Genomic DNA, 1,012,500 nt, shown 5'->3' on the forward strand with positions numbered 1-1,012,500 from the left:
GTACTAATGCTTTTATAATTTTGTTTAATATTGTGTAATAACACTTTTCAATAACACTTTTATAAACTACAAAAATCCCTATATTGTATAATAAAGCATGCAAATTGTATAAGGAAGCTTATACATTGTTTAAAAGTGTGTTTTTAAAATGCATAAAACTGCCTTTAATGTTTTTAACTGCAATAATGTGTTTACTTACATCATTTAGTAGTGTAAAACTGCTTTTTATTTGTATAATAAAGCATGTAAATTGTATATTGAAGCTTATAAATGGTGTAATAACACTTATATAAAATGTATAAATGTATAAAATGTTTTCATGTTATGTAAAAAGGCTTCTATTTGTGTAAAAATGACGTTATATTATGAAATAATGTTTTTTTTTTAGTTGTTCAATAGTGCTCTTAAAATGTTTAAAAATGCTTCTGCTTCTTTTTTTGTTTTTTTTTATATCGGTAATTTGTTTAGTTACATCGGTAATGTGTAATAATGATTCGTATTAGTATAATAAAGCATGCAAATTGTATTTTGAAGCTTATATGTCATGTAATAATCCCTTTAAATTGTGAAAGAACTATTTTACAATGTACAAAGATGATTTAAATCATTTAAATAAATTGTGTGATATCCCTTGTATAATGTAAATGCATAAAGATAATGAAAATGTATAAGGATTATTTTCAATTATTTAGTAATGCTTGTAGATTGTGTAATTACACTGTTATAATGTATGAAAATGTGTTTAATTTGTATAAATAAAGGATATATATATATATATATGTTAGTGTTTAATAGTGTTTTTACGTTATGTAATAACACTTTAAAATGTATAAAATGCTTTTAAATTGTGTAATAACACTTTTAAACATTATTTGAAATAATGTACTTATGCTTTTACTTGAAATTGAAATGATATTGCTAATTTGTGTAATATTGATTTTATTTGTATGAAAAAGCAGGTAAATTGTGTAGTAATTATTTAAAAATGTGAATTAATGTATTTAAAATGAATGATATCCTCTAAAAACAATAATCCACACTGTCTTGTTGATGGTGATGGGGAGCTCTGGTCTGGTCGTGGGAGGTGAGATGTTTCTGCTCGGTCTGTTTGGACCTTCATTAGCATACTGGATGGAAACGGCCAATCAGATACTCAGATATTCAGTTTCACACAATCGCTGTCCTCCTTGACCCTGATATTAAATTATTTCAATATAAACGTTCTATAAAATCTATTTCTGCATTGTTTTTATACATTAATTCGTTATATATATATTTATGGTTTTCTGGTTTTCAGGTTTCAGGTTTTCTGTTCTATATAATAAAGTTCTGCAGTTTGATAATGAATTTATATATTGAATTATTTCACGTTTTCTACAGTAAAATGTTCCCATTCTGCGTTTTAATACAGCTCATTAAAAAAGTGTGAAAATTCAAGAAACAAAAAAAAAACAGGCATCAGACGAAACACCAGGCCTGAGCTGCACATGGCAGAGCTGTCAATCACAGATCCCTGGATGCTCCAATGGTCCAGATGTTTTGGCAGATTTGTGTTTTTTAATGTTGGGGACAGTGACGAAAAGATTTAAAGCATATATATATATATATATATATATATATATATATATATATATATATATATATATATATATATATATATATATATGGACAAAAATATAAAAAAAACACTTAAAAATGATGAGTTTCTTTGATTTTACCTAATTGAAATCCTCTGGAATATAATCAAGAGGAAGATGGATGATCACAAACCACCAAACCACCAAACTGAACTGCTTGAATTTTTGCACCAGGAGTAAAGCAGCATAAAGTTATCCAAAAGCAGTGTGCAAGACTGGTGGAGGAAAACGTCAACAAGTGTTGATTTCTAATCCATTTCTCATTAAAGCTCTAAATGATAATATGTTTATTTGGAAGTGTCCAGTATACAGATATATGATTTATTTGATTGCTGTTGTATAACAGTATCCAGACAGTACACCAACCTACCCTGGCCTGTTCCTGTTATACCGATCCTGATTAGTGCCAGTTCTATCATAACCCTTTCATCACACAGGCTCAACAGAATTTCTTTCAAATATCAGATTGATTCAACTGAACATGTTTCACAGTACATAGTCAGAACTGCTCGTTTTTTTTTTTTTAATGATGGGCACTATTATCCCACAATGCATTGCAAAATAAAAAGGGGAGGAGCTAATCATATCCGTCTAAAAGTGTATAATAAATGTCAACAATTAATTTAATTTAAGAGAGAGAGAGAGGTTTCTTACAGGAACCCATGTGCCTTAAAGGGTTAATATTCAATGTACAGTTGTAAAATAGTATATTTCATATGTCTATATATGTAATTGTTTATAGAATAAAACTGTGTACACTTTAAAACAGTGTGATGATATATATAGTCTAACACTGTCATGTACATAATACCCATTGGATGCCCAATTAAACAGCCTCATCAAAGTCTTTTTGATTTATATGAAATTCATTTAATTGAGAGTAAAAAATGTAAAAAAAAAAGAGAGCACTCTGATTTTGCTATTTATAGGTTTATGTTTGAGTAAAATGAACATTGTTGTTTTATTCTATAAACTACAGACAACATTTCTCCCAAATTCCAAATAAAAATATTCTCATTTAGAGCATTTATTTACAGAAAATGAGAAATGACTGAAATAACAAAAAAAAAAAGATGCAGAGCTTTCAGACCTCAAATAATGCAAAGAAAACAAGTTCATATTCATAAAGTTTTAAGAGTTCAGAAATCAATATTTGGTGGAATAACCCTGGTTGGTTTTTAATCACAGTTTTTTTTTCATGCATCTTGGCATCATGTTCTCCTCCACCAGTCTTACACACTGCTTTTGGATAACTTTATGCTGCTTTACTCCTGGTGTAAAAATTCAAGCAGTTCAGTTTGGTGGTTTGATGGTTTGTGATCATCCATCTTCCTCTTGATTATATTCCAGAGGTTTTTTTAATTTGGTAAAATCACAGAAACTCATCATTTTTAAGTGCTCTCTTATTTTTTTACAGAGCTGTAGATAAAAATATATATATACATATATATCTGAAAGTCACATGACTCACACACCTCGCCTCATGATTTGCATATTTGCTGTATTTATGCATACATGGCCTTCTTCCTCTTCGGAGAATTCGTTACTGAACACACACACACACTTACACACACACACACACACACTTATACACACACACACACATGTACGTTACCCGGAATATCACACAGGACATTTACAGGTGTGAAGAGATACATATTAAACATACAGCGAGAAATTCCTCCATTAAGAGCTGCATTTCTTCCAGCAGGCCTGATCTGTTCATCAGGGGAAAAACGAGAGCGGGGAGAGGGGGAGAGAGAGAGAGAGAGATATACGAGCTAAAATAAAAGAGAGAGAGAGAGAGAGAGAGAGAGAGATCTTGGTGCGAGTCTCCTGATTTTTTGGCTGTTTATTAAGGCGAGTCTAGTCTTAAGAGAAAGTGCTAAAATATACAGCGAGAAAAGCTGAGAGAGGAGAGGAGAGGAGAGGGGGATGGAGGGGGTGGGGGATGGAGAGAGAGAGAGAGAAAGAGAGGGAGAGAGAGGGAGGGGGGGATGATGGAGGAGAGGAGAGAGGATGAGCTGTACTGTCGGATGCAGAGGATGGGCTACGTGATGAAAAGAGGAACGCAATTAACGTCCAAAAAAAAAATTTAAAAAATTCCCACGATGTGCAGGACTGATACACCTGTCAGGTGTGGTGCGCTGTACCACCTGTGTGTGTGTGTGTGTGTGTGTGTGTGAGTGTGAGTGTGTGTGTGTGTGTGAGAGAGAGGGAGAGTGTGAATGTGAAAGTGTGTGTGAGAGACAGAGAGAGAACAGTGCATTCAACACACTAACATTATGCAAGAACACACACACACACACACACTCACACACACACACACACACACACTCACACACACACACACACACACACACACACACACTCACATACACACACACATATACACACACACAATCATACATTAGTAATTATTAAATCTCAGTATAATAAAATGAGTAAAGTGAAATGTTGTTACTATTAATGTAAAGCTGAATGTAACAATCTGTACATTTTACTCTTTATTATTTTATTCTTGTCTTGTCTTGTTTGTCCTGCACTGTCCTGTCTTGTAATCTATTATCTTGTCTTGTTGTGGAGTGTCTTATCTAGCAGTGTTGTGTCATCTATTGTCTTCTCTTGTTTAGAAGTGTTGTCTCGTCTATTGTCTTGTTTTCTATTTTCTTTTCTTGTTATGTCTTTTCTAGCAGTGTTGTGTCTTGTATTGTCTTGTCTTGTCTAGCAATGTCGTTTTGCCTATTGTTTTGTCTTGTGTTGTCTAGCAGTGTTGTGTAGTCTATTGTCTTGTTGTGTCGTGTCATGCGTTTTCTTGTCTTGACTGCTCCAGCAGTGTTGTGTAGTCAATTGTCTTGTCTTTTTTTATTGTCATGTCTTGTCTTGTCTAGCAGTATCGTGTTGTCTGTCATTTGGCTTATCTTGTCTCACCTCCTCTTGTTATGTATTGTGTTGTGTCTTGTTGTGTCGTGTCATGTCTTTTCTTGTCTTGTCTTCTCCAGCAGTGTTGTGTAATCAATTGTCTTGTGTTGTCTTGTCTTTTCTTGTCATGTCTTGTCTTGTCTAGCAGTATTGTGTCGTCTGTCATCTAGTCTTATCTTGTCTCACCTCCTCTTGTTATGAGTTGTCTTGTGTCTTGTCTTGTCTTGTCTAGCAATGTCATGTAGCCTACTGTCTTGTCTTTTCTTGTCAAGTCTCATTTTGTCTCGTCTTGTCTTGTTGTGTCTTGTCACGTTTTGTCTTGCCTTGACTAGTCTTTTCTTCTAATGCCTTGTCTTGTCATGTCTTGTTGTGTCTTGTCTTGCAGTGACAGTGATTAGCATGTTGGTGGTGTATGAGGTGTTAGTGTGTGTTGTTCTGGTACGAGTGGATCAGTCAGTGCAGTAATACTGCTGGAGTTTTTAAACCCTTTAACAGGGCAGTATATTGGTGCATTTCTTTTATTTATTTATATTACACACCTATATCTTTAGTATTTCTATTCAGTCATTACATATATAAAGATTTCATGTTTGATTAGAAATGTTACTGAAATCCTAATTGTTACTAGAATAGAACATATTTCTAAATCTAGAAGCAAATGCCAAAATATAATGAATAAAAATAATAAAACTGATTTTAAAAAAATAAAATAATAAAATTAACATTTTTCTAAATGCAAATAAAAAATTTGATGTCCTTTACAAACATTTTGTTTTTATCAATCTGCATCCTAAAAAAATATATGCTTATGTATTCTGTCACTGTAAAAAGCATGTAATTAGCTATTATATTAAATGTGGTTTCAACTATTACTAAAATAAAACTCCCAATAAAAATGGGTAAAAGTTTGATCAAAACATCAATTCCATCAAGATTTACAAATTCTGGAAGTATTTTTTTATCTCAAATGATGACATTTTTGAGCAGCTCAATGTCTTCTGTAACAAATAAAAATAATAGCATGTGGCTATAGCATGTCTCCTAACATAACTGTGTTATAACAATTATTATAACAAGTGTAAGTGACAAAAACTGATCAAAAACACACCAAAATAGACTTGGGTTCAAAGGGTTAAATAAGTGTTAATAAATGTAAAATAATTGATATTTATATATATTTTATTTTCTCCTGTTGCTTAATTTAAGGGTTGTTATTAAAAAATCTAAATTAAATAATAACTCACAATTACAGGGCAGTGTGTAAACTGGTGATTAAACCATTAAACCATCTCCCCCCCATCGCTCCCTCCCTCCCTCCCTCTCTCCCTTTATCGCTCCCTCTCTCCTTTCAAGTGCCCCATTTCATCCCTCCATTGATTTCTCGTTATTCATGACTCCCTGCCCCATCAAAAATCTATCATTCCCTCGTTTCCCCCTAAGTGGAGGAGTGACTCTCCTCCGCCTCCTAAATCTGTCCATCATTAATTTTCCACCTCGAGCCTCCATCCCTCCGTCTGCTTCAGAGAGGAAATGAGGCGGAAAGACAAACAGAAAGAACAACAACTGTTCAATAGAGCTGCTGAATACACCAGCAGCTCCACCAGCTCTCCATTCATCCATCCATTCTCTCTCTCTCTCTCGCTCTCTCGCTCTCTGACTCTTACACCAGCTCTTACAATAACTCAGCCAGAGACAGAACACACACACACACTCCTATTTAAACACACACACTTTAAACTAACACACACTTATATTAATAGATAATAATTGAATGTAACACACACTGCAGTTTTGTGTTGCAGTGTATAATTTCGCAGTGTTCTGATGGAGATTTATACAGGAAATTATCATTAATAAAAAATACATTAATAACTAGCATAGTTACGCTACAAACAAGCTTAATTATTCTAATAACCAGCTTAGTTACAGTAATAACCAGCCTAGTTACGCTACAAACCAGCAGATCAACAGTTTAATTACGCTTATAACCATCTTAGTTATGTTAATAAGATAATAAGCAGCTTAGTTACACTATTATGCAGCTTAGTTACGCTAATAAGTATCTTAGTTATGCTAATATGTAGCTTGGCTATCTTGTTCAACTAGTTTAGTCATGCTAATAATTAGCTTAGTTACATTAATAACTAGCTTACTTATGGTAGTTATTAATGTAACTAAGCTAATTATTAGCATGACTAAGCTAGTTGAACAAGATAGCCAAGCTACATATTAGCATACCTAAGATACTTAGCACATTACTTATGCTAATATGTAGCTTGGTAATGTTGTTCAGACAGCTTAGTTATGCTAATAGCCAGCTTAGCTACGTTAATAACCAACTTAGTTACAAAAATAACCATTATAGTTACTCTAATAAGTAGCTCAGTTACGATAATACTCAGCTTAGTTCTGATAATAACCAGGTTAGTTATGCTACAAACCAGATAAGTTACTCAGTTCAACAGCTTAGCTATGCTAATAACCACCTTAGCTAAGTTAATAATGAACATAGTTAAGCTAATAAGCAGTGCATTTAAGCTTAGTTACACTAATATCCATCATAGTTATGCTAATAATTAGCTTAGTTATGCTAATACTTAGCTTCGTTACGGTAACAATTAGCTTAGTTATGCTAATAATCAGCTTAGTTTTGCTGATAATTAGCTTAGTTATGCTGATAATTAGCTTAGTTATGCTGATAAAAAGCTTAGTTATGCTGATAATAAGCTTAGTTATGCTAACAATCAGCTTAGTTATGCTAATAATTAGGTTAGTTACGCTAACAATCAGCTTAGTTATGGTAATATGTAGTGTGGTTATGTTGTTCAATTAGCTTAGCTATGCTAATAATTAGCTTAGTTATGCTGATAATAAGCTTAGTTATGCTAACAATCAGCTAATTCATGCTAATAATTAGCTTAGTTATGCTGATAATCAGCTTAGTTATGCTACTAATTTGCTTAGTTACACTAATAATTAGCTAAGTTAAGGTAAAAATTAGCTTAGTTATGGTAATATGTAGTGCGGTTATGTTGTTCAATTAGCTTAGCTATGCTAATAATTAGCTTGGTGATGCTGATAATACTTGTAGACCAGCTAACCCATCAAAACCTAAATACAAAAAACATAGATTGACATTTTATAATAACATATAAAACATGTATAATCTATAAAACATTTTAATAATAAGTAATTCACATGAAGTAAATTAATTATGTACTTTATGTATATTAACAATGATTTATGAGACATATATGATCATTAGTTGAATAATGTATTTAAAAAAAATACTTGTTTAAATGTTATATTATAGACAGATAACAAAAAAGTTATTTTAAAGTTTTAAATTGTTAAAAACACACTAAGAACACTGATCATTCAGTTTAATCAGCTGCTTCTTTAGAATTAAATAAAATAAAAAACACTTAAACCCTTAAAACCTACAAGCATTAAACACACACTCGCACATTAAACACACTCTTTATATCAAACCAGACCAGTGCAATTCACACAGTGTTCATCCCTCTCTCTCTCTCTCTCTCTCTCTAATTAATAGCCCTCTCAGCCGCTCTCTCTGCTCAGTAATGAAGGGATTAAGCTGCTGCATTAAGAACATATTTAACCTCCAGCTTTCGCTCTGTTTCAATCAGCATTACAGCTCCTTTACCCACAGCAGAGCTCTCAATTAAACCGCACAAAGAACAGAGAGAGGGGGGGGGAGCATCTGCCCACAGAGAGAGAGAGAGAAAAGAGAGAGAGAGAGAGAGAGTCTCCTCTCTGATGATGTCTGGTAGCCTGAGGCGATGATATCAGAGTTCAGAGTGAGGGGTCAGCTGCACTGATCTGCACTGATGGTATCAGAACACCACCAATCATCTGCTTTATCTTCTAAAATCAGGGATATTAAAAAAAAACAGTTTATTCCACTTTATAATTATAATTATTAAAGTGTCTCTAATCTCCATGAGTTGAGAACAAGGTAAGGTTGGATGTTTAGTCTGAATGCAATCAAATCCTCACAGCAATGCTTCCTACTAGATTTATTTATTAGAACCAATAGAAATGTCTAAAAATTAAACTTGCTAGCACTATATGATAACTTTTTTTATAACCAGCTTATTTATGTTGAAAAGTAACTTAGTTAAGCTTATAATCAGCTTGGTTACGGTAACAAGTAGCTTAGTTACGCTTATAAACTTCAGCTTGGTTATAGCTTATAGCGTATATAGGTTATAGCTTGTATAGGTTATGATAGGTTATATCTTATATAGATTATAGCTTGTATAGGATATGATAGGTTATAGCTTATATAGGTTATAGCTTGTATAGGTTATGATAGGTTATAGCTTATATATGTTATAGCTTGTATAGGTTATGATAGGTTATAGCTTATATATGTTATAGCTTGTATAGGTTATGATAGGTTATAGCTTATATATGTTATAGCTTGTATAGGTTATGATAGGTTATAGCTTATATAGGTTATAGCTTGTTTGTAGCTTATACCCTAATAAAGTTCAGCTTAGTTACGCTTATAAGCAGCTTTGTTACTCTAATAAGTAGCCTAATTATGCTTATTACCAGCTTAGTAATGTGATTAAGTAGCTTAGTTACAGTAACAACATAGTTACACTAATAAGTAGCTTACTTACGCTTCTAACCAGCTTAGTTACACTCATAAGTAGCTTAGTTACACCTATTACCAGCTTAGTTGTGCTTATTACCAGCTTAGTTTCACTCATGTACATATATTCCTACTAGATTTTTTTTATTAGAATTTCATAATAAATGAACCAATAGAAATGTCTTTATAACATTTATTTAAATGGTTTTATAACCAGCTTATTTACATTAAAAAGTAGTTTAGTTAAACTAACAAGTAGCTTAGTTAGACTTATAACCAGCTTAGTTACTCTAATAAGTAGCTAAGCTACACCAATATGTTACACAATAACTAGCTTAGTTACGCTCAAAAGTAGCTTATTTAGTGTAATAAGTAGCTAAGTTATGCTTATAACCATCTTAGGTACGCTCCTAAGTAGATTAGTTACACTAATATGTAGTTTACTTATGCTTATTACCAGCTTAGTAACACTTATTACCAGCTTAGTTATGCTTTTTATCAGCTTAGTTAGGCTTATTACCATCTTAGTTATGCTCATAAGTACCTTAGTTACGCTTATTACCAGCTTAGTTACGCTCATAAGCAGCTTAGTTATGTTGACTATCAGCTTAGTTACACTTGTTACCAGCTAAGTTACGCTAATAAGTAGCTTAGTTACATTTATAACCAGCTTAGTTACGCTTATTACCAGCTTAGTTACGCTTATATAATGTGAATGTTTATATTGTATTAGCACTTCATAATAATGAACCAATAGAAATGTCTTAGCATATATTTAAATTATATAACCTGTAAACTGTAATAAATATGTAACAATGTGTGCTTCACCAGTAGTTACACTGTTATTACAAGGGTTATTAATGTGTAATTACACAGTTATTAGAGACACTTAGCGAAAAAGTCTTCCTAATGGAATCTAAAGTGTTTTACCTGTGGCATTATTAATAAGCCCTTTTTAGTCAGTATGCTTTATGTTTACTTCTTACTACTTACTAATCTATTTACTCAACATAACGCTTGCCCCAAACAAACACCAATTTTCACATCTTAGCTTTAAACCAATCGGATCAGGTTCTGTCATAATACTTTTTTTTTTTTTTTTTGGTAATTATTGGATATTAATTGATCAGTAATATTTTTTCTTTGAAAAATGTTTAAAACAGTCAGAAACAGAAACATTTTCCCATGAATTTCTTCTTCTTCTTCTTCTTCTTCTTAATATGATTATTATGAAGCATTGTTAGTATTATTATAAGTCTTAAAAATAGTCTGCGAGTGTGAATAACCTTTACATTGCTGTTTTAAAGCATATAAATATGAAAACTGTTCTTAATAAATTAAAAAGTTAATTTTCATATAGCATCACTTAATGGACTTTTTGTATCCACTGTATTTTAAGAAGGGACTTTAAAAAGGAATGTTGCTTTTTTCTCATATATTTTAGCTAAAGTTTGACTTTATTTTTTTTTTTTTTTTTTATCAGAAAAAGTTTAGTCAGATTTTAGGACAGAAATGTTTCCGCACATTTTTGTAATTATCTTTATTCTTAACTCTATTACAAAAATGCTGTGTTTTATCTGCAGCATCATTAATAAGCCCTTTATAGCATCGTAATTTTCTGAGCTTAGCTTTAAGTTCTGTTAAATATTTGTTCTATTCACAGTTTACTTTTTGTAAATATTGTATATAATTGATCAGTAATATATTTTAAATCATTTCTGAGGTTAAATCAGTCAGAAAGTGTGATTTGTGTGTAAAATTCCTGCAGGTTGAGTGCTGGATTTACTGAACGCTACATACCTGAACCTGAACCTGCATCTCACTCACTTTACACCTGCAGAGAGAAGCAGCCGGAGTGTGTGAGAGTGTTTATTGACCACTTACTGCTCTTTTCCCACCCCTCGACCTTCACCTGACCTCTCAGACTGAAGGTCACACAGAGGTCAGCGTCCCCCAGCAGAAACGACACCTTCGTCCTGATTTTAATTTCCTCTAATTTATACAGATTAGGCTTTAATCGCCTGTCAGCTGGCGTTAGGGTGAAGTGTGTACTGTAGAGTGTGTGTGTGTGTGTGTGTGTGTGTGTGTGTGTACTGTAGATTGTTACTCTTAAATGTTTCAGAACATTAAACAAATTTAATTATTAGTTAAAGACAAAAAGCAGTTTTTAAATTAAGGTTTTTAAATATTATCCCATTATATTAATTAACCACTATTAAAATTATTATGTGTAGAAAAAGTGCTAAAACATAACTTAACTGTGGTTTATCACACCTGCTGAGACAAAAGTTTAACTTTCTGGCATAAAAGTAAAACCACGTTTCAGAAAAAGAACGTAATACCTACTGTAAAACATGGTGGTGGTAGTGTGAGGGTCTGGGGCTGTTTTGCTACTTCAGGACCTGGAAGTCTTGCTGTGTTAAATGGAACATTACATTTCTTTGTCTGGAGAATGTCTGGCCATCTGTTCCTGACCTCGAGCTGAAAACGAAATTTGGGCTCTGCAGCAGGACAATGACCCAAAATCACACCAGAGTGACCTAGTCAAAGTCTAGTCCCCTGAATCCTATTGATATGATGTGGCATGAGCTTAAAAAGCCTCCAATGAGGCGGGATTGCCCAATCCCATCCCCATCCTATTACACTTCATTTTCCGCCAGCAGAGCTTAAATTCTCTACCCAAACCTGACCTGAGATTTCCCACCACTTTCCTCGGGTCAGGTTGGGCTTCAGAAAATAGTCTGAGATGTAGGCATCTGTTTTTTTTTATTGCTATTTTTAATTTATATTAAGCTCTGGCGTGATAATCACAGTATAGCAAAGTAACCAAAGTTATTATGGTTAAAGAAAATTTAAGGAAATAATGAAAACTGAAAGTGAAAAAACATTTTTGTTAACTGAAACTAATAGAATTAGGTATTTAGGTAATTAGGAAAAAACAGTAACTAACTGGAAATGTATTGTGAGTTTATGAAACTAACTAAAACGAATTAAAATTACTGATAGAATTACACACACACACACACACACACACTGAATAGTTAAGCGATCTATCAGATTATGAAGGAACAAATAATGCATCATGTAGTGACTTAAAAACAGTGTCAAATAAACCAAAATACTCTGTGAAGAAGCTTTTAGGAGCTTTTATCTGGGGAGCTGTTAACTTGTCAATTCAAACAATTTAAGTGCAGTCGCAAAAAAAGACCATCAAAAATTTTGCGATGGTGGAACTGGCACTCATCAGGATTCCGCCCCAGGAAAGGAAGAGCGAGAGTTTCCTCTGTTGTGCAGGATCACAAGTATGTCAGAGTTACCAGCCTCATAAACTGAAACTGAGGTGCAATAGTTAGATGTAGATGTAGGCATCTGTTTTTTTATTGATATTTTTATTTTATATAAAGCTCTGGCGTTTTAATCACAATATAGCCAAGCAACCAAGGTTATTATCGTTAAAGAAAACGAAGGAAATAGTAAAAACTGAACTTTTTGTTAACTGAAACTAATAGAAACGGTAATTAAAAGAAAAAAACAGTAACTAACTAAAACAAATTAAAATTACTGATAGAATACCTTTCGTTTTTGTGTTTGTTAATTTATATATAAGCACTGTTTCCACTCGAGCAGTTTTACAGCGAGCGGTGTTGTGCTGAAATCCTGCAGGGAGTCGGATTTGCGGTACGTGACGCTACTTCTTGTTTTAGTGCTCGCATTACCCACGAAATAACGACAGAAAACACTGAGGAAGCTGCACATTTTCTGTATGGGGTTAGAATATGATCATAAGGGAGATAAAAGCATGTGTTTTGTAGTGAAACAGGAGATACAGTATGTGGAATAAACACCTCACAGGTGTAATTCTTAAATAATAGGTCTGCGCTTCTTCAGTGTTGCACTGTTAATGAACATCATTCTGAATCAGATTTTTTGGGCCCGATCTAAGCTCTACCTGCCAGGTAATGGCTTGGATTGGAAGTTAATTGCCGACTCCTGCTGTAGATGATGATAAAATTGTAAGAGATCATGAGAAATGTAAGAACAATAGTAGAAAAATTATAAATTTCAAATACGCCAATAAGAAAACCGTATTTATCGTTAATTAAATCAGATATAATGAACTGGGTTACGGCGAGAGCTGCAGTGAGTGCAGAAACAATGAGCCGAGGAGGGACGCGAGAGCGCGGAGCGAGAGGGGGATCTATTTTGTAAGTTGTTGATGTGTGGAGGCAGAGTCGGAGGTGTAAATCCAGGACCCCCGCCGAACACTGTTGCTATTGTTCACTTCAGCAAAGCAAGCTGTCGCTCCTTCCTTCTTTTCTTTGGGCTCGGCCTATTCTCTCCGTCCTTTTCTCTCCGTTCTTTTCTCTCCGTTCTTTTCTCTCCGTTCTTTTCTCTCCGTTTTTCCGCCCACTGCTCCCTCCGTCGCCGGGCAGGGTGGTGTGGGTGGGGCTCAGCGGGTCGCCGTTAGAGAGGCGCGTGGCAGCACCCTAAAATTAGAGTGAGACACAAAACACACACTCCGGCATTATATACACACACACACACACTCCAACATTATATACACACACACTCCAGAAGTATACACACACACACACATTGAATAGTGAAGTGATCTATCAGTCTATGAAGGAACACATAATGAATCATGTAGTAACTTAAAAACAGCGTTAAACAAACCAGAATACTCAGTGATTGAGTATTTAGATCCTCTTTTTATCTGGGAAGCTGCTTTTAACTTGTAAACCCCAAAAAAATGAAGTGCAGTTGCAAAAAAGACCTTAAAAAAGGTCAAGATGATGGAACTGGCACTCATCAGGATTCCGCCCCAGGAAAGGAAGAGCGAGAGTTTCCTCCGTTGTGCAGGATCGCAAGTATATCAGAGTTACCAGCCTCATAAACTGCAACTGAGTTACAGTTGTTAGAAGAGTTGTAGCAACAAGTTACTACATGATTCCTTTTGTGTTTCCTCAACAGTCTGATAGATCACTTCACTATTCATTTACTCTGTAGGAAAAGGCTGATTTGGCAGCTGATCTGTGGTGTGGTTTCTGGGTATGTGAAATACTACAGTATATATAGTTGCAAGTAAAAGTTCTGAAGAGTCCTGACCTCCTGAACCCAACTGACTGCAGTGCTTTAGAAATTGGGTTTCATTTCTTCCCTTTCCAAGCTTTTACCTTCACCTTTACGGGAGTTTCTCAGTAATGCTCAATGTTTTGGGCCCGATCTAAGCTCGACCCGCCAGGTAATGGCTTGGACAAACTTAATTGCAGAACCCTGGTGTAGATGAAGATAAAATTGTAAGAAAATCATAAGATATGTAAGAACAATTTCAAATACTGCATAATACCAATTAAAAACCAAAAACCAAAGTAATCCCAAAGGGTTCACAAACTTTTTCTTGCCGCTGTATGAGCCACTGCTAACCCGCTAACTGTGCTAACTGTGTTAACTGTGCTAACAGTTATAACTGCAGTGCTTTAGAAATTAGGTTTCCATTTTTTTCTTTCTTTTCCAAGCTTTTACCTTCACCTTTACGGGAGTTTTTCAGTGATCAGTGATGCTTCGTGGACATGCTGCACTTTTTACACCTTTACACCAGGCTTATTGGCATAAACTCCACACAGCTATAATTCTTAAATAACAGATCTACGCTTCTTCAGTGTTGCACTGTTCATTAACATCATTCTGAACAGATTTCGCTCATTGAAACAGCTCAAAAACAGCCAGTTTATAGGGCGGGTCCAGACGGTCTCGGGCTCGGGTCGGGTCCAATTTTTTGGGCCTGATCTAAGTTCTACCCGTCCAGGTAATGGCTTAGATAATATCTGGCCTTCGGACAAACTTAATTGCCGAAACCTGGCGTAGATGAAGATAAAATTGTAAGAAAATCATAAGACATGTAAGAACGATAGTAGAAAAATTATACATTTTAACATACTGCATAATACCAATTTATACAGAAACCCAAGTAATCACAAAGTAATTCACATACTTTTTCTTGCAACTGTATGAGCCACTGCTAACCTGCTAACTGTGCTAACTGTGCTAACTGTGTTAACTGTGCTAACCGTGTTAACTGTGTTAACTGTGCTAACCGTGTTAACTGTGCTAACCGTGTTAACTGTGCTAACTGCAGTGCTTTAGAAATTGGGTTTCCATTTTTTTTTCCTCCTTTTCCAAGCTTTTACCTTCACCTTTACGGGAGTTTCTCAGTGATCAGTGATGCTTCGCAGACATGCTGCACTTTACACCTTTACACCAGGCTAATTGGCGACTGTAAGCGTACATTTCCTTTTTATTTTTAGCGTTTTAGCCACATTAGCCTCCTTATCTCCAGTTTAGAAGATTAAAAGCTTGAGACGGCGAGGTCTGATCCACCGTGTTTCCAGCGCGGGGGGTAAAAAACGTGTAAATGAGATATATTTATGTATTTTTCTTTAAGTGGCCAGCGCGCCCCGCCATGCGTAGCGTCCGGCGCTGAGCTCCCGGCCTCGTCTGACAGACTTTTATTAAAGCGCTGATTATTATTTCTATCTCTCTTCACTGTTCGTTTAACAATAGGCCTGTTTCACACCTACAGGAACAGCACCGACGTGATAATGAGGCATAGCACCCAACGCTAAAAAAACTAGCCTCTCCCTCTTTTCCTCTCTCTCTCTCTCTCTCTCTCTCTCTCTATCGCTTTTCGTCTTTATTAATCTGAATAGAGGCTCGGCTGCTCCGTGCCGAGGGGCTGATGGGGGTCGGGCTGCAGGTTAAAGCTGCGTTTATTTTACTTTATTTATTTGATTTATTTTTTTCACCGACGGCTCAGTGTGAAATAAACAGAGAAGACGATAAAACACACACACACACACACACACATAACTCACACTCACACACTCACACACATTCACAAAAAGAGAGAGAGAGAGGCATCCCTCATCACACTCAGACACACACAGAAAATAAGACATCCAAATCTGAGCTGTGGGTCAATTTTTAATGTAACTTCTAGTTTAATATAATTTGTTTTGCAGTAAATCTGTTTAAATTACATGCAATCATACATTTAACATCATACATTTAACATCATACATTTAACATCATACATTTAACATCATACATTTAACATTATACATTTAACATCATACATTTAACATTATACATTTAACATCATACATTTAACATCATACATTTAACATCATACATTTAACATCATACATTTAACATTATACATTTAACATCATACATTTAACATTATACATTTAACATCATACATTTAACATTATACATTTAACATCATACATTTAACATTATACATTTAACATTATACATTTAACATCATACATTTAACATTATACATTTAACATCATACATTTAACATTATACATTTAACATCATACATTTAACATTATGCATTTAACATCATACATTTAACATCATACATTTAACATCAAACATTTAACATCATACATTTAACATCATACATTTAACATCAAACATTTAACATTATACATTTAACATCATACATTTAACATTATACATTTAACATCATACATTTAACATCATACATTTAACATTATACATTTAACATTATACATTTAACATCATACATTTAACATTATACATTTAACATCATACATTTAACATTATACATTTAACATCATACATTTAACATTATGCATTTAACATCATACATTTAACATCATACATTTAACATCAAACATTTAACATCATACATTTAACATCATACATTTAACATCAAACATTTAACATTATACATTTAACATCATACATTTAACATTATACATTTAACATCATACATTTAACATCATACATTTAACATTATACATTTAACATCAAACATTTAACATCATACATAACATCATACATTTAAAATCATACATTTAACATCATACATTTAACATCATACATTTAACATCAAACATTTAACATCATACATTTAACATCAAACATTTAACATCATACATTTAACATCAAACATTTAACATCAAACATTTAACATCAAACATTTAACATTATACATTTAACATCAAACATTTAACATTATACATTTAACATCATACATTTAACATTATACATTTAACATCTTACATTTAACATTATACATTTAACATCATACATTTAACATTATACATTTAACATCAAACATTTAACATCATACATTTAACATTATACATTTAACATTATACATTTAACATCATACATTTAACATCATACATTTAACATCAAACATTTAACATTATACATTTAACATCATACATAACATCATACATTTAACATCATACATTTAACATCATACATTTAACATCATACATTTAACATCAAACATTTAACATCATACATTTAACATCAAACATTTAACATCATACATTTAACATCAAACATTTAACATTATACATTTAACATCATACATTTAACATCAAACATTTAACATTATACATTTAACATCAAACATTTAACATCATACATTTAACATCAAACATTTAACATCATACATTTAACATCATACATTTAACATTATACATTTAACATCATACATTTAACATCATACATTTAACATCATACATTTAACATCAAACATTTAACATTATACATTTAACATCATACATTTAACATTATACATTTAACATCATACATTTAACATCATACATTTAACATTATACATTTAACATCAAACATTTAACATCATACATAACATCATACATTTAACATCATACATTTAACATACATTTAACATTATACATTTAACATTATGCATTTAACATCATACATTTAACATTATACATTTAACATCATACATAACATCATACATTTAACATTATACATTTAACATTATACATTTAACATCAAACATTTAACATTATACATTTAACATTATGCATTTAACATCATACATTTAACATTATACATTTAACATCATACATTTAACATTATACATTTAACATCATACATTTAACATTATACATTTAACATCATACATTTAACATCATACATTTAACATCATACATTTAACATTATACATTTAACATCAAACATTTAACATTATACATTTAACATCAAACATTTAACATCATACATAACATCATACATTTAACATCATACATTTAACATCATACATTTAACATTATACATTTAACATTATGCATTTAACATCATACATTTAACATTATACATTTAACATCATACATTTAACATTATACATTTAACATCATACATTTAACATTATACATTTAACATCATACATTTAACATTATACATTTAACATCATACATTTAACATTATACATTTAACATCAAACATTTAACATTATACATTTAACATTATACATTTAACATCAAACATTTAACATTATACATTTAACATCAAACATTTAACATCATACATAACATCATACATTTAACATCATACATTTAACATCATACATTTAACATTATACATTTAACATTATGCATTTAACATCATACATTTAACATTATACATTTAACATCATACATTTAACATTATACATTTAACATCATACATTTAACATTATACATTTAACATCATACATTTAACATTATACATTTAACATCTTACATTTAACATTATACATTTAACATCAAACATTTAACATTATACATTTAACATCAAACATTTAACATCATACATAACATCATACATTTAACATCATACATTTAACATCATACATTTAACATTATACATTTAACATCAAACATTTAACATTATACATTTAACATTATGCATTTAACATCATACATTTAACATTATACATTTAACATCATACATTTAACATTATACATTTAACATCATACATTTAACATTATACATTTAACATCTTACATTTAACATTATACATTTAACATCATACATTTAACATTATACATTTAACATCAAACATTTAACATCATACATTTAACATTATACATTTAACATCAAACATTTAACATTATACATTTAACATTATACATTTAACATCATACATAACATCATACATTTAACATCATACATTTAACATCATACATTTAACATCATACATTTAACATCAAACATTTAACATCATACATTTAACATCAAACATTTAACATCATACATTTAACATCAAACATTTAACATCAAACATTTAACATCAAACATTTAACATCAAACATTTAACATTATACATTTAACATCAAACATTTAACATTATACATTTAACATCATACATTTAACATTATACATTTAACATTATACATTTAACATCAAACATTTAACATCATACATTTAACATCAAACATTTAACATCATACATTTAACATCATACATTTAACATCATACATTTAACATTATACATTTAACATCATACATTTAACATCATACATTTAACATTATACATTTAACATTATACATTTAACATCATACATTTAACATTATACATTTAACATCAAACATTTAACATCATACATTTAACATTATACATTTAACATCAAACATTTAACATCATACATTTAACATTATACATTTAACATCATACATTTAACATTATACATTTAACATTATACATTTAACATCATACATAACATCATACATTTAACATCAAACATTTAACATCATACATAACATCATACATTTAACATCATACATTTAACATACATTTAACATTATACATTTAACATTATGCATTTAACATCATACATTTAACATTATACATTTAACATCATACATAACATCATACATTTAACATTATACATTTAACATTATACATTTAACATCAAACATTTAACATTATACATTTAACATTATGCATTTAACATCATACATTTAACATTATACATTTAACATCATACATTTAACATTATACATTTAACATCATACATTTAACATTATACATTTAACATCATACATAACATCATACACTTAACATCATACATTTAACATTATACATTTAACATCAAACATTTAACATTATACATTTAACATCAAACATTTAACATCATACATAACATCATACATTTAACATCATACATTTAACATCATACATTTAACATTATACATTTAACATTATGCATTTAACATCATACATTTAACATTATACATTTAACATCATACATTTAACATTATACATTTAACATCATACATTTAACATTATACATTTAACATCATACATTTAACATTATACATTTAACATCATACATTTAACATTATACATTTAACATCATACATTTAACATTATACATTTAACATCATACATTTAACATTATACATTTAACATCAAACATTTAACATTATACATTTAACATTATACATTTAACATCAAACATTTAACATTATACATTTAACATCAAACATTTAACATCATACATAACATCATACATTTAACATCATACATTTAACATCATACATTTAACATTATACATTTAACATTATGCATTTAACATCATACATTTAACATTATACATTTAACATCATACATTTAACATTATACATTTAACATCATACATTTAACATTATACATTTAACATCATACATTTAACATTATACATTTAACATCTTACATTTAACATTATACATTTAACATCAAACGTTTAACATTATACATTTAACATCAAACATTTAACATCATACATAACATCATACATTTAACATCATACATTTAACATCATACATTTAACATTATACATTTAACATCAAACATTTAACATTATACATTTAACATTATGCATTTAACATCATACATTTAACATTATACATTTAACATCATACATTTAACATTATACATTTAACATCATACATTTAACATTATACATTTAACATCTTACATTTAACATTATACATTTAACATTATACATTTAACATCATACATTTAACATTATACATTTAACATCAAACATTTAACATCAAACATTTAACATTATACATTTAACATCTTACATTTAACATTATACATTTAACATCATACATTTAACATTATACATTTAACATCAAACATTTAACATCATACATTTAACATTATACATTTAACATTATACATTTAACATCATACATTTAACATCATACATTTAACATCAAACATTTAACATTATACATTTAACATCATACATAACATCATACATTTAACATCATACATTTAACATCATACATTTAACATCATACATTTAACATCAAACATTTAACATCATACATTTAACATCAAACATTTAACATCATACATTTAACATCAAACATTTAACATTATACATTTAACATCATACATTTAACATCAAACATTTAACATTATACATTTAACATCAAACATTTAACATCATACATTTAACATCAAACATTTAACATCATACATTTAACATCATACATTTAACATTATACATTTAACATCATACATTTAACATCATACATTTAACATCATACATTTAACATCAAACATTTAACATTATACATTTAACATCATACATTTAACATTATACATTTAACATCATACATTTAACATCATACATTTAACATTATACATTTAACATCAAACATTTAACATCATACATAACATCATACATTTAACATCATACATTTAACATACATTTAACATTATACATTTAACATTATGCATTTAACATCATACATTTAACATTATACATTTAACATCATACATAACATCATACATTTAACATTATACATTTAACATTATACATTTAACATCAAACATTTAACATTATACATTTAACATTATGCATTTAACATCATACATTTAACATTATACATTTAACATCATACATTTAACATTATACATTTAACATCATACATTTAACATTATACATTTAACATCATACATTTAACATCATACATTTAACATCATACATTTAACATTATACATTTAACATCAAACATTTAACATTATACATTTAACATCAAACATTTAACATCATACATAACATCATACATTTAACATCATACATTTAACATCATACATTTAACATTATACATTTAACATTATGCATTTAACATCATACATTTAACATTATACATTTAACATCATACATTTAACATTATACATTTAACATCATACATTTAACATTATACATTTAACATCATACATTTAACATTATACATTTGACATCATACATTTAACATTATACATTTAACATCAAACATTTAACATTATACATTTAACATTATACATTTAACATCAAACATTTAACATTATACATTTAACATCAAACATTTAACATCATACATAACATCATACATTTAACATCATACATTTAACATCATACATTTAACATTATACATTTAACATTATGCATTTAACATCATACATTTAACATTATACATTTAACATCATACATTTAACATTATACATTTAACATCATACATTTAACATTATACATTTAACATCATACATTTAACATTATACATTTAACATCTTACATTTAACATTATACATTTAACATCAAACATTTAACATTATACATTTAACATTATACATTTAACATCATACATTTAACATTATACATTTAACATCAAACATTTAACATCATACATTTAACATTATACATTTAACATCAAACATTTAACATTATACATTTAACATTATACATTTAACATCATACATAACATCATACATTTAACATCATACATTTAACATCATACATTTAACATCATACATTTAACATCAAACATTTAACATCATACATTTAACATCAAACATTTAACATCATACATTTAACATCAAACATTTAACATCAAACATTTAACATCAAACATTTAACATCAAACATTTAACATTATACATTTAACATCAAACATTTAACATTATACATTTAACATCATACATTTAACATTATACATTTAACATTATACATTTAACATCAAACATTTAACATCATACATTTAACATTATACATTTAACATTATACATTTAACATCAAACATTTAACATCATACATTTAACATCAAACATTTAACATCATACATTTAACATCATACATTTAACATTATACATTTAACATTATACATTTAACATCATACATTTAACATTATACATTTAACATCAAACATTTAACATCATACATTTAACATTATACATTTAACATCAAACATTTAACATCATACATTTAACATTATACATTTAACATCATACATTTAACATTATACATTTAACATTATACATTTAACATCATACATAACATCATACATTTAACATCAAACATTTAACATCATACATAACATCATACATTTAACATCATACATTTAACATACATTTAACATTATACATTTAACATTATGCATTTAACATCATACATTTAACATTATACATTTAACATCATACATAACATCATACATTTAACATTATACATTTAACATTATACATTTAACATCAAACATTTAACATTATACATTTAACATTATGCATTTAACATCATACATTTAACATTATACATTTAACATCATACATTTAACATTATACATTTAACATCATACATTTAACATTATACATTTAACATCATACATTTAACATCATACATTTAACATCATACATTTAACATTATACATTTAACATCATACATTTAACATTATACATTTAACATCAAACATTTAACATTATACATTTAACATTATACATTTAACATCAAACATTTAACATTATACATTTAACATCAAACATTTAACATCATACATAACATCATACATTTAACATCATACATTTAACATCATACATTTAACATTATACATTTAACATTATGCATTTAACATCATACATTTAACATTATACATTTAACATCATACATTTAACATTATACATTTAACATCATACATTTAACATTATACATTTAACATCATACATTTAACATTATACATTTAACATCTTACATTTAACATTATACATTTAACATCAAACGTTTAACATTATACATTTAACATCAAACATTTAACATCATACATAACATCATACATTTAACATCATACATTTAACATCATACATTTAACATTATACATTTAACATCAAACATTTAACATTATACATTTAACATTATGCATTTAACATCATACATTTAACATTATACATTTAACATCATACATTTAACATTATACATTTAACATCATACATTTAACATTATACATTTAACATCTTACATTTAACATTATACATTTAACATTATACATTTAACATCATACATTTAACATTATACATTTAACATCAAACATTTAACATCATACATTTAACATTATACATTTAACATCAAACATTTAACATTATACATTTAACATTATACATTTAACATCATACATAACATCATACATTTAACATCATACATTTAACATCATACATTTAACATCATACATTTAACATCAAACATTTAACATCATACATTTAACATCAAACATTTAACATCATACATTTAACATCAAACATTTAACATCAAACATTTAACATCAAACATTTAACATTATACATTTAACATCAAACATTTAACATTATACATTTAACATCATACATTTAACATTATACATTTAACATTATACATTTAACATCAAACATTTAACATCATACATTTAACATCAAACATTTAACATCATACATTTAACATCATACATTTAACATCATACATTTAACATCATACATTTAACATCAAACATTTAACATCATACATTTAACATCATACATTTAACATCAAACATTTAACATTATACATTTAACATCATACATTTAACATCATACATTTAACATCATACATTTAACATCATACATTTAACATCAAACATTTAACATTATACATTTAACATCATACATTTAACATCAAACATTTAACATCATACATTTAACATCAAACATTTAACATTATACATTTAACATCAAACATTTAACATTATACATTTAACATCATACATTTAACATCAAACATTTAACATTATACATTTAACATCATACATTTAACATCATACATTTAACATTATACATTTAACATCATACATTTAACATCATACATTTAACATTATACATTTAACATCATACATTTAACATTATACATTTAACATCATACATTTAACATCATACACTATATATTTAACAATAATATTTTTTATTAGAGAGAAATGTTCAAATAAAAAGTGTTTACCCTTTTTTGCTTTTTTATCATTTATTTTACTTTAATCCTGTATATATGGAGATATCTGTAGTGCATTATTAGTATTAGTATCATTACTGAATTCTGGATCATTGACGTCTGTTACAAATCTGATAAAATTCTTGTATCTTTTTAATATCTCAGTTTTAGGGGTGAGACATATCATATTGTATGCAATTAAAAAATTTAATTTTCATTTTGTTGCAGTAGAGTATTCTTGAAATTTATATATATATATATATATATATATATATATATATATATATATATATATATATATATATATATATATATTTAATTCAGTGTTTTGTCATATAACCAAGAGTTTTAGTATCACGAAAATACCATAAAATATTGTGATATTATTTTAGGGCCATATTGCACTACCATAATGATAAATAATCAAAAGATTAAAAATTAAATCTTTGATTTTTAAGTTAAAAAAGCCCAGAAAAGCACAGTATATTTTTTTACAATGATTCCTAAATAACTTTTCAAATATTTGAGCAAAATCAATAAACTTTCTAAACAAGCAGTCTAAACATTTCTGCTCCAAATTAAACCATAAATAAAAAATAAATAAACATATATGTATATATTTCCAGCAGAACGTTTAGTAAACAGGAGGGTAAATCCATATAAAGGATCCATATAAAAGTTCAATACAATTATATACTGTTTAAATCAGTTTAAACACAACTAAACACAACTAGATATTTATATCCAAAAACATGTAATTTACTGATTTGTGCTTCTAGAAAAAAATGTCTCTTTTTGGCATCAAAAAAGAAATATAAAAATATATATATATATAAATATGACATAAATACAAACTCTTATAGTAAACCCTTATGTATAACACACTCAGTCAGTGTGTGTGTGTGTGTGTGTGTGTGTGTGTGTGTGTGTGCAGTACATCAGTAGCTGTAGTTCTGCAGTGTGTGAGTGTTTGACTGCAGATGATTTCTGACACGATTTACCATCAAATTCATTCTTCCTTCATAAACCATCAATCCAAACACCCAGACCAGCTTTTAGAGCTCATCTCCAGTCAGTTAATTAACCCAAACACACACACACACACCCAAGCCCCCTCTGTCACAATCACACAGCCAAGAATCAAGAGAAATTTGACTAATATTAGAATAAATGCATAATAATAAATATAAATAAAAATCATATAAATAAATAATAGTGTTGATTTTTTTTTACTGTATATCACTGAGTTCATTAAAACAATGACAGCAAAAAGAAGTATCTCAATTTTTGTAGATTTTTAGTTTACTACATAATTTAAACACACTAATTGTCACTCGTAATATGCCCAAATTTATTGATGAATGGACCAATAGAAACTCTTCAAAATGACCTGTAATAAACTCTTTTTACATTGACTTCTATTGAAAGTTTAGAGCGTTCTTTCTCTCTCCTGTAAACTTGCTGATTTGGAGATACTTGTTTTTCATTGGACACAGATATTATTTATTTAGAAACAACAATACTAACGTTTTAAGGAATCTTTTAAGGAGTCTTAGGAATCAATATTTGGTGGAATAACCCTGATTTTTGGCAGATCTTGGCATGCTCTACTCCACCAGTCTTACATACTGCTTTTGGGTGACATTATGTCGCTCCTGGTGAAAGAACCTAAGCAGTTCAGCTTGGTTTCTCTTCCCTCTTTCTTTTATATACATTCCAGAGGTTTTTAAATAGGGTTAAGGTTTGGAGATTGACCAATAACTTGAATTTGAATGTCAGGTGGCACCCGCAGGATGTCATAAAGTGACCTACAAAAAGAATGGCAAATGGCAGCTAGAGTGAAGTGAACAGAGAGAAAGCTCAAGTCATGTGAAGCTAGGAAAAACCTCTTTATCAATGAGAAACAAAAAAAAAAACAGGCTAAAGTTTGGAAAATACCATATGGATTGGACCATAGAGGACTGGATAGCCTAAAGTTATATTAATGATGTCCTACCTTTTCTGAACACTTATTTCATTTAAATATACTATAACATGTTCAGCTGCATCTCCAGATCTATCCCTGATTATAGAAAATGTGTGAGATGCTATTGGACGCTCTATAATTAACACTCTACAGCTCTATTAAAAAAATAAGAGCACCTAAAAATGATGAGTTTCTTTGATTTTACCAAATTAAAAACCTCTGGAATATAATCAAGAGGAAGATGGATGATCACAAGCCATCAAACCACCAAACTGAACTGCTTGAATTTTTGCACCAGGAGTAAAGCAGCATAAAGTTATCCAAAAGCAGTGTGTAAGACTGGTGGAGGAGAACATGATGCCAAGATGCATGAAAAAAAAACTGTGATTAAAAACCACCAAGAGTTATTCCACCAAATATTGATTTCTGAACTCTAAAAACTTTATGAATATGAACTTGTTTTCTTTGCATTGTTTGAGGTCTGAAACCTCTGCTTCTTTTACATTATTTCTGTAAATAAATGCTCTAAATAAAAATGTTTTTATTTGTAATTTGGGAGAAATGTTGTCTGTAGTTTATAAAATAAAGCAACAATGTTCATTTTACTCAAACATAAACCTATAAATAGCAAAATCAGAGAAACTGATTCAGAAACTGAAGTGATCTCAATATTTTTTATTATAATTTTTGATTATTACAGAAGGAAAATTAAGAACCTCTACAACTACATGTGCTTCAGTGTTGCACACATACTTCTGTATGTGTTACTCAATAAATATTACCCATGTTTTAAATACCCTTATCCTAAATATGTTTGATTATGAGTGTGAAGTATAGGGATTATTAATAAATATACATAAATTCTATATATTTGCATATATAATGTATAAAAAAGAGATTTTTCTCAAAACACTCAGCAGAAATGAACACCTCGAGTCCCGGGTTCGAGCTATCAGACCACATTAGGCTGCATTTTAGCGTTAGCCTGCAGGCCGGGGAGGGGGCGGGGCCTGGGCAGATGATTGGCGGCTGACAGTAGGGGAAGTGAGGTGGAGCTGAGGCTCATGGTTCAGGAGAGATGAGCAGCAGATACGAGGTGACACACACACACACACACACACACACACTCACACTCACATTCATGCTCACACACCAACACGCATATTCACACTCACGCAGCACACACACACACACACACACACACACACACACTCTCTCTCTCAGGGTGATCTGTGCTTTTATCTCTTTATTATACACTCCACTGAGACTGTCACTCACACTCCGCATCACACACTCTCTGACTGCTTACAGCACTGGAGTGTGTGTGTGTGTGTGTGTGTGTGTGTCCAGGGTTAGATTACAGATTACAGTTTTCTCAGATTCTGGATTATTATTGTAATATTAATTGTTATATAATATTTAGTGTCTAATAAAATAATACAAGGAAAAAGAGCAAAAAAAAAAACATATAAATATATATTTTATTGTATTATTATTAATCTCTAACAAAATTGCTAGCTATTGAAAACTAGCTATTATATATATATATGTATTTATATATGCCCCCTTTGCTTCTCACAGCTATCCGAGGCACACTGCTCTGCACAATATATAACCCTAGCTAGCACTGCTGGAGCAGCATTAGCATTATGCACTAAGCACGCTAAGCACTAGCTCTTTCACTTAGCGTTCAGAGGTGAGTATTATCGGCTTGTAGTCTGCTGCTAACCCCGGCTAGCACTGCTGGAGCAGCATTAGCATTAGCCACGAACCACGCTAAGCACTAGCTCTTTAACTTAGCATTTAGAGGTGAACATATCGGCCTGTAGTCTGCTGCTAGCCCCGGCTAGCACTGCTGGAGCAGCATTAGCATTACCTTCTTACTGTGCTTAGCGCTAGCTCTTTCACTTAGCGTTCAGAGGTGAGTATATCAGACTGTAGTCTGCTTGTTTGCCGTGTTAAAACAAGCTACATGGCATGAACCGCTAGCTAATATCACCCTGGCTTACCAGAACACTTACCAGGGTTCCTCAGTGTAGCGCTATTGGGTGGAATTAGCCGCTAACCGCTAGCTCCCCACCCCACCCTATTAGAAGAAAAACATGGCGACACCCCTGTTCTTTACTAGTGTTGCATAATGCACCATATAATCCATATAAGCCTTATAGTGCGAAAAAATATGGTATATGAAAATCATTTTTTTTTCACCGTAATTCATAGTAGAATTATTGTGTAAAACAATTGCAATAACAAAAAACAGTCAATTAATTTAATTAACTTAAGTAAATTCAATGCATCCAGGGATTACAGTGCAGCTGCTACACAAAATACTATATATATATTATATTTTATACTATATTTTGACTTATTAATATCAGTATTTGGTCTCTTTCTCCTGTTTTAAAGCCCCGTTATTTAATAGGCTGGATCCATTCCTCATTAAGCCGGAGTTAAACAGAGGCAGGAGTGTGTGAGTGTGTGAGTGTGTGTGTGTTATTGTAAGAGCTGCATATATTAAGTCATTTCTGTATGAGTGTGGGGGTGATGAATATTCAGTATCTGAGCTTTAAGGTGTTGAATATTCAGACGGTAATTTGGGCCGCTGTGTCTTTTCTCCCGATGCTTCGTCAGCCGATCCGCCGCGACGCCGTCGCCCAAATATTCAGCGTCAACTCCTTCCTCACAGCCGAATTCCCTCCCAAATCATCCAAACATCACAAAAATATCTGCTTTTTACAGCTTTTCTCAGACCAGCCGCCATCAGACTGCTGCTGTTACACTGATATATAAACCCAGACTCTGAGATTTACTGTAGGAACGAGTGATAAACTGAGAGCAGGATCAAAATAAACTGATTTAAACCAGAATTTAATACAGAAAATACTCTATATACCGCATTTAATTAATATACAGTTAATATATAACTAAATATTAACTGAATTTAATGTTTCCTTACCTATAAACCTCTATAAACCCAATACTGGCATTTAAACACCTAATTTTTAGCTTAGTTTCTAGTTTCACTCAAAACATTAGGACTTTTAATTTGATAATGTTTCATTATCTATAAACCTCTATAAACTCTAATACTAAACCCACTTATAGCACTAAAACCCATTCATTATTAGTTTCTAGTTTCACTTAGAATATCAGAACTTTAAGTTTGATGTTGGACTTTGGATTTAAGTCATATTAAATATTATATAAATAAATATCTATTATATTTATAATTATAATGTTTTTTTAACCTATAATCCTCTATAAAATTGAATCTTAAACCTTAAAAAAAATCAATAAAATCGAATCCTAATCCTAATCCTAATCCTAACACTTAAAACCTGCAATTATTAGCTTAGTTTCTAGTTTCACTCAAAATATCTGGACTTTTAATTTGATATTCGACTTGGATTTAAGTCAAATTAATTATCACATGAATAAATGTCAACTGAATTTAACGTTTTCTTACCCGTAAACCTCTATAAATTCTAATTCTAAACCTAATCTTACCATTTAAACCCCTAATTATTAGCTTTGTTTCTATTTTCACTCAAAATATTAGTACTTTTAATTTGATATTGGACTTGAATTCAAGTCATACTAAATATTATATGAATAAATATGAACTAAATTTAATGTTTCCTAACGTATAAACGAAAACTCTAATCCTAAAACCATGTATAGCATCAAAACACCTTAATTATTAGCTTCACTAGTTACACTGAAAATATTAGTACTTTTAATTTGATATTGGGCTTGGATTTTAGTCAAATTAAATATCATATGAATACATTTTAACATAACGAAGCAATTTAATGTTTCATTAACTGTAAACCTTTATAAACTCTAATCCTAAACCCACTTATAGCACTAAAAAACCCTCTAATGTATATATATATATATATATATATATATATATATATATATATATATATATATATATATATATATATATATATATGATATTGGAATTGAATTTATATGTCTAATCAATTAATGAATACATTTATACTCTATTAAATGAAAATATTTTAAGTTAAAAAATTATCATTAAAAATATGATGAAATGTTTGAAGTTATTTATTCAATTATTAAATTATTCTATTTTTGACAATCTACAGTACATGTAATTTACATGAGATTTGTGAATTATCACCTTTTATTTGACAATTAAATACATTAAAATATGTTTTTTACGTTTCATGTTTTTTTTTTAAATAAACATAACTCTAATGATGTCTGTAAAAAACACACTTTCTAATTTAGTGTTCTTCTATTTTTTCTTTTGTTTAAGTGTTAAAAAGGCACTAAACCATAAACCACGGTATCCACATTGAATCCTTTGAAGTAATGAAACAAACCAGTCCTGCTTAAATTTTATACACATTTCTTAACTTTTAAAAAACACTTTTATTGTGGTTATTTCCGCCTTGCGCTCACAATAAGCAGATCAGTCATTTAATAATCCCGCCCTCCTGCATGACGGCCAACCATCTGAGTCTCACCGCTGTCAGAGGAACACTGTATAGGCCAGTCAGCTTTCCCTAAACCCATACATCATCCATACAGTGCCCCTCTCTTTTTTTGGGGGGCATTTTTTACATTTGAGTTGAGGGTGGAGTCAGCAAAAATCAAAGGGGTTTAGTTATTCTTTAACAGAAATCTCAGACTGTGTGTGTGTGTGTGTGTGTGTGTGTGTGTGTGTGTGTATGTTTGTGACAGTGTGTGTGTGTGTGTGTGTGTTAAGAAAGCAGTAGTAAGTGTGGAAGAGAGCACGACATCCTCGTGCGGAGTGTGAGGAGCGAAGCTGCCTCTTGGCAGACGGCCAGCTCTCAGTAAACAGTGTTTTCTGAACCTCTCCAGCCTCTGCTGAGAGAAACTGCAGCAACACTGATACTGTAATCTACCCAGCTGACACCACACACACACACACACACACACACACACACACACACACACACACACCAGTCCTGCTGCTGCAAGCTGATTCAGCTCCCTCCGTACATTAGAGCTCCCGAACCCGAGCCTGTGACGTAAAACTCTGAATATATCTACACTGATGGGCGTGGTGTTCTGGAAATGAGGTGTGTTCAGGAGCTCCACTGACTGATTAAAACCTAGACAACAGTAAACAGTTCATTGCTATCTTGGCACTTAGTGGCTAAGATATTGTTAAGCTGTTTTACCGACGTTATTTTATTTTCTACATTTGGGATTAGATCTCTTATAAATAGGCTTACAAAATCTTCAAATGTTTCTCTGAATTTTGCACACTCTCTGTCTCGACTCCACTGCTGAAGATCTCTGGAGGAGATCACACTCAGGATCTGTCTAAATCTCTCAGTGGAGACGAAGATCCATCAGAGCGATGAGGATCCTCTCGGACTGCAGTGACATCCAGACAGTGTGAGCTGCATTCAGATCACTACTGACTTAAACCATAACACTAAATTACAATTCACTACTAGCACTGAAAAAAAGCATAGAGTGGTCTGGAAGTGAGGTGTGTTCAGGTAAATTTCTTGCTGGCGGGAAACACAAGTGCGCCACTGACTGATTAAAACCCTGACAACAGTCAACAGTCAGCCACCCAATCCTATCTTAGCCATGCAGGAGTGCCTTGTGCGTTGTGCGCCCTCAGTACAGAATAAAGAATAAAATAACATTGCAGTTCCCTTAAATGAGCTGCTGGAGCTCAGTTTCCTCTGCTAAAACGTGCAAAAGTGTTAAAATACACTGTTAAAATACAAACGCGCCAAAGTCAGAGCTCACTCGGCTCGTAAAGGAAATGATAACTGACACACTGATTGGTTTGCTTCACGTTACGCCCAAAATTAACCACATCCATGATTAATAAAGAGAATTAGTACATGATTTCTATGCATTTCAAGCCGCACAAGGTGTATTTTTTGAGCCCTCACAGTACCAAAGACACAGGACATGCCTCTAAATCCAGCTGCAAGATCCGCAATTGACCGTGCGCTATAGATCCTTAAAATAGGGCCCTCTCTGACTTTAATTCACATTTATTACTGAAACAGATGTGCAAATGCACACACACAGCTGGACTAGTCCCTGTAGAGATGTACAGCCAATAGAATAGGACTTATTGAAGCAATTAAACAAACATGAACCTAATAGTACTATGCTATGAAGAGTTTTTTTTATGGAATTATGAAGCTTCATGCAATACTTTCCAATTTCCTGATGTTATGAACACTTTTCTCTTCTCTTAGCTGAATGCAATCAAATTTTCACAGCAATGTGAGTCCAAAATGTATTAGAAAGTGGTCTCTTAAGGTCCTACGTCTTCTCTTTACTTAAAACCCCTGACTTTTAGACTAAGCAGTGAATTTCTAGGTTTCGGTTGAGTCAGGTAACGATATCAGGGCGGTGGATGGGTTGGGGGTCTGCGGTGGGATCCTGAGATGGATACATGGAGTTCTCAGGCTTTTTGAAGAGAGGTGATGGGGGAATGTGAGTGTGTGTGTGTGTGGTGAAAGATCAGACAGCCCAGGAGGTGTTAATGAATGTGTGTGACAGAGAGTGAGTGCTGTCACTCCTCCCCGCCGCTCGCCCTGCCCGCCTGTCCATTACGGCCTCCATCCGGCCAAAAAGCGAAAGATCAAGCGGCTGCCGGGAGCAGAAGGACACCCAGAATGCGCTGATGTCACATCCTGTGGCCTGCCGTACTGTTACATGAATCAACACCCCCCACCGAGCGCCCGAAAGATCCCACTCCTGATACCCACACACACAGTCCACATGGGACACACACTCGCCGTCATCGTACAAACACTCACATGCAGATACCGACACTCGTACAGTGACCATCAGCGGGGCGTGAACATTTACGCAAAGCCTCATGACGGCCACCCGCCCATCAAAACGCTCCTCATACATTAGCGGCCCTGCTAATTACCCCCTGCGCCATTATTAATGCAGACCCAATGTAGACTCAACGTAAACCCGGCGTACGGCGAACGATCAATTTGATCTCAATGTAGACCCAAAGGCCCAGTGTTGAACCAATGAATGCATGTGGTAAGTTTGCCCAATGTAATCCCAACATAAATCCAATGTGCTGTAAACCCAATGTAGTCCCAGTGTGTAGACCCAATGGAAATAATGTGTAGGCTCATAAACCCCCTTTTTACCCAATGGACATCCATTGAAGATCCTACGTAAATCCGAAGTAAACTCAAATTAAGCCCAGTGTAGACCCAATGCAAAGATCATGTAGGCTCATGAAAATGTTTACCTATTGGAGATCCAGCAAAGACCCTACATAAATCCAATGTAAACTCAAAGAAAACCCAGTTTAGACACAATGCAAACATCACATAGGCTCAATGTACATCCAGTAGACACTTTACACTTGATGTAAATCTAATGAAGGCTCCTTGGGTTGGGTCAATGTACTCTAATGCAGGCCCAGTTAAGACCCAATGCAAATATCATGTAGGCTCATAAACATCATGTTTACCCAATGGACATCCAGCGAATACCCTATGTTAATCCAATGTAAACCCAATTTAGGCCCAATGCAAACATCATGTAGGCTCACTAGTAGAGACTCAAGTTAAATCTAATGTAAACCCAATGTAGATCCAGTGTAGACCACATTAGAAAAATCACATAGGCCAAATGAACAGCCAGTAGACATTTATACCTGATGTAAATCTAATGTTGGCCGTATGTAAATTCAATGTAAACCCGAAGACAGCTTAGTGTAAACCCAATGCAAACATCTTGCAAGCTCATAAACATGTTTACCCAATGGACTTCCATTGAAGACCCTATGTAAATCCAATGTAAACTTCAAATTCGCCCAGTGTAAACCCAATGTAAACATCTTGTTGGGTCACTTTTCCCCCAGTAAAGCTAAAGTAGGCCCAGTGTAGACCCAATGCAGACATCATGTAGGCTCCATCTTATACAACCAATAAAGACTCAGTGTAAATCCAATGTAAACCCAATGTAGATCCAGTGTAGACCCCATTACAAACATCATGTATACTCATAAACATTATGGTTACCCAACAGAGATCCAGTGAAGACCCAACTCACAGTTAACTAAGAGTAGTTCCACAGTCAGGATTAATAACTGTAGAGGTTGTGCTGAGTTTACATCAGATCTGCAGGTACTGAAATTACAGCTCAAATCAGCTTCTGAAACCCTGCCTCACGTTTAACATGTTTCCTTACAGCCCACACACACACACACACACTTACACTTACACACACAGCGTAGTTAGGACTGGACAGAAAGTGAAATTAAAGTTGTTCTACTCAGAATTAATCTTTTAAATTAAGTGGATTTTATAGGGCCTTCATTGAATCTACATTGGGATTACATTGAATTTACATTGAGCAAAACCCTGAACTAGATTAGATTTTGGATTAGACTATTAATTGGATCTACACTGAGCCTACATGATATTTACACTGGGGCTAGTTTGGGTTTGTCTTTAGGGTTTAATTAATTTTCATGTTTAGGTTTTAGGTTGAGATTAAGGTTAAGATTTAGATACAATTTAAAGTTAGAACGACTATTAGAGTTAAGTTTAGTTTAAGTTTGAGAACCTAATGTAGGCCCAGTGTAGACCCAATGCAAACATCACAGTGTACACCGAATGTAGACTCTATGTAAATCCAATTTAAGCCTTATGTAAATCCATTGTAAACCCAATGTAGATTTAGTGTAGACCCCAAATACAAACATAACATATGCTCAGTGTACCCCAAGCAGGGTACTCAAGGTAAATCTAATGTAGATTCAGTGTAGACCCAATGCAAACATCATGTAGACTTATAAACATGTTTACACAATGGAGATCCAGTGAAGACCCTACATAAATCCAATTAAAACCCAAAATATGTCCAGTTTAGACCCAATGCAAACTTCTTGTAGGCTCAGTATAGTCCCAATTAATACACACTATAAATCTAATCTAGCTCCAGGTTTTGCTCAATGTAAAGCCAATGTAGATTCAGTGAAGACCGAATGTAAATCGAGTGTAAATCCAAAATAAGTCCAGTGTAGACCAGTCCAGTATATACCTCAATGTACATCCAGTAGACACTTGATGTAATTCTTATGTAGGCCCAGTGTAGATGCAATTGGAACACCATATGAGCTCATAAACATAATGTAAATCCAATGTAAACCCAACAAAATCCCAATGTAGACCCAATGCAAACATCATGTAGAACCAAAAAATACTCTAATTTAAAAAATCTAATGTAAACCCAAAGTAGATCCAGTGTAGACCCCAAACCAAACATCATGTAGGCTCATAAACATCAGGTTTACTCAATGGAGATCCAGTAAAGACCCTACTCAAATTTAAATAGTGTAACTGCAGTTTCAAGCGTAACCTAAATGTAGCCCTATTGTATACCCTATGTTGACCATATGCACACTCATTGTTGATTCTGTATAAACTCAATACAGACCAAATGTTAGCAATTCAGAAGCATAAAAACTAGATCTAATATTGGTTGATTGCAGTTTAGCAATGTACAATATTTTCTCATACTTCACCTCCTCACTCTCACAACTAAAACATAATGTTAACAATTTAAGAGTATAAACTGAATAATTTATACTTTATTCTATATATACACTATACACTATATAGAGGTTGTGCTGAGTTTAACAGCAGATCTGCAGGTACTGAAATTACAGCTTAAATCCTAAAACACTCAGCTTCTGAAACCCTGCCTCACGTTTAACATGTTTCCTTACAGCCCACACACACACACACACACACACACACACTTACACACACACACACACACAGAGCGTGGTTAAGATTGGACAGAAAGTGAAATTAAAGCTCATCTACTCAGAATTCAACTGAAAGAACACACAACTAGACTCAATTATAACCAGTCTGATCAGAGTTCAATTTAAAATCCACTAAAACTAATATTAAAGAAATTCTGGAAATAAATACATATATAAATACATACTGCACATACATACTGAAATATATAATAATATAAAGCACACTTTAAATAAGCAATGCCAAATAACTAATAATTCAATTTAGTTTAGGTTTAGGTTTTATTTGGGAATAGAGTGTAAGGTTAGGTTTAGGGTTTGTGTGAGTGTTAGAGTTTAGGGTTAGGATAAAATTAAGGCTAATGTTAAAGTTTAAGTTTTAGTTTGAGTCTAAAATTAGTGTGAGTGTTAAGTTAAGGTTTAGGTTAAGTTTTAACTGAAGGTTAGAGTGAGTGTTAAGTTTTAGGTTTAGGATCAAATTAAGGCTAATGTTAAAGTTAAGTTTTAGTTTGAGCTCAAGATTAGAGTGTGTATTAAGTTTTAGATTTAGTATACATTTAAACTAAAGGCTAGAGTGAGTTTTAAGTTTTAGGTTTAGGATCAGTTTTAACTGAAGGTTAGAGTGAGTTTTAAGTTTTAGGTTTAGGTTAAGTTTGAGTTTAAGGCTAGAGTGAGTGTTAAGTTTTAGGTTTAATTTTTAGTTTAAAGTTAGTGTGAGTGTTAAGTTTAGGTTTAGGTTAAGTTTGAGTTTAAAGTTAGTGTGAGTGTTAAATTTCAGGTTTAGGATAAAATGAAGGCTAATGTTAAAGTTAAGTTTTAGTTTGAGCTTAAGATTAGAGTGTGTATTAAGTTTTAGGTTTAGGATCAGTTTTAACTGAAGGTTAGAGTAAGTTTTAAGTTTTAGGTTTAGGATCAGTTTTAACTGAAGTTTAGAGTGAGTTTTAAGTTTTAGGTTTAGGATCAGTTTTAACTGAAGGTTAGAGTGAGTTTTAAGTTTTAGGTTTAGGATCAGTTTTAACTTAAGGTTAGAGTGAGTTTTAAGTTTTAGGTTTAGGATAAATTGTAACTGAAGTCTAGAGTGAGTGTTAAGTTTAGGTTTAGGATAAAATTAAGGCTAATGTTAAAGTTAAGTTTTAGTTTGAGCTCAAGATTAGAGTGTGTATTAAGTTTTAAGTTTAGGATCAGTTTTAACTGAAGGTTAGAGTGAGTTTTAAGTCTTAGGTTTAGGTAAAGTTTGAGTCTAAAGTTAGAGTGAGTGTTAAGTTTTATGTTTAGGTTTAATTTTTAGTTTAAAGTTAGTGTGAGTGTTAAGTTTTAGGTTTAGGTTAAGTTTCAGTTTAAGGCTAGAGTAAGTGTTAAGTTTAGGATAAAATTAAGGCTAATGTTAAAGTTAAGTTTTAGTTTGAGCTCAAGATTAGATTGTGTATTAAGTTTTAGGTTTAGGATCAATTTTGACTGAAGGCTAGAGTCAGTATTAAATTTTAGGTTTAGGATCAGTTTTAACTGAAGGTTAGAGTGAGTTTTAAGTTTTAGGTTTAGGATCAGTTTGGGTTTAAGGTTAGAGTGAGTTTTAAGTTTAGGTTTAGATTAGAGTTAAAGTTAAAAATAGAGCTGATATTCCTTTTATATATTACTGTTCTTTTTTCTCTAATCATAACCCTTATCTTAAAATCTAAACTTAACCTTTATTCTGATCTTAAACCTAGTAGTTTATTTACAGCTTTAGGTTTATGTGTTATTAAGGGTTATTACATTGAGTGTATTGACTATTTTGCTATTTTCAGGCTCTTTATATATATCTTTATATTTATATATTGTATAACTGTATATAATAGAGATATAATAGAATATAATAGAGATTTGATCAGAGGATTTGGTTAATGTTATGTTTATCTCTCATCATGCTCAGGTCTGCAGGGAAAATATCAGAGAGGAAATGCTTTGATTTATTATCTGTTTAATGTGTTTCTGGTTAATCTGATATAATCTGTGGTTTTATATGATCTCTATCTGTACTCTCAGTTTTACTCTGTGATCTTCATTTATTTCACATTTCCTAACTAGCATCCCTCTGTCTATCTTTCTATCTATCCATCCATCCATCCATCCATCCTAATCCTATAAAGATATGCATCAGTATCATTTTATTTGTTCTGATTTATATAAGGTATGTAATTTATCAAAGTGAAATTGTATTTATTTAAAAAAATGCTTTGTTACTGTTGCTCACTCCTCTCTCACTCCTCACACATTATTAGATAGATAGATTTATTGATCTCCGAGGGGAAATTTTGGACATCCAGCGGCGGGTATACACAGTACACAAAAGTAACTAGGAAGGATAAGATAAAAGAAAACGTATAAAAATACAAATACAAAAAATAAAAATACAATAAAATGAAATATATAAAGTATAAACGTACAGTCAGTAGTGTGTAATGGAGATGAACAGTGCAGTTGAACACAGTAGACAATGAACACCAGTTGATGTGCATATAGTGAGGGTAACTGATTCCAGCCATATAGCAAATAATATATAAATGATTTAATATTAAGGGTTTACGTAATGTAATATTGTTGTAAATTGTGAATATGTTTGTTTAAATTGAAATAATAGTAATAATATAAAATGTAAAATAAGATTGTTGTGTAGGTATCATTTTTTCAATACTGTTACATTGAGAGCTGTTAGACAGTTGAGATGAGTGTTACATGTTAAACACTGATTGATGCTTATTGATGTTTTTTATGTTTATTGTTGATTGGTGCTTATAGAGGTTTATTGATGCTTAATGGTTGTTGATGTACGCTGACAGTAAAACTTCTAATCTATTCTATTGATATCAATTAATATCATTTAGAAATGGATTTAGAGTTGTAATAATTATTATTAATTTCTTAATTTCTTGATTTATCATTTCTCATGTCTAATTGCCTGGACTGCAGCATGCATGTGTTCTATTCTATTGAATCAATTAATATCGTTTACAAATGGATTTAGAGTTGTATTAATTACTGTTTTTAATTAAATTTGTCTTTTCTTAATTTCCTGATTTCTCATTCCTCATTTCTAATCACCAGACTTTTTTTGGTTTTCCTTTTTTATTATTTCTGCCTTTTATTGATGCTTATTAATGTTTGCATTAATAAGATTGCATCCTGTTGTTTATTGTTGATGTACACAGACAATGAATATATATATATTATTTAGTTAATTAATTTTGTCTTTTTTTTAATGTCCTTAATTTATAGTTTCTCATTTCTAACCGCTGGACTGCTGGACTGTGGTGTGCATGTGTTTTTTTTTTTGTTTTTTTTTTTTTGCTTGTTTGTTTTTTTTTATTTCTACATAATATTGATGCATATTGATGCTTGATTCTGTTGAAATGTATTAAGATCATTTACAGATGGGTTTAGATTTTCATGATCTTGAGTCATGATGATTATTAGTTTAAATAAAATTTGTATTTCTCTAATATTAAATCAGATCTTTTTATTTTATTAATTTATGATGTATGGTGTGTCTGATGGCCGGACTGCTGGACTGCGGTGTGTGTGTGTTGGTGTGTGTGTGTTTTTTGGTAATTTAATTACCCGTGCAGGATGTTTTCTGCAGGGCGTCGGGCTCTGAAAAGGTCACCTAATTTCCAGCCTTTGCTAATAGCTTGTGACTGAGGTCCCGATCCTCCTGCTGCCTCTCAGGTAGGAAACGCGAAGCCTCTGATTTTCCTCGCCGTTTTTTTTTTTTTTTTTCTAATTTATTTATTATTTTTTTTCTCTTCCCTCCAGAAGCTGCGGCGCATTACGAGTAACTCTGCGCTCATTATGATCTCTCTGCAAGTTGTCTGGAGATGTATCTATTCATTAGCTTCAAAAGGGTGTCATGCACATGAATTATGCTAACAGGATCTAATTAGCAGATGCAAATGAGGTTAGTCAAAATTTGTAGCGAAAAAAGACAGAAGAAAAGCTCCATGGGTTGGTTGGAGCGCGACGGCTCACGAACCGCCCCCACGCTGGGCACCAAATGTGATGGTTCGCCCCTGCTGCTCCGCCTTACAGGAGACAGGACCGAACCATAAACACAGACACGGGGGGAGCAGGGGGGGCAACCACCGGCCAAGGTGTCTCTAATACCAGGCTTAGCGCGCTTACAGCGAGCGCTAGCTGCTAAAAATACCCCGAGCCGACACGTCTCCGCTCGCCGAAGAGGTTAATTACGACTCGCTTCCCGACGCTAACTCCGACTCTGTGTTCCGGCAGCTGAAGGAACTCCGGAATCCGGATGCTTGAAGAGGAAAAAAGAGAAAAAGGCATTACGGCATGGCGGGCGCCGCTCCAGACTCGCCGGAGCTGGCAGGGCGAGTGTTTGGCCTTCTGGCCCGCTCAGGGTGGGGGCAGGCTGGGTCAGACCCCGCCCGGCCTAAAGAGACGACCTGCGCTCAGCCAGGAAATGGATCCAGGAAAAAGGGAGGGGGGGGGGGGGGGCGGACCCCCGTTTTAAAGTGATAGCTTTGGCAAAGAACCAAATTTATGCAGCTCAGCATCAGCCAAGACATGTTCAGAGACTGACGTTTGGATAACAACGTTTTAAGGCGGAAGCTACCAATGCTAAAGCTAATGCTAACGCAGCTAACAATAGTGTAGCTCAAATGCAGAGATGAAGATTCTAGAGTCTGTTGAGACTCAAGGCCAAACACTGCAAAATGTAAACTTTTTTAGTTTAAAAGTTCACGTTAGTATTATATTTAATGTATGATTTGTTTTTAATAACACTAATAAAGCTATTAATTAGTAATAAAGCTACTAATAAAATGTGAACTTGTTTTGTTTAAAAGTTTACGTTAGTATTATATTTAATGTATGTTGTGTTTAATATATTAATATATATAACACTAAGTGAGACCAACACACTCCACTACTAGACTCTGCAACAGCTTCATCCACCAGGCAGTCAGACTTCTCAACGCACAGAGACAGAACTGAACCCCCACCCCACCCACCACTCACCCAACACACTCACACAAAACTAAACTGTACACCCCCCCTTTACACTCACAAAGAACTGAACTTCACCCACACACACACCCAGTCAGCACACAGAGGCTGACATGACTTTATTTGCTGCACTCTTAAAAACTATAAACTCTACCTCAGTAACTGCTGTGATTATATATGTTCTATATGTTACAGTATGTCACACATCTCTGCACCTTATCCTCACTATACACTTTATTATACCGTATCGGTACTGCACTGTCCTGTCTTTAAATTGTCTCGTCTTTTGTATTTATTGTATTTATTGTTATTTAGTGTTATAATTTTATAATTTTATGTTGCACTGTCGTCACTCCTGCACTTTATGTTGTCTATTGCTTGTGGTTCTATGTTGCACCATGGTTCCGGAGGAACGTAATTTCATCACACTGTGTACCTGTACTCAGATGTAATGACAATAAAAGCCTCTTGACTTGACTTGACATGTTGCCAAGAAGGCAAAGTAAAAGCTTATTTGTAGTTATTTCATCTAATTTTGAAAACTTTATTTTGTCATGTTATTTTTATGGATTAAGTTTGGTTTATGAAACGAAAGGTCGATATAAGATATTAAATAAAAATGGTAAAGACAGGCTTCCAACATACAATATTGTCGCTGTCCAATTAAAAACAAGTATCTCCATTTTGGCCGGTTTTTAGTTTACTACATAATTTGAACACACAAACTGCTTGAGGTTCGGATAATGTCGTCTTAAGGCAGAAGCTACGATGCTAATGCTAATGCTAACGTAGCTAAAAATAGTGGAGCTCAAATGCAAAGATGACAATTCTAGAGTCTGTTTAGTCTCAAACCAACAAACTGTAAAATCTCCATTTGTGTGAATTTTTAGTTTAATTGTCTCTTACACTGTGCCAAAATTTCTTGATAAACGGACCAATAGAAACTCCTCAAAATGACCTGAAATAAATTATTTTTACATTGACTTCCATTAAAAGTTTAGACGTTTTTTCTCTCTCCTGTAAAGTTACTGTTTTGGAGATGCTTGTTTTTTATTGGACAACCAAGTCATTTTCAGAGTTTAAAGTTTGGAAAATGTCGTTTTAAGGCAGAAGCTACTAATGCTAAGGCTAATGTAGCTAACATTAATGAAGCTCATAAGCAGAGATGATGATTCTACAGTAGAGTCTGTTGAGGCTCAAGGCAAAAAAAAACTGCAAAATATAAACGTTTTTTTTTAGGTTAAAAGTTCACATTAGTATTATATTTAATGTGTGTTGTGTTTCATACATTAACACTTTTAAAGTTGATAATGAGATATTTATGCATTTAGTAGTGTGATATGATAACCCTTTGATTTTCAGGTTTTATAAAGGCCTCTAAACTCTGGTCTATATACAACCAAATAAGCATTTGTTCTAAATTTGCCATCCCATAACCCATAACTAATTACATGATTAATATTATGGAAAGCGTTTTTCAAGACTTTAGTGTTTTAATTTGATAGCACATTGATTTTCTTCTTTAATTAGACTATAAATTGTGATATTTAAAAAAATATTGGATTTAACCTGAAAACAGATTTTAACATTTTCATTTAACATGTTACACTGTTCTACAGACAGGTAGTTTCTGGTGTATATATATATATATATATTGATATCAATAGATGATATTTCAACATGATATTTCAATAGATTATAGAGGTTTTAACCTGAAAACAGATGTATTTAATTTTTAGGAAGAGAAAGGTCTGTTTTTCCAGAATGTTACACTATTCTACAGACAGGTAGTTTAGGAGTTTCTTGTGTATATGTGTTGATTAGAGCTGGTTAAACTATGTTTATTAAACTGTAATTTGTGCCTTTTTCAGTGAGCGCAGCTTTCTCCCCCAGCTCTGCTGAGCAAGCGGCTACTGTAATACAAGGTTTATACACATACTCCAAATTTTACACGGATGAAAGCTTCTTTTCTACAGCAAATATTGTCGCTGTCCTATGAAAAACACTTATCTCCATTTTTGTCGATTTTTAGTTTACTACATAATTTGAACATACACAATTTCCCTTACACTGTGCCGAAATTTCTTGATGAACGGACCAATAGAAACTCTTCAAAATGACCTGAAATAAGCTCTTTTTACATTGACTTCCATTGAAAGTTGACAAGGTTTTCTCTCTCTCCTGTAAAGTTGCTGTTTTGGAGATAAGTGTTTTTCATTGGACAGCGACGATATGTTTTTTTTTTATATTGATTATCTGTATTAACATGCTTTTATATTTATTATGATTACTATTATTTTATTGATTTTTCACCAGCCTGATTTTTTGATGCCCCTTATGCACAGGGCATGATCCGTGAGAAGTAGTAGACCAGATCTTTTTCTTAAATCAGATTTTTTTCTCTAATCTCCCTCTTTAAGAGTGTAAGAAGTGTGTGTGGGGGTTCAGCAGGCGTAAGGATGCAGTGTGTCGCTGTGGCTACCCTTCCTGTGACCGTCAGAGTCGGAGGAGCCTGGCGGGAAGTGTGTGTTCTGGCCGTCACCGTTCAGTGAGCTCGGTGTGTGTTCAGCTCCAGGTTACTGCTGAAGGTGAAACAAATAACGTAGCTCATACTGAGACACACACACACACACACACACACACAGCTCTAACTAATTCACTAATTTACAAGTGCTGAGCTCACGTTTCACCGGGCCGGTTTAGCATTCTTCAGTAACGAAGCGTTCACATTACAGATTACACCCAGTTTCAGAGATTTACCCAAAACATCACATTATAACACTTTAATATCAACTGAACTGCTTGAATTTCTGCACCAGGAGTAAAGTGATCCAAAAGCAGTGTGTAAGACTGGTGGAGGAGAACATGATGCTAAGATGCATAAAAAAAACTGTGATTAAAAACCAACCAGAGTTATTCCACCAAATATTGATTTCTGAACTCTTAAAACTTTATGAATATGAACTTGTTTTCTTTGCATTATTTGAGGTCTGAAAGCTCTGTAAAAAATTAAAAGACCACTTTAGTTTCGTTTCTGAATCAGTTTCTCTGATTTTGCTATTTATAGGTTTATGTTATCAGATGGAGCATTTATACACACTGCTTTTGGATAACTTTATGCTGCTTTACTCCTGGTGTAAAAATTCAAGCAGTTCAGTTTGGTGGTTTGATGGTTTGTGATCGTCCATCTTCTTCTTGATTATATTCCAGAGGTTTTCAATTTGGTAAAATCAAAGAAACTCATCATTTTTAAGCTGTATGTTGTTTTTATATCTTATATATATATATATATATATATATATTTTTTTTTTTTATTTGACCTCATGCTCACCCCCCCAGCGCTGGTAGCTGGGTAGACCAGGGGGAGTCCTGGTGAGTGGGCTTCATGTGCCGTTGTTCCTCCGTGTGCAATCAAATCACCTCCTCTGTAGGATCTGAAACGGTTATGAGTGTTCTCCTGCCTGCGGCCGTAACCCGGCTTCAGGTGGGCACACTTTACTGCAGCTGCGGTCGGGTGACCTTTGTGGTTTGCGTGGTGTTTGTGTAGAAGCTGGTAAAGATGTGGGGGTCCTGTGTGTACCCAGGGCAGGGGGAGGAGCTCCCACACACACACACACACACACACCACTGGAGCAGGTGAGTCAGCGCGGCTCACCACTCACCACACACACACACACACACACACACACACACACATAAACAGCTGGAAAACCTTAAACCTACATTCACACACTGCCAAAAACTGACAGTCAGCACAGCATAGGTTATGCTGCATAGTGTTATTTTTTTATTATTTAAAAAAGTTATATATTGTAGATTGATATTAAAACCATCCAAACTATGAAGAAAAACATATAAAATATATAGAATTAATTAGTAAATTAAAAAAAGTATTAATCCTCCTATAATGTTACAGGTCAAATTCACCCATATTAAAATTTAAGGATCTAGGAAATATTGTGATAAAGTAATACAGTATAAATCTTCTTCTTAAATCTTGTCCTAATTAGTGTAATTAACATGCAGTGGCTTGCAAAAGTATTCGTACCCCTTGAACTTTGGTGTACAATGCTTTTTTTCACCTTACAACCACAAAGTTACGTGTTTTTTATTTTTTATTTTAAGTGATAGACCAACACAAACTACAGCTGTGATTGCAGCGAACGGTGGCTCTACTAATTACTGATATAGGGGGCTAAATACTTTTGCACGTCACACTTTTCATATTTTTATTTGATAAAAATTCTGAAATCCAAGTGTAATTTTTGTTCCACTTCACAATTACGCGACACTTTGTGTTGGTCCGTCACTTCAAATCTCAATAAAATACATTTAAGTTTGTTGTTGTAAAATGACAGAATGTGGAAAAGTTCAAGGGGTATGAATACTTTTGCAAGGCACTGTATAATATGAACATGACTCATTTCCCACATTTGCAACCACCCTCTGCAAAAACTAAAACTACAGCAAAACTGCAGTGTTATGTTTCATTGTTATGTAAAACTATTGTGCTTTATATGTTGGATCTTTTTAAAAAGTAATAAAATAATAAAATAAACATTAAAAATGTATGAAAAACGAATGAATTATCCTAATTCAAGCATTACCTGTTAGAGGTAAGATCACCACTGCACTAAATATTGATAGAATCATTAGTAATGGAGTTAGTAATTAAATATTCACACTGATAGTTAGGATTTTTTGTTTCAAAAATGTATTGAACAATCCAGAATATGTTCAATATTTTAGATATAAATGTTTAGATGATCAGTTTTGAACATCTCTGCTGGATTTTCTCAGTCAGCTTTATGAGGTAGAGTCTCCTGGAATTCAGGCTTTCAGTTAACAGCTGTGCTGAACTCATCAAGAGTTAATTACTTGAATTTCTTGTCTCTTAATAAAGTGTTTGAGAGCATCAGTTAAAGTAAAGTAGTGAAGAGGTAGAGTTACAGGTATACAGTGAATAGTGAATATTTGAGTAATGTTCGAATCCAGATTATGAGAAGCAACAACTACTCAACTAAGTAAAGAAAAAAATACTTTAAGAAGAAATGAACAAAAGTAGTGCAGTCGCAAAAAAAGACCAGCAAAAACATTATAACGATGGAACTGGCACTCATCAGGATCGGAGAGTCAGTAGAGTTTCCTCTGTTGTATAGGATGAGTTCATCAGAGTTACCAGCCTCAGAAACTGCAAGTTAACAAACAGCTCCCCAGATAAGAGAATTAAGAGTATGTTTTGGTTTGTTTAACACTGTTTTTAAGTTACTACATGATTCCTTATGTGTTCCTTCATAATCTGATAGATCACTTCACCATTCACATACTATGTAGATAAAATACAAAAATAAAAATGTATTTAAAGTTCATTAGCATAAAAATCATGAATCTGTCAGATGCCAGTAAGGGATGTAATTCTATTAGCAAGGGTTGTGGAAAATCCCATTGGTCAAGAGCACAGTCACATGCTTTCTGGTGCCCCTCCAGACAATAATTCAGTCAAATTCTGTTTTTTGCAAAACCAAATAGCCATTTTTCCTAGATTTAGCCCCCTATTTCTCCAAAATGATGTAGTACAATTACTTTATATTCATATCATTAATAGTCTAGAACGATTTCTTTTACGATTTCTTTTACGATTTACTCGGTTTACTATGTAATTATACATCTGCGCTGCACGTCCAAAACACTGTTTTTAAAAGTGCAGCATTTCAGCATTCAGTGCTAAAGCACAGATATACGAGCTAGAACACAGAATCTTCTTGCTATATTTTCTTTTTCCGTATATGTATATTTACTCCCATGCCAGAGGCTCTGACCAATTGGTGCGCATTGGTGTGGTTTTTATACCTGTGTGAAAACAAACCAAACAGAGGGAGAAACGCTCCAAATAAACAAACTCATCAACTGATCTGCATCATAGAAACTTACAGGGAGTTTATAGCAAAATAACAGAATTTGCTGTTTGTATGAACAACATGCTCACAGAGCTCATAGAATCAAGACAATGCAGCTCAAACCAGAAACCTGGCAACCCAAAACACTAAAGTTAAAGCCAAAACCCTCGTTCTCACAAGTGTCCAAGCAAGCTGAACCAATCAGAGGCCTGTTTTTATGGAGGAGCTCCAGCTGAAATGTGCAGTTCTCCAGAGTACGAGGACTGAAAGTGAAAGCGACGTTTTGTTTTAGAAGTTTGCTCTCTCTCTCTCTCTGGTTCTCTCGCTCTCTCGCTCTCTCGTTCTCTCTCACTCTGCCCAAATCTTAAATTCTGACACCTCCCACTCTCAGGTTGCGACGGGCCGTATCCCACGTTGGTGACGTCGCCGGGGACTCCCCTGGTGTGGGCGTGTTGATGAAGGTGTTGTTGTGTTTGTACGCTGGTTGGGTTCTGCGTTTGCAGTGGAACCATCGCATGAAAACTGATTTAATAATGCAACTGAGAGGGTCCGTCCCAATAATCACACCTTACACTACCCCCTGCGCTTACTGCACACTCACCCAGACCCTCTAAACTAGCTTCGAACCAGCTTGATTTATCAGTAAACAGAGTCAGCTCTGAGTTCTGATCACAATCAAGGTTCACAGATTTAAATACGGTGTGAAATAAGAACACTGGGAAATGTACAGCAACTTTCTGGCAATAGTTAACTAGTCATTTACTGTAGTAAATGTTTACATTATACATTCTAGAGGTGTGAATTACAGGGAAACCTCATGATACGAGATGATACATATACCAAATCACCAACCACCAGCAAGTACTCTCCACATTTCCCACGATAGTGATGACATCACTGATATCACAATCCTCCTAAACGAGCAAACATCACAAATTATGGGTTTATTATATGTTTTGCTATCTCACACCTCACCAACAGTCTATTAATATATCTACACTGATGGGCGTGGTGTTCTGGAAATGAGGTGTCTTCAGGTACATTTCTGCAGTTTTACTTGTTTATCTTGGTAACAGAAAACACAGGAGCTCCACTGACTGAATACAACCTAGACAGACGCCAACAGTCAGACGTTCATCGCTATCTTGGAAACATAAACCCAACTTTTACATCAACAATAAACAGAATAGTGAATAAAATAACATTGCTGTTCCCGTAAATGAGCTGCTGGAGCTCCTTCACAGCGTCAACCAGCAGCTCAGTTTCCTCTGCTGAGAAGAGTTTGTTGGACACGTCCAGGTAGCTGCACCGTTACAATAGCAATCCACCAAAGACAGAGCTCACCTGATCTACTCTTAAAGAGAATGATGAACAAGAGACACTCTGATTGGTTTATTTCACGTTACCCATGATTAATCAAAAGAATTAGTGGATGCCTTTTTTGTTTTACGCTTTGAGCTGAGCAAGGTGTACTTTTCCCGTCGTTACGATAGCAAAGAAGCACTCACACGCCCTCAATCAAGTTGCATGGTGTAGTATCAGATTTCTTTTTGAGTTCAGATCTGCAGACTCTTGGTGAGATTTTATTCTCAGTGTCTTCATGAGGGAGAGTCACCTGGAATAGAGTTTTCTCAGCGTCTTGAAGGAAGGAGTTTCTGGAGGTGCTGATCAATAGGTGCTTTTCCAGCTTATCCCAATTAAATCACCTCAAATCACCATCTTAGTTCATCAGGTTTAGATCAGGGGTTTAATGTGGAGGAATAACACTTTTATACTGTTTACTACGTACAATAATTGTTTTCATTTCTTTAATATTAACCTACAATGTAGAAAATACATTAAATAAAGAAATTAAGAGAAAAACACTGAATGAGAGGGGGTGTCCAAACTTTTGACTGGTACTGTAACTCTATATAGATTATATAGTAGTAGTTGGCAATTATACAATAATAATGCAGTAAAAACTACAGTTTTACTGAGGTGTTTAATTGATTGATTGATTGATTGATTGATTGATTGATTAAAAAAAATTATAAAACTTGTTCTCACATCCAGTACTATTCTGGTTACTGAAGATTTGCATATAATTCCTTAAATTATAAAACAAATTTAACAAAAAAGAACATTGGATTTTAAATTCAATCTAACACTAATATACAGACATCTAATCTAAAATATATTACATTTAAAACTGTTTTTTATCGTGCCTATTGTAATTGTAATTGTAATTGTTCGTAAATCACCTGATTTAAAATAAGACTGTAATTGGGTTAAATTCACATGAAAAAGCAGCAGAACTGAAAGTGAAATCTAAAAGATGCCGTATTTGAGAGAGAAATTCAACTTCTATGTTTATTCATGAGTTTCACTTAAAACAGAAAAATCAGGCTGGAGGATTTTCACTCTAAACCCACAGTGACTCAAACAGCATCTCTAGAAAAAACCCAGCATGAGTAAGAGAAAAGACCCTCAGCTATCAGATCAGTTTCTTTCCAGTTACACCCTACCTGTAATTCAGTATGTACACATATATAAAGCTCTGGGGGAAAAAAAAAGAGATCACTTAAAAACGATGAGTTTCTTTGATTTTACCAAATTAAAATACTCTGGAATATAATCAAGAGGAAGATGGATGATCAGAAGTCAAGTCAAGAGGAGAAGAAGACGCCATCAAATCAAATTGAAATGCTTAAATTTTTTCACCAGGAGTAAAGCAGCATAAAGTTATCCAAAAGCAGTGTGTAAGACTGGTGGAGGAGAACATGATGCCAAGATGCATGAAAAAAACTGTGATTAAAAACCAGGGTTATTCCACCAAATATTGATTTCTGAACTCTTAAAACTTTATGAATGTGAACTACTGGTCTGAAAACCATTTCTCATTTTCTGTAAATAAATGCTCTAAATGACAATATTTTTATTTGGAATTTGGAAGAAATGTTGTCTGTAGTTTATAGAATAAAACAACAATGTTCATTTTACTCTAAATATAAACCTATAAATAGCAAAATCCTATATCTATGACTATATCTTGATTTCATTATTAAAATAGTTCTTAAAGAATCCTGAAAAGGCACAAGAGACATTCTTAAAACCATTCTGATTTTTTTAAGAATCCTGAAATATTTTTTAAAAATAATGTTTAAATAAATCCAGAAATAAGTCTGTAACAGTCCTAAAATAACTCTACAATTATTTTACAAATAATTCTAAAATACTTAAAATAGTTCTTAAATAATCATAAAACAGTTCTGAAAAAATACTGACATAATTCTATAATAATCCTAAAATAGTCCTGAGTTAATGAATATTTTTAATGAATCCAGAAATAAGTTTGTAACAGTCCTAAAATTATTCTGCAAATACTCATAAAATAATCCTAAAATAATTAAAATAATTTAAAAATAATCATAAAATCATTTCTAAATTCAGAATAATTGTGAAATAATCATAAAACAATTCTGAAATAACTGAATTAATTCTGTAATAATCCTATATTAATCCTGAGACAATTGTGAAATAATTCTGAAATTATTCCAGAAATACTAATAAAATAATTCTGTAGTAACCCTAAAATAATCCTGAGATAATTATGAAAATATACAGAAATAGTACAAAGTTAAATTAGTAATAATTCTGAAATAAACGCAAATATTACAAAAGTTATTATATAGAAATATAGAAATAGTTTCACTCTTTAAAATGTATTTATTTTAGACTTTACCTGATCCTGGCCTGTGATTGAGAGTGAAAGTGAGTGAGACCACCAGTCAGGAAAACAGAGATCAGTCACCACAGAACTGGTAAAATACACTCAGATTGTAGTTTAATTGTAATGGAAATCGGTTTCCTGGTTGTTTATATTTAGTTTCCTCTTAATAAATTAATGATAATTTGTTAAATTGTTCAGATAAAGACCTCTGTACATTTTTACAGTCAGAGCTGTAATGAAGTAATGGAGTACAAATACTTCATTATGTTACTTAAGTACAAATGTAGACTCTCTATATTTTACTGCAGTAATTATTTTACATTTTCACACAATTATCTGAACTTTCCTCTCTTTACATTTTAATAAAAACAGCCTCGTTACTCCTGTTTCATTTCAGCTGGTTTTCATTACGGCTTCTCATCGGTTAATAAAACCCCTATCCAGATAAATCTCTCCATCCAGATAGAGTGAATCTGATTCTGATTGGATGAAGAGAAGAATAAACATATACCATTCCCACTCCCTATTGGTTTATACTGTATCCATGCAGAGACTCAAGAGAACTCCAGATAAACTCCAGTCCAACTAAACTTCTTCAATATATTTACATTCTACTAAATAAAATACATTCATTTATAATCAGCATATATGCAACTGAAACTCTAGAGAACAGCCAAGAGCAAAATCCCACATTATATAATCAACATTAACATTTTAATATTTTAAAATTATAATCATTATAGCTTTTAGATAAATGTGTTGGTTTTTTTTTTGGGGGGGGGGGGGTAGTGCACTATAGGACTCTGTGGGCGTGGCCTAAGCTTTTGTTCTTAATGGCTTTATTTTTTCCCCTTACATTACTTTTACTTTTATACTTTTAGTAGTTTTTAAACCAGTACGTTTTTAAACACTGTTACTTAAAGAGTAAAAAGCTTGAGCTGATACTTCAACTTCTACAGAAGTATTTTAAATCCTGTAATGAATGGTTATATCTCTGATATTGAGAGTTATATGTTGATTCATCAGCATCAATCTTTTTATTTGTTCATTTGATTAAAAACTTTATTTATTTATTTATTTATTGATTGATTGATTGATTGATTGATTGATTTTAAAAAATGGAACATTTGAACATCCCCCAACCCCAATATATACTGCAGAACAACAAAGTATCGAAAGGTGATTTTTTTTTTTTTTTTTTTAATATTGTGCAGCCTGAATCTTAAGTAAATCTTTTCTTTCTTTGTTTTAATGCTTTTTTAATGCCATTTTCTTGTACTTCCTTATTTTAGTTTAACATGATTAAAAACTTTATTTTGATTGATTGAAATTTGAACTTAATGGCTTAATTTTACCCTTTATATTGCTTTTACTTTTATACTTTAAGTAGATTTAAAACCGGTACTTTTACTCTTTTACTTAAAGAGTAAAAAGCTTGAGTTGATGCTTCAATTTCTACTGAAGTCTTTTAAATCCTGTAATGATTGGGAATACTTCTGATATTGAGAGATATATGTGTAAGTATATGTTGAATCATTGACATCTTTTAAAATTAAAAACTACTTTTAATATCAAAATATATAGTGCAGAAAAAATTGTTTTTAAAGCCTTTTTAATGCCCTTTTCTTGCTTTTTTACCTCCTTCCTCATTTTAATTTAACCTGATTGTTTGATTGATTTTGAAAAATTGAAAATTTGACGTTGCCTAAGCTTTTGTTCTTAATGGCTTTATTTTTAATATAGAAATATGTACCACAGAACAACAAAATACCGAAATGTGATATTTTTCCATTTTGTGCAGCCCAAATCTTAAGTTCATATTTTTATTTGCTTGTTTGTTTTTAATGCTTTGTAATGCCATTTTCTAGATGTTTTAATGGCGTTTCTCATTTAGTTTAACCTGATTATTTGATTTTGAAAAATGGAAAAGTTGAATTTACCCAACGGCCTAAGCTTTTGTACTTAATGGCTTTATTTTTTCCCCTTACATTACTTTTAACTAGCTTTGAAACCAGTTTTTTTTTTTTTTTTTAAAAAAGCTTTACTTAAAGAGTAAAAAGCTGGAGTTGATTCGTATTTTATTAAACTCTAGTATCTTCTTTATACTTCTACCTACAGAGTAATGAATGGAGACAGGGTTCACGCTTTTGTTTACAGTAGAGTACAGTAACTCAGAGCTGCAGGTGAGCGTATGAGTGATTATTAATTGTGAGGAGAAGCTGGAGATCAGTTCAGTAATGGTATGTTTTTATGGGGCGTGAAAAAAACTGTGAGTTTCTTATGAGTAAAAGTGAAAAACGCTGTTCAATAAAAACAAAAAGTTCCGTTTTCTGCTGAAATTTAACTAGTGCACACTTCCACACACTTCCGCACACGGGGACGAGTGCACACACACACACACACACACACACACACCAGTCTCCGCGTACGTGAGTGTGTGTGTGTGTGTGTTTGGTGGGTAAAGGAGAATCTGGGGTTTCTGCACTCCAGATTTGTGCGGGAGAGAGAGAGAAGGAACATTAGCACCCGGGAAGCGTCCAAACCGGCTGTTTCCCGGACGACAAGTCCAAATCCATCCCAGCCAAAGCTCCGCCTCCTGTGTGTGTTACTGGACCTCCAGAACGTCTAACCTGCTAGCACAGAAGGACATGAAAACACTCGACAGACGATCCAACCGAATTTGGGGCCCCTGCCATGTGTGGCCCTCGGAGCCGCTCTCAGATCAGTTCATTACCGAGCTGTTTACCAGCCCTGCGCTCGGCCAGCGATCCGGGGTCAGGCCTGACAGAAGGGAACACACCGTATCCAGTACAAAAACTCAACTAACATTACTAACGATTTCATTCTATCGTATTTTTATTTTGTATTTTATTTTTATTTTATTTCAAAATGTCTGTTTTTTGTCTCTAGTAGAATTAATGAATGTCATGTGAGCTCGTTTTTGTGAGAAATAAAAAAAGTGCTCCGGTGATCCGGTATAACACTGCTTTAGTCCGGTGGAGGAGTGCATGGGGAGAAACGATAGAATTTCAGCTCTTGCTCATGAATATTCATACATGCAAATATATCGACTCTGATTGGCTAGTAGCTCTGTGACAACAGGAGGCAGCAAGACAGACAACAGTTAGAAACGTTTTTAAATAAAGAAATAAAGACTAATTTACACTAATAACAGTTTTTACGATGTCATATGTTACTTTACTACATGTGTAATAACGACCTGCTAAGTGCAGTTTAGCCTATACTGATCTAGTCTTAGAGTCTCTGTAAAACACCAAATCCACCAGAGATCCTATTTAAACCTATAGTTACTCACACACAGAGGTGGGTAGTCTAGATCCAGAAAGTAAAAATCCACTCCGGGGTTTTGTCTGGGGTGGATTTTTACTTTTAACTAGTGTAAACAGAACTGATCTAAACATCTAAACACCTACCTATCTCAATTGTACTTTGCTGGTGGTGTTTTTCCTCCATAGACTAATTTGTTTCTTAGCTCTGAATTACTGGGTAAAGCATCAGGTTCTCTTACCTGTACAGCACTGCATCCCTCTACATTACTCCTCTACTGGAAAGGGGACCTTTTTTAGGATCCTGTACAGTAGTAGGGTGGCATAAAAGGTACTTCATAACGGCACCCTTTGCTACTGGATGCGCACAGGGGCACCTATAGATGACACTCATTAAGATACATTATCAAAACTTCCTGATCTAGAGGCGGATCATCTTGATCATCATCATGATGTATTGAAATTAGCAGGCACTGCACTGTCCACTAAGGGTATTCAATATTAGTTTTAATCTTAAAACCCAAAAGCTTAACTTCACAGATTAAAATAAATAAATAAATAACAAAAGACATAACTTTTAATTAATTAATTTTTTTAACTTTTGTGTAAGATTGCACTGATTTACTGAACTCAGCACCAGTCAAAAGTTTGGACACCCTTTCTCATTCAATGTTTTTATCTTTAATTGTTTTTCTTACATAGTAAATGAATAGTAAAGTGATCTATCAGATTATGAAGGAACACATAAGGAACCATGTAGTAACTTAAAAACAGTGTTAAACAAACTGAAATCTTATCTGGGGAGCTGTTTTTTTAACTTGTGGTTTATGAGGCTGGTAACTCTGATTAACTTATCCTGTACAACAGAAAAGGAAACTCTTGCTCTTCCTACTTTCCTTGGGCAGTCCTGATGAGTGCCAGTTTCATCATTATAATGTTTTTGATAGCCTTGTTTGCTGTGACTTGAGTAGATCTTGCTTCTCATAATATGGATTAAAAGATTACTCAAATAGAGTGAAACACAATTTCAGAACGTATTATACTTTCTGCAATCGTAACAATAAATGTGTATTTGAGCGTTTACAGTTATATACTGTACAGTGTGTGTGTGTGTGTGTGTATCAGTGAATGGGTGCTCGGCCTCAGACAGGCTGTGTGTGTGTGTGTGTGTGTAATGGAGGGGCCTGCTGTCGGCAGGTCTGTTGGGCGTCTGTGCTGTGTGTGTGTGTGTGTGTGTGTGTCTCTGGCTCTCCGAGGCCCATCTGATGGGGGTCTGCGAGGGTCCAGGCTCAGGCTGCTCAGGCCGGCGCAGACGACACACACAGACTGTTTAACACCATTTATTCCCATTTACATATAAATACAGATACATGCGCCGCGCCTCAGCCTCAATATTGAGGCCATTCTCTGCTCCACGGACCAGCCTGCAGGTCTGTCTGCCTGTGTGTGTGTGTGTGTGTGTGTGTGTGTGTGTGTGTGTGTCCAAATAGAGATGCTCCACAGGTCTGTTAATCCACATTATGGCCGTTTCATTTTAATAATTAGATTTGTATACATATTTAGTCATAATATTACAGAATAATGGAATCGTTCTCCTCAGCATCTCAGGATCATCATGAGCTTCAACATAATGTTGTCTTAGAAGACGTTCCCTAAAGAAAACATCAACAAAAATCACTCTAAATCTGAGATTTGACCATCAGTAACTTCCTCAAGTAAGCCAAAAGAATAGAATTAGTATAACTCTAAACACTGTATGAATTGCTAGAGTTTGTTGGGGGGAACACTGTAGGAATTGCTTGAGTTTGTTGGGGGGGCATTGTAGGAATTGCTTGAGTTTGTTGGGGGGAACACTGTAGGAATTGCTAGAGTTTGTTGGGGGGACAGTAGGAATTGCTTGAGTTTGTTGGGGGGACACTGTAGGAATTGCTTAAGTTTGTTGGGGGGACACTGTAGAAATTGCTTGACTTTGTTTGGAGGAACACTGTAGGAATTGCTTGATTTTGTTGGGGGGACACTGTAGGAATTGCTTAAGTTTGTTTGGAAGAACACTGTAGGAATTGCTTGAGTTTGTTCGGTGGAACACAGCAGGAATTGCTTGAGTTTGTTGGGGGGGACACTGTAGGAATTGCTAGAGTTTGTTGGGGGGGACACTATAGGAATTGCTTGAGTTTGTTTGGTGGAACACTGTATGAATTGTTTGAGTTTGTTTGGTGGTACACTGTATGAATTGTTTGAGTTTGTTTGGTGGTACACTGTAGGAATTGTTTGAGTTTGTTTGGTGGAACACTGCAGGAATTGTTTGAGTTTGTTTGGTGGAACACTGTATGAATTGGTTGAGTTTGTTTGGTGGTACACTGTAGGAATTGCTTAAGTTTGTTTGGAGGAACACTGTAGGAATTGCTTAAGTTTGTTTGGAGGAACACTGCAGGAACTGTTTGAGTTTGTTGGGGGGGCACTGTGGTAATTGCTTGAGTTTGTTGAGATTTGACCATCAGTAACTTCCTCAAGTAAACCAATACAATAGAAGTAGTACATGGTGAACAATAGCACTAATCGCAGATTATTATACTGCAAATTAAAGAGTATAAAGTGTGAACACTATAATCCCATCACTTAAACCACAATCACACAACCTCATCATTATTACTGTAGTGTGAACACGAAAGCGTCTCGATACGTTACCAACATCAAAACCCTGCCTAAATTAACCTCATCACTGCTCCTGTCAGAACATACATAATAACCCCATTACCACACCGTCCACCGTCCAAGCAGGTTAGCTGAGCATGCCCGTGGCTCATGGCTGGAACATACTGTAAGTGAAACTAGCTACCAAATTTGGATTTGAACTAAGGACTCCAAAGTCCAAGGAAAACTGGAAGATTCCTACTGTAACCAGACCGCCTCCAAATTATGTGAGAAATCCCATCATAAGAGTTCACAATTGCAATTGATGAGGTTTCATTTGAGGCCTCATCATTTGAGGTTCTGGGGGAGCAAACCATCCAACCTTCCATTTAGTCTTCTCTTCAAAGACACACCACCAAACAAATCCACCCCCTTTCAAACAGAACAATCAGGGTTTGGAGGGAAAACCGAATAAAAGGGCTCAGCTTTTAGTGGGAAGCCTGAGGGAAGGGGCTGAGTTTGGAAAGAACAGTAAAGGAAAAGTTTGTGTTTGTTTAAAATGGGGTTGGAGAGATGGATTAAGAAGAGACTCGTTTCAAGAGAACATTCAGTGTTCGAATGAAAAGACTAAAAGAAGGAATATGTTTGTTTGAAGGGAAAGTTGAAGGTTTGGAGGAAACACTGAGGGGAGAGACTGTTTGGAAGAAGGGTTTGGAAGGAACTGAAACTGAAAAGGGGGCTGTGTTTGTTTGGATAAAAACACTTTAGGAAAAGTCTGTGGTTTGTAAAGGTACCTAAACCTTGGAGTGAACACTGAAGGTTTGGAGGGAACACTGGAAGAAGAGCTTGTGTTTGTTTGGAGGGAACACAGTAGGAATCGTTTTTGTTTGTTTGTGGGAACATTGTAGGAATTGCTTTTGTTTGTTTAGAGGGAACACAGCAGGAATTCCTTGAGTTTTTTATAGGAAACTCTGTAGGAATTCCTTGAGATTCTTTTGAGGGAACATTAAGGTTTGAAGGGAAAACTGTAGGAATTGCTCGAGTTAGTTTGGAGGGAACACTGAAGTGCTGGTGTTTGGGGGGAACACTGTAGGAAGTGCTGGTGTTTGGGGGGAACACTGTAGGAAGTGCTGGTGTTTGGGGGAAAACTGTAGGAAGTGCTGGTGTTTGGAGGGAACACTGTAGGAAGTGCTGGTGTTTGGGGGGAACACTGTAGGAAGTGCTGGTGTTTGGGGGAAAACTGTAGGAAGTGCTGGGGTTTGGAGGGAACACTGTAGGAAGTGCTGGTGTTTTGGGTGATTTTGTTTGTTTGGGGGGAACGCTGAAGGATTAGACTGAGGGGATAGACTGTGTTCTCAGAAGGGAGAAACTCTGGAAGAAAAACTCAAAGTTTGTAGGCACATTAAAGGTAAGGGCTGTGTTTGCTTGGAGTGAACACTCAAGGTTTGTGGAAATTGGTTGTGTTTATTTGAAAGGAACCTTGGAGAAAACACTGAAGGTTTGGAGGGAACACTGTAGGAAGGGCTTGAGTTTGATTGGAGGGAACACTGAAGGTTTGGAGGGAACACTGTAGGAAGGGCTTGAGTTTGTTTGGAGGGAACACTGAAGGTTTGGAGGGGACACTGTAGGAAGGGCTTGTGTTTGTTTGAAGGGAACACTGTAGGAAGAGCTTATTCTTGTATGGGGGGGCACAGTAGGTTTGGAAAGAAAAATGTGAGAAGGGCTTGAGTTTGTTTAGAGGGAACACTGGAAGGATGGCATGTGTTTGTTTGTTTGGAGGGAACACTGAAGCTTTGGAGGGAACACTGAAGGAAGATAAACCTGTAGTTTATGGAAGCTCTCACACCTTTGAGATTGAAGGTTTGAAGTGACCACTGATTGTGTTTGTTGGTAAGAAGACTGAAGCAAGTGGTTGCCTTTGATTGTTGGATTGTTTTGCTTCAGCTAAAAGTCAGTAGTGTACCTCACACAAAATAAGGCACCTGATTTGTAAAATACATTATAAATTGGATTAATTTAGTTCTGAGTTCTTTACGAAATTAGGGTAAACTGTTGGCAATATAGAATAGGATTTCAGTGAAGAAAAAAAAACAATAAAAAGAGGGAATAGTATCTTTTAAAATTGTTGAAGAGAGGGAATACTATCCTCCCTTCACTCTCTCGCTCTGTCTCTGTGGGGTCAGTGTTAAACCATTAAACATGTCTTGGTAAGCATATGGCTGGGTAGTGTGTGTGTATGAGTGTGTGTGTGTGTGTGTGTGTATGAGTGTGTGTGTCCTGGTGAGGGAGAGAAGTGTTAAAACTCTACATTCTCACTGAGTGACTCAGGCCGCGGCTGCGGGGCTCAAATGCAGTTTCTGAGTCGGACTGGAGAAGTGATAAAAGCACAACATGTAGTGCAGTAATGGCCACTAGATACACACACACACACACACACAACTCAGAAAATACCTAACAAACACACTCCTCAGTGCACAGAGGGGACGTGAGGGGTGTTTCCTCTACACACTCAGTTCAGAAGTTACCTCACACACACTCTCAACTCATAAGGTTCCTCAAACACTAAAGGCGATTTTCCACTGCATGCTACAGACAATACTCTACTCTACTCACTTTTTGGTTACTTCGTTTTACACTACCATGGACCCCCCCTTAAATGTAGCAGGTGATGTCATCAAAAAACGACAACGAAGTGTATAAAATGCTGTTGTAATGTGTGCAGCATGTGTTTTTGCATTTTCTTGTTAAAAAAATAAAAAGTAATTAATTTTAGGGAGGTACCCCAAGACCTGGACGAGAACAGGCCAATCAGAACCCTCTCTGACTTCCGTGAGACTTGGGAAGTCTGACATGCAAACACCTAAAAAACGGTGATGTAGTCTTTAAGTTATCACATGGATCACATGGATCACATGGTGGCTTAGTGGTTAGAGCATTCGCCTCCCAGCACTCAGGTATTCAGTTCAAGTCCCTACTTGGGTGGAGTTTCAAAGGTCAAGCCTTCAGTTCAAGTCCCTATTTGGGTGGAGTTTCCTTGTTCAGCACTGGGGTCCTCATGGTGAAAGGTTGTTTCCGGTTGAGAGTATGCTGTATAAGTATAACTTCATTCATTCATACATTCATACTTTGCATTCATTCATACAATGTTAACCCATGCGTTGAATGATTTAAGTCTGTTTTACATAAAATTGGATATTTCTAAACAATACTCAACTATTTTGAGTTAGTTGAACATTTGTGGGCACATATACTGTACTATTCAAACTGAGATCTTTGAGTTCAACCCACTTATAACAACTGAGTTTAGTCTGTTGCCATTAGCAGCTTCTTTTCCATTGGCTTTTATCACAATCTATTTGCATACTGGGTGTGTCCAACAGTTTCTGACTAACACTCACCATCAGTGTGTAGTAATTCCCTCTAGGCTACCTTACAAATAAATCAACTTCCCCTTTAGTTGTAATAAGTTGATGTTTTAATTTATGCTAACTCAAGTTTTCATTCCCCATTACACTGTAAAAAATGAGGCGTTGAAAGAACTTAAAAAAATTAAGGCAATAGTTTGCATGGATCTTTTTGAGTTGAAATAACTTTCTGTTCTTTTAAGTAAATGGAACTTGTCTAAGCCACTTAAAATATACTTAAATAAATTATCATAGTATAACTAAAAAACACCAAGTTATATTAACTTATTTTTTTTACCTACCATTAACTTAAAATATTTAAGTTATTTCTACTATTTTTTTTAATAAACACAACTACATTAAATCAAAATTAAAATCTATGAATTTGAGTTGTTTTAACTAATTTGTTAAAGTTCTACCGACATAGAAAGATCCATGCAAACTATTGCCTTAATTTTTTTGCTTTTGTATTACTTAAAATATAACTACACTTACTTACCACTCAAATAAATCAATTCTCAGACTTTTAACCACTTTTGCATTTATTGGCAGGTTTTAGTAAAAAAAAAATTATCATGTTTTATTACACCAAGTCAACTTTACACCAGCGTTCTCCTTCAAGCCTATTCGAGATAGCAAGGCTTAATTAACAGCTGTTGTTTTAAGAGACAGCACCTTGGGAGAAAGTTTCAGTCCATCCTGTTCCATAAAAAGCTTCTGAAACACTTCCAATGTGTATGTCAGTGGTTTAGGGTACTGCAAATTCAAGGCATATATGAACCCCAGAAGTGCAGCACATGCCTGTGGGACATTTCCAAGACCAGCCAGTACCTCTTGACCCTCAAAGACGGTACCTTCATCCTCTGTTGCACCCTCTTCCTTCACTGTGAAGATCTTCATGATGTGCTGTGAAATATTGACCTCACCCTCATCCTGTTAAAAAATGAAAAAATACAAATGTAGATGGTTATCTACAAAAAAAATAATTGAAGACATACTTTGTCCTTAAATTAACTAGGGTTGCTGAACCGGCCCATGCGAGATTGTTGTTAAATTAGAAGAGAAAAGTAAATCTAAGTTGCGCTATCAGCACCGAAAACCTTCGAACGCATCTAAACGGTGTATTATCTTAGTGTATTACGTAGGTTTGCGCTTCTCCTGCAGAGAATGAAAATGGAACAAAAATTAGTTTTACAGCTAAATAAACATAATTTAACCAGATCTGTAAAAGTGTAATATTTTAAAAAATGACCTAAAAAGAATGCTGTGCTATGAAATAAGCAAATCAAAGGGTTATCAAACAGCACCTCAAAAGTCTTACATTAATTGTATTCATTATGTATGTTTCCAGTAATAATTCTGAAAAATAAAACAGCTTGGAGTCCTAGAAAACAGGTTTTCAGCCTGACATTAATGCACTTCTCTAAGCCCAAAAAGTCCAGATTTCTCTCACTGAGCTAAAAAAAGAACTGAGGTAGAACAAACATACAAATGCATTTATTGCTTTATTATTATAAATGCTGTACAGCCCTACAGTATACATGTATTGTGCAGAACCAAGCTATGTATAATAGTCTGGCCCTCTAAAACCGTTGCAATTCCTCATTTGGCACCTTGGAAAAATGTATTGCCCTCCCCTGGGTTAAATATAAGGATAAAAGGGAATATTTTGTAGTTTGAAGTTACTGTTAGGTTTAGTGATTGTTTTATAGTAACAGGAAAATATAGTGGAGAATTAAACAAATACAATAATTTACTGAAGTTATAGAACACCCTTAAGAAATATATGGTTTCAGATGTGTCCATCAGACAATTAATGCTATGAGTCTGAAAAAATGTGTCTTTAATGAGAAATTAAAATAAATACACAAATATTTTGTTCCACACTTGAACACAATAGAACAAGGGAACACTTGGATTGTGAAAAGCAAAAACAGCAACAAACGCCCAAATCTGGACTTTGCAGCTGTGAACTAGAAAATACACCTAAAATACAAAAAAAAGTTATGTTTTATTGATCTTTTGGGCAATGTTCTGTTCTGAATAACTCGCACAGTGCACAAAGGGTGGTCTATGTATTGCACTGTACTGTATATAGATAAATGTTATTTAAAATAAAGTTACAACGCTAATAAACACAATAAACATTGCCACCCCTGAGAAATATCAACAAACCAGGCAGTAAAAATCATTTTGCATAACTGATCTTTACTTTAAAATATCTGTGCGCCACAACTGTGAGCTGGCACAACTAGCACCCTTAAAAAAGAATTCTAAAGAACTGCTGGGTAATTGTGTGAGAATTTTACTTTCAGCTCATGCATATGCTCCTGTAGTCAATAATGTTAAAACCTCTAGTACAGTACTACCCCAAATGGTGCTTAGTTCACTGTAATGTCAATCACTGCAGATTTTACTTACAAAGTGTTCTGCGAGCAGGCCATGTTCCCCCCACATACTCCACCAGGCTCAGTGGTGACTGCTCCCTAGACAAACAAAACATTTTTTAATCAATTTTATAAAAGCACAAGTAATGCTGCTGTTTTTGTTCTTAATAAAGTGCCACAAACAGGCTCATTGTTGTTTATTCCAACAAGATCCAACAAAGATGGAGCTTCTCCTGAGAATGAGATTACTCATGTCGGGTGCTAAAAAAATCTGTTGCTAATTCAAATATCTCTTTTACAGTGTTCTCAAAAAACGTGAATTAAAATTGTAAGAAAAACAAAAACATTCCTACAGTACTGCACATTTATTGGCACCTTTATTTAAAAATAAAAATAAACTTACCTTGACCAAACAGCTCATTATGCCTTGCATTCTTCTTCCTGACGCTCCGGCCTTGGCACTGAAGATAGAGAAGTTTTTGTGTAACGTATACTGGTCAAGCTTTAACATGAATTTTGACTCCAGATGCAAAGTAACGTTTGTTATGCGCTGGAACTCCTCTTTGATATTTAAATGAACAAGTGCACAACTCAAAACAGTGTGAAATAACTAAATCGCTAAGTGGATCTAAAAATATGGTCAACAGGCAAGTTAAATTTTGAACAAATAAGTTACAAAACAAAACTAGCAAGGTTAGCTAACTCTATTATCCCCAGTCCTTATCCACACACTGAGCCCCCACGTTAGCAATTTACCCGCTAAATATGCTCTCCAGACTAGCTAGCTAGCTAAGTTAACTCTTATCCCCAGTCCTTATCCACACACCAAGCCCCCACGTTAGCATTTTGCCCGCTGAATATGCTCTCCAGACTAGCTAGCTAGCTAAGTCAACTCTTATCCCCAGTCCTTATCCACACACCAAGCCCCCACGTTAGCATTTTACCCGCTAAAAACGCTCTCCAGACTAGCTAGCTAGCTAACTCTTATCCCCAGTCCTTATCCACACACCGAGCCCCACGTTAGCATTTTACCCGCTAAAAACGCTCTCCAGACTAGCTAGCTAGCTAAGTCAACTCTTATCCCCAGTCCTTATCCACACACCAAGCCCCCACGTTAGCATTTTGCCCGCTAAATATGCTCTCCAGACTAGCTAGCTAGCTAAGTTAACTCTTATCCCCAGTCCTTATCCACACACCAAGCCCCCACGTTAGCATTTTACCCGCTAAAAACGCTCTCCAGACTAGCTAGCTAGCTAAGCTAACTCTTATCCCCAGTCCTTATCCACACACCGAGCCCCACGTTAGCATTTTACCCGCTAAAAACGCTCTCCAGACTAGCTAGCTAGCTAAGCTAACTCTTATTCCCAGTCCTTATCCACACACCGAGCCCCACGTTAGCATTTTGCCCGCTAAATATGCTCTCCAGACTAGCTAGCTAGCTAAGTTAACTCTTATCCCCAGTCCTTATCCACACACCAAGCCCCCACGTTAGCATTTTGCCCGCTAAAAACGCTCTCCAGACTAGCTAGCTAGCTAAGCTAACTCTTATCCCCAGTCCTTATCCACACACCGAGCCCCACGTTAGCATTTTACCCGCTAAAAACGCTCTCCAGACTAGCTAGCTAGCTAAGCTAACTCTTATTCCCAGTCCTTATCCACACACCGAGCCCCACGTTAGCATTTTACCCGCTAAAAACGCTCTCCAGACTAGCTAGCTAGCTAACTCTTATCCCCAGTCCTTATCCACACACCAAGCCCCCACGTTAGCATTTTGCCCGCTAAAAACGCTCTCCAGACTAGCTAGCTAGCTAAGCTAACTCTTATCCCCAGTCCTTATCCACACACCGAGCCCCACGTTAGCATTTTACCCGCTAAAAACGCTCTCCAGACTAGCTAGCTAGCTAACTCTTATCCCCAGTCCTTATCCACACACTGAGCCCTCACGTTAGCATTTTACCCGCTAAAAACGCTCTCCAGACTAGCTAGCTAGCTAAGCTAACTCTTATCCCCAGTCTTTATCCACACACCAAGCCCCCACGTTAGCATTTTACCCGCTAAAAACGCTCTCCAGACTAGCTAGCTAGCTAAGCTAACTCTTATCCCCAGTCCTTATCCACACACCGAGCCCTCACGTTAGCATTTTGCTGTGTAGCCAAACAATCTTCTAGCTCACCAGAAACGTCAGCCAAAAGTGAGGGCTGACTAGTTATCTAACCACGATGTATGTATTTCTACAATTAGACTCTTATAATGTTATTTGGCAAGTAAACTTTTAGGTTGGACATGAATATTTTAGGAGAAATGTATTTAACATTGCTTACCTGCCAGTCGAACGGCTGTAAATGGTGCACGTCTTGCTCTGTATTTGAACCAAAGCTTCTTTTAATTTGAACTGATTCAAATAAAGTTGTGTCAACTCAGTTCAACATTGTTGCTTGAAACTTAAAAAAAATTAAGTAGATTTTGACAAGCTTGTTTAGTTCAGTTTATAATGCAAATTATAAGTTCAGAAAACGTAAAAAAAATAATAAACAACATTAAAGTAATTTAATTGTTTGCGTTTCATATACTTTTTTAAGTAATATTTACTTCGAGCTAGAATCACTTTTTACAGTGTACTTTAAAACATGAGCAAACCGGCTGCCTTAAAAAAGTTAAGTAAACTCAACTCTTCCAGTCTTACAGTATAACAAAAATAAAAAAAGTTAAATCAACTTCCCCTATAGTTGTAATAACTTGATGTTTTAATTTATGCTAACTCAAGTTTTTATTACTCATTACTTAACTTTTTTAAGGCAACCGGTTTCCTCAATTTTTTTTAAGTAAATTCAACTTATCCGGCTTTACAGTGTATAAGATCAGGACCCCAGAGCAGGTATTATTATTATTTGGGTGGTGGGTCATTATTATTCTCAGCACTGCCGTGATTAGCAGTGATTAGCAGTGATTAGCATGGTGGTGGTGTATGAGGTGTTAGTGTGTGTTGTGCTGGTGGTACAGTGAGTGGATCAGAAACAGCAGCAGTGCTGCTGGAGTTTTTAAACACTGTGTTTAATAATCTCTTATTGTTCTCCACTCTATCTATAGCTGCACAGTTTACAGTCTTCATCATCCTCTTCGTCAGTACCTACAGGACACTGAGTTTTAAAAAAAGGAGGGTAAAAATAAAGTGTACAGAGAAACGGATACAAGAATTTGGTTATAATCTTATGTTTGATCTGTTATTACCATAGTTATAATATTGTGATATTTAGCCCTTGCATACACAAGTATTGATACACACACTCCCCAACCACACACACACATACACAGACACACACACACACACACACACACACACACACTTGCCCTGGGCCTCCCCTTTCTGAGGAACATGTATATCTGGCCTGTGCTGTCAGACTCTTAGCACCTGCAGGCCGCTGGTCGATGGTGGTGGCATTTAGAGAGAGAGGGAGAGAGAGAGAGGTGGAGAGAGAGAGAGAGAGAGAGAGAGAGATAGAGAGAGAAAGAGAGAGAGAGGGGTGGATGGAGATAGAGAGAGAAAGAGAGAGAGAGGGGTGGATAGAGAGAGCAGGGCGTGAAGTGGGTCAGCAGCAGACCCCGTGTTCTGGAGCCGGACCAGGGTGAGACTGAGGTTACTCACAAACACCCCCACCCAACCTGAAAACACACACACACACACACACAAACACACACTCTTATTCACACAAACACACACACACACCAAAAATTTTGGGTATTGGGAGGCCGCTGGTGTGTTAGTGTGATATACGCTGATAATCTGGATAAAGGATCATCCTCAGCATCTTCAGAGAAAGGTGACATACCTGTGGAGACCTCCGAGTGTGTGTGTGTGTGTGTGTATAAGAGTGTGTGTGTGTGTGAATCTCATTCACGGACTGCAAATGTGATTTATCCTAACGCTGCAGCTTCCTGAGGGATTAGCGCCGCCCTTCACAGACACATTCTAACATTAAAGCACTGGAGCACCACATGCACACCAACACACTAACAGTGAGATACTGACCACTGAATACATTTCCTACTGAACATTAATATATATATATATATATATATATATATATATATATATATATATATATATACAAAAAATATATATGTAAGTATCTCCCTTACAAATTTCTTTAGTTTTTGCATTTTTGTCATACTGATTTTTTGTACTTTAATATCAGACAACGATAACCTGAGTAAATATAAAAAGCTCTTTTTTAAAATGATAATTTTATTTATTAAAGTCTTTCTCATCTCTGTGGAGGAATTTAGTTCCACTTTTCTTTACAGAATTACAATTTTAATTCAGACACATTGGAGGATTTTCCAGCGTAAACGTCTAAAACTGTTTAAGATCATCCACAGCATCTCAATCAGACTTTAAGTAGACCCTCCTAAACCTTTTAAGCCATTCAGAGGTAAACTTTGTGTTTGTGAGCTTTGGTTCATTGTCCTGCTGCAGAACCCAAGTACTCCTGAGCTTGAAGTCACTAAGGAACAGATGACCAGAACTTCCATCAATTACAGCAAGTTATCCAGCAGCCCCAGACCATCACACACACACACTACCACCACCATGTTTTACTGCATTCAGTATGATACTTTATAGTTGTATTCCAGATGTAACGGATGGACACACACCTTCCAAAAAAACTCCACTTTTATCACATCTGAATATTTTCTTTCTTATTATTGAATCATTAACACTGATCTTAACTGAGGCGAGTGAGATCCTGCAGTTTTTTTCATTATTTAGTTTGGCCGGTCACTCCTGGGAAGGTTCACCAGTTTCCCATGTTTTTTTCTCCATTAGTGAATAATAGTGAATCACTGTGGTTATCTGGAGTCCCAAAGCTTCAGAAATAATTTTATAACCTTTCCCAGACAGATAGATGATCAATCTGTTGTTGAGTTTCTTGGGGGTATAATAATAATAATGTGCTGCTTTTTTAGATTTTTTTCTGCTTCATGTTGTCAGACGGATTCTATTGATTTCTAGTGATTTCTTGATTCTGCAGGTCTGGCAGTAATCAGACCTGATTGTGGTTAGTAGAGAAATTTAACATAAATTAACTCAATAAAGGTGTTTACTGGTAGAAATTTGTAATTAGTCAATGGAAACCAGAATCACCAATTCATAAAATTCATAGAGAAAATCAAAGTAGTATAACATTGAAATCATAGGCTCAGATTTCTTAAGTATTTAATATTCTTCAAAGTATCTCCTCTTGTTTAGATGATCAGTTTTGAACATCTCTGCTGGATTTTCTCAGTCAGTTTTATGAGGTAGAGTCTCCTGGAATTCAAGCTTTCAGTTAACAGCTGTGCTGAACTCATCAAGAGTTAATTACTTGAATTTCTTGCCTCTTAATAAAGTGTTTGAGAGCATCAGTTAAAGTAAAGTAGTGAAGAGGTAGAGTTACAGGTATACAGTGAATAGTGAATATTTGAGTAATGTTCTAATCCAGATTATGAGAAGAACTACTCAAGGTCATTCAATCAGAAAAGAAGAATTTCAAGAACTTTGAACAAAAAATATTCTAATGATGAAACTGGCCCTCATCAGAAACCACACAAGAAGTTAACAGCTCTCCAGATAAGAGCATCTAAAAGCTTCTTCACAGAGTATTTTGGTTTGTTTAACACTGTTTTTAAGTTACTACATGATTCCTAATGTGTTCCTCCATAATCTGATAGATCACTTTACTATTCATTTACTATGAAGGAAATTATTATTATTTATTTTTATATACAAATTTAATAAGAAGGTGTGTCCAAACTTTTGACTGGTACTGTGAGTCAGTATTGAGTTCGGCCTCTGTGTGCCTGTATGCACTACCAGATATATCTGGGTAAAATCCGTGTTCTTTACATGATGAAATCCAATGTGAGCATTCATATGAAGTGCACATGCATGGCGATTGTGATCGAGAGTGTTAAGACCCGCTTTATATGTTATTGATTTATCCCCCAGCTCACACACACACACACACACACAGATCAGACAGACACCGCTCCATCATTTGTCACACTGACTGCCCAAAACCCTGAAACACCCCCAGCATCTCCATATACAGCGTATCTGCATCCAGCAGCAAGAGATACGCCCGGGTTCAAATCCCCCTCATCCCCCTGCACACTCGCCTATCTGCACACCAGCCGGGTTTTACATACCTAATGCAACACACACACACACTCTGCTACAGTGGCCGGTTTTGCCTGTCTAATAATATAACACACACTGTCGCAATCAGTTAGTCAATCTATAAATTACCGTTTTTTTTTTTTCAATTGCTAAAACACAATTTTGTAAACTAGGCTGATTGTTATTTAAATACTAGTGAAACTCATATACAGTTGCATACTCATATATACTTGTTTAATGTTCTCCTTAATGTAGATTTGTCAACAAAAATGTTAGCATGTGCCAGAGATTTCTGTAAGTCTAGGATTCTTCCTCACCTCATTGATCATTCTGCGCTGTGCTCTTACAGTCATCTTTACAGGACTTTACCACACCTAGAGAGAGTAGCAGCAACAGTGCTGAACATTCTCCATTTGTAGAGCGTCTGTCTTACCATGGACACGTGAACATCAAGACTTTTAGAGATACTTTTATAACCCTTTCCAGCTTCATGCAATTCAACAATTCTTGAACGTAGGTCTTCTGTGATCTCTTTTGTGTGAGGCATGATTCTCTTCAAGCAATACTTAACAACAGCAAACTCAAAACTGCTGTGTTTTTATAGGGAAGGCAGCTTTAACGAACTCATCCAATCTCATCACATCCTGCCTCCAATTAGCTCTTAGAAAAGTCATTAGTCTAGAGGTTCACATACTTATCCCCCCCCCCTCACTGTGAATGTTAACATGTTGTGTTCAATAAAACATGCATATATTTTTGTGTGGTATTAGTTTAAGCAGACTGTGTTTGTCTATTGTTGTGACTCAGATGAAGATCGGAATATATTTAATGACCAATTTATGCAGAAATCCCAGTATAATCCCAAAGGGTTCACATACTTTTTCTTGCAACTGTATATAATATATGAGTAACACATTTTGAACTGAATTACTGAAATAAAGTAGCTTTTCTATGATATTAATTTTTTTTGAGATGCACTAGTATTTCAATAAATTTAGTGAAATTATATTTACATGGATATATATTATGCAGTATGTTTAAATGTGCTTCTCTGACTTTGTTATAAAGATAAAACTTATAAGGCAATGACCACACTTTCCTCCAAAGAGATCTCTGTAAAAGGAGAATTTCAGTACGATATCCGTAAACTGGCCTCAGCTCAGTTTGAGACGTCAGTGAAAGCGAATCCTGAGCCACATGTGGCAGAAGAACCCAGCGGATATGACATTAATATTTAGAGTTCCTTCATTAAAAGTTTAATTCTTTTTAATGGCGTGGGCAGTTAAACGGCGAGTGTGTCGGGGCCCCTGCCGCTTTATTGCAGCGCCGGGCGCTCGGGCTGCGCAGCACATGGGCCGGGGCACCAGTGTTCCCAGTGTTTAACCAGAGGAACGCGGTGCTGAGTACAGGTTCAGAGTTAATGAAGAGTCACTACTAGGTGTATCGATTAGCTCCGCCCCCTTATTATACATATACCTGTCTGTAATAACACTGCGCTAATCTCTCTAATCTCATCTCTTTACAGCCCAGAGTCCCTGTTTACACACTCGTACAGAAGCACACACTCCACGCATCTCTCATTTTTAAGAGCGAGGTCAGCGTCATAAACGCAGGAATGCTGGCCTTTCATGTAGCCGAGCTCCCGTCCCTCCGCACTTCCTCCTCATCGCTGCCTTTTTATGGGTGATCACGGTGTGCACCGGGTCAAGGGTCAACGCCGAGTAAATCAGCTTTACTGTCTGTGTACGTTTCTCTAAATGAGTGTGTGTGTGTGTGTGTGTGTGTGTGGTTTTAATTTTTAGTCTTGTGCTACATGCAGTGCCATAGGCCCAGGAGAGTAGTAGTGGCACCAGTAGTATTAGTATTAGTAGTAGTGGTAGTATTATTATTGGTAGTAGTAGTAGTAGCACTAGTAGTACTATTATCAGTAGTAAGAGTAGTAGTAGCAGTATTATTATTATTATTATTATTAGTAGTAGTAGTAGTAGTATTAGTAGTAGTAGTAGTAATAGTAGCAGTAGTAGTAGTATTAGTACTGCAGTACTGTAATGTTGTAGTACTGTAAAGCTGCAGTACTGTAATTCCGCAGTACTGTAATTCTGAAGTACTGTAATTCTGTTGTACTGTAATTCTATAGTATTGTAATGATGTAGTACTGTAATGATGTAATACTGTAATGCTGCAGTACTCTAATGCTGTAGTACTGTAATGCTGCAGTACTGTAATACTGCAGTACTGTAATGCTGTAGTACTGAAATGCTGCAGTATTAAAATGCTGCAGTACTGCAATTCAGCAGTACTGTAATGCTAAAGTACTACAGAACTGTAATACTGCAGTACTGTAATGCTATATTAATGTATTGATGTAGTATTGTAACGCTGTAGTACTTTAATGCTGTAATTCTGTAATACTGTAATGTTGCAGTACTGTAATGCTGAAGTACTGTAATGCTGTAGTACTGTAATACTGTAATGCTGCAGTACTGTAATGCTGTAGTACTGTAATACTGCAGTACTGTTATCTGTAATACTGTAATGCTGCAGTAACGTAATGCTGTAGTACTGTAATACTGTAATGCTGCAGTACTGTAATGCTGTAGTACTGTAATACTGTAATGCTGCAGTAACGTAATGCTGTAGTACTGTAATGCTGTAGTACTGTAATACTGTAATGCTGCAGTACTGTAATGCTGTAGTACTGTAATACTGTAATGCTGCAGTACTGTAATGCTGTAGTACTGTAATACTGTAATGCTGCAGTACTGTAATGCTGTAGTACTGTAATACTGTAATGCTGCTGTACTGCAAAGCTGTAGTACTGTAATGCTGCAGTACTGTAATGCTGTAGTACTGTAATACTGTAATGCTGCAGTAAGGTAATGCTGTAGTACTGTAATACTGTACTACTGTAATACTGTAATGCTGTAGTACTGTAATACTGTAATGCTGCAGTAACGTAATGCTGTAGTACTGTAATACTGTAGTACTGTAATACTGTAATGCTGCTGTACTGCAATGCTGCAGTACTGTAATGTTGTAGTACTGTAATGCTGTAGTACTGTAATACTGTAATGCTGCAGTAACGTAATGCTGCAGTACTGTAATGCTGTAGTACTGTAATACTGTAATGCTGCAGTAAGGTAATGCTGTAGTACTGTAATACTGTACTACTGTAATACTGTAATGCTGCAGTAACGTAATGCTGTAGTACTGTAATACTGTAATGCTGCAGTAACGTAATGCTGTAGTACTGTAATACTGTAATGCTGCAGTAACGTAATGCTGCAGTACTGTAATGTTGTAGTACTGTAATGCTGTAGTACTGTAATACTGTAATGCTGCAGTAACGTAATGCTGTAGTACTGTAATGCTGTAGTACTGTAATACTGTAATGCTGCAGTAACGTAATGCTGTAGTACTGTAATACTGTAGTACTGTAATACTGTAATGCTGCAGTACTGTAATGCTGTAGTACTGTAATGCTGTAGTACTGTAATACTGTAATGCTGCAGTACTGTAATACTGTAGTACTGTAATGCTGCAGTACTGTAATGCTGTAGTACTGTAATGCTGTAGTACTGTAATACTGTAATGCTGCAGTACTGTAATGCTGTAGTACTGTAATGCTGTAGTACTGTAATACTGTAATGCTGCAGTACTGTAATACTGTAGTACTGTAATGCTGCAGTACTGTAATGCTGTAGTACTGTAATGCTGTAGTACTGTAATACTGTAATGCTGCAGTACTGTAATGCTGTAGTACTGTAATGCTGCAGTACTGTTATCTGTAATACTGTAATGCTGCAGTAACGTAATGCTGTAGTACTGTAATACTGTAATGCTGCAGTAACGTAATGCTGCAGTACTGTAATGTTGTAGTACTGTAATGCTGTAGTACTGTAATACTACAGTACTGTAATGCTGTAGTTTTGTAACTCTGTAATTCTGTAGTATATTGATTACTGTACAGAAGTCATGCATGTCTGGCTCACTAACGAGGAGGTGACAACTCGCCTCGAGCCAAAACCTCGCATCACACAAGCTTACACTGACGAACACCCCCCTCTACCCCCCTACCCCCCTCTACCCCCCACTGCCCCCCGCTCAGCCCCCTGCCCTGCCTCCGCCCCGGGGTTGCCCCCTCGCTGCTATGATAGTGTGGCTAACTAACATTTAGACGAGGGGTGATTCTGTGTCACATCTGCTCTCCTGATCTGGCTGTGATGTGACAGATCAAAGCGACGGACCGGACAGATCGAGGAGAAGATCTCAGGATGTTCCTCTGTTTAACCCTGGAACCTGTGGAACTAAACAATACAACAATGGTCACATTATAAAGAACAACAAAGAATAAAATGTAATTTTTACAATAAAATATGATAAAAAAAACATCACAGTGCATGTAAAACAGTCAGTAACATTTTATAATAATGGTACGTTAATTAACAGTACTGAGGACGAAATGTCTCAACTATTTATTAATTGCAGCTAGTTAAGTCATTATTAATCATTATAGCATTATAGCATTATAGCAAGTAATATACCTATTCATTTTTATTCACAACATTCTTAATCATTAAAAATCACAATTTGTGTGTTCACTGTAATTTAGAATTAAAAATAAATTTACAATATACAATATATTGATATTACTACAGCAAATTTCTGTTACAATATTTTTAAAAAGGTATCGAACATCATTACTCTGAAAACAAAGAGTGGGGTAAATGAGAGATTAGTCATTTATGTGTGTCTTTCACATAACATTATGTCAGTATCGTTTATTTTGTAAGAATAATTCAGAAAATAATTATTAATAAATAATAATATTTTATTTTTTTTAATATTTAGTTCTCATTATGTATTTACATTTAAAATACTCACTGAGAAAATCCATAAATTAGGGTCATTTTATCACCTGAAAAAAAAATTAAAATCCTGGGTATATATATATATCTAAGGTGTATCCCAAGTAATAGAGAACATTATAAGAATGTTTAGCAACATTTTAAGAAGGTTTCAGAAAGATTAGCCTGTAATGTAACCAAAATAATGTTCCAGGAATGTTCAGAAAACGTGTAACTAATGGTTTGCATTACAAACTGTATCAGAATGTTCCTCACATAACGTTCCCAGCTAGATGAATAGTAACATTATGTAAACTTAAAATCAATACTAAACATTACCAGACCGTTTAAATACATGAAATAAAAACATTCTAAGAACATCCAAAAAACAATGACAAATTGAATATTGTAAGACTGTTACTTGTATGGTTCTAATATTTGTAACGTGAAAATGTTTTACTAACAGGTAGAACTATGTTGCATTAGCTGTATTAGTTGTCCTTTACAGCACAAATCTGGTTGTGAGATCTTAAGAAGCCTTGAAGTGTGAAATATCAGATGCACCTCATCTTCATTAAGACTCTTCATTAATACAACAACATGGCAGTAAATTTTATTTTTGTCTTAATAAACATAGTGAGCAAGTATAAAATTATTTGGTTATTTAAGGAATAATGATCTCAATCAGTCTTACTTCAGTGTTAATCATTTTTACCCTATTTAAGTCATATCAACTCAAAATAAGTGACTTAAAAAAAAGTCAAGTTTCCTTGATTCTTATGTTTAAATTTCCAAATTTGAGCCAAAAATCATGATTTTGTTTGATTTAGGTCTTAATTCACTCATTTTTAGACTTTTTGATTGCTTATTTGAAGACATTTTTAAAGACAAATTAGCTGCTTAACATAATCTGATATGTCTCAATTGTTTAGTCTTACTCTACAGCACGTTTCAAGAAAATTAAAACGAATCTATTACCGATTTATTGTTCAAGAAATGTCAAAAACATTGCAAAACAACTAAAGAATCATCCATATTTTTTATTTTTAAAGAAGAACCTGCTAAAGATCTGAAAGAACCCCAGAAATCTGAGTTCCTCTGAGGCCCCAGGCTGGGCTCTGATTGGACGCAGTGAGAGCGAGAGTGATTTGGGCTGTTTTCGCTGTTTTTATGGGGGGAAAGGGGGGTAGATGGGGTGGCGAGGGGGTTGGTGTTTCTCCTCTGGAGGCTCAGAGGAGAAGTTGTATTAGCGTCCTCCTCCTCGCTCGTCCCCCGAAGGCCCCGGAAAAGCCTCAGAGATTCAACAGAAACAGCGACCACAACAACAGTTAAGGCTCTCACTGTCCCTGATGATCTCGTCCGTCTAAAAGCACACTATTGATTTTAAACAACCTCGATTCACCCAGAACCCCACCATCCACCATCCACCGAGACCACCAGAGTGTCAGCCATCCCTGCAGAGAGAGAGAGAGGGAAGAAGAGAGGGAGGAAAAAGACAGGAAGATAAAGAAAAAGAGGATTCTAATATATTAGAGTGAAAGGATTATAATCAATTAATTTATTAGAGAAAACTGTTCTGTAACTGAAAGGAGGTTCTCGTTCTCTGTTGGTTCCTCTATCCTGGATATAAGATGAGATTGAGAGGTTTGGTCACAGAAGTTCTACAGGTTCCACAGATGTTGCTACAGCTGGACCTGTAGATCCTGTAGCTCTACACTCGTAGGTTGAAGCTGAAGCTGCAGAGTCCCAGCTGCTCCATAAATGATGGATTGGTGCTAAATCTGGAGACGGGCAGGACGAGGAGGTGCTACAATCTGGTGGAGACGTTACTGTATTCCTGTTAAACCCTTGCTGTGTGTGGGTGAACATTTTCCTGCTGGAAAATGCTGCTATCAGTTGGAGTTCAGCATGAGAGGCAGCAACACATGTATCTGCAGGATGTTCTGCACACATCACTGAGATCACTGTTAGTGTTCCTCCTATCACTACTAGGGGTGACTGACTGTCACTGTATGAGATGATCCTCAGATCATTAATCACTCCTGCAGTTTACACTGTGAACTCTTCAGTCCACCTCAAAAGCAGGATTGAAGAGAATCACCAAGAGAACTCCATACTCAAACCTAAACATCATCAGATCCCAAACAGAACCTGGATTCATCGCTAAAGACGAATTAAATTCCTTAATAAACTTGTAGCAGTCCTGTTTTTTGTTTATAAAACCAGTGCAAATTGACTAATGGCCTAGATGGTGGGCAATTCGTTGAAGTGACCGTCCTGCTTCTCTCAGTCAAATGACAGATGCTCCCCCTTTTAAAATCTGTATACTGGGTGAAATGTCTGCATGTCTGGCAGTCAATGATCTTTCATCAGGAGGTACACTACCCAACAATAGTAGCCACTGAGAGCTATTCCTAGTGGCAAGACCCAGTGTCTAATAACAGCAAACAAATCTGTAATCATTTACAAATCTAATGATATCTATTGTAGATTTGCAGCAATCAGGTTTCAATCTGTAGCAGTCCAAGTTTCTCATGATTATATTACAAATCAATAGATGGGTAGGCAATCGGTGGGCATGTTCAGGTCTTCAGTTCAAGTCCCTATTTTGGTTAGAGTTTCAATGTTCAGCATGTTCAGGTCTTCGGTTCAAGTCGCTATTTGTGTAGAGTTTTGATGTTCAGCCCTGGGATCTTTAGTTCAAGTCCCTATTTGGGCAAAGTTTCCATGTTCAGCCCTGGTAGCTTCAATTAAAAATCCCTATTTTTGTGGAGTTTCCTTGTTTAGCGTTTTCAGATCTTCGTTTCAAATCTCTATTTGTGTAGAGTTTTGATGTTTAGCAAGTCAGAGTTATTAAATACACATTTACCAACAGATGTTGATACAGCTGGACCTGTAGATTCTGCTCTTCACTCGTAGGTTGAAGCTGAATCTGAGTCCCAGCTGCTCCATAAATGTTGGATATATATATGCATTGTAGAGGGAAATTAAGCAGTCAACGGTCTCTCACCAGGATGAACACTACCCAAAAGTAGTCTACGAGAGCCTTTTACAACACGTTTCGCAACAATTCAGGGTGTTATTTATATTGTATTATTATATTATATATTTTGTTAGTCAGTTTCTAGATAGATAGATAGATAGATAGATAGATAGAAACGGAGAGAGAGATCTGAGGCAGGGAGGCATTTTAAGTCAATCACAACATGAAGTGGGCAATTACAGGGTTAGCAGGTTAGTGCTGTGTGTCAGGGGCCTTTGAGGGCCTTCAGAGCCACCCCTGCCCCCGCCCCCTCTACACACACACACACACACATATACACACACACACATACACACACATCTTGCAGCCGCCCGGCGGGGTCCCAGGTCGGAGGGAAGAACAGATTTTTAGTTCCTATTCAGGCTGCCAGCCAATCAGCCTCCAGCAGAGCCTGGGACCACCCTTCCCTCTCTCTTCACAGATTTTTAGCCCCTTTTCCCCAAATTCTTCACACATCCCCCACTAACACACACACACACACGTATGCACGTGCACTGCCCTTACCACACACACATAAAACACACACACACACACACACACACACAAAAAACACATACAGAAGCACAGGCTATACTGTAAAATGAACAATTCTCACAAACACACATTTTTTGCGGTGAAATGTGTGGTGAAAGCTGTTGCACATGCCCCAAAGGTTTATTAATAATGATAAAAAATAAATCTGCACTACATGTCCAAATATTCATGCACAGCCCTTTTATTAAATGCATTCAGCTACTTTTTTGCTGTAACAATTGCTGTCACAGATGTGCAAATGCACAAACACACACAGCACATGCATATAAATGAAAACAAATCCTTACTGAAAGACTGCATCCAAAATCTAGTAGGACAAGATAAACTCTTTTTAATACCTTTGATTTAAGAAGAAACAATGAAGGAGTAAGTGTCCCATTACTTTTGTCTATAATTTGCATGTGCGGAGGAGCTCTTTAAACCTGCCTTTGCTGTGGAGCTACACACTGCCCCAACAAACTGCAGGTGTTTTTGATAATCTGAGGATCATCTCATACAACAGCCAGTCACTCAGCACTGACACACTGATACATGTGATAATCACATCTGTTGAGATGACTATGAGCATGTGATCAGACTGGATTTGCATGCTTGTGTCATTTATTCGGGTTGCTGTGGCATCTGCATGAGTTGCTGTTATAACTGCATGCGTTGCTTTGCCAGCTGCATGGGTTGCTGTGATATCTGCATGGGTTGCTGTGGTATCTGTGTGGGTTGTGTGGTATCTGCATGAATTGTGTGGTATCTGTGTGGGTTGTGTGGTATCTGCATGGGTTGTGTGGTATCTGCATGAATTGTGTGGTATCTGTGTGGGTTGTGTGGTATCTGCATGGGTTGTGTGGTATCTATTTGGGTTGTTGTGGTATCTGTGTGGGTTGCTGTAGTACCTGCATGGATTGCTGTGGTATCTGTGTGGGTTGCTGTGGCAGCTGCATAGGTTGCTGTGGTATCAGCATGGGTTGGGTTGCTGTGGTAGCTGTTTTGGTTTGCGTTTCAGTGGGTTTCTGTGGTAACAGTATGGGTTTTGATGCTCTTCTTTGACTTTGATGCTTTTCTGCATTACCCTTACTCTGGATTTGATTAGATTGTTGTCGTCAGGTTGTGATTAAAGCAAAAGACGTAGAAATAAATCGGACTAAGACACATTTGTACAAATCTGATTATAATTACATTTTAAACCACCTCCAATTATGTTTAAATTTGCATATTGAATTGTATGTGTTTTCTGGCAGTCCACACTATTAAAATTAATTCTGGATTCAATCTAGATTTGCCGAAAGTCATGTTTGAGTTGGCAGTCTGATCATAGCCTTAGTGTTTGGGTTTGGTATCTTCAAGTTGGTCACAGTCAGAGTGGATCTTCATCAGTCAGAGTCTGATTATACAGCCTCCATTTCTCTATTTCTCTCTCGCTCTCTCTCTTTTTCTCTCTCTCCATTTCTCTCTCTCTCTATTGCTGAAGCTCATCATGGAGAATCTCACACTCTAAAAAACTACACGGCACTCGGGACCACGAGCTGTCAGGTGAGAACGCGTAATCATCCCTCAGCGCACACACACACACACACACACACACACACTCAGAGTGTGTGTTTCAGTCAGGCGTGTGTGCAGTAATGAGAGAGGAAATAAAACAGTTTTACATTACAGTGAATTTATTCATTTAATGCAGAATTTAATGACACTGATCTACTGTCGCAGAATGTTACAGTTAACGTTCTTAGAGCGTTCAATCTGTCCATTTTTGTGTTCTATGTTCTTATAATGTATTTTTTTTTAAATGTTTAAAATGTTTTAAAAAAATGCTGTGGTAACATTCAACGTCACTTGTGTCAGTATTTTGATTTTTACTATTAGGAATATCTTTTTAATAATGTTGTGATGCAAACTATGATTATTTAAGAACTTGCCTCGAGATTTTAGATTATATTAGATTAGATTATATGATCTGATCATATAATCATTCTACATTTTGGTTCTTCTCTGCATGATCCAGCTTTAACCTGCATTAGTGAATTACAGTGTGTTAAACTGTTTTCACAGACAGTAATGATTTCTGGAAGTGTTCCTTTAGTCAGTTCTGTTTCAACCTTTTTGTTGCCCTGTCACAATTTTTCTTAAAAAAAACGTGTTGCTGCATCAAGATCTAAATGAGTTAATGATTTTAATGAGCATCTCGGTTATATCTTCCATTAAAAAAAAAGATTGAGCCTATGAGATCTTCAAACCATAAACTTTGCATTCATTTATTATGTACATTATTTAAAATTTTACACAGCACCCCAACTATTTTGGATTTGCAGTTGAAGACCAGAAATGTATACTATAAAGCAGGATTTATTAGTTATTGCATTGTCCAATCCTTGACTTTGGGCATATTATATCTGGCAAACTGTGAAACACTTAAGCAGATGCTTGGGACTGTTCAAAAATAACCTTTTCCTATTGGACAGAGCTGAAGCCTGGGCTTCCTGTGATCAGATCACTATTACAATGTACAGTTTTGGACAATTTGGACAATTATCACCTTCAGGCTTAAGTTATCTAACAAACTGTAAAACATTGCTTTGTGGTAAAAAGTCAGTTAACCAGATAAGTTATGCTAAATGTGACTGCCCGAAGATATCTGATTAAACTAAAATCCTGGCTGGATATTTCACAGACAACGATTAAAAAAATCTCAGGATCTGATGGTAGAAGATCTGAGGAGCATTCCCACTGGACATCCCCCCCATCTGGTCTTAAGTTATCTGGTTAACTGAGAAATCCTGCTTTGTGAAACACCCTCTCATCTGTGAAACACTCCCCAGGTGTGTTGACTGTATGTGTGAGTGACTGTAATACCATTAGCTGCCAGTAATAGGAGCTCTAACTGGAACACGTCAGCACCTCACTTCAGATTAATATGAAATAAATCTGTAATTAAAACACTCAAAATAATATTTTATACATTTATATGAAAATACATTTATTTTAGTAGATTATTATTAAATGGTTGTTTCCTATTTTACTATTAATTACTTCATTTCTACTAAAATATATTGATAATACTAAATAATGTTTTTTTAAACTGGTAGATAATAATAGAATTGATTCATATTTTACTTAATTTTTTTGCGGTATTTTCTGTATTTGAGGTATAATTATAATCAGTGGTCGATTTAACCTATTAGTGTGTGTTGTTTGAGAAAATCAGGCTCAGCTGTGTTTAAGGCGATCTACACACGTTATGACTGCCAACGTTGAAATCTCGTATCTCCAAAAAGCAAAAGCAAAATAAATTAATTAACAGAAATTATTTAAATGAAAGTAACACAAAGTAAAATAATTATATTATTCTTATTAAGTTTAAACAATTCTATTGGTGTATTAATCAATTACTTATCAAACAATACAAAGAACAACAGACAGATTTACACTATGATTTAAAAAATAAAAACAATGAAGAAAATGAAGATGAATTTGCGGTATAATTATAGATTTACAACATAAAATCAAAATGTATAAAATGTACTAAACGTATTAATCAGTTAGATTTGACTAAAACTAAACCGTTTGAGACGAATCTGTGAATCTGATCATTTTAATTACATCATCAATACCCTGTTTGGTTGGTGTGTTACGATCTACGCTCTTTATTTATTCATGCATTTATGTAATTTACAGCATTTTACTTATAAATAACAAGCGTGTTACCCCCACCCCGCTTCACAAAACACCCCCCACCCTCACCCCCCTCTGATTCTCATGTGGGATTGGACATGAAATCCACACCCGTTAGACTGATCAGTGCGCCTGTTTATTAAAACCGCAATTAAATATATATATATATATATATATATATATATATATATATATATATATATATATATATATATACATATATACGTATATGTATATATATATATATATATATATATATATATATATATATATACATATATAGGTATATATATATATATATATATATATATATATATATATATATATATATATATATATATATATAAACACTTGCAATTGATTTGATTTAGCGGCAGTTTTTATCGGTTTATTATCTAACGCACTTTTTGTCTGAAACACAGAACTCATCAGGTGTCTCTCTAATTCTCATTCTCTATCTCTCGCCCCCTTTCTGCCTGTCTATCTTAATCACTTTGAGCTTTTTATTTACGCTTTTTACTTTTTTTAATCGACAATTTTATTTCGTTGATTTTTTAAAAGAAATATCTCGCCCTCCGCATCTTTCTTATTATCAAATTATGAAAAATATATATATTTTAATCAGGTGTCTCTAAGCCCTCTCCCTCTCTCTCCTTTCTTTCTTCTCTGTCTCTGTTGACTTTTTTCTCTCTTTCAATCACAGCTTGTATTGTGAGTTGTAGTTTTCTATTTTTTTTATCAAATATATGGATTAGTTGTTTTGTTTTTGTTTATGAGATCTTAAGATATGAGATCTACCTGCCCCGGTAGGTCTAGCAAAGGGAGGGCGGGGCAACTGGCGCGTGAACCGGAACCTTGACGCTTGGCACGTGCTGCCAATGATTACTGATCAGGCTCAGTGCAAGGAACCACCAGTGTGTTTTACACCAAAATCCACAGACGCTGCGGGAGGTGAGTACCCGTATTTGTCTTTTTGTTTGTTTAGTTTCCCTTTGAAAACAACTTTAATTGTTTCTTAGGCACTTCCAATTACAATTAACGCGCGTGCACGCGCCTGAGTGTGTATGTTTGGATGATTTGCGGCCTTTCAGATATTGCATTTGTTTGTTTGTTGAGTGTGTGTCGATTGTGTGTGCGCGCGCTCCTGATGTTTAGTGCAACACACAAAAATCTGAACTAAATTACTAAATCCACTAAAAATGCGAAAAAGCTCAAACTTCGCTTTTTAGCATTGTTTTTCATGTGTTCACCTTTTTCTCCTTTCTCTCCTCCAATAGCGGCACAAAGAGGAGGTGCAAGGCGGCATCCCTGGGAGGCCCCGCCCACTCGTGCTTAGAGGCGCGTGCGTGTATATATATAAACGCCCCTGAAACACCACCGTCTCCAACATACAGGGACTTGCAAAGCGCGCATGAGCGCAGACTCGCTTTTAAAATTCGCCTTCTAGTCGATTTTTTACCGCTCATAAAATAGTTTTTAAACTCGTTTTCGTTTCACTTTTTTCCGGCTCAAGTCGAGGACCGAGAGAGGGGGGCAACATCCCGCGCTCTATCACCCCCCTCTCCAACTCCTCTTCTCCTCCTCTCTTCAGGCGCGCGTACGTGCGTGCGTTGCGCTCCAGGTTGGTGCAACCAGCCTGAATCCGTTTTTTAAGCGCTTTTAATTTTGTAAACTAAGAAAAGAAGCGATGCAGTTGGAGAGTCTGGTGGCTGGAGGGGCGGCTGGGGGTCCCGTATCCCTGCCCCTGCCCTTGCCCAAGCCCTTCTACCCGCCACTTTCATCCTCGGACAGCGCCGCGTCCGCCTCCGCTAGTCCGGACGAACCGGACAGCGGTAAGAAGTACAGCAGCGCGAGCGGCGGAGGAGCAACAGATGCAGAACAAGGCGCGAGGAGCCCACCTCCATCATCCAACAGCACCACCACGACCACCAGCAGCAGCGGCGGTTCCAGCGCAGCGCGCGAGCATGGGCACGAGCAGGACGCGGGGCAGGACGTCCTGCCCATCCGGCGTTACGGCGCGGAGGAGCTGTTGTACTTCGGCGGGCAGGACCCGGTCAGCTGCGCGCTCTTCCCCTACGGTGGCGGGGCCTCTGCGCAAGGGGTCACCGGGGGCGCCGCGTGTTACGGAGGCTCGGTCGCGACCTCCCGCTACTCCACGTCCTCCTCATCTTCATCCTCCTCATCCTCCTCCACCTCCTCGCTCCACTACGGGCCCGTACCGCTGCCCCCTCACGCGGTCTCCGGCTTCCCGTCCGCCGTTTGCACGAGCCGCGGACAGTTCCCGCCGCCTCCTCCGCCGCACCCCGCAGCCGCTGCGGGTTACCAGTTCGCGCACGCGCAGGGTCCGGCGTGCCTCTACCCGTCCTACCCCGGTGCGCAAAGGGCGCAGGTGTATCTCTGCAACAGGCCGCTGTGGCTCAAGTTCCACCGGCACCAGACTGAGATGATCATCACCAAGCAGGGCAGGTGAGGCGCAAGCACGTTAATAAATTAATGTACGAGCGAGGGAATACTTTAATAATTGCATGGGGAAAGGTAAGCGATCTGAATTGAGTAAAATTAGTGCACGTAAAATAACATTTTTTTGTAAATAATTGATCTTTAATTTATTACATACGAACTCAGTGGCTTGTACTCCCGAATGCAATCACAGTGCTACACTCATACATATAAAGGTGCGACAATGTTTTTGAAGAAAACCATAGAAAAACTATTTTATAGAAAGTTCTCTAAATGTAAAAAATTCTCCAAATTGAAACAAAAGCGTTTCCTCTCTGTAAATGTATAATAAACAAGTTATATTTTTTTAGAACAGTATTGCATTATTTACACACTGATAAAAACAGTGGGCAATTTTGTTTGAGTATACAGTGGTGCAATGTGTGTTTTCGTGCGTGTGTGCAATTTTACAAACGAAAATTTAGTTAAACGAAATTAGAAAGATTTACAGTATTTTTAACTTAGTTTGCTTGTAAACATAATTGCAGGAGTGCGCTGAATTTAACTGCATCACAAAAAGTAGCGGAATGTGAAATAATTTAAGATTAAAATGTTTGCAAAAAATGCAAAAAAAAAAAAACGAATTAACTTTCAACGACAATTCTGTTGGTTCATTGTTAATTGGATTTGGCCATAATTAGGTAAAGAACAGCGGACTGATTCGAATGACACGACAAATTCCGCATTGTTTTTTTTATTACTATAAGTGATGATAAAAATTGCATGAAAATAATATAAGCGCCTTTTTTAATCGTTATTTTGTTTGTTTTTATTAAGTGTTTATACTTCGTAGTTGGTAATTCGATCTATCTGAACTGTTTAATTGATTGATTGATTGAACGATTTTGTGAAATAATTAAACACTTCCAAATATATATCTCTTATATCTTATTGTTTGTATTTTTGTATTTATATATATTTTTTCTTGTATTTCAGGCGCATGTTTCCCTTCCTAAGCTTCAACATCACCGGCCTCAGCCTGACGTCGCACTATAACGTCTTTGTGGAGGTCGTGCTTGCGGACCCCAACCACTGGCGCTTCCAGGGGGGCAAGTGGGTGACATGCGGCAAAGCAGATAACAACATGCAGGGTAAGCGCGCTACACACACTACACTTATACACACTCATACACACATTCATCCCGAGATGGGTTTTTGCTCTCAGTATGAAAACAAGCGTTTTAAAACGTGCAACAGAAGAGGGCTCGTGCACGGATGCAGTCGAGAGCTAAACCTCGTCCAATAGCAGTTTTAGGGTGTGATCTTCAATGCTTTAAACTCAATCGAGAGTGTGAAAAATGGACTGCGAGTGATGCGAAGAGCGGTTCGCGTTTCTGCGGCATCTTAAAGACAAAAGCGGGCTCGTGTGTGTGTGTGTGTGTGTGGCTGTGCAAAGTGGGCTTCAAAGAAGAAAGATAAAGATGCATGCAACCGACACACACACTCACTCATTGTTCATATTTTTATTTTTTTGTTCTTTGAGCTAAAACTAAATTGCACAGTTTTGCACGTTTGAAAAAAATACGTTCACCTTCATTTGCATTCATTTGTAAACCCTAATCAAGTATAAACAAAATCGAAATGAAAACTGGTAAAACCATCAGTGTTCAGACTTTAATGCCATTTTTAATCCTGTACCTTTTATATTTTCGTTGTGTTTTCGTTTTTTTTTTAAAGCAATTTTAAGATCATTTCAAATTGTATATAATTTCCCATAATGTAAGCGTTTCTAGAAAACGCCTGAAAAGTAATTTAACGAAAGCTCCTGAGTTTCGGGAGCTTCTGATTCAAAGTGAGAAGAAACAAGGTGTTATGCACGTTCATTTCTGCCCTGTCGTTTTTAATATCGTTGCTGCCACTCAAAAAAAAAAATACAACTCTACAGAAGAAAACAATTTAAGCTTCAAAGGAAGTCGGTGTAAGATTTTATTTAGTCACTTAGGATTGTTTCTGTTTATTGTTTCAATCATCAGTATTTTTCTACATACCATTTAAAGAACGCCTACCAGATTCGCATTGGCGCACAACTAAAAACTAAAAATGGCAGTAATTAAACAATTAATATACAAGGCTTTAATGTGAAAATGATTCTATATTTGTTTCTATTTTTATTGTGCAATTTTATATTGCATTTGTATTGAAACTCAAAATTTAGAAGCAAGTTTAAAGGTGTTAAAGGTGTTTATTCGTTCGATATGATTATTCTTTATTACAAGTATAAAAGTTTCAGCTTGTTTTTGTTGTGTGTTGTTTGGTAAAGCGCAATCAATGCATTTATGTAGGTAAATAAATGCCTTGGATGAAACGAGCAGGAATTTTTCGAATATCAAGACGAAATATGATCTAGCTAAGAGGAATTTCTCTAGTAAATTTTAATAATCTTGGCGAATTTACGGTTTTACATTAAAATCGATTAACGTAAGTTTAATGGCCTGTTTGACGTAAAATACGATATTTTTTCATTTCACTTTGTTTTTAGGGCGTTTCGTTAAATGATTCATTATTACTGGCGATCTTTTCTGCATGATGCAAAATGCTTTTTTTTTTTTTTTTTTTTTTGCAAACCGGAGATGCCAGAGTGTCTCAACCTGCGTGGGCTGAAAGTGTGATTCTCTCATTTATTTATCATTCAGAGCTGAGCAGAGGCGCTGTCACGATTTATTTAAAAATGAGAAGGTCTCTAATTGAACCATCCAATCGTTTTGTTTTCTCTAAAATTTCGTTGAACTATAACGTTATTCGTTTAAAATTGACTTTGATGTATTTTTGAACACTTCTTTTAATCAGTTTTCTCTTTCTTGATGTGTTTTTTTTTTCTCACAGGAAATAAGATGTATGTCCACCCTGAGTCTCCAAACACAGGAGCTCACTGGATGAGGCAGGAGATCTCCTTCAGCAAGCTAAAACTGACCAACAACAAGGGTGCAAACAACAATAACACCCAGGTAAACACCTTTTTAATGTACGAATCAACCACAATCAATAGTGTGAAGAAACTGTCATGTAGTACTATGTAGTTTGGGAAGTTAGAGGTAAGAACTTTAGATAATTATCTCGCAGCTTAACCAGTCTACCTAAGGTGGGGGACTTTTCTAAAAGCAAGGTTCCTGGGAAAGTCAACAGTTACTTTTATCATAAGCTTAAAAGTAAGGCAAGGCAAGTTTATTTATATAGCACCTTTCATACACAAGGGTTATTCAAAGTGCTTTACTAATTAGAACATGTAACAATACAACTTGTAAAAATACAAATGGAAATAAAATAATAAAATAAAAATTAAAGCATGGATAAAACATGATTTAAACATGATTAAAACAAAGAGAAATCAAATTTAAAACAGGTAAAAGAATAATTGTAATTTAGTAGTATATAGAAAATAGTTAAATGAAAATGAAAAAAGAAAAGAAAATGAGACATTATAACTAAAATAAGACTCAAGTAATGAAAAATTAAAAACAAAGCAATACTAGAAATGTGCAAAGCAGAGCAAGTTACACAGTGTGGATAAATCCTTGATAGCTTGATTTGTTTGTTATCTAAAGAATAAGAGAAATTATCTACAGGGCTTTTAACAGTGGTTTCAGCTTTTGAATGAGGAACGTGGTTGAAACAAACATTTTTAAAACCTGTCCATAAGCTAAGGAGCTTTAAAAAATCACATTACATTACATTCAAAAGCATGGTCCAGATCTTCACAATTGTAGTAACGTTTAGACCTTGTGCTTCAAACAATCATCAAAATGTTAGACTTTCAAAGAGGCACATCTTAACACCTCATCGTAAGGCTTTAGCATTGTCTTTTAGAAGAATAAAAGAATAAAGGCTTCTGCTGGTGGGTGAAGGAGGGGGTGGTAGGGGTGTTAGGGGGGTATATGATGGTTGAGTTGAACTGATGGTGCAATGGCTCTGAGTGAAGCATAGTCTGCATTCGTGGCGCTCTTTTCTGGCCTTCCGTGGTGGTTTGACACCTCCGAGTGTGTTAGTGTGCCTGCGATCGTCTTGCTACAGCAGACGAGCCGTCCTGCAGCCTTTGCACAATTACCAGCAGTGTGCGGTTGTGCACGACTTACAGTGCATATTATTGTCCTTTACTGTAAAGATCCCGGTTCCTTACAGTGCTGGTTAGCTCTCAAGCTCTGCAGAACACTTGAGCTTCACTGCAATTAATTCTACAATCATCGATAATGAATTTGTAACTAATCTTTCTATGTCCTTCTTCTGCTTCTGCGCAGATGATCGTCCTGCAGTCTCTCCACAAGTATCAGCCCAGGCTGCACATCGTGGAGGTCAGTGAGGACGGCGTGGAGGACATGAGCGCCGAAGCCAAGACTCAGACCTTCACTTTCCCAGAAAACCAGTTTATTGCGGTCACAGCTTACCAGAACACCGATGTAAGTAAAAAAGTGAAAAACGACGCTGACCGCCTCAACTTCCTTCAGTCGAGCGCAACTTCTGCTTTTATGCGTCTCTTCTCTTATAGACATTTTTCTTTCTTTTGTTTTTGTCCAGATCACACAGTTGAAGATTGACCACAACCCCTTTGCCAAAGGCTTCAGAGACAACTATGATTCGTAAGTATCTCTAAGCATCTAAAACGACCTAAAAAGAAAACACAGAAATTGTAGCAAAAATCAAAAGTGCATGTGGTTGTCACTGGTGGACCAAAGCTTCATCACAGGCCAAAGAAAGTGAAAGTTGACACCTTAAGCTCTTGTTTTGGCCCATTGTCATCAGGTGTCATCACCTCAAATAGTGTGAAGGCCGAGTCAATGTCTTGGAAAGATTTTGTTTCTTCAGTCTTCTATAGGTTTAGGCTTTTTCTTATTTTTAATTTCTTGTTCCACAAATGTACCTGGTTTACGTTCATCCAGGCCAGTGTATAGTATAGCCAAAGCTGCACAGAAACTTTCTTCTTCTTCATTTATTAACTTTTCTCTTACCAATCTTACCTGACTCCAGTCTGACAATTTTGTGAGACTCCTCAAACTATTATACTATTAAACACCTCTTAGTAGTAGACAGCCCTGCACTTTTAACTAACCACCAGAAATAACTTTTTATAGGGTTACAAATATGAAAGAACTGAAAAGATTTACACCAGCTTAAAATACTTAATTTTCTGAAAGTCCTTCATATGAAGACACTGATTTAGGTCTGTGATGCCATAAAATAGGCAACGTGTTGCTGATATGGCACAAAAAACAAAACATAAACAAACATTCTTGCCTATCTTCAACAGGATGTACACAGCCCCCGAGAGCGACCGGTTGACCCCGTCCCCCACCGACTCCCCACGTTCCCACCAGATCGTTCCTGGAGCTCGCTATGCCATGCAGCCCTTCTTCCAGGACCAGTTCGTCAACAACCTCCCGCAGAACCACCGTCTGTACGGGAGCGAGCGAGCCGTACCTCAGACCAACGGCCTACTGTCGCCGCAGGCCGAGGACTCTGCCGCCACCGCCGCAAGCCGCTGGTTCGTCCAGCAGGGCGGCGCCTCGGGTAAACTGGACTTGACCTATGACACAGATTACTCTGCCTCCAGCCTCCTGTCCTATGGGATCAAACCCCTGCCCCTACAAAGCCCTCACGCCCTGGGTTACTACCCAGACTCCTTCGCCTCCATGGCCGCAGCCGGCTGGGGCACCAGCCGGAGCTCCAGCTACCAGAGGAAGATGACCACAGGCCTGCCCTGGTCCCCCAGGCCCAGTCCGCCGGCCTTTTCCGACGACCCCCTGGTCACTAAAGATAAGCTGCAGGAGGAGGGATCCACGGGTACAGCGGTGACCGTAGGCAGCAGTGCGGTGTGGGGGCTGGAGACGACCCCGGGCCTGAAGCCCATGGACTCCGGCGACTACACCATGGTGTGTAAAAGACGCCGCCTCTCGCCTGGAGGCTCCAGCACGGACGCATCTCCAACCATAAAGTGCGAGGACCTGACGGCCGAGGAATACAGCAAGGAGCAGCATCCTAAAGGCCTGGGCTACTACGCCTTCTACACCAGCCCTTAAACTTATCGCCCTGTCCGCACCTCCACCCTCTCTGATGCATTAATATTCTCTCTCTCTCTTTTTATCTCTCTTTCATCTCTCTCTCTTTTATCTATCTATCTCTCTCTCTTATTTTAAAAAGTGCTTTGCTCACATTTTGTTCCTTTTGTAAACTTTACTTTTTACTTTTTAACTGCAGGTGCCAAAGCTACGTGCTCCTATAATATATATAGTGCTGATGATGATGAAGATGATTCATTTCTGCTGGTTTGTTTGTGAAAGATGGGAGAGTCTCTCTTTATTTTATATTATTTTATTTTATTTTTTGTTTGTTTTTGTTTTTTTATTTTTTTATTTTTTTGGGGGGGGGGGGGTAATTCTTTTATCTTTTTTTATTTTAAGCAATCTGCTGGTTTTGAATTTTTTTAATATATATATTATATAAAAAGAAAATCAATGTGATTTTTTTTTCTCCTCTCCTTTTATTTAAGACCCCTTGGTTGTACAGTATTTGTGCACTTTAGATTGTGATGTATCTTGTATAAATCTTGTCTACATGGCACTGGTATGAGATGTGGAATAAAATGTGCTTTTCATAAATTCAGTGTTTGCTTGTTTGGTTTTGTATTTTTAAGGATTTAAAAATCCTCTTAAAAAAGGACTTATTAAGAGTATGGGCAACTTGTTTTACACATCTAAACCAATATATATTATTTAATATATTTAAAAAAAAAGTGTACCCGGTGCTTTTCTTTTCCTAAGGTTAACTTTTTTTTAAGTGTTACATAATCGCACATTTTTAATGTTGCTTATTTTTAAGAAATGAAAGAAAAACTCATATCTTCTCCAAAACAGCAACTTTTTTCAGCTAATGTAGAAATGATTTTATGTTCTAAGGAACATTTTCTACTGGTTCATTCCTCACTAAACTCTGATACTCATTTAAATAATTCATACTATGTAAAAAAGAAAAATCGGCATAAATGCACATACTGTTTTTTTGCATGTTGGCGACTATATAAATCTAGCTCTAAGGCTTCCTTAGTTTAATCAGTCGGTTTAGATGTTTTTCGATTATTTGGCCAAATATATAATGTATTTTTATTTAGATTCGGCTTGTTTTAATTTAATTTTTTTTTTTTTATCTTTTGTCCTGTTCTGTGGCTCACGCGTTATTTTTTATTTTTAATTATAAAATAAGCTGAAGGTCAGGTTTTATTTATTTATTTAATGTATTCACGCTCTCTGATTAAAACAGTAAAGGACGATCTCTGACTGAAGCGCGTCGCTTTAACGCCTCCAGGTTTTAGTGATAATTGAGCCAAATTTAGTGGAAGAACGCGGAGATCTCGGGATGTTCTGGGAAAAAAATGTTATTTTTGAGCTGCTCTGTTGGAGATCGTGTCACATCAAAAAATAAAAACAGAACAAACACTGTATCAGCAGACTCTCAACTCCAACCGAGAAGCTTAATGTCTCCAGGAATAACTATCCAACTTCTCAAACCTTCTCCAGATGTTTCACAGTTCGGAAGGAGATCATCATCTCACGTTTGACTGAAAGAGCAGTTTTAGTTTTTGAGTTTTTGTTTTCTGGCTTATTTTAAAACCCAAACGCTTTTATCTTTTTTTCCGTTTCAGAGATTGTTTCTGCGCCATTGTTTAAATATTATATATACAGATCTTTACTTGACGCGTTACTGTTACTTATCCTCCTATAATAAAATATAAATAAGCAAGATAAACTCTTTTAAATATCTTTAATTTCAGGAGAATTATTGTAATAGAACATAGAATAGAATATTATTATAAACTACGAGTTCCAATACTATAGTGCCTATAGTGTAAATATATTTATAAATAAATAGAACTTATATAAATATTAAACCTGAAAGAAATTCTATAGAATATATTGACAACAGAAGCAATACAGTAAAGTATTACACACAAATCTACCAATATAGATATAGGTCGAATATATATGTATAAATTACATTAGCATATACTGCATATATTTTAAGGCATATTAAAACCAAGCAGCTTCATTTTTAAATAATTCTAAATAACTATCCAACTTCTCAAATCTTCTCCAGATATTCCACTTTTTATATATATATTATTTCAGGAGAAATTATTATTCTAAAGTATGAGTTCCATTACTTTTGTCCCTATATTATATATATATATATATATATATATATATATATATATATATATATATATATATATATATATATATATATAGAGAGAGAGAGAGAGAGAGAGAGAGAGAGAAATAGAACTTAACTTAAAAATATAAACCTGAAAGAAATTCTATAGAATATACTGATAACAGAAGCAAGTATTACACACAAACCTACAAATATAGATATATGTAGAATATACAGTATATATACAGTAATTGCATTAGCAAATACTGCATATATTTTAAGGCATATTAAGTCAGATTGTGTATTTTACTAAAAAAAAGGTGTTGCACTAAATGGTAAGAAGTACTTTAAAACACAATAATTAATGTTGAACCAATAATTAAAACAGCAACAAAATTACAGTTTTGAAATCAATTATACATTAATAAAAAATTATACAAATAATAATTAAATATTAGCAAAAAATACAGAAAATGACACTAAATCCTGTAATTTTTTTTAACACTCCAGACCAGTTTTGTGGATGTTGGTCATTGATCTATTGGTCAATTCATTATAAAATTCTCATACAATGTAAATAACACTAAATAAAACCTTAACACATATCAAACACTCAGATTTGGTTGAATTTAGGACTCAATTTAATATTATTAATAAATACTAATGTTTTAATGTCTAAAACCTGTAAAACTGTCTGAAAACAGTGACACTGTGCTACAATGTAATAATAAAATAATATGTCGAGAATATTAGACTATAGAAATGGAAATTAAAGCAGAACTAGAGGTTTTATCAGCTCAGCTCGAGACTCGGGCTCTGACTGAAGGCCTGTGGGTTTCTGCTCTGTTGGTGTGAAGATCTACAGACTTCTACACAATCAAGACAAGATCATTTCACTTCTATTTCTGTGTTTTATATTTCCATTCGGTCACAGTGTTGTAGTGTTACACTGCAGGAGGGCATTTTTTCATATATATTTTTTTATGTGTGCATTTTATATAGTATGGTTGCACTAAACGTTATGCAGTTTAATATGATGGTAGATTGATTTGTTACATTCCATTATTTTATGTGTATACACATTACAGTTATTCTGTTACATTATTATTATTGTAAATAAAGTCAGAGTCTTACTCTTTTAAACAAGTTACTGTTGTTTAAAAAATAGGCAAATGTTTAACATATGTACAAATACACTTCTGCAATAAAATTAGTTAATTATATTTCTATCCATACCCTAACTGGACAAAAGTATTGAATAATAAACAATAATCCATCCATCCATCCATCCATATACAAACTCTAACTGGACAAAAGTTTTGGGACACGTTCTCATTCAGTTATTGTTTCTGAGTAATATTGAAAAATAAACAACAGCCATAAAGATGGATCTATCTATCTATCTATCTATCTATCTATCTATCTATCTATCTATCTATCTATCTATCTATCTAAAAAATATAACTGGACATAAGTATTAAGACATCTTTTCATTCTTTGATTCTAAATAATACGGACCCTATAAGACTTTCTAAAATAAATAATTCTAAATATTTTCTGATGATAACGAACCAAGTAATCATCCATCCATCCATCCATCCATCCATCCATCCATCTACAAACTCTAACTGGACAAAAGTATTGGGACACATTCTCATTCAGTTATTGTTTCTGAGCAATATTGAGTAATAAACAACAGTCAGAGATCTATCTATCTATCTATCTATCTATCTATCTATCTATCTATCTATCTATCTATCTATCTATCTATCTATCTATCTATCTACTAAAAATGATAACTGGACAAAAGTATTAGGACATCTGTTCATTCTTTGATGCTGAATAATATGGACCCTCTTTCTAAAGTAAATCATTCTTAATATTTTCTGCATGATGATTTTTAACTGAGTAATTAACTTGTCTGTCTGTCTGTCTATAAATACTAACTGGACAAAAGTAATCAATCACCATCTCTGAATAATACTGAATTATAAATAACAGTCATAGAAGTTATCATTATGTTTTTTTGAGAATCTATCCCTCCATCCATCCATCCATCTACAAACTCTAACTGAACAAATGTATTGGGACACGTTCCTAAACAGATATTGTTTCTGAGTAATATTGAATAATAAACAACAGCCATAAAGATGGCTATCTATCTATCTATCTATCTGTCTGTCTGTCTGTCTGTCTGTCTGTCTGTCTGTCTGTCTGTCTGTCTGTCTGTCTGTCTGTCTGTCTGTCCGTCCGTCTGTCTGTCTATCTATCTAAAAATGATAACTGGACAGAAGTATTAGGACATCTTTTCATTCTTTGATGCTGAATAATATGGACCCTCTTTCTAAAGTAAATAATTATTAATATTTTCTGCATGATTATTATTAACTGAGTAATTAACTTGTCTGTCTGTCTATAAATACTAACTGGACAAAAGTAATCAATCACCATCTCTGAATAATAATAAAGTTAGCATTATGTTTTTTTGAGAATCCATCCATCCATCCATCCATCTACAAACTCTAACTGGACAAAAGTATTGGGCGAGTTCTCATTTATTGTTTCTAAGTACTACAGATGATGTGGGACTTCCAAAATGAAATAATTATTATTATTAACTGTATAATAAACCTGCAGTTCAGTGGGAAATAACATTAAAAAATAAAAGCGCATGTGATGAACTCTGAAACCAGAGCTGGCATGTTAAGAATAGCGGGTTTAAAGCCTGGCTGATGCCCGGCCTGATGCCCGGTGTGATGCCCGGCCTGATGCCCGGCCTGATGCCCGGCCTGATGCCTTGATGCTCTGTCTCTGAGCTGCTGAAAGTTTTGGAGAAGTCTTTCCTCATCAGTAAATCCCTTTTGAGCTGAATTGATGGTCTGGTATTTTTAAGTCTAATGAATTCTGTTGTCAGACTCTTGACAGAAAGCGAAGACTCTGACTAACTCCAATTAACACCTTCTAATGATGCCGAGCTCCTGATGGCACTGGCCTCCCTGGCTGCCTGTCAGCAAGAGACGGGGGGAGGAGGGCGGCGGCGGGGGGAAGGGGGGTGGGGGCATTAGTGGGTGTGTTTCGGGGGGGGAGGAGGCGGGGCATCAGGGTTGAGGCGGGTGTGTATCGGGGGAGAGGGTTAAAGCAGATGTGTATCAGGGGCAAAAGGGGATCACAACAATCCCGTTCTGTAGTTTTTAATACAGAAACAATACAAACTGACACTAAAAATAAAGAGAAAACTGATTTTAGTGTAGAAGGTTAGCAGAAATGGGTAGTAAAAATTAATACATACATCAGAAATCAAACTCATTACTAATCTGTTTTTGGATTACAAAGTTATGAAATTGTTGTTTTGGCACTTATGTTAAATCAATTTTTTTCACAAAAATAGTAAAATTAATGGCATCAATGTGCTTCTGCTTCTCTACCAAATAAATCTACTAATGTTCCTTTGACTTTCTACTGTTGTTGCTCAGGCAAACATTGACCTGCTGATGATGCTGATACAAGAGCTACTGCAAACATGGTAATTTACACATCATTAATAAAAAAAAACATAAAGTTAGAACTGAATAGAGCCAAAAGATTTAAATAATAAATTAATAAAGATTCATCCACTCTAAGGAGAGACCACTCTTCTGCATACTTAGTGCAATTACACATCCTCACCAGAGATCCCCCAAAACTTACAGACTGCCACTCTAATTCTTCACTCACACAGTGCAAATAATGCACTTCTTTATTTAATTGCAAACATGATAAATAGATGCCTTTGTCTGTCTGCTGTCTGTCTGTTGGTCTATCTATCTATCTATCTGTACAAAATCAATCATTGTTTCTGGATAATATGAACTCTGTTGTATGGAAGCCCATTCCAGCCACCTAAAAATAATAATCCAGCACATTATTTTAATTATTATTAAGTAAACTACTATCTCATTATTTTAGGAAAAATAAATCATTATTTTGAGAAACTTTCTTAATATTTTGAGATCGTCAGTCATTATTTTGAGATATGGTCATAATTTTGAGATAGTAAATCCTTATTTTGAGATACTATGTCATTACTTTGAGGTAGTAAGTCAATATTTTTGAGATACTAAGTTATTATTTTGAGATATTAAGTCATTATTGTGAGATACTAAGTCATTATTTTGAGATAGTAAATCCTTATTTTGAGATAGTAAGTTATTATTTTGAAATACTGTCATAATTTTGAGATAGTAAGTCATTATTGTGAGATAGTAAGTCATTATTTTGAGATAGTAAGTCATTATATTGAGATATTAAGTTATTGTTTTCAGATAGCAAGTCATTATAATAATATAATAATAGTAATTAAAAAATAATAATTATTAAAATAAATCATATAAAAAACAATTCTTAAAAGGTTCTATCTATCTATATCTCTAACTCTCTATCTATCTATCTATCTATCTATCTATCTATCTATCTATCTATCTATCTATCTATCTATATCTCTATCTATCTATCTATCTATCTATCTATCTATCTATCTATCTATCTATCTATCTATCTATCTATCTATCTATCTATCTATTTGTCTGCCTCACTCTCTCTGTGACCAAAGTTTTTATTTCTTCTAAAATTGAGGGTATTAATAAGAGTTTATCCTCCTTTTGTTGGAGTAACTGCCTCTCCTGCCTCTACTCTACTAGAAAGACGTTGTGCTGTATTGTAGAGCAATGCTGTGAGGATTTGATTGTATTCATCAGTGTTATAGTGAGAGTGTTATTGACACCTGAGCCGTTAATCTAAATCCTAAACCCATGTGTTAAATAAAAGCCCGAGTGGAAACTGTAGTGTTTTCACAGCTGTGTCTCAGAGCCGGCCTGCAGCCCCGACGCTAAACCACCGTGTGAAGCCTCCGCCGGACGCCATCTTCCCCGCCAGCCTCTGAGCAGAGGCCTAATGATTTCCTGCTTGTTCAGAGAGCAGATCGTGTGCTGGAGCGCAGGAACACGAGTGCAGGACAGCGGGGAGCGGGACGCTCCTCAGACCCGACAACAAAGTCGATACGCTCCCGACGTTTTACACTCATTCATGCAGGAACTACTACAGTAATCAATACGCCTTTATACTGCGCTCTACACGCCTAACGAGAGAGAGAGAGACAGAGAGACAGAGAGAGATACAGACAGAGAGAGAGTAGCTAGGTACAGTGCCAGTCAAAAGTTATTTTTTATTATTTACGTTAAAGATTACAGTTTTTCTCAGTCGATTTGATGCATTTCTCAGATCAGATTTTGAAATTCATTCAATCTCCACTTCTCCGCGTCAATTGTGCACATCATAATTACATATCTCATTGTGTTTCACATTTTGCAAATGCGTTTGTCATTCATGCAAATGGTCTTGTGCAATTTTCAGCAGTTTTTTGCATTATTCCTTGCTTTATGTTGTGCTCATCAAAATGTGATGTACTGATTATCTGTTGAATTGTCTTACCCGCCAAAACAATCAGGCTTTAGGTCATTGGCTCGGTCATTACATGCAAAAGTGCATCATTTATACATTTCTATGGGATGAGTTTGAGGTGAGTTAGGGGCAAGTTGAGGGTTAGTTTAGGGTGAGTTTGGGGCAAGTTTGAAAAGAGTTATGGATAGGCTTGGGGTTCGTTTGGCACTAGTCTGGGGGGAGTTTGAGATGAATAAGGGATGAGTTTGGGGTAAGTTGGGGTTAGTTTAGCGTGAGTTTAGGGTGAATTTTGGATAAGTTTGGGATACGTTTGATCTGAATGTTGAATGAGCTTGGGATGAGCTTAGCATAGCTTGAGATGAGTTTAGGATATGTTTGGAAAGAGTTTGATCTGGATGTTTGATGTGCTTCGGATGAGTTTGATCTGGATTTTGGATGAGCTTGGGATGAGTTTGGGATGAGTTTGATTTGGATGTTGGATGAGCTTGCGATGAGTTTGGGATTAGTTTGATCTGGATGTTGGATGACTTTGGGATGAGTTTGATCTGGATGTTGGATGAGCTTGTGATGAGTTTGTGATGAGTTTGTTCTGGATGTTGGATGAGCTTGGGATGAGTTTGAAATTAATTTGTTCTCGATGCTGGATGAGCTTGGAATGAGCTTTGGAATGAGTTTCAGGTGAATCTGGGATGAGTTTGGGATAAATGTTGGATGAGCTAAGAAGGAGTTTGAAATATGTTTGGAATGAGTTTTATCTGGATGTTGGATGAGCTTGAGATGAGTTTCGGATGAGTTTGATCTGAATGTTGGATGAGCTTGCGATGAGCTTGGGATGAGTTTGAGATAAGCTTGGGATGAGTTGGATCTGGATGTTGGATGAGCTTGGGATGAGTTTGGGACGAGACTGATCTAGATGTTGGATGAGTTTGGAATGAGTTTGAGATGAGTTTAGGGTGAGTCTCGGATGAGGCGGATTGGGATCGATGTTGGATAAGTTTAGGATGATCTTGGGATGAGTTGGATCTGGATGTTGGATGAGCTTGGGATGAGTTTGGGACGAGACTGATCTAGATGTTGGATGAGTTTGGAATGAGTTTGAGATGAGTTTAGGGTGAGTCTCGGATGAGGCGGATTGGGACCGATGTTGGATGAGTTTAGGATGATCTTGGGATGAGTTTGATTTGGATGCTGGATGAGTTTGGGATGACGACTTCAAGAGTGGGAAAATCTGACATCAAAGCTAAAACTGCTACTGTAAAGAACATAAAGCACAAACCATATTCTGCTTTGTTTATTTGTTTGTTCATTGGTATTGTTGAGATTTATATATTTAATATATACTATAAGCTCATTTTCATTTTCATGAAATTCTCCCACACATATTACTTTAACATTTTGCTGAACTCTGCACAATAACTACTGGGGAAAAAAAACACAGTTTTCACGCCTCACACTAAATAACAATTCAATCCCAACAGGTCAACGACTGTTACACCAATACGATTCCCTGTCTGGCTCGACGGCGACCCTGAGCTCAGCTCAGAATAATACATCAGTGTTTTTCTTCTCTTCTTTTCTTTTTTTTTACTCTGGATCTCTGACAAAGTATCTTGGACTGGTTTCATTGACAGTTGAGCAGTTATATCTTTTTTTTTTAGCAGTTTCCCTGAAGTGAGAAGATTGTAACAGTTATAAGTATTTTTTTTTCGTGGATGACTTCGTGTCTGTTTTTTAAACTGTCGCTGTGCATGTAAAACCAGGACACACACATACAGAGAGAGAGAGAGAGAGAGAGAGAGAGAGAGAGAGAGTTATTATTGATATGACACGTCCACGTAACGAGACAAGTGTGACAGATCCGGTGTCACTTTAAAACAGGAAGCGTAGCATAGGGTCTTATACTGTAATCTATACCGACTCTCTCTCTTTCCATCGCTCTACATGCTGAGATATTTACTCCTGAAAGACTCAACGTAACGTAATGTAAACTACAGCAAACAGCCCTGACAGATCAACACTCAGTAAAGGGAAATAATCCTCAATGATCAGTGAATTTATTACAAATCCGTTAAGGGTACTTCATTCTCAATCTAATTCTCAAATTATTGACCTCTGTTTCATGGTGTACCCAATAAGAGTAAAGAATTATGGAAAAAGAATCAGGGCTCCTAGTGGTCCAGCAATCTAAAGCACTGCCACTATGTTAGGGAGATTTGAATCCCAGTCATGCAGCTTGCTCGCCATCAGCTGCTGGAGCCCAGAGAGAGCACAGTTAGTCTTGCTCTCTCTAGGTGGGTACAGTAGATGGCGCTCTCTCTCTCCCCTCATCATTCTTAGGGTGATGTGGATCAGCACAAGGCTGCGTCTGTGAGCTGATGTATCAGAACCGAGTCACTGCGCCTTCCTCCGAGCGTTAGCGCTGTGATGCTACTCGGTAATACTGCATCAGCAGCAGCTCAAAAAGAGGCGGAGTCGGAATTCACATGTATCAGAGGGGGCGTGTGCTGGTCTTCACCCTCCTGGTGTTGGGGAGCATCACTAGTGATAGGGGGAGGAGTCTTAATGAGTGATGAGAAAATAGGATAAAAATTAGAAATAAATTTACATAAAGTGGCATCACAAATAGAATTGCATCAGGGTAGAAATTATTCAATTACCAAGAAATGAATTGAGATGTTTACTCCTGTAAGACTCAACTTAATATAAACTACAGCAAACAGTCCACTCAGTAAAAGGATACAATGCAGCATTGCCGAGTAGCATCACAGCGCTAACGCTCGGAGGAAAGTGCAGCGACTCGGTTCTGATACATCAGCTCACAGACGCAGCCTTGTGCTGATCTACATCACCCTAGGAGTGATGAGGGTAGAGAGAGAGCGCCATCTACTGTAACCACCCAGAGAGAGCAAGGACAATTGTTTACTTTGCTACATTGGAAAATTCCCAATTACTGAGTAAAAAATTAAATGCTGGGGAAAAAAAAATAGTCTGAATAAAAAAATAATTGGCACGGATGCTCGCGCGTGGAATAACGAGGCAATAACGTCCTCAAAAACTTCCACATCAAACCTGAGAAAGCATGTGGTGTAAGTAATTTATCATTAAAAAATCTGCTTAAATGTTAAAAATAACACGTAAATAGCAGTTAAATCATAGCAATGGCAACTTAAAAAAAATTAATTACCTGTAAAACTATAAAAGTACAGTTTATAGTCACCTATATGACCATAACTTTTTCATAGTAAAGAAAAAAAATGGATCATAGAAACCTATACCACTTGTTTTATGGGGTGGTCTGAACAAATACTGCCTGAAAGGTCCAAATCATTATGTGGAATAATAATTCATTAAAAACGATTTTATTTATGTTTTTACTTTTTTACATCAAATAATTAAAAGTAACTATGTAACCTTTACTCAAAGTACATTTTAAATTGAGTACTTTTTACTTTTACTCGAGTAGATTTTTAGATGGGTACTTTTACTTTTACTTGAGTAGAATTTTAGCAAAGTAAAGGTACTTTTTCCACCTCTGATAAATGGCATTAGTATTTCCCCATACATTTCCTGTATTATATTAAAATAAAAAAAATGTCACTAACCTTGTCACTTAGTGCCAACAGTGGGAACAACCCTGGAACAACAAATCAAAGAGAGATGGATTGATGCAAGAAAAGAGAGAGAGGACATTCCTGCCAAAAAAGTGTAGACCTCATGTACATTTCTAGAAAAATGGAATCGAATTTACCTTTTTAGTAAGCAGCAGGATGGGAGAGAGTTATGCATTCTGTTTATTAATTATTAGTGTCTCTGGTATTTCAGATTTCTTGTTTTTTTTTAAAAAGCAAGAGATACTGAATCTCAGTTGGGCAGAATTGTTTTCAAATTTTTAAATCTAAAACTTGACAGGTATGACCCCAATAGAATAGAGAATTCCAGAGTTTAGCAGTAAAGACAGAAATCGGACTTTTTTTTTTTAAGGCAATATCATCATCATCATTATCCTTTTTATCATGTCAAAAAAAAAAAAAAAAAGAACAAAAATGTCAGTACAATTATTTATAGAGGATACCAGCATGTGATTTTACATTATTTATAAAACTGGATTAATTTATTTTAATAGATATTTTTTACTTAATAAATATATGTATAAATTTGCAAATAAATGTAATAATTTAATAGTAAAACATGCAGGACCTCGGGTGAATGTGTGTAAAATGATAAAACGATAACGTGACCTCACATTCCTACACAACACACACACACACACACACACACACACTGACCAGTGCCCTGTATTAACCTGTGTGTCCATGCTTGAGCCGAATTGAGTGCGCTGGGCCATGTGTATATATATATATATATATATATATGTGTGTGTGTGTGTGTGTGTGTGTGTGTGTGTGTAAGCTGTGGGTCAGTAGAGTGTGAGTAATAGGTCGGGGTCCCCCGGTCCCCAGCTCAGCCCTGCACTTAACACACTGAATTGATTTCAGACACCCCTCATGATCCTCAGAGGGGGCGCGGCTGTGCCACCAGTGACCCCCCCTAAACACACACACACACACACACACACACACACACACACACTTTGGCCTGCAGTATACGAATATCCCTACATGCACCTACAATAGACACACACACACACAGGCCCACACACTCTTTCTGCTGCGGCTCTGAGTTTGTGTGAAGCAGCGCCCCCATGTGGTCAGTACCTACATAGTAAATGAATAGTAAAGTGATCTATCAGATTATGGAGGAACACATAAGGAATCATGTAGTAACTTAAAAACAGTGTTAAACAAACCTAAATACTCTGTGAAGAAGCTTTTAGATACTCTTATCTGATGCTGGTAACTCTGATGAACTCATCCTGTACAACAGAGGAAACTCTCGCTCTTCTATCCTTTCCTGGGGCAGTACTGATGAGTGCCAGTTCCACCATTATAATGTTTTGGTGGTCTTTGCGACAGCAACGTTTTCATAATCTGGATTAGAACATTACTCTATAAATATTCACTATTCACTGTATACCTGTAACTCTACCTCTTCACTACTTTACTTTAACTGATGCTCTCAAACACTTTATTAAGAGACAAGAAATTCAAGTAATTAACTCTTGATGAGTTCAGCACAGCTGTTAACTGAAAGCCTGAATTCCAGGTGACTCTACTTCATAAAGCAAAGCAGGGATCGGCATTAGGTGGCATTAAACATCTGGCCCGTGAGGTTGTGTGAACTATAATGAACGATAACGAAAATAAATAAATAATAATAAAATGCTTCTCTGGTGAGCTTTTGTTTACATGCCTCCCCTGTCTCTCTCTCTCTCTGTCTATCGTTCGGCGTGACTTTAGTTTCCGCCCGTTCTAATTTTTTTTCCGCATGTTCTTGGCCTCCATATCTTCTTGAAAGTGTGTTTTGTTTCCCGGCTGTGTCACAATTCACTACCCAGGGCAGCGGTAGTCTATTGGAGCATGACCCTGACGACACGAATTTGGTCCCGCGTAAGGAGTGCTGTGTTTATTTATTTAATTTTGAATCCTTTCTTCTCCTTTACCTGCTTTGAGATTAACTGTTCTGCAATTGGGTTCAACAACCCTCTGAGCTGGAGAGATACTAGTCTGTAGCACTGCATCTTTTTATACTTCATTTTACGAAATTGAATTTAGTTCTTTTTGTGACTAGTACTGTACATCTATAATGTCTATATATATACAGTGGTTGGACAATGAAATGGAAACACCTGGTTTTAGAGCACAATAATTGATTGTGGTGACGGACAGTTCTGGTGGAAACAGGAGAGTTGAGGTGCACATTGAATTCTGCGTGATTTGATCAGCCGTGGTTTTATGTTTTTTGGATACAATCCGGGTTAGCACCCGAACATCCCTTTCAGACAGCTTCCTCTTACAGCATCCACAGTTAATCCTGTTGGATGTGGTTGGTCCTTCTTGGTGGTTTGCTGACGTTACCCTGGATACCGTGGCTCTTGATACATCACAAAGACTTGCTGTCTTGATCACAGATGCTCCAGCAAGACGTGCACCAACAATTTGTCCTCTTTTGAACTCTGGTATGTCTCCCATAATGATGTGTGCATTGTAATATTTAGAGCAGAACTGTGCTCTTACCCTGCTAATTGAACCTTCACACTCTGCTCTTACTGGTGCAATAATGTGCAATTAATGAAGATTGAACACCAGGCTGCTCCAATTTAGCCATGAAACCTACCACACTAAAATTGCATTGGGAAGGTTTGACCTTTGGGCTGAAGTTATCTGGCTAACGTAGAAATCTTGCTCTAAGAAATACCCCCCAGTGTGTGTGTGTTCGTGAGATGTGGAATCGTCAGACCGGAAAGCCTCTGTGGTTTAAATCAATGCATTGGCACTTTGCGGACTGCCTCCCACAGATTTGGGAGAGCCCCAGTAGAACCCATCCCTCCATCCCTCCATCCCTCTATGGGCCAAACCACTGGAAGAGAGAAAAACACACTCCCTCCATCCCTCGGGGAACGAGGGATTCTCTCCCTCCATCACCCGGGGCCTGGAAACGACACGCTCGATACCCATCACCCTGTTAAACACACCGCTACTGATGCACACACACATTTAACCCCTACAGTAAACCAGAACACACAGAGCTACACACTGAAATACTGCACTGTTCACCTCGGCATGGCTGATATATTGTTAATATGATGCAAAAACCTTGTATCTCCATTTTTTTCCATTTTTCTTTTTTTATTGCTTTTGAATCGGGCAGTTGTTTTTTGCACTGTATGAGAATTTCATGATTAACAGACCAATAAAAATGCTCTAAAATTACTTAAAATGAAAGTAGTGCATCTCAGTCGTGTAAGCAACTAGTAACACCGAACTGAACTAATTTGTGTAGTGTTTAGTATAAGTAGAAATATATATATTTAAAATACAGTATATTCAAATACACCTACATAAAAAAAGAAAAATAAGAAAATAAAAGACGACTTAATTTTTATTCCCTTTACAGCATGCATTTTACCTGCTAAAGAGGAGATTTCAGGGAGTAACCCTGCTGACCAGCTGAAAGAGGCTGCAATAAAAGGCCTAGAAAAGCATTATAAAAAAATGCAAAGTTTAGTGATCATTTCCGCTAATTTCATAAGAGCAAATTTCTGAAAAGTGTATCAAATCCAGATGTTAATGTACTAAATAAATATACTGTAAACTTGGAGCCAGACCCAGTTCTTATCACATTTGGTATACAGAGGTAATAAGAGAGCACTTAAAAATGATGAGTTTCTTTGATTTTAGCAAATTAAAAATCTCTGGAATATAATCAAGAGGAAGATGGATGATCACAAACCATCAAACCACCAAACTGAACTGCTTGAATTTTTGCACCAGGAGTAAAGCAGCATAAAGTTATCCAAAAGCAGTGTGTAAGACTGGTGGAGGAGAACATGATGCCAAGATGCATGAAAAAAACTGTGATTAAAAACCAGGGTTATTCCACCAAATATTGATTTCTGAACTCTTAAAACTTTATGAATATGAACTTGTTTTCTTTGCATTATTTGAGGTCTGAAAGCTCTGCATCTTTTTTGTTATTTCAGTCATTTCTCATTTTCTGCAAATAAATGCTCTAAATGAGAATATTTTTATTTGGAATTTGGGAGAAATATTGTCTGTAGTTTATAGAATAAAACAACAATGTTCATTTTACTCAAATATAAACCTATAAATAGCAGAATCAGAGAAACTGATTCAGAAACTGAAGTGCTCTCTTCATTTTTTCTAGAGCTGTATATTGTACAGTCTGAAATATACAACCAAAGTAGCATACTGTCACTCCCATGCAAAAATAAACAAGACAAAAACTTGTATCTCCATTTATTATATAATGTGAATCTGACAGTTATTCTTTATATCAGAATTTAATGATACAGCTCTCGAAAAACACTTAAAAACACTTAAAATGATCCGTTTCTTTTATTGTACTACTTACAAGGTATACATTTGAGTAAAATGAACATTGTTGTTACATTACATTAAACTGAAAGTGTACTTCATAGTAGTCTATTCTTTTTTAAAATGCATTATATTGTACTTTTTTAAAAGTATGATCAAAGTTTACTTTTTTAAACATTTGATGAAAGCATAATATTAATGTATATTTTAAATATATTTTAAGTATATTTTACATAAATCTGTTAGTATATTTACAGCATACTTAGACATTATATTATGTCACCGGGGTAACTATTTTATTTACTAAACCATTGGTGCAGAAATATATAAAAAATATATTAATTAAGCGATTGTCACTTTCTCAACTGTCTGAAGTTTCTTCCTGGCACTGAAAGCCCTACTCAACTCAAGTAGAAAAAAGTGTATTAAATTATACTAAGCATTATTATGCTATAGTGCACTAAAGCGTTCTTGTAGCCACATTATTAATCAGTATATTTAAAGAGTGATAAAATAGAACTTTTGTTTTTTTACTTTTTATACTTTAAATATAGTATAAAAATAGTACAAAAGTCTTATTTAAATTGTGCTAAGTGTACTTAACTGTACTAAAATGGAACTATTTTAAATATACTTAAGTAACATAAGTGACATTTAAACTTCTTTAAATAAGTAACATTAAAGTATATTTGTAAATAAGTTTTTTGGAAGTATACTGAATTACATTAGACTGAAAGTGTACTTCATAGTAGTCTATTCTTTACTTAATCTTACTTAGTCTTAAGTTTACTTTTTTAAACATTAGATGAAGGCATAACAGTAATGTAGTTTAAATATATTTTAAGTAAAATATGCTTAAAATATATTTTAAATAAATCTGTTAGTATATTTACAGCATACTTAGACATTATATTATGTCACCGGGGTAACTATTCTATTTATTAAACCATTGGTGAAGAAATATATAAAAAATATATTAATTAAGCGATTGTCACTTTCTCAACTGTCTGAAGTTTCTTCCTGGCACTGAAAGCCCTACTCAACTAGAAAAAAGTAGATTAAATTATACTAATTATTATTATGCTATAGTGCACTAAAACATTCTTGTAGCCACATTATTAATCAGTATATTTAAAGAGTGCTAAGATAGAACAGCTTTTGTTTTTTTACTTTTTATACTTTAAATATAGTTTAAAAATAGTACAAAGTCTTACCTAACTGTCCTAAAATGGATCTATTTTAAATATACTTAAGTAACATTTAAACATTTAAACTACTTCATGTATGTAACCCCATATTTTAAATATGCTTACAGTAAAATTTTAACATAATTAATTAGTATTACAGCTGTATCACTGCTATACACCTGGTATATTAGAAATGTGTATAAGAATTGACGTTAAATATATGTGATCTATATTTCCATTAGAGAAAAAATATATGCTTCTTGTTCCTGTCCTTTGTAAGTAGCACACTTCTAGTATTGTTCTATACTTCGTTGGGTATAAAAATATATTTTTAGATACTGTACTATAATTGTTAGCGTGTTACAAATTTAAATATTTTTTTTAATTAGTCTTAATCATTTTATTTACTTTCTAAAAAGTTACCTGATATATTGCACTTTAAGTGAACTACTGTAACAATATTTTTGTTCTAACACAGTTTGCTAAAAAATGTACAAAAGTATATTTGTAAATATGTATTTTGGACGTATATTGAATTACATTAAACTGAAAGTGTACTTCATAATAGTCTAAGCATTTAATATGCATTATTATATTGTACTGTAAAAAGTTTACTTTCAAACATTTGATTAAAGCATAATATTAATGTACTTTAAATATATTTTAAGTATGTTTCACATAAATCTGTTATTATATTTACAGCATACTTAGACATTATATTATGTCACCGGGGTAACTATTCTATTTACTAAACCATTGGTGCAGAAATATATAAAAAATATATTAATTAAGCGATTGTCACTTTCTCAACTGTCTGAAGTTTCTTCCTGGCACTGAAAGCCCTACTCAATCCAAGTAGAAAAAGTGTATTAAATTATACTAAGCATTATTATGCTATAGTGCACTTAAGTGTTTTCTTGTAGCCACATTATTAATCAGTATATTTAAAGAGTGATAAAATTAAAAAACTTTTTTTTTTTACTTTTTATACTTTAAATATAGTATAAAAATAGTACAAAAGTCTTATTTAAATTGTGCTAAGTGTACCTAACTGTACTAAAATGGAACTATGTTAAATATACTTAGGTAACTTAAGTAACATTTAAACTACTTTAAATAAGTAACATTAAAGTATATTTGTTAATAAGTATTTTGGAAGCATACTGAATTACATTAGACTGAAAGTGTACTTCATAGTAGTCTATTCTTTTTTAAACACATTATATTGTTCCTTTTTAAAAGTATGATCAAAGTTTACTTTTTTAAACATTTGATTAAAGCATAACATTAATGGACTTTAAATATATTTTAAGTAAAATATACTTAAAATATATTTTAAGTATATTTTACATAAATCTGTTAGTATATTTACAGCATACTTAGACATTAAATTATGTCACCAGGGTAACTATTCAAGTTACTAAACCATTGGTGCAGAAATATATAAAAAATATATTAATTAAGCGATTGTCACTTTCTCAACTGTCTGAAGTTTCTTCCTGGCACTGAAAGCTCTGCTATAAAACCCCGCCTGCTGGTGGTCTGAATATCGGCAGAACACCATGCTTTTTAAAATGCCCTGTTAGCTCGATGCTTTTCCCAAACTGCGGCCCAGTTTACAGCGTCTCCATCGCCAAGAGTCGCGCTGCCATTACTCACTGCATTCCAATACAAAAGCGTGCACTGTTGGCTCGGAGCTTCAGTGTGAGAAATCTGTACCATTCTTCTCTTTCTCTCTCGTACATTGTCTTCACACCGTCTCTGGACTGGATTTAACTACATATGGATCAAAAAAGCAGAACACTTTTAATAATTACGGATGGAGTTCCTTTTATTTTAAAATATTTTAATATTTATTAGTAATAATTGGAAAATTAATGTGCATTTAAATATTGTGCGTTAATATTCAGCGGATTTCATTACCACATATTTTATTACATATAAAAAAAAGTAAAACGATATTCTTAATCTGATGTTTATTCATAACAGCATTATCATTTACAATAGAGATGACTCTCTTCTTCTTTTTTCTTTTCTTTTTTTTTTTTTTGTAGAAGTTTGAAATACATTCTCTCAACCCAAATTTTCTCCCTGGCAGCCTGTAAAAAAGGAGAAGGTGTTAATTTCCTGCTCACTGAGCTCGAGCTCGGAAAGCTGAGATGTTCCCAAATCTGCAGAAATTTGTAAAAGCAGTGTTAGATGGGGTTCAAACTGTGATTGTTGAAAATGGAGAATAAAAAAAAAAGAAAATACTTTTAGACTGAATTTTAATATAGACTGATGTAATTGAGTTGGCGAAATATACAGTAATTTGGCAGAAAACTAAAGAAAAAGAGAAACATGCAAAAAAAACAAACAAAAAAAGCGATACGCTACTATTCTGAAGTTTTGATTCGGTGGTTTTGTGATGATTTTTAATGTTTTATACAAAAAACGAGTTCCACGCCTTGTATTAGAATATTATACAAGTGTTCATAATTATTCTAGTTAATTAAATGATTATAATTAAATTAAAATAATATAAAATAAATCATTAGTATAGGATACTTTTAACTAGATGATAAAATAAGTAAAACAATTAACAACTGCATGAAAATAAGTTAAGTAAATGCAAAATAAGTGCAGATTTGTGTACACACTACTGGTAAAAAATTGGTAACTGGTAAGTTCACTTTTCGCAGTATTTAATTTTTAACTATATTTATATTTTCTATCAACGCAATGTTTAAATTTAAAGCTTATTCAGGGTTCAAAAGGTCATGGAAAAACTGGAAAAGTCATGGAATGTAAAAAAAGCAATTTCCAGGCCTGGATAAGTTTAGGAAAAATAAAAATATCCATGAAGTTTTGGAAAAAGCACGGAAATTTGCTCTACAAATGTTTTCAATTATTAGGAGAGGAGCTATTTTAAGGTAACAAATGCATCATATCAGTTAGTTAACCCTTGTGTGATGTTCATATTTTTGTTACTCGTTTACTTTGTTACTTGTATTTAATTCAGCAAAATTGAGCAATTTTACATTAAAATGCTTTACACATGCTTGCTTCACCTAAACTGCAAGCAATATAAACAGCTTACATGGTTAATATTTGCCCTTTACCTTTCTTATGTTACATTTCTTTCAAAAAGTGCTACTCTTTTTTATTAGTTTTTTAATAAAATGTAAAAGAAAATGAATTAAACTCAAGATATGAGTAGAAAATTTGTTTAGTTTCAAATTTACAAATGAAGCAATGTTTATTAGCCCTTGGCCAAACATACTGTATGTAACATATATGTGTGTGTGTGTGTGGGGGGGGGGGGGTGTACAGTGTGTGTTTATCGAAAATGTGTTTTGATATATGTTTCTCACAAAAAATGAGCCAATGCCAATGAGTTTGAGTTAGAAAAAATATTTTTTTAGTATCATTTGATGAAAAATGCAAAAAAAACCACACAAGGGTTAAGTAAGGATTTGACACACATTTTACTATTGAATATTCTGTGTCAAATAATACTTAAATATATATATATATTTAAACAAATTAATTTTAGGGCTGTTAACAATTTTGATTATAGTTTATAATATTGTTTGTCCATGTCTGCATGGGTGTTTTTTAAAGATTAAAGTCGTGGAAATGTTGTTTAAAATACAAAAATCTACTGTAACACTTTCTATGAATGTAATCTCTATAAGACTCTATAAGCATATTCATAACACATTATAATGCATTCATAAATTTATAAGGCATTATAAACATGGCTATACATATTTATAAAAATGTATAATTCATCATAGCCATGTTTATTATGCATCATGAACTGTGATTATAATGCATTAATAGCTGTGTTTATAACATGTTATACATCAACACCAAGAAACTCAGTGCCAGCTTGTAGACCATCTGTATAATGACTAAAACAGCTTCTAACTTATAAACACACCCTCGGTAATCCTATAAATATATTCTTAACCACTCATACATTGTGCTTGTCATAAATATAATACGAGTTTAGTCAATTATAATGTATTATAACAGGTCTTTGTGCGCTCTAAGTAAAGTGCCACAACTTTGTGGGACTCATTGTGGGACTATATTATTAACAATATATATACTATTTTATCATATATATTATAAGCACAGCTTATAATGTATCATGATCACAGCTCATAATGCTTAATAAACATGGCTATAATGGGTTATGCATTTTTATAAATGTTGACAGCCATGTTTATAATGCCTTATGAATGCATTATAACATGTTATGAATGTAGTTATAGAGTCTATTAGAGATGACATTCATAGGAAGTGTTACCAAATTTACTTTTACTATTCTTTACTGTTTTCTTTTGATTTCCTTTTCACAAGGAAAGACATGTTTAACCCCTTTAAAATGCCTTGACTTCTATATAGACTACAGGTGTAGGTGATAAAAAAAAAAACTTTTTTTTCTGCAGTAAAATTATATAACTTATTTACACTCTGATTTATATTCTAATCCACTTAATAATTCCAGATCAGAAACAGAAATCAAACACAATTCTGCAGGTTTGAAAATAAAGACGTAAAAAAACTAGACAAACATAATGAAACTAAAGGTTCGGAGACAAGAACTGTTCGATTTGTATTCAGGAAAATATTGATTTTAAAATGAAGTTCAGGAAAGAGACAATTTTATTATTTTATTCATTTTATTTTGACATTAGCAAATTTACTTAAATATTTTTTGCTGTATTTTCTATTACAATTACAACTCTGCTTTTCAGTAGTAGCTTTTTATGCAATGCTTGAATAGAACTCCTCAATATTTAGGAGTGTAATATCAGGCAGACAAATAATAAAAATCCTGTTAATGGCCTGTTAATTAGATAAAATGACTTAAAACAAGCTGGATTAGCCCAAAAATACATTAATACTAAAGCCACAAGCTGCGATTTCCGGGGTCCAAGCGCAAATTAGCCCACTGAGGCCAATATGTCAGAAAGTGAGACCGAAGAGACAGAAGCTGGTGTGGAGATGAGATAGTTAGTGGAGAAAGAGGAGGAAGAGGAGGAAGAGGAGGAGGAGGATGATAGGGTATCTGCTCACCAGGGGATCTTCTAAAGCAGGAACGTGAAGATGAGGATTGACGGAGCTTTAAAATATGAATTAAATGTGAATTATATGCCCAAATATTTGTGAAAACCCCTTTTAACCCCTGAAGAGAGGGAAGAACTGCCAATATACTATATATATTTAATAAAATACTATATATCATGCAATCAAATCCTTACAGCAATGCTGCATCCTAAATTATAAGAGGCTGAACTACTGTACATAAAAACATATTACAAGGAAGTACAGGGGTTGGACAATGAAACTGCAACACCTGTCATCATTTTAGTGTGGGATTTTAGGTTTCATGGCTAAATTGGAGCAGCCTGGTGTTCAATCTTCATTAATTGCACATTATTGCACCAGTAAGAGCAGAGTGTGAAGGTTCAATTAGCAGGGTAAGAGCACAGTTCTGCTCTAAATATTGCAATGCACACAACATTATGGGAGACACACCAGAGTTCAAAAGAGGACAAATTGTTGGTGCACGTCTTGCTGGAGCATCTGTGACCAAGACAGCAAGTCTTGGCATCAAGAGCCACGGTATCCAGGGTAATTTCAGCATACCACCAAGAAGGACCGACCACATCCAACAGGATTAACTGTGGACGCTGTAAGAGGAAGCTGTCTGAAAGGGATGTTCGGGTGCTAAACCGGATTGTATCCAAAAAACATAAAACCACGGCTGATCAAATCACCCAGAATTCAATGTGCACCTCAACTCTCCTGTTTCCACCAGAACTGTCCGTCACCACAATCAATTATTGTGCTCTAAAACCAGGTGTTTCAGTTTCATTCTCCAAACCCTGGATATATATATAGAACAGACCAATAGAAACTCTTCAAAATGACCTGAAATAAACTCTTTTTACATTGACTTCCATTGAAAGTTTACAAGGTTTTTTCTCCCTCTTGTAAAGTTGCTGTTTTGGAGATAAGTGTTTTTATTGGACAGCGACGAAATGCAGTATGTTCCAAAATCTAGAGTTGTGTTTCCATAAATGTTACCTATAAGACAATATACTGTATAACACCATAAATAAATGTATTATTCCTGAAGTCGTTTGAAAATCATTAGGTGTAAGGCCGGCTTTAGTGTATTTCTGAGACTGAGGGAATGATGTATGGGTTTATATACAGGGTTTATGGGGTTACAGATTTCAGGACAGATCTTCAGGACCTCCGACTGCTTGATTAGGACTGAATCGAATTAATTGGTTCAGATTCATTGGTTCGGATTAATTGGTTTACATTAATTGATTGGTTGGGATTGCTAGCATGCTAACGCGTTATCCTGATTGCACGGTGATGTACTGAGAATACCTCCACTGCACCTGAAGCATTTGAGTCATCTGTGCCCCAACCCCCCCCCCCCCTCCACCTCTCCACCGAGCGTTCCTCCGCTCAGCATGAGTGTGTGTGTGTGTGTGTGTGATAATAGGCTGGAGTGTAATTGGAGTCGGGGCTCTTTAATTAAGAGGTGCTATCAGCTCCCTGATCTGATCCGTGCTATTTCCTTACACTGGTGTGATTTTGCCTTTTGGGGGAAAGCACTATTTAAAGGCAGGAACCCTTGATGCTGAGAACACTGAGAACATTGAGAACGCTGAGGGAGGGAGGGAGGGAGGGAGGGAGGGAGGGAGGGAGGGATAGATTTAGACTGTCTGACAAAAGTTTTAGGGACAGATTTGCTCACTCAAACACAAATAAAAGTGGTAACTCTTCACTGTAGGCCAGCATTAATAACGCTACATTACATCTACATAAACGTACAGTGGGCCCTATCTTACACCCTGTGCAAGTCACATCATGATGCTCATTGCTATCTTACACCTTGCCAATGGTTCATTTTCACTCCTTCCTCCTCCCTGGTTTAAACAGCAGCAGAGCTTCTGAATATATCTACACTGATGGACGTGGTGTTCTGAAAATGAGGTGTGTTCAGGTAAGGAGGGTGCTACACTGACTGATTAAAACCCTGACAACAGTCAGACGATCATCGCTATCTTGGCAGCACAAATCCAACTTTTACATCAACAATAAACAGAATAGTAAATAAAATAACATTGCTGTTCCTGTAAATGAGCTGCTGGAGCTCCTTCACAGCGTCAACCAGCAGCTCAGTTTCCTCTGCTGAGAAGAGTTTGTTGAACACGTCCAGGTAGCTGCACCATTACAATAGCAATCCACCAAAGTCAGAGCTCACCTGATCTACTCTTAAAGAGAATGATGAGCAAGAGACACTCTGATTGGTTTATTTCACGTTACGACCAAAATGAACCACACCCGTGATTAATTAAGAGAATTATTAAATGACTTTTCAGCATTTAAAGCTGTGCAAGGTGTACTTTTCCCATCTTTCCGATAGCAAAGACACACTGACCTACTGCCCTAAATCAAGCTGCACACTGCACCGTTTTTGATGGCTTGCTTATAAATTGCAAAAATAGAGACCACTACACTTTATAAATGCTTAATTAAAAGGAGTCAACTGTCATAACCCTTGTAAAGAAAAGTGCTATATAAACTGTATAACACTAAAATATGCACTTAAATGCACACTAAATGTACTACTTTGAAACAACTTATGGCAACTTGTGTTTTGAGTGATTTTTCGTATAACTTTTCCAAACCTTTATTTATTTTTTTTAATACCCTTAAAGTATATTGTATACTGAAGTATACAGCTCTAGAAAAACATAAGAGAGCACTTAAAAATGATGAGTTTCTTTGATTTTACCAAATTAAAAACCTCTGGAATATAATCAAGAGGAAGATGGACGATCACAAACCATCAAACCACCAAACTGAACTGCTTGAATTTTTGCACCAGGAGTAAAGCAGCATAAAGTTATCCAAAAGCAGTGTGTAAGACTGGTGGAGGAGGAGAACATGATGCCAAGATGCATAAAAACTGTGATTAAAAACCAGGGTTACTCCACCAAATATTGATTTCTGAACTCTAAAAACTTTATGAATATGAACTTGTTTTCTTTGCATTATTTGAGGTCTATTTGAGGCCATTTCTCATTTTCTGCAAATAAATGCTCTAAATGAGAATATTTTTATTTGGAATTTGGGAGAAATGTTGTCTGTAGTTTATAGAATAAAACAACATTGTTCATTTTACTCAAACATAAATCTATAAATAGCAAAATCAGAGAAACTGATTCAGAAACTGAAGTGGTCTCATTATATGACTTACTGTTTTAAGTCCTGGTTTTTTTTTCTTTCCTTCCTATTTTATCTCATTTTTGCATGTATCGCCTCACTGACTACCAAACTATTAGTGTTTATATCATTTAATTGCTGCTATTTAGTAGTAATCATTACTTCTGTTGTAAAAAAGCTAATGGGCTTGTCTTTGGGCAATGCTGTTATTGTTCTAGTAGTAAAATATTCACAAAAAAAAAAAAAAGAAATCGAGGAGAAACCTGACAACTACATGTATAAAAGTTCCTACAATAAAATTAAATATCAAAACTGCATAAATAGAATAAATAATGACCACAAAATTCAATATTTCACTAATCTGCATATCTCTGCATTCAGAGAACATTAGTAAAAACTCTCTCTGTCTCTTTTTTCCCCCAAATATAAAAGAAGAGAATAAAATCAGATGAGAATTAATTATTATTATTATTTTTTATTAATAATTTATTTTTTTACCAGCTGTTCACGACCCACTTTTCGGGTCCCGACCCACCAGTTGGTTGATAATTGATGGTCTAAGCTAATCTATGGTGTTTAAGATGATTGAAAACCTCACAAAAAACAAACACTATACTGGTAAATAAGCTGGATAACCAAATAATGAAAATTTTACTATAAGTTTTATTTAATTTTGTTTGATCTTTGTTTTTATCTTGGTGATGCTGGTCTTGGTCGTCATCCTGGACTTGGTATCACAGGTCAGCCAGCTTTAAATATGGCTGGATTTGCATGTTAATACAATTTTCTTACACTTTTTACACCAATCTTTCCATTAAGACTTTAGTTAAACTGAGACATGAACACCAGCACTCACTATTCTGGGATAGTTGTCTCTTAAACGGTCCTATTTTCCAAATCCTGGACTCTGCTGCCACCAAGTGGATGTTTCTTGCTAAATTCTTGAAACGCAAAGCAGATTAAAGCACTTTTCTCAGATAAACAGATGAGAAAGACTTTCATTTTACACTCTTAAAAATACAGATTTCAATAAGAAGTTTTCTAAAAAGTCTGAATGCATAGACATAAACCAGTTTGTAAATCGATGTGTGTGTGAAGAACCTTTTTTAAGCTGAAAGAACTTCAAAATAATGTACTTTTAAAAGTACTTGTAGGTACAGCCCTTAAATTGGTACAAAAAAGAAGATTTTGGGTACTTTTTTACCTGCTGTGTGAAAGCTGTCCAAGATAATTAATCCACAATCAATAAATTCATACATTACCCAACAAACATTTATTTAAATTTAGGCTACATTGAGAGTAATCCTCATTTACAATGTCGTCCAGGTGACATATAAAATATAGATTGACAAAAGAAAGAATTTACTGTATGTATTATAAAACAATATAAAACACAATATAAAACATAAGATAAATTATATTCTATATATAATATAAATTATATATATAAATCCAAGTAAAATTGAATCTGGCATCATGTTCTTCCAAGCAAAAAGCAAATTCTGTGTAATTTAATAAACCTTGATTTTTTTTTTGTGAAATATTTCAATATATTGTCACGTTTAAACAAAATCTAGCCATTTTACAGGTGAAGGAAAAGCCTTCTTAACCTTAAATGAAAGTCAATGTAAAAAGAAACAAAAGAGGCAAAAATTGAGATACAAACACATTGTCTCAGCACGATTGGTCAGAGCTGTCTGGGGCGGGGTTTAAAAAGTAAATACAAAAAGAAGGTCCTGTGTTCCAGACTAGCACATACTTTAGTGCAATTTAGCATGGGGCAGCAGAAGAAAATGCATTTGTTCATAGCTGTAGCTATCAGCTGATCGATTATGATAATAAACTACACTTGAACAATGTGTTTTAGCTCAAATATAAGAATACCGGTAGATATAAGAAGAGTGGTTTGGGATTGACTTCAGAAAAGTTTTCAGTAGCAGAGGGAAGCTGTAAGATATGAAGTGCTGTAAGATTTTGACTTTAGACTTGATAATAAAACACAGTGGATCTACACCAGCAGATGACAGACATGACTCTCCAAACCATCACTGATCATCAGTAAATTTTACAATTTATTTAAAGTAAATGAAGGTATCAGAGTCTGGAGGAAGAGTGAAGAGACACACAGTCCAAACTGCTCGAGGTCTAGTGTGAAGTTTCCACCAATCAGTGATGGTTTGGAGAGTCATGTCTGTCATCTGCTGGTGTTGATCCACTGTGTTTTATTATCAAGTCTAAAGTCAAAATCTTACAGCACTTCATGCTGAACCTCTGCTACTGACAACTTTTATGGAGGTGCGGATTTCATTTTCCAGCAGGACTTGGCACACTGCCCACACTGCTAAAAGTACAATTGGTCTTACATAATATTAAAATTTTCTGAGACACTGATTTTTGGGTTTTCATTGGCTGTAAGCTTCATAATCATCAACAATAAAATAAATAAACTTTTAAAATAAACCACTCTGTGTTTAATACATCTATATAATATATGAGTTTCACATTTTGAACTGAATTGCTTAAAAATAAAGTAACTTTCCAATGAAATAATTGTTTTTACATGCACTAGTATATAGTGTATGGAGTCTCAGAAGCATAGTATCACTTTGTGTTTTATATATCTATATAATATATATGAGTCAAACAATTTAAAATGAATTACTAAAATAAAGTAACGTTTTAATGATATTCTAATTTTTTGAGATGCATTTACTTTAGACAGCTCTGACCAATCAGAGGAGACAACATGCTTACGTGATTTGTTGGGGATTTGATTGCCTTAACGTTTTTGCCTGTGTGAAAACAAACCAAACCGAGGAAGAAAACGCTTAAGTAAACAAACTCATCAGAACATCAGACTGATTCAGACCAGAGAAACCAACTACAGCTGTAAAAAAAGTTCTTAAAGTTAGTAGCCACCCTCGAGTCCAGTTGTTAGCATTAGCATTCCTGCTCGCTAGCTATTAATGACTTTCACCTATTCAATAAAGTCAAGCTTTGTTCTGGCGGTCAGCTGATTTGTTGGTCCAGTAGATCCGGACTGTTATCAGTACTTTCTATTCCTTCGCCCTGACTCTTCTGGCAGCTGTGTTTACTTACAGTACTGGAGTATCGGAAGCTCTTGCCGCAATCGGAGCAGACGTACGGCGTCTCTCCGGTGTGAACGCGCTGGTGTCTCAGGAAATGACTGCGCTGGATGAAGGTCTTCCCGCACTCTGAGCAATTGTGCGGCTTGTCTCCGGAGTGAACTCGCTGGTGCAGTCTGAGGTTGCTCTGGCGGTTGAAGGTCTTGCCGCACTCGGCGCAGTGGTACGGCTTCTCTCCGGTGTGAGTTCGCAGATGCTCCTGGAGATGACTCTGCAAGGTGAAGTTCCTGCCGCACTCCGAGCAGTGATACGGCCTCTCGCCCGTGTGGACGCGATTGTGCGCTTGGAGATGACTCTGAAGTGAAAAGCTCCTTCCACATTCGGAGCACTGGAACGGTTTCTCTCCGGCGTGAAATCGCTCGTGGCGTAGAAGGTGACACTTCTGATTAAACCTCTTTCCGCACTGCGAACACGAGTACGGCTTCTCTCCCGTGTGGGTGCGATGGTGGATCTCGAGGTGGAGCTGGTGGTTGAAGCTCTTGCCGCAGGTGGAGCACTGATACGGCATGTCTCCGGTGTGGATGCGCTGGTGTCGCTGGAGATGGCTGCGCCGGTTGAAGGTTTTCCCACATTCCGTGCAGTGATGCGGTTTGTCGCCTGTGTGGACGTGCAGGTGAATTCTGAGATCGGTGCGTCGTTTGAAGCTCTTCCCGCATTCTGGACAGCCGTGGGGCTTGTCTGGTTTGTAGTCCTGAGGTTTTATGGTGCTCTTTTCATGAATATTGAGACCAGCTCCTAGACCAGCTCCTAGACCAGCTTGTAGACCACGTCCTAGACCAGGTCCTCGACCAGCTTCAGGACCGGCTCCTCGACCAGTTCTTAGACTACCATCTAGACCATCTCCTGGACCAGCTCCTAGACTACCATCTTGACCAGCTCCTAGACCAGCTCCTAAACCAGCTCCTCGACCAGCTGCTTGGCCAGGTCCTAGACCAGCTCTTTGACCGGCTCCTCGATCAGCTCCTGGACCAGCTCCTTGACAAGCTCGTAGGCCGGCTCCTTGACTATCGTCTGTACCAGCTCCTCGACAAGCTCGTAGATCAGGTCCTCGACCAGCTTGTAGACCGGCTACAAGACCAGCTCCTAGACTATTCTCTGAACTATCTTCTTGACCAGCTCCTAGACCAGGTCCTAGACTATGGTCTGGACTATCTTCTTGACCATCTCCTCGACCAGCTCTTGGACCAAGTCCTAGAGCAGCTCTTTGCTCAGCTCCTCGACCGGCTCCTAGACTATCATCTTGACCAGCTCCTAGACTATCGTCTGGACCATCGTCTGGACCATCTTCCTTGTGGACACGCTGGTGTAAGTAAAGATGACTCAGCAGGCTAAAACTATTTCCACAATATGAACAAAAATGCGGTTTATCTCCAGCGTGAATGCGCAGGTGACGCTGGAAGCTGTCCTCTTCACTAAAACACATCCCACACTGGAGGCACTGGTGACTTCTCTCCATCCCATCTCCATCGTTTCTGTGGAATGTGTCTGAGCAGAGAACTCTGGGAGATGTTTCCTCGGTGTTTGAGCAAATTGGCAAAATCACATCCTCACATTTAACCTCTATAATGTTCAGAGTGGCAGAATCATCTGTAAGCTCTTTCGATTTCAGCATTCTGAGGTACACTCTAACTTAGTGGGATCTCCTCAAGTGTTTGATAAATTTGAAAGGGGCGCAAAGCAAAAGCAAACGATTGGCAGAAAGACTTCCATTTGCTTCTAAAAGAGAGAAAAAAGAGAATAAATATCAATGGAAAACACAACGCAAACATGGCATTAAAAACAATTAACATTATTTACACAATTGCTCACTACGAGATAAATATTTGCACAGCAAGTATAAGTATTATCTGGGAGCCTACTCCTGGAGACCTTTACTACCGGTCAAAAGTTTTAGAACACTCCCGTTTTTACTTAATTTTCCAGTCCAGTCAGTAACCAGAAATGGTACAAAATCCAATGTATGGAAATTAGCAGAAAACTGCCTTGGCCTTTATGAAAAACAAATGATCTAAAAACGGAAAAAAGTTATTTAAGTAATGTAAAAAATTTATTTAATTTCATTTGTGTATTGTAATAAAATCTCAAAAAGGTTTTTAGGGGCCATTCCATGGGTGCCATTTGCTTGTTGTAACTTTTCCTTTCTTTTTTTTAATCTAAAAATACATATATTTAACTATTCAAAACATTGACCGATCAATCTCAATCTCAGGCAGCATTACTTAATTTTTTACAAGGTTTATAATCTGAAGACACAAAACTCATGTGACATTTAAAAAGCAAGTCCACTAATTCCTGGGATTTTCAGATACAGACAGGTGTTCTAAAGAGGTTTCTGTTATTTTTTTTTTTTACTTTTGCAATTAGGTCAATGTACATGACAATATGCTTAGTAATAAAATGTATTTTAAAGTTTTAAAATTTATACATGTAATTTAGTAGGAAGAGAAATGGCACCCATTTGGCAGAATCACCCTCAATTCAGTGTAAATAGTAACATAAATAAACAGCTTTGGAAATGGCATATATGCAGCTAAATTCAGAGTCTAGTGCATCTCAAATGTATCATTATTTATAGTGCACTACAGGACTATGTGGCTTTATTTTTTCCCTTACATTACTTTTATACTGTAAGTAACTTTAAAACCAGTACTTTTACACTTGTACTTGAAGAGTTAAAAGCTTGAGTTAATACTTTAACTTCTACAGAAGTATTTTATTTCTATTACCTTTAATCTCATTTTATCCCCAATTTACAATGACAAGGGTGAAGATTAGTACTTTTTTCCCCCCATTGTATTAGAAGCGTGTGTGTAATATTTTCTACTTAATGTTGACATTTTTATGTCATAAAATACCCCTAAACAGTAATAAACAGGATTAAAAAGTGTTATAAATCACTAAATTAAGTTAACTTTGCCTCAATGGCTCTAGTACTACTGTTTTTCCAGAGCAAAGCTACTGTTTTATTGGTTATAAACTTGTTTACTGGCTGGTTCATGGTACATTCTGATGAATAACAGCTCTCAAATAGTGTTATATATTACAAAACATTTAATAATAAAGAAAATACATGATATTCATTGTAATAAATGCAGGGTCTGAAAGGGTTAACAGTCCTACAGAACTGAAAACACGTTAGCACCAAAACAACACATTCTAAACCTACAGATCAGCTCAATAAAACTACATAACTAAACCTTAAAAACTACAGAAAAACATCTAAACTCCCAAAACTATCTTTATCTCCCCCATAAACCCCCGACCTGACCTCCTGCACGAGCTCCAGCTCCTCTCTCAGATCACCGGGGAAACTCTGCAACTGCGCATGTGCGGAACGGCTTCACTCCAGCCTCTTTCTCATTGGAGGAGCGTGCAGTGACGTTTCAGTGACGCGGAAGCGGTTTTCGTCACGTTTTGTTATTTATAAATAATATGTATAAATAATAAATATTTTATTATTTATAAAGCATATCTTGACTTGTGTTTGATGTAATTATGAAATAAACATATAAATAAATATTTAATTTAAATCAGTTATATTTTACATACAAGTGTTAAAGAGACACTAAACCCTGAATCATATTTTTTAATTAATAGCTAAAATGTGTTCCTAAATAACAAATAAATCGTACCAGTCCTGATTAAAATTTGTATTAATTTTCCTGACCTTAAAAAAAACGCTTTTATTCCGGTATTTTCTGCCTTTTTCTGCGAGGATGAGTGTCCGATTACTTGTGTACGCAGACAAAATAACAGACAATATGCAAATCAGTCAATCAATAATATAAGTACATTTATGTGGTCAATAAATAAGGATAATGTTATGTAAAGATATTTTTACACTTTGTCCACACAAGTTTTGTCACTTTTTGACTGGCAGTTGTTATTTATATTGTAGAGTAATGTAGCCAATAGAAATGTTCCAAAAAGCTATGAAATAAAATATTTTACATTGACACATTGATACAATACATTGACTTACTTTGAAAGGTTAGCATATGTATATATATATGTATATCCTCTAGAGACCCAGCGTCCACATATGGGGACATTATATTTCTGCTTTTCTGCACCCTGACACATTAATTTATTTAAACATTGACCCAACCTTTTAGTGGTTACATGACAAAATTACTCTTAATTTGTTAGAGTCTCTACAGCCATTCCAGACAGAAACATGAACCTGGATTTTAATGTTAGAAACTAGTTTATTTATTTACTGTAGAAAGCTAAAGATATTTTTCTTTAATTATTTGGGGCCTTCATGAGAACATTGTTTTATTTAAAATGCACACTGTCCAAAAAGTCTGGGTCTCGGGAGGATATAGCATATTTATAGTAACATATAATATATATATATATATATAACATATATCAGTAACATGAATTTGTAGTCATATAATATATATATAAACAATTTAAGAATATTTTTAAATTAAAGAAAGTCTTCCGTATATATACACACAAAAGACTTTCTAAAATATTCTTAGATTGTTTATATGTATACTATACAACTAAAATTTATATATTACTGGGCATATAACTTTTGAGAGATTTGCAGTTAAGTTACATGTTTCAGCCACTAGGTGGCAGTGAATGAATAATAAATAGTGAAGGGTGTGCACCAAAGAGAATTTAGCAGAGCAAAGATCAGTCCGAGCAAACAATTTAAAACACACTGCTTTATTATATTACGTTTTATTTATATTTCTCTTTTGAAGCCAGCTTCTTCAACCACGATTTAAAAAAGAAAAACAAACAGAAATGTATTTTTACCCAAGTATATAAACACTTTCTTAAAACTCTTGTATAGACTTTTATTCAGATCAAAACTATAAATCAGTATCTGTATATCCTGAAATATACACAATAACACTGTTTATTATCCAGTGCTTTAACCCATCGAGCCCTGGGAACCCTTTATTATTATTGTTTAGTTATTAGTTATCCTAATGCAGAAAATATACTATAGAAAAATGTATTTGTCTTGTGGAGTCCCACAGGGTTCTATTCCAGGGCTTATGAAATTGTTGCATAAAAGCATAAAATGGGTGTGGATCTCTCTGTCTAGGTTGTATAATTCAATTTAAAATATATCTAAACATGTATTTACACAGTTTCTATTTCAACATATCACTCTGTACAACCTAAGCATCACAAATTCCATCCAAAAATCATAATTACATAATTTATTAAATCAGAAACAGAGCAGTTTGAGTCCACAGAGCTGCAGGAACCTCTGATCACGTGTGAAGGCCTCACAAGTTTTGTGCTGCAGAAACGCTGTGGTTTCTGATGGTGCTGTTCTTCACTTCACTTCACTTCCTGTGTTTTTATTCTTCATGGTCTGAACTGCCATACACACTCACATACACTGTGTTCCAAATTATTATGCAAATTGTCATAATTAATTGTCAAAAATGATTGCAAAGTGTCATAAAGCTTAGTTTGCCAGGTGAGCCCAATTAAAGGAAAACTACATAAGAAGGATGTTCCACATCATTAAGCAGGTCACAGGTTTCAAGCAATATGGGAAAGAAAAAGGATGTCTCTGATGCCGAAAAGCGACAATTTGTTGTATAACTAGATTTTATATCATAGTCTATATGAGGCAAAGTACCACAGGGTTCTTGCACCATTTTAAAAGTCAAATTTAATGCTTTTTAAGACCTTTTTCAGACCGCAAAAATATGATTTAAGACCCAAAAATTTAGTCATATTTTCTTTGGTAGAAAATAATTTGTCAATGTAGCTAACTCGTCGCTAACGTTACTGTGTTATATAGCTCTCTGCTAACCTTAGTTCTCTCACCGGTAACAGCTAACTAGCTAAATAGCTAACTCGCCGCTAATGTTAGCTGTTAGCATGTTAGCATTGCACTATGAATACATTAGATATTTCATGAAAACTTAAGAGTTTCTAAAATAAGGTTCCTATGTTAATATGTAACTTGGCCTGTTAGGATGTTTTTGATTAAAATAGCTTTTGATTTTAGTGAATGTAAAACCTTCTTAATGCTGCAATTCCAATAAGTGACCATTTTTAGTTCTTTAAAACATATAAAAAATGTTTTAAAAACTCTTTGTTCAATAAAATTTGATGTATACTCTTGCAATAACCATTTAGGAAAAATATTATCTGGAAAAATATAATTTGCATAATAATTTGGAACGCATTGTAAATGTAAACTCCAGAGTAGTACCAGTGCTTTTACTGTGTATTGATGGATTGATCATTAAACAGCAGCAGCTTTTAAAAAATATATATATTGATTACACTATTGATTTAAATGTGTGCTGCAAAAAATAATGTCTTGGCAGGAGAAACTTCTCAAATCTAGTCATAAATCAACTATTTTTCTGCCTTTCAACTGTGTCATTTCAATAGCAACAGAGCGTGTGAATACATCTGCACTGATAAATCCCCAGAAAACGAAAAAAAATCTAAATAAAATCTCATTCAAGTATCATTAACTGCACAACTAATGTTAGAAAAGTTCTTCTGATTTAAATTATTTTCAAGCAAACAGCAGTTCCTTCAAATAACTCTAAAACATTCTTCTTCATCTTCAGGTACAGCCGTGTTTATCACTGAACACTTCAGCCGGAGAACAGCTCGGCAAGAGCAGCGCTTAACGTCGACACGACTCGTCTGGAAAAAAAGAACAGATAAGAAAAGTCAGTTTAAAAAAATTCCTATCAATTTATTTCTCATTTTCTCTATTTTTTCTGTCCAATACTCAGAAAAAGACTCCACCTCTTTTTGAGCTGCTGCTGATACAGCATAACCAAGTAGCATCACAGCGCTAACGCTTGGAGGAAAGTGCAGGGACTTGGTTCTGATACATCAGCTCACAGACGCAGCCTTATTCTGATCCACATCACCCTAGGAGTGATGAGGGGAAAGAGAAGAGTGCCATCTACTGTACCAACCCAGAGAGAGAGCAAGGACAATTGTGCTCTCTCAGGTCTCTGGCAGCTGATGGCAAGCTGCATGACCAGGATTCAAAGCATTTATCTCCCGATAATAGTGGCAGAGCTTTAGACTACTGGACCACTAGACACCCAAGTAAGGAAATTTCCTTCTAAATAACTATGAATTTATGACAGAGGTTATTTTCGAGCAGCCTCTTCTAAAGTCTGTACACAAAAAAGCCTGCAAACAGTTTGCTGAAGACAAGTCAACAAAGGACATGGGTTACTGGAACCATGTCTAATTGGACTGATGAGACCAAGACTAATTTGTTTGGTTCAGATGTCAATCTGGTGAGAAGTACAAGGATAAGTACATGAACTACAATATGTACTTTCACTAAGGGGTGAACTCACTTTTGTTGATGGTGGTTTAAACATTAATGGCTGTATATTGAGTTATTTTGAGGGAAGAATAAATGTACACTGTTATATAATAAGCTGCACACAGACTACTGTTCATTGTGTTAAAATGTCATTTTGTCAGTGTTTCCCATAAAAAACATATATTTATGAATTTTATTGAAATTTATTTATATTGTTTATGAATAATCTGTATTTTATGGGTTATGGGAATATATAGGAGCGTACTGACCGACTCTGAGAACTCGAGTTGCTCCTGTACTCGTCCCCACGCTCTTGGCACCACTGGAGACGAATGCTCCACCTTCCTCGTCCTCCTCTTCCTCCTGTCCCTCATCGTTTCTATCTGCTGTCCTCCCGTCCTCACCCCCCGGCTCGTCTCCGCCGGCCGGCATCGAGGCCAGCACCGAGTCCTCCGACGGGTACTCACAAACTCGCTCCAGCTGAGACTCGAAACGCACCGACGCCTGAGAAACAGAGATTCAATACAGTTACAGAGGAGAGACTGAGATTAGAAGCACTGAGGCTTTTCACCTGAGTATTGACAGATTTGTTTTTTTTCCCAAAAGTGAACCATGTCTGAATGCAAACAGTTTTAAGAAGACCTCAGAAGATACATTTACAAAATGAAGCAGGAAAAAAGCAACAAAAAAAATGTTGATAGACCTGATAGTACATCAATCCCTATTTAGATAAAACTTGCAGAGGTAGGAAAGATTGTATACATGATATTAATGTAACCTGTTTTAGAAAAACACTGAACAAGAATAGTTGAAGTGTGTAATTAAGTAACCAACACAAGCAAGAGTGTAACAGAGAGCATACTGATTTGTCTAGAGCTGGGCGATATATTGATTTTATCGATCAATTCAAAGATACATTTAAGGACGATGTGTTTTTATAAAAAATCGTTTTCTCTCTCAGTTTAAACATCCAGTACCTACCCACTAGAGTGTGATATCAATGCTTAGGTTTCTAAACACTGTTTTGAATCATTGATCATCGATTTATGAATAGACTTATTGTCTGATTCGGCTCTTATCTTAACCCAAAGCATCTGAACACCACACAGATCACATGATAATTCATAAAATATCTTTTTAATTTTTTAGTGGTGTTTCATATAGAGTTTTTAAATGCCTTATTTGCTTATTTTATTTTATTTTATTTTATTTTGTATTTGATATTTTTTGTTAATGCCAGTTTGAAACTAATCTATGTTCAATAAAGAATCCTAAAAAATTATAGTATGTTTTCACTATTTACAATATAGTCTATGGTATAGTCTGCCATCTCATCTACAAGCTTGTTTCTGGTTGCACTTTAAGCCCAAAGGAGATAATTAAGTGAAACCAAAAAAAAAGTAAACCAAAAAGTTTATCATCTCTTTGTCATCTGTAGTTAAATTTTTAGTAGGGGGGAATTTAAAATCGAAAATCGAATTTTTTGTAGATCCAGCTCTAGATTGGTCTGTCTCTGTGCTAAGTAGACCTATCTCAGCTTAAATTCAGCTTAAATTGACCAGGAAGTAGTAGCATTAGGCCGGGTGGCAGGGTGGGTAACACTGTCGCCTTACAGCAAAACCTAAATCTAATCCCAGCTGTGAAGCATGGTGGTGGGAGCATCATGGTTTGGTTTTGCTTTGCTTCTCGAGGGCCTGGATTATTTTGCATTATTAAGGGAACAAATTCAAGCGTACTATTTCAAAACATTTACTATTTACTATCTATTTACATAGATAATATAAGGGCAGCAGTCTGTGATTTAAAGCTGAAGAGAGTCTGGGTAATGCAACATGACAATGACCTGACCATGACCTACAGAGGGCTGTGAGGTTAAGGGTATTAAAAAGAGTTTATCCTGCTTTTGTTGTAGTAACTGTCTCTACTGACCAGAGAAGACTTTCTACTAGATTTTAGAGCATTGCTGTGAGGATTTGATTGCATTTAGCAATAGAACACCACCATCATTCCAGAGAACACTCCAGAGTTCCTCCACTGCTCTACAGCTCAGTACTGGGGGCAGTTCTATTGGCAGTATTTCTCTACAGCGAGTAGACAAGCAGAATGTGCCTATACACATCTATGAAATGATTTCCTTAGTCTTCTTTACCTAGAAAAACTATCTTTATTTAGGCCCAGCAGCCATTTTTAGGCTAATTTGTGCTAACACTGCGACCGGATAGGCTGTGCATGAATCAGCTTTAACTGTAAATTTGTTAAAGGAAGCACACGAGGCAGTAAGTGTTGCTGTTCTGGGTTTATATCAGCTGCTGAGGCAGAAACTGTGAAAATAGACACAGACAGATATATCACTTCTACAGCTCACACTGCAAGTTCAGACAATAGAACTGCAATAGAACTGCACTGTACTGAACTACAATGAAAGTAAATGCACTTAAAATTCAGTCAAATTAATGGTCCAACCTCACATTGGATTGTACTGAATAAGTGTTCTTAAATCGTTTTTAAATTTATTTTTAAATGTCTAGTTGTGTCTCTAGTATGAATGGATCCATGTGAACCGCTTTTAGAGAAAAAAACTTTACATCACTGAATTACTGGTATCTGAAGAAAAGAGAGGTTTCGGGCTCTTGCTCATGAATATTCATACGTGCAAATACATCACTTCTGATTGGCTAATAGCACTGCAGCAGACAGCACCTAACCTTAATGCTGGGAAAAAATTAATTGTCTGAACCGGGGAAACCGGTGTTCTGTCAAGTAATGTACCCATCAATATATGCTTCTTTACGGCACTGCGCATGCGTAAAACATTTTTTTGTATGATTTCATGTTTTTAATGATATTTCCTTAAGTTTTTATTGGAAACATTAAACAGATTTGCTTGGATGTTAAAAAAAAACATGTAAAGAGCAGTTAAAGCAGAGCAATGGCAAGATAAAAAATATGGTTTATAGTCGCCTGTATGACCATAACCTTTTAACAGTAAAGAAAAAATGGAACATAGAAACCTATACCACTTGAAAATGTTTTATGGGGTGATCTGAACAAATACTGCCTGAAAGATCCAAATTATTATGTGGAATAATAGTTTATTAAAACAATTTAATATATATTTTGTTGTACTTTTTCCACATCAAATAATTAAAAGTAACTATGTAACTTTTACTCAAAGTACATTTTAAATTGAGTACTTTTTTACTTTTACTTGAGTCGATTTTTAGATGGGTACTTTTACTTTTACTTGAGTAGATTTTTAGCAAAGTAAAGGTACTTTTACTCAATTACAATTTTTCAGTCCTTTTTCCACCTCTGGCCGTTCTTCCAGCACTAACCCAACCCCTCCCTGCAGCCGAGCGGATAACCACCACCACACCCCTCCCCCGCATGGCTGAGCGTCGCCATTTCCAACCCCCCAACCCACCCCCAGCACTGATAACGTTTCTTTCAGCTAAACTAAAGTTACTAAACTCGTACCTCAGACATGGTTTCCCACGTCGAAGCCCCAGAGTTCGCTTTATATCATAGAATCCAACGCAAACACGATGCCTACACAAGATAGCTAATGCTTACTAGCTCTGTAAACCGAAGCCGAAGAAGCAGACACAGAGCTGTTAGCTCCTCCTTAGCTAACAAGAACATCTCTCTGATCAACCTGTTTTTCTGAGGATTTTCTTTTAGTAGATACTGCAGACAATGGAGGTTGAACAACTTAGAGACCTTTAATAAACTACCTAAAGGTACTGTATGTATAAACTGTATTTTTAATCAATCCATACTTCTTTTTAAATGTCAGGGCCCTCAGAATTCTACCTATAAAGTGTGGAAATACTTTGAGCTCGTTAATACCAGACGTCCCAAGTCTCCTGGAAGTTGCGGTAGTTTACAGCATATCAATTACGGTTTCCTGATCCCTGCAAGTCAGATAAAACCTCCTATAATCTAAAACGAGTGAGTGGCCCAAGAGTGAACACAAATGTGCGCACATGCTACACAAACTTTTTACCCAAACAGAGAGAGAGGAAGGAGCTCCCCTCGGGTGCATATTAATGAAGCGCATGCAAAACAGAGAGGGTTCTGATTGGCCTGTTCTATGCAAAATGTCTGTGAGTCAAACCAATCAGTTTTTAGTGTGTGCTGGCAGTGTTTTTTCCCCTCCTGAATGGGATGCATTCAGGAGCATCATGGCTCCCATCAAATCTTATTTCACCTCAGACTACTCTAAAGTATATCCATGTCTGGTAAAAGTAAAAAACAATTAAAGTATTGCTCGCTGTACAGTTTGTAATGGTTATATCTGCATTGTTCACGGAGTATTAAATGATTGAAAAAGGCATGTTGAGGTTAGTTAATGTGACATTTATGTATATATGTCCAAATCTAGGTCCAGTGGTAGCTTCCTGAAATAAATTTTTGCAACTTGGGATGTCTGTAATGGTGCAAAAATAGCCATTTATTAGCACGGGTAACTCTATGGCCCTATCACTTGCATTGTAAGCCTGTTATTTGGTAGCATTGACTAAAAGCACTGTATTTAGGAATACTGAGGGTAAATGGAGGTGGGCTATTAAACAAAAGATCATATTCATTATCATGTTTCATTAAAACTCATTTCCATTTCACACCAGAATTCTCCTCTAACATTATTATAAACCATTTGTTGTTTATCATGTTAAAGATTAACACCGCTGTATGCTGATCATTCTGAGTTTATCTGGTTTGTTGTGGTCGTCTTGCTCTTTCCCCTGCAGAACAGGAAGTGAGCAGGCCTTAAAGAGGAAGTAGCTACAGCACTGTCAGTGAGTGAGTCACATGGAGGCTAAAAAAGGCTAACGGAACTAAAAGACACTGAGACTTAAGAGTACATAAACTTTAGTTTCCTTTACTGAATGTACCTGTCTCCCTCTCTCTCTGTCTGTCTCGCTCTCCTGTATCCTGTAGTTTGCGTAATTTAAGAACAAGTGCATTTCAGTGATTCAGTTTCTGAATCAGTTTCTCTGATTTTGCTATTTATAGGTTTATGTTTGAGTAAAATGAACATTGTTGTTTTATTCAATAAACTACAGACAACATTTCTCCCAAATTTCAATTAAAAATATTGTCATTTAGAGCATTTATTTACAGAAAATGAGAAATGGCTGAAATAACAAAAAAGATGCAGAGCTTTCAGACCTCAAATAATGCAAAGAAAACAAACAAGTTCATATTCATAAAGTTTTAAGAGTTCAGAAATCAATATTTAATGGAATAACCCTGTTTTTTAATCACAGTTTTTTCATGCATCTTGGCATCATGTTCTCCTCCTCCAGTCTTACACACTGCTTTTGGATAACTTTATGCTGCTTTACTCCTGGTGAAAAAATTAAGCAGTTCAGTTTGGTGGTTTAATGGTTTGTGATCATCCATCTTCCTCTTGATTATATTCCAGAGGTTTTCAATTTGGTAAAATCAAAGAAACTCTTAAATTAAAAAAATCTAAAATTAGTTAACATTTAGTTTCATTTAATGTGTTTAATTAATGAATGACTGTTGAAGCACATTAAGAAAAACCTAATACACAATTCATAATACATATTTTATTGATATATAGGCGAGCCATTAATCACATACATTGCAGCTTGATTTAGGGCAGTAGGTCAGTGTGTCTTTGCTATCATAACGATGGGAAAAGTACACCTTGCACAGCTCAAAGCGCACAAAAGGCATGTACTAATTATCCAAATTAATCATGGGTGTGGTTTATTCTGGGCGTAACATGAAATAAACCAATCAGAGTGTCTCTTGCTCATCATTCTCTTTAAGAGTAGATCAGGTGAGCTCCGACTTTGGTGGATTGCTATTGTAACGGTGCAGCTACCTGGACGTGTTCAACAAACTCTTCTCAGCAGAGGAAGCTGAGCTGCTGGTTGACGCTGTGAAGGAGCTCCAGCAGCTCATTTACGGGAACAGCAATGTTATTTTATTTACTATTCTGTTTATTGTTGATGTGAAAGTTGGGTTTATGTTTCCAAGATAGCGATGAACGTCTGACTGTTGGCGTCTGTCTAGGTTTTATTCAGTCAGTGGAGCTCCTGTGTTTTCTGTTACCAAGATAAACAAGTAAAACTGCAGAAATGTACCTGAACACACCTCATTTCCAGAACACCACGCCCATCAGTGTAGATATATTCAGAAGCTCTGCTGCTGTTTAAACCAGACAGGAGGAAGGAGTGATAATAGACTGATGGTGGGGTAATAATAAATAATAGTAAACTTGCACTATTCTGTATCACATTGTTAAATGTGATTAAATGGGTTCTGGTAATGAAACTGTTAAAGGAACTGTGGGTTTAAACAGAGGAAGTGGCTCAGATCCCATGAATGCTACAGTCATGATACAGTACTGTTTAGTAGTGTAGAGAAAGCAGAACTGATAATGTGTGTTTTTATCTTACATTTGAAAGAACTGGAGTGTTAGTGTTTCTTTATTTCTTTATCTTTTAATTTATATTATGTCACAGAAATAGTTGTGATAATAAGATCATTAAATGATATAGATACAATTATAATATAAAATGCATTACTTTTAATGAGAAATTAGCTTTTAATTATTACAGATATTTAAAAAAAATCTACATATCCTAAATAAATACAACATAGAAAAAATAAACCAACTGTTTTAAACTAAGTTTACATTCCAGCTCATTCATATTAATGAGCTCTTCTTACTTTTGTAAACACAATAGAATTCATCCTGTCATGATACTGTGCTCTTAAGTAGTGTAGAGAAAGCAGAACTGATCAAGTTTGGTTTTATCTTACATTTAAAAGAATTGTAGTGTTATTTTTTTATGGCCTGCTTGAGTGACATTTTCTCTCACAAAAAAACAATCTTTTAAATGATATTATGTCACAGAAATAATTGTGATAAATTATATTGTTGATATTTTAAGACCATTAAATGATACAATAAAAATATATATATAATAGTGTAAAAAATAATTTACACATTACTTTTAAAGAGCAATTAACTATTAATTTTTACAAATATTCAGTGATTGGAATTAAATTATTTCAAAAAACAAATCTACATATTCTAAATAAATACAGCATAGATAAAATAAATACACTGTTTTAAACTAAGTTTAAACTGACCTCTGATTGATTAGAGGAGCTCATTCATATTAAAGGGCTCTTCTTACTAAGTAAAGACAATGGGCAATATAGAAACAAATGCTGTAATTCAGTGCTATACTTCTCTCAGACTGAAGTCATCATCTGTTTTTAGCTTAAAAACAGCAGTGTTAAAACATTGGTCACACTGGATGGGTTGACTCCTCAGAAAATATGCAGTCGAGCCACTTTCTGCCAAAGTGCTCTGAGTCAGCTTATAGTAAACAATGTGGAAGCGTGAGAATATGAAGGTCTATCTGGTTCTACTGGCCGTTCAAACCCTTTAAACTGGATAAGGTCATTTCTGGCCATGATTTTAATGTAATCCCTTATCTTACCATATATTTTCCACACTATAAGGCGCAGGGATTGATGAGATGCATTATGCGACACTAGTAAGGAACAGGGGTGACGCCACGTGTCCCCACGGGGGGAGTACCTTAGTTAACAAAACTGTAAATCTTTAAAAAAAACTTTTCTTTTAAAGTCAAATGAGCAGTGGGTGTTAATCTACATATATTTTTCTCCTGAAAACTTGAAAAGTTTATTTGGGTGAGTAAAGCGCTTCCTGTTGTTTACAGTGACCTTAGATTTCCAGATTTACACTAAGGCTGGGTGCAGCAGCATTATCATTAGCAGCTAACTGCTAGCGCTAACTGAGGAACCCTGAGTGTTCTGGTAAGCCAGGGTAATATTAGCTAGCGGTTTGTCCCATGTAGCTTGTTTTAACACAGTGAACGGGAAGGCAACAGTCCGATATACTCACCTCTGAATGGCGAGAGAGCTAGATCTTAGCACGGTTAATGGCTAATGCTAATGCTGCTCCAGCAGTGCTAGCCAGGGTTAACAGCACCCTACAGGCTACAGATAATACTCAGCTCTGAACGGTGAAAGAGCTAGCTAGTACTTAGCGGCGTTTGGGGGGTAACTTTACTTTTATCAATTTGAGTGTTGAATGAGTGTGTTCAGTAAAGAGCTGCAGAATCATATATTTGTTGGTGTTATTATTTTAGGCACATTATATTTGTTTAATGTCTTTTATTAGGATGAATATAACACTACAAATGTCGATACTGTGATACTGATATACACTGACACAGAGTTACAGTCACACATTAGTAGATACAAGGCAGCACATTTGATGAGACTATTTGATCATATATTATTATATTAAATTCTATTATATTATATCGATTTATAGGCAATCCATTTACCAATGGGAAAAGTATGCCGTGCACAGCTCAAAATGTGTAAAATTCTCTTAATTAATCATGGGTGTGTTTAATAATTCATCATTTTGGGCGTAACGTGACATAAACCAATCAGAGTGTCTCTTGCTCATCATTCTCTTTAAGAATCAGGTGAGCTTTGACTTTGGTGGATTGCTATTTTAACGGTGCAGCTACCTGGACATGTCCAACAAACGCTTCTCAGCAGAGGAACAGCAATGTTATTTTATTTACTATTCTGTTTATTATTGATGTAAAAGTTGGTTTTGTGGACCTGTGTTGCAGAGATAGCGATAAATGTCTGACTGTTGACTGTTGTCAGGGTTTTAATCAGTCAGTGGAGCTCCTGTGTTTTCTGTTATCAAGATAAACAAGCAAAACTCCAGAAATGTACCTGAACACACCTCATTTCCAGAACACCACGCCCATCAGTGTAGATATATTCAGAAGCTCTGCTGCTATTTAAACCAGGCAGGAGGACGGAGTGGAAATAACCCGTTAGCAGGGTGTGAGATAGCGCTCTATATGTATGATGTAGGTGATGCTGATCAGAGGACAGTTTTAAAGGTCTTTTTGATGCTGATTATTTGAACAGGAAGTGAAGTCTGGAGGAACAGTGTATAGCGTTTGGCCGTCGGCCTGAACTGGTCTATTAACTGACTGAAAAGCAGGACAAACTCGTTCATGTTGTTCCTTGATTCTCTCAGAGGCTTCTTTGTGCTCCAGTGTCCTAATTAGTATGAAAGGATGCGTCCACTGGAAATAAGCGCTGAAATGATGTCAGAAAACCTGACTAAGCAAGAAATCTGACCTCATCCAGCGCCTGCAGCGAAATAAAGCAGAAAACACGTCCAGAGACACAGAGAAAACAAGCAGATACAGATCTCTACACGATGCAAACGTGGAAAATTCTATAAATACTTGAGTTTCTGCACTTGAGAGTATTAACCCTCCTGTTATGTTCATTTATCAGTGCATCAGTGCATGTTTAATTATCCCAAAAAATGTCTAAAACCAAAAAAATCCTAACAAGCAGTGTAAATATTTCATTATTCAATTCAATTCAATTCAATTTATTGTCATTATAATGATACAGGGTTGTACAGTAAAACAAAACACTATAAGGCAAGATCTCCAGTGCAGACAAGGAAAGTGTAGGACAGAGTAAATAGTGCTCAGACGATAGATACAGAGAAGTGCAAAACAAAACACACAGTGTAGGGGCAAAAGGTACAGGGGACATAAAACACACTTATAGGGCAAAAGTACAGGGGACACAAACAATAGTTACAATAAGATTATTGGTATGTTTATGTTTGTGTGATGAGGTACTGTTTAAAGTTAAAGTGTTTAAAGTGCAGTAGTGACAGCGGTACATTGTATATAGTCCATATGTGTATAATAGTAGAGGTAGGCCAGGTTGATTAAAGTGCAAAGTGCATACAGTCTCTGTGCTGAAGCAATCAGTGGCCATGTAGGAAACTGGGAGTGGTCAGTGGTCAGTCTGTGTACTGTTCAGGTTGAAGTTAGTGTTGCTGGAGACAGCAATTTCACAGCACGTGGGAAAAAGCTGTTCTTCAGTCTGGTGGTTCTGGTTCTAATGTTCCTGTACCTTTTCCTGGAAGGCAGGGGTTGGAACAGGAAGTGGCTGGGGTGGGTAGGATCGGAGGAGATGCTGATAGCCTTCCTCAGGCATCTCTTGTTGTAGAGGTGATGTATGGATGGAAGGGTAGTTGCGGTGATGTGTTGGGCAGACTTCACCACTCTCTGCAGGGCCTTGTGTTCAGCAGCAGTGGCACTGCCGTACCATACTGTGATGCAGCTTGTGAGGATGCTCTCTACAGTGGCTCTGTAGAAGTTGCAGAGGAGCTGTTGCGGTAGATCGACACTCCTCAGCCGCCGGAGAAAGTGGAGGCGTTGCTGGGCTTTTCTGATGATGTGAGATGTGTTCAGTGACCAGGTGAGGTCCTCGGAGATGTGGACACCAAGGAACCTGAAGCTGCTGACTTTCTCCACTGTTGCTCCCCCGATGCTCATGGGTGGGTGCACTCTGTTCCCCCGCCTGAAATCAACAATCAGCTCCTTGGTTTTGTTGACGTTGAGGGAGAGATTGTTGACGGTGCACCACTTTGCCAGGAGCTCCACTTCCTCCCTATATGCTCCTTCATCATTGTTGGTAATTTTGTCAATGACTGTAGTGTCGTCAGCAAACTTGATGATGGTGTTGGAGCTGTGCTTAGCAGAGCAGTCGTGGGTGTAGAGAGTGAAGAGCAGAGGTGAGAGCACACAGCCTTGGGGGCATCCAGTGTTGAGTATAAGTGGAGGGGGGGTGTGATCCCCCATTCTGACGGACTGAGGTCTACCAGTAAGAAAGTCCAAGATCCAGTTACAGAGTGAGTTGCTGATTCCAAGGGTGCTAAGCTTGGAGACCAGTCTGGATGGGATGATGGTGTTAAATGCGGAGCTGAAATCAACAAACAACAATCTGACATATGTGTTTGTTCCCTCCAAGTGGTTGAGTGCAGTGTGCATTGCCAGGGCAACAGCATCATCCGTGGACCTGTTTGCTCGGTAGGCAAACTGATGCGGGTCCAGAGTGTTGGGTAGGCTGTTCTTTATGTGAGCTGAGATCAGCCTCTCAAAGCACTTCATCACAATGGGTGTGAGAGCAATGGGACGGTAATCGTTCAGACAGGAGATGGAGGATTTCTTCAGAACAGGGATGATTGTTGTGGCTTTTAAGCAGTCAGGAACTGTGGACTGTGCCAGGGAGACATTGAAGAGGTCCGTGAAGGGGGCCGCGAGTTGGCTGGAGCAAGCTTTTAGAACTCTACCCGGGATACCATCTGGACCAGCTGCTTTCCGAGTAGAGACCCGCTTCAGTGCTTTCCTCACCTCTTCTGTAGCCAGTATGAGTGGCTCATCTGTGGCAGAGGGCAGGGCAGTGATAGGTAGACATGCTTGAACAGTGTTCTCAAACCGGGCATAAAAGTTATTCAGTTCTGCAGGAAGGGAGGCGTCCGAGCAAGTAGGGCTGTTGGCTTGGCTCTTGTAATCAGTGACTGCTTGGATTCCTTGCCACATGCGTCTGGGGTCTGAGTTGGCATTGAAGTATGCTGCGATCTGAGAGCTGTGTGTGCGTTTGGCAGCTCTGATGCCAACCTTTAGGTTGTGTCTGGCAGCTTTGAGGTCTTCACTGTTGCCAGATTTGAAGGCAGCATCACGGGCTTTCAGCAGACTGCGGACTTCACTGTTCATCCATGGCTTTTGGTTTGGAAATGTGCGGATTTGTTTCTTTTCAGTCACGTCATCCACACACTTCTTGATGAACGTGGTGACAGAAGATGCATATTCATTAACATCCACAAGTGAGTCCCTGGTGGCTGCAGTTTTGAACATATCCCAGTCCGCACACTCAAAGCAGTCTTGTAGCATTGACTCTGCCCCCTCTGGCCATACACGCACTGTCTTTGCTGTTGCTTTCACCCGCTTCAGCAGCTGCTTGTATGTGGGTTTCAGGAGAAGTGAAATGTGATCACTCTTACCAAATGGAGGCAGAGGAGTGGAGTTGTAAGCATCCGTAATGTTTGTGTAGACGTGATCAAGCGTATTTTCCCCTCGTGTAGGACAGGAGATGTGTTGGTAGAGTCTGTGGCAGACTGACCTGAGATCAGTCTGGTTGAAATCTCCAGCGATAATGAGCGCAGCCTCTGGGTAACGGGACTGCAGCTTATTGATAGCATTAGCCAGTGTGGATAGTGCTAGCTTAGCATCGCTTTGAGGGGGGATGTAAACAGCCCAAATTAAAGTTACGTTAAATTCCCGGGGGAGGTAGAAGGGCCGGCATCTCACCGCCATGTACTCCAGGTCCGGGGAGCAGCAGTGCTCAATAACAGCGGAGTTGGTGCACCAGCGGTTGTTTACAAACACACAGAGTCCGCCTCCTTTTGTTTTTAGAGATGCGGACATCTGATCACCGCGGTGAGCTGTTAGCCCGTCTAGCTTGATGGCAGAGTCCGGGATGCCGTTGTGGAGCCAGGTTTCTGTGAAAATGAGAGCACAGCTGTTTCTGGTTTGGCGATCAGTAGTGAGCCGGAGTCTCAGTTCGTCCAGTTTGTTCTCTAGTGATCGGACATTTGCGAGCAACAGTGTGGGAAGTGGTATGCTAGCTAGCTTAGCTAGCCGCACTCGGACACCAGCTCGCTTCCCCCGCCTCTGGCAACGCTCGCGTGCCCGCCGCCTGCTTCTTCCGGTCGGATGCGGGGCCGAGCACGGCACCGGTCTGCTGGGGCGGACAATGTCCAGCGTGGTATCAGCAAACGGTAGGCTAAAAGTTATGTCCTTACAGCGCTTACCGATGTCTAGCAGCGTTTCTTTGTCGTAGGCGATGATAGGTTTGCACATTCTGGAAGTATGTGCAAGTAGGTGCACAAGAAAACAGAAATATAAACAAAAAAGTCTACACGTTCGCCGGAGAGCTAGCCAGCTGCTGCCGTCGCCTGGCGCTGCCGGCAATCAACTCTATTACTAATTATTCTATCAATATTTAGTGCAATGGTGTTCCTTACCTCTAACAGGTAATGTTTCAATTAGGATTAGTATTCACTTATTTTCCATATAAAAATACATGTTCAATTTTTGTTCATGTTTCACTACTTTAATGCTTTTGAAAAAAAACAACATAAAAAAACACAATAGTTTTACATTACATTAAAACATAACATTGCAATTTTGTTTTAGTTTTTGTAGTTTTTGCAGGAGGTGATTGTTGAAAATATGTGAGTTGAAACATTTTTATATATTATATGTTAATTACACTAATTAAGGCGAGCAGAAGAAGTTTCATACTGGATTAAAAATGTTTTTTTTTACTATTTTTCCTAAATCTTTAAACTTTAAAACGGGTCAATTTGACCCATAACAAAACAGGAGGGTTAAACACTTATATCAAGCAAAATATATAGAGTGGAAAATCCTGGGTGAGAACAGAATTAAAAATAATAAATAAATACAGTAAAACTATTTTTTTAAATTTAATATAGTAATTTATCTGAATATAAGTAAAAGTAATTTCAATAAACACACAGTAAATATTAAGTACTGTACATATATTTCTTGAAAATGTTATTATATTTACATACTTGCTTTCAGGGTGTTTCTGTGTGTGTTTACAGTGATTTTGTGAAAATATTCCTCATGCATAACTTAACTTGACCTGTGGAACTCCACACAGAATAAAATATAAGGGAATTAGTAGAGTTTTCACATTATTGACATAAAAAAATACAAATGTACATTAGCACAAATGCATCGAAATGTATTTGAGGATACTACATAAATACATGTTGACACATTTTAAGGCGAGTGTGGTTAGCACCTAGAGATGTGGTTAGCACCATGCTAATTGTTGGGATACAGGATTAGGCAATATTTAGCTACGTTACATTTGCATTAAACTGGAGGTATTCAATTATGGGCACTTATTAATATAGCAGCATAACATAGGCTACGTTCACATTATCAGGCTGAAGTGTCTCAACTATGATTGTTTTGCTCAATGTGGCTCAGATCTGATTTATTTTCATTGATGTGTGAACGTGCCAAATCTGACTTTTTTAAAAACATATTTGAGCCACTTCCATATGTGCTGTTAAATTAGATATGTATCCAATCCATGGATGTGCCACATGAATGTGAACGGTCAAATCTGAATTCATGCGTCTTTTTGCTTTTACACATTAGCATTAGCATTAGCTATACGTGCTTCTCTCTCGTACCCACATTGCATCTCTCGGTGCAGCTGTTCAGCTATAGCTGTAAAAAAACAGCAAAAGCAAACCGCCTGTCCTTTTTTTTCACCTCCTGGAGCTGAGCATGAACTTCAGTGCAGCTGTTTACTCTCCACTCCAGCAAAAGATGCTCCACCTATGAGCTGCTAACTCATCAGCCTCAGTTTGTGGTTTCTTGCTTCAGCTGCATCACTAAAGCAGTGCATTAGATCTGTACTCCTGTCTGCCATGAGCCAGTGCTGTAAAATGAACTACAATCTGCTGCTTTGAAATTTAAACCAATCAAATGAATCAGAAGGAGAGAGATGAAGGCAGTGATTACACTCAAATAACCACAACAACACGGATTTACCTACAGTCCTTCAGACTGGAAATGCATTGCTAAAGTGCCCTCTATAGTGGCAAAAAGAGACAATTTGCCTTATTAGCTGTACTTTTCATTAGCAAAAAAGCAAAAAAAAAAAAGTGATAACGCATGCTGGGGTTTCTTGTTCCTGCAATAAATTAAAATACGCCTCTAGAAATCTAGAAATTTTGATAATGTGTCTTAATGAGTGCCCATCTCTCGATAGACTGCTCTTTAAATAAAAAAAAGGTCCCATTAAGAATTGATTTCCATGCCAGCCTGAACAAAGAGTGTTTCCAAAAGGATGCCTGTTACAGTAGAGGCAATGTAAAAGGATGCAGTGCTGTATTTTGTCATCATACAAGTGAGAAAATATGAAAAAGTGCCAAATTGCATGCTCCTCTAATAGAGAAGTGAGACATTTGTGAGAATGAGGGGAAGTTTTCTAATAGAAGCTCCTTCAGTGGATTACGTGTGATTTGGCGCCCTATATGAGCTCTCACAACAAGATAAAGTGTATTTAATGTAGAGCTTAGATTCTCTGCCCGAACCCGACCTGACCCGAGGACCGACCCGAAATTGGGTCGGGTCGGGCCGAGATTTTCCACCACATTCCTCGGACCGGACCGGGTCGGGTCGGGCTCCAGAAAAGAGTCCGAGATGTAGGCATCTGTTTTTTTTATTATATTTGTATTTTATATAAATGTCTGGTGTGATAATCACAATGTTGCTAAGCAAAGTAACCAATCATTATTGTTTACGAAAACAAAGAAATAACGAAAACTGAAAGTGAAAAAAACATTTTTGTTAACTGAATCTAATAAAAACGATAATTAAAAGGAAAAAAACATAACTAAATAACTAACTGGAACTGTATTGTGTGTTTATAAAACTAACTAAAACGAACTGAAATTACTGAGCTTGATCAAGATGTGTGAAAACTAATAAAAACTAGCAAGCCCACTCTAAAAACAAATTATAACTTACTGAACTGTAGGAGAAAAAATAACAACAAAATTAAATTAAACTATAATGAAAAATGAAAAATGTTATGTCCGCGTTTGACTTGCAGCACTGTGTGTAGCTGTTCTAAAAAATCATTTTAGTTAAATAATAGTTCTATGCTTCTATGTTACAGTGTTAATTAACATAACTCTGATCATATTTCGCTCATTCAATCAGCCTGAAAACAGCCAGTTTATGGGTCGGGCTCGGCTCATAACGACAGTTTATTGGGCGGGTTGGGTCGGGCACAGGCAGAAAGTGCACACGATCTAACCTCTAATTTAATGGTACAAGACAAAGGTAATTTTAGCCATTTACCCTCTAGAATGTACAATGGGTAGCCAGCAAACTCTGATAAGAGCACCAGATCCCCAGCTCTTATATTTTAGCTAACAAATGCCTGTGCCAGAGAGCATGATGTGGGAAAAAGTGCTACCAACCCACTCAAAAAGAGCACGGTCAATTTTGCTCTCTCGGACTCCGGCTGCTGAGTGTGACGCAGAATGACTCGGGATTTGAACTAGAGATCCTTGTATCAAAGTGGGAGTGAATAACGAATCTGTTCCTGAAACGTCTCACATGCTGCACATTGATACCTGTATAAACGTCTCCTTCTTCACCAACAACAAAAACCCTCCTATTAGAGAGGTGAGAGACTCTAAAAGGTGAGAGGCTTTATAAAGGGAAATGGATGAGTTAGCAGCTCATATGTGGAGCATCTTTTGCTGGAGTGGAGAGTAAACAGCTGCTCTGAAGTTCATGCTCAGGTCCAGGAGGTGAAAAAAGGACAGGTGGTTTGCTTTTGCTGTTTTTTTTACAGCTATAGCTGAACAGCTGCACCAAGAGATGCAGTGTGGGTATGAGAGAGAAGCACGTAGCGCTAATGCTAATGCTAATGTGTAAAAGCAAAAAAACGCATGAATTCAGATTTGACCGTTCACATTCATGTGGCACATCCATGGATTGGATACATATCTAATTTAGCAGCACGTATGGAAGTGGCTCAAATCTGTTTTTGAAAAAAGTCAGATTTGGCACGTTCACACAGCAATGAAAATAAATCAGATCTGAGCAACACTGAGCAAAAAAATCTAATTTGAGTAACTTCAGTCTGGTAATGTGAACGTAGCCTATGTTATGTTGCTATATTGATAAGTGACCATAATTGAATACCTCCAGTTTAATGCAAATGTAACGTAGCTAAATATTGCCTAATCCTGTATCCCAACAATTAGCATGGTGCTAACCACATCTCTAGGTGCTAACCACACTCGCCTTAAAATGTGTCAACATGTATTTATGTAGTATCCTCAAATACAGTACGATGCATTTGTGCTAATGTACATTTGTACATATTTAAATGTAATTAATGTGAAAAATCTACATATTGCCTCATATTATATTCTGTGTGGAGTTCCAAGGGTCAAGTTAAGTTATGCTAATGCTAATGCTAGTGTGTAAAAGCAAAAAGATGCATGAATTCTGATTTGATTGTTCACATTTATGTTGCACATCTATGAATCGCATATGTATCCGATATAAATCCACATATAAAAGTGGATTTGGCGCATTCACACAGCAATGAAAAAAATCAGATCTGGGTCACTTTAGCTTGTTAATGTGAATGTAACCTTATTTTTCTGTATAGAATCATTCATTCTATATTAATTAATACATTAAAACGAGTACAACACTTTTATCTTACTGTAGTCTTTAACAACAGCAGCTATCATGTTGCAAATGCAACAGCACAAAACAGTGAAACCAAGCCAGGAAATGACCCCAAACTCGCATTAATGGTCTATTATGAGTCAGAGGATGTCTTCATGACATGTAAATCTTAAAGTTATGTTTAAATACTGGCTTTTCTCTGCTTTCTAGATACACTCCACCCAGTGTCTGAGGCGAGCTGAGGGTGTGGTGTGTCTGTGTGAGGTGGTAGGGTGTTTCCGATTGGTTCAGGATTACGGTTTGACCGATTACTGAGTGATTACTGACAGTGTGACAGCAGAGAGTGTGTGTGTGAGTGTTAGATTGAGAAGAGGGAAAGCAAACATGTTCCATAAACCCTAATATAACCTCAGTGTAAACCAGGGTGATTTCCTATATTTTTAAAATATTGTATTCTGATTTCATAAATAAACATAAATCTTTAAATATTAACTGGGTATTGTATACAAGTAAAAATAATGTATATTTAAAATTATTAGAGATAAAATAAAAGGTAATAAAATTGAATATCGAAATTTAAATATTGATAAAAAGTGATATACAGGGTTTGGAGAATGAAACTGAAACACCTGGTTTTAGAGCACAATAATTGATTGTGGTGACGGACAGTTCTGGTGGAAACGGGAGAGTTGAGGTGCACATTGAATTCTGTGTGATTTGATCAGTTTTTTGGATACAATCCGGGTTAGCACCCGAACATCCCTTTCAGACAGCTTCCTCCTACAGCGTCCACAGTTAATCCTGTTGGATGTGGTCGGTCCTTCTTGGTGGTATGCTGACATTACCCTGGATACCGTGGCTCTTGATGCATCACAAAGACTTGCTGTCTTGGTCACAGATGCTCCAGCAAGACGTGCACCAACAATTTGTCCTCTTTTGAACTCTGGTATGTATCCCATAATGTTGTGTGCATTGTAATATTTAGAGCAGAACTGTGCTCTTACCCTGCTAATTGAACCTTCACACTCTGCTCTTACTGGTGCAATAATGTGCAATTAATGAAGATTGATCACCAGGCTGCTCCAATTTAGCCATGAATGCTAAAATCCCACACTAACATGATGACAGGTGTTTCAGTTTCATTGTCCAACCCCTGTATATATATATATGTTTAAGTATTTCCTGCAACACACACCTGGTCGAGCTCAGAAAGTAATTTTCAAGTTCTTTATGAGATTAATTAAGTGTTTTAAGGCTGTAAATGCTTGAAAACCAGATACCATCATATATATCATCCTATATATTTTGTCTTCTGGAAAATCCCTTTGTTTTACGCTGTGTGTATGTACAGTATGTGTGTGTGTGTGTGTGTGTGTGTGTGTTGGGGGGGTGTCTGCTGTTTCACCTGTCAGCTGGGATGGCGTGAGAGTTTGAGCTTAAGCTGGCTTACAGCTGAGCCTGTGTCCTGGATGGTGTCACACAGGGAGATGTTCTAACAGCACTAATGAAAGATCACTCTCTTGTGATCTCCTGACACTGTTACTGCAACCACTACAGTGCACTGAAACACTCCTGTGCACCAGAATATGCAGTACTGCAGGGGTGTCCAAACTAGGTATTTTAGAAATAGAATGAAAGTTGGCTCGCTCTTAAGCAGGTTTTTATAATATGAGATTCAAAGTTTGAACGATAGGTGTCAGAAACAGGCCAAAGAGTCTAAAAGCGGAGAGAGTGCGCATTTCTAGTGCAGAAAAACGGGCCAAAGAGTCTAAAAGCGGAGAGGGTGTGCATTTCTAGCACAGAAAAACGGGCCAAAGAGTCTAAAAGCGGAGAGAGTGCGCATTTCTAGTGCAGAAAAACGGGCCAAAGAGTCTAAAAGCGGAGAGGGTGCGCATTTCTAGCACAGAAAAACGGGCCAAAGAGTCTAAAAGCGGAGAGACTGCGCATTTCTAGCGCAGAAATCGGGGCAAAAGAGTCTAAAAGCGGAGAGAGTGCTCAGTTGTAGCGCAGAAAAACAGGCAAAAGAGTCTAAAAGTGGAGAGAGTGCGCATTTCTAGTGCATAAAAACGGGCCAAAGAGTCTAAAAGCGGAGAGAGTGCGCATTTCTAGTGCAGAAAAACAGGCCAAAGAGTCTAAAAGCGGAGAGAGTGTTCAGTTGTAGCACAGAAAAAGTGCAGAAGAGTCTAAAAGTTGCCGTAATTAAGGAGTTTAATATTAAGAAACATCATGAAAAAATCTTAGTTTACTCAACACTGTCAAAGATAAAGATAGTAAGTCAAGTAAAATGGTGTGTAAATAAAATAATCAGGAAAATGTATTATTTAAAGTGTTATATTTCATTATTTGTTTTATTACAGAGTCTGTGGCCCGTAACTTCAAATATATTTCTCCTATTGGTCCCCAACAAAAAAAGTTTGGACACCCCTGCATTACTGCATTGCATTGTTAAAAAAGATACATATTCAATGATAAATTCTGCACTACAATGCTTCCTAAATAAAGATACCGAAGATACTAAAGCTAGGGCTTGTTATGTTTGAAGCTTTTCCATCCAAAATCTCTCCTTGTGTTCTCATCTTAATTACTCAGGAATCCCTTCACACATAAACATAATCCATATATGGTTAAAAAAATGGCGGAGCTTACTCTTTCTAATAATAGTGATGAATCACATCCCAGTGCGGTAAAGCTAAATCTACAAGAAACCCACTGAGAGAAAAACACCTAAAAAAGTGAAAAATCTCCTTCCCCAACCAATATTATTTACCTTTAGTGCTTCAAACATATTTATATGATGTTTCAAACCAAATAATATCAGTAAATAAAGACTCAAAAGTGTCCACAGAAATAGTGTGAAACTACCTGCTTTACTCAAACTAAAGCTAGGTATGGTGTGCGCACTACTTTATATAGTTTTTAATTTACCTGCACATTTTTACTTAGTAGTTATTTTGCATTGAACTAAATTTTTATTTATTTATACTAATAAATAGTTTATATTTTTGTATATATTGTAGTTTTCTTTGTGTGTCCTGATCCTGAAAATACTGAAAGGTATAGGCTGCTCTGAGTGTCAGGTTTTTAATAAGTTAATCTACATGTATCCTAGAGGTGTGATTATTGATTATCAAGAAAAATAACTCCGCCTGATGCTGTTTCTCCATGTATTTTATCAAAGTAATAATTAATAAGCCATGTAATGAACTCAAATCATCAATATTCTTATGCTTTTATCTCATAAACACTCTAGTCTAACCATTTTTGTAAAGATATCTTAGCTGTGAATATATTTAAAGTCTATACATTGAAAAATAAGTAAAACAATTATGCTTCCTTTTACATTTTAAATGATTATATTTTTGAGCAGCTGTATGTCTTCTGGAGTAAAAGAGATCAGGACATGTGTCTGTCTGATATAATTACTGTGTTATAAGACCTGAAAGAGGAACTGAAAACACCAAAACAGCCTAGAATTTAAAGGGTTAAACCAGATATAGGCTTATCTTTGGCTGCAAGAAGGCAGATGATATAGTGTTATCTTTGAACTTCAGGCCAGAGTTAAAGTTATGGCAACCATACACTGGAAGACTTTAGGAAAAGAAAACATACTTTCAAAAGGCTAAATTCCAACACTAAATTTCAAGACAATTTGCAGGGTCACTACAAGCAAAACTGCAACTACACTCCTTTTTGGATTATTTCCAAAATCACAATCTTGATGGATATTTATGAGAAAATGTAAAACATTGAAGCACAAACAGAAACAACTATTGGTCACACATTTGCACTCATGCAAGCAGAAGTTTGTTCCTAAAAAAAAAAAACTTAAAAATAAAAATGATACAGCAGAATAGGGCCCTGTTTAAATGAATGGGGACAACAACTTCCTGTTTAGAGCTTGGGAGAGCTCTCCTATTGGCTGTTCACACTCCCCATGAGCCAAGACTAAAAACCTGTCATCCTGACCACCTTAAACCAAACAATCAAGATGAAAGAGAGCATGCTGCAACCCTAGAGATTCACAAATTGCTTAACCCTTTCAGACCCTGCGTTCATTACAAAGGAAATCATGTATTTTCTTGTTTTTTCAAATGGTTTGTTGCAAATAACACTAATTGAGACAGGTAACTAATCACACTAGACAATAAATGAGCCAAATAAGCCAATAAAACAGTAGTTTAGCCCCACCCACTGCACAGCTCTTTTTCATGAATTGTATGTGATTTAGAACACCTTTTTAAAAGTGTTTTTAGGCAGGTTTGTGAACAAAAACTTCAATATATCAAATCTAAAAATAAAACTTATAAGCCCAGGCTTCCAATTGGCATCCAATTGACATAAAAAAACAGTTACTTGTTTTAGTTAATTGGATTTAATGTTGTTTATTATAGATTTTATAGTATAATATTAGAGTCTTCCTTTGTGTGCACTGCAGACAGAGAACATTATACATACATTATTATTATTATTTATTTATTTTTTTATCACTGGCACATAATTCAGGTCTAAAAGGGTTAAAAATTGTTTGCTATAAATCTGGCATTAAGTAGAGCTAAAACTGAACCAAGCATATTGAACTGCGATATATTCTGCATGTTGAAGAATAGGCGAAAAAAAATCACTTTTTGATTGAATCAATTAAACTACCTTTAGAAGCTATTTGTGTTATTTAAACAGTGTGAAGATAAGCCTAGTTTAAAAAAATGTATTGATTTTCTATCCTTACCCCCTTTGGTGATCCTCTGTTCTTGACCATGCATGAGTTCTCCAAGTTCTGGTATCCACCAATCACCTCGATTTCCTCTACAGTGGGGTATCTCTTCTTACGCCCCTCGTCCGTGTTGTTGGTCTCTGGGATTGGAACTGGGATCTCGGGTATCGTTGGGGTCGCTGATGGAGATAAAGCTGATGGAGATGAAGCTGATGGAGATGAAGCTGCTGGAGTTGGTGGAGTTGGTGAGTTCCCAGCTGCTGGCCTCCTGGGAGTGATGGTTATGGTGGTCCCCCTCTTCCCTGGACCACCAGAGGCACTCCGAATGGAAAAGAGAGGAGAGGAACGAGTTGGAGAGGGTGCCAAAGAGGGAGAGAGGGAAATAGATGATGGAGATGATGGTGAAGATGGTGGTGGCTTCTGGACGTTTTCTGGGGACTGAGCATTCCGGCCGTTAATGGTGAAGGACTTGGGCTGGGGAAGTTTAGTTGGGATCCGTGATCCTGTCTGCTGAGATGGAGAAGCTCTGGAGCTGGTTGGAGATTCAGAATTCTGTGTCTCTGTTTGTGTCTCTGGCCTTTTCTGGCCTTCAGCTGTCTTTCTACCAGTCTCTTTCTGAGGACCATATTGCATGTCTCCATTGCCAGGGGAACTTTGTTTGACTTCCTGTTCTCTGAGCTGCAGTTGCCCTAGTTGTCGCTGCACTGACTGAACTGCGGATGTTTCTGTGGTTGGCACTGACTGTCCGTCTCTCGCAGTCCTGTCCGTCCCTAACGACACTGAGGTTTGGGTCACTGAGTGAGACTTTGGGGTGAACCTCCCCTCAGGAAAGACCTTTTTGCTGTGTGTGGTAACATCTGAGTTCCTCTCGCTGATGCAAACCGCAGTTCTGGAGCCCACAGTCTTCAGGTTGTAGATTCGACTCATGGCTGCCAAAGAGTTGGGCAGAGGTGGCGAAGGAGTGGGCGAAAGAGACTGGGTTGGAGATGGAGATTGGGAAGGGCAGAGGTACTTATCCTCCAGCAGATCGTCCTCTGTTTCTCCTTCTTCTCCTGGTGCTCTCGTCAAGCTGTCAGTGTCCTGATGTTGCCTGAATTCCTCATCTTGCTCCAAATAGCGCTTGCCGTTGTTGGAGAGTTGTGGAGCTTCTCGTCCAGCTGAGAGCGATTGCGACAGTAAGAGAGGAACAGAAGCAGGAAGTTGGGGGCTGGCTTTTGACACACTTACTTCCTTTGTGACGTCAAAAAGGCTGAGAGTCTGCGGTACGGCTGCTTCCTGTCTGTTCACCATCACTGAACATCTCTGAGCTCCTTCTGCTTCTCTCCTCTTTTCTCCTCCCCCTTTCTCCATCCCCTCGCCTTCACTTCTGTCTGTCTCTCTGCCTCCCTCGCCCTCTACTTCACCTCTTTTCTTTCTCTCCATCTCTCTCTGGCGAATTCTTTCCCTTAAGGACTCGACTCTGGTCAGGGGTCTTCCAGCCTTCCAGCTTTCCCTCCTTTCTACACCTCTTTCTTTATCTCCTCCAACAATCTGTCCTTCTCCTTCCAGAGAGAGACTTGGCTTATGTTCCTCTGCCATCTCTTCAACTCCAAAGAAGACAGATCTTGGGATGCGAATCTCTTGCTGGGCAACTCCAGACATCCAGGGAGCGTGTTTAGGAGACTTTGGAGCTGGAGGTTCCAAAGCCTCATCTGACTTTAAAGAGGGATGATAACTGTTTGAGATAGATGTGCTTCTTAGAAGTTCTTCTTGTTCATGCCAAATCATACTTTTCTCTGTTTTATCTTTGTTCCCAGGAGCGTCACTCTCTTGACTTGGCCCTATATTCTTATGATCCCTTATTTCTTGCACGATACCCGTCTTACTCAGGCGCTCATCTCTGTTTTGAGGCGGCACAACATGTTCTGGCTGGTTCTGTGGTTTGCAGTAATCTGTGGTTGCATCATCCTTCCTCAGTCTGACTCCTGAGACTGCTGGATGCTGCTGACTTTCAGTCTTATGATCTGAGACAGTGTGAGAGTTGGACCAGTGATGAGAATCAAGTATGCATGAACAGGAGGACTTCACGGACTCCATCACAACCGTTACTTCCTCTCCATCTCTCCTAAGCTTTATGGATTCAGCTTTTTCCTCGATGTGAACCTCTACTTGCCTTCCTTTATCAGAATCTCTCTGCAGCTTCTCTGTTTTCTTGTCCCTTTCTTTTTGTGGTCTACTCACATTGTCTCGGTCCACTACTCGGTTTTCCTGTAATCTCTTTAACTCTTTCCTGTCCTGTCTAATTGGGATCCGCCTTGCAAACGCAATGCCTTCCGGCTTTCTGACTGAAGCCATGCTGAAGACCTCCCCACCACTGGCTTCCGAGTTACCTTGACCTTTCGCATCTCGCTCCTTCCCTTCGTCACCCTGTCTGTCTATCCTGCTCTCTTGTACTTTTGGCTCCACTTTCTCCACCTCGCCTTCAATTTCCCTCTTTCTTTGCATCACCAACTGATGGTCATCTCTCACTCTTACAGGTTTCCTGGTGCTGGGATCAACACTCTCAGATTGCACAATCATCACTGGAGGTGGATGTCTGCGGTCAGAGTAAGCCCTTTCTACTACTTTTCTTTCCTCAGAGACGACCTGTTCAGAGAAACTGAATGAACGTTTAGGTACTCCCTTGAATCCTCCAGAATCCATTTCCTCTTTCCTCTCTTCCTCCTGCCCATAAATTAGTCTAATTCTGGAGTTTTCTTTGCCTGGTCTGATGAAGTCGATGCTTTTGGACCTGCAGGGAGATTTCAGTTGCTGGCCGAATTTGCTGAGGATCTGACTGACCCTCCCACTTCCGAGGCTGTCCTTATCTTGCTTAAACAAGTCTTCGTGCAGAGTTATTGTGTTTCCAGACCACACTTCGGCTACCTTCATCCCTCTATCCTGATCTCTTCCTTCCTTCCCTTTATCAATCACCACTGCATTCTCCTTGCTACTTTTTCTCTCACTCCCCTGCTCCACTTCTCTATTTTTCTCTTCTGAAATGGATGGTTTGATGATCAGTACCTCGGAAGCCTTGATTTCGGTCACATTTCCCCCACTGGCCAAAATCTCTCTCAGATCCATCCTCATGCCTTTCTTTTCTTCCTGCTCAGCCAGTCTCTCTCCTTCCCTTTCTTCCCTTTCTCTTTCGCCAGTCTTTCCATCTTTCTCGATTATGATAATGTTTTCTGCTTTAATAGTTCGGAGGCCGGAGGAAAGAGAGAGGCACACTCCATCTCTTTCTCCTTCTTTTCTTCCTCTTCCAACATCCTTCTCTCTGTCCTTAATGCCTTCAACCCCAACTTTCTCTCTTCCTTCACTTCTGTCCCTGGTTCTTTCCAATCTTATCTCTCTATCCCTGCCTCTCCAGAACTCTCGTTCCTGGTTTTGGGTGTCCTCTCCTCGTGTATCTTTTTCCTTCTCCCCCACGTAATCTTCTCCACTCGTCTCTTTCTCTTTTCCATGATTCTCTCTTTCCGCCTCCCTCCTGCGGTTCTCTCTCTTGTAGCTGTTCTGGGACCGGATGAAAGGGTTCTGTCGAATGGGGCCGATGGTTTCTACAGACACCTGACTGAATGTTTCTTTAGAAGTTGTATCAATTTCACTATCTGTCTGTCTGAGCATCAGCTGTTCATCACAGTACGCATCAAAGCTCCTGCTGGTAAACCCGTACTGTATCCCGTCTCCCTCCCTGTCTCGCTCCCTGTCACCTCCGCCTTCTTGTTTTGCCCTCCTGCGCTGGATGATCCCTCGTTTCCAGGCAGGCATGCTGGCCAGCCTTTCCTCTTCCTCTCTTTCTCTCCTCTCTCTCTCCTCCTCCTCCCTTCTTTTTCTCTCCAGAAGGAGCTGCTTCCATTCTGGCAGCACAGAGACAGACATTGCTGATGGACGGACTGATGGGTGAAGGAATGTCCCTGTGCGTAACCCTGTCAGATATAAATACATTGAAAAGAGTGAGAAAGAATTAAAAGCTTGGAAAGATGATAAATCCTGCATAAAACATCTCAGGTTACACCCAGGACCCATTACCATCCCCAATATTCTACTCTCTCCCTCAATATTAACAAAAATTTGGATGCTGTAGACGGTTATGATCCCTTTTTTATACCAAAAATGAAGATCCGACACTTACCAGCTAGATTGTATTGGACAGACCTAGGAAAAATTTTATTTTTTCAGTATGAAACTTCTTCTGCTTGCCTTAATTAGAGTAATCAACATATAATATGAAAATGGTTCATCTCACATATTTGCAACCACCCTCTGCAAAAAATAAACTGAAACAAAATTGCAATGTAATGTTTTAATGTTGTGTAAAACTATTGTTTTATATGTTGGTCTTTTAAAAGTAATGTTTCATAAAGTAGTGAAACATACAAAAAAAAATGAAGATTAATTTTTTCATTAAAAACTTTTTCATTAAAAAATTGAACCATTACCTGTTATAGGCAAGAAACACCACTGCACTAAATATTAACTATATTGATAATACTTAGTAATGGAGTTAGTAATAACCACTGCTGTTCCTGACAAATGAACATAAAAGCAGGGTTAAGTCCGCAACACCTCCAGAACTCACTCTCCCTTTATATTATAGTGCAGTTATTACAGTGTAAGTAATGATGTAATTGCAAAAATCAGACTTTCATAATTCCAGTCCTTGCGCCTCAATGCTCAAGCCTTTATACACATAGTGGTACATAAATACACTATAAATTGAGGCATTTTATGCCTCTAATGTGCCATAAACATCATTCTGCTAATGATATGCCACTGATAAAACGGATTTCTTAAACAAATATTTATCAAGAACCTATAAATACAGATAAACTCTCATTATTCTAATGTCAGCAAGCAAAGAGACTTTAGAGAGACTCTGATCAATAGGATTTGCAAGAAGTTGTGAATTCCAAACCAAGTAGCTACTCTTTTATTAAGCCATTAATACAATATTTAATTAATTTAAAATATTGTAATTTTCAAATATTAACTCAATAGTTGTAATACCTTAAAATAAGAGTAATATATGTGGTGTTGGGAATATCCTTTTCCTTTTTTTTCTTGAAAAACATAGTTTCTATGTTGCAATGGACTACCGGCTGTTTGAAGTTCAGAAGACAATCAAACTAATAAATGCATTTGTCAAAATATATCACTTTTGACATTTGTTCGTCCTATTTTTAGCATCTTGCAAGTCTGTATTGGTCTTATATTGATCTTATACGACATTATAAGTCTAGAGCAGGTCTTAAGACACAATATTTTTGAGAATTAAAATAAGCTTTGTGAAGAATTTGCTTCCTATTCTCTTTCAAATCTGCATATTTATCTAAAATCTAACAAATTAAATATTTTGGGGATATTGTCTGGACTTTCAGACTGTAGTGTTTTTTTTGGGACGTTGCAAAATGTAGCCTGAAAGTAATGTAATTTAATTTTGTAAATAATCAATGTGGTCTTGGAAGTGTTTTTCCCTTTATTTATGAATTCTGATGAATATTACCAATCTGAAGACCATAAAAGATCATTTTTGATTCATCATCAATTGCAAAAACATTAAAAAAGCCTACCTTTGTGTTTTTTAAGGTTTTTTTCTACAAAAAAGCTTCAGAGCAGCACATGATGACTCCCATGCATCGCCTTCTCATCCCTGATCGCTTTCTAAGAAGTTCCCTAAAGCTCCAGTTTCCTCCAGAGATGATGATCCAGCAGAGCAGAGGGCCAAAGCTTTGCAAACCTTCATGAGCCAAAGCTCCGCCACTAAAATGTGCAGGCTGATGATGATAAGAGTTATAAATGCTGTGGGTGAGTATGATCTGGGGTAGAATCAGAGTGCGGAGTCCGGAGAGTAAATATTCCCAGCCTCGGTGGCGCACGGCTGTAATCCAGTAATCCCATTAAACTGCTTCAGGGGAGTTACTGGCACATAACAGGCTGCTCACCCTAAGAAAAGGCCTTAAAATAAGCTGGATCTGTCTGCCAGGCCCTGCTCTCGCTCCTCCTCTCGCGCCGGGGGGTCGGGGATGGGCTGTAAGCAGCAGCAGGAGCAGATCTTCAGACCTTCAGACCTCCGAACGCCTAAATAAAGCACCTCCAAATCCTTCTTAAAACACCACGGCCCTCGCTGCCGTTCAGCTCCTACCAGAACTGAGTTTCAGTTCATTAAAGCAGAGGCTCCTCTCTTATTCATCACGCTTCACTTCCACACACCAATCATCACACAAGATTATCACAGGATAACGAACGTTTAGCTCTGTTCAGCAAAAACGCTCGTGTTTTAGTTATGTTTTATTGTGTTAATCATCAGTTTAAAGCGTGTAATGTAAAATAAAACAACATTAAACATCTACTCAATAAATCTGTGGTTAAAAACATGCACTCAGTTAGGGTAGAATTACTTGAAAAAGCTAACATTTGTAGCTCCAGGCAAATAAATGCTCTATTCATCAGTTTAAAGTATGCACTGTTAAAAAAAAAACAATATAAACAGTCTACTTACTCAATTTTTCAAGTTTTGTAGCTCTAGGCAAATACATGCTCTAAATATATAAATATTTTATTTGGAATTTATGAGAAACATATTATTTGTCAGTTTAAAGTATGCACTGTTAAATAAAACAACATAAAAATTCTACTCAATAAATCTGAGGTAAAAATTTGGACTCAGTTGGGGTAGAATTACTCAACAAAAAAAAAAGTTTTGTAGCTTCAGGCAAATAAATGCTCTAAATCTATAAATATTTTTATTTGGTATTTACTAGAAATGTATTACTTTTGTCAGTTTAAAGTATGCACTGTTAAATAAACCAATATAAAGGATCTACTTAATTCATTTTAGGTAAAAACTTTGCACTTATTTAGTGTAGATTTACTTAAAAAAAAAACACTAAGTTTTGTAGCTGCAGGCAAATAAATGCTATAAATATATAAATATTTTTATTTAGAATTTGGAAGAGATGTGTTTTTATCAGTTTAAAGTATGCACTGTTAATTAAAACAACATAAAAATTCTACTCAATAAATCTGAGGTAAAAATTTGGACTCAGTTGGGGTAGAATTACTCAAAAAAAAAAAAAGTTTTGTAGCTTCAGGCAAATAAATGCTCTAAATATATAATTCTTTTATTTGGAATTTATAAGAACTTTGTTATTATGTCAGTTTAAAGTATGCACTGTTAAATAAAACAACCTAAAGAATCTACTCTGAGGAAAAGAAATGCACTGTTAGGGTAAAATTACTTGAAAAAAAAAAAAAAACGAAGTTTTGTAGCTCCAGGCAAATTTGTTATTTGTTTCAAGTATGCACTGTAAAATAAAACATAAACACTTAATCAATTTTAGGTAAAAAAAAAAAAAAAAGTAGAGTAGGTGCACTCAGGTAGAATAGCAGCTAGCATAGCACAGAAGCTATGCCAGAGTTAAAACCGTCTTTAAATACAATCTGTGTTTTCCTTATTCTGTTAATATAACATATTACAGTGTGAACAAATTCGTGTACAAGTTTGTTCAAGTTTGTTACTGGCTTTGAAAAATAAGAGAGCACTTAAAAATGATGAGTTTCTTTGATTTTACCAAATTAAAAATCTCTGGAATATAATCAAGAGGAAGATGAATGATCACAAACCATCAAACCACCAAACTGAACTGCTTGAATTTTTGCAGCAGGAGTAAAGCAGCATAAAGTTATCCAAAAGCAGTGTGTAAGACTGGTGGAGGAGAACATGATGCCAAGATACATGAAATTAAAACTGTGATTTAAAACCAGGATTATTCCACCAAATATTGATTTCTGAACTCTTAAAACTTTATGAATATGAACTTGTTTTCTTTGTATTATTTGAGGACTGAAAGCTCTGCATCTTTTTTTTGTTATTTCAGCCATTTCTCATTTTCTGTAAATAAATGCTCTAAATGAGAATATTTTTATTTGGAATTTGGGAGAAATGTTGTCTGTAGTTTATAGAATAAAACAACAATGTTCATTTTACTCAAACATAAACCTATAAATAGCAAACAACCTTTTTTCCAGAGCTGTATTTTGTATATATTTGTATATATTACATAATTTACAACATTAAATATTTTAAATTAATTAAATTAAAAGGAATTAAATAAAAAGGACCACACAACCCCACAGATCATTAGTTCAGATCCAATCATTTCTTCATACAAATAAACAAAAGGAGACAAGAAGCAAACATCAATGATAAAAATGGAGAGTAACTAACTGGTATCTAGTGATTCTGGAGCTCTAATTCATCTAGAATCTTGCACTGAACATCTTCTAATACAGTGCATCTTTAATTCAGTGTGTGGGAAGGATAACATGTATTTTCCCCCTTAATGTATCATTATGAGCTACATCGCTATAAGAGAGAGAAATGCTACCAAGTTGGATTTGTGTAAAAATTGTTTTTATTTTTAAAAAGTGTCCCAAACTGCAGAGTACAAGATACATACAATACAAAACAGGCAAATTCCACACTGGAGGGAAAAAAAAAGCAATGCATTAATTTCACATGAAAGAAATGAGAAATTCAACAAAATTACTGTCAAAATAAGATCAATTCAATAATATGTATAATTAATGCAACAGTTATGTTCAGTGCATGTAAAATATACCATTATTGGAAGCACCAACAATCCAAAACCCCCTAAACGCCTAAATATCAAAACTTGCTGGTGTTTTTCATAATATTAAATAATGAACACTTAGGGATTCACCAAACATTCGAAGAAAAAAAAAGAAAAAAAATGGCACTTTTTTGGTTCAAATTTATATGTTAAAATACAGAATAATTAACTGAAAAAGAATGTTTTCTGTGTGTATATGTATATGTTATATATGTATATGTTATATGTATGTTATAGTAAGAAAATGTGGCAAAATTTATGAAAACCTGCAAAAATCAAGTTTAATATTTAGTTGTTTCATTTTGTTCGATTTTAATAAAAAATGTTGCTTAATAAGCACAATTTCTTAAGAAGGGAAACGTCTTCCTGTTGCTTAAAGTTGGCACTTTTATTTCGTTAATGTTTAGTTTACACTCTGACCTGACTTAGAATTAACTCATACTAATGCTATCTAACACACACACAAACACACACACACACACACACACACACATTCACAATGATCACAATTATTACTAATATGCAGCTATAGTCCTAAAATCAAGCTAATCAACCACACTATAGAATATACTCCTAAAACAATCCTAAAATCTAAATTATCACACAATAAAAGAACGCACTTTTTGTTGCTGTTGTGCAAAAACCATGTATATCCATTAGAAGTGAGACAAAATAACGATATTGAGATATATTGTATATTTTTTGCTTATATTGCAATACTTTATCAACATGTGGCGTCAAATATGGATGTTTTTATTGCAACATAGGTGCTCTAAACTCACTAAGACACACCCCCAGATTAATTTTACCCAAGTTACTGCCTTATTACTCCATTAGGTGGCGCTATAATCAAATAAATAGAGTTAATAAACCTGCGGTGAAGAGTATTGGTTGTTAAATTGTGTGAAACTGACACCAATAAATCCCTAATTCCTGTTTTTTACTTCATTAGGAGCATTTTATCTTCTTTAGTAACACAGATTGTGTAAAGTGTCGTGGAGGATTGCGATATATGTCTTACAATATATCGAGTATCGCCAGTATTGTGATATAATCTTTATCGTAAGATTCCCAGTGATTATCATAAATATATATCCATTTCAACTTTATACAGGAGTAAAATCATGTTTTTTTTACCCTAAATGTAAGATAATTCTGGAGAATGTCTATTGGTCCACTCGTCAGTAAAATATTAAAACTACAATACAATACAATTCAAAATAAAACTACAGGATTTATGTAGATTATGCCTCAAAAAAGTTAAAATGGCAGTATAGTAAGGTTTTCAGCAACATTTTTCTTATTATGACTTATGACACTGAATGGCTGTTTTTTAATACATAATACCAGAAAATAAAGTGATAAAATACAATCAGTTGCAGATATTATAGCTAATACAGCAGAAGTAACACTTATCGGGATATGATCTTATTTTTTGTAAAAATAAAGCATATTTTAGTGGTTGTAAACACCAAAAGTTTAGGTTATTTACAGTTGTAGTCTATCTAACATGAAAAAAAAGCTGCAGTAATTCAGTGTTTTATAAGGCAGTGCAGTGGTGGAGGTTCCTGTAACAAATTCACAAAGGCAACAATGCGTCCTATAGCATTTAGCTGTGTTAGAATTAGCATATTAACACAGAGTAATAATTCATATTAGTTTAAAAAGTATTTAAAATAATATACAGTACCAGTCAATAGTATGGACACATTACATTCAGTGTTTTTTCATTATTTTAAAATGTGGCACCAAGTGGTCCAGCAGTCTAAAGCACTGCCACTATGATCAGGAGTTCGCTAGTTCGAATCCCGGTCATGCAGCTTGCCATCAGCAGCCGGAGCCCCGAGAGAGCACAATTGGTCTTGCTCTCTCTGGGTGATTACAGTAGATGGTGTTCTTCTCTTTCCCCTCATCACTCCAAAAAAGGTGATGTGGATCAGCACAAGGCTGCGTCTGTGAGCTGCTGTATCAGAACCGAGTAGCTGCGCTTTCCTCCGAGCGTTAGCGCTGTGATGCTAATCGGCGATGCTACAGCATCAGCAGCAGTTCAAAAAGAGGCGGATACACAGCTGAGTAGCAGCTGAACGGGTGGGACAATCGGACAGATAAATTGGAAGAAAAATACAAAAAAAAATTGAAATACAAATATTTTTAAAAATGTTCTGCACTGTAAATCAATACTAAAGTCCTCTCAACTATTAAGAAAAACATATGGAATTATTTAATAAACAAAAAACAAAGTGTTAAACGAACCAGAATATGTTTTATATTTTACATTCTTTAAAGTAGTAGTCATCTGGAATATTTCAGGCTTTCAGTTAACAGCTGTGCTGAACTCATCAAGAGTTAATTACTTGAATTTCTTGTCTCTTAATAAAGTGTTTGAGAGCATCAGTTAAAGTAAAGTAGTGAAGAGGTAGAGTTACAGGTATACAGTGAATAGTGAATATTTGAGTAATGTTCTAATCCAGATTATGAGCAGCAACAACTACTCAATTAAATAAAGATTAAAAAATACTTTAAGAGGAAATGAAGATCAGTTCATTTGAAAAGAAGAAGAATTTCAAGAACTTTGAAAGTATCCTCAAGTGCAGTTGCAAAAAAGACCATCAAAAATGTTATAATGATGGAACTGGCACTTATCAGGACTGCACCGGGAAAGGAAGAGCGAGAGTTTCCTCTGTTGTACAGGATGAGTTCATCAGAGTTAACAGCTCCCCAGATAAGAGTATCTAAAAGCTTCTTCACAGAGTATGGTTTGGTTTGTTTAACACTGTTTTTAAGTTACTACATGATTCCTTATGTGTTCCTTCATAATCTAAACTGAATGAGTAAGCGTGTCCAAACTTTTGACTGGTACTTTAAGAGATGAGCGGGTGTTGGGCAGTAGGTAGGCAGCGTATGTTGAGGCTGTGATTTACTGATCATTCGTTCTTAGTGAGTTAATGAGGAGATAAGCACAGTGTTTTAATCTCATGATCTTTCACCTGTGCTCCTGACCTTATTACCTCTATTCCACATTCAAGAACCAGAACATCTCACGCTGGTTTTATAACAACAAATCTACAAATACTAAGAAAAAAAAAATATTAACACACAGGAGTTGGACAATGAAACTGAAACACCTGTCATCATTTTAGTGTGGGCGGTTTCATGGCTAAATTGGAGCAGCATGGTGGCCAATCTTCATTAATTGCACATTATTGCACCAGTAAGAGCAGAGTGTGAAGGTTCTATTAGCAGGGTAAGAGCACAGTTCTGCTCTAAATATTACAATGCACACAACATTATGGGAGACATACCAGAGTTCAAAAGAGGACAAATTGTTGGTGCACGTCTTGCTGGAGCATCTGTGACCAAGACAGCAAGTCTTTGTGATGCATCAAGAGCCACGGTATCCAGAGTAATGTCAGCATACCACCGAGAAGGACCAACCACATCCAACAGGATTAACTGTGGACGCTGTAAGAGGAAGCTGTCTGAAAGGGATGTTCGGGTGTTAACCCGGATTGTATCCAAAAAAACATAAAACCACGGCTGATCAAATCACGGCAGAATTCAATGTGCACCTCAACTCTCCTGTTTCCACCAGAACTGTCCGTCACCACAATCAATTATTGTGCTCTAAAACCAGGTGTTTCAGTTTCATTCTCCAACATATTGTGACTTAATACTTACAAAATAATAATAATAATAATAATAATAATAATAATAATAATAATAATAAGTAACAGCATAAAAATACTAGAGTGTGGAGTTGGGAGTTTGTCCCACAAAACAGGCTAAAGTTAAGCTTTTGTTTAATCTGTATCGTAATAGTTGATCAACTTTAACTTTAACACTTTAAAAATGATATCGATCAAAGAAAATCCTCTTAAAAGCAGTTCTAAAATCGAATCATTTTTATTTTATGATTATATCTTTAATTAATGACAAAATTACATTTAATTAACACATTTTTAAACTTTTTCTAAAGTTTTCAATCTATTAAAAGTGTCTTCCTCTTATTCCACTGGCACATCATTTTCTGTACTGTATTTTTATTTTTTGCACTATAAGGCACACCTAAAATCATTTAATCCTTTATATTTTTTTACTTTCCCAAAAATTATGTATGAATTTAACCAGTCAGGTATTAAGGAGCAGTAAAGTTTCAGTGAAGTTTCTCCAGAATCAAGGCTGGAGCAGTATTAGCATTAGCATTAGCTGCTGACAATGCTAAGCGCTAGCTCTTTCTCCGTTCAGAGGTGAGTATAATGAACTGTATCCTGCATGTTTAGCGTGTTAATACAAGCTACATGGGACGAACTGCTAGCTGATAGCTGAATTAAAAGAAAACAAGGAGACGTCTTGTTCTTATAAAGCGACACTAGTAATCCGGTGCGCCTTATGTATGTATGAAAATCATTAATAGTGCACCTGATAATACAGTGCACCATATATTCAAAATCTGGTAATTGTACAAATAACAGAATGTAGCTTTGTAGCTTAGTATTCTGTTATTTTTATAATTTCTTCTAACTTAAAATTATCCTGTAGTAGTGGTAAAAGTGACCTCATCTAACCTCATTTCCTTCTTTCCATCCTTTCTTCTTCTATCACACCATTTCCACTATTAAAACGTTTCTTTACCTTGAACTTCTATTGCTTATATATGTTCCTTATTATTGTGAGTCGCTTTGGTGAAAAGCATCTGCCAAATGTAATGTAATTTAATGTAAAAATGTGGAATGCATAAATGTAGACTACATTGAAATAGATTTTACTTGTTAAGATATATATTTTTGCACTATACCAGTATAACTACCAAAGCAAGTTTAAGATTAAGACTATTAAGACTTCTAGATGGTTCTGACTTTCCGATAATTACAAACTTTAGGCAGTTTAGTCAGGCTATTGGCACATATTCAACAATAGAAGAAGAAAAAGAAGAGGCTTTGCGCTGAAATCCATCTCCCCCTGGTTGTCAGGCGCATCACGCAGCAATATAAGTATAACAGATTACAGTGCTGGTGATTCTGTATCTACTGTGACTGTAGATTAACCCAGATTCTTTCATAAAAAAAAACGCATTTTCTTTCAAACAAGACAAACGAGCCTTAAAAATGTTCTTCTACACACATTTCTCTTATGAAACCAGTTTATTTGGGTGTGTAAAGCCCTTCTGTTTATTTGCTTTGATCTTAGATTTCCAACGCTTTGATTAAAGTGGCCGATGATAAGGGCCATGGTTCACATTATTCAGTATATATTCAGAAAGCTAGATAGTAGGGCTGCAACGATTAGTCGATATAATCGTCAATGTCAATTACATGTTTTTTGATGTATTTTGATGTATTTAAATTTGTCGACTACAAATTTCATTGTCGAGTAAATGTTAATTTGTAACAGTACCACATTACACAAAGTGCTGGGGACAAAATAAGCGCAATGGGAGACTTATTTTGTGTCTCTAAAACACATAAGATTACATATTAAATCACTAAATATCAGTCATTTCCATGTTTAAACAAAGTTCAGATCTTTAAACGCCATTTAAACCTCATGTTCTGCTGTTTCTATCGTTTTTAGAGATAGAGGCAGAAATAATCGTTGACTAATCGGAAAAAATCAAAATAATCATTAGTTGCAGCCCTACTAGATAGAAATATCTCCTGAATTGGCATTAAAGGACTTCTGTATTTCTTTTCTTGAAGATAAAAAAAACATCTACTAAAAACTTAATTAATTAACTCAAAAATAAGGGAATTATCCAACAGTAAAAGAAACCCAAACCCATTCAAGACTGTTCTGATTTGTCTATATTTAAGTAACTTTTCAAAACTCCTCGGATCTGCTTTTAACCTATAATGTAAATTTAATGTAGAAAACTTACAGAAACTATACTTTTGGGTTTTGTTTTGTTTTTTTAAACAAATTGTCATTGGTAAAACTGCCTATATATTTTTTTTATGTTAAGTTTAATAACTGTATCCCTTATTATTGTTGTTTTTATAACTTTACCTTTTACTGTGCCTTATCTTTGTATGTAAAGGGTCTTTGAGAATTAAAAAAAAGTATTATTATTATTATTATTATTATTATTCTGAACAGTAAAAGGGCTGAGGGACATTCTGATTGGACGCTCCTTTGGTCTTAATTGATCTGACTAACTAAAATAATCCCAGTTTCTGAAACACCCCCTCCCCCGGATTAAGCCGTGATCTGATTGGTTCAGTCGCGCTTGGGTTCAGCGCTGTTGCTGTTAATCTCAGGGCTGCCCCCCTGTGGTGCGGAGAAGAGCTGCAGCTTGCTGTGGAGCTGGGAGCTCAGGTAGGCGCAGTCCTTGGCGTCCAGCGAGTGAGCGAGAGCCAGGTAGAGGGACAGGTATAGAGCCAGGACGCACCTGTCCAGCGTCAGCGTGGGCAGCAGCCAGAGCACCAGCAGCAGCTCCACGCACACCGGGTGACGCAGGTGGGCGTAAAGACGCTGGGCACGGGCCGACTTCAGGGCCAGCGGATCACCCAGCCCTAAACATTCATAATACACCTGTAACAGAGACACAAGCACTGAGTACAGGACCACATATATACAATACACCTTCTCATTCACTGCATTTTCTTTATTTTAATGACTATTTACATTGTAGATCTTTTATGTCATAGTTTCATTATTAATAATTTTAGGATCACGATTCGATTCGATTCACGATTTTCTTTTTTTCTTTACAGCAGAGAGGCCTATGCCAGTTTTAGATTAGTCTATGGTCAGTCATTGGTTTGATTCATCAAATTTACAATATCTTATTTCAAAAGGTGGGCTTGATATAAGTGATGCAGAGTGACACAAGTGATCTGTAATACACCACATTAGGCACTAATGGTCACATTTAAATAATTTTATTAAGATATATATGTAATGCCATCTAGTGGATTTTTTTGGTAGCAGCAGTGTGCGCTATTAAAACAGCAATGTGCAACATAACATAAATAATAATAAAAAAAATACAGGAACAGTGATGTACAAAATAATAGAACAATTAGAGCCTTAACAAACTGAACTCTATCCTACTATAACAGATAAACATGAAATATAAGACTCGTCCCTGAGAATGAGAAGTTTTTTTCTTTAATAAAGATATATTATTAACTTTATCTGAGAGAAAGATGATCCTTAAGGTACCAAAACTATTAACATATTTGAGGCTAGACAAAACAACTGTTTTTTTTTATTTTTTTTGAAGTTTTTCTTTAAGAAGATGAGAATGTTCACATTCTCTGGAGAAAGAGCTGCTCTTTCAGCAGTCAGAATGTCCGCGGCGTCGGCTACAGTGTGCTGCACCATTTGTGTAGCTTAGTGGGAGGGATCGTCAATCCTCTTTTTGACTTTGAGGCTCGAGACCATGACATAATTTCAATCGATTTCGATAAAATATCGAAATCATGACACCCCTAATATATATATATTTATATATATGTTTGACACCAAAGAGACACTGTTTGCCCGGCGTCAGAGCGGGGGAACAAGGCGATCCCAGGGGACATTTTCAGTACAAAATTATTTAATTATTGAATTAAGTTATTTGCCTAGTAATCTTTTGTGTCATAGTTTTATTATTGACCCAATCAAGTTGGATCCTCTACAGATAGGTGATACATTTAGAATCATAAAACTTATTTTGCTTTCATTTAATTTCCTTCTGCTATTACCAAACACAAGTCTGGCTGTGTTCAAATAAACATAATAAGCAAATCAATAAAATAATAATAGTATATGTATGTATAAATGCTCCCAACTCATCCCCAAATCTGACATACTACAGTAACTCAATCAGCTCAATCAAATGAATAGAGTAAACATGCGGTGAAGAGCATTGGTATTTATATTGTGTGAATCTGACACCAATAAATCCATAATTCCTGTTATTTACTTACTTAGAAGTATTTTTTTCTCAGTAGCATAGTAACTGTGAAGTGTGGAGAATAGTTTTACGATATATTGATTATCGATGAATCGCAGTTTTGAGATATCACTGTTATCATTAATTTACCACAGCTGAAATGTGCTGGAAAAACCTAAAAATGGGTCTTGAAAGTGCTTGAATTTTACCTTGTAAAAGGTGTATGAAGTAGGGGTGGGCAATATGGCTCTAAAATAATATCACGATATTTCAGGGTATTTTTGCGATAACGATATACTTGGCGATATAGGAAAACTAAAATAATTAATTAATTTCAGGAATATAGTATAATAGTATAATCAAAATGTGGAAAAATAAATAATATAGCATAAAATAATATAATGCAGCAAAAAATATTGCAGAATATGCAAACAAAAACTATAAACTAAAACAATTATACAATAAATACACTTAAAGCTTCACAGTGAATAATAGACTACTTTTAAGACAGAACAGCCCTATTATCACGCTATGGATTTTTAATATCATGATATTTCTGTGTCACGATATATTGTATACAATATAATATTGCCCACCCCTAGTATGAACCCTGTATATTGTATTTTGCTAAACAAAAGAATCCATTTGATCAGGGCTCCCGGAAAAAAAATATTAGTTAAGGCCCCAGAACCTTCAAATCCGCCCCTGTATATATATATATATATATATATATATATATATATATATATATATATATATATATATATATATATATATATATATGAAGAGTTTGGTTCCAAAACGCTATAAATCCATTTTTATCAATTTGAGTAAAAAAGGGTTTTCTTTAGCGAGAAAGTGGTAGGCTGAAAACCACCGTTTTCTGTTTCAAACTATCAAATACCATACTAAGGTTAAAATAACACAAAAAAATCAAATCAAGATTTTAATATTTAAAGATTTATTTTTAAAAATAATTCGTTTTTTCGCAAAACGCAATAAATAAATAAGTTTTTTTTTCAAAATGTCTTATATATCCTTTGGCATCAATATAACTTTTTTTCACTAATAATGTGCAAAATACAATAATTAATAACAGTAAATTGTACATCTGAATATAATAGTTTGACCATTGGGCCTAAAAACACAAATTTCAAAACATTTCTTTTCGAAAATGTGCAAAATTTCATTAACGAACAACATTAAGACTATAAAATCCCCAAAATCACGGTACATTCGTGTGCTGTAGTGTAGTGTAGTGTAATGTAGTGTGTATAGTGTGTGTGTGTGTGTATAGTGTGTGTGTGTGTGTGTGAACTGCAGATGACAGCCGGTATTCCCCCCCTCCTGAATGCCTCATTTTCTTTACCTTTTTACGTCCATACGCTCCTCTATACCATCAAAACCGCTCATTTTCGCGGACTTTGAGAGTGAAAAACGAAAGTGAAATTAGGCTACACGAAATGCCGGCCGGCTCAACAGGGCGCGTGCTATGATGTTTACATTCTATAGCTCGTGGAATGCTGCCCTGTGATTGGATGAGGGGAGATGTGGCGTTCTGCGGGAAAACAAGACTGGCGTTTATCGCGTTTTGGAAAGAAAGAGAGAAAGCAGGGCAGTATTACACGGCGGATGGGGCGTTTTGATGAAAATTGAATATTGGCTTTTCAAGAGTGTTCACATAACATTCTGATTCTGGCTCTAACTCATTTTTTTTTTAATGGCGTTTATCGCGTTTTGGAATCAAACTCTTCATATTATGTTTGTGTGTGCTGTTTACCTGTTTGACTCCTAGAAGCTCTGGATAATCGAATATCAGCAGGATGCTGCAGATGACGGCCCAGCACAGGAAGTGCACTGTGAAGCAGATCAGAGGGAACCAGATATCCCAAGGTGCACTGCGCACCGACCACAAGCAGGGGGCGCTGGTCACGGGCTGCCAGTAACGCATCAACACCTACAGCAGGACACACAAAGTAGAGCGTTATTTGTGAAAAGCTGTGTTCTGATTGGTTTAGAAGAAACCGAGACCATGGACCGGCACTTTAGGTTTTTAGGTTTTTACACCTGTAGTTTTAAGGTTTCTATGATCCGGATCAGTTGATGAGTTTGTTTATTTATTGGAGAGTTTCTCCCTCTGTTTGGTTTGTTTTCACACAGGCATAAAAACCTGAACGCACCTAACTGCGCACCCATAAACCATGCAAACACGTTCTCTCCTCTGATTGGTTAGAGCTGTCTGGTGAAGGAGCAAGAAAGCAAACACAGCAAGAAGGTTCTATGACCAGATTCAATATTTAAAGAGTTTAGTGTCATGTATAAAGTAAGAAACAGGTTTCCTCGTATCATGATATTCTGTCTTTGCCCCTCGCCAAGTAAACCACATAAAGAGAAAAAGTGGAAAATATACAATAAAGCAAGAAATATACTAACGAAATATAAATATTAAATTGGTGTTGAATTTACATACAGGATGGAGATATGTGCATTATAACAGTAACGTGTTATGGATATTATTTTACAAGTACATGATTATCTACAGCAGTGAAATATAAAAAAAAAAAGTGCAAAAGGTCACTAGTGCAATTATATATATTATTTTTGCATCAGTGTAGTGTACAGGGGTTGGACAATGAAACTGAAACACCTGTCATTTTAGTGTGGGAGGTTTCATGGCTAAATTGGTGGCAGCCTGTGGACCAACCACATCCAACAGGATTAACTGTGGACGCTGTAAGAGGAAGCCGTCTGAAAGGGATGTTCGGGTGCTAACCCGGATTGTATCCAAAAAACTCCATAAAACCACGACTGATCAAATCATGGGGATAGCACAGAACATAGCTCCAAGTGTGTGAACAGGTGTGAACAGGGTTTTAGTCAGTAGTTACCTGTAGTGCGAGGGCTGTAGTAGTGCAGTACATGGCTCGGTTCAGGACCCCCAGCGCAGACTGGCAGGCTCTCTTTACGGGATCCCAGGCCAGCAGACTGTGCTGAAGACTGAACAGGACTAACAGAACCAGATCCAAACCCAGAGCCCTCAATACTGAACTGTCCCTCAGAGCTACAGACCAGGACACGCCATCTGAAACACAATCACAGTCAAAATCAATCAATCAATCAACCTTTACTTTCACTCGGTTATACATTGAGGGTAACCCTCCTTTTCAAAAGGATTGAAAATTAAGTTTAAATTATAAAAACAAGCAAATAATGAAGATTTAATTAAGGAAAAATAAAATAATTCAAAATAAAAGGATATGCAAACCGGCTAAAATGTAGAGCAATAAAACAAAGAGATAAATACGTACAATAATAACATTTAGGCACAAAAAAAATAATAATAGTAATAAAACATAAAACAATAAAGGACTAAAATGACCACAATTATAAAAATGTAAATGATAAAACTAAAATAAATAATAATAATAAGTAAAAAATATATTAAGAAAACATAAAAGGAAGAAAATAAAATAAAATAAAAGCGGTAAGGTCAAAAGTAAAAGCAGTAACAAAACAAATAAAAAGATGAAATAAATAAAATAATAAAATAAAAGGGCTAAAAGGTAAAACATAAAATTAGATAAAAAAAATTAAATAAATAAAACAAGATAAAAGAAAACTCAACTAAAACAGTTACAGGCTGTAGTCTGAAGGTGGTTAGAAACTAGGAGTTTTAAATGATTGAGTGACACCAGCGAGCTTTAGAGTTTCCTGTAGTGAAAGCCTTTACAACATCAACGGGATTTAAAATATTTAATAATAATTTAGAAATAATAAGAAATAAAATAGTAAAAAAATAAAATTAATTAATTTAAAATCAATCTGTACTTATTTTAAATCAACATTTAATAAAAATATACATGTAAAACAGAAAATTCTAAAATTATTAAAAAAAAAATGACACATAAAAAGCAAAAAACTTAAAAATGTATAAAATATAAAATAAGTAAATATATATATAAAAAATATTTTTTACTTAAGTTTTTATTCAAATTCAAGTTTATGAACAACACTGTTAGATATATCCAGTATATCAATCCTTTAATGCTGCATTACTTCAATTGCTTTTATTTTTATTAGACTTTTTTGTACTGCTGCATAATTTATTTATTCAGTTCCTTGTTTTAGTTTAAAGTCTTTTTTTAAGATTTTGTAAGATTTTAGGTCCTCTCTGCATATTCCCGAGAAAATCAGTTTCTCTGATTTTACTATTTATAGGTTTATGTTTGAGTAAAATGAACATTGTTGTTTTATTCTATAAACTACAGACAACATTTCTCCCAAATTACAAATAAAAATATTCTCATAGATTGTATTTGACTATATATTTAATAGACTGTCCACTATATATCCTTTCATCTTTTCATGTTTTTTAAATCTTAACTGATTTTTTTTATTGTTGATTTTATGTTCCCCTGATGTTTTTCTAACGTTCCTCTCATATTCCTCTGATATTTATATTACGTTTAATATATTGGTTTAATTTAGTATCATCTTCTTATTGTTTTAAATGACCCATATTACTTATCTGTGTTTATATTCGTTTATTTGAATGTTTTAATAGATTTTACACTGTATTTATTTTAGATTTTTCTTAATTGATGATTTTCAAGGATTCAAGGATTCAAGGAGATTTTATTGTCATTCGCATCACATGTGGTACATGAGGTGGAACGAAATTGTGATCTCACGATCCAGTTTTACACCCAAAGAGCTGTTATTAATAGACATATAGATAAAAAAAAGAATATAATAAAAGAAACAGAATATACAAAATAGATAGATAAATATCCCAAAGAATAAAAAAATAAATAAATAGAGAGTAGAAGGTTCAGCAACATGAAGTCCAGAGTGCAAGTGTGCTATAGCAGCATGATAATGTGAATTAGAGCAGTGGAGATAAAGTGTCTCAGTGCAAGTAAAGTGACCATGTTGGTAAACAGTAAACAGTAATTTGTCCTTGGTGTCAGTGCAGTGTGTTTGTTAAGTGGAGTTTAAGAGTCTTACAGCTTCCGGAATGAAGCTGTTTCTAAGTCTTGTTGTTTTGCACTTAATGTTATGTTATGTTCCCCTGATGTTTCTTTGACTTTTCATTTTTAATTATTGATTTATTATCATCGTATTATTATTTTAATCCCCTATATTACTCATCTGTGTTTATAATATTTGTATTTGACTGTTTTAATCTATTTTAGACTGTATTTAAATTTATTTTAGATTTAATAGATTGTCCACTATACATCCTTTCATGCTTAAATTAGTTCAGTTGCTTTCAGTTTTATTAGATTTTTTTTATCTTAATTGTTTTTTTTTCTTAGTTGCTGATTTTATGTTTCCCCTGAAGTTTTCTGATGTTTCTATGCTGTTTCATTTTTTACTTATTGATTTAATTGTATTATTATCTTCTTATTATTTTAATTACCTATATTACTTATCTGTGTTTGTAATCATTTATTTGAATGTTTTAATAGATTTTAGACTATATTTATTTTAGATTGTATTTAATTGATTTTAGATTTAAAAGATTGCTCAATCTATATCCTTTCGTGCTTTTATATTATTTCAACTTCTTTTAGTTTTATTCGATTTTTTTTATTTAATTGTTTTTTTTTTATTTTAGTTACTTTTATTACTTATCTTTTTATGTTTTCATGTGACTGTTTTAATAGATTTTACACTTTATTTATAGTAGATTGTATTTAATTGACTATAGATTTAATAGATTGTCCACTATACATGCTTTCATGTTTTTTAAATCTTAATAGTTTTTTTTATTGTTTATTTATGAAAATTATGTTTCCCCTGAAGTTTTTCTAATGTTCTTCTAATGTTCTTCTGATGTTTCTATGATGTTTCATTATTAATTATTGATTTATCATCATCTTATTATTATTTTAATTACTTATAATACACTTATCTGTGTTTAGAATCCTTTAATTTAACCGTTTTAATAGATTTTAGTTTGTCCACTTCACAACTGCTTTTAGTTTTATTGGATTTTCTCTCTTTTATCTTAATTAACTCGTTTATTTGTTATTTTTATTGTACTTATTTTTTTATTTAACTTACATCCCTCTCATATTTACTGTGTAAAAATAAAGATATACTATTTAATTAATTTAAAAAATGGAAAATTATATCTCGCCCAACGTGGGGCTCGAACCCACGACCCTGAGATTAAGAGTCTCATGCTCTACCGACTGAGCTAGCCGGGCGCTGAGCGCCATACCACCAGTACAGCTTATAAACCTCCCAGTCTCCGAACTATTCTCTATTTCTCCGGTTAATATAGATATTATTAATGAGAATAGAGCGGATTAGCGCTGCTCCGCGGTGTAAACAGTGTGTAAGAGTGTTTTAACGCGCTGTAAACGGATATTTGTGGGGTTTTACTGTATAAACAGGTCAGTAGGAGGTGAGGTTGGGTAGTTAGGTAGTTATTTAGGTGGGTAAAGGCTGAACTCACCTCCGCACAGCGGCGCTCCGCCCGTGATATTGTGATAAACGGCGCGGAAAGAGAGGAATCTAACGAGGTCCGCTCCGGTACCGAACACCAATATAAAGTTCATTAAAGCCGCAGCGCACAGCAGCGCGGGCCGCGCGCCCGGCCCAGCCATACTCATATTTATATTCAAACACTGCCGCTTCCGGTTACAGCAGAACCTGCAGTTACACACAGCGGCCACACGGTGCCGCCAAAGACCGGCTTATACAGAGCCTGAGCCCAGTTCCTATTATATCCCCCTGCTATATCAGATAATACCAGACTGCACACCGCTACAGCAGCTGCAGTTACACACAGCGGCCACACGGTGCCGCCAAAGACCGGTTTATACAGAGCCTGAACCCAGTTCCTATTATAGCCTCCTGCTATATCGGATAATACCAGACTGCGCGCCGCTATAGGAACTGCAGTTACACACAGCGGCCACACGGTGCCGCCAAAGGCCGGTTTATACAGAACCTGAGCCCAGTTACTATTATGTCCCCCTGCTTTATCAGATAATACCAGACTGCACACCGCTACAGCAGCTGCAGTTACATACAGCGGCCACACGGTGCCGCCAAAGGCCGGTTTATACAGAGCCTGAACACAGTTCCTTTTATATCTATCTATTAAATGGTGTTTACTCAAAATTTAAAAAATATGCAAAGTATAAAAAATATGCAATGATTCATTTTGTCTTAAACTTTATTGCCCAAAAAACATTACAATACTGTACAGTAAGTTAGCATGATATATTTTTAATTACAGTTTAGAATAATAAACATTGTATCTCAGAAGGTGAACCTTTTTTGTTTGTCACACAGATTGGTCAGAACAAAAAAAATACTTATAACATCTAGATAATGAATGCAGTAATATGGCTATAATACACAATTTATACAGCTGGATAATGAACACAGCAATGGAGCTTTAACAAATACTTATAACAGCTAGATAATAGATATAGTAATAATGCAACACCCCACATAGCATATTATAATAAAGGCAAATACCATCTATGAAACAAAGCTAGACTCTTTTTATAGTATCTGTATGAGATCTGTTGCACAGAGAGTAAGAAAGCACAACCCAGTGTAAGTGTACATAAGAAGGAGAGAGAGGTTTGTAAAATGCCACTCTGCCTCTCTCTAGCTTTAAGCAGGAATTAAAAATCTACTGGAACCAAAATATCCTGGGCAAAATGTAAGACAATTCAGTTTATGACAGACAAGGCTCCCACTTTCCTACTCAAAAGTACAGATATTAGGGTTTAAATACTCCTGTATAAGTTGCTTTTAACTACTCAAAGTATAAATGTAATGTAAGGGGAAAAATAAAGCCATAAGAACAAAAGCTTAGGCCACGCCTACAGTGTCCTAAAGTACACCCCCCCTCCAAAAACACATGACTATAATGTCAAAATATTAAAATGTTAATGTTGACCAATTTGGGATGCACTAGGCTCCCTGTTTCAGCTGCATATATGCCAATTGTAAATTAATGTATTTTAGTATAATGTAAATATTTTAAAGAAGCTTAGTTTGGAGTTTTGTCTGGAATTCTTTTGAGTCTCTGCAGGGATCTTCATATTAGGCTGCATACGTCTGCTATGTTGTTGCTGGAGTGTGGGCGTGATGTGTAAAGGTGTGATGGATCACAGAATAAACCAACAGGGTGTCAGAATGGTATATGTTTATACTTCTTATAAAAACACAAACAGATTCCCTCTATCTGGATGGAGAGATTTATCTGGGTAGGGGTTTTATTGATGGATAAGTCGAAATGAAAACAAGTTGAGGAGTACCTAAGCTGTTATAAAATGTAAGTTAGAGATAATTGTGGGAAAATGGAGTAGAAATAAAAAGTCCTCTGAGAAATAATGACTGCAGTAAAGTATAGATATCCATGATCACTGGTAAACAGGAAGTGATGAAGAGAGCAGGTCAGGTCTTTAGATGCTGCAGAAGAGAAAACAGGACAGACTGGTCAGATATGAACACACCTTTCACATAGCTTCACATGACTTCATTAAATAAACTACAGCTTAATCTTATAAAACTACACACTCACATACCAAACACTTCACACTCTACACTGTAGAGATGGAGACTTTGGGTTATTTTTGGTCAAAACTACTAAATTAACAATGTTTTATATGTTTAATTATAAATTATACATGTCTGATAAAACTAAATTAAAATAATATGGTTTGTTATTTAAGCTAAATGGTTAATATTGTGCTGCTTCTCTACACAGAGTCACAATAAAGAGTCTTAGAGAGTAATATATTCTCACTGCACTGAGAAAAGGCTGTGAAGTTCATCCTGTGTTTAAAAGTTAAACAGGTTTTATTGAAGTTGATACAATATTTCCAGTGACTGTGAACCACAGTAACACACTCTGTTTCACACAGGTCTGTTTTCACCCTAAACGTCACTAAAATAACGGTCTGATCTGGTTTGTTCTGCAAGTCAATCAAACACCTCCTTCATTTAAAAACAGGAAGTTCTTGGTCATGCTGTGATGTAACCCACCTGACTCTCAGCTCCAAACAATGGTATCTTAGCAACACTGCCCAACCATTAACTCAGTTATAACCCAAACATACTGTTTTTATATCAAATCAAAATCACCATTAATTGGTGCATTTTGGGTAGAATTCTACCAGTCCACTGTATACAATATTACCATAACAAGTTAACTTAAACCCAACTCTAAAACACTGTAGGTGAACAATTGTGTGTGTGTGTGTGTGTGTGTTTCAGAGACAGTAATTCAGGTACTCACTATAGTGTCTCCAGTTTAAAGTGAGGATCCTTCTGTAGATCAGAGAGCAGCTTCTTTCCTGACTCTCCTGGATTATTGCATCTCAGATCCAGCTCTCTCAGGTGTGAGGGGTTTGATTTCAGAGCTGAAGCTAAAGCAGCACAGCCTTCTTCTGTAATACTGCAGCTCATCAGCCTGCAGAGAGAAGGAGTGAAAAGAACAGATGAGTGTACAGTTATGTTCACACACTAGGAGTGTAAAGACCCCCCCATACACCCAACCCCAACTAACTCCTATCAGTATTGTAGGAGCAAGTATAAATAAGCTTAACTATACCTGTGAAAGAATCAAACCTGTAAATGTATATTAACATGTCTTACAGTCATTAACATCATATAGACAAACACAGGGTAAGACAGGCATTAGTATTGGACTGCTATTGACCTGTAGAACTACATTAAACACTGCCAAAGAGAGCAGTGTAAATTCCACCCACAGAGAACACTGATAGTTCTACTGAGCTCAAGAAGAGACCTGAATGTTCATTACTCTCTCGATCTGTTGCACAAAAATGTGCATGAGCAGCTCGATATACTAATTTGCAGGATACTGTACATGATTTGTGGCTGTCAGGGAGACACTATTAATATGCAGGAGAATCCTGAGACTCACAGGATATGTAATTCATTATTAGTCAGGTTCAGTTCTCTCAGAGTTGAGGAGTCAAATTGGGGTGTTTAAGGCTGACGAGAAAATCAAACAAAAACAAAAATGTCCACACGTTGCAAAAATAATCTGATAGTGCAAACAAATAAGAGAACACATTTTTTTTTCACTTGTAATATTTTTTTAGGATAAATCTTTTGAAACACCACTTTTTCTTTGCGTTTTGCTCTTTGTGTTCCATTTTTCTTTTTGCAATACATTCCCTCCTTTGCGTTCCTACGTTTTGTTTGCAAGTCTATTTTGACCCCTTTTTGATGTGGGGGCATGGGGAGAGGAGAGGGGCGTGGCCAAAATGGAAAAGGGGATTATGAAGGATTTACATCATCAGCTGGAGCCTCTGCCGCTGTACGTAATGCTGGAGGCCGGCCAGTTCATCCAGCCGTCCTGACCGAGCTAACCAGGCTGAACTACAACTATCTATACTTTGTGTTAATGCTAATCATTTATTTTACACACACAAATTTATTAAATTATATAATATAGTTGTTTTCAATTTTTAAATTGAGCATGGGCCTGAATTTGGCTTCTTTTTCACCAGCATGCTTGCTGCAGTTACATGCGGCCACCTGTAGATGGTGGATTTAAACAGTAAAAAGCCCCATTAAAACAACGCTGTGCAAAAGCTCTAAATAAAAAGGAAAAACCCGGAAAGGCCTCCAAGGTTATTTTAGACCTTAATATATTATAGATAAATTAATATAATAAGACAAAAAATTAAAAATTAAAAAATTATTTATTACTCTCCCTGGGGGAATTAGACTGTTCTAGGAACTTATATACAGATACACACAAGTACACACGTCAGAAAAATAGAAAAATACCAAAAAAACAAAGGAAGATATTTTCTCATACCAGAACGTGATTTTATATATTTTGTATTGTGATAGTTTTATTTTCTCGTCAGCATTAAAGACCCCAATTTGACTCCATAGAGTTTGAGCTGAGAGCTGAGGCCAGATCTTCACATTTAAAACTTACTCTTACACTCACTAACAATAACACAAACACACACACACACTAACAATAACACACACACACACAAACATTTACCACATTAAGAAATGTTTCAAGAACGGTGATATCATTTTTGTGTCATATCGATATGTATTATTTACAGAATCTGTCACAGACAGGCGTTTCACTGCAGCGCTGAACACAATCAGCCTCCATAGCAGGGCTACGTCAGTGCATGATGACGTAATCACACAGGCACGTAGCTAGGCTAGGCTAGGATCCGCACCACTCTGCATCTAAAATGTCCCGCGATGAAGCCAAACCGACCCTAACTGAGCGGTTCCACTACATACAATATTTTCCTTATTCTGACTGAAGCGATTTTGTAGTTTATGTTGTAACTGAGTTATTTATAGTTGATAAAGCCTATAGGTTTGATTATTTTATGGGGATATCATGTTCCTTTTATGTGTATAAAGGCTTTTTGCATTATTTATCCTGGTTGAAACACTTTTATTTTGATCTGTTAAATTTATTTTACAAAAGAATAAGAAGCCTCTGTTATAATTTCAAGTTATTTATATTTGTCATGCAGCCCGACTCTCCTTCCACACCGCCGGACTCCATTTCCCAGAATCCTTTGACTTATGACGTTACCGTCAGTCGCTCTCCTTCGCCCAATCACATTACGCTCCGACGCTCAGACTCACCTGTGTTCTGAGGAAGTTCCGGGTTATGCTGATCATGTTTATGTATTTAAGGCAGCACTATGTAAACATTCTTCGCGAGGTATTGTCGACTTTTGTTGCATACTAAGCGGTTCTTCTATGTTTTTCTTGTGTGATCTCTCGTTACGACCCTGGTTTTTGGTTTATCGGTTTATGTCTCTGGATTTGCCCCTTTTGGATTTAATGCTTGGTTGGACTGTCTTTTGGTTTCGAACACGGACTGTTTATATGACTACGTCTTTTGTATCTGGTGAGATTATTGTTTGTTTGGCTCTATTGCTTATAACATCTGGTTATCAGCCTGTAAATAAACCAGTCTGTTCATTTTACTCGGCTCGCGTCTCTCCCCTCTATCTGGCGTTACATAATACCTCGCCCCGAGGGACTATGGCTGAGTTTAATGATTTACAGCAGGCTGTAGGGAATCAGGGGAAGGTTCTCGAACAACATAGTCAGCTGTTTGAGAGCCTAGCTAACACCGTTACAGCTCTTACCACTCAGCAGTCTGAGCAGCATTCCCAGCTAGCTCAGATTACCACGAGCCTACAGAGTATCGCTTCTCAGCTTGCCCAGCTAAGAGTGGCTAACCCCGTTAGCTTAGCCTCTGCTAGCTCGCCTCCAGTTAGCTCTTCCACCCCGTCGGCAGCTACTTTTCCTGTGAGCAAGCCTGATAAATATGATGGTTCTCCTGATTTGTGTAGAGGTTTTTTGTTGCAGATATCTCTTTTTTTTGCTAACTCCACTGTCGGTCCTGATTCTGCGCGTATTTCATTTTTTATTTCGCGTCTCACCGGTAAAGCCCTCGATTGGGCTACTGCTATGTGGCCTAGCATGGAGAGAGCTATGTATGAAGATTTCCTTAGTGAGTTTAAGTTAGTTTTTGATCACCCTCATCATGGTCAGTCTCAGGGCGAGTTATTGGTTAGGCTACGTCAGGGAAACCGTTATGTCTGATTATGCTCTTGAATTTCGTACATTGGCCGCTGGTAGTGGGTGGAATGAACCGGCTTTGCGAGTTATGTTTCGCAATGGGCTCAGGGCTGACGTGCTAGCGGAATTAGCCTGTAAAGACGATGGACTACCCTTAAATGGACTTATTTCTCTGGCCATAAGACTGGATCAACTTAAACAAGGTGCTGTATCAAATCGTAAGGATACTATGCCACGCATGTCTGGATTTGTATCTCGTGTCTCTGCCTCCGCTCGACCTACGGTCTCCCCTCGCAGCGACGAGGAACCCATGCAAGTGGACGCTACCCGGTTGTCAAGAGAGGAACGTTTACGACGATATCAAGCTGGATTATGTTTTTACTGTGGCGGAGCTGGTCATGTGTTGCGCAACTGTCCGATATGCCCCTCTCGAGCTAGACACCAAGAGGAAACTTCAGGTTCGTCCCACGGTGGGCAATCCCATGGTCTCCATGGCAACCCGGACCGTCCATATGAACCACCTGCTACTAGCTCGGGAAAGGGGTAAGCAGACTCAATTCTGACATGTTTTCTAAATCTTTCATTATCTCAGTTATACTGTTCTGCCAGTCTGTTGCTTCTGTGTGTTCAGCTCTGATAGATTCCGGCGCCGAGGGTAACTTCATTAATGAACAACTGGCCAGACAACTCCTGATTCCTTTTGAGAGCTTGGAGGATCCCATAAGACTGTCTGCTGTGGATGGATCTCCTGTCGGGAGAGGAACCATAACCAACATCACCACCCCTGTTCAGATGAGCGTCAGCGCACTTCACTCTGAGGAGATCAGGTTTTTTATCATGAAAGACACTAATTATCAGATTATTTTGGGACTCCCATGGTTAAGAAAACATGATCCTATGATTACTTGGTCAAACAAGGAAATTGCATCCTGGTCTTCCTACTGTGTAAAACATTGTTTAATGGTTCCTAAAACTAAGATCCAATCCACTTCTGTTGAAAGTCCAGGGTCTGAGTCCCTTGCACATATTCCTACTACTTACCAAGACTTGAACGAAGTTTTCAGTAAAACTCGTGCCACCCAACTTCCTCCACATCGTTCCTATGATTGTGCCATTGATTTGATTGATAACCAAATACCCCCTAAGTCACGTATTTATCCTCTTACTCAGACCGAGGAACTAGCTATGGAGGAGTATGTGCAGGAGGCTCTAGCACAGGGTTTTATCCGCCATTCTACTTCTCCTGTTGCTGCTCCTTTTTTCTTTGTTAAAAAGAAGGATGGCGGTCTCCGGCCCTGTATTGATTATCGACAGCTTAATGCTGTAACCAAAACCAACCCTTATCCTTTACCTTTAGTGCCTGTAGCTCTCGAACAACTGCGTGGAGCCTCTATTTTCACTAAACTAGATCTTCGCAGTGCTTACAACTTGGTAAGGATTAGAGAGGGAGATGAATGGAAGACTGCCTTTTTTACCACTAGAGGGCACTATGAGTACTTGGTTATGCCATTTGGCCTAAAAAACGCACCCTCTGTTTTTCAGTCTCTAATCAATGATGTGTTGCGTGATATGCTTGGCAAGTTTGTCATTGCATTTATGGATGATATTTTGATTTACTCCTCTGATCTATCCATTCATGTATCTCATGTACGAGCAGTTCTAACCCGACTTCTTCAGAACCAGCTCTTTGTGAAAGCAGAAAAATGTGAGTTTCACGTGTCAAAAGTAGCCTTTTTGGGGTATGTCATTAATGCTCAGGGTGTTTCCATGGATGATAAGAAGGTTCAAGCAGTTGTTAATTGGCCCCAACCTAAGTCAGTAAAAGAATTACAGAGATTTCTAGGTTTTGCAAATTTTTATCGACGCTTCATCCGCAACTACAGTTCTATTGCGGCTCCACTCACTAATCTGTTAAAGCGCAACACCAGAAGTTTGATTTGGTCTGAATCCGCTGTCGAGGCTTTTAATTCTCTCAAAAGAATGTTCACTACTGCCCCCCTACTAAAACATCCAGATCCTAGAGAACCTTTCACTGTAGAAGTTGATGCATCCAGTGTAGGGGTAGGGGCTGTTCTCTCGCAAAATTTTGGTTCTCCCAGTAAATTGCATCCAGTAGCATATTTCTCTCACAAACTCTCCTCAGCTGAACGAAATTATGGTATTGGGGATCGTGAGCTTTTGGCCATTAAATTAGCATTAGAGGAATGGCGACACTGGTTAGAAGGAGCATTGCACCCATTCGTGGTTTTAACTGACCACAAGAATCTTGAATATCTTAGGTCAATGAAAAGTTTGAATTCACGACAAGCACGTTGGTCTCTATTTTTTGCACGTTTTGATTTTGTTATTACTGTTCGACCTGGATCCAGAAATACTAAAGCTGACGCACTTTCTCGCATGTTTGAAGACAATCTAGAAGGTCCAGAAAACGCACCTATTTTAAAGCCAGAAATTGTTTTAGCTCCCGTGAGATGGGAAATTTCAGAAGAAATTGATCAGTTTAATTCTGTAACTTCCCCCCCAGCTCAGTGCCCGCCAGACAGAACCTACGTACCAGACCAGTGCAGAGCCAGATTAATCACATGGGCTCATACTTCTCCTTCGTCAGGACATCCAGGTGAGACACGGACCTTCCAATTGTTAGAAAATCGTTTTTGGTGGGAGAATATGCGTTCAGATATTCATGATTTTGTTTCCTCTTGCTCAGTCTGTGCTCTACCGGCCGGTAAATTAGTTCCCTTACCAGTGCCAGCTCGACCTTGGTCTCACCTAGCAGTTGATTTTGTTACCGATCTCCCTGTATCCATGGGTAAAACTGTTATTATGACTATTGTGGATCGTTTCTCTCGTGGTGTAAGGTTCATCCCCTTTAGCAAACTACCCAATGCGCTAGAAGCTACAGAATCTCTGTTTAATCATGTGTTTCGTATTTTTGGTGTTCCAGAAGATATTGTTTTGGATCGAGGACCTCAGTTTATCTCTCAAGTCTGGTCAGCATTTATGAATGCGTTAGGGATTTCTATTAGTCTATCATCAGGTTATCATCCTCAGAGTAATGGACAATGTGAGAGGATGAATCAAGAATTGGGTAAATTCTTAAGAATTTATTGTTCAAATAATTTCCATGACTGGGCCAAATATCTCCCCTGGGCTGAAATAGCTCAGAACTCACTCACTAGTTCTACGACTAAGTTGACTCCCTTTCAATGCTTTTTAGGTTACCAACCCCCGCTCATGCCCTGGTCAGCCGAACCCTCTAACATCCCCGCTGTTGATGATTGGATGCGTCGGAGCGAGGAGGTGTGGGAGGAGACTCACAGACGTATTGAGGCCGTCTTAGAGCAGCATAAACAACAAGCTGATCGTTTACGTCGTGAAACCCCCATTTATTCTCCAGGAGACCGAGTTTGGTTATCTACCAGGGATTTCCGGCTGTCTGACGGCAATAAGAAACTTTCAGTTAAGTATATAGGCCCCTTCAAGATCATAAAGAAAATCAATGAGGTAACCTATCGTCTCGATTTACCTTCTCACTACCGAGTATGTCCCTCTTTTCATGTTTCTTTGTTAAAGCCGGTTATCCCTGGTCCTCTGGATGAGACGTCGCTTGGGTCACTTCCTCCCCCGCCTGTGGATATGGAAGGTGGTCCTGTGTATGCTGTGGAACGTTTGCTGGACTCCAGGAGGAGAAGGGGAGCCCTGGAGTACCTGGTGGACTGGAGGGGTTACGGACCTGAGGAGCGAAGTTGGGTCCCAGCGGCTGATGTCCTCGATCCCTTATTGGTGGAGGACTTCCATCGGTCTCATCCGTCCCGTCCGGCTCCACGCCCCAGAGGTCATCCTAGGAGAGGGTCTCCAGGTCCAAGAAGGGGTAGACGTGGTAGCGCGGGCTCTGTCCGGTCCCTCAGTTCCGTCCACGGCTCCAGGAGAGGTTGTCCCAGGTCCAGGGCTCCTGTCCACTCAGTTCCTGCTACCAGGCCATCTGCCCAGATCTCCACTGGGTGTGAGGGGGCGGTTCCCTTGAGTCGTCCTCATCTGTCTACCGTTTCGGACTCTTTGGGGGGGAGTACTGTCATGCAGCCCGACTCTCCTTCCACACCGCCGGACTCCATTTCCCAGAATCCTTTGACTTATGACGTTACCATCAGTCGCTCTCCTTCGCCCAATCACCTTACGCTCCGACGCTCAGACTCACCTGTGTTCTGAGGAAGTTCCGGGTTATGCTGAGCGATTAAAAACGAGTGAAAACAGAATGCCCTGAAATCAGCTCACACACGACACCTCTCTCTTCCTCTGTCACGTGACCCCGCGCGGTCGCGCAGGCATAGGCCAATCACGAAGCAGGTTCAGGAAGAAAGTCCCGCCTCTTAATAGAAACAGCCAATCAGCTCGCTGGTTTTGCAGAGCGCGGAGGAGAGTGCCCCCCCCCCCCCCTTCGCTGTGGAGGATTTGTAAAGTTTTCTTTTTTAGATTCAGCAGCGGGGTGCAGCGAGCCGACGTTAAAACAGATCTGGATATACAGCGATTTTTCTAAAAGGTAACGGAGCTTACCATGTACACTGTGTAGAGATTATTTCTGATAGCTGGTTAAAAATAAACGACTCAAAACTGTCGATCAAACCCTCTGAGAGCTTGTGATAGTCATTGTGACTTGTAGACTAGGATTACTGTAAATTATAATGAAGGAAAATTATTTTAGCTAGCTTAACTAGTTAGCTAGAAGCTGGATGTAGTGGAGAGACAGAATTTAGTACAGTACTTCATGTAGGTATTTTAAAGCAGTTTCTTAACCCATCCATATGATCAGCTAATAAACTCTCATTTATTGAGTTTACCTGTTAAAATCCATTAGCCCCTTAGATTTACTAATGGAATATATCTGGTCCTTTAGTAAAAGCTCATTTAACTAACAGACTAGGAGGGTTTGGGTCATCTAAAGTTTATATTAACATCTGCCAAAAATCTCTATGAAACATAAGGTTACTTTCTTTTACGTAAAAGACCACCATCATAAGTAGTTTTAGTCGAAAAAGGTGGTGTAAATGTAAATATACAAATATACAACAGAATTGACATGCCAATACATAATAATAATAATAATAATAATAATAATAATAATAATAATAATAATAATAATAATAATAATAATAATAATAATAAAAATAATAGTAATAATAATAATATCTGTTGTATTCTTCTAAACATTAGGTGATACCTCATCAGTTTTTTTTTATATATTTATATATAGTTCAGACATTGCACACATTTTTTTTTATCAACAGTAAATGTAAAGTGGAGTAACATGTTTAGGTTGTAAAGTGACCTTTACTTGGATGTAACTAATGATAAACAGAAGTACAAAAAGAAAGGTTTATTTGTGATTAAATGTAATTCCACAAATGTTGTTTTAAGAGACTATAAAATGGGCTTATTCAAATAAGCAGATTACATTATATTATATTATATTACATTATAGATGTGTCCCCCCCCCCAATATCAAACCTGCTCCTACGTCCTAGCAAGGCACACTAGATGCACTGCAGCAGCAGTTCAGCACAGCACACACGGAAACATATAGGCTTCCTCCCTGGGAGTGTTAGTATGTGTGTGTGTGTGTGTGTGTGTATGTCTGTGTGTGTGTGTGTGTGTGTGTGTGTGTGTGCTTGTGTGTGTGTGTGTGTGTGTGTGTGAAGGTGAGATTCTCTGTTTGTTGTATTTTGATGATCTTACTACAGTTTCTCCAGTTTACAGTGTGGATTCTTCAGTCCAGCAGAGAGCAGCTTCACTCCTGAATCCTGCAGTTTATTATAACTCAGGTTCAGTTCTCTCAGAGTTGAGGAGTTTGAGCTGAGAACTGAGGCCAGATCTGCACAGCTTTTCTCTGATAGATTACACCCAGCCAGCCTGAGAGAGAAATGATTATCCGTTAGAAACACTGACAAATAAACACACACACCCCTATTAGTATATATTTGAGATAATTATGCTTTATTCCATAATAGTTATACAATCCTTTTTTAATAAAAATACTTCTAGTATATATATATATATATATATATATATATATATATATATATATATATATATATATATATATATATATATTGTGTAAAACAGTTCATGTAAAAATAGTATACTATTATTTACTGAATTAAAATGAGTAAAGCTGAAGGTGTTTTACATATTTAAGAAATGTTTAACATGTTTCCCTTCCTTTACTATAAACAATAATATGCACATGAATACATATACATATCCTCCACACACACAAACTAATTCTAATTTCTTTATCAATAAATTGGTTACAGATTATTTTCAGTTATTATTTCATCAATTATTAAAGCAAGACATGATCATTCATTTAGCTGAATCTCACACACTGCAGATTAATCTAACACTGAACTTAAATTCAGATAAACAGACATGCATGTACTTCTGATAAAGAGCTCAGAATAGAACACTTTCCCACAGAGAACATGCTGCTCAGTGTATTTCTCTTTATGAGGGTGAAATTAGAATAAGATTATTTAGTATTGTTAAGTGAGAGATCTATATTTATGTGCACATGGTCAGAGGTAGTTTTATTAGTTTAGGGTTTAAATGATTCTGTTGAACCACACTTCAAAAGCAATGTCTGATTTTCTTTTTTTTTGGCCCACCACCACCCCCCCTCTTCAGAGGACTATTAATACTTTAATGTTTATTCATTTATTTGTTTAATTTATATATACATATATACATTTAATATAGTTGGGGGGTTCAGGGTTTGAGGGAGTGAGATGCAGAAGGGGGTACAGGGGGAGAAAACAAACATACAAACAAACAAACGGACAACAACAAAGAAAGAAAAGAAAAAGAAAAGATACAAAAATAGGAAAGAAAGCGACATACATATATACATATATATCAAAATATAGCTGAACAGAAAACAGAATCTAAACTTATGTGCGATTTTAACTAATGATTTTGCTACGTTTTATCTTTTGTGGGATTATTGTGATTTACTGTAATGTTTGAATTAGATGTGTCTAAATTGGGTCTGAATCAGTGTTTTTGGTGGGTTCTGAGTGTCTAGAGAGAGATAGTCTGTTAGTAGATTTTTTCCAGTGATTGATGTTAATGTTATTTTTTGTTTTCCAGTTTATGAGGATGATTTTCTTGGTGATGACTCGCGACATTAAGATTATTCTATTGTTTTGTGGTGTTGTGTTAGTGGTTGGTGTGTCTCCTAGTAGGCAGAGTGATGGTGTTGGGTGGATTTGGGTGGTGAGGGCATGAGATAGGAGGGTGATAACTTCTTTCCAGAACTGGTTAACGGGTGTGCAGTGCCACATAGCGTGGATATAATTATCAACTGTGTTTTGATTGCACTGTGTACAAATTGGTGAGATAGTGAATCCCATTTTATACATTTTGTGTGTGGTGTAGTGAACTCTGTGAATAGCTTTATACTGGATGAGTTGTAAATTAGTGTTTTTGATCATGTTGTGATTATTATTACACACCTAGAGCCAGAAATCAGCATTAGAAGTTAATGATAAATCTTCTTCCCATTGTTTGCACGGTAAGCTAATAGTAAGATTCAATTGAGATATTATTTTATATATTTTGGATAATATTTTATTTGTTGTAGTAATGCTAAGAAATTCTGAAATTGGTGTAGGCAGGTCTAATGTGATTGGGGTGATTTTTGAACAGATGATTGATTTTAACTGGTGGTATTGTAAAAAATTGAGTTCTCCCAATGCCGTATTTCTGGGTTAATTGTGGTAGTGACATTAAGGTGGTATTGTGATACATGTGTTTGAGGTGTGTGATCCCCTTTTCGATCCAAGGTGGGTAGTTTAGTGTTTTTATTGATGATAAAGTCCGGGTTGTTCCAGATGGGTGAATGACTGGTTGGTGTGAGTACAGAGTTTGTTATCTTGTGAAAATAATGGTGGAGGTTTGGTGCCTCTAGGCCGCCATGCGATTTTGAGTTCTGTAATGTGGTGAGTTTGATTCTGGGTGGTTTACTATTCCAGTAATATTCAATTATTCAGAGTTTGAAACCAGGTGGATGTGGGCTGATTGGGAACCATTGAAAATAAATAAATGATTTTTGATAATACTGCCATTTTAATTGTAGCAATTCTACCAGCAAGTGAAAGGGGAAGTGTTGTCCAACGGCGGAGATCATCACTTTTGTTTTAGTTAATGAGTTTAAATTGAGTTTAAACAACTCTGACAGCTGGGGGAGACCCTCACACCCAGATATGTAAATTAGTGCACATGGGGATGGGTAGTGTTTTCAGTTTAACATCAGGTTTATTTATGTCTATTGGGAGAATTGCAGATATTGACCAATAGATTGAATACTCTTATATTTTGGAATAATTTCCGATTGTTTGGATTGTTTATTTTATTGAAATAACTGTTTTTTGTAGAAATAGTAAGATATCACCTGCATATAGACTGATTTTATGTTGCATGTTGGGTGTTTGGATTCCTTTAATGTTTGTGTTTTGATGTATCGCTGCTGCTAGCGGTTCTATGAAGATAGAGAATAGATAAGGAGAGAGTGAGCATCTGTCACCATAAACAGGTAAAGAGACTGAATGCAGATGCAGACTGGGTTTATTCAAATAAACAATCCAAAAGACAGGCACGGGTCGAATCACAGGCAAACAGGGTATTCAGAGGAAAAGGCTGAGACGAAGTGAATAAACAAGGCTAGAGGTCAGACTACCAGAAAAACAATACGAATATAATGCTCAGAGCTTAGAGTTCAAATGAAATGCTAAGACTTCGCAGAGAGTCTCTTAACTGGAGCTCCTTTATAGAGCTGGTAATAGAGTTCAGGTGCTCAGGGTGGGGCCGGTGATTAAAACTACGGTGAAGCCAAGCGCTGTTGGGCAGGAGAGGGTGGAGTCGGCGGGCTGACAGCATCCTTGTCTAGTCCCCCGGTGTAGTGTGAAAGGTTGTGATATTACTCCATTGATGTTGACTGTGGTCTTAGGTGCAGTGTATAAAATCTGTATCCAATTAATAAATGATTCTCCAAACCCGAGTTTGTGCAGTGTGGTGAATAAGAGTTTCCAGTTCACTCTATCAAACGCTTTCTCTGCATCCAGGGTAACAACTGCTGTTGGTATGTTCTGGTGAGAGGTGTAATCTATTATTTTCACTAATCTGCTCATATTGGTGGATGAATGTCGACCCTTGAGGAATCCAGTTTGATCAGGATGTATTAAATTATGGATTATTGTTTCTATTCTGTTATCTAGAGCCTTGCTGATTATTCTTGTGTCTGTATTTATTAATGATAATGGTCTGTAGCTGGATGGTAGGGTAGGGTCTTTGTTTGGTTTAAGGTGAAGGGAGATGATTGCAGTATTCATGTTTGTTGGTAGTTTTGCATTTTGTTTAATTTCTGATATCATTCTGTAAAACAGTTGAGATAGTGATGACCAATAGTGTTTATAAAACTCAGCAGGGAATCCGTCAGGTCCTGGTGCTTTATTGTTAGGAATGTGTTTTAGGGCTTTGTAGAATTCTTCTGGAGATAATGATATTTCAAGTGTATGTTTTTGCTTTTTGGTTAATTTAGGCAGTTTGATGTGGTCCAGGAAGTTACTGATTTCATCTAAGTTGGTTTCATTGTCTGATGAATTTACTTTAAAATAAAAAATCTTTAAAGGGTGTCGTTAATTTCATCAGGTCTCTGAACTATTTTCCCTGCTGACTTTTTTATGTTTGGAATAATTGTTTTATCTTTTATTACACTTAATGAGATTTGCTAAATATTTTCCAGATTTATTTGAGTATTCAGTGTTTTCATGTCTCAATCTTTGTAATAAGAATTTAGTTTTCTTGTTTTTTAATTAATTTAGATCATATCTTAGTTGCCGAAGTTCTTTTTGCTTTTCTTCAGATATACTTATTCTACTTATATTCTTTAATTTTTTATTCTAACTTTACCTCATGTTCTGTTTCTTTCTTCTGTTTAAATGTGGCATATGATATTATTTTTCCTTTTAGAACCGCTTTGCCAGTCTCCCATAAAAGTGTTGGTGATATGTCTGGAGAATCATTTATTTCTAGGAACGATACCCACTCTCTTTTTATATAGCTGTCGAATTCTTGATCATTAAGTAGTGATGTGTTAAAGTGCCATCTAAAGGTCTGTTTATGTTGTTGGTTTGAATTCCATATCATTGAGACAGGTGCATGGTCACTTATTGTGATAGGGTGAATTTATATATGTACAATGTTTGAGAAAATTGAATTAATAATTAGAAAATAATTAATGCGTGAATATGATTTATGTACTGCTGAGTAAAATGTGAATTCTTTGGTTGTTGGATGATTTTGTTGCCACCCATCACCAAGACCAAAATCCTGCATGTACTGCTTTATTATTTCAGTGGAATTCCAGTTGCGTGTGTTCTGAGTATGAGCTGATTGGTCTAAAGATGAATCTATAACTGTATTAAAATCGCTTCCAATCATGATTGAATAGTTCAATAGTGAGGAAATTTGTGTAAAAAAAGTCATGAAAAAATGAGGGCTTGTCAATATTTGGTCTGTAGATGTTAGCAATGGTAAAAGTGTGGTTGTTAATGGTGATATTTATGATGATAAATCGTTCATCTGGGTCTGTGATTGTAGTATTGTCTGTGAATGTGATTTTGTTATGTATTAAAATGGCTACACCTCTTTGTCTAGAGTTATAATTGGCTGTAAATATATGATTGTGTTCTACTGATTTCAGTTTATGTTGATCTGATTCTGTTAGGTGAGTTTCTTGTAGAAGGTATATATCTGCTTTTAAACGGCTGAGATGGAGGAGTATTTTAGTTTTTTTCTCTTAGGAGCCGATTCCATGTATGTTCCATGTAATAAATTTTAATTGTTTCATGTTGGAGTGTTGGTGGGTGTCAGATAGTTTGTAGATGATAGTGTGGTGATGTTCATGTTTCTGTTCAGGCAGATGTAATTCTATCTCAGGTAAGAGATAGAGAGAAAGATTAGTGTAGGCATGAACAGGGTAGTGCGGTGTTGTTTTCCTGTTTTATGCATAAAGAAAAGTGCAGTGTAGACGAGTGCGATGTAGTGATGGATAGTTATAAATACATATTCAGGCAATATTCTTATGTAAATTATATTACATAAGAATATTAAAAAAAAATATTATATATTTCTTAGTAAAGTATTTCATTGTCTAGATAGATAGATAGATAGATAACTTTTTTTCTTCTTTTCCTCCTTCTCTTTTCTTTCCCCTCTTTATTCCTTTAAGGTTACCGGCAATTAATTTTCGTTAGTTGGAGAAAAGAGAGCTGGTAATCAGCGTGGTGCGCAGTCAGGTAAACAGCTGTGGTGCGTCTCCATTAATGAGCACCCAACCGGCAACAGTACAGCCAGGGCGTGATTTCCTTATCTCTGTACAGCTGACCATCTACATAGAGTTTATCGATGGAGAGAACTGCCCTTTTTCTGTTTTGTATGAGCTGTTTTCTTACGGTGAGAAGTTTTTTCCGTCTGTCAAGTATTTCTCGGTGGTGCTGTTTAATGTCGTAGTTTGTTCCTTTCAGTTCTTTCCTTTGCTGAATATTGTTTGTATTTATAGTGTTCCACTTTTGCTACAATGGGTCTGGGGTGTTTGTATTGTGAGTTTAATCCTCCCATGTGCTGCACGCGGTGAAAGGTTATGGTGTTGGTGTTTCAGGTGGGTGGGTTTTTTAGTTTGGAGATTATGAACTCCGTGACCAGTTTTTCTGGGGTTTCAGGGATCCCGAAAAAAACACAACATTGTTCCTCATACTGTGAGCTTGTAAGTCGAGTATTGTCCGTTTCATTTCCTTGAGAACAGATGAGAGTTGGTTTGTGACGGTGTTTATATTGTCCTGTAGCGGTTTTTTCTCCTTTGCCAGAGACGTGACCTGCTCCTGGCTGAACTCCAGGCTTTCACGCAGCGCCTGGAACTCTTTATGCAGGATCTCCACTAGTGAGATCCTCGTATCCAGAGTAGTGAGCTTGGAGTCGATGGAGATTAGGATTTCACGAACCTCTGTGTGGGACGGGGGCTCCTGTCCCTCCGAGTCTCCAGGTGAGCTGGGAGGACGTGGTCTTTTAGAGGTAGGAGTTGACCTCATTTTTTCTTTTTTGTCCGAGCTCATGCTGCAGAACAGGTGGTAGTACTCCTCAATGAGTTCTTCTAGCACGTACAGGTTTTGGTTTTGTGTTTGTTTGTTTTTTATTTGAAGAGAAAAAAGTATACGTATTCGGAAGCTTCCAATGTTTGTTTTGGTTAGTCACTGTGGGCTGCCATCTTGCTGATCACACTCTGTCTTGCGAGAGGGTAGCGTTACAGCGTCATCAGACTGTCTCTAAATAATCTAATGTCTGATTTTCATTAGGTTTAGTATTTTTACGTTTATTACTTTTTTCAGTTTAAAGATATACAGTTGTAAGAAAAAGTTTGTGAACCTTTTGGGATTATACTTGGATTTCTGCATAAATTGGTCATTAAATGTGTTCTGATCTTCATCTAAGTCACAACAATAGACAAACACACTCTGCTTAAACTAATACCACACAAAAAATATGTTTGCATGGTTTAATTGAACACAACATGTTAACATTCACAGTGAGGGTAGAAAAACTATGTGAACCTTTGGATTTAATAACTGGTTGATCCTCCTTTGGCAGCAAAAACCTCAACCAATCGTTTACTGTAGCTGCTGATCAGACCTTCAGAACAGTCAGGAGGAATTCTGGATCATTCCTCTTCACTAAACTGTTTCAGTTCAGCTGTAATATTCTTGGGATATCTGGTGTGAATCACCCTCTTGAGGTCATGATGCCACAGCATCTCTATTGGGTTGAGGTCAGGACTCTCCAGAAGGCGTATTTTCTTCTGTAGAAGCCGTTCGATTGTTGATTTGTTTCTATGTTTTGGGTCGCTGTCCTGTTGCATCATCCATCCTCTGTTGAGATTCAGTTGGTGGACAGATGGTCTTAAGTTTTCCTGCAAAATGTCTTGGTAAACTGGGGAAATGCTGTGCCTTTTTTCTCCATACATAACATTGTGTGTTCCTTCCAAACAACTCAAATTTGGTTTAATCTGTCCACAGTATATTAAGCCAGTACTGCTGTGGAGCATCCAGGTGCTCTTTTGCAAAGTTCAAATGTGCAGCAATGTTTTTTCGTAGCTTACTCCGTGGTTTCCTCCCATGAACTCCATTCTTGTTTAATGTTTTCCTCATTCTTGAGGAATTCTTGAACGTAGGTCTTCTGAGATCTCTTTTGTGTGAGGCATGATTTACATCAAGTAATGCTTCTTAACAACAGCAAACTCAAAACTGGTGTGTTTTTATAGGGCAGGGCAGCTTTAACCAACACACCCAATCTCATCACATCCTGCCTCCAATTAGCTCTTAGAAAAGTCATTAGCCTAGGGGTTCACATACTTTTCCCCTCTCACTGTGAATGTTAACATGTTGTGCTCAATAAAACCATGCAAACATATCATTTTTGTGTGATATTAGTTTAAGCAGACTGTGTTTGTTTATTGTTGTGACTTAGATGAAGATCAGAACACATTCAATGACCAATTTATGCAGAAATCTAAGTAATCCCAAAGGGTTCATATACTGTTTGTTGCAACTGTATCAACATTGTGGCTGTATGAATTGCAACTACTGTGTTTTTATCTTATTTTAACTGAAGTGTACCAACGATTTTGTTCCAGTGTGCACATATTTAAGTTTACCTTTACTGTAACTAAGAAAACTTCTCTTTGAATAAAAAATCTCACAGTTTCACTGTTAATAGAGTGGTTATCTCATGGCTACATCTTCAAAACCTTTTAGTTTTGCAACTTTAAATTTTTTTTTTTCTCAATATTTTATTGGATGGGGATGATCAATAAATATTATAAACATTACAGCTAAAAAACTTAGGAGGAAAAGAAGCAGGATCGTAAAGTAACCTCTCTCATTAGAAATAAATAAAACAGAAATGGGAGAAGAAAAGTGTAGAAAAAAAAATAAAAGTGTACAGGCAACCATAACATTTTCTGCTAATTCTTTATCTTTTTGTCCCAGAATTGAGTCAAAATGTGTCAAAAACTTAAAAAGAATTCCATTGAATTCCTTGGCCCAGAATTGTATGGAAAAGTGTGCTCATTTGACTGTATAGGTTTTTACTGAAGGAGCTATGCCAATTTCTTTATATTTTTTTAGGTTCGGATTTGGGATAGGTGTAGTAAAGGGTTAAAAATAAGCTGCACAGGAGATTTTTTGTCCTGTTACCTGTCATTATCTTAAAATAGACACTTCAAAAATTAAGAAAAATATCAAGATGTTTTTATCCAGTGCACAGGATTTTAGTATAATGTGAAAACGAACATGCGACCTTAACATTTTCTGTTATTTTTTTAAATCTCTTTGTCCCAGAATTGAGTCAAAATGTGTAAAAAACTTAAAAATAACCATTCTATTGAATTCCTTGGCCCAGAATTGTATGGAAAAGTGTGCTCATTTGTCTGTCTAACTTAAGGAGATATGCCAATTTATTAATTATTTTTCAGGTTTGGCATTAGGGTAGATGTAGTAAAAAGTTAAAAATAAGCCCCACGGGACATTTTTTGTCCTGTTACCTGTCAGTAGACGCTTTAAGGATTAAGAAAAATCTCAGGATGTTTTTATTTAGTGTTCAAGAATTTAGTATAACGTGAAAACGTACAGGCAAATTAACATTTTCTGCTAATTTTTTTTATTTTTTCCCAGAATTAAGTCAAAATGTGTAAAAAATGTAAAGAAATAACCACGCCGTTAAATTCCTTGGTCCAGATTTGTATGGAAAAGTGTGCTCATTTGTCTGTATAGGTTGTTAACTCAAGGAGCTATGCCATTTTCTTCATTATTTTTTTCTGGTTTGGAATTAGCATAGATGCATTAAAGGGTTAAAAATAAATGTCATGGGACATTATTTCATCCTGTTACCTGTCAGAATCTTAAAATAGACACTTTAAAGATTAAGAAAAAAACAGGTGGCGAAAAAAAATCCACTATGTGCTCGTGGACCCCTGTTTCCATCTAGACTAATAGTCAGAGCACACCTGCTTAATATAATTTGCATAAGAGATCATGTTTGTGTGTGTGTGTGTGTGTGTGTGTGTGTGTATGTGTGTGTGTGTGAAGGTGAGATGCTCTGTTTGTTGTATTTTGATGATCTTACCACAGTGTCTCCAGTTTACAGTGTGGATTCTTCAGTCCAGCAGAGAGCAGCTTCACTCCTGAATCCTGCAGTTTATTAAGACTCAGGTACAGATATCTCAGAGTTGAGGAGTTTGAGCTGAGAACTGAGGCCAGATCTGCACAGCTTTTATCTGATAGATTACAGCTCCACAGCCTGAGAGAGAAATGATAATCCATTAGAAACACTGACATATAAACACACACCCCTTAGGAAGAGGTGTAAATATATCTATTATTTATTTATTACCTATCTAATATATCTATGAAATATATATATATATATATTATGTAGAACAGTTTATGTAGAAATTTTATATGATTATTGAGTGAATTAAAGTAAGTAAAGCTGAAGATTATTTACTTATTTAAGAAAGGTTTAAAATGCCTCTCACATGCATACATATACATATCCTCCACACACAAACTAACTCCAATTTTTTATCAATAAATTGGTTAACATATTTTTCAGAGATTATTTCAGCAATTATTAAAGCACGACATGATTTAGCTGAATCTCACACACTGCAGATTAAACTAACACTGAACTTAAAATTCAGATAAACAGACATGCATGTACTTCTGATAAAGAGCTCAGAATAGAACACTTTTCCACAGAGAACATGCTCTACTGACATGGTTCTTATAGCCTATAGGAATATAAAGGATAGGTTCCATCACCTTTCTAGTAGAGATCAGTTCATGTTCAGTGTAGAACAGCAGAGAAAATGCAGTAATGCAGGAATATTTACAAACTAAATCATTTTATTACACTTCACAACTACACCTCTACTGAACTAGGATACATTCTCTATCTAAGCCCTGAGAAAAAATTATATTAAATGTATTTAAAAAGTTTTTATCTCTTTTACTGTAACTAATGAAACAATGGTTCCCATTAAGTCAAAAATGTACCTTGTGGTGTAACACTGACAAAAAAATCGTAATATTTTATTGGATCAGGATCTTTTGATCAAAAAGTACAAATAATTAGATGCAGCTTTACTAAAGGAGTATCTGTCCTCTGTGAAATGACCACATTTATACTGGAATATCAAAAGTATTCAGGTGATGCTGGTTTTAATTATTTAATTGTGTGTGTGTGTGTGTGTGTGTGTGTGTGTGTGTGTGTGTGTGTGTGTGTGTGTGTGTGTGTGAGTGTGAAGGTGAGATGCTCTGTTTGTTGTATTATGATGATCTTACTCCAGTTTCTCCAGTTTACAGTGTGAACTATGTAAAATATATTTTACATATTTAAGAAATATTTAACATGTTTCCCTTCCTTTACTATAAACAATAATGTGCACATGAATACATATACATATCCTCCACACACACAAACTAACTCTAATTTCTTTATCAATAAATTAGTTACAGATTATCTGTACATCCTGCATGTACTGTTTTATTATATCAGTGGAATTCCAGTTGCGTGTGTTCTGAGTATGAGCTGATTGGTCTAAAGATGAATCTATAACTGCATTAAAATCGCTTCCAATCATGATTGAATAGTTCGATAGTGAGGAAATTTGTGTAAAAAAGTCATGAAAAAATGAGGGATTGTCAATATTTGGTCTGTAGATGTTAGCAATGGTAAAAGTGTGGTTGTTAATGGTGATATTTATGATGATAAATCGTTCATCTGGGTCTGTGATTGTAGTATTGTGTGTGAATGTGATTTTGTTATGTATTAAAATGGCTACACCTCTTTGTCTAGAGTTATAATTGGCTGTAAATATATGATTGTGTTCTACTGATTTCAGTTTATGTTGATCTGATTCTGTTAGGTGAGTTTCTTGTAGAAGGTATATATCTGCTTTTAAACGGCTGAGATGGAGGAGTATTTTAGTTTTTTTCTCTTGGGAGCCGATTCCATGTATGTTCCATGTAATACATTTTAATCATTGCAGGTTGGAGTGTTGTTGGGTGAATAAAGCATGACTGATTCAAACATGATTAAAACAAATAGAAGTAACATTTAAAAACATGTAAAAGAACAACAAGGAATTGGAAATAAAAAATAAAATAAGAATAAAGCATGAATAAAACATGATACAAAAGTGCCGTTACAGAATAAAAGTGGGCGGAGCTGCAGTGTTTTAAGCTAAGCTGAAGGCCTGATCAAACATGTAGGTTTTCAGTCTGGATTTAGAGTTGGTGCTCTTCTAATGCTCTCTGTTAACTGGTTCCATTTAAGAGCAGCGTAGTAGCTAAACGCTGCCTCTCCATGTTTAGTTTTTACTTTAGGAAGCTCTAACTGACCAGTTCCTGATGATCTGAGAGTTCTGCTCGGCTCATACTGCTGGAGCACATCAGATAAATATGCTGGTCCTGCACCATTAAGACATTTATAGACCAGTAACAGAACCTTAAAGTCATTTATGTAACATACTGGTATCCAGAGTAGGGATTTAAGGATGGGGGTGATGTGCTCCCTTCTTTTACTCCTAGTCAGAACTCTGGCTGCTGAATTCTGAATCAGCTGAAGCTGTTTGATGGTCTTTTTTTGGGAGTCCATTACAGTAATCAATCCTACTAGAAATTAAGGCGTGGATGAGTTTCTCCAGGTCTGCTGTAGACAGAAAATCTCTGATCTTATTTATGTTCTTGAGGTGATGAAATGCTGATTTGGTGACGGCTTTGACATGACTGTTAAAAGTGAGATCAGAGTCCATTTGTACACCAAGATTACGCACTAGTTATTTAGATTTTAGGCTTTTTGAATCCAGATAGGCAGCTAGTCTGTGCCTCTCATTACTATTCCCAAATAAAATAATCTCTGTTTTATCTTTATTCAACTGCAGAAAGTTCTGTCCCATCCATTTATTTATCTGCTCAAGGCATTTACACAGTGAGTCAATGGGAGCATAGTTGTTTGGGCAGAGGGCCATGTAGATCTGAGTGTCATCTGCATAGCTGTGGTAAGATATCCCATAGTCACGCATGATTTCACCCAGAGGAATCATATATAAATTAAATAAGAGTGGCCCAAGAATTGAACCCTGGGGTACACCACAGGTCACTTGCACAGTCTCACAGAAAAATTATTTTCCAATTCCACAAAGTATTTCCATGAAGGTATGAACTGAACCATTTTAGGACAGTTCCAGAAAGTCCAACCCAGTTCTCTAGTCTATCTATGAGAATGTTGTGGTCAATGGTGTCAAAAGCAGCACTGAGATCAAGCAGTAGTAGAATAGACATTTTTCCTGAGTCTGTATTTAAGCAAAGGTCATTGATAACCTTAATTAGCGCAGTCTCAGTACTATGATTGGGCCGGAAACCTGACTGAAATTAGTCTAGACAGTTATTTATGGACAGAAAGTGCATAACTTGCTTGAATACATTTTTTTTTAGAGATTGGTCTGTAATTGTTTAATAAGTTTGTATCTAAATTTTTCTTTTTTAAGAGAGGCTTCACAATGGCTGTTTCTAATGCATTTGGAAAAACACTCGACATGAGTGAAGTACTTACTATTTGAAGAATGTCTGCTGAAATTGAGTAAAAAACATTCTTAAAAAACTTGGTTCAAGACTGCAAGTGGATGATTTGAGGTTACTCACTGTATCAATTAAAACTTCTTCATTAATAGTGCTAAATTGGGACATTTTGACTATGATGCTTTTGCATGGTTTTGGAGAGCACATGGGCTCATCGGTGGATATAGGTGTACTGATGGCTTGTCTGATATTGTGTATTTTAGTATTAAATTTTTTTGCAAACTCATTACATCTCTCAGTTGAAACTAGCTCAGAGGTCATATATGTAGGTGAGTTAGTTAGTCTGTCAACCACAGTGAAAAGAACTTTGTTATTGTTAATATTATTGTTGATAATGCTGGAGAAGTAGGATTGTCTAGATGTGCACATATTATTTTATTGTAATCACGCAGTCTATCTTTAAAAATTTCTTTGTGAATGTGAAGCTTGGTTTTACGCCATCTGCGCTCAGCCTTTCTGCATTCTCTCTTTTGGAGCTGAACTGCAGCATCATTTCTCCATGGAGCTTTCTGCTTGCATGGCATGGTTTTAACTCTAACTGGTGCAATCTCATCAAAAACTCTAGCAGTTTTTGAGTTAAAACTATCCAGCAGAGTATCTACAGAGTCTGATGGTTTGCATGGTGCAGAGCACACTCTGCTCACAAAAAGTTCAGCTGTCATGTCATTTATCTGCCTTTTCTTGTGCCTAATCTTTCTGGCTTCACTGAATTCAGCGCGAGGCTACAAACAATATAAAACTCAGTTCATTTAATAAAAACAAGTAAGGACCTGTAAGTTCATCAAATATTGTCAAATATAAAGGAGAGGTTGAGGTTTTGATGAGCTGTTTTCATGATTTGAAACTGAAACTAACTGGAACTTTTATTATTCTGCGCAGAAAGCCTGTGATTGTGTTTAATGAGTTTATATTTTATATTATTTATTTTTTATTCATTTTAATTATTTTAATTATTTTATTAATCAAATTATATATATATATATATATATATATATATATATATATATATATATATATATATTCCCCATGATTCCCATGTTCTTAGTTTATTGAAATAAATTTGATAATCTCTTATCATTCTTATAATTTTACTTTACTTTCACTGCTATTATTATTTTCTTCATAAGATATATAAATTCTTTACTTTTTATGTCAATTTTTACGATGTTTTTAAAATATCCTATTTTTCCTTGTATATATTTTATTCATCTATAGTAAATGTCAGTTTTTATTTCTATTTTTAAAAATATTTTTAATCCCTTTTAAACTGTAAATGAGGGTCCCCCTCCGGTGTAAATAATCGATTGCTTGATTAATATTCAGTGTTGCAAACCCAGTTTTTATATAAACAATAAACAGAATAAAGAATAAAATAACTTTACTCTTCCCTAAGCTGCTGGTTTATCTGCACAGCGTGACGGCTCAATTTCCTATGCGCTGTTAAAATAGGAACGAACAGAAGTCAGCGTGCAGCTGTGTCTTAAAGGGGATGGATACTGACACACTGATTGGTTTCATGTTACGCCCAAAACACACCCATGAATAATTAAGGGAATTAAAACACACCCTTTTGCGCCGTTGGAGCTGCGCAACAATACCAAAGACACAGGACACGCCCCTAAATCTAGCTGAGCAAAGCGCAATTACCAAGTGTGCTATAGATCGTTAAAATAGGGCCTATAGAGTTCTCTGGCATAATTATCCTTGGGATTATCAATGTGAATGTTAAAATCACCAGCAATAATAAAATGATCAAATTCAGTAGAAATAAAAGACAGCATATCTGTAAAATCATCAATAAAATCAGCATTGTACCTTGGAGGCCTGTAGACAATTACTAGTAATATTCTTGGTGCCCCTTTTAAAACTGCACCTAAATATTCAAAAGATGTGGAGTCTCCAAGTGATAACTGCTTGCATTGGAATGTATCATTAAACAGCATAGCTACACCTCCACCTTTCTTGCCGATACGTGAGACATTTAAAAAGTTAAAGTTTGGTGGAGCCGACTCAATTAATACACTTTCAGCACTACAAGAATTTAACCATGTCTCTGTTAAAAACAGAAAATCAAGCCCATAATTTGTAATACAATCATTAATTAGATAAGACTTTTTAGTAAGAGATCTGATATTTAGCAGAGCTAATTTAATACCCTGTGCGTTTTGTTCCAAAGACTGTGGGTTACAATTTACATACTGCAGGTTGGATATATTCACATTGTCTGACCTATACTCCCTGTTCTTTCTGCTTCTGATAAGAACTGGAATGGGGGAGATAACTGGCACACAGGGTCCGTACTTGTTTTGAAAACATGTACTGCTGACATCACCATTGTAGCAGCACGGACCCAAAAGATATCAGTTTGCTGGATTACTTGTGGCGGCCTCTTCCCTTATGGTGGAGGGAGGTGGGAGGGGCTCCTGCTGGTGAAGAAGTCGAGAGCGGAGCTGTCTGTCCGGTGGTTTAGGAGCTTGTCTCTTCTTTTTGGGTTGTGGGGGGGGGGGTGGTTCGTTTAATTCCTTCTCATGTTCATGTTCACTGGGCTTCATTTTGGTCCCCTTTTCTAACTCCTTGATTGGGGAGTGTAGTGGTGGTGGGGATGGGGGTTGCTGGGTCCGTGAGGCAGTAGGTGACTGTGGAGGAGAAGTTGAGCTGATTTTCCGCTGTACCTGAGGACTCGCTGACAGAGAAAGCGTCAGCCTTGTCCCTGCAGATAGCAGCTTCTCCATGGTTGCTGGGAAGTTCAGGTGGGGTGATGATGAGGTGGAGATGGAGGATGATGATGAGGTGGAGATGGAGGATGGTGTGGAGTGTTCATGCAGTTGCGGTGTTTCCGGCAGCTGATACAGCAGAACATGGCTCCCATCCATTAACTCTGCAGTCTCTGTGGGGGAAGGATTTTGTGTCTCTGTAGTGCAGACAGTGTCCTTGGGTGTTAAAGCTGACGTGTCTTCACCAGTGGGAACAGAGAAGTTGCACAGAGAAAAAATGATGTTCTGTGACAGGAATTTGACTCCCCTCTTGTTGGTCTGCAGTCCATCTCGCCTGAAAATCTCTCTTCCCAAAAAACAGATTGAAATTGTCAATGAAGTTCAGTCCGTTTGACCTGCTGGTTTTCTGAAGCCAAATGTTTTAAAGCCAACAACCTAGAGAACATATTGCAGCCCCTTGCAGGTAGAGGACCACTGATGAATGTCTGGATGTTGAACTTGCGCAGTGTGGTAAAAAGATCATTAAAGTCTCTTTTAACACCTCAGACTCCTCTTTCTTTGTATCGTTCTTTCCAACCTGTGCAATAATCCATTTCACTGTTCTGTATTCAGCCAGTAGTGCTGGAAGCTTCTCATTCAGTTCAGAAACTGTGATGAGTTTCTGATTATTTTTCATGCCATGAACAGAGTCATCCCCCAAAACAAGGGTGTCTGCTGAGCCCTGTGGCTCTCCTGGGGTGTTTTGAATGGCTGAATCTTCTGGTTCTTTCTGAATCATACTGGCTGGTATTTAAAAAGTCATTAAGGTCTTGCAGTGGCTCAAATCTGTTTTGCAAACTAAGTGACTGGAACTGGCTCTGTGCTCTGTGATCTCCGAGCAATAGCTTTAGCATTAGCATTAGCCAGATGTGCTATGTTAGCAGGAGTGGAGGATACTACAGAGCTGTATGTGGCATGCCGTTTGGGTTTAGCTCCAATGCGAACCCATTGATGGTTTTGCCCATATCTTTCAGCTGTTCTCACATTACGGATGTCCACATGATCTGCTGGTCCAGTTCTGTTCATCTCCACTGCTCGCTGCTCCGTTAAAAACCTGTTGTCCGCTGGCAGCACTCCCACTCTCCGATGGTCCTCGAACAGCGCAGAAATGCCAGTCCTTAAACTCTGATAACAAGGACCAATTTTTTTTTTCCAAAACAGTCATTCTTTGTAGAAGATTGTAGCAGTTCTGGCAGCACTGGTGCTCTGAACCCACACAAGAAGGCATCTTGTAGATTTCTTCTTTAGCACTCTACAGAAACTTTTCTGATTCCTGTGCCTACGGCGCTACTATAAAATGTCCAAAAGAAACTAGAAAAAAATAAAATAAGAAACAAAATATGGTAGTGCTAGTGCTGATCTAAATAATGAGCTCAGACACTGTAGCTCGAAAATGTCTAAAAATAAAGAAAAGTATGAAAGATAGCAGAGATAGCAGAGCTAAGCAGAGAAGCGTCTGAACGTCACAGAAGCAGGAAGCAAAAGAACTCATAGTCAGAGCTCGCCTTTTTAGGAGTATTTAAACACCCGCTAATTAAGTGTCAACACCCATAAAAGTGGGAATAAAAAGTAATTTTTTGTTGTTTTTCTAAAAGAATGTTGTATTTGCTAAGCTGAAAAAATTAGAAAGTATATGGTGAAACAATGTTTTCACAACAAAAACACAGCAGTATCCCATTCCCTCCAAAATTATATTTTTCAAGAGATCATGTGTGTGTGTGTGTGTGTGTATGTGTGTGTGTGTGTGTGTGTGTGTGTGTGTGTGTGTGTGTGTGTGTGAAGGTGAGATGCTCTGTTTGTTGTATTTTGATGATCTTACAACAGTTTCTCCAGTTTACAGTGTGGATTCTTCAGTCCAGCAGAGAGCAGCTTCACTCCTGAATCCTGCAGTTCATTATAACTCAGGTTCAGTTCTCTCAGAGTTGAGGAGTTTGAGCTGAGAGCTGAGGCCAGATCTGCACAACTTTTCTCTGATAGATTACACCAACGCAGCCTGAGAGAGAAATGATAATCCATTAGAAACACTGACATATAAACACAAACACACACCCCTTAGGAAGGAGGTGTATTAGTATATTTTTGAGATAATTATTATATTCTTTATTATGTATTACTATTATTCTTTTTCTTATTATTACTAATCAGTGAATTAAAATAAGTGCAACTGTAGGTGTTGAAGTGACCTCTTTTGTTGCTTGAATACAAATAAAAATATAAATATATTTTTATTTTTATATATATATATATATATATATATATATATATATATATATATATATATATATATATATATATATATATAAATCCTCCCTAACACATACACACACACAAATTTGCACATACTAATTTCTTTATATAGATAGATAGATAGATAGATAGATAGATAGATAGATAGATAGATAGATAGATTGATAGATAGGTGCTGTCTTACTTTCATGCAGCATAGCACATAGTCTCTTAGTCACTTACTGTTAAACTTCCTGATTTTCAACTCTAGTACACTGTCCAGCAGACTCATTGGAACTAGAAAAACTAATCAGTTGTTTAGAAAATGATTATTTTAGATTGTGTAGCTCCCCTTAAACACAAAAAAGAGAGACAGAAAAAGCTCGCAATGTGGTACAATGATCAAACTCGTACCTTAAAGCAAAATTTATAATAATATCAATCAACTAAACTGGAAGTGTTTCATTCTGAGTGGAAAGACAGTCTTGTCAAATATAGAAAAGACTAGGAAGGTAATAAACCTCAGATTCCAGTCATTCACACCAACAAAAACACAGCAGTTCCCCTTTCCCTCCCAAACTATATTTTTCACTTTGTCTCCACTTCTCCACCTGGTATCTGGACTAGGGATGTCCCAATCCAGCTTTTTGAACTTCCGATCCGATACCGATAGCGGCCTATCCGAGCATGTATTAAAGTTTAAAGTTATTTAGCCAACTTACTTTGTTGTCAAACTCATGTTGAAAAGCGTTTTACTCTTGATAACAAGTAGCCAGCTGAATTAGGTTTGTTTGAATAATACACAATGGTTGGTAAGGAGAAACTGACCTGTTTATTTAGCAATTAATAAACTCAAAATAGACAAAATAATAAATAACAAACAGAAATGGCGACAGTAAACCAAGGCTTAAAAAGCCATAAGTGCAAATAATATTGTAAATTGTATTAAAAAAGCAAAACACACAAACTGAGTAGAAAATAGTCTATTAACAGCATCAGTACTCTTGACTGCTGTACTCATCAGTGCTCTTGAACAAGTGTAAACCAAAGCTTAAAAAAATCAGTGCAAATAATGAAAACTATTTAAAAGCAAAATGCCTTCTACTCCCCAATCTCCTCCACACTTTGCTGCTCCATCCCATCTACACACTCCCTTCAATTCCAACTGTTTGCCCTGCCTGCAGTCCGAGCATGATGGGGAGATTCTTTTTTTACAAAGACGAGCATTTCAGTATGCTCAGGTGTCAGCCTGCTCCTGTGTTAGTAATGTAACCATAATATAATAAATATTTTGTATAAGCAATTAAAGCTAAATTATCAAAATAAGCTACGTTTCACACAGTTTTACCTTTTAGTTAACATGTTTCATAAACTTTATTTGCAAATAATTGTGAAATTTACCCATACCCACTAGTTGAGATGTGATACTACAATAAGCATAATGACACTAAAAACACAACAAGCAAACATCATAATGTTAAGAGAGAAAACTTTATTAAATTCAAAGAAAAAACTCTTCATAAAGGGAGCTAACGCTGCCTCCAGCCGGACTGACCGGAGTTCATCTTTCCCGGCCCGGGGAGATGCTATGCTCGTTTGCTGAAGGTGTGCTGAAAAATGCGGACCGGATTTTACTCTCACTGGTGAAAACACAGCAAAAACTGGAATGGATTATCTAAATGAGTGCGCTGGAAAACCCGGATCGGACTGTGAAAAAAAACTGGATCGGCATTTTCTTGTGCCTTCCGATTCGATACCGATACGCATTTTTTGCAAATATCGGCGGCCTAATCTGGACCGAGCACACCTGCTTAATTTAATTTGCATAAGAGATCATGTTTGTGTGTGTGTGTGTGTGTGAAGGTGAGATTCTCTGTTTGTTGTATTTAGATGATCTTACCACAGTTTCTCCAGTTTACAGTGTGGATTCTTCAGTACAGCAGAGAGCAGCTTCACTCCTGAATCCTGCAGTTTATTATTACTCAGGTTCAGTTCTCTCAGAGTTGAGGAGTTTGAGCTGAGAGCTGAGGCCAGAACTGCACAGCTTTTATCTGATAGATTACACCAATCCAGCCTGAGAGAGAAATGATAATCCATTAGAAACACTGACATATAAACACACACCCCTTAGGAAGGAGGTGTATTAGTATATTTTATATACTATTATTTCTTTTCTTATTCTTATTACTCAGTGAATTAAAATAAGCACAACTGAATTGAACATTTTTCTTGCTTGATTACAAATTAAAAATCTGCCTATGTATAAAAAAAACAAATACAGATAAAGTCCCCCCTAACAAACACACACACACACACACACACAGCTGCCTCTATCATTATTGTTTAGTAAATTTGCAAATTCTGATTTCTCTTAGTCAATTACTGTTAAACTTTCTGATTTTCAACTCTAGTACACTGTCCAGCAGACTCATCGGAACTAGACAAACTAATCAGTTGTTTAGAAAATGATTATTTTAGATGGTGTAGCTCCCCTTAAACACAAAAAAAGAGAGACAGAAAAAGCTCGCAATGTGGTACAATGATCAAACTCGTACCTTAAAGCAGTTAGTACAAAATTTATAATAAAATCGATCAACTAAACTGAAAGTGTTCTATTCTGCATGGAAAGGCAGTCTTGTCAAATATAGAAAGAACTTAATAAAGCCCGCTCAGTGTTTCTGGCCTCTTTAGTGTTATTTCCAAATTAACTAAAAACCAGGCAGGTACTGAATCTCAGATTCCAGCCATTCACACCAGCAACGCTTTTATGGACTTCTTTGATAGAAAACTGAAAACATTCAGGATAAAATTCAACAGATAAATATGTCATCTGGTGTGGCTGATATAGGACAAAACTCAGTTACTGAAGTTATGATGAGTTTTTAACCCACTTCAACAGCTAGAACTAGAGAAAATTATCTCCTCATCAAACAGCACAACCAGCACACTTGATGCAGTTCCCTCAAAATGACTAAAACAGGTACAGCCATATATAATTAAACTTCTGTTAATGATAGTAAACTCATCGTTTACCCTGGGGCATGTACCCAAAGTCATTAAAACAGTGGTAATTAAACCTCTGATCAAGAAATGTGAGTGAGAATATAGAAAATCGAGAAATGTGTAAAAGATGTGAAAACATTGATGTCTCACAATTTTCTCCTATTAAATAATGATAAAACAGAAATTCAAAGCTGCTAGAAATAAATGATCAGACTTAATGTTAAATCTGTCCGACTTCTCCGTCACACCTGGTTCAGTAGCTAAAAACCTTAGTGTTATCATAGGTTCAGATCTAGCATTCGATAAACACATATCTAATGTTACTAGAACAGCTTTTTTTTCACCGAAAAATGAGTAAATGCCTTCATTACCTCAAGGCTAGATTATTGTAATGCGCTACTGTCAGTATGTTACTGCAGTAATTAAATAAACTTCAGCTAGTTCAAAATGCTGCAGCCAGGGTCCTTAATAAAACTAGAACATTTGAGCACATTAGTCCAGTCCTATCAGCACTGCACTGCTTCCAGTCAAATTCCGCATAGACTATAACATTCTCTTGTTAACATATAAAGCCCTACACGGACTCGCTCCTGAGTATTTACGAGATCTCATCTCCTATTATGAACCACCGCGATTACTTAGATCTCAGGGTGCTGGTTTCTTAGTAGTTCCTAAAATTCAGAGGAGCTCTGCAGGAGGAAGAGCTTTCTCTTATTGAGATGCAGTCTCAATCTTTAAGTCTAGACTGAAAAGTTACTTGTTTAGTTTAGCTTTTGGTAATTAATGTTTTTCCCTTTAGATAAGGCTGCAGATTCAGGGGTTCATGGACAGAGGGAATTGTGGGTAAACTGAGATGCTGGTGCTGTTGTTCTCCCACTGCACACGGTCACTCAGGTTTGTGGAGGGTGAAGTGGGTGGATGCCGATGTTTCAGGGTGCCTCCGTGTCTATGTTACCTTCTGGCTCTCTGCCTTTAGTTAGGCTGTTTTATTCAGTTCTGCCGGAGTCATTAGCCACACTCTGATAATGTTTTATATTCTCTGTTTTACATAAATCCAGTTAAAACTATTTCCATCTCTCTGCTCCTCAGAGTTACTGACTGCCCACCTGTCTGACCCGATACCGATGGATGTTGGACCCCCAGGCTCTCATGTCCCCTGTCCATCCAGACTGATGGAAGTTTCTGAAGTCAGCTCTTCTCCATCACCCACCACAGATCAGCTGCTCATCATCCATCTTGCTCTCCACTACAGATTACATCCAAGTTTACATGAACTCTAACTGCTTCCATTAGTGGTGCTGCTTTACTCCTGAATATATAAAACCTATGTGAATGTATAAAATACTTTTTAAAATTAATTTAAAAGTTCTTTGACCAGTGGTAGGATGTTCCCCCCTTAAATGTGAGTCTCGGTCCTCCCAAGGTTTCTTCCTCTTACAGCTCTGAGGGAGTTTTCCCTCCACACTCTCTGGGTTTTTTTTTTGTATTCTGCATATTTTTTGTTTAGTGTTTTGCCTGATTCTTTGTCCTGTGATCATGTTTCTGTAAAGCTGCTTTGTGACATCAGTTGTAAAAGTGCTATACAAATAAATTTGATTTGATTTGATAATTAATCATCATTTAATCCCCCCATGAATTAACTGTGACACTGATCATCTATCAGTCTGGAAAAGGTTACAAAGTCATTTCTAAAGCTTTGGGACTCCAGAGAACCACAGTGAGAGCTATTATTCACTAATGGAGAAAACACGGAACACTGGTGAACCTTCCCAGGAGTGATCGGCCCACAAAATTACTCCAAAAGAACACAAAACCACATCTAAAGTATTACAGGTCTCACTTGGCTCAGTTAAGGTGAGTGTTAAAGAAGAGCAAAATTCCTCCACAGAGATGTGAAAGACTCATTAACAGTTATCACAAACTCTTGATTTCAGTTGTTGCCGCCGGTGACACAATTGAGTTATTAGGTTTAGGGGAAAATTATTTTTTCAGATAGGGCCAGGTTAGTTTGAATAGATGTTTTCTCTGATTAAATGAAATTACAGTAGCTTCTGTTTGTGTTTTTTTGCTAATTTTTAATTATTGTTTATCTTTGCAATATATTTTTGACAAGGCAACTTAATAAATCTGTGCTCTCTCAAATCATGCTAGTCGAGAGCTTTGGTTTGTTTTTTCACCATAGAAGTGCTTCTTTTACTCTTCTGCTCCACCGCTGTACTGCTGGTATGTGTTGCTGGTCTCACTACTGGACTATCAGTCCTGCCTGAGAGTTCAGGATGTCATCATCTACCTGCTCAACAGAGTTTATGCTCACCTAGACAGATCAGTCAGCACTGTGAGGGTCATGGTTTTTGATTTCTTCACTGCATTTAACAGCATTCGACCTGATCTTCTGGGTGACAAGCTGACAACAGTGCAAGCAGACGCCGTCCTTGTCTCCTGGATTGTAGACTACCTGACCGACGGGCCACAGTACAGTGGTGTGAAAAATATTTGGCCCCTACAGGTTTCTTGGGTTTTTGCTTTTTTGTCATATTTACATTTTTCTGATTATCAAACAAAGATAACCTGAATAAATATAAAAATATAAAAAGCATAAATTTTATTTATTAAAAGGAAAAAACTATCCAATCTAGCCCTGTGTAAAAAGTGTTTGCCCCTAAACCTAATAACTTGGTTGTGCCACTCTTGGCGGCAACAACTGCACTCAAGCTTTACTGATAACTGGAAACTAGTCTTTTACATTTCTGTGGAGGAATTTTGTTCCACTTTTCTTTACAGAATGATTTTAATTCAGACACATTGGAGGATTTTCCAGCATAAACGTCCTGTTTAAGATTATCCACAGCATCTCAATCAGACTTTAACTAGACCCTCCAAAAACCTTCATTTAGTTTTTTTTAAGCCATTCAGATGTGAACCTTTTGTTTGTGTGCTTTGGTTCATTGTCCTGCTGCAGAACCCAAGTAAGCATGAGCTTTAAGTCACAAACAGATGGCCAGATATTCTCCTTTAGGATTGTCTGGTAAACAGCAGAATTCCTGGTTCCGTCTATTACAGCAAGTTATTCAGCAGCCCCAGACCATCACACTACCATACTGAACATGTTTTACGTTCAGTATGATGTTCTTTTTCTGAAATTATTATGTAATGGGACACACACCTTTCAAAAAGTCATGTCATGTCCAAAGAATAGTTAAGATGTTTGTTGGCAAATGTGAAATAAGTTGTTTTTTTAGGTCAGTTTTTGCCTAGAAACTCTCCCATGGAGGCCATTTTCACCCAGTCTCTTTCTTATTATTGAATCATTAACACTGACCTTAACTGAGACCAGTCAGACCTGTAGTTCTTAAATGTTGTTCTGGGTTCTTTTGTGACCTCCTTGATGAGTTGTCCATGCACTTTTGGTATAATGTTGGTCAGCTGGACTCCTGGGAAGGTTCACCAGTGTTCTATGTTTTCTCCATTAGTGAATAATAGTGAATCACTGTGGTTCTCTGGAGTCCCAAAGCTTTAAAAATGACTTTATAACCTTTTCCAGACTGATAGATGATCAATTACTAAGTTTTTTCACCTTTCTTTGAATTTCTTAACATTAAGGTATAATAATGTGTTGTTTTTTAAAATTTTTTATCTGCTTCATGTTGTCAGACAGGTTCTATTTTAGTGATTTCTTGATTTTACAGGTCTGGCAGTAATCAGGCCTGGCTGTGGCTAGTGAAATTGGACTCCATAAAGTTTCCCAAAAGTGTGATTAATCAAAGTTAATTTATTAAACACATTTTTTTCACACAGGGCTAGATTTGTTTTTGATATTTTTCTTTCCTTTAATAAATAAAATCATAATTTAAAAGGTGCTTTTTATATTTACTCAGGTTATCTTTGTCTGATGTTAAAATCAGTTTGATCATTTGAAAATATGACAAAAAAAAGAAAACTGGCCATTAAGTGCAGACAAAAGCTTGGATTCCTTTATCGGAATAAATCCTGTTTACCCGTGCACACTAGAAAAAGAATAGTGGAGGCAACCATACTAGCAGTGCTGGACTATGGTGATGTAATTTATAAAAAAGCGTCCGCCAGTGCTCTCAAACCATTAGACTCTACGATTCTGCTCTGAGATTTATTACTGGCGACCCTTACACTACTCACCACTGCTCACTATATGATAGAGCTGGTTGGTCCTCACTAGCTGCATGAAGAGAATCTCATTGGCTAATTTTTATCTATAAATCACTCTCTGGGCATCTGCCATCTTATATCTCTTCACTGATCTTAATTAATAATAATGCATATCAGACTCGTTCCAGTAGCTGGATCACCTGTTCAGGTACCAAGAGTTTTTAGTGAACTGGGAAAATCTGCTTTTAGCTACAGAACACCAGCGAGCTGGAATTCACTACAGGAATCACTGAAACTCAGCTCGCTGGGATCACTGAATCATTTTAAACTTTTAGATTCTAATCACCATCAGAAAGCCTGTGACTGTTTTAAATGTCTTTTTTATTAGTTTATCTTTTTTTCTTATTTTATTTTAATACATTTTATTTATTTATTTTTTAATGTTTTATATTTTCATTCTTGTTCTTAGTTCTATTATTCATTTAATCACTTATCATTTTTAAAATTTTACTTTACTTTTATTATTATCCATTTTCTTATTTTATGTTTTATACATTTTTCACTTTTTACATGTCAAGGTTTTATGGTATTTTAGAATTTTCTGTTCTACATATATATTTTGGTAACACTTTACTTGGATGGTCCACTTTATGGCCCTGTTGATGCTCAACTGACATTCAACTAACACTGAATTGAATGTCCATTAAATGTAAGTTAATCCTATGTTGAATGTAAATTATTCAAAATAAGAACCTAAACCTATACCTAACCCTAACCTTAACCCTTAATCAACCCTAAAATCTAACCCTACACCTAACCCTAACCTTAACCCTTAATCAACCCTAAAATCTAACCCTACACCTAACCCTAACCTTAACCCTTAATCAACTCTAAAATCTAACCCTACACCTAACCCTAACCTTAACCCTTAATCAACTCTAAAATCTAACCCTACACCTAACCCTAACCTTAACCCTTAATCAACTCTAAAATCTAACCCTACACCTAACCCTAACCTTAACCTAATCTTAAAACCAAACCCTACACCTCACCCTAACCCTAACCTAATCTTAAAATCTAACCCTACACCTCACCCTAACCCTAACCTTAACCTAATCTTAAAATCTAACTCTAAACCCAATCCTTAAATATTAAGATAAGCGTTTGGATTAGAGTTGAATGTAGGGTTATACTCACTAGAGAATCATTTACTTTCACCTTTCAGTTCAGTTACATTTAATAGACATGTAGTTGAATATTAGTTGAGTGCCAACAAGGCCATCAAGTGGACCATCCAAGTAAAGTGTTACCTATATTTTAATTAAGTTTTGATTTAAAATTAGTACTTCTTTTATTTTTTTATTATTTTTTTACTATTCTGTTTTTTATTATTTCTAAATTATTATTAAATGTGTTCAATCCCTTTGATGTTATAAAGGCTCGGCAACATTGTAAATGAGGGTCACCCTCAATGTTTTTCCCGAGTGAAAATAAAGATTGATTGATTGATTGATTGATTGATTGATTGATTGATTGATTGATTGATTGAGATCACTTAATAGAATGAGCCCAACCATAACACACCAACAAGATGTTAATTTCATCTTTAGTGAAGTGTTGTTATCTCTTACTTCCTGTGTTGGCCATTCTTCCTCATCTAAGCAAGGAAGTTATATTTCTATCCCAAACTATGTATTTATAGGCTGGAGGTTGGAGTGATTGAATGAGCGATTTGGATGATGGACCAAATTATTTTTTGTGTGCACGTTTTAGAAGTATTTTTTTAATAATAGGTTTTATCATTAATATGGATGTTTTGTTTATCTATATAGTCATGTGTGTGTTTACAAATATTAGATAATGCCTAAATATGTTATTTTATTATTTAAATTTCAGAATTTGTATAATGATATTGATTCCAACACTTTTCTGATTTTTTAAAGCATTATAGTGAATTATTTATATATATATTTGGCAGGACTGAAACAATGTTTGTGTTTTGATTGAGGTGTTTCAGAGGTGGAATCAACAAAGACGTTCTTTGAACTTGTTTAAGTTTTGGTTTGTAAAGCTCTTTGGGAAATACTTGTAGAACTGACTTGTTCTTCTCTCAGGTTCTGCACTAGTTAATTTGTTATTTGCTAATAGTGATCACTTTGGGGAAACACACCCCTGATTGATTTGTTTCGTTTTTTAACAAATAATCAATAAAAACACAGACTAATCAATATTACAAAATATAAAACAGCACAGATTAAACACTGAATAATGAAAATACTCACTTAACCTTCCTGGATACTTTCACCACTGGCAGCAGCCTCAGAAAACATTCTTCTGATGTGTCAAATTTCCTCAGGTCAAACTCATCCAGCTCCTCTTCTGAATTCAGCATCACAAATGCCACAGCTGACCACTGATCAGGAGAGAGAGTAACTCCTCTGAAACCACTGGAACCTCCTCTGTTCAGGTATTTCTGGACTTCCTGCACTAGAGAATGATCATTCAGTTCATTCAGACAGTGGAACAGACTGATAGTTTTCTCTGGAGAGGGATTCTCCCTGATCTTCTGCTTGATGTACTCCACTACTTCCTCTTTACTGTGAGATCTGTTTCCTGTCTGTATCAGAAGACCTCGTAAGAGAGTCTGATTGGACTCCAGTGAGAGACCCAGAAGGAATCGGAGGAAAAGGTCCAGGTGTCCGTTCTCACTCTGTAAGGCCTCGTCCACGGCTCTCTTCAGGAAGTCAGACATTGTTCCTTTTTTGTAGAAACCAAATAATCCACTGTGTTTCTGTTGCAGCACATTTCTGTTGTTGATGAAGGACAAAAACGCATATAAAGCAGCCAGAAACTCCTGAACACTCAGATGCACAAAGCTGAAAACCTTCCCCAGGTGAAGTTCAGACTCCTGTCTAAAGATCTGGGTGCACACTCCTGAGTACACGGACACTTCTCTGACATCAATGCTGCACTCTCTCAGATCTTCCTCATAGAAGATCAGGTTTCCTTTCTCCAGCTGTTGGAAAGCCAGTTTTCCCAGAGTCAGAATAATCTCTCTAGTCTGGTCAAGATCAACATCACTTTTTCTTTGGTACTTCTGGCTGCGGTGTTTGATCTGAAAGATAAGGAAGTGTGTGAACATTTGAGTCAGAGTCTTGGGGATCTCTCCTCCCTCTGCTTCACCCAACATCCTCTCTAGAACAGTGGCTGAGATCCAGCAGAAGACTGGGATGTGGCACATGATGTAGAGGCTTCTGGAGGACTTCATGTGTGTAATGATTCTTTCAGCAAGGCTCTGATCTCTGATCCTTTTCCTGAAGTATTCCTCTTTCTGAGGATCACTGAACCCTCGTACCTCTGTTACCTGATCAATACAGTCAGGAGGGATCTGATTGGCTGCTGCTGGTCGAGTAGTTATCCATAGGAGAGTAGAGGGAAGCAGGTTCCCCTGGATGAGGTTTGTCAGCAGCACATCCACTGAGGCTGACTGTGTTACATCAGATACTCTCTTATTGTTCTGGAAATCTAGAGGAAGTCGACATTCATCCAGACCATCAAAGATGAACATGACTTTGTAACGATGATAATCTCTCTTTTTTAAGTCCTCTGTGTCTTTGAAAAACTGATGAAGAAGATCTTCCAGACTGATTTTTTCAGTCTTCATCAGATTCAGCTCTCTAAAAGGAAGTGGAAATATGAAGAGAACATCCTGATTGGCTTTTCCTTCAGTCCAGTCCAGAATGAACTTCTGCACAGAGACTGTTTTTCCAATTCCAGCAACTCCTTTAGTCAGCACAGTTCTGATGGACTGGTCTTTAAAGAGGTCGTTACATTTGATGGGTGTCTCCTGTGTTGCTGGTCTCCTGGATGCTGCTTCAATCTGTCTGACCTCATGTTCATTATTGACCTCTCCACTCCCTCCCTCTGTGATGTACAGCTCTGTGTAGATCTCATTCAGAAGGGTTGAGGTTCCAGGATTTGAGATTCCTTCATTAATTCTCTGAAATGTTCCCTTCAGTGTTGATTTGAGCTTTCTGTGGCAGGATGGAGCCAGTTCTAATAAACAGAAAAAAAGAACACTTTAATTTGAGTTTTCTATTTCCCAGGAGCAAATCAGCTCTGAAGGCAGACGCTGAAGATCTGAGGGCTAATTAAACAAAACTTTCTCAGCTGCTGATCATGGAGAGTGAACGTGAAACAGAGAAAAGGAAATTTAAAGTTTGGCTTCAGCGTTGAGTTTGATAAACAAGGTACGAAGACAGTCAGCAGATAAAGCACAGTGTGTGATCATTTCTTTGCATATTACTGCACTTTATTTAATTTGGCCTGTTTTTGACTAATGGTTGGAATAAGTGTTCCTTTTTTATAATAAAGTGATTTGAATTAATCTGTGCTTTTTTCTATTTATTAATTGGCTCTGCAAGTGTGAGTAGGAGCACCTTGTTGATTTGAAATAGAAAGGGCTAAAAACGTGCTGCATGTTGGAGGTAGATAATATTAATATTTCGAAACCGAAACGAAACTGTGGCCCAAGAACCTACTTTTGCATCCCTACTATTAATACTATTAATATGTACCATATTAAACTATTGTTGATTCAGCCCATGTAATAATATGGTGTTAGTAAGTTTGAAGTGGTCTAATAGTCTTGCAGATTACAGAAAATACCTAAGTAAAAACTCTCTTATTAAGAAATAAACAGTCTGAGATTCCTTTTCAGTACTGTTGCTAAAATTACTGACAACCAAAAACAAACTAGCTCCGTTATTCTGCTGACATTAATGGTAATGATTAAAATAAGTTCTTTGATGATAATATTGTGAATATTTGACTATAAATGTCTTAACACATAGCTATAAACATTGATGAATGCTGCACAGCTCTAAGGCATATCTAAAGTATTTCAGCCCAGATATAGAAAAAGACTTTAGTGTAATTACTTATCAAAATATTCGTCCTGTATATTAGATCTGGTACCAACATTATATTTAATATTTAAACAATGAATGCTTATATCACACTAAATAAAGTAAAATATATTTTTTGGAACCTATACCATCACCTACTCACACTCATAACTCAGAACCTGTTTCTACATTATCTATAGCTCTACATTATCTCTTTAACATTAACACTGAACATATACCATCACCTACTCACACTCATAACTCAGAACCTGTTTCTACATTATCTATAGCTCTCCATTATCTCTTTAACATTAACACTGAACATATACCATCACCTACTCACACTCATAACTCAGAACCTGTTTCTACATTATCTATAGCTCTCCATTATCTCTTAAACATTAACACTGAACATATCCCATCACCTACTCACACTCATAACTCAGAACCTGTTTCTACATTATCTATAGCTCTACATTATCTATTTAATATTAACACTGAACATATACCATCACCTACTCACACTCATAACTCAGAACCTGTTTCTACATTATCTATAGCTCTACATTATCTCTTAAATTCTCTTCTATTTAAATTCTAAATTAATTTACATAATGAGAAATCACATGACTCTCACTGGTCTGCAGTTTGTTAGCGAGGTCTGTCTGGTTCATGTTTCTCAGGACGTGCAGTGTGATCTTCAGCGCTCCCTCTCTGACACCCCTCTGATCCTCCTCATCCTCCTCCTCTCTCCCAGAGCATGCTGGGTAATCCAGATTCTTCAGCATCTTCACAAACCTCTCCAGCTGATTCTTTACCAGAGAGATGACTTTGTGCTCCAGTTCCTGATTAAACACATGGTAAGAAATGGTAGTAAAACATGAACAGATAATAGTTTTATAAAATCATTTGAAAAACTCAAAATTTCTTTAATATTATTTCTAGCCCTTCTAGCAGTTAGAGCTTTCTCAGAAAGTAACAGAACATCATATTTAATAGAACAACATGAAAACATAATGTGATATATGTGACTAGAGCTTTAACTGCATTTATATTGAAGTAAGATCTTTGGAATAATCTGGATTTCTGAACTGACCACTAATAAACGGTCTTTATCATAAATTAATGTGTGACTTAATCATTATGTAAATCACAATTACAAACACAATCTCACTAAATCTATAAAACACATTTACTGTTGTACTTTTTCTGTATTTTATTGAGTATGTTAAATAAACCTCTGCAATTCAACTTAGAAAGAGTAAGTAATGATTATTAAACATCTATTTTATAGCACATAACTTCATATTTAAAGTTTAAATCACATTTTACAGTGTTCACATGTGCTCTGGCATTAGTCACACCTACACACCTTTAATATGGAGTCCATATTTCTCCTGCTGATTTCTGGAGTCTCCTTCTGGACTCTGTCAGAAAACATAACATTAACATATGTTACTAAATGGTGATTGTGAATATATCTACAGAAAGAAAGTTCCAGAAGATCAACCACCACTGCAACACTCCACCAACCTTCACGCTCACCAAAAAGTTAATTCTAGATTTTATCAGATCAGAGAATCATGTTTCTCACAGTCTGGTGTTTTTTTGTAAAATCCAGATGTGTTTTTTTACAGAGGTGAGGATTTTGTTTCCTCCATAAAGATCAGATAGCTGGAGAGCTGCAGTGATGGTTTATCTGCTGAAAGTTTCTCCCATCTGCACACAGGATCTCTAGAGCTCAGTCAGAGTGATGATTATACACTACACTGCCCAAAGTATTCATTCACCCAATCAAATCATTAAACTCAGGTTCCAATCACTTCCATTACCACAGGTGTACAAAACCAAACACCTCCACACACAGACTGCTTCTATTTGTTAGAATTTGTATTAGTAGAATTGTTTTCTCTAAAGTGTGTTTTAGTATAGAAGTTACAGTTGTAGAATTCAGAGAAAACATAGAAGTGTCTTTTTATCTTATTCTCCAGAGTCACGTCATCCTTACCTGAGATCAGCAGAACTGTTGTCCTCTCTGAAGCCTATAGGATGACCCATTGACCGGTCACTCTTCATGGAGACACAGCTGGGTTCAGGTGGTTCTGATCTCTTATCCTGATCCAGTCTAAAACACAACCAGTATCAGACACCATCTACAACCTTTCCAGCATGTTGGTGTGATTCTACATTCATGTGATTTTAATGGTAAATGAGTTTATAATTGGGAAGTTGAACTTAAACAACCTCTCAAGCTTTAATTTCTAAATCATGTTTCTCACATTTTGACAGTCTTTCAGGAACATCTCAAAGATGATTTAGAAAAACGAAGTTGAGACGTTGTTTAAAACATAAATTAAAAACAGAATACGTCAATTTGCAAATACTTTTCAATTTATATTCAGTTGAAATTATTACAAAGACAAAATATTTAATGTTCAAACAAGATAAACTTTACTGTTTTTAGCAGATATTCACTCATTTTGAATCTGATCGTCTACAACACATTCTAAAGAAGTTGGGATGGTTTTTACCACTGTGTTAAATCACCTTCCCTTTAAAAACTCAATAAGCACTCGGGAACTGAGGACCGTATGTGTGGAAGTTTTAGTTCAGGAAGTTCAACTAATGGTTTTCTGAAGTGTTCCTGATCCCGTGTGGTGATTAATATCCCTTACAGAATGATGTCAGTTATTAATGCAGTGCCGCCTGAGGGGTCAAAGGTCACGGGTGTTTAATGTTGGTTTTCTGCAGCTTACTTGCAGAGATTTCTTCAAAATTCTCAGAATATTTTTTTAGTTTAGTTCAATTTATTTTGGTTCATCAAAGTTAAAACACTTTTATGCAAAGTGACAATAATAACAGTGATTAAAAATATTAAGTGCACACATACTTTCACACATGAAAAATAAGTAAAGAAAAGAGAAAAATAAAAAAAGTATATAATAATAATAATAATAATAATAATAATAATAATAATAATAATTATAATTAGTTATCAAAAATTCTCCGTTTCAAACCTGATAATGACTGAAAAGGTGTAGTCTGAAGCTGATGCTTATTTTTACTGCCCTTTTTAAATTTTATTGTCATCTTATATAGTCAAATCATACACATAAATAATACAGGAGTATGTTAATGTTAATCAACATATCAGAGCCTCCCATCATTAATAGTAGTTAATTCCTCATATTTATAAGAGCTTATCATCTTATCTTTAAACATTCTTTTAAATTTACAAATTTACACATTCTTAAATCTTTTACACATTTATTCCATAACCGAACCCCTTTAACAGATATACATCTATTTTTTTAATCAGTTCTTAATTTTTTTTTTTTAAACACACACCTACTCCTCTAAATTCATATTTACTCTCTTTAATTTCAAACAGCTTCTGGATACAGATAGGAAGTAAATGGTTTTGTGCTTTGTACATTAACAGTGCAGTTTAAAGGTTGACTATATCACTGAATTTTAAAATATGTAGATTAATAAATAATTTGTTGGTTGGTTCATAGTACGTTTTTTGACTTATAATTCTTATAGCTTTCTTTTGTAATATGAAGATTTAAAGGTTTAGTGTTGGTTTTATATGTGTTTCCCCACTGCTCCACACAACAGCTCATGTATGGAACAATGAAGGAACAAAACAGTCTATAAAGTTAATTTTGATTCAATATATCTTTAGTTTTATATAGTATTGCCAGAATTTGAATTGTTGCCAGCATAATTTATGATTAACATTTATGATTAACATCATCAATCTTAATTTTAACTGTATTTTTAATTTGTCTCTTACCAAATATTATGAATTTTGTTTTACTTAAATTCAGGGATAGCTTGTTTATATCAAACCATTTCTTTAAGACTGTCAGTTCCCTTTCCATCGTATTCAGTAGCTGTTCCAAACATTTCTCAGAGCAGTATAGATTAGTATCATTAGAAAATAACGCACATTTTAGCAATTTTGATACTTTACAGATATCATTTATATACAGTGTGAACAATATCGGTCCTAATACTGAACCTTGTGGAACTCCACAAGTGACCTTCAATAAATTAGATTTAAAAGTATTTATTTGTACATATTGATACCTGTTATCAAGGTAACTCTCAAGTAATGAGTATGCTGCTCCTCTAAAGCCATATCGTTCTAATTTGGTCATTAATAATTCATGATCTATAGTGTAAAATGCTTTTTTTAAATCTATAAACACCCCAACAGCATATTCCTCGTGATCCACTGCAGCTGATATATCTTCTACAAGATGCATCACCGCCATTGAGGTGGTCCTATTTACTCTAAAACCAAACTGTTGGTTATTCAGTAAATTGTGTTTGTCTATGAAATTATTTATCCTGTCTACAAATATTTTTTCTAACATTTTTGAGAACTGGGAGAGCAGAGAGATTGATCTGTAATTTGAGAGCTGGTGAAAGTCTCCACTTTTATAAATTGGAAAAATTTTAGCTATTTTCAGTTTATTAGGAAATGAGCCTGTTTTAAGAGACTGATTACAGATATATGTAAAATGTTTCACTATACATTCTATTATAGACTTAACTGTAGTCATTTCTATTCCATTCCAGTCTGTGGATGTTTTATTATTATTATTTATTTTACGATTTCCAGTATTTCATTTTTTCATCAGTTCTCCTGTTAAACATAGAGAAAGGGTTTATATCAACAGTATCTTTGTCTACATCATCCTTATTTGTTGGTTTCACAATCTCTTTTACTAAGTTGTATCTAATTTGTACATAGTAATCATTAAACTCATGAATCATTTCTTTAGTTATAATTGTATCGTCTTCTTTTACAAGATATTCTGGAGTGTCTACTCTTGCAGGTCCTTCCTGATGATGGTATTTAGTACACTCCATGTTTTATGCATGTTGTATCTATGCTGCTCCAATAAGTTTTTGATGATATTATGGGCTGTAGATGATGAAATTCCTAAATTCTGTGCAGCTGCATGTTGAGAAACGCTGTTCTTAAACTGTTGGACTATTTGCTCACGCAGTTCTTCACAAAGTGATGATCCTCTCTCCATCCTTGCTTATGAACGACTGAACTTTTCAGGAATGCTCCCTTCATACCCAATCATGACCCTCACCTGTTTCCTATTAACCTGATCACCTGTGGAATGTTCTGAACAGGTGTTTTTCCAGCATTCCTCACCTTTCCCAGTCTTTTGTTGCCCCTGTCCCAACTTATTTTGTACGTGTTGCAGCATCAAATTCAAAATAAGTGAATATTTGCAAAAATTAATAAACCATTTGAACATTAAATATCTAAACAATTTGAAAGCTTCTCATCATTGTTACCTGAGATTAGTAGAATTGTTACCATCTCTAAAGTGTGTTATAGTATAGAAGTTATAGTTGTAGAATTCAGAGAACACAAAAAAGTCATGTCATCCTTACCTGAGATCAGCAGAACTGTTGTCCTCTCTGAAGGTTATAGGATGACCCATTGAATGGTCACTCTTCATGGAGACACAGCTGGGTTCAGGTGAGTCTGATCTCTTATCCTGATCCAGTCTAAAACACAACCAGTATCAGACACCATCTACAACCTTTCCAGCATGTTGGTGTGATTCTACATTCATGTGATTTTGGAATGATGGTAAATACGAGTTTCTGATTGGGAAGTGGAACATGAACACCCTTTCGATTCGTAACTACTGGTGGGGAAACTCAGACGTAAAATTGTGTTTCTAAGATTCCAAGTTGGGGTGACCTTATAAGTTGGCAGAAAATAAGATCTATGATCATTAACCTTTATATAAAAAAATGCTATTATTTTGTTCTGTAAATAGCACCGTTCTCCAAAGAAGAGGATGAAACATTTTAATCTGCTATTTTTCATGTAATTCTGCACTTGAATGTGCCATGCTCATAACTGATGAGGCAGAAGCTTCTAATTCAGATTTTCCACTCCACCTTAAAAAATCACAATGTCAATGTTTACCAGTAGATTATTCAAATAATTCATAAAATCTAGACGAGCAGAAATAAGGGTGGGGCGTCTTATTGAGCTAGAAAGACCAGAGCTCACACCATATAATTATTATTATTATTATTATTATTATTATTATTATTATTATTATTATTATCAAAATAATAATAATAATAATAATAATAATAATAATAATAATAATTATTTATTATCAAAATAATGAATATATAACCGATTGTAACCCAGTGAATGCAAAATATGTCTTGAGAGCTGAACTCTACATTTATGCACAGCAAAATGGTGACTGTAAATAGTGACCTTTACTTTAGTACTTATTATCTTAATTCTAAAGAATGTATTGTTAGATATTATGTTGTGAAAAAAACAGATGTTAATGTTAAATCTATTGGATAGTCACAAAAACAGGATGCTCACACAGCCTAAAGGTCAGGGGGTCAAACTTTTCTAGGTTTAATGTATGGTTTATTGAACACATCCTGTTAATGAGTACCATCAGTGTTGGAGCTGGTAGAGTCAGACCAGAGTAAAACCCTGAGGTCAGAGCTCTGGAACGGGGTTCCCAGTCCACAGGACATACTTATGAATACAAGCTGTATCTTCCTGCACTGAAGTTCTGATAGACTCTTCTTTCTTCTGTCATTTTCAACAACAGACGTTACGCTTTAAGTGAACTCACACATTTACTGTGAATGAGTGTCATATCCAAAAACGGTTTTAGGTAAACTAACAAAATCATTCTTTTTTTGCGTGAGGGTCACATCGGCTCGTAAAACAATCTTTGTTCCACTTCCATCGGCAAGCAAAATATTATGTTTCTTGCATCAGCCTGTGATTTTCCCAGGCATCAACCTGCAGCTGAGTTTTCCAGGTTCAAAGTTCATTCTCATAAGATCATATTAAATGAAATGTGAGTCAGTTTGGACTGTGCTTTCCCAGATCAAATATTGTTTATATTGTTATATTGTTATATTATTGTTATATAACGGTTTAATGTTTGTGTGTCACTGACGGAAATAGACAGCGTTCCTATTGGAGAGAATCTTGGCCATACAACTTATAAGAATTATCTATAAACACAAGATAATTAATTATTGAGTGTTTTTTAATCTTGAAACTGTGTTTTCCAGGGCAAAAATGAGCCGTACATGATTATTTTCCTGTCTTTTTCCACCAGAAAATCTGCATCTAGTACTAAAGCTATTTCTTCTATATATGCTGACAGAGATGCATTTCAGGGAGATTTAAACCAGATTGTGGATAAACTTTGTTCAAAGATAAAAGCAAAGTGTGTCAGAAACACAATCAAGAACATTGTTTGTTAGTTTTTAGTCAATTTAATTTTATCTTTGCTGATGGCAGAACACTGTAAACACGTCACACAATTAGAAGAAGAATGTTCTGATTATGAAACAGGTTTTAAAACTGCTCAGGAAGTGTGCTGAGAATCTCTAAACCAACAAATTTGTCATTTCCTTTAACCTGTGCATGTGAAAAAATCCAGCCCAACCAGAGCGTGTTGCACGTTCTGCCAGAGTCCGTCCCAGTCTTTATGAGTCCGATTTTAAACCCATATTTCTTTAGTACACAGAGAGATAAAACCTTTTTAACTACAATTCTGAGTGGTAGGTGCCTGTATTTCCTGATTTCACCACAAAAGTTTCCTGTATCTGGGCTGCTAGCCGCATCCGCCCCCCGTGATGTGTGCTGCACTTTTATCTGTTCTTTTGGCTCGAGATATTTAACATGTAAAATGCATACTGCTTCAATCAGACTGTCAATAATAACACAACTAGCATGTTACTATATATTACCTATATCTGCCTGTGACTTTACTACACATAACCTCAATCTAAGCATTTTTATTTTGCAAATAAATTAACTTAATATCTTTTTGATTAAGCTTACTTCTTAAATTACATTTACTGAACTATTTATATGTTAGCCGGGTGCAGGTTGGGGGGGGGGGGGGTCTCTATCTGCAGACATGGACGTATGTTACACTATATTATATATAGTGTAAACAATTCTCATCGATCGGATCTGCTATTTCTTGCTAATGTGTGATTGTCTGTTCCCGCTGTCATTCAGTCTGGTTGTAAACAGTGCCTGAATTTGCACAGCTGTTATTTTGTTAAACGTTTTTCTGCCTGGGTCACATCAGCTAGATGTATTTAATATCAGAGGTTTATCTACATTAAAATCTGTGTCTGTGTGTTTGGTAATTAGGTGCAGTCAGGTGTCAGGATCTTTAAAAAATTAAAGACATAATGTACTTCTTTAGTACTCAGATGGCTCTATTTTAGAGATCTTTAGCACATTGGTTAATTGCACATTGCACAGCTGGATTTAGGGCATGTCGGTGTGTCTTTGGTATCGTAAGGGCGCAAAAAAATACACCTTGCATGGTGTGCCAGGTGCAGGTGCTTTTGTACGTCTCAGCAGTGGAAACTGAGCTGCTCGTTCACACTGTGAAGATACACCAGCAGCAATGTTATTTTATTCTTTATTCTGTTTATTGTTGATGTAAAAGCTGGATTTGCATTCTGCAACGCATCTGTGTGTGTTTAACAAGCATCTAACATGTGCGTGTCCATGTGGATGACTATTGACGGTTGTCAGGGTTTTAATCAGTCAGTGGCACACCTGTTTTTTCTGCCGCCAAAAAAGCAACAGACCAGAAATTTATAGGGCTAGACCAGAATATTCGGGTATTCGGATATTCGCTCGTTGAGTAGGTATCCGGTTTTTAATTTTGATATTCGAATATTCGTTTTTCAGAGCTACACCACACTCTAACATCACACTTCCGTTCAGGTGAATGGTGATATAAGAGGGGCAAAATGCTGAGAAGCTCAGCTGTTTGAAAGCATTTCAAATTGAGTGTAGACAAGACAAAGGCATTGTGCCAAATATGTGATATTCAACTAGCATATCATAGTGGAACATCAAGCTTGAGGAACCAAGTATTATTTCTTGACAGTGTAAAAAAATGTTATTCCTGCTAGCAAACTTATTTTAAATAGTGTCTGCCATGTATTGCCATGATAAAGCTGCTTCTGTCTGACATTAAAAGTAAAGTTATTCATGATAAAAACTTGCAGGCACTTCGAAACTGATTAATTTAATAAAATGTAAGGGGTAATGTGGCAACAGTAGGGGCTAAATCAGTTACAAAAAGCCTAGCCTACAAGAATGATGTGTGAATGAATTTCCTCTAATCTAATATAATTCAACATAGTTTAAGAATATAAAATAATTTCTGAACAAACAAAGAAACTATTTTTATTGAGCTTATAGCCCAAGTTCAAAAACACGAAATCAGTAATACTCAGTAATATGCACTGCACAATCATTAAACCGGAATAGACCAAGAACAGTAACATAATTTACAACGACTTTCCTCTACTCTAATATAATTAACAATGTTTAAGAATATAAAATACTTTCTGAACAAATGTTTTTTGTTGTTTTTTTTGTTTTTTTGTTTTTAAGCAAATAGCCTAAGTGTGAAAACACAAAACAGCGAGAAGCTGTGGTGTGGGGCAGCAGAAATTCCGGGGTGAAAACTAAAAAAATTGGGGTAAAAACGTCTCATTGATCAGATCACGCAGTGCAGTTATTCCTAAACTCGGACGCATGGGCATAAGGCATAATAATAGATTGTTGACGGGGTGTGAGATAGTAAAGAGCATTGTGACGCACCTTGTGCAGGGTGTACGATAAGGCCCAAATTTATGTTTAAACACTGTATTTGTAGTCTGTTTTGTGCACTTTCTAAGGTATAAAGAGTCATTTGGTAACTGATATAATCAAGCGCAGCTGCCTGGAGTTAGCCTAGAACATTTCCCAACTCACTGCTCTGCTCCTGCTTCCCAAACACCTGATCCAGCTAATCTGCTCCTAAAGAACCCTGTTCATTTTTAAGCTAAATGACGAAGAAAAAACTCCTCCCCCTGATACTTAACAGCTGTAATCTGGGTTTAAATATTATATAAGGTCTGCAGAGAATTATTTGAAGAAAACATCAGATTATTTTAACAATATAAAGATCACCAGTCACCTGTGCTGATAGTGCTGTTTGCTGGTGATGGACTGGGAGAATGAGTCTGTTTCTCCACAAGACTCATTCACACGTTCAGTTTGAGTCAGAAAGGATTGCTCTTTTCAATCCGTTCAGTCTGAGTACTGTGGTGTGACCTAAGGGTCTGTGTTTTAGAATCTGTGGTTAAGACTAATCTATATGTGGCAGGACTAATTATTTCTAATAATAATAATAATAATAATAATAATAATAATAATAATAATAATAATAATAATAATAATAATTACTTAGGGGTACCTTTTTTTTTGTTAATGTTTGGTAGTATTACTTTAAATATTTAGAATTATGATTACCGGGTGGTTGATTTGAGTTAATTATTTGGTGCTCCTATAAAAGGGCTTCTTTTTGCATGCTGCAGCGTCTGCCTTGGGTTCCCCCCTCCCCCTTCCGCTTCACCGCGTGGCTCAGAGGTATGTTTGGCTTTGTGTGTGAGAGAAACGCACGTGTAAGTTGGCGTTTAGTTAATTTATTTGTTTTATTTAGAGCGTTTTGTTGCTGTCTCATCCTCTGAAACTGCACTCGAGTCTGGCTTATCCCAGTTCTCAGGTAAATGCTCCGTATATGCAGCGTAATTTGGTAGTATAGCGCTGTACCCGTGAGTTACTGTTTGTTTTGGTTTCAGTTTAACTCCTCAGTGGGAATTGTTGGCGTCTGACCAATTGTAACGCTGCCTGACGGCATTTTCATCAGCTCTGTAAGTATACGAACCGCTTATCTAATCAGGGGGTAGTAAAATGGGTTTAAACTTTATATTTATGCCTTCTGTGTTTTTAATTTAGCGGGTCCAGCCGATCTGGTGTGATTACTGGCTGTTGCATGAAGATAGCATCCTGTAACGGTGAAATAAGCTGCCGTTTTGCCTCCAGAGAAGTTTAATGAAGCTCTAAGACACTTTTATTCTCTTAAGTGTGTTGATAACTGTTGTGGGAACCTATATTATTCTGTGCTGAATTATCGGACTGCAGCTTGTGCTCATGCACACTGTTTTATAGCTGAAAAGCTCTACTCTTACTTACTTACTATTTGTTTATAAAACTCCGTCTACTATCAGTGCAACTATATTACACCTGTGGTGTATGTATTGTTATTTTTGTGCACTGATGCTTCATCTGTAAATTGTTTGCTGTGTGCAATAGTTAATCCAATCTAAACTGTATTTTGAGCCATTGTATTGTGGTCCTTTTTATATTTCTGATTTTATTTGGTAGTTGTGGAGTAGGTGCATGAGGGATCCAGGAGGGGAGATTTAAGTATTATTTTCACTTTGCTTAACTGGTTGGGATTTGATTTATTTTCTTGCATGGGTGACTTTTGTTGTGATTTTGATATTTTTTTAGTTAAATTTTGGCCCCCACCTGGTGAGCTTCAGCCCTACAACAATTAAAATAATTAGCTTCTTTGTAATTTCTTGACTCAAATGACCTGTTGTTGCTTTTAATGTGTTTTTGAGTATTGAGTGGTTCTGGTGATATTAATATTAAAATTTTCTCTGTTTTGCAGCTGTGTGTATCTATCTTTCTGTCTATTTATCTGTCTGTCTATCTATCTATCTATCTATCTATCTATCTATCTATCTATCTATCTATTATCTTATTTTTTTTATAAGCCTATTTTGATTAATAAAATCCTTTTGGTTAGTTGAAATCCTTGTCCTTGTACTTTCTGGTACCCACGAACCTGAAGTGTTAAATTTCTTTGGGTGCAATTCCCAAAGTGGCGTAGTTGGCTGCACTGGTGTAAGGGTAACTAAGGTATTTACATAGTTTAGGTAAATTAATTATTTTTATTAAGTCCTACCGCTCGCTCCCCGCCACATTCTGGCGTAGTCGGCAGGATCTGGGTACCATATTTAGACTTGGACTTGGATTTCTTCTTTTTTTTCTTTCTTTGAAGTTGTTGTGATTTTTTTTTTAATAGTGATTTGTGTTAAGTATCCAATAGGTGAGGCAAAACGGCAGCAGAGGACCAGGGCCTGCAAGTAGGTGATCTCCCTTGATTAGTGGCACCATTCTTTTTTTTTTTTTTTTTTCTGGTAAGTTGCCGTAGTGTACAGTAATTATGGAGGAAGAAATGCAGCAACTTCGAGAGTTGGTGTTACAGTTAAAAGCAGATAATGAGCGACTGCATCAAGAGCAGGTTGCAGCAAGCGCTGCAACAACCTCCAGGGTAACTCCACCGTTAGAAACTCCAGTCAATAATGGTGCTAGTAATGTTTCTGTAACTGAAAGATCGGTGTATATACCTAGAGATAGAAAATGTCCTATGTTTAGAGGAAAGTCTGGTATTTGTATAGATGAATGGGTGGAGGAAGTGCAGGCCTGTATGCGTTCTCGTCACTTGTCTCATGCTGATCAAGCTTTCTTTCTCTTTGACCATCTAGAAGGTGAGGCAAGAGAGGAGATTAAGTACCGTTCTAGTGCAGAAAGGGGAGATCCAGCCAAGGTAATTGAAATATTGCAGGAATTATACGGGTGTTCCCAGTCCTATGTAGCCTTACAGGAAGCATTCTTTTCTAGAAAGCAACAGGATGGTGAGACTCTACATGAGTTCTCTTTAGCGTTATTAAGTCTTATGGAAAGGGTTAAACAAAGTGCACCGACAGGTATGCCAAATGCTGAAGCATTGTTGCGTGATCAATTTGTTGAACATGTTGCTGAATGTGCCCTGCGCAGGGAGCTGAAACAATTGGTCCGACGTCAGCCCACTATCTCTTTGTTGGGGGTTCGTTCAGAAGCCATCCGGTGGGAACAGGAAGGTATGTTGGGGGGCATCCGAGCAAGAAGTCAGTCAGTTCCCGCTTATGGTATTCAGTATGGGGTTCAAGGGGGTACCCAGGCAGAGGCTGGTGTAGTAATGGGATCTGAGTTGGGGGAATTGAAGGACATCTTGAAACGCCAACAGGATCAGTTAAACACACTGGTGCAAACGGTAGCTTCTTTACAAGAGTCACATAGGTCTAGGCCCCCCCAGATGGGTAGAGTGGTCTGTAGACGGTGCCAAAGACCAGGGCACTTTGCTAGAGAGTGTAGGGAGACAGGGACATCAAGGTATCCTTCTTTTTCTGGTAGAGAACCACCCTCAAATTTGCGTGGGTCATCTTATTCCAACCAGGTATCGGAAAACTAGCACCCACCGTATTGCGGAGCCACAGTCCGGGTGGGGAGCTTACTGGCTCTAAAACTGGAAATGCCTCAGGTATTGGTCCAAAGTTAATTGCATCATGTCCTCATATTGATGTTCTTATTGGGGGGGTAAGGGTGCCATGTTTAGTGGACACTGGGTCAATGGTGTCCACTATCACTGAAAGCTTTTTCTTGCAGCACTATAAGCCCTGGGGTCCAGATCACCTTAATTCCTGTCACTGGTTGCAGCTTCGGGCAGCAAATGGGCTCTCTATCCCTTACCTTGGATACCTGGAGTTGGATGTGGAGCTGTGTGATAAGGTAGTACCAAAGTGTGGGGTGTTGGTGGTTAAAGACCCTTTAGGCGGCTCCCCTAGTGATGTTCCTGGTGTGCTGGGAATGAACGTGATCGGCAAGTGTTATCAAGAGTTGTTTGGACAACATGGCTCATGTTTGTTTGACTCTCCTTCTTTGTTGCAGGCTCCAAGCTTGGTTCTTCAGGCGCTGCAGCATTGTCATAGAGCCTCTGCTCAACCTGTTTACCGGGGATGTGGTAAGGCAAAGGTGTGTGGCAGAAGGGTTCAGCGTGTTCCTGGGGGCACCACAAAGTTTGTGCCGGTAACCGGTTGGAGTCCACAGTGTAGTGGCCCAATTTTGTTTGAGCCTGCTGATGTGGGGTTACCAGAAGGCCTTTTGGCCTCATCCGCTTTGGTAAGCTGGCATAACGGGACGGTGTATGTCCCTATTGTTAACGTGGGTACCAAAGATGTGCTTCTTCATCCTCATACTCAGTTGGGGACTTTGAGTAATGTTCAGGTTGTTAGTTTACCAGCAGGAGTTGCAGAGGTGCGAGCCATGAACACTGGTGAGGCCTCAACTGCAGCTATGGCGCTCCAGGAGAGTTTGGAGACCATTGAGTTGTCATCATTGTCTGGTCAGGAACAGGTAAGGTCTCTGTTGTCCAAATATTGGTCAGTCTTTTCTGCTCATGATGGAGATCTGGGGTGTACAAACCTTCTTTCCCATGAGATCCCACTGTTGGATGAGGTTCCAGTGAGACAACGTTATAGAAGAATACCCCCATCTGAATATGAGGTCGTAAAGGCCCATATTGATCAGCTTTTGGAGACTCAAGTTATTCGGGAAAGTTGCAGCCCATATGCATCACCTATAGTTTTGGTGAAGAAAAAAGATGGTACACTTCGCATGTGTGTAGACTACCGCCAGTTAAACAGTAGGACCAGAAAGGATGCCTTTCCCTTACCTCGCATTGAAGAATCACTTGATGCACTTTCCGGGGCCCGCTGGTTTTCTACTTTAGATTTAACCAGTGGATATAATCAAGTGCCAGTTGCAGAGGGAGATAAAGCAAAGACTGCATTCTGAACACCGTTTGGCTTATTCGAATGGAATAGGATGCCTTTTGGCCTTTGCAACGCACCTAGTACCTTCCAGAGATTGATGCAGCGACTGTTTGGTGACCAGCAGTGCCAATCTCTGTTATTATACCTAGATGATGTTGTGGTCTTTTCCTCTTCTGTTTCACAGCACTTGGCTAGGCTGGAGCTTGTGCTGGGGCGCTTGCAACAGGAGGGACTCAAGGTGAAGCTGGAGAAATGTGCCTTTTTCAAACCTGAAGTTAAGTATTTGGGTCATGTTATTTCCAGTGCTGGCGTCTCCACTGATCCGGGTAAGATTGAGGCAGTGTCAAATTGGCAGCGACCTTCTAATGTTTCTGAGTTGCGTTCATTTCTAGGCTTTGCCAGCTATTATCGACGCTTCGTAGAAGGCTTTGCTAAATTGGCAGCTCCACTGCATAGGCTGGTAGCTCAGTTGGGTGGGTCAAAGTCCCGAAAGGGGTCAGGACAGAGCTTTTCCGAGGCCTGGACTGATCATTGTGAGGAGAGTTTTGCCGAATTGAAAACTAGGCTTATTGGGTCTCCAGTGCTGGCCTATGCTGATTTCACGCTTCCCTTTATTTTGGAGGTAGATGCAAGTCATAGTGGGTTGGGAGCTGTCCTTTCTCAGAAGCAGGAAGGTAAGGTTAGACCTATTGCCTTCGCTAGTCGGGGTCTTAGGCCCACGGAGCGCAATATGTCAAATTATAGCTCCATGAAGCTGGAGTTTTTGGCACTCAAGTGGGCTATGACCGAGAAGTTCCGCAAATACTTGTTGGGGCATAAGTGTGTGGTCTATACTGACAACAACCCTCTCAGTCATTTGTCCTCAGCGAAACTGGGTGCTTTGGAGCAACGATGGGCTGCCCAGCTGGCTTCTTTCGACTTCGAGATCAAGTATCGTTCAGGAAGGAGCAATGGTAACGCTGATGCTTTGTCCCGACAGTATAAGCCTGGTGTGTTGGACAGTTTGGTCCCTGGCATTTCTGTTCCCCCTTCTCTTGAGCATGTCACAGAACCAAGTTTCAAAGTGACCCAAAATGTTGTTTCTATTTTCCCTTCTCACACTTCTGCTGAAATGCAGGCTTTACAGGAAGCTGATCCAGTCCTACAGGAAGCGTTGGTCTTTCTGCGAAGAAATAGACCCCCAAATCCAGAAGAACGGAAGAGTCTTTCTCCGCCTGCATTGGTATTGCTGCGTCAATGGGACAGGTTGGTGGAGAAAAACGGTTTGACTTATCGGAAGATTTGGTGGCCTGATGGCCATGAAGAGGTTTATCAGCTAGTTCTACCAGCACATCTGAAAGAGGATGTGTTGAGGCAACTCCATCAAGAACATGGTCATCAAGGCACTGAGCGCACCATGGAGCTGGTTCGTCGGCGGTGTTACTGGCCGGGTATGTCTGCAGATGTGAAACGCTGGTGTAGGGAGTGTGAGCACTGTCAAGTGTCCAAGGATGCCCAACCAGTGGCCCACAGTTTCATGGGCCACCTTTTGGCCTCACGTCCTAATGAGATCCTGGCCATGGATTTTACTGTGCTGGAGCCTTCTGGAAATGGAATGGAGAACGTTTTGGTCCTGACTGATGTGTTCAGTAAATATACATTAGCCATTCCTACTCGAGATCAGCGAGCTCAAACGGTGGCCCAGGTTTTGGTGAGTGAATGGTTCTGTAAGTTTGGGGTGCCAAGTCGATTGCATTCTGATCAAGGTCGTAGTTTTGAGAGTGCCCTTATCCAACAGTTATGTCACTTGTATGGTGTTCACAAATCTCGTACTACCCCGTGCCATCCCGCAGGAAACGGACAATGTGAACGTTTTAACCGAACGTTGCATAACCTGTTGCGAACTCTGCCTCCTTCTAGGAAGAGGAGTTGGGTGTCTTGTCTTCCTCATTTGACCTTCTATTACAATACCACTCCACATCAGGCAACTGGTGAGTCTCCGCATTTCCTGATGTTTGGTCAAGAACCACAGTTACCTGTTGATTTTCTGTTGGGTAGAGTGCCTGAACCGGTGGCTGGTACGGTCAACGACTGGATCTTGGAACATCAAACTCAGCTCCAGATAGCTTTTGAGGGGGCCAGGGATCGTATGGCTGTGGCTGCTAGCCATCGTAAGGAGCGTCATGATCAGCAGGTAAAGGATGTTACATTAAAGGAAGGACAGTTAGTTTACCTCCGTAACTATGGGGTAAGAGGTCGTCATAAGATGCAAGACTTTTGGAGCTCTGTAGTGTATAAGGTACTGAAGGCCCCTAGGGGTTCTGGCTCAGTGTATACTATTGCACCTGTAGATAACCTGAGTACAGTTAAGCATGTACATCGTTCCCTGTTAAAAGCTCAGATTCAGGGGCGTACACCTGATAGCGTGGAAGAATGTGTCACTGAGGTAGTACAACAAGAACAGGAGGGTGGAGAATCTTCCGCTGAGGGGGATCTGTATGTTTTGGTGTCTGATCGGGCCCCAGGGTTTGGAGGGTTGCAAGCTGTAGCTCCTGTTTCTACGCAAATTGCTCCTGCAGTGCCCGTTCCTGGGCAGTCTCTTTCTGAGGCATCTCGTTCCATGACTGGGGTAGGACCAGTTGCGGGGCCACTAAGTGATCCACCGGTGGCAAGTAATTTGGTGGTGCGCAAGACCACTCGTACGACCGCTGGTCACCACTCTAATCCTAACCACCTTCCTAGGGCAGTGGGAAATTTGGCTAGTGTATCTGTTCCGGAGTCAGTGTCTCACTACTTTAGGCCCTGGCATTGAGTTATTGGGGGAGAAGATTAAAGCCATTACCGGGACGGTAATGAAAACAAAAGGGGGGTGGATTGTGGCAGGACTAATTATTTCTAATAATAATAATAATAATAATAATAATAATAATAATAATAATAATAATAATAATAATAATAATAATAATTACTTAGGGGTACCTTTTTTTTGTTAATGTTTGGTAGTATTACTTTAAATATTTAGAATTATGATTACCGGGTGGTTGATTTGAGTTAATTATTTGGTGCTCCTATAAAAGGGCTTCTTTTTGCATGCTGCAGCGTCTGCCTTGGGTTCCCCCCTCCCCCTTCCGCTTCACCGCGTGGCTCAGAGGTATGTTTGGCTTTGTGTGTGAGAGAAACGCACGTGTAAGTTGGCGTTTAGTTAATTTATTTGTTTTATTTAGAGCGTTTTGTTGCTGTCTCATCCTCTGAAACTGCACTCGAGTCTGGCTTATCCCAGTTCTCAGGTAAATGCTCCGTATATGCAGCGTAATTTGGTAGTATAGCGCTGTACCCGTGAGTTACTGTTTGTTTTGGTTTCAGTTTAACTCCTCAGTGGGAATTGTTGGCGTCTGACCAATTGTAACGCTGCCTGACGGCATTTTCATCAGCTCTGTAAGTATACGAACCGCTTATCTAATCAGGGGGTAGTAAAATGGGTTTAAACTTTATATTTATGCCTTCTGTGTTTTTAATTTAGCGGGTCCAGCCGATCTGGTGTGATTACTGGCTGTTGCATGAAGATAGCATCCTGTAACGGTGAAATAAGCTGCCGTTTTGCCTCCAGAGAAGTTTAATGAAGCTCTAAGACACTTTTATTCTCTTAAGTGTGTTGATAACTGTTGTGGGAACCTATATTATTCTGTGCTGAATTATCGGACTGCAGCTTGTGCTCATGCACACTGTTTTATAGCTGAAAAGCTCTACTCTTACTTACTTACTATTTGTTTATAAAACTCCGTCTACTATCAGTGCAACTATATTACACCTGTGGTGTATGTATTGTTATTTTTGTGCACTGATGCTTCATCTGTAAATTGTTTGCTGTGTGCAATAGTTAATCCAATCTAAACTGTATTTTGAGCCATTGTATTGTGGTCCTTTTTATATTTCTGATTTTATTTGGTAGTTGTGGAGTAGGTGCATGAGGGATCCAGGAGGGGAGATTTAAGTATTATTTTCACTTTGCTTAACTGGTTGGGATTTGATTTATTTTCTTGCATGGGTGACTTTTGTTGTGATTTTGATATTTTTTTAGTTAAATTTTGGCCCCCACCTGGTGAGCTTCAGCCCTACAACAATTAAAATAATTAGCTTCTTTGTAATTTCTTGACTCAAATGACCTGTTGTTGCTTTTAATGTGTTTTTGAGTATTGAGTGGTTCTGGTGATATTAATATTAAAATTTTCTCTGTTTTGCAGCTGTGTGTATCTATCTTTCTGTCTATTTATCTGTCTGTCTATCTATCTATCTATCTATCTATCTATCTATCTATCTATCTATCTATCTATCTATCTATCTATTATCTTATTTTTTTTATAAGCCTATTTTGATTAATAAAATCCTTTTGGTTAGTTGAAATCCTTGTCCTTGTACTTTCTGGTACCCACGAACCTGAAGTGTTAAATTTCTTTGGGTGCAATTCCCAAAGTGGCGTAGTTGGCTGCACTGGTGTAAGGGTAACTAAGGTATTTACATAGTTTAGGTAAATTAATTATTTTTATTAAGTCCTACCGCTCGCTCCCCGCCACATATAGTTTATGCTGATCTGTTTTTGCAAAGCTAAGCTATTAGTGACCTCTGGTGGAGTTCAGTTCATAAGTCATGTTTTGTGTTTATTGGCTTATAATGGGTAAACATTAATTATTTTTCTGATAATCTGTGATTTTTAGTCTGTATTTTGTATTTTAGTTGCAGTTAAATGGTGAGATCTGGTCATTCAAGCCCAGCAAGACTCTCATCATACCCATAACCCCCTCTGATTTCTGCTCATCTGGATTTTATGAATTGGTTGAATAATTTACTGGTATTGAGATTTTTTAAGGTGGACCGGAAATACTGAATAAGTTCCTGTGATGTACGATCTTTCAACTAGCACATGAACACAGCATGAGAACAAACTTATTTTACATTAAATCACATTAATCTCTCACCTCTCAGCTTCCTGTGTGTGCTGTTCCCCAGAGACACTCATTTTGGAGCTCATCTTAGACCTTTTTTACATCTAATCCTGTAAACACACACACACACACACACACACACACACACACACACACACACACAGTTAGGACCATGTGTTTCCTTCATCTTAAAGTTGTTATCTGAAATATTTCTATGTATTTCTGTTCTCTTTGTGTCTAAAACTCTTTAATATCAGATCAGACAGTAAATTCTAGTATTAAAGCTTCAGTTTTTACCTCTGTGCTTTTTATCCAAACGCTCTTCACCTTCTTCTCTCATCTAAACAGAAGCTGCTGAAGATTTCACTTTCACTTTAAACCGTTTTAAACTGGATCAGTTCCTCACTATAGGAGGAAGTGCTGAAAGGCTTTTTATAGGTTGAAGAGAGAGGAGTGATGTGTTTCTTGACCAATCAGAACACAGTGTTTAACTGTGGATGAAGGGAGGAATTAACTTTTTAAAATATATACAGTACTGTGCAAAAGTTTTAGGCACCAAAGCAAATTACACTAATCTATTTATCTCAGCAATATGAGTGTTTTTACCTTAAAAAAGCATCACATATGATATATGAACAGATGCAAATAAACATAAATACAGTAAAAAGTAACAGGGAATTCTCATTTTTAACTATAAGTATGTTTTATATACTGTGAGCCGAGCTGAAGAACAAAGTGTAGAGATTCCAGATTTCTCCTGGATGCTCCTCAGCCAGCATGTGTTTATTATGTTCAGTTCCGTCAGCAGCTCACCTGATTTACCACATTTACCAATTCACCAAACCAGGTGTTGATTAATATGATGAGAACTAGAAATAAAACTCTATTAAACTCAGATGAGGAGGAGAGATTAGGAGATGTTTTAAAGAAAACAGGGCTGTAAAAGCTGCTCTGCTCTTTGTAAAATTGCTGTTTGTATTTATTGTAATGCTGTAATGTGTTTTACTGAGATAATAAACACTTACTGCACAGATAAGAAGCTTTTTCTTTACTGAAATTCCCACAGGTGCCTAAAACATTTGTACAGTACTGTATGTTAATTTTTTAAACCTACAGTGATTCTATTATTTTCAGCACATCTTAAATTATATAAAGACAGGAGTTAAAAGAAAATAGAAACAATCCATTACTGCATTAAAACATTAATTAATAAACATCAACAAAAAACATATATACATGAATACATTCATACACATAGCTGGCATAGTATTGTAATACAAATCATTTAACTTTAATTATAAGTGTTACTAAAAATATCAGATACGTTTGTCTCATTAAAAACGGGAAGAACAGCTTTGTTGAGTCTCTCTGATGGTTGATATTTAATATAAACATATTCCTGCATATATGGATCATATCTGTAAACTCTTTATTCTGCTCTGAGTTCCTCACATCTCCCACTCTAAGTGCTGAAATGTGTGTTCTTCAGTTTCCTCTGCTCTAACACTGCTGACCTGGAGCTGATGAATCTTCCATGGGTTATAAAATACAGTAACACACATCCTTATAAAGAAACTGTAAAATGAGCTCGTGTGAGAGAGAGGACAGTACCTTAAATAAAATCCTCAAAAATCTTTACTTTCTTTTTTCTCTTTCCTAGAAGCTCCTCAGTTTCACTGTCTGACTGGCCAGTAGTTTAGTCATAATCATGACATTCCTGCTCTACATCTACTATTAAAATAATAAAATAATAACTGACTGCACATAACATTACAATACATATACTATTATGATTATATTATTAATATTTACCTGATTCATCCGTCTCTTTCAGGCTCTAACTTTTTATTTTTGATTAAATGCAGAAAACTGCCCCCTTCTAGACCATCTTACTTCCTTCTTTTCATGGTCAATCCATCGACTGGAGAGAAAACCCTCCATTTTCACACCATTTTCACCCCATACTGCTCTTATAAAAGCCATTATCTAAAAATATAAAACAGAACAAGTCTGAGTCACTCGTGACTTTACCAAACACATGCACTCAAAACATGTTTATAGATGTTTCATTAAAACATTAATACACAATTAGATTCCAACTGAACAGAAAGATTCCTATTATATCAAGATTAACACAAACTTTAACATAAATTTATCTGTTATAATTAAAGCAGTTCCTCAGCGTTGGCTAGCTGCACTCAAACATCACAATCCTACACTTGATCACAATTGTGGAGTTTTCAGCTGTTCTTACTGTCCAAACTAACTTTTTAAAACTCTTTTTTAATCTATAAAATGTAAAACCCGTAAAAGGAGCCGTAAAAATATGCTACTGACAGTTTCTAAATCAAGCCTCAGACTATTAATACACAGGACTATAAGTTAAATATAGCTAACAGATGTACCTCAATATAGCTTACGGCTAATTTTCTCAACGCGCAAAAATCCAAGGTATGAAGAAACTCAACCGGCAGGAGCTGCGTATTATACACTCTAACCTAGACATTACATAAAGAGCTAAATACACAACATACTGCTAATATTCACTACAGTGTTTTATTCCAGAATATTTATCTGGAGTTTGTAAGAAGTTATTAGTAACGTTAAATATTCTAAACGTGGGGAAAACATAAAAACAGCTCACTTCAGAAACCGTTTGGATAGTTAGCTAACCTACCTAGCTTAGCGTTTATTGGTACATACAGCTGAATTAAGAAACACATTATTACATTTTTACTGGGTTTTATTCAGCCGAGACAGAACTATTTTAATCTAATTATCGTTAAAGTTAATGACGAGCCCACCGACCCTCATCTTTACCGTGGAACAGGACTGGTCTAGCACTGGCGTTAGCACGTTAGCTTCTGCTGTAGCATAACACATAGCTAGCTAGCAGGCTAATTATCTTTATTACAGAACAAAAAACATGATAATATTTATATTAAAAGACCCACTGTACATGTACTGTATTAAACACTGCAAATATCTACTTAAAAATAGTGAAATATTGTGGCGTCTGTGTGTGTGTGTGTGTGGCTGCTGTATGCCTGTGTGTGCCTGTCTCTGTGTGCCCGCCTCTGTGTGTCTGTGTGTGGGTATGTGTGCTGTGTGCCCTAGCCTACGTAGTTGGCCCCTCCCCCGTTTCCTAGGTTATGGGGAGGGGCCATGCAGATGGGTGCCGGTTAGGGCACTCACCATAAAGTAGGTGAGTAGGGGGTTTAGTGACCTGGCTTTGTTAGTGGCTTGTGTGTTAGTTGGGTTTCGCTCTCCTAGCCTTGTTAAAGGCTGTAAGTGAGTGGCAAGCCGTTTAATAAAGAGCTGTTGAGTACTTGCAATGAGTCTCACGAGTCCTCCTTCCTCTTCCACGCCACATTTGGTGTCAGAAGCGGCCCTGCTGGATGATATGGAGATGCTGGCAGGGGAAATCGAACGGCTGAAGAGGTTATCGGCGGACCAGCGGACGAGGGGCAAGACTCTCCAGCGGAGTGGGCCCAGACCTGACGGCACCAGCAGGCTGTCCGAAGGTCGAGCCCGTGGAACGGATGGCGCGGGGACGGCGGCGCCAGCTCCCAGAGTGGACGGCACGAGGACGGCGGCGCCAGCTCCCAGAGTGGACGGCGCGATGACGTCGGCGCTGGCTCGCGGAGCGGATGGCGTGGAATCGGTGGCGCCGGCTCCCAGAGTAGACGGCGCGCTGACGGCGAGCTTGACGGCTCATCCCCGCCTGTCATTCTATGACGGCAGCGCTGACTGGACGGCTTTCGAAGCCCAGCTGGAGATAGTGGCGGGCCGTGCGGGCTGGACGGATGCTGAGACGGCGGCCAACCTCTGTCTGGCGCTGCAGGGAGATGCACTGAGAGTGCTGATCGAGCTCCCCGCGGAGTGCCGCTGCGAGCTGTCTGACTTGACGCGGGAGCTGAGAACCCGTTTCAGCCGTCAACCTTCCGAGGCGGCCGCCAAAATGCTAGTGGCGGACCGGCGCCGGCAGCGGGAAGAGACTTTGGGTGTGCTGGCATCTGAGATGGCTCTGCTAACCCGCCAAGCGTATCCGGCATTTCCGCGAGCGGCTCAGAGAAGTCTCGCGCTGGATAATTTCCTGCGCGCCCTGGAGCCAGGCGAGCTGCGCAAACATGTGAGACTGGCCGGCCCACAGACCCTGGAGGCCGCGGTGGAGGTGGCTGAGCGGTCCGAACTCATCCTGTCCAGCCATCCGGAACCATGGGGGGCGTCGCCCGGAGCCCATGATCCACCGAGATGGTGGCGGAGCCGGCCTGAGGCACAACTGGAGTGCTGGCATTGCGGGGGGCGTGGCCACAAGCGAGCGCAGTGCGGCCGGTCGGGGAAACGGAGCCGGGACCACCAAGTGAGGGTTACGGTGGCCCCAGGGATTCTAGGCTTACCCTCGGAAGCTGATCACGGAGCTGTCGGACCCGGCGGCTATTTTCTGACGTGCACGCTGAATGGAGTGATGGTGGACGCGCTGGTGGACACGGGCTCGTCAGTCTCGCTGATAAAGCCTGAGCTCGCAAGGGATGTGGCAGGCGAGTTTGGGGTGGACTGCAGCCGGCGCATCGCTCTCTCTTCGGCCACCGGAGATCCTATCGCTCTCCTGGGATTAACGGAGCTGACTGTTGATGTTGGCAAGGGCCCCTTTCAGCAGGAGTTCTGGGTTGGGCACATCAACGATCCGTGCATTCTGGGCAAGGACCTGCTCGCACGCATTGGAGCCGTCATTGATTGTGCACGGGGCTCGGTTCTGGTGACTGGACTCCCCGTAGAGGAACATGACGAGTGCGGGGTAAGTGAGCCGTTGGGGGGGATGCGGGGGGGGATGCGTGTGATTCGGTGCACGTTATGTTCGAGGGTCCGTTAGATGCGGGGTTAATTAGCGATCCGATTGAAGAGATGCTGGAGCGCAGTTGTGTGGGCTTATCAGAGCCCCAACAGCTGCGTTTACGCGACCTGATTGAGCGTTTTCGTGCTAGCTTCGCTGTGTCTGAGCGCGAGTGTACTAGGACTAGCCTCGCGTTTCATTCTATAAACACAGGTGACGCCCAGCCCATCAGGCTGAGACCGCACCGTCTGGCATTAGCGAAACGCGTAGCGGCTGAGCAGTTAGTCCGTGATATGGCGAGTGCAGGCGTTATTGAGCCTTCGAGCAGTCCGTGGTCGGCCCCGGTGGTCCTTGCAAAAAAGAAGGACGGGAACTGGCGTTTTTGCGTTGATTATCACCGACTTAACGCCGTCACGAAGCTCGACTCTTATCCGCTTCCCAGGATCGACGATACGCTAGATCAGCTATCGGGCTCAGCCTGGTTCAGCTCGCTAGATTTGAGGAGCGGGTATTGGCAGGTGCCCCTAGCTGAAGGGGATAGGGAGAAAACCGCTTTCTCGCTTGGCTCGGCTCTATGGCATTTCACGGTGCTCCCGTTTGGGTTGTGTAACTCGCCGGCTACTTTCGAGCGTCTTATGGAGCGCGTGTTAAGCGGGATCCCGCGTTCGTGCTGCGTTGTTTACCTGGATGACGTCATGGCGCACGGGACCGACTTCGACTCCGCGCTCTCTCACCTCGAGGTGGTGCTCGGCGCGATTCAGGCGGCTAACCTGAAGCTCAACCCGGCGAAGTGTAACTTGCTGAGGCAGCGCGTGAATTTTCTGGGCCATGTAGTGAGCGGTGCTGGTGTGGAAACCGACCCTAAAAAGACGGAGGCTGTCCGTGACTGGCCTGTCCCACGTAACGCGAAAATGGTTCGTAGTTTTGTGGGGCTCGCGTCGTATTACAGGCGGTTTATCAGGGGGTTCGCGGACGTGGCGGCGCCGCTTCACAATTTGACTAGACCGGGTGTGACATTCCGTTGGTCTGACGAGGCGGAGCGAGCGTTCGAGGAGCTAAAAAGCCGTCTATGCAATGCCCCCGTTCTAGCATATCCGAATATGTCGGAGAGCTTCATTGTGGATATGGATGCGAGCGACCGTGGCCTCGGAGTGGTTCTATCACAGGTTCAGGATGGCTCAGAGCGCGTGATAGCATACTATAGTCGCCGCCTAGACAAGGCGGAGCGTAACTATTGCGTGACGCGCCGGGAGCTACTCGCGGTGGTCGAGGGCCTTAAGCATTTCCGACCGTATGTGTATGGGGTCCCGGTTCTGCTGCGCACCGACCACGCCTCCCTTCAGTGGCTCATGCGTTTCCGCGAGCCCGAGGGCCAGCTCGCGCGCTGGATATCTAGACTCCAGGAGTTTAGCTTCGAGGTTGTGCACCGACCGGGCCGTAGCCATGGTAACGCGGACGCTTTGTCGCGCCGGCCGTGTGTGGCCATGGACTGTAAGCATTGCGCTCGTGCGGAGGAGAAATCCGCTGAGACTGCTCATTGCGCTGCAGTCTCAGCGGATGTGACCGGCGGTGTAGTGGTGGCCCAGGTGTCCGTGGAACAGATACGAGATGCGCAACGGGCGGATCGCGACTTAATGTGGGCCGTACACGCGCTCGAGGCGAATGTCACGCCGTCGTGGGAGGAGGTGGTGCCGTTGGGTCCCGTCGCTAAAGCGCTACGCTCCAACTGGGCTAGCTTTAGCTTGTCTGATGGCGTGCTGTGTCATACCTGGGAGGATCCGGCGAACGGGCAGCGCGTGTTTCGGGTGGTGATACCGCGGGCGCTTAGGGATTCGGTCCTACGGGGAGTCCATGGGTCGCCTGGGGCTGGGCACTTTGGCGTTACCAAAACCCTGAAGCGCCTGAGACAGCGTTTCTATTGGCCTGGGTGCAGGGCTGATGTGGAGCTCTTTGTGCACTGCTGTGACGTGTGCGCCGCCAAGAAAGGCCCCGCGAGGGCGCCCCGCGCCCCACTTCACCCCTATCAGTGCGGCGGCCCGATGGAGCGGGTGGCCGTGGATGTGTTGGGCCCCTTCCCGGTGACGGACTCTGGGAACCACTATGTCTTAGTGGCGATGGATTACTTTACAAAGTGGCCGGAGGCCTACGCGGTGCCGGACCAAGGGGCGGTCACTACTGCAGATGTCCTGGTGCGGGAGTTCTTCTGCCGATTCGGGGTTCCGGAGGAGCTGCATAGCGACCAGGGGAGGAACTTCGAGTCGGAGGTCATGGCGGAGGTCTGCCGCATCTTGGGCATTCATAAAACCAGGACGACGCCCCTTCATCCGCAGAGTGACGGGCTGGTGGAGCGGTTTAACCGCACGCTGGCGGCGCAGTTGGCAATGGTATCGAGCAAAGGCCAGCGTGACTGGGACAAACATCTGCCGGTCGTGCTGCTGGCCTGCCGCTCGGCCGTGCAGGAGACGACAAGATTCACGCCGGCCATGCTTATGTTTGGTCGCGAGCTGAGGACGCCGGTGGCTCTGGCTTTCGGGGCGCCTCCTGATGGGGGCGAGCACGCTACGGACGCGCCCACCTTCGTTTCGCGTCTTATGTCCTCACTGGATTTAGCGCACGGGCTCGCGCGCTCGAACCAGTCTGCTGCCGGACAGAAGCAGAAAGGGAGCCTTTATCTGTGGGGGCGAGGGTTTGGCTGTACAACCCTCAGCGTAAGAAAGGACTGTTCCCGAAGCTTCAGTCGGCATGGGTGGGTCCGTGCTTGGTGCTGTCCAGGCTTGGGGAGGTGGTGTACAGGATCCAGTGGGGCAGGCGCAGGATGATTGTGCACCGGGACAGGCTGGCCCCTTATAGGCCGAAACTGCGGGACACTGGGGACGGCGGTGCAGAACCTGCCGGCCCTGCACCTGAGCCTGTCCAGAACTCTGACTCTGTGGAACCGCTGGCGGGTGGCGCTTTGCCCGGCCCCTCCAGGCTGCCGCGGGTGAGGAGGCCGCCCGCCCACCTTCGGGACTTTGTATGTGATTGATTGTTAAAAAAAAAAAAAAAAAAAAAAAAAAAAAAAATGTTTTGTTGTTCATGGGGTTTAGTGTTGGGTTTGTGGGGTCGCCGGGACGGCTGACCCTTTAGGGGGGGGCTATGTGGCGTCTGTGTGTGTGTGTGTGTGGCTGCTGTATGCCTGTGTGTGCCTGTCTCTGTGTGCCCGCCTCTGTGTGTCTGTGTGTGGGTATGTGTGCTGTGTGCCCTAGCCTACGTAGTTGGCCCCTCCCCCGTTTCCTAGGTTATGGGGAGGGGCCATGCAGATGGGTGCCGGTTAGGGCACTCACCATAAAGTAGGTGAGTAGGGGGTTTAGTGACCTGGCTTTGTTAGTGGCTTGTGTGTTAGTTGGGTTTCGCTCTCCTAGCCTTGTTAAAGGCTGTAAGTGAGTGGCAAGCCGTTTAATAAAGAGCTGTTGAGTACTTGCAATGAGTCTCACGAGTCCTCCTTCCTCTTCCACGCCACAATATTATTCCTCACCTGGACCAGCCTCTGAATGTGGAGCTCTGGGGTAAGTTACCAATTCCAGAACCTTCTAAAGGGGCGGAACCCATTAGCCCCGCCCCCGCAGCGTTTGATTGACAGGATCGCTAATTTCCCATAACTTGAGGCCACCAGTTTTTATTTCTGCCCCGCTGGAAAGAAAGGGATATTTATTATGCTGCTGATTTGTTGGACGAATCTGAACATTTACTCTCTTATGAAAATTTTATTAACAAATATTTATATTTATTTTCTTATAAAATATAAAGAGTTTATAGTTGTAGCTAAAGCTATTCCTAAAGGTTTATTAATGCTGATGGAATCTCATATGTAATTTTACACCGTCTTCAAGTTTAAACCTTTGCTTTATTTGCTTTAATGGTCGAAACTTAGCTATTACTTAACTAGATAATATCTACCCATGTAATTATAATCTTGCTCAATTTGTAGATATAGATCAGAATTTTTTATTTGATTAATTTTGCTCTAAACATCCAGAAAAACTAGAACATTTATTATTTGAATGTTTTTATTCAGAATATTTTTAGAAAGCTCTAGCTAAATATTTTTTCTAATAAAGCAAATTACAGGGTAGTTATAAAATGTAAAGTTTTTTTTTTGTTTTAACTGTAAGGTCTCTAATATAATTTATTTTATTTGTATCTAATGATCCTCTTTGAGGAACACTATCTGCACAAATAAAAGATTGGTAAAAGAAAACAATTGTTTAAACGTAATTCTTGATGAATTTAATTTGTTTACAGAGTCTCCTAACTGCCTTAGCAACAACAAAAAAAAGCACAATAAAGTACATGAAGGTGTTAAATTCGCTGGTTGATGAATGAGATGTGTTGTCAGTATAAACTGTTTGTTTAGCTTGTAATAACTTTTTGGTTGTATGTTTAAATGATCTTGGATGTCCTTGTTTGTATTGTGTTGTTTTGTAATATTTAATAAAAAGAACGGAAGAAAGAAATATTGTAGAATTTAAATTAGAAAAAAAGATAAATAAAAATCCCATGAGGACATAAAAACAAAGAAACAAACGAATAAATAAATAAATAAATAAATAATTTGAGCCCCAACATGAGGTGCAAGCTGTCCACTGTTTTTACTTTTACCAGGCTGATAATAAAACAGCACAATTTCTCTGTACTCTGTACTGAATACACATTTAAATTTAAACTGTGTGTTTAGTATAGAAATTTAAGTACAATATATTTAAAAATGGTAAACATCAAGTGACATTTTAATCATGCAGACGCATAACAAATCATTTTCTAACTCAGTGGAGTCCTGATGATCTTCTCAGCAGTCTCTACAGAATCAAACCACCATCAGTTCCAGTACTCACTGGACCACCAAACCATTATCCAGGGGGGAAACCTGCTTCTGATTCCTGGGATGAATCACGGCTGAATCAGTAAAATATCACAAGGCCTGTTTCTTTACGCAAACGGAAGTGAACACTTGTAGATCATGACCAGACATGCCGCCAATAATTTACTTTAATTTTTATTAATCATTATTTCATATAACACCCTGCTAATACAAGTGAATATATAAAAATAAATAAATACATAAATTAATCACTGCAGACCGATTCCCAATAATTCACTTCCCACCGACAGGAACACCTAAACCCACCAGATGGAGCCAATGGACTATTTTTCATCCAGTCCCTTACCAGCCCTACTACACCTTACAGACAGTTCATACTGTGGAGGAGAAACAGATACCAGTCTCCACACCTCAATAAAACCTTTCATAAGTTTCAAATTAAAGACAAAAGAATAAACTCTGACTCAGAAAATGAAGACAAACATTGTTGGGTTTGATTAACCCCAATGTATTTATTTCCATATTTTACAGGGACAATGCAGGTAAACACTGTTACACAAAATACACACAGTTATGTTACGTAATGTATATAGGAATTCTAGCTGAAGCTAATTTCCAGCTCCTGTTTCTGGCTAGAAGTGCTAAAAAGCAAATAAAACACATTTTAAGGCTCTGGAAAAGTTACAAGAATAAGTTTGGATAGAGTTTATACAGCTTCTGAAGGTTTCAACACATTTCTAATTGATTTAAACAACATGATAAAAGTATAAGACAGTGCTGAACTGATCACTGTTGACTGGTTAACCCTCACTGCTCTGCCTGCTATACAGAATATAAAAGTGTACTATACTGTATGTGTAGATTCAGATCTCTCTAAACCAGATTCCACACCACATTTTAGCACAGCCAATGATTTAGAGCTCGGGGTATTTACCCAAGAGTCTGAAAATGCTGCTCTACCTCTCACTGACTTTCAGTAGGAATTAAGAATCTTCTGGAACCAAAATATCATCTGTGAAAATTTCAGTTTTTAACAGACAAGACTCCCACTTTCCTACTAAACTCCACAATATAGAAATCAACAAGGTTCTATTTCCACTCTGATAAGAAGATTAGAGCTGTTCTGATAATGATCTGTTATTGTGTAGTTCAGCTATTCCAGCTGCTGAACAGCCGGATCTCACTTCAGCTCATATGAACATTTTGGAAGCTTCTAAACTCCACAGAAGTGCTGAATGAAGAGCTGATGAAGAGCCCAGACTGTCCAATAAGAGCAGGTCAGGTTTTTAGAAGCTGGAAAGCAGAAAACAGAACAGAATGATCAGACATGAACACACACTTACAGTCAGCACTCACCTTATTAGATTGTGAAAACATCCACAAGCAGCAGAAATTGTATAAAATCCTCTAAATCTAAAACTCTCATTCTCTGTCTGACTGAAACTCACTGAGCACAGTTCCACACACAAGGTGATTCAGAACAGCTTCATCAAACAAACTACAGCTTAATCCAATAAAACCACACACTCACATACCAAACACTTCACACTCTACACTGTAGAGATGGAGACTTTGGGTTATTTTTGGTAAAAACTACTAAATTAATAATATGTTATATGTTTAATTATAAATTATATAATGAAGATATTAACCCTTAAGTGTCTGATAAAACTATATTAAAATGATATGGTTTGTTAATTAAGCTAAATGCTTAATATTGTGCTGCTTCTCTACACAGAGTCACAATAATGAGTCTTAGATAGTAATATATTCTCACTGCACTGAGAAAAGGCTGTGAAGTTCATCCTGTGTTTAAAAGTTAAACAGGTTTGATTGAAGTTGATACAATATTTCCAGTGACTGTGAACCACAGTAACACACTCTGTTTCACACAGGTCTGTTTTCACCCTAAACGTCACTAAAATAACGGTCTGATCTGGTTTGTTCTGCAGGTCAATCAAACACCTCCTTCCTTTAAAAAACAGGAAGTTCTTGGTCATGTGATGTAACCTGACTCTCAGCTACAAACAATGGTAGCTTAGCAACACTGCCCGACCATGAACTCAGTTATAACCCAAACATACTGTTTTTATTTCATCAAATCAAAATCACCATTAATTGGTGCATTTTGGGTAGAATTCTACCAGTACACTGTATACAATATTATCTTAACATGTTAACTCAAACCCAACTCTAAAACACTGTAGGTGAACAACAATTATGTGTGAGTGTGTGTGTGTGTGTTTCAGAGACAGTAACTCAGTAACTCACTGTAGTGTCTCCAGTTTAAAATGAGGATCCTTCTGTAGATCAGAGAGCAGCTTCTTTCCTGACTCTCCTGGTTTATTGGAGTTCAGATTCAGCTCTCTCAGGTGTGAGGGGTTTGATTTCAGAGCTGAAGCTAAAGCAGCACAGCCTTCTCCTGTAATACTGCAGCTAATCAGCCTGCAGAGAGAAGAAGAGAAAAGTACAACTGATGAGTGTACAGTTATATTCACACACTAGGAGTGTACATACACCCAACCCCCACTAGCTCCTAACAATGTTGTAGGAGCAAGTATAAATAAGCTTAACTATACCTGTGAAAGAATCAGACCTGTAAACGTATATAAACATGTCTTACAGTCATTAACATCATATAGACAAACACAGGGTAAGACAGGCATTAGTATTGGATTTTATATACCCTGCATTCCAACCCTCTGCCATTGACCTGTAGAAATACATTAAACACTGCCAAAGAGAGCAGTGTAAATTCCACCCACAGAGAACACTGATAGTTCTACTGAGCTCAAGAAGAGACCTGAATGTTCATCACTCTCTCGCTCTGTTGCCCAAAAATGATCATGAGCAGCTCGATATACTGATTTGCGGGATACTGTACATGATTTGTTGCTGTCAGGGAGACACAATCAATATGCAGGAGAATCCTGCGACTCACAGGATCTGTAAAATCTCTGAGTTAAAGATGAATAAATAAATCACTCTGTTACTTAGTGTGGAAGAAAATTCTCTCCTACAGTTTTACAGAAACTACTACAGCTTCACTCCTTAATCCTGCAGTTCATTATTACTCAGGTTCTCTCAGAGCTGAGGTCAAATTGGGGTCTTAATTAAACGATCACGAAAAAAAATGTCCACAATTTGCTTAATAATCTGATATTGCAAACAAATTACTGTTACTGTTTGTCACTTGTAATATTTTTTTAGGAAAAATCTTTTGCAACACCACCTTTTCTTTGCGTTTTGCACTTTGCATTCCATTTTTCTTTTTGCAATACATTCCCTGCTTTGGGTTTCTACATTTTGTTTGCAAGTCTATTTTGACCCCTTTTTGATATGGAGACATGGAGAGATAAGGAAAAACAGAAAGGTGGGTTATGGAGGATTATTATCATCAGCTGGAGCCTCTGCCACTATATGTAATGCTGGAGGTCGGCCAGTTCATCCGGCCGTCCTGACCGAGCTAACCAGGCTGAACAACAGCTATTTACAGTTCATATGTTAATGCTAAAAAATTATTTTACATATACATAATTATTAAATTATATAATATTGTTGTTTTCAGTTTTTTCATGAGGCTGAATTTGGCTTCTTTTTCACCAGCATGCTTGCTGCAGTTACATGCGGTCGCCTGTAGATGGAGGATTTGAACAGTAAAAAGCCCCATTAAAACAACGCTTTGCCAACGCTTTAAATAAAAAGGAAAAACACAGAAAGACCTTCAAGTTAATTTTAGACTTCAATATAATATCTGGTTAAAAAGACATGTCTCTGAATCAAAACACACAGATCAAACCCACTGTGTGATTAATAAACTGCAGCTGTGTTAGTCAGTTAGCTTAACTTTGGAATTAGATAGATAGGGAGTTAAGGTTTAAGGAAAAATAAACTATATATGTAATGTTCAACTTGCCCTGATGTACCTGATCAGCTAATCACTATTTCATTTTCAAACTGTGTTTATTAATTTAAGATCGCAGGACTTACTGTAAGCTATAATGAACAACAATTCATTTAAATAACTAGATATCTAGAAGCTGGATGTAGAGGCTAGCCAGAATTTAGTACAGTACTTTATGTTGGTAGTTTAAAGCAGTTTCTTAACCCTGATCTCTGCCCTAAAATTGTGTGTTTTCCACCAGATCCAACTGATCAGCTAATAAATACTCCTTTATTGAGTTTACCTGTTAAAATCCCTTAGCCCCTAATGAAGCCTAAATCAATCATTATGTATATCCAGCAGTGTATCAAACACATCATACCACCACTTACTTTATTAAAGCACCTTTAAAGCAGAGAAAGCTCTAGAATATGGAGAACAGTGGGAATATGCAGTAGAATATGCAGGAACAGGGTTAAGAAACATTGATCTAATCTGACTTCTGTTCATTTGTAGTTTACAGTAACACCACAGTAAGACCACATGTCCTGACTTTTCACACATATTTATTTCTAACAACAGTAATGTAATGTGTTTAGGTTGTAAAGTCACCTTTACTTGGATGTAACTAATAATAAACAGAATACAAAAAAGGATTATTTGTGATTAAAAAGATGTTGTTCTAGGACACTATAGGCAGGGCTTTGGTTCATATTAGCAAATGTGTCCCCCCCCCAATATCAAACCCGCTCCTACGCTCTTGCTTTACATCATTTATAAACAGAATACAAAATAAAATAGCATTTCTGTTTCAGTAAATTAGTGGATAACTCACCTTCACAGCGTGAATGAGTATTTAAAAATGTACTAAAACAATAAAACAGGTTTCTATTAGGGGTGAAACGATTACTCGAGTAAATCGAGTAACTCGATTCACAAAATTGATCGATTAATTTTCTGTGCCTCGAGTAATCGTTTATTTAATTAATAAACTCAGCGCGCGGTATTTTCGCGACTTTTTTTTTGACAACGCGCTCAGCGTTACGTCACCCTGCCCGGGAACAAGGAGACGGAGGTTTGAGCAGCGGCAAAAATGGAAATGGCGAGAGAAAACAGCGATTTTAAAGGAATAAAAGCATTTTATGTTCGAACTGTGACCTGTACTCGGTGTAGTGCCAAAACAGCGCGTTTTAATGCTGCACCATCTGAGCCGAGGACACCCGAGACGCGAGGACGCCGAGAGAGCAGGTAAATATAACTTATAATAAATCAATGAGATTAACATTAATGTGAATTAATAACAAAACGACAGCGCTTTGGAGTGTGAATTAATAGAAGCACTGTCTATAATGTGTGGTTAGTTTATTAGAACAGAGACAAGTTCATACGTGCTTTATGTAAACAGTAAACACAGCGCTGTGGAGTTCAGAATATAAACAATAAAATGTTAAAAGTTTGCTAAACTGAAGTTACTTTGGCTGGAAACTAAATGCTTGATTTCTTCATCTAAGAGTACATTTGGCCAGTGAGACAAAAAAGTATTAACACTGTTGTTCATATAAGGAAGTGTGTCTCTTATTTATTGGGTAAAATATTGATTACCATTAGTGTCTAATGTGCCCCAATGCGATAGGTGTCAATCTTAATAAATGCACGGCCATGAACTTATTATTAGAGTTATTAGTCTTAGTGATGTAATTAGACCCAAATAGTCCAACATATAAATAAAGAAAAAAGCAACATTTGTAATACTTGTGTGTCACAATTATTGCACAGGTCCTGATATATTTTGGAGAAGCGGCTTGGTGGTAAAAGAATGCAGCGCACTGATCCAACACTGGCAGAACTGACAACGTCTCAGAAGCTAAGATGCACAACACAAAGACGATGTTTATGCCTTTTTTATTGATTTATACCCTATATTTGTTATTTACAAGAAATCCAAATGTGAAAGTAATGTAATTAAATTTATTTTTTTTTATTGTGGTATTTATTTATTTATTTATTGTGTTTTATTTATTTGTATTTGCAATTTGGAAATGTTGTGAATTTAAAAATATAACTTATCTAAAAAAGGAAACCAATTGATCATTCATTATTGAGTAAAATTCCTTTTTAATTGCTCTTTAACAAAAAAAATGTTTTATCCGATTACTCGATTAATCGAATCGATTTTTCAGTAGAGTACCCGATTACAAAAAGAATCGATAGCTGCAGCCCTAGTTTCTATCTAACCACAGCACAAAGACGGTACTGGTGCATGTTCACAATGACGGCCTGTACTGTTACACACCTTAAGACAAGATGAATAGGACAAAATAATAGAAACACTTCATCACTTCGTGTAAAAATATCTTAAACATCAAAGGAGATGTGATAACGACACCACAACACACACACACACACACACTCACACACTCTTTCTGAACATTAGCAGGCAGTATGAGTGTGTTAGTTTAGAGAAATCACCACACAGTCAGTCTGATGAAAATGTAAAGTTCAGAGTGACTTTTCTCTATGAGCAGTTTCTGCATTTCTAATACTGTGTGTGAGTGTGATTGTGGAGGTTTTCAGCATATTCTATAGAGAGTTGATGAAGCAATGGTTCAGCGATGGCTCGGGGGAACACTGTGCAGAGGACTGATGATCATTCTACACACCACCTCCACACACTGGTACAGACTGTGGGTAGTGGTTCTGATCACTACCCAGAATGGTGTGAGTATACGCAGCTTATTTTACTGAGAGGTGTGTAACTATAAGGAAATAAGAAACATTGAGCTGCTTTTTAATGGATGATTTTTACTCAGATTGCTGCGTAATAGTTAAAAGCAGGGGTGGATCTACTGGGGTGGTACAGGGCAGCTGCCACCCTAAAAGAAAGCCTTGCCACTCCTGCTGCCACCCCAGTTGGCAGCAACAAATTAACCCCTTTCCACACGCCCCCTAGTGGACATTCCACCGGGGGAAATTAACTTGGCGGACATTTTGAATAACTGTAAACAAATAAATATATATAGTTTTTGCAGTGAAATCACTCTGATATGATGGAGGACACTCATGGCTGTGTGTGTGTGTAGTGGAGTGTGTGTGCAGGGGTGTGTTTTAGTGTGTGTGTGTTACTGTGTGTGTGTGTGTGTGTGTGCAGGGGTGTGTGTTAGTGTGTGTGTGTGTGTGTTTGTGTAGTAGTGTGTGTTAGAGTGAGTGGGAGTGTTTGTGTGTGTGTGTGTGAGTGAGTGCAGTGGTGTATATGTGTGTGTGTATGTGTGTGCAGTGCTGTGTGTGTAGTGGTGTGTGTGTGTGTAGTGGTGTGTGTGTGTGTGTGCACTGGTTTGTGAGTGCAGTGGTGTGTGTGTGTGAAGTAGTGTGTGTTAGAGTGAGTGTGAGTGTTTGTGTGTATGTAGTGGTGTGTGTGTGTATGTAGTGGTGTGTGTGTGTGTGTGTAGTGGTGTGTGTGTGCAATAGTGTGTGTGTGTGAAGTGGTTTGTGTGTGTGAGTGCAGTGGTGTGTGTTAGAGTGAGTGTGTGTGTGCAGTGGTGTGTTTGTGTGAAGTAGTTTGTGTGTGTGGTGGTGTGTGTGTGTGTGTGTGTGTATGTGAAGTAGGTTGTGTGTGTGAGTGCAGTGGTATGTGTGTGTGTGTGTAGTGGTGTGTGTGTGTGTGTGTGTAGTGGTGTGTGTGTAGTGGTGTGTGTGTGAAGTGGTTTGTTTGTGTAGTGGTGTGTGTTTGTGTGAAGTAGTTTGTGTGTGTGTGTGCAGTGTGTGTGTGTGGGGGTGTAGTGGTGTGTGTTTGTGTGTGTGTGTAGTGGTGTGTGTGTGCAGTGGTGTGTGTGAGTGTTTGTGTGTGTGTGTGTGTGTGTATAATGGTGTGTGTGTGTGTATATAATGGTGTGTGTGTATATAATGGTGAGTGTGTGTGAGTGTTTGTGTGTGTGTGCATGTGTGTATATAATGGTGTGTGTGTGTGAGTGTTTGTGTGTGTGTGAGTGTTTGTGTGTGTGTGTGTGTGTATATAATGGTGTGTGTGTGTGTGTGTGTGAGTGTTTGTGTGTGTGTATATAATGGTGTGTGTGTGAGTGTGTATGTGTTTGTGTGTGTGTAGTGGTGTGTGTGTGTAGTGGTTTGTGTGTGTGTGTGTGTGTGTGTGTGTCTGCGTGTGTGTGCGTGTGTGTGTGTGTGCGCGTGTGTGTATGTGTGTGTGTGTGTGTGTGTGAAGGTGAGATGCTCTGTTTGTTGTATTTTGATGATCTTACCACAGTGTCTCCAGTTTACAGTGTGGATTCTTCAGTCCAGCAGAGAGCAGCTTCACTCCTGAATCCTGCAGTTTATTACCACTCAGGTACAGTTCTCTCAGAGTTGAGGAGTTTGAGCTGAGAGCTGAGGCCAGATCTGCACAGCTTTTATCTGATAGATTACACCAATCCAGTCTGAGAGAGAAATGATAATCCATTAGAAATACTGACATATATTACATTACATTACATTACATTACATTTGGCAGACGCTTTTGTCCAAAGCGACTTACAATAGTCAAGTACAATGTAAAATAAGTTTAAAGGTAAAACATCTTTGGATAGGGATAAAAGGAGGACAAAGGGGAATAATAGGATAGAGGAGTGAAGGAGAGGAAGAAGGAATGAGGTTAGAAGTAGTTAGTGTGTTAGAGGTGTTAAGAGAGTAAGTGCTCTTTGAAGAGCTCTGTCTTCAGGAGTTTCTTAAAGATAGCGAGAGATTCTCCTGATCTGGTAGTGGAAGGTAGTTTGTTCCACCATTGGGGAACTCTGTATGAGAACAGTCTGGATTGCTTTGTGTGAATGTTTGTTTGGTAAAGCGAGGCGACGTTCATTGGAGGAGCGCAGCGGCCGGGAGGTAGCTTAAGCCTTCAGGAGCGAGTGCAGGTAGGAAGGAGCCTGTACTGTCATCACCTTGTAGGCGATTGTAAGAGCTTTGAATTTGATGCGAGCATCAACTGGTAGCCAATGGAGCTCAATGAGCAGCGGAGTGACATGTGCCTGTTTTGGCTGGTTGAAGACCAGACGTGCTGCTGCGTTCTGGATCATCTGGAGTGGTTTTACTGCACAGGCCGGGAGGCCAGTTAGCAGGGCATTGCAGTAGACGAGGCGTGAGATGACGACCGCTTGCACCAGGAGTTGGGTGGCCTGTTGCGTCAAGAACGGTCTAATTTTTCGGATGTTATGGAGCGCAAAGCGGCAGGACCGAGCAACTGAGGCCACATGGTGCGTGAAGTAGAGTTGGTCATCAACCAGAACACCCAGGTTCCTAGCAACCTTTGTCAGTGAGAGAGAGAGAGTCGATATTTATAGAGAAGTTGTGTTAAAAAGATGGTTTTGCTGGTATAACCAGAAGTTCAGTCTTTGAGAGATTTAATTGAAGGTGATGCTCCTTCATCCATGAGGATATGTCAGAGAGACACTGCGATATCCGTGCAGAGATTGAGTTATCTTCAGGTGAGAATGACAGGTATAGCTGGGTGTCATCAGAAAAGCAATGGTAGGAAAATCTGTGTGAGCGGACAACCTGACCAAGAGAGGTGGTGTATATGGAGAAGAGAAGGGGTCCCAGTACCGAACCTTGGGGAACCCCAGTGGATAAGGAGCGGGCTGAGGACAGCTGTCCTTGCCACGACACCTTGAACGAGCGCCCAGTGAGGTACGATCTGAACCATGACAGCACATTGTCTGCGATCCCCATGTTTGAGAGTATAGTTAGGAGGAAGTCATGGTTGACTGTGTCAAATGCGGCCGAGAGGTCCAGCAGAATGAGCACTGAGGACTGACCTGCAGCTCTGGCAGTTTTCAACGCTTCTGTCACAGACAACAGAGCTGTCTCGGTAGAGTGTCCTTTTTTGAACCCAGATTGGTTCTGGTCCAGAAGGTCATTCTGGGAGAGGAAGCCAGAGACCTGATTTAGAACTGCTCTTTCTAGTGTTTTAGAGAGAAAGGGGAGCAGTGAGACCGGTCTGTAGTTGTCAACCTGGGCGGGGTTGAGAGAAGGCTTTTTGAGCAGTGGTGTCACATGTGCTTGTTTGAAAGCAGTCGGGAATACACCAGAAGTTAAAGAGGCATTGATCGTGTGAGTGATAGCCGGAATGATTGCAGGTGCGATAGTTTGCAGTAGGTTTGAAGGAATTGGGTCAAGCGGACACGTAGTAGGACGGCTACGTTTTAGGAGAGCCAGTGTCTCATTCTCAGTGAGAGGAGTGAACGAGGAGAAAGCAACGCCTTCGGTGGAGGGACACCGGGCAGTAGAGGATGTAGTAGGACTGCTACATTGTGCATCAGTAAAATGGTTGCTGATGGCCGCCACTTTGCCAGTAAAGAATAAACATTACAGCTAAAAAACTTAGGAGGAAAAGAAGCAGGATCATAAAGTAACCTCTCTCATTAGAAATAAATAAAACAGAAATGGGAGAAGAAAAGTGTAGAAAAAAAAAATAAAAGTGTACAGGCAACCATAACATTTTCTGCTAATTCTTTATCTTTTTGTCCCAGAATTGAGTCAAAATGTGTCAAAAACTTAAAAAGAATTCTATTGAATTCCTTGGCCCAGAATTGTATGGAAAAGTGTGCTCATTTGACTGTATAGGTTTTTACTGAAGGAGCTATGCCAATTTCTTTATATTTTTTTAGGTTCGGATTTGGGATAGGTGTAGTAAAGGGTTAAAAATAAGCTGCACAGGACATTTTTTGTCCTGTTACCTGTCATTATCTTAAAATAGACACTTCAAAAATTAAGAAAAATATCAAGATGTTTTTATCCAGTGCACAGGATTTTAGTATAATGTGAAAACAAACATGCGACCTTAACATTTTCTGTTATTTTTTTAAACCTCTTTGTCCCAGAATTGAGTCAAAATGTGTCAAAAACTTAAAAATAACCATTCTATTGAATTCCAGAATTGTATGGAAAAGTGTGCTCATTTGTCTGTCTAACTGAAGGAGATATGCCAATTTATTAATTATTTTTCAGGTTTGGCATTAGGATAGTAGTAAACTATTAGTAGATGTAGTAAAAAGTTAAAAATAAGCCCCACAGGACATTTTTTGTCCTGTTACCTGTCAGTAGACACTTTAAGGACTAAGAAAAATCTCAGGATGTTTTTATTTAGTGTTCAGGAATTTAGTATAATGTGAAAACGTACAGGCAAATTAACATTTTCTGCTAATTTTTTTTATTTTTTCCCAGAATTAAGTCAAAATGTGTAAAAAAAAAACGTAAAAAATAACCACTCCGTTAAATTCCTTGGTCCAGAATTGTATGGAAAAGTGTGCTCATTTGTCTGTATAGGTTGTTAACTCAAGGAGCTATGCCATTTTCTTCATTAATTTTTTCTGGTTCGGAATTAGCATAGATGCATTAAAGGGTTAAAAATAAATGTCATGGGACATTATTTCATCCTGTTACCTGTCAGAATCTTAAAATAGACACTTTAAAGATTAAGAAAAAAACAGGTGGCGAAAAAAAATCCACTATGTGCTCGTGGACCCCTGTTTCCATCTAGACTAATAGTCAGAGCACACCTGCTTAATATAATTTGCATAAGAGATCATGTTTGTGTGTGTATGTGTATGTGTGTGTATGTGTGTATGTGTGTAGTGTGTGTGTGTGTGTGTGTGTGAAGGTGAGATTCTCTGTTGTATTTTGATGATCTTACCCCAGTGTCTCCAGTTTACAGTGTGGATTCTTCAGTCCAGCAGAGAGCAGCTTCACTCCTGAATCCTGCAGTTTATTATTATTCAGGCTCAGTTCTCTCAGAGTTGAGGAGTTTGAGCTGAGAGCTGAGGCCAGATCTGCACAGCTTTTATCTGATAGATTACACCCAACCAGCCTGAGAGAGAAATGATAATCCATTAGAAACACTGACATATAAACACACACACCCCTTAGGAAGAGGTGTAAATATATCTATTATCTATCTATTACCTATCTAATATATCTATTAAATATATATATTATGTAAAATAGTTTATGTAGAAATTTTATATGATTATTGAGTGAATTAAAGTAAGTAAAGCTGAAGATTATTTACTTATTTAAGAAAGGATTAAAATGCCTCTCACATGCATACATATACATATCCTCCACACACAAACTAACTCTTTTTTTATCAATAAATTGGTTAACATATTTTTCAGAGATTATTTCAGCAATTATTAAAGCACAACATGATTTAGCTGAATCTCACACACTGCAGATTAAACTAACACTGAACTTAAATTCAGATAAACAGACATGCATGTACTTCTGATAAAGAGCTCAGAAGAGAACACTTTCCCACAGAGAACATGCTCTACTGACATGGTTCTTATAGCCTATAGGAATATAAAGGATAGGTTCCATCACCTTTCTAGTAGAGATCAGTTCATGTTCAGTGTAGAACAGCAGAGAAAATGCAGTAATGCAGGAATATTTACAAACTAAATCATTTTATTACACTTCACAACTACACCTCTACTGAACTAGGATACATTCTCTATCCAAGCCCTGAGAAAAAATTATATTAAATGTATGTAAAAAGTTTTTTATCTCTTTTACTGTAACTAATGAAACAATGGTTCCCATTAAGTCAAAAATGTACCTTGTACCAATAGATTGAATACTCTTATATTTTTGAATAATTTCCGATTGTTTGGATTGTTTCTTTTATTGAAATAACTGTTTTTTGTAGAAATAGTAAGATATCATCTGCATATAGACTGATTTTATGTTGCATGTTGGGTGTTTGGATTCCTTTAATGTTTGTGTTTTGAGGTATCGCTGCTGCTAGCGGTTCTATGAAGATAGAGAATAGATAAGGAGAGAGTGAGCATCTGTCACCATAAACAGGTAAAGAGACTGAATGCAGATGCAGACTGGGTTTATTCAAATAAACAATCCAAAAGACAGGCACGGGTCGAATCACAGGCAAACAGGGTATTCAGAGGAAAAGGCTGAGACGAAGTAAATAAACAAGGCTAGAGGTCAGACTACCAGAAAAACAATACGAATATAATGCTCAGAGCTTAGAGTTCAAATGAAATGCTAAGACTTCACAGAGAGTCTCTTAACTGGAGCTCCTTTATAGAGCTGGTAATAGAGTTCAGGTGCTCAGGGTGGGGCCGGTGATTAAAACTACGGTGAAGCCAAGCGCTGTTGGGCAGGAGAGGGTGGAGTCGGCGGGCTGACAGCATCCTTGTCTAGTCCCCCGGTGTAGTGTGAAAGGTTGAGATATTACCCCATTGGTGTTGACTGTGGTCTTAGGTGCAGTGTATAAAATCTGTATCCAATTAACAAATGATTCTCCAAACCCGAGTTTGTGCAGTGTGGTGAATAAGAGTTTCCAGTTCACTCTATCAAAGGCTTTCTCTGCATCCAGGGTAACAACTGCTGTTGGTATGTTCTGGTGAGAGGTGTAATCTATTATGTTCACTAATCTGCACATATTGGTGGATGAATGTCGACCCTTGAGGAATCCAGTTTGATCAGGATGTATTAAATTATGGATTATTGTTTCTATTCTGTTATCTAGAGCCTTGCTGTTTATTCTTGTGTCTGTATTTATTAATGATAATGGTCTGTAGCTGGATGGTAGGGTAGAGTCTTTGTTTGGTTTAAGGTGAAGGGAGATGATTGCATTATTCATGTTTGTTGGTAGTTTTGCATTTTGTTTAATTTCTGATATCATTCTGTAAAACAGTTGAGATAGGGATGACTAAAAGTGTTTATAAAACTCAGCAGGGAATCCGTCAGGTCCTGGTGCTTTATTGTTAGGAATGTGTTTTAGGGCTTGTAGAATTCTTCTGGAGATAATGATATTTCAAGTGTATGTTTTTGCTTTTTGGTTAATTTAGGCAGTTTGATGTGGTCCAGGAAGTTAGTTGGTTTCATTGTCTGATGAATACACTTTAAAAAAAAATCTTTAAAGGTGTCGTTAATTTCATCAGGTCTCTGTACTATTTTCCCTGCTGACTTTTTTATGGTTGGAATAATTGTTTTATCTTTTATTACACTCAATGAGATTAGCTAAATATTTTCCAGATTTATTTGAGTATTCAGTGTTTTCATGTCTCAATCTTTGTAATAAGAATTTAGTTTTCTTGTTTTTTAATTAATTTAGATCATATCTTAGTTGCCGAAGTTCTTTTTGCTCTTCTTCAGATATACTTATTCTACTTATATTCTTAATTTTTTTATTCTAACTTTACCTCATGTTCTGTTTCTTTCTTCTGTTTAAAGGTGGCATATGATATTATTTTTCCTCTTAGAACCGCTTTGCCAGTCTCCCATAAAAGTGTTGGTGATGTGTCTGGAGAATCATTTATTTCTAGGAACGATACCCACTCTCTTTTTATATAGCTGTTGAATTCTTGATCATTAAGTAGTGATGTGTTAAAGTGCCATCTAAAGGTCTGTTTATGTTGTTGGTTTGAATTCCATATCATTGAGACAGGTGCATGGTCACTTATTGTGATAGGGTGAATTTATATATGTACAATGTTTGAGAAAATTGAATTAATAATTAGAAAATAATCAACGCGTGAATATGATTTATGTACTGCTGAGTAAAATGTCAATTCTTTGGTTGTTGGATGATTTTGTCGCCACCCATCACCAAGACCAAAATCCTGCATGTACTGTTTTATTATTTCAGTGGAATTCCAGTTGCGTGTGTTCTGAGTATGAGCTGATCGGTCTAAAGATGAGTCTATAACTGCATTAAAATCGCTTCCAATCATGATTGAATAGTTCGATAGTGAGGAAATTTGTGTAAAAAAGTCATGAAAAAATGAGGGATTGTCAATATTTGGTCTGTAGATGTTAGCAATGGTAAAAGTGTGGTTGTTAATGGTGATATTTATGATGATAAATCGTTCATCTGGGTCTGTGATTGTAGTATTGTGTGTGAATGTGATTTTGTTATGTATTAAAATGGCTACACCTCTTTGTCTAGAGTTATAATTGGCTGTAAATATATGATTGTGTTCTACTGATTTCAGTTTATGTTGATCTGATTCTGTTAGGTGAGTTTCTTGTAGAAGGTATATATCTGCTTTTAAACGGCTGAGATGGAGGAGTATTTTAGTTTTTTTCTCTTGAGAGCCGATTCCACATATGTTCCATGTAATACATTTTAATCATTGCAGGTTGGAGTGTTGTTGGGTGAATAAAGCATGACTGATTCAAACATGATTAAAACAAATAGAAGTAACATTTAAAAACATGTAAAAGAACAACAAGGAATTGGAAATAAAAAATAAAATAAGAATAAAGCATGAATAAAACATGATACAAAAGTGCCGTTACAGAATAAAAGTGGGCGGAGCTGCAGTGTTTTAAGCTAAGCTGAAGGCCTGATCAAACATGTAGGTTTTCAGTCTGGATTTAAAAGTGTTTAGAGTTGGTGCTCTTCTAATGCTCTCTGTTAACTGGTTCCATTTAAGAGCAGTGTAGTAGCTAAACGCTGCCTCTCCATGTTTAGTTTTTACTTTAGGCAGCTCTAACTGACCAGTTCCTGATGATCTGAGAGTTCTGCTCGGCTCATACTGCTGGAGAACATCAGATAAATATGCTGGTCCTGCACCATTAAGACATTTATAGACCAGTAACAGAACCTTAAAGTCATTTATGTAACATACTGGTATCCAGTGTAGGGATTTAAGGATTGGGTGATGTGCTCCCTTCTTTTACTCCTAGTCAGAACTCTGGCTGCTGAATTCTGAATCAGCTGAAGCTGTTTGATGGTCTTTTTTGGGAGTCCAGTTAGGAGTCCATTACAGTAATCAATCCTACTAGAAATAAAGGCGTGGATGAGTTTCTCCAGGTCTGCTTTAGACAGAAAATCTCAGATCTTATTTATGTTCTTGAGGTGATAAAATGTTGATTTGGTGACGGCTTTGACATGACTGTTAAAAGTGAGATCAGAGTCCATTTGTACACCAAGATTACGCACTAGTTCTTTAGATTTTAGGCTTTTTGAATCCAGATAGGCAGCTAGTCTGTGCGTCTCATTACTATTCCCAAATAAAATAATCTCTGTTTTATCTTTATTCAACTGCAGAAAGTTCTGTCCCATCCATTTATTTATCTGCTCAAGGCTCAAGATCTGAGTGTCATCTGCATAGCTGTGGTAAGATATCCCATAGTCACGCATGATTTCACCCAGAGGAATCATATATAAATTAAATAAGAGTGGCCCAAGAATTGAACCCTGGGGTACACCACAGGTCACTTGCACAGTCTCACAGAAACATTATTTTCCATTTCCACAAAGTATTTCCATGAAGGTATGAACTAAACCATTTTAGGACAGTTCCAGAAAGTCCAACCCAGTTCTCAAGTCTATCTATGAGAATGTTGTGGTCAATTGTGTCAAAAGCAGCACTGAGATCAAGTAGTAGTAGAATAGATATTTTTCCTGAGTCTGTATTTAAGCGAAGGTCATTGATAACCTTAATTAGCGCAGTCTCAGTACTATGATTGGGCCGGAAACCTGACTGAAATTGGTCTAGACAGTTATTTATGGACAGAAAGTGCATAACTTGCTTGAAGACATTTTTTTCCATAATTTTTCTAATGAATGGTAGATTAGAGATTGGCCTGTAATTGTTTAATAAGTTTGTATCTAAATTTTTCTTTTTTAAGAGAGGCTTCACAACGGCTGTTTTTAATGCATTTGGAAAAACACTCGACATGAGTGAGGTACTTACTATTTGAAGAATGTCTGCTGATATTGAGTAAAAGACATTCTTAAAAAACTTGGTTGGTAATGTATCAAGACTGCAAGTGAATGATTTGAGGTGACTCACTGTATCAATTAAAACTTCTTCATTAATAGTGCTAAATTGGGACATTTTGACTATGATGCTTTTGCATGGTTTTGGAGAGCACATGGGCTCATCGGTGGATATAGGTGTACTGATGGCTTGTCTGATATTGTGTATTTTAGTATTAAATTTTTTTTGCAAACTCATTACATCTCTCAGTTGAAACTAGCTCAGAGGTCATATATGTAGGTGAGTTAGTTAGTCTGTCAACCACAGTGAAAAGAACTTTGCTATTGTTAATATTATTGTTGATAATGCTGGAGAAGTAGGATTGTCTAGATGTGCACATTATTTTATTGTAATCACGCAGTCTATCTTTAAAAATTTCTTTGTGAATGTGAAGCTTGGTTTTACGCCATCTGCGCTCAGCCTTTCTGCATTCTCTCTTTTGGAGCTGAACTGCAGTATCATTTCTCCATGGAGCTTTCTGCTTGCATGGCATGGTTTTAACTCTAACTGGTGCAATCTCATCTAAAACTCTAGCAGTTTTTGAGTTAAAACTATCCAGCAGAGTATCTACAGAGTCTGATGGTTTGCATGGTGCAGAGCAAACTCTGCTCACAAAAAGTTCAGCTGTCATGTCATTTATCTGCCTTTTCTTATACCTAATCTTTCTGGCTTCACTGAATTCAGCGCGAGGCTACAAACAATATAAAACTCAGTTCAGTTAAATAAAAACAAGTAAGGACCTGTAAGTTCATCAAATATCGTCAAATATAAAGGAGAGGTTGAGTTTTTGATGAGCTGTTTTCATGATTTGAAACTGAAACTAACTGGAACTTTTATTATTCTGCGCAGAAAGCCTGTGATTGTGTTTAATGAGTTTATATTTTATATTATTTATTTTTTATTCATTTTAATTATTTTAATTATTTTATTAATCAAATTATATATATATATATATATATATATATATATATATATATATATATATATATATTCCCCATGATTCCCATGTTCTTAGTTTATTGAAATAAATTTGATAATCTCTTATCATTTTTATAATTTTACTTTACTTTCACTGCTATTATTATTTTCTTCATAAGATATAAATTCTTTACTTTTTATGTCAATTTTTATGATGTTTTTAAAATGTCCTATTTTTCCTTTTTTACGTATATATTTTATTTGTCTATGGTAAATGTCAGTTTTTATTTCTATTTTTAAAAATATTTTTAATCCCTTTTAAACTGTAAATGAGGGTCCCCCTCCGGTGTAAATAATCGATTGCTTGATTAATATTCAGTGTTGCAAACCCAGTTTTTATATAAACAATAAACAGAATAAAGAATAAAATAACTTTACTCTTCCCTAAGCTGCTGGTTTATCTGCACAGAGTGACGGCGCAATTTCCTATGCGCTGTTAAAATAGGAACGAACAGAAGTCAGCATGCAGCTGTGTCTTAAAGGGGATGGATACTGACACACTGATTGGTTTATTTCACGTCACGCCCAAAACACACCCATGAATAATTAAGGGAATTAAAATACACCCTTTTGCGCCGTTGGAGCTCCGCGACGATACCAAAGACACAGGACACGCCCCTAAATCTAGCTGCGCAAAGCGCAATTACCAAGTGTGCTATAGATCGTTAAAATAGGGCCCATAGAGTTCTCTGGCATAATTATCCTTGGGATTATCAATGTGAATGTTAAAATCACCAGCAATAATAAAATGATCAAATTCAGTAGAAATAAAAGACAGCATATCTGTAAAATCATCAATAAAATCAGCATTGTACCTTGGAGGCCTGTAGACAATTACTAGTAATATTCTTGGTGTCCCTTTTAAAACTGCACCTAAACATTCAAAAGATGTGGAGTCTCCAAGTAATAACTGCTTGCATTGGAATGTATCATTAAACAGCATAGCTACACCTCCACCTTTCTTGCCGGTACGTGAGACATTTAAAAAGTTAAAGTTTGGTGGAGCCGACTCAATTAATACACTTTCAGCACTACAAGAATTTAACCATGTCTCTGTTAAAAACAGAAAATCAAGCCCATAATTTGTAATAAAATCATTAATTAGATAAGACTTTTTAGTAAGAGATCTGATATTTAGCAGAGCTAATTTAATACCCTGTGCGTTTTGTTCCAAAGACTGTGGGTTACACTTTACATACTGCAGGTTGGATATATTCACATTATCTGACCTATACTCTCTGTTCTTTCTGCTTCTGATAAGAACTGGAATGGGGGAGATAACTGGCACACAGGGTCCGTACTTGTTTTGAAAACATGTACTGCTGACATCACCATTGTAGCAGCACGGACCCAAAAGATATCAGTTTGCTGGATTACTTGTGGCGGCCTCTTCCCTTATGGTGGAGGGAGGTGGGAGGGGCTCCTGCTGGTGAAGAAGTCGAGAGCGGAGCTGTCTGTCCGGTGGTTAAGGAGCTTGTCTTTTCTTTTTGGGTTGAGGGAGGTTTTTGTTTAATACTTCATGTTCATGTTCACTGGGCTTCATTTTGGTCCCCTTTTCTAACTCCTTGATTGGGGAGTGTAGTGGTGGTGAGGATGGGGGTTGCTGGGTCCGTGAGGCAGTAGGTGACTGTGGAGGAGAAGTTGAGCTGATTTTTCGCTGTACCTAAGGACTCGCTGACAGAGAAAGCGTCAGCCTTGTCCCTGCAGATACCAGCTTCTCCATGGTTGCTGGGAAGTTCAGGTGGGGTGATGATGGGGTGGAGATGGAGGATGATGATGATGAGGTGGAGATGGAGGATGGTGTGGAGTGTTCATGCAGTTTCTGTTTTTCCGGCAGCTGATACAGAAGAACATGGCTCCCATCCATTAACTCTGCAGTCTCTGTGGGGGAAGGATGTTGTGTCTCTGTAGTGCAGACAGTGTCCTTGGGTGTTAAAGCTGACGTATCTTCACCAGTGGGAACAGAGAAGTTGCACAGAGAAAAAATGATGTTCTGTGACAGGAATTTGACTCCCCTCTTGTTGGTGTGCAGTCCATCTCTCCTGAAAAACTCTCTTCCCAAAAAACAGATTGAAATTGTCAATGAAGTTCAGTCCGTTTGACCTGCTGGTTTTCTGAAGCCAAATGTTTTAAAGCCAACAGCCAAGAGAACATATTGCAGCCCCTTGCAGGTAGAGGACCACTGATGAATGTCTGGATGTTGAACTTGCGCAGTGTGGTAAAAAGATCATTAAAGTCTCTTTTAACACCTCAGACTCCTCTTTCTTTGTATCGTTCTTTCCAACATGAACAATGATTCGTTTCACTGTTCTGTATTCAGCCAGTAGTGCTGGAAGCTTCTCATTCAGTTCAGAAACTGTGATGTTTCTGATTATTTTTCATGCCATGAACAGAGTCATCCCCCAAAACAAAAGTGTCTGCTGTGGCCACAGCCTGGAGCCCTGTGGCTCTCCTGGGGTGTTTTGAATGGCTGAATCTTCTGGTTCTTTCTGAATCATACTGGCTGGTATTTAAAAAGTCATTAAGGTCTTGCAGTGACTCAAATCTGTTTTGCAAACTAAGTGACTGGAACTGATTTCCTCAGGCTCTGTGCTCTGATCTCCGAGCAATAGCTTTAGCATTAGCATTAGCCAGATGTGCTATGTTAGCAGGAGTGGAGGATACTACAGAGCTGTATGTGACATGCCATTTGGGTTTAGCTCCAATGCGAACCCATTGCTGGTTTTGCCCATATCTTTCATATCTCACAGTCATTCTTTGTAGAAGATTGTAGCAGTTCTGGCAGCACAGGTGCTCTGAACCCACACAAGAAGGCATCTTGTAGATTTCTTCTTTAGCACTCTACAGAAACTTTTCTGATTCCTGTGCCTATGGCTCTACTATAAAATGTCCAAAAGAAACTAGAAAAAAATAAAATAAGAAACACAATATGGTAGTGCTAGTGCTAATCTAAATAATGAGCTCAGACACTGTAGCTCGAAAATGTCTGAAAATAAAGAAAAGTATGAAAGATAGCAGAGATAGCAGAGCTAAGCAGGGAAGCGTCTGAACGGCACAGAAGCAGGAACCAAAAGAACTCATAGTCAGAGCTCGCCTTTTTAGGAGTATTTAAACCCCCGCTAATTAAGTGTCAACACCCATAAAAGTGTGAATAAATAGTATTTTTTTGTTGTTTTTCTAAAAGAAGGTTGTATTTGCTAAGCTGAAAAAATTAGAAAGTATATGGTAAAACAATGTTTTCACAACAAAAACACAGCAGTATCCCATTCCCTCCAAATTTATATTTTTCAAGAGATCATGTGTGTGTGTGTGTGTGTGTGTGTGTGTGTGTGTGTGTGTGAAGATGAGATGCTCTGTTTGTTGTATTTTAATGATCTTACCACAGTTTCTCCAGTTTACAGTGTGGATTCTTCAGTCCAGCAGAGAGCAGCTTCACTCCTGAATCCTGCAGTTTATTACCACCCAGGTTCAGTTCTCTCAGAGTTGAGGAGTTTGAGCTGAGAGCTGAGACCAGATCTGCACAGCTTTTATCTGATAGATTACACACACCCAGCCTGAGAGAGAAATGATAATCCATTAGAAACACTGACATATAAACACAAACACACACCCCTTAGGAAGGAGGTGTATAAGTATATTTTTGAGATAATTATTATATTCTTTATTATGTATTATTAGTATTCTTTTTCTTATTATTACTAATCAGTGAATTAAAATAAGTGCAACTGTAGGTGTTGAAGTGACCTCTTTTCTTGCTTGATTACAAATAAAAAAATTGCCTATGTATAATAAAAAAAAACAAATACGGATAAATCCTCCCTAACACACACACACACAAATTTGCAAATAATGATTTCTTTATATAGATAGATAGATAGGTGCTGTCTTACTTTCATGCAGCATAGCACATAGTCTCTTAGTCACTTACTGTTAAACTTCCTGATTTTCAACTCTAGTACACTGTCCAGCAGACTCACTGGAACTAGAAAAACTAATCAGTTGTTTAAAAAATTATTATTTTAGATTGTGTAGCTCCCCTTAAACACAAAAAAGAGAGACAGAAAAAGCTCGCAATGTGGTACAATGATCAAACTCGTACCTTAAAGCAGTAGTACAAAATTTATAATAATATCGATCAACTAAACTGGAAGTGTTTCATTTTGCGTGGAAAGACAGTCTTGTCAAATATAGAAAAGACCAGGCAGGTAATAAACCTCAGATTCCAGTCATTCACACCAACAAAAACACAGCAGTTCCCCTTTCACTCCCAAACTATATTTTTCACTTTGTCTCCACTTCTCCACCTGGTATCTGGACTAGGGATGTCCCGATCCAGCTTTTTGAACTTCCGATCCGATACCGATTTTTTTTTGCACTTCCGATCCGATACCGATATCGGCCGATACAGATACCGGCCTATCTGAGCATGTATTAAAGTTTAAAGTTATTCAGCCAACTTACTTTGTTGTCAAACTCATGTTGAAAAGCGTTTTTCTCTTGATAACAAATAGCCAGCTGAATTAGGTTTGTTTGAATAATACACAATGGTTGGTAAGGAGAAACTGACCTGTTTATTTAGCAATTAATAAACTCAAAATAGACAAAATAATAAATAACAAACAGAAATGGCGACAGTAAACCAAGGCTTAAAAAGCCATAAGTGCAAATAATATTGTAAATTGTATTAAAAAAGCAAAACACACAAACTGAGTAGAAAATAGTCTATTAACAGCATCAGTACTCTTGACTGCTGTACTCATCAGTGCTCTTGAACAAGTGTAAAAAAAGCTTAAAAAAATCAGTGCAAATATTGTAAACTATTTAAAAGCAAAATGCCTTCTACTCCCCAATCTCCTCCACACTTTGCTGCTCCAACCCATCTACACACTCCCTTCAATTCCAACTGTTTGCCCTGCCTGCAGTCCGAGCATGATGGGGAGATTCTTTTTTTACAAAGACGAGCATTTCAGTATGCTCAGGTGTCAGCCTGCTCCTGTGTTAGTAATGTAACCATAATATAATAAATATTTTTTATAAGCAATTAAAGCTAAATTATCAAAATAAGCTACGTTTCACACAGTTTTACCTTTTAGTTGCATAAATAAGAAACATAACATGTTTCATAAACTTTATTTGCAAATAATTGTGAAATTTACCCATACCCACTAGTTGAGATGTGATACTACAATAAGCATAATGACACTAAAAACACAACAAGCAAACATCATAATGTTAAGAGAGAAAACTTTATTAAATTCAAAGAAAAAACTCTTCATAAAGGGAGCTAACGCTGCCTCCAGCCGGTCTGACCGGAGTTCATCTTTCCCGGCCTGGGGAGATGCTATGCTCGTTTGCTGAAGGTGTGCTGAAAAATGCGGACCGGATTTTACTCTCACTGGCGAAAACACAGCAAAAACTGGAATGGATTATCTAAATGAGTGCGCTGGAAAACCCGGATCGGACTGTGAAAAAAACTGGATCGGGAGTCTGGATCGGCATTTTCTTGTGCCTTCCGATCCGATACCGATATGCATTTTTTGCAAATATCGGCGGCCTAATCTGGACCGAGCACACCTGCTTAATTTAATTTGCATTAATTTGCATGTTTGTGTGTGTGTGTGTGTGTGTGAGTGAAGGTGAGATGCTGTTTGTTGTATTTTGATGATCTTACCACAGTGTCTCCAGTTTACAGTGTGGATTCTTCAGTCCAGCAGAGAGCAGCTTCACTCCTGAATCCTGCAGTTTATTATTACTCAGGTCCAGTTCTCTCAGAGTTGAGGAGTTTGAGCTGAGAACTGAGGCCAGATCTGCACAGCTTTTATCTGATAGATTACACCTCCACAGCCTGAGAGAGAAATGATAATCCATTAGAAACACTGACATATAAACACACACCCCTTAGGAAGGAGGTGTATTAGTATATTTTATATACTATTATTTTTTTTCTTATTCTCATTACTCAGTGAACAATTTTTTCTTGCTTGATTACAAATTAAAAATCTGCCTATGTATAAAAAACAAATACAGATAAAGTCCTCCCTAACAAACACACACACAGCTGCCTCTATCATTATTGTTTAGTAAATTTGCAAATTCTGATTTCTCTTAGTCACTTACTGTTAACCTTTCTGATTTTCAACTCTAGTACACTGTCCAGCAGACTCATTGGAACTAGACAAACTAATCAGTTGTTTAGAAAATGATTATTTTAGATGGTGTAGCTCCCCTTAAACACAAAAAAGAGAGACAAAAAAGCTACAATGATCAAAGTCGTACCTTAGAGCAGTTAGTACAAAATTTATAATAATATCGATCAACTAAACTGAAAGTGTTCTATTCTGCATGGAAAGGCAGTCTTGTCAAATATAGAAAGAACTTAATAAAGCCCACTCAGCCTATCTGGCCTCTTTAGTGTTATTTCCAAATTAACTAAAAACCAGGCAGGTACTGAATCTCAGATTCCAGCCGTTCACACCAGCAATGCTTTTATGGACTTCTTTGATAGAAAACTGAAAACATTTAGGATAAAATTCAACAGATAAATATGTCATCTGGTGTGGCTGATATAGGACAAAACTCAGTTACTGAAGTTATGATGAGTTTTTAACCCACTTCAACAGCTAGAACTAGAGAAAATTATGTCCTCATCAAACAGCACAAACAGCACACTTGATGCAGTTCCCTGAAAATGACTAAAACAGGTACAGCCATATATAATTAAACTTCTGTTAATGATAGTAAACTCATCTTTTACCCAGGGGCATGTACCCAAAGTAATTAAAACAGCGGTAATTAAACCTCTGATCAAGAAATGTGAGAGAGAATAAAGAAAATCGAGAAATGTGTAAAAGATGTGAAAACATTGATGTCTCACAATTTTCTCCTATTAAATAATGATAAAACAGAAATTCAAAGCTGCTAGAAATAAATGATCAGACTTAATGTTAAATCTGGCCGACTTCTCCGTCACACCTGGTTCAGTAGCTAAAAACCTTGGAGTTATCATAGGTTCAGATCTAGCATTCGATAAACACATATCTAATGTTACTAGAACAGCTTTTTTTTTCACCGAAAATGAGTAAATGCCTTCATTACATCAAGGCTAGATTATTGTAATGCACTACTGTCAGTATGTTACTGCAGTAATTAAATAAACTTTAGCTAGTTCAAAATGCTGCAGCCAGGGTCCTTAATAAAACTAGAACATTTGAGCACATTAGTCCAGTCCTATCAGCACTGCACTGCTCCCAGTCAAATTCCGCATAGACTATAAAATTCTCCTGTTAACGTATAAAGCCCTACACGGGCTCGCTCCTGAGTATTTATGAGATCTCATCTCCTATTATGAACCACCGTGATTACTTAGATCTCAGGGTGCTGGTTTCTTAGTAGTTCCTAAAATTCAGAGGAGCTCTGCAGGAGGAAGAGCTTTCTCTTATTGAGACGCAGTCTCAATCTTTAAGTCTAGACTGAAAACTTACTTGTTTAGTTTAACTTTTGGAAATTAATGTTTTTCCCTTTAGATAAGGCTGCAGATCCAGGGGTTCATGGACAGAGGGAATTGTGGGTAAACTGAGATGCTGGTGCTGTTGTTCTCCCACTGCACACGGTCACTCAGGTTTGTGGACGGTGGAGTGGGTGGATGCCGATGTTTCAGGGAGCCTTCGTGTCTATATTACCTTATGGCTCTCTGCCTTTAGTTAGGCGGTTTTATTTAGATCTTCTGGAGTCATTAGCCACACTCTGATAATGTTTTATATTCTCTGTTTTACATAAATCCAGTTAAAACTAATTCCATCTCTCTGCCTTCCTCCGAGTTACTGACTGCCCACCTGTCTGACCCGATACCGATGGATGATGGACCCTCAGGCTCTCATGTCCCCTGTCCGTCCAAACTGATGGAAGTTTCTGAAGTCAGCTCTTCTCCATCACCCACCACAGATCAGCTGCTCATCATCCATCTTACTCTCCACTACTGATCATATATGCTTACATGAACTCTAACTGCTTCCATTAGTGGCACTGCTATAATCCCGAATACATAAAACCTATATGGACGTATTAAGACTTTTTTTTTTCTATAAAAGCCGTTTGACCAGTGGTAGGATGATCCCCCCTTAAATGTGAGTCTTGGTCCTCCCAAGGTTTCTTCCTCCTCCTGCAGCTCTGAGGGAGTTTTTCCTTGCCTCCGTGCACGCTGGGGCTTCTGTATTCTGTATTTCCTATTTAATGTTTTGCCTGATTCTTTGTCCTGTGATCATGTTTCTGTAAAGCTGCTTTGTGACAACAACAGTTGTAAAAAGCGCTATACAAATAAATTTGATTTGAAGGTTTTGCTGTGGCTGATCTTAAACAGGCTGTTCATGCTTCAAAAACCCTCTAACATGGCTGAATTATAACAAGTCTGTAAAGAAGAGCAAATCTCCTCCACAAAGATGTAAAAGACTCATTGACAGTTAGGACTAACTCTTAATTTCAGCTGTTGCTTCTAAGGATGGCACAACCGAGTTATTAGGTTTAGAGGGCAATTTTTTTTTCACATAGGGCCAGGATTATTTGAATAGATGTTTTTTCCTGAATAATGAAATTATAGTAGCAACTGTTCGTGTTTTTTGCTTCTTTTTAATTATTGTTTATCATTCCAATATCATTTTGACAAGGCAACTTAGTGAAACTGTGCCCTCTCAAATCATGGTAGTAGAGAGAGTTGACTGCTTTGTTTACACCTGGGATCAGCTGATCACACTGAAGCTGGCCGTCATGATGACCAGGACAACTAACTTCCCCGAAGATTTTTGGAGGATGAAACACAGGAAATACAGAACAGAAAAATTAGCAGCACACAGGGAGAGCGAGGGAGAGACCCTGGACTCATTTCCATCAAGAAATGTGTTTGTTGTCTGAACATTGAGCTGCTGGCTGTTTGATTCTTACTATTGAAGCCATATTATTTACAGAGGGAGTTTTCCCAATGTGGCTGTTTATGTTCCTTCCTCTGCCAACCCAACATCGGCGGGTGATGTCATTTATTCAACAGTGACACATCTTCAATCTCACCACCCGAGTGCTGTTAATGCCATATCAGGTGACTTTAACCACGTCACAATAGCTAAGGCACTACCACATTCTCTCAGTATGTGGACTGTCCTACCAGAGAGGAAGGAACATTGGACTTGCTGTATGCTAATGGATCAGCTCCGGCCCATGGTCCACCCATTTCTGAACCCCCTTCAGTTTACATTTTAGCCCTTCCTGGCAGTTGAGGATGCCATCATCTACCTGCCCAACAGAGTTTATGCTCACCTAGACAGAACAGTCAGGACTGTGAGGGTCATGTTCTTCAACTTCTCCACTGCTTTTAACAGCATTCGACCTGTTGTTTGATGTTAAATGAAATGGACGTAGGCACCTTCCTTGTGTCCTAGATTGTAGACTATCTGTACAGACCCCAGTATGTACGCCTGCAGCACTGTGTATCTGATAGAGTGGTTAGCAACATCGGAGCACCACAGGAAACTGTCCTCTCTCCCTTCATCTTCATCATTTACACCACAGATCTGCCACCTTCAGAAGTTTTCTGATGACTCTGCAATAGTTGGGTGTATCAGTAGGGGTGAGGAGGATGAGTACAGGGTGACAGTCTAAAGCTCAATGTAAAAAAGACTAAGGAACCGGTGGTGAATCTGAGGAGGAACAAGGCACTGCTGACCCCTGGTCATCAGGGGGGGTCAGTCTGGACACTGTGGAGGATTACAGATATCTGGGACTGTACAATGACAATAAACTTGCCTGGGCTAAGAACACTGATGACCTTTATTGGAAGGGCCAAAGTCTGCAAGACATTATGGACAGTTTCTCCCACCCACTATAGGACACAGTTGTGAGTCGCATGAGCACTTTTAGTGCAAGACTCATTCTGCCAAAATCCACAGAGCGCCACAGGAGGTCTTTCCTACCTGTGGTGATAAAACTCTAAAACTCCTCCCTCAACATGTGACACTATGGTGCTTCTTCCTCTACTTACTTTTCTTATTATTATTCTTTGCATTTGAGTAATAGTAATTATAAAAAAGAGGTGCAATGATTAGAATTTTTATACAGGAAATTCTTTATTATTACAACTATGGTCATTTTATTTTATTATATTTGTATTTGTATAATATTTTATTGTGTAGATTAAATGAGTAGAGAATTTTGTAGTGTTTACATGAATGGTTGCAACTGTAACAACCGAAATTTCCCTCTGGGATCAATCAAGTATTTCAGATTCTGATGGGGAAAAGTAATTTAATGCTCAGACACTGCTAACAATGACCCTTCATAAATGTTGTATCTTTAGTGCTTCCTTACTGAACCCCACCACTTCAGTCCAACCCAGAAAAAATCCTGCTGTGTTTTTGGTAAAAGTCTCCACTGTGGCTAAGTTTTGTGTTTCATATTTCTTAATAATTACATGTTTACTGGAATTACAATCTGTGTATTATACTGATATTACACAGTGACTGTAGGTGTGTGTGTGCACAGGTGTGTAGTTCAGTACTCACTCTAGTTTCTCCAGGTTACAGTGAGGATCCTCCAGTAGATCAGAGAGCAGCTTCACTCCTGACTCTCCTATTCTTTTATAGTTTAAATTTAGTTCACGTAATTGTGAAGAGTCATGGATCCTTGGAGAGAAAATTGTAATTTTAACTGGTTTAATCTAATTTTATTGTTCATGATGTTTCTATAAAAATTATAGGAAATCAGTAACTCACTGTAGTTTCTCCAGTTTATAGTGAGGATCCTTCAGTATATCATTGAGCAGCTTCACTCCTGACTCTCCTGGATTATTGTAGTTCAGATTCAGCTCTCTCAGGTGGGAGGGGTTTGATTTCAGAGCTGAAGCCAGAGCAGCACAGTCTTCTCCTGTAATACTGCAGAATTCCAGCCTGTAGAGAGAAGGACAAATTTCACTGACAGCTAAACACACATTTAACTTATACTGTGTTACACAGAGCACGTTTAGATACTGAGGTTAGTCAGATAATTGAACAGTATTTAAAATTGTAGCAGTATAAAAGGTTTATTCCACTCTTATCTGATAAATATATTTGTGGAGCTGTTAGCTTTCTTATTAGGTGGTAGGATTAGCATAATTAGCAAGACAGATTTTATACACACTACAAAGCTGAGACTGCTCTATTCAGAGTCTTCAATGAGCTTCTGCATTCTGCTAATACTTTACACCTAAACATCCTTCTTATTGAGTTAAAGTGCAGTTTTAGATACATGTTAACAATAAATTATTGACATATTTCCTCTACTACTATAAAATACTTTGCTTATTCATGTCATATCTTTCCAAAAGAATACTTAAAGTGTACATTGTGGGGTCTGGTGAGAATGTGTAACTACACAGAATAAAGAGTAGAATTATTAGTGAGGACTCCGTTGAGCTCTTTTTGTAGCTTGGTCAACTTGGTCTTTAGTTGTAATTCTGTGTTTCTTTAGTTTAACAATGTGTGACTGAGTGTGCTGTTCTGAAATCTCCATCGGAAGCTGGTCATGACTAGAAAACATAACCAGGAAAACCTACCAGACCAACATGAGCACTCAGGGATAGTTACAGAAGCACATTGATGTCATTTATTACAATATACTTCTAAGGATAAAGTTCTATTATTTATTATTCAGTTCTAGTAATGGTTTTGAAATAATCATTTTATAGGTGTTGTGCTTAAGCAACTGTTTCACCAAGGAAACTGGAAAACGGGTGGGAAAAATATCCCACAAGAGGTGTGGGAAAAGACGGCAAACAGAACAAAGGAAATGCCACAAAATGGCATTTACCAACAAAAGACAGCAACCAAACTCAAAACTGGCTGAGCACCGCTCAGTCCTCTCTTTTTGCTCTCTTTTGAGACATATTTTTAATTTTCTTTTTTGTGTGGCTTTTTTTTAAAATCTCTCCTCCTTTTGAGATCACCTTTTCTTTTCTTTTCTTAAACCCTCTGTTACCGGTCACTGTAAAGGTGCAACAATGAGGTCTGTTTTGACTGAGGTTTATAGAGGGTAGTGCACAGGTGCAGCTGGTTGACGCTGATCATTGCCAGGGATTCTGGGAGTTGGAGTTTTGGGATCCCACTCTACCAGTTCCTCCCCTATGTCTACCAGTCCCCCTGCTGGCATTCCATGGAGCAGCACTACCCATCACACTTACCACATGGATTAAGGAATAAACAGACAGGTTCAGTTGAGATTCCACACATTTCTGGCTAGGATTATCTATTTTGATCTGCAGAGACCGAAGGTGTTTTCTGTGCCGAGAGAAAAAGTTTGAGGTATTTCCTCCTTTAGCTGCCACATTGTTCCACACAATGGCATTCCCATCCTCACATCTGTTTTGAGGGTATCCACAGTGGTCCCACTCAGAGCGGAATTGCGCATGCATAGGAGAGATTCTGAACTCGCTTACCTTTTACTGGTAAAAAGCAAATGCCCAAATGATAATCATGCATTTTAATACCGTGGTATATCATACAACTGGTTACCGCTGTTACTGCTGCAACCCTAGTGTACAGTAAGGCTTAGTGCTGTGTAGTGCTGGACGATATGGCCAAAATTTATATCACGATATATTCCATAATTTCGGTCGATACGATATCATTTCGATATCGACATAAATATTTTGAAGGCCTCAGAAAAACTGCTAAGAATCCCTGCAATGAAAATCTATGCACTACTGTCTGAAATTTTAATTTAAGTCTTTAAAGCCTCCTTTCACAAAAACTATATAATACTTTAAAAATAAGAAATGGTCAAAATAAACCAATGATCACTTTTAATTGCTCATAGCAAAATAAAAACATGACATCTCTGTCAAACACAAGCCTATAACCTATATACAGTACAGGCCAAAGGTTTGGACACACCTTCTTATTCAATGCGTCATGAAATGAAAGAGTCATGAAAATAAAGAAAACGCATTGAATAAGAAGGTATGTCCAAACTTTTGGCCTGTACTGTACATATTACCAATATAAAAAACTTTACATTTACAACAGAGGCAAAGCTTCTTATTCTTCTGTAAACACATTTAATAGATCAAAACAAAAGTGCTTCAACCAGGATAAGGAAAAAAAAGCCCTCATATACATAAAGGGAACATGATATTCCTGTCAAATAAGCAAACCTATAGGCTTTTATAACTATAAATATATATAATAAATATAATAAATAACTATAAACTTAGATACAACATAAACTACAAAAGTGTTTCAGCCAGAATAAGGAAATTTAGGAGATTTTAAAAGGAGATTTTAGATGCTGACCAGAGTGCGGCCGAGCTTCAGCTCGAGAGATTTTAGGGGCCGACCGGAGCGCGGCCGAGTTTAAGTGCGAGAGATTTTAGGGGCCGACCAAAGCGCGGCCGAGTTTCAGCGTGAGAGATTTTAGATGCTGACCGGAGCGCGGACGAGCTTCAGCGTGAGAGATTTTAGATGCTGACCGGAGTGCGGTCGAGTTTCAGCGCGAGAGATTTTAGGGGCCGACCGGAGTGCGGTCGAGCTTCAGTGCGAGAGATTTTAGATGCTGACCGGAGTGCGGCCGAGTTTCAGCGCGAGAGATTTTAGATGCTGACCGGAGCGCGGCCGAGTTTCAGCGCGAGAGATTTTAGATGCTGACCGGAGCGCGGCCGAGCTTCAGTGCGAGAGATTTTAGATGCTGACCGGAGCGCGGCCGAGTTTCAGCGCGAGAGATTTTAGATGCTGACCGGAGCGCGGGCGAGTTTCAGCGCGAGAGATTTTAGGGGCCGACCGGAGCGCGGGCGAGTTTCAGCGCGAGAGATTTTAGATGCTGACCGGAGTGCGGCCGAGTTTCAGCGCGAGAGATTTTAGATGCTGACCGGAGTGCGGCCGAGCTTCAGTGCGAGAGATTTTAGATGCTGACCGGAGCGCGGCCGAGCTTCAGTGCGAGAGATTTTAGATGCTGACCGGAGCGTGGCCGAGTTTCAGCGCAAGAGATTTTAGTTTCTGACCGGAGCGCGGGCGAGTTTCAGCGCGAGAGATTTTAGGGGCCGACCGGAGCGCGGCCGAGCTGTGTTTCTGTAAATAATACATATCAATATGACACAAAAATGATATCATCGTTATTGAAACATTTCTTATCGCGATAAATACCGTTATCGAATTATTGTCCAGTGCTGTGTCCACAGCCTAGTGCTGTGTCGTCCCTGTTCCCTGCTACTGAAGATCTGAAAATTTATAAATTATTTTATATTATTAAAAAAAAAATATATATATATATATATATATATATATATATATATATATATATATATATATATATATATGTTTATATGTAATTATATGATAATTACTGATACAATAGTCTGATGTATGAAAATCTACACCTACAAATACTTGAACTGTGATTTCCTCCATTCATACCAGACACTTTCGCCCCTTTTCACGTATATTGTTACACAAGGACTGCGCTTGTACTCTTCCTCTTGTGTAACACTTTATTAAAACTACCCCATCTTAATTGAGGCTGTAGCCTGGCCAATTCATGCTCTGAATTGGTTGGAAATTCATAGAGGTGTCAAATTCTGAAAAACAACCTATGACTATATTAAAACATTATAAAATCTAATCAATTGATTTTAAAGTCTGTTTGAAGTCTGTTTATGACTGTGGTCACTGCTACCAATGTACAGGTGTACTGCTATGTGTCCCAGTACAGTGACCATAATATATCTGTTCAGTAGATAAACGTGTATAATGCATGTTTATAGGAATGAGATCTGATAATCAAGAGCAGATTTTAATGAATATTACTTCATGTTAGGTTGCACGGTAGTACTTACTGTAGTTTCTCCAGTTTACAGCGTGGATCTTCCAGTAAACCAGAGATAAACTTCACTCCTGGTTTATTGTAGCTCAAATTCAGCTCTCGTAGCTCTGATTGGTTTAATTTCAGAGCTGAAACCAGATCAGCACAGTGTTTCTCTGTAATATTGCAGAATTCCAGCCTGTAGAGAGAAGAAAACTCCTCATATTATAACTAAACACAAGCAATGGTGAAATGCAAAGAATTTAGAAAATCAAAAGTAACAACACTCACTGTAGTTTATCCAGTTTACAGAATGGATCCATCAGTATTTCAGAGAGCAGCTTCACTCCTGAATCTCCTGGATTACTGTAGGTTAGATTCAGCTCTTTCATGTGGCATGGGTTTGATTCCAGAGCTGAAAACAAAGCAGCACAGCCTTTCTCTGTAATACTGCAGTCATACAGCCTGCAGAAAGAAAGAAAAACATCCTCAGAGAACAGAATTAGTACACGAGTACACCCCTCACATTTCTGCAGATATTTAAGTATAATACTTCATAGGACAAAACTGAAAAAATTACACTTTGACTTTGAAAGTAGTAAAAATTAAGTCTGTGTGCAGCTTATATAACAGTGTACATTTATTCTTCCTTTAAAATCCAAACCACCATCAACAAAAGTGAGCACATCCCTTAGTGTAAGTTCCTGAAGTGTCAATATTTTGTTTGGCCACCGTTATGTTCCAGAACTGCTTTAACTCACTTGGGCATGGAGTTTATCAGAGCTTCACAGGTTGCCACTGGAATGCTTTTCCACTCCTCCCTGACGACATCACAGAGCTGGCAGATATTCCAGACTTTGTGCTCCTCCGCCTTCCGCTTGAGGATGCCCCAAAATTGTTCTACTGGGTTTAGGTCTGGAGACATGCTTGATCAGTCCATCACCTTTACCCTCAGCCTCTTCAATAAAGCAGTGGTCATCTTAGAGGTGTGTTTGGGGTCATTATCATGCTGGAACACTGCCCTGTGACCCAGTTTCCAGAGGGAGGAGATCATGCTCTGCTTCAGTATTTCACACTACATATTGGAGTTCATGTGTCTCTCAATAAAATGTAACTCCCCAACACCTGCTGCACTTATGCAGCCCCAGACCATGGCATTCCCACCACCATGCTTGACTGTAGACACTTTTCTTTGTACTCCTCACCTGACATATGCTTGAGCAAACTGTTTGTGGGCTTTCTTGTGTATAGACCTCTGAAGATGCCTCCTTCTGGGGTGATGGGGCCATGCAGACCAATTTGATGTAGTGTGCGTCATACGGTCTGAGCACTGACAGGCTGACCCCCCCACCTCTTCAATCTCTGCAGCAACGCTGACAGCACTCCTGCGTCTTTCTTTCAAAGAGAGCATTTGGACGTGACGCTGAGCACGTGCACTCAGCTTATTCAGAAGACCGACACAAGGTCTGCTCTTTTAAAATGCTGGATGATCTTGGGTGTTGGCAATGTTCTTGTCGCTTTGGCCTTCTTCATGTAATGCAACAATTTGTCTTTTAAGATCCTCAGAGAGTTCTTTGCCATGAGGTGCCATGTTGGAATGTTCAGTGACCAGATTAAGTGTGAGAGCTGTCCTACAAAACTGAACACACCTACTCCCTATGCACACCTGAGACCTAGAAACACTAACGAGTCAATTAACAAGCAACGCTCAATTTGGGCATTTAGGCGTGTAGTCTGTTAGGGGTGTACTGACTTTTGTTGCTGGTGGTTTAGACATTAATGGTTGTATATTGAGTTATTTTGAAGGAAGAATAAATTTACACTGTTACATAAGATGCACACAGACTACTTTTCATTGTGTCATTTTGTCAGTTTTTTTCTATAAAACATAAACTTAAATATCTGCAGAAATCTGAGGGGTGTACTTACTTTTGTGATGCACTGTATTTACATGTTCAAATATACTTAATTTACATACTATACACATTCCTGTCAAAACACCCATCTGTTTTTCTTTTTGTTATTTACTGTGAACATGTTCATGCTTTGATACCACTATCAAAATATGTATGAAAAATTGGATGTAAAATGTAAGTACTGAATTTCACATTCTTTCAATCCCAGAGATTATGTGTATTTATTGGAAAAATTAAGAGCTTATTCTTGTGAACAATTAGACTCAACTATGCTAATCTTTATTCTGCAATGTTGTGGCAACATAATGCTCACACACCCTAAATTTGAACAATTGGTTTTGTACTATTCATACTTTAAATGCACCAAAAGAGTATAATTTGGGAAATACTTGTAGAACTGGCTTGTTCTTTTCTCAGGTCCTTGTCATGCCTAACGCTGTCAATCTGCCTATTCCTGAAGCCCCTCAGCCAAAAGACTCATTTTCCCAGCAGCCTCAGTCTCAGAACTACAGTGACTCTGAGAGTCACATGTCTCTCAAGTGCTCTGCATCACCAAGCTACTGGCTGACTGCTAATCTGTTCCAGCTGGTCTGCCTAGTATAAATACTCCCTTAGTTCAGCTTAGTGCTGGACGATATGGCCAAAATTTATATCACGATATATTCCTTAATTTCGGTCGATACGTTATAATTTCGATATCGATATAAATACTTAGAAGGCCTCAGAAAACTGCTAGGAATCCCTGCAATTTTATTTAAGTCTTTGAAACCTCCTTTCACAAAAACTTTATAATACTTATAGTCAAGATAAATCAATGCTCAATTTTATTTGCATATAGCAAAATAAAAACATGACATCCTTGTCAAACATAAGCCAATATAACTATTACCAATAAAAATAACTTTAAATTACGACAGAGGCAGAGCTTCTTATTCTTTTGTAAACAAATTTAACAGGTCAAAACATAAGTGTTTCAACTAGGATAAAGAATACAAGAAGCCTTAATATACATAAAAGCAACAAGATTTTCCCCTCAAATAAACAAACCTATAGGCTTTATCAACTATAAATAACTTAGTTACAACATAAGCTATAAAAGTGCTTCAGCCAGTATAAGAAAAATATTGTATGTAGTGGAACTGCTTGAGGTGGTGGAACAGATTAGATGTATTAACGTTACCGCTGCTGGTCGGCTCCACTCTCCGGCACAATTTGCAGCAAACTGAAGTTTATCAGACCTTCGAGAGTCGAACCAAATCCTCACCACTGAATTAGACCTCCCTCCTTCAATTAATCACTTGTGGAAGCGGCAGGGGCATTCATTTTGCATCAAAATTGTCAAGAGGACCCGCGGATGACCGAGAGGACCCGCGACTGACCGCTGACCGAGCGGACCAGAGGCTGACTGAGCGGACCAGATACCGATAAATACCGATATCGAATTATTGTTCAGGCCTAGTTCAGCTCTTTAGTTGCTGCGTATTATCTAGTTTTCTAGCTCTGTACAAAGCGTTCTTTCTACTCTCTGATTCTCTGTTTCTTGACCCTTGTTCTGCTTACCGTTTACTCTTTTGCCTAGTCCTCTAGATTTGATTGATTTCTGGTTATTGACTTCTACTTCTCTCTCAACTACTCTCTTGCCTACTCCCTGTGGTTTGATTCTCTGTGTACCTCTATTTGTCTAACCCTGTAAATAAACCTGTATTTTCTAATCAGCGTTTGTCTCCCAGCTCCTGGTATTCGTTAAAGTCCTGCACTTGTTAATTTGTTATTTGCTAAGCTTGATCGCTTTCGGTTTTTCAACAAATAATCAATAAACAAGGATACTTACCCATGCTACTTACCCATGCTACAAAATGTAAAACAGCACAGATTAAACACTGAATAATGAAAATACTCACACAATCTTTCTGGATGCTTTCACCACTGGCAGCAGCCTCAGAAGACATTCTTCTGATGTGTCAAATTTCCTCAGGTCAAACTCATCCAGCTCCTCTTCTGAATTCAGCATCACAAACGCCACAGCTGACCACTGATCAGGAGAGAGAGTAACTCCTCTGAGATCACTGGACCCTCCTCTGTTCAGGTATTTCTGGACTTCCTGCACTAGAGAATGATCATTCAGTTCATTCAGACAGTGGAACAGACTGATAGTTTTCTCTGGAGAGGGATTCTCCCTGATCTTCTGCTTGATGTACTCCACTACTTCCTCTTTACTGTGAGAGATGTTCTCTGTCTGTATCAGAAGACCTCGTAAGAGAGTCTGATTGGACTTCAGTGAGAGACCCAGAAGGAATCGGAGGAAAAGGTCCAGGTGTCCGTTCTCACTCTGTAAGGCCTTGTTCACGGCTCTCTTCAGGAAGTCAGACATTGTTCCTTTTTTGGAGAAACCAAATAATCCACTGTGTTTCTGTTGCAGCACATTTCTGTTGTTGGAGATGAAGGACAAAAATGCATATAAAGCAGCCAGAAACTCCTGAACACTCAGATGCACAAAGCTGAAAACCTTCCCCAGGTGAAGTTCAGACTCCTGTCTGAAGATCTGGGTGCACACTCCTGAGTACACGGACACTTCTCTGACATCAATGCTGCACTCTCTCAGATCTTCCTCATAGAAGATCAGGTTTCCTTTCTCCAGCTGTTGGAAAGCCAGTTTTCCCAGAGCCAGAATAATCTCTCTGGTCTGGTCAAGATCAACATCACTTTTTCTTTGGTACTTCTGGCTGCGGTGTTTGATCTGAAAGATAAGGAAGTGTGTGAACATTTGAGTCAGAGTCTTGGGGATCTCTCCTCCCTCTGCTTCACCCAACATCCTCTCTAGAACAGTGGCTGAGATCCAGCAGAAGACTGGGATGTGGCACATGATGTAGAGGCTTCTGGAGGACTTCATGTGTGTAATGATTCTTTCAGCAAGGCTCTGATCTCTGATCCTTTTCCTGAAGTATTCCTCTTTCTGAGGGTCACTGAACCCTCGTACCTCTGTTACCTGATCAATACAGTCAGGAGGGATCTGATTGGCTGCTGCTGGTCTGGTAGTTATCCATAGGAGAGCAGAGGGAAGCAGGTTCCCCTGGATGAGGTTTGTCAGCAGCACATCCACTGAGGCTGACTGTGTTACATCAGATACTCTCTCATTGTTCTGGAAATCTAGAGGAAGTCGACATTCATCCAGACCATCAAAGATGAACATGAATTTGTAACGATGATAATCTCCTGGTTTTAAGTATTTTGTATCTTTAAAAAACTGATAAAGAAGATCCACCAGACAGATTTTTTCAGGCTTCATCAGATTCAGCTCTCTAAAAGGAAGTGGAAATATGAAGGGAACATCCTGATTGGCTTTTCCTTCAGTCCAGTCCAGAATGAACTTCTGCACAGAGACTGTTTTTCCAATTCCAGCAACTCCTTTAGTCAGCACAGTTCTGATGGACTGGTCTTTAAAGAGGTCGTTACATTTGATGGGTGTCTCCTGTGTTGCTGGTCTCCTGGATGCTGCTTCAATCTGTCTGACCTCATGTTCATTATTGACCTCTCCACTCCCTCCCTCTGTGATGTATAGATCTGTGTAGATCTCATTCAGAAGGGTTGAGGTTCCAGCATTTGAGATTCCTTCATTAATTTTCTGAAATTTCTCCTTTAGAGTAGATTTCAGCTTTGGATGACAGGACGGAGCCAGTTCTAACAGAAATAGAAAAAGCAATATCATTAAATATGGTGAAGTATTAAATATATAATAAAAATGTGCTGTCACTAAAGGCTGTTTACAAAAAAATGAAACTAGTGTAATTCATGCACATATAAAGTGTTATGTAAATGATCTAATCACTTACTGGTCTGCAGTTTGTTAGCGAGGTCTGTCTGGTTCATGTTTCTCAGGGCGTGCAGTGTGATCTTCAGCGCTCCCTCTCTGACACCACTCTGATCCTCCTCATCCTCCTCCTCTCTCCCAGAGCATGCTGGGTAATCCAGATTCTTCAGCATCTTCAGAAACCTCTCCAGCTGAGTCTTTACCAGAGAGATGACTTTGTGCTCCAGTTCCTGATTAAACACATGGTAAGAAATGGTAGTAAAACATGAACAGATAATAGTTTTATAAAATAATTTGTGGTTTATGTCAATATAATGTTTTGGATATGGGATGTGTTGTGTTGGATTGAGATAAAGGGCAAAATTCAATATTTCTTTTATATTATTTCTAGCCCTTCTAGCAGTTAGAGCTTTCTCAGAATGTAACAGAACATCATATTTAACAGTTTAATATGAAAACATAATGTGATATCTGTGGCTCTAGAGCTTTGACTGCATTTACATTGAAGTAAACTCTTTGTAATAATCTGGATTTCTGAACTGATCATTAATAAATGGTCATCATACATTAGTGTGTGACTTATTCATTATGTAAATCACAATTACAAACACAATCTCACTAAATCTATAAACACATTTACTGTTGTACTTTTTCTGTAATTTATTGAGTATGTTAAATAAACCTCTGCAATTCAACTTAGAAAGAGTAAGTAATGATTATTAAACATCTATTTTATAGCACATCACTTCATATTTAAAGTTTAAATCACATTTTACAGTGTTCACATGTGATCTGGCATTAGTCACACCTACACACCTTTAATATGGAGTCCATATTTCTCCTGCTGATTTCTGGAGTCTCCTTCTGGACTCTGTCAGAAAACATAACATTAACATATGTTACTAAATGGTGATTGTGAATATATCTACAGAAAGAAAGTTCCAGTAGATCAACCACCACTGCAACACTCCACCAACCTTCACGCTCACCAAAAAGTTAATTCTAGATTTTATCAGATCAGAGAAATTAAGTTGAGACGTTGTTTAAAATATTAATTAAAAAAGAATATGGTGATTTGCAAATCCTTTTCAATTTATATTCAGTTGAAATTATTACAAAGACAAAATATTTAATGTTCAAACAAGATAAACTTTACTGTTTTTAGCAGATATTCACTCACTTTGAATCTGATCGTCTACAACACATTCTAAAGAAGTTGGGATGGTTTTTACCACTGTGTTAAATCACCTTCCCTTTAAAAACTCAATAAGCACTCGGGAACTGAGGACCCTCTGTGTGGAAGTTTTAGTTCAGGAAGTTCAACTAATGGTTTTCTGAAGTGATCCTGAGCCCGTGTGGTGATTAATATCCCTTACAGAATGATGTCAGTTTATAATGTAGTGCCGCCTGAGGGGTCGAAGGTCACGAGTGTTTAATGTCGGTTTTCTGCAGCTTACTTGCAGAGATTTCTCCAAATTCTCAGAATATTTTTTTAGTTTAGTTTATTTTGGTTCATCAAAATTACACTCTTTTTGTACAAAGTGACAATAGTAACAGTGATTAAAAATATTAAGTGCGAGATTAAACGCGACTATATTTCTCGTCAAGCTTTAACCTGTCTCGCGGGTAAAAAAAGTAGTTTAGTGTGGACTTTTTAAGCGGTATCTGGCAACACAGCAGGAGTGCCACTACTTATTGTTTGTGGTGTATGCAAACGTTCTGTCATTACTGGCCCACCGTGCTCCGCAAAACCAGCAAGCTGATTGGCTGTTTCTCCTGAGAGAAAATTTATTTAGGGCTTTCATGTGGCGCCCCCTTTAGTGCAGCGCCCCCATGCGTCGCATAGGCTGCATACCCCCTTTTTAAGTTGTATGTCTGGCTGCATTTTGGCTCCAGTGAAAACAATAAACGGTAACAGAGTGACCAACAAGACACAAACCATACATAAATACTGTAAGTAAATCCTACATGTGACTGTTTCATAGGCAGCTGTACTAATCCCTTAGCTCTGTACTGTATTTAAAAACATGTTCTGTCTCTGTTTGCACTTCAAGCATAGTCTTAATATGACTGGTTATGGTTATGAATAGTTAAATTACAAGAGATTTAGGAGAAAAAAACACAAACCATAGTCTTAATATGACTGGTTATGGTTATGAATAGTTAAATTACAAGAGATTTAGGAGAAAAAAACACAAACCATAGTCTTAATATGACTGGTTGTGGTTTGTACTTATTGTTTGCACTATATAAGACCTAGAAAAGTTTTATTTATTTATTTTATTTTATTCTTATTCTTATTTCTATTCCTTATAAAATCAATGTGTGAGAGAAACCAGTCTGTTAAGTTTGCGTTATATGATTTTGTTTATAAATGTTTTCAAGCCATTTTCATTTTTGACGTTTTCTTTAAAATTTTATTTTTAAATCTCGTCTCGTCTCGTGATATTAGTGTCTCGTCACACCCCTAAATAAAAGTAATAATATTAATGAGAATAAGTAATTAAAAATTCTCAGTTTCAAACCTGATAATGACTGAAAAGGTGTAGTCTGAAGCTGATGCTTATTTTTACTGCCCTTTTTAATTTTTATCATCTTATATAGTCAAATCATACACATAAATAATACAGGAGTATGTTAATGTTAATCAACATATCAGAGCCTCCCATCATTAATAGTAGTTAATTCCTCATATTTATAAGAGCTTATCATCTTATCTTTAAACATTCTTTTAAATTTGCAAAGTGTTCTACACATTCTTAAATCTTTTACACATTTATTCCATAACCGAACCCCTTTAACAGATATACATCTATTTTTTAAATCAGTTCTTACTTTAGTTTTTTTAAACACACACCTACTCCTCTAAGTTCATATTTACTCTCTTTAATTTCAAACAGCTTCTGGATACAGATAGGAAGTAAATGGTTTTGTGCTTTGTACATTAACAGTGCAGTTTAAAGGTTGATTATATCACTGAATTTTAAAATATGTAGATTAATAAATAATTTGTTGGTTGGTTCATAGTACGTTTTTTTTTACTTATAATTCTTATAGCTTTCTTTTGTAATATGAAGATTTAAAGGTTTAGTGTTGGTTTTATATGTGTTTCCCCACTGCTCCACACAATAGCTCATGTATGGAACAATGAAGGAACAAAACAGGATATAAAGTTATTTTTGATTCAATATATCTTTAATTTTATATAGTATTGCAAAAAGTTTAATTGTTGCCAGCATCATTTATGATTAACATTTATGATTAACATCATCAATCTTAATTTTAACTGTATTTTTAATTTGTCTTTTACCAAATATTATGAATTTTGTTTTACTTAAATTCAGGGATAGCTTGTTTATATCAAACCATTTCTTTAAGACTGTCAGTTCCCTTTCCATCGCATTCAGTAGCTGTTCCAAACATTTCTCAGAGCAGTACAGATTAGTATCATCAGCAAATAATGCAAATTTTAGCAGTTTTGACACTTTACAGATATCATTTATATACAGTGTGAACAATATTGGTCCTAATACTGAACCTTGTGGAACTCCACAAGTGACCTTCAATAATTTAGATTTAAAATTATTTATTTGTACATATTGATACCTGTTATCAAGGTAACTCTCAAGTCATGAGTATGCTGCTCCTCTAAAGCCATATCGTTCTAATTTGGTCATTAATAATTCATGATCTATAGTGTAAAATGCTTTTTTTAAATCTATAAACACCCCAACAGCATATTCCTCGTGATCCACTGCAGCTGATATATCTTCTACAAGATGCATCACCGCCATTGAGGTGGACCTATTTACTCTAAAACCAAACTGTTGATCATTCAGTAAATTGTGTTTGTCTATGAAATTATTTATCCTGTCTACAAATATTTTTTCTAACATTTTTGAGAACTGGGAGAACAGAGAGATTGATCTGTAATTTGAGAGCTGGTGAAAGTCTCCACTTTTATAAATTGGAATAATTTTAGCTATTTTCATTTTATTAGGAAATGAGCCTGTTTTAAGAGACTGATTACAGATATATGTAAAAGGTTTCACTATACATTCTATTATAGACTTAACTGTAGTAATTTCTATTCCATTCCAGTCTGTGGATGTTTTATTTTATTTATATATATATATATATATATATATATATATATATATATATATATATATATATATATATATATATATATATTTTTTTTTTTTTTTTTTTTACAATTTACAGTATTTCATTTTCATCAGTTCTCCTGTTAAACATAGAGAAAGGGTTTATATCAACAGTATCTTTGTCTACACCATCCTTATTTGTTGGTTTCACAATCTCTTTTACTAAGTTGTATTTAATTTGTACATAGTAATCATTAAACTCATGAATCATTTCTTTAGTTATAATTGTATCGTCTTCTTTTATAAGATATTCTGGAGTGTCTACTCTTGCAGGTCCTTCCTGATGATGGTATTTAGTACACTCCATGTTTTATGCATGTTGTATCTATGCTGCTCCAATAAGTTTTTGATGATATTATTGGCTGTAGGTGATGAAATTACTAAATTCTGTGCAGCTGCATGTTGAAACGCTGTTCTTAAACTGTTGGACTATTTGCTCACGCAGTTCTTCACAAAGTGGTGATCCTCTCTCCATCCTTGCTTATGAACGACTGAACTTTTCAGGAATGCTCCCTTCATACCCAATCATGACCCTCACCTGTTTCCTATTAACCTGATCACCTGTGGAATGTTCTGAACAGGTGTTTTTCCAGCATTCCTCACCTTTCCCAGTCTTTTATTGCCCCTGTCCCAACTTATAATTGTTACCATCACTAAAGTGTGTTTAGTATAGAAGTTAAGTTAAGTTAAGTTGGACTCTGGAACGGACATGACAACGAGAAGTGGGTTAAGCATAGAGGCAGGTGGGATGGTAAGTGGAAAGGAGTTGCTGACCTGTGTGTGTGGGTGGAGCAAGGTCACATCAGTGAGAGGGCTGAGGATACACCAAGGAAAGATGAGGTGCTTGAGTGAAGGAGTGCAGGGGCCCCGCATTGAACAATACTTTGAACAGAATTGTTTGAGTCAGTCGGCTGAAGTCCAGCGGCAGGTTACGTGCCACAGTCCGCAGGATATCAATACCTTTGATACTAGGGAGGCTAACTTAAGCACAGAAGGAGTGGAGGATGAAGGAGGTGTTGATAGGTCAAAGGCTAAGGGAAAGCAGATGGGTAGGGAGAAAGGAATCGGTCAAAGATCCAAAGTTAAATGGCCAGGCACAGGAGACAAGATGGCATGGAGGAGTATTAATGATGATTTGAAAGGTATGCTTGAGGGTTTGAAGGGAACAGCAGAGAGTAAATTGAACAGGCTAGGTAAAGTCATTTATGATTATGGAATGGCAAGATTTGGTGTTGTGCAGAGGAACGTAAAGTGTCAAGATGTAGTTAAATCAAGGCGGCAGGTAGAAATAGAAAAACTGGTTAAGGAATCAAGGTTACTCAGAAAGAAGTGGAAGAAGGGGAATGAGGCAGAAAGAGAGGGCATTGAGTTATTGCAGGAGGAGTTGAGGAGTAAGTTGGTAAAATTGCGGAGAGCAGAGGCTATGAGGAAAAGGAGGAAGAAGAAGGAGCGTGCTAGGATAGAGTTCTTTAGAGATCCATTTAGGTTTGTTAAGAGTCTGTTTAGTAAGGAGAAATCAGGAAATCTAAAGGTCGGAAAGAGGGAGTTGGAGGAGCACTTTAAGAGTGTTTACACAGAGAAGGAAAGGTCTAGTGACCTGGACCTCATTTGTAGCTCCGCCCCTTCCCCAGGTGTTTCCAATTCTAGTGTGTTTTATGTTACTATAAATAGCCCTCCTCTGCCACCTTGTCCTCGGTCGGTCTTTGCACCTTCCTCTGTCGTTTGTCTTGCCACATTTCTAGTAATTATCGCCACGTTCCACAGTTCTTTGTTTAGTAGTTATTCTCTGTTTATTTCTCTGGTCGGTCTTTCTGTAACGCGGGACCAGACGGGAGGCGGACGTAAAAGCGGGTAAGACAGACTTTAATGAATAATAAGTAAACAAACAAACAGGGGAATAACGAATAAATATATATACATAAACAAACAGGGAAAACCAACACAGAGCTAAGCTAAACAGATAAGAACAAAACAAGGTTAGGGAATATATACAAAGGATAAATACGTAAATATATACAAAATAAACAAAGAAACAAACAGGCAAGAAACGTGACTAGAAATATACAAGAAATAAAGGGAACTAGAAATAAACAAGAAATAAATAGAGCGTAACGAAACAGTGAACAAACAATAGCAAACGTGGCGAGACAAACGACAGAGGAAGGTGCAAAGACCGACGGAGGACAAGGTGGCCGAGGAGGGCTATTTATAGTAACATAAAACACACTAGAATTGGAAACACCTGGGGAAGGGGCGGAGCTACAAATGAGACACACATGGAAAAGTACTGAGACAGAACACAGGGGCACAGGTCACGTGGGACACACACAGAGACATGAGACAGGGCTAAGATGTGACATTTTCTTTTGATTCATTTATTTATTTATTTACATAAGTATTTATTTATGCATTTATTTATTTCCCTACGTATTTATTTCTGCATTTATTTATTTTCCGATGTATATTTTTCTGCACTCATTTCCAAATATATTTATTTCTGCCTTCATTTATTTTTTGGTCAGTTTTGGTCCTCCACACATTGCTAGATCCAGGGGAAATACAAAAGTGATCTCCTTTGCATTGATATAATATTTTGCCTCTTTTGCTCATTTTCCACAGAGTTATCTAACGTAATGTAAACTAATGAAGGTTTACTGAGGCATGATGTCACAATTAGCACTAGGACAACATGGTGCTACACTTCTTTTAAAGGGCCCTTTAAAATAATTAATAATTATATTTTATTCAGCTTCCCTGACACTGTTAAACCTATAAGGAGTTTTTTTTTTTTTTTTTGAATAGGACTCTATTGAATTGTGAATTGTTCTAACTACATGTAGTGTTTCATGTCCAGTTAAAGGGCTAGGGCAGGGGTATTTAATTAGAATTCAGTTTGGTCCAGTTAGAGAAAATGTCATCAGGCTAAGGTCCGGACCGTCACCAATGTTAATTTATGTTTTAATTCAGTGTTTTATTCTGTTTACTGAAGAAGCCTATAGTAGTTCTGTCAGTGTTTTATCAACAACTGAAAGACAAAACAAATTACACATACTAGTATATTTCAACAATATTTATTGTTTTAAATAGGCCTGTCACAATAATTACATTATCAACCTATCATAAAATAAATGGAAACACCCTCAATAATTTAACATATCGAGTCTAATAATGTGAATCTGTATGTTCACTTTGTTTCAAAATGCTATATTTATTCTATTTGATTTTATTTATATTAGATTTAGGCCAGACTGTCATAATAATAATTACATGAATGATAAATCGTACAATATATGGAGAAATGTTTGCTGAACTTGACCAAAATATCAGCCTTTTTTTAAAAAAAAACAGTAGTTTTATTTTATTTAATATTATTACTGTAACAGACTTTATTATGTTGTGGGTAAAACTGATGGGGGGAGTTGACAGGGTGGTTTTGGGAGTAAAGAGAGAGCGCGCCTGCGAGCGAGGGAGTTTTTTCTTAAAAAAGCAAATATCTACTTAAAAATAGTGAAATATTATTCCTCTCCTGGACCAGTGTCTGAATGTGGAGCTCTGGGGTCAGTTACCAATTCCAGAACCTTTTAAAGGGGCGGAGCCCATTAGCACCGCCCCCCCGCAGCGTTTGATTGACAGGAGTGCGTCACTGACAGGATCACAAATAGCTAGATATTTTTCTAATAAAGCGAATTACAGGGTATATATATATATATATATATATATGTTTTTTTATTATCTATGTCCTTGTTTGTATTGTGTTGTTTTGTAAAATGTAATAAAAAAAGAAAGAAAGAAAAAGAGAGAAAAAAGGCCTGAATAAATATTGTAGAATTAAAATAATGAAAAAAAAAAAAACGAATAAAAATCCCATGGGGACATAAAAACAAAGAAACAAACAAATAAATAAATAAATAATTTGAGCGCCACCATGAGGTGCAAGCTGAACTAAACTAAAAATTGTAGTATCTTCATCAGGTGTGTCTCTAAAGACTACAAGTGATTTTAGTTTGTATTTTTCATATTTGCTTGTTACAGTAGCAATTTACTGCATTAAAATGCGCTGCGAATGTTTTCGTTTTAAATGAGGATCAGTACTTTACAGACGGTCCCTTAGGAAGTTCAGCGCCGCTGCAGTGATTCCAGCGGTTTTCAGTAAACATCCTCGGAGAAACGGAAAAGTTGGGTGTTTAGAGAAAATCTAACGTTTGTAGTTTGTTCTCTGGTCCTCTGTCGTTTGGAGGATGTTATTTGGGAGAGTTTAGGAGGTTGTATTTGAGCAAGAGAACGGCCGAAACGCGAACATCCGCTGAATGTCGAATATCAAACTAACTTTACCAAACTAAAAAACAGGGGCGGATTCATGTGAAATAGCGAGATTACGGCCGAAACTATATTTTTAACTACCCAACAAATCAAAGCCCACATTAATCAGTAATTCGCTTTACATATACATAAACTACACTGTGAGTGTGATCAATAAATATCACTCTATATCTGCGCATTTCTCTTCAGTTTACAGCATTACTGAACTGTTAAAACAGACTGTTCTTTATCCAGGTCCAGGTCTGATCCAGGCCCGGTTCAGATCTCCATGCTGATCCTGGTTCTTCCAGTGGAATCAGACACTGAGCTGAGTTTAAAGAACCGGTTCTGGATCTGAGGAACCCTGAGAACCGGTTCTGACTAAGTTCTGTTCTTTAGTTCTGAACTTACCGAGTGAATCCAGACTTCTGTCCTGTTTCTAATGGAGGAGACTGAACTTATTTTCCCTTTCTCCTTCACTGCGTCACATCTCTCTCTCAATTCTCCCTCTATCCATCCAAAACGCACAGGGTGGGCGGAGCTACAGAGCAGGATAACGGTTCTGAGATGTTTGTTAGCAGTATTGCTTTTTATCATAAAGTTATTAATAATACTGTAACAACAGTGTTTCATTAGTTATTTTAACCGTTTTATATCCCAATCAAGAACATTTAATTTTAACATAATTATCAATAAAAAAGAAATTACTTTTCTGTTCTTTTTTGAACTCTCTTCTCTCCTCTTTAACATATTTTTAATTGCCTTGTGATTTCTTTCTCTCTCTTCCGCTCTAATTTCCACACTGTACAGCACTGCTGTAAGTAGTACGAGTGGTTGTTGGGCTAAAGAGGGGTTATTGGTCCAGGAAAGGGGCAGAGATAGAAATAACTATTTTTATATATTTTATTAAAAAACGTGTATTTTATAAACGCCGGTATAAAGAAAATGTTACTCAATCACTAGTAGACAATATGTTGCCAATAATTCAGACATTTTACACTTAAGTAGTAAATATTATAAAAATAACAAACATAATGTCTGCTGGGAGAGAACGACAGTAATGCTGTTTCTGTGATATAATTATATTTATTATTATTTAAAAGTGGCTGCACTGTAATTGATTGTACATGGCTCTGGAGCAGTAAAAATGTGTTATTGTTTTGAAAAAAATAGTTGTTTATCCATCCATTCATCCATCACCTTCCTTCCTTCATCCATTTATCCATCCAAACCATACTCCATCATCATCCATCCTTTCCTCATCCATGCATCAGTCATTATCCATCCATGCATCTGATTCTGATTCTGTTCTGCATCACAGTAAAAAATACTGAAAAACTGTATCAGTCTTTTTATCCTCCTGTGTTTTAATGGACACACCGCCAAATAAAACACAACAAAACTTTACACATGTACTGGAATGTGGGGCCTTGTGTGTTCTCAACTTTTAATAAAATGCCTTACATATTCTTTCCCTTGTCCGTGACTAGGACTAAACTGGTTGTGAAATGTTGCCCTAATTCTTAAATGCAATAAAGATACAAACTAATCAAACATCATCATCAAATTATCATCAATTTACTGATGACTTTATGTTTGAGTCACAAACAAGATTAAGCTTAATTTATTAAATAAGTTAATTATATACAACAGGTTACAATCAATAGCACAAATACATTTTAACCACATAGTGAATATAAATATAATTTACACTATATGTTCAGAAGTATTGGGACCCCGGGGTATGATTGGGGTAAGAAGAGCATTGGTGAGGTCAGGGTGTTGAATCAATACCACCCACTTCACCCCGGCTCCTTGTATTTCTCTCTGATAAAACTAATTTTAAAGTTATTAAAAGACCAAATCTGGAGAGTAGGTTTAGCTATCACATAAACTGGAGATTCTTATGTAGCATATGCCACAAAAAAAAAAAACATCTGTGATAGGCCTTTTTCAAAACATATCTCAAAAATATAGGTTTTAAATGTTCAGCAGAGTAAATAAAAAAAGATTTATTATCTGCCATGTGTCTATTCTCCTACTAGGATGAAACTTAGTGGCTAAAAATCAGAATGGGTAATTTACCTCAAACTGACTAACATAAATTGTGAAGTTAAAGAAGAACTGCCAGTCTTAATTACTGAATGTTAAGAAGATCAGATTTCACCCAGGAAATTAAACCTTTGAAAATTATATGTAAATCTAAAGGATAAAACACTAACTGTAGGTTAATATACGTTTATATTTTATCATTTGGGTGTGTCACAGTAGCAATTTATTTCAAGATATATATGCCAAACTGATAGTTGTGATATGACTATCAGGTGTATCTTTGTATACAAGGGATTTTATATCAATATATTGTAGGGGCTTCTTGAGTTAGCAGTTAGCAGTTTTTTATCTTGAAAAAAATCATAAAGATGCAGCAAAAGAATATGAAGCAAAAGGTTGTAGTTTGTTCATCAGGAGTGTCTCTAACGATTACATGTGATATATATATATATATATATATATATATATATATATATATATATATATATTTCATATGGATGTGTTACAGTAGGAATTTAAGTAAAGAAAGTAAAGAATTCCTAAAAAAAAAAATAGTAAAATATCTATACTTCATATGAGCGTGTTACAGTAACAATTTCTTACAGTAAAAAAAATCATTAAAAAATCAACTGGGACAATTTTTTTTTATCTAAAACTTGTAGTAAGTTCATCAGGTGTGTCTCTAAAGACTGATTTTATATGTATTTTTCATATAAGCTTGTTACAGAAAAAAACTTTTTTAGTATGTTCATCAGGTTTGTCTCTAAAGCAGAGGTCGGCAATAGGCGGCCCGCGGGCTAGATGTGGCCCGCAAGAGTGAAACATCTGGCCCGTGAGGTTGTTTGAACTAAAATGACAAAAAAAAAAAACGCTTCTCTGGCGAACTTTAGTTTTTTACTCCTTCCCGTCTCTCTCTCGCGCTGGGCGTTTCCACCCGTTCTCAGGCTCCTATCTCCTTATAAGGCGTTTTTTCCCTGCAGTAGCCGGAGCAGCGATACTATAAATGCACCGCGTGAGGAGCAGTGTGTTTGTTTATTTATTTTTTCCTTTCCTGGGTTCATTTTTTTGTGGCCCGCCAAGTAATGGCTTGGAAAACACCTGGCCCGCGGCCAAAACTAACTGCCGACCCCTGCTCTAAAGACTACAAGTGATTTTCTATCTATATTTTATGAGTGGGCTAAAGATTTTCTACTTAAAAATATTTTTTCAATATTAACAAAAAACAGTCATATTTTTCTAAACTAAACCGGGCATTTTCCTGGTGGGCCGACAGGTGCCGATGCTGTTTAGATTTTTTTTTTTCTAAGAGACCGGCCCATTGGCACATCTTCAATATAGACAGTGGACTGAACAAATAAGGACATAGGACAAGAGCAGCCCCACTCTCTTTCCGCGTGGTCCACGGAACTCCCACTACGTTCAGTTTTGAGCGCGTATGTGAGAGGAGAGGAAGTAAGGAGAAACAGAAGCGGCAGAATGCGGGACCGGAAAACTGCTACAAAATGTGTAAAAATCACAGACATGTTCGCTGCTGTAGCTCCGTGTCCTCTGCAGCAGCAGACAGGGAGAGCAGGCTTGTGACAGAAACCGAGGAACAGACAGAGCGGGAAAGTGTAGCACAACAGGTGACCTTAGTAAAGTTAGGATTACACAGGGACTTTGAGGTGATGAGGTAACGTTAGCTCTATTACATGAGAAATATGAGGAATGGCGATTGATTAGTCCCAATATTAATCAGTATTTGCATACTTCCCAAAATCTTGTAGTCATGCCCTCTTATTCTGATATAAAGTAGCAAACGGTCAAGACTGAGAAGTGTTGGATGAGCAGCAAGCGTCCATTTTAGGCTACATCATAGCATTTTAGATATTTAGGTTAAAGCTGTGTTGAAAGGCTGCATAGTAGTTTGAATTTGTAGCCTCTATGCTGTGGTTTAACATGTTTTAAAAAGCACTTAAACAAGTGAAATAACAGATTTTAAAACTGATAAATTATAAGTAAGATTCGCAATTTAAGCATGACTAAAGTAAGTGTAAAAAAGTATAAAAGTAACATTAACAAAATAAATGCCCACCCTGAATAAAAATAAGACAGTGTCAAATGTTTTTAAGACAGAGTTGCATCGCATGAATTCATAAAGCAGCCCTGTTTGTAACCTGATACAAATACATGTTATAGCTGTTTAAAAGAGGAAGCACCTTTAACCTGAAGAATTAGAATTGAGCTGGTATATCAGAGAAATTTCAGAGATTATTTCAATAAAAAGGATAAAACATCAATTGAACTGCACAGAGCAGACAAAAATGGTGGAGTTAATAATAGACACTAAAGTAGTGCTGAGCGGTATGACCAAACATACATATCACGTATTTTTCAAGATTCTGGGGGGTTTACAGTATATCACGATATTTTTTGTATTATTGTTTATTTATATATTTTTGCATGACTGGGCTTTTATATAGGCTGTGACTTACTCTACTGTTTGGAGTATATATATAATATAAAACACTAAGGCTTTAAATTAAGGCTCTGATAAGTATTATGTTTACTTTGCCCCACAAAAGAAAAACAGCTAAAGAATGTAGAATGAGGAATGTAAACAGACCTTAAAAAAGATACACCAGCAACTTTAACAAGGTTTCCTTTACAAAACTAAATATATTAATGAATAAGTTAAGCCAGTAGAACCATTACAGTTTTAAAATCATAACACAGCTGGGAACAGCGAGTTAGACTGACAGTATTTGAACACCCAGCATGTTTCTATGGTTCAAAATTGCACAAAGGTATACCACCCAGCACTACACTAAACTTCTTATATTTAATATGTTGATGATACATTATGCTTCTCTGTAACCCCACATACATGAATTGCAAGTCGGTTGTGCACCGCTAATTATGAGGGGCCGTTCTAAACCAAAAATGCCAGGCCCGATTTTTTGTCCCAGTTCAGCCCTGCTAAAAGGTGCAGTATGTTAATCGAGTGGGTCTCTAAAGACTACAAGTGATTTTATATCTGTTTCATATGGATGAGTTACAGTAGCCATTTTCACAAAAGTTGTAGTATTTTCATTGTGTGTTTCTAAAGACTACAAATGCTATATATATATATATATATATATATATATATATATATATATATATATATATATATATATATATATATATATATATATGTTGAAATATGGTCATTAAGCGTGTCTCTAAAGACTACAAGTGATTTCAGTTTTTATTTTTTATATTTCCGTGTTACAGTAGCAATTTACTGCAAAATTTACTTAAAATGCGCTGTGAATGTTTTCGTTTTAAATGAGGGTCAGTACTTTACAGACGGTCCCTTAGGAACTTCAGCGCCGCTGCAGTGATTCCTGCTGTTTTCAGTAAACATCCTCGGAGAAACGGAAAAGTTGGGTGTTTAGAGAAAATCTAACGCTTGTAGTCGTTTAAAGAATGTTATTCTTTCTGTCGTTTAAAGAATGTTATTTGTCGTTTAAAGAATGTTATTTGGGAGAGTTTAGGAGGTTGTATTTGAGCACGAGAACGGCCGAAACGCGAACATCCGCTGAATGTCGAGTATCAAACTAACTTTACCAAACAAAAAAAACAGGGGCGGATTCATATGAAATAGCGAGATTACGGCCGAAACTTTACCAAGCTCCGTTTTTTTTTACTACACAACAAATCAAAGCCCACATTAATCAGTAATGCGTTTTAAATATACATAAACCACACTGTGAGTGTGATCAATAAATATCACTCTATATCTGCGCATTTCTCTTCAGTTTACAGCATTACTGAACTGTTAGAAAACAGACATTAGTTCTGAACTTACCGAGTGAATCCAGACTTCTGTCCTGTTTCTAATGGAGGAGACTGAACTTTCTTTCCCTTTCTCCTTCACTGCGTCACATCTCTCTCTCCATTCTCCCTCTATCCAGCCAAAATCTCACAGGGTGGGCGGAGCTACAGAGCAGGATAACAGTTCTGAGATGTTTATTATCAGTATTGCTTTTCATCATAAATCATTAATAATATTGTAACAACAGTGTTTCATTAGTTATTTTATAACAGTTTTATATCCCAATCAAGAACATTTAATCTTAACATTATTGTATAAAAAAGAAATGACTTTTACTTACTCTTTTTTGTTCTTGCCCCTCCTGAACTCTCTTCTAACATATTTTTCATTGCCTTGTGATTGCTTTCTCTCTCTCTTCCGCTCAAATTTTCACACTGTTCTCCTTTATGTCTTTGTGTTCTGCTGGTTCTTTTTGTTCTAATCAAGGAATTAATTTTAGTCTGAATTTCTACACATTTGCCTGTCGTGTTGACGTAACATCCAAGGCAACACACACAGTGTTGGGAAGTAACGGATTACATGTAACGGCGTTACGTAATCAGATTACAAATTAGAAGTAACTGTAATCCGTTACAGTTACTGCTTCAATAAATGGTAATCAGATTACAGTTACTCTGCTAAAATTAAAGGATTACATTGCGGTACTTTCCTATTTTTGCTCTTCCAACACTGACAAAACGCAAATAACATTTTGCGGTGAAATCACTCTGATATGAAAGGGAACTGTCTGCCCCTCGTCCCATCTCGCTGCACACACACACACACACACACATACAGGGAGGAGGGGCAGACAGCGGCTCCGCACACACAACGAGAGGAAATTAACTGACATTTTGGTCAACGAATAAAAACAAGACGAAAATGTTTGGCAGGGACGAAATCCAATCAGAACTGATTTAGTTCTGTGAAAGGTAGGGACCAGTTAGGAAGAGATCCAATCACTGCTACTTTAGCGAAGGTGGAGAGGCGGGATAAGCGGGGTACTCATCCAATCAGTACCCGCCTCTCCTGCAGTAGCGCCGCGCGCTCAGTTACAAACCCGGGAATTAACCTGTCGTTACTTACGGAGCTCGACTGGAAGTTAACTCGACAGTGTTCAGCAGGGAGAGAGAGAGGGGAGAGGCGATATATTTCTCCTTTGACGTCGCGAAAAACAAGAACCGCGTGGAGCGACTCCATCTCCGGTAAAAACACCACTAATCTTTCAGCTTCTGCAGACCAGAGTCACACACACTGTAAAAAAAAAAAAATGTAAAAAAACGGTAGAATGTCTGGCAGCAAAAGTTGCCAAACAATTACCATAAAATTACAGGAAATTACTGTACCTAATTTAACAACGACTTCTTGTAAAATTACAGCTTTTTCTTGTATATGTTCTCTGTAATTTTACGGTCAAAGAATAGTAAATTACATGTTTTTTTCTGTTGTTAAACATTCCTAAAATGTTAAAATAACCTATAAAATTCTGCATTAATACATTAAAAGTCTGTTATCTGAAGGTTGACATCAATTAAATAATGGTATAATTATGTTACTTGAGAGAATTATTCAAGCAATTTACAGCATAGAAATGTCAAATTACATGGTTTTTAAAGTAAAAAAAAATATTTTTACTTTCATTTAAATCTTGTACTTTGTCAATATGTGGCTTTATTCTTTACATTTACAGATGATAAACGTCAAAATACAGCTTTTTTAAGTAAAAGAAATAAATTTTACTGTATTTTAAATCTTGTACTTTGTCAATAAGTGGCTTTATTCTTTACATTTACAGATGATAAACGTCAAAACACAGCTTTTTTAAGTAAAAGAAATAAATTTTACTGTATTTTAAATCTTGTAACCAGTCAATAAGTGGCTTTATTCTTTACATTTACAGATGATAAACGTCAAAATACAGCTTTTTTAAGTAAAAGAAATAAATTTTACTGTATTTTAAATCTTGTAACCAGTCAATAAGTGGCTTTATTCTTTATATTTACAGATGATAAACGTCAAATCACAGCTTTTTTAAGTAAAAGAAATAAATTTTACTGTATTTTAAATCTTGTAACCCGTCAATAAGTGGCTTTATTCTATACATTTACAGATGATAAATGTCAAATTACAGCTTTTTAAAGGAAAAAAAATAATTTTACTGTATTTTAAATCTTGTAAATTTGTCAATAAGTGCCTTTATTCTATACATTTACAGATGGTAACCTTTAAATGACATGTCTACTATTACAATGTACTGTTTTCCACAAGCTTTCACTGTTACAGTACTGTATCCTACTGGTTAAATACATTTAAAAAAAAAATAACATAAGTAATTAACCAAATACATGCTCAACAATGTATATTTTCAATCTTTATTTTTCACATATTTTACAGTTGAAACAAATCATGACAACTGACAAAAGAAAAGGGTTACTATGGCGGTGATATGATACAGATTACAATATGGGGGTTGTTTTACAATAGACTCCAAATTAATTATAATAATGCCATCATTGTATAAACATTCGGTCAAATTTTAACAAATCAGAACAGTGGGATCCAAAGACAAATGTACAGCTATCTAGAAACCTGATCACAATGCAATATTATATAGATAAAATAGATAATATAATTTTTAAATTAAATGATACTTTTTTACAAAATTGACACAGTAAAATCACAATTGCAAACCACATTAAAGATCAATATTTATTTACACCCCTACACCCCATTTGTAAACTTTTATAATAAATGTGCATCCAAAATAACAGGAACAGGACAAACAGGACCAATTTCTACCTCATTCATCTGTAGAATGCATATATGCACTGCACATATTTCAAATCTCAATTCACTCAACCATAGCCATTACTAAATACAGTTAATCATGAATGTCAGCCATCTTCAAAGGTATCATGTGATGGACACAGTAGTTCCACTCAAGGATCTTGTTAGCAATCATTAAATCAGTGGTCACTGCATCATCTGTAAAAATAGGGGGAAAAATATGTTAATTAATAGGGGGAAATAATATGTTAATGTGTACAGAAATTCTAACATCCTTTGCACATTTGTAATCAATTTAGCATGCAAAACATCAATGTTAAATAAAATAAATTCATTATTTAAAAAAATCGAATGCACAGTTTTAGACTGATTATGGCTTGCTTCCAGGCGAGTGCTGGTTGGCAGGTTAGGATGTGGCCAGAACTGCAACCTGTGTTGGTTCTGACTTCCCTGGGAATCTAAGCAAGATTTTGATAAGGGACCCTCCTACTTGAACTCTGAGTGACAAAATATGACAAATAAGAGCTTTATTTCATGTTGCAGAGTCACATTATGCCGTAATGGATTAAAATCCTGCAGTTATCGCAAGCTCCCTCTGCTCAAAAAGCACATGTGCAGGCCCGTCTCAAGTATGCCAATGAACACCTGGATGATTCCGAGAGTGATTGGGAGAAGGTGCTGTGGTCAGAAGAGACAAAAATTGATACTCTTTGGTACTAACTCTACTTGCCATGTTTGGAGGAAGAGAAATGCTGACTAGAACACCATCCCTACTGTCAAGCATGGAGGTGGAAACAACATGTTTTGGGGGGTGTTTCTCTGCTAAGGGCACAGGACTACTTCACCGCATCAATGGGAGAATTGATGGAGCCGTGTACTGTAAAATCCTGAGTGACAACCTCCTTCCCTATGCCAGGACTTTAAAAATGGGTCATTCAGCATGACAATGACCAAAAACATACAGTCAAGGCAACAAAGGAGTGGCTTAAAAAGAAGCACATTAAGTTCATGGAGTGGCCTAGCCAGTCTCCAGACCTTAATCCCATAGAAAACTTATGAGGGAGCTGAAGTTCAGAACTAAGCGACAGCCTCAAAATCTTAATGATTTAGAGATGATCTGCAAAGAGAAGTGGACCAAATTCCTCCTGACATGTGCACAAACCTCATCATCAACTACAAAAAAGGTCTTAACTGCTGTGCTCGCCAACAAGTATTAGGTCTTGTTTGCCAGAGGGATCAAATACTTATTTCCCTCTGCAAAAAGCAAATAAATTTATACAATTTATACAATGTGATGTTCTGGATTTTATTTATGATATTTCTTTGTAAGTGGGCAAACTTACAAAATTAGCAGGGGATCAAATACTTATTTCCTCCACTGTACATTCCTACATACCATTAAATAAAATTAACCAGCTGTACATTATACACCAGTATATACAACCATAAACTATACCTTAAAAACATATAACTTCCTTTACATTATATACCACCCTTAACCCTTACCATTATTAACCAGACATACATAAATACCATTCTTAGCTTTAGATACAGCTATACATTTACATAAGCAAACATGCATCACGTTTTCCCAGTTAGACATTACTATACACAGTGTGTATCAGAGACTCAATGACCACATTAGAATTGCCTGAATCAAATTACACTGTGTTTACAAACCTTACAATCAGTGATTCTTCTTTTTCTCAGAGAGGGTCTCTTGCACTTAGCACACAGAGCTAGACATGATTAGCCATGTATTGGCGCTGATTTATTCAAAACCACGCTTTTGCATGGTGAGCTGTAGCAGCCATGTGTAAAATGGGACGAGCAGACAGCAAGTGGTTAACACCATATGGTTAATATTGGGCTAGCATCTTAATTCTAACTTATCTGTGTTGCAGGATTTAAACACTTTTTTTTCACGATTTTACATAACTTTTCCATGCCTTCAAGGCAAATTTTCATGGCCATACGATTTTTAAAACATCAGTGTAGACAGACAATAAAACCAAAAATCAACTAAAACTAATCAAAATTGATTACAGTAGGCCTAAAATTAATCTGGAAAATTGACCATTTTTAATAATAAAATGTGAAAGATCCTGAGAGCTCCATTGTAGAGGGATACAGAACTGAATTAACTGAGCTGGTGCATTTGTTAGCTTAATATTTAGGAGTCATTTTCAATTAAATTCTGAATTTTGCACAACACTTGTACTTAATTAACATTGGCGTCCAGAGCACTTTCCATTATCCCCAGATACATATGTAAACACAATAACGTGAAGTCAACTGAACAGTGAATTTAATTGTAATTCTATAGTGTAATTAACCTTTAAGAGGTGTCTGTCCTTCCAGTAAGGTTCCAGCATGTCTAAAAATAAATCACAGATGTGAAACAAGTCAAAGTATGTTAAATTTAAAAGTTTCAGAACTGTTTTAATACAGTATATTCTGCATCAATCTCATCAGAAAGCCTTTTTTGGCTGCACCCATTTGATAAATAGCTTTATATTACCTCATGCACAGCAGCGACCGACCACCTGTAGGCCATACAGACTATGAAATATCTATGGGAAAAGTAGTTCCTTTCAATTTTACCTCTAAAGAGAGAGGGACATTAGTGCTCACACCTTACATTTTTCAATTAATTTTGTACTAAATACTAAGGGTGAAACGATTTCTCGAGTAATTTGGAGTTACTCAATATTAAAAAAAAAAAAAAAAAGAAAAGAACAGTACAGCACGGAAAAAGCCAGGTCACAGTTTCACCGCAGCGAGGGACGAGGACGTAAAGGCTGTTTATATTTCTGCCCCAATAACCCTTTCAATAACCTCCAATAGCCTTTAATAGTCTTCAGTATCCCTTTAACAGTTTAACCACTAAACCTAGTAGATATAATTCTGAGGTTAGCAGCGCTAACTGACCTGTTTATAATGTAATCCGAGCAGTGACTCCGTGACGGCTGCTTTAAACTGCTGCTGTTAGCTGGTTGGGCTGAAAGATGAACTTTAGTGAACTGTATTATCCGGTTAGTAGGGTTAAAACCTTTATTTCCTACATATGAACTGCAGAAACAGTAAAAACGCTGCAGACTACAGACGCTCTTTGCCTGTAGCCCGTGGCTGGGCTGCAACTCTGTGACTGGTGTAAAGACAGCGGGGCTTGTGCTGCTGCTGCAGCTCTGGCTAGTGGTTGGATGAGGAACTGCAGCTTAAAAGCATATTAAATTGTACTTGTTTTCTATTTTGTACGTTTTTTAAAAAAAAGGCACCATTTTATTTCTTTCTATTTGTTTTTTGAGGGTGGGTTTATTTATTTATTTTTTAAGTTTGAGGGTGCATAGTGTCAGTACCTAAATTATGTTGGAGAAAGCTTTCGAAAAGTTACTAGATGTTCTCACAGCTTACAATTGTTATTTTTTTGCTTGTTTCTGGTTGCACTTTAACCACATGGGGGACATTTAAGTGAAAACTAAATAAATAAAAAATAGTTTTTCAACATTTCTTTATCATCTTTAATTTGATTTTTAGTAGGGGAAAAATAATCGATTTAAATCGAAAATCTGATTTATTTTTTAAAAATCGAAGATTTATTTTTTGGGCCATATCACCCAGCTCTAGTTTGTTCCTATACATGAAAATACATTGTTAGAAAAGGACAGCTTATGGACTGTACTGTTACGGGCTATTGCTGCAACACAACCTTTTTATCCTTTCCACTATAAACAAGACGTACATATTACTGATAAAACAAATAATAATCTGGACACAATTTTCCATTACATTCAGTAACATCTTACCTTATTTAGAATGCAGCTGAGATGGTGTCTACAAGGAAACCATGACACAAAACATGTTAATAACATGGCAGTATTATAAAACGACAAAATTAGATTTTGTTCTTTTGTAAATAAATTGGTAAAGTCTTCAGTCTTAATCTACATTGACCTATCAGATGTCTTTAATATACTGGAGATCAAGTTGATTTGGTCTCGAATTACTTATTTATTATTTGTTTTCATGGCCTGCCACTACTAAGGCAGCACCACAGCAATGTACAGGGCCAAGTACATGAGAAAACTGATGTAGATAGCTCTTTGATATGCAGCATTAGGTTATCCTCTTAAGCTCCAAGCCTATTTTTACCATTTTCCGCCTGAAATTACATACTCACATTTGAAGGCTTATCACTCCAATATTAAATTATTTAGAGTCAATTCTATGAATTAATATTACTTAGAAGCCTTTACACAATTCATTTAAGGCATTTTAATTATTCAATTGAACATGTAATGGCCAATATATGGTAAAAACCAGAAAATTTTTTAGGCGTTTTTCAGATTTTCTATTATTTTTTTTTATTTTCAGACACATAAAATGAACTATTTATATGGATGAAGGGTTTTGACAACTCTATATTTTACTATAATGTGTTTACAATCATCATATAAAATTTTAAACTGCTACCTATTACTGGTTAGAAGTTATAGTGATTTGAACCAGTAACTGTCTTTTCTTTCTCCAAAGGACTGGAAACTTTATAAGAATAAAAAATACCACTTTTATAACTCATTTTGCAGTAAACTCTGGGTTTTTGTGTGGTCTACTCATATACAAACAGAAATCCGCACTGTCTCTTTAAGAGCGGTTGTTCTGCTGAGTGGAAAGTCTATTAGAGAAAGTTTCTATGGCCAAGCATCTCTCTTCCTTAGCCTTTCAGCTGGCCGAACTCGCCACCTGATTGGCTGAGAGACCTCATTCTCATACCGTCATGTCCAGTAGGCTCCGCCCTGTCTGGCTGTGGGCCAGAATCGGAGCAGCGTCGAATAAAATGCTTTTAATTCGTAATTAAAGTTTAGATTCCGTCTCACATTATTCCTCGCGCGGGGTGGATATAACTGTGGATTATAGGAGACTGGACTGATGGATTTTCTTGAGTCTGGGCTCTTTTTGAAGGTAAGAGAGTGGGGGACGCGGTGGGTGTTGGGGGGGGGGGTGGTGGGGGGGAGTGACTGTAGGTAACTACAGGACCAAACCTGTGCATTTTTCAACTCTGAACACGCGCTGCAACGCGCTCTTTCAGCTCTAATTCAGGGACCGTACATCCTACACTAAAACGGAGCACAGTTTCGGAATCCGGAGGGGCAGACGGTTCGAATGGTGTATAACATGTCCGCATTCGATCAAATATGGACGTCCGATAAACGGAAATATGAAAATTATGATTTAATATTTTCATAACCAAGGCATATTTCGCCCTAAATGTTTATTTTCTGAAAGGAGATACAGCTAAATAGGCTATATAACTGAAAAGCAGAGATTCTAAGCTTTAAAATGGTATATTGGGTGTCTATATTGAACCTATAACTATTCATAAACACAGCCAGATATTAAATATCATATTTTTCTGGCCCGCCGGCGGGCCAGGGCGTGTTAATATAAAACAAACACACACAATATATATACGTCTATATATATATATATATATATATATATATATATATATATATATATATATATATATATATATATATATATATATATATATATAAAATGTGTGTGTGTGTGTGTGTGTGTGTGTCCTGCTTCTGCTTTAAATTCCCAAATGGAAAGGGCCTCTATAAATATTTACGTTAATGTTTTACTTATTCATCATGGTTATTTTAAAAGTAACTTCATTATAGGAGATATAGCTGCGAACGCTGCAGCCAGTTAATATTTAACTACTAATAGTTAAACTAATAGTTAGCTGTCTCGCTAACTTAAGTTTTTCCTAGCCATATTTTGTTATCAATTGCTCATAAAATAATAAAAGTACAGATTGTTACTCACCAGAAATGACTAAATACGTCCAGAGTGACGACGGTAAAACCCAAACACTTCAGATACAACCAGAACGTCTCCCTCTGCACAACCTGCAGTTGTCTCTTCTAGTGGATTGAAGCCAATCTCCTAAATGGGCGTGTCAGCGGCGGACTGAACGTGACGTCTATAGGCGAAGTTGGCGCTCAAATTCAAACGAGAGATTCTCAGGATTTCATTGGCTCAACCGTTTTGACAATCACGACTTTGCCCAATCATAGAACTATTTACTGTTTCGTGAAAACTAATTTAATTCTGATTAATAATTAAAATAAGATAAGAATGCTGACCCATTTGACATGATAATTATATGTTGTGTTTAGACCTAAATATTATAATTAAAATGTTATTTATTTTTGCATTCCAAGTTTGTTGTTAGATTAACATGAAGACCATTCTTTCTCTAGAGTGACAAAAATCATGCAGCTTTCGAACACAAATTTGATTATCATGATACTCAAACAATAATCCATATGTAAGCAAAAAAGGAGAGCAACTCTTCAGGTGACGTCATGCACCAATGGTAACATTTAGAACAGGACATTGAGTGAATTTGCTAGATTAGCTATAATTATTGTTATTTTAATATATTATTAATATTATAATACTATTATAGATATTTTATTATTGTAATATATTATTGTAGTATTTTGTATTTTTATTATACATATATATAATATATTATATTATTAGTATTTCTTTTATTATTATTTTTAAAATTATGTATATATGCTAATTTCCTCTCCACAATGGGAAAGGCTGGATTTTTTGTTATTACTTAGTATAGTTTTAATTATTTAGTCAGATAGCCAAGAAGGGTTTTATAGAGAATTCATGTCACATTTTTTTAATGGTCATTCCATGAAATAAATAAATTAATTAAATTCAAATATATAGGCTAAAATAGCCAAGTAATATACAAGGAAGTTTATTGGAGTGAAACTTCCTTGTACTGGAGTGAATTGTGTCATCAGCCTATTTTTGTGGTGCTATAATAACAGTAATAATAATAATAATATTAATAATAATAAAAACAATAGGGAATGAAATTGTAGAGAGCAAAGGTAGTGCACAAAACAACCTCTATTGGCTCCCCTAAACTTTAAAATGTATGTCTAGTTGTATAAGCCTGTGTGAGTGTATGTATGCGCACATGCTTCAATGCAATCATGTTCAGTTCTGTTGCACTGTTATCCAATGCATGAGTTTAACAAGCTATTTCTGCACTTATGTTTTAAAAACAGTGCAGACAGGAGAGGATACAGTTCTTTTACTAATGTTTCTAAATGTCTGAATTCATAGATGCTTGGTTTTATACACCTGACCATGGAAATTACTGGAACAGGCATTCAATAATTTGTATAAGTTAACAAATACTTTTAAACATAGTGCATATAAATCATTAACATTTCACTATAATTCCACATTTAATAAGGTTAATTGCTGTTAAAATAAGATTTGCAGTTATTTTTGTATTACAATATATTGAAAGTAATTTTATGGGACAGTTCTGTTAAATTAATATTCATATGGCTTTGTAATGTTACTTCTTATTTACAGCAAAATGTAAGAAATGTAGAAATACTGGTGTGTATCTTCACACCAAAGACTGTGTTTATACGTCAGCAAGTGTATTTTTACACCAAAGACTGTGTTTATACGTCAGTGAATGTATTTTTACACCAAATACTGTGTTTATACGTCAGTGAGTGTATTTTTACACCAAATACTGTGTTTATACGTCAGTGACTGTATTTTTACACCAAATACTGTGTTTATACGTCAGTGAGTGTATTTTAACACCAAATACTGTGTTTATACGTCAGTGACTGTATTTTTACACCAAATACTGTGTTTATACGTCAGTGAGTGTATTTTTACACCTAAGACTGTGTTTATACGTCAATGAGTGTATTTTTACACCGAGACCCCCATAAATTAACATTCAAACCCTTAAAAAAATTGTACAGTTGAGTTAAAAAATGGAGGATTCTGGTCATTTAAATTTACAGACTTTGACTGTGCTTTCACAGCTGATTTATTAAAATATATGTTTTTACTATTATTTTCAGGTATATTCTCTTTTTACATAAAATACAAAAAAAAACTGTTTTTTTCAACGGTTATTTTCTGTAAAAAAAAAAATTTTTTTTACAGTGCAGATCTCCATGCAGAGACCCGCGTTTTAATGCTGATGTTATTTCATGAGCTGATGTGTTTAACTCAGCAGTGCACTAAAACACAGAACTGATACAGAACCCTAACTCATTAAGATCAGATCATCTGCTTAGTCTCACACTGGGAAAGATATAGCTAGTGTTAAAGCAGGAACAGGTCAGAAAGAAACTCAATAATATATCCAAAATAAAACAATAAAATAAGTCAATCTATGAACCTAAAAGTCTGTGTAAAGTTCCTTACAGCACTTTCTCATAAGTTTCTCACTTTAACTCATGAAGTCTCTCAGTACATCCTGAGAGCATCTCTACAGGACAGTGTGTGAATGTGTGTTTTTGATCTCATTTATAGACTGTAGCTCCAGTAGGTATGCTGGGTTACTGCTGGAGATAAAACTAGATCATTTAAAAGCTGTTTTTGCATCTACAGCTCTGTTTAAACTATAATTTAACTATTCAGTTGTTTTATGACCTGATTTCTAGAGCAAAATTTTAAATGTAAAATATATATAGTCACACACCTATAATAATAATAATAATAATAATATACATTAAATCATATATAAATATATTTCACATTCAAACATTAACAATATTACTCAAGTGGTTATTAAACGTTTCATTTCATATAAGTGTATAGTTAATAATTCAAGGGAACTGATGAAAAAGCATTTACATTTACACCCTTTACATTTTAGTCGACTAAATTTACTGTAATTTTAGTAGACTATATTCTTATGACATTAAGTCGACTAAAACTAAGTTGACTAAATTACTAAATTGTGACTAAAACTAAATGCTATTTTCATCACAAGACTCTAACTAAGACTAAATCAAAATTTGTTGTCAAAATTAAAACTGGTGGCAAACCTGCAAATAGATAGCTTACAGTTGTTGTTACATTGTTTGGTTTTAAATTGTTTTATTATCAATTTATAGAAGTGTTTCATAAAATTGTTTGATGAAATGGTTTCATAAGTATTTTTATAGAGTGATTGAAAAGGCTTTTTTATTTGTTTATCTATTTGTTAACTGGAAAGAAAAATAAAAGAATAATATGCAATATGTGGTTGCTACATTCAGTCAGGCTTAAAAAAACGACAATATTGTAAGTAATCCAAAGTAATCAGATTACGTTACTCACTTGAAGTAATGTAACTGATTACGTTACAAATTACATTTTGAGTGATGTAATCAGTAATCTGTAAGGGATTACATTTTAAAAGTAACCTTCCCAACACTGAACACACACATCTTTTTTTTTTTCCTGCGGCCGCTGTAATGTTTTAAAAGTAGTCCAAAAATTGCCCCTCACTCACTCACTCACTCACTCACCCAAGCACACACACACACATTTCAGATTGAACAATGTCTTTGGCAGGTACACATCTCTTTCCTGTGCTTTTTCCTGTCCCAAACCTCCCACGTGAACCAACTTCCTGATATTTTCCCCCAGCCTAGACACGTGTCTGTTATGTAAACCCATCTATTTTCCACACTTTTGTGCCTATCCCCCCATAAACCACACCTAATCAATGTATAATTTTCACACAGACCTCATATATATATATATATATATATATATATATATATATATATATATTGATGTTTGCCTTGCACTCCTTTTACTCTGAGCACAACCAGTAGGCGACTGACCAAGCGGTTATCTGTGGAAGAGGTTCTGGTCCAGGTTTTTGGACATGATGAAGAGGGCCCTGAAATTTAATCAGAAATAGAAGAGGTCTGGATCTGGACTTTGAGAAGACTGACCAGTCAACAGATGGAGAAGGAGAACAGGCATCTGAGGAGACATTTTGGTCAAAGAGTGGACACTTGCTCTTGTCTTCATCCCCCCATAAAAGAGGAAGTAGAGCAAGAGTGGAAAACATCATGAAGATGACTCCAGGGCCAACACTGTATGCAACATCTTATGTGGATGACATCAAGTCCAGCTTCCAACTCTTTTCACCAGAGTTCATTGAGGGAATTATACTGGAGATGGCAAACCTGGAGGGGAAGCGAGTGTTTGGGGACACCTGGAGAGAAATCGACCTGGTGGACCTCCAAGCCTACATAGGTCTGTTGATTTTAGCTGGAGTATATCTCTCAATCAATGAGGCTACAAAAAAGGAAAAACAGGGAAATATGGAATAAAGATCTGGGATCTTTCTGATGCCAGGAGCAGCTATGCCTGGGATATGCAGGTAAACATGGGAAAACCCATGTGAGCTCTGTGCCCATAGAGACAACAAAAACAAGCCTGAGTTCCTGCAAATGTGATGCCTATGTTTGCAAGGCACATTTTGACCTGCGTGTCACATGCCACTCATGTACAGGTTTTCAACTTATTATTTATAACATGTTGTTTTGTAATATATTTTCAGTGCCTATTTGTACTTTCACTGCAGTTATGTATAATTCTATAAATTCAGGTTAAACACTGCTTTGAGACATTGTTCACAGCTAAAAAATGTTGTATTAAAATTCTGTGGTGAAAAATGGTTTCTGGGCTAATTTAAGAGCAGTTAAAACTAACCAGTCAAATTTGACCGGTAACACTAAAGTAAGGGGCAGGAGGTGAACATGTATCTAAGCGTGTTTTATGGTTTTATATAGAGCGTACATCGATACCTGAAGGTGCTGTGAAGTGAGGATGAGTTCTGTTCTTCACTGTTCTCTATTAATTGTTCTGTATCATCTGAATGGGTTTTAGGTTCTATTTGCTACATAAACAAGTTGGAGTGAATAATTATTATATCTATATTCTAGGAGTGACCGGTACAGCCAGTGATAATAGCCACTGGTTTTATTCCCTACCCTTATTAATTAAGTCTCTCTGTATTTAAAGTCCTTTTTAAAGCTTAAACTAAATAAAAAGTGAATTTAGTGTTCTGTATGGGCTTTTAAATCAAGTGTATTATTTCTTATTAAGTATCTTATTTCTTGTAATAGTGATTGATTTTCTTTATTTGGTCCTTTACAAATGTATTTTATTTATTTTTATTTATAAATTTTTGATTTTGTGTTTATTTGTTAAATGAGTTGAAACCTGGCCTAAAAGGTCAAATTCATTACACTCTTAATTATCACTAATTATGAAAGTACTTAAACTATTGGTATCAGCATTGTTACATGTACATATTTTAATATATATGTGAAGTTTTATTACGGGTGATTTTATGTGATTTATTTTATGGGTATTAGCTACAGAATGAGTGTCCTGGAAAAAAGTGCTAACCATGTGTTAATGCTCTGCTGCTCTAGATCTCTTATAGTCGTTATTATTTCCATATTGAATGTTATTTTTCCTGTTTTAGCATCTTTGACACTTTGACTCTTTAAAATCAAACAATAAATGTGTTGTTAAGCATCAGCCTCATTTAGTTTCTGTGTTGTTTATTAAAGTTAAATTGAGTGTGCTGCTAAAGTGATGAAATAAGGTAACCAGGGGTCACACATACTGTATCATATAGATCCTACATGATCACAGCAGTTACTGAGGTAGAGAGTATATAGTACTGAGTGGGATATAGAATTAGCAGCAGATTTTGCTGATGGGGATAAAGATAAATACTCTGTGCTGCTCTTAAGATCTAAACCCCAACATTACTGATACCAACATGGAGTTCTTCACCACTGAGCCGCTGTCAGTCAGTAAAAGTCCTCTGCTGTCTCTCTACAACTGGAAAGGACGAGGACACGCCTACACCTAGAGACAAAATAACACATCTTTGTTGGTAAGAATTTAATCTGAGTGATCACCTGTCTTGTGAAGATCATACATTTTAAACATCATGGGAATAAACTGAACACAGCGTTTTAATTTTGGATATTAGTCTTTATTTTATTTTAGTGGAGGAGATGAAGAGGAGTGTGAAAGTCTTTATACGGAAATAAAGAAAATGAGGAAAAATAGCATTTAATCTAGGGGTGGGTGAAATAGCCCTGAAATAATATGATTTTTTTACAATAACTATATTTTTGGTGATACGACAAAACATTACATTTATAAAAAATATTGATTACAAGAATATACAACTGCAACAATAAAAATAAATATTAAAGTATTTTTTCAGTATAAATGAGTTTCTTTTAATTAGTAGAAACAAATAAACCCTAATTTCATATAAAAATTATAATTATGTAACAAAAATAATGTAACAAATCTACCACAGAACTAAAGTGCTGCATGTTTAGTGCATTCATATAAACTGCACTGAAAATTAAATAAAATAAAATATAAAACTACAATATAGACAGATTTTTAGAATACCATATGCAGTCTTTTTTATTGTGTAAAATATTTTGGTAATATAATTGCATATATGATATGATCTGGAACAGCCCTCATTTAAACCTCTATAAAAAGATCCTAAAGGTTCAGAATGAAACTAAATCTTTCTGGTTGCAGCTCAGTAAGAAATCACACAGTTTGACCACACCCCTCCCTTCTTTAACATATATTGTGTTTGAGGCTATTCTATACACTGTATTTAGATTTCCTACGGTTTACAGTTTAATATAATTATCCTGCACACACTGTCTATTATAAACAGCTACAATAATGATAAGAATATAAATCATTATAGTTGTGTGTTTTTTTCCTTCCAAAGGATTTTCCTTCATTGAATGAAAGCCGAGGTCTGTGTATCATCTTATACCACAGTGATGCAAATACACTAATAACACTCAAACCAACAACATGGGGTACCACGACAATCACAGCAACCACCTACTTACACCCTGTTAACCACAGACTGACCATCACCAAGGCAACTAAAGCGACCACCTTTCAACTATATAGCACCCAATTATAAGCAGCTTTGCAACAATATAACAATAACATCAGTTATTAAAAACATTTATCAGCTTTATTACTGCAAAAACATTTAACATGATATTAGCCCAGCATTATTTAATCACTGCTGAGAACATAATTAATTTAATTAATTTCAGAAAAAAAAACTGAAGAAATGTCAGTAAAATGTTTTACCAGTTGCTATGTTGGAGATTTCAGCTGAGAGGCATCTCTCTTTAAAACAAATCATACAAAAGTACATAGATAAACTAATCTAAACGTAACACCACAAAGGTGTAGAGTAATATATGCAGCTTCTTTTAAAATCTGTCTCAGTGGAGCTGGAGTGGAGTGGAGCTGGAACTGTCAGAAAGGGTTAAATTTGAAGATTTCAGGTTTGGTGTGTGAGTTCTACCTGTACTATGGGTTTATCTTTATCCTACATTTAATCTAACTGCAGTTCTGTTCTCCCTTCTTCCAACACGTTGAACTATCTCCCCAAACGCTGCATCAAACTCGTATCAGCCCCCAATGCTACTGAGCTCAGCCAGCAGAATGAAGCAGCGCTCGAGCGGCGCTTCCAACGGCTGGAGCTCAGCTAAAGCTCCTCAACCACAAGCCTAACAAGATACTACCTCAGCACCCTGAAGCTCCAGAGCTAGAGGAGCTCAAGAGGAAGCAGCTTTATCTAAGATTAGTTCATTATATATGAGTTTTACAGCTTTTAAAAGCAGGATTTAAGCTGGGAAGTTCCTCATAAATCCACTTTATCCTGTCAGAGAAATCTTCTGTGTTTTGGGGCTGAAAAATGTCCCCTAGTGATTATTCACACTGTACATGATGAGTTATGGGATATTAAACACTAGAACATTAATTATTCCAGGATTATTGATCTGAACGGGTTGTATCGCTCATGTTTGACCAGAGAGGGATTAGGATGTAAAAACAACCAGGGGGTGGAGTCAAAGTCCGCCCCAGCTCATGCCTGCTTCTCATTGGTTGAAAACTCCTGCCAGTCAAAATTTAAATAAAGTAAATTAATAATGTTATATATTTGGTGGATTTCACACTAAGAGTAGGAGACTGGCCGACCATCAAATAAACTCTATAAAAGACTACGCCACCCAAATTAGATTAGTAGGGTAAGAGATCCCTAGGAGGTTTTCTCTAATAAATGAGTAATAAGGCTGATTAACAAAAATATATTTTATTTTATCCAACAAGCAGCAAAACATACAGCTCACAGTATTTCAAGGTACTTTCAGTTTTCAGGAAACAGCAGCAATTATTATGGTTACACAGATGAAGGCTCCAAAAAGGGCAGAAATACTGACACTGATCCAAACAAACAGAAAACAACAAAAATAATGAGTGTAAAACTCATCAGAACACTACAGTTCACCCCAAATAAAATAAATAAAACACTATCAAGACTATTAAGCACACTAACAGCCAAAAATAAATAAATCACTCTTCCTAAAAGTAAGCACACTGGGTCAATATAAAGTGGCACTATTACAGTAGTTCTACACATAAGGCCCAAAAGGTACTATTAAAACATTACTATTAGCAATAGAGGCCTTGTCTATCTAAGCAGATCTACTAAAGGCTGTAATATAAATCCCACAATAAAACTGCTAAATACAAAACTTTTAATCTTCAGTCAGTTTAGAATACTTAAAACATCCCCATTAACCCCCTGTTCTAAACAGCACAGTCCTTTGTAGGAGTTAATGTAATAAAAATAAAATAATATAAAAACACACAATTATAGCTAGTACTCTTTCCAGTGCAAATTCAAATATACCTGTTAATCTATAAACAAAATCACTATTATTTATTCCTACACATACCTACATATCCACATTCAAACTATAACCACCCTAGACTCAAAGAACTTTCAGAGTCAGGAGGAATCAACTAAGAAAACCTTCCTAATTACTGTGAGATACACTCCAACACATAAAGACGCTGATGACTGGAAAGTGCAATCAGTCTATACTAAAATTAAAGCACATAACTCACCATTAATACTATTATATAATTAATAATCACTCATTAAGATCAATATACACTTTCACAAACCAGCAGATATATTACACTAAACAACTCCAATGAAACAATCAGATTTACTATTCTCATCTGCACAGTAAGAAAACAAGTTTCTTCGTGCAATTATATTCTTTCTTCGCTTCTCACCAAGTAAACAACAAAGAAAAAAGTAGAAAAATATAATAAAGCAAGAAATAATAAACTAACTAAATACAGTATATAAGTCTTAAATTGGTGTTAAATTTACTTCAATAATTGCAATATGTACATGATTACAGTAATATATAATATGGATATTATATATTATATACTACTAAGAACATGATTATCTACAGCAGTAAGATGTGAGAAAAGTGTAAAATGTTCAGTATTGCAATTATAAACCTTGTTGCAGTAATGTGAACATGCGTCTCAGAGAAATGTCAGTGATGTGTAAACATGTAGAGAGTAAGGTGCAGGTCATTTCTGAGGTAGGTTGAGGAGTCTGATGGCAGTGGGGAAGAACCTGTTCTTTAACCTGCTGGTTTTGCATTTCACTCTTTTATACCTTTGGCCTGAAGGCAGAAGAGTGAACAGTCCATGCTGGGGGAGGGTAGAGTCTGTAAGGATGGAGGCATCTCTCCTGTGGACTCTCTGGTGGTAGATGTTCTGCAGAGAGGGCAGTGGAGTCCTGATGATCTTCTCAGCAGTCTCTACTGAATCAAACCACCATCAGTTCCAGTACTCACTGGATCACCAAACCATTATCCAGTGGGGAAACATGCTTCTAATTCCTGGGATGTATCACGACGGAATCAGTAAAATATAAAAGATTTGATTATGATTATGATTATTAATCATTATTTTTAATAACCACTCACCCCGTTAACACTCTGCTAATACAAGTGAATATATAAAAATAAATAAATACATAAATTAATAACTGCAGACCGATTTCCAATAATTTACTTCCCACCAGCAGTAACACCTAAACCCACCAGATGGAGCCAATGGACCATTTTTCAAACAGTCCCTTACCAGCCCTACTACACTTTACAGACAGTTCATACTGTGGAGGAGAAACAGATACCAGCCTTCACACCTCAATAAAAACATTCATAAGATTCATAATTAAACACAACAGAATAAACTCTGATTCATAAAATGAAGACAGACATTGTTTGGTTTGATTAACGTCTATGGAGTCATTAAATTTCATTTATATATGTATTTATTTACTTATTTTACAGGGAAAATGCCGATAAACACTGTTACACAAAATACAAGTTATGTAATGTATACAAGAATTCTAACTGAAGTTAATTTCCAGCTCCTGTTTCTGGTTAGATGTGTTTAAAAGGAAATAAAACACATTTTAAGGCTCTGGAAAAGTTAGAAAGAATAAGTTTGGATAGAGTTTATAAGGTTTCAACACATTTCTTATTGATTTAAACAACATGATAAAAGTATAAGACAGTGCTGAACTGATCACTGTCGACTGGTTAACCCTCACTGCTCTGCCTGCTATACAGAATATAAAAGTGTACTATACTGTATGTGTAGATTCAGATCTCTCTAAACCAGATTCCACACCACATTTTAGCTCAGCCAATGATTTAGAGCTCGGGGTATTTACCCAAGAGTCTGAAAATGCTGCTCTACCTCTCACTGACTTTCAGTAGGAATTAAGAATCTTCTGGAACCAAAATATCATCTGTGAAAATTTCAGTTTCTGACAGACAAGACTCCCACTTTCCTACTAAACTCCACAATATAGAAATCAACAAGGTTCTATTTCCACTCTGATAAGAAGATTAGAGCTGTTCTGATAATGATCTGTTACTGTTTAGTTCAGCTATTCCAGCTGCTGAACAGCCGGATCTCACTTCAGCTCATATGAACATTTTGGAAGCTTCTAAACTCCACAGAAGAGCTGAATGAAGAGCTGATGAAGAGCCCAGATTGTCCTATAAGAACAGGTCATCGTCTGAGAAGCTGGAAAGCAGAAAACAGAACAGAATGATCAGACATGAACACACACTTACAGTCAGCACTCACCTTGAAAACATCCACAAGCAACAGAAATTATATAAAATCCTCTAAATCTAAAACTCTCATTCTCTGTCTGACTGAAACTCACTGAGCACAGTTCCACACACAAGGTGATTCAGAACAGCTTCATCAAACAAACTACAGCTTAATCCTATAAAACCACACACTCACATACCAAACACTTCACACTCTACACTTTAGAGATGGAGACTTTGGGTTATTTAAAACTCAAAAATACTAAATTAACAATGTATTACATGATTAATTATAAATCATATACTGAAGACAATAACCCTCTTTCCTATATGATAGATTAAGTCACTGATAACACTATATTAAAATTATATTGTTTGTTAATTTAGTTAAATGGTTAATATTGTGCTGCTTCTCTACAAAGAGTCACAATAATGAGTCTTAGAGAGTAATATATTCTCACTGCACTGAGAAAAGGCTGTGAAGTTCATCCTGTGTTTAAAAGTTAAACAGGTTTGATTGAAGTTGATACAATATTTCCAGTGACTGTGAACCACAATAACACACTCTGTTTCACACAGGTCTGTTTTCACCCTAAACGTCACTAAAATAACGGTCTGATCTGGTTTGTTTGCAGGTCAAACAAACTCCTCCTTCCTTTAAAAAACAGGAAGTTCTTGGCCATGCTGTGATGTAACCCACCTGACTCTCAAACAATGGTAGCTTAGCAACACTGCCCAACCTTGAACTCAGTTATAACCCAAACATACTGTTTTTATATTATCAAATTAAAATCACCATTAATTGGTGGATTTTGGGTAGAGTTCTACCAGTCCACTGTATACAATATTACCTTAACAAGTTAACCGAACTCTAAAACACTGTAGGTGATCAATTGTGTGTGTGTGTTTCAGAGAAAATAATTCAGTAACTCACTATAGTTTCTCCAGTTTAAAGTGAGGATCCTTCTGTAGATCAGAGAGCAGCTTATTTCCTGACTCTCCAGTTTTATTGAGGTTCAGATTCAGCACTCTCAGGTGTGAGGGGTTTGATTTCAGAGCTGAAGCTAAAGCAGCACAGCCTTCTTCTGTAATACTGCACAATTCCAGCCTGCAGAGAGAAGGAGTGAAAAATACAACAGATGAGTGTACAGTTATATTCACACACTAGGAGTGTAAAGACCCCCCCCCATACACCCAACCCCCACTAGCTAATAACAGTGTTGTATGAGCAAGTATAAATAAGCTTAACTATACCTGTGAAAGAATCAAACCTGTAAACGTATATTAACATGTCTTACAGTCATTGACATCATATAGACAAACACAGGGTAAGACAGGCATTAGTATTGGATTTTATATACCCTGCATTCCAACCCTCTGCTATTGACCTGTAGAACTACATTAAACACTGCCAAAGAGAGCAGTGTAAATTCCACCCACAGAGAACACTGATAGTTCTACTGAGCTGTTGCTCTGTTGCCCAAAAATGATCATGAGCAGCTCGATATACTGATTTGCAGGTTACTGTACATGATTTGTGGCTGTCAGGGAGACACTATTAATATGCAGAAGAATCGTGAGACTCACAGGATCTGTAAAATCTCTGAGTTGAAGACGAATAAATAAATCACTCTGTTACTTTGTGTAGAAGTAAATTCTCTCCTATAGTGCTACAGAAACTACTACAGCTTCACTCCTGAATCCTGCAGTTCATTATTACTCAGGTTCAGTTCTCTCAGAGTTGAGGTCAACTTGGGGTCTTAATATAACAATCACAAAAAAAAATCCACAAGTTGCTTAATAATCTGATATTGCAAACAAATAAGAGAACACAAGTTACTGTTTTTCATTTGTAATAATTTTTTAGCACTTTTTTTGTGTTTTGCGATTCTTTTTTCTTTTTGCAATACATTCCCTGCTTTGGGTTCCTACGTTTTGTTTGTGAGTCTATTTTGACCCCTTTTTGATGTGAGGTCATGGGAAGAGGAGAGGGGCGTGGCCAAACTGGAAACCTTATGGAGGATTCATATCATCAGCTGGAGCCTCTTTAGCTATATATAATGCTGGAGCCCAGCCAGTTCATCCGGCCGTCCTGACCGAGCTAACCAGGCTGAACAACAGCTGTTTACAGTTCATAAGTTAATACTAATATTTTATTTTACATATACATAATTATTAAATTATATAATATTGTTGTTGTCAGTTTTTAAATTGAGCATGAGGCTGAATTTTGCTTCTTTTTCACCAGTATTCTTGCTGCAGTTACATGCGTCCGCCTGTAGACACCAGATTTTAATAGTAAAAAGCCCCATTAAAAAACAACGCTGTGCAAACGCTCTGAATAAAAAGGAAAAACACAGAATGACCTGCAAGTTTATTTTAGACTTCAATATAACAGAGATAAATTAATATAATAATGTAACTGCAGAACATAACATAAAAAAAGTTTTTTTACTCTCCCTGGGGGAAATAAACTGTTCCAGGAACTTAAATGCAGATACACACAAGTACATACTATAGAATGATAACAAAAAAACAAAGGAAGACATTTTCTAGGCTAGGTTCGGGTCCGCACCACTCTGCATCTAAAATGTCCCGCGATGAAGCCAAACCGACCCTAACCGAGCGGTTCCGCTACACACAAAATTTTCCTTATTCTCGCTGAAGCAATTTTGTAGTTTATGTTGTAACTGAGTTATTTATAGATGATAATGCCTATAGGTTTCATTATTTTATGGGGATATCATGTTCCTTTTATGTGTATGAAGGCTTTTTGCATTCTTTATCCTGGTTGAAGCATTTTTATTTTGATCTGTTAAATTTGTTTACAAAAGAATAAGAAGCCTCTGTTATAATTTATTAATATTGGTAATATGTATATAGGTTATAGGTTTATGTTTGTATGTCATGTTTTTATTTTTCTATAAGCAAATAAAAGTGAGCATTGATTTATTTTTATTTTTTTTATTATATTAAGTGTTATATAGTATTCTATATTTTTTTGTGAGAGGAGGCTTCAAAAACTAAATTAAATTTTCAGACAGTAGTAGGTACAGATTTCCATTGTATTCCATTTATTCCTAGCCGTTTTTCTGAGGCCTTCAAAGTATTTATATCGATATGGAAATTATATCATATCGACCGAAATTAAGGAATATATCGAGATATACATTTTTGCCATATCGTCCAGCACTAGGGCAAATATATATATCTGAGATTTTTTTTTGTTCCAGGTGGGATTATTATACCATAGTGTGAGGAATACACAGTGCTGTAACCTCCAGAATATAAATAATATCTGTTCCTGTTTACTCCACACACGTGAACACACAGCAGCACAAACCCCCCTTTACATCATTGGCGTAGGAACCGGGGGGATGGGTGGGACATGTCTCACCCAATATTAGAAACAGGTGGATTTGTCCCCCCCAAAAATGATATCGTTTCACTCAGCTCAGCTGTGCTATTAATGAGGAGTCAGTGACCGCTGTGTGAATGGGAAATCTCTTAACGCCAATCACGGAGCCAGGTAAGGAATTAAGTTCTGCCTCTCAGTAGAAACAACCAATCAGCTTGCTGGTTTTGTGGCACGCGGAGGAGAGTCAGTGTGCTGGAGGGAGGGAAGCCCCTCCCCCTCGCTGTGAGATTTAGAAGCGGGGTACAGAATCAGCTGATGTTAAATTAGATCTGGATATACAGAGATTTTTCTAAAAGAAAGGTAAAGGAGCTAACCATGTAAACTGTGGTGACACTGTTTCTGATAGCTGGTTAAAAAGACACGTCTCTGAATCAAAACACACAGATCAAACCCACTGTGTGATTAATAAACTGCAGCTGTGTTAGTCAATTAGCTTAACTTTGGAATTAGATAGATAGGGAGTTAATGTTTAAGAAAAAATAAACTATATATGTAATGTTCAACTTGCCCTGATGTACCTGATCAGCTAATCACTTTCATTTTCAAACTGTGTTTATTAATTTAAGATCTCAGGACTTACTGTAAGCTATAATGAACAACAATTCATTTAAATAACTAGATATCTAGAAGCTGGATGTAGAGGACAGCCAGAATTTAGTACAGTACTTTATGTTGGTAGTTTAAAGCAGTTTCTTAACCCTGATCTCTGCCCAAAAATTGTGTGTTTTCCACCAGATCCAACTAATCAGCTAATAAACAATCCTTTATTGAGTTTACCTGTTAAAATCCCTTAGCCCCCAATGAAGCCTAAATCAATCATTATGTATATCCAGCAGTGTATTAGACACATCATACCACCACTTACTTTATTAAAGTACCTTTAAAGCAGAGGAAGCTCTAGAATATGGAGAACAGTGGGAATATGCAGTAGAATATGCAGGAACAGGGTTAAGAAACATTGATCTAATCTGACTTCTGTTCATTTGTAGTTTACAGTAACACCACAGTAAGACCACATGTCCTGACTTTTCACACATAATTTTTTCTAACAACAGTAATGTAATGTGTTTAGGTTGCAAAGTCACCTTTACTTGGATGTAACTAATAATAAACAGAATACAAAAAAAGGGATTATTTGTGATTAAAAGATGTTGTTCTAGGACACTATAGGCTGGGCTTTGGTTCATATTAGCAAATGTGTCCCCCCCCCCCCCAGTATCAAACCCGCTCCTACGCTCTTGCTTTACATCATTTATAAACAGAATACAAAATAAAATAGCATTTCTATTTCAGTAAATTAGTGGATAACTCACCTTCACAGCGTGAACGAGTATTTAAAAATGTACTAAAACAATAAAACAGGTTTCTATCTAACCACAGCACAAAGACGGTACTGGTGCATGTTCACAATGACGGCCTGTACTGTTACACACCTTAAGACAAGAAGAATAGGACAAAATAACAGAAACACTTCATCACTTGGTGTAAAAATATCTTAAACATCAATCATTATGTATATCCAGCAGTGTATTAGACACATCATACCACCACTTACTTTATTAAAGTACCTTTAAAGCAGAGAAAGCTCTAGAATATGGAGAACAGTGGGAATATGCAGTAGAATATGCAGGAACAGGGTTAAGAAACATTGATCTAATCTGACTTCTGTTCATTTGTAGTTTACAGTAACACCACAGTAAGACCACATGTCCTGACTTTTCACACATAATTTTTTCTAACAACAGTAATGTAATGTGTTTAGGTTGTAAAGTCACCTTTACTTGGATGTAACTAATAATAAACAGAATACAAAAAAGGGATTATTTGTGATTAAAAGATGTTGCTCTAGGACACTATAGGCTGGGCTTTGGTTCATATTAGCAAATGTGTCCCCCCCCCCCCCCCCCCCCCCAGTATCAAACCCGCTCCTACGCTCTTGCTTTACATCATTTATAAACAGAATAAGTCCTTAAGTTCTTGTCCTTAAGACAAGAAGAATAGGACAAAATAACAGAAACACTTCATCACTTGGTGTCAAAATATCCTAAACATCAAAGGAGATGTGATAACAAACCCACACACACACACACACACTCACACACACACTCACACTCTCTTTCTGAACATTAGCAGGCAGTATGAGTGTGTTTGTTAAGAGAAATCACCACACAGTCAGTCTGATGAAAATGTAAAGTTCAGAGTGACTTTTCTCTATGAGCAGTTTCTGCATTTCTAATACTGTGTGTGAGTGTGATTGTGGAGGTTTTCAGCATATTCTATAGAGAGTTGATGAAGCAATGGTTCAGCGATGGCTCGGGGGAACACTGTGCAGAGGACTGATGATCATTCTACACACCACCTCCACACACTGGTACAGACTGTGGGTAGTGGTTCTGATCACTACCCAGAATGGTGTGAGTATACGCAGCTTATTTTACTGAGAGGTGTGTAACTATAAGGAAATAAGAAACATTGAGCTGCTTTTTAATGGATGATTTTTACTCAGATTGCTGCGTAATAGTTAAAAGCAGGGGTGGATCTACTGGGGTGGTAAAGGGCAGCTGCCACCCTAAAAGAAAGCCTTGCCACCCCTGCTGCCACCCCAGTTGGCAGCAACGAATTAACCCCTTTCCACACGCCCCCTAGTGGCCATTCCGCCGGGGGAAATTGACTCGGCGGACATTTTGAATAACTGTAAACAAATAAATATATATAGTTTTTGCAGTGAAATCACTCTGATATGATGGAGGACACTCGTGGCTGTGTGTGTGTGTAGTGAAGTGTGTGCAGTAGTGTGTGTGTATGTGTGTTAGTGTGTGTGTGTGTGTGTGTGTGTGTGTGTGTGTAGTGATGTAGTGGTGTGTGTGTGTGTGTGTGTGTGTGTAGTGGTGTGTGTGTGTGTGTGTGTGTGTAGTGGTGTGTGTGTTAGCATAGGCGTGCACACATAGACATCACCCCTCCCCCCTTTTGCTGTAGAGGATTTGTAAAGTTTTCTTTTTTAGATTCAGCAGCGGGGTGCAGCGAGCTGAACGTTAAAACAGATCTGGATATACAGCGATTTTTCTAAAAGGTAACGGAGCTTACCATGTACACTGTGTAGAGATTATTTCTGATAGCTGGTTAAAAATAAACGACTCAAAACTGTAGATCAAACCCTCTGAGAGCTTGTGATAGTCATTGTGACTTGTAGACTAGGATTACTGTAAATTATAATGAAGGAAAATTATTTTAGCTAGCTTAACTAGTTAGCTAGAAGCTGGATGTAGTGGAGAGACAGAATTTAGTACAGTACTTCATGTAGGTATTTTAAAGCAGTTTCTTAACCCATCCATATGATCAGCTAATAAACTCTCATTTATTGAGTTTACCTGTTAAAATCCTTTAGCCCCTTTAGATTTACTAATGGAATATATCTGGTCCTTTAGTAAAAGCTCATTTAACTAACAGACTAGGAGGGTTTGGGTCATCTAAAGTTTATATTAACCTCTGCCAAAAATCTCTATGAAACATAAGGTTACATTCTTTTACGTAAAAGACCACCATCATGAGTACTTTTAGTTGAAAAAAGGTGGCGTAAATGTAAATATACAAATATACAACAGAATTGACATGCCAATACATAATAATAATAATAATAATAATAATAATAATAATAATATCTGTTGTATTCTTCTAAACATTAGGTGATACCTCATCAGTTTTTTTATATATTTATATATAGTTCAGACATTGCACACTTTTTTATCAACAGTAAATGTAAAGTGGAGTAACATGTTTAGGTTGTAAAGTGACCTTTACTTGGATGTAACTAATAATAAACAGAAGTACAAAAAGAATGGTTTATTTGTGATTAAAGGTTATTCCACAAATGTTGTTTTCAGAGACTAAAATGGGCTTATTCAAATAAGCAGATTACATTATATTATATTATATTACATTATAGATGTGTCCCCCCCCCCAATATCAAACCTGCTCCTACGTCCTAGCAAGGCACACTAGATGTGCTGCAGCAGCAGTTCAGCACAGCACGCACCGAAACATATAGGCTTCCTCCCACCCCCCCCCCCCATCCACCCCCACTCCCCACCCATGTACCACCAGCCAGGTAACATACACATCAAGTAAAATCCTACCGTTTGCCCTCTAAACCCAACCTGAAATCAGTTTGTTGTGCAGTAATATGTCTCATAGAGCACCAAACTACTATGTATTTTATCAGTTGGTGGTGTGACATTTTTCCATTGACAACTCACGTTTAGAGAATGTTACAAATAAAAGACATTTAACATGTGCGTGTAATTTTTTTTATAATGAAGTGTTCCACGTGTGCTAAAAAGTGCCCTTTTTCCTCCCTGAGCACTTGCCCCCCAAAATGTGCACGCCTTTGTGTGTTAGTGTGTGTGTAGTGGTGTGTGTTAGAATGAGTGGGAGTGTTAGTTTGTGTGTGTGTATGTGTGTGTGTGTGTGTGTGCGCTTGTGTGTGTGTGTGTGTGTGTGTGTGTGTGTGTGTGAAGGTGAGATTCTCTGTTTGTTGTATTTTGATGATCTTACCACAGTTTCTCCAGTTTACAGTGTGGATTCTTCAGTCCAGCAGAGAGCAGCTTCACTCCTGAATCCTGCAGTTTATTAAAATTCAGGTACAGTTCTCTCAGAGTTGAGGAGTTTGAGCTGAGAGCTGAGGCCAGATCTGCACAGCTTTTATCTGATAGATTACACCTCCACAGCCTGAGAGAGAAATGATAATCCATTAGAAACACTGACATATAAACACACACATCCCTATTAGTATATATTTGAGAAAAATATGCTTTATTCCATAATAGTTATACAAACATTTTTTATTAAAATACATCTAGTAAATATATATTGTGTAGAACAGTTCATGTAAAAATATTATACTATTATTTACTGAATTAAAATGAGTGAAGCTGAAGATGTTTTACATATTTAAGAAATGTTTAACATGTTTCCCTTCCTTTACTATAAACAATAATATGCACATGAATACATATACATATCCTCCACACACACAAACTAATTCTAATTTCTTTATCAATAAATTGGTTACAGATTATTTTCAGTGATTATTCCATCAATTATTAAAGCAAGACATGATCATTCATTTAGCTGAATCTCACACTGCAGATTAAACTAACACTGAACTTAAATTCAGATAAATAGACATGCATGTACTTCTGATAAAGAGCTCAGAATAGAACACTTTCCCACAGAGAACATGCTGCTCAGTGTATTTCTCTTTATGAGGGTGAAATTAGAATAAGATTATTTAGTATTGTTTTAAATGATTCTGTTGAACCACACTTCAAAATCAATGTCTGGTATTCATTTGTTTCATTTGTATATAACTATATTCATTTAATATAGTTGGGGGTTTAGGGTTGGAGGAAGTGAGATGCAGAAGGGGTTACAGGGGGAGAAAAAACAAACAAACAAAAACAAAACAAGAAAAGAAAAAGAAAAGAGAAAAAAAGGAAAGAAAGATACATACATATATATACCAAAATATAGCTAAACAGAAAACAGAATAATGAGGTTATGTGGGATTTTAACGAATGATTTTGCTACAGTTTATCTTTTGTGGGATTATTGTGATTTACTGTAATGTTTGAATTAGATGTGTCTAAATTGGGTCTGAATCTGTGTTTTTGGTGGGTTCTGAGTGATCATGTTGTGATTATTATTACACACCTAGAGCCAGAAATCAGCATTAGGAGTTAATGATAAATCTTCTTCCCATTGTTTGCATGGTAAGCTAATAGTAAGATTCAATTTATATATTATTTTATATATTTTGGATAATATTTTATTTGTTGTAGTAATGCTAAGAAATTCTGAAATTGCTGTAGGCAGGTCTAATGTGATTGGGGTGATTTTTGAACAGATGATTGATCTTAACTGGTGGTATTGTAAAAATTGAGTTCTCCCAATGCCGTATTTCTGGGTAAATTGTGGTAGTGACATTAAGGTGGTATTGTGATACATGTGTTTGAGGTGTGTGATCCCCTTTTCGATATAAGGTGAGTAGTTTAGTGTTTTTTATCAATGATAAAGTCCAGGTTGTTCCAGATGGGTGAATGTCTGGTTGGTGTGAGTACAGAGTTTGTTATCTTGTGAAAATAATGGTGGAAGTTTGGTGCCTCTAGGCCGCCATGTGATTTTGAGTTTGATTCTGGGTGGTTTATTTTTCCAGTAATATTCACTTATTGTGGTATTTAGAGTTTGAAACCAGGTGGGTGGGGCTGAATGGGAATCATTGAAAATAAATAATTGATTTTTGGTAATACTGTCATTTTAATTGTAGCAATTCTGCCAGCAAGTAAAAGGGGAAGTGTTGTCCAACGGCAGAGATCATCACTTATTGATTTAGTTTAATGAGTTTAAATTGAGTTTAAACAACTCTGACAGCAGGGGGGAGACCCTCACACCCAGATATGTAAATTAGTGCACATGGGGGTGGGTAGTGTTTTCAGTTTAACATCAGGTTTATTTATGTTTATTGGGAGAACTGCAGATTTTGACCAATAGATTGAATACTCTGATATTTTGGAATAATTTTCGATTGTTTGGATTGTTTCTTTTATTGAAATAACTGTTTTTTGTAGAAATAGTAATATATCACCTGCATATAGACTGATTTTATGTTGCATGTTGGGTGTTTGGATTCCTTTAATGTTTGTATTTTGATGTATCGCTGCTGCTAGCGGTTCTATGAAGATAGAGAATAGATAAGGAGAGAGTGAACATCTGTCACCATAAACAGGTAAAAAGACTGAATGCAGATGCAGACTGGGTTTATTCAAATAAACAATCCAAAAGACAGGCACGGGTCGAATCACAGGCAAACAGGGTATTCAGAGGAAAAGGCTGAGACGAAGTAAATAAACAAGGCTAGAGGTCAGACTACCAGAAAAACAATACGAATATAATGCTCAGAGCTTAGAGTTCAAATGAAATGCTAAGACTTTGCAGAGAGTCTCTTAACTGGAGCTCCTTTATTGAGCTGGTAATAGAGTTCAGGTGCTCAGGGTGGGGCCGGTGATTAAAACTACGGTGAAGCCAAGCGCTGTTGGGCAGGAGAGGGTGGAGTCGGCGGGCTGACAGCATCCTTGTCTAGTCCCCCGGTGTAGTGTGAAAGGTTGAGATATTACCCCATTGGTGTTGACTGTGGTCTTAGGTGCAGTGTATAAAATCTGTATCCAATTAACAAATGATTCTCCAAACCCGAGTTTGTGCAGTGTGGTGAATAAGAGTTTCCAGTTCACTCTATCAAAGGCTTTCTCTGCATCCAAGGTAACAACTGCTGTTGGTATGTTCTGGTGAGAGGTGTAATCTATTATGTTCACTAATCTGCACATATTGGTGGATGAATGTCGACCCTTGAGAAATCCAGTTTGATCAGGATGTATTAAATTATGGATTATTGTTTCTATTCTGTTATCTAGAGCCTTGCTGATTATTCTTGTGTCTGTATTTATTAATGATAATGGTCTGTAGCTGGATGGTAGGGTAGAGTCTTTGTTTGGTTTAAGGTGAAGGGAGATGATTGCAGTATTCATGTTTGTTGGTAGTTTTGCATTTTGTTTAATTTCTGATATCATTCTGTAAAACAGTTGAGATAGTGATGACCAAAAGTGTTTATAAAACTCAGCAGGGAATCCGTCAGGTCCTGGTGCTTTATTGTTAGGAATGTGTTTTAGGGCTTTGTAGAATTCTTCTGGAGATAATGATATTTCAAGTGTATGTTTTTGCTTTTTGGTTAATTTAGGCAGTTTGATGTGGTTCAGGAAGTTACTGATTTCATCTAAGTTGGTTTCATTGTCTGATGAATATACTTAAAAAAAAAAATCTTTAAAGGGTGTCGTTAATTTCATCAGGTCTCTGTACTTTTTTCCCTGCTGACTTTTTTATGGTTGGAATAATTGTTTTATCTTTTATTACACTTAATGAGATTTGCTAAATATTTTCCAGATTTATTTGAGTATTCAGTGTTTTCATGTCTCAATCTTTGTAATAAGAATTTAGTTTTCTTGTTTCTCTGTTAACTGGTTCCATTTAAGAGCAGTGTAGTAGCTAAACGCTGCCTCTCCATGTTTAGTTTTTACTTTAGGAAGCTCTAACTGACCAGTTCCTGATGATCTGAGAGTTCTGCTCGGCTCATACTGCTGGAGCACATCAGATAAATATGCTGGTCCTGCACCATTAAGACATTTATAGACCAGTAACAGAACCTTAAAGTCATTTATGTAACATACTGGTATCCAGAGTAGGGATTTAAGGATGGGGGTGATGTGCTCCCTTCTTTTACTCCTAGTCAGAACTCTGGCTGCTGAATTCTGAATCAGCTGAAGCTGTTTGATGGTCTTTTTTGGGAGTCCAGTTAGGAGTCCATTACAGTAATCAATCCTACTAGAAATAAAGGCGTGGATGAGTTTCTCCAGGTCTGCTTTAGACAGAAAATCTCTGATCTTATTTATGTTCTTGAGGTGATGAAATGCTGATTTGGTGACGGCTTTGACATGACTGTTAAAAGTGAGATCAGAGTCCATTTGTACACCAAGATTACACACTAGTTCTTTAGATTTTAGCCTTTTTGAATCCAGATAGGCAGCTAGTCTGTGCCTTTCATTACTATTCCCAAATAAAATAGTCTCTGTTTTATCTTTATTCAACTGCACAAAGTTCTGTCCCATCCATTTATTTATCTGCTCAAGGCATTTACACAGTGAGTCAATGGGACCATAGTTGTTTGGGCAGAGGGCCATGTAGATCTGAGTGTCATCTGCATAGCTGTGGTAAGATATCCCATAGTCACGCATGATTTCACCCAGAGGAATCATATATAAATTAAATAAGAGTGGCCCAAGAATTGAACCCTGGGGTACACCACAGGTCACTGGCACAATCTCAGAAATATTATTTTCCATTTCCACAAAGTATTTCCATGAAGGTATGAACTAAACCATTTTAGGACAGTTCCAGAAATTCCAACCCGGTTCTCAAGTCTATCTATGAGAATGTTGTGGTCAATGGTGTCAAAAGCAGCACTGAGATCAAGCAGTAGTAGAATAGACATTTTTCCTGAGTCTGTATTTGAGCAAAGGTCATTGATAACCTTAATTAGCGCAGTCTCAGTACTATGATTGGGCCGGAAACCTGACTGAAATTGGTCTAGACAGTTATTTATGGACAGAAAGTGCATAACTTGCTTGAATACATTTTTTTTAGAGATTGGTCTGTAATTGTTTAATAAGTTTGTATCTAAATTTTTCTTTTTTAAGAGAGGCTTCACAACGGCTGTTTCTAATGCATTTGGAAAAACACCCAACATGAGTGAGGTACTTACTATTTGAAGAATGTCTGCTGAAATTGAGTAAAAAACATTCTTTAAAAACTTTTTTGGTAATGTATCAAGACTGCAAGTGGATGATTTGAGGTTACTCACTGTATCAATTAAAACTTCTTCATTAATAGTGCTAAATTGGGACATTTTGACTATGATGCTTTTGCATGGTTTTGGAGAGCACATGGGCTCATCGGTGGATATAGGTGTACTGATGGCTTGTCTGATATTGTGGATTTTAGTATTAAAAAATTTAGCAAACTCATTACATCTCTCAGTTGAAACTAGCTCAGAGGTCATATATGTAGGTGAGTTAGTTAGTCTGTCAACCACAGTGAAAAGAACTTTGCTATTGTTAATATTATTGTTGATAATGCTGGAGAAGTAGGATTGTCTAGATGTGCACATTATTTTATTGTAATCACGCAGTCTATCTTTAAAAATTTCTTTGTGAATGTGAAGCTTGGTTTTACGCCATCTGCGCTCAGCCTTTCTGCATTCTCTCTTTTGGAGCTGAACTGCAGCATCATTTCTCCATGGAGCTTTCTGCTTGCATGGCATGGTTTTAACTCTAACTGGTGCAATCTCATCTAAAACTCTAGCAGTTTTTGAGTTAAAACTATCCAGCAGAGTATCTACAGAGTCTGATGGTTTGCATGGTGCAGAGCACACTCTGCTCACAAAAAGTTCAGCTGTCATGTCATTTATCTGCCTTTTCTTGTGCCTAATCTTTCTGGCTTCACTGAATTCAGCGCGAGGCTACAAACAATATAAAACTCAGTTCAGTTAAATAAAAACAAGTAAGGACCTGTAAGTTCATCAAATATTGTCAAATATAAAGGAGAGGTTGAGGTTTTGATGAGCTGTTTTCATGATTTGAAACTGAAACTAACTGGAACTTTTATTATTCTGCACAGAAAGCCTGTGATTGTGTTTAATGAGTTTATATTTTATATTATTTATTTTTTATTCATTTTAATTATTTTATTAATCAATTATATAATTATATATATATATTCCCCATGATTCCCATGTTCTTAGTTTATTGAAATAAATTTGATAATCTCTTATCATTCTTATCATTTTACTTTACTTTCACTGCTATTATTATTTTCTTCATAAGATATAAATTCTTTACTTTTTATGTCAATTTTTATGATGTTTTTAAAATGTCCTATTTTTCCTTGTATATATTTTATTCATCTATAGTAAATGTCAGTTTTTATTTCTATTTTTAAAAATATTTTTAATCCCTTTTAAACTGTAAATGAGGGTCCCCCTCCGGTGTAAATAATCGATTGCTTGATTAATATTCAGTGTTGCAAACCCAGTTTTTATATAAACAATAAACAGAATAAAGAATAAAATAACTTTACTCTTGCCTAAGCTGCTGGTTTATGTGCTGTTAAAATAGGAACGAACAGAAGTCAGCGTGCAGCTGTGTCTTAAAGGGGATGGATACTGACACACTGATTGGTTTATTTTACGTTACGCCCAAAATGAATAATTAAGGGAATTAAAACACACCCTTTTGGAGCTGCGCAACAACACCAAAGACACAGGACACGCCCCTAAATCTAGCTGTGCAAAGCGCAATTACCAAGTGTGCTATAGATCGTTAAAATAGGGCCCATAGAGTTCTCTGGCATAATTATCCTTGGGATTATCAATGTGAATGTTAAAATCACCAGCAATAATAAAATGATCAAATTCACTAGAAATAAAAGACAGCATATCTGTAAAATCATCAATAAAATCAGCATTGTACCTTGGAGGCCTGTAGACAATTACTAGTAATATTCTTGGTGCCCCTTTTAAAACTGCACCTAAATATTCAAAAGATGTGGAATCTCCAAGGGCCAGTTGTTTAAAGGAAATCTGATCGGATTTTGGTTATCGGATTGGATCAAATCTGAAAAACGGGTTGTTCAAAAGGAAAAGAAGCATTCTGAAATCGGATCAGATCACGTAATCCAATCCTAGTTTGTAAATGGATCAAACCTTCAGTTTCTGTTGTTCAAAACTTTTCAGTAGGATTTGGATAACTTTGATCCAAAAAAACAGGATTACCCTGATCCCAACAAGGGGTAGGATTTCAAAGTGGATTTCATGAAGAAAATGTGATAAAACTTTAAAATCAAAGTTTTAAAGTAAAAAAAAAATACATTTGTACAATTTAGTGTATATACTTTTATTTCTGTTTTGCACTTGACCTGTTTTACAGTGATAAAGTAGACATTGGCTACCAATTAAGCCTTTTTCTATAGTAACGTAAAAATAAAAACAATCTTGACCCCATTAAATAAACCCCTCAAAAGATTTCAATAACAAACAAAAATAATAAATTTATTTTTTTCATCTACGTCACTGTCATTCATCACTGTATATTAATGTCAAAGAAACATTCATCAGATATGAAGCTGTCAAAAATAATTTCGAACAATTGCATAGAACACCAGAGTTTGTTCTGGTTCTTCAACAGGCTCAGGTGCATCATGAACATCACAGAGAGGGACATTGCGTCTGGTAGCAACATTGGGCAGGACAATACATGCAAGTGTTATGTTGCATGCTCCCTGTGGTTCGACTCGCAAATAGTTAAGGCATGCAAAGCGTCTCTGCAGAACTCCATTTAAACGCTCAATTGCTCGTATTGTTTTGCAATAAGCAGTATCTTGTTACTGCAAGAAAAGGAGTCATCAACCCCTGTTTGTTGGTTCTTCTATCTGTTTTTTACATAGCTGGTAATCCGGATTAGCTAATCCTGAAAACTGTGTTTCTGGATGAGGTTGATCCAATCCAATATTGCTTTGAAAAACTGGCTTAAAAGTAAGACAGATCACCTGATCCTGGATAGCAAAAAATGTGATTACCAAATCTGGATAATTTTGATCCGGATTACATTTTTTGAACAACTGGCCCCAAGTGATAACTGCTTGCATTGGAATGTATCATTAAACAGCATAGCTACACCTCCACCTTTCTTGCAGGTACGTGAGACATTTAAAAAGTTAAAGTTTGGTGGAGCCGACTCAATTAATACACTTTCAGCACTACAAGAATTTAACCATGTCTCTGTTAAAAACAGAAAATCAAGCCCATAATTTGTAATAAAATCATTAATTAGATAAGACTTTTTAGTAAGAGATCTGATATTTAGCAGAGCTAATTTAATACCCTGTGCGTTTTGTTCCAAAGACTGTGGGTTACACTTTACATACTGCAGGTTGGATATATTCACATTATCTGACCTATACTCCCTGTTCTTTCTGCTTCTGATAAGAACTGGAATGGGGGAGATAACTGGCACACAGGGTCCGTACTTGTTTTGAAAACATGTACTGCTGACATCACCATTGTAGCAGCACGGACCCAAAAGATATCAGTTTGCTGGATTACTTGTGGCGGCCTCTTCCCTTATGGTGGAGGGAGGTGGGAGGGGCTCCTGCTGGTGAAGAAGTCGAGAGCGGAGCTGTCTGTCCGGTGGTTTAGGAGCTTGTCTTATCTTTTTGGGTTGTGGGGGGTTTGTTTAATACTTCATGTTTATGTTCACTTCATTTTGGTCCCCTTTTCTAACTCCTTGATTGGGGAGTGTAGTGGTGGTGGGGATGGGGGTTGCTCGGTCTGTGAGGCAGTAGGTGACTGTGGAGGAGAAGTTGTGCTGATTTTCCGCTGTACCTGAGGACTCGCTGACAGAGAAAGCGTCAGCCTTGTCCCTGCAGATACCAGCTTCTCCATGGTTGCTGGGAAGTTCAGGTGGGGTGATGATGGGGTGGAGGTGGAGGATGATGATGAGGTGGAGATGGAGGATGGTGTGGAGTGTTCATGCAGTTGCGGTGTTTCCGGCAGCTGATACAGAAGATCATGGCTCCCATCCGATAACTCTGCAGTCTCTGTGGGGGGAGGATGTTGTGTCTCTGTAGTGCAGACAGTGTCCTTGGGTGTTAAAGCTGACGTGTCTTCACCAGTGTGAAAAGAGAAGTTGCACAGAGAAAATATGATGTTCTGTGACAGGAATTTGACTCCCCTCTTGTTGGTGTGCAGTCCATCTCGCCTGAAAAACTCTCTTCCCAAAAAACAGATTGAAATTGTCAATGAAGTTCAGTCCGTTTGACCTGCAGGTTTTCTGAAGCCAAATGTTTTAAAGCCAACAGCCTAGAGAACATATTGCAGCCCCTTGCAGGTAGAGGACCACTGATGAATGTCTGGATGTTGAACTTGCGCAGTGTGGTAAAAAGATCATTAAAGTCTCTTTTAACACCTCAGACTCCTCTTTCTTTGTATCGTTCTTTCCAACATGAAAATGATTCGTTTCACTGTTCTGTATTCAGCCAGTAGTGCTGGAAGCTTCTCATTCAGTTCAGAAACTGTGATGTTTGGCTCACATCGAACGATGAGTTTCTGATTATTTTTCATGCCATGAACAGAGTCATCCCCAAAAACAAGGGTGTCTGCTGAGCCCTGTGGCTCTCCTGGGGTGTTTTGAATGGCTGAATCTTCTAGTTCTTTCTGAATCATACTGGCTGGTATTTAAAAAGTCATTAAGGTCTTGCAGTGACTCAAATCTGTTTTGCAAACTAAGTGACTGGAACTGATTTCCTCTGGCTCTGTGATCTCCGAGCAATAGCTTTAGCATTAGCATTAGCCAGATGTGCTTTGTTAGCAGGAGTGGAGGATACTACAGAGCTGTATGTGGCATGCTGTTTGGGTTTAGCTCCAATGCTAACCCATTGCTGGTTTTTCCCATATCTTTCAGCTGTACTCACACTACGGATGTCCACATGATCTGCTGGTCCAGTTCTGTTTGTCTCCACTGCTCGCTGCTCCGTTAAAAACCTGTTGTCCGCTGGCAGCACTCCCACTCTCCGATGGTCCTCGAACAGCGCAGAAATGCCAGTCCTTAAACTCTGATAACAAGGACCGATTTTTTTTTTACCAAAAAAGTCATTCTTTGTAGAAGATTGTAGCAGTTCTGGCAGCACTGGTGCTCTGAACCCACACAAGGAGGCATCTTGTATATTTCTTCTTTAGCACTCTACAGAAACTTTTCTGATTCCTGTGCCTATGGCTCTACTATAAAATGTCCAAAAGAAACTAGAAAAAAATAAAATAAGAAACAAAGTATGGTGGTGCTAGTGCTAATCTAAATAATGAGCTCAGACACTGTAGCTCGAAAATGTCTGAAAATAAAGAAAAGTATGAAAGATAGCAGAGCTAAGCAGAGAAGCGTCTGAACGGCACAGAAGCAGGAAGCAAAAGAACTCATAGTCAGAGCTCGCCTTTTTAGGAGTATTTAAACACCTGCTAATTAAGTGTCAACACCCATAAAAGTGGGAATAAAAAGTAATTTTTTGTTGTTTTTCTAAAAGAATGTTGTATTTGCTAAGCTGAAAAAATTAGAAAGTATACGGTAAAACAATGTTTTCACAACAAAAACACAGCAGTATCCCATTCCCTCCAAATTTATATTTTTCAAGAGATCATGTATGTGTGTGTGTGTGTGTGTGTGTGAAGGTGAGATTCTCTGTTTGTTGTATTTTGATGATCTTACCCCAGTTTCTCCAGTTTACAGTGTGGATTCTTCAGTCCAGCAGAGAGCAGCTTCAGTCCTGAATCCTGCAGATTATTATAACTCAGGTACAGTTCTCTCAGAGTTGAGGAGTTTGAGCTGAGAGCTGAGGCCAGATCTGCACAGCTTTTATCTGATAGATTACACCCATCCAGCCTGAGAGAGAAATGATAATCCATTAGAAACACTGACATATAAACACAAACACACACCCTTTAGGAAGGAGGTGTATTAGTATATTTTTGAGATAATTATTATATTCTATATTATGTATTATTATTATTCTTTTTCTTATTATTACTAGTCAGTGAATTAAAATAAGTGCAACTGTAGGTGTTGAAGTGACCTCTTTTCTTGCTTGATTACAAATAAAAAATTAGCCTATGTATAATAAAAAAAAACAAATACGGATAAATCCTCCCTAACACATACACACACACAAATTTGCAAATACTGATTTCTTTATATAGATAGATAGATAGGTGCTGTCTTACTTTCATGCAGCATAGCACATAGTCTCTTAGTCACTTACTGTTAAACTTCCTGATTTTCAACTCTAGTACACTGTCCAGCAGACTCATTGGAACTAGAAAAACTAATCAGCTGTTTAAAAAATTATTATTTTAGATGGTGTAGCTCCCCTTAAACACAAAAAAGAGACAGAAAAAGCTCGCAATGTGGTACAATGATCAAACTCGTACCTTAAAGCAGTTAGTACAAAATTTATAATAATCTCGATCAACTAAACTGGAAGTGTTTCATTCTGAGTGCAAAGACAGTCTTGTCAAATATAGAAAAGACCAGGCAGGTAATAAACCTCAGATTCCAGTCATTCACACCAACAAAAACACAGCAGTTCCCCATTCCCTCCCAAACTATATTTTTCACTTTGTCTCCACTTCTCCACCTGGTATCTGGACTAGGGATGTCCCGATCCAGCTTTTTGAACTTCCGATCCGATACCGATTTTTTTTTGCACTTCCGATTCGATACCGATATCGGCCGATACCGATACCGGCCTATCCGAGCATGTATTAAAGTTTAAAGTTATTTAGCCAACTTACTTTGTTGTCAAACTCATGTTGAAAAGCGTTTTACTCTTGATAACAAGTAGCCAGCTGAATTAGGTGTGTTTGAATAATACACAATGGTTGGTAAGGAGAAACTGACCTGTTTATTTAGCAATTAATAAACTCAAAATAGACAAAATAATAAATAACAAACAGAAATGGCGACAGTAAACCAAGGCTTAAACAGCCATAAGTGCAAATAATATTGTAAATTGTATTAAAAAAGCAAAACACACAAACTGAGTAGAAAATAGTCTACTAACAGCATCAGTACTCTTGACTGCTGTACTCATCAGTGCTCTTGAACAAGTGTAAACCAAAGCTTAAAAAAATCAGTACAAATAATGAAAACTATTTAAAAGCAAAATGCCTTCTACTCCCCAATCTCCTCCACACTTTGCTGCTCCATCCCATCTACACACTCCCTTCAATTCCAACTGTTTGCCCTGCCTGCAGTCCGAGCATGATGGGGAGATTCTTTTTTTACAAAGACGAGCATTTCAGTATGCTCAGGTGTCAGCCTGCTCCAGTGTTAGTAATGTAACCATAATATAATAAATATTTTTTAAAAGCAACTAAATTAACTAAATTATCAAAATAAGCTACGTTTCACACAGTTTTACCTTTTAGTTGCATAAATAAGAAACATAACATGTTTCATAAACTTTATTTGCAAATAATTGTGAAATTTACCCATACCCACTAGTTGAGATGTGATCCTACAATAAGCATAATGACACTAAAAACACAACAAGCAAACATCATAATGTTAAGAGAGAAAACTTTATTAAATTCAAAGAAAAAACTCTTCATAAAGGGAGCTAACGGTGCCTCCAGCCGGTCTGACCGGAGTTCATCTTTCCCGGCCCGGGGAGATGCTATGCTCGTTTGCTGAAGGTGTGCTGAAAAATGCGGACCGGATTTTACTCTCACTGGCGAAAACACAGCAAAAACTGGAATGGATTATCTAAATGAGTGCGCTGGAAAACCCGGATCGGGAGTCTGGATCGGCATTTTCTTGTGCCTTCCGATCCGATACCGATACGCATTTTTTGCAAATATCTGCGGCCTAATCTGGACCGAGCACACCTGCTTAATTTAATTTGCATAAGAGATCATGTGTGTGTGTGTGTGTGTGTGTGTGAAGGTGAGATGCTCTGTTTGTTGTATTTTGATGATCTTACCCCAGTTTCTCCAGTTTACAGTGTGGATTCTTCAGTCCAGCAGAGAGCAGCTTCACTCCTGAATCCTGCAGTTCATTATAATTCAGGTTCAGTTCTCTCAGAGTTGAGGAGTTTGAGCTGAGAACTGAGGCCAGATCTGCACAGCTTTTATCTGATAGATTACACTCCTGCAGCCTGAGAGAGAAATGATAATCCATTAGAAACACTGACATATAAACACAAACACACACCCCTTAGGAAGGAGGTGTATTAGTATATGTTACATATTATTATTATTCTTTTTCTTATTCTCATTACTCAGTGAACATTTTTTCTTGCTTGATTACAAATTAAAAATCTGCCTATGTATAAAAAAACAAATACAGATAAAGTCCTCCCTAACAAACACACACACACAGCTGCCTCTATCATTATTGTTTAGTAAATTTGCAAATTCTGATTTCTCTTAGTCACTTACTGTTAACCTTTCTGATTTTCAACTCTAGTACACTGTCCAGCAGACTCATCGGAACTAGACAAACTAATCAGTTGTTTAGAAAATGATTATTTTAGATGGTGTAGCTCCCCTTAAACACAAAAAAGAGAGACAAAAAAGCTTGCACCATGGTACAATGATCAAAGTCGTACCTGAAAGCAGTTAGTACAAAATGTATAATAATATCAATCAACTAAACTGAAAGTGTTCTATTCTGCATGGAAAGACAGTCTTGTCAAATATAGAAAGAACTTAATAAAGCCCGCTCAGCGTATCTGGCCTCTTTAGTGTTATTTACAAATTAACTAAAAACCAGGCAGGTACTGAATCTCAGATTCCAGCCATTCACACCAGCAACGCTTTTATGGACTTCTTTGATAGAAAACTGAAAACATTCAGGATAAAATTCAACAGATAAATATGTCATCTGGTGTGGCTGATATAGGACAAAACTCAGTTACTGAAGTATGATGAGTTTTTAACCCACTTCAACAGCTAGAACTAGAGAAAATTATCTCCTCATCAAACAGCACAACCAGCACACTTGATGCAGTTCCCTCAAAATGACTAAAACAGGTACAGCCATATATAATTAAACTTCTGTTAATGATAGTAAACTCATCGTTTACCCTGGGGCATGTACCCAAAGTTATTAAAACAGCGGTAATTAAACCTCTGATCAAGAAATGTGAGTGAGAATAAAGAAAATCGAGAAATGTGTAAAAGATGTGAAAACATTGATGTCTCACAATTTACTCCTATTAAATAATGATAAAACAGAAATTCAAAGCTGCTAGAAATAAATGATCAGACTTAATGTTAAATCTGGCCGACTTCTCCGTCACACCTGGTTCAGTAGCTAAAAACCTTGGAGTTATCATAGGTTGAGATCTAGCATTCGATAAACACATATCTAATATTACTAGAACAGCTTTTTTTTTCACCGAAAAATGAGTAAATGCCTTCATTACCTCAAGGCTAGATTATTGTAACGCACTACTGTCAGGATGTTCCTGCAGTAATTAAATAAACTTTAGCTAGTTCAAAATGCTGCAGCCAGGGTCCTTAATAAAACTAGAACATTTGAGCATATTAGTCCAGTCCTATCAGCACTGCTTCCAGTCAAATTCCGCATAGACTATAAAATTCTCCTGTTAACGTATAAAGCCCTACACGGGCTCGCTCCTGAGTATTTACGAGATCTCATCTCCTATTATGAACCACTGCGATTACTTAGATCTCAGGGTGCTGGTTTCTTAGTAGTTCCTAAAATTCAGAGGAGCTCTGCAGGAGGAAGAGCTTTCTCTTATTGAGACGCAGTCTCAATCTTTAAGTCTAGACTGAAAACTTACTTGTTTAGTTTAACTTTTGGTAATTAATGTTTTTTCCTTTAGATAAGGCTGCAGATCCAGGGGTTCATGGACAGAGGGAATTGTGGGTAAACTGAGATGCTGGTGCTGTTGTTCTCCCACTGCACACGGTCACTCAGGTTTGTGGACGGTGGAGTGGGTGGATGCTGGTGTTTCAGGGAGCCTCCGTGTCTATGTTACCTTCTGGCTCTCTGCCTTTAGTTAGGCTGTTTTATTTAGATCTGCTGGAGTCATTAGCCACACTCTGATAATGTTTTATATTCTCTGTTTTACATAAATCCAGTTAAAACTAATTCCATCTCTCTGCTCCTCCGAGTTACTGACTGCCCACCTGTCTGACCCGATACCGATGGATGTTGGACCCCCAGGCTCTCATGTCCCCTGTCCATCCAGACTGATGGAAGTTTCTGAAGTCAGCTCTTCTCCATCACCCACCACAGATCAGCTGCTCATCATCCATCTTACTCTCCACTACAGATTACATCCAAGCTTACATGAACTCTAACTGCTTCCATTAGTGGTGCTGCTTTACTCCTGAATATATAAAACCTATGTGAATGTATAAAATACTTTTTAAAATTAATTTAAAAGCTGTTTGACCAGTGGTAGGATGTTCCCCCCTTAAATGTGAGTCTTGGTCCTCCCAAGGTTTCTTCCTCCTGCAGCTCTGAGGGAGTTTTCCCTCCACACTCTCTGGGTTTTTTTTTTGTATTCTGCATATTTTTTGTTTAGTGTTTTGCCTGATTCTTTGTCCTGTTATCATGTTTCTGTAAAGCTGCTTTGTGACATCAGTTGTAAAAAGTGCTATACAAATAAATTTGATTTCATTTCATAATTAATCATCATTTAACCCCCCCCATAAATCAACTGTGACACTGATCATCTATCAGTCTGGAAAAGGTTATAAAGTCATTTCTAAAGCTTTGGGACTCCAGAGAACCACAGTGAGAGCTATTATTCACTAATGGAGAAAACATGAAACACTGGTGAACCTTCCCAGGAGTGACCGGCCCACAAAATTACTCCAAAACAACACAAAACCACATCTAAAGAATTGCAGGTCTCACTTGGCTCAGTTAAGGTGAGTGTTGAAGAAGAGCAAAATTCCTCCACAGAGATGTGAAAGACTCATTAACAGTTATCACAAACTCTTGATTTCAGTTGTTGCCGCCGGTGACACAATCGAGTTATTAGGTTTAGGGGAAAATTATTTTTCAGATAGGGCCAGGTTAGTTTGAATAGATGTTTTCTCTGAATAAATGAAATTACAGTAGCTTCCGTTTGTGTTTTTTGCTACTTTTTAATTATTGTTTATCTTTCCAATATATTTTTGACAAGGTAACTTAATAAATCTGTGCTCTCTCAAATCATGGTAGTAGATAGTTTTGGTTTGTTTTTTCACCATAAAAGTGCTTCTTTCACTCTTCTGCTCCACCGCTGGTATGTGTTGCTGGTCTCACTACTGGACTATCAGTCCTGCCTGAGAGTTCAGGATGTCATCATCTACCTGCTCAACAGAGTTTATGCTCACCTAGACAGATCAGTCAGCACTGTGAGGGTCATGGTTTTTGATTTCTTCACTGCATTTAACAGCATTCGGCCTGATCTTCTCGGTGACAAGCTGACAACAGTGCAAGCAGACGCCGTCCTTGTCTCCTGGATTGTAGACTACCTGACCGACGGGCCACAGTACAGTGGTGTGAAAAATATTTGGCCCCTACAGATTTCTTGGGTTTTTGCTTTTTTGTCATAATTACATTTTTCTGATTATCAAACAAAGATAACCTGAGTAAATATAAAAAGCACTGTTTAACTAAAATTTTATTTATTAAAAGGAAAATACTATCCAATCTAGCCCTGTGTAAAAAGTGTTTGCCCCCTAAACCTAATAACTTGGTTGTGCCACTCTTGGCGGCAACAACTGCACTCAAGCTTTACTGATAACTGGAAACTAGTCTTTTACATTTCTGTGGAGGAATTATGTTCCACTTTTCTTTACAGAATTATTTTAATTCAGACACATTGGAGGATTTTCCAGCATAAACGTCCTGTTTAAGATCATCCACAGCATCTCAATCAGACTTTAACTAGACCCTCCAAAAACCTTAATTTAGTTTTTTTTAAACCATTCAGATGTGAACTTTTTGTTTGTGTGCTTTGGTTCGTTGTCCTGCTGCAGAACCCAAGTAAGCATGAGCTTTAAGTCACAAACAGATGGCCAGATATTCTCCTTTAGGATTGTCTGGTAAACAGCAGAATTCCTGGTTCCGTCTATTACAGCAAGTTATTCAGCAGCTCCAGACCATCACACTACCATACTGAACATGTTTTACGTTCAGTATGATGTTCTTTTTCTGAAATTATTATGTAACGGGACACACACCTTTCAAAAAGTCATGTCATGTCCAAATAATAGTTAAGATGTTTGTTGGCAAATGTGAAATAAGTTGTTTTTTTAGGTCAGTTTTTGCCTAGAAACTCTCCCATGGAGACCATTTTCACCCAGTCTCTTTCTTATTATTGAATCATTAACACTGACCTTAACTGAGACCAGTCAGACCTGTAGTTCTTAAATGTTGTTCTGGGTTCTTTTGTGACCTCCTTGATGAGTTGTCCATGCACTTTTGGTATAATTTTGGTCAGCTGGGGAAGGTTCACCAGTGTTCTATGTTTTCTACATTAGTGAATAATAGCTCTCACTTTGGTTCATTGGAGTCCTAAAGCTTTAAAAATGACTTTATAACCTTTTCCAGACTGATAGATGATCAATTACTTAGTTTTTTTGTCTTTCTTTGAATTTCTTAACATTAAGGTATAATAATGTGTTGTTTTTTAAAATCTTTTATCTGCTTCATGTTGTCAGACAGGTTCTATTTTAGTGATTTCTTGATTTTACAGGTCTGGCAGTAATCAGGCCTGGCTGTGGCTAGTGAAATTGGACTCCATAAAGTTTCCCAAAAGTGTGATTAATCAAAGTTAATTTATTAAACACATTTTTTTTCACACAGGGCTAGATTTGTTTTTGATATTTTTCTTTCCTTTAATAAATAAAATCATAATTTAAAAGGTGCTTTTTATATTTACTCAGGTTATCTTTGTCTGATGTTAAAATCAGTTTGATCATTTGAAAATATGACAAAAAAAAGAAAACTGGCCATTAAGTGCAGACAAAAGCTTGGATTCCTTTATCGGAATAAATCCTGTTTACCCGTGCACGCTAGAAAAAGAATAGTGGAGGCAACCATACTAGCAGTGCTGGACTATGGTGATGTAATTTATAAAAAAGCATCCGCCAGTGCTCTCAAACCATTAGACTCTACCATTCTGCTCTGAGATTTATTACTGGTGACCCTTACACTACTCACCACTGCTCACTATATGATAGAGCTGGTTGGTCCTCACTAGCTGCACCAAGAGAATCTCATTGGCTAATTTTTATCTATAAATCACTCTCTGGGCATGTAAGGGCTGGCTCAAGGGCTAGGCGCCCTCCGACCACCAGAGGGGGGCAACGGGCAGCCTCAGGTAGCAATCAGGCCTAATCAGGAACACCTGTGGGTTGGTTTTAAAAGAGTGAGGAACACAGACCAGCAGTTGCTGTGTCTTTGTGTGTGTGAGAGTGTGTGTGAGTGGCCAAGTGGCTACTATTCCTTATACTTTCGAGTCCCTGAGACATAATTTCTTTCTTTCCCTCCTTTTCCCTTCCTCTCAACAAAGAGAGAGTAAAAGAAAAAGTAATAAATAAATAAATAAATAAATAAATACATAATTTATCTGTGCCTTCCTTTTCTCCTTTATTTTCCCCTATCTCAGTTTTTCAGTTTTCCTTTTGTTGGAGGAGCCATTTTGTTTTGTTTAACTATTTTTCCCTGCCCCTGGGAAAGCCAGCCTCCTCCTGGCATCCTTTGTTCTCTTTTTCCCGCCAAAACCCCCACATTGGGTGCAGGTTGTTCTTTGATTTTCCACCTCCTTTTTGGACCCACCACCTCTAAAACTATCCCTACCATTTCTCACCACAGCTGTTTTGGCTAAAAGAGTGGTAGAGCACTCCTCTACCAAATAAACTTTGGTTTATTTTTTTTTATTTTCAACTTAATCTGCTCTCAGTCTTGTCTACACTGCCCTTGGGTCCTATTAACTGCCTTAACTAGGTAGCTCACCCAGTAAGGTGGTTTTGATCTAATAACCTAAGCTTGATTCCCTTTCTGGGTGAGCCCTTACAGAAAGACACAGCCACCATTATGGACCCAGCAGAGCAGCTTGACTTGGAGCAGATTAAAGTTGCCCTAACTAGCCAAGGGGCTGCCATTGGCAGACATGAGCAGGCCCTGCAGCAAATTCTAGCTCAGCTGCAGGGTCTGACTGAGGCCCTTTGCCAAGCCACCTCTGCCCCTCAGGAGGTGCCTGCCCCCCCCTCAGCCTGTGCCTGCTTCCCCCTTGGTTGCAGCTCAGGATGTGGCACCTGTGGTGCAAAGTCCAGCAGCACCCACAGCTCCCGGAAGGTGCCTGCTGTTCCAGCACAACCCTCTACATCAGGGGATTTTATGGACGCAGGTGTCCAACCCATGCAGCTGGGTCACACTCGCCTCTCAAGGCAGGAACGTGAGGCCCGCATGCGAGAGGGACGGTGCCTCTATTGTGGCCAGTCAGGGCATCTGCGTCCAATGTGCCCTGAGCTGCAGGGAAACGGGCATGTCCGTCAGTAACGAGGGGGTCACTGACTGACGTACCTGTTCCCCCCCCCGTGAGTCTGGGGTGTTCCTCCACACAACCCTGTTGTGGGGGTCCTCAGAGGAACACCTCAGAGCTTTCATAGATTCGGGGGCTGCAGGGAACTTTATTGATGCTGTCTTAGCCAGGACCCTAAGACTACCCCTGGTTTTGCTGGATAGCCCTTTGCCCATCTCGGCTATTGATGGCCGGTCCCTTGAACCCGGGGTAGTCACACACCAAACCTGACCACTCTCACTGCAGATCGGAAAGCACATTGAGCAGATCACTTTGTATTTGATCAATGCTCCCGATCTGCAGCTGGTGTTAGGATTCCCCTGGCTACAGCGTCATAACCCATGCCTGGATTGGTCAACCAGGTCTGTGTTATCCTGGGGGCCCATGTGCCAAGCCTCTTGCCTTCGAACCCTTCATCCTCGAGAAAGGGGGGAGAAACCCCTAGGGAATGAAGGGCCTGATCTTTCCCAGGTCCCACAGGAGTATTGGGACCTGTGGGAAGTCTTCAGCAAGAGGAAGGCCCAGATCCTGCCCCCACACCAGCCCTATGACATTGCCATTAAACTTCAACCTGGCACATGTCCTCCCCGGGGTCGGTTGTTCTCCCTTTCTGGTCCCGAGCGCAAGGCAATGGAGGATTACATCAAAGAGGCCTTGGCACTTGGGTTTATCAGACCATCCACATCTCCAGCAGGGGCTGGCTTCTTCTTTGTTGGGAAGAAGGATGGGGGCCTACGCCCCTGTATTGACTATCGTGAATTAAATAAAATCACAGTCAAAGATCGCTACCCCCTGCCCCTCATGACCTCAGCCTTCGAAGCACTACAGCAGGCCAGTATTTTCACAAAGCTGGACTTGCGTAGTGCTTACAACCTGGTGCGTGTCAAAGAAGGTGATGAGTGGAAGACGGCTTTCATCACCCCATCAGGCCATTACGAGAACCTGGTTATGCCTTTCGGGCTCATGAATGCCCCAGCCGTCTTCCAGCGCTTCATCAATGAGGTCTTGAGGGAGGCACTTGACCACTACGTGTTCGTCTACTTGGATGATATTCTTATTTACAGTAAGAATGTAGATGAACACGTAGGCCATGTCAGACGGGTCCTCCAGCTCCTCCTGGAGAATCATCTCTTTGTGAAGCTGGAGAAATCTGTGTTCCATGCTCAGTCTATGTCCTTTTTGGGCTTTGTGGTCTCCCACAACCAGCTGAGCATGGACCCAGCAAAGACTCGGGCTGTGGCAGATTGGCCCCGCCCTACATCTCTGCGCTTGGTCCAACGCTTCCTGGGATTTGCCAATTTCTTCCGGAGGTTTGTGCGGAACTTCAGCTCTGTGGCAGCTCCTCTGACTGCCCTTACCCGGAAGACAGCAGGCCGCTTTCAGTGGACTGAAAGTGCCCAGGAAGCCTTTGATGCGATCAAGCGTCGCCTCACCACAGCCCCAATTCTCCAGCTTCCGAATGCAGAGCTCCCCTGTGTGGCTGAGGTTGTTGCCCTTGAGGTAGGCGTAGGGGCAGTTCTGTCCCAGCGTTCTGGACCTGCCCATAAGTTGCAACCCTGCGCCTACTTCTCCCGTCGCCTCACCCCAGCTGAACGCAACTACAATGTGGGAGATCGTGAGTTGCTGGCTGTTAAGCTCGCTTTGGAGGAGTGGAGACACTGGCTGGAGAGGGCCAAACATTCTTTCCTGGTCTGGACGGATCATAAGAACTTGGCCTATATCCAACAGGCCAAGCGTCTTAACCCCCGTCAGGCCAGGTGGGCTCTCTTCTTCACCCGTTTTGATTTCATCCTGTCATATCGACCGGGCTCTAAGAATACTAAGCCGGATGCCCTCTCCCGCCAGTGGGAGCCTGCCTCTCAGGAACAACAGCTGACTACCATCCTCCCAGAGGCATGTATCATAGCCCCTATCCAGTGGGGGGTAGAGAATGCTGTACAACGAGCGTTACAGCATGAACCAGACCCAGGTGGTGGGCCCCCTGGAAAGCTGTATGTGCCCCGCTCCACAAGAAGGCAAGTCAAGCAGTGGGGGCATGCCTCGCCTTTTGTCGCACATCCTGGGGTAACCCGCACCCTAGAGTTCCTCCAGAGACGTTTCTGGTGGCCTCGTATGAACCAGGATGTGCGGGCCTATATAGCTGCCTGTGCCACATGTGCACAATGTAAAGAGCCCAGAACTAGGCCAGCTGGACTCCTGCATCCCTTGGCTATACCCTCACGTCCATGGTCCCACATTTCCATGGACTTCGTCACAGGGTTGCCCGCCTCCCGGGGCAACTCTGTGATACTTGTTATAGTAGACCGCTTCTCCAAAGCTGCTAGGTTTATAGCACTGCCAAAGCTTCCATCGGCCAGGGAGACAGCAGAACTACTTCTTGAGCATGTGGTTCGCATTCATGGGCTGCCCAGAGATGTGGTTTCAGACCGAGGACCCCAATTTACTAGCCGGTTCTGGGGAGCCTTTTGTCGGCTCATTGGGGCAGGTGCCAGTCTCTCCTCTGGCTTTCACCCACAGTCAGACTGAGCGGGTGAACCAGGATCTGGAGCGTACTCTTCGGTGTCTGGCCTCTTCCAGACCCTCTTCCTGGTCTGACCATCTTATATGGGCAGAGTTCGCCCATAACACACTACGGCACTCATCTTTGGGTATGTCTCCATTTGAGTGCCAATTTGGCTATGCTCCACCCATGTTTCCCATCTTAAGCCCTTTCTGTGTGTGGCCAGTGCACCAGTGCCACCAGCTCCACGGACAATAGGTGGTGGACCCGCCTATACCGTCAGTCGTCTCCTTGATGTCCGGCGGGTTCGGGGTAGCACCCAGTATCTGGTGGACTGGGAGGGCTATGGCCCGGAGGAGCGTTCCTGGGTCCCTGCGCGACATATTCTGGACCCTGCGCTCATACGGGCCTTTAGACATGATCGTGCTGCGGGGTTGGGAACGTCTGGTGCCGTTCCTCGGGGGGGGGGGTCCTGTAAGGGCTGGCTCAAGGGCTAGGCGCCCTCCGACCACCAGAGGGGGGCAACGGGCAGCCTCAGGTAGCAATCAGGCCTAATCAGGAACACCTGTGGGTTGGTTTTAAAAGAGTGAGGAACACAGACCAGCAGTTGCTGTGTCTTTGTGTGTGTGAGAGTGTGTGTGAGTGGCCAAGTGGCTACTATTCCTTATACTTTCGAGTCCCTGAGACATAATTTCTTTCTTTCCCTCCTTTTCCCTTCCTCTCAACAAAGAGAGAGTAAAAGAAAAAGTAATAAATAAATAAATAAATAAATAAATAAATATATAATTTATCTGTAAAAGGAAGACTGTGCCTTCCTTTTCTCCTTTATTTTCCCCTATCTCAGTTTTTCAGTTTTCCTTTTGTTGGAGGAGCCATTTTGTTTTGTTTAACTATTTTTCCCTGCCCCTGGGAAAGCCAGCCTCCTCCTGGCATCCTTTGTTCTCTTTTTCCTGCCAAAACCCCCACATTGGGTGCAGGTTGTTCTTTGATTTTCCACCTCCTTTTTGGACCCACCACCTCTAAAACTATCCCTACCATTTCTCACCACAGCTGTTTTGGCTAAAAGAGTGGTAGAGCACTCCTCTACCAAATAAACTTTGGTTTATTTTTTATTTCCAACTTAATCTGCTCTCAGTCTTGTCTACACTGCCCTTGGGTCCTATTAACTGCCTTTACTAGGTAGCTCAACCAGTAAGGTGGTTTTGATCTAATAACCTAAGTTTGATTCCCTTTCTGGGTGAGCCCTTACAGGGCATCTGCCATCTTATATCTCTTCACTGATCTTAATTAATAATAATGCATATCAGACTCGTTCCAGTAGCTGGATCACCTGTTCAGGTAGCAAGAGTTTTTAGTGAACTGGGAAAATCTGCTTTTAGCTACAGAACACCAGCGAGCTGGAATTCACTACAGGAATCACTGAAACTCAGCTCGCTGGGATCACTGAATCATTTTAAACTTTTAGATTCTAATCACCATCAGAAAGCCTGTGACTGTTTTAAATGACTTTTTTTTATTAGTTTATCCTTTTTTCTTATTTTATTATATTATATATATATTTGTTTATTTTAATTTATTTAATTGTGTTTATGTATTATTAATCTTATTTGTTTATGTTTTATATTTTCATTCTTGTTCTTAGTTCTCTTATTCATTTAATCTCTTATAATTTTTAACATTTTACTTTACTTTTACTATTATCCATTTACTTATTTTATATTATACTTTTTTTACTTTTTTCATGTCAAAGTCTTTCTTTTTATGGTATTTTAGAATTTTCTGTTTTACATATATATTAATTAAATGTTGATTTTAGAATTAGTACTTCTTTTATTTTTTATTATTTTTACTATTTTATTTCTTATTATTTCTTTTTTTTCCCCAGGTTTATTTTTTGTTCTTTTTCATGTAATAATACAGAGCTAAATCCAATCCAGTCAAATAGAACTATTTCGGGGGAAAATACAACAAGAAAAGGATAGCTAAACATATAGTATCCTAAAAAAGAAAAAAAGAGAAATATATATAACAATATACATAATAGAAAGAGAAAAAAAACACAATTATATAGTAAATAAATAATGAACAGATTACTCAGGAATAACAAAGGATTGTAAGCTTCTCACATATACAAAGAAAGGTTCCCACATTTTCTTATATTTGCTCAAAGAACCTCTAATGGTGTACCTGATTTTCTCCATTTTGACACATCTCTAAATTATTATTAAATGTGTTCAATCCCATTGATGTTATAAAGGCTCGGCAACATGAGAATCATCCTCAATGTTTTTCCCAAATTAAAGTAAAGGTTGATTGATTGATTGATTGAGATCACTTAATAGAATGAGCCCAACCATAACACACCAACAAGATGTTAATTTCATCTTTAGTGAAGTGTTGTTATCTCTTACTTCCTGTGTTGGCCCTTCTTCCTCATATAAGCAAGGAAGTGATATTTCTATCCCAAACTATGTATTTATAGGCTGGAGGTTGGAGTGATTGAGTAAGCGATTTGGTTGATGGACTAAATTATTTTCTTGTGTTTTATAATAATAGGTTTTATCATTAATATGGATTTTTGTTGATCTATATAGTCATGTGTGTGTTTAGAAATATTATATAAGGCCTAAATATGTTATTTTATTATTTAAATTTCAGAATATGTATAATATTAATTCCAACACTTTTCTGATTTTTTAAAGCATAATAGTGAATTATTTATATATGCTTGGCAGAACTGAATCAATGTTTGTGTTTTGATTGAGGCGTTTCAGAGGTGGAATCAACAAAGACGTTCTTTGAACTTGTTTAAGTTTTGGTTTGTAAAGCTCTTTGGGAAATACTTGTAGAACTGGCTTGTTCTTCTCTCAGGTTCTGCACTAGTTAATTTGTTATTTACTAATAGTGATCACTTTTGGGAAACACACCCCTGATTGATAGTTTTTTAACAAACAATCAATAAAAGTACAGACTAATCAATATTACAAAATATAAAACAGCACAGATTAAACACTGAATAATGAAAATACTCACACAACCTTCCTGGATACTTTCACCACTGGCAGCAGCCTCAGAAAACATTCTTCTGAACTCTGAAATTTCCACAGGTTAAATTCATCCAGCTCCTCTTCTGAATTCAGCATCACAAACGCCACAGCTGACCACTGATCAGGAGAGAGAGTAACTCCTCTGAAACCACTGGAATCTCCTCTGTTCAGGTATTTCTGGACTTCCTGCACTAGAGAATGATCATTCAGTTCATTCAGACAGTGGAACAGACTGATAGTTTTCTCTGGAGAGGGATTCTCCCTGATCTTCTGCTTGATGTACTCCACTACTTCCTCTTTACTGTGAGAGATGTTCTCTGTCTGTATCAGAAGACCTCGTAAGAGAGTCTGATTGGACTCCAGCGAGAGACCCAGAAGGAATCGGAGGAAAAGGTCCAGTTGTCCGTTCTCACTCTGTAAGGCCTCGTCCACGGCTCTCTTCAGGAAGTCAGACATTGTTCCTTTTTTGGAGAAACCAAATCCACTGTGTTTCTGTTGCAGCACATTTCTGTTGTTGGAGATGAAGGACAGAAACTCATATAAAGCAGCCAGAAACTCCTGAACACTCAGATGCACAAAGCTGAAAACCTTCCCCAGGTGAAGTTCAGACTCCTGTCTGAAGATCTGGGTGCACACTCCTGAGTACACGGACACTTCTCTGACATCAATGCTGCACTCTCTCAGATCTTCCTCATAGAAGATCAGGTTTCCTTTCTCCAGCTGTTGGAAAGCCAGTTTTCCCAGAGCCAGAATAATCTCTCTAGTCTGGTCAAGATCAACATCACTTTTTCTTTGGTACTTCTGGCTGCGGTGTTTGATCTGAAAGATAAGGAAGTGTGTGAACATTTGAGTCAGAGTCTTGGGGATCTCTCCTCCCTCTGCTTCACCCAACATCCTCTCTAGAACAGTGGCTGAGATCCAGCAGAAGACTGGGATGTGGCACATGATGTAGAGGCTTCTGGAGGACTTCATGTGTGTAATGATTCTTTCAGCAAGGCTCTGATCTCTGATCCTTTTCCTGAAGTATTCCTCTTTCTGAGGGTCACTGAACCCTCGTACCTCTGTTACCTGATCAATACAGTCAGGAGGGATCTGATTGGCTGCTGCTGGTCGAGTAGTTATCCATAGGAGAGCAGAGGGAAGCAGGTTCCCCTGGATGAGGTTTGTCAGCAGCACATCCACTGAGACTGACTGTGTTACATCAGATACTCTCTTATTGTTCTGGAAATCTAGAGGAAGTCGACATTCATCCAGACCATCAAAGATGAACATGACTTTGTAACGATGAAAATCTTTCTTTTTTAAGTATTTTGTGTCTTTGAAAAACTGATGAAGAAGATCCTCCAGACAGATTTTTTCAGTCTTCATCAGATTCAGTTCTCTAAAAGGAAGTGGAAATATGAAGAGAACATCCTGATTGGCTTTTCCTTCAGTCCAGTCCAGAATGAACTTCTGTACAGAGACTGTTTTTCCAATTCCAGCAACTCCTTTAGTCAGCACAGTTCTGATGGACTGGTCTTTAAAGAGGTCGTTACATTTGATGGGTGTCTCCTGTGTTGCTGGTCTCCTGGATGCTGCTTCAATCTGTCTGACCTCATGTTCATTATTGACCTCTCCACTCCCTCCCTCTGTGATGTACAGATCTGTGTAGATCTCATTCAGAAGGGTTGAGGTTCCAAGATTTGAGATTCCTTCATTAATTTTCTGAAATTTTGCCTTTAGTGTTGATTTGAGCTTTCGGTGGCAGGGTGGAGCCAGTTCTAATAAACAGAGACAAAAAAGACAAAAATACAGCACATATTAACATTTCACATTACTAGAGATAAGACGATTGGTCGCAATGTATTAGTACTGGTCGATTTTCAGCCAAAATATCAGCGATAGTATCAGCGATCAATATTCCACTGATTTAGCCGATTTGATTCAGGAGTTTAGGGTTAAGCATTTAGGCAGTGCTGTGTGTGTGGATGGCCGGTGAAAATGCTCAATTACAGGAAGCTGCAGTTCCTCATCCAACCACTAGCCATAGCTGCAGCAGCAGCAGCAAGAACCCCGCTGCCTTCTTCATTCTAGTCACAGAGCTACAGCCCAGCCACAAGCTACAGACAGTTTTCATCTGTGTAGGACCAATCTACCACGTAGTGAAAAGAAAATAAAGGTTTTAACCCCACTAACTGGATAATACTGCTCTCTTGAGTTCATGTTTCAGCCCAGTGAGTCACGGAGCTAGTTATCTCACAAGCTAACAGCAGCAGCTAACATTAGCATCAGACACGGAGTTAGTTAGCTCACAAGCTAACAACAGCAGCTAACATTAGCATCAGACACGGAGTTAGTTAGCTCACAAGCTAACAACAGCAGAGGACTATAGTTTAGACTGTTTTTAGAGCTGGATATGCAAAAGTTTTCATTGGTTTCCACCCTGAGCTCCACACAGCAGTTCTGTGTGGGCACGTTCGAGCTCCTCCACTCCATATTGGTTTATACTGGACGCGCGGTGAAAGAATAAAAACTACGTCGTTTAGTGGACATATAAAAATGTTGGTGTCTTATAACTATTTACACAACTTTTATCTCTTCTGAAAAGCGTTTATTTTCTATCAGCATAAATTACCAGTGTTTGCTTAGGTGTGGATGTAATTAGGGGAATATGTACCAGGTTTGCCTGGCACCTGTGTGGCATTAATGGGGCATTTGGCCCCGCCCAAGTATTGGCGATCGGCGATGGAAATCGGCCCCAAAAATTCTAGAAACAGTAGTGTCTAAGCAGCTCTGCTCCTATCTCCACAACAACAGCATTCATGAGGTTTTCAGTCTGGATTTAGACAAAACCATAGCACTGAAAATACCTAACTAAAATAAATAATGATCTACTTTTTCACTTGATAGGGGCAACACTGCCATACTTCTACTGCTAGATCTAATGCTGCCTTCAACAGCACAGATTACACTATTCTGTTTGATAGATTAGAAAATCTTATAGGAATTAAGGACCTGTCCTCACCTGGTTCAGATCATTTTTCAGTGATCACTACCAGTGTGTTAATTTTAATAATGATTTATCTTATCACACTAAATAACGTAAAATATGGTGTCCCACAAGGGTAAATACTGGGCCTGTTAATAATCCGTAAGCATGGTATTAACTTTCACTGTTATGCAGATGATACTCAAGTTTAGACATCTGCTAAACACCACAAGTTAAACCCCAGAATGACCTCTGTCTCAACAACATAACGGATGTTGGATGACACACAGTTTTCTCTTAATTCTGATAAAACTGAGGTCCTTTTCACTAAGTCTAGAAAATGTGTTGCCGATAGTCCATTTATTTAATGCCTACCCTTCCCTGTTTCTAGATTATCTATAGCTCTACATTATCTCTTTAACATTAACACTGAACATATACCATCACCTACTCACACTCATAACTCAGAACCTGTTTCTACATTATCTATAGCTCTACATTATCTCTTTAACATTAACACTGAATATATACCATCACCTACTCACACTCATAACTCAGAACCTGTTTCTACATTATCTATAGCTCTCCATTATCTCTTAAATTCTCTTCTCTTTAAATTCTAAATTAATTTACATAATGAGAAATCACATGACTCACTGGTCTGCAGTTTGTTAGCGAGGTCTGTCTGGTTCATGTTTCTGAGGACGTGCAGTGTGATCTTCAGCGCTCCCTCTCTGACACCACTCTGATCCTCCTCATCCTCCTCCTCTCTCCCAGAGCATGCTGGGTAATCCAGATTCTTCAGCATCTTCAGAAACCTCTCCAGCTGATTCTTTACCAGAGAGATGACTTTGTGCTCCAGTTCCTGATTAAACACATGGTCAGAAATGGTAGTAAGACCAGAACAGATAATAGTTTAATAAAATAATTTGTGGTTTATGTCAATATAATGTTTTGGATATGGGATGTTTTGTGTTGGATTGAGAGTAAGGGCAAAAATATTTATTTATAATTATTTCTAGCTCTCAGCAGTCAGAGCTTTCTCAGAATGTAACAGAACATGTTATTTGCTAAGTGCGGACCACGCCTGATAGAAGTAGAAAAGGAGGAAGAAAAAGGGGAGGGAACTCGGGGAAATTTGGGCTGGAGTTCTGAACTGTGTGCTGTAGAAGCGTGCAGTTATATCCCCCCCCCTTTTTATTTAATGAGAAGTGGAAGAGTAGAAGAAAGAGGGTTGTTGGGGAGGAGGTGGGTTGCGAACTTTCGTCACGAGAGGTAGTTAGTTAGGGGAGGTATTTATAGGGCGGTTGATTGATACAGGGTGGAGTTAGAACGTAGAGTTTGGGCGTGGTCCTTCTCCCAAACTTTTGTTATTACATAACATCATTTTGCTAAGTGCGGACCACGCCTGATAGAAGTAGAAAAGGAGGAAGAAAAAGGGGAGGGAACTCGGGGAAATTTGGGCTGGAGTTCTGAACTGCGTGCTGAAGAAGCGTGCAGTTATATCCCCAAAATATGGAGCTTATAATGAAGCTAGTTTGAGATGAGACCGCATCGAGAGCAAACGTGCAGCCTTCAACAGGAGGAAGCAAAACAACCCAAATGGTTGAAATTGTTGCAGACCATCTGCCCGTCGAGAAAAACGATAGGCCGGCCAAAACTGTCGCGGGCGCCCGAGGAGGACAGGCGCACGGGAGCGGTGCACGCCGAGAAATGTTGGACGGGGGCCGGAGGGGCGGTGGAGGCTGCCTGGGAACAAACAGAAGCAGGGTGAGAGGGGCCGCCACACGCGGAGCAGGAGAGGGAGCTACGTCCCGCGAAAACGTGGCAATAAAGTTCCAGGTCCGGGGTGCCCCAGAATGTAGCAAGGTTCCACTGTTGAAGACGAGCCGCGGCGCGGGCTGAGAAGAGGCGGTGATATTCGTAGAAACCAGAGCCTCCGAGACGGATAGCCATATCCAAAATCAAGGACAGATAATCGTCCAATTCCTGGCGACGTGATGGGAAAGCCAAACAGATGACATCCCTGAAGATGGAGAAGGCAAAGGCGAATTCGGCTGCAGAGAGGATTTTGGAGACGCGAGGGCCTGGTTGATGCAAGGTAAGCGAGATGTCGCCGGTGTCGATGACACGGGGAGCAGAAGAAGTGGAGGGGAGAAGTAGGGAGGAAAGATCGACATCCGCACCTTGAAGAATGCGGTTCCGCAGAGAGGAGGAGACCAGGGGAGGGTTGAACATCCGTGCGTTGGCCGGGGGGGCAACAGGCGGTGCCGTAGACAGGGAGAATGAAGAGCACAGAGCTCCGGTGATGGGCGCGGCGAGTGCTGCAGACTGGGGGGGAACAGGGATAGAAGTGGAGGGGAGAGGCTGGACTGGCATAGAGTGAGAGAATGGGAAAGGCTGGCTGGAACACACCGGTTGGGGAACGGCAGAAGCAAAGCAAAGGGGAGGGAAGAAGGATGATTGAGGGAAGGGGTTGGATGACTGAGGGAGGGGGTTGGACGGCTGAGGGAGGGGGGCTTGGACGATCGAGGGAGGGGGTTGGACGATTAAGGGAGGGGGTTGGACGATTGAGGGAGGGGGTTGGACGATTGAGGGAGGGGGTTGGACGAATGGAGGAAGCGGGGGGGAAGGAGAGAGACGAGAGAAAACAGCCGGGATCGGCAATGAAGGAGAGAAGGAGGCAGAGGAGAAGGGGAGGGGTTCGGCGCCCAGAGGAGGAGGCGCTGATGCCGAAGCAGGTGGAGGGTGTGCCGCGCCTGCGGCACGAGAGGAGCCGTGGCGATGAGTTGAGCGGGTGACATAATCGGACCGCGACGCCGGTGCGGCTCCTGCGCGCTGTTTTCCACCCAATGAGGAGAGAGAGAGCGAAAAAAGTTCCGCTTTGGGAGCAGAACGGGGGAAATGGACGCCGCGGTCCTTCAAAACCCGCTTTAACTTAACAACAGTCCAATCGGACATGCGAGGAGGCTGGGATTCACCAGAAGAGAGGGGCTCGGCCGGGGAAGGGGGTGCGGGGCCGGCCAAGGAAGCCGGGCGCCCAGAGCGGCGAGCCCGACCAGGAGGAGTAGGGGAAGGAGGAGAAGAGCGGCGGGAGCGCCGAGATCCGGGGGTGCGTTGGTGAGGAAGAATGGGTAGAACCAGGAGTAGCCGGAATGGAGACGACAGACCTCAAGCGATGAGCCCGGCGAGAGGGAGCAGGAGCAGAGACAGGCTGGCTGGGAGGGAAGAGGTCCTCATCGGAGGCGGTGAGTTGGAGGTCCATGGGGAGCAAGCAAATGCTGGCAGGTGAGTGCGTCAAATTCGATTGTTGCGAACTTTCATCACGAGAGGTAGTTAGTTAGGGGAGGTATTTATAGGACGGTTGATTGATACGGGGTGGAGTTAGAACGTAGAGTTCGGGCGTGGTCCTTCTCCCAAACTTTTGTTATTACATAACATCATTTATAGTGTGGAACTGTTTAACAGTTGAAAAAAAAACATAATGTAATATATTTGGCTCTAGAGCTTTAACTGCATTTGTTTTGAAGTAAAATCTTTGGGATAATCTGGATTTCTGCACTGATTACTAATACAGGGTTCATACACGTTTTAACCAATACATTTCCATGATTTTTCATGACTTTTTCATGCCTTCAAGGAAAATTTCATGATCATATGATTTTTAAAACATCAGTGCAGACATGGACAATAAAACCAAAAATCAACTGAAACTATAATTAAAATTGATTATAGGTCTAAAATAAATCAGATAAAATGTTGACACACAATTTTTAATAATAAAATGTGATAAATCAGATCCTGAGAGCTCTATTGTGTAGAGCTGAATTACTGAATTAACTCTGAGCTGATGTATTTGTTACCTCAAAATAGGTTTTCTCCATCAATAAACTGAAACACAAAGATTTTTTCATGACTTTTTCAAAACCTTCTGGGTATTTTTATTTTTTTCCAAAACTTATCCGGGGCTGGAAATTGCTATTTTCAAATTCCATGACTTTTCCAGGTTTTTCATGACCGTATGAAACCTGCTAATAAATGGTCTCTATCATAAATGAATGTATGACATTACTGATGTCGACTTAATCATTATGTAAATCACAATTTTAGACAAACACAATCTAACTAAATCTATAAAACATTTACTGTTGTATTATTTCTGTATTTTATTGAGTATGTTGAATAAACATCTTTAATTCAGCTTAGAAAAAGTAAATAAACCCAAAAACTGGAAAAAAGTAGTTATTGAAACTACTATTACATTTTTTAAAATGATGTTACAATAATAAATGCAGCTCTAATTAAAAATTAAGCAGAGTTAAAAATGCATCTTTCTTTTTATTGATAGGTTAATTGATAGCTTAATAAACATTACATTTAGTTTACTGAACAGTAATATGTTGGATATATTCTGAAATTATATTTATAAAATTAAAAACTATATTTTATAGCATATCATTTCATATTTAAAGTTTAAAACACCAAGTCACATTTTTCAGTGTTCACATGTGCTCTGGCATTAGTCACACCTACACACCTTTAATATGGAGTCCATATTTCTCCTGCTGATTTCTGGAGTCTCCTTCTGGACTCTGTCAGAAAACATAACATTAACATATGTTACTAAATGGTGATTGTGAATATATCTACAGAAAGAAAGTTCCAGAAGATCAACCACCACTGCAACACTCCACCTGTCATGTCTGGTGCTGAAAGCACTCCAGTGCCTTCCACACTCAACCCAGTCAGCGCTTCTCCAGTCTCCAACTACAATACCCAGAATGCACCACACCATGACATCACGCACACACCTGTTCACCTGACGCACCACCTGACTCCTCCAGGAGGTCCGGAGTACTAATTAGTACTCCGGCACTATTTAAGGACCACGCTCGCGCTCACTCCTCGCCGAGTAATTGTTTGGTTTACCTTCATTACAAAGCATTTCCCTGCCGTTGTTTGATTTTTCTGTGTATGATCCTTTTTCCGTGTTTTTCCGACCTTGCTTTTTCCTTCAACCTCTTATTGAATTTATCTCGTGTATGACCTGGACTGTGCTTATCACTCTGCCTTTTGCCTTTGCCCTGTGTGTTGGATTTACTCTCGTGTATTACCTGGACTGTATTTACGACTGATTTTTGCCTGCTCCCTTTCACCGCCTGCCTGTGTATGAACTCCGGTCTGTTTCCCGTTGATGGTGGTTGTGTACCTGCTTGTGCTTATCACCCCTGTTACTATTAAGCATCTTAATAAAAGCTGTAAACTGTGTCTGCACCTGTCTGATTCCTGTCTGGCTCTGACACCACCAACCTTCACATTCACCAAAAAGTTAATTCTTTATTTATCAGATCACAACATAGAAGCGTCATCCTTACCTGAGATCAGCAGAACTGTTGTGCTCTCTGAAGGTTAAAGGTAGACCCATTGACTCTTCACTCTTCATGGAGACACAGCTGGGTTCAGGTGAGTCTGATCTCTTATTCTGATCCAGTCTAAAACACAACCAGTATCAGACACCATCTACAACCTTTCCAGCATGTTGGTTTGATTCTACATTCATGTGATTTTGATGGTAAATGAGTTTATAATTGGGAAGTTGAACTTGAACAACCTCTCAAGCTTTAATTTCTTAATCATGTTTCTCACATTCTGAGAGTCTTTCAGGAAAATCTCAAAGACAATTTAAAAAAACAAAGTTGAGACGTTGATTAAAACACGAATTTAAAAAAAGTTTTTCCTGTTCAATTTATATTAAATTGAGTTCATTACAAAGACAAAATATTTAATGTTCAAACAAGATAAACGTTACTGTTTTTAGCAGATATTCACTCATTTTGAATCTGATCGTCTACAACACATTCTAAAGAAGTTGGGATGGTTTTTACCACTGTGTTAAATCACCTTCCCTTTAAAAACTCAATAAGCGCTCGGGAACTGAGGACCCTATGTGTGGAAGTTTTAGTTCAGGAAGTTCAACTAATGGTTTTCTGAAGTGTTTCTGAGCCCGTGTGGTGATTAATATCCCTTCCAGAATGATGTCAGTTTTTAATGCAGTGCCGCCTGAGGGGTCAAAGGTCACGGGTGTTTAATGTTGGTTTTCTGCAGCTTACTTGCAGAGATTTCTCCAAATTCTCAAAATATTTTTTTTAGTTTAGTTTAGTTTATTTTCGGTTCATCAAAGTTAAAACACTTTTAAACAAAGTGACAATAATAACAGTGATTAAAAATATTAAGTGCACACATGTTTTCACACATGAAAAAGAAATAAAGAAAAGAGAAAAAAATGATAATAATAATAATAATTACCAATCAAAAATTCTCAGTTTCAAACCTGATAATGACTGAAAAGGTGTAGTCTGTAATTTAAAACAGCTTCTGGATGCAGATAGGAAGTAAATGGTTTTGTGCTTTGTACATTAACAGTGCAGTTTAAAGGTTGACTATATCACTGAATTTTAAAATATGTAGATTAATTAATAATTTGTTGGTTGGTTCATAGTACGTTTTTTTAACTTATAATTCTTATAGCTTTCTTTTGTAATATGAAGATTTAAAGGTTTAGTGTTGGTTTTATATGTGTTTCCCCACTGCTCCACACAATAGCTCATGTATGGAACAATGAAGGAACAATACAGGATATAAAGTTAATTTTGATTCAATATATCTTTAATTTTATATAGTATTGCCAGAATTTGAATTGTTGCAAGCATCATTTATGATTAACATTTATGATTAACATCATCAATCTTAATTTTAACTGTATTTTTAATTTGTCTCTTACCAAATATAATGAATTTTGTTTTACTTAAATTCAGGGATAGCTTGTTTATATCAAACCATTTCTTTAAGACTGTCAGTTCCCTTTCCATCGTATTCAGTAGCTGTTCCAAACATTTCTCAGAGCAGTAGAGATAAGTATCATCAGTAAATAACGCAAATTTTAGCAATTTTGACACTTTACAGATATCATTTATATACAGTGTGAACAATATCGGTCCTTATACTGAACCTTGTGGAACTCCACAAGTGACCTTCAGTAATTCAGATTTAAAATTATTTATTTGTACATATTGATACCTGTTATCAAGGTAACTCTCAAGTCATGAGTATGCTGTTCCTCTAAAGCCATATCGTTCTAATTTGGCCATTAATAATTCATGATCTATAGTGTTAAATGCTTTTTTTTATCTATAAACACCCCAACAGCATATTCCTCGTGATCCACTGCAGCTGATACATCTTCTACAAGATGCATCACCGCCATTGAGGTGGACCTATTTACTCTAAAACCAAACTGTTGATCATTCAGTAAATTGTGTTTGTCTATGAAATTATTTATCCTGTCTACAAATATTTTTTCTACATTTTTTGAGAACTGGGAGAGCAGAGAGATTGATCTGTAATTTGAGAGCTGGTGAAAGTCTCCACTTTTATAAATTGGAATAATTTTATCTATTTTCATTTTATTAGGAAATGAGCCTGTTTTAAGAGACTGATTACAGATATATGTAAAAGGTTTTACTATATATTCTATTATAGACGTAACTGTAGTCATTTCTATTCTATTCCAGTCTGTGGATGTTTTATTATTATTTTTTTACAATTTCCTGTATTTTCATTTTTTTCATCAGTTCTCCTGTTAAATATAGAGAAAGGGTTTATATCAACAGTATCTTTGTCTACACCATCCTTATTTGTTGGTTTCACAATCTCTTTTACTAAGTTGTATCTAATTTGTACATAGTAGTCATTAAACTCATGAATCATTTCTTTAGTTATAATTGTATCGTCTTCTTTTATAAGATATTCTGGAGTGTCTACTCTTGCAGGTCCTTCCTGATGATGGTATTTAGTACACTCCATGTTTTATGCATGTTGTATCTATGCTGCTCCAATAAGTTTTTGATGATATTATGGGCTGTAGATGATGAAATCCCTAAATTCTGTGCAGCTGCATGTTGAGAAACGCTGTTCTGAAACTGTTGGACTTTTTGCTCACGCAGTTCTTCACAAAGTGATGATCCTCTCTCCATCCTTGCTTATGAACGACTGAACTTTTCAGGAATGCTCCCTTCATACCCAATCATGACCCTCACCTGTTTCCTATTAACCTGATCACCTGTGGAATGTTCTGAACAGGTGTTTTTCCAGCATTCCTCACCTTTCCCAGTCTTTTGTTGCTCCTGTCCCAACTTATTTTGTACGTGTTGCAGCATCAAATTCAAAGTAAGTAAATATTTGCAAAAAAGTAATTAAGTTTAAACATTGGAACATTAAATATCTTGTCTTTGTAGTGAATAAAATTTAATATAAGGATTTGCACATTATTGTATTCTGTTTTGATTTATGTTTTACACAGAATCCCAAACTTTATTGGAATTAGAGTTGTAAAAAACAACAAAAATAAAATATAAAACCTCTAAAGCCAGAATAATTAATCCCTTCATTTGAGTCCAGAGAACATAATTGTTACCATCACTAAAGTGTGTTTAGTATAGAAGTTATAGTTGTAGAATTCAGAGAACACATAGAAGTCACGTCATCCTTACCTGAGATCAGCAGAACTGTTGTCCTCTCTGAAGTATATTCCAACATCCATTGACCGGTCACTCTTCATGGAGACACAGCTGGGTTCAGGTGAGTCTGATCTCTTATCCTGATCCAGTCTAAAACACAACCAGTATCAGACACCATCTACAACCTTTCCAGCATGTTGGTGTGATTCTACATTCATGTGATTTTGGAATGATGGTAAATACGAGTTTCTGATTGGGAAGTGGAACATGAACACCCTTTCTATTAGTAACTACTGGTGGGGAAACTCGGGCTTAAAATTGTTTTTCTAAGATCCCAAGTTGAGGTGACCATTAATCTTATAACATGGCAAAAAAGAAGATCTATTAACCTTGATACAGAACAATGCTATTATTTGTTCTGGCAATAGCACCGTTTCCCAAAGAAGAAGATGAAAACAATACAAAAGTACAGAATATATTTTTGCGTGAGGGTCACATCGGCTCGTAAAACGTTCTTTGTTCCTTTTGCATCGGTAAGAACAGTATTATGTTTCTTGCATCAGCCTGTGATTTTTCCAGGCACTAACCTGCAGCTGAGTTTTCCAGGTTCAAAGTTCATTCTCATAAGATCATATTAAATGAAATGTGAGTGAGTCTTTGGACTGTGATTTCCCAGATCAAAAACTGTTTGTTCTAAGGGTTTAGGGTTTGTGCGTCAGACAGAAATAGGCAGTGTTCCTATTTCAGAGAATCTTGGCCATACAACTTATAAGAATTATCTGTAAAACACAAGATAATAATTATTGAAATAATTAATATGAGTGGTTTTATAATCTTAAATGATGTAAAAAAGCAAAAATGCCATAGAGAAATATTTTCTTTTTTTTTGTCCACCAGAAAATCTATATCTAGTGCTAAAAACATATTCTGTCTATATTTGCTGACAAAGATGCATTTCAGGGAGATTTAAACCAGAAGATGGATACATTTTCTTCAAAAACAAAGTTGTGCAAAATGTTTAACACTGCAAATAAATCATTATGATCTGATAGTTTTTAGTCAATATAATTTTTTCTTTGCTGATGACAGAACACTGTGAACACAATATGAACACAATTAGAAGAAGAATGTTCTGATTATGAAACAGGTTTTAGAACTGATCAGGAAGTGTGCTGAGAAATTCTAATTTCTCCAGAATTCTCTAAATGTTCTAAAATCATAATTAGGTTTTTATACTGACAGGAGAACACAGGTTTCTGCTCCTTCTGTATTTTGTATTTTGGTTTTAGTAAAATGGTGAGATCTGGTCATTCAAACCCAGACTGCTCATCGTACCAATAACTCACTCTGATTTCTGCTCATCTAGATTTTATGAATTGGATGAATAATCTACTCTTATTGCGACTTTTTAAGGTGGACCAGAAATACAGAATAAAGTGCTGTGAAGTAAGATCTTTCAACTAGCTCATGAACACAGCATGAGAACAAAGAACTTATTTTACATCAGACCACATTATTATCTTACCTCTCAGCTTCCAATGTGTCCAGTTCCCCCGAGACACTCTTACTAGACCTTTCAGAAAAACAAAGAACAAGAAAAAGTGGATTTTAGTGGAAGGAGACGTTAAAATAAAATTTTATTTTATATTTTGTTTCTGATTGATGTAAAAGCTGGATTTGCGCTGAGCAGTGCATCTGTGGGCCCTATCATGCACCCTGTGTAAGACGCATAGCCAGGCGAGTTGCTATCTTCCACCCCATCAACTGTCTATTTTCACGCATCATTAAAATAGCATTAGACTTCAGGAATATATTAACTCTGATGGGCGTGGTGTTCTGAAAGTGACGTGTGTTCAGGTAAATTTCTAGCGTGTTTCTATCTTGGCGGCGGAAAATAGAGCTACACGACTGATCCAGATAAACCCAGACTAAAATCAACAGTCAGCTGCGCAACCAGAACTGTATCACCGATCACCACGAGCACTGCTCTCCCCATTCACTATACCACACACCATCACTTCTTTACCACCTTTACCTTTAGCAAAAAAACACCTCGCCCAGATCCTACAGCAATCAACTATAATATAAATATACTTTAAAATCTGCACAGTGACTATAAGTTATTATTAATTATAATTATTTCTGACATTTATAAGGATTTATATTAATGTTCAGTACACAGATTTAATAACTGTAGCTTAATATAGCAGATATACGCATTCTGCTGTTTGAGAATTTCAACAGATGCTCATTCTCAATCATTTTCTCATAAAAAATGAAAAGAGAGAAGCACTGTGACTGAACATAATTTAATATTATTTTACCTTGCTATTATTTAACTGAAATTCACTTTTATATTTTTTAATATATTTAAAAAAAAACATAACACATTGTCACCGCGCTCTTGTTTGGCGCTGAACTTAAATTTTTCAAAACTTTAAAAAGCTTTATAAAGCTATATGTTAGCGTTCGTTTTATATCACCAGGGCACATTTATTAAAATATAAAATATATTAATTTAATAATTAAAATCTCGTCCAGCATTCTATAAAATGCCACAGAAGCACGGCATGGCGGAGTGTGTTAAACCGGCGGGGGTGTACCCACGCTGAGCGTGTGCCTCAGCACACGTATAAGATTATATGCGTGTCCATGCGGATGACTATTGACTGTTGTGTGGCGCACCTGGGTTTTTCACCGCCAACATAGTAACACGCCAGAAATTAACCTGAACACACCTCACTTTAAGACCGCCACGCCCATCAGTGTAGATTTATTCCTAAACTCCAACTCTATTTTAATTTCATTGGTCAGGGTGTACAATAGTGCCCAAGATGTTTAAGTTCAAGCACTATTAAATTCTAAATAAAACTGTATTTGTAGTCTGTTTTATGCACTTTCTAGGGTATAAAGAGTCATTTGGTAACTGATATAATCAAGCGCAGCTGCCTGGAGTTAGCCTAGAACATTTCCCAACTCACTGCCAGGGGTGTAGCAGCAAATGCTGGGCCCTGTACACTCTCAATGTCAGTGGGCCCCTATCCATGCCAGTATACAAGGAAGGTGAGCGAAAAAAAAAAATCTGGATTTTCATGGGCCCTTCTCCCTACTCGGGCCCTGGGTAGTCAGGTCCACTTTTCCCCCCACTACCACACCCATGCTCACTGCTCTGCTCCTGCTTCCCAAACACCTGATCCAGCTGATCTGCTCATCAACATCTTATTGAGTTAATATTAGAGTTTAACACCATGATGCAGGAAAAGGAACCAGCTTTCTCTCAGGGTTAATTCTAAAGAACCCTGTTGATTTTTAAGGTAAGTGAAGAAGAAAAAACTCCTCCCCCTGATACTTAACAGCTGTAATCTGGGTTTAAATATTATATAAGGTCTGCAGAGAATTATTTGAAGAAAACATCAGATTATTTTTACAGTATAAAGATCACCAGTCACCTGTGCTGATAGTGCTGTTTGCTGGTGATGGACTGGGAGAATGAGTCTGTTTCTCCACAAGACTCATTCACACGTTCAGTTTGAGTCAGAAAGGGTAAATAACTGACTGACTGACTATTTATTTATAATCTAGTCCAGACTCGACTCGTGTAAAGATCCTGAAGGTGCTTAAAGGACCTCAGTGAAGCTGGTCCCTCATATCATTAGAAATGACATAGAAAAGTTACCATTGGTTAGTGCTACATTTCTGCTGGTTTTTACAGCAAATCTGCGTTTGTGCTGTTATCATTATTGAGATATTAAACATATTCATTTATTGAAATATTAAACATCTAATTTCTGACCTGTTATGTAACACAGCCCCTCATCTGTGGACAAACTGCACTCAGATGGTCTCGTTGGTTAGTGCTACATTTGTGCTGTTATTGTTATTGATTTATTAGATGAAAAATATTTAATGGGTGTGAAACTGGCCCCTCATATAATCAGAAACGGTATAAAAATATTTCGATTGGTTAGTGCTACATTTGTGCTGATTAGTGCAGCAAAAAATGAGCGTTTATGATGTTATCATTATTGAGATATTAAACATCATATTCACTGTTATCGTTATTGAGAAATTAAACAATTTAATTTTAATTTAAAGCCCTTCATCTGTGGCTGAATCGCACCAAAGTGGTCTTGTTTTTTAGTGCTGTGATTGTGCTGTTATTGTTATTGAGATATTAAACATTATATTTACTGTTCTCCTTAATTAAATATTTAACGTTTAATTTCTGACCTGTTATGTTACACAGCCCCTCATCTAAGGCCAAATTTCACCAAAGCGGTCTCATTGGTTAGTGCTATGTTTGTGAAAAAAAGCAAAAAAGATTGCGTTTGTGCTGTTACTGTTATTGAGTTATTAGGTAAAAATTATTTAATGGGTGTGAATTTTCCTAATAATATTTTCCTAATAAATAAATAACGATAACAGCACAAACGCTCATTTATGCTGCACAAACGTAGCACTAACCAACGAGACCACTTTAGTGCAATTTGGCCACAAATAAGGGGCTGTGTTACATAACAGGTCAGAAATTAAATGTTTAATATTTCAATAATGATAAGAGCACAAACACATATTTTTGCTGCACAAACCAGCACAAATATAGCACTAACCAATGGAAAAAATATATATATATATTTTTTTTTATTTCTAATGATATGATGGGTCAGCTTCACTTGTTGAAAGTCTCTCACAGGAAGGAAAAGCCGGTTTTGACTTGCATTGAAACAGAAGATACAGATGTCCGTGTAGCTCTTGATTAAACAGTGTGAAAATCACCAACAGCAGTAACTCTGTTCTGTGTATCACCTTAAAATGAGATAATTTCACTTGTTAAGATTTAGTTTTTGGCAGTTTATAAATGATTGTTCTTTTTAATCCGTTCAGTCTAAGTACTGTAGTGTGACCTAAGGGTCTGTGTTTTAGAATCTGTGGTTAAGACTAATCTATAGTTTATGCTGATCTGTTTTTGATCAGTTATTTCTATTCTTATTAAGCAAAGCTATCAGTGACCTCTGGTGGAGTTCAGTTCATAAATCATGTTTTGTGTTTATTGGGTTATAATAGGTAAACATTAATTATTATTCTGATAATCTGTGATTTTTAGTCTGTATTTTGTATTTTAGTTGCAGTAAAATGGTGAGATCTGGTCATTCAAGCCCAGTAAGACTCTCATCATACCCACAACCCCCTCTGATTTCTGCTCCTCTGCATTTTATGAATTGGTTGAATAATTTACTGGTATTGAGATTTTTTAAGGTGGACCGGAAATACTGAATAAGTTCCTGTGATGTACGATCTTTCAACTAGCACATGAACACAGCATGAGAACAAACTTATTTTACACCAAAAAATCACATTATTCTCTCACCTCTCAGCTTCCTGTGTGTCCTGTTCCCCAGAGACACTCATTTTGGAGCTCATCTTAGACCTTTTTTACATCTAATCCTGTAAACACACACACACACATACACACACACACACACACAGTTGAGACCATGTGTTTCCTTCACCTTAAAGTTCTTATCTGAAATATTTCTATGTATTTCTGTTCTCTTTGTGTCTAAAACTCTTTAATATCAGATCAGACAGTAAATTCTAGTATTAAAGCTTCAGTTTTTACCTCTGTGCTTTTTATCCAAACGCTCTTCACCTTCTTCTCTCATCTAAACAGAAGCTGCTGAAGAATTCACTTTCACTTTAAACCGGTTTAAACTGGATCAGTTCCTCACTATAGGAGGAAGCGCTGAAAGGCTTTTTACAGGTTGAAGAGAGAGGAGTGATGTGTTTCTTGACCAATCAGAACACAGTGTTTAACTGTGGATGAATGGAGGAATTACACTATAACTTTTTAAAATATATACAGTACTGTGCAAAAGTTTTAGGCACCAAAGCAAATTACACTAATCTATTTATCTCAGCAATATGAGTGTTTTAACCTGAAAAAAGCCCCACATATGATATATGAACAGATACAAATAAACATAAATACAGTAAAAAGTAACGAGGAATTCTCATTTTTAACTATAAGTATGTTTTATATCCTGTGAGCCGAGCTGAAGAACAAAGTGTAGAGATTCCAGATTTCTCCTGGATGCTCCTCAGCCAGCATGTGTTTATTATGTTCAGTTCCGTCAGCAGCTCACCTGATTAACCACATTTACCAATTCACCAAACCAGGTGTTGATTAATATGATGAGAACTAGAAATAAAACTCTATTAAACTCAGATGAGGAGGAGAGATTAGGAGATGTTTTAAGTAAAACAGGGCTGTAAAAGCTGCTCTGCTCTTTGTAAAATTGCTGTTTGTATTTATTGTAATGCTGTAATGTGTTTTACTGAGCTATTAAACACTTACTGCACAGATAAGAAGCTTTTTATTTACTGAAATTCCCACAGGTGCCTAAAACATTTGCACAGTACTGTATGTTAATTTTTTAACGTATAGTGATTGTATTATTTTCAGCACATCTTAAATTAAATAAAGACAGGAGTTAAAAGAAAATAGAAACAATCCATTACGTGCATTAAAACATTAATTAATAAACAACAACAAAAAACATATATACATGAATACATTCATACACATAGCTGACATATAATATTGTAATACAAATCATTTAACTTTAATTATAATCTTTAAAAAGCTAAAAAGTGTAACTAAAAATATCAGAGAAGTTTGTCTCTTTAAAAACTGGAAGAACAGCTTTGTTGAGTCGCTCTGATGGTTGATGTTTAATATAAACATATTCCTGCATATATGGATCATATCTGTAAACTCTTTATTCTGTTCTGAGTTCCTCACATCTCCCACTCTAAGAGCTGAAATGTGTGTTCTTCAGTTTCCTCTGCTCTAACACTGCTGACCTGGAGCTAATGAATCTTCCATGGGTTATAAAATACAGTAACACACATCCTTATAAAGAAACTGTAAAATGAGCTCGTGTGAGAGAGAGGGCAGTACCTTAAATAAAATCCTCAAAAATCTTTACTTTCTTTTTTCTCTTTCCTAGAAGCTCCTCAGTTTCACTGTCTGACTGGCCAGTAGTTTAGTCATAATCATGACATTCCTGCTCTACATCTACTATTAAAAATAATAAAATAATAACTGACTGCTCATAACATTACAATACATATTCTATTATGATTATATTATTAATATTTACCTGATTCATCTTCTGTTTTACAAGTTGAAAGGTGAACCCGTCTCTTTCAGGCTCTGACTTTTTATTTTTGATTAAATGCAGAAAACTGCCCCCTTCTAGACCATCTTACTCCCTTCTTTTCATGGTCAATCCATCGACTGGGGAGAAAACCCTCCATTTGAACACCATTTTCACCCCATACTGCTCTTATAAAAGCCATTATCTAAAAATATAAAACAGAATAAGTCTGAGTCACTCGTGACTTTACCAAACACATGCACTCAAAACATGTTTATAGATGTTTCATTAAAACATTAATACACAATTAGATTCCAACTGAACAGAAAGATTCCTATTATATCAAGATTAACACAAACTTTACCATAAATTTATCTGTTATAATTAAAGCAGTTCCTCAGCGTTGGCTAGCTGCACTCAAACATCACAATCCTACACTTGATCACAATTGTGGAGTTTTCAGCTGTTCTTACTGTCCAAACTAACTTTTTAAAACTCTTTTTTAATCTATAAAATGTAAAACCCATAAAAGGAGCTCTGTTCTGATAGAAGTGAGTTTAGGACAGTGCTGGTTAGTCTGGTTATGTGTTTTTTCTCCACATTGCTCGTCACTCCTCTCTCTGCTCTGATGGTGGCGCTGTTGGGCTCTTTCCTCGCGGCGCACGGACTCTTCTGTTATAGTACTCTGGGTCGGACAGTCAGTTCACCCAAACGCATAAGAAGAAGAACCGAACATGGAGGGGCGTCCTCCAACTTCAGCTTATTACTCCACCCAACTACCAGCACCCTGTCCTCCACAAAGTCCTCATTTACAAAGTGCAAATCACAGCATCACGCAGCAACGCTCAACAACCACTGTCTGATTAACAGACAAGATATAAAGTAGACCTTCTTTTTTTACTGTGTTTTATTACTGTATAAAATTCATTGCTATGGAGGACCAAAACTGCCAAAATAAAAAATAAATTAATAAATAAAAACGTAAATAAATCACTCAATAAAAGTAATAAAACTATAAATAAAAAACGATAAAGAATGATTATAATTAATATAAAAATAAATACATATACATAAAAATAAATGTAATAATAATTTGTTATTTATGGGTTTCTTTATTAACATTGTTTAATTTTTCTTTTGATTCATTTATTTATTTATTTACATAAGTATTTATTTTTGCATTTATTTATTTCCCTACGTATTTATTTCTGCATTTATTTATTTTCTAATATATTTATTTCTGCATTCATTTATTTTCCTGATGTATTTATTTCTGCATTCATTTATTTTTTGGTCAGTTTTGGTCCTCCACACATTGCTAGATCCAGGGGAAATACAAAAGTGATCTCCTTTGCATTGATATAATATTTGGCTTCTTTTGCTCATTTTCCACAGAGTTATCTAACGTAATGTAAACTAATGAAGGTTTACTGAGGCATAATGTCACATTTAGCACTAGGACAACATGGTGCTAGACTTTTTTTTAAAGAGCCCTTTAAAATAATTAATAATTATATTTTATTCAGCTTCCCTGACAGTGTTAAACCTATAAGGAGTTTTTTTTTTTAATAGGACTCTATTGAATTGTGAATTGTTGTAACTACATGTAGTGTTTCATGTCCAGTTAAAGGGCTAGGGCAGGGGTAATTAATTAGAATTCAGTTTGGTCCAGTTAGAGAAAATGTCATCAGGCTATGGTCCGGACCATCACCAATGTTAATTTATGTTTTAATTCAGTGTTTTATTCTGTTTACTGAAGAAGCCTATAGTAGTTCTGTCAGTGTTTTATTAACAACTGAAAGACAAAATAAATTACACATACTAGTATATTTCAACAATATTTATTGTTTTAAATAGGCCTCTCACAATAATTACATTATCAACCATCATAAAATAAATGGAAACTCCCTCAATAATTTAACATATCGAGTCTAATAATGTGAATCTGTATGTTCACTTTGTTTCAAAATGCTATATTTATTCTATTTGATTTTATTTATATTAGATTTAGGCCAGCCTGTCATAATAATAATTACATGAATGATAAATCGTAAAATATATGGAGAAATGTTTGCTAAACTTGACCAAAATATCAGCCTTTTTTAAAAAACAGTAGTTTTATTTTATTTAATATTATTACTGTAACAGACTTTATTATGTTGTGGGTAAAACTGATGGGGGGAGTTGACAGGGTTGTTTTGGGAGTAAAGAGAGAGCGCGCCTGCGAGCGAGGGAGTTTTTTTCTTGCTGAGGAGTTTCTGATCAGGTGGAGTAAAGTGGAATATTTTGCACTCTTGTCTCGGTAACGCTTACTGCGCTGTAAAGCACGTAAACCATAAAGACAATAAACGTTCCGTCGCTTTAAATGAACACGGTCAGAATTAAATCCTTCTCAGTAGTTTATCGGTCTGGGTCCGGACCCGGACCGCGGTCCACCTATTAGTGGCCCCTGGGCTAGGGGAAGTCATTTTAAACAGCATGGCTTCAGAGGACTGATCTTGGATAGTATATGGAGTATTTATGGCTGTAATTTGTTTTATAAAACTAGAGTACATGTGGGGTAAGAAGAAAATTGTGTAAATTAGATTTTTTTACAGAACCATATTCTTTAAAATAGTTTAAGTTCTCAGTCACTAAATACTATAAATATGGGAACTAACAACCAGAAAACTGAAGATAAATTATTAAGAAATATTCTGTTTTCAATTTGTCTGTATTATTTCACCACTGCCTGTATGATGATGTGGTGCACAGGCAAACTTCTGTAACACATTTATTATAAAAGAAGACGACCAAAGCAAATTAACCAAGTATTAGCATGTCTGACTGACATTCTGTCCTTTCCTACCAACATCTTCTAAACACAGTTTAAGAGTTTGTGTAAAAAAAGAGCTAAAAATCGAGTTAAATTAACTATCTGTGTAAATTAACTACTTTCAACAACCGTAAAACAATCGTTAGTTATAGTATTTAAATTTAAAGTAAAATATGCTACTGAAAGTTCTAAATCAAGCCTCAGACTATTAATACACAGGACTATAAGTTAAATATAGCTAACAAATGTACCTCAATATAGCTAACGGCTAATTTTCTCAACGCGCAAAAATCCAAGGTATGAAGAAACTGGAGCGGCAGGAGCTGCGTATTATACACTCTAACCTAGACATTACATAAAGAGCTAAATACACAACATACTGCTAATATTCACTGCAGTGTTTTATTCCAGAATATTTATCTGGAGTTTGTAAGAAGTTATTAGTAACGTTAAATATTCTAAACGTGGGGAAAACATAAAAACAGCTCACCTCAGAAACCGTTGGATAGTTAGCTAACCTACCTTTTTGTTCCTCTTTGAGGAACACTGTCTGCACAAATAAAAAAATGGTAAAGGAAAACCCTTTTTAATGTAATTCTTGATTATTCTTAATTCTTGTTGAATTTTATTTGTTTTTGGAGTCTCTTAACTGTCTTAGCAACAAAAAAGCTGTGTCCACTATAAAGTACATGAAGGAGTTAAATTTGCTGGTTGATGAATGAGATGTGTTTTCAGTATAAACTGTTTGTTTAGCTTGTAATAACTTTTTGGTTGTATGTTTAAAAGATCTTGGATGTCCTTGTTTGTATTTTGTTGTTTTGTAAAATGTAATAAAAAAAAGAAAAAGAGAGAAAAAAGGCCTGAATAAATATTGTAGAATTAAAATAAGGAAAAAAGACACATAAAAACAAAAAAACAAACAAACAAATAAATAAACAATTTGAGCGCCACCATGAGGTGCAAGCTGTCCACTGTTTTTACTTTTACCAGACTGAGAATAAAACGGCACAATTTCTCTGTACTCTGTACTGAATACACATTTAAATTTAAACTGTGTGTTTAGTATAGAAATTTAAGTACAATATATTTAAAAATGGTAAACGCCAAGTGATATATACATGTATTTATTTACATATTTAACAGGGACAATTCAGATAAACACTGTTAAACAAAATACAAATTATGTAATGTATAAAGGAATTCTAACCGAAGCTAATTTCCAGCTCCTGTTTCTGGTTAGAAGTGCTTAAAAATAAATAAAACATATTTTAAGGCTCTGTAAAAGTTAAAAGAATGAGTTTGGATAGAGTTAATACAGCTTCTGAAGGTTTCAACACATTTCTAATTGATTTAAACAACATGATAAAAGTATAAGACAGTGCTGAACTGATCACTGTCGACTGGTTAACCCTCACTGCTCTGCCTGCTATACAGAATATAAAAGTGTACTATACTGTATGTGTAGATTCAGATCTCTCTAAACCAGATTCCACACCACATTTTAGCACAGCCAATGATTTAGAGCTTGGGGTATTTACCAAAGTGTCTGAAAATGCTGCTCTACCTCTCACTGACTTTCAGTAGGAATTAAGAATCTTCTGGAACCAAAATATCATCTGTGAAAATTTCAGTTTCTGACAGACAAGGCTCCCACTTTCCTACTAAACTCCACAATATAGAAATCAACAAGGTTCTATTTCCACTCTGATAAGAAGATTAGAGCTGTTCTGATAATGATCTGTAACTGTTTAGTTCAGCTATTCCAGCTGCTGAGCAGCCGGATCTCACTTCAGCTCATATGAACATTTTGGAAGCTTCTAAACTCCACAGAAGTGCTGAATGAAGAGCTGATGAAGAGCCCAGATTGTCCTATAAGAGCAGGTCAGGATTTCAGAAGCTGGAAAGCAGAAAACAGAACAGAATGATCAGACATGAACACACACTTACAGTCAGCACTCACCTTATTAGATTGTGAGAACATCCACAAGCAACAGAAATTGTATAAAATCCTCTAAATCTAAAACTCTCATTCTCTGTCTGACTGAAACTCACTGAGCACAGTTCCACACACAAGGTGATTCAGAACAGCTTCATCAAACAAACTACAGCTTAATCCTATAAAACCACACACTCACATACCAAACACTTCACACTGTGCACTGTAGAGATGGAGACTTTGTGTTATTTCTAGTAAAACTACTAAATTAACAGTGTATTATATGATTAATTATAAATTATATACTGAAGCTATTAACTCTCTTTCCTATATGGTAAATAAAGTGTCTGATAAAACTATATTAAAATTATATGGTTTGTTAATTAAACTAAATGCTTAATATTGTGCTGCTTCTCTACACAAAGTCACAATAATGAGTCTTAGAGAGTACTTCCTGTCGGCGGCGCGAGCAGTCGCAGCAGCTACTCTGGAAGCAAAACACGGTGCTTTTGTTTGTTTTTCTGTGTAAATAATCCGATCTGAACTCGCAATCATGCAAAAGTTCGCTATGGGAACAACTTACGACCGACAGACCCTGCTAGACCTGCAAAATCAACAAAAATCTGTACTTACAGACGGTCTACGAGCGGAGCTACGCGCGCTAGGCCTGCTAAGATCCGCGGCGTTTCCTGAGCCTGCTATCCGGAAGTGGTCTCTCCGCAAGCGTTACGCGAGGAGCCGAAAGCGCGGTAAGAGAGCCGGTGTCCGCGCTAAGCTAATGGCTAACTCCAGCCGGCCAGCGGTTCCATCTCTCCTTCTCTCCAACGTTTGCTCCCTGCCGAACAAGATTGACTATCTCCGGCTCCAGCGAACATCCCAGCGCGAGTTCAGAGACTGCTTGACTGCTGTGTTCGTTTTCACGGAGACGTGGTTAACGAACTCCATCCCGGACTCCGCGATTGAGGTGAGCGGCATGCTATGCTACCGCGCGGACCGCGACGCCCCACGTGGAGGTGGGGTGTGTGTTTACATCAACACAGCATGGTGTAACAACGCTGCGCTGATCTCCAGCTACTGCTCGCCGCTGGTGGAGTTTGCTGTAGTCAGAGCCAGGCCATTCTACCTGCCCAGAGAGCTTAGCAGCGTCTACATAATAGCAGTGTATGTAGCACCCAGTGCTAATGCTAATGCTAACGGTGCTAATGCTAACGCTCTGCAAGAACTGTACACTGTTATCTCCAAACTCCAGAACTCACACCCCGACGGACTGTTTATTGTTGCTGGTGATTTCAATCACAGTAATCTGAAGGCTCTGCTGCCCAGCTTTCACCAACATGTGGATTTTCCAACCCGTGGAGCTAACCTGCTCGATTGTGTGTATACTAACATTCCCGGTGCGTACAGAGCAGAGCCCCGCCCCCACTACGGCTACTCGGACCATATCTCTGTCATGCTCATCCCAGCATACAGACAGCTCATCAGAAGTGCCAAATCAGAGAAGAAGCAAGTTACAACCTGGCCTCCAGGAGCCATCTCTGCTCTTCAGGACTGTTTTGAGCACACTGACTGGGACATGTTCAGAGAAACTGCTACTTCTGATGACTCCATCAACCTGGAGGAGTACACAGACTCAGTGACTGGCTACATCAGCAAGTGCATTGAGGATGTTACTGTCTCCAAAACCATCACATCCCGCCCCAACCAGAAGCCGTGGAGGACTGCAGAGGTGCGTGCGCTGCTGAGATCCCGAGACAAGGCCTTTAAGTCAGGGGACAGGGCTGGGCTCCAAACAGCTAGAGCCAAGCTCTCCCGGGGGATCAGAGAGGCAAAGCGCACCTACACAAAGAAAATCCACGCCTACTTCCAGGACACTACTGACACTCGGCGCATGTGGCAGGGCATCCAGACCATCACCAACTACAAGTCACCCTCCCCTGCTTGTAACAGTGATGCCTCCCTTCCAGATGCACTGAACTCCTTCTACGCAAGGTTCGAAGCACAGAACTACACGACAGCAAGGAAGACTACACCTCCTCCAAACGACCAGGTACTGTGCCTGTCCTCAGCTGATGTGCGGAAAACTCTACTCAGAGTCAACCCACGGAAAGCCCCAGGACCAGACAGCATACCTGGCAGAGTGCTCAGAGGATGTGCAGAACAACTCACGGATGTTCTCACGGACATTTTCAACATCTCTCTGAGTACTGCAATCGTGCTGACGTGCTTCAAGACGACCACCATCGTCCCTGTGCCGAAGAAGTCTCAACTGTCCTGCCTTAATGACTACTGTCCCATTGCACTTACTCCCATCATCATGAAGTGCTTTGAGAAGCTGATCATGAGGCACATCAAAAACCAGCTCCCGTCCTCACTGGACCCTCTGCAGTTTGCGTATCGTCCAAACAGATCAACAGACGATGCCATCTCTACTGCGCTCCACCTGGCTCTCACCCACCTGGACAATAAAGACTGCTATGTTCGAATGCTGTTCATCGACTTCAGTTCAGCATTCAACACCATCATCCCTCAGCATCTGATAGGAAAACTGAGTTTGCTGGGCCTGAACTCCTCCCTCTGCAACTGGGTTTTAGACTTCCTGACTGAGAGACCACAATCAGTCAGGATTGGAAACAACACCTCCAGCACCACCATACTGAGCACCGGTGCCCCCCAGGGCTGTGTGCTCAGCCCACTGCTGTTCACTCTGCTGACCCATGACTGTACTGCAAAGTACAGCTCAAACCACATCATCAAGTTTGCTGATGACACAACTGTAGTTGGCCTCATCAGCAAGAACGACGAGTCAGCATACAGAGAGAAGGTGCAGTGGCTGACGGACTGGTGCAGAACCAACAACCTATCTCTTAACGTGGATAAAACCAAGGAGATGGTTGTTGACTTCAGGAGAGCTCCAGGTGTCCACCACCCGCTGAACATCAACGGCTCTGCTGTGGAAATTGTGGATAACACCAAGTTCCTCGGTGTTCACATTGCAGAGAACCTCACCTGGCCCCTCAACACCAGCTCCATAACCAAGAAAGCCCAGCAGCGCCTCTACTTCCTGCGGAGACTGAGGAAAGCACATCTCCCACCCCTCATCCTCACCATGTTCTACAGAGGGACTGTAGAAAGCATCCTGAGCACCTGCATTACCGTCTGGTTTGGGAATTGCAACACCTCAGACCGCAAGACCCTACAGCGGATAGTGCGGACAGCTGAGAAAATCATCGGAGTCTCTCTTCCCTCCATCACTGAGATCTACACCACACGCTGCATCCGCAAAGCCACCAGCATTGTGGACGACCCCACCAATCCCTCACACGGACTCTTCACTCTGATGCCGTCCGGCAGAAGATACAGGAGCATCCGAGCCTCCACTACTAGACTCTGCAACAGCTTCATCCACCAGGCAGTCAGACTTCTCAACGCACAGAGACAGAACTGAACCCCCACCCCACCCACCACTCACCCAACACACTCACACAAAACTAAACTGTACACCCCCCCCCTTTACACAAAACTAAACTGTACACCCCCCCCCCTTTACACTCACACAGAACTGAACTTCACCCACACACACACCCAGTCAGCACACAGAGGCTGACATGACTTTATTTGCTGCACTCTTAAAAACTATAAACTATCTACCTCAGTAACTGCTGTGATTATATATGTTCTATATGTTACAGTATGTCACACATCTCTGCACCTTATCCCCACTATACACTTTATTATACCGTATCGGTACTGCACTGTCCTGTCTTTAAATTGTCTCCTCTTTTGTATTTATTGTATTTATTGTTATTTAGTGTTATAATTTTATAAGTTTATGTTGCACTGTCGTCACTCCTGCACTTTATGTTGTCTATTGCTTGTGGTTCTATGTTGCACCATGGTTCCGGAGGAACGTAATTTCATCACACTGTGTACCTGTACTCAGATGTAATGACAATAAAAGCCTCTTGACTTGACTTGACTTGACCAAACACTTCACACTCTACACTGTAGAGATGAAGACTTTGGGTTATTTTTGGTCAAAACTACTAAATTAACAATGTATTATATGTTTAATTCTAAATTATATACTGAAGATATTAACTCTCTTTTCTATATGCTAAATTAAATGTCTGGTAAAATTATGTTATAAAATTATATGGTCTGTTAATTAAGCTAAATGGTTAATATTGTGCTGTTTCTCTACACAGAGTCACAATAATGAGTCTTAGAGAGTAATATATTCTCACTGCACTGAGGAAAGGCTGTGAAGTTCATCCTGTGTTTAAAAGTTAAACAGGTTTGATTGAAGTTGATACAATATTTCCAGTGACTGTGAACCACAGTAACACACTCTGTTTCACACAGGTCTGTTTTCACCCTAAACGTCACTAAAATAACGGTCTGATCTGGTTTGTTCTGCACGTCAATCAAACACCTCCTTCCTTTAAAAACAGGAAGTTCTTGGCCATGCTGTGATGTAACCCACCTGACTCTCAGCTACAAACAATGGTAGCTTAGCAACACTGCCCAACCATGAACTCAGTTATAACCCAAACATACTGTTTTTATTTCATCAAAATCACCTTCAAATGGTGAATTTTGGGTAGCATTCTACCAGTCCACTGTATACAATATTACCTTAACAAGTTAACTTAAACTCAACTCTAAAACACTGTAGGTGAACAACAATTGTGTGTGTGTGTGTGTGTTTCAGAGACAGTAATTCAGTAACTCACTGTAGTGTCTCCAGTGTAAAATGAGGATCCATCTGTAGATCAGAGAGCAGCTTCTTTCCTGACTCTCCTGGATTATTGAGGTTCAGATACAGCACTCTCAGGTGTGAGGGGTTTGATTTCAGAGCTGAAGCTAAAGCAGCACAGGCTTCTTCTGTAATACTGCAGCTCCACAACCTGCAGAGAGAAGAAGAGAAAAGTACAACAGATGAGTGTACAGTTATATTCACACACTAGGAGTGTAAAGACCCCCCCCCCCCATACACCCAACCCCCACTAGCTCCTAACAATGTTGTAGGAGCAAGTATAAATAAGCTTAACTATACCTGTGAAAGAATCAGACCTGTAAACGTATATAAACATGTCTTGCAGTCATTAACATCATATAGACAAACACAGGGTAAAACAGGCATTAGTACTGGATTTTATATACCCTGCATTCCAACCCTCTGCCATTGACCTGTAGAACTACATTAAACACTGCCAAAGAGAGCAGTGTAAATTCCACCCACAGAGAACACTGATAGTTCTACTGAGCTCAAGAAGAGACCTGAATGTTCATCACTCTCTCACTCTGTTGCTCAAAAATGTGCATGAGCAGCTCGATTTGCGGGATACTGTACATGATTTGTTGCTGTCAGGGAGACACTATCAATATGCAGGAGAATCCTGCAACTCACAGGATATTTAAAATCTCTGAGTTAAACATGAATAAATAAATCACTCTGTTACTTTGTGTAGAAGAAAATTCTCTCCTATAGTGTTAAAGAAAAGTGTTACTTTATTACTTAGGTTCAGTTATCTCAGAGTTTAGTTTTATGGAGTCAAATTGTGGTCTTTAATACTGACAAAAAATTAAACAATCACGAAAAAATGTCCACAAGTTGCAAAGATAATCTGATAATGCAAACAAAGAAGAAAACACAAGTTACCTTTTTTCACTTGTAATATTGTTTTTTGGATAAATCTTTTGCAACACCACTTTTTCTTTGCATTTTGACTTTTTTGCAATACATTCCCTCCTTTGCATTCCTCTGTTGTGTTTATGAGTCTATTTTGACCCCTTTTTGATGTAGGGGCATGGGGAGATAAGATGGGCATGGCCAAAATGGAAAGCTGGGTTATGGAGGATTAACGTCATCAGCTGGAGCCTCTGCCGCTTTATGTAATGCTGGAGGTTCTGACCGAGCTAACCAGGCTGAACAACAGCTATTTACAGTTCATATGTCAATGCTAATCATTTATTTTACATATACATAATAATTAAATTATGTAATATTGTGGTTGTCAGTTTTTAAATTGAGCACAAGGCTGAATTTGGCTTCTTTTTCACCAGCATGCTTGCTGCAGTTACATGTGGTCGCCTGTAGATGGTGGATTTGAACAGTGAAAAGCCCCATTAAAACAACGCTGTGCAAAAGCTCTGAATAAAAAGAAATAACACAGAAAGACCTTCAAGTTTATTTTAGACTTCAATGTAATATAGATAGATTAAGATAATATCTGCAGAACATAACATAATATATATATATATATATATATATATATATATATATATATATATATATATATACAGTGTTGGGAAGGTTACTTTTAAAATGTAATCCCTTACAGATTACTGATTACATCACTCAAAATGTAATTTGTAACGTAATCAGTTACATTACTTCAAGTGAGTAACGTAATCTGATTACTTTGGATTACTTACAATATTGTCGTTTTTTTAAGCCTGAATGAATGTAGCAACCACATATTGCATATTATTCTTTTATTTTTCTTTCCAGTTAACAAATAGATAAACAAATAAAAAAGCCTTTTCAATCACTCTCTAAAAATACTTATGAAACCATTTCATCAAACTATTTTATGAAACACTTCTATAAATTGATAATAAAACAATTTAAAACCAAACAATGTAACAACATCTGTAAGTTATCTATTTGCAGGTTTGCCACCAGTGTTAATTTTGACAACAAATTTTGATTTAGTCTTAGTTATAGTCTTGTGACGAAAATAGCATTTAGTTTTAGTCACAATTTAGTAATTTAGTCAACTTAGTTTTAGTCGACTTAATGTCATAAGAATATAGTCGACTAAAATTACAGTAAATTTAGTCGACTAAAATGTAAAGGGTGTAAATGTAAATGCTTTTTCATCAGTTCCCTTGAATTATTAACTATACACTTATACGAAATGAAACGTTTAATAACCACTTGAGTAATATTGTTAATGTTTGAAAGTGAAATATATTTATATATGATTTAATGTATATTATTATTATTATAGGTGTGTGACTATATATATTTTACATTTAAAATTTTGCTCTAGAAATCAGGTCATAAAACAACTGAATAGTTAAATTATAGTTTAAACAGAGCTGTAGATGCAAAAACAGCTTTTAAATGATCTAGTTTTATCTCCAGCAGTAATCCAGCACACCTACTGGAGCTACAGTCTATAAATGAGATGAAAACACACCTTCACACACTGTCCTGTAGAGATGCTCTCAGGATGTACTGAGAGACTTCATGAGTTAAAGTAAGAAACTTATGAGAAAGTGCTGTAAGGAACTGTACTCAGACTTTTGGGTTCATAGATTGACTTATTTTATTGTTTTATTTTGGATATATTATTGAGTTCCTTTCTGACCTGCTGCTGCTTTAACACTAGCTATATCTTTCCCAGTGTGAGACTAAACAGATGATCTGATCTTAATGAGTGAGTTCTGTATCAGTTCTGTGTTTTAGTGCACTGCTGAGTTAAACACATCAGCTCATGAAATAACATCAGCATTAAAACGCGGATCTCTGCATGGAGATCTGTGTGACTCTGGTCTGCAGAAGCTGAAAGATTAGTGGTGTTTTTACCGGAGATTGAGTCGCTCCACGCGGTTTACACGTTATCTTGTTTTTCGCGACGTCAAAGGAGAAATATATCGCCTCTCCCCTCTCTCTCTCCCTGCTGAACACTGTCGAGTTAACTTCCAGTCGAGCTCCGTAACGACAGGTTAATTCCCGGGTTTGTAACTGAGCGCGCGGCGCTACTGCGACGCTACCTTCGCTAAAGTAGCTGTGATTGGATCTCTTCGTAACTGGTCCCTACCTTTCACAGAACTAAATCAGTTCTGATTGGATTTCGTCCCTGCCAAACATTTTCGTCTTGTTTTTATTCGTTGACCAAAATGTCAGTTAATTTCGTCTCGTTGTGTGTGCGGAGCCGCTGTCTGCCCCTCCTCCCTGTGTGTGTGTGTGTGTGTGTGTGTGCAGCGAGATGGGACGAGGGGCAGACAGTTCCCTTTCATATCAGAGCGATTTCACCGCAAAATGTTATTTGCGTTTTGTCAGTGTTGGAAGAGCAAAAATAGGAAAGTACCGCAATGTAATCCTTTAATTTTAGCAGAGTAACTGTAATCTGATTACCATTTATTGAAGCAGTAACTGTAACGGATTACAGTTACTTATAATTTGTAATCTGATTACGTAACGCCGTTACATGTAATCCGTTACTTCCCAACACTGTATATATATATATATATATATATATTACTGTCCCTGGGGGAATTAGACTGTTCCAGGAACTTATATTCAGATACACACAAGTACACACACCAGGAAAATAGAATAATAACAAAGGAAGACATTTTCTCATACCAGAATGTGATTTTAGTTGTTGTTTTTTTGTGTGTTTTTGTTCTCGTCAGCAGACCCCAATACATACTTTTGCACTGGTCAAATTTTGGTTTTAGTGCATATTGCACATTTTCTGTTAGTACAGAATATAATATTACTGTGTCCATCAGTTATTATATATATTAAACTGAAATGGCTGTTGCTAACACCCAAATATTTACAACTAAAAATGATTAAGATTAATAGGGGTGCCCAAACCTTTTCATATGACTGTATATATCTGAGATTTTTTTTTTGTTCCAGGTGGGATTATTATACCATAGTGTGAGGAATAAACAGTGCTGTAACCTCCAGAATATAAATAATATCTAATATCAGAACATCAATAATATCTAGAAACAGATGGATTTGTACCCCTCAAAAAATGATATTGTTTCACTCAGCTCAGCTGTGCTATTAATGAGGAGTCAGTGACCGCTGTGGGAATGGGAAATCTCTTAACGTCAATCACGGAGCCGGTTAAGGAATTAACTTTTGCCCCTCAGTAGAAACAGCCAATCAGCTTGCTGGTTTTGCGGCGCGGAGGAGAGTCAGTGTGCTGGTGGGAGGGAAGCCCCGCCCCCTCGCTGTGAGATTTAGAAGCAGGGTACAGAATCAGCTGATGTTAAAACAGATCTGGATATACAGAGATTTTTCTAAAAGAAAGGTAAAGGAGCTAACCATGTAAACTGTGGTGACACTGTTTCTGATAGCTGGTTAAAAAGACACGTCTCTGAATCAAAACACACAGATCAAACCCACTGTGTGATTAATAAACTGCAGCTGTGTTAGTCAGTTAGCTTAACTTTGGAATTAGATAGATAGGGAGTTAAGGTTTAAGAAAAAATAAACTATATATGTAATGTTCAACTTGCCCTGATGTACCTGATCAGCTAATCACTATTTCATTTTCAAACTGTGTTTATTAATTTAAGATCTCAGGACTTACTGTAAGCTATAATGAACAACAATTCATTTAAATAACTAGATATCTAGAAGCTGGATGTAGAGGATAGCCAGAATTTAGTACAGTACTTTATGTTGGTAGTTTAAAGCAGTTTCTTAACCCTGATCTCTGCCCTAAAATTGTGTATTTTCCACCAGATCCAACTGATCAGCTAATAAACAATCCTTTACTGAGTTTACCTGTTAAAATCCCTTAGCCCCTAATGAAGCCTAAATCAATCATTATGTATATCCAGCAGTGTATTAGACACATCATACCACCACTTACTTTATTAAAGTACCTTTAAAGTAGAGAAAGCTGTAGAATATGGAGAACAGTGGGAATATGCAGTAGAATATGCAGGAACAGGGTTAAGAAACATTGATCTAACCTGACTTCTGTTCATTTGTAGTTTACAGTAACACCACAGTAAGACCACATGTCCTGACTTTTCACACATAATTTTTTCTAACAACAGTAATGTAATGTGTTTAGGTTGTAAAGTCACCTTTACTTGGATGTAACTAATAATAAACAGAATACAAAAAAGGGATTATTTGTGATTAAAAGATGTTGTTCTAGGACACTATAGGCTGGGCTTTGGTTCATATTAGCAAATGTGCCCCCCCCCCCCCCCCAATATCAAACCCGCTCCTACGCTCTTACTTTGCATCATTTATAAACAGAATACAAAATAAAATAGCATTTCTGTTTCAGTAAATTAGTGGATAACTCACCTTCACAGCGTGAACGAGTATTTAAAAATGTACTAAAACAATAAAACAGGTTTCTATCTAACCACAGCACAAAGACGGTACTGGTGTATGTTCACAATGACGACCTGTACTGTTACACACCTTAAGACAAGAAGAATAGGACAAAATAACAGAAACACTTCATCACTTGGTGTAAAAATATCCTAAACATCAAAGGAGATGTGATAACGACACCACAACACACACACACACACACACACACACACACTCTTTCTGAACATTAGCAGGCAGTATGAGTGTGTTAGTTTAGAGAAATCACCACACAGTCAGTCTGATGAAAATGTAAAGTTCAGAGTGACTTTTCTCTATGAGCAGTTTCTGCATTTCTAATACTGTGTGTGAGTGTGATTGTGGAGGTTTTCAGCATATTCTATAGAGAGTTGATGAAGCAATGGTTCAGCGATGGCTCGGGGGAACACTGTGCAGAGGACTGATGATCATTCTACACACCACCTCCACACACTGGTACAGACTGTGGGTAGTGGTTCTGATCACTACCCAGAATGGTGTGAGTATACGCAGCTTATTTTACTGAGAGGTGTGTAACTATAAGGAAATAAGAAACATTGAGCTGCTTTTTAATGGATGATTTTTACTCAGATTGCTGCGTAATAGTTAAAAGCAGGGGTGGATCTACTGGGGTGGTAAAGGGCAGCTGCCACCCTAAAAGAAAGCCTTGCCACTCCTGCTGCCACCCCAGTTGGCAGCATCGAAATAAACCCCTTTCTACACGCCCCCTAGTGGCCATTCCACCGGGGGAAATTAACTTGGCGGACATTTTGAATAACTGTAAACAAATAAATATATATAGTTTTTGCTGTGAAATCACTCTGATATGATGGAGGGCACTCGTGGCTGTGTGTGTGTGTAGTGAAGTGTGTGTGCAGGGGTGTGTGTGTTAGTGTGTGTGTGTGTGTGTGTAGTGGTGTGTGTTAGTGTGTGTGTGTGTGTGTGTGTGTGTGTGTGTGTGTGAAGGTGAGATGCTCTGATTGTTGTATTTTGATGATCTTACCCCAGTTGAGTAAAATGTGAATTCTTTGGTTGTTGGATGATTTTGTCGCCACCCATCACCAAGACCAAAATCCTGCATGTACTGTTTTATTATATCAGTGGAATTCCAGTTGCGTGTGTTCTGAATATGAGCTGATCGGTCAAAAGATGAATCTATAACTGCATTACAATCGCTTCCAATCATGATTGAATAGTTCGATAGTGAGGAAATTTGTGTAAAAAAGTCATGAAAAAATGAGGGGTTGTCAATATTTGGTCTGTAGATGTTAGCAATGGTAAAAGTGTGGTTGTTAATGGTGATATTTATGATGATAAATCGTTCATCTGGGTCTGTGATTGTAGTATTGTGTGTGAATGTGATTTTGTTATGTATTAAAATGGCTACACCTCTTTGTCTAGAGTTATAATTGGCTGTAAATATATGATTGTGTTCTACTGATTTCAGTTTATGTTGATCTGATTCTGTTAGGTGAGTTTCTTGTAGAAGGTATATATCTGCTTTTAAACGGCTGAGATGGAGGAGTATTTTAGTTTTTTTCTCTTGGGAGCCGATTTCATGTATATTCCATGTGATACATTTTAATTGTTTCAGGTTGGAGTGTTGGTGGGTGTCAGATAGTTTGTAGATGATAGTGTGGTGATGTTCATGTTTCTGTTCAGGCAGATGTAATTTTATCTCAGGTAAGAGATAGAGAGAAAGATTAGTGTAGGCATGAACAGGGTGGTGCGGTGTTGTTTTCCTGTTTTATGCATAAAGAAAAGTGCAGTGTAGACGAGTGCGATGTAGTGATGGATAGTTATAAATACATATTCAGACAGTATTCTTATGTACATTATTTGTGTATATATTTGCATGTATATTTCTTATTAAAATATATGTAAGATAGATAGATATATCTAGATAGATATACCCAACCGGCAACAGTACAGCCAGGGTGTGATTTCCTTATCTCTGTACAGCTGAACATTCACATAGAGTTTATCGATGGAGAGAACTGCCCTTTTTCTGTTTTGTATGAGCTGTTTTCTTATGGTGAGAAGTTTTTTCCGTCTGTCAAGTATTTCTCGGTGGTGCTGGTTAATGTCGTAGTTTGTTCCTTTCAGTTCTTTCCTTTGCTGAATATTGTTTGTGTTTATAGTGTTCCACTTTTGCTACAATGGGTCTGGGGCGTTTGTATTGTGAGTTTATTCCTCCCATGCAGTGCACGCGGTGAAAGGTTATGGTGTTGGGTGTTTCAGGTGGGTGGGTTTTTTAGTTTGGAGATTATGAACTCTGTGACCAGTTTTTCTGGGGTTTTGGGGATCCCGAAAAAAACACAACATTGTTCCTCATACTTTGAGTTTGTAAGTTGAGTATTGTCCGTTTCATTTCCTTGTTTTCCTTGAGAACAGATGAGAGTTGGTTTGTGACGGTGTTTATATTGTGCTGTAGTGTTTTGTTCTCCTTTGCCAGAGACGTGACCTGCTCCTGACTGAACTCCAGGCTTTCACGCAGCGCCTGGAACTCTTTATGCAGGATCTCCACTAGTGAGATCCTCGTATCCAGAGTAGCGAGCTTGGAGTCAATGGAGATTAGGATTTCACGAACCTCTGTGTGGGACGGGGACTCCTGTCCCTCCGAGTCTCCAGGTGAGCTGGGAGGACGTGGTCTTTTAGAGGTAGGAGTTGACCTCATTTTTTCTTTTTTGTCCGAGCTCATGCTGCAGAACAGGTGGTAGTACTCCTCAATGAGTTCTTGTAGCACTTCTAGTTTTGGTTTTGTGTTTGTTTGTTTTTTATTTGAAGAGAAAAAAGTATACGTATTCGGAAGCTTCCAATGTTTGTTTTGGTTAGTCACTGTGGGCTGCCATCTTGCTGATCACACTCTGTCTTGCGAGAGGGTAGCGTTACAGCGTCATCAGCCTGTCTCTGAATAATCTCATGTCTGATTTTCATTAGGTTTAGTATTTTTACGTTTATTACTTTTTTCAGTTTAAAGATATACAGTTGTAAGAAAAAGTTTGTGAACCTTTTGGGATTATACTTGGATTTCTGCATAAATTGGTCATTAAATGTGTTCTGATCTTCATCTAAGTCACAACAATAGACAAACACACTCTGCTTAAACTAATACCACACAAAAAATATGTTTGCATGGTTTTATTGAACACAACATGTTAACATTCACAGTGAGGGTAGAAAAACTATGTGAACCTTTGGATTTAATAACTGGTTGATCCTCCTTTGGCAGCAAAAACCTCAACCAATCGTTTCCTGTAGCTGCTGATCAGACCTGCAGAACGGTCAGGAGGAATTCTGGATCATTCCTCTTCACTAAACTGTTTCAGTTCAGCTGTAATATTCTTGGGATATCTGGTGTGAATCGCCCTCTTGAGGTCATGATGCCACAGCATCTCTATTGGGTTGAGGTCAGGACTCTCCAGAAGGCGTATTTTCTTCTGTAGAAGCCGTTCGATTGTTGATTTGTTTCTATGTTTTGGGTCGCTGTCCTGTTGCATCATCCATCCTCTGTTGAGGTTCAGTTGGCGGACAGATGGTCTTAAGTTTTCCTGCAAAATGTCTTGGTAAACTGGGGAAATGCTGTGCCTTTTTTCTCCATACATAACATTGTGTGTTCCTTCCAAACAACTCAAATTTGGTTTAATCTGTCCACAGTATATTTAGCCAGTACTGCTGTGGAGCATCCAGGTGCTCTTTTGCAAAGTTCAAATGTGCAGCAATGTTTTTTCGTAGCTTCCTCCGTGGTTTCCTCCCATGAACTCCATTCTTGTTTAATGTTTTCCTCATTCTTGAGGAATTCTTGAACGTAGGTCTTCTGAGAGCTCTTTTGTGTGAGGCATGATTTACATCAAGTAATGCTTCTTAACAACAGCAAACTCAAAACTGGTGTGTTTTTATAGGGCAGGGCAGCTTTAACCAACACATCCAATCTCATCACATCCTGCCTCCAATTAGCTCTTAGAAAAGTCATTAGCCTAGGGGTTCACATACTTTTCCCCTCTCACTGTGAATGTTAACATGTTGTGCTCAATAAAACCATGCAAACATATCATTTTTGTGTGGTATTAGTTTAAGCAGACTGTGTTTGTTTATTGTTGTGACTTAGATGAAGATCAGAACACATTCAATGACCAATTTATGCAGAAATCTAAGTAATCCCAAAGGGTTCATATACTGTTTGTTGCAACTGTATCAACATTGTGGCTATATGAATTGCAACTACTGTGTTTTTATCTTATTTTAACTGAAGTGTACCAACGATTTTGTTCCAGTGTGCACATATTTAAGTTTACCTTTACTGTAACTAAGAAAACTTCTCTTTGAATAAAAATTCTCACAGTTTCAATGTTAATAGAGTGGTTATCTCATGGCTACATCTTCAAAACCTTTTAGTTTTGCAACTTTTAAAAATATTTTTTCTCAATATTTTATTGGATGGGGATGATCAATAAATATTATAAACATTACAGCTAAAAAACTTAGGAGGAAAAGAAGCAGGATCGTAAAGTAACCTCTCTCATTAGAAATAAATAAAACAGAAATGGGAGAAGAAAAGTGTACAGGCAACCATAACATTTTCTGCTAATTCTTTATCTTTTTGTCCCAGAATTGAGTCAAAATGTGTCAAAAACTTAAAAAGAATTCTATTGAATTCCTTGGCCCAGAATTGTATGGAAAAGTGTGCTCATTTGACTGTATAGGCTTTTACTGAAGGAGCTATGCCAATTTCTTTATATTTTTTTAGGTTCGGATTTGGGATAGGTGTAGTAAAGGGTTAAAAATAAGCTGCACAGGACATTTTTTGTCCTGTTACCTGTCATTATCTTAAAATAGACACTTCAAAAATTAAGAAAAATATCAAGATGTTTTTATCCAGTGCACAGGATTTTAGTATAATGTGAAAACAAACATGCAACCTTAACATTTTCTGTTATTTTTTTAAATCTCTTTGTCCCAGAATTGAGTCAAAATGTGTCAAAAACTTAAAAATAACCATTCTATTGAATTCCTTGGCCCAGAATTGTATGGAAAAGTGTGCTCATTTGTCTGTCTAACTTAAGGAGATATGCCAATTTATTAATTATTTTCCAGGTTTGCATTAGGATAGATGTAGTAAAAAGTTAAAAATAAGCCCCACAGGACATTTTTTGTCCTGTTACCTGTCAGTAGATACTTTAAGGACTAAGAAAAATCTCAGGATGTTTTTATTTAATGTGCAGGAATTTAGTATAACGTGAAAACGTACAGGCAAATTAACATTTTCTGCTATTTTTTTTTTTTTCCCCAGAATTAAGTCAAAATGTGTAAAAAACATAAAAAATAACCACTCTGTTAAATTCCTTGGTCCAGAATTGTATGGAAAAGTGTGCTCATTTGTCTGTATAGGTTGTTAACTCAATGAGCTATGCCATTTTCTTCATTATTTTTTTCTGGTTTGGAATTAGCATAGATGCATTAAAGGGTTGAAAATAAATGTCATGGGACATTATTTCATCCTGTTACCTGTCAGAAACTTAAAATAGACACTTTAAAGATTAAGAAAAAAACAGGTGGCGAAAAAAAATCCACTATGTGCTCGTGGACCCCTGTTTCCATCTAGACTAATAGTCAGAGCACACCTGCTTAATATAATTTGCATAAGAGATCATGTTTGTGTGTGTGTGTGTGTGTGTGTGTGTGTGTGTGAAGGTGAGATGCTCTGTTTGTTGTATTTTGATGATCTTACTTCAGTGTCTCCAGTTTACAGTGTGGATTCTTCAGTCCAGCAGAGAGCAGCTTCACTCCTGAATACTGCAGTTTATTATTACTCAGGTCCAGTTCTCTCAGAGTTGAGGAGTTTGAGCTGAGAGCTGAGGCCAGATCTGCACAGCTTTTATCTGATAGATTACACCAATCCAGCCTGAGAGAGAAATGATAATCCATTAGAAACACTGACATATAAACACACACACCCCTTAGGAAGAGGTGTAAATATATCTATTATTTATCTATTACCTATCTAATATATCTATGAAATATATCTATTGTTTAGAATAGTTTATGTAGAAATTTTATACGATTATTGAGTGAATTAAAGTAAGTAAAGCTGGAGATTATTTACTTATTTAAGAAAGGTTTAAAATGCCTCTCACATGCATACATATACATATCCTCCACACACAAACTAACTCCAATTTTTTTATCAATAAATTGGTTAACATATTTTTCAGAGATTATTTCAGCAATTATTAAAGCACGACATGATTTAGCTGAATCTCACACACTGCAGATTAAACTAACACTGAACTTAAAATTCAGATAAACAGACATGCATGTACTTCTGATAAAGAGCTCAGAAGAGAACACTTTTCCACAGAGAACATGCTCTACTGACATGGTTCTTATAGCCTATAGGAATATAAAGGATAGGTTCCATCACCTTTCTAGTAGAGATCAGTTCATGTTCAGTGTAGAACAGCAGAGAAAATGCAGTAATGCAGGAATATTTACAAACTAAATCATTTTATTACACTTCACAACTACACCTCTACTGAACTAGGATACATTCTCTATCTAAGCCCTGAGAAAAAATTATATTAAATGTATGTAAAAAGTTTTTATCTCTTTTACTGTAACTAATGAAACAATGGTTCCCATTAAGTCAAAAATGTACCTTGTGGTGTAACACTGACAAAAAAAATCGTAATATTTTATTGGATCAGGATCTTTTGATCAAAAAGTACAAATAATTAGATGCAGCTTTACTAATGGAGTCTCTGTCCTCTGTGAAATGACCACATTTATACTGGAATATCAAAAGTATTCAGGTGATGCTGGTTTTAATTATTTAATTGTGTGTGTGTGTGTTTGTGTGAAGGTGAGATGCTCTGTTTGTTGTATTTTGATGATCTTACTCCAGTTTCTCCAGTTTACAGTGTGAACTGTAAATATATATATTGTGTAGAACAGTTCCTGTAAAAATATTATACTATTATTTACTGAATTAAAATGAGTGAAGCTGAAGATGTTTTACATATTTAAGAAATGTTTAACATGTTTCCCTTCCTTTACTATAAACAATAATATGCACATGAATACATATACATATCCTCCACACACACAAACTAACTCTAATTTCTTTATCAATAAATTGGTTACAGATTATTTTCAGTTATTATTTCATCAATTATTAAAGCAAGACATGATCATTCATTTAGCTGAATCTCACACACTGCAGATTAAACTAACACTGAACTTAAATTCAGATAAACAGACATGCATGTACTTCTGATAAAGAGCTCAGAATAGAACACTTTTCCACAGAGAACATGCTGCTCAGTGTATTTCTCTTTATGAGGGTGAAATTAGAATAAGATTATTTAGTATTGTTAAGTGAGAGATCTATATTTATGTGCACATGGTCAGGGGTAGTTTTGTAAGTTTAGGGTTTAAATGATTTTGTTGAACCACACTTCAAAAGCAATGTCTGATTTTCTTTTTTTTTTTGGTTCTGAGTGTCTAGAGAGAGATAGTCTGTTAGTAGATTTTTCCAGTGATTGATGTTAATGTTATTTTTTGTTTTCCAGTTTATGAGGATGATTTTCTTAGCGATGACTCGCGACATTAAGATTATTCTATTGTTTTGTGGTGTTGTGTTAGATAGATAGATAGATAGATAGATAGATACTTTATTTATCCCGGAGGAAATTTAGGCATCCAGCAGCAATATTTTTGAGATAATTATTATATTTTTATTATGTATTATTATTCTTCTTTTTCTTTTTATTACTAATCAGTGAATTAAAATAAGTGCAACTGTAGGTGTTGAAGTGACCTCTTTTCTTGCTTGATTACAAATAAAAAAATTGCCTATGTATAATAAAAAAAAACAAATACGGAAAAATCCTCCCTAACACACATACACACACACAAATTTGCAAATACTGATTTCTTTATATAGATAGATAGATAGATAGATAGATAGATAGATAGATAGATAGATAGATAGATAGATAGATAGATAGATAGATAGATAGATAGGTGCTGTCTTACTTTCATGCAGCATAGCACATAGTCTCTTAGTCACTTACTGTTAAACTTCCTGATTTTCAACTCTAGTACACTGTCCAGCAGACTCATTGGAACTAGAAAAACTAATCAGTTGTTTAGAAAATTATTATTTTAGATGGTGTAGCTCCCCTTAAACACAAAAAAGAGAGACAGAAAAAGCTCGCAATGTGGTACAATGTATTAAAATGGCTACACCTCTTTGTCTAGAGTTATAATTGGCTGTAAATATATGATTGTGTTCTACTGATTTCAGTTTATGTTGATCTGATTCTGTTAGGTGAGTTTCTTGTAGAAGGTATATATCTGCTTTTAAACGGCTGAGATGGAGGAGTATTTTAGTTTTTTTCTCTTGGGAGCCGATTCCATGTATGCTCCATGTAATACATTTTAATCATTGCAGGTTGGAGTGTTGTTGGGTGAATAAAGCATGATTGATTCAAACATGATTAAAACAAATAGAAGTAACATTTAAAAACATGTAAAAGAACAACAAGGAATTGGAAATAAAAAATAAAATAAGAATAAAGCATGAATAAAACATGATACAAAAGTGCCGTTACAGAATAAAAGTGGGCGGAGCTGCAGTGTTTTAAGCTAAGCTGAAGGCCTGATCAAACATGTAGGTTTTCAGTCTGGATTTAAAAGTGTTTAGAGTTGGTGCTCTTCTAATGCTCTCTGTTAACTGGTTCCATTTAAGAGCAGCGTAGTAGCTAAACGCTGCCTCTCCATGTTTAGTTTTTACTTTAGGCAGCTCTAACTGACCAGTTCCTGATGATCTGAGAGTTCTGCTCGGCTCATACTGCTGGAGAACATCAGATAAATATGCTGGTCCTGCACCATTAAGACATTTATAGACCAGTAAACAGAACCTTAAAGTCATTTATGTAACATACTGGTATCCAGAGTAGGGATTTAAGGATGGGGGTGATGTGCTCCCTTCTTTTACTCCTAGTCAGAACTCTGGCTGCTGAATTCTGAATCAGCTGAAGCTGTTTGATGGTCTTTTTTGGGAGTCCAGTTAGGAGTCCATTACAGTAATCAATCCTACTAGAAATAAAGGCGTGGATGAGTTTCTCCAGGTCTGCTGTAGACAGAAAATCTCTGATCTTATTTATGTTCTTGAGGTGATAAAATGCTGATTTGGTCACGGCTTTGACATGACTGTTAAAAGTGAGATCAGAGTCCATTTGTACACCACGATTACGCACTAGTTCTTTAGATTTTAGGCTTTTTGAATCCAGATAGGCAGCTAGTCTGTGCCTCTCATTACTATTCACAAATAAAATAATCTCTGTTTTATCTTTATTCAACTGCAGAAAGTTCTGTCCCATCCATTTATTTATCTTCTCAAGGCATTTACACAGTGAGTCAATGGGACCATAGTTGTTTGGGCAGAGGACCATGTAGATCTGAGTGTCATCTGCATAGCTGTGGTAAGATATCCCATAGTCACGCATGATTTCACCCAGAGGAATCATATATAAATTAAATAAGAGTGGCCCAAGAATTGAACCCTGGGGTACACCACAGGTCACTGGCACAGTCTCACAGAAACATTATTTTCCATTTCCACAAAGTATTTCCATGAAGGTATGAACTGAACCATTTTAGGACAGTTCCAGAAAGTCCAACCCGGTTCTCAAGTCTATCTATGAGAATGTTGTGGTCAATGGTGTCAAAAGCAGCACTGAGATCAAGCAGTAGTAGAATAGACATTTTTCCTGAGTCTGTATTTAAGCGAAGGTCATTGATAACCTTAATTAGCGCAGTCTCAGTACTATGATTGGGCCGGAAACCTGACTGAAATTGGTCTAGACAGTTATTTATGGACAGAAAGTGCATAACTTGCTTGAATAAATTTTTTTTAGAGATTGGTCTGTAATTGTTTAATAAGTTTGTATCTAAATTTTTCTTTTTTAAGAGAGGCTTCACAACGGCTGTTTCTAATGCATTTGGAAAAACACCCAACATGAGTGAGGTACTTACTATTTGAAGAATGTCTGCTGAAATTGAGTAAAAAACATTCTTTAAAAACTTGGTTGGTAATGTATCAAGACTGCAAGTGGATGATTTGAGGTTACTCACTGTATCAATTAAAACTTCTTCATTAATAGTGCTAAATTGGGACATTTTGACTATGATGCTTTTGCATGGTTTTGGAGAGCACATGGGCTCATCGGTGGATATAGGTGTACTGAAGGCTTGTCTGATATTGTGTATTTTAGTATTAAAAAAACTTGAAAACTCATTACATCTCTCAGTTGAAACTAGCTCAGAGGTCATATATGTAGGTGAGTTAGTTAGTCTGTCAACCACAGTGAAAAGAACTTTGCTATTGTTAATATTATTGTTAATAATGCTGGAGAAGTAGGATTGTCTAGATGTGCACATTATTTTATTGTAATCACGCAGTCTATCTTTAAAAATTTCTTTGTGGATGTGAAGCTTGGTTTTTCGCCATCTGCGCTCAGCCTTTCTGCATTCTCTCTTTTGGAGCTGAACTGCAGCATCATTTCTCCATGGAGCTTTCTGCTTGCATGGCATGGTTTTAACTCTAACTGGTGCAATCTCATCTAAAACTCTAGCAGTTTTTGAGTTAAAACTATCCAGCAGAGTATCTACAGAGTCTGATGGTTTGCATGGTGCAGAGCACACTCTGCTCACAAAAAGTTCAGCTGTCATGTCATTTATCTGCCTTTTCTTGTACCTAATCTTTCTGGCTTCACTGAATTCAGCGCGAGGCTACAAACAATATAAAACTCAGTTCAGTTAAATAAAAACAAGTAAGGACCTGTAAGTTCATCAAATATTGTCAAATATAAAGGAGAGGTTGAGGTTTTGATGAGCTGTTTTCATGATTTGAAACTGAAACTAACTGGAACTTTTATTATTCTGCGCAGAAAGCCTGTGATTGTGTTTAATAAGTTTATATTTTATATTATTTATTTTTTATTCATTTTAATTATTTTAATTATTTTATTAATCAAATTATATATATATATATATATTCCCCATGATTCCCATGTTCTTAGTTTATTGAAATAAATTTGATAATCTCTTATCATTCTTATCATTTTACTTTACTTTCACTGCTATTATTATTTTCTTCATAAGATATAAATTCTTTACTTTTTATGTCAATTTTTATGATGTTTTTAAAATGTCCTATTTTTCCTTGTATATATTTTATTCATCTATAGTAAATGTCAGTTTTTATTTCTATTTTTTAAAATATTTTTAATCCCTTTTAAACTGTAAATGAGGGTCCCCCTCCGGTGTAAATAATCGATTGCTTGATTAATATTCAGTGTTGCAAACCCAGTTTTTATATAAACAATAAACAGAATAAAGAATAAAATAACTTTACTCTTCCCTAAGCTGCTGGTTTATCTGCACAGCGTGACGGCGCAATTTCCTATGCGCTGTTAAAGTAGGAACGAACAGAAGTCAGCGTGCAGCTGTGTCTTAAAGGGGATGGATACTGACACACTGATTGGTTTATTTCACGTTACGCCCAAAACACACCCATGAATAATTAAGGGAATTAAAACACACCCTTTTGCGCCGTTGGAGCTGCGCAACGATACCAAAGACACAGGACACGCCCCTAAATCTAGCTGCGCAGAGCGCAATTACCAAGTGTGCTATAGATCGTTAAAATAGGGCCCATAGAGTTCTCTGGCATAATTATCCTTGGGAATATCAATGTGAATGTTAAAATCACCAGCAATAATAAAATGATCAAATTCAGTAGAAATAAAAGACAGGATATCTGTAAAATCATCAATAAAATCAGCATTGTACCTTGGAGGCCTGTAGACAATTACTAGTAATATTCTTGGTGTCCCTTTTAAAACTGCACCTAAATGTTCAAAAGATGTGGAGTCTCCAAGTGATAACTGCTTGCATTGGAATGTATCATTAAACAGCATAGCTACACCTCCACCTTTCTTGCCGGTACGTGAGACATTTAAAAAGTTAAAGTTTGGTGGAGCCGACTCAATTAATACACTTTCAGCACTACAAGAATTTAACCATGTCTCTGTTAAAAACAGAAAATCAAGCTCATAATTTGTAATAAAATCATTAATTAGATAAGACTTTTTAGTAAGAGATCTGATATTTAGCAGAGCTAATTTAATACCCTGTGCGTTTTGTTCCAAAGACTGTGGGTTACAATTTACATACTGCAGGTTGGATATATTCACATTATCTGACCTATACTCTCTGTTCTTTCTGCTTCTGATAAGAACTGGAATGGGGGAGATAACTGGCACACAGGGTCCGTACTTGTTTTGAAAACATGTACTGCTGACATCACCATTGTAGCAGCACGGACCCAAAAGATATCAGTTTGCTGGATTACTTGTGGCGGCCTCTTCCCTTATGGTGGAGGGAGGTGGGAGGGGCTCCTGCTGGTGAAGAAGTCGAGAGCGGAGCTGTCTGTCCGGTGGTTTAGGAGCTTGTCTCTTCTTTTTGGGTTGTGGGGGGGGGGGGGGGTTGTTTAATACTTCATGTTCATGTTCACTGGGCTTCATTTTGGTCCCCTTTTCTAACTCCTTGATTGGGGAGTGTAGTGGTGGTGAGGATGGGGTTGCTGGGTCCGTGAGGCAGTAGGTGACTGTGGAGGAGAAGTTGTGCTGATTTTTCGCTGTACCTGAGGACTCGCTGACAGAGAAAGTGTCAGCCTTGTCCCTGCAGATACCAGCTTCTCCATTGTTGCTGGGAAGTTCAGGTGGGGTGATGATGGGGTGGAGATGGAGGATGATGATGATGAGGTGGAGATGGAGGATGGTGTGGAGTGTTCATACAGTTTCTGTGTTTCCGGCAGCTGATACAGCAGAACATGGCTCCCATCCATTAACTCTGCAGTCTCTGTGGGGGGAGGATGTTGTGTCTCTGTAGTGCAGACAGTGTCCTTGGGTGTTAAAGCTGACGTGTCTTCACCAGTGGGAACAGAGAAGTTGCACAGAGAAAAAATGATGTTCTGTGACAGGAATTTGACTCCCCTCTTGTTGGTGTGCAGTCCATCTCGCCTGAAAAACTCTCTTCCCAAAAAACTTATTGAAATTGTCAATGAAGTTCAGTCCGTTTGACCTGCAGGTTTTCTGAAGCCAAATGTTTTAAAGCCAACAGCCAAGAGAACATATTTCAGCCCCTTGCAGGTAGAGGACCACTGATGAATGTCTGGATGTTGAACTTGCGCAGTGTGGTAAAAAGATCATTAAAGTCTCTTTTAACACCTCAGACTCCTCTTTCTTTGTATCGTTCTTTCCAACATGAACAATGATTCGTTTCACTGTTCTGTATTCAGCCAGTAGTGCTGGAAGCTTCTCATTCAGTTCAGAAACTGTGATGAGTTTCTGATTATTTTTCATGCCATGAACAGAGTCATCCCCCAAAACAAGGGTGTCTGCTGAGCCCTGTGGCTCTCCTGGGGTGTTTTGAATGGCTGAATCTTCTGGTTCTTTCTGAATCATACTGGCTGCTATTTAAAAAGTCATTAAGGTCTTGCAGTGGCTCAAATCTGTTTTGCAAACTAAGTGACTGGAACTGATTTCCTCTGGCTCTGTGCTCTGATCTCCGAGCAATAGCTTTAGCATTAGCATTAGCCAGATGTGCTATGTTAGCAAGAGTGGAGGATACTACAGAGCTGTATGTGGCATGCCGTTTGGGTTTAGCTCCAATGCGAACCCATTGCTGGTTTTGCCCATATCTTTCAGCTGTACTCACATTACGGATGTCCACATGATCTGCTGGTCCAGTTCTGTTCGTCTCCACTGCTCGCTGCTCCGTTAAAAACCTGTTGTCCGCTGGCAGCACTCCCACTCTCCGATGGTCCTCGAACAGTGCAGAAATGCCAGTCCTTAAACTCTGATAACAAGGACCGATTTTTTTTTCCAAAACAGTCATTCTTTGTAGAAGATTGTAGCAGTTCTGGCAGCACTGGTGCTCTGAACCCACACAAGAAGGCATCTTGTAGATTTCTTCTTTAGCACTCTACAGAAACTTTTCTGATTCCTGTGCCTATGGCTCTACTATAAAATGTCCAAAAGAAACTAGAAAAAAATAAAATAAGAAACAAAATGTGGTAGTGCTAGTGCTAATCTAAATAATGAGCTCAGACACTGTAGCTCGAAAATGTCTAAAAATAAAGAAAAGTATGAAAGATAGCAGAGATAGCAGAGCTAAGCAGAGAAGCGTCTGAACGGCACAGAAGCAGGAAGCAAAAGAACTCATAGTCAGAGCTCGCCTTTTTAGGAGTATTTAAACACCCGCTAATTAAGTGTCAACACCCATAAAAGTGGGAATAAAAAGTAATTTTTTGTTGTTTTTCTAAAAGAATGTTGTATTTGCTAAGCTGAAAAAAATAGAAAGTATATGGTAAAACAATGTTTTCACAACAAAAACACAGCAGTATCCCATTCCCTCCAAATTTATATTTTTCAAGAGATCATGTGTGTGTGTGTGTGTGTGTGTGTGTGTGAAGGTGAGATGCTCTGTTTGTTGTTTTTTGATGATCTTACCACAGTTTCTCCAGTTTACAGTGTGGATTCTTCAGTCCAGCAGAGAGCAGCTTCACTCCTGAATCCTGCAGTTCATTATCACTCAGGTACAGTTCTCTCAGAGTTGAGGAGTTTGAGCTGAGAGCTGAGGCCAGATCTGCACAGCTTTTCTCTGATAGATTACACCCAGCCAGCCTGAGAGAGAAATGATAATCCATTAGAAACACTGAAATATAAACACACACCCCTTAGGAAGGAGGAGTATTAGTATATTTTTGAGATAATTATTATATTCTTTATTATGTATTATTATTATTCTTTTTCTTATTATTACTAATCAGTGAATTAAAATAAGTGCAACTGTAGGTGTTGAAGTGACCTCTTTTCTTGCTTGATTACAAATAAAAAATTTGCCTATGTATAATAAAAAAAAAAACAAATACGGATAAATCCTCCCTAACACATACACACACAAATTTGCAAATACTGATTTCTTTATATAGATAGATAGATAGATAGATAGATAGGTGCTGTCTTACTTTCATGCAGCATAGCACATAGTCTCTTAGTCACTTACTGTTAAACTTCCTGATTTTCAACTCTAGTACACTGTCCAGCAGACTTATTGGAACTAGAAAAACTAATCAGTTGTTTAAAAAATGATTATTTTAGATGGTGTAGCTCCCCTTAAACACAAAAAAGAGAGACAGAAAAAGCTCGCAATGTGGTACAATGATCAAACTCGTACCTTAAAGCAGTTAGTACAAAATTTATAATAATATCGATCAACTAAACTGGAAGTGTTTCATTCTGAGTGGAAAGACAGTCTTGTCAAATATAGAAAAGACCAGGCAGGTAATAAACCTCAGATTCCAGTCATTCACACCAACAAAAACACAGCAGTTCCCCTTTCCCTCCCAAACTATATTTTTCACTTTGTCTCCACTTCTCCACCTGGTATCTGGACTAGGGATGTCCCGATCCAGCTTTTTGAACTTCCGATCCGATACCGATTTTTTTTTGCACTTCCGATCCGATACCGATATCGGCCGATACCGGCCTATCCGAGCATGTATTAAAGTTTAAAGTTATTTAGCCAACTTACTTTGTTGTCAAACTCATGTTGAAAAGCGTTTTACTCTTGATAACAAGTAGCCAGCTGAATTAGGTGTGTTTGAATAATACACAATGGTTGGTAAGGAGAAACTGACCTGTTTATTTAGCAATTAATAAACTCAAAATAGACAAAATAATAAATAACAAACAGAAATGGCGACAGTAAACCAAGGCTTAAAAAGCCATAAGTGCAAATAATATTGTAAATTGTATTAAAAAAGCAAAACACACAAACTGAGTAGAAAATAGTCTATTAACAGCATCAGTACTCTTGACTGCTGTACTCATCAGTGCTCTTGAACAAGTGTAAAAAAAAGCTTAAAAAAATCAGTGCAAATATTGTAAACTAATTAAAAGCAAAATGCCTTCTACTCCCCAATCTCCTCCACACTTTGCTGCTCCATCCCATCTACACACTCCCTTCAATTCCAACTGTTTGCCCTGCCTGCAGTCCGAGCATGATGGGGAGATTCTTTTTTTACAAAGACGAGCATTTCAGTATGCTCAGGTGTCAGCCTGCTCCTGTGTTAGTAATGTAACCATAATATAATAAATATTTTTTATAAGCAATTAAAGCTAAATTATCAAAATAAGCTACGTTTCACACAGTTTTACCTTTTAGTTGCATAAATAAGAAACATAACATGTTTCATAAACTTTATTTGCAAATAATTGTGAAATTTACCCATACCCACTAGTTGAGATGTGATACTACAATAAGCATAATGACACTAAAAACACAACAAGCAAACATCATAATGTTAAGAGAGAAAACTTTATTAAATTCAAAGGAAAAAAAACTCTTCATAAAGGGAACTAACGCTGCCTCCAGCCGGTCTGACCGGAGTTCATCTTTCCCGGCCCGGGGAGATGCTATGCTCATTTGCTGAAGGTGTGCTGAAAAATGCGGACCGGATTTTACTCTCACTGGCGAAAACACAGCAAAAACTGGAATGGATTATCTAAATGAGTGCGCTGGAAAACCCGGATCGGACTTTGAAAAAAACTGGATCGGCATTTTCTTGTGCCTTCCGATCCGATACCGATACGCATTTTTTGCAAATATCGGCGGCCTAATCTGGACCGAGCACACCTGCTTAATTTAATTTGCATAAGAGATCATGTTTGTGTGTGTGTGTGTGTGTGTGTGTGTGTGTGTGTGTGTGAAGGTGAGATGCTGTTTGTTGTATTTTGATGATCTTACCACAGTTTCTCCAGTTTACAGTGTGGATTCTTCAGTCCAGCAGAGAGCAGCTTCACTCCTGAATCCTGCAGTTTATTATAACTCAGGTTCAGTTCTCTCAGAGTTGAGGAGTTTGAGCTGAGAACTGAGGCCAGATCTGCACAGCTTTTATCTGATAGATTACACTCCCGCAGCCTGAGAGAGAAATGATAATCCATTAGAAACACTGACATATAAACACAAACACACACGCCTTAGGAAGGAGGTGTATTAGTATATTTTATATACTATTATTTTTTTTCTTATTCTTATTACTCAGTGAACAATTTTTTCTTGCTTGATTACAAATTAAAAATCTGCCTATGTATAAAAAAACAAATACAGATAAAGTCCTCCCTAACAAACACACACACACACACAGCTGCTTCTATCATTATTGTTTAGTAAATTTGCAAATTCTGATTTCTCTTACTTACTTACTGTTAACCTTTCTGATTTTCAACTCTAGTACACTGTCCAGCAGACTCATCGGAACTAGACAAACTAATCAGTTGTTTAGAAAATGATTATTTTAGATGGTGTAGCTCCCCTTAAACACAAAAATAAGAGACAAAAAAGCTTGCACCATGGTACAATGATCAAAGTCGTACCTTAAAGCAGTTAGTACAAAATTTATAACAATATCGATCAACTAAACTGAAAGTGTTCTATTCTGCATGGAAAGGCAGTCTTGTCAAATATAAAAAGAACTTAATAAAGCCCACTCAGCATATCTGGCCTCTTTAGTGTTATTTCCAAATTAACTAAAAACCAGGCAGGTACTGAATCTCAGATTCCAGCCATTCACACCAGCAACACTTTTATGGACTTCTTTGATAGCAAACTGAAAACATTCAGGATAAAATTCAACAGATAAATATGTCATCTGGTGTGGCTGATATAGGACAAAACTCAGTTACTGAAGTTATGATGTGTTTTTAACCCACTTCAACAGCTATAACTAGAGAAAATTATCTCCTCATCAAACAGCACAACCAGCACACTTGATGCAGTTCCCTCAAAATGACTAAAACAGGTACAGCCATATATAATTAAACTTCTGTTAATGATAGTAAACTCATCGTTTACCCTGGGGCATGTACCCAAAGTCATTAAAACAGCGGTAATTAAACCTCTGATCAAGAAATGTGAGTGAGAATAAAGAAAATCGAGAAATGTGTAAAAGATGTGAAAACATTGATGTCTCACAATTTTCTCCTATTAAATAATGATAAAACAGAAATTCAAAGCTGCTAGAAATAAATGATCAGACTTAATATTAAATCTGGCCGACTTCTCCGTCACACCTGGTTCAGTAGCTAAAAACCTTGGTGTTATCATACGTTCAGATCTAGCATTTGATAAACACATATCTAATGTTACTAGAACAGTTTTTTTTTCACCGAAAAATGAGTAAATGCCTTCATTACCTCAAGGCTAGATTATTGTAATGCACTACTGTCAGTATGTTACTGCAGTAATTAAATAAACTTTAGCTAGTTCAAAGTGCTGCAGCCAGGGTCCTTAATAAAACTAGAACATTTGAGCATATTAGTCCAGTCCTATCAGCACTGCACTGCTTCCAGTCAAATTCCGCATAGACTATAAAATTCTCCTGTTAACGTATAAAGCCCTACACGGGCTCGCTCCTGAGTATTTACGAGATCTCATCTCCTATTATGAACCACCGTGATTACTTAGATCTCAGGGTGCTGGTTTCTTAGTAGTTCCTAAAATTCAGAGGAGCTCTGCAGGAGGAAGAGCTTTCTCTTATTGAGACACAGTCTCAATCTTTAAGTCTAGACTGAAAACTTACTTGTTTAGTTTAACTTTTGGTAATTAATGTTTTTCACTTTAGATAAGTCTGCAGATCCAGGGGTTCATGGACAGAGGGAATTGTGGTAAACTGAGATGCTGGTGCTGTTGTTCTCCCACTGCACACGGTCACTCAGGTTTGTGGAGGGTGAAGTGGGTGGATGCTGGTGTTTCAGGGAGCCTCCGTGTCTATGTTACCTTCTGGCTCTCTGCCTTTAGTTAGGCTGTTTTATTTAGATCTGATGGAGTCATTTGCCACACTCTGATAATGTTTTATATTCTCTGTTTTACACAAATCCAGTTAAAACTAATTCCATCTCTCTGCTCCTCCGAGTTACTGACTGCCCACCTGTCTGACCCGATACCGATGGATGTTGGACCCCCAGGCTCTCATGTCCCCTGTCCATCCAGACTGATGGAAGTTTCTGAAGTCAGCTCTTCTCCATCACCCACCACAGATCAGCTGCTCATCATCCATCTTGCTCTCCACTACAGATTACATCCAAGCTTACATGAACTCTAACTGCTTCCATTAGTGGTGCTGCTTTAATCCTGAATATATAAAACCTATGTGAATGTATAAAATACTTTTTAAAATTAATTTAAAAGCTTTTTGACCAGTGGTAGGATGTTCCCCCCTTAAATGTGAGTCTTGGTCCTCCCAAGGTTTCTTCCTCTTACAGCTCTGAGGGAGTTTTCCCTCCACACTTTTTTTGTATTCTGCATATTTTTTGTTTAGTGTTTTGCCTGATTCTTTGTCCTGTGATCATGTTTCTGTAAAGCTGCTTTGTGACATCAGTTGTAAGAATTTTGTTCCACTTTTCTTTACAGAATTATTTTAATTCAGACACATTGGAGGATTTTCCAGCATAAACGTCCTGTTTAAGATCATCCACAGCATCTCAATCAGACTTTAACTAGACCCTCCAAAAACCTTCATTTAGTTTTTTTTAAGCCATTCAGATGTGAACTTTTTGTTTGTGTGCTTTGGTTCATTGTCCTGCTGCAGAAGCATGAGCTTTAAGTCACAAACAGATGGCCAGATATTCTCCTTTAGGATTGTCTGGTAAACAGCAGAATTCCTGGTTCCGACCATCACACTACCATACTGAACATGTTTTACGTTCAGTATGATGTTCTTTTTCTGAAATTATTATGTAACGGGACACACACCTTTCAAAAAGTCATGTCATGTCCAAAGAATAGTTAAGATGTTTGTTGGCAAATGTGAAATAAGTTGTTGTTTTTTTTAGCTCAGTTTTTTTGCCTAGAAACTCTCCCATGGAGACCATTTTCACCCTGTCTCTTTCTTATTATTGAATCATTAACACTGACCTTAACTGAGACCAGTCAGACCTGTAGTTCTTAAATGTTGTTCTGGGTTCTTTTGTGACCTCCTTGATGAGTTGTCCATGCACTTTTGGTATAATGTTGGTCAGCTGGACTCCTGGGAAGGTTCACCAGTGTTCTATGTTTTCTCCATTAGTGAATAATAGTGAATCACTGTGGTTCTCTGGAGTCCCAAAGCTTTAGAAAATGACTTTATAACCTTTTCCAGACTGATAGATGATCAATTACTAAGTTTTTTCACCTTTCTTTGAATTTCTTAACATTAAGGTATAATAATGTGTTGTTTTTTAAAATCTTTTATCTGCTTCATGTTGTCAGACAGGTTCTATTTTAGTGATTTCTTGATTTTACAGGTCTGGCAGTAATCAGGCCTGGCTGTGGCTAGTGAAATTGGACTCCATAAAGTTTCCCAAAAGTGTGATTAATCAAAGTTAATTTATTAAACACATTTTTTTCACACAGGGCTAGATTTGTTTTTGATATTTTTCTTTCCTTTAATAAATAAAATCATAATTTAAAAGGTGCTTTTTATATTTACTCAGGTTATCTTTGTCTGATGTTAAAATCAGTTTGATCATTTGAAAATATGACAAAAAAAAAGAAAACTGGCCATTAAGTGCAGACAAAAGCTTGGATTCCTTTATCGGAATAAATCCTGTTTACCTGTGCACGCTAGAAAAAGAATAGTAGAGGCAACCATACTAGCAGTGCTGGACTATGGTGATGTAATTTATAAAAAACGTCCGCCAGTGCTCTCAAACCATTAGACTCTACCATTCTGCTCTGAGATTTATTACTGGTGACACTACTCACCACTGCTCACTATATGATAGAGCTGGTTGGTCCTCACTAGCTGCACCAAGAGAATCTCATTGGCTAATTTTTATCTATAAATCACTCTCTGGGCATCTGCCATCTTATATCTCTTCACTGATCTTAATTAATAATAATGCATATCAGACTCGTTCCAGTATCTGGATCACCTGTTCAGGTACCAAGAGTTTTTAGTGAACTGGGAAAATCTGCTTTTAGCTACAGAACACCAGCGAGCTGGAATTCACTACAGGAATCACTGAAACTCAGCTCGCTGGATCACTGAATCATTTTAAACTTTTAGATTCTAATCACCATCAGAAAGCCTGTGACGGTTTTAAATGACTTTTAATTAGTTTATCTTTTTTTCTTATTTTATTTTAATACATTTTATTTATTTATTTTTTAATGTTTTATATTTTCATTCTTGTTCTTAGTTGTATTATTCATTTAATCACTTATCATTTTTAAAATTTTACTTTACTTTTACTATTATCCATTTACTTATTTTATGTTTTATACATTTTTCACTTTTTACACGTCAAGGTTTTTATGTTATTTTAGAATTTTCTGTTCTACATATATATTTTATTTAAGTTTTGATTTAAAATTAGTACTTATTTTATTTTTTATTATTTTTTTACTATTCTGTTTTTTATTATTTCTAAATTATTATTAAATGTGTTCAATCCCTTTGATGTTATAAAGGCTCGGCAACATTGTAAATGAGGGTCACCCTCAATGTTTTTCCCGAGTGAAAATAAAGGTTGATTGTTTGATTGATTCATTGATTGATTGATTGATTGATTGATTGAGATCACTTAATAGAATGAACCCAACCATAACACACCAACAAGATGTTAATTTCATCTTTAGTGAAGTGTTGTTATCTCTTACTTCCTGTGTTGATCATTCTTCCTCATCTAAGCAAGGAAGTGATATTTCTATCCCAAACTATGTATTTATAGGCTGGAGGTTGGAGTGATTGAATGAGCGATTTGGTTGATGGACCAAATTATTTTTTGTGTGCACGTTTTAGAAGTATTTTTTTAATAATAGGTTTTATCATTAATATGCATTTTTTGTTTATCTATATAGTCATGTGTGTGTTTACAAATATTAGATCATGCCTAAATATGTTATTTTATTATTTAAATTTCAGAATTTGTATAATGATATTGATTCCAACACTTTTCTGATTTTTTAAAGCATAATAGTGAATTATTTATATATATATTTGGCAGGACTGAAACAATGTTTGTGTTTTGATTGAGGTGTTTCAGAGGTGGAATCAACAAAGACATTCTTTGAACTTGTTTGTTAAGTTTTGTTTTGTAAAGCTCTTTGGGAAATACTTGTAGAACTGCCTTGTTCTTCTCTCAGGTTCTGCACTAGTTAATTTGTTATTTACTAATAGTGATCACTTTCAGGAAACGCACCCCTGATTGTTATGTTTAAATAATCAATAAAAACACAGACTAATCTATACTACAAAATATAAAACAGCACAGATTAAACACTGAATAATGAAAATACTCACTCAACCTTTCTGGATGCTTTCACCACTGGCAGCAGCCTCAGAAAACATTCTTCTGATGTGTCAAATTTCCTCAGGTCAAACTCATCCAGCTCCTCTTCTGAATTCAGCATCACAAACGCCACAGCTGACCACTGATCAGGAGAGAGAGTAACTCCTCTGAGGTCACTGGAACCTCCTCTGTTCAGGTATTTCTGGACTTCCTGCACTAGAGAATGATCATTCAGTTCATTCAGACAGTGGAACAGACTGATAGTTTTCTCTGGAGAGGGATTCTCCATGATCTTCTGCTTGATGTACTCCACTACTTCCTCTTTACTGTGAGATCTGTTTCCTGTCTGTATCAGAAGACCTCGTAAGAGAGTCTGATTGGACTCCAGTGAGAGACCCAGAAGGAATCGGAGGAAAAGGTCCAGGTGTCCGTTCTCACTCTGTAAGGCCTTGTCCACGGCTCTCTTCAGGAAATCAGACATTGTTTCCTTTTTAAAAAAATACGAAAAGCCAGGTAGAACATTTCTGTTGTTGGAGATGAAAGACAGAAACTCATATAAAGCACCCAGAAACTCCTGAACACTCAGATGCACAAAGCTGAAAACCTTCCCCAGGTGAAGTCCAAACTCCTGTCTGAAGATCTGGGTGCACACTCCTGAGTACACGGACACTTCTCTGACATCAATGCTGCACTCTCTCAGATCTTCCTCATAGAAGATCAGGTTTCCTTTCTCCAGCTGTTGGAAAGCCAGTTTTCCCAGAGCCAGAATAATCTCTCTAGTCTGGTCAAGATCAACATCACTTTTTCTTTGGTACTTCTGTCTGCGGTGTTTGATCTGAAAGATAAGGAAGTGTATGAACATTTGAGTCAGAGTCTTGGGGATCTCTCCTCCCTCTGCTTCACCCAACATCCTCTCTAGAACAGTGGCTGAGATCCAGCAGAAGACTGGGATGTGGCACATGATGTAGAGGCTTCTGGAGGACTTCTCTCTTCTTCTGGAGGATCTCTGATCCTTTTCCTGAAGTATTCCTCTTTCTGAGGGTCACTGAACCCTCGTACCTCTGTTACCTGATCAATACAGTCAGGAGGGATCTGATTGGCTGCTGCTGGTCGAGTAGTTATCCATAGGAGAGCAGAGGGAAGCAGGTTCCCCTGGATGAGGTTTGTCAGCAGCACATCCAGTGAGGCTGACTGTGTTACATCAGATACTCTCTTATTGTTCTGGAAATCTAGAGGAAGTCGACATTCATCCAGACCATCAAAGGTGAACATGACTTTGTAGTGATGATAATCTCCTGGTTTTAGGTATTTTGTGTCCCTAAAAAACTGATAAAGAAGATCCTCCAGACTGAGATTTTCAGTTTTCATCAGATTCAGCTCTCTAAAAGGAAGTGGAAATATGAAGAGAACATCCTGATTGGCTTTTCCTTCAGTCCAGTCCAGAATGAACTTCTGCACAGAGACTGTTTTTCCAATTCCAGCAACTCCTTTAGTCAGCACAGTTCTGATGGACTGGTCTTTAAAGAGGTTGTTACATTTGATGGGTGTCTCCTGTGTTGCTGGTCTCCTGGATGCTGCTTCAATCTGTCTGACCTCATGTTCATTATTGACCTCTCCACTCCCTCCCTCTGTGATGTACAGCTCTGTGTAGATCTCATTCAGAATGGTTGAGGTTTCAGCATTTGAGATTCCTTCATTAATTTTCTGAAATTTCTCCTTTAGTGTAGATTTCAGCTTTCGATGACAGGACGGAGCCAGTTCTAATAGAAATAGAAAAAGCAATATCATTAAATATGGTGAAGTATTAAATATATAATAAAAATGTGCTGTCACTAAAGGCTGTTTACAAAAAAAATGAAACTAGTGTAATTCATGCACATATTAAGTATTATGTAAATGATCTAATCACTTACTGGTCTGCAGTTTGTTAGCGAGGTCTGTCTGGTTCATGTTTCTCAGGACGTGCAGTGTGATCTTCAGCGCTCCCTCTCTGACACCACTCTGATCCTCTTCATCCTCTTCCTCTCTCCCAGAGCATGCTGGGTAATCCAGATTCTTCAGGACCTTCACAAACCTCTTCAGCTGATTCTTTACCAGAGAGATGACTTTGTGCTCCAGTTCCTGATTAAACACATGGTAAGAAATGGTAGTAAGACAAGAACAGATAATAGTTTTATAAAATAATTTGTGGTTTATGTCAATATAATGTTTTAGATATGGGATGTGTTGTGTTGGATTGAGATCAAGGGCAAAACTCAAGATTTCTTTTATATTATTTCTAGCCCTTCTAGCAGTTAGAGCTTTCTCAGAATGTAACAGAACATCATATTTAACAGTTTAATATGAAAACATAATGTGATATCTGTGGCTCTAGAGCTTTGACTGCATTTATATTGAAGTAAAATCTTTGTAATAATCTGGATTTCTGAACTGATCACTAATAAATGGTCATCATAAATTAGTGTGTGATTTATTCATTATGTAAATCACAATTACAAACTCAATCTAACTAAATCTATAACACATTTACTGTTGTACTTGTTCTGTAATTTATTGAGTATGTTAAATAAACCTCTGCAATTCAACTTAGAAAGAGTAAGTAATGATTATTAAACATCTAGTTTATCACTTCATATTTATAGTTTAAAACACCAAATCACATTTTACAGTGTTCACATGTGCTCTGGCATTAGTCACACCTACACACCTTTAATATGGAGTCCATATTTCTCCTGCTGATTTCTGGAGTCTCCTTCTGGACTCTGTCAGAAAACATAACATTAACATATGTTACTAAATGGTGATTGTGAATATATCTACAGAAAGAAAGTTCCAGAAGATCAACCACCACTGCAACACTCCACCAACCTTCACACTCACCAAAAAGTTAATTCTAGATTTTATCAGATCAGAGAATCATGTTTCTCACAGTCTGGTGTTTTTTTGTAAAATCCAGATGTGTTTTTTACAGAGGTGAAATTTTTGTTTCCTCCATAAAGATCAGATAGCTGGAGAGCTGCAGTGATGGTTTATCTGCTGAAAGTTTCTCCCATCTGCACACAGGATCTCTAGAGCTCAGTCAGAGTGATGATTATACACTACACTGCCCAAAGTATTCATTCACCCAATCAAATCATTAAACTCAGGTTCCAATCACTTCCATTACCACAGGTGTACAAAACCAAACACCTCCACACACAGACTGATTCTATTTGTTAGAATTTGTATTAGTAGAATTGTTTTCTCTAAAGTGTGTTTTACTATAGAAGTTATAGTTGTAGAATTCAGAGAAAACATAGAAGTGTCTTTTAATCTTATTCTCCAGAGTCACGTCATCCTTACCTGAGATCAGCAGAACTGTTGTCCTCTCTGAAGTTCATATATTTACCCATTGACTGGTCACTCTTCATGGAGACACAGCTGGGTTCAGGAGAGTCTGATCTCTTATCCTGATCCAGTCTAAAACACAACCAGTATCAGACACCATCTACAACCTTTCCAGCATGTTGGTGTGATTCTACATTCATGTGATTTTGATGGTAAATGAGTTTATAATTGGGAAGTTGAACTTGAACAATCTCTCAAGCTTTAATTTCTAAATCATGTTTCTCACATTCTGAGAGACTTTCAGGAACATCTCAAAGATGATTTAGAAAAATGAAGTTGAGACATTGTTTAAAACATAAATTAAAAACAGAATACGTCAATTTGCAAATACTTTTCAATTTATATTCAGTTGAATTCATTACAAAGACAAAATATTTAATGTTCAAACAAGATAAACTTTACTGTTTTTGATCGTCTACAACACATTCTAAAGAAGTTGGGATGGTTTTTACCACTGTGTTAAATCACCTTCCCTTTAAAAACTCAATAAGCGCTCAGGAACTGAGGACCCTATGTGTGGAAGTTTTAGTTCAGGAAGTTCAACTAATGGTTTTCTGAAGTGTTCCTGATCCCGTGTGGTGATTAATATCCTGTACAGAATGATGTCAGTTTATAATGCAGTGCTGCCTGAGGGGTCGAAGGTCACGGGTGTTTAATTTTGGTTTTCTGCAGCTTACTTGCAGAGATTTCTCCAAATTCTCAGAATATTTTTTAGTTTAGTTCAGTTTATTTTGGTTCATCAAAGTACAACACTTTTATACAAAGTGACAATAATAACAGTGATTAAAAATATTAAGTGCACACATGCTTTCACACATGAAAAAGAAATAAAGAAAAGAGAAAAAAAAAATGATAATAATAATAATAATTACCAATCAAAAATTCTCAGTTTCAAACCTGATAATGACTGAAAAGGTGTATTCTGAAGCTAATGCTTATTTTCTCTGCCCTTTTTAAATCTTATTGTCATCTTATATAGTCAAATCATACACATTAATAATACAGGAGTATATTAATGTTAATCCACATATCAGAGCCTCCCATCATTAATAGTAGTTAATTCCTCATATTTATAAGAGCTTATCATCTTATCTTTAAACATTCTTTTAAATTTACAAAGTGTTCTACACATTCTTAAATCTTTTACACATTTATTCCATAACCGAACCCCTTTAACAGATATACATCTATTTTTTAAATCAGTTCTTACTTTAGTTTTTTTTTAAACACACACCTACTCCTCTAAGTTCATATTTGCTCTCTTTAATTTCAAACAGCTTCTGGATGCAGATAGGAAGTAAATGATTTTGTGCTTTGTACATTAACAGTGCAGTTTAAAGGTTGACTATATCACTGAATTTTAAAATATGTAGATTAATAAATAATTTGTTGATTGGTTCATAGTGCGTTTTTTTACTTATACTTCTTATAGCTTTCTTTTGTAATATGAAGATTTAAAGGTTTAGTGTTGGTTTTATATGTGTTTCCCCACTGCTCCACACAATAGCTCATGTATAGCTTTCCATCGTATTCAGTAGCTGTTCCAAACATTTCTCAGAGCAGTATAGATTAGTATCATCAGCAAATAATGCAAATTTTAGCAATTTTGACACTTTACAGACATCATTTATATACAGTGTGAACAATATCGGTCCTAATACTGAACCTTGTGGAACTCCACAAGTGACCTTCAATAATTTAGATTTAAAATGATTTATTTGTACATATTGATACCTGTTATCAAGATAACTCTCAAGTCATGAGTATGCTGTTCCTCTAAAGCCATATCGTTCTAATTTGGTCATTAATAATTCATTATCTATAGTGTTAAATGCTTTTTTAAATCTATAAACACCCCAACAGCATATTCCTCGTGATCCACTGCAGCTGATATATCTTCTACAAGATGCATCACCGCCATTGAGGTGGACCTATTTACTCTAAAACCAAACTGTTGATCATTCAGTAAATTGTGTTTGTCTATGAAATTATTTATCCTCTCTACAAATATTTTTTCTAAATTTGTTTGAGAACTGGGAGAGCAGAGAGATTGATCTGTAATTTGAGAGCTGGTGAAAGTCTCCACTTTTATAAATTGGAATAATTTTAGCTATTTTCATTTTATTAGGAAATGAGCCTTTTTTAAGAGACTGATTACAGATATATGTAAAAGGTTTCACTATACATTCTATTATAGACTTAACTGTAGTCATTTCTATTCCATTCCAGTCTGTGGATGTTTTATTTGCATTTTATTTTTACACTTTCCAGTATTTTCATTTTTTTATCAGTTCTTCTGTTAAACATAGAGAAAGGGTTTATATCAACAGTATCTTTGTCTACATCATCCTTATTTGTTGGTTTCACAATCTCTTTTACTAAGTTGTATCTAATTTGTACATAGTAGTCATTAAACTAATGAATCATTTCTTTAGTTATAATTGTATCGTCTTCTTTTATAAGATATTCTGGAGTGTCTACTCTTGCAGGTCCTTCCTGATGATGGTATTTAGTACACTCCATGTTTTATGCATGTTGTATCTATGCTGCTCCAATAAGTTTTTGATGATATTATGGGCTGTAGATGATGAAATTCCTAAATTCTGTGCAGCTGCATGTTGAGAAACGCTGTTCTTAAACTGTTGGACTATTTGCTCACGCAGTTCTTCACAAAGTGATGATCCTCTCTCCATCCTTGATTATGAACGACTGAACTTTTCAGGAATGCTCCCTTCATACCCAATCATGACCCTCACCTGTTTCCTATTAACCTGATCACCTGTGGAATGTTCTGAACAGGTGTTTTTCCAGCATTCCTCACCTTTCCCAGTCTTTTGTTGCCCCTGTCCCAACTTACTTTGTACGTGTTGCAGCATCAAATTCAAAATAAGTGAGTATTTGCAAAAAACGAATTAAGTTTAAACATTGGAACATTAAATATCTTGTCTTTGTAGTGAATAAAATTTAATATAAGGATTTGCAAATTATTATATTCTGTTTTGATTTATGTTTTACACAGAATCCCAAACTTTATTGGAATTAGAGTTGTAAAAAACAACAAAATTATATATAAAAACCTCTAACGCCAGAATCATTAATCACTTCATTTGAGTCCAGAGAACATACTTGTTACCATCACTAAAGTGTGTTTTAGTATAGAAGTTATAGTTGTAGAATTCAGAGAACACATAGAAGTGTTTTCATCTTATTCTCCAGAGTCACGTCATTCTTACCTGAGATCAGCAGAACTGTTGTCCTCTCTGAAGTTTAAAGGTTGATCCATTGACCGGTCACTCTTCATGGAGACACAGCTGGGTTCAGGTGAGTCTGATCTCTTATTCTGATCCAGTCTAAAACACAACCAGTATCAGACACCATCTACAACCTTTCCAGCATGTTGGTGTGATTCTACATTCATGTGATTTTGATGGTAAATAAGTTTATAATTGGGAAGTTGAACTTGAAAAACCTCTCAGGATTTAACTTCTAAATCATGTTTCTCACATTCTGAGAGTCTTTCAGGAAAATCTCAAAGACAATTTAGAAAAACAAAGGTGAGACGTTGATTAAAACACGAATTTAAAAAAGTTTTTCCTTTTCAATTAATATTTAATTGAATTCATTTAAAAGAAAAAAATATTTCATGTTTAAACAAGATAAACTTTACTGTTTTAGCAAATATTAACTCATTTTGAATCTGATCGTCTACAACACATTCTAAAGAAGTTGGGATGGTTTTTACCACTGTGTTAAATCACCTTCCCTTTAAAAACTCAATAAGCGCTCGGGAACTGAGGACCCTATGTGTGGAAGTTTTAGTTCAGGAAGTTCAACTAATGGTTTTCTGAAGTGTTTCTGAGCCCGTGTGGTGATAAATATCCCTTACAGAATGATGTCAGTTTATAATGCAGTGTCGCCTGAGGGGTCGAAGGTCACGGGTGTTTAATGTCGGTTTTCTGCAGCTTACTTACAGAGATTTCTCCAAATTCTCAAATTTTTTTTTTTAGTTTAGTTTATTTTGGTTCATCAAAGTTAAACACTTTTATACAAAGTGACAATAATAACAGTGATTAAAAATATTAAGTGCATACATGCTTTCACACACGTAAAAGAAGTAAAGAAAAAAAAAATATATATATATATATATATATAATAATGATAATTATAATAATAATATTCAGAATTAGTAATCAAAAATTCTCAGTTTCAAACCTGATAATGACTGAAAAGGTGTAGTCTGAAGCTAATGCTTATTTTTACTGCCCTTTTTAAATCTTATTGTCATCTTATATAGTCAAATCAAACACATAAATAATACAGGAGTATGTTAATGTTAATCCACATATCAAAGCCTCCCATCATTAATAGTAGTTAATTCCTCATATTTATAAGAGCTTATCATCTTATCTTTAAACATTCTTTTAAATTTACAAATTTACACATTCTTAAATCTTTTACACATTTATTCCATAACCGAACCCCTTTAACAGATATACATCTATTTTTTAAAATCAGTTTTTACTTTAGTTTTTTTAAACACACACCTACTCCTCTAAGTTCATATTTACTCTCTTTAATTTCAAACAGCTTCTGGATACAGATAGGAAGTAAATGGTTTTGTGCTTTGTACATTAACAGTGCAGTTTAAAGGTTGACTATATCACTGAATTTTAAAATATGTAGATTAATAAATAATTTGTTGGTTGGTTCTCATAGTACGTTTTTTTAACTTATAATTCTTATAGCTTTCTTTTGTAATATGAAGATTTAAAGGTTTAGTGTTGGTTTTATATGTGTTTCCCCACTGCTCCACACAATAGCTCATGTATGGAACAATGAAGGAACAAAACAGTATATAAAGTTAATTTTGATTCAATATATCTTTAGTTGTATATAGTATCACTAGAATTGAATTTTTGCCAGCATAATTTATGATTAACATTTATGATTAACATCATCAATCTTAATTTTAACTGTATTTTTTTTATTTGTCTTTTACCAAATATTATGAATTTTGTTTTACTTAAATTCAGGGATAGCTTGTTTATATTAAACCATTTCTTTTAGACTGTCAGTTCCCTTTCCATCGTATTCAGTAGCTGTTCCAAACATTTCTCAGAGCAGTATAGATTAGTATCATCAGCAAATAATGCAAATTTTAGCAATTTTGACACTTTACAGATGTCATTTATATACAGTGTGAACAATATCGGTCCTAATACTGAACCTTGTGGAACTCCACAAGTGACCTTCAATAATTTAGGTATAAAATTATTTATTTGTACATATTGATACCTGTTATCAAGGTAACTCTCAAGCCATGAGTATGCTGCTCCTCTAAAGCCATATCGTTCTAATTTGGTCATTAATAATTCATGATCTATAGTGTTAAATAGAGGTGTGAAGAAATCTCCTGGCACAAGATCTCACGAGATTAAACGTGACGATATTTCTCGTCAAGCCTAAACCTGTCTCGCGGGAAGAAAAGAAATAGTTTAGTGTGGACTTTTTAAGAGGGATCTGGCAACCCAGTAGCGATACAGCGGGTGGCTGAGGAGTGAGAGCAGCTCTCAGCAGAAGAGGAAAATTCGGGGATTTAATTGTATACCCGCTTTGCGGCGCAGTAAATCACAGACCAATCACGTGTGGGGTAAGATCACCAACTGCTCTCTTCAGTCAATCAGATCTGTGCAGACGCAGTAAGGAAAAAATAAATAAATAAACACACTGCTCCTCACGCGGGATCGAACCCGTGTTGTCAGGGTCGCGGTCGTGAAAAAACGCCTTTATAAGGAGAAAGGGAGCCCGAAAAAGGGCGGAAAAACAAGAACTGGACCATAGTGAATTCTAATTAAATACTCCTGGCATAGAGGATGCTTCTGCTACTTTTAAGTTGTATGTCTGGCTGCATTTTGGCTCCAGTGGAAACAATAAACGGTGACAGAGTGACCAACAAGACACAAACCATATATAAATACTACACGTGACGGTTTCATAGGCAGCTGTACTAATCCCTTAGCTCTGTACTGTATTTAAAAACATGTTCTGTCTCTGTTTCACTTCAAGCAAAGTCTTAATATGAATGGTTGTAGTTTGCACTTATTGTTTGCTCTATATAAGACCTAGAAAAGTTTTATTTTTATTTTTTTATCTTATTTTTATTTCTATTTCCTATAAAATCAATGTGTGAGAGAAACCAGTCTGTTAATTGTGTTGTATGATTCTGTCAAATAAAACTCTAGTTTTCAAGCCATTTTTCATTTTTAACATTTTCTTTAAATTTTTATTTTTAAATGTCGTCTCGTCTGGTTCTCGCGAACCCAATATCGTGTCTCGTCTTGTCTCGTGAGATTAGTGTCTCGTCACACCCCTAGTGTCAAATGCTTTTTTAAATCTATAAACACCCCAACAGCATACTCCTTGTAATTCACTGCAGCTGATATATCTTCTACAAGATGCATCACCGCCATTGAGGTGGACCTATTTACTCTAAAACCAATCTGTTGGTCATTCAGTAAATTGTGTTTGTCTATGAAATGATTTATCCTGTCTACAAATATTTTTTCTAAAATGTTTGAGAACTGGGAGAGCAGAGAGATTGATCTGTAATTTGAGAGCTGGTGAAAGTCTCCACTTTTATAAATTGGAATAATTTTAGCTTTTTTCATTTTATTAGGAAATGAGCCTTTGCGTTTTAAGAGACTGATTACAGATATATGTAAAATGTTTCACCATACATTCTATTATAGACTTAACTGTAGTCATTTCTATTCCATTCCAGTTTGTGGATGTTTTATTATTAGGGTTCAAGCACTGAAGGTGCGTAGAACCCTATTGTTTTTGCTAAGATTTTTCTTCTTATTATTATTATTATTCTTTTTCCTCTGAAAAAGCAGTTGTGCAGCCTAAACCGTAACTCGTAGAGATATGAAACTTGGTAGGTAGATGTAGGATAAGTGCATCTCGGTGGACAACAAAAATGGCACCGATTGGTCAAAGGGTGGCGCTATAAACAAGGAAAGTTCATTTTTCACTTTTTTCTCAATAACTCCAGAACCATAAGACCTACATTCAAAATTCTTTTTTGCTGGATTCCTTCAATTTGGACCATGTACTTCCGTCTATTTAGATTTTTTGCTAATTTGCATAATATGCAAAACATACTTTTGCGAACTAGTCCTAGGAATTTTGACCAATACTGACATGTTTGGTATCAAAATACTCGATAGAGCATGGGCTTCAATATTCATCAAAATTTTTTTTGAAATTTGTAAACAATATGGCCGCTATATGCTAATTAGTCCTTCTGGATATATGCCCCATTCACTCCAACAGTTAAATTTGGAACATTGTTTCTCAGCAACCGTGCAACCTAGCAAGCTGAAAATTTGCACACAGAATCTATCATACAAACGCTAAAGGATGTTTAAAGGGCAACTTCATCAATCAAAATGGCTGAACGACATCAGCCAATCAGCATTCAGCAGGCTTTTTCACAGGCTGTACGTTGCCCAATCAGGATGAAACTTGGCTGTTATGTTCAGATGGAGACATTGTAGTGACCTGCAAAGTGGTGAAACAATTCGGCCACTGGGGGCGCTGTTCCAAAAAAAACTAGTATATCTCAATCATAATGTAATATTTTGACATCTAATTGGTTTTGCCATATTAAGTGCAGTGCCTCTGACATATTTGTAAGTACAGTTATGTTTAAAAATGCTTTGTTTATTCATAATTGCTACTTGTTTTAAAATAGCTATATTTAAACTAGTCTCTGGATATTTGGTCTATCACCTCCAGTTTGGTCTTGTTGCACACTGTAGAGTCTGCAGGTAAATAGTCATTAAAAACAATTGTCAAACTGTCACTTACAATAGTGTCCAGGCATCAAGTAATCAGCGCGTCCTTGAAATTTCCAACCTAAATTGCTGTAACTGTGCAATATTTGCTGTAACCTCTCACAATGTTAAACACTGCTGTACCCTATCACTGTGGTGAAGCACCATTTAATTCAGAACTAGATTTAGAACAACTTTGTAATTACATGTCATGTCAGAACATTCACTCCTTGGTGTTAATATAAACTTGTTTGGTCAAAACCTTCAGCTTATTTTGAAAAGGTCAAAAGCTCAATCTGAACACCACTTTGTGAACATTCTGGTTCAGGTCTCCTAATAAAAAACTATAACATGTAGACACCTTTTGACTAATTGTAACTCAAGTGATGAATATTCTACAAATTTTAATATATTTGCATGTGAATTTAAGCACTGATCATGTTCAATGTCCTCTGCCCATCATTAATAACAGGTGAAAGACTTTTGATAATCTATAAATGTGACAGAGTGTCTCCAATTATAATAGACCTTCTTACACATCACTATCCTATGCTCTAGTAGGCACCATTGTGCCAGTTGGTGCTTGAACCCACTGATTGCCGCTTGCGGCTATATTTATTTTTGTTTTTTTACGATTTCCAGCATTCCTCACCTTTCCCAGTCTTTTGTTGCCCCTGTCCCAACTTATTTTGTACGTGTTGCAGCATCAAATTCAAAATAAGTGAGTATTTGCAAAAACTAATAAAGTTTATCCATCTGAAAATTAAATATCTAACCAATATTAAAAGTTCTCATCATTGTTACCTGATATTAATAGAATTGTTACCATCTCTAAAGTGTGTTATAGTATAGAAGTTATAGTTGTAGAATTCAGAGAACACAAAAAGTCATGTCATCCTTACCTGAGATCAGCAGAACTGTTGTCCTCTCTGAATTCTATTAATCTGCCCATTGACCGGTCACTCTTCATGGAGACACAGCTGGGTTCAGGAGGGTCTGTTCTCTCTCTCGGAATCGGAACAATGTTTTAAGTACAACTAATAATATTTGTTGAGTATAAAATGTATAAATATCAGGATTTACTCTTGTATTAAGGTAAAGTTTGGTAATAAAATTCACATTTTAGATGATTATACAGTCCTTAAATAATACCAAAAAATATAAGTAATTATAAAACTCATGATGAACAATGGGGTAAATATGGATAGTTATATTTATTTCATTCAGAATTTTAAGTGTATAAATACTAGGATTTACTCATTTATTCATGTAAGGTTTGGTATGTAAGTAGTAAGTGTGTCACGCCTGGTGCTGTAAGCGCTCCTGTCTCTTCCACACTCAGCTCTACCTGCTATCTGCAGCCTCTGGACTCCGTTGCCCAGGATGCACCTCACACTGAAACTACACTCACGATCACATGACCCATCACATGCCTCTATTAGGAAGTCGATCACATGAATCCTTATTCAACACTTTTTTTTGCCTGTTTTTGTATCTCTCATTGTGGACCTTGCTTTGTTCACTGACCACTTTTAATTGTAAACACAGTTTAATACAGTAAACTAGTTTACAGTTATTCTACATGTTAATTATGAAACTGGTTAAATAAATAACTTTGGGGTCTATTTGTATCTTTATTGATTATTTTAAATCTGTCAGATACTTCAGTCCCTTCAATCATTTACTCTTCCAGATCCACAAAAAACATATTTAATCTTATTCATCATATACATCATCCTTACCTGAGATCAGTAGATCTGTTATCCTCTCTGAAGTCTATTGGTTTATCCATTGACTGGTCACTCTTCATGGAGACACAGCTGGGTTCAGGCGAGTCTGATCTCTTATCCTGATCCAGTCTAAAACACAACCAGTATCAGACACCATCTACAACCTTTCCAGCAAACCTTTCACTTTATACCCAATCACATTATTCTCTCACCTCTCAGCTTCCTGTGTGTCCTGTTCCCCAGAGACACTCATTTTTGAGCTCATTTTCCTCCTTCAGATCCTTCAGAGACACCTAATCCTGTAAACACACACACACACACACACAAACCACACACACAAACACACACACAAATCCACAAACTGCCTTCCTGTTTAAAGTAAGGTAATGTTCTTCTCTCTGAGTCTAAAACACTTTTAGTCAGAGAGTAAATTCTAGTATTAAAGCTTCAGTTTTTCCTCTGTTCCTGTGTTTTCTTCTCTCATTTAAACAGAAGCTACTGAAGATTTCACTTTCCCTTCAAACCGGTTTAAACTGGATTAGTTCCTCAATTCAGTATTAAGTTCAGGAATGGAAGAGTGACATGTTTTTTGATATTCTCAGTGAAAGCTGGACACGGTCTGACTATCTAAAATGTTTATATGGAAGCACAAACAGCAGGATATGTTCTGTCTGATACATTTCCTCCTCTGTCCCGTCCTTTAGGCCCTGTCAAAAATGTTTTCTGCCTTGAACTTATATATCCTAACCATCACTCATTTACTTTCTGGAGTCTGAAGCCTCTCAGACAATACTGAGGTAGTCTTACATAGTTTGACCTTTTGTAATATTTAAACTACATAATAATCATTGCTGTCCAATGAAAAACATGTATCTCCAAAACAGCAACTTTACAGGAGAGAGATACAACCTCTGACCTGTCTGGTGAGTTCTTTGGTCTTCATGATGCTGTTTGTTCACTATTGTTCTCTAACAAACCACTGAGGCCTTCACAGAACAGCTGTATTTATACTGAGACTAAATTACACACAGCTGGATTAACTCTATTAACTCATTAAGTGACTTCTGAAGGTAAGTGATTGCACTGGATTTTATTTAGGGGTTTCAGAGTAAAGTAAACTTTTCAGATATTTATTTTATTACAATTTTAAAAATCATGTACCATTTTCGTTACACTTCACAATGTGCTAGTTTGTGTTGGTCTATGAGTTAAAATCTCAATAAAATACATTCAAGTTTGTGGTTGTAAGGTGATAAAACGTGAAGAAGTTCAAGGGGTATGAATACTTTTGCAAGCCACAGTAATTATTATAATAATTTCATTAGGGGAATAACAACTGCACCGTATGATACAATAATAAACACACAGCAGTGTCATATTTCAATATGTTAATAATATATTCACCATAAATCATCCTAGTAGTTAAAGAGATAATCATTAATAACTGTGTAATAACTGTATAATAACTGTATAATAACTATATAATAACTATATAATAACTGTATAATAACTACTATACTATACTATAGCTGAACAGCCAGTGTAATAATTAGCATTATGTGTCTCAGTATTTTTAATGGTAGAATCACAGATACCACATAACTATGTCTATAACTATAAACTACAATAGTAAAACTATGGCAGCATCATTAATTAAACATAGTGATCATAAGGAAGCACAGTAGTTCAGAGTAATGTTATGGTTATATATGCAATAATTATAGTCACTATATAAAATCATAGTAAAACCATAGTAATTCTTTTGTAAGAGTAACTAAGAGCTAGATTAATTTAATAGATTAATGATGAGCTTCCAGCAGCTGATCAGCCAATAGACTGCACTAGAAAATCAACACATATAAACAACAGTAAAATAAACTAGACACTGCACTTTATTAATATATGAAATAAACAGGCAGCATTAATGCTAAAAGTCTCTCTTTACACTGCAAACATGATCATTACAGACAGTAGCTGTGAGGCAGAGCTGGCATCCCCCCACAGGAGGGAGGCAGAGAGCCACCACTGAGCCTGAATCCAGACCTGCTGCTAGACTGGTTTCCACCACCAGAGGGAGGCAGAGAGCTTCCTCTTATCTCATCATTCATCATCTGCTCCACATGAGCTCTGGTCTATTTACAGTTTTTTACAATCACTAACATGCTTTTATCTGATCTGTATTCACAAAGTAATAGTTACTCCAGGAAAAGGTGGAGTTAAACCAGGACAAGGGAGAGAGGAAGAGTTGGGTCAGGATAAGGAAGAGGAACAAAGGTGCCAAAAGTATTTACATTCATTACTCTGTAGGTAGAAGTATAGATACTAGAGTTTAAAATATAAATACTTCTGTAGAAGTTGAAGCATCAACTCAAGTATCAACTTTTACTCAAGTAAAAGAGTAAAAGTTCTGGTTTCAAAAATACAGTAAAAAGTATAAAAGTTAAAGTAATGGAGGGGAAAGTTTAGGTCACGCCACAGGGTCCTATAGTGCACTTTTTATTCTACTCTATAGTTCTATAAAATAAATATCACTTAACAACTTTTAGACAATATGTTGCACACATTTGATACTCAAGTAATTTTAAAAAATAAAAAGTTATTAAAGCAAATAACCGACATGCGTTCTTGTGTTTTGAAAGTATTAGTTGATGTTAAATCAGGTTTTTGTGTTTTTGTGACGACAAAATGTGCTTTTGTGCAGGAAATGAACTATTTGGTTAATTGTATGAGGGAGGTGTGGTGCTGTATTTAGAGTTTAGATAAAGTAAAATCTAAAGTACTGGTAAATGCTTCTCAGCAGTTGTAAAATAGAAACTGGAAGGAGATCTCTCTGTGTTTCTGAAGTGTTTTTAGTAAAAGTAGAAATGATTCAGTAAATTTCCCCCAACCTGCCTCTAATTACTGACTTTATTTCAGCAGTAAAAGATCTGTTCTTGACTGGAGTCTCTCGGTGCAGCACTTTCACTGTGGTTCTCATTCTCATGCTGAACAATCATTGATGGATTCTCTTCTTTGTGTTTATGAACATTACAATCTCCAACCGCTGTGTTTTACCCCAAGTGCACAAAATCATCATCATCACATAAGTCTGGATGCAGCTTTGTTCTACAGATGTGAGAAAAGGGAATTAAATCTGTTAATATCAGAGTCAGAGGACTTTCTCTGCTGGAGGAAAATTTAAAGTTTAAATCTTCTGTAGTTTTAGTAGTTTTAACTGGTTTTCTATTGAGGGTTTTTGTTGAAGTCTAGAGTCAAATGTTTGGAGCTAAATTTGATTTGGAAGCTGCACATTTTCCCATCAAACATGTTTTAATAAGGTTTTAAAGTTTGCATTAGTCATTAATCTGAGAAACTCTGATTAATTCTACACTTTTAAAAGTCTGGGTTTAGGCTTTATGAAGTTTGGTATATGCTGGTCTGTTGTGGAAGGTGTGATCTGGGTGTGATCTGGGTTTAGATAGTTTAATACTTTAATATGATTCTTGTTGGATCATTAATAAAAGAGTGGGATCTAGAGTTTGTAGATGACGCCATTATTAAAATAGAAAAGTGCATTTCCTGAAGGAAACACAGGATGGTTGCGCAGCTAAAATGGCTCCTACCGTTTGCTATGGCCGTTGCAATTATGTTGCAAGGCGCTTGCTATGGTGTCTGTGGTGGTTGCTAGGTGGTTGCTACAGCATTGCTATGGTATTCGTGGTGGTTGCTATGATGTTGCTAAGCAGTTGCTAGGTGGTTGCTAAAGCATTGCTACGGTATCCATGGTGGTTGCTATGATGTTAAGTAGTTGCTAGGTGGTTGCTAAAGCATTGCTACAGTATCCATGGTGGTTGCTATGATGTTGTTAAGCAGTTGCTATGTGTTGCTAGGTGGTTGCTAAGGCATTGCTAAGGTATATGTGGGTCTTGCTATGATGTTGCTAAGCAGTTGCTAGGTGGTTGCTAAGGTCTTGCTAGATGGTTGCGAAGGCATTGCTATGATATCTGTGGTGGTTGCTATGGTGTTGCTAAGCAGTTGCTAGGTGCTTGCTATGGAGTCAGTGGTGGTTCCTAAGGCATTACTATGGTATTCGTGGTGGTTGCTATGATGTTGCTAAGTAGTTGCTAGGTCCATGCTAAGGCATTGCTATGGTATCCATGGTGGTTGCTACAATTTTGCTAAGCAGTTGCTATGTGGTTGCTAAGGTCTTGCTAGATGTTTGCTAATGCATTGCTAGGGTATCCATGATGGTTGCTATGGTGTTGCTAAGCAGTTGCTAGTTGGTTGCTAAGGTGTTGCTTAGGCAGTGCTACGGTATTCATGGTGGTTGCTATCATGTTGCTAAGCAGTTGCTAGTTGGTTGCTAAGGTGTTGCTAAGGCAGTGCTATGGTATCCACGGTGGTTGCTAGATGGTTGATATATATATATATATATATATATATATATATATATATTATAGAATCCAGTATTATGGTATTGTAGGTGTGTTTAGAGCAGGAGGTTTTTGTACAGCCAGTAAACCAGTCTGTTCCACTTTACCTTACTTCTTTAGTGTATCAGAGCTGTTCTATTGAGGTAATATCTAGTGAGAATATGGGATAAATACCCAAACAACATGAGTACAAACTATTAGCTCAGAGTTATTGAGTGGATAATTACTGTGGTTGTTTATTACAGTAAAATGTTGTTAATCTTGAATATTTAGTGAAGTACACTGACTATACTTACGTTTATCCCTCACCACACCAACAGAAACCTGTCCACCAGCAACAGATGAGCAGTAGGAGCACAAAGAGCTCTAACAGAGTGTATCTGAAGTGCTGTATGAATGATCGCTCTGTGGTTGTTCATAGATATGTGTGTGTTGAGTTGTGTGTTGGTGTGTGTTTCCTTTCCTCCATAGAGTGTGTGATGGTGCTGTTTCACATCCTCCCCCTCAGCACCTGCAGGGGGGTTTTGTACGACTGAATATCACTGTGTGAGAGATTGAAGCTTATAAGTGTTGTAATGATCCATCAGACAGTAATAATCTCCTGTATCTTCAGTTTGGACTCCACTGATGGTCAGAGTGAAGTCAGTCTTGGATCCACTGCCACTGAAACGAGCTGGAATACCTGAGTGTAACTGGTTTGCGAGTTTAATCAGGAGTTTAGGAACTTCTCCAGGTTTCTGCAGATACCAGGATACACAGTCATATCTGCTGCTACAGTCGTTGTGGACAGCAACATTAGCATTACAGCTGATGGAGACTGTTTCTCCTGGAAGAGCAGATTTAACTGCAGGAGTCTGAGCGATGGTGGCCTGACCTCTGGACTCTGTGACGACATAAGAAAACAGAAGAAGAAACAGAGACTGAGTTCAAGACCATCATTAAGGTTTTTATACTTTACTGAATTGAACATCATTTCTATTGTAGTTCAGTCTGCTGGCTGAGGTCTTACCTTGAGTCCAGAAGATCAGAGTCCAGATGAAGATGGTGATCAGGGTCATGGATGCTGTGGGTGAAGTTTGTGGAGCAGCAGCTCTCAGTCATGAAGTGTTAAACTCACAGGACTATAAATACACAGAGAGCACTGAAGCATCATGGGCTGATAATGCAAAGTGGAACCTCTCTATGGAATCACTGGCACTGCCCTGAGAATATAAACCATATTACACAATAATAATACAATTATTTATAACATTTCTTCAACAATGAAAGAAAAAACTGAATTCCAACCACTAAAGTACGTCTCTCAGTAGAAACCATGTCAGGAGGAAACGTCTAAGAACTAGAGCTGTACCTGAATCAGATTCGGCTGTTCAGTATAAATATTTTACTATTTCTTCATGTTTTTTTCCCCTTATATAATTATCTAACCATCAGAAAATTCTGGTGTCCGAGTTCCAGTGCTGAGTTTCACCACATTAAGAAAAAAACTGTAACAGGAACGTATTTTTATTATATAAAAAACACTAAAATTGGTGCAGCACATAATTAATGATCAGAGTTGCAGCCTAGTTTTAATTAGCAACATATATTTCCAGCCCATCATAAACCAGTTCAGAAGGACAGATGAAGCACATCTTCACAAGAGAGTGAGAAAGCACGAAAAATGAACATATGAAGACTTCAATATTTTTATAATGTAGCTGGATTAAAAATAAAATGTGTGTGTGTGTGTGTGTGTGTGTGTGTACTGTAGTGTGACAGAGGTTTTTGTATGATGCCTTCATTGTTCTGTTTCACTGTGGTACACTTTCGGTGGAGGAACCAAAGTCATCGTGAAAAGTAAGAGAGTTTACTTTTTCTATAAAATACAGTAAACATTAATTAAATGTATATGTAATTCATGTGAAATTTGTATTTACACAGTTATCAGCTGTTTGTTAACTAAAATAAACTGTTAAAGTGTAAAGTATGGACAGAGCCCTTCTAAAAAAAAAGCATTAGGAGAAATGAATGAGAATTTAGGAAAAATCACTATTTCCTTTATTTTAACATTGGAAACTTATTTCTATTATATATCTATTATGTATCTATTTCTTTTAGTTTTAATAAAATAACTTACAATAATGAAGAAAATATCAGATGTCTAAAGAAAAGCAAGGAAATTGGTGAATACATGGTTATTTGTCGGAAAGTCTTAACTGTGACTTTATGTGGTAACTAACCATTAACGGTGAACGGTTAATGATATTTTTTTATTTATAAGAGTAACATCCTGTTAGAAATATATACAAACAATTATTATATATACATTTGTAATTTATAGCTCTGTATATTTAGAATGGGTGTTGGGTTAATTATGTTATATGGGTGAATTATTGGGTTATTATAATTTATAGCTCTGTATATTTAGAATGGGTGTTGGGTTAATTATGTTATATGGGTGAATTGTTGAGTTATTATAATTTATAGCTCTGTATATTTAGAATGGGTGTTGGGTTAATTATGCTATATGGGTGAATTATTGAGTTATTATAATTTATAGCTCTGTATATTTAGAATGGGTATCGGGTTAATTATGCTATATGGGTGAATTATTGAGTTATTATAATTTATAGCTCTGTATATTTAGAATGGGTGTTGGGTTAATTATGCTATATGGGTGAATTATTGAGTTATTATAATTTATAGCTCTGTATATTTAGAATGGGTGTTGGGTTAATTATGCTATATGGGTGAATTATTGAGTTATTATAATTTATAGCTGTATATTTAGAATGGGTGTTGGGTTAATTATGCTATATGGGTGAATTGTTGAGTTATTATAATTTATAGCTCTGTATATTTAGAATGGGTATTGGGTTAATTATGCTATATGGGTGAATTGTTGAGTTATTATAATTTATAGCTCTGTATATTTAGAATGAGTGTTGGGTTATTGATGTTATATGGGTGAATTATTGGGTTATTATAATTTATAGCTCTGTATATTTAGAATGGGTGTCGGGTTAATTATGTTATATGGGTGAATTATTGAGTTATTATAATTTATAGCTCTGTATATTTAGAATGGGTGTCGGGTTAATTATGCTATATGGGTGAATTATTGAGTTATTATAATTTATAGCTCTGTATATTTAGAATGGGTGTCGGGTTAATTATGCTATATGGGTGAATTATTGAGTTATTATAATTTATAGCTCTGTATATTTAGAATGGGTGTTGGGTTAATTATGCTATATGGGTGAATTATTGGGTTATTATAATGTATAGCTCTATATTTAGAATGAATGTCGGGTTATTTATGCTATATGGGTGAATTATTGTTTTATTATAATGTATAGCTCTGTATATTTAGAATGAGTGTTGGGTTAATTATGTTATATGGGTGAATTGTTGAGTTATTATAATTTATAGCGCTGTATATTTAGAATGGGTGTCGGGTTAGTTATGTTATATGGGTGAATTGTTGAGTTATTATAATTTATAGCTCTGTATATTTAGAATGAGTGTCCGGTTAATTATGTTATATGGGTGAATTATTGGGTCATTATAATTTATAGCTCTGTATGTTTAGAATGGGTATTTTTAACGACTATGTTCTTGATTATACAGATGTTGTAGAAGGTTCTAGAAGGTAGACAATGCTTTTTGAGTGTTTTTAAACAATGTGATAACATGATGAATCTCTAAACTGATAAATGTGTGCAGGTTAGATTCAGTCAGGATGTTTAATAAGGAATAGAAAGTAAATATTTAGTAAATTTGTGTTTAATTAAGTGTGTGATCTTTCTCTCTCCAGCTGGTCCCACGGTGAAGCCCTCCGTATCTCTGCTCCCTCCATCCTCTCTGCAGCTGTCTGAGGGCTCTGCCTCCCTGCTCTGCCTGCTGTCTGGCTACTCTCCACAGGGGGCGCTGGTCAGCTGGACAGTGGATGGGTCAGAGGTGAAGGACGGGGTTCTGATCAGTGCAGAAGAAGAGAAGAACGGCCGCTACAGCCGCAGCAGCACGCTGACCCTCAGCAAAGCACTCTGGGAAAAGGGGGAGGAGTTTAGCTGTTCAGTCTCCCATGAAAATGTCAGTCATCCAATCGCGTTCAGAAAGAGCCACTGTGAAATCTAATAGGTCTGCTTCACATCCATCTAAAGTAGAGTTTAAATTCTACACAGTGCTGATGTCCGTGTCTTTACTCTGGTCACTGTCCTGTTGCAGTACCCGTGCTTCTGCTTTGCTGAAATAAAGATTCATCTTGAACACTGTCTGTTTCTTTAATCTATATAATGATGAATGTTGTTAGAGAGCATTTTAGATCTTAGGTAGAGGTTCAGTGTGTTTGTGTTGAGCTTGAGTGAGTTTGGTTGAAAAAAGCTGAACATCTGGTGAAACTACTGCTCTATTCTGGGAGAAAGAGGAAGAATCATTAATGCAAATGTGTTTTACCCCACTGATCTCTCTTTCATATCATTCACTCCTTACTGTAGAGCAGGACTTGAGTTTAATACTCTGATCTAACAGTCAGTGAGTAAAACCTGCTGCATGTTTCTTTGATTACTGTATATTGGCACACTGGGAAAGTGTGTGATGTACTTGACTGGGTTATAAACATGTGAAAAAAGCTTAATAATGTTGGATCTGGATTCACATTGATAGAATATTCAATTAATAAAGTTCATAAAGTGTCCCAGATTTATTTGCTGGTAAATGAAACATTAAAGCTCTTCTTAAAATGAGACGTATTTTGAGATCAGTAACTACAGATGAATCTGAGGGAGAGTTTAAACTGTACAGTAGTTTATAATTAGAGGATCAAACAGTTTAATGCAGCACTGAACTCAGATCAGCTCTGTACAAAATAAGAGAAGTGAGACTCTGAACCCACACCTGTTCCTGCCTCTGTGTGTGTGTGTGTGTGTGTGGTTGGTGGGTGTGTCTCCTAGGTGTGACTCCGCCCCCTCGTGGCCCCGCCCCCTCCAGTGTGGAGCTGCAGCAGGTGAAGGCCACACTCCTGTGTTTCTCCAACAAGAGCTTCCCTCAGACTGGAGGCGGAGCTGGATGGTGGGTGGGAGCAGCTGGAGCTCGGGGGTCAGACAGTTTTCTACAGTGAGTTACAGACACACACCTCAATAAAACCTTTCATAAGTTTCATAATTAAAGAAAACAGAATAAACTCTGACTCAGAAAATGAAGACAGACATTGTTGGCTTTGATTAACCTCTATGTAATTATTTACATATTTTACAGGGACAATGCAGATAAACACTGTTACACAAAATACACAAAAAAGTTTTGTAATGTATATAAGAGTTCTTGCCGGAGCTAATTTTCAGCTCCTGTCTCTGGTTAGAAGAGTTTAAAAGGAAATAAAACACATTTTAAGGCTCTGGAAAAGTTAAAAGAATGAGTTTGGACAGAGTTTATACAGCTTCTGAAGAATTCAACACATTTCTAATTAATTTAAACAACATGATAAAAGTATAAGACAGTGTTGAACTGATCACTGTCGACTGGTTAACCCTCACTGCTCTGCCTGCTATACAGAATATAAAAGTGTACTATACTGTATGTGTAGATTCAGATCTCTCTAAACCAGATTCCACACCAAATTTTAGCACAGCCAATGATTTAGAGCTCGGGGTATTTACCCAAGAGTCTGAAAATGCTGCTCTACCTCTCACTGACTTTCAGTAGGAATTAAGAATCTTCTGGAACCAAAATGTCATCTGTGAAAATTTAAGTTTTTGACAGACAAGGCTCCCACTTTCCTACTAAACTCCACAATATAGAAATCAACAAGGTTCTATTTCCACTCTGATAAGAAGATTAGAGCTGTTCTGATAATAATCCCACATCTGCTCATGTGTACATATGAAGTGTTAAAGAAGTGCTGAAATGGAGTGCACTGACAATTTAACTGTATGAATATGATAAAAAAAATTATATCAATGACTGTAAAAGAAAGGAAGCAGCAGAGCTTCAGCTCAATCAGTCTTTCTTCAAAAGGCTTCCTGTACTTCTAAACCAATCAATAACGATAGCTGTGTGCAGTCAAGGGAAGAGACTGTAAAAGAGAAAACAGGACAGTATGATCAGATATGAACACCTTTATTACAGTCAGCATTAAGACCCCCACTGAAATAAACAGTATCAAATTGTGGAAATGAGCACAAGCAGCATAAATCTATAGAATAAAATTTCAGAACAGCTTCATCAAACAAACTACAGCTTAATCTTATAAAACCACACACTCACATACCAAAACTACTAAATTAACAATGTATTATATGATTAATTATAAATTATATACTGACGATATTAACCCTATTTTCTATATGGTAAATGAAATCTGATGTCTGATAAAACTATATATAAATATGGTTTGTTGATTAAGCTAAATGGTTAATATTGTGCAGCTTCTCTACACAGGGTCACAATAATGAGTCTTAGAGAGTTATATATTCTCACTGCACTGAGAAAAGGCTGTGAAGTTCATCCTGTGTTTAAAAGTTAAACAGGTTTGATTGAAGTTGATACAATATTTTCAGTGACTGTGAACCACAGTAACACACTCTGTTTCACACAGGTCTGTTTTCACCCTAAACGTCACTAAAATAATGGTCTGATCTGGTTTGTTCTGCAGGTCAATCAAACACCTCCTCCCTTTAAAAACAGGAAGTTCTTGGCCATGCTGTGATGTAACCCACCTGACTCTCAGCTACAAACAATGGGAGCTTAGCAACACTGCCCAACCATGAACTCAGTTATAACCCAAACATACTGTTTTTATTTCATCAAAATCAAAATTACCATTAATTGGTGCATTCTGGTTAGAATTCTACCAGTCCACTGTTTACAATAATACCTTAACATGTTAATTTAAACTCAACTCTAAAACACTGTAGGTGGACATCAATTGTGTGTGTGTGTGTTTCAGAGACAGTAATTCAGTAACTCACTATAGTGTCTCCAGTTTAAAGTGAGGATCCTTCTGTAGATCAGAGAGCAGCTTCTTTCCTGACTCTCCTGGATTATTGGAGTTCAGATTCAGCTCTCTCAGGTGTGAGGGGTTTGATTTCAGAGCTGAAGCTAAAGCAGCACAGCCGTCTTCTGTAATACTGCAGCTCCACAACCTGCAGAGAGAAGGAGAGAAAAGTACAGCAGATGAGTGTACAGTTATATTCACACACTAGGAGTGTAAAGACCCCCCCCATACACCCAACCCCCACTAGTTGTAGTAACAAGTATAAATAAGCTTAACTATACCTGTGAAAGAATCAGACCTGTAAACGTATATTAACATGTCTTACAGTCATTAACATCATATAGACAAACACAGGGTAAGACAGGCATTAGTATTGGATTTTATATACCCTGCATTCCAACCCTCTGCTATTGACCTGTAGAACTACATTAAACACTGCCAAAGAGAGCAGTGTAAATTCCACCCACAGAGAACACTGATAGTTCTACTGAGCTCAAGAAGAGACCTGAATGTTCATCACTCTCTCAATCTGTTGCACAAAAATGTGCATGAGCAGCTCGATATACTGATTTGCAGGATACTGTACATGATTTGTGGCTGTCAGGGAGACACAATCAATATGCAGGAGAATCCTGAGACTCACAGGATCTGTAAAATCTCTGAGTTAAAGACGAATAAATAAATTACTCTGTTACTTTGTGTAGAAGAAACTTCTCTCCTATAGTGTTACAGAAACTACTACAGCTTCACTCCTGAATCCTGCAGTTCATTATTACTCAAGTTTAGTTCTCTCAGAGTTGAGGAGTTTTATGGAGTCAAATTGGCTGAACTACAGCTATTTACAGTTAATGAACAACAATTCATTTAAATAACTAGATAACTAGAAGCTGGATGTAGAGGATAGCCAAACTGTAGACAAATAAATATATATAGTTTTTGCAGTGAAATCACTCTGATATGATGGAGGACACTCGTGGCTGTGTGTGTGTGTGTGCAGGGGTGTGTGTGTTAGTGTGTGTGTTACTGTGTGTGTGTGTGTGCAGGGGTGTGTGTTAGTGTGTGTGTGTGTGTGTGTAGTAGTGTGTGTTAGAGTGAGTGGGAGTGTTTGTGTGTGTGCAGAGGTGTGCGTGTGTGTGTGTGTAGTATTGTGTGAGTGCAGTGGTGTGTGTGTGTGTAGTAGTGTGTGTGAATTGGTGTGTGTGTGTGTGTGTGCAGTCATGTGTGTGTGTGAATTGGTGTGTGTGTAGTGGTGTGTGTGTAAAATGGTTTGTGTGTGTGTGTGTAGTGGTGTGTGTGTGTGTGTAGTGGTGTGTGTGTGTGTGTGTAGTGGTGTGTGTGTGTAGTGGTGTGTGTGTGTGTGTGTAGTGGTGTGTGTGTGTGTGTGTGTAGTGGTGTGTGTGTGTGTGTGTGTGAATTGGTGTGTGTGTGTTGTGGTGTGTGTGTGTAGTGGTGTGTGTGTGTAGTGGTGTGTGTGTGTGTGTGTGTAGTGGTGTGTGTGTGTGTGTGTAGTGGTGTGTGTGTGTGTGTGTGTGTGTGTGTGTAGTGGTGTGTGTGTGTAGTGGTGTGTGTGTGTGTGTGTGTAGTGGTGTGTGTGTGTAGTGGTGTGTGTGTGTGTAGTGGTGTGTGTGTGTAGTGGTGTGTGTGTGTAGTGGTGTGTGTGTGTGTGTGTGTGTAGTGGTGTGTGTGTGTGTGTAGTGGTGTGTGTGTGTGTGTGTGTGTGTGTAGTGGTGTGTGTGTGTGTGTGTGTGTAGTGGTGTGTGTGTTAGCATAGGCGTGCACACATAGACATCAGGTGGTGAAGCACCACCAACTCTGCCCTTTATTAACCAAAGTGCCCTTTTGAAACTTCGTTTTTTGTTTGTTTAAATATTCTTATTATTATTCTTGTTATTAGGGGTTCGAGCACGTAGTGCTAGAAACCCTATTGTAATTGTTCTGATTATTATTATTATTATTATTATTATTAGGGGTTCGAGCACGTAGTGCTAGAAACCCTATTGTAATTGTTCTGATTATTAGGGGTTTGAGCACGTAGTGCTAGAAACCCTATTGTAATTGTTCTGATTATTATTAGGGGTTCGAGCACGTAGTGCTAGAAACCCTATTGTAATTGTTCTGATTATTAGGGGTTCGAGCACGTAGTGCTAGAAACCCTATTGTAATTGTTCTGATTATTATTAGGGGTTCGAGCACGTAGTGCTAGAAACCCTATTGTAATTGTTCTGATTATTATTATTATTATTATTATTATTATTATTATTATTATTATTCTTATTCTTTTTCTGCCATAGAAGTGATCGGGCAGAAGAAACCGTAAGGCCTACAGGGCTGAGACTTGGTCATATGGTAGTACTTCTCACCGCTACTCAGATTCAAAAGATGAGCCCGATCGGCCTCAAGGGGGCGCTATGGCGAAGGTCAACGCGTTTGGCCTCGTAACTCCTACGCCCTGATAGCTAGAGCAAAAATTCTTGCATTATATGATTCCTTGGTTAATGGCAAATCAAAAAGGAACCACTAAGCTCCGCCCACTTCGATTTTTTGCTATTTAGCATAATATGCAAAACCTACTTTTGAGAACTTGTCCTAAACTCATTGACCAATCCTGACATGTTTGGTGTCAAACAACTCAGCAGAGTCCCAACCTCAATAATTATTTAAAAAATCTTGAAATTTGCAAAAAGTATGGCCGCCATATGCAAATTAATCTTACCGTGGCACACCCAAATTTACTTTAACAGCTGTAACTTTTGAATGCTTAAACCTACACTAATGCCACTTTACAACTTTGATGCCAACATGATTCTGAGGTAGCCCGTCAATCTGTGTAGACATACGCCCCCAGGGGGCGGAGCCAAAGCTAAAAATCTGTTTCTCAGGAACCGTACAAGCTATGAAGCTCTCCTTTGGCATGTATCATCTATGGCCTATGTCCTAATGTTTTACAGAAGGAAAATTTGATACGCAAATATTTGCGATCGTTATTAGCCAATCAGATTCCAGCAAGCTTTTGACAGGCTAAACAATGACCAATCAGGACGATACTTATACCCTACATGTATCCTTCTATCATCCATTAAAATATGGCGTTGATTGGCCTCAAGGGGGCGCTATAGCAGAAAATCAGTTATATCTAAAGGTACAAGTGGCCTAGGCTTGTTATTCTTTTTTAATTGTATACTTTGCTGTAGCTGTTACAACTTTGTAATTACATGTGTTTACCAAAAATGCAAAGATTTTCATCAGTGGCCAAAAGAGTAAATATTGCTCTTTTCGAACTTGTCTTTAAGTCCTTAATCAATCAAAACAAATTTGGTCTTGATGCAATCGTGAGACCCTGTAGGTAAATAATTATCAAAAAAATCTTGACATTTTAACTATTTGAGGCCCATAAACCTTGATCAAACATGTACGTGAAAGGCTTTTCAGAGTTATTTGGCCAAAACTCTGTCAAAGTTTAAAACATGCCAAAACTGTTGAAGCTACTAATTAACAATGACATTTGAAGTACATGTGCCAAGTATGAGCCAAATAAGTCTTCAGTAGGCTCTACAGTGAAAAAATAACTATTTTCAATTTATTCTATTTATCGCTATTTTCCAACCTAAATGGACAGAAGACAGGAACCTTTCACCCTATCAACACACAAATTTATACACATATATAGACTGATATTGTGATCTTGATTGCAAATTTTCAGCCAAATCGGACATGTTTTGCCTCTACAACGGCTGGAAAACTACAACGATTTTGTAGGCCTCAAGCCTGTATTATCGCTTTTTTCAAATCTAAATTGACAGAAGTCAGGAACCTTTGACCCTATCGACACAGAAATTGACATACATATATAGACTGATATTGTGATCTTGATTGCAAATTTTGAGCCAAATCAGATATTTTTTGCCTCTAATATGGCCAAAGAGCAACAGCCATTTTGTAGGCCATAAGCCTGTATTATCACTTTTTTCAAACCTAAATGGTCAGAAGTCAGGAACCTTTGACCCTATCAACACACAAATTTACATACATGTATATACAGACCACTTGATCATGAGTACCAATTTGGAGCCCAATCGGACTTTTCTTCTCTTTTTAATAAATAGAAACACACTGATAGGGAATGTTCTGTCTTTCTGATAGAGTGATAGATTTCCAGCAGGTTATATGTGGTCTCTTGCTGCGCACTGGTGGTCATTTGGTGAAACAGCTACAGGTGAATTATTCTAAATTAAAGCTCTGCTGAACTTATTCAATCTTGCTTGTCTTGCTTAATTGAACATATTTATCCTTCTTGTTCATGCTGGTCAGCCGCCTGGGTCATTCTTGTTTATGCTCCACCGACTTAATTTTTTTTTTAATTTGCATAATATGCAAAACCTACTTTTGAGATCTTGTCCTTGGATCCTTGACCAATCATGACATGTTTGGTGTCAAACAGTTCAGCAGAGCTTACTCCTCAATAATTATTAAAAAAATCTTTACATTTATAAACAATATGGCCGCCATATGCAAATGAGTTCTACCATGGTGCAGTAAAATGTCTTTAACACATAACTTTTGAATGGTTAACCTGACACTAATACCACTTCAGTCCTTTGATCATTACATGATTCTCAGATACCCTGTCAGTTTAAGTAGACATACACCCCCCCAGGGGGTGGGGCCAATGCTCGATAGCTGTTTCTCTAGAACCATACAAGCTATCAAGGTCATCCTAGCCAATTATCATCTATGGCCCATGCACTAATGGTACACCAAATGAAAATTTGATATGGACACTTTTGTGGTCACTATTAGCCAATCACATTCCAGCAAGCTTTTAACAGGCGGAATGTTAATCAGGTCAAAACTTATATACTATATACGGGTTATTTATATGCCCTTTTTATGCCTTGTGTTTTTTCAATTTAAGAACTGAATTTGTTTCACCAAATGCGCACTAGAGTGCAGTAAGACACCACATAAAACCTGATGAACACTACAGCTCAATTTATCAATGCTTTTCAACTAGTTTACTCACACCACTCATCTAGCATTGCCATTATGGTCTTTATGGTCACGCTGGTCACCCAGCTTGGTTATGCTGGCCATCCAGCTTGGTCATGCTGGCCATTCACATTGGTCATTATGGTCCTGCTGGTCATTCAGCTTTGTCCTCATAGTAATGGTGGTCTTCCAGCTTGGTCATACTGGCCAACCACCTTTGCCATGCTGGTCATCCAGTTTGGTCATTATGGTCTTCCAGCTTGGTCAATATGGTCAATAAGTTTGTCATCCAGATTAGTCATGCTGGTAATCTTCGCGGTCATGCTGGTCATCCTCATCCAGTTTGGCGATGCCGGTCAACCGGCAACATGTTTTAAGCCTAACTGGCCTCCAGGGTACTCTTTGCCTGTAACGCTCGAACCCCGTAAATCGCCGCTTGCGGCTATATTTATTATAGTTAGGGGTTCGAGCACGTAGTGCTAGAAACCCTATTGTAATTGTTCTGATTATTATTATTATTATTATTATTATTATTATTATTATTATTATTATTATAGTTCTTATTCTTTTTCTGCCATAGAAGTGATTGGGCAGAAGAAACCGTAAGGCCTACAGGGCTGAGACTTGGTCATATGGTAGTACTTCTCACCGCTACTCAGATTCAAAAGATGAGCCCGATCGGCCTCAAGGGGGCGCTATGACGAAGGTCAACGCGTTTGGCCTCGTAACTCCTACGCCCTGATAGCTAGAGCAAAAATTCTTGCATTATATGATTCCTTGGTTAATGGCAAATCAAAAAGGTCAATAGAACCACTAAGCTCCGCCCACTTAGATTTTTTGCTATTTAGCATAATATGCAAAACCTACTTTTGAGAACTTGTCCTAAACTCATTGACCAATCCTGACATGTTTGGTGTCAAACAACTCAGCAGAGTCCCAACCTCAATAATTATTAAAAAAATCTTGAAATTTGCAAAAAATATGGCCACCATATGCAAATTAATCTTCCCGTGGCACACCCAAATTTACTTTAACAGCTGTAACTTTTGAATGCTTAAACCGACACTAATGCCACTTTAGACCTACGATGCCAACATGATTCTGAGGTAGCATGTCAATCTGTGTAGACATACGCCCCCAGGGGGCGGAGCCAAAGCTAAAAATCTGTTTCTCAGGAACCGTACAAGCTATGAAGCTCTCCTTTGGCAAGTATCATCTATGGCCTATGTCCTAATGTTTTACAGAAGGAAAATTTGATATGCAAATTTTTGCGATCGTTATTAGCCAATCAGATTCCAGCAAGCTTTTGACAGGCTAAACAATGACCAATCAGGACGATACTTATACCCTACATGTATCTCAGGGCCTTCTATCATCCATTAAAATATGGCGTTGATTGGCCTCAAGGGGGCGCTATAGCAGAAAATCAGTTATATCTAAAGGTACAAGTGGCCTAGGCTTGTTATTCTTTTTTATTTGTATACTTTGCTGTAGCCTTTACAACTTTGTAATTACATGTGTTTACCAAAAATGCAAAGATTTTCATCAGTTGGCAAAAGAGTAAAAATTGCTCTTTTCGAACTTGTCTTTAAGTCCTTAATCAATCAAAACAAATTTGATCTTGATGCAATCTTGAGACCCTGTAGGTAAATAATTATCAAAAAAATCTTGACATTTTAACTATTTGAGGCCCATAAACCTTGATCAAACATGTACGTGAAAGCCTTTTCAGAGTTATTTGGCCAAAACTCTGTCAAAGTTTAAAACATGCCAAAACTGTTGAAGCTACTAATTAACAATGACATTTGAAGTACATGTGCCAAGTATGAGCCAAATAAGTCTTCAGTAGGCTCTACAGTGAAAAAATAAATATTTTCAATTTATTCTATTTATCGCTATTTTCCAACCTAAATGGACAGAAGACAGGAACCTTTCACCCTATCAACACACAAATTTATACACATATATAGACTGATAATCTGATCTTGATTGCAAATTTTCAGCCAAATCGGACATGTTTTGCCTCTACAACGGCTGGAAAACTACAGCGATTTTGTAGGCCTCAAGCCTGTATTATCGCTTTTTTCAAATCTAAATGGACAGAAGTCAGGAACCTTTGACCCTATTGACACAGAAATTGACATACATATATAGACTGATATTGTGATCTTGATTGCAAATTTTGAGCCAAATCAGATATTTTTTACCTCTAATATGGCCAAAGAGCAACAGCCATTTTGTAGGCCATAAGCCTGTATTATCACTTTTTTCAAACCTAAATGGTCAGAAGTCAGGAACCTTTGACCCTATCAACACACAAATTTACATACATGTATATACAGACCACTTGATCATGAATACCAATTTGGAGCCCAATCGGACTTTTCTTCTCTTTTTAATAAATAGAAACACACTGATAGGGAATGTTTTGTCTTTCTGATAGAGTGATAGATTTCCAGCAGGTTATATGTGGTCTCTTGCTGCGCTCTGGTGGTCATTTGGTTAAACAGCTACAGGTGAATTATTCTAAATTAAAGCTCTGCTGAACTTATTCAATCTTGCTTGTCTTGCTTAATTGAACATATTTATCCTTCTTGTTCATGCTGGTCAGCCGCCTGGGTCATTCTTGTTTATGCTCCACCCCCTTATTTTTTTTTTTTAAATTTGCATAATATGCAAAACCTACTTTTGAGATCTTGTCCTTGGATCCTTGACCAATCATGACATGTTTGGTATCAAACAGTTCAGCAGAGCTTACTCCTCAATGATTATTAAAAAAATCTTTACATTTATAAACAATATGGCCGCCATATGCAAATGAGTTCTACCATGGTGCAGTGAAATGTCTTTAACACTTATAACTTTTGAATGCTTAACCTGACACTAATACCACTTCAGTCCTTTGATCATTACATGATTCTCAGATACCCTGTCAGTTTAAGTAGACATACACCCCCAGGGGGCGAGGCCAATGCTCGATAGCCATTTCTCTAGAACCATACAAGCTATCAAGGTCATCCTAGCCAATTATCATCTATGGCACTAATGCACTAATGGTACACAAAATGAAAATTTGATATGGACACTTTTGTGGTCACTATTAGCCAATCACATTCCAGCAAGCTTTTAACAGGCGGAATGTTAATCAGGTCAAAACTTATATACTATATACGGGTTATTTATTTGCCCTTTTTATGCCTTGTGTTTTTTCAATTTAAGAACTGAATTTGTTTCACCAAATGCGCACTAGAGTGCAGTAAGACACCACATAAAACCTGATGAACACTACAGCTCAATTTATCAATGCTTTTCAACTAGTTTACTCACACCACTCATCTAGCATTGCCATTATGGTCTTTATGGTCACGCTGGTCACCCAGCTTGGTTATGCTGGCCATCCAGCTTGGTCATGCTGGCCATTCACATTGGTCATTATGGTTCTGCTGGTCATTCAGCTTTGTCCTCATAGTAATGGTGGTCTTCCAGCTTGGTCATACTGGCCAACCACCTTTGCCATGCTGGTCATCCAGTTTGGTCATTATGGTCTTCCAGCTTGGTCAATATGGTCAACAAGTTTGTCATCCAGATTAGTCATGCTGGTAATCTAGCTTGGTCTTCACGGTCATGCTGGTCATCCTCATCCAGTTTGGCGATGCCGGTCAACCGGCAACATGTTTTAAGCCTAACTGGCCTCCAGGGGTCTCTTTGCCTGTGACGCTCGAACCCCGTAAATCGCCGCTTGCGGCTATATTTCTTATTCTTTTTCTGCCATAGAAGTGATTGGGCAGAAGAAACCGTAAGGCCTACAGGGCTGAGACTTGGTCATATGGTAGTACTTCTCACCGCTACTCAGATTCAAAAGATGAGCCCGATCGGCCTCAAGGGGGCGCTATGGCGAAGGTCAACGTGTTTGGCCTCGTAACTCCCACGCCCTGATGGCTAGAGCAAAAATTCTTGCATTATATGATTCCTTGGTTAATGGCAAATCAAAAAGGTCAATAGAACCACTAAGCTCCGCCCACTTAGATTTTTTGCTATTTAGCATAATATGCAAAACCTACTTTTGAGAACTTGTCCTAAACTCATTGACCAATCCTGACATGTTTGGTGTCAAACAACTCAGCAGAGTCCCAACCTCAATAATTATTTAAAAAATCTTGAAATTTGCAAAAAATATGGCCGCCATATGCAAATTAATCTTACCGTGGCACACCCAAATTTACTTTAACAGCTGTAACTTTTGAATGCTTAAACCGACACTAATGCCACTTTAGACCTATGATGCCAACATGATTCTGAGGTAGCATGTCAATCTGTGTAGACATACGCCCCCAGGGGGCGGAGCCAAAGCTAAAAATCTGTTTCTCAGGAAGCGTACAAGCTATGAAGCTCTCCTTTGGCATGTATCATCTATGGCCTATGTCCTAATGTTTTACAGAAGGAAAATTTGATATGCAAATTTTTGCGATCGTTATTAGCCAATCAGGTTCCAGCAAGCTTTTGACAGGCTAAACAATGACCAATCAGGACGATACTTATACCCTACATGTATCTCAGGGCCTTCTTTCATCCATTAAAATATGGCGTTGATTGGCCTCAAGGGGGCGCTATAGCAGAAAATCAGTTATATCTAAAGGTACAAGTGGCCTAGGCTTGTTATTCTTTTTTAGTTGTATACTTTGCTGAAGCCTTGACAACTTTGTAATTACATATGTTTACCAAAAATGCAAAGATTTTCATCAGTGGCCAAAAGAGTAAAAATTGCTCTTTTCGAACTTGTCTTTAAGTCCTTAATCAATCAAAACAAATTTGGTCTTGATGCAATCTTGAGACCCTGTAGGTAAATAATTATCAAAAAAATCTTGACATTTTAACTATTTGAGGCCCATAAACCTTGATCAAACATGTACGTGAAAGCCTTTTCAGAGTTATTTGGCCAAAACTCTGTCAAAGTTTCAAACATGCCAAAACTGTTGAAGCTACTAATTAACAATGACATTTGAAGTACATGTGCCAAGTATGAGCCAAATAAGTCTTCAGTAGGCTCTACAGTGAAAAAATAACTATTTTCAATTTATTCTATTTATCGCTATTTTCCAACCTAAATGGACAGAAGACAGGAACCTTTCACCCTATCAACACACAAATTTATACACATATATAGACTGATAATCTGATCTTGATTGCAAATTTTCAGCCAAATCGGACATGTTTTGCCTCTACAACGGCTGGAAAACTACAGCGATTTTGTAGGCCTCAAGCCTGTATTATCGCTTTTTTCAAATCTAAATGGACAGAAGTCAGGAGCCTTTGACCCTATTGACATTGAAATTGACATACATATATAGACTGATATTGTGATCCTGATTGCAAATTTTGAGCCAAATCAGATATTTTTTGCCTCTAATATGGCCAAAGAGCAACAGCCATTTTGTAGGCCATAAGCCTGTATTATCACTTTTTTCAAACCTAAATGGTCAGAAGTCAGGAACCTTTGACCCTATCAACACACAAATTTACATACATGTATATACAGACCACTTGATCATGAGAACCAATTTTGAGCACAATCGGACTTTTCTTCTCTTTTTAATAAATAGAAACACACTGATAGGGAATGTTCTGTCTTACTTATAGAGTGATAGATTTCCAGCAGGTTATATGTGGTCTCTTGCTGCGCTCTGGTGGTCATTTGGTGAAACAGCTACAGGTGAATTATTCTAAATTAAAGCTCTGCTGAACTTATTCAATCTTGCTTGTCTTGCTTAATTGAACATATTTATCCTTCTTGTTCATGCTGGTCAGCCGCCTGGGTCATTCTTGTTTATGCTCCACCCACTTAATTTTTTTTAAAATTTGCATAATATGCAAAACCTACTTTTGAGATCTTGTCCTTGGATCCTTGACCAATCATGACATGTTTGGTGTCAAACTGTTCAGCAGAGCTTACTCCTCAATAATTATTAAAAAAATCTTTACATTTATAAACAATATGGCCGCCATATGCAAATGAGTTCTACCATGGTGCAGTAAAATGTCTTTAACACTTATAACTTTTGAATGCTTAACCTGACACTAATACCACTTCAGTCCTTTGATCATTACATGATTCTCAGATACCCTGTCAGTTTAAGTAGACATACACCCCCCCAGGGGGCGGGGCCAATGCTCGATAGCTGTTTCTCTAGAACCATACAAGCTATCAAGGTCATCCTAGCCAATTATCATCTATGGCCCATGCACTAATGGTACACCAAATGAAAATTTGATATGGACACTTTTGTGGTCACTATTAGCCAATCACATTCCAGCAAGCTTTTAACAGGCGGAATGTTAATCAGGTCAAAACTTATATACTATATACGGGTTATTTATATGCCCTTTTTATGCCTTGTGTTTTTTCAATTTAAGAACTGAATTTGTTTCACCAAATGCGCACTAGAGTGCAGTAAGACACCACATAAAACCTGATGAATACTACAGCTCAATTTATCAATGCTTTTCAACTAGTTTACTCACACCACTCATCTAGCATTGCCATTATGGTCTTCATGGTCACGCTGGTCACCCAGCTTGGTTATGCTGGCCATCCAGCTTGGTCATGCTGGCCATTCACATTGGTCATTATGGTCCTGCTGGTCATTCAGCTTTGTCCTCATAGTAATGGTGGTCTTCCAGCTTGGTCATACTGGCCAACCACCTTTGCCATGCTGGTCATCCAGTTTGGTCATTATGGTCTTCCAGCTTGGTCAATATGGTCAACAAGTTTGTCATCCAGATTAGTCATGCTGGTAATCTAGCTTGGTCTTCACGGTCATGCTGGTCATCCTCATCCAGTTTGGCGATGCCGGTCAACCGGCAACATGTTTTAAGCCTAACTGGCCTCCAGGGGTCTCTTTGCCTGTAACGCTCGAACCCCGTAAATCGCCGCTTGCGGCTATATTTATTATTATTATTCTTATTCTTTTTCTGCCATAGAAGTGATTGGGCAGAAGAAACCGTAAGGCCTACAGGGCTGAGACTTGGTCATATGGTAGTACTTCTCACCGCTACTCAGATTCAAAAGATGAGCCAAATCGGCCTCAAGGGGGCGCTATGGCGAAGGTCAACGCGTTTGGCCCCGTAACTCCTACGCCCTGATAGCTAGAGCAAAAATTCTTGCATTATATGATTCCTTGGTTAATGGCAAATCAAAAATGTCAATAGAACCACTAAGCTCCGCCCACTTAGATTTTTTGCTATTTAGCATAATATGCAAAACCTACTTTTGAGAACTTGTCCTAAACTCATTGACCAATCCTGACATGTTTGGTGTCAAACAACTCAGGAGAGTCCCAACCTCAATAGTAATTAAAAAAATCTTGAAATTTGCAAAAAATATGGCCGCCATATGCAAATTAATCTTACCGTGGCACACCCAAATTTACTCTAACAGCTGTAACTTTTGAATGCTTAAACCGACACTAATGCCACTTTATGTTTTTGATGCCAACATGATTCTGAGGTAGCCCGTCAATCTGTGTAGACATACGCCCCCAGGGGGCGGAGCCAAAGCTAAAAATCTGTTTCTCAGGAAGCGTACAAGCTATGAAGCTCTCCTTTGGCATGTATCATCTATGGCCTATGTCCTAATGTTTTACAGAAGGAAAATTTGATATGCAAATTTTTGCGATCGTTATTAGCCAATCAGATTCCAGCAAGCTTTTGACAGGCTAAACAATGACCAATCAGGACGATACTTATACCCTACATGTATCTCAGGGCCTTCTATCATCCATTAAAATATGGCGTTGACTGGCCTCAAGGGGGCGCTATAGCAGAAAATCAGTTATATCTAAAGGTACAAGTGGCCTAGGCTTGTTATTCTTTTTTAGTTGTATACTTTGCTGTAGCCTTTACAACTTTGTAATTACATATTTTTACCAAAAATGCAAAGATTTTCATCAGTGGCCAAAAGAGTAAAAATTGCTCTTTTCGAACTTATCTTTAAGTCCTTAATCAATCAAAACAAATTTGGTCTTGATGCAATCTTGAGACCCTGTAGGTAAATAATTATCAAAAAAATCTTGACATTTTAACTATTTGAGGCCCATAAACCTTGATCAAACATGTACGTGAAAGCCTTTTCAGAGTTATTTGGCCAAAACTCTGTCAAAGTTTAAAACATGCCAAAACTGTTGAAGCTACTAATTAACAATGACATTTGAAGCACATGTGCCAAGTATGAGCCAAATAAGTCTTCAGTAGGCTCTACAGTGAAAAAATAACTATTTTCAATTTATTCTATTTATCGCTATTTTCCAACCTAAATGGACAGAAGACAGGAACCTTTCACCCTATCAACACACAAATTTATACACGTATATAGACTGATAATCTGATCTTGATTGCAAATTTTGAGCCAAATCGGACATGTTTTGCCTCTACAACGGCTGGAAAACTACAGCGATTTTGTAGGCCTCAAGCCTGTACTATCGCTTTTTTCAAATCTAAATGGACAGAAGTCAGGAACCTTTGACCCTATCGACACAGAAATTGACATACATATATAGACTGATATTGTGATCTTGATTGCAAATTTTGAGCCAAATCAGATATTTTTTGCCTCTAATATGGCCAAAGAGCAACAGTCATTTTGTAGGCCATAAGCCTGTATAATCACTTTTTTCAAACCTAAATGGTCAGAAGTCAGGAACCTTTGACCCTATCAACACACAAATTTACATACATGTATATACAGACGACTTGATCATGAATACCAATTTGGAGCCCAATCGGACTTTTCTTCTCTTTTTAATAAATAGAAACACACTGATAGGGAATGTTCTGTCTTTCTGATAGAGTGATAGATTTCCAGCAGGTTATATGTGGTCTCTTGCTGCGCTCTGGTGGTCATTTGGTGAAACAGCTACAGGTGAATTATTCTAAATTAAAGCTCTGCTGAACTTATTCAATCTTGCTTGTCTTGCTTAATTGAAGATCTTTATCCTTCTTGGTCATGCTAGTCAGCCACCTGGGTCATTCTTGTTTATGCTCCACCCACTTAATTTTTTTTTTTATTTGCATAATATGCAAAACTTACTTTTGAGATCTTGTCCTTGGCTCCTTGACCAATCATGACATGTTTGGAGTCAAACAGTTCAGCAGAGCTTACTCCTCAATAATTATTTAAAAAATCTTTACATTTATAAGCAATATGGCCGCCATATGCAAATGAGTTCTACCATGGTGCAGTAAAATGTCTTTAGCACTTATAACTTTTGAATGCTTAACCTGACACTAATACCACTTCAGTCCTTTGATCATTACATGATTCTCAGATACCCTGTCAGTTTAAGTAGACATACACCCCCAGGGGGCGGGGCCAATGCTCGATAGCTGTTTCTCTAGAACCATACAAGCTATCAAGGTCATCCTAGCCAATTATCATCTATGGCAAATGCACTAATGGTACACCAAATGAAAATTTGATATGGACACTTTTGTGGTCACTATTAGCCAATCACATTCCAGGAAGCTTTTAACAGGCGGAATGTTAATCCGGTCAAAACTTATATACTATATACGGGTTATTTATATGCCCTTTTTATGCCTTGTGTTTTTTCAATTTAAGAACTGAATTTGTTTCACCAAATGCCCACTAGAGTGCAGTAAGACACCACATAAAACCTGATGAACACTACAGCTCAATTTATCAATGCTTTTCAACTACTTTACTCACACCACTCATCTAGCATTGCCATTATGGTCTTTATGGTCACGCTGGTCACCCAGCTTGGTTATGCTGGCCATCCAGCTTGGTCATGCTGGCCATTCACATTGGTCATTATGGTCCTGCTGGTCATTCAGCTTTGTCCTCATAGTAATGGTGGTCTTCCAGCTTGGTCATACTAGCCAACCACCTTTGCCATGCTGGTCATCCAGTTTGGTCATTATGGTCTTCCAGCTTGGTCAATATGGTCAACAAGTTTGTCATCCAGATTAGTCATGCTGGTAATCTAGCTTGGTCTTCACGGTCATGCTGGTCATCCTCATCCAGTTTGGCGATGCCGGTCAACCGGCAACATGTTTTAAGCCTAACTGGCCTCCAGGGGTCTCTTTGCCTGTAACGCTCGAACCCCGTAAATCGCCGCTTGCGGCTATATTTAGGGGTTCGAGCACGTAGTGCTAGAAACCCTATTGTAATTGTTCTGATTATTATTATTATTAGGGGTTCGAGCACGTAGTGCTAGAAACCCTATTGTAATTGTTCTGATTATTATTATTATTATTATTATTATTAGGGGTTCGAGCACGTAGTGCTAGAAACCCTATTGTAATTGTTCTGATTATTATTATTAGGGGTTCGAGCACGTAGTGCTAGAAACCCTATTGTAATTGTTCTGATTATTATTATTATTAGGGGTTCGAGCACGTAGTGCTAGAAACCCTATTGTAATTGTTCTGATTATTAGGGGTTCGAGCACGTAGTGCTAGAAACCCTATTGTAATTGTTCTGATTATTATTATTATTATTATTATTATTATTATTATTATTATTATTATTATTATTATTATTATAGTTCTTATTCTTTTTCTGCCATAGAAGTGATTGGGCAGAAGAAACCGTAAGGCCTACAGGGCTGAGACTTGGTCATATGGTAGTACTTCTCACCGCTACTCAGATTCAAAAGATGAGCCCGATCGGCCTCAAGGGGGCGCTATGACGAAGGTCAACGCGTTTGGCCTCGTAACTCCTACGCCCTGATAGCTAGAGCAAAAATTCTTGCATTATATGATTCCTTGCTTAATGGCAAATCAAAAAGGTCAATAGAACCACTAAGCTCCGCCCACTTAGATTTTTTGCTATTTAGCATAATATGCAAAACCTACTTTTGAGAACTTGTCCTAAACTCATTGACCAATCCTGACATGTTTGGTGTCAAACAACTCAGCAGAGTCCCAACCTCAATAATTATTAAAAAAATCTTGAAATTTGCAAAAAATATGGCCGCCATATGCAAATTAATCTTACCGTGGCACACCCAAATTTACTTTAACAGCTGTAACTTTTGAATGCTTAAACCGACACTAATGCCACTTTAGACCTACGATGCCAACATGATTCTGAGGTAGCCCGTCAATCTGTGTAGACATACGCCCCCAGGGGGCGGAGCCAAAGCTAAAAATCTGTTTCTCAGGAACCGTACAAGCTATGAAGCTCTCCTTTGGCAAGTATCATCTATGGCCTATGTCCTAATGTTTTACAGAAGGAAAATTTGATATGCAAATTTTTGCGATCGTTATTAGCCAATCAGATTCCAGCAAGCTTTTGACAGGCTAAACAATGACCAATCAGGACGATACTTATACCCTACATGTATCTCAGGGCCTTCTATCATCCATTAAAATATGGCGTTGATTGGCCTCAAGGGGGCGCTATAGCAGAAAATCAGTTATATCTAAAGGTACAAGTGGCCTAGGCTTGTTATTCTTTTTTATTTGTATACTTTGCTGTAGCCTTTACAACTTTGTAATTACATGTGTTTACCAAAAATGCAAAGATTTTCATCAGTTGGCAAAAGAGTAAAAATTGCTCTTTTCGAACTTGTCTTTAAGTCCTTAATCAATCAAAACAAATTTGATCTTGATGCAATCTTGAGACCCTGTAGGTAAATAATTATCAAAAAAATCTTGACATTTTAACTATTTGAGGCCCATAAACCTTGATCAAACATGTACGTGAAAGCCTTTTCAGAGTTATTTGGCCAAAACTCTGTCAAAGTTTAAAACATGCCAAAACTGTTGAAGCTACTAATTAACAATGACATTTGAAGTACATGTGCCAAGTATGAGCCAAATAAGTCTTCAGTAGGCTCTACAGTGAAAAAATAAATATTTTCAATTTATTCTATTTATCGCTATTTTCCAACCTAAATGGACAGAAGACAGGAAACTTTCACCCTATCAACACACAAATTTATACACATATATAGACTGATAATCTGATCTTGATTGCAAATTTTCAGCCAAATCGGACATGTTTTGCCTCTACAACGGCTGGAAAACTACAGCGATTTTGTAGGCCTCAAGCCTGTATTATCGCTTTTTTCAAATCTAAATGGACAGAAGTCAGGAACCTTTGACCCTATTGACACAGAAATTGACATACATATATAGACTGATATTGTGATCTTGATTGCAAATTTTGAGCCAAATCAGATATTTTTTGCCTCTAATATGGCCAAAGAGCAACAGCCATTTTGTAGGCCATAAGCCTGTATTATCACTTTTTTCAAACCTAAATGGTCAGAAGTCAGGAACCTTTGACCCTATCAACACACAAATTTACATACATGTATATACAGACCACTTGATCATGAATACCAATTTGGAGCCCAATCGGACTTTTCTTCTCTTTTTAATAAATAGAAACACACTGATAGGGAATGTTTTGTCTTTCTGATAGAGTGATAGATTTCCAGCAGGTTATATGTGGTCTCTTGCTGCGCTCTGGTGGTCATTTGGTGAAACAGCTACAGGTGAATTATTCTAAATTAAAGCTCTGCTGAACTTATTCAATCTTGCTTGTCTTGCTTAATTGAACATATTTATCCTTCTTGTTCATGCTGGTCAGCCGCCTGGGTCATTCTTGTTTATGCTCCACCCCCTTATTTTTTTTTTTTAATTTGCATAATATGCAAAACCTACTTTTGAGATCTTGTCCTTGGATCCTTGACCAATCATGACATGTTTGGTATCAAACAGTTCAGCAGAGCTTACTCCTCAATGATTATTAAAAAAATCTTTACATTTATAAACAATATGGCCGCCATATGCAAATGAGTTCTACCATGGTGCAGTGAAATGTCTTTAACACTTATAACTTTTGAATGCTTAACCTGACACTAATACCACTTCAGTCCTTTGATCATTACATGATTCTCAGATACCCTGTCAGTTTAAGTAGACATACACCCCCAGGGGGCGAGGCCAATGCTCGATAGCTGTTTCTCTAGAACCATACAAGCTATCAAGGTCATCCTAGCCAAAAATCATCTATGGCACTAATGCACTAATGGTACACAAAATGAAAATTTGATATGGACACTTTTGTGGTCACTATTAGCCAATCACATTCCAGCAAGCTTTTAACAGGCGGAATGTTAATCAGGTCAAAACTTATATACTATATACGGGTTATTTATTTGCCCTTTTTATGCCTTGTGTTTTTTCAATTTAAGAACTGAATTTGTTTCAACAAATGCGCACTAGAGTGCAGTAAGACACCACATAAAACCTGATGAACACTACAGCTCAATTTATCAATGCTTTTCAACTAGTTTACTCACACCACTCATCTAGCATTGCCATTATGGTCTTTATGGTCACGCTGGTTACCCAGCTTGGTTATCCAGTTTGGTGATGACGGTCAACCAGCAACAGGTTTTAAGCCTAACTGGCCTCCAGGGGCCTCTTTGCCTGTGACGCTCGAACCCCGTAAATCGCCGCTTGCGGCTATATTTAGGGGTTCGAGCACGTAGTGCTAGAAACCCTATTGTAATTGTTCTGATTATTATTATTATTATTATAGTTCTTATTCTTTTTCTGCCATAGAAGTGATTGGGCAGAAGAAACCGTAAGGCCTACAGGGCTGAGACTTGGTCATATGGTAGTACTTCTCACCGCTACTCAGATTCAAAAGATGAGCCCGATCGGCCTCAAGGGGGCGCTATGGCGAAAGTCAACGCGTTTGGCCTCGTAACTCCTACGCCCTGATAGCTAGAGCAAAATTTCTTGCATTATATGATTCCTTGGTTAATGGCAAATCAAAAAGGTCAATAGAACCACTAAGCTCCGCCCACTTAGATTTTTTGCTATTTAGCATAATATGCAAAACCTACTTTTGAGAACTTGTCCTAGGGTCATTGACCAATCCTGTCATATTTGGTGTCAAACAACTCAGCAGAGTCCCAACCTCAATAATTATCGAAAAAATTGTGAAATTTGTAAACAATATGGCCGCCATATGCAAATTAATCTTACCATGGCACACCCAAATTTACTCTAACAGCTGTAACTTTTGAATGCTTAAACCTACACTAATGCCACTTTACAACTTCGATGCCAACATGATTCTGAGGTAGCCCGTAAATCTGTGTAGACATACGCCCCCAGGGGGCGGAGCCAAAGCTAAAAATCTGTTTCTCAGGAACCGTACAAGCTATGAAGCTCTCCTTTGGCATGTATCATCTATGGCCTATGTCCTAATGTTTTACAGAAGGAAAATTTGATATGCAAATTTTTGCGATCGTTATTAGCCAATCAGATTCCAGCAAGCTTTTGACAGGCTAAACAATGACCAATCAGGACGATACTTATACCCTACATGTATCTCAGGGCCTTCTATCATCCATTAAAATATGGCGTTGATTGGCCTCAAGGGGGCGCTATAGCAGAAAATCAGTTATATCTAAAGGTACAAGTGGCCTAGGCTTGTTATTCTTTTTTAGTTGTATACTACGCTGTATCCTTTACAACTTTGTAATTACATGTGTTTACCAAAAATGCAAAGATTTTCATCAGTGGCCAAAAGAGTAAAAATTGCTCTTTTCGAACTTGTCTCTAAGTCCTTAATCAATCAAAACAAATTTGGTCTTGATGCAATCTTGAGACCCTGTAGGTAAATAATTATCAAAAAAATCTTGACATTTGAACTATTTGAGGCCCATAAACCTTGATCAAACATGTACGTGAAAGCCTTTTCAGAGTTATTTGGCCAAAACTCTGTCAAAGTTTAAAACATGCCAAAACTGTTGAAGCTACTAATTAACAATGACATTTGAAGCACATGTGCCAAGTATGAGCCAAATAAGTCTTCAGTAGGCTCTACAGTGAAAAAATAACTATTTTCAATTTATTCTATTTATCGCTATTTTCCAACCTAAATGGACAGAAGACAGGAACCTTTCACCCTATCAACACACAAATTTATACACATATATAGACTGATAATCTGATCTTGATTGCAAATTTTCAGCCAAATCGGACATGTTTTGCCTCTACAACGGCTGGAAAACTACAGCGATTTTGTAGGCCTCAAGCCTGTATTATCGCTTTTTTCAAGCCTAAATGGACAGAAGTCAGGAACCTTTGACCCTATCGACACAGAAATTGACATACATATATAGACTGATATTGTGATCTTGATTGCAAATTTTGAGCCAAATCAGATATTTTTTGCCTCTAATATGGCCAAAGAGCAACAGTCATTTTGTAGGCCATAAGCCTGTATTATCACTTTTTTCAAACCTAAATGGTCAGAAGTCAGGAACCTTTGACCCTATCAACACACAAATTTACATACATGTATATACAGACCACTTGATCATGAGTACCAATTTGGAGCCCAATCAGACTTTTCTTCTCTTTTTAATAAATAGAAACACACTGATAGGGAATGTTCTGTCTTACTTATAGAGTGATAGATTTCCAGCAGGTTATTTGTGGTCTCTTGCTGCGCTCTGGTGGTCATTTGGTGAAACAGCTACAGGTGAATTATTCTAAATTAAAGCTCTGCTGAACTTATTTAATCTTGCTTGTCTTGCTTAATTGAAGATCTTTATCCTTCTTGGTCATGCTACTCAGCCACCTGGGTCATTCTTGTTTATGTTCCACCCACTTAATTTTTTTTTTATTTGCATAATATGCAAAACCTACTTTTGAGATCTTGTCCTTGGATCCTTGACCAATCATGACATGTTTGGAGTCAAACAGTTCAGCAGAGCTTACTCCTCAATAATTATTAAAAAAATCTTTACATTTATAAACAATATGGCCGCCATATGCAAATGAGTTCTACCATGGTGCAGTAAAATGTCTTTAACACTTATAACTTTTGAATGCTTAACCTGACACTAATACCACTTCAGTCCTTTGATCATTACATGATTCTCAGACACCCTGTCAGTTTAAGTAGACATACACCCCCCCCAGGGGGCGGAGCCAATGCTCGATAGCTGTTGCTCTAGAACCATACAAGCTATCAAGGTCGTCCTTGCCAATTATCATCTATGGCCTATGCACTAATGGTACACCAAATGAAAATTTGATATGGACACTTTTGTGGTCACGATTAGCCAATCACATTCCAGCATGCTTTTAACAGGCGGAATGTTAATCAGGTCAAAACTTATATACTATATACGGGTTATTTATATGCCCTTTTTATGCCTTGTGTTTTTTCAATTTAAGAACTGAATTTGTTTCACCAAATGCCCACTAGAGTGCAGTAAGACACCACATAAAACCTGATGAACACTACAGCTCAATTTATCAATGCTTTTCAACTAGTTTACTCACACCACTCATCTAGCATTGCCATTATGGTCTTTATGGTCACGCTGGTCACCCAGCTTGGTTATGCTGGCCATCCAGCTTGGTCATGCTGGCCATTCACATTGGTCATTATGGTCCTGCTGGTCATTCAGCTTTGTCCTCATAGTAATGGTGGTCTTCCAGCTTGGTCATACTGGCCAACCACCTTTGCCATGCTGGTCATCCAGTTTGGTCATTATGGTCTTCCAGCTTGGTCAATATGGTCAACAAGTTTGTCATCCAGATTAGTCATGCTGGTAATCTAGCTTGGTCTTCACGGTCATGCTGGTCATCCTCATCCAGTTTGGCGATGCCGGTCAACCGGCAACATGTTTTAAGCCTAACTGGCCTCCAGGGGTCTCTTTGCCTGTAACGCTCGAACCCCGTAAATCGCCGCTTGCGGCTATATTTATTATTATTATTATTCTTATTCTTTTTCTGCCATAGAAGTGATTGGGCAGAAGAAACCGTAAGGCCTACAGGGCTGAGACTTGGTCATATGGTAGTACTTCTCACCGCTACTCAGATTCAAAAGATGAGCCCGATCGGCCTCAAGGGGGCGCTATGGCGAAGGTCAACGCGTTTGGCCCCGTAACTCCTACGCCCTGATAGCTAGAGCAAAAATTCTTACACTATATGATTCCTTGGTTAATGGCAAATCAAAAAGGTCAATAGAACCACTAAGCTCCGCCCACTTAGATTTTTTGCTATTTAGCATAATATGCAAAACCTACTTTTGAGAACTTGTCCTAGGATCATTGACCAATCCTGTCATATTTGGTGTCAAACAACTCAGCAGCGTCCCATGCTCAATAATTATCGAAAAAATTATTAAATTTGTAAACAATATGGCCGCCATATGCAAATTAATCTTACCGTGGCACACCCAAATTTACTCTAACAGCTGTAACTTTTGAATGCTTAAAAACCTACACTAATGCCACTTTACAAGTTTGATGCCAACATGATTCTGAGGTAGCATGTCAATCTGTGTAGACATACGCCCCCAGGGGGCGGAGCCAAAGCTAAAAATCTGTTTCTCAGGAACCGTACAAGCTATGAAGCTCTCCTTTGGCATGTATCATCTATGGCCTATGTCCTAATGTTTTACAGAAGGAAAATTTGATATGCAAATTTTTGCGATCGTTATTAGCCAATCAGATTCCAGCAAGCTTTTGACAGGCTAAACAATGACCAATCAGGACGATACTTATACCCTACATGTATCTCAGGGCCTTCTATCATCCATTAAAATATGGCGTTGATTGGCCTCAAGGGGGCGCTATAGCAGAAAATCAGTTATATCTAAAGGTACAAGTGGCCTAGGCTTGTTATTCTTTTTTAGTTGTATACTTTGCTGTAGCCTTTACAACTTTGTAATTACATGTGTTTACCAAAAATGCAAAGATTTTCATCAGTGGCCAAAAGAGTAAAAATTGCTCTTTTCGAACTTGTCTTTAAGTCCTTAATCAATCAAAACAAATTTGGTCTTTTTGCAATCTTGAGACCCTGTAGGTAAATAATTATCAAAAAAATCTTGACATTTTAACTATTTGAGGCCCATAAACCTTGATCAAACATGTACGTGAAAGCCTTTTCAGAGTTATTTGGCCAAAACTCTGTCAAAGTTTAAAACATGCCAAAACTGTTGAAGCTACTAATTAACAATGACATTTGAAGTACATGTGCCAAGTATGAGCCAAATAAGTCTTCAGTAGGCTCTACAGTGAAAAAATAACTATTTTCAATTTATTCTATTTATCGCTATTTTCCAACCTAAATGGACAGAAGACAGGAACCTTTCACCCTATCAACACACAAATTTATACACATATATAGACTGATAATCTGATCTTGATTGCAAATTTTCAGCCAAATCGGACATGTTTTGCCTCTACAACGGCTGGAAAACTACAGCGATTTTGTAGGCCTCAAGCCTGTATTATCGCTTTTTTCAAATCTAAATGGACAGAAGTCAGGAACCTTTGACCCTATTGACACAGAAATTGACATACATATATAGACTGATATTGTGATCTTGATTGCAAATTTTGAGCCAAATCAGATATTTTTTGCCTCTAATATGGCCAAAGAGCAACAGCCATTTTGTAGGCCATAAGCCTGTATTATCGCTTTTTTCAAGCCTAAATGGACAGAAGTCAGGAACCTTTTACCCTATCAACACACAAATTTACACACATATATATACAGACCACTTGATCATGAGTACTAATTTGGAGCCCAATCGGACTTTTCTTCTCTTTTTAATAAATAGAAACACACTGATTGGGAATGTTCTGTCTTACTTATAGAGTGATAGATTTCCAGCAGGTTATATGTGGTCTCTTGCTGCGCTCTGGTGGTCATTTGGTGAAACAGCTACAGGTGAATTATTCTAAATTAAAGCTCTGCTGAACTTATTCAATCTTGCTTGTCTTGCTTAATTGAACATATTTATCCTTCTTGTTCATGATGGTCAGCCGCCTGGGTCATTCTTGTTTATGCTCCACCCACTTAATTTTTTTTAAAATTTGCATAATATGCAAAACCTACTTTTGAGATCTTGTCCTTGGATCCTTGACCAATCATGACATGTTTGGTGTCAAACAGTTCAGCAGAGCTTACTCCTCAATAATTATTTAAAAAATCTTTACATTTATAAACAATATGGCCGCCATATGCAAATGAGTTCTACGATGGTGCAGTAAAATGTCTTTAACACTTATAACTTTTGAATGCTTAACCTGACACTAATACCACTTCAGTCCTTTGATCATTACATGATTCTCAGATACCCTGTCAGTTTCAGTAGACATACACCCCCAGGGGGCGGGGCCAATGCTCAATAGCTGTTTCTCTAGAACCATACAAGCTATCAAGGTCATCCTAGCCAATTATCATCTATGGCCCATGCACTAATGGTACACCAAATGAAAATTTGATATGGACACTTTTGTGGTCACTATTAGCCAATCACATTCCAGCAAGCTTTTAACAGGCGGAATGTTAATCAGGTCAAAACTTATATACTATATACGGGTTATTTATATGCCCTTTTTATGCCTTGTGTTTTTTCAATTTAAGAACTGAATTTGTTTCACCAAATGCGCACTAGAGTGCAGTAAGACACCACATAAAACCTGATGAACACTACAGCTCAATTTATCAATGCTTTTCAACTAGTTTACTCACACCACTCATCTAGCATTGCCATTATGGTCTTTATGGTCACGCTGGTCACCCAGCTTGGTTATGCTGGCCATCCAGCTTGGTCATGCTGGCCATTCACATTGGTCACTATGGTCCTTCTGGTCATTCAGCTTTGTCCTCATAGTAATGGTGGTCTTCCAGCTGGGTCATACTGGCCAACCACCTTTGCCATGCTGGTCATCCAGTTTGGTCATTATGGTCTTCCAGCTTGGTCAATATGGTCAACAAGTTTGTCATCCAGATTAGTCATGCTGGTAATCTAGCTTGGTCTTCACGGTCATGCTGGTCATCCTCATCCAGTTTGGCGATGCCGGTCAACCGGCAACATGTTTTAAGCCTAACTGGCCTCCAGGGGTCTCTTTGCCTGTAACGCTCGAACCCCGTAAATCGCCGCTTGCGGCTATATTTATTATTATTATTATTATTATTATTATAGTTCTTATTCTTTTTCTGCCATAGAAGTGATTGGGCAGAAGAAACCGTAAGGCCTACAGGGCTGAGACTTGGTCATATGGTAGTACTTCTCACCGCTACTCAGATTCAAAAGATGAGCCCGATCGGCCTCAAGGGGGCGCTATGGCAAAGGTCAACGCGTTTGGCCTCGTAACTCCTACGCCCTGATAGCTAGAGCAAAAATTCTTGCATTATATGATTCCTTGGTTAATGGCAAATCAAAAAGGTCAATAGAACCACTAAGCTCCGCCCACTTAGATTTTTTGCTATTTAGCATAATATGCAAAACCTACTTTTGAGAACTTGTCCTAGGGTCATTGACCAATCCTGTCATATTTGGTGTCAAACAACTCAGCAGAGTCCCAACCTCAATAATTATCGAAAAAATTGTGAAATTTGTAAACAATATGGCCGCCATATACAAATTAATCTTACCGTGGCACACCCAAATTTACTCTAACAGCTGTAACTTTTGAATGCTTAAACCTACACTAATGCCACTTTACAACTTTGATGCCAACATGATTCTGAGGTAGCCCGTCAATCTGTGTAGACATACGCCCCCAGGGGGCGGAGCCAAAGCTAAAAATCTGTTTCTCAGGAACCGTACAAGCTATGAAGCTCTCCTTTGGCATGTATCATCTATGGCCTATGTCCTAATGTTTTACAGAAGGAAAATTTGATATGCAAATTTTTGCGATCGTTATTAGCCAATCAGATTCCAGCAAGCTTTTGACAGGCTAAACAATGACCAATCAGGACGATACTTATACCCTACATGTATCTCAGGGCCTTCTATCATCCATTAAAATATGGCGTTGATTGGCCTCAAGGGGGCGCTATAGCAGAAAATCAGTTATATCTAAAGGTACAAGTGGCCTAGGCTTGTTATTCTTTTTTAGTTTTATACATTGCTGTAGCCTTTACAACTTTGTAATTACATGTATTTACCAAAAATGCAAAGATTTTCATCAGTGGCCAAAAGAGTAAAAATTGCTCTTTTCGAACTTGTCTTTAAGTCCTTAATCAATCAAAACAAATTTGGTCTTGATGCAATCCTGAGACCCTGTAGGTAAATAATTATCAAAAAAATCTTGACATTTTAACTATTTGAGGCCCATAAACCTTGATCAAACATGTACATGAAAGCCTTTTCAGAGTTATTTGGCCAAAACTTTGTCAAAGTTTAAATCATGCCAAAACTGTTGAAGCTACTAATTAAGAATGATATTGGAAGCACATGTGCCAAGTATGAGCCAAATAAGTCTTCAGTAGGCTCTACAGTGAAAAAATAACTATTTTCAATTTATTCTATTTATCGCTATTTTCCAACCTAAATGGACAGAAGACAGGAACCTTTCACCCTATCAACACACAAATTTATACACATATATAGACTGATAATCCGATCTTGATTGCAAATTTTCAGCCAAATCGGACATGTTTTGCCTCTACAACGGCTGGAAAACTACAGCGATTTTGTAGGCCTCAAGCCTGTATTATCGCTTTTTTCAAATCTAAATGGACAGAAGCCAGGAACCTTTAACCCTATCGACACAGAAATTGACATACATATATAGACTGATGTTGTGATCTTGATTGCAAATTTTGAGCCAAATCAGATATTTTTTGCCTCTAATATGGCCAAAGAGCATCAGCCATTTTGTAGGCCATAAGCCTGTATTATCACTTTTTTCAAACCTAAATGGTCAGAAGTCAGGAACCTTTGACCCTATCAACACACAAATTTACATACATGTATATACAGACCACTTGATCATGAGTACCAATTTGGAGCCCAATCGGACTTTTCTTCTCTTTTTAATAAATAGAAACACACTGATAGGGAATGTTCTGACTTGCTTATAGAGTGATAGATTTCCAGCAGGTTATATGTGGTCTCTTGCTGCGCTCTGGTGGTCATTTGGTGAAACAGCTACAGGTGAATTATTCTAAATTAAAGCTCTGCTGAACTTAATTAATCTTGCTTGTCTTGCTTAATTGAACATCTTTATCCTTCTTGGTCATGCTGCTCAGCCACCTGGGTCATTCTTGTTTATGCTCCACCCACTTAATTTTTTTTTAAATTAGCATAATATGCAAAACCTACTTTTGACATCTTTCCCTTGCCTCCTTGACCAATCATGACATGTTTGGTGTCAAACAATTTAGCAGAGCTTGCTCCTCAATAATTATTTAATAAATCTTTACATTTGTAAACAATATGGCCGCCATATGCAAATTAGTTCTACCACAGTGCAGTAAAATGTCTTTAACACTTATAACTTTTGAATGCTTAACCTGACACTAATACCACTTCAGTCCTTTGATCATTACATGATTCTCAGATACCCTGTCAGTTTAAGTAGACATACACCCCCCCAGGGGGCGGAGCCAATGCTCGATAGCTGTTTCTCTAGAACCATACAAGCTATTAAGGTCGTCCTTGCCAATTATCATCTATGGCCCATGCACTAATGGTACACCAAATGAAAATTTGATATGGACACTTTTGTAGTCACTATTAGCCAATCACATTCCAGCAAGCTTTTAACAGGCTGAATGTTAATCAGGTCAAAACTTATGTACTATTATTGATATTATTGGTTATTAATATGTGCCCTTGTCATGCCTCACTGCTAGGCTCTCCGAATGCCCACTAGAGTGCAGCAAGAGACCCCATAAAACCTGCTGAACACTACAGCTCAATTTATCAATGCATTTCAACTAGTTTTCTCACACCACTCATCTAGCATTGTCATTATGGTCTTTATGGTCACGCTGGTCACCTAGCTTGGTTATGCTGCCCATCCAGCTAGGTCAATCTGGTCATTCACATTGGTCATTATGGTCCTGCTGGTCATTCAGCTTTGTCATCATAGCAATGCTGGTCATCCAGCTTGGTCATACTGGCCAAACACCTTTGCCATGCTGGTCATCCAGTTTGGTGATGCCAGTCAACCAGCAACATGTTTTAAGCCTAACTGGCCTCCAGGGGCCTCTTTGTCTGTAACGCTCGAACCCCGTAAATCGCCGCTTGCGGCTATATTTAGGGGTTCGAGCACGTAGTGCTAGAAACCCTATTGTAATTGTTCTGATTATTATTATTAGGGGTTCGAGCACGTAGTGCTAGAAACCCTATTGTAATTGTTCTGATTATTATTATTATTATTATTATAGTTCTTATTCTTTTTCTGCCATAGAAGTGATTGGGCAGAAGAAACCGTAAGGCCTACAGGGCTGAGACTTGGTCATATGGTAGTACTTCTCACCGCTACTCAGATTCAAAAGATGAGCCCGATCGGCCTCAAGGGGGCGCTATGGCGAAGGTCAACGCGTTTGGCCGTGTCACTCCTACGCCCTGATGGCTAGAGCAAAAATTCTTGAATTATATGATTCCTTGGTTAATGGCAAATCAAAAAGGTCAATAGAACCACTAAGCTCCGCCCACTTAGATTTTTTGCTATTTAGCATAATATGCAAAACCTACTTTTGAGAACTTGTCCTAGGGTCATTGACCAATCCTGTCATATTTGGTGTCAAACAACTCAGCAGAGTCCCAACCTCAATAATTATCGAAAAAATTTTGAAATTTGTAAACAATATGGCCGCCATATGCAAATTAATCTTACCGTGGCACACCCAAATTTACTCTAACAGCTGTAACTTTTGAATGCTTAAACCTACACTAATGCCACTTTACAACTTTGATGCCAATATGATTCAGAGGTAGCCCGTCAATCTGTGTAGACATACGCCCCCAGGGGGCGGAGCCAAAGCTAAAAATCTGTTTCTCAGGAACCATACAAACGATGAAGCTCTCCTTTGGCATGTATCATCTATGGCCTATGTCCTAATGTTTTACAGAAGGAAAATTTGATATGCAAATTTTTGCAATCGTTATTAGCCAATCAGATTCCAGCAAGCTTTTGACAGGCTAAACAATGACCAATCAGGACGATACTTATACCCTACATGTATCTCAGGGCTTTCTATCATCCATTCAAATATGGCGTTGATTGGCCTCAAGGGGGCGCTATAGCAGAAAATCAGTTATATCTAAAGGTACAAGTGGCCTACGCTTGTTATTCTTTTTTACTTGTATACTTTGCTGTAGCCTTTACAACTTTGTAATTACATATGTTTACCTAAAATGCAAAGAGTTTCATCAGTGGCCAAAAGAGTAAAAATTGCTCTTTTCTAACTTGTCTTTAAGTCCTTAATCAATCAAAACAAATTTGGTCTTGATGCAATCTTGAGACCCTGTAGGTAAATAATTATCAAAAAAATCTTGACATTTTAACTATTTGAGGCCCATGAACCTTGATCAAACATGTACGTGAAAGCCTTTTCAGAGTTATTTGGCCAAAACTCTGTCAAAGTTTAAAACATGCCAAAACTGTTGAAGCTACTAATTAACAATGACATTTGAAGCACATGTGCCAAGTATGAGCCAAATAAGTCTTCAGTAGGCTCTACAGTGAAAAAATAACTATTTTCAATTTATTCTATTTATCGCTATTTTCCAACCTAAATGGACAGAAGACAGGAACCTTTCACCCTATCAACACACAAATTTATACACATATATGCACTGATAATCTGATCTTGATTGCAAATTTTCAGCCAAATCGGACATGTTTTGCCTCTACAACGGCAGGAAAACTACAGCGATTTTGTAGGCCTCAAGCCTGTATTATCGCTTTTTTCAAATCTAAATGGACAGAAGTCAGGAACCTTTGACCCTATTGACACAGAAATTGACATACATATATAGACTGATATTGTAATCCTGATTGCAAATTTTGAGCCAAATCAGATATTTTTTGCCTCTAATATGGCCAAAGAGCAACAGCCATTTTGTAGCCCATAAGCCTGTATTATCGCTTTTTTCAAGCCTAAATGGACAGAAGTCAGGAACCTTTGACCCTATCAACACACAAATTTACATACATATATATACAGACCACTTGATCATGAGTACCAATTTGGAGCCCAATCGGACTTTTCTTTTCTTTTTAATAAATAGAAACTCACTGATAGGGAATGTTCTGTCTTTCTGATAGAGTGATAGATTTCCAGCAGGTTATATGTGGTCTCTTGCTGCGCTCTGGTGGTCATTTGGTGAAACAGCTACAGGTGAATTATTCTAAATTAAAGCTCTGCTGAACTTATTCAATCTTGCTTGTCTTGCTTAATTGAACATATTTATCCTTCTTGTTCATGCTGGTCAGCCACCTGGGTCATTATTGTTTATGATCCACCCACTTAATTTTTTTTTTTATTTGCATAATATGCAAAACTTACTTTTGAGATCTTGTCCTTGGCTCCTTGACCAATCATGACATGTTTGGTATCAAACAGTTCAGCAGAGCTTACTCCTCAATAATTATTAAAAAAATCTTTACATTTATAAACAATATGGCCGCCATATGCAAATGAGTTCTACCATGGTGCAGTAAAATCTCTTTAACACTTATAACTTTTGAATGCTTAACCTGACATTAATACCACTTCAGTCCTTTGATCATTACATGATTCTCAGATACCCTGTCAGTTTAAGTAGACATACACCCCCAGGGGGCAGAGCCAATGCTCGATAGCTGTTTCTCTACAACCATACAAGCTATCAAGGTCATCCTTGCCAATTATCATCTATGGCCCATGCACTAATGGTACACCAAATGAAAATTTTATATGGACACTTTTGTGGTCACTATTAGCCAATCACATTCCAGCAAGCTTTTGACAGGCAGAATGCTTATCAGGTCAAAACTTATACACTATATATGGGTTATTTATATGCCCTTTTTATGCCTTGTGTTTTTTCAATTTAAGAACTGAAGTTGTTTCACCAAATGCCCACTAGAGTGCAGCAAGACACAACATAAAACCTGATGAACACTACAGCTCAATTTATCAATGCTTTTCAACTAGTTTACTCACACCACTCATCTAGCATTGTCATTATGGTCTTTATGGTCACGCTGGTTACCCAGCTTGGTTATCCAGTTTGGTGATGACGGTCAACCAGCAACAGGTTTTAAGCCTAACTGGCCTCCAGGGGCCTCTTTGCCTGTGACGCTCGAACCCCGTAAATCGCCGCTTGCGGCTATATTTATTATTATTATTATAGTTCTTATTCTTTTTCTGCCATAGAAGTGATTGGGCAGAAGAAACCGTAAGGCCTACAGGGCTGAGACTTGGTCATATGGTAGTACTTCTCACCGCTACTCAGATTCAAAAGATGAGCCCGATCGGCCTCAAGGGGGCGCTATGGCGAAGGTCAACGCGTTTGGCCTCGTAACTCCTACGCCCTGATAGCTAGACTAAAAATTCTTGCATTATATGATTCCTTGTTTAATGGAAAATCAAAAAGGTCAATAGAACCACTAAGCTCCGCCCACTTAGATTTTTTGCTATTAAGCATAATAAGCAAAACCTACTTTTGAGAACTTGTCCTAGGGTCATTGACCAATCCTGTCATTTTTGGTGTCAAACAACTCAGCAGAGTCCCAACCTCAATAATTATCGAAAAAATTGTGAAATTTGTAAACAATATGGCCGCCATATGCAAATTAATCTTACCGTGGCACACCCAAATTTACTCTAACAGCTGTAACTTTTGAATGCTTAAACCTACACTAATGCCACTTTACAACTTTGATGCCAACATGATTCTGAGGTAGCCCGTCAATCTGTGTAGACATACGCCCCCAAGGGGCGGAGCCAAAGCTAAAAATCCGTTTCTCAGGAACCGTACAAGCTATGAAGCTCTCCTTTGACATGTATCATCTATGGCCTATGTCCTAATGTTTTACAGAAGGAAAATTTGATATGCAAATTTTTGCGATCGTTATTAGCCAATTAGTTTCCAGCAAGCTTTTGACATGCTAAACAATGACCAATCAGGACGATACTTATACCCTACATGTATCTCAGGGCCTTCTATCATCCATTAAAGTATGGCGTTGATTGGCCTCAAGGGGGCGCTATAGCAGAAAATCAGTTATATCTAAAGGGACAAGTGGCCTAGGCTTGTTATTCTTTTTTAGTTGTATACTTTGCTGTAGCCTTTACAACTTTGTAATTACATGTGTTTACCAAAAATGCAAAGATTTTCATCAGTGGCCAAAAGAGTAAAAATGGCTCTTTTCGAACTTGTCTTTAAGTCCTTAATCAATCAAAACAAATTTGGTCTTGATGCAATCTTGAGACTCTGTAGGTAAATAATTATCAAAAAAATCTTGACATTTTAACTATTTCAGGCCCGTAAACCTTGATCAAACATGTACGTGAAAGCCTTTTCAGAGTTATTTGGCCAAAACTCTGTCAAAGTTTAAAACATGCCAAAACTGTTGAAGCTACTAATTAACAATGACATTTCAAGCACATGTGCCAAGTATGAGCCAAATAAGTCTTCAGTAGGCTCTACAGTGAAAAAATAACTATTTTCAATTTATTCTATTTATCGCTATTTTCCAACCTAAATGGACAGAAGACAGGAACCTTTCACCCTATCAACACACAAATTTATACACATATATAGACTGATAATCTGATCTTGACTGCAAATTTTCAGCCAAATCGGACATGTTTTGCCTCTACAACGGCTGGAAAACTACAGCGATTTTGTAGGCCTCAAGCCTGTATTATCGCTTTTTTCAAATCTAAATGGACAGAAGTCAGGAACCTTTGACCCTATTGACACAGAAATTGAAATACATATATAGACTGATATTGTGATCCTGATTGCAAATTTTGAGCCAAATCAGATATTTTTTGCCTCTAATATGGCCAAAGAGCAACAGCCATTTTGTAGGCCATAAGCCTGTATTATCACTTTTTTCAAACCTAAATGGTCAGAAGTCAGGAACCTTTGACCCTATCAACACACAAATTTACATACATGTATATACAGACCACTTGATCATGAGTACCAATTTGGAGCCCAATCGGACTTTTCTTCTCTTTTTAATAAATAGAAACACACTGATAGGGAATGTTCTGTCTTTCTGATAGAGTGATAGATTTCCAGCAGGTTATATGTGGTCTCTTGCTGCGCTCTGGTGGTCATTTGGTGAAACAGTTACAGTTGAATTATTCTAAATTAAAGCTCTGCTGAACTTATTCAATCTTGCTTGTCTTGCTTAATTGAAGATCTTTATCCTTCTTGGTCATGCTAGTCAGCCGCCTGGGTCATTCTTGTTTATGCTCCACCCACTTATTTTTTTTTTTAAATTTGCATATGCAAAACCTACTTTTGAGATCTTGTCCTTGGATCCTTGGCCAATCATGACATGTTTGGTGTCAAACAGTTCAGCAGAGCTTACTCCTCAATAATTATTTAAAAAATCTTTACATTTATAAACAATATGGCCGCCATATGCAAATGAGTTCTACCATGGTGCAGTAAAATGTCTTTAACACTTATAACTTTTGAATGCTTAACCTGACACTAATACCACTTCAGTCCTTTGATCATTACATGATTCTCAGATACCCTGTCAGTTTAAGTAGACATACACCCCCCCAGGGGGCGGGGCCAATGCTCGATAGCTGTTTCTCTAGAATCATACAAGCTATCAAGGTCATCCTAGCCAATTATCATCTATGGCCCATGCACTAATGGTACACCAAATGAAAATTTGATATGGACACTTTTGTGGTCACTATTAGCCAATCACATTCCAGCAAGCTTTTAACAGGCGGAATGTTAATCAGGTCAAAACTTATATACTATATACGGGTTATTTATATGCCCTTTTTATGCCTTGTGTTTTTTTAATTTAAGAACTGAATTTGTTTCACCAAATGCCCACTAGAGTGCAGTAAGACACCACATAAAGCCTGATGAACATTACAGCTCAATTTATCAATGCTTTTCAACTAGTTTACTCACACCACTCATCTAGCATTGCCATTATGGTCTTTATGGTCACGCTGGTCACCCAGCTTGGTTATGCTGGCCATCCAGCTTGGTCATGCTGGCCATTCACATTGGTCATTATGGTCCTGCTGGTCATTCAGCTTTGTCCTCATAGTAATGGTGGTCTTCCAGCTTGGTCATACTGGCCAACCACCTTTGCCATGCTGGTCATCCAGTTTGGTCATTATGGTCTTCCAGCTTGGTCAATATGGTCAACAAGTTTGTCATCCAGATTAGTCATGCTGGTAATCTAGCTTGGTCTTCACGGTCATGCTGGTCATCCTCATCCAGTTTGGCGATGCCGGTCAACCGGCAACATGTTTTAAGCCTAACTGGCCTCCAGGGGTCTCTTTGCCTGTAACGCTCGAACCCCGTAAATCGCCGCTTGCGGCTATATTTAGGGGTTCGAGCACGTAGTGCTAGAAACCCTATTGTAATTGTTCTGATTATTAGGGGTTCGAGCACGTAGTGCTAGAAACCCTATTGTAATTGTTCTGATTATTATTATTATTAGGGGTTCGAGCACGTAGTGCTAGAAACCCTATTGTAATTGTTCTGATTATTATTATTATTATTATTATTATTATTATTATTATTATTATTATTATTATTATAGTTCTTATTCTTTTTCTGCCATAGAAGTGATTGGGCAGAAGAAACCGTAAGGCCTACAGGGCTGAGACTTGGTCATATGGTAGTACTTCTCACCGCTACTCAGATTCAAAAGATGAGCCCGATCGGCCTCAAGGGGGCGCTATGACGAAGGTCAACGCGTTTGGCCTCGTAACTCCTACGCCCTGATAGCTAGAGCAAAAATTCTTGCATTATATGATTCCTTGGTTAATGGCAAATCAAAAAGGTCAATAGAACCACTAAGCTCCGCCCACTTAGATTTTTTGCTATTTAGCATAATATGCAAAACCTACTTTTGAGAACTTGTCCTAAACTCATTGACCAATCCTGACATGTTTGGTGTCAAACAACTCAGCAGAGTCCCATCCTCAATAATTATTAAAAAAATCTTGAAATTTGCAAAAAATATGGCCGCCATATGCAAATTAATCTTACCGTGGCACACCCAAATTTACTTTAACAGCTGTAACTTTTGAATGCTTAAACCGACACTAATGCCACTTTAGACCTACGATGCCAACATGATTCTGAGGTAGCATGTCAATCTGTGTAGACATACGCCCCCAGGGGGCGGAGCCAAAGCTAAAAATCTGTTTCTCAGGAACCGTACAAGCTATGAAGCTCTCCTTTGGCAAGTATCATCTATGGCCTATGTCCTAATGTTTTACAGAAGGAAAATTTGATATGCAAATTTTTGCGATCGTTATTAGCCAATCAGATTCCAGCAAGCTTTTGACAGGCTAAACAATGACCAATCAGGACGATACTTATACCCTACATGTATCTCAGGGCCTTCTATCATCCATTAAAATATGGCGTTGATTGGCCTCAAGGGGGCGCTATAGCAGAAAATCAGTTATATCTAAAGGTACAAGTGGCCTAGGCTTGTTATTCTTTTTTATTTGTATACTTTGCTGTAGCCTTTACAACTTTGTAATTACATGTGTTTACCAAAAATGCAAAGATTTTCATCAGTTGGCAAAAGAGTAAAAATTGCTCTTTTCGAACTTGTCTTTAAGTCCTTAATCAATCAAAACAAATTTGATCTTGATGCAATCTTGAGACCCTGTAGGTAAATAATTATCAAAAAAATCTTGACATTTTAACTATTTGAGGCCCATAAACCTTGATCAAACATGTACGTGAAAGCCTTTTCAGAGTTATTTGGCCAAAACTCTGTCAAAGTTTAAAACATGCCAAAACTGTTGAAGCTACTAATTAACAATGACATTTGAAGTACATGTGCCAAGTATGAGCCAAATAAGTCTTCAGTAGGCTCTACAGTGAAAAAATAAATATTTTCAATTTATTCTATTTATCGCTATTTTCCAACATAAATGGACAGAAGACAGGAACCTTTCACCCTATCAACACACAAATTTATACACATATATAGACTGATAATCTGATCTTGATTGCAAATTTTCAGCCATATCGGACATGTTTTGCCTCTACAACGGCTGGAAAACTACAGCGATTTTGTAGGCCTCAAGCCTGTATTATCGCTTTTTTCAAATCTAAATGGACAGAAGTCAGGAACCTTTGACCCTATTGACACAGAAATTGACATACATATATAGACTGATATTGTGATCTTGATTGCAAATTTTGAGCCAAATCAGATATTTTTTGCCTCTAATATGGCCAAAGAGCAACAGCCATTTTGTAGGCCATAAGCCTGTATTATCACTTTTTTCAAACCTAAATGGTCAGAAGTCAGGAACCTTTGACCCTATCATCACACAAATTTACATACATGTATATACAGACCATTTGATCATGAATACCAATTTGGAGCCCAATCAGACTTTTCTTCTCTTTTTAATAAATAGAAACACACTGATAGGGAATGTTTTGTCTTTCTGATAGAGTGATAGATTTCCAGCAGGTTATATGTGGTCTCTTGCTGCGCTCTTGTGGTCATTTGGTGAAACAGCTACAGGTGAATTATTCTAAATTAAAGCTCTGCTGAACTTATTCAATCTTGCTTGTCTTGCTTAATTGAACATATTTATCCTTCTTGTTCATGCTGGTCAGCCGCCTGGGTCATTCTTGTTTATGCTCCACCCCCTTATTTTTTTTTTTTAAATTTGCATAATATGCAAAACCTACTTTTGAGATCTTGTCCTTGGATCCTTGACCAATCATGACATGTTTGGTATCAAACAGTTCAGCAGAGCTTACTCCTCAATGATTATTAAAAAAATCTTTACATTTATAAACAATATGGCCGCCATATGCAAATGAGTTCTACCATGGTGCAGTGAAATGTCTTTAACACTTATAACTTTTGAATGCTTAACCTGACACTAATACCACTTCAGTCCTTTGATCATTACATGATTCTCAGATACCCTGTCAGTTTAAGTAGACATACACCCCCAGGGGGCGAGGCCAATGCTCGATAGCTGTTTCTCTAGAAACATACAAGCTATCAAGGTCATCCTAGCCAATTATCATCTATGGCACTAATGCACTAATGGTACACAAAATGAAAATTTGATATGGACACTTTTGTGGTCACTATTAGCCAATCACATTCCAGCAAGCTTTTAACAGGCGGAATGTTAATCAGGTCAAAACTTATATACTATATACGGGTTATTTATTTGCCCTTTTTATGCCTTGTGTTTTTTCAATTTAAGAACTGAATTTGTTTCACCAAATGCGCACTAGAGTGCAGTAAGACACCACATAAAACCTGATGAACACTACAGCTCAGTTTATCAATGCTTTTCAACTAGTTTACTAACACCACTCATCTAGCATTGCCATTATGGTCTTTATGGTCACGCTGGTCACCCAGCTTGGTTATGCTGGCCATCCAGCTTGGTCATGCTGGCCATTCACATTGGTCATTATGGTTCTGCTGGTCATTCAGCTTTGTCCTCATAGTAATGGTGGTCTTCCAGCTTGGTCATACTGGCCAACCACCTTTGCTATGCTGGTCATCCAGTTTGGTCATCATGGTCTTCCAGCTTGGTCAATATGGTCAACAAGTTTGTCATCCAGATTAGTCATGCTGGTAATCTAGCTTGGTCTTTACGGTCATGCTGGTCATCCTCATCCAGTTTGGCGATGCCGGTCAACCGGCAACATGTTTTAAGCCTAACTGGCCTCCAGGGGTCTCTTTGCCTGTAACGCTCGAACCCCGTAAATCGCCGCTTGCGGCTATATTTATTATAGTTCTTATTCTTTTTCTGCCATAGAAGTGATTGGGCAGAAGAAACCGTAAGGCCTACAGGGCTGAGACTTGGTCATATGGTAGTACTTCTCACCGCTACTCAGATTCAAAAGATGAGCCCGATCGGCCTCAAGGGGGCGCTATGGCGAAGGTCAACGCGTTTGGCCTCGTAACTCCTACGCCCTGATAGCTAGAGCAAAAATTCTTGCATTATATGATTCCTTGGTTAATGGCAAATCAAAAAGGTCAATAGAACCACTAAGCTCCGCCCACTTAGATTTTTTGCTATTTAGCATAATATGCAAAACCTACTTTTGAGAACTTGTCCTAGGGTCATTGACCAATCCTGTCATATTTGGTGTCATACAACTCAGCAGAATCCCAACCTCAATAATTATCGAAAAAATTGTGAAATTTGTAAACAATATGGCCGCCATATGCAAATTAATCTTACCGTGGCACACCCAAATTTACTCTAACAGCTGTAACTTTTGAATGCTTAAACCTACACTAATGCCACTTTACAACTTTGATGCCAACATGATTCTGAGGTAGCCCGTCAATCTGTGTAGACATACGCCCACAGGGGGCGGAGCCAAAGCTAAAAATCTATTTCTCAGGAACCGTACAAGCTACGAAGCTCTCCTTTGGCATGTATCATCTATGGCCTATGTTCTAATGTTTCACAGAAGGAAAATTTGATATGCAAATTTTTGCGATTGCTATTAGCCAATCAGGTTCAAGCAAGCTTTTGACAGGCTAAACAATGACCAATCAGGACGATACGTATACTCTACATGTATATTAGGGCCTTCTATCATCCATTAAAATATGGCATTGATTGGCCTCAAGGGGGCGCAATAGCAGAAAATCAGTTATATCTAAAGGTACAAGTGGCCTAGGCTTGTTATTCTTTTTTAATTGTATACTTTGCTATAGCCTTTACAACTTTGTCATTGCATATGTTTACCAAAAATGCAAAGATTTTCATCAATGGCCAAAAGCGTAAAAATGGCTCTTTTCGAACTTGTCTTTAAGTCTTCAATCAATCAAAACAAATTTGGTCTTGATGCAATCTTGAGACCCTGTAGGTAAATAATTATCAAAAAAATCTTGACATTTTAACTATTTGAGGCCCATAAACCTTGATCAAACATGTACGTGAAAGCCTTTTCAGAGTTATTTGGCCAAAACTCTGACAAAGTTTAAAACATGCCAAAACTGTTGAAGCTACTAATTAACAATGACATTTCAAGCACATGTGCCAAGTATGAGCCAAATAAGTCTTCAGTAGGCTCTACAGTGAAAAAAAAACTATTTTCAATTTATTCTATTTATCGCTATTTTCCAACCTAAATGGACAGAAGACAGGAACCTTTCACCCTATCAACACACAAATTTATACACATATATAGACTGATATTTTGATCTTGATTGCAAATTTTCAGCCAAATCGGACATGTTTTGCCTCTACAACGGCTGGAAAACTACAGCGATTTTGTAGGCCTCAAGCCTGTATTATCGCTTTTTTCGAATCTAAATGGACAGAAGTCAGGAACCTTTGACCCTATTGACACAGAAATTGACATACATATATAGACTGAAATTGTGATCTTGATTGCAAATTTTGAGCCAAATCAAATATTTTTTGCCTCTAATATGGCCAAAGAGCAACAGCCATTTTGTAGGCCATAAGCCTGTATTATCACTTTTTTCAAACCTAAATGGTCAGAAGTCAGGAACCTTTGACCCTATCAACACACAAATTTACATACATGTATATACAGACCACTTGATCATGATTGCAAATTTTGAGCCAAATCAGATATTTTTTGCCTCTAATATGGCCAAAGAGCAACAGCCATTTTGTAGGCCATAAGCCTGTATTATCACTTTTTTCAAACCTAAATGGTCAGAAGTCAGGAACCTTTGACCCTATCAACACACAAATTTACATACATGTATATACATACCACTTGATCATGATTGCCAATTTGGAGCCCAATCGGACTTTTCGTCTCTTTTTAATAAATAGAAACACACTAATAGGGAACATTCTGTCTTACTTATAGAGTGATAGATTTCCAGCAGGTTATATGTGGTCTCTTGCTGCGCTCTGGTGGTCATTTGGTGAAACAGCTACAGGTGAATTATTCTAAATTAAAGCTCTGCTGAACTTATTCAATCTTGCTTGTCTTGCTTAATTGAACATATTTATCCTTCTTGTTCATGCTGGTCAGCCGCCTGGGTCATTCTTGTTTATGCTCCACCCACTTAATTTTTTTTTAAATTTGCATAATATGCAAAACCTACTTTTGAGATCTTGTCCTTGGATCCTTGACCAATCATGACATGTTTGGTGTCAAACAGTTCAGCAGAGCTTACTCCTCAATAATTATTAAAAAAAATCTTTACATTTATAAACAATATGGCCGCCATATGCAAATGAGTTCTACCATGGTGCAGTAAAATGTCTTTAACACTTATAACTTTTGAATGCTTAACCTGACACTAATACCACTTCAGTCCTTTGATCATTACATGATTCTCAGATACCCTGTCAGTTTAAGTAGACATACACCCCCCCAGGGGGCGGGGCCAATGCTCGATAGCTGTTTCTCTAGAACCATACAAGCTATCAAGGTCATCCTAGCCAATTATCATCTATGGCCCATGCACTAATGGTACACCAAATGAAAATTTCATATGGACACTTTTGTGGTCACTATTAGCCAATCACATTCCAGCAAGCTTTTAACAGGCGGAATGTTAATCAGGTCAAAACTTATATACTATATACGGGTTATTTATATGCCCTTTTTATGCCTTGTGTTTTTTCAATTTAAGAACTGAATTTGTTTCACCAAATGCGCACTAGAGTGCAGTAAGACACCACATAAAACCTGATGAACACTACAGCTCAATTTATCAATGCTTTTCAACTAGTTTACTCACACCACTCATCTGGCATTGTCATTACTGTCTTTATGGTCACGCTGGTCACCCAGCTTGGTTATGCTGGCCATCCAGCTTGGTCATGCTGGCCATTCACATTGGTCATTATGGTCCTGCTGGTCATTCAGCTTTGTCCTCATAGTAATGGTGGTCGGTCTTCCAGCTTGGTCATACTGGCCAACCACCTTTGCCATGCTGGTCATCCAGTTTGGTCATTATGGTCTTCCAGCTTGGTCAATATGGTCAACAAGTTTGTCATCCAGATTAGTCATGCTGGTAATCTAGCTTGGTCTTCACGGTCATGCTAGTCATCCTCATCCAGTTTGGCGATGCCGGTCAACCGGCAACATGTTTTAAGCCTAACTGGCCTCCAGGGGTCTCTTTGCCTGTAACGCTCGAACCCCGTAAATCGCCGCTTGCGGCTATATTTATTCTTATTCTTTTTCTGCCATAGAAGTGATTGGGCAGAAGAAACCGTAAGGCCTACAGGGCTGAGACTTGGTCATATGGTAGTACTTCTCACCGCTACTCAGATTCAAAAGATGAGCCCGATCGGCCTCAAGGGGGCGCTATGGCGAAGGTCAACGCGTTTGGCCCCGTAACTCCTACGCCCGGATAGCTAGAGCAAAAATTCTTGCATTATATGATTCCTTGGTTAATGGCAAATCAAAAAGGTCAATAGAACCACTAAGCTCCGCCCACTTAGATTTTTTGCTATTTAGCATAATATGCAAAACCTACTTTTGAGAACTTGTCCTAGGGTCATTGACCAATCCTCTCATATTTGGTGTCAAACAACTCAGCAGAGTCCCAACCTCAATAATTATCGAAAAAATTGAGAAATCTTTAAACAATATGGCCGCCATATGCAAATTAATCTTACCGTGGCACACCCAAATTTACTCTAACAGCTGTAACTTTTGAATGCTTAAACCTACACTAATGCCACTTTACAACTTTGATGCCAACATGATTCTGAGGTAGCCCGTCAATCTGTGTAGACATACGCCCCCAGGGGGCGGAGCCAAAGCTAAAAATCTGTTTCTCAGGAACCGTACAAGCTATGAAGCTCTCCTTTGGCATGTATCATCTATAGCCTATGTCCTAATGTTTTACAGAAGGAAAATTTGATATGCAAATTTTTGCGATCGTTATTAGCCAATCAGATTCCAGCAAGCTTTTGACAGGCTAAACAATGACCAATCAGGACGATACTTATACCCTACATGTATCTCAGGGCCTTCTATCATCCATTAAAATATGGCGTTGATTGGCCTCAAGGGGGCGCTATAGCAGAAAATCAGTTATATCTAAAGGTACAAGTGGCCTAGGCTTGTTATTCTTTTTTAGTTGTATACTTTACTGTAGCCTTTACAACTTTGTATTTAAATGTGTTTACCAAAAATGCAAAGATTTTCATCAGTGGCCAAAAGAGTAAAAATTGCTCTTTTCGAACTTGTCTTTAAGTCCTTAATCAATCAAAACAAATTTGGTCTTGATGCAATCTTGAGACCCTGTAGGTAAATAATTATCAAAAAAATCTTGACATTTTAACTATTTGAGGCCCATAAACCTTGATCAAACATGTACGTGAAAGCCTTTTCAGAGTTATTTGGCCAAAACTCTGTCAAAGTTTAAAACATGCCAAAACTGTTGAAGCTACTAATTAACAATGACATTTGAAGTACATGTGCCAAGTATGAGCCAAATAAGTCTTCAGTAGGCTCTACAGTGAAAAAATAACTATTTTCAATTTATTCTATTTATCGCTATTTTCCAACCTAAATGGACAGAAGACAGGAACCTTTCACCCTATCAACACACAAATTTATACACATATATAGACTGACATGGTGATCTTGATTGCAAATTTTCAGCCAAATCGGACATGTTTTGCCTCTACAACGGCTGGAAAACTACAGCGATTTTGTAGGCCTCAAGCCTGTATTATCGCTTTTTTCAAATATAAATGGACAGAAGTCAGGAACCTTTGACCTTATTGACACAGAAATTGACATACATATATAGACTGAAATTGTGATCTTGATTGCAAATTTTGAGCCAAATCAGATATTTTTTGCCTCTAATATGGCCAAAGAGCAACAGCCGTTTTGTAGGCCATAAGCCTGTATTATCACTTTTTTCAAACCTAAATGGTCAGAAGTCAGGAACCTTTGACCCTATCAACACAAATTTACACACATATATATACAGACCACTTGATCATGAGTACCAATTTGGAGCCCAATCGGACTTTTCTTCTCTTTTTAATAAATAGAAACACACTGATAGGGAATGTTCTGTCTTACTTATAGAGTGATAGATTTCCAGCAGGTTATATGTGGTCTCTTGCTGCGCTCTGGTGGTCATTTGGTGAAACAGCTACAGGTGAATTATTCTAAAATAAAGCTCTGCTGAACTTATTCAATCTTGCTTGTCTTGCTTAATTGAACATCTTTATCCTTCTTGTTCATGATGGTCAGCCACCTGGGTCATTCTTGTTTATGCTCCACCCACTTAATTTTTTTTAAAATTTGCATAATATGCAAAACCTACTTTTGAGATCTTGTCCTTGGATCCTTGACAAATCATGACATGTTTGGTGTCAAACAGTTCAGCAGAGCTTACTCCTCAATAATTATTAAAAAATCTTTACATTTATAAACAATACTATATACGGGTTATTTATATGCCCTTTTTATGCCTTGTGTTTTTTCAATTTAAGAACTGAATTTGTTTCACCAAATGCCCACTAGAGTGCAGTAAGACACCACATAAAACCTGATGAACACTACAGCTCAATTTATCAATGCTTTTCAACTAGTTTACTCACACCACTCATCTAGCATTGCCATTATGGTCTTTATGGTCACGCTGGTCACCCAGCTTGGTTATGCTGGCCATCCAGCTTGGTCATGCTGGCCATTCACATTGGTCATTATGGTCCTGCTGGTCATTCAGCTTTGTCCTCATAGTAATGGTGGTCTTCCAGCTTGTTCATACTGGCCAACCACCTTTGCCATGCTGGTCATCCAGTTTGGTCATTATGGTCTTCCAGCTTGGTCAATATGGTCAACAAGTTTGTCATCCAGATTAGTCATGCTGGTAATCTAGCTTGGTCTTCACGGTCATGCTGGTCATCCTCATCCAGTTTGGCGATGCCAGTCAACCGGCAACATGTTTTAAGCCTAACTGGCCTCCAGGGGTCTCTTTGCCTGTAACGCTCGAACCCCGTAAATCGCCGCTTGCGGCTATATTTATTATTCTTATTCTTTTTCTGCCATAGAAGTGATCGGGCAGAAGAAACCGTAAGGCCCACAGGGCTGAGACTTGGTCATATGGTAGTACTTCTCACCGCTACTCAGATTCAAAAGATGAGCCCTATCGGCCTCAAGGGGGCGCTATGGCAAAGCAAAACGCCTTTTGCCCTGTAACTCCCACGCCCTGATAGCTAGAGCAAAAATTCTTGCATTATATGATTCCTTGGTTAATGGCAAATCAAAAAGGTCAATAGAACCACTAAGCTCCGCCCACTTAGATTTTTTGCTATTTAGCATAATATGCAAAACCTACTTTTGAGAACTTGTCCTAGGGTCATTGACCAATCCTGTCATATTTGGTGTCAAACAACTCAGCAGAGTCCCAACCTCAATAATTATCGAAAAAATTGTGAAATTTGTAAACAATATGGCCGCCATATGCAAATTAATCTTACCGTGGCACACCCAAATTTACTCTAACAGCTGTAACTTTTGAATGCTTGAACCTACACTAATGTCACTTTACAACTTTGATCCCAACATGATTCTGAGGTAGCCCGTCAATCTGTTTAGACATACGCCCCCAGGGGGCGGAGCCAAAGCTAAAAATCTGTTTCTCAGGAACCGTACAAGCTATGAAGCTCTCCTTTGACATGTATCATCTAAGGCCTATGTCCTAATGTTTTACAGAAGGAAAATTTGATATGCAAATTTTTGCGATCGTTATTAGCCAATCAGCTTCCAGCAAGCTTTTGACATGCTAAACAATGACCAATCAGGACGATACTTATACCCTACATGTATCTCAGGGCCTTCTATCATCCATTAAAATATGGCGTTGATTGGCCTCAAGGGGGCACTATAGCAGAAAATCAGTTATATCTAAAGGTACAAGTGGCCTAGGCTTGTTATCCTTTTTTAGTTGTATACTTTGCTGTAGCCTTTACAACTTTGTAATTACATGTGTTTACCAAAAATGCAAAGATTTTCATCAGTGGCCAAAAGAGTAAAAATTGCTCTTTTCGAACTTGTCTTTAAGTCCTTAATCAATCAAAACAAATTTGGTCTTGATGCAATCTTGAGACCCTGTAGGTAAATAATTATCAAAAAAATCTTGACATTTTAACTATTTGAGGCCCATAAACCTTGATCAAACATGTACGTGAAAGCCTTTTCAGAGTTATTTGGCCAAAACTCTGTCAAAGTTTAAAACATGCCAAAACTGTTGAAGCTACTAATTAACAATGTCATTTGAAGTACATGTGCCAAGTATGAGCCAAATAAGTCTTCAGTAGGCTCTACAGTGAAAAAATAACTATTTTCAATTTATTCTATTTATCGCTATTTTCCAACCTAAATGGACAGAAGACAGGAACCTTTCACCCTATCAACACACAAATTTATACACATATATAGACTGATAATCTGATCTTGATTGCAAATTTTCAGCCAAATCGGACATGTTTTGCCTCTACAACGGCTGGAAAACTACAGCGATTTTGTAGGCCTCAAGCCTGTATTATCGCTTTTTTCAAATCTAAATGGACAGAAGTCAGGAACCTTTGACCCTATGGACACAGAAATTGACATACATATATAGACTGATATTGTGATCCTGATTGCAAATTTTGAGCCAAATCAGATATTTTTTGCCTCTAATATGGCCAAAGAGCAACAGCCATTTTGTAGGCCATAAGCCTGTATTATCGCTTTTTTCAAGCCTAAATGGTCAGAAGTCAGGAACCTTTGACCCTATCAACACACAAATTTACATACATGTATATACAGACCACTTGATCATGAGTACCAATTTGGAGCCCAATCGGACTTTTCTTCTCTTTTTAATAAATAGAAACACACTGATAGGGAATGTTCTGTCTTTCTGATAGAGTGATAGATTTCCAGCAGGTTATATGTGGTCTCTTGCTGCGCTCTGGTGGTCATTTGGTGAAACAGTTACAGTTGAATTATTCTAAATTAAAGCTCTGCTGAACTTATTCAATCTTGCTTGTGTTGCTTAATTGAAGATCTTTATCCTTCTTGGTCATGCTAGTCAGCCGCCTGGGTCATTCTTGTTTATGCTCCACCCACTTAATTTTTTTTTAAATTTGCATAATATGCAAAACCTACTTTTGAGATCTTGTCCTTGGATCCTTGACCAATCATGACATGTTTGGTGTCAAACAGTTCAGCAGAGCTTACTCCTCAATAATTATTAAAAAAATCTTTACATTTATAAACAATATGGCCGCCATATGCAAATGAGTTCTACCATGGTGCAGTAACATGTCTTTAACACTTATAACTTTTGAATGCTTAACCTGACACTAATACCACTTCAGTCCTTTGATCATTACATGATTCTCAGATACCCTGTCAGTTTAAGTAGACATACACCCCCAGGGGGCGGGGCCAATGCTCGATAGCTGTTTCTCTAGAACCATACAAGCTATCAAGGTCATCCTAGCCAATTATCATCTACGGCCCATGCACTAATGGTACACCAAATGAAAATTTGATATGGACACTTTTGTGGTCACTATTAGCCAATCACATTCCAGCAAGCTTTTAACAGGCGGAATGTTAATCAGGTCAAAACTTATATACTATATACGGGTTATTTATATGCCCTTTTTATGCCTTGTGTTTTTTCAATTTAAGAACTGAATTTGTTTCACCAAATGCCCACTAGAGTGCAGTAAGACACCACATAAAACCTGATGAACACTACAGCTCAATTTATCAATGCTTTTCAACTAGTTTACTCACACCACTCATCTAGCATTGCCATTATGGTCTTTATGGTCACGCTGGTCACCCAGCTTGGTTATGCTGGCCATCCAGCTTGGTCATGCTGGCCATTCACATTGGTCATTATGGTCCTGCTGGTCATTCAGCTTTGTCCTCATAGTAATGGTGGTCTTCCAGCTTGGTCATACTGGCCAACCACCTTTGCCATGCTGGTCATCCAGTTTGGTAATTATGGTCTTCCAGCTTGGTCAATATGGTCAACAAGTTTGTCATCCAGATTAGTCATGCTGGTAATCTAGCTTGGTCTTCACGGTCATGCTGGTCATCCTCATCCAGTTTGGCGATGCCGGTCAACCGGCAACATGTTTTAAGCCTAACTGGCCTCCAGGGGTCTCTTTGCCTGTAACGCTCGAACCCCGTAAATCGCCGCTTGCGGCTATATTGGTATTTATAATCGCTTACCCTGCTTTTTCTGACCTAGAAGTGATTGCACAGAACAAACCGTAAGGCCTAGAGAGCTGAGACTTGGTCATATGGTAGTACTTTAGACCCCCACTCAGCCGCATGACATGAGTCCCGATCGGCCTCAAGGGGGCGCTATGGCGAAGGTCAATGCGTTAGGCCTTGTAACTCCCACGCCCTGATAGATAGAGCAAAAATTCTTGCACTATATGATTCCTTCGTTAATGGCAAATCAAAAAGGTCAATAGAACCACTAAGCTCCGCCCACTTAGATTTTTTGCTATTTAGCATAATATGCAAAACCTACTTTTGAGAACTTGTCCTAGGGTCATTGACCAATCCTATCATATTTGGTGTCAAACAACTCAGCAGAGTCCCAACCTCAATAATTATCAAAAAAATTGTGAAATTTTTAAACAATATGGCCGCCATATGCAAATTAATCTTACCGTAGCACACCCAAATTTACTCTAACAGCTGTAACTTTTGAATGCTTAAACGTACACTAATGCCACTTTAGACCTATGATGCCAACATGATTCTGAGGTAGTCTGTCAATCTGTGTAGACATACGCCCCCAGGGGGCGGAGCCAAAGCTAAAAATCTGTTTCTCAGGAACCGTACAAGCTATGAAGCTCTCCTTTGGCATGTGTCATCTATGGCCTATGTCCTAATGTATCACAGAAGGAAAATTTGATATGCAAATTGTTGCAATCGCTATTAGCCAATCAGATTCCAGCAAGCTTTTGACAGGCTAAACAATGACCAATCAGGACGATACTTATACCCTACATGTACCTCAGGGCCTTCTATCATCCATTAAAATATGGCGTTGATTGGCCTCAAGGGGGCGCTATAGCAGAAAATCAGTTATATCTAAAGGAACAAGTGGCCTAGGCTTGTTATTCTTTTTTAGTTGTATACTTTGCTGTAGCCTTTACAACTCTGTAATTACATGTGTTTACCAAAAATGCAAAGATTTTCATCAATGGCCAAAAGCGTAAAAATGGCTCTTTTCGAACTTGTCTTTAAGTCCTCAATCAATCAAAACAAATTTGGTCTTGATGCGATCTTGAGACCCTGTAGGTAAATAATTATCGAAAAAATCTTGACATTTTAACTTTTTGAGGCCCATTAACCTTGATCAAACATGTACGTGAAAGCCTTTTCAGAGTTATTTGGCCAAAACTCTGTCAAAGTTTTAAACAGGTGAAAACTGTTGAAGCTACTAATTAACAATGACATTTCAAGCACATGTGCCAAGTATGAGCCAAATAAGTCTTCATTAGGCTCTACTGTGACAAATTAACTTTTTTCAATTTATTCTATTTATCGCTATTTTCCAACCTAAACGGACAGAAGACAGGAACCTTTGACCCTATCAACACACAAATTTATACACATATATAGACTGATAATCTGATCTTGATTGCAAATTTTCAGCCACATCAGACATGTTTTCCCTCTACAACGGCTGGAAAACTACAGCGATTTTGTAGGCCTCAAGCCTGTATTATCGCTTTTTTCAAACCTAAATGGACAGAAGTCAGGAACCTTTGACCCTATCAACACACAAATTTACACACATATATATACAGACCACTTGATCATGAGTACCAATTTGGAGCCCAATTGGACTTTTCCTCTCTTTGTAATAAATAGAAACACACTGATAGGGAATGTTCTGTCTTACTTATAGAGTGATAGATTTCCAGCAGGTTATATGTGGTCTCTTGCTGCGCTCTGGTGGTCATTTGGTGAAACAGCTACAGGTGAATTATTCAAAATTAAAGCTCTGCTGAACTTATTTAATCTTGCTTGTCTTGCTTAATTGAACATATTTATCCTTCTTGGTCATGCTAGTCAGCCACCTGGGTCATTCTTGTTTATGTTCCACCCACTTAATTTTTTTTTTATTTGCATAATATGCAAAACTTACTTTTGAGATCTTGTCCTTGGCTCCTTGACCAATCATGACATGTTTGGTATCAAACAGTTCAGCAGAGCTTACTCCTCAATAATTATTTAAAAAATCTTTACATTTATAAACAATATGGCCGCCATATGCAAATGAGTTCTACCATGGTGCAGTAAAATGTCTTTAACACTTATAACTTTTGAATGCTTAACCTGACACTAATACCACTTCAGTCCTTTGATCATTACATGATTTTCAGATACCCTGTCAGTTTAAGTAGACATACACCCCCAGGGGGCGGGGCCAATGCTCGATAGCTGTTTCTCTAGAACCATACAAGCTATCAAGGTCATCCTATCCAATTATAATCTATGGCCCATGCACTAATGGTACACCAAATGAAAATTTGATATGGACACTTTTGTGGTCACTATTAGCCAATCACATTCCAGCAAGCTTTTAACAGGCGGAATGTTAATCAGGTCAAAACTTATATACTATATACGGGTTATTTATATGCCCATTTTATGCCTTGTGTTTTTTTCAATTTAAGAACTGAATTTGTTTCACCAAATGCCCACTAGAGTGCAGTAAGACACCACATAAAACCTGATGAACACTACAGCTCAATTTATCAATGCTTTTCAACTAGTTTACTCACACCACTCATCTAGCATTGCCATTATGGTCTTTATGGTCACGCTGGTCACCCAGCTTGGTTATGCTGGCCATCCAGCTTGGTCATGCTGGCCATTCACATTGGTCATTATGGTCCTGCTGGTCATTCAGCTTTGTCCTCATAGTAATGGTGGTCTTCCAGCTTGGTCATACTGGCCAACCACCTTTGCCATGCTGGTCATCCAGTTTGGTAATTATGGTCTTCCAGCTTGGTCAATATGGTCAACAAGTTTGTCATCCAGATTAGTCATGCTGGTAATCTAGCTTGGTCTTCACGGTCATGCTGGTCATCCTCATCCAGTTTGGCGATGCCGGTCAACCGGCAACATGTTTTAAGCCTAACTGGCCTCCAGGGGTCTCTTTGCCTGTAACGCTCGAACCCCGTAAATCGCCGCTTGCGGCTATATTGGTATTTATAATCGCTTACCCTGCTTTTTCTGACCTAGAAGTGATTGCACAGAACAAACCGTAAGGCCTAGAGAGCTGAGACTTGGTCATATGGTAGTACTTTAGACCCCCACTCAGCCGCATGACATGAGTCCCGATCGGCCTCAAGGGGGCGCTATGGCGAAGGTCAATGCGTTAGGCCTTGTAACTCCCACGCCCTGATAGATAGAGCAAAAATTCTTGCACTATATGATTCCTTCGTTAATGGCAAATCAAAAAGGTCAATAGAACCACTAAGCTCCGCCCACTTAGATTTTTTGCTATTTAGCATAATATGCAAAACCTACTTTTGAGAACTTGTCCTAGGGTCATTGACCAATCCTATCATATTTGGTGTCAAACAACTCAGCAGAGTCCCAACCTCAATAATTATCAAAAAAATTGTGAAATTTTTAAACAATATGGCCGCCATATGCAAATTAATCTTACCGTAGCACACCCAAATTTACTCTAACAGCTGTAACTTTTGAATGCTTAAACGTACACTAATGCCACTTTAGACCTATGATGCCAACATGATTCTGAGGTAGTCTGTCAATCTGTGTAGACATACGCCCCCAGGGGGCGGAGCCAAAGCTAAAAATCTGTTTCTCAGGAACCGTACAAGCTATGAAGCTCTCCTTTGGCATGTGTCATCTATGGCCTATGTCCTAATGTATCACAGAAGGAAAATTTGATATGCAAATTGTTGCAATCGCTATTAGCCAATCAGATTCCAGCAAGCTTTTGACAGGCTAAACAATGACCAATCAGGACGATACTTATACCCTACATGTACCTCAGGGCCTTCTATCATCCATTAAAATATGGCGTTGATTGGCCTCAAGGGGGCGCTATAGCAGAAAATCAGTTATATCTAAAGGAACAAGTGGCCTAGGCTTGTTATTCTTTTTTAGTTGTATACTTTGCTGTAGCCTTTACAACTCTGTAATTACATGTGTTTACCAAAAATGCAAAGATTTTCATCAATGGCCAAAAGCGTAAAAATGGCTCTTTTCGAACTTGTCTTTAAGTCCTCAATCAATCAAAACAAATTTGGTCTTGATGCGATCTTGAGACCCTGTAGGTAAATAATTATCGAAAAAATCTTGACATTTTAACTTTTTGAGGCCCATTAACCTTGATCAAACATGTACGTGAAAGCCTTTTCAGAGTTATTTGGCCAAAACTCTGTCAAAGTTTTAAACAGGTGAAAACTGTTGAAGCTACTAATTAACAATGACATTTCAAGCACATGTGCCAAGTATGAGCCAAATAAGTCTTCATTAGGCTCTACTGTGACAAATTAACTTTTTTCAATTTATTCTATTTATCGCTATTTTCCAACCTAAACGGACAGAAGACAGGAACCTTTGACCCTATCAACACACAAATTTATACACATATATAGACTGATAATCTGATCTTGATTGCAAATTTTCAGCCACATCAGACATGTTTTCCCTCTACAACGGCTGGAAAACTACAGCGATTTTGTAGGCCTCAAGCCTGTATTATCGCTTTTTTCAAACCTAAATGGACAGAAGTCAGGAACCTTTGACCCTATCAACACACAAATTTACACACATATATATACAGACCACTTGATCATGAGTACCAATTTGGAGCCCAATTGGACTTTTCCTCTCTTTGTAATAAATAGAAACACACTGATAGGGAATGTTCTGTCTTACTTATAGAGTGATAGATTTCCAGCAGGTTATATGTGGTCTCTTGCTGCGCTCTGGTGGTCATTTGGTGAAACAGCTACAGGTGAATTATTCAAAATTAAAGCTCTGCTGAACTTATTTAATCTTGCTTGTCTTGCTTAATTGAACATATTTATCCTTCTTGGTCATGCTAGTCAGCCACCTGGGTCATTCTTGTTTATGTTCCACCCACTTAATTTTTTTTTTATTTGCATAATATGCAAAACTTACTTTTGAGATCTTGTCCTTGGCTCCTTGACCAATCATGACATGTTTGGTATCAAACAGTTCAGCAGAGCTTACTCCTCAATAATTATTTAAAAAATCTTTACATTTATAAACAATATGGCCGCCATATGCAAATGAGTTCTACCATGGTGCAGTAAAATGTCTTTAACACTTATAACTTTTGAATGCTTAACCTGACACTAATACCACTTCAGTCCTTTGATCATTACATGATTTTCAGATACCCTGTCAGTTTAAGTAGACATACACCCCCAGGGGGCGGGGCCAATGCTCGATAGCTGTTTCTCTAGAACCATACAAGCTATCAAGGTCATCCTATCCAATTATAATCTATGGCCCATGCACTAATGGTACACCAAATGAAAATTTGATATGGACACTTTTGTGGTCACTATTAGCCAATCACATTCCAGCAAGCTTTTAACAGGCGGAATGTTAATCAGGTCAAAACTTATATACTATATACGGGTTATTTATATGCCCATTTTATGCCTTGTGTTTTTTTCAATTTAAGAACTGAATTTGTTTCACCAAATGCCCACTAGAGTGCAGTAAGACACCACATAAAACCTGATGAACACTACAGCTCAATTTATCAATGCTTTTCAACTAGTTTACTCACACCACTCATCTAGCATTGCCATTATGGTCTTTATGGTCACGCTGGTCACCCAGCTTGGTTATGCTGGCCATCCAGCTTGGTCATGCTGGCCATTCACATTGGTCATTATGGTCCTGCTGGTCATTCAGCTTTGTCCTCATAGTAATGGTGGTCTTCCAGCTTGGTCATACTGGCCAACCACCTTTGCCATGCTGGTCATCCAGTTTGGTCATTATGGTCTTCCAGCTTGGTCAATATGGTCAACAAGTTTGTCATCCAGATTAGTCATGCTGGTAATCTAGCTTGGTCTTCACGGTCATGCTGGTCATCCTCATCCAGTTTGGCGATGCCGGTCAACCGGCAACATGATTTAAGCCTAACTGGCCTCCAGGGGTCTCTTTGCCTGTAACGCTCGAACCCCGTAAATCGCCGCTTGCGGCTATATTTATTATTATTCTTATTCTTTTTCTGCCATAGAAGTGATCGGGCAGAAGAAACCGTAAGGCCTACAGGGCTGAGACTTGGTCATATGGTAGTACTTCTCACCGCTACTCAGATTCAAAAGATGAGCCAAATCGGCCTCAAGGGGGCGCTATGGCGAAGGTCAACGCGTTAGGCCTCGTAACTGCCACGCCCTGATAGCTAGAGCAAAAATTCTTGCATTATATGATTCCTTGGTTAATGGCAAATCAAAAAGGTCAATAGAACCACTAAGCTCCGCCCACTTAGATTTTTTGCTATTTAGCATATTATGCAAAACCTACTTTTGAGAACTTGTCCTAGGGTCATTGACCAATCCTGTCATATTTGGTGTCAAACAACTCAGCAGAGTCCCAACCTCAATAATTATCAAAAAAATTGTGAAATTTGTAAACAATATGGCCGCCATATGCAAATTAATCTTACCGTGGCACACCCAAATTTACTCTAACAGCTGTAACTTTTGAATGCTTAAACCGACACTAATGCCACTTTAGACCTTTGATGCCAACATGATTCTGAGGTAGCCCGTCAATCTGTGTAGACAAACGCCTCCAGGGGGCGGAGCCAAAGCTAAAAATCTGTTTCTCAGGAACCATACAAGCTATGAAGCTCTCCTTTGGCATGTATCATCTATGGCCTATGTCCTAATGTTTCACAGAAGGAAAATTTGATATGCAAATTTTTGCGATCGTTATTAGCCAATCAGATTCCAGCAAGCTTTTGACATGCTAAACAATGACCAATCAGGACGATACTTATACCCTACATGTATCTCAGGGCCTTCTATCATCCATTAAAATATGGCGTTGATTGGCCTCAAGGGGGCGCTATAGCAGAAAATCAGTTATATCTAAAGGTACAAGTGGCCTAGGCTTGTTATTCTTTTTTAGTTGTATACTTTGCTGTAGCCTTTACAACTTTGTAATTACATATGTTTACCAAAAATGCAAAGATTTTCATCAGTGGCCAAAAGAGTAAAAATTGCTCTTTTCGAACTTGTCTTTAAGTCCTTAATCAATCAAAACAAATTTGGTCTTTATGCAATCTTGAGACCCTGTAGGTAAATAATTATCAAAAAAATCTTGACATTTTAACTACTTGAGGCCCATAAACCTTGAAGAAACATGTACGTGAAAGCCTTTTCAGAGTTATTTGGCCAAAACTCTGTCAAAGTTTAAAACATGCCAAAACTGTTGAAGCTACTAATTAACAATGACATTTGAAGCACATGTGCCAAGTATGAGCCAAATAAGTCGTCAGAAGGCTCTACAGTGAAAAAATAACTATTTTCAGTTTATTCTATTTATCGCTATTTTCCAACCTAAATGGACAGAAGACAGGAACCTTTCACCCTATCAACACACAAATTTATACACATATATAGACTGATAATCTGATCTTGATTGCAAATTGTCAGCCAAATCGGACATGTTTTGCCTCTACAACGGCTGGAAAACTACAGCGTTTTTGTAGGCCTCAAGCCTGTATTATCGCTTTTTTCAAATCTAAATGGACAGAAGTCAGGAACCTTTGAACCTATTGACACAGAAATTGACATACATATATAGACTGATATTGTGATCCTGATTGCAAATTTTGAGCCAAATTAGATATTTTTTGACTCTAATATGGCCAAAGAGCAACAGCCATTTTGTAGGCCATAAGCCTGTATTATCACTTTTTTCAAACCTAAATGGTCAGAAGTCAGGAACCTTTGACCCTATCAACACACAAATTTACATACATGTATATACAGACCACTTGATCATGAGTACCAATTTGGAGCCCAATCGGACTTTTCTTCTCTTTTTAATAAATAGAAACACACTGATAGGGAATGTTCTGTCTTACTTATAGAGTGATAGATTTCCAGCAGGTTATATGTGGTCTCTTGCTGCACTCTGGTGGTCATTTGGTGAAACAGCTACAGGTGAATTATTCTAAATTAAAGCTCTGCTGAACTTATTCAATCTTGCTTGTCTTGCTTAATTGAACATATTTATCCTTCTTGTTCATGCTGGTCAGCCGCCTGGGTCATTCTTGTTTATGCTCCACCCACTTAATGTTTTTTTTTAATTTGCATAATATGCAAAACCTACTTTTGAGATCTTATCCTTGGATCCTTGACCAATCATGACATGTTTGGTGTCAAACAGTTCAGCAGAGCTTACTCCTCAATAATTATTAAAAAAATCTTTACATTTATAAAAAATATGGCCGCCATATGCAAATGAGTTCTACCATGGTGCAGTAAAATGTCTTTAACACTTATAACTTTTGAATGCTTAACCTGACACTAATACCACTTCAGTCCTTTGATCATTACATGATTCTCAGATACCCTGTCAGTTTAAGTAGACATACACCCCCCCAGGGGGCGGGGCCAATGCTCGATAGCTGTTTCTCTAGAACCATACAAGCTATAAAGGTCATCCTAGCCAATTATCATCTCTGGCCCATGCACTAATGGTACACCAAATGAAAATTTGATATGGACACTTTTGTGGTCACTATTAGCCAATCACATTCCAGCAAGCTTTTAACAGGCGGAATGTTAATCAGGTCAAAACTTATATACTATATACGGGTTATTTATATGCCCTTTTTATGCCTTGTGTTTTTTCAATTTAAGAACTGAATTTGTTTCACCAAATGCGCACTAGAGTGCAGTAAGACACCACATAAAACCTGATGAACACTACAGCTCAATTTATCAATGCTTTTCAACTAGTTTACTCACACCACTCATCTAGCATTGCCATTATGGTCTTTATGGTCACGCTGGTCACCCAGCTTGGTTATGCTGGCCATCCAGCTTGGTCATGCTGGCCATTCACATTGGTCATTATGGTCCTGCTGGTCATTCAGCTTTGTCCTCATAGTAATGGTGGTCTTCCAGCTTGGTCATACTGGCCAACCACCTTTGCCATGCTGGTCATCCAGTTTGGTCATTATGGTCTTCCAGCTTGGTCAATATGGTCAACAAGTTTGTCATCCAGATTAGTCATGCTGGTAATCTAGCTTGGTCTTCACGGTCATGCTGGTCATCCTCATCCAGTTTGGCGATGCCGGTCAACCGGCAACATGTTTTAAGCCTAACTGGCCTCCAGGGGTCTCTTTGCCTGTAACGCTCGAACCCCGTAAATCGCCGCTTGCGGCTATATTTATTAGGGGTTCGAGCACGTAGTGCTAGAAACCCTATTGTAATTGTTCTGATTATTATTATTAGGGGTTCGAGCACGTAGTGCTAGAAACCCTATTGTAATTGTTCTGATTATTATTATTATTATTATTAGGGGTTCGAGCACGTAGTGCTAGAAACCCTATTGTAATTGTTCTGATTATTATTATTATTCTTATTCTTTTTCTGCCATAGAAGTGATTGGGCAGAAGAAACCGTAAGGCCTACAGGGCTGAGACTTGGTCATATGGTAGTACTTCTCACCGCTACTCAGATTCAAAAGATGAGCCCGATCGGCCTCAAGGGGGCGCTATGGCGAAGGTCAACGCGTTTGGCCCCGTAACTCCTACGCCCTGATAGCTAGAGCAAAAATTCTTGCATTATATGATTCCTTGGTTAATGGCAAATCAAAAAGGTCAATAGAACCACTAAGCTCCGCCCACTTAGATTTTTTGCTATTTAGCATAATATGCAAAACCTACTTTTGAGAACTTGTCCTAAACTCATTGACCAATCCTGACATGTTTGGTGTCAAACAACTCAGCAGAGTCCCAACCTCAATAAATATTAAAAAAATCTTGAAATTTGCAAAAAATATGGCCGCCATATGCAAATTAATCTTACCGTGGCACACCCAAATTTACTCTAACAGCTGTAACTTTTGAATGCTTAAACCTACACTAATGCCACTTTACAACTTTGATGTCAACATGATTCTGAGGTAGCATGTCAATCTGTGTAGACATACGCCCCCAGGGGGCGGAGCCAAAGCTAAAAATCTGTTTCTCAGGAACCGTACAAGCTATGAAGCTCTCCTTTGGCATGTATCATCTATGGCCTATGTCCTAATGTTTTACAGAAGGAAAATTTGATATGCAATTTTTTGCGATCGTTATTAGCCAATCAGATTCCAGCAAGCTTTTGACATGCTAAACAATGACCAATCAGGACGATACTTATACCCTACATGTATCTCAGGGCCTTCTATCATGCATTAAAATATGGCATTGATTGGTCTCAAGGGGGCGCTATAGCAGAAAATCAGTTATATCTAAAGGTACAAGTGGCCTAGGCTTGTTATTCTTTTTTAATTGTATACTTTGCTGTAGCCTTTACAACTTTCTAATTACATGTGTTTACCAAAAATGCAAAGATTTTCATCAGTGGCCAAAAGAGTAAAAATTGCTCTTTTCGAACTTGTCTTTAAGTCCTTAATCAATCAAAACAAATTTGGTCTTGATGCAATCTTGAGACCCTGTAGGTAAATAATTATCAAAAAAATCTTGACATTTTAACTCTTTGAGGCCCATAAACCTTGATCAAACATGTACGTGAAAGCCTTTTCAGAGTTATTTGGCCAAAACTCTGTCAAAGTTTAAAACATGCCAAAACTGTTGAAGCTACTAATTAACAATGACATTTGAAGCACATGTGCCAAGTATGAGCCAAATAAGTCTTCAGTAGGCTCTACAGTGAAAAAATAACTATTTTCAATTTATTCTATTTATCGCTATTTTCCAACCTAAATGGACAGAAGACAGGAACCTTTCACCCTATCAACACACAAATTTATACACATATATAGACTGATATTGTGATCTTGATTGCAAATTTTCAGCCAAATCGGACATGTTTTGCCTCTACAACGGCTGGAAAACTACAGCGATTTTGTAGGCCTCAAGCCTGTATTATCGCTTTTTTCAAATCTAAATTGACAGAAGTCAGGAACCTTTGACCCTATTGACACAGAAATTGACATACATATATAGACTGATATTGTGATCTTGATTGCAAATTTTGAGCCAAATCAGATATTTTTTGCCTCTAATATGGCCAAAGAGCAACAGCCATTTTGTAGGCCATAAGCCTGTATTATCACTTTTTTCAAACCTAAATGGTCAGAAGTCAGGAACCTTTGACCCTATCAACACACAAATTTACATACATGTATATACAGACCACTTGATCATGAGTACCAATTTGGAGCCCAATCGGACTTTTCCTCTCTTTGTAATAAATAGAAACACACTGATAGGGAATGTTCTGTCTTACTTATAGAGTGATAGATTTCCAGCAGGTTATATGTGGTCTCTTGCTGCGCTCTGGTGGTCATTTGGTGAAACAGTTACAGGTGAATTATTCTAAATTAAAGCTCTGCTGAACTTATTTAATCTTGCTTGTCTTGCTTAATTGAAGATCTTTATCCTTCTTGTTCATGATGGTCAGCCACCTGGGTCATTCTTGTTTATGCTTCACTCACTTAATTTTTTTTAATTTGCATAATATGCAAAACCTACTTTTGAGATCTTGTCTTTGCCTCCTTGACCAATCATGACATGTTTGGTGTCAAACAATTTAGCAGAGCTTGCTCCTCAATAATTATTTAATAAATCTTTACCTTTGTAAACAATATGGCTGCCATATGCAAATTAGTTCTACCACAGTGCAGTAAAATGTCTTTAACACTTATAACTTTTGAATGCTTAACCTGACACTAATACCACTTCAGTCCTTTAATCAATACATGATTCTCAGATCCCCTGTCAGTTTAAGTAGACATACACCCCCAGGGGGTGGGGCCAATGCTCGATAGCTGTTTCTCTAGAACCATACAAGCTATCAAGGTCATCCTTGGCAATTATCATCTACGGCCCATGCACTAATGGTACACCAAATGAAAATTTGATATGGACACTTTTGTGGTCACTATAAGCCAATCGCATTCCAGTAAGCTTTTGACAGGGTGAATGTTAATCAGGTCAAAACTTATACAATATTATTGATATGATTGGTTATTGATATGTGCCCTTTTCATGCCTCACTGCTTGGCTCTCAGCAGGATAAATGTGGCTTGTGTTTTTCAATATAAGAACTGATGTTGTTTCACCAAATGTCCACTAGAGTGCAGCAAGAGACCACATTAAACCTGATTAACACTACAGCTCAATTTATCAATGCTTTTCAACTAGTTTACTCACACCACTCATCTGGCATTGTCATTACTGTCTTTGTGGTCAGGCTGGTCACCTAGCTTGGTTATGCTGCTCATCCAGCTAGGTCATTCTGTTCATTCACATTGGTCATTATGGTCCTGCTGGTCATTCAGCTTTGTATTCATAGCAATGTTGGTCATCCAGCTTGGTCATACTGGCCAACCACCTTTGCCATGCTGGTCATCCAGTTTGGTCATTATGGTCTTCCAGCTTGGTAAATATGGTCAACAAGTTTGTCATCCAGATTAGTCATGCTGGTAATCTAGCTTGGTCTTTATGGTCATGCTAGTCATCCTCATCCAGTTTGGTGATGCCGGTCAACCGGCAACATGTTTTAAGCCTAACTGGCCTCCAGGGGCCTCTTTGCCTGTAACGCTCGAACCCCGTAAATCGCCGCTTGCGGCTATATTTAGGGGTTCGAGCACGTAGTGCTAGAAACCCTATTGTAATTGTTCTGATTATTATTATTATTATTATTATAGTTCTTATTCTTTTTCTGCCATAGAAGTGATTGGGCAGAAGAAACCGTAAGGCCTACAGGGCTGAGACTTGGTCATATGGTAGTACTTCTCACCGCTACTCAGATTCAAAAGATGAGCCCGATCGGCCTCAAGGGGGCGCTATGGGGAAGGTCAACGTGTTTGGCCTCGTAACTCCTACGCCCTGATAGCTAGAGCAAAAATTCTTGCATTATATGATTCCTTGGTTAATGGCAAATCAAAAAGGTCAATAGAACCACTAAGCTCCGCCCACTTAGATTTTTTGCTATTTAGCAGAATATGCAAAACCTACTTTTGAGAACTTGTCCTAGGGTCATTGACCAATCCTGTCATATTTGGTGTCAAACAACTCAGCAGAGTCCCATCCTCAATAATTATCGAAAAAATTGTGAAATTTGTAAACAATATGGCCGCCATATGCAAATTAATCTTACCGTGGCACACCCAAATTTACTCTAACAGCTGTAACTTTTGAATGCTTAAACCTACACTAATGCCACTTTACAACTTTGATGCCAACATGATTCTGAGGTAGCCCGTCAATCTGTGTAGACATACGCCCCCAGGGGGCGGAGCCAAAGCTAAAAATCTGTTTCTCAGGAACCGTACAAGCTATCAAGCTCTCGTTTGGCATGTATCCTCTGTGGCCTATGTCCTAATGGACTACTGAAGGATATTTTGATGTGTGAATTTTTGTGGTCGCTATTAGCCAATCAGATTACAGCAAGCTTTTGACAGGCTAAACAATCACCAATCAGGACGATACTTATAATGTACATGTATATGAGGGCCTTCTATCATCCATTAAAATATGGCGTTGATTGGCCTCTAGGGGGCGCTATAGCAGAAAATCAGTTATATCTAAAGGTACAAGTGGCCTAGGCTTGTTATTCTTTTTGAGTTTTATGCTTTGCTGTAACCTTTACAACTTTGTAATTACATGTCTTTACCAAAAATGTATTGTTTTGCATCAGTGGCCAGTAGAGTAAAAATTGCACTTTTTGAACTAGTCCCTGGATATTCAACCAATTAAATCAACTTTGGTCTTTTCACAATCTTGAGACCGTGTAGGTAAATAATTATCAAAAAAATGTTAGAATTTTAACTTTTTATGGCCCCAACACCTTGATCAAACATGTACGTGAAAGCCTTTTCAGAGTTATTTGGCCAAAACTCTGTCAAAGTTTAAAACATGCCAAAACTGTTGAAGCTACTAATTAACAATGACATTTGAAGTACATTTGCCAAGTATGAGCCAAATAAGTCTTCAGTAGGCTCTACAGTGAAAAAATAACTATTTTCAATTTATTCTATTTATCGCTATTTTCCAACCTAAATGGACAGAAGACAGGAACCTTTCACCCTATCAACACACAAATTTGTACACATATATAGACTGATATTGTGATCTTGATTGCAAATTTTCAGCCAAATCAGACATGTTTTGCCTCTAATATGGCCAAAGAGCAACAGCCATTTTGTAGGCCATAAGCCTGTATTATCGCTTTTTTCAAATCTAAACTGACAGAAGTCAGGAACCTTTGACCCTATTGACAGAGAAATTGACATACATATATAGACTGATATTGTGATCTTGATTGCAAATTTTGAGCCAAATCAGATATTTTTTGCCTCTAATATGGCCAAAGAGCAACAGCCATTTTGTAGGCCATAAGCCTGTATTATCGCTTTTTTCAAGCCTAAATGGACAGAAGTCAGGAACCTTTGACCCTATCAACTTACAAATTTACACACATATATATACAGACCACTTGATCATGAGTACCACTTTTGAGCCCAATCGGACTTTTCTTCTCTTTTTAATAAATAGAAACACACTGATAGGGAATGTTCTGTCTTACTTATAGAGTGATAGATTTCCAGCAGGTTATATGTGGTCTCTTGCTGCGCTCTGGTGGTCATTTGGTGAAACAGCTACAGGTGAATTATTCTAAATTAAAGCTCTGCTGAACTTATTCAATCTTGCTTGTCTTGCTTAATTGAACATATTTATCCTTCTTGGTCATGCTGCTCAGCCACCTGGGTCATTCTTATTTATGCTCCACCCACTTAATTTTTTTTTAATTTGCATAATATGCAAAACCTACTTTTGAGATCTTGTCTTTGCCTCCTTGACCAATCATGACATGTTTGGTGTCAAACAGTTCAGCAGAGCTTACTCCTCAATAATTATTAAAAAAAATCTTTACATTTATAAACAATATGGCCGCCATATGCAAAGTAGTTTTACCATGGTGCAGTAAAATGTCTTCAACACTTATAACTTTTGAATGCTTAACCTGACATTAATACCACTTCAGTCCTTTGATCATTACATGATTCTCAGATACCCTGTGAGTTTAAGTAGACATACACCCCCAGGGGGCAGAGCCAATGCTCGATAGCTGTTTCTCTACAACCATACAAGCTATCAAGGTCATCCTAGCCAATTATCATCTATGGCCCATGCACTAATGGTACACCAAATGAAAATTTGATATGGACACTTTTGTGGTCACTATTAGCCAATCACATTCCAGCAAGCTTTTGACAGGCTGAATGTCAATCAGGTCAAAACTTATGTACTATTATTGATATTATTGGTTATTAATATGTGCCCTTGTCATGCCTCACTGCTAGGCTCTCCGAATGCCCACTAGAGTGCAGCAAGAGACCACATAAAACCTGATGAACACTACAGCTCAATTTATCAATGCTTTTCAACTAGTTTACTCACACCACTCATCTAGCATTGCCATTATGGTCTTTATGGTCACACTGGTCACCCAGCTTGGTCATGCTGGCCATTCACATTGGTCATTATGGTCCTGCTGGTCATTCAGCTTTGTCCTCATAGTAATGGTGGTCTTCCAGCTTGGTCATACTGGCCAACCACCTTTGCCATGCTGGTCATCCAGTTTGGTCATTATGGTCTTCCAGCTTGGTCAATATGGTCAACAAGTTTGTCATCCAGATTAGTCATGCTGGTAATCTAGCTTGGTCTTCACGGTCATGCTGGTCATCCTCATCCAGTTTGGCGATGCCGGTCAACCGGCAACATGTTTTAAGCCTAACTGGCCTCCAGGGGTCTCTTTGCCTGTAACGCTCGAACCCCGTAAATCGCCGCTTGCGGCTATATTTATTATTAGGGGTTCGAGCACGTAGTGCTAGAAACCCTATTGTAATTGTTCTGATTATTATTAGGGGTTCGAGCACGTAGTGCTAGAAACCCTATTGTAATTGTTCTGATTATTATTATTATTATTATTATTATTATTATTATTATTATTATTATTATTATTATAGTTCTTATTCTTTTTCTGCCATAGAAGTGATTGGGCAGAAGAAACCGTAAGGCCTACAGGGCTGAGACTTGGTCATATGGTAGTACTTCTCACCGCTACTCAGATTCAAAAGATGAGCCCGATCGGCCTCAAGGGGGCGCTATGACGAAGGTCAACGCGTTTGGCCTCGTAACTCCTACGCCCTGATAGCTAGAGCAAAAATTCTTGCATTATATGATTCCTTGGTTAATGGCAAATCAAAAAGGTCAATAGAACCACTAAGCTCCGCCCACTTAGATTTTTTGCTATTTAGCATAATATGCAAAACCTACTTTTGAGAACTTGTCCTAAACTCATTGACCAATCCTGACATGTTTGGTGTCAAACAACTCAGCAGAGTCCCAACCTCAATAATTATTAAAAAAATCTTGAAATTTGCAAAAAATATGGCCGCCATATGCAAATTAATCTTACCGTGGCACACCCAAATTTACTTTAACAGCTGTAACTTTTGAATGCTTAAACCGACACTAATGCCACTTTAGACCTACGATGCCAACATGATTCTGAGGTAGCATGTCAATCTGTGTAGACATACGCCCCCAGGGGGCGGAGCCAAAGCTAAAAATCTGTTTCTCAGGAACCGTACAAGCTATGAAGCTCTCCTTTGGCAAGTATCATCTATGGCCTATGTCCTAATGTTTTACAGAAGGAAAATTTGATATGCAAATTTTTGCGATCGTTATTAGCCAATCAGATTCCAGCAAGCTTTTGACAGGCTAAACAATGACCAATCAGGACGATACTTATACCCTACATGTATCTCAGGGCCTTCTATCATCCATTAAAATATGGCGTTGATTGGCCTCAAGGGGGCGCTATAGCAGAAAATCAGTTATATCTAAAGGTACAAGTGGCCTAGGCTTGTTATTCTTTTTTACTTGTATACTTTGCTGTAGCCTTTACAACTTTGTAATTACATGTGTTTACCAAAAATGCAAAGATTTTCATCAGTTGGCAAAAGAGTAAAAATTGCTCTTTTCGAACTTGTCTTTAAGTCCTTAATCAATCAAAACAAATTTGATCTTGATGCAATCTTGAGACCCTGTAGGTAAATAATTATCAAAAAAATCTTGACATTTTAACTATTTGAGGCCCATAAACCTTGATCAAACATGTACGTGAAAGCCTTTTCAGAGTTATTTGGCCAAAACTCTGTCAAAGTTTAAAACATGCCAAAACTGTTGAAGCTACTAATTAACAATGACATTTGAAGCACATTTGCCAAGTATGAGCCAAATAAGTCTTCAGTAGGCTCTACAGTGAAAAAATAACTATTTTCAATTTATTCTATTTATCGCTATTTTCCAACCTAAATGGACAGAAGACAGGAACCTTTCACCCTATCAACACACAAATTTATACACATATATAGACTGATAATCTGATCTTGATTGCAAATTTTCAGCCAAATCGGACATGTTTTCCCTCTACAACGGCTGGAAAACTACAGCGATTTTGTAGGCCTCAAGCCTGTATTATCGCTTTTTTCAAACCTAAATGGACATAAGTCAGGAACCTTTGACCCTATCGACACAGAAATTGACATACATATATAGACTGATATTGTGATCTTGATTGCAAATTTTGAGCCAAAACAGATATTTTTTGCCTCTAATATGGCCAAAGAGCAACAGCCATTTTGTAGGCCATAAGCCTGTATTATCGCTTTTTTCAAACCTAAATGGACAGAAGTCAGGAACCTTTGACCCTATCAACACACAAATTTACACACATATATATGCAGACCACTTAATCATGAGTACCAATTTGGAGCCCAATCGGACTTTTCTTCTCTTTTTAATAAATAGAAACACACTGATAGGGAATGTTCTGTTTTACTTATAGAGTGATAGATTTCCAGCAGGTTATATGTGGTCTCTTGCTGCGCTCTGGTGGTCATTTGGTGAAACAGCTACATTTGAATTATTCTAAATTAAAGCTCTGCTGAACTTATTTAATCATTTTTGTCTTGCTTAATTGAACATATTTATCCTTCTTGGTCATGCTAGTCAGCCACCTGGGTCATTCTTATTTATGCTCCACCCACTTAATTTTTTTTTAATTTGCATAATATGCAAAACCTACTTTTGAGATCTTGTCTTTGCCTCCTTGACCAATCATGACATGTTTGGTGTCAAACAGTTCAGCAGAGCTTACTCCTCAATAATTATAAAAAAAAAATCTTTACATTTATAAACAATATGGCCGCCATATGCAAATTAGTTTTACCATGGTGCAGTAAAATGTCTTTAACACTTATAACTTTTGAATGCTTAACCTGACACTAATACCACTTCAGACCTTTGATCATTACATGATTCTCAGATACCCTGTGAGTTTAAGTAGACATACACCCCCCCAGGGGGCGGGGCCAATGCTCGATAGCTGTTTCTCTACAACCATACAAGCTATCAAGGTCATCCTTGCCAATTATCATCTATGGCCCATGCACTAATGGTACACCAAATGAAAATTTGATATGGACACTTTTGTGGTCACTATTAGCCAATCACATTCCAGCAAGCTTTTGACAGGCAGAATGTTTATCAGGTCAAAACTTATACACTATATATGGGTTATTTATATGCCCTTTTTATGCCTTGTGTTTTTTGAATTTAAGAACTGAAGTTGTTTCACCAAATGCCCACTAGAGTGCAGCAAGACACCACATAAAACCTGATGAACACTACAGCTCAATTTATCAATGCTTTTCAACTAGTTTACTCACACCACTCATCTAGCATTGTCATTTTGGTCTTTATGGTCACGCTGGTTACCCAGCTTGGTTATCCAGTTTGGTGATGACGGTCAACCAGCAACAGGTTTTAAGCCTAACTGGCCTCCAGGGGCCTCTTTGCCTGTGACGCTCGAACCCCGTAAATCGCCGCTTGCGGCTATATTTATTATTATTATTATAGTTCTTATTCTTTTTCTGCCATAGAAGTGATTGGGCAGAAGAAACCGTAAGGCCTACAGGGCTGAGACTTGGTCATATGGTAGTACTTCTCACCGCTACTCAGATTCAAAACATGAGCCCGATCGGCCTCAAGGGGGCGCTATGGCGAACGTCAACGCGTTTGGCCTCGTAACTCCTACACCCTGATAGCTAGAGCAAAAATTCTTGCATTGTATGATTCCTTGGTTAATGGCAAATCAAAAAGGTCAATAGAACCACTAAGCTCCGCCCACTTAGATTTTTTGCTATTTAGCATAATATGCAAAACCTACTTTTGAGAACTTGTCCTAGGGTCATTGACCAATCCTGTCATTTTTGGTGTCAAACAACTCAGCAGAGTCCCAACCTTAATAATTATCGAAAAAATTGTGAAATTTGTAAACAATATGGCCGCCATATGCACATTAATCTTACCGTGGCACACCCAAATTTACTCTAACAGCTGTAACTTTTGAATGCTTAAACCTACACTAATGTCACTTTACAACTTTGATGCCAACATGATTCTGAGGTAGCCCGTCAATCTGTGTAGACATACGCCCCCAGGGGGCGGAGCCAAAGCTAAAAATCTGTTTCTCAGGAACCGTACAAGCTATGAAGCTCTCCTTTGACATGTATCATCTATGGCCTATGTCCTAATGTTTTACAGAAGGAAAAGTTGATATGCAAATTTTTGCGATCGTTATTAGCCAATCAGTTTCCAGCAAGCTTTTGACATGCTAAACAATGACCAATCAGGACGATACTTATACACTACATGTATCTCAGGGCCTTCTATCATCCATTAAAATATGGCGTTGATTGGCCTCAAGGGGGCGCTATAGCAGAAAATCAGTTATATCTAAAGGTACAAGTGGCCTAGGCTTGTTATTCTTTTTTAGTTGTATACTTTGCTGTAGCCTTTACAACTTTGTAATTACATGTGTTTACCAAAAATGCAAAGATTTTCATCAGTGGCCAAAAGAGTAAAAATTGCTCTTTTCGAACTTGTCTTTAAGTCCTTAATCAATCAAAACAAATTTGGTCTTGATGCAATCTTGAGACCCTGTAGGTAAATAATTATCAAAAAAATCTTGACATTTTAACTACTTGAGGCCCATAAACCTTGATCAAACATGTACGTGAAAGCCTTTTCAGAGTTATTTGGCCAAAACTCTGTCAAAGTTTAAAACGTGCCAAAACTGTTGAAGCTACTAATTAACAATGACATTTGAAGTACATGTGCCAAGTATGAGCCAAATAAGTCTTCAGTAGGCTCTACAGTGAAAAAATAACTATTTTCAATTTATTCTATTTATCGCTATTTTCCAACCTAAATGGACAGAAGACAGGAACCTTTCACCCTATCAATACACAAATTTATACACATATATAGACTGATAATCTGATCTTGATTGCAAATTTTCAGCCAAATCGGACATGTTTTGCCTCTACAACGGCTGGAAAACTACAGCGATTTTGTAGGCCTCAAGCCTGTATTATCGCTTTTTTCAAATCTAAATGGACAGAAGTCAGGAACCTTTGACCCTATTGACACAGAAATTGACATACATATATAGACTGATATTGTGATCTTGATTGCAAATTTTGAGCCAAATCAGATATTTTTTGCCTCTAATATGGCCAAAGAGCAACAGCCATTTTGTAGGCCATAAGCCTGTATTATCACTTTTTTCAAACCTAAATGGTCAGAAGTCAGGAAGCTTTGACCCTATCAACACACAAATTTACATACATGTATATACAGACCACTTGATCATGAGTACCAATTTGGAGCCCAATCGGACTTTTCTTCTCTTTTTAATAAATAGAAACACACTGATAGGGAATGTTCTGTCTTACTTATAGAGTGGTAGATTTCCAGCAGGTTATATGTGGTCTCTTGCTGCGCTCTGGTGGTCATTTGGTGAAACAGTTACATTTGAATTATTCTAAATTAAAGCTCTGCTGAACTTATTCAATCTTGCTTGTCTTGCTTAATTGAACATATTTATCCTTCTTGTTCATGCTGGTCAGCCGCCTGGGTCATTCTTGTTTATGCTCCACCCACTTAATTTTTTTTTAATTTGCATAATATGCAAAACCTACTTTTGAGATCTTGTCCTTGGATCCTTGACCAATCATGACATGTTTGGTGTCAAACAGTTCAGCAGAGCTTACTCCTCAATAATTATTTAAAAAATCTTTACATTTATAAACAATATGGCCGCCATATGCAAATGAGTTCTACCATGGTGCAGTAAAATGTCTTTAACACTTATAACTTTTGAATGCTTAACCTGACACTAATACCACTTCAGTCCTTTGATCATTACATGATTCTCAGATACCCTGTCAGTATAAGTAGACATACACCCCCCCAGGGGGCGGGGCCAATGCTCGATAGCTGTTTCTCTAGAACCATACAAGCTATCAAGGTCATCCTAGCCAATTATCATCTATGGCCCATGCACTAATGGTACACCAAATGAAAATTTGATATGGACACTTTTGTGGTCACTATTAGCCAATCACATTCCAGCAAGCTTTTAACAGGCGGAATGTTAATCAGGTCAAAACTTATATACTATATACGGGTTATTTATATGCCCTTTTTATGCCTTGTGTTTTTTCAATTTAAGAACTGAATTTGTTTCACCAAATGCCCACTAGGGTGCAGTAAGACACCACATAAAACCTGATGAACACTACAGCTCAATTTATCAATGCTTTTCAACTAGTTTACTCACACCACTCATCTAGCATTGCCATTATGGTCTTTATGGTCACGCTGGTCACCCAGCTTGGTTATGCTGGCCATCCAGCTTGGTCATGCTGGCCATTCACATTGGTCATTATGGTCCTGCTGGTCATTCAGCTTTGTCCTCATAGTAATGGTGGTCTTCCAGCTTGGTCATACTGGCCAACCACCTTTGCCATGCTGGTCATCCAGTTTGGTCATTATGGTCTTCCAGCTTGGTCAATATGGTCAACAAGTTTGTCATCCAGATTAGTCATGCTGGTAATCTAGCTTGGTCTTCACGGTCATGCTGGTCATCCTCATCCAGTTTGGCGATGCCGGTCAACCGGCAACATGTTTTAAGCCTAACTGGCCTCCAGGGGTCTCTTTGCCTGTAACGCTCGAACCCCGTAAATCGCCGCTTGCGGCTATATTTAGGGGTTCGAGCACGTAGTGCTAGAAACCCTATTGTAATTGTTCTGATTATTATTATTATTATTATTATTATTATTATTATTATTATTATTATTATTATTATAGTTCTTATTCTTTTTCTGCCATAGAAGTGATTGGGCAGAAGAAACCGTAAGGCCTACAGGGCTGAGACTTGGTCATATGGTAGTACTTCTCACCGCTACTCAGATTCAAAAGATGAGCCCGATCGGCCTCAAGGGGGCGCTATGGCGAAGGTCAACGCGTTTGGCCTCGTAACTCCTACGCCCTGATAGCTAGAGCAAAAATTCTTGCATTATATGATTCCTTGGTTAATGGCAAATCAAAAAGGTCAATAGAACCACTAAGCTCCGCCCACTTAGATTTTTTGCTATTTAGCATAATATGCAAAACCTACTTTTGAGAACTTGTCCTAAACTCATTGACCAATCCTGACATGTTTGGTGTCAAACAACTCAGCAGAGTCCCAACCTCAATAATTATTAAAAAAATCTTGAAATTTGTAAAAAATATGGCCGCCATATGCAAATTAATCTTACCGTGGCACACCCAAATTTACTTTAACAGCTGTAACTTTTGAATGCTTAAACCGACACTAATGCCACTTTAGACCTATGATGCCAACATGATTCTGAGGTAGCATGTCAATCTGTGTAGACATACGCCCCCAGGGGGCGGAGCCAAAGCTAAAAATCTGTTTCTCAGGAACCGTACAAGCTATGAAGCTCTCCTTTGGCATGTATCATCTATGGCCTATGTCCTAATGTTTTACAGAAGGAAAATTTGATATGCAAATTTTTGCGATCGTTATTAGCCAATCAGATTCCAGCAAGCTTTTGACAGGCTAAACAATGACCAATCAGGACGATACTTATACCCTACATGTATCTCAGGGCCATCTATCATCCTTTAAAATATGGCGTTGATTGGCCTCAAGGGGGCGCTATAGCAGAAAATCTTTTATATCTAAAGGTACAAGTGGCCTAGGCTTGTTATTCTTTTTTAGTTGTATACGTTGCTGTAGCCTTTACAACTTTGTAATTACATATGTTTACCAAAAATGCAAAGATTTTCATCAGTGGCCAAAAGAGTAAAAATTGCTCTTTTCGAACTTGTCTTTAAGTCCTTAATCAATCAAAACAAATTTGGTCTTGATGCAATCTTGAGACCCTGTAGGTAAATAATTATCAAAAACATCTTGACATTTTAACTATTTGAGGCCCATAAACCTTGATCAAACATGTACGTGAAAGCCTTTTCAGAGTTATTTGGCCAAAACTCTGTCAAAGTTTAAAACATGCCAAAACTGTTGAAGCTACTAATTAACAATGACATTTGAAGTACATGTGCCAAGTATGAGCCAAATAAGTCTTCAGTAGGCTCTACAGTGAAAAAATAACTATTTTCAATTTATTCTATTTATCGCTATTTTCCAACCTAAATGGACAGAAGACAGGAACCTTTCACCCTATCAACACACAAATTTATACACATATATAGACTGATAATCTGATCTTGATTGCAAATTTTCAGCCAAATCGGACATGTTTTGCCTCTACAACGGCTGGAAAACTACAGCGATTTTGTAGGCCTCAAGCCTGTATTATCGCTTTTTTCAAATCTAAAAGGACAGAAGTCAGGAACCTTTGACCCTATTGACACAGAAATTGACATACATATATAGACTGATATTGTGATCCTGATTGCAAATTTTGAGCCAAATCAGATATTTTTTGCCTCTAATATGGCCAAAGAGCAACAGCCATTTTGTAGGCCATAAGCCTGTATTATCACTTTTTTCAAACCTAAATGGTCAGAAGTCAGGAACCTTTGACCCTATCAACACACAAATTTACATACATGTATATACAGACGACTTGATCATGAGTACCAATTTGGAGCCCAATCGGACTTTTCTTCTCTTTTTAATAAATAGAAACACACTGATAGGGAATGTTCTGTCTTACTTATAGAGTGATAGATTTCCAGCAGGTTATATGTGGTCTCTTGCTGCGCTCTGGTGGTCATTTGATGAAACAGCTAGAGGTGAATTATTCTAAATTAAAGCTCTGCTGAACTTATTCAATCTTGCTTGTCTTGCTTAATTGAACATATTTATCCTTCTTGTTCATGCTGGTCAGCCGCCTGGGTCATTCTTGTTTATGCTCCACCCACTTAATTTTTTTTTAAATTTGCATAATATGCAAAACCTACTTTTGAGATCTTGTCCTTGGATCCTTGACCAATCATGACATGTTTGGTGTCAAACAGTTCAGCAGAGCTTACTCCTCAATAATTATTAAAAAAATCTTTACATTTATAAACAATATGGCCGCCATATGCAAATGAGTTCTACCATGGTGCAGTAAAATGTCTTTAACACTTATAACTTTTGAATGCTTAACCTGACACTAATACCACTTCAGTCCTTTGATCATTACATGATTCTCAGATACCCTGTCAGTTTAAGTAGACATACACCCCCCCAGGGGGCGGGGCCAATGCTCGATAGCTGTTTCTCTAGAACCATACAAGCTATCAAGGTCATCCTAGCCAATTATCATCTATGGCCCATGCACTAATGGTACACCAAATGAAAATTTGATATGGACACTTTTGTGGTCACTTTTAGCCAATCACATTCCAGCAAGCTTTTAACAGGCGGAATGTTAATCAGGTCAAAACTTATATACTATATACGGGTTATTTATATGCCCTTTTTATGCCTTGTGTTTTTTCAATTTAAGAACTGAATTTGTTTCACCAAATGCCCACTAGAGTGCAGTAAGACACCACATAAAACCTGATGAACACTACAGCTCAATTTATCAATGCTTTTCAACTAGTTTACTCACACCACTCATCTACCATTGCCATTATGGTCTTTATGGTCACGCTGGTCACCCAGCTTGGTTATGCTGGCCATCCAGCTTGGTCATGCTGGCCATTCACATTGGTCATTATGGTCCTGCTGGTCATTCAGCTTTGTCCTCATAGTAATGGTGGTCTTCCAGCTTGGTCATACTGGCCGACCACCTTTGCCATGCTGGTCATCCAGTTTGGTCATTATGGTCTTCCAGCTTGGTCAATGTGGTCAACAAGTTTGTCATCCAGATTAGTCATGCTGGTAATCTAGCTTGGTCTTCACGGTCATGCTGGTCATCCTCATCCAGTTTGGCGATGCCGGTCAACCGGCAACATGTTTTAAGCCTAACTGGCCTCCAGGGGTCTCTTTGCCTGTAACGCTCGAACCCCGTAAATCGCCGCTTGCGGCTATATTTATTATTATTATTCTTATTCTTTTTCTGCCATAGAAGTGATCGGGCAGAAGAAACCGTAAGGCCTACAGGGCTGAGACTTGGTCATATGGTAGTACTTCTCACCGCTACTCAGATTCAAAAGATGAGCCCGATCGGCCTCAAGGGGGCGCTATGGCGAAGGTCAACGCGTTAGGCCTCGTAACTGCCACGCCCTGATAGCTAGAGCAAAAATTCTTGCACTATACGATTCCTTGGTTAATGGCAAATCAAAAAGGTCAATAGAACCACTAAGCTCCGCCCACTTAGATTTTTTGCTATTTAGCATAATATGCAAAACCTACTTTTGAGAACTTGTCCTAGGGTCATTGACCAATCCTGTCATATTTGGTGTCAAACAACTCAGCAGAGTCCCAACCTCAATAATTATCAAAAAACTTGTGAAATTTGTAAACAATATGGCCGCCATATGCAAATTAATCTTACCGTGGCACACCCAAACTTACTCTAACAGCTGTAACTTTTGAATGCTTAAACCTACACTAATGCCACTTTAGACCGTTGATGCCAACATGATTCTGAGGTAGCCCGTCAATCTGTGTAGACATACGCCCCCAGGAGGCGGAGCCAAAGCTAAAAATCTGTTTCTCAGGAACCGTACAAGCTATGAAGCTCTCCTTTGGCATGTATCATCTATGGCCTATGTCCTAATGTTTTACAGAAGGAAAATTTAAAATGCACATTTTTGCGATCGTTATTAGCCAATCAGTTTCCAGCAAGCTTTTGACATGCTAAACAATGACCAATCAGGACGATACTTATACCCTACATGTATCTCAGGGCCTTCTATCATCCATTAAAATATGGCGTTGATTGGCCTCAAGGGGGCGCTATAGCAGAAAATCAGTTATATCTAAAGGTACAAGTGGCCTAGGCTTGTTATTCTTTTTTAGTTGTATACTTTGCTGTAGCCTTTACAACTTTGTAATTACATGTATTTACCAAAAATGGAAAGATTGTCATCAGTGGCCAAAAGAGTAAAAATTGCTCTTTTCGAACTTGTCTTTAAGTCCTTAATCAATCAAAACAAATTTGGTCTTGATGCAATCTTGAGACCCTGTAGGTAAATAATTATCAAAAAAATCTTGACAATTTAACTATTTGAGGCCCATAAACCTTGATCAAACATGTACGTGAAAGCCTTTTCAGAGTTATTTGGCCAAAACTCTGTCAAAGTTTAAAACATGCCAAAACTGTTGAAGCTACTAATTAACAATGACATTTGAAGTACATGTGCCAAGTATGAGCCAAATAAGTCTTCAGTAGGCTCTACAGTGAAAAAATAACTATTTTCAATTTATTCTATTTATCGCTATTTTCCAACCTAAGTGGACAGAAGACTGGAACCTTTCACCCTATCAACACACAAATTTATACACATATATAGACTGATAATCTGATCTTGATTGCAAATTTTCAGCCAAATCGGACATGTTTTGCCTCTACAACGGCTGGAAAACTACAGCGATTTTGTAGGCCTCAAGCCTGTATTATCGCTTTTTTCAAATCTAAATGGACAGAAGTCAGGAACCTTTGACCCTATTGACACAGAAATTGACATACATATATAGACTGATATTGTGATCCTGATTGCAAATTTTGAGCCAAATCAGATATTTTTTGCCTCTAATATGGCCAAAGAGCAACAGCCATTTTGTAGGCCATAAGCCTGTATTATCACTTTTTTCAAACCTAAATGGTCAGAAGTCAGGAACCTTTGACCCTATCAACACACAAATTTACATACATGTATATACAGACCACTTGATCATGAGTACCAATTTGGAGCCCAATCGGACTTTTCTTCTCCTTTTAATAAATAGAAACACACTGATAGGGAATGTTCTGTCTTTCTGATAGAGTGATAGATTTCCAGCAGGTTATATGTGGTCTCTTGCTGCGCTCTGGTGGTCATTTGGTGAAACAGCTACAGGTGAATTATTCTAAATTAAAGCTCTGCTGAACTTATTTAATCTTGCTTGTCTTGCTTAATTGAACATATTTATCCTTCTTCTTCTTGCTGGTCAGCCGCCTGGGTCATTCTTGTTTATGCTCCACCCACTTATTTTTTTTTTATAAATTTGCATAATATGCAAAAAATACTTTTGAGATCTTGTCCTTGGATCCTTGACCAATCATGACATGTTAGGTGTCAAACAGTTCAGCAGAGCGTACTCCTCAATAATTATTAAAAAAATCTTTACATTTATAAACAATATGGCCGCCATATGCAAATTAGTTCTACCATGGTGCAGTAAAATGTCTTTAACACTTATAACTTTTGAATGCTTAATATAACACTAATACCACTTCAGTCCTTTGATCATTACATGATTCTCAGATACCCTGTCAGTTTAAGTAGACATACACCCCCCCAGGGGGCGGGGCCAATGCTCGATAGCTGTTTCTCTAGAACCATACAAGCTATCAAGGTCATCCTAGCCAATTATCATCTATGGCCCATGCACTAATGGTACACCAAATGAAAATTTGATATGGACACTTTTGTGGTCACTATTAGCCAATCACATTCCAGCAAGCTTTTAACAGGCGGAATGTTAATCAGGTCAAAACTTATATACTATATACGGGTTATTTATATGCCCTTTTTATGCCTTGTGTTTTTTCAATTTAAGAACTGAATTTGTTTCACCAAATGCGCACTAGAGTGCAGTAAGACACCACATAAAACCTGATGAACACTACAGCTCAATTTATCAATGCTTTTCAACTAGTTTACTCACACCACTCATCTAGCATTGCCATTATGGTCTTTATGGTCACGCTGGTCACCCAGCTTGGTTATGCTGGCCATCCAGCTTGGTCATGCTGGCCATTCACATTGGTCATTATGGTCCTGCTGGTCATTCAGCTTTGTCCTCATAGTAATGGTGGTCTTCCAGCTTGTTCATACTGGCCAACCACCTTTGCCATGCTGGTCATCCAGTTTGGTCATTATGGTCTTCCAGCTTGGTCAATATGGTCAACAAGTTTGTCATCCAGATTAGTCATGCTGGTAATCTAGCTTGGTCTTCACGGTCATGCTGGTCATCCTCATCCAGTTTGGCGATGCCGGTCAACCGGCAACATGTTTTAAGCTTAACTGGCCTCCAGGGGTCTCTTTGCCTGTAACGCTCGAACCCCGTAAATCGCCGCTTGCGGCTATATTTATTAGGGGTTCGAGCACGTAGTGCTAGAAACCCTATTGTAATTGTTCTGATTATTATTATTAGGGGTTCGAGCACGTAGTGCTAGAAACCCTATTGTAATTGTTCTGATTATTATTATTATTATTATTATTATTAGGGGTTCGAGCACGTAGTGCTAGAAACCCTATTGTAATTGTTCTGATTATTAGGGTTCAAGCACCGAAGGTGCGTAGAACCCTATTGTTTTTGCTAAGATTTTTCTTATTATTATTATTATTCTTTTTCTCCTGTAAAAACAGTTGTGCAGCCTAAACCGTAAGTCATAGAGAAATGAAACTTGGTAGGTAGATGTAGGATCAGTGCATCTCGGTGGACAACAAAAATGGCACCGATTGGTCAAGTGGTGGCGCTATAAACAAGGAAATTCATTTTTCACAATTTTCTCAATAACTCAAAAACCATAAGACCTACATTCAAAATTCTTTGTTTGATGGATTCCTTGGGTCAATACCTACAACTTTCCAATTTGGACCATGCACTTCCGTCTATATAGATTTTTTGCTAATTTGCATAATATGCAAAACATACTTTTGCGAACTAGTCCTAGGAATTTTGATCAATCCTGGCATGTTTGGTATCAAAACACTCGTGAGAGCATGGCCTTCAATATTCATTAAGAAAAAGTTGAAATTTGTAAACAATATGGCCACCATATGCAAATTAGTCCTTCCGGATATATGCCCCATTCACTTCAATTGTTAAATTTGGAACACTGTTTCTCAGCAACCGTGCAACCTAGCAAGCTGAAACTTTGCATGCAGAATCTGTCATACAGCCTCTAAAGGATGTTCAAAGGGCAACTTAATCAATCAACATGGCTGAACACCATCAGCCAATCAGCATTCAGCAGACATTTTGGCAGGCTGAATGTTGCCCAATCTGGATGACACTTGGCAGTTATGTTCAGGTGGAGACGCTGTAGTGACCTGCAAATTGCTGAAACAATCCGACCACTGGGGGGCGCTGTTCCAACAAATCGAATACATGTCAATCATACTATACTATTTTGACATCTAAATGTTTGTGCCATATTTAGTACAGTGGCTCTGACAAATTTGTCAATACAACTATGTTTAAAAAGTGCTTTGTTTATTCAGAACTGCTAATTGTTTGAAAATAGCAATATTGATACTAGTCTCTGGATATTTGGCCTATCACCGCCATTTCAGACTTGTTGCACACTGTAGAGTCTCTAGGTTAAGATTCAATAAAAACATTTGTGAAAATTTCACATACAATAGTGTCCAGGCATCAAGCAGTCTGAGCGTCCTTGAAATTTTCAACCTAAATTGCTGTAACTCTGCAGTATTTGCTGTAATCTCACAATGTCAAAGACCTCTGTACAATATCACTCTGATGAAGTGCCATTTAATACAGAACTAGATTTAGAATATATTTGTAATTACATGTCATATCAGAACATGCACTCCTTTGTGCCTCTTCTCAACATTAATAACAGGTGAAAGACTTTTGATAATTTCTCAATGTGACAGAGTGTCTCCAATTGTGTTACACCTTCTTACACATCACCATCCTATGCTCTAGTAGGCACCATTGTGCCAGTTGCTGTTTGATGAAGCGCCATTTAATTCAGAACTAGATTTAGAATAACTTTGTAATTACATGTCATGTCAGACAATGAACTCATTTGTGTTAATGTAAACTTGTTTGGTAAAACATTTCAGCTTGTTTTGCAAAGGTCAAAAGGTCAATCTGAACACCACTTTGTAAACATTCTGGTTGAAACCACCTGATCAATACCAATAACATGTAGACACATTTTGACTAGATCTAACTCACTTGATGAATATCCTACAAAGTTCACTAGATTGACATTACAATTACAATTTACAATTTAAGCACTGATCACGTTGAAAGGCTTCTGCTCAACATTAATAACAGGTGAAAATTTTTTAATAATCTCTAAATGTGACAGGGCATCTCCAATCATATTAGCCCTTTTTACACATCACCATTCAGTTCTCTAGTATGCACCATTGTGCCAGTTGGTGCTTGAACCCGATGATTGCCGCTTGCGGCTATATTTAGGGGTTCGAGCACGTAGTGCTAGAAACCCTATTGTAATTGTTCTGATTATTATTATTATTATTATTATTATTATTATTATTATTATTATTATTATTATTATTATAGTTCTTATTCTTTTTCTGCCATAGAAGTGATTGGGCAGAAGAAACCGTAAGGCCTACAGGGCTGAGACTTGGTCATATGGTAGTACTTCTCACCGCTACTCAGATTCAAAAGATGAGCCCGATCGGCCTCAAGGGGGCGCTATGGCGAAGGTCAACGCGTTAGGCCTCGTAACTCCTACGCCCTGATAGCTAGATCAAAAATTCTTCGATTATATGATTCCTTGGTTAATGGCAAATCAAAAAGGTCAATAGAACCACTAAGCTCCGCCCACTTAGATTTTTTGCTATTTAGCATAATATGCAAAACCTACTTTTGAGAACTTGTCCTAAACTCATTGACCAATCCTGACATGTTTGGTGTCAAACAACTCAGCAGAGTCCCAACCTCAATAATTATTAAAAAAATCTTGAAATTTGCAAAAAATATGGCCGCCATATTCAAATTAATCTTACCGTGGCACACCCAAATTTACTTTAACAGCTGTAACTTTTGAATGCTTAAACCGACACTAATGCCACTTTAGACCTATGATGCCAACATGATTCTGAGGTAGCATGTCAATCTGTGTAGACATACGCCCCCAGGGGGCGGAGCCAAAGCTAAAAATCTGTTTCTCAGGAACCGTACAAGCTATGAAGCTCTCCTTTGGCATGTATCATCTATGGCCTATGTCCTAATGTTTTACAGAAGGAAAATTTGATATGCAAATTTTTGCGATCGTTATTAGCCAATCAGATTCCAGCAAGCTTTTGACAGGCTAAACAATGACCAATCAGGACGATACTTATAAACTACATGTATCTCAGGGCCTTCTATCATCCATTAAAATATGGGATTGATTGGCCTCAAGGGGGCGCTATAGCAGAAAATCAGTTATATCTAAAGGTACAAGTGGCCTAGGCTTGTTATTCTTTTTTAGTTGTATACTTTGCTGTAGCCTTTACAACTTTGTAATTACATGTGTTTACCAAAAATGCAAAGATTTTCATCAGTGGCCAAAAGAGTAAAAATTGCTCTTTTCGAACTTGTCTTTAACTCCTTAATCAATCAAAACAAATTTGGTCTTGATGCAATCTTGAGACCCTGTAGGTAAATAATTATCAAAAAAATCTTGACATTTTAACTATTTGAGGCCCATAAACCTTGATCAAACATGTACGTGAAAGCCTTTTCAGAGTTATTTGGCCAAAACTCTGTCAAAGTTTAAAACATGCCAAAACTGTTGAAGATACTAATTAACAATGACATTTGAAGTACATGTGCCAAGTATGAGCCAAATAAGTCTTCAGTAGGCTCTACAGTGAAAAAATAACTATTTTCAAATTATTCTATTTATCGCTATTTTCCAACCTAAATGGATAGAAGACAGGAACCTTTCACCCTATCAACACACAAATTTATACACATATATAGACTGATAATCTGATCTTGATTGCAAATTTTCAGCCAAATCGGACATGTTTTGCCTCTACAACGGCTGGAAAACTACAGCGATTTTGTAGGCCTCAAGCCTGTATTATCGCTTTATTCAAATCTAAATGGACAGAAGTCAGGAACCTTTGACCCTATTGACACAGAAATTGACATACATATATAGACTGATATTGTGATCCTGATTGCAAATTTTGAGCCAAATCAGATATTTTTTGCCTCTAATATGGCCAAAGAGCAACAGCCATTTTGTAGGCCATAAGCCTGTATTATCGCTTTTTTCAAGCCTAAATGGACAGAAGTCAGGAACCTTTGACCCTATCAACACACAAATTTACATACATGTATATACAGACCACTTGATCATGAGTACCAATTTGGAGCCCAATCGGACTTTTCTTCTCTTTTTAATAAATAGAAACACACTGATAAGGAATATTCTGTCTTTCTGATAGAGTGATAGATTTCCAGCAGGTTATATGTGGTCTCTTGCTGCGCTCTGGTGGTCATTTGGTGAAACAGTTACAGTTGAATTATTCTAAATAAAAGCTCTGCTGAACTTATTTAATCTTGCTTGTCTTGCTTAATTGAACATCTGTATCCTTCTTGGTCATGCTGGTCAGCCACCTGGGTCATTCTTGTTTATGCTCCACCCAATTTTTTTTTTTTAATATGCAAAACCTACTTTTGAGAACTTGTCTTTGCCTCCTTGTCCAATCATGACATGTTTGGTGTCAAACAGTTCAGCAGAGCTTACTCCTCAATAATTATTAAACAAAATCTTTACATTTATAAACAATATGGCCGCCATATGCAAATTAGTTTTTCCATGGTGCAGTAAAATGTCTTTAACACTTATAACTTTTGAATGCTTAACCTGACACTAATACCACTTCAGTCCTTTGATCATTACATGACTCTCAGATACCCTGTCAGTGTAAGTAGACATACACCCCCAGGGGGCGGAGCCAATGCTCGATAGCTGTTTCTCTAGAACCATACAAGCTATCAAGGTCATCCTTGCCAATTATAATCTATGGCCCATGCACTAATGGTACACCAAAGGAAATGTTGATACATTTTTGTGGTCACTATTAGCCAATCACTTTCCAGCAAGCTTTTGACAGGCTGAATGTTAATCAGGTAAAAACGTATACACCATATGTGAGTTATTTATATGTGGCCTTTTTATGCCTCACCACTAGGCTCCCATCAGGATTAATGTGGTTTGTATTTTTCAATTTAAGAACTGATGTTGTTTCACCAAATGCCCACTAGAGTGCAGAAAGACACCACATAAAACCTGCTGAACACTACAGCTCAATTTATCAATGCTTTTTACAACTAGTTTACTCACATCACTCATCTAGCATGGTTATTATGGTCATGCTAGTCAACCAGCTTGGTCCTTATTTTCATTCTGGTCAACTAGCTGGGTATTTTGGTCATGCTGGTCAACCAGCTGGGTCTTTATGTTCATGCTGGTCAATCAGCTGGGTCTTTATGGTCATACTGGTCTACCAGCTGGGTCTTTATGGTCATGCTGGTCTAACACCTGGGTCTTTATGGTCATAATGGTCACCCACCTTGGTTATCCAGTTTGGTTATGACGGTCAACCAGCAACAGGTTTTAAGCCTAACTGGCCTCCAGGGGCCTCTTTGCCTGTAACGCTCGAACCCCGTAAATCGCCGCTTGCGGCTATATTTATTATTATTATTATAGTTCTTATTCTTTTTCTGCCATAGAAGTGATTGGGCAGAAGAAACCGTAAGGCCTACAGGGCTGAGACTTGGTCATATGGTAGTACTTCTCACCGCTACTCAGATTCAAAAGATGAGCCCAATCGGCCTCAAGGGGGCGCTATGGCGAAGGTCAACGCGTTTGGCCTCGTAACTCCTACGCCCTGATAGCTAGAGCTAAAATTCTTGCATTATATGATTCCTTGGTTAATGGCAAATCAAAAAGGTCAATAGAACCACTAAGCTCCGCCCACTTAGATTTTTTGCTATTTAGCATAATATGCAAAACCTACTTTTGAGAACTTGTCCTAGGGTCATTGACCAATCCTGTCATATTTGGTGTCAAACAACTCAGCAGAGTCCCAACCTCAATAATTATCGAAAAAATTGTGAAATTTGTAAACAGTATGGCCGCCATATGCAAATTAATCTTACCGTGGCACACCCAAATTTGCTCTAACAGCTGTAACTTTTGAATGCTTAAACCTACACTAATGCCACTTTACAACTTTGATGCCAACATGATTCTGAGGTAGCCCGTCAATCTGTGTAGACATACGCCCCCAAGGGGCGGAGCCAAAGCTAAAAATCTGTTTCTCAGGAACCGTACAAGCTATGAAGCTCTCCTTTGACATGTATCATCTATGGCCTATGTCCTAATGTTTTACAGAAGGAAAATTTGATATGCAAATTTTTGCAATCGTTATTAGCCAATCAGATTCCAGCAAGCTTTTGACAGGCTAAACAATGACCAATGGGGACGATACTCATACCCTACATGTAGCTCAGGGCCTTCTATCATCCATTAAAATATGGCGTTGATTGGCCTCAAGGGGGCGCTATATCAGAAAATGAGTTATATCTAAAGGTACAAGTGGCCTAGGCTTGTTATTCTTTTTTCGTTGTATACTTTGCTGTAGCCTTTACAACTTTGTAATTACATGTGTTTACCAAAAATGCAAAGATTTTCATCAGTGGCCAAAAGAGTAAAAATTGCTCTTTTAGAACTTGTCTTTAAGTCCTTAATCAATCAAAACAAATTTGGTCTTGATGCAATCTTGAGACCCTGTAGGTAAATAATTATCAAAAAAATCTTGACATTTCAACTATTTGAGGCCCATAAACCTTGATCAAACATGTACGTGAAAGCCTTTTCAGAGTTATTTGGCCAAAACTCTGTCAAAGTTTAAAACATGCCAAAACTGTTGAAGCTACTAATTAACAATGACATTTGAAGTACATGTGCCAAGTATGAGCCAAATAAGTCTTCAGTAGGCTCTACAGTGAAAAAATAACTATTTTCAATTTATTCTATTTATCGCTATTTTCCAACCTAAATGGACAGAAGACAGGAACTTTTCACCCTATCAACACACAAATTTATACACATATATAGACTGATAATCTGATCTTGATTGCAAATTTTCAGCCAAATCGGACATGTTTTGCCTCTACAACGGCTGGAAAACTACAGCGATTTTGTAGGCCGCAAGCCTGTATTATCGCTTTTTTCAAATCTAAATGGACAGAAGTCAGGAACCTTTGACCCTATTGACACAGAAATTGACATACATATATAGACTGATATTGTGATCCTGATTGCAAATTTTGAGCCAAATCAGATATTTTTTGCCTCTAATATGGCCAAAGAGCAACAGCCATTTTGTAGGCCATAAGCCTGTATTATCACTTTTTTCAAACCTAAATGGTCAGAAGTCAGGAACCTTTGACCCTATCAACACACAAATTTACATACATGTATATACAGACCACTTGATCATGAGTACCAATTTGGAGCCCAATCGGACTTTTCTTCTCTTTTTAATAAATAGAAACACACTGATAGGAAATGTTCTGTCTTTCTGATAGAGTGATAGATTTCCAGCAGGTTATATGTGGTCTCTTGCTGCGCTCTGGTGGTCATTTGGTGAAACAGTTACAGTTGAATTATTCTAAATTAAAGCTCTGCTGAACTTATTCAATCTTGCTTGTCTTGCTTAATTGAAGATCTTTATCCTTCTTGGTCATGCTAGTCAGCCCCTGGGTCATTCTTGTTTATGCTCCACCCACTTAATTTTTTTTAATATTTGCATAATATGCAAAACCTACTTTTGAGATCTTGTCCTTGGATCCTTGACCAATCATGACATGTTTGGTGTCAAACAGTTCAGCAGAGCTTACTCCTCAATAATTATTAAAAAAATCTTTACATTTATAAACAATATGGCCGCCATATGCAAATGAGTTCTACCATGGTGCAGTAAAATGTCTTTAACACTTATAACTTTTGAATGCTTAACCTGACACTAATACCACTTCAGTCCTTTGATCATTACATGATTCTCAGATACCCTGTCAGTTTAAGTAGACATACACCCCACCAGGGGGCGGGGCCAATGCTCGATAGCTGTTTCTCTAGAACCATACAAGCTATCAAGGTCATCCTAGCCAATTATCATCTATGGCCCATGCACTAATGGTACACCAAATGAAAATTTGATATGGACACTTTTGTGGTCACTATTAGCCAATCACATTCCAGCAAGCTTTTAACAGGCGGAATGTTAATCAGGTCAAAACTTATATACTATATACGGGTTATTTATATGCCCTTTTTATGCCTTGTGTTTTTTCAATTTAAGAACTGAATTTGTTTCACCAAATGCGCACTAGAGTGCAGTAAGACACCACATAAAACCTGATGAACACTACAGCTCAATTTATCAATGCTTTTCAACTAGTTTACTCACACCACTCATCTAGCATTGCCATTATGGTCTTTATGGTCACGCTGGTCACCCAGCTTGGTTATGCTGGCCATCCAGCTTGGTCATGCTGGCCATTCACATTGGTCATTATGGTCCTGCTGGTCATTCAGCTTTGTCCTCATAGTAATGGTGGTCTTCCAGCTTGGTCATACTGGCCAACCACCTTTGCCATGCTGGTCATACAGTTTGGTCATTATGGTCTTCCAGCTTGGTCAATATGGTCAACAAGTTTGTCATCCAGATTAGTCATGCTGGTAATCTAGCTTGGTCTTCACGGTCATGCTGGTCATCCTCATCCAGTTTGGCGATGCCGGTCAACCGGCAACATGTTTTAAGCCTAACTGGCCTCCAGGGGTCTCTTTGCCTGTAACGCTCGAACCCCGTAAATCGCCGCTTGCGGCTATATTTATTATTCTTATTCTTTTTCTGCCATAGAAGTGATTGGGCAGAAGAAACCGTAAGGCCTACAGGGCTGAGACTTGGTCATATGGTAGTACTTCTCACCGCTACTCAGATTCAAAAGATGAGCCCGATCGGCCTCAAGGGGGCGCTATGGCGAAGGTCAACGCGTTTGGCCTCGTAACTCCTACGCCCTGATAGCTAGATCAAAAATTCTTGCATTATATGATTCCTTGGTTAATGGCAAATCAAAAAGGTCAATAGAACCACTAAGCTCCGCCTACTTAGATTTTTTGCTATTTAGCATAATATGCAAAACCTACTTTTGAGAACTTGTCCTAGGGTCATTGACCAATCCTGTCATATTTGGTGTCAAACAACTCAGCAGAGTCCCAACCTCAATAATTATCGAAAAAATTGTGAAATTTGTAAACAATATGGCCGCCATATGCAAATTAATCTTACCGTGTCACACCCAAATTTACTCTAACAGCTGTAACTTTTGAATGCTTAAACCTACACTAATGCCACTTTACAAATTTGATGCCAACATGGTTCTGAGGTAGCCCGTCAATCTGTGTAGACATACGCCCCCAGGGGGCGGAGCCAAAGCTAAAAATCTGTTTCTCAGGAACCGTACAAGCTATGAAGCTCTCCTTTGGCATGTATCTTCTATGGCCTATGTCCTAATGTTTTACAGAAGGAAAATTTGATATGCAAATTTTTGCGATCGTTATTAGCCAATCAGTTTCCAGCAAGCTTTTGACAGGCTAAACAATGACCAATCAGGACGATACTTATACCCTACATGTATCTCAGGGCCTTCTATCATCCATTAAAATATGGCGTTGATTGGCCTCAAGGGGGCGCTATAGCAGAAAATCAGTTATATCTAAAGGTACAAGTGGCCTAGGCTTGTTATTCTTTTTTAGTTGTATACTTTGCTGTAGCCTTTACAACTTTGTAATTACATGTGTTTACCAAAAATGCAAAGATTTTCATCAGTGGCCAAAAGAGTAAAAATTGCTCTTTTCGAACTTGTCTTTAAGTCCTTAATCAATCAAAACAAATTTGGTCTTGATGCAATCTTGAGACCCTGTAGGTAAATAATTATCAAAAAAATCTTGACATTTTAACAATTTGAGGCCCATAAACCTTGATCAAACATGTACGTGAAAGCCTTTTCAGAGTTATTTGGCCAAAACTCTGTCAAAGTTTAAAACATGCCAAAACTGTTGAAGCTACTAATTAACAATGACATTTGAAGTACATGTGCCAAGTATGAGCCAAATAAGTCTTCAGTAGGCTCTACAGTGAAAAAATAACTATTTTCAATTTATTCTATTTATCGCTATTTTCCAACCTAAATGGACAGAAGACAGGAACCTTTCACCCTATCAACACACAAATTCATACACATATATAGACTGATAATCTGATCTTGATTGCAAATTTTCAGCCAAATCGGACATGTTTTGCCTCTACAACGGCTGGAAAACTACAGCGATTTTGTAGGCCTCAAGCCTGTATTATCGCTTTTTTCAAATCTAAATGGACAGAAGTCAGGAACCTTTGACCCTATTGACACAGAAATTGACATACATATATAGACTGATATTGTGATCCTGATTGCAAATTTTGAGCCAAATCAGATATTTTTTGCCTCTAATATGGCCAAAGAGCAACAGCCATTTTGTAGGCCATAAGCCTGTATTATCGCTTTTTTCAAGCCTAAATGGACAGAAGTCAGGAACCTTTGACCCTATCAACACACAAATTTACAAACATATATATACAGACCACTTGATCATGAGTACCAATTTGGAGCCCAATCGGACTTTTCTTCTCTTTTTAATAAATAGAAACACACTGATAGGGAATGTTCTGTCTTACTTATAGAGTGATAGATTTCCAGCAGGTTATATGTGGTCTCTTGCTGCGCTCTGGTGGTCATTTGGTGAAACAGTTACAGTTGAATTATTCTAAATAAAAGCTCTGCTGAACTTATTTAATCTTGCTTGTCTTGCTTAATTGAACATCTGTATCCTTCTTGGTCATGCTAGTCAGCCACCTGGGTCATTCTTGTTTATGCTCCACCCAATTTTTTTTTTAATTTGCATAATATGCAAAACCTACTTTTGAGAACTTGTCTTTGCCTCCTTGTCCAATCATGACATGTTTGGTGTCAAACAGTTCAGCAGAGCTTACTCCTCAATAATTATTAAACAAAATCTTTACATTTATAAACAATATGGCCGCCATATGCAAATGAGTTCTACCATGGTGCAGTAAAATGTCTTTAACACTTATAACTTTTGAATGCTTAACCTGACACTAATACCACTTCAGTCCTTTGATCATTACATGACTCTCAGATACCCTGTCAGTGTAAGTAGACATACACCCCCAGGGGGCGGAGCCAATGCTCGATAGCTGTTTCTCTAGAACCATACAAGCTATCAAGGTCATCCTTGCCAATTATCATCTATGGCCCATGCACTAATGGTACACCAAAGGAAATGTTGATACATTTTTGTGGTCACTATTAGCCAATCACTTTCCAGCAAGCTTTTGACAGGCTGAATGTTAATCAGGTAAAAACGTATACACCATATGTGAGTTATTTATATGTGGCCTTTTTATGCCTCACCACTAGGCTCCCATCAGGATTAATGTGGTTTGTATTTTTCAATTTAAGAACTGATGTTGTTTCACCAAATGCCCACTAGAGTGCAGAAAGACACCACATAAAACCTGCTGAACACTACAGTTCAATTTATCAATGCTTTTTACAACTAGTTTACTCACATCACTCATCTAGCATGGTTATTATGGTCATGCTAGTCAACCAGCTTGGTCCTTATTTTCATTCTGGTCAACTAGCTGGGTATTTTGGTCATGCTGGTCAACCACCTGGGTCTTTATGTTCATGCTGGTCAATCAGCTGGGTCTTTATGGTCATGCTGGTCTACCAGCTGGGTCTTTATGGTCATGCTGGTCTAACACCTGGGTCTTTATGGTCATAATGGTCACCCACCTTGGTTATCCAGTTTGGTGATGACGGTCAACCAGCAACATGTTTTAAGCCTAACTGGCCTCCAGGGGTCTCTTTGCCTGTAACGCTCGAACCCCGTAAATCGCCGCTTGCGGCTATATTTAGGGGTTCGAGCACGTAGTGCTAGAAACCCTATTGTAATTGTTCCGATTATTATTCTTATTCTTTTTCTGCCATAGAAGTGATCGGGCAGAAGAAACCGTAAGGCCTACAGGGCTGAGACTTGGTCATATGGTAGTACTTCTCACCGCTACTCAGATTCAAAAGCTGAGCCCGATCGGCCTCAAGGGGGCGCTATGGCGAAGGTCAACGCGTTATGCCTCGTAACTCCTACGCCCTGATAGCTAGAGCAAAAATTCTTGCATTATATGATTCCTTGGTTAATGGCAAATCAAAAAGGTCAATAGAACCACTAAGCTCCGCCCACTTAGATTTTTTTCTATTTAGCATAATATGCAAAACCTACTTTTGAGAACTTGTCCTAGGGTCATTGACCAATCCTGTCATATTTGGTGTCAAACAACTCAGCAGAGTCCCAAACTCAATAATTATCAAAAAAATTGTGAAATTTTTAAACAATATGGCCGCTATATGCAAATTAATCTTACCGTGGCACACCCAAATTTACTCTAACAGCTGTAACTTTTGAATGCTTAAACCTACACTAATGCCACTTTAGACTTTTGATGCCAACCTGATTCTGAGGTAGCCCATCAATCTGTGTAGACATACGCCCCCAGGGGGCGGAGCCAAAGCTAAAAATCTGTTTCTCAGGAACCGTACAAGCTATCAAGCTCTCCTTTGGCATGTATCATCTATGGCCTATGTCCTAATGTTTCACTGAAGGAAAATTTGATATGCAAATTTTTGCGATTGCTATTAGCCAATCAGATTCCAGCAAGCTTTTGACAGGCTAAACAATGACCAATCAGGACGAGACTTATACCCTACATGTATCTCAGGGCCTTCAATCATCCATTAAAATATGGCGTTGATTGGCCTCAAGGGGGCGCTATAGCAGAAAATCAGTTATATCTAAAAGTACAAGTGTCCTAGGCTTGTTTTTCTTTTTCAGTTGTATACTTTGCTTAGCCTTTACAACTTTGTAATTACATGTGTTTACCAAAAATGCAAAGATTTTCATCAGTGGCCAAAAGAGTAAAAATGGCTCTTTTCGAACTTGTCTTTAAGTCTTCAATCAATCAAAACAAATTTGGTCTTGATGCAATCTTGAGACCCTGTAGATAAATAATTATCAAAAAAATCTTGACATTTTAACTATTTGAGGCCCATAAACCTTGATCAAACATGTACGTGAAAGCCTTTTCAGAGTTATTTGGCCAAAACTCTGTCAAAGTTTTAAACATGCCAAAACTGTTGAAGCTACTAATTAACAATGACATTTCAAGCACATATTCCAAGTATGAGCCAAATAAGTCTTCAGTAGGCTCTACAGTGACAAATTAACTATTTTCAATTTATTCTATTTATCGCTATTTTCAAATCTAAATGGACAGAAGACAGGAACCTTTCAACCCTATCAACACACAAATTTATACACATATATAGACTGATAATCTGATCTTGATTGCAAATTTTCAGCCAAATCGGACATGTTTTGCCTCTACAACGGCTGGAAAACTACAGCGATTTTGCAGGCCTCAAGCCTGTATTATCGCTTTTTTCAAATCTAAATGGACAGAAGTCAGGAACCTTTGACCCGATCAACACACAAATTTACACACATATATATACAGACCACTTGATCATGACTCCCAATTTGGAGCCCAATCGGACTTTTCTTCTCTTTTTAATAAATGGAAACACACTGATAGGGAATGTTCTGTCTTTCTGATAGAGTGATAGATTTCCAGCAGGTTATATGTGGTCTCTTGCTGCGCTCTGGTGGTCATTTGGTGAAACAGCTACAGGTGAATTATTCAAAATTAAAGCTCTGCTGAACTTATTCAATCTTGCTTCTCTTGCTTAATTGAACATATTTATCCTTCTTGTTCATGTTGGTCAGCCGCCTGGGTCATTCTTGTTTATGCTCCACCCACTTAATTTTTTTTCTAAATTTGCATAATATGCAAAACCTACTTTTGAGATCTTGTCCTTGGATCCTTGACCAATCATGACATGTTTGGTGTCAAACAGTTCAGCAGAGCTTACTCCTCAATAATTATTTAAAAAATCTTTACATTTATAAACAATATGGCCGCCATATGCAAATGAGTTCTACCATGGTGCAGTAAAATGTCTTTAACACATAACTTTTGAATGCTTAACCTGACACTAATACCACTTCAGTCCTTTGATCATTACATGATTCTCAGATACCCTGTCAGTTTAAGTAGACATACACCCCCAGGGGGCGGGGCCAATGCTCGATAGCTGTTTCTCTAGAACCATACAAGCTACAGTATCAAGGTCATCCTAGCCAATTATCATCTATGGCCCATGCACTAATGGTACACCTCTTTATGGTCACGCTGGTCACCCAGCTTGGTTAAGCTGGCCATCCAGCTTGGTCATGCTGGCCATTCACATTGGTCATTATGGTCCTGCTGGCCATTCAGCTTTGTCCTCATAGTAATGGTGGTCTTCCAGCTTGGTCATACTGGCCAAACACCTTTGCCATGCTGGTCATCCAGTTTGGTGATGCCAGTCAACCAGCAACATGTTTTAAGCCTAACTGGCCTCCAGGGGCCTCTTTGTCTGTAACGCTCGAACCCCGTAAATCGCCGCTTGCGGCTATATTTATTATTATTATTCTTATTCTTTTTCTGCCATAGAAGTGATCGGGCAGAAGAAACCGTAAGGCCTACAGGGCTGAGACTTGGTCATATGGTAGTACTTCTCACCGCTACTCAGATTCAAAAGATGAGCCCGATCGGCCTCAAGGGGGCGCTATGGCGAAGGTCAACGCGTTAGGCCTCGTAACTGCCACGCCCTGATAGCTAGAGCAAAAATTCTTGCATTATATGATTCCTTGGTTAATGGCAAATCAAAAAGGTCAATAGAACCACTAAGCTCCGCCCACTTAGATTTTTTGCTATTTAGCATAATATGCAAAACCTACTTTTGAGAACTTGTCCTAGGGTCATTGACCAATCCTGTCATATTTGGTGTCAAACAACTCAGCAGAGTCCCATCCTCAATAATTATCAAAAAAATTGTGAAATTTGTAAACAATATGGCCGCCATATGCAAATTAATCTTACCGTGGCACACCCAAATTTACTCTAACAGCTGTAACTTTTGAATGCTTAAACCTACACTAATGCCACTTTACAACTTTGATGCCAACATGATTCTGAGGTAGCCCGTCAATCTGTGTAGACATACGCCCCCAGGGGGCGGAGTCAAAGCTAAAAATCTGTTTCTCAGGAACCGTACAAGCTATGAAGCTCTCCTTTGGCATGTATCATCTATGGCCTATGTCCTAATGTTTTACAGAAGGAAAATTTGATATGCAAATTTTTGCGATCGTTATTAGCCAATCAGTTTCCAGCAAGCTTTTGACATGCTAAACAATGACCAATCAGGACGATACTTATACCCTACATGTATCTCAGGGCCTTCTATCATGCATTAAAATATGGCGTTGATTGGCCTCAAGGGGGCGCTATAGCAGAAAATCAGTTATATCTAAAGGTACAAGTGGCCTAGGCTTGTTATTCTTTCTTAGTTGTATACTTTGCTGTAGCCTTTACAACTTTGTAATTACATGTGTTTACCAAAAATGCAAAGATTTTCATCAATGGCCAAAAGCGTAAAAATGTCTCTTTTCGAACTTGTCTTTAAATCCTCAATCAATCAAAACAAATTTGGTCTTGATGCAATCTTGAGACCCTGTAGGTAAATAATTATCGAAAAAATCTTGACATTTTAACTATTTGAGGCCCATAAACCTTGATCAAACATGTACGTGAAAGCCTTTTCAGAGTTATTTGGCCAAAACTCTGTCAAAGTTTAAAACATGCCAAAACTGTTGAAGCTACTAATTAACAATGACATTTGAAGTACATGTGCCAAGTATGAGCCAAATAAGTCTTCAGTAGGCTCTACAGTGAAAAAATAACTATTTTCAATTTATGCTATTATCGCTATTTTCCAACCTAAATGGACAGAAGACAGGAACCTTTCACCCTATCAACACACAAATTTATACACATATATAGACTGATAATCTGATCTTGATTGCAAATTTTCAGCCAAATCGGACATGTTTTGCCTCTACAACTGCTGGAAAACTACAGCGATTTTGTAGGCCTCAAGCCTGTATTATCGCTTTTTTCAAATCTAAATGGACAGAAGTCAGGAACCTTTGACCCTATTGACACAGAAATTGACATACATATATAGACTGATATTGTGATCTTGATTGCAAATTTTGAGCCAAATCAGATATTTTTTGCCTCTAATATGGCCAAAGAGCAACAGCCATTTTGTAGGCCATAAGCCTGTATTATCACTTTTTTCAAACCTAAATGGTCAGAAGTCAGGAACCTTTGACCCTATCAACACACAAATTTACATACATGTATATACAGACCACTTGATCATGAATACCAATTTGGAGCCCAATCGGACTTTTCTTCTCTTTTTAATAAATAGAAACACACTGATAGGGAATGTTCTGCCTTACTTATAGAGTGATAGATTTCCAGCCAGTTATATGTGGTGTCTTGCTGCGCTCTGGTGGTCATTTGGTGAAACAGCTACAGGTGAATTATTCTAAATTAAAGCTCTGCTGAACTTATTCAATCTTGCTTGTCTTTGCTTAATTGAACATATTTATCCTTCTTGTTCATGCTGGTCAGCCGCCTCGGTCATTCTTGTTTATGTTCCACCCACTTAGTTTTTTTTTTTTTTGCATAATATGCAAAACTTACTTTTGAGATCTTGTCCTTGGATCCTTGACCAATCATGACATGTTTGGTGTCAAACAGTTCAGCAGAGCTTACTCCTCAATAATTATTAAAAAAATCTTTACATTTATAAACAATATGGCCGCCATATGCAAATGAGTTCTACCATGGTGCAGTAAAATGTCTTTAACACTTATAACTTTTGAATGCTTAACCTGACACTAATACCACTTCAGTCCTTTGATCATTACATGATTCTCAGATACCCTGTCAGTTTAAGTAGACATACACCCCCCCAGGGGGCGGGGCCAATGCTCGATAAATGTTTCTCTAGAACCATACAAGCTATCAAGGTCATCCTAACCAATTATCATCTATGGCCCATGCACTAATGGTACACCAAATGAAAATTTGATATGGACACTTTTGTGGTCACTATTAGCCAATCACATTACAGCAAGCTTTTAACAGGCGGAATATTAATCAGGTCAAAACTTATATACTATATACGGGTTATTTATATGCCCTTTTTATGCCTTGTGTTTTTTCAATTTAAGAACTGAATTTGTTTCACCAAATGCCCACTAGAGTGCAGTAAGACACCACATAAAACCTGATGAACACTACAGCTCAATTTATCAATGCTTTTCAACTAGTTTACTCACACCACTCATCTAGTATTGTCATTATGGTCTTTATGGTCACACTGGTCACCCAGCTTGGTTATGCTGGCCATCCAGCTTGGTCATGCTGGCCATTCACATTGGTCATTATGGTCATGCTGGTCATTCAGCTTTGTCCTCATAGTAATGGTGGTCTTCCAGCTTGGTCATACTGGCCAACCACCTTTGCCATGCTGGTCATCCAGTTTGGTCATTATGGTCTTCCAGCTTGGTCAATATGGTCAACAAGTTTGTCATCCAGATTAGTCATGCTGGTAATCTAGCTTGGTCTTCACGGTCATGCTGGTCATCCTCATCCAGTTTGGCGATGCCGGTCAACCGGCAACATGTTTTAAGCCTAACTGGCCTCCAGAGGTCTCTTTGCCTGTAACGCTCGAACCCCGTAAATCGCCGCTTGCGGCTATATTTATTATTAGGGGTTCGAGCACGTAGTGCTAGAAACCCTATTGTAATTGTTCTGATTATTATTATTATTATTATTAGGGGTTCGAGCACGTAGTGCTAGAAACCCTATTGTAATTGTTCTGATTATTATTATTATTATTATTATTATTCTTATTCTTTTTCTGCCATAGAAGTGATCGGGCAGAAGAAACCATAAGGCCTACAGGGCTGAGACTTGGTCATATGGTAGTACTTCTCACCGCTACTCAGATTCAAAAGATGAGCCCGATCGGCCTCAAGGGGGCGCTATGGCGAAGGTCAACGCGTTAGGCCTCGTAACTGCCACGCCCTGATAGCTAGAGCAAAAATTCTTGCACTATATGATTCCTTGGTTAATGGCAAATCAAAAAGGTCAATAGAACCACTAAGCTCCGCCCACTTAGATTTTTTGCTATTTAGCATAATATGCAAAACCTACTTTTGAGAACTTGTCCTAGGGTCATTGACCAATCCTGTCATATTTGGTGTCAAACAACTCAGCAGAGTCCCAACCTCAATAATTATCAAAAAAATTGTGAAATTTGTAAACAATATGGCCGCCATATGCAAATTAATCTTACCGTGGCACACCCAAATTTACTCTAACAGCTGTAACTTTTGAATGCTTAAACCTACACTAATGCCACTTTAGACCGTTGATGCCAACATGATTCTGAGGTAGCCCGTCAATCTGTGTAGACATACGCCCCCAGGGGGCGGAGCCAAAGCTAACAATCTGTTTCTCAGGAACCGTACAAGCTATGAAGCTCTCCTTTGGCCTGTATCATCTATGGCCTATGTCCTAATGTTTTACAGAAGGAAAATTTGATATGCAAATTTTTGCGATCGTTATTAGCCAATCAGTTTCCAGCAAGCTTTTGACATGCTAAACAATGACCAATCAGGACGATACTTATACCCTACATGTATCTCAGGGCCTTCTATCATCCATTAAAATATGGCGTTGATTGGCCTCAAGGGGGCGCTATAGCAGAAAATCTGTTATATCTAAAGGTACAAGTGGCCTAGGCTTGTTATTCTTTTTTAGTTGTATACTTTGCTGTAACCTTTACAACTTTGTAATTACATGTATTTACCAAAAATGGAAAGATTTTCATCAGTGGCCAAAAGAGTAAAAATTGCTCTTTTCGAACTTGTCTTTAAGTCCTTAATCAATCAAAATAACTTTGGTCTTGATGCAATCTTGAGACCCTGTAGGTAAATAATTATCAAAAAAATCTTGACATTTTAACTATTTGAGGCCCATAAACCTTGATCAAACATGTACGTGAAAGCCTTTTCAGAGTTATTTGGCCAAAACTCTGTCAAAGTTTAAAACATGCCAAAACTGTTGAAGCTACTAATTAACAATGACATTTGAAGCACATTTGCCAAGTATGAGCCAAATAAGTCTTCAGTAGGCTCTACAGTGAAAAAATAACTATTTTCAATTTATTCTATTTATCGCTATTTTCCAACCTAAATGGACAGAAGACAGGAACCATTCACCCTATCAACACACAAATTTATACACATATATAGACTGATAATCTGATCTTGATTGCAAATTTTCAGCCAAATCGGACATGTTTTCCCTCTACAACGGCTGGAAAACTACAGCGATTTTGTAGGCCTCAAGCCTGTATTATCGCTTTTTTCAAACCTAAATGGACATAAGTCAGGAACCTTTGACCCTATCGACACAGAAATTGACATACATATATAGACTGATATTGTGATCTTGATTGCAAATTTTGAGCCAAAACAGATATTTTTTGCCTCTAATATGGCCAAAGAGCAACAGCCATTTTGTAGGCCATAAGCCTGTATTATCGCTTTTTTCAAACCTAAATGGACAGAAGTCAGGAACCTTTGACCCTATCAACACACAAATTTACACACATATATATGCAGACCACTTAATCATGAGTACCAATTTGGAGCCCAATCGGACTTTTCTTCTCTTTTTAATAAATAGAAACACACTGATAGGGAATGTTCTGTCTTACTTATAGAGTGATAGATTTCCAGCAGGTTATATGTGGTCTCTTGCTGCGCTCTGGTGGTCATTTGATGAAACAGCTACATTTGAATTATTCTAAATTAAAGCTCTGCTGAACTTATTTAATCATTTTTGTCTTGCTTAATTGAACATATTTATCCTTCTTGGTCATGCTAGTCAGCCACCTGGGTCATTCTTATTTATGCTCCACCCACTTAATTTTTTTTTAATTTGCATAATATGCAAAACCTACTTTTGAGATCTTGTCTTTGCCTCCTTGACCAATCATGACATGTTTGGTGTCAAACAGTTCAGCAGAGCTTACTCCTCAATAATTATAAAAAAAAATCTTTACATTTATAAACAATATGGCCGCCATATGCAAATTAGTTTTACCATGGTGCAGTAAAATGTCTTTAACACTTATAACTTTTGAATGCTTAATCTGACACTAATACCACTTCAGTCCTTTGATCATTACATGATTCTCAGATACCCTGTGAGTTTAAGTAGACATACACCCCCCCAGGGGGCGGGGCCAATGCTCGATAGCTGTTTCTCTACAACCATAAAAGCTATCAAGGTCATCCTTGCCAATTATCATCTATGGCCCATGCACTAATGGTACACCAAATGAAAATTTGATATGGACACTTTTGTGGTCACTATTAGCCAATCACATTCCAGCAAGCTTTTGACAGGCAGAATGTTTATCAGGTCAAAACTTATACACTATATATGGGTTATTTATATGCCCTTTTTATGCCTTGTGTTTTTTGAATTTAAGAACTGAAGTTGTTTCACCAAATGCCCACTAGAGTGCAGCAAGACACCACATAAAACCTGATGAACACTACAGCTCAATTTATCAATGCTTTTCAACTAGTTTACTCACACCACTCATTTAGCATTGTCATTTTGGTCTTTATGGTCACGCTGGTTACCCAGCTTGGTTATCCAGTTTGGTGATGACGGTCAACCAGCAACAGGTTTTAAGCCTAACTGGCCTCCAGGGGCCTCTTTGCCTGTGACGCTCGAACCCCGTAAATCGCCGCTTGCGGCTATATTTATTATTATTATTATTATTATTATTATTATAGTTCTTATTCTTTTTCTGCCATAGAAGTGATTGGGCAGAAGAAACCGTAAGGCCTACAGGGCTGAGACTTGGTCATATGGTAGTACTTCTCACCGCTACTCAGATTCAAAAGATGAGCCCGATCGGCCTCAAGGGGGCGCTATGGCGAAGGTCAACGCGTTTGGCCTCGTAACTCCTACGCCCTGATAGCTAGAGCTAAAATTCTTGCATTATATGATTCCTTGGTTAATGGCAAATCAAAAAGGTCAATAGAACCACTAAGCTCCGCCCACTTAGATTTTTTGCTATTTAGCATAATATGCAAAACCTACTTTTGAGAACTTGTCCTAGGGTCATTGACCAATCCTGTCATATTTGGTGTCAAACAACTCAGCAGAGTCCCAACCTCAATAATTATCAAAAAAATTGAGAAATTTTTAAACAATATGGCCGCCATATGCAAATTAATCTTACCGTGGCACACCCAAATTTACTCTAACAGCTGTAACTTTTGAATGCTTAAACCTACACTAATGCCACTTTACAACTTTGATGCCAACATGATTCTGAGGTAGCCCGTCAATCTGTGTAGACATACGCCCCCAGGGGGCGGGGCCAAAGCTAAAAATCTGTTTCTCAGGAACCGTACAAGCTATGAAGCTCTCCTTTGGCATGTATCATCTATGGCCTATGTCCTAATGTTTTACAGAAGGAAAATTTGATATGCAAATTTTTGCAATCGTTATTAGCCAATCAGATTCCAGCAAGCTTTTGACAGGCTAAACAATGACCAATCAGGACGATACTTATACCCTACATGTATCTCAGGGCCTTCTATCATCCATTAAAATATGACGTTGATTGGCCTCAAGGGGGCGCTATAGCAGAAAATCAGTTATATCTAAAGGTACAAGTGGCATAGGCTTGTTATTCTTTTTTAGTTGTATACTTTGCTGTAGCCTTTACAACTTTGTAATTACATATGTTTACCAAAAATGCAAAGATTTTCATCAGTGGCCAAAAGAGTAAAAATTGCTCTTTTCGAACTTGTCTTTAAGTCCTTAATCAATCAAAACAAATTTGGTCTTGATGCAATCTTGAGACCCTGTAGGTAAATAATTATCAAAAAAATCTTGATATTTTAACTATTTGAGGCCCATAAACCTTGATCAAACATGTACGTGAAAGCCTTTTCAGAGTTATTTGGCCAAAACTCTGTCAAAGTTTAAAACATGCCAAAACTGTTGAAGCTACTAATTAACCATGACATTTGAAGTACATGTGCCAAGTATGAGCCAAATAAGTCTTCAGTAGGCTCTACAGTGAAAAAATAACTATTTTCAATTTATTTTATTTATCGCTATTTTCCAACCTAAATGGACAGAAGACAGGAACCTTTCACCCTATCAACACACAAATTTATTCACATATATAGACTGATAATCTGATCTTGATTGCAAATTTTCAGCCAAATCGGACATGTTTTGCCTCTACAACAGCTGGAAAACTACAGCGATTTTGTAGGCCTCAAGCCTGTATTATCGCTTTTTTCAAATCTAAATGGACAGAAGTCAGGAAGCTTTGACCCTATTGACACAGAAATTGACATACATATATAGACTGATATTGTGATCCTGATTTCAAATTTTGAGCCAAATCAGATATTTTTTGCCTCTAATATGGCCAAAGAGCAACAGCCATTTTGTAGGCCATAAGCCTGTATTATCACTTTTTTCAAACCTAAATGGTCAGAAGTCAGGAACCTTTGACCCTATCAACACACAAATTTACATACATGTATATACAGACCACTTGATCATGAGTACCAATTTGGAGCCCAATCGGACTTTTCTTCTCTTTTTAATAAATAGAAACACACTGATAGGGAATGTTCTGTCTTACTTATAGAGTGATAGAGTTCCAGCAGGTTATATGTGGTCTCTTGCTGCGCTCTGGTGGTCATTTGGTGAAACAGCTACAGGTGAATTATTCTTAATTAAAGCTCTGCTGAACTTATTCAATCTTGCTTGTCTTGCTAAATTGAACATATTTATCCTCCTTGTTCATGCTGGTCAGCCGCCTGGGTCATTCTTGTTTATGCTCCACCCACTTAATTTTTTTTTAAATTTGCATAATATGCAAAACCTACTTTTGAGATCTTGTCCTTGGATCCTTGACCAATCATGACATGTTTGGTGTCAAACAGTTCAGCAGAGCTTACTCCTCAATAATTATTAAACAAAATCTTTACATTTATAAACAATATGGCCGCCATATGCAAATTAGTTTTTCCATGGTGCAGTAAAATGTCTTTAACACATAACTTTTGAATGCTTAACCTGACACTAATACCACTTCAGTCCTTTGATCATTACATGATTCTCAGATACCTTGTCAGTTTAAGTAGACATACACCCCCCCAGGGGGCGGGGCAAATGCTCGATAGCTGTTTCTCTAGAACCATACAAGCTATCAAGGTCATCCTAGCCAATTATCATCTATGGCCCATGCACTAATGGTACACCAAATGAAAATTTGATATGGACACTTTTGTGGTCACTATTAGCCAATCACATTCCAGCAAGCTTTTAACAGGCGGAATGTTAATCAGGTCAAAACTTATATACTATATACGGGTTATTTATATGCCCTTTTTATGCCTTGTGTTTTTTCAATTTAAGAACTGAATTTGTTTCACCAAATGCCCACTAGAGTGCAGTAAGACACCACATAAAACCTGATGAACACTACAGCTCAATTTATCAATGCTTTTCAACTAGTTTACTCACACCACTCATCTAGCATTGCCATTATGGTCTTTATGGTCACGCTGGTCACCCAGCTTGGTTATGCTGGCCATCCAGCTTGGTCATGCTGGACATTCACATTGGTCATTATGGTCCTGCTGGTCATTCAGCTTTGTCCTCATAGTAATGGTGGTCTTCCAGCTTGGTCATACTGGCCAACCACCTTTGCCATGCTGGTCATCCAGTTTGGTCATTATGGTCTTCCAGCTTGGTAAATATGGTCAACAAGTTTGTCATCCAGATTAGTCATGCTGGTAATCTAGCTTGGTCTTCACGGTCATGCTGGTCATCCTCATCCAGTTTGGCGATGCCGGTCAACCGGCAACATGTTTTAAGCCTAACTGGCCTCCAGGGGTCTCTTTGCCTGTAACGCTCGAACCCCGTAAATCGCCGCTTGCGGCTATATTTATTATTATTATTAGGGGTTCGAGCACGTAGTGCTAGAAACCCTATTGTAATTGTTCTGATTAGGGGTTCGAGCACGTAGTGCTAGAAACCCTATTGTAATTGTTCTGATTATTATTATTATAGTTCTTATTCTTTTTCTGCCATAGAAGTGATCGGGCAGAAGAAACCGTAAGGCCTACAGGGCTGAGACTTGGTCATATGGTAGTACTTCTCACCGCTACTCAGATTCAAAAGATGAGCCCGATCGGCCTCAAGGGGGCGCTATGGCGAAGGTCAACGCGTTTGGCCTCGTAACTCCTACGCCCTGATAGCTAGAGCAAAAATTCTTGCATTATATGATTCCTTGGTTAATGGCAAATCAAAAAGGTCAATAGAACCACTAAGCTCCGCCCACTTAGATTTTTTGCTATTTAGCATAATATGCAAAACCTACTTTTGAGAACTTGTCCTAGGGTCATTGACCAATCCTGTCATATTTGGTGTCAAACAACTCAGCAGAGTCCCACGCTCAATAATTATCGAAAAAATCTTGAAATTTGTAAACAATATGGCCGCCATATGCAAATTAATCTTACCGTGGCACACCCAAATTTACTCTAACAGCTGTAACTTTTGAATGCTTAAACCTACACTAATGCCACTTTAGACCTTTGATGCCAACATGATTCTGAGGTAGCCCGTCAATCTGTGTAGACATACGCCCCCAGGGGGCGGAGCCAAAGCTAAAAATCTGTTTCTCAGGAACCGTACAAGCTATGAAGCTCTCCTTTGGCATGTATCATCTATGGCCTATGTCCTAATGTTTTACAGAAGGAAAATTTGATATGCAAATTTTTGCGATCGTTATTAGCCAATCAGATTCCAGCAAGCTTTTGACATGCTAAACAATGACCAATCAGGACGATACTTATACCCTACATGTATCTCAGGGCCTTCTATCATCCATTAAAATATGGCGTTGATTGGCCTCAAGGGGGCGCTATAGCAGAAAATCAGTTATATCTAAAGGTACAAGTGGCCTAGGCTTGTTATTCTTTTTTAGTTGTATACTTTGCTGTAGCCTTTACAACTTTGTAATTACATGTATTTACCAAAAATGCAAAGATTTTCATCAGTGGCCAAAAGAGTAAAAATGGCTCTTTTCGAACTTGTCTTTAAGTCCTTAATCAATCAAAACAAATTTGGTCTTGATGCAATTTTGAGACCCTGTAGGTAAATAATTATCAAAAAAATCTTGACATTTTAACTATTTGAGGCCCATAAACCTTGATCAAACATGTACGTGAAAGCCTTTTCAGAGTTATTTGGCCAAAACTCTGTCAAAGTTTAAAACATGCCAAAACTGTTGAAGCTACTAATTAACAATGACATTTGAAGCACATTTGCCAAGTATGAGCCAAATAAGTCTTCAGTAGGCTCTACAGTGAAAAAATAACTATTTTCAATTTATTCTATTTATCGCTATTTTCCAACCTAAATGGACAGAAGACAGGAACCTTTCACCCTATCGACACACAAATTTATACACATATATAGACTGATAATCTGATCTTGATTGCAAATTTTCAGCCAAATCGGACATGTTTTGCCTCTACAACGGCTGGAAAACTACAGCGATTTTGTAGGCCTCAAGCCTGTATTATCGCTTTTTTCAAATCTAAATGGACAGAAGTCAGGAACCTTTGACCCTATCGACACATAAATTGACATACATATATAGACTGATATTGTGATCTTGATTGCAAATTTTGAGCCAAATCAGATATTTTTTGCCTCTAATATGGCCAAAGAGCAACAGCCATTTTGTAGGCCATAAGCCTGTATTATCGCTTTTTTCAAGCCTAAATGGACAGAAGTCAGGAACCTTTGACCCTATCAACACACAAATTTACACACGTGTATATATATACAGACCACTTGATCATGAGTACTAATTTGGAGCCCAATCGGACTTTTCTTCTCTTTTTAATAAATAGAAACACACTGATAGGGAATGTTCTGTCTTACTTATAGAGTGATAGATTTCCAGCAGGTTATATGTGGTCTCTTGCTGCGCTCTGGTGGTCATTTGGTGAAACAGCTACAGGTGAATTATTCTAAATTAAAGCTCTGCTGAACTTATTCAATCTTGCTTGTCTTGCTTAATTGAACATCTTTATCCTTCTTGTTCATGATGGTCAGCCGCCTGGGTCATTCTTGTTTATGCTCCACCCACTTAATTTTTTTTTAAATTAGCATAATATGCAAAACCTACTTTTGAGATCTTGTCCTTGGATCCTTGACCAATCATGACATGTTTGGTGTCAAACAGTTCAGCAGAGCTTACTCCTCAATAATTATTAAAAAAATCTTTACATTTGTAAACAATATGGCCGCCATATGCAAATTAGTTCTACCACAGTGCAGTAAAATGTCTTTAACACTTATAACTTTTGAATGCTTAACCTGACACTAATACCACTTCAGTCCTTTGATTATTACATGATTCTCAGATACCCTGTCAGTTTAAGTAGACATACACCCCCCCAGGGGGCGGAGCCAATGCTCGATAGCTGTTTCTCTAGAACCATGCAAGCTATCAAGGTCATCCTAGCCAATTATCATCTATGGCCCATGCACTAATGGTACACCAAATGAAAATTTGATATGGACACTTTTGTGGTCACTATTAGCCAATCACATTCCAGCAAGCTTTTAACAGGCTGAATGTTAATCAGGTCAAAACTTATATACTATATACGGGTTATTTATATGCCCTTTTTATGCCTTGTGTTTTTTCAATTTAAGAACTGAATTTGTTTCACCAAATGCCCACTAGAGTGCAGTAAGACACCACATAAAACCTGATGAACACTACAGCTCAATTTATCAATGCTTTTCAACTAGTTTACTCACACCACTCATCTAGCATTGCCATTATGGTCTTTATGGTCACGCTGGTTACCCAGCTTGGTTATCCAGTTTGGTGATGACGGTCAACAAACAACAGGTTTTAAGCCTAACTGGCCTCCAGGGGCCTCTTTGCCTGTGACGCTCGAACCCCGTAAATCGCCGCTTGCGGCTATATTTAGGGGTTCGAGCACGTAGTGCTAGAAACCCTATTGTAATTGTTCTGATTATTATTATTATTATTATTATTATTATTATTATTATAGTTCTTATTCTTTTTCTGCCATAGAAGTGATTGGGCAGAAGAAACCGTAAGGCCTACAGGGCTGAGACTTGGTCATATGGTAGTACTTCTCACCGCTACTCAGATTCAAAAGATGAGCCCGATCGGCCTCAAGGGGGCGCTATGGCGAAGGTCAACGCGTTTGGCCTCGTAACTCCTATGCCCTGATAGCTAGAGCAAAAATTCTTGCATTATATGATTCCTTGGTTAATGGCAAATCAAAAAGTTCAATGGAACCACTAAGCTCCGCCCACTTAGATTTTTTGCTATTTAGCATAATATGCAAAACCTACTTTTGAGAACTTGTCCTAGGGTCATTGACCAATCCTGTCATATTTGGTGTCAAACAACTCAGCAGAGTCCCAACCTCAATAATTATCGAAAAAATTGTGAAATTTGTAAACAATATGGCCGCCATATGCAAATTAATCTTACCGTGGCACACCCAAATTTACTCTAACAGCTGTAACTTTTGAATGCTTAAACCTACACTAATGCCACTTTACAACTTTGATGGCAACATGATTCTGAGGTAGCCCGTCAATCTGTGTAGACATACGCCCCCAGGGGGCGGAGCCAAAGCTAAAAATCTGTTTCTCAGGAACCGTACAAGCTATCAAGCTCTCGTTTGGCATGTATCCTCTGTGGCCTATGTCCTAATGGACTACCGAAGGATATTTTGATGTGTGAATTTTTGTGGTCGCTATTAGCCAATCAGATTACAGCAAGCTTTTGACAGGCTAAACAATCACCAATCAGGACGATACTTATATTGTACATGTATATGAGGGCCTTCTATCATCCATTAAAATATGGCGTTGATTGGCCTCTAGGGGGCGCTATAGCAGAAAATCAGTTATATCTAAAGGTACAAGTGGCCTAGGCTTGTTATTCTTTTTGAGTTTTATGCTTTGCTGTAACCTTTACAACTTTGTAATTACATGTCTTTACCAAAAATGTATTGTTTTGCATCAGTGGCCAGTAGAGTAAAAATTGCACTTTTTGAACTAGTCCCTGGATATTCAACCAATTAAATCAACTTTGGTCTTTTCACAATCTTGAGACCGTGTAGGTAAATAATTATCAAAAAAATGTTAGAATTTTAACTTTTTATGGCCCCAACACCTTGATCAAACATGTACGTGAAAGCCTTTTCAGTGTTATTTGGCCAAAACTCTGTCAAAGTTTAAAACATGCCAAAACTGTTGAAGCTACTAATTAACAATGACATTTGAAGCACATGTGCCATGTATGAGCCAAATAAGTCTTCAGTAGGCTCTACAGTGAAAAAATAACTATTTTCAATTTATTCCATTTATCGCTATTTTCCAACCTAAATGGACAGAAGACATGAACCTTTCACCCTATCAACACACAAATTTATACACATATATAGACTGATAATCTGATCTTGATTGCAAATTTTCAGCCAAATCGGACATGTTTTGCCTCTACAACGGCTGGAAAACTACAGCGATTTTGTAGGCCTCAAGCCTGTATTATCGCTTTTTTCAAATCTAAATTGACAGAAGTCAGGAACCTTTGACCCTATTGACACAGAAATTGACATACATATATAGACTGATATTGTGATCATGATTGCAAATTTTGAGCCAAATCAGATATTTTTTGCCTCTAATATGGCCAAAGAGCAACAGCCATTTTGTAGGCCATAAGCCTGTATTATCACTTTTTTCAAACCTAAATGGTCAGAAGTAAGGAACATTTTGACCCTATCAACACACAAATTTACATACATGTATATACAGACCAGTTGATCATGAGTACCAATTTGGAGCCCAATCGGACTTTTCTTCTCTTTTTAATAAATAGAAACACACTGATAGGGAATGTTCTGTCTTACTTATAGAGTGATAGATTTCCAGCAGGTTATATGTGGTCTCTTGCTGCGCTCTGGTGGTCATTTGGTGAAACAGTTACATTTGAATTATTCTAAATTAAAGCTCTGCTGAACTTATTCAATCTTGCTTGTCTTGCTTAATTGAACATATTTATCCTTCTTGTTCATGATGGTCAGCCACCTGGGTCATATTTGTTTATGCTCCACAACCTTAATTTTTTTTAAAATTTGCATAATATGCAAAACCTACTTTTGAGATCTTGTCCTTGGATCCTTGACCAATCATGACATGTTTGGTGTCAAACAGTTCAGCAGAGCTTACTCCTCAATAATTATTAAAAAAACCTTTACATTTATAAACAATATGGCCGCCATATGCAAATGAGTTCTACCATGGTGCAGTAAAATGTCTTTAACACTTATAACTTTTGAATGCTTAACCTGACACTAATACCACTTCAGTCCTTTGATCATTACATGATTCTCAGATACCCTGTCAGTTTAAGTAGACATACACTCCCAGGGGGCGGGGCCAATGCTCGATAGCTGTTTCTCTAGAACCATACAAGCTATCAAGGTCATCCTAGCCAATTATCATCTATGGCCCATGCACTAATGGTACACCAAATGAAAATTTGATATGGACACTTTTGTGGTCACTATTAGCCAATCACATTCCAGCAAGCTTTTAACAGGCGGAATGTTAATCAGGTCAAAACTTATATACTATATACGGTTTATTTATATGCCCTTTTTATGCCTTGTGTTTTTTAAATTTAAGAACTGAATTTGTTTCACCAAATGCCCACTAGAGTGCAGTAAGACACCACATAAAACCTGATGAACACTACGGCTCAATTTATCAATGCTTTTCAACTAGTTTACTCACACCACTCATCTAGCATTGCCATTATGGTCTTTATGGTCACGCTGGTCACCCAGCTTGGTTATGCTGGCCATCCAGCTTGGTCATGCTGGCATTCACATTGGTCATTATGGTCCTGCTGGTCATTCAGCTTTGTCCTCATAGTAATGGTGGTTTTCCAGCTTGGTCATACTGGCCAACCACCTTTGCCATGCTGGTCATCCAGTTTGGTCATTATGGTCTTCCAGCTTGGTCAATATGGTCAACAAGTTTGTCATCCAGATTAGTCATGCTGGTAATCTAGCTTGGTCTTCACGGTCATGCTGGTCATCCTCATCCAGTTTGGCGATGCCGGTCAACCGGCAACATGTTTTAAGCCTAACTGGCCTCCAGGGGTCTCTTTGCCTGTAACGCTCGAACCCCGTAAATCGCCGCTTGCGGCTATATTTATTATTATTATTATTCTTATTCTTTTTCTGCCATAGAAGTGATTGGGCAGAAGAAACCGTAAGGCCTACAGGGCTGAGACTTGGTCATATGGTAGTACTTCTCACCGCTACTCAGATTCAAAACATGAGCCCGATCGGCCTCAAGGGGGCGCTATGGCGAAGGTCAACGCGTTTGGCCTCGTAACTCCTATGCCCTGGTAGCTAGAGCAAAAATTCTTGCATTATATGATTCCTTGGTTAATGGCAAATCAAAAAGGTCAATAGAACCACTAAGCTCCGCCCACTTAGATTTTTTGCTATTTAGCATAATATGCAAAACCTACTTTTGAGAACTTGTCCTAGGGTCATTGACCAATCCTGTCATATTTGGTGTCAAACAACTCAGCAGAGACCCAACCTCAATAATTATCGAAAAAATTGTGAAATTTTTAAACAATATGGCCGCCATATGCAAATTAATCTTACCGTGGCACACCCAAATTTACTCTAACAGCTGTAACTTTTGAATGCTTAAACCTACACTAATGCCACTTTACAACTTTGATGCCAACATGATTCTGAGGTACCCCGTCAATCTGTGTAGACATACGCCTCCAGGGGGCGGAGCCAAAGCTAAAAATCTGTTTCTCAGGAACCGTACAAGCTATGAAGCTCTCCTTTGACATGTATCATCTATGGCCTATGTCCTAATGTTTAACAGAAGGAAAATTTGATATGCAAATTTTTGCGATCGTTATTAGCCAATCAGATTCCAGCAAGCTTTTGACATGCTAAACAATGACCAATCAGGACGATACTTATACCCTACATGTATCTCAGGGCCTTCTATCATCCATTAAAATATGGCGTTGATTGGCCTCAAGGGGGCGCTATAGCAGAAAATCAGTTATATCTAAAGGTACCAGTGGCCTAGGCTTGTTAGTCTTTTTTAATTGTATACTTTGCTGTATCCTTTACAACTTTGTAATTACATGTGTTTACCAAAAATGCAAAGATTTTCATCAGTGGCCAAAAGAGTAAAAATTGCTCTTTTCGAACTTGTCTTTAAGTCCTCAATCAATCAAAACAAATTTGGTCTTGATGCAATCTTGAGACCCTGTAGGTAAATAATTATCAAAAAAATCTTGACATTTTAACTATTTGAGGCCCATAAACCTTGATCAAACATGTACGTGAAAGCCTTTTCAGAGTTATTTGGCCAAAACTCTGTCAAAGTTTAAAACATGCCAAAACTGTTGAAGCTACTAATTAACAATGACATTTGAAGTACATGTGCCAAGTATGAGCCAAATAAGTCTTCAGTAGGCTCTACAGTGAAAAAATAACTATTTTCAATTTATTCTATTTATCGCTATTTTCCAACCTAAATGGACAGAAGACAGGAACCTTTCACCCTATCAACAGACAAATTTATACACATATATAGACTGATAATCTGAGCTTGATTGCAAATTTTCAGCCAAATCGGACATGTTTTGCCTCTACAACGGCTGGAAAACTACAGCGATTTTGTAGGCCTCAAGCCTGTATTATCGCTTTTTTCAAATCTAAATGGACAGAAGTCAGGAACCTTTGACCCTATTGACACAGAAATTGACATACATATATAGACTGATATTGTGATCCTGACTGCAAATTTTGAGCCAAATCAGATATTTTTTGCCTCTAATATGGCCAAAGAGCAACAGCCATTTTGTAGGCCATAAGCCTGTATTATCACTTTTTTCAAACCTAAATGGTCAGAAGTCAGGAACCTTTGACCCTATCAACACACAAATTTACATACATGTATATACAGACCACTTGATCATGAGTACCAATTTGGAGCCCAATCGGACTTTTCTTCTCTTTTTAATAAATAGAAACACACTGATAGGGAATGTTCTGTCTTTCTGATAGAGTGATAGATTTCCAGCAGGTTATATGTGGTCTCTTGCTGCGCTCTGGTGGTCATTTGGTGAAACAGCTACAGGTGAATTATTCTAAATTAAAGCTCTGCTGAACTTATTCAATCTTGCTTGTCTTGCTTAATTGAACATATTTATCCTTCTTGTTCATGCTGGTCAGCCGCCAGGGTCATTCTTGTTTATGCTCCACCCACTTATTTTTTTTTTAAATTTGCATAATATGCAAAACCTACTTTTGAGATCTTGTCCTTGGATCCTTGACCAATCATGACATGTTTGGTGTCAAACAGTTCAGCAGAGCTTACTCCTCAATAATTATTAAAAAAAGCTTTACATTTATAAACAATATGGCCGCCATATGCAAATGAGTTCTACCATGGTGCAGTAAAATGTCTTTAACACTTATAACTTTTGAATGCTTAACCTGACACTAATACCACTTCAGTCCTTTGATCATTACATGATTCTCAGATACCCTGTCAGTTTAAGTAGACATACACCCCCCCAGGGGGCAGGGCTAATGCTCGATAGCTGTTTCTCTAGAACCATACAAGCTATCAAGGTCATCCTAGCCAATTATCATCTATGGCCCATGCACTAATGGTACACCAAATGAAAATTTGATATGGACACTTTTGTGGTCACTATTAGCCAATCACATTCCAGCAAGCTTTTGACAGGCAGAATGTTTATCAGGTCAAAACTTATATACTATATACGGGTTATTTATATGCCCTTTTTATGCCTTGTGTTTTTTCAATTTAAGAACTGAATTTGTTTCACCAAATGCGCACTAGAGTGCAGTAAGACACCACATAAAACCTGATGAACACTACAGCTCAATTTATCAATGCTTTTCAACTAGTTTACTCACACCACTCATCTAGCATTGCCATTATGGTCTTTATGGTCACGCTGGTCACCCAGCTTGGTTATGCTGGCCATCCAGCTTTGTCATGCTGGCCATTCACATTGGTCATTATGGTCCTGCTGGTCATTCAGCTTTGTCCTCATAGTAATGGTGGTCTTCCAGCTTGGTCATACTGGCCAACCACCTTTGCCATGCTGGTCATCCAGTTTGGTCATTATGGTCTTCCAGCTTGGTCAATATGGTCAACAAGTTTGTCATCCAGATTAGTCATGCTGGTAATCTAGCTTGGTCTTCACGGTCATGCTGGTCATCCTCATCCAGTTTGGCGATGCCGGTCAACCGGCAACATGTTTTAAGCCTAACTGGCCTCCAGGGGTCTCTTTGCCTGTAACGCTCGAACCCCGTAAATCGCCGCTTGCGGCTATATTTATTATTATTATTATAGTTCTTATTCTTTTTCTGCCATAGAAGTGATTGGGCAGAAGAAACCGTAAGGCCTACAGGGCTGAGACTTGGTCATATGGTAGTACTTCTCACCGCTACTCAGATTCAAAAGATGAGCCCGATCGGCCTCAAGGGGGCGCTATGCCGAAGGTCAACGCGTTTGGCCTCGTAACTCCTACGCCCTGATAGCTAGAGCAAAAATTCTTGCATTATATGATTCCTTGGTTAATGGCAAATCAAAAAGGTCAATAGAACCACTAAGCTCCGCCCACTTAGATTTTTTGCTATTTAGCATAATATGCAAAACCTACTTTTGAGAACTTGTCCTAGGGTCATTGACCAATCCTGTCATATTTGGTGTCAAACAACTCAGCAGAGTCCCAACCTCAATAATTATCGAAAAAATTGAGAAATTTTTAAACAATATGGCCGCCATATGCAAATTTATCTTACCGTGGCACACCCAAATTTACTCTAACAGCTGTAACTTTTGAATGCTTAAACCTACACTAATGCCACTTTACAACTTTGATGCCAACATGATTCTGAGGTAGCCCGTCAATCTGTGTAGACATACGCCCCCAGGGGGCGGAGCCAAAGCTAAAAATCTGTTTCTCAGGAACCGTACAAGCTATGAAGCTCTCCTTTGGCATGTATCATGTATGGCCTATGTCCTAATGTTTTACAGAAGGAAAATTTGATATGCAAATTTTTGCGATCGTTATTAGCCAATCAGATTCAAGCAAGCTTTTGACAGGCTAAACAATGACCAATCAGGACGATACTTATACCCTACATGTATCTCAGGGCCTTCTATCATCCATTAAAATATGGCAATGATTGGCCTCAAGGGGGCGCTATAGCAGAAAATCAGTTATATCTAAAGGTACAAGTGGCCTAGGCTTGTTATTCTTTTTTATTTGTATACTTTGCTGTAGCCTTTACAACTTTGTAATTACATATGTTTACCAAAAATGCAAAGATTTTCATCGGTGGCCAAAAGAGTAAAAATTGCTCTTTTCGAACTTGTCTTTAAGTCCTTAATCAATCAAAACAAATTTGGTCTTGATGCAATCTTGAGACCCTGTAGGTAAATAATTATCAAAAAAATCTTGACATTTTAACTATTTGAGGCCCATAAACCTTGATCAAACATGTACGTGAAAGCCTTTTCAGAGTTATTTGGCCAAAACTCTGTCAAAGTTTAAAACATGCCAAAACTGTTGAAGCTACTAATTAACAATGACATTTGAAGCACATGTGCCAAGTATGAGCCAAATAAGTCTTCAGTAGGCTCTACAGTGAAAAAATAACTATTTTCAATTTATTCTATTTATCGCTATTTTCCAACCTAAATGGACAGAAGACAGGAACCTTTCACCCTATCAACACACAAATTTATACACATATATAGACTGATAATCTGATCTTGATTGCAAATTTTCAGCCAAATCGGACATGTTTTGCCTCTACAACGGCTGGAAAACTACAGCGATTTTGTAGGCCTCAAGCCTGTATTATCGCTTTTTTCAAATCTAAATGGACAGAAGTCAGGAACCTTTGACCCTATTGACACAGAAATTGACATACATATATAGACCGATATTGTGATCCTGACTGCAAATTTTGAGCCAAATCAGATATTTTTTGCCTCTAATATGGCCAAAGAGCAACAGCCATTTTGTAGGCCATAAGCCTGTATTATCGCTTTTTTCAAACCTAAATGGTCAGAAGTCAGGAACCTTTGACCCTATCAACACACAAATTTACATACATGTATATACAGACCACTTGATCATGAGTACCAATTTGGAGCCCAATCGGACTTTTCTTCTCTTTTTAATAAATAGAAACACACTGATAGGGAATGTTCTGTCTTTCTGATGGAGTGATAGATTTCCAGCAGGTTATATGTGGTCTCTTGCTGCGCTCTGGTGGTCATTTGGTGAAACAGTTACGGTTGAATTATTCTAAATTAAAGCTCTGCTGAACTTATTCAATCTTGCTTGTCTTGCTTAATTGAACATCTTTATCCTTCTTGGTCATGCTGGTCAGCCGCCTGGGTCATTCTTGTTTATGCTCCACCCACTTAATTTTTTTTTAAATTTGCATAATATGCAAAACCTACTTTTGAGATCTTGTCCTTGGATCCTTGACCAATCATGACATATTTGGTATCAAACAGTTCAGCAGAGCTTACTCCTCAACAATTATTTAAAAAATCTTTACATTTATAAACAATATGGCCGCCATATGCAAATGAGTTCTACCATGGTGCAGTAAAATCTCTTTAACACTTATAACTTTTGAATGCTTAACCTGACACTAATACCACTTCAGTCCTTTGATCATTACATGAATCTCAGATACCCTGTCAGTTTAAGTAGACATACACCCCCCCAGGGGGCGGAGCCAATGCTCGATAGCTGTTTCTCTAGAACCATACAAGCTATCAAGGTCGTCCTTGCCAATTATCATCTATGGCCCATGCACTAATGGTACACCAAATGAAAATTTGATATGGACACTTTTGTGGTCACTATTAGCCAATCACATTCCAGCAAGCTTTTGACAGGCTGAATGTCAATCAGGTCAAAACTTATGTACTATTATTGATATTATTGGTTATTAATATATGCCCTTGTCATGCCTCACTGCTAGGCTCTCCGAATGCCCACTAGAGTGCAGCAAGAGACCACATAAAACCTGCTGAACACTACAGCTCAATTTATCAATGCATTTCAACTAGTTTACTCACACCACTCATCTAGCATTGTCATTATGGTCTTTATGGTCACGCTGGTCACCTAGCTTGGTTATGCTGCCCATCCAGCTAGGTCATTCTGGTCATTCACATTGGTCATTATGGTCCTGCTGGTCATTCAGCTTTGTCATCATAGCAATGCTGGTCATCCAGCTTGGTCATACTGGCCAAACACCTTTGCCATGCTGGTCATCCAGTTTGGTGATGCCAGTCAACCAGCAACATGTTTTAAGCCTAACTGGCCTCCAGGGGCCTCTTTGTCTGTAACGCTCGAACCCCGTAAATCGCCGCTTGCGGCTATATTTATTATTATTATTCTTATTCTTTTTCTGCCATAGAAGTGATTGGGCAGAAGAAACCGTAAGGCCTACAGGGCTGAGACTTGGTCATATGGTAGTACTTCTCACCGCTACTCAGATTCAAAAGATGAGCCCAATCGGCCTCAAGGGGGCGCTATGGCGAAGGTCAACGCGTTTGGCCCCGTAACTCCTACGCCCTGATAGCTAGAGCAAAAATTCTTGCATTATATGATTCCTTGGTTAATGGCAAATCAAAAAGGTCAATAGAACTACTAAGCTCCGCCCACTTAGATTTTTTGCTATTTAGCATAATATGCAAAACCTACTTTTGAGAACTTGTCCTAAACTCATTGACCAATCCTGACATGTTTGGTGTCAAACAACTCAGCAGAGTCCCAAACTCAATAATTATTAAAAAAATCTTGAAATTTGCAAAAAATATGGCCGCCATATGCAAATTAATCTTACCAATTTACTTTAACAGCTGTAACTTTTGAATGCTTAAACCGACACTAATGCCACTTTAGACCTATGATGCCAACATGATTCTGAGGAAGCATGTCAATCTGTGTAGACATACGCCCCCAGGGGGCGGAGCCAAAGCTAAAAATCTGTTTCTCAGGAACCGTACAAGCTATGAAGCTCTCCTTTGGCATGTATCATCTATGGCCTATGTCCTAATGTTTTACAGAAGGAAAATTTGATATGCAAATTTTTGCGATCGTTATTAGCCAATCAGTTTCAATCAAGCTTTTGACATGCTAAACAATGACCAATGAGGACGATACTTATACCCTACATGTATCTCAGGGCCTTCTATCATCCATTAAAATATGGCGTTGATTGGCCTCAAGGGGGCGCTATAGCAGAAAATCAGTTATATCTAAAGGTACAAGTGGCCTAGGCTTGTTATTCTTTTTTAGTTGTATACTTTGCTGTAGCCTTTACAACTTTGTAATTACATGTGTTTACCAAAAATGCAAAGATTTTCATCAGTGGCCAAAAGAGTAAAAATTGCTCTTTTCGAACTTGTCTTTAAGTCCTTAATCAATCAAAACAAATTTGGTCTTGATGCAATCTTGAGACCCTGTAGGTAAATAATTATCGAAAAAATCTTGACATTTTAACTATTTGAGGCCCATAAACCTTGATCAAACATGTACGTGAAAGCCTTTTCAGAGTTATTTGGCCAAAACTCTGTCAAAGTTTAAAACATGCCAAAACTGTTGAAGCTACTAATTAACAATGACATTTGAAGCACATTTGCCAAGTATGAGCCAAATAAGTCTTCAGTAGGCTCTACAGTGAAAAAATAACTATTTTCAATTTATTCTATTTATCGCTATTTTCCAACCTAAATGGACAGAAGACAGGAACCATTCACCCTATCAACACACAAATTTATACACATATATAGACTGATAATCTGATCTTGATTGCAAATTTTCAGCCAAATCGGACATGTTTTCCCTCTACAACGGCTGGAAAACTACAGCGATTTTGTAGGCCTCAAGCCTGTATTATCGCTTTTTTCAAACCTAAATGGACATAAGTCAGGAACCTTTGACCCTATCGACACAGAAATTGACATACATATATAGACTGATATTGTGATCTTGATTGCAAATTTTGAGCCAAAACAGATATTTTTTGCCTCTAATATGGCCAAAGAGCAACAGCCATTTTGTAGGCCATAAGCCTGTATTATCGCTTTTTTCAAACCTAAATGGACAGAAGTCAGGAACCTTTGACCCTATCAACACACAAATTTACACACATATATATGCAGACCACTTAATCATGAGTACCAATTTGGAGCCCAATCGGACTTTTCTTCTCTTTTTAATAAATAGAAACACACTGATAGGGAATGTTCTGTCTTACTTATAGAGTGATAGATTTCCAGCAGGTTATATGTGGTCTCTTGCTGCGCTCTGGTGGTCATTTGATGAAACAGCTACATTTGAATTATTCTAAATTAAAGCTCTGCTGAACTTATTTAATCATTTTTGTCTTGCTTAATTGAACATATTTATCCTTCTTGGTCATGCTAGTCAGCCACCTGGGTCATTCTTATTTATGCTCCACCCACTTAATTTTTTTTTAATTTGCATAATATGCAAAACCTACTTTTGAGATCTTGTCTTTGCCTCCTTGACCAATCATGACATGTTTGGTGTCAAACAGTTCAGCAGAGCTTACTCCTCAATAATTATAAAAAAAAATCTTTACATTTATAAACAATATGGCCGCCATATGCAAATTAGTTTTACCATGGTGCAGTAAAATGTCTTTAACACTTATAACTTTTGAATGCTTAATCTGACACTAATACCACTTCAGTCCTTTGATCATTACATGATTCTCAGATACCCTGTGAGTTTAAGTAGACATACACCCCCCCAGGGGGCGGGGCCAATGCTCGATAGCTGTTTCTCTACAACCATAAAAGCTATCAAGGTCATCCTTGCCAATTATCATCTATGGCCCATGCACTAATGGTACACCAAATGAAAATTTGATATGGACACTTTTGTGGTCACTATTAGCCAATCACATTCCAGCAAGCTTTTGACAGGCAGAATGTTTATCAGGTCAAAACTTATACACTATATATGGGTTATTTATATGCCCTTTTTATGCCTTGTGTTTTTTGAATTTAAGAACTGAAGTTGTTTCACCAAATGCCCACTAGAGTGCAGCAAGACACCACATAAAACCTGATGAACACTACAGCTCAATTTATCAATGCTTTTCAACTAGTTTACTCACACCACTCATTTAGCATTGTCATTTTGGTCTTTATGGTCACGCTGGTTACCCAGCTTGGTTATCCAGTTTGGTGATGACGGTCAACCAGCAACAGGTTTTAAGCCTAACTGGCCTCCAGGGGCCTCTTTGCCTGTGACGCTCGAACCCCGTAAATCGCCGCTTGCGGCTATATTTATTATTATTAGGGGTTCGAGCACGTAGTGCTAGAAACCCTATTGTAATTGTTCTGATTATTATTATTATTATTATTATTATTATTATTATTATTAGGGGTTCGAGCACGTAGTGCTAGAAACCCTATTGTAATTGTTCTGATTATTATTATTATTATTATTATTATTATTATTATTATTATTATTATTATTATTATAGTTCTTATTCTTTTTCTGCCATAGAAGTGATTGGGCAGAAGAAACCGTAAGGCCTACAGGGCTGAGACTTGGTCATATGGTAGTACTTCTCACCGCTACTCAGATTCAAAAGATGAGCCTGATCGGCCTCAAGGGGGCGCTATGACGAAGGTCAACGCGTTTGGCCTCGTAACTCCTACGCCCTGATAGCTAGAGCAAAAATTCTTGCATTATATGATTCCTTGGTTAATGGCAAATCAAAAAGGTCAATAGAACCACTAAGCTCCGCCCACTTAGATTTTTTGCTATTTAGCATAATATGCAAAACCTACTTTTGAGAACTTGTCCTAAACTCATTGACCAATCCTGACATGTTTGGTGTCAAACAACTCAGCAGAGTCCCAACCTCAATAATTATTAAAAAAATCTTGAAATTTGCAAAAAATATGGCCGCCATATGCAAATTAATCTTACCGTGGCACACCCAAATTTACTTTAACAGCTGTAACTTTTGAATGCTTAAACCGACACTAATGCCACTTTAGACCTACGATGCCAACATGATTCTGAGGTAGCCTGTCAATCTGTGTAGACATACGCCCCCAGGGGGCGGAGCCAAAGCTAAAAATCTGTTTCTCAGGAACCGTACAAGCTATGAAGCTCTCCTTTGGCAAGTATCATCTATGGCCTATGTCCTAATGTTTTACAGAAGGAAAATTTGATATGCAAATTTTTGCGATCGTTATTAGCCAATCAGATTCCAGCAAGCTTTTGACAGGCTAAACAATGACCAATCAGGACGATACTTATACCCTACATGTATCTCAGGGCCTTCTATCATCCATTAAAATATGGCGTTGATTGGCCTCAAGGGGGCGCTATAGCAGAAAATCAGTTATATCTAAAGGTACAAGTGGCCTAGGCTTGTTATTCTTTTTTATTTGTATACTTTGCTGTAGCCTTTACAACTTTGTAATTACATGTGTTTACCAAAAATGCAAAGATTTTCATCAGTTGGCAAAAGAGTAAAAATTGCTCTTTTCGAACTTGTCTTTAAGTCCTTAATCAATCAAAACAAATTTGATCTTGATGCAATCTTGAGACCCTGTAGGTAAATAATTATCAAAAAAATCTTGACATTTTAACTATTTGAGGCCCATAAACCTTGATCAAACATGTACGTGAAAGCCTTTTCAGAGTTATTTGGCCAAAACTCTGTCAAAGTTTAAAACATGCCAAAACTGTTGAAGCTACTAATTAACAATGACATTTGAAGTACATGTGCCAAGTATGAGCCAAATAAGTCTTCAGTAGGCTCTACAGTGAAAAAATAAATATTTTCAATTTATTCTATTTATCGCTATTTTCCAACCTAAATGGACAGAAGACAGGAACCTTTCACCCTATCAACACACAAATTTATACACATATATAGACTGATAATCTGATCTTGATTGCAAATTTTCAGCCAAATCGGACATGTTTTGCCTCTACAACGGCTGGAAAACTACAGCGATTTTGTAGGCCTCAAGCCTGTATTATCGCTTTTTTCAAATCTAAATGGACAGAAGTCAGGAACCTTTGACCCTATTGACACAGAAATTGACATACATATATAGACTGATATTGTGATCTTGATTGCAAATTTTGAGCCAAATCAGATATTTTTTGCCTCTAATATGGCCAAAGAGCAACAGCCATTTTGTAGGCCATAAGCCTGTATTATCACTTTTTTCAAACCTAAATGGTCAGAAGTCAGGAACCTTTGACCCTATCAACACACAAATTTACATACATGTATATACAGACCACTTGATCATGAATACCAATTTGGAGCCCAATCGGACTTTTCTTCTCTTTTTAATAAATAGAAACACACTGATAGGGAATGTTCTGTCTTACTTATAGAGTGGTAGATTTCCAGCAGGTTATATGTGGTCTCTTGCTGCGCTCTGGTGGTCATTTGGTGAAACAGCTACAGGTGAATTATTCTAAATTAAAGCTCTGCTGAACTTATTCAATCTTGCTTGTCTTGCTTAATTGAACATATTTATCCTTCTTGTTCATGCTGGTCAGCCGCCTGGGTCATTCTTGTTTATGCTCCACCCCCTTATTTTTTTTTTTTAATTTGCATAATATGCAAAACCTACTTTTGAGATCTTGTCCTTGGATCCTTGACCAATCATGACATGTTTGGTATCAAACAGTTCAGCAGAGCTTACTCCTCAATGATTATTAAAAAAATCTTTACATTTATAAACAATATGGCCGCCATATGCAAATGAGTTCTACCATGGTGCAGTGAAATGTCTTTAACACTTATAACTTTTGAATGCTTAACCTGACACTAATACCACTTCAGTCCTTTGATCATTACATGATTCTCAGATACCCTGTCAGTTTAAGTAGACATACACCCCCAGGGGGCGAGGCCAATGCTCGATAGCTGTTTCTCTAGAACCATACAAGCTATCAAGGTCATCCTAGCCAATTATCATCTATGGCACTAATGCACTAATGGTACACAAAATGAAAATTTGATATGGACACTTTTGTGGTCACTATTAGCCAATCACATTCCAGCAAGCTTTTAACAGGCGGAATGTTAATCAGGTCAAAACTTATATACTATATACGGGTTATTTATTTGCCCTTTTTATGCCTTGTGTTTTTTCAATTTAAGAACTGAATTTGTTTCACCAAATGCGCACTAGAGTGCAGTAAGACACCACATAAAACCTGATGAACACTACAGCTCAATTTATCAATGCTTTTCAACTAGTTTACTCACACCACTCATCTAGCATTGCCATTATGGTCTTTATGGTCACGCTGGTCACCCAGCTTGGTTATGCTGGCCATCCAGCTTGGTCATGCTGGCCATTCACATTGGTCATTATGGTTCTGCTGGTCATTCAGCTTTGTCCTCATAGTAATGGTGGTCTTCCAGCTTGGTCATACTGGCCAACCACCTTTGCCATGCTGGTCATCCAGTTTGGTCATTATGGTCTTCCAGCTTGGTCAATATGGTCAACAAGTTTGTCATCCAGATTAGTCATGCTGGTAATCTAGCTTGGTCTTCACGGTCATGCTGGTCATCCTCATCCAGTTTGGCGATGCCGGTCAACCGGCAACATGTTTTAAGCCTAACTGGCCTCCAGGGGTCTCTTTGCCTGTAACGCTCGAACCCCGTAAATCGCCGCTTGCGGCTATATTTATTATTATTATTATTATAGTTCTTATTCTTTTTCTGCCATAGAAGTGATTGGGCAGAAGAAACCGTAAGGCCTACAGGGCTGAGACTTGGTCATATGGTAGTACTTCTCACCGCTACTCAGATTCAAAAGATGAGCCCGATCGGCCTCAAGGGGGCGCTATGACGAAGGTCAACGCGTTTGGCCTCGTAACTCCTACGCCCTGATAGCTAGAGCAAAAATTCTTGCATTATATGATTCCTTGGTTAATGGCAAATCAAAAAGGTCAATAGAACCACTAAGCTCCGCCCACTTAGATTTTTTGCTATTTAGCATAATATGCAAAACCTACTTTTGAGAACTTGTCCTAAACTCATTGACCAATCCTGACATGTTTGGTGTCAAACAACTCAGCAGAGTCCCAACCTCAATAATTATTAAAAAAATCTTGAAATTTGCAAAAAATATGGCCGCCATATGCAAATTAATCTTACCGTGGCACACCCAAATTTACTTTAACAGCTGTAACTTTTGAATGCTTAAACCGACACTAATGCCACTTTAGACCTACGATGCCAACATGATTCTGAGGTAGCATGTCAATCTGTGTAGACATACGCCCCCAGGGGGCGGAGCCAAAGCTAAAAATCTGTTTCTCAGGAACCGTACAAGCTATGAAGCTCTCCTTTGGCAAGTATCATCTATGGCCTATGTCCTAATGTTTTACAGAAGGAAAATTTGATATGCAAATTTTTGCGATCGTTATTAGCCAATCAGATTCCAGCAAGCTTTTGACAGGCTAAACAATGACCAATCAGGACGATACTTATACCCTACATGTATCTCAGGGCCTTCTATCATCCATTAAAATATGGCGTTGATTGGCCTCAAGGGGGCGCTATAGCAGAAAATCAGTTATATCTAAAGGTACAAGTGGCCTAGGCTTGTTATTCTTTTTTACTTGTATACTTTGCTGTAGCCTTTACAACTTTGTAATTACATGTGTTTACCAAAAATGCAAAGATTTTCATCAGTTGGCAAAAGAGTAAAAATTGCTCTTTTCGAACTTGTCTTTAAGTCCTTAATCAATCAAAACAAATTTGATCTTGATGCAATCTTGAGACCCTGTAGGTAAATAATTATCAAAAAAATCTTGACATTTTAACTATTTGAGGCCCATAAACCTTGATCAAACATGTACGTGAAAGCCTTTTCAGAGTTATTTGGCCAAAACTCTGTCAAAGTTTAAAACATGCCAAAACTGTTGAAGCTACTAATTAACAATGACATTTGAAGCACATTTGCCAAGTATGAGCCAAATAAGTCTTCAGTAGGCTCTACAGTGAAAAAATAACTATTTTCAATTTATTCTATTTATCGCTATTTTCCAACCTAAATGGACAGAAGACAGGAACCTTTCACCCTATCAACACACAAATTTATACACATATATAGACTGATAATCTGATCTTGATTGCAAATTTTCAGCCAAATCGGACATGTTTTCCCTCTACAACGGCTGGAAAACTACAGCGATTTTGTAGGCCTCAAGCCTGTATTATCGCTTTTTTCAAACCTAAATGGACATAAGTCAGGAACCTTTGACCCTATCGACACAGAAATTGACATACATATATAGACTGATATTGTGATCTTGATTGCAAATTTTGAGCCAAAACAGATATTTTTTGCCTCTAATATGGCCAAAGAGCAACAGCCATTTTGTAGGCCATAAGCCTGTATTATCGCTTTTTTCAAACCTAAATGGACAGAAGTCAGGAACCTTTGACCCTATCAACACACAAATTTACACACATATATATGCAGACCACTTAATCATGAGTACCAATTTGGAGCCCAATCGGACTTTTCTTCTCTTTTTAATAAATAGAAACACACTGATAGGGAATGTTCTGTTTTACTTATAGAGTGATAGATTTCCAGCAGGTTATATGTGGTCTCTTGCTGCGCTCTGGTGGTCATTTGGTGAAACAGCTACATTTGAATTATTCTAAATTAAAGCTCTGCTGAACTTATTTAATCATTTTTGTCTTGCTTAATTGAACATATTTATCCTTCTTGGTCATGCTAGTCAGCCACCTGGGTCATTCTTATTTATGCTCCACCCACTTAATTTTTTTTTAATTTGCATAATATGCAAAACCTACTTTTGAGATCTTGTCTTTGCCTCCTTGACCAATCATGACATGTTTGGTGTCAAACAGTTCAGCAGAGCTTACTCCTCAATAATTATAAAAAAAAAATCTTTACATTTATAAACAATATGGCCGCCATATGCAAATTAGTTTTACCATGGTGCAGTAAAATGTCTTTAACACTTATAACTTTTGAATGCTTAACCTGACACTAATACCACTTCAGACCTTTGATCATTACATGATTCTCAGATACCCTGTGAGTTTAAGTAGACATACACCCCCCCAGGGGGCGGGGCCAATGCTCGATAGCTGTTTCTCTACAACCATACAAGCTATCAAGGTCATCCTTGCCAATTATCATCTATGGCCCATGCACTAATGGTACACCAAATGAAAATTTGATATGGACACTTTTGTGGTCACTATTAGCCAATCACATTCCAGCAAGCTTTTGACAGGCAGAATGTTTATCAGGTCAAAACTTATACACTATATATGGGTTATTTATATGCCCTTTTTATGCCTTGTGTTTTTTGAATTTAAGAACTGAAGTTGTTTCACCAAATGCCCACTAGAGTGCAGCAAGACACCACATAAAACCTGATGAACACTACAGCTCAATTTATCAATGCTTTTCAACTAGTTTACTCACACCACTCATCTAGCATTGTCATTTTGGTCTTTATGGTCACGCTGGTTACCCAGCTTGGTTATCCAGTTTGGTGATGACGGTCAACCAGCAACAGGTTTTAAGCCTAACTGGCCTCCAGGGGCCTCTTTGCCTGTGACGCTCGAACCCCGTAAATCGCCGCTTGCGGCTATATTTATTATTATTATTATTATTATAGTTCTTATTCTTTTTCTGCCATAGAAGTGATTGGGCAGAAGAAACCGTAAGGCCTACAGGGCTGAGACTTGGTCATATGGTAGTACTTCTCACCGCTACTCAGATTCAAAAGATGAGCCCGATCGGCCTCAAGGGGGCGCTATGGCGAAGGTCAACGCGTTTGGCCTCGTAACTCCTACGCCCTGATAGCTAGAGCTAAAATTCTTGCATTATATGATTCCTTGGTTAATGGCAAATCAAAAAGGTCAATAGAACCACTAAGCTCCGCCCACTTAGATTTTTTGCTATTTAGCATAATATGCAAAACCTACTTTTGAGAACTTGTCCTAGGGTCATTGACCAATCCTGTCATATTTGGTGTCAAACAACTCAGCAGAGTCCCAACCTCAATAATTATCAAAAAAATTGAGAAATTTTTAAACAATATGGCCGCCATATGCAAATTAATCTTACCGTGGCACACCCAAATTTACTCTAACAGCTGTAACTTTTGAATGCTTAAACCTACACTAATGCCACTTTACAACTTTGATGCCAACATGATTCTGAGGTAGCCCGTCAATCTGTGTAGACATACGCCCCCAGGGGGCGGGGCCAAAGCTAAAAATCTGTTTCTCAGGAACCGTACAAGCTATGAAGCTCTCCTTTGGCATGTATCATCTATGGCCTATGTCCTAATGTTTTACAGAAGGAAAATTTGATATGCAAATTTTTGCAATCGTTATTAGCCAATCAGATTCCAGCAAGCTTTTGACAGGCTAAACAATGACCAATCAGGACGATACTTATACCCTACATGTATCTCAGGGCCTTCTATCATCCATTAAAATATGACGTTGATTGGCCTCAAGGGGGCGCTATAGCAGAAAATCAGTTATATCTAAAGGTACAAGTGGCATAGGCTTGTTATTCTTTTTTAGTTGTATACTTTGCTGTAGCCTTTACAACTTTGTAATTACATATGTTTACCAAAAATGCAAAGATTTTCATCAGTGGCCAAAAGAGTAAAAATTGCTCTTTTCGAACTTGTCTTTAAGTCCTTAATCAATCAAAACAAATTTGGTCTTGATGCAATCTTGAGACCCTGTAGGTAAATAATTATCAAAAAAATCTTGATATTTTAACTATTTGAGGCCCATAAACCTTGATCAAACATGTACGTGAAAGCCTTTTCAGAGTTATTTGGCCAAAACTCTGTCAAAGTTTAAAACATGCCAAAACTGTTGAAGCTACTAATTAACCATGACATTTGAAGTACATGTGCCAAGTATGAGCCAAATAAGTCTTCAGTAGGCTCTACAGTGAAAAAATAACTATTTTCAATTTATTTTATTTATCGCTATTTTCCAACCTAAATGGACAGAAGACAGGAACCTTTCACCCTATCAACACACAAATTTATTCACATATATAGACTGATAATCTGATCTTGATTGCAAATTTTCAGCCAAATCGGACATGTTTTGCCTCTACAACAGCTGGAAAACTACAGCGATTTTGTAGGCCTCAAGCCTGTATTATCGCTTTTTTCAAATCTAAATGGACAGAAGTCAGGAAGCTTTGACCCTATTGACACAGAAATTGACATACATATATAGACTGATATTGTGATCCTGATTTCAAATTTTGAGCCAAATCAGATATTTTTTGCCTCTAATATGGCCAAAGAGCAACAGCCATTTTGTAGGCCATAAGCCTGTATTATCACTTTTTTCAAACCTAAATGGTCAGAAGTCAGGAACCTTTGACCCTATCAACACACAAATTTACATACATGTATATACAGACCACTTGATCATGAGTACCAATTTGGAGCCCAATCGGACTTTTCTTCTCTTTTTAATAAATAGAAACACACTGATAGGGAATGTTCTGTCTTACTTATAGAGTGATAGAGTTCCAGCAGGTTATATGTGGTCTCTTGCTGCGCTCTGGTGGTCATTTGGTGAAACAGCTACAGGTGAATTATTCTTAATTAAAGCTCTGCTGAACTTATTCAATCTTGCTTGTCTTGCTAAATTGAACATATTTATCCTCCTTGTTCATGCTGGTCAGCCGCCTGGGTCATTCTTGTTTATGCTCCACCCACTTAATTTTTTTTTAAATTTGCATAATATGCAAAACCTACTTTTGAGATCTTGTCCTTGGATCCTTGACCAATCATGACATGTTTGGTGTCAAACAGTTCAGCAGAGCTTACTCCTCAATAATTATTAAACAAAATCTTTACATTTATAAACAATATGGCCGCCATATGCAAATTAGTTTTTCCATGGTGCAGTAAAATGTCTTTAACACATAACTTTTGAATGCTTAACCTGACACTAATACCACTTCAGTCCTTTGATCATTACATGATTCTCAGATACCTTGTCAGTTTAAGTAGACATACACCCCCCCAGGGGGCGGGGCAAATGCTCGATAGCTGTTTCTCTAGAACCATACAAGCTATCAAGGTCATCCTAGCCAATTATCATCTATGGCCCATGCACTAATGGTACACCAAATGAAAATTTGATATGGACACTTTTGTGGTCACTATTAGCCAATCACATTCCAGCAAGCTTTTAACAGGCGGAATGTTAATCAGGTCAAAACTTATATACTATATACGGGTTATTTATATGCCCTTTTTATGCCTTGTGTTTTTTCAATTTAAGAACTGAATTTGTTTCACCAAATGCCCACTAGAGTGCAGTAAGACACCACATAAAACCTGATGAACACTACAGCTCAATTTATCAATGCTTTTCAACTAGTTTACTCACACCACTCATCTAGCATTGCCATTATGGTCTTTATGGTCACGCTGGTCACCCAGCTTGGTTATGCTGGCCATCCAGCTTGGTCATGCTGGACATTCACATTGGTCATTATGGTCCTGCTGGTCATTCAGCTTTGTCCTCATAGTAATGGTGGTCTTCCAGCTTGGTCATACTGGCCAACCACCTTTGCCATGCTGGTCATCCAGTTTGGTCATTATGGTCTTCCAGCTTGGTAAATATGGTCAACAAGTTTGTCATCCAGATTAGTCATGCTGGTAATCTAGCTTGGTCTTCACGGTCATGCTGGTCATCCTCATCCAGTTTGGCGATGCCGGTCAACCGGCAACATGTTTTAAGCCTAACTGGCCTCCAGGGGTCTCTTTGCCTGTAACGCTCGAACCCCGTAAATCGCCGCTTGCGGCTATATTTATTATTATTATTAGGGGTTCGAGCACGTAGTGCTAGAAACCCTATTGTAATTGTTCTGATTATTATTATTAGGGGTTCGAGCACGTAGTGCTAGAAACCCTATTGTAATTGTTCTGATTATTATTATTATTATTATTATTATTATTATTATTATTATTATTATTATAGTTCTTATTCTTTTTCTGCCATAGAAGTGATTGGGCAGAAGAAACCGTAAGGCCTACAGGGCTGAGACTTGGTCATATGGTAGTACTTCTCACCGCTACTCAGATTCAAAAGATGAGCCCGATCGGCCTCAAGGGGGCGCTATGACAAAGGTCAACGCGTTTGGCCTCGTAACTCCTACGCCCTGATAGCTAGAGCAAAAATTCTTGCATTATATGATTCCTTGGTTAATGGCAAATCAAAAAGGTCAATAGAACCACTAAGCTCCGCCCACTTAGATTTTTTGCTATTTAGCATAATATGCAAAACCTACTTTTGAGAACTTGTCCTAAACTCATTGACCAATCCTGACATGTTTGGTGTCAAACAACTCAGCAGAGTCCCAACCTCAATAATTATTAAAAAAATCTTGAAATTTGCAAAAAATATGGCCGCCATATGCAAATTAATCTTACCGTGGCACACCCAAATTTACTTTAACAGCTGTAACTTTTGAATGCTTAAACCGACACTAATGCCACTTTAGACCTACGATGCCAACATGATTCTGAGGTAGCATGTCAATCTGTGTAGACATACGCCCCCAGGGGGCGGAGCCAAAGCTAAAAATCTGTTTCTCAGGAACCGTACAAGCTATGAAGCTCTCCTTTGGCAAGTATCATCTATGGCCTATGTCCTAATGTTTTACAGAAGGAAAATTTGATATGCACATTTTTGCGATCGTTATTAGCCAATCAGATTCCAGCAAGCTTTTGACAGGCTAAACAATGACCAATCAGGACGATACTTATACCCTACATGTATCTCAGGGCCTTCTATCACCCATTAAAATATGGCGTTGATTGGCCTCAAGGGGGCGCTACAGCAGAAAATCAGTTATATCTAAAGGTACAAGTGGCCTAGGCTTGTTATTCTTTTTTATTTGTATACTTTGCTGTAGCCTTTACAACTTTGTAATTACATGTGTTTACCAAAAATGCAAAGATTTTCATCAGTTGGCAAAAGAGTAAAAATTGCTCTTTTCGAACTTGTCTTTAAGTCCTTAATCAATCAAAACAAATTTGATCTTGATGCAATCTTGAGACCCTGTAGGTAAATAATTATCAAAAAAATCTTGACATTTTAACTATTTGAGGCCCATAAACCTTGATCAAACATGTACGTGAAAGCCTTTTCAGAGTTATTTGGCCAAAACTCTGTCAAAGTTTAAAACATGCCAAAACTGTTGAAGCTACTAATTAACAATGACATTTGAAGTACATGTGCCAAGTATGAGCCAAATAAGTCTTCAGTAGGCTCTACAGTGAAAAAATAAATATTTTCAATTTATTCTATTTATCGCTATTTTCCAACCTAAATGGACAGAAGACAGGAACCTTTCACCCTATCAACACACAAATTTATACACATATATAGACTGATAATCTGATCTTGATTGCAAATTTTCAGCCAAATCGGACATGTTTTGCCTCTACAACGGCTGGAAAACTACAGCGATTTTGTAGGCCTCAAGCCTGTATTATCGCTTTTTTCAAATCTAAATGGACAGAAGTCAGGAACCTTTGACCCTATTGACACAGAACTTGACATACATATATAGACTGATATTGTGATCTTGATTGCAAATTTTGAGCCAAATCAGATATTTTTTGCCTCTAATATGGCCAAAGAGCAACAGCCATTTTGTAGGCCATAAGCCTGTATTATCACTTTTTTCAAACCTAAATGGTCAGAAGTCAGGAACCTTTGACCCTATCAACACACAAATTTACATACATGTATATACAGACCACTTGATCATGAATACCAATTTGGAGCCCAATCGGACTTTTCTTCTCTTTTTAATAAATAGAAACACACTGATAGGGAATGTTTTGTCTTTCTGATAGAGTGATAGATTTCCAGCAGGTTATATGTGGTCTCTTGCTGCGCTCTGGTGGTCATTTGGTGAAACAGCTACAGGTGAATTATTCTAAATTAAAGCTCTGCTGAACTTATTCAATCTTGCTTGTCTTGCTTAATTGAACATATTTATCCTTCTTGTTCATGCTGGTCAGCCGCCTGGGTCATTCTTGTTTATGCTCCACCCCCTTATTTTTTTTTTTTTAATTTGCATAATATGCAAAACCTACTTTTGAGATCTTGTCCTTGGATCCTTGACCAATCATGACATGTTTGGTATCAAACAGTTCAGCAGAGCTTACTCCTCAATGATTATTAAAAAAATCTTTACATTTATAAACAATATGGCCGCCATATGCAAATGAGTTCTACCATGGTGCAGTGAAATGTCTTTAACACTTATAACTTTTGAATGCTTAACCTGAAACTAATACCACTTCAGTCCTTTGATCATTACATGATTCTCAGATACCCTGTCAGTTTAAGTAGACATACACCCCCAGGGGGCGAGGCCAATGCTCGATAGCTGTTTCTCTAGAACCATACAAGCTATCAAGGTCATCCTAGCCAATTATCATCTATGGCACTAATGCACTAATGGTACACAAAATGAAAATTTGATATGGACACTTTTGTGGTCACTATTAGCCAATCACATTCCAGCAAGCTTTTAACAGGCGGAATGTTAATCAGGTCAAAACTTATATACTATATACGGGTTATTTATTTGCCCTTTTTATGCCTTGTGTTTTTTCAATTTAAGAACTGAATTTGTTTCACCAAATGCGCACTAGAGTGCAGTAAGACACCACATAAAACCTGATGAACACTACAGCTCAATTTATCAATGCTTTTCAACTAGTTTACTCACACCACTCATCTAGCATTGCCATTATGGTCTTTATGGTCACGCTGGTCACCCAGCTTGGTTATGCTGGCCATCCAGCTTGGTCATGCTGGCCATTCACATTGGTCATTATGGTTCTGCTGGTCATTCAGCTTTGTCCTCATAGTAATGGTGGTCTTCCAGCTTGGTCATACTGGCCAACCACCTTTGCCATGCTGGTCATCCAGTTTGGTCATTATGGTCTTCCAGCTTGGTCAATATGGTCAACAAGTTTGTCATCCAGATTAGTCATGCTGGTAATCTAGCTTGGTCTTCACGGTCATGCTGGTCATCCTCATCCAGTTTGGCGATGCCGGTCAACCGGCAACATGTTTTAAGCCTAACTGGCCTCCAGGGGTCTCTTTGCCTGTAACGCTCGAACCCCGTAAATCGCCGCTTGCGGCTATATTTATTATTCTTATTCTTTTTCTGCCATAGAAGTGATTGGGCAGAAGAAACCGTAAGGCCTACAGGGCTGAGACTTGGTCATATGGTAGTACTTCTCACCGCTACTCAGATTCAAAACATGAGCCCGATCGGCCTCAAGGGGGCGCTATGGCGAAGGTCAACGCGTTTGGCCTCGTAACTCCTATGCCCTGGTAGCTAGAGCAAAAATTCTTGCATTATATGATTCCTTGGTTAATGGCAAATCAAAAAGGTCAATAGAACCACTAAGCTCCGCCCACTTAGATTTTTTGCTATTTAGCATAATATGCAAAACCTACTTTTGAGAACTTGTCCTAGGGTCATTGACCAATCCTGTCATATTTGGTGTCAAACAACTCAGCAGAGACCCAACCTCAATAATTATCGAAAAAATTGTGAAATTTTTAAACAATATGGCCGCCATATGCAAATTAATCTTACCGTGGCACACCCAAATTTACTCTAACAGCTGTAACTTTTGAATGCTTAAACCTACACTAATGCCACTTTACAACTTTGATGCCAACATGATTCTGAGGTACCCCGTCAATCTGTGTAGACATACGCCTCCAGGGGGCGGAGCCAAAGCTAAAAATCTGTTTCTCAGGAACCGTACAAGCTATGAAGCTCTCCTTTGACATGTATCATCTATGGCCTATGTCCTAATGTTTAACAGAAGGAAAATTTGATATGCAAATTTTTGCGATCGTTATTAGCCAATCAGATTCCAGCAAGCTTTTGACATGCTAAACAATGACCAATCAGGACGATACTTATACCCTACATGTATCTCAGGGCCTTCTATCATCCATTAAAATATGGCGTTGATTGGCCTCAAGGGGGCGCTATAGCAGAAAATCAGTTATATCTAAAGGTACCAGTGGCCTAGGCTTGTTAGTCTTTTTTAATTGTATACTTTGCTGTATCCTTTACAACTTTGTAATTACATGTGTTTACCAAAAATGCAAAGATTTTCATCAGTGGCCAAAAGAGTAAAAATTGCTCTTTTCGAACTTGTCTTTAAGTCCTCAATCAATCAAAACAAATTTGGTCTTGATGCAATCTTGAGACCCTGTAGGTAAATAATTATCAAAAAAATCTTGACATTTTAACTATTTGAGGCCCATAAACCTTGATCAAACATGTACGTGAAAGCCTTTTCAGAGTTATTTGGCCAAAACTCTGTCAAAGTTTAAAACATGCCAAAACTGTTGAAGCTACTAATTAACAATGACATTTGAAGTACATGTGCCAAGTATGAGCCAAATAAGTCTTCAGTAGGCTCTACAGTGAAAAAATAACTATTTTCAATTTATTCTATTTATCGCTATTTTCCAACCTAAATGGACAGAAGACAGGAACCTTTCACCCTATCAACAGACAAATTTATACACATATATAGACTGATAATCTGAGCTTGATTGCAAATTTTCAGCCAAATCGGACATGTTTTGCCTCTACAACGGCTGGAAAACTACAGCGATTTTGTAGGCCTCAAGCCTGTATTATCGCTTTTTTCAAATCTAAATGGACAGAAGTCAGGAACCTTTGACCCTATTGACACAGAAATTGACATACATATATAGACTGATATTGTGATCCTGACTGCAAATTTTGAGCCAAATCAGATATTTTTTGCCTCTAATATGGCCAAAGAGCAACAGCCATTTTGTAGGCCATAAGCCTGTATTATCACTTTTTTCAAACCTAAATGGTCAGAAGTCAGGAACCTTTGACCCTATCAACACACAAATTTACATACATGTATATACAGACCACTTGATCATGAGTACCAATTTGGAGCCCAATCGGACTTTTCTTCTCTTTTTAATAAATAGAAACACACTGATAGGGAATGTTCTGTCTTTCTGATAGAGTGATAGATTTCCAGCAGGTTATATGTAGTCTCTTGCTGCGCTCTGGTGGTCATTTGGTGAAACAGCTACAGGTGAATTATTCTAAATTAAAGCTCTGCTGAACTTATTCAATCTTGCTTGTCTTGCTTAATTGAACATATTTATCCTTCTTGTTCATGCTGGTCAGCCGCCAGGGTCATTCTTGTTTATGCTCCACCCACTTATTTTTTTTTTAAATTTGCATAATATGCAAAACCTACTTTTGAGATCTTGTCCTTGGATCCTTGACCAATCATGACATGTTTGGTGTCAAACAGTTCAGCAGAGCTTACTCCTCAATAATTATTAAAAAAAGCTTTACATTTATAAACAATATGGCCGCCATATGCAAATGAGTTCTACCATGGTGCAGTAAAATGTCTTTAACACTTATAACTTTTGAATGCTTAACCTGACACTAATACCACTTCAGTCCTTTGATCATTACATGATTCTCAGATACCCTGTCAGTTTAAGTAGACATACACCCCCCCAGGGGGCAGGGCTAATGCTCGATAGCTGTTTCTCTAGAACCATACAAGCTATCAAGGTCATCCTAGCCAATTATCATCTATGGCCCATGCACTAATGGTACACCAAATGAAAATTTGATATGGACACTTTTGTGGTCACTATTAGCCAATCACATTCCAGCAAGCTTTTAACAGGCGGAATGTTAATCAGGTCAAAACTTATATACTATATACGGGTTATTTATATGCCCTTTTTATGCCTTGTGTTTTTTCAATTTAAGAACTGAATTTGTTTCACCAAATGCCCACTAGAGTGCAGTAAGACACCACATAAAACCTGATGAACACTACAGCTCAATTTATCAATGCTTTTCAACTAGTTTACTCACACCACTCATCTAGCATTGCCATTATGGTCTTTATGGTCACGCTGGTCACCCAGCTTGGTTATGCTGGCCATCCAGCTTGGTCATGCTGGCCATTCACATTGGTCATTATGGTCCTTCTGGTCATTCAGCTTTGTCCTCATAGTAATGGTGGTCTTCCAGCTTGGTCATACTGGCCAAACACCTTTGCCATGCTGGTCATCCAGTTTGGTGATGCCGGTCAACCAGCAACATGTTTTAAGCCTAACTGGCCTCCAGGGGCCTCTTTGCCTGTAACGCTCGAACCCCGTAAATCGCCGCTTGCGGCTATATTTAGGGGTTCGAGCACGTAGTGCTAGAAACCCTATTGTAATTGTTCTGATTATTATTATTATTATTATTATTATTATAGTTCTTATTCTTTTTCTGCCATAGAAGTGATTGGGCAGAAGAAACCGTAAGGCCTACAGGGCTGAGACTTGGTCATATGGTAGTACTTCTCACCGCTACTCAGATTCAAAAGATGAGCCCGATCGGCCTCAAGGGGGCGCTATGGCAAAGGTCAACACGTTTGGCCTCATAACTCCTACGCCCTGATAGCTAGAGCAAAAATTCTTGCATTGTATGATTCCTTGTTTAATGGCAAATCAAAAAGGTCAATAGAACCACTAAGCTCCGCCCACTTAGATTTTTTGCTATTTAGCATAATATGCAAAACCTACTTTTGAGAACTTGTCCTAGGGTCATTGACCAATCCTGTCATATTTGGTGTCAAACAACTCAGCAGAGTCCCATCCTCAATAATTATCGAAAAAATTGAGAAATTTTTAAACAATATGGCCGCCATATGCAAATTAATCTTACCGTGGCACACCCAAATTTACTCTAACAGCTGTAACTTTTGAATGCTTAAACCTACACTAATGCCACTTTACCACTTTGATGCCAACATGATTCTGAGGTAGCCCGTCAATCCGTGTAGACATTCGCCCCCAGGGGGCGGAGCCAAAGCTAAAAATCTGTTTCTCAGGAAGCGTACAAGCTATGAAGCTCTCCTTTGGCATGTATCATCTATGGCCTATGTCCTAATGTTTTACAGAAGGAAAATTTGATATGCAAATTTTTGCGATCGTTATTAGCCAATCAGATTCCAGCAAGCTTTTGACAGGCTAAACAATGACCAATCAGGACGATACTTATACCCTACATGTATCTCAGGACCTTCTATCATCCATTAAAATATGGCGTTGATTGGCCTCAAGGGGGCGCTATAGCAGAAAATCAGTTATATCTAAAGGTACAAGTGGCCTAGGCTTGTTATTCTTTTTTAGTTGTATACTTTGCTGTAGCCTTTACAACATTGTAATTACATGTGTTTAACAAAAATGCAAAGATTTTCATCAGTGGCCAAAAGAGTAAAAATTGCTCTTTTCGAACTTGTCTTTAAGTCCTTAATCAATCAAAACTAATTTGGTCTTGATGCAATCTTGAGACCCTGTAGGTAAATAATTATCAAAAAAATCTTGACATTTTAACTATTTGAGGCCCATAAACCTTGATCAAACATGTACGTGAAAGCCTTTTCAGAGTTATTTGGCCAAAACTCTGTCAAAGTTTAAAACATGCCAAAACTGTTGAAGCTACTAATTAACAATGACATTTGAAGCACATTTGCCAAGTATGAGCCAAATAAGTCTTCAGTAGGCTCTACAGTGAAAAAATAACTATTTTTAATTTATTCTATTTATCGCTATTTTCCAACCTAAATGGACAGAAGACTGGAACCTTTCAACCTATCAACACACAAATTTATATACATATATAGACTGATAATCTGATCTTGATTGCAAATTTTCAGCCAAATCGGACATGTTTTGCCTCTACAACGGCTGGAAAACTACAGTGATTTTGTAGGCCTCAAGCCTGTATTATCGCTTTTTTCAAATCTAAATTGACAGAAGTCAGGAACCTTTGACCCTATTGACACAGAAATTGACATACATATATAGACTGATATTGTGATCTTGATTGCAAATTTTGAGCCAAATCAGATATTTTTTGCCTCTAATATGGCCAAAGAGCAACAGCCATTTTGTAGGCCATAAGCCTGTATTATCACTTTTTTCAAACCTAAATGGACAGAAGTCAGGAACCTTTGACCCTATCAACACACAAATTTACACACATATATATGCAGACCACTTGATCATGAGTACCAATTTGGAGCCCAATCGGACTTTTCTTCTCTTTTTAATAAATAGAAACACACTGATAGGGAATGTTCTGTCTTTCTGATAGAGTGATAGATTTCCAGCAGGTTATATGTGGTCTCTTGCTGCGCTCTGGTGGTCATTTGGTGAAACAGCTACAGGTGAATTATTCTAAATTAAAGCTCTGCTGAACTTATTTAATCATTTTTGTCTTGCTTAATTGAACATATTTATCCTTCTTGGTCATGCTAGTCAGCCGCCTGGGTCATTCTTGTTTATGCTCCACCCACTTAATTTTTTTTTAAATTTGCATAATATGCAAAACCTACTTTTGAGATCTTGTCCTTGGATCCTTGACCAATCATGACATGTTTGGTGTCAAACAGTTCAGCAGAGCTTACCCCTCAATAATTATTAAAAAAATCTTTACATTCATAAACAATATGGCCGCCATATGCAAATGAGTTCTACCATGGTGCAGTAAAATGTCTTTAACACTTATAACTTTTGAATGCTTTACCTGACACTAATACCACTTCAGTCCTTTGATCATTACATGATTCTCAGATACCCTGTCAGTTTAAGTAGACATACACCCCCAGGGGGCGGGGCCAATGCTCGATAGCTGTTTCTCTAGAACCATACAAGCTATCAAGGTCATCCTAGCCAATTATCATCTATGGCCCATGCACTAATGGTACACCAAATGAAAATTTGATATGGACACTTTTGTGGTCACTATTAGCCAATCACATTCCAGCAAGCTTTTAACAGGCGGAATGTTAATCAGGTCAAAACTTATATACTATATACGGATTATTTATATGCCCTTTTTATGCCTTGTGTTTTTTCAATTTAAGAACTGAATTTGTTTCACCAAATGCCCACTAGAGTGCAGTAAGACACCACATAAAACCTGATGAACACTACAGCTCAATTTATCAATGCTTTTCAACTAGTTTACTCACACCACTCATCTAGCATTGCCATTATGGTCTTTATGGTCACGCTGGTCACCCAGCTTGGTTATGCTGGCCATCCATCTTGGTCATGCTGGCCATTCACATTGGTCATTATGGTCCTGCTGGTCATTCAGCTTTGTCCTCATAGTAATGGTGGTCTTCCAGCTTGGTCATACTGGCCAACCACCTTTGCCATGCTGGTCATCCAGTTTGGTCATTATGGTCTTCCAGCTTGGTCAATATGGTCAAGAAGTTTGTCATCCAGATTAGTCATGCTGGTAATCTAGCTTGGACTTCACGGTCATGCTGGTCATCCTCATCCAGTTTGGTGATGCCGGTCAACCGGCAACATGTTTTAAGCCTAACTGGCCTCCAGGGGCCTCTTTGCCTGTAACGCTCGAACCCCGTAAATCGCCGCTTGCGGCTATATTTATTATTATTCTTATTCTTTTTCTGCCATAGAAGTGATCGGGCAGAAGAAACCGTAAGGCCTACAGGGCTGAGACTTGGTCATATGGTAGTACTTCTCACCGCTACTCAGATTCAAAAGATGAGCCAAATCGGCCTCAAGGGGGCGCTATGGCGAAGGTCAACGCGTTAGGCCTCGTAACTGCCACGCCCTGATAGCTAGAGCAAAAATTCTTGCATTATATGATTCCTTGGTTAATGGCAAATCAAAAAGGTCAATAGAACCACTAAGCTCCGCCCACTTAGATTTTTTGCTATTTAGCATAATATGCAAAACCTACTTTTGAGAACTTGTCCTAGGGTCATTGACCAATCCTGTCATATTTGGTGTCAAACAACTCAGCAGAGTCCCAATCTCAATAATTATCAAAAAAATTGTGAAATTTGTAAACAATATGGCCGCCATATGCAAATTAATCTTACCGTGGCACACCCAAATTTACTCTAACAGCTGTAACTTTTGAATGCTTAAACCTACACTAATGCCACTTTAGACCTTTGATGCCAACATGATTCTGAGGTAGCCCGTCAATCTGTGTAGACATACGCCTCCAGGGGGCGGAGCCAAAGCTAAAAATCTGTTTCTCAGGATCCGTACAAGCTATGAAGCTCTCCTTTGGCATATATCATCTATGGCCTATGTCCTAATGTTTTACAGAAGGAAAATTTGATATGCAAATTTTTGCGATCGTTATTAGCCAATCAGTTTCCAGCAAGCTTTTGACAGGCTAAACAATGACCAATCAGGACGATACTTATACCCTACATGTATATGAGGGCCTTCTATCATCCATTAAAATATGGCATTGATTGGCCTCAAGGGGGCGCTATAGCAGAAAATCAGTTATATCTAAAGGTACAAGTGGCCTAGGCTTGTTATTCTTTTTTAGTTGTATACTTTGCTGTAGCCTTTACAACTTTGTAATTACATGTGTTTACCAAAAATGCAAAGATTTTCATCAGTGGCCAAAAGCGTAAAAATGGCTCTTTTCGAACTTGTCTTTAAGTCCTCAATCAATCAAAACAAATTTGGTCTTGATGCGATCTTGAGACCCTGTAGGTAAATAATTATCGAACAAATCTTGACATTTTAACTATTTGAGGCCCATTAACCTTGAAGAAACATGTACGTGAAAGCCTTTTCAGAGTTATTTGGCCAAAACTCTGTCAAAGTTTTAAACAGGTCAAAACTGTTGAAGCTACTAATTAACAATGACATTTGAAGCACATGTGCCAAGTATGAGCCAAATAAGTCGTCAGTAGGCTCTACAGTGAAAAAATATCTATTTTCAATTTATTCTATTTATTGCTATTTTCCAACCTAAATGGACAGAAGACAGGAACCTTTCACCCTATCAACACACAAATTTATACACGTATATAGACTGATAATCTGATCTTGATTGCAAATTTTCAGCCAAATCGGACATGTTTTGCCTCTACAACGGCTGGAAAACTACAGCGATTTTGTAGGCCTCAAGCCTGTTTTATCGCTTTTTTCAAATCTAAATTGACAGAAGTCAGGAACCTTTGACCCTATCGACACAGAAATTGACATACATATATAGCCTGATATTGTGATCTTGATTGCAAATTTTGAGCCAAATCAGATATTTTTTGCCTCTAATATGGCCAAAGAGCAACAGCCATTTTGTAGGCCATAAGCCTGTATTATCACTTTTTTCAAATCTAAATGGTCAGGAACCTTTGACCCTATCAACACACAAATTTACATACATGTATATACAGACCACTTGATCATGAGTACCAATTTGGAGCCCAATCGGACTTTTCTTCTCTTTTTAATAAATAGAAACACACTGATAGGGAATGTTCTGTCTTACTTATAGAGTGATAGATTTCCAGCAGGTTATATGTGGTCTCTTGCTGCGCTCTGGTGGTCATTTGGTGAAACAGCTACAGGTGAATTATTCTAAATTAAAGCTCTGCTGAACTTATTCAATCTTGCTTGTCTTGCTTAATTGAACATATTTATCCTTCTTGTTCATGTTGGTCAGCCGCCTGGGTCATTCTTGTTTATGCTCCACCCACTTATTTTTTTTTTAAATTTGCATAATACGCAAAACCTACTTTTGAGAACTTGTCTTTGCCTCCTTGTCCAATCATGACATGTTTGGTGTCAAACAGTTCAGCAGAGCTTACTCCTCAATAATTATTAAACAAAATCTTTACATTTATAAACAATATGGCCGCCATATGCAAATTAGTTTTTCCATGGTGCAGTAAAATGTCTTTAACACTTATAACTTTTGAATGCTTAACCTGACACTAATACCACTTCAGTCCTTTGATCATTACATGACTCTCAGATACCCTGTCAGTTTAAGTAGACATACACTCCCAGGGGGCGGGGCCAATGCTCGATAGCTGTTTCTCTAGAACCATACAAGCTATCAAGGTCATCCTTGCCAATTATCATCTATGGCCCATGCACTAATTGTACACCAAATGAAAATTTGATATGGACACTTTTGTGGTCACTATTAGCCAATCACATTCCAGAAAGCTTTTAACAGGCGGAATGTTAATCAGGTCAAAACTTATATACTATATACGGGTTATTTATATGCCCTTTTTATGCCTTGTGTTTTTTCAATTTAAGAACTGAATTTGTTTCACCAAATGCCCACTAGAGTGCAGTAAGACACCACATAAAACCTGATGAACACTACAGCTCAATTTATCAATGCTTTTCAACTAGTTTACTCACACCACTCATCTAGCATTGCCATTATGGTCACGCTGGTCACCCAGCTTGGTTATGCTGGCCATCCAGCTTGGTCATGCTGGCCATTCACATTGGTCATTATGGTCCTGCTGGTCATTCAGCTTTGTCCTCATAGTAATGGTGGTCTTCCAGCTTGGTCATACTGGCCAACCACCTTTGCCATGCTGGTCATCCAGTTTGGTCATTATGGTCTTCCAGCTTGGTCAATATGGTCAACAAGTTTGTCATCCAGATTAGTCATGCTGGTAATCTAGCTTGGTCTTCACGGTCATGCTGGTCATCCTCATCCAGTTTGGCGATGCCGGTCAACCGGCAACATGTTTTAAGCCTAACTGGCCTCCAGGGGTCTCTTTGCCTGTAACGCTCGAACCCCGTAAATCGCCGCTTGCGGCTATATTTATTATTATTATTAGGGGTTCGAGCACGTAGTGCTAGAAACCCTATTGTAATTGTTCTGATTATTATTATTATTATTATTAGGGGTTCGAGCACGTAGTGCTAGAAACCCTATTGTAATTGTTCTGATTATTAGGGGTTCGAGCACGTAGTGCTAGAAACCCTATTGTAATTGTTCTGATTATTATTATTATTATAGTTCTTATTCTTTTTCTGCCATAGAAGTGATTGGGCAGAAGAAACCGTAAGGCCTACAGGGCTGAGACTTGGTCATATGGTAGTACTTCTCACCGCTACTCAGATTCAAAAGATGAGCCCGATCGGCCTCAAGGGGGCGCTATGGCGAAGGTCAACGCGTTTGGCCTCGTAACTCCCACGCCCTGATAGCTAGAGCAAAAATTCTTGCATTATATGATTCCTTGGTTAATGGCAAATCAAAAAGGTCAATAGAACCACTAAGCTCCGCCCACTTAGATTTTTTGCTATTTAGCATAAAATGCAAAACCTACTTTTGCGAACTAGTCTGTGGATTTTTGACCAATCCTGACAAGTTTGGTGTCAAACAACTCAGCAGAGTCCCAACCTCAATAATTATCGAAAAAATCTTGAAACTTGTAAACAATATGGCCGCCATATGCAAATTAATCTTACCGTGGCACACCAAAATTCACTCTAACAGCTGTAACTTTTGAATGCTTAAACTGACACTAATGCCGCTTTAGACCTTTGGTAATAACATGATTCTGAGGTAGCCTGTCAATCTGTGTAGACGTACGCCCCCAGGGGGCGGAGCCAAAGCTAAAAATCTGTTTCTCAGGAACCGTACAAGCTATCAAGCTCTCGTTTGGCATGTATCCTCTGTGGCCTATGTCCTAATGGTCTACTGAAGGATATTTTGATGTGTGAATTTTTGTGGTCGCTATTAGCCAATCAGATTACAGCAAGCTTTTGACAGGCTAAACAATCACCAATCAGGACGATACTTATATTGTACATGTATATGAGGGCCTTTTATCATCCATTAAAATATGGCGTTGATTGGCCTCTAGGGGGCGCTATAGCAGAAAATCAGTTATATCTAAAGGTACAAGTGACCTAGGCTTGTTATTCTTTTTGAGTTGTATGCTTTGCTGTAACCTTTACAACTTTGTAATTACATGTCTTTACCAAAAATGTATTGTTTTGCATCAGTGGCCAGTAGAGTAAAAATTGCACTTTTCGAACTAGTCCCTGGATATTCAACCAATTAAATCAACTTTGGTCTTTTCACAATCTTGAGACCGTGTAGGTAAATAATTATCAAAAAAATGTTGGAATTTTAACTTTTTATGGCCCCAACACCTTGATCAAACATGTACGTGAAAGCCTTTTCAGAGTTATTTGGCCAAAACTCTGTCAAAGTTTAAAACATGCCAAAACTGTTGAAGCTACTAATTAACAATGACATTTGAAGTACATGTGCCAATTATGAGCCAAATAAGTCTTCAGTAGGCTCTACAGTGAAAAAATAACTATTTTCAATTTATTCTATTTATCGCTTTTTTCCAACCTAAATGGACAGAAGACAGGAACCTTTCACCCTATCAACACACAAATTTATACACATATATAGACTGATAATCTGATCTTGATTGCAAATTTTAAGCCAAATCGGACATGTTTTGCCTCTACAACGGCTGGAAAACTACAGCGATTTTGTAGGCCTCAAGCCTGTATTATCGCTTTTTTCAAATCTAAATGGACAGAAGACAGGAACCTTTGACCCTATTGACACAGAAATTGACATACATATATAGATTGATATTGTGATCTTGATTGCAAATTTTGAGCCAAATCAGATATTTTTTTGCCTCTAATATGGCCAAAGAGCAACAGCCATTTTGTAGGCCATAAGCCTGTATTATCACTTTTTTCAAACCTAAATGGTCAGAAGTCAGGAACCTTTGACCCTATCAACACACAAATTTACATTCATGTATATACAGACCACTTGATCATGAGTACCAATTTGGAGCCCAATCGGACGTTTCTTCTCTTTTTGATAAATAGAAACACACTGATAGGGAATGTTCTGTCTTTCTGATAGAGTGATAGATTTCCAGCAGGTTATATGTGGTCTCTTGCTGCGCTCTGGTGGTCATTTGGTGAAACAGCTACAGGTGAATTATTCTAAATTAAAGCTCTGCTGAACTTATTCAATCTTGCTTGTCTTGCTTAATTGAACATATTTATCCTTCTTGTTCATGCTGGTCAGCCGCCTGGGTCATTCTTGTTTATGCTCCACCCACTTAATTTTTTTTAAAATTTGCATAATATGCAAAACCTACTTTTGAGATCTTGTCCTTGGATCCTTGACCAATCATGACATGTTTGGTGTCAAACAGTTCAGCAGAGCTTACTCCTCAATAATTATTAAAAAAATCTTTACATTTATAAACAATATGGCCGCCATATGCAAATGAGTTCTACCATGGTGCAGTAAAATGTCTTTAACACTTATAACTTTTGAATGCTTAACCTGACACTAATACCACTTCAGTCCTTTGATCATTACATGATTCTCAGATACCCTGTCAGTTTAAGTAGACATACACCCCCCCAGGGGGCGGGGCCAATGCTCGATAGCTGTTTCTCTAGAACCATACAAGCTATCAAGGTCATCCTAGCCAATTATCATCTATGGCCCATGCACTAATGGTACACCAAATGAAAATTTGATATGGACACTTTTGTGGTCACTATTAGCCAATCACATTCCAGCAAACTTTTAACAGGCGGAATGTTAATCAGGTCAAAACTTATATACTATATACGGGTTATTTATATGCCCTTTTTATGCCTTGTGTTTTTTCAATTTAAGAACTGAATTTGTTTCACCAAATGCCCACTAGAGTGCAGTAAGACACCACATAAAACCTGATGAACACTACAGCTCAATTTATCAATGCTTTTCAACTAGTTTACTCACACCACTCATCTAGCATTGCCATTATGGTCTTTATGGTCACGCTGGTCACGCAGCTTGGTTATGCTGGCCATCCAGCTTGGTCATGCTGGCCATTCACATTGGTCATTATGGTCCTGCTGGTCATTCAGCTTTGTCCTCATAGTAATGGTGGTCTTCCAGCTTGGTCATACTGGCCAACCACCTTTGCCATGCTGGTCATCCAGTTTGGTCATTATGGTCCTCCAGCTTGGTCAATATGGTCAACAAGTTTGTCATCCAGATTAGTCATGCTGGTAATCTAGCTTGGTCTTCACGGTCATGCTGGTCATCCTCATCCAGTTTGGCGATGCCGGTCAACCGGCAACATGTTTTAAGCCTAACTGGCCTCCAGGGGTCTCTTTGCCTGTAATGCTCGAACCCCGTAAATCGCCGCTTGCGGCTATATTTATTAGGGGTTCGAGCACGTAGTGCTAGAAACCCTATTGTAATTGTTCTGATTATTATTATTATTATTATTATTATTATTATTATTATTATTATTATTATTATTATAGTTCTTATTCTTTTTCTGCCATAGAAGTGATTGGGCAGAAGAAACCGTAAGGCCTACAGGGCTGAGACTTGGTCATATGGTAGTACTTCTCACCGCTACTCAGATTCAAAAGATGAGCCCGATCGGCCTCAAGGGGGCGCTATGGCGAAGGTCAACGCGTTTGGCCTCGTAACTCCTACGCCCTGATAGCTAGAGCAAAAATTCTTGCATTATATGATTCCTTGGTTAATGGCAAATCAAAAAGGTCAATAGAACCACTAAGCTCCGCCCACTTAGATTTTTTGCTATTTAGCATAATATGCAAAACCTACTTTTGAGAACTTGTCCTAAACTCATTGACCAATCCTGACATGTTTGGTGTCAAACAACTCAGCAGAGTCCCAACCTCAATAATTATTAAAAAAATCTTGAAATTTGTAAAAAATATGGCCGCCATATGCAAATTAATCTTACCGTGGCACACCCAAATTTACTTTAACAGCTGTAACTTTTGAATGCTTAAACCGACACTAATGCCACTTTAGACCTATGATGCCAACATGATTCTGAGGTAGCATGTCAATCTGTGTAGACATACGCCCCCAGGGGGCGGAGCCAAAGCTAAAAATCTGTTTCTCAGGAACCGTACAAGCTATGAAGCTCTCCTTTGGCATGTATCATCTATGGCCTATGTCCTAATGTTTTACAGAAGGAAAATTTGATATGCAAATTTTTGCGATCGTTATTAGCCAATCAGATTCCAGCAAGCTTTTGACAGGCTAAACAATGACCAATCAGGACGATACTTATACCCTACATGTATCTCAGGGCCATCTATCATCCTTTAAAATATGGCGTTGATTGGCCTCAAGGGGGCGCTATAGCAGAAAATCTTTTATATCTAAAGGTACAAGTGGCCTAGGCTTGTTATTCTTTTTTAGTTGTATACGTTGCTGTAGCCTTTACAACTTTGTAATTACATATGTTTACCAAAAATGCAAAGATTTTCATCAGTGGCCAAAAGAGTAAAAATTGCTCTTTTCGAACTTGTCTTTAAGTCCTTAATCAATCAAAACAAATTTGGTCTTGATGCAATCTTGAGACCCTGTAGGTAAATAATTATCAAAAACATCTTGACATTTTAACTATTTGAGGCCCATAAACCTTGATCAAACATGTACGTGAAAGCCTTTTCAGAGTTATTTGGCCAAAACTCTGTCAAAGTTTAAAACATGCCAAAACTGTTGAAGCTACTAATTAACAATGACATTTGAAGTACATGTGCCAAGTATGAGCCAAATAAGTCTTCAGTAGGCTCTACAGTGAAAAAATAACTATTTTCAATTTATTCTATTTATCGCTATTTTCCAACCTAAATGGACAGAAGACAGGAACCTTTCACCCTATCAACACACAAATTTATACACATATATAGACTGATAATCTGATCTTGATTGCAAATTTTCAGCCAAATCGGACATGTTTTGCCTCTACAACGGCTGGAAAACTACAGCGATTTTGTAGGCCTCAAGCCTGTATTATCGCTTTTTTCAAATCTAAAAGGACAGAAGTCAGGAACCTTTGACCCTATTGACACAGAAATTGACATACATATATAGACTGATATTGTGATCCTGATTGCAAATTTTGAGCCAAATCAGATATTTTTTGCCTCTAATATGGCCAAAGAGCAACAGCCATTTTGTAGGCCATAAGCCTGTATTATCACTTTTTTCAAACCTAAATGGTCAGAAGTCAGGAACCTTTGACCCTATCAACACACAAATTTACATACATGTATATACAGACGACTTGATCATGAGTACCAATTTGGAGCCCAATCGGACTTTTCTTCTCTTTTTAATAAATAGAAACACACTGATAGGGAATGTTCTGTCTTACTTATAGAGTGATAGATTTCCAGCAGGTTATATGTGGTCTCTTGCTGCGCTCTGGTGGTCATTTGATGAAACAGCTAGAGGTGAATTATTCTAAATTAAAGCTCTGCTGAACTTATTCAATCTTGCTTGTCTTGCTTAATTGAACATATTTATCCTTCTTGTTCATGCTGGTCAGCCGCCTGGGTCATTCTTGTTTATGCTCCACCCACTTAATTTTTTTTTAAATTTGCATAATATGCAAAACCTACTTTTGAGATCTTGTCCTTGGATCCTTGACCAATCATGACATGTTTGGTGTCAAACAGTTCAGCAGAGCTTACTCCTCAATAATTATTAAAAAAATCTTTACATTTATAAACAATATGGCCGCCATATGCAAATGAGTTCTACCATGGTGCAGTAAAATGTCTTTAACACTTATAACTTTTGAATGCTTAACCTGACACTAATACCACTTCAGTCCTTTGATCATTACATGATTCTCAGATACCCTGTCAGTTTAAGTAGACATACACCCCCCCAGGGGGCGGGGCCAATGCTCGATAGCTGTTTCTCTAGAACCATACAAGCTATCAAGGTCATCCTAGCCAATTATCATCTATGGCCCATGCACTAATGGTACACCAAATGAAAATTTGATATGGACACTTTTGTGGTCACTTTTAGCCAATCACATTCCAGCAAGCTTTTAACAGGCGGAATGTTAATCAGGTCAAAACTTATATACTATATACGGGTTATTTATATGCCCTTTTTATGCCTTGTGTTTTTTCAATTTAAGAACTGAATTTGTTTCACCAAATGCCCACTAGAGTGCAGTAAGACACCACATAAAACCTGATGAACACTACAGCTCAATTTATCAATGCTTTTCAACTAGTTTACTCACACCACTCATCTACCATTGCCATTATGGTCTTTATGGTCACGCTGGTCACCCAGCTTGGTTATGCTGGCCATCCAGCTTGGTCATGCTGGCCATTCACATTGGTCATTATGGTCCTGCTGGTCATTCAGCTTTGTCCTCATAGTAATGGTGGTCTTCCAGCTTGGTCATACTGGCCGACCACCTTTGCCATGCTGGTCATCCAGTTTGGTCATTATGGTCTTCCAGCTTGGTCAATGTGGTCAACAAGTTTGTCATCCAGATTAGTCATGCTGGTAATCTAGCTTGGTCTTCACGGTCATGCTGGTCATCCTCATCCAGTTTGGCGATGCCGGTCAACCGGCAACATGTTTTAAGCCTAACTGGCCTCCAGGGGTCTCTTTGCCTGTAACGCTCGAACCCCGTAAATCGCCGCTTGCGGCTATATTTATTATTATTATTATTATTATTATTATTATTATTATTATTATTATAGTTCTTATTCTTTTTCTGCCATAGAAGTGATTGGGCAGAAGAAACCGTAAGGCCTACAGGGCTGAGACTTGGTCATATGGTAGTACTTCTCACCGCTACTCAGATTCAAAAGATGAGCCCGATCGGCCTCAAGGGGGCGCTATGGCGAAGGTCAACGCGTTTGGCCTCGTAACTCCTACGCCCTGATAGCTAGAGCAAAAATTCTTGCCTTATATGATTCCTTGGTTAATGGCAAATCAAAAAGGTCAATAGAACCACTAAGCTCCGCCCACTTAGATTTTTTGCTATTTAGCATAATATGCAAAACCCACTTTTGAGAACTTGTCCTAGGGTCATTGACCAATCCTGTCATATTTGGTGTCAAACAACTCAGCAGAGTCCCAACCTCAATAATTATCGAAAAAATTGAGAAATTTTTAAACAATATGGCCGCCATATGCAAATTAATCTTACCGTGGCACACCCAAATTTACTCTAACAGCTGTAACTTTTGAATGCTTAAACCTACACTAATGCCACTTTACAACTTTGATGCCAACATGATTCTTAGGTAGCCCGTCAATCTGTGTAGACATACGCCCCCAGGGGGCGGAGCCAAAGCTAAAAATCTGTTTCTCAGGAAGCGTACAAGCTATGAAGCTCTCCTTTGGCATGTATCATCTATGGCCTATGTCCTAATGTTTTACAGAAGGAAAATTTGATATGCAAATTTTTGCGATCGTTATTAGCCAATCAGATTCCAGCAAGCTTTTGACAGGCTAAACAATGACCAATCAGGACGATACTTATACCCTACATGTATCTCAGGGCCTTCTATCATCCATTAAAATATGGCGTTGATTGGCCTCAAGGGGGCGCTACAGCAGAAAATCAGTTATATCTGAAGGTACAAGTGGCCTAGGCTTGTTATTCTTTTTTAGTTGTATACTTTGCTGTAGCCTTTACAACTTTGTAATTACATGTGTTTACCAAAAATGCAAAGATTTTCATCAGTGGCCAAAAGAGTAAAAATTGCTCTTTTCGAACTTGTCTTTAAGTCCTTAATCAATCAAAACAAATTTGGTCTTGATGCAATCTTGAGACCCTGTAGGTAAATAATTATCAAAAAAATCTTGACATTTTAACTATTTGAGGCCCATAAACCTTGATCAAACATGTACGTGAAAGCCTTTTCAGAGTTATTTGGCCAAAACTCTGTCAAAGTTTAAAACATGCCAAAACTGTTGAAGCTACTAATTAACAATGACATTTGAAGTACATGTGTCAAGTATGAGCCAAATAAGTCTTCAGTAGGCTCTACAGTGAAAAAATAACTATTTTCAATGTATTCTATTTATCGCTATTTTCCAACCTAAATGGACAGAAGACAGGAACCTTTCACCCTATCAACACACAAATTTATACACATATATAGACTGACAATCTGATCTTGATTGCAAATTTTCAGCCAAATCGGACATGTTTTGCCTCTACAACGGCTGGAAAACTACAGCGATTTTGTAGGCCTCAAGCCTGTATTATCGCTTTTTTCAAACCTAAATGGACTGAAGACAGGAACCTTTGACCCTATCAACACAGAAATTTACATACATATATAGACTGGTATTGTGATCTTGATTGCAAATTTTGAGCCAAATCGGATATAATTTGCCTCTAATATGGCCGAAAAGCAACAGCGATTTTGTAGGCCTCAAGCCTGTATTATCGCTTTTTTCAAATCTAAATGGACAGAAGTCAGGAACCTTTGACCCTATTGACACAGAAATTGACATACATATATAGACTGATATTGTGATCCAGATTGCAAATTTTGAGCCAAATCAGATATTTTTTGCCTCTAATATGGCCAAAGAGCAACAGCCATTATGTAGGCCATAAGCCTGTATTATCACTTTTTTCAAACCTAAATGGTCAGAAGTCAGGAACCTTTGACCCTATCAACACACAAATTTACATACATGTATATACAGACCACTTGATCATAAGTACCAATTTGGAGCCCAATCGGACTTTTCTTATCTTTTTAATAAATAGAAACACACTGATAGGGAATGTTCTGTCTTTCTGATAGAGTGATAGATTTCCAGCAGGTTATATGTGGTCTCTTGCTGTGCTCTGGTGGTCATTTGGTGAAACAGCTACAGGTGAATTATTCTAAATTAAAGCTCTGCTGAACTTATTCAATCTTGCTTGTCTTGCTTAATTGAACATATTTATCCTTCTTGTTCATGCTGGTCAGCCGCCTGGGTCATTCTTGTTTATGCTCCACCCACTTAATTTTTTTTAAAATTTGCATAATATGCAAAACCTACTTTTGAGATCTTGTCTTTGGATCCTTGACCAATCATGACATGTTTGGTGTCAAACAGTTCAGCAGAGCTTACTCCTCAATAATTATTTAAAAAATCTTTACATTTATAAACAATATGGCCACCATATGCAAATGAGTTCTACCATGGTGCAGTAAAATGTCTTTAACACTTATAACTTTTGAATGCTTAACCTGACACTAATACCACTTCAGTCCTTTGATCATTACATGATTCTCAGATACCCTGTCAGTTTAAGTAGACATACACCACCCCAGGGGGCGGGGCCAATGCTCGATAGCTGTTTCTCTAGAACCATACAAGCTATCAAGGTCATCCTAGCCAATTATCATCTATGGCCCATGCACTAATGGTACACCAAATTAAAATTTGATATGGACACTTTTGTGGTCACTATTAGCCAATCACATTCCAGCAAGCTTTTAACAGGCGGAATGTTAATCAGGTCAAAACTTATATACTACATACGGGTTATTTATATGCCCTTTTTATGCCTTGTGTTTTTTCAATTTAAGAACTGAATTTGTTTCACCAAATGCGCACTAGAGTGCAGTAAGACACCACATAAAACCTGATGAACACTACAGCTCAATTTATCAATGCTTTTCAACTAGTTTACTCACACCGCTCATCTAGCATTGCCATTATGGTCTTTATGGTCACGCTGGTCACCCAGCTTGGTTATGCTGGCCATCCAGCTTGGTCATGCTGGCCATTCACATTGGTCATTATGGTCCTGCTGGTCATTCAGCTTTGTCCTCATAGTAATGGTGGTCTTCCAGCTTGGTCATACTGGCCAACCACCTTTGCCATGCTGGTCATCCAGTTTGGTCATTATGGTCTTCCAGCTTGGTCAATATGGTCAACAAGTTTGTCATCCAGATTAGTCATGCTGGTAATCTAGCTTGGTCTTCACGGTCATGCTGGTCATCCTCATCCAGTTTGGCGATGCCAGTCAACCGGCAACATGTTTTAAGCCTAACTGGCCTCCAGGGGTCTCTTTCCCTGTAACGCTCGAACCCCGTAAATCGCCGCTTGCGGCTATATTTATTATTATTATTATTATTATTATTATTAGGGGTTCGAGCACGTAGTGCTAGAAACCCTATTGTAATTGTTCTGATTATTATTATTATTAGGGGTTCGAGCACGTAGTGCTAGAAGCCCTATTGTAATTGTTCTGATTATTAGGGGTTCGAGCACGTAGTGCTAGAAACCCTATTGTAATTGTTCTGATTATTAGGGGTTCGAGCACGTAGTGCTAGAAACCCTATTGTAATTGTTCTGATTATTATTATTATAGTTCTTATTCTTTTTCTGCCATAGAAGTGATTGGGAAGAAGAAACCGTAAGGCCTACAGGGCTGAGACTTGGTCATATGGTAGTACTTCTCACCGCTACTCAGATTCAAAAGATGAGCCCGATCGGCCTCAAGGGGGCGCTATGGCGAAGGTCAACGCGTTTGGCCTCGTAACTCCCACGCCCTGATAGCTAAAGCAAAAATTCTTGCATTATATGATTCCTTGCTTAATGGCAAATCAAAAAGGTCAATAGAACCACTAAGCTCCGCCCACTTAGATTTTTTGCTATTTAGCATAATATGCAAAACCTACTTTTGAGAACTTGTCCTAGGGTCATTGACCAATCCTGTCATATTTGGTGTCAAACAACTCAGCAGAGTCCCAAACTCAATAATTATCGAAAAAATTGTGAAATTTGTAAACAATATGGCCGCCATATGCAAATTAATCTTACCGTGGCACACCCAAATTTACTCTAACAGCTGTAACTTTTGAATGCTTAAACCTACACTAATGCCACTTTAAAACTTTGATGCCAACATGATTCTGAGGTACCACCTCAATATGTGTAGACATACGCCCCCAGGGGGCGGAGCCAAAGCTAAAAATCTGTTTCTCAGGAAGCGTACAAGCTATGAAGCTCTCCTTTGGCATGTATCATCTATGGCCTATGTCCTAATGTTTTACGGAAGGAAAATTTGATATGCAAATTTTTGCGATCGTTATTAGCCAATCAGATTCCAGCAAGCTTTCGACATGCTAAACAATGACCAATCAGGACGATACTTATACCCTACATGTATCTCAGGGCCTTCTATCATCCATTAAAATATGGCGTTGATTGGCCTCAAGGGGGCGCTATAGCAGAAAATCAGTTATATCTAAAGGTACAAGTGGCCTAGGCTTGTTATTCTTTTTTAGTTGTATACTTTGCTGTAGCCTTTACAACTTTGTAATTACATGTATTTACCAAAAATGCAAAGATTTTCATCAGTGGCCAAAAGAGTAAAAATTGCTCTTTTCGAACTTGTCTTTAAGTCCTTAATCAATCAAAACAAATTTGGTCTTGATGCAATCTTGAGACCCTGTCGGTAAATAATTATCAAAAAAATCTTGACATTTTAACTACTTGAGGCCCATAAACCTTGATCAAACATGTACGTGAAAGCCTTTTCAGAGTTATTTGGCCAAAACTCTGTCAAAGTTTAAAACATGCCAAAACTGTTGAAGCTACTAATTAACAATGACATTTGAAGCACATGTGCCAAGTATGAGCCAAATAAGTCGTCAGTAGGCTCTACAGTGAAAATATAACTATTTTCAATTTATTCTATTTATCGCTATTTTCCAACCTAAATGGACAGAAGACAGGAACCTTTCACCCTATCAACACACAAATTTATAAACGTATATAGACTGATAATCTGATCTTGATTGCAAATTTTCAGCCAAATCGGACATGTTTTGCCTCTACAACGGCTGGAAAACTACAGCGATTTTGTAGGCCTCAAGCCTGCATTATCGCTTTTTTCAAATCTAAATGGACAGAAGTCAGGAACCTTTGACCCTATCGACACAGAAATTGACATACATATATAGACTGATATTGTGATCTTGATTGCAAATTTTGAGCCAAATCAGATATTTTTTGCCTCTAATATGGCCAAAGAGCAACAGCCATTTTGTAGGCCATAAGCCTGTATTATCACTTTTTTCAAACCTAAATGGTCAGAAGTCAGGAACCTTTGACCCTATCAACACACAAATTTACATACATGTATATACACACCACTTGATCATGAGTACCAATTTGGAGCCCAATCGGACTTTTCTTCTCTTTTTAATAAATAGAAACACACTGATAGGGAATGTTCTGTCTTACTTATAGAGTGATAGATTTCCAGCAGGTTATATGTGGTCTCTTGCTGCGCTCTGGTGGTCATTTGGTGAAACAGCTACAGGTGAATTATTCTAAATAAAAGCTCTGCTGAACTTATTTAATCTTGCTTGTCTTGCTTAATTGAACATCTCTATCCTTCTTGGTCATGCTGGTCAGCCACCTGGGTCATTCTTGTTTATGCTCCACCCAATTTTTTTTTTTTAAATTTGCATAATATGCAAAACCTACTTTTGAGATCTTGTCTTTGCCTCCTTGTCCAATCATGACATGTTTGGTGTCAAACAGTTCAGCAGAGCTTACTCCTCAATAATTATTAAACAAAATCTTTACATTTATAAACAATATGGCCGCCATATGCAAATTAGTTTTTCCATGGTGCAGTAAAATGTCTTTAACACTTATAACTTTTGAATGCTTAACCTGACACTAATACCACTTCAGTCCTTTGATCATTACATGATTCTCAGATACCCTGTCAGTTTAAGTAGACATACACCCCGCGAGGGGGCGGGGCCAATGCTCGACAGCTGTTTCTCTAGAACCATACAAGCTATCAAGGTCATCCTAGCCAATTATCATCTATGGCCCATGCACTAATGGTACACCAAATGAAAATTTGATATGGACACTTTTGTGGTCACTATTAGCCAATCACATTCCAGCAAGCTTTTAACAGGCGGAATGTTAATCAGGTCAAAACTTATATACTATATACGGGTTATTTATATGCCCTTTTTATGCCTTGTGTTTTTTCAATTTAAGAACTGAATTTGTTTCACCAAATGCCCACTAGAGTGCAGTAAGACACCACATAAAACCTGATGAACACTACAGCTCAATTTATCAATGCTTTTCAACTAGTTTACTCACACCACTCATCTAGCATTGCCATTATGGTCTTTATGGTCACACTGGTCACCCAGCTAGGTTATGCTGGCCATCCAGCTTGGTCATGCTGGCCATTCACATTGGTCATTATGGTCCTGCTGGTCATTCAGCTTTGTCCTCATAGTAATGGTGGTCTTCCAGCTTGTTCATACTGGCCAACCACCTTTGCCATGCTGGTCATCCAGTTTGGTCATTATGGTCTTCCAGCTTGGTCAATATGGTCAACAAGTTTGTCATCCAGATTAGTCATGCTGGTAATCTAGCTTGGTCTTCACGGTCATGCTGGTCATCCTCATCCAGTTTGGCGATGCCAGTCAACCGGCAACATGTTTTAAGCCTAACTGGCCTCCAGGGGTCTCTTTGCCTGTAACGCTCGAACCCCGTAAATCGCCGCTTGCGGCTATATTTATTAGGGGTTCGAGCACGTAGTGCTAGAAACCCTATTGTAATTGTTCTGATTATTATTATTATTATTATTATTATTATTATTATTATTATTATTATTATTATAGTTCTTATTCTTTTTCTGCCATAGAAGTGATTGGGCAGAAGAAACCGTAAGGCCTACAGGGCTGAGACTTGGTCATATGGTAGTACTTCTCACCGCTACTCAGATTCAAAAGATGAGCCCGATCGGCCTCAAGGGGGCGCTATGACGAAGGTCAACGCGTTTGGCCTCGTAACTCCTACGCCCTGATAGCTAGAGCAAAAATTCTTGCATTATATGATTCCTTGGTTAATGGCAAATCAAAAAGGTCAATAGAACCACTAAGCTCCGCCCACTTAGATTTTTTGCTATTTAGCATAATATGCAAAACCTACTTTTGAGAACTTGTCCTAAACTCATTGACCAATCCTGACATGTTTGGTGTCAAACAACTCAGCAGAGTCCCATCCTCAATAATTATTAAAAAAATCTTGAAATTTGCAAAAAATATGGCCGCCATATGCAAATTAATCTTACCGTGGCACACCCAAATTTACTTTAACAGCTGTAACTTTTGAATGCTTAAACCGACACTAATGCCACTTTAGACCTACGATGCCAACATGATTCTGAGGTAGCATGTCAATCTGTGTAGACATACGCCCCCAGGGGGCGGAGCCAAAGCTAAAAATCTGTTTCTCAGGAACCGTACAAGCTATGAAGCTCTCCTTTGGCAAGTATCATCTATGGCCTATGTCCTAATGTTTTACAGAAGGAAAATTTGATATGCAAATTTTTGCGATCGTTATTAGCCAATCAGATTCCAGCAAGCTTTTGACAGGCTAAACAATGACCAATCAGGACGATACTTATACCCTACATGTATCTCAGGGCCTTCTATCATCCATTAAAATATGGCGTTGATTGGCCTCAAGGGGGCGCTATAGCAGAAAATCAGTTATATCTAAAGGTACAAGTGGCCTAGGCTTGTTATTCTTTTTTATTTGTATACTTTGCTGTAGCCTTTACAACTTTGTAATTACATGTGTTTACCAAAAATGCAAAGATTTTCATCAGTTGGCAAAAGAGTAAAAATTGCTCTTTTCGAACTTGTCTTTAAGTCCTTAATCAATCAAAACAAATTTGATCTTGATGCAATCTTGAGACCCTGTAGGTAAATAATTATCAAAAAAATCTTGACATTTTAACTATTTGAGGCCCATAAACCTTGATCAAACATGTACGTGAAAGCCTTTTCAGAGTTATTTGGCCAAAACTCTGTCAAAGTTTAAAACATGCCAAAACTGTTGAAGCTACTAATTAACAATGACATTTGAAGTACATGTGCCAAGTATGAGCCAAATAAGTCTTCAGTAGGCTCTACAGTGAAAAAATAAATATTTTCAATTTATTCTATTTATCGCTATTTTCCAACATAAATGGACAGAAGACAGGAACCTTTCACCCTATCAACACACAAATTTATACACATATATAGACTGATAATCTGATCTTGATTGCAAATTTTCAGCCATATCGGACATGTTTTGCCTCTACAACGGCTGGAAAACTACAGCGATTTTGTAGGCCTCAAGCCTGTATTATCGCTTTTTTCAAATCTAAATGGACAGAAGTCAGGAACCTTTGACCCTATTGACACAGAAATTGACATACATATATAGACTGATATTGTGATCTTGATTGCAAATTTTGAGCCAAATCAGATATTTTTTGCCTCTAATATGGCCAAAGAGCAACAGCCATTTTGTAGGCCATAAGCCTGTATTATCACTTTTTTCAAACCTAAATGGTCAGAAGTCAGGAACCTTTGACCCTATCATCACACAAATTTACATACATGTATATACAGACCATTTGATCATGAATACCAATTTGGAGCCCAATCAGACTTTTCTTCTCTTTTTAATAAATAGAAACACACTGATAGGGAATGTTTTGTCTTTCTGATAGAGTGATAGATTTCCAGCAGGTTATATGTGGTCTCTTGCTGCGCTCTTGTGGTCATTTGGTGAAACAGCTACAGGTGAATTATTCTAAATTAAAGCTCTGCTGAACTTATTCAATCTTGCTTGTCTTGCTTAATTGAACATATTTATCCTTCTTGTTCATGCTGGTCAGCCGCCTGGGTCATTCTTGTTTATGCTCCACCCCCTTATTTTTTTTTTTTAAATTTGCATAATATGCAAAACCTACTTTTGAGATCTTGTCCTTGGATCCTTGACCAATCATGACATGTTTGGTATCAAACAGTTCAGCAGAGCTTACTCCTCAATGATTATTAAAAAAATCTTTACATTTATAAACAATATGGCCGCCATATGCAAATGAGTTCTACCATGGTGCAGTGAAATGTCTTTAACACTTATAACTTTTGAATGCTTAACCTGACACTAATACCACTTCAGTCCTTTGATCATTACATGATTCTCAGATACCCTGTCAGTTTAAGTAGACATACACCCCCAGGGGGCGAGGCCAATGCTCGATAGCTGTTTCTCTAGAAACATACAAGCTATCAAGGTCATCCTAGCCAATTATCATCTATGGCACTAATGCACTAATGGTACACAAAATGAAAATTTGATATGGACACTTTTGTGGTCACTATTAGCCAATCACATTCCAGCAAGCTTTTAACAGGCGGAATGTTAATCAGGTCAAAACTTATATACTATATACGGGTTATTTATTTGCCCTTTTTATGCCTTGTGTTTTTTCAATTTAAGAACTGAATTTGTTTCACCAAATGCGCACTAGAGTGCAGTAAGACACCACATAAAACCTGATGAACACTACAGCTCAGTTTATCAATGCTTTTCAACTAGTTTACTAACACCACTCATCTAGCATTGCCATTATGGTCTTTATGGTCACGCTGGTCACCCAGCTTGGTTATGCTGGCCATCCAGCTTGGTCATGCTGGCCATTCACATTGGTCATTATGGTTCTGCTGGTCATTCAGCTTTGTCCTCATAGTAATGGTGGTCTTCCAGCTTGGTCATACTGGCCAACCACCTTTGCTATGCTGGTCATCCAGTTTGGTCATCATGGTCTTCCAGCTTGGTCAATATGGTCAACAAGTTTGTCATCCAGATTAGTCATGCTGGTAATCTAGCTTGGTCTTTACGGTCATGCTGGTCATCCTCATCCAGTTTGGCGATGCCGGTCAACCGGCAACATGTTTTAAGCCTAACTGGCCTCCAGGGGTCTCTTTGCCTGTAACGCTCGAACCCCGTAAATCGCCGCTTGCGGCTATATTTATTATTATTATAGTTCTTATTCTTTTTCTGCCATAGAAGTGATTGGGCAGAAGAAACCGTAAGGCCTACAGGGCTGAGACTTGGTCATATGGTAGTACTTCTCACCGCTACTCAGATTCAAAAGATGAGCCCGATCGGCCTCAAGGGGGCGCTATGGCGAAGGTCAACGCGTTTGGCCCCGTAACTCCTACGCCCTGATAGCTAGAGCAAAAATTCTTGCATTATATGATTCCTTGGTTAATGGCAAATCAAAAAGGTCAATAGAACCACTAAGCTCCGCCCACTTAGATTTTTTGCTATTTAGCATAATATGCAAAACCTACTTTTGAGAACTTGTCCTAGGGTCATTGACCAATCCTGTCATATTTGGTGTCAAACAACTCAGCAGAGTCCCATCCTCAATAATTATCGAAAAAAATGTGAAATTTGTAAACAATATGGCCGCCATATGCAAATTAATCTTACCGTGGCACACCCAAATTTATTTTAACAGCTGTAACTTTTGAATGCTTAAACCGACACTAAAGCCACTTTAGTCCTATGATGCCAACATGATTCTGAGGTAGCATGTCAATCTGTGTAGACATACGCCCCCAGGGGGCGGAGCCAAAGCTAAAAATCTGTTTCTCAGGAACCCTACAAGCTATGAAGCTCTTCTTTGGCATGTATCATCTATGGCCTATGTCCTAATGTTTTACAGAAGGAAAATTTGATATGCAAATTTTTGTGATCGTTATTAGCCAATCAGTTTCCAGCAAGCTTTTGACAGGCTAAACAATGACCAATCAGGACGATACTTATACCCTACATGTATCTCAGGGCCTTCTATCATCCATTAAAATATGGCGTTGATTGGCCTCAAGGGGGCGCTATAGCAGAAAATCAGTTATATCTAAAGGTACAAGTGGCCTAAGCTTGTTATTCTTCTTTAGTTGTATACATTGCTGTAGCCTTTACAACTTTGTAATTACATATGTTTACCAAAAATGCAAAGATTTTCATCAGTGGCCAAAAGAGTAAAAATTGCTCTTTTCGAACTTGTCTTTAAGTCCTTAATCAATCAAAACAAATTTGGTCTTGATGCAATCTTGAGACCCTGTAGGTAAATAATTATCAAAAAAATCTTGACATTTTAACTATTTGAGGCCCATAAACCTTGATCAAACATGTACGTGAAAGCCTTTTCAGAGTTATTTGGCCAAAACTCTGTCAAAGTTTAAAACATGCCAAAACTGTTGAAGCTACTAATTAACAATGACATTTGAAGTACATGTGCCAAGTATGAGCCAAATAAGTCTTCAGTAGGCTCTACAGTGAAAAAATAACTATTTTCAATTTATTCTATTTATCGCTATTTTCCAACCTAAATGGACAGAAGACAGGAACCTTTCACCCTATTAACACACAAATTTGCACACATATATAGACTGATATTGTGATCTTGATTGCAAATTTTCAGCCAAATCGGACATGTTTTGCCTCTACAACGGCTGGAAAACTACAGCGATTTTGTAGGCCTCAAGCCTGTATTATCGCTTTTTTCAAATCTAAATTGACAGATGTCAGGAACCTTTGACCCTATTGACACAGAAATTGACATACATATATAGACTGATATTGTGATCTTGATTGCAAATTTTGAGCCAAATCAGATATTTTTTGCCTCTAATATGGCCAAAGAGCAATAGCCATTTTGTAGTTCATAAGCCTGTATTATCGCTTTTTTCAAGCCTAAATGGACAGAAGTCAGGAACCTTTGACCCTATCAACACACAAATTTACATACATGTATATACAGACCACTTGATCATGAGTACCAATTTGGAGCCCAATCTGACTTTTCTTCTCTTTTTAATAAATAGAAACACACTGATAGGGAATGTTCTGTCTTTCTGATAGAGTGATAGATTTCCAGCAGGTTATATGTGGTCTCTTGCTGCGCTCTGGTGGTCATTTGGTGAAACAGCTACAGGTGAATTATTCTAAATAAAGCTCTGCTGAACTTATTTAATCTTGCTTGTCTTGCTTAATTCAAGATCTTTATCCTTCTTAGTCATGCTAGTCAGCCACCTGGGTCATTCTTGTTTATGTTCCACCCACTTAATTTTTTTTTTATTTGCATAATATGCAAAACTTACTTTTGAGATCTTGTCCTTGGCTCCTTGACCAAGCATGACATATTTGGTATCAAACAGTTCAGCAGAGCTTACTCCTCAATAATTATTTAAAAAATCTTTACATTTATAAACAATATGGCCGCCATATGCAAATGAGTTCTACCATGGTGCAGTAAAATCTCTTTAACACTTATAACTTTTGAATGCTTAACCTGACACTAATACCACTTCAGTCCTTTGATCATTACATGATTCTCAGATACCCTGTCAGTTTAAGTAGACATACACCCCCCCAGGGGGCGGAGCCAATGCTTGATAGCTGTTTCTCTAGAACCATACAAGCTATCAAGGTCGTCCTTGCCAATTATCATCTATGGCCCATGCACTAATGGTACACCAAATGAAAATTTGATATGGACACTTTTGTGGTCACTATTAGCCAATCACATTCCAGCAAGCTTTTGACAGGCCGAATGTTTATCAGGTCAAAACTTATACACTATATATGGGTTATTTATATGCCCTTTTTATGCCTTGTGTTTTTTTAATTTAAGAACTGAAGTTGTTTCACCAAATGCGCACTAGAGTGCAGCAAGACACCACATAAAACCTGATGAACACTACAGCTCAATTTATCAATGCTTTTCAACTAGTTTACTCACACCACTCATCTAGCATTGTCATTATGGTCTTTATGGTCATGCTGGTTACCCAGCTTGGTTATCCAGTTTGGTGATGACGGTCAACCAGCAACAGGTTTTAAGCCTAACTGGCCTCCAGGGGCCTCTTTGCCTGTGACGCTCGAACCCCGTAAATCGCCGCTTGCGGCTATATTTAGGGGTTCGAGCACGTAGTGCTAGAAACCCTATTGTAATTGTTCTGATTATTATTATTATTATTATTATTATTATTATTATAGTTCTTATTCTTTTTCTGCCATAGAAGTGATTGGGCAGAAGAAACCGTAAGGCCTACAGGGCTGAGACTTGGTCATATGGTAGTACTTCTCACCGCTACTCAGATTCAAAAGATGAGCCCGATCGGCCTCAAGGGGGCGCTATGGTGAAGGTCAACGCGTTTGGCCCCGTAACTCCTACGCCCTGATAGCTAGAGCAAAAATTCTTGCATTATATGATTCCTTGGTTAATGGCAAATCAAAAAGGTCAATAGAACCACTAAGCTCCGCCCACTTAGATTTTTTGCTATTTAGCATAATATGCAAAACCTACTTTTGAGAACTTGTCCTAGGGTCATTGACCAATCCTGTCATTTTTGGTGTCAAACAACTCAGCAGAGTCCCAACCTCAATAATTATCAAAAAAATTGTGAAATTTGTAAACAATATGGCCGCCATATGCAAATTAATCTTACCGTGGCACACCCAAATTTACTCTAACAGCTGTAACTTTTGAATGCTTAAACCTACACTAATGCCACTTTAGACCGTTGATGCCAACATGATTCTGAGGTAGATTGTCAATCTGTGTAGACATACGCCCCCAGGGGGCGGAGCCAAAGCTAAAAATCTGTTTCTCAGGAACCGTACAAGCTATGAAGCTCTCCTTTGGCATGTATCATCTATGGCCTATGTCCTAATGTTTTACAGAAGGAAAATTTGATATGCAAATTTTTGCGATCGTTATTAGCCAATTAGTTTCCAGCAAGCTTTTGACATGCTAAACAATGACCAATCAGGACGATACTTATACCCTACATGTATCTCAGGGCCTTCTATCATCCATTAAAATATGGCGTTGATTGGCCTCAAGGGGGCGCTATAGCAGAAAATCAGTTATATCTAAAGGTACAAGTGGCCTAGGCTTGTTATTCTTTTTTAGTTGTATACTTTGCTGTAGCCTTTACAACTTTGTAATTACATGTATTTACCAAAAATGCAAAGATTTTCATCAGTGGCCAAAAGAGTAAAAATTGCTCTTTTCGAACTTGTCTTTAAGTCCTTAATCAATCAAAATAACTTTGGTCTTGATGCAATCTTGAGACCATGTAGGTAAATAATTATCAAAAAAATCTTGACAATTTAACTATTTGAGGCCCATAAACCTTGATCAAACATGTACGTGAAAGCCTTTTCAGAGTTATTTGGCCAAAACTCTGTCAAAGTTTTAAACATGCCAAAACTGTAGAAGCTAATAATTAACAATGACATTTGAAGCACATTTGCCAAGTATGAGCCAAATAAGTCTTCAGTAGGCTCTACAGTGAAAAAATAACTATTTTCAATTTATTCTATTTATCGCTATTTTCCAACCTAAATGGACAGAAGACAGGAACCTTTCACCCTATCAACACACAAATTTATACACATATATAGACTGATAATCTGATCTTGATTGCAAATTTTCAGCCAAATCGGACATGTTTTGCCTCTACAACGGCTGGAAAACTACAGCGATTTTGTAGGCCTCAAGCCTGTATTATCGCTTTTTTCAAACCTAAATGGACAGAAGTCAGGAACCTTTGACCCTATCGAAACAGAAATTGACATACATATATAGACTGATATTGTGATCCTGATTGCAAATTTTGAGCCAAATCAGATATTTTTTGCCTCTAATATGGCCAAAAAGCAACAGCCATTTTGTAGGCCATAAGCCTGTATTATCGCTTTTTTCAAACCTAAATGGTCAGAAGTCAGGAACCTTTGACCCTATCAACACACAAATTTACATACATGTATATACAGACCACTTGATCATGAATACCAATTTGGAGCCCAATCGGACTTTTCTTCTCTTTTTAATAAATAGAAACACACTGATAGGGAATGTTCTGTCTTACTTATAGAGTGATAGATTTCCAGCAGGTTATATGTGGTCTCTTGCTGCGCTCTGGTGGTCATTTGGTGAAACAGCTACATTTGAATTATTCTAAATTAAAGCTCTGCTGAACTTATTTAATCTTTTTTGTCTTGCTTAATTGAACATATTTATCCTTCTTGGTCATGCTAGTCAGCCACCTGGGTCATTCTTATTTATGCTCCACCCACTTAATTTTTTTTTTATTTGCATAATATGCAAAACCTACTTTTGAGATCTTGTCTTTGCCTCCTTGACCAATCATGACATGTTTGGTGTCAAACAGTTCAGCAGAGCTTACTCCTCAATAATTATTAAAAAAAATCTTTACATTTATAAACAATATGGCCGCCATATGCAAATTAGTTTTACCATGGTGCAGTAAAATGTCTTCTAACACTTATAACTTTTGAATGCTTAACCTGACATTAATACCACTTCAGTCCTTTGATCATTACATGATTCTCAGATACCCTGTCAGTTCAAGTAGACATACACCCCCAGGGGGCAGAGCCAATGCTCAATAGCTGTTTCTCTACAACCATACAAGCTATCAAGGTCATCCTTGCCAATTATCATCTATGGCCCATGCACTAATGGTACACCAAATGAAAATTTGATATGGACACTTTTGTGGTCACTATTAGCCAATCACATTCCAGCAAGCTTTTGACAGGCAGAATGTTTATCAGGTCAAAACTTATACACTATATATGGGTTATTTATATGCCCTTTTTATGCCTTGTGTTTTTTGAATTTAAGAACTGAAGTTGTTTCACCAAATGCCCACTAGAGTGCAGCAAGACACCACATAAAACCTGATGAACACTACAGCTCAATTTATCAATGCTTTTCAACTAGTTTACTCACACCACTCATCTAGCATTGTCATTTTGGTCTTTATGGTCACGCTGGTTACCCAGCTTGATTATCCAGTTTGGTGATGACGGTCAACCAGCAACAGGTTTTAAGCCTAACTGGCCTCCAGGGGCCTCTTTGCCTGTGACGCTCGAACCCCGTAAATCGCCGCTTGCGGCTATATTTATTATTCTTATTCTTTTTCTGCCATAGAAGTGATTGGGCAGAAGAAACCGTAAGGCCTACAGAGCTGAGACTTGGTCATATGGTAGTACTTCTCACCGCTACTCAGATTCAAAAGATGAGCCCGAACGGCCTCAAGGGGGCGCTATGGCGAAGCAAAACGCGTTTTGCCTCGTTACTCCCATGCCCTGATAGCTAGACGAAAAATTCTTTCGTTTTATGATTCCTTGGTTTATTGCAAATCAAAAAGGTCAATAGAACCACTAAGCTCCGCCCACTTAGATTTTTTGCTATTTAGCATAATATGCAAAACCTACTTTTGAGAACTTGTTCTAGGGGCATTGACCCATCCTATCATATTTGGTGTCAAACAACTTAGCAGAGTCCCAACCTCAATAATTATCAAAAAAATTGTGAAATTTGTAAACAATATGGCCGCCATATGCAAATTAATCTTACCGTAGCACACCCAAATTTACTCTAACAGCTGTGACTTTTGAATGCTTAAACCTACACTAATGCCACTTTAGACCTTTGATGGAAACATGATTCTGAGGTAGCTTGTCGATCTGTGTAGACATACGCCCCCAGGGGGCGGAGCCAAAGCTAAAAATCTGTTTCTCAGGAACCGTACAAGCTATGAAGCTCTCCTTTGGCATGTATCATCTATGGCCTATGTCCTAATGTTCTACAGAAGGAAAATTTGATATGCAAATTTTTGCGATCGTTATTAGCCAATCAGATTCCAGCAAGCTTTTGACATGCTAAACAATGACCAATCAGGACGATACTTATACCCTACATGTATCTCAGGGCCTTCTATCATCCATTAAAATATGGCGTTGATTGGCCTCAAGGGGGCGCTATAGCAGAAAATCAGTTATATCTAAAGGTACAAGTGGCCTAGCCTTGTTATTCTTTTTTAGTTGTATACTTTGCTGTAGCCTTTACAACTTTGTAATTATATGTGTTTACCAAAAATGCAAAGATTTTCATCAGTGGCCAAAAGAGTAAAAATTGCTCTTTTCGAACTTGTCTTTAAGTCCTTAATCAATCGAAACAAATTTGGTCTTGATGCAATCTTGAGACCCTGTAGGTAAATAATTATCAAAAAAATCTTGACATTTTAACTATTTGAGGCCCATAAACCTTGATCAAACATGTACGTGAAAGCCTTTTCAGAGTTATTTGGCCAAAACTCTGTCAAAGTTTAAAACATGCCAAAACTGTTGAAGCTACTAATTAACAATGACATTTGAAGCACATGTGCCAAGTATGAGCCAAATAAGTCTTCAGTAGGCTCTACAGTGAAAAAATAACTATTTTCAATTTATTCTATTTATCGCTATTTTCCAACCTAAATGGACAGAAGACAGGAACCTTTCACCCTATCAACACACAAATTTATACACATATATAGACTGATAATCTGATCTTGATTGCAAATATTCAGCCAAATCGGACATGTTTTGCCTCTACAACGGCTGGAAAACTACAGCGATTTTGTAGGCCTCAAGCCTGTATTATCGCTTTTTTCAAATCTAAATGGACAGAAGTCAGGAACCTTTGACCCTATCGACACATAAATTGACATACATATATAGACTGATATTGTGATCTTGATTGCAAATTTTGAGCCAAATCAGATATTTGTTGCCTCTAATATGGCCAAAGAGCAACAGCCATTTTGTAGGCCATAAGCCTGTATTATCGCTTTTTTCAAGCCTAAATGGACAGAAGTCAGGAACCTTTGACCCTATCAACACACAAATTTACACACATATATATACAGACCACTTGACCATGAGTACTAATTTGGAGCCCAATCAGACTTTTCTTCTCTTTTTAATAAATAGAAACACACTGATAGGGAATGTTCTGTCTTACTTATAGAGTGATAGATTTCCAGCAGGTTATATGTGGTCTCTTGCTGCGCTCTGGTGATCATTTGGTGAAACAGCTACAGGTGAATTATTCTAAATTAAAGCTCTGCTGAACTTATTCAATCTTGCTTGTCTTGCTTAATTGAACATCTTTATCCTTCTTGTTCATGATGGTCAGCCACCTGGGTCATTCTTGTTTATGCTTCACTCACTTAATTTTTTTTTATTTGCATAATATGCAAAACCTACTTTTGAGATCTTGTCTTGGACTTTTCTTCTCTTTTTAATAAATAGAAACACACTGATAGGGAATGTTCTGTCTTACTTATAGAGTGATAGATTTCCAGCAGGTTATATGTGGTCTCTTGCTGCGCTCTGGTGATCATTTGGTGAAACAGCTACAGGTGAATTATTCTAAATTAAAGCTCTGCTGAACTTATTCAATCTTGCTTGTCTTGCTTAATTGAACATCTTTATCCTTCTTGGTCATGCTGCTCCGCCACCTGGGTCATTCTTGTTTATGCTTCACTCACTTAATTTTTTTTAATTTGCATAATATGCAAAACTTACTTTTGAGATCTTGTACTTGGCTCCTTGACCAATCATGACATGTTTGGTGTCAAACAGTTCAGCAGAGCTTACTCCTCAATAATTATAAAAAATCTTTACATTTATAAACAATATGGCCGCCATATGCAAATGAGTTCTACCATGGTGCAGTGAAATCTCTTTAACACTTATAACTTTTGAATGCTTAACCTGACACTAATACCACTTCAGTCCTTTGATCATTACATGATTCTCAGATACCCTGTCAGTTTAAGTAGACATAGACCCCCCCAGGGGGCGGAGCCAATGCTCGATAGCTGTTTCTCTAGAACCATACAAGCTATCAAGGTCGTCCTTGCCAATTATCATCTATGGCCCATGCACTAATGGTACACCAAATGAAAATTTGATATGGAGACTTTTGTGGTCACTATTAGCCAATCACATTCCAGCAAGCTTTTGACAGGCTGAATGTCAATCAGGTCAAAACTTATGTACTATTATTGATATTATTGGTTATTAATATGTGCCCTTGTCATGCCTCACTGCTAGGCTCTCCGAATGCCCACAAGAGTGCAGCAAGAGACCACATAAAACCTGCTGAACACTACAGCTCAATTTATCAATGCATTTCAACTAGTTTACTCACACCACTCATCTAGCATTGTCATTATGGTCTTTATGGTCACGCTGGTCACGTAGCTTGGTTATGCTGCCCATCCAGCTAGGTCATTCTGGTCATTCACATTGGTCATTATGGTCCTGCTGGTCATTCAGCTTTGTCATCATAGCAATGCTGGTCATCCAGCTTGGTCATACTGGCCAAACACCTTTGCCATGCTGGTCATCCAGTTTGGTGATGCCAGTCAACCAGCAACATGTTTTAAGCCTAACTGGCCTCCAGGGGCCTCTTTGTCTGTAACGCTCGAACCCCGTAAATCGCCGCTTGCGGCTATATTTAGGGGTTCGAGCACGTAGTGCTAGAAACCCTATTGTAATTGTTCTGATTATTAGGGGTTCGAGCACGTAGTGCTAGAAACCCTATTGTAATTGTTCCGATTATTATTCTTATTCTTTTTCTGCCATAGAAGTGATCGGGCAGAAGAAACCGTAAGGCCTACAGGGCTGAGACTTGGTCATATGGTAGTACTTCTCACCGCTACTCAGATTCAAAAAATGAGCCCGATCGGCCTCAAGGGGGCGCTATGGCGAAGGTCAACGCGTTTGGCCTCGTAACTCCCACGCCCTGATAGCTAGATCAAAAACTCTTGCATTATATGATTCCTTGGTTAATGGCAAATCAAAAAGGTCAATAGAACCACTAAGCTCCGCCCACTTAGATTTTTTGCTATTTAGCATAATATGCAAAACCTACTTTTGAGAACTTGTCCTAGGGTCATTGACCAATCCTGTCATATTTGGTGTCAAACAACTCAGCAGAGTCCCAACCTCAATAATTATCAAAAAAATTTTGAAATTTTTAAACAATATGGCCGCCATATGCAAATTAACCTTACCGTGGCACACCCAAATTTACTCTAACAGCTGTAACTTTTGAATGCTTAAACCTACACTAATGCCACTTTACAACTTTGATGCCAACATGATTCTGAGGTAGCCCGTCAATCTGTTTAGACATACGCCCCCAGGGGGCGGAGCCAAAGCTAAAAATCTGTTTCTCAGGAACCGTACAAGCTATGAAGCTCTCCTTTGGCATGTATCATCTATGGCCTATGTCCTAATGTTTTACAGAAGGAAAATTTGATATGCAAATTTTTGCGATCGTTATTAGCCAATCAGATTCCAGCAAGCTTTTGACAGGCTAAACAATGACCAATCAGGACGATACTTATACCCTACATGTAGCTCAGGGCCTTCTATCATCCATTAAAATATGGCGTTGATTGGCCTCAAGGGGGCGCTATAGCAGAAAATCAGTTATATCTAAAGGTACAAGTGGCCTAGGCTTGTTATTCTTTTTTAGTTGTATACATTGCTGTAGCCTTTACAACTTTGTAATTACATGTGTTTACCAAAAATGCAAAGATTTTCATCAGTGGCCAAAAGAGTAAAAATTGCTCTTTTCGAACTTGTCTTTAAGTCCTTAATCAATCAAAACAAATTTGGTCTTGATGCAATCTTAACACCCTTTAGGTAAATAATTATCAAAAAAATCTTGACATTTTAACTATTTGAGGCCCATAAACCTTGATCAAACATGTACGTGAAAGCCTTTTCAGAGTTATTTGGCCAAAACTCTGTCAAAGTTTAAAACATGCCAAAACTGTTGAAGCTACTAATTAACAATGACATTTGAAGTACATGTGCCAAGTATGAGCCAAATAAGTCTTCAGTAGGCTCTACAGTGAAAAAATAACTATTTTCAATTTATTCTATTTATCGCTATTTTCCAACCTAAATGGACAGAAGACAGGAACCTTTCACCCTATCAACACACAAATTTATACATTTATATATATATATATATAGACTGATATTGTGATCTTGATTGCAAATTTTCAGCCAAATCGGACATGTTTTGCCTCTACAACGGCTGGAAAACTACAGCGATTTTGTAGGCCTCAAGCCTGTATTATCACTTTTTTCAAACCTAAATGGACAGAAGTCAGGAACCTTTGACCCTATCAACACACAAATTTACACACATATATATGCAGACCACTTGATCATGAGTACCAATTTGGAGCCCAATCGGACTTTTCTTCTCTTTTTAATAAATAGAAACACACTAATAGGGAATGTTCTGTCTTACTTATAGAGTGATAAATTCTCAGCAGGTTATATGTGGTCTCTTGCTGCGCTCTGGTGGTCATTTGGTGAAACAACTACAGGTGAATTATTCTAAATAAAGCTCTGCTGAACTTATTTAATCTTGCTTGTCTTGCTTAATTGAACATCTTTATCCTTCTTGGTCATGCTGCTCAGCCACCTGGGTCATTCTTGTTTATGCTCCACCCAATTAATTTTTTTTAATTTGCATAATATGCTAAATCTACTTTTGAGATCTTGTCTTTGCCTTCTTGACCAATCATGACATGTTTGGTGTCAAACAGTTCAGCGGAGCTTACTCCTCAATAATTATTTTAAAAATCTTTACATTTGTAAACAATATGGCCACCATATGCAAATAAGTTTTACCATGGTGCAGTTAAATGTCTTTAACACTTATAACTTTTGAATTCTTAACCTGACACTAATACCACTTCAGTCCTTTGATCATTACATGACTCTCAGATACCCTGTCAGTTTAAGTAGACATACACCCCCAGGGGGTGGAGCCTATGCTCGATAGCTGTTTCTCTAGAACCATACAAGCTATCAAGGTCATCCTTGGCAATTATCATCTACGGCCCATGCACTAATGGTACACCAAATGAAAATTTGATACGGACACTTTTGTGGTCACTATAAGCCAATCGCATTCCAGTAAGCTTTTGACAGGATGAATGTTAATCAGGTCAAAACTTATACAATATAATTGATATGATTGGTTATTGATATGTGCCCTTTTATGCCTCACTGCTTGGCTCTCAGCAGGATCAATGTGGTTTGTGTTTTTCAATATAAGAACTGAAGTTGTTTCACCAAATGTCCACTAGAGTGCAGCAAGAGACCACATTAAACCTGATGAACACTACAGCTCAATTTATCAATGCTTTTCAACTAGTTTACTCACACCACTCATCTGGCATTGTCATTACTGTCTTTGTGGTCAGGCTGGTCACCTAGCTTGGTTATGCTGCTCATCCAGCTAGGTCATTCTGTTCATTCACAGTGGTCATTATGGTCCTGCTGGTCTTTCAGCTTTGTATTCATAGCAATGTTGGTCATCCAGCTTGGTCATACTGGCCAACCACCTTTGCCATGCTGGTCATCCAGTTTGGTCATTATGGTCTTCCAGCTTGGTCAATATGGTCAACAAATTTGTCATCCAGATTAGTCATGCTGGTAATCTAGCTTGGTCTTTATGGTCATGCTGGTCATCCTCATCCACTTTGGTGATGCCGGTCAATAAGCAACATGTTTTAAGCCTAACTGGCCTCCAGGGGCCTCTTTGCCTGTAACGCTCGAACCCCGTAAATCGCCGCTTGCGGCTATATTTAGGGGTTCGAGCACGTAGTGCTAGAAACCCTATTGTAATTGTTCTGATTATTAGGGGTTCGAGCACGTAGTGCTAGAAACCCTATTGTAATTGTTCTGATTATTATTATTAGGGGTTCGAGCACGTAGTGCTAGAAACCCTATTGTAATTGTTCTGATTATTATTATTATTATTATTATTATTATTATTATTATTATTATTATTATTATTATTATAGTTCTTATTCTTTTTCTGCCATAGAAGTGATTGGGCAGAAGAAACCGTAAGGCCTACAGGGCTGAGACTTGGTCATATGGTAGTACTTCTCACCGCTACTCAGATTCAAAAGATGAGCCCGATCGGCCTCAAGGGGGCGCTATGGCGAAGGTCAACGCGTTTGGCCTCGTAACTCCTACGCCCTGATAGCTAGAGCAAAAATTCTTGCATTATATGATTCCTTGGTTAATGGCAAATCAAAAAGGTCAATAGAACCACTAAGCTCCGCCCACTTAGATTTTTTGCTATTTAGCATAATATGCAAAACCTACTTTTGAGAACTTGTCCTAGGGTCATTGACCAATCCTGTCATATTTGGTGTCAAACAACTCAGCAGATTCCCAACCTCAATAATTATCAAAAAAACTGTGAAATTTCCAAACAGTATGGCCGCCATATGCAAATTAATCTTACCGTGGCACAACCAAATTTACTCTAACAGCTGTAACTTTTGAATGCTTAAACCGACACTAATGCCACTTTAAACCTATGATGCCAACATGATTCTGAGGTAGCCCGTCAATCTGTGTAGACATACGCCCCCAGGGGGCGGAGCCAAAGCTAAAAATCTGTTTCTCAGGAACCGTACAAGCTACGAAGCTCTCCTTTGGCATGTATCATCTATGGCCTATGTCCTAATGTTTTACCGAAGGAAAATTTGATATGCAAATTTTTGCGATCGCTATTAGCCAATCAGTTTCCAGCCAGCTTTTGACAGGCTAAACAATGACCAATCAGGACGATACTTATACCCTACATGTATATGAGGGCCTTCTATCATCCATTAAAATATGGCGTTGATTGGCCTCAAGGGGGCGCTATAGCAGAAAATCAGTTATATCTAAAGGTACATGTGGCCTAGGCTTGTAATTCTTTTTTAGTTGTATACTTTGCTGTAGCCTTTACAACTTTGTAATTACATGTATTTACCAAAAATGCAAAGATTTTCATTAGTGGCCAAAAGAGTAAAAATTGCTCTTTTCGAACTTGTCTTTAAGTCCTTAATCAATCAAAACAAATTTGGTCTTGATGCAATCTTGAGACCCTGTAGGTAAATAATTATCAAAAAAATCTTGACATTTTAACTATTTGAGGCCCATAAACCTTGATCAAACATGTACGTGAAAGCCTTTTCAGAGTTATTTGGCCAAAACTCTGTCAAAGTTTAAAACATGCCAAAACTGTTGAAGCTACTAATTAACAATGACATTTGAAGCACATGTGCCAAGTATAAGCCAAATAAGTCTTCAGTAGGCTCTACAGTGAAAAAATAACTATTTTCAATTTATTCTATTTATCGCTATTTTCCAACCTAAATGGACAGAAGACAGGAACCTTTCACCCTATCAACACACAAATTTATACACATATATAGACTGATAATCTGATCTTGATTGCAAATTTTCAGCCAAATCGGACATGTTTTCCCTCTACAACGGCTGGAAAACTACAGCGATTTTGTAGGCCTCAAGCCTGTATTATCGCTTTTTTCAAACCTAAATGGACAGAAGTCAGGAACCTTTGACCCTATCGACACAGAAATTTACATACATATATAGACTGATATTGTGATCCTGATTGTAAATTTTGAGCCAAATCAGATATTTTTTGCCTCTAATATGGCCAAAGAGCAACAGCCATTTTGTAGGCCATAAGCCTGTATTATCGCTTTTTTCAAACCTAAATGGACAGAAGTCAGGAACCTTTGACCCTATCAACACACAAATTTACACACATATATATGCAGACCACTTGATCATGAGTACCAATTTGGAGCCCAATCGGACTTTTCTTCTCTTTTTAATAAATAGAAACACACTGATAGGGAATGTTCTGTCTTACTTATAGAGTGATAGATTTCCAGAAGGTTATATGTGGTCTCTTGCTGCGCTCTGGTGGTCATTTGGTGAAACAGCTACAGGTGAATTATTCTAAATTAAAGCTCTGCTGAACTTATTCAATCTTGCTTGTCTTGCTTAATTGAACATATTTATCCTTCTTGTTCATGTTGGTCAGCCGCCTGGGTCATTATTGTTTATGCTCCACCCACTTAATTTTTTTTTAAATTTGCATAATATGCAAAACCTACTTTTGAGATATTGTCCTTGGCTCCTTGACCAATCATGACATGTTTGGTATCAAACAGTTCAGCAGAGCTTACTCCTCAATAATTATTAAAAAAATCTTTACATTTATAAACAATATGGCCGCCATATGCAAATGAGTTCTACCATGGTGCAGTAAAATCTCTTTAACACTTATAACTTTTGAATGCTTAACCTGACACTAATACCACTTCAGTCCTTTGATCATTACATGATTCTCAGATACCCTGTCAGTTTAAGTAGACATACACCCCTACGGGGCGGGGCCAATGCTCGATAGCTGTTTCTCTAGAACCATACAAGCTATCAAGGTCATCCTAGCCAATTATCATCTATGGCCCATGCACTAATGGTACACCAAATGAAAATTTGATATGGACACTTTTGTGGTCACTATTAGCCAATCACATTCCAGCAAGCTTTTAACAGGCGGAATGTTAATCAGGTCAAAACTTATATACTATATACAGGTTATTTATATGCCCTTTTTATGCCTTGTGTTTTTTCAATTTAAGAACTGAATTTGTTTCACTAAATGCCCACTAGAGTGCAGTAAGACACCACATAAAACCTGATGAACACTACAGCTCAATTTATCAATGCTTTTCAACTAGTTTACTCACACCACTCATCTAGCATTGCCATTATGGTCTTTATGGTCACGCTGGTCACCCAGCTTGGTTATGCTGGCCATCCAGCTTGGTCATGCTGGCCATTCACATTGGTCATTATGGTCCTGCTGGTCATTCAGCTTTGTCCTCATAGTAATGGTGGTCTTCCAGCTTGTTCATACTGGCCAACCACCTTTGCCATGCTGGTCATCCAGTTTGGTCATTATGGTCTTCCAGCTTGGTCAATATGGTCAACAAGTTTGTCATCCAGATTAGTCATGCTGGTAATCTAGCTTGGTCTTCACGGTCATGCTGGTCATCCTCATCCAGTTTGGCGATGCCAGTCAACCGGCAACATGTTTTAAGCCTAACTGGCCTCCAGGGGTCTCTTTGCCTGTAACGCTCGAACCCCGTAAATCGCCGCTTGCGGCTATATTTATTATTATTATTATTATTATTATTATTATTATTATTATTATTATAGTTCTTATTCTTTTTCTGCCATAGAAGTGATTGGGCAGAAGAAACCGTAAGGCCTACAGGGCTGAGACTTGGTCATATGGTAGTACTTCTCACCGCTACTCAGATTCAAAAGATGAGCCCGATCGGCCTCAAGGGGGCGCTATGACGAAGGTCAACGCGTTTGGCCTCGTAACTCCTACGCCCTGATAGCTAGAGCAAAAATTCTTGCATTATATGATTCCTTGGTTAATGGCAAATCAAAAAGGTCAATAGAACCACTAAGCTCCGCCCACTTAGATTTTTTGCTATTTAGCATAATATGCAAAACCTACTTTTGAGAACTTGTCCTAAACTCATTGACCAATCCTGACATGTTTGGTGTCAAACAACTCAGCAGAGTCCCAACCTCAATAATTATTAAAAAAATCTTGAAATTTGCAAAAAATATGGCCGCCATATGCAAATTAATCTTACCGTGGCACACCCAAATTTACTTTAACAGCTGTAACTTTTGAATGCTTAAACCGACACTAATGCCACTTTAGACCTACGATGCCAACATGATTCTGAGGTAGCCCGTCAATCTGTGTAGACATACGCCCCCAGGGGGCGGAGCCAAAGCTAAAAATCTGTTTCTCAGGAACCGTACAAGCTATGAAGCTCTCCTTTGGCAAGTATCATCTATGGCCTATGTCCTAATGTTTTACAGAAGGAAAATTTGATATGCAAATTTTTGCGATCGTTATTAGCCAATCAGATTCCAGCAAGCTTTTGACAGGCTAAACAATGACCAATCAGGACGATACTTATACCCTACATGTATCTCAGGGCCTTCTATCATCCATTAAAATATGGCGTTGATTGGCCTCAAGGGGGCGCTATAGCAGAAAATCAGTTATATCTAAAGGTACAAGTGGCCTAGGCTTGTTATTCTTTTTTATTTGTATACATTGCTGTAGCCTTTACAACTTTGTAATTACATATGTTTACCAAAAATGCAAAGATTTTCATCAGTGGCCAAAAGAGTAAAAATTGCTCTTTTCGAACTTGTCTTTAAGTCCTTAATCAATCAAAACAAATTTGGTCTTGATGCAATCTTGAGACCCTGTAGGTAAATAATTATCAAAAAAATCTTGACATTTTAACTATTTGAGGCCCATAAACCTTGATCAAACATGTACGTGAAAGCCTTTTCACAGTTATTTGGCCAAAACTCTGTCAAAGTTTAAAACATGCCAAAACTGTTGAAGCTACTAATTAACAATGACATTTGAAGTACATGTGCCAAGTATGAGCCAAATAAGTCTTCAGTAGGCTCTACAGTGAAAAAATAAATATTTTCAATTTATTCTATTTATCGCTATTTTCCAACCTAAATGGACAGAAGACAGGAACCTTTCACCCTATCAACACACAAATTTATACACATACATAGACTGATAATCTGATCTTGATTGCAAGTTTTCAGCCAAATCGGACATGTTTTGCCTCTACAACGGCTGGAAAACTACAGCGATTTTGTAGGCCTCAAGCCTGTATTATCGCTTTTTTCAAATCTAAATGGACAGAAGTCAGGAACCTTTGACCCTATTGACACAGAAATTGACATACATATATAGACTGATATTGTGATCTTGATTGCAAATTTTGAGCCAAATCAGATATTTTTTGCCTCTAATATGGCCAAAGAGCAACAGCCATTTTGTAGGCCATAAGCCTGTATTATCACTTTTTTCAAACCTAAATGGTCAGAAGTCAGGAACCTTTGACCCTATCAACACACAAATTTACATACATGTATATACAGACCACTTGATCATGAATACCAATTTGGAGCCCAATCGGACTTTTCTTCTCTTTTTAATAAATAGAAACACACTGATAGGGAATGTTTTGTCTTTCTGATAGAGTGATAGATTTCCAGCAGGTTATATGTGGTCTCTTGCTGCGCTCTGGTGGTCATTTGGTGAAACAGCTACAGGTGAATTATTCTAAATTAAAGCTCTGCTGAACTTATTCAATCTTGCTTGTCTTGCTTAATTGAACATATTTATCCTTCTTGTTCATGCTGGTCAGCCGCCTGGGTCATTCTTGTTTATGCTCCACCGACTTATTTTTTTTTTTTAAATTTGCATAATATGCAAAACCTACTTTTGAGATCTTGTCCTTGGATCCTTGACCAATCATGACATGTTTGGTATCAAACAGTTCAGCAGAGCTTACTTCTCAATGATTATTAAAAAAATCTTTACATTTATAAACAATATGGCCGCCATATGCAAATGAGTTCTACCATGGTGCAGTGAAATGTCTTTAACACTTATAACTTTTGAATGCTTAACCTGACACTAATACCACTTCAGTCCTTTGATCATTACATGATTCTCAGATACCCTGTCAGTTTAAGTAGACATACACCCCCAGGGGGCGGAGCCAATGCTCGATAGCTGTTTCTCTAGAACCATACAAGCTATCAAGGTCATCCTTGGCAATTATCATCTACGGCCCATACACTAATGGTACACCAAAGGAAATGTTGATACATTTTTGTGGTCACTATTAGCCAATCACTTTCCAGCAAGCTTTTGACAGGCTGAATGTTAATCAGGTAAAAACGTATACACCATATGTGAGTTATTTATATGTGGCCTTTTTATGCCTCACCACTAGGCTCCCATCAGGATTAATGTGGTTTGTATTTTTCAATTTAAGAACTGATGTTGTTTCACCAAATGCCCACTAGAGTGCAGAAAGACACCACATAAAACCTGCTGAACACTACAGCTCAATTTATCAATGCTTTTCAAATAGTTTACTCACATCACTCATCTAGCATGGTTATTATGGTCATGCTAGTCAACCAGCTTGGTCCTTATTTTCATTCTGGTCAACTAGCTGGGTATTTTGGTCATGCTGGTCAACCAGCTGGGTATTTTGGTCATGCTGGTCAACCAGCTGGGTCTTTATGGTCATGCTGGTCTAACACCTGGGTCTTTATGGTCATACTTGTCACCCACCTTGGTTATCCAGTTTGGTGATGACGGTCAACCAGCAACAGGTTTTAAGCCTAACTGGCCTCCAGGGGCCTCTTTGCCTGTAACGCTCGAACCCCGTAAATCGCCGCTTGCGGCTATATTTATTATTATTATTATTCTTATTCTTTTTCTGCCATAGAAGTGATTGGGCAGAAGAAACCGTAAGGCCTAGACGGCTGAGACTTGGTCATATGGTAGTACTTCTCACCGCTACTCAGATTCAAAAGATGAGCCCGATCGGCCTCAAGGGGGCGCTATGGCGAAGGTCAACGCGTTTGGCCTCGTAACTCCTACGCCCTGATAGCTAGAGCAAAATTTCTTGCATTATATGATTCCTTGGTTAATGGCAAATCAAAAAGGTCAATAGAACCACTAAGCTCCGCCCACTTAGATTTTTTGCTATTTAGCATAATATGCAAAACATACTTTTGAGAACTTGTCCTAGGGTCATTGACCAATCCTGTCATATTTGGTGTCAAACAACTCAGCAGAGTCCCAACCTCAATAATTATCAAAAAAATTGTGAAATTTGTAAACAATATGGCCGCCATATGCAAATTAATCTTACCGTGGCACACCCAAATTTACTCTAACAACTGTAACTTTTGAATGCTTAAACCTACACTAATGCCACTTTAGACCTTTGATGCCAACATGATTCTGAGGTAGCCCGTCAATCTGTGTAGACATACGCCCCCAGGGGGCGGAGCCAAAGCTAAAAATCTGTTTCTCAGGAACCGTACAAGCTATGAAGCTCTCCTTTGGCATGTATCATCTATGGCCTATGTCCTAATGTTTTACAGAAGGAAAATTTGATATGCAAATTTTTGCGATCGTTATTAGCCAATCAGATTCCAGCAAGCTTTTGACATGCTAAACAATGACCAATCAGGACGATACTTATACCCTACATGTATCTCAGGGCCTTCTATCATCCATTAAAATATGGCGTTGATTGGCCTCAAGGGGGCGCTATAGCAGAAAATCAGTTATATCTAAAGGTACAAGTGGCCTAGGCTTGTTATTCTTTTTTAGTTGTATACTTTGCTGTAGCCTTTACAACTTTGTAATTACATGTATTTACCAAAAATGCAAAGATTTTCATCAGTGGCCAAAAGAGTAAAAATTGCTCTTTTCTAACTTGTCTTTAAGTCCTTAATCAATCAAAACAAATTTGGTCTTTATGCAATCTTGACACCCTGTAGGTAAATAATTATCAAAAAAATCTTGACAATTTAACTATTTGAGGCCCATAAACCTTGATCAAACATGTACGTGAAAGCCTTTTCAGAGTTATTTGGCCAAAACTCTGTCAAAGTTTAAAACATGCCAAAACTGTTGAAGCTACTAATTAACAATGACATTTGAAGCACATGTGCCAAGTATGAGCCAAATAAGTCTTCAGTAGGCTCTACAGTGAAAAAATAACTATTTTCAATTTATTCTATTTATCACTATTTTCCAACCTAAATGGACAGAAAACAAGAACCTTTCACCCTATCAACACACAAATTTATACACATATATAGACTGATAATCTGATCTTGATTACAAATTTTCAGCCAAATCGGACATGTTTTGCCTCTACAACGGCTGGAAAACTACAGCGATTTTGTAGGCCTCAAGCCTGTATTATCGCTTTTTTCAAATCTAAATGGACAGAAGTCAGGAACTTTTGACCCTATTGACACAGAAATTGACATACATATATAGACTGATATTGTGATCCTGATTGCAAATTTTGAGCCAAATCAGATATTTTTTGCCTCTAATATGGCCAAAGAGCAACAGCCATTTTGTAGGCCATAAGCCTGTATTATCACTTTTTTCAAACCTAAATGGTCAGAAGTCAGGAACCTTTGACCCTATCAACACACAAATTTACATACATGTATATACAGACCACTTGATCATGAGTACCAATTTGGAGCCCAATCGGACTTTTCTTCTCTTTTTAATAAATAGAAACACACTGATAGGGAATGTTCTGTCTTTCTGATAGAGTGATAGATTTCCAGCAGGTTATATGTGGTCTCTTGCTGCGCTCTGGTGGTCATTTGGTGAAACAGCTACAGGTGAATTATTCTAAATTAAAGCTCTGCTGAACTTATTCAATCTTGCTTGTCTTGCTTAATTGAACATATTTATCCTTCTTGTTCATGCTGGTCAGCCGCCTGGGTCATTCTTGTTTATGCTCCACCCACTTAATTTTTTTTAAAATTTGCATAATATGCAAAACCTACTTTTGAGATATTGTCCTTGGATCCTTCACCAATCATGACATGTTTGGTGTCAAACAGTTCAGCAGAGCTTACTCCTCAATAATTATTAAAAAAATCTTTACATTTATAAACAATATGGCCGCCATATGCAAATGAGTTCTACCATGGTGCAGTAAAATGTCTTTAACACTTATAACTTTTGAATGCTTAACCTGACAATAATACCACTTCAGTCCTTTGATCATTACATGATTCTCAGATACCCTGTCAGTTTAAGTAGACATACACCCCCCCAGGGGGCGGGGCCAATGCTTGATAGCTGTTTCTCTAGAACCATACAAGCTATCAAGGTCATCCTAGCCAATTATCATCTATGGCCCATGCACTAATGGTACACCAAATGAAAATTTGATATGGACACTTTTGTGGTCACTATTAGCCAATCACATTCCAGCAAGCTTTTAACAGGCAGAATGTTAATCAGGTCAAAACGTATATACTATATACGGGTTATTTATATGCCCTTTTTATGCCTTGTGTTTTTTCAATCTAAGAACTGAATTTGTTTCACCAAATGCGCACTAGAGTGCAGTAAGACACCACATAAAACCTGATGAACACTACAGCTCAATTTATCAATGCTTTTCAACTAGTTTACTCACACCACTCATCTAGCATTGCCATTATGGTCTTTATGGTCACGCTGGTCACCCAGCTTGGTTATGCTGGCCATCCAGCTTGGTCATGCTGGCCATTCACATTGGTCATTATGGTCCTGCTGGTCATTCAGCTTTGTCCTCATAGTAATGGTGGTCTTCCAGCTTGGTCATACTGGCCAACCACCTTTGCCATGCTGGTCATCCAGTTTGGTCATTATGGTCTTCCAGCTTGGTCAATATGGTCAACAAGTTTGTCATCCAGATTAGTCATGCTGGTAATCTTCACGGTCATGCTGGTCATCCTCATCCAGTTTGGCGATGCCGGTCAACCGGCAACATGTTTTAAGCCTAACTGGCCTCCAGGGGTCTCTTTGCCTGTAACGCTCGAACCCCGTAAATCGCCGCTTGCGGCTATATTTATTATTATTATTATAGTTCTTATTCTTTTTCTGCCATAGAAGTGATTGGGCAGAAGAAACCGTAAGGCCTACAGGGCTGAGACTTGGTCATATGGTAGTACTTCTCACCGCTACTCAGATTCAAAAGATGAGCCCAATCGGCCTCAAGGGGGCGCTATGGCGAAGGTCAACGCGTTTGGCCTCGTAACTCCTACGCCCTGATAGCTAGAGCTAAAATTCTTGCATTATATGATTCCTTGGTTAATGGCAAATCAAAAAGGTCAATAGAACCACTAAGCTCCGCCCACTTAGATTTTTTGCTATTTAGCATAATATGCAAAACCTACTTTTGAGAACTTGTCCTAGGGTCATTGACCAATCCTGTCATATTTGGTGTCAAACAACTCAGCAGAGTCCCAACCTCAATAATTATCGAAAAAATTGTGAAATTTGTAAACAGTATGGCCGCCATATGCAAATTAATCTTACCGTGGCACACCCAAATTTGCTCTAACAGCTGTAACTTTTGAATGCTTAAACCTACACTAATGCCACTTTACAACTTTGATGCCAACATGATTCTGAGGTAGCCCGTCAATCTGTGTAGACATACGCCCCCAAGGGGCGGAGCCAAAGCTAAAAATCTGTTTCTCAGGAACCGTACAAGCTATGAAGCTCTCCTTTGACATGTATCATCTATGGCCTATGTCCTAATGTTTTACAGAAGGAAAATTTGATATGCAAATTTTTGCAATCGTTATTAGCCAATCAGATTCCAGCAAGCTTTTGACAGGCTAAACAATGACCAATGGGGACGATACTCATACCCTACATGTAGCTCAGGGCCTTCTATCATCCATTAAAATATGGCGTTGATTGGCCTCAAGGGGGCGCTATATCAGAAAATGAGTTATATCTAAAGGTACAAGTGGCCTAGGCTTGTTATTCTTTTTTCGTTGTATACTTTGCTGTAGCCTTTACAACTTTGTAATTACATGTGTTTACCAAAAATGCAAAGATTTTCATCAGTGGCCAAAAGAGTAAAAATTGCTCTTTTAGAACTTGTCTTTAAGTCCTTAATCAATCAAAACAAATTTGGTCTTGATGCAATCTTGAGACCCTGTAGGTAAATAATTATCAAAAAAATCTTGACATTTCAACTATTTGAGGCCCATAAACCTTGATCAAACATGTACGTGAAAGCCTTTTCAGAGTTATTTGGCCAAAACTCTGTCAAAGTTTAAAACATGCCAAAACTGTTGAAGCTACTAATTAACAATGACATTTGAAGTACATGTGCCAAGTATGAGCCAAATAAGTCTTCAGTAGGCTCTACAGTGAAAAAATAACTATTTTCAATTTATTCTATTTATCGCTATTTTCCAACCTAAATGGACAGAAGACAGGAACTTTTCACCCTATCAACACACAAATTTATACACATATATAGACTGATAATCTGATCTTGATTGCAAATTTTCAGCCAAATCGGACATGTTTTGCCTCTACAACGGCTGGAAAACTACAGCGATTTTGTAGGCCGCAAGCCTGTATTATCGCTTTTTTCAAATCTAAATGGACAGAAGTCAGGAACCTTTGACCCTATTGACACAGAAATTGACATACATATATAGACTGATATTGTGATCCTGATTGCAAATTTTGAGCCAAATCAGATATTTTTTGCCTCTAATATGGCCAAAGAGCAACAGCCATTTTGTAGGCCATAAGCCTGTATTATCACTTTTTTCAAACCTAAATGGTCAGAAGTCAGGAACCTTTGACCCTATCAACACACAAATTTACATACATGTATATACAGACCACTTGATCATGAGTACCAATTTGGAGCCCAATCGGACTTTTCTTCTCTTTTTAATAAATAGAAACACACTGATAGGAAATGTTCTGTCTTTCTGATAGAGTGATAGATTTCCAGCAGGTTATATGTGGTCTCTTGCTGCGCTCTGGTGGTCATTTGGTGAAACAGTTACAGTTGAATTATTCTAAATTAAAGCTCTGCTGAACTTATTCAATCTTGCTTGTCTTGCTTAATTGAAGATCTTTATCCTTCTTGGTCATGCTAGTCAGCCCCTGGGTCATTCTTGTTTATGCTCCACCCACTTAATTTTTTTTAATATTTGCATAATATGCAAAACCTACTTTTGAGATCTTGTCCTTGGATCCTTGACCGATCATGACATGTTTGGTGTCAAACAGTTCAGCAGAGCTTACTCCTCAATAATTATTAAAAAAATCTTTACATTTATAAACAATATGGCCGCCATATGCAAATGAGTTCTACCATGGTGCAGTAAAATGTCTTTAACACTTATAACTTTTGAATGCTTAACCTGACACTAATACCACTTCAGTCCTTTGATCATTACATGATTCTCAGATACCCTGTCAGTTTAAGTAGACATACACCCCACCAGGGGGCGGGGCCAATGCTCGATAGCTGTTTCTCTAGAACCATACAAGCTATCAAGGTCATCCTAGCCAATTATCATCTATGGCCCATGCACTAATGGTACACCAAATGAAAATTTGATATGGACACTTTTGTGGTCACTATTAGCCAATCACATTCCAGCAAGCTTTTAACAGGCGGAATGTTAATCAGGTCAAAACTTATATACTATATACGGGTTATTTATATGCCCTTTTTATGCCTTGTGTTTTTTCAATTTAAGAACTGAATTTGTTTCACCAAATGCGCACTAGAGTGCAGTAAGACACCACATAAAACCTGATGAACACTACAGCTCAATTTATCAATGCTTTTCAACTAGTTTACTCACACCACTCATCTAGCATTGCCATTATGGTCTTTATGGTCACGCTGGTCACCCAGCTTGGTTATGCTGGCCATCCAGCTTGGTCATGCTGGCCATTCACATTGGTCATTATGGTCCTGCTGGTCATTCAGCTTTGTCCTCATAGTAATGGTGGTCTTCCAGCTTGGTCATACTGGCCAACCACCTTTGCCATGCTGGTCATACAGTTTGGTCATTATGGTCTTCCAGCTTGGTCAATATGGTCAACAAGTTTGTCATCCAGATTAGTCATGCTGGTAATCTAGCTTGGTCTTCACGGTCATGCTGGTCATCCTCATCCAGTTTGGCGATGCCGGTCAACCGGCAACATGTTTTAAGCCTAACTGGCCTCCAGGGGTCTCTTTGCCTGTAACGCTCGAACCCCGTAAATCGCCGCTTGCGGCTATATTTATTATTATTATTCTAATTCTTTTTCTGCCATAGAAGTGATTGGGCAGAAGAAACCGTAAGGCCTACAGGGCTGAGACTTGGTCATATGGTAGTACTTCTCACCGCTACTCAGATTCAAAAGATGAGCCCGATCGGCCTCAAGGGGGCGCTATGGCGAAGGTCAACGCGTTTGGCCTCGTAACTCCTACGCCCTGATAGCTAGATCAAAAATTCTTGCATTATATGATTCCTTGGTTAATGGCAAATCAAAAAGGTCAATAGAACCACTAAGCTCCGCCCACTTAGATTTTTTGCTATTTAGCATAATATGCAAAACCTACTTTTGAGAACTTGTCCTAGGGTCATTGACCAATCCTGTCATATTTGGTGTCACACAACTCAGCAGAGTCCCAACCTCAATAATTATCAAAAAAATTGTGAAATTTGTAAACAATATGGCCGCCATATGCAAATTAATCTTACCGTGGCACACCCAAATTTACTCTAACAGCTGTAACTTTTGAATGCTTAAACCTACACTAATGCCACTTTAGACCTTTGATGCCAACATGATTCTGAGGTAGCCCGTCAATCTGTGTAGACATACGCCTCCAGGGGGCGGAGCCAAAGCTAAAAATCTGTTTCTCAGGAACCGTACAAGCTATGAAGCTCTCCTTTGGCATGTATCATCTATGGCCTATGTCCTAATGTTTTACAGAAGGAAAATTTGATATGCAAATTTTTGCGATCGTTATTAGCCAATCAGTTTCCAGCAAGCTTTTGACATGCTAAACAATGACCAATCAGGACGATACTTATACCCTACATTTATCTCAGGGCCTTCTATCATCCATTAAAATATGGCGTTGATTGGCCTCAAGGGGGCGCTATAGCAGAAAATCAGTTATATCTAAAGGTACAAGTGGCCTAGGCTTGTTATTCTTTTTTAGTTGTATACTTTGCTGTAGCCTTTACAACTTTGTATTTACATGTATTTACCAAAAATGCAAAGATTTTCATCAGTGGCCAAAAGAGTAAAAATGGCTCTTTTCGAACTTGTCTTTAAGTCCTTAATCAATCAAAACAAATTTGGTCTTTATGCAATCTTGAGACCCTGTAGGTAAATAATTATCAAAAAAATCTTGACAATTTAACTACTTGAGGCCCATAAACCTTGATCAAACATGTACGTGAAAGCCTTTTCAGAGTTATTTGGCCAAAACTCTGTCAAAGTTTAAAACATTCCAAAACTGTTGAAGCTACTAATTAACAATGACATTTGAAGTACATGTGCCAAGTATGAGCCAAATAAGTCTTCAGTAGGCTCTACGGTGAAGAAATAACTATTTTCAATTTATTCTATTTATCGCTATTTTCCAACCTAAATGGACAGAAGACAGGAACCTTTCACCCTATCAACACACAAATTTATACACATATATAGACTGATAAATTGACCTTGATTGCAAATTTTCAGCCAAATCGGACATGTTTTGCCTCTACAACGGCTGGAAAACTACAGCGATTTTGTAGGCCTCAAGCCTGTATTATCGCTTTTTTCAAATCTAAATGGACAGAAGTCAGGAACCTTAGACCCTTTTGACACAGAAATTGACATACATGTAAGGACTGATATTGTGATCCTGATTGCAAATTTTGAGCCAAATCTGATATTTTTTGCCTCTAATATGGCCAAAGAGCAACAGCCATTTTGTAGGCCATAAGCCTGTATTATCACTTTTTTCAAACCTAAATGGTCAGAAGTCAGGAACCTTTGACCCTATCGACACACAAATTTACATACATGTATATACAGACCACTTGATCATGAGTACCAATTTGGAGCCCAATCGGACTTTTCTTCTCTTTTTAATAAATAGAAACACACTGATAGGGAATGTTCTGTCTTTCTGTTAGAGTGATAGATTTCCAGCAGGTTATATGTGGTCTCTTGCTGCGCTCTGGTGGTCATTTGGTGAAACAGCTACAGGTGAATTATTCTAAATTAAAGCTCTGCTGAACTTATTCAATCTTGCTTGTCTTTCTTAATTGAACATCTCTATCCTTCTTGTTCATGATGTTCAGCCGCCTGGGTCATTCTTGTTTATGCTCCACCCACTTAATTTTTTTTTAAATTTGCATAATATGCAAAACCTACTTTTGAGATCTTGTCCTTGGATCCTTGACCAATCATGACATGTTTGGTGTCAAACAGTTCAGCAGAGCTTACTCCTCAATAATTATTAAAAAAATCTTTACATTTATAAACAATATGGCCGCCATAAGCAAATGAGTTCTACCATGGTGCAGTAAAATGTCTGTAACACTTATAACTTTTGAATGCTTAACCTGACACTAATACCACTTCAGTCCTTTGATCATTACATGATTCTTAGATACCCTGTCAGTTTAAGTAGACATACACCCCTACGGGGCGGGGCCAATGCTCGATAGCTGTTTCTCTAGAACCATACAAGCTATCAAGGTCATCCTAGCCAATTATCATCTATGGCCCATGCACTAATGGTACACCAAATGAAAATTTGATATGGACACTTTTGTGGTCACTATTATCCAATCACATTCCAGCAAGCTTTTAACAGGCGGAATGTTAATCAGGTCCAAACTTATATACTATATACGGGTTATTTATATGCCCTTTTTATGCCTTGTGTTTTTTCAATTTAAGAACTGAATTTGTTTCACCAAATGCCCACTAGAGTGCAGTAAGACACCACATAAAACCTGATGAACACTACAGCTCAATTTATCAATGCTTTTCAACTAGTTTACTCACACCACTCATCTAGCATTGCCATTATGGTCTTTATGGTCACGCTGGTCACCCAGCTTGGTTATGCTGGCCATCCAGCTTGGTCATGCTGGCCATTCACATTGGTCATTATGGTCCTGCTGGTCATTCAGCTTTGTCCTCATAGTAATGGTGGTCTTCCAGCTTGGTCATACTGGCCAACCACCTTTGCCATGCTGGTCATCCAGTTTGGTCATTATGGTCTTCCAGCTTGGTCAATATGGTCAACAAGTTTGTCATCCAGATTAGTCATGCTGGTAATCTAGCTTGGTCTTCACGGTCATGCTGGTCATCCTCATCCAGTTTGGCGATGCCGGTCAACCGGCAACATGTTTTAAGCCTAACTGGCCTCCAGGGGTCTCTTTGCCTGTAACGCTCGAACCCCGTAAATCGCCGCTTGCGGCTATATTTATTAGGGGTTCGAGCACGTAGTGCTAGAAACCCTATTGTAATTGTTCTGATTATTATTATTATTATAGTTCTTATTCTTTTTCTGCCATAGAAGTGATTGGGCAGAAGAAACCGTAAGGCCTACAGGGCTGAGACTTGGTCATATGGTAGTACTTCTCACCGCTACTCAGATTCAAAAGATGAGCCCGATCGGCCTCAAGGGGGCGCTATGGCGAAGGTCAACGCGTTTGGCCTCGTAACTCCCACGCCCTGATAGCTAGAGCAAAAATTCTTGCATTATATGATTCCTTGGTTAATGGCAAATCAAAAAGGTCAATAGAACCACTAAGCTCCGCCCACTTAGATTTTTTGCTATTTAGCATAAAATGCAAAACCTACTTTTGCGAACTAGTCTGTGGATTTTTGACCAATCCTGACAAGTTTGGTGTCAAACAACTCAGCAGAGTCCCAACCTCAATAATTATCGAAAAAATCTTGAAACTTGTAAACAATATGGCCGCCATATGCAAATTAATCTTACCGTGGCACACCAAAATTCACTCTAACAGCTGTAACTTTTGAATGCTTAAACTGACACTAATGCCGCTTTAGACCTTTGGTAATAACATGATTCTGAGGTAGCCTGTCAATCTGTGTAGACGTACGCCCCCAGGGGGCGGAGCCAAAGCTAAAAATCTGTTTCTCAGGAACCGTACAAGCTATCAAGCTCTCGTTTGGCATGTATCCTCTGTGGCCTATGTCCTAATGGTCTACTGAAGGATATTTTGATGTGTGAATTTTTGTGGTCGCTATTAGCCAATCAGATTACAGCAAGCTTTTGACAGGCTAAACAATCACCAATCAGGACGATACTTATATTGTACATGTATATGAGGGCCTTTTATCATCCATTAAAATATGGCGTTGATTGGCCTCTAGGGGGCGCTATAGCAGAAAATCAGTTATATCTAAAGGTACAAGTGACCTAGGCTTGTTATTCTTTTTGAGTTGTATGCTTTGCTGTAACCTTTACAACTTTGTAATTACATGTCTTTACCAAAAATGTATTGTTTTGCATCAGTGGCCAGTAGAGTAAAAATTGCACTTTTCGAACTAGTCCCTGGATATTCAACCAATTAAATCAACTTTGGTCTTTTCACAATCTTGAGACCGTGTAGGTAAATAATTATCAAAAAAATGTTGGAATTTTAACTTTTTATGGCCCCAACACCTTGATCAAACATGTACGTGAAAGCCTTTTCAGAGTTATTTGGCCAAAACTCTGTCAAAGTTTAAAACATGCCAAAACTGTTGAAGCTACTAATTAACAATGACATTTGAAGTACATGTGCCAATTATGAGCCAAATAAGTCTTCAGTAGGCTCTACAGTGAAAAAATAACTATTTTCAATTTATTCTATTTATCGCTTTTTTCCAACCTAAATGGACAGAAGACAGGAACCTTTCACCCTATCAACACACAAATTTATACACATATATAGACTGATAATCTGATCTTGATTGCAAATTTTAAGCCAAATCGGACATGTTTTGCCTCTACAACGGCTGGAAAACTACAGCGATTTTGTAGGCCTCAAGCCTGTATTATCGCTTTTTTCAAATCTAAATGGACAGAAGACAGGAACCTTTGACCCTATTGACACAGAAATTGACATACATATATAGATTGATATTGTGATCTTGATTGCAAATTTTGAGCCAAATCAGATATTTTTTTGCCTCTAATATGGCCAAAGAGCAACAGCCATTTTGTAGGCCATAAGCCTGTATTATCACTTTTTTCAAACCTAAATGGTCAGAAGTCAGGAACCTTTGACCCTATCAACACACAAATTTACATTCATGTATATACAGACCACTTGATCATGAGTACCAATTTGGAGCCCAATCGGACGTTTCTTCTCTTTTTGATAAATAGAAACACACTGATAGGGAATGTTCTGTCTTTCTGATAGAGTGATAGATTTCCAGCAGGTTATATGTGGTCTCTTGCTGCGCTCTGGTGGTCATTTGGTGAAACAGCTACAGGTGAATTATTCTAAATTAAAGCTCTGCTGAACTTATTCAATCTTGCTTGTCTTGCTTAATTGAACATATTTATCCTTCTTGTTCATGCTGGTCAGCCGCCTGGGTCATTCTTGTTTATGCTCCACCCACTTAATTTTTTTTAAAATTTGCATAATATGCAAAACCTACTTTTGAGATCTTGTCCTTGGATCCTTGACCAATCATGACATGTTTGGTGTCAAACAGTTCAGCAGAGCTTACTCCTCAATAATTATTAAAAAAATCTTTACATTTATAAACAATATGGCCGCCATATGCAAATGAGTTCTACCATGGTGCAGTAAAATGTCTTTAACACTTATAACTTTTGAATGCTTAACCTGACACTAATACCACTTCAGTCCTTTGATCATTACATGATTCTCAGATACCCTGTCAGTTTAAGTAGACATACACCCCCCCAGGGGGCGGGGCCAATGCTCGATAGCTGTTTCTCTAGAACCATACAAGCTATCAAGGTCATCCTAGCCAATTATCATCTATGGCCCATGCACTAATGGTACACCAAATGAAAATTTGATATGGACACTTTTGTGGTCACTATTAGCCAATCACATTCCAGCAAACTTTTAACAGGCGGAATGTTAATCAGGTCAAAACTTATATACTATATACGGGTTATTTATATGCCCTTTTTATGCCTTGTGTTTTTTCAATTTAAGAACTGAATTTGTTTCACCAAATGCCCACTAGAGTGCAGTAAGACACCACATAAAACCTGATGAACACTACAGCTCAATTTATCAATGCTTTTCAACTAGTTTACTCACACCACTCATCTAGCATTGCCATTATGGTCTTTATGGTCACGCTGGTCACGCAGCTTGGTTATGCTGGCCATCCAGCTTGGTCATGCTGGCCATTCACATTGGTCATTATGGTCCTGCTGGTCATTCAGCTTTGTCCTCATAGTAATGGTGGTCTTCCAGCTTGGTCATACTGGCCAACCACCTTTGCCATGCTGGTCATCCAGTTTGGTCATTATGGTCCTCCAGCTTGGTCAATATGGTCAACAAGTTTGTCATCCAGATTAGTCATGCTGGTAATCTAGCTTGGTCTTCACGGTCATGCTGGTCATCCTCATCCAGTTTGGCGATGCCGGTCAACCGGCAACATGTTTTAAGCCTAACTGGCCTCCAGGGGTCTCTTTGCCTGTAATGCTCGAACCCCGTAAATCGCCGCTTGCGGCTATATTTATTATTATTATAGTTCTTATTCTTTTTCTGCCATAGAAGTGATTGGGCAGAAGAAACCGTAAGGCCTACAGGGCTGAGACTTGGTCATATGGTAGTACTTCTCACCGCTACTCAGAATCAAAAGATGAGCCCGATCGGCCTCAAGGGGGCGCTATGGCGAAGGTCAACGCGTTTGGCCTCGTAACTCCTACGCCCTGATAGCTAGAGCAAAAATACTTGCATAATATGATTCCTTGGTTAATGGCAAATCAAAAAGGTCAATAGAACCACTAAGCTCCGCCCACTTAGATTTTTTGCTATTTAGCATAATATGCAAAACCTACTTTTGAGAACTTGTCCTAGGGTCATTGACCAATCCTGTCATATTTGGTGTCAAACAACTCAGCAGAGTCCCAAGCTCAATAATTATCGAAAAAATTGAGAATTTTTTAAACAATATGGCCGCCATATGCAAATTAATCTTACCGTGGCACACCCAAATTTACTCTAACAGCTGTAACTTTTGAATGCTTAAACCTACACTAATGCCACTTTACAACTTTGATGCCAACATGATTCTGAGGTAGCCCGTCAATCTGTGTAGACATACGCCCCCAGGGGGCGGAGCCAAAGCTAAAAATCTGTTTCTCAGGAACCGTACAAGCTATGAAGCTCTCCTTTGGCATGTATCATCTATGGCCTTTGTCCTAATGTTTTACAGAAGGAAAATTTGATATGCAAATTTTTGCAATCGTTATTAGCCAATCAGATTCCAGCAAGCTTTTGACAGGCTAAACAATGACCAATCAGGACGATACTTATACCCTACATGTATCTCAGGGCCTTCTATCATCCATTAAAATATGGCGTTGATTGGCCTCAAGGGGGCGCTATAGCAGAAAATCAGTTATATCTAAAGGTACAAGTGGCCTAGGCTTGTTATTCTTTTTTAGTTGTATGCTTTGCTTTAGCCTTTACAACTTTGTAATTACATATGTTTACCAAAAATGCAAAGATTTTCATCAGTGGCCAAAAGAGTAAAAATTGCTCTTTTCGAACTTGTCTTTAAGTCCTTAATCAATCAAAACAAATTTGGTCTTGATGCAATCTTGAGACCCTGTAGGTAAATAATTATCAAAAAAATCTTGACATTTTAACTATTTGAGGCCCATAAACCTTGATCAAACATGTACGTGAAAGCCTTTTCAGAGTTATTTGGCCAAAACTCTGTCAAAGTTTAAAACATGCCAAAACTGTTGAAGTTACTAATTAACAATGAAATTTGAAGTACATGTGCCAAGTATGAGCCAAATAAGTCTTCAGTAGGCTCTACAGTGAAAAAATAACTATTTTCAATTTATTCTATTTATCGCTATTTTCCAACCTAAATGGACAGAAGACAGGAACCTTTCACCCTATCAACACACAAATTTATACACATATACAGACTGATAATCTGATCTTGATTGCAAATTTTCAGCCAAATCGGACATGTTTTGCCTCTACAACGGCTGGAAAACTACAGCGATTTTGTAGGCCTCAAGCCTGTATTATCGCTTTTTTCAAATCTAAATGGACAGAAGTCAGGAACCTTTGACCCTATTGACACAGAAATTGACATACATATATAGACTGATATTGTGATCCTGATTGCAAATTTTGAGCCAAATCAGATATTTTTTGCCTCTAATATGGCCAAAGAGCAACAGCCATTTTGTAGGCCATAAGCCTGTATCATCACTTTTTTTCAAACCTAAATGGTCAGAAGTCAGGAACCTTTGACCCTATCAACACACAAATTTACATACATGTATATACAGACCACTTGATCATGAGTACCAATTTGGAGCCCAATCGGACTTTTCTTCTCTTTTTAATAAATAGAAACAGACTGATAGGGAATGTTCTGTCTTTCTGATAGAGTGATAGATTTCCAGCAGGTTATATGTGGTCTCTTGCTGCGCTCTGGTGGTCATTTGGTGAAACAGCTACAGGTGAATTATTCTAAATTAAAGCTCTGCTGAACTTATTCAATCTTGCTTGTCTTGCTTAATTGAACATATTTATCCTTCTTGTTCATGCTGGTCAGCCGCCTGGGTCATTCTTGTTTATGCTCCACCCACTTAATTTTTTTTTTAAATTTGCATAATATGCAAAACCTACTTTTGAGATCTTGTCCTTGGATCCTTGACCAATCATGACATGTTTGGTGTCAAACAGTTCAGCAGAGCTTACTCCTCAATAATTATAAAAAAAATCTTTACATTTATAAACAATATGGCCGCCATATGCAAATGAGTTCTACCATGGTGCAGTAAAATGTCTTTAACACTTGTAACTTTTGAATGCTTAACCTGACACTAATACCACTTCAGTCCTTTGATCATTACATGATTCTCAGATACCCTGTCAGTTTAAGTAGACATACACCCCCCCAGGGGGCGGGGCCAATGCTCGATAGCTGTTTCTCTAGAACCATACAAGCTATCAAGGTCATCCTAGCCAATAATCATCTATGGCCCATGCACTAATGGTACACCAAATGAAAATTTGATATGGACACTTTTGTGGTCACTATTAGCCAATCACATTCCAGCAAGCTTTTAACAGGCGGAATGTTAATCAGGTCAAAACTTATATACTATATACGGGTTATTTATATGCCCTTTTTATGCCTTGTGTTTTTTCAATTTAAGAACTGAATTTGTTTCACCAAATGCGCACTAGAGTGCAGTAAGACACCACATAAAACCTGATGAACACTACAGCTCAATTTATCAATGCTTTTCAACTAGTTTACTTACACCACTCATCTAGCATTGCCATTATGGTCTTTATGGTCACGCTGGTCACCCAGCTTGGTTATGCTGGCCATCCAGCTTGGTCATGCTGGCCATTCACATTGGTCATTATGGTCCTGCTGGTCATTCAGCTTTGTCCTCATAGTAATGGTGGTCTTCCAGCTTGGTCATACTGGCCAACCACCTTTGCCATGCTGGTCATCCAGTTTGGTCATTATGGTCTTCCAGCTTGGTCAATATGGTCAACAAATTTGTCATCCAGATTAGTCATGCTGGTAATCTAGCTTGGTCTTCACGGTCATGCTGGTCATCCTCATCCAGTTTGGCGATGCCGGTCAACCGGCAACATGTTTTAAGCCTAACTGGCCTCCAGGGGTCTCTTTGCCTGTAACGCTCGAACCCCGTAAATCGCCGCTTGCGGCTATATTTAGGGGTTCGAGCACGTAGTGCTAGAAGCCCTATTGTAATTGTTCTGATTATTATTATTATTCTTATTCTTTTTCTGCCATAGAAGTGATTGGGCAGAAGAAACCGTAAGGTCTACAGAGCTGAGACTTGGTCATATGGTAGTACTTCTCACCGCTACTCAGATTCAAAAGATGAGCCCGAACGGCCTCAAGGGGGCGCTATGGCGAAGCAAAACGCGTTTTGCCTCGTTACTCTCACGCCCTGATAGCTAGACGAAAAATTCTTTCGTTTTATGATTCCTTGGTTTATGGCAAATCAAAAAGGTTCATAGAACCACTAAGCTCCGCCCACTTAGATTTTTTGCTATTTAGCATAATATGCAAAACCTACTTTTGAGAACTTGTTCTAAAAGCATTGACCCATCCTATCATATTTGGTGTCAAACAACTTAGCAGAGTCCCAACCTCAATAATTATCAAAAAAATCTTGAAATTTGTGAACAATATGGCCGCCATATTTAAATTAGTCTTACCGTGGCACACCCAAATTTACTCTAACAGCTGTAACTTTTGAATGCTTAAACCGACACTAATACCACTTTAGACCTTTGATCCTTACATTATTCTGAGGTAGCCTGTCAATCTGTGTAGACATACGCCCCCAGGGGGTGGAGCCAAAGCTAAAAATCTGTTTCTCAGGAACCGTACAAGCTATGAAGCTCTCCTTTGGCATGTATCATCTATGGCCTATGTCCTAATGTTTTACAGAAGGAAAATTTGATATGCAAATTTTTGCGATCGTTATTAGCCAATCAGATTCAATCAAGCTTTTGACATGCTAAACAATGACCAATCAGGACGATACTTATACCCTACATGTATCTCAGGGCCTTCTATCATCCATTAAAATATGGCGTTGATTGGCCTCAAGGGGGCGCTTTAGCAGAAAATCAGTTATATCTAAAGGTACAAGTGGCCTAGGCTTGTTATTCTTTTTTAGTTGTATACTTTGCTGTAGCCTTTACAACTTTGTAATTACATGTGTTTACCAAAAATGCAAAGATTTTCATCAGTGGCCAAAAGAGTAAAAATTGCTCTTTTCGAACTTGTCTTTAAGTCCTTAATCAATCAAAACAAATTTGGTCTTGATGCAATCTTGAGACCCTGTAGGTAAATAATTATCAAAAAAATCTGGACATTTTAACTATTTGAGGCCCATAAACCTTGATCAAACATTTACATGAAAGCCTTTTCAGAGTTATTTGGCCAAAACTCTGTCAAAGTTTAAAACATGCCAAAACTGTTAAAGCTACTAATTAACAATGACATTTGAAGTACATGTGCCAAGTATGAGCCAAATAAGTCTTCAGTAGGCTCTACAGTGAAAAAATAACTATTTTCAATTTATTCTATTTATCGCTATTTTCCAACCTAAATGGACAGAAGACAGGAACCTTTCACCATATCAACACACAAATTTATGCACATATATAGACTGATAATCTGATCTTGATTGCAAATTTTCAGCCAAATCGGACATGTTTTGCCTCTACAACGGCTGGAAAACTACAGCGATTTTGTAGGCCTCAAGCCTGTATTATCGCTTTTTTCCAAATCTAAATGGACAGAAGTCAGGAACCTTTGACCCTACTGACACAGAAATTGACATACATATATAGACTGATATTGTGATCCTGATTGCAAATTTTGAGCCAAATCAGATATTTTTTGCCTCTAATATGGCCAAAGAGCAACAGCCATGTTGTAGGCCATAAGCCTGTATTATCGCTTTTTTCAAGCCTAAATGGACAGAAGTCAGGAACCTTTGACCCTATCAACACACAAATTTACACACATATATATACAGACCACTTGATCATGAGAACCAATTTGGAGCCCAATCGGACTTTTCCTCTCTTTGTAATAAATAGAAACACACTGATAGGGAATGTTCTGTCCTACTTATAGAGTGATAGATTTCCAGCAGGTTATATGTGGTCTCTTGCTGCGCTCTGGTGGTCATTTGGTGAAACAGCTACAGGTGAATTATTCTAAATTAAAGCTCTGCTGAACTTATTTAATCTTGCTTGTCTTGCTTAATTGAACATATTTATCCTTCTTGGTCATGCTACTCAGCCACCTGGGTCATTCTTGTTTATGCTCCACCCACTTAATTTTTTTTTATTTGCATAATATGCAAAAGTTACTTTTGAGATCTTGTCCTTGGATCCTTGACCAATCATGACATGTTTGGTGTCAAACAGTTCAGCAGAGCTTACTCCTCAATAATTATTAAAAAAATCTTTACATTTATAAACAATATGGCCGCCATATGCAAATGAGTTCTACCATGGTGCAGTAAAATGTCTTTAACACTTATAACTTTTGAATGCTTAACCTAACACTAATACCACTTCAGTCCTTTGATCATTACATGATTCTCAGATACCCTGTCAGTTTAAGTAGACATACACCACCCCAGGGGGCGGGGCCAATGCTCGATAGCTGTTTCTCTAGAACCATACAAGCTATCAAGGTCATCCTAGCCAATTATCATCTATGGCCCATGCACTAATGGTACACCAAATGAAAATTTGATATGGACACTTTTGTGGTCACTATTAGCCAATCACATTCCAGCAAGCTTTTAACAGGTGGAATGTTAATCAGGTCAAAACTTATATACTATATAAGGGTTATTTATATGCCCTTTTTATGCCTTGTGTTTTTTCAATTTAAGAACTGAATTTGTTTCACCAAATGCGCACTAGAGTGCAGTAAGACACCACATAAAACCTGATGAACACTACAGCTCAATTTATCAATGCTTTTCAACTAGTTTCCTCACACCACTCATCTAGCATTGCCATTATGGTCTTTATGGTCACGCTGGTCACCCAGCTTGGTTATGCTGGCCATCCAGCTTGGTCATGCTGGCCATTCACATTGGTCATTATGGTCCTGCTGGTCATTCAGCTTTGTCCTCATAGTAATGGTGGTCTTCCAGCTTGGTCATACTGGCCAACCACCTTTGCCATGCTGGTCATCCAGTTTGGTCATTATGGTCTTCCAGCTTGGTCAATATGGTCAACAAGTTTGTCATCCAGATTAGTCATGCTGGTAATCTAGCTTGGTCTTCACGGTCATGCTGGTCATCCTCATCCAGTTTGGCGATGCCGGTCAACCGGCAACATGTTTTAAGCCTAACTGGCCTCCAGGGGTCTCTTTGCCTGTAACGCTCGAACCCCGTAAATCGCCGCTTGCGGCTATATTTATTAGGGGTTCGAGCACGTAGTGCTAGAAACCCTATTGTAATTGTTCTGATTATTAGGGGTTCGAGCACGTAGTGCTAGAAACCCTATTGTAATTGTTCTGATTATTAGGGGTTCGAGCACGTAGTGCTAGAAACCCTATTGTAATTGTTCTGATTATTATTATTATTATTATTATTATTATTATTATTATTATTATTATTCTTATTCTTTTTCTGCCATAGAAGTGATTGGGCAGAAGAAACCGTAAGGCCTACAGGGCTGAGACTTGGTCATATGGTAGTACTTCTCACCGCTACTCAGATTCAAAAGATGAGCCCGATCGGCCTCAAGGGGGCGCTATGGCGAAGGTCAACGCGTTTGGCCCCGTAACTCCTACGCCCTGATAGCTAGAGCAAAAATTCTTGCATTTTATGATTCCCTGGTTAATGGCAAATCAAAAAGGTCAATAGAACCACTAAGCTCCGCCCACTTAGATTTTTTGCTATTTAGCATAATATGCAAAACCTACTTTTGAGAACTTGTCCTAGGGTCATTGACCAATCCTGTCATATTTGGTGTCAAACAACTCAGCAGAGTCCCATCCTCAATAATTATCGAAAAAATTGAGAATTTTTTAAACAATATGGCCGCCATATGCAAATTAATCTTACCGTGGCACACCCAAATTTACTCTAACAGCTGTAACTTTTGAATGCTTAAACCTACACTAATGCCACTTTACAACTTTGATGCCAACATGATTCTGAGGTAGCCCGTCAATCTGTGTAGACATACGCCCCCAGGGGGCGGAGCCAAAGCTAAAAATCTGTTTCTCAGGAACCGTACAAGCTATGAAGCTCTCCTTTGACATGTATCATCTATGGCCTATGTCCTAATGTTTTACAGAAGGAAAATTTGATATGCAAATTTTTGCGATCGTTATTAGCCAATCAGATTCCAGCAAGCTTTTGACAGGCTAAACAATGACCAATCAGGACGATACTTATACCCTACATGTATCTCAGGGCCTTCTATCATCCATTAAAATATGGCGTTGATTTGCCTCAAGGGGGCGCTATAGCAGAAAATCAGTTATATCTAAAGGTACCAGTGGCCTAGGCTTGTTATTCTTTTTAGTTGTATACTTTGCTGTAGCCTTTACAACTTTGTAATTACATAAGTTTACCAAAAATGCAAAGATTTTCATCAGTGGCCAAAAGAGTAAAAATTGCTCTTTTCGAACTTGTCTTTAAGTCCTTAATCAATCAAAACAAATTTGGTCTTGATGCAATCTTGAGACCCTGTAGGTAAATAATTATCAAAAAAATCTTGACATTTTAACTATTTGAGGCCCATAAACCTTGATCAAACATGTACGTGAAAGCCTTTTCAGAGTTATTTGGCCAAAACTCTGTCAAAGTTTAAAACATGCCAAAACTGTCGAAGCTACTAATTAACAATGACATTTGAAGTACATGTGCCAAGTATGAGCCAAATAAGTCTTCAGTAGGCTCTACAGTGCAAAAATAACTATTTTCAATTTATTCTATTTATCGCTATTTTCCAACCTAAATGGACAGAAGACAGGAACCTTTCACCCTATCAACACACAAATTTATACACATATATAGACTGATAATCTGATCTTGATTGCAAATTTTCAGCCAAATCGGACATTTTTTGCCCCTACAACGGCTGGAAAACTACAGCGATTTTGTAGGCCTCAAGCCTGTATTATCGCTTTTTTCAAATCTAAATGGACAGAAGTCAGGAACCTTTGACCCTATTGACACAGAAATTGACATACATATATAGACTGATATTGTGATCTTGATTGCAAATTTTGAGCCAAATCAGATATTTTCTGCCTCTAATATGGCCAAAGAGCAACAGCCATTTTGTAGGCCATAAGCCTGTATTATCACTTTTTTCAAACCTAAATGGTCAGAAGTCAGGAACCTTTGACCCTATCAACACACAAATTTACATACATGTATATACAGACCACTTGATCATGATTGCAAATTTTGAGCCAAATCAGATATTTTTTGCCTCTAATATGGCCAAAGACCAACAGCCATTTTGTAGGCCATAAGCCTGTATTATCACTTTTTTCAAACCTAAATGGTCAGAAGTCAGGAACCTTTAACCCTATCAACACACAAATTTACATACATGTATATACAGACCACTTGATCATGAGTACCAATTTGGAGCCAAATCGGACTTTTCTTCTCTTTTTAATAAATAGAAACACACTGATAGGGAATGTTCTGTCTTACTTTTAGAGTGATAGATTTCCAGCAGGTTATATGTGGTCTCTTGCTGCGCTCTGGTGGTCATTTGGTGAAACAGCTACAGGTGAATTATTCTAAATTAAAGCTCTGCTGAACTTATTCAATCTTGCTTGTCTTGCTTAATTGAACATATTTATCCTTCTTGTTCATGCTGGTCAGCCACCTGGGTCATTCTTGTTTATGCTCCACCCACTTAATTTTTTTTTTTAATTTGCATACAATGCAAAACCTACTTTTGAGATCTTGTCCTTGGATCCTTGACCAATCTTGACATGTTTGGTGTCAAACAGTTCAGCAGAGCTTACTCTTCAATAATTATTAAAAAAATCTTTACATTTATAAACAATATGGCCGCCATATGCAAATGAGTTCTACCATGGTGCAGTAAAATGTCTTTAACACTTATAACTTTTGAATGCTTAACCTGACACTAATGCCACTTCAGTCCTTTGATCATTACATGATTCTCAGATACCCTGTCAGTTTAAGTAGACATACACCCCCAGGGGGCGGGGCCAATGCTCGATAGCTGTTTCTCTAGAACCATACAAGCTATGAAGGTCATCCTAGCCAATTATCATCTATGGCCCATGCACTAATGGTACACCAAATGAAAATTTGATATGGACACTTTTGTGGTCACTATTAGCCAATCACATTCCAGCAAGCTTTTAACAGGCGGAATGTTAATCAGGTCAAAACTTATATACTATATACGGGTTATTTATATTCCCTTTTTATGCCTTGTGTTTTTTCAATTTAAGAACTGAATTTGTTTCACCAAATGCCCACTAGAGTGCAGTAAGACACCACATAAAACCTGATGAACACTACAGCTCAATTTATCAATGCTTTTCAACTAGTTTACTCACACCACTCATCTAGCATTGCCATTATGGTCTTTATGGTCACGCTGGTCACCCAGCTTGGTTATGCTGGCCATTCACATTGGTCATTATGGTCCTGCTGGTCATTCAGCTTTGTCCTCATAGTAATGGTGGTCTTCCAGCTTGGTCATACTGGCCAACCACCTTTGCCATGCTGGTCATCCAGTTTGGTCATTATGGTCTTCCAGCTTGGTCAATATGGTCAACAAGTTTGTCATCCAGATTAGTCATGCTGGTAATCTAGCTTGGTCTTCACGGTCATGCTGGTCATCCTCACCCAGTTTGCCGATGCCGGTCAACCGGCAACATGTTTTAAGCCTAACTGGCCTCCAGGGGTCTCTTTGCCTGTAACGCTCGAACCCCGTAAATCGCCGCTTGCGGCTATATTGGTATTTATAATCGCTTCCCCTGCTTTTTCTGACCTAGAAGTGATTGCACAGAACAAACCGTAAGGCCTAGAGAGCTGAGACTTGGTCATATGGTAGTACTTTAGACCCCTACTGTGCCGCATGACATGAGTCCCGATCGGCCTCAAGGGGGCGCTATGGCGAAGTTCAACGCGTTAGGCCTCGTAACTCCCACGCCCTGATAGCTAGACCAAAAATTCTTACATTATATGATTCCTTGGTTAATGGCAAATCAAAAAGGTCAATAGAACCACTAAGCTCCGCCCACTTAGATTTTTTGCTATTTAGCATAATATGCAAAACCTACTTTTGAGAACTTGTCCTAGGGTCATTGACCAATACTATCATATTTGGTGTCAAACAACTCAGCAGAGTCCCACCCTCAATAATTATCGAAAAAATTGAGAAATTTGTAAACAATATGGCCGCCATATGCAAATTAATCTTACCGTGGCACACCCAAATTTACTCTAACAGCTGTAACTTTTGAATGCTTAAACCTACACTAATGCCACTTTACAACTTTGATGCCAACATGATTCTGAGGTAGCCCGTCAATCTGTGTAGACATACGCCCCCAGGGGGCGGAGCCAAAGCTAAAAATCTGTTTCTCAGGAACCGTACAAGCTATGAAGCTCTCCTTTAGCATGTATCATCTATGGCCTATGTCCTAATGTTTTACAGAAGGAAAATTTGATATGCAAATTTTTGCAATCGTTATTAGCCAATCAGATTCCAGCAAGCTTTTGACAGGCAAAACAATCACCAATCAGGATGATACTTATACCCTACATGTATATGAGGACCTTCTATCATCCATTAAAATATGGCATTGATTGGCCTCAAGGGGGCGCTATAGCAGAAAAACAGTTATATCTAAAGGTACAAGTGGCCTAGGCTTGTTATTCTTTTTTATTTGTATACTTTGCTGTAGCCTTTACAACTTTGTAATTACATGTGTTTACCAAAAATGCAAAGATTTTCATCAGTGGCCAAAAGAGTAAAAATGGCTCTTTTCGAACTTGTCTTTAAGTCCTTAATCAATCAAAACAAATTTGGTCTTGATGCAATCGTGAGACCCTGTAGGTAAATAATTATCAAAAAAATCTTGACATTTTAACTATTGGAGGCCCATAAACCTTGATCAAACATGTACGTGAAAGCCTTTTCAGAGTTATTTGGCCAAAACTCTGTCAAAGTTTTAAACATGCCAAAACTGTTGAAGCTACTAATTAACAATGACATTTCAAGCACATGTGCCAAGTATGAGCCAAATAAGTCTTCAGTAGGCTCTACAGTGACAAATTAACTATTTTTAATTTATTCTATTTATCGCTATTTTCAAACCTAAATGGACAGAAGACAGGAACCTTTCACCCTATCAACACACAAATGTATACTCATATATAGACTGATAATCTGATCTTGATTGCAAATTTTCAGCCAAATCGGAAATGTTTTGCGTCTACAACGGCTGGAAAACTACAGCGATTTTGTAGGCCTCAAGCCTGTATTATCGCTTGTTTTCAAATCTAAATGGACAGAAGACAGGAACCTTTGACCCTATCGACACAGAAATTTACATACATGTATAGACTGATATTGTGATCTTGATTCTTCTCTTTTTAATAAATAGAAACACACTAATAGGGAACGTTCTGTCTTACTGATAGAGTGATAGATTCTCAGCAGGTTATATGTGGTCTCTTGCTGCGCTCTGGTGGTCATTTGGTGAAACAACTACAGGTGAATTATTCTAAATAAAGCTCTGCTGAACTTATTTAATCTTCCTTGTCTTGCTTAATTAAACATCTTTATCCTTCTTGGTCATGCTGCTCAGCCACCTGGGTAATTCTTGTTTATTATTTATATTTATTTAAGGGTTCGAGCACGTAGTGCTAGATATGGACACTTTGTGGTCACTATTAGCCAATCACATTCCAGCAAGCTGTTGACAGGCAGAATGTTTATCAGGTAAAAACTTATACACTATATATGGGTTATTTATATGCCCTTTTTATGCCTTGTGTTTTTTGAATTTAAGAACGGAAGTTGTTTCACCAAATGCCCACTAGAGTGCAGCAAGACACCACATAAAACCTGATGAACACTATAGCTCAATTTATCAATGCTTTTCAACTAGTTTACTCACACCACTCATCTAGCATTGTCATTATGGTCTTTATGGTCACGCTGGTTACCCAGCTTGGTTATCCAGTTTGGTGATGACGGTCAACCAGCAACAGGTTTTAAGCCTAACCGGCCTCCAGGGGCCTCTTTGCCTGTGACGCTCGAACCCCGTAAATCGCCGCTTGCGGCTATATTTATTATTATTATAGTTCTTATTCTTTTTCTGCCATAGAAGTGATTGGGCAGAAGAAACCGTAAGGCCTACAGGGCTGAGACTTGGTCATATGGTAGTACTTCTCACCGCTACTCAGATTCAAAACATGAGCCCGATCGGCCTCAAGGGGGCGCTATGGCGAAGGTCAACGCGTTTGGCCTCGTAACTCCTACACCCTGATAGCTAGGGCAAAAATTCTTGCATTGTATGATTCCTTGGTTAATGGAAAATCAAAAAGGTCAATAGAACCACTAAGCTCCGCCCACTTAGATATTTTGCTATTTAGCATAATATGCAAAACCTACTTTTGAGAACTTGTCCTAGGGTCATTGACCAATCCTGTCATATTTGGTGTCAAACAACTCAGCAGAGTCCCAACCTCAATAATTATCGAAAAAATTGTGAAATTTGTAAACAATATGGCCGCCATATGCACATTAATCTTACCGTGGCACACCCAAATTTACTCTAACAGCTGTAACTTTTGAATGCTTAAACCTACACTAATGCCACTTTACAACTTTGATGCCAACATGATTCTGAGGTAGCGCGTCAATCTGTGTAGACATACGCCCCCAGGGGGCGGAGCCAAAGCTAAAAATCTGTTTCTCAGGAACCGTACAAGCTATGAAGCTCTCCTTTGAAATTTATCATCTATGGCCTATGTCCTAATGTTTTACAGAAGGAAAATTTGATATGCAAATTTTTGCGATCGTTATTAGCCAATCAGTTTCCAGCAAGCTTTTGACATGCTAAACAATGACCAATCAGGACGATACTTATACCCTACATGTATCTCAGGGCCTTCTATCATCCATTAAAATATGGCGTTGATTGGCCTCAAGGGGGCGCTATAGCAGAAAATCAGTTATATCTAAAGGTACAAGTGGCCTAGGCTTGTTATTATTTTTTAGTTGTATACTTTGCTGTAGCTTTTACAACTTTGTAATTACATATGTTTACCAAAAATGCAAAGATTTTCATCAGTGGCCAAAAGAGTAAAAATTGCTCTTTTCGAACTTGTCTTTAAGTCCTTAATCAATCAAAACAAATTTGGTCTTGATGCAATCTTGAGACCCTGTAGGTAAATAATTATCAAAAAAATCTTGACATTTTAACTATTTGAGGCCCATAAACCTTGATCAAACATGTACGTGAAAGCCTTTTCAGAGTTATTTGGCCAAAACTCTGTCAAAGTTTAAATCATGCCAAAACTGTTGAAGCTACTAATTAACAATGACATTTGAAGTACATGTGCCAAGTATGAGCCAAATAAGTCTTCAGTAGGCTCTACAGTGAAAAAATAACTATTTTCAATTTATTCTATTTATCGCTATTTTCCAACCTAAATGGACAGAAGACAGGAACCTTTCACCCTATCAACACACAAATTTATAGACATATATAGACTGATAATTTGATCTTGATTGCAAATTTTCAGTCAAATCGGACATGTTTTCCCTCTACAACGGCTGGAAAACTACAGCGATTTTGTAGGCCTCAAGCCTGTATTATCGCTTTTTTCAAACCTAAATGGACAGAAGTCAGGAACCTTTGACCCTATCGACACAGAAATTTACATACATATATAGACTGATATTGTGATCTTGAATGCAAAATTTGAGCCAAATCAGATATTTTTTGCCTCTAATATGGCCAAAGAGCAACAGCCATTTTGTAGGCCATAAGCCTGTATTATCGCTTTTTTCAAACCTAAATGGACAGAAGTCAGGAACCTTTGACCCTATCAACACACAAATTTACACACATATATATGCAGACCACTTGATCATGAGTACCAATTTGGAGCCCAATCGGACTTTTCTTCTCTTTTTAATAAATAGAAACACACTGATAGGGAATGTTCTGTCTTACTTATAGAGTGATAGATTTCCAGCAGGTTATATGTGGTCTCTTGCTGCGCTCTGGTGGTCATTTGGTGAAACAGCTACAGGTGAATTATTCTAAATTAAAGCTCTGCTGAACTTATTTAATCTTTTTTGTCTTGCTTAATTGAACATATTTATCCTTCTTGGTCATGCTGCTCAGCCACCTGGGTCATTCTTATTTATGCTCCACCCACTTAATTCTTTTTTTAATTTGCATAATATGCAAAACCTACTTTTGAGATCTTGTCTTTGCCTCCTTGACCAATCATGACATGTTTGGTGTCAAACAGTTCAGCAGAGCTTACTCCTCAATAATTATTAAAAAAATCTTTACATTTATAAACAATATGGCCGCCATATGCAAATTAGTTTTACCATGGTGCAGTAAAATGTCTTCTAACACTTATAACTTTTGAATGCTTAACCTGACACTAATACCACTTCAGTCCTTTGATCATTACATGATTCTCAGATACCCTGTGAGTTTAAGTAGACATACACCCCCAGGAGGCAGAGCCAATGCTCGATAGCTGTTTCTCTACAACCATACAAGCTATCAAGGTCATCCTTGCCAATTATCATCTATGGCCCATGCACTAATGGTACACCAAATGAAAATTTGATATGGACACTTTTGTGGTCACTATTAGCCAATCACATTCCAGCAAGCTTTTGACAGGCAGAATGTTTATCAGGTCAAAACTTATACACTATATATGGGTTATTTATATGCCCTTTTTATGCCTTGTGTTTTTTGAATTTAAGAACTGAAGTTGTTTCACCAAATGCCCACTAGAGTGCAGCAAGACACCACATAAAACCTGATGAACACTACAGCTCAATTTATCAATGCTTTTCAACTAGTTTACTTACACCACTCATCTAGCATTGTCATTATGGTCTTTATGGTCACGCTGGTCACCTAGCTTGGTTATGCTGCCCATCCAGCTAGGTCATTCTGGTCATTCACATTGGTCATTATGGTCCTGCTGGTCATTCAGCTTTGTCATCATAGCAATGCTGGTCATCCAGCTTGGTCATACTGGCCAAACACCTTTGCCATGCTGGTCATCCAGTTTGGTGATGCCAGTCAACCAGCAACATGTTTTAAGCCTAACTGGCCTCCAGGGGCCTCTTTGTCTGTAACGCTCGAACCCCGTAAATCGCCGCTTGCGGCTATATTTATTATAGTTCTTATTCTTTTTCTGCAATAGAAGTGATTGGGCAGAAGAAACCGTAAGGCCTACAGGGCTGAGACTTGGTCATATGGTAGTACTTCTCACCGCTACTCAGATTCAAAAGATGAGGCCGATCGGCCTCAAGGGGGCGCTATGGCGAAGGTCAACGCGTTTGGCCCCGTAACTCCTACGCCCTGATAGCTAGAGCAAAATATCTTGCATTATATGATTCCTTGGTTAATGGCAAATCAAAAAGGTCAATAGAACCACTAAGCTCCGCCCACTTAGATTTTTTGCTATTTAGCATAATATGCAAAACCTACTTTTGAGAACTTGTCCTAAACTCATTGACCAATCCTGACATGTTTGGTGTCAAACAACTCAGCAGAGTCCCAACCTCAATAATTATTAAAAAAATCTTGAAATTTGCAAAAAATATGGCCGCCATATGCAAATTAATCTTACCGTGGAACACCCAAATTTACTCTAACAGCTGTAACTTTTGAATGCTTAAACCTACACTAATGCCACTTTCCAAATTTGATGCCAACATGATTCTGAGGTAGCCTGTCAATCTGTGTAGACATACGCCCCCAGGGGGCGGAGCCAAAGCTAAAAATCTGTTTCTCAGGAACCGTACAAGCTATGAAGCTCTCCTTTGGCATGTATCATCTATGGCCTATGTCCTAATGTTTTACAGAAGGAAAATTTGATATGCAAATTTTTGCGACCGTTATTAGCCAATCAGATTCCAGAAAGCTTTTGACAGGCTAAACAATGACCAATCAGGACGATACTTATACCCTACATGTATCTCAGGGCCTTCTATCATCCATTAAAATATGGCGTTGATTGTCCTCAAGGGGGCGCTATAGCAGAAAATCAGTTATATCTAAAGGTACAAGTGGCCTAGGCTTGTTATTTTTTTTAGTTGTATACTTTGCTGTAGCCTTTACAACTTAGTAATTACATATGTTTACCAAAAATGCAAAGATTTTCATCAGTGGCCAAAAGAGTAAAAATTGCTCTTTTCGAACTTGTCTTTAAGTCCTTAATCAATCAAAACAAATTTGGTCTTGATGCAATCTTGAGACCCTGTAGGTAAATAATTATCAAAAAAATCTTGACATTTTAACTATTTGAGGCCCATAAACCTTGATCAAACATGTACGTGAAAGCCTTTTCAGAGTTATTTGGCCAAAACTCTGTCAAAGTTTAAAACATGCCAAAACTGTTGAAGCTACTAATTAACAATGACATTTGAAGTACATGTGCCAAGTATGAGCCAAATAAGTCTTCAGTAGGCTCTACAGTGAAAAAATAACTATTTTCAATTTATTCTATTTATCGCTATTTTCCAACCTAAATGGACAGAAGACAGGAACCTTTCACCCTATCAACACACAAATTTATACACATATATAGACTGATAATCTGATCTTGATTGCAAATTTTCAGCCAAATCGGACATGTTTTGCCTCTACAACGGCTGGAAAACTAAAGCGATTTTGTAGGCCTCAAGCCTGTATTATCGCTTTTTTCAAATCTAAATGGACAGAAGTCAGGAACCTTTGAACCTATTGACACAGAAATTGACATACATATATAGACTGATATTGTGATCTTGATTGCAAATTTTGAGCCAAATCAGATATTTTTTGCCTCTAATATAGCCAAAGAGCAACAACCATTTTGTAGGCCATAAGCCTGTATTATCACTTTTTTCAAACCTAAATGGTCAGAAGTCAGGAACCTTTGACCCTATCAACACACAAATTTACATACATGTATATACAGACCACTTGATCATGAGTACCAATTTGGAGCCCAATCGGACTTTTCTTCTCTTTTTAATAAATAGAAACACACTGATAGGGAATGTTCTGTCTTTCTGATAGAGTGATAGATTTCCAGCAGGTTATATGTGGTCTCTTGCTGCGCTCTGGTGGTCATTTGGTGAAACAGCTACAGGTGAATTATTCTAAATTAAAGCTCTGCTGAACTTATTTAATCTTGCTTGTCTTGCTTAATTGAAGATCTTTATCCTTCTTGGTCATGCTAGTCAGCCACCTGGGTCATTCTTGTTTATGCTCCACCCACTTAATTTTTTTTTAAATTTGCATAATATGCAAAACATACTTTTGAGATCTTGTCCTTGGATCCTTGACCAATCATGACATGTTTGGTGTCAAACAGTTCAGCAGAGCTTACTCCTCAATAATTATTAAAAAAATCTTTACATTTATAAACAATATGGCCGCCATATGCAAATGAGTTCTACCATGGTGCAGTAAAATGTCTTTAACACTTATAACTTTTGAATGCTTAACCTGACACTAATACCACTTCAGTCCTTTGATCATTACATGATTCTCAGATACCCTGTCAGTTTAAGTAGACATACACCCCCCCAAGGGGGCGGAGCCAATGCTCGATAGCTGTTTCTCTAGAACCATACAAGCTATCAAGGTCATCCTAGCCAATTATCATCTATGGCCCATGCACTAATGGTACACCAAATGAAAATTTGATATGGACACTTTTGTGGTCACTATTAGCCAATCACATTCCAGCAAGCTTTTAACAGGCGGAATGTTAATCAGGTCAAAACTTATATACTATATACGGGTTATTTATTTGCCCTTTTTATGCCTTGTGTTTTTTCAATTTAAGAACTGAATTTGTTTCACCAAATGCGCACTAGAGTGCAGTAAGACACCACATAAAACCTGATGAACACTACAGCTCAATTTATCAATGCTTTTCAACTAGTTTACTCACACCACTCATCTAGCATTGCCATTATGGTCTTTATGGTCACGCTGGTCACCCAGCTTGGTTATGCTGGCCATCCAGCTTGGTCATGCTGGCCATTCACATTGGTCATTATGGTTTTGCTGGTCATTCAGCTTTGTCCTCATAGTAATGGTGGTCTTCCAGCTTGGTCATACTGGCCAACCACCTTTGCCATGCTGGTCATCCAGTTTGGTCATTATGGTCTTCCAGCTTGGTCAATATGGTCAACAAGTTTGTCATCCAGATTAGTCATGCTGGTAATCTAGCTTGGTCTTCACGGTCATGCTGGTCATCCTCATCCAGTTTGGCGATGCCGGTCAACCGGCAACATGTTTTAAGCCTAACTGGCCTCCAGGGGTCTCTTTGCCTGTAACGCTCGAACCCCGTAAATCGCCGCTTGCGGCTATATTTAGGGGTTCGAGCACGTAGTGCTAGAAACCCTATTGTAATTGTTCTGATTATTATTATTATTATTATTATTATTATTATTATTATAGTTCTTATTCTTTTTCTGCCATAGAAGTGATTGGGCAGAAGAAACCGTAAGGCCTACAGGGCTGAGACTTGGTCATATGGTAGTACTTCTCACCGCTACTCAGATTCAAAAGATGAGCCCGATCGGCCTCAAGGGGGCGCTATGGCGAAGGTCAACGCGTTTGGCCTCGTAACTCCTACACCCTGATAGCTAGAGCAAAAATTCTTGCATTATATGATTCCTTGGTTAATGGCAAATCAAAAAGGTCAATAGAACCACTAAGCTCCGCCCACTTAGATTTTTTGCTATTTAGCATAATATGCAAAACATACTTTTGAGAACTTGTCCTAGGGTCATTGACCAATCCTGTCATATTTGGTGTCAAACAACTCAGCAGAGTCCCAACCTCAATAATTATCAAAAAAACTGTGAAATTTGCAAACAGTATGGCCGCCATATGCAAATTAATCTTACCGTGGCACACCCAAATTTACTCTAACAGCTGTAACTTTTGAATGCTTAAACCTACACTAATGCCACTTTAAACCTATGATGCCAACATGATTCTGAGGTAGCCCGTCAATCTGTGTAGACATACGCCCCCAGGGGGCGGAGCCAAAGCTAAAAATCTGTTTCTCAGGAACCGTACAAGCTACGAAGCTCTCCTTTGGCATGTATCATCTATGGCCTATGTCCTAATGTTTTACAGAAGGAAAATTTGATATGCAAATTTTTGCGATCGCTATTAGCCAATCAGTTTCCAGCCAGCTTTTGACAGGCTAAACAATGACCAATCAGGACGATACTTATATCCTACATGTATCTCAGGGCCTTCTATCATCCATTAAAATATGGCGTTCATTGGCCTCAAGGGGGCGCTATAGCAGAAAATCAGTTATATCTAAAGGTACAAGTGGCCTAGGCATGTTATTCTTTTTTAGTTGTATACTTTGCTGTAGCCTTTACAACTTTGTAATTACATGTGTTTACCAAAATGCAAAGATTTTCATCAGTGGCCAAAAGAGTAAAAATTGCTCTTTTCGAACTTGTCTTTAAGTCCTTAATCAATCAAAACAATTTTGGTCTTGATGCAATCTTGAGACCCTGTAGGTAAATAATTATCAAAAAAATCTTGACATTTTAACTATTTGAGGCCCATAAACCTTGATCAAACATGTACGTGAAAGCCTTTTCAGAGTTATTTGGCCAAAACTCTGTCAAAGTTTAAAACATGCCAAAACTGTTGAAGCTACTAATTAACAATGACATTTGAAGTACATGTGCCAAGTATGAGCCAAATAAGTCTTCAGTAGGCTCTACAGTGAAAAAATAACTATTTTCAATTTATTCTATTTATCGCTATTTTCCAACCTAAATGGACAGAAGACAGGAACCTTTCACCCTATCAACACACAAATTTATACACATATATAGACTGATAATCTGATCTTGATTGCAAATTTTCAGCCAAATCGGACATGTTTTGCCTCTACAACGGCTGGAAAACTACAGCGATTTTGTAGGCCTCAAGCCTGTATTATCGCTTTTTTCAAACCTAAATGGACAGAAGTCAGGAACCTTTGACCCTATTGACACAGAAATTGACATACATATATAGACTGATATTGTGATCTTGATTGCAAATTTTGAGCCAAATCAGATATTTTTTGCCTCTAATATGGCCAAAGAGCAACAGCCATGTTGTAGGCCATAAGCCTGTATTATCGCTTTTTTCAAGCCTAAATGGACAGAAGTCAGGAACCTTTGACCCTATCAACACACAAATTTACACACATATATATACAGACCACTTGATCATGAGAACCAATTTGGAGCCCAATCGGACTTTTCTTCTCTTTTTAATAAATAGAAACACACTGATAGGGAATGTTCTGTCTTTCTGATAGAGTGATAGATTTCCAGCAGGTTATATGTGGTCTCTTGCTGCGCTCTGGTGGTCATTTGGTGAAACAGCTACAGGTGAATTATTCTAAATTAAAGCTCTGCTGAACTTATTCAATCTTGCTTGTCTTGCTTAATTCAACATATTTATCCTTCTTGTTCATGCTACTCAGCCGCCTGGGTCATTCTTGTTTATGCTCCACCCACTTAATTTTTTTTTAAATTTGCATAATATGCAAAACCTACTTTTGAGATCTTGTCCTTGGATCCTTGACCAATCATGACATGTTTGGTGTCAAACAGTTCAGCAGAGCTTACTCCTCAATAATTATTTAAAAAATCTTTACATTTATAAACAATATGGCCGCCATATGCAAATGAGTTCTACCATGGTGCAGTAAAATGTCTTTAACACTTATAACTTTTGAATGCTTAACCTGACACTAATACCACTTCAGTCCTTTGATCATTACATGATTCTCAGATACCCTGTCAGTATAAGTAGACATACACCCCCCCAGGGGGCGGGGCCAATGCTCGATAGCTGTTTCTCTAGAACCATACAAGCTATCAAGGTCATCCTAGCCAATTATCATCTATGGCCCATGCACTAATGGTACACCAAATGAAAATTTGATATGGACACTTTTGTGGTCACTATTAGCCAATCACATTCCAGCAAGCTTTTAACAGGCGGAATGTTAATCAGGTCAAAACTTATATACTATATACGGGTTATTTATATGCCCTTTTTATGCCTTGTGTTTTTTCAATTTAAGAACTGAATTTGTTTCACCAAATGCCCACTAGAGTGCAGTAAGACACCACATAAAACCTGATGAACACTACAGCTCAATTTATCAATGCTTTTCAACTAGTTTACTCACACCACTCATCTAGCATTGCCATTATGGTCTTTATGGTCACGCTGGTCACCCAGCTTGGTTATGCTGGCCATCCAGCTTGGTCATGCTGGCCATTCACATTGGTCATTATGGTCCTGCTGGTCATTCAGCTTTGTCCTCATAGTAATGGTGGTCATCCAGTTTGGTCATTATGGTCTTCCAGCTTGGTCAATATGGTCAACAAGTTTGTCATCCAGATTAGTCATGCTGGTAATCTAGCTTGGTCTTCACGGTCATGCTGGTCATCCTCATCCAGTTTGGCGATGCCGGTCAACCGGCAACATGTTTTAAGCCTAACTGGCCTCCAGGGGTCTCTTTGCCTGTAACGCTCGAACCCCGTAAATCGCCGCTTGCGGCTATATTTATTATTATTATTATAGTTCTTATTCTTTTTCTGCCATAGAAGTGATTGGGCAGAAGAAACCGTAAGGCCTACAGGGCTGAGACTTGGTCATATGGTAGTACTTCTCACCGCTACTCAGAATCAAAAGATGAGCCCGATCGGCCTCAAGGGGGCGCTATGGCGAAGGTCAACGCGTTTGGCCTCGTAACTCCTACGCCCTGATAGCTAGAGCAAAAATACTTGCATAATATGATTCCTTGGTTAATGGCAAATCAAAAAGGTCAATAGAACCACTAAGCTCCGCCCACTTAGATTTTTTGCTATTTAGCATAATATGCAAAACCTACTTTTGAGAACTTGTCCTAGGGTCATTGACCAATCCTGTCATATTTGGTGTCAAACAACTCAGCAGAGTCCCAAGCTCAATAATTATCGAAAAAATTGAGAATTTTTTAAACAATATGGCCGCCATATGCAAATTAATCTTACCGTGGCACACCCAAATTTACTCTAACAGCTGTAACTTTTGAATGCTTAAACCTACACTAATGCCACTTTACAACTTTGATGCCAACATGATTCTGAGGTAGCCCGTCAATCTGTGTAGACATACGCCCCCAGGGGGCGGAGCCAAAGCTAAAAATCTGTTTCTCAGGAACCGTACAAGCTATGAAGCTCTCCTTTGGCATGTATCATCTATGGCCTTTGTCCTAATGTTTTACAGAAGGAAAATTTGATATGCAAATTTTTGCAATCGTTATTAGCCAATCAGATTCCAGCAAGCTTTTGACAGGCTAAACAATGACCAATCAGGACGATACTTATACCCTACATGTATCTCAGGGCCTTCTATCATCCATTAAAATATGGCGTTGATTGGCCTCAAGGGGGCGCTATAGCAGAAAATCAGTTATATCTAAAGGTACAAGTGGCCTAGGCTTGTTATTCTTTTTTAGTTGTATGCTTTGCTTTAGCCTTTACAACTTTGTAATTACATATGTTTACCAAAAATGCAAAGATTTTCATCAGTGGCCAAAAGAGTAAAAATTGCTCTTTTCGAACTTGTCTTTAAGTCCTTAATCAATCAAAACAAATTTGGTCTTGATGCAATCTTGAGACCCTGTAGGTAAATAATTATCAAAAAAATCTTGACATTTTAACTATTTGAGGCCCATAAACCTTGATCAAACATGTACGTGAAAGCCTTTTCAGAGTTATTTGGCCAAAACTCTGTCAAAGTTTAAAACATGCCAAAACTGTTGAAGTTACTAATTAACAATGAAATTTGAAGTACATGTGCCAAGTATGAGCCAAATAAGTCTTCAGTAGGCTCTACAGTGAAAAAATAACTATTTTCAATTTATTCTATTTATCGCTATTTTCCAACCTAAATGGACAGAAGACAGGAACCTTTCACCCTATCAACACACAAATTTATACACATATACAGACTGATAATCTGATCTTGATTGCAAATTTTCAGCCAAATCGGACATGTTTTGCCTCTACAACGGCTGGAAAACTACAGCGATTTTGTAGGCCTCAAGCCTGTATTATCGCTTTTTTCAAACCTAAATGGACAGAAGTCAGGAACCTTTGACCCTATTGACACAGAAATTGACATACATATATAGACTGATATTGTGATCTTGATTGCAAATTTTGAGCCAAATCAGATATTTTTTGCCTCTAATATGGCCAAAGAGCAACAGCCATTTTGTAGGCCATAAGCCTGTATTATCGCTTTTTTCAAGCCTAAATGGACAGAAGTCAGGAACCTTTGACCCTATCAACACACAAATTTACACACATATATATACAGACCACTTGATCATGAGAACCAATTTTGAGCCCAATCGGCCTTTTCCTCTCTTTGTAATAAATAGAAACACACTGATAGGGAATGTTCTGTCTTACTTATAGAGTGATAGATTTCCAGCAGGTTATATGTGGTCTCTTGCTGCGCTCTGGTGGTCATTTGGTGAAACAGCTACAGGTGAATTATTCTGAATTAAAGCTCTGCTGAACTTATTTAATCTTGCTTGTCTTGCTTAATTGAACATATTTATCCTTCTTGGTCATGCTACTCAGCCACCTGGGTCATTCTTGTTTATGTTCCACCCACTTAATTTTTTTTTTATTTGCATAATATGCAAAACTTACTTTTGAGATCTTGTCCTTGGATCCTTGACCAATCATGACATGTTTGGTGTCAAACAGTTCAGCAGAGCTTACTCCTCAATAATTATTTAAAAAATCTTTACATTTATAAACAATATGGCCGCCATATGCAAATGAGTTCTACCATGGTGCAGTAAAATGTCTTTAACACTTATAACTTTTGAATGCTTAACCTAACACTAATACCACTTCAGTCCTTTGATCATTACATGATTCTCAGATACCCTGTCAGTTTAAGTAGACATACACCCCCCCAGGGGGCGGGGCCAATGCTCGATAGCTGTTTCTCTAGAACCATACAAGCTATCAAGGTCATCCTAGCCAATTATCATCTATGGCCCATGCACTAATGGTACACCAAATGAAAATTTGATATGGACACTTTTGTGGTCACTATTAGCCAATCACATTCCAGCAAGCTTTTAACAGGCGGAATGTTAATGAGGTCAAAACTTATATACTATATACGGGTTATTTATATGCCCTTTTTATGCCTTGTGTTTTTTCAATTTAAGAACTGAATTTGTTTCACCAAATGCGCACTAGAGTGCAGTAAGACACCACATAAAACCAGATGAACACTACAGCTCAATTTATCAATGCTTTTCAACTAGTTTACTCACACCACTCATCTAGCATTGCCGTTATGGTCTTTATGGTCACGCTGGTCACCCAGCTTGGTTATGCTGGCCATCCAGCTTGGTCATGCTGGCCATTCACATTGGTCATTATGGTCCTGCTGGTCATTCAGCTTTGTCCTCATAGTAATGGTGGTCTTCCAGCTTGGTCATACTGGCCAACCACCTTTGCCATGCTGGTCATCCAGTTTGGTCATTATGGTCTTCCAGCTTGGTCAATATGGTAAACAAGTTTGTCATCCAGATTAGTCATGCTGGTAATCTAGCTTGGTCTTCACGGTCATGCTGGTCATCCTCATCCAGTTTGGCGATGCCGGTCAACCGGCAACATGTTTTAAGCCTAACTGGCCTCCAGGGGTCTCTTTGCCTGTAACGCTCGAACCCCGTAAATCGCCGCTTGCGGCTATATTTATTATAGTTCTTATTCTTTTTCTGCCATAGAAGTGATTGGGCAGAAGAAACCGTAAGGCCTACAGGGCTGAGACTTGGTCATATGGTAGTACTTCTCACCGCTACTCAGATTCAAAAGATGAGCCCGATCGGCCTCAAGGGGGCGCTATGGCGAAGGTCAACGCGTTTGGCCCCGTAACTCCTACGCCCTGATAGCTAGAGCAAAAATTCTTGCATTATATGATTCCTTGGTCAATGGCAAATCAAAAAGGTTAATAGAACCACTAAGCTCCGCCCACTTAGATTTTTTGCTATTTAGCAGAATATGCAAAACCTACTTTTGAGAACTTGTCCTAGGGTCATTGACCAATCCTGTCATATTTGGTGTCAAACAACTCAGCAGAGTCCCAACCTCAATAATTATCAAAAAAATTGAGAAATTTTTAAACAATATGGCCACCATATGCAAATTAATCTTACCGTGGCACACCCAAATTTACTCTAACAGCTGTAACTTTTGAATGCTTAAACCTACACTAATGCCACTTTAGAACTTTGATGCCAACATGATTCTGAGGTAGTCCGTCAATCTGTGTAGACATACGCCCCCAGGGGGCGGAGCCAAAGCTAAAAATCTGTTTCTCAGGAACCGTAGAAGCTATGAAGCTCTCCTTTGGCCTGTATCATCTATGGCCTATGTCCTAATGTTTTACAGAAGGAAAATTTGATATGCAAATTTTTGCAATCGTTATTAGCCAATCAGATTCCAGCAAGCTTTTGACAGGCTAAACAATGACCAATCAGGACGATACTTATACCCTACATGTATCTCAGGGCCTTCTATCATCCATTAAAATATGGCGTTGATTGGCCTCAAGGGGGCGCTATAGCAGAAAATCAGTTATATCTAAAGGTACAAGTGGCCTAGGCTTGTTATTCTTTTTTACTTGTATACTTTGCTGTAGCCTTTACAACTTTGTAATTACATATGTTTACCAAAAATGCAAAGATTTTCATCAGTGGCCAAAAGAGTAAAAATTGCTCTTTTCAAACTTGTCTTTAAGTCCTTAATCAATCAAAACAAATTTGGTCTTGATGCAATCTTGAGACCCTGTAGGTAAATAATTATCAAAAAAATCTTGACATTTTAACTATTTGAGGCCCATAAACCTTGATCAAACATGTACGTGAAAGCCTTTTCAGAGTTATTTGGCCAAAACTCTGTCAAAGTTTAAAACATGCCAAAACTGTTGAAGCTACTAATTAACAATGACATTTGAAGTACATGTGCCAAGTATGAGCCAAATAAGTCTTCAGTAGGCTCTACAGTGAAAAAATAACTATTTTCAATTTATTCTATTTATCGCTATTTTCCAACCTAAATGGACAGAAGACAGGAACCTTTCACCCTATCAACACACAAATTTATACACATATATAGACTGATAATCTGATCTTGATTGCAAATTTTCAGCCAAATCGGACATGTTTTGCCTCTACAACGGCTGGAAAACTACAGCGATTTTGTAGGCCTCAAGCCTGTATTATCGCTTTTTTCAAATCTAAATGTACAGAAGTCAGGAACCTTTGAGCCTATTGACACAGAAATTGACATACATATATAGACTGATATTGTGATCCTGATTGCAAATTTTGAGCCAAATCAGATATTTTTTGCCTCTAATATGGCCAAAGAGCAACAGCCATTTTGTAGGCCATAAGCCTGTATTATCACTTTTTTCAAACCTAAATGGTCAGAAGTCACGAACCTTTGACCCTATCAACACACAAATTTACATACATGTATATACAGACCACTTGATCATGAGTACCAATTTGGAGCCCAATCGGACTTTTCTTCTCTTTTTAATAAATAGAAACACACTGATAGGGAATGTTCTGTCTTTCTGATAGAGTGATAGATTTCCAGCAGGTTATATGTGGTCTCTTGCTGCGCTCTGGTGGTCATTTGGTGAAACAGCTACAGGTGAATTATTCTAAATTAAAGCTCTGCTGAACTTATTCAATCTTGCTTGTCTTGCTTAATTGAACATATTTATCCTTCTTGTTCATGCTGGTCAGCCACCTGGGTCATTCTTGTTTATGCTCCACCCACTTAATTTTTTTTTAAATTTGCATAATATGCAAAACCTACTTTTGAGATCTTGTCCTTGGATCCTTGACCAATCATGACATGTTTGGTGTGAAACAGTTCAGCAGAGCTTACTCCTCAATAATTATTTAAAAAATCTTTACATTTATAAACAATATGGCCGCCATATGCAAATGAGTTCTACCATGGTGCAGTAAAATGTCTTTAACACTTATAACTTTTGAATGCTTAACCTGACACTAATACCACTTCAGTCCTTTGATCATTACATGATTCTCAGATACCCTGTCAGTTTAAGTAGACATACACCCCCCCAGGGGGCGGAGCCAATGCTCGATAGCTGTTTCTCTAGAACCATACAAGCTATCAAGGTCATCCTAGCCAATTATCATCTATGGCCCATGCACTAATGGTACACCAAATGAAAATTTGATATGGACACTTTTGTGGTCACTATTAGCCAATCACATTCCAGCAAGCTTTTAACAGGCGGAATGTTAATCAGGTCAAAACTTATATACTATATACGGGTTATTTATATGCCCTTTTTATGCCTTGTGTTTTTTCAATTTAAGAACTGAATTTGTTTCACCAAATGCCCACTAGAGTGCAGTAAGACACCACATAAAACCTGATGAACACTACAGCTCAATTTATCAATGCTTTTCAACTAGTTTACTCACACCACTCATCTAGCATTGCCATTATGGTCTTTATGGTCACGCTGGTCACCCAGCTTGGTTATGCTGGCCATCCAGCTTGGTCATGCTGGCCATTCACATTTGTCATTATGGTCCTGCTGGTCATTCAGCTTTGTCCTCATAATAATGGTGGTCTTCCAGCTTGGTCATACTGGCCAACCACCTTTGCCATGCTGGTCATCCAGTTTGGTCATTATGGTCTTCCAGCTTGGTCAATATGGTCAACAAGTTTGTCATCCAGATTAGTCATGCTGGTAATCTAGCTTGGTCTTCACGGTCATGCTGGTCATCCTCATCCAGTTTGGCGATGCCGGTCAACCGGCAACATGTTTTAAGCCTAACTGGCCTCCAGGGGTCTCTTTGCCTGTAACGCTCGAACCCCGTAAATCGCCGCTTTCGGCTTTATTATTATTATTATTATTATTATTATTAAGATTTTACTGAAGCCGTGTTGAAATGATCTTTTGAAAACCTGAGCGATTAAAAACGAGTGAAAACAGAATGCCCTGAAATCAGCTCACACACGACACCGCTCTCTTCCTCTGTCACGTGACCCTGCGCGGTCGCGCAAGCATAGGCCAATCACGAAGCCGGTTCAGGAAGAAAGTCCCGCCTCTTAATAGAAACAGCCAATCAGCTCACTGGTTTTGCGGAGCGCGGAGGAGAGTGGGGAAGCCCCCCTTCGCTGTGGAGGATTTGTAAAGTTTTCTTTTTTAGATTCAGCAGCGGGGTGCAGCGAGCTGACGTTAAAACAGATCTGGATATACAGCGATTTTTCTAAAAGGTAACGGAGCTTACCATGTACACTGTGTAGAGATTATTTCTGATAGCTGGTTAAAAATAAACGACTCAAAACTGTAGATCAAACCCTCTGAGAGATTGTGATAGTCATTGTGACTTGTAGACTAGGATTACTGTAAATTATAATGAAGGAAAATTATTTTAGCTAGCTTAACTAGTTAGCTAGAAGCTGGATGTAGTGGAGAGACAGAATTTAGTACAATACTTCATGTAGGTATTTTAAAGCAGTTTCTTAACCCATCCATATGATCAGCTAATAAACTCTCTTTTATTGAGTTTACCTGTTAAAATCCATTAGCCCCTTTAGATTTACTAATGGAATATATCTGGTCCTTTAGTAAAAGCTCATTTAACTAACAGACTAGGAGGGTTTGGGTCATCTAAAGTTTATATTAACCTCTGCCAAAAATCTCTATGAAACATAAGGTTACATTCTTTTACGTAAAAGACCACCATCATAAGTACCTTTAGTCGAAAAAAGGTGGTGTAAATGTAAATATACAAATATACAACAGAATTGACATGCCAATACATAATAATAATAATAATAATAATAATATCTGTTGTATTCTTTTAAACATTAGGTGATACCTCATCAGTTTTTTTTATATATTTATATATAGTTCAGACATTGCACACATTTTTTTATCAACAGTAACCGTAAAGTGGAGTAACATGTTTAGGTTGTAAAGTGACCTTTACTTGGATGTAACTAATAATAAACAGAAGTACAAAAAGAATGGTTTATTTGTGATTAAAGGTAATTCCACAAATGTTGTTTTAAGAGACTATAAAATGGGCTTATTCAAATAAGCAGATTAAATTATATTATATTATATTACATTATAGATGTGTCCCCCCCCCCAATATCAAACCTGCTCCTACGTCCTAGCAAGGCACACTAGCACGCACGGAAACATATAGGCTTTTTTTATAATGAAGTGTTCCACGTGTGCTAAAAAGTGCCCTTTTTCCCCCCTGAGCACTTGCCCCCCAAAATGTCTGTGCACGCCTGTGTGTGTTAGTGTGTGTGTGTGTGTGTGTGTGTGTGTGTGTGTGTACTGGTGTGTGTTAGAGTGAGTGGGAGTGTTAGTGTGTGTGTGTGTGTGTGTAGTGGTGTGTGTTAGAGTGAGTGGGAGTGTTAGTGTGTGTGTGTGTGTGTGTGTGTGTTAGTGTCTGTGTGTGTGTGTGTGTGTGTGTGTGTGTGTGAAGGTGAGATGCTCTGTTTGTTGTATTTTGATGATCTTACTCCAGTTTCTCCAGTTTACAGTGTGGATTCTTCAGTCCAGCAGAGAGCAGCTTCACTCCTGAATCCTGCAGTTTATTATTATTCAGGTTCAGTTCTCTCAGAGTTGAGGAGTTTGAGCTGAGAGCTGAGGCCAGATCTGCACAGCTTTTATCTGATAGATTACAGTCCCACAGCCTGAGAGAGAAATGATAATCCATTAGAAACACTGGCATATAAACACACCCCCCTATTAGTATATATTTGAGATAATTATGCTTTATTCCATAATAGTTATACAATCCTTGTTTAATTAAAATACATCTAGTAAATATATATATTGTGTAGAACAGTTCATGTAAAAATATTACACTATTATTTACTGAATTAAAATGAGTGAAGCTGAAGATGTTTTACATATTTAAGAAATGTTTAACATGTTTCCCTTCCTTTACTATAAACAAAAATATGCACATGAATACATATACATATCCTCCACACACACAAACTAACTCTAATTTCTTTATCAATAAATTGTTTACAGATCATTTCCAGTGATTATTTAATCAATTATTAAAGCAAGACATGATCATTCATTTAGCTGAATCTCACACACTGCAGATTAAAATAACACTGAACTTAAATTCAGATAAACAGACATGCATGTACTTCTGATAAAGAGCTCAGAATAAAACACTTTCCCACAGAGAACATGCTGCTCAGTGTATTTCTCTTTATGTGGGTGAAATTAGAATAAGATTATTTAGTATTGTTTTAAATGATTCTGTTGAACCACACTTCAAAAGCAATGTCTGGTTTTCATTATTTTTTGATTCACAACCACCCCCTCTTTAGAGGACTATTAATTCTTTACTGTTTATTTATTAATTTGTATATAACTATATTCATTTAATATAGTTGGGGAGTTTAGGGTTGGAGGGAGTGAGATGCAGAAGGGGTTACAGCGGGAGAAAAAACAAACAAACAAACAAAAAAACAAAAACAAAAAAAACAAAGAAAAATTAAAATTAAGAAAGAAATAGACATACATATATATACCAAAATATAGCTAAACAGAAAACAGAATCATGAACTTATGTGCAATTTTAACTGATGATTTTGCTACGGTTTATCTTTTGTTGGATTACTGTAATGTTTGAAATAGATGTGTCTAAATTGGGTCTGAATCTGTGTTTTTGGTGGGTTCTGAGTGTCTAGAGAGAGATAGTCTGGTAGTAGATTTTTCCAGTGATTGATGTTAATGTTATTTTTGTTTTCCAGTTTATGAGGATGATTTTCTTGGCGATGACTCGCGACATTAAGATTATTCTATTGTTTTGTGGTATTGTGTTAGTGGTTGGTGTGTCTCCTAGTAGGCAGAGTGATGGTGTTGGGTGGATTTGGGTGGTGAGGGCATGAGATAGGAGGGTGATAACTTCTTTCCAGAACTGGTTAACGGGTGTGCAGTGCCACATAGCGTGGATATAATTATCAACTGTGTTTTGATTGCAGTGTGTACAAATTGGTGAGATAGTGAATCCCATTTTATACATGTTGTGTGTGGTGTAATGAACTCGGTGAATAACTTTATACTGGATGAGTTGTAAATTAATGTTTTTGATCATGTTGTGATTATTATTTCACACCTGGACCCAGAAATCAGCATTAGGAGTTAATGATAAATCTTCTTCCCATTGTTTGCACGGTAAGCTAATAGTAAGATTCAATTGAGATATTAAGAAATTCTGAAATTGCTGTAGGCAGGTCTAATGTGATTGGGATGATTTTTGAACAGATGATTGATCTTAACTGGTGGTATTGTAAAAATTGAGTTCTCCCAGTGCCGTATTTCTGTGTTAATTGTGGTAGTGACATTAAGGTGGTATTGTGATACATGTGTTTGAGGTGTTTGATCCCCTTTTTGATCCAAGGTGGGTAGTTTAGTGTTTTTTATCGATGATAAAGTCCGGGTTGTTCCAGATGGGTGAATGACTGGTTGGTTTGAGTACAGAGTTTGTTATCTTGTGAAAATAATGGTGAAATTTGGTGCCTCTAGGCTGCCATGTGATTTTGAGTTCTGTAATGTTGTGAGTTTGATTCTGGGTGGTTTATTTTTCCAGTAATATTCAGTTATTGTGGTATTTAGAGTTTGAAACCAGGTGGGTGGGGCTGAATGGGAATCATTGAAAATAAATAATTGATTTTTGGTAATACTGTCATTTTAATTGTAGCAATTCTGCCAGCAAGTAAAAGGGGAAGTGTTGTCCAACGGCGGAGATCATCACTTATTGATTTAGTTTAATGAGTTTAAATTGAGTTTAAACAACTCTGACAGCTGGGGGGAGACCCTCACACTCAGATATGTGAATTAGTGCACATGGGGGTGGGTAGTGTTTTCAGTTTAACATCAGGTTTATTCATGTTTATTGGGAGAACTGCAGATTTTGACCAATAGATTGAATACTCTTATATTTTTGAATAATTCCCGATTGTTTGGATTGTTTCTTTTATTGAAATAACTGTTTTTTGTAGAAATAGTAAGATATCACCTGCATATAGACTGATTTTATGTTGCATGTTGGGTGTTTGGATTCCTTTAATGTTTGTGTTTTGATGTATCGCTGCTGCTAGCGGTTCTATGAAGATAGAGATTAGATAAGGAGAGAGTGAGCATCTGTCACCATAAACAGGTAAAGAGACTGAATGCAGATGCAGACTGGGTTTATTCAAATAAACAATCCAAAAGACAGGCACGGGTCGAATCACAGGCAAACAGTGTATTCAGAGGAAAAGGCTGAGACGAAGTAAATAAACAAGGCTAGAGGTCAGACTACCAGAAAAACAATACGAATACGAGTTGTCCCCCTGTCACAGGGGGACGTAGGGCCCTCGCACACCAGCGCAAATCGTACCGGGCCAAACCGAGAAACCGGTGAAAGTAATTTTGAGGTCTCATTGAGTGTGCCAATTTTCAAGAGTTTTCTATTCTGCCAAAAATGTCAAATATTCATTTAAAATATAGGTGGCGCTATAGAGCTGTGAAAACACATGTATTTGAATTTTTAATTCTAGATCAAAGAACCGCCTCAGATAAGCAGGCCGGTCAAATTTTGTGAGTTTTCCTCAGTTATAACCTCCTCAAAACACCTTGCATTACCTAGGTGTCAACTTCCTGTTTTGAGGTGGCATCTCAAAAATTCAACCGTCCGTCATTTCGTCCTCGTTTAAGATATCGACTATTCCTTCAAAATTTGTCATCAGATATGTTCAGTGTTTATTTTTACCAAATACCAAGAGAATTCAACAAAATTTCTAGGAGTAGTTTGACAACATACGCAAAAAATGTATGTAAAATGCAGATATTTCAAAATGGCAGACTTCCTGTTGGGCGGAGTCAGTCCTACCAATACTGAAAATGTGTGTAATGATGTCTCTTGTGTTTTTGCCAAGTTTCATGAATTTTCAATCATCTGTGTTCTGACCGTGTCATGGTTTCACTTTGGTTTAGTGTTGCGTCTCTAGTCAATCAATTGCCCGCCATTACGTCACTGTTTTAGCGATCAACTAATCCTTTGGCAGTTTTCATCAAATATGTCTGTTGTTCATTTACAGTGAAATAAGAGGTAATCTGACAAAGACTTTAGGAGCAGTTTAAATGAGTTTGTGAAAAAAGTGTAAAAATCTTACAAATTCCAATATGGCCGACTTCTTGTTGGGCGGAGCTAATACAAGCCAATTGCAAATATGTGCAGGGTCACAGTATCTACATTCCTACCAAAATTGGAGAACATTAGACCAATTTTGACACATCCAGAGCTAATTTATTAACTGAACAAATTAGGGGGCGCTGTAGAGTCAGCTAGCTACACATGAAAAAACTATCACAATATTTGTAATGTGTTTTTAGGTCCTATGCAATCTGACAATTTTCAAGAGTTTTTGATTATTCCCGTAATGTCAAATATTCATTGAAACCTAGGTGGCGCTATAGAGCCAATGAAATGCGTATATATGAAATTTCAATTTCAGACCAATGGACCACGTAAAACAAGCAGGCCTGTAAAGTTTTGTGAGTTTTCATCCATTTTAACCTCCTCAAACACCTACCAACACAAGAATGTATTCACTTCCTGTTTTAATGGGGTATCTCAAGCAATTCAACTGTCTGCCATTTCGTCCCCGTTTAAGATATCGACTATTCCTTCGCAATTTATCATCAGGTGTGTTAGTAGTTTATTGTTGACAAATATCAAGAGTATTCAACAAATTCCCTAGGAGGAGTTCGACAAAGTATGCAAAAAATGTGTGTAAAATGCACATATTTCAAAATGGCCGACTTCCTGTTGGGTGGAGTCAGTCCTACCAATACGGCAAACGTGTCTAATGATGTCTCTTGTGTTTTCGCCAAATTTCAGGAATTTCCAATCATCTGTGTTCTGACCGTGTCATGGTTTCACTTTGGTTTAGTGTTGCGTCTCTAGTTAATCAAGTGCCCGCCATTACGACACCGTTTCAGCTATTGACTATTCCTTCGCAATTTATCTCCACTTATGTCTGGAGCCTATCCACGCCCAATTTTGAGGTAATCTGACAAAGACTCTAGGAGGAGTTCGAATGAGTATGTGAAAAATGTGTAAAAATGTCACAAATTCCAATATGGCCGACTTCCTGTTGGGCGGAGCAAATGCATGCCTATTGGTAATATGTGCGGGATCATGTTGTCTATGTTTCTACCAAATATCATGAATATTGGAGAATTTTTGAGAAGGCCACAGTTAATTAATTAGCTAAAATAAATAGGGGGCGCTGTAGAGTCATTTAGCTACACACAAAAAAAATGACAAAACGTTTCTAAATAATTTTGAGGCCTTATTGAATCTGCCAATTATCAAGAGGCTGAGTGCTTTCCATAAATGTGATGTAAAATAGGTGGCGCTAGAGAGCTGGTTAAAGATGAATTTACAAAATTCGAATTAATTCTCAAAGTACGGCCTAAGCCAGATAGGCCTGTCAAGTTTTATGAGTTTTCGAACATCATAACCCCTCCAAACCAGCACGGGAAACTTTTTATTTTGCAAATTCCTGTCAAAATGGCAGACTTCCTGTTGAGCAGAGTCTGATAAAACCGAGTAATTATTGTTCTGCATGAGGAGGTCAATGAGTGTACCAAAGTTGGTGCATATTGGACAAACTTCATCCCGGCCACTGGCAACGTTTGGGGGCGCTATAGAGCCCCTGAACCACGCCCAAACCCATGAACCATGGAATTTCAAATTTTTCACGGGTTTTGATGTCTGTGCCAAAATGCATGAGTTTTCGAGTATCGGAAAGGCCTCAAAAATGGGCGCGAAGTTTGTAAATAAAAATAATAATAACGAGTTGTCCCCCTGTCACAGGGGGACGTAGGGCCCTCGCACACCAGCGCAAATCGTACAGGGCCAAACCGAGAAACCGGTGAAAGTAATTTTGAGGTCTCATTGAGTGTGCCAATTTTCAAGAGTTTTCTATTCTGCCAAAAATGTCAAATATTCATTTAAAATATAGGTGGCGCTATAGAGCTGTGAAAACACATGTATTTGAATTTTTAATTCTAGATCAAAGAACCGCCTCAGATAAGCAGGCCGGTCAAATTTTGTGAGTTTTCCTCAGTTATAACCTCCTCAAAACACCTTGCATTACCTAGGTGTCAACTTCCTGTTTTGAGGTGGCATCTCAAAAATTCAACCGTCCGTCATTTCGTCCTCGTTTAAGATATCGACTATTCCTTCACAATTTGTCATCAGATATGTTCAGTGTTTATTTTTACCAAATACCAAGAGAATTCAACAAAATTTCTAGGAGTAGTTTGACAACATACGCAAAAAATGTATGTAAAATGCAGATATTTCAAAATGGCCGACTTCCTGTTGGGCGGAGTCAGTCCTACCAATACTGAAAACGTGTGTAATGATGTCTCTTGTGTTTTTGCCAAGTTTCATGAATTTTCAATCATCTGTGTTCTGACCGTGTCATGGTTTCACTTTGGTTTAGTGTTGCGTCTCTAGTCAATCAATTGCCCGCCATTACGTCACTGTTTTAGCGATCAACTAATCCTTTGGCAGTTTTCATCAAATATGTCAGATGTTCATTTACAGTGAAATAAGAGGTAATCTGACAAAGACTTTAGGAGCAGTTTAAATGAGTTTGTGAAAAAAGTGTAAAAATCTTACAAATTCCAATATGGCCGACTTCCTGTTGGGCGGAGCTAATACAAGCCAATTGCAAATATGTGCAAGGTCACAGTATCTACATTCCTACCAAAATTGGAGAACATTAGACCAATTTTGACACATCCAGAGCTAATTTATTAACTGAACAAATTAGGGGGCGCTGTAGAGTCAGCTAGCTACACATGAAAAAACTATCACAATATTTGTAATGTGTTTTTAGGTCCTATGCAATCTGACAATTTTCAAGAGTTTTTGATTATTCCCGTAATGTCAAATATTCATTGAAACCTAGGTGGCGCTATAGAGCCAATGAAATGCGTATATATGAAATTTCAATTTCAGACCAAAGGACCACGTAAAACAAGCAGGCCTGTAAAGTTTTGTGAGTTTTCATTCATTTTAACCTTCTCAAACACCTACCAACACAAGAATGTATTCACTTCCTGTTTTAATGGGGTATCTCAAGCAATTCAACTGTCTGCCATTTCGTCCCCGTTTAAGATATCGACTATTCCTTCCCAATTTATCATCAGGTGTGTTAGTAGTTTATTGTTGACAAATATCAAGAGTATTCAACAAATTCCCTAGGAGGAGTTCGACAAAGTATGCAAAAAATGTGGGTAAAATGCACATATTTCAAAATGGCCGACTTCCTGTTGGGTGGAGTCAGTCCTACCAATACGGCAAACGTGTCTAATGATGTCTCTTGTGTTTTCGCCAAATTTCAGGAATTTCCAATCATCTGTGTTCTGACCGTGTCATGGTTTCACTTTGGTTTAGTGTTGCGTCTCTAGTTAATCAATTGCCCGCCATTATGACACCGTTTCAGCTATTGACTATTCCTTCGCAATTTATCTCCACTTATGTCTGGAGCCTATCCACGCCCAATTTTGAGGTAATCTGACAAAGACTCTAGGAGGAGTTCGAATGAGTATGTGAAAAATATGTAAAAATGTCACAAATTCCAATATGGCCGACTTCCTGTTGGGCGGAGCAAATGCATGCCTATTGGTAATATGTGCGGGATCATGTTGTCTATGTTTCTACCAAATATCATGAATATTGGAGAATTTTTGAGAAGGCCACAGTTAATTAATTAGCTAAAATAAATAGGGGGCGCTGTAGAGTCATTTAGCTACACACAAAAAAAATGACAAAACGTTTCTAAATAATTTTGAGGCCTTATTGAATCTGCCAATTATCAAGAGGCTGAGTGCTTTCCATAAATGTGATGTAAAAAAGGTGGCGCTAGAGAGCTGGTTAAAGATGAATTTACAAAATTCGAATTAATTCTCAAAGTGCGGCCTAAGCCAGATAGGCCTGTCAAGTTTTATGAGTTTTCGAACATCATAACCCCCCCAAACCAGCACGGGAAACTTTTTATTTTGCGACTTCCTGTCAAAATGGCAGACTTCCTGTTGAGCGGAGTCTGATAAAACCGAGTGATTATTGTTCTGCATGAGGAGGTCAATGAGTGTACCAAAGTTGGTGCATATTGGACAAACTTCATCCCGGCCACTGGCAACGTTTGGGGGCGCTATAGAGCTCCTGAACCACGCCCAAACCCATGAACCATGGAATTTCAAATTTTTCACGGGTTTTGATGTCTGTGCCAAAATGCATGAGTTTTCGAGTATCGGAAAGGCCTCAAAAATGGGCGCGAAGTTTGTAAATAAAAATAATAATAATAATAATAATAATAATAATAATAATAATAATAATAATAATAATAAACATTCCAAAAACAATAGGGCTTTGCACCTCCGGTGCAGGCTTCGCCTGCGCCTTCGGTGCTCGGGCCCTAACGAGTTGTCCCCCTGTCACAGGGGGACGTAGGGCCCTCGCATAACAGCGCAATTCGTACCGGGCCAAACCGAGAAAATGGTGAAAGTTGGATCCATGTGTAATTTCTCACGTAACGTGTAATAATATTGTAGCGGCCAATTTTTGAAGAGTTTGAGCATTCCTGCAATGTCAAATATGCATTGAAACCTCGGTGGCGTGATGGAGCCGATGAAATATGTATATATTAAATTTCAATTTCAGATCAAAGGACAGCATAAGTTAAGCAGCTCTGTAAAGTTTTGTGAGTTTTCATCCATTGTAACCTCCTCCAACACCTACCAACACCAAGATGTATTCAGTTCCGGTTTTAATGGGGCATCTGAAGCAATTCAACTGTCCGCCATTTCATCCACGTTTAAGATATCAACTCTTCCATTGCAATTTATCATCAGGTATGTTAGTAGTTTATTGCTGACAAATATCAAGAGTATTCAACAAATTCCCCAGGAGGAGTTCGACAAAGTATGCAAAATATTGTGTGTAAAATGCAGATATTTCAAAATAGCGGACATCCTGTTGGGCAGAGTCAATCTTATCAACAATGAAAACATGCGTAATGATGTCTATTATGTTTTTGCCAAGTTTCATGAATTTTCAATCATCTGTGTTCTGACCGTGTCATTGTTTCACTTTCGTTTAGTGCTAGCGTCTCTAGTAAATCAATTGCCCGCCATTACGTCACCATTTTAGCGATCGACTATTCCTTTGGCAATTTTCATCAAATGTGTCTGATGTTCATTCACAGCTAATTTAGAGGTAATCTGACACAGACTTTAGAAGCAGTTTAAATGAGTTTGTGAAAAAAGTGTAAAAATATTAGAAATTCCAATATGGCCGACTTCTTGTTGGGCGGAGCTAATACAAGCCAATTGCAAATATGTGCAGAGTCAAAGTATCTACGCTCCTACCAACATTTGAGAAGATTAGACAAATTTTGACACATCCACAGCTAATTTATTAACCGTACAAATTAGGGGGCGCTGTAGAGTCAGCATGAAAAAATTATCACAATATTTGTAAAGTGTTTTTAGGTGTTATGGAATCTGACAATTTTCAAGAGTTTTTGAGCATTCCCGTAATGTAAAATATTCATTGCAACCTAGGTGGCGCTATAGAGCCAATAAAATACGTATATATGAAATTTCAATTTTCGATCAAAGGACCGCTTAAATCAAGCAGGCTTGTAAAGTTTTGTGAGTTTTCATGCTTTGTAACCTCCTCAAACACCTACCAACACCAGAATGTATTCACTTCCTATTTTAACGGGGTATCTCAAACAATTCAACTGTCCGCCATTTCGTCCTCATTTAAGATATCAACTATTCCTTCGCAATTTATCATCAGGTATGTTAGTAGTTTATTGCTGACAAATATCAAGAGTATTCAATAAATTCCCTAGGAGGAGTTTGACAAAGTATGCAAAAAATGTGTGTAAAATGCACATATTTCAAAATGGCCGACTTCCTGTTGGGCGGAGTCAATCACACCAATGGTGACAATGTGTGTAATGATGTCTATTATGTTTCTGTAAAGTTTCATGATTTTTCAAACACCTGTGTTCTGACCATGCTAATGTTTCTATTTGGGCTAGTGTTGCGTCTCCATTAAATTAATTACCCGCTGTTACGTCGTCGTTTCAGCTATCGACTATTCCTTCGCAATTTATCACCAAGTATGTCTGAAGCCTATCCACAGACAATTTAAAGATAATCTGACGAAAACTCTAGGAGGAGTTCGAATGAGTTTGTGAAAAATGTGTAAAAATTCCACAAATTCCAAAATGGCCGACTTCCTGTTGGGCGGAGCCAATGCATGCCGATTGCTAATATGTGCGGAATCATATTGTCTATGTTTCTGTCAAAAATCGAGAATATCTGAGAATTTTTGAGAAGGTCACGGCTAATTTATTAGCCCAACCAAATAGGGGGCGCTGTAGAGTCATCTAGCTACACACAACAAAAATGACAATACATATCTAAATCATTTCGAGGCCTTAATGAATCTGCCAATTATCAAGAGGCTGAGCGCTTTCCATAAATGTCATGTAAAATTGGTGGCGCTAGAGAGCTGATGAAGTGCGAAATTCGAGTTCACTATCAAAGTACATCCTGAGCCAAATAAGCTTTTCAAGTTTTATGAGTTTTCGAACATCATAACCCCTCCGAAACCCAGCGGGAAACTTTATATTTTGCGACTTCCTGCCAAAATGGCCGACTTCCTGTTGGGTGGAGTCAGATAAATCCAAGTGATTCTTGTTCTTTATGAGGAGGTCAATGAGCGTACCAAAGTTGGTGCACATTGGACAAACTTCATCCCGGCCACTGCCTACGTTTGGGGGCGCTATAGAGCTCCTGAACCACGACCACGCCCATGCCATGTATGTAACTTTTTCATTTTCGCTGAGTTTTAGGCCTATGCCAATTTGTATGAGTTTTCGAGTATCGGAAAGGCCTCAAAAATGGGCGAACCTGAATATAACGAGTTGTCCCCCTGTCACAGGGGGACGTAGGGCCCTCGCATAACAGCGCAAATCGTACCGGGCCAAACCGAGAAACCGGTGAAAGTAATTTTGAGGTCTTAATTGAGTGTGCCAATTTTCAAGAGTTTTCTATCCAAAGAAACATGTGAAATATCCAATTAAAATACAGGTGGCGCTATACCGCTGTTAAAACACATGTATTTAAATTTCTAATTCTAGATCAAACAACAGCCTCAGATAAGCAGGCCGGTCAAATTTTGTGAGCTTTTATCTCTTATAACTTCCTCAAAACACCTAGCATTACCTAGGTGTCAACCTACGGTTTTGATGTGGCATCTCAATAATTCAACAGTCTGCCATTTCCTCCTCGTTTGAGATATCGACTATTTCTTCATAATTTATCATCAAATATGTTCAATGTTTATTTTTACCAAATACCAAGAGAATTCAACAAAATTTCTAGGAGTAGTTTGACAACATACACAAAAAATGTATGTAAAATGCAGATGTTTCAAAATGGCCGACTTCCTGTTGGGCGGAGTCAGTCCTACCAATACTGAAAACGTGTCTAATGATGTCTCTTGTGTTTTTGCCAAGTTTCAGGAATTTTCAATCATCTATGTTCTGACCGTGTCATGGTTTCACTTTGGTTTAGTGTTGCGTCTTTAGTCAATCAATTGACTGCCATTACGTCACCGTTTTAGCGATCAACTATTCCTTTGGCGATTTTCATCAACTGTGTCTGATGTTCATTCACAGCTAATTTAGAGGTAATCTGACAGACTTTAGAAGCAGTTTAAATGAGTTTGTGAAAAAAGTGTAAAAATATTACAAATTCCAATATGACTGACTTCTTGTTGGGCGGAGCTAATACAAGCCAATTGCAAATATGTGCAGAGTCAAAGTATCTACGCTCCTACCAAAATTTGAGAAGATTAGACAAATTTTGACACATCCACAGCTAATTTATTAACCGTACAAATTAGGGGGCGCTCTAGAGTCAGCTAGCTACACATGAAAAAATTATCACAATATTTGTAAAGTGTTTTAAGGTCTTATAGAATCTGACAATTTTCAAGAGTTTTTGAGCATTCCCGTAATGTCAAATATGCATTGAAACCTAGGTGGCGCTATAGAGCCAATGAAATACGTATATATGAAATTTGAATTTTTGATCCAAGTACCACTTAAATCAAGCAGGCCTGTAAAGTTTCGAGAGTTTTCAACCTTTTTAACCTCCTCAAACACCTACCAACACCAGAATGTATTCACTTCCTGTTTTAATGAGGCATCTCCAGCAACTCAACTGTCCGCCATTTCGTCGCCGTTTAAGATATCGACTATTCCTTCGCAATTTATCATCAGGTGTGTTAGTAGTTTATTACTGAAAAATATCAATATAAAATATAAAATGTGTGTAAAATGCACTTATTTCAAAATGGCCGACTTCCTGTTGGGCGGATTCAGTCTTACCAATACTAAAAACGTGTCTTATGATGTCTCTTGTGTTTTTGCCAAGTTTCATGAATTTTCAATCATCTGTGTTATGACCGTGTCATGGTTTCACTTTTGTTTAGTGTTGCGTCTCCATTAAATTAATTGCCTGCCATTACATCATCGTTTCAGCTATCGACTATTCCTTCGCAATTTATCACCATGTATGTCTGGAGCCTACCCACGCCCAATTTAGAGATAAACTGACAAAGACTCTAGGAGGAGTTTGAATGAGTTCGTGAAAAATGTGTAAAAATTCCACAAATTTCAAAATGGCCGACTTCCTGTTGGGCGGAGCTAATACCAGCCAATGGGTAATATGTGTGGGATGATACTTTCTATGTTGTTGCCAAAAATCGAGAATATTGGAGAAATTTTGAGACAGCTACAGCTAATTTAATGGCCTAAATAAAATAGGGGGCGCTGTAGAGTCATCTAGCTACACATGAGAAAAACGACAAAATATTTCTAAATCATTTCAAAGACTTATTGAATCTGCCAATTATCAAGAGGCTGAGAGCTTTTTATAAATGTGATATAAAATAGGTGGCGCTAGAGAGCTGATGAAACACAAATTTACGAAATTCCAACTTAAGGTCAAAGTTTGGCCTAAGCCAAATAGCTCTGTAAAATTTTAGGAGATTTCAAACATCTTAACCCCTCCGAAACCCAGCGGGAAACTTTTTATTTCGCAACTTCCTGTCAGAATGGCCGACTTCCTGTTGGGCAGAGTCAAATAAAACCAAGTGATTCTTGTTGTTTATGAGGAGGTCAATGAGCGTACCAAAGTTGGTGCACGTTGGACAAACTTCATCTCGGCCAATGCCGACGTTTGGGGGCGCTATGGAGCTCCTGAACCACGCCCATGCCAATGCTCTATGGAACTTTAACATTTTCGCCAAGTTTGATGCCTGTGCCAAAATGAGTGAGTTTTCCAGTATCAGAAATGCCTCAAAAATTAGCGAAAGGGTCAAGAAGCGTAATAATAATAATAACGAGTTGTCCCCCTGTCACAGGGGGACGTAGGGCCCTCGCACAACAGCGCAAATCGTACCGGGCCAAACCGAGAAACCGGTAAAAGTAATTTTGAGGTCTTATTGAGTGTGCCAATTTTCAAGAGTTTTCTATCCTGTTAAACACGTGAAATATCCATTTAAAATACAGGTGGCGCTATGGCGCTGTTAAAATACATGTATTTGAAATTCTAATTCTACATCAAACAACAGCCTTAGATAAGCAGGCCGGTCAAATTTTGTGAGTTTTTCTCCGTTATAACCTCCTCAAAACACCTGGCATTACCTAGGTTTTCACCTCCTGTTTTGATGTGGGATCTCAAAAATTCAACCATCTGCCATTTCGTCCTCGTTTGAGATATCGACTATTCCTTCACAATTTATCATCAGATATGTTCAATGTTTATTTTTACCAAATACCAAGAGAATTCATCAAATTTGCTAGGAGTAGTTTGACAATGTACACAAAAAATGTGTGTAAAATGCAGATATTTCAAAATGGCCGACTTCCTGTTGGGCGGAGTCAGTCCTACCAATGCTGAAAATGTGTGTAATGATGTCTTTTGTGTTTTTGCCAAGTTTCATGAATTTTCAATAATCTGTTTTCTGACCATGTCATGGTTTCACTTTGGTTTAGTGTTGCGTCTCTAGTGACTCAATTGCTCGCCATTGGGTCACCGTTTTACCGATCAACTAATCCTTTGGCAATTATCATCAAATATGTCTGTTGTTCATTTACAGCGAAATAAGAGGTAATCTGACAAAGACTTTAGGAGCAGTTTAAATTAGTTTGTGAAAAATTTGTAAAAATATTACAAATTCCAATATGGCCGACTTCCTGTTGGGCGGAGCTAATACAAGCCAATTGCAAATATGTGCGGGGTCATACTATCTACGATCCTACCAAAATTTGAGAAGATTAGATAAATTTTGACACATCCACAGCTAATTTATTAAACAAACGAATTAGGGGGCGCTGTAGAGTCTGTTAGCTATACATGAAAAAATTGTCAAAATATTTGTAAAGTGTTTTTAGGTCTTATGCAATCTGTCAATTTTCAAGAGGTTTTGAGCATTCCCGTAATGTCAAATATGCATTGAAACCTAGGTGGCGCTATAGAGCCAATGAAATACGTATACAAGAAATTTTAATTTCAGATGAAAGTACTGCTTAATTCAAGCAGGCCTGTAATTTTTTGAGAGTTTTCAACCTTTTTAACCTCCTCAAACACCTACTAACACCAGAATGTATTCACTTCCTGTTTTAATGGGGCATCTCAAGCAGTTCAACTGTCCGCCATTTTGTCCTCATTTAAGATATCAACTATTCCTTCGCAATTTATCATCACGGATGGTAGTAGTTTTTTGCTGACAAATATCAAGAGTATTCAACAAATTCCCTAGGAGGAGTTCGACAAAGTATGCAAAAAATGTGTGTAAAATGCACATATTTCAAAATGGCCGACTTCCTGTTGGGCGGAGTCAATCATTCCAATACTAAAAACGTGTCTTATGATGTCTCTTGTGTTTTTACCAAGTTTCATGATTTTTCAATCATCTGTTTTATGACCGTGTCATGGTTTCACTTTGGTCTAGTGTTGCGTCTCCATTAAATTAATTGTCCGCCATTACGTCATCGTTTCAGCTATCGACTATTCCTTCACAATTTATCACCATGTATGTCTGGAGCCTATCCACGCCAAATTTAGAGGTAATATGACAAAGACTCTAGGAGGAGTTTGAATGAGTTCGTGAAAAATGTGTAAAAATTCCACAAATTTCAAAATGGCCGACTTCCTGTTGTGCAGAGCTAGTACAAGCCAATAGGTAATATGTGCGGGATGATAGTTTCTATGTTGTTGCCAAAAATCGAGAATATTGGAGAAATTTTGAGACAGCTACAGCTAATTTAATGGCCTAAACAAAATAGGGGGCGCTGTAGAGTCCTCTAGCTACACATGAGAAAAACGACAAAATATTCCTAAATCATTTCAAAGACTTATTGAATCTGCCAATTATCAAGAGGCTGAGAGCTTTTCATAAATATGATATAAAATAGGTGGCGCTAGAGAGCTGATGAAAGACGAATTTACGAAATTCCAACTTACGGTCAAAGTATGGCCTAAGCCAAATAGCTCTGTAAAATTTTAGGAGTTTTCAAACATCCTAACCCCTCCGAAACCCAGCGGGAAACTTTTTATTTTGCAACTTCCTGTCAAAATGGCCGACTTCCTGTTGGGCGGAGTCAAATAAAACCTAGTGATTCTTGTTGTTTATGAGGAGGTCAATGAGTGTACCAAAGTTGGTGCACGTTGGACAAACTTCATCCCGGCCACTGCCGACGTTTGGGGGCGCTATAGAGCTCCTGAACAACGCCAAAGTCCAGCCTCTATGGAACTTTAAAATTTTCGCCGAACTTGAGGTCTGTGCCAAAATGCGTGAGTTTTCAAGTATCGGAAATGCCTCAAAAATGGACGCAAAGAGGCAGAATAATAATAATAATAATAATAATAAACGGACCAAAAACAATAGGGCTTTGCACCTCCGGTGCAGGCTTCGCCTGCGCCTTCGGTGCTCGGGCCCTAATAAACGGACCAAAAACAATAGGGCTTTGCACCTCCGGTGCAGGCTTCGCCTGCGCCTTCGGTGCTCGGGCCCTAATAATAACGAGTTGTCCCCCTGTCACAGGGGGACGTAGGGCCCTCGCACAACAGCGCAAATCGTACCGGGCCAAACCGAGAAACCGGTGAAAGTAATTTTGAGGTCTTATTAAGTGTGGTAATTTTCAAGAGTTTTCTATCTTGCCAAAAATGTGAAATACCCATTTAAAATACAGGTGGCGCTATAGAGCTGTTAAAACACATATATTTGAAATTCTAATTCTAGATCAAACAACAGCCTCAGATAAGCAGGCCGGTCAAAGTTTGTGAGCTTTTCTCTCTTATAACGTCCTCAAAACTCCTAGCATTACCTATGTGTCAACCTCCAGTTTTGATGTGGCATCTCAAACATTCAACCGTCCGCCATTCCCTCCTCGTTTAAGATATCGACTATTTCTTCACAATTTATCATCAGATATGTTCAATGTTTATTTTTACCAAATACCAAGAGAATTCAACAAAAATTCTAGGAGTAGTTTGACAACATACGCAAAAAATGTATGTAAAATTCAGATATTTCAAAATGGCCGACTTCCTGTTGGGCGGAGTCAGTCCTACCAATACTGAAAACGTGTCTAATGATGTCTCTTGTGTTTTTGCCAAGTTTCATGAATTTTTAATCATCTGTGTTCTGACTGTGTAATGGTTTCACTTTGGTTTAGTGTTGCGTCTCTAGTCAATCAATTGCTCGCCATTACGTCACCGTTTTAGCGATCAACTATTCCTTTGGCGATTTTCATCAACTGTGTCTGATGTTCATTCTCAGCTAATTTAGAGGTAATCTGACAAAGACTTTAGGAGCAGTTTAAATGAGTTTGTAAAAAAAAGTGTAAAAAAATTACAAAATCCAATATGGCCGACTTCCTGTTGGGCAGAGCTAATACAAACCAATTGCAAATATGTGCAGAGTCATAGTATCTACGCTCCTACCAAAATTTGAAAAGATTAGACAAATTGTGACACATCCACAGCTAATTTATTAAACGAATGAATTAGGGGGAGCTATAGAGTCCGCTAGCTACACATGAAAAAATTATCAGAATATTTGTAAAGTGTTTTTAGATCTTATGGAATCTGACAGTTTTCAAGAGTTTTTGAGCATTTCCGTAATGTCAAATATGCATTGAAACCTAGGTGGCGCTATAGAGCCAATGAAATACGTATATATGAAATTTGAATTTTTGATCCAAGTACCACTTAAATCAAGCAGGCCTGTAAAGTTTCGAGAGTTTTCAACCTTTTTAACCTCCTCAAACACCTACCAACACCAGAATGTATTCACTTCCTGTTTTAATGAGGTATCTCCAGCAACTCAACTGTCCGCCATTTCGTCGCAGTTTAAGATATCGACTATTCCTTCGCAATTTATCATCAGGTGTGTTAGTAGTTTATTACTGAAAAATATCAAGAGTATTCAATAAATTCCCTAGGAGGAGTTCGACAAAGTATGCAAAAAATGTGTGTAAAATGCACTTATTTCAAAATGGCCGACTTCCTGTTGGGCGGATTCAGTCTTACCAATACTAAAAACGTGTCTTATGATGTCTCTTGTGTTTTTGCCAAGTTTCATGAATTTTCAATCATCTGTGTTATGACCGTGTCATGGTTTCACTTTTGTTTAGTGTTGCGTCTCCATTAAATTAATTGCCTGCCATTACATCATCGTTTCAGCTATCGACTATTCCTTCGCAATTTATCACCATGTATGTCTGGAGCCTACCCACGCCCAATTTAGAGATAATCTGACAAAGACTCTAGGAGGAGTTTGAATGAGTTCGTGAAAAATGTGTAAAAATTCCACAAATTTCAAAATGGCCGACTTCCTGTTGGGCGGAGCTAATACCAGCCAATGGGTAATATGTGCGGGATGATACTTTCTATGTTGTTGCCAAAAATCGAGAATATTGGAGAAATTTTGAGACAGCTACAGCTAATTTAATGGCCTAAATAAAATAGGGGGCGCTGTAGAGTCATCTAGCTACATATGAGAAAAACGACAAAATATTTCTAAATCATTTCAAAGACTTATTGAATCTGCCAATTATCAAGAGGCTGAGAGTTTTTTATAAATGTGATATAAAATAGGTGGCGCTAGAGAGCTGATGAAACACGAATTTACGAAATTACAACTTACGGTCAAAGTCTGGCCTAAGCCAAATAGCTCTGTAAAATTTTAGGAGATTTTAAACATCTTAACCCCTCCGAAACTCAGCGGGAAACTTTTTATTTTGCAACTTCCTGTCAAAATGGCCGACTTCCTGTTGGGCGGAGTCAAATAAAACCTAGTGATTCTTGTTGTTTATGAGGAGGTCAATGAGTGTACCAAAGTTGGTGCACGTTGGACAAACTTCATCCCGGCCACTGCCGACGTTTGGGGGCGCTATAGAGCTCCTGAACAACGCCAAAGTCCAGCCTCTATGGAACTTTAAAATTTTCGCCGAGCTTGAGGCCTGTGCCAAAATGCGTGAGTTTTCGAGTATCGGAAATGCCTCAAAAATGGACGCAAAGAGGCAGAATAATAATAACGAGTTGTCCCCCTGTCACAGGGGGACGTAGGGCCCTCGCACAACAGCGCAAATCGTACCGGGCCAAACCGAGAAACCGGTAAAAGTAATTTTGAGGTCTTATTGAGTGTGCCAATTTTCAAGAGTTTTCTATCCTGTTAAACATGTGAAATATCCATTTAAAATACAGGTGGCGCTATGGCGCTGTTAAAATACATGTATTTGAAATTCTAATTCTACATCAAACAACAGCCTTAGATAAGCAGGCCAGTCAAATTTTGTGAGTTTTTCTTCGTTATAACCTCCTCAAAACACCTAGCATTACCTAGGTTTTCACCTCCTGTTTTGATGTGGGATCTCAAAAATTCAACCATCTGCCATTTCGTCCTCGTTTGAGATATCGACTATTCCTTCACAATTTATCATCAGATATGTTCAATGTTTATTTTTACCAAATATCAAGAGAATTCAACAAAATTTGCTAGGAGTAGTTTGACAACATACGCAAAAAAATGTATGTAAAATGCAGATATTTCAAAATGGCCGACTTCCTGTTGGGCGGAGTCAGTCCTACCAATGCTGAAAATGTGTGTAATGATGTCTTTTGTGTTTTTGCCAAGTTTCATGAATTTTCAATAATCTGTTTTCTGACCGTGTCATGGTTTCACATTGGTTTAGTGTTGTGTCTCTAATGAATCAATTGCTCGCCATTGGGTCACCGTTTTACCGATCAACTAATCCTTTGGCAGTTATCATCAAATATGTCTGTTGTTCATTTACAGCGAAATAAGAGGTAATCTGACAAAGACTTTAGGAGCAGTTTAAATGAGTTTGTGAAAAATGTGTAAAAATATTACAAATTCCAATATGGCCGACTTCCTGTGGGGCGGAGCTAATACAAACCAATTGCAAATATGTGCAGAGTCATAGTATCTACGCTCCTACCAAAATTTGAGAAGATTAGACAAATTGTGACACATCCACAGCTAATTTATTAAACGAATGAATTAGGGGGCGCTATAGAGTCCGCTAGCTACACATGAAAAAATTATCACAATATTTGTAAAGTGGTTTTAGATCTTATGGAATCTGACAATTTTCAAGAGTTTTTGAGCATTTCCGTAATGTCAAATATGCATTGAAACCTAGGTGGCGCTATGGAGCCAATGAAATATGTATATATGAAATTTCAATTTTTAATCAAAGGACCGCTTAAATCAAGCAGGCCTGTAAAGTTTTGAGAGTTTTCAACCTGTTTAACCTCCTCAAACACCTACTAACACCAGAATGTATTTACTTCCTATTTTAATGGGGTATCTCCAGCAATTCAACTGTCCGCCATTTCGTCCTCGTTTAAGATATCAACTATTCCTTCGCAATTTATAATTACGGATGGTAGTAGTTTATTGCTGACAAATATCAAAAGTATTCAACAAATTCCCTAGGAGGAGTTCGACAAAGTATGCAAAAAATGTGTGTAAAATGCACGTTTTTCAAAATGGCCGACTTCCTGTTGGGCGGAGTCAATCATATCAACACTGAAAATGTGTGTAATGATGTCTTTTATGTTTTTGCCAAGTTTCATGAATTTCCAAGCAGCTGTATTCTGAACATGCTAATGTTTCTATTTGGTTTAGTGTTGTGTCTCCATTAGATCAATTGCCCGCCATTACATCATCGTTACAGCTATCGACTATTCCTTCGCAATTTAGCACCATGTATGTCTGGAGACTATCCACAGACCATTTAGTTGTAATCTGACAAAGACTCTAGGAGGAGTTCGAATGAGTATGTGAAAAATGTTTAAAAATTTTACATTTTTCAAAATGGCCGACTTCCTGTTGGGCGGAGCTACTACATGCCAATGGGTATTTTGTGTGCCATCGTAATATCTATGATTCTACCAAAAATCTTGAACATTGGAGAAAATTTGAGACAGCTACCGCTAATTTATTAGCCTAAACCAAATAGGGGGCGCTGTAGAGTCATTTAGCTCCACATTAGAAAAACGATTACATTTCTCGAAATCATTTAAAGGCATTATTGGGTCTGCTAATTTGAAAGAGGCTAAGAGCTTTCTATAAATGTCATATAAAATAGGTGGCGCTAGAGAGCTGATAAATTATGAATATGAAAAATTCCAATTTTACATCAAAGTACAGCCTATACCCAATAGGCCTGTGAAATTTTATGAGTTTTCGAACATCGTAACCCACCCAAAATGTCACGGGAAACTTTTTTTTTGCCACTTCCTGCCAAAATGGCCGACTTCCTGTTAGGCCGAGTCAAATAAATCCAAGTGATTCTTGATCGGTATAATGAGGTCAATGAGCGTACCAAAGTTGGTGCACATTGGACAAACTTTATCCCGGCCACTGGCAACGTTTGGGGGCGCTATAGAGCTCCTGATCAACGCCCAAGCGCAGGAACCATGAAATTTTAAATTTTTCACCGGCTTTGATGTCTGTGCCAAAATTCAAGAGTTTTCGCGTATCAGAAAGGCCTCAAAAATGGGCGCGAAGTTTAAAAATAAAAATAATAATAATAATAATAATAATAATAATAACGAGTTGTCCCCCTGTCACAGGGGGACGTAGGGCCCTCGCATAACAGCGCAAATCGTACCGGGCCAAACCGAGAAACCGGTGAAAGTAATTTTGAGGTCTTAATTGAGTGTGCCAATTTTCAAGAGTTTTCTATCCAAATAAACATGTGAAATATCCAATTAAAATACAGGTGGCGCTATACCGCTGTTAAAACACATGTATTTAAAATTCTAATTCTAGATCAAACAACAGCCTCAGATAAGCAGGCCAGTCAAATTTTGTGAGCTTTTATCTCTTATAACTTCCTCAAAACACCTAGCATTACCTAGGTGTCAACCTACGGTTTTGATGTGGCATCTCAATAATTCAACAGTCTGCCATTTCCTCCTCGTTTGAGATATCGACTATTTCTTCATAATTTATCATCAAATATGTTCAATGTTTATTTTAACCAAATACCAAGAGAATTCAACAAAATTTCTAGGAGTAGTTTGACAACATACACAAAAAATGAATGTAAAATGCAGATGTTTCAAAATGGCCGACTTCCTGTTGGGCGGAGTCAGTCCTACCAATACTGAAAACGTGTCTAATGATGTCTCTTGTGTTTTTGCCAAGTTTCAGGAATTTTCAATCATCTATGTTCTGACCGTGTCATGGTTTCACTTTGGTTTAGTGTTGCGTCTTTAGTCAATCAATTGCTCGCCATTACGTCACCGTTTTAGCGATCAACTATTCCTTTGGCGATTTTCATCAACTGTGTCTGATGTTCATTCACAGCTAATTTAGAGGTAATCTGACAAAGACTTTAGAAGCAGTTTAAATGAGTTTGTGAAAAAAGTGTAAAAATATTACAAATTCCAATATGGCCGACTTCTTGTTGGGCGGAGCTAATACAAGCCAATGGCAAATATGTGCAGAGTCAAAGTATCTACGCTCCTACCAAAATTTGAGAAGATTAGACAAATTTTGACACATCCACAGCTAATTTATTAACCGTACAAATTAGGGGGCGCTCTAGAGTCAGCTAGCTACACATGAAAAAATTATCACAATATTTGTAAAGTGTTTTAAGGTCTTATAGAATCTGACAATTTTCAAGAGTTTTTGAGCATTCCCGTAATGTCAAATATGCATTGAAACCTAGGTGGCGCTATAGAGCCAATGAAATACGTATATATGAAATTTGAATTTTTGATCCAAGTACCACTTAAATCAAGCAGGCCTGTAAAGTTTCGAGAGTTTTCAACCTTTTTAACCTCCTCAAACACCTACCAACACCAGAATGTATTCACTTCCTGTTTTAATGAGGTATCTCCAGCAACTCAACTGTCAGCCATTTCGTCGCCGTTTAAGATATCGACTATTCCTTCGCAATTTATCATCAGGTGTGTTAGTAGTTTATTACTGAAAAATATCAAGAGTATTCAATAAATTCCCTAGGAGGAGTTCGACAAAGTATGCAAAAAATGTGTGTAAAATGCACATATTTCAAACTGGCCGACTTCCTGTTGGGTGGAGTCAGTCCTACCAATACGGCAAACGTGTCTAATGATGTCTCTTGTGTTTTCGCCAAATTTCAGGAATTTCCAATCATCTGTGTTCTGACCGTGTCATGGTTTCACTTTGGTTTAGTGTTGCGTCTCTAGTTAATCAATTGCCCACCATTACGACACCGTTTCAGCTATTGACTATTCCTTCGCAATTTATCTCCACTTATGTCTGGAGCCTATCCACGCCCAATTTTGAGGTAATCTGACAAAGACTCTAGGAGGAGTTCGAATGAGTATGTGAAAAATGTGTAAAAATGTCACAAATTCCAATATGGCCGACTTCCTGTTGGGCGGAGCAAATGCATGCCTATTGGTAATATGTGCGGGATCATATTGTCTATGTTTCTACCAAATATCGTGAATATTGGAGAATTTTTGAGAAGGCCACAGTTAATTAATTAGCTAAAATAAATAGGGGGCGCTGTAGAGTCATTTAGCAACACACAAAAAAAAATACAATACGTTTCTAAATAATTTTGAGTCCTTATTGAATCTGCCAATTATCAAGAGGCTGAGTGCTTTCCATAAATGTGATGTAAAAAAGGTGGCGCTAGAGAGCTGGTTAAAGATGAATTTACAAAATTCGAATTAATTCTCAAAGTACGGCCTAAGCCAGATAGGCCTGTCAAGTTTTATGAGTTTTCCAACATTATAACCCCCCCAAACCAGCACCGGAAACTTTTTATTTTGCGACTTCCTGTCAAAATGGCAGACTTCCTGTTGAGCGGAGTCTGATAAAACCGAGTGATTATTGTTCTGCATGAGGAGGTCAATGAGCATACCAAAGTTGGTGCATATTGGACAAACTTCATCCCGGCCACTGGCAACGTTTGGGGGCGCTACAGAGCTCCTGAACCACGCCCAAACACATGAACCATGGAATTTCAAATTTTTCACGGGTTTTGATGTCTGTGCCAAAATGCATGAGTTTTCGAGTATCGGAAAGGCCTCAAAAATGGGCGCGAAGTTTGTAAATAAAAATAATAATAATAATAATAATAATAATAAACATTCCAAAAACAATAGGGCTTTGCACCTCCGGTGCAGGCTTCACCTGCGCCTTCGGTGCTCGGGCCCTAATAAACGGACCAAAAACAATAGGGCTTTGCACCTCCGGTGCAGGCTTCGCCTGCGCCTTCGGTGCTCGGGCCCTAATAACGAGTTGTCCCCCTGTCACAGGGGGACGTAGGGCCCTCGCACACCAGCGCAAATCGTACCGGGCCAAACCGAGAAACCGGTGAAAGTAATTTTGAGGTCTCATTGAGTGTGCCAATTTTCAAGAGTTTTCTATTCTGCCAAAAATGTCAAATATTCATTTAAAATATAGGTGGCGCTATAGAGCTGTGAAAACACATGTATTTGAATTTTTAATTCTAGATCAAAGAACCGCCTCAGATAAGCAGGCCGGTCAAATTTTGTGAGTTTTCCTCAGTTATAACCTCCTCAAAACACCTTGCATTACCTAGGTGTCAACTTCCTGTTTTGAGGTGGCATCTCAAAAATTCAACCGTCCGTCATTTCGTCCTCGTTTAAGATATCGACTATTCCTTCACAATTTGTCATCAGATATGTTCAGTGTTTATTTTTACCAAATACCAAGAGAATTCAACAAAATTTCTAGGAGTAGTTTGACAACATATGCAAAAAATGTATGTAAAATGCAGATATTTCAAAATGGCAGACTTCCTGTTGGGCGGAGTCAGTCCTACCAATACTGAAAACGTGTGTAATGATGTCTCTTGTGTTTTTGCCAAGTTTCATGAATTTTCAATCATCTGTGTTCTGACCGTGTCATGGTTTCACTTTGGTTTAGTGTTGCGTCTCTAATGAATCAATTGCTTGCCATTGGGTCACCGTTTTACCGATCAACTAATCCTTTGGCAGTTTTCATCATATATGTCTGTTTTTCATTTACAGTGAAATAAGAGGTAATCTGACAAAGACTTTAGGAGCAGTTTAAATGAGTTTGTGAAAAAAGTGTAAAAATCTTACAAATTCCAATATGGCCGACTTCCTGTTGGGCGGAGCTAATACAAGCCAATTGCAAATATGTGCAGGGTCACAGTATCTACATTCCTACCAAAATTGGAGAACATTAGACCAATTTTGACACATCCAGAGCTAATTTATTAACTGAACAAATTAGGGGGCGCTGTAGAGTCAGCTAGCTACACATGAAAAAATTATCACAATATTTGTAGTGTGTTTTTAGGTCCTATGCAATCTGACAATTTTCAAGCGTTTTTGATTATTCCCGTAATGTCAAATATTCATTGAAACCTAGGTGGCGCTATAGAGCCAATGAAATGCGTATATATGAAATTTCAATTTCAGACCAAAGGACCACGTAAAACAAGCAGGCCTGTAAAGTTTTGTGAGTTTTCATCCATTTTAACCTCCTCAAACACCTACCAACACAAGAATGTATTCACTTCCTGTTTTAATGGGGTATCTCAAGCAATTCAACTGTCTGCCATTTCGTCCCCGTTTAAGATATCGACTATTCCTTCGCAATTTATCATCAGGTGTGTTAGTAGTTTATTGTTGACAAATATCAAGAGTATTCAACAAATTCCCTAGGAGGAGTTCGACAAAGTATGCAAAAAATGTGTGTAAAATGCACATATTTCAAAATGGCCGACTTCCTGTTGGGTGGAGTCAGTCCTACCAATACGGCAAACGTGTCTAATGATGTCTCTTGTGTTTTTGCCAAATTTCAGGAATTTCCAATCATCTGTGTTCTGACCGTGTCATGGTTTCACTTTGGTTTAGTGTTGCGTCTCTAGTTAATCAATTGCCCGCCATTACGACACCGTTTCAGCTATTGACTATTCCTCCGCAATTTATCTCCACTTATGTCTGGAGCCTATCCATGCCCAATTTTGAGGTAATCTGACAAAGACTCTAGGAGGAGTTCGAATGAGTATGTGAAAAATGTGTAAAAATGTCACAAATTCCAATATGGCCGACTTCCTGTTGGGCGGAGCAAATGCATGCCTATTGGTAATATGTGCGGGATCATGTTGTCTATGTTTCTACCAAATATCATGAATATTGGAGTATTTTTGAGAAGGCCACAGTTAATTAATTAGCTAAAATAAGTAGGGGGCGCTGTAGAGTCATTTAGCTACACACAAAAAAAATGACAAAACGTTTCTAAATAATTTTGAGGCCTTATTGAATCTGCCAATTATCAAGAGGCTGAGTGCTTTCCATAAATGTGATGTAAAAAAGGTGGTGCTAGAGAGCTGGTTAAAGATGAATTTACAAAATTCGAATTAATTCTCAAAGTACGGCCTAAGCCAGATAGGCCTGTCAAGTTTTATGAGTTTTCGAACATCATAACCCCTCCAAACCAGCACGGGAAACTTTTTATTTTGCGACTTCCTGTCAAAATGGCAGACTTCCTGTTGAGCGGAGTCTGATAAAACCGAGTGATTATTGTTCTGCATGAGGAGGTCAATGAGTGTACCAAAGTTGGTGCATATTGGACAAACTTCATCCCGGCCACTGGCAACGTTTGGGGGCGCTATAGAGCTCCTGAACCACGCCCAAACCCATGAACGATGGAATTTCAAATTTTTCACGGGTTTTGATGTCTGTGCCAAAATGCATGAGTTTTCGAGTATCGGAAAGGCCTCAAAAATGGGCGCGAAGTTTGTAAATAAAAATAATAATAATAATAATAACGAGTTGTCCCCCTGTCACAGGGGGACGTAGGGCCCTCGCACAACAGCGCAAATCGTACCGGGCCAAACCGAGAAACCGGTGAAAGTAATTTTGAGGTCTTATTAAGTGTGGTAATTTTCAAGAGTTTTCTATCCTGCCAAAAATGTGAAATACCCATTTAAAATACAGGTGGCGCTATAGAGCTGTTAAAACACATATATTTGAAATTCTAATTCTAGATCAAACAACAGCCTCAGATAAGCAGGCCGGTCAAAGTTTGTGAGCTTTTCTCTCTTATAACGTCCTCAAAACTCCTAGCATTACCTATGTGTCAACCTCCAGTTTTGATGTGGCATCTCAAACATTCAACCGTCCGCCATTCCCTCCTCGTTTAAGATATCGACTATTTCTTCACAATTTATCATCAGATATGTTCAATGTTTATTTTTACCAAATACCAAGAGAATTCAACAAAATTTCTAGGAGTAGTTTGACAACATACGCAAAAAATGTATGTAAAATTCAGATATTTCAAAATGGCCGACTTCCTGTTGGGCGGAGTCAGTCCTACCAATACTGAAAACGTGTCTAATGATGTCTCTTGTGTTTTTGCCAAGTTTCATGAATTTTTAATCATCTGTGTTCTGACTGTGTCATGGTTTCACTTTGGTTTAGTGTTGCGTCTCTAGTCAATCAATTGCTCGCCATTACGTCACCGTTTTAGCGATCAACTAATCCTTTGGCAATTTTCATCAACTGTGTCTGATGTTCATTTTCAGCTAATTTAGAGGTAATCTGACAAAGACTTTAGGAGCAGTTTAAATGAGTTTGTGAAAAAAGTGTAAAAAAATTACAAAATCCAATATGGCCGACTTCCTGTTGGGCGGAGCTAATACAAACCAATTGCAAATATGTGCAGAGTCATAGTATCTACGCTCCTACCAAAATTTGAGAAGATTAGACAAATTGTGACACATCCACAGCTAATTTATTAAACGAATGAATTAGGGGGCGCTATAGAGTCCGCTAGCTACACATGAAAAAATTATCACAATATTTGTAAAGTGTTTTTAGATCTTATGGAATCTGACAGTTTTCAAGAGTTTTTGAGCATTTCCGTAATGTCAAATATGCATTGAAACCTAGGTGGCGCTATAGAGCCAATGAACTATGTATATATGAAATTTTAATTTTTAATCAAAGGACCGCTTAAATCAAGCAGGCCTGTAAAGTTTCGTGAGTGTTCAACCTGTTTAACCTCCTCAAACACCTACCAACACCAGAATGTATTTACTTCCTATTTTAATGGGGTATCTCCAGCAATTCAACTGTCCGCCATTTCGTCCTCGTTTAATATATCGACTATTCCTTCGCAATTTATCATCACGGATGGTAGTAGTTTATTGCTGACAAATATCAAGAGTATTCAACAAATTCCCTAGGAGGAGTTCGACAAATTATGCAAAAAATGTGTGTAAAATGCACGTTTTTCAAAATGGTCGACTTCCTGTTGGGCGGAGTCAATCATATCAACACTGAAAATGTGTGTAATGATGTCTTTTATGTTTTTGCCAAGTTTCATGAATTTCCAAGCAGCTGTATTCTGACCATGCTAATGTTTCTATTTGGTTTAGTGTTGTGTCTCCATTAAATCAATTGCCCGCCATTACGTCATCGTTTCAGCTATCGACTATTCCTTCGCAATTTAGCACCACGTATGTCTGGAGACTATCCACAGACCATTTAGTTTTAATCTGACAAAGACTCTAGGAGGAGTTCGAATGAGTATGTGAAAAATGTTTAAAAATTTAACATTTTTCAAAATGGCCGACTTCCTGTTGGGCGGAGCTAATACATGCCAATGGGTATTATGTGTGGCATCGTAATATCTATGTTTGTACCAAAAAATTTGAACACTGGGGAAAATTTGAGACAGCTACCGCTAATTTATTAGCCTAAACCAAATAGGGGGCGCTGTAGAGTCATTTAGCACCAAATTAGAAAAATGATTACATTTCTCGAAATCATTTAAAGGCATTATTGGGTCTGCTAATTTAGAAGAGGCTAAGAGCTTTCTATAAATGTCATATAAAATAGGTGGCGCTAGAGAGCTGATAAATTATGAATATGAAAAATTCCAATTTAACATCAAAGTACAGCCTATGCCCAATAGGCCTGTGAAATTTTATGAGTTTTCGAACATCGTAACCCACCCAAAACGCCACGGGAAACTTTTTATTTTGCGACTTCCTGCCAAAATGGCCGACTTCCTGTTAGGCGGAGTCAAATAAATCCAAGTGATTCTTGATCGGTATAATGAGGTCAATGAGCGTACCAAAGTTGGTGCACATTGGACAAACTTTATCCCGGCCACTGGCAACGTTTGGGGGCGCTATAGAGCTCCTGATCAACGCCCAAGCCCAGGAACCATGAAATTTTAAATTTTTCACCGGCCTTAATGTCTGTGCCAAAATTCAAGAGTTTTCGACTATCAGAAAGGCCTCAAAAATGGGCGCAAAGTTTAAAAATAAAAATAATAATAATAATAATAATAAACGGACCAAAAACAATAGGGCTTTGCACCTCCGGTGCAGGCTTCGCCTGCGCCTTCGGTGCTCGGGCCCTAATAATAATATTAAACATTCCAAAAACAATAGGGCTTTGCACCTCCGGTGCAGGCTTCGCCTGCGCCTTCGGTGCTCAGGCCCTAATAATAATAATAATAAACGGACCAAAAACAATAGGGCTTTGCACCTCCGGTGCAGGCTTCGCCTGCGCCTTCGGTGCTCGGGCCCTAATAAACGGACCAAAAACAATAGGGCTTTGCACCTCCGGTGCAGGCTTCGCCTGCGCCTTCGGTGCTCGGGCCCTAATAATAATAATAATAAACGGACCAAAAACAATAGGGCTTTGCACCTCCGGTGCAGGCTTCGCCTGCGCCTTCGGTGCTCGGGCCCTAATAATAATAACGAGTTGTCCCCCTGTCACAGGGGGACGTAGGGCCCTCGCACACCAGCGCAAATCGTACCGGGCCAAACCGAGAAACCGGTGAAAGTAATTTTGAGGTCTCATTGAGTGTGCCAATTTTCAAGAGTTTTCTATTCTGCCAAAAATGTCAAATATTCATTTAAAATATAGGTGGCGCTATAGAGCTGTGAAAACACATGTATTTGAATTTTTAATTCTAGATCAAAGAACCGCCTCAGATAAGCAGGCCGGTCAAATTTTGTGAGTTTTCCTCAGTTATAACCTCCTCAAAACACCTTGCATTACCTAGGTGTCAACTTCCTGTTTTGAGGTGGCATCTCAAAAATTCAACCGTCCGTCATTTCGTCCTCGTTTAAGATATCGACTATTCCTTCACAATTTGTCATCAGATATTTTTAGTGTTTATTTTTACCAAATACCAAGAGAATTCAACAAAATTTCTAGGAGTAGTTTGACAACATACGCAAAAAATGTATGTAAAATGCAGATATTTCAAAATGGCAGACTTCCTGTTGGGCGGAGTCAGTCCTACCAATACTGAAAACGTGTGTAATGATGTCTCTTGTGTTTTTGCCAAGTTTCATGAATTTTCAATCATCTGTGTTCTGACCGTGTCATGGTTTCACTTTGGTTTAGTGTTGCGTCTCTAGTCAATCAATTGCCCGCCATTACGTCACTGTTTTAGCGATCAACTAATCCTTTGGCAGTTTTCATCAAATATGTCTGTTGTTCATTTACAGTGAAATAAGAGGTAATCTGACAAAGACTTTAGGAGCAGTTTAAATGAGTTTGTGAAAAAAGTGTAAAAATCTTACAAATTCCAATATGGCCGACTTCCTGTTGGGCGGAGCTAATACAAGCCAATTGCAAATATGTGCAGGGTCAAAGTATCTACATTCCTACCAAAATTGTAGAACATTAGACCAATTTTGACACATCCAAAGCTAATTTATTAACTGAACAAATTAGGGGGCGCTGTAGAGTCAGCTAGCTACACATGAAAAAATTATCACAATATTTGTAATGTGTTTTTAGGTCCTATGCAATCTGACAATTTTCAAGCGTTTTTGATTATTCCCGTAATGTCAAATATTCATTGAAACCTAGGTGGCGCTATAGAGCCAATGAAATGCGTATATATGAAATTTCAATTTCAGACCAAAGGACCACGTAAAACAAGCAGGCCTGTAAAGTTTTGTGAGTTTTCATCCATTTTAACCTCCTCAAACACCTACCAACACAAGAATGTATTCACTTCCTGTTTTAATGGGGTATCTCAAGCAATTCAACTGTCTGCCATTTCGTCCCCGTTTAAGATATCGACTATTCCTTCGCAATTTATCATCAGGTGTCTTAGTAGTTTATTGTTGATAAATATCAAGAGTATTCAACAAATTCCCTAGGAGGAGTTCGACAAAGTATGCAAAAAATGTGTGTAAAATGCACATATTTCAAAATGGCCGACTTCCTGTTGGGTGGAGTCAGTCCTACCAATACGGCAAACGTGTCTAATGATGTCTCTTGTGTTTTCGCCAAATTTCAGGAATTTCCAATCATCTGTGTTCTGACCGTGTCATGGTTTCACTTTGGTTTAGTGTTGCGTCTCTAGTTAATCAATTGCCCGCCATTACGACACCGTTTCAGCTATTGACTATTCCTTCGCAATTTATCTCCACTTATGTCTGGAGCCTATCCACGCCCAATTTTGAGGTAATCTGACAAAGACTCTAGGAGGAGTTCGAATGAGTATGTGAAAAATGTGTAAAAATGTCACAAATTCCAATATGGCCGACTTCCTGTTGGGCGGAGCAAATGCATGCCTATTGGTAATATGTGCGGGATCATGTTGTCTATGTTTCTACCAAATATCATGAATATTGGAGAATTTTTGAGAAGGCCACAGTTAATTAATTAGCTAAAATAAATAGGGGGCGCTGTAGAGTCATTTAGCTACACACAAAAAAAAATGACAAAACGTTTCTAAATAATTTTGAGGCCTTATTGAATCTGTCAATTATCAAGAGGCTGAGTGCTTTCCATAAATGTGATGTAAAAAAGGTGGCGCTAGAGAGCTGGTTAAAGATGAATTTACAAAATTCGAATTAATTCTCAAAGTACGGCCTAAGCCAGATAGACCTGTCAAGTTTTATGAGTTTTCAAACATCATAACCCCTCCAAACCAGCACGGGAAACTTTTTATTTTGCGACTTCCTGTCAAAATGGCAGACTTCCTGTTGAGCGGAGTCTGATAAAACCGAGTGATTATTGTTCTGCATTCCTTCACAGGCCTTATTGAATCTTCCAATTATCAAGAGGCTGAGTGCTTTCCATAAATGTGATGTAAAAAAGGTGGCGCTAGAGAGCTGGTTAAAGATGAATTTACAAAATTCGAATTAATTCTCAAAGTACGGCCTAAGCCAGATAGACCTGTCAAGTTTTATGAGTTTTCAAACATCATAACCCCTCCAAACCAGCACGGGAAACTTTTTATTTTGCGACTTCCTGTCAAAATGGCAGACTTCCTGTTGAGCGGAGTCTGATAAAACCGAGTGATTATTGTTCTGCATGAGGAGGTCAATGAGTGTACCAAAGTTGGTGCATATTGGACAAACTTCATCCCGGCCACTGGCAACGTTTGGGGGCGCTATAGAGCTCCTGAACCACGCCCAAACCCATGAACCATGGAATTTCAAAATTTTCACGGGTTTTGATGTCTGAGTTTTCGAGTATCGGAAAGGCCTCAAAAATGGGCGCGAAGTTTGTAAATAAAAATAATAATAATAATAATAATAAACATTCCAAAAACAATAGGGCTTTGCACCTCCGGTGCAGGCTTCGCCTGCGCCTTCGGTGCTCGGGCCCTAATAATAATAAACATTCCAAAAACAATAGGGCTTTGCACCTCCGGTGCAGGCTTCGCCTGCGCCTTCGGTGCTCGGGCAGTCTTAGCAAGTCTTAGCATTTCATTTGAACTCTAAGCTCTGAGCATTATTAGGGCTTTGCACCTCCGGTGCAGGCTTCGCCTGCGCCTTCGGTGCTCGGGCCCTAATAATGCTCAGAGCTTAGAGTTCAAATGAAATGCTAAGACTTCGCAGAGAGTCTCTTAACTGGAGCTCCTTTATAGAGCTGGTAATAGAGTTCAGGTGCTCAGGGTGGGGCCGGTGATTAAAACTACGGTGAAGCCAAGAGCTGTTGGGCAGGAGAGGGTGGAGTCGGCGGGCTGACAGCATCCTTGTCTAGTCAGACTTCCTGTTGAGCAGAGTCTGATAAAACCGAGTGATTATTGTTCTGCATGAGGAGGTCAATGAGTGTACCAAAGTTGGTGCATATTGGACAAACTTCATCCCGGCCACTGGCAACGTTTGGGGGCGCTATAGAGCTCCTGAACCACGCCCAAACCCATGAACCATGGAATTTCAAAATTTTCACGGGTTTTGATGTCTGTGCCAAAATGCATGAGTTTTCGAGTATCGGAAAGGCCTCAAAAATGGGCGCGAAGTTTGTAAATAAAATTAATAATAACGAGTTGTCCCCCTGTCACAGGGGGACGTAGGGCCCTCGCACAACAGCGCAAATCGTACCGGGCCAAACCGAGAAACCGGTAAAAGTAATTTTAAGGTCTTATTGAGTGTGCCAATTTTCAAGAGTTTTCTATCCTGTTAAACACGTGAAATATCCATTTAAAATACAGGTGGCGCTTTAGCGCTGTTAAAATACATGTATTTGAAATTCTAATTCTACATCAAAGAACAGCCTTAGATAAGCAGGCCGGTCAAATTTTGTGAGTTTTTCTCCGTTATAACCTCCTCAAAACACCTGGCATTACCTAGGTTTTGACCTCCTGTTTTGATGTGGCATCTCACAAATTCAACCATCTGCCATTTCGTCCTCGTTTGAGATATCGACTATTCCTTCACAATTTATCATCAGATATGTTCAATGTTTATTTTTACCAAATACCAAAAGAATTCAACAAATTTGCTAGGAGTAGTTTGACAATGTACACAAAAAATGTGTGTAAAATGCAGATATTTCAAAATGGCCGACTTCCTGTTGGGCGGAGTCAGTCCTACCAATGCTGAAAATGTGTGTAATGATGTCTTTTGTGTTTTTGCCAAGTTTCATGAATTTTCAATAATCTGTTTTCTGACCGTGTCATGGTTTCACATTGGTTTAGTGTTGCGTCTCTAGTGAATCAATTGCTCGCCATTGGGTCACCGTTTTACCGATCAACTAATCCTTTGGCAGTTATCATCAAATATGTCTGTTGTTCATTTACAGCGAAATAAGAGGTAATCTGACAAAGACTTTAGGAGCAGTTTAAACGAGTTTGTGAAAAATGTGTAAAAATATTACAAATTCCAATATGGCCGACTTCCTGTGGGACGGAGCTAATACAAGCCAATTGCAAATATGTGCAGGGTCATACTATCTACGATCCTACCAAAATTTGAGAAGATTAGACAAATTTTGACACATCCACAGCTAATTTATTAAACGAACCAATTAGGGGGCGCTGTAGAGTCCGCTAGCTATACATGAAAAAATTGTCAAAATATTTGTAAAGTGTTTTTAGGTCTTATGCAATCTGTCAATTTTCAAGAGGTTTTGAGCATTCCCGTAATGTCAAATATGCATTGAAACCTAGGTGGCGCTATAGAGCCAATGAAATACGTATATATGAAATTTTTATTTCAGATCAAAGTACTGCTTAAATCAAGCAGGCCTGTAAATTTTTGAGAGTTTTTAACCTTTTTAACCTCCTCAAACACCTACTAACACCAGAATGTATTCACTTCCTGTTTTAACGGGGCATCTCAAGCAATTCAACTGTCCGCCATTTCGTCCTCATTTAAGATATCGACTATTCCTTCGCAATTTATCATCAGGTGTCTTAGTAGTTTATTACTGACAAATATCAAGAGTATTCAACAAATTCCCTAGGAGGAGTTCGACAAAGTATGCAAAAAATGTGTGTAAAATGCACATATTTCAAAATGGCCGACTTCCTGTTGGGCGGAGTCAATCATTCCAATACTAAAAACGTGTCTTATGATGTCTCTTGTGTTTTTACCAAGTTTCATGATTTTTCAATAATCTGTTTTATGACTGTGTCATGGTTTCACTTTGGTCTAGTGTTGCGTCTTCATTAAATTAATTGTCCGCCATTACGTCATCGTTTCAGCTATCGACTATTCCTTCGCAATTTATCACCAGGTATGTCTGGAGCCTATGCATACCAAATTTAGAGGTAATATGACAAAGACTCTAGGAGGAGTTTGAATGAGTTCGTGAAAAATGTGTAAAAATTCCACAAATTTCAAAATGGCCGACTTCCTGTTGGGCGGAGCTAGTACAAGCCAAAGGGTAATATGTGCGGGATGATAGTTTCTATGTTGTTGCCAAAAATCGAGAATATTGGAGAAATTTTGAGACAGCTACAGCTAATTTAATGGCCTAAACAAAATAGGGGGCGCTGTAGAGTCCTCTAGCTACACATGAGAAAAACGACAAAATATTCCTAAATCATTTCAAAGACTTATTGAATCTGCCAATCATCAAGAGGCTGAGAGCTTTTCATAAATATGATATAAAATAGGTGGCGCTAGAGAGCTGATGAAAGACGAATTTACGAAATTCCAACTTACGGTCAAAGTATGGCCTAAGCCAAATAGCTCTGTAAAATTTTGGGAGTTTTCAAACATCCTAACCACTCCGAAACCCAGCGGGAAACTTTTTATTTTGCAACTTCCTGTCAAAATGGCCGACTTCCTGTTGGGCGGAGTCAAATAAAACCTAGTGATTCTTGTTGATTATGAGGATGTCAATGAGCGTACCAAAGTTGGTGCACGTTGGACAAACTTCATCCCGGCCACTGCCGACGTTTGGGGGCGCTATAGAGCTCCTGAACAACGCCAAAGTCCAGCCTCTATGGAACTTTAAAATTTTCGCCGAGCTTGAGGCCTGTGCCAAAATGCGTGAGTTTTCGAGTATCGGAAATGCCTCAAAAATGGACGCAAAGAGGCAGAATAATAATAATAACGAGTTGTCCCCCTGTCACAGGGGGACGTAGGGCCCTCGCACAACAGCGCAAATCGTACCGGGCCAAACCGAGAAACCGGTAAAAGTAATTTTGAGGTCTTATTGAGTGTGCCAATTTTCAAGAGTTTTCTATCCTGTTAAACATGTGAAATATCCATTTAAAATACAGGTGGCGCTATGGCGCTGTTAAAATACATGTATTTGAAATTCTAATTCTACATCAAACAACAGCCTTAGATAAGCAGGCTGCTCAAATTTTGTGAGTTTTTCTCCGTTATAACCTCCTCAAAACACCTGGCATTACCTAGGTTTTCACCTCCTGTTTTGATGTGGGATCTCAAAAATTCAACCATCTGCCATTTCGTCCTCGTTTGAGATATCGACTATTCCTTCACAATTTATCATCAGATATGTTCAATGTTTATTTTTACCAAATACCAAGAGAATTCATCAAATTTGCTAGGAGTAGTTTGACAATGTACACAAAAAATGTGTGTAAAATGCAGATATTTCAAAATGGCCGACTTCCGGTTGGGCGGAGTCAGTCCTACCAATGCTGAAAATGTGTGTAATGATGTCTTTTGTGTTTTTGCCAAGTTTCATGAATTTTCAAAAATCTGTTTTCTGACCGTTTCATGGTTTCACTTTGGTTTAGTGTTGCGTCTCTAGTGAATCAATTGCTCGCCATTGGGTCACCGTTTTACCGATCAACTAATCCTTTGGCAGTTATCATCAAATATGTCTGTTGTTCATTTACAGCGAAATAAGAGGTAATCTGACAAAGACTTTAGGAGCAGTTTAAATGAGTTTGTGAAAAATTTGTAAAAATATTACAAATTCCAATATGGCCGACTTCCTGTTGGGCGGAGCTAATACAAGCCAATTGCAAATATGTGCAGGGTCATACTATCTACACTCCTACCAAAATTTGAGAAGATTAGACAAATTTTGACACATCCACAGCTAATTTATTAAATGAACAAATTAGGGGGCGCTGTAGAGTCCGCTAGCTATACATGAAAAAAATGTCAAAATATTTGTAAAGTGTTTTTAGGTCTTATGCAATCTGTCAATTTTCAAGAGGTTTTGAGCATTCCCGTAATGTCAAATATGCATTGAAACCTAGGTGGCGCTATAGAGCCAATGAAATACGTATATATGAAATTTTAATTTCAGATCAAACTACTGCTTAAATCAAGCAGGCCTGTAAATTTTCAAGAGTTTTCAACCTTTTTAACCTCCTCAAACACCTACTAACACCAGAATGTATTCACTTCCTGTTTTAACGGGGCATCTCAAGCAATTCAACTGTCCGCCATTTCGTCCTCGTTTAAGATATCGACTATTCCTTCGCAATTTACAATCAAGTATGTTAGCAGTTTATTACAGACAAATATCAAGAGTACTCAAAAAATTCCCTAGGAGGAGTTCGACAAAGTATGCAAAAAATGTGTGTAAAACACACTTTTTTCAAAATGGCCAACTTCCTGTTGGGCGGAGTCAGTCTTACCAATACTAAAAACGTGTCTTATGATGTCTCTTGTGTTTTTGCCAAGTTTCATGAATTTTCAATCATCTGTGTTATGACCGTGTCATGGTTTCACTTTTGTTTAGTGTTGCTTCTCCATTAAATTAATTGCCTGCCATTACGTCATCGTTTCAGCTATCGACTATTCCTTCGCAATTTATCACCACGTATTTCTGGAGCCTACCCACGCCCAATTTAGAGATAATCTGACAAAGACTCTAGGAGGAGTTTGAATGAGTTCGTGAAAAATGTGTAAAAATTCCACAAATTTCAAAATGTCCGACTTCCTGTTGGGCAGAGCTAATACCAGCCAATGGGTAATATGTGCGGGATGATACTCTCTATGTTGTTGCCAAAAATCGAGAATATTGGAGAAATTTTGAGACAGCTACAGCTAATTTAATGGCCTAAATAAAACAGGGGGCGCTGTAGAGTCATCTAGCTACACATGAGAAAAACGACAAAATATTTCTAAATAATTTCAAAGACTTATTGAATCTGCCAATTATCAAGAGGCTGAGAGCTTTTTATAAATGTGATATAAAATAGGTGGCGCTAGAGAGCTGATGAAACACGAATTTACGAAATTCCAACTGAAGGTCAAAGTTTGGCCTAAGCTAAATAGCTCTGTAAAATTTTAGGAGTTTTCAAGCATCTTAACCCCTCCGAAACCCAGCGGGAAACTTTTTATTTTGCAACTTCCTGTCAAAATGGCCGACTTCCTGTTGGGCTGAGTCAAATAAATCAAATTGATCCTTGTTCTTTATGAGGAGGTCAATGAGCATACCAAAGTTGGTGTACATTGGACAAACTTCATCCCAGCCACTGCCTACGTTTGGGGGCGCTATAGAGCTCCTGAACCACGCCTAAGTCCAGCCTCTATGGAACTTTAAAATTTTCGCCGAGCTTGAGGCCTGGGCCAAAATGCGTGAGTTTTCGAGTATCGGAAATGCCTCAAAAATGGACGCAAAGAGGCAGAATAATAATAATAATAATAATAATAATAATAACGAGTTGTCCCCCTGTCACAGGGGGACGTAGGGCCCTCGCACAACAGCGCAAATCGTACCGGGCCAAACCGAGAAACCGGTAAAAGTAATTTTAAGGTCTTATTGAGTGTGCCAATTTTCAAGAGTTTTCTATCCTGTTAAACACGTGAAATATCCATTTAAAATACAGGTGGCGCTTTAGCGCTGTTAAAATACATGTATTTGAAATTCTAATTCTACATCAAAGAACAGCCTTAGATAAGCAGGCCGGTCAAATTTTGTGAGTTTTTCTCCGTTATAACCTCCTCAAAACACCTGGCATTACCTAGGTTTTGACCTCCTGTTTTGATGTGGAATCTCACAAATTCAACCATCTGCCATTTCGTCCTCGTTTGAGATATCGACTATTCCTTCACAATTTATCATCAGATATGTTCAATGTTTATTTTTACCAAATACCAAGAGAATTCAACAAATTTGCTAGGAGTAGTTTGACAATGTACACAAAAAATGTGTGTAAAATGCAGATATTTCAAAATGGCCGACTTCCTGTTGGGCGGAGTCAGTCCTACCAATGCTGAAAATGTGTGTAATGATGTCTTTAGTGTTTTTGCCAAGTTTCATGAATTTTCAATAATCTGTTTTCTGACCGTGTCATGGTTTCACATTGGTTTAGTGTTGCGTCTCTAGTGAATCAATTGCTCGCTATTGGGTCACCGTTTTACCGATCAACTAATCCTTTGGCAGTTATCATCAAATATGTCTGTTGTTCATTTACAGCGAAATAAGAGGTAATCTGACAAAGACTTTATGAGCAGTTTAAATGAGTTTGTGAAAAATGTGTAAAAATATTACAAATTCCAATATGGCCGACTTCCTGTGGGGCGGAGCTAATACAAGCCAATTGCAAATATGTGCAGGGTCATACTATCTACGATCCTACCAAAATTTGAGAAGATTAGACAAATTTTGAAACATCCACAGCTAATTTATTAAACGAACCAATTAGGGGGCGCTGTAGAGTCCGCTAGCTATACATGAAAAAATTGTCAAAATATTTGTAAAGTGTTTTTAGGTCTTATGCAATCAGTCAATTTTCAAGAGGTTTTGAGCATTCCCGTAATGTCAAATATGCATTGAAACCTAGGTGGCGCTATAGAGCCAATGAAATACGTATATATGAAATTTTAATTTCAGATCAAAGTACTGCTTAAATCAAGCAGGCCTGTAAATTTTTGAGAGTTTTTAACCTTTTTAACCTCCTCAAACACCTACTAACACCAGAATGTATTCACTTCCTGTTTTAACGGGGCATCTCAAGCAATTCAACTGTCCGACATTTCGTCCTCGTTTAAGATATCGACTATTCCTTCGCAATTTATCATCAGGTGTGTTAGTAGTTTATTACTGACAAATATCAAGAGTATTCAACAAATTCCCTAGGAGGAGTTCGACAAAGTATGCAAAAAATGTGTGTAAAATGCACATATTTCAAAATGGCCGACTTCCTGTTGGGCGGAGTCAATCATTCCAATACTAAAAACGTGTCTTATGATGTCTCTTGTGTTTTTACCAAGTTTCATGATTTTTCAATAATCTGTTTTATGACTGTGTCATGGTTTCACTTTGGTCTAGTGTTGCGTCTCCATTAAATAAATTGTCCGCCATTACGTCATCGTTTCAGCTATCGACTATTCCTTTGCAATTTATCACCATGTATGTCTGGAGCCTATCCATACCAAATTTAGAGCTAATATGACAAAGACTCTAGGAGGAGTTTGAATGAGTTCGTGAAAAATGTGTAAAAATTCCACAAATTTCAAAATGGCCGACTTCCTGTTGGGCGGAGCTAGTACAAGCCAAAGGGTAATATGTGCGGGATGATAGTTTCTATGTTGTTGCCAAAAATCGAGAATATTGGAGAAATTTTGAGACAGCTACAGCTAATTTAATGGCCTAAACAAAATAGGGGGCGCTGTAGAGTCCTCTAGCTACACATGAGAAAAACGACAAAATATTCCTAAATCATTTCAAAGACTTATTGAATCTACCAATCATCAAGAGGCTGAGAGCTTTTCATAAATATGATATAAAATAGGTGGCGCTAGAGAGCTGATGAAAGACGAATTTACGAAATTCCAACTTACGGTCAAAGTATGGCCAAGGCCAAATAGCTCTGTAAAATTTTAGGAGTTTTCAAACATCCTAACCACTCCGAAACCCAGCGGGAAACTTTTTATTTTGCAAATTCCTGTCAAAATGGCCGACTTCCTGTTGGGCGGAGTCAAATAAAATCTAGTGATTCTTGTTGTTTATGAGGAGGTCAATGAGCATACCAAAGTTGGTGCACGTTGGACAAACTTCATCCCGGCCACTGCCGACGTTTGGGGGCGCTATAGAGCTCCTGAACAACGCCAAAGTCCAGCCTCTATGGAACTTTAAAATTTTCGCCGAGCTTGAGGCCTGTGCCAAAATGCCTGAGTTTTCGAGTATCGGAAATGCCTCAAAAATGGACGCAAAGAGGCAGAATAATAATAATAATAACGAGTTGTCCCCCTGTCACAGGGGGACGTAGGGCCCTCGCACAACAGCGCAAATCGTACCGGGCCAAACCGAGAATCCGGTAAAAGTAATTTTGAGGTCTTATTGAGTGTGCCAATTTTCAAGAGTTTTCTATCCTGTTAAACATGTGAAATATCCATTTAAAATACAGGTGGCGCTATGGCGCTGTTAAAATACATGTATTTGAAATTCTAATTCTACATCAAACAACAGCCTTAGATAAGCAGGCTGGTCAAATTTTGTGAGTTTTTCTCCGTTATAACCTCCTCAAAACACCTGGCATTACCTAGGTTTTCACCTCCTGTTTTGATGTGGGATCTCAAAAATTCAACCATCTGCCATTTCGTCCTCGTTTGAGATATCGACTATTCCTTCACAATTTATCATCAGATATGTTCAATGTTTATTTTTACCAAATACCAAGAGAATTCATCAAATTTGCTAGGAGTAGTTTGACAATGTACACAAAAAATGTGTGTAAAATGCAGATATTTCAAAATGGCCGACTTCCTGTTGGGCGGAGTCAGTCCTACCAATGCTGAAAATGTGTGTAATGATGTCTTTTGTGTTTTTGCCAAGTTTCATGAATTTTCAATAATCTGTTTTCTGACCATGTCATGGTTTCACTTTGGTTTAGTGTTGCGTCTCTAGTGACTCAATTGCTCGCCATTGGGTCACCGTTTTACCGATCAACTAATCCTTTGGCAATTATCATCAAATATGTCTGTTGTTCATTTACAGCGAAATAAGAGGTAATCTGACAAAGACTTTAGGAGCAGTTTAAATTAGTTTGTGAAAAATTTGTAAAAATATTACAAATTCCAATATGGCCGACTTCCTGTTGGGCGGAGCTAATACAAGCCAATTGCAAATATGTGCAGGGTCATACTATCTACGATCCTACCAAAATTTGAGAAGATTAGACAAATTTTGACACATCCACAGCTAATTTATTAAACAAACGAATTAGGGGGCGCTGTAGAGTCTGCTAGCTATACATGAAAAAATTGTCAAAATATTTGTAAAGTGTTTTTAGGTCTTATGCAATCTGTCAATTTTCAAGAGGTTTTGAGCATTCCCGTAATGTCAAATATGCATTGAAACCTAGGTGGCGCTATAGAGCCAATGAAATACGTATACAAGAAATTTTAATTTCAGATGAAAGTACTGCTTAGTTCAAGCAGGCCTGTAAATTTTCGAGAGTTTTCAACCTTTTTAACCTCCTCAAACACCTACTAACACCAGAATGTATTCACTTCCTGTTTTAATGGGGCATCTCAAGCAGTTCAACTGTCCGCCATTTCGTCCTCGTTTAAGATATCGACTATTCCTTCGCAATTTATCATCACGGATGGTAGTAGTTTTTTGCTGACAAATATCAAGAGTATTCAATAAATTCCCTAGGAGGAGTTTGACAAAGTATGCAAAAAATGTGTGTAAAATGCACATATTTCAAAATGGCTGACTTCCTGTTGGGCGGAGTCAATCACACCAATGGTGACAATGTGTGTAATGATGTCTATTATGTTTCTGTAAAGTTTCATGATTTTTCAAACACCTGTGTTCTGACCATGCTAATGTTTCTATTTGGGCTAGTGTTGCGTCTCCATTAAATTAATTACCCGCTGTTACGTCGTCGTTTCAGCTATCGACTATTCCTTCGCAATTTATCACCAAGTATGTCTGAAGCCTATCCTCTGACAATTTAGAGATAATCTGACGAAAACTCTAGGAGGAGTTCGAATGAGTTTGTGAAAAATGTGTAAAAATTCCACAAATTCCAAAATGGCCGACTTCCGGTTGGGCGGAGCCAATGCATGCCGATTGCTAATATGTGCGGAATCATATTGTCTATGTTTCTGCCAAAAATCGAGAATATCTGAGAATTTTTGAGAAGGTCACGGCTAATTTATTAGCCCAACCAAATAGGGGGCGCTGTAGAGTCATCTAGCTACACACAACAAAAATGACAATACATATCTAAATCATTTCGAGGCCTAAATGAATCTGCCAATTATCAAGAGGCTGAGCGCTTTCCATAAATGTCATGTAAACTTGGTGGCGCTAGAGAGCTGATGAAAATCAAAAGTGCGAAATTCGAGTTCATTATCAAAGTACATCCTGAGCCAAATAAGCTTTTCAAGTTTTATGAGTTTTCGAACATCATAACCCCTCCGAAACCCAGCGGGAAACTTTATATTTTGCGACTTCCTGCCAAAATGGCCGACTTCCTGTTGGGTGGAGTCAGATAAATCCAAGTGATTCTTGTTCTTTATGAGGAGGTCAATGAGCGTACCAAAGTTGGTGCACATTGGACAAACTTCATCCCGGCCACTGCCTACGTTTGGGGGCGCTATAGAGCTCCTGAACCACGACCACGCCCATGCCTTATGTAACTTTTTCATTTTCGCTGAGTTTTAGGCCTATGCCAATTTGTATGAGTTTTCGAGTATCGGAAAGGCCTCAAAAATGGGCGAACCTGAATATAATAATAATAATAATAATAATAATAAACGGACCAAAAACAATAGGGCTTTGCACCTCCGGTGCAGGCTTCGCCTGCGCCTTCGGTGCTCGGGCCCTAATAAACGGACCAAAAACAATAGGGCTTTGCACCTCCGGTGCAGGCTTCGCCTGCGCCTTCGGTGCTCGGGCCCTAATTAATAAATGATTCTCCAAACCCGAGTTTGTGCAGTGTGGTGAATAAGAGTTTCCAGTTCACTCTATCAAAGGCTTTCTCTGCATCCAGGGTAACAACTGCTGTTGGTATGTTCTGGTGAGAGGTGTAATCTATTATGTTCACTAATCTGCACATATTGGTGGATGAATGTCGATCCTTGAGAAACCCAGTTTGATCAGGATGTATTAAATTATGGATTATTGTTTCTATTCTGTTATCTAGAGCCTTGCTGATTATTCTTGTGTCTGTATTTATTAATGATAATGGTCTGTAGCTGGATGGTAGGGTAGGGTCTTTGTTTGGTTTAAGGTGAAGGGAGATGATTGCAGTATTCATGTTTGTTGGTAGATTTGCATTTTGTTTAATTTCTGATATCATTCTGTAAAACAGTTGAGATAGGGATGACCAAAAGTGTTTATAAAACTCAGCAGGGAATCCGTCAGGTCCTGGTGCTTTATTGGAGATAATGATATTTCAAGTGTATGTTTTTGGTTTTTGGTTAATTTAGGCAGTTTGATGTGGTCCAGGAAGTTACTGATTTCATCTAAGTTGGTTTCATTGCCTAATGAATAAACATTTTTAAAAATCTTTAAAGGTGTCTTTAATTTCATCAGGTATCAGGTATCTTTTTATGGTTGGAAAAATATGTTTTTCTTTCTTAAGCTTAATGAGATTTGCTAAATATTTTCAGTATGTATTCAGTGTTTGAATTCCATATCATTGAGAGAGGTGCATGGTCACTTATTGTGATAGGGTGAATTTGTATATGTTCAATGTTTGAGAAAATTGAATTAATAATTAGTAAATAATCAACGCGTGAATATGATTTATGTACTGCTGAGTAAAATGTGATTTCTTTGTTTGTTGGATGATTTTGTCGCCACCCATCACCAAGACCAAAATCCTGCATGTACTGTTTTATTATTTCAGTGGAATTCCAGTTGCGTGTGTTCTGAGTATGAGCTGATTGGTCTAAAGATGAATCTATAACTGCATTAAAATCGCATCTGATTATAATTGAAGAGTTAGATAGTGAGGAAATTTGTGTAAAAAAGTCATGAAAAAATGAGGGATTGTCAATATTTGGTCTGTAGATGTTAGCAATGGTAAAAGTGTGGTTGTTAATGGTGATATTTATGATGATAAATCGTTCATCTGGGTCTGTGATTGTAGTATTGTGTGTGAATGTGATTTTGTTATGTATTAAAATGGCTACACCTCTTTGTCTAGAGTTATAATTGGCTGTAAATATATGATTGTGTTCTACTGATTTGGTTAATGTCATAGTTTGTTCCTTTCAGTTCTTTCCTTTGCTGAATATTGTTTGTGTTTATAGTGTTCCACTTTTGCTACAATGGGTCTGGGGCGTTTGTATTGTGAGTTTATTCCTCCCATGCGGTGCACGCGGTGAAAGGTTATGGTGTTGGCTGTTTCAGGTGGGTTTTTTTTTTAGTTTGGAGATTATGAACTCCGTGACCAGTTTTTCTGGGGTTTTGGGGATCCCGAAAAAAACACAACATTGTTCCTCATACTGTGAGTTTGTAAGTTGAGTATTGTCCGTTTCATTTCCTTGTTTTCCTTGAGAACAGATGAGAGTTGGTTTGTGATGGTGTTTGTATTGTGCTGTAGTGTTTTGTTCTCCTTTGCCAGAGACGTGACCTGCTCCTGGCTGAACTCCAGGCTTTCACGCAGCGCCTGGAACTCTTTATGCAGGAGCTCCACTAGTGAGATCCTCGTATCCAGAGTAGCGAGCTTGGAGTCGATGGAGATGAGGATTTCACGAACCTCTGTGTGGGACGGGGACTCCTGTCCCTCCGAGTCTCCAGGTGAGCTGGGAGGACGTGGTCTTTTAGAGGTAGGAGTTGACCTCATTTTTTCTTTTTTGTCTGAGCTCATGCTGCAGAACAGGTGGTAGTACTCCTCAATGAGTTCTTCTAGCACAGGTTTTGGTTTTGTGTTTGTTTGTTGTTTATTTGAAGAGAAAAAAAGTATACATATTCGGAAGCTTCCAATGTTTGTTTTGGTTAGTCACTGTGGGCTGCCATCTTGCTGATCACACTCTGTCTTGTGAGAGGGTAGCGTTACAGCGTCATCAGCCTGTCTCTAAATAATCTAATGTCTGATTTTCATTAGGTTTAGTATTTTTACATTTATTACTTTTTTCAGTTTAAAGATATACAGTTGTAAGAAAAAGTTTGTGAACCTTTTGGGATTACTTGGATTTCTGCATAAATTGGTCATTAAATGTGTTCTGATCTTCATCTAAGTCACAACAATAGACAAACACACTCTGCTTAAACTAATACCACACAAAAAATATGTTTGCATGGTTTTATTGAATGCAACATGTTAACATTCACAGTGAGGGTAGAAAAACTATGTGAACCTTTGGATTTAATAACTGGTTGATCCTCCTTTGGCAGCAAAAACCTCAACCAATCGTTTCCTGTAGCTGCTGATCAGACCTGCAGAACGGTCAGGAGGAATTCTGGATCATTCCTCTTCACTAAACTGTTTCAGTTCAGCTGTAATATTCTCAGGATATCTGGTGTGAATCACCCTCTTGAGGTCATGATGCCACAGCATCTCTATTGGGTTCAGGAGGTCAGGACTCTCCAGAAGGCGTATTTTCTTCTGTAGAAGCCGTTCGATTGTTGATTTGTTTCTATGTTTTGGGTCGTTGTCCTGTTGCATCATCCATCCTCTGTTGAGGTTCAGTTGGTGGACAGATGGTCTTAAGTTTTCCTGCAAAATGTCTTGGTAAACTGGGGAAATGCTGTGCCTTTTTTCTCCATACATAACATTGTGTGTTCCTTCCAAACAACTCAAATTTGGTTTAATCTGTCCACAGTATATTTAGCCAGTACTGCTGTGGAGCATCCAGGTGCTCTTTTGCAAAGTTCAAATGTGCAGCAATGTTTTTTCGTAGCTTCCTCCGTGGTTTCCTCCCATGAACTCCATTCTTGTTTAATGTTTTCCTCATTCTTGAGGAATTCTTGAACGTAGGTCTTCTGAGAGCTCTTTTGTGTGAGGCATGATTTACATCAAGTAATGCTTCTTAACAACAGCAAACTCAAAACTGGTGTGTTTTTATAGGGCAGGGCAGCTTTAACCAACACATCCAATCTCATCACATCCTGCCTCCAATTAGCTCTTAGAAATGTCATTAGCCTAGGGGTTCACATACTTTTCCCCTCTCACTGTGAATGTTAACATGTTGTGCTCAATAAAACCATGCAAACATGTCATTTTTGTGTGATATTAGTTTAAGCAGACTGTGTTTGTTTATTGTTGTGACTTAGATGAAGATCAGAACACATTCAATGACCAATTTATGCAGAAATCTAAGTAATCCCAAAGGGTTCATATACTGTTTGTTGCAACTGTATCAACATTGTGGCTATATGAATTGCAACTACTGTGTTTTTATCTTATTTTAACTGAAGTGTACCAACGATTTTGTTCCAGTGTGCACATATTTAAGTTTACCTTTACTGTAACTAAGAAAACTTCTCTTTGAATAAAAAGTCTCACAGTTTCACTGTTATTAGAGTGGTTATCTCATGGCTACATCTTCAAAACCTTTTAGTTTTGCAACTTTTTTAAATATTTTTTCTCAATATTTTATTGGATGGGGATGATCAATAAATATTATAAACATTACAGCTAAAAAACTTAGGAGGAAAAGAAGCAGGATCGTAAAGTAACCTCTCTCATTAGAAATAAATAAAACAGAAATTGGAGAAGAAGAGTTCTATTGAATTCCTTGGCCAAGATTTGTATGAAAAGTGTGCTCATTTGACTGTATAGGTTTTTAACTGAAGGAGCTATGCCAATTTCTTTATATTTTTTTAGGTTCGGATTTGGGATAGGTGTAGTAAAGGGTTAAAAATAAGCTGCACAGGACATTTTTTGTCCTGTTACCTGTCATTATCTTAAAATAGACACTTCAAAAATTAAGAAAAATATCAAGATATTTTTATCCAGTGCACAGGATTTTAGTATAATGTGAAAACAAACATGCGACCTTAACATTTTCTGTAATTTTTTTAAATCTCTTTGTCCCAGAATTGAGTCAAAATGTGTCAAAAACTTAAAAATAACCATTCTATTGAATTCCTTGGCCCAGAATTGTATGGAAAAGTGTGCTCATTTGTCTGTCTAACTTAAGGAGATATGCCAATTTATTAATTATTTTTCAGGTTTGGCATTAGGATAGATGTAGTAAAAAGTTAAAAATAAGCCCCACGGGACATTTTTTGTCCTGTTACCTGTCAGTAGACATTTTAAGGACTAAGAAAAATCTCAGGATGTTTTTATTTAGTGTGCAGGAATTTAGTATAACGTGAAAACGTACAGGCAAATTAACATTTTCTGCTAATTTTTTTTATTTTTTCCCAGAATTAAGTCAAAATGTGTAAAAAACGTAAAAAGTAACCACTCCGTTAAATTCCTTGGTCCAGAATTGTATGGAAAAGTGTGCTCATTTGTCTGTATAGCTCATTTGTCTGTATGTATGTTAACTCAAGGAGCTATGCCATTTTCTTCATTATTTTTTTCTGGTTCGGAATTAGCATAGATGCATTAAAGGGTTAAAAATAAATGTCATGGGACATTATTTCATCCTGTTACCTGTCAGAATCTTAAAATAGACAAAGATTAAGAAAAAAACAGGTGGCGAAAAAAATCCACTATGTGCTCGTGGACCCCTGTTTCCATCTAGACTAATAGTCAGAGCACACCTGCTTAATATAATTTGCATAAGAGATCATGTTTGTTTGTGTGTGTGTGTGTGTGTGTGTGTGTGTGCAGTGGTGTGTGTATGTGTGTGTGTGTGTGTGAGTGTGAAGGTGAGATGCTGTTTATTGTATTTTGATGATCTTACCCCAGTTTCTCCAGTTTACAGTGTGGATTCTTCAGTCCAGCAGAGAGCAGCTTCACTCCTGAATCCTGCAGTTCATTATTACTCAGGTTCAGATCTCTCAGAGTTGAGGAGTTTGAGCTGAGAGCTGAGGCCAGATCTGCACAGCTTTTATCTGATAGATTACACCCAGCCAACCTGAGAGAGAAATGATAATCCATTAGAAACACTGACATATAAACACAAACACACCCCCATTAGGAAGGAGGTGTATTAGTATATTTTTGAGATAATTATTATATTCTTTATTATGTATTATTATTATTATCATTCTTTGTCTTATTATTACTAGTCAGTGAATTAAAATAAGTGCAACTGTAGGTGTTGAAGTGACCTCTTTTCTTGCTTGATTACAAATAAAAAAATTGCCTATGTATAATAAAAAAAAACAAATACGGATAAATCCTCCCTAACACATACACACACAAACAAATTTGCAAATACTGATTTCTTTATATAGATAGATAGATAGGTGCTGTTTTACTTTCATGCAGCATAGCACATAGTCTCTTAGTCACATCCTGATTTTCAACTCTAGTACACTGTCCAGCAGACTCACTGGAACTAGAAAAACTAATCAGTTGTTTAAAAAATGATTATTTTAGATTGTGTAGCTCCCCTTAAACACAAAAAGAGAGACAGAAAAAGCTCGCAATGTGGTACAATGATCAAACTCGTACCTTAAAGCAGTTAGTACAAAATTTATAATAATATCGATCAACTAAACTGAAAGTGTTCTATTCTGCATGGAAAGGCAGTCTTGTCAAATATAGAAAGAACTTTATAAAGCCCACTCAGTGTATCTGGCCTCTTTAGTGTTATTTCCAAATTAACTAAAAACCAGGCAGGTACTGAATCTCAGATTCCAGCCACTCACACCAGCAACGCTTTTATGGACTTCTTTGATAGAAAACTGAAAACATTCAGGATAAAATTCAACAGATAAATATGTCATCTGGTGTGGCTGATATAGGACAAAACTCAGTTACTGAAGTTATGATGAGTTTTTAACCCACTTCAACAGCTAGAACTAGAGAAAATTATCTCCTCATCAAACAGCACAACCAGCACACTTGATGCAGTTCCCTCAAAATGACTAAAACAGGTACAGCCATATATAATTAAACTTCTGTTAATGATAGTAAACTCATCGTTTACCCTGGGGCATGTACCCAAAGTCATTAAAACAGCGGTAATTAAACCTCTGATCAAGAAATGTGAGTGAGAATAAAGAAAATCGAGAAATGTGTAAAAGATGAGAAAACATTGATGTCTCACAATTTTCTCCTATTAAATAATGATAAAACAGACATTCAAAGCTGCTAGAAATAAATGATCAGACTTAATGTTAAATCTGGCCGACTTCTCCGTCACACCTGGTTCAGTAGCTAAAAACCTTGGTGTTATCATAGGTTCAGATCTAGCATTCGATAAACACATATCTAATGTTACTAGAACAGCTTTTTTTTCACCGAAAAATGAGTAAATGCCTTCATTACCTCAAGGCTAGGTTATTGTAATGCACTACTGTCAGTATGTTCCTGCAGTAATTAAATAAACTTTAGCTAGTTCAAAATGCTGCAGCCAGGGTCCTTAATAAAACTAGAACATTTGAGCATATTAGTCCAGTCCTATAAGCACTGCACTGCTTCCAGTCAAATTCCGCATAGACTATAAAATTCTCCTGTTAACGTATAAAGCCCTACACGGGCTCGCTCCTGAGTATTTATGAGATCTCATCTCCTATTATGAACCACCGTGATCACTTAGATCTCAGGGTGCTGGTTTCTTAGTAGTTCCTAAAATTCAGAGGAGCTCTGCAGGAGGAAGAGCTTTCTCTTATTGAGATGCAGTCTCAATCTTTAAGTCTAGACTGAAAACTTACTTGTTTAGTTTAGCTTTTGGTAATTAATGTTTTTCACTTTAGATAAGTCTGCAGATCCAGGGGTTCATGGACAGAGGGAATTGTGGTAAACTGAGATGCTGGTGCTGTTGTTCTCCCACTGCACACGGTCACTCAGGTTTGTGGACGGTGGAGTGGGTGGATGCCGGTGTTTCAGGGAGCCTTCCTGTCTATGTTACCTTCTGGCTCTCTGCCTTTAGTTAGGCTGTTTTATTCAGATCTGCTGGAGTCATTAGCCACACTCTGATACTGTTTTATATTCTCTGTTTTACATAAATCCAGTTAAAACTAATTCCATCTCTCTGCTCCTCAGAGTTACTGACTGCCCACCTGTCTGACCCGATACCGATGGATGTTGGACCCCCAGGCTCTCATGTCCCCTGTCCGTCCAGACTGATGGAAGTTTCTGAAGTCAGCTCTTCTCCATCACCCACCACAGATCAGCTGCTCATCATCCATCTTGCGCTCCACTACAGATTACATCCAAGCTTACATGAACTCTAACTGCTTCCATTAGTGGTGCTGCTTTACTCCTGAATATATAAAACCTATGTGAATGTATAAAATACTTTTTAAAATTAATTTAAAAGCTGTTTGACCAGTGGTAGGATGTTCCCCCCTTAAATGTGAGTCTTGGTCCTCCCAAGGTTTCTTCCTCTTACAGCTCTGAGGGAGTTTTCCCTCCACACTCTCTGGGGTTTTTTTTGTATTCTGCATATTTTTTGTTTAGTGTTTTGCCTGATTCTTTGTCCTGTGATCATGTTTCTGTAAAGCTGCTTTGTGACATCAGTTGTAAAAAGTGCTATACAAATAAATTTGATTTGATTTTATAATTAATCATCATTTAATCCCCCCATGAATTAACTGTGACACTGATCATCTATCAGTCTGGAAAAGGTTACAAAGTCATTTCTAAAGCTTTGGGACTCCAGAGAACCACAGTGAGAGCTATTATTCACTAATGGAGAAAACATGGAACACTGGTGAACCTTCCCAGGAGTGACCGGCCCACAAAATTACTCCAAAACAACACAAAACCACATCTAAAGAATTGCAGGTCTCACTTGGCTCAGTTAAGGTGAGTGTTGAAGAAGAGCAAAATTCCTCCACAGAGATGTGAAAGACTCATTAACAGTTATCACAAACTCTTGATTTCAGTTGTTGCCGCCGGTGACACAATCGAGTTATTAGGTTTAGGGGAAAATTATTTTTCAGATAGGGCCAGGTTAGTTTGAATAGATGTTTTCTCTGAATAAATGAAATTACAGTAGCTTCTGTTTGTGTTTTTTGCTACTTTTTAATTATTGTTTATCTTTGCAATATATTTTTGACAAGGCAACTTAATAAATCTGTGCTCTCTCAAATCATGCTAGTAGAGAGTTTTGGTTTGTTTTTTCACCATAAAGGTGCTTCTTTTACTCTTCCGCTGCACCGCTGGTATGTATTGCTGGTCTCACTACTGGACTATCAGTCCTGCCTGAGAGTTCAGGATGTCATCATCTACCTGCTCAACAGAGTTTATGCTCACCTAGACAGATCAGTCAGCACTGTGAGGGTCATGGTTTTTGATTTCTTCACTGCATTTAACAGCATTCGACCTGATCTTCTGGATGATAAGCTGACAACAGTGCAAGCAGACGCCGCCCTTGTCTCCTGGATTGTAGACTACCTGACCGACGGGCCAGTGCAGTGGTGTGAAAAATATTTGTTCCCTACATATTTCTAGGATTTTTGCTTTTTTGTCATACTTACATTTTTCTTATTATCAAACAAAGATAACCTGAGTAAATATAAAAAGCACTGTTATTATTAAATTGTAGTTTTATTTATTAAAAGGAAAAAAACTATCCAAACCAATCTAGCCCTGTGTAAAAAGTGTTTGCCCTCTAAACCTAATAACTTGGTTGTGCTACTCTTGGCAGCAACAACTGCAATCAAGCTTTACTGATAACTGGAAATTAGTCTTTTACATCTCTGTGGAGGAATTCTGTTCCACTTTTCTTTACAGAATTATTTTAATTCAGACACATTGGATGATTTTCCAGCATAAACGTCCTGTTTAAGATCATCCACAGCATCTCAATCAGACTTTAACTAGACCCTCCAAAAACCTTCATTTAGTCTTTTTTAAGCCATTCAGATGTGAACTTTTTGTTTGTGTGCTTTGGTTCATTGTCCTGCTGCAGAACCCAAATACGCCTGAGCTTGAGGTCACGAACAGATGGCCAGATATTCTCCTTCAGGATTCAGCAGCCCCAGACCATCACACTACCACCACCAAGTTTTATGTTCAGTATGATGTTCTTATAATGATGAAATTATGATGTAATGGGACACACACCTTTTAAAAAGTTCCACTTTTGCCATGTCCAAAGAATAGTTAAGATGTTTGTTGGCAAATGTGAAATAAGTTGTTGTTTTTTTAGGTTTTTCCTAGAAACTCTCCCATGGAGACAATTTTTACCCAGTCTCTTTCTTATTATTGAATCATTAAAACTGATCTTAACTGAGGCGAGTGAGACCTGCAGTTCTTTAAATGTTGTTCTGGGTTACTTTTGGGACCTCCTGGATGAGTTGTCCATGCCCTTTTGGTATAATTTTGGTCAGCTGGTCTCCTGAGAGGGTTCACCAGTGTTCCATGTTTTCTACAATAGTGAATAATAGCTCTCACTGTGGTTCACTGGAGTCCCAAAGCTTTAGAAATGACTTTATAACCTTTTCCAGACTGATAGATGATCAATTGCTTTGTTTTTAATCTGTCTTTGAATTTCTTAACATTTGGGGTATAATAATGTGCTGCTTTTTGAGATCTTTTATCTGCTTCATGTTGTCAGACAGGTTCTATTTTAGTGATTTCTTGATTTTACAAGTCTGGCAGTAATCAGGCCTGGTTGTGGCTAGTGAAATTGGTATTGAAGTGTGATTAATCAAAGTTAATTTATTTCACACTTTTTTCACACAGGGCTAGATTTGTTTGGATATTTTTCTTTCCTTTAATAAATAAAATCATCATTAAAAGGTGATTTTTATATTTACTCAGGTTATCTTTGTCTGATATTAAAGTCAGTTTGATTAAAAACAGATATAATCACTGCCGCTGGAGTTTTTGAATGTGGCTTTAGTGATCATTGTCCGATCGGGTGCATTAGAACCAGTTCAAAGATACAAACGGGCTCTCGGATGATGGTTAGAAGACATTTTTAAATTTTTTATGAACAAGCTTTTCTTTCTGACTTAGCAGTGAGCAAAATTCACTTGAAAGCACAGATGTGGATGTTGCACTTGAACATTTCACGAAATCATTCATTTCAGTGACAAATAAACATGCTCCATACAAAAAACTGTGAATAATAGACAGATCTAGCCCCTGGTTTTCAGGAGAAATTTCCTCACTGCTACAGTCAAGAAATAAAGCCTGGTCAATTGCCAGACGCACAGGGGAATGTGAGAAATGGCTTACATTTAGACAATTGAGAAACAGATGCACCTCTGCAATTAGAAAAGCCAAATCAGATTATTTCCTCAGCCAAATTACTAGCTCCTCTAATCCACAAGATTTCTGGAAAGCAGTAAACTTCCTTAAAAACAACTCCCAACAAATCCAAACTAAAATTCTAGTCAATAGTAATTTAATCTCTGACCAGCAAGAACTGTGCCAAGCTTTTAATGTACACTTTGCTGCAGCTGGTCAGATATTTAAAAACACTGACTCAAACCTGCCCGTGGATCAGCCCATCATCACTACTACTGCTTCCCAGAAATTCAATATCTTCACCCTCCAGACATGCTCTCCATACATAGAGGCTAACGCCCTTTCCTCTATTAATCCTCGGAAAACAATAGGTGAGGACGGTCTGGACCCCTACCTTCTGCGTCTCGCAACCCCAGTTATTTTAGAACATATTACATACATTTTTAATCTTTCTATTTTATTCTGCAGAATTCCCAGTATCTGGAAAACAGCTCATGTTATTCCTCTGCATAAAGGAGGAGATGCAGCAGATCTAAATAATTACAGACCAATCTCAAAACCCCCTCAAAATCCCTAGTGAATAACCAGCCTTTTCTTTATGAAAACTCCATCCTGTATAACTATCAATCTGGATTTAGAGAAATACATAGCACCATCTCTGCAACCACACTGATTTTAAATGATCTATACATGGCCCCAGACAAGAAGAAGTACTGTGCTGCCATTTTTATTGATCTTACAACAGCTTTTGATACTGTTGATCATGATCTACTATTAGGTTCTTTACATTATATGGTTTTAGCAATAATGCAACCCTGTGGTGCCAGGATTACCTTTCTGGCAGGAAGCAATGTGTGTCTATTGGTGACCATAAATCAGACCTACAGCCCATAACAAAAGGAGTCCCACAGGGCTTAATCCTGGGTCCAGTTTTATTTAATATTTTTATCAATGATCTTGCCGCCTCTACCTTAGACTGCAAATTACACCTTAATGCAGATGATTCAATCTTATACTGCTCAGCAGATTCTGCACATGCTGCAATAGAAAAACTTCAACATTCTTTTAACACCCTACAGACTGCTCTATATAAAATCAAGTTGGTTTTAAATGCAAATAAAACCAAATTCATGCTGTTTTCCAGATTTTCTAATGGAGTTTTAAATTCCAGAACTATTACTACTCTGACAGGATCCACCATTGAAAAAGTTAGCGAATATAAATATCTCGGCATCTGGCTTGATGAAATCTTTCTTTTAAATCCCATATTAAAAAACTGGCCATTAAGTGCAGACAAAAGCTTGGATTCCTTTATCGGAATAAATCCTGTTTACCCGTGCACACTAGAAAAAGAATAGTGGAGGCAACCATACTAGCAGTGCTGGACTATGGTGATGTAATTTATAAAAAAGCATCCGCCAGTGCTCTCAAACCATTAGACTCTACCATTCTGCTCTGAGATTTATTACTGGTGACCCTTACACTACTCACCACTGCTCACTATATGATAGAGCTGGTTGGTCCTCACTAGCTGCACAAAGAGAATCTCATTGGCTAATTTTTATCTATAAATCACTCTCTGGGCATCTGCCATCTTATATCTCTTCACTGATCTTAATTAATAATAATGCATATCAGACTCGTTCCAGTAGCTGGATCACCTGTTCAGGTACCAAGAGATTTTAGTGAACTGGGAAAATCTGCTTTTAGCTGCAGAACACCAGCGAGCTGGAATTCACTACAGGAATCACTGAAACTCAGCTCGCTGGGATCACTGAATCATTTTAAACTTTTAGTTTCTAATCACCATCAGAAAGACTGTGACTGTTTTAAATGACTTTTTTTATTAGTTTATCTTTTTTTTCTTATTTTATTTTATTATATATATTTGTTTATTTTAATTTATTTAATTTTGTTTATGTATTATTAATCTTATTTTTTTATGTTTTATATTTTCATTCTTGTTCTTAGTTCAATTATTCATTTAATCACTTATCATTTTTAACATTTAACTTTACTTTTACTATTATCTATTTACTTATTTTATATTTTATAAATTTTTTTACTTTTTACGTGCCAAAGTTTTTTTTATGGTATTTTAGAATTTTCTGTTTTACATATATAATTTAATTAAATGTTGATTTAAAATTAGTACTTATTTTATTTTTTATTATTTTTTTACTATTTTATTTCTTATTATTGGCTGAGATTTCTAAACCTGCTTCCCAAAGAAAGAAAGAAAGAGATGGCCATTACAGCCTAAAATATGCGTTAAAAAAACACAAATTAGTAACTTGAAAGAGATTTAAGTCACACAGGTAACCTGTCAGACAACAGCAGGAGAACTGTATACAGTACAATAATCAATATTAGAAGCAACCAGCTCATTAATTTTTTTTTTTTTGCTTTTAATATTGGCTCAAAAACAAAATATTAAAGCAGATTTTTTTTTTCTGGTCATAGAGATTTTTTATTACTGAACTATTTAACATGTAATATGTTTAATATGTGAATCACTTATCAATTAGTGTAATGATGCAAAATAAATTAAATGTGTGTAAAAAAGATAGAAAACCTGCTTTTAGAGCCACTCTAAAATATTAGTAAACAAAACTACACTGTTGCGTTGAGCTCTCAGGCTATGTTGTTTTCCTTCTAATTTTAATATTTATTTTTAATGTACACGATGGAAAATGTGGAGAGATATATAAAGCGACCTACACTGAATAAGCATAACCCCTTCCTTCAAACACACGCAAACACACCTCCCATCTCTCTCACTCTCAGTGCTACAGACAGCGGCGGGCGTGCAGGATCTCTTCTGTGTGTTTTGGAGAAGTTAAGTCTGTTTCACAGTTTAAAGGAACAGCTACTTTTCGGCACGTTTCTCTCACTGAGTGAATTAGTGTTACAGTGCAGCAGCTGAAGCTCTGGTCGGATTTGCTGTTTTCAAATTCCATGACGTTTCCAGGTTTTCATGACCGAACCCTGCAGGTACCTTGTGTTTATGCCCGCACCCCCTGCCCCTCGTGCCCGCACCCCGCCTCCCCCTCCCGCGACAGTGCTGCTCACTCAGAACGCTGTGTATCTACTTCTTGTGTCAAAAATCAAAACACTGCAAAGGCGTGTTTGTTTTTATTTCATTACGTGACATCGCAGGGTCCGCAATGTGACTATCGCACATGTGCACATCGCGATGTTAATGCTTAAACGATATATCGTGCAGCCCTAATACTAAGAGTCACAATATTTGTACAGTATAATATATTACTTACTACTAGCTGTTTCCTGCTCTGAATTGGTTCAGGTTTCAAAACAGTACTATAATCACCAAAAGAGTTATGACATTTTTAGAGGTGTCAAATTCTGAAATACAACATATGAATATACTAAAACATTATAAAATCTAATTAAATTGATTTAAAGTCTATTTGAGGTCTGTGTGCATCTGATGGTAATCAAGAGCAGATTTTAATGAATATTACTTCATGTTAGGTTGCAGGGTAGTACTCACTGTAGTTTCTCCAGTTTACAGCGTGGATCTTCCAGTAAACCAGAGATAAACTTCACTCCTGGTTTGTTGTAGCTCAAATTCAGCTCTCGTAGCTCTGAGGGGTTTAATTTCAGAGCTGAAACCAGATCAGCACAGTGTTTCTCTGTAATACTGCAGACTTCCAGCCTGTAGAGAGAAGAAAACTCATCATATTAAAACTCAACACAAACAACTGTGAAATGCAAAGAATTAAGAAAATCAAAAGTAACAACACTCACTGTAGTTTATTCAGTTTACAGAGTGGATCCATCAGTAGATCAGAGAGCAGCTTCACTCCTGAATCTCCTGGTTTACTGTAGGTCAGATTCAGTTCTTTCATGTGGGAGGGGTTTGATTTCAGAGCTGAAAACAGAGCAGCACAGCCTTTCTCTGTAATACTGCAGTCACACAGCCTGCAGAGAGAAAGAGAAAAATCCTCAGAGATAAAACATTTGATGTAAAAATGTAAGTTCTAAATTTCACATACTTTCAGTCCCGGGGATTATGTTTATTTATTGGAAAAGTGAAAAGCTTATTCGTGTGAAACAGTAGACTTAACTGTTTCATAGTTGCTAATCTTTTTTCTGCAATGTTGTGGCAACTTTAATGCTCACTAACCCTAAATTTGAACACCTCGTTTTGTATACATTACACCTTAAGTGCACAAAAAGAGTTTTAGTGCATTAAACTGGTTCACTACTTAAGTGTACATTTTGGTTTGCAACGCTCTTTAAGAAATACTCATAGAACTGGCTTGTTAATTTCTCAGGTCGTGCACTAGTAATTTGTTAATTGTTAAGAGTGATCACTTTCAGGAAACGCACCCCTGATTGATATGTTTAATTTTTCAAAAAATCATCAAAGGACAGACTATTCTATACTAAAAAATATAAAACAGCACATATTAAACACTGAATAATGAAAATACTCACACAACCTTCCTGGATACTTTCACCACTGGTAGCATCCTCAAAAGACATTCTTCTGATTTATCAAATTTCTTCAACTCAAACTCATCCAGCTCCTCTTCTGAATTCACCATCACAAACGCCACAGCTGACCACTGATCAGGAGAGAGCTTAGCTCCACTGAGGTCACTGGAACCTTCTCTGTTCAGGTATTTCTGGACTTCCTGCACTAGAGAATGATCATTCAGTTCATTCAGACAGTGGAACATACTGATAGTTTTCTCTGGAGAGGGATTCTCCCTGATCTTCTGCTTGATGTACTCCACTACTTCCTCTTTACTGTGAGAGATGTTCTCTGTGTGTATCAGAAGACCTCGTAAGAGAGTCTGATTGGACTCCAGTGAGAGACCCAGAAGGAATCGGAGGAAAAGGTCCAGGTGTCCGTTCTCACTCTGTAAGGCCTTGTCCACGCCTCTCTTCAGGAAATCAGACATTGTTACCTTTTTAAAAAAATCTAAAAATCCAGGTAGAACATTTCTGTTGTTGGAGATGAAGGACAGAAACGCATATAAAGCAGCCAGAAACTCCTGAACACTCAGATGTACAAAGCTGAAAACCTTCCCCAGGTGAAGTTCAGACTCCTGTCTGAAGATCTGGGTGCACACTCCTGAGTACACGGACACTTGTCTGACATCAATGCTGCACTCTCTCAGATCTTCCTCATAGAAGATCAGGTTTCCTTTCTCCAGCTGTTGGAAAGCCAGTTTTCCCAGAGCCAGAATAATCTCTCTAGTCTGGTCAAGATCAACATCACTTTTTCTTTGGTACTTCTGGCTGCGGTGTTTGATCTGAAAGATAAGGAAGTGTGTGAACATTTGAGTCAGAGTCTTGGGGATCTCTCCTCCCTCTGCTTCACCCAACATCCTCTCTAGAACAGTGGCTGAGATCCAGCAGAAGACTGGGATGTGGCACATGATGTAGAGGCTTCTGGAGGACTTCATGTGTGTAATGATTCTTTCAGCAAGGCTCTGATCTCTGATCCTTTTCCTGAAGTATTCCTCTTTCTGAGGGTCACTGAACCCTCGTACCTCTGTTACCTGATCAATACAGTCAGGAGGGATCTGATTGGCTGCTGCTGGTCGAGTAGTTATCCATAGGAGAGCAGAGGGAAGCAGGTTCCCCTGGATGAGGTTTGTCAGCAGCACATCCACTGAGGCTGACTGTGTTACATCAGATACTCTCTTATTGTTCTGGAAATCTAGAGGAAGTCGACATTCATCCAGACCATCAAAGATGAACATGACTTTGTAGTGATGATATTCTATTGGTTTTAAGTATTTTGTGTCTTTAAAAAACTGATAAAGAAGATCATCCAGACTGAGTTTTTCAGTTTTCATCAGATTCAGCTCTCTAAAAGGAAGTGGAAATATGAAGAGAACATCCTGATTGGCTTTTCCTTCAGTCCAGTCCAGAATGAACTTCTGCACAGAGACTGTTTTTCCAATTCCAGCAACTCCTTTAGTCAGCACAGTTCTGATGGACTGGTCTTTAAAGAGGTCGTTACATTTGATGGGTGTCTCCTGTGTTGCTGGTCTCCTGGATGCTGCTTCAATCTGTCTGACCTCATGTTCATTATTGACCTCTCCACTCCCTCCCTCTGTGATGTACAGATCTGTGTAGATCTCATTCAGAAGGGTTGAGGTTCCAGCATTTGAGATTCCTTCATTAATTTTCTGAAATTTCTCCTTTAGAGTAGATTTCAGCTTTCGATGACAGGACGGAGCCAGTTCTAATAGAAATAGAAAAAGCAATATCATTAAATATGGTGAAGTATTAAATATATAATAAAAATGTGCTGTCACCAAAGGCTGTTTACAAAAAAATGAAACTAGTGTAATTCATGCACATATAAAGTATTATGTAAATGATCTAATCACTTACTGGTCTGCAGTTTGTTAGCGAGGTCTGTCTGGTTCATGTTTCTCAGGACGTGCAGTGTGATCTTCAGCGCTCCCTCTCTGACACCACTCTGATCCTCCTCATCCTCCTCCTCTCTCCCAGAGCATGCTGGGTAATCCAGATTCTTCAGCATCTTCAGAAACCTCTCCAGCTGATTCTTTACCAGAGAGATGACTTTGTGCTCCAGTTCCTGATTAAACACATGGTAAGAAATGGTAGTAAAACATGAACAGATAATAGTTTTATAAAATCATTTGAAAAACTCAAAATTTCTTTAATATTATTTCTAGCCCTTCTAGCAGTTAGAGCTTTCTCAGAAAGTAACAGAACATAATATTTAATAGTACAACATGAAAACATAATGTGATATATGTGACTAGAGCTTTAACTGCATTTATATTGAAGTAAGATCTTTGGAATAATCTGGATTTCTGAACTGACCACTAGATAGATAGATAGATAGATAGATAGATAGATACTTTATTGATCCCCGGGGGGAAATTCTTGGCATCCAGCAGCAGGTTACACAATACACAAAGTTAAAAAAGATAAAATATAAAATATAAAGATACATATAAATACAATCAAATAAGAAATAGAATATACAGTGTAAATGTAAATGTACAGTCTTCGTGTGTGTGTGTGTAATGGAGATGGAGAATGGAGGTAGTGCAGTTGAACACAATAGACAGTGAACACCAGTTGATGTGCATAAAGTGAGGATAACTGATGTCAGCCAAACAGAAAGTGCAAATACACAGTTATATAATAACTTAAATTAAGCAGTGCAAAAGATACGTAAACAGTGCAAAAGATACGTAAACAGTAGATGAATTAACTAGTGAATGAACTACTAGTGCAAAATATGGTAGAACTATAAAAAGTGTTCTAGGCATCAGCAAGTCTGAGAGTGTGTCCATAGCTGGGGGTGTGTCCATGGTGTGGCCAGAGTGGCCGGAATGAAAAAGTTTCACAGAGTCTTTAGTTTGCTGTGCTGAGAGGAGTTGAACAGTCTTATGGCCTGAGGAACAAAAGACTTTCGGAGTCTGTCTGTGGAGCAGGACTGGGACAGCAGTCTGCCGCTGAATGAGCTCCTGTGCCTGGTGATGGTGCTGTGCAGAGGGTGGTGAACATTGTCCATGATGTTCAGCAGCTTGCTGAGGGCTCTCCTCTCTGCCAGTGGTGTTAAGGACTCCAGCTCTAATCCCAGCACAGAACCAGCTTTCCTCACCAGCCTGTCCAGTCGTCCAGCATCCCTCTTGCTGATGCTGCCTCCCCAACACACAACAGTGTAAAAGAGGACGCTGGCTACCACAGACTGGTAGAACATCAGGAGGAGTTTCTGGCAGATGTTGAAAGCCCTGAGCCTTCTGAGGAAGTACAGTCTGCTCTGAGCCTTCCTGTAGAGGGAGTCAGTGTTCACTGACCAGTCCAGCCTGTCGTCCAGGTGCACACCAAGGTATTTGTAGGATTTGACCACCTCCACGTCGACCCCCTCGATGGAGATTGGCTGCTGAGCAGAGGGCCTGGACCTCCTGAAGTCTATGCACATCTCCTTGGTTTTGGAGATGTTCAGCTGCAGATGGTTCATCTTGCACCACATCACAAATTCCTCAACCAGGCTTCTGTACTCCCTCTCATCACCATTACGCACACACCCCACGATTGCAGTGTCGTCAGAGAACTTCTGCATGTGGCATGACTCCGAGTGGTATTTGAAGTCTGATGTGTACAGTGTGAACAGGACTGGAGAGAGAACAGTCCCCTGTGGTGCTCCTGTGCTGCTGATCACTGTATCAGAGGAGCAGTCCCTGATCCTGACATGTTGTGGTCTCCCAGTAAGGTAGTCAGTGATCCAGGTGACCAGGTGCATATCCATCTCCATCTCCATCAGCTTGTCTCTCAGTAGTAGGGGCTGGATGGTGTTGAAGGCACTGGAGAAGTCGAAGAACATGACCCTCACAGCACCTCCCCCCTTGTCCAGATGAGAGTGAGCTCTGTGCAGGAGATAGAGGATGGCATCTTCCACTCCCACCTTTTCCCGGTACGCAAACTGCAGTGGGTCCTCAGCATGGTGGACCTGAGGTCTGAGTTGGTCCAGCAGCAGTCGCTCCATGGTCTTCATCACGTGAGATGTCAAAGCAACAGGCCTGTAGTCATTCAGCTCCTTCGGGTGTGCCTTCTTGGGAACAGGAATGAGACAGGTTGTCTTCCACGTGGCAGGAACTCTCCCTATACGCAGACTCAGGTTAAAAACATGTTGGAGGGGCTCACCCAGTTGAACAGCACATGCCTTGAGCATTCTGGGGCACACTCTGTCCGGGCCAGCTGCCTTCCTGGGGTGAAGTCTCCTCAGCTGTCTCCTGACCTGGTCAGCAGTAAAGGTTGGTGGACTGGAGGAGATGATTTGTCTGCCAGTTGATAGTGTTGATGGTGGTGATGATGAAGATGGTGGAGGTGAGGGTGATGATGGTGCTGATGAAGATGGTGGAGGTGAGGGTGATTGTGCTGATGGTGATGAAGATGATGATGGAGGTGAGGGTGGTGGTGATGATGATGACGGTGATGATGTTGATGAAGATGGAGGTGAGGGTAATGGTGGTGGTGATGAAGATGGTGGAGTTGGAGTTGAAGGTGATGGAGATGGTGGTGATGATGGTAGAGATGGAGAAGATGTTGGTGATGCTGCAGGAGGGTAGGAGGAGGGGGCAGCAGGAGCAGGACAGTCAAACCTGTTGTAAAAGTTGTTGAACTGGTTTGCTCTGTCCACACCGCCATCTACTGGGTTGCCGTTGTTGTTCTTGCACCCAGTGATGGTTTTCATTGCACCCCAGACTTCCTTCATGTTGTTGTCTTGCAGCTTTCTTTCCACCTTCTTCCTGTAAGACTCCTTGGCCTCTTTAAGACGTACCTTGAGTTCCCCCTGTACGCGCTTCAGCTCTACCAAGTTTCCGTCTTTGAACGCCCTCTTCTTTTGGTTGAGGAGGTCCTTGACGGAGCTGGTAATCCAGGGTTTGTTGTTTGGAAAGCAGCGTACAGTCTTTGTGGGAACAGCAACATCCATACAGAAATTCAAGTAGTCCGTAACACAGTGAGTCACCCCCTCAATGTCCTCACCATGTGGGTGCAGCAGCACGCTCCAGTCAGTGGTGTCATAGCAGTCCCTTAGGGCTTCTTCTGCTTCAGGAGACCAGACTCTGAATGAGCGTGTGGTAGTGGGCTGCCTCAGTACCAGTGGTTTGTACTGAGGCTGCAGGAACACCAGATTGTGATCTGATTTCCCCAGCGGTGGTAGTGGAATAGCCCTGTATGCATCCTTCACATTAGCATACAGCAAGTCTATGGTCCTGTTTTTCCTGGTGGGACAGTCCACAAACTGGAAAAAGGCAGGCAGGGTAGAGTCCAGCGTTACGTGATTAAAGTCACCAGTGATCACATAGAAGGCGTCAGGGTGCTGTGTCTGCAGCGCTGCGACGGTGGAGTGGATGACGTCACACGCCGCCTGCACGTCCACTCTCGGCTGGATGTAAACACACACGAGGATCGCGTGAGAGAGCTCCCGCGGCATGTAATAAGGTCGGAGACTCACCGCTAACAGTTCAATATCCCGACTGCAGATCACCTCCTTCACGTACACATGTCCAGGGTTGCACCATCTGTTGTTAATAAACAGCGCGATTCCTCCACCTTTCCGCTTCCCGCAAAGCACCGGGTCCCGATCTGCCCTCACTGAAGAAAAGCCGGGTAGCTGCACGTTAGCATCCGGCGTGTCGGGGGTGAGCCAGGTCTCGGTGAAACACAGCACGCTACACTCCCTGTAGAGCTTCTGATTCTTCACCAGACAGGCTAGCTCGTCGGTTTTGTTGGTCAGTGAGTTAACATTCCCCATAACCACCGACGGAACTGAGGGTTTGTACCTCCAGCGCTGCTCCGACTTCTTAGCCTTTAGCTTAGCCTTTAGCATAGCGCCGGCCCTGCAACCTCGGTACCTCCTTCTCAGATCATCCGGTATTGTGTGGACAATGCCCCCACGTCCCGCGGGTCGGAGGGCTAGCAGTTCTTCCCGGGAATAAACACGGTATTCCTCGCTGCCCCGCATATTTGCACAAAAAATATCCTTAGGATATAAATAAGATGCACACTAGACGTGTGTAGTAGCACAGAGACGATAAATAAACGTAAAAAAAACTCAGAAAAACACACAAAGAGACGGAGCTACTGGAACAGGCAGCCACTCGCGTCGGCGCCGGAAGTTGATAAACGGTCTTTATCATAAATTAATGTGTGACTTAATCATTATGTAAATCACAATTACAAACACAATCTCACTAAATCTATAAACACATTTACTGTTGTACTTTTTCTGTAATTTATTGAGTATGTTAAATAAACCTCTGCAATTCAACTTAGAAAGAGTAAGTAATGATTATTAAACATCTATAGCACATAACTTCATATTTAAAGTTTAAATCACATTTTACAGTGTTCACATGTGCTCTGGCATTAGTCACACCTACACACCTTTAATATGGAGTCCATATTTCTCCTGCTGATTTCTGGACTCTCCTTCTGGACTCTGTCAGAAAACATAACATTAACATATGTTACTAAATGGTGATTGTGAATATATCTACAGAAAGAAAGTTCCAGAAGATCACCCACCACTGCAACACTCCACCAACCTTCACACTCACCAAAAAGTTAATTCTAGATTTTATCAGATCAGAGAATCATGTTTCTCACAGTCTGGTGTTTTTTTGTAAAAGAGGTGAGGTTTTTGTTTCCTCCATAAAGATCAGATAGCTGGAGAGCTGCAGTGATGGTTTATCTGCTGAAAGTTTCTCCCATCTGCACACAGGATCTCTAGAGCTCAGTCAGAGTGATGATTATACACTACACTGCCCAAAGTATTCATTCACCCAATCAAATCATTAAACTCAGGTTCCAATCACTTCCATTACCACAGATGTACAAAACCAAACACCTCCACACACAGACTGATTCTATTTGTTAGAATTTGTATTAGTAGAATTGTTTTCTCTAAAGTGTGTTTTAGTATAGAAGTTATAGTTGTAGAATTCAGAGAAAACATAGAAGTGTCTTTTCATCTTATTCTCCAGAGTCACGTCATCCTTACCTGAGATCAGCAGAACTGTTGTCCTCTCTGAAGTTTATATCTTTATGCATTGACTGGTCACTCTTCATGGAGACACAGCTGGGTTCAGGTGAGTCTGATCTCTTATCCTGATCCAGTCTAAAACACAACCAGTATCAGACACCATCTACAACCTTTCCAGCATGTTGGTGAGATTCTACATTCATGTGATTTTGATGGTAAATGAGTTTATAATTGGGAAGTTGAACTTAAACAACCTCTCAAGCTTTAATTTCTAAATCATGTTTCTCACATTCTGAGAGTCTTTCAGGAACATCTCAGAGATGATTTAGAAAAATGAAGTTGAGACGTTGTTTAAAATATTAATTAAAAAGAATATGGTGATTTGCAAATCCTTTTCAATTTATATTCAATTGAATTCATTACAAAGACAAAATATTTAATGTTCAAACAAGATAAACTTTACTGTTTTTAGCAGATATTCACTAATTTTGAATCTGATCGTCTACAACACGTTCTAAAGAAGTTGGGATGGTTTTTACCACTGTGTTAAATCACCCTCCCTTTAAAAACTCAATAAGCGCTCGGGAACTGAGGACCCTATGTGTGGAAGTTTTAGTTCAGGAAGTTTAACTAATGGTTTTCTGAAGTGTTTCTGAGCCCGTGTGGTGATTAATATCCCTTACAGAATGATGTCTGTTTATAATGTAGTGCCGTCTGAGGGGTCGAAGGTCATGGGTGTTTAATGTCGGTTTTCTGCAGCTTACTTTCAGAGATTTTTCCAAATTCTCAGAATATTTTTTTAGTTTAGTTTAGTTTATTTTGGTTCATCAAAATTACACTCTTTTTGTACAAAGTGACAATAGTAACAGTGATTAAAAATATTAAGTGCGAGATTAAACGCGACTATATTTCTCGTCAAGCTTTAACCTGTCTCGCGGGTAAAAAAAATAGTTTAGTGTGGACTTTTTAAGCGGTATCTGGCAACACAGCAGGAGTGCCATTACTTATTGTTTGTGGTGTATGCAAACATTCTGTCATTACTGGCCCACCGTGCTCTGCAAAACCAGCAAGCTGATTGGCTGTTTCTCCTGAGAGAAAATGTATTTAGGACTTTCATGTGGCGCCCCCTTTAGTGCAGCGCCCCCATGCATCGCATAGGCTGCATACCCCCTTTTTAAGTTGTATGTCTGGCTGCATTTTGGCTCCAGTGGAAACAATAAACGGTAACAGAGTGACCAACAAGACACAAACCATATATAAATACTGTAAGTAAATCCTACACGTGACTGTTTCATAGGCAGCTGTACTAATCCCTTAGCTCTGTACTGTATTTACAAACATGTTCTGTCTCTGTTTGCACTTCTGAAACTAATGCTTATTTTTACTGCCCTTTTTAAATCTTATTGTCATCTTATATAGTCAAATCATACACATAAATAATACAGGAGTATGTTAATGTTAATCAACATATCAGAGCCTCCCATCATTAATAGTAGTTAATTCCTCATATTTATAAGAGCTTATCATCTTATCTTTAAACATTCTTTTAAATTTACAAATTTACACATTCTTTAATCTTTTTCACATTAGATATACATCTATTTTTTAATTCAGTTCTTACTTTTGTTTTTTTAAACACACACCTACTCCTCTAAGTTCATATTTACTCTCTTTAATTTCAAACAGCTTCTGGATACAGATAGGAAGTAAATGGTTTTGTGCTTTGTACATTAACAGTGCAGTTTAAAGGTTGACTATATCACTGAATTTTAAAATATGTAGATTAATAAATAATTTGTTGGTTGGTTCATAGTATGTTTTTTTTTACTTATAATTCTTATAGCTTTCTTTTGTAATATGAAGATTTAAAGGTTTAGTGTTGGTTTTATATGTGTTTCCCCACTGCTCCACACAATAGCTCATGTATGGAACAATGAAGGAACAAAACAGTACATAAAGTTAATTTAGATTCAATATATCTTTAGTTTTATATAGTATTGCCAGAATTTGAATTGTTGCCAGCATCATTTATGATTAACATTTATGATTAACATCATCAATCTTAATTTTAACTGTATTTTTAATTTGTCTTTTACCAAATATTATGAATTTTGTTTTACTTAAATTCAGGGATAGCTTGTTTATATCAAACCATTTCTTTAAGACTGTCAGTTCCCTTTCCATCGTATTCAGTAGCTGTTCCAAACATTTCTCAGAGCAGTATAGATTAGTATCATCAGCAAATAACGCAAATTTTAGCAATTTTGACACTTTACAGATATCATTTACAGTGCCCTCCATAATTATTGGCACCCCTGGTTAAGATGTGTTCTTTAGCTTCTCATAAATTGAGTTTTGTTCAAAATAATATAGGACCACGATGGGAAAAAAAGTAAAGTCCAACCTTTAACTCAAGTAAATTTTAAGGGGGAAATAAAATCCCTGACTAAGAAATAATTATTCTTCATAAAATCACCTGTTCCACAATTATTGGCACCCCTAACAATTCTTAGGAAATAAATTTAATAAAAGTATTTCTGTCACTTCTACAGTAGTTTACAAAGTTGATCAGAGTATGTAGGAACATTTAATTAGTAATTCACAACTTCCTGTTTCCCTGGGGTATAAATATGACGTGACACAGAGGCCATTTATCTTCAACATGGGAAAGACAAAGGAACATACCATTCAAGTGAGGCAGATGTGTGTTGACCTTCACAAGTCAGGCAATGGCTACAAGAAAATCGCTACTCGCCTACACCTGTCCATATCTACTGTCAGAGGAATTATTAAGAAGTTTAAAACAACTGGAACAGTGGTAAACAAGCCTGGACGAGGACGCAAGTTTATTTTGCCACCACGCACAGTGAGGAGAATGATAAGAGAAATAAAAAGTTCTCCAAAGCTCACTGTTACAGAATTGCAACAAATGGTAGCTTCTTGGGGTCACAAAGTCTCCAAAACAACCATCAGGCGCTATCTACATGCCAACAAGCTGTTTGGGAGGCATGCACGGAAGAAACCATTTCTCACTCACAATCATAAACGCAAACGTTTGGAGTTTGCTAAGCGGTACTATGACTTCAACTGGGACCGTGTGCTTTGGTCAGATGAAACAAAGATAGAGCTTTTTGGCAACAAATGCTCTAAGTGGGTCTGGCGTAACACAAGAGCTGAGTATGCAGAAAAGCACCTCATGCCCACTGTGAAATACGGCGGGGGATCAGTGTTGCTGTGGGCCTGTTTCTCTTCTAAAGGCCCTGGGAACCTTGTTAGGGTGCATGGCATCATGAATGCTCTAAAATACCAGGACATTTTAAAACAAAATCTGGTGGCTTCTGCCCGAAAGCTGAAGATGGGTCGTCACTTGGTCTTTCAGCAAGATAATGACCCTAAACATGTGGCCAAATCTACACAGAAATGGTTCACCGCACACAGAATCAAGCTCCTCCCATGGCCATCTCAGTCCCCAGACCTCAACCCCATTGAAAACCTGTGGGGTGAGCTGAAGAGGAGAGTGCAGAGGAGAGGACCCAGGTCGTTGGATGATTTAGAGAGAATGTGCAAAGAGGAATGGTCAAAGATCCCTCTTTCTGTATTCTCCCATCTTGTGAAACATTACAGGAGAAGATTAGGTGCTGTTTTGTTGGCAAAAGGGGGTTGTACAAAGTATTAACATCAGGGGTGCTAATAATTGTGGCACACATGATTTGATGTTAAATAATTATTTCTTAATGTGGGATTTTTTTCCTACTGAATAAATTCACTTGAGTTAAAGGTTGTATTTTACTCTTTTTTCCATCGTGGTCCTATATTATTTTGAACAAAACTCAATTTATGAGAAGCTAAAGAACACATCTTAACCAGGGGTGCCAATAATTATGGAGGGCACTGTATATACAGTGTGAACAATATTGGTCCTAATACTGAACCTTGTGGAACTCCACAAGTGACCTTCAATAATTTAGATTTAAAATGATTTATTTGTACATATTGATACCTGTTATCAAGGTAACTCTCAAGCCATGAGTATGCTGCTCCTCTAAAGCCATATCGTTCTAATTTGGTCATTAATAATTCATGATCTATAGTGTCAAATGCTTTTTTTTTTATCTATAAACACCCCAACAGCATATTCCTTGTGATCGACTGCAGCTGATATATCTTCTACAAGATGCATCACCGCCATTGAGGTGGACCTATTTACTCTAAAACCAAACTGTTGATCATTCAGTAAATTGTGTTTGTCTATGAAATTATTTATCCTCTCTACAAATATTTTTTTCTAAATTTGTTTGAGAACTGGGAGAGCAGAGAGATTGATCTGTAATTTGAGAGCTGGTGAAAGTCTCCACTTTTATAAATTGGAATAATTTTGCTATTTTCATTTTATTAGGAAATGTGCCTGTTTTAAGAGACTGATTACAGATATATGTAAAAGCGTCCACTATACATTCTATTATAGACTTAACTGTACTCATTTCTATTCCATTCCAGTCTGTGGATGTTTTATTTGCAAATTTTTTTCCCAGTATTTCATTTTTATTAGTTCTCCTGTTAAACATAGAGAAAGGGTATAAACCAACAATATATTTGTCTACACCATCCTTATTTGTTGGTTTCACAATCTCTTTTGCTAAGCTGTACTTAATTTGTACATAGTAGTCATTAAACTAATGAACCATTTCTTTAGTTATAATTGTATCGTCTTCTTTGCTAGTATTAACCCACGCCCTGATGGAATGATAGAGAAAAGGGGGGGGAGAAAACTCAGTGGATATTTTGGGCCAGTGTTCGGGCCAGCTTCGCTAGGACGCGAGAAGCTGAATCCCCAAAATTAAACAGTGAGGGAAGCCAGGCGCTCGTGAGCAGCTGAAAGTTCGCTTGCGTGGGTTCTGATGTATCCGTGGTAAGCTTGGGAGGTCCAGCGGCCGAGGAATTTAACTGTATGATCAGGTAAACCGCGGTGAGATGCTGTGGATGCAGCGCCAATTCTAAAAGAGTGGGCTGAAAAAGGAAGGGTTAAAACCACTGATTGAGAGAATCTGCTTGAGATGAAAATGAAACCAATGGCGAGTGGCAGGTGATCCGGATTTAGTGACGAAAAGAGGGTCGTCAGGAGAAGCGTGGTGAGTGTGACGGTGGCTGAGGTACGCAGTGATAGGCTCATAGGGGCTGAGAGGAGAAGTGAGTTTGAAAAGATAGATGGGGCAGAAATGCCGAGCTGGTCAGTTTTACTGCGTTTGATTTGGAAAGTCAGTGTTCTTTCGTCTAAAATAGATAAATCAGAAAGACGGGGTGAGGAGCAGGATTATGAGAGGTAGTGGAAGTTGTGAATTCCGAGCAGCGGAGAAAGATGAAGAAAGCGAGGAGAAACATGGATTCAAGCATAGCGCAGATGGAGGGAGCGGCGTAGCCGTGGCGGAGCGTGAAAAGACAGTAATGCAGTATGTGAGAAGTGATGGGGAGGCGCTGATTGGGCGAATGAGGCTCTCGTCTTCTGATTCCTCTGATAAGTAGGGATATTTGGTGGTGTTTGGAAAAGGGATGAGGAGATCCTAATAGCAGAATAAGAAAGAAGTTGATGGCAGATAGATAGACTTTTAGAGTGGAGGAGCGGATCGAAAAATGAATGCTTGAGAAGGTGAGAAAGGAGGATAGAGTGTCTAAGGTCTAAAGAGGGAAAAGGAAAGTTTTGGATGTGGTGGAAACGTTTAAAACACTACCAGCCGGTCCAGTAGGTGGACAGGGTGTTAGGGGATACAGAGTCAATGATAAGATCTTGGGAGGTGGTGGTGAGCTGGTTCATGCTGGATGTGGCTAAAGCGGGAAGATGGTATCGGAATAGGGTGGAGTCGGTGTGGGCTGAGGGTCCATATGTGGTGCCATGGTCCTGAATTTCTGCAGGTTGGAGCGAGAGAGAGCGTCAGCAGTGGGATTAGAAAGGCCAGGTATGTGTAGAGCTTTGAGAGAAAATTGATGTGTGATGGATAGCCAAGTCAGACGACGGAGATAAAGCATGATGGATAGATTATTGGATCTGGACTTATTGATTATGTATACAACGGTGGAATTGTCTGAATGGATGGAGACTGTGCCACAGATGACCCCAAAGCACAGTGGCCGCAAAGACGGGGTATAACTCCCGCAGGGCAGTGGAGTCGCTGTCTGCAGCCGACTGTTCGAGGGTTCGAGAGAGAGGGCATCCTTGATACGGACCAGCTTGTCACGGGGGAGGGAAGCCTGGAGAGAAACGGAATCCAGGATTATGCCGAGGAATTCCAGAGACGTAGCAGGGCCGACAGTCTTCTCGGGAGAGAGAGGAATACCCAGACGTTCGAAAGCTGCAGACAGCTGGGTGATGCATCGGGCTGGAGGAGAGGTGGGGGCATTGAGGACGAGAAAATAGTCCAACCCAAGTGGAGCAGTCAGCTTCCGCCGTGCTTGGGTGGGCGCTGGGGACAGCCGGAGCGGGAGTGAGCCAGCCCGCAGTGGGAGCAGGCGTGCAGAAGCTCTAGAGCTCAAGATCTAGTGGCTGCGCACGGGGCAGATGAGGGGTCCACGAGGGAACAGGCAGAGGCGGGGTGAGAGGGATGTCCGCATAGTCCACAGGAGACGGAAGCACGGCCCGCGAAAATCCTGCATTACATTTCCATGTCAAGAATGCCCCAATGCGTGGGGACATTCTGTTGAGAAAGGTGGGTTGCAGCCCGAGCGGAAAACAGGCGGTGATAATCCACAAAACCCGAGCCACCAAAGTGCACGGCCAGGTCCATGATAACAGACAGATAATCGTCAAGCTCCCGTCTCCGAGCTGGGAAGGAGGAGCAGATGATGTCTTTGTACAAGGCGAAAGCCAAGGCGAACTCGGGGACCGTGAGAATCCCCGAGGCGCGAGGTGCCGCTGTGCGAAGAGTGAGGGAAATATCTCCGACATCAACGGTGCATGGAGCAACGAGCTGGGAGGAGGGATGCAGTAACAGCGAGAGATCCACATCCTCACCTTGTAGAATGCACTGGCGAAGCGCAGGCTGGACCAAGGGGGGGTTGAACACCAGAGCGCCCGGAGGGGGCGGTGCAGCGGTGTAGAGAGAGTAGGAGGGGCCAGGAGCTGGAAGGCGGGGCCCGGGCAACACGAGGGAGGAGGCACCGGCCAGGGAAGCGGCAGGCAGAAAGTCAGAGGCTAGTGGGCGGGCCATCGAAGAGGGGATGGCGTAGGAAGACAGGGGGATGGTGTGGGAAGATGAGGGGATGGCGTGGGAAGATGAGGGAAAGGCGTAGGAAGATGAGGGAATGGCGTGGGAAGATGAGGGGATGGCGTGGGAAGATGAGGGGACGGCGTGGGAAGATGAGGGGACGGCGTGGGAAGATGAGGGGACGGCGTGGGAAGATGAGGGGACAGCGTGGGAAGATGAGGGGACGACGTGGGAAGATGAGGGGACGGCGTGGGAAGATGAGGGGACGACGTGGGAAGATGAGGGGATGACGTGGGAAGATGAGGGGATGACGTGGGAAGATATGGGCGCGGCGAGGGAATATATGGGCACGGCGAGGGAAGACGGGGGGAGATCACCCAGAAGCGAGGAAGAGGGAACCCCAGCGGGGAAGGAGATCGGTCCCGGGCCAGGTGCGGGGACCGCCACGCTGGCAGGGGGCGCTGGAACGGGGATAGAGGGCCGGGAGCGGCTGCGAGGAGGGAGCAGCGCCGGGGAGGATTCCCCGTGGGCCGCAGCAGGCTGGGTAGAGGAGCGTCTGGAGCCAGGGCTGGAAGCGGTACAGTTAAAAATCTCCGTGCGACAGTAGGTGAACTCCGCAGTACAGTTAAAAAGCTCCGCGCGACAGTAGGTGAACTCCACGGTACAGTTAAAAAGCTCCGCACATCAGTAAGTGAACTCCGCGGTACAGTTAAAAAGCTCCGCACGACAGTAAGTGAACTCCGCGGTACAGTTAAAAAGCTCCGCGCGACAGTAGATGAGAAGTTTGTTTAAATTTTCCTTTCATCTTTTTATCTTATTATTGTGGCACTGTCACTAAACTGCACTTTCACGATGTGAGAGAGAATGAGCGAGAATAAGCATCAGGTGTATCTGTCTAATTCTCAAATGGCAAAACATCTATGTTAATCTAGGAGTAAGTCCGTGTAGTAAGCATAAATATAAATCCTTATAAATGTGAGAAAAAAATATAGCTAGTAACTAATAGTTACTGTGCACATTTTAAGTATATTTTATGTTATAGTTACGGCTGGTAAACAGAGGCGTCTCTGCTTTCCGACGCCGGTCAGCAGGCAGTAGGCTTTCTATTCACGATGTCTTCAGGATTTGCAAAAATAAAAATAAATGATTTCAGCGCATCATTCAAGCTTCCACAGCAGAGTTAGATTATCAGCCCGAGCCGGACCCGAACTCACACATGCGCTCCTCCACTACGCATTACGCACTTGTCTTGCAGAGCTGTGTGTAGCTAAATAGCCAACAAAATGAAGCCCTCTGAAGTGAGAAGAAACATTACATAAGGTGAGCTAAATTTGGTCCAATGCGAAGGACAGTCAGAGGTATGGAGCTAACTCAAGTTAATTGTTGATAGAAACAACACGTGTCAGCTTCGTAGAGTGTGTTAAGCGCAGAGTGCTATACGCTTAAAATAAAGGCTATAAAATTTGGCTATATGCTTAACATAAAAAAAAGTAGAAGAAAGTCATTGTAAATTATTGTTATTGGCCTATTTTGGTTTAATGAGTGTGCAGGGCATTGCCGTTTTTTGTGTTTTTGGACAGGCTATGTGATAAATATTAAAATGATTGTTGTTAAGAAAGTATTTTATATTCTTAAACCATGTTAAATTATATTAGATTAAGAAGGTCATTCAGACATAATTTTTGTGGATCATATTTTGCATTGTTGATGCTTTAATCTTTTGGAAATCTGTTCTTAATACAATTTATTTTTAAAATAATAGGTCTTCTTCAACATCATTCTTAACAGGTTTTGCTCATTTAAACACACTGAAAATATTTTTTCAAAAACTCAGTTTTAACGCTGTACTTAATAAAAAAAAAAGTTGGGTTTTAATTGGGTCGTCGGCTCGGGCTCGGGGCAGAACGTGCATATTCATTCTTCATGTTTAAAAAAAAAAACACTGCATTTTAAAATTATTTTTTATGGTGTTCCTGTTCTTGTATTCTTCTTCTTAGTGCTTCCTTCTCATTTGCATTTCTAACTGAGTATGCTGTAATTTGTTTTTACAGCTAGAATCGAACGTGGCCAGTTTCTTTCAGTCAATCTTAAGTGCTACCAAGATGAAAATTATCTGTGTTTTCGTGAATAACACTATAGACCTAAGGCAAAAATTAAAACACTATCTAAAATGTGTCACTTGGCAATAAGGTCATACACAGATTATTAAATGTTTGAATAATGTGTCAACATTTATGCCTACGTTACGTCACATATGCAGTATGTTGTGCCCCCCCCCACCCCTCCTCACCCCATTGGAACAGGAAAAAAAGTTCAGGCTCAGGATTTTTTTCACTATCACCCCTGACTAAGGCAAACAACATGTAAATGAGTGTACAGACAGTAAAACCTTGAATAAACCTGCAAAATCATACTATTTTTGTGGTTATTTTAGGCACATCATATTTGTCAATACATGTTACTTAGATGTAGATCAGATCCCACTTTATGACGCATTTATGCTGAAAATCGTGAAATTCTATATGCCGCTGTGCATATATACATATATATACATGAGTGTTTTTGTTTTTTCTAAGGAAATTATTGACAAGAGATCAACAATATAAAAAAACAGTAAAATAACACCTGTACTGCTATAAACTTGAACCTCTTAATTTGGTTCAGAGAACCATTTAAAAGCATCTTATCATCCTTACCTGAGATCGGCAGAACTGTTGTCCTTTCTGAAGTTTATAAGTTTATCCATTGACCAGTCACTCTTCATGGAGACACAGCTTGGTTCAGGTGAGTCTGATCTCTTATCCTGATCCAGTCTAAAACACAACCAGTATCAGACACCATCTACAACCTTTCCAGCATGTTGATGTTATGCTGTGTTCATGTGATGCTGTGTTCATGTGATGTTGGAATCATGGGAAATTTGAGTTCCCGAGTCCTTTTACAAACATTTTAAACATGTTTAAGGAAAATGGGAGACCCCAGAGCTAAATTTGAGGTGTCACAGTAAAGGGTCTGATTGCAAAATTGTAGATTTCCATTTTAATAACTTTCTCCCCAAAATGTAGTTTTCTCTGTGGGGTACTTAGTGTGGAATACTGGAAATAGGGAGACCTTAACATAGCAAAATGTGAAAAACATTACAGGTTCTGGCAGTTTATACAGTGGCAAGAAAAGGTGTGTGAACCTTTTTAGTGGTCTGGGGTGGGTTTCCCGAAAACGATCAATCTTAGCGAATAAAGAACGAACTAACGAATGACGTGAGAAAAGAACAAGCCAGTTCTGCGAGTGTTTCCCAAAGAGCTTCGCAACGCTAAAATTAACGAACAAGTTTAAAGAACGTCTTTGTTGACCCCGAAACAGCACGCTCAATCAAACCACACACATCGATTCAACACTGACAATATGCAGTATTTATTTACTATTACACCAATTACCAATCAATATCATTATACATATTTGGATGTATAATTTAGGCATTGAAAAAATACTCATAAAGATGCATTTGACTATATATATATATATATATATATATATATATATATATTTCCAGGAACACAGTTCATCCCAGCTCATCACCCTCTTAGTTGGGCTTAGGTCTGTAGAAAATAAACTTAATAAAAAATAAAGAAAAGCATTGAATAAATATACATATTTGTAAATTGACACGCCCCATAGTTTGCCTGGATGAACGGCCACAATGTTTGTTAGAATTCCCTGTTTATTAAATATTACCTGCGCATTCACCACAGAGTACCCTTTACAATACGTGTAGGTGGGATTAAAAACACTGCAAGCGTTTTGTGCACTGGATCTACAGTAGCAGGGATTTTCCCAGTACTGGGGGGAATTTTGTACAGGTGTGTGTATGGCACAGTAACAGCCTGATTACAGAATGCACAGCCTTGGAAACAGCAGATTGCTTAGACCGTGAGCATCATCTGCAGGTGTTCATTTACTGCATTCATTGCAGCATTAATGTCAAGAGCTCTACCTGGATTTAATGATTTATTCGTGGGTTTGATTGGTAAATTCAAATACCCAGTTAGACTACAAGCTACAGACACAGCTGGCATCATCATATAATATAATATAATATAATTTTATAACAATATAATATAATATAATATAATATAATTGTATAATAATATAATTTAATATAATATAATATAATATAGATTCAACCACAGAAATAATATTTTTTCTCCCTTACATTTGGCGGTCCCTGGTGTTTAAGGTGCTGAACTGCAAGCAGAATCCTCATTAAGTGGTACGTTCAGAATAACGACTGGGTCGGGATAGTCGTTAACCTGCGAGCGAGTTTACGTAGTACTTTAGTTACGCACAGGTTTGGGAAACACTCTTTAATTAACGATCAATCTTAAGTACGAGTTAACGAAGTTCTTAGCGTTACGAAGCTTTTGGGAAACCCACTCCTGATCTTCATCCAAGTCAAGGGTATTGACAAATATAATGTGCCTAAAATAATAACACAAAACAAATTTTAATCATTCATGTCTTCATTGAGAAGAACCATTAACACCTCATAGTGCGAGAGGATACAGTATGTGAAATCATGGCTAATGATCTAAAAAAGTAACTATTGTCAAGTGTTAGCATACCTAGAGTCCTGGTTGTTTGAATGTGTGGACTAGAGCTAATCTGATTTATAAAAAACACTTTTTGGATTTTTTTCTGCCGAAAATCATGAAATTCTAAAACATTCACATACATTTCTTGCCACTGTGCATATATACATATGTGTGTGTTTTCAAAGGAAAAATCTGATATTTTATATCTGATATAAAAAACAGTAAAATAACACCTGTACTGCTATAAACTTGAATCCCTTAACTTGGTTCAGAGAACCATTTAAATGTATCTCATTATTCTTACCTGAAATCAGTAGAACTGTTGTCCTCTCTGAAGTTTAGTGGAGGGTCCACTGACTGGTCACTCTTCAGGGAGACACAGCTGGGTTCAGGTGAGTCTGATCTCTTATTCTGATCCAGTCTAAAACACAACCAGTATCAGACACCATCTACAACCTTTCCAGCATGTTGGTGTGATGTTCATTTGATGTTGGAATCATGGGAAATACGAGTTCCAGACCTCAAGATGGGATCTGATGTGTCTTTATACTGAGGAGAGGCTTCTCTTTGGCCACTTTTGCATAAATCGAGCATAGATTAGTGAAGCGCTGCAGTGAACAGGTTGACATTCTGATTCAGATACATACAGACAAGAGTACAATAAAAGAGCTAATGGACAGCCAATATAATAAACTATAAGAAATATAACTTTCCTGTATCTTGACCCTCTGAATGTGATATTTACAAACTAATCAATGAGAAGTAATTGTCAGTAATTGTCCATTTCCAATTGCCCTAAATCCCTAACCCTTTTAAAATAGTAGGATATAGTAGGATGTTAATAGCTTTTATAACTTTGAATGATCAAACAGTACACATAATGTGTGTAGAAACAAGGAGGTGGTCATAATGTTATGCTTGAACAGTGTATATACATAATAAAAGATGCAATTAGAAATATTAGAATAAAAATGTTATAATCATCACCCCCCCCCCCCCCCCCCATCTGTTATCCTAATCATTTTAGCTATGAAAAAAGTTACAGTTATCTGTTTTTGGGGCATGATATATTTGTTGCATTTTGTAGCATGAATTACTCAGTGAATGAAAGACAGTACGAACAAAAAGGAAAAAAAATATTTCTTGCAGTTCATGCTATTGATGGTCTATTAGATTTATTTTTATTGATGAAGATTTTTTAAAACACTTTTAAAATACTGCTTTGAGTTAGGGCTGCTACTATGCAGAATAGGCAATTATGTCTAGTTGAATTAGAATAAAAAGATAAACAGTATATAATATGTATATATGTTTTGTAATTACTAAATATTTAAATGTCATATCTAATCAGAGGTCTGAATAAAAAAACGTAAAGTTAACATTTCATGTAGCTCATGCTACTGACAGTCTTTTTGCTCTGTTTTCATATAATGGCGTCACATTCAACAGAAGTGATGGTCTGAAGTCAGGGTAACTGGAAACATGCAGAATATACAATAATTATCATTAATGCCATGTTCAGAGGATTATCATAAATTGCGGTTCATGCTACTGACTGTACATTAGCTCTGTTTACTTGAGCTGTTTGATAATCTGGAGGTAACTGGAAATATGCAGATTACATTATTTCTCATTAAATCTTTTCACAGGTCAGGTTTACAAAGTCTAAATATTTCAAAACAACATTTATAAAAATGTTTGTAAATATAGAGTTTGGTATTCAGGACATTATCATTGTTATTTTTCTTATGATCTATGCCTTTCGGCCTGTTATTTTGATAATAATAATAATAATAATAATAATAATAATAATAATAATAATAATAATAATGTTGTTGTTGTAAATAAAAGGAGTGAGATTGGATCATTCAAGTCCCACTAGGCCGCTCAGTGTTGCGAGTTTTTAAGGTGGACCGGAAATACAGAATAAGGTGCTGCGTAGTACGATCTGTCGACGAACACATGAACACACCATGAGAAAAATCCTATTTTACACCAAAATCACATTATTCTCTCACCTCTCAGCTTCCTGTGAGTCCTGTTCCCCAGGGACACTCATTTTGGAGCTCATTTTAGACCTTTTTCACCTAATCCTGTAAACACAAACAGACGCTGCTGGATCCTCACCTGAGGAGGAAGTACAGGAATTTATTTTACAGGTTGAAGAAGAATGACTGATGTTTCTCCTGACCAATCAGAACACTCCCTCCACCCACCTGCCTGAACAGGTGAGACTCTGTCTGAACACGCACAGGTAAGCAGCTCATTCTCAGTGAAAGCTGGACACGGTCTGCTGAGGTGAAAAGACTACTTGTCAGTACTGAGCTGTAGTGATTATTCACTCTGTACATGATGAGTTATGGGATATTAAACACTACAACATTAATTATTCCAGGATTATTGATCTGAGCTTGTTGTAACGCTCAGGTTTGACTGTAGAAACGTCCAGGTTGGAGTCAGAGTTTGATCCAGCTCATGCCTGCTTCTCATTGGTTGAACTCCTGCCATTCAAAATTAAAATAGGCTAGTTTAGCCATCTTCATGTAGGATATATCTGTATAATGTACTGAAATACATCTGTGGATTATCTGTGATTTAATGTTTTAAATTGTTAAACGAGTTAAATGACATTAGAACTGAAGTGTGTATACAAATTAATATATTTAGTTAGTAGCTGTGCTTGCAAAAGTATTCAAACCTTTCAGTCTAGCAAACATTTTGCCACCTTACAACCACAAACTTAAATGTATTTAATTGAGATTTTAAGTGATAGACCAACACAGATTAGCACATAATTGTGAAGTGAAACAAAAAGGATACATGGATTTAAACATTTTTATTGAATAAAAATCTAAAAAGTGTGACGTACAAAAGAATTTAGTGCCCTATATCAGTACTTAGTAATGTCACCTTTCACTGAAATCACAGCCATGTCTTCGAAGGTTTGTAGAAACTGTCATAGAATAGTTTTTTGCTCATTTTTGGATGATGGATTGATGGAACAGTGCTCCTTGGAATGTTTAAAGCTTGGGATGTGTTTTTATAACCTAACCCTGCTTTAATCTTCTTCTCCACAACTTTATCTCTGACCTGTCTGGTGAGCTCCTTGATCTTCATGATGCTGTTTGTTCACTAGTGTTCTCTAACAAACCACTGAGTCCTTCACAGAACAGCTGTATTTATACTGAGACTAAATTACACACAGCTGGATTAACACTATTAACTCATTGTGACTTGTGAGGGTAAATGATTGCACTTGATTTTATTTAGGGGTTTCAGAGTAAAGGGGTCTGAATATTTTTGCACGTCACACCATGCATCATTTACGTTACACTTCACAATTATGTGCTACTTTGTGTTGGTCTATCACTTAAAATCTCAATAAAATACATTTAAGATTGTGGTTGTAAGGTAATAAAATGTGAAAAGGTGTGAATACTTTTGCAAGCCACTGTAATTATTTTAATTATTTCATTAGGAGAATAACATCTGTACCGTATGATACCATATTAAAATCACAGCAGTGTCACATTTCAATATGTCAACAATATATTCACCATAAATCCTCCTAGTAGTTATAGAGATAATCATTAATAAGTGTGTAATAAGTGTGTAATGGCTGTGTAATAACTGTGTAACAACTGTATAATAACTACTATACTACAGAACAGCTGACAGTGTAATAATTAGCATTATGTGTCTCAGTATTTTTAATGGTAGAATCACAGATACCACATAACTATATCTATAACTATAAACTACAATAGTAAAACTATGGCAGCATCATTAATTAAACATAGTGATCATAAGGAAGCACAGTAGTTCAGAGTAATGTTATGGTTATATATGCAATAACTATAGTTACTATATAAAATCATAGTAAAACCATAGTAATTCTTTTGTAAGAGTAACTAAGAGCTAGATTAATTTAATAGATTAATGATGAGCTTCCAGCAGCTGATCAGCCAATAGACTGCACTAGAAAATCAACACATAGAAACAACAGTAAAATAAACTAAACACTGCACTTTATTAATATATGAAATAAACAGGCAGCATTAATGCTAAAAGTCTCTCTTTACACTGCAAACATGATCATTACAGACAGTAGCTGTGAGGGAGAGCTGGCATCCCCCCACAGGAGGGAGGCAGAGAGCCACCACTCAGCCTGAATCCAGACCTGCTGCTAGACTGGTTTCCACCACCAGAGGGAGGCAGAGAGCTTCCTCTTATCTCATCATTCATCATCTGCTCCACATGAGCTCTGGTCTATTTACAGTTTTTTACAATCACTAACATGCTTTTATCTGATCTGTATTCACATTTTCAAAACTCTAAATACGCTTAACTCAACATCTGTCTGTTGTGGACTAAACTGTTCATACAGTTCATGTAGCGATCACACAATATGTATTCAATTAGCATGTTTTATACATGCTTACATTTTATTAACAAACTAAATTATCCACTAACACAGTTCTGGATTTTTCTTATCTTATGTACAATTGCTTTAATACAGCATGCTAAAATTAAATATCTCATGTTACAAACCTTAAATACAGTATATAACTGCTGTTTTTACAACAATAGCATGTGTAAATCTATTATAACTAATACATAATTTTGAATTCACACATTATTAATAATAAATGAATAAAAGACTATGATAAGCCAATCAGAGCTGGAACTGGATTTTATCATTAGACATAATGCTGTCAGTGACATGAACACATAAAAAAGGGTATTTTTGTTTTGGACTGAGTGTGGCTAGTGTAGCTATTGGAGCTCATAGAGAGAGAGAGAGAGAGAGAGAGAGAGAGAGAGAGAGAGAGAGAGAGAAAATATCTCTGGATGGAGGGAAAGTAATAGTTACTCCAGGAAAAGGTGTAGTTAAACCAGGACAAGGGAGAGAGGAAGAGTTGGGTCAGGATAAGGAAGAGGATCAAAGCTGCCGAAAGTATTTACATTCATTACTCTGTAGGTAGAAGTATAGATACTAGAGTTTAAAATATAAATACTTCTGTAGAAGTTGAAGCTCAACTCAAGTATCAACTTTTACTCAAGTAAAAGTGTAAAAGATCTGGTTTCAAAAATACAGTAAAAATTATAAAAGTAAAAGTAATGGAAGGGAAAGTTTAGACCACACCACAGAGTCCTATAGTGCACTTTTTATTCTACTCTATAGTTCTATAAAATATATACCACTTAACAACTTTTAGACAATATGTTGCTCACATTTGATACTCAAGTAATTTCTTTATAAAAAAGTTATTAAAAACAACAATCATGATGCTGTTTCAGTAATGTCAGTAGCTTTTACTATTTTAACAGTGGTTGCACTGTGACTGACTATACGTAGCTCTGGAACAGAGAACATGCGTTCTTGTGTTTTGAAAGAATTAGTTGATGTTAATCAGGTGTTTGTGTTTTTGTGATGACAAAATGTGCTTTTGTGCAGAAAATGAACTGGGGTGGGTTTCCCGAAAGCTTCGTAATGCGTTAACTTCGTTAACTCGTACTTAAGATTGATTGTTAATTAAAGAGTGTTTCCCAAACCGGTGCGTAACTAAAGTACTACGTAAACTCGCTCGCAGATTAACGAGTGCTCTCACCCAATCGTTATTTTTAGAGAGCTTCTTTAGGGGATCTCGACTTGCAGTTCAGCACCTTAAACACCAGGGACCGCCAATTTTGAGGGAGAAAAATGTTAATTTCCGTGGTTGAAGCAATTATATTATATTACTATTAATTATAATCAATTATATTATATTATATTATATTATATTACTATTAATTATAATCAATTATATTATATTATATTATATTATTTTATATTATATTATTCCCCGTGTCTGCGGGTGCTCCGGTTTCCTCCCACAGTCCAAAGACCTAATTGGATGTCGGATAAAAATTAAAAACTGCCCCTTAGGTGTGAGTGTGTGAGTGGATGTGTCTGTGTGTCTGTCTGTGTCTGTCTGCCCTGCGATGGATTGGCGGCCTGTCCAGGGAGTATAGCCTACTGCCTTCCGCCCGATGCCGGCTGGTAGACTCCAGCCCCCCCGCGACCCTTAAAGGATAAAGCGGTTGACAATGAGTAAGTGAGTGAATGAGTTATATTATATTATATTATATTATATTATAATGCCAACTTTGTCTGTGGCTTGTAGTCTAACTGGGCAAACCCACGAATACATTATTAAAATCCAGATTCCTGTATGATGCTCACGGTCTAAGCAAAGCTGCAAAGTCAGCAAGTCCGTGGATTCTGTAATCAGGCTGTTACTGTGGAATACACGCAACTATACACAATTCCCACCAGACCGGGAATTACAGCACAACACTATATATTTCCATGCTATTGGGAAAATCCCTGGTACTGTAGGTCCGGTTCAGGGGACGTCTGCGGTGTCTTTAATCACACCTACACGTATTGTAAAGGTTATCGGTGAATGTGCAGGTAATATTTAATATTATTCCTTAATCAGGTGATTCTAACCAACACTGTGGCCGTTCATCTGGGCAAACTCTGGGGTGTGTCAGCTCACAAATATATAAATACCAGTCAAAAGTTGGACACGTCTCATTCAATGTTTTTATTTTATTTTTTTTTTACATTGTGGATTAATATTAAAACCATGAAAACTATTAATTGACGCATATGGAATTATCTAGTAAACAAAAAGGTGGGCTTAACAATCCCCTGACCTAAACCCAACTGAGATGGTGATTGGATGAGCATACTCATGTTGGTTTAATATATATAACAAAGACGTTCTTTAACCTCGTTCGTTAATTTTCACGTTGCGAAGCTCTTTGGGAAACACTCGCAGAACTGTCTCGTTCTTTACTCACGTCATTCGTTAGTTAGTTCGTTATTCACTAAGATTGATCGTTTTCGGGAAACCCACCCCTGTTTGGTTAATTGTATGAGGGAGGTGTGGTGCTGTATTTAGAGTTTAGATAAAGTAAAATCTAAAGTACTGGTAAATGCTTCTTAGCAGTTGTAAAATAGAAACTGTAAGGAGATCTCTCTGTGTTTCTGAAGTGTTGTTAGTAAAAGTAGAAATGATTCAGTAAATTTCCCCCAACCTGCCTCTAATTACTGACTTTATTTCAGCAGTAAAAGATCTGTTCTTGACTGGAGTCTCTCGGTGCAGCACTTTCACTGTGGTTCTCATTCTCATGCTGAACAATCATTGATGGATTCTCTTCTTTGTGTTTATGAACATTACAATCTCCAACCGCTGTGTTTTACCCCAAGTGCACAAAATCATCATCATCACATAAGTCTGAATGCAGCTTTGTTCTACAGATGTGAGAAAAGGGAATTAAATCTGTTAATATCAGAGTCAGAGGACTTTCTCTGCTGGAGGGAAATTTAAAGTTTAAATCTACTGTAGTTTTAGTAGTTTTAACTGGTTTTCTATTGAGGGTTTTTGTTGAAGTCTAGAGTCAAATGTTTGGAGCTAAATTTGATTTGGAAGCTGCACATTTTCCCATCAAACATGTTTTATGGTTTTAAAGTTTCATTAGTCATTAATCTGAGAAACTCTGATTAATTCTACACTTTTAAAAGTCTGGGTTTAGGCTTTATGAAGTTTGGTATATGCTGGTCTGTTGTGGAAGGTGTGATCTGGGTGTGATCTGGGTTTAGATAGTTTAATACTTTAATATGATTCTTGTTGGATCATTAATAAAAGAGTGGGATCTAGAGTTTGTAGATGACGCCATTATTAAACTAGAAAAGTGCATTTCCTGAAGGAAACACAGGATCGTTCTGCAGCTAACGCATAATGTAAGAAAAGAACTAGCCAGTACTGAAGTGTTTCCCAAAGAGCTTCACAAAGTGAAAATTAACAAACAAGATAAAAGAACGTTTTTGTCGACTCCTCTCCCGAAACAGCGCACTCAATCAAATCACAAAAAAAACATTCAACACTGCAAATATGCAGTAGTTATTCACTATTACACCCAAAAACGTAGAAATGTTTTGTAATCAATATCATTATACATATTCTGAAATTCTCAGTGATTTGATGAGGTACTGACACCTGAAATAGTTTTCTCAACATCTTGATGGTTGATTGGTTGATGGGGTTTTATTGCCACTTCAGCATATATTTGGCTATTTGTAGCATACACTTGGTTTTATATATCCAGACAGAGCAAAGTTGTTTAAAGTTTCTAGCACGATAAGGGAAATATATTTAGCTACAAATGTATTAAAGTAGGTGTTTCAGGTTAAGATGCGATAAAAACTTTAAGATCTTCCCTGGTGGGTTTTTTTCCCCTAAAAGGTCTTTAATGTTTTTTTCTTAATAGGAGGATTGTCTTATATGGTTATAGGCAGGACAGACGATGAGGATGTGTTCAATAGGAGGATGTTGCACGGTTGACAAGAGTGAATTATTGGGTTATTATAATTTATAGATCTGTATATTTAGAATGGGAGTTGGGCCCAGTTCCTATTATATCCCCCTGCTATATCAGATAATACCAGACTGCACACCGCTACAGCAGCTGCAGTTACACACAGCCTACTGTCAGCAGGACACTGAGGAGAGAGCAGGACACTGAGCAGTGAGGACCACCAGCCTCTGCTTTACTCAGCTCACTTTCTTCTTCTTCATTCAGGATTTAAAACACAGATTTGAACATCACTGCTGTTAAAACACTGATCTTCTGTCCCATAGAAATAAAAGGCTTTTGGATTCAGTGTTTGTCTCTTTATATAAACTGTATAAAACACATTTTTCCACACTATAGTCTCTTCTAATGGTCTTGTTTTAATGAATTTTAAAATTTAAATGAATTAAAATTAAAATAATGAATTTAAATTCCATAGAAGCTGAAAGTGTTTTCTACAGTGAGTTAACAGACAGTTAACACTGTGGAGGGGAAACAGATACCAGTCTTCACACCTTAATAAAACCTTTAATAAGTTTCATAATTAAACACAACAGAATAAACTCTGACTCAGAAAATGAAGACAGACATTATTGGATTTGATTATCCTCTATGTATTTATTTACATATATTACAGGGAAAATGCAGATAAACACTGTTACACAAAATACAAGTTATGTAATGTATAAAGGAATTCTAGCAGAAGCTAATTTCCAGCTCCTGTTTCTGGTTAGAAGTGCTTAAAAATTAATAAAACATATTTTAAGGTTCTGTAAAAGTTAAAAGAATGAGTGTGGATACAGTTTATACAGTTTATGAAGGTTTCCACACATTTCTAATTGATTTAAACAACATGATAAAAGTATAAGACAGTGCTGAACTGATCACTGTCGACTGGTTAACCCTCACTGCTCTGCCTGCAATACAGAATATAAAAGTGTACTATACTGTATGTGTAGATTCAGATCTCTCTAAATCAGATTCCACACCACATTTTAGCACAGCCAATGATTTAGAGCTCGGGGTATTTACCCAAGAGTCTGAAAATGCTGCTCTACCTCTCACTGACTTTCAATAGGAATTAAAAATCTTCTAGAACCAAAATATCATGTGTGAAAATTTCAGTTTTTAACAGACAAGTCTCCCACTTTCCTACTAAACTCCACAATATAGAAATCAACACTCTGATAAGAAGATTAGAGCTGTTCTGATAATGATCTGTTACTGTTTAGTTCAGCTATTCCAGCTGCTGAACAGCCGGATCTCACTTCAGCTCATATGAACATTTTGGAAGCTTCTAAACTCCACAGAAGTGCTGAATGAAGAGCTGATGAAGAGCCCAGATTGTCCAATAAGAGCAGGTCAGGTTTTCAGAAGCTGGAAAGCAGAAAACAGGACAGAATGATCAGACATGAACACACACTTACAGTCAGCACTCACCTTATTAGATTGTGAAAACATCCACAAGCAACAGAAATTGTATAAAATCCTCTAAATCTAAAACTCCCATTCTCTGTCTGACTGAAACTCACTGAGCACAGTTCCACACACAAGGTGATTCAGAACAGCTTCATCAAACAAACTACAGCTTAATCCTATAAAACCACACACTCACATACCAAACACTTCACACTCTACACTGTAGAGATGGAGACTTTGGGTTATTTTTTATCAAAATTACTAAATTAACAATGTATTATATGTTTAATTATAAATTATATACTGAATACATTACCCCCTTTTCTATATGGTTAATAAAGTGTCTGATAAAACTATATTACATTTATATGGTTTGTTAATTAAGATAAAAGTTTAATAATGTGCTGCTTCTCTACACAGAGTCGCAATAATGAGTCTTAGAGAGTAATATATTCTCACTGCACTGAGAAAAGGCTGTGAAGTTCATCCTGTGTTTAAAAGTTAAACAGGTTTGATTGAAGTTGATACACTATTTCCAGTGACTGTGAACCACAGTAACACACTCTGTTTCACACAGGTCTGATTTCACCCTAAACGTCACTAAAATTACGCTCTGATCTGGTTTGTTCTGCAGGTCAATCAAACACCTCCTTCCTTTAAAAACAGGAAGTTCTTGGTCATGCTGTGATGTAACCCACCTGACTCTCAGCTACAAACAATGGTAGCTTAGCAACACTGCCCAACCATGAACTCAGTTATAACCCAAACATGCTGTTTTTATTTCATCAAATCAAATTAATTGGTGCATTTTGGGTAGAATTCTACCAGTCCACTGTATACAATATTACCTTAACAAGTTAACCTTAACCCAACTCTAAAACACTGTAGGTGAACATCAACTGAGTGTGTGTGTGTGTGTGTGTGTGTTTCAGGGACAGTAATTCAGTAACTCACTATAGTTTCTCCAGTTTAAAGTGAGGATCCTTCTGTAGATCAGAGAGCAGCTTCTTTCCTGACTCTCCTGGATTATTGACACTCAGATTCAGCTCTCTCAGGTGTGAGGGGTTTGATTTCAGAGCTGAAGCTAAAGCAGCACAGCCTTCTTCTGTAATACTGCAGTTTATCAGCCTGCAGAGAGAAGGAGTGAAAAGTACAACAGATGAGTGTACAGTTATATTCACAGACTAGGAGTGTAAAGACCCCCCCATACACCCAACCCCCACTAGCTCCTAACAATGTTGTAGGAGCAAGTATAAATAAGCTTAACTATACCTGTGAAAGAATCAGACCTGTAAACATATATTAACATGTCTTGCAGTCATTAACATCATATAGACAAACACAGGGTAAGACAGGCATTAGTATTGGATTTTATATACCCTGCATTCCAACCCTCTGCTATTGACCTGTAGAACTACATTAAACACTGCCAAAGAGAGCAGTGTAAATTCCACCCACAGAGAACACTGATAGTTCTACTGAACACAAGAAGAGACCTGAATGTTCATCACTCTCTCGCTCTGTTGCTCAAAAATGAGCATGAGCAGATCGATATACTGATTTGTGGGATACTGTACATGATTTGTGGCTGTCAGGGAGGCACTATTAATATGCAGGAGAATCCTGAGACTCACAGGATCTGTAAAATCTCTGAGTTAAACATGAAATAAATCACTCTGTTTTGTGTGGAAGAAAATTCTTCAGCTTCACTCCTGAATTCTGCAGTTCATTATTACTCAGGTTCATTTCTCTCAGAGTTGAGAAGTTAAATTTGGGTGTTTAATGCTGACGAGAAAATAAAACAAAAACAAAAAAAAATGTCCACAAGTTGCAAAAATAATCTGATAGTGCAAACAAAGAAGAGAACATAAATTACCCTTTTCCACTATTAATATTTTTTAGGATAAATTTTTGCAACAACACTTGGCATTCCATTTTTCTTTTTGCAATACTTTCCCTCCTTTGCGTTCCTCCGTTTTGTTTGCGAGTCTATTTTGACCCCTTTTTGATGTGAGGTCATGGGAAGAGGAGAGGGGAGTAGCCAAACTGGAAAAGGGGGTTATGGAGGATTAACGTCATCAGCTGGAGCCTCTGCCACTATACGTAATGCTGGAGGTCGGCCAGTTCATCCGGCCGTCCTGACCGAGCTAACCAGGCTGAACTACAACTTACCACAGCTTACAGTTCATAAGTTAATGCTAATAATTAATTTTACACACACATTGTTGTTTTCAGTTGTTAAATTGAGCACAAGACTGAATTTGGCTTCTTTTTCACAGCATGCTTGCTGCAGTTACATGCGGCCGCCTGTAGATGGTGGATTTGAACAGTGAAAAGCCCCATTAAAACACAACACTGTGCAAACGCTCTGAATAAAAAGGAAAAACACAGAAAAACCTTCAAGTTTATTTTAGACTTCAATATGATGTAGATAAATTAAGATAATAATGTAACTGCAGAACATAACAAAAAAAAAATAATTTATTACTCTCCCTGAGGGAATTAGACTCTTCCAGGAACTTATATACAGATACACACAAGTACACACATCAGAAAAATAGAATAATAACAAAAATAATAAAATAATAAAAAAGACATTTTTCATACCAGAATGTGATATTATATATTTTCTTTTTGTGATAGTTTTATTTTCTCGTCAGCATTAAAGACCCCAATTTGACTCCATACAGTTTGAGCTGAGAGCTGAGGCCAGATCTTTACATTTAAAACTTACTCTTACACTCACTAACAATAACACACACACACGCACACGCGCACACACACACACACACAGTCTTTTTGAGAGTGGGCAAATGGCTTGGACAATAATTTGATATTCGGTATTTATCGCAATAAGAAATGTTTCAATAAAGGTGATATCATTTTTGTGTCATGTCAATATGTATTATTTACAGAATCTGTCACGGACAGGCGTTTCACTGCAGAGCTGAACACAATCAGCCTCAGTAGCCGAGCTACCTCAGTGCGTGATGACTAATCACACAGGCACGTAGCCAGATAGGCTAGGCTAGGCTAGGCTCGGATCCGCTCCACTCTACTCTGCATCTAAAATGTCCCGCGATGAAGCCAAACCGACCCTAACCGAGCGGTTCCACTACATACAATATTTTCCTTATTCTGGCTGAAGCGATTTTGTAGTTTATGTTGTAACTGAGTTATTTATAGATGATAAAGCCTATAGGTTTGATTATTTTAGGGGGATATCATGTTCCTTTTATGTGTATGAAGGCTTTTTGCATTCTTTATCCTGGTTGAAGCACTTTTGTTTTGATCTGTTAAATTTGTTTACAAAAGAATAAGAAGCCTCTGTTATAATTTAAAGTTATTTATATTGGTAATATGTATATAGGTTATAGGTTTATGTTTGACAGGGATGCCATGTTTTTATTTTGCTATATGCAAATAAAAGTGAGCATTGATTTATTTTGACATTTTTTATTATATTAAGTGTTATATAGTATTCTATAGTTTTTGTGAGAGGAGGCTTCAAAAACTTAAATTAAATTTTCAGACAGTAGCAGGTACAAATTTCAATTGCATTCCATTTATTCCTAGCAGTTTTTCTGAGGCCTTCAAAGTATTTATATCAATATCGAAATTATATCGTATCGACCAAAATTAAGGAATATACTGTGATATAAGTTTTGCCCATATTGTCCAGCACTAGGGCAAATATATATCTGAGATTTTTTTTTTGTTCCAGGTGGGATTATTAAACAATAGTGTGAGGAATACACAGTGCTGTAACCAGAGGTGGAAAGTAACAAATTACATTGACTCAGTTACTGTAATTGAGTAGATTTTATGAGTAATTTGTAATTTTATAAGTAGTTTTTAAAATAGTTCATTTTACCTTTACTCAAGTACATTTTGACACAAGTAATTTACTTCGCTACATTAGAAAATTCCCCGTTACTGAATAAAAACAAAATGCTGGGAAAAAAACAACCGTTTGAATAAAACAAATTGAGACGGATACGCGTGCGCACGGATGCTCGCGCGTGGAATAACGAGGCAAGCACTTCCTCATAATAAATGATCTACATTTATAACCTAAAGCTTATTAATACTTTATTGTTATAGTTAAATTTTACAGTGTTTAGATTTTGTGAAGCATCTCTACCCGCAGCATCGCCTATACTGCGCTTCGGCTTCGGGACCCCCGCTGCGCGATGCTGCGTCGTGAGAGCGCGCCGTGGTCCGCGGAGGTCTTCAGTTTCTTTACTTTTGTTATTGCGATCAAAAGAAACGTTTATACAATCAGTTCCAGTCATGAATAAAGGGAATAAACCTTTTACTGATGCAGGAGGACTGTCTCTGTGTTATCAAATATACTGTATAACATTATATGCGTGTCAACCTAAATGAGGAAAGAAAAATAATATAACAAATATATATAACGGAAGTTGGGACAGTTTTATAAATGGCTTACATGAGACATTCTTTAAATCTGTATGTCAAGGCTAGACAGTACTCAGACACGTGCAGATGCAGAACACTGTGATTTATTTTACAGCACAGAAACAACGGGTAGTCAGTATACAGAATAGATTCAACAGGGGCGAACAGCAGCCAGAGAGATAACACGTACCGAATAACGAGGGACAGTCCTGAGGTCATACACGGCAAGGCAATAGAGAAGAGCAGGCAAAAATCAGCAATGGTATAAACAGTCCAGGTAATACACAGAAGATCCAATGTCAGAGCGTAGGCAAAAATCAGAGTCGAGAATAAACAATCCAGGGGTCATACACAAAAGGAAAACATGCAAGAAATAGAAACGCGTTGTACAGTGGAAGACCAAACAATACTCAGCACAGGTATGCGTGTGAAAGGGCTATTTATACTGTGAGAAATTAGTATTCCGGACTTCCGGGAGGTGTACCGAGATCAGGTGAATGTGTGATGTCAGCGTGTGGTGCGTTCTGGGTAGTGTAGTTCGGAGACTGGAGATCGCAGGGAGCACTGAGTGTGGGAGAGACAGAAGCGCTATCAGCATCAGACCTGACACTGTAACACTATATTAAATTATAATTGCTGGCCTAAAATAAAAAAATAATACAATGTTTTAAGATGTTTATTTGAGTCGGGAATTTATATTGCAATTTTGATAAATCTTTTGATAAAATATTTATTCCAATATTTTAAATGTGTTTTAGATGTGACCAAATGTAATTGTAAGATGACAAATTATATCACCATATTAAATTAAAAAACTATTATCCTTTTTATAGAATTAATTTGTAAGCCTAATATAAATTAATAGGAGAGTAAAACGGGTGTTGTTGAAAGTAATTTCTTTAAAACCAGTTATAAAGAAAATATTACTGCTGAGCACCATGAGCTCTTCCGGCTGGACGAGTCTCGCTGCGCTGGCACCGAAGGCTAGGCTGTGCGTAGCTACGCCTCCACGGCAAAATCTGGACACTGTATAATAACTGTAACACTAGAGCAAGATATAAATGTAAATAACTGATAATAATCCCAGCAGCCCTGTAACAGATTATCTTAACAGGGCTTCTTAAACTGGCCACCCAGTTAGCCTTCTTTTCCTATTTAAAATTATCATTTTATTCTCGAAGTCCGCTATTTTTTTTACAGTGCTCTGGCGTACCTTCAGTGTCACTTTCGTCTCCAGGCAAATTTTTATTTGAGATTGTGCTGTGCTCTCCATCCTGAAAGGTGCTCGGTTATCGTCACAGATTTTACGATTAAGCTGTGTTTAACATATTCTCCTAATAATGATCATTATGGCTAAACACGTTAAGTCTTACGAGTTATTTAGTTCTACAATACCGGTCTTTCTTTCGTTATATGCAACTAAACTAGCACTGTCTAACAAGAGTCTTTGTTTGGCTTTATATATTGCTGTGTTCTGAGTGAAATATATATATATATATATATATAAAGCGTTATTTACACACAAAAAATAACGGACAGCTTGAGAGTAACCTCACACGTGCACTCGGATTCGGGAGTCGGATTCTGCCGGGGAGTCAAAATTCGGCACACCTGTTATTTATATTATGATTAAAATACATTTAATTAAATGATATCTCACGCTTTTTCCAAGCCATCCACTCAGCTCAGAGCACCACTTTAAATGCGCGATTCATGTTGATATGCAGCTGCTCCAAATACTTTGTTGCCCTGAGGAGCCCTGGATTAAGCTTTACATTTATTTGGGTGAGTAAAGCACGTGTGAAGCTCGTTAGCCCGTAAACAAAAAATATGTATGGGTGTATTAGAAACAGGTGGATTTGTCCCCCCCAAAATATCATATTGTTTCACTCAGCTCAGCTGTACTATTAATAAGGAGTCAGTAACCGCTGTGTGAATGGGAAATCTCTTAGTGCCAATCACGGAGCCGAGTAAGGAATTAGGTTCTGCCCCTCAGTAGAAACAGCCAATCAGCTTGCTAGTTTTGCGGCTCGGAGGAGAGTCAGTGTGCTGGTGGGAGGGAAGCCCCGCCCCCTCGCTGTGAGATTTAGAAGCGGGGTACAGAATCAGCTGATGTTAAAACAGATCTGGATATACAGAGATTTTTCTAAAAGAAAGGTAAAGGAGCTAACCATGTAAACTGTGGTGACACTGTTTCTGATAGCTGGTTAAAATGACACGTCTCTGAATCAAAACACACAGATCAAACCCACTGTGTGATTAATAAACTGCAGCTGTGTTAGTCAGTTAGCTTAACTTTGGAATTAGATAGATAGGGAGTTAAAGTTTAAGAAAAAATAAACTATATATGTAATGTTCAACTTGCCCTGATGTACCTGATCAGCTAATCACTATTTCATTTTCAAACTGTGTTTATTAATTTAAGATCTCAGGACTTACTGTGAGCTATAATGAATGACAATTCATTTAAATAACTAGATATCTAGAAGCTGGATGTAGAGGATAGCCAGAATTTAATACAGTACTTTATGTTGGTAGTTTAAAGCAGTTTCTTAACCCTGATCTCTAACCTAAAATTGTGTATTTTCCACCAGATTCAACTGATCAGCTAATAAACAATCCTTTATTGAGTTTACCTGTTAAAATCCCTTAGCCTCTAATGAAGCCTAAATCCATCATTATGTATATCCAGCAGTGTATTAAACACATCATACCACCACTTACTTTATTAAAGTACCTTTAAAGTAGAGAAAGCTCTAGAATATGGAGAACAGTGGGAATATGCAGTAGAATATGCAGGAACAGGGTTAAGAAACATTGATCTAACCTGACTTCTGTTCATTTGTAGTTTACAGTAACACCACAGTAAGACCACATGTCCTGAATTTCCCACATATTTTTTTCTAACAACAGTAATGTAATGTGTTTAGGTTGTAAAGTCACCTTTACTTGGATGTAACTAATAATAAACAGAATACAAAAAAGGGATTATTTGTGATTAAAAGATGTTGTTCTAGGACACTATAGGCTGGGCTTTGGTTCATATTAGCAAATGTGCCCCCCCCAATATCAAACCCGCTCCTACGCTCTTACTTTACATCATTTATGAACAGAATACAAAATAAAATAGCATTTCTGTTTCAGTAAATTAGTGGCTATCTCACCTTCACAGCGTGAACGAGTATTTAAAAATGTACTAAAACAATAAAACAGGTTTCTATCTAACCACAGCACAAAGACGGTACTGGTGCATGTTCACAATGACGACCTGTACTGTTACACACCTTAAGACAAGAAGAATAGGACAAAATAACAGAAACACTTCATCACTTGGTGTCAAAATATCCTAAACATCAGAGGAGATGTGATAACAAACCCCCACACACACACACACTCACTCACTCTTTCTGAACATTATCAGGCAGTATGAGTGTGTTAGTTTAGAGAAATCACCACACAGTCAGTCTGATGAAAATGTAAAGTTCAGAGTGACTTTTCTCTATGAGCAGTTTCTGCATTTCTAATACTGTGTGTGAGTGTGATTGTGGAGGTTTTCAGCATATTCTATAGATAGTTGATGAAGCAATGGTTCAGCGATGGCTCGGGGGAACACTGTGCAGAGGACTGATGATCATTCTACACACCACCTCCACACACTGGTACAGACTGTGGGTAGTGGTTCTGATCACTACCCAGAATGGTGTGAGTATACGCAGCTTATTTTACTGAGAGGTGTGTAACTATAAGGAAATAAGAAACATTGAGCTGCTTTTTAATGGATGATTTTTACTCAGATTGCTGCGTAATAGTTTAAAGCAGGGGTGGATCTACTGGATGTGTAGTGGTGTGTGTTAGAGTGAGTGTGTGTGTGTGTGTAGTGGTGTGTGTGTGTGTGTGTAGTGGTGTGTGTTAGAGTGAGTGTGTGTGTGTGTGTGTGTGTGTGTAGTGATGTGTTTGTGTGTGTGTGTGTGTGTAGTGGTGTGTGTTAGAGTGAGTGTGTGTGTGTGTGTAGTGGTGTGTGTGTGTGTGTGTAGTGGTGTGTGTTAGAGTGAGTGGGAGTGTGTGTGTGTGTGTGTGTAGTGATGTGTTTGTGTGTGTGTGTGTGTGTAGTGGTGTGTGTTAGAGTGAGTGTGAGTGTTTGTGTGTGTGCAGTGGTGTGTGTGTGTAGTGGTGTTGTTAGTGTGAGTGTGTGTGTGTGTGTGTGCAGTGGTGTTGTTAGTGTGAATGTGTGTGTGTGTGTGTAGTGGTGTGTGTTAGTGTGAGTGTGTGTGTGTGTAGTGGTGTGTGTTAGTGTGTGTGTGTGTGTGTGTGTAGTGGTGTGTGTTAGTGTGAGTGTGTGTGTGTGTGTGTAGTGGTGTGTGTTAGTGTGAGTGTGTGTGTGTGTGTGTGTAGTGGTGTGTGTTAGTGTGAGTGTTTGTGTGTGTGTGTGTGTATAGTGGTGTGTGTTAGTGTGAGTGTGTGTGTGTAGTGGTGTGTGTTAGTGTGTGTGTGTGTGTGTAGTGGTGTGTGTTAGTGTGAGTGTGTGTGTGTAGTGGTGTGTGTTAGTGTGAGTGTGTGTGTGTGTAGTGGTGTTGTTAGTGTGTGTGTGTGTGTGTGTGTGTGTAATGGTGTGTGTTAGTGTGAGTGTGTGTGTGTAGTGGTGTGTGTTAGTGTGTGTGTGTAGTGGTGTGTGTTAGTGTGAGTGTGTGTGTGCAGTGGTGTGTGTTAGTGTGAGTGTGTGTGTGTAGTGGTGTGTGTTAGAGTGAGTGTGAGTGTTTGTGTGTGTGTAGTGGTGTGTGTTAGTGTGAGTGTGTGTGTGTAGTGGTGTGTGTTAGTGTGAGTGTGTGTGTGTAGTGGTGTGTGTTAGAGTGAGTGTGAGTGTTTGTGTGTGTGTAGTGGTGTGTGTTAGTGTGAGTGTGTGTGTGTAGTGGTGTGTGTTAGTGTGAGTGTGTGTGTGTAGTGGTGTGTGTTAGTGTGAGTGTGTGTGTGTAGTGGTGTGTGTTAGAGTGAGTGTGAGTGTTTGTGTGTGTGTAGTGGTGTGTGTTAGTGTGAGTGTGTGTGTGCAGTGGTGTGTGTTAGTGTGTGTGTGTGTGTGTAGTGGTGTGTGTTAGTGTGTGTGTGTGTGTGTAGTGGTGTGTGTTAGTGTGTGTGTGTGTGTGTAGTGGTGTGTGTTAGTGTGTGTGTGTGTGTGTGTGTAGTGGTGTGTGTTAGTGTGAGTGTGTGTGTGTGTGCAGTGGTGTGTGTTAGTGTGAGTGTGTGTGTGCAGTGGTGTGTGTTAGTGTGAGTGTGTGTGTGCAGTGGTGTGTGTTAGTGTGAGTGTGTGTGTGCAGTGGTGTGTGTTCGCCTCTCCGCCCCTTCTGGAGAACCTCTCTGTTTTACATTTTATTATTATTTTCTTTTTACTTGTGGGTCATTTAGAGAGGTTCGGGGCTGTATGGAGAAATTTTCGTGATTGTGAAACTTTGTGCCATTTGGATATAGTTTGTCACACTTGAAGATGTTTTTGGCACTCTTTGGTTAATCTTTAATAAAACTCAAACCCTTATAAGTAGCTCAGTACAATTGTGGCTGCTTATGGACGAGTGCATCTGTGTAAACAGAATTAGATTGATATCATCATGTACTTTACACAAAAAAAATATGAAGATTTGTGTGGGGAAAACAATAGGCAATTTTCTTTTTTTTTAATTATCAAAATATATAATCAATTGTATTTTGATGACCTTACTTCAGTGTCTCAAGTTTACAGTGTAGTAGTATATATTTGAGACAATTATGCTTTATTGCATAACAGATATACAATCATATTTATTTAACATAGATCTAGTAAATATAACTATTGTGTAGAACAGTTAATGTAGAAATTAAAAAAGAAACATTATTTAGTGAATTAAAGTATAGTACTGTGATTATATTTACGTAAAAGTCTAGATTTTAATCTCTTTTACTGTAACGAAACTGTAACTAAACTAACGAAAAAATGTCCTACTGACTCAGTGCTGTGGTACCCCTTAAGTCAAAACAGTTCCTTGTTGTGCAACACTGACAAAAAAATCTTAATATTTTATTGAATCAGGATGTTTTGATTAATAAGTACAAATAATTAGGAGTATCTGTCCTCAATTTTGATATCCCTTTATTCTGGAATATCAGAAGTATTCATCTGCTGCTAGTTTAAATAGTTTACTATTGTGTGTGTGTGTGTGTGTGTAAAGATGAGATGCTCTGTTTGTTGTATTTTGATGATCTTACCACAGTTTCTCCAGTTTACAGTGTGGATTCTTCAGTCCAGCAGAGAGCAGCTTCACTCCTGAATCCTGCAGTTTATTATCACTCAGGTTCAGTTCTCTCAGAGTTGAGGAGTTTGAGCTGAGAACTGAGGCCAGATCTGCACAGCTTTTCTCTGATAGATTACACCTCCACAGCCTGAGAGAGAAATGATAATCCATTAGAAACACTGACATATAAACACACACACCCCTATTAGTATATATTTGGGATAATTATGCTTTATCCCATAATAGTTATACAATCATTTTTTAATTAAAATACATTTAGTAAATATATATATATTGTGTAGAACAGTTCCTGTAAAAATATTATACTATTATTTACTGAATTAAAATGAGTGAAGCTGAAGATGTTTTACATATTTAAGAAATGTTTAACATGTTTCCCTTCCTTTACTATAAACAATAATATGCACATGAATACATATACATATCCTCCACACACAGAAACTAACTCTAATTTCTTTATCAATAAATTGGTTGGTCAGAAAATTTTCAGTTATTATTTCATCAATTATTAAAGCAAGACATGATCATTCATTTAGCTGAATCTCACACACTGCAGATTAAACTAACACTGAACTTGTGTAGTGGTGTGTGTGTGTGTGTGTGTGTGTAGTGGTGTGTGTGTTAGCATAGGCGTGCACACATAGACATCAGGTTGTGCTAAAGCACCACCAACTCTGCCCTTTATTAACCAAAGTGCCCTTTTGAAACTTCGTTTTTTTTTTTGTTTAAATATTATTATTATTATTATTATTATTATTATTAAGATTTTACTGAAGCCGTGTTGAAATGATCTTTTGAAAACCTGTGCGATTAAAAACGAGTGAAAACAGAATGCCCTGAAATCAGCTCACACACACGACACCGCTCTCTTCCTCTGTCACGTGACCCCGCGCGGTGGCGCAGGCATAGGCCAATCACGAAGCCTGTTCAGGAAGAAATTCCCGCCTCTTAATAGAAACAGCCAATCAGCACGCTGGTTTTGCAGAGCGCGGAGGATTTGTAAAGTTTTCTTTTTTAGATTCAGCAGCGGGGTGCAGCGAGCCGACGTTAAAACAGATCTGGATATACAGCGATTTTTCTAAAAGGTAACGGAGCTTACCATGTACACTGTGTAGAGATTATTTCTGATAGCTGGTTAAAAATAAACGACTCAAAACTGTAGATCAAACCCTCTGAGAGCTTGTGATAGTCATTGTGACTTGTAGACTAGGATTACTGTAAATTATAATGAAGGAAAATTATTTTAGCTAGCTTAACTAGTTAGCTAGAAGCTGGATGTAGTGGAGAGACAGAATTTAGTACAGTACTTCATGTAGGTATTTTAAAGCAGTTTCTTAACCCATCCATATGATCAGCTAATAAACTCTCATTTATTGAGTTTACCTGTTAAAATCCATTAGCCCCTTTAGATTTACTAATGGAATATATCTGGTCCTTTAGTAAAAGCTCATTTAACTAACAGACTAGGAGGGTTTGGGTCATCTAAAGTTTATATTAACATCTGCCAAAAATCTCTATGAAACATAAGGTTACATTCTTTTACGTAAAAGACCACCATCATAATTACTTTTAGTCGAAAAAAGGTGCCGTAAATGTAAATATACAAATATACAACAGAATTGACATGCCAATACATAATAATAATAATAATAATAATAATAATAATAATAATAATAATAATAATAACTGTTGTATTCTTCTAAACATTAGGTGATACCTCATCAGTTTTTTTTTATATATTTATATATAGTTCAGACATTGCACACATTTTTTTTATCAACAGTAAATGTAAAGTGGAGTAACATGTTTAGGTTGTAAAGTGACCTTTACTTGGATGTAACTAATAATAAACAGAAGTACAAAAAGAATGGTTTATTTGTGATTAAAGGTAATTCCACAAATGTTGTTTTAAGAGACTATAAAATGAGCTTATTCAAATAAGCAGATTACATTATATTATATTATATTACATTATAGATGTGTCCCCCCCCCAATATCAAACCTGCTCCTACGTCCTAGCAAGGCTCACTAGATGAGCTGCAGCAGCAGTTCAGCACAGCACGCACAGAAACATATAGGCTTCCTCCCCCCCACCCCCCCCACCCCCATCCACACCCACTTTTCCCCCCCCTGAGCACTTGCCCCCCAAAATGTCTGTGCGTGCCACTGTGTGTTACTGTGTGTGTGTGTGTGTGTGTGTAGTGGTGTGTGTTAGAGTGAGTGGGAGTGTTAGTGTGTGTGTGTGTGTGTGTGTAGTGGTGTGTGTTAGAGTGAGTGGGAGTGTTAATGTGTGTGTGTGTGTGTGTATGTTAGAGTGAGTGGGAGTGTTAGTGTGTGTGTATGTGTGTGTGTGTGTGTATGTGTGTTAGAGTGAGTGGGAGTGTTAATGTGTGTGTGTGTGTGTGTGTGTGTGTGTGTAGTGGTGTATGTTAGAGTGAGTGGGAGTGTTAGTGTGTGTGTATGTGTGTGTGTATGTGTGTGTGTGTGTGTGCACGCGTGTGTGTGTGCATGTGTGTGTGTGTGCGTGTGTGTGTAGTGGTGTGTGTTAGTGTGTGTGCACGCGTGTGTGTGTGTGTGTGTGTGTGTAGTGGTGTGTGTAGTGTGTGTGTGTGTGTGTGTGTGTGAAGGTGAGATGCTGTTTGTTGTATTTTGATGATCTTACTTCAGTGTCTCCAGTTTACAGTGTGGATTCTTCAGTCCAGCAGAGAGCAGCTTCACTCCTGAATCCTGCAGTTTATTATTATTCAGGTTCAGTTCTCTCAGAGTTGAGGAGTTTGAGCTGAGAGCTGAGGCCAGATCTGCACAGCTTTTATCTGATAGATTACACTCCCACAGCCTGAGAGAGAAATGATAATCCATTAGAAACACTGACATATAAACACACACACCTATTAGTATATATTTGAGATAATTATGCTTTATTCCATAATAGTTATACAATCCTTGTTTAATTAAAATACATCTAGTAAATATATATATTGTGTAGAACAGTTCCTGTAAAAATATTACACTATTATTTACTGAATTAAAATGAGTGAAGCTGAAGATGTTTTACATATTTAAGAAATGTTTAACATGTTTCCCTTCCTTTACTATAAACAATAATATGCACATGAATACATATACATATCCTCCACACACACAAACTAACTCTAATTTCTTTATCAATAAATTGGTTACAGATTATTTTCATTTATTATTTCATCAATTATTAAAGCAAGACATGATCATTAATTTAGCTGAATCTCACACACTGCAGATTAAACTAACACTGAACTTAAATTCAGATAAACAGACATGCATGTACTTCTGATAAAGAGCTCAGAATAGAACACTTTCCCACAGAGAACATGCTGCTCAGTGTATTTCTCTTTATGAGGGTGAAATTAGAATAAGATTATTTAGTATTGTTAAGTGAGAGATCTATATTTATGTGCACATGGTCAGAGGTAGTTTTATTAGTTTAGGGTTTAAATGATTCTGTTGAACCACACTTCAAAAGCAATGTCTGATTTTCTTTTTTTTGACCCACCACCACCCCCCTCTTCAGAGGACTATTAATACTTTAATTTTTATTCATTTATTTGTTTAATTTATATATACATATATACATTTAATATAGTTGGGGGTTCAGGGTTGGAGGGAGTGAGATGCAGAAGGGGGTACAGGGGGAGAAAAAAACAAACAAACAAAAACAAAAAAAAGAAAAGAAAAAGAAAAGAGAAAAAAAGGAAAGAAAGATACATACATATATATACCAAAATATAGCTAAACAGAAAACAGAATAATGAAGTTATGTGGGATTTTAACGAATGATTTTGCTACAGTTTATCTTTTGTGGGATTATTGTGATTTACTGTAATGTTTGAATTAGATGTGTCTAAATTGGGTCTGAATCTGTGTTTTTGGTGGGTTCTAGAGAGAGATAGTCTGTTAGTAGATTTTTCCAGTGATTGATGTTAATGTTATTTTTTGTTTTCCAGTTTATGAGGATGATATTCTTGGCGATGACTCGCGACATTAAGATTATTCTATTGTTTTGTGGTGTTGTGTTAGTGGTTGGTGTGTCTCCTAGTAGGCAGAGTGATGGTGTTGGGTGGATTTGGGTGGTGAGGGCATGAGATAGGAGGGTGATAACTTCTTATTTCTGGGTTAATTGTGGTAGTGACATTAAGATGGTATTGTGATACATGTGTTTGAGGTGTGTGATCCCCTTTTCGATTCAAGGTGGGTAGTTTAGTGTTTTTTATCGATGATAAAGTCCGGGTTGTTCCAGATGGGTGAATGACTGGTTGATGTGAGTACAGAGTTTGTTATCTTGTGAAAATAATGGTGGAAGTTTGGTGCCTCTAGGCCGCCATGCGATTTTGAGTTCTGTAATGTTGTGAGTTTGATTCTGGGTGGTTTATTTTTCCAGTAATATTCAGTTATTGTGGTATTTAGAGTTTGAAACCAGGAGGGTGGGGCTGAATGGTAACCATTGAAAATAAATAATTGATTTTTGGTAATACTGTCATTTTAATTGTAGCAATTCTGCCAGCAAGTGAAAGAGGAAGTGTTGTCCAACAGCGGAGATCATCACTTATTGATTTAGTTAATGAGTTGAAATTGAGATTGATCAACTCTGACAGCTGGGGGAGACCCTCACACTCAGATATGTGAATTAGTGCACATGGGGATGGGTAGTGTTTTCAGTTTAACATCAGGTTTATTTATGTTTATTGGGAGAACTGCAGATATTGATCAATTGATTGAATATTCTGATATTTTGGAATAATTTCCGATTGTTTGGATTGTTTGTTTTATTGAAATAACTGTTTTTTGTAGAAATAGTAAGATATCACTTGCATATAGACTGATTTTATGTTGCATGTTGGGTGTTTGGATTCCTTTAATGTTTGTGTTTTGATGTATCGCTGGTGCTAGCGGTTCTATGAAGATAGAGAATAGATAAGGAGAGAGTGAGCATCTGTCACCATAAACAGGTAAAGAGACTGAATGCAGATGCAGACTGGGTTTATTCAAATAAACAATCCAAAAGACAGGCACGGGTCAAATCACAGGCAAACAGGGTATTCCGAGGAAAAGGCTGAGACGAAGTAAATAAACAAGGCTAGAGGTCAGACTACCAGAAAAACAATACGAATATAATGCTCAGAGCTTAAAGTTCAAATGAAATGCTAAGACTTCGCAGAGAGTCTCTTAACTGGAGCTCCTTTATAGAGCTGGTAATAGAGTTCAGGTGCTCAGGGTGGGGCCGGTGATTAAAACTACGGTGAAGCCAAGCGCTGTTGGGCAGGAGAGGGTGGAGTCGGCGGGCTGACAGCATCCTTGTCTAGTCCCCCGGTGTAGTGTGAAAGGTTGAGATATTACCCCATTGGTGTTGACTGTGGTCTTAGGTGCAGTGTATAAAATCTGTATCCAATTAATAAATGATTCTCCAAACCCGAGTTTGTGCAGTGTGGTGAATAAGAGTTTCCAGTTCACTCTATCAAAGGCTTTCTCTGCATCCAGGGTAACAACTGCTGTTGGTATGTTCTGGTGAGAGGTGTAATCTATTATGTTCACTAATCTGCACATATTGGTGGATGAATGTCGACCCTTGAGAAATCCAGTTTGATCAGGATGTATTAAATTATGGATTATTGTTTCTATTCTGTTATCTAGAGCCTTGCTGATTATTCTTGTGTCTGTATTTATTAATGATAATGGTCTGTAGCTGGATGGTAGGGTAGAGTCTTTGTTTGGTTTAAGGTGAAGGGAGATGAATGCAGTATTCATGTTTGTTGGTAGTTTTGCATTTTGTTTAATTTCTGATATCATTTTGTAAAACAGTTGAGATAGGGATGACCAAAAGTGTTTATAAAACTCAGCAGGGAATCCGTCAGGTCCTGGTGCTTTATTGTTAGGAATGTGTTTTAGGGCTTTGTAGAATTCTTCTGGCAATTACAAAATTACAGGCAACCATAACATTTTCTGCTAATTCTTTATCTTTTTGTCCCAGAATTGAGTCAAAATGTGTCAAAAACTTAAAAAGAATTCTATTGAATTCCTTGGCCCAGAATTGTATGGAAAAAGTGTGCTCATTTGACTGTATAGGTTTTTACTGAAGGAGCTATGCAAATTTCTTTATATTTTTTTAGGTTCGGATTTGGGATAGGTGTAGTAAAGGGTTAAAATAAGCTGCAAAGGACATTTTTTGTCCTGTTACCTGTCATTATCTTAAAATAGACACTTCAAAAATTAAGAAAAATATCAAGATGTTTTTATCCAGTGAACAGGTTCTTAGTATAATGTGAAAACAAACATGCGACCTTAACATTTTCTGTTATTTTTTTAAATCTCTTTGTCCCAGAATTGAGTCAAAATGTGTCAAAAACTTAAAAATAACCATTCTATTGAATTCCTTGGCCCAGAATTGTATGGAAAAGTGTGCTCATCTGTCTGTCTAACTTAAGGAGATATGCCAATTTATTAATTATTTTTCAGGTTTGGCATTAGGATAGATGTAGTAAAAAGTTAAAAATAAGCCCCACGGGACATTTTTTGTCCTGTTACCTGTCAGTAGACACTTTAAGGACTAAGAAAAATCTCAGGATGTTTTTATTTAGTGTTCAGGAATTTAGTATAACGTGAAAACGTACAGGCAAATTAACATTTTCTGCTATTTTTTATTGTTTCCCAGAATTAAGTCAAAATGTGTTAAAAACGTAAAAAATAACCACTCCGTTAAATTCCTTGGTCCAGAATTGTATGGAAAAGTGTGCTCATTTATCTGTATAGGTTGTTAATTCAAGGAGCTATGCCATTTTCTTCATTATTTTTTTCTGGTTCGGAATTAGCATAGATGCATTAGAGGGTTAAAAATAAATGTCATGGGACATTATTTCATCCTGTTACCTGTCAGAATCTTAAAATAGACACTTTAAAGATTAAGAAAAAAACAGGTGGTGAAAAAAATCCACTATGTGCTCGTGGACCCCTGTTTCCATCTAGACTAATAGTCAGAGCACACCTGCTTAATATAATTTGCATAAGAGATCATGTTTGTGTGTGTGTGTAGTGGTGTATGTGTGTGTGTGTGTGTGTGTGTGTGTGAAGGTGAGATGCTCTGTTTGTTGTATTTTGATGATCTTACTTCAGTGTCTCCAGTTTACAGTGTGGATTCTTCAGTCCAGCAGAGAGCCGCTTCACTCCTGAATCCTGCAGATTATTATTATTCAGGTTCAGTTCTCTCAGAGTTGAGGAGTTTGAGCTGAGAACTGAGGCCAGATCTGCACAGCTTTTATCTGATAGATTACAGTCCCACAGCCTGAGAGAGAAATTATAATCCATTAGAAACACTGACATATAAACACACACACCCCTTAGGAAGGAGGTGTATTAGTATATTTTATATACTTTTATTTTTTTTCTTATTCTTATTACTCAGTGAACAATTTTTTCTTGCTTGATTAAAAATCTGCCTATGTATAAAAAACAAATACAGATAAATTCCTCCCTAACAAACACACACACACACACAGCTGCCTCTATCATTATTGTTTAGTAAATTTGCAAATTCTGATTTCTCTTAGTCACTTACTGTTAACCTTTCTGATTTTCAACTCTAGTACACTGTCCAGCAGACTCATTGGAACTAGACAAACTAATCAGTTGTTTAGAAAATGATTATTTTAGATGGTGTAGCACCCCTTAAACACAAAAATAAGAGACAAAAAAGCTTGCACCATGGTACAGTGATCAAACTCGTACCTTAAAGCAGTTAGTACAAAATTTATAATAATATCGATCAACTAAACTGAAAGTGTTCTATTCTGCATGGAAAGGCAGTCTTGTCAAATATAGAAAGAACTTAATAAAGCCCACTCAGTGTATCTGGCCTCTTTAGTGTTATTTCCAAATTAATTAAAAACCAGGCAGGTACTGAATCTCAGATTCCAGCCATTCACACCAGCAACGCTTTTATGGACTTCTTTGATAGAAAACTGAAAACATTCAGGATAAAATTCAACAGATAAATATGTCATCTGGTGTGGCTGATATAGGACAAAACTCAGTTACTGAAGTTATGATGAGTTTTTAACCCACTTCAACAGCTAGAACTAGAGAAAATTATCTCCTCATCAAACAGCACAACCAGCACACTTGATGCAGTTCCCTCAAAATGACTAAAACAGGTACAGCCATATATAATTAAACTTCTGTTAATGATAGTAAACTCATCGTTTACCCTGGGGCATGTACCCAAAGTCATTAAAACAGCGGTAATTAAACCTCTGATCAAGAAATGTGAGTGAGAATAAAGAAAATCGAGAAATGTGTAAAAGATGTGAAAACATTGATGTCTCACAATTTTCTCCTATTAAATAATGATAAAACAGAAATTCAAAGCTGCTAGAAATAAATGATCAGACTTAATGTTAAATCTGGCCGACTTCTCCGTCACACCTGGTTCAGTAGCTAAAAACCTTGGTGTTATCATAGGTTCAGATGTAGCATTCGATAAACACATATCTAATGTTACTAGAACAGCTTTTTTTTCACCGAAAAATGAGTAAATGCCTTCATTACCTCAAGGCTAGATTATTGTAATGCACTACTGTCAGTATGTTACTGCAGTAATTAAATAAACTTTAGCTAGTTCAAAATGCTGCAGCCAGGGTCCTTAATAAAACTAGAACATTTGAGCACATTAGTCCAGTCCTATCAGCACTGCACTGCTTCCAGTCAAATTCCGCATAGACTATAAAATTCTCCTGTTAACATATAAAGCCCTACACGGGCTCATCTCCTGAGTATTTACGAGATCTCATCTCCTATTATCAGCCACCGCGATTACTTAGATCTCAGGGTGCTGGTTTCTTAGTAGTTCCTAAAATTCAGAGGAGCTCTGCAGGAGGAAGAGCTTTCTCTTATTGAAACGCAGTCTCAATCTTTAAGTCTAGACTGAAAACTTACTTGTTTAGTTTAACTTTTGGTAATTAATGTTTTTCACTTTAGATAAGGCTGCAGATCCAGGGGTTCATGGACAGAGGGAATTGTGGGTAAACTGAGATGCTGGTGCTGTTGTTCTCCCACTGCACACGGTCACTCAGGTTTGTGGACGGTGGAGTGGGTGGATGCTGGTGTTTCAGGGAGCCTCCATGTCTATGTTACCTTCTGGCTCTCTACCTTTAGTTAGGCTGTTTTATTTAGATCTGCCGGAGTCATTAGCCACACTCTGATAATGTTTTATATTCTCTGTTTTACATAAATCCAGTTAAAACTAATTCCATCTCTCTGCTCCTCCGAGTTACTGACTGCCCACCTGTCTGACCCGATACCGATGGATGTTGGACCCCCAGGCTCTCATGTCCCCTGTCCATCCAGACTGATGGAAGTTTCTGAAGTCAGCTCTTCTCCATCACCCACCACAGATCAGCTGCTCATCATCCATCTTACTCTCCACTACAGATTACATCCAAGCTTACATGAACTCTAACTGCTTCCATTAGTGGTGCTGCTTTACTCCTGAATATATAAAACCTATGTGAATGTATAAAATACTTTTTAAAATTAATTTAAAAGCTGTTTGACCAGTGGTAGGATGATCCCACCTTAAATTTGAGTCTTGGTCCTCCCAAGGTTTCTTCCTCTTGCAGCTCTGAGGGAGTTTTCCCTCCACACTCTCTGGGTTTTTTTTTTTTTGTATTCTGCATATTTTTTGTTTAGTGTTTTGCCTGATTCTTTGTCCTGTGATCATGTTTCTGTAAAGCTGCTTTGTGACATCAGTTGTAAAAAGTGCTATACAAATAAAGTTGATTTGATTTTATAATTAATCATCATTTAATCCCCCCATGAATTAACTGTGACACTGATCATCTATCAGTCTGGAAAAGGTTACAAAGTCATTTCTAAAGCTTTGGGACTCCAGAGAACCACAGTGAGAGCTATTATTCACTAATGGAGAAAACATGGAACACTGGTGAACCTTCCCAGGAGTGACCGGCCCACAAAATTACTCCAAAACAACACAAAACCACATCTAAAGAATTGCAGGTCTCACTTGGCTCAGTTAAGGTGAGTGTTGAAGAAGAGCAAAATTCCTCCACAGAGATGTGAAAGACTCATTAACAGTTATCACAAACACTTGATTTCAGTTGTTGCCGCCGGTGACACAATTGAGTTATTAGATTTAGGGGCAAATTCTTTTTCACATAGGGCCAGGTTAGTTTGAATAGATGTTTTCCTTGAATAATGAAATTACAGTAGATTCTGTTTGTGTTTTTTGCTTCTTTTTAATTATTGTTTATCTTTCAAATATATTTTTGACAAGGTAACTTAATAAATCTGTGCTCTCTCAAATCATGCTAGTAGAGAGTTTTGGTTTGTTTTTTCACCATAAAAGTGCTTCTTTCACTCTTCTGCTCCACCGCTGCACCGCTGGTATGTGTTGCTGGTCTCACTTCTGGACTATCAGTCCTGCCTGAGAGTTCAGGATGTCATCATCTACCTGCTCAACAGAGTTTACGCTCACCTAGACAGATCAGTCAGCACTGTGAGGGTCATGGTTTTTGATTTCTTCACTGCATTTAACAGTATTTGACCTGATCTTCTGGGTGACAAGCTGACAACAGTGCAAGCAGACGCCTACCTTGTCTCCTGGATTGTAGACTACCTGACCGACGGGCCACAGTACAGTGGTGTGAAAAATATTTGCCCCTACATATTTCTAGGATTTTTGCTTTTTTGTCATACTTACATTTTTCTTATTATCAAACAAATATAACCTGAGTAAATATAAAAAGCACTGTTATTATTAAATTGTAGTTTTATTTATTAAAAGGAAAAAAACTATCCAAACCAATCTAGCCCTGTGTTAAAAGTGTTTGCCCTCTAAACCTAATAACTTGGTTGTGCTACTCTTGGCAGCAACAACTGCACTCAAGCTTTACTGATAACTGGAAACGCGTCGTTTACATCTCTGTGGAGGAATTTGGTTCCACTTTTCTTTACAGAATTATTTTAATTCAGACACATTGGATGATTTTCCAGCATAAACGTCCTGTTTAAGCTCATCCACAGCATTTCAGACTTTAAATAGGTCATTCTAAAACCTTCATTTAGTATTTTTAATCCATTCAGATGTGAACTTTTTGTTTGTGTACTTTGGTTCATTGTCCTGCTGCAGAACCCAAATACGCCTGAGCTTGAGGTCACGAACAGATGGCCAGATATTCTCCTTCAGGATTCAGCAGCCCCAGACCATCACACTACCACCACCATGTTTTATGTTCAGTATGATGTTCTTATAATGATGAAATTATGATGTAATGGGACACACACCTTTTAAAAAGTTCCACTTTTGTCATGTCCAAAGAATAGTTAAGATGTTTGTTGGCAAATGTGAAATAAGTTGTTGTTTTTTTAGGTTTTTCCTAGAAACTCTCCCATGGAGACAATTTTTACCCAGTCTCTTTATTCTTATTATTGAATCATTAACACTGATCTTAACTGAGGCGAGTGAGACCTGCAGTTCTTTAAATGTTGTTCTGGGTTACTTTTGGGACCTCCTGGATGAGTAGTCCATGCCCTTTTGGTATAAGTTTGGTCAGCTGGACTCCTGGGAAGGTTCACCAGTGTTCTATGTTTTCTCCATTAGTGAATAATAGCTCTTACTGTGGTTCACTGGAGTCCCAAAGCTTTAGAAATGACTTTATAACCTTTTCCAGACTGATAGATGATCAATTACTAAGTTTTTTAATCTGTCTTTGAATTTCTTAACATTTGGGGTATAATAATGTGTTGTTTTTGAGATCATTTATCTGCTTCATGTTGTCAGACAAGTTCTATTTTAGTGATTTCTTGATTTTACAGGTCTGGCAGTAATCAGGCCTGGTTGTGATTTGGGAAATTGGTAGTGAAGTGTGATTAATTAAAGTTAATTTATTAAACACTTTTTTCACACAGGGCTAGATTTGTTTGGATATTTTTCTTTCCTTTAATAAATAAAATCATCATTAAAAGGTGATTTTTATATTTACTCAGGTTATCTGAGTCAGTTTGATTAAAAACAGATATAATCACTGCCGCTGGAGTTTTTGAATGTGGCTTTAGTGATCATTGTCCGATCGGGTGCATTAGAACCAGTTCAAAAATACAAACGGGCTCTCGGCTGGTGGTTAGAAGAAATTTAAAAAAAATTATTGAAGAAACTTTTCTTTCTGACTTAGCAGTGAGCAAAATTCACTTAACTTTTGAAAGTACAGATGTGGATGTTGCACTAGAACATTTCACGAAATCATTCATTTCAGTGACAAATAAACTTGCTCCATAGAAAAAACTGTGAATAAGAGACAGATCTAGCCCCTGGTGCTCAGGAGATATTTCCTCACTGCTACAGTCAAGAAATAAAGCCTGGTCAATAATTTTTTACTTTTTACGTGTCAAAGTTTTTTTTTTTTTTGATATTTTAGAATTTTCTGTTTTACATATATATTTTAATTAAATGTTGATTTAAAATTACTACTTATTTTTTTTTTTTTTTTTTTACTATTTTATTTCTTATTATTTCTAAATTATTATTAAATGTGTTCAATCCCTTTGATGTTATACATTCTCGGCAACATTGTAAATGAGAGTCACCCTCAATGTTTTTCCTGAGTGAAAATAAAGGTTGATTGAGATCACTTAATAGAATGAGCCCAACAATAACACACCAACAAGATGTTAATTTCATCTTTAGTGAAGTGTTGTTATCTCTTACTTCCTGTTTTGGCCCTTCTTCCTCATCTAAGCAAGGAAGTTATATTTCTATCCCAAACTATGTATTTATAGGCTGGAGGTTGGAGTGATTGAGTGAGCGATTTGGTTGATGGACCAAATTATTTTTTGTGTACACGTTTTAGAAGTATTTTTTTAATAATAGGTTTTATCATTAATATGGATTTTTTGTTTATCTATATAGTCATGTGTGTGTTTACAAATATTATATAATGCCTAAATATGTTATTTTATTATTTAAATTTCATAATATGTATAATAATATTGATTCCAACACTTTATTTATATATACTTGGCAGAACTGAATCAATGTTTGTGTTTTGATTGAGGTGTTTCAGAGGTGGAATCAACAAAGATGTTATTTGAACTTGTTTAAGTTTTGGTTTGTAAAGCTCTTTGGGAAATACTTGTAGAACTGGCTTGTTCTTCTCTCAGGTTCTGCACTAGTTAATTTGTTATTTACTAATAGTGATCACTTTCGGGAAATGCACCCCTGATTGTTATGTTTAGTTTTTCAACAAATAATCAATAAAATTAAAGACTAATCAATATTAGAAAATATAAAACATCACAGATTAAACACTGAATAATGAAAATACTCACATAACCTTCCTGGATACTTTCACCACTGGCAGCAGCCTCAGAAAACATTCTTCTGATCTCTGAAATTTACTCAGGTCAAACTCATCCAGCTTCTCTTCTGAATTCAGCATCACAAACGCCACAGCTGACCACTGATCAGGAGAGAGAGTAACTCCACTGAGATCACTGGAACCTCCTCTGTTCAGGTATTTCTGGACTTCCTGCACTAGAGAATGATCATTCAGTTCATTCAGACAGTGGAACAGACTGATAGTTTTCTCTGGAGAGGGATTCTCCCTGATCTTCTGCTTGATGTACTTCACTACTTCCTCTTTACTGTGAGAGATGTTCTCTGTCTGTATCAGAAGACCTCGTAAGAGAGTCTGATTGGACTCCAGTGAGAGACCCAGAAGGAATCCGAGGAAAAGGTCCAGGTGTCCGTTCTCACTCTGTAAGGCCTTGTCCACGGCTCTCTTCAGGAAATCAGACATTGTTACCTTTTTTAAAAAATCAAAAAATCCAGGTAGAACATTTCTGTTGTTGGAGATGAAGGACAGAAACTCATATAAAGCAGCCAGAAACTCCTGAACACTCAGATGCACAAAGCTGAAAACCTTCCCCAGGTGAAGTTCAGACTCCTGTCTGAAGATCTGGGTGCACACTCCTGAGTACACGGACACTTCTCTGACATCAATGCTGCACTCTCTCAGATCTTCCTCATAGAAGATCAGGTTTCCTTTCTCCAGCTGTTGGAAAGCCAGTTTTCCCAGAGCCAGAATAATCTCTCTAGTCTGGTCAAGATCAACATCACTTTTTCTTTGGTACTTCTGGCTGCGGTGTTTGATCTGAAAGATAAGGAAGTGTGTGAACATTTGAGTCAGAGTCTTGGGGATCTCTCCTCCCTCTGCTTCACCCAACATCCTCTCTAGAACAGTGGCTGAGATCCAGCAGAAGACTGGGATGTGGCACATGATGTAGAGGCTTCTGGAAGACTTCATGTGTTTAATGATTCTTTCAGCAAGGCTCTGATCTCTGATCCTTTTCCTGAAGTATTCCTCTTTCTGAGGGTCACTGAACCCTCGTACCTCTGTTACCTGATCAATACAGTGAGGAGGGATCTGATTGGCTGCTGCTGGTCGAGTGGTTATCCATAGGAGAGCAGAGGGAAGCAGGTTCCCCTGGATGAGGTTTGTCAGCAGCACATCCACTGAGGCTGACTGTGTTACATCAGATACTCTCTTATTGTTCTGGAAATCTAGAGGAAGTCGACATTCATCCAGACCATCAAAGATGAACATGACTTTGTAACGATGATATTCTATTGGTTTTAAGTATTTTGTATCTTTAAAAAACTGATAAAGAAGATCCACCAGACTGAGTTTTTCAGTTTTCATCAGATTTAGCTCTCTAAAAGGAAGTGGAAATATGAAGGGAACATCCTGATTGGCTTTTCCTTCAGTCCAGTCCAGAATGAACTTCTGCACAGAGACTGTTTTTCCAATTCCAGCAACTCCTTTAGTCAGCACAGTTCTGATGGACTGGTCTTTAAAGAGGTCGTTACATTTGATGGGTGTCTCCTGTGTTGCTGGTCTCCTGGATGCTGCTTCAATCTGTCTGACCTCATGTTCATTATTGACCTCTCCACTCCCTCCCTCTGTGATGTACAGATCTGTGTAGATCTCATTCAGAAGGGTTGAGGTTCCAGGATCTGAGATTCCTTCATTAATTTTCAGAAATTTCTCCTTTAGAGTAGATTTCAGCTTTCGATGACAGGACGGAGCCAGTTCTAATAGAAATAGAAAAAGCAATATCATTAAATATGGTGAAGTATTAAATATATAATAAAAATGTGCTGTCACTAAAGGCTGTTTACAAAAAAAATGAAACTAGTGTAATTCATGCACATATAAAGTATTATGTAAATGATCTAATCACTTACTGGTCTGCAGTTTGTTAGCGAGGTCTGTCTGGTTCATGTTTCTCAGGACGTGCAGTGTGATCTTCAGCGCTCCCTCTCTGACACCACTCTGATCCTCCTCATCTTCCTCCTCTCTCCCAGAGCATGCTGGGTAATCCAGATTCTTCAGGATCTTCTCAAACCTCTTCAGCTGGTTCTTTACCAGAGAGATGACTTTGTGCTCCAGTTCCTGATTAAACACATGGTAAGAAATGGTAGTAAGACCAGAACAGATAATAGTTTTATAAAATAATTTGTGGTTTATGTCAATATAATGTTTTGGATATGGGATGTGTTGTGTTGGATTGAGATCAAGGGCAAAACTCAAGATTTATTTTATATTATTTCTAGCCCTTCTAGCAGTTAGAGCTTTCTCAGAATGTAACAGAACATCATATTTAACAGTTTAATATGAAAACATAATGTGATATCTGTGGCTCTAGAGCTTTGACTGCATTTATATTGAAGTAAAATCTTTGTAATAATCTGGATTTCTGAACTGATCATTAATAAATGGTCATCATAAATTAGTGTGTGACTTATTCATTATGTAAATCACAATTACAAACACAATCTAACTAAATCTATAAACACATTTACTGTTGTACTTGTTCTGTATTTTATTGAGTATGTTAAATAAACCTCTGCAATTCAACTTAGAAAGAGTAAGTAATGATTATTAAACATCCGTTTTATAGCACATAACTTCATATTTAAAGTTTAAAACACCAAATCACATTTTACAGTGTTCACATGTGCTCTGGCATTAGTCACACCTACACACCTTTAATATGGAGTCCATATTTCTCCTGCTGGTTTCTGGAGTCTCCTTCTGGACTCTGTCAGAAAATATAACATTAACATATGTTATTAAATGGTGATTGTGAATATATCTACAGAAAGAAAGTTCCAGAAGATCAACCACCAATGCCTGATAATATGATGCCACCCGCTTTTAGATCCTGCTTGCACATATCTTTGTAGCGGAGTTTGGGCCTTCCTCTGGGTCTAGAGCCAGTGGCAAGCTCGCCAAACACCATATCTTTGGGTATTCTGCCATCTTGCATGCGGGTCACATGGCCGAGCCAACGCAAGCGTCGCTTTGTGAGCAGGGCAAACATGCTGGTGGTTCCTGCCCGTGCTAGGACCTCTTGGAAATGTGGTCCTGCCAGAAGATGCCTTAGATTCTTCTAAGGCAGCAGAGGTGAAATGTATTGAGTCTGCGCTCTTGGTGGGAGTACAGAGTCCAGCACTCGCTAGCATACAGCAGGGTGGCCAGCACACAGGCTTGGTATACACTAATCTTTGTCTTGATGGTAAGCATGGAGTTGTTCCACACTCTCTTTGACAGGCGGGCCATTGCTGATGAGGCCTTGCCGATTCTGGAGTTTAGCTCAGTGTCCAGGTTGAGACTGCTGGAAATGGTGGAGCCAAGGTAGATGAAGTCCTCCACCACGTCGAGAGTGCAGCCACCCATGGAGATGCTGGGTGCCGAGCTGACGTCTTGACCTAGAACTTTGGTCTTTCTGGTGCTGATCGCAAGACCGAACTCTTTGCAAGCATCGGAGAAACGGTGGATGAGCTCTTGAAGGTCAGCCTCGGCGTGCGCCGTTAAGGCGGCATCGTTGGCAAACAACATCTCACGAATGAGAACTTTCCGCACTTTTGTTTTCACACGGAGGCAGATTAAACAGGCTGCTGTTGCTTCTGGTGTGGATGTAGATGCCCTCCTCAGAGTGACTGAGGTGCTTAGGGAGCTTAGGGGGACATCCAATTCTCTGCAGGAGAGTGAACAGGCCTGACCTGCTGACCAGGTTGAAGGCTTTGGTCACGTCTATGAAAGCAATGTACAAGGGGCGTCTCTGCTCAGGGCATTTTTCTTGCAGCTGCCTTAGCTATTTATAAACGCGTATCATCTTATCTTTAAACATTCTTTTAAATTTACACATTCTTAAATAGTTTTCACATTTATTCCATAACCGAACCCCTTTAACAGATATACATCTATTTTTTAAATCAGTTATTGCTTCTGTTTTTTGTTTTGCCAGAATTTGTAGAAATGTGTTTTCATATTCCCTTACTATTTCAACTTCATCAATCTTAATTTTAACTGTATTTTTAAATTTGGCTTTTACCAAACATTATGAATCACAAACTTATATGTGTATGTATATATATATATATATATATATATATATATATATATATATATATATATATATATATATATATATATGTGTGTGTGTGTATATATGTAGAAATCAAAGAAAACTTAGAAGGGTTTTTATCTCATTCTCCAGAGTCACGTCATCCTTACCTGAGATCAGTAGAACTGTTATACTTTCTGAAGTTTATAGGATGACCCATTGACTCTTCACTCTTCATGGAGACACAGCTGGGTTCAGGTGAGTCTGATCTCTTGTCCTGATTCAGTCTAAAACACAACCAGTATCAGACACCATCTACAACCTTTCCAGCATGTTGGTGTGATGCTGTGTTCATGTGATGTTGGAATCTTGGGAAATAAGAGTTCCAGACCTCAAGATGGGATCTGATGTGTCTTTATACTGAGGAGAAGCTTCTCTTTGGCCACTTTTGCATAAATCTAGCATAGATTAGTGAAGTTCTGCAGTGATCAGGTTGACATTCTGATTCAGATACATACAGACAAGAGTACAATAAAAGAGCTAATGGACAGCCAATATAATAAACTATAAGAAATATAACTTTCCTGTATCTTGACCCTCTGAATGTGATATTTACAAACTAATCAATGACAAGTAATTGTCAGTAATTGTCCATTTCCAATCGCCCTAACTCCCTAACCCTTTAAAAATAGATATAGTAGGATAATAGCTTAATAGTTAATAGCTTTTAAAAAATAAACATTACTGTACTGTAGTCTTGGTGACTTGGTAACTCTTGGTAACTTGGTATTTAAGGAGAATAACTTTAAATGATCAAACAGTACACAATATCATAATGGGTGTAGAAACAAGGAGGTGGTCATAATGTTATGCTTGATCAGTGTATACACATAATAAAAGATGCAATTACAAATATATGAGAATAAAAATGTTTTAATCATCACCCCCCATCTGTTATCATAATAATTTTAGCTATGAAAAAAGTTACAATTATCTGTATTTGGGGCATCATATATTTCTTGCATTTTGTAGCATGAATTATTCAGTGAATGAAAGACAGTATGAACAAAAAGGAAAAAAAATATTTCTTGCAGTTCATGCTATTGATGGTCTATTAGATTTATTTTCATTGATGAAGATTCACTTTTAAAAGACTGCTTTAATAGTCTTGAGCTACTATGCAGAATGGGCAATTGTTTCTAGTTAAATTAGAATAAAAATAAAAACAGTATATTAATAGGTTTGGTAATTACTAAATATGTAATTTAAATAAATATTTCATATTTAATCAGAGGTCTGAATAAAAAAACTAAAAGTTAACATTTCGTGTAGCTCATGCTACTGACAGTCTTTTTGCTCCGTTTTCATATAATGGCGTCACATTCAACAGAAGTGATGGTAACAGAAGTCAGGGTAACTGGAAACATGCAGAATATACAATTATTATAATTAATGCCATGTTCAGAGGATTATCATAAATTATGGTTCATGCTACTGACTGTACATTAGCTCTGTTTACTTGAGCTGTTTGATAATCTGGAGGTAACTGGAAATATGCAGATTACATTATTTCTCATTAAATATTTTCACAGGTCAGGTTTACAAAGTCTAAATATTTCAAAACAACGTTTATAAAAATGTTTGTAAATATAGAGTTTGGTATTCAGGACATTATCACTGTTATTTTTCTTATAATCCATGCCTTTCTGCCTGTTATTTTGATAATAATAATAATAATAATAATAATAATAATAATAATAATAATAATAATAATAATAATAATAATAATAATAATAATAATCCTGTTGTAAATAAAAGGTGTGAGATTGGATCATTCAAGTCCCACTAGGCCGCTCAGTGTTGCGAGTTTATGAGAAAAATCCTATTTTACACCAAAATCACATTTTTCTCTCACCTCTCAGCTTCCTGTGTGTCCTGTTCCCCAGAGACACTCATTTTGGAGCTCATCTTCCTCCTTCAGATTACACCTAATCCTGTAAACACACACACACACACACACACACTTATAAAGTTCACACATTGACTTCCTCTTTAAAGTAAGGTAAAGTTCTTCTCTCTGAGTCTAAAACACTTTTAGACAGACAGTAAATTCTAGTATTAAAGCTTCAGTTTTTACCTCTGTGCTTTTTATCCATTACATTACATTACATTTGGCAGACGCTTTTGTCCAAAGCGACTTACAATAGTCAAGTACAGAAGTAATAGAAGTTAAAGGTAAAACATCTTTGGATAGGGATAAAAGGAGGTCAAAGGGAAATAAAGGGATAGAGAAGTGAAGGAGGGGAAGAAGGAAATGAGGTTAGTAGTAGTTAGTTGTTGTTAGAGGTGTTAGGAGAGTAAGTGCTCTTTGAAGAGCTCTGTCTTCAGGAGTTTATTAAAGATAGTGAGAGATTCTCCTGATCTGGTAGTAGAAGGTAGTTAGTTAGAGGTGTTAGGAGAGTACGTGCTCTTTGAAGAGCTCTGTCTTCAGGAGTTTATTAAAGATAGCGAGAGATTCTCCTGATCTGGTAGTAGAAGGTAGTTAGTTAGAGGTGTTAGGAGAGTACGTGCTCTTTGAAGAGCTCTGTCTTCAGGAGTTTATTAAAGATAGCGAGAGATTCTCCTGATCTGGTAGTAGAAGGTAGTTAGTTAGAGGTGTTAGGAGAGTAAGAAGCACAAACAGCAGGATATGTTCTGACTCTGGTATTCAGTAAATAATAATACATCACAGTTCTGATTAAATAACATCTTACTGAACTTTATCATCATTTTATCTGTTTTAGGAGATTCTCTCATTTACTTTCTGGAGTCTGGAGCCTCTCAGACAATACTGAGCTTGAGATTTTGTAATATTTAAATGTGATACATATACTTATTTTCAGGACAAACTTAACTTCAGTAATGTAATAGGAGTAAGTATTTCCTTTATTTTTCTATATTTTTTTTACATTGAGTCAAAATTGAATTGAATTGAATGTCCAACAAAACTATATTGAAAAACTATTTCACCTTAACTTCAATTAGGAAAGTCTGAAGTTCTAATTTCTTCCACTTTCAGATTAGGTGTGTAAGTTCTGCTCTATGATACGACCTGCATTAAACTGTACTATGGTTTAGTTTTATCCTACATTTAATCTAACTGCAGTTCTGTTCTTCCTTCCAACATGTTGAACTATCTCCCCAAATGATTTAAGGAATTTTATCCTGTTAGAGAATCTTTTGTGTTTTTGGGCTGAAAAAAGTCCTCAGACCCACAACTCCCCCCTCAGTACTGAGCTGTAGTGATTATTCACTCTGTACATGATGAGTTATGGGATATTAAACACTACAACATTGTAACGCTCATGTTGGACTGTAGAAACATCCAGGTTGGAGTCAGAGTCTGGTCCAGCTCATGCCTGCTTCTCATTGGTTGAACTGCTGCCAGTCAAAATTAAAATAGGCCAGTTTATCCATCTTTATATAGGATATACCTGTATAATGTACTGAAACACATCTGTGGATTATCTGTGATTTAATGTGTCAAATTCAGAAGTGAAGTGTGTATAAAAATATTATATTTAGATAGTAGCTGTGCTTGCAAAAGTATTCAAACTTGATCTTTTTTCACATTTTGCCACCTTACAACAACAAACGTAAATGTGTTTCATTGAGATTTTAAGTGATGGACCAACACAAAGTAGCACATAATTGTGAAGTAAAACGAAAATGATACATGGATTTCAAAATTTTAATAAAATAAAAATCTAAAAAGTGTGACGTGCAAAAGTATTCAGCCCCCTTTATCAGTACTTAGTAAATCTACCTTTCAATCGAATCACAGCCATGTCTTGGTAGGTTTGTAGAAATTTTCACTCATTATTGGATGATGCATTGATGGAACAGTGCTCCTTTAAACCCTGCTTTAAACTTCCTCTCCACAACTTTATCTCTGACCTGTCTGGTGAGTTCTTTAGTCTTCATGATGCTGTTTGTTCACTAGTGTTCTCTAACAAACCACTGAGGCCTTCACAGAACAGCTGTATTTATACTGAGACTAAATTACACACAGCTGGATTCACTCTATTAATTAATTAAGTGACTTCTGAAGGCTGTGAATTGATTGCACTGGATTTTATTTAGGGATATCAGAGTAAAGGGGTCTGAATACTTTTGCACATCACAGCATGCATAATTTTCGTTACACTTCACAATTATGTGATACTTTGTGTTGGTCTATCACTTAAAATCTCAATAAATTACATTTAAAATTCTGGTTGTAAGGTGATAAAATGTGAAAAAGTTCAAGGGGTGTGAATACTTTTGCAAGCCACTGTAATTATTAAAATTATTTTATTTGGGGAATAACAACTGTATGGTATGATACCATATTAAAATCACAGCACTGTCTCATTTCAATATGTTAATAATATATTCACCATAAATCCTCCTAGTAGTTAAAGAGATGATCATTAATAACTGTGTAATAACTGTATAATAACTATAATATACTATAGAACAGCTGAACAGCCAGTGTCATAATTAGCATTATGTGTCTCAGTATTTTTAATGGTAGAATCACAGATACCACATAACTATGTCTATAACTATAAACTACAATAGTAAAACTATGGCAGCATCATTAATTAAACATAGTGATCATAAGGAAGCACAGTAGTTCAGAGTAATGTTATGGTTATATATGCAATAACTATAGTTACTATATAAAATCCTAGTAAAACCATAGTAATTCTTTTGTAAGAGTAACTAAGAGCTAGATTAATTTAATAGATTAATGATGAGCTTCCAGCAGCTGATCAGCCAATAGACTGCACTAGAAAATCAACACATAGAAACAACAGTAAAATAAACTAAACACTGCACTTTATTAATATATGAAATAAACAGGCAGCATTAATGCTAAAAGTCTCTCTTTACACTGCAAACATGATCATTACAGACAGTAGCTGTGAGGGAGAGCTGGCATCCCCCCACAGGAGGGAGGCAGAGAGCCACCACTCAGCCTGAATCCAGACCTGCTGCTAGACTGGTTTCCACCACCAGAGGGAGGCAGAGAGCTTCCTCTTATCTCATCATTCATCATCTGCTCCACATGAGCTCTGGTCTATTTACAGTTTGTTACAATCACTAACATGCTTTTATCTGATCTGTATTCACATTTTCAAAACTCTAAATACGCTTAACTCAACATCTGTCTGTTGTGGACTAAACTGTTCATACAGTTCATGTAGCGATCACACAATATGTATTCAATTAGCATGTTTTATACATGCTTACATTTTATTAACAAACTAAATTATCCACTAACACAGTTCTGGATTTTTCTTATCTTATTTACAATTGCTTTAATACAGCATGCTAAAATTAAATATCTCATGTTACAAACCTTAAATACAGAATATAACTGCTGTTTTTACAATATCATGTGTAAATCTATTATAACTAATACATAATTTTGAATTTACACATTATTAATAATAAATAAAAGACTATGATAAGCCAATCAGAGCTGGAACTGGATTTTATCATTAGACATAATGCTGTCAGTGACATGAACACATAAAAAAGGGGATTTTTGTTTTGGACTGGCTGTGGCCAATGTAGCTATTGGAGCTCATAGAGAGAGAGAGAGAGAGAGACAGAGAGAGAGAGAGAGAGAGAGAGAGAGAGAGAGAGAGAGAGAGAGAGAGAGAAAGAAAATATCTCTGGATGGAGGGAAAGTAATAGTTAGTCCATGAAAAGGTGGAGTTAAACCAGGACAAGGGAGAGAGGAAGAGTTGGGTCAGGATAAGGAAGAGGAACAAAGGTGCCAAAAGTATTTACATTCATTACTCTGTAGGTAGAAGTATAGATACTAGAGTTTAAAATATAAATACTTCTGTAGAAGTTGAAGCATCAACTCAAGTATCAACTTTTACTCAAGTAAAAGTGTAAAAGTTCTGGTTTCAAAAATACAGTAAAAATTATAAAAGTTAAAGTAATGGAAGGGAAAGTTTAGGCCACACCACAGAGTCCTATAGTGCAGTTTTTATTCTACTCTATAGTTCTATAAAATAAATATCACTTAACAACTTTTAGACAATATGTTGAACACATTTGATACTCAAGTAATTTAAAAAAATAAAAAGTTATTAAAGCAAATAACCGACATGCGTTCTTGTGTTTTGAAAGAATTAGTTGATGTTAAATCAGGTTTTTGTGTTTTTGTGCAGGAAATGAACTGTTTGGTTAATTGTATGAGGGAGGTGTGGTGCTGTATTTAGAGTTTAGATAAAGTAAAATCTAAAGTACTGGTAAATGCTTCTTAGCAGTTGTAAAATAGAAACTGTAAGGAGATCTCTCTGTGTTTCTGAAGTGTTTTTAGTAAAAGTAGAAATGATTCAGTAAATTTCCCCCAACCTGCCTCTAATTACTGACTTTATTTCAGCAGTAAAAGATCTGTTCTTGACTGGAGTCTCTCGGTGCAGCACTTTCACTGTGGTTCTCATTCTCATGCTGAACAATCATTGATGGGTTCTCTTCTTTGTGTTTATGAACATTACAATCTCCAACCGCTGTGTTTTACCCCAAGTGCACAAAATCATCATCATCACATAAGTCTGGATGCAGCTTTGTTCTACAGATGTGAGAAAAGGGAATTAAATCTGTTAATATCAGAGTCAGAGGACTTTCTCTGCTGGAGGAAAATTTAAAGTTTAAATCTACTGTAGTTTTAGTAGTTTTAACTGGTTTTCTATAGAGGGTTTTTGTTGAAGTCTAGAGTCAAATGTTTGGAGCTAAATTTGATTTGGAAGCTGCACATTTTCCCATCAAACATGTTTTAAGGTTTTAAAGTTTTCATTAGTCATTAATCTGAGAAACTCTGATTAATTCTACACTTTTAAAAGTCTGGGTTTAGGCTTTATGAAGTTTGGTATGTGCTGGTCTGTTGTGGAAGGTGTGATCTGGGTGTGATCTGGGTTTAGATAGTTTAATACTTTAATATGATTCTTGTTGGATCATTAATAAAAGAGTGGGATCTAGAGTTTGTAGATGACGCCATTATTAAAATAGAAAAGTGCATTTCCTGAAGGAAACACAGGATGGTTGTGCAGCTAACGCATAATGTAAGAAAAGAACTAGCCAGTACTGAAGTGTTTCCCAAAGAGCTTCACAAAGTGAAAATTAACAAACAAGATAAACGAACGTTTTTGTCGACTCATCCCCCGAAACAGCGCACTCAATCAAAGCACAAAAAACCATTCAAACTGCAAATATGCAGTAGTTATTCACTATTACACCCAAAAACGTAGAAATGTTTTGTAATCAATATCATTATACATATTCTGAAATTCAAATAACAAACAGATGTACTTAGGAATTGATAAAATAATCCTAAAAATACATATAACTAAATAAATAAACAAAAATAACTATATTAATACTAATCTATATATATATATATATATATATATATATATAGAATACACACAGAATTGTAAAAAATTTAAACCAACCAGAATATGTTTTATACATTTAGTTTTGAGGACAGATCTGCACACTCTGTATTTTATTCTCAGTGATCTGATGAGGTACTGACACCTGAAATAGTTTTCTCAACATCTTGAAGGTTGATTGGTTGATGGGGTTTTATTGCCACTTCAGCATATATTTGGCTATTTGTAGCATACACTTGGTTTTATATATCCAGACAGAGCAAAGTTGTTTAAAGTTTCTAGCACGATAAGGTGCTACAAATGTATTAAAGTAGGTGTTTCAGGTTAAGATGCGATAAAAACTTTAAGATCTTCCCTGGTGGGTTTTTTTTCCCCTAAAAGGTCTTTAATGTTCTTTTCTTAATAGGAGGATTGTCTTATATGGTTATAGGCAGGACAGTCGATGAGGATGTGTTCAATAGGAGGATGTTGCACGGTTGACAAGAGTGAATTATTGGGTTATTATAATTTATAGATCTGTATATTTAGAATGGGAGTTGGGCCCAGTTCCTATTATATCCCCCTGCTATATCAGATAATACCAGACTGCACACCGCTACAGCAGCTGCAGTTACACACAGCCTACTGTCAGCAGGACACTGAGGAGAGAGCAGGACACTGAGCAGTGAGGACCACCAGCCTCTGCTTTACTCAGCTCACTTTCTTCTGCTTCATTCAGGATTTAAAACTCAGATTTGAACATCACTGCTGTTAAAACACTGATCTTCTGTTCCATAGAAATAAAAGGCTTTTGGATTCAGTGTTTGTCTCTTTATATAAACTGTATAAAACACATTTTTCCACACTATAGTCTCTTCTAATGGTCTTGTTTTAATGAATTTTAAAATTTAAATGAATTAAAATTAAAATAATGAATTTAAATTCCATAGAAGCTGAAAGTGTTTTCTACAGTGAGTTAACAGACAGTTAATACTGTGGAGGGGAAACAGATACCAGTCTTCACACCTTAATAAAACCTTTAATAAGTTTCATAATTAAACACAACAGAATAAACTCTGACTCAGAAAATGAAGACAGACATTATTGGATTTGATTATCCTCTATGTATTTATTTACATATATTACAGGGGAAAAGCAGATAAACACTGTTACACAAAATACAAGTTATGCAATGTATAAAGGAATTCTAGCAGAAGCTAATTTCCAGCTCCTGTTTCTGGTTAGAAGTGCTTAAAAATAAATAAAACATATTTTAAGGCTCTGTAAAAGTTAAAAGGATGAGTGTGGATACAGTTTATACAGTTTATGAAGGTTTCCACACATTTCTAATTGATTTAAACAACATGATAAAAGTATAAGACAGTGCTGAACTGATCACTGTCGACTGGTTAACCCTCACTGCTCTGTCTGCTATACAGAATATAAAAGTGTACTATACTGTATGTGTAGATTCAGATCTCTCTAAACCAGATTCCACACCACATTTTAGCACAGCCAATGATTTAGAGCTCGGGGTATTTACCCAAGAGTCTGAAAATGCTGCTCTACCTCTCACTGACTTTCAGTAGGAATTAAGAATCTTCTGCAACCAAAATATCATCTGTGAAAATTTCAGTTTTTGACAGACAAGACTCCCACTTTCCTACTAAACTCCACAATATAGAAATCAACAAGGTTCTATTTCCACTCTGATAAGAAGATTAGAGCTGTTCTGATAATGATCTGTTACTGTTTAGTTCAGCTATTCCAGCTGCTGAACAGCCGGATCTCACTTCAGCTCATATGAACATTTTGGAAGCTTCTAAACTCCACAGAAGTGCTGAATGAAGAGCTGATGAAGAGCCCAGATTGTCCTATAAGAGCAGGTCAGGTTTTCAGAAGCTGGAAAGCAGAAAACAGAACAGAATGATCAGACATGAACACACACTTACAGTCAGCACTCACCTTATTAGATTGTGAAAACATCCACAAGCAACAGAAATTGTATAAAATCCTCTAAATCTAAAACTCTCATTCTCTGTCTGACTGAAACTCACTGAGCACAGTTCCACACACAAGGTGATTCAGAACAGCTTCATCAAACAAACTACAGCTTCATCCTATAAAACCACACACTCACATACCAAACACTTCACACTCTACACTGTAGAGATGAAGACTTTGGGTTATTTTTGGTAAAAACTACTAAATTAATAATATGTTATATGTTTAATTATAAATTATATAATGAAGATATTAACCCTTAAGTGTCTGATAAAACTGTATTAAAATATGGTTTGTTAATTAAGCTAAATGCTTAATATTGTGCTGCTTCTCTACACAGAGTCACAATAATGAGTCTTAGAGAGTAATATATTCTCACTGCACTGAGAAAAGGCTGTGAAGTTCATCCTGTGTTTAAAAGTTAAACAGGTTTGATTGAAGTTGATAAAATATTTCCAGTGACTGTGAATCACAGTAACACACTCTGTTTCACACAGGTCTGTTTTCACCCTAAATGTCACTAAAATAACGGTCTTATCTTGTTTGTTCTGCAGGTCAATCAAACACCTCCTCCCTTTAAAAAACAGGAAGGTCTTGGCCATGCTGTGATGTAACCCACCTGACTCTCAGCTACTAACAATGGTAGCTTAGCAACACTGTCCAACCATGAACTCAGTTATAAACCAAACATACAGTTTTTATTTCATTTAATTAAATTTAATATTAATTAGTGAATTTTGGTTAGAGTTCCGCCAGTCCACTGTTTACAATATTACATTAACAAGTTAACTTAAACCCAACTCTAAGGGTGAATCCCATTTCTCCCCTTGGCCCTACCCCTTACCCCTACCCCTTCTTTTCGAGTGTAATCCTTCCCCTTGGAACGGAGTTACAAGTGGAAGGGGTAAAATCCTACCCCTAGGAATTGGGACAACCCTTCAAGCACCCGGTACGTCATCAGTATATCACAATGACGTTTGTCAATGAACAATAAATACATAAATAAATAGCACTGATTTATGACCAGGCTACTAGTGGTGGTGTGTAGGTCCAGGTAGGTACACAATAAACTAAGGTAATACAGTGCTAATCGTAATTTTTAACACGGAAAATACTTATATTTGTGGGTTTCTTTGGTCGCTTGTTCCGCCATCTTGCCAGTCATTCTCATACCCCTCGGTACGAAGTGTGGGTCTGGAAAATCTCCGTTTGAAGGGCTAACTAGCCCTACCCCTTACTCCTACCACTTCATACTAACAGGAATCGGGACACCCCTACCCCTTGACGTGCACGCGCAAAACAGAGGGGTAGGGGTAAGGGGTAGGGCCAAGGGGAGAAATGGGATTCACCCTAAAACTCTGTAGGTGATCGTCAGGTGTGTGTGCAGGGATGTGCACAGGAATCTTGAAGGGCAGTTGCTCTAACCGCCCCGCCACACCCCCCTCCAAAAAAAACCCAAAAAAACTCATTTTAGTTAAATAAATGAAGATGAGTAGGGATCTGTAAAGTTACTCAAATATTGTCAAATATAAAGGAAAGGTTGAGGTTTTGATGAGCTGTTTCAATGATTTGAAACTGAAACTAACTGAAACTGATATCTGCGCACTATTAGAAAGCCTTTGATTGTGTTTTAAATTAGTTTTTATTTTATATTATTATTTTTTTCTTCATTTTAACTCTTTTTATTATTTTTTTGATCAAATTATTTTTTTCTTCATAAGATATAAATTCTTTATTTTTTATGTATCAATTTTTATGATCTTTTTAAAGTGTCCTATTTTTCCTTTTTACGTGTATATTTTATAAGGAGACATGCCCAACCCTACTGTGAAGGCTACATTTCAAGCTCACCTTCAGGGCATTCGCTCTACTCCCACAGCATCTTCAAACTCATCTTGGGTTTCTGCTAATCGTCTGAAGCGCCGCCCGGTCCTGTGCTGCGCTTTTTTTTTTCTAGTGAAGCATGCTGCGTGTTCCCCCCTACGCCCGCGCCCCTCCCTTTTGATCTCTCCAGGTGTCTGAATCTGAATGATTGACTCTGAAAACTTTGTTTCACGAAACTTCAATCAAAATTACGAATTATAAAGAAAATCTTGTTGAAATATGAAATCATATTTGCCTATATTATTTTTTCCCCTCCCTCGGAAGGGCAATATCAGCCAAGGACGATAAAAGCACCTTGGGCCAAAGCGTCTGCATGTCACTGTGTGTGTGTGTGTGTGTGTTTGTCAGAGATAGTAATTCAGTAACTCACTATAGTGTCTCCAGTTTAAAGTGTAGATCCTTCTGTAGATCAGAGAGCAACTTCTTTCCTGACTCTCCTGGATTATTGAGTCTCAGATCCAGCTCTCTCAGGTGTGAGGGGTTTGATTTCAGAGCTGAAGCTAAAGCAGCACAGCCTTCTCCTGTAATACTGCATTCATACAGCCTGCAGAGAGAAAGAGTGAAAAGTACAACAGATCAATGTACAGTTATATTCACACACTTGAACTGTAAAGACGACCCCCCCATACAGTGTAAAGACTGAATGTTCACCACTTGCTCCCTGTGTTGCCCAAGAATGAGCATGAGCAGCTCAATATACTGATTTGTGGGATGTACATGTCAGGGAGACACTATCAATATGCAGGACAATCCTGCCACTCACAGGTTATGTTAAAGAGTTAAAGACGAATAAATAAATCACTCTGTTACTGTTTCTGTGTATAATATATATATATGTTTCAGAAACTATGATAGTTATGATGAAAGGTGATTTGTGATGAAGTCATGAGCTACATTCAGAGTAGCTTAAACCACCGGAAGATGCCCAGTGAAGGTGAGATGCTCTCTTTGTTGTATTTTGATGATCTTACTCCAGTTTCTCCAGTTTACAGTGTGAATTCTTCAGTCCAGCAGAGAGCAGCTTCACTCCTGAATCCTGCAGTTTATTATTACCCAGGTCCAGTTCTCTCAGAGTTGAGGAGATTGAGTTGAGAGCTGAGGCTAGATCTGCACAGCTTTTCTCTGATAGATTACACTTCCGCAGCCTGAGAGAGAAATAAAAATAAACACAAAAACTGGTTTAAAGTGAAGTACTGGACATTTATTGTAGCCTGCTTGGTCATGAAAATAAAATAAAACTAGTACCTGTGCTAAAACAACAAAAATAAGCGAGAGAGAAAGAACTTAACGAGCAGCACCTAGGCAGCTACCCACCCACACTACAATTCCCAGAATACAATACATATCTCAGCATGACACTTTTTATGGGGTGGGTGCTGCTCCTGGCACGCATTTGGGAGGGGGTGCAGGTGACGTTTCTTTATCAATGTATTTATTTATCAGTTATATTTCTCTTACGAGTCAGCATAGCTTATAACACTATCTTGGGTATTTCCATTTTTGGCGCCTATATATAAATAAAGTTAAAGCCAAGAAGACAGTGCATGCGTATTCCCGAGAGGGGGTGCTTTTCCTGGTGGGGTGGGGAATTGTTTCAGAAATATTTTGAATGAGTTATTGTTCACAGTTATTGTGAATGAGTTGAATAAAGGTCTCTGAATTTTGATTAACTTAATGTACTTTATGTGATATATGGCGCTCTGTTTTGTATCATATTGTAGTTATTTCTCTAGAACCGTCACACTGCCGCTGCTCCTTCTCTTCTATCGTGGTCATGCTGGAATGTCTTTGTGAAGCTGCATATTCTTGCTGTTAAGCTGCTGCTTTGAGATTTATACCACTTTAGTGGCTGTTAAATAGTTGGTTTTGTTAATTTCTTTATTTATTTTGTTATTTCTTTAATTGGTTTCATCGCCCAGACAGTTTATTTACTTTTGAGATATTTGCATTTGTTTTGTTGTTTTTGGTAATATTAGTTTATTTTATTTCATATTATAGTGTAGAATTTTTCATTTTTATATTGTTGAATTTTGTTAAATTATATTTTTGTAAGTAGTTTAGTTGGTTATTTTCAATTTCAAATTTATATTTCTGTCATTGTTAAATGTTATTATTTTTTCATACTTTTAAAGAACAGGACATATTTGTCTTGGCTTTTATTCATATTTGCTTTACTTGTGGTGTTTATTCATTTGAGTTTGGTTTGTTTAAGTATGTATACTGGACCTTATCAGTTTTTGTTTGTTTATTGGTTTGTTTATTTAATTATGTTGAGTTTGTTTTGGTCGGTTTGTTTCAGCAGGACAAAATGTTGAGAAATGATGAAAGAAACGTGTGCCCTGTTGTGAGCTGAAATTCCACATAAAAAGATGTACACAGTAAATTCTCCAGTGTTAAATCAACACTGTAAAGCTTGTTGCTATTATACACCCAGTCAACAGCCTATTTTCACGCTAAGCTCCTGCGCTGTTAAAATAGCGTCAGAGTTTAGGAATAAATCTACACTGATGGGCGTGGTGGTGTAGAAGTGAGGTGTGTTCAGGTAAATATCTGGCGTGTTTCTATCTTGGCGGATGAAAACACAGGAGCTCCACTGACTGACGATTGACTGTTGCCTAGGTTCATTTCAGAGTCCATTCCTATAGGTGCGTCCGGCACGTGTACATCCCGGCTCGTAAAATACACAAACGGATGAGAGTTATTTGTGTTTTTGGCCTTTTTTCGTTAGTATTTTGAGTTTAGTTTAGTAGTTATTTTCCATTTCATATTTAATTAAATTGTGTTTATTTTATGTTTTATGTCATTTTATGTAATTTTTCAATCTTTTAAAAAGCAGGCCTTACTTTTCTCGCAAAGTAAGACTTATCTGACTTTTATTTCACTTAATGTATTATAATATGGTGCACCTTATGTATGAAAATAGACTGAAAATAGACCGTTCACTGATAGTGCGCCTTATAGTGTGAATAATACGCTATACGATTATTAGGTAAGTTAAAGTGAGTAGATGAAATAGATGTTTTATATATTTATGAAACACTTAACATATTTCCATTCCTTTACCATAAGAAAAAATATGCACATGCATAAATATACATATCCACCACACAAAACTAATTCTAATTTCTTTCTCAATAAATTGTTTAACAGATAATTTTTATTGATTATTTCTGTAATTATTAAAGCAATACATGATCATTCATTTAGCTGAATCTCACACACTGCAGGTTAAACTAACACTGAAATTCAGATTAACAGACATGCATGTACTTCTGATAAAGAGCTCAGAAGAGAACACTTTTCCACAGAGAACATGGTCTACTGACATGGTTCTTATAGCCTATAGGAATATAAAGGATAGGTTCCATCACCTTTCTAGTAGAGATCAGTTCATGTGCAGTGTAGAACAGCAAATAAAATGCAGTGATGCAGAAATATTTACAAACTAAATAATTCTATCACAATGCAAAACTTCACCACTACTGAACTAGGAAACACTCTCTATCTGTGCCCTGAAAAAATGATATTAATATATAAATAAAATTAAATCTAGTCACTGTGTCTATTTCTCTATACGAGGGTGAAATGAGAATAAGATTATTCATTATTTTAAAGGGGTAGTTTTTAAATGATTCTGTTAAACCCACTTCAAAAGTTATGTCAGATTTTAATTTTTTTTGCATTTTTTCCATGTTTATTACTTTTTTCAGTATAAAGATATTTTAGTATTGTGACAATATGAATTGTAACTGTTGTGTTTTATCTTAATTTAACTGAAAGGTACATTAAATATTTAAGGTTTACACAGGTTTACATATTTAAGTTAATATCTCCTTCACTGTAAGTAAGAAAACTTTTCTTCAAAAAAGTCTTAATGGAATGGTTCTCTAATGGCTACATCTTCAAAACCTTTTACTTTTGCAACATTTAAAAATATATTTATCAATATTTCATTGGATCGGGGTGATCAATAAATATTATGCACATTATAGCTAAAATGTACAGCTACTTAAAAAGGAAAAGGAGCAGGGTATTTAAATAATCTGTCTCTTTAAAAATAAATAAAACATATATGGGAGAGGAAAAGTGTAGAACCCATAGTCAGAGCAAGGCCTTTTTAGGTGTGTTCAAGCATCTGTTAATTAAGTGCCAAAACATGTAAAAGTGAAACTAAAAACATTGTCTTTGCTAAGCTGAAAAAATGTCCAAACTTTAGAAAGTATATGGTAAAACAATGTCTTCACAACCAAAACACAGCAGTACCCCATTCCCTCCCAAATTATATTTTTCACTTTGTCTCCACTTCTCCACCTGGTACCTGGCCCGAGCTCACTTGGTTAATTTAATTTACTTAAGAGATCGTGTGTGTGTGTGTGTGTTTGTTTGTTGTATTTTGATGATCTTACTTCAGTTTCTCCAGTTTACAGTGTGAACTCTTCAGTCCAGCAGAGAGCAGCTTCACTCCTGAATCCTGCAGTTTATTATTATTCAGGTTCAGTTCTCTCAGAGTTGAGGGGTTTGAGCTGAGAGCTGAGGCCAGATCTGCACAGCTTTTCTCTGATAGATTACACCCCCACAGCCTGAGAGAGAAATGACAATGCATTAGAAACTCTGACATATAAACACACATTTCTCAGGAAGGGATAGATCTATTATGTAGAACTCTTAATGTTGAAATGTTAGTATTCAGAATCAAAGTGAGTAAACCTGAAGAGTATTTAAGAATTTAAGAATTCTTTAAAATGTTTCCCACATGCATACAAATACATATCCTCCACACACAAACTGACTTTAAATTCTTCATCAATAAATTGTTTAACAGATCATTTTTATTGATTATATCAGTAATTATTAAAGCAAGACATGATCATTCATTTAGCTGAATCTCACACACTGCAGGTTAAACTAACACTGAACTTAAAATTCTGATAAACATATATGCATGTACTTCTGATAAAGAGCTCAGAAGATAACACTTTTCCACAGAGAACATGCTCTACTGACATGGTTCTTATAGACTATAGCAGGGGTTTCCAACTTAGTGCACAGAGACTGACATGTATTTATTCCTATCAGCAATATTTGCTGCTACTCTGAAAAACTATAAACTCTCTACCTCAGTAACTGCTGTGATTATATATGTTCTATATGTCACAGTATGTTACACATCTCTGCACCTTATCCTCATTAAACACTTTATTTTACCGTATCGGAACTGCACTGTCCTGTCTTTAAATTGTCTCGTCTTTTGTATTTATTGTATTTATTGTTATTTAGTGTTATGTTTTATGTTGCACTGTCGTCACTCCTGCACTTTATGTTGTCTATTGCTTGTTGTTCTATGTTGCACCATGGTTCCGGAGGAACGTAATGTCACTACACTGTGTACCTGTACTCAGCTGTAATGACAATAAAAACCTCTTGACTCTTGACCTTACAGCCTGAGAGAGAAATGAAAATCCATTAGAAACACTGACATATAAACACAAACTCCCCTTAGGAAGGAGGTGTATTTTATTTATTTTATTCCATAACAGATATATAATCATGTTTATTTAACATACATCTAGTAAATAAACCATATGGTTTATAATTAGCAATGATCTTATTATTATTATTTGCTAAATTTCCTTCGGGATTAATAAAGTATCTATCTATCTATCTATTATTTTTTGCATGATTTTTATTATCATCATTAGTCAGTGAATTAAAATAAGTACAACTGTAGGTGATAACTTTTTTCCTGCTTGATTACAAAACAATTGCCTATGCATAAATATACATAATGATAAAGTCCTCCCTAACAAACACACACACACACACACACAGCTTCCTCTATAATAATTATTTTATATCTGATTTCGATTTCTTTATCACTAAATTGGTTAATGGATCATGACTCATGTCTCATTTCAGCAATTTCTCAGACATAATCCATTTATTCATCTGAAACTCACACTCAGACACAGACATGCATGTACTTTTCATAGATCTGAAAGGAAAACATATTTATACAGAGAACATGCAGTACTGACACGGTTCTAATAGCCTAAAGAAATATATCAAAATGGTATTTTAGCGCACATGTGCTGGATGGCTGCTAGGAGTTTTAAATTGGTATTTTATTTGTGAAAGCGAGCAGATTTTAGCAGATTTTTTTAAGTTGGTTTACTTTCTGATAGTTGTTGAAAGGCTGAGGGCTGGTTAGATAGATACAGGCCCATGATTCCTTAATAATGAAAATGTTCAACTGCATTTTTCATTGTCTTGGAATAATGTTCAAATTTATAAGATGATCTAAAACATTTAAGAGTGACAAACATGCAAAAAATATGAAATTGTGAGGTGGCAAACACTTTCATAACACTGTCTATTCGTAAGCTCCATCGTTATTTACAGGACGCAGACAGATGGCATGAAAATAGACTGTTGGTGGGCATTGCAACATGAATTGTGCAGGGTGTAAGATAGTGTCCTTAGAGTCTTACTTTCACTACTAACCAAAACCAGGTCTGATTACTGCCAGTCAGTTAAAGAGACCCTGTCTGACAACATGAAGCAGATAAAAAATCTCAAAAAGCAGCATATTATTATACCCCATCTGAAGAAATTCAAAAACTGATGAGAAAACAAAGTCACTGATCATCTTTCAGTATGGAAAAGGTTACAAAGTCATTTCTAAAGCTTTGGGACTACAGTGATTCACTATTATTCACTAACGGAGAAAACATGGAACACTGGTGAACCTTCCCTTCTCCTTCAAACACAGGAGATGCAGAGGAGGAACATAACAGCGCACAGGGAAAGTGATGGAGAGACCCTGGACACATTTCCATCAAGAAACGTGTTTGTTGTCTGAATATTGAGCTGCTGCTGTTGGATTCTTATTATTGGACGCCATATTATTTACAGAGGGAGTTTTTCCATGTACTTCTATTGGCTATTGGTGTTCCTTCCTCTGCCAATACAACATTGGCGGGTCATTTATTCAACCGTGGAACGTCTTTAAAAACGTCTTTCACCTGAGTGCTGTTAATGCTGTATCAGGTGACTTTAAACATGACACAATAGCTAATACATTACCACACTCACTCAGTATGTGGACTGTCCTACCAGAGAGGAAAGAACATTGGACCTGCTGTACGCTAATGGATCATCTCTGGCCCATGGTACAGCCCCTTCTGAACCCCTTTCAATTCCACTTTCAGCACTTCCTGGGAGTTGAGGATGCAATCATCCACCTGCTCAACCTGAGTTTATGCTCACCTAGACAGAACAGTCAGGACTGTGAGGGTCATGTTTTTAACTTCTCCACTGCATTTAACAGCATTCGACCTGTTGTTGCTGTTAAACGCAATGGAAGTAGATGCCTCCCTCGTGTCCTGTACAGACCACAGTATGTACGCCTGCAGCACTGTGTATCTGATAGAGTGGTTAACAACATTGGAGCACCACAGAAAACTGTCCTCTCTCCCTTCCTCTGCGACCTTCAGACGTTTTCTGATGACTCTACAATAGTTGGATGTATCAGCAGGGGTGAGGAGGATGGGTACAGGGCGACGGTGGAGGATTACAGATATCTGGGAGTGTACAATGACAATAAACTGGACTGGGCTAAGAACACTGATGACATTTATTGGAAGGGCCAAAGTCCCCTCTGTTTTTTGAGATCCTCAGGTCCTTCAATAGCTGCTGGATTAATGGCATTTCATTGTTTAGTGTGAGTAGTTACCCTAAAAATACATAGTAACTCAGAATTAGACCAGATAACGAAGCTTCAGGAGGTATTTTAGAGGAATATTAGAAAAGATTTCGTTGATGGACCAAATATGTTTTTTAATAATAAGTTTTGTCATTAATATGGATTTTTTGGTTATCTACATAGTTATGTCTGTGTTCACAAATATTATATAATGCCTAAATATGTAATTTTGTTATTAAAATTTCAGAATGTATAATTGATTCCAACACATAATAGTGAATTATTTATATATACTGAATATGTACTGAACTGAATCAATGTTTGTGTTTTGATTATGGTGTTTCACCGGTGGATTCAACAAAGACGTTCTTTGAACTTTTTTTTTGTTTTGCAAACCTCTTTGGGAAATACTCTGGCTTGTTCTTCTCTCAGGTCCTGCACTAGTTAATTGTAACTCGCCAAGAGTGATCACTCTCTGGAATCGCACCCCTGATTGGTATGTTTAGTTTTTCAACAAATAATCAATAAAAGTACAGACTAATCCATATTACAAAATATAAAACAGCACAGATTAAACACTAAATAATGAAACTACTCACATAATCTTTCTGGATGCTTTCACTACTGGCAGCAGCCTCAGAAAACATTCTTCTGATCTCTGAAATTTACTCAGGTCAAACTCCTCCAGCTCCTCTTCTGAATTCAGCATCACAAACGCCACAGCTGACCACTGATCAGGAGAAAGATAAACTCCACTCAGATCACTGGAATCTCCTCTGTTCAGGTATTTCTGGACTTCCTGCACTAGAGAATGATCATTCAGTTCATTCAGACAGTGGAACAGACTGATAGTTTTCTCTGGAGAGTGATTCTCCCTGATCTTCTGCTTGATGTACTCCACTACTTCCTCTTTACTGTGAGAGATGTTCTCTGTCTGTATCAGAAGACCTCGTAAGAGAGTCTGATTGGACTCCAGTGAGAGACCCAGAAGGAATCGGAGGAAAAGGTCCAGGTGTCCGTTCTCACTCTGTAAGGCCTTGTCCACGGCTCTCTTCAGGAAATCAGACATTGTTCCTTTTTTGGAGAAACCAAATCCACTGTGTTGGTGTTGCAGCACATCGCTGTTGTTGGAGATGAAGGACAGAAACGCATATAAAGCAGCCAGAAACTCCTGAACACTCAGATGCACAAAGCTGAAAACCTTCCCCAGGTGAAGTTCAGTTTCCTGTCTGAAGACTTGGGTGCACACTCCTGAGTACACGGACACTTCTCTGACATCAATGCTGCACTCTCTCAGATCTTCCTCATAGAAGATCAGATTTCCTTTCTCCAGCTGTTGGAAAGCCAGTTTTCCCAGAGCCAGAATAATCTCTCTAGTCTGGTCAAGATCAACATCACTTTCTCTTTGGTACTTCTGGCTGCAGTGTTTGATCTGAAAGATAAGGAAGTGTGTGAACATTTGAGTCAGAGTCTTGGGGATCTCTCCTCCCTCTGCTTCACCCAACATCCTCTCTAGAACAGTGGCTGAGATCCAGCAGAAGACTGGGATGTGGCACATGATGTAGAGGCTTCTGGAGGACTTCATGTGTGTAATGATTCTTTCAGCAAGGCTCTGATCTCTGATCCTTTTCCTGAAGTATTCCTCTTTCTGAGGGTCACTGAACCCTCGTACCTCTGTTACCTGATCAATACAGTCAGGAGGAATCTGATTGGCTGCTGCTGGTCGAGTAGTTATCCATAGGAGAGCAGAGGGAAGCAGGTTCCCCTGGATGAGGTTAGTCAGCAGCACATCCACTGAGGCTGACTGTGTTACATCAGATACTCTCTTATTGTTCTGGAAATCTAGAGGAAGCCGACATTCATCCAGACCATCAAAGATGAACATGACTTTGTGTTCATAATAATCTTTCTTCTTTAAATCCTTTGTTTCTTTAAAAAACTGATAAAGAAGATCCACCAGACTGAGTTTTTCAGTTTTCATCAGATTCAGCTCTCTAAAAGGAAGTGGAAATATGAAGAGAACATCCTGATTGGCTTTTCCTTTAGCCCAGTCCAGAATGAACTTCTGCACAGAGACTGTTTTTCCAATTCCAGCAACTCCTTTAGTCAGCACAGTTCTGATGGACTGGTCTTTAAAGAGGTCGTTACATTTGATGGGTGTCTCCTGTGTTGCTGGTCTCCTGGATGCTGCTTCAATCTGTCTGACCTCATGTTCATTATTGACCTCTCCACTCCCTCCCTCTGTGATGTACAGATCTGTGTAGATCTCATTCAGAAGGGTTGAGGTTCCAGGATCTGAGATTTCTTCATTAATTTTCTGAAACTTTTCCCTCAGTTTTTTAGTACAAAACGGAGCCAGTTCTAATAGAAACAAGGAAATGCTATATCATTAAACATGGTTAAAAATATGACAATTTTATCATAGTTAAATACTTACTATCACTAATTTCTGGTACATAAATTATCATAATTTTAAATTTGGAAGTAATCTACATAAGAGATAAGTGCATGACCCTGATCTCTTACTGGTCTGCAGAGTGTCAGCAAGGTTTGTCTTGTCCATATTCTTTAGGGCTTGCAGTGTTATTTTTAGTGTTCCCTCTGTGACCCCATTTTGGTCCTCCTCATTCTTCTCTTTCTTCTCAGAGAATGCTGGGTTATCTGGACTCTTCAGGATCTTCACAAACTTCTTCAGCTGCTTCTTTACCATGGAGATGACTTTGCGCTCTAGTTCCTGATTAAACACATGGAAACAGGATTGTTTGTAAGATGCGGAGAAGTTGATGCATGCTTCCTTACCTTAAGACAAGACCACTACAATGCGTTGTTGGCTGAAAGGCCATGTAAATCACTTCATAAACTCCAGTTAGTTCAGAATGCAGCTGCAAGAGCACTCACTAGATCTAAAAAAAATGATCACATTACTCCTATTCTTTCATCTCTACACTAGGTACCTGTTAACTGTTGGATAGATTATAAAATATGTCTTCTGACATAAATCCCTCATATAAATCAGCAATTTAGTGCCGAATAGTACTGTCACGTTTCCTACCACAGTCCAAACTCATGCCATCAGGTGAATTGGAAATGCTGAAAATCTCCCATTGCTGTGGATGTGTGTGTGTGTGTGTTTGTCGGTCCGCTTTGAGATTTTTCTTGAGGGTTTTTATTTTTCGTAATTATTTATCAATTTTGCTCCCGCATTGCCTGGAATGATTAAACTCCTGCTCCCGCCAATAACAATTCAGTCCTGTTGTCACATCTGGTGCTGTAAGCTCCTCTGTTCCTCACACACCCAGCTCTGACGGAGGTTCTCAGTCTAACAACTACATTACCCAGAACGCACCACCCGCTGACATCACACACACACCTAGTCAAATGTCACCTCACCTGCTCCCACCTGGAAGCCCCGAATATTGATTACAGGCACTATTTAAGGGCACCTCTCACACACACCTGTGCCGCGTATTGTTGGATCTTCCACATTACTAAGCGTTACTTTTCTCTTGTCTCTGTTATCTTCGTGTATGACCTTGTTTTTGTTTTTCTCGACGCCGATTTTTGGATTACCTCTGATTGTGGATTTTTCTGTGTATGACCCGGACTGTTTCACGTTTTTCGATTTTCGATTACCTCTGATGTTGGCTTGCTCGTGTTTGAACTCTGGACTGTCTCTCACTCATGGTATGGTTTTTCTACGTTGCTTCTGTTTGCCGGTGCTCTAAGTGTGTTTGTACGACTACCCGTTTTTCTACCTTGTGTTTTAATAAACACCCCTTTTTACTGTATCCGCGAGTGTCTGTATTCTGTGCACACCATGACACCTGTCCTGCGCCGCAACATATTCTGACGGGTCCGGCGGGACTCCCGCAGATCTCTACTGTGAATGACTGGATGAAAGTCATATTCAGTGATGAATCGCCAATCTGCATTGGGCAAGGTGATGATGCTGGAACTTTAGTATGGTGCCGATCCAATGAGATTTATAAAGATGACTGCCTGAAGGGAACATGCAAATTTCCACAGTCATTGATGATATGGGGCTGCATTTCTGGTAAAGGCACTGGGGAGATAGCGGTCATTACATCTTCAATTAATGCACAAGTTTACGTTGATATTTTGGACACCTTTCTTATCCTATCAATTGAAAGGATGTTTTGGGATGATTAAATTATTTTTTCAAGATGATAATGCATCTTGCCAAAGAGCTGTAAAAACATTCCAAACAATACAGATCCACTTATCGATCAAGAGTCTAACCTGTGTTTAAACACACAAATGCATGCACAAAAATACACACCTTATATATATTTCTTGTATTGTCTGATGTTTTCTGCTGGACTCTGTTGATAAATATAAGACATGGACAAAGACACATTAAATACAGTCATTATATTCATTACAACCTTCAGCTACATCCACTGTGCAGCATATCTTACATTAGTATAATGAATATTAGATGACAGAGTTCACAGTAGTTTACAGTTTGAAAGCTGAGTATATTTCGGTGTGCCTCTGGGACATAATGCTGATGCTGTAACATATCTTACAAAATAAAGCAGCAGGTAAGCTAATCTCATGTAATATAGGGCGATTTTACAGAAGCATTATTTGGTGCAGTTTAAACGGATTTTTTTAGGTTTGTGTCATTAGTGTGGTTTGATTAAGCAGGTGTGAAAACAGAAATTGCACTCGGGTGCAGATCAAAACCACCAGACCGAGACCTGCTAGTGGAGGTTGTTCAAAATGGTGCAGTCCACCTGGCCATGCCCTCGCTGCGTGGGCCACGTAGGCTTCTCATGCACCCAGTAAGACTGACCAAACAGGTGGAGTGTACGTGAACAGCAGTACAACACACTGTTTCCAGTTTCAAGCAGAGACTGTAGAAAAGATGGACGCCGTGTCGCTGTTCCCATTTATTCAGTGAAAATGAAGCCAAAATCGTCCGCCATGTTGCCGATTCTAAAAACCCGAGTCTGCGCAGCAGAGACCAGAGGAGGGAGAAAGACTGTGGAGAGACAGCCTACTCATTTAAATAACCCCGCCCCTGAGGGCTTCCTGGAGGACACAGACTGCAGAGCGGGGCGGAGCTGACGGTCTGTTATTGGTCCCACCCATAACCAGCCCTTTTACAATAGCCACACCTTTTTTTGAATAGAGCTGAAAAACTGTTTTTTAAAAACGAATTCTGTGGAGATATAAAAATTTGACAATATAAGCAGAGGTTACACTAGCTGCTGCATTTAAATAATGGAGAATATAATTACAGTATATTAGAAAAAAAAACGTGATTGAAAGTTGTCTGTTTTGCCATTGAAACCTATGAGGATGGGTGGGGTTACACAGCTTTCTGCACCCGAACAGCAGGGGGCACCCGACCTGTGGTAGCTTCACTTGTAAAAGACGATGCTCTGTCCAGCTATACACAGTCTATGGTTTCAGGGCACTTCAAATCAGAAGGATAACTTTCCACCAGTCAGACACTTTATTACCTGCCAGACCCGTCCCTACATCCGTGTCTGAGCGTATGCAGAGGATAACGGAGAACCGCTGGACTAGAGAATAAACAGTTCAGTTCTCTTTTTGCCGTGCGTCCATTTGAATGTGAGTGGTTCTTATGGTATCTTATAGTTGTTTATATAGTTATTTAGTTGTGTCATTCATCTTTGTTTGTAAATAATGAGGATAGTTGTCATTTTGTTGATATGTTTCAGTAAATTACCTATTGTGATCTAAGTAGATTACCGCTTGGCTCAATGTACTTTACAACATTTTTTGAAGATATCATGTTTGTCCAGTTTTATTAGGTGCTAAGGTGTGTAACAGCATCAGAATTACATCACCATAACATTCTAAAATACATAAAAAGGCTACAAAGTGAGTTCCAATAACATGACATATGATTTCACTACCTATAAAATTGTTAACAAGATCTATCTAAATATTTGTTTCACTCAACATAGTTCTCATGCCAGCTTATGACATCTGGGGTTCTATTTTAGTGATGACATGGCACCCTGCCAAAGTGTACCACACAGCTTTATTTATGGCGTGTCCGTGTGTCCTTGCTATCGTAACAACAGGAAAAGTACACTTTGCGCGGCTCGAAATGCTTAAAAGGCATGTACTAATTATCTTAATTTGGCAGATTACTATTTTAACGGTGCAGCTACCTGAACATAAGAAGATGAGGTCTACATGCATTGCGTTTGTTGATAATTAACTGCCAGGATAGCAATGAACATCTGACTGTTAACATCTGTCTAGGTTGTATTCAATAGAACACTTGTGTTTTCGTTTTGAAGATAGCAATATACCACACATTTACCTCAGTTATTTCAAGACTACCACGCCCATCAGCATAAATATATTCACAAGTACTGTTACTATTTAAATGACGCACGCGGAATGCATAAAAATAGACTGTTGGTGAGGTGTAAGATAGCACCATGCACAGGATTCTGTTATAGGCATTTATAAATGTTAACAGAACTATATTTACCTCAGTTTAGGAGTAGAGCCCTCTTTTCTGAAATTTGGTGGATGGCCCAATGAATCGTCGCTGGATTCAGAAGAGTCTGCCCCCTCTCGTTGAATCTCACTAAAACATACACATGATAAACATAAATATAGGTAAATAAAGGTAATTATATTTATATTATTGAGACTTGACTGGTCACTCTTCATGGAGACACAGCTGGGTTCAGGTGAGTCTGATCTCTTACCCTGATCCAGTCTAAAACACAACCAGTATCAGACACCATCTACAACCTTTCCAGCAAACCTTTCACTTTATACCCAATCACATTATTCTCTCACCTCTCAGCTTCCTGTGTGTCCTGTTCCCCAGAGACACTCATTTTGGAGCTCATCTTCCTCCTTCAGATTACACCTAATCCTGTAAACACACACACACACACACACACACACACACATCAATACTGACTTCCTCTTTAAAGTAATGTAAAGTTCTTCTCTCTGAGTCTAAAACGCTTTTAGTCAGACAGTAAATTCTAGTATTAAAGCTTCAGTTTTTACCTCTGTGCATTTTATCCAAACGCTCTTCACCTTCTTCTCTCATCTAAACAGAAGCTGCTGAAGATTTCCAAGACTGTCTGTGTGCAACAGGGGCTTCACAGTGCACACGCACCTCCAAACCCCAGAAATGCACTCTCAAGCCCCAAACCTTCAGTGGCTAATGAAATCAGGTGTGGGTGTGAGCTTGAGAATGCGAGGACATGTGTGACGGTGTTTGTATGCGTAAGATTTGATTTTACACTTCTGAAGAATTATAAGAGTTTTTAATCGTAGTGTGATTATACAAATGGTAACAGCTGTGGCATTAGCTAGCATATGTAAATAATGCCTGTAAATGATAAGTATTCTGCAGATTGTATCTATTAATTAGCAAATAGAGACCAATACAGCTGGAGAACAGAGTAGAGCTATTAATATGAATAAACGACTTATCTATAACGTGTGTTGTATTTTAGATTTTCTTGTAAATTAAATCGGTTAAATTAATTTATGCATTTATTTCGTATTGTTATACAATAGCACATGCCTAGATATTTTAAGGTTAAATACCTGATGGACTGAAAAAAAAAATACACTTTTAAAAATATTTAGTTTTATCTCCAGCACACCTATAGTTTTATGTAAAAAAGGTCAGATGATCACACATTCACACGGTGTCCTGTGATGCTCTCAAGATGTTCAGTATGTCACTTAGGGAGTTCATAAAAAAGCAGATAAATTTGTGTCCACGAGGTTCTATTTCTTACTATAATAGATCAGTATGAACATGTGGGTAAATTGTGTGCTGATATCACTTTAGCCAAGTAGCTAACTACTTATTAAAATGTAAATGTATGAACGTTTCAGGTAGATTGTTTTAGCTTCTATGACATTAGCTTCTAAGCACATTTTGCTCATTCATGTTAGTTATAACAGTAGCAAGAAGCTAACTGGTTAGGTTGGCTAACTAGCATACCTAACCGCTAACCAAGCTAACTCGCTATCTGCAGCGTAACAGTATGACTAAACATAGACACTGACTAAAAGTGGTGAAATGAAAGAAATGCATTGCACATAAAAGGCCAAAAGAAACAAGTCCACCCACAGTGCAACAACTTCGGGCTTGAGAGTGCATGTGCACTGTGAAGCCCCTGTTGCACACAGACCCCTCTCAAGATTTCACTTTCACTTTTTACTTACTGGAGCCTCTCAGACAATATCTGTAACCTTTTACTTTTGAGAATATTTGGGAATCAATTCTATATTTTGTATGGAGAAGTTTGTTCCACCACTGAAAGAGTAAGAGCTAACCTTACAGACATAAATAGATTTATGGAAGGATTTATCAGGAGAACAGAGATGGAAGACTTAAGCTGATGTTTTACAGCCAAAATACAGCTAAAAAGTTGTATCTGTTTTTTCAGGAAGCCAGTAGAGTGGTTTTAGCAGAAGAGTCATAGAATATACTTAAATTTACATCCTGTACCTTTATTTTGAGTTTTATAAAGAATGAGAAAAGGATTACAGATCGTAGATGAAGCTATAGTATTTACCTCTGTGCCTCTTATCCAAAGTTCTTCACGGTCTTCTCTCAGCTAAACAGACGCTGCTAAACAGATGAAGATTTCAGCCAGTTTGATCTGGATTAGGTCCTCACCTAAAGAGTAAACAAAGGTGTTTTAAGGTTAAAGATGGGGGAGTAACATGTTTCTTGTCCAATCAGAACACTTTTCACCTACCTGTCTAACTAGGTGAGACTCTGTCTGAACATGCAGAGATATGCAACACAGCCTCTCATTTACTTTCTTTATACTCAGGTAGTCTAACACAGCTTGACATTTTGTAATATTTGAATTACACAATACACACTGAACCATAAGTGCTACATATACTTATTTTCAGAAGACACTTGGTTTCAGTAATGTATTAGCAGATAATCTTATTTACAATTGCTTTAATACAGCATGCTAATATTAAATATCTCATGTTACAAACCTTAAATACAGTATATAACTGCTGTTTTTACAACAATAGCATGTGTAAATCTATTATAACTAATAAACAAATTTGAATTTACACATTATTAATAATAAATAAAAGACTATGATAAGACAATCAGAGCTGGAACTGGATTTTATCATTAGACATAATGCTGTCAGTGACATGAACACATAAAAAAGAGGATTTTTGTTTTGGACTGAGTGTGGCCAGTGTAGCTATTGGAGCTCATAGAAAGAGAGAGAGAGAGAGAGAAAAGGAAAATATCTCTGGATGGAGGGAAAGTAATAGTTACTCCAGGAAAAGGTGGAGTTAAACCACGACAAGGGAGAGAGGAAGAGTTGGGTCAGGATAAGGAAGAGGAACAAAGGTGCCAAAAGTATTTACATTCATTACTCTGTAGGTATAAGTGGATGACAATCAAAGAAAAGGTCAAATATTAGGACAAGAAACATTGTACACTTCTGTTGCTTATACATGACCACAATTTAGTTATTTCCTGTTATAATTGCAATAATTAACATTATTTTTAAGCCCTAAGACAAGACCCTGTGGTACTCCATAGACAATTGTAATATAACTGTAATAGAACTGTGTTAAATTTTGCAATAGTGCACTCAAGGTTCAATTGGTTGAATAATCTACTGGTATTGCTATTTTTGTAAGGTGGAACAGAAATACTGAATAAGATGCTGCATAGGAACTTCCAGCTAAAACATGAAAACATGCTCATTTTACTTTTAGTCACATTATTCTCTCACCTCTCAGCTTCCTGTGTGTCCTGTTCCCCAGAGACGCTCATTTTGGAGCTCATCTTAGACCTTTTTTACATTTAATCCTGCAAACACACACACACACACACACACACACACACACACACACACACACACACACACACACACACACAGTTAAAACCATGTATTTCCTTCATCTTAAAGTTGTTATCTGAAATATTTCTATGTATTTCTGTTCTCTTTGTGTCTAAAACTCTTTAATATCAGATCAGACAGTAAATTCTAGTATTAAAGCTTCAGTTTTTACCTCTGTGCTTTTTATCCAAACGCTCTTCACCTTCTTCTCTCATCTAAACAGAAGCTGCTGAAGATTTCACTTTCACTTTAAACCGGTTTAAACTGGATCAGTTCTTCACTATAGGAGGAAGTGCTGAAAGGCTTTTTATAGGTTGAAGAGAGAGGAGTGATGTGTTTCTTGACCAATCAGAACACAGTGTTTAACTGTGGATGAATGGAGGAATTACACTATAACTTTTTAAAATATATACAGTACTGTGCAAAAGTTTTAGGCACCAAAGCAAATTACACTAATCTATTTATCTCAGCAATATGAGTGTTTTAACCTGAAAAAGCACCACATATGATATATGAACAGATGTACATAAACATAAATACAGTAAAAAGTAACAAGGAATTCTCATTTTTAACTATAAGTATGTTTTATATCCTGTGAGCCGAGCTGAAGAACAAAGTGTAGAGATTCCAGATTTCTCCTGGATGCTCCTCAGCCAGCATGTGTTTATTATGTTCAGTTCCGTCAGCAGCTCACCTGATTTACCACATTTACCAATTTACCAAACCAGGTGTTGATTAATATGATGAGAACAAGAAATAAAACTCTATTAAACTCAGATGAGGAGGAGAGATTAGGAGATGTTTTAAGGAAAACAGGGCTGTAAAAGCTGCTCTGCTCTTTGTAAAATTGCTGTTTGTATTTATTGTAATGCTGTAATGTGTTTTACTGAGCTAATAAACACTTACTGCACAGATAAGAAGCTTTTTCTTTACTGAAATTCCCACAGGTGTCTAAAACATTTGCACAATACTGTATGTTAATTTTTTAAACGTACAGTGATTGTTTTATTTTCAGCACATCTTAAATTATATAAAGACAGGAGTTAAAAGAAAATAGAAACAATCCATTACGTGCATTAAAATATTAATTAATAAACAACAACAAAAAACATATATACATGAATACATTCATACACATAGCTGGTATATATTATTGTAATACAAATTATTTAACTTTTAATTATAATCTTTAAAAAGCTAAAAAGTGTAACTAAAAATATCAGAGAAGTTTGTCTCATTAAAAACTGTAAGAACAGCTTTGTTGAGTCTCTCTGATGGTTGATGTTTAATATAAACATATTCCTGCATATATGGATCATATCTGTAAACTCTTTATTCTGCTCTGAGTTCCTCACATCTCCCACTCTAAGAGCTGAAATGTGTGTTCTTCAGTTTCCTCTGCTCTAACACTGCTGACCTGGAGCTGATGAATCTTCCATGGGTTATAAAATACAGTAACACACATCCTTATAAAGAAACTGTAAAATGAGCTCGTGTGAGAGAGAGGGCAGTACCTTAAATAAAATCCTCAAAAATCTTTACTTTCTTTTTTCTCTTTCCTAGAAGCTCCTCAGTTTCACTGTCTGACTGGCCAGTAGTTTAGTCATAATCATGACATTCCTGCTCTACATCTACTATTAAAAATAATAAAATAATAACTGACTGCACATAACATTACAATACATATAATATTATGATTATATTATTAATATTTACCTGATTCATCTTCTGTTTTACAAGTTGAAAGGTGAACCCGTCTCTTTCAGGGTCTGACTTTTTATTTTTTATTAAATGCAGAAAACTGCCCCCTTCTAGACCATCTTACTTCCTTCTTTTCATGTTCAATCCATCGACTGGGGAGAAAACCCTCCATTTGAACACCATTTTCACCCCATACTGCTCTTATAAAAGCCATTATCTAAAAATATAAAACAGAATAAGTCTGAGTCACTCGTGACTTTACCAAACACATGCACTCAAAACATGTTTATAGATGTTTCATTAAAACATTAATACACAATTAGATTCCAACTGAACAGAAAGATTCCTATTATATCAAGATTAACACAAACTTTAACATAAATTTATCTGTTATAATTAAAGCAGTTCCTCAGCGTTGGCTAGCTGCACTCAAACAACACAATCCTACACTTGATCACAATTGTGGAGTTTTCAGCTGTTCTTACTGTCCAAACTAACTTTTTAAAACTCTTTTTTAATCTATAAAATGTAAAACCCGTAAAAGGAGCTCTGTTCTGATATAAGTGAGTTTAGGACAGTGCTGGTTAGTCTGGTTATGTGGTTTTTCTCCACATTGCTCGTCACTCCTCTCTCTGCTCTGATGGTGGCGCTGTTGGGCTCTTTCCTCGCGGCGCACGGACTCTTCTGTTATAGTACTCTGGGTCGGACAGTCAGTTCACCCAAACGCATAAGAAGACGAACCGAACATGGAGGGGCGTCCTCCAACTTCAGCTTATTACTCCACCCAACTACCAGCACCCTGTCCTCCACAAAGTCCTCATTTACAAAGAGCAAATCACAGCATCACGCAGCAACGCTCAACATCCACTGTCTGATTAACAGACAAGATATAAAGTAGACCTTCTTTTCTTTAGTGTTTTATTACTGTATAAAATTCATTGCTATGGAGGACCAAAACTGCCAAAATAAAAAATAAATTAATAAATAAAAACGTAAATAAATCACTCAATAAAAGTAATAAAACTATAAATAAAAAATGATAAAGAATAATTATTAATATAAAATTAAATACATATACATAAAAATAAATGTAATAATAATTTGTTATTTATGGGTTTCTTTATTAACATTGTTTAATTTTTCTTTTGAATCATTTATTTATTTATTTACATAAGTATTTATTTTTGCATTTATTTATTTCCCTACGTATTTATTTCTGCATTCATTTATTTTCCGATTTATCTATTTCTGCATTTATTTATTTTCTAATATATTTATTTCTGCATTTATTTATTTTTTTGTCAGTTTTGGTCCTCCATACATTGATAAATCCAGGGGAAATACAAAAGTGATCTCCTTTGCATTGATATAATATTTGGCTTCTTTTGCTCATTTTCCACAGAGTTATCTAACGTAATGTAAACTAATGAAGGTTTACTGAGGCATGATGTCACATTTAGCACTAGGACAACATGGTGCTACACTTTTTTTAAAGGGCCCTTAAAATAATGAATAATTATATTTTATTCATTATTTTATCTGTGTAAATTAACTACTTTCTACAATTGTAAAACAATCGTTAGTTATACTATTTTATTTTAAAGTAAAATATGCTACTGAAAGTTCTAAATCAAGCCTCAGACTATTAATACACAGGACTATAAGTTAAATATAGCTAACAAATGTACCTCAATATAGCTAACGGCTAATTTTCTCAACGCGCAAAAATCCAAGGTATGAAGAAACTCAACCGGCAGTGTCACGAATACCCAGGCAGGGAGACGAGGAGGCGGACACAAGTGCAGGTAGGGTGAAATCAATAAATAATAATTTAATAAATAAATAAGTAACAAAGAAACAAGAAACAAGTAAACACTAAAACACGGAACAGGGAGATATATACAATGAACTAGGGAATAAACTAAATGTCTGAAAATAACCAGAAAACAAACGAGAGGAACCAGAGAACTAAAACAAACAAACTAGAAAATATAATAAAAATAAACAAACCAAACAGGGCAGGGAAATAAATACAAGGGAATAAACTAATAAACACAAAGCAGGGTTAAATATACATACAAGGAGCTTAGGGAGACGGAAATAAACAGGAAACTAGAAACATAAAACTAGAGATAAACACAGAGACTAAGGCGTGAGGAACAGAGGCAATGAAACACAGAAAAAGACGAACGACAGGGGAAGGTGCAAAGACCGACAGAGACAAAGTGGCACAGGGGATCTATATAAGGAAACAAGAAACACTCTAGAATTGGAAACACCTGGGGAAGGGGCGGAGCTACAAATGAGACACAGGTGGAAATCTACTAAGACGGGAGACACAGGGGAGCACAGGTCACGTGGGGAAGACACACAGAGACACGAGACAGGGCTAAGACCTGACAGAAGCCTCCCCCTAAACGCGCAGCTCCCGAGGCGCGTAAAAACGAACCCCGGGGGCTGGCGGCGGGGAGAGGCCGGGGAAAACAAGAGACGAAACCGGGGACTGAAACGGAGACAGGACAGAGGACAGAGACTGGACGGGAGACTGAACGGGGAACTGAACAGGAGACAGAGACTGGATGGGGAACTGGACAGGAGACGGAGACTGGATGGGGAACGGAGACTGGACAGGGAACTGGACGGTGGACGGAGACTGGACAGGAGACTGGACGGGGAACTGGACAGGGAACTGGACGGTGGACGGAGACTGGACAGGACACTGGACAGGGGACGGAGATTGAACAGGAGACTGGACGGGACTGGACATGGGAACAGGGACGAGGACATTAACAGGGACAGAAACGAACACTGTAACTGGGACGGGAACAGAGACAGAGACAGACACGGGTACAGGGACGTAAACAGAGACAGGGACCAAAACAGGGAGAGACATAGGGACCAAAAACATGGGTGGGTGCCCAGGACTGGCAAAAGTCTGTGGGGAAGTCCAAGGAGCCAGCCTGGGCACAGTTCTGGAGTGAAAGTCCGGGGGCCTCTGTGCCTGCCTGGGTCCTGGGGCCCTGGAGCCAAACAAAGTTCTGGGAGCAGGAACCGGTGGGGTGGCAACTCGGGCAGCGGGAGCTGGTGCTGGCGGCGCGGCGACTCTGGCAGCGGGAGCTGGTGCTGGCGGCGCGGCGACTCTGGCAGCGGGAGCTGGTGCTGGCGTCGCGGCGACTCTGGCAGCGGGAGCTGGTGCTGGCGGCGCGGCGACTCGGGCAGCGGGAGCTGACACGGAGGCTTGAACAGCTGGAGCAGACACGGAGGCTTGAACAGCTGGAGCAGACACGGAGGCTTGAACAGCTGGAGCAGACACGGAGGCTTGAACAGCTGGAGCAGCTTCTGCAGACACGGAGGCTGGAGCAGCTTCTGCAGACACGGAGGCTGGAGCAGCTTCTGCAGACACGGAGGCTTGTGCAGCTTCTGCAGACACGGCAGGAGTCCGGGGGCGTGGCTCAGCAGCCGAAGACACCTCGGAGATGGGCGTGGCCGCCGAGAGAATTTCGGAGCTGGGTGTGTGCAGATCCAGCGGAGCAGCAGCAGGGCTTGAGACTGCGGGTGGAACAAAAACCCGGACTGGATCTGCAGCCTCGCCGGTAAAGTCCATTGCAAGCAGCGCGGGGCCGCCGGTAGAAACCGGCGCGGGAAAAGTCTCTAAAATAGTCCCGGAGCACGGCTGGGTTGCCACGGAGATAGTCCCAGAGAGAGGCTGGATCGCAGCGGCGGAATCCAGCTCTGCAGCCGCCATGAAAGCCAGCTCCTCAGCCTGAGGTGCTGGCGCTGCAGCTGTGGGGCTTGAGAGTGCGGTTGCCGCAAAATCCCGGACTGGATTTGTACTCTCTCCGGCTGAGTCAAGCGCGGGGAAAGTCTCTGCTCGCGGCTGGCTCGCTGGGTAGGAGGTCCTGTAGTGCGGCTCGGCTGCTACCGCGGAAATCACGGGGCACGGTTCGGCAGCTACCGCGAGGAACACGGGGCGAGGTTCGGCTGCTACCGCGGGGATCTCGGGGCGCGGTTTCACAGCCGTCACAGAAGTCACGGAGCGTGGCTTAGCCGCTGAAGACGCTAGCTTGAGAGGCGCCGGGGATGCTAGCGCCTTAGCCACTGGAGAAGCTAGCTCTGGAAGCGCCAGTGAGGACAGAGTCTTGGCCGCCGGAGGAGCTAGCTTTGGAGGCGCCGGGACGGAGCGCGCCTTGGGATGCGGAAGGACGGGAGTCGGCGTCTGGAGAACCGGTGCGGCTGTAGTTCTCCCCGGGGTGGATGCCGCTTCCTCCAGGAACCAGGGTGGACACATGTGTGCTGGAGGCAGAACAGCCCCTGGAGGCAGCGGCAGACGAGCTGGTGTAGGGAGAAAGTCCTCCTCCTCCTCAGAGCTGCTGGGAGCGCACCCGAGAAAGTCCCACGGGTCCCGCTCCTTGAGCCTCGGGTACACGGAGGCACCGAGGCTCATAACACCAACCCTCATCGCCCCCCCAAGAAAATCCTCCCCGGAAAAGGGGTCTTTTTCCGGCTGGTGGGACCCCTTAGAGCGCCTACCCCGAGGCCTGCGGCGTCCTTGAGGCCTCGAGGTGTCCTGCGCCGGGGTCCCGCAAGGAGCACGACGAATCGCCATTCTGGTGCCAGTCCAGGCAGAACCTGCTGTGTCCATGTTCGGTCGGTCTTTCTGTCACGAATGACCCAGGCAGGGAGACGAGGAGGCGGACACAAGTGCAGGTAGGGTGAAATCAATAAATAATAATTTAGTAAATAAATAAGTAACAAAGAAACAAGAAACAAGTAAACACTAAAACACGGAACAGGGAGATATATACAATGAACTAGGGAATAAACTAAATGTCTGATAATAACCAGAAAACAAACGAGAGGAACCAGAGAACTAAAACAAACAAACTAGAAAATATAATAAAAATAAACAAACCAAACAGGGCAGGGAAATAAATACAAGGGAATAAACTAATAAACACAAAGCAGGGTTAAATATACATACAAGGAGCTTAGGGAGACGGAAATAAACAGGAAACTAGAAACATAAAACTAGAGATAAACACAGAGACTAAGGCGTGAGGAACAGAGGCAATGAAACACAGAGAAAGACGAACGACAGGGGAAGGTGCAAAGACCGACAGAGACAAAGTGGCACAGGGGATCTATATAAGGAAACAAGAAACACTCTAGAATTGGAAACACCTGGGGAAGGGGCGGAGCTACAAATGAGACACAGGTGGAAATCTACTAAGACGGGAGACACAGGGGAGCACAGGTCACGTGGGGAAGACACACAGAGACACGAGACAGGGCTAAGACCTGACAGGCAGGAGCTGCGTATTATACACTCTAACCTAGACATTACATAAAGAGCTAAATACACAACATACTGCTAATATTCACTGCAGTGTTTTATTCCAGAATATTTATCTGCAGTTTGTAAGAAGTTATTAGTAACGTTAAATATTCTAAACGTGGGGAAAACATAAAAACAGCTCACTTCAGAAACCGTTTGGATAGTTAGCTAACCTACCTTTTTGTTCCTCTTTGAGGAACACTGTCTGCACAAATAAAAAAATGGTAAAGGAAAACCCTTTTTAATGTAATTCTTGATTATTCTTAATTCTTGTTGAATTTTATTTGTTTTTGGAGTCTCTTAACTGCAACAAAAAAGCTGTGTCCACTATAAAGTACATGAAGGAGTTAAATTTGCTGGTTGATGAATGAGATGTGTTTTCAGTATAATCTGTTTGTTTAGCTTGTAATAACTTTTTGGTTGTATGTTTAAAAGATCTTGGATGTCCTTGTTTGTATTTTGTTGTTTTGTAAAATGTAATAAAAAAAGAAAAAGAGAGAAAAAAGGCCTGAATAAATATTGTAGAATTAAAATAAGGAAAAAAGACACATAAAAACAAAAAAAACAAACAAACAAATAAATAAACAATTTGAGCGCCACCATGAGGTGCAAGCTGTCCACTGTTTTTACTTTTACCAGACTGAGAATAAAACGGCACAATTTCTCTGTACTCTGTACTGAATATACATTTAAATTTAAACTGTGTGTTTAGTATAGAAATTTAAGTACAATATATTTAAAAATGGTAAACGCCAAGTGATATATACATGTATTTATTTACATATTTAACAGGGACAATTCAGATAAACACTGTTAAACAAAATACAAATTATGTAATGTATAAAGGAATTCTAACCGAAGCTAATTTCCAGCTCCTGTTTCTGGTTAGAAGTGCTTAAAAATAAATAAAACATATTTTAAGGCTCTGTAAAAGTTAAAAGAATAAGTTTGGATAGAGTTAATACAGCTTCTGAAGGTTTCAACACATTTCTAATTGATTTAAACAACATGATAAAAGTATAAGACAGTGCTGAACTGATCACTGTCGACTGGTTAACCCTCACTGCTCTGTCTGCTATACAGAATATAAAAGTGTACTATACTGTATGTGTAGATTCAGATCTCTCTAAACCAGATTCCACACCACATTTTAGCACAGCCAATGATTTAGAGCTTGGGGTATTTACCAAAGTGTCTGAAAATGCTGCTCTACCTCTCACTGACTTTCAGTAGGAATTAAGAATCTTCTGGAACCAAAATATCATCTGTGAAAATTTCAGTTTCTGACAGACAAGGCTCCCACTTTCCTACTAAACTCCACAATATAGAAATCAACAAGGTTCTATTTCCACTCTGATAAGAAGATTAGAGCTGTTCTGATAATGATCTGTTACTGTTTAGTTCAGCTATTCCAGCTGCTGAGCAGCCGGATCTCACTTCAGCTCATATGAACATTTTGGAAGCTTCTAAACTCCACAGAAGAGCTGAATGAAGAGCTGATGAAGAGCCCAGATTGTCCAATAAGAGCAGGTCAGGTTTTCAGAAGCTGGAAAGCAGAAAACAGAACAGAATGATCAGACATGAACACACTTACAGTCAGCACTCACCTTATTAGATTGTGAGAACATCCACAAGCAACAGAAATTGTATAAAATCCTCTAAATCTAAAACTCTCATTCTCTGTCTGACTGAAACTCACTGAGCACAGTTCCACACACAAGGTGATTCAGAACAGCTTCATCAAACAAACTACAGCTTAATCCTATAAAACCACACACTCACATACCAAACACTTCACACTGTGCACTGTAGAGATGGAGACTTTGTGTTATTTCTAGTAAAACTACTAAATTAACAGTGTATTATATGATTAATTATAAATTATATACTGAAGCTATTAACTCTCTTTCCTATATGGTAAATAAAGTGTCTGATAAAACTATATTAAAATTATATGGTTTGTTAATTAAACTAAATGCTTAATATTGTGCTGCTTCTCTACACAAAGTCACAATAATGAGTCTTAGAGAGTACTTCCTGTCGGCGGCGCGAGCAGTCGCAGCAGCTACTCTGGAAGCAAAACACGGTGCTTTTGTTTGTTTTTCTGTGTAAATAATCCGATCTGAACTCGCAATCATGCAAAAGTTCGCTATGGGAACAACTTACGACCGACAGACCCTGCTAGACCTGCAAAATCAACAAAAATCTGTACTTACAGACGGTCTACGAGCGGAGCTACGCGCGCTAGGCCTGCTAAGATCCGCGGCGTTTCCTGAGCCTGCTATCCGGAAGTGGTCTCTCCGCAAGCGTTACGCGAGGAGCCGAAAGCGCGGTAAGAGAGCCGGTGTCCGCGCTAAGCTAATGGCTAACTCCAGCCGGCCAGCGGTTCCATCTCTCCTTCTCTCCAACGTTTGCTCCCTGCCGAACAAGATTGACTATCTCCGGCTCCAGCGAACATCCCAGCGCGAGTTCAGAGACTGCTTGACTGCTGTGTTCGTTTTCACGGAGACGTGGTTAACGAACTCCATCCCGGACTCCGCGATTGAGGTGAGCGGCATGCTATGCTACCGCGCGGACCGCGACGCCCCACGTGGAGGTGGGGTGTGTGTTTACATCAACACAGCATGGTGTAACAACGCTGCGCTGATCTCAGCTACTGCTCGCCGCTGGTGGAGTTTGCTGTAGTCAGAGCCAGGCCATTCTACCTGCCCAGAGAGCTTAGCAGCGTCTACATAATAGCAGTGTATGTAGCACCCAGTGCTAATGCTAATGCTAACGGTGCTAATGCTAACGCTCTGCAAGAACTGTACACTGTTATCTCCAAACTCCAGAACTCACACCCCGACGGACTGTTTATTGTTGCTGGTGATTTCAATCACAGTAATCTGAAGGCTCTGCTGCCCAGCTTTCACCAACATGTGGATTTTCCAACCCGTGGAGCTAACCTGCTCGATTGTGTGTATACTAACATTCCCGGTGCGTACAGAGCAGAGCCCCGCCCCCACTACGGCTACTCGGACCATATCTCTGTCATGCTCATCCCAGCATACAGACAGCTCATCAGACGTGCCAAATCAGAGAAGAAGCAAGTTACAACCTGGCCTCCAGGAGCCATCTCTGCTCTTCAGGACTGTTTTGAGCACACTGACTGGGACATGTTCAGAGAAACTGCTACTTCTGATGACTCCATCAACCTGGAGGAGTACACAGACTCAGTGACTGGCTACATCAGCAAGTGCATTGAGGATGTTACTGTCTCCAAAACCATCACATCCCGCCCCAACCAGAAGCCGTGGAGGACTGCAGAGGTGCGTGCGCTGCTGAGATCCCGAGACAAGGCCTTTAAGTCAGGGGACAGGGCTGGGCTCCAAACAGCTAGAGCCAAGCTCTCCCGGGGGATCAGAGAGGCAAAGCGCACCTACACAAAGAAAATCCACGCCTACTTCCAGGACACTACTGACACTTGGCGCATGTGGCAGGGCATCCAGACCATCACCAACTACAAGTCACCCTCCCCTGCTTGTAACAGTGATGCCTCCCTTCCAGATGCACTGAACTCCTTCTACGCAAGGTTCGAAGCACAGAACTACACGACAGCAAGGAAGACTACACCTCCTCCAAACGACCAGGTACTGTGCCTGTCCTCAGCTGATGTGCGGAAAACTCTACTCAGAGTCAACCCACGGAAAGCCCCAGGACCAGACAGCATACCTGGCAGAGTGCTCAGAGGATGTGCAGAACAACTCACGGATGTTCTCACGGACATTTTCAACATCTCTCTGAGTACTGCAATCGTGCCGACGTGCTTCAAGACGACCACCATCGTCCCTGTGCCGAAGAAGTCTCAACTGTCCTGCCTTAATGACTACTGTCCCATTGCACTTACTCCCATCATCATGAAGTGCTTTGAGAAGCTGATCATGAGGCACATCAAAAACCAGCTCCCGTCCTCACTGGACCCTCTGCAGTTTGCGTATCGTCCAAACAGATCAACAGACGATGCCATCTCTACTGCGCTCCACCTGGCTCTCACCCACCTGGACAATAAAGACTGCTATGTTCGAATGCTGTTCATCGACTTCAGTTCAGCATTCAACACCATCATCCCTCAGCATCTGATAGGAAAACTGAGTTTGCTGGGCCTGAACTCCTCCCTCTGCAACTGGGTTTTAGACTTCCTGACTGAGAGACCACAATCAGTCAGGATTGGAAACAACACCTCCAGCACCACCATACTGAGCACCGGTGCCCCCCAGGGCTGTGTGCTCAGCCCACTGCTGTTCACTCTGCTGACCCATGACTGTACTGCAAAGTACAGCTCAAACCACATCATCAAGTTTGCTGATGACACAACTGTAGTTGGCCTCATCAGCAAGAACGACGAGTCAGCATACAGAGAGGAGGTGCAGTGGCTGACGGACTGGTGCAGAACCAACAACCTATCTCTTAACGTGGATAAAACCAAGGAGATGGTTGTTGACTTCAGGAGAGCTCCAGGTGTCCACCACCCGCTGAACATCAACGGCTCTGCTGTGGAAATTGTGGATAACACCAAGTTCCTCGGTGTTCACATTGCAGAGAACCTCACCTGGCCCCTCAACACCAGCTCCATAACCAAGAAAGCCCAGCAGCGCCTCTACTTCCTGCGGAGACTGAGGAAAGCACATCTCCCACCCCTCATCCTCACCATGTTCTACAGAGGGACTGTAGAAAGCATCCTGAGCACCTGCATTACCGTCTGGTTTGGGAATTGCAACACCTCAGACCGCAAGACCCTACAGCGGATAGTGCGGACAGCTGAGAAAATCATCGGAGTCTCTCTTCCCTCCATCACTGAGATCTACACCACACGCTGCATCCGCAAAGCCACCAGCATTGTGGACGACCCCACCCATCCCTCACACGGACTCTTCACTCTGATGCCGTCCGGCAGAAGATACAGGAGCATCCGAGCCTCCACTACTAGACTCTGCAACAGCTTCATCCACCAGGCAGTCAGACTTCTCAACGCACAGAGACAGAACTGAACCCCCACCCCACCCACCACTCACCCAACACACTCACACAAAACTAAACTGTACACCCCCCTCCCCTTTACACAAAACTAAACTGTACACCCCCCCCCCCCTTTACACTCACACAGAACTGAACTTCACCCACACACACCCAGTCAGCACACAGAGGCTGACATGACTTTATTTGCTGCACTCTTAAAAACTATAAACTATCTACCTCAGTAACTGCTGTGATTATATATGTTCTATATGTTACAGTATGTCACACATCTCTGCACCTTATCCCCACTATACACTTTATTATACCGTATCGGTACTGCACTGTCCTGTCTTTAAATTGTCTCCTCTTTTGTATTTATTGTATTTATTGTTATTTAGTGTTATAATTTTATAAGTTTATGTTGCACTGTCGTCACTCCTGCACTTTATGTTGTCTATTGCTTGTGGTTCTATGTTGCACCATGGTTCCGGAGGAATGTAATTTCATCACACTGTGTACCTGTACTCAGATGTAATGACAATAAAAGCCTCTTGACTTGACTTGACTTGACCAAACACTTCACACTCTACACTGTAGAGATGAAGACTTTGGGTTATTTTTGGTCAAAACTACTAAATTAACAATGTATTATATGTTTAATTCTAAATTATATACTGAAGATATTAACTCTCTTTTCTATATGCTAAATTAAATGTCTGGTAAAATTATGTTATAAAATTATATGGTCTGTTAATTAAGCTAAATGGTTAATATTGTGCTGTTTCTCTACACAGAGTCACAATAATGAGTCTTAGAGAGTAATATATTCTCACTGCACTGAGGAAAGGCTGTGAAGTTCATCCTGTGTTTAAAAGTTAAACAGGTTTGATTGAAGTTGATACAATATTTCCAGTGACTGTGAACCACAGTAACACACTCTGTTTCACACAGGTCTGTTTTCACCCTAAACGTCACTAAAATAACGGTCTGATCTGGTTTGTTCTGCACGTCAATCAAACACCTCCTTCCTTTAAAAACAGGAAGTTCTTGGCCATGCTGTGATGTAACCCACCTGACTCTCAGCTACAAACAATGGTAGCTTAGCAACACTGCCCAACCATGAACTCAGTTATAACCCAAACATACTGTTTTTATTTCATCAAAATCACCTTCAAATGGTGAATTTTGGGTAGCATTCTACCAGTCCACTGTATACAATATTACCTTAACAAGTTAACTTAAACTCAACTCTAAAACACTGTAGGTGAACAACAATTGTGTGTGTGTGTGTGTTTCAGAGACAGTAATTCAGTAACTCACTGTAGTGTCTCCAGTTTAAAATGAGGATCCATCTGTAGATCAGAGAGCAGCTTCTTTCCTGACTCTCCTGGATTATTGAGGTTCAGATACAGCACTCTCAGGTGTGAGGGGTTTGATTTCAGAGCTGAAGCTAAAGCAGCACAGGCTTCTTCTGTAATACTGCAGCTCCACAACCTGCAGAGAGAAGAAGAGAAAAGTACAACAGATGAGTGTACAGTTATATTCACACACTAGGAGTGTAAAGACCCCCCCCCCATACACCCAACCCCCACTAGCTCCTAACAATGTTGTAGGAGCAAGTATAAATAAGCTTAACTATACCTGTGAAAGAATCAGACCTGTAAACGTATATAAACATGTCTTGCAGTCATTAACATCATATAGACAAACACAGGGTAAAACAGGCATTAGTACTGGATTTTATATACCCTGCATTCCAACCCTCTGCCATTGACCTGTAGAACTACATTAAACACTGCCAAAGAGAGCAGTGTAAATTCCACCCACAGAGAACACTGATAGTTCTACTGAGCTCAAGAAGAGACCTGAATGTTCATCACTCTCTCACTCTGTTGCTCAAAAATGTGCATGAGCAGCTCGATTTGCGGGATACTGTACATGATTTGTTGCTGTCAGGGAGACACTATCAATATGCAGGAGAATCCTGCAACTCACAGGATATTTAAAATCTCTGAGTTAAACATGAATAAATAAATCACTCTGTTACTTTGTGTAGAAGAAAATTCTCTCCTATAGTGTTAAAGAAAAGTGTTACTTTATTACTTAGGTTCAGTTATCTCAGAGTTTAGTTTTATGGAGTCAAATTGTGGTCTTTAATACTGACAAGAAAATAAACAATCACGAAAAAATGTCCACAAGTTGCAAAGATAATCTGATAATGCAAACAAAGAAGAAAACACAAGTTACCTTTTTTCACTTGTAATATTGTTTTTTGGATAAATCTTTTGCAACACCACTTTTTCTTTGCATTTTGACTTTTTTGCAATACATTCCCTCCTTTGCATTCCTCTGTTTTGTTTATGAGTCTATTTTGACCCCTTTTTGATGTAGGGGCATGGGGAGATAAGATGGGCATGGCCAAAATGGAAAGCTGGGTTATGGAGGATTAACGTCATCAGCTGGAGCCTCTGCCGCTTTATGTAATGCTGGAGGTTCTGACCGAGCTAACCAGGCTGAACAACAGCTATTTACAGTTCATATGTCAATGCTAATCATTTATTTTACATATACATAATAATTAAATTATGTAATATTGTGGTTGTCAGTTTTTAAATTGAGCACAAGGCTGAATTTGGCTTCTTTTTCACCAGCATGCTTGCTGCAGTTACATGTGGTCGCCTGTAGATGGTGGATTTGAACAGTGAAAAGCCCCATTAAAACAACGCTGTGCAAAAGCTCTGAATAAAAAGAAATAACACAGAAAGACCTTCAAGTTTATTTTAGACTTCAATGTAATATAGATAGATTAAGATAATATCTGCAGAACATAACATAATATATATATATATATATATATATATATATATATATATATATATATATACAGTGTTGGGAAGGTTACTTTTAAAATGTAATCCCTTACAGATTACTGATTACATCACTCAAAATGTAATTTGTAACGTAATCAGTTACATTACTTCAAGTGAGTAACGTAATCTGATTACTTTGGATTACTTACAATATTGTTGTTTTTTTAAGCCTGAATGAATGTAGCAACCACATATTGCATATTATTCTTTTATTTTTCGTTCCAGTTAACAAATAGATAAACAAATAAAAAAGCCTTTTCAATCACTCTCTAAAAATACTTATGAAACCATTTCATCAAACTATTTTATGAAACACTTCTATAAATTGATAATAAAACAATTTAAAACCAAACAATGTAACAACATCTGTAAGTTATCTATTTGCAGGTTTGCCACCAGTGTTAATTTTGACAACAAATTTTGATTTAGTCTTAGTCATAGTCTTGTGACGAAAATAGCATTTAGTTTTAGTCACAATTTAGTAATTTAGTCAACTTAGTTTTAGTCGACTTAATGTCATAAGAATATAGTCGACTAAAATTACAGTAAATTTAGTCGACTAAAATGTAAAGGGTGTAAATGTAAATGCTTTTTCATCAGTTCCCTTGAATTATTAACTATACACTTATACGAAATGAAACGTTTAATAACCACTTGAGTAATATTGTTAATGTTTGAATGTGAAATATATTTATATATGATTTAATGTATATTATTATTATTATAGGTGTGTGACTATATATATTTTACATTTAAAATTTTGCTCTAGAAATCAGGTCATAAAACAACTGAATAGTTAAATTATAGTTTAAACAGAGCTGTAGATGCAAAAACAGCTTTTAAATGATCTAGTTTTATCTCCAGCAGTAATCCAGCACACCTACTGGAGCTACAGTCTATAAATGAGATGAAAACACACCTTCACACACTGTCCTGTAGAGATGCTCTCAGGATGTACTGAGAGACTTCATGAGTTAAAGTAAGAAACTTATGAGAAAGTGCTGTAAGGAACTGTACTCAGACTTTTGGGTTCATAGATTGACTTATTTTATTGTTTTATTTTTGTTATATTATTGAGTTCCTTTCTGACCTGTTCCTGCTTTAACACTAGCTATATCTTTCCCAGTGTGAGACTAAACAGATGATCTGATCTTAATGAGTGAGTTCTGTATCAGTTCTGTGTTTTAGTGCACTGCTGAGTTAAACACATCAGCTCATGAAATAACATCAGCATTAAAACGCGGATCTCTGCATGGAGATCTGTGTGACTCTGGTCTGCAGAAGCTGAAAGATTAGTGGTGTTTTTACCGGAGATTGAGTCGCTCCACGCGGTTTACACGTTATCTTGTTTTTCGCGACGTCAAAGGAGAAATATATCGCCTCTCCCCTCTCTCTCTCTCTCTCTCTCTCTCTCTCTCTCTCTCAATCTCTCTCTCTCTCTCTCTCTCCCTGCTGAACACTGTCGAGTTAACTTCCAGTCGAGCTCCGTAACGACAGGTTAATTCCCGGGTTTGTAACTGAGCGCGCGGCGCTACTGCACCTTCGCTAAAGTAGCAGTGATTGGATCTCTTCCTAACTGGTCCCTACCTTTCACAGAACTAAATCAGTTCTGATTGGATTTCGTCCCTGCCAAACATTTTCGTCTTGTTTTTATTCGTTGACCAAAATGTCAGTTAATTTCGTCTCGTTGTGTGTGCGGAGCCGCTGTCTGCCCCTCCTCCCTGTGTGTGTGTGTGTGTGTGTGTGTGCAGCGAGATGGGACGAGGGGCAGACAGTTCCCTTTCATATCAGAGCGATTTCACCGCAAAATGTTATTTGCGTTTTGTCAGTGTTGGAAGAGCAAAAATAGGAAAGTACCGCAATGTAATCCTTTAATTTTAGCAGAGTAACTGTAATCTGATTACCATTTATTGAAGCAGTAACTGTAACGGATTACAGTTACTTATAATTTGTAATCTGATTACGTAACGCCGTTACATGTAATCCGTTACTTCCCAACACTGTATATATATATATATATATATATATATATATATATATTACTGTCCCTGGGGGAATTAGACTGTTCCAGGAACTTATATTCAGATACACACAAGTACACACACCAGGAAAATAGAATAATAACAAAGGAAGACATTTTCTCATACCAGAATGTGATTTTAGTTGTTGTTTTTTTGTGTGTTTTTGTTCTCGTCAGCAGACCCCAATACATACTTTTGCACTGGTCAAATTTTGGTTTTAGTGCATATTGCACATTTTCTGTTAGTACAGAATATAATATTACTGTGTCCATCAGTTATTATATATATTAAACTGAAATGGCTGTTGCTAACACCCAAATATTTACAACTAAAAATGATTAAGATTAATAGGGGTGCCCAAACCTTTTCATATGACTGTATATATCTGAGATTTTTTTTTTTGTTCCAGGTGGGATTATTATACCATAGTGTGAGGAATAAACAGTGCTGTAACCTCCAGAATATAAATAATATCTAATATCAGAACATCAATAATATCTAGAAACAGATGGATTTGTACCCCTCAAAAAATGATATTGTTTCACTCAGCTCAGCTGTGCTATTAATGAGGAGTCAGTGACCGCTGTGGGAATGGGAAATCTCTTAACGTCAATCACGGAGCTGGTTAAGGAATTAACTTTTGCCCCTCAGTAGAAACAGCCAATCAGCTTGCTGGTTTTGCAGCGCGGAGGAGAGTCAGTGTGCTGGTGGGAGGGAAGCCCCTCCCCCTCGCTGTGAGATTTAGAAGCGGGGTACAGAATCAGCTGATGTTAAAACAGATCTGGATATACAGAGATTTTTCTAAAAGAAAGGTAAAGGAGCTAACCATGTAAACTGTGGTGACACTGTTTCTGATAGCTGGTTAAAAAGACACGTCTCTGAATCAAAACACACAGATCAAACCCACTGTGTGATTAATAAACTGCAGCTGTGTTAGTCAGTTAGCTTAACTTTGGAATTAGATAGATAGGGAGTTAAGGTTTAAGAAAAAATAAACTATATATGTAATGTTCAACTTGCCCTGATGTACCTGATCAGCTAATCACTATTTCATTTTCAAACTGTGTTTATTAATTTAAGATCTCAGGACTTACTGTAAGCTATAATGAACAACAATTCATTTAAATAACTAGATATCTAGAAGCTGGATGTAGAGGACAGCCAGAATTTAGTACAGTACTTTATGTTGGTAGTTTAAAGCAGTTTCTTAACCCTGATCTCTGCCCTAAAATTGTGTATTTTCCACCAGATCCAACTGATTAGCTAATAAACAATCCTTTACTGAGTTTACCTGTTAAAATCCCTTAGCCCCTAATGAAGCCTAAATCAATCATTATGTATATCCAGCAGTGTATTAGACACATCATACCACCACTTACTTTATTAAAGTACCTTTAAAGTAGAGAAAGCTGTAGAATATGGAGAACAGTGGGAATATGCAGTAGAATATGCAGGAACAGGGTTAAGAAACATTGATCTAACCTGACTTCTGTTCATTTGTAGTTTACAGTAACACCACAGTAAGACCACATGTCCTGACTTTTCACACATAATTTTTTCTAACAACAGTAATGTAATGTGTTTAGGTTGTAAAGTCACCTTTACTTGGATGTAACTAATAATAAACAGAATACAAAAAAGGGATTATTTGTGATTAAAAGATGTTGTTCTAGGACACTATAGGCTGGGCTTTGGTTCATATTAGCAAATGTGCCCCCCCCCCCCCCCCCAATATCAAACCCGCTCCTACGCTCTTACTTTGCATCATTTATAAACAGAATACAAAATAAAATAGCATTTCTGTTTCAGTAAATTAGTGGATAACTCACCTTCACAGCGTGAACGAGTATTTAAAAATGTACTAAAACAATAAAACAGGTTTCTATCTAACCACAGCACAAAGACGGTACTGGTGTATGTTCACAATGACGACCTGTACTGTTACACACCTTAAGACAAGAAGAATAGGACAATATAACAGAAACACTTCATCACTTGGTGTAAAAATATCCTAAACATCAAAGGAGATGTGATAACGACACCACAACACACACACACACACACACACACACACACTCTTTCTGAACATTAGCAGGCAGTATGAGTGTGTTAGTTTAGAGAAATCACCACACAGTCAGTCTGATGAAAATGTAAAGTTCAGAGTGACTTTTCTCTATGAGCAGTTTCTGCATTTCTAATACTGTGTGTGAGTGTGATTGTGGAGGTTTTCAGCATATTCTATAGAGAGTTGATGAAGCAATGGTTCAGCGATGGCTCGGGGGAACACTGTGCAGAGGACTGATGATCATTCTACACACCACCTCCACACACTGGTACAGACTGTGGGTAGTGGTTCTGATCACTACCCAGAATGGTGTGAGTATACGCAGCTTATTTTACTGAGAGGTGTGTAACTATAAGGAAATAAGAAACATTGAGCTGCTTTTTAATGGATGATTTTTACTCAGATTGCTGCGTAATAGTTAAAAGCAGGGGTGGATCTACTGGGGTGGTAAAGGGCAGCTGCCACCCTAAAAGAAAGCCTTGCCACTCCTGCTGCCACCCCAGTTGGCAGCATCGAAATAAACCCCTTTCTACACGCCCCCTAGTGGCCATTCCACCGGGGGAAATTAACTTGGCGGACATTTTGAATAACTGTAAACAAATAAATATATATAGTTTTTGCTGTGAAATCACTCTGATATGATGGAGGACACTCGTGGCTGTGTGTGTGTGTAGTGGAGTGTGTGTGCAGGGGTGTGTGTGTTAGTGTGTGTGTGTGTGTGTGTAGTGGTGTGTGTTAGTGTGTGTGTGTGTGTGTGTGTGTGTGAAGGTGAGATGCTCTGATTGTTGTATTTTGATGATCTTACCCCAGTTGAGTAAAATGTGAATTCTTTGGTTGTTGGATGATTTTGTCGCCACCCATCACCAAGACCAAAATCCTGCATGTACTGTTTTATTATTTCAGTGGAATTCCAGTTGCGTGTGTTCTGAGTATGAGCTGATTGGTCTAAAGATGAATCTATAACTGTATTAAAATCGCTTCCAATCATGATTGAATAGTTCGATAGTGAGGAAATTTGTGTAAAAAAGTCATGAAAAAATGAGGGGTTGTCAATATTTGGTCTGTAGATGTTAGCAATGGTAAAAGTGTGGTTGTTAATGGTGATATTTATGATGATAAATTGTTCATCTGGGTCTGTGATTGTAGTATTGTGTGTGAATGTGATTTTGTTATGTATTAAAATGGCTACACCTCTTTGTCTAGAGTTATAATTGGCTGTAAATATATGATTGTGTTCTACTGATTTCAGTTTATGTTGATCTGATTCTGTTAGGTGAGTTTCTTGTAGAAGGTATATATCTGCTTTTAAACGGCTGAGATGGAGGAGTATTTTAGTTTTTTTCTCTTGGGAGCCGATTCCATGTATATTCCATGTGATACATTTTAATTGTTTCAGGTTGGAGTGTTGGTGGGTGTCAGATAGTTTGTAGATGATAGTGTGGTGATGTTCATGTTTCTGTTCAGGCAGATGTAATTTTATCTCAGGTAAGAGATAGAGAGAAAGATTAGTGTAGGCATGAACAGGGTGGTGCGGTGTTGTTTTCCTGTTTTATGCATAAAGAAAAGTGCAGTGTAGACGAGTGCGATGTAGTGATGTATAGTTATAAATACATATTCAGACAGTATTCTTATGTACATTATTTGTGTATATATTTGCATGTATATTTCTTATTAAAATATATGTAAGATAGATAGATATATCTAGATAGATATACCCAACCGGCAACAGTACAGCCAGGGTGTGATTTCCTTATCTCTGTACAGCTGAACATTCACATAGAGTTTATCGATGGAGAGAACTGCCCTTTTTCTGTTTTGTATGAGCTGTTTTCTTATGGTGAGAAGTTTTTTCCGTCTGTCAAGTATTTCTCGGTGGTGCTGGTTAATGTCGTAGTTTGTTCCTTTCAGTTCTTTCCTTTGCTGAATATTGTTTGTGTTTATAGTGTTCCACTTTTGCTACAATGGGTCTGGGGTGTTTGTATTGTGAGTTTATTCCTCCCATGCAGTGCACGCGGTGAAAGGTTATGGTGTTGGGTGTTTCAGGTGGGTGGGTTTTTTAGTTTGGAGATTATGAACTCTGTGACCAGTTTTTCTGGGGTTTTGGGGATCCCGAAAAAAACACAACATTGTTCCTCATACTTTGAGTTTGTAAGTTGAGTATTGTCCGTTTCATTTCCTTGTTTTCCTTGAGAACAGATGAGAGTTGGTTTGTGACGGTGTTTATATTGTGCTGTAGTGTTTTGTTCTCCTTTGCCAGAGACGTGACCTGCTCCTGACTGAACTCCAGGCTTTCACGCAGCGCCTGGAACTCTTTATGCAGGATCTCCACTAGTGAGATCCTCGTATCCAGAGTAGCGAGCTTGGAGTCAATGGAGATTAGGATTTCACGAACCTCTGTGTGGGACGGGGACTCCTGTCCCTCCGAGTCTCCAGGTGAGCTGGGAGGACGTGGTCTTTTAGAGGTAGGAGTTGACCTCATTTTTTCTTTTTTGTCCGAGCTCATGCTGCAGAACAGGTGGTAGTACTCCTCAATGAGTTCTTGTAGCACTTCTAGTTTTGGTTTTGTGTTTGTTTGTTTTTTATTTGAAGAGAAAAAAGTATACGTATTCGGAAGCTTCCAATGTTTGTTTTGGTTAGTCACTGTGGGCTGCCATCTTGCTGATCACACTCTGTCTTGCGAGAGGGTAGCGTTACAGCGTCATCAGCCTGTCTCTAAATAATCTAATGTCTGATTTTCATTAGGTTTAGTATTTTTACGTTTATTACTTTTTTCAGTTTAAAGATATACAGTTGTAAGAAAAAGTTTGTGAACCTTTTGGGATTATACTTGGATTTCTGCATAAATTGGTCATTAAATGTGTTCTGATCTTCATCTAAGTCACAACAATAGACAAACACACTCTGCTTAAACTAATACCACACAAAAAATATGTTTGCATGGTTTTATTGAACACAACATGTTAACATTCACAGTGAGGGTAGAAAAACTATGTGAACCTTTGGATTTAATAACTGGTTGATCCTCCTTTGGCAGCAAAAACCTCAACCAATCGTTTCCTGTAGCTGCTGATCAGACCTGCAGAACGGTCAGGAGGAATTCTGGATCATTCCTCTTCACTAAACTGTTTCAGTTCAGCTGTAATATTCTTGGGATATCTGGTGTGAATCGCCCTCTTGAGGTCATGATGCCACAGCATCTCTATTGGGTTGAGGTCAGGACTCTCCAGAAGGCGTATTTTCTTCTGTAGAAGCCGTTCGATTGTTGATTTGTTTCTATGTTTTGGGTCGCTGTCCTGTTGCATCATCCATCCTCTGTTGAGGTTCAGTTGGCGGACAGATGGTCTTAAGTTTTCCTGCAAAATGTCTTGGTAAACTGGGGAAATGCTGTGCCTTTTTTCTCCATACATAACATTGTGTGTTCCTTCCAAACAACTCAAATTTGGTTTAATCTGTCCACAGTATATTTAGCCAGTACTGCTGTGGAGCATCCAGGTGCTCTTTTGCAAAGTTCAAATGTGCAGCAATGTTTTTTCGTAGCTTCCTCCGTGGTTTCCTCCCATGAACTCCATTCTTGTTTAATGTTTTCCTCATTCTTGAGGAATTCTTGAACGTAGGTCTTCTGAGAGCTCTTTTGTGTGAGGCATGATTCACATCAAGTAATGCTTCTTAACAACAGCAAACTCAAAACTGGTGTGTTTTTATAGGGCAGGGCAGCTTTAACCAACACATCCAATCTCATCACATCCTGCCTCCAATTAGCTCTTAGAAAAGTCATTAGCCTAGGGGTTCACATACTTTTCCCCTCTCACTGTGAATGTTAACATGTTGTGCTCAATAAAACCATGCAAACATATCATTTTTGTGTGGTATTAGTTTAAGCAGACTGTGTTTGTTTATTGTTGTGACTTAGATGAAGATCAGAACACATTCAATGACCAATTTATGCAGAAATCTAAGTAATCCCAAAGGGTTCATATACTGTTTGTTGCAACTGTATCAACATTGTGACTGTATGAATTGCAACTACTGTGTTTTTATCTTATTTTAACTGAAGTGTACCAACGATTTTGTTCCAGTGTGCACATATTTAAGTTTACCTTTACTGTAACTAAGAAAACTTCTCTTTGAATAAAAATTCTCACAGTTTCAATGTTAATAGAGTGGTTATCTCATGGCTACATCTTCAAAACCTTTTAGTTTTGCAACTTTTAAAAATATTTTTTCTCAATATTTTATTGGATGGGGATGATCAATAAATATTATAAACATTACAGCTAAAAAACTTAGGAGGAAAAGAAGCAGGATCGTAAAGTAACCTCTCTCATTAGAAATAAATAAAACAGAAATGGGAGAAGAAAAGTGTACAGGCAACCATAACATTTTCTGCTAATTCTTTATCTTTTTGTCCCAGAATTGAGTCAAAATGTGTCAAAAACTTAAAAAGAATTCTATTGAATTCCTTGGCCCAGAATTGTATGGAAAAGTGTGCTCATTTGACTGTATAGGCTTTTACTGAAGGAGCTATGCCAATTTCTTTATATTTTTTTAGGTTCGGATTTGGGATAGGTGTAGTAAAGGGTTAAAAATAAGCTGCACAGGACATTTTTTGTCCTGTTACCTGTCATTATCTTAAAATAGACACTTCAAAACTTAAGAAAAATATCAAGATGTTTTTATCCAGTGCACAGGATTTTAGTATAATGTGAAAACAAACATGCGACCTTAACATTTTCTGTTATTTTTTTAAATCTCTTTGTCCCAGAATTGAGTCAAAATGTGTCAAAAACTTAAAAATAACCATTCTATTGAATTCCTTGGCCCAGAATTGTATGGAAAAGTGTGCTCATTTGTCTGTCTAACTTAAGGAGATATGCCAATTTATTAATTATTTTCCAGGTTTGCATTAGGATAGATGTAGTAAAAAGTTAAAAATAAGCCCCACAGGACATTTTTTGTCCTGTTACCTGTCAGTAGATACTTTAAGGACTAAGAAAAATCTCGGGATGTTTTTATTTAATGTGCAGGAATTTAGTATAACGTGAAAACGTACAGGCAAATTAACATTTTCTGCTATTTTTTTTTTTTCCCCAGAATTAAGTCAAAATGTGTAAAAAACATAAAAAATAACCACTCTGTTAAATTCCTTGGTCCAGAATTGTATGGAAAAGTGTGCTCATTTGTCTGTATAGGTTGTTAACTCAATGAGCTATGCCATTTTCTTCATTATTTTTTTCTGGTTCGGAATTAGCATAGATGCATTAAAGGGTTGAAAATAAATGTCATGGGACATTATTTCATCCTGTTACCTGTCAGAATCTTAAAATAGACACTTTAAAGATTAAGAAAAAAACAGGTGGCGAAAAAAAATCCACTATGTGCTCGTGGACCCCTGTTTCCATCTAGACTAATAGTCAGAGCACACCTGCTTAATATAATTTGCATAAGAGATCATGTTTGTGTGTGTGTGTGTGTGTGTGTGTGTGTGTGTGTGTGTGTGAAGGTGAGATGCTCTGTTTGTTGTATTTTGATGATCTTACTTCAGTGTCTCCAGTTTACAGTGTGGATTCTTCAGTCCAGCAGAGAGCAGCTTCACTCCTGAATACTGCAGTTTATTATTACTCAGGTCCAGTTCTCTCAGAGTTGAGGAGTTTGAGCTGAGAGCTGAGGCCAGATCTGCACAGCTTTTATCTGATAGATTACACCAATCCAGCCTGAGAGAGAAATGATAATCCATTAGAAACACTGACATATAAACACACACACCCCTTAGGAAGAGGTGTAAATATATCTATTATTTATCTATTACCTATCTAATATATCTATGAAATATATCTATTGTTTAGAATAGTTTATGTAGAAATTTTATACGATTATTGAGTGAATTAAAGTAAGTAAAGCTGGAGATTATTTACTTATTTAAGAAAGGTTTAAAATGCCTCTCACATGCATACATATACATATCCTCCACACACAAACTAACTCCAATTTTTTTATCAATAAATTGGTTAACATATTTTTCAGAGATTATTTCAGCAATTATTAAAGCACGACATGATTTAGCTGAATCTCACACACTGCAGATTAAACTAACACTGAACTTAAAATTCAGATAAACAGACATGCATGTACTTCTGATAAAGAGCTCAGAAGAGAACACTTTTCCACAGAGAACATGCTCTACTGACATGGTTCTTATAGCCTATAGGAATATAAAGGATAGGTTCCATCACCTTTCTAGTAGAGATCAGTTCATGTTCAGTGTAGAACAGCAGAGAAAATGCAGTAATGCAGGAATATTTACAAACTAAATCATTTTATTACACTTCACAACTACACCTCTACTGAACTAGGATACATTCTCTATCTAAGCCCTGAGAAAAAATTATATTAAATGTATGTAAAAAGTGTTTATCTCTTTTACTGTAACTAATGAAACAATGGTTCCCATTAAGTCAAAAATGTACCTTGTGGTGTAACACTGACAAAAAATCATATTTTATTGGATCAGGATCTTTTGATCAAAAAGTACAAATAATTAGATGCAGCTTTACTAATGGAGTATCTGTCCTCTGTGAAATGACCACATTTATACTGGAATATCAAAAGTATTCAGGTGATGCTGGTTTTAATTATTTAATTGTGTGTGTGTGTGTTTGTGTGAAGGTGAGATGCTCTGTTTGTTGTATTTTGATGATCTTACTCCAGTTTCTCCAGTTTACAGTGTGAACTGTAAATATATATATTGTGTAGAACAGTTCCTGTAAAAATATTATACTATTATTTACTGAATTAAAATGAGTGAAGCTGAAGATGTTTTACATATTTAAGAAATGTTTAACATGTTTCCCTTCCTTTACTATAAACAATAATATGCACATGAATACATATACATATCCTCCACACACACAAACTAATTCTAATTTCTTTATCAATAAATTGGTTACAGATTATTTTCAGTTATTATTTCATCAATTATTAAAGCAAGACATGATCATTCATTTAGCTGAATCTCACACACTGCAGATTAAACTAACACTGAACTTAAATTCAGATAAACAGACATGCATGTACTTCTGATAAAGAGCTCAGAATAGAACACTTTTCCACAGAGAACATGCTGCTCAGTGTATTTCTCTTTATGAGGGTGAAATTAGAATAAGATTATTTAGTATTGTTAAGTGAGAGATCTATATTTATGTGCACATGGTCAGGGGTAGTTTTGTAAGTTTAGGGTTTAAATGATTTTGTTGAACCACACTTCAAAAGCAATGTCTGATTTTCTTTTTTTTTTTTTGGTTCTGAGTGTCTAGAGAGAGATAGTCTGTTAGTAGATTTTTCCAGTGATTGATGTTAATGTTATTTTTTGTTTTCCAGTTTATGAGGATGATTTTCTTAGCGATGACTCGCGACATTAAGATTATTCTATTGTTTTGTGGTGTTGTGTTAGATAGATAGATAGATAGATAGATAGATAGATAGATAGATAGATAGATAGATAGATAGATAGATAGATAGATAGATAGATAGATACTTTATTTATCCCGGAGGAAATTTAGGCATCCAGCAGCAATATTTTTGAGATAATTATTATATTCTTATTATGTATTATTATTCTTCTTTTTCTTTTTATTACTAATCAGTGAATTAAAATAAGTGCAACTGTAGGTGTTGAAGTGACCTCTTTTCTTGCTTGATTACAAATAAAAAAATTGCCTATGTATAATAAAAAAAAACAAATACGGATAAATCCTCCCTAACACACAGACAAATTTGCAAATACTGATTTCTTTATATAGATAGATAGATAGATAGATAGATAGGTGCTGTCTTACTTTCATGCAGCATAGCACATAGTCTCTTAGTCACTTACTGTTAAACTTCCTGATTTTCAACTCTAGTACACTGTCCAGCAGACTCACTGGAACTAGAAAAACTAATCAGTTGTTTAGAAAATTATTATTTTAGATGGTGTAGCTCCCCTTAAACACAAAAAAGAGAGACAGAAAAAGCTCGCAATGTGGTACAATGTATTAAAATGGCTACACCTCTTTGTCTAGAGTTATAATTGGCTGTAAATATATGATTGTGTTCTACTGATTTCAGTTTATGTTGATCTGATTCTGTTAGGTGAGTTTCTTGTAGAAGGTATATATCTGCTTTTAAACGGCTGAGATGGAGGAGTATTTTAGTTTTTTTCTCTTGGGAGCCGATTCCATGTATGCTCCATGTAATACATTTTAATCATTGCAGGTTGGAGTGTTGTTGGGTGAATAAAGCATGATTGATTCAAACATGATTAAAACAAATAGAAGTAACATTTAAAAACATGTAAAAGAACAACAAGGAATTGGAAATAAAAAATAAAATAAGAATAAAGCATGAATAAAACATGATACAAAAGTGCCGTTACAGAATAAAAGTGGGCGGAGCTGCAGTGTTTTAAGCTAAGCTGAAGGCTTGATCAAACATGTAGGTTTTCAGTCTGGATTTAAAAGTGTTTAGAGTTGGTGCTCTTCTAATGCTCTCTGTTAACTGGTTCCATTTAAGAGCAGCGTAGTAGCTAAACGCTGCCTCTCCATGTTTAGTTTTTACTTTAGGCAGCTCTAACTGACCAGTTCCTGATGATCTGAGAGTTCTGCTCGGCTCATACTGCTGGAGAACATCAGATAAATATGCTGGTCCTGCACCATTAAGACATTTATAGACCAGTAACAGAACCTTAAAGTCATTTATGTAACATACTGGTATCCAGAGTAGGGATTTAAGGATGGGGGTGATGTGCTCCCTTCTTTTACTCCTAGTCAGAACTCTGGCTGCTGAATTCTGAATCAGCTGAAGCTGTTTGATGGTCTTTTTTGGGAGTCCAGTTAGGAGTCCATTACAGTAATCAATCCTACTAGAAATAAAGGCGTGGATGAGTTTCTCCAGGTCTGCTGTAGACAGAAAATCTCTGATCTTATTTATGTTCTTGAGGTGATAAAATGCTGATTTGGTGACGGCTTTGACATGACTGTTAAAAGTGAGATCAGAGTCCATTTGTACACCACGATTACGCACTAGTTCTTTAGATTTTAGGCTTTTTGAATCCAGATAGGCAGCTAGTCTGTGCCTCTCATTACTATTCCCAAATAAAATAATCTCTGTTTTATCTTTATTCAACTGCAGAAAGTTCTGTCCCATCCATTTATTTATCTTCTCAAGGCATTTACACAGTGAGTCAATGGGACCATAGTTGTTTGGGCAGAGGACCATGTAGATCTGAGTGTCATCTGCATAGCTGTGGTAAGATATCCCATAGTCACGCATGATTTCACCCAGAGGAATCATATATAAATTAAATAAGAGTGGCCCAAGAATTGAACCCTGGGGTACACCACAGGTCACTGGCACAGTCTCACAGAAACATTATTTTCCATTTCCACAAAGTATTTCCATGAAGGTATGAACTGAACCATTTTAGGACAGTTCCAGAAAGTCCAACCCGGTTCTCAAGTCTATCTATGAGAATGTTGTGGTCAATGGTGTCAAAAGCAGCACTGAGATCAAGCAGTAGTAGAATAGACATTTTTCCTGAGTCTGTATTTAAGCGAAGGTCATTGATAACCTTAATTAGCGCAGTCTCAGTACTATGATTGGGCCGGAAACCTGACTGAAATTGGTCTAGACAGTTATTTATGGACAGAAAGTGCATAACTTGCTTGAATAAATTTTTTTTAGAGATTGGTCTGTAATTGTTTAATAAGTTTGTATCTAAATTTTTCTTTTTTAAGAGAGGCTTCACAACGGCTGTTTTTAATGCATTTGGAAAAACACCCAACATGAGTGAGGTACTTATTATTTGAAGAATGTCCGCTGATATTGAATAAAAGACATTCTTAAAAAACTTGGTTGGTAATGTATCAAGACTGAAAGTGGATGATTTGAGGTGGCTCACTGTATCAATTAAAACTTCTTCATTAATAGTGCTAAATTGGGACATTTTGACTATGATGCTTTTGCATGGTTTTGGAGAGCACATGGGCTCATCGGTGGATATAGGTGTACTGATGGCTTGTCTGATATTGTGTATTTTAGTATTAAAAATTTTTTGCAAACTCATTACATCTCTCAGTTGAAACTAGCTCAGAGGTCATATATGTAGGTGAGTTAGTTAGTCTGTCAACCACAGTGAAAAGAACTTTGCTATTGTTAATATTATTGTTGATAATGCTGGAGAAGTAGGATTGTCTAGATGTGCACATTATTTTATTGTAATCACGCAGTCTATCTTTAAAAATTTCTTTGTGAATGTGAAGCTTGGTTTTTCGCCATCTGCGCTCAGCCTTTCTGCATTCTCTCTTTTGGAGCTGAACTGCAGCATCATTTCTCCATGGAGCTTTCTGCTTGCATGGCATGGTTTTAACTCTAACTGGTGCAATCTCATCTAAAACTCTAGCAGTTTTTGAGTTAAAACTATCCAGCAGAGTATCTACAGAGTCTCATGGTTTGCATGGTGCAGAGCACACTCTGCTCACAAAAAGTTCAGCTGTCATGTCATTTATCTGCCTTTTCTTGTACCTAATCTTTCTGGCTTCACTGAATTCAGCGCGAGGCTACAAACAATATAAAACTCAGTTCAGTTAAATAAAAACAAGTAAGGACCTGTAAGTTCATCAAATATTGTCAAATATAATGGAGAGGTTGAGGTTTTGATGAGCTGTTTTCATGATTTGAAACTGAAACTAACTGGAACTTTTATTATTCTGCGCAGAAAGCCTGTGATTGTGTTTAATGAGTTTATATTTTATATTATTTATTTTTTATTCATTTTAATTATTTTAATTATTTTATTAATCAAATTATATATATATATATATATATATATATATATATATATATATATATATATATATATATATATATATATATTCCCCATGATTCCCATGTTCTTAGTTTATTTAAATAAATTTGATAATCTCTTATCATTCTTATCATTTTACTTTACTTTCACTGCTATTATTATTTTCTTCATAAGATATAAATTCTTTACTTTTTATGTCAATTTTTATGATGTTTTTAAAATGTCCTATTTTCCCTTGTATATACTTTATTCATCTATAGTAAATGTCAGTTTTTATTTCTATTTTTTAAAATATTTTTAATCCCTTTTAAACTGTAAATGAGGGTCCCCCTCCGGTGTAAATAATCGATTGCTTGATTAATATTCACTGTTGCAAACCCAGTTTTTATATAAACAATAAACAGAATAAAGAATAAAATAACTTTACTCTTCCCTAAGCTGCTGGTTTATCTTCACAGCGTGATGGCGCAATTTCCTATGCGCTGTTAAAATAGGAACGAACAGAAGTCAGCGTGCAGCTGTGTCTTAAAGGGGATGGATACTGACACACTGATTGGTTTATTTCACGTTACGCCCAAAATGAATAATTAAGGGAATTAAAACACACCCTGGCATAATTATCCTTGGGAATATCAATGTGAATGTTAAAATCACCAGCAATAATAAAATGATCAAATTCAGTAGAAATAAAAGACAGCATATCTGTAAAATCATCAATAAAATCAGCATTGTACCTTGGAGGCCTGTAGACAATTACTAGTAATATTCTTGGTGCCCCTTTTAAAACTGCACCTAAATATTCAAAAGATGTGGAATCTCCAAGTGATAACTGCTTGCATTGGAATGTATCATTAAACAGCATAGCTACACCTCCACCTTTCTTGCCGGTACGTGAGACATTTAAAAAGTTAAAGTTTGATGGAGCCGACTCAATTAATACACTTTCAGCACTACAAGAATTTAACCATGTGTCTGTTAAAAACAGAAAATCAAGCCCATAATTTGTAATAAAATCATTAATTAGATAAGACTTTTTAGTAAGAGATCTGATATTTAGCAGAGCTAATTTAATACCCTGTGCGTTTTGTTCCAAAGACTGTGGGTTACAATTTACATACTACAGGTTGGATATATTCACATTATCTGACCTATACTATCTGTTCTTTCTGCTTCTGATAAGAACTGGAATGGGGGAGATAACTGGCACACAGGGTCCGTACTTGTTTTGAAAACATGTACTGCTGACATCACCATTGTAGCAGCACGGACCCAAAAGAAATCAGTTTGCTGGATTACTTGTGGCGGCCTCTTCCCTTATGGTGGAGGGAGGTGGGAGGGGCTCCTGCTGGTGAAGAAGTCGAGAGCAGAGCTGTCTGTCCGGTGGTTTAGGAGCTTGTCTCTTCTTTTTGGGTTGTGGGGGGGTTTGTTTAATTCCTTCTCATGTTCATGTTCACTGGGCTTCATTTTGGTCCCCTTTTCTAACTCCTTGATTGGGGAGTGTAGTGGTGGTGAGGATGGGGGTTGCTGGGTCCGTGAGGCAGTAGGTGACTGTGGAGGAGAAGTTGTGCTGATTTTCCGCTGTACCTGAGGACTCGCTGACAGAGAAAGCGTCCCTGCAGATACCAGCTTCTCCATGGTTGCTGGGAAGTTCAGGTGGGGTGATGATGGGGTGGAGATAGAGGATAATGATGAGGTGGAGATGGAGGATGATGATGAGGTGGAGATGGAGGATGATCATGATGAGGTGGAGATGGAGGATGATGATGATGAGGTGGAGATGGAGGATGATGATGATGGGGTGGAGATGGAGGATGATGATGATGAGGTGGAGATGGAGGATGATGATGATGGGGTGGAGATGGAGGATGATGATGATGAGGTGGAGATGGAGGATGGTGTGGAGTGTTCATGCAGTTGCGGTGTTTCCGGCAGCTGATACAGCAGAACATGGCTCCCATCCGATAACTCCGCAGTCTCTGTGGGGGAAGGATGTTGTGTCTCTGTAGTGCAGACAGTGTCCTTGGGTGTTAAAGCTGACGTGTCTTCACCAGTGGGAACAGAGAAGTTGCACAGAGAAAAAATGATGTTCTGTGACAGGAATTTGACTCCCCTCTTGTTGGTGTGCAGTCCATCTCGCCTGAAAAACTCTCTTCCCAAAAAACAGATTGAAATTGTCAATGAAGTTCAGTCCGTTTGACCTGCAGGTTTTCTGAAGCCAAATGTTTTAAAGCCAACAGCCTAGAGAACATATTGCAGCCCCTTGCAGGTAGAGGACCACTGATGAATGTCTGGATGTTGAACTTGCGTAGTGTGGTAAAAAGATCATTAAAGTCTCTTTTAACACCTCAGACTCCTCTTTCTTTGTATCGTTCTTTCCAACCTGTGCAATAATCCGTTTCACTGTTCTGTATTCAGCCAGTAGTGCTGGAAGCTTCTTATTCAGTTCAGAAACTGTGATGTTTGGCTCACATCGAACGATGAGTTTCTGATTATTTTTCATGCCATGAACAGAGTCATCCCCCAAAACAAGGGTGTCTGCTGAGCCCTGTGGCTCTCCTGGGGTGTTTTGAATGGCTGAATCTTCTGGTTCTTTCTGAATCATACTGGCTGGTATTTAAAAAGTCATTAAGGTCTTGCAGTGGCTCAAATCTGTTTTGCAAACTAAGTGACTGGAACTGATTTCCTCTGGCTCTGTGCTCTGATCTCTGAGCAATAGCTTTAGCATTAGCATTAGCCAGATGTGCTATGTTAGCAGGAGTGGAGGATACTACAGAGCTGTATGTGGCATGCCGTTTGGGTTTAGCTCCAATGCTAACCCATTGCTGGTTTTTCCCATATCTTTCAGCTGTACTCACATTACGGATGTCCACATGATCTGCTGGTCCAGTTCTGTTCGTCTCCACTGCTCGCTGCTCCGTTAAAAACCTGTTGTCCGCTGGCAGCACTCCCACTCTCCAATGGTCCTCGGACAGCGCAGAAATGCCAGTCCTTAAACTCTGATAACAAGGACCGAAATTTTTTTTCAAAAACAGTCATTCTTTGTAGAAGATTGTAGCAGTTCTGGCAGCACTGGTGCTCTGAACCCACTCAAGAAGGCATCTTATAGGTTTCTTCTTTAGCACTTTACAGAAACTTTTCTGATTCCTGTGCCTATGGCTCTACTATAAAATGTCCAAAAGAAACTAGAAAAAAATAAAATAAGAAACAAAATATGGTAGTGCTAGTGCTAATCTAAATAATGAGCTCAGACACTGTAGCTCGAAAATGTCTAAAAATAAAGAAAAGTATGAAAGATAGCAAAGATAGCAGAGCTAAGCAGAGAAGCGTCTGAACGGCACAGAAGCAGGAAGCAAAAGAACTCATAGTTAGAGCTCGCCTTTTTCGGAGTATTTAAACACCCGCTAATTAAGTGTCAACACCCATAAAAGTGGGAATAAAAAGTAATTTTTTGTTGTTTTTCTAAAAGAATGTTGTATTTGCTAAGCTGAAAAAATTAGAAAGTATATGGTAAAACAATGTTTTCACAACAAAAACAGCAGTATCCCATTCCCTCCAAATTTATATTTTTCAAGAGATCATGTGTATGTGTGTGTGTGTGTGTGTGTGTGTGTGAAGGTGAGATGCTGTTTGTTGTATTTTGATGATCTTACCACAGTTTCTCCAGTTTACAGTGTGGATTCTTCAGTCCAGCAGAGAGCAGCTTCACTCCTGAATCCTGCAGTTTATTATCACTCAGGTACAGTTCTCTCAGAGTTGAGGAGTTTGAGCTGAGAGCTGAGGCCAGATCTGCACAGCTTTTATCTGATAGATTACACTCCTGCAGCCTGAGAGAGAAATGATAATCCATTAGAAACACTGAAATATAAACACAAACACACACCCCTTAGGAAGGAGGTGTATTAGTATATTTTTGAGATAATTATTATATTCTTTATTATGTATTATTATTATTCTTTTTCTTATTATTATTAGTCAGTGAATTAAAATAAGTGCAACTGTAGGTGTTGAAGTGACCTCTTTTCTTGCTTGATTACAAATAAAAAATTTGCCTATGTATAATAAAAAAAAACAAATACGGATAAATCCTCCCTAACACACACACACACAAATTTGCAAATACTGATTTCTTTATATAGATAGATAGATAGATAGGTGCTGTCTTTCATGCAGCATAGCACATAGTCTCTTAGTCACTTCCTGTTAAACTTCCTGATTTTCAACTCTAGTACACTGTCCAGCAGACTCATTGGAACTAGAAAAACTAATCAGTTGTTTAGAAAATGATTATTTTAGATGGTGTAGCTCCCCTTAAACACAAAAAAGAGAGACAGAAAAAGCTCGCAATGTGGTACAATGATCAAACTCGTACCTTAAAGCAGTTAGTACAAAATTTATAATAATATCGATCAACTAAACTGAAAGTGTTTCATTCTGAGTGGAAAGACAGTCTTGTCAAATATAGAAAAGACCAGGCAGGTAATAAACCTCAGATTCCAGTCATTCACACCAACAAAAACACAGCAGTTCCCCATTCCCTCCCAAACTATATTTTTCACTTTGTCTCCACTTCTCCACCTGGTATCTGGACTAGGGATGTCCCGATCCAGCTTTTTGAACTTCCGATCCGATACCGTTTTTTTTTTGCACTTCCGATCCGATACCGATATCGGCCGATACCGATACCGGCCTATCCGAGCATGTATTAAAGTTTAAAGTTATTTAGCGAACTTACTTTGTTGTCAAACTCATGTTGAAAAGCGTTTTACTCTTGATAACAAGTAGCCAGCTGAATTAGGTGTGTTTGAATAATACACAATGGTTGGTAAGGAGAAACTGACCTGTTTATTTAGCAATTAATAAACTCAAAATAGACAAAATAATAAATAACAAACAGAAATGGCGACAGTAAACCAAGGCTTAAAAAGCCATAAGTGCAAATAATATTGTAAATTGTATTAAAAAAGCAAAACACACAAACTGAGTAGAAAATAGTCTATTAACAGCATCAGTACTCTTGACTGCTGTACTCATCAGTGCTCTTGAACAAGTGTAAACCAAAGCTTAAAAAAAATCAGTGCAAATAATGAAAACTATTTAAAAGCAAAATGCCTTCTACTCCCCAATCTCCTCCACACTTTGCTGCTCCATCCCATCTACACATTCCCTTCAATTCCAACTGTTTGCCCTGCCTGCAGTCCGAGCATGATGGGGAGATTCTTTTTTTACAAAGACGAGCATTTCAGTATGCTCAGGTGTCAGCCTGCTCCTGTGTTAGTAATGTAACCATAATATAATAAATATTTTTTATAAGCAATTAAAGCTAAATTATCAAAATAAGCTACGTTTCACACAGTTTTACCTTTTAGTTGCATAAATAAGAAACATAACATGTTTCATAAACTTCTTTATTTGTAAATAATTGTGAAATATACCCATACCCACTAGTTGAGATGTGATACTACAATAAGCATAATGACACTAAAAACACAACAAGCAAACATCATAATGTTAAGAGAGAAAACTTTATTAAATTCAAAGAAAAAACTCTTCATAAAGGGAGCTAACGCTGCCTCCAGCCGGTCTGACCGGAGTTCATCTTTCCCGGCCCGGGGAGATGCTATGCTCGTTTGCTGAAGGTGTGCTGAAAAATGTGGACCGGATTTTACTCTCACTGGCGAAAACACAGCAAAAACTGGAATGGATTATCTAAATGAGTGCGCTGGAAAACCCGGATTGTGAAAAAAACTGGATCGGGAGTCTGGATCGGATTTTCTTGTGCCTTCCGATCCGATACCGATACGCATTTTTTGCAAATATCGGCGGCCTAATCTGGACCGAGCACAGCTGCTTAATTTAAATTGCATAAGAGATCATGTTTGTGTGTGTGTGTGTGTGTGTGTGTGTATGTCTGTGTGTGTGTGTGTGTGTGTGTGTGAAGGTGAGATTCTGTTTGTGGTATTTTGATGATCTTACCACAGTGTCTCCAGTTTACAGTGTGGATTCTTCAGTCCAGCAGAGAGCAGCTTCACTCCTGAATCCTGCAGTTTATTACCACTCAGGTACAGTTCTCTCAGAGTTGAGGAGTTTGAGCTGAGAACTGAGGCCAGATCTGCACAGCTTTTCTCTGATAGATTACACCCCAACAGCCTGAGAGAGAAATGATTATCCATTAGAAACACTGACATATAAACACACACACCCCTTAGGAAGGAGGTGTATTAGTATATTTTATATACTATTATTTCTTTTCTTATTCTTATTACTCAGTGAACAATTTTTTCTTGCTTGATTACAAATTAAAAATCTGCCTATGTATAAAAAAAACAAATACAGATAAAGTCCTCCCTAACAAACACACACACACACAGCTGCCTCTATCATTATTGTTTAGTAAATTTGCAAATTCTGATTTCTCTTAGTCACTTACTGTTAACCTTTCTGATTTTCAACTCTAGTACACTGTCCAGCAGACTCATCGGAACTAGACAAACTAATCAGTTGTTTAGAAAGTTATTATTTTAGATTGTGTAGCTCCCCTTAAACACAAAAAAGAGAGACAAAAAAGCTTGCACCATGGTACAATGATCAAACTCGTACCTTAAAGCAGTTAGTACAAAATTTATAATAATATCGATCAACTAAACTGAAAGTGTTCTATTCTGCATGGAAAGGCAGTCTTGTCAAATATAGAAAGAACTTAATAAAGCCCACTCAGCGTATCTGGCCTCTTTAGTGTTATTTCCAAATTAACTAAAAACCAGGCAGGTACTGAATCTCAGATTCCAGCCATTCACACCAGCAACGCTTTTATGGACTTCTTTGATAGAAAACTGAAAACACTCAGGATAAAATTCAACAGATAAATATGTCATCTGGTGTGGCTGATATAGGACAAAACTCAGTTACTGAAGTTATGATGAGTTTTTAACCCACTTCAACAGCTAGAACTAGAGAAAATTATCTCCTCATCAAACAGCACAACCTGCACACTTGATGCAGTTCCCTCAAAATGACTAAAACAGGTACAGCTTATATAATTAAACTTCTGTTAATGATAGTAAACTCATCGTTTACCCTGGGGCATGTACCCAAAGTCTTTAAAACAGCGGTAATTAAACCTCTGATCAAGAAATGTGAGAGAGAATAAAGAAAATCGAGAAATGTGTAAAAGATGTGAAAACATTGATGTCTCACAATGTTCTCCTATTAAATAATGATAAAACAGAAATTCAAAGCTGCTAGAAATAAATGATCAGACTTAATGTTTAATCTGGCCGACTTCTCCGTCACACCTGGTTCAGTAGCTAAAAACCTTGGTGTTATCATAGGTTCAGATCTAGCATTCGATAAACACATATCTAATGTTACTAGAACAGCTTTTTTTTTCACCGAAAAATGAGTAAATGCCTTCATTACCTCAAGGCTAGTTTATTGTAATGCACTACTGTCAGTATGTTACTGCAGTAATTAAATAAACTTCAGCTAGTTCAAAATGCTGCAGCCAGGGACCTTAATAAAACTAGAACATTTGAGCACATTAGTCCAGTCCTGTCAGCACTGCACTGCTTCCAGTCAAATTCCGCATAGACTATAAAATTCTCCTGTTAACGTATAAAGCCCTACACGGACTCGCTCCTGAGTATTTACGAGATCTCATCTCCTATTATGAACCACTGCGATTACTTAGATCTCAGGGTGCTGGTTTCTTAGTAGTTCCTAAAATTCAGAGGAGCTCTGCAGGAGGAAGAGCTTTCTCTTATTGAGACACAGTCTCAATCTTTAAGTCTAGACTGAAAACTTACTTGTTTAGTTTAGCTTTTGATAATTAATGTTTTTCCCTTTAGATAAGGCTGAATATATAAAACCTATGTGAGTGTATAAAATACTTTTTAAAATTAATTTAAAAGCTGTTTGACCAGTGTTAGGATGATCCCCCCTTAAATGTGAGTCTTGGTCCTCCCAAGGTTTCTTCCTCTTACAGCTCTGAGGGAGTTTTCCCTCCACACTCTCTGGGTTTTTTTTGTATTCTGCATATTTTTTTTTTAGTGTTTTGCCTGATTCTTTGTCCTGTGATCATGTTTCTGTAAAGCTGCTTTGTGACATCAGTTGTAAAAAGTGCTATACAAATAAATTTGATTTGATTTTATAATTAATCATCATTTAATCCCCCCATGAATTAACTGTGAAAGGTTACAAAGTCATTTCTAAAGCTTTGGGACTCCAGAGAACCACAGTGAGAGCTATTATTCACTAATGGAGAAAACATGAAACATTGGTGAACCTTCCCAGGAGTGACCGGCCGATCAAAATTACTCCAAAACAACACAAAACCACATCTAAAGAATTGCAGGTCTCACTTGGCTCAGTTAAGGTGAGTGTTGAAGAAGAGCAAACTCCTCCACAGAGATGTGAAAGACTCATTAACAGTTATCACAAACTCTTGATTTCAGTTGTTGCCGCCGGTGACACAATCAAGTTATTAGGTTTAGGGGAAAATTATTTTTCAGATAGGGCCAGGTTAGTTTGAATAGATGTTTTCTCTGAATAAATGAAATTACAGTAGCTTCTGTTTGTGTTTTTTGCTACTTTTTAATTATTGTTTATCTTTGCAATATATTTTTGACAAGGCAACTTAATAAATCTGTGCTCTCTCAAATCATGCTAGTAGAGAGTTTTGGTTTGTTTTTTCACCATAAAAGTGCTTCTTTCACTCTTCTGCTCCACCGCTGCACCGCTGGTATGTGTTTCTGGACTCACTACTGGACTATCAGTCCTGCCTGAGAGTCTTATCTACCTGCTCAACAGAGTTTATGCTCACCTACACAGATCAGTCAGCACTGTGAGGGTCATGGTTTTTGATTTCTTCACTGCATTTAACAGCATTCGACCTGATCTTCTGGGTGACAAGCTGACAACAGTGCAAGCAGACGCCGTCCTTGTCTCCTGGATTGTAGACTACCTGACCGACGGGCCACAGTACAGTGGTGTGAAAAATATTTGGCCCCTACAGATTTCTTGTGTTTTTGCTTTTTTGTCATACTTACATTTTTCTGATTATCAAACAAAGATAACCTGAGTAAATATAAAAAGCACTGTTTAACTAAAATTTTATTTATTAAAAGGAAAAAACTATCCAATCTAGCCCTGTGTAAAAAGTGTTTGCCCCTAAACCTAATAACTTGGTTGTGCCACTCTTGGCGGCAACAACTGCACTCAAGCTTTACTGATAACTGGAAACTAGTCTTTTACATCTCTGTGGAGGAATTTTGTTCCACTTTTCTTTACAGAATTATTTTAATTCAGACACATTGGAGGATTTTCCAGCATAAACGTCCTGTTTAAGATCATCCACAGCATCTCAATCAGACTTTAACTAGACCCTCCAAAAACCTTCATTTAGTTTTTTTTAAGCCATTCAGATGTGAACTTTTTGTTTGTGTGCTTTGGTTCATTGTCCTGCTGCAGAACCCAAGTAAGCATGAGCTTTAAGTCACAAACAGATGGCCAGATATTCTCCTTTAGGATTGTCTGGTAAACAGCAGAATTCCTGGTTCCGTCTATTACAGCAAATTATTCAGCAGCTCCAGACCATCACACTACCATACTGAACATGTTTTACGTTCAGTATGATGTTCTTTTTCTGAAATTATTATGTAACGGGACACACACCTTTCAAAAAGTCATGTCATGTCCAAAGAATAGTTAAGATGTTTGTTGGCAAATTTGAAATAAGTTGGTTTTTTTGGGTCAGTTTTTGCCTAGAAACTCTCCCATGGAGACCATTTTCACCCAGTCTCTTTCTTATTATTGAATCATTAACACTGACCTTAACTGAGACCAGTCAGACCTGTAGTTCTTAAATGTTGTTCTGGGTTCTTTTGTGACCTCCTTGATAAGTTTTCCATGCACTTTTGGTATAATGTTGGTCAGCTGGACTCCTGGGAAGGTTCACCAGTGTTCTATGTTTTCTCCATTAGTGAATAATAGTGAATCACTGTGGTTCTCTGGAGTCCCAAAGCTTTAGAAAATGACTTTATAACCTTTTCCAGACTGATAGATGATCAATTACTAAGTTTTTTCACCTTTCTTTGAATTTCTTAACATTAAGGTATAATAATGTGTTGTTTTTTAAATCTTTTATCTGCTTCATGTTGTCAGACAGGTTCTATTTTAGTGATTTCTTGATTTTACAGGTCTGGCAGTAATCAGGCCTGGCTGTGGCTAGTGAAATTGGACTCCATAAAGTTTCCCAAAAGTGTGATTAATCAAAGTTAATTTATTAAACACATTTTTTTTTCACACAGGGCTAGATTTGTTTTTGATATTTTTCTTTCCTTTAATAAATAAAATCATAATTTAAAAGGTGCTTTTTATATTTACTCAGGTTATCTTTGTCTGATGTTAAAATCAGTTTGATCATTTGAAAATATGAAAAAAAAAGAAAACTGGCCATTAAGTGCAGACAAAAGCTTGGATTCCTTTATCGGAATAAATCCTGTTTACCCGTGCACGCTAGAAAAAGAATAGTGGAGGCAACCATACTAGCAGTGCTGGACTATGGTGATGTAATTTATAAAAAAGCGTCCGCCAGTGCTCTCAAACCATTAGACTCTACCATTCTGCTCTGAGATTTATTACTGGTGACCCTTACACTACTCACCACTGCTCACTATATGATAGAGCTGGTTGGTCCTCACTAGCTGCACCAAGAGAATCTCATTGGCTAATTTTTATCTATAAATCACTCTCTGGGCATCTGCCATCTTATATCTCTTCACTGATCTTAATTAATAATAATGCATATCAGACTCGTTCCAGTAGCTGGATCACCTGTTCAGGTACCAAGAGTTTTTAGTGAACTGGGAAAATCTGCTTTTAGCTACAGAACACCAGCGAGCTGGAATTCACTACAGGAATCACTGAAACTCAGCTCGCTGGGATCACTGAATCATTTTAAACTTTTAGATTCTAATCACCATCAGAAAGCCTGTGACGGTTTTAAATGACTTTTAATTAGTTTATCTTTTTTTTCTTATTTTATTTTAATACATTTTATTTATTTATTTTTTAATGTTTTATATTTTCATTCTTGTTCTTAGTTCTATTATTCATTTAATCACTTATCATTTTTAAAATTTTACTTTACTTTTACTATTATCCATTTACTTATTTTATGTTTTATACATTTTTCACTTTTTACACGTCAAGGTTTTTATGTTATTTTAGAATTTTCTGTTTTACATATATATTTTAATTAAGTTTTGATTTAAAATTAGTACTTCTTTTATTTTTTATAATTTTTTTACTATTCTGTTTTTTATTATTTCTTAATTATTATTAAATGTGTTCAATCCCTTTGATGTTATAAAGGCTCGGCAACATTGTAAATGAGAGTCACCCTCAATGTTTTTCCCGAGTGAAGATAAAGGTTGATTGATTGATTAATTGATTGATTGATTGATTGAGATCACTTAATAGAATGAGCCCAACCATAAAACACCAACAAGATGTTAGTTTCATCTTTAGTGAAGTGTTGTTATCTCTTACTTCCTGTGTTGGCCCTTCTTCCTCATCTAAGCAAGGAAGTGATATTTCTATCCCAAACTATGTATTTATAGGCTGGAGGTTGGAGTGATTGAGTGAGCGATTTGGTTGATGGACCAATTTTTTTTTTGTGTACACGTTTTAGAAGTATTTTTTTATAATAGGTTTTATCGTTAATATGGATTTTTTGTTTATCTATATAGTCATGTGTGTGTTTACAAATATTAGATAATGCCTAAATATGTCATTTTATTATTTAAATTTCATATTATGTATAATAATATTGATTCCAACACTTTATTTATATATACTTGGCAGAACTGAATCAATGTTTGTGTTTTGATTGAGGTGTTTCAGAGGTGGAATCAACAAAGACGTTCTTTGAACTTGTTTGTTAAGTTTTGTTTTGTAAAGCTCTTTGGGAAATACTTGTAGAACTGACTTGTTCTTCTCTCAGGTTCTGCACTAGTTAATTTGTTATTTACTAATAGTGATCACTTTGGGAAACCCACCCCTGATTGATATGTTTAGTTTTTCAACAAATAATCAATACAACAGAGACTAATCAATATTACAAAATATAAAACAGCACAGATTAAACACTGAATAATGAAAATACTCACACAATCTTTCTGGATGCTTTCACCACTGGAAGCAGCCTCAGAAAACATTCTTCTGATCTCTGAAATTTCCTCAGGTCAAACTCATCCAGCTCCTCTTCTGAATTCAGCATCACAAACGCCACAGCTGACCACTGATCAGGAGAGAGAGTAACTCCACTGAGATCACTGGAACCTCCTCTGTTCAGATATTTCTGTACTTCCTGCACTAGAGAATGATCATTCAGTTCATTCAGACAGTGGAACAGACTGATAGTTTTCTCTGGAGAGGGATTCTTCCTGATCTTCTGCTTGATGTACTCCACTACTTTCTCTTTACTGTGAGAGATGTTCTCTGTCTGTATCAGAAGGCCTCGTAAGAGAGACTGATTGGACTCCAGTGAGAGACCCAGAAGGAATCGGAGGAAAAGGTCCAGGTGTCCGTTCTCACTCTGTAAGGCCTTGTCCACGGCTCTCTTCAGGAAATCAGACATTGTTCCTTTTTTGGAGAAACCAAATCCACTGTCTTGCTGTTGCAGCACATTTCTGTTGTTGGAGATGAAGGACAGAAACGCATATAAAGCAGCCAGAAACTCCTGAACACTCAGATGCACAAAGCTGAAAACCTTCCCCAGGTAAAGTTCAGACTCCTGTCTGAAGATCTGGGTGCACACTCCTGAGTACACGGACACTTCTCTGACATCAATGCTGCACTCTCTCAGATCTTCCTCATAGAAGATCAGGTTTCCTTTCTCCAGCTGTTGGAAAGCCAGTTTTCCCAGAGCCAGAATAATCTCTCTAGTCTGGTCAAGATCAACATCACTTTTTCTTTGGTACTTCTGGCTGCGGTGTTTGATCTGAAAGATAAGGAAGTGTGTGAACATTTGAGTCAGAGTCTTGGGGATCTCTCCTCCCTCTGCTTCACCCAACATCCTCTCTAGAACAGTGGCTGAGATCCAGCAGAAGACTGGGATGTGGCACATGATGTAGAGGCTTCTGGAGGACTTCATGTGTGTAATGATTCTTTCAGCAAGGCTCTGATCTCTGATCCTTTTCCTGAAGTATTCCTCTTTCTGAGGGTCACTGAACCCTCGTACCTCTGTTACCTGATAAATACAGTCAGGAGGGATCTGATTGGCTGCTGCTGGTCGAGTAGTTATCCATAGGAGAGCAGAGGGAAGCAGGTTCCCCTGGATGAGGTTTGTCAGCAGCACATCCACTGAGGCTGACTGTGTTACATCAGATACTCTCTTATTGTTCTGGAAGTCTAGAGGAAGTCGACATTCATCCAGACCATCAAAGATGAACATGACTTTGTACTGATGATATTCTATTGGTTTTAAGTCCTTTGTGTCTTTGAAAAACTGATGAAGAAGATCCACCAGACTGAGTTTTTCAGTTTTCATCAGATTTAGCTCTCTAAAAGGAAGTGGAAATATGAAGAGAACATCCTGATTGGCTTTTCCTTCAGTCCAGTCCAGAATGAACTTCTGCACAGAGACTGTTTTTCCAATTCCAGCAACTCCTTTAGTCAGCACAGTTCTGATGGACTGGTCTTTAAAGAGGTCGTTACATTTGATGGGTGTCTCCTGTGTTGCTGGTTTCCTGGATGCTGCTTCAATCTGTCTGACCTCATGTTCATTATTGACCTCTCCACTTCCTCCCTCTGTGATGTACAGCTCTGTGTAGATCTCATTCAGAAGGGTTGAGGTTCCAGCATCTGAGATTCCTTCATTCATTTTCTGACACCTTTCCCTCAGTGTAGATTTGAGCTTTAGATTAGAGGACAAACAACATATTAATGGATATTTTAAATGTAAAAATCTGCTGCATTAAAAATCTGTTTAAAAAGTAATTAATGAGTTATGTGCTCTAAACATAAGTTTATACACACACCTTCAACTCCATATTTCTTTTTGAAGTGTCTGATTCCTCGTGCTGGTCTCTGTAGGTAAATACAACACTACTGTTATAGGTAGAGTGATACAATAAATACGCTCATATATTACATCATATTCATTTCACCCTTTAGCTACATTTTATACAAAAATATAATCTAACGAATTTCCAAAAAAAAAGAAACGAAAATCTCCACACGACCAAAGAAAATTACTAAGACTTGTAATACTGAAACAAAAACGGAAAAACCAAAAAAGCGTCTGGGGATTAAATTACAAAAAAAAAAAAAAAAAAAAAAATGTATATATAAACAAAACAAAAGAATGGACAAAAGCAACAATCTAATGGCCGTTAAAACGGTATTAATATAACAGTTTAACAGCTGGATCAACCAGCTTTACCAAGGAGGAAAAGAGAGACTGGAGCAGCTAATCGAGCTTAACGTCCTTAAAACGGAACTTGGCCTGTCCACATCTAAAAAAGAATACAACAATTCTCTCATTAACCTCTACAAATTCTACAAATATCTAATAATTAAATTAACATGTAATGGGCATTCCTATATTCCTATATCCTATTCCTACCTGGAGTAAAACTGTGGAACAGTGAAATGGCGATGATAGGAAGAGATAAAGCAAAAGAGATGCGCAGCAGAGACCAAATGAAAGACTCAGACCCCGGCACAACACTACCACCCCAATCACTGAATTGATTAGAGCACGTCCCTTGTGAATCACACACACACGTGCGCCTTTGTCTGTATGCGCAAAGTTAAAAAAGTTCATTCAGCGGCTAAAGTAATGTGCAGTAACGGGGTGTCGGAAATGGTAATGGCGTTATAGTTACAGCCAGAGTAATTGGCTCTGTGCACAAGATGGCGCCAACTAACTTCCGGGTAGTGAGTGGTAGGTATACTAGTAGGTATACTATAAAAAAAGACACTGTGAAACATACCAAACTGTTATATTTTAATAAAAAAAAAATCAAATTCAACAACAATACTATGTTTCGTGCATTTATTTCCAATAACGAAGGCAATGGGCCAGTTTTTCTTTTATAAAATTAATTACTGTTGGTCACATGAAAGGTTTAAGGCATATTTACAAGCTTATTCAATAAAAATAAATAAATTGACCCATAAGAGTCCAGAGCCAGTTCTGAATGTTGATTTAAAATCCAAAATTGATTCAGTTAAAACAAACTTTGTTTACATATTATTGGGATAATGAGGGAACACAAATATTTTACGGTTCGAATACTAATGTAATATAAATGCATATAAAATATTAACAAATTTTAGAGTTTTTTTGTCTCTTGCACTAACAGAACTTCTGGGTTAATCACACACTGAACTGTCTTATCTCTCTTTCTCTCTCTCTCACTATCTATATCTATATCTATATATACATAATTATTTATAAATTTTATATATATATATATATATATATATATATATATATATATGTTTGTGTGTACATATATATATACTTTTATATATGTACAAAATATAAATATAAAAAATATATATTAAATATATTATAAATAATGGGTTCTGGGTTAATCAAACACTGAACTGTTTGAAACTAAGGATATACAATAGTAAACAACTATATATCTCCCGATGCCAGTATACACATTTATAACTTACAGAGGGTCTATACACAGGTAATAACTATATATATATATATATATATATATATATATATATATATATATATATATATATATACTCTCTTACTCTTGGGTGCTGCTGTGGAAGCTTGCACGATGCGCTGAACATCATTTATAGTTCTTTTTGGTAAGTCCTGGAGAGATCGCGTGTAGAAAGCCATCCTGTCTGCTGACCGGCGCCGAAAAGCGGAAATGACTCCGCCTACCAGTCGTAGACCGGAAACAGGCAGCGTCGACTCATGCAACTAGCGAATTAGTTAGATTACTCCTTACTGATAAAAGTAATTTCAAATTATTTCAACGCCGTTACTCCCATCACTGCATATTACCCTCTGACCTCATGTACATACAGCGCGGAGTTACTCACACACAGACACTGGGATTATACTTCAGAACGCGGGTTTGTCACTGAAAATTGAGAAATCACACACTAAATGATTCACAGAAGAAACTTTGAAGGAGAGATTATTATTGTTTTTCACAATTAATCACAAATCCTTACAGGAGATCTAGATAAATATATGCTTTATCCCACTGGGTGTTTGAGTTGAAAGTGCTAAAAAAGTGCTGGGACTTTTTTTCAGAAATCAGTAGTGTTTTCAGATATTTTAGATTAAAAAGGAATAGGGGCGTGGCCACTGTGCCCCCTGCTGTCAGGAAGCACACAGAGACACAGACACAGGAATCACGTGAATTCAAACGTACCTTTATTTAGGTTTAAATGCCCTCCACTGGGGCTCTAGATGCTTAAGTTGTGACTTTCAGTCTTTTAAGGTTCCGTTCTTCCTCAGCCTTCCTCTCAGCTGTAGCGTCTCTCTCTGAGTGAGGGCTAAGAGTCTGTATGCCAGTCTTAACGGGCTGCTAAATCATTCCTGATTCAGACCAGCTGGGACCGGCAGCGACTGCTTTTCACGGCATGGGGCGGCACCCCGTCCTCCGCAAGTTACATTATGTAAAATCATGATTACTTAATTTTAAAATCGCATTAAAACTGTAATTCGAACTAATCGAACTAATTGTGAAAATCGCTCAGCACTACTTCAACCACATCCACTGTGCAACTTTTCTTTAATTGTGTTTTGGTCTGATAAAAATACTCTTTTTAATGTTCAGCCTTAAATTGGCCCACAGAATCACACTTATGTCATCAACAATTAGGTTGGCTACTTACTTTAAGGCTGTTTATATTATCGACAGCATCATTACCACGGGAATCTGACAAGCTACCAGATTTATGGAGGGCATCCTGCACTATCAAATCAGCTGAAAGTGACAGCTGATTTTTCAGTTGTTGTGGATAAGGCATTTTTATTCTTATTCATATTCTCAAAAATAATTGCCAAAAAAAAATCACAAATTCTGCCAGGGTATTTCTGTAAGGAGTAAACTTACTAAATCAGCATTATAGCAGGGTGTTCTCTCTAAGCTCTGTTTTTAATTCTCTCTCCAACGTCGCCACTGAACTTTGTTTTTACATTTTAAACCAGATAAACTGGTTTACGAGGTGCTGAAACATTTGTAAAGGTTGTCCAATCACAGCACACATGAATAAACTAGTGTGAGTGGAAAGTTCAGTGAGATATGTCTTTATGAAAAAAGTAAACTGGAAATGCAGCATTGTTGAGTGTGTGATAGTTGATAGTTGAAATTGAAGCACTAAATTTAATTAATTAAATTCATATTAGGACAGCGGTGCGGGAGCAGCAGAAATGTGTATGTGGTGGGCGGGCGCAAGATTAAAACGTTTTTTTTTGCGGGAGCGGGGCTAAGCTACTGTTTCATTGGCTGGTTTATGATCCATCCTGATGAACAACAGGTCTCAATTAGTGACCTCGCCTATTTCCACCCGCTGTTGTGTTTTTAACATGGATCACCATGGAAACGCTCGCCCAAAGTGTAATTGGACAAATAGCTATTTTATGAAATGCGAGGAGATGAAACTCAGAGATGTGCGTCCAGACGGGACTAAAATTAGAGTTCAGAGAAAAACAGTAGATAATACAACATTTCTTTTCACAGTTGGTGAAGCCATTTATTACTAAACTATTATAAAAAACAAGAACTACCCAAATTAAGCTACATACCATAGTTTATATACCATGTACTGCCTCCTGTAACATCAGTAACAGCTCTTTTGTAGTTGTAGTCTATTATACCATTCTTACTTAAATTATCTTTACCTCAGTTCAGGAGAACAGCCCTCCTCTCTGAAGCGTATTATTCTGCCTACTGTATCGTTTCTCGTAGACACACAGCTGCGTTCAGGAGAGTCTTCTGTCTGTCTCTTAATCACACTGAACCATACAAAACATAAACAAAGTCATTAATCATACATACAGGTAAATATATTTCATCTATATTCTTCTGTATTAAATATTAAATATATACACTGTAAACCCAGAAGTTGTTTAAACGCAAATGATTTAAGTCTGTTTTACATAAAATTGGATATTTCTAAACAATCCTCAACTATTTTGAGTTAGTTAAACATTTGTGGGCACATTCAATACATTTAAACTGAGATCTTTGAGTTGAACCAACTTATAATAACTGAGTTTAGTCTGTTGCCATTGCCATTCTTTTCCATTGGGTTTTGGCACAATCTACATACTGGGTGTGTCCAACAGTTTCTGACTAACACTCACCATCAGTGTGTAGTGATTCCCCCTGGGCTACCTTACAAATAAATCTTAGAAATAAAGCTTACCCTTTAGTTGTAATAACTTGATGTTTTAATTTTTGCTAACTCATATTTTCATTCCCCCTCACTTACAAAAATTGAGCAAACCGGCTGCCTTAAAAAAATTATATAAACTCAACTTATCTGGTCTTATAGTATAACAAAAATAAAAAAGTTAAATCAGCTTCCCCTTTAGTTGTAATAACTTGATGTTCTAAGTTATGCTAACTTTTCATTACCCATTACTTAATTTTCTTAAAGCAACCAGTTTCCTAAATTATTTTAAGTAAATTTAACTAATATGGGCTTACAGTAAAAAAATATATATATATATATATATATATACACACACACACAATTGTTTACAATGTTAATGTTAATATAATGAGTGTTCTTTGTTTGTTTGTTCTAAATTCTCATCCTTACCTGAGATCAGCAGAACTGTTGTCCTCTCTGAAGTCTATTATATCCTTCATTGACTCTTCACTCTTCATGGAGACACAGCTGGGTTCAGGTGAGTCTGATCTCTTATTCTGATCCAGTCTAAAACACAACCAGTATCAGACACCATCTACAACCTTTCCAGCATGCTGGTGTGATTCTACATTCATGTGATTTTGGAATGATGGTAAATACGAGTTTCTGATTGGGAAGTGACACATGAACACCCTTTCGATTAGTAACTCCTGGTGGGGAAACTCATTAAAGACAATAAATTGTTTTTCTAGGATCTCAAGTTGTCTTTTCCTTTCAGCATTTTATGTCGTAAACACCTAAAGGTCAAATCAAAGTCATTAATATTCAATATATTTTTACAATATCTATTTTTAACACTGAGCTGAAGGAGTTATAAATAACCTATACTACAAACAAATGTCTTTTTTTATTATTTATGGTAAAAACAAGAGCGATGCTAAAAAATATATATAATAAAGAATACTATTTAATGCTAAATTGCTTTTCTTTTTTAAATCAATTTTACATTTTAACAGTTTGAACTAAGTTCTATAAAAAGAAAAGACCTTCGATCAGGTGACCAGATTCAACACTAGATTTATTTTCCTGTTGTTTATTTTTCTCCCACACATATTTACAGTGTGTGTGATTGATTAAACACTCTGTTAAAATGAAATATTTCTCAATAGATTAACAGTCCAGGTCCACATAAGAGAACATCACCTATTAGTGACCTCCGGTGGAGTTTAGTTCTCAAGTCATGTTTTTTTTTGGGTTTTTTTTGCATTTATTGAGTTATAATGGGTTAAACATGGATTATTTTTCTAATAAGTTTATGCTTTTTGGTCTGTTTTTTAGTCATTCAAGCTCAGTAAGACTCTCATCGTACCCACAACTCACTCTGATTTCTGTTCAACTAATATATATATATTTTATCACGGGCTCACTTTACACCCAATCACATTATTCTCTCACCTCTCAGCTTCCTGTGTGTCCTGTTCCCCAGAGACACTCATTTTGGAGCTCATCTTCTTCCTTTAGATTACACCTAATCCTGTAAACACACACACACACACACACACACACACACAGTTGAAACCATGTATTTCCTTCACCTTAAAGTTGTTATCTGAAATATTTCTATGTATTTCTGTTCTCTTTGTGTCTAAAACTCTTTAATATCAGATCAGACAGTAAATTCTAGTATTAAAGCTTCAGATTTTACCTCTGTGCTTTTTATCCAAACGCTCTTCACCTTCTTCTCTCATCTAAACAGAAGCTGCTGAAGATTTCACTTTCACTTTAAACCGGTTTAAACTGGATCAGTTCCTCACTATAGGAGGAAGCGCTGAAAGGCTTTTTACAGGTTGAAGAGAGAGGAGTGATGTGTTTTCTGACCAATCAGAACACAGTGTTTAACTACGGATGAAGGGTGGAATTACACTATAACTTTTTTATAATATATATTTATTTATTTAAATGTACAGAGATGACTGTTTTATTTTCAGCACATCTTAAATTTTATAAAGATTGAAGTTAAAAAACTACAAACAATCCTTTATGTGCATTAAAAACGTACATTAATTAATAAACAACAAAAAAACATATATTCATGAATACATTTATAGACATAGCTGGTATATATTATTGTAATACAAATAATTTAACGTACAGTTCTTTAATAATATTCTTTAAAAAATATTTGTGTTCGGATCTCTCTGTGTCTAAAATATTTTAATCAAGTAAATTCATTTTTTTAAGTTTATTACCTTTCAGGGTGTTTTCTCTTGACGCTGTTTTTTTTTTGTTATTTTCAGGTTTTTATTGTAATTCCATCTGAGAACAGAAACACAGTGCAGTGAAATTAGCTCCTCCAGAACCAACACAGCACAACATGAAACAAACAGCACAATAAACACAACATAAAGTACAAACGAGCAGCGAATGTAGAAATAAATACAATAAATACAGCAGATATGAGAGAGTTTAACAGACAGGACAGTGCAGTACCGACACAGTACAATCTAAATGTGTGTGGTGAGAATAAGGAGCAGAGATATGTAACATATGTAGCGGGTAGAGGTGTGGGGGTGTTTTAATGAGGGACTTTTATTCTGAAAGGAGCAGATCCAGGTGTAGCTGCCTTCACAATATCCCCCCACAGGTAAACTCTATAGGCTGGACTCTTATTTTGATAAGAGCCGCAATCTGGCAGATCATGACCTCACGCTGCTCATAGTCTCATAGTCTGAGGAGCTGGAGCAGGTTTAACTTAATATCGAGCAGTCTGTATAAACTCATCTGAGAAAAAAGGCTGCTGATATCAGAGAGGCTTTTCAACAGACAGACAGACTGGTTGCCAAAAATCACATTAATAAATTATAACCAAAATCTGACCATTTTATTTAGTGTTATTAAATAGCTAGCTAACCAGCCAGGATGGTTAGACTTTTATGTTGTTCAGAATTTATATTATACTTGTTTAATGCCCAAGCTAAACTGTTTTAATCTGTGTGTGTTTCAGATTCAACTATCCTTCCTACTGGAGAGGATGAAGATGAAGAGAGGGAGAAAAAATAACAATAACGAATAAATAAATAAATAAAACCACTTAAAAGACTTGTCATTCTTGTATTTTGTGGGAAATATATTTGTGTAAATATGCGAGTGAGGGAAAAAATTATATTAAATAAAATAACTAAAATATATATTTTAAATTTACATTTTATTGCCAAATCTGATCCCCAGTTTTCCCGAAACTGATTGGTTCTAGCATATTTTATTTACATCAGTAATGTATATATGTTGGCCTTTATGTTTAATGCTGTCAGTAAAAGATAATGTACAACAATAAGGATCATGTGTTTAAATATTTATGCTAGAAAAGGGAATTCTGAGGTGAAATGGAAAGGCAGGAATTAATTAACATTTTGGTATTTATCTTTGAAACTTTTTGATAATTGTTTTGTTGCATAAGCAAGTTTTATTAATATACTTCATGAATATTAAACAGTCCGTTCATATTTATTATTAAATATTTCATATTTGAGGAAATATTAGTTTTAAGTTTTATTTACAGTCAGTGCTTATTAAATAGGACAGTTTGGGGGTTTATTTATTAATAAGAGCTGATTAATGAGGGGATTTTAATTAAATTAATTAGGGTAAAGCTCTGTAAAGTGTGCCGCTGGTTAGGAGGGGTGAGAGGTGAAAGGGCGTCTAAGGTAAGATGGTGGATGTAGTGCGTCCGAGGCTGCCTGCGTACTGCGGTCTGGCGTACTGAAAAAGCGTACTGCTTTGCCCGGCGAGCAGTGCGTACTCACCCCAATCCAGTACGTACTGCTTAAGTACGCGATTTCGGACGCAGCCAGTGTCTCCTTTTTCCTACCGATCCTCCTCCTCTCCTCCGTGACCCGGAAACTGATTTCGTGACGCCATCTTGCCGCCTGTCCGAATACCGTAGGAGACGAAAGAAGCCGCTTAAAATACTCCTGTAGTAAGCTTCCAACGGAGGATGCATTAAAGTATCCTACTCCGGAAGACTTTTAAGGATTTTCGATTGACATCACTGCATCCACACCCACAGAGCACGCGGGAATGGAGAAGGCAACGCCCAAATATACGTCATAAGCATTTTAATTAACTAGATTCCTTATCCAATTAAACAGCCAGTAAAGCAGTAATATAATTTATAGTTTAGATAAACTGTATGCTCAGTAAAACTATATTAATGACCCTATCTGTAACATGTTGTTGTACATGTACACATCACTTCAACATGTATGCAAAATATAATATTATTTTTGTTATTTATTATTATTTGTTTTATTACATTCAATGAAATCATATTTCACTATTAAAATAATTTAATATTTACATATGCAACCTTCATCAATAGCTAATCAGGCTGCACTTTAAAGCTTGATATGCTTGTTAAAGTTATGATGTCTAGAACTTGTAATTGTGTTTATTGATCTCTCGTTTTTATTTTTGTATGCTGAGCTCTATCCAGAAGCTGTGATTGGCTGGGCAGTATCTGGCATGTGATGAAAGTGAGCGTTGTGATTGGCTCAGTTCATCGGTAGTCAACATACTAGGCTTGTTCGACTTAACCCGGCGCTGCGCAGTCCGATCGCCGCCTGGCTCGGTATGGTGCATGCTGGTTAGTTTTTTTGTCCGACTTGCGTCTGCGCCTTCATCACGTGACGATGACTTCCGGCGTTATAGTCCCGCGAGTGAAATCTATGGAACGCCAAAAGGCCCAAAAAACGCCTGGACCAGACGCCTTTTATCGAAAAGAACAGCGTAAAATACGGCGTTCTGTGTGGGTTTTACGCCGTAATATACGCCGTATGATTTCACGACGGCGTTAAAAACGCCGCTAAAAGCACAGAAAACGCCGTTTCCCACGGCGTTTTTCGACCCTTTTGGCGCGCCGTACAGAGCGCCGTCTCAGTGCAATAAGACGGCGTAAAAAGCGGCGTTTTAGTGTCTCTCTTGACGCCGTAAAAAGCGGCGTTTAATAATAAGATAATGAGCTCCACCTTCCAGTTTTGAAAGCCAATACATTTAAACTCTGTTCAGCCAATGCTCTTACAGAGAGACTCAGTCTAAAGCAATTCACTGCAGATCCGAGCTCCTGAGCTCTTCAGACACAGTTTTTTAGACACAATTAACAATATACCATCTATAGACATTCCCGCTGGTGCTCATGCCTTTTATTAGTCTAATATTTATGCTGTATCAATGTAAAAATAAACTCTAGGTTTAGGTGAAAGCAAAATGCTGTGCAGCTCCCCACTTTTTTTTTATCCAGACGGAAATCACATCACCTTGTCAGTATATCACACATGAAGAACCCTATTGTTGCAAAAACATCAGGGTTTCAATAAATGAATTTATTAATTTATTAAATTAGTTACAAATTATATTAGGAAGCTGATTATTCTTATTTTTATTCTTATTATAATATTATAATTATACAGTATAATTATAATATATTGTATATATTATATTATATAAAATTATATATTATTATTATTATTATTATTATTATTATTATTATTATAAGATGTAAATTATTCTTAATTTACTATGAATATTATTGTTTTGTTGTTGTTTAAGCATAATATTATTAATATTAGTTTTTATGCTTCAGCAGATCCGGTAATTTTTCTATTTCCATAAAGAAACAAGTAATGTCGTTTACAGACATAGACTTACAAGTTACATATTTATTATATTTATATTTATTATTATATTATATTTACTTCAGTCGCTTAGAAACCTTCATTAAATTATTAATCTGGCTCTTTACTTTGGAAAATCTATTCAATATCCAAACTCATTGGCAAGCCCCACGCACATTATGAGTGTCAACTTATCTCATCATATTCTATTATTATGTAACATCAATTAGCTGATACACATACAGGCAGTACAATACACTGTATTTATTATAAACACACAAACTGACCAACAGCACCACAGCTAGCCTAACTCACTCCAGTCTAAATGCTGGACAGCCTGGATCATTAGCTTAAAAAAGCGCTGTTTAATTTTGCGTGCGTGTATGCATTTTTCTTGACGCGGCTCCGAGACAAAGTGGATCATGCGGCGTATATTACGGCGTAAAACCCACACAGAACGCCGTATTTTACGCCGTTCTTTTCGATAAAAGGCGTCTGGTCCAGGCGTTTTTTGGGCCTTTTGGCGTTCCATAGAAATCTGCCTGCAGCCGTCTGACCCAGGCGCTGCAGTTGCTTCCCACCAACTGCGGGAGCCTAGAGCCGCCCTGATGACGACAGAGCTTAATCCCCATTGGTTAGAAGATCCACCGACACCTATCACGTGTGAATCTTTTTATTTTAAAATATATATCTCCTCTAAAACCCCTTAAAAAACACAGTATTTACACTGTCATATCTAGTAGCAAGACAGTTCATTTTCATGCAGTATTCAAAAATATTTATTTGTTCATAATCTGCATTTTATATCATAATAAAGCTCAACTGCTATCATTTTTACTGTTTTATAAAGCGCCCTGAACTGCTCTTATTAATTATCTTTAAACCTACATAACTATTATACTGAGATCTACTTTTCTTTTCTTCTATTGTTTTTGTGTTGTGAAATGTACGGTGGCCGAGAAAGCCCAGCGCAGTGCAAATTGAAAAGCGCTGCAAAAGCACAAAACACATCCATCAAAATTACAACACAGGCGCAGCAAATAGAAAAACGCACTGCAAAAAGAAAAACGCGCTGCAAATAGAACCACAACACAACGGAAGTGAGTCACAACACAACGGAATTTTCCCGGGGGACCTTAAAAGATGCTGTACTAGCTGTATACAAAGGACAATAAGTGGCAAACAAGCTTCTGAAAAGTAAGTTATGTTTATTACCTGTGATTGCCACGGTTGTGTGCATATTATTAAAAGTTCTGCTTCACAAAACGCCTTGTTTGCCACTTATTGTCCTTTGTACACATAGTGAAGTCCGAGACGTTACTGAAGACGCAGCTTAGCTGGTACAGCATCTTTTAAGGTCCCCCGGGAAAATTCCGTTGTGTTGTGACTCACTTCCGTTGTGTTGTGGTTCTATTTGCAGCGCGTTTTTCTTTTTGCAGCGCGTTTTTCTAGTTGCAGCGCGTTTTTCTATTTGCTGCGCCTGTGTTGTAATTTTGATGGATGTGTTTTGTGCTTTTGCAGCGCTTTTCAATTTGCACTGCGTTGGGCTTTCTCGGCCACCGTAGAAATGCGCTAAACAATTAAAGCTGTGTAAATGAGCATGATGTATTTATTTCCAAGAACAAAGGACAGAAAAGCTGGTCTGCAAATAAAAATTTAATCCCATTATTAATTTAGTGCTACACAATACATCTGTAACATGACAGTATGTTTTGTGAATATTTATAACAAGTTTTTATCTCAATTTAATAACACTCATGTTATCTCTGTTTCACTTTTGCGATTTTATTCACACCAGAAGTAAACAAACAGCGCATTCATCGCGAGATCCTGTGTTGTTCACGTGGGCTGCAGGTGGAGACTGTCCGACATGACTTCTCCGCTCCTCCACCCCGCCCACCTGCACGCGGCTGCTCTCGCTGACCAGCAAGGCGAGGCGCAGCCGCATCTCGAACAAGCCTACTATCTAAAAGTGATCAGCTGTCCCATTTCCCCAATTACAGCTCCTTCCCTCCATTCCTCCTCCTCTCCTCTCCTCTCCTCGATTCCTCCACCTACTTCCGGGGTAGGAGAGGAGGAGTAGGAAAGGAGGAGTAGGAGAGGAGGAGTAGCAAAAGTTTCTGGACGCAGCCCAGGTGTTGGGAAAAGTGAGCTCGTGGTGAAGCTTTGTGTTTAAATAAGTTGCTGGTGGAGATTTTTATCGGGTTTAATTGACTGCAGGAGATCAGAGGGGCGTGTTGGTAGATGAGCAGCAGCTCTGTGGGGGAGGAGTCCACATTTTCAGCAGGTTTGGGCTGTTTGGTTGTTTTAATGTTATATTGAGGGAGTTTAAATGTTACAGTAGTTTCTATCACTGGATTTATGTGCTGTACTGGACAATTCATCATCACTAACCCAAAGTAGAGTGCTGTTGGTTTATTAAGTTTATTAAAAGAAAGTTATTTTTATTTTAAAGTGAGTTTAGGAGCTCCAGGAAGCAGCTGGGTGTGTGTGCAGCTGCTGAGTGGTGGGTATAGTTTTTAACTTAATTCTTCTTTATGTGGAACATGTATCTAAGTGTGTTTTATGATTTTATATAGAGTGTACATCTATACCTGAAGGTGCTGTGAAGTGAGGTTGAGTTCTGTTCTTCACCGTTCTCTATTAATTGTTCTGTATCGTCTGAATGGGGTTCAGGTTCTATTTGCTACATAAACGAGTTGGAGGGTCTAATTATTATATCTATATTCTAGGAGTGACCGGTACAGCCAGTGATAATAGCCACTGTTTTTATTCCCTACTCTTTTTAATTAAGTCTTTCTGTATTTAAAGTCCTTTTTAAAGCTTAAACTAAATAAAAAGTGAATTTAGTGTTCTGTATGGGCTTTTAACTCAAGTGTGTGTATATATATATAATTTTTTTTATTTATTTTTTTTTTTTATTTGGTGCCTTTTAATATGTTGGGAACATTAGACTTCGTAACCCCCTTAAAATAATAATGGTATATCAATTTGCAGTGTCACAGTTTTGAAGTTCTAAATCGTATTTTAAGTGTATTCTTATTTCTTGTAATAGTGATTGATTTTCTTTATTTGGTCATTTACAAATGTATTTTATTTATTTTTATTTATATTTTTTTGTTTTTGTGTTTATTTGTTAAATGAGTTGAAACCTGGCCTAAAAGGTCAAATTAATTACACTCTTAATTATCACTAATGATGAAAGTACTTTAACTATTGGTATCAGCATTGTTACATGTACAGATTTTAATATATATGTGAAGTTTTATTACGGGTGATTTTATGTGATTTATTTTATGGGTATTTGCTACAGAATGAGTGTCCTTGAAAAAAAGTGCTAATCATTTGTTAATGCTCTGCTACTCTAGATCTCTTATAGTCGTTATTATTTCCATATTGAATGTTATTTTTCCTGTTTTAGCATCTTTGACACTTTGACTCTTTAAAATCAATCAATAAATGTGTTGTTCAGCATCAGCCTCATTTGGTTTCTGTGTTGTTTATTAAAGTTAAATTGAGTGTGCTGCTAAAGTGATGAAATAAGGTAACCAGGGGCCACACATACTGTATCATATAGATTCTACATGATCACAGCAGTTACTGAGGTAGAGAGTATATAGTACTGAGTGGGATATAGAATTAGCAGCAGATTTTGCTGATGGGGATAAAGATAAATACTCTGTGCTGCTCTTAAGATCCAAACCCCAACATTACTGATACCAACATGGAGTTCTTCACCACTGAGCCGCTGTCAGTCAGTAAAAGTCCTCTGCTGTCTCTCTCCCACTGGAAGGGACGAGGACACGCCCACACCTAGAGACAAAATAACACATCTTTGTTGGTAAGATTTTAATCTGAGTGATCACCTGTCTTGTGAAGATCATACATTTTAAACATCATGGGAATAAACTGAATACAGCATTTTAATTTTGGATTTTATTCTTTATTTTATTTTAGTGGAGGAGATTAAGAGGAGTGTGAAAATCTGTCTACAGAAAAAAGGAAAATAAAGGAAATGAGGAGAAACAGCATTTAATCTAGGGGTGGGTGATATGGCCCTAAATTAATATGATCTTATTTCAGGGTATTTTTGCAATAACAATATTGTGGTGATATGACAAAACATTACATTTATAAAAAAAAATATATCACAAGAATATACAACTGCAGCAATAAAAATAAATATTAAAGTTTTATTCAGTATAAATGAGTTTCATTTAATTAGTTGAAACAAATAAACCCTAATTTCATATAAATATTATAATAATGTAACAAAAATAATGTAACAAATCTACCACAGAACTCAAGTGCTGCATGTTTAGTACATTCATATAAACTGCACTGAAAATTAAATACAGTAAAATATAAAAATACAATATAGACAGAGTTTTAGAATATCATATCATATTTTTTTATTATATAAAATCTTTTGGTAATATAATTGCATATATGATATGATCTGGAACAGCCCTCATTTAAACCTCTATAAAAAGAGCCTAAAGGTTCAGAATGAAACTAAATCTTTCTGGTTGCAGCTCAGTAAGAAATCACACAGTTTGACCACACCCCTCCCTTCTTTAACATATATTGTGTTTGAGGCTATTCTATACACTGTAGTTAGATTTCCTAAGGTTTACAGATTAATAATATAATTATCCTGCACACACTGTCTATTATAAACAGCTACAATAATGATAAGAATATAAATCATTATAGTTGTGCGTTTTTTCCTTCCAAAGGATTTTCCTTCATTGAATAAAAGCAGAGGTCTGTGTATCATCTTATACCACAGTGATACAAATACACTAATAACACTCAAACCAACAACATGGGGTACAACAACAATCACAGCAACCACCTACTTACACCCTGTTAACCACAGACTGACCATCACCAAGGCAACGAGCTGAAATACTAAAGTGACAAACCTTTCAACTATATAGCACCCAATTATAAGCAGCTTTTCAACAATATAACAATAACATCAGTTATTAAAAACATTTATCAGCTTTATTACTGCAAAAACATATAGCATGATATTAGCCCAGCATTATTTAATCACTGCTGAGAACATAATTAATTTAATTAATTTCAGAAAAAAAAAAAACTGAAAAATGTCAGTAAAGTGTTTTACCAGTTGCTATGTTGGGGACTTCAGCTGAGAGGCGTCTCTCTTTAAAACAAATCATACAAAAGTACATAGATAAACTAATCTAAACGTAACACCACAAAGCTGTAGAGTAATATATGCAGCTTCTTTTAAAATCTGTCTCAGTGGAGCTGGAGTGGAGTGGAGCTGGAACTGTCAGAAAGGGTTAAATTTGAAGATTTCAGGTTTGGTGTGTGAGTTCTACCTGTACTATGGGTTTATCTTTATCCTACATTTAATCTAACTGCAGTTCTGTTCTCTCTTCCAACATGTTGAACTATCTCCCCAAACGCTGCATTAAACTCGTATCAGCCCCCAATGTTACTGAGCTCAGCCAGCAGAATGAAGCCTAACAAGATACTACCTCAGCACCCTGAAGCTCCAGAGCTAGAGGAGCTCAAGAGGAATCAGCTTTATCTAAGATTAGTTCATTATATATGGGTTTTACAGCTTTTAAAAGCAGGATTTAAGCTGGGAAGTTCCTCATAAATCCACTTTATCCTGTCAGAGAAATCTTCCGTGTTTTTGGGCTGAAAAATGTCCCCTAGTGATTATTCACACTGTACATGATGAGTTATGGGATATTAAACATTAGAACATTAATTATTCCAGGATTATTGATCTGAACGGGTTGTACCACTCATGTTTGACCAGAGAGGAACCAAGATGTAAAAAAGGCCAGGGGGTGGAGCCAGAGTACGACCCAGGTTATGCCTGCTTTTTTTGGTTGAAAACTCCTGACATTCAAAATTAAAATAAAGTAAATTAATAATGTTATATATTTGGTGCATAGGCGTAGGAACCGGGGGGGATGGGTGGGACATGTCCCACCCAATATTAGAAACAGGTGGATTTGTCCCCCCCAAAAATGATATCAGTTCGCTCAGGTCAGCTGTACTATTAATAAGGAGACAGACCGGACCAATCACGGAGCCGGTTCAGGTATTAAGTCACGCCTCTCAGTAGAAACAGCCAATCAGCTTGCTGGTTTTGCGGCGCGCGGAGCAGAGGCAGTTTGCTGTTGGGGAAGCCCCGCCCCCTCGCTGTGAGATTTAGCAGCGGGATCGGGACGCAGCAGCTTCAGCTGATTTTAAAACAGAGATGAATATACGGAGATTTTTCTAAAAGAAAGGTAACGATAGGCTAACCACTTCAACTGTGATGATATGTTTCTGATAGCTGGTTAAAAATACACGTCTCTGAATCAGCACACAGTTTAAACCCACTGTGATTAATAAACTGCAGCTGTGTTAGTGTGTAAGCTTATCTTTGGAATTAGCTAGATTGGGAGTCAGGGTTAAAGGAAAAAAATAAAATATATATGTAATGTTTCCCTGTACCTGATCAGCTAATCACTTTAATTTTCAAACTGTTTATTCATTTAGGATTACAGGACTTACTGTGAGCTATAATGAACGAAAATTGATTTAACTAACTAGTTATCTAGAAGCTGGATGTAGATGATCGCCAGAATTTCGTACAGTACTTTAAGTTGGTAGTTTAAAGCAGTTACTTAACCCCGATCACTGCCCTAAACTAGTGTTTTCCACCTGATCAGCTAATAAACAGTCATTTACTGAGTTTACCTGTTAAAATCCTTTAGCCCCCTATGGAGCCTAAATTAATCATGTATATCCACCAGAGGAAGCTCTAGAATATGCAGAACAGTTTTAATATGCAGTAGAATATATAAGAACTGGGTTTAGAAACACTGCTGTAACCTGACTTCTGTTCATTTGTATTTCACAGTAAGACCACATATCCTGACGTTTATAAAAGTCTCTATGAAACGTAAAGTTACATTCTTTTACATAAAAGGACACCATCTTAAGAAGAGCTCTCAGTAGAAAAAAATAAAAGTGCAGGAGAAAATGTAAATATACAACAGAATTGACATGCCAATACATAATAATAATAATAATAATAATAATAATAATAATAACAATAATAATAATCTGTTATATTATTTTAAATATTAGGTGATAACTCAGACATTGCTTGCATAATTTTTCTAACAACAGTAGCTGTAATGTGGAGTAACATGTTTAGGTTGTAAAATCACCTAATAATAATAATTTACTTTTAATTAAAAGTAATTTCCACAAATGTTGTTCTAGGAAACTATTGGGTGGGCTTGGGTTCATATTGGCAAATGTGTCCCCCCCAATATCAAGCCCGCTCCTACGCCCTTGATTTGGTGGATTTCACACTAAGAGTAGGAGACCGCCCACCATCAAATAAACTCTATAAAAGACTACACAACCCAAATTAGATTAGTAGGGTAAGAGATCCCTAGGAGGTTTTCTCAAATAAATGAGTAATAAGGCTGATTAACAAAAAATAAATTTTATTTTATCCAACAAGCAGCAAAACATACAGCTCACAGTATTTCAAGGTACTTTCAGTTTTTAGGCAACAGTGGCAATTATTATGGTTACACAAATAAAGGTTCCAAAAAGGGCAGAAATACTGACACTGATCCAAACAAACAGAAAAACAAGAAAACAACAAAAATAATGAGTGTAAATCTCATCAAAACATGATAGTTCACCGCAAATAAAATAAATAAAACACTATCAAGACTATTAAGCACACTAACAGCCAAAAATAAATAAATCACTCTTCCTAAAAGTAAGCACACTGGGTCAATATAAAGTGCCACCATTACAGTAGTTCTACACATAAGGTCCAAAAGGTACTATTAAATCATTACTATTAGCAATAGAGGCCTTGTCTATCTAAGCAGAGCTACTAAAGGCTGTAATATTAAGCCCACAATAAAACTGATAAGTGATCAGTTACACAATCAGTTAAAACCCCACACTTTATATGGATGTATCAGGAATATTGCACAGCCCTCATAAAACTCAAACCAAAAATTAAAGTACATAACTCACCATTAACACCATTAAATAATTAATAATCACTAATTAAGATCAAAATACACATTCACAAACCAGCAGATATATTACACAAAACAACCCCTATTAATTGACCAGACTTACTGCAGCTTGACTGTGAAACCTGAAGCTCTACTTCCATTTCAAATTCAAAGAGTTTATTCTCATCTGCACAGTAAGGAAACAAGTTTCCTTGTATAATAATATTCTTTCTTTGCTTCTCGCCAAGTAAATCACAAAGACAAAAGTAGAAAAATACAATAAAAAAAGAAATAATAAGCTAACTAATTATAAATATTAAATTGGTGTTACATTTACTTCAATAATTGCAATATTTACATTATAACAGTGATATATGATATGGATATTATTTACATAAGTAAGAACATGATTATACAGCAGTGAGATGTGAGAAAAGTGCAAAAGGTTCAGTAGTGCAATTTGAAACCTTGTTGCAGTAAAGTGAACATGTGCCTCAGAGAAATGTCAGTGCCATGTAAACATGTAGAGAGTAAGGTGCAGGTTATTTCTGAGGTAGGTTGAGGAGTCTGATGGCAGTGGGGCAGAACCTGTTCTTTAACCTGCTGGTTTTGCATTTCACTCTTTTATACTGTACCTTTGGCCTGAAGGCAGAAGAGTGAACAGTCCATGCTGGGGGTGGGTAGAGTCTTTAAGGATGGAGGCAGCTCTCCTGTGGACTCTCTGGTGGTAGATGTTCTGCAGAGAGGGCAGTGGAGTCCTGATGATCTTCTCAGCAGTCTCTACTGAATCAAACCACCATCAGTTCCAGTACTCACTGGATCACCAAACCATTATCCAGGGGGGAAACCTGCTTCTGATTCCTGGGATGAATCACGGCTGGATCAGTTAAATATCACAAGGCCTGTTTCTTTACCCAAACGGAAGTGAAAGCTTATAGATCATGGCCAGACATGCTGCCAATAATTTACTTTAATTTTTATTAATCATTATTTTTAATAACCACTCACCCAGTTAACACCCCGCTAATACAAGTGAATATATAAAAATAAATAAATACATAAATGAATCACTGCAGACCGATTCCCAATAATTCACTTCCCACCGGCAGGAACACCTAAACCCACCAGATGGAGCCAATGGACTATTTTTCATACAGTCCCTTACCAGCCCTACTACACCTTACAGACAGTTCATACTGTGGAGGAGAAACAGATACCAGTCTTCACACCTCAATAAAACATTTCACAAGTTTTTTTTTTTTTTTTATCTTTAGTTTTATTAAGGAAACAACAAATCCTGTACAAAATGCCTAAACATCATATGGTGTTAGGTCACAGAGACAACAAACAAGAAACCAATAAATGAAATGGAACAAGACCGATTATCACGTTTCCATTTTCACTAGTTTTAACCCTTTTTTCCCTTTTTACCCCACTTTCTTCACCCACCCACACTTCCACCTCCCTTATTACCCTCCCTCCTTTTATGTTACCCCATTTCTATTAGCCCTAATGGCACCCACACAGTAAGCCCAAAAAGAATAAGGAAACAAACAAAAAAATTATATAAAATAAAATAAAAAATAACAACAATATTACATAAATAAAATAGAAATAGCAAGTAGATACTGAAAGCAAAGATACATTTAAATAAATAAAATAAAAATAATAATAATAAAAATAAAAATATTTAAAAAAAGGGGGTGGGGGGGGTGTCAGTCAACTGGCATAGTCTGAAGTGACTCAAAATAAAGAAGGAAGCTGTCCCACTTGGAGTAAAACGCAGCAGTATTGCCTTTCAGAGTGAGCCTTATCTTATCTAGTTTGAGAAAATGCATGACATCGTGAAGCCACCTTGAAATTGAGGGGGGGTTTGGAGATTTCCATAAGAACAAAATGCAGCGTCTCGCTACTAAGGTGAATGACAAAATATCTGACTGAGCTCTGGTAAGACGGACTAACTCTGTAAAAAAGCCAAATATCGCCAGTGACCAGTTCATTTCAATCTCTATGCATAAAATGTCGGACATAATTTTAAAGTAGTCAAGCCAGAACTGACTTAGATTACATGGTGAGGTTTGACATTTATCACAGCATGGGTCCAAATCGATAAGCTTTGATTAAATATTTGAAATACACGATTTTTGAAAAGGATCCGGAGACAAAAAGTCATCTAAGGGATATCCAACAGGTAGGTAGGTGATTGTAATTCGAAAAAAGAGAAGAGACACAGTGTCTAATTTGGAGGTATCTGAACAAGTGGGAAGGGGGCAGATTGTATTCAGCTGATAGCTGACCAAAGCCACAAAAAATACCATCTTTATAAAGATTGTGAAAAGATTTAATACCTCTACTATGCCAGATTCTAAAGGCTGTGTCATTAAAGGAGGGTGGAAATAAATGGTTATCCAATAATGGCAAAGATAATGAAGGTGACAGGAGTTTAAAGTGGCGCCTGAACTGAATCCAGATAAGAAGGGTAGAGAGGACTATGGGGTTGGTGGTGAAATCTGTGATTCTGAGAGGTACAGAAGAAGCTAGAAGTGCAGATACAGAGGATAGAGAAATGGATTGAATTTCTAGTTTGGCCCACAGCAAATTTGGGGCATGAAGCCAACACAAGGCCTTTTGGAAATGGGCTGCTAAGTAATAATATAGAAAATTAGGAAGGGCGAGCCCCCCGTCAAATTTAAATCTCTGTAACAAGGACTTCTTCACCCTAGGAACCTTTCCATCCCATATAAAAGAAGTGATAAGCTGATCCAAAGTTTTAAAGAATTTTTTAGGTAGAAGTAGCGGAATGGTTTGAAACAAAAAGAGAAACTTGGGCATGACGTTCATTTTTACAACGTTGATTCTTCCAACAAGCGATAAAGGCAGAGACCTCCATCTTTATAGGTCAAGTTTTAATTTATCAATTAAAGGGGAGAAATTGGTATGAAAAAGTGATGGCAAAGTTCGAGAGATATGGATTCCTAAGTACCTAAACCCAGCAGGGGCATATTTAAAGGGAATAACAGACTGATTAAGTGATAAAGCCAGGGAATTTACTGGGTAACACTCACTTTTCAGCAAATTTACTTTATAGCCTAACACTTAATTTAATCCAAACACTCTCAAAAGTGACATAATAGGAGGAAGAGAATTAACTGGGTCAGTCACATATAACAATAAGTCATCGGCATACAGGGATAGTTTCATTTCTATACCAGCCCTAGATATTCCATGAAAAGGTGAAAGAGACTTCAATGCAATTGACAGGGGTTCTATAGCAAGGGCGAACAACAAGGGGGATAATGGACACCCCTGTCTCGTCCCACGTGACAGTGGAAAATATGTAAAACGGACATGATTTGTGTGAACACTAGCCATGGGAGAAGAGTACAACAATTTAATCCAGGAAATGAAGGTCTCTCCAAAACCAAACCTATGTAGAACTTCAAACAGGTAACCCCACTCAACCCGATCAAATGCTTTTTCAGCATCTAACGAAATGATCACTTCTGGAAAGGAGGAGGAATGTTCTGTAAAAATTGTATTTAAGAGAGTACGGACATTAAAAAAAAGGTGGCGACCCTTAATAAAGCCATTCTGGTCCTGAGAAATTATTTCAGGAAGAATGTTCTCCAAACGTAAAGCCAATAGCTTTGCCAGGATTTTCACGTCCACATTTAGAAGGGACAAAGGTCTATATGAAACACAGGAGGTGGGATCCTTATCTTTTTTCAAAAGAAGAGATATAGATGCTTCCATAAAAGTAGGGGGGAGAGATCCAGAGAGTAATGATTCGTTATACACATCTAAAAGGAGAGGAGCTAGCTTATCTCGAAATCTTTTAAAAAATTCAACGGGAAAGCCGTCGGGACCAGGTGCTTTATTTGTTTGCATAGAATTGATCGAGAGGAGAATCTCCTCTAAATCTAAGGGAGAATCAAGAGTGTGTGTGGCTGTACTACTCACAGAGGGAAAATGCAGACTATCTAAGAATGAAAGCAACTCAGTATCATCTGCGAGAGATTCAGGTTTGTAGAGATTAGAATAAAAGGATTTAAAGACAGCATTTATAGATGGTGAATCTAAACATAATGCACCAGACGAATCTTTAATTTGAGAAATTGAACGAGATGAAGTCTGTCTCTTGAGCTGATGGGCCAAAAGTCTAGAGGGTTTATCCCCATGTTCAAAATAACTACTACGTGTACGTAATAGCAGTTGCTCCGCATCAGTTGTTGTGATAAGGTCGAAATTAGTTTCTAACTCAAGCCGCCGTTTCAACAATGCAGGTGTTGGATTTATTGAATTAAGTTGATCAACCTCTTCTATTTCAGTCATCAGATTTTGCAATTTAAGTTTATGTGATCTGTTCCGATATGCTGTATATGATATGATTTGTCCACGTAAGTAAGCTTTAAGAGATTCCCATAAAACAGTAGAAGTAACAGAATCACTCTTATTAATAGCAATGAACTCGTCAATTGAGAACGAGATGAAGTTATTAAAAGCATTGTATCTGCCACCCCTATCTGTAATAGTTTTATCATGGACAAATTGGATCCCATTCCTAATCAATACTGCTACACCTCTACATTTGGAGTTAAAAGTTGAATGAAAAACATCAGCAACCCAGGGACATTTTAGCTTAGCGTGGTCACTACTACTGAGATGTGTTTCTTGTAAGAAAATGACATCTGAATTCAAACGTTTCAGGTGGGTTAATACCCTGGAACGTTTAACAGGATTGTTTAATCCCCTCACGTTCCAGCTCAGAAACCTCACACCAGTTCTATCTTGATTTAAATTAGACATAGCGCTCATTTATAGAGTAAAATTGTAAAGTGGAAGCAGAGATAAGTACCAGCCGACTGAAAAGAAAAAAAGGAAGGGAGAGGGAAAAAGAAAACAAAAACAAAACCCTACCCAAACTATAACCCAAACAATGCCCTCTAAACCCAACATGAGGACACGTGTAGTAGCTCAATACTGAGCCGAATATAAACAGACTGTACCCCCGATGGCTCCGCATGAGAGCTGAACACACACACAAAAAGGGGGAGCCCCTGCAGAGCAGATGAACCGTTACTATTAACAGCGCATATGAAAACCAAATCCACTTCTTAAATATTGTACCTTGGCACGCACAAACTCGTAATAGTGCCCTGCATATACAACTAGATATAAATGTACATATGAATTTAAACAATGTGAGAGGAAAAGCCCCAGTAAATAAGATGAACTTAGCCTTGACTATGATGATAATAACAGAAAACACTCAAAAGGGCATAAAAAGGTGAACAACCATAACATGAGTATATAAAAAATGAATAATTTCAGGTTGATAAAGCCTGATCAAAATGTTAATTTAAGTGAGAGGGCATTGTGATTAGTCCGAAAATAATTACCTTGGTGACGGGAATCAGGCCCGAATACGGGTGGATTTTACAGTCCGCTTTAGTAAGTCTGTGACGAGAACTAAAATTCGCCTCGTAACATTCGAAACCTAAATCCACACACTGCGACGTGAAAAACACTAATCAAGATTGTTGCACCGCATATCAAAAACCCACAGCCAACCCCACCATCACCCAAAGGGGTGACTTTTAAGGATCAACTAATCAATGTTATAGGAAGAATCAAACAAAGCCAGTCAGAGCGTTACTTTTTTACCAGCTGGGATATAAAGCCTTCGGCTTCGCCCGGAGAAGTGAAGAGGTGCTGCGTGCCGTTATATGTGACCCGAAGCCGGGCCGGAAACAAGAGGCTGTAGCGGGCACCATCTATATCCCGTAGCAGTTTACGAGACTCGTTGAATGCCGCACGGGCCCTCGCAACTTTAGCCGTATAGTCAGGAAAAAACGCGAACCTCATGCCGGACATAGTAATCCACTGCCGTTGCCTGGCTCTTTTTAAAATCTCCACACAGTCAGAATAGTAATGCAGCCTGGCCACGATTAGACACGGGATGTCTCCTTTTTTTGGAGCTAGAGAGCGATGAGCTCGGTCAACTTCAGGAGATTTGTCCATGTCAAAAGCCTGCCTCAGTAACTCGGACACCGCCGAATTCGTGAGCGAGAACGCCTCTCCTTCAGGGACTCCAACGATCCTGATGTTCTGATGGCGAGACCTGGACTCTAGATCATCACACTTCGCATCAAGAGCGCTCACCTCCTTCGTTAATAGCTCCACTTTAGCCTGCAGTGCTAGCACATGCCCGGAGTACGTAGTCAGTGAGTGCTCCATTTCCGACACCGTGGATTTCAGAGTAGAGAACTCTGTCTTCAGGTCAGTGAAATCTCGTAAAATTTCGAGTTTCATGTCGTGAAACTCAGCCGGGATGAGATTCTCAACCGCTGGGTGGGCAGCGGCACTCGACGGCGAGGCTGTGTTTTGGAGGGCAGGCCGTATAAGTGGCTGCGACGGACCGGGATCTTTGGTAGCTTTAGCGCCCTTAGGAGGCATAATGACCACCACCAAACAAGTCCACAAAGTTCACGAAGCACTTAAGCACGATGACAGAGCGGCCAAGGAGTATATATGTGCATCAAAATATTAAAATAAGACTCCGCTCTGCAGAGAGCTTCAAACATGCGTCTACTCCATGCTACGTCATACCGGAAGTCCCCCTTTCATAAGTTTTTTATAATTAAAGAGAACAGTATAAACTCTGATTCAGAAAATGAAGACAGACATTGTTGGTTTGATTAACCTCTACGGAGACAATACATATCATTTATATTTGTATTTATTTACTTATTTTACAGGGACAATGCCGATAAACACTGTTACACAAAATACAATTATGTAATGTTATGTAATGTATACAAGAATTCTAGCTGAAGCTAATTTCCAACTTCTGTTTCTGGTTAGAAGTGCTTAAAAGGAAATAAAAGACATTTTAAGGCTCTGGAAAAGTTAAAAGAATAAGTTTGGATAGAGTCTAACAGCTTCTGAAGGTTTCAACACATTTCTTAAACAACATGATAAAAGTATAAGACAGTGCTGAACTGATCACTGTTGACTGGTTAACCCTCACTGCTCTGCCTGCTATACAGAATATAAAAGTGTACTATACTGTATGTGTAGATTCAGATCTCCCTAAACCAGATTCCATGCCACATTTTAGCACAGCCAATGATTTAGAGCTCGGGGTATTTACCCAAGAGTCTGAAAATGCTGCTCTACCTCTCACTGACTTTCAGTAGGAATCTTCTGGAACCAAAATATCATCTGTGAAAATTTCAGTTTTTAACAGACAAGGCTCCCACTTTCCTACGAAACTCCACAATATAGAAATAAACAAGGTTCTATTTCCACGCTGATAAGAAGATTAAAGCTGTTCTGATAATGATCTGTTAGTGTTTAGTTCAGCTATTCCAGCTGCTGAACAGCCGGATCTCACTTCAGCTCATATGAACATTTTGGAAGCTTCTAAACTCCACAGAAGTGCCGAATGAAGAGCTGATGAAGAGCCCAGACTGCCCTATCAGTACAGGTCATCATCTGAGAAGCTGGAAAGCAGAAAACAGAACAGAATGATCAGACATGAACACACACTTACAGTCAGCACTCACCTTATTAGATTGTGAAAACTTCCACAAGCAACAGAAATTGTATAAAATCCTCTAAATCTAAAACTCTCATTCTCTGTCTGACTGAAACTCACTGAGCACAGTTCCACACACAAGGTGATTCAGAACAGCTTCATCAAACAAACTACAGCTTAATCCTATAAAACCACACACTCACATACCAAACACTTCACACTCTACACTGTAGAGATGGACTTTGGGTTATTTCTGGTCAAAACTACTAAATTAACAATATATTATATGTTTAATTATAAATTATTTACTGAAGATATTAACACTCTTTCCTTTATGGTAAATTAAGTGTCTGAGAAAACTATATTAAAATTATATGGTTTGTTAATTATGCTAAATGATTAGTATTGTGCTGCTTCTCTACACAGAGTCACAATAATGAGTCTTAGAGAGTAATATATTCTCACTGCACTGAGAAAAGGCTGTGAAGTTCATCCTGTGTTTAAAAGTTAAACAGGTTTTATTGAAGTTGATAAAACATTTCCAGTGACTGTGAACCACAGTAACACACTCTGTTTCACACAGGTCTGTTTTCACCCTAAACGTCACTAAAATAATGGTCTGATCTGGTTTGTTCTGCAGGTCAATCAAACACCTCCTCCCTTTAAAAACAGGAAGTTCTTGGTCATGCTGTGATGTAGCCCACCTGACTCTCAGTTACAAACAATGGTAGCTTAACAACACTGCCCAACCATGATCTCAGTTATAACCCAAACATACTGTTTTTATTTCATCAAATCAAAATCACCATTAATTGGTGCATTTTGAGTAGAACTCTCACAGTCCACTGTATACAATATTACCTTAACAAGTTAACTTAAAGTCAACTTTAAAACACTGTAGGTGGATATCAATTTGTATGTGTGTGTGTTTCAGAGACAGTAATTCAGTAACTCACTCTAGTTTCTCCAGTTTAAAGTGAGGATCCTTCTGTAGATCAGAGAGCAGCTTCTTTCCTGACTCTCCTGGTTTATTGAGTCTCAGATCCAGCTCTCTCAGGTGTGAGGGGTTTGATTTCAGAGCTGAAGCTAAAGCAGCACAGGCTTCTTCTGTAATACTGCAGCTAATCAGCCTGCAGAGAGAAGAAGAGAAAAGTACAACGGATGAGTGTACAGTTATATTCACACACTAGGAGTGTACATACACCCAACCCCCACTGGCTCCTAACAATGTTGTAGGAGCAAGTATAAATAAGCTTAACTATACCTGTGAAAGAATCAGACCTGTAAACGTATATTAACATGTCTTACAGTCATTAACATCATATAGACAAACACAGGGTAAGACAGGCATTAGTATTGGATTTTATATACCCTGCATTCCAACCCTCTGCTATTGACCTGTAGAAATACATTAAACACTGCCAAAGAGAGCAGTGTAAATTCCACCCACAGAGAACACTGATAGTTCTACTGAGCTCAAGAAGAGACCTGAATGTTCATCACTCTCTCGCTCTGTTGCCCAAAAATGATCATGAGTGGCTCAATATACTGATTTGTGGGACACTGTACATGATTTGTTGCTGTCAGGGAGACACTATCAATATGCAGGAGAATCCTGAGACTCACAGGATCTGTAAAATCTCTGAGTTAAAGACAAATAAATAAATCACTCTGTTACTTTGTGTAGAAGAAACTTCTCTCCTATAGTGTTACAGAAACTACTACAGCTTCACTCCTGAATCCTGCAGTTCATTATTACTCAGGTTTAGTTCTCTCAGAGTTGAGGAGTTTTATGGAGTCAAATTGGCTGAACTACAGCTATTTACAGTTAATGAACGACAATTCATTTAAATAACTAGTTATCTAGAAGCTGGATGTAGAGGATAGCCAGAATTTAGTACAGTTCTTTATGTTGGTAGTTTAAAGCAGTTTCTTAACCCTGATCTCTGCCCAAAAATTGTGTGTTTTCCACCAGATCCAACTGATCAGCTAATAAACAATCCTTTATTGAGTTTACCTGTTAAAATCCCTTAGCCCCTAATGAAGCCTAAATCAATCATTATGTATATCCAGCAGTGTATTAGACCACCACTTACTTTATTAAAGTACCTTTAAATCAGAGAAAGCTCTAGAATATGGAGAACAGTGGGAATATGCAGTAGAATATGCAGGAACAGGGTTAAGAAACATTGATCTAACCTGACTTCTGTTCATTTGTGGTTTACAGTAACACCACAGTAAGACCACATGTCCTGACTTTTCACGCATAATTTTTTCTAACAACAGTAATGTAATGTGTTTAGGTTGTAAAGTCACCTTTACTTGGATGTAACTAATAATAAACAGAATACAAAAAAGGGATTATTTGTGATTAAAAGATGTTGTTCTAGGACACTATAGGCTGGGCTTTGGTTCATATTAGCAAATGTGTCCCCCCAATATCAAACCCGCTCCTACACTCTTACTTTACATCATTTAAAAACAGAATACAAAATAAAATAGCATTTCTGTTTCAGTAAATTAGTGGATAACTCACCTTCACAGCGTGAACGAGTATTTAAAAATGTACTAAAACAATAAAACAGGTTTCTATCTAACCACAGCACAAAGACGGTACTGGTGCATGTTCACAATGACGGCCTGTACTGTTACACACCTTAAGACAAGAAGAATAGGACAAAATAATAGAAACACTTCATCACTTGGTGTCAAAATATCCTAAACATCAGAGGAGATTTGATAACGACACCACAACACATACATAATAATAATAATAATAATAATAATAATAATAATAATAATAATAATAATAATAATATCTGTTGTATTCTTTTAAACATTATATATATATATATATATTTTTTTATATATTTATATATAGTTTAGACATTGCACACACTTTTTTTATCAACAGTAAATGTAAAGTGGAGTAACATGTTTAGGTTGTAAAGTGACATTTACTTGGATGTAACTAATAATAAACAGAAGTACAAAAAGAATGGTTTATTTGTGATTAAAGGTAATTCCACAAATGTTGTTTTAAGAGACTATAAAATGGGCTTATTCAAATAAGCAGATTATATTATATTATATTATATTACATTATAGATGTGTCCCCCCCCCCCCCCAATATCAAACCTGCTCCTACGTCCTAGCAAGGCACACTAGATGCGCTGCAGCAGCAGTTCAGCACAGCACGCACGGAAACATATAGGCTTCTCCCTGGGAGTGTTAGTGTGTGTATGTGTGTGTGTGTGTGTGTGTGTGTGTGAAGGTGAGATTCTCTGTTTGTTGTATTTTGATGATCTTACTCCAGTGTCTCCAGTTTACAGTGTGGATTCTTCAGTCCAGCAGAGAGCAGCTTCACTCCTGAATCCTGCAGATTATTATTACTCAGGTTCAGTTCTCTCAGAGTTGAGGAGTTTGAGCTGAGAGCTGAGGCCAGATCTGCACAGGTTTTATCTGATAGATTACACCTATACAGCCTGAGAGAGAAATTATAATCCATTAGAAACACTGACATATAAACACACACACACCCCTATTAGTATATATTTGAGATAATTATGCTTTATTCCATAATAGTTATACAATCCTTGTTTAATTAAAATACATCTAGTAAATATATATATATTGTGTAGAACAGTTCATGTAAAAATATTACACTATTATTTACTGAATTAAAATGAGTGAAGCTGAAGATGTGAAGATGATATTGAAGAAATGTTTAACATGTTTCCCTTCCTTTACTATAAACAATAATATGCACATGAATACATACACATATCCTCGGAGGACTATTAATACTTTTTGTTTACTCCTTTATTTGTTTAATTTATACATACATATATACATTTAATATAGTTGGGGGGGGGGGGTTGGAGGGAGTGAGATGCAGAAGGGGGGAGAAAAAACAAGCAAACAAAAAAAAGAAAGAAAGAAAAAAAATAAAAGATAAAAAATAGGAAAGAGATATACATATATATATATACACAAATATAGCTAAACAGAAAACAGAATCATGAAGTTATGTGCGATTTTAACTGATGATTTTGCTACGGTTTATCTTTTGTTGGATTACTGTAATGTTTGAATTAGATGTGTCTAAATTGGGTCTGAATCTGTGTTTTTGGTGGGTTCTGAGTGTCTAGAGAGAGATTCTGTTAGTAGATTTTTCCAGTGATTGATGTTAATGTTATTTTTTGTTTTCCAGTTTATGAGGATGATATTCTTGGCGATGACTCACGACATTAAGATTATTCTATTGTTTTGTGGTGTTGTGTTAGTGGTTGGTGTGTCTCCTAGTAGGCAGAGTGATGGTGTTGGGTGGATTTGGGTGGTGAGGGCATGAGATAGGAGGGTAATAACTTCTTTCCAGAACTGGTTAACGGGTGTGCAGTGCCACATAGCGTGGATATAATTATCAACTGTGTTTTGATTGCAGTGTGTACAAATTGTTGAGTTTGTGAATCTCATTTTATACATGTTGTGTGTGGTGTAGTGAACTCTGTGAATAACTTTATACTGGATGAGTTGTAAATTAGTGTTTTTGATCATGTTGTGATTATTATTACACACCTAGAGCCAGAAATCAGCATTAGGAGTTAATGATAAATATTCTTCCCATTGTTTGCACTGTAAGCTAATATTAAGATTCAATTGATATATTATTTTATACATTTTGGATATAATATTTTATTTGTTGTAGTAATGCTAAGAAATTCTGAAATTGCTGTAGGCAGGTCTAATGTGATTGGGTGATTTTTGAACAGGTGATCGATCTTAACTGGTGGTATTGTAAAAATTGAGTTCTCCCAATGCCGTATTTCTGTGTTAGTTGTGGTAGTGACATTAAGGTGGTATTGTGATACATGTGTTTGAGGTGTGTGATCCTCTTTTCGATCCAAGGTGGGTAGTTTAGTGTTTTTATCGATGATAAAGTCCAGATGGGTGAATGTCTGGTTGGTGTGAGTACAGAGTTTGTTATCTTGTGAAAATAATGGTGGGAGTTTGGTGCCTCTAGGACGCCATGTGATTTTGAGTTCTGTAACGTTGTGAGTTTGATTCTGGGTGGTTTATTATTCCAGTAATAGTCAATTATTGAGAGTTTGAAACCAGGTGGATGTGGGCTGATTGGGAACCATTGAAAATAAATAATTGATTTTTGGTAATACTGCCATTTTAATTGTAGCAATTCTGCCAGCAAGTAAAAGGGGAAGTGTTGTCCAACGGCGGAGATCATCACTTATTGTTTTAGTTAATGAGTTGAAATTGAGTTTGAACAAGTCTGACAGCTGGGGGGAGACCCTCACACCCAGATATGTGAATTAGTGCACATGGGGGTGGGTAGTGTTTTCAGTTTAACATCAGGTTTATTTATGTTTATTGGGAGAACTGCAGATATTGACCAATAGATTGAATACTCTTATATTTTGGAATAATTTCCGATTGTTTGGATTGTTTCTTTTATTGAAATAACTGTTTTTTGTAGAAATAGTAAGATATCACTTGCATATAGACTGATTTTATGTTGCATGTTGGGTGTTTGGATTCCTTTAATGTTTGTATTTTGATGTATCACTGCTGCTAGCGGTTCTATGAAGATAGAGAATAGATAAGGAGAGAGTGAGCATCTGTCACCATAAACAGGTAAAGAGACTGAATGCAGATGCAGACTGGGTTTATTCAAATAAACAATCCAAAAGACAGGCACGGGTCGAATCACAGGCAAACAGGGTATTCAGAGGAAAAGGCTGAGACGAAGTAAATAAACAAGGCTAGAGGTCAGACTACCAGAAAAACAATACAAATATAATGCTCAGAGCTTAGAGTTCAAATTAAATGCTAAGACTTCGCAGAGAGTCTCTTAACTGGAGCTCCTTTATAGAGCTGGTAATAGAGTTCAGGTGCTCAGGGTGGGGCCGGTGATTAAAACTACAGTGAAGCCAAGCTCTGTTGGGCAGGAGAGGGTGGAGTCGGCGGGCTGACAGCATCCTTGTCTAGTCCCCCGGTGTAGTGTGAAAGGTTGTGATATTACCCCATTGGTGTTGACTGTGGTCTTAGGTGCAGTGTATAAAATCTGTATCCAATTAATAAATGATTCTCCAAACCCGAGTTTGTGCAGTGTGGTGAATAAGAGTTTCCAGTTCACTCTATCAAAGGCTTTCTCTGCATCCAGGGTAACAACTGCTGTTGGTATGTTCTGGTGAGAGGTGTAATCTATTATGTTCACTAATCTGCACATATTGGTGGATGAATGTCGACCCTTGAGGAATCCAGTTTGATCAGGATGTATTAAATTATGGATTATTGTTTCTATTCTGTTGGCTGGAGCCTTGCTGATTATTCTTGTGTCTGTATTTATTAATGATAATGGTCTGTAGCTGGATGGTAGGGTACATAACATTGTGTGTTCCTTCCAAACAACTCAAATTTGGTTTAATCTGTCCACAGTATATTTAGCCAGTACTGCTGTGGAGCATCCAGGTGCTCTTTTGCAAAGTTCAAATGTGCAGCAATGTTTTTTCGTAGCTTCCTCCGTGGTTTCCTCCCATGAACTCCATTCTTGTTTAATGTTTTCCTCATTCTTGAGGAATTCTTGAACGTAGGTCTTCTGAGAGCTCTTTTGTGTGAGGCATGATTTACATCAAGTAATGCTTCTTAACAACAGCAAACTCAAAACTGGTGTGTTTTTATAGGGCAGGGCAGCTTTAACCAACACATCCAATCTCATCACATCCTGCCTCCAATTAGCTCTTAGAAAACTCATTAGCCTAGGGGTTCACATAATTTTCCCCTCTCACTGTGAATGTTAACATGTTGTGCTCAATAAAACCATGCAAACATATATTTTTTGTGTGATATTAGTTTAATCAGACTGTGTTTGTTTATTGTTGTGACTTAGATGAAGATCAGAACACATTCAATGACCAATTTATGCAGAAATCTAAGTAGTCCCAAAGGGTTCATATACTGTTTGTTGCAACTGTATCAACATTGTGGCTATATGAATTGCAACTACTGTGTTTTTATCTTATTTTAACTGAAGTGTACCAATGATTTTGTTCCAGTGTGCACATATTTAAGTTTAACTTTACTGTAACTAAGAAAACTTCTCTTTGAATAAAAATTCTCACAGTTTCACTGTTAATAGAGTGGTTATCTCATGGCTACATCTTCAAAACCTTTTAGTTTTGCAACTTTTAAAAATATTTTCTCTCAATATTTTATTGGATGGGGATGATCAATAAATATTATAAACATTACAGCTAAAAAACTTAGGAGGAAAAGAAGCAAGATCGTAAAGTAACCTCTCTCATTAGAAATAAATAAAACAGAAATGGGAGAAGAAAAGTGTAGAAAAAAAAATAAAAGTGTACAGGCAACCATAACATTTTCTGCTAATTCTTTATCTTTTTGTCCCAGAATTGAGTCAAAATGTGTCAAAAACTTAAAAAGAATTCTATTGAAATCCTTGGCCCAGAATTGTATGGAAAAGTGTGCTCATTTGACTGTATAGGTTTTTACTGAAGGAGCTATGCCAATTTCTTTATATTTTTTTAGGTTTGGATTTGGGATAGGTGTAGTAAAGGGTTAAAAATAAGCTGCACAGGACTTTTTTTGTCCTGTTACCTGTCATTATCTTAAAATAGACACTTCAAAAATTAAGAAAAATATCAAGATGTTTTTATCCAGTGCACAGGATTTTAGTATAATGTGAAAACAAACATGCGAACTTAACATTTTCTTTTATTTTTTTCCCTTTGTCCCAGAATTGAGTCAAAATGTGTCAAAAACTTAAAAATAACCATTCTATTGAATTCCTTGGCCCAGAATTGTATGGAAAAGTGTGCTCATTTGTCTGTCTAACTTAAGGAGATATGCCAATTTATTAATTATTTTTCAGGTTTGGCATTAGGATAGATGTAGTAAAAAGTTAAAAATAAGCCCCACGGGACATTTTTTGTCCTGTTACCTGTCAGTAGACACTTTAAGGATTAAGAAAAATCTCAGGATGTTTTTATTTAGTGTTCAGGAATTTAGTATAACGTGAAAACGTACAGGCAAATTAACATTTTCTGCTAATTTTTTTATTTTTTCCCAGTATTAAGTCAAAATGTGTAAAAAACGTAAAAAATAACCACTCCGTTAAATTCCTTGGTCCAGAATTGTATGGAAAAGTGTGCTCATTTGTCTGTATAGGTTGTTAACTCAAGGAGCTATGCCATTTTCTTCATTAATTTTTTCTGGTTCGGAATTAGCATAGATGCATTAAAGGGTTAAAAATAAATGTCATGGGACATTATTTCATCCTGTTACCTGTCAGAATCTTAAAATAGACACTTTAAAGATTAAGAAAAAAACAGGTGGCGAAAAAAAATCCACTATGTGCTCGTGGACCCCTGTTTCCATCTAGACTAATAGTCAGAGCACACCTGCTTAATATAATTTGCATAAGAGATCATGTTTGTGTGTGTATGTGTATGTGTGTGTATGTGTGTATGTGTGTAGTGTGTGTGTGTGTGTGTGTGTGAAGGTGAGATTCTCTGTTGTATTTTGATGATCTTACTTCAGTGTCTCCAGTTTACAGTGTGGATTCTTCAGTCCAGCAGAGAGCAGCTTCACTCCTGAATCCTGCAGTTTATTATTATTCAGGTTCAGTTCTCTCAGAGTTGAGGAGTTTGAGCTGAGAGCTGAGGCCAGATCTGCACAGCTTTTATCTGATAGATTACACCCCCACAGCCTGAGAGAGAAATGATAGTCCATTAGAAACACTGACATATAAACACACACACACCCCTTAGGAAGAGGTGTAAATATATCTATTATTTATCTATTACCTATCTAATATATATATATATTAAATATATATATATATATATTATGTAGAATAGTTTATGTAGAAATTTTATACGATTATTGAGTGAATTAAAGTAAGTAAAGCTGAAGATTATTTACTTATTTAAGAAAGGTTTAAAATGCCTCTCACATGCATACATATACATATCCTCCACACACAAACTAACTCCAATTTTTTATCAATAAATTGCTTAACATATTTTTCAGAGATTATTTCAGCAATTATTAAAGCACGACATGATTTAGCTGAATCTCACACACTGCAGATTAAACTAACACTGAACTTAAAATTCAGATAAACAGACATGCATGTACTTCTGATAAAGAGCTCAGAAGAGAACACTTTTCCACATAGAACATGCTCTACTGACATGGTTCTTATAGACTATAGGAATATAAAGGATAGGTTCCATCACCTTTCTAGTAGAGATCAGTTCATGTTCAGTGTAGAACAGCAGAGAAAATGCAGTAATGCAGGAATATTTACAAACTAAATCATTTTATTACACTTCACAACTACACCTCTACTGAACTAGGATACATTCTCTATCTAAGCCCTGAGAAAAAATTATATTAAATGTATGTAAAAAGTTTTTTATCTCTTTTACTGTAACTAATGAAACAATGGTTCCCATTAAGACAAAAATGTACCTTGTGGTGTAACACTGACAAAAAAATCGTAATATTTTATTGGATCAGGATCTTTTGATCAAAAAGTACAAATAATTAGATGCAGCTTTACTAATGGAGTATCTGTCCTCTGTGAAATGACCACATTTATACTGGAATATCAAAAGTATTCAGGTGATGCTGGTTTTAATTATTTAATTGTGTGTGTGTGTGTGTGTGTGAAGGTGAGATGCTCTGTTTGTTGTATTTTGATGATCTTACTCCAGTTTCTCCAGTTTACAGTGTGAACTGTAAATATATCTATTGTGTAGAACAGTTCCTGTAAAATATTATACTATTATTTACTGAATTAAAATGAGTGAAGCTGAAGATGTTTTACATATTTAAGAAATGTTTAACATGTTTCCCTTCCTTTACTATAAACAATAATATGCACATGAATACATATACATATCCTCCACACACACAAACTAATTCTAATTTCTTTATCAATAAATTGGTTACAGATTATTTTCAGTGATTATTTCATCAATTATTAAAGCAAGACATGATCATTCATTTAGCTGAATCTCACACTGCAGATTAAACTAACACTGAACTTAAATTCAGATAAACAGACATGCATGTACTTCTGATAAAGAGCTCAGAATAGAACACTTCCACAGAGAACATGCTGCTCAGTGTATTTCTCTTTATGAGAGTGAAATTAGAATAAGATTATTTAGTATTGTTTTAAATGATTCTGTTGAACCACACTTCAAAAGCAATGTCTGGTTTTCATTTGTTTCATTTGTATATAACTCTATTCATTTAATATAGTTCGGGGGTTTAGGGTTGGAGGAAGTGAGATGCAGAAGGGGTTACAGGGAGAGAAAAAAACAAACAAACAAACAAAAAAACAAACAAAAAAAAAAATTAAAATTAAGAAAGAAATAGACATATATATACCAAAATATAGCTAAACAGAAAACAGAATCATGAACTTATGTGCAATTTTAACTGCTAGTTTTGCTACATTTTATCTTGTGTTGGATTATTATGTGATTTAATGTAATGTTTGAATTAGATATGTCCAAATTGGGTCTGAATCTGTGTTTTTGGTGGGTTCTGAGTGTCTAGAGAGAGATAGTCTGTTAGTAGATTTTTCCAGTGATTGATGTTAATGTTATTTTTGTTTTTCAGTTTATGAGGATGATTTTCTTGGTGATGACTCGCGACATTAAGATTATTCTATTGTTTTGTGGTGTTGTGTTAGTGGTTGGTGTGTCTCCTAGTAGGCAGAGTGATGGTGTTGGGTGGATTTGGGTGGTGAGGACATGAGATAGGAGGGTAATAACTTCTTTCCAGAGCTGGTTAACGGGTGTGCAGTGCCACATAGCGTGGATATAATTATCAACTGTGTTTTGATTACAGTGTGTACAAATTGGTGAGTTTGGGAATCTCATTTTGTACATTTTGTGTGTGGTGTAGTGAACTCTGTGAATAACTTTATACTGGATGAGTTGTAAATTAGTGTTTTTGATCATGTTGTGATTATTATTACACACCTGGACCCAGAAATCGGCATTAGAAGTTAATGATAAATCTTCTTCCCATTGTTTGCACGGTAAGCTAATAGTAAGATTTAATTGAGATATTATTTTATATATTTTGGATAATATTTTATTTGTTGTAGTAATGCTAAGAAATTCTGAAATTGGTGAAGGCAGGTCTAATGTGATTGGGTTGATTTTTGAACAGATGATTGATCTTAACTGGTGGTATTGTAAAAATTGAGTTCTCCCAATGCCGTATTTCTGGGTTAATTGTGGTAGTGACATTAAGGTGGTATTGTGATACATGTGTTTGAGGTGTGTGATCCCCTTTTCGATTCAAGGTGGGTAGTTTAGTGTTTTTATCAATGATAAAGTCCGGGTTGTTCCAGATGGGTGAATGACTGGTTGGTTTGAGTACAGAGTTTGTTATCTTGTGAAAATAATGGTGGAAGTTTGGTGCCTCTAGGCCGCCATGTGATTTTGAGTTCTGTAATGTGGTGAGTTTGATTCTGGGTGGTTTATTTTTCCAGTAATATTCAGTTGTTGTGATATTTAGAGTTTGAAACCAGGTGGGTGGGGCTGAATGGGAATCATTGAAAATAAATAATTGATTTTTGGTAATACTGTCATTTTAAGTGTAGCAATTCTGCCAGCAAGTGAAAGGGGAAGTGTTGTCCAACGGCGGAGATCATCACTTATTGATTTAGTTTAATGAGTTTAAATTGAGTTTAAACAACTCTGACAGCTGGGGGAGACCCTCACACCCAGATATGTAAATTAGTGCACGTGGGGATGGGTAGTGTTTTCAGTTTAACATCAGGTTTATTTATGTTTATTGGGAGAACTGCAGATTTTGACCAATAGATTGAATACTCTTATATTTTTGAATAATTTCCGATTGTTTGGATTGTTTCTTTTATTGAAATAACTGTTTTTTGTAGAAATAGTAAGATATCACCTGCATATAGACTGATTTTATGTTGCATGTTGGGTGTTTGGATTCCTTTAATGTTTGTGTTTTGATGTATCGCTGCTGCTAGCGGTTCTATGAAGATAGAGATTAGATAATGAGAGAGTGAGCATCTGTCACCATAAACAGGTAAAGAGACTGAATGCAGATGCAGACTGGGTTTATTCAAATAAACAATCCAAAAGACAGGCACGGGTCGAATCACAGGCAAACAGGGTATTCAGAGGAAAAGGCTGAGACGAAGTAAATAAACAAGGCTAGGAGTCAGACTACCAGAAAAACAATACGAATATAATGCTCAGAGCTTAGAGTTCAAATGAAATGCTAAGACTTCGCAGAGAGTCTCTTAACTGGAGCTCCTTTATAGAGCTGGTAATAGAGTTCAGGTGCTCAGGGTGGGGCCGGTGATTAAAACTACGGTGAAGCCAAGCGCTGTTGGGCAGGAGAGGGTGGAGTCGGCGGGCTGACAGCATCCTTGTCTAGTCCCCCGGTGTAGTGTGAAAGGTTGTGATATTACTCCATTGGTGTTGACTGTGGTCTTAGGTGCAGTGTATAAAATGTTGGGAAGGTTACTTTTAAAATGTAATCCCTTACAGATTACTGATTACATCACTCAAAATGTAATTTGTAACGTAATCAGTTACATTACTTCAAGTGAGTAACGTAATCTGATTACTTTGGATTACTTTAAATATTGTCATTTTTTAAGCCTGAATGAATGTAGCAACCACATATTGCATATTATTATTTTATTTTTCTTTCCAGTTAACAATAGATAAACAAATAAAACAGCCTTTTCAATCACTCTATAAAAATACTTATGAAACCATTTCATCAAACTATTTTATGAAACACTTCTATAAATTGATAATAAAACAATTTAAAACCAAACAATGTAACAACAACTGTAAGCTATCTATTTGCAGGTTTGCCAGCAGTGTTAATTTTGACAACAAATTTTGAGTCTTGTGACGAAAATAGTATTTAGTTTTAGTCACAATTTAGTCATCTGAAATGTTTTTAGTTTTAGTCGACTTAATGTCATAAGAATATAGTCTACTAAAATTACAGTAAATTTAGTCGACTAAAATGTAAAGGGTGTAAATGTAAATGATTTTTCATCAGTTTCCTTGAATTATTAACTATACACGTATACGAAATGAAACGTTTAATAACCACTTGAGTAATATTGTTAATGTTTGAAAGTGAAATATATTTATATATGATTTAATGTATATTATTATTATTATTGTAGGTGTGTGACTATACATATGTTACATTTAAAATGTTGCTCTAGAAATCAGGTCATAAAACATCTGAATAGTTAAATTAAAGTTTAAACAGAGCTGTAGATGCAAAAACAGCTTTTAAATGATCTAGTTTTATCTCCAGCAGTAACCCAGAACACCTACTGGAGCTACATTCTATAAATGAGATCAAAACAAACATTCACACACTGTCCTGTAGAGATGCTCTCATCTTCATGAGTTAAAGTGAGAAACTTATGAGAAAGTGCTGTAAGGAACTTTACACAGACTTTTGGGTTCATAGATTGACTTATTTTATTGTTTTATTTTCGTTATATTATTGAGTTCCTTTCTGACCTGTTCCTGCTTTAACACTAGCTATATCTTTCCCACTGTGAGACTAAACAGATGATCTGATCTTAATGAGTGAGTTCTGTATCAGTTCTGTGTTTTAGTGCACTGCCGAGTTAAACACCCCATCAGCTCATGAAATAACATCAGCATTAAAACGCTGATCTCTGCATGGAGATCTGTGTGACTCTGGTCTGCAGAAGCTGAAAGATTAGTGGTGTTTTTACCGGAGATGGAGTCTCTGTTTACACATTATCTTGTTTTTCGCGACGTCAAAGAAGAAATATATCGACTCTCGCCTCTCTCTCTTCCTGCTGAACACTGTCGAGTTAACTTCCAGTCGAGCTCCGTAACGACAGGTTAATTCCCGGGTTTGTAACTGAGCGCGCGGCGCCTTCGCTAAAGTAGCAGTGATTGGATCTCTTCCTAACTGGTCCCTACCTTTCACAGAACTAAATCAGTTCTGATTGGATTTCGTCCCTGCCAAACATTTTCGTCTCGTTTTTATTCGTTGACCAAAATGTCAGTTAATTTCGTCTGGTTGTGTGTGCGGAGCCGCTGTCTGCCCCTCCTCTGTGTGTGTGTGTGTGCAGCGAGACGGGAGGAGGGGCAGACAGTTCCCTGTCATATCAGAGCGATTTCACACCAAAATGTTATTTGCGTTTTGTCGGTGTTGGATTGGAAGAGCAAAAATAGGAAAGTACCGCAATGTAACCCTTTTATTTTAGCAGAGTAACTGTAATCTGATTACCACTTACTGAAGCAGTAACTGTAACGGATTACAGTTACTCATAATTTGTAATCTGATTACGTAACGCCGTTACATGTAATCCGTTACTTCCCAACACTGCCAATTAATAAATGATTCTCCAAACCCGAGTTTGTGCAGTGTGGTGAATAAGAGTTTCCAGTTCACTCTATCAAAGGCTTTCTCTGCATCCAGGGTAACAACTGCTGTTGGTATGTTCTGGTGAGAGGTGTAATCTATTATGTTCACTAATCTGCACATATTGGTGGATGAATGTCGACCCTTGAGAAATCCAGTTTGATCAGGATGTATTAAATTATGGATTATTGTTTCTGTTCTGTTGGCTAGAGCCTTGCTGATCATTCTTGTGTCTGTATTTATTAATGATAATGGTCTGTAGCTGGATGGTAGGGTAGGGTCTTTGTTTGGTTTAAGGTGAAGGGAGATGATTGCAGTATTCATGTTTGTTGGTAGTCTTGCATTTTGTTTAATTTCTGATATCATTCTGTAAAACAGTTGAGATAGGGATGACCAATAGTGTTTATAAATCTCAGCAGGGAATCCGTCAGGTCCTGGTGCTTTATTGTTAGGAATGTGTTTTAGGGCTTTGTAGAATTCTTCTGGAGATAATGATATTTCAAGTGTATGTTTTTGGTTTTTGGTTAATTTAGGCAGTTTGATGTGGTCCAGAAAGTTACTGATTTCATCTAAGTTGGTTTCATTGCCTGATGAATAAACATTTTTAAAAATCTTTAAAGGTGTCGTTAATTTCATCAGGTGTCTGTACTATTTTCCCTGCTGAGTTTTTTATGGTTGGAAAAATATTTTTTCTTTATTAAGCTTAATGAGATTTGCTAAATATTTTCAGTATGTATTCAGTGTTTGAATTCCATATCATTGAGACAGGTGCACGGTCACTTATTGTGATAGGGTGAATTTGTATATGTTCAATGTTTGACAAAATTTAATTACTAATTAGTAAATAATCAATGTGTGAATATGATTTATGTACTGCTGAGTAAAATGTGAATTATTTGGTTGTTGGATGATTTTGTCACCACCCATCACCAAGACCAAAATCCTGCATGTACTGTTTTATTATTTCAGTGGAATTCCAGTTGCGTGTGTTCTGAGTATGAGCTGATCGGTCTAAAGATGAATCTATAACTGTATTAAAATCGCCTACGATTATAATTGAAGAGTTAGATAGTGAGAAAATTTGTGTAAAAAAGTCATGAAAAAATGAGGGATTGTCAATATTTGGTCTGTAGATGTTAGCAATGGTAAAAGTGTGGTTGTTAATGGTGATATTTATGATGATAAATCGTTCATCTGGGTCTGTGATTGTAGTATTGTGTGTGAATGTGATTTTGTTATGTATTAAAATGGCTACACCTCTTTGTCTAGAGTTATAATTGGCTGTAAATATATGATTGTGTTCTACTGATTTCAGTTTATGTTGATCTGATTCTGTTAGGTGAGTTTCTTGTAGAAGGTATATATCTGCTTTTAAACGGCTGAGATGGAGGAGTATTTTAGTTTTTTTTTTCTCTTGGGAGCCGATTCCATGTATATTCCATGTAATACATTTTAATCATTGCAGGTTGGAGTGTTGTTGGGTGAATAAAGCATGATTGATTCAAACATGATTAAAACAAATAGAAGTAACATTTAAAAACATGTAAAAGAACAACAAGGAATTGGAAATAAAAAATAAAATAAGAATAAAGCATGAATAAAACATGATACAAAAGTGCCGTTACAGAATAAAAGTGGGCGGAGCTGCAGTGTTTTAAGCTAAGCTGAAGGCCTGATTAAACATGTAGGTTTTCAGTCTGGATTTAAAAGTGTTTATTGTTGGTGCTCTTCTAATGCTCTCTGTTAACTGGTTCCATTTAAGAGCAGTGTAGTAGCTAAACGCTGCCTCTCCATGTTTAGTTTTCACTTTAGGAAGCTCTAACTGACCAGTTCCTGATGATCTGAGAGTTCTGCTCGGCTCATACTGCTGGAGCACATCAGATAAATATGCTGGTCCTGCACCATTAAGACATTTATAGACCAGTAACAGAACCTTAAAGTCGTTTATGTAACATACTGGTATCCAGAGTAGGGATTTAAGGATGGGGGTGATGTGCTCCCTTCTTTTACTCTTAGTCAGAACTCTGGCTGCTGAATTCTGAATCAGCTGAAGCTGTTTGATGGTCTTTTTTGGGAGTCCAGTTAGGAGTCCCTTACAGTAATCAATCCTACTAGAAATAAAGGCGTGGATGAGTTTCTCCAGGTCTGCTGTAGACAGAAAATCTCTGATCTTATTTATGTTCTTGAGGTGATAAAATGCTGATTTGGTTACGGCTTTGACATGACTGTTAAAAGTGAGATCAGAGTCCATTTGTACACCAAGATTACGCACTAGTTCTTTAGATTTTAGGCTTTTTGAATCCAGAATAGGCAGCTAGTCTGTGCCTCTCATTACTATTCCCAAATAAAATAATCTCTGTTTTATCTTTATTCAACTGCAGAAAGTTCTGTCCCATCCATTTATTTATCTGCTCAAGGCATTTACACAGTGAGTCAATGGGACCATAGTTGTTTGGGCAGAGGGCCATGTAGATCTGAGTGTCATCTGCATAGCTGTGGTAAGATATCCCATAGTCACGCATGATTTCACCCAGAGGAATCATATATAAATTAAATAAGAGTGGCCCAAGAATTGAACCCTGGGGTACACCACAGGTCACTTGCACAGTCTCACAGAAACATTATTTTCCATTTCCACAAAGTATTTCCATGAAGGTATGAACTAAACCATTTTAGGACAGTTCCAGAAAGTCCAACCCAGTTCTCAAGTCTATCTATGAGAATGTTGTGGTCAATGGTGTCAAAGGCAGCACTGAGATCAAGCAGTAGTAGAATAGACATTTTTCCTGAGTCTGTGTTTAAGCGAATGTCATTGATAACCTTAATTAGCGCAGTCTCAGTACTATGATTGGGCCGGAAACCTGACTGAAATTGGTCTAGACAGTTATTTATGGACAGAAAGTGCATAACTTGCTTGAATACATTTTTTTTAGAGATTGGTCTGTAATTGTTTATTAAGTTTGTATCTAATTTTTTCTTTTTTAAGAGAGGCTTCACAACGGCTGTTTTTAATGCATTTGGAAAAACACCCAACATAAGTGAGGTACTTACTATTTGAAGAATGTCTGCTGATATTGAGTAAAAAACATTCTTTAAAAACTTGGTTGGTAATGTATCAAGACTGCAAGTGGATGATTTGAGGTGACTCACTGTATCAATTAAAACTTCTTCATTAATAGTGCTAAATTGGGACATTTTGACTATGATGCTTTTGCATGGTTTTGGAGAGCACATGAGCTCATCGGTGGATATAGGTGTACTGATGGCTTGTCTGATATTGTGTATTTTAGTATTAGATAGATAGATAGATAGATAGATAGATAGATAGATAGATAGATAGATAGATAGATAGATAGATAGATAGATAGAACTTTATTAATCCCAGAGGGAAAGTCAGTTATTACAGCAGCACAGTTACAATAAGAGCAAAGAACAATAATTAAAAAGTATCACAAGTAATGAATATATAGAATAGAATAGGTAAAATTAAAAAGAATTAAAGATATGAAATATAACACATTATAAAAGCTATAGATATATAATTTACATAATATGCGGATAAATATTATGCAGTAATTGTACAGTAATGGACTAGTGTAAATATGCACAGTATTACAGTACATCTCTCAGTTGAAACTAGCTCAGAGGTCATATATGTAGGTGAGTTAGTTAGTATGTCAACCACAGTGAAAAGAACTTTGCTATTGTTAATATTATTGTTAATAATGCTGGAGAAATAGGATTGTCTAGATGTGCACATTATTTTATTGTAATCACGCAGTCTATCTTTAAAAATTTCTTTGTGAATGTGAAGCTTGGTTTTTCGCCATCTGCGCTCAGCCTTTCTGCATTCTCTCTTTTGGAGCTGAACTGCAGCATCATTTCTCCATGGAGCTTTCTGCTTGCATGGCATGGTTTTAACTCTAACTGGTGCAATCTCATCTAAAACTCTAGCAGTTTTTGAGTTAAAACTATCCAGCAGAGTATCTACAGAGTCTGATGGTTTGCATGGTGCAGAGCACACTCTGCTCACAAAAAGTTCAGCTGTCATGTCATTTATCTGCCTTTTCTTGTACCTAATCTTTCTGGCTTCACTGAATTCAGCGCGAGGCTACAAACAATATAAAACTCAGTTCAGTTAAATAAAAACAAGTGAGGACCTGTAAGTTCATCAAATATTGTCAAATATAAAGGAGAGGTTGAGGTTTTGATGAGCTGTTTTCATGATTTGAAACTGAAACTAACTGGAACTTTTATTATTCTGCGCAGAAAGCCTGTGATTGTGTTTAATGAGTTTATATTTTATATTATTTATTTTTTATTCATTTTAATTATTTTAATGATTTTATTAATCAAATTATATATATATATATTCCCCATGATTCCCATGTTCTTAGTTTATTGAAATAAATTTGATAATCTCTTATCATTCTTATCATTTTACTTTACTTTCACTGCTATTATTATTTTCTTCATAAGATATAAATTCTTTACTTTTTATGTCAATTTTTATGATGTTTTTAAAATGTCCTATTTTTCCTTGTATATATTTTATTCATCTATAGTAAATGTCAGTTTTTATTTCTATTTTTTAAAATATTTTTAATCCCTTTTAAACTGTAAATGAGGGTCCCCCTCCGGTGTAAATAATCGATTGCTTGATTAATATTCAGTGTTGCAAACCCAGTTTTTATATAAACAATAAACAGAATAAAGAATAAAATAACTTTACTCTTCCCTAAGCTGCTGGTTTATCTGCACAGCATGACGGCGCAATTTCCTATGCGCTGTTAAAATAGGAACGAACAGAAGTCAGCGTGCAGCTGTGTCTTAAAGGGGATGGATACTGACACACTGATTGGTTTATTTCACGTTACGCCCAAAACACACCCATGAATAATTAAGGGAATTATAACACACCCTTTTGCGCCGTTGGAGCTGCGCAACAATACCAAAGACACAGGACACGCCCCTAAATCTAGTGAGGCAGTAGGTGACTGTGGAGGAGAAGTTGAGCTGATTTTTCGCTGTACCCGAGGACTCGCTGACAGAGAAAGCGTCAGCTTTGTCCCTGCAGATACCAGCTTCTCCATGGTTGCTGGGAAGTTCAGGTGGGGTGATGATGGGGTGGAGATGGAGGATGATGATGATGAGGTGGAGATGGAGGATGGTGTGGAGTGTTCATGCAGTTTCGGTGTTTCCGGCAGTTGATACAGAAGAACATGGCTCCCATCCGATAACTCCGCAGTCTCTGTGGGGGAAGGATGTTGTGTCTCTGTAGTGCAGACAGTGTTCTTGGGTGTTAAAGCTGACGTGTCTTCACCAGTGGGAACAGAGAAGTTGCACAGAGAAAAAATGATGTTCTGTGACAGGAATTTGACTCCCCTCTTGTTGGTGTGCAGTCCATCTCGCCTGAAAAACTCTCTTCCCAAAAAACAGATTGAAATTGTCAATGAAGTTCAGTCCGTTTGACCTGCAGGTTTTCTGAAGCCAAATGTTTTAAAGCCAACAGCAAAGAGAACATATTGCAGCCCCTTGCAGGTAGAGGACCACTGATGAATGTCTGGATGTTGAACTTGCGCAGTGTGGTAAAAAGATCATTAAAGTCTCTTTTAACACCTCAGACTCCTCTTTCTTTGTATCGTTCTTTCCAACATGAACAATGATTCGTTTCACTGTTCTGTATTCAGCCAGTAGTGCTGGAAGCTTCTTATTCAGTTCAGAAACTGTGATGTTTGGCTCACATCGAACGATGAGTTTCTGATTATTTTTCATGCCATGAACAGAGTCATCCCCCAAAACAAGGGTGTCTGCTGAGCCCTGTGGCTCTCCTGGGGTGTTTTGAATGGCTGAATCTTCTGGTTCTTTCTGAATCATACTGGCTGGTATTTAAAAAGTCATTAAGGTCTTGCAGTGGCTCAAATCTGTTTTGCAAACTAAGTGACTGGAACTGATTTCCTCTGGCTCTGTGCTCTGTGATCTCCGAGCAATAGCTTTAGCATTAGCATTAGCCAGATTTGCTATGTTAGCAGGAGTGGAGGATACTACAGAGCTGTATGTGGCATGGCGTTTGGGTTTAGCTCCAATGCCAACCCATTGCTGGTTTTTCCCATATCTTTCAGCTGTACTCACATTACGGATGTCCACATGATCTGCTGGTCCAGTTCTGTTCGTCTCCACTGCTCGCTGCTCCGTTAAAAACCTGTTGTCCGCTCGCAGCACTCCCACGCTCCGATGGTCCTCGAACAGCGCAGAAATGCCAGTCCTTAAACTCTGATAACAGTCATTCTTTGTAGAAGATTGTAGCAGTTCTGGCAGCACTGGTGCTCTGAACCCACACAAGAAGGCATTTTGTAGATTTCTTCTTTAGCACTCTACAGAAACTTTTCTGATTCCTGTGCCTATGGCTCTACTATAAAATGTCCAAAAGAAACTAGAAAAAAAATAAAATAAGAAACAAAATATGGTAGTGCTAGTGCTAATCTAAATAATGAGCTCAGACACTGTAGCTCGAAAATGTCTAAAAATAAAGAAAAGTATGAAAGATAGCAGAGATAGCAGAGCTAAGCAGAGAAGCGTCTGAACGGCACAGAAGCAGGAAGCAAAAGAACTCATAGTCAGAGCTCGCCTTTTTAGGAGTATTTAAACACCTGCTAATTAAGTGTCAACACCCATAAAAGTGGTAATAAAAAGTAATTTTTTTGTTGTTTTTCTAAAAGAATGTTGTATTTGCTAAGCTGAAAAAATTAGAAAGTATATGGTAAAACAATGTTTTCACAACAAAAACACAGCAGTATCCCATTCCCTCCAAATTTATATTTTTCAAGAGATCATGTGTGTGTGTGTGTGTGTGTGTGTGAAGGTGAGATGCTCTGTTTGTTGTATTTTGATGATCTTACCACAGTTTCTCCAGTTTACAGTGTGGATTCTTCAGTCCAGCAGAGAGCAGCTTCACTCCTGAATCCTGCAGTTTATTAACACCCAGGTTCAGTTCTCTCAGAGTTGAGGAGTTTGAGCTGAGAGCTGAGGCCAGATCTGCACAGCTTTTATCTGATAGATTACACACAGCCAGCCTGAGAGAGAAATGATAATCCATTAGAAACACTGACATATAAACACACACACACCCCTTAGGAAGGAGGTGTATTAGTATATTTTTGAGATAAATATTATATTCTTTATTATGTATTATTATTATTCTTTTTCTTATTATTACTAGTCAGTGAATTAAAATAAGTGCAACTGTAGGTGTTGAAGTGACCTCTTTTCTTGCTTGATTACAAATAAAAAATTGCCTATGTATAATAATTAAAAAAAACAAATACGGATAAATCCTCCCTAACACACATACACACACACAAATTTGCAAATACTGATTTCTTTATATAGATAGATAGATAGGTGCTGTCTTACTTTCATGCAGCATAGCACATAGTCTCTTAGTCACTTACTGTTAAACTTCCTGATTTTCAACTCTAGTACACTGTCCAGCAGACTCACTGGAACTAGACAAACTAATCAGTTGTTTAGAAAATTATTATTTTAGATGGTGTAGCTCCCCTTAAACACAAAAAAGAGAGACAGAAAAAGCTCGCAATGTGGTACAATGATCAAACTCGTACCTTAAAGCAGTTAGTACAAAATTTATAATAATATCGATCAACTAAACTGGAAGTGTTTCATTCTGAGTGGAAAGACAGTCTTGTCAAATATAGAAAAGACCAGGCAGGTAATAAACCTCAGATTCCAGTCATTCACACCAACAAAAACACAGCAGTTCCCCTTTCCCTCCCAAACTATATTTTTCACTTTGTCTCCACTTCTCCACCTGGTATCTGGACTAGGGATGTCCCGATCCAGCTTTTTGAACTTCCGATCCGATACCGATTTTTTTTAGTTTAAAGTTATTTAGCCAACTTACTGTGTTGTCAAACTCATGTTGAAAAGTGTTTTACTCTTGATAACAAGTAGCCAGCTGAATTAGGTGTGTTTGAATAATACACAATGGTTGGTAAGGAGAAACTGACCTGTTTATTTAGCCATTAATAAACTCAAAATAGACAAAATAATAAATAACAAACAGAAATGGCGACAGTAAACCAAGGCTTAAAAAGCCATAAGTGCAAATAATATTGTAAATTGTATTAAAAAAGCAAAACACACAAACTGAGTAGAAAATAGTCTATTAACAGCATCAGTACTCTTGACTGCTGTACTCATCAGTGCTCTTGAACAAGTGTAAACCAAAGCTTAAAAAAAATCAGTGCAAATAATGAAAACTATTTAAAAGCAAAATGCCTTCTACTCCCCAATCTCCTCCACACTTTGCTGCTCCATCCCATCTACACACTCCCTTCAATTCCAACTGTTTGCCCTGCCTGCAGTCCGAGCATGATGGGGAGATTATTTTTTTTACAAAGACGAGCATTTCAGTATGCTCAGGTGTCAGCCTGCTCCTGTGTTAGTAATGTAACCATAATATAATAAATATTTTTTATAAGCAATTAAAGCTAAATTATCAAAATAAGCTATGTTTCACACAGTTTTACCTTTTAGTTGCATAAATAAGAAACATAACATGTTTCATAAACTTTATTTGCAAATAATTGTGAAATTTACCCATACCCACTAGTTGAGATGTGATACTACAATAAGCATAATGACACTAAAAACACAACAAAGCATACATCATAATGTTAAGAGAGAAAACTTTATTAAATTCAAAGAAAAAACTCTTCATAAAGGGAGCTAACGCTGCCTCCAGCCGGTCTGACCGGAGTTCATCTTTCCCGGCCCGGGGAGATGCTATGCTCGTTTGCTGAAGGTGTGCTGAAAAATGCGGACTGGATTTTACTCTCACTGGCGAAAACACAGCAAAAACTGGAATGGATTATCTAAATGAGTGCGCTGGAAAACCCGGATCGGACTGTGAACAAAACTGGATCGGGAGTCTGGATCGGCATTTTCTTGTGTCGTCCGATCCGATACCGATACGCATTTTTTGCAAATGTCGACGGCCTAATCTGGACTGAGCACACCTGCTTAATTTAATTTGCATAAGAGATCATGTTTGTGTGTGTGTGTGTGTGTGAAGGTGAGATGCTGTTTGTTGTATTTTGATGATCTTACCACAGTTTCTCCAGTTTACAGTGTGGATTCTTCAGTCCAGCAGAGAGCAGCTTCACTCCTGAATCCTGCAGTTTATTATGACTCAGGTTCAGTTCTCTCAGAGTTGAGGAGTTTGAGCTGAGAGCTGAGGCCAGATCTGCACAGATTTTATCTGATAGATTACACCCCCACAGCCTGAGAGAGAAATGATAATCCATTAGAAACACTGACATATAAACACACACCCCTTAGGAAGGAGGTGTATTAGTATATTTTATATACTATTATTTTTTTTCTTATTCTCATTACTCAGTGAACAATTTTTTCTTGCTTGATTACAAATTAAAAATCTGCCTATGTATATAAAAAAACAAATACAGATAAAGTCCTCCCTAACAAACACACACACACACAGCTGCCTCTATCATTATTGTTTAGTAAATTTGCAAATTCTGATTTCTCTTAGCCACTTACTGTTAAACTTCCTGATTTTCAACTGTAGTACACTGTCCAGCAGACTCACTGGAACTAGAAAAAACTAATCAGTTGTTTAGAAAGTTATTATTTTAGATGGTGTAGCTCCCCTTAAACACAAAAAAGAGAGACAAAAAAGCTTGCACCATGGTACAATGATCAAAGTCGTACCTTAAAGCAGTTAGTACAAAATTTATAATTATTTCGATCAACTAAACTGGAAGTGTTCTATTCTGCATGGAAAGGCAGTCTTGTCAAATATAGAAAGAACTTAATAAAGCCCACTCAGCGTATCTGGCCTCTTTAGTGTTATTTCCAAATTAACTAAAAACCAGGCAGGTACTGAATCTCAGATTCCAGCCATTCACACCAGCAACGCTTTTATGGACTTCTTTGATAGAAAACTGAAAACATTCAGGATAAAATTCAACAGATAAATATGTCATCTGGTGTGGCTGATATAGGACAAAACTCAGTTACTGAAGTTATGATGAGTTTTTAACCCACTTTAACCAACAGCTAGAACTAGAGAAAATTATCTCCTCATCAAACAGCACAACCAGCACACTTGATGCAGTTCCCTCAAAATGACTAAAACAGGTACAGCCATATATAATTAAACTTCCGTTAATGAGAGTAAACTCATCGTTTACCCAGGGGCATGTACCCAAAGTCATTAAAACAGCGGTAATTAAACCTCTGAACAAGAAATGTGAGTGAGAATAAAGAAAATCGAGAAATGTGTAAAAGATGAGAAAACATTGATGTCTCACAATGTTCTCCTATTAAATAATGATAAAACAGAAATTCAAAGCTGCTAGAAATAAATGATCAGACTTAATGTTAAATCTGGCCGACTTCTCCGTCACACCTGGTTCAGTAGCTGAAAACCTTGGTGTTATCATAGGTTCAGATCTAGCATTCGATAAACACATATCTAATGTTACTAGAACAGCTTTTTTTCACCGAAAAATGAGTAAATGCCTTCATTACCTCAAGGCTAGATTATTGTAATGCACTACTGTCAGTATGTTACTGCAGTAATTAAATAAACTTCAGCTAGTTCAAAATGCTGCAGCCAGGGTCCTTAATAAAACTAGAACATTTGAGCACATTAGTCCAGTCCTGTCAGCACTGCACTCCTTCCAGTCAAATTCCGCATAGACTATAAAATTCTCCTGTTAACATATAAAGCCCTACACGGGCTCGCTCCTGAGTATTTACGAGATCTCATCTTCTATTATGAACCACCGTGATTACTTAGATCTCAGGGTGCTGGTTTCTTAGTAGTTCCTAAAATTCTGCAGGAGGAAGAGCTTTCTCTTATAAAGCGCCTCAACTCTGGAATAACCTCCCTGAATATGTTCAGGACTCAGACACAGTCTCAATCTTTAAGTCTAGACTGAAAACTTACTTGTTTAGTTTAGCTTTTGGTAATTAATGTTTTTCACTTTAGATAAGGCTGCAGATCAGGTTCATGGACAGAGGGAATTGTAGGTAAACTGAGATGCTGGTGCTGCTGTTCTCCCACTGCACACGGTCACTCAGGTTTGTGGACGGTGGAGTGGGTGGATGCTGGTGTTTCAGGGAGCCTCTGTGTCTATGTTACCTTCTGGCTCTCTACCTTTAGTTAGGCTGTTTTATTCAGTTCTGCCGGAGTCATTAGCCACACTCTGATACTGTTTTATATTCTCTGTTTTACACAAATCCAGTTAAAACTAATTCCATCTCTCTGCTCCTCCGAGTTACTGACTGCCCACCTGTCTGACCCGATACCGATGGATGTTGGACCCCCAGGCTCTCATGTCCCCTGTCCATCCAGACTGATGGAAGTTTCTGAAGTCAGCTCTTCTCCATCACCCACCACAGATTAGCTGCTCATCATCCATCTTACTCTCCACTACAGATTACATCCAAGCTTACATGAACTCTAACTGCTTCCATTAGTGGCGCTGCTATACTCCAGGATATAAAGACCTTTTAAAATTAATTTAAAAGTCATTTGACCAGTGGTGGGATGGGTACCACTTATATGTGAGTATTGGTCCTCCCAACGTTTCTTCCTCCTCCTCCAGCTCTAAGGGAGTTTTTCCTTGCCTCCGCGCTCACTGGGGGTTCTGTATTCTGTATTTTTTATGTTTAATGTTTTCCCTGATTCTTTGTCCTGTGATCACATTTCTGTAAAGCTGCTTTGTGACATCAATTGTAAAAAGTGCTATACAAAAATACATTTAATTTGATTTGATGATTAATCATCATTTAACCCCCCATAAATTTACTGTAACACTAATCATCTATCAGTCTGGAAAAGGTTACAAAGTCATTTCTAAAGCTTTGAGATGCCAGAGAACCACAGTGAGTGCTATTATTCACAAATGGAGAAAACATGGATTACTGGTGAACCTTCCCAGGAGTGACCGGCCCACATAATTACTCCAAAAGAACACAAAACAACATCTAAAGAATTGCAGGTCTCACTTGGCTCAATTAAGATCAGTGTTACAGAAGAGCAAAACTCCTCCACAGAGATGTGAAAGACTCATTGACAGTTATCACAAACTCTTGATTTCAGTTGTTGCCACCAAGGGTGACACAGTCAAGTTATTAGGTTTAGGGGCAAATTCTTTTTCACATAGGGACAGGTTAGTTTGAATAGATGTTTTCCCTGAATAAATGAAATTACTCCGCCCCCCCCCCTCATTAACTCCACAGGAATCCCTAGTGTGTGCCAAAAAAAAGTGACTTGCGTTTGCATCTGGCCTCCTCCTCCGTGTTACATAAAGCACGAAGGAGGAGGAGGCCGGATGCAAGCGCAAGTCACTTTTATTAGACATGGAGAAACTAACAAAGAACAAAACACTATGACAAAAAAAAACAGACAAAAAAAACAGCAGGTCTGAGGCTAAACAAAACATATAAAAACGATCTGGACAGAGTAACAGGACACGGTCAAACAAAAAGCGCGACAGAGAACAAAGGAGCACATGGGGTATTTATACACAGGCACACACTAGCAACACCTGTGGAGGTAATGAGGGGGGCAGAGTAACAAATGAGACAGGAGGGGTTACAGATTACACGGCCGGGCTAAGTCGGAGACAAGACCAAAACACAACAGTAAACAAGAGAACAGAGGACAGGAGCAGGAAGGAACCAAAAAAAAGGAAAGACATTGGACAGACACAGGCTAAGGTGTAACACAGGGCTGGAGATTGGGTTAGCCATGACAGGGTCTTGATCTGGTGGTCCTTCATCCACACCTTAATTGATTTAGCTGTGGAATTGAGAATTGTCCTGTTGGCGGCGCGAGCCGGGAGCAAAACATGATGCTATTTGGTTCATATTGTTGTTAAAAATCCAATCTACACTCGCAATCATGCAAGAGTTTGCTATCAGAGCAACTGGCACCAACATCTATGACCAGGAGACCCTCCTACACCTGCAAAATCCATCCATCCATCCTGCTCTCCAAAGCAAGAAGCAAGTGACAACCTCAGAACGGCTAGAGCCAAGCTCTCCCGGGGGCATCAGAGAGGCAAAGCGCACCTACGCAAAGAAAATCCACGCCCACTTCCAGGACACTGCTGATACTTGGCGCATGTGGCAGGGCATCCAGGCCATCACCAACTACAAGACACCTCCAACTGCTTGTAACAGTGATCCCTCTCTTCCAGATGCGCTGAACAACTTCTAGGCAAGGTTTGAAGCACAGAACCACAAGACTGCAAGGAAGACCACACCTCTTCCAAACGACCAGGTACTGTGCCTGTCCTCAGCTGATGTGCGGAGAACTCTAATCAGAGTCAACCCACAGAAAGCCCCAGGACCAAACAGCATATCTGGCAGAGTGCTCAGAGGATGCGCAGAACAGCTCGCAAATGTACTCACAGACATTTTTAACATTTCTCTGAGTAATGCAGTCGTGCCAACGTGTTTTAAAACCACCACTATCGTCCCTGTGCCAAAGAATTCTCCTGCCTTAATGACTACCGTATCATTGCACTTACCCCCATAATCATGAACTGCTTTGAGAGGCTGGTCATTAGGCACATAAAAAAACAGCTCCCCTTCTCACTGGACCCACTGCAGTTTGCGTCCAAACAGTTAAACAGACAATGCCATCTCAACTGCAATTCACCTGGCTCTCACCCACCTGGACAACAAAGACTGCTATGTTCGAATGCTGTTCATCGATTTCAGCATTCAATATCATCATCCCTCAGCATCTGATTGAAAAACTGAGCTTGCTGGGCCTGAACCACAATCAGTCAGGATTGCAAACAACACCTCCAGCACCACCATACTGAGCACCAGTGCCCTCCAGGGCTGTGTGCTCAGTCCACTGCTGTTCACTCTGCTGACTCATGATCAAGTTCGCCGATGACACAACTGGAGTTGGCCTCATCAGCAAGAACGACGAGTCAGCATACAGAGAGGAGGTGCAGTGGCTGAAAGACTGGTGTAGAACCAACAACCTATGTCTAAATGTGGATAAAACCAAAGAGATGGTTGTTGACTTCAGGAGAGCTCCAGCAGCGCCTCTACTTCCTGCGAAGACTGAGGAAAGCACATCTCCCACCCCCCTATCACTATACACATTTTATTATAACGTATCGGTTTGGGGTGGGCGATATAATATCGTTCACGATACTAGCACACATGACTTGTGCTTGCAGCTCGCAAATTAAACATGACCAACAGCTGAGATAGCAGTAGTGCTCACATTGAGGGTGATTTAGTTTAGTTCCTAGATTTAGTAGCTAAATGGGGAGGACTGGATGAGGAATTTATTTCGATCTGAAGGAAAGGTTAGTGGTGACAGCAGCTGATCACGGTCGAGTAGAGCAGCCCGATGACTGAGATGTAGACTGAAAGCAGCTCCGCTCCCACTGTCCTGCATCAGCTCTATTTCAGACCCAGATATGGGTGATTCAGCACAGCGCCGCTGTACTGTTGATTTCTATAAGAAAAGCTACTTAAATAAAACAGCAGGCAGGATATGAAGTATGGCTGAGTTAGAGAATACTCCCAGCTGAAGTACAGGTAGGTTATCTCATGGGCTTAAAGCAGTAAATCAGGGTAAATATAAGCTAAGGGTTATATATTTTTATTCTTTTTTTTTACTTGAAATGCCCTTTGTAATTTCGTAACACTAAAGCACAATACTCCAGTTATTTTATACTATATAATCCGCTTAAGGAAAACAAAATTAGTATAAAAACACATGTAAACATTTAAAAACCGTGGTTCGGCGCATGTGCAAAGACACTGAGTAGCACATGTTGACGGGTAGCACAAATCGACAGAACACCGGTCCGGTCTCAGATCAGTGAGCAGCGGCACCGCTGGGTTTGGTCGCAATGTGAGGTTAGAGTGGAGATTAGTGGGGGAGCGAGGCGGCAGTGGTGGGCCTGTGTTACAGGCTGAACTGTTAAATTTGACCGGGCTGTTTACCCCACACACAGCACGACCACCGAGCGCTTTGTTAGCGGTCACTCAAGGGCGCGGTTTGAGGCGGTGTGGACACTAGGAAAACAGTACACTCTGGCTTGTGTTCTGGCATTAGAGTTTAAATCGGGCCCCAAAGAATCCAGCCTGACCCGACCTGAGCCCGGTGCAAAAGTGCAAAAACACAAAAATATATTATTACTATTAGCAGCTGCACACCGCACTGCAGTGCGTAAGAAGCTCACGTGCGCACAGTGCCAGAGCTGCGTGATTATAACATTCTATCTGATGCAACATATTTTTTAACAGTTTGATTTGTTACTCTGCTATATTGTGTTTATAATGCATAGGGTTTTATAAAATAAAAATAGCATTAAAAACAGACATCTACATCACAGATCATTTTCTTGAGCCCGACCTGAATCTAAGCTCTAACTGGCATGGGCTGGCAAGTGCACTGATCGAGATGTTACGGTGCAATAATGCTGCTGCATTTGCTTACTCATTATTAATTGTTTATTTATTGGTTTGAGTAGTTGGTATTAGTTATAGGTCACATTTTGCATGTGTTTGATCAGGACTGATACTAATATGGCCTGGCTTTTTTTGACAATTTTAACCTGTTATGGAACCGTCCCTCGTTCTACAGGCACGACGGAATCCATCCAAGCAGTCTCGGTTCACAGATTTTAGGGCACAACATATTTTACTCTGTTTTAAACCTTAGATGACTGCCTAAAAATGAGAATACTCATTTAATTTTACCAATAGCCACCGTGAGTAATCCTAGGACCAACACTTTCCATAATCACAAAAAGAAAAATGCAAAGCATTTTAACAGTTTTATCCATACAAATAACTTAATTTACACTCCCCTTCAATTGTGTCCTCTTATTAAATCCCCCATGATTTAATAGTTTTAAACTTAGAAAGGGTCTTAGAATTCTGCATCTAAATATCAGAAGCCTACTGCAAAAAGATAAAATGGACCAACTGAAAATTTTAAGTGCTCAGGCTGATCCCGATATTTTAATTCTGACAGAAACCTGGCACAGGCGTCATGTAAGTGACACTGATGTAGCTTTAGAAAATTTCATGTTTTACAGAATAGGCAGAAAATCAAGAGGAGGTGGAGTAGCTGTTTTTATAAAAACGAATATCGAAGTTGAAATATTAAAAGCCATTTCTCACTGAATCATTTTAAACTTTTATATTCTAATCACCATCAGAAAGCCTGTGTCATGTCTTAGCCCTGTCTCGTGTCTCTTGTGCATTCCCCACGTGACCTGTGCTCCCCTGTGTCTCCCGTCTCAGTACTTTTCCACCTGTGTCTCATTTGTAGCTCCGCCCCTTCCCCAGGTGTTTCCCATTCTAGTGTGTTTGTGTTGCTATATATATAGCCCTCGTTTGCCACTTTGTCTCTGTCGGTCTTTGCACCTTCCACTGTTGTCTGTCTCTCTGCGTTTCTGTGTTGCTTAAGCCCTTATTCCGTGTTTCTTTAGCCCTTATTCCGTGTTTATTCCTAGTTTGTTTCCCTTGCCCTGCTTAGTTTAGTTTCACCTTGTCTAGTTTAGCTTCTTGTTTATTTCCTTGTTTATTTCTAGTCCTTCTCTTGTGTATATTCCCTGTTTATTATTTTATTATCTCTGGTTGGTTTAGTTTATGTTCTGTAGTGCCTCTCGTTTGTTTTCAGTTATTTAGTTATTCCCTAGTTCCTTGTAGATACCCCTGTTTTGTGTTTATTAGTTAATTCCCTTGTATTTATTTCCCTAGCCCTGTTAGTCTCTTTCTTGTATCTCTAGTTTGTGTAGGTTTATGTTATTTTGTTTCACTGTTTATTTTGGTTACTGGTTTTCGGTTATTCTTAGTTTATTTACTCCCTGTTCATATATATATATATATTTTTAGTACTTCTTGTTTGTTTAGTTTATGTTCTCTGGTTTCTCTCGTTTGTTTTGGTTTTTGGTTATTTGTTTATCTAGTTTAATTTATTTAGTTCACTCCCTTGATCCTTGTATATATCTCCCTGTTTTATGTTTAAGTGTTTACTTGTTTCTCGTTTCCTGGTTTATTTATATTTATTTATTAAATTATTCATTTCTTACCCTACCTGCACTTGTGTCCGCTCTCCCCGTCTCCCTGCCTGGGTCATTCGTGACAAAAAGACCGACCATATGGATGTAAACCAGTGGCATGCTGCTCGGAAGGCGGACCTGGAGTTTCTCCGCCTCCTCGCCGAGCAAATCCGAGGAGATGAACCGCTCCCAGCGCCTTTCCTCGGGTTGGAGCCCGTCAGCCCAGCTTCAGTGGCGCCCAACGAGACCCACAAGGGGATCCCGTGGACTGGCTCCAGGATGACGATCCGCCATGCTCCATTCGGGACCCCGGCGTTGGAATCCCCGAGGCCCCAAGGACGCCGCAGGCCTCGGGGTAGACGTTTTAAGGGGTCCCGCCAGCCGGAGGAGAAGCCCGTTTCCGGGGAGGATTTTCTCGGGGGGGCGCTTGGGCTGTGTGCGGTCAGCCTCGATCCTCGCCCCGACGAGGACGGGGGTGGCATGGATGCAGGCTGTGAGGAGTCCTATTCCTGGGACTACTCCGATCTCCTCACACCTGCGTCCAGTGAAGATGAGTTTGAGGACTGCCCTCCTGCACCAGCCCGCCAGCCGCTACTTCCTCCCGCGGTAGCTGCCGATCCGCGCCCTGTGTCTTTCGCGGTGGCAGCCGAACCGCAGCCCGTGATTCCCGCGGTAGCAGCAGAACCGCGCTCCGAGACCCCCTGCGCGGCGAGCCAGCCGCGGTCAAGGACTTTCCCCGCGCCAGCTTTCACCGGCGAACCAGCGCTCCCCGCGCTACTCACACCTGACGCTGCACAAGAGAGTAGGACTCCAGTCCGGGTTTTTTCTTCAACCGCAGCTTTAGGCTCCAGCATTGCTGCAGCGGATCTCTTCATGCCACGCCCCGTTAAGCACGCGTCTGAAGCGCTGCGTCCCGCGATACACGCGGCTGAGATGCCACGCCCCGTGTTGCACGCACCGCTCTCCGAGATTTCAGCGGCGACCGCGCCGCTCTCCGAGATTTCAGCGACGGCCGCGCCGCGCTCACAGACTGCAGCGGCGGCAGCGCCGCTCTCCGAGATTTCAGCGGCGGCCGCGCTCACAGACTGCAGCGGCGGCAGCGCCGCTCTCCGAGATTTCAGCGGCGGCCACGCCGCGCTCACAGACTGCAGCGGCGGCAGCGCCGCTCTCCGAGATTTCAGCGGCGGCCGCGCCGCGCTCACAGACTGCAGCGGCGGCAGCGCCGCTCTCCGAGATTTCAGCGGCGGCCGCGCCGCTCTCCCAAGCACCAGCAGTCCCAGCTGCTCCAGTTCAAGCACCAGCAGTCCCAGCTGCTCCAGTTCAAGCACCAGCAGTCCCAGCTGCTCCAGTTCAAGCACCAGCAGTCCCAGCTGCTCCAGTTCAAGCACCAGCAGTCCCAGCTGCTCCAGTTCAAGCACCAGCAGTCCCAGCTGCTCCAGCTCAAGCACCAGCAGTCCCAGCTGCTCCAGCTCAAGCACCAGCAGTCCCAGCTGCTCCAGCTCAAGCACCAGCAGTCCCAGCTGCTCCAGCTCCAGCACCAGCAGTCCCAGCTGCTCCAGTTCAAGCACCAGCAGTCCCAGCTGCTCCAGCTCAAGCACCAGCAGTCCCAGCTGCTCCAGCTCAAGCACCAGCAGTCCCAGCTGCTCCAGCTCAAGCACCAGCAGTCCCAGCTGCTCCAGCTCAAGCACCAGCAGTCCCAGCTGCTCCAGCACCAGCAGTCCCAGCTGCTCCAGTTCAAGCACCAGCAGTCCCAGCTGCTCCAGCTCAAGCACCAGCAGTCCCAGCTGCTCCAGCTCCAGCACCAGCAGTCCCAGCTGCTCCAGCACCAGCAGTCCCAGCTGCTCCAGCTCCAGCACCAGCAGTCCCAGCTGCTCCAGCTCCAGCACCAGCAGTCCCAGCTGCTCCAGCTCCAGCACCAGCAGTCCCAGCTGCTCCAGCTCAAGCACCAGCAGTCCCAGCTGCTCCAGCTCCAGCACCAGCAGTCCCAGCTGCTCCGGCTCCAGCTCAAGCACCTGCAGCTCCCAGAACTATGTTTCGTCCCAGGTCCCACGTACCCAGGCAGGCACCGAGGCCCCCGGACTTTCACCCCAGACCTGTGCCCAGGCTGGCACCTTGGACTTCCACACAGACTTTTGCCAGTCCTGGGCACCCACCCATGTTTTTGGTCCCTGTGTCTCTCCCTGTTTTGGTCCCTGTCTCTGTTTATGTCCCCGTTCCTGTTTCTGTCTCTGTCTCTGTTCCTGTTCCAGTCACCGTGTTTGTTTCTGTCCCTGTTGATGTTCTCGTCCCTGTTCCTATGTCCGGTCCCGTCCAGTCTCCGTCCCCTGTCCAGTCTAGTGTCCAGTCTTTGGTCCCGTCACCTGTCCAACCCTTCGTCCAGTCTCCCGTTCTGTCTCCTGTCCAGTCTCTGTCCAACGTCCGGTTCCCTGTCCAGTCTCCGTCCCCTGTCCAGTTCCCTGTCCAGTCTCCTGTCCAGTCTCCGTCCACCGTCCAGTTCCCTGTCCAGTCTCCGTTCCCCGTCCAGTCTCCGTCTCCTGTCCAGTTCCCCGTCCAGTCTCCGTCTCCGGTTCAGTTCCCCGTTCAGTCTCCCGTCCAGTCTCTGTCCTCTGTCCTGTCTCCGTTTCAGTCCCCGGTTTCGTCTCTTGTTTTCCCCGGCCTCTCCCCGCCGCCAGCCCCCGGGGTTCGTTTTTACGCGCCTCGGGAGCTGCGCGTTTAGGGGGAGGCTTCTGTCATGTCTTAGCCCTGTCTCGTGTCTCTTGTGCATTCCCCACGTGACCTGTGTTCCCCTGTGTCTCCCGTCTCAGTACTTTTCCACCTGTGTCTCATTTGTAGCTCCGCCCCTTCCCCAGGTGTTTCCCATTCTAGTGTGTTTGTGTTGCTATATATATAGCCCTCGTTTGCCACTTTGTCTCTGTCGGTCTTTGCACCTTCCACTGTTGTCTGTCTCTCTGCGTTTCTGTGTTGCTTAAGCCCTTATTCCGTGTTTCTTTAGCCCTTATTCCGTGTTTATTCCTAGTTTGTTTCCCTTGCCCTGCTTAGTTTAGTTTCACCTTGTCTAGTTTAGCTTCTTGTTTATTTCCTTGTTTATTTCTAGTCCTTCTCTTGTATATATTCCCTGTTTATTATTTTATTATCTCTAGTTGGTTTAGTTTATGTTCTGCAGTGCCTCTCGTTTGTTTTCAGTTATTTAGTTATTCCCTAGTTCCTTGTAGATACCCCTGTTTTGTGTTTATTAGTTAATTCCCTTGTATTTATTTCCCTAGCCCTGTTAGTCTCTTTCTTGTATCTCTAGTTTGTGTAGGTTTATGTTATTTTGTTTCACTGTTTATTTTGGTTACTGGTTTTCGGTTATTCTTAGTTTATTTACTCCCTGTTCATATATATATATATATTTTTAGTACTTCTTGTTTGTTTAGTTTATGTTCTCTGGTTTCTCTCGTTTGTTTTGGTTTTTGGTTATTTGTTTATCTAGTTTAATTTATTTAGTTCACTCCCTTGATCCTTGTATATATCTCCCTGTTTTATGTTTAAGTGTTTACTTGTTTCTCGTTTCCTGGTTTATTTATATTTATTTATTAAATTATTCATTTCTCACCCTACCTGCACTTGTGTCCGCTCTCCCCGTCTCCCTGCCTGGGTCATTCGTGACAGCCTGTGACGGTTTTAAATTATTTTTTTTATTAGTTTATCTTTTTTTCTCATTCTATTTTATTTTATATAATTTTTTATTTGTATTTATTTATTTTTGTTTATGTAGTATGTTCATTTTTTTATTTTTTATTTTGTTTTAATGTTTTATATTTTCATTCTTGTTCTTAGTTCATTCACAGTTTTTCATTTAATCACTTTTAACATTTTACTTTACTTTTACTATTATCTATTTACTTCTTTTATATTTTATAAATTTTTTACTTTTTACGTGTCAAAGTTTTTTTTATGGAATTTTAGAATTTTCTGTTTTACATATACATTTTAATTAATTTTTGATTTAAAATTAGTACTTCTTTTATTTTTTACCATTTTGTTTCTTATTATTTCTAAATTATTATTAAATGTGTTCAATCCCTTTGATGTTATAAAGGCTCGGCAACATTGTAAATGAGGGTCACCCTCAATGTTTTTCCTGAGTGAAAATAAAGGTTGATTGATTGATTGATTGATTGAGATCACTTAATAGAATGAGCCCAACCATAAAACACCAACAAGATGTTAATTTCATCTTTAGTGAAGTGTTGTTATCTCTTACTTCCTGTGTTGGCCCTTCTTCCTCATCTAAGCAAGGAAGTGATATTTCTATCCCAAACTATGTATTTATAGGCTGGAGGTTGGAGTGATTGAGTGAACGATTTGGTTGATGGACCAAATTATTTTTTGTGTGCACGTTTTAGAAGTATTTGTTTTAATAAAAGGTTTTATCATTTATATGGATTTTTTGTTTATCTATATAGTCATGTGTGTGTTTACAAATATTAGATAATGCCTAAATATGTTATTTTATTATTTAAATTTCAGAGTATGTATCCAACACTTTTCTGATTTTTTAAAGCATAATAGTGAATTATTTATATATACTTGGCAGAACTGAATCAATGTTTGTGTTTTGATTGAGGTGTTTCAGAGGTGGAATCAACAAAGATGTTCTTTGAACTTTTTTTGTTAAGTTTTGGTTTGTAAAGCGCTTTGGGAAAAAACTTGTAGAACTGACTTGTTCTTCTCTCAGGTTCTGCACTAGTTAATTTGTTATTTACTAATAGTGATCACTTTCGGGAAACGCACCCCTGATTGATATGTTTAGTTTTTCAACAAATAATCAATAAAAACACAGACTAATCAATATTACAAAATATAAAACATCACAGATTAAACACTGAATAATGAAAATACTCACTCAACATTCCTGGATACTTTCACCACTGGCAGCAGCCTCAGAAAACATTCTTCTGATCTCTGAAATTTCCTCAGGTCAAACTCATCCAGCTCCTCTTCTGAATTCAGCATCACAAACGCCACAGCTGACCACTGATCAGGAGAGAGACTAGCACTACTGAGATCACTGGAACCTCCTCTGTTCAGGTATTTCTGGACTTCGTGCACTAGAGAATGATCATTCAGTTCATTCAGACAGTGGAACAGACTGATAGTTTTCTCTGGAGAGGGATTCTCCCTGATCTTCTGCTTGATGTACTCCACTACTTCCTCTTTACTGTGAGAGATGTTCTCTGTCTGTATCAGAAGACCTCGTAAGAGAGTCTGATTGGACTCCAGTGAGAGACCCAGAAGGAATCGGAGGAAAAGGTCCAGGTGTCCGTTCTCACTCTGTAAGGCCTCGTCCACGGCTCTCTTCAGGAAGTCAGACATTGTTTCTTTTTTTACAAAAAAATAGAAAAATCTAGTTAGAACATTTCTGTTGTTGGAGATGAAGGACAGAAACGCATATAAAGCAGCCAGAAACTCCTGAACACTCAGATGCACAAAGCTGAAAACCTTCCCCAGGTGAAGTTCAGACTCCTGTCTGAAGATCTGGGTGCACACTCCTGAGTAGACGGACACTTCTCTGACATCAATGCTGCACTCTCTCAGATCTTCCTCATAGAAGATCAGGTTTCCTTTCTCCAGCTGTTGGAAAGCCAGTTTTCCCAAAGCCAGAATAATCTCTCTAGTCTGTTTAAGATCAACATCACTTTCTCTTTGGTACTTCTGGCTGCGGTGTTTGATCTGAAAGATAAGGAAGTGTGTGAACATTTGAGTCAGAGTCTTGGGGATCTCTCCTCCCTCTGCTTCACCCAACATCCTCTCTAGAACAGTGGCTGAGATCCAGCAGAAGACTGGGATGTGGCACATGATGTAGAGGCTTCTGGAGGACTTCATGTGTGTAATGATTCTTTCAGCAAGGCTCTGATCTCTGATCCTTTTCCTGAAGTATTCCTCTTTCTGAGGGTCACTGAACCCTCGTACCTCTGTTACCTGATCAATACAGTCAGGAGGGATCTGATTGGCTGCTGCTGGTCGAGTAGTTATCCATAGGAGAGCAGAGGGAAGCAGGTTCCCCTGGATGAGGTTTGTCAGCAGCACATCCACTGAGGCTGACTGTGTTACATCAGATACTCTCTCATTGTTCTGGAAATCTAGAGGAAGTCGACATTCATCCAGACCATCAAAGATGAACATGACTTTGTAACGATGATAATCTCCTGGTTTTAAGTATTTTGTATCTTTAAAAAACTGATAAAGAAGATCCACCAGACTGAGTTTTTCAGTTTTCATCAGATTCAGCTCTCTAAAAGGAAGTGGAAATATGAAGAGAACATCCTGATTGGCTTTTCCTTCAGTCCAGTCCAGAATGAACTTCTGCACAGAAACTGTTTTTCCAATTCCAGCAACTCCTTTAGTCAGCACAGTTCTGATGGACTGGTCTTTAAAGAGGTCGTTACATTTGATGGGTGTCTCCTGTGTTGCTGGTCTCCTGGATGCTGCTTCAATCTGTCTGACCTCATGTTCATTATTGACCTCTCCACTCTCTCCCTCTGTGATGTACAGATCTGTGTAGATCTCATTCAGAAGGGTTGAGGTTCCATGATCTGAGATTCCTTCATTAATTTTCTGAAACTTCTCCGTCAGAGTAGATTTGATCTTTCGGTGGCAGGATGGAGCCAGTTCTAATAAACAGAGAAAAATAGAAAAAATAAAGCACATATTAACACATTATTTTACTATTAATGTATTATTACTACAATATTAATATGATATTACTATAAATTAGGGATGGAACGGTTCTCTGTATTTTATCATACTGTTCGGTTCGGCCAGTTCGGTTTAATACACCCGGATGAACAGCGATATTTCGGTGCGTGCACTAACAGAGCGAACGAACGCTCTGCTGCTGTTTATTGCTGCCTTCAACCCCATAGATTACGCTATTCTGCTCGAATCTTATAGAAATAAAAAGATCTGCCCTCACCTGGTTCAGATCCTGTCTGAGAGATCACTACCAGTGTGTTTATTTAAACAATGAATGCTCTTATCACAGTAAATAAAGTAAAATATAATATTGAACCTGTTTCTACATTATCTATAGCTCTACATTATCTCTTTAACATTAACACTGAACATATACCATCACCTACTCACACTCATAACTCAGAACCTGTTTCTACATTATCTATAGCTCTCCATTATCTCTTAAATTCTCTTCTCTTTAAATTCTAAATTAATTTACATAATGAGAAATCACATGACTCTCACTGGTCTGCAGTTTGTTAGCGAGGTCTGTCTGGTTCATGTTTCTCAGGACGTGCAGTGTGATCTTCAGCGCTCCCTCTCTGACACCACTCTGATCCTCCTCATCCTCCTCCTCTCTCCCAGAGCATGCTGGGTAATCCAGATTCTTCAGCATCTTCTCAAACCTCTTCAGCTGGTTCTTTACCAGAGAGATGACTTTGTGCTCCAGTTCCTGTTTAAACACATGATAAAATATGGTAGTAAGACAAGAACATAATAGTTTTATAAAATAATTTGTGATTTATGTCAATATAATGTTTTGGATATGGGATGTGTTGTGTTGGATTGAGATCAAGGGCAAAACTTTTTTAATATTATTTCTAACCCTCAGAAATCAGAGTTTCTCAGAATATAACAGAACATGTTATTATAGTGTGGAACTGTTTAAAAGTTTAATATGAAAACATAATGTAATCTATGTGGCTCTAAAGCAATGACTAATATTAATAAATGGTCTTTATCGTAAATGAATGTATGGCATTACTGATGTGTGACTTAATCATTATGTAAATCACAATTATAGACAAACACAATCTAACTAAATCTATAACACATATACTGTTGTACTCGTTTTGTATTTTATAGAGTATGTTAATGGATATTAAAGATCTAATTGGCCAAACTAAAACTACTGCTAAATATAAATATTACATTATTTTTCATGCTACAATAATAAAAACAGCGTAATTTTCAACGTAATTGAAAATTCTTACTTTCTTACTTTCTTACGAGTAAGAAAATGCAAAACATTAAATTTAGTTAACTGAACAGTAATATGTTGGATCATTTCTGAAATGATATGTACAAATTCTACAATAATAGTTTATATCATATCACTTTATATTTAAAGTTTAAAACAGTAAATCACATTTTACAGTGTTCACATGTGCTCTGGCATTAGTCACACCTACACACCTTTAATATGGAGTCCATATTTCTCCTGCTGGTTTCTGGAGTCTCCTTCTGGACTCTGTCAGAAAACATAACATTAACATATGTTACTAAATGGTGATTGTGAATATATCTACAGAAAGAAAGTTCCAGAAGATCAACCACCACTGCAACACTCCACCAACCTTCACACTCACCAAAAAGTTAATTCTTGATTTTATCAGATCAGAGAATCATGTTTCTCACAGTCTGGTGTTTTTTTGTAAAATCCAGATGTGTTTTTTACAGAGGTGAGGTTTTTGTTTCCTCCATAAAGATCAGATAGCTGGAGAGCTGCAGTGATGGTTTATCTGCTGAAAGTTTCTCCCATCTGCACACAGGATCTCTAGAGCTCAGTCAGAGTGATGATTATACACTACACTGCCCAAAGTATTCATTCACCCAATCAAATAATTAAACTCAGGTTCCAATCACTTCCATTACCACAGGTGTACAAAACCAAACACCTCCACACACAGACTGATTCTATTTGTTAGAATTTGCTAGAGTTCAAAGAACAATTTGAAAGTTTCTCATAATTGTTTTCTGATATTAGTAGAATTGTAATTTTCTCTAAAGTGTGTTTTAGTGTAGAAGTTACATTTCTGAATTCAGAAAACACAAACAAGTGTCTTTTTTATCTTATTCTCCAGAGTCACATTATCCTTACCTGAGATCAGCAGAACTGTTGTCCTCTCTGAGGGTTGGTGGAAAGTCCATTGACTGGTCACTCTTCATGGAGACACAGCTGGGTTCAGGTGAGTCTGATCTCTTATCCTGATCCAGTCTAAAACACAACCAGTATCAGACACCATCTACAACCTTTCCAGCATGTTGGTGTGATTCTACATTCATGTGATTTAGATGGTAAATGAGTTTATAATTGGGAAGTTGAACTTGAATAACCTCTCAAGCTTTAATTTCTAAATCATGTTTCTCACATTCTGAGAGTCTTTCAGGAACATCTCAGAGACGATTTAGAAAAACGAAGTTGAGCAGAAAGTCAGCTGATTTGAGATCAATATTTTTAGTAAATGTGCTTCCTGTAGAAATTGTGAACTGCGAGAGGAAAAAGTCACAAATCGCTTTCGTGAAGCAAGCCCCTGATCAACAAACACATTTTAATATCAGACAAAGATAAAAAGCAATGTTTAAACTATGATTTCATTTATTAAAGGGAAAAAATCTGAAATCTAAATCAACCTGTCCCTGTGTGAAAAATGTTTCTTTAACCTAATAACTTGCTGTATTATTTTTGGCAGCAACAACTGCAATCAAGCTTTACCAATAACTGGAAACGAGTCTTTCCCATCTCTGTGGAGGAATTTTGTTTCACTCTTCTTTACAGAATTGCTTTAATTCAGACACATTGGAGGATTTTCCAGCATGAATTGTTATTTTAAGATCATGCAACAGCATCTCATTAAGATTTTAGACTGGAGTTTTGTTCTGTCAAAAGCACCATTTCCCAAAGAGGAAGATAAATAAACTAATTTGGATCTGTCGTTTTTCAACTCAATGAAGGCAAAATATGATTTGAGAGAGGTGTACTCCACATTTATGCACAGCAAAAAGCTGACTGTAAATAGTGACCATTTCCTGTATACTCTAATAATAATGTTCTTAATTCTAAAGAATGTATTGTTAGACATTTAGTAGCAAATATCTGTGCAAATGTTTACTTCACATGCTTTTCCAGATGTTCTGGGGTCAGATGTCAATGTTAAAGTCATTGGATAGTCTGCAGTTAGCTGAGTTAGACAGGACATCAGTGTTGGAGCTGGTAAAGAGTCAGATCAGAGTAAAACCCTGAGGTGGGAGCTCTGGAACGGGGTTCCCAGTCCACAGGACATACTTATGAATAAAAGCTGTTTCTTCCTGCACTGAAGGGCTGATAGACTCTTCTTTTTTATGTCATTAGGCTTTACATGAACTCACACATTTATTATGAATGAGTTTCACATCCAAACCAGTTTTAGGTGAATTCACAAATTGTTGCATCAGCCTGTGTTTTTCCCCCAAACTGTGTTTTCCAGGTACAAAGTGCATTTTTTATCAGATCAAATAAATGAAATGTGAGTCAGTTTACACAATCTTTGGACTGTGCTTTCCCAAATCAAATATTATTTGTTCTAAGGGTTTAGATCAGGGGTCAGCAAAGATATCGCAATTACAGATCTCCTACATACAGACCAGGATTCACAGGAGCACCAAACAGAGTAGGAATGAAAGCCTACTGACTACGGTTAATCTACTGAATCACTATGGTGATTAATATCTGAGACACTGCTGGTTGTGTTCTCTTTTCCTTCAGCATTTTATGTTGTAAATACCTGAAAGTCAAATCAAAATCAAAAGTACTATTCAATATATTTTTTTACAATATCTATTTTTATCGATGAGCTGAGGGAGTAAGAAATAACATATTTCAAATAAATGTCTTTTTTCATATTTAAGGTAAAAACAAGGGCTATATTTTAATAAAAAAATCTATAATACAAAATACTATTTGCTTTCTTGTTAAATCAATTTTACATCTTAACAGTTTAAACTAAGTTCTAATTAAAATAAACTGACACCTGAACAGGTAAAAAAAAGACTCAACACCTCATTTATTTCCCTGTTGTATTTTTCTCCCACAAATATTTACAGCATGTGTGATAAATCTGAGAGCTTTCTGGAATTTAAATCCTGTAATGTCAAGGCTAGAAAAGATACGCCTGGTAAAAGAAACACTCTGTTAAAATAAAAAATATTTCTCAATAGATTAACGATCCAGGTGCACATAAGAGAACATCTGAAACTGGACCTGGACTGTGGTTCACCTATTAGTGACCTCTGGTGAAGTTTAGTTCTCAAGTCATGTTTTTTTGCATTTATTGGGTTATAATGGGTTGAACATTGATTATTTTTCGAAATATCCATGATTTATGGTCTGTATTTTGGTTGGAGTAAAATGGTGTGAGATCTGGTCATTCAGGCTCAGTAAGATTCTGCTTTATGTTCAACTAATAATTATTATTATTTTTAATCAAAGACAAGGTCATTGGGAGATTAGGACACGGAACATTGTACACTTCTTTTACTTATACATATTACAACTCTTTAATTCTTCAGTTCTTTTCTGTTATAATTGCAGTAATTATCATTATTTTATAGACCCTAAGATAGGACCCTGTGGTACTCCACAGATAATTGTACAATAGAACTCTAATAAAACTGTGGTCATTTTTCAATAATGCCCTATGGGTAAATTGGATGAATAATCTACTGGTAAACACTGATTGATGAGTGCTACTTTTCGCTACTAATTTACATCACATTATTCTCTCACCTCTCAGCTTCCAGAGAGACACTCATTTTGGAGCTCATCTTCCTCCTTCAGATTACACCTAATCCTGTAAACAAAAAACACACACACACATATATACACAGTTGAGACCAACTAATAAAATCAGCTCAGGCCAGGCTAATTCTAGATTTTCCTTAAAAAAAAGGAGAATAGGGCTCTTTATGTGATATGTATTTGTTCTGTTCCAAGATGGAAAATCCTTCAAAATCACACTGGAATATTGGCTTTATATTAATTTTTCATTACAAAATGGCTCCGTATGCCATTTTGCCAATTAATTTACCAGTATAAAAGCGGAGAAGTCAGGTCGGACAGTCTCCACCTGCAGCCCACCTGAACAACACAGGATCTCGCGATAATCGCGCTGTTTACAGCTGATAAAACTGACGCAGTAGAAATCCTGGATACTGGATGAAATCGAGTGTTATTAAATTAAGATAAAAAATAATGTTATATGTATTCGCTAAACATACACACTAAGAAAAGTAAGTACAAGGGTACAAAGCTTGTCGCTGGGGCTGTACCTTATATTGAGGTACAAAAAAGTACCTTTCAGTGAAAGTCCTTGTTTTTATGCCAGTAAAGATCATAAAGATTCTAAACATTATCATCAACTGAACATGGCTCAAAAACATGATGATCCAAAATTGTCTGGCTTTCAAATAAAAAAATTGCAATTAAAATATATATTGTTTATTAGTACAGTGATATAGAATACTGTGGCGTGGAAGAGGAAGGAGGACTCATGAGACTCATTGCAAGTACTCAACAGCTCTTTATTAACTGGCTTGCTACTCACTTATAGCCTTTAACAAGGCTAGGAGAGCGAAACCCAACTGCCCCCACAGTACAAACAGCCCTGAGGCCACCAACCCAGCTATCCATCACTAAGATGGTAGGTCCCCTTAACCCACCCAAAACATGCCCCCATAATGCCCCACTGGCCCCGGATTAACATAACCCGCCCCCACAGGCACACTAACAGCTGGCACACAAACACACACACACACAGACGCCACAATACTGAATGTACCTTTTGGCTGGTTAAATGGTACAAATCTGTACTTATTGCTGTTAGAAATGACTTTGTACTTCAGAGGAAACAAATCTGACCCTGTAAAGACCAGTATTGTACCTTTGAGGGTACAATTATGAAGAGTGTACCTTTGAGTACAAAAAAGTACTCATATCGTACCTCTAATTTTTAGAGTGTACTGTCATGTTACAGATGTATTGTTTATCACTAAATTATTAAAGGGATTAAATTATGCATTATTCAAAAGTCTGTTTTTCAGATACAGAAAAGTACATTTTCAGACACTGAAAATGAATCACACAGAACACAATCAGCTTTAACATTGTTTTATTATTACAGACCAGCTTTTCGGTTCTTTGTTTTTGGAAATAAATACAACATCATGAGATTTAATTGTTTAGCGCATTTCACCACAGAAAATAATGGAAGCAAGGAAAAGTAGATCTCAGTGTAATAGTTATGTAGTGCTTTTAAAGACAATTAATAAGAACAGCTGTTTTGTGAACATCATACATTTTAAACACCATGGGAATAAACTGAATGCAGCATTTTTAAATTTGGATTTTAGTATTTATTTTATTTTAGTGGAGGAGATGAAGATGAATGTGAAAGCCTGTATACAGGAAAAAAGGAAAAAAAGGAAATGAGGAGAAATAGCATTTAAACCAAGGGTGGGTGAAATGGCCCAAAAATAATATGATCGTATTTCAGGGTATTTTTACAATAGCAATATTTTTTGGTGATATGACCAAACATTACATTAAACAATATATATATTACAAGAATAAGCAACTGCAACAATTAAAATAAATATTAAACTATTATTCAGTATATGAGCTTCATTCTATCAGTAGAAACAAAAATACTTGTTTTTTATATGAAAAATATAATAGTGTAACGTTTTTTTTATTATATAAAATCTTTTGGTAATATAACTGCATATATGATATGATCTGGCACAGCCCTCATTTAAACCTCTATAAAAAGAGCCTAAAGGTTCAGAATGAAACTAAATCTTTCTGGTTGCAGCTCAGTAAGAAATCACACAGTTTGACCACACCCCTCCCTTCTTTAACATATATTGTGTTTGAGGCTATTTTATACACTGTATTTAGATTTCATAAGGTTTACAGTTTAATAATAGAATTGTCCTGCACACACTGTCTATTATAAACAGCTACAGTAATGATAAGAATATAAATAATTATAGTTGTGCATTTTTTCCTCCCAAAGGATTTTCCTTCATTGAATGAAAGCCGAGGTCTGTGTATCATCTTATACCACAGTGATGCAAATACACTAATAACACTCAAACCAGCAACATGGGGTACAACGACAATCACAGCAACCACCTACTTACACCCTGTTAACCACAGACTGACCATCACCAAGGCAACGAGCTGAAATACTAAAGTGACGACCTTTCAACTACATAGAACCCAGTTATAATCAGCTTTGCAACACCATAACAATAACATCAGTTATTAAAAACATTTATCAGGTTTATTACTGCAAAAACATATAGCATGATATTAGCCCAGCATTATTTAATCACTGCTGAGAACATAAATAATTGAATTAATTTCAGAAAAAAAAATGAAAAATGGCAGTAAAATGTTTTTCCAGTTGCTGTGTTGGGATTTCAGCTGAGAGCCGACACTCTCTTATAAACAAATCATACAAAGGTGCATAAATAAAATGAATAATAATTCACCTCCCACCAGCAGTAACTCCTAAACCCACCAAATGGAGCCAATTGACTATTTTACAAACAGTCCCTTACCAGCCCTACTACACCTTACAGACAGTTCATACTGTGGAGGAGAAACAGATACCACTCTTCACACCTCAATAAAACATTTCATAAGTTTCATAATTAAACACCATAGAATAAACTCTCACTCAGAAAATGAAGACAGACATTGTTGGGTTTGGTTAATCTCTATGGAGACAATACATTTCATTTATATATGTATTTATTTACATATTTTACAGGGACAATACAGATGAACACTGTTACACAAAATTCAAGTTATGTAATGTATAAAGGAATTCTAGCTGAAGCTAATTTCCAGATCCTGTTTCTGGTTAGAAGTGCTTAAAAATAAATAAAACATATTTTAAGGCTCTGTAAAAGTTAAAGGAATGAATTTGGATAGAGTTTATACAGATTATGAAGGTTCTAGCAGGAAAACTCTAGAAACAAAGTGCAGCAAGAAAGATTTAATCCCAATAAACACGTATGACAATTAGTAATAGTGAATATAGTGTATATAGAGTATTTGGCGAAAGCCCCGTCGAAGCCCAGGTCCGCAGCGTCTGGAACCTCGCAGATCCTGCCGTACTTGTACGGCGGGGGCGGAGCCTATCCCCTGGGCAACCGGCGGGACCGAACTGGAGGCGGTGGGGAAGGAGGAGGGTGAAAACGTATGTCAGCGTCTGCAAGCAGGGGAGAACAGGTATGAGGGAGGTCTTTTAAGGACAGGTGGGAGTTGGTGATTGGCTGAGAAAAGTGGCGTGATTTCGAGTTTCCCGCTAGAACCTACGCGGAGCTTTCAGTTCTAGCAGGAAAACTCTAGAAACAAAGTGCAGCAAGAAAGATTTAATCCCAATAAACACGTATGACAATTAGTAATAGTGAGTCTAGTGTATATAGAGTCTTTGGCGAAAGCCCCGTCGAAGCCCAGATCCGCAGCGTCTGGAACCTCGCAGATCCTGCCGTACTTGTACGGCGGGGGCGGAGCCTATCCCCAAAAATATAAAAAGATATAATTACCCACAGGAGGATCCTTTACCTGGTTCACGTATTCTGGAAGGAAAACAGTTATAAACAAGCTTGAATAAGGTGTTCAAGATTAAAGTGTTATTTGCTGAGTACGTGTGCATTACAGTAGTTGCGCTCATGTTTTGATAGCATACATTTATTAGGTTTGTTGTATACAAAGTACTTGTATACACTGCTTGAGGCTATTTTAGAAGCGTATGATAAGCGTAACGTTGACGTGATCAGCATGAGAAAACACTGCGGACTAACAATACATTAAGCCTTTGAGGGGCACAACTTTTGGACGCCGTCGTAGCAAAACGCGGACTACGAGTCCAAAGGGAATAAGAGCGGGCACGGCCCGCTGTGCAGCAAAACGCGGACTACGAGTCCAAAGGGTATAAGAGCGGGCACGGCCCGCTGTGCAGAAAAAACTCAGACTAGGAGTCTATGAGCATAGGAACGGGCACGGCCCGTGTTGATATCTAGGAGCATAAGGAGTAGGATATTTGAGCGAGCGCGAGCTGTCGTGGCAGTACGTTATAACAGTATATTAATTTGACGTCTGTATAAAATCTTACAACCGCCTCCGGTTGTTTGCAATTAAATAGATATATAAATAAATAGATATATATGTACATAAATTACTTACTCAAACATCAGGTATCCCGAACAAGATGGGTGAGGGTATCGCAGCAGCGCGGACTACGAGTCCAGGGTTAATAGAGCGGGCACGGCCCGCGATCGCAGCAGCGCGGACTACGAGTCCAGTGGGTATTTAGAGCGGGCACGGCCCGCGATCGCAGCAGCGCGGACTACGAGTCCAGTGGGTATTTAGAGCGGGCACGGCCCGCGATCGCAGCAGCGCGGACTACGAGTCCAGTGGGTATTAGGGCGGGCACGGCCCGAGAATTAAACTTTCCATTATCATTGACTGTTATAACATTTTACTGATGATTGTTATTAGACACCTTGTAAGTCATGATGCGAACAAAGCAAATATAACAGGGGAAGCGAAATTAATGTCAAAACAAATGTCAGGAAGCACCAAATGCAGAACCAAGGACAGACTGTCCTTGGAGAACACCCCCAAAACCAAAGGACCAGGGAAAGTAACATCAGCACAAACCATAAGACATAAAGCAGCGACAAACCGGATCGGATACTTAACATTGAGGCACGGAATTTGCACAGCAGTACGTCGAAGCAACCCGTGATCGGTAAATGCGCAAAACTTCGGCCACTAAAAAAATTTCAAGGCAATAGCAACCGCTGCCCACGGCGTTGATTAATATGTTAAAACACGGAATCGTAAAAGTAGAATTTCTGCAAGAATTGTACATGCCAATCATGAAACAAAACATAGCACAGGCAACACAAAATTAACCCAATAAAAGGCAGCAAATCACCAGAATTAGACCAGGTACGGAGTCAGTGCAGTCCACGAATCACGTAATCGAGAACCTGTGCAGTACTGTACATACAAGCAGCATCGGACACGAGTCCAATCAAGCAGCGGAGCGGGCACGGCCTGAGACAATAAACAACGCGGACAGCGAGTACAGTAAAGCATTAGAGCTGGCACGGCCCGAGATAATAAACCACGCGGACTGCGAGCCAGTAAAGCATTAGAGCGGGCACGGCCCGAGATAACAACGCAGACTGCGAGTACGGTAAAGCATTAGAGCTGGCACGGCCCGAGATAATAAACCACGCGGACTGCGAGCCAGTAAAGCATTAGAGCGGGCACGGCCCGAGATAATAAACCACGCGGACTGCGAGCCAGTAAAGCATTAGAGCGGGCACGGCCCGAGATAACAAACAACGCGGACTGCGAGTACGGTAAAGCATTAGAGCTGGCACGGCCCGAGATAATAAACCACGCGGACTGTGAGTACGGTAAAGCATTAGAGCGGGCACGGCCCGAGATTATAAACGATGCGGACTACGAGTATAGCAAACCATAAAGCGGGCACGGCCCGAGATAAGAAACCGCGCAGACTGCGAGCCATTAAAGCATTACAGAGCGGGCACGGCCCGAGATTATGAACAACGCGAACTGAGAGTACGGTAAAGCATTAGAGCGGGCACAGCCCGAGATAATAAACGATGCGGACTGCGCGTACAGTAAACCATTAGAGCGGGCGCGGCACGAGATAGTAAACAACGCGGACTGCGAGTACAGTAAACCATTAGAGCGGGCGCAGCCCGAGATAGTAAACAACGCTGACTGCGAGTACAGTAAACCATTAGAGCGGGCACGGCCCGAGATAAGAAACAACGCGGACTCGAGTACAGCAAACCATTAGAGCGGGCACGGTCCGAGATAAGAAACAACGCGGGCTGCGAGTACAGCAAAGCATTAGAGCGGGCACGGCCCGAGGTAAACAACGCGGACAGCGAGTCATTAAAGCATTAGAGCGGGCACGGCCCGAGGTAAACAACGCAGACAGCGAGTCATTAAAGCATTAGAGCGGGCATGGCCCGAGATAATAGGCAGCGCAGAAAGCGAGACATTAAAGCAGTAAGTAGAGCAGGCACGGCCCGAGACAATAAGCAGCACGGAAGCGAATACAGAAAAGCAATCGAACGGGCACGGTCCGAGATAAGAAGCAGCGCAATAGGCACTTGCGACGAGCAAAACAGCTGCATAACAATGCTTTATAACAAAAAACGTATTACAACCAATTATGAAATTTACAAAATAGCGCCACTTCGACAAAATAACTTAAAACAAATGAAACAGCCAATACAATCACCCAATACGAAAAAGTATTAAAGCAGCTCCATAACAAAAAAGTGCCACAATACAAATATCAAAAACAGTGCTTCAAAATTAATGTGTAAAATTCGAAGGTATATAAAATGGAGAAAACGGCACCCATAATAGAGCCGGTTCCAATAGGTGACTTCGAAGAGTCGGCTCCAGAGCCGGATCGATCGCGAACGACACATCAATAACATTCAGCAACAGTAAAGCCCAAGACCGATAAACGAACCATAGGAGCGTCGCGAGAATGAGATCACAACGAACGAGGATTAACCAAGTACACTAAGTTTATTTATCATCGATCAAATTAGGTGGTGGTGCTGCATGAACGAAACACTTTGCAAGCAGTGCCTGAAGGGTCAGCTCCACTGAGGCGTGGGCGAGTGTGTGTGGACAGTAGGAAGGGAGCAGGCTATCAGCGCCACATTGCTGGTTCAATTTAATTTCGAGCACTAAACGTAAGCAACACAAGCAGGCGTGCGGAGCGGCAGAAACGTAAAAAAAAAAAACGGAGGGCGGGCGCGGGGCTAAAACTATCGGGTGCCAGCAGGAGCGGGTTTAAAAACAGCCATCCAGCCCAGACTTCTCGAGCGAAGCGTACAAACTCAGCCACAGGCACCGGACAGAGCCGTGGAAAACGCAGAAACACCAAGCAACTATCCGAACACCGCCGAGAAAAGCCTCAGCACTAGACCAGAACGCCACAGAATCGACACTGAGCCGAAACAACCAGCACGATTCAGCACAGGGCTGCGAGCCGAGACAAAGCATCGGAGCAGCAAGCCTCAAAGGCAAGCGCGACACGGTCACGTGATCCAGCAAAACAGGAACCCAGACTGCCAACAGTTAACACAGCGAGGATCCAACCAAAACGCCAGCGACAGAACAGAGAGCAATACAAACCAACATGGATCCTACGAGCAGGAAATCGAGCCAACTACGAACGAGCAGCCACGCAGACGGGCGAAAACGGCAAACGGAGAGCAGGCAATGACAAACGGCAGAAACACCATGAAGCCACGCGGCAACGACCGGCGCCCGAAAACGTATGTCAGCGTCTGCAAGCAGGGGAGAACAGGTATGAGGGAGGTCTTTTAAGGACAGGTGGGAGTTGGTGATTGGCTGAGAAAAGTGGCGTGATTTCGAGTTTCCCGCTAGAACCTACGCGGAGCTTTCAGTTTCAACACATTTCTAATTGATTTAAACAACATGATAAAAGTATAAGACAGTGCTGAACTGATCACTGTCGACTGGTTAACCCTCACTGCTCTGTCTGCTATACAGAATATAAAAGTGTACTATACTGTATGTGTAGATTCAGATCTCTCTAAACCAGATTCCACACCACATTTTAGCTCAGCCAATGATTTAGAGCTCGGGGTATTTACCCAAGAGTCTGAAAATGCTGCTCTACCTCTCACTGACTTTCAGTAGGAATTAAGAATCTTCTGGAACCAAAATATCATCTGTGAAAATTTCAGTTTCTGACAGACAAGGCTCCCACTTTCCTACTAAACTCCACAATATAGAAATCAACAAGGTTCTATTTCCACTCTGATAAGAAGATTAGAGCTGTTCTGATAATGATCTGTTACTGTTTAGTTCAGCTATTCCAGCTGCTGAACAGCCGGATCTCACTTCAGCTCATATGAACATTTTGGAAGCTTCTAAACTCCACAGAAGAGCTGAATGAAGAGCTGATGAAGAGCCCAGATTGTCCAATAAGAGCAGGTCAGGATTTCAGAAGCTGGAAAGCAGAAAACAGAACAGAATGATCAGACATGAACACACACTTACAGTCAGCACTCACCTTATTAGATTGTGAAAACATCCACAAGCAACAGAAATTGTATAAAATCCTCTAAATCTAAAACTCTCATTCTCTGTCTGACTGAAACTCACTGAGCACAGTTCCACACACAAGGTGATTCAGAACAGCTTCATCAAACAAACTACAGCTTAATCCTATAAAACCACACACTCACATACCAAACACTTCACACTCTACACTGTAGAGATGGAGACTTTGGGTTATTTTCTAGTAAACCTACTAAATTAATAATGTATTATATATTTAATTCTAAAGTATATACTGAAGACATGAACCTTCTTTCTTATATGGTAAATAAAGTGTCTGATAAAACTATATAACAATTCTATGTTTCCTTTTAATTAAGCTAAATGGTTAATATTGTGCTGCTTCTCTACACAGAGTCACAATAATGAGTCTTAGAGAGTAATATATTCTCACTGCACTGAGAAAAGGCTGTGAAGTTCATCCTGTGTTTAAAAGTTTAACAGGTTTGATTGAAGTTGATACAATATTTCCAGTGACTGTGAACCACAGTAATACACTCTGTTTCACACAGGTCTGTTTTCACCCTAAACGTCACTAAAATAACGGTCTGATCTGGTTTGTTTGCAGGTCAAACAAACACGTCCTTTCTTTAAAAACCAGGAAGTTCTTGGCCATGCTGTGATGTAACCCACCTGACTCTCAAACAATGGTAGCTTAGCAACACCGCCCAACCATGAACTCAGTTATAACCCAAATATACTGTTTTTATATTATCAAATTAAAATCACCATTAATTGGTGCATTTTGGGTAGAGTTTTACCAGTCCACTGTATACAATATTACCTTAACAAGTTAACCCAACTCTAAAACACTGTAGGTGATCAATTGAGTGTGTGTGTGTGTTTCAGAGACAATAATTCAGTAACTCACTATAGTTTCTCCAGTTTAAAGTGAGGATCTTTCTGTAGATCAGAGAGCAGCTTCTTTCCTGACTCTCCTGGATTATTGAGTTTCAGATTCAGCTCTCTCAGGTGTGAGGGGTTTGATTTCAGAGCTGAAGCTAAAGCAGCACAGCCTTCTTCTGTAATACTGCAGAATTCCAGCCTGCAGAGAGAAGAAGTGAAAAGTACAACAGATGAGTGTACAGTTATATTCACACACTAGGAGTGTAAAGACCCCCCCCCCATACACCCAACCCCCACTAGCTCCTAACAATGTTGTAGGAGCAAGTATAAATAAGTTTAACTGAACCTGTGAAAGAATCAGACCTGTAAACGTATATTAACATGTCTTACATCATTAACATCATATAGACAAACACAGGGTAAAACAGGCATTAGTATTGGATTTTATATATCCTGCATTCCAACCCTCTGCCATTGACCTGTAGAAATACATTAAACACTGCCAAAGAGAGCAGTGTAAATTCCACCCACAGAGAACACTGATAGTTCTACTGAGCACAAGAAGAGACCTGAATGTTCATCAATCTCTCGCTCTGTTGCTCAAAAATGTGCATGAGCAGCTCGATATACTGATTTGCGGGATACTGTACATGATTTGTGTCTGTCAGGGAGACACTATTAATATGCAGGAGAATCCTGCGACTCACAGGATCTGTAAAATCTCTGAGTTAAAGACGAATAAATAAATCACTCTGTTACTTTGTGTAGAAGAAAAATCTCTCCTATAGTGTTACAGAAACTACTACAGCTTCACTCCTGAATCCTGCAGTTCATTATTACTCAGGTTCAGTTCTCTCAGAGTTGAGGAGATTTATGCAGTCATATTGTCTTTAATGCTGACAAGAAAATAAAACAATCATGGAAAAAATGTCCACACATTGCAAAAATAATATAATATTTGCAAACAAAGAAGAGAACATAAATTACCTTTTTTCACTTGTAATATTTTTTTGATAAATCTTTTGCAGCACCACTTTTTCTTTGCATTTTGCGATTCTTTTTTCTTTTTGCAATACTTTCCCTCCTTTGCGTTCCTCCATTTTTGCGAGTTTATTTAGACCCCTTTTTGATGTGGGGAGAGGAGAGGGGCGTGGCCAAAATGGAAAGGTGGGTTATGGAGGATTAACGTTATCAGCTGGAGCCTCTGTAGCTATATGTAATGCTGGAGGCCGGCCAGTTCATCCGGCCGTTCTGACTGAGCTAACCAGGCTGAACAACAGCTATTTACAGTTCATAAGTTAATGCTAATAATGAATTTTACATACACATAATTATTAAATTATATAATATTGTTGGTGTCAGTTTTTAAATTGAACATGAGGCTGAATTTGGCTTCTTTTTTAACCAGAATGTTTGCTGCAGTTACATGCGGCCACCTGTAGATGGCGAATTTTAACAGTAAAAAGCCCCATTAAAACACAACACTGTGCAAACACTCTGAATAAAAAGGAAAAACACAGAAAGACCTACAAATTTATTTTAGACTTCAATATAATGTAGATAAATTAAGAGAATAAGACATAAAAAAGAATGTATTACTCTTCCAGGGGGAATTAGACTGTTCCAGGAACTTACACACGTCAGAAAAATAGAATAATAACGAAGGAAGACATTTTCTCATACCAGAATGTGATTTTAGATATTTTCTTTTGTGATAGTTTTATTTTCTCGTCAGCATTTGACTCCATAGAGTTTGAGCTGAAGATAAGGCCAGATCTTCACATTTAAAACTTTCTCTTACACTCACTAACAATAACACACACACACACACACAGTCTTTTTGAGAGTGGGCAAATTAGGCCTGGACAATAATTTGATATCAGATTTTATCGCGATAAGAAATTTTTCAATAACGGTGATATCATTTTTGTGTCATATCGATATGTATTATTTACAGAATCTGTCACGGACAGGCGTTTCACTGCAGAGCTGTTATTATTTTACGGGGATATCATGTTCCTCTTATGTGTATGAAGGCTTTTTGCATTCTTTATCCTGGTTTAAGCATTTTTATTTTGATCTGTTAAATTTGTTTACAAAAGCCTCTAAGAGGCCTCTGTTATAATTTAAAGTTATTTATATTGGTAATATGAATATAGGTTATAGGTTTATGTTTGACAGGGATGCCATGTTTTTATTTTGCTATATGCAAATAAGAGTGAGCATTGATTTATTTAGAAATGTTTTATTATATTAAGTGTTATATAGTATTCTATAGTTTTTGTGAGAGGAGGCTTCAAAAACTTAAATTAAATTTTCAGACAGTAGCAGGTACAGATTTCCATTGCATTCCATTTATTCCTAGCAGTTTTTCTGAGGCCTTCAAAGTATTTATATCGATATGGAAATTATATCGTATCGACCGAAATTAAGGAATATATTGTGATATAAATGTTTGGCTATATCGTGCAGCACTAGGGCAAATATATATCTGAGATTTTTTTTTGTTCCAGGTGGGATTATTATACCATAGTGTGAGGAATACACAGTGCTGTTACCTCCAGAATATAAATAATATCTGTTCCTGTTTACTCCACACACATGAACACACAGCAGCACAAACCCACCCTTTACATCATTGGTATAGGAACCAGGGGGGGATGGGTGGGACATGTCTCACCCAATATTAGAAACAGGTGGATTTGTCCCCCCCAAAAATGATATCGTTTCACTCAGCTCAGCTGTGCTATTAATGAGGAGTCAGTGACCGCTGTGTGAATGGGAAATCTCTTAACGCCAATCACGGAGCCGAGTAAGGAATTAAGTTCCGCCTCTCAGTAGAAACAGCCAATCAGCTTGGTGGTTTTGCGGCGCGGAGGAGAGTCAGTGTGCTGGTGGGAGGGAAGCCCCGCCCCCTCGCTGTGAGATTTAGAAGCGGGGTTCAGAATCAGCTGATGTTAAAACAGATCTGGATATACAGAGATTTTTCTAAAAGAAAGGTAAAGGAGCTAACCATGTAAACTGTGCTGACATTGTTTCTGATAGCTGGTTAAAAAGACACGTCTCTGAATAAAAACACACAGATCAAACCCACTGTGTGATTAATAAACTGCAGCTGTGTTAGTCAGTTAGCTTAACTTTGGAATTAGATAGAAAGGGAGTTAAGGTTTAAGAAAAAATAAACTATATATGTAATGTTCAACTTGCCCTGATGTACCTGATCAGCTAATCACTATTTCATTTTCAAACTGTTTATTAATTTAAGATCTCAGGACTTACTGTAAGCTATAATGAACAACAATTCATTTAAATAACTAGATATCTAGAAGCTGGATGTAGAGGACAGCCAGGATTTAGTACAGTACTTTATGTTGGTAGTTTAAAGCAGTTTCTTAACCCTGATCTCCTCCCTAAAATGGTGTGTTTTCCACCAGATCCAACTGATCAGCTAATAAACAATCCTTTATTGAGTTTACCTGTTAAAATCCCTTAGCCCCTAATGGAGCCTAAATCAATCATTATGTAGATCCAGCAGTGTATTAAACACATCATACCACCACTTACTTTATTAAAGTACCTTTAAATCAGAGAAAGCTCTAGAATATGGAGAACAGTGGGAATATGCAGTAGAATATGCAGGAACAGGGTTAAGAAACATTGATCTAACCTGACTTCTGTTCATTTGTAGTTTACAGTAACACCACAGTAAGACCACATGTCCTGACTTTTCACACATAATTTTTTCTAACAACAGTAATGTAATGTGTTTAGGTTGTAAAGTCACCTTTACTTGGATGTAACTAATAATAAACAGAATACAAAAAGGGATTATTTGTGATTAAAAGATGTTGTTCTAGGACACTATATGTGTCCCCCCCCAATATCAAACCCGCTCCTACACTCTTACTTTACATCATTTATAAACAGAATACAAAATAAAATAACATTTCTGTTTCAGGAAATTAGTGGATAACTCACCTTCACAGTGTGAACGAGTATTTAAAAATGTACTAAAACAATACAACAGGTTTCTATCTAACCACAGCACAAAGACGGTACTGGTGCATGTTCAAAATGACGCCTGTACTGTTACACACCTTAAGACAAGAAGAATAGGACAAAATGATAGAAACACTTCATCACTTGGTGCCAAAATATCTTAAACATCAGAGGGGATGTGATAACAACACCACAACACACACACACACACACACACACACACACACACACACCACCTCCACATACTGGTACAGACTGTGGGTAGTGGTTCTGATCACTACCCAGAATTATTTTACTGAGAGGTGTGTAACTATAAGGAAATAAGAAACTGCGTAATAGTTAAAAGCAGGGGTGGATCTACTGGGGTGGTAAAGGGCAGCTGCCACCCTAAAAGAAAGCCTTGCCACTCCTGCTGCCACCCCAGTTGGCAGCAACGAATTAACCCCTTTCCACACGCCCCCTAGTGGCCATTCCACCGGGGGAAATTAACTTGGCGGACATTTTGAATAACTGTAAACAAATAAATATATATAGTTTTTGAAGTGAAATAATTCTGATATGATGGAGGACACTCGTGGCTGTGTGTGTGTAGTGAAGTGTGTGCAGTAGTGTGTGTTAGTGTGTGTGTGTGTATAGTGGTGTGTGTGTGTGTGTGCAGTGGTGTGTGTGTGTGTGCAGTGGTGTGTGTGTGTGCAGTGGTGTGTGTGTGTGTGCAGTGGTGTGTGTGTGTGTGCGTGTGTGTGCGTGTGTGTGTGTGTATGTGTGTGTGTGTGTGTGTAGTGGTGTGTGTTAGTGTGTGTGTGTGTGTGTGAAGGTGAGATGCTCTGTTTGTTGTATTTTGATGATCTTACCACAGTGTCTCCAGTTTACAGTGTGAACTCTTCAGTCCAGCAGAGAGCAGCTTCACTCCTGAATCCTGCAGTTTATTATTACTCAGGTTCAGTTCTCTCAGAGTTGAGGAGTTTGAGCTGAGAACTGAGGCCAGATCTGCACAGCTTTTATCTGATATATTACAGCTCCACAGCCTGAGAGAGAAATGATAATCCATTAGAAACACTGACATATAAACACACACACCCCTATTAGTATATATTTGAGATAATTATGCTTATCCCATAATAGTTATACAATCCTTTTTTAATTAAAATACATCTAGTAAATATATATTGTGTAGAACAGTTCATGTAAAAATATCATACTATTATTTACTGAATTAAAATGAGTGAAGCTGAAGATGTTTTACATATTTAAGAAATGTTTAACATGTTTCCCTTCCTTTACTATAAACAATAATATGCACATGAATACATATACATATCCTCGGAGGACTTTTAATACTTTTTTTTATTCATTTATTTGTTTAATTTATACATACATATATATACATTTAATATAGTTGGGGGGGGGGGGGGTTGGAGGGAGTGTGATGCAGAAGGGGGGAGAAAAAACAAGCAAACAAAAACAAACAAATAAAGAAAAAAAGAAAAGATATAAAAATAGGAAAGAAAGACACATACATATATTTACAAAAATATAGCTAAACAGAAAACAGAAGACATTCTTAAAAAACTTGGTTGGTAATGTATCAAGACTGCAAGTCGATGATTTGAGGTTACTCACTGTATCAATTAAAACTTCTTCATTAATAGTGCTAAATTGGGACATTTTGACTATGATGCTTTTGCATGGTTTTGGAGAGCACATGGGCTCATCGGTGGATATAGGTGTACTGATGGCTTGTCTGATATTGTGTATTTTAGTATTAACATTTTTTTGCAAACTCATTACATCTCTCAGTTGAAACTAGCTCAGAGGTCATATATGTAAGGCAAGGCAAGGCAAGTTTATTTATATAGCACCTTTCATACACAACGGTCATTCAAAGTGCTTTACAAATTAGAAAATACACAGAGAAATCAAATAAAAAAATAAATAAAATAAAAAAAACATGTAAAAGATTAACAGTAAAAATGGAAATAAAAACTAAAATAAGAATAAAGCATGATTGATTAAAATATGATTAAAACAAAGAGAATTAAATTAAAAACATGTAAAAGAACAACAAGGAATTAATAAGAATAAAGCATGAATAAAACATAATATAAAAGTGCCGTTACAGAATAAAAGTGTGTGGAGCTGCATTGTTTTAAGCTGAGCTGAAAGCCTGATCAAACATGTAGGTTTTTAGTCTGGATTTAAAAGTGTTTATTGTTGGGGCTCTTCTAATGCTCTCTGTTAACTGGTTCCATTTAAGAGCAGCGTAGTAGCTAAACGCTGCCTCTCCGTGTTTAGTTTTTACTTTAGGCGGCTCTAACTGACCAGTTCCTGATGATCTGAGAGTTCTGCTCGGCTCATACTGCTGGAGCACATCAGATAAATATGCTGGTCCTGCACCATTAACACATTTATAGACCAGTAACAGAACCTTAAAGTCTATTCTGTAACAGACTGGTATCCAGTGTAGGGATTTAAGGATGGGGGTGATGTGCTCCCTTCTTTTACTCCTAGTCAGAACTCTGGCTGCTGAATTCTGAATCAGCTGAAGCTGTTTGATGGTCTTTTTTGGGAGTCCAGTTAGGAGTCCATTACAGTAATCAATCCTACTAGAAATAAAGGCGTGGATAAGTTTCTCCAGGTCTGCTTTAGACAGAAAATCTCTGATCTTATTTATGTTCTTGAGGTGATAAAATGCTGATTTGGTGACTGCTTTGACATGACTGTTAAAAGTGAGATCAGAGTCCATTTGTACACCAAGATTACGCCCTAGTTCTTTAGATTTTAGGCTTTTTGAATCCAGATAGGCAGCTAGTCTTTGCCTCTCATTACTATTCCCAAATAAAATAATCTCTGTTTTATCTTTATTTAACTGCAGAAAGTTCTGTCCCATCCATTTATTTATCTGCTCAAGGCATTTACACAGTGAGTCAATGGGACCAAAATTGTTTGGGCAGAGGGCCATGTAGATCTGAGTGTCATCTGCATAGCTGTGGTAAGATATCCCATAGTCACGCATGATTTCCCCCAGAGGAATCATATATAAATTAAATAAGAGTGGCCCAAGAATTGAACCCTGGGGTACACCACAGGTCACTGGCACAGTCTCAGAAACATTATTTTCCATTTCCACGAAGTATTTCCTTCCTTGAAGGTATGAACTGAACCATTTTAGGACGGTTCCAGAAATTCCAACCCGGTTCTCAAGTCTATCTGTGAGAATGTTGTGGTCAATGGTGTCAAAAGCAGCACTGAGATCAAGCAGTAGTAGAATAGACATTTTTCCTGAGTCTGTGTTTAAGCGAATGTCATTGATAACCTTAATAAGGGCAGTCTCAGTACTATGATTGGGCCGGAAACCTGACTGAAATTGGTCTAGACAGTTATTTATGGACAGGAAGTGCATAACTTGCTTGAAGACAATTTTTTCAATTATTTTTCCAATGAATGGTAGATTAGAGATTGGTCTGTAATTGTTCAATAAGTTTGTATCTAAATTTTTCTTTTTTAAGAGAGGCTTCACAACGGCAGTTTTTAATGCATTTGGGAAAACACCTGACATGAGTGAGGTATTTACAATTTGAAGAATGTCTGCTGATATTGAGTAAAAAACATTCTTTAAAAACTTGGTTGGTAATGTATCAAGACTGCAGGTGGATGATTTGAGGTGACTCACTGTATCAATTAAAACTTCTTCATTAATAGTGCTAAACTGGCACATGTTGACTATGATGCTTTTGCATGGTTTTGGAGAGCACATGGGCTCCTTGGTGGATAGAGATGTACTGATGGCTTGTCTGATATTGTGGATTTTAGTATTAAAAAATTTAGCAAACTCATTACATCTCTCAGTTGAAACTAGCTCAGGGGTCATATATATAGGTGAGTTAGTTAGTCTGTCAACCACAGTGAAAAGAACTTTGCTATTGTTAATATTATTGTTAATAATGCTGGAGAAGTAGGTTTGTCTACATGTGCACATTATTTTATTGTAATCACGCAATCTATCTTTAAAAATTTCTTTGTGAATGTGAAGCTTGGTTTTACGCCATCTGCGCTCAGCTTTTCTGCATTCTCTCTTTTGGAGCTGAACTGCAGCATCATTTCTCCATGGTGCTTTCTGCTTGCATGGCATGGTTTTAACTCTAACTGGTGCAATCTCATCTAAAACTCTAGCAGTTTTTGAGTTAAAACTATCCAGCAGAGTATCTACAGAGTCTGATGGTTTGCATGGTGCAGAGCACACTCTGCTCACAAAAAGTTCAGCTGTCATGTCATTTATCTGCCTTTTCTTGTGCCTAATCTTTCTGGCTTCACTGAATTCAGCGCGAGGCTACAAACAATATAAAACTCAGTTCAGTTAAATAAAAACAAGTAAGGACCTGTAAGTTCATCAAATATTGTCAAATATAAAGGAGAGGTTGAGGTTTTGATGAGCTGTTTTCATGATTTGAAACTGAAACTAACTGGAACTTTTATTCTGCGCAGAAAGCCTGTGATTGTGTTTAATGAGTTTGTATTTTATATTATTTTTTATTCATTTTAATTATTTTAATTATTTTATTAATCAAATTATATATATATATATATATATATATATATATATATATATATATATATATATATATATATATATATTCCCCATGATTCCCATCTTCTTAGTTTATTGAAATAAATTTGATAATCTCTTATCATTCTTATCATTTTACTTTACTTTCACTGCTATTATTATTTTCTTCATAAGATATAAAGTCCATCTCGCCTGAAAAACTCTCTTCCCAAAAAACAGATTGAAATTGTCAACGAAGTTCAGTCCGTTTGACCTGCAGGTTTTCTGAAGCCAAATGTTTTAAAGCCAACAGCCAAGAGAACATATTGCAGCCCCTTGCAGGTAGAGGACCACTGATGAATGTCTGGATGTTGAACTTGCGCAGTGTGGTAAAAAGATCATTAAAGTCTCTTTTAACACCTCAGACTCCTCTTTCCTTGTATCGTTCTTTCCAACCTGTGCAATAATCCGTTTCACTGTTCTGTATTCAGCCAGTAGTGTTGGAAGCTTCTTATTCAGTTCAGAAACTGTGATGTTTGGCTTACATCGAACGATGAGTTTCTGATTATTTTTCATGCCATGAACAGAGTCATCCCCCAAAACAAGGGTGTCTGCTGAGCCCTGTGGCTCTCCTGGGGTGTTTTGAATGGCTGAATCTTCTAGTTCTTTCTGAATCATACTGGCTGGTATTTAAAAAGTCATTAAGGTCTTGCAGTGGCTCAAATCTGTTTTGCAAACTAAGTGACTGGAACTGATTTCCTCTGGCTCTGTGCTCTGATCTCCGAGCAATAGCTTTAGCATTAGCATTAGCCAGATGTGCTTTGTTAGCAGGAGTGGAGGATACTACAGAGCTGTATGTGGCATGCCGTTTGGGTTTAGCTCCAATGCTAACCCAATACCTGTTTTTTCCCATATCTTTCAGCTGTACTCACATTACGGATGTCCACATGATCTGCTGGTCCAGTTCTGTTCGTCTCCACTGCTCGCTGCTCCGTTAAAAACGGTGGGAGTCCGCTGGCAGCACTCCCACTCTCCAATGGTCCTCGAACAGTGCAGAAATGCCAGTCCTTAAACTCTGATAACAAGGACCGAATTTTTTTTCCAAAACAGTCATTCTTTGTAGAAGATTGTAGCAGTTCTGGCAGCACTGGTGCTCTGAACCCACACAAGGAGGCATCTTGTAGATTTCTTCTTTAGCACTCTACAGAAACTTTTCTGATTCCTGTGCCTATGGCTCTACCATAAAATGTCCAAAAGAAACTAGAAAAAAATAAAATAAGAAACAAAATATGGTAGTGCTAGTGCTAATCTAAAAAATGAGCTCAGACACTGTAGCTCGAAAATGTCTAAAAATAAAGAAAAGTATGAAAGATAGCAGAGATAGCAGAGCTAAGCAGAGAAGCGTCTGAACGGCACAGAAGCAGGAAGCAAAAGAACTCATAGTCAGAGCTCGCCTTTTTAGGAGTATTTAAACACCCGCTAATTAAGTGTCAACACCCATAAAAGTGGGAATAAAAAGTATTTTTTTGTTGTTTTTCTAAAAGAATGTTGTATTTGCTAAGCTGAAAAAAGTAGAAAGTATATGGTAAAACAATGTTTTCACAACAAAAACACAGCAGTATCCCATTCCCTCCAAATTTATATTTTTCAAGAGATCATGTGTGTGTGTGTGTGTGAAGGTGAGATGCTCTGTTTGTTGTATTTTGATGATCTTACCACAGTGTCTCCAGTTTACAGTGTGGATTCTTCAATCCAGCAGAGAGCAGCTTCACTCCTGAATCCTGCAGTTTATTACCACCCAGGTACAGATCTCTCAGAGTTGAGGAGTTTGAGCTGAGAGCTGAGGCCAGATCTGCACAGCTTTTATCTGATAGATTACACCTCCACAGCCTGAGAGAGAAATGATAATCCATTAGAAACACTGACATATAAACACACACACACCCCTTAGGAAGGAGGTGTATTAGTATATTTTTGAGATAATTATTATATTCTTTATTATGTATTATTATTATTCTTTTTCTTATTATTACTAGTCAGTGAATTAAAATAAGTGCAACTGTAGGTGTTGAAGTGACCTCTTTTCTTGCTTGATTACAAATAAAAAAATTGCCTATGTATAATAAAAAAAACAAATACGGATAAATCCTCCCTAACACACACACACACACAAATTTGCAAATACTGATTTCTTTATATAGATAGATAGATAGATAGGTGCTGTCTTACTTTCATACAGCATAGCACATAGTCTCTTAGTCACTTACTGTTAAACTTCCTGATTTTCAACTCTAGTACACTGTCCAGCAGACTCACTGGAACTAGAAAAACTAATCAGTTGTTTAAAAAATTATTATTTTAGATGGTGTAGCTCCCCTTAAACACAAAAAAGAGAGACAGAAAAAGCTCGCAATGTGGTACAATGATCAAACTCGTACCTTAAAGCAGTTAGTACAAAATTTATAATAATATCGATCAACTAAACTGGAAGTGTTTCATTCTGAGTGGAAAGACAGTCTTGTCAAATATAGAAAAGACCAGGCAGGTAATAAACCTCAGATTCCAGTCATTCACACCAACAAAAACACAGCAGTTCCCCTTTCCCTCCCAAACTATATTTTTCACTTTGCCTCCACCTGGTATCTGGACTAGGGAAGTCCCGATCCAGCTTTTTGAACTTCCGATCCGATACCGATTTTTTTTTGCACTTCCGATCCGATACCGATACCGGCCTATCCGAGCATGTATTAAAGTTTAAAGTTATTTAGCCAACTTACTTTGTTGTCAAACTCATGTTGAAAAGCGTTTTACTCTTGATAACAAGTAGCCAGCTGAATTAGGTTTGTTTGAATAATACACAATGGTTGGTAAGGAGAAACTGACCTGTTTATTTAGCAATTAATAAACTCAAAATAGACAAAATAATAAATAACAAACAGAAATGGCGACAGTAAACCAAGGCTTAAAAAGCCATAAGTGCAAATAATATTATAAATTCTATTAAAAAAGCAAAACACACAAACTGAGTAGAAAATAGTCTATTAACAGCATCAGTACTCTTGACTGCTGTACTCATCAGTGCAAGTGTAAACCAAATCTTAAAAAAAAAAATCAGTGCAAATAATGTAAACTATTTAAAAGCAAAATGCCTTCTACTCCCCAATCTCCTCCACACTTTGATGCTCCACCCCATCTGAAAACTCCCTTCAATTCCAACTGTTTGCCCTGCCTGCAGTCCGAGCATAATGGGGAGATTCTTTTTTTACAAAGACGAGCATTTCACTATGCTCAGGTGTCAGCCTGCTCCTGTGTTAGTAATGTAACCATAATATAATAAATATTTTTATAAGCAATTAAAGCTAAATTATCAAAATCAGCTACGTTTCACACAGTTTTACCTTTTAGTTGCATAAATAAGAAACATAACATGTTTCATAAACTTCTTTATTTGCAAATAATTGTGAAATTTACCCATACCCACTAGTTGAGATGTGATACTACAATAAGCATAATGACACTAAAAACACAACAAGCAAACATCATAATGTTAAGAGAGAAAACTTTATTAAATTCAAAGAAAAAACTAGCCGGTCTGAACGGAGTTCATCTTTCCCAGCCCGGGGAGATGCTATGCTCGTTTGCTGAAGGTGTGCTGAAAAATGCGGACCGGATTTTACTCTCACTGGTGAAAACACAGCAAAAACTGGAATGGATTATCTAAATGAGTGTGCTGGAAAACCCGGATCGGACTGTGAAAAAAACTGGATCATTTTCTTGTGCCTTCCGATCCGATACCGATACGCATTTTTTGCAAATATCGGCGGCCTAATCTGGACCGAGCACACCTGCTTAATTTAATTTGCATAAGAGATCATGTTTGTGTGTGTGTGTGTGTGTGTGTGTGTGTGTGTGAGTGAAGGTGAGATGCTGTTTGTTGTATTTTGATGATCTTACCACAGTTTCTCCAGTTTACAGTGTGGATTCTTCAGTCCAGCAGAGAGCAGCTTCACTCCTGAATCCTGCAGTTTATTACCACTCAGGTACAGTTCTCTCAGAGTTGAGGAGTTTGAGCTGAGAACTGAGGCCAGATCTGCACAGCTTTTATCTGATAGATTACACCCAGCCAGCCTGAGAGAGAAATGATAATCCATTAGAAACACTGACATATAAACACACACAGCCCTATTAGTATATATTTGAGATAATTATGCTTTATTCCATAATAGTTATACAATCCTTTATTAATACAAATACTTCTAGTACATATATATATATATATAAATAAAAAATCTGCCTATGTATAAAAAACAAATACAGATAAAGTCCTCCCTAACACACACACACACACACAGCTGCCTCTATCATTATTGTTTAGTAAATTTGCAAATTCTGATTTCTCTTAGTCACTTACTGTTAACATTTCTGATTTTCAACTCTAGTACACTGTCCAGCAGACTCAATGGAACTAGACATTCTAATCAGTTGTTTTGAAAATGATTATTTTAGATTGTGTAGCACCCCTTAAACACAAAAAAAGAGACAAAAAGCTTGCACCATGGTACAATGATCAAAGTCGTACCTTAAAGCAGTTAGTACAAAATTTATAATAATATCGATCAACTAAACTGGAAGTGTTCTATTCTGCATGGAAAGGCAGTCTTGTCAAATATAGAAAGAACTTAATAAAGCCCGCTCAGCGTATCTGGCCTCTGTAGTGTTATTTCCAAATTAACTAAAAACCAGGCAGGTACTGAATCTCAGCAACGCTTTTATGGACTTCTTTGATAGAAAACTGAAAACATTCAGGATAAAATTCAACAGATAAATATGTCATCTGGTGTGGCTGATATAGGACAAAACTCAGTTACTGAAGTTATGATGAGTTTTTAACCCACTTCAACAGCTAGAACTACAGAAAATTATCTCCTCATCAAACAGCACAACCAGCACACTTGATGCAGTTCCCTCAAAATGACTAAAACAGGTACAGCCATATATAATTAAACTTCTGTTAATGATAGTAAACTCATAGTTTACCCTGGGCCATGTACCCAAAGTCATTAAAACAGCGGTAATTAAACCTCTGATCAAGAAATGTGAGTGAGAATAAAGAAAATCGAGAAATGTGTAAAAGATGTGAAAACATTGATGTCTCACAATTTTCTCCTATTAAATAATGATAAAACAGAAATTCAAAGCTGCTAGAAATAAATGATCAGACTTAATGTTAAATCTGGCTGACTTCTCCGTCACACCTGGTTCAGTAGCTAAAAACCTTGGTGTTATTAGGTTCAGATCTAGCATTCGATAAACACATATCTAATGTTACTAGAACAGCTTTTTTTTTCACCGAAAAATGAGTAAATGCCTTCATTACCTCAAGGCTAGATTATTGTAATGCACTACTGTCAGTATGTTCCTGCAGTAATTAAATAAACTTCAGCTAGTTCAAAATGCTGCAGCCAGGGTCCTTACTAAAACTAGAACATTTGAGTATATTAGTCCAGTCCTATCAGCACTGCACTGCTTCCAGTCAAATTCCGCATAGACTATAAAATTCTCCTGTTAACGTATAAAGCCCTACACGGGCTCGCTCCTGAGTATTTACGAGATCTCATCTCCTATTATGAACCACTGCGATTACTTAGATCTCAGGGTGCTGGTTTCTTAGTAGTTCCTAAAATTCAGAGGAGCTCTGCAGGAGGAAGAGCTTTCTCTTATTGAGACGCAGTCTCAATCTTTAAGTCTAGACTGAAAACTTACTTGTTTAGTTTAACTTTTGGTAATTAATGTTTTTCACTTTAGATAAGTCTGCAGATTCAGGGGTTCATGGACAGAGGGAATTGTGGGTAAACTGAGATGCTGGTGCTGTTGTTCTCCCACTGCACACGGTCACTCAGGTTTGTGGACAGTGGAGTGGGTGGATGCCAGTGTTTCAGGGAGTTTTCGTGTTTATGTTACCTTCTGGCTCTCTGCCTTTAGTTAGGCTGTTTTATTCAGATATGCCGGAGTCATCAGCCACACTCTGATAATGTTTTATACTCTCTGTTTTACATAAATCCAGTTAAAACTAATTCCATCTCTCTGCTCCTCCGAGTTGGCGGCGCGCAGTAGTGCAGCGGCTACTCACGCTCCTAGCGAACACCCTTTTTTGAGCTGTTTTTCCGTCGGTTCTGAACCCAACTTCACGCACCCCACGCGTGTGAGTTATAGCAGGACCGAACTTTTGAGGATTATGGACAGTTTGGTCAGTAAAACAGCAACTTTGGACAATAATATCCGAGCTACGCTGGGCGAGCTACAGCTCTTTGTTTTGCTCTTTGATTTGTCTCACGGAAACCTGGCTGAACCAGACCATGCCGGACTCAGCCTTCCAGCTCGCCGGCCGGCAGCTCTTCCGAGCGGACCGCAGCCTTTTATCTGGAAAATCCCGGGGGGGCGGTTTGTGCGTCTACATAAACAAAGGTTGGTGCACAAACTGCGTGTTGGTAAACAGCCACTGCTCCGAGGCGACAGAACAGCTGACTGTGAAGTGTCGCCCTCACTATCTGCCTCGTGAGTTTTCGGCGGTGTTCGTGATTGCTGTTTACATAGCACCGGATGCTAATGCTAACAACGCGCTGAAGGAGCTCCATGACAACATCAGCTCGCTTCAGAACAAGCATCCGGACGCGTTCTACGTGGTAGCGGGGGATTTTAACCACGTAGAACTGAAGAACACGCTGCCGAGGTTTTACCAACACGTGAACATCCCAACGCGAGGTAATAATACGTTAGACCGTGTTTATTCCTCCGTGAAAGACGCTTACAGGGCATTCCCGCGCCCCCACCTCGGGCTTTCAGACCACATCTCCATCATGCTGGTCCCCGCATACCACCCCCCGCTGCGACGCTCAAAACCCACACAGAAGACCATCACTGTGTGGCCCAGTGACGGCGACGCTGTGCTGCAGGACTGCTTCGGCTGCACAGACTGGCAGGTCTTCAGGGATGCTGCTGAGTGTGAGGGGGAGCTGGATCTGGAGGAATACACATCTGCTGTTCTTGGGTACATCAGCAAGTGCACTGAGGATGTCACTACCACCAAGACTGTGACTTGCTACCCCAACCAGAAGCCCTGGCTGAACGCAGAGGTGCGTTCTCTGTTGAAAGCCAGGGATGCTGCCTTCAGGTCTGGAGACCCAGACGAACTCAGAAGGGCTAGAAGAGAGCTGACTGTTGGAGTTAAGAGGGCAAAAGCTGCATATGCTCAGAAAATCCAGGGACACTTTTCCTCCCAGGATCCACAGAGCATGTGGAGGGGCATCAAGTGCATCACGGACTACAAATCCAACGCTGCACAAAGCTCCAAAGACCCATCCCTGCCTGAGGCTCTCAACAAGTTCTACGCCCGCTTTGAGAATCCTGACACCCCCCCCAGCACCAGACTCCCACACTCACCAGGAGAGGAGCCCCTCAGCGTGACACCAGCAGAAGTAAGGAGAACGCTGAGAAGGATCAACCCCCGAAAAGCTGCTGGCCCGGACAACATCCCCGGACGGGTGCTAAGAGACTGTGCAGACCAGCTCTCGGACGTCCTGGCCGACATTTTCAACGCGTCCCTCATCCAGGCAGCTGTCCCCACTTGCCTGAAGACCGCCACCATCATCCCAGTCCCCAAGAGCTCCGCAGTGACAGGTCTGAATGACTACCGGCCAGTGGCCCTCACTCCGATAGTCACAAAGTGCTTTGAAAGACTGGTTCAGACCCACATCAAAGCCACCATCAACGTCACTGTGGATCCACACCAGTATGCATACAGGAAGAACCGATCCACAGAGGATGCCATCTCCTCCGTGGTCCACACTGCCCTCACCCACCTGGAGCAGAAGGATTCCTACGTCCGTATGCTCTTTGTGGACTTCACATCTGCTTTCAACACCATGATTCCACAGACCCTGATAAATAAACTCTCCTCACTAGGACTGAGCTCTTCGCTGTGCAACTGGGTCCTAGACTTCCTGACCAACAGGCCGCAGTCTGTGAGAATTCACAACATCTCCTCCCCCACTATAATCCTCAGCACTGGCTCCCCTCAGGGCTGTGTGCTGAGCCCCCTCCTGTTCACACTGCTCACATATGACTGCTCACCTCTCCATCCAGGCTGTCATATTGTGAAGTTTGCAGACGACACAGCAGTGGTTGGATGCATCACAAACAGAGATGAGTCCAGCTACAGGCTGGAGGGTTGGTGCAGAGAGAACAACCTCTGCATCAACGTAAAGAAGACGAAGGAGATGATTGTGGACTTCAGAAGAGGCCAGCATGCCCACCTCCCCCTGCACATTGGAGGATCTGCGGTGGAAGTGGTCGACAGCTACAAGTACTTAGGGGTGCACCTGAGCAGCAACCTCACCTGGAGCAACAACACCTCCACTCTAGTCAGGAAGGCACATCAGCGGCTCTACTTCCTCAGGAGGCTGAGACGAGCTGGACTAGGGAGCGCAGTCCTCACCTCCTTCTACAGATGTGTGGTGGAGAGCGTCGTGTGCTCCAGCATCAACGTGTGGCATGGAAGCTGCTCTGCTGCAGACAGGAAAGCTCTGCAGAGGGTGGTGAAGGCTGCACAGAGGATTGTTGGAGTCAGCTTCCCCAGCACCATGGACATCTACACCTCCAGATGCAGGAAGAGGGCCACCTGCATCAGGAAGGATCCCACCCACCCAGCACATGCACTTTTTGTCCCGCTTCCCTCAGGCCGGAGGCTGCGGAGCATCAAGTGCAAAACAACCAGACTGAGAAACAGCTTCATTCCGGAAGCTGTAAGACTCTTAAACTCCACTTAACAACACACTGCACTGACACACAAGGACAATTACTGCACAAACACGGTCACTTTACCCGCACTGAGACACTTTATTTTCTACTGCTCTAATTCATTTCATGCTGCTATAGCACATTTGCACTCTGGACTTGTTGTTGCAACCTGTCTACTCTTTCTATTTATTTCATTTGGGGTATTTATCTTTAACTATTTTGTATATTCTATTTTTATTGTATTCCTTTATTGTACTTTTATCTATATATCTATTTAATAACAGCTCCTGGGTGTAAACTGGATCGTGAGATCACAATTTCGTTCCACCTCATGTACCACATAAGATGCGAATGACAATAAAATCTCCTTGAATCCTTGAGTTACTGACTGCCCACCTGTCTGACCCGATACCGATGGATGCTGGACCCTCAGGCTCTCATGTCCCCTGTCCGTCCAAACTGATGATAGTTTCTGAAGTCAGCTCTTCTCCATCACCCACCACAGATCAGCTGCTCATCATCCATCTTACTCTCCGCTTCTGATCACATATGCTTACATGAACTCTAACTGCTTCCATTAGTGGGGCTGCTATAATCCCGAATACATAAAACCTCTATGGACGTATTAAGACTTTTTTTTTTTTTTTTTTTTTTTTTTAAAGCCGTTGACCAGTGGTAGGATGTTCCCCCCTTAAATGTGAGTCTTGGTCCTCCCAAGGTTTCTTCCTCCTCCAGCTCTGAGGGAGTTTTTCCTTGCCTCCGTGCACGCTGGGGGTTCTGTATTCTGTATTTCCTATATTTAATGTTTTGCCTGATTCTTTGTCCTGTGATCATGTTTCTGTAAAGCTGCTTTGTGACAACAACTGTTGTAAAAAGTGCTATACAAATTAATTTGATTTGAAGGTTTTGCTGTGGCTGATCTTAAACAGGCTGTTCATGCTTCAAAAACCCTCTAACATGGCTGAATTATAACAAATCTGTAAAGAAGAGCAAAACTCCTCCACAGAGAAGTAAAAGACTCATTGACAGTTAGGACTAACTCTTAATTTCAGTTGTTGCTTCTAAGGATGGCACAACCGAGTTATTAGGTTTAGAGGGCATTTTTTTTTCACATAGGGCCAGGATTATTTGAATAGATGTTTTTTTCCTGAATAATGAAATTATAGTAGCAACTGTTCATGTTTTTTGCTTCTTTTTAATTATTGTTTATCATTCCAATATCATTTTGACAAGGCAACTTAGTGAAACTGTGCCCTCTCAAATCATGGTAGTAGAGAGAGTTTTGGTTTGTTTTATCACCTAAAAGTGCTTCTTTCACTCTTCTCCTCCAGCGCTGCACAGCAACATGACTGCTTTGTCTGAACATTGAGCTACTGGCTGTTGGATTCTTATTATTGAAGCCATATTATTTACAGAGGGAGTTTTCCCAATGTGGCTGTTTATGTTCCTTCCTCTGCCAACCCAACATCGGCGGGTGATGTCATTTATTCAACAGTGACACATCTTCAATCTCAGCACCCGACTGCTGTTAATGCCATATCAGGTGACTTTAACCATGTCACTATAGCTAAGGCACTACCACACTCTCTCAGTATGTGGACTGTCCTACCAGAGAGGAAGGAACATTGGACTTGCTGTATGCTAATGGATCAGCTCCGGCCCATGGTCCAGCCATTTCTGAAACCCCTTCAGTTTACCTTTTAGCCCTTCCTGGCAGTTGAGGATGCCATCATCTACCTGCCCAACAGAGTTTATGCTCACCTAGACAGAACAGTCAGGACTGTGAGGGTCATGTTCTTCAACTTCTCCACTGCTTTTAACAGCATTCGGCCTGTTGTTTGATGTTAAATGAAATGGACGTAGGCACCTCCCTCGTGTCCTAGATTGTAGACTATCTGTACAGACCCCAGTATGTACGCCTGCAGCACTGTGTATCTGATAGAGTGGTTAGCAACATCGGAGCACCACAGGAAACTGTCCTCTCTCCCTTCATCTTCACCATTTACACCACAGATCTGCCACCTTCAGAAGTTTTCTGATGACTCTGCAATAATTGGGTGTATCAGTAGGGGTGAGGAGGATGAGTACAGGGTGACAGTCAATGTGAAAAAGACTAAGGAACCGGTGGTGAATCTGAGGAGGAACAAGGCACTGCTGACCCCTGGTCATCAGGGGGGTCAGTCTGGACACTGTGGAGGATTACAGATATCTGGGACTGTACAATGACAATAAACTTGGCTGGGCTAAGAACACTGATGACCTTTATTGGAAGGGCCAAAGTTGTCTGTATTTTCTGCGGCATATGTGGTGGCGAGGGCTATCCTCCATACTGGGGCAGCAGCTGACTCAACAAACTGATCTGTAAAGCTGGTGATGTGGTGGGTGTGGAGCTGGACTTGCTGTGGGCAGTGTCAGAGAGGAGGATGCTGGTTAAGCTGCAGGACATTATGGACAGTTTCTCCCACCCACTATAGGACACAGTTGTGAGTCACATGAGCACTTTTAGTGCAAGACTCATTCTGCCAAAATGCACAGAGCGCCACAGGAGGTCTTTCCTACCTGTGGTGATAAAACTCTAAAACTCCTCCCTCAACATGTGACACTATGGTGCTTCTTCCTCTACTTATTATTACTTCTTATTATTATTCTTTGCATTTGAGTAATAGTAATTATAAAAAATGGGTGCAATGTTTAGAATTTTTATACAGGAAATTCTTTATTATTACAACTACGGTCATTTTATTTTATTATATTTGTATTTGTATAATATTTTATTGTGTAGATTAAATGAGTAGAGAATTTTGTAGTGTTTACATGAATGGTTGCAACTGTAACAACCGAAATTTCCCTCTGGGATCAATCAAGTATTTCAGATTACATGTTAACTGGAATTATAATGTATGTATTATACTGATATTACACAGTGACTGTAGGTGTGTGTGTGCACAGGTGTGTAGTTCAGTACTCACTGTAGTTTCTCCAGGTTACAGTGAGGATCCTCCAGTAGATCAGAGAGCAGCTTCACTCCTGAATCTCCTATTCTTTTCTTGTTTAAATTTAGTTCACGTAATTGTGAAGATTCACAGATCCTTTGGAGAGAAAATTGTATTTTTAACTAGTTTAATCTACTTTTATTATTATTATTATTATTATTATTATTATTATTATTATTATTATTATTATTATTATTATGTTTCTGTAAAAGTTATAGGAAATCAGTAACTCACTGTAGTTTCTCCAGTTTATAGTGAGGATCCTTCTGTAGATCAGAGAGCAGCTTCACTCCTGACTCTCCTGGTTTATTGTAGTTCAGATTCAGCTCTCTCAGGTGGGAGGGGTTTGATTTCAGAGCTGAAACCAGAGCAGCACAGTCTTCTCCTGTAATACTGCAGAATTCCAGCCTGTAGAGAGAAGGACAAATCTCACTGACAGCTTAACACACATTTAACTTATACTGTGTTACACAGAGAATGTTTAGACACTGAGGTTAGTCAGATAATTGAACAGTATTTAAAACTGTAGCAGTATAAAAGGTTAATTTCACTCTCATCTGATAAATGTATTTGTTTCTTATTTGGAAAGCAGAAAACAGCCATTACTCCTGTAATAATAGGTGTACAGTAGGGTTGCAAGGGATTGAGAATTTTACGTTATGATAACCGCCTCAGAAAAAAAACAGCAGTATCTCGATTATCCCAGTATTATGGTTGTTACACTGTCCCTTAACTACATGAAAAAAATGTTTTGTTTAATGAACTATTTATTATAATTGAAAGTTGGAACTGTTGTAAAGGCATGTACAAAATATCTCATTCCAAAAATAAGATGTACACCTGCTATTATGCAAAAACTGAAACATTAGGAGGAAAATACTAAATGTTTAAATAAAAATAAGAGTCTCTTTAGAAAGAAACAATATGCTTTGTCTTTGTAAACATAAAGGTGAGAAAAAGTGCAGGAGCTCTCCAACATTTTTCCTGGTATAATTTTTTTATTGCACCAGTTGAATTACTATGTTTTGATAATTAAACCAGGTTATTATGCAGAAATGTAAGCAAGTTGATTTTTTCAGGGCTCAATCTTAGCAGACTGACAGATGTGACAGATTTACCCATCATCACGTCTGTTTTGTGAGTATCGAAAGTGGTCCCACACTGCTGCTTTTACTTAAGATTTTTTTAAGTTTGGGGAAATTTTTGGGGGGAAAAAATGGGCAAATGTTCGTTTAAATTTATTTCATGTAATTGTGAAGAGTCACGGATCCTTTGGAGAGAAAATTGTATTTTTAACTGGTATAATCTTTTACTGTCCATGATGTTTCTGTAAAAGTTATAGGAAATCATTAACTCACTGTAGTTTCTCCAGTTTAAAGTGAGAATCCTTCAGTAGATCAGTGAGCAGCTTCACTCCTGACTCTCCTGGTTTATTGTAGTTCAGATTCAGCTCTCTCAGGTGGGAGGGGTTTGATTTCAGAGCTGAAACCAGAGCAGCACAGTCTTCTCCTGTAATACTGCAGAATTCCAGCCTGTAGAGAGAAGGACAAATCTCACTGACAGCTTAACACACATTTAACTTATACTGTGTTACACAGAGCATGTTTAGACACTGAGGTTAGTCAGATAATTGAACAGTATTTAAAACTGTAGTAGTATAAAAGGTTTATTCCACTCTTATCTGATACGTATGTTTGTTCCTGCACTCCTTCCTATGCTACCTCCCGGCTGCTGCGCTCCTCCAATGAACATCGCCTCGCTTTGCCAAACATTCACACAAAGCAATCCAGACTGTTCTCATACAGAGAGTTCCCCAATGGTGGAACTAACTACCTTCCACTACCAGATCAGGAGAATCTCTCGCTATCTTTAAGAAACTCCTGAAGACAGAGCTCTTCAAAGAGCACTTACTCTCCTAACACCTCTAAAAAACAAACTACTTCTAACCTAATTTCCTTCTTCCCCTCCTTCACTCCTCTATCCCATTATTTCCCTTTGACCTACTTTAGGCCCTATCTAAAGATGTTTTTACCTTCTATTACTTTTGTACTTCACTATTGCAAGTCGCTTTGGACAAAAGCGTCTGCCAAATGTAATGTAATGTAATGTAATGTAATGTTTATGATGCTGTTAGCTTTCTTTTTAGGTGGTAGGATTAGCATACTTAGCAACTAAGCACTGTTCATGACTAGAAAAGACTGCAAGAAAACCTACCAGACCAATGTGACCATTCAGTGTTAGTCAGAGAAGCACATTGATGTCATTTATTACAATATTTTGTCCCCGTCCCACTCTGCATTCAGTTTACTAGAAAATATTCTGAAGGATTGCTGCTTTAAATGTTAGTAAGTATAAATCACCCATTGCTGCTGTAACAATAGGTGTACAGTAGGGTTTAGTGCTGTGTCTTTCCTATTCCCTGCTACTAAAGAGCTGAAAATTAATACTAAGTAGGGCTGTTGGAAGTAGGGATATTGGAAAAAATTTACATCACATTTTTTTTGTTTTCTGCAATATATATTGCGATATTACACAATGCACTACCCGTGACATCACCAACCCCGCCCCCACCCGTGTGCTGTCTATCCACAGAGACCCGGACCGACCGAGAGCTGAGTCAGCGCTTTAGAGTCAGCTAAGCACTCAAAACCCGAGGAAAACAGCAAAACAACGACAATTGAGCATTTAAATGGCCTTTTAAAAGGTAAATAAGAGTGTTTTTTCTGGGATTAAAAGCATGAATTCAGCTTTAACTGGAAATATCTGAGCAAAACTGTGCGGAACTGAGGTGCACAGCTTTGGACAGGCTGTCTGAGGCGGTTACAGGGTTCATACACTTTTCATATTTTCATGACCGTACAGTCTTTAAAATATCAGTGCAGACATTAACAACACAACAAAAAATCCATGTCAAAACTGATTATAGTAGGCCTACAATGTTTTAAATAATAATAAAAAAAAACATTTCTTTCAGCAATGCTGACAATCTTCAATAAGAAAATGTGTGTCAAATCCTGAGAGCTCTATTGTGTATAACGGAATTATCTCTGAGCTGATTTCATACGCTGCTAAGCATTTCTAATGTTTAACTTGTAAACAGTGGTTCATACTTTCATCAAATAACATTATATAGACTATTTTGTTTGAAACTTTGAATACATTTTCAATAATATGGCTGTTGGCTGAGATTTCTAAACCTGCTTCCCAAAGAAAGAAAGAAAGAGATGGCCATTACAGCCTAAAATATGCGTTAAAAAAACACAAATTAGTAACTTGAAAGAGATTTAAGTCACACAGGTAACCTGTCAGACAACAGCAGGAGAACTGTATACTGTTACACCTTAGCCTGTGTCTGTCCAGTGTCTTTCCTTTTTTGGTTCCTTCCTGCTCCTGTCCTCTGTTCTCGTGTTTTGTTTACCTGTCATGTTTCCCAGCCATGTGCTACTGTGTTTTGGTCATGTCTCTGCCTTAGCCCCGCCTTGTCATCTGTAACCCCTCCTGTCTCCTTTGTAACCCCGCCCCCTCATTACCTCCACAGGTGTCCCTAGTGTGTGCCTGTGTATAAATACCCCATGTGCTCCTTTGTAGTTTGTTGCATCTTTTGTCTCTATTTGTCATGTTACTCTGTCCAGATTGTGTTCATCTGTTTTGTTTAGCCACAGACCTGCTGTGTTGTTTGTCCTCAGTGTTTTAGGTTTGCTTTATTTAGTTTGTTTCTTTGTTTGCGTAGCTTGCTTGTTTGGTTCAGTATTTTAGTTTATCCTCTGTTTCATAGTGTTTTGTTTTAGTTACCTTTTCTTTTTATATTCCCTAGTGTTCTTTTCTTTGTTAGTTTAAATATGGAAAATAAAAAAGACTTGCGTTTACATCCTGCCTCCTCCATGTTACATAAGATGCAACCTACTGAGGATGTAGCAAGTCTTTATTCGGCGATGCAGGAACAGCAGGAGTTTTTGGAGAGCCTTGTTTCCATGCTTCAAGATGGACAGCCGCTGGTATTACCCTCATTGATGTCTTCCCCCTGTGAATATGATGGGGAACACGGGACCTGTGAGGGCTTCATCATGCAGTGCTCCCTCTACCTCGACCATTTGTTGTGCCCTACCCTTCCAGAACTTATAAAGGTACTTTTTATCAAGACTTTACTGAGGGGTAGGGCTTCACAATGGGCGGACATTGTGTCGGACCAAAGGCCTGAAAAGGCAAAGACGGTGGAGGGACTCTTTGAGCTACTGAAGCTCAGATTTTCAAGAGCACCAGCAGCTCCCGCTGCTCCAGCCTCAGCTCCAGCTCCAGCACCTGCTGCCTCAGCTCCAGCTCCAGCACCTGCTGCCCCAGCTCCAGCTCCAGCACCTGCTGCCCCAGCTCCAGCTCCAGCACCTGCTGCCCCAGCTCCAGCTCCAGCACCTGCTGCCCCAGCTCCAGCTCCAGCACCTGCTGCCCCAGCTCCAGCACCTGCTGCCTCAGCTCCAGCAACTGCTGCCTCAGCTCCAGCTCCAGCACCTGCTGCTTCAGCTCCAACACCAGCAGCTCCCGCTGCTCCAGCTCCAGCAGCTCCCGCTACTCCAGCACCAGCAGCTCCCGCTGCTTCAGCTCCAGCGCCAGCAGCTCCCGCTCCTTCAGCTCCAGCGCCAGCAGCTCCCGCTGCTCCAGCCTCAGCTCCAGCGCCAGCAGCTCCCGCTGCTCCAGCCTCAGCTCCAGCGCCAGCAGCTCCCGCTGCTCCAGCCTCAGCTCCAGCTCCAGCAGCACCCGCTGCTCCAGCCTCAGCTCCAGCTCCAGCAGCTCCCGCTGCTCCAGCCTCAGCTCCAGCACCAGCAGTGCCTGCCGCCCACGTGGTACCCACTGCTCCTGACCCTGTGCCAGCGGCTCCGGCCGCCTCTGACCCTGTGCCAGCGGCTCCGGCCGCCTCTGACCCTGTGCCAGCGGCTCCGGCCGCCTCTGACCCTGTGCCCGCGGCTCCGGCCGCCTCTGACCCTGTGCCCGCGGCTCCGGCCGCCTCTGACCCTGTGCCCGCGGCTCCGGCCGCCTCTGACCCTGTGCCCGCGGCTCCGGCCGCCTCTGACCCTGTGCCCGCGGCTCCGGCCGCCTCTGACCCTGTGCCCGCGGCTCCGGCCGCCTCTGACCCTGTGCCCGCGGCTCCGGCCGCCCCTGACCCTGTGCCCGCGGCTCCGGCCGCCCCTGACCCTGTGCCCGCGGCTCCGGCCGTCCCTGACTCTGTGCCCGCGGCTCCGGCCGCCCCTGACTCTGTGCCCGCGGCTCCGGCCGCCCCTGACTCTGTGCCCGCGGCTCCGGCCGCCCCTGACTCTGTGCCCGCGGCTCCGGCCGCCCCTGACTCTGTGCCCGCGGCTCCGGCCGCCCCTGACTCTGTGCCCGCAGCTCCGGCCGCTCCTGACCCTGTACTTACTGCCGCCCCTGTTCATGTACCTGCGGCACCTGTCCCTGATCCTGTTCCCACTCCCAGAACTTTGTACACCCCCAGGCCTGCTCCCAGGCCAACTCCCAGCTCACAATCACCTAGACCCGCCCCAAGTTCTCCTGCACCAGCTCCTAGAGCTATACCCCAGCTGGCCCCTCAGACTTTTGTAAATTTTGGGCCATTATTGTTTGTACATGTTCCTGTATCTCTCCCAGTTGTGGTTCCTGTGTCCGTCTGTGTCCCTGTGCCCTTGTCTAGTTGTGTTTCTGTTCCTGTCCCAGTCACTGTATTGGTTTCTGTCCCCATCCGAGTTATGGTCCCTGTTCCTTTATCTAATTTTGCCCCGTCAACTGCCCAGTCTTTTGCTCGGTCCCCTGTTCAGTCCCCATATGCATCCCTGGTCCAGTCTGTTTCAACCCCTGGTTCTGTGTTCGGCCCTGTTCCACCTTTGTTTCAGCCTCCTGTCCAGTCTTCGTCTATGTTAAGTGTCCAGCCCCTAGTTCAGTCTTTCGTCCAGTCTAAGTCCCCTGTCCTGTCTCAGCCCTCTGTCCAGTCCTTGTCCCCTGTCCAGTCTTTTGTCCAGTCCTTGTCCCCTGTCCAGTCTAAGCCCCCTGTCCAGTCTTTGTTCATGTCCCCTGACCTGTCTGCATCCCTGCCCAATGTCCAGCCCCCTGTACAGTCTGCATCCTTGTCCAATGTCCAGCCACATGTCCAGTCTCTAGTTCAGCCCCCTGTCCAGTCTGTGTCCTTGTCCAATGTACAGCCCTCTGTCCAGTCTCTGTTTCTACCACCTGTCCAGTCTCCGTTCCAGTCCAAATTAGTACCCCCTGTCTAGTTTCCTGACTCTGTTCCAGCCCCTGTGTTCGTCCCCAGGTCTTGTCTAGCCCTGTCTTTTGTTTTTCTGTTCCCTCTCTCTCGGCGCCTCTGGTAGTGGCGCCGTTGAGGGGGGGTAATGTTACACCTTAGCCTGTGTCTGTCCAGTGTCTTTCCTTTTTTGGTTCCTTCCTGCTCCTGTCCTCTGTTCTCGTGTTTTGTTTACCTGTCATGTTTCCCAGCCATGTGCTACTGTGTTTTGGTCATGTCTCTGCCTTAGCCCCGCCTTGTCATCTGTAACCCCTCCTGTCTCCTTTGTAACCCCGCCCCCTCATTACCTCCACAGGTGTCCCTAGTGTGTGCCTGTGTATAAATACCCCATGTGCTCCTTTGTAGTTTGTTGCATCTTTTGTCTCTATTTGTCATGTTACTCTGTCCAGATTGTGTTCATCTGTTTTGTTTAGCCACAGACCTGCTGTGTTGTTTGTCCTCAGTGTTTTAGGTTTGCTTTATTTAGTTTGTTTCTTTGTTTGCGTAGCTTGCTTGTTTGGTTCAGTATTTTAGTTTATCCTCTGTTTCATAGTGTTTTGTTTTAGTTACCTTTTCTTTTTATATTCCCTAGTGTTCTTTTCTTTGTTAGTTTAAATATGGAAAATAAAAAAGACTTGCGTTTACATCCTGCCTCCTCCATGTTACATATACAGTACAATAATCAATATTAGAAGCAACCAGCTCATTACATTTTTTTTTTGCTTTTAATATTGGCTCAAAAACAAAATATTAAAGCAGATTTTTTTTCTGGTCATAGAGATTTTTTATTACTGAACTATTTAACATGTAATATATTTAATATGTGAATCACTTATCAATTAGTGTAATGATGCAAAATAAATTAAATGTGTGTAAAAAAAGATAGAAAACCTGCTTTTAGAGCCACTCTAAAATATTAGTAAACAAAACTACACTGTTGCGTTGAGCTCTCAGGCTATGTTGTTTTCCTTCTAATTTTAATATTTATTTTTAATGTACACGATGGAAAATGTGGAGAGATATATAAAGCGACCTACACTAAATAAGCATAACCCCTTCCTTCAAACACATGCAAACACACCTCCCATCTCTCTCACTCTCAGTGCTACAGACAGCGGCGGGCGTGCAGGATCTCTTCTGTGTGTTTTGGAGAAGTTAAGTCTGTTTCACAGTTTAAAGAACAGCGACTTTTCGGAGTGAATTAGTGTTACAGTGCAGCAGCTGAAGCTCTGGTCGGATTTGCTGTTTTCAAATTCCATGACGTTTCCAGGTTTTCATGACCGAACCCTGCAGGTACCTTGTGTTTATGCCCGCACCCCCTGCCCCTCGTGCCCGCACCCCACCTCCCCCTCCCGCGACAGTGCTGCTCACTCAGAACACTGTGTATCTACTTCTTGTGTCAAAAATCAAAACACTGCAAAGGCGTGTTTGTTTTTATTTCATTACGTGACATCGCAGGGTCCGCAATGTGACTATCGCACATGTGCACATCGCAATGTTAATGCTTAAACGATATATCGTGCAGCCCTAATACTAAGAGTCACAATATTTGTACAGTATAATATATTACTTACTACTAGCTGTTTCCTGCTCTGAATTGGTTCAGGTTTCAAAACAGTACTATAATCACCAAAAGAGTTATGACATTTTTAGAGGTGTCAAATTCTGAAATACAACATATGAATATACTAAAACATTATAAAATCTAATTAAATTCATTTAAAGTCTATTTGAGGTCTGTGTGCATCTGATGGTAATCAAGAGCAGATTTTAATGAATATTACTTCATGTTAGGTTGCAGGGTAGTACTCACTGTAGTTTCTCCAGTTTACAGCGTGGATCTTCCAGTAAACCAGAGATAAACTTCGCTCCTGGTTTGTTGTAGCTCAAATTCAGCTCTCGTAGCTCTGAGGGGTTTAATTTCAGAGCTGAAACCAGATCAGCACAGTGTTTCTCTGTAATACTGCAGACTTCCAGCCTGTAGAGAGAAGAAAACTCATCATATTAAAACTCAACACAAACAACTGTGAAATGCAAAGAATTAAGAAAATCAAAAGTAACAACACTCACTGTAGTTTATCCAGTTTACAGAGTGGATCCATCAGTATTTCAGAGAGCAGCTTCACTCCTGAATCTCCTGGTTTACTGTAGTTCAGATTCAGCTCTTTCATGTGGGAGGGGTTTGATTTCAGAGCTGAAAACAGAGCAGCACAGCCTTTCTCTGTAATACTGCAGTCACACAGCCTGCAGAGAGAAAGAGAAAAATCCTCAGAGATAAAACATTTGATGTAAAAATGTAAGTACTAAATTTCACATTCTTTCAGTCCCGGGGATTTTGTTTATTTATTGGAAAAGTGAAAAGCTTATTCGTGTGAAACAGTAGACTTAACTGTTTCATAGTTGCTAATCTTTTTTTCTGCAATGTTGTGGCAACTTTAATGCTCACTAACCCTAAATTTGAACACCTCATTTTGTATACATTACACCTTAAGTGCACAAAAAGAGTTTTAGTGCATTAAACTGGTTCACTACTTAAGTGTACATTTTGGTTTGCAACGCTCTCATAGTAAAATACTCAAATACTCATAGAACTGGCTTGTTAATTTCTCAGGTCGTGCACTAGTAATTTGTTAATTGTTAAGAGTGATCACTTTCAGGAAACGCACCCCTGATTGATATGTTTAATTTTTCAAAAAATCATCAAAGGACAGACTAATCTATACTAAAAAATATATAACAGCACATATTAAACACTGAATAATGAAAATACTCACACAACCTTCCTGGATACTTTCACCACTGGTAGCATCCTCAAAAGACATTCTTCTGATTTATCAAATTTCTTCAACTCAAACTCATCCAGCTCCTCTTCTGAATTCACCATCACAAACGCCACAGCTGACCACTGATCAGGAGAGAGCTTAGCTCCACTGAGGTCACTGGAACCTTCTCTGTTCAGGTATTTCTGGACTTCCTGCATTAGAGAATGATCATTCAGTTCATTCAGACAGTGGAACAGACTGATAGTTTTCTCTGGAGAGGGATTCTCCCTGATCTTCTGCTTGATGTACTCCACTACTTTCTCTTTACTGTGAGAGATGTTCTCTGTCTGTATCAGAAGACCTTGTAAGAGAGTCTGATTGGACTCCAGTGAGAGACCCAGAAGGAATCGGAGGAAAAGGTCCAGGTGTCCGTTCTCACACTGTAAGGCCTTGTCCACGGCTCTCTTCAGGAAGTCAGACATTGTTCCTTTTTTGGAGAAACCAAATCCACTGTGTTTCTGTTGCAGCACATTTCTGTTGTTGGAGATGAAGGACAGAAACGCATGTAAAGCAGCCAGAAACTCCTGAACACTCAGATGCACAAAGCTGAAAACCTTCCCCAGGTTTTCCTCCTGTCTGAAGATCTGGGTGCACACTCCTGAGTACACGGACACTTCTCTGACATCAATGCTGCACTCTCTCAGATCTTCCTCATAGAAGATCAGGTTTCCTTTCTCCAGCTGTTGGAAAGCCAGTTTTCCCAGAGCCAGAATAATCTCTCTAGTCTGGTCAAGATCAACATCACTTTTTCTTTGGTACTTCTGGCTGCGGTGTTTGATCTGAACGATAAGGAAGTGTGTGAACATTTGAGTCAGAGTCTTGGGGATCTCTCCTCCCTCTGCTTCACCCAACATCCTCTCTAGAACAGTGGCTGAGATCCAGCAGAAGACTGGGATGTGGCACATGATGTAGAGGCTTCTGGAGGACTTCATGTGTGTAATGATTCTTTCAGCAAGGCTCTGATCTCTGATCCTTTTCCTGAAGTATTCCTCTTTCTGAGGGTCACTGAACCATCGTACCTCTGTTATCTGATCAATACAGTCAGGAGGGATCTGATTGGCTGCTGCTGGTCGAGTAGTTATCCATACGAGAGCAGAGGGAAGCAGGTTCCCCTGGATGAGGTTTGTCAGCAGCACATCCACTGAGGCTGACTGTGTTACATCAGATACTCTCTTATTGTTCTGGAAATCTAGAGGAAGTCGACATTCATCCAGACCATCAAAGATAAACATGACTCTGTACTGATGATAATCTCCTGGTTTTAAGTCCTTTGTGTCTTTGAAAAACTGATGAAGAAGATCCTCCAGACTGATTTTTTCTGTTTTCATCAGATTCAGTTCTCTAAAAGGAAGTGGAAATATGAAGAGAACATCCTGATTGGCTTTTCCTTCAGTCCAGTCCAGAATGAACTTCTGCACAGAGACTGTTTTTCCAATTCCAGCAACTCCTTTAGTCAGCACAGTTCTGATGGACTGGTCTTTAAAGAGGTCGTTACATTTGATGGGTGTCTCCTGTGTTGCTGGTCTCCTGGATGCTGCTTCAATCTGTCTGACCTCATGTTCATTATTGACCTCTCCACTCCCTCCCTCTGTGATGTACAGCTCTGTGTAGATCTCATTCAGAAGGGTTGAGGTTCCAGGATTTGAAATTCCTTCATTAATTCTCTGAAATTTCTCCTTTAGAGTAGATTTCAGCTTTCGTTGGCAGGATGGAGCCAGTTCTAATAGAAATAGAAAAAGCAATATCATTAAATATGTTGAAGTATTAAATATATACTAAAATGTGCTGTCACTAAAGGCTGTTTACAAAAAAATGAAACTAGTGTAATTCATGCACATATAAAGTATTATGTAAATGATCTAATCACTTACTGGTCTGCAGTTTGTTAGCGAGGTCTGTCTGGTTCATGTTTCTCAGGACGTGCAGTGTGATCTTCAGCGCTCCCTCTCTGACACCACTCTGATCCTCCTCATCCTCCTCCTCTCTCCCAGAGCATGCTGGGTAATCCAGATTCTTCAGGATCTTCACAAACCTCTTCAGCTGATTCTTTACCAGAGAGATGACTTTGTGCTCCAGTTCCTGATTAAACACATGGTAAGAAATGGTAGTAAGACCAGAACAGATCATAGTTTTATAAAATAATTTGTGGTTTATGTCAATATAATGTTTTAGATATGGGATGTGTTGTGTTGGATTGAGATCAAGGGCAAAACTCAAGATTTCTTTTATATTATTTCTAGCCCTTCTAGCAGTTAGAGCTTTCTCAGAATGTAACAGAACATCATATTTATGTGATATATGTGACTAGAGCTTTAACTGCATTTATATTGAAGTAAAATCTTTGGAATAATCTGGATTTCTGCACTGACCACTAATAAATGGTCATCATAAATTAATGTGTGACTTAATCATTATGTAAATCAAAATTACAAACACAATCTCACTAAATCTATAAAGACATTTACTGTTGTACTTTTTTGTAATTTATTGAGTATGTTAAATAAACCTCTGCAATTAAACTTGGAAAGAGTAAGTAATTATTATTAAACATCTATTTTATAGCACATAACTTCATATTTAAAGTTTAAAACACCAAATCACATTTTACAGTGTTCACATGTGCTCTGGCATTAGTCACACCTACACACCTTTAATATGGAGTCCATATTTCTCCTGCTGATTTCTGGAGTCTCCTTCTGGACTCTGTCAGAAAACATAACATTAACATATGTTACTAAATGGTGATTGTGAATATATCTACAGAAAGAAAGTTCCAGAAGATCAACCACCAACCTTCACGCTCACCAAAAAGTTAATTCTAGATTTTATCAGATCAGAGAATCATGTTTCTCACAGTCTGGTGTTTTTTTGTAAAATCCAGATGTGTTTTTTACAGAGGTGAGGTTTTTGTTTCCTCCATAAAGATCAGATAGCTGGAGAGCTGCAGTGATGGTTTATCTGCTGAAAGTTTCTCCCATCTGCACACAGGATCTCTAGAGCTCAGTCAGAGTGATGATTATACACTACACTGCCCAAAGTATTCATTCACCCAATCAAATCATTAAACTGAGGTTCCAATCACTTCCATTACCACAGGTGTACAAAACCAAACACCTCCACACACAGACTGATTCTATTTGTTAGAATTTGTATTAGTAGAATTGTTTTCTCTAAAGTGTGTTTTAGTATAGAAGTTATAGTTGTAGAATTCAGAGAAAACATAGAAGTGTATTTTCATCTTATTCTCCAGAGTCACGTCATCCTTACCTGAGATCAGCAGAACTGTTGTCATCTCTGAAGTGTCTAAATTCATCCATTGACCGGTCACTCTTCATGGAGACACAGCTGGGTTCAGGTGAATCTGATCTCTTATTCTGATCCAGTCTAAAACACAACCAGTATCAGACACCATCTACAACCTTTCCAGCATGTTGGTGTGATTCTACATTCATGTGAATTTGATGGTAAATAAGTTTATAATTGGGAAGTTGAACTTGAACAACCTCTCAAGCTTTAATTTCTAAATCATGTTTCTCACATTCTGAGAGACTTTCAGGAACATCTCAGAGATGATTTAGAAAAACGAAGTTGAGACGTTGTTTAAAACATAAATTAAAAAAGAATACAGCAATTTGCAAATCCTTTTCAATTTATATTGAATTGAATTCATTTAAAAGACAAAATATTTAATGTTCAAACAAGATAAACGTTACTGTTTTTAGCAGATATTCACTCACTTTGAATCTGATTGTCTACAACACATTCTAAAGAAGTTGGGATGGTTTTTACCACTGTGTTAAATCACCTTCCCTTTAAAAACTCAATAAGCGCTCGGGAACTGAGGACCCTCTGTGTGGAAGTTTTAGTTCAGGAAGTTCAACTAATGGTTTTCTGAAGTGTTCCTGAGCCCGTGTGGTGATTAATATCCCTTCCAGAATGATGTCAGTTTTTAATGCAGTGCCGCCTGAGGGGTCGAAGGTCACGGGTGTTTCATGTCGGTTTTCTGCAGCTTACTTACAGAGATTTTTCCAAATTCTCAGAATATTTTTTTAGTTTAGTTCAGTTTATTTTGGTTCATCAAAGTACAACACTTTTATACAAAGTGACAATAATAACAGTAATTAAAAATATTAAGTGCACACATGCTTTCACCCACGAAAAAGAAATAAAGAAAAGAGAAAAAAAAATATTGATAATAATAATAATAATTACCAATCAAAAATTCTCAGTTTCAAACCTGATAATGACTGAAAAGGTGTAGTCTGAAGCTGATGCTTATTTTTACTGCCCTTTTTAAATTTTATTGTCATCTTATATAATCAAATCATACACATAAATAATACAGGAGTATGTTAACGTTAATCAACATATCAGAGCCTCCCATCATTAATAGTAGTTAATTCCTCATATTTATAAGCGCTCATCATCTTATCTTTAAACATTCTTTTAAATTTACAAAGTGTTCTACACATTCTTAAATCTTTTACACATTTATTCCATAACCGAACCCCTTTAACAGATATACATCTATTTTTTTAATCAGTTATTAATTTAGTTTTTTTAAACACACACCTACTCCTCTAAGTTCACATTTGCTCTCTTTTATCCAGCTTCTGGATACAGATAGGAAGTAAATGGTTTTGTGCTTTGTACATTAACAGTGCAGTTTAAAGGTTGACTATATCACTGAATTTTAAAATATGTAGATTAATAAATAATTTGTTGGTTGGTTCATAGTATGTTTTTTGACTTATAATTCTTATAGCTTTCTTTTGTAATATGAAGATTTAAAGGTTTAGTGTTGGTTTTATAGGTGTTTCCCCACTGCTCCACACAATAGCTCATGTATGGAACAATGAAGGAACAAAACAGTATATAAAGTTAATTTTGATTCAATATATCTTTAGTTGTATATAGTATCACTAGAATTGAATTGTTGCCAGCATAATTTATGATTAACATTTATGATTAACATCATCAATCTTAATTTTAACTGTATTTTTTTTATTTGTCTTTTACCAAATATTATGAATTTTGTTTTACTTAAATTCAGGGATAGCTTGTTTATATAAAACCATTTCTTTAAGACTGTCAGTTCCCTTTCCATCGTATTCAGTAGCTGTTCCAAACATTTCTCAGAGCAGTACAGATTAGTATCATCAGCAAATAATGCAAATTTTAGCAATTTTGACACTTTACAGATATCATTTATATACAGTGTGAACAATATTGGTCCTAATACTGAACCTTGTGGAACTCCACAAGTGACCTTCAATAATTTAGATTTAAAATTATTTATTTGTACATATTGATACCTGTTATCAAGGTAACTCTCAAGCCATGAGTATGCTGCTCCTCTAAAGCCATATCGTTCTAATTTGGTCATTAATAATTCATGATCTATAGTGTCAAATAGAGGTGTGAAGAAATCTCGTGGCACGAGATCTCGCGAGATTAAACGTGACGATATTTCTCGTCAAGCCTAAACCTGTCTCGCGGGAAGAAAAAAAATAGTTTAGTGTGGACTTTTTAAGAGGGATCTGGCAACCCAGTAGCGATACAGCGGGTGGCTGAGGAGTGAGAGCAGCTCTCAGCAGAAGAGGAAAATTCGGGGATTTAATTGTATACCCGCTTTGCGGCGCAGTAAATCACAGACCAATCACGTGTGGGGCAAGATCACCAAACGCTCTCTTCAGTCAATCAGATCTGTGCAGACGCGGTAAGGGAAAAAATAAATAAATAAACACACCGCTCCTCACGCGGGATCGAACCTCTGTTGTCAGGGTCGCGGTCGTGAAAAAACGCCTTTATAAGGAGAAAGGGAGCCCGAAAACGGGCGGAAAAACGAGAACTGGACCATACTGAATTCTAATTAAATACTCCTGGCATAGAGGATGCTTCTGCTACTTTTAAGTTGTATATCTGGCTGCATTTTGGCTCCAGTGGAAACAATAAACGGTGACAGAGTGACCAACAAGACACAAACCGTATATAAATACTGTAAGTAAATCCTACACCTGACTGTTTCATAGGCAGCTGTACTAATCCCTTAGCTCTGTACTGTATTAAAAAACATGTTCTGTCTCTGTTTGCACTTCAAGCAAAGTCTTAATATGAATGGTTGTAGTTTGTACTTATTGTTTGCTCTATATAAGACCTAGAAAAGTTTTATTTTTATTTTTTAATCTTATTTTTATTTCTATTTCCTATAAAATCAATGTGTGAGAGAAACCAGTCTGTTAATTGTGTTGTATGATTTTGTCAAATAAAACTCTAGTTTTCAAGCCATTTTCCATTTTTGACATTTTCTTTAAATTTTTATTTTTAAATCTCGTCTCGTCTCGTTCTCGTGAACCCAATATCGTGTCTCGTCTCGTCTCGTGAGATTAGTGTCTCATCACACCCCTAGTGTCAAATGTTTTTTTAAAATCTATAAACACCCCAACAGCATACTCCTCGTGATCCACTGCAGCTGATATATCTTCTACAAGATGCATCACCGCCATTGAGGTGGACCTATTTACTCTAAAACCAAACTGTTGGTCATTCAGTAAATTGTGTTTGTCTATGAAATGATTTATCCTTTCTACAAATATTTTTTCTAAAATGTTTGAGAACTGGGAGAGCAGAGAGATTGATCTGTAATTTGAGAGCTGGTGAAAGTCTCCACTTTTATAAATTGGAATAATTTTAGCTTTTTTCATTTTATTAGGAAACGAGCCTGTTTTAAGAGACTGATTACAGATATATGTAAAATGTTTCACCATACATTCTATTATAGACTTGACTGTAGTCATTTCTATTCCATTCCAGTTTGTGGATGTTTTATTATTAGGGTTCAAGCATTGAAGGTGCGTAAAACCCTATTGTTTTTGCTAAGATTTTCTTCTTCTTATTATTATTATTCTTTTTCCTCTGAAAAAGCAGCAACAAAAATGGCACAGATTGGTCAAAGGGTGGCGCTATAAACAAGGAAAGTTCATTTTTCACTTTTTTCTCAATAACTCCAGAACCATAAAAATAAATAAAATTCTTTTTTTGCTGGTTTCCTTTAATTTGGACCATGTACTTTTGCGAACTAGTCCTAGGAATTTTGACCAATACTGACATGTTTGGTATCAAAATACTCGATAGAGCATGGGCTTTTTTTGAAATTTGTAAACAATATGGCCGCTATATGCTAATTAGTCCTTCCGGATATATGCCCCATTCACTCCAACAGTTAAATTTGGAACATTGTTTCTCAGCAACCGTGCAACCTAGCAAGCTGAAAATTTGCACACAGAATCTATCATACAAACGCTAAAGGATGTTTAAAGGGCAACTTCATCAAACAAAATGGCTGAACGACATCAGCCAATCAGCATTCAGCAGGCTTTTTCACAGGCTGTACATTGCCCAATCAGGATGAAACTTGGCTGTTATGTTCAGATGGAGACATTGTAGTGAGCTGCAAAGTGGTGAAACAATTCGGCCACTGGGGGCGCTGTTCCAAAAAAACTAGTATATCTCAATCATAATGTAATATTTTTACATCTAATTGGTTTTGCCATATTAAGTGCAGTGCCTCTGACATATTTGTAAATACAGTTATGTTTAAAAAATGCTTTGTTTATTCATAATTGCTACTTGTTTTAAAATAGCTATATTTAAACTAGTCTCGGGATATTTGGCCTATCACCTCCATTTTGGTCTTGTTGCACACTGTAGAGTCTGCAGGTAAATATACATCAAAAACAATTGTCAAACTTTCACTTACAATAGTGTCCAGGCATCAAGTAATCAGCGCGTCCTTGAAATTTCCAACCTAAATTGCTGTAACTGTGCAATATTTGCTGTAACCTCTCACAATGTTAAACACTGCTGTACAATATCACTGTGGTGCAGCACCATTTAATTCAGATCTAGATTTAGAACAACTTTGTAATTACATGTCAGAACATTCACTCCTTGGTGTTAATATAAACTTGTTTGGTCAAAAAGTCAGCTTATTTTGAAAAGGTCAAAAGCTCAATCTGAACACCACTTTGTGAACATTCTGGTTCAGGTCTCCTAATCAAAAACTATAACATGTAGACACCTTTTGACTAATTGTAACTCAAGTGATGAATATTCTACAACTTTTATTATATTTGCATGTGAATTTAAGCACTGATCATGTTCAGTGTCCTCTGCCCATCATTAATAACAGGTGAAAGACTTTTGATAATCTATAAATGTGACAGAGTGTCTCCAATTATAATAGACCTTCTTACACATCACTATCCTATGCTCTAGTAGGCACCATTGTGCCAGTTGGTGCTTGAACCCACTGATTGCGCTTGCGGCTATATTTATTTTTGTTTTTTTACAATTTCCAGTATTTTCATTTTTTTATCAGTTCTCCTGTTAAACATAGGGAAAGGGTTTATATCAACAATATCTTTGTCTACACCATCCTTATTTGTTGGTTTCACAATCTCTTTTACTAAGTTAATTTTTACATAGTAATAATTAAACTCATGAATCATTTCTTTAGTTATAATTGTATCGTCTTCTTTTACTAGATATTCTGGAGTGTCTACTCTTGCAGGTCCTTCCTGATGATGGTATTTAGTACACTCCATGTTTTGTGCATGTTGTACCTATGCTGCTCCAATAAGTTTTTGATGATATTATGGGCTGTAGGTGATGAAATTCCTAAATTCTGTGCAGCTGCATGTTGAGAAACACTGTTCTTAAACTGTTGGACTATTTGCTCACGCAGTTCTTCACAAAGTGGTGATCCTCTCTCCATCCTTGCTTATGAACGACTGAACTTTTCAGGAATGCTCCCTTCATACCCAATCATGACCCTCACCTGTTTCCTATTAACCTGATCACCTGTGGAATGTTCTGAGAAGGTGTTTTTCCAGCATTCCTCACCTTTCCCAGTCTTTTGTTGCCCCTGTCCCAACTTATTTTGTACGTGTTGCAGCATCAAATTCAAAATAAGTGAGTATTTGCAAAAACTAATAAAGTTTATCCATCTGAAAATTAAATATCTAACCAATATTAAAACTTCTCATCATTGTTACCTGAGATTAATAGAATTGTTACCATCTCTAAAGTGTGTTATAGTATAGAAGTTATAGTTGTAGAATTCAGAGAACACAAAAAGTCATGTCATCCTTACCTGAGATCAGCAGAACTGTTATCCTCTCTGAATTCTATAAATCTGCCCATTGACTGGTCACTCTTCATGGAGACACAGCTGGGTTCAGGAGGGTCTGTCCTCTCTCTCGGAATCTCACTAAAACATTTAAGAGAGGAACAATGTTTTAAGTACAACTAATAATATTTGTTGAGTATAAAATGTATAAATATCAGGATTTACTCTTGTATTAAGGTAAAGTTTGGTAATAAAATTCACATTTTAGATGATTATACAGTCCTTAAATAATACAAAAAAATATAAGTAATTATAAAACTCATGATGAACAATGGGGTAAATATGGATAGTTATATTTATTTCATTCAGAATTTTAAGTGTATAAATACTAGGATTCACTCATTTATTCATGTAAGATTTGGTAAGTAGTAAGTGTGTCACGCCTGGTGCTGTAAGCGCTCCTGTCTCTTCCACACTCAGCTCTACCTGCGATCTGCAGCCTCTGGACTTCATTGCCCAGGATGCACCTCACACTGAAACTACACTCACGATCACATGACACATCACATGCCTCTATTAGGAAGTCGATCACATGAATCCTTATTCAACACTTTTTTTTGCCTGTTTTTGTATCTCTCATTTTGGACCTTGCTTTGTTCACTGACCACTTTTAATTGTAAACACAATTTAATACAGTAAACTAGTTTACAGTTATTCTACATGTTAATTATGAAACAGGTTAAATAAATAACTTTGGGATCTATTTGTATCTTTATTGATTATTTTAAATTTGTCAGATCCTTCAATCCCTTCAATCATTTACTCTTCCAGATCCACAAAAAAACAAATGTCATCTTATTCTCCAGTTACATCATCCTTACCTGAGATCAGTAGATCTGTTATCCTCTCTGAAGTGTAAAGGTTTCTCCATTGACTGGTCACTCTTCATGGAGACACAGCTGGGTTCAGGTGAGTCTGATCTCTTATCCTGATCCAGTCTAAAACACAACCAGTATCAGACACCATCTACAACCTTTCCAGCAAACCTTTCACTTTATACCCAATCACATTATTCTCTCACCTCTCAGCTTCCTGTGTGTCCTGTTCCCCAGAGACACTCATTTTGGAGCTCATCTTCCTCCTTCAGATTACACCTAATACTGTACACACACACACACACACTTATCAAGTACACACACTGATTTCTTCTTTAAAGTAATGTAAAGTTCTTCTCTCTGAGTTTAAAACACTTTTAGTCAGACAGTAAATTCTAGTATTAAAGCTTCAGTTTTTACCTCTGTGCCTCTGGTTTATCTGTTCTTCATGTTCTTCTCATTTAAACAGAAGCTACTAAAATTTCACTTTCCCTTTAAACCGGTTTAAACTGGATTAGTTCCTCAATTCAGTATTACGTTCAGGAATGGAGGAGTGACATGTTTATTGATATTCTCAGTGAAAGCTGGACATGATCTGATGATGTGAAATGTTTATATGGAAGCACAAACAGCAGGATATGTTCTGTCTGATACATTTCCTCCTCTGTTAATATTTTTTCACTTCACTTTTGCAAGTCATTATGTGATACTTTGTGTTGGTCTATGACTTAAAAATCTCAATAAAATACATTTAAGTTTGTGGTTGTGAGGTGGTAAAATGTGAAAAAGTTCAAGGGGTATGAATACTTTTGCAAGCCACTGTAATTATTATAATTATTTATTATCATATTAAAATTACAGCAGTGTCACATTTAAATATGTCAATAATATATTCACCATAAATCATCCTAGTAGTTATAGAGATAATCATTAATAACTGTGTAATAACTGTGTAATAACTGTATAATAACTGTGTAATAACTGTGTAATAACTGTGTAATAACTGTGTAATAACTATATAATAACTGTATAATAAATACTGTACTATAGAACAGCTGAACAGACAGTGTAATAATTAGCATTATGTGTCTCAGTATTTTTAATGGTAGAATCACAGATACCACATAACTATGTCTATAACTATAAACTACAATAGTAAAACTATGGCAGCATCATTAATTAAACATAGTGATCATAAGGAAGCACAGTAGTTCAGAGTAATGTTATGGTTATATATGCAATAACTACAGTTACTATATAAAATCATAGTAAAACCATAGTAATTCTTTTGTAAGAGTAACTAAGAGCTAGATTAATTTAATAGATTAATGATGAGCTTCCAGCAGCTGATCAGCCAATAGACTGCACTAGAAAATCAACACATAGAAACAACAGTAAAATAAACTAAACACTGCACTTTATTAATATATGAAATAAACAGGCAGCATTAATGCTAAAAGTCTCTCTTTACACTGCAAACATGATCATTACAGACAGTAGCTGTGAGGGAGAGCTGGCATCCCCCCACAGGAGGGAGGCAGAGAGCCACCACTCAGCCTGAATCCAGACCTGCTGCTAGACTGGTTTCCACCACCAGAGGGAGGCAGAGAGCTTCCTCTTATCTCATCATTCATCATCTGCTCCACATGAGCTCTGGTCTATTTACAGTTTTTTACAATCACTAACATGCTTTTATCTGATCTGTATTCACATTTTCAAAACTCTAAATACGCTTAACTCAACATCTGTCTGTTGTGGACTAAACTGTTCATACAGTTCATGTAGCGATCACGCAATATGTATTCAATTAGCATGTTTTATACATGCTTACATTTTATTAACAAACTAAATTATCCACTAACACAGTTCTGGATTTTTCTTATCTTATTTACAATTGCTTTAATACAGCATGCTAAAATTAAATATCTCATGTTACAAACCTTAAATACAGTATATAACTGCTGTTTGTACAATAATAGCATGTGTAAATCTTTTATAACTAATATACAATTTTGAATTTACACATTATTAATAATAAATAAAATTCTATGATAAGCCAATCAGAGCTGGAACTGGATTTTATCATCAGACATAATGCTGTCAGTGACATGGGCACATAAAAAAGAGGATTTTTGTTTTGGACTGAGTGTGGCCAGTGTAGCTATTGGAGCTCACAGAGAGAGAGAGAGAGAGACAAAAGAAAGAAAATATATCTGGATGGAGGGAAAGTAATAGTTACTCCAGGAAAAGGTGGAGTTAAACCAGGACAAGGGAGAGAGGAAGAGTTGGGTCAGGATAAGGAAGAGGAACAAAGGTGCCAAAAGTATTTACATTCATTACTCTGTAGGTAGAAGTATAGATACTAGAGTTTAAAATATAAATACTTCTGTAGAAGTTGAAGCATCAACTCAAGTATCAACTTTTACTCAAGTAAAAGTCTAAAAGTTCTGGTTTCAAAAATATGGTAAAAAGTATAAAAGTTAAAGTAATGGAAGAGAAAGTTTAGACCACACCACAGAGTCCTATAGTGCACTTTTTATTCTACTCTATAGTTCTATAAAATAAATATCACTCAACAACTTTTAGACAATATGTTGCTCACATTTGATACTCAAGTAATTTCTTTATAAAAAAGTTATTAAAAAACAACAATCATGATGCTGTTTCTGTAATGTCAGTAGCTTTTATTATTTTAACAGTGGTTGCACTGTGATTGACTATACGTAGCTCTGGAACAGAGAACATGCGTTCTTTTGTTTTGAAAGAATTAGTTGATGTTAATCAGGAGTTTGTGTTTTTGTGATGACAAAATGTGCTTTTGTGCAGAAAATAGACTCCAGCCCCCCCGCGACCCTTAAAGGATAAAGCGGTTGACGATGAGTAAGTGAGTGAATGAGTTATTTTATTATATTATATTATGAGATATTATATTATATTATATTATATTATATTATATTATATTATATTATATTATATTATATTATAATGCCAACTTTGTCTGTGGCTTGTAGTCTAACTGGGCAAACCCACGAATACATTATTAAAATCCAGATTCCTGTATGATGCTCACGGTCTAAGCAAAGCTGCAAAGTCAGCAAGTCCGTGGATTCTGTAATCAGGCTGTTACTGTGGAATACACGCAACTATACACAATTCCCACCAGCCCGGGAATTACAGCACAACACTATATATTTCCATGCTATTGGGAAAATCCCTGGTACTGTAGGTCCGGTGCAGGGGACGCCTGCGGTGTCTTTAATCACACCTACACGTATTGTAAAGGGTATCGGTGAATGTGCAGGTAATATTTAATATTATTGCTTAATCAGGTGATTCTAACCAACATTGTGGCCGTTCATCTGGGCAAACTCTGGGGTGTGTCAGCTCACAAATATATAAATACCAGTCAAAAGTTAGACACGTCTCATTCAATGTTTTTTTTTTTTTTTTTTTTACATTGTGGATTAATATTAAAACCATGAAAACTATTAATTGACGCATATGGAATTATCTAGTAAACAAAAAGGTGGGCTTAACAATCCCCTGACCTAAACCCAACTGAGATGGTGATTGGATGAGCATACTCATGTTGGTTTAATATATATAACATACGTATATGTATTATTATATTATTTTTATATTTTTTATATATTATATTTTTTATATTATTATTAATAATTATAATAATAAATTAATATTACTCGCCAAATTACTATTAATAATATTAGTATAATATCTATTTATATATATATATATATATTGTGGCGTGCCTTTGTTTGGCCGCCCGAAGCCACACTTGAGTTTCGTTTTGCCTTTTTTTTTTTTCTAAAAAAAAAAAAAACAAAAAATGCCTCGCGGGAAGAAAAAGGGGAGGCCCGCCCCCGGCTACTCACCGCCTCTCTGGTGTGACGCCGGGGAATTCCCCTTCGCCGCCCTACTGCTCGAGCCAGAGCCCGCCCCCAGCTTCTCTCCACCGCTCTGCAGCGGTGACGCTGGGGATTTCCCCTTCTCCTCTCTCCTGCCGGAGTGGCTCCGTCAGCGGTGGGAGGACGCCAGCGAGAGGCGGCTGCAGCAGCAGTAGACGCCTCGCCCCGAGCTCGGCTGGTGCGAGTGGTGTCCGGAGCCCAGACACCGCGAGGCGGACTGCGCTCACACCGGCCCGGACTTCTGCTGCTGCTGCGTCTTCCCGGAGGAGGAGGACGAGTTCCGCGCCTCTCTGCCCGGGCTAAAGTCCGACTCCGCCCCGCCTCTCCCGCGAAACTCTTCGGCGGCCGAGTTGGAGTCGTGGAGGGGAGAGAACGGCCCGGACAAGAGCGAGGCCGAGCCAGCCCCGGCGCTACCGAGAGCCGCCGCTCATCCAGCCCCGGAGCTACCGAGAGCCGCTGCTCCACAAGCCCCGGCGCTACCGAGAGCCGCCGCTCCACAAGCCCCGGAGCTACCGAGAGCCGCCGCTCCACAAGCCGCCACTCCACAAGCCCCGGCGCTACCGAGAGCCGCCACTCCACAAGCCCCGGCGCTACCAAGAGCCGCCGCTCCACAAGCCGCCGCTCCACAAGCCCCGGCGCTACCGAGAGCCGCCGCTCCACAAGCCCCGGCGCTACCGAGAGCCGCCGCTCCACAAGCCCCGGCGCTACCGAGCCGCCGCTCCACCTGTCCCGGTGCCCCGAGCTGCCGCTCCACCTGTCCCGGTGCCCCGAGCAGCTGCTCCACCTGTCCCGGTGCCCCGAGCCGCTGCTCCACCTGTCCCGGTGCCCCGAGCAGCCACTCCACCTGTCCCGGTGCCCCGAGCAGCCGCTCCACCTGTCCCTGTGCCCCGAGCAGCCGCTCCACCTGTCCCGGTGCCCCGAGCATCCGCACCACCCGCCACGGCGCTGCAGAGAGCCGCCGCACCTCCCGCCACGGCGCTGCCGAGAGCCGCCGCACCTCCCGCCACGGCGCTGCCGAGAGCCGCCGCACCTCCCGCCACGGCGCTGCCGAGAGCCGCCACACCGCCCGCCACGGCGCTGCCGAGAGCCGCCGCACCTCCCGCCACGGCGCTGCCGATAGCCTTCGCTGCGCAAGGCTGGGGGACGGAGGCTGGGAGGTGGGCTGCCATCTCCACGGGCCTCTCTCTGGAGGGGGGGGCCAAAGCGAACGAACTGCATCCCCCGCTCTCCTCACCTCGCCTCTCTTCGTTCGCTCCAGTCACCAGGTCACGCCTCAACGACCCTGGTGGCTGGAAGCTTAGGGGGAGGGACTGTGGCGTGAGGAGGCGGGGGAGTTGTGGGTCCGCCCCACGCCAGAGCGCAAAGCCATGCCTGTCTCAGCTGGCCCGCATGAGGGCTGATTGAGCCGCCAGTTGAGACAGGCATATATACTCAGCCTCCATCATCATTAGAGAGGACTTTGACTGGGGAGCGGAGGGCTGAGGCTGCACGGACTCGTAGTCAGCACTTTAAGAAGAGACTATGAAACTCTAGAGCCCCATTGGGCGAGCTATGTTTGTTTGAGTTATTTTGGGTGTGGTGGAGGGCGTTAAAAGCCAATAAAGGTATGTTTGAGTTCATTTAATCCCCGTGTCTGTGTATCTCTGTGTGCTTCCTCCTTCCGGGTCACAGTGGTCACGCCCCTAACCCCAGGGGCCTACCACAATATATATATATATAAACAATAATCGTTTTAAAAAAGTAAAAATTTTTTAAATAGATTAGATTTTCGAGTATTTATTTAGTCATATGTATCTTTAGGAGTATTTTATTAATGCCAAAGTACATCTTTTTGTAATTTAAATTTCAGAATATGTATAATATTGATGATTACAACACATTTCTATGTTTTTAGGGTGTAATAGTGAATAAATACTGCATATTGGCAGTGTTGAATCGATATATGTGGATCGATTGAGTGCGCTGTTTTGGGGGAGGAGTCAACAAAGACGTTCTTTAACCTTGTTCGTTAATTTTCACGTTGCGAAGCTCTTTGGGAAACACTCGCAGAACTGGCTCGTTCTTTACTCACGTCATTCGTTAGTTAGTTCGTTATTCACTAAGATTGATCGTTTTCGGGAAACCCACCCCTGTTTGGTTAATTGTATGAGGGAGGTGTGGTGCTGTATTTAGAGTTTAGATAAAGTAAAATCTAAAGTACTGGTAAATGCTTCTTAGCAGTTGTAAAATAGAAACTGTAAGGAGATATCTCTGTGTTTCTGAAGTGTTTTTAGTAAAAGTAGAAACGATTCAGTAAATTTCCCCCAACCTGCCTCTAATTACTGACTTTATTTCAGCAGTAAAAGATCTGTTCTTGACTGGAGTCTCTCGGTGCAGCACTTTCACTGTGGTTCTCATTCTCATGCTGAACAATCATTGATGGATTCTCTTCTTTGTGTTTATGAACATTACAATCTCCAACCGCTGTGTTTTACCCCAAGTGCACAAAATCATCATCATCACATAAGTCTGGATGCAGCTTTCTTCTACAGATGTGAGAAAAGGGAATTAAATCTGTTAATATCAGAGTCAGAGGACTTTCTCTGCTGGAGGAAAATTTAAAGTTTAAATCTACTGTAGTTTTAGTAGTTTTAACTGGTTTTCTATTGAGGGTTTTTGTTGAAGTCTAGAGTCAAATGTTTGGAGCTAAATTTGATTTGGAAGCTGCACATTTTCCCGTCAAACATATTTTAAGGTTTTAAAGTTTTCATTAGTCATTAATCTGAGAAGTGTTGTTAAGAATTAACAAAATTTTGGGATATGAACCACGCCTCAATTTCCCGTGCTCCTCCCCCTGGTCCTATATATATACCTTCCAGGTGCTCACCTACGCGACTTTCGACCTCGCACCCGCCTCCACCCCATCACCACCCTCATCTTCACTCTCATCTTCACTCTCATCTTCACTCTCATCTTCATCACTCATCTTCATCACTCATCTTCATTACTCCTAGCTGCGGGGAGAACCGTCTCAAGCTGTTCTGAACTGTACCCCAAGCAACATCATCACAGTTCCCCTCCCCGCATCGCGTAGGCGGGGTTCATTATAGCAAAACTCTGATTAATTCTACACTTTTAAAAGTCTGGGTTTAGGCCAGGGTTTAGGCCAACCAGAATATGTTTTATACATTTAGTTTTGAGGACAGATCTGCACACTCTGTATTTTATTCTCAGTGATTTGATGAGGTACTGACACCTGAAATAGTTTTCTCAACATCTTGAAGGTTGATTGGTTGATGGGGTTTTATTGCCACTTCAGCATATATTTGGCTATTTGTAGCATACACTTGGTTTTATATATCCAGACAGAGCAAAGTTGTTTAAAGTTTCTAGCACGATAAGGGAAATACATTTAGCTACAAATGTATTAAAGTAGGTGTTTCAGATGCGATAAAAACTTTAAGATCTTCCCTGGTGGGTTTTTTTCCCCGAAAAGGTCTTTAATGTTCTTTTCTTAATAGGAGGTTTGTCTTATATGGTTATAGGCAGGACAGTCGATGAGGATGTGTTCAATAGGAGGATGTTGCACGGTTGACAAGAGTGAATTATTGGGTTATTATAATTTATAGATCTGTATATTTAGAATGGGAGTTGGGCCCAGTTCCTATTATATCCCCCTGCTATATCAGATAATACCAGACTGCACACCGCTACAGCAGCTGCAGTTACACACAGCCTACTGTCAGCAGGACACTGAGGAGAGAGCAGGACACTGAGCAGTGAGGACCACCAGCCTCTGCTTTACTCAGCTCACTTTCTTCTGCTTCATTCAGGATTTAAAACTCAGATTTGAGCTTCACTGCTGTTAAAACACTGATCTTCTGTCCCATAGAAATAAAAGGCTTTTGGATTCAGTGTTTGTCTCTTTATATAAACTGTATAAAACACATTTTTCCACACTATAGTCTCTTCTAATGGTCTTGTTTTAATGAATTTTAAAATTTAAATGAATTAAAATTAAAATAATGAATTTAAATTCCATAGAAGCTGAAAGTGTTTTCTACAGTGAGTTAACAGACAGTTAACACTGTGGAGGGGAAACAGATACCAGTCTTCACACCTTAATAAAACCTTTAATAAGTTTCATAATTAAACACAACAGAATAAACTCTGACTCAGAAAATGAAGACAGACGTTGTTGGATTTGATTATCCTCTATGTATTTATTTACATATTGTACAGGGAAAAAGCAGATAAACACTGTTACACAAAATACAAGTTATGTAATGTATAAAGGAATTCTAGCAGAAGCTAATTTCCAGCTCCTGTTTCTGGTTAGAAGTGCGTAAAAATAAATAAAACATATTTTAAGGCTCTGTAAAAGTTAAACGAATGAATGTGGATAGAGTTTATACAGCTTCTAAAGGTTTCCACACATTTCTAATTGATTTAAACAACATGATAAAAGTATAAGACAGTGCTGAACTGATCACTGTCGACTGGTTAACCCTCACTGCTCTGCCTGCTATACAGAATATAAAAGTGTACTATACTGTATGTGTAGATTCAGATCTCTCTAAACCAGATTCCACACCACATTTTAGCACAGCCAATGATTTAGAGCTCGGGGTATTTACCCAAGAGTCTGAAAATGCTGCTCTACCTCTCACTGACTTTCAGTAGGAATTAAGAATCTTCTGGAACCAAAATACCATCTGTGAAAATTTCAGTTTTTACCAGACAAGACTCCCACTTTCCTACTAAACTCCACAATATAGAAATCAACAAGGTTCTATTTCCACTCTGATAAGAAGATTAGAGCTGTTCTGATAATGATCTGTTACTGTTTAGTTCAGCTATTCCAGTGTAACGTTACAGAGCGGAGTCAGACGCACGCGGTAAAAACTAGATGAGGCTTTAATAAATGGGGCAAAAACAGAGATCGTAGTAGTAATACAGGCGAGGGTCAGAACCAGAGAGACAATAAACCAATGCATTAGAACAGAAACGATAGACAAAGAGTAAACCTGAGCCAAAATACAGAGTCAAAAACCGGAAGATCACAGAGTAAACAAAGCAGAACGGGCGAGACAAAAAACGGAGTCAAAAGGGAAAAAACGGGTCATACACGGTAATACAAAAGATAGAGAACGCTCGGTATGTCGCTGGATAACAGTGGCAATACTTCGCGGAAAACAAGTGAAAATAGACTGACTTATATACAGTGAGATAATAACAAACAGCTGAAAGCAATCTCAGAATTCCGGAGATGACGAGCGAGAGAAGGCGCGCTGATTGGTGGAGTCCGGACACGTGTCAGACACAGATACATTCTGGGGGTTGGAGTCCTGAGGCAGAGATTGTCCATTGACAGATACAGAGGAGTCCTGGTTTTGGACTACACAGTCAGTAATAGACGTGACAGTTCCCCCCCCCAAAGAGTCCGGGCAGGCTGAGGAACGAGGTCGCCCGCGACGACCACCAACCGACCTCTCAGTGACCAGTTCAGAATTCTGACTGTCGCCACTAAGTTGCTGGACAGAGACTCTCCTCCTCGGACGACCTCTGGACGAACAGGTGGGCCTGAGTCTAGGACGACCTCTGGGACGAGGGGCTGGCTTCTCAGGATGCCGGGAGTGAAAATCCGCTATTAAGCCAGGGTCCAGGACTTGGGGCGCAGGAATCCAGCTCCGCTCCTCAGGACCGTACCCCTCCCAGTCCACAAGGTACTGCAGGACACCACCACGCCGTCTGGAGTCCAGCAACTGGCGAACAGCAAACGCAGGGGACCCATCAATGGTCACCGGAGGTGGAGGGGTCCCGCCAGGCACAGCTTCATCTAACGGACCTGTAACCACAGGTTTGAGCAGAGATACATGAAAAGAATTAGACAAACGAGAATGACTTGGAAGGTCTAAACGGTAAGTAACATCATTGATACGTTTAACAATTTTATAAGGACCAATATATTTAGGAGACAGTTTTTTGCTTCCCTCAGTAGGACGGAAATCCCGCGTAGACAGCCAGACTCTGTCTCCAGGTCGGTAGGGAGGAGCATCTCCACGGTGACGATCAGCCTTGTCCTTCTGGCGTCGAAGTACAGATTCAATGCGTTGGTGTGTATGCTCCCATACCTCTTCACTCCTTTTCATCCAGTCATCGACCGAAGGAACATCAGAAGTGATCCCGGACCATGGCATGATGGGTGGTTGGTAATTTGATTTAAGCTACGATAGTCAATGCAGGGACGTAAGCCCCCATCTTTTTTTTGTACAAAGAAAAAACCAGAAGCAGCAGGGGACGTAGACGGACGGATGAAACCCTGAGCTAGAGCCTCCTCAATGTATTCCTCCATAGCTCTTTCTTCTGCCTGAGTGAGAGGATACACTCTAGACTTGGGTAATGTAGCACCTTCAACAAGTTCTATGGCACAGTCATAATGTCTGTGTGGGGGTAGCTTGGTAGCATTAACCTTACTAAAGACCTCCTTGAAATCTTGATAGCTCGGAGGAATGTTAACTTCCACTAAACTGACGGGACTCTCAATAGAAGTGGACCCAACAGACAGACTAGGGAGCTTAAGACAGTGCTCAAAACAGTAGGGGGACCAAGACAGGAGTTCCTGCTTTGACCATGATATACCAGGATCATGTTTCTCCAGCCATGGCAGACCCAGAATTACAGAAAACTCAGAGGAGTCAATTACTAGGAAGCTAAGCAGCTCCTCATGTAAAAAACTAGTGGCTACCTTCACCAAGTCAGTCTTAAATGATATCAGTCCCATCCCCACAGGATCTCCATCCAGAGCAGAAATCCGCAATGCGTTGTTCAGGGGTTGAGTGGGGAGGTTCAGCTGTGCAGCCACATCTTGGTGAATGAAATTTCCTTCTGCTCCGGAATCAATCAGTGCTGCAAACACAGAAACAGAAGAGCGGTAGGAGAGAACAACAGGTAACAGGAAAGACTTTGAAACCAACCCCTTATTAGTGGGAACACTAACCACATTAGCGCGTGAAGTAGTCTCCACGCGCTTTCCAGGGGTTGGGGCCTGACGTCTATGCGGACGGGCCTGACAATCACGTATTACGTGACCAGACCCGCCACAATACATGCATAGACCACCATGAAGTCTGCGTAGACGCTCTTCTTGTGACAGACGTGATGTGTCACACTGCATGGATTCGGGAGCGCTGTCATCTCGGGAAGGAAAGACTGCTGGACGAGGGAGGGTTGCAGGACGAAGGAGATTCACAGGGTTGGATGAGGTCCGAACAGGGGACTGACTGAATGACCAACTTGTTTTTTTAGGTTTGCGTTCATGCAACAGTTGATCCAGACGAATAGCGAGTTTAATAAGATTATCTAAAGATAAATTTTCATCCTTACACGCTAATTCGGTTAAGACGTCAGAGTTAAGACCATTGCGAAACATTACTAAAAGAGCAGGTTCATTCCAACCACTACTGGCTGCGAGAGTGCGAAATTCTAGAGCATAATCTGCTACAGAGCGGTTGCCTTGACGAATTTTGGAAATTAATTCTCCACTAGACTTGCCCTCATGAGGATAATCAAAGACCGTACGAATAGTTTCTACAAACTGATCATATGAGCTACTTTGTAAAGTAGGCCAAACAGCAGTAGCCCAATCCAGAGCTTTACCAGTCATACAAGATACCATAAATGCTATCCGAGCCTTATCAGAACTGGGTGGTGAGTTACTAAAAAAAATTGAGCACTGTAGCAGGAAGCCTTTACATAAATCAGGTGATCCATCAAATTTGTCAGGTTTACTAACCGGAAAAATGTGGTCATTAGTGCTTGAAGGAGTTACAGGGGATGGTACAGACACAGCAGCAGTCGCACCCAGTGTTTGTAATTGTGAAGAAAGCTGTTTCATACCTTCAAGCATTAATGCGAGTTGTTTCTGTTGTTCAGCTTGTTGTTGCGCCATAGTAGTCACGGACTGAGAAAAACCTTCAAATAACTGTTGATGCTGTTGGAGAGTTTGATTTTGGTTACTCACGGCGTTTTTTAGAGCCTCAAAATCCGCCGTCTGCATGATGGCGAAGTATTCTGTAACGTTACAGAGCGGAGTCAGACGCACGCGGTAAAAACTAGATGAGGCTTTAATAAATGGGGCAAAAACAGAGATCGTAGTAGTAATACAGGCGAGGGTCAGAACCAGAGAGACAATAAACCAATGCATTAGAACAGAAACGATAGACAAAGAGTAAACCTGAGCCAAAATACAGAGTCAAAAACCGGAAGATCACAGAGTAAACAAAGCAGAACGGGCGAGACAAAAAACGGAGTCAAAAGGGAAAAAACGGGTCATACACGGTAATACAAAAGATAGAGAACGCTCGGTATGTCGCTGGATAACAGTGGCAATACTTCGCGGAAAACAAGTGAAAATAGACTGACTTATATACAGTGAGATAATAACAAACAGCTGAAAGCAATCTCAGAATTCCGGAGATGACGAGCGAGAGAAGGCGCGCTGATTGGTGGAGTCCGGACACGTGTCAGACACAGATACATTCTGGGGGTTGGAGTCCTGAGGCAGAGATTGTCCATTGACAGATACAGAGGAGTCCTGGTTTTGGACTACACAGTCAGTAATAGACGTGACATCCAGCTGCTGAACAGCTGAAAGAAGTGCTGAAATGGTGTGCACTGACGAGTTAACTGTATAAATATGATTTAAAAAATATGAATATCAGTGACTGTAAAAGAAAAGGAAGCAGCAGAGTTTCAGCTCATTCAGTCCTTCTTCAAGAAGCTTCTAAACCAATTCATAAAGATATCTGTGTGCAGTTAGATTCCGAAGCTGTAAAAGAGAAAACAGGACAGTATGGTCAGTTATGAACACACTTATCACAGTCAGCATTCAGACTCCCAATCACACAAACACAATATCAGATTGTGGAAATAAGCACAAGCAGCAGAAATCCTATAAAATATATAGAATAAAACAATATTTCACAACAGTTTCATCAAACAAACTACAGCTTAATCCTTTAAAACCACACACTCACATACCAAACACTTTACACTCTACACTGTAGAGATGGAGATTTTGGGTTATTATTTTTTATTTTAAGAATGTTTCAAATGTTTCATTATAAATTACATACTAAAGATATTAAACCTAAATTTGGTAAAAGAAGTATCTGATAAAACTATATTAAAAATTATATGGGTTGTTAGTTAAGTAAGGCTGCTTCTCTACACAGAGTCACAATAAAGAGTATTAGAGAGTACTACAGTCATATGAAAAAGTTTTAATTAATCTTAATCATTTTTAGTTCTAAATATTTGGGTGTTTGCAACAGTCATTTCAGTTTGATATATCTAATAACTGATGGACACAGTAATATTTCAGGATTGAAATGAGGTTTATTGTAAAAACAGAAAATGTGCAATATGCAATAAACCAAAATTTGATCGATGCAAAAGTATGGGCACCCTTATCATTTTATTGATTTGAATACTCCTAACTACTATTTACTGACTTACTGAAGCACAACATTGGTTTGGTAACCTCATTGAGCTTTGAACTTCATAGCCAGGTGTATCCAATCATGAGAAAAGGTATTTAAGGTGGCCAATTGCAACTTGTTCTCCTATTTGAATCTCCTCTGAAGAGTGGCATCATGGGCTCATCAAAACAACTCTCAAATGATCTAAAAACAAAGATTGTTCAACATAGTTGTTCAGGGGAAGGATACAAAAAGTTGTCTCAGAGATTTAACCTGTCAGTTTCCACTGTGAGGAACATAGTAAGGAAATGGAAGACCACAGGGACAATGGTAGGCCAAGAAAAATATCAGAAAGGCAGAGAAGAAGAATGGTGAGAACAGTCAAGGACAATCCACAGACCACCTCCAAAGTGCTGCAGCATCATCTTGCTGCAGATGGTGTCACTGTGCATCGCTCAACAATACAGCGCACTTTGCACAAGGAGAAGCTGCATGGGAGAGTGATGCGAAAGAAGCCATTCCTGCAAGCACGCCACAAACAGAGTCGCCTGAGGTGTGCTTTTGCATGATGCCATGATGCCACTCTTCAGAGGAGATTCAAATAGGAGAACAACTTGTAATTGGCCACCTTAAATACCGTTTCTCATGATTGGATACACCTGGCTATAAAGTTCAAAGCTCAATGAGGTTACCAAACAAATTTTGTGCTTCAGTAAGTCAGTAAAAAGTAGTTAGGAGTATTAAAATCAATAAAATGATAAAGGGTGCCCATACTTTTGCACCGGTCAAATTTTGGTTAAATGCATATTGCAAATTTAATCCTGAAATATTACTGTGTCCATCAGTTATTAGATTTATCAAACTGAAATGGCTGTTTCAAACACCCAAATATTTAGAACTAAAAATGATTAAGATTAATAGGGGTGCCCAAACTTTTTCATCTGACTGTATATTGTGGCAAGACCCGCAACTGAGCAAGGCTGAGGAATTTATAAATAAACTAAGAAAAGTTAAAAGGTTTGCTGACACCACCTTTCTTAAACTGGGAAGGTCCGGTTTAGATGGAGACAAAGTGTCAGAGGATAGAATCTGGTTCACAATCACTTTATTAACTACACATATATAAAAATACACTATATAAAAATATACTTTATAAAAACAGACTCTGAAAGGTTCAAGGCAAATATAAAAAATAGTCTCAGTTAATGCCCAACACAGTTCTTTCACTAGCACACCTTAATAAAAATGCACCTAAAGCTACACACTGTGAAACAAACCCACTTTAATCCACAACTACACGTTTTTCAAACTACTCACAACACTGTACACTCAAGCAGGCACTACAAACTGAGGTCACTGAATTAGGTATGTAACTGAGAATGGCTAAGCAAAAAGAAAGACTATACACAATAAACATGTAAGTTAAAAACTATTTCTAACAGGTATTCAGCATACATTAAACAATAGAGTTGCACAATGGTCAGAATTACTTTACAAACTAAGGGAGAAGAGACAGAATAGGCACATATATCCTCTTAGACCCACGTAGGTTAAAATAAACATGGAGATCCAAACATTCTCCCTGCTGCGCGCCAAGCCCAGTGTCTCAATCCACAGCACATTCCTCAGGCTGTGCTCACCTGCTGAACTCCCTAAGGACACCATAGCTGTCCCTTATATTGCCAGACAGTTTTAGACATGTGTTCACCCCTTGCCCCTCCCGCATGGTTCACTACAATATTCTCACTGCACTGAGAAAAGGCTGTGAAGAAAAGGCATTCTGTGTTTAAAAGTTAAACAGATTTGATTGAAGTTGATACAATATTTCCAGTGACTGTGAACCACAGTAACACACTCTGTTTCACACAGGTCTGTTTTCACCCTAAACGCCACTAAAATAACGGTCTAATCTGGTTTGTTCTGCAGGTCAATCAAACACCTCCTCCCTTTAAAAAACAGGAAGTTCTTGGCCATGCTGTGATGTAACCCACCTGACTCTCAGCTATAAACAATGGTAGCTTAGCAACACTGCCCAACCATGAACTCAGTTATAACCCAAACATACAGTACTGTTTTTATTTCATCAAATCAAAATCACCACTAATTGGTGCATTTTGGGTAGCATTCTACCAGTCCACTGTATACAATATTACCTTAACATGTTAACATAAACCCAACTCTAAAACACTGTAGGTGAACAACAATTGTGTGTGTGTGTGTGTGTGTGTGTGTGTGTTTCAGAGACAGTAATTCAGTAACTCACTATAGTTTTTCCAGTTTAAAGTGAGGATCCTTCTGTAGATCAGAGAGCAGCTTCTCTCCTGACTCTCCTGGTTCATTGAAGCTCAGATCCAGCACTCTCAGGTGTGAGGGGTTTGATTTCAGAGCTGAAGCTAAAGCAGCACAGCCTTCTTCTGTAATACTGCAGTAATTCAGCCTGCAGAGAGAAGGAGTGAAAAGTACAACAGATGAGTGTACAGTTATATTCACACACTAGGAGTGACACTAGGAGTGACCACCACCCCATACACACAACCCCCACTAGCTCCTAACAATGTTGTAGCAGCAAGTATAAATAAGCTTAACTATACCTGTGAAAGAATCAGACCTGTAAACGTATCTATTAACATGTCTCGCAGTCATTACCATCATATAGACAAACACAGGGTAAGACAGGCATTAGTATTGGATTTTATATACCCTGCATTCCAACCCTCTGCTATTGACCTGTAGAACTACATTAAACACTGCCAAAGAGAAAAAATGTGCATGAGCAGCTCGATATACTGATTTGTGGGATACTGTACATGATTTGTGGTTGTTAGGGAGACACTATCAATATGCAGGAGAATCCTGCAACTCACAGGATCTGTAAAATCAAAGACAAATAATCTAGTAGTGTTACAGAAACTACTAGATTCAAACACATGATAGTTATGATAAAAGGTGATTTGTGATGGAGTCATCAGCTATATTCAGAAAGCTGAAGCTCTTGATTTCTTTAATTTTGCCTGATCTGGTAACAATGTGGATTTACAGCTAGTCAGCTCTGTCTCTAAATTCAGTGAGATCATGATCTACAGAACAGGTATAAAGCAGACAGGAATGAAAGGTTCAAATTTTAAATTTGTGCTGAGAGTAGCTTTATCAACCGGTGGAGGACATACTGTGAAGGTGAGATGCTATTTTGTTGTATTTTGATGATCTTACCCCAGTTTCTTCAGTTTACAGTGTGGATTCTTCAGTCCAGCAGAGAGCAGCTTCACTCCTGAATCCTGCAGTTCATTATTACTCAGGTACAGTTCTCTCAGAGTTGAGGAGTTTGAGCTGAGAGCTGAGGCCAGATCTGCACAGCTTTTCTCTGATAAATTACACCCATACAGCCTGAGAGAGAAATGATAATTCATTAGAATTACTGACATATAAACAATCACACTCCTTAGGAAGGAGGTGTATTCTCATATTTGTGAGAAAATTATGATTTATTCCATAATATATATATATATATTATCCTGTTAATTTAACATACATCAAGAAAATATATCTATTGTGTAAAACAAAAATGAGCAAAAACTGGTTTAAAATAAAGTACTGGGCATTTATTGTAGCCTGCTTGGTAATAATTCAAAAATAAAACGAGTACCTGTGCTGAAACAACAAAAATGAGCGCAAGAGAGAACTTATCGAGCAGCACCTAGGTGACTACACACCCACACTACAATTCCCAGAATACAGTACATTTCTCAGCATTACGCTTTTCATGGCGGGGAGCTGCTTTTGGCACAACCCCCTCTTTGGCACTTGGGAGGGATGTAGGTGACGTTTTTTATAGAATGTATTTATTATTCAGTTATATTTCTCCTACGAGTTAGTAAAATATATACTGTTAATAAATATATACTGTTGTGCGTACATGTCACTGATTAAATATGCGCTACAACGTGCTGAACTTAGTTCAGAATCAGCTTCTTATCACTGGGAACGCCGCTGCTTTCCTCTCACTCATTCCCGCAGCTTCACAGCGCTGCTTTAAACAGTGCGGACGCTGAGCATCTACAGGCTTCAATAGTGGAGCAAAGCGTGCGGCGAAACGAGACGAGTCATTGGATAAATGCTGGGCTTTGTCCCGCCCATCGGACGCTCAGCATCTCTGGGGGCAGTGGGCTGGCCTCAGCCGGCCCGCACGCTCAGCTTCTGCATGATGATCGGATGACCTGTCTGAGGCGGAGTCCCTTTTTGATTGACAGCGAAATGAGCGAATCAGCAATCTTTGGGTGTACCGAAGACTTTCCTAATCCTTATAGCGGCATTTTCTTTATTAAAAACTTCTATCACTCTTTCTGACTTCTATCACACTTTTCTATCGCAAAGCTGTACATAATGTCAGACAGTTTTAATGTTGTGGACGGATTTTGGTGAAGCCATTTGATAGTCTTCCTTACAAAGAAAAACTTAGAGTTAAACAGCAGGGCAGATCAACTGCTCAGATTAATTTGGTGTAAAAGGTGGGAAAAGTAACAGGTATTTTCAGCTGTTCTGGTATGATAAATGAAATGATGAAATGATCAGGGGCAAGTAGTAAGTATTGTGTTATCATTAAAAGTAATTAAAAATATTAAAGGGATTCTTCAAGGAAATTAAAACTGTTTAAAAATGAAATAAATTTACCTGCATTTTTTTCCTTTACCAACTTTAGAGATTTTGCGAAATGTTTTTTTTACTGATCATTTTATGTTTATTCATGTCATAGCGTCTTTTTTACGTAATTGTTCAATGTAAAGAATGGGTCCCTTTTTGTTGTGTCGTGAAAACTTGAAAATAATGCGGTTTGTTTACAAAAAAAAACATCTCAGGGAGAGTAGAATTTACGTATAAATAAAACGACATATGTTAAGATGTAGGCCGAAATTGAGCTTCCCCTCCTTGAAAGACCAGCATCCGCCACTGCTTACAACACTATCTTGGGTATTTCCATTTTTGGTGCCTATATGTAAAAAAAATTTAAAGCCAAGAAGACAGTGTGTGCATGTTCCCGAGAGGGGGTGCTTTCCCTGGTGGGGTGGGGTGTTTTTTCTGAGATATTTTCAATGAGTTATTGTAAATTAATTATTGTTAAAGTTATTGTGAATGAGTTATTGCTCAGAATTATTGTGAATTAGTTTTTGTAAATGAGTTGAATAAAGTTATGTGACTTTTGATTCACTTAATACACTGATTTTATGTGGTAAACGGAGCTTTGTTGTGTATCACATTGTAGTTGTTGTTTTTTTAGATTTGTACCACTTTAGTGGCTGTCAAATTTTTGGTTTTGTTCATTTTTTTTTCTTTATATTGTAAAAAGAAGACAAATACATAGTAAATTCACCAGTGTTAAATCAACACTGTAAGTGTTAAATTTTACACTATTAGGGCCCTACAGGACACACTGTGCAAGACACGTCGCCATGCTCATTGCTATCTTACACCACAACGACAGTCTATTTTTACGCTAAGCTCCTGCGCTGTTAAAATAGCACCAGAGATCAGTAATAACTCTACACTGATGGGCGTGGTGGTCTGGAAGTGAGGTGTCTTCAGGTAAATATCAGGTGCTCCACTGACTGATGATTGACTGTTGTCAAGGTTAATTTCAAAAGCCAGTCCTATATGTGTGCCCAGCCCGTGAACACCCCCGCTCATTAAACACACACGGATGAGTTATTTGTGTTTCTTTTGGTATTATTGCTTTATTGTTTTCTCCTGTTGTGCAGAGTTTTTCATTTTTATCTTTAGAAATATTTTTGTCATTTTTGTTAGTATTCTGAGTTTAGTTTTGGTTAGTTAATTTCCATTTTATGTCTAATTAAATTGTGTTATTATTTTTGTCAGTCTTTTAAAGAGAAGGCCTTATTTGCCTCACAGAGTAAGACTTATCTGACTTTTATTTCACTTAATAAATTATAATTCGCTGCACCTTATGTATGGAAATAGACTGAAAACAGACTGTACACTGTGTGCCTTACAATACAGTGCGCCTAATAGTGCAAAAAATATGGTTTATGATTACTCAGTTAATTAAAGTGAGTGAAGCTGAAAATGTTTTACATATGTAAGAACTATTTAACGTCTTTCCTTTGCTTTACTATAAATAAAAATATGCATATATATATATATATATATATATATATATATATATATATATATATATATATCCACCACACACAATCATCAATAAATTGGTTAACAGATCATTTTAGTGATTATTTCAGCAATTATTAAAGCAAGACATGTCATTTAGCTGAATCTCACACACTGCAGGTTGAACTTTAAATTCAAATAAACAGACATGCATGTACTTCTGATAAAGAGCTCAGAAGAGAACACTTTCCACAGAGAACATGCTCTACTGACATGGTTCTTATAGCCAATAGGAATATAAAGGATAGGTTCCATCTTCTTTACATTAGAGATCAGTTTATGTGCAGTGTAGAACAGCAGAGAAAATGCAGTAATGCAGGATTATTTACTAATTAAATAATTTTATCACACTTCAAAACTAGACTTCTGAGCCCTGAGGCAAATGATACTAATATATAAATCATATTAAATCAAATCAGTGAGTTTATTTCTCTTAATGAGGGTGAAATGAGAATAATATTATTTATTATTTTAAAGTGGAAAGTTGTGACTATATTTATGTGCACATGGTCAGGGCTAATTTTATTAGTTTAGTTTTTTAATTGTCCTGTTGAAACATTCAAAAGCAATGTCAGTTTTCATTAGTTTCAGTATTTTTTTCTATTTATTACTTTTTTAGTTTAAAGCTATTTAATCATTGTGACGATATGAATAGTAACTGTTGTATTTTATCTTATTTTAACTGAAGTGCACCAATTATTTTTTCAAGAGTGTACATACTTAAGTTTATCTCTCCTTCACTGTAACTAAGAAAACTTTTCTTACAAAAACATCTTACAGTTTCATTGTTAATAGAGTGGTTATCCCATGGCTACATCTCCAAAAACTTTTAGTTTTGCAACATTTAAATATATATTTCTCATTATTTAATTGGATGAGGATGATCAATAAATATGATAAACATTACAGCTAAAAAACTTAGGAGGAAAAGCTAAAAAATGTCCAAACTTTAGAAAGTATAAGGTAAACCATTTTCCCCAACAAAAACACCTGGTTAATTTAATTTGCTCAAGAGATTATTTGTGTGTGTGTGTGTGCGTGTGTGTGTGTGTGTAAAGGTGAAATGCTCTGCTTGTTGTATTTTGATGATCTTACTCCAGTTTCTCCAGTTTACAGTGTGGATTCTTCAGTCCAGCAGAGAGCAGCTTCACTCCTGAATCCTGCAGATTATTATGACTCAGGTCCAGTACTCTCAGATTTGAGGAGTTTGAACTGAGAGCTGAGGCCAGATCTGCACAGCTTTTATCTGATAGATTACACCCAGCCAGCCTGAGAGAGAAATGATAATCCATTAGAAACACTGATTTATAAACACACACACCCCTTAGAAAGAGGTGTATTAGTATATTTTTGAGAAGATTATATATCACTCAATGTATTCCATGATAGAAATACAAGTCTGTTCATTTAACAAACATCTAGGAAATAAACCCTTAGGGTGAACATATTCATCACCATCACATCATTCTTCTTCTTCTTCTTCTTCTTCTTCTTCTTCTTCTTCTTCTTCTTCTTCTTATTATTATTATTATTTGATTATTGGATTTAATTAGTGGATTAAAATAAAAATATGCATAAATATACCAATAAAGTCCTCCCTAACAAACACACACAGTTGCCTCTATCATTATTATTTATTATTTTATTAATTAAAAAAACTTTAATATGAGTTAACTGTGATTAACTTAATTTTGAATTTCACTACTAGTCACAACCATGTCTGATTAGTGTCAGTCAGTTAAACAGAACCTGTCTGACAACATGAAGCAGATGAAATATCTCAAAAAGCAGCACATCATGCCCCAAGCTGAAGGAATTCAAAAACAGATAAGAAAACAAAGTCTTTGATCATCTATCAGTCTGGAAAAGGTTACAAAGTCATTTAAAAGGCATTGGGACTCCAGAGAACCACAGTGAGAGCCATTATTCACAAATTGAGAAAACATGGAACACTCATGAACCTTCCAGGAGTGACTGGCCTACAAAATTGCTTCAGAAGGGCATGAACAACTCAACCAGGAGGTAACAAAACAACCAAGAACAACATCTAAAAAACTGCAGGTCTCACACCCCTCAGTTGAGGTCAGTGTTAATGATTTATTAATAAAGAGGCTGGGAGAAAATGATCTCCATGGGAGAATTCCATGCCAAAAAACACTACTGACCAAAAATAATACAACGGCCCATCTCACATTTACCAACAAACATCTTCATGATCCCCAGGATTGGGAAAAATAATGTGGAGTAATGGGCCATCAGTTTGTATGATTAAGCTTAGGTATATTTGGGTTTAGCAGCAGGAGAGTGATCCAAAGCACACCAGTAAGTCCATCTCTGAATGGCTCAGATAAAAAAGCAAAATGTTCAACAAGCTGTTCATGTTCAAAATCCCTCCAATGTGGCTGAATTAAAACAATTCTGTAAAGAAGAGCCAAAACTCCTCCACAGAAATGTGAAAGACTCATTGACAGTTATCACAAACTCTTGATTTCAGTTGTTGCCGCCAAGGGTGACACAACCACATTATTACGTTTAGGGCCAGGTTAGTTTGAATAGTAGTTTTTCCTGAATAAATGAAATTACGGTAGTTTCTCTCCGTATTTGTTGCTTCTTTTTATTATTGTTTATCTTTCCAATATAATTTCGACAAGGCAACTTAGTGAAGTTGTGCCCTCTCAAATCATGCTAGTAGAGAGAGTTTTGGTTTGTTTTTTTCACCATAAAAGTGCTTCTTTCACTCTTCTGGTCCACTGCTGCACAGCAAGGCTGCTTTGTTTACACCTGGGATCAGCTGGATCACGCTGAAGCCGGCCGGCATGATGACCAGGACAACTAACTTCCCAGAAGATCTTTGGAGACGGAAACACAGGAGATGCAGAGGAGAAACATAACAGCACACAGGGAAATCGAGGTAGAGACCCTGGACACATTTGCATCAAGGAACGTGTGTGTTGTCTGAACACTGAGCTGCTGACTGTTGGATTCTCATTATTGGACGCCATATTATTTACAGAGGGAGTTTTCCCATGTACTTCTTGTGGCTGTTTATGTTCCTTCCTCTGTCAACCCAACATCAGCAGGTGATGTTATTTATACAATAACATCATTTATACATAACATAATTTATACATATATACACGTCTTCAAACTCATCACCCGAGTGCTGTTAATGCCGTATCAGGTGACTCTAACCACGTCACAATAGTTAAAGCACTACCACACTCACTTAGTATGTGGACTGTCCTACCAGAGAGGAAAGAACATTGGACTTGCTGGATGATAATGGATCAGCTCTGACCAATGGTCCAACCACTTCTGTACCCCCTTTAATTCCCCTTTCAGCCCTTACTGGGAGTTGAGGATGCCATCATCAACCTGAGTTTATGCTCACCTAGACAGACCAGTGAGCACTGTCATGGTTTTCAACTTCTTTTTTTTTATTTTATGTCTAATTTTTCCCATTTTTCTCCCCAATTTACACGGCCAATTACCCAACCCACTCATTAGGACTCCCCCTATCACTAGCAATGCCACAACACACCAGGAGGGTGAAGACTAGCACATGCTTCCTCCGATACTGTAACGGGACGGTCAGGGATCGGACCCAAGCTCAGAGAGGAAAACCAGTGAAAACAAGGTTTTATTTATTTATATTTAATTATTTATACATGTATATTTATTTATTTGTATATTATATATTATGCTGTATTACTTTTATGTGTTTTTGGAAGTGATTTTGCAACTGCCCAGACCTGGGTTCGAACCAGCAATCTCTGGGTTACTAGTCCAACACTCTATCACTGCGCCACCTGGTCTTGACTTGATTGGGCTTTACTTGGCTGGACTTGGCTTGACTGAACTTGACTTGACTTGACTTGACTTGACTTGACTTGACTGGACTGGACTTGACTGGACTTTGCTTTGCCTTTGTCTTTGTCTTTGCAGTAGTCTTTGCCTTTGTCTTTGCCTTTGCCTTGGGTGTGGTCTTTGCCTTTGTCTTTGTCTTTGCCGTTGCCGTTGTCAGAAGAATACCATACCGGCAAAGGCAAGCAGGAAGTTCAGCCTTATATAGAGGAACCAGCAGGTGTGGATGGTTGGACCTGATTACCTCCTGGAACTCTGGGATTTGGAGTCTCCCTGGGGAACAGTGCCACGCCGCTGCTGCCCTCTGCTGGCAGCTGGCGGTGCAGCCTGACCCCTTACAGATACATGTGAAGCCAGCCACCGCTTCTTTTCGAGCTGCTGCTGATGCAGCATTGCCGAGCAGCCAGCGAGCTTGGAGGAAAGCACAGCGGCTCGGCTCCGGAACATCAGCTCACAGACGCCCTGTGCTGCAGACATCACCCTAGAAGTGATGTGGGGAGAGAGCGCCATCTACCCACCCAGAGGGAGCAGGGCCAATTTTGCTCCCTCTGACGGCAAAGCTGCATGAGCTGGGGTTCGAACCTGCGACCTCCTGCTCATAGTGGCAGCGTCTTGGACCACTCGGCGCCCATGGTTTTCAACTTCTCCACTGCATTTAACAGCATTCGACCTGTTGTATGCTGTTAAATGCAATGGAAGTAGACGCCTCCCTCGTGTCCTAGATTGTAGACTATCTGTACAGACCCCAAGAGTTTTCTGAAGACCCTGCAATTGTTGGATGTATCAGTAGGGGTGAGGAGGATGAGTACAGGGCGACGGTGAATGACTGTCACATGGTGCGAGCTGAACAATCTGCAGATCAATGTGACAAAGACTAAGGAACTGATGGTGAATCTGAGGAGGAACAAGGCACTGATAATCAGTCTGGACACTGCGGAGGATTACAGATATCTGGGAGTGTACAATGAAAACAAACTGGACTGGGCTAAGAACACTGATCACCTTTATTGGAAGGGCCAAAGTCCCCTCTGTTTTTTGAGGTGCCTGAGATCCTTCAATATCTGCCGGATAAATTACATTTCATTGTTCAGTGTGAGTAGATACCCTGAAAAATACATACTAACTTTGAATTAGACCAGGTTGGGTGATTGAGTGAGTGATTGGATTATGGAACAAATGATTTTTTTTGTGTGTACACATTTTAGAAGTATATTTTTATAATAGGTTTTAGCATAAATATGGATTATTCGTTTAAATTTCAGAATATGTATAATATATATGTATAATGTATAATGGCATAATAGTGAATTATTTATATATACTTGGCAGAACTGAAACAATGTTTGTGTTTTGATTGAGGCATTTCAGAGGTGAAATCACCAAAGACGGTCTTTGAATTTGTTTGTTTAGTTTTGTTTTGTAAAGCTCTTTGGAAAATACTCATAGAACTGGCTTGTTCTTCTCTCACGTTCTGAACTAGTTAATTTGTTATTTATTAAATTGTTTAGTTTTTCAACAAATCATCAATAAAACAGAGACTAATGAATATTACAAAATATAAAACAGCACAGATTATACACTGAATAATGAAAATACTCACTTAACCTTCCTGGATGCTTTCACCACTGGTAGCAGCCTCAGAAGACATTCTTCTGATCTCTGAAATTTCCTCAGGTCAAACTCATCCAGCTCCTCTTCTGAATTCAGCATCACAAACGCCACAGCTGACCACTGATCAGGAGAGAGAGTAACTCCACTGAGATCACTGGAACCTCCTCTGTTCAAGTATTTCTGGACTTCCTGCACTAGAGAATGATCATTCAGTTCATTCAGACAGTGGAACAGACTGATAGTTTTCTCTGGAGAGGGATTCTCCCTGATCTTCTGCTTGATGTACTCCACTACTTCCTCTTTGCTGTGAGAGATGTTCTCTGTCTGTATCAGAAGACCTCGTAAGAGAGTCTGATTGGACTCCAGTGAGAGACCCAGAAGGAATCGGAGGAAAAGGTCCAGGTGTCCGTTCTCACTCTGTAAGGCCTTGTCCACGGCTCTCTTCAGGAAGTCAGACATTGTTACCTTTTTAAAAAAATCTAAAAATCCAGATAGAACATTTGTGTTGTTGGACATGAAGGACAGAAACACATATAAAGCAGCCAGAAACTCCTGAACACTCAGATGCACAAAGCTGAAAACCTTCCCCAGGTGAAGTCCCGTCTCCTGTCTGAAGATCTGGGTGCACACTCCTGAGTACACGGACACTTCTCTGACATCAATGCTGCACTCTCTCAGATCTTCCTCATAGAAGACCAGGTTTCCTTTCTCCAGCTGTTGGAAAGCCAGTTTTCCCAGAGTCAGAATAATCTCTCTAGTCTGGTCAAGATCAACATCACTTTTTCTTTGGTACTTCTGGCTGCGGTGTTTGATCTGAAAGATAAGGAAGTGTGTGAACATTTGAGTCAGAGTCTTGGGGATCTCTCCTCCCTCTGCTTCACCCAACATCCTCTCTAGAACAGTGGCTGAGATCCAGCAGAAGACTGGGATGTGGCACATGATGTAGAGGCTTCTGGAGGACTTCATGTGTGTAATGATTCTTTCAGCAAGGCTCTGATCTCTGATCCTTTTCCTGAAGTATTCCTCTTTCTGAGGGTGACTGAACCCTTGTACCTCTGTTACCTGATCAATACATTCAGGAGGGATCTGATTGGCTGCTGCTGGTCGAGTAGTTATCCATAGGAGAGCAGAGGGAAGCAGGTTCCCCTGGATGAGGTTAGTCAGCAGCACATCCACTGAGGCTGACTGTGTTACATCAGATACTCTCTTATTGTTCTGGAAATCTAGAGGAAGCCGACATTCATCCAGACCATAAAAGATGAACATGACTTTGTAACGATGATAATCTCTCTTTTTTAAGTACTTGGTGTCTTTGAAAAACTGATGAAGAAGATCCACCAGACTGAGTTTTTCAGTTTTCATCAGATTCAGCTCTCTAAAAGGAAGTGGAAATATGAAGGGAACATCCTGATTGGCTTTTCCTTCAGTCCAGTCCAGAATGAACTTCTGCACAGAGACTGTTTTTCCAATTCCAGCAACTCCTTTAGTCAGCACAGTTCTGATGGACTGGTCTTTAAAGAGGTCGTTACATTTGATGGGTGTCTCCTGTGTTGCTGGTCTCCTGGATGCTGCTTCAATCTGTCTGACCTCATGTTCATTATTGACCTCTCCACTCCCTCCCTCTGTGATGTACAGCTCTGTGTAGATCTCATTCAGAAGGGTTGAGGTTCCAGGATTTGGGATTCCTTGATTAATGTTCTGATATTTTTCCCTCATTTTGGATTTGAGCTTTTGCTGACACACCGGGGCCAATTCTGAGAACAGAGGAAGACAATAAGGAACATGAAATCAGCTGTGTTCATGCATTAAATACCCCAGTAAAAAGTAACTGAAATAATAAGTGCAGTGTGAATAAATAATAAATAATGAATTAATATTAATGATTATAGTACAGTGTTTTTGTAGCAGTTGTCGAGTTAAAATCAGTATGTGTTTGTTTTAAAGACTACAGCTGATGCTGTGATACATTATCTTATGATTCATTGTTTTTATTTATATTAAAATGCAGGACTTCTCTAAGGAAAGAGATTAGCACTCAGGTTGGTATCCGTGGTCAGGACCTAGAACTCTTACTGCTCTCTAGTGTGTTGGCGAGGTCTTTCTCCTTCATCTTCCTCAGGATGTGCAGTGTGATCTTCAGCACCCCCTCGCTCTGATCATCCTCATCATCCTCCTCTCTCTCAGAGCATGCTGGGTAATCTGGACTCAGGAGCTTCTTGAATGTGTTCAGCTCATTCTTCACTAAAGAGATAAACTTCTGCTGCAGCTCCTGATTAAGAACAAAAAGGTGAGGAGCACTAAAGTACAGAGAGAGGTGATCTGAAAACATGACCATCTGATCAACATCAGAGAGACACTGATCTGAGTCTGATCATCAGAATGTGATTATGAATACATTTTTCATTATTAGCAAATTATGACAAGATTGAAATGGCATTAGTCTGAGAAATAAGGCAAGGCAGGTTTATTCGTATAGCACCTTTCACACACAGAGGCAATTTAAAGTGCTTTACAGAAAGATTTAAAAAACTCAATGTGGAACAAGTTTAAAAGAAAGTTATAAGAAATTATAATTAACAGACAAAAAAGTAGGGCTGCAGCTATCGATTACTTTAGTAATCGAGTACTCTACTGAAAAATCGAATCGATTAATCGAGTAATCGGATAAAACATTTTTAATTGCTTAAAGAGTAATTAAAAATTCACAAGGGAAAACAAGACATTTCACTTAATAATGAATTACCAATTGAAGTTAAATTTTTAAATCCACAACATACATTTCCAAACTACAAACACAAATATAAATAAATATAGGAATAATAATCATTTAATAATTAGTTCTTTAATACAGGAAGTTAAATTATTTTCAACAAGGATTTCTTATAAGGTATAAGGTACATTAATGTTAATCTCACTGATAAGTTAATATATTATATTAACCTTCTCTTGGCTCCACCTCTAACCTGTCCTCGGCTGAGACGGTTCAGCATTAAACCTGCTGTTGTGGGAGGCAAGAGCGAACACACGCTGTCCAGCCTAAAATGCTCTGTTATTATTGCCCTTTCTCCTTGTAAGTTGTCACTCTTTTCCCTGGCTGCTTCAAAATACCCTCTTCTCAACTAAAACCTCCGCTGCCTCCTGCTTCTTCCTGTGCGCGGGTGACGTAACGCTAAGCACGTTGTCACATTAAAAGTGCAAATTACCGCACGCTGAGTTTTTTAAATTAAATAAACGATTGCTCGAGGCAAAGAATATTACTCGATAAATTTTTTTAATCGAGTAAATTGAATTACTCGAGTAATCGTTTCACCCCTACAAAAAAGTAATGCAAACTACATGTCAGGTTTGCAGCAGCAGGACGGACGTGAGGCAGACGTAAACGCAGGTAATATTTGTTTACAAGTAAACAAACAAACAAAAACTAAACTCAAAACAAGATACATTAAGAGACAGGACTACTGGAATTGACATAGACTAAATTACAAAACAGAAAACACCGTAACAGCATGGGTGGAGACAAGGGGAGAGCATGTGCTCTGAGCACATGGCTTTGGAAACAAACAAAGGAGGGGAAAAACATGGAAGCTGATGAGGGACAGGGCAAGGACGTGACAATACAAAATATGACACCTAAAACAGAATTAAAACAAATAACAGTGGATTATATAAAATATATTTAAGACATTATACCAAACAATGTTAAAATAAAGTTATAGGACAATATAATAATAAGCATAAACAAGTAATGAAAACTAAGAACAAAAAACAATACAATAACTAGAAGAAGTCAGGAAGATTTCAGTCATGTCTATGGTTTAGGACTTACGTTGAATATATGATCTAGTTTTTCCCTGATGAAGTGAATTTTCTTCTCTCTGTGGACAAATAGAAAATCCACACTGTTATCTACATGAATAAAAATAAACTGATCTAGGAGCAAAGAGTGCAAGAAAATTTAGAGAAGAATTTCTTTAGAGAAATTTAGAGAAAATCTGCATTAAACTGATAGATTTCCAAATGTTTCTTAAAGCGGAATAGTTTTCCAGAGTGATTGATCAAAATATGTTTTAAGTTTATTCTAATTTATTAAAAAGTAATTACTATTGTATTAATGTATTGTAATAGAACAGATTCTTCCCAACCCTGGATGCACAGTAGGGAAAGTAATTATTTGATCCCCTGCGGATTTTGCAAGTAGGTTTATTTTTACAGAGAGACAGAATGTCAACAATAATCTGAAAAAAAAACATAAAATAAAGGATATTTAATTTGCATTTAAATAGGTTAAATAAGTAATTGATCCTCAAGCAAAACATGACTTATGTGACTAATACTAATATCAAACAAAACATGACTAATATCTACATCTTTGTTGCCCTCCATGTTTAATCAAGGGAATGAAATATTTGGGGTAAAATCCAGTATTGAGTCAAGTTCATGCCCAAGAGCTCAATTTTATTTTTATCTGACCACAATACACTCTCCCAAGCCTTCTCCCAATCATGGATACTCTGTCTCTATCTATTAAAATAAACCTAAACATCCAAGTGGATAGGGTATTTTTCATTTGTGTTTTTAGCCGTTCCATTCATTCCCATTCATTTTGTTGACTATGACGTTTGAAGCTTTGAACACGTCAATGAACCACCAGAAATGGGCGAGACTGGTTCAAAGGTTTGGCGCTATCTCATGTCTCACTGCCTGCCTAATAAAACAGTGAATCTCTTGATGGCCAGTTTGTGTTGAACAGTATCATTACTGATCTCGCAAACAAAATGGAATCTTACAGCACCTCTACCTCAACCAAGCGTTCCATTGCTTAGGAACATTTTTTGAAAATAGCAAGAAGAGGTTAAGCACTAAATATATTAAACATTCTTATGTCAATTAACACTAACTGTATAATGTGTTATTCTAATGAAATTATTGATATTTTAAAGGAGAGGTGTCAGCTCTGTTCCCAGGAGTTGGAATTTATCTCAATGCTGAGACATCTTATTGCAAAGCACGAGAGCACCTCAGCACCGCATTCCTCCAGTGACATTCTTGGGACTTCATTGTATTTTCATATTTAATAGTTGTTATTTTCATTAAAATTAAAATTTTCATTTATTTTAACATAAATTTAATGTAAAAATGTGCACCGGTTTAATAAACATATCTGAATCATTAAATAAACATGTCACCCTTATGATTTTTTTTGTGAAAAAAACAAAAACAAATTGCCTAATATACATCTGCATGAGACTCATACATTTAAATCTACATCCAAAGGTTTTACTTTGTCTTTTGTATTGAACATTATATATCCAAATCTATGTGTAAAGTTCAAAGCGTTCACGCTGTGTTCACATTTCATCACACACACTCGTTCAAATGCCAGGGTCATACACTGGATAAAGTTTTTTTCTCTGTGGGGTCCGTTAGCGAATTTAGAACATTGTGCTGTGGAGAAATCAGTGCAGATGAACAGAAAGAAGAACAACCAGTGTGTGTGTGTGTGTGTGTGTGTGTGTGTGTGTGTGTGTATGTGTGTGTGTGAGTGTGCGTGAGTGTGTTTGTGTGTGTGTGTGAGTGTGCGTGTGTGTAATATGCATTATAAAGGTAATTTACATTAAACTCTCTGAGGCTTTAAAGTTTCACTCACTTTGAATCAGAAGTCACAGCTTCACTGCTGATATTAGGAGGTTCCCCCATGGACCGGTCACTCTTCATAGACACACAGCTGGGCTCTGGAGAAGCTCCTCTCTGGGTTTCAGTTCTGTTAACATTAAACACAGTGAAACTCCAGCATTTACACAGTAAACCCCTAAAACACAACACAGCTTTAATAAAGATCAGGAGAACTGAAGAGCTTGACTCTCAGAACAGAACAGTAGCACCCTACCATAATCATATCTCCTCTGACCTTATCTTAGGTGCACTAGATGTATGTATTTTTTTCCCTTATTATATTTTTTAGTATTTTTTATATATTTCTGTAATCTTTTGTAATCTTTTGTTCAGAACCTCCCCTACCTGGGACAGTCTGACCATCTCTCTCTGTTCCTGCTCCCCAGGTACCCTCCAGTCATCCAGCGGGTAAAACCTTCAACCAGGTCTGTAAAGATCTGGATGGATGGAGCTGATTCCACTCTTCAGCATCAGTTCCAGCACACTGACTGGAGAGAGTATGCTGCCCGGGCCACCACAGACTCACACATCAACATTGACATTTACACTAACTCTGTCCTGGAACATATTAACAACTGTGTGGACAGAGTGACATCACAAAAAACAACAAAAAACAATAACTTTCCCTAACCAGAAGCCCTGGATGGACAGAGAGGTTCGCCTCCTGCTCAAAGCTAGAGATGCTGCCTTCAGGTCTGGAGACCGGGAGGCTTACAGCTCTGCCAGAGCTAACCTGAAGAAAGGGATCTCTATGGCCAAGCACTGCTATAAACAGCGGATTGAGGAGTACTTCAGCTCATCTGACCCCCGGCAAATGTGGCAAGGCATACAAACCTTGACTGACTTCAAACCACCCAGAACTGTTCCACTCACCAATTGTGCCTCACTCCCTGACGAGCTAAACCACTTCTATGCTCGTTTTGATCGTGGGAACAAGGTGGTATCATCAAAAACCGATCCTCCAACTCACGATCACCCACTCACACTCTCCACCTTGGCCGTTCGTCACACGCTGAGTAGAGTAAATGCACAGAAAGCAGCCAGTCCTGATGGTGTACCTGGCCGGGTGCTAAGAGCTTGTGCTGAGGAGCTATCTGGTGTTTTTGCACACATTTTCAATCTGTCGCTGGCCCAGGCATCTGTCCCAACCATCTTCAAGACTGCCACCATTGTGCCAGTGCCAAAGCACTCAACTGCTTCAGCCCTGAATGACTTCCATCCTGTTGCACTCACCCCAATCATCTCCAAGTGTTTTGAAAGACTAGTTCTTTCTCACTTGAAAACCTACCTGGCTGCTACCCTGGACCCACATCAGTTCGTCTACCACAGCAAGATGTCAACTGAAGATGCCATTTCCACAGCACTTCACACTGCACTGACCCACCTGGACTGTCAGAACTCCTATGTCAGAATGCTGTTCATTGATTTCAGTGCAGCATTCAACACAGTGATCCCAAGCTGATCTCCAAACTCAGCCATCTGGGCATCAGCGCATCCCTATGTAACTGGATTTCAGACTTCCTGACTGACAGACCCCAGTCTGTTAAGTTAGACAACCTCTTCTCCTCACTCATCACCCTGAGCACTGGTGTTCCACAAGGTTGTGTACTGAGCCCAATCCTCTACTCCCTGTTCACCCACGATTGCGTATCTGTTTATGGTTCCAACACCATAGTCAAGTTTGCAGATGACACCACAGTGATAGGCCTGATCAGAGACAACGATGAGGCGGCCTACAGGGATGAGGTACAGAACTTGTCTTCATGGTGCCAAGACAACAACCTGGAGCTTAACACCCAGAAAACCAAGGAGATCATCATGGACTTCAGGAGGTCTAGAAGCCTGGCCCACTCCCCCATCTACATCAGCGGAACTGCAGTAGAGCAGGTGACCAGCTTCAAGTTCCTCGGCATCCACATCTCCAGTGATCTCACCTGGTCTCTGAACTCCTCCGTCCTGGTCAAGAAGGCACAGCAACGTCTTTACTTCCTTCGGAGACTGAAGAAAGTTCACCTGTCTCCCAGGATGCTGGTGAACTTCTACCGCTGTACCATTGAGAGCATACTCACCAACTGTATCTCAGTATGGTACGGCAACTGCTGCGCTGCTGACCAAAAAGCACTCCAGCGAGTAGTGAAGACGGCCCAACGCATCACAGGCACCCAGTTACCCACCATCCAGGACATTTACTACAAACGCTGCCTGGGCAGGGTGAGGAACATCATCAAGGACGTTTCTCATCCGAACCACAATCTTTTCACCCTCCTTCCATCTGGCAGGCGTTACAGGAGCCTACGCTCCCGCACCACCAGACTCAGGAAGAGCTTTTGCCCTGAAGCTGTAATTATGGCGAACGCTGCACAGATAGTTTAACATCACACTACCACTCTACATTCATGAACTCTGCGTATACACTTTAACATTGCACTCCCTATCTGCATCCTTGCACCCTCTGTACTATTATTGCACTTTATTTATATTTGCCAACATATTACTATATGCTCATTTATCAGTAGTTTGGTATTTACTCCACTCATGTATATATTGTCTGTATACACTACTGTATTCCACTGTTTACACTGCTCTACATTTTATACCTTAAACTGTATTGCTGCTACCTGCACATCCGTATTGCATTTATGTAAGATACTTCTGTAGATCTCATTATATATTTGTATATTTATATATTTATACTATGTATATATACTTATATCTATGCACTTTATGTAAATAACACTGTATATTGCACTTCTGGTTGGATGCTAACTGCATTTCATTGGCTCTGTACTTGTACACTGCATAATGACAATAAAGTTGAATCTACTCTAATCTAATCTAATCTAATCTTAAACTGCATCTTTGTTGCCCTCCATGTTTAATCAAGGGAATTAAACATTTGGGGTAAAATCCAGTATTGAGTCAAGTTCATGCCCAAGAGCTCAATTTTATTTTTATCTGACCACAATACACTCTCCCAAGCCTTCTCCCAATCATGGATACTCTGTCTCTATCTATTAAAATAAACCTAAACATCCAAGTGGATAGGGTATTTTTCATTTGTGTTTTTAGCCGTTCCATTCATTCCCATTCATTTTGTTGACTATGACGTTTGAAGCTTTGAACACGTCAATGAACCACCAGAAATGGGCGAGACTGGTTCAAAGGTTTGGCGCTATCTCATGTCTCACTGCCTGCCTAATAAAACAGTGAAGCTCTTGATGGCCAGTTTGTGTTGAACAGTATCATTACTGATCTCGCAAACAATATGGAATCTTACAGCACCTCTACCTCAACCAAGCGTTCCATTGCTTAGGAACATTTTGTGAAAATAGCAAGAAGAGGTTAAGCACTAAATATATTAAACATTCTTATGTCAATTAACACTAACTGTATAATGTGTTATTCTAATGAAATTATTGATATTTTAAAGGAGAGGTGTCAGCTCTGTTCCCAGGAGTTGGAATTTATCTCAATGCTGAGACATCTTATTGCAAAGCACGAGAGCACCTCAGCACCGCATTCCTCCAGTGACATTCTTGGGACTTCATTGTATTTTCATATTTAAAAGTTGTTATTTTCATTAAAATTAAAATTTTCATTTATTTTAACATAAATTTAATGTAAAAATGTGCACCGGTTTAATAAACATATCTGAATCATTAAATAAACATGTCACCCTTATGATTTTTTTTGTGAAAAAAAAAACAAATTGCCTAATATACATCTGCATGAGACTCATTTAAATCTACAGCCAAAGGTTTTACTTTGTCTTTTGTATTGAACATTATAAATCCAAATCTATGTGTAAAGTTCAAAGCGTTCACGCTGTGTTCACATTTCATCACACACACTCGTTCAAATGCCAGGGTCATACACTGGATAAAAAACGTTTTCTCTCTGTGAGCTCGTTTAGCGAATTTAGAACATTGTGCTGTGGAGAAATCAGTGCAGACGAACAGAAAGAAGAACAACCAGTGTGTGTGTGTGTGTGTGTGTGTGTGTATGTGTGTGTGTGAGTGTGCGTGAGTGTGTTTGTGTGTGTGTGTGAGTGTGCGTGTGTGTAATATGCATTATAAAGGTAATTTACATTAAACTCTCTGATGCTTTAAAGTTTCACTCACTTTGAATCAGAAGTCACAGCTTCACTGCTGAAATCAGGAGGTTCCCCCATGGACCGGTCACTCTTCATAGACACACAGCTGGGCTCTGGAGATGCTGCTCTCTGGATTTCAGTTCTGTTAAAATTAAACACAGTGAAACTCCAACACAGAGCACATCTTTAATAAAGTGCAGTGATGTACTGAGACCCAGAGCTTCCTCCTCCACTGCTGAACCCAGTGGAGGAACCAGAGGAAGCTGTAGTTCCATAGGCACTAAAGCTAACAGCTCTAGGGTGATACCCACACCTACTTTACTTTATTTACTTTCAGAGCGAGTCACAAGAGTCCGGTTCCCCAGCATGTCTTTCATTTATTAACACCCTGAAGCACTTACAAATAAAACTATATTTGACAAAAACAGAGGAAAACTGCAACTGGCCTAATACGAAGCAGAGAGAGAGAGAGAGAAGCAGCCTCCTAACCTAAATCACTCCTAATCACACACTGCCGCTGCATCTGTTAAACTGATCTAAACAAAATATAGTGCACTTCACATATGTCTCTTAAAAGACCATAAACCTCAATCTTGTAACAACTGCTTAACTGTAACTGGTTCTATAACTTTTATAACTAATCTATAACATAACTATTATAGATTATAAAATTGTGGCCAAACTGACAACTCGTTTTAACAAGGTCATCATGACACAAAATCTTCAATATTTTTTTAATAATAACAATTAGGGGTGTGCCATATCATATCATACGCAATAATATCGCCAAAATTTTTGCCAAGTAAAAAGCAAAATTCACACTGTTCTCATTTCCCATTATATATCTACTAGAGACACATTATATCTGTCCAGTATCATTTATTTTACTCTAATTCTGGATATATGGAGATATTTGGAGTGCATTATTATTAGTATCATGTGTCATGGCTGGACAGGACTTGGACTGGTTTTATTAAATAAGACAGAGAATACAGTAGTTAAAATAAGCAGGGTCAACACCGATGAAGCCAGATAGGATGAACCTACCAAAAATGGAGAACAGTCCAGAGATCATACACAGAAGGGCAACAACAGAGAACAGGCCAAAAAATCGAGCAGTAGAAAACTGTCCAGGTCGTACACAAGAAACCCAATAACAAGAGGCAGACAAAAATCAGAGTAGTTAACAAAACAATCCAGAGGTAGTACACTGAGAAAAAACACAGGCAATAGCACTCTCTAATGCTGGTGAACCAAACAATTACTCGGCACATGTGTTTGTGTGTTTGTGTGTGTGAAAGGGCTTTTTATACTGTGGGTAATCAGTCCTCTGAACTTCGTGGAGGTGTCATTTGTTAGGTCATGTGATCAAGTGAATGTGTGATGTCAGTGTGTGGTGCGTTCTGGGTAGTGTTTGCAGTTTGGAGGCTGGAAGTCACAGGCAGAGCCATAGACATCTTATACATAAGGTGTGTCTCACGCATCCTTCGAAGGACTCATTTGAAAGCCGATTACGTCACCGCGGTGCGACTAGGCTGTCCCATTTCGAAGACTCCTTCGAATGCGGCCGACAAATGCAGCCTTCTTTTCCTCGGAAGGAATGCACCGGGTGTATCCTTCACAGCCTACAGTATCCCAAGATTCATTGCGCGCCGGCTTATTTCAGCAAGAAAAGGGCGGTGTCAGCAGAGGAGTCAGCTGTATTATGTAGTTTATAGATATATAAATACTTATAGATATTATAAATATTATTTATATATTATATCATTTATATTATTTATTTTATATATGTAGTATCATGTTTATGTTATATGTTTTTAGTTTATAGATATATAAATACTTATATATTTATTTACATAACTAAATAATATATATATATCTGTGTATGTATTAATTAAGTATTGTTTAGTTTATATATATATATATATATATATATATATATATATATATATATATATATATAACTAAATAATACTTTATTCTAATTTATTCTTTTTTTTTCAACTTCATTTCAAACACCCTTTTACTTGTTTATGTTCAGTTCCACCCGTTCACATTTAAAACATTTAAGTATTTGCACAGTTAAATAACCTGGACTTAATTAATTTGGTATTTTGTGCTCTGAAGCAAAACTAGAATGAAAATATCTGGCTCATTTCTCAGCTCTGACTTTAGCTGTGGCGGGTAGAATCTCAAACAGGAAACAGGAAATACTCCGTAGGGTAGACTGTCCCATTTCAGTAGAGCCGCTGCAGCTTCCCATCCTTCAAAGGACACACCTTCATAGACCGCGTCCTTCGAAGGATGCAGCCCCTGAATTGGGACACATTGATAAGACACCGCATACCCTGCCTCCTGGCATGTCAGCATGGCCGCCATATTGGAGGAGGCAACCCTGCACCCTGAGTGCATTAATTTACACTGAGAAAGGAGTTTAATACACCTTTAATAATCACAACTCCATAAAGTTTACCCGAATTTCACACGGTTTGGTTTGTTACAAACAGCAGAGATGCAGAAACGATTCAGGATGCTGTTACACATTACAAATATAAGCTTTCAGCAATACATTAAATACTTTACATTATGCTCTTAAACAAAGACAGACATATGGTATGGCATATTAATTAAGTGTTTTAATTAATTAATTGTATCTATGTGTGTACATACATACACACACACACACACACTTATATATATATATATATATATATATATATATATAAGGATTTAATACATACTTATTTATTTTGATTTGTTGATCCACAATGTCTCCGGCAGATAACTGTGTCCACAAAAAGTGTCCAGTGATCATTATATAAAATATAATAATAAGTGGGGTTTAACTGTTTGGATGACCTGACTTCCTTTCAACTCATAAGAAAGGCTCCAGCAAATACTGTTCAATTTAAATAAAAAATTACCCCATGGCTCAAAGAGTGTCCCAATAGTTATGCACATAAAAAGTTACATTCTTAATATATTTAGTTTATATTTTAAACGTTTGTTGTTGCACACAAACATATTTCAATTAACATTTCATTAACTGCACTTTATAAGAGAAAGTGTTCAATGCTAATAAAACATTTCAAGCTTTAAATTTGAAGTATTGCTTTTTTGAATACCCCTTCAATAAAAACACCAGCACAAATTAAAATATACCACTGCTGCGGGTGCCCTGCCCCACAGGTGTTGGGTCTGTGGTGGACATGGCCCAGAGGAGCGGTGGTTGGCATCCCTTATTTTAAATTCTAAAAGGTGGCAACCCTAGTAGTGGTCATGTTGACATTCTGATTCAGATAAATACAGACAACAGTACAGAAAAAGAGCTAATGGACAGTCAACAGATTAAACTACAATAAATATTACTTTCCTGTATCTTGACCATCTAAATTTGACATTACTAAATATTCAATGAAATGAAATAATTGTCAATAGGTGTCCATTTCCAGTTGCCCTAACTCCCCAACCCTTTAAAATAGATATAGTAGGCTGTTAATAGCTTTAACCTATAATGTAATTTAAAAACTTGTAGAAACTACATTTGTATTTTTTTTAGTAGAAATTCTCATTGGTAAAACTGCCTATATTATTTTTGTGTTCAATCTGAATACTGTGTCCCTTATTATTGTTGTTGTAATTTTGCCTTTTACTTAGTGCCTTATCTTTGATTGTAAAGTGTTTTTGAGAATTTTGAAAAGCGCTATATAAATAAAATGTATGTTTATTATTATTATTATTATTATTATTATTATTATTATTATTATTATTAACAAAAATAAACATTACTGTAATGTACTCTGAACTTGGTATTTAAGGGGACTAACTTCAAATGATCAAACAGTATGCATCATGGGTGTAGAAACAAGGAGGTGGTCATAATGTTACGCTTGATCAGTGTATATAAAAGATGTAAATACAAATATTAGAATAAAAAAATTATAATCATCACCCCCCATCTGTTATCATAATAATTTTAGCTATGAAAAAAGTTACAATTATCTGTATTTGGGGCAACATATATTTTGTAGCATGAATTATTCAGTGAATGAAAGACAGTATGAACAAAAAGGAAAAAAATATTTCTTGCAGTTCATGCTATTGATGGTCTATTAGATTTATTTTCATTGATGAAGATGTTACTTTTAAAAGACTATAATAGGCTTTAATAATCTCGAGTTAGGGCTACTATGCAGAATAGGCAATTATTTCTAATCAGTTGAATTAGAATCAAAAGAAAAACAGTATATTATATGTATATATGTTTGTAATTACTAAATATTTAAATGTTATATTTAATATTTAATCAGAGGTCTGAATAAAAAAACTAAAAGTTAACATTTCATGTAGCTCATGGTACTGACAGTCTTTTTGCTCCGTTTTCATATAATGGCGTCACATTCAACAGAAGTGATGGTCTGAAGTCAGGGTAACTGGAAACATGCAGAATATACAAAAATTATCATTAATGCCATGTTCAGAGGATTATCATAAATTGCGGTTCATGCTACTGACTGTACATTAGCTCTGTTTACTTGAGCTGTTTGATAATCTGGAGGTAACTGGAAATATGCAGATTACATTATTTCTCATTAAATCTTTTCATAGGTCAGATTTACAAAGTCGAAATATTTCAAAACAACGTTTATAAAAATGTTTGTATGTATAGAGTTTGGTATTCAAGACATTGTCACTGTAATTTTTCTTATGATCCATGCCTTTTGGCCTGTTATTTTGATGATAATAATAATAATAATAATAATAATAATAATAATAATAATAATAATAATAATAATAATAATAATAATAATAATAATAATAATAATTTTGTTGTTGTAAATATAAGGTGTGAGATTGGATCATTCAAGTCCCACTAGGCCGCTCAGTGTTGCGACATTTTAAGGTGGACCGGAAATACAGAATAAGGTGCTGCGTAGTACGATCTGTCGACGAACACATGAACACACCATGAGAAAAATCCTATTTTACACCAAAATCACATTATTCTCTCACCTCTCAGCTTCCTGTGAGTCCTGTTCCCCAGAGACACTCATTTTGGAGCTCATCTTCCTCCTTCAGATTACACCTAATCCTGTAAACACACACACACACACACACACACACACCACACACACACACACACACACACACACACACTTATCAAGTTCACACACTGACTTCCTCTTTAAAGTAATGTAAAGTTCTTCTCTCTGAGTCTAAAACACTTTTAGTCAGACAGTAAATTCTAGTATTAAAGCTTCAGTTTTTACCTCTGTGCTTTTTATCCAAATGCTCTTAATGATCTTCTCTCAATTAAACAGACGCTGCTGAAGATTTCTCTTTCACCTCAAACCAGTTTGATCTGGATTGGTTCCTGACCTGAGGAGTACACAAAGGTGCAAAGGTTAAAGATGGAGGAATGACATTTGACCAATCAGAGCACTCCCTCCACCCACCTGCCTGAACAGGTGAGACTCTACCTGAACACACAGATTTATGCAGCTGATTCTCAGTGAAAGCTGGACACGGTCTGCTGAGGTGAAAAGACTACTTGAAGTTTTGAAGCAGAAACAGCAGGATATGTTCTGACTCTGGTATTCAGTAAATAATAATACATCACAGTTCTGATTAAATAACATCTTACTGAACTTTATCATCATTTTATCTGTTTTAGGAGATTCTCTCATTTACTTTCTGGAGTCTGGAGCCTCTCAGACAATACTGAGGTCGTCTAACACGGCCTGACATTTTGTAATATTTAAACTACATAATAAACACTGAACCATAAGTGATACATGTGCTTATTTTCAGGAGAAACTTAACTTCAGTAATGTAATAGCAGTAAGAATTTAATTCATCTATATTTTCTTTACATTGAGTCAAAATTTCTTGATGAATGGACCAATAAAAATATATTTAAAAACTATTTTACTTTAACTTCCTCTGAAAGATAGTAAAGTCTGACGTTCCCATTTCTTTAAACACTGTCCCAGTTTGTTCACTAGTGTTCTCTAACAAACCACTGAGGTCTTCACAGAACAGCTGTATTTATACTGAGACTAAATTACACACAGCTGGATTAACTCTATTAACTCATTCAGTGACTTCTGAAGGCAATTGATTGCACTTGATTTTATTTAGGCATTTCAGAGAAAAGGGGGCTGTATACTTTTGCACGTCACACTTTTCAGATTTTTATTTGATTAAAAGTTTGAAAACCATGTATAATTTCCGTTACAATAATGTGATATTTTGTGTTGGTCTATCATTTAATATCTCAATAAAATACATTTAAGATTGTTGATTTAAGGTGATAAAGTGTGAAAAATGTCAAGGGTTATGAATACTTTTGCAAGCCACTGTAATTATTATAATTATTTCAATAGGAGAATAACAACTGTACCGTATGATACCATATTTAAATCACAGCAGTGTCATATTTCAATATGTTAATAATATATTCACCATAAATCATCCTAGTAGTTATAGAGATGATCATTAATAAGTGTGTAATGGCTGTGTAATAACTGTATAATAACTGTATAATAACTGTATAATAACTGTGTAATAACTGTATAATAACTGTGTAATAACTGTATAATAACTACTATACTATAGAACAGCTGAACAGCCAGTGTAATAATTAGCATTATGTGTCTCAGTATTTTTAATGGTAGAATCACAGATACCACATAACTATGTCTATAACTATAAACTACAATAGTAAAACTATGGCAGCATCATTAATTAAACATAGTGATCATAAGGACTCACAGTAGTTCAGAGTAATGTTATGGTTATATATGCAATAACTATAGTCACTATATAAAATCATAGTAAAACCATAGCAATTCTTTTGTAAGAGTAACTAAGAGCTAGATTAATTTAATAGATTAATGATGAGCTTCCAGCAGCTGATCAGCCAATAGACTGCACTAGAAAATCAACACATAGAAACAACAGTAAAATAAACTAAACACTGCACTTTATTAATATATGAAATAAACAGGCAGCATTAATGCTAAAAGTCTCTCTTTACACTGCAAACATGATCATTACAGACAGTAGCTGTGAGGGAGAGCTGGCATCCCCCCACAGGAGGGAGGCAGAGAGCCACCACTGAGCCTGAATCCAGACCTGCTGCTAGACTGGTTTCCACCACCAGAGGGAGGCAGAGAGCTTCCTCTTATCTCATCATTCATCATCTGCTCCACATGAGCTCTGGTCTATTTACAGTTTTTTACAATCACTAACATGCTTTTATCTGATCTGTATTCACATTTTCAAAACTCTAAATACGCTTAACTCAACATCTGTCTGTTGTGGACTAAACTGTTCATACAGTTCATGTAGCGATCACACAATATGTATTCAATTAGCATGTTTTATACATGCTTACATTTTATTAACAAACTAAATTATCCACTAACACAGTTCTGGATTTTTCTTATCTTATTTACAATTGCTTTAATACAGCATGCTAAAATTAAATATCTCATGTTACAAACCTTAAATACAGTATATAACTGCTGTTTTTACAACAATAGCATGTGTAAATCTATTATAACTAATATACACATTATTAATAATAAATAAAATTCTATGATAAGCCAATCAGAGCTGGAACTGGATTTTATCATTAGATATAATGCTGTCAGTGACATGAACACATAAAAAAGGGTATTTTTGTTTTGGACTGAGTGTGGCCAGTGTAGCTATTGGAGCTCATAGAGAGAGAGAGAGAAAGAAAGAAAATATCTCTGGATGGAGGGAAAGTAATAGTTACTTCAGGAAAAGGTGTAGTTAAACCAGGACAAGGGAGAGAGGAAGAGTTTGGTCAGGATAAGGAAGAGGAACAAAGGTGCCAAAAGTATTTACATTCATTACTCTGTAGGTAGAAGTTTAGATACTAGAGTTTAAAATATAAATACTTCTGTAGAAGTTGAAGCATCAACTCAAGTATCAACTTTAACTCAAGTAAAAGTCTAAAAGTTCTGGTTTCAAAAATACAGTAAAAAGTATAAAAGTTAAAGTAATGGAAGGGAAAGTTTAGGCCACGCCACAGGGTCCTATAGTGCACTTTTTATTCTACTCTATAGTTCTATAAAATAAATACCACTTAACAACTTTTAGACAATATGTTGCACACATTTGATACTCAAGTATTTTTATATAAAAACAATCATGATGCTGTTTCTGTAATGTCAGTAGCTTTGATTATTTTAACAGTGGTTGCACTGTGATTGACTATACGTAGCTCTGGAACAGAGAACATGCGTTCTTGTGTTTTGAAAGAATTAGTTGATGTTAATCAGGTGTTTGTGTTTTTGTGATGACAAAATGTGCTTTTGTGCAGAAAATGAACTGGGGTGGGTTTCCCGAAAGCTTCGTAATGCGTTAACTTCGTTAACTCGTACTTAAGATTGATCGTTAATTAAAGAGTGTTTTCCAAACTGGTGCGTAACTAAAGTACTACGTAAACTCGCTCGCAGATTAACGAGTGCTCTCACCCAATCGTTATTTTTAGAGAGCTTCTTTAGGGGATCTCGACTTGCAGTTCAGCACCTTAAACACCAGGGACCGCCAATTTTGAGGGAGAAAAATGTTAATTTCCGTGGTTGAAGCAATTATATTATATTACTATTAATTATAATCAATTATATTATATTATATTATATTATTCCCCGTGTCTGCGGGTGCTCCGGTTTCCTCCCACAGTCCAAAGACCTAATTGGATGTCGGATAAAAATTAAAAACTGCCCCTTAGGTGTGAGTGTGTGAGTGGATGTGTCTGTGTGTCTGTCTGTGTCTGTCTGCCCTGCGATGGATTGGCGGCCTGTCCAGGGAGTATAGCCTACTGCCTTCCGCCCGATGCCGGCTGGTAGACTCCAGCCCCCCGCGACCCTTAAAGGATAAAGCGGTTGACGATGAGTAAGTGAGTGAATGAGTTATATTATATTATATTATATTATATTATATTATATTATATTATATTATATTATATTATAATATAATGCCAACTTTGTCTGTGGCTTGTAGTCTAACTGGGCAAACCCACGAATACATTATTAAAATCCAGATTCCTGTATGATGCTCACGGTCTAAGCAAAGCTGCAAAGTCAGCAAGTCCGTGGATTCTGTAATCAGGCTGTTACTGTGGAATACACGCAACTATACACAATTCCCACCAGCCCGGGAATTACAGCACAACACTATATATTTCCATGCTATTGGGAAAATCCCTGGTACTGTAGGTCCGGTGCAGGGGACGCCTGCGGTGTCTTTAATCACACCTACACGTATTGTAAAGGGTATCGGTGAATGTGCAGGTAATATTTAATATTATTCCTTAATCAGGTGCTTCTAACCAACATTGTGGCCGTTCATCTGGGCAAACTCTGGGGTGTGTCAGCTCACAAATATATAAATACCAGTCAAAAGTTGGACACGTCTCAGTCAATGTTTTTATTTTATTTTTTTTTACATTGTGGGTTAATATTAAAACCATGAAAACTATTAATTGACGCATATGGAATTATCTAGTAAACAAAAAGGTGGGCTTAACAATCCCCTGACCTAAACCCAACTGAGATGGTGATTGGATGAGCATACTCATGTTGGTTTAATATATATAACATACGTATATGTATTATTATATTATTTTTATATTTTTTATATATTATATTTTTTATATTATTATTAATAATTATAATAATAAATTAATATTACTCGCCAAATTACTATTAATAATATAAGTATAATATATATATATATATATATATATATATATATATATATATATATATATATATATATATATAAACAAGAATCGTTTTAAAAAAGTAAAAATTTTTTAAATAGATTAGATTTTCGAGTATTTATTTAGTCATATGTATCTTTAGGAGTATTTTATTAATACCAAAGTACATCTTTTTGTAATTTAAATTTCAGAATATGTATAATATTGATGATTAAAACACATTTCTACGTTTTTAGGGTGTAATAGTGAATAAATACTGCATATTGGCAGTGTTGAATCGATATATGTGGATCGATTGAGTGCGCTGTTTTGGGGGAGGAGTCAACAAAGACGTTCTTTAACCTCGTTCGTTAATTTTCACGTTGCGAAGCTCTTTGGGAAACACTCGCAGAACTGGCTCGTTCTTTACTCACGTCATTCGTTAGTTAGTTCGTTATTCACTAAGATTGATCGTTTTCGGGAAACCCACCCCTGTTTGGTTAATTGTATGAGGGAGGTGTGGTGCTGTATTTAGAGTTTAGATAAAGTAAAATCTAAAGTACTGGTAAATGCTTCTCAGCAGTTGTAAAATAGAAACTGTAAGGAGATCTCTCTGTGTTTCTGAAGTGTTGTTAGTAAAAGTAGAAATGATTCAGTAAATTTCCCCCAACCTGCCTCTAATTACTGACTTTATTTCAGCAGTAAAAGATCTGTTCTTGACTGGAGTCTCTCGGTGCAGCACTTTCACTGTGGTTCTCATTCTCATGCTGAACAATCATTGATGGATTCTCTTCTTTGTGTTTATGAACATTACAATCTCCAACCGCTGTGTTTTACCCCAAGTGCACAAAATCATCATCATCACATAAGTCTGGATGCAGCTTTGTTCTACAGATGTGAGAAAAGGGAATTAAATCTGTAAATATCAGAGTCAGAGGACTTTCTCTGCTGGAGGAAAATTTAAAGTTTAAATCTACTGTAGTTTTAGTAGTTTTAACTGGTTTTCTATAGACGGTTTTTGTTGAAGTCTAGAGTCAAATGTTTGGAGCTAAATTTGATTTGGAAGCTGCACATTTTCCCGTCAAACATGTTTTAAGGTTTTAAAGTTTTCATTAGTCATTAATCTGAGAAACTCTGATTAATTCTACACTTTTAAAAGTCTGGGTTTAGGCTTTATGAAGTTTGGTATATGCTGGTCTGTTGTGGAAGGTGTGATCTGGGTGTGATCTGGGTTTAGATAGTTTAATACTTTAATATGATTATTGTTGGATCATTAATAAAAGAGTGGGATCTAGAGTTTGTAGATGACGCCATTATTAAACTAGAAAAGTGCATTTCCTGATGGAAACACAGGATGGTTGTGCAGCTAACGCATAATGTAAGAAAAGAACTAGCCAGTACTGAAGTGTTTCCCAAAGAGCTTCACAAAGTGAAAATTAACAAACAAGATAAAATAACGTTTTTGTCGACTTCTCCCCCGAAACAGCGCACTCAATCAAATCACAAAAAAACATTCAACACTGCAAATATGCAGTAGTTATTCACTATTACACCCAAAAACGTAGAAATGTTTTGTAATCAATATCATTATACATATTCTGAAATTCAAATAACAAACAGATATACTTAGGAATTGATAAAATAATCCTAAAAATACATATAACTAAATAAATAAACAAAAATAAATATATTAATACTTATCTATATATATATATATATATATATATATATATATATATATATATATATATATATATATATATATATATATATAGAATACACACAGAATTGTAAAAAAAATTAAACCAACCAGAATATGTTTTATACATTTAGTTTTGAGGACAGATCTGCACACTCTGTATTTTATTCTCAGTGATTTGATGAGGTACTGACACCTGAAATAGTTTTCTCAACATCTTGATGGTTGATTGGTTGATGGGGTTTTATTTCCACTTCAGCATATATTTGGCTATTTGTAGCATACACTTGGTTTTATATATCCAGACAGAGCAAAGTTGTTTAAAGTTTCTAGCACGATAAGGGAAATATATTTTGCTACAAATGTATTAAAGTAGGTTAAGATGCGATAAAAACTTTAAGATCTTCCCTGGTGGGTTTTTTTCCCCTAAAAGGTCTTTAATGTTCTTTTTTTAATAGGAGGATTGTCTTATATGGTTATAGGCAGGACAGTCGATGAGGATGTGTTCAATAGGAGGATGTTGCACGGTTGACAAGAGTGAATTATTGGGTTATTATAATTTATAGCTCTGTATATTTAGAATGGGAGTTGGGCCCAGTTCCTATTATATCCCCCTGCTATATCAAATAATACCAGACTGGACACCGCTACAGCAGCTGCAGTTACACACAGCCTACTGTCAGCAGGACACTGAGGAGATAGCAGGACACTGAGCAGTGAGGACCACCAGCCTCTGCTTTACTCAGCTCACTTTCTTCTGCTTCATTCAGGATTTAAAACTCAGATTTGAACATCACTGCTGTTAAAACACTGATCTTCTGTCCCATAGAAATAAAAGGCTTTTGGATTCAGTGTTTGTCTCTTTATATAAACTGTATAAAACACATTTTTCCACACTATAGTCTCTTCTAATGGTCTTGTTTTAATGAATTTTAAAATTTAAATGAATTAAAATTAAAATAATGAATTTAAATTCCATAGAAGCTGAAAGTGTTTTCTACAGTGAGTTAACAGACAGTTAACACTGTGGAGGGGAAACAGATACCAGTTTTCACACCTTAATAAAACCTTTCATAAGTTTCATAATTAAACACAACAGAATAAACTCTGACTCAGAAAATGAAGACAGACATTATTGGATTTGATTATCCTCTATGTATTTATTTACATATATTACAGGGAAAATGCAGATAAACACTGTTACACAAAATACAAGTTATGTAATGTATAAAGGAATTCTAGCAGAAGCTAATTTCCAGCTCCTGTTTCTGGTTAGATAATAAAACATATGTTAATAAAACATATTTTAAGGCTCTGTAAAAGTTAAAAGAATGAGTGTGGATAGAGTTTATACAGCTTCTGAAGGTTTCCACACATTTCTAATTGATTTAAACAACATAATAAAAGTATAAGACAGTGCTGAACTGATCACTGTCGACTGGTTAACCCTCACTGCTCTGCCTGCTATACAGAATATAAAAGTGTACTATACTGTATGTGTAGATTCAGATCTCTCTAAACCAGATTCCACACCACATTTTAGCACAGCCAATGATTTAGAGCTCGGGGTATTTACCCAAGAGTCTGAAAATGCTGCTCTACCTCTCACTGACTTTCAGTAGGAATTAAGAATCTTCTGGAACCAAAATATCATCTGTGAAAATTTCAGTTTCTGACAGACAAGGCTCCCACTTTCCTACTAAACTCCACAATATAGAAATCAACAAGGTTCTATTTCCACTCTGATAAGAAGATTAGAGCTGTTCTGATAATGATCTGTTACTGTTTAGTTCAGCTATTCCAGCTGCTGAACAGCCGGATCTCACTTCAGCTCATATGAATATTTTGGAAGCTTCTAAACTCCACAGAAGTGCTGAATGAAGAGCTGATGAAGAGCCCAGATTGTCCAATAAGAGCAGGTCAGGTTTTCAGATGCTGGAAAGCAGAAAACAGAACAGAATGATCAGACATGAACACACACTTACAGTCAGCACTCACCTTATTAGATTGTGAAAACATCCACAAGCAACAGAAATTGTATAAAATCCTCTAAATCTAAAACTCTCATTCTCTGTCTGACTGAAACTCACTGAGCACAGTTCCACACACAAGGTGATTCAGAACAGCTTCATCCAACAATCTACAGCTTAATCCTATAAGACCACACACTCACATACCAAACACTTCACACTCTACACTGTAGAGATGGAGACTTTAGGTTATTTCTAGTAAAACTACTAAATTAACAATGTATTATATGATTAATTATAAATTATATACTGAATATATTAATTATCTTTCCTATATGGTAAATTAAGTGTCTGATAAAACTATATTAAAATTATATGGTTTGTTAATTAAGCTAAATGGTTAATATTGTGCTGCTTCTCTACACAGAGTCACAATAATGAGTCTTAGAGAGTAATATATTCTCACTGCACTGAGAAAAGGCTGTGAAGTTCATCCTGTGTTTAAAAGTTAAACAGGTTTGATTGAAGTTGATACAATATTTCCAGTGACTGTGAACCACAGTAACACACTCTGTTTCACACAGGTCTGATTTCACCCTAAACGTCACTAAAATAACGGTCTGATCTGGTTTGTTCTGCAGGTCAATCAAACACCTCCTCCCTTTAAAAAACAGGAAGTTCTTGGTCATGCTGTGATGTAACCCACCTGACTCTCAGATACAAACAATGGTAGCTTAGCAACACTGCCCAACCATGAACTCAGTTATAACCAAAACACGCTGTTTTTATTTCATCAAATCAAATCAGAATGAATTGGTGCATTTTGGGTAGAATTCTACCAGTCCACTGTATACAATATTACCTTAACAAGTTAACTTAAAGTCAACTCTAAAACACTGTAGGTGAACAACAATTGTGTGTTTGTGTGTGTGTGTGTTTCAGAGACAGCAATTCAGTAACTCACTATAGTGTCTCCAGTTTAAAGTGAGGATCCTTCTGTAGATCAGAGAGCAGCTTCTTTCCTGACTCTCCTGGATTATTGGAGTTCAGATTCAGCTCTCTCAGGTGTGAGGGGTTTGATTTCAGAGCTGAAGCTAAAGCAGCACAGCCTTCTTCTGTAATACTGCAGTGATACAGCCTGCAGAGAGAAGAAGTGAAAAGTACAACAGATGAGTGTACAGTTATATTCACACACTAGGAGTGTAAAGACCAACCCCCCATACACCCAACCCCACTAGCTCCTAACAATGTTGTAGGAGCAATTATAAATAAGCTTAACTATACCTGTGAAAGAATCAGACCTGTAAACGTATATTAACATGTCTTGCAGTCATTAACATCATATAGACAAACACAGGGTAAGACAGGCATTAGTATTGGATTTTATATACCCTGCATTCCAACCCTCTGCTATTGACCTGTAGAACTACATTAAACACTGCCAAAGAGAGCAGTGTAAATTCCACCCACAGAGAACACTGATAGTTCTACTGAGCTCAAGAAGAGACCTGAATGTTCATCACTCTCTCGCTCTGTTGCACAAAAATGATCATGAGCAGCTCGATATACTGATTTGCAGGATACTGTACATGATTTGTTCTTTTGCAACACCCTTTTTTCTTTGTCTTTTGCGCTTTGCCTTCCATTTTTCTTTTTGCAATACAAAAAGATTTGACGGCGTGGGGAGAGGAGAGCCGTTCATCCAGCCGTCCTGACCGAGCTAACCAGGCTGAACAACAGCTATTTACAGTTCAGAAGTTAATCCTAATAATGAATTTTACATATACATTAGGGTGATTATCCGTCCTCTTTTTCCCAGACATGTCCTTATTTTGAGGGGGGAATTTCAAAATCGTCCGGGATTTTGTTTGACTGCCCACAGTACAGTGCATTGTGATTAGAATTGCCACGGCGTTCCATTCCACTCCATTCCAGGTTTCTCTGTATTGCAAATTATTCACGCCCTTCTCCTCAAATCTATCTACTTTGCATTGTGTGTGTGTGAAGAAGAAGAAAGTGTGGGCTTGCCAGTCTACCCCCGAGTGGGGGTAGCGAAACATGTGTGTCCACCGGTTCTACACCCTTTCTCTGCATGGTACGTTCAGAGTTTAGCGCATATGTTAAAGGAGAGGCAGTATGTAGAAAGCGGCAAAAATAGTTTTGTGGAGACGTTACGCGCGAAGAAACTCACTGTGGCTACAAAATGTGTAAAAATCACAGACACTGCTGCTGTAGCCTCCGTGTCCTCAGGCTTGTGATTGAGAAACCGAGGGACAGACTGAGCAGTAATGTGTAGCACATAAATTAGTAATGTTATTAAAGTTAGGATAACACAGGGACTTTGCAGTGATGGAGGTAACGTTAGCTCTATTACATGAGAACGATGAGCAATGGCTGATAGCAAACGGTCAAGACTGAGAAGTGTTGGATGAGCAGCAAGTGTGTATTTTAGGCTACATCATTTTATTTAAGATATTTGGGTTAAAGGTGTGTTGAAAGGCTGCATAGTCTTTTGTAGCCTTTATACTGCGGATCAATATGTTTTAAAAAGCACTAAAACGTGAAATAACAGATTTTAAACCTGATAAATAATCAGTTAACTTGAAAAGTAAGTGTAAAAAATATAAAAGTAATATTAGCAAAAGGTATGCCCACACTGACTAAGAGTAAAACAGTGTCAAATGCATTTAACACATAGTTGAGTGGCATGAATTCATAAAGCAGCCCTGTTTGTAGCCTGATACAAATACATATTACAGCTGTTTAAAGGGGGAAGCACCTTTAACCTGAAGAATTAGAATTAAGCTGTTATATCATTCAGAAAATACATATTAGACATGATTTCAATAAAAAGTGTTACTCCTTTTCAGAAACCCAAATCTGGTCAGCTTCACTCCTGAATCCTGCAGTTCATTATTACTCAGGTTCAGTTCTTTCAGAGTTGAGGAGTCAAATTGTGGTCTTTAATGCTGACGAGAAAATAAAACGAAACCAAAAAATGTCCACAAGTTGCAAAAATAATCTGATAGTGCAAACAAAGAAAAGAACATAAATTACCTTTTTTCACTATTAATATTTTTTAGGATACATATTTTGCAACAACACTTGTCGTTCCATTTTTCTTTTTGCAATACATTCCCTCCTTTGCGTTCCTCCGTTTTGTTTGCAAGTCTTGACCCCATGGGGTCATGGGGAGAGGAGAGGGGCGTGGCCAAAATGGAAAGGTGGGTTATGGAGGATTAACGTCATCAGCTGGAGCTTCTGCTGCTATATGTAATGCTGGAGGCCAGCCAGTTCATCCGGCCGCCCTGACCGAGCTAACCAGGCTGAACAACAGCTATTTATAGTTCATACGTTAATGCTAATAATTTATTTTACACATACATAATTATTAAATTATATAATATTGTTATTCAGTTGGTAAATTGAGCACAAGGCTGAATTTGGCTTCTTTTTCACCAGCATGCTTGCTGCATTTACATGTGGCCACCTGTAGATGGCGGATTTTAACAGTAAAAAGCCCCATTAAAACAGCGCAACTGTGCAAACGCTTTAAATAAAAAGGAAAAACCCAGAAAGGCCTCCAAGTTTATTCTAGGCTTCAATATAATGTAGATAAATTAAGATAATAATGTAACTGCAGAACATAACATAAGAATTTATTACTCTCCCTGAGGGAATTAGACTGTTCCAAGAACTTATATTCAGATACACACAAGTACACACGTCAAAAAATAGAATAATAGCAAAGAAAGACATTTTCTCATACCAGAATGTGATATTATATATATTTTTTCGTGATAGTTTTATTTTCTCGTCAGCATTAAAGACCCCAATTTGACTAAATAGAGTTTGAGCTGAGAGCTGAGGCCAGATCTGCACATTTAAAACTTTCTCTTACGCTCACTATCAATAACACACACACACACACACACACTAACACTAACACAGTTTTTTTGAGAGTGGGCAAATTAGGCCTGGACAATAATTCGATATTCGGTATTTATCACGATAAGAAATGTTCCAATAAAGCTGATATAATTTTTGTGTCATATTGATATGTATTATTTACAGAAGCTGTCACGTAGCCAGATAGGCTCGGCTAGGCTAGGCTAGGCTAGGCTAGGCTAGGCTGGGCTCGGATCCGCTCCGCTCCGCTCCACTCTGCATCTAAAATGTCCCGCGATGAAGCCAAACCGACCCTAACCGACCCTAACCGAGCGGTTCCGCTACATACAATATTTTCCTTATTCTGGCTGAAGTGATTTTGTAGTTTATGTTGTAACTGAGTTATTTATAGTTGATAAAGCCTATAAGTTTGTATATTTTATGGGGATATCATGTTCCTTTTATGTGTATGAAGGCTTTTTGCATTCTTTATCCTGGTTGAAGCACTTTCATTTTGATCTGTTAAATTTGTTTTCAAAAGAATAAGAAGCCTCTGTTATAATTTAAAGTTATTTATATTGGTAATATGTATATACATTATAGGTTTATGTTTGACAGGGATGTAGTGTTTTTATTTTGCTATATGCAAATAAAAGTGAGCATTGATTTATTTAGAAATGTTTTATTATATTAAGTGTTATATAGTATTCTATAGTTTTTGTAAGAGGAGGCTTCAAAAACTTAAATTAAATTTTCAGACAGTAGCAGGTTCAGATTTCCATTGCATTCCATTTATTCCTAACAGTTTTTCTGAGGCCTTCAAAGTATTTATATAGATTTGGAAATTATATCGTATCGACCGAAATTAAGTAATATATCGGGATATACATTTTGGCCATATCGTCCAGCACTAGGGCAAATATATATCTGAGATTTTTTTATTAGAAACAGGTGGATTTGTCCCCCCAAAAATGATATCGTTTCACTCAGCTCAGCTGTGCTATTAATGAGGAGTCAGTGACCGCTGTGTGAATGGGAAATCTCTTAACGCCAATCACGGAGCCGGTTAAGGAATTAAAATCTGCCCCTCAGTAGAAACAGCCAATCAGCTTGCTGGTTTTGCGGCGCGAAGGAGAGTCAGTGTGCTCGTGGGAGGGAAGCCCCTCCCCCTCACTGTGAGATTTAGAAGCGGGGTTCAGAATCAGCTGATGTTAAAACAGATCTGGATATACGGAGATTTTTCTAAAAGAAAGGTAACGGAGCTAACCATGTAAACTGTGGTGACACTGTTTCTGATAGCTGGTTAAAAAGACACGTCTCTGAATCAAAACACACAGATCAAACCCACTGTGTGCTTAATAAACTGCAGCTGTGTTAGTCAGTTAGCTTAACTTTGGAATTAGATAGATAGGGAGTTAAGGTTTAAGAAAAAATAAACTATATATGTAATGTTCAACTTGCCCTGATGTACCTGATCAGCTAATCACTATTTCATATTCAAACTGTGTTTATTAATTTAAGATCGCAGGACTTACTGTAAGCTATAATGAACAACAATTCATTTAAATAACTAGATATCTAGAAGCTGGATGTAGAGGATAGCCAGAATGTAGTACAGTACTTTATGTTGGTAGTTTAAAGCAGTTTCTTAACCCTGATCTCTGCCCTAAAATTGTGTGTTTTCCACCAGATCCAACTGATCAGTTAATAAACAATCCTTTATTGAGTTTACCTGTTAAAATCCCTTAGCCCCTAATGAAGCCTAAATCAATCATTATGTATATCCAGCAGTGTATTAGACACATCATACCACCACTTACTTTATTAAAGTACCTTTAAATCAGAGAAAGCTCTAGAATATGGAGAACAGTGGGAATATGCAGTAGAATATGCAGGAACAGGGTTAAGAAACATTGATCTAACCTGACTTCTGTTCATTTGTAGTTTACAGTAACACCACAGTAAGACCACATGTCCTGACTTTTCACACATATTTTTTTCTAACAACAGTAATGTAATGTGTTTAGGTTGTAAAGTCACCTTTACTTGGAAGTAGGTTTGCAACGGTATGAGATTTTCACGGTATGATAACCGTCTCAGAAAATACCGCGGTATCACGGTTATCACGGTATCACCCTTAAAGAAATTACAACAAAGGTTTTTTGTTCAATTAACTATTTATTGTAGAAACCTGGAACAATTATAATTTTAATGTCTCCTTAAAAAAAAAAATAAGGTGTACACCATCAGGTGAAGGAAACCAGGTTTTTGCACTACTCTTAAGGGCATTAAGAGTGTATATAAAATATATATATATATGTAAATATATATAATATATATATACACACATACACACACGTTATACACATTACATGTACTGTAATAAGTAAAGATTCTGTATTTAAAATATTCAGTACAATTATTTAAGTTTAAATTATTTATTATCTGATAAACTGAGCCTGGGTCAGTGTCTGATCAACAACTGTTGTAAACGTCCGTTTTACTGCCAAGTTGGTAAATAACCAGATACTGCAGAAAGAGGGGATTTATTTCTGACATGATCCTCACAATAGAGATTTCTATTTTAAGGCTTTCACACAGAGTCTGGTTTTAACATATGAAAAACAGGCACGTCAGAATTTAAAAATTAACGCATGTAAATGAATGGCGTCTTTCACATCCAGTCCGGCCAGGACCTTTACACGGACACGTGAATCCATCGTAGCACGCACTTCACGCCTGTACCTGCGTGCCCAAATTTCGGATAACTCAGCGCTTTTGCGGGCGCTTACCGCATGGGTTGTGCACGACTACAAAGAGGTTTTATTTAGGTTCAGATTAAAATTATAAACTAAACACATACTTTGCGCTGCACGGCGGGGTGGTGTTCTCGGAGATGGGAGAACAGGTTTGACGTATGTTCACCTTTAGCTGTGACTTTACGGCCACATTGATTACAAATCGGATAACCATCCTCGGGTGCGTTCGGCGGGTAAATAGTCCCACACTGCTGATTTTAGTTTAGCCTTTTTTTAGGCGGACGGAGATTTGTTTAGTCTGATTGTGCTGTGTGCTGAGCAGCTGAAGCGGAGCAGAGTTGCGCATGCGCGGGTGAGTTTGTCCGCTGGCATGCGTTTTACCGGTAATAAGCAAACACACACGGTATGATAACCGTGCATTTTAATACCATGGTATACCGTGAAACCGGTTACCGCTGCAACCCTACTTGGAAGTAACTAATAATAAACAGAATACAAAAAAGGGATTATTTGTGATTAAAAGATGTTGTTCTAGGACACTATAGGCTGGGCTTTGGTTCATATTAGCAAATTAGGTTTCTATCTAACCACAGCACAAAGACGGTACTGGTGCATGTTCACAATGACGGCCTGTACTGTTACACACCTTAAGACAAAAAGAATAGGACAAAATGATAGAAACACTTCATCACTTGGTGTCAAAATATCCTAAACATCAAAGGAGATGTGATAATGACACCACAACACACACACACACTCACACACACACACACACACACACACACACTCACTCTTTCTGAACATTATCAGGCAGTATGAGTGTGTTTGTTTAGAGAAATCACCACACAGTCAGTCTGATGAAAATGTAAAGTTCAGAGTGACTTTTCTCTATGAGCAGTTTCTGCATTTCTAACACTGTGTGTGAGTGTGATTGTGGAGGTTTTCAGCATATTCTATAGAGAGTTGATGAAGCAATGGTTCAGCGATGGCTCGGGGGAACACTGTGCAGAGGACTGATGATCATTCTACACACCACCTCCACACACTGGTACAGACTGTGGGTAGTGGTTCTGATCACTACCCAGAATGGTGTGAGTATACGCAGCTTATTTTACTGAGAGGTGTGTAACTATAAGGACATAAGAAACATTGAGCTGCTTTTTAATGGATGATTTTTACTCAGATTGCTGCGTAATAGTTAAAAGCAGGGGTGGATCTACTGGGGTGGTAAAGGGCAGCTGCCACCCTAAAAGGAAGCCTTGCCACTCCTACTGCCACCCCAGTTGGCAGCAACGAATTAACCCCTTTCCACACGCCCCCTTTCTACACGCCCCCTAGTGGCCATTCCCCCGGGGGAAATTAACTTGGCGTACATTTTGAATAACTGTAAACAAATAAATATATATAGTTTTTGCAGTGAAATCACTCTGATATGATGGAGGACACTCGTGGCTGTGTGTGTGTGTAGTGGAGTGTGTGCAGTAGTGTGTGTGTGTAGTGGTGTGTGTGTGTGTGTGTGTGTGTGTGTAGTGGTGTGTGCACTGGTTTGTGAGTGCAGTGGTGTGTGTGTGTGTGTGTAGTAGTGTGTGTTAGAGTGAGTGTGAGTGTTTGTGTATATGTAGTGGTGTGTGTGTGTATGTAGTGGTGTGTGTGTAGTGGTGTGTGTGTGTGTGCAGTAGTGTGTGTGGTGGTGTGTGTGTGTGTGTCTGTGTGTGTGTGTGTGTAGTGGTGTGTGTGTGTAGTGGTGTGTGTGGATGTGTGTGTATTGGTGTGTGTGTGTGTTTGTGTGAAGTAGTCTGTGTGTGCAGTGGTGTGTGTGTGCAGTGTGTGTGTGTGCAGTGTGTGTGTGTGGGGGTGTAGTGGTGTGTGTGCAGTGGTGGGTGTGTGTGTGTGTGAGTGTTTGTGTGTGTTTGTGTGTGTGTGTATATAATGGTGTGTGTGTGTGAGTGTTTGTGTGTGTGTGTGTGAGTGTTTGTGTGTGTGTGTGTGTGAGTGTTTGTGTGTGTGTGTGTGTGTGAGTGTTTGTGTGTGTGTGTGTGTGTGTGTGTGTGTGTATATAATGGTGTGTGTGTGAGTGTTTGTGTGTGTGTGTGTGTATATAATGGTGTGTGTGTGAGTGTTTGTGTATGTGTTTGTGTGTGTGTGTTTGTGGTGTGTGTGTGTCTGTGTGTGTGTGTGTGTGTGTGTGTGTGTGTGTGTGTGTGTGTGTGTGTGTGTGTGAAGGTGAGATGCTGTTTGTTGTATTTTGATGATCTTACCCCAGTGTCTCCAGTTTACAGTGTGGATTCTTCAGTACAGCAGAGAGCAGCTTCACTCCTGAATCCTGCAGTTCATTAATACCCAGGTTCAGATCTCTCAGAGTTGAGGAGTTTGAGCTGAGAACTGAGGCCAGATCTGCACAGCTTTTATCTGATAGATTACACCCAGCCAGCCTGAGAGAGAAATGATAATCCATTAGAAACACTGACATATAAACACACACCCCTATTAGTATATATTTGAGATAATTATGCTTTACTCCATAATAGTTATACAAACATTTTTTTATTAAAATACATCTAGTAAATATATATATTGTGTAGAACAGTTCATGTAAAAATATTATACTATTATTTACTGAATTAAAATGAGTGAAGCTGAAGATGTTTTACATATTTAAGAAATGTTTAACATGTTTCCCTTCCTTTACTATAAACAATAATATGCACATGAATACATATACATATCCTCCACACACACAAACTAACTCTAATTTCTTTATCAATAAATTGTTTACAGAAAATGTTCAGTGATTATTTCATCAATTATTAAAGCAAGACATGATCATTCATTTAGCTGAATCTCACACACTGCAGATTAAACTAACACTGAACTTAAATTCAGATAAACAGACATGCATGTACTTCTGATAAAGAGCTCAGAATAGAACACTTTCCCACAGAGAACATGCTGCTCAGTGTATTTCTCTTTATGAGGGTGAAATTAGAATAAGATTATTTAGTATTGTTAAGTGAGAGATCTATATTTATGTGCACATGGTCAGAGGTAGTTTTATTAGTTTAGGGTTTAAATGATTCTGTTGAACCACACTTCAAAAGCAATGTCTGATTTTCTTTCCACTCTTCAGAGGACTATTTGTACTTTTTGTTTATTCATTTATTTGTTTAATTTATATATACATATATACATTTAATATAGTTGGGGAGTGTAGAGTTGGAGGGAGTGAGATGCAGAAGGGGCTACAGGGGGAGAAAAAAACAAACAAACAAACAGACAAAACAGAGGAAAAAAAAAAGAAAAGAGAAAAAAATAGGAAAGAAAGAGACATACATATATACACAAAAATATAGCTAAACAGAAAACAGAATCATGAACTTATGTGCAATTTTAACTGCTAGTTTTGCTATGTTTTATCTTGTGTTGGATTATTGTGATTTACTGTAATGTTTGAAATAGATGTGTCTAAATTGGGTCTGAATCTGTGTTTTTGGTGGGCTCTGAGTGTCTAGAGAGAGATAGTCTGTTAGTAGATTTTTTCCAGTGATTGATATTAATGTTATTTTTGTTTTCCAGTTTATGAGGATGATTTTCTTGGCGATGACTCGCGACATTAAGATTATTCTATTGTTTTGTGGTGTTGTGTTAGTGGTTGGTGTGTCTCCTAGTAGGCAGAGTGATGGTGTTGGGTGGATTTGGGTGGTGAGGGCATGAGATAGGAGGGTGATAACTTCTTTCCAGAACTGGTTAACGGGTGTGCAGTGCCACATAGCGTGGATATAATTATCAACTGTGTTTTGATTACAGTGTGTACAAATTGGTGAGATAGTGAATCCCATTTTATACATGTTGTGTGTGGTGTAGTGAACTCAGTGAATAACTTTATACTGGATGAGTTGTAAATTAGTGTTTCTGATCATGTTGTGATTATTATTACACACCTGGACCCAGAAATCAGCATTAGGAGTTAATGATAAATCTTCTTCCCATTGTTTGCACTGTAAGCTAATAGTAAGATTCAATTGAGATATTATTTTATATATTTTCGATAATATTTTATTTGTTGTAGTAATGCTAAGAAATTCTGAAATTGGTGTAGGCAGGTCTAATGTGATTGGGTTGATTTTTGAACAGATGATTGATCTTAACTGGTGGTATTGTAAAAATTGAGTTCTCCCAGTGCCGTATTTCTGGGTTAATTGTGGTAGTGACATTAAGGTGGTATTGTGATACATGTGTTTGAGGTGTTTGATCCCCTTTTCGATTCAAGGTGGGTAGTTTAGTGTTTTTTATCAATGATAAAGTCCAGGTTGTTCCAGATGGGTGAATGTCTGGTTGGTGTGAGTACAGAGTTTGTTATCTTGTGAAAATAATGGTGGAAGTTTGGTGCCTCTAGGCCACCATGTGATTTTGAGTTCTGTAATGTGGTGAGTTTGATTCTGGGTGGTTTATTTTTCCAGTAATATTCAGTTGTTGTGGTATTTAGAGTTTGAAACCAGGTGGGTGGGGCTGAATGGGAATCATTGAAAATAAATAATTGATTTTTGGTAATACTGTCATTTTAAGTGTAGCAATTCTGCCAGCAAGTAAAAGGGGAAGTGTTGTCCAACGGCGGAGATCATCACTTATTGTTTTAGTTAATGAGTTTAAATTGAGTTTGAACAACTCTGACAGCTGGGGGAGACCCTCACACCCAGATATGTGAATTAGTGCACATGGGGGTGGGTAGTGTTTTCAGTTTAACATCAGGTTTATTTATGTTTATTGGGAGAACTGCAGATTTTGACCAATTGATTGAATACTCTGATATTTTTGAATAATTTCCGATTGTTTGGATTGTTTCTTTTATTGAAATAACTGTTTTTTGTAGAAATAGTAAGATATCACCTGCATTTAGACTGATTTTATGTTGCATGTTGGGTGTTTGGATTCCTTTAATGTTTGTGTTTTGATGTATCGCTGCTGCTAGCGGTTCTATGAAGATAGAGAATAGATAAGGAGAGAGTGAGCATCTGTCACCATAAACAGGTAAAAAGACTGAATGCAGATGCAGACTGGGTTTATTCAAATAAACAATCCAAAAGACAGGCACGGGTCGAATCACAGGCAAACAGGGTTATCAGAGGAAAAGGCTGAGACAAAGTAAATAAACAAGGCTAGAGGTCAGACTACCAGAAAAACAATACGAATATAATGCTCAGAGCTTAGAGTTCAAATGAAATGCTAAGACTTCGCAGAGAGTCTCTTAACTGGAGCTCCTTTATAGAGCTGGTAATAGAGTTCAGGTGCTCAGGGTGGGGCCGGTGATTAAAACTACGGTGAAGCCAAGCGCTGTTGGGCAGGAGAGGGTGGAGTCGGCGGGCTGACAGCATCCTTGTCTAGTCCCCCGGTGTAGTGTGAAAGGTTGAGATATTACCCCATTGGTGTTGACTGTGGTCTTAGGTGCAGTATATAAAATCTGTATCCAATTAATAAATGATTCTCCAAACCCGAGTTTGTGCAGTGTGGTGAATAAGAGTTTCCAGTTCACTCTATCAAAGGCTTTCTCTGCATCCAGGGTAACAACTGCTGTTGGTATGTTCTGGTGAGAGGTGTAATCTATTATGTTCACTAATCTGCACATATTGGTGGATGAATGTCGACCCTTGAGGATTCCAGTTTGATCAGGATGTATTAAATTATGGATTATTGTTTCTATTCTGTTGGCTAGAGCCTTGCTGATTATTCTTGTGTCTGTATTTATTAATGATAATGGTCTGTAGCTGGATGGTAGGGTAGGGTCTTTGTTTGGTTTAAGGTGAAGGGAGATGATTGCAGTATTCATGTTTGTTGGTAGTTTTGCATTTTGTTTAATTTCTGATATCATTCTGTAAAACAGTTGAGATAGGGATGACCAAAAGTGTTTATAAAACTCAGCAGGGAATCCGTCAGGTCCTGGTGCTTTATTGTTAGGAATGTGTTTTAGGGCTTTGTAGAATTCTTCTGGAGATAATGGTATTTCAAGTGTATGTTTTTGCTTTTTGGTTAATTTAGGCAGTTTGATGTGGTCCAGGAAGTTACTGATTTCATCTAAGTTGGTTTCATTGTCTGATGAATATACTTTAAAAAAAAAAAATCTTTAAAGGGTGTCGTTAATTTCATCAGGTCTCTGTACTATTTTCCCTGCTGAGGTTTTTATGGTTGGAATAATTGTTTTATCTTTTATTACACTCAATGAGATTTGCTAAATATTTTCCAGATTTATTTGAGTATTCAGTGTTTTCACGTCTCAATCTTTGTAATAAGAATTTAGTTTTGTTTTTTAATTAATTTAGATCATATCTTAGTTGCCGAAGTTCTTTTTGCTTTTCTTCAGATATACTTATTCTACTTATATTCTTTAATTTTTAATTCTAACTTTACCTCATGTTCTGTTTCTTTCTTCTGTTTAAATGTGGCATATGATATTATTTTTCCTCTTAGAACCGCTTTGCCAGTCTCCCATAAAAGTGTTGGTGATATGTCTGGAGAATCATTTATTTCTAGGAACTATACCCACTCTCTTTTTATATAGCTGTCGAATTCTTGATCATTAAGTAGTGATGTGTTAAAGTGCCATCTAAAGGTCTGTTTATGTTGTTGGTTTGAATTCCATATCATTTAGACAGGTGCATGGTCACATATTGTGATAGGGTGAATTTATATATGTACAATGTTTGAGAAAATTGAATTAATAATTAGTAAATAATCAATGTGTGAATATGATTTATGTACTGCTGAGTAAAATGTGAATTCTTTGGTTGTTGGATGATTTTGTCGCCACCCATCACCAAGACCAAAATCCTGCATGTACTGTTTTATGATTTCAGTGGAATTCCAGTTGCGTGTGTTCTGAGTATGAGCTGATTGGTCTAAAGATGAATCTATAACTGTATTAAAATCGCTTCCAATCATGATTGAATAGTTCGATAGTGAGGAAATTTGTGTAAAAAAAGTCATGAAAAAATGAGGGATTGTCAATATTTGGTCTGTAGATGTTAGCAATGGTAAAAGTGTGGTTGTTAATGGTGATATTTATGATGATAAATCGTTCATCTGGGTCTGTGATTGTAGTATTGTGTGTGAATGTGATTTTGTTATGTATTAAAATGGCTACACCTCTTTGTCTAGAGTTATAATTGGCTGTAAATATATGATTGTGTTCTACTGATTTCAGTTTATGTTGATCTGATTCTGTTAGGCGAGTTTCTTGTAGAAGGTATATATCTGCTTTTAAACGGCTGAGATGGAGGAGTATTTTAGTTTTTTTTCTCTTGGGAGCCGATTCCATGTATGTTCCATGTAATAAATTTTAATTGTTTCATGTTGGAGTGTTGGTGGGTGTCAGATAGTTTGTAGATGATAGTGTGGTGATGTTCATGTTTCTGTTTAGGCAGATGTAATTCTATCTCAGGTAAGAGATAGAGAGAAAGATTAGTGTAGGCATGAACAGGGTAGTGCGGTGTTGTTTTCCTGTTTTATGCATAAAGAAAAGTGCAGTGTAGACGAGTGCGATGTAGTGATGGATAGTTATAAATACATATTCAGGCAATATTCTTATGTAAATTATATTACATAAGAATATTAAAAAAAAAAATTATATATTTCTTAGTAAAGTATTTCATTGTCTAGATAGATAGATAGATAGATAACTTTTTTTCTTCTTTTCCTCCTTCTCTTTTCTTTCCCCTCTTTATTCCTTTAAGGTTACCGGCAATTAATTTTCGTTAGTTGGAGAAAAGAGAGCTGGTAATCAGATTGGTGCGCAGTCAGGTAATCAGCTGTGGTGCGTCTCCATTAATGAGCACCCAACCGGCAACAGTACAGCCAGGGTGTGATTTCCTTATCTCTGTACAGCTGACCATTTACATAGAGTTTATCGATGGAGAGAACTGCCCTTTTTCTGTTTTGTATGAGCTGTTTTCTTATGGTGAGTAGTTTTTTCCGTCTGTCAAGTATTTCTCGGTGGTGCTGTTTAATGTCGTAGTTTGTTCCTTTCAGTTCTTTCCTTTGCTGAATATTGTTTGTGTTTATAGTGTTCCACTTTTGCTACAATGGGTCTGGGGCGTTTGTATTGTGAGTTTATTCCTCCCAAGTGCTGCACGCGGTGAAAGGTTATGGTGTTGGGTGTTTCAGGTGGGTGGGTTTTTTAGTTTGGAGATTATGAACTCCGTGACCAGTTTTTCCAGGTTTTCAGGGACCCCGGAAAACACAACATTGTTCCTCATAGTGCGAGCTTGTAAGTTGAGTACTGTTCCTTTCATTTATTTGTTTTCCTTGAGAACAGATGAGAGTTGGTTTGTGATGGTGTTTATATTGTGCTGTAGCATTTTTTTCTCCTTTGCCAGAGACGTGACCTGCTCCTGGCTGAACTCCAGGCTTTCACGCAGCGCCTGGAACTCTTTATGCAGGATCTCCACTAGTGAGATCCTCGTATCCAGAGTAGTGAGCTTGGATTCAATGGAGATGAGGATTTCACGAACCTCTGTGTGGGACGGTGACTCCTGTCCCTCCGAGTCTCCAGGTGAGCTGGGAGGACGTGGTCTTTTAGAGGTAGGAGTTGACCTCATTTTTTCTTTTTTGTCTGAGCTCATGCTGCAGAACAGGTGGTAGTACTCCTCAATGAGTTCTTCTAGCACTTACAGGTTTTGGTTTTGTGTTTGTTTGTTTTTTATTTGAAGAGAAAAAAGTATACGTATTCGGAAGCTTCCAATGTTTGTTTTGGTTAGTCACTGTGGGCTGCCATCTTGCTGATCACACTCTGTCTTGTGAGAGGGTAGCGTTACAGCGTCATCAGCCTGTCTCTGAATAATCTAATGTCTGATTTTCATTAGGTTTAGTATTTTTACGTTTATTACTTTTTTCAGTTTAAAGATATACAGTTGTAAGAAAAAGTTTGTGAACCTTTTGGGATTATACTTGGATTTCTGAATAAATTGGTCATTAAATGTGTTCTGATCTTCATCTAAGTCACAACAATAGACAAACACACTCTGCTTAAACTAATACCACACAAAAAATATGTTTGCATGGTTTAATTGAATACAACATGTTAACATTCACAGTGAGGGTAGAAAAACTATGTGAACCTTTGGATTTAATAACTGGTTGATCCTCCTTTGGCAGCAAAAACCTCAACCAATCGTTTCCTGTAGCTGCAGATCAGACCTTCAGAACAGTCAGGAGGAATTCTGGATCATTCCTCTTCACTAAACTGTTTCAGTTCAGCTATAATATTCTTGGGATATCTGGTGTGAATCGCCCTCTTGAGGTCATGATGCCACAGCATCTCTATTGGGTTCAGGACGTCAGGACTCTCCAGAAGGCCTATTTTCTTCTGTTGAAGCCGTTCGATTGTTGATTTGTTTCTATGTTTTGGGTCGCTGTCCTGTTGCATCATCCATCCTCTGTTGAGATTCAGTTGGCGGACAGATGGTCTTAAGTTTTCCTGCAAAATGTCTTGGTAAACTGGGGAAATGCTGTGCCTTTTTTCTCTCCATACATAACATTGTGTGTTCCTTCCAAACAACTCAAATTTGGTTTAATCTGTCCACAGTATATTTAGCCAGTACTGCTGTGGAGCATCCAGGTGCTCTTTTGCAAAGTTCAAATGTGCAGCAATGTTTTTTCGTAGCTTCCTCCGTGGTTTCCTCCCATGAACTCCATTCTTGTTTAATGTTTTCCTCATTCTTGAGGAATTCTTGAACGTAGGTCTTCTGAGAGCTCTTTTGTGTGAGGCATGATTTACATCAAGTAATGCTTCTTAACAACAGCAAACTCAAAACTGGTGTGTTTTTATAGGGCAGCTTTAACCAACACATCCAATCTCATCACATCCTGCCTCCAATTAGCTCTTAGAAAAGTCATTAGCCTAGGGGTTCACATACTTTTCCCCTCTCACTGTGAATGTTAACATGTTGTGTTCAATAAAACCATGCAAACATATCATTTTTGTGT

The 1,012,500-nt window shown here is 37.8% G+C and overlaps 6 protein-coding genes, 3 long non-coding RNA genes, 1 other non-coding gene and 1 gene segment (V, D, J or C); 1 reads left to right on the plus strand and 10 right to left on the minus strand.

Annotated features, from left to right (window-relative positions):
* Window positions 1-61,465: 61,465 nt before the first annotated feature.
* On the minus strand, window positions 61,466-65,809 carry LOC111192987 (uncharacterized). Of its 2 annotated transcripts, XR_007429952.1 has the most exons (4): window positions 65,653-65,809; window positions 63,735-63,792; window positions 63,366-63,430; window positions 61,466-61,877 (listed from the first exon to the last, which is right to left on the minus strand). It is a non-coding gene; the product is annotated as an uncharacterized LOC111192987 (long non-coding RNA). The 2 variants fall into 2 exon arrangements; XR_007429953.1 differs by lacking the exon at window positions 65,653-65,809 and having other exon boundaries at window positions 63,735-63,992.
* A 16,620-nt stretch (window positions 65,810-82,429) lies between these two features.
* On the plus strand, window positions 82,430-90,412 carry eomesa (eomesodermin homolog a). 2 transcript variants are annotated; one of them, XM_007240851.4, is made up of 7 exons: window positions 82,430-82,526; window positions 82,853-84,041; window positions 85,011-85,165; window positions 86,898-87,019; window positions 88,307-88,465; window positions 88,584-88,645; window positions 89,314-90,412. In XM_007240851.4, the coding sequence occupies exons 2-7, from the start codon at window positions 83,263-83,265 to the stop codon at window positions 90,080-90,082; spliced, it is 2,046 nt and encodes a 681-aa protein (XP_007240913.2). In that variant the 5' UTR covers window positions 82,430-82,526; window positions 82,853-83,262; the 3' UTR covers window positions 90,083-90,412. The 2 variants fall into 2 exon arrangements, with proteins under 2 accessions (XP_007240913.2, XP_049328976.1); XM_049473019.1 differs by lacking the exon at window positions 82,430-82,526 and having other exon boundaries at window positions 82,844-84,041.
* A 26,870-nt stretch (window positions 90,413-117,282) lies between these two features.
* Window positions 117,283-121,498, minus strand: LOC125789899 (zinc finger protein 696-like). The gene is made up of 2 exons (XM_049472981.1): window positions 121,450-121,498; window positions 117,283-119,897 (listed from the first exon to the last, which is right to left on the minus strand). Exon 2 carries the CDS (start codon window positions 119,791-119,793, stop codon window positions 118,045-118,047), a length of 1,749 nt encoding a protein of 582 aa, XP_049328938.1. The 5' UTR covers window positions 119,794-119,897; window positions 121,450-121,498; the 3' UTR covers window positions 117,283-118,044.
* Window positions 121,499-123,355: 1,857 nt separating this feature from the next.
* LOC103033898 (protein phosphatase 1, regulatory subunit 18) lies at window positions 123,356-153,502 on the minus strand. Of its 2 annotated transcripts, XM_022663559.2 has the most exons (4): window positions 152,970-153,502; window positions 147,397-151,325; window positions 125,748-125,982; window positions 123,356-124,832 (listed from the first exon to the last, which is right to left on the minus strand). In XM_022663559.2, the coding sequence occupies exons 2-4, from the start codon at window positions 151,276-151,278 to the stop codon at window positions 124,813-124,815; spliced, it is 4,137 nt and encodes a 1,378-aa protein (XP_022519280.2). In that variant the 5' UTR covers window positions 151,279-151,325; window positions 152,970-153,502; the 3' UTR covers window positions 123,356-124,812. The 2 variants fall into 2 exon arrangements, with proteins under 2 accessions (XP_022519280.2, XP_015459031.3); XM_015603545.3 differs by lacking the exon at window positions 152,970-153,502 and having other exon boundaries at window positions 147,397-151,363.
* A 2,293-nt stretch (window positions 153,503-155,795) lies between these two features.
* Window positions 155,796-170,556, minus strand: LOC125789900 (nurim-like). The gene is made up of 4 exons (XM_049472982.1): window positions 170,378-170,556; window positions 166,800-166,993; window positions 165,692-165,868; window positions 155,796-162,560 (listed from the first exon to the last, which is right to left on the minus strand). Exons 1-4 carry the CDS (start codon window positions 170,532-170,534, stop codon window positions 162,246-162,248), a joined length of 843 nt encoding a protein of 280 aa, XP_049328939.1. The 5' UTR covers window positions 170,535-170,556; the 3' UTR covers window positions 155,796-162,245.
* Window positions 170,054-170,126, minus strand: trnak-cuu (transfer RNA lysine (anticodon CUU)). The gene has a single exon. It is a non-coding gene; the product is annotated as a tRNA-Lys (tRNA).
* A 579-nt stretch (window positions 170,557-171,135) lies between the features above and the next one.
* Window positions 171,136-947,949, minus strand: LOC111188498 (NACHT, LRR and PYD domains-containing protein 3). Its single transcript, XM_049473017.1, has 13 exons — window positions 947,875-947,949; window positions 940,931-941,047; window positions 940,312-940,366; window positions 939,535-939,742; window positions 937,616-939,383; window positions 936,912-937,085; window positions 929,941-930,114; window positions 928,817-928,990; window positions 928,559-928,678; window positions 747,199-747,372; window positions 394,473-394,646; window positions 173,186-173,359; window positions 171,136-172,356 (listed from the first exon to the last, which is right to left on the minus strand). The coding sequence occupies exons 1-13, from the start codon at window positions 947,925-947,927 to the stop codon at window positions 172,350-172,352; spliced, it is 3,372 nt and encodes a 1,123-aa protein (XP_049328974.1). The 5' UTR covers window positions 947,928-947,949; the 3' UTR covers window positions 171,136-172,349.
* Window positions 296,883-303,219, minus strand: LOC111195350 (uncharacterized). The gene is made up of 4 exons (XR_007429933.1): window positions 302,585-303,219; window positions 300,553-300,580; window positions 299,083-299,123; window positions 296,883-296,944 (listed from the first exon to the last, which is right to left on the minus strand). It is a non-coding gene; the product is annotated as an uncharacterized LOC111195350 (long non-coding RNA).
* LOC125789912 (probable non-functional immunoglobulin kappa variable 6D-41) lies at window positions 420,148-420,880 on the minus strand. The segment is given in 2 exon segments: window positions 420,148-420,546; window positions 420,673-420,880. Coding segments are annotated over 2 exon segments (393 nt in total).
* Window positions 932,131-933,171, minus strand: LOC125789924 (uncharacterized). Of its 2 annotated transcripts, none has more exons than XR_007429943.1 (3): window positions 933,105-933,171; window positions 932,963-933,044; window positions 932,131-932,881 (listed from the first exon to the last, which is right to left on the minus strand). It is a non-coding gene; the product is annotated as an uncharacterized LOC125789924 (long non-coding RNA). The 2 variants fall into 2 exon arrangements; XR_007429942.1 differs by having other exon boundaries at window positions 932,936-933,044.
* A 15,326-nt stretch (window positions 947,950-963,275) lies between the features above and the next one.
* LOC111189666 (NLR family CARD domain-containing protein 3-like) overlaps window positions 963,276-1,012,500 on the minus strand; it is a 273,888-nt gene continuing 224,663 nt past the window's right edge. The window contains exons 6-10 of the mRNA XM_049472968.1: window positions 974,781-974,976; window positions 972,697-974,461; window positions 968,328-968,501; window positions 964,271-964,439; window positions 963,276-963,524 (exon numbers count right to left, since the gene is read on the minus strand). Coding sequence (XP_049328925.1) covers window positions 963,318-963,524; window positions 964,271-964,439; window positions 968,328-968,501; window positions 972,697-974,461; window positions 974,781-974,976 — 2,511 coding nt within the window. The 3' untranslated portion in view covers window positions 963,276-963,317. The remainder of the gene's footprint in view (window positions 963,525-964,270; window positions 964,440-968,327; window positions 968,502-972,696; window positions 974,462-974,780; window positions 974,977-1,012,500) is intronic.

The sequence above is a fragment of the Astyanax mexicanus genome, unplaced genomic scaffold (genome assembly GCF_023375975.1).
Source record: "Astyanax mexicanus isolate ESR-SI-001 unplaced genomic scaffold, AstMex3_surface scaffold_32, whole genome shotgun sequence".
Classification (NCBI taxonomy): Eukaryota; Metazoa; Chordata; class Actinopteri; order Characiformes; family Acestrorhamphidae; genus Astyanax; species Astyanax mexicanus.

Bases quoted from the DNA above. Each gene is read 5' to 3' on its own strand.
- LOC125789899 (XM_049472981.1), bottom strand. From the start codon at position 119,793: ATGCTGAAATCGAAAGAGCTTACAGATGATTCTGCCACTCTGAACATT.
- LOC103033898 (XM_015603545.3), bottom strand. From the start codon at position 151,344: ATGTATTTATATCTGACAGGGTTACGCACAGGGACATTCCTTCACCCA. The intron at 125,983-147,396 runs GTAAGGATAGAA...TCTGTTTCTCAG, and splicing joins ACAGAGGATCACCAAAGGGG to GCGTCGGTGCGTTTCGAGTC. The intron at 124,833-125,747 runs GTCAGTACGCTC...CTTTTTTTCCAG, and splicing joins AACTCGAGTTCTCAGAGTCG to ACGAGTCGTGTCGACGTTAA.
- LOC111188498 (XM_049473017.1), bottom strand. From the start codon at position 947,927: ATGAGCTCCAAAATGAGTGTCTCTGGGGAACAGGACACACAGGAAGCT. The intron at 940,367-940,930 runs GTAAGGATGACG...GTTTTCTGACAG, and splicing joins AACAGTTCTGCTGATCTCAG to AGTCCAGAAGGAGACTCCAG. The intron at 939,743-940,311 runs GTGTGTAGGTGT...GTGTTTAATCAG, and splicing joins ATATGGACTCCATATTAAAG to GAACTGGAGCACAAAGTCAT.
- eomesa (XM_007240851.4), top strand. From the start codon at position 83,263: ATGCAGTTGGAGAGTCTGGTGGCTGGAGGGGCGGCTGGGGGTCCCGTA. The intron at 85,166-86,897 runs GTAAGCGCGCTA...TTTTTCTCACAG, and splicing joins AGCAGATAACAACATGCAGG to GAAATAAGATGTATGTCCAC. The intron at 88,466-88,583 runs GTAAGTAAAAAA...GTTTTTGTCCAG, and splicing joins CAGCTTACCAGAACACCGAT to ATCACACAGTTGAAGATTGA.
- LOC125789900 (XM_049472982.1), bottom strand. From the start codon at position 170,534: ATGAGTATGGCTGGGCCGGGCGCGCGGCCCGCGCTGCTGTGCGCTGCG. The intron at 165,869-166,799 runs GTAACTACTGAC...GTCCTGCTGTAG, and splicing joins CTACAGCCCTCGCACTACAG to GTGTTGATGCGTTACTGGCA. The intron at 162,561-165,691 runs GTAAACAGCACA...TCTCTGTTACAG, and splicing joins AGCTTCTAGGAGTCAAACAG to GTGTATTATGAATGTTTAGG.